This window comes from Hermetia illucens, chromosome 1, assembly GCF_905115235.1.
Source record: "Hermetia illucens chromosome 1, iHerIll2.2.curated.20191125, whole genome shotgun sequence".
In the NCBI taxonomy this organism is placed as follows: domain Eukaryota; kingdom Metazoa; phylum Arthropoda; class Insecta; order Diptera; family Stratiomyidae; genus Hermetia; species Hermetia illucens.
Window position 1 is genome coordinate 63,129,120 of NC_051849.1, and position 1,003,252 is coordinate 64,132,371.

Genomic DNA, 1,003,252 nt, shown 5'->3' on the forward strand with positions numbered 1-1,003,252 from the left:
CAAGAACTAAGAGATCTGATAGTGTATGCAGAATCAAGTGGCCTTGAACTCTTAATAGGTTGTGATGTGAATGTTCAGCATATTTGTTGGGGCAGCAGCAAATAAAATCCATGAACCTGTTTGATTTCATCACTTTAGCTGATCTGATGATCGCGAACGTAGGATGTTTCCCTACCTTCGTGGGGCCCAGAAGAAGTGAAGTAATTGACCTAACAATCTGCACTTCACTTAGGCGACTAAGGACTCCTTTGGCGATAGAATATCAATTGGAAACTCTTAATCACACACTTTTAGAGTGCTTTGAAGAGGCTTGTCCTTTTTCTCGAGGCCAACGAGGTAAAACGGTTCCATGGTGGAACCGAGGATTGCAAATCAACTAGACGACTTCTAAATCGTGCTTGCAAAATTAATAAGGATGAAGATGGTTAAAGTTCCGAAACTCACAGCGTGAATATAAGACGCTCGTAAATCATTCGAAACGAGACTCCTATCGAGCATACTGTGAGGAACTGCAAGGTAAAAGGTAGATTTTTAGGCTGTGGGGAGGGAGCCCTTATTAAATATGACTCGGCCAATTTAGACTCTCTTGGAAGTATTCCCTGAAATGTCTGGAGAAACTGGTTGAGCGTGACATTCGCAAAAAGGCGATAAGGCTGCACCCACCAAATGAAAACCAACATAGAAAATCCTGTTAGCCTACTCTTCACTCTTGGTTTCAAAGATAGAGGATACAACTCTGAAAGGCGAGTACGCAATGAGGGTGTTCGTAGACATTGAAAGGGCGCTTGACTGTGCGTCCTTCCAAAAGCTCCTTGATGCCCTCAGAGAGCATGGTGCTGATGAAACTTTAATTAAGTGTATCTATGCTATGTTAACACAGAGATTGCTAGGTAATGTACTACCGCGCTTCTTTGCAAAATCTGCCAATACACGCTTAAGCTTATGTGGATGACGTGGTTGTTTTTCGAGATCCCAGAACGATGTGTAGAAATACACAACACGCCGTTGATTTGATTGACAGTTGGTACCTCAAGCCTTCCAGAGATACGAGGTACAACCCGTCAACTCTCCGAAGAAATGAAATATCACGCAGTTATTCTAGACAAGAAGCTTCTTTGAAGCAAACATGTAGGGATAAAGGTGAAACGAGCTCTCACAGCTTATGTGCTATGTGGGCGGACCTTTGCCTCGACATGGGGGCTTACTCACAGAGCATTGGAACAGTTATGGGATAACTGAATCCCGTTTTCGCAATGTCCTCTGATTCTCCAATCTCCATATTCTGTTTAGTAGAAGATATGAGATTATCTTGAAACGAAGAGAAAACTGTGACGAACCAGAAGAATGCGTGTCAGGGTATATTGACGTCTTTTACACCGATGGCTCAAATAGAGAACAGGGTTCTGGAGTATGTGTCTACCTATCGAATAAAAACGAGAAGTGGGCATTTCTTTTGGAACAATTTACAACGGTCTTTCGGGCTAAAGTGTATGTAATCCTTAGGACGGCAACCTGAAGGATTGACGAGTGGTTGAAGGGCAAATACGTAGCTATGTGTAGTGATAGTCAAGCTGCATTGAAGGCCTTGAGCAGTCCTTTTATTACTTCAAAAACCGTTCAGAAATGTAGAAGTTGATTGAACTCTGTTTTTAGATTCAATACGATGGAACTACTTTGGGTAGCCGGTCGTTGTGGTGTAGAGGGAAATCTCGGATGCTTTAGCAAAAGAGAGTTCAATTTCTCCCATGCTCGGACCGGAACCAGCAATTGGAGTATGAGTAGCATTGGCTAATGCCGCTATTAAAAACTGAGAACAAGTTTCCCATATGACATGTGGCTGAGCCTTAATGCTGCTAAACACACCAAACTTTTGTTGACAGAACCAGGAAGACTTGTAGAATTATTGTAGGCATTCTGACTGGCCATAATTCACTCACTGGACATATGTTCAGAATAGGAATTTTCCGAGATAATATGTGTCCTTCTTGTAATGAGGAAGCGGAATCCACGGAACATTTTCTATGCGAGTGCCCCGCCTATGGAAGCATCAGACATCAACTTTTTGGTGCTGATGCGCTACAACTGCAGCGGGTAGCATCATATCCACTACCGGAAATCCTGGTATACATAAACGAATCCGAGATATTCCATTAGGCGGGGGAATCGAGCACAATGGACCACTCGAATCTGAGTGCTCACACACACACGTACACATATGTTATCTGGAGAGAACTCTCCTGTGGCTTCATAGAGCTGCTGACACCTTTAACAAGAGAAAAAAGTGTGTTTGGCGTCACCCACCACTCTATTACATAACACACAGCCAGGAGATCGCGCTTTCCCAATCTTGTGCAGGTAGGACTGAAATCTTCCATGCCCACTAAGAAGTTGATTAAAGAAGTAATCAGTCTCACCATGCGTTCGGTTTAGCCAGGGATCTTAATTGTCGATGAGCCGTGCAGTCCATCTGCTTCTTGAATCATTTTGCCAAGAGAGTTGTCACTCGGTAAGTGCGCGTTGACGTTCATCACAGCCACCCACCTATCTTAAATCTTCTCCCTTGCGGCTGTAGATAGCTTTACGTTCCTTAGCAAGGAGCGCCATGGGGATCATTCCTGCACTCTAGCATCTCATAGAGTAGGGGGCGGTCTTTCAGATAATCCCTCAATATCCGATAGCTTGGCACGTGGAATGAGTTTTCTAATGGGCCTGGCATATCTGTCCATCTTACGGAATTGAAAGCATCTCTGTCATCAAGCGCTATGAGGAGCATTTTCCGTCGAGATCGGTGGTTGTGTACTTCGGCTCCATGAACATACCGTGGATCTCCCTGCTCTGAATTCTAACTACCTTGGGAATATGTTATCCCCGGCAGTGTGGTTCGCTTCAGGGAGTCTACTCCTGATGAGCTTTTCGAGAACTTTCCCCACCGTGCCAAGCATACACAGCGGTCAGTATCCAGACGACGGTTCGGGGCCTCGTTTTATTTTGCTGATTAGCGTGAGTCTCGCCACATTCCAGCGACAAGAATACATGGCCTTCTTCAGGCAAGTGTTGAATGCCCCGAGCAGCAAGTCTGGCGTCTTCTTGTTTTTCATGATGAGAACTGTTTCTTCGAGCTCGTTTATTGTGAAAAGGGGGCAGTTCTAGACGCTTTCCGTGCTGCTGACATTAACCCTTACGGGATGTCTGGGGAATAAAGCCCGTACAATGAGATCTATCTAGTCGGTACTTAGTATGCAGAGTTTCCACGGAGTCCAGATTTTCTTGGTGACAAGTTTATAGCCAAGTCTCCACGGGATGAAGTTGGACGATCAGATGATAGTCATTTTCGAGGCTGATGTTACCAGCAGCTGTGTTACGCAGATTCTGAAAAATCTAGTGATGATTGCGACATCAGTCTGATGTCCGTTACCAGTCAGTAGAAACTCACCTGACTTTGTGGCAGGCCCTGTGCTCGAGAAGCCTGATTATAAGACAGTGAAATTTGAAGAACTTTACAAACCTTTCACTGCTATTGTTACGATCAACCTATTAAGTAATTCACATTTTTAATTTAACCAATTTGATTAAAATACTTTATTGGGATTATCATTTAATTGATTCATGACGACTAGGAAGACAAAGTATTGTTTTACATTGAAAATATGCGATCCTATTTATATTAACGTCTTATTTTACACTTAATGTTACAAAAGTGGAAAAGCATTGATTACTTTTTGGCCGGCTTCGTGGCCTTCATCCTGACTGGTAGTCGAGTTGGTCAGGCAGGTGTGTTCCGTGTTGCTCAGTCGTGCGAGGCTCGGGTCAATCTTCGCCAAGTTGCTCACACACTGCAGCGCCTCCACACTACCCCACCCCCGCTGAAACTGGGCTTCAGCGACAAAATCCGACTCTTGACCTGCCAGCTCTAGGATGCAGATCAAATCACCGCGGAAAATGGTTTTAGCCTGGATAGGCAGACGTTCTTGGGCTTATTGTCGACGTCAAGCCTAAAGAAGTGTTTTCCTCTGTTTGACACTTCAAATGGGCCCGCATATAGTGGCTGAAGGGGCTTCCGGGAAGCGTCCACGTGTAGGCAGGCGCCCAGGTCCTTCGGGGTGTTAGCCTTCATCGAAAAATGACGGGATGGTGAGGGTGATTTTAGCTTGGCCACGAAGCAAACGCAAATGCCCAGTGATGGAAAAAGCTGACTTGGCATCGAACACCGGATCGTTAGGAAGTCTCAAATTCTCCCCGTATACTAGTTTGGCGGAGCTGGAGGCAAACTCCTCACGACAGGCTGTACGTGGGCCAAGTAGAAGAAAAGGCAGGACTTGCGACCACGAATAGTCATCGTGTGCCATTATAGCGGACTTCAGTGTCCTATGCCAGCCCAGGAGTTTACATCCTTATTCATTGAGTGCCAGAAATATTTTCTAATGACAAGCCAATTAGTTGTCCGAGTGCTTATACTGCAAGGAATAATTCCTTGCGAAAAGTGACCGGAATATATCGCCTAGTTCCGTGGCAGGGACTTTGACTTGTGAAATGCGTGATGAAGCGTCTGCAACTCCATTCTCCTTGCCGGGCACGCGCTGGATGTCTGAAGTAAACTGGTGCCGAAGTTGACGAGGGAACACTTTGCCGGGCTACTGGTTAAAAGCGAAAATAAGAGGCTTGTGGCTCGTGAACACTGTGAACGGCTTGCCTTCTAGGGAATATTGAAAGTATTTAATTGCAATGTACGCGGCTATATAGGTCATGATCGTAGGTGCTGTAGTTCTGTTAAGCTGTATTCAATTTCTTGGAAAAGAAGCTCAACAGCGGCCAGATTTGAGATCTGCGCTCTCAGACAGATAATTCATTCGAACTTTTCCCGCCGCTTCTACGTTGCTTCCATTGAGTGCACATTTGAGTGCTACCATAGGCTTTTCTCAGTCTCATAATGTTATTTCGTCTAGATCCTTGCACTGTATTTAAATTTCATGTTCTATGACATTCTGACAAGTGAGTTCTTAACTTCATTACGAAAGCCGTCAGTTTTGTCTAAACTGAATTTTTTCAATTATAACCTGAAATCGCTTTTCAGGGTCCTTCAAATTTTACTGACATTCCCGCTTAGATCTTTCAGGTGCGGTCCACATCGGTCATTTTTAGTATCTGCACGTAGGACAGATTTGCCTCGCTGGGGAAATTGCATCTTCCATTTTTTCTTTGCTTTTTTGTGAATAACCTTGGTCTATCCACCATTTTGAGTTCCTTTAGGTTTCGCTTCGGTTGCCGGCGAACGCACTTGGGGCACAGGCTTCCTCCTTTCAGTTCTTTTAGATCTGTTCTTTGGAACTACTTCTCTCAGGCGCTTGCTGATTGCCGAGGGGTCTCCTTCTTTTTCCCCGCATTATTTGGCTCTTTCTTAATTAATTTGCTTAAACAATGCATTTAATAGTGTGCAATTGCCTTAATGTTCGCCGCAGATTGCACATTATTCAATGCATTCGAGCGAATTGATCTTGACAGGAGGCGAATGATTTGCCGCATCTGCAGGCGCATGCGCATGTTGCCGCAACATTGCCGAGTGAGAAAGGCTATGTAGCGGGAATAGAAGCGGTGCACGAACAAAGCACAGCGAGAAGGTTGCTGGGTGGAGAAGTGAAGAAAGAACGGTGGAAGAGTTTTGGTCTGGAGGAGAGTGGTTTTTTGGTGCTTGGTGGAAGACAAAGAAAGGAAGGAGAGTTTTTCTTGGGAATCGAGGAAGAAAGAACGGTGGAAGAGTTTTGGTCTGGAGGAGAGTGGTTTTTTTGGTGCTTGGTGGAAGACAAGTGATAAAGGCACAGTGATTTAGGGCAAAGAGGAGAAAAACAATTGAAAAGACAGATAGTTGAAGTGTCGGATAATGAAGTGAATATTTAGCTGCAGAAGTAACGTGTCGGAATTCCCGCTCTGTGTATAAACAAAACAAACTCATAAAACGTGAAGTACGAAATTATAGAGAGAAAGTGAATTAACTTTAGTTTTTTTCTAAGGACTATATATTTTGTAATTATTAATATTTTGAATTTTAAAAAAAAAAATAGGCACCAGAAGCATCAATCCGAGCTCGGAGTGACATCTGGGTAAGTGTTTTGTTTATTTTCTTTTCTTCTTCTTCTTTTTTTTATGATTTTTATTTTATTTTATTATTTTCTTGTGAATTTTACCTTTTAGTTATCTTTATTTTCATTTCTTTTTTTTGTAATAATTTTTGTTTTAACATGTATTGAATGCTTGAATAATGATGACTGAATAGTCTGAGCGTAGTTTGAGGACTTCCTCCCCTTCGTTCCTCCTTACTCCCGCAGAATTGCTATTAAAGGGACATCCTCTAAATGAATAACTGGCCGGAGGATGTCGAGGAAGGGTGGGAACCTCAGAGGCCGCGCCTCGTATAAGATCTGAGGCGGAAGAGCCAGCAATCGAGACGGTGATCCGTCGTGGATCTTCCCCTCCTTGATCGCGGCACTCGGGTCCGGAGACTTACGGCTCCACGCGCGCGGTCGAGCCGATTTTTTTTTTTATTTTTAGCTCGCGTTCTGTTTGTCTATCGATAGGCCGTCGCGAAATTCGTTGTCAACTGGAATTTAAAATCCGGTGCGGACCCACGCATCGGAGAAGACACGTTGGTTTTTAGTAATGAAACGTGAGGGATCAAAGCGCTCAAAGGACCCCCCCCCCCCCACATTCCCGAGCCTGGCTAGCACAGAGGCGTGCAAGAACGTGTCGACCGAGCACTTTGATGGAGCTTCAATCTTTGTGGGCGGACCTTCACGGTCAATTTAGCCAAATTGTTTAGATTTTTGGGATAGCTCTGCCCTCTAGGTCGTTATCGGCCACTAAGGATGATCGACCTGATCTCCTATCTCCACTCTTATCATTATTCATGCACATTGCACATTGTGATAATCAACATTTTTCATTATTTTCGCGTAGGTGTTACGTATGCAGAAAAATTTGAGGAGGAAAATAAAAAGTTCATAATAAGTTCCCGTTGGTGTTGCACCAAACGACACTTCCAGCAACTACATCGGTTGGTTGGTATTTCATCAAACAACATTTCGGAAGAAAATTCCGGCAAAAGAGTCGCAACAATGTTCTTTTTTTGGGGTATCTCCTGTGGTCGTTCGTCTTGGGCAAATGCGGTAGATGTCGAAACCGCCTACAAGGAATTGTAGCCCATCATTTTTGCCTTCGTTATTGGTCTTGTTGAAAAGGCCTTAGTTCATATGAACACCTCTTTTTCCAAATCTAAATCACTTGTAGCATCCACCATCGAGGAATTGGGGTCGGCGGATATCGAGGGCCGCGAGCCCGCTTGCTTACTCCCATTTTTTGTATGGGGTTAAGGGAGTTCCCATAAAAGCAAAGGGGTTGTAGAATTTTTTCCTTCAAATATTATCATAGTATATTCTAGAAGAAGCAAATTTTGGAGAAATTCTACTATTATTAACAAATTTATGGCAATCCAAGATATCATGGAACTTTTCTTGCCTAGCTTCCGGTCTCCAATTTGCTTATCTTTGGTATTACTTTTACCGACATTTGCAGGTATGAGATTTGATCAATCATTTTAGCATTGGCAATCTAATTCGCGTGTTGCCTTTAATTAATAATGATACCAATATTCACTGACTGTATTTTCAAATCAACTTGGAATAATGTCGTGAAGCCCATGGTCAGATCGAAATGATCCCAAATGTATTTATTTCATGTAACCATGCATATTAGTAAATATGAATTAAAACAAACATTGTATCTATACTTATATCTGTATCTACCGTAAATCGTCTCACATCTAGCATTGTATATAAGTGCAAACAGTTTTCCAATGCGAGAGTTAAAATTGAGGTAAGGCATTAACCTGAATAAGTAAGCGTTTCGATTATCTACCTTTTCAGTACTTGCATCAAACTTGCGTGTTAGCCGTTACTTATGTATTTGTTCTTTTTACGTTGGCATTTTTAAACACCTCCTTGCCGATAGCAGCTACCCCCAATCCTACTAATGCTCATATTAGCTGAGCACCCTGGTACGAGTGGAAACACTTCGCGGGCAGGTCACTTAAGTATCGAATGAGGTCATCAGCTCGAATGGCAGGATCTATACTTCAGCATTCAGCATTGCGTGAAAACGAATGGTTAACACAGCCATTTTGCATTCAAATAGTCCAACTAATTCTCAAATTAGCCGTGTGCCGCTTGATAAAGATTTGATTTCGAGGGTAGGATTCCGGTTGCGAGTCAAAAGAATGAAATGTAAGTGGGTTTCGAAGAAAACCAAGTTCGATTTGTTATGGTTAGAGAAGACGATGCCATTGAACGGATTGTACTTGCTCATTTTCCACATGAAAAATTTGAAACTTTTGGAAAAAAGCTTAAAAGGAAAACAATTGGAAACGACGTTGTTACTTCCATCTTCTCTTTTTAGACTGAGAGACCTACATATGTATGTATCGCTTCCTACAAACGAAAATATCTGGCCTGAATAAACCAATACCCCTTTCTTTAGTTTTCTCCAACATCCTCAAGTCGCTCAACTCTTTAAAACTGTTCAGTTTCGGAAAGTTTCTTTAAACCATTTTCCATTTACCAACAGTTACTAGAAATAATACCTTTAATTGCATCTTGCTTTGATTGGGGCTCGACTATTTGATTTTAATAATTCTTAGAAAGTTGCAATGACTATGAATGTTTGGCAAAGGGCAAAAATGACCATCCGTCTTTTCTCTTTCTAACAACGATAAATGTTGAGAAAAGAGCGAAAAGTTAAGCCGACGGAAGTTAACCCAAGCGACACAACTATCCCGAGATGGTCCGTCCGAAACTACTGAAGGGCCATTGAAGTGTTACACTGATAGGCGGTTGCAGGTCAGGCTGGGGAATGTGGAGGGGTCATTTCAGACAGTTCAGACCTTCATGTGCCATTTTACAATTATCTGCCTGTCTGTCACAAATGAAAGTTGCTTATTAGTACTTTACGAGTGAACCATCCAGAACCTACCCCCTGAAAAATTGGAATAAAATTATGGTGGTACATGCTCATAGCACCTAGGCCGTTACGATTTATTTTTATGTTTTGTAAATTTGCTGTAAACCCCCCTTGAGTTTATTTTAGATTCGTGCAGTAATATATGTAGGTTATATTATGGGGCACCATACTGAAATGTTTGACCGAAGTCCTCCCATTATTAATAAGGATATAATATGTCAAAGTTAGTCTTCCACGTCAAATTATTGCCCCCTAAAACATAAAAATGTCACATCCAGTGGAATATGGGGTATATTCAACACATATACAACATTCTTACATAAAAATCTAGAAACTTCCGGTTGTTGCCTGTCTGCCTCCTAATTTTTGAATTAGGAGGCGGTAGTTTTCAACATGTAATATACGGTTCGGTCATAGTCCCGAGCATGTAGTTTTAAGCCTTTATTTTCAACAACAATTGATTCACACTCTGCCTTCTTTCTTTGGGCGGTGGAACTCTTCAAAAAATACTGGCCTGGACACGTCAGTGGGTGGGATCTTTATCCATTGACAAATGGCAGGCATAAGCCTGTGTGTTCACCGGACTCTTCCGGAACGGTCCCAACGCTCTTGTCATCTACTTAAAGATCTCTCTGTTCCTCTAGTTCTTCGTCTTCGATAAAGGAGAGATGGATCTGGCCTTATATATGTTCGTCATCTCACCTACCAGAATATAAATCGGCATCATTTACGAGACGACGAACGCTCATCCGACCTAGTCCTAGAGGTTGCCCCTTAAGGCTGTTTTTCTGCCGAATGCAGTCGGTTTCTTAAGATTGAATGAAATCTACTGCAAACTTCTACTCATCTGTATAGAGCAAGATCAAGTTCACCATCTGATCTGTAAGTAACCTAAAAATATGCTGTGGCCCTCTCAGGTTCGGTAGTATCCTTTTCAGGACCACACTAGCAATGGATGCCACGTCAGAAGCATACTGCTCATATTGTTTAAAACTGAGCTTCATGTCTATCATCACTATATCATCATTATTTGTTGGCCGACCAGGAAATGATGATATGCTCCCCAATTTGAATACAGGAGTAATTTATCTTACGGCGCTTGGTGATAAGGACCGTTCCTTCGCAAGCGTCAGACCAGAACTCTCTAGCCAATCCTTAACAGCACTGACTGCTTCGCAAGAATATAACTCAGCATCTTGGAGATGCTTTGCGATTATAATTACGCTATTCGCCCGCGTAACCCACCACCGTGGCTTCGTCCGCGACCGGAGGATTGTGAACGTCATTGACGTTCCACAGCAGTAGACCTAGTACAGAGCCCTCTGGGACACTCCTGGAGCTATCCACAATGCAGCGAGATAAGTAGAAAGACTAATCATCGCTAGCAACTTCTATATACGGTATTATTATTATTCTGTTAAGGGAAAGTCGTACCGCGTCCTTGAAGAACTATTGTGCCCCTTTTACTGGTTATAGTGTACCTATTGATCATAATATCTCAAGCAGGCCTGTAACCGTTAGGAACTTTAGTATGTTCCCCATTTCCAGATGTTTCAGCTTTGCATCTGGTATTAAGTGTTCTCCCAGAAGCCTCGACCTACTTTGCACAAGTGCCGGACACTGTCCCAGGACGTGTATAGAGGTTTCGTCCTCCTCCTCACAAAACCTGCAGGCAGTGTCCGCAGATATCCCTAGGTGATAGTTCAGCCCGACAATGACCAGCGAGAATTCCCACTATGATTCGGAGGTTCTTTTTGGTGCGGTTTAAGCAATCCTTTTTGTGCATGGGTTCGTATCCCCCAATAAGCACTCTGGACTGCTCCATCCCTGGTAGGCCCGCCCAGTATAGTTCCCTCAACCGTTTCTCTTCATTTCTTAGATTCATAGCCATGAAACCGTTTCCGATTCCACAGAAGGGTTCTGGCCCGTGTAAAGGCACCCCTGCTCCCTTCTTAGCTAGTTCGTCCGCTGCATCGTTGCCTTCCAACCCAGCATGGCCTGGAACCCAAAGTATCCAGACCTTGTTGGACGAGTCGAATGTATTCAGTCTCTCAAGGCATTCTCATATCAGTTTAGAGTTCACCTGGTTGGACCTAAGTGCCTTGATCGCTGCTTGGCTATCAGTGAGAATAGCTATGTTCCATTGCAGATTAAAGGAGGCACATTTGTCTATGGCGTATATTTCCGCCTGGAAAATGCTAGTGTACCTGCCCATTGGGTCAAAGTACATTTTCCTTGGACCAATGACACCGGCACCTGCTCCCTCTGCTGTGAGGGATCCGTCAGTGTACCAAGTAATCAGTTGCTGGTTTAAGCCGTATGTCGCAGCCACGCTCTCCCAGTTTGCCTTGTTACTCCAACGTGTTTCAAACTTCTTATCGAAGTGAAACCTCGTTGTCGTGTTATCCCTTGGTATCAGTTATTCGGGATACCGCCTAGAAAGGATATCAATCTTCCTTCGATTTAGGCAGCTCCCCGCCTCACTCATACTACCGCCCATCCTGATTATTGATCTCCTTGCCTGCATCTGTATGTGCAGACGGAGAGGGGTTAATCCCAGAAGGACCTCCAGGGATGCCGTTGGGGATGTCCTCATTGCCCCACTGATACACACGCAAGCCAGCCTTTGAAGCTTATGTAATTCCCTGGCTTGTGTGCTGAGTTGGGATCTTTCTGCCCAGATTACCGCTCCATAGGTAATCATTGGCCTTACTATTTCAGTATATATCCAAAGAAGTATCTTCGGGCTGCAACCCCATTTTTTCCTGCTATGGATCTGCAAGTCATCAGAGCCCTCGTGGCTTTCCGACATGTGTCTTCCAGAGTAATTTTTGGTCTAGCGTAATTCTCAAATATTTGACCTCTGTTTCTCGTTTCACCTCCATATCATGTAATGTTATGGCTCTCAGGTGATCCAGCTTACGCCTCCTAGTGAATGGTACTATGGTGGTTTTGGTTGGGTTGATCCACAGTCCTGCCTTCCTGCAACAGGCACTAGTAACCCTTCATCCAGTTTGGATTCTATCACATAAGCTATCTTCATATTTGCCCCTACAGATTAAAACAATGTCGTCCGCGTAGCCCTGGACTTGTATTCCAGTATTTGTTAACACGTCCAGGAGTTCATCCACTACCATACTCCACATCAGCGGTGATAGTACTCCACCCTGTACCTCTATTGGTCTGCTTTCTAGCATTTTGCTCATGCAGAGTGGCAGGGTGTTTGCCACTCCTTTGCGGCTCAGGGCATCCTGCATCTCTGTGCGCGATGTGTTGTCGAATGCTCCTTCGATATCCAAAAACGCGCGCAGTGCAAGTTCGTTTGTTTCAATGGCGTCCCGTAGTACCTCTGTCAGCTGATACAGAGCAGTTTCAGCTGACCATCCTGCCCGGTAACAATTTCCCGACTTGAAGGCATTTATCACGTCCAGGGTCACCACCACGCAATATTAACTGGTTAGTTTGATCACATCAATGGTTGACCTGGCTTTACAGAACCTATACTATTGATATGAGAGAGCTCCTTCGTTTTCAACAAACGGGATTAATCGAATCTAGCTTACTCTAACATTTTCCCCACAGCGTCCAGAAGACATATAGGTCTGTAGGAGAATGGCTCAGCTGTATTGCCGCTTCCACGCCGAGGAAATAACATGTCCGGTCTGGATTTCACGGTAAGCTTATGGACCCTATTCGATATCCATCCAGACTACGGGCTTTGCTGTCTCCTATTATTTTTCAGATCTTCAGAGGTGGCTGGAAGTAGTTAATGCGTTGCTCTTGTTGAGGGAAGAAGCTCTAGATGATTTTTAATGGAGTTGGTTAAGACGCCAGACAACTTCTAAGGATATCGAATTGGCGGACCTCGGCGCAAAACTGGGATGTCTGGAGTTCCTTATTAAGGCAGGCCTAGACCGGATACCGGTTATTACGCCGTTGATGATGATGCTCATAGAACCTAGGCCCCATTACACGCTCCGTTACGATATATTTTTATATTTTGTAAATTTGCTATAAACCCCCCTTGAGTTTAATTTAGATTCGTGCAGTAATATATGTAGGTTATATTATGGAGCACCATACTGCAAGAGGAAAGTGCACGTGACCTGTTGAGATGAACGTTTCTCCAAGGGGTTACATCCGCTTTCAAGTAGAGCTCCTTAAAGCATTCCCTCTTGTTTCGTTGAATGGACAGTTTCAGGGTTTTGTGGGCTTTCTTATAGGTGCAGTCTTTTTGAAAAAGCAATTACTTTAAAAACTCGACTTGATGTTGTTGCTTGTCTGTTTTTTGGTACTGACGTTTAGACAATGTATTTCGTTTTGCTTTCTTTAATGTGCAGCCCAAGATCTTGCGCCGCCTGCTTGATCTCACTGAAGGTATGTTTTAGATCTCGGGGTGTTCTTCCTATAAGGTCAATATCGTCAGCATAGGCGAGCAGTTATTTGGACTTGAAGGGTATGGTGCCTCTAGCATTTACACTATTTTTCTAATTTTCCGTGAAAAGTAGCGCTTTCCACATTCAATGGCCGACAACAGGTTTAAACAGGTAAAAGAAAGTCTGGGGGGAGGGGGGAATATATTAATACTTTGACTAGATTTAACTCGTTTTTTTCTTTCAAATAATTTTCAACTGAGATACAGTGAACGTGGGAAATCTGTCATCAGCCTCTTTGTGAAAATGTTTGCTTTAAAATTACAATATTCTTAAAAGTGTACTTAATAATGTACAAGCGGTTTCAATTAATTTACTCAAACTATGTTCCTAAAGAATATTCTTAAAAAAATGCTTTTTTCACACCGTACCCCCCTTTAAGCAAGATAGATAGTCAACGAGACAATCAGACCCAGACAATATTGTTTTTTAAACAAGATTTATCAATACAGATATTACCAAAGAAAGATGCGTTTCTGATTGACGTTGTGGATTAAATGTCAGAACTTAGACCAGTTTTGAAAAGTAGTAATCGAAACCTTTCATTTACCCTACATGACTATATTTGGTGAAAAAAATTTAAACGCACCTTTTGCATGTATAGAAACTCCTCCCTTAACTTTAAAAACTGCAGGATAAAATGAACGTTTGAAAGGTAAAAGGGAACGAGGCGCTAGTGTACCGGATTTTAATTAGAAAAGAACATCAAATAATAAAGGTGCCCGTCGATGTAGAGAGAACTGACTTTTATATTTCCCTTCTAAGCAACAATTCATTTTTTTTTTTACCTTGATAACACACGTAGTGATCGCTGGGAGTTCTTTCTTAATGAAAAACTGTAGACGGAGAAGGATGAAGGCGTCTTCTGCGCCTGAAAACGGAACAAATTCTACCAACTGGTCCTCCAGGTTAGGAATTGGATAGGGCTGACAACTGTACACGGAAAACCCAAGTTACGAAGCCGCAGAAGGAGCCTCGGACAGGATGGAATTTAAAAATGACAACGGAATAACGATTTTCGCATTTTCTCATGGAACGTGCGCTCCCTGAATGCTGCTGAGCAGCTAGCCGATACTCTATTCCAATATAAGGCTGATGTGACAGCGTTGCAAGAGATGCGCTGGACACGAACCACTACACCATTTATTATAGTGACCATTCAGTAGGCCATGTGCTGGGAATAGGTTTCTTAGTCATCCAAAACATGAAACCTGCTGTCATCAGCTTTGAAAATATAAGCGAAAGGCTATGCACTCTGCGTTTGCGAGGCAAATTTAAAAACAAAAGCCTCGTAAACGTTCATGCCCCTACAGAGGAGACGCAGCGTCGGAGAAGAATACCTTCTACGAGGCAGTTAAGCGAACCCTCGAAGGCTGTCCCAAGTATGATATCAAAATCATACTTGGAGATTTCAACATCGGCTACCATAGCTTACATCAAATTAAAAATTATAGCGGACTGCGAATTATTCAATTAGCAGTACCGCACGAAATGGATATTGGAAGTACTTGGTTTGCACGAAAAGTGGTCCACAAACATACGTGAGCTACTCCAGACCGGACCACTTTCAAACAAATTGACCATGTGCTGATTGAGCGCCGCCACCTGTCAGCCTTGATGAATGAGGGGGCTTATATGGACCCGAATCACTATCTCGTTGGCATAGTGCTCCGGGCTCCAATTACAACACCACCTACAATCCCCTCTGAGAATCAGGTGAGAGTGAATACTTAAGCCATTCACAGCACAGCCCTCCGCAACACCTATAAGGGGGAAATGGATGCCGCAATCATCGCAGCTAACAGATGTCCTGCAAATGAAGCGTCAACAAATGATCTTCACAGCCACCTGAAGAATGTTATCATTGATACAGCCACAAACATATTTGGCCTCAACGGCAAAAGGAGTCGGAACGGCTGATTCGACGAAGAATGTAAGCTAGCACGAAACGGAAGAGTACTGCACACCGAGTAATGTTGCATTATCAAAGAACCTGGGCATGCGCAGAGACAACAACAGCAAGAACTCCGTTGAACGGGGAAGCGACTTCACATACGGAAAAAGGAAACCTGGGAGAGCCAATAGGTCTGTGAACTCGAGAAGTACAGGGACCAACCGCACCAGGCGCGCAAGTTTTACCAACAAGTCAGCAGCATAAAGCTTTATACACATCGATGCTCATCTGCCGAGACAAAGAGGAAAATCTGATTTCCGAAAGAATGGGCATATTGGAGCGATGGGTTGAGTACTTTGATGAGCTGCTGAACAACCAGAACATCGGCGAGTTGGAGGTCCCGCTAAATGAGACGACGGACAAACACTGCCACCACCAAGTATAGGAGAGACAGTTCGTGCAATTCATCGGCTCAAAAATTATAAGTCGCCAAGAGCCGATGGAATTACAGACGAATTGGTTTAATATGGAGGCGACCAATTCCACCAAGTGGTTCATCAACTGATGCTCAAGGCGTGGGGCAGGGAATCAATGCCTGACAACTGGCAACGAGACATTATCTGTACTATAAATAAAAAGAGATATGACGCAGTGCAGCAATTACAGGGGTATCACATTGCTGAGTACCGTCTATAAGATATTCTCCTCTATCTTGTTAGGTAGGATAGTCCTATATGCCCATAACATCATTGGACCATACCAAAGGGGCTTCACTCCAAGCAAATCAGCAACAGATCAGATTTTCTCTCCGCGGAAAATAATGGAAAAACTGTTGGAATATGGACAACAGTTGCACCATCTATTCATCGACTTTAAAGCCACCTATGATAGCATAGCCAGGGTAAAACTGTACACGGCCATGAGAAAATTCGGTATCCCGACGAAATTAATAAGACTGACTAGGCTGACCCTGACCAATATGCGAGGCCAGATAAAAGCAGCAGAATCACTCTCAAGACCATTCGACATCAACAACGGTCTACGACAAGGGGATGCCCTATCATGTATCCTCTTTAACCTGGCGCTGGAGAAAGTGATTCGCGATGCAGATGTCAATACGAAAGGCACCATCCTCTTCAAGTCCACCCAACTATTAGCCTACGCTGGTGATATTGAGATTATGGGAAGAATCACCCGAGATGTACAGTCTGCCTTCGTCCAGATCGATCAGGCGGCGATGGTGCGAGATCTTGGGCTTCACATTAATGAAAGCAAGACGAAGTATAATACATGGGGACAACGTCAGTGCCAAAAACAAACGAACGAACAACATCATATCGCACTGGTCAAACGAAAACAATGAATATAGGAGACTACAATTTTGAGACCGTTGGTAATTTCCCCTATCTAAGGTCGAAAATCACAACCGATAACAGCTATGACGATGAAATCCGCGCACGGTTGTTGGCAGCCAATAGAGCCTATTTCAGCTTACAAAGACTGTTTCGCTCCAAACGTCCCACCATAGGATCAAAACTCTTACTGTACAAGGCTATGCTCTTGCCAGTCTTCATGTATTCCTCGGAGACTTGGGTTCTCAGCGAAAAAATTACGAACTCTTGTCCGCGTTTGAGAAAGAATCTTTCGAAGAATTTTGGGCCCCTTGCGATGGACGAATCCTTGGCCTACATAACGGCGAAGTCTTAGAGCTATACCACGACCCTCGGGTTGTGGATGAAATTCGGCTCAACAGATTCTCTGTGGGTGGGTCACCTAATCCGTATGGATGAGGATGAGCCAGCCGGGAAAGTCTATAAGGACAATATATACGGTAGAAAAGAAAAGGCAGACCCTACCTGAGATGGAGCGATGGCGTAGGTCAGGACGCCAGACACTTTTTAAGGATATCGAGCCGAGGTCCACCACGGCTCAAAACCAGGGTGTCTGGAGTTCCTTATTAAGGCAGGCCTTGACCGGATATCGGTTGTTGCGGCGTTGATGATGATGATGATGATAAAACTAGGGTAAATTCTCCTGATCTAAGTAATCGGGGGGTCACCAGAACACCAGATAAAGTCTTAGCTGATGTTTCTTACGAAGTGCTTCCGACTGAATTTACACTAATAATAAAATAATCCGACCGTAGAGAAAGTTATTTTGAAAAGTTATACATATCCCTATTTTGAACAATTCATTGATGTGATTATAGGCCAAATCCCGAGGAAACAAATAATATATGACTGTTTAGAATCCATTATTGTTTTAGGTTCAACTTTGCCACCACCACCCGATGAATCTCTTAGCAAGATCACAACCACTGACAGTGGAATAGTATTAAGGAAGGTTAAAACAATGGAAAGGGGTATTCATCATTAACGATCCGTATCCAGTTGAAGAAACAGCATCATCTTACAGATTCATAAAAAATACAGTTTAAATAAATGAATTACCGAAGTTAGTGGAAAATTTGATAAGAAACCCTCTGATTCTGGTGGAGGCTTTAGCAAAGAACTTCAATAATACTAGATAAAATTCGACATTTGGAAAAAGAAGTTGCGTGTCTTATTTACTATTGGGTTTCACTAAACAGTTGTGTTCAGTCCCAGTGACGCCTTTGGAGGACCCTAACAACAGATAATGATGATGGATACCGAAAGTGAAATGGCAATGTATCATTAGAATCCGATCCGATTTTTCGAAACCACGGGGTAAACATATCTCTCTTCCACACCCTCTTTTCTGTTTTTGGTGTTGGAGTTAGACCCCTAGAGAAGATATCCACTAAAGTCCCTCCCTCCCTCCTGTTTCCGTCTCAGCACCTCAATTGCTGTGTCGAGAATTCTGAAAGAACCATATGTGGGTGGCAATATTGAGGACATGATTAATGCATATTAGTTGCACGCAAATTCAAAACTCCAAAGAGACCATTTCAAAAGGTATTTATGAAAATGAATCCAATCATTTCGGAAAAGGTCTTGAAATTAATCCAAATTATATTTGAGGAATTAAATGTAAAAACGATTGGAAATACGAAATGATTTTTCTTTCTGGTCTTCTGAATAAATTTTTGTCCGTTTCTTTGACTGTGACACTTTATTTATGTGTTTGATTCCACTATTCATGGTACATATTATATGTACATACATCCATTAGTTGATGTACCCATATGACCCTCATATAAAAAAGGACGAAGGACAAAGGAACAGCGCATTTAACTATATTCCATGGCGATGTAAATAGTGAAAAGCTGCTAGCGACAAAATTCAGGAGGCACGCGATGTCTCACACATTGGAAAATGTAGAGCATGCATGGATCTGAAATATTCATGGCGCTATTCAAATCATTGAAATATACTTTGTTACGAAACAAACGTTATTAAAATTGAATTTTCCCAAGAAATGAGCAAAATTAAAATTATAAGAGGCTTTGAAGTAAATCGACTGTAAAGTTTCTAATACAATTTATGCATATTTTACTTAAAACAATAAAACCATTAAGATTCCGGATATATTGCCATCAATGTATATATGTACGTATTCCTAAGAGGGTATCAATTTACAGTGGGTAGTGAATAGCAAATGTTTCCATATTTGTATGTATATTTGTTTAATGTTACAAATATAATAAATAAAATATAATTTAATTGCAATTTACAATGGGACAACATTGAGAGTTTGAAAAAATGATTTCGATAATCCAAATATTTTAGTGAATATCTAACAATGATAAAATAAATGTATCCACATCATTTTCAAAACTACTCGAACAAAACTGCTCTTTAGGAAGGACATTAATCCCCTCATTTTCAATTTGCAATCGTTAAATATTTCAAAAGCCTTAAAAGGAATGACGGAATCCATGTGATAAAATGCACCTACGTCAACTCGATATGAAACAGAGAAGTCAAGCATAAAATATTTATTAACCGTCAAAAGAGTTCTGTATGGTAATGAATTGGATGATTTAATGGAACAAAGGTACGTATATCTATTACTAAATCTGGTCTCGCACAAAAAAGGCAATCTGAGTTGTTCTGGCTTGTTTCCATCTTCCAGTTTTCCTTTATAGCAAATAATGGCCATCAGAGCAGCACATTTTTCATAAATAATAAAATGAAATGCTTCATTTCTAGCAGAGAATATTCTGTTGACGTACATAGTTAATTATATGGTAGCTAGTATACGCCTCATGAAGATTTTATAATGAATGGAAGTTCATTTATGTAAGGAGGAATGTGATAATTTCAAGCGTCAATCCTTTCAGGGAAAACTGCTTGATTGAATTTGACCTACTGCAAATGCATACATCCTTAACATTCGTAGGAGTGGGTATGAGGCATTTTTAACATTTCTACTTTCTCAGTTAAGCTATACACATTCGAAAACAAATACGATATATCGCACGAGATTTGCAAAAGCAGGTCAGCTTCAAACAATCGAGCTGGAAGACACTGTTACATAAAAATCCGAAATTTTATAAGATGAAGTTGTTACACCAATTTAGACACATACTGTTTTATTATTGCCCTTCAACTAGAATAAATGATCTGTGGATTCGCCATTCCAAAATATATTCGACAACTTGCAATCAAAATTTTTACTATCAACTTAATTATTGATTACAATTTACTATAGTAATATATTTCAACATATTCATTTTATTATTAATACACAGATACTCACAATGGAACGTAGGCGCGAGTTATTAAGGCAAGACGTTGTGATATTATTCAATGAAGATTCAGTCAATCCTTATCGACTTAGAGGGGAAAGCTAACCCAAAGACCACCATATTGACTGTGAAGATCATCTTCATTATCACCAACCGATATCCGGTCTAGGCCTGCCTTAATAGGGATCTCCAGACATGCCGGTTTCGCGCCGAGGTCCACCAATTCGATATCTCTAAAAGCTGTCTGGCGTTGTGGCCTATGCCATCGCTCCATCTTAGGCAGGGTCTGCCTCGTCTTCTTTTTCTATCATAGATATTGCCCTTATAGACTTTCCGGGTGGGATCATCCTTTTCCATACGGATTAAGTGACCCGCCCAACCTGACGGTTATGGTATCGTTCATAGATTTCGTCATTGTGTAGGCTACGGAATCGTCCATCTTCAAATAGGGGGCCAAAAATTCTTTGGAGGATTCTTCTCTTGAACACGGCCAAGAGTTCGTAATTTTTCTTGCTAAGAACCCAAGTCTCCGAAGAATACATGAGGATCAGAGGATCAGTGTCTTGTACAGTAAGAGCTTTGACCCAATGGTAAGACGTTTGAAACGAAACATTTGAAATAGGCTCTGTTGGCTGAGAACAATCGTGCGCGGATTTCATGATCGTAGCTGTTATCGGTTGTGATTTTCGACCCTAGATAGGAGAAATTGTCAACGGTCTCAAAGTTGTATTCTCCGATCCTTATTCTTCCTGTTTGACCAGTGCGGTTTGATGTTGTTGGTTGGTTTTCGGTGCCGACGTTGCCACCATATATTTTGTTTTGCCTTCATTGATGTTCAGTTGGCGGGACCTCCAACTCGCCGATGTTCTGGTTATTCAGTAGCTCATCAAAGTACTCAACCTATCGCTCCAATATGCCTCTTCTGTCGGAATGTGAAGATCCGCCTGCAAATATTGAAGCTATACTGAAGTATTCCGTCGACACACGCTTGCTCGCCTTTTTGTAAGCTAGGGCTTGACAATGTGGGGGGTGCTATGAACACTTCCGCCCCTCACGTGTCATTTTACCAAACTTCACGTGCCCTTAAAGCGATACGTGAATTTGCACCAGAACCAACAAAGCGCAACAAATGTGGAACATCGTGTGTACCAATCGAAAGTAAACCCGTGACCTACAACTGCTCGACGGCATGCATGAAGCCGTAAAACTCCGGACTCGAGTGCCGCGATCAAGAGGGAAGACTCATGATGGAGTTGCCACGTTGTGGTGGGATCCTCAGACTATAATATTGAAGGATACCCTTTATATTAGTGTGTGTTTCGCGTTTTAGAGAGGAGAGGAATAGCTAGCCTCAAATCAAATTCAACAATCTACCCAGAACCAAAGATAAAAGATAAACGTTAACGAAACGTAATATTATAGTAAATGGACCGACCAAATTTTGTTCGAAAATTTGGCACAACCAGACATAAATTCCATCTAATAGTGCCAAATCCAAATTTTGGCTAGTATAGCTATTTTCCCGAAACCCCAATGGACTGAACCCTAAATGAGTTGTTTTTAAGGTTTTGTGTGAAACAAAACCTTATTAGAATCGAGTCGATGTCTGCTTGTCTGTCTGTCTGCCACACCCGATTTATTCGGAAACGGTTAGACCGATTGTCACGAAACTTGGTGACAACGTGTGATCTATTGTTCCCTTTACACCATTCCCTTGACACCATTTTCTGTTAAGTTTAAGGGGGGACTCCCCATACAAGTGAATGAACGGTACAATTTTTTTTTTCACAAAATGTGGCCATGTGGGATATCAAATGAAAGGCATTGATTAGTAGTTTTCGAAACCACATTTGATGTCAGGTGAATCTTAGGGGAGTGACGACTCAAAATATGACCATCAAAAAGTGTAACAGGTCTCATTCTCAGAACCTATCTAACCGAAAAATCTGAAAAAAATCACAGTGGTGCATCTAAACGAAATCTAGGCCTCAAAAAGCGTCCCATTCCGATATCTACACAAATAAAGTTGATAATAGTATATTAGCATTTTTAAGAAATTTAGCCGTAAAACCCCCCTAACTTCATGCTAGAACTACACTTATACATGCATACGGGATAACATAAGGCATAACTTTGGGAAGTTTGAAGGAAATCCAACTATTATTAACAAAGCTTTGAAACTTTTGTAATTTGTTTGAATTTCGTGCATTATACAACGTGTATGATGTCATCATAACATATCAATTCATCAATACCACAACAAAATGAGCTCACGTAAATGGGAGGACGCAGGGAAATATTTTGGATTTATACCGCGATGAAGGCTTTTCTCCACCGCCTGATGTCTCCTTCCGAGATACACACTGTGAACTAGTTTACTACTAGGACACAAGTATCGTCGAAATGCCTTTTCCAAAGTATAACCCAGTTCAATACTAGGATATTAGTGTTGCTATATTGCTAGTACAGTACTAGAATATAGATTGTTGTCCTTAAAGTCCAGTGCCTCTGACAGCCTCACCAGAGGAATGAAAATAAAGGCTTGATCACTGGAAAAACAACTCATTTATTTTGCATTAAATTATTCTTTATATACAATTTTTTTAGCCTAGAATTGCTTCCTCTAACAAATATTCACACGCGCTGATTTAATTCTGCTGCGCTGTACTTAAATTTCAACAGGTGTACTATGTCAGAATTTACTCCATTTAGCAGAATTGTAACATAAGTATGACAAATTAAATAACGAAAGAAGCAATTTTACAGTTGCCAGAAAAACTTTGTTTGGTCTTCTTTTTTTTTGTCGTAAGCATAATTTTGTATGTGAACACATTTCATTTTAGTTTTTTAATCATTTATATATCAATATCAATTACTTCAGACAGCCATATGTACGTATTAGGGTGAGCATAATATCTACGTCTGATTGTATTGATTGTATAATAGTTTGAACAAAATATGAAGAAATATTTTGGGTTTTTACCCATATACGAAAGGAAAAATGTGCGTAGAAAGTGTCTCAAATAAGATTAATACAAAACCTTTATACCCGAAACGCCAGCTTCCGGTATTCCGACTTGTTTATTTTCGTTCGTGTATTCACTTGGTTCCCACGAGTATGATGGGGGTTAGGATATATGCCGTGTCATAGCCCCCCGTAGCTTGTAGATTAGCCAGGTGTGCGGGGCGTTTTCAAAAGCCCTGGGCGTAATCGAAATAGCAACCAAACATGTTTTCCTTTGGCCTCTAGTTGCTTGTCATATTACTGAGTCGATAATGAGTTGCTCTTTGCAACCCCTTGATCCGACGGGGCAGCGCTTCTGCTCCTCAGACAGAATGTTTTTGGTCTTGAGATGGGCATTAACCCTTCCACTAGTAATAGACGTTATGAATTTGTGGAAGATTGGTAAGCAAGTAATCGGTCTTGTATCTGCATGATCGTGCAGCGTATCTTTTTTAGTGACAAGATAAGTACCGAGGAAAGGTGAATGACATCCGGTAACCCTCTACACTTTGTTTTTAATCCGTTGTCCCTTTTTTTGGGAACGGTAAAAATTCCTCCAGCCGACTGATCTGATTTATGCTATGTGCCAACCTACCTTGTTCTAGAAATTTTTCACCCAATCACACTCCTCCAGTTCAGTTGTTTGTGGCTCGTTGAACCTCCTCGTCGGTAACAACCGTTAAATTTATGCCCGGCATTGTGCCTTCACCAGTAATCCAATAAGCATGCTCACCATGCTGGGCAGGTAACCCTTAAAGTCCATCTCACTATTCTTTTACTTCAGTCATCAAAAATTGTGGCAGACAGTCGCTCTGTTGAGAGTCGTTGAGAGATCTAAAAATATCTATAGGTTCCTCGTGGAATTTGCATTCGGAATGTCTGGAGTGACTTTCGCCTACTGTCACAACCGACTGCATACGACAGAAAGTTTTTGCCTTAGTGTGTCCACAATTTCAATGCACTTTATTCTTCACCTGTCTGCTGCATGGTCAGTGCTGATTTGAGTCAGTCTAATAATGTCCTGCCGTAATGAGTTGCGGCGAAGTTTTAGACACTTAAACCAATAATGCGAAAGCGAATCTTCTGAAAGTGCAATCTGACAGTCGTAACTACACCGCAATACACAAGTGATTGTGAGTGCAGCAGCGACATATCTGCACGCAGTCAAGATGTAATTTCATCATTGATTTGAGATAGAATTCTCGGAGTTGCTGGCGATGCATAGAGCCTGAGAATACCTGGTATATGCAAAGGATCCATTTTCGAGAATTCTATAGACAGCCTTTGGATTTTCTTCCCGGAGCTCAGCGGAGACTTCAGCTGGACGGTGGAGAACAGTACTTTGATAAATGCTGAAGCTGTTGCCCGCAATGTGGTGTAGTGTTGTTCATGCCGCTACATACACCCCCATCGACTCTTGGTCATCAGTTCCCGCGATGGCTTCAAGTCGAAAATGCTCCTTGGTGATGGCCGGGATTGTGCCACTGCGTGCAATAAAGCGGTACGGGTCTGCGTCCCGCTATACAATCACATGTGCGAATTGCGGGAACCGCTCGACGAATCTCTGGTGGAATAAGGGTCCGTAAGATGTTGAACCTGCTCCCGCCGTTATTTCGTAATAGGAGCGGATGATAAAGTGGTTCATTGCCTCAGTCCGCTGCCTACGCGAACCTGCTGAAGTGAACGCCCAAGATTGTGGTGAAACAGCTTCAGCAGGCGGAGTAATGCTCCTCGTAATCGAAGCGTCCAGACGTCGAACTGCCCCACGATTAACGGTTTCGACGCCGTGCTATCCCTCCTTTTGTGTAAAACAAAATTTTTTTATTTATCTGCCTGTCACACGGATTTTTTCTCGGAAACCATAATAGCGATTGATACTAAATTCAGTGGAAAGGTGGGAACTGTGAACTCTCACGCATACAGTGGGTTGTATGCAAAAAAGTTAGTGTAAATTTTTTTCTCTCCAAATATAGTCACGTGAGATTTTAAACGAAAGGTCTCAGTTAGTACTTGCCGAAGCCGGTCTTAGTTTTGACATTTATTGACAAGGTTGGTAGTGCGGGGGGTCGAAATTGAACATTTCCTTCACAAATCCATTCTCAGAAACTACCCAACCAAAAAATTTGAAAAAAAATCAACCAGCTGCCACTATATGATGCCTAGGCTTCGCAATACCCTTCATACCGATATCTGTTCAAATAAAGCTATTAATGGTATATTACTTCAATTTTTAGTAATTGACTGCGAAACCCCCTTAAGTTCATCATTCCTTGTGGAGGAGCCTAGGGCCACTAAAGCGGCATTTTTGTTGTCCCTTAAGAAGAGGGACATGAAAACCCTAGTAGGGCTTTTGACGGGACACTGCTCATTTAACTACCCTATGGAAAAGATTGGGGTAGTGGTTTCGGCTGTGTGCAGCCAATGTGAGGAGGAGGAGGAGACGGCCCTGCACTTTTTATGCAGCTGCCCGGCATCCTCAGGGGAAACCATTGAATAGGCAACTTATGAGGATAGTACAATGGGCCTAATAATGGCCTGAGTGCTCGGAGCTGCGGCTCCCCCCAGTTAGCTAAACTAAACTAAAAATTAACTAAGTTCATCCTAGAATCACGAAAATTTACAGCAATGTGGGCTATAATATAGAGCATAACCTCGCCGTTTCATTTGGTGGGAATCGCACTATTACTAATAAAGTTGTAATAGGTCAACGATGTCGCTTCTGAGAGAATTCAATATCACGGGAAAGTAGATATACTCACATAATATATACATTACGTGCTAGGTACTAATGGGACAAATGCTTTTAAAGAAAAAAAATACACAAAAAGGGGTGGCAATAGGGAACCCCCTATCGCCCTTTTTGAGGAGGGTGAAGGAGGCGCTGGAAGTTCTGAATAAGGTACATCGGAACATATGATTCACAATGGTGATAGAGGACAATGGAAAACCACCATTACTTGACTTAAGGCTCAAGAGAAAAAGGAGATATCTTCAGATATCTACAGAAAGCCTACACACACACAGCGAACGATACCGGAAAATTCGAATGGTTCCCATTTACATAAAAAGGCTCCTTTCCTTGCCATGATCTACCGATTGTTTACCGTGCCCCTCAATGCTTTAAGATTTAGAAAAGTGATATATAATCGACACAAGAGTGAAGAATGGCTTCCAACCGTCCATTATTGAAAGACTTATGTGGAAAAAGGCGAAATGGAAAGAAATAAGACATCCTGTTAATAACTTGGAAGCGAAAAGAAGAATGGGGGTCGCACATTCTGCTGCTTCGTCGAAAATTATTAAAACGATGAAAGTATTAAATATCAACATAGTACCATCGAGTAGGTCTCACCAGCTCAAAAGCAAGCTAGGATCCCCCAAGGACCGCAAATTAAAACATGGATCCAGCGGGATATTATCATTATCATTAGTACATTGCAAAATGCAAAATTTTGACCTTCTATAACTGTGTTAATAATAGTTGGATTTCAAATTCCCAAAATTATGCATTTCTAGGACAAGATTAAGGGGGTTTTCGTGTAAATCTCTAAAATGTAGTAATATACTATTATTAACTTTATTTGAACATATATCGGAATGGGATGTATTTTGAGGCCTAGATTTCGTATGTATGCTGGATAGGTTCTGAGAACGAGACATGTTTAACTTTTAGGGCACACATTTTGAGCCCTCACTTCTCTATGCTTCAACCAATATCAGAAATAGGTTCAGTTTCGGAAAGTACTAATTGAGCCCCACATGACCACATTTTGTTTAAAGATTTTACACCCCCCTTTCACATATATGGAGAGTTCCCCTTCAAACTCAACACAAAATGGCGCCTATATGTAAAGGGAATAATAGACCACACCTTCTCAACAAATTTGGTAACAGTTGGTTTGACCGTTTCCGAGTAATTCGGGTGTGACAGACAGACAGACATTGTATCGATTTTAATAAGGTTTTGTTTTACAGGGTGCAGAAAAAACAATTGCTGCGGCAATACCCTAAATAACTTCCAGCTTACTCATCCTATCTCCATTTTATGTTCTGTGAATTCGACATAGTTCCTTTCAATAAGAAAACGTCGCCAATCAAATTTAGATTTAGTTGTCCGTAAGATTCAAAATTGTTGTTCTGGCTTAGAAGTGGTTAATGAACTTAATTCGGATCACCTACCAGTAATGCTTAAAATCTTTACTTTAACTTCAAGAGGGCAAATTAGTCTAAGTATCAACATAGTTTAAACGTTGATATTGATCTCACCTGTATTTTGCAATTCAATATTGTCTCTACACATGTAATCGATCTCGGATTATCAACCTTTGAACATACCTTGAATCGCTTTTAATCGCAGTGTTCCGAAAATACAGTACAAAGAGCTAATATTCCCTTGGCAGAGATACAGAGATGCAAACTCAAAATTCAGGTGGGAGCAGCTCAATTTACTCATACAAGAGATGCTTTTTAGCCTCAGAAATAACAGGTGGAACAAACTGAAACAAGTCGGGAAACCGGAAGCTGGATGCTTCAGGTACGAAAGGTTTTGTGCATTTCTTAGTACGTAGCACGTAATATATGCATATACAATATTATGTGAGAATATCCACTTTCGGATGATATTGACATTTATAGCCCTGAATTTGCAAAGAAGCGACAACTTTGACGTTTTATAACTTTGTTAGCAATGGTGCGATTTCCACTAAACTTGGTAACATCATGCTCTATGTTACACCCTATATTGTTGCGAAATTTCGTGGTCCTAGCGTGAACTTAAGGGGGGTTTTGCAGCGAATTACTAAAAATTATAGTAATATACTATTATTAACTTTATTTGTGCAGATATCAGTGTGGAAGGTATTTCGGAGCCTAGGCACCATATAGTGGCAGCCCACTGATTTTTTTCAGATTTTTCGGTTGGGTAGTTTCTGAGAATGGCCCCCGTAAAGGAATGGTCACTTTCAACCCCCCGCACTCTCCACCTTTCCAACAAATGGCCAAACTAAGACCGTTTTCGAAAAGTACTAACTAAGACCTTTAATTTGATACCCCACACGACTATATTTGATGAAAAAAAAAATTACACCCCCCTTTTGCATGTATGGGGACCCCCCCTTAAATTCGACGTAAGAGGATGTAACTCACTGTATGCGTGAGCGTTCACAGTTCCCACCTTTTTACCAAATTTGGTGTCAATCGCTGTAACCGTTTCCGAGAAAAATGCGTGTGACGGACAGACAGACAGACAGACAGACAGACAGACAGACAGACAGACGGACAGACAGACAGACAGACAGACAGACAGACAGACGGTAAACCGATTTTAATAAGGTTTTGTGTTTGCACAAAACCTTAAAAAAACAGGAGGGAAACCATTCTGGAAAATTACAAACATTTTAAGAAACAGAAACACAACTATTCCTTTTTTGAAGGAGTTTTTCTGACTAAATTGGAAAAAACGAACCATCTCGCAACAATCTTTGCCAATAACTTTCGCATATATGACGACCTCCATGACGCTGCAGTAGAATATATGTTGAAAGTTTGCTTAGAGATTACGAAATTGGCACTAAGCCAGTAATCTCCCCAGTGGCTTTTATCAAACCCAACGATATAAGGGATATAATTAATTCAATTAAATCAAAATTGTTGTTTTTTGGACACTCTTAGCGTAGCGGTAAACTACCACAAGCTCCCCCACCACGACAAGGTTGTGCCCGAGAGGGACATGGGGGGATGTTGAGGGGAGCAAGAAACTGAAATATTTAGGTTTTCTTTTAAATCACTCCTTGACTTATAAGAGGCATAATATTCAAATTAGAAGTAAAATAAATTCATTAATTAAAGTGTTATCATCATCAACGGCGCAACAACCGGTATCCGGTCTATAATAATAATAATCGTTGGCGCAACAATCCATGTTGGATCAGGGCCTTGAAGTGTGTTAGAGCACTTCATTTAAGACCGTAACAGTACACTAGGAGACAATATGGCCAGCATTGCGCTCGCCCGAGATTATTACCCTGATTTGACTCAGGTACTCACAGCTGAGTCAACTGGTATCCGATGTCAAATAACGATACAAATTCCACTGCCACCAGTGAGATTTGAACCGCGACCTTCCGTACGACAGCCTTGTGCTCTAACCACTCAGCTATCCGGTCTAGGCCTGCCTTAATAAGGAACTCCAGACATCCCGGTTTCGCGCCGAGGTCCACCAATTCGATATCCCTAAAAGCTGTCTGGCGTCCTGACCTACGCCATCGCTCTATCTTAGGCAGGGTCTGCCTCGTCTTCTTTTTCTACCATAGATATTGCCCTTATAGACTTTCCGGGCTGGATCACTCTCATCTATACGCATTAAGTGACCCATCCATCATAACCAATTGAGTCAAATTTTATCCACAACCTGACGGTCATGTAGGGAGCCAGAAATTCTTCGGGGGATTCTTCTCTCGAACGCAGCTAAGAGTTCGCAAGTTTCTGACGAATACATGAGAACTGACAAGATCATTTTCTTGTACAGTAAGAGCTTCGACCCTATGGTGAGACGTTTCGAGGGAAACAGTTTTTGTAAGCTGAAATAGGTTCTGTTGGCGTGCGCGGATTCCATCGTCGATTGTGATCGATTCTGATTTTCGACCCTGGATAGGAGAAATTATCAAATTGAGACCGCTGTTGTACTCTCCTCTTTATTCCTCCCGTTTGACCAGTGCGGTTTGATGTTGTTGGTTGGTTGATTTTTTGGTGCTGACGTTGCTACCATATATTTTGTACTACCTTCATTGATGTGCAGGCTAGATCTCGTACCGCCTGCTCGGTCTGAAAGAAGATAGTTTGTACGTCTCGGGTCGTTCTTCCCATGATGTCGATATCGTCATCATAGGCCAGTAGTTGGATTGACTTAAAAGGATCGTACCCCTCGCATTTACCTCAGTATCACGGACCACTTTTTCCAAGACTAGGTTAAAGCGGACGCATGATAGGGTATCCCCTTGTCGTAGACCGCTGTTGATGTCGAATGGTCTCGAGAGTGATCCTGCTGCTTTTATCTGGTCTTGCACACTGGTCAGGGTCAGACTAGTCAGTCTTATCAATTTCGTCGCGATACCGAATTATCTCATGGCCGTGTACAGTTTTACCCTGGCTATGCTACCATAGGTGCCCTAAAAGTCGATGAAAAGATGGTGCATATCTGACTGATATCACTCTTTTTATGTATGGGTCAGATAATGCCTCTTTGCCAGTCGTCAGGCATTGATTCGCTATCCCACACGTTGAGTATGAGTTGATGAACCGCTTGGTGTAATTGGTCGTCTGCATATTTAACCAATTCGGCTGTATTTCCATTGGCTCCTGGCGACTTATGATTTTTATCCATCCATTTCCCCTTTGTAGGTGTTGCGGAGAGCTGTGTTCTGGATGGCTTCAGCGTTAACTCTCACCTGATTGTCAGAGGAGATTGTGGGTGGTGTTGTTATTAGAGATCGGAGCACCATGCCAACGAGATAGTGATCCAAGTCTATATTTGTCCCCTATATGTTCTGACATTCATCAAGGCTGAGAGGTGGTGGCGTTCGATCGAACGTGGTCGATTTGGTTGAAAGTGGTTCCATCTGTTTGTGGACCGCTTTCCACGCAAACCAGGTACTTCCAACAACCATTTCGTGTGACACTGCTAATTGAATAACCCGCAAGTCGTTATCATTTGTATTTTGATGTAAGCTATGGGAGCCAACGTATCCCCTGAATACGGGCTCCGTCCCTACTTGGCTGTTAAAATGATTTTTATATCATACTTAGGGCAGGCTTCGAGGGTTCGTTTAATTGCCTCGTAGAAGGTATCCTCCTCCGACCCTGTAGTCTCTTCTGTAGGGGCGGTAGGGGGTAAATTTGCCTTGCAAGGGCAGAGTGCATAGCCATTCGCTTATGTTTTCAAAGCCGATAATAGTAGGTTTCATTTTTTGGTTGACTAAGGAACCTACTCCGAGCACATAGTTTACTGGATGGCCACTATAATATATGGTGTAGATACTCTTCTCCAAGAAACCGGTCCCTGTCCAATGCATCTCCTCGAACGCTGTTACATCAAACCTATATTGGGACAGGGTATCGACTAGCTGCTTGGCGGCTCCATCCTCGTTAAGGGAGTGCACGTTCATGAGAAAATGCGCAAGTCATTATTCCGTTTTCGTTACCGGGTTCGTCGTTGTATAATCCGTCCAGTCCGAGGCTCCTGCTGTTGTTTTCCGTGTAGTGTTGTCAGTCCTACCCAACCCCCAACTTGGAGGACCAGTTGATATAATTTGTCGCGTTTTTAGGCGCGGGAGACTCGCCTTCATCCTTATAAAGTTTTATGCCCGTTGATAAACCGAAATTCTAAACTAAGTAAACAAAATAAAATATTAATTTTTGAATCCATTCTCCAGCCATTATTGACATACGGTGCGCCAATCTTTGTTACTTATGCTAAGTCGCATATTTTAAAACTGCATATCGCGCAAAATAAAGTCTTGAAAATAATGCTGAATCGGTCAAGGTTTTTCAGCACAAAGACACTGCACTCTTTAGCCAAGGTCGTCTTAGTTGATTTCAAATTATAAGAATCAAGTTAGAAATTCTATGAGCGGGTTCTACTCATTGAAATCCCGCTAATATCTTCCTTGAAGTAAGCTAGATTTTCATTACAATTAGTTATTCATTTTAAAGTAGGGCAAGCTAGGATTGGTCTAATTTTAAGCCGATTTTTAAGAGAGTTTTGTTTGCCTCTTTTTCTATATTGATGTACTCATGTATTGATATAAATTAAAACATAATAATCATGCGAGTATGCAAATCCTTAATCATAAGATGTATAGTTGACTAAACTTTTTTTTCATTGTTAAGAATAATCTACATAAAATCAATTTATTGGCAATAAATTTCACACTCATAATTGTTTGTTTCACACAAAACCTCAAAAATCATTATGCAAACACTAATGTTCCATTTCTTCTAGGGTGAGCAAATAAAATTTTAATTGCATTGTGTATCTTTAATTTGTTCGTAGACTGTGTCGAGGAACTTCGCTTGCAATGTCAGACCGGCAGCAGACGGTGATTCCTCACTTGAACTTGATTGAGTCACCGTCGACGGACGAAGCACAGGCAGCGGACACTGCGGCTCAGCACGCATGCCGCGTTCACATGCGACGCAATCCCATCCGACCGACGTCATCGCTGCGTTGCGATTCCCCGCGACGTTCTTTGTCCGCGGGAGCTTTGCTCTTGCACGCGACCAAATGCGGAGCCAACCGTCTGAAGACGTTGACGGCTCGCGTCGGCGATTCCACTGGACCCGGCACGCCGGCTGCTGGCAGCCGCCGAAGTTGCTTTAAAAAGCAAAAGGGTCGGCGGCGGATATGCTGGAATGCCGCGCTCAGCTGCTGCGTGGAATCACTTCTGCCTTTCCGACGGGCGCCGTGTGGGCCTGTTCCAGTGCGTGTCGGAGCCACGGCCGCGTATAAAAGCCGTGGTAAATTCTGGAAATCCTCCAGTCGAACTCCATATTTGTTGCATTGCGGACAAATTTGCGGATCAGTTCATTCTCACTCAAATCCAATCTCATTCATCCCAAGTGCGTTTCTAGTGTGCGCAGTGATTTCAAGTGTCTTCTCCATTTATCCTTAGAGGGAAATCCGAATTTTGTGCGTGCTCCCAGGCAAAATTTGAGATTCCTGCAGAACACTTGGTGCTACGAACCGACACCCCCAGCGGCTTGATCTGGTCTCAAGCGTTAACCGCCAGACGTGAATAAAACGCGACTCCAATCGCACGTGCTGTACCGGCGTTTTTTTCCCGTGAAAAGTTTGATTGAACTCTCGAAGCCAAAATGGTAAGTGCTAGACGTAAGAAGTGGGTCGAGCAACTCTCGAAGGGAGTGGGCCTTGGGGTCAATGGATAACTGACAATTGCGGCCAGGCCAAGGGTCGGTTATTGATATTTCGATGGACTGCGGTGGAGCTGTTACGAAATCACTCTCGCCGGAAGGTTTGGAAGCTATTCGGGCCGGAGTGGAAGTCTCGGGCCGATAGCTGCCCTCAGACCGTGGGGAATTCGAAATTGGGGAGCAGATGACGATTTGAAAAAAAGTCCGTTGACGGCCGCTTATCTACGTACGAGGCTGGGCTGATACCAGTCCAGCAGCTGATCCGCGCCCATGGACTGATTGTTCGCCGGGGAGGCAACGGCTGCGGAGATTTTCATGAACATATTAACACTCGGGCTGCCGTTTTCTTTCTTGCCTGAATTTGGTCTTGCTTTAAATTGAATGAAAAGAAGAAAATTTACGTAACTTTAATGAAGGAATCGTGTTTCTAATATATTAACTGAATTTTCTAATTCTCGTGGAAAATTGGCCTGAATTACGAGCTAAGTACTTTGTCTTGAGGGATTCGCTCGTAGTTGTACGTTGTCAAATGGTTTGAGATAGATCCCTTTCTATTTCGAGGTATAACATGAAACAGCAAGTGGGGTGGGACCAACTTTCAAGCACCCATTTTGCTCTAGACTTCCCCTGAAATTAAATTTTCAATATGCAAAATGCCATTTGCCATTTATTCAATCAAAACTCACTAATAAAGTCGCCTTGTAGGAAGGATATGTCTATAATTATAGTATTCTTCCTTCCATCACCATGAAATGCAATAGTATAGACCTAGGATGTCCTTAACAAAGTCATGCGTTAGCCCCATATAAATATTTGATGCAAATTTATACTTTGGAAAGTCAGGAAAGAGTTACGCCCACGCTTTTCTAATTGCGGGTTATTCGTTTTTTTTCCTTTTGATTTATTCTGCCCTCGTGTTTGGGATGAATTTGAACTTTGAAAGAAAAAGCGAGGTGATCACAAGGCACATAAAGCATTCCCATTAAATAATTTTCCAAAATCCTGGTTCCTTGAGTGTTTGAAGTTCTATGTCGTCAGTCGGAGCAAATGCATTATTAATGCACCAGATCCATACCACGAACGAAGGAATAGGAAAGTGGCGACTCATGCTAAATTGCAGATGTCCACACTACTTTCGAAATAATTATATAGTGAAAATAGTTCGCGTGACTTGGTAGTTCTCCCCCGCTGTTCCTGTGTGGCTATGAAATTCTGCTTCGACTGGTTATTGCTTGGATTTCCAGGTGAATCAGAATGGCTTGATTTTCCTTTCTAAATGTTCTAAAATTCCATCTATGATGCAGTGGCGTGCTATTTTCCATCTACTTCCCAGCCATCCATCTGCGTATTGTCGTGGTGATGAACAGCGCAGTTTTCCAACGATGCATTTCTCTCCTCATTGCAAAAAAAATCATAAGAGGAAGAGGACTCTCTGGGTTGTTGGCGTTATTAGGGGATGACTAGATTGTTAATGCCGTGTGCATATGGCCCATTATATAGCGAGTTTTTATCCCCAAATCTGTGTTGCTTGAAAAGAGGTAATGCAAGTTGATGTCATGAGTAATCTATAAAATCACCGGGTATTATAAAAACCAATTCATGAAGGAATGAATCTGAAAGCGGTTCATATTTGGAAAGATAAGCTATCGACCCTTCGTTTCTTCATTAGCACTGCTTTCCTCTTTGATTTGTTACAATCATGAATAATAATTCTCGTGAATACACCTTGCTGGAAATAGCTCTAATCTTTATGTTTCTCCCTTCTATTTATAAAGTTATTATCACACAAAAGATTTCCAAAGAGAATCATAGTTATTTCCCTTGAAATCGATTTAGGTTCCTCGCTTTTACGTAGCAGAATAATGACGACATCCATCTTGAACATGATATTATAATTGGTATATCTTCCATTGCGAGCAATGGGCAAATTTAAAAAAAAAATCCATATGATGGTTTTTTAAAGGTTTTGTGTAAAACAAATCCATTTTAAAATTTGTTCATTGTTGGTCCATCTGTCTGTTACATCCCTTTGTCTGAGAAACTAGCTCCTTTTGATATGGCATTTGGTGGCAAGGTTGGAACTGTGAACGTTCACACAAGCAATGCGTTTTGAGTTTACATACATGCATGAATGAAATGAAATGAAAAAAGAAGAAAAAATCGTGACTGACGGATTCGTCCAGGGCAGCGGTAACTCATCAGACGCTGCCTAACTTCTGCCCTGGTGAGGCAGCGCCTGATGAGTTGCCTATGACCTTTCGTCCAGGTCCAGGTCCGTCAGTCAAAAATTTTCCTTCTTCTTTTTGAACTTGGGTGTTTCACCCAAAAAGAGTAGTCCGTGGACCACAAGAGAGGAAGTAAGTTGCTTTCCTAGTGGCCCGGTCCGCCATCAAGTGGATGCGGACTCAGAATTCCTAACACCCTCAACAAAAAAATATCAAATGAAACATCTCGAACGGGAAAAAAGTGTGGGGGCTACAGAGTTGTCAATTATTTCACAAAGCCATTTTCAGGAACTACTCAATCGAAAAATTTGAAAAATCACGAAATTGCTCCATATCAATATCTGCTCATATAAAGTCAATAATACTATATAATATTTGGGAAATTGAGTGCAATTCCTCGTGACTTCATCCTATAATCATAAAAGTAAAATACTGTACGATATAAAGCGTAATATATTGGGTTGGGGAAAAAGAAATATCATATTTGTGATCGAAATTTGACGCTTTAACATAGTTAGAATTATCCGATTTAAGTCAAGTACGCGCCGTTGTGTTCGCAAACTTGTTGACATTTAGAAGGCAACTTCATTATCCCTCCCCCCCCCCTCTTATAAACCCCTTCCCTCCTCATTTGCAAAAACTCAGACAGCCTGTTTTTGCAACCCTCTTTTGAGGCAAACTTAGTAGGACCAAGAGCGTTTTGCATGGATCGGAAGAGATGGTAATCACTTGGTGTCAGGTCCGGACTACACAGTGGGTGCGATAGGACATCCCATCCGAGCTCCCGTAACTTCTGGGGGGTCATCAAAAATATGTGAGGCCGAGCGTTGTCCTGGTGGAACACAACACCATTGCTATTGACCAATTCTGGCCGCTTCTGGTCAATCGCCTGCTTCAAACGATCGAATTGCTCACAGTAGAGGACCGAATTGAGGGTCTGGCCATAGTTAAGCAGCCCACAGTGGATAATTCCCTTCCAATCCCACCAAAGACACAGCAAAACCTTCCTGGCCATCAATCCGGGCATGGCGATGGTTTGGGCCGGCTTGCTGCGGTTTGACCACGATCTTTTTCGCTTGAGGTTGTCCTACGGGATTCACTTTTCATCACCAGTTAGTATCCGCTTCAAAAATGGGTCGAATTCGTTCCCTTTCAGCAGTGCATCGCAGGCATTGATTCGGTCCAAGAGATTTTTTTGCGTCCACTCGTGTGACAAGCAAACATCCAGCTTTTTTGGAATCCAATCTTCTGTAAATGGTTCCAAACGATTTTATGGTCTATATCCAGTTTCTGGCTGATGGAGCGAATGCTCACATCCCGCTCTATTTGGATGATTTCTACGATTTTACCCGTTTCTACGACGATTGGCCTACCAGTACGGGGTGTATCTTCAACATCCACTACACCAGAACGAAATCGATCAAATCAACGCTGTCCTGTACGAATTGTTCCAGTATCGGGCCCATAAACTTCACACATTTTTTCGTCCATCTTCGTTGCATTTTTACCTCTCAGGTAGTAAAAATGTATTATAAAATATGACGAATTTCTTGCTTGGTAGACTCCATTTTTAACGCGCTATAACTTGAGACTGAAACATACGATCACAACACTGTCAAAGAGGCACTTGTAGCACAGATTGTCGTCTTCAAATCGCCGTATAGTATGACCCGATGCGATAAGTATAACACAATATATGTTTAGGTGTCGTCATCTATTGACAAAATACGACATTTCTTCTTCCCCAACCCAATATTTTATAGTTGTCTTTTTCTTCAGTTAATCTAAGACTGAGTGTATCGAAACCAAGCTTTACTGAAAGAGAGGACAGCTGGTTTTCGAAATATCAATGTTTGATGAGCACCGTCGGAGAAATTAGCCTGTTTTTCTCGACTACAACCAAGCCGGACAAAGTGGCATACACAACAATCGAACTCCGATGAAATCAATTATACCTCACTCTTTTCTTCGGCCTTTGTCCCGCTCAGAAACGGGGTCGGCTCGTCTTGATCGGTTGCGCCATTTTGTTCGGTCCAAAGTCTGATCTGGATGGAGTCGTGAGTCGTGTTTTCGAAAATCTTCATGGTATGGAACAGTAACCGGGTCGATCAATGGCTCGAATACTCTACTGGATCTTTTTTATATTGAAACGACCGTGCTTTTTGGCTGTCAGATTGTATTTTACCCTTCCCAATAACCCGATTGAAGAATTCGCTGAGCCACGGTGTTGGAGCCCAACTCTTCGCCTTCCAGAGCTCAGCTGCTCATTCGTTGGTTTGTTTCGTTGACTTCAGTGGCGCTGGCAGGTGGAATTACTCCAGATGGAGTGCTTTAGAGACGTTTCATCTCACGATTTCAAAGTCAAGCATCTCGGTAGATGAATCGCTTAGCAGGCTTGTTGACACCGAGGGTAGCATAAGCCGCTTTGTGGATCGTGTTTTTATCTCAATTCTACGATTTTTCGATATTCATAATTCGTGTTTTTCACGGAATCGCCCAGTGCGTTCCGCACGTTTTATTATTGCATTGATTCATGAGAAAGCAATCTACGGCCTATGTTGAGGGCCGGCTGTGCAACCAGTGGCAGTGAGGTCTTATGATATAGTCGATTTGCATTTTATTGTTCCCATTATAAAATGTAGGAAAATGAGATAATCGTTTGATAAACCAGGTATTGGCAAATACAAGGGCGTAAGTGTCTGTGAAATCGACTATTCGCTCGCTATCCTTATTGCGTATTCCAAACCCTTTTCCACGGGACCTGTTGCCGTCTGTCTTTTAACCCCATGTGGGTCATTATGATCGCCTGCAATGATAATATGGACACCGGCAGTCACGTTACAGGTCTTTGTATTAAGTAGTTGCCAGAAGGCATCTTTCTCCGAATCAGATCGATCTGTCTGTGTTGCGCATGTTGTAAAGAAGTGAATCGTACGATCAACTGGTATAATAGTGTGCTTCATCAGCTGATCAACAAATTGTTCGACTTCTTTAATGGCATCAGGAAAAACCAAAGAGATAGCAATGCCAACATCATATTGAGTACATGGGCTACCAAAATAGAGGAGCTTATATCTTCACCGTCGCACTATCGAGTTTCTAAGGCACTAATATCAATGCGCCTCTTCTGAAGGGCTCTTGTAAGTTCTTCTGTTTTTCCAGTGATTTTCCAGTCCAGTCATAGTGCCAATATTTAACGTGCAGACATGGTATATGTTTCTTTCGGATTAATCTTGACGTCGTTTATACGTCCCTTGCTGATTTCTCGATAGGACTGACGTTCACTTTGCCACGTCGACTAGGTGAATACCTTACCATTTTCCCGAAGCTTTATATTTAACACGATTATTCTTGTTTTTAACGACTTTGAATGCACTTTCTTGGTCAGCTTGAGACCAAGAGAGGTAGTATTTAGCATAGTAGAGTAACTCTAACTACATTTTATTCATCCATTTCGCTGATCTCAGCAGAGAATGGTACAAAGTATGTTGCCTCAAACCCTCCTTTATCTGGGCTTGGGGCTAACATACTATGTGAATAACATAGCAGAGTTAATTATACCTCCCTCCGATTGCAACTAATTCTACACTATCTCTTTCCTCATTTCTTGGCTAAGAGATAAGTCGCGAGTTTGTCTATTTTCATTTATTTACTGGATCGATATTACCCCTCATGCTATATACCTGTTTTCGCCTCACTATTCTACAATTCTTCCTTCTTTCTGATGTAATCGATTGCCCAAAAAACCTTTAGAAACGATCATCAATACCATTTTAAAGTTTTGTGTGAAGCAAAACCTGGGTTAAACGCAAGGGAGTGAGAAATCAAAATGTGTGTCCCAGAAAGTGAAACAGGTGTCGCTCTCAGAACCTACCTAACCGAGCAATCTCTCGCAACTTCTCGGTAACCTGCGAAATTCTTCATTCAGGGTAAACGATCTAGCGATAAGACTTATATTTACCAAGTTTGAATGAATTGCTAGAGGATTTTATTGTGAAAGGCTTTGGAAACATCATTTGAATGGCGCAGTTTGTGAGGCAGTGAATGTTAACCGTCCCATATGACAGCGTCCATTACTGGAACATATAGAATTGGTATGAACGGCTTTGACATCCTAATCATAATTCGAATTCTACTCTTTGGATCGTGGTACAACAGTATATTCCTAGCAGATGAGTTCCTCCGCTGCGGGGTCTTGCTATGCGTACCTATACAGTTGATATTGGTGCTGCCGATATCGAGCCCCGGCCACATCTTCCAAAACCTCTTCTCTTTAATACATATCTCTTTTGCTTTGGTTTAGCAACAACACCTACCATTCCAAAGGGCTTTTTCCAACTTTTTCCGCTGGTTCTCCTGTGGTTCGTTTTCTTGAGCTGGCTCTCTTTGTGGTTGTATCGAATCCTCCCCACCTGTCCTTCCTTGACTGCTCCACATGATGTTTGATATATTAAAAAAGGACGTATTGGAATCTGGTTGATATCCATTTTGTGTTTGTGGACCTTTCTTAGCTTTGTATTCGGGAGGACTACGTAAAAAGCAGCCATGATTCACTAAATTTCGTGGCGCTCATGTTTCTTAGTGAGCATCCGAATACTGTCGATTGTGTTGATAGATCTTGTGTCGAGGCTTGGTTGACGGTAAATTGAAGGATGTCGCAAGGGGTGACTTCCAAAATCGTCAATTGTAAAAAACGAATATCTCCTTTATTATGTGGAGAAGGTGTGATATACCATATTTCCAAGATTGTTATGTCAGTTATGTATCTGTTCCCCTACACTCTTCCTGTTGAGTAGGGCTTCAGTTGGTCTTTTATATAGGCCAAAGATTGGGTTGTTAATTTTGTAATTGTGCTTGGTATTAGAAGCAGGTATTTTCTATAATTCAGGAACCCGAGACAACCAGTTTCTTGCTAGGTCATGTCGTAAATTTCAACTTGGCGAATTTTACGTAGTGACCTGGGCCTGCACCCGATGAAGTTCCAATTGACTTAGCAGCTCAAAGTTAATGACCGATGTCAACCAACATCAGGTCCATTGGCTAGAAAAGTACAAAAAGTCTTTTGTCCATACTTTTTTTTTGAAAACAGCCTTTATGAAGCCATCACGTCAACGGCATGCACTATAGATCTATGATAACCAAGGGCTGTTGGTCTACATTGAACGATGGGGATGCAAATGATATGTGGTTTCAGCGTGACGGCCCTATGTGCTATATAGCGAACTCCCTGAAGGTTGCCAAGCCGTGGCAGACATTTTAATTATTTCATATTCCATTCATTATGGCGTACATCGTCCTTTCAAATAAAAAAGAAATTTGTTAACGCCTTAACATACATGCAACTTGTGATTTTTGTTCTCAGAACATTTACTTGTTTTGGGGGAGAGTATCGCGTTTTTATAGAGGTGTGGTTGGCGAAATTATTTATTAATTTCTTGTATTTTGTAAAATTTCTCTATATACAATATTCCTTTAGTTTCCAGTGTAATTATCGCTTGGGTGCATAATTAACCTAGAGTTTGGATTGGTCATCAAAAAGATGAATGTTCTAATTAAACTCGAACACTGATTTTGCGAAATGCAATACCATATTATGCCTATTCTGTTTTGAACTGCAACAATTTATGGTAAAATTTCATTAAAGTTAATAATACCTAGTTGCATCTATTAATTCAGGTTCAGTCGCCTATTCCTTCCTTCATCTAAATGCAGCAAGACAAGATATCTTCGCATGAATAATGATCTCTGATGAGATGGAAATTTCGCCTTCGCACAAATTGGCGAGCGCGTAATTTGCAGTGACAGAATTCGACGGTGCATTTCATTAAAGGATGGGTAAGCTAGTAGCACTTAGAAACTAGCGAGACGTTTGAAATTATATCACAAAACTGTCAAGCATCAAATTTATTTAGACAGATTTGGCGTTTCCGCATATCAATTAAAATCGTTTAGCTTCAGCTGAATCGCTTGTTTGTGAAACTATGTTTGACATATTTTGATGTGTGATAATAGCGGACTCTTATTCAGTTTTATATGTATGTAAGATGTATAGTGAATATCGTTTTTGAATTAAATAATCAACCTCTTAATGCTCGTCTGATCCAATCCACCCACGAGTACATACGTGCGGAGGTACCTGGTAACCTTTGTGTTAAACCCTAATAGATGCGAATGGCTTGATTATAATTCTCTAACGTTCCTCTAATTTTCATGTTTCTTCTTCCTTTAAATTAAAATTCAAGGTTTCGCCGGATGATGACTCAAACATGGTGTTGGTAGGTGAGCTGTGTTAGTAGAAAAAAATAATTTGTATTGGCGGGAGATTCGTCGGCGGGTTGGCATCTGAGATAGGCCCCTCAGCGAGTACAGCTCAGTACGCGAGAAAATCTAAATTTCTTACGAATATCGATTGAATTAATGTCGCTGTCGGTTGATTCGCCTCTTATTTGCCCACACAGCAGCACCAACAAAAGATACACTAACTGAAGTACAATAATATCTTAATGACGCCTATTGCGGGGAGAGGCTCAGGTTAAAAATGATCAGCCTCTGCGGACGAAGAAGAATTCTCGATTGTTCTGTGCAGCTGTGGAAAAGCCGATGTCGAGTTGCCAAGTGGTTTGTGTGGCTCAATCTGAAACGGAAATTTTCTTTTGATTTATTGATCTGAGATGGAGATAAAGCCTTTATTTGACGTCGTGTTTTACTTCATTTATGACTGATTTTTTTGTGCTGCATTACCATAAGTGTGGATGATATATTGTAAGATTGGTGTCTTTAGATGACAGAATCGGAATTCGAAATGAGGTCAAATTCCCCTAATTTAGGCGGTATAAATGTTCGGTTAAATTTATTCGCAAATGCTAGTAGTTGGATGGTTAGGAATTTCGAACGAGGCAGATTTATGTCTCCAAAAATTCTTTACGAGAATCTTTTTGTTAACATATTTTGCTAACATTTTGATGTCATGAAGCATCTTCCTTTTTGGAATATCCACAATAATTTAGGAGAAAATTCTGATTAATTCCTTGTTCAATCCGATTTTTTTGGGTAAAACCTGTTATCAATATAGCAAAATCTAAGACGTCCAGCATTAATGATTTCACTTAAGGTTACTGAGATCTGTCAATGGAAATGCATTTATATCAAATATACATTGATGTATTCCTGTGTGCATATTCTTCTTCAGGATTCGGAAATTATACCCGTTCAGAGTACACTTGAGAAAAACCGCAATATTCAGACTTGCACTCAGCAAAGGACGATGATGAATCCTTTCTACAAATCGATATAAAGCAAAACACTTTTTTATAGTACCACAAAAAAGTACCTGCAATTTTATCGCATCGTTATAGTGATTTTACGGACGTCGATATCATTTATAGATGGGAATCTAGGTCAGACCATTGGGCTCTGCAATATTTCGATTGCAAAGAGAATCATCGGATGCAATTTCAGAATCGTCCGTAGATTCTCAACAGAATGATTTTGATGATAGATTTTCAATATTGCAAAGTGGTGCATTATAACTGAATTGCAAAATATGTCGACAACCGTGAAGTAGAGAATTGAACCAGGAATAGTTGAAGTGATGAAATTGGAAAAATTGTGGACAAAAAAGAGCGAGGTAATGGTTACTTCGTTTATTATTATTTTAGTCTCTAATGAAATGGTACCTATTGTGCAATCCATATAAAGAACACAAGCTTAATAAATGTATTGACCATTTTGTTCGATGACCTTTCGCTATTTTCACTTTGCCAGGATCGAATGTTTTCCCATTCAAAGGGCTATACAAGTAGTAAAATAAATGCTAGCCTGGAGGCGGAATATCATGGGAGTGTGGTTAATGAGACAACACATTCCCACCGAGCTCCAAAAACTTTTGACGGATGACCAACACTAGATGGGGATGATCCCACCCGGAAAGTCTATAAAGGCAATATCTATGGTAGAAAAAGAAGACGAGGCAGACGCTGCCTAAGATGGAGCGATGGCGTAGGTCAGGACGCCAGACAGCTTTTAGGGATATCGAATTGGTGGACCTCGGCGCAAAACCAGGATTTCTGGAGTTTCTTATTAAGGCAGGCCTAGACCGGATACCGGTTGTTGCGCCGTTGATGATGATGATAACCAAAACTGTTGTGTGGTCTGATGTCGTGATGGAATATAACGCCTTTGCGATTGACGAGTTTTGGACGTTTTTTTTTGGTTGCATCATCCTATTCGTCCAACTTTTCTCTGTATAAATCGTTTGATTCCTTGGTAGAGAAGATTGAAATGCATGTCTTTCTTCTGATAAATGTTTGCTTTCGACCTTGATGAGGTGTGGTTCATCACTCTTGTTCTAATATCTTTTCAATTTCAATTTCTCATCGATAGTGCTAGTATTCTTCAAAAATGGGTCGTTTTCTTTACGTCTGAGGAGCGTATTGCAGATGGTAAGACGCTGCACCAAATGAGTTTTCTCCAGCTCACGGGAATGCAAACGTAAAGGTCCTTACGAATCAGAGGGTTTTCAAATGGTTATAAATGGTTGATTAACCAATGCTTAGTGGCTCTGCAATCATTTATTTCATCGTCAGCTTTTATTGGTCTTCCTGAGCGAAGAGGTTATCTACACAAAATCATTATAATCGATTATTTGTTTTTGGAATCCAGGATTTTTTTCAACAATCTACTACTACAAACTACGGTTTCGTGCAGGGCAGAGGGAACTCATCAGACGTTATCTCACCTCAACTTTGGAACTACCGTGACTGGAGCGGTTCAAGGGTATGGTTGCTCACTTATATTTCTTCGTAAACGTGCCCTGGTTGCGAATTATATTCAATTTCAAAACGGCATAGGAGTTCAGGCCTAAGTCGGACGAAGCTGAACTAGTTATTTGTTTTTGAAATTGAGGGGATCCTGAATCTGCCATCCACTTGACGACAGAGCGGACTAATTGCAGAGAAACTTCCGCCTGATAAGTTGTCTCTGCTCTGGACGAAACTACTGTCGTTTGTGATTGTCCAAAGAAAGACTTCAACGATTAAGGAACAGTCGTAATTTTCGGAAATTCAGAAATGCAAGCACCTTTGAATCAATATCCGTTTTGCGAAACGGTGCTGAGTCATATTAAAGTGTCTATGGTCGAAGTTTTTATGTACTCAGTATCGACAGCCATTTTATCCAACAATTTGGCGTGGATTTCAATCAGTTCTGGGTGTCCCTTTTCATTTTTGGCGTTGTTACTGTTATTTTCCGACCACTTGCTTTACGTTGGCAATGTTCTTCAGATCGCTGTAACGAGGAATAACGGGCGACACACAGATTTATTCACCCTGAGGTGTTGGAAGACTTCAGCGGGATCTGAGAGGTGATCATTTTTTTTACGGATCCATTCTCAGAAACTACCACTACTAGTACCCAAAAATCTATAAAAAAATATGAGGCTGCCACTAGACGGTGCCTAGGCCCTAAGGTACCTCCATACCGATACCAGGTCAAATGAAGTAAATAATAGTATATTATCGTATTTTAAAGAAATTGAATCCCCTCTGTTAAATACATCATAGAATCATGAAAATTTGCACTAATTAAGGCTATAATATAGAGCCTGCTACTGTCAAGTTTGGTGGAAGTCGCACTATTACTAGCAAAGTTGTAAAATAGGTCAAAGCTATCTCTTCTGTGCAAAGATACTGCAATCTTTATCTTTGAATACTAAATGGGAGAAATCTTACATAGATTTTGCTGCCCCAATTGCAGTAGTGATCTTGACTCCACTTTTGCCCCTGTTTTTGTAGGGCTATCGTGAATATTACTTCCCAGGAAATGCTAGTGCGGATCGTCTACTTCCATGATAGTTCTCTATTTTGCTTTCCGAAGCCAGTGAAGTTGTTTGGGGTTTTTATATTTTTACTTTTTTAGCATTTATGACTTTCCTTAATCTTCTCCATCCTTTTTGCGTACCCCGGGATGGCAATACTGCAGATAAGCAGGTGGAAAATCCTGGTATATCATCAATTCGGATTTAAGTAAGCGAAGGCCATGTGGGGATTTGTTAGCCAGAACTAAACCTAAACGGTTCCCTAAGCAGAATATGAAAATGCATAAAAGCACAAAACAAACAAGAACTTTAATCATTCTTTTAGCAGATTTTTACGGGCAATAATGCCTTAAATTTTATTTACGGCTTATCTAAGTAGCTGGTTTCTTTTATCATAATGGAGTTTGCATCTGTGTGCCTTCGTGGAAAAGTAAGCTTTTTCCTAAGTACTGGAAGCTATCAGAGCAACCAGATTGAACTTTTTTCATCTGGAATGATAATATTTTGTTTCTTATCAGGCCAAGACATGTGCATCCTAATAAATTTCAATGATACCCCAGTAACACTGTGTTTTAATATAGGTTGTTCTTTGCGGTTCTCCTGCCCTTTTTGAAGACCATTGAAGAAGCCTTCATCCCTATTGGTAAAAAACTATTTTGAGAAGTCTCTCTTAAAGCCAGTTTAGCTCAAAATGGTGTTAATCTATTGCTGCTAGGTTTGGACTGTGTCGCTGATGCAGTTTAACTTCCCATACAAGCTCTTAGAACTTCTGGCGCATCGTTAATAATTGGAGCGGCGTTGGCGTTGTCTTGATGCAATACGCCAGCATTCTTATTGGCCCAGTAAAGGTCAGAAGTGAGTGATGGGTGAATAAAAGGAGCTCGTAATGGACGGTTACCCTGCAATCGCACGGCCGGTAGTATCTTCCTGGTCGTTAGTCTGCTTTAAAAATGGATTGATTTCTTTACATTACGGCAAAGAATCGCAGGCGTTAATTCAGTCCAGAAAGTTCATTTTCCTGTGGTACCCATACATCGAGTTTCTTTTCAAAAATAGCCTTATGCAAACTGTTCCAAACTGGTTTCTGGATAATTTTCAATTCTTCGACCATGAAATAAGTGTTTATATCCGGTCTGATTGAATGATTTCCACGATTTTATTGACATTTGCCCCGGTTGGCTTATCAGAGCGTGCCTCATCTTTTGCATCTATATTACCACTTTGCTGCTTTGCTGTGAGATTGAATACTGTGTGGGGTTTATAAACTGCAAACAAAATTATTTGCTTACTCTTTCCTTGGTTGAAGCAATACTGCAGAATGTATCGAATTTTTTCTCTCAATCGTAGCAGAGCCATTCTGACCGACAGGCAAAAGTTAAGGTTCCCGGTCATAGGAACATAGACGGGAATGCACGAGTTGACGATCGCAAGACCAAATCGCAAGGGCTCTTGTGCTAGACGCGTGCAAATACATACAAGATTACGATGGTCTGCACAGGGCACTGGCCTCTAGGAGTCCCTACCGCCGGACTCGGCATACCCTACAATTCGCATTGCCGAAATTACAGAGAAGAGGTACAAATCATCATCATGCACTTTCTTTGCGATTTCTCAGCTCTAGCTTGAGCCAGGTTACGGACACATTCTTTGAAGGCCGCAAGGAGATCTCTAGTTGTAGGGGGAATGAAGATCTGAGCCGGTTGGACTCTGCAGCCATGCTCTTACTACAACAGTCACTATGATGATGATATGGCTCACTAAAGATATCTAGCCGCTAAAAACTTTTTACTTCACCAGATAATATTGCTAAGAATCTTGCTATATTTGCTTAAAAAGCTAATGGTGGCCAAATGATCTCGTCTTACCATAAATATACTGAATTTCATTCCTATATGAGTATTCAATTGAATGATAGTGATACATAAATTTAGTTTCATTTGTGTTAGTTTCATTGTTGTAAAGGACATAAATCGCTAGTTCAATTATTAGTAGTTCCTCTATCACGTGGAAATTAATAATTGCTTTGTTGCAATTTTCATTTATTGAAAAAACACACAATCATGGACAGACATATGAAAACTAGTTAATTGCTTCTCACAAAATGATTAGATGTCAAAGGCAGAAGTTGTAGGCTAGAAGCTTGAGTCATATTTTATGTAAATCAAACTCATTCTAGCTTTTCATGAAGGGTACAAACTTTGTGTTGTCTTTATGCTTCAATGTTTATCTTTTATTAATTCTGCCAATTCTATTCTTCCTTATTCACTGCTTTCAGGATTGTCTTGAATATTTATCCACTTGGCGTATGAACAGAGAAACGAGGCCCACATCAACCACAATTACGAATTTCTATGCCTATAAATGGCTTGTCTAGAACATACAAAAGGGAACAAACCAAGACGGAAAAAATCAATTGTCCAATGAAAACTCCTTTCTCAAAAAAAGTATTTCGTGACTCAAGTAGCCTGCAGGGAAGGCTCTCCAAACATTCCTCCTTTTATGAAAAACTACTAGTACGTACTGCAGTCCTGCAGGATGCTGGATGGTGGAACTGGAGAGAGAATTCTCTTTGGTGGAGTTTTCTCCAGGTACGTGAGATGTGCAGGTAGCAGCAGATAATGGATTTTTAGAAAATTGGAATTTTCGTTGGGAGTTTAAAGATTTATGTGGCCCATACCGACTGGGGTTTTTTTGCACAATGTCGTCTTTGATGTTTGTTAGTGCTGACGGGAAAGTTTCATTTGGGGTTTTCATGTTTGTGAGTAGTTGGAGAAGTTGGCAAGTCTCCTGATGAATGCATCAAATAAGTTTTAGATGACAAATTGGAATTAGGATCGTTGCAAAAATAATGTTTTTCGTTCATACTGCGGAGTAGAGTGGAATATTTTCGTTAGAATTTCATTAACTTAGAATTTCGGCAAATGTTGATGACTTTGTTGAAGTTTATCATATCTATACGAGAAGTGAATTGAATTCCTACCAGGATAGATGCTATTTCTCTCCTAAGTATCTATTCTAGACATCTTGGATAATCCGATAATTATTGGATAGGTAGCTTGTATTGGTATGGAAGGCAATGTTATGACTGTTATCTTTTTAAAGGAATCTTGGTTATTGCTTCGACGAATTTGTTATCTTTAATTATTCTAAGTTTTCAGGAAAATTCTAAGCAATTCATTGAATATGGAAGCAGTTTAAACCATTCCTTATTTTGTTAAATAAGATAGTTTCCATTGTTGCGTTATGACGCTAGCAATCTTATCGAGTACATATCCTGTTCAGTCCTAAGTGCAACTGTCCTATTACCATCTGATTTTCATTGGGACTGTTTTTCAGTATCATTATTATTACACTTAATGTTGGGCAAGTTATAAGTCTATAGCAACGGGAGAGGCGCAACCCAGAAATATCCACGACGAACGCGATTTCGAATCCAGGGCAACGGGATGGACGGATTTCAGAGAGATTTTAAGTGATTTTGTTATGCATTTTTATGATTTTTATATGTGCTCCAGAGTAGCAACGTTGATGACAAGAGCTTAGTATGTTAAGGATTAACGCGACAATTCCACTGCACTACCATTGACTGTTCAATGGTTCCATCGTTCCTACATCATCCTGAGATAATGCTTTCATCATAAAACCACCAGTCCATAATTTTCATGGAGCTTGGTACAATCGCTCACGCGACTCATATCCGGGCTCCTTTATTCAGTGTTATTCAAATAAAGTCAATTTTGATATTTATTTTCAAATGATACTATCATTAAATTTGCTGTGCCTCATACTGCTGCGGGTAATCAGTTTAAAGTGTGATATTGTCAATGGGCGCGTCTATTTTAATATTTTTCTGGTTTCGTTGTTACTTCTGCCCTGCGGAGCAGCAAGATAGGCAGCGGCTATTAATGTTGTTGACTCCAATTATATTGATTCGAAAACCCGAAATGGATATGAATCATGCCGAGCGAAATATCGTCGGTTTAGATAGAAACTGATAACAAAACCATCAACAATGCAAATAAAAAGTGGCTGGTGCACTAGCATACAGGAGTTAATTGACTTCCTCTGCGACCATTGAAAAAGTCAACTGATGACTATTGCTGTCAATTTCTTGATAAAATAAAAACTGTATATCGTAACAAAGATGGGGTTTGCTAATAAAAAGGGCCCCCACCCTCACAACAAATAATACCTTCACATGTCTTCAACTCAAGTTAAATTGAAAGGATTCACGGTACGTGAAGCTCACGAGATCAAAGGTTCAATAGCTTAAAGTGAATACAGTTTCCCGTTATAGGAGGTATCAAGTTATGCTGAAAAGAAGAGAAAACTGGGAAGTCCAAGTACAATGCGCGGCGGGATATACGGAAATCTTCCTCACCGATTGCTTAAAAATGGAACAGGGTTCTGGAGCAAGAGTTTATCTCTTGAGTGAAAACCAGAGGTGAGCTTTTCGTTTGGGATTATATGCAACAGTCTTGCAGGCTGAAGTGTATCCAATCTTACGGGCACCAATCTAGGTGATTGACGAGCAGCTGAAGGGCGTGCGCATCTGTAGTGATAATCAAGCTCTGTTGAGGGCGTCCAGCAGTACTTTGGTCACTTCGAAAATCGTTCAGAACTGTAGAAATTGATTGAACTCTATTTTTAGATTCAATACTCAACCCTGTTCATTGTAGTGTAGAAGCATTGGACCGGAACCAGCCATTGAAGTGATAGTAGCGTTGACTAATACTGCCACCAAAGCCTGGAAACAAGTTTCCCATAATGGCAGTAGGCACAGCGTCAATGCTGCTAGAGGCATCAAACTTTTCCTGTTAGAATCAAACAAACATACTGCTGCAAAGTTTGTCTTGTAGAAAAGCAGGAAGACTTGCATAATTCACTAGCTGGGCATATGTTCAGAATAGGCATTTTCCCAGATGATACATGCCCATCCTGTAATGCGGAAGCGGGATCAACGGAACATTTCTGTGTGACTGATCCGCCTATAGACGCATCAGACGTAACATTTTTAGTGCTGATGTGCCCTAGTTGCAGCGGATTAAATCACATCCACAAATGGAAATCCTGCGATATACATATATAAACGAACCGGTATATTCCATTACACGGAGGTATCGGGTACCATTCGATGCTAAAAACGCTTTCAATACCCTAAGATGATGACAGATAACCACACCGGATAATCATTTTCATGTTTCCGGTTATTTATCGCGGATATTGGGGGATTACGTGAGAGATCGCTCCCTGTTCTAAAAAGGACTAGATCAGATTTCAGATCACGTTGGTGGTGGCGAAGGTCTTCATCCTAAGGTCGGTGATGTTGCGGCACTTGTTTTTGGACGTATTGTGAAACAGGCGCATATCGATGTGGCTGGTAAGTGGATGGATGATAGCCCATGCTTTCAATCTTACGCTGGAAAAACCGAAGTGATCATCTTATTTAAAAACATAATTCCGTCCCTTCATCACGTGTTGGTGAGCGAAATGATTATAGCATAAAGCCAATGGTAAAGTGCCTTGAATTAACGAACGAGGCTGCAGCAGGAATTTCGACCTAGCTAGGTCAGCGTTGGGGCTCTCGCAGTTTGTTTTGCTCTATGTTGCGGAGGTATGAACGGATGCTTTTGACCAGTAGGGGTATCGTAAGCGCCTTGCACAAATATGGGAGCGTCACTATCTTTACTAAGGAATACAAACTAATCTGCAACCGTATGCGAGAGGCATGAAAGGAGTTAGTTGTAGATTAATTGCGGAGCTCATCGCGTACAAACATGGTGGTTGGCTGCTTTCTTTCACAGCTTCTAACCGGACATGGAACTATACAATATGACCTGCGCAAGACGGCACGTTCTTCAATAATGTGGTGGACGATGGCGATCGCACTTTTTTTTTCGCGGAAGGTGGGATATAGGATTCGTCAGCAGTTTTATTCAGATACACTGGGCTACCACATTGTCAGACAGATTCTAAGGAACGTTAGCAGAGTGAGCCTTCTTGCACATTACCTTCGTATCCATCTTCTGGTGCGGAAGGTAATGTGACAAATAGAGGGTTGTTTTAACTAAAAAGTTCCTTCTCCCTCTCTCCTCCCGTTGTTGAAAAGAATTCCCTGACTTTAAGGCTCCCGATGCACTAGCCCGAAGTAATGTGCCGAACGGTTCCCGGTTAGTTCTTTGATGGTGGAGAGGTTTTTAGTTGGTAATCCAGCGGTTTACCGTTGAGGGAGTCCAACACTGATGTGATAGTTTCATCAAGTTCTAGATATCTATCGATTTAATCGAGCACAAAAATGGTCATTACTTTCGTACATTTCTTGGTTCTTGGCTTTAATATTCACTAATTTCCTTGAGCCGTCAACAGACCAATAATATGCTTTTAAGTGAAGTTTTGTCTAATGGAAGTGAATGGTGATTATTAGACATTTGTTTTATGAATAATTAAGTTCTTCAAATGATAATGCTAGAATATCTTCTTCACCAAGAGTTTGGTTAATATATCTTTTCAACGAAACTTCAACGAAAACTGGGAACACTTTTTCTCCATCTGCAGGTCTGAATATCTCAACTGACCAAAAACATCTGGTGCAATGCAAGAAAGATGAAATTGTATCTGAAAAGTGACCAAAATAGCACACTTCCAGGAAATAGTTGCTGATAACTTTCTAACATTCCTTTCTGTTCCCCTTTCACACTCAATACTTTCAAGAATATCTTGAATCTTGTTGAACTGCACTTAACACCAGATAAAATCCAATTTAACAAACATAAGCTCATAAAAATTTCCATTGTATCGCAACTCTGAAAAAAATCAACGTTCTAGTCATCTAATGACTACATGGTATACATGTGTATGGATTCACGAGTAACAATCTTGACTTTGGCTAGTCATTTTGGTTTTCACCTCTCTCCTGTCACGTTCCTGTACCCAGCATGGCATCGTCGTCGTAATTATTAATTCAACCAGAGAAGGAGGCATATTTCCTTCAATCTTACCAACAGTCTCGCTGGTTCATGACGTGAAATGATTTAAGATATCTTTTCATCAAGATACAAAGAAGATTAACAAAAAGCAAGTATGCATCCAATCTAACAGTGCATGGAACTTACATATGTATGAAAAATAGCATTAACAAGCCCAACCATAACGCGATGCGTCCATTTGCCGTTGTATCGCTTCGAAAATAATTTCTAGCCAATCTTTTGAGAAAACATATTTCGGAGTCATTGAAGCGTTTTATTAGTACATGCCTGCCCAGATCCAATAAAAGAGCTGTTTTCTTGATGGCGAAGCAGCAGTAGCCACCGTGGCCTTACCTCTTTCCTTTCTCCAAGCTAAAACCTCAAAATGCTTTATGGACCGTGACGTTTCTTAGCGGTTTTCTAAGAATATATCTTGACTATTGCTGTAGAAAGAGCATCTACGAAAAAATGTTGGTATTGCTTTTTGATTTATTTGCTCGCCAAAGTATAAAGTACCGGACAAGCAAGTGGATTTTGTAGTCTTTGCCCTGGCTGGCAGCAGTACTAGACACTCTCGAAAGAAAGGCAATCAGAAACAGCTACAACGACATAAAAAATATAATTTTCTTGTTGTACATAGGAGTTGCAGCAATAGAGCAGCTGGAGTGGCTTTTATAATTGCCCAGTTCCCGATTTATTTCGTTGCGAGTTGCTGGAATAGGGCAACAACCCAAAGCAAGTTCTAGTTGTTTGCTGCTGCATACAAGAGTTGGGCAATAAGAAATAAAGAAAGCGGTAATTTCTCGTAATGATGGCAAGATCTTGTGGATGATCTGAGTATGCTTGCAATTTCTGCATATTATAAGCTGAATTCGCGTTTGCTGCTGAGGATAGGGTAGCCAATTGATGGGACAAAATTAGATGTAGCTCTACGCCAATTAGCTTATTGTCTGACACAAGCTGCTTCCAATACTTAAACCTTGAGATTGCTGACTTGAAGTTGTTTAAAGATACACACAAGTGGTAACACCAAGGCAGCGTTCCTGTTGTTGGTGTCAAAATTAACATTTCCACGACACTTTCACAAGCTGAGTTCTGCACCAGCCTGAAATAAATTTGCGAGTGCTTTGCAAACATCTTAAAGTAAATACAGATTAAAGATCACCATCTGTTTATACACTGTTACTAATGTGCATACGTATATATCTCGAATGCCACACTTGAGTGAGTTCCTTCAACCTACCCCCAGAGCTCAGTTCGCTTCGGAAATAGCTGAATTCCCAGCAAATTAGTCACTCTAGCACTTTTGCCAGTTTTTTTCATACATACGGTTGGCAAGTTTGAGAAAAAGTATCTGATATTATGCAGTCAAGTCTGGATTTCAGATGAAATCGATGATTGTAGCAAGAGAAATGCTTGTTAAGATGATTGCTGGCTTAAGCAAAATTGCTTCTTAAACAATGAGGAATCCTAGCATATGTTCGTGAGTATGCCCTCATTACCTGTGATTATATGGAACTACACTAAGATTGTATGATGATAGGGCTGAGCACTTGAAGGAAATGTGCATTATCATAGAATGATTGCGGCGATTTAGAGGGGAAATAGTAATTTTACTTTAATGAAAGTGAAAATTAGCAATTGTAATCGCTTGAAGTTTGCTTAGAAATTAGGGTAATTCGTTTGCAATCTAATTCAAGTCGTGATTAATTCAACATTGCATGTGATTGGTGTGTTAAGCAACATCATGTTTGTGTGTTCTCAGGGTTGATCGAACTCAACCAAGGGCAAGTTGTGTTTTTTAGTGTTGAAAAGTAGTTAATAAAAATCACATTTGACGACTGCTTGTAATGTAGCTCGTAAGTTGCAGTAAAATCACTATAAGTAGTTCAAATCACGCCATCGGCGACAATTTGACAGGCCAATCCCCCATGAAGTTATTATTTAGGGCTATTCATTGCATCTGTTTGGAGCTGGTATGTTCAGATACCTGCCAGAAATTGTGATGTTCGCCCCTTCATCTTCATAACAACTACATACGCAGGGGTTTAAGTTTGCCTCCGCACAGAGTTCTTTAAAGCATTCCCACTTGGTGGTGCATATAGTCTGCTGAAGGTTTGAGTATGCTTCCTGTTTCGCGCTGAATTCTGGTCTTCTGGCAGATTTCTCTCGCTCGAAAGTATGTAGTGCCGAACTCTGCGATTTCTTCGTTCCATCAATACGCACTGAACGCACTGAGTAGTAAGTCGGAATTATATTTGAATACAAGTTTCACAATTGACTGAGAATACCAACTAGTTTCCGTGCTTTTCTGCCCTTCATGGACAAAACTGCCTCTTCGAGTTTTTTACAGGTATTCCTCAATACTCCCACTCTCATCGGCAACGTCAGCTCGGATGGGGGTAAACCAAAATGTATATGTACGATTTCTTGTATATTGCACTGCTTCCTGGCACATTGTGTTCGTTGAGCTCCGAGGGACATTAACAGAGCCTTGGATGTCAGCTGGTTACCAAAAAAATCGGTTTACACCAGAGGTTTCTTTATTATCACTGTGGCATTAGAAGTCTCTTGTTTCGAATCTCATCCTCTAAGGCGCCGAGCTTATTCGAAAAAGCGAACATAGATTCGTTCATTGTAAGTTAGACACTGGAAAGTAACTTCCGCACAACAAATCTATACGAAGCCATCTCGACCATAGCTCCGTACTTGTAAGTTGGCTGTATCCTTCACCTAGATAGCAACAGTGCCAGTAATATCGGCACACAACGATGGTGAACTTCTATCTTGGTACTACTCGTTAAGGAGCAACAAGTCAGATCTTCTTTCTTGCATTATCTCTCCCATCAGATCGAGAGTACATCATTGTGTTTGAATTTTCTCTTTTTGTTACTTTTCTTTGAAGACCCAGCACCGTCGTGTTTTTTTTCAGACCTCGGAATCTTCGGAAAGAACAACATTTTTCCGACGCGCAAGTCTTGCCCAGGTTCACTATACCTGAAACACAAAGTGTTTCTGTCCTGCCTTTTGCAGCCTCCGGTTTTGTACCCCTAGGCCCAGTATTTAAAGTAGCGGGTCGGCACTGATATTACCGTCGTAGTTGACCTCCGCTTTGCTACAGGACTCACTGAAACAAATCAGCTCTCGATTTCTAACTTACGTTGTTGTCGCTGCATTTCGCCTTTTTTCGACGCGGCTTGGTCCGTTTGCTGATTGATGCAGAATAGTAAAGTGCCTGGCGTCTCAGAAAGTCCGGAGGGCGTTGAAGCACATTTCAGCAAACCTTGAATGATGGCATGTAGGTGTGATTGATCATTATGCTCCGCCAAGGGGTAAATAGCAGCGATATTGGTTCGTTTGGTTACTACCTCGTGAAATTTTTTCTTACTGCTTCTTTGCCGGCAGATCTACACGGTGTTCTCTCTTTAGCAGTTGTCTTTTCCGCTTCTAGCTGGCTGAAGACCCCGCATTTTGTTCAGCTGAAGATTCGCTCCAACTCCAATCCAGCGGTTTTCGAGGTGTGATAAGGTTCCTCCATCTCCATTATGCCGTTTTTGGTAGCCTTCATTTGTCGTAAGATCGTCTCGCATTTCTTAAGTAGCCTCTCATCTTATGCCCTTATCTTTCGAATGAGGCGTTCGTTTTTGCTTGGTTAGTGAATTTGTCTTTTCCCGGCAAGGGAATGTAGCCCTCTTTTCGACTTAGAGGTCGATGGTGTCTCTCCTTATTAATCGCCAAAACTATCTTCCACGGTGCTACTCTCTTTCTCTTATACTACTAGGTTCCTTCTCCTCTGCGACTTTCTTCCCTTTCAATAAGTGACCGTCGAAACTTTGCGCTTCTTGCAAAGGGGTGCTAGTAGACTCCTCCATGCAAATTTACAAAAACCGGCAAACGTGGTGTATTACTGATGCTTCTAAAAATTGTGGCTATTACCGAATGTGTCGGCATAATTTTGTTGCTAGTGTTGTTGCCATTGTATTATGGGCCCCAGCTGTAATCCGTTATTTCCGCTATAAAGAAGTGAACAGTAAAACTGTCAGTTCAAATCTATTACGTATGCTTTATCAAATCATAAGTCCGTGTCATGCCAGGTCGTTTTCGCTAATGTTAGTTAACATGGTGGTTATCCGGGATTGCCAACTGGGAGGTGTAAGAGGTGTGGAAAATAAATGAAAATCGTGGCCTCCCAGTATCTTTGTCCTGTACCATATGGTCGAGCCCGTTTGACCCTAGGTTAACAATTCAATTAAAAACAGAATCATAATTCGCTGTTGCAGTTTTTGACGTTTAATTCAGTTTATCGAAGGATATTTATTCGGTTTCATCACAATTTTGCTTTACTAATGATCCAATTTTAGTCCTTGTCCTCAAGAGCCTTCCCAATCCTATCAGACTAATTCTTAAGAGCGCTAGTCTGATGGGTTGCTGCTTTTCATGGCTGCATATATTGTCTACTCTATATATATCGCTGCAGGTGAAACTAATCAACTGAAAATCATGACCCCGCATCATCTGCCAGATAAGCCGTAGTTCAATGAAGCCAACAGAAAAAGGGATTGCCTGATTACATTCCTAAATCGCTAATTTTATCTCAACGTATTACTGCTTTCCGTCTTTATACGTCTAAACGGTACATATACACATTTCTATCATAGCCATGAAAGGTGTGTCAGCACACGCCTAAGCTTCCAGGGAAATGTGTCGAATGAAGTATATCTTATATGTATAATTCTTGCGGTGTCAACGAGTAATGCTAATAGTCATGGTTAATCAAGAATTATGCAAGAAAAGCGTCTGCAAAGCTGTACATACAATGTGTGGATATAATAGTTACTTTTACTATTGCGGTCTCGACACTTGAAGCAAGGAACTCATGTAAGAAATACTCGTGGGAACATTAGCAGATTAAAAACGGTATGTCACGTTTCATTACCGCAATGTTGAGATTCACTTCTGCTAATCTGGGGTTTTATTATAATATAATGTTGGTGAGAGGGAGGAAGGAAGCCATCCCTAGCACAGACGAATGGGGATCATGTCTAAGCCTTGCTCTCTGCTCAAAGTACGTGAATAACTTCATAGTATTCGCTCAGTTTCGTTTTCAGCGCTACTGCGAAGAATATTTTCCATGAAGACTTTCCTTGTCTTGAAATAACACTTCAATCCAGAATCATCAAAGGCTGAATTCAGTGTATAACTCTCTAAGGAGATAACTTAATTAAGTTCCAGTCTACTGGGCATTTTGTACGATTACATAATCATTAGAAACCTTGGTTGAGTTCTCATCTCATCCAAAGATTTGCTCACCCACAATCAACATTTCCTCCCATTATTTCCCTGTTTTCTAATTTTAGATAATTTCCTTCCAATTTCAATGCAATTACATTCCCAGCGACATTTTTCTCAAGATTTCAACAGATGGGCGCATTGTCTCCATTGATTGCCAAAAACGCACCCAAACCCACTCATTCATTCAATTCACCACTTTTGGAAGAATGTAATTTCATGTTTCCTGTTGATCTATCGTTGAACCAGAAACCATAAAAAGATACGTTCAACATCAATTTCATTGTTTTCCCATAATTTGCCAAGTCTTCCATAACGAATTCAATAATCTTTATTTGATGCGTTTTGAGGTCTGCTGGAAAGCGTCCTCCTCCCACTCCCAATCCGTTCTCCTACTAATTGGAACGGATATCCTCTAAAAAAAGTTGCCAAGCAATTAATAAGAATTTATACATTTACGGTGCCCATATTTGGTGAAAGATAATATCATGATATTGCTATCTTGTAACGCAACTAATCCAATCCATTATCCAGCCTACGTATCTGCTCCAGAGGTTGAGAACGACGGTGGCGAGCATGATTGCATGATCATAAGTTTTTCAATTTCAGAAATTTTCCAATGTAGGAAGGATGCTTTTATCTGGTGTGTCTGGTTTTCTGGATTGTCCGTAGGGTGACCTTAGTCGTCAACACCAAACGTGTTGATTCCTTCCTTGCAGAGTTGTGTCTTTGGTAATGATGTGGAGCTCGTAGGCACACAAGGTAGGTTCTCCGATAAACTTGCGTTAATTACACTTGGATTTGCGTATAATCGTCTCCCAAGAAATAGTCAACCTACAAGCTGCCGATTGTTGCCATAGGCATAGTATATTTCCAGTGACGCGCAACAAGCGGGACCGTGGTTGATATCTCAACAAAAGTTTGACCGTAGGCAGTATTGTGGATAGTGTGCAAAAAACGTTTTTCACTTACCTCCTTGCATATCTTTGTTGCTTATTGCTTCCAGACAGAGTCACGTGTGTCTACAACAATATCGTGTATGTTTGATTTTTCGGGGTAATCCAAACATGCAAGAAGTTGGCATGGAAGCATGTGGAATTAATAGATCCACGATTTTATTCACTGACTATGACTTTGACGTTGAAAATTTGAACGTGATGACGATATCTATATAATGAATGTTGAAGAAGGCATAGTTGGCATCATCGCGTGATTTACGAGTATGGAAGTTACTTTCGGTGATGATGATTGTAGATGGAGGATTGCATGTAAATATGCATGAAGATATGGACTCCAATTTTGGACAGCAAACACCTGAGGGCAAAGAACTTTTCATTTATTGAAATTAATGATGGTCTTGCATATGAAGTGGAAACGCAGTCATTGGGATGTATGAAATTTTGGTTTCCACTCAGAAATAATTAAATGGTTTGAGTTTTTGTGTCATGCATGCGAGTTTCAGCTATGAAATTACTCTGCACACAATGTATTGTGCATATTTTTGGTTTTAACCATTCTCTTTAGAATAAGTATAGGTTTCGGAATAATCGCCGTTTTGTGGGCTAATTTATACGTTCCGATTTTCATAGCAAGCCATTAGGACTATATTCGATTAGGTTAAAATTCTAAAAACCGTTAATTTGATTTTCGTCCACCTCCTGAATGTTATTCTCACATTTCATTTATTTTATTTTTTATATTCCCTTTTTTTGGAATAGCACCCTATGTATATACGAAATCCCTAAAGACATCAAATTAAATAAAACGCTGAATTCAACTTTTCAACCCTCCATGAAGAGCAGCCATCAGGATGCAACCGGAACGACCCCAACATGCCATTTCTGCCAATTGATTCTCTTTTCAATTTCTTCAGGCTTCGGTACAGTCTGCAGAATTGCATACGACTTCCTAATTGTTTTCGACTCATTAAGCTCCTGTTTCCCTGTCTTTTTTTGCTATCCATCCTCTTATCACATATGGCTTACAACCCTTTATCGTCGTCATGAGCGATTTTCGCCAAGCCAGGATTTCCTTCGTTTCTGTCGTTTTTTTTTCTGCTCATGAAAAAAGTTAATTGGATTAGTGATTCCTACAACAGCTCAACCACCAATATTGTAGTGAAAAATGTACGAAAGCGACGGATAAAGGTGTGGTATGGTAGCGGCACATTTCTAAGGGTTCGGCTGAAGTTTCGCTGCTGGCATATCTATTCATATCCTGAATTTGTGGCGTATGCTTTACGTTTTTGTTGCTTTGTGTAGCTGTAATTGTAGAGTCGATATTTGCAGTATTGCTGACTAACGGCATACTTCCAAACATGGGTATTATTTGTGTCTACATAGATGGCTATTACTGCGCCTGTAATTTAACCCCTGCTTTGATGAAGTACGTTACGTACATAATGAAAATGTTAGACTGAAGCAAGGGACGAACATCTGCACGTTCACGTCAGAGTAATATGAAACCCCTCGAGGGAAATCCTTCTGATTTTGGTGGTAAAATGCCATGATAATCTATAGTAATGTGATGTGATAGCGTCTATTAATATCGTTCCATTCGATTACGTCAAGTTGCCATGCAAACAGGCGCATGATTTTTAATGGTTTTGGTCGTTGAAAGAGTGAATTTGGTCTTGGGCAACGCAGTGGGCGACATGAGGATCTTGCATTTTTACGGAATATTGGGAAGGGTTTGTAGGGTAACCCTAATATCAAACATTCGATTGATGGGATTGTAAATAATGAAGTTCTTTATAATTTTGATTGCAAATTGAATATGTATGGTTATCATAAACTACTTTGCTCTTCGTCATCGCTAACAGTTCCTGACAACGTTCTTTAGTTTCAGGATTTTCCGAGAAACATGCACTTCTCCTGCATTGGTCTGCGCCATGTAGAACAACCCGCTCGTTATTCATCATGTGGGTTGCATTGCATAGCGTAAAATGTGATATAGTTGTCGTCCTTTTTCAATGTCTGACTGACTTCCACTTTCGCCTTCTAATCAACACGTCTCCAGGTAGTTAATTCATACCGCGGCGAAGCTCTTCATTTTTTCAGGCTAGAACGCCCCCACCATACTACATCTATTAGGCAGTACTCACACTAAATGATTCCGACTTGCGAAGCTCATCTGAACACATCATAAGCCCTCAATATCTAACAGTATAGACATGTGGTTTAGTGCCTATGACGGGTACGGATAAGCTTCTCCAATACGTTCGCAACTCTCTCTCTTCTTCTCCTCCTTTAAAGCCATTTGGCCAAGGCTCATGACTGGGTGGGAGAATTACATGATCTCTCCAAATCCTCCGGACAGAAAGTATGATGAGGCAGTGTCTGACGAGATCTATCTAAAATGGGGTAAAACTGACAGTCGTCCCTTGTTAAAGTATATCATTTTTCCATTTCCTTAATATCTTAGTGAAAATGTTCGCTTTGTTCTTTTTTTATTGCACCAAGATTTTCATCAAAAAAGTCGGAATACAGGAAGTTGGACGTTTCGGGCACAACGGTTTTGTGTTCTCTTGTCTTGAAAATTGGAAAATTATAGCTAAAAATTCAAAATATTCTTCGATATATCCACTTTATATGATAATGACGTCATACACATCATTTATTGGGATAAAATCAAGTGAAATACAAAATTTTGACGTTCTATAACTTTTTTAATAAGGGTTGGATTTCCTTCAAACCTTTCCAAACTTGAGAATTATACTAATGGTGCCATGTACTTCTAGGATTTTCGGGTAAATATGGTAATTATTAACTTTAGTTGAACAGATATCGGAACGGGATTTATTTTGAGGGCTAGATTTTGTATAGGTGCACTATTGTGATTTTTTTCTAGATTACGGTTGAATAGGTTCTGGCAGCGAGATCTGTTACACTTTTCGGGGCATACATGTTTCACCCAATATCAGAAATGAGTTTCGAAAACTAGAGTGAATCTAACCCTTTCATTTGATATCTCACATCACTATATTCTCTCCTTGAACTCGAGTAATTCACAGACCCCATATTCTCACCAAATTTCATGATAACCCCAGTCGTTTCCGAATAAATCGGGTGTGGCAGCCAGACGGCCAGACATTAAATTGATTGAATTGAAGACATTGAATCGATTTTAATGAAGCTTTGTTTCACTCAAAACCTTAAAAATATGGATGGGTGTGTATTTGAAGTATTCAACATATACTGAACTATATTCTCGTAATCAGAGTTTTGTTGAAAACAAAACCTTATTAAAATCAGTTCACTGTCTATCTATCTATCGGTCTGTCACACACACTTTTCTCAGAAACGGTTACACCTATCAACACGAAACTATGAACCCCTGCACATAGGATGAATTACATTGCTGTACGTTGAGAGGGGAAGGGGTACCCATTCACGTAAAAGGCGGATGCAAAATTTTCAAATTTCTCCGAATATGTCCGCGTGTGATATCAAATGAAAGGTTTAGATTAGTACTTTTCGAAGCAGGTATTAGTTTTGATATTGGTTGCAAAGGGGAGGAAACCAAGGGTCTGAAAGGGTCAATTGCTTCAAGGACCCATTCTCCTAAACTGATCCATGCACGTGGTATCTCGGCCTCAAAATATCCTTTGTTACGATATCTGGTCAAACAATGTTAATGATGATATATTTTGAAAAGTTACTGCAAACTCCCGAAAAAGGCACCAATGCAGGTTTCAACATCAACCACACCTACGCACATGCTGTAACCCACAAATGAAAAGTTTGGTAGAGATCCTAGTATTGTTAACAAAGTTATATGGTAGTTGTCAACGTTGCCTATTTCGCATCAAATTACTACTACCTAAGAGATTAAACCTCAGTATCACATCGAATTGAATATCGAAAACATTCAATACACTGCGAGCTATGTATATATGGAACCATCGTGTGCCCAAGTATTATTATATATTATTGTTACATGAAAAATCAACAGAACCTTTCATACCTACTTGTTTTTGAGCTTATTAATCTTCCAAAACGCTGATGTCCAGTCCCGCAGAGATACTCCCTTTGGTTCGGACTTTAGTGAAGTCCACACTTCCGATAAACAAATATTACTCAACAAGGTATGTAATTTTCGGATTCAGCTTATCGGAAAACACAGGGGAGAGCCAATACTATGAAAAGTTTTTGGTGGTTGGCCGGTATTATTTATTCTCCTTCATAGTGTCACAGACTAACAACACAATGATAACTGCCATAAAAATACCCTAGACGATCAGTTTGCCATGTTTGTCATTCTGACTGATGCCAGACTGATTGATTATTGATCATCTAAGGTCAGCGGTAGACATTGAATTTCCAGCGCGTCTCGAACACTAGTTTCACGGTAAAGAGAAGATTTGTTATTAAACGTCCATTTCTGAATCCGCTCTAGTACTTCCTGATGACTTTCTTAGGGGTCGGGCTTGTTTCCCAGAGTAATACTTTGTAGGTCGAACACAGCAGTAGTTTCAACAGACGATGCTTTCACACGATTCTGTTGGAATTTCTCGTCATTTTGATTGAATAGATATGCATTGGTTTGAGTAAAAAGTCGTTGCTTTTTTTGTATATTTTTCAAAGACATTTACTTCAATAAAGATGAAAGGTCAATGAATGATATATTTTTCGTTTTGACAAACGGTTATCAAGTTTGTCATTTTTTAGTGAACTGAAGAATGTGCTCATTTATCGGTTCATTTGAATTTAACGTTACTCTATTCAAGTCGTTTTAAAAATATTTAAACAAGTAGTAGTCTAACTGCGCTAGACTAGGCAGATATGCTGAGTGAGGCAGTACATCCGATCTAAACTTTAAAGGGGTCATCCCGTCTGTCGGAATCGAATTTTTTTTGTGGCATCAATTGTATCTAGATATAGTGTAGAATATATGGGCAAAGTGATTTTTGATATTCGGAGCCGTGCGGAAATTATCGTGTGCTAGATTTATGTCGATCGCCGTAAGAAAGCTCGTATTTATCCGTCCGAATGTCGTTCGAACGCTAAAAGGACAGGAATTGAAGCCACCGAAGGTTTATGGACTAAGTATAGCAGATTAATGGTCAGTTCAGGTTTTATGGCTAAAAATAACATTCTACTTTTTAAATGCATTTTTCTCGAAATCGCATGTCGAAAATCGGCTGCCACCATAGTCCAAAATCTATCCAACGAAATTCTTTGGAATTTTCACGACTTATTCAGAACATATTTCCACGGTCCGCAAGCCAGGATAATTGCGATTCATTCAGTAGCTTTTTTTTATTCATTGAAAAAGCCGTAAAAAACACCAAAATTAAAAAAAAAAGTTTAACACGGCACCAAAATTTTAGTTTTTAATATTTTCAATAATCCTAGTTTGCAGACTGTACGTTAAAATGCCGTTTACTTTTTCTCTAAAATGATCACAGCGCCCTCTAGCGTGGCAGCAGAAAACACCTTTTTTTGGAGATGGGTGTATAAATTCCTCTGTATTTCAATAACGAACTATGTGATCGGGCTGGAAAAATTACTATGCACGCTCAAGATATTAACAGATCTATGGTGAAAAATTCGTGTTTGTATCTTGATCCAGTTTTTCACAAAAAATTTCGAAAAAAAGCCAAAAAAAGGCCTTCACACGGGATGACCCCCTTAATAATTTTTGACGGGTTTCGAAAGATGTGTTTGGTTTCGTATTGTCACAACAACATAACTCCTTTGCAATTGACGAGGTTCGGGCGTTTTTGAATATGATATGCATTCAAACTATCTAATTGCCAATAATCCTCCTCCGAATTGATCTTTGGGTTGCTTGATGTGAACTCAAAAAACACCATACTCTTCTAATCGCACCAAATTGATAGCAAACCTTTGATGAAGTTCTGCTTTTGTAGTGGTTTGGGTCGGATACTCACATCAGGATCAAGTCCGTTGGCGTAACACGTTCTGATAAATGATCCACTTTTCATTAGCAATTATCAACCATTTTAAAAAAGGATCGATTTCTTGACATTTGAAATGAATCTATTTGACTTTGTAACCCAGAAATTGAGGTTGTTTAAGTATCCACGTTTTTTTTCGGTGCAAGTGGCTACTTTTTGGACTGACTTGTAATAATAATCATAATATCGCTGCCATGATTTTGTTGTCATCAATATCTTAAGTCTTAAACCAGTTTTAGTACTGACGTTTTCTCACGCAATTTTTTACGGATTTTATCGCTTTCTAGCCTTCACAGAAGTAAAAGAGTAAAGTATTACGAAAATCGCTTAATTTTGTCTTAAAAACGAAACTGAAGCCATTGCATGACAAACGTATATGAAAGATCCTAGTGGTGTCAAAATTGCACCAACATCATCTGTTGCAAAAAACGCAATCATGTTTTACTCAATCCAATTTCTTCTTCAGGCAGTTATTCTCTTTCAATATTCCCGCGGGTATATTATCGATTTTCGGTGCTTAGCCTTCTTTTAGGCGGGATGAATCCGGTGGGTCGACTCCAATGTCCACCTCATCTCAGAAGTTCGGTAGAGTAAGGCGCTCTTTTCTTTATCTTTTTTTTAGCGAGCGCTTTCTAAGCTTGTCTTATCATCATTTATTATGATAGTTATTCTGTATCCTCTCCTAATTCACTTTACTATCAAGTTACTTCTAACTTCACGTACATCAAATGTTGCATTTGCCCCTACATGTTTGGAGCCAACATGAAAGTATTGTGCTTGGGAAGGTTCATAGTCCTCTGAACATTCAGGTTTTAGGGAGCGAAAAGGCAGGGAAAATTCATTTCCAACAAATGTTCTGAAATTAAAAAACCGAGATTTTCGCATACAATCGGATCTCCTATATAACTACACATTGAGGACTTCAATTCCAGTAGATATAAAAATCTAGCTCTGGTATCAGGTTATAAGATTTCTTACGTAAAAGCTCCAGAAGGTATCAGATTCCTACCGAAATGAAAGTAGACAATTTCAAAAGAGTCCTTCAACAAATAAAAGTATCGTGCTTGAAAGGAGTATTTTCACTAATGGAACCTACAAACATGCCACATTTTATCCGAGTTAATAGAACGAATGTATTAGTCTCCAAGGCTCTTGTGTCATTCAACTTTCCCCTTTATTTACTTAGGAAAATCACACGCCATTGTATCTAGTTGCTAGCCCGGTTCGCAATGTAGACTGGGTGGCTCCTTAGAGTTAGTTTTAATGTTTTAAAATATCTTTTGTGTTGTTAATTTGTTCTGAATGTTTGAAGAGATAATTACTTTTCTCTTTTCCCAACTTCAGTTTTCAATTAGCTTTGATGGGGTGGGTGAAATTGCTTCCATGAACAATGCGTGAATGGCAAGGGATAATGAACATTTCGTCAAATGCCTCCAGTGCTCATAGTCAGGGGAATTTCCCTGAGTTCATTCGAAAATCTCAAAAACTATTTCGTGTTTAGTTCAATAAATCTGACTTCAATAAATTTCCAAAATTTCCTCCAAAATCCTCCTCCCTTCCCTGGTATTTTCCTATCAAATCGAGTCTTGCGGTTGGAATTACCCTAAGCACTCCTGCCAAAATCGTCTAGGGGTCGTGTTCAAATCATTATGTTGCGTTAATACAAAAAGTTCGTAGCGTGACAAGCGGGAATATCGTGCAATGAATTTTTTTCATTCGTTATTCTTTGAAATATGGTGTAATTATTTTTCAACCTTTCTATATAAAAATATGTAGAGATCTAAGATGGGGTGGATGTACATTCGGCTTGAGAAGGAGGAAACTAAATTATTCTTGTTATTATGGTTTTTGTACAACGTCCCCGTACCTGTAGGAATTTAATAGTTTAGTTGTGTGGGTAATTAGGTCGGGCCAGAGTTAATAGTGCTGTAACCGTGTCACACGGCGAGAATAACTCCGAAAACGTGCCCACCTGACTTTGAAAAGGTTGATATGGGTTCTGTGTAGTTATTTCCAGTTAATACTTCTAGGAATGATGGATGAGTTTCTTTTGAATTTCGTGCATGGCTGCGTGTAGTGAGAAGAAATGATGCACTTGAGATATTGCCGATGGCTTAGAAATTGATTCAACAAATCATGGTGCCAAGTAGGAGTAGATGTAAAGATTAATTCAATTGAAAATGTTTCAGTTTAGATACAAATTTTTAACAAATCAGATCAAAAGTGTAAGATGAATCATTAAAAAGTCTAGAAAGTCTTGGTTCCGAACGATTTTTCTTACATCGTGCTGAATCTGCGTTGTGGCATGCTCACTGAGTGATTTGCTGATTAATGAAAAAACAGAACTCATTAGGAGTATTTACGAGTTTTCTACGTTTCTTCTCAACTGCGTTGTGTTCTCACAATTGAAAGCCTATTAGTCATATTAAGTTTGCAATTCTTCACAAATGATGAATTAACCATTCATTATGATTAATGGTTGCAACTTCGTTACTTCTAAGGTGCTGTAAAGAGTTGCAATAAAACGCGATTAGCATTTTTGAGCTCATTACGGGATAGGATAAATGGAATCTTGCAGTTGAGAAATGAATTAATGGGATATTATTTCAACTACTACAGAATAAAGTGTTCATTCGCTCTGCCATGAACTAATGTGCAGAAAAACACCAATTAATGTTCTCTTGAGATAAATTCGCAATAAATTGTAATTTTAGATGAAGGGGAACTGCTTTCCGGAACAGATGGTAATTAACTTCTACGGTGGCTTAATTTTCTAAAGTTGCATCGAAACAAAGAAGCCACTTGCCTCTACAATAAACCCTTATATAGAGTCAGCGCATCTGATCGATATTCACTGCGGTGGGCAATTCGTTGCAAATCTGTCTCTGAATAAATAATACATTTCTTACCCCATCTTGATTGTGAATCACTTGCTCGGTCAACCTAACTCGCATATCCATTTATTAAATATTTAAAATGCATATGAAGAACATCGCCCCGATGAATTATTTATAAATGAAAAAGAAAGTAAAGCACTTTAAAGCATTGTGAATAATTGATACAGTGATTCGGCTGATTTATCCCTTGCAGCGAATAAAAGACAGTTGAATCCATATTGGAATATTCGAGCGGCGCATCTCCCAAGAAGGAGTCGTGTAATATGACCGATTTGCTTGATTAGTTGATTTTAAGTATGCAACTTCTCAGAATAATGAATTCAAGACTGGGTTGTATGTAGAAAGAAGGAATAATGGAATGTTGTGCATATGCATTAGTAGAATGTCAATAATAATCAATTGGCCAAAGACGTCTTATAGGAAGCGACCACCAGTCAAGCTTGGTAATTGCTTCAAGAGGTAGCATTGAGAAATTTTCCAAAGTAAGTACTATATGCTGGAAACATGCTTCTAGACTTGGGTTCAAGTGCAATTTTACTGCTGGAATGATTTAATGGTGGCTGCAAGGAAGCGTTCGTCTTCTAATGAGGACTGATTCTATGGATGAAATACAACATATCTAGTTCCTTGGTTGATTAGGTAAATAATTCCTAGTTTAGTAGTTAATGTATGATGAACTAAAGGCACTTCCAGCACGATGCTATTACGACTATAAAACGAAATGGGTTGCGTGAAGAATAGTTTATATGTAAAACTAGTAATTAGTTTGAGTTTTATGTTGGAAAATTGATTTTTTTTAGAATCCTTCTGCAACAAATCCAATGGGTACTTAAATGGTCTGGAATTAGTATGTATACTTGATACCCATATTTATCAATTCCATGAAAATTCTACAATACCATATTTTGTATACTCTACGTGTCCTTTAAAAAGACATTGCATCAAAGGTATTTCTAGTCTCTCTCAGAAAATATAACACTATCTCTTTCGTTTCGAAAAAAAAATAGAACTATCGGCTCATTGAATTACATTTCCTTTTCAAACTAAAAGATGCAAATATCTATTACTGAGGAGAACAGAATTGGTTTTTTGAAATTCTGTATTATACACGAAAATCCCATAAGAGCTTTTGCATGAAAAAAAAATCCTTCTCTTTTATTTACGCTTAAAAATGTGCTGAACACTCTCAGTTGAAGGTTATGAAATCTTGGTTATTGTTATTAGCTTTGAAGAAATATCGTGCGGTGTTTCTAAACTTTTCGTGAAAAACTACGAGACCACAATCCTTTCCAAAGTATGAAACTGTTAGCAACCAGTTTATGCAGCATTTTTTTTTAAAGCGGAGGGTGTTACGTTAATTGCAATCCAATTTCCCAACTTTAAAACTATTTTCTATTTTGAACATTCTGGTACTATCCCTTGAATGCTAACATTGAGATTGTTCAGAATTTTGTTTCCATTCTTCCGACGTTTTCCTCTGATATTCGTGCGGCATATGAAGTGTGCAGAAACTAAAGCATTTTTTTCTGCTGTAAAATTTTTCAAAAATGTTGGCAATATTGGCTAGTTAGCTCTGGTGTACTCTACACAGGAACAAGACAAACTACATGAGATTAGAAATGCCATGGTAACTAAGCGAATCTCCAGTGCTCAGCGGATTATCAGTAGCAGTATAAGTATTAGCGAGGAGGTTTCTTATCCCTTGAATGCTAGCGTTGAGATTGTCTAAAATGTTGTTTCCATTCTTCCGACGTTTTCCTCTGATATTCCTGCGGCAGCTTTCCTTTAAGCTATTATATTATGAGCCGATCGGATGAAATTTCCTTAGAGTTTATTGGTAAGCAGGACTACATGGCGAAATCAGTGAATATTAGTATTGAATTTCTGCGGACGAGACAAGCGAAAAAGGGGAATCCGATCAGCTTGAGCGCGGTGAGGGTGGTGGATTTGACCAACAGCGCATGACGTGACACTGTTTCCCGCGAACAGCTGCTTAGAAAATGCTACCATGAGCCGCTCAAGTGTTTTTGAGTTGTACAAGTTTATTCCAGGAGGGTAGCGAGCTCGTAGTGAACATCAAGAGTTTTCAAAATGTGACGGTAGTGAAATAATTGCTGAGCTCTCATTTTAGGTATCTGATTCGTCTGATTAGGAGAAGTTAATCTTTTTTTACGTCATCGTTCAAGACATCCCTTCAGAGAATTCATCCCAAAAATTCTAATACAAAACAAGTCTGAATACCGAAGCTGGTGCTTCGGGTATAATAGTTTTATGTTAATTTTTGTGGGAACTCTGCGCACATTCTCGTATTCGTAAGTGGGTAAAAATCCTTCATATTTTTTCAAACTACAAGCCATACGTGCATATTACAGACATAAATATTATGTTCACCCTAAAAAACATTCCCTATTACCGAATACTGTACTTATACATACACATATATAAATTGATCGTACACATATTTCTGATTTACTTCGTGCACAAAAGCATACATATGACCATATATATTACGTATATTGAATACCGCTGGTTTAGTCTACAAATATATCTATCTGAATTAGGCAGCAGCTCCATTAGCATCTATGTACATATAAACACTATCGTTATGATGTTGACGAATTGATGTTGTGTTGACGTCATACACGTTTTAGATTGCACGAAATTAAGATAAACTGTAAAAGTTTCACCTTCTGTAACTTTGTTAATAATAGTTGGATTTCCTTCAAACAAGAGTTACGTCCTATGTTATTCTTATATTACTGCTAAACTTGTGCTTCTAGCATGAACTTAAGGGGGATTTGCGGCTAAGTGTCTAAAATATGGTGATTATATATTATTTACTTTATTTCTGGAGATATCGGAACGGCATGTATTTTGAGGGCTAGATTTCGATTAATTATATTATTATTATGTTATTTTTTTTTAGATTTTTCGGTTGGATAGGTTCTGAGAACACGACTTGTTATACTTTTTGTTTAGTCATATTTTGAGCCCTCACTCCTCTACGTTTTACGCGATATCAAATATGGGGTCTAGCTATATTCCGTAAAAGAAATGTTGCAGCTCCTTTCGCATGTATAGGGAGCCCCCCTTAAGCTCAATATAAAATTGCGCCACATGTTACATGTAAAGGGATTCACAGACGACACGTTCTCACCAAATTTCGTGACAATTGGTTTAGCCTTTTCCGAATAAATCGATGTGTGACAGACAGACATCTACTCGATTCTAATAAGGTTTTGTTTCACACAAAACCTTAAAAAGTGAATCGGTTGCAATTTGCATTAGAGAAAATCCAATTTTTCTCGCTAACGTGATATTACCGTAGACGAAATCTATTATGACCTGAAATGAAATTTCGAAAATGGTATACAATTAATTCTGCCGGTGCAAGGAAAATAATGGTTTTTTATCTAGCCAGGACTGGAGCTGCTAGTTTACGTTGTCATGGGTTCTTCCATTCCAGGATGGTGCCTTGCTCGAATAATTTGCGAATGATATTTAGTAAGCATATGATTCTATGCGATGAAGGGTCCTTCATGGATTTATTTGACCTCGAGCCGAGAATCAGCTTCTGTAGCTTCTATACCGCGAAAAATCAGCTTCTATAGCTTCCATTGTACGGAAAATACTTCTTTCAGGTATCCCTTAAAAATTTGGACAGAGATATTTTGCGTTGCCTTGGCGCGTCTACCACCTTTAGAGTCTTATTCGGGACTTCATACAGTCCTGGAGTCTTATTTGCAGCTAGTCGCGTGCGATATTTAAAATTTTCTCATTTGCTACTACAGGGATTTAGTCTTTGCTTTCATTACTCAGCATACTCTTTTCAAACCGGTTGCTCTTTTTTGTTAGGTTTGGGAGACCGTCGTAACCGTGGGAGAGAAGAGAATCTAGGAGAGCGAACATAGACTGAGGAAAAGTAGCGGCAAAATAAATCAAAAGGTAGTTGGAGGAGTTAACAGAGGAGCCATAGTATTTAATGAACGGAGGAAATAGCTGGGCGAAACTGCGGGAGTTGCGAATGTGGAGTCAGAAAAGTTTAAGGTTTCCGCGCTCCAGCGATTCTTCATGACTGGCCACATATTTCTTTATGGACTTAGGTATTAAAGATTCGATCTAGGTACGCAAAGTTGTGAAAAAAACCAAGTCACCATAGGTTTCAGAAAACAAGAAGTTTTTGTGAGCTTCAGTGGTGAATTAGACATGGTTAAAACGCAGGAACTTAGGATAGGAGGGGACGTGATAGGGAAGGCAACTGTTAAAATTGTGTAGAAGGTGCCCAGTTGATTGTTGCTGAGGCTGAGTTTAGACCTTTGAAGTTTGCCTTATGAAAGTTAAACTTGGCTGGCTTGCGGGGGATAGGGGAGTCAAGTAGTAGAAAACCGCACACTTAAAGCATGGGTCTATTATCGGAGATTACCAACAGTTAAAAAGGATCCTTATGTTGCCCTTATTTGATGTCTTTGCATCAAAATATCCAAACTCTCCTGATATTTGCTCAAATAAAATTTAATGATAGCACACATTATACCACCTAAAATGGCATTAACTTCAGATAGTCATTTTGAAACGCATTGTACAATCGTGTTAAATTTTTAACAGTTGATACAAGCATTTATTTGAGGTATAACCGTTGTTTATTTTTAAAATCCACGGGCATATCGACCCATTATGGGTGATAGAACGGAACGTGTGGTTATGTTTTCGCAAAGTGGAAAAAGTCGATTCCAAATTTTAAGGTGTTTAAATTTTCTGGTTACAGTAGGGATTTCGTTTATCATGCCGTGACGTATTACGAGGCGATTGGTTCAGTCGAATGCAAAAGAAAAGTTAGATTCTTTGTGGGTTAGAGCACCTCAAAAGGACGAAATAAGCATTGCAGCGGAATCATCGACAAAGCGCCACTTAAATGGTAAAATCGATAAGAATTCCGCACCCAATTTAGCATATCTGAATGACCAAATGTGTCGGAAAAGAACATTTGTTGGCTGAGGGATACAAAGTAAACGCTGCCGTTTTTCGAATAGAGTCTTGAAGGCACTGTGGGGTATAGCTCACAACGCATAAGAGAATGTTCACTGACTTAATTTCACCAACAATTTGGCGTCTGTATTCTCCTGATCTTAATCTGATGGATTTTGCTTCATGGAGAATTTTGAAGGATAAAACAAAATCAAAAAATATGACACTATTTTACGAGACTGGTAACAAATTCCATTAAGTGTCATGTGTGCCGCGTGTGACTCATTTCACCATAGCTTGGAAAACGTAACTTTATGTGAGGACATATTGAAAACAGATGAGCTCTTGTAGAGAATTGAATTTATTGAATTCCCAATGGAGATGGTGTCTTCAATCTCTTTAAGTTCATCTTGGAAGTACAAAATGAAATAAGCTTCACGTTACAGAAAAGTTCACAATTGTGTGTTTCTTAACAAAATTAAAGTGTTAATTCTTTGTGTTCATCCCTCGTCATCCTTTAAATTTATCGTATGACTTGCACTCATATCGATATCTGCACAACAATGCCCTTGGCTATTAATCTGGAAGCGCAATTTTTCCTGTGTTAACTACCTTTGAGGAAACTCTTTGAGTGTTCACTAAGTGGTTGGTCTGCGCTGTTTTTTAATGATATGTCTTATGCTGTGGTTCAGGGTTAGGGCGTTATTTGTCAAGGTATAGATTTGCATGGAGATTGCCTCCCAGACATCGATGATTGCTTCCATGAGCTTCCTGCTTCATTGCGCATTGATGATTCTGTTTGAAATTTCATGTTTTCCTTTTGTCTTTTCTACCCTTTGATAAGCAGCCAGTCAGCTGAAAAAGATAAGATCCTGAAGGGCATTTTTTTCTCCATGGATCATCCAGACTGTAGGGGTTCGAAAGAGTATAATTCATATGACGTATTCTTTTAGACAAGGCTGCGTGTGTTTATGATTGTTGTTCATTCTGTTTTTGTAGAAGTTTCGTTTAGCCGGACTTTATTATTTTCTATTTGAATGCATTGCAATTTGGTAATGGACCTCAGTATATTATATTCCGCATCAACCATTCATTCGAATATCCATCAGCTCAATTTCCCCGATTTATATAGCAAAATCGTATGGAAGTCCATAAAATATTTAATATGCAATCTCTCCCATGCCAATGCATAATAATTATGCCCGGCATAAATAGATCGATACAATATCAGACAACTTTCATCTAAATAAACTTGGAAATGATGATTGCAGAAACAGCAAACACAGAAAGCACTTTATACAAATTGGTTATTTCCTCTCGATCACTTCATCTGCACGTCCCACTTCTAGGTATGGTGTTCACCTCTACTAATCGGCTTAACATATGTTTCACTTTAGTATCGCATTACATGTGCATAACGAGAAGCAATTCAATAGCATAATTTACCGAGAGTTTTTCCCCTTGTTGCAATCAGAAATGGATACTCAATTGATCTAATTTTAGCCTGATCTAAGTGTTATAGCAAACACGCAAGGTGGTTCAGAAGTTCAGTCATATCTAGAATCTTCCAGCCCTTTCTAAACAGTTGCCTGAATACAAAATTAACTTCTGAATTATTAAATTATTAAAATTATTAAACTTGAAGCTGGGGTAGATTAGAAGAACTAGTTGTAGTCCCTCAGGCAAAATGCTTCCTTCGAATACTCTATCCTGTTGAAAAAACTGGTCTCTCTGCTTCAAAGAACTGGAAATTTCAATCATCCTGTCGGTTTTTATCGATAACCTCAAGCTAGGAATCTGCAGTCTCGTTCAATCATACTTGCCAAGATTATCAAACAATTTAATCGCTTATATAGTCAACAATAAATTGCACAATTGAAACGAGATCGCCTGCGGCCATAAATGACTGTTCAATTTTCACTTAGACAAACTTCTTAGGAAATCCTCGCCATATGTAGACATGTCAATTATTGTTTTGAAGCGCGATTGCAATTTCAACCAGAACAAATGATACAACACACAATTCTGCACATGCATAGACATCTAGGGTGTAATGAAACTAGCAAAGAACATGCAATACCGCAATAAGTTTTAAATTGTTATGGTATATTATGCGTACTATCACGCAAAATAATGTAGCGAATTCTGAGAATAGATGGCCGTAATGCATTCTTGATATCAACAACTGTTTGTTTGGACGTATGCAAAAGGAATATAATGCAAACACCATGGGACATCATGCGATTCCATTGGAAAACTTGGTAAATACTTTAGTACCATCGAACAACACTTGGAACTCTAAATGGTTTTCGCAGGAACATATTGTGGTTTCCGTGGTGATGCAATAATTTCATGTATTGCTAATGTGCATTTAGGCGATGGTTCGTTGTGTTTTTTTGTTATAATTTAAAACAATTAAATAAGGGTTGTGGCTCGTAGAAGAATAGCATCGTTTTTAATGCCTTTCAGTAAACTGTAGAATTTTTCACTTTTTTCAACTTCCTTACGATTTTATGATCACTAGGATTTCGTTTTCTAAAAATAAAGTTTATGATCCGGTATGATATGTGGAATTTAGAATAATCTTCCTTGATGACTTTTCTGTGGTATCTACGTTTGAAGTCCGAATAAGCCAGGTGACTGCATCTAAAATGCAAGGCCGCTTAGTTCTTTTCTTCAAATGACTGTAGGTAACTGAGGCCAGTACTTCGATTTGCAGGGAACAATGACCTGTTAAAATCCGGCTACGTGAATCCTTGCAGAGTAAACTTAATAGTGAATGGATTATCGTCAAAAGTGGGCCCCACCAGTGTAGAGCGAGATCCAATGTGCCAACTTATTCATTACCATCAAAGTTCAAGTGATCTGGCACATACATCATGAACGTTTCACCTAGTCGACCGACTTCAAGCAACATTTGGTGGGAGATCCACGTCAAATGGCTTGATATGGTAATGTAATTTTCGTTATTTATTGCCGATAACATTAATCAACTGTCGAATGTATACTGCCAATAAAATAGGACATATTTCCGCCTGGAATATGACTAATTTTTCTGAAATGCCAGGATTTCACATTCGGAGTTTGCATCCTTCAGTCTGATCAATAACTGATCCGTTAATAAAGATTATTGTAAGGAAGGGTGGCCGTTTGATTGATGATCACTCTTCTTTTTCATTGATTATGCCATTCTCGAAGAAAGGTCTGGAAGCTATATGATATGCACGTATCAGAGCCACATGATGTTTGGCCAGGGGTTTTCAAACGGGAACTGCAGTTAGGATCATTCTACCGTTCTTTATCACTTCAATAATGCTTATGGAACAGAATTTTCGGATGTCTTAAAAGCTTGGCGTACATCCAAATGTGCTTTGTTAGGGATGATCAGCGAATCCTTATGTGATCAAAGCCCGCTATTCTAATTCTCCGGCGCTAAAGGAATCTGTAGTAATTGTGATATTGTTCTTCGATGTGATGTTACCACGTTAAAAATTCATCTATCGACGCATGTAGGGAGTTATGGACTCATCGAAAACTTGATCTAATTTTCATGATGACAGTAGGGACTAAATTGGATCATGTTTTTTAAATGCCAAGTTATCATCCGGAATTTGATGCAATCTAAGGTCAAAATTATGATCTCAGTTGTTTACAGGGATAGAAATTGTAATTTATTCGGTGGAAAATTTTCTCATTTTGGCTATTCACAGCCAATCGTAAAATATACTTATTTTTGGGAAAAATTATTAATATAATAATTTCAGCATCTAATTGTTTTGATTAGTATAGATAACAAGTCTGGCCATTATTCTTTTTTTCTGCTGCTTCATGAAGTTAGAAGTAGTTCGATTCTAGTTGAGATACTGCTTGTTCCTACGATACATTTTCCTGGAGAAATTTTGGTTCTGCGATTTTGAGATATCAGTCATCAATTGTACTTTCACACTTCGGATTTTTTGAGTTGTCGGATAGAACTGAATACCCTAAATTGATAACAGATTATTGCATTAGCATTCTGATGTTCCTTTTTGCTTAATGAGAATTCTCATTGCAACATTTATTCATCAGAAAGTACCTACACTCTTCACTATTCAGTTACCTTTTGCGACCATACATATACTTGAAGAAGCTTCCGTCGTAGCCTTTCTGATAGGAACCTCCGATATGTAAATGGCTGGAGGTAAGTTTCTTCTGATCCAAGGAATGTTAACAATGATAACAACTTTTTTAAATAAACTCTTTTTCGTACGAGCCCAGTAGCTTTTTGACCTTTCCACTCTGAGACGCTTCAATTGCAAAGTAAGGAGATACCCAATATATCCTTTGTAAGCTTTCAATCCCAGGTCTTCGGTTACGCGAGCACGTCATATTCATTTCACTCTATTGTGACGATTGTTGCTGTACGTGGCAAATGTTAGGAATTTGTTCGGGAAGCGGCATCACTGCTCTCAAGACTGTTACCGCTCTTCATCATTAGGCAACACTACTGCATAAGAAAGATTGCAGTTTTGAATCTGCAAGGAACTGACGCGTAGACCATTTGGTTTAGCCTTGAGTACTCTCTCGAATGAAGCAATATAAGAATTAATCAAGTTATTGTAGTGAGACCGGGAGAAATGTGGTCGTGTTGGTCCTGTCCAGCCATGACACCTTTCTGCTAACCATCCCGATTCTTTGTAATCACCCAGATTGTTCCTTGGTTCAGTCGGTTCGCACTGATCTTTGCTGGGTTGTCTTGAATTTCTAGTTTGAACACATTAGAAATTCGTTCTAAAACTTTGTACTGATCTTCGTATAGGTATTGTAATAGTTTCTTATCTAAATCGACACTAACGAATACATGGGAACACGTAGAAAGGGTCTTATACTTCTTCGTGCCATGACGAGTTGCCCGAACGCTCTTCCCAAAAGTTCTGAACAAATAATTTCGGAAAAAATATCACAGAATTTGACGTGACATTCCGTATATTAGTTCTTTAGTTGTTGCAGCAATATCTTCCTTCACGTTTGTGCGAGGTCAAGTAAAACCATCGGTAAGATGTTGGTTGACCCATTCTCGGCTTTTAGTGATCAATGTCATCGCTCGTCAATCCATTGTTCGGATCTTTCTACAACTCGAACTGAAATCTTTGGCCTGTTTTGGGTATCCAGAATTATGCAATCCAATTCATATGCGAAAATTGGCAATGTGAACGGCTGTTACCACTTCGATAGGAACCGCCTGAGGCCATCTCGGAAATCTATCAAACATCATTGAAACATATGAGAAATCCTTAGACTGTGTAAACGGTCCAAAAATATCAATATGAACGTGGCTGAATCTCTGTTTGGAAGGTCGATTTGTCAGTCTGGAGATCCAACCTAGCTCCGTTGGCACGAAAGACATGCTCGCACTCACTCAAGAATGTCTTTGAATATGCTAAGTGAGATATCAGCTTCTTTGTAACGCATCCACTGCGATGAAGGAGTCAGTGGTTGATTTTGCAAATTCTCTTGCTTCGTATTTTTGGGATTAAGGTCATATTCTCCGGAATATGTGTCAATACGTTACAGTACAATGTGGTGTCGGTAGCTCCAAACTTATTTAGGACCAGGGAGGTCTAGGGGTGAAGTAGTTATTAAAACAGGAGGTGGGAAAAAGGATAATCGTATGAGAGGCATCGGCTTTTATATTTCCGATTTTATTCGACTGTCAACAAGTCTTAAAACTACATTAACATAATTTATAAAGGTGAATGCATTCAAGCTTTATTGTGAGCCAAAAATGTCGAAGTTTGAAGCAAATATCCATCCGTGCTATACACATTGTGACTGGCGAGAAAAAGCAGATCTATTTCGTGAATTCCAAAAGTAAAAAATAATGAGTTAGTCCAGGGCGACAACTAGCATCGACCGCTCGGGCGAATCTCATTATAAAAAGTTTTTGAAATCTAGCAAAAATGTTACTACCAAACTTTATTAATAGCAAAGCTCAATGATAAAGAATTAATGATAAAAATGTGAAAAAATTGTCCAGTAAGTGATTTGTTCCCGTAGACAAATAATTCTGCTGGTGTGGGGTCTCTACATTACTAGAAGGCACGCCCAGAAAGTAAGTGTACGGGCGCTCATATCGCCGTAGGGAATGGTTTTTTGACATTTTTGCAATACAGCTATGTAGTCTGACTCCTCTACTTAGAAATGAGACCAATTCGAGGTTAGTTTATTGAAAACCATTAACTAAGAGAAGATCCTAAATCTTCTCTTGCGAAAAATGTCAATCAATTTACCATCAAGTGCGAAATCTGCGCCGCCATCCGCTATTTCGTTGTGAATGGAAAAACTCCAGTTGAGATCTTTAATGAGGTTAAAACTGTTTATAGCGTTTGCCCACTGCACGCCTGAAACCAAACCATTTCAATAGATGCGTCACATCTTTTCGTCATCTCAGGGGAGATCGTCGACACCAAAAAACTAAAACGAGGGATTGAAAACATGACCTTTTAAGGTCATGTTGACAAAGCGAGTTCATCTGCCAAACGACAATTCTTGAACTCGTTTGTGTGGAACGTTTTGAACACAATTCCCAATCTTGACCCTTCAGATCACCATCATTGGTACATGATTGGAAAAAGGTTTCCAGCGAACGAAGTAGTGCAGGAGGAGATTGAGATGAGGACGAAGGCATCAAAAATCGATCCGCCGCTTCATCACCTGCATTGAAATAGATGGGCGACTATGTTGAAAAGGAGAAATATTTTACCTAATTTAACTTTGTACTGTTTAAATCATAATCCCTGAAATCAACTTCCCAACATCGCATAGGTGTTTCGACTGTAAATGAGGCTTAAGATCAGGTTGACACTCTTTTATAATCCTTATAAGAAAGATTCAGATAGAAAAGAAAGCGCACTAAAAAATATCTTATTGACAAAGAAACACTTGAACTTACTTTTTTCAGATACGGTGTTAAACGCGATGAATGTCATCTGAGGGATTATGCGCTTTTTTATTCATAACTTAATGACAACTGAAAATTCAACATTCTACCAACCTACGCTGTAACTTTTACTTGTAGGACGGGCTGAATTTCCTACTCACACCCTTAGATGAGTCTATGAGAGTATCGCCCAAGTTTCAACTGGATAGATTCATAGTCTAACTAACCCTTCCTCTGTTTATCCGTGGCTACTGCCACGTTTATTAGTGGATATTATTCACATAGCTGTCCCTAGAAATTGGTTTTGCTTCAAATATTTGGTATTGAACTTTAAAAATGATGTGCCACCTTAAAAACATCTTTTCGAATGAAGATGAACGAGAAGGAATCTGCTGAGGTCACAGCTTATGTATGAGATGTCATCATCATCAGCGGCGCAACAACCGGTATCTGATCTAGGCCTGCTTTAATAAGGAGCTCCAGGCATCCCGATTTTTCGCCGAAGTCCAGCAATTCGATATCCCTAAAAGCTGGCTAACGTTCTAGCTTACGCTTCCGCTTCATCTCAGGCAGGGGCTGCCTGGTCTTCTTTTTCGACCATAGATATTGCTCTTGTAGCCTCTTCGGGCTGAATCAACTTCATCCATACGGATTGCTGCTCCTAGAGAGATCCCTTGCCACTTGATATAAAAGTTGATGAGCTCCAGTTTTATAAGTTTATTTGTTTTAATTCTTCTCCTAGCCCTGTGCAATTTCTCAATAAATAAACATAAACCAACTTCTACAATTGAATAGTCTCTATAAACATTGCTGATGCGATGTCTAACATCTGTGCAGATTAATTTAAAAATCGCTGTGTTTCCTGGAACAGAACGGAATCGCTATAAACTGAATAAAAGATTAAAAACACTTATAATAGCACCTTCTACTTAACACTGTGGAACATTTTTTCTGGTAGTCGCAATACCTTCTGGAAACGTGAATTCCATATTGGGAAAAAATATTGTTTTTAATACTAGACCTGAACTTAAGCACTCCACAAATTTTATTTTTAACTTAATTCCTCTATTCTTTAAGGTCAGTTGAGTATCATTTTGGCGTTTCCCTGAGAACTCTAAATAAGTTAAGGAGCAAGAAAAGGCAATGATGTTAAGGAGGGTATAAGTATTCCGATAAATCTATTGGGATTTATCTTCGGAGAACTCTTTTTTTATACGATAACTGAATTGTTTGCACAAATGTCCTTCTCCTATGAGTAACCAAAATCGGAGCCCCATCAATTTTGAATTTCCCTCATTTTTTTTACCCGTGAACAACCCGCTCATATTTTGCTTTCGAAAATTAGGTGCATTTATTAGGAGCACGCCAACTGAATTCAACGTGTCTGAATAGAAGACTATCTTCCACGCAACATATCCAACTTAAATTTTCAATTAACATGATTATATGGAGTCAAGATAAATATGCTTTCACACAATCTAGAAATCCATTTCAATCTTTGTTTAAAATGCAACACGAAACTAAAATCTTTTTTCTTTTATTTATAATTACAGAGGGAATGCATTTCAGTACACATTGGACAAGCTGGTGTTCAAATTGGTAACGCTTGCTGGGAACTTTATTGCCTTGAACATGGAATTCAACCCGATGGACAGGTATATAATTTTCTGAATTACCTTTTCAACTTTCCGTTATTTTTAGCACTCACTTTATTATTACGCTATTACCGCTAGTAGAGTAAAAGCTACAAATGCACATCCGAACATTTATGAGCTAATTGATTTAATTTTTCTTTTCACTCGCTTCACTCCCTTGTACAGATGCCATCAGACAAGACAATTGGAGGTGGAGATGATTCTTTCAATACATTCTTCAGCGAAACTGGTTCAGGAAAGCATGTTCCACGTGCAGTGTTCGTCGATTTGGAACCAACTGTAGTAGGTAAGTGGTCAGAAATTGACTTTAATCTAGTCTTAAGTAATCACCAAAAATATGCATATGAGTTTGTCTACTTCATACATCTTAATAATGTCTCCAACATCTCTACCTGGTCATGGCTATAAATTATTGAAAAAACTGATTTGGACTAACAAGAAATGATGGAAAATAATGGCAAGTTTCACGCGAAAAGCGACCACCACCTGGAACAAATTAATTCTTACATAATTTCTTACGTTTCTTGTTCGATTGATATCTTTGTATTTTTTTGTGTTTATTCTAGAAATTCGAGTTCGGACAATGTTCTCAGTTTTAATTAATAATTTGTTTAATGAGATTTTTTTCCAAATATATAATCTGTACACCTGAAATGAAGTGCTTTTGTCAAAGCGGAAATTATGAAAAAAGTATTACTGGTTCAAGCTGGAATCATCAGGAGGAATTAGAAGATTTACATAATTAATAAAAGCCATTTATCAGTTATTCTGCTGCCACTAGTTTTGCAAATATTTTTAGATACCCGGTTGCTTTGAGAGTTATGTCTTTTTCCTATACTGTTGTTTAATTTTGTGTGTTCTGCTCATACCTATGAGAAATCACAGAAATGAAACGGAGCACATTACCTCAGTAATTCTCCGATTATTGGAATGTGCTATTTTGTTTGGAAATCCAAACAAGTCGGGAAACCGGAAGCTGGACACTTGAGGTATGAAAGATTTTGTTTATTTCCGTGGAGTGTGAATTTGCCCCATTAGTATGTAACACGTAATATACGCATATATTATGTGAGAATATTCACTTTCGGGTGAATTTCCAAAGAGTGACAATTTTGACCTATTGTATCTTTGTTAGTGATATTTGGTAGGTTCAAGCTCTATATTATAGTCTACATTGCTGCAAAATTTCGTGGTACTGGGATGAACTTCAGGGGGGTTTTGCAGCCAATTACTGAAAATTATAGTAATATGCTATTATTAACTTTATTTGAGGAGATATCGGTATGAAAGGTATTTTGGAGCCTAGCCACCATATAGTGGCAGCCTCTTGATTTTTTCGGTTGGGCAGTTTCTGAGAATGGCTCCGGTCCTTTCCAACAAATGTCAAAACTAAGACCGGCTTTGGAAAGTACTAATCGAGACCTTTCATTTGATACCCCACGTGACAATATTTGGTAAAAAAAATGTACATCCCCCTTTTGCATTAATGGGGACCTCCCCTTAAATTCGACGTAAAAGGATGTAACTCACTGTATGCGAGAGCGTTCACAGTTTTCACCTTTCCACCAAATTTGGTGTCAATCGCTGTAACAGTCTCCGAGAAAAATGCGTATGACGGACAGACAGATAGACAGTAAACCGATTTTAATAAGGTTTTGTTTTACACAAAACCTTAAAAAGAACCTTGCATTCAAATAATAAAGAAAGCGGTCTAGAGTATGTTTGTTAGTCAATCTTTTAAGCGAAAAGAATTGCCTGATTTTGCCGTTTTAGACTAAAATTTTTAATTTGAATATGTATGCTGCTCTTTGGGAACTATTTAAGTCCTTCTTCATTGTGAGGTAATATATGACCTATCTCACTGCAAAGTTTTATACTTCTAGGACGAACTTAGTCCCCCGTGCACTTCCAAAATGGATTATTATTAACTTTGAGAAAATATTCGGAAGATGTCCTAGATGTCATATAAAAGCATCATGTTTCAGATTATCCGTTTGTTCGGTTTTCCTAAATGAATCCTGTCCCCTATTGAAAAAAAGTTATAGGTTGGCTTCTTGCCTCCAACCAATTCGACTTTACCAGCTTTGTCACCAAATGTCTTAATTCGCGGTACATGTCAATTATGCCGTCGATTTGTCTAAAACCTTTTTTTTTCCTGAACCAGAAAATACTCTGTTCAATTTTCCTCATATATTATTATATTCCTCGCCTCCTAGCTTCCGAATCGATCCATCGAATCATGTTCTAATGGTCGTTTATTCAGTTCGTTCTTTCTTTCCTCTGGGGTTGATTAAGACCCCTTTTCTCACCCCCATTACTTGGAATCCAATTTGTATACTTTGATATGTTAGTGCTCGGTGAATAAGCTGACATGAAACATCTGGAAATGCCACTTGATGCGTTATTAACTTAAATTACCTCGCCTTTCCCTACTTCTTTGATGGACACTCCGTAATATTTGAGCTCATTTTAAGATCTAGGTTAACATTCAACACAACGACAACTTAGTTAATTTGACTTTGTCTTTCTTCCTAGTTTGAAGCGAGAGTGATTTTCGTCCTTGTGAGGACAATACGTAATTATGTCTTTATATTATTACGTTGATCCCTGTCGGGATTTCAATCATTCTGTGTATTGTTCCTTCAATTAGAGAAAAAAATTCAATTGGATAATGGAAAGGAGTTAAACATCTGAATCGTCAATTTGAATCTAATTCTTTTTGTGCAAGTAGTGCATAAAGTTGGACAGAGGAGACCCTTTGTAACTGTATTTATACTTTCACAGTTTGATTCCCGGAGGCTTCCGAAGTGAGGGGTGTGGGAAGAAATGAATTTCCAGATGACAGTTAATGTATCGAGAGATCATTTGTGGAGATAAACTCTCGTAATTCTTTCAGTTCTGGAGCTGTGCCCGCGAAGTTTGTAACTTCGCGCTCCTGCCAACTACTGATATCCTACATAGCTGGCCAGGCAGCGTAGCTCGACAATTGTTTCATGTCGATCGCCTGTTTACTCATGCGGTCGGGAACACAAGGTCGTATCTTGCCCGTCTGCGTGTCACAGTGTACAAAAACCCCATCCTTCATCTGGAACTTGCGTAATGGCATCTACTTGGCTTGCAAACCTCCGGATCCTCGCGTTAGGCTGCCGACAACTTCACTAGCGGGTTTGACAGATGACGCCTGTATAATGGTCCAGAATCTCCTACTTTGGTCGATCAGCGTTGATTTTCTGAAGTTCTGTGTTGCTTTTGTTCTGGCGATCTCTGTGTTAGCTTGGTATTCCAAGAATGTGACAACTGCTGCCCCGAAGACGCATTTGCTCACAATTATCTGCAATCCAAAGTCTTTAAGGCTTTCGAACACCACGCACGTGCCTTTCATGTTCTTCCGGCGTGATGTACGTAAAACAGCGCTGTAGTCCTCTAAGGGAATTGTTGATATATCGCTGAAACATATAAGCTACATTCTCCAATCCGAAAATCATCATCTTAAACTCAAATAGGCCGATATTTGAATAGATTCGGGCTAAATCTAACGTCTACAGGGTGGTCGTGAAGTTCTGCAGATGCGCCGCTGGATATTTGTCCCGAGCAATCACTTCATTCAACCGGCGATAGTTGCCGCAATGACCCCAGGCTCCGTATTTTTTGGAAATGCAGTGGACTAGTCATTTGACTACTTGAAGGGTGACAAATACCTTACACTAATATACACTCAAATTCTGTTTTGTTTGCGTGAAGTTTTTCCGGATTAAGCCTACGTGCCCGTTGTGCCACTGGCGGTCCAATGGTGGTAATATAATGCCATATTCCATTTTCTACCTTGTGCTTGATGCTGTAAAAAAATCTGCTCCTAGAGTACGTTGTTCCACGACGGCGGTGATGAATGCCCAATAGACATTTCGCGTTATGTTGAGAATTAGGGGCCTACACCCACAATGTTCGCTGCGTAAAGTTTTACATACGATTGTGGCACTTTCGTCCTTACACGGGGGCGCGGAATAAGCAACACATCTACTCTCGTGTCTACTAAGAACTGTTACTTTGATTTGCTCCTTGGGTGACCTTCCTCGTTTCCCCGTTAGCGTCTATTTCTCCATTCGCAAGGCGCTTCACATTTCGATGGCTTGGTTCCCAATTTGCGAGATCACGATTCATATCCGCCTCTCGAAAAAGGCGATCGGGTAGTAGTCATCGGGATTCTCGGCAAGTATTGGGCATGCTGATACCATCATAAATTCACCGAAAATGTCTAAAATGTACCAGTCCCGTTTCGTACCGTTCCCGATAAAAAATTGGAGCTTACTTGAGCTCTGGCGATGGCTTCCCGAAATATAGCACCACGTCACCTGACCATTTACGACCCCTTGAGCCGGCGTCACTACTTTGTCGATACAGTCGCGAAATCATAATTTGGCACCGCGTTAAAACTCGTGGTAAATTCCTCGTCCATCCGCACGTATATGCCACTATAGATTGCTGGTGGATCTACGCAATATGTCCCTTGTTGACTCCACAATTTCCTTAAGTCATCAAAAAGAATTCCAACCTGCATGCCCAACACCCATTATACATGATATTCAGCATCACATTAACATTACTAGACTCCTATCCAATACCACTAAACAGCTCGCAGTTGCATAGACAGAGTTCGAAGAAGACGACAGCTGCTGGTCTTTGCTACTTTAACCAATGTCATTCAGATCACCTTAAGGAAGCATCTCCTCGGCAACATTCAATTGTTCCTTCTCTGTATCGCAAGTCTCCGTTGGCGCATAGCACTTTACTATTAAGATGCTCCTCATTCTGCCAAATCCGGCCCCAGATAATCAGAACCCGCTTTGTGATTGCCTTATGCATCAGTTCGACACCGGCTAAGAGAAAAAATTTTGAATTTCAAAATAGAATGACTTTGTCATTGCTCCAAAATATACTCTGCAAGCTTGTCCCATGAATATGCTTAAGATTCGCCACAAGAACGACTGCGTGGATTTCTACAAATTAATATATACACGCAGGCAGGGTATTATAATTATCTTTTGATTAAGAAATATGTTTCGAAGAGAAAAGAATGATGAAAGCAAGAAGTGGTAATGCAAAGCAATTTTGACATTTTCCGAACAAATTAATAACTTACTGATCGGTTTATTACCACCAAAAAAGGACACACCATATATTATAGTGGCCATCCAGTAAACCATGTGCTCGGAATAGGTTTCTTAGTCAGCCAAAAAATCAAACCTGCTGTTATCGGCTTTGAAAACATAAGCGAATGGCTATGCACTCTGCGCTTGCAAGGCAAGTTTAGAAATATAAGGCTGATTAACGTTCACGCCCCTACCGAGGAGACTGCAAAGTGGAAAAGGATACCTTCTACGAGGCAGTAGAACGAACCCTCGAAGCCTGTCCTAGCTATGATATCAAAAGCATACTTGGGGATTTTAACAGCCAAGTAGGGACGGAGCCCGTATTCAGGCGATACGCTGGCTTCCATAGCTTACACCAAAATACAAATGATAACGGACTACGGATTATTCATCTAGCAGTGTCATACGAAATGGTTGTTGGAAGTACCTGATTTGCGCGGAAAGCGGTCCACAAACATACATGGGCCTCTCCAGACGGGACCACTTTCAACCAAATTGACCACGTGTTGATCGAACGCCGCCACCTCTCAGCCTTGATGAATTTCAGAACATATAGGGGGGCCAATATAGACTCGGATCACTATCTCGTTTGCATGGTGCTCTGAGTTCGAATAACAACACCACCCAAAATCCCCTCTGACAATCAGGTGACAGTTAACACTGAAGCGATCCACAAAACAGCCCTTTGCGACACCTATAAAAGGGAAATGGATGCCGCAATAACCGCAGTCAACAGAGGACCTGGAGATGAAGCATCAACAAATGATCTTCAGAGCCACCTGAAGAACGTTATCATTGATAGGGCCACAAACATACTTGGCCCCAGCCGCGAAAGGAGTCGGAACGGCTGGTTTGACGATGAATGTAAGCTAGCAACGGAACGGAAGAATGCCGCATACCGAGTAATGTTGCATTCTCAAAGAACGCAGGCACGCGCACAGACTTATCACGAACTCTATCCAGCGGAAAAGCGACTTCACAGAAGGAAAAAAGAAGCCTGGGAGTACCAACAAGTCTGTGAACTAGAAAAGTACAGGGAGCAACCACACCAGGCGCGGAAGTTTTACCAACAAGTCAGCAGGATGAGGCCTTATACATCTCGATGTTCATCCTGCCGAAACAAAGACGGAAATCTGATTTCCGACAGAATGGGCATATTGGAACGATGGGTTGAGTACTTTGTTGAGCTACTGAACAACCAGAACATCGGCGAGTTGGAGGTCCGGCCAACTGAAGACGACGGACAAATACTGCCATCACCAAGTATAGGAGAAACAGTCCGTGCAATTCATCGGCTAAAAAATCATAAGTCGCAAGGAGCCGATGGAATTACAGCCGAATTGGTTAAATATGGAGGCGACCAGTTACACCAAGATATCACACAGTGCAGCAATTATAGGGGTATCACGTTGCTGAGTACCATCTATAAGATATTCTCTGCTATCTTGTTAGGCCGGATAGTCCCATACGCCCAAAACATCATTGGTCCATACCAAAGAGGCTCCACTCCAGGCAAATCAGCAACAGATCAGATTTTTTCTCTTCGGCAAGCGATGGAAAAACTGTTGGAATATGGATACCAGTTGCCCCATCTATTCATCGACTTTAAAGCCGCCGACGATAGCATAGCCAGGGTAAAACTGTCCACGGCCATGAGAGAATTCGGTATCCCGACGAAATTGATAAGATTGACTAGGGTGACCCTGACCAATGTGCGAGGCCAGATAAAAGCAGCAGGATCATTCTCAAGACCATTCGACATCAACAACGGTCTACGACAAGGGGATGCGCTATCATGCGTCCTCTTTAACCTGGCCCTCGAGAAAGTGATCCGTGATGCTGAGATAAATGCAAGAGGTACGATCCTCTTCAAGTCTACCCAACTACTGGCCTATGCTGACATCATGGGAAGAACCACCCGAGACGTACAAACTGTCTTCATCCAGATCGAGTAGGCGGCGTGAGATCTTGGGCTGCACATCAATGAAGGCAAAACAAAATATATGGTGGCAACGTCAGCACCAAGGACCAACCAACTAAGAACATCAAACCGCACTGGTCAAACGAGAAGAATGAAGATAGGAGACTATAACTTTGAGACCGTTGATAATTTCTCCTATCTAGGGTCGAAAATCACAACCGATTACAACTATGACGATGAAATCCACACAGTTGTTGGCAGCCAATAGAGCCTATTTCAGCTTACAAAACTGTTCTGCTCGAAACGTCTCGCCATAGGATGAAACCTCTTACTGTACAAAACAATGATCTTGAAAGTCCTCATGTATTCCTCGGAGACTTGGGTCTTTAGCAAGAAGCATTGCGAACTCTTTTCCATATTCGAGAGAAGAATCCTTCGAAGAGTTTTTGGCCCCCTACATGAGGATGGACGATTCCGTAGCCTACATAACGAAGAATTCTATGAGCGATACCGTGACCGTCAGGTTGTGGATAAAATCCGGCTCAATAGTTTACGGTGGACGGGTCACTGAATCTGTATGGATGATGATGATCCAGCCCGGAAAGTCTATAAGGGCAATATCTATGGTAGAAAAAGAAGATGAGACAGACCCTACCTGAGATGGAGGGACGGCGTAGGTCAGGACGCCAGACAGCTTTTAAGGATATCGAATTGGTGGACCTCGGCACAAAACCGGGATGTCTGGAGTTCCTTATTAATGCAGGCCTAGACCGGATACCGGTTGTTGGGCTGTTAATGATGATGATAAAAAAAGGACACAAGTCCAATGACGCCGAACGGGCCAACGGCATAAGTCACAAACCACTTTCAGCTTGAACTATTGTTTTAAGCTTTACTGATTTATAAAGAAAATATTATATTTATTTAAACTTATGGGAAATATCAAAAATATATTTCCTTCATCAAAACTTCTCATTTTTCTTAATTTTACGTTTTATTTTTTTAAATTTACAGTTTCATTCGTTATTATTTTTCTTGAAATCGGTCTGAGTGCATTTAATCCATTTTTCCAGTGGAACATGAATGAATAATTTCTACCTCAAGAGATTACAAATTATCTGAATCTAAATCCTCCGAATTATTTCTGACTAAATCTAATCTAAACTATTATAGATTCCATAAAGCCACTTAGCATGGTCATCAACCGGTTTAATTTACATCAGCATATGTGGAATAATATTCGCTATTCGAAAAATTTTCCTAAAATTTAAAGCCTATTTCTAAGAAGCTTAGGATTGGGAGCTAACGGGTGCATTTACGCCAATATTTCTTTGAGTTCTCATCGAAGACTTAAGTGTTTGCTGTTTTCTTTTGGTGCTTATCTGCCAATATTTTATTTTTGTATACTTTCCTGACTCATAATGTGCAATTAAAAGTCATAAACCTCAGTCAATTTACAAATTTGAAACACAAAACGTTTTATTGAGAAAATTGCTCAGAATTTATAGCTTAGATATCAAAGTCGATGAATAATAGGTTATCTTTGTAATATCTGCAAAAATTCTCCTATCTAGAAATTAAAAGCAAAATATTATTTAAGTGGAAAAAAATCAAAGAAATTTAATTCCATTGATACACCGTTACGGTTACTGAATTTCACGCTATTTCAAATTTGGACGCTGGGAGATAAACTATTCAATCTTCTACGAGGAAAGGTTCTGACGTATTTAGACTTTATTTCCCTACTTTCATGACGCTTTTAATTTTGCTTTCCCAAGTCTTTTTGCTCATCCTTGAAATGAAATTTTCATGCGAGTCATTCTTGCAGCACTAAATTACATTTGAGTAAATTATTTGAAAAGAGTGAGTCATCGCGATAAATTACTGTTCCACACGTTGTACGAAATGGTACTTTGATGGCTATTCGATTGTTGGCCTGAAGCCAATTTATAAAGTAGTTTGGAGGAAGACGACTGATATTATGAAGTCATTATCTATATACTACATATATGTCTATTTTCGCTTGTCTCTGATCAGAGAGAAGCACGGTGTCATAATTACTGGAAACATATGTATGAAGTCTGCTAACAGAATTACGGCTGTACAAGAATGAACGACAATCGGCATTTTCTCGAAAAGACAGACTAACAGCTGAACGTGTAATGTACTGGAGACGATGTTTTTAATGATATGTTTCCGGCCCAATCTCATAAACATCTCTACATTATTCTCTAATTCATATTAAAACATTTCTAATTACTTTTCCCTTCCTTTTTGCAGACGAAGTCCGAACTGGAACCTACCGTCAGCTTTTCCATCCAGAACAACTCATCACTGGAAAGGAGGATGCTGCCAACAATTATGCTCGTGGACATTACACCATTGGAAAGGAAATTGTTGATTTAGTGTTGGATCGTATCCGTAAATTGGCTGATCAATGTACCGGTCTCCAAGGCTTCTTGGTATTCCACTCATTCGGAGGAGGTACTGGCAGTGGTTTCACTTCTCTTTTGATGGAACGTCTTTCAGTCGATTATGGCAAGAAATCGAAATTGGAATTCTCCATCTATCCAGCTCCACAGGTAAGAACTGATTAGATTATTAATTGATTTTTGTTTTGATACGCAATGAGTTTCATGGATACGCACCCAATTTGGAATCAAATTAGGGAAACTAACGATTCAAGGAAATCAGGAATGAGAGAATATAGAAATGTCGGGAATTATAGAATTATAGATCCCAGCTCCGATTGAACTGAAATTGCTGTGAAAAGTGTACACTATACAGCAAATGTGTGTAACACTTCTATTTTTAATGTTTATGAATCGAAAAGGACACTTCTCTCATACACGCCTTGATTAAAATGAATTGGGAGAGAGGGTATCTGACAGAACTTTCCACACTCCTTGTTCAAATCAAAATGCATATGTATGTGCATAAATGAAACTTGCCATTCAAAAGACTAACTAGTCCCTGCAATGCAAGTAGGGCAGCTATTATATCCTTTTTTCGCTGAACACGCGATATATGCCCAGCGGGTTACTAGTGAGCTAACAATCAGCCCATAAAGTCAACATAAAATTAACGACTAGTGGGAGAAAAGCGAAACAGTCAAGAATAATTAACATTTCGCGTTTGAGATTCTGAACCTAAGATAATTAGGTCGGTGGCTAGTTTCGAAGTACGGTGGGTGTTTGCCGGTCGTTTGTTCGACACTCGTAAGTTCATTCACCACATAAAATTATCGATCGGGTATTATTTCATCGGCTAATTGTTATTTCTCTTGCTTGTGATACTTGGCTGTGCATGAAGCTATTGCGAGATTATCTTTGGTGTGTCTACATTGAGCAGACAATAGGGTGGGTTGATTATAGACAAAGAGCCCATTGTCCAGTAGGTACACTCATTATTTCTTAAGCAGATGGGGTAGGTTATACGAGTACTATGACGCTGTTTTTGCTATTTGACTATGATTATGGTATAGTGCGATATTGCAGTAAAAATGTCTACGGGCGGGTGCATGAAAGTTGATGTAATTGATATAGAAAACTAATTGTCTCATAATAACCCCGGTATATTTGGGTGGAGCAGGGTTTTCTGATGAAGTTTTAAGTGGTATATGATGAGAATTGCATGCCATGGTTGATTTTTATTCAGATTGTGTAAATGTATTATAGCAGTAAATAAAGAGCCACCACTTACTCTTATGGGCCATTGTGGCTTGTTCTTGGTTCACGTTTTCAAGCTTCCAATACCATCTACCGCTGGCAAGACCTATTGAGCAACTGTGTCGGTTAGGTGAGTTTCCGTGCATAGCTCCTTTTCTGTCTCATATATTTTGCAAATCCAAATTTGAAGAAGCAAGTCACGAGTTTCAATTCAAACATTCTCTCATCCTCTCAAATTTTGCCTCGACTGAGTACGTGACATCACGTAGCGTTATTTATTGTTTTGATATGAACTCCTGGTTATACCAGATACAATCGTAATGCTTCCAGGCGCCAAGCCATTCCTAATAAAAGAAATTCTAAAAAAAATTGTTTAATCGTTATGAATAGATGCAAACGAAGGGATAAAATACTATCTCCTCCTTCCGTGCCCCAATATGTCGACTGGTTCGACGGCTCACGGAACATATTCACACCATTTACTATTACTCCAAAAATAGCCTAGAAAATCCTTCCAACTATCTACGTCTTCAACTTCACGGGTGATTTCACGACAACGTAGGGCTCTAAAATCGTTAAGTTTCAAAATTGTTCCCGGGCTACTCTTCATGTACGTTTGAGTTCGTCCTTTAAGTTTTCTCTATGAAGCAAGTAGGGGTAGGATTTTCTTTTTTTCCTTTCTAGATTAACATAGAGGCTTGCAGTTTTATATTCGTCTTGGAACTCTGAGTCCCAGTCCCAGCTTCAAAATCATTATGACGTTATGATGCTTTACCGTCCCTGCCACTGCAGATTGTTCGAAGAAGACGGGCATTCTCATCGGATGCACTGCACACCGTCCTGAAAAGCAGAGTCTTGTAGTCGTTAGATCAAATAGTTCATACATGGTCTAATTTGAAAGTAGTGTGCATTCTTGCTAATTCATGTGGATGAAGCGTCTAATACCGCCTTTATGATGTCAGCGCGATCACTCCATCAGTTCGTGATCATGCTGTATTCGTTGTGTGATGCACTTATGAAGAAGGTTATCCCGGCGCACCTAGCAGCACCAACATTTATCTACCTTGATGGTTTGCTGATTATTTATTGCAAACTAGTAGTATGGGGTCGCCGACACCCAATTTTCGCACAGGAGACAACTTGTCTGAAAAATAAACTTGGAAACTTTGTATTCCGAAGGAGCTGACGGCTGAAGTGATAGCATGAACCCAAGTTCATCGGTTAAGCGTACGTATGATTGGTTGTGAAAACGGGTCTACGGGCCAATCTCATGTACACCGGTCGGTCGGTCGAGGGCTAGATATTTAATTGCGATCAATACAATACGCCAAAGTTTCTCAACCTGTTAACAAAGCTTCTAAGGAGGAGAGCTCTTATCGCCGATCGAATGCATATTGATCTAATCGATCCAGATCGTGCAGGATGAAATATTGGTATTGTAAAAGTTCTTGGCTCTTTATTAAAAACTGTTATTGTACGATTCGTAAGATCTTTTGGTCAAGTATGACATTGATCAGATTGGGACGCCTACATACTCTCAGCAGGCAAATATCTCGAGGAAAGTAAACTGTTCCCTGCTGGCCGCTATACGCAGTTATATCCTTTCTAATCACACACACAGGAACTTCGCCTTACTATGTTAAATTTGGGTAAAACGTAATGCCTCATATATCCTTTTACGACGGCGAAATATAATATCTTGCATGGTGCTAGCCTAAATGTGTGATATTAAAACTATTTTGATTTTCTCACAGAGGGGTGGTTCAATATGAATCGAAGGACATGCGTCGTCATTATCTAGGTACCAAGAGGTGGTCCTTATTCGACTATTGTCACAACATGGATAACATCAATGAATCTGCGAAACTCAGTAAGATTCCGTTCAAGCCCATGCTTTTTAAAAAAAGTCAGAAGGCTCCTCAGCAGGATCTACTGATGAAACTCTGGAGCTGCAGGTTCAGATGCACTTTCTCGTCAGTTAGGAGGACTGCGAGTCAGAGTCTTGCTTGGAAGGTATGCAGCCCCAATCATGCGAGACTACGTATCACATTCTTGGAGACGGGCACGCGTTAGTTTCATAGCGAAAGCGAGCAGGTGCCCTTTCACCTCTTTCGTGTTGAAGAACCTAGAACACGTCCTGGACATCCACCTAAGGATGATTATGGAGAGAACGCCGTCCTAGTATGCATACCTCAAAATTAAATCCACAGATACCTTCTCCATGAGATAATGGACATGGTTGCGTGGTCACAATAGCACAAGCATTATACTCTAGCCACCTTCCTGATTCTAGAGGGAGCATTCAACAACGTTAATGCCAACGTCATCAAGAAAGCCTTAAGCAGTATATGATTAGAGGGGTTTCTTACGTACTGGATAATATTCATGCTAACCACTAAGATAATCCAGTTTGATCTGGGAGTTAGCCACTTGACCAGAGTTGAAAGCAGATATACGCCTCAGGGTAGCGCGATTTCTCCGTTGCTCTGGTTAATAGTGTTGGACGAAATTATATGCATACTGGACAGGAGCGGGGTGAAAGTGGTGGCATATGCCGACGACTTGGTGGTTGGTGATATTGGTGTCAGGGATGACATCATAGAAGTAGCGTTGGGAAAGGTGTGCCTGTAGACCGCAAAATACGATACCCGATACGGTACCTGAATTCGACTTTCTGCAGCTAAATGAACAAATATTGGTTCTTCCCTGCAATGTAAAGTATTCGGGAAAAAAGGCCTGTATAGCCATCTATGCCTGCATGAGGATCTCAACAAAGAAATGGGGTCTCCGGCCGAGTGTGTCTTCTGAAATATACAGCCGCTTCTACTGTGTGGTGGCAGGCGCTGAGCCAAAAGTACAATAGAACGAAGCTTAGTATAATTCAAAGAACTGTGTGCGCAGCAGCTGCTGGAGCTCTGCAGGCAGCCCGGCAGATGCTCTCAATGTACACCTGGACCTCAACATTAAATTCGCTGTATCGTGCAGTACTGCCAGACTACTGCTAGTCCTTATGTTGGGCAGTGAAGCGTCGGCCATGCTATAGTGACATCCTAGATGAAGTACAATAGGAACTCTGGGCATTCCCCACGGATTATGCCACACGTAAGCCGAACTTAACGAGAAACTTTGCTATAGACTTTCGAACTAGGACAGAGTGGAAAACCTGTGTATTTGGAGCGGAAGTACTGGCGATACTAGAAACCGGTCGATGGCTTGCGCATGATCTGAGTCTCAAGCGTAGCATAGTACAGCAGCACAGCACCATAGCACTTAATTTCAACGATTCTCATACATACCTTAACTTCTGGTCTGTCGGTCCGGAACGGTGATTTATATGCACTATACGACAAATCTTATTTTCCTTTTTACTTCCTTATTATCATGACATTGCTGCTTGAAGATACAGTAAATTTCTTCCACAGCTGTGTTTTCTCATCATGTTGTGTAAAATTCAGCTGTCGCGTAGTGTCTATTGATCTCAAGCCGCTCACTTGGCTGGCTCCTAGGAACTTCATCTAATTGTTTGCATCTCCAACTTCATTGCTAGAATGATTAGAGTAGTAGATATAAAAATCACTTTTAACATTATGGGTGTTGACATTGTGTTTTAAAAACCCATGTTGGCCCATTACGCTCCCAATATATCATCTGGGGAGCATCGGTGGGACAATATTGCTGGCAGAAAACTAACATCCGCTTTGCAATTAAAATTTCTGTTATTTCACTGAACTGGTAAGGGACCGGTAGGGTATCGAATTTATGTTAGCTTTTTTTCAACCTCGCCCGAGTATAATAATATCGCACGAATGGGATATCTAATTGAGAGCTACTGTCTTACTTTTGCCCAACCTATGCTACTTTGTTTATTCTACTAAAATTAATTCTTCCTGCTTAAGCGCCATCCTTCCGATATCATTGTTGTGACCGTCTTTGCGCTTTGCTGGTGTTGAAAGCTTTTTATTTATCAATATCAAGTGTGATGCTAATGAAAGTGAAGTATCGTTTCTTTGAAAATCAAATAGGACGAAAAGATATATCCTATATTCCGCAAAAGGGAGCAGTCGACAAAATTCCCTTAACAATGAATGTTCGAAATTTACATTATTACAACAAACATGACATTTGCTGCCTGGATTCTAAAAAATCCCCAACTCACGTACGGACTAGTGGGCTTACTGTCTGTTACGGTTGAAGATTTATTTTTTGGGACCAATCACCTGCAGCTGCTTGCTGCGATATCTGCAGTTTTCTCGAATATCCAAACTGCAGATTTCTTTTGAAGCTGCAAAGCTAAATTACATCAACTTAATTTGAACAACTCTTGATCCAAGATTATAATTTTCCTAGTTATTTGTTTCCCAATATAAGCCTCTGTATTCTATGCTTTTGTCCTATATCTTATTAAATCGTGGGAGCCAATTATATTCCCTCAATTACTTAAACTGTTGCTCAGTCTACAAACAACTATGCGAATGAAATTATTAGTAAATTACTTTGTAATTGGTAACCAATTATCGCTAACTCGAAATCTACAATTAACTAGTTCTAATCATTCAACTTTATTTCTTCTAGGTATCAACAGCCGTAGTCGAACCATACAATTCCATCTTGACCACCCACACCACCCTCGAGCATTCCGACTGTGCTTTCATGGTCGATAACGAGGCTATCTACGATATTTGCCGCCGTAATTTGGATATTGAACGACCAACTTATACCAATTTAAATCGTCTGATTGGACAAATTGTCTCATCAATTACGGCTTCACTTCGCTTCGATGGTGCCTTGAATGTGGATTTGACTGAATTCCAAACGAACTTGGTCCCATATCCTCGTATTCATTTCCCATTGGCTACTTATGCTCCCGTTATCTCAGCTGAGAAGGCATATCATGAACAGTTGACCGTTGCCGAAATTACAAACGCCTGCTTCGAACCAGCCAACCAAATGGTGAAATGTGATCCACGTCACGGAAAATATATGGCTTGTTGTATGTTGTACCGAGGCGATGTAGTACCGAAGGACGTGAACGCAGCTATTGCTACGATCAAGACTAAACGTTCCATTCAATTCGTCGACTGGTGTCCAACTGGTTTCAAGGTTGGTATCAATTACCAGCCCCCAACCGTTGTTCCAGGCGGCGATTTGGCTAAGGTTCAACGTGCTGTTTGCATGTTGTCAAACACAACTGCTATTGCTGAAGCCTGGGCCCGTTTGGATCATAAGTTCGATTTGATGTACGCCAAGCGAGCCTTTGTTCATTGGTACGTCGGAGAAGGTATGGAAGAAGGTGAGTTCTCCGAAGCCCGTGAAGATTTGGCTGCTCTCGAGAAGGATTACGAGGAAGTTGGAGTCGACTCGACCGAGGAAGTTGGCGAGGGTGATGAATATTAAAACCAACGGCGGAATCATCCCTTCATTGAGAAGACCTTTTACAGCGTAACCCATAACTGTTATCATCTTTTTTACCTTTTAACTGACATCATTACATCATGTAGAGATGACGAATTTGACAGGTTGCGCTGTTAAATCTTTTTCTTTTACCACCTTTGCGAAGAAGATATGAAAAATTAGAAGTGAAATTCAAATTTACACACGAAATGTAATTAACATCTAGATAGACCCGCCCAAAAAATCGATTGTTTCAATCATTTTCTTTCATCCCATAGAATTATGTATTTGTATTAGGAAAAAGACGAATTTCTCATTACTAAGTTGCGCACTTTTAACTATAATTACGTATTCTGTCAGTGATCGATTTTTAAATGAATGCTTTTTATACCTATACCTACAGTTTATGTGTAACAACTCAAATGAAAAGAGGAAAGTTTTCATAGATATTAAAACGTGATAATTTAAATAAAAAATGCAGTCTTAACATATTAAATGCGTTTTTTTGTAGAAAAATGTCCTAAAATTAGTATATAGGATGTGAAATATCAAAAAATCGAAAATAATTTTAGAAATTCCACATATTTTCAGTGTCTCAAAGACTGTAGAGTTGCGAAAAGAGACGAATACGGTGAATGGTAATTACCGAAAGGAGATGAACTGCAACATATATCAGCTATGTAGATAGCTTTTTATGGGCCGTAACGGAATTTGTTGGTTACTCCTGTTGTGATTGGAGGGGTATTTGGGTGTTCCCTGTCATCCCAAAATTAATAGCTTAAACAGTCCTGGAATGGATCAAAGAACATCTCGAAAGCTTGATCAATAGAGAGCAGGTTGGTTTCCGATATGGATTCTCCTTCATTGACCACATCAATATCTTACGGATCATTTTGGAACAGTGTATGGAGTTTAAATCTTCACTTCACCTGCTCTTCATCGATTTCGAGAAAGCTTTCGATTATGTGGACTGGGAGTGTATATGGACTGCTCTACGCAGGAGGAGCATTCCCGAGAAACTAATGCCATTATCAGAGCGACATATGATGGTTGCCCCAAGACCACTTGGTACAGAACAGTAGAGAAAGAATACAGGCGTCTCAGGAAATCGTGGGAGCTGAAGCGTATTTCAAGTCACCGCGGACGGTTACGCGTAGGTTTGATTGAGAGGCCAAATGGCAACCGTATTATACACATTTAAGACAACATAATGGCTTAAAATGGGGTAGATTGGTGCTAAATAGGTTGATTTGCATCACGTTTTTGTCACCAAAATTAAAATTTTTGTTTGTTTGTCTATTGGCGGAAATGGTTGATTCTAGGTCTAATGGCTGTCGCAAATTGAAGTCAGCAATTATATGGAGGTTAAAGTCTGAACCCACTGACGCCACTCAGAGGCCGATGTAGCCAACATACGAGGGCCCCTATCAGGTCTTCGAGCGTGAGGACCACTCGTATAGACTGGACGCTGGGTCTCCTTAGGCAGGCTGGAGCCTTTTTTAAAGGAGTAGACGTCGCTGGGAGAAGAGTGAAGGCCGCGTTCGTTTTGACGTTCGTCAGTCAGCTTCTACGATCTAGGAACCACGCTACGAGATTACTTACCGAAACTCCATGGGAAAGAGCGCGAGCGGCTATGAAGTCGGGTCGAAAGCGGGGTTTCGTCCATTACGTAGGGAACCGCCGCCAATGGCTTCCCCATTTCAAGTCTCACTCGTTGATATCGCTGGCAATAATTTTAGGAGTGTCGTTTCTTGCGTTCAACACGAAACTTTCTAACATCTTCATATATTGCCATATTGCGCTATTGTTGCACTAGTAGCACGTCGACTTTTGTACTTACAAAACCAGCTCCCCCTTTCTTATATGGCTTGCTTTCCGAATGCCCGCATCGGCGCATTACCAAATGTATCGTTCACACATGTAGCACTATCATAATTTCGACAAGGTTCGTCGCTTACCGCCAAATTCACATTCGATTTCGAATTGTCCAAGCAAATCGTGAGCTGCGTCTCAATGTGGTTGCTTTATACTTGCCCCCACTTGCAACGTGCCGGTCATCCACTTGCTTTTGTCCTTTTACACCGTATGCATCGTGGATCTCCAGTACAGTCTTTGATAAGATGACCGTCTCCTCCACTCTTCCTGTATGTTTGATCTATCTTGTTGACTAGTGCATAATAATAATAATCGGTGGCGCAACAATCCATATTGGACCAGGGCCCTGAAGTGTGTTAGAGCACTTCATTCAAGACCGCAACGGTACACTACAGTGTGCTGTAGGAGGCAATGTGGTCAGCATTACTGGAGGTACTGATTCGCAGCTGAGTCCACTGGTATCCGATATCCACTCACGATAAGAAATCTCTCTGCCGCCAGTGAGATTTGTACCGCGACCTTCCGCTACGAGCCATCCGGAATAGTGCATGTTGCTGCAAAATGACCGAAATCGGGGTGTCTGAAGAATCTCTTGAGAGATATTTGCTAAGTTGACATAAGACCCAAATTATTTTTGCCTTGCCCGCTGTAATCATTTTAATCGCTGATTCCCCCAGCAAGCTAATAATTGCGGGCTATGTACAACCGTGGGCCTTTTTCATCTTCTTTATTGTATTCCAATCTATTCCGCTTCCATTCACTTAGTGCAATAAAAATATCTTCTCGTGATGTAATCGCAAGTCGATTATTATCTCCCGGTTTAGAGCTTTCACTTCCATTTGCTCACCTTTTCCATTTGGGCGCGAAAGCAACCCAGTGATTTCTCGTTGATTTAGCTCCAACATCGGATCTCCTTTTTGCTTCCGCCTGACCCCACTACCGTCCAAGTCTGCGAATTCTTGATTCACTTTCACTTCCCTTTGCTGGAAATCATGGTTATTTCCGCACGGATCTTCTATTTCTCTTTTTGCCGCTTTTGACTACCCACGTGAAGCACTGATGAAGGGAACATGTAGTTCCCGAAATATCGATATATGCGAATGAAATAAATAATACTAACGGATAAGCAAAAACCGTCCAATGATTTCACGTAATCTTATCTCTAGAAAAACCTCAAGAATACACTTACATGCCCACCTTTGACGATTGCTCGAGTTTATGAAATTCCATGCATACAAAATGCATCCTCCTGCGTACTTTGTTTTCATATAGCGGAAACCACCATCCCAAATTCTCCCACGTGGTGTTAAAGAAGCAGCGTCCCGTGAATTTTACCCTTCAGAGTAGACTTGACAACGGATGACCGGAGAGCAAATGCTGGCTCTGGCTCCACCATTGTGTTACCTGTGTTCCTCACGTTACTTGGGCCTTTTTCTCCTCTAACGCCCTTATATATAATAGAGCAACTTAACGCCCAGTATCAGAGCCCTAATATAATATTTTGGTGGGTATTCCACTTCTTCCAGTAAAAGAAACGTTGGTTCAAACGTTTTCTTCCTTCTCCTCTATTTTTGGTTTGATTCCTGGGCATCCTCCCCATTGCGAACTTTCATCCATGGGTCTGTCGATCAAATCTCACGTCGGATACAAGTCGACTCAGCTGTGAATGAGTACCTGGATCAAATCAGGGTAATAATCTAGGCGAGCGCAATGTTGACCACCCATTTTGGATTGTTGCGCCAACGATTATTATTATTATCAAAAGCAACTGCAAATGGTATGAAAGCTGCAAATGAAAAATAGCAGAAAATTGAAAAAATACAAATAGTACTATATTTTCTTATATTTATTTATTTATAGTATTTTCTCAAAAATGCTAATTGCTATTTAGAAAAAGCAGTCATTAGTTTAGATTAGAGGAAGAGTTGTAAATTGGCATCTGGGCTGAGGCATGAAAAATTCCCCCGAAAACATATAGAATGGAAATTTTTTTCGGAAAACTCGATACCCTCGAAATTTCCACGGTTTTATAGAGGGGAAAGCGCTGGAAATGGTACTTAGATAGATACACCATTGCATATTATTAGATATGAGGCGGAGGGAGTGATTTTCATGAACCCCGGTTTATAAATGAACTAGAGCCTATAATAGTATAAAGGCTGAGAAGTCGAAAAAGTTAGCAAACTGGTGGAGAATATAAAACGCACGTCATTATGCGGCATTGGAAAAAAAGATGGAAATTGTTGCGCAGCACTTAATGTTATTGTACAATTGGGGAAAAAAAAAATTTCCATAACCACTCTTTCACTAGTCTACTTAATGGCGATCTTCGGTATAGTGTAGGGACGACTCTTTCTTGGGCGAGTGTTGAATACTTCCAAAAACATCTTTTAGCTTATCGGTTTCAATAGTAGATCAGAAGCCAACTTATCAGACGATGGCTCACGCCTCTGCCTGACCCTGCCGTGTGACTGAAAGCGGCTACGAATCTTCTTTGCTATGTCTATTTTAAATTCAAAACCCCTCTAAGGTATGAATTATATTTATCGAAATTGCCAGGTTTTGAAAGTATTGGATACTCTTCCAAGAAAAAGAGTGGTCAATACGATACACTGAAGGAGTAAGTTGGTCCTCAAGTTAGTGTTGCCCGTCATTAAGTAGATGGCTAGTTCAGGGTTACTCTATCTCAAAACAATAACTGGTGTCTAGGTGTCTTAGCTGAAACCAGCCAAAGTTGCAAACTTTGCGGTTTCGATGAATATAAGGGTATGGCGGGTTTTGAATTTAAAATAAATATAGGAAACAAGATCAGTAGCAGCACAGGGCAACGATTGATGAGATCGTCTCCGCCCTGCGGTGGAAACCGACCAGCATAAAATCATTTTTGAAAGTTTAGATTGCAGAGCCAAAAAGGTCCGAAAATTAGTGCAGATTGGGGGAATGTTTTGGATGATATTAAACGGTTATAACTTCATTGTTAAACTGAATTGGCGGAAGAGGGAAACATTACTAATCACGTACGTTTAGAGGGAAAAGAGCAAGAAATTAAGAAGAAGAAGGTCAGAAAATTGATCTAAAATAATGATGTCAGCGTTATTTTCCGTAATTGGAGAGGCGAGATTTTTGACCATCCATTTAGGAGGAAAGGAAAGAGGAACAGAGAGGTTTGCGAAAAAATCAAGAATTGACGAGACGTCATCAATTTTAGGAAGAAAAATTGGTAAAGAGGATCTAGAATATAACGGAGGAAACGAAAAGTTATGACTAGATGATTTCACAAAGATGCCAAAATTGCCAGAAATCAAATCGAAATTTTTCAGTATCCATACATTCGTACATGACATGAAGCAACCGCATTAGGCGCGCAAATTTTACACCTTGTACACCTCGATACTTATTCTTTCGAGACATCGTTCGCGATTACTTGAAATGCTCTTCAACTCCGCCATGATTTTTTGAAACGCTCGCACTCCTCCTCTACTGTTTTGTGACATGTGCGTTTGAAGTGACCCACTCATCGACCATTTTGGAAGAATGGACTCCACTGTAGGCCTGTGAGCCGACCGGATTTTTCATTTGAGGTAGTGTCAGGGCAGCGTACACCGATTATACGACACAGACAGGTGTTGACGAAGGCTTGAAGCTTTTCAGTAACAGTGGGGTTACTTTCCATGTGTTACTCCCATATAGTTATACAGAAAGAACACTAATACAGGACAGTTTCAACTCGATCTTAGTGTTGAGATAACTGCGTTTCTAGACTTTATACAGGGCAGCGAAGGCGTTGTTTATCTACATTCCAATTTTACCTGCCGCTCTTACCAAATCCAGAGCAACTTGGCCAAGGTTCATAACCCGGCGAGAGAGCAAACAGATGTCGTCAGCGTAGTCGAGCTGTTTCAGGAAAGATGTCATAGTTCATTGAATTCCTCCACGTCTTCCGAAAAGGCGGCGTGAGAACGTCGCCGATAACAAGAACAATTTATATCGGTGACAGGATGCAACTCTAGCAAGCTCCTCCGCGATTTTACCTCGGTTCAACACGTGACATTTTGCGCCATCATATGTCACTCTGATAATGGCTATTAGCTTCTCCGGAAAGACTCTCCGATGGCAGGGAGTACGCAAATACCCCTTCAATTGTCACACTTAAAACGGGTCCCCTTCTTTGGAATCTTAACGCTCATCTCTTTCTTCTACTTTCTGGGACAAGTCTCGGTTGTTCATGATTTCCCTATGAGTGGAAGTAGCAGATCTGCAGTAATTGCATGTGCAGCGATAAATAACTCTGCGGGGGAATTGTCAAGCCCAGCGGCTTTACTCCGTTTGAGTGCTTTGATTGTCGAAATGATTTCTCTTATGCTTGAAGGAGCAGTTTATATCTGCATGCTAGGGTGATTAACCATTTCATCCACAAGAGGAGGGACCTCACCGGTTAAGAACAGTAGTGAAGTGTTCTTTCCACCTTTTCAATTTATCGTCGTCCTTGTTGAGAAGTCAACCGGTGACGTCCCTCACAGGACCATCGAAAGATTTGCGACCACACGCAAGCTTCATCACGAGGCAGTATACGGTTCTGAAATCATTATGCATCTTCCGTTTCCTTGATCAGCGCACTAGCAAATTCTCTCTTTCCACGACGCTAAATTTTTCGGGATTTCGTTCAGTATCAGAGTTCGTGCGCCTCACCCTCGGCAACGCTCCTAGCGATCTATGCAGCCGTCAACCTTTTCCGTTCATCGATCTGTCTGCATGGTTCCGCAGCTAGCCAGATCTTATGAAGCCCCTTCGGGAGGAGGCCAACAACCTGTGTAGCACCCGAGAAAAGGGTGTTTTTAATGGCGGCTCAAATGGCTTTGAGGCCCCTCTCTTGCAACGCATATTCAGAAAACAATTCCTAAGTCTATTGGTGATCGCATAATGTTCGATCTGATTGCTCGTACGGTGTCGGTCAGCTGAAAGATAATTAACCTTATGGTAGGTTCTGTGCTCAAACAATATCCCACCAATGAAGAGCCGATGCAAGCTGTAGAAATCCACAAACCTTCCACCATTATCGTTGCGGTTGCCAAGATGTGTTTCCACATCACACGGATAAAATCCAGCTGAATAAATTACGATGAGCGGGTTACTTAATACGAATGAATGAAGATGATCCAACTAAGTACTGCTGATATGACGAAAGGGAGTGAAATTCGTAGCCGACTCCGGAAAGCTTATATAAGAATTAGGGAGAGAACTTGGAAAAAGTCTAGAAAATCATCAAGGGATCACTTAAGATTGACAAAGAAAACTATTAGAGATGTTTTCTTTATTTGGTTCTACAGATTACATTAGGATTAAATAAGTAAAATATGAAGCAGTTGAGAAAATTATGTTAGTGTGTTATTTATCGTTTGTGCTATAAATAATTCGGAGGCATTTTGAAAACTTATTTAAGGAAGCAGACTTGAGGGAGTGGATTAATTTGATGTGTTAAAGCAAACTTATGTTTACTTTTATTCTTTCTACCTAAATATTATACATTATCATCTATTCACATATTTCCACTGTTCCTAGTTTCCTATCCCATAAATTTGTTGTCAGATGTGTTCACTCTTTGTAGGAAGTTGTCCAACCACTTTTCAATGACTGGCAAATTCTCATCACTCCATTTTGTTTCTTCTTTGATGTTTCGCAAGGATTTCTCAATGATGTGCTCAGCACTGCCGAATTCGCCTTGTCGTTGTACGTAAAGTTGAGATACCATATCGTAGCCCTCCTGTGTTGTAAAAACCCCAGTCGCGGAACTGATTAAGTTGTCCCAGAGGTTGGTTTTGTTTTCAAATCTATAAAGACAATCGAAGGTTTGTGTTGAATTTGTGTTATATAATAATTTATACCATATATAACGCATTTAGCGTCAAAATAGAAAGGAAAAGTTTGAGGGAGAAATAAATAAATTTTATTCTTTTCATCCATACGAGTATATCGTTGGTTGCCTCTAAAATGAGATCAAGCGAAAGAAATCAAATTTCATGGCAGAATATTTTTTTTTAATCTTGCCCAACCTTAGAACGGGGCTCAGGCTGTGAAAAATGATCAATGGTCAAGGGTCCTGGTAGAAATCTGTCCGAGCAGATAAAACCCCAAGAACGCCAAGAATCACATTATTACTTTTGAACAAAAAAAACAGAAAGACAATAAAATAGGAGAGAGCGCGCAAGATCAATTCAATACCCTCATGCTTCAACGAGGTAATCAACGTTTGTCGGATTCGACTAGTTCATTAACTCCTTTTGAGCTACTCTACGCGAAATCTATTTATCAAGACCATATAAAGATGAGCAAATACCATGCCTTTTACTACACATGTCAACAAGGCTTCTAATGTATATGGCGTGGATCAATTATTGGTACGATGAACGGTTTTCAGCCCTCTACTCTTTCTTTTAGATTGCATGTGAACCGCAAGTACAAGTATATGCATTTGAAAGGCATTCTATAGCCCTTTGAAACATATCAGTTGCAGTTGGTTACAGCGATTTCAGATTATGGTGTATGGTGAACCAGGTCCACGTGAAACTATGATGGACAGTTACAGCGTTCGACCGCAGAAGTGTAATGCGATTCACAACCACCGGAAACCCCTCACTCCAACTTTCTTTATGTTCCTATTCGCTCAAATTATAGTGATGTATGTATTACTTCTGGCTCTTTAAAATTAATCAGCAAAACTATCTGCCTCGCTTTAAGGAGCAGTCTATTTTTGAAGTTTTGTTGGCAACGTCATTATTGTAACCCAATTCCTGTCTTAATATTCATTACTATATATACAACGCGGCCCTCTCCGCTGGGATCGTCCTTCTTGCAATGGAGAAAGTGCTAAAAGGACCCCAAGCCAAGAGTGAAAGCATAAGCTGAGGGCTGCGTGGCCAAAGGGCGAGCTTGGGTCTTTAGTCTGCGAACTATATTGGGCACTATCAGTTTCAAAAAGACCCGTACCCTGGTGGTCGGGCTAGCCAGGGTGGACATTCTTCCCTGACTATCGTGGACCAAGATATGGACTCAAATAAAAAAGCAAAGAAATCAACGAAAAAGAAGAAGAGAGATGCAAGACGTGTCATCAGGTGTCGAGAACAGTACAGTCGGTGGCCAGTCGTAGCACTGCTGTGCTGAAACCAGCGAGGATCTCCCGAAGCGAGCGGCAGATAGACTAGTGGAGGTCCAATGCAGCCCTGCTCAAAAAGCCAGTACCAAAAGGTCATATATTCTGAGCAAGATTTCGAAGAATAAGGTATGTGGACGAACGGGATGAAAAGGACCTCATTAGATATCAGGTGATTAGTGAAGAACAGCCAGCCGACAAATGAACATTGCGGTCAGTCTACCTCTCAATTCCTACTTTTTCCACAAAATTAATATTCTCCACCAACCACTGAGGAAAATCAGAATCCTTTCCATCATATCACCATTAGAGCGGTTTTGTGAGATTTGGAATTTCCATCAAACACAACAAGTAAGTGGGTGACACTGACAATAAGTTTAATGGCTGAAGCTACTAATTGGCTGCAATACAAGTTCGCATCAATCAGTCGGGGCACTGGAAAAGGCATTCGAAATCGCATTTACCGTCTCGTGCCCCGCTCTATGCGCAAAAAAGACGTGGTGAATGAATGCCTGTCCAGTCATCCGCAAGCTGAACAGGAGATCTTCAAACATAGATATCTTCTCTGCATAGAAATCTCCGGTTATGGAAAGAACGCCTTTCTCTTAGACGACTTGCTGATATTGGTGTCAGGGATGTTTCTCTCTATCATGAGTGACATCATGGAAGTAGTGTTGGGAAAAGGTGTACCTGTAGGCCACGAAATGCTGATCCGGCACTAAATCCAACCAAAACGGAACTGACGCTGTTCACCACCAATGATAAGGGTATCCGAGTTTAACCTTCCGCAGCTGAATGACAAAGGTTGGTTCTTTCGTACAATCTAAAGTATCTGGATGGAATCCGAAGCTAAATTTGAGATTGAACGTAGAACTGCGGGTTTAGAAGGCCTCTACAGCCCTCTATTCCTGAAAGAAAACAAGCTGAACTTCACGAGAAACTTTGCTGTGGACTTTCCAACCGAGGCAGAGTGGAAAGCCGGCGATATGTTCTAAGCTATGACACAGTATTCTTCACCGACGGATGTGTGGAGTCGATGCGGGAGTTGTACTATTTACTGGAAGCCTGTCGATGGCTAGGGCATGATCCGGGCCGCAGCTATTAAGACGTTATACTCGCTGATAAGCAGTGCAGAAACCCGCTGAACAGTCTGGGTTGCACTCTCAAGTTCACTCTCCCCTGGGTTCCCGGTCCAAAGGAACATAAAGGAAAATGAACAGGCTGATGAACTGCCATGCTTTTCTCTTGGTAGTCCTTCGGCGGGTACAGTCTGTGCTCCACTGGTAACTGCGAAGGGCGGAATCTGCTAGCACTAGTTAGCGGGCGCGGACGCAAATGGCGAAGGCTCACCACTTATGCTAAATCAAAAAGAATTTGGCCCGCTTATAACGAAACCCGATCGCGGGAGCCCTTGTGTCAGACGTGTGCAAAATGCATATAAGATTTCGACTTTCTTTGGCGGCTAGCTCTGAAAATATGAGCACGCTAACAATAGCCATAATCTTAGGAGTTTGTGGCATCAAAATAGCGCACCACAATGCGTGCCGTTCCGAGCCGGCACTGATATCTATCTACTTACCCTTTGACTTGCATCTTAAAGTACTAATCCAGAACTCTCATTTGATACAACTAATAGACTATTAGATATTCGGCGAAACAAAGTACATCTCCTGCTTCATGTACGGCGAAGGCGCATTTGGAGGTATGTGCGCAGGGGCTGGTTTTATGCGCACATTAGGCAGTTCGGAGGAAAACGCTCATCCGTGGCCAAAAATGGAGACGAAATGATTAGAACACCCATGACTAGAAACAAAGAAGAAAGAACAACGGAATTCTCTGTTTAGGGGCGGGAAAACCCAGTGCTGCCGGTTTTCGTGAGTGATGAAGTAGGCTTTCGGTCATCAATACCCCTCGGCTGTAGTGCTTCTGTGGTGGATTACTGTTGCATCCAATGTGTAATCTGCATAATCTGAAGAAAGAGCTAGTTATTGCAAAAAAAGGTGGCTTGTGATTTCATCCAGGGCAAAGGCAGGTCATCAGATGCGGCTTCGTCTCTGCACTGAGAGCAGGCTGATTGAAGTGGTCCCCTAGAACAAAAAACCTGCTTCAGCCAAGTTTGGGCAGCAATAACGATGTTTTTGCGCTGGTTATAACTCGCACTGATGTTGCATTTGGGAATGTACACAGCGGACAGATGAATATTTGGAATTCACTTCGTTCACGCTGCTCTCAAGGGGAGAGATAAGGCTTCATTATCAGTTGACTCATCAGAGCCCTTAATCTTTGAATAACACCTTTGAATAACACTCAGCGTTTGAAAAAGGACCATGAACTGGGTAAAGTGTACCTGTAGGAGAGAGTACTTGGCCCTGTTGTAATAAACTTAACAATCAGGCAATCTTCTCCGATACCGAAGCCGATTACAGGTAGAGGTCACGTGAGATCTCGGAAGACAACTAAATATGGACACATACGAATAGAAAATCAAGCAGAGGGGCAGTGTCTCAGTAGGGTAGTATCTCTTTTGCTCTACTAGGAAAGTAATTGAGTTGTCCGAATACATAAGTACCAAGCTATTAAGAACATAGTCAGAGTTATTTCTGGGGTTCTATACCCCACGATTTCAGAACTTTATCCTAAATCAATGATAAGATTGAGTCTCGACTTTGTATATATGTTGCTACTACAACTGAAGTCAATTTTGTATTGTGGTGTGGTCGCGGCTGTCAGGTTGCATGATTGGAAAACTCCTTTTCGTGTTATTGGTTTGAATGACCAGCGAGATCAACCACCGAAAATGCGTTTGAAGCGTCGGCGCGACTCATTAAGGCAAGACTTTGCAAGGCTGACTAAAATCAGAATTGGCAATGCTTGTGTCTTGCAAGCCCAAGGCCGATTACTTGCTTAGACACCCTCTACAAATTCATAACGTCCATAATTAATGGAAGGGTAAATGTATATTTTGAGACCAACAGTATTCTGCCCGAGGAACAGAAGTGCTGCCATGTAGGACCAAAAGGTTGAGCTTCTCATTATCGATTCGATAGTTAAAGGAAAGGCAACTAGAAGTGAAAGAAATCTTTTTAATTACTAACATATATTGATTACTCCAAAGCTTTTGAAAATCCCGACCAAATGGCTAATCGATGTTCTACATGTGTACCGCATTGATCTCAATTTAATAAAGTTTTTGGCGACAGTCAGGAAATCACCATGTTAATGTCATATATCACCTAGCTAATGCAAAGGTACCAAAACTCCATGGCCCTACGATAAACGAAGAGGCATTTTCCAGGGGGATTTATTGAGCACCCTTTGGTTTGGTATGACACTGAACCCCTTTTCGTGACTATTGAGTGATGGTTTTGCAATGAAATATGGCCTCCATGCTAAGTGCGAGTATCAGCTTGATGTACTTAGATGATATCAAGTTTTATGCTGGTACGGACGACCATCTTAGAAATCTGTTGCAAATAGTATTTAACCATGAAATTTGGATAAAATTTGGATTAGACACGTGTCGAATAGAAGAATAAAATAAACGCATTGAAAGTGTTTACTATGGCTTTGGCGTATGCATTCGGTACATTGTCGTGGGACAAAACCTATCTGGAAAAAGTCCAACGATACGGATTACTCCATTGAAATTCCGGATGAATCATCCAAACTCTGCCATGGAATGGATGAACCTGCCTCGCCACGTCGGAGGCAGGGGTTTCGTTGCCGTTACGACATAGCATCACATAACATCGACTCGCTACGCAAGTTAGTCCCTTGTATACTATAGTTTGTAAGCTAGATCGTGAATTGACGCTATTTAACTTGGGGTGAAGTCAGACCAGTAGAGAATCGATGAATGGAATGGACCGGCATAAAGCTATATATAAAGTGATTCATCAAAACCTTGCATACGCGCATGGGCTGATCACGGAAACATATTCCGTTTGCCGATATGAACCGCAGGCATCACTTCATAGTTCTTCTTTTGACATGTATTGTAACCAGCAAGTTTGAACAAATCATCATACTCCAAACAATAAACTTGATCTACTGTTGGTGGACGAGACGGGTCGCTCTGCTTATATTGTTGATGTTGCTACCCCTGTATAGCAACATTGACCGGGAATACAAAACCGCAAGTCGTCTATATACTTTTGAATTTGGGCTTTAGCCCATAATAGAGAGGTCGGTGGACCAAAAGTCGAGAAAGCAAGTTTGTTACCACTTGATCCGGTCGGCCATCAAGTGGATGGAGTCAGGGCTCCCTCATATTCCTAAAAAAACTGTCTTGTATTGGTATTATACCTAAATCACTCACGGCTTCGGCGGTATCTTGAGACTCTGACATGATCTGGTTCAAACCAAGTAGAAGTATACCATTCTGAAAACGTGTTCGATGCTGCGGGGAAATTTTATACTAACCGTGTAAAATTCAATATGTATCGAGATTGTAGAAGCTTGGAAACAACAACAATCGTTAGTGAACCGATCCAAGTTTAAGTCTTCAAACCGCTAAAGTTCTTACCTTTCTCTTATCGCCTCCCAATTATGTGACAAGAAATTGAATAATGTAGTGTAGCCACTGGATCCACCAGTCAGCATACTGAAAATCAAGAATATGTCATTTTCCGTGAAATTTCCATTTCCTCCAGGATAGTAATGTTCAACAGCCTCTCGATCTTTTCTGGTTGCACGGGACACCCTGCCAGTGTCTTCAATAGATAAGTCCTTTCACTCTGCACTCGACTTGGAGGGAAGTTAATAATTCTATCCAATCCAAATTCCCATTCCTCTGTGGTTCCCCATTTGAAAACGGGACAAATATATTGATTTGGAACTCTGAAACGGTAGATGTTAGTGATTCGAGAATTTTTTATATTAAAAATTGACTTACGGGTTGCCTTCGTCTGGATTATCACTTTCCATCCATTTTTTGTATGCAGCTTGAGCTTCCTCTATGCAAGGCTTGTATCCAGCGCGACAAAGGAAAGTGCGGGCTAGTGTACGCAAGTCAACTTTCCAACTTTCTTCACCTTCAATTGGTTGACCTATTCTTCATAGAGTGGGGGTAAGAAGGACACGGACATATGTCTGTAAGGAATAATCATTTTAAAGTACTCATTTATCAAGAACATAGCTCTGTGTGTTTTCACTTACCTCGAATTTCTTGTGGATGATGACATGTCGATATGGCGTCCAATATGATCAATGAAAGTGAAAACTGGGTTCCAGGCGATGTGGTTGCGCTCGTATCTCATGAAAAGCGTCATGTTGAAGGCGGTTGCAAACTAAGATCTCCTGCATAAGCCAGATTCCAGGCATCATGTAATAGTTTAGCTCTAAATAAAATTACCATGTTACTGCAAATCTTGCCAAACAGCATTTAAGCCCCTTACCTTGTAAAGATCGGTATCTTTGTCCGCAAGTTTTTCTGTTTGCAAATAATCAGCCAACAGATTCCAGTTCTTCTCATCGTAGTTCACAGGGAACGGCCCAATTTCTTCCGGATTTATGATAATAAATTGATCTTGATCCGGCATACCTTGCAGTACCAGATCTTTTGTTTTCTTAACCCAGGCATACGGAGTGGGAATTTGCGAAGTTCAAATTGTTCTGGGCAATCATGGACAATAGGAATCCACCACAGCATTTTATCTTGTTCAGGAACATCATGCGGGCGCTCCCTCAAATATACTTTTTGTGAAATTTTCACGCTCTTCTCTTGGTAGTTTCGCCGCACACATATCACGGGCAGTCGGTCTTTTGTAATCCATGATCCAGCAATTTCGTTGATTGTGGTTTCCTGACACAATGTCTTATCTGCATGAGCTTGTTTAGTAAGCGCATCCCAAAGGTCATCTCCAAAGAATGTACTGAAATGTCGATCTGCGATAAATTTGCGAATTCCGTTTTTGAATGTATCCTTTCCAAGGGTGTAATTGAGCATCCGCATTACCAATTCTGTTTTGAACGAAGTGGTCTCTTGTTTCATTCCGGTTATTCGGGAGTGGGGATAACGTTTACTGAATTCATAGTAGAGGGAGTATAATACGGTCATGGGATATTTACCATTGAATTCAGTTCCTTGGTCGATCTGGGTAATGAAAGTGGCGTTAATGACGTAACATGTTTTATGAAGATAGAGTTAGTCCTACCATTTTCTGGCAGATTGGACAACATAATGAAATCGTTTCTACTCACATCTATTACAGCATTAGAGGCCAAAAAGCTTGCCAAAGCCTTATTCACATGTGCATCGCTCCACCAATAAGGTGTTACCCAAGAACCCAGCCATTGATAAATGAGTTCTTGAGTAAGCCCGAAGTAACCCTTCTTGAGAAACTCACTTTCCCTGAAAGAGACGAAGTGCTCCATAAATGTTATATGTTTACTAGAGAAATTATGTTAAATACTTGAAAACAATCAGGCCCCAATTATCCGCAGGCCGCATTGAAAGCAATCCAGGAACCGCTACAATATCTAGCTTGCACAATGGAATAGCTGTGTCGAAATATTCTTCCAGGTAATCATAAATTGTCAGGACCTTTTCGAAGATTTCCTAAAAAAATTAATTCAAATTTAACTTCGCAATCTTACTAGAAAATATTAATTAATATGCAATGGAATATGTCTATGAAAGCTTACCTGAAGGCCATCATGGATATCTGTTCTTGCCCAGATTTTGATTAAGGGCTTGGCTGTTTCATTAATTGTTCTATTTATTGGGATTTCTTGAAGTTGGGATATAATGAATCCAAATGTGAATGATGACATAGGTGGGGTAGTTTCAAAATGATCCACGACATAGTTAGATTCATCATTTCTACGGAAGATATTTTGATGAATAATTTAATTAAATACTGAAAAAGGATGAAAAATAGAAGATTATACTTACAACTCTTCAGTGTAGTTTAATGGAGTGTTGAAAAGTGTAGTATAGTTTCTAGGACGAGAAATACTCACAGTGTATGGTACCTGGTACATGTAGAAATCAAATAATTGTGAATATATGGAAAACATTGAGCATCTAATATTTTAACTGATTATCACATCATATACACCCATAAAGTTAATATGAAAGATCATTATAAAACTGAAAAAAATGCCTATCATCCTGTCGGTCGTGAGTATGGCAAACTTCTTAGAAGTTTCACTCCGATTCGAATAAAACAAAAGATTCAAGCGAGTAACCCCTGCTTATGCTTTACAGTGTTTGGTAGCAGAATTAAGATTTAAATTTCGGATTATAATAGAATCGTTTGAAGGAAGAGTGGAAAGGCAGCCTCTTTAGGTCCGCCGTTAATCGCTTAGTCACAGGGTCCCCGTGTGGGTCTGTCGCTCGTTACTCAGCTACAAGTAACTCTTGGGTCCATTCAAAATTTGAGATTAGAGGAAAACATTGAATTCGTCGCAAAAAGTTCCATAATAATGCGTGTGCATATGCATGTGGATATTCTATTGCATCTTAAGACGATTGTGCACGAATTGGGCAAACACTTAGGGGGTCATGAATGATTATAAATTACATAAAAGGTTTTGTTACAGCGATATCAAGCAGTAAATATAATAATTTGGAGTAGTGAAGCCAAACTTTATTTAAATGAATTTCTGAGCAAACGTAGATGGAGGAACATCGGGGGAATTGTCAGTCGACTCCTTGATTAGTCCCTTGCTGAAAATTCATGAAAACAGCCTATTACTATCCATGGTAACATTTAGCAATGTTTGATTAAACATTATGTTCTTCCTTCACTTCGTATATAAAGGCCCAAGAATATGAACAATGCCTCATACAACTAGAGAAACAATGAAACTTTTGCGTGAGTTTTTTCGTAACAAGCAGCAATCCGCAAAATCATGAGAGTATCTTATGGATAATATAAAATCCTGTTACAGTAAATTGACACGAAATATGCAATACCACAATTAAGACAAAACTTGGGGCTATGATGCTTCTATATAGTCTATATACTACATAACTCCGGGATGAACTTAAGGGGGGCTTCTAGACAATTTGCCGAAAACACAGTAATAGAGTATTGTTAACTTAATTTGAGTAGATTTCCGTATTTTCAGGATTTTTTTGGTTATATCCCCCGCACACCCCGTCTTGTAAATAAATGTCAAAACTAAGGCAGGTTTTAGAAAGTACTAATTGAGATCTTTGATCTTTGATACCCCACATGACTACATTTGGTGAAAAGAAATTTTACACCCACCTTTTGCACGTATGGGGACTCCCCTCAAACTCAACGTAGATGGATGTAACCCATCGCATATGTGGGCATTCACAATTTTCATCTTTCCACCAAATTTCATAACAATCGGTACAACCATTTCTGAAAAAAGTACGTTTGGCAAACAATAGACAGACATTGAACCGACTTTAATAAGGTTTTGTGTTACACAACATAAAAGGCAATTGTAATTGGAGTATTTCCCATAAAGGGCTTCCGAAAAAAGTCACAACAATTGGTTTGACGATGAATGTAAGCAAGCAACAGGTAATATAACAGTCTCAGACTCGAGCAGAGGTCTATCACGAACTTCGTCGACCGGAGAGGCAACTTCACAGACAGAAAAATGAAGCTTGCGAAAACTAACAAATCTGTAAAACTCGACAAATACAGGCAGCAACCACATCAAGCACAAGTTTTACCAACAAGTCATCAGGATTAAGCCATGTACTCCTCGATGCTCCTACCGAGACAAAGAGGAAGCGATATATATTTTGATGAAGGACGAGTTGGAGCTCTCTCCAACTGAAGACGACCGACAAATACTGTCACTGTCAATCATAGAGGAAACTGTTCGTGCAATTCCTCAACTTAAGAATCATAAGCCGTCAGAAGTTGATGAAATTACAGCCTAAGTGATATTCAACCACTTAGGCTGTAATTTCATCAACTTCAGGCGATCGAGTACACCAAGCGGTTCATTAACTTATGCTCAAGGTTTGGGGTAGCTAATCAATGCCTCATATCACGCAGTCCAGCAATCATAGAGGTATCATGTTGCGGGCTGCCATCTATAAGATATAGTCCGAGGCGCCCAGAACATCCTCAGCCTATACCAAATTAGATTTCCTCTGTGCAGCAATCTATAGAGAAACTGTTGGAATATGGTTATTAGTTACCCGCACCAATGTGCGAGGTCAAATGAAAGCAGCAGGGTCACTCTCGAAACCATTCACCATCAACATTTGCCTAAGACAAAAAGGATGCCCTATTATACATCCATTTTAACCTGGCCCGGATCCGCGATGTTGATGTAAATGCGAGGGACACCATCCTCTTTAAGTCTACCCCAAACGCCTATCCAAACGATATGGACATCAACCAGAGATGTACAAACTGTCTTCATCCAGATCGAGCAGGCGGTACCAGATCCTGGGCTGTACATCAATGTAGGCAATATTTAGTTGCAACGTCAATTCCAAAACACAAATAAGTCAGAATACCGAAAGCTCGGGGCTTCAGCAATTAAGCTTAGCAACTCTGTATGCATGTTTTCCCATTCGTACCTACAAATTAAAGACATAAATATTGTCCGGAAAATAGATCTATCGTATATTCACGCCTTTCCTCTTTATTCTCTGCACGAAAGCATACATACTTACACGTTCATCTTATTGAACACCACCTGCAAATTTTGTTAGTACATACATATACACATATATGCCTGTCTCCAGTAATAGATACTGATATTCAAATAACTAAAAAAAGCTAAAAAAGAAAAGCGAAAGTGTCTCCAAGGACCCGGCCGTTCACATAGTTAGTTAGTTAGTTTAGTTAAATGGGGGGAGCCGCAGCTCCGAGCACTCAGGCCATTATTAGGCCCATTGTACTATCCCCGTAAGTTGCCTATTCAATGGCTTCCCGCCTACGGTGTTCGCAGGCTTTAGCGAATCTGAGAACATTCTCAAGGGGCAAAGAGTGTGCAGATTCTTCATTGAAGAAAACCTTGCCAAGGTGTCTTCGTCTGAGATCTGAGGATGCCGGGCAGCTGCATAAAAAGTGCAGGGCAGTTTCCTCCTCCTCCTCACATTGGCTGCACACAGCCGAAACCACTACCCCAATCTTTTCCATGGCCGTTCACATAAGTTCACTTTATTCATAGAGAGAGTTATATCTTATATTATCGTCTACGTTGATACTAAATTTTGTATTCCGAGGACAAAATTAAGGGGGGTTTTCGGGTAAGTTTCCAAAATATAGTAATATAATGTTATTAGCTGTATTTGTAGAGGTATCGGAACGGGATGTATTTTGAGGCCTAGATTTTGTAGGGATGCATCGCTGTGATTTTTTTCTAGATTTTTCGGTTGGGTAAGTTCTTTTGAGAATGAGACGTGTTTCACTATGTTTCATCTATTGTCACAACCAAGACCAGTTTCGGAAAGTACTAATCGATCCCTTTCGTTTGATACCCCACGTGACCATATTCTGTGAGAAAAAAATTCCACCTCCTTTTTGGGGAGCCGTTTTAAAACTCAACACAAAATGGTGCTACTCGCTACATGTAAAGGGACACACAGAACACATGTTCTCACCACGTTTTGTAACAATCGGTTTAGCAGTTTCGGAGTAAATCAGGTGTGAGACAGACAGACAGACATTGAATCGATTTTAATAAGGTTTTGTTTCACACAAAACCTTAAAAAGCAACATCAAATGGTACTGGTAAAATAAGATCAATAAAGATAGGAGAATACAACTGTGAGACCGTTGATAATTTTGTCTATTTAGGGTCGAAAATCACAACTGATAACGACGATGAAATCTGCGCATGGTTGTTATCAGCCAACAGAGCCTATTTCAGCTTATTTCACTCGAAACGTCTCAACATAGGGTCAAAGCTCCAACTGTACAAGATAATGATCTTGTCAGTAAAGTGAAGCGATGGCGGCTTTACGGTTTCTTACCACGGCAGAGGGAAATCGTCAGACGCTGCCTCACCTCTGCCCTGGGAGCAGCGTGACCGTAGCGACTCGCAGATGTTAAGTGCTCCTTTATATAATTCGTAGAACACGACATGACTACGAATTATATTGAGCGCAAATCCGCCTTATTGACCAGAGCTTGGCCAGAGCTGAAATATTCGTTTTAGGAATGATGGGGTCCTAAGTCCGCATCAACTTAATGCAGGACGGTGAGGCAGCGTCTGACGATTTGCCTCTGCCCTGGTAAGAAACCGTAAAGCCGCCATCGCTTCACTTTTTTGAGAAGTTTGGGTGCAAGCCCTAAGCGAGAGGTCCGTGGACCAGGAAAGAGGGAGTAAGTTGCTTCCCATTTGGTCCGGTCCCGCATTAAGTTGATGCGAACTCTTGGACGCGTTCGCACTATCTATAGTAGAAAAATAGGAGGCATAGTCCATGACGCCAGACAACAGCAAAAGCGAGATGTTTGGAGTTCCTTACTAAGGCGGGCCTAGACCGGATACGAGTTGTTGGGCCATTGATGATTCTGATGCACAGAATAAAGCTTAGTGGGAGCAAATAGCGGAAAGGATCAGATTGACCAGCAAGGGTTGAGATTGCGAAAAATTACGTGCAGCCAGTTACCTGCATCACAGCAATCTACATCCGAGTCCGAGGCATCCAGATAAGCAGCTTCGACCGGTTAAGCATAATACTAACATTGTAAGTATCCCTCTAGAAAGCAAACCTGTCAACCTGTTCTAATTCTACCCACCCGTCAGCTAAAAAAATGGAATCCCGGTAACTGTTCCATACAAGCTAAATGTTCCTCTATTTCTAAAAACCCTTAAGAAGATATGCCTTAAAGTATCATTAAAGGATTTGTATCGTATGCAGATAGGACCCCTTCATTGAGGACTATGTCAAAATATCTTTGAGAAAAGATAAAAGACTAAACGCCTTCAAAAGCATTCCACCAACCCAGAGATATCAGAGGTAAACATCGAGAAGCGCATTTTAAGGATATCCTTTCAAATCTCACCATTCAGCGCCCTCGATGAAAATTGCATATGGTCGCTAACTTTGTGACAAAGTAGGACACGCTCTTCACAAAGTGAATCCGTTGCCACTTTCGAGCCTTCTCAGGAGCTCAGCCAGGTTTCCAGGGTGGAGTGTATCTTTCACCTGAAGATCAGTCTTCAACACAGTCAAGAGCAATATTGCTGAACAGTGCTTAAACTTCGGCTCCATTGCCCAGATATGTTCGATCATATGCGGATGCGTTAAATGTAAGAAAGCTATTCTCGTAGGGAATGTCCAAAAATTAAGATAGAAATACGCCGCTGTTGCAACTGCGACCCAACGGGTCACCTTGCGATTTATCGCGGGCGCCTGGCATACAAAGATATGGTTGACAGAAAGAAACTGACAAAATGATAAAGATAAAGGAAATGACACGAACCAAGCCAAGCTTTTCAATATCTGATTGAAGCTCTCGTTTGCCACTGCCTGAGTGTTGGTTGATTTCTTGCAAGCAGACTTCTATTGCATTCCAGAGACTCATTTAAAGAGAAGTCATAATATCAACTTCACTGGATATAACACTATCCGAAATGACTCAAACACCGGTGCTACCTTTTTAGTTAGGAAAAACTCTGATTTTGAAGTCATAATCGAAAACTTGTTGTTCCGCTGCGGAGGTAATAGTTGACGTCACAACGAATTTCGATAATTTCCGTCTATTTGGAATGTAGCTCCCTAATTGAGTAACTGCCCATGATTGGAAATCTGCATATCAAGTCAATATACGCCTTCTGGGACGATACGGAAGTTAATCAAAGTGTTTCACCTGGGACATAGCCAGCCTAATTGTTTTTAATAAAAAAAAAAACTAACACGAATCAGAAAATGTTAGACTCAATTGCATCAACCCCTCCCCCCCCCCCCTTCTGCTAAACTTGAGAGGAGAGTAGGGATGATTGGGTTGATCTAGCACTTCTTCTGCTTTAGTCTTTGCCCCGTTCAGAAGAAGGGCCGGCTCGTCTCGATCTATTGCGCCACTTTTCCCGGTCATATACCTGATGTGGATGCAGTCAAGATGCTACCAAATTACCATCTAACGTATCAGGCTATCGTTATTTCGGGCAGTCTTTTGGTCGTTTCCCATCGACTTCTATGCTCAGATTAATCTTAGGAAGTCAATTCCTGTCTATACCATCGTAGACGCCTCTCTCGCAATTTTTCCACGATCGGTGCAAACCGATATTGATGGCAGATGTCCACATTCCGGATATGATTATGGCGTGTTAGGACATTCGCTTTGTACTATGGTGCACTTTCATATTCAGATCCACCTAAACATGCCACGGTAAGGTGGGAGTCTCATGGACGCACCTCATGTCATCCTTATATTTAAGGATATGCATCGTCGCAATTTGCCCCTGTTGGGTGAAACTGCCATAGTATAACCATGGTTTGATTTGCTGTATATGCAGATAAAGTAAGCTATATTACGTGGAAAAAAATGGAGCTACATCTAGAAAAAAATTGAATTGAACAGTACAGTTTCGATCGATTGTCGTTAACATTATTCAACATCTAAACAAACAATTATTTGATTAAAACCTCCAACTACTAACCAGCCCTATCAGACATACTACCCAAGAGAAAGAAGCAACCCTTCGTGATGTAATCCGAATTTCCAGCGCAACCAAATGAGCTATTTATATCATTAGAAAAGCACTTTCGTACACTTCCTGGAAGTAGATACCTAGAATAGAACGTCGATAAAGAATTCTACTGTCAGAAAATTATTAAGAAGAATTGCACCCCCAAAGCATTACGCACGTGGGTCCGTTAAGTCGATACGACGATCTATGTATTCAGTATAGTGATATAATCCATTCGTATGTTAATACTTCAAATAGGCAGATGATAGTAATCTAGTTCTATAATTTCCTTTGTTCTTCACAGAAGTTGGACCTTTTTTATTTTGAAATTCTACAATTTATGTTGCTATAAAGTGCGATACACACATTTAGTTGAAAGTAAGGGATAGACACTGAACCAATGTTGCAAAATGGCCAAAATCAGTTCCTTCACCATTGCATCTTGGTTGGAATCATCATTCTAATGCTTAGGGTGTTGTCTCGTAGCATTTGGTTTCCACCAATAGGGCTTCTCCGAGACCCCTCCTTTCAATCATTAGAATGCAAATCGGTGTCGAATTTCCCGTTGTTCCATAAGCAAAGTCGATTATTTTTTTAAATATTTACAGTCCTAGGTTTCCGTAGTTTTGTGATAACAGACCCATCTCATCAGAGACGAGAGTTTGGTAGCCCTTTGGGCATTGATATGTGCCGTTTTCTTCTCCCCAGTCGTTGGCTGGTGCTGAAGCGAGGGATGACCAGCATGAGGGCAAAGCCCCAATAGCAGCAAAAGTAGGGAAAATTCGCTAGGTCTACAGTATCTAAGTGCAGCTTCACTGAAGTGTCCCATCGACAAGCACTTGCGGACCAGTGTGCTAGCCAGGCTCAGGAAAATGGGATATTCTTTTTGAAGACTTCAGTGCCTCTCTCGTATGTGCAAAATTTCACGTGCCTTATACATGTCATGATATGGTGGGATTGTGTCCAAATTTGAAACCTTACATAAGCTGGGAAAGTTAACAGATGTTACGGAAAGCGTTCACGACGCTAAAGGGTAAGGAAAAAATAACCGACTGAGCCCACGCATGGAGCTGGAGGACGTGCGAACCTTGTGCCGCAATCGAAGAGGAAACAATGAATAAGGTGCTCACCCGATACCGGCTATTTTAAAATCAAATGCCCGTCATAGTTGATCATAGTTAACTCAGATGGTCATTCTTGGTATCCCAAATCCAACGTTCATTACTATCCATAGATTCTTACCTTAAACCCAGGTTCATCAAAACATGGAAACAGTCTCCGTGCATTATGGGGTCTCATATATGTTGCCAGATAGTACTTCTTTTCGCCGCTGTTTTCAATGTAGTTCCCTTTGAATAATCCTTCAGTAGTTTCCCAAATCCGTCCTGTAAAAGACATCTCCAATTCGCATTGTGATCCTTGTTTCAATGCATCCTTCAAGTAAATTTCATAAACTGTTTTCTTTGGCACTCTATCTGTTCGCTGGATTGGTAAGTAATTTGGTGGACCACTATCTGCTTCTGACCTTTTTTAAGAGGAATAAATAATAAAATTAATAAGCGCATTTACAGATATTGCTAAAAAGTTACTAAACTTACTGTTTCTTTGTATCAATTTTGCGAATTTTAACATCTTCAATGTTAAGTTCAAAATGAGCATGAAGTGAAATTTTCCTTGTATCGTCATTCCAACTCAAATTCATTTTAATATTTCCCGTGAAAGACCCTTCCTCCATATTTGGTCTGATGTTAATGATATAATTTGTTGGGATAACATCTTTTGGTAGCCGTGCATCAGGAATGAGAGCATGTGAGGCCGACAAATCAATACTTCTTCTCTGACGCAGATCAATAGATGCTTGTGCAAATATTAGAGTCGTTCCCAAAATTAGGAACGACACTAATGACTTCATCTTGTCGTTGTTATGTCTGAAAATATAAAATGAATACTATGAGAATGAAAATGGAAGGAAATGATAGTTGCAAAACGTTTAGAAGAGACAAGCGACGATCATTGACTACATAGTTCCAGTGAAAGGCATCATCCTAACAGGGCTATTCAAAGTTAACCCGACGATGTTAGTTGCGATTTAATAATTCATTTACAAACTTCTTCTTTTTCTTCAGCCTTTGTCCCGTTCACAAGCGGGGTCGGCTCACACCATTGAAGACGCCTCTCTAGCAGTTTTTCCACGATCGGTGCAACCCCATATCGATCGCGGATATCCTCATTTTGGATATGATCGAAACGTGTTACGCCACTAATCCAACGCAACATCTTAGTCTCCATTACTGCAAGACACCGTTCATTGTCTTTTATAGTCAGTCGGCCAACACTCAGAACCGCAGAGAGCGACAGGACGGATGATCACAAGAACTCCAGTTGTAGACCGCCACTTCATCTAGGTTGCGTTAATGCGTGGAGCAATTTCATAACGCAGTTCACCATTGGCTGAGAAATTTAAATCGTTCAGTCCTAGCAGGTCACTGCGACTGACAGTGATTGTGACTGTTTCATGGCGATCGGTCGTCAAAAATTAAATTTTATTCAGATTCAATCTGAGACTGTGTTGTATGAGGCGATCATTCCATTTTTGGACAAGTTGCTCGAGATAATTTTTGCTATTACATGCTAGGAAAAAAAAAGCAGTGTATAGGGCGCTGGACGTTGGATGTCTCGAGTGACGGTGTCCATAACAAGAACAAAAAGGAATGGTGACAGGGGGTTTCCTTGATGAACACCAACAAAGACATGCAACGGTTTTGATATACCCGCCACACCTCGGATAGTGGTTGAGCAATTTAATTCAGTGCGCAAGTTTTTCTTGCGCTAGGTGTTGCCGCAAAGTATATTAGAGAAGTTCGTGTGACACACGCTTTCTCTAAATCCAGAAATGGGCGATGTTTCTCACGGTATTTTTTCAAGATTAACCGCGCAGCATGTATTGCGTCAGTAGTTCTGCCCTTCGTGATAAACCTGACTTGATTCATAGTTAGTTAGGCGAATACGGTTATCAAGAATGGATTCAAAAGTCTTCATGGTATGGGAAAGTATCCGGATCGGACGATAATTTGAACATTCTGCTGGATTACCTTTCTTTTTCCATATTGGAATTGTGATACTTTCTTGCCAGTCAGATGATATTCTTCCACCCTGAATAACCCGATTAAAGAATTTACTGAACCTCAGTATTGGGTCTCAGCTCATCGCTTTCCAGAACTCAGACGCGATGCCGTCAGGTCCTGTGGCTTTCCCCGATTTCTTTCGTCTTATTGCTTCCTCGATTTCAGTTGTGCTGAAAGGTGGAACTGCTCCAAATGTCGGCAATGATTCTGGAAGTGGAGGATGAATCAATTCTTCAGTTGAAATCAGCTTGTCATCTATTCCTCGCGGCTCGACGGTTGGTAAGCAAAGTTCTGTTCTTGTCAGTAACGCAATAGAAGTATTCGATATCCTGTGTGCGTTGGTGTCGAATTTTGGCAATTCAACAGTTTATCGTAAAGATTTTTGTAATGGGCCGCATTTTTATAAATTTGCCAATTGACGAGCATTTTATCTTGGGGAAACTTGCGGTAGAGGCGTTTCTTTTCACGGACCTTCATTTCAACATTGTTATTCCAAAGCCAAGTATCTCGGTTGATATACCGCTTGGTGACCCCCGGGGTTGCAGAGGCCGTATTGTGGATTGTATCTTTAATTTGGTTCCAGGATTCTTCCACATTCCGTATGGTTGGTAATCACATAAGTGAGACCATTTCTTGGGAAGGAAAAATAAGATATATTTCAACGAAATTGATCAGGAAAAGAAAGACAAAGTAAAAAAACGAAGCTCTGCCAAAACCAACTATGGATGTTGGATATTAATACCTGCTAACCATTTTTCAATTGAACCAGCGCAGCGACTTAAATTTTACAAACTAGAAACTCAACAGTAGTGTTCACGCAACCGTGGTTAAAATCCTCAACTTCGAGTGCCTACACGCCTAACAACAACAACAATTAAGTAAATAATATTTAGGATGTTTTTCGAGGCATGATTTGGCAGAAAACTCCAGATCTTAGCGAACTGTAGATGATTTGCAGGCCCAACTAGCTACCAATAGAATAAGTGTAGAATCATTCTCCGATCGTCACTTAAGGTGCTGCTTAACAGGATTCAAAGAAAAGTAGGTATAAGAACCCTTAATGTACTCTTGCACCTCGATCTCCATATCAAACGGACTGCATCACGGAAAGCTGGTAGGCTTCGTGAATACTGAATAGGATAATGGGTAGCGAGCTCCGGCGGCCACAAAAAAATCTTAGATTAAACACGAACTGGACTTTGGGCATCCACACACAGGCTAAAGTTTGGGAGAATCTTCGGAACGGGTTCTCTTTTAGCGTGGAGTGGAGACAATATGTTTCAAGGTTATGATACGATATTTTTAACCGATGGATCAAATATGGGCTGTGAAGTTGAGGCGGGAGTTTTCTCCAATACACAGTGCATATCTGAAAAGTATACTCTTTCGGGGGATGTTAACGTCTTAAGCCTGAAACGCAACAGCGGAATAACTCTGTGCGCACGAAGTGAGAGAGCTGTCAAATGAAGTCCATTCCACGGACTTGTATGAAGCAATATACAACAAGTCCGATGCGCAATGCGGCACATACAAAATTTCGGGAAATTAAACTTTTAAGATGCGTGACAGATAATAGTCCCGTCGCTTCCTTTCATAAAAAAGCCGGTGGTATGTGCACTGTTAGTGGCATAAGCTTGAAGATTATGTGCAATTTTTATGAATGGAAGCAACGAGACTCACTCACTTCATTCAGATTAATTACAGCCGGAAACGAAAAGCGCCGCCAAATTGCAAATGGCGTAATCTGTCATCAGAACGAACCTTGCCGACGTGGAGCGAACTTTGCTGATCTCAAATCTTTATTGTGCACTGAAACTACGTGCGGTCCACAGCTTCTCTCGTCCGCATTACGCTCGCATCGTAATTGTGTTTCCCACTTTATAGGCGGTGAAACTGGTGATACCTGAAGCATTTCAGCTTATGAACGATGATCTTAGATGAAGTATAGTATAGTTATTTTTATTTACAGTCAAGCCGTTACGAAAGCTTTAAAGTCTGCTTCGATCCCCTGAAAATTGCAGTGCAGGAATGTGTTGAATAGCGTGGGAGGTGGGCTCAACATCTCGCCCCTCCCCTCTGGATTCCGGGGCACCGAAACACATATGTATAAGGGAAAGAGGAGCACGGTCATCACCCGTGCTAAGTTGGGAAAAATTTGGCCCTGCAAGGTTTCTCGACACCAAATCAAACTTCCTTCTTTATTATTTTTTTTTATCTTGTTTCTTTATTCTGGGGCCAAGAAAGAGATTCACTTGATGGTATGCGGAATCCCCCTTTCTCTACTATAGAGCAACATTATCACGTTGATCACCATCTTCCATTTTTCAAGGTTTTGTGTAATATAAAACCTTATTAAAATCGGTTTACCGTCTGTCTGTCCGTCTATCTGTCTGTCTGTCCGTCACACGCATTTTTCTCGGAGACGGTTATAGCGATTGATACCAAATTTGGTAGAAAGGTGGGAACTGTGAACGCTCACGCATATAGTGAGTTACATCCTTTTACGACGAATCTAACGGGGGGTCCCCATACATGCAAAAGGGGAGTGCCAATTTTTTTTTCATAACATGTAGTCATGTTGTGTATCAAATTAAAGGTCTCGGTTAGTACTTTTCGAAGCCGGTCTTAGTTTTGACTTTTGTTGAAAAGGTGGGGAGTGCGGGGGCTTGAAAGTGGTCATTTCTTTAACGAACCCATTCTCAGAAACTACCAAACAGAAAAATCTGAAAAAAATTAGTGGGCTGCCACTACATGGTGCCTAGGCTCCGAAATACCCTCCATACCGATACCTATTCAAGTAAAGTTAATAACAGTACATTACTATAATTTTTAGTAATTGACATGAAAACCCCCCTTAAGTTCACCCTAGAATCACAAAATTGCAGCAATGTCGGCTACAGTACAGATCATGATCCTGCCAAATTTGGTGAAAATTGCACTATTACTAACAAAGTTATACTAGGTCAAAACTGTCGCTCCGGTTTACTGTCTGTCTGTCTGTCCGTCATACGCATTTTTCTCGGAGATGGTAACAGCAATTGACACCAAATTTGGTGAAAGGTGGGAAGTGTGAACGCTCCCGCATACAGTGAGTTACATCTTTTTACGTCGAATTTAAGGGGGTCTCCGTACATGCAAAAGCGGGCCGTACATTTCTTTTTCATCAAATATAGCCATGTGGGATATCAAATGAAAGGTCTCGATTAGTACGAAAACGGTATTAGTTTTGACATTTGTTAGCAAAGTGGGGAGTGCGGGGGGTCGAAAGTAATCATCTCTTTAACGAAAATACCCAGCCGAAAAATCTGGAACAAATCAGGAGTCTGCCAGTATATGGTACCTACGCTCCGAAATACCCTTCATACCGATATCTGTTCAAATAAAGTTAATAATAGTATATTGCTGTAATGGTATATTACTGTAATTTTTAGTAATAAGCTACACCCCTTTAATTTAGACCACGAAATTGCTTCTTTGCAATTCAAGACTTTGAATGCCAATAACACCCGAAAGTGGATACTCTCACATAATTTATGCATATATTACGTATTACGTACTAATGAGGCAAATACACATTCAAATGTCAATTTTCAAATTATCTAATTTAGTTTTAAAATTCAAAATTATAGAACAAAGCGTGTAATTTTTACTACAGAAAACCCCGTGTCTAAAAGTTAAACTAGTCTGTTAAAAAAATCACTAAAAAGTGCTTTTATTGCCGGTTCTAGATGTAGCATCTCCCTCACATCGGAGTCATGAGAGCCATGTTAATCTCAAGTTATTCACATTGCTCGGACCAATACAAAATATATGATCAGTCGCATTGTACGAAACGATCCCATTCATATCAGGATATTTATGTACGTCAGTCGGCCAACCATTTGTTGCAAATTGCGATTAGTTGCAAATTCAAGGTCGTCTGACACTTATCTGGAAAGTTGGTTCGTCTACTTTTCAGGATAGTGAAATAAGTGAATACGGGTAAGAAAAAAGAGTCGTTTTTAGTTTTTCCTTTTAAGTATTTATTTGATATTAAACAACTCTACCTATCTAACTTTTTATTTTAGGGTAGAGTGTGGATAGCACAGAATCGTATAAGTGTGTGCCGACAGGACACTTAGGTGGACCTGAGCGGTCAACTTTGGGGTAGCTTCACCCTCATAGTTGATCACTGTCAACGCCGCGGATGGTCATTTATTTATTTAATTAAAGCAATACACAAAAGGAGAATTCCTAGTTAAGTATTGTCCTTAGAGGGAGGAGCTCAGGGAAGAGTACTCCAAAAATATCCGCGCTACATGTACTTCGAGAGGCGATGCGGAAAATAATATCGGAGTTGGCAGAGTAGTCCATCAGACAATTACAGAGTTTGGAAAGGGTATACATATCAAAGACAATGGGGCATTGCTGCAGTGAAGAGAGTCTGATGGTGTGAAGTTGCGTGAGGAAGTTGTGACTCTTATGAACTTCCTTCACAATTGCCACGTTCTAGCCAGAGCCAGGACAACGGCAGGGTAGAAGTGTTGTTATCTTTCATGAACTCCTCAATAACGGTCATGGTATAGGGAGTTCTGGTATCAAAACGGCAAACCATCGCACTAATTGTCCCCGTGTCCATTTTCACTTACTTGCCAGTTATTAGCAGAAGTTCACAGAAAGAAAGAGAGAAGAGGATAGTAACTCTTTTCCATTATACCATTCTTCCCGATATTTTCAACACATCTAACTATCATCTAGAATATTAAACCCTCTACTGACTCCCCCACAACCCTCAATGTATAGCACCAAATATATATCATTTAAAGTCGACAATGTTGTCGCCAAAAATATATATGGTATGCGTGGTTTTAATTTTATCTGTCTAAAGTAAACAGGAATCCGTGATTCACTATTTTCGCCGAAAAATGTTAGTATCTGGGCTTTGTTTTTGTTCCGCTCTTGATTCTGCCACTTATCATTTTATGAAACGAGCCGTGAGTGCACAAGAGTGAGAAATGATAAACAATCTTCTTGTAGGTTCTTATCTAATCTTTCAGCTGAATCTGATTTTATCTGAAACCAAATGTTGTGAATTTTTGTACTAGCCGATTTCTGCATGTGACGTATGCTAGCTTCCGCTTTAAATGTGTATATTGGGTTCAGACGTATCATTAACGATGTTCTTGAATATGAATTAACTAGATATCTGACTTTATCGCATTTGCATCATTTCCCAATTCAAAATTTTCAGTTTCATATAAAACATTCCATAAGCAGTCTTCTCTGCATTTTAGGGAATCTAATACGGAAACTTGCCAGTTCCATATCTATGAAGCTTTCGAAATGTTCTTTCGTGCATATTTGACTATTGTTACAGTACACGAACGTAAAGCACACAAATATTCGGATGTACTTCTTGGGGATTTTATTATTTATCTCCTTTTTTCGTGAAAAAGGTATTACTCTCCAGACGCTATAAGAAGTGTACAGGTAGCAATCCTGGAGGAGGAGTCTTCCCCTTGAGTTTACTTCACTTGGACAGTTGGTGGTTGCAATGATTTCAATTTAGAGAGGCGGGTCGTAAATTAGCAGCAGTGGATATTATGATATGCTCCCACATCCTCCATACTGGACTGCGAGGCCCTACGGTCATTGCAACATCCTGGGTCTAATACCAACTTTGGTCAACAACACCTGCCTATATATGTAGGATGGACTATAGGCGAAACTTCGGGTCCGCATTCTCAACCAGGCGGAATACAAGAAGGAAAGTTAGGGTACCGCGCTTTTCACTGACGGGTCGGGCATGGGCTGTTGAGCTGAGGTAGGTGTTTTTGGGATACACACAACATATCTGAATCTCACAGTCTTCCGGGGTATGGTATGGTATGTCAACGTCTTATAGGCGATAATACTACCGTTGCGGAAGACTTTCCGGCGGATGAGGCCTGATTTGATTCTTAAAAGAAATATAGCTGATTAATCTAATATAGTAAGATTGTAATTGAGAAATTTGCGAATATTTGAAATTAGTAAACAAAAACTTCCGTTCAGATCGTTTGAGTAAAGTTGTTGATATAAAAGAAAATCCAAAAACTGTTTCCTTTTATTTTGCTAAAATTATTTATTAAAACGCATATATGCATATTTCGGCGACTACTTGTGTGGCTGTCAAAGGGTAGTATAGTTCTCAGGGCGAAACGTGGATTGGTACCCACGATGGAGCATAAAACCTGGGAATCGCCTGCTGAACCAACACCAACAGCTCTATTACCAAACCCTATCTCCACCTCCACGTGGTGATCGCTGGGCGTTCTTTCTTCATGAAAAACTGCAGGCGGAGAAGGATAGAGGCGAGTCTCCCGAGCCTAAAAACGGGAAAAAAGTACCAACTTGTCGTCCAGGTTGGGCGTTGGGTAGGGCTAACAACCTTACACGGAAAACCGATGTTACGAAGCCCCGAAAGGAGCCTCGGACAGGATGGATTTTAAAACGACGAATCCGACAACGATAACGAATTAAGGTTTTGCGCATTCTCCCATGGAACGTGCGCTCCCTATACAGACCGAATGCTGCTGAGCAGTGAGCCGATACCCTGTCTCAATTTAAGGTTGATGTTACAGTGTTGCAAGAAATGCGATGGATAGGGACCAGTTTCCTTGAAAAGAGCCGCTACACCATATTATAGCGGCCATTCAGTAAACCATGTGCTCGGAGTAGGTTTCTTAGTCAACCAAAAAATTAAATCTGCTGTTATCGGCTTTGAAAATATAAGCGAAAGACTATGCACTGTGCGTTTGCGAGGCAAGTTAAAAAATATAAGCCTCATAAAAGTTCACACCCCTACAGAGGAGACTGCAGAGTCGAAGAAAGATACCTTCTACGAGGCAGTTGAGTGGACCCCCGAAACCTGTTCAAGTATGATATCAAAATCATACTTGGGGATTTTAACAGGCAAGTAGGGACTATATGATAACGGACTGCGCATTATTCAGTTAGCAGTATCGCATGAAATGGTTGTTGGAAGTACCAGGGAGCAACCGTAGCAGGCGCGCAAGTTTTACCAACAAGTCAGCAGGATGAAGCTTTACACACCTCGATGTTCATGCTGCCGAGACAAAGAGGGAAATCTGATTTCCGACAGAATGGGCATATTAGAGCGATGGGTTGAGTATTTTGATGAACTTCTCAACAAACAAAATATCGACGAGTTGGAGGTCCCGCCAACTGAAGACGACGGACAAATACTGCCATTACCAAGTCTAGAAGAAAAAGTCTGTGCAATTCATCGGTTTAAAAACCATAAGTCGCTAGGAGCCGATGGAATTACAGCTGAGCTGGTTAAATATGGAGTCAACGAGCTGTCTGGTGTCCTGACCTACGCCATCGCTTCATCTTAGGCAAGGTCTACCTCGTCTTCTTTTTCTACCATAGATATTGCCTTTATAGACTTTCCGGGGTGGATCATCCTCATCCATACGGATTAAGTGACCCGCCCATCGTAACCTACTGAGCCGGATTTTATCCACAACCTGACGGTCATGTTATCGCTCATCGATTTCATCGTTATGTAGGCTACAGAAACGTCCATCCTCATGTAGGGGGCCAAACGTTTTTCAGAGGATTCATCTCTCGAACGCGGCCAAGAGTTCGCAAGTCTTCTTGCTAACAAGCCATGTCTGCGAGGAATACATGCAGGTTGGTAAGATCATTGTCTTGTGCAGTAAGAGCTTTGACCCTATGGTGAGACGTTTCTGATATCAATTTACCCAAAAACGTCTCCATGTAGGCGCACCTGGCCATTCCCGAAATAATGTACACCCAGCTGAACAAAATGGAAGTTCCCAGAAGTTTGCAATGACTTTGAGGGTGATAAAAAGATCTGCGCGTTGCGTTCGCGCGATTCGGGAACTTAAAGATACCGCGGTCTTATGGGGAAATCACTTTAGGAGGTTTACAGAATCGATTTTTTTATTACAAAGATCGTTAACTTAGCTATCCCAGATAATCAGCAAAAATTTCAAACCAAAATTCGTGTTTCCGAGCGCTTATCAGGTACAGGCTAAAGCTTGATCGCCCAGGATGTGGTCGGTTTATGTTCTTACGTAATCTCGTAGCGCAATGTAAATTGCGTATTTATAAATACTTGGCGGTAGTCTTTTCAAGGAGTGCATTTGAATTTATTGTAAATGTAATTCGTTAATAATTAAGAGCAAGAAATATCTTCATATCCCAAGGGCAGCTTTTCAAACTTTTCAAAATTATGTTTTTCACATTTACGGAAATTCTAGTTCAAAAAGTACCCGAACGAAGCTGAGATGACGCTAAAGATAAAAGAGGAAACTCCAGTCACCAGTCGGTCGAGGTATGTGGAAACAGCACTGAAAGATGTTGTCAACAGGCAAGTCGAAGGAAAAAATGAGTGCCTGAAAGGAGGAATACTCATATCCACGAACCATAGGTGAAGCAAACCCAGGGGTTGTTGCCCAAAAGACAATAGAGTTTGCATTAGTTGTCACCAAGGCAAAAATATGATTATTGGAGATTTTTTTTCTTGAGACCACTTTAAAAATTATTATCATAAAAATTCGTAAAGTTGCCGTACGATATTCACAAAACTAAAGATTGAAAAAAATTCTCTATTTGTATTTCAGATCAAGCATGTTTGTGGTACGCTGTGGACCATCGACTCGCGTTTTTTTGGTAGGTAGGCCCCGCTTCGAAACGGTGTAATGGCTAAACTTAGATTTTTTTTACGAAATATTATAATTTGTTATACTTAAAAAAAAAAACGCATTAAAAAATATCAAATATAATACTTTTCTTACAGTAAAATTCCAAAAAGGCCTCAAGAAAAGGTTGCTGCATGGAAACATCCCTTTAAAGATTCTTAGACCACTGGTCACTTCACCGATGATAATGGAAAGTTTAGGATATTTAGGATAACGAAAATTCTTCTTCTTCTTCATGGATATATAGAATCCTCAAGAAATTCAAAACCTTTTAATTTCATCCACTTATATACTATTGTACTATTTTTTCTTAAGATGTTCCTCTTTTTCAAAATGCTCCGACGTTTCAAAATAATGGGGTAAAAAGACAATTGTCGTGATTCACCAATCAGATAATTGGCGGCGATTGACGGGTAGCCACACTTAGCTGCTGGCTGAGCTAAAGGCTAGTTTTTACTACACTTTGATTTCAAATTGGTAGCTTTGTTAACAACAGCCTACAGGAAGGCTTTATTTGTTTATATTCTTGTTGCAGAAGATGAATACGAGTATGTGTCTTTATATTAGCATATACGATGGTCATGGCGTATGTCTATTCATGTGTCTTCAACCTTCATTATTTGGAAGTTTTATGTACAACCTGTAGTACATCAGAATAACAATCGAATATTGAGCTAAATAAATATTGACTACAACCCTCACTCATAAACTCATAAATCAAATGATTTGTTTCCAGTAATCCCTTTATATCATACATATCACTTATAGCCAAGTGGCGTGCGAAATCACGGTAATCGATAATCAATGTTGTTAAACTGGCGGTTAGATCTTTATCTAATCTGGATGGCGTTTGCTTATCTCCCAAGCCTCATTATCAAATTAGGTAACTTTTTATTAGAGTTGTTCTGTGTTGAAAATCCGAGATAGATATGGATAATCACTTGTTGAAACGTCAATAATGTTGAGCGTCTAATGTGAAGAGAGTTATCCACGGATATGAATGATATGTGGATATGAATGATACGAGTACATGTAAAACTTAGTCAGTAATTGAAGCCGATGAAAAAGAGTTAGATTTAAGTGGTTCATAGAACCATGAGTGCAGTATAACTAGACCTAGGCTTAATTCGTTTTCGAAATGAAGTTGTTCGGAGACAGCTGTAAAAGTTTTCAGTACGTACCTAGTGAATTTGTGAGTGATTTTTCTTTATAATTGAAATCAATTTTCGATTTGTTAGATTTGTATCCGATAATCAGCCCGGAAAACGTTTGCTCAAATTGGGAGATCTTGCTTTAGTTGGTTCGAAATAGACAAAAAACCGCAGGAAAGCACTAAAGATGAGCTGGTATGTATTCATTAGTTTGCAACTATTTTTTATTGTATTTTAAGAATCTTATCTACAACAAATCCTGCTGAGATTCCAGACCAACATTGTTCGTGAAATGTTCCGTGGCATTTTCAAAGCATGAAGTTCTGTTATTGCATTAATTAAGACGAATTACTTCAAAGCATAGAATAAAATGTCCATCATTGATCATAACTGATTGTTGTGTCTCAATTCTCTTCCCAACTAATTAAATTAAAGAAACAAAGATCCTTGCACGTTGTTAGATTATGATCTAGAGTCCATTAATCCCATTATTGATACTATTATCACCCCTGCTATCGTATAGCACAAAAATTTTATATTCGTATGCAATCAACTCTATCAAGTTTTGGGCCCCGGTGTAATCCGCAGAATTCTGACTATTGAAAATTTCAAAAGGATCTCTGATCTCTTAAAATCCTTGCCTTAAATATGTTTTTGTTCATAGTTCCATGTAACTAGCTTCCATGCAGCTAAAGATTACCATGGAAAAATCTAAGGATAACGGGTGGTCCAGTTCAATAGCTATGGCATGTCTCTAATCACCAGGTTTGAGAAGTATTTTCAGCAAGTTTTGAAACTAGCAGTAGAGACCAGACGTGACTTATTCGTAGTAACTTGAAGGCTTGTTAAAACAAGTCGGAATACAGGAAACTGGCGCTTCGGAGATAAAGGTTTTTCTTCATTTTATGTGAGAAACTTTCTACGCAGATTTTTCCATTCGCATATGACTAGAAACCCAAAATATTCCTTCATACTTTTTTTCAAGATACAAGACATGTATACAGATGTTATGCTCACCCTAAACGAGCAGACATTGCCAATTACCGAATACTATACTTATATGTGCATGAATATAAATTGATCGTACACATATTTCCTCATAAAAGTATACATATGTACATCTAAAGTACCTTTTGCTCACGTGAGCTCACTTTGTTGTGACAAATTGACGAATTCATATGGGATGGTGACGTCATACACGTTGTAGAATGCAGGAAATTCACAGCAAATGGCAAAGTTCCATCCTCTATAACTTTGTTAATAATGGATCGATTTCCTTCCTTCCTTTCCAAAGTTATGCCTAATGTTATCCCTTATGCGAGTGCCAAATTTTGTAGATCTAGCATGAACTTAAGGGGGGTTTTCAATTAAATTTATAAAATATGGCAATATACTATTATTAACTTAATTTGTATAGATATCGGAACGGGATGTATTTTAAGGCCTCGATTTCGTCTAGCTACAACACTCTGATTTTGTTCAGATTTTTCGGTTGGATAGGTTCTGAGAACGAGACTTGTTACATTTTTTGGGGGTCGAATGGCCACATTCTGTAAAAAATGTTGCACCCTCTATTCGCATGTATGAGGAGCCCCCTTAAACTTAACATAAAATGGCGCCACTTGATCTATGTAAAGGGAACAACAGACCACATGCTCCGACCAATTTCCGTGAGGCCCAGCCGTTTCCAAATAAATCGGGTGTAATCTAATAATAAAGTTTTATTTCACATAAAACCTTAAAAACGGAATATTCCTTCTCTGGTGGAAAAAGCAAAAGGTGGCAATGCTAACGAAATGAACATCGTAATTTAGCAAGAGTGTCGCTTGCTTTATGTTCGGTTCATCTGAGAGAAGAGAAATACACAGTCCTGGTTTGAGTTCAGGAGCGAGTGACGGTTTGATTCAGGGGTAGTCCACCGGGTAATTAGGGTACTATGCACCAATTTCCAAGAAGAACAGAAAACAAGTAGAAAAACGAAAATCTGGTGCTTGTATTTCTTATGTGATAATATATGAATGCAAACTGTTCCATTTGTATCTAGCTAGTAACTAGCTAGTAGATTATTCACTTCAGTGTAATATGGATATTCAATAGCCTAAGTTACAATAAATTTATACAAAAGTGACAATTGTGATTAATACTAGTAGGAATTCCACCGAATTTGTTAGTACATATAACCTAAATATGTTATAGTATTTTGAGATAAGTCAGACTGATACCAAAATTATACAAATTTCGTGTCATCGGCCGCTCTGAAAATGGCGGAGATTAAAATCTTTTAGATGAGGGTGCCAGAAAGCAATCCGTTTCCAGTCAAAGAGAAAGTGGTAGTTAATCTTTCGTCTAAAAAGGTGAGAAAAAGACTGTTATATGCGCATAGCACGTTCAGAGTGACCGAAAGTGAGTTAGGCCATTGGTACTTCTAATCTGATGTTTTTGACATTTTCACCATAATAGGCCTCCACATCTTGATAGCAAACGTAAAAAGAAAAAACAACTGAACGGGTTGACTATGCAGGCGGGGCTGAACAACTAACCCAGGTGTCGATATCAAGAGAGCAAGAATAGCTCTTTCTGTCTAAGATACCTAATCCTACCTTCGGCTCAACTCTGTTCCATGAAAAACCCGATCATGGATAGAATGGCATATATATAGGTCTTCTAAAACAAAAAACAGACGGCAGAACTCCTTAAATTGCGTTTATATAGGATGAGTTTAACATCCAACAATTTCTGGAGGGGCTTCTGAGACCAGTGACCATTCATTATGAAACACAGCTGAAAAGACCAATAAACTAATAATCAAAGAGTTCCCGAAGTATTGGGAACGAAACCCCCCTGAATGAAGTATGTAGAAAAATCAAACCCTAAAATCCGTTAAACTTCACAGTTGTTCAATCAGCTGAGTTACCTGCAAATATTCTGTAGTAGACGTGGCTTCGAAAGCTGTTAATTAACAAGTTCTGCAAACAATGCTGACTACATTGCCTCCTACAGTGTTCTGTAGTGTACCGTTACGGTCTTGAATGAAGTGCTCTAACACTCTTCAAGGCCCTGATCCAATATGAATTGTTGCGCCAACGATTATTATTATTATTATTAAACATTACATACATAAAGTTTACAAGATGTAGTGACACGACGCAAGAACCTCCAGAAACTGTGCTAAATATCAACATACAAAACATTCCAAAATGGAAAAAAATTGGTTGATCTAACACAACCTGACATAACAGTTACCAGACCACCTCTAAAAACACGACGTACTGAGGTGATAGAACGAATGATGATACGTTGATTGAGGGGAGCAAAAGTATACTGGCCCTTCCTATGTTCGGCACTATCATTGATAGAGTCGTTTTCGCCATGGATGCTTTGTCGCAAGTATACAAATATTAAATTAAGTTTTATAAGAGTACAAGAGCTCCAAAAATGGGGTCAAGGTTATATGCTCTACCGATAGTCACTTGACCCATTTGGCATCTTAGTGGAAGAAACCGGCATAACATTCCGTGGCTTGTTCTCCCTTCAATTGGCATCGACTCAAGCATTCAAACTAATTGACGAACCCGGCAAATCATGTCCTTCTAACTATTATAGAAAACCAATGTTGATGAACTAGCGTCGCCATATAGGTTTGAAGAGGCGATGACAAACCCAAAAATCGCACCTCCTAAAGATCTCAGTCTCCGCAAACAACTGAACTGAGTGCTTGTGACTTTGCTTCCTTCCGAATTAATTTAATTTTTTTCCGAATTATTTACTGATTGCATTTGGCATTATCATTAACATTTTTCCATATTCGTTACTTTCCTCGTGGTATTAACTACTTCGGGTCTGTAATTAACAAAGTGAAGGTGTTTTCTTTTGGTGAATTCAAGTGAAAATTACAGTCGGAATAGTGGCTTTAACGGTCTGTCTAACTACTGGCTTACTGTTTTGGTTTTTTTCATCTTGCGTGTTGACATTTTTTATAGTGCAGCAAACATTGCAAATTAACAATTTATATATAACTCAGTGCGAGAGCGTCTGCCTTTAAATCGCGGAGCCGTCGGTTCGAAGTTGTGGAAATCTGACCTGAACTTTTTTATTTCTATTTTTCAAACAATCTCGCAGTGTATAATCCTGTTATCCAAATTACTCTTTGGCAAATTACTCTTTCCTGCCCCCTTCGGCGTGCTATTCCGTTTACATTTTCTTTTTAATCGACGCAACTTTTTGTCTGTGCATAATAATTCACCTGCGATTTGCATATTTGTAGGCAATTATTTTATATTTTACTTTATTGAATAATGGCGTCACCTCCAATTTACGACATCCGATGCGCACAGTGTAACGAGCCTGAATCCGCGCGCTCTAAGTTCCTCGATTGCGACGGATACTGCGGGAAATCTTACCACCTCAAATGTCTAGGTATTCCCGCAGTATTCTTAGAGATTCGAGCAAAGTTCGCTAAAAACATATCTTATCGCTGCAACACTTGCCATGGCTCCACGCTGTCTGATGCAATACAGTTGCTCAATAAACAGTCCTCGACCTTGGCCGCCATTCAGCGTGCCGTTGAGACTTCCGCTTTGGTACCGAAGTCAAATGGATTCCCTCTACCGGCGGCTTCTTCTACTATACCTCCAGCTGTGTCTGCATCTCCTTCTGCCAAGGACGACCATACGAAGCCCCCCGATTCAGCCCAATCACTGAATTCCGCCGATTACGTGAACCGCAACACTGGTGCAGTGCCAAAAATGCAGCGATCGACGTCGTCATCTGCATGTTCCCGACGGCTCAGGAATCCGTTAGACGAGACTGTGGCTTCCGAAAAGGCGCTTTCTACTGTGCATAACAATGCGGCCTCAACATCGTCTCAGGAGTCTTTGCACCAGGCCTCTCATTCTGTATTGAATTCGCCTGCAATGCCCTCCTACATCAGGGTTGCTTCCACTGGGTCTACACCCCTAATCCAGCGGCCCCCATGCGACGAGTTACGGTCCACCGAGCCTCCGATCCTGTCTCACTCCATCGCGCCTACGAGGGGACAATATCCGCAGCCTCCTCAGCAAGTTTTGAATCGGAACACAGCCGCCCCACTCTCTGACATCGTTCCAGTCGCCAACGAAGCTCCGCTTCCCGCTGCCGCCATATATCCTGGCACTTCAACCAGCCATACCAGTGGGCCCAAGTTAAAGGTGGCGTCCCCACCTAAACAGCTCTTCATCTCGAGGCTAGCGTTCACAACGTCTACGGACGATGTTCTGGAGTATATAAGGAGCAAAGTTGGTTTACTTTCTCCTCTGTCCTGCATTAAACTCACAAAAGACGACAACACCGACCGGGTCATTGCATCGTTCAAGGTTACTTACCCACACGAAGTTGATGTCCTCGGCAACCCTTCTTTCTGGCCTGAAGGAGTATTCATAAAGCCGTATAAGCGCCCCAATTCGCGGGTAAATTTCAGGGCAACCCGCCTGCCTCGCCGAGCTATATAACTGGATCCATGTTCACTGTCCGTATGTTTTATCAGAACGTCAGGGGTTTAAGAACCAAGCTGGGGGCCTTCAATTCATCCGCGCTGGCTCAGCAACACCATGCCATCTGTATCACCGAAACCTGGCTAGACGATGCCATATTATACTCCGAGCTCCCAGAAGGGTACTCAACTTTCCGTTGTGACAGGGACCGGGATGCTTCTCGTAAGTCCACTGGCGGTGGAGTCCTAATTGCTATAAAAGATTCACTCCCCGCTGAACTCGTCTTCTCCTCCTCTGGCTTTCCTTTTGATTGTGTTGCTCTTCGTGTCTCCCCGCCCAACTTCCTCCCGTTCATTGTTTCTTGTGTTTATGTACCCTGTGCTAGCCCTTCTCACCTGTATGAAGAATTGTTTGACAGTTTGTCTGATCTCCTTACCGTCAGATTCCCTTCCCTCCCTTTCTTCCTTTGTGGAGATTTCAACCTCCCCATGCTCAACTGGCCTAATCATCCTAGTCTTCCAATTCCTTCCAACAACCTCTCCCATTCTTTCCTCCCACTTTCTTCCTTTATGTATACTTGCTCTGCCCTGAATTTCAACACCACCAAAAACTCCTTGGGCCGCACTCTCGATCTCTTCCTTTCCAACCTCCCCGAGCGCCACCTCTCTTTATTTCCTGGCACATCCCCGTATGTAAAAACCGACGCTCACCATCCCGCGGTTGAATTTGAAGCGGAGCTCCCTCGTTCAAAACCCAAAACCAAGCGTAAACCCACTAAGTTCAACTTCCGCAAAGCCAATTTTGACGGTCTGAACTCAGCTTTAGCGTCTTTCAACTGGGTTCATTTATTAAGTAATTCATCGTGTGATCAAGCTCTTAACACCTTCTACAATATCCTCTCTGATCTCCTCTCCTGTTATGTCCCTTCTTCCCCTCCCTGCCTACGTTCTTTCCCAACTTGGTTCACAACGGAACTTCATTTTAACATGCGCTTGAAACATACACTGAGGAAGAAGTTTCGGGCTTCTAAAAATGACGCCGACCTTGCTCAATTTAAAGCTATACGATCTACTGTGAAGTCAATGGTCAGAAAGGCGCGTAAAAGGTACCTATTGAGCGTCGAAGCCGCCCTTGCCCGCGGTAACTTAAAACTCTTTTGGTCTCACGCTCGCAACTCTCGTAACCCAACTCATTCTGTCCCTTCTTCTATCAGCTTCGCTGACTCCACTGCCAACTCCCCACAACAATCCTGCGACCTTCTCTGCACCTACTTCTCTTCAGTGTTTTCTCCCTCGAGCCCTTCACCCTCTACACCTTTCATAACCACAGACTCCTCCGAATCACTAGCCATTCCTCTCCTTACGCCTTCCTTGGTTGAGTTCCTCATTGGTAACCTTGACCCCAATGTTGGACCTGGCCCCGATGGGCTTCCTAATCTCTTCCTCCTTAACTGTAGAAAACACATTTCCCTCCCCCTGTGTATAATCTACAACAAAAGTCTAGACGAATGCTACTTTCCCCGTCTCTGGAAAGAGGCCCTCATCATTCCTATCCTCAAGAGCGGTGACCCTTCCCTTGCTGTGAACTACCGCCCCATTTCCCTTCTCTCCTCTTGCTCCAAAATCCTAGAAAGATACGTCAACGACTGGTTGACCGCGCACTTCGGTCACCTCATTGTCAAAGAGCAGCATGGTTTCGTGAAACATAGATCAACGGCTTCAAATCTTCTGGTCTTTACCAACTTTGTTGCTAAACGTTTGAATTCACGACAGGAGGTACATGCTGTTTATACTGATTTCTCCAAAGCCTTTGACACCGTTGACCATAACATTTCCTCTCTAAACTTTCTTCGCTAGAGTTCCCTCCCTCAGTCATCTCCTGGCTTTCCTCCTATCTCTCATACCGTTCATGCAAAGTTTCTTTTCATGGTCACTCATCTCGTTCCTTCTCTCCTTCCTCTGGTGTTCCCCAAGGCTCTATACTTGGCCCGCTACTCTTCCTGTTTTTTATCAATGACCTCGCCTCCATCCTCACCTGTCCGTATTTGCTCTACGCAGACGACCTTAAATTGTTTGCCTCTGTTTCCTCTCCATTGGACTGTGCTCTCTTACAATCCAACCTTGATAATTTAGCCCGTTGGTGTTCGTTCAACAAGCTAACACTGAATGTCAACAAATGCCACTGGATGCGCTATTCCCTGAAACCCTTCCCATCATCCTTTTCCTATTCTCTCAGTGGTCAACCCCTTTCACTACTGACCTCCTTCAAAGACCTGGGTGTAATATTCGACGATAAACTTCGTTTCAATTCCCACTTCGTTGACATCATCAATAGAGCTTCCAAAATGTCTGGTTTTATCCTACGTTCCTCGTCCGACTTTACCTCAATCCAGCCCTCCTTAACACTCTTCAATTCCCTTGTCAAAAACATCCTTGAATACTGCTCTGTAGTCTGGTCCCCCTACCGCATCCGTGACGGGCGCGCTCTTGAAGCTGTACAACGCAAATTCACCCGAACCCTCTTTTACAAAAAGAACCTTCCACGGGTTGATTATCCGTCACGACTCCGCACCCTCAATCTCCCCTCCCTACAGCAACGCCGTATTTTCCTTGATATGTGTACTCTTTTCAAACTCTGCAATGGTCTGATGGACTGCTCCGCCAACTCGGATATTACTCTCCGTATCGCCTCGTCTCATGACACACGTAATACGGACATTTTTGATGTGCCCTTCGCCGAGCTCGAGATTTACTTTCACTCTCCAATCCCGAGGTTTTGCCGGTCGTACAATGCCCTACAGCTTGGTTCATTTGACTCTATGTCCCTCTCTAGCTTTAAGCGCAAAATATGTCATTTACTTGCTCCTCCCTCTGAGGACAATATGTAATAAGAAATTTGCTTTCTGTGTATTGTCCTCATTAAATAAATAAATAAATAAATAAATAAATCTGAGGCAGGATAACCATCGATTCAGGATGTGGCAACTCGTGGATCTTCCCTCTTGATCGCCGCGCTTGGGTCCTGAATTTAATGGATCCACGCGTACGATCGAGCCGATACTTTTTAAGGTTTTTCATGAAGAAAAACCTTATTAGAATCGATTTAATGTGTGTCTGTCTGTCTGTCTGTCACCCGGTTTATTCGGAAATGCCTGGACTGATTGTCACGAAATTTGGTGATCATGTGTGGTCTGTGAATCCCTTTACATAAAGTAAGTGGTGCTAATTTGTGTTGAGCGCGAAGGGGGTGCAACAATTTTCTTCTGAAATCTGAAAAAAATCACAACCCATCTGAACGAAATCTCACAACACATCCAGTTCCGATATCGGCACAATTAAAATTAATAATAGTATATTACCATATTTTAGAAATGTACCCCGAACCCCGCTCTAAGTTCATGCTAGAAGTACAAAATGGCGTTGGTATAAGGGGTAACATAAGTCACAAATTTGTAAAGTTTGAAGGAAACCCAACTATACTATGCATTAAATCAACGATATTCAATATACGTACTGTATATGTACATATGTATGCTTTTGTGTGTGTACGAAGTGAATCGGAAATATGCGCACAATCAATTTTGCATAGATATGTGCAGTATTTAGGAATATTTGTTTGTTTAAGGTAAACATAATATCTATGTCTGGAATACATATCTATGTATGTATCTTGTAGTTGAAAAAAAATAGAAAGGAGGGTTTTTAGCTATATAGGATTGAAAAAATGTGCGTAGAAAGTAGACCTTCATACCCGAAGAATAATCTTCCGGTATTTCAACCTGTTTACATATAAATAGCGTATAGTTGGAGTTACCTCACTATGCTAAATCTTACCTGATCTCTCTTGGTGACAGGTCTTCCGACAGGCCAACCAAGAAAAGGTATTCAATGTCGTTAAAAGCAAAAAAAAAGCTCAGAAAAAATTTGAAGTCTCGGAGAAATGTTGGGGCATTTACCTCAGCCGACGCGCCAGGACGGGCCTCGGTCCTAATGGGCAAGGGTTTTTGACGCATGGACGCTTATGTTTTCAAAGCCGATAACAGCAGATTTCATTTTTTGGCTGACTAAGAAACCTACTCCGAGCACATGGTTTACTAGATGGCCGCTATAATATATGGCCTAGCGACTCTTCTCCAGGAAACCAGTCCCTGTCCATCACATCTCATGCAACGTTTTTACATCAGCCTTATATTGGGACAGGGTATCGGCTAGCGCACGTTCCATGAGAAAATGCGCAAATCGTTAATCCGTTGTCGTTGCCGGGTTCGTCGTTGTAAAATCCATTCTGTCCGAGGCCCCTTCCGTGGCTTCGTAACATCTGTTTTCCGTTTTGGGTTATCAGCACTACCCAGCCCCAACCTGGAGAACCAGTTGGTAGATTTTGTCCCGTTTTTAGGCGCGGGAGACTCGCCTTCATCCGCCTCCTTCTGCAGTTTTTCATGAAGAAAAAGTCCCTAGATGTGGCGCAAGGTTTGGTCATATTAATAAAATTAAACTCATCTGTGAATGTGTGCGTAAGTCAAATCAAGGTAATAATTACCCCACATTGCCTTCTACAAGCCACTGCAATCCTGTAGTTTACCTTTACGGTATCGAATGAATTGCTTTCACACAGTTCAAGGCCCACATCCAACTGGATTGCGGTGCCAACGATTATTATTAAAGCAATTATTAAACGCTTTCTCTTTTGTTGATGCCCCAGAAGAAATCCATATGAAATCATAACAAGTCGGAATACCGGAAGCTCGTGCTTCGGGTATAAAGGTTTTGTGTTCATCTTATCTAAGAAATTTCAACGCACATTTTTCTACCCGTATACAGCTACAAAACTACGAGACATACGTACATATTACAGCCGTAGATGTTACGCTCACCCTAACCAAACAAACTGCCTATTTTCGAATACTGTACACATATAGGCAAGTATATAAATTGATCGTACCCATATTTCCGATTTACTTCTTATATCTATCTGAATTAGGCACTACCCGCAAAGTTCATTAGCACGCATATACTATATACCTACATACACACATGTCTCGTTGGAATAATTGATATTCATATACAAATGATTAAAAAACTAAAACAAAATAATTCTTTCCCACCCAATTCATACGAACTTACTTCGTGTGGTATTGACGAATTGATATGTGATGATGACGTCATGCAGGTTGCAGAATGCACGAAATTCACAAAAAATTGTAAAGTTTTACCCTGTATAACTTTGTTAATAATAGTAGGATTTTCTTCAAACTTGACCAAATTCTGCACTATATTCTTCATTATATGCATGCCAAATTTTGTACTTCTGGGATGAACATAAGGGGGGTGCCGGGTAAATTTCTAAAACGTGGAAATATACTATTATTAAGTTTATTTATGCAGATATCGGAACCGGATATATTTTGAGGCCTAGATTTCGTAGAGATGCACTACTGAGACTTTTTTCAGATTTTTCGGTTGGATAGGTTCTGAGAACGAGACCTGTTACACTTTTTGGGGGTCATATTTTGAGCCCTCATTCCCCTATGTTTCACCCAATATCAAATATTGAACCAGTTTCGAAAAGTACTAATTGAGACCTTTCATTTGATACCCCACATGGCCACATTTTATGACAAAAAATTTTGCACCCTCCTTTCACATGTATGGGGACCACACAAAACCTTAAAAATCCGAGTTTCGACCGCTTTCAAATATTCATATAAATATGAAATTTTTGATTGTCATAATTTCCAAAATATGAAGTTCGAGCCCCATATGTATATAAATGATCAGAACATTGACATTGTTATGCAACATAATACGACATGGGAGAGTCATGACCTTGTCCTAAATGTTCTAAATAATTCTAATTTTTTAAAAAAAGATTTGGGTAATCAAATTGTTATACTTTTCTCCACTTTAAAATTATTTGAATCCCTTCAAATATTTGAATCCATTAAATTTCACTTAAGCCTTAAAAAGAAAAATTGCTTTTTTTTTGGTGTTGGTGGTGGTTATTGACATTTGTTTCATGTAAACCTCAAGTACGCATTTTAATCTAGTTCCTTAGAAAAAATGGAACATCTGTATTTACTTAGCTGTTACTCTTTACATTAAAAGCTTCTACGCAGACTTTAATTTTGGAGATTAATAATCAAAAATTGGAAAATCAAATGTTTGCATTATGTTTTAAGAACTTTTTCCTGATTCATAAATTTGTTTTTATCATGTACACAGCTACATGTATACAATGTATAACTCTTAAAGGGGCTTACACTCCCAACCAATAGAATGGGCCCACCCTTGATTTCTCTTTACTTTTGTGCGTTTTGATTTCAATTTTTGCTTTTCTAATTGTATGTGATATCAAAAGTGAAGTAATATCAAGGTTTTGCTGTATTTTTTTTTGAACGGTGTGAGAAAGTTATTTGATTGGATAGGTTCAGTGTGAAAAAAGTGGTCACAAGGGGAAGAGAAGTTGTATCGTAGCAAATACTTTATATAATAGACATAGCCCCCAGCTAAATTGACATCATGGTTAACCAGCTTCATGACCTACAAACTTCTGTAACCTTATTATAAACGGTTGCCTGAAAATATATCCGATATCAATATTTGCTTAGGGGTATTACTATTGTACATTTTAGAAATTTACTGGAAGCCCTACCGTCTTGAGTATACAATTTGCAGAAATGCATATCATAATATAGACCACGGTACCATTTGGCGGTCAAAGGGTAGTATAGGTCCTAGGACAAAAACGTGGATTAGTAGCCACGATGGAGTATAAAACCTGAGCAACGAGTGCTGAACCCATACTAATAGCTCCACTACCAAACCCTATCTGGTGATCATTGGAAGTATCTTTCTTAATGAAAAACTGCAGACTCAGAAGGATAAAGGCGAGTCTCATGCGCTAAAAACGAGGCAAATTGTACCGACTGGCCCTCCAGGTTGGAGGTTTGGTAAGACTGACAACCCTACATAGAAAGTAACTTGTTACGAAGCCACCAGAGAAGCCCCAGACTGGATGGATATAATAACGACGAACCCGGCAACGAAAACGGATTGACGATTAGCGCATTTTCTCATACCTGTTAAATGCCTACCGAACAAACGGTAATAGCTCTACTAATGAAACCGTATCTTCGCCTCTATGTGGTGATCGTTGGAAGCTAGCCGATGCCCTGTCCCAATATAAGGCTGAAACAGCGTTACAAGAGTTCCGCTAGACAGGTTTCCTGAAGAAGATTCGCTACACCATATACATCCAGTAAACCATGCGTTCGGGGTAGCTTTGTTAGTCAGTCGAAAAGTGAAACCCTGCCACAGGTAAGATATCAAAAACATACTTGGACGGAGCCCGTATTCAGGCTATACGTTGGTCTCTTTGGTTTACATAAAAATACCAATGATAACGTGGACTGACTGTAACTTTATTCAATTAGCAGTGTTGCAAGGAATGGTTGTTGGAAGTACCTGGTTTGTGCGGAAAGCGGCCCATATACAAAGCTAGACGTCTCCAAACATGACCCTTTTTAACCAAATTGATCTTGAACTAGCTAGCCGCTGATGAGCCTGCCACCGAGGACAATTAGATGTGAGCGAATACTGAAGCCACCCACAGCAAAACCCTCTGCAACACTTATGACGGGGAAATGGATGCCGCAATAATCGCAGTGAACAGAGATCCTGGAGATGAAGCATTGACAAGTGATCTTCACAACCACCCAAAGAACGTTATCATTGATACGGCCACCAACACATTTGGCCCCCGTCACAAAAAAATCGGAACGATTGGTTCGACTATGAATGTAAGCTCGCAAGGTAATGCAAGAATGCTGCATACCAGGCAATGCTATACTCTTAAGGAGCACGAACACTCGAAGAGGTATCACGAAATGTCAATGAAATTCGTTGAGCAGAGAGGTAGCTTTACAGATAGAAAAAGGAAGCCTGGAAGAACCAATAAGTCTGGGAACTCGAAAATTGCAGCCATTTTACCAGAAAGTCAGCAGGAGGAAGCCTTATACACCTCGATGTTCATCATACCGAGACAAAGAGGAAAATCCGATTTCCGATCGTATGGGCATGTTGTAACGATGGGTTGAGTATTTTGATGAACTACTCAACACCAAAATACCCATCATGGAAAAAACAGTTCGCAAAATCCATCGGCTTAAAAATCATAAGTCGCCAAGAGCTGATGGAATTACAGCCGAACTGATTATATATGGAGGCCACAATCAACTTATGTTCAAGGTGTGGAACAGCGAATCAGTGCTTGATGACTGGTAAAGAAACATTAACTGCTCGATTCATAATAAGAAGGATATCCCGCAGTACAGTAGAGGCGTCACGTTGCTGGGTACCATATATAAGATATTGTCCGCTATCTTGCTACGCGAGATAGCCCCATACGCCCAAAATATAATCGGCACATATCAAAGATGCCCCATGCGAATCAGCAACAGATCAGATTATCTCTGCACGACTTGAAGGGCGCCTATGATAGCATAGCCAGGGTAAAACTATACACGGCCATGAGAGAATTTGTTATCCCGACAAAATTGATAAGATTGACTAGGCTATGCAAGGCCAGATAAAAGTAGCAGGATCATTCTCGAAAAGATTCAACATCCACAACAGTCTAAGAAAAGAGGATGCCTATTATGCATCCCTTTTAACTTGGCCTTGGAAAAAGTGATCCGTGATGCTGATGTAAATGCGATAGGCACCATGCACTTTAAGTCCACCCAACTGCTGGAATATGATAACGATATTGACATTATGGGAAGAACGATCAGAGATGTAAAATCGGCCTTCATCCAGATCGAGCACGCAACGAGAGATCTGAGGATGTACATTAATAAAGGCAAGCCGAGGTACATGGTGGCAACGTTAGCACCAAAAAACAAAGAAGCAATAACATGAAGTGCCACTAGTTAAATGAGGACAATAAAGTTATTGGACTACAGCTTTGAAACCGTTGATAATTAGTCCTATCTAGGGTCCAGAAAAACCAACGACGATGAAATTCGCGCACGATTGTTGGCAACCAATAGGGCCTTCAGCTTACAAAAGCTGTTCCGCTTGAACCGTCTCACTATAGAGTCAAACCTCTTAATGTACAAAACAATGATCTTGCCAGTCCTTATGTATTTCTCCGAGACTTGCTTCTTAGCAAGAAAAGTTGAGAACACTTGACCACGTTCGAGAGAAGAAAGGAAAGGAGGATTGACAATTCCGTAGCCTATATAACGATGAAATCTATGAGCGATACCACGACCGTCAGGTTGTGGATAAAATCCGGCTCAATTGATTGCGGTGGACATTTTACTTAACTCATTCGGGTGAGGATAATGCCCGGAAAATCTATAAGGGCAACACCTATGGTAGAAAAAGGAGCGATGCCATAGGCCAGGACGCCAGACAGATTTTATGTATATCGAATTGGAGGACCTCGGCGGAAAATCGGGATGTCTGGGGTTCTTCATTAAGGCAAGGGAAGGGAAAAGCTCCTAGATGTGGTTAAAATAAGAATGAAACGCTAAGGTATAGGAAAACTCGACGCTTGACGTATAAAAGGTTCCTTGAATTTTCTATGATATATATGGCGGTGCACGTTGTATGACTATACACCACGTAATATTGATATATGGAATAAATATTTCGGATTATTCAATTTAATCTGATTTATTATTCATAATAATAAACCAATATGGATGAAGAAATACTGGGTAAAAAATTTTTGTAGGACGCGGTACCCAGCTTTAGTGATTTCGAAAGTTATCTAATGGTTAAAGGTTATCTAATGTTGCAAGTATAATAACTTAGGAAAATAGGTGCATAAACCTAATAAGCTGCTCTTTAGATCACCCATAACGAAAGCGCAGCAGACCTTGAGGAAAATGATGGTGGTAATTGCATGAGCCGCATGGGAGTGTAGTAGGCTCCTCAGAATTGAGCGTTGAAACCATTATAAGATGTCTTTCAATATTTATGGCGGAAGCGATGTAAGTCAAAGCAATTCTTTAACCATCCCGCACATTTTAGAAGCAGGAATAGAGGTCACTGTGGCACAAAGCAGAAGTCTGACGTAGAGGGGTCATTCTTGATTTTACCTGGAGTAAACATTGTTTTTGGGTGGTTTAGTGGTTACTACACTAAGGCTGCTGTAATGGAAGGTCGCGGTTCAAATCTGGTGGCAGAAGAATTTTACCGTGACTGGATGTCAGATAGTAATCGACTCAACGGTAAATGAGTAGCAAAGTCAAACCTGGTTAATAATCAGGGATGATGCAACGCTGACCACATTTACTCACGTTTGTTGTGCACTGTAGTCCAGCAGTGTACCGTTACACGGTGTTGAATAAAAAGTTCTAACATGCTTCAAAGCCCAGATTCCATTGGATTTTCACACCAATGATTATTATAATTAAAAATTGTGGACCTGTTCAAATTTATTAAAAACAAGCATAACGTACATTAAGTAATCAACAATATAATGAGAGCCAGGATGCTGTCCTAACCGCGGCATGAATAAGAAGAATCAGAAGAAAGCCCTAGAACTACGCTTTCGGCGGTAATGCAATCAACATAAATGGCAGCCGGTCCTTTATTCGCAGATTTGGTTAGGAACAGGAAGAGGAACACCTATGCAATCAACTCATAAGAAACAAAAAGGCGTGCATAGGTGGGCAATTAAATAATAGATAAAAGAAGAAGGAGGAAATGAGAATCCGCTTCGAGACGATTATCATTTTTAGTACTGGTAGTATATTCTACGCAGACATACTAAAAAGGTAAGAGCTAACCCCAATCCTAAAGACTTGATGGGGAAGGTGTCAGCAGGATCCTGAAGAACTAAAAAGAGGATCTCATAATAGTGGTGAGAGTAAAGCCAAAGACTTTCACAACTAGGCGAAGATTTAACTTAGCGAGAATGTTGCAAGGATCCAGGCGAGATCACTTTTAAGGCACAAATCTCCCACGCCTTAGAGAGTTGATCTGTTCGACGGAATACTTCAAGTGTCTCTCATGTAGACATCTGACGAAGGCATGTACAAGTGCTTTTGATTGATGTGATGCTGAGATGCCGGTGCCGGAGAATATAACTGGGACCTCATGTCTATGCTGGAGAATGGAGGAGGGTGCGGATAGCAGGGATACTGTCGGAAGCGGCAATTGTTCTGAGTTCAAAAAGCGTTAATTGCGATGGGAAAGTGATGATTCAAATCGACCTTTGTAAATGTAACGTCGTTTAAAACCTGCTGTAGGCTACCTGCAAATGAATGTATAATAAGCGAACCGGCAGGTGTGGCTTCGCATTTGAGAAAATAGATGGCAATAGCTGCTATGTTCCGCTGTGGTTGCTATACTTCTCCAGGCCTCAGATTGGCCGCCTTTTCGGACAGATTGGAGAGGCTGGTCTCGGAGAAAAAAAAAAGCTAAAACTAAAAGGCATTTCACTGACGAAAGAAACAGGGTAATGTCTAGTGGAGGACTTCGCGCAGTCAGACATCATATCGTCGATACCATCTTAAACTAACGAATGTGAAAAATGCCATTTTTCACATTGTTAACATTGTTACATTGTTAATAAATAATTAATAATTAAACAACACAGGACTAGAATGGAACCCCACATGGGGTATAATTAATTTTAAATTAGAAAAAATATCCTGCATTCTTATAAAAAATTGAAATTCATCCGTTTTTTTGCTCTTTGATGGTGTCGACGATATCGGTCCACGATAATCAGGTGGATATCCACTTCTGTTAGCCCTTCTCTCGTTCGCGACATAGGAATGACAGGGAATCGTCTTTTACCTGACAAGCCAAGGAATTGGGATCTGCGCGTCTAAGACAAAAGGGCACGTTAAGCTGGTGTGCGAAAATAATTAACGAGCAAAGGAGATGTGCTTAGATCAGGACATATTCCAGGGATACCCATATCATGCAGTACATCGCAGAATTTTACCTTGGATAGGTTCTGAAAATGAAACCCGTTTCTTTTTATAGGCCACAAATTGAGTTTTGATTTCCTTATTTTGCAAGTGATGTTCAAAAAATATTAATTGGTACCTTACATAAACATATTCTGCGGAAAGAAATCTTCAAAAGAAGAACGAAAAGTAAGCTATCAAAAGAAATATTTCTTCGAGGTGCTGGACTTACTAACCCCCTGAACGTTAGGGTAATATAAATTCCCTTAGAAAAACTAATCCACATCAAACAGGCACACCTTTATATATTCCAATATGTTCTATATTAAGTGTTAAGTCCATGCTATCTTATACCTTCCTTCCTTGAATTATGTTCATTTGAACCACTTAGGAAGTTAAGTATAACTTCCGGGGATTTCCAGACTAGAAATAGCAAACCTTTTCAACCATGTTTTAATCATGGCGATTTTGATACTAAATTTTTTCATGACTTTTTTACCTTTCACGGTATTGTCGCTGCGGTAAAAAATCTACACTATTCATGCATTGTTTTCCACTGCGACAATACCGTAAAATCAATTATTACTTGTAAGAATGTGTGATTTCATTGCAATCAACAATTGAACATAATCGCTGCTGTTATTAATCCTTTTAAGTCTATTTTTATGATGTTTGTAGACTAAGAGTGAACCTAACTTTGGGCATTATTATTGGTTTGAATTGCGGTAGGAATTTATATTCGAAAAATGTGAGTCTCCTATAAAAGGAAACAAGCCGACTTTTGAAAGAATTAATAACACTTTAATCGATTATTTGTCATTTTACAGTGCTTCGCAGACTCAAAATTTGTAATACTCAGAGTTACACAATTTAAACGCACACATTTGTCCTTACAAAATCAAAGATACGGAATCCAGGAATATAACACGTTAATTTATTATGGAACAAGTGTTTATTTGTACTCAGTAGAACATTTGTCATATATGGGCAGGCAAACAAATTTTAGATCAGGTATGTTACGTAGATACGATGGGCTCACGATTTGCACTCTGATAAGTTGTTCTAATATCATAGCTCCGAAGAGCACGGGCTTGTAAGTGGAAGGAGTAAATCTGGCGAGTTCTTAATTTTAGCTACAGATAGAAAGCTCTTAAATGCTCCAAAGAACGCTTTACCTAGTGTCCGCTGCCTGGATCAATCGCGAAGATGGTGCCGCAAATGCGGCAATGTACTATATTATAAGGTGTGCCAAGTTTGGCAAAATTGACTCTGTAATTCATAAGGTCCCATGTCCGAATTTCGTCGTAGCAGGACGAAATCTTCTTCGCTTTAGAGCACTTCATATTTATGTGTCAGGAACCCGGAGGAGAAAGACCTTAAGCCAACCGCCTAGACTATTCAATTTGTCCCTACAGTAACCCGTCAACTTGAAGAATGTTATCGCCTAAAGCTTGGCTGTCAGTCAACGTATCTATTATTCGCCCAAAACTAGAATCAGAACTAGAAATTTCAATTTGTTGGTGGATAGTTGGCTTAGACTGACTTCGCTGGAGTTCTCTAGGCACTGGAAAGAAAAAAATCAGATTTGGATGTTGATTGCGTAGAATATGTAAGAACTCAGAGCCAGCAAGACCTCCAACATTTTAGAAATTACAATGGCCAGTACTTCATAGTTGGTGAACTATTGAAAAATGGTCATGTTGATCTGCGAATACAAAGTGCAGCTCCGAAGAAATGATGGATGAAATGTATTTGAATATTCTTTAGGCAACTTTTAAGAGGCATTGATATAGTTCGCCTATATTCCAAGAATACCACTCAAGAAAAAATCCATATACACAAATGCTAAAACCGTAATCTATTACACCACGGTTAGAGCGATTATTGCAAGGAGTCAAAAGGTCGTTATGAATTTGATTATGAATCCGAAGACGGTCGGGGAAAAGCTGGCAAGTCAGGGACAAGCTGATACTAACACTATTTTCAAAATAATAGGGGGTTTGGATGTCACAGTACACTCATTGTCGAAGAAAAGCAATCCCTATAATCTTACGTGGTGATGTAGCAAAGACGTACAAGGACAAGTATCGTATTTAATGATTCATATAAACCCCTCTGTAAGGTGGGGTGCAACAACTATATCTCTGTTCCATCGTTGTCGGTTTCTGACAGTGAGCTCGATTTGCCGAGAAGTTTGTATTCTTTCTCCACCGTTTTATACCACGTAGTTCTAGGGTAACTCACTGGTCAGCCATCTTAAAATACGTTTTATCATCGAAATGTTCAAGGGAATCTGACAAGTTTTTGTTTAGTTATTGCCTGAGCCCATAATACCCCGATAATCCGACGCACTCATGAATTGATGAACTCTTGGAGCACAGAGAAAACATTGACCTGAAACAGCCCCAACTTGATGTTGGGTAGAGATAGTTACATTTCCAAATTTTGGACAAAGCAATGGAGGTGGATTTATCGTTACTATCGTTAGTGTTAATGCATCGAGTAACATCGAGTTCGGTGCCGCCGTTGGCACAAACCACACCTAGATGTACAACTTGATTAACACCCTCAATGTTCTGCCTAATTATGCAAATGGAAGAGTGTGATGACCAGTCACGCTCGGAACCTTGGCTTTGTTGGTGTTTCTCTTTAGACCAACTTTGCCATTTAGGCGAGGTTGGGTGCAACTTGGCAAGAGACTAAGCAGATGAACAAGCCGTAGTCGAAGTGTTTCAGGAAAAATGACAACTTCCATTCAACCAAAACAGCATGAAGGATGTTGCCAAAGAAGAGCATGAAGGGTGTCACAGGTAACAGTTGCTTACCATATCATCCCCATGGGGCGGAACTTCACCGGATATTATAAAAATCAAAATCATGGTGAAGTGTTCCTTCTATCTCCTCAGCTGCTCATGATTATGGTCCCTTTCGAGGCCGATGTCAACACCTTTTTTGCTGTGCATATTTAAAAGACGATTGATAAATCTACTGCTTGCGATATAGTCGATCTGGTTTCATCATCACTGCCCTCCATTCGAAACTTACTTGACCTAGCGGCAGGACCTGTGTGCGAACAGTGTACAGCTTATGAAATATTTTGCCATTTTTTTACGGTCAGCTACATGTAATTGCTCATAGAAAGCATCCTTCTTCTCTATATCGGAAACCTTCGTAACATTGAATAATGTGATGCTTTGGAACGAAAACTTGCATTCAATATACGGTCAATATACCAAGCCATAAAAGTACCCCTTGCGGTAGATTTACGTCTACTGCCAGCAAGCTGGTGTACAACAGCAATTGCTGCAAGAGGAAAGAAATATCCTCCAGAGTCCTACCATCTAACTTCGCTGAGACCCAACATGTTAGCGCCGGAATTCTCGTTCAAACAGGAGAAAGTGTGCATTCTAAGGACCCCTGGCACCGTTGGTGCACATTCCAGAAACTAACTCTAAACCGTTTTTCATAGCTAAGGGTCGTGGATGTGGGAAGCATTAACATTTCGGTAGAAAGAAAGATTCCAAATGTGCTGCTTGCTAACCGACAAATTTCAATCCTTGTTAGTTGTATTTTACAACAAGCAGGGTATTCCTGGAGTATATGCTTAAACCATACCCTAATGGGCTGATACATTTTGATACTTTCATATTTCTGGTTTCTGTCATACACTGTAGATGTCAGTAGAACGTATTTGCGTGTGCACTTTAAAAGGAAGGTACGACAGTGTAACGTCAGACGAATTACAAAATGAGTAATATTTCCTCATTTAAAATAAAAATAATGTGTGGACCAAATTTTTCAATGATTATTTGCAATCTTAGACTACTTCTTAGTTACAATAAGTACACAAAACAAGCAAAGTAAGAAAACATAATTTGTAACACGCAACGGAGCTATACGTTAGGGAGACGAGAATAGCTGATTTTGGCTTAGCGGCTTTACTAAGACATCGCAAGTTGATTGTCAAGGCTTCAGTAAAGGTTGAATTTTCAACTTCAGGGGATGAACAGTTTCTCGAAGCGGAAGGCAGAATTGCTCTCTCTTCAAACGCGGCGAAAACTCATGGCAAGTCATGGTCCTCAAAGTGGGTTTTTAATGTTTCGTGTGGAACCTATTGACACGGAAACGGCTGAACCTCTTATCACGAAATTTAGCGAGAACGGTTGGTCTGTGAGTCCCATTACATGCAGCGAGTGGCTTCATTTTGCATTGAGATTAAAGGCTGGCTCCCATTACATACCAAGGAGGGTGTAAAATTGTTTTTCGCAGAGTATATTCATGTGGGGTGCTTACTTCTGATATTAGATGAAACATAGAGGAGTGAAGACGAGATAAACATATGTATACGTTAATAAAATTGGCGAGTAGTGTCCAGTGGATATGCCTATATGTATGTTAGTACTATCGGTAACTAGCTTATTATGAAAGTTTGAATTAATATTGTCACATGCGACCCATATTTGTTGAGTAAAGACTCCAAATTAGCTGTAGTAGGATTTCATTGCTGCTCAAAGGAGTATAGCTTCTGAGATTATCCAGCAAAAGTAAGAAGGGCAGCAGCTAAACTTATCCAAACAAGACTGGTCAGGCCAGCACTATAGCATCTACGTTGCACAGAAAGCCTAGTTAAAACTATTTACCTATTCTCCCCTGATTCGGTCTTTACAACCGCAGCTGGCCAGAGCTGGAACTTTCCTCGCTACTCTAAACATTAAGTTGTGGTTATCCAGGCGCGACTTGAACCAATAAGTACATATATCTGGGAGTTTGAAAATATATGAAGGAATATTCTGAATTTTGAGCTATGTACGATCGCCACAGTTCTTCAAAGGCGTTGGAAAGAAGGGGCCTTCTTCCTTCCACATGGCCTCTGTATTCTTCCCCCCTCCGGGAAGGAGGCCGGTAAATCAAACTTTTTTTAGAAAAAAACCGAATTTGTAATCCTGAAACTTTGAAAGGGGGGGGGGAGGCAGTTGCCGCCGTTCTACAACAAGATTTCGAGAGAGATGATCACCTACTTCTCCCTTCACATTCTCCTTTTCGCCTGTAGGGAAATGTTTCAAAGTTAAACCCTACCATTATAACATGAAAGTAGCGCTATTTTGAGCACCATCTCTTTTTAAGGAGGAGTGGACGCTGTAATTTTCTAACAGGGTTAGGTAGGAGGACCTTTCCCTCTTCTTAAAGGGGTAAGTTTGAAAGATCAAACTTTGACATAATTTTAAACGCTACTTTGTGGGACGGTAAATTTTCAAAATGCGGGTGACCGTCGAGAATTTTCATCAGGGTTAAAAAGGGGGAATCTATCCCCTTCCCCTTAAAATGCTGCTTAAAAAAACGACAAAATATGCCAATTTGAAAATTCGACAGCTTATTTATCAAGACTTATAGTGAAGATTTTAATGGTCAAATATAATAAAAAAAAACGAATTGGTGGCCGCTGTCGTATGTCAGATTTATGTCGAACACCGTAATGAAGTGCGAATTTACCGGTCTGAACGACGTTCGAATGATTTCGATAAAAGAGTGAAAATTGACGCCAAGTCTTTAATGTATTTTTTTTTAGAAACCGAGGGTTTATTGACTAGGTATAGCAGATTAATGATCACTTAAGATTTTATGGTTAATGATCACATTCTAATTTTTATCGGCTGTCAGCCTATCCAACGAATTTTGTTTCGTTTTGAAATTTTCATAACTTGTTCAGAACATATTTCTACAGTTCGCAAACTAGGATAATTGTGGCCGTTTTTTATGCATTGAAGAAACCGTGAATAAACACCAAAATGTACAAAAAAAAATGTTAATAAGGCACCAAAAATTTATCATTTAATATTTTTTAATAATCCTAGTATGTGTACCGTGGTTAATTCCGCATGCTAAGATACCTTTCTTTTTTTCTCTAAGATGAGCATAGCGCCTTCTAGCGTGACAGCGGAAAACCCCATTTTTTTGGAGATGGGTACATATTTTGCTCTGTACTTCTGTAATGAACTATAATATCAGACTGGAAAAATTATTACGCATGCTCAAGATATTAATAAATATATGGTAGAAAATTCGTATTTGTATCTTAATCCGGTTCTTCACAAAAAATTTCCAAAGAGAAACGAAAAAACGGTCTTCACACGGAATGACCCCCTTAAGTAATACTTTATATTTTGCGTAACGTATGCGAAAGCCTTGAACATTTACATTGGTTTCTAATTTTCAAATTTTTCCTCCGCAACGGGCCCAGTCAAAAATCGAATAATTTTTTACATCTGCAGTAGTATTGCCTCTTAACTTTTCTTTCTTTAAATTTTACAGGTTGCCGTGCGGTAAACTTAAGACCTTAAAATTTCTAAAGCAGATTTCCCAAATACGCCAATTGAGGAACACCCGCTTCCGAGATTCCTTTACAAATATATTTTCACTAGCATTTATATATATAGTAGATGCATTTTTATCTAAATAGTATGCTAAGAAGAATTGCCGTATCAATTTATTTGGAATATCATATCAGCACTGCGGTTAAGGTCATTAACTGATTGAGATACTCATATTTTTATTTCCCCACTTGCCAGTTGTTGATTGAAGCTGTTCTAATTTCTAATAAGTAATAACATGTGTTTCCTAACATTGTTGAATGAATGAAAGTTGAAAACACTTTTAACCCCCATATATGAGAGAAGAAAACGGTTTATGAAGCTTAGCAGTGACTAGGTCAAAAAAGACCGCAATATCTTTTTTCCATTTGCCAACTTGCATATAAATAAAACTGTAATAACGAAAATCATGGTAATATAATTTTTAATCTTTTCATATTTGAGATTGAATAAGGGTTTATTTATCAAATAAAAAAAATTAAATACGTAATGATCAACAATCAACAAAACGAAATATAAAAATCGCTAAAAATGCTAGTCAGCGATTTTGTAGTAAGAACATACTTTGCATTGTGACTTGTGAACGAAATATATATCTATTCTATATTCACTTCAGATATTGGGATACTATCAAACGACTGACTGTTTTCTGTGACTCCAAGAATATGTGATCTGTACCGTGGGAATCTGACAAGAACTGACACCATGTGATCTACACGATCATTAATAATATGCATTTGATTCCAATTGCTTAAGTCATCAAGAGCAGTTGGATCAAAATTAAACTTCAGATCATGACCTCATTATAGGTAGAAATAACACATTTTACCATTTGAAGCCCAAATTCAAGATAAAGTACAAAAGCTTTCATCTCGTAACTGTAGCATTCAAATAAGAGTCATCAGTTTTCCGTCCTAGAACCGACACCTATCTTATCTATAGTTTAGATCTACAATTGATTGCAACTTTTGCAGATAACACGAAGATTCTCAGTATGAACCCAAATTCTCAGGTCGCGTCAAAACATGTGCAAATTTATTTTGCGAATTGGCTTTCAAAATCAATAATTACGTGAACGACCACTTTTTCTTTGAGGCAACCAAACTGCCCCAAAATAGGATTGAATCTAAGATCCAAAATGAGATACGATATCCCCTTATTCGTCAGGAGAGATAGCGAACATGGGCATGGGCAAGCATATCAAGGAGAAAGTGTAAAGATTGAGAAATAAGGATTAAGTTCAGGCTTGAAGCCTGAGTGGATGTATGCTTCTCTACAGATCTGTTGTAATTCCAGTTTGAACATATGAGATCTAATACATTATCAAGAAAGGGTTTGTAGAGGAGTTGATCCTTGCAACAGTTCGAATAGGAGTTGACAATAGCAATGTTCATCCACGGATTTTCGGTAGTGATGATAAAAGAGTAGTCTAACCTGATGGTAGAGTAGAAATAGCTGCATTTCCGAGTTCTGGACCTCATATGATAATTAAGGCCGACTTGGCGTGGTTAATCCGTAGTGTGATATCGAGTTCAATACCACTTTCAGCAGAAACAACAATAACCAGAACTACCTCGATGCTGTGTCAATTAAGTTAAATGCAAAAATTTGGATGGCCCGTCAGACTGAGAACATTTTTGTTGGTATTTATTTTTGCCTCCTCTACAATCATTAGGTCAAAGTCACTGACTCGGAGAGAGAGAGCTTCAAAGGGTACAACTTTTGCCTCCATTATGTAGATGATACCTGCTTGATTCAGCGATCATGGATTCAAGCCCGGGTCGACGAGAGAAAATCCGGTGCCAGGATGAAAATATGCGAATATTGTTGAAGTCTTTGAATGAAGTGCTCTAACACACTTCAAGGCCCTGATCCAATAGGGATTGATGCGCGAACGATTATTATTATTATCATACTTATCCTAACAAAAAATCTGATAGTTGTCGTTGTCGTACATATATCGTCCCAGAGAGTGAGATAAGATTGATCGAGGATATATGAAAACAGTCTTGAGAAGGGGTTGAAAACTGCTTCTGAACTTTCACTTTGGATCGGCTCTCAACTATATCCTATCTTGGGAGTCTGGCTGTTAATCCGGAGCAATTCTGAGTTTCCAGGATGAGCACAATAACAGTTTGGGATAATGTTATTATTCTTAAAGTGGTCTGATCTTCTACTTATTGATTTTGGCGAACGTTAAAAGGAAATGCCAATCAAGAAGGAGGAAATTTTTATTGTTTCGGGGAAAGGAATCGATCTAGGCACGTTTACAGTTCGTGGAGAAGCGGGTATTAAAAAACTATTATCGGTTAATTTGGATATGTTGGAATGGTGTTCTACGTTTTACTTGATTAGGTTTATGACCATTTTACGGTTGACAAATTTTAAGTAACGAATAGTGTTAGTGAGTCTGGTTGAGAGAAGAAGATGTTCACTTGAACTGACGGCTTGCATCTTAGATGTTGAAAATTTAAGGGGTTGGTCAACATTTGGAATGTGGGGTGATGACGTTTTAAGGATTGCTTAGCAATAATGTACATATGTTTTATGGTAGAGGTCATTGTGACTGTCTGCTTTGTTCCATTGTAAGAACATTTTTCTGAGTAAAAGATGTCACTAGAGATGAAGATAATACATCAGAAATTTAGATTAGAACCATCTCAGTCGAGATGGCCAAGCTGTCTGAAGAGACAACTTCAAAATCTCATACCAACTCCTCCTCAGGAAAATCTTGTAGATGTTGAAATAAGATGAGAGTTTTGCAGATGACCCAAAAAAAACATTCACATTGACGAGTTCAGAGTTATCCCAAAAACTGAAAAAGCGGTAGAAGGCGTTCCTACAGCTCTGCCAACATCTTAATTCAATTCCCTTGAAGTGTCTCGTCGACATACGGTAGCCATGCCCGCAAATGCAGGAAGAGAGGTCTCACTTCCGTCCCTCATACGTCATGTATTAAACGTCACTTATTTCAAACTTGGTATAGATGGATGAAAAACAGCCTCATCGGTTGGAAACAAGTTTTTGGATGTATTGGAACTACGAAATCCCACGCACACAGTAAGTGGCATGGACTTGAGTGCGTTTAAAGGGTCCCCCATATATGCAAAAGGGGGTGTAATTTTCTCTGTTAATATGTTTATGTAGGATATCATATGAAAGGCCTCGAACAGTACTTTCACAATAGATATTGGTTTTGGATCTGACGAGAGGGGTTGGAAAGGGGCTCCGGGCGTGGATTTTTCTTGCAGATTCGGAATGGAAATTTCAGTGGAAAAAAGATAATAGATCGGCTCGCACGGTTTTCGAACCAACCCCGGATTTACTCTCACCGTTCTCTCCGTTGCACAATAGTGAAAGGACTCAATTTCGCACTTAAATGGAACCTAAACCTGAAAATACATAATTTCGATATCTACTTTTAAATTCGCCCCCTTCAATTTATCGTAGGAGCACCGAATTGTGCAGTAGTATAAAGAAGAGCACAGCGCATAATGCTAGAAGATTTTAAGGGGGTCTTTCTATTATTAACATAGTTACAAAAGATCAACCGTTTCATTTTCGAATGAATTTACTACATTTTGGCCACCTGAGAAATAGTATAGATCATCTAGAGAAAGGCTGTGATATCAGGAATGACTTGAAACTGGAGATGTGTGAGAGTGAAAGACTACAACCGAGCCAGGATGAGAATAGAGGTCCGAAAACTTTTCAATTGGGTGAAACAAACCGGGGACTGACTGAAGTACATCAACCCACTAATGACGTACAGCAACGCGATCAGTGAAGTAAATAGTTTCAAAAAATTCTGCGGAGGGATTGTATAAACCGCAGATGTATCCAGGCTATTCAAGGTCATTCTCACTGCCTGTAAAATGAAGGCAGGATATTTACCGATAGCGAGGTGGACAGGCTATATCTGTTTCTCAAAACTCACTTCCCACCACGAAAGACAATAACATTCTGCTTGACACCCCAATAATAAACAGGGAGATGAAAAAGGGAAAGTAAGATGGGCAGTAAAATATTTAAATCACTGAAATTGCCCTGAGTGCATGGTATCTTCCCAGCGCTACTGCAAACGGGTATAGAAATCATTTTAGAATTTCTTTTAAGAGCGATAGGGAGTAACATAGCCTTGGGAAGAAGGCGGGCAAAGGGATTTCCATTCTGAAAATGGGTAAACAAAATCATTTTGAACCTAAATATTTTGGACCCAATTGACTGACATTATTTGTACTGGAAACGGTGGAGAAGGTCTTTGATCACATTAGAACGAACGTTTTAACACGTAATCCCTTATATCCACGTCAACAGGATTACCCGGCAGGACGATGAAACTGCCCTGTATTAGCTGAGGGATGTATTAAGCGATGCAATTGATACCAAGTAAATAGCTCTCTGTGTGTTTTTAAATATCGGAAGTATAATACTTTTGATAACATATGGCATGAAGAAATTGCGAATGCATCTTGGCCTTCTTTAAGGGTAAAACGTAAGAGAATTAGTCAACGGGTTCCATTGTAATGAACATAACCCAAGGCTATAGAGTGGGGCTCCGTTACGGTTAATGTGAAGTTTAGTAGTTGTCAAACTAGGAGAGCTTACAAATACTGGAATATAGGGTTACGCTGACGATAGTGTATTATGAGGACATCCTCTGTGGCAGAGTTCAATTGGGATTGATTATTAGTAGTATCTGATCCAGGATAAATACACACTTGGAAATTACACCTGACCAAAATTACTATGGGAAACACATCTGGGAAACATATGTAAAATTTTTGTGATTTGCAGAGCAGGGAAGAAATGGAGACAAACCTCAAAAATAAACGCTGGATATATTCTGTAATAGTAAGGCCAATGATTACCTAAAGGATGGTTGTCTGTCTGTTAGGACAGACAGACAAACTTCAATAACTGTCTTGTCTGTGTACCACTCTGGCAATGAAGAAGTATCCAAAGGCATCTCTGGCCGTCCTTCTAGGATTGACTCCTATTCGCCACCACATCCAGATGTAGCCAAGGACAGAGAGGAAGAATGTCCGAAGAAGATTGCAGATTTGTTTGAGAATTGTGGGGTCCTAAGTCCACATCATCTTAATGCCGGACCGGACTAAAAAACACGCAGAACACGACATGACTACGAATTATATTGAAATCCGCCTTATTGACCAGAGCAGGGCCAGAGCTGAAAATATTTTTTTCAGAATTGTGGGGTCCTAAGTCCGCATCAACTTAACGCCGGACCGGACCAAATGGAGAGCAACTTACTCCCTCTTTTTTTGGTCCACGGACCCCTCGTTTAGGACGTTTTGCCTCTGCCCTGATAAGAAACCGTAAAGCTGTCATCGTCTGACATTTTGTTAAAGTTTGGGTGCTAAGCCCTAAACGCCAAGCCAATATAATTCAGGGCGGAAGTATACGCCGCCGATAGGTGTGCTCACTTTAACCTCCAAAGGAACTATAGGAAACAAAATATTACAATTATAATATTTTAGTCAGCCGGGCGGCTTTCAAAGTAATTCTGGATATTGTGGGTTTCAGGCCATATTGGGTTGGAAAGCAATGAGGTCGCGAACTAGTAAGGGAGCAGAAACGCCGCTATACACACCAGAACTATTTTGTGGAATCGGAAAGGGGTTTATGGTCATGACACTAACCATTGAAGAAGAACGCTTGGGGAGCTATACTAGGTGAACTTACCAAGAATAGAGCAGTCTAAGGTGCTAAAGGAGGGAGGGGGATAGTTACTGGTCACAGCAGATTAAATTGCCACTTGTGGAAACCATGGATATTTGCGAATGTTATCTGCAGATTCTGCGAAGAGAGTAATGAAGATTCCGCACATATTCTAGGATAATCCTTGGCCCTTGTGTCAAATAGGATAATGCACTTGGGAGAATATTCAAAACAAAATGCTTGACTAAAGTACCTAGAAGTAGGAAATATGTATTTGCTAATATACAATATTTCTTATCCCATCCAATTTCCTAGTTCTCATCACGCCATTCACTCATATTAGCAGTGATCGTTCTAATTCTACTTTTTAAAATGTTGTTTGCAAAATCCTATCACCTCGTACCTCAAATACATTTCTATTTAAATATTTTACAAGTGTTAACATAACAATTTCGTAATATTGCGAAATGATCGCTCACATCTTGCTTTCATATAGGTTTGCACATAGTGCATATTGTTAAGTACATCTCCAACGTTTTTTTCTAGCCGGGGTGAATGAGAAAAATTCAAGGCAGTTTTAACTATTTTCAACGCTGACGTTGAATTTCAGCTCCAAGGGTGTGGACAACCAAAGCAACATTAGCGAAACCTTGAATGGTGGAAAACCAATTGATTGTGAGCAGAAAATTTAAAGAAGTGCTCCTCGTAGAATAAGAAAAATGATCGCGGGTAACATATGTGCAGACAGAAATTAATCGGTAAACTTATTCGGGAATGTGTGCTAAATGGTAGGGAAATATCATTATTATTAGTTATTCGTCACTCCGATTGAGGAAGCGAAGATTAAAAAGCTGTTCATTAAGAAGGGGTCGAATAGTAAATGCTTCTAAAAGTGCGGATTCTTTGCGAGAGTTCATAGTGGTTTTGGAGTCGAATCAAACTGATTTGTTTTTGCACGTTCTAGTGGTTGAAGAACGATAATCAAGTCGGGATACCGAAAGCTGTGGTAAAAGGTTTTGTGTTCATATTATGTGAAAAGTGTTGTGTTCATATTATGTGAGGAACTCCCTATGCATGGTTTTCTATTCCCACATAAAAAAAAATACAAAGTATTCCTTCATTAATTGCTAAACACCAGATATACATATATACATACATATCAAAGACATCAATATTGTGCTAATCCTAAAGAAACAAACCAGGTTTAGTTTCCGTGTTGATCATTCGTTACGTTCGCGTGATGTCCCATATTGGCTTTCCAGGTTCCGCTTTGAATCCGCGCATTGGTTAAGGGCCCACAAAGTCTCTTATAATGACACGAGAGGGACTGAAGTGTTCAAAAAATCCCCTCCCCCATTTCTCAAGCCTGGTTATGATAGAGACAAACATCGACGTGTCGACGAAACACCTCGGCGGCGCTTCAATCTTTACGTGCGAAACTTCATGTCAAACTCACGAACTTGTTTTAGGTTTTGGGATAGGTCTTCCCCATTGGTCGTCTCCGGCTACTCAGTATTGCCTTCGATCATCGACAAATCTCTTTATGTCATACATTGTGTTTCAGTTTCTTTTATTTTATACGGCCTATCAAGGAACATTTCGACCCCATGCATACAAGCAGGCTCCCAAATAGACGAATAGGATATGAAGTTTGAAGTGCGCCATTCGGTGAAGTATTTCAATTTGCTTGCTGGGAACGCAATTCCGACTTATGAAGAAGAGAAAATATTTCACTTGCACTTCCATTGATTCTATTCAGCAATATACCGCTGTATTACGTTGGCCCGGCATAAATTGGAATCATTAACTACACAAACATATTCCCCCCAGGGTAGAAATTGCGAGGGCCCCCTACTATCCCTTTCTATTAAAATCGATTCAATGTCTCCCTGACTGTCTATCTGTCTGTCACACGCACTTTTCTCCAAAACGGTTAAACCAATCCGAATGAAATTTGGTGAACAGATGGGAACCATGAAATCCTACGCATACAGTGGCATAAATTTAGGTGCAGTTTAAAGAGGGGCTCCCCATACATGAAAAGGGGAGATACAAAAATTCTTTTCACCCGATATAGTCGTATAGGATCTCGATTTGAGCTTTCCGAAACTGATATTAGTTTCGGCGTGAATTGCAAAGTGCATGAGTAAGAAGTCAAAATGTACGCACTGAAAGTGAGACAGGATTCATTTTCGGAAACAACCCAACCTAAAAATCCGAAAAAATCAGGGTGGTGCGCTTAGATGAAATCTAGGCTTCAAAATATGTCCCATTTCGATATCTGGTGAAACAAACTTACTAATAGTTTATTACTAACTTTTAGAAATTTACTGAAAAACCCCCCTTAAATTCATTCTAGGACTTCCGAATTTTGTACCAGCATAGACGACAATATTTCATATATACGTGCTAAATTTCTTGCAAATCTGGCTATTAACGCCAAAGTTATAGCAGTTCAAACTTAGCAATTTCGCGCGAATTCACTGCTTCCAAACATATGCAAATAAGATGCTGACGTCATAATTAACGGGAATAATTGACATTCGCGTGAAATATTAAAGTCGCATTTATGAAGAAGCTACTTATCTGCAGTCCTTTTTGAGGTTTTGTGTAAAACACTTATGTGGAATCTAATCTTCGAGAGATGTCCCATTCCGGTATCTGCTCAAATAAATTTATCAATAGTATATTATCAACTTTTAGAAATTGACTAAAACACTCCCCTTAAGTTCATCCTACGTGTACTAAATTTTGCACCGAAATAGAGGACAGCCTCATTGTTTCATGAAAATCCAACTATTAGTGTCAAAGTTATATAGTTCAAACTTATCAATTCCGCGCGAATTAACAGTATCCTAAGCCATACAAATAAGATGCTGACGTCATAATTAACGAGCATGATTGACATTGCATTCAAGAAGAATTTAATTCTCAACAGCCATTTTTTATATTTGACGTAGGTTACATTCTTGGCATTTGCTAATAATATTAAACTCAGAGTGTGAAGCGTATGAGGTTGACTATTATCAATACAGGGGTTTCCATCAAATGATTTATTTAAATCGCTTTCTAAAAAATAGAGTGCGATGGAATTTTAGCTATGCGACACGGAGCTGTCGTGCACTCGTCGCTCCGCATATCTTTTTCTTTTTCTTCAGCCTTTTTCCCGTTCAGAAGCGGGGTCGGCTCGTCGTGATCGCTTTCGTCATTTTATTTTATCAAATGCCTGATCAGGATGTAATCGCGAGGCCTTTAAGTTCCCATCCAGTGTATCGGCTGGCTTTTTGGTTGCTTACCATTGACTTCGATGTTCAGGCCAAGATTGGTAAGTGAGTTCTCGATATCGTGAATTACGTGACCACAACCATCGAAAACGCCTCTCTCGCAGTTTTTCCACGATCGGTGTAAACCCATATCGATTGCGGATGTTATCATTTCAGACGTGATCAAAACGTGTCACGCCACACAGTGCAATGCCACATCTTCGTCTCCATTACCGCAAGACGCCGTTCATTGTCTTTTATAGTCGGCCAACATTCAGAACTATAGAGAGCGGCAGACGAACAACAGTGCAGTAAATTTTAGATTTGGGACGTGCGCTGATACGTCTACCACGAAGAACACCAGTTTTGGAATGCCACTTCATCCATGTTGCGTAAATGCGTGAAGCAATTCCATTACGCAGTTCTCCATTGGCTGATAGCATTGACTCGAGATATTTGAATCGCTGAGTTTTGGCAATGGCAGTATATTTAAATCCCTCAGTTTTGGCAATGGCAATAACCTGCCCAGAACTGAGCGATTTAAATATCTCGGGTCAATGCTATCAGCCAATGGAGAACTGCGTAATGAAATTGCTTCACGCATTAACGCAACCTGGATGAAGTGGCATTCCACAACTGCTACGTTATGCTCCTCATATAGGGAAACACAAAACCTTTTATACCTGAAGCATCAAGCTTCCGGTTTCCTGACTTGTTTTTAATTGAAATTCCTATTCCAGGTCTCCAAGAAAACTTCCACCTCTTTCATCAGGCCTGGTTTCGAGCGACAAGTAAGGATTCAGTAAATGAAGGTAAAATTGGTAACGTAGAAGTCATATCCAAGTAGATCTCAGTCAAACAATGTCGCGTGTAAGAGTGGAAGAATGCAAGATTCTCAAAAAGCAGCGGAAAGATATAAAAGGGAAAGGAAAGGGACTGTAAAAATTCTTAGCGTCTATTTAGTAGTACCAAAATGTGCTTTTAGGAATCAAGTGGTTAAGAGGTTCATTATACATTCAAATGGCGCCATATGAATAAAATATATTGATGCGTTTTGAACTCAAATAAAAAGTTTCCGTGTTCTTACATTTGTACATATATATACTCTTATTTTGCATTTTGCGGCCGAGGTGTTGTAGGTATTTGAACAACTGTATCATGCTATCTTGCGCATTTTATCTCTAGTTTTAGTTGATATCTAAATTCAATACAGTTGCAATAAATACGTACGTTTGAACATACACATACAAAGTATTCAATTTGTATATGTGCGTAGATATTCAAAAGTAGTAAACCACCACGCAAAAGCTGCTGGAACTAAAAATGTTGCTTTGAATATAAAACTTCGTTTTATGAACTATTGCTATCGGATTTCAAATATCTCAGGAGGACGTATGAATTTGAAATTTGATTGACGCAATTGATGGGATAGCGGCAGTGCGTAGGTATATGCAAATTATCTGAGGGAAGCTCTTGAAGGAAAACCAAAATTTCTGGTCTTGGCTAAATTTTCAGTTTCAATAACGCAGATATCTCCACCTTTCTCCTCCCATCCTGTTCAGAGTCTTCTTAAAATATTTTTCGCACCTAACACTTAAGGGAGCAGAATATTCTCCCCCACACTATAATAAGCAGTTACAATATTCCGCACTTTTTCCGTATACCGACTTGTTATCGGCCACCGTAGCATCTTTCTGTTAAGCTGCTCAAAATCCACAGTATCTGATAACATTTCTCAAATATTATGTTTCTTCAAATAAAGATAAGTATTGCCGTCTAATTTAAAGCAAATAGAAAAAGCAGTACGGTATCGTTTGTTACCGTGTTGTATGGGAGCGAGCCCATAGGATACCGAATAAAGTGAGAGTCATTCTGGTGAGGAATCTTGCGGCAATAAGAAGTCAGCTAGCATCACAAGATGCGGCGGATGCCTACCTTGTTACAATCACCACTTCGGAGAGTGGTGGTTGCATTTTTAGTTGCATATCTAGCTGCACCTTCGTACACAGCAGAACTGGTAAGTGGCTTAAAAGTGGCTTAGGTTGCCATTTAGGTGTTTGTTATAAAAATGTTCACCATCTTTAATTATCTTTTTTTCCTTTGCAGTGGTGTGTCGAAAATGACTACAAAGTAAGGTCAGAGGAAATAATTAGCGATTTCATGTGCCGAACAGACACGAATGAAACGATTATCCAGCAGTGCAACAGATACAACCCACCTTTTTCAAATTGTAGTCATCAGTCTTTCAAACACTCACTGGAGCGAATCAAACAGTTTTTCAACGATGACGACTATTTCAACATAAAGGTTTCGGCACCTGGTCCATGGGATGAGAGATTTTGCTACGGATCTGACAGGATTTTTTTCAAATTGAACGAAAAGAAGCAGCGATTTATAATAAACTACATAATAGATAAGCACAACAGTACCGAGTTTTGGCTGCCGGCACGTTCGCAAAATTACAACCCAGCCCAATGGAGGATACCTGGTGAGCTATGGGGTGAGCCCGTTAAAGTGGATTATGAGGAATTGTCCCCTTACGACTGTGTCAGTGTGAATGTTACAATGGATTTAAATCCTATGGTCGTTATGCGAAATTGTAGTGATAACTTGCCAATGTTATGTGTTTCCCGTGAAAACCCTTTGATACAAGCTCCATGTGAAGTAGGCTCAGTTGCTTTAAGGATTGTACCGAATCAGTGCTACCGCATAGTGCGATATAGACCACATCATCTTGTGGAAAATCCAGACTTCTCTGAATTGTTGAAAAACCAAGCCGCACTATATTTAGCCTCGTATTCTGAAATGGAAAGCAACGAAATGTGTTTAGTTCATTTTAACAGTTCCTCGAATACCGCGATTACCCTCAATAACCAAGGCGGTCTCGGTACAGTAAATGGACTCCCACGAAATTTGACGTGCATGATAGAAATGTATAGCATTCCGAAATTGGAAGAGGTTGAGATGTATCTATCATTTGAACCTTCTGTAGAATCATTGATTCTAACCGTGTATAACCGTCGAGGTATTTGGTGTGATCAAAGCCAGCCTGATGATAAGCGAGACGATCGCGAAAACAGTGAGTGCGGGATTCGATGTTTTACCAATGCAGATTATGAACAGCTGCAGCCAGTGAAGATCAAACAGCTCGTGTGGGAAGACAGTAAAAAGTCAATTTATGAACTAAAGCTTTACGGGGATGGTCCAGGATATTATTGGTGTGAAGCGCACAGTATTTTCGATTTCGAATTGATATCATCTCCAAAAATTATCGCTGCGAAAAAGCAAAAGGGACATTATTTCGCCTTCTTTTTCAATCTTCCATGCAAATTCGTACGTTGTGATAGGATCAACGCGAACATGAAAACTTACGGGAAAACAATTCGCATGTTGCTTAATAACATAAGAAATACCCATGGAAATGTGGGAAATTTCAAGGACCTTGATATTCACAATGTGCGCGTCATGTCCATTGAATCTCTCGAACCAGGAGTTCACCTGACAGTATTATGCCACGCAGCCGTTTCCTTGAAAGGTTCATCCGTCGACAATAGCTCCGAGGAGGATGATTCAGAATATATTGAAGGAGTGAAAGACGACTTCGATCGAGATGTGCAAGTGCGTGCCCATATGAGACGTTTGTTGAGCAATATGCTTGCTATTTCCCCATACGGAGTAACCAATGTCGTGAATAGTACCAATTATTGCTTTTCCGAAACTTCAGCGTCGATTAATCGAACTTGGCAGCCTGCAGAAATAGGGTCCTCCACTACAACTTATAAGCTCTGTCTACTTCGCAACGGACTACCAGTATTTAGGAAATGTATCGGAGACTTCCTCTATGGAGCTACTTGGGAGCCACTTGATCCTCGCTTTAAATGTGCCACGCGAATTACTCAACAGATCATAACTAGAGATCTTTACGAAATCGACCGTAAAAAATTCGCTGAAAGTCAACCGACTGTAGCGCTAACGAGTGTTGAAACTCTGGTGAATACGACTCAGAAATTTATACCTGCTGATTTATTCTATCTCGGTAGAATCATGCAATCTGTAGCGAAAACTATTGAGAGTAGGGTGGAACGAGAAACAAGCAATAAGACCGAACCGACAACCCAACTGAACGCCGTCAATGACACTGAGAGTATAATACGAATATACAACAGCCTAATGGATGTCGATCGACGAGTTTTCAAACCGGCCATCAAACTAAACTCCACAAACATTCTCTTGGATGCCTTTGAAAAGATTTTCAATACCCTTTCCACAAGAAATGATACCATTTACTCTAACGACACGCATTCTTCAAACCACCCCGAAATGGGGGTGATAGTTTACAGATCTCCGAAACTCATTACATATATAATTGACCCAAGTGTGAGTAATTATTCGGGGGTAGCTCTATACACCAACGACAAAAGCCACGATTTTCGGGAGAGTAAAACACGCTTGCTTTTCGCCAATACATCGGAATACGACCTCCTAGATGAAGATGATTTAGAAATAGCCACATTTGTTCCGCAAAGCCTATTAAACAGACTAGACGAGATCCCTGCGAAAATCAACCAAACCCTTCTCTTGGATAGACCGCCGCTCAGAATTGTTTTGAAAATTTACTACAACGACAAACTATTTCAAGAAGATCGGGATATAGTCGACAACCTAGTGTTTAGTAAAATTATCAGTGTCTCTATTCCAGGATATAATCCGGCTTTACCTGAAATCCTTCCCCTTTTCTTGAAAATGTTCAAAACCAAAAGCAACGTATCCTCAGATAGTTGCCGATATTGGAACTACTCCACTTGGGCCGATGATGGGTTAGAATTTCTAGCCAAGTCTAGCACGGATAACGACGTTGTACTGTGCGGCTGTTCACACTTAACTCCCTTTGCCTATCTAGTCGGTGGTTCGTATAATCTCTCAGTTACAGCTGATCATGTAATAATTACAGAACTTCACAAAGAAGCTCTCGACATGATTACAATCCTAGGGTGCTCGCTGTCCCTTGTAGGCATCACTGGAATTGTTATAACCGCAATAATTTTCGACAAATGGCGTGAAAAGCCGACCTCAAAGGTGGTCTTGAATTTCTCGATAGCAATCGCATTCCAAATGATTCTTTTCTGTTTTGTGAACACCGAATTACTCACAGTGCATCTTTTAGAAAATCAAATATTCTCCAGCTGCATTATCTTGGGTGCATGCTTGCATTATTCAGTCCTAGTTCAGTTTTCATGGATGCTTATAATAGCGTATTTGCAATTCAAGAGGTATGTGCAAGTCTTGGGGAACACCCGCCCTCCTCGTTTCTTCATCAAAGCTTTTATTCTAGGTTGGTGCATACCAATCGTCCCTGTTGCAGCTGTACTCATCATCGATATGCACTCGTACATTCCCATCGACAATCGGGACGAATCTCAGATTTGCTATCCATCAGGGCAAGCTCTTTACTTCGGAGTCATCCTGCCAATAGCAGCTATTATAATCGCAAATTTAATTATATTTTTGCTGGTTCTCTACAACATTGTTCGTGGTCCCAAGGAGAAAATCCGCTCAGTCGATCGAAGTTCTGCCTTGTCACAGATCCGATTGTCAATTCTACTATTCTTCCTTCTCGGCTTCACTTGGATATTTGGGCTTTTAGCTGCGGCTAAGATAAGTTTGGTGTTCTCATATCTTTTCTGTTTGACTGCTACCCTGCAAGGATTTGTCATGTTCATATACTTTATCATATTAGATCCTGTTACGAGGAGTATGTGGTCGACTTTCATTAAAGGATTGTGTTGTGGTCAAAATAATAAATAAGACAGTTCGTCAAATGTTGTTCAGTAGGTGTTGCTTTACTTTTTAAGGCTGTAGATACTACTTACTTTACGCTATAGATAATTGCCGAATATTGTTACAGTAAGCTAGTGTTACGACCATTAAATATTTATTTTTGTAGTAGATTGTATTATCATCAAAATTGTTTATTTTCTATAATTAAGCCATTGTACGCTTATGAGTATTGCCCCAGGCAATCTTTATTTAAATATGCATATACAATAATATAATCTCAGAACCAAGAGAATAGTTTTAATTTTTTCGTTCTTAAAACTTAGTCACCCCAGGACATCACCTTCTAACTAGTTGCCGCTAATGAATGGGATTTTATTGTTCAAGCTGGATTAGTTGTTTGTAAATAAAAAAATAGCGGGTGCGGTAATTTCAAAGAACTATAGTTACTGCTCTTGTCAATAGAAGATAAGATTAAGATTCCGCACTGCTGAATAGCAGAGATTCCATATTCAATGTGATCCAACAAGAAATGTCAGTTTTAAGCAATTTTGATGCCACAAACTCCCACGGTTACATTCAAAGAGCCAGTTCTGGCTGCAGACGCCTTTTTCTTCATGAAGATTTTCTTGCAGGCGTAGAAGGCTATACGAACCATTATAACTCCTAACTCCATGTTTAATCTCCAATTAATCTGAAGATTGAGGATCACACCCAGTGATTTTACAGTCCTGTGCGGAGTTACCAAATCTCCCATCAGGCGTGTCCTTTTATGTGGAAAAGGGAACGCTCGGCAGATGAGTAATAGGCGTGCACATGCACACATCCGAAAATTGGCTATGGGGAAAAAACCCGGAAATAAAATCGAACATGTAGGCAGCACATCCCCAAAAGAAAACCAGTCGGGAAACCGAAAGCTGGACGTTTAAGGTATGAAAAGTTTTATGTATTTCTTTTATAAAAACATCCTAGAGTGCACTTGTCCCGTTAGTACGTAGCACATAATATATGCATATATTATGTGAAAGTCAGACACTTTCGAATGATATTGACATTGCAAAGAAGCGACAACTTTGACCAATTGTAAATTTGTTAAAAATAGTGCGGTAAAAGGATGTAACTCACTATATGCGACAGACAGACAGTAAACCGATTTTAAAAAGATTTTGTTTTCCACAAAACCTTAAAAAGGGATCAACTTCTGTCGGCAGCAAGGAGAGTACAAATAGGTTGGTTTATGTGTCTTAGGGAACAAGTGGCTTCGCCACATCGGGAAGGCATACACCAGCGAGTGCCATGAAGCTGACACAAATTGCACACTATGTAAAGAGTGCACGGAGTACACGAGAACTTTCAACGCAAATCGCAGAGTAAGCTAATAAAATTGAACGTCAACTGCTACGACTCGCGAAAGTTGGGACCTCATTCATTTTCATCTGATTTAATATACCACTTTAATTAAAAAGGCTGCTTGACAATGTAATGAGTAGCACAGTCTCAATGGCCACGAGGAAATCTACATGGAGATCAAGGGTGAATCAAACTCAAAAAAGGCCCCGCAGAGTGCGGTTTGGGTTGCCCGGGTGCGTGGTGAAAGTTTTCGAAAGGGACACATCCTCTAAGGCGTAAGATCCCTACATGGAGGCTGCTATACCCAGAACGACACTGCTCCCTACTTTGCAAACCCAGTTACTGATAGATCAACGAAATTACAAGTTTATGAACGGCGTGTTTCCTGTTTCCTGTCAAAGAAGTTTACCAGAGGCTAATGGGCAAAGCCCGGAGTTATGATCGACAGTTAAGTCCTGGTGGTTTAATGTAGGTACCCTCCGTGCCCGCCAAATCCCACCTTCTTAACACATGGGTAGACTTTGTGGACACATAGCCTCGCCGTAACAAGCCCAAGGGTACTAGTTTATACTGAGTGCAGGCTCAGCATTTATACTGGTGAATTCAATACCTAACAAAATCCTGTGCCGAACTAAAAAATATAACACCCGAGTGGTGTATCGTAGCTCCACGCTTGAAACTCAAAGGGCTTTGTTCGTAATTACAACTTCCATACAACTCCCACTAGGGGGCCAACCACAAATAACCGGATTAAGAAACAATACCCTAGAATTCCCCTGAGACATATGAACTCGGAAGCCTATCCAGGTTCTCATGGTACCAGACAAATTCTTCTCAGGCTTCGTGGCCGAAGTTCTGTGCACCCTCGGATCTGATCCACCAAAGCTTTGGAGTATTCTTCTACAACACCACGACCAACAAGTCAATATGAATACAGCGTTTCCCGGTGTTACCACGTGAAGTTTCTCCTTATCCGCTTGATGTTAACTCAGTCAACAGGGTTGCTCTCCCGTATTCCTCGCCACTTCAGAGCACCAACAATGGTCGACAGGGGGAACACAACTACAGAAACGTTTAAAACAATTATGCGAAGATGTTGATATAAACTCTTTGGAGTGGGGCTTACAGGTTAGTAATGAAAACACTGCAAAAATGATCTCAGTCGGCCTGTACACACCTTCTGAAAGAAATTGTTGCTACTCTCTTTCTTCAGCACAAAGGCAAACCGTGTGCCAGGTGAGCGGGTCCTGTTATCTCCAGTTACCGAACAATACGGCCCTAGGTTTGGTTGGCATCCCTAATAGAGCAATGAAGACTAAGTCTGACTTTTCGTTAAAACATAGATACAATAGGGACGATGGTGAGGCTTGCAAAAATGTTGACATTGGATATCAAAAACGCATTCAATTCCGCAAACTAGAGCCGAAATAAAGGCGCATTGGCTGACATAGGTGTTCCTGGATATTTGGCGAGTCTGTTTGGGAATTAGCTTTCCCAGAGAGCTGTATGGTACGGGGCGGTTGAGGAACCCAAAGAGTACCACAGGGCTCCATACTGATCCCTGCTGTGGAGTGTCATGTATAATGAAGTGATTTTGCATCCCTTTGAGAGGAGGCTACGATTGTCGGCTTTGCCTGTGACTTGTTGTAGTTGTTGCAGCAAAAGGCCCAGAACGCAGACAGTGAGAACGGTAAAGACCTAACTAGAAAAGGCAGCCTGACCCTGGAGAAGCGAAAATTGAACAGAAGCGGAAATTGAGCTTTAGCGAGTACCTAAAAGTTCGTATCAAAAGGCAGCTAATACCACTGCGGAACTTATAAAAATACTGCCAAATGTTGGGTGGGCCGAAAAACTGCAGAAAGTTGCTTTTTACAAGAGAAGAAGATTTGGATGACCCACCCTCAAATAGAACGATGATGTATATCACGACACCAGAGAGCTGCTCGTGAAATCGATGATGATAATAAATAATTTCATAATTAGAACAGTACATGCGAGATTATCAATACGCCTCGAATATGTTTATATGGTAAAAAATTATTTTTTTCCTGCTTTATTCGGCTTTATTCATGATCTTAACCTTCTCTACAATAGCAGAACTTATGGCTGTAGATACCAGACTCATCTTTACTCTACAAAATTAAAATTTGCATCGCAAGTAAATAAATTCGTTCTATGGTATGAATTACCCAAGGAAAAGTGCAAAAAACCTTGTTCAAAATTACTAGATCTATAATACTTAACCTACTTAACTTAACTTGAACTACCTTAACCTAGAATTTATGACGAGCATAGGATATTTATTAGAGGGTTGCCAACAGTTCTGCAGTTGTTCATAAATCTGACGGAGTTCGATAAGCATAAATCTTCAACATATTTGACTTTTGCCTCATTGTACAGTTTTTCAGTTGAAAAGTCAAACGATTTGTTTAAAATTACTTTGAGGATTTTATTTTGCGCACGCTGAACTTTAAGTTTATGTGTTCTTGCACATTGAGACCAAACCGGAGCACAGTATGAAATAATTGGTTGGATAACCATTCTAAACATAATCAATTTATTGTCTACCGATAGTTTAGAATTTCTGTGTAGCAGCGAGTAAAGCGAGCAAAATGATTTAGATATCTTCGAACAAATTGAATCAGTATGATCTTTAAATGTAAGTTTTTTATCCAAGACGACTCCTAAATATGTTAAGCTATTACACCACTTAATACTCTCCTCAAGAAAATTTATGTCTCTGCTTGGCAGCTTAGCTTTGCATCTCTTTTTCGTAAAGAACACAGCTTGTGTTTTAGAAGGGTTCACTTTAATCTTCCACCTAAAATAAAATTGATACATTTTTGTTGAAGGATCGTTAGAGGAAGAAATAATGCCAACATCATCGGCAAATGCAGCTAGTTTACACCCTGGGGCAGTTGGAATGTCCGAGGTGTAGATATTAAACAGTGTAGGGCTTAGTGGAGAACCTTGAGGAACCCCCGCTGGAATCGATCGATCTGAGGATTGTTTGCTACCTACTTTTACTGTAAACCTTCTTCCAGTTAAAAATGATAGTAAAAGCTTGACCAGATATATTGGAAACCTGAACAGTAATAGCTTGTATACCAACCCATAGTGCCAAACAGAGTCGAACGTTTTGTGAATATCTAAAGTAAGAAATCCTAAGGACTCTTTATCTTTGAAAATTTTTTGGATTTCGCTGGTCACCCGAAACACCTGATGTGAAGTTGAATGTTTAGGTCTGAAGCCAAACTGAAAATCAGGTAATAAATTCGTTTGATTTAGAATCTTATTAACACGAGCTAGAATAACTCTCTCAAAAATTTTGCTGAGACTAGAAATTAAACTAACAGGCCTGTTTTGGGTCTTTACCTGGTTTAACAATGGGTACTACCGTAGCCTCCTTCCAAACTTTTGGAAAATAAGAGAGCTTTAAGCAGCTGTTCACGATGAAATTATAGTATACAAGTTCTTAACCATTGAGTTCGTTACCCGATCTGGACCTGGAGCCTTTTTTAGCTTTAAGTGCTTTATGATTGCCTTGATTTCTCTAGGGGAACAAAGTTCACGAGCATCGAAATCACAGAGTGAAGTACGCAGTTTTTCCACCCTCTCCTGAACGGTTTTGTTGAGCAAAACCGATCCTAAGTGGTCTGACGCTAAATGGGCTTTTTGGAACTGATTTGCTAGAAGTTCCGCTTTAGACTCATCATCGTAAATAATATCACCGGCGTTCCGCATGGGCGGAATAATTTTATTCTTCTTTAATAATTTATTTAATTTCCATAATTTATCACCGTTTTTAGGAATTTCTTGAAGCATTCTACCCCATCGCTTGTTTTTAGCACCGAAGATTCGACTTTGAATGGCTTTAGTAAGCTTATTTACCACGGTTTTTGTGCTTCTGCTTCGAGTTTTCTGCCATTGACGCCGTAGGTAGTTTCTTGAAGAAATTAGGAATTTGGTTCCCTCATCAATGACTTGGTTTGGAAATAAATCGGCTTGCTCAGGATAGGATGCGAATTTTATGGCACTATTAATATGGCAATAAAAGGTACTAATTAGGGAGTCAATTTGGTCGGTAGAGCTGATCTTTGCTAAATTTAAATTTTTAAGCTGTATAATATCATTCAAGTATTTCTTAAATTTCAACCAGTTTATTCTAATTCTATCCACTGATTCGTCTGAATTTGATAGTGAAGTCTCAGAAATTAGTTGAAAGTCTACTGGTAAATGAGGCGAAGATAATTTGTCCCCTGTTACAGGTTGGTCGATTCGGCCGTTTGAAATTACAAGATCTAATGTAGAGTCGTATCCCCTAGGGTTCAAAAAGGTGGGTCTTGTGGGAGTGTGAATAAAAAGGTTTCTTTCACAAACAAGATCAAAAAGTATTTTGCCAGCCTTGTTCGCTTTTACACAGTTCCAATGACGGTGTCGTGCATTTAAATCACCACAAAGGAGTAATTTTTCATTTTTACTAATCAGTAATTTAAGGTCGTTTTCAAACGCTTTTAGTTTCTGCACATTAAGCTTCGTGCCTGGAAAGTAAGCAACGACAATATTCAAATCCAACTCCTCTAGTCTTAAAGCAATAGTCTCAAGAATTTCAGTTTTGAACGCGGGTAATATTTTATGCTTGATGTTATTTCTTAAACTTATGGCAACCCCCCCCGCCTACTACATCTTGCCTATCATTCCTATAAGTCTTAAAACTAGGATGAAAGAACTTATCTTTACTCTTAAGCCAAGTTTCTGTTAATAACAAAATATCAATATGATCACTTATTGCAAAGTCAAAAAGCTCATCGGACTTATTTTTAACGCTTTGTGCGTTCCATAGAACTACTTTAAGTTTATGGACGTAAAGGAACTTAGCAGCTAAGTTTACAATGACATTAAATTGGTCTGTTCTAGACTTGCAGTCTGAAAGATTTGTGATAAGCTCGGCTGACAGTTCTATCATTTGCTCTGGAGAAAACAGGTTACTCGCATTATTAATTGTATTTCTACTATTGGTCGTAGGCAGTCCGTTCCTGACTGCATGACTAAACGATGTTCGTGAGGGTTCAAAGTTCGACTTCGAAGCACTCTGCTGCAAATTCGAATTAACATGTAACTTTAAAGGAGGAAAGCTTTCATTGTTGAAATGATTGACGGCTGCGGTTTTGGTCGGCTGACGGTAACTTGAATGATTTCGTCTAGAGCGGCTCCCCTGACAGCATTTAAATACTCTTGACGCTTTGGGCAAGTAGGATCACTTGCTAAATGCTGAAGAATACAGTTAGCACACTTTAGAAATGATCTAATTAGATCAGCTTGGAGTTTTGCATACTGGCAATCAGTTGTTTTGTGCGAAATGCTGCAAATTTGGCATTTAGTAGGCAGATTACAGTTAGAGCTACCGTGGCCGTACAGCTGGCAGTTGTGACATTGAGTGGGGCCACTTCGTGCATTACTATAATAACTCCAAGTGATAATTGTACGCTGAATTGATTTTATTCGACGGAGATCCGCTAGCTTGATCGTACCTTTTTCAAAATATAAAATGTAAAACGTTTGCTCGGTGTAGCGGGATTTCGATGGTTCAAACTTTTTTACATCTAGACAGGTAATGCCATATTCGGTTTTAAGCAGCTCAGCCAGTTTGTTATTATCCATGCTGTGCAGGCCCGATAACAAAATTTTGATCGGCCTTTTGTCTGGTCGACAATAAGTAAAGAATTCAGTCTTATTTACTTTGAAGTGGTTAATAACTCGGTCAAAGTCTTCGATAGTGTCAGTGAAAAGTTTCCGTCCGATGCCTGAATACTTGACATAGTATACAGTAACATTGAGTTTATCCATCGCCTCGTCAATTTCAGCTTTCTGTAGTTTCGGAAAGACAATAGGTGGAATTTTTACTTTCTTTTGAGTGGCGGTGACCACATTAACTGTATCGCTATCCACTGCCATTTCATTTTCATCTACTTGTAAAATGCTAAACCGGTTGGATGCGCCCGCCATTTCAGATGGTAATGGTGGTGGTCTTCGCAGAACTCTCAGTTTGCTTCGAAGATTATCATCCGGGGATTCATTCCCCCTTGTTCGCTTTCTGCCACTTTCAGACAACTTTAATATTTGAGCACAAAACTAATTAGGTATATTAGCAAAACCAATACTAGTTATAAAATTTATAAAGTTAAAAAAAAGAAATTCGTCTAAAAACTTGAAAACTTTGAACACTTCAGAGTACGTCTGTACTGCTTGCACCCAAAGTAAAAACTCCAAAACAATAATAAAACTCATGGTAAAAAATTAATTTCTAAATAAAATGTTTGTATTACACGTTACGGAGTGGGTACCGTGCGGAACTCAGCGTTGCGGTACCGGAAATGGTCTGTGGGTAATTAAAATTACGGAAGTCTCGAGGTTTTATATAAAAGGGTCTTTGGAAGCCTCGAGTTTTTACAAAAGAACAACCAGTCCGAACATGGAAGTTTCGACTTCCACATCAACAATCAATGGCAGCGGTGGGATTATGTAAGCCAAATGGTAAAATTCAACAATCCAATTTAGAGACGTTGACGGCGGGGAAAAAACAAAACCATGGGAAGTCACGAAGTTTTAACGAAGAATATTTGGATAGAACATACATAGTTCCATTTATAATTCGCTCGCATTTATGTGCATTAAATATATGCAACTATTTACTTCGTACGTACATAATTTTACGAAAATCCGACTTATTATAACTATGATAGTGCGGTTTCCACCAAACTTTTCAATTTGGTGCTTCATGTCGTGGTCTACTTTATTTTCTGGTTTTAGAGCTTAAGTAAATTTTTAGTAAATCCACAATGTAGCAATATGCTTTTGACTTTATTTGAGTAGATATCGAGATAGAGAGCAGCAAAATAAAACTATTGAAAGCCATATTCTAAGCGATTGGTTTAAACCAATTTTTCGACGGAGAAGTTATACTTGGCCTTTATTGTTGACAGATCTTTCTAGAATAGTCTTTACTAATGGCATTCTAACCCTTGAAATCGTTGCAGAAGCCCTCTTTCTTTTACTAATACAATACAGATAATGGAACTACAAAGTTCAATATAAAAACTGCTACTTCGAAATACAAGAACAATACCATATTGCAACAAAGTGAATGGATATATTTTTAAATTTAGTTTGGCAAGCAGTACAGATTATTTCGTTACTTTCGTTGTGACTAAATCCACGTGATAATGACAACTACAAATTTCTTTCATATCTATATCAATTTATAATCAATATCTGCCTGGACTTTCACTAATAAATACGATATACTCTGACCACCAAACACATGCCTAGATAGCATATTCGCACATATGTTATGTGTATTTATTCATAGTAAATTTGATTTCCTGATTCCAGCGATAACGTAGGCACGAGCTACCAAGAATTAAATTCAAAGATAAATTCTGGAATAGAATTGTTATCGTCATTGTTATGTAGATAGTTGCGTAAATCAACTTGTTTATATCACTTGATAATCTCTAGATATCATACTTTTCGGTGCGGCCAGCGGCTACACTTTAAAAACTTAATGGAAAGTTTACCATTTCCCTGAATTCGCTACTATATTTATTTAATTGTAGATATTTTTGTTCGATTATCTAATATTAGTTTTCAGTTACTTTTAGCTTTTTCTTATAGATTCTGCAATATTTTCTTCTTTTCTATTCTATACTCCCAAGCGCGGTGTTTAAGCTTGGGGCAGGCAATCCGAGAGCTGGTAAACTTGGTTTAAATTCTTTCCAAGAGTGTCCTAAGACTGAAGAACCGAACGCATCCTTAGATGTGGATAGAGAAATCCTTTCGTTAATGAAGGTTTGCTGTAGACATATTGAGCAATATTTGTGGACCTAAAGTGGTAATGCATAGAAAGTTTCAGAGCGGAAAATGGACAACTTTTTTCACCTATAAAATTTTGAACTAGAAAGAAGTATACGGCGAACTCCAAAGTAGTATACGGAGAGCATGTTGCGTCGTCATTATAATCGCTCAGGCGATTCGAATTGAAAGGAAAACTTTGGACATGTCCTGGGTTTCCTGGAAGTATTCTGGGCATCGTTTTGATGGGGCTGGTGCCGTATATGTGATGCATGGCATAAAGAAACAAGCCAATGAAAGAGCCTGAAGTAAGGAAGGTGCAATCTGCGTAAACGTAGCCACTAGTTTGTGGTGAGTTTCTAGACCGCTGTAAAAGGGCCACTCGAAAGTGAATCATATGCACTAATTTCCTGCTGAAAATCAGAAGGAATTTTAACTAACATCAGCGATTCGAGAGATAATAGTGGTACCTTCAACAATTAGAGAAAAGCTACTGCAAATTTGTAGTGGGATATGGGAAAGCAAAGCTCCAGGCCCGAAAGGCATACCTTTGTAATAAGGCATCCAAACTTGCGGTAAAGATAAGGACAGTTGTACCAAGCATACATTGTAGGGAAGATCTTACTTGCATTATGAGAAAGGTTGAAGCTGGTGTTGGTGCCTTTTATTCGCTATAGAGGAAATTCTTAAGCTGGTAACGGCTGGTCTAGGATAACCTGGATGCTTTTCAGATTGGTTGTCTGGTTTCCGCAAACTGTTCACGCCATTGAAACCATAAAAATGGTTACTGGCTTGACCGGAAATATCTCTCAGTTTCCCCGTCCCACTTTGTCGATACCCAGCGGAGCAAAAGGAGACTCCAGTCAATGATGATGAACTTATAATCTACAAGACTTTGTGTAGTTACGTAATTGCCTTCAAGAAGCTACTCCATTGGACAATGCAAAGATACCATCGGCTGTGATTGATTACAAAACACTGAGGATGTTCATGAGTTATACTCATGTGAAAACTGAAGCTCTGTCTTTTCAATAGCATTATTTGGTAGCGGTAATAAGTGCAACGTTAAATTTTAAGCAGTCCCTGGAGTATAAAACTTTCAGTGATAATTTCGCCCAGGCGATGTCTCTTATGCTTGTACATCGTTCCGGCATGAAAGAAGGAAGGAGAAAGGTCTTGGAATAGAAATAAACAACGGAGTAGCTAAAGCGAAAAGCGCTCGCTTAATTTTGTCCTCAGCCCTGGAATTTTGAAAGGAGATATCTACTGCGTTTCGGAAACCCATCTTAAAAACAACAATGTTCAATTTACCGGACATAACATTTTCCGGAATGACAACAACACTGGCCCTGCCCTAGTCATTGAAAACCTGCCCGCCTTTCTCTCTGCGGCGGCAATAGTAATACCGGTAGATAACAGGCGGATTTCGGTGGTATCTGTCTATAGTAGATGCAGCTCCCACACTGAGCAGCTGGGCCAATACCTGAAAGTTTCGGTTAATCTCATGTTAAAGTCCAAATACCTTATTTTCCGTAGGAACTTCAACTCGAGGTACACCTTCTGGGGGATACGGCAGTCCACAGAAATGGGGAAAACCTACTAAAATCACCCTTTCACACCAACCGACTTTGAGATGTTGTTAAGACCATTCACTAATAAAACCTTCTAGTCACTTCTCTCTGGATTACTGCCTGATATCTGAGGAAACAACACAAATCTTTCAGGTGATCTCCTGTAAAATTCTGTCAGGGATGTCCAACCACTGTGCAGTGCAACTCCAACTGCCCTCGTTCTCTGCATCGCAAAAGCGAGTAATGATAACTGTCAGATCATTTATCCAGACGAACTAGGATAATATCAAGTCAGATTTGGCCCCAAGGCTGAAGTTGACGAAGCCAACCACCCGTAAATTGTCAGAAAAAGAAATCGACGTAGCAATAATTTTGGTGACAGACGCCATTAATACGGCTACACGCAGAAACAGAAAGCTTATTAAAGTCGATGAGTTCCAGTACAACTCACTTTCCCACGACATAATGCTTCACCAGAAGGTCAGACAGATTTGGCGTAGGAATCTTAGGCGTATGTTCCATAAGCACGGAAATAGAGTTAATGCTGAATATAATCCATTGCTCTCCCGGATCAACTGCCTCAGTACGGTAATCCGGAGTTGGTGGCGAATTTGCATAACAAAGAGCTTACTTGCAAATTAGCAGATATCAAGCCCGGGCCAAATATATTCCAAGACGTAAATAGACTAACAGAGAAACACAAATCCCGAAACTTCGTTCTGACTAAGAACAGGGAACCTAGCTGCAGATACGCTGGAAAAGCAACAATCCTTGCGGAATCTTTTGAGCGACAGCTCAATGTATCTCCTCCTTGCAAAGACCCAACCCGCACTGTGATTGTTCAATCAACAGTCAAAGAATTCATCTCAAAACATTGCTACAAGCTCACCGCTTTTTTCTCAACAAGTACCTGGGCTTCTGGCCTAGAAAATGCCTTTGATTCCATCAGGGTAAACGGACTTATTTATAAATTAAATTGCGTCGGCAACGAAATTTTCGATCTCTTTCCGGTAACATTTGGAGTGCCTTAAAGATCCGACCTATATAAGGTTTTCACGGCTGACGTTCCGTCCCCTGAAATCGGCACTAACCTGATTCAATTTGCCGATTAGTTTATTTTTCACACCTCCGGTCCAACAAGACAATTAAATCAATTTTAAAAAAACAAAAAACGACGATAGAAGAAGAGGGAGTGATGCCAGGCGCATCCAGCCTGGAACCCACTGCCGTCAAACTGGGTTTCACGTTATAGCTTGCGAGGACCAGTTCTCTAGGGACTTTCTCGGTTCGTATGTCGCTAAGATCAGCGACGCCTGGGAGGGCGTAAAGCTCAAGGTCATCCCTTACCGTTGCCGAAGATCCGCATGAATAAGGACAAGCTCGTCCAATTCCTGCGCCTTCAAAACCCCGGGATTCCCATGGACAACTGGGTTGTTATCAGGGAGGAGGAGCCTCAGACAAAAAGCCAAACTTTACTACTCCGTATAAACGAAGAGTGCCTGGAGGCACTGAAAAAGGCCGTCTATAAAGTGCGGTTCGGAGTCAGGAGTGCAAAGGTAAAAGTGTTCCGCTCTGCAAAACCAACCTTCTATTTCCCCTGCTCGGAGAATTGTGCCGGTTGGGAGGAGGTCCTTGATATAGGGCGATATAGGGGGACAATGGGATTCCTAAGGTGGAGGACTGGAGAGTGTCTGACCAGAAATCCTTCTCTGACCACAGTTTGATACTTTTCAGTTTAAATCTTGCTGCGGAGGTCTCCAAACCCTTCAGAGACCCCAGGAGGATTGATTGGAGAAAGTTTAGTCAATTAATTAAGAACAAACTCTCCGGTGCGCAAATTGTTACGATTGGCACGACAGACGAACTGGAGTCAAAGGTCGGGGCTCTGGAAAAGCCATTCGATACTGTCTTTAAAGTCTCGTTCCCTACTAAGTACAGCAAAAAAACACTGCCACTGTGGTGGAATGATGATCTCTCCAGCTTCAGGAAGCTGACCAGAGAAATCTTCAACATCCTACAGGCAAAAATATTGGCAGCCATACAAAGACTGCCTGAAGAAGTATAAGTCGGCCATGAGGACCGCCAAGTCTGGGTCGGACTATTGTCAGAACATCGAAAGCACCAGTCAATCCACGAGGCTCAGTAAGATTCTGTACAAGGAACATAAGAGCCCATCCTTTCTTAAAAAGTCGAAAGGCTCCTGGACGGAATCTTCTAGAGAAACCTTGGAGCTACTGATTTAAACGCACTTTCCGCCAGCGAAGAGGACTGTGAGTCAGAACCTTGCTTGGAGGGTTTGCGGCCACCCCAGCTATGCGAGACTATCAAATCGGTAATTACCGAGGATAAGATGGGCTTCTCCGCATATAAATCTCCAGGCCCAGATGGCATAATGCCAGTCATGCTACAGAAGCAGCAGGAAAGGGTTGTGCCGTGGCTTGTTGAGATTTACCGGAGCTGAATCTCTTTAGGATACGTACCACAGTCCTGAAGGCGCACACGAGTGTTTTTCATTCCGAAAGAGAGCAGGCGCGGTCATGAGTCCACGGAGGACTTTTGACAAATCACACCTAGATGTAATACTTAGATGTAAGTTACTATGAGAAAAAAAAACCTAAAACCTATCCTAACCACCAGTTCCTTCTGAAGATTTTATGTGAAACAAAACCTTATTAAGATCAATCCATCTATCACACACACTTCTCTCCAAAATGGCTACAATTTGATGGACATATGGGAATTATGAGACCCACGCATGCAACGAGTGATATAAATTTATGTGGAGTTCAAAGAATACATGCAAACGGGAGATATAAAATTCGTTAGATATCAAATGAAAGGTTTCGATTAGTACGATCACAAGCAGAGTTTACTTTAACCGTGAATTGCATAATGGGCGAGTTACGAGTCGGAATGTGCAAACTTAAAGTGAAATAGGACACATTTCCAGAAACTATCCATCCCAAAAATCTGAACAAAATTCATGGTGGTGCCCTAATGTGAAATCTAGGCCTCAAAATACATCCCATGGCGATACCTGCTCAAATAAACTTAATAATAGTATGTTAATAACTTTTAGAAATTGACCGAAAACCCCCTTAAGTTCATCCTCGGAGCACCGAATTTTGCGGTGCATAGCGGATAGCATCATGCATAATACTGGAAAGTTTAATGCAAAACCTGGCTATTAGTATCAAAGTTATAGCCGTTCAAATAATCAAGTATTTCAAGCAATGCCAATAAGATGCTGACATCGTAATTAACGAGAATAACTGATGTAACCCAAAAGTGAAATATAAAATCCCATATATGAAGAAGCTACTTCTCCCCAGTCCTTTTTAAGGTTTTGTCTGAAACAAAACCTTATTAAAATCAATTCAATGTCTTTCTGTCTGTCGCACCTGATTTACTCTGAAACTACTGAACTTATTGTCACGAAATTTGGTGTGAACATGCAGTAAATTTACATCTCATAATAATATCCGCTCTGAAGACGTTAATAATGGTATATTACTATATTTTAGAAATTTATCAAGAAAGCCTCTTAAAATTCATTTCGGAAGAATACGACAATAAAGTGAACGGTGATGTATATCTACATCAATGGCGCAATAACCGGTATCCGGTCTAGGCTCGCGTTAGCAAAGAACTCCAGACGTCCTGGTTTTGGGCTGAGGTCTATGAATTTCATAATCCTAAAAGCTATCTGGTGTCCTGACCTAGGCTATCGTTCATGGTCTGCCACCCTTTCTTTTTCTTTTTCTACCATAGACATGTCCCTTATAGATTTTTCGGGCTACGGAATCGTCCATTTTCATGTCAAATAATATGAATAATATGCTTCATATTATATTTTATACTACTACCAATTTTTATAACTCTGGGGTAAACTTAAGGGCGGTTTTACTCAATTTCCCCAAAAATATGGTAATATACTATTATTAACTTAATTTGAACAGAAATCGATATGAAGAGTACTTTGAGGCCTGGGAACCGGATAGAGGGAGCTTCATGAATTTTTTCAGATTTTTCGGTTGGGTAGTTTCTGAGAATGGGTCTGTTAAAGAAATCATCACTTTCCACCCCTCCCACTACCCGCCTTTTCAATAAATCTCGAAACTAAGACCGGCCTCGAAAAGTACTAATTGAGATCTTTCATTTGATACCCCACATGACTATATTTGGTGAAAAAAATTTGTACACCCCCCTTTTACATACAGCCTAAATATCAACATAGAAGGACATCACTCACTGCATGTCTGGGCGTCCACAGTTCCCACCTTCTCACCAAATTTTGTGTCAATCGGTATAGCCGTTTCTGAGAAAAGTGCGTGTGACGGACATGTTCGCTGAGTTGTTCGAAGCGTGCATGTCCGAGGGGATGTTTCCTGCATCATGGAAACGACAGAAGTTGGTGCTATTACCTAAAGCTGACAAACCTCCAAGTGAGTCTAGCTCCTACAGACCTATTTGTCTTTTGGACACTGTGGGCAAAATGCTAAAGTGAGTAATCTATAATAGATTACTCCCGGTTGTTGAGAGTTAGGAAGGTCTCTCAGATCGGTAGTATGGGTTCCGTAAAGACAGATCAACCATTGATGCCATCAAAATGGTTACTGGCTTAGCCGAAGATGCAATTCACGGAAAGTGCAGTATTAGCAAATATTGCATAGTAGTGACCCTGGACGTGAGAAATGCATTTGCAATTGGGCCAATTGGAACCTAATACGGGAATCTCTAGCGAAGATTGGTATTCCCGCTTATCTTGCAGCTATTGTCAACAGCTATTTACAAGAACGGAGGCTTTGGTATGACACCACGCCACGGTGGTGGGCTACGCCGATGATATAGCGCTAGTGATGGTCGCAAAGCATCTCGAAGATGTTGAGTTATACTCATGCGAAGCGATCAGTGCTGTTAAGGGTTGGCTAGAGAGTTCTGGTCTGACACTTGCAGAGGAAAAAACGGAAGCGGTCCCTATTATCAAGCGCCGTAAAAGAAATTTTGCCCGTATTCAAATTGGAAATTATATCATCACTTCTAAGCCTGCCAGCCTGGGAGTGATGATAGACGGGAAGTTTAGGAATAAGCCACACGTGCAGTATGTTTATGACAAAGCATCCACTGCGAGTGTGGCCCTGGCAAGGATGATGCCGAACGTGGGAGGGCCACGGCATGCTTCCAGGTTGCTTATAGCTAGGGTAGTGAGTTCGATCCTGCTCTATGCAGCTCCAGTTTGGGGAAAGGCATTGCAGGTTACATTTTACGCTAAAAAACTGATTTCAGTCTACAGAAGAACAGTCCTACGAGGCATTCAGGACTATCTCAGATGATGCAGCATTCATCATCTCTGGAATGATACCCATTGACATCTTGGCAGATGAGATGACGAATATATATAACGCAGACGAAGAACGCCGAAAGGGAGAGATCTCTAAATAGATGGCAAGAGCGTTGAAAACGCTCGGGAATGGGTCGGTGGACACACAGGTTCATCCCTGCCATCAAGGAGTGGTTGAAGAGACGGCACGGTGAGATTGATTAAAATCTTACTCAGTTTCTCACGGGGCATGGAGGATATCGGCAGTACCTGTTTAGGTTTAAACTAGATACTTCACCCAATTGTCCAAACTGCGATGGCGTCCCAGAGGACCCAGAGCATGTATTCTTCCACTGTTCAAGGTTTGTGGAGGAAAGGAAGAACCTAGAGGAGACTCTAGAAGAGGTACTCGTACCAGAGAATCTGGTGCGAAGAATGTTAGCATGACAGGAAGATTGGGATGCGATCAACTCCATAGTCGTATCTATCCAGAGCAAACTACGAAAGGCAGAGGAAACTAGAAAAGCGCGGTTATGTACACTGCGATGAAAGGGGACCAAGCTAAAATGAGCTGACTCCGCCCCGTGATGTAATACCGTACGGTGGTTCCACGGGGTTTGGGGGAAGCCGGGGGTGGTTTTAGTGGGTAAGAATCCCACACGCTGGCGTGTCCAGGCCAGTGTCTTTTGAAGATTTCTACCTCCTCATAAAAAAAGACAGACGGATAGACAGACGGACAGACAGACAGACAGTTTTGCAAACAAAACCTTAAAAAGGACTATGTGTATGGTCACTGGACTTTCCTAAATGTTCTCGACATTCGCGACATAGAACTTGTTTAAAAGGAAAATCCTAAAAGTGTTTAAATTTTTGGGACCATTGTTTGCTCATTTTAGTATGTAACTTATTTAATAAGGTTTTGCTTTAAGGAATAAATTTCTTCATTTTTCATCCTTTTGCTCATATTTTTCTTGCAATGTTCCTAACCAATGAGCTAGTTCCATATTGCGAACATGCCCTGTTTTATTTTGTCCGCTATTTCACACGCACAAGGTGCTTGGAAATTTCATTGACATAAAATAACTTTAAGGACTTATCTCTATGAGAAGATATGAATATAAAATCAAGAAAGATATCTCAGTAGCATTTGTGTTAGAAACATTTTTAGAAATGAGAAACCCTGGATTCGTTATAATCAGTTTCCACTAAAACCGTATGAAGACGAAATTTGGGTGATATTTTTTGCATACCTTTATGTCGCTAGTTCATGTTTATGTTCTAGGACCTTAGTTAATTTTCGTATCTTTTAGAATATTTTATAGTTTTAATTATCTACATTAAACTTAAGATTAAAGTTTCTATTTACCAAGTCCTTTTTGCGAAGAAATATATCCGTTTTGTGGTTATTCTCTGGAAGTATCAATCTCACTCTCAGCACATCAGACACTAGTTTTTTGAATTTAGTGGATCAGCAATGCACAAATCAATCTTATTTCTTGGATAGTATCCTTTTTCACTTGAATATTTTAGGTTTCACTATGGGAGCGGATATAGGACCGATATTGCACGACGCGTCTTTCTGAACCATTCGCTATCACCAGACTGAGACATTACTAAAATCAAATTCAGTGCTACAAGATTGAGTTAATCCGACGAATTGCTACTGAAATTATCCAATTAAATGTAAAGTGGATATGTTTATGTGTTGCTATTTACTACTTAGGTTCTGTAAGGATTGACGGCAAAAAATTTATCCAGAATCGCCCACCAAAGCTCGATCGTTGTATGATATTCACACTAAGAGTACAATGTCTACGGTGTTACCGAATGTTTGGGATTGTCATCGACTGGGGCTGCAGTGCTTTCCCTATAAAAGTTTAACTCCAGGTTTGAGAAACTCCAGCAACCGTGAAGAACTGAATTTAGGTCTAAGGTCTCTTAGTTTGTCCGTGCTCTAAAATATTCTCCATTTCTTAGAACGACTTTTCATTCAGGCCCATTCATTCTTAATCTGGCAATAGTGATTGTGGTCATGGTGCGAGCAAGCAATGCCATAGTATTCAATGAATGGTAATTGTGATTTCAATTTCAGCGCCTTTCCAAACACTCAAAATGCTGTCTCCATTCGTCGGGATCAGCGTCATCGCAAATATTATCAACGCTTCGCGAGAAGATGTCTTTTAAAGTATTTACTTCCTTTTTCGGCTCAAGAGGACTTTAAATCTTGGCCGTTGTAATGTTTATTGTGTTGAAATTGGTCTGTACCATGCGAGGAAATGACTCGGTACAAATAAAGAGACTTACGCACTTTCGAGAAATTGGCTTAATGGAAATTACTCCTCAAGTGATTTTCAGATAGTGCATGGCAAGAAACACGCACGATTTCGCCACTATTGCTTCCTGTTGTGGTGTATGCGTAGATAGTGAATTGCAATATTTAGCAATTATAAACTGGGTTTAATTAAAACTGTGTAAGTTACTGCAACAATCAGTTGACAAGTAATTGGAGCATGCACTGGAAACAAATTGGGATGGCGGTACTTTCACGAATTAGAGTGTCTCATTAAATCCCTTTAGACTAAGACACTGACATTTATTGAAACTAGCTTCTTGATCATCATCAACGACACAACAACCGGTATCCGGACTAGGCCCGCCTTAATAAAGAACTCCAGATATCCCGGTTTTGCGCCGAGGTCCACCCGAGGGCCATTCGATATTCCTAAAAGCTATCTGGTGTCCAGACCTACGCCCTCGTTCCATCTCAGGCAGGGTACTTGTAGACTTTCCGGGCTGGATCATCTTCATCCATACGGATTAAGTGACCCGCCCCCCGTAACAACCTATTGAACCGGATTTTATCCACAACTTGGCGATCATGGTATTGCTCATTGATTTCGTCGTCATGTACGCTATGGAATCGTCCATCCTCATGTAGGGGGGCAAAAATTCTTCGCAGGATTCTTCTTTCGAACGCGGCCAAGAATTCGCAATTTTCCTTGCTAAGAACCCAGGTCTCCGAGGAATACATGAGGACTGACAAGATCATGGTCGTGTACAGTAAGAGCTTTGACCCTATGGTGAGACGTTTCGAGCGGAAGAGTTTCTGGAAGCTGGAATAGGCTCTGTTGGTCAACAACCGTGCGCGGATTTCATCATCGTAGCTGTTATCGGTTGTGATTTTCGACCCTAGAAAGGAGAAATTATCAACAGTGTCAAAGTTGTATTCTCCTACCCTTATTCTTCTTCGTGTTTGACCAGTGCGGTTTGATGTTGTTGGTTGGTTGGTTTTTGGTGCTCACGTTGCCACCATATATTTTTATTACCTTCATTGATGTGTAGCCCAAGATATCGCGCCGCCTGCTGGATATGTATGAAGGCAGTTTGTACGTCTCGGGTGGTTCTTCCCATGATGTCGATATCGTCAGCATAGGCCAGAAGTTGGGTGGACTCAAAGAGGATCTTACCTCTTGCATTTACCTAAGCATCACGAATCACTTTCTCGATGGACAGGTTAAAGAGGCTACATGATAGGGCATCCCCTTGTCGTAGACCGTTGCTAATGTCGAATGGTGTTGAGAGTGATCCTGCTGCTTTTATCTGGGCTCGTACATTGGTCAGGGTCAGCCTAGTCAGTCTTATCAATTTCGTCGGGAAACCGAATTCCGGCAGGATGAGGAGGTCGCTTCATCCTGCTGACTTGTTGGTAAAACTTCCGCGTCTGGTGATTCTAGTTCACAGACTTGTTGGTTCTCCCAGGTTTTCTTTTTCCGTCTGTGAAGTCGCTTCTCCGCTCGATGGAGTTCGTGATACGTCTCTGCGGTCTGACTGTACGTTGGCCCCCCCACATGTTCATCAAGGCTGAGAGGTGGCGGCGTTCGATTAGCACGTGGTCAATTTGGTTGAAAGTGGTCTCGTCTGGAGAGGCTCACGTTTGTTCGTGGGCCGCTTTTCGCGCAAACCAGGTACTTCCAACAACCATTTCGTGTAACACTGCTAATTAAATAATACGCAGTCCGTTATCATTTGTATTTTGGTGTCAGCCAACGTATCGCCTGAACACGGGCTCTGTCCCTATGTGGATTTTAAAATGCCCAAATATGATTTTGATATTATATGTGGCACAGGCTTTGAGGGTTCATTCTACTGCCTCATAGAAGGTATCCTTCTCCGACTCTGCAGTCTCCTCTGTAGGGACGTGAACGTCAATGAGGCTTATATTTCTAAATTTGATTTTCAAGCGCAGAGTGCGTAGCCGTTCACTTATGTTTTCAAAGCCGATAACAGCAGGTTTCATTTTTTGGCTGACTAAGGAACCTACTCCTGCTGCTTGATAGTGAGTATAAATTATTCATTACTTCGGGATTATATGTACATGCGAACTAGGAGAGAAGAAAGAAACAAAGAAAGAAGGAAAATAATCGCTATTAACTATGGTTGTGGAGTCAAGTAGTAGACATGATAGACTGATGCAAAAAAAGCCTTCTGATAGCCACACTCAAGGTACGAGATAACCTTCCTATTAACAAAAAGCGATGGGTCTAGACCGAGGAATCGAAAACATATTATGCGAACCGTGCCCATTGAAAAGTTTGCAGTCGAGGATAACTGTATTCGAAAGGAGCCTCATTCATACTTTCATGAGTTATCCTGACTTTACCGCGCTAGGGGGAGGGGGATCTATGGCACGGCGGACCTCCTCACCCCCATATTCGTGGGACGATATGAGTACACAAATGACATAAAAAAAACTAAAAACAACCAAGCAGGATCCCGTGCCGCACACAAACTAGCCCATCAGACGGAGCCACATCGCCGTAACACTGAGAGCCAGATGACTACACCCAAGAAGGAAGTAATTATAAGGTAAAGTAGTGGTCCCCGCGCCAAAAGCAGAGACGAGCAAAGGTACGTCCGAGGTCACCATACCATATGTATGGAAGGAGACAGGTCTCAGATGCCAGATGGTACCTGAGCTAGCTGGAGACCTAAAATCAGAGGAGACTCTGAAAAAGGACAGACCTAAGCCTTCAGCATCAAAGCTAAGAAAGAGAGGAGCAGAGGAAATCCGACCGCAAAAGGTAAATGCTCCCAAAAGACCTAAACCCGAGACCCAGAGAGGGGAAATATCCAGGCGGTCATGGTTGAAACCAGGAGCCAGGAGACCCGCCGTTAGCTATACTAATGCAGAAAAGAGCATTCGACTGGCCATTGTAGCGAAATTATTTCCGATGCAAATATCACTGATGAGGAACAGGAAATGATTGAGGACCTTTTCGTCATGAAAATGTGTGAGGGACGGAATAAAGAGCTCTTGTTCATCGATATACGCTTCCGACTAAGTTTTATACTGGCGGACTGCGCAAAGTAGGACACGGCGAACTGGCGTAAGACTATAACCCCTAAACTGCCAGGATGGAAGCAATGGAACTACCGACATATGCTAAGGATTATATACCAGGGGCGCACATGGCGACGCCAGTCTTCTTTATCAAATCTGCAGCGTTTGAAACAGTGAAGCTTCTGCGCTTCTTCATCACTCAAAACATGGGAGGAATGATACTTCGGAAAACATATCGGGTGGTGAGCCTACCAAGGTTCCCGAAAAAATCGCGGAAGAGGTTGAAAGGGCAGGTCTGAGCTGGGAAATGGGCCTTCAATCTCGAAAGGAACTGTAGAGACAGGACATTGCTGTTCTAACTGATCCAAGCATCTATTAAGGCACTCAGATCCTACCAAGTAAACTTCAAACTGCCATGGGAATACCTTAACAAACTGAACACAGTCGGTTCGCTCAGTAAGGTCTGGATACTCTGGGTTCCAGGTCATTCCGGGTTAGAAGGCAATGGAGCAGCGGACGAGCTGGCCACGAGAGGAGCCGCTATACGCTCCAGTGCCATTCCATGGAGTCGGAAATGGGCTCATGGCTACTACATTGAAAAATGGAGAGGAACGGCTGAGGAAACTTTATTAGGCCATTATTAGGAGTGGGAGAGTTTAAGGTGCTCCTGGGGGGATACGAAGCGCCCGGAAGATTGTTTAAATCTCACCAAAAGGAGGTAAAGTCTTACCGAAACGAAAAATGTTGCATACCGGACAACGCTGTAACCTCAACGAGTCCATAAGCAAAGGCTTACCACGAATTCCGTGGAACAATGAAGCGTCACAAATAAAAACAAGTCGGGGAACCGCAAGCTGGACGCTTCAGGTATGAAAGGTTTGTGTATTTCCTATATTACACCATTTGGGTGTACGTTCGACCCAATAGTACCTAGCACTTAGAATATTGCCTATATTATGGCAGAATATTCATTTTCACGTTCTACTGACACTCAAAGTCTTTGAATTTGCACTGAAGCGATAATTTTGACCTATTATAACTTTGTTAATAATAGTGCGAATTCCACAAACCTTGGTAGGATCACATTTCATATTACGCCCTATGTTACTGAATCATATCATGAAATTTCGAGTGTACCTTAAAGGGGGTTTTGCAGTTAATTACAAAAAATTACACTATCATCAACTTTATTTAAAGAGTATGGTATGGAGGTATGGAAGGTATTTCAGAGGCTAGGCACGGTATAGTGGCAGATAATTGATTTTTTTCTGATTTTTCGAGACGTTTTATTTGGTAACCCACACGACTATATTTGGTGAAAAAAATTGTACACCCCCTTCTCTATATATGAAGACACACCCTTAAGTTAAAGATAAAACGATGTAACTTAGTCTATGTTTGAGTGAGACCCCATCTTCCCACAAAATTTGGGGTTAATCGGTATAACCGTTCCTGCACAGGTACAGTTTTACCGACAAGTCACCAGTATGAAACCATATACACTTCGATGCCCAGACAAAGAATAGAATTTTCACAGAAGAAACAGTCAGTGTAATACATCGGCTTAAATTCATGTCGCCTGGAGCCAATGGAATTACAGCCGAACTAATTAAATATGAAGGCGACCAGTTACACTAAGTTATATTTAAGGTATAGGATCGCGAATCAATGACTGATCATTGTCGGCATGCATTATCTTTCACATACATAAAAGAATCGAAAACCGAAAGCTCGACGCTTCAGGTGTGAAAGGTTTTGTTTTTATGTTGTTCATAAGTTGCCCAAGTGTCCCGACTGATCATCAACGTCAACTCAGGAGCAGCACGTGAAGTATGATAAATCTAGGACTTTGCGCTCAAAAACTGTCGTTTGACAATTAAAGAACTCGTCCATATAATTGGCGTTTCAACGAAGGATCATTCGGAACTCGGAAAAGTGGCATTTCCTTTGGAACCAAAAACACTCAATTTCTTGGAAAAAAAGCATTTCATATGGCATTGGTTCTTGATGAGTTTTCTGTCAAAAATCCCACTCACATCGGTCCGCAATAGCCTTATTTATCAGCTTTAATTCTGCGTGATTTCTGGGTGTTTCTTAAACTCAAAAGACCGCTCCGAAAATATCACTTCATTAAAAAAGTTCAACGTGGTATGCTTTAAGGAATTAGAAAAACGGATTAGTTTGAAGAGGATGAAATTGATTTAGACAAGACAGAAATAAGGATTTTTCATTTTATAAAACAAAGTTAACACTACGTTTTGAACACAGTAGTATATAATGTTGAGTTTCCATTCATTGAATGTCATTAACAAGTCATTCATTGCCGAACCTCTCCCTGAAGGCTTTGAATCTGAGTTCGGGTCTCGGTATAACTGTTTATGAGACTGATTTGGCAAGACTTAAAGACCAGCGTGCCCTTTGAGTAAACAGGAAACTTTCGTATAATCTGCTCCAGTAGCAGATTCAACAGTAGAGGTACGAGCTCATCTGTTCGTGATTTCAGATGGAGAGAACCAAATTATGGACAGCTTTCATGACCCATGGACCGTTTAATTTGATAAGTTCAGCGGGGATGTCATATATGTCAGGCGCTTTGTTCATTTGATGGCTTCTTTTATTTCTTCCAATGTTGGCGCTTTAGTATTCCCATTATACTCAACCATAATTTCTCTAATGCCTGGTGATCAGGTGTTCTTTGAATCGTGTTTCACTTTCGCCCCGGTTTTGGATTGATATTCGCGCCTCAGTGACTTGTAGCATGCAATGTTATCGTCAATTTTGTTTAATTCCCCTTCAAAATTTGTTCGTTTCTTTTGCTTTAATATTTTCTAAGTTGCGTCTTAAAGATTGTCGTAATTTTCTCAGACAACATATAGAGAGGAGCACGAGGACCAAGCACCTCTTTATATGTTGTCCGAATATCTTGTTTTTCTTATCAAGCGCTTGCTGGTATTCAACATCAAACCAATCATTTTTCCCGCTCTCGTTTTGATAGCGTTTGAATTCATACTGGGTGTCATCTATAGGTTTTCTCGTGAAATTGCAATGGACATTCTGTTAGAACCCTCTACATTTTATTCTTCACCCGCCACATGTTGATATTATCAGTGCTTATTTAAATCTATCTAACAATGTCCAGTTTTAATGAAACACGCCGACGTTCCAGACGAATTCTCCATGGTGGCTCTCTTCGGCCATTCAAATATATTTCACGAAAGCAAATTTTCTGACCGTGCAACTTGACGACCGCAACTGCATCACAATACACACGTTTTTAATTGATTGTAACCGCAGAAGCGGCATTTCAGGACACAGTCGAGACTCAATTTGATCATTAATTTGAGGTAGAATTTTTGGAGTTACTAAAGATGCATAGAGCCTTAGAACGCCTAGTCTATGGAAGCGATGCATTTCCGAAAATTCTATACACAATCTTTGGAATTTGTTCTGAAACTCAGCAGAGTCTTCAGCCTGACAGTGAAGTAAAATACTTGGATGAGTACTGAAACTGCAACAGTGCGGCATTATGTTGCTGACACCACTTCAGCAATACTGGTCTGCTACACGCTACCCAACCACGTGCAGGTGTTGCGGAAAATGCTTGACAAATCTTTCCTACAACAGATTGTAGCCAAACAGTTATAGCAAGCGTAGCCATACTCTTGGTCATCGGGGTGCACAGATATCAAACCAGCCCATGATTAACAGTTTCATCGCGGTGCTGCCCGTTACAGGAGTCCGACTCAGTTAGGAAGTCAGAGAGCTCCTGCTAATTACCCGTAACGGACCTCAAATTATTCCTTCTTTTCATTAGATGGGTGGACAACTACTAAGTATGGTGATAACTTCCTCAGTGAGCAATCTGCAAGACTGCAAAGTTTCTGCAGTTTTTCACAATTGGGCTTGGGGCTGGCTACAGCAAAGTTATTATCCGAGTTATCACAATCTCGGCATATTCCGGATTTTACTTAATACTAGCACTAACTGCCAACCATTTAGGTATTGACAATCCTACCTATATAAAAGAAAACGGGCTCTGATATTAATGGTCGGTGGTAGGTTAGTGGGAGAATCCGTCGAGAACTCCCCACAACATCACTACATATGCAGAACGGTGTACTTCAACATGGTTTGAATCAGATTATGTGAGAGTCCCAGGACATCTAGGGAAGCAGTGAGTAAGTTGGCTGACAATATTATGGCAACTACAACCACTTTCTCGAGACGCCAAATTTTTTTTGATTTCCCGAGTCACTGGTTTCTAGTTCACCTTCTTCTTCAGGTACTTCCGTTCAATGTCGCTATTATGGGGAATAGCAGCGCTATATGATGATCAGTTAGAGCTTGTCGGTCCCAATATATGCTTTATGCAGAACTACCGTACCGTACTGCCTGCGGTTCATTCCGGTAAACCGGACATGTTCCCGTGATCAACTATCTAGTCGACAAATGCAAATTGGCAAATGCCTGCCAAAAACAATTCGCGTGTTTGCCGTGTATCGCTTTCAACTTCCATTGACTTCACCCCATTCCCATTCCTCCAAGTTAGCCTACATGCGCCTTACAAACAGCCGTATGCAAGGGGCTCATCTGCTTTTGCTGTAAAAATAAGCGCGTAGCGAGTCGTGAGGTGTTGGTACCCTTAGATGAACGCAATAACAAGATCGTATGCCACTCTTCCATGACGGTTACCAAGCACTTTATTATCTTCCGATCAATGCGATACAGACATAGGATATCGATAAGCCAGGTATGCGGAATGATGTTAAAAGCCATGGCGTAACAGACAAATGTGTTTCTTTGGCCTCTAGTTGCTTGTTCCACAACTACCGATTCGATAATAAGCTGCTCTTTGCAATCCCCTGATCCAACTCGGCAGCCCTTCTGTTCCTCGGACAAAATTTTGTGGATCTCGAGGTGGGCATTGACCCTTCCATTAATAATCGACGTTATAAATTCGTAGAACTTTGGTAAAAAATTAATCGGTCTTTCGTCTGCGGAATCCTGCACCGTATTCTAATGAGCCATGAGCCAACCGACTGTGTATACTGGTAAACTTGATATCCCAATTCTGCACCCGATCTAGACAAAAACCTTCCTGTTCTTCAAGCTATTTATGACTCGTCAAATCTCCTCTTCAGTAACATCCGCAAAATCCATGTCCGGCTTAGTTGCATGACGGGTGTGTATGTGTGTGTGTGTTTGAGGTGGGGGGAGGCAAAGCCTCTGAGCACTCAGACTGCAGTGGTCCATTGAACTCGATTTCCCCGTCTAACGCATATTCTGTATTCGTTTATGTGTCGCTGGATTTCCGTTGGTGGATGTGATACTACCCGTTGCAGTTGTAGCACATCAACACCAATAATCGACTGTTTGATGCGGTCACAGGCGGGGTACTCACATAGAAAATGTTCCGTGGATTTCGCTTTCTCATTACAGGATATATTATCTTGGAGAATTCGTATTCTGAACATATGACCAATTAGCGAATTATGGCCAGTCAGAATGCCTACAGTCCTTCTAAGAGTCTTCCTGCTTTTCGACAGGAAAAACTTTGCCGTAGGTTTGTTTGGTTTTGACAGGAAAAGTTGGATGTGTTTAGCACAATTGAAGCTCAACCACCTGTCATTATCGGAAGCTTGTTCCCAATTTTTAAAAGCAGCATTAGCCAATGCTACTGACACCTCATTTGCTGATTCCGGTCCGGGCATGAAGGAATTGAGCCCTCTTTTCCTAAATCATCCAAGCATTGGATCTAGAAACAGTTCAATCGATTTCTACATTCCTGAACAATTTTTGAAGTAATCAAAGGGCTGCTCAACGCCGTTAATGCAGCTTGACTATCGCTACACTAGCCCACTTCTCGTTTTTATTCGAGAGGAAGACTCCGGCTCCAGAACCCTGTTCTCTTTTTGGACGATGGGTGGAGAAGACGTCAGTATATCCTGACACGCATTCTTCTGGTTCCCGCCAGTTTTATTTTCTTCTGAAGATAACATCATATCTTCAATCAAACAGATGTATGTGGATCCGAGAATCAGAAGGCATTGCGAAAACTGGATTCGGTTCTCTCAATGACTCTTTCAATGCTCTGTTCCTTGAACGTGTATTGGCACCGCATATTCCACAGAAGTGGCGGTAGTACCCCTCCTAGCGATCAAAACCCACTACAACATACAGCAATCTCTGCGTTAGCATGGCGTAGATCAACTTAATTATAATTTCATCAACACCATGCTCTCTGAAGGCATCATAGAGCTTTTGGAAGGGCGCACAGTCAAGCATCCCTTCAATGTCCACGAACACCCCCATCGCGTACTCGCCTTTCAGAGTTACGTTCTTTACCTTTGAAACCAAAGAGTGAAGATCAGGCTCACAGCACTTTTCACGTGTGCGCATGTTGATTTTAGTGCGTGCGACCTTAGCGTCTTCTCGCGAATACGACTTTCAATTAGTCTCTCCAGACATTTCAACGAAAATGATGTTAAGCTGATTTGTCTGAAGTTCTTTGGATTTGAATAGTCATCTTTTCCAAGCTTAGGTACGAAGACTACTTTCATCTTTTGCCAAGAGGACGACACGTAGCACAGAGCAAGAAATCCTCGAAAAATATTTCTTAGAAATTGCTCTAAGTGCTCTATACACTTCTTTGGCATCACTGGGTAGATACTATTCATGCCAGGTGCTTTGAAGTGTTCAAATGATAGTACAGTCACTCTCGCCTTTTTATTGATAACAACCGTTCTCGCAGTGTTCTAATTTCCCTTGCAACAGTTTCGCGTTGAATGGTTTGCAGAAATCACCAATTCTCTTCCTCCCACTTCCGAGACCTGTTCTCCCGGGTGATGTACTTCCAAGAGAGTCTGTATAGGCTCAACTGTGTAGTTCATGAAAGTATCATCCGGTTTTCTAAGACAGTCCAACTTGATTGACCTTATTGCTTTTGCAAGTTCGATTTAGAAGTCGTCTGGTTGATTTCTTGAATCTTTGCAGCTCCATGGTGGAACCGTTTTGCCGCTTTGGCCTAGGGAAATAGGACAAGCCTCTTCGAAACACTCTAAAAGTGTTCGATTCAGAATTTCCAAGTGATCTTCTATCGCCAAAGGAGTCCTATGGAGCTCCACTTTGTCGTCAAGAAGTTCATCGAACTTTGCCCAGTCCGTTTTCCTGGGTTTCCGTCTTTGTATTACAGAGTTTTCGCCTGAAATAGTCAGACTAAAGTATAGATTCAGAACATCAGTTTCCACGGTTACCTCAAGTCGAACACGTTCCGTGATGATGGGCGGGGTTGTATCGCTGCAAGCGGTACTGATCTGCGACTTGCTGCTCAGTCACATGCGCGTATTGTGGAAAACACTTGACGAATTTTTGGTGCAACAAAGGGACGGCAACATGTATATATCCCTGGCGCCATTTCGTAGTAGGAGCGGATGATAAAGAGGTTCATTTCTTCAGTCCACTTTCTCTGCTGCCTGCGCGAATCTGCCAGAATGGACGCCACGGACTGTGCCGAAACAGCTACAGCAGGTGCAGTTATGTTCCTGGTCGTTGTGACGCCTAGACGTCCCCACGATTAGCGGTTTCGACGCCGCCGTGCTGTTTATTACGGGAGCTCGACCCAGTCACCACGTCTTCGGACTTCCGCCTATTATTTGTACCTCAAATTTCTCCCTCTTCACATTTTTGGATTTGCATTTTATACCTAAATGTCAGTTGTGGTGGCAGCTTCCTCAGTGAGTAATCTACAAAGACTGCAAATTTCCTGCGCTTTCCTCATCTACCCCCTGAGAAGCTGCGGCGGCGTACAGCCATTCAAACTGAAGCTGTCCATCCTTCCTTTTTCATAACCGGTCTTGGGACTGGCAACGGCGGAGTTATTTATTATTTTATTATAAAAATTGACAAGAAGTAAAGAAAGCGATCGCTGGTAATCGTGCAGTTCACCACAAAGAGCTTTGATTTAAAAACTGAGCAGCAGCAATCATCCTGGCAGGGTCAGCTTCCAACATTGTTAGAGAACAACTAGAATAACTCAATTTTGCCATAACACTCAACACATTGTTCATGTACAGATACTTATTTCTATGAGTTCTATATGATAAGTTGTTTTTAACTTTGTTGCATGCAAATGAATAAATAAATGAACGCAATGTACAGGTACGACCGGGTACATAACAATTTCATCAACAGCGATTTGCATCAAAGATCACCCTCGCTAATGTGACCAATTTTCCAATTTAAGCCTGTCATAGAACAATTCTAGGCATGTTGATGGTCAGATCTGGTTATGGGTGCTTTAATGTGCGTCTCTTCATAGACGGCACCTATATCTGAACTATTCAAAACATGTAAATTTGCAAAGCATGGGGTAAAAATTCAGAGTAAAAGGAATAGGTATTATTAACGCACAGTCCCTTACTTATATTAGTGTATAATGACTTAATTCCAAGATAAAACTTAATCAAATTAATTCGTCCACTTACGAGTGCGGTAATGAAGAGTCACGTATGTATATTTGTCTTCATATGAATCACAACCGAGGTTGTCACAGGATGTTGGTAAATAGCGCTTGCTATGTTTTTAGATACACGTGTATCAGTGAAAACGAAAGCAGCGAGCACTGTCAACACAACAGACTCCCCTATCAGCGCTTATCCATCTAAATATTGTGGAATTTATCACACACTTCGTTAAACCACGAATTAGCGGTTGACATTGAAATAGATCTATTAGAAAGCAACATTTCAACTAGATGATATTCATTTCTGTTGCACGATTATATATGTATATTTTGTAAATTATGCGACCAAGTCTTCATTAAACCAACAATTTCTTGTTTTCTGTACTCTTTTGCAGAAAAAGCCTACAATTGAAGTAATAAAAACTTGTTTCTTTTTCGTTGGTGTGGGTATTTATTCTTGCAAATACCGATATTTCGGGAACCACTTGTTCCCTTCATCAGTGCTGACAGTTGTCAGAAGTTTTTATTACTTCAATTAATTAATCGTTGGAAACACCGCATAATTTCACTCTGAAAAGCCTACAGTTTAGACGCTATTAATGATTAAGGCATTTTTACAGTTTGTTGAAAACAGATTGTCTCTTTATTTGCTTATTCACTCAATTTATTCGGGAACACTCAATATCGGTTTAAGGAAATTTGTGGGAAGTATAGAAAGCATGAAATAGCAAGTTTAAAGTGAAAGGTAAGTAGTTTTCAGTGGCCCCAGGTTCCCAGTTAGCGCCTTGATGCACCGTTTTTATGCCATACACTCCTAATACTGTAACTGCTATGGGAAGGACAAGACTAGGAGAATTTAGCCAGCTTGGATCTTCAGAGCCAGCCTGTAGCGTTTATGAAGAAAAGCAGCTCTTCACCCTCTTTGAGGTGGCAGCATTGCCGCCATTGCCTGAAGGTGTCCCCCACCTTTCCGCACCAATGCGAATTTTAGGGCGCGTGGAGTCTGGCGACATGGTTCCCTATAATTCGGCGGTTCGTGCAAACCGTCGTAATCCGACACGCATTTGCTCGCATCTAAACCAAAAGCTTTTGCAACCGGGTCTTGTCATATGATGACATGAGAGTGATCTAATGGGAGTTAGAAACATAGTTCAGCTGAAATCGTTCCCTTTCCGAGGCCGATGTCAGCGTCTCTTTTGTTACGCACATCCAACCTAAATCTAATGTTGAACGCATCCTAAATCTAATGTTAATCACAAAGTGATCAATCTGATTGCTCGTACGATGTCAGTCAGTTGGAACCCAACTGACCGATAACTCCGACAAACTCTGTGCTCGAACAATGTGCCACCAGTTATGAGACGGTAGAAGCTGCAGAAAGCCACAAACCTCGCACCATTATCGTTTCGGTTGCCAAGACTGTGTTTCCTCATCACATATCCGAATGGGGTGTTGTCAAAGTCCACCTTGACATTCGTTTCACCAATCACGATTACAATGTCACCTTTAGGAAGCCTCCCCTCTACTATATCGGAAGCCTCTATTGGTGTATAGCGCTATACAATTGCAATGCTCCTTAACTTGCACCAGAATCTTGCAGTCAGAAGTCTGTTAGAAACTGGGTCCCAAGTCAAAAGAGCGCAGCGCGCCTTGTGGTAATTATTAGGAATAACCCGACACCGGTTCGTGTCTGCTATAACTTGGCTTTCCAGAGTACAAATACACAATGAAGCAAGACCGAGAGGAGTAATCTCTAAAGTGCCATCATCTTACTTCGCTTAGACTCAGAATGTCCAGCTTATACCGTTGGAATTTTCACTTGAGTTGGAGAAAGCGAGTATTTTAGTACCCTCGCTACCATTGGACCTTACGCATATTCCAGAAACCAATCATAGTCCGTTTTCGAAAGCCACTGAAGACCTTTAGCTTTCGACGCATTGTTGATGTTTCGGTAGCAGTAAAGTTTCGAAATTTGCAGGTCACGAGCCCACAAATTTCTATCTTTTCCTGTATTCCTAAGCCCCAACTCACAGAGCATCAGGCATCTGAACTTTCCGAAGCTCCTTATCATTTGGATTGACTAGTCGGAAATCCCAATGAGCGTATTTTGCGTTGTAATCTTCTGCAGCTATGGGCCTATTCCCCATGTCGAAAAAGTCTCGAAATTGTTTGGAGCAAATTTTGAATTTTGGGCTATCTTATATTGATCATTTATTATTTCTTGTTGTTATCGGAGACACTCTCCATGCTGCCTTGTCCGGGGACGTGGAGGAGTTCAATTCACAATGCTATCTCTCCTCAAACACCTCGACTACGCTGATGACATCTGGTTGCTCCCTCACCGATCTCATTGGGTCATGGGCCTTGTCTAAATGACCCTGGATTTGGAAAGAGAGGCAAGTAAAGTTGGACTGAAGGTAAACGTCAACAAAACCAAGGTTCTCAGTCTGACAGGTCACTGCACTCTCCCTATCTGCATTAACGGGCAGAGCACGGCTTCGATGCTCAATTGTATATCTAGGAATCGTGCTTTCTACGGACGGTGGCACCGAATTGAATGTCGTCCGATGCATTAACAGAACTAGATCTGCTTTCTCCGTCTCGTCTAAGATTTGGAAATGTAGTTATCTCAACGCAAGATCAAGTTGAGACTGTTCTGTGCTAGTGTTTTTTCTGTGGTGCTATATGGCAGTAGCAGTTGGAAAGTGACCCCACTGTCACTCAAAAGCTATAACCCTCCGTCAACACCTGTCTGCACCTGGTGCAAAACAGTAGAGGAGTAGTGCGAGCGTCTCGGGAAGTCGTGCGTGGAACTTAAGCGCATTTCGGGTAACCGCGAGCGATGGCGCTTAGGGGTGAATGGCAACCATATACTAGATTGATCATAAAGTTATTTCATCGGACAATTCTTACAATAATGCTGGTACCACCATGAGCTTATAAGAATTTAGCATATAATTTTATATGTATGTGAGTTTAATATGTTTGACTGTTCATGGTATAATACTGGCATCCTAAGTTGTCTTAGCGTTCAGTTAATTCACAGAAAATAGAAAATTTTGACCTAGTATAGCTTTGCCAATACTGGTAGAATTCCCTTCAAAATCCCAGTACTCTAGACTATATTGGTGCAATAGTTCTTTATTCGATGTAAAAGGATGTAATTCACTGTATGCGTGAGCGTTCACAGTTCCCACTTTTGCTACAAATTTGGTGTCAATTCCTATAACGGACAGATAGACAGACGGACAGTATACCGATTTTAATAATGTTTTGTTCTACACAAAACCTTAAAAAATGTTACTCTTCGATTGCATAGGTAGTCTCCTCCTTAAACTCCACACAAAATTATACCTTTCATTGTATGTGTAGGGCGTGACAGTTGACGAAATAGAGCCTAACCTCTCAATGTCATTTTCTTGGTTTTAATCACCGCCGTTGTGGATGCTTTGCTCGTTTCGATTTTACACAAAAAAGGTGCTTAAAAGATACTCGAGATAGGAGATTTCAAACCGATTTAGCGTCGCGCTCTCATTACTATATATGCTCATAATAATTGTGACTTACTTTGTCCTTACTTTTCTTTCTTGTTTAGCTTCCTTTTCTCAGCCTTATCTAGGTAGAGACTGTTTTGAATCCCTCGCTGTCTGTCACCTTAATCCTCCCCTACTTGAGTTACTCATTTGAAAACTTCACACAAATAGTGAACTATAGTGAAAAACTGCAAATATTATAATAATCCTTTCCTATCAGCAAAATTCTCTACAGAAGCCTCGAAGAGTACTACTATCTATAACATTTGAAAGATTTCACTTCTCGTTATTTGAATCATCGGTGTAGAAGACATCAGTATATTCTGGTACGCATTCTTCTGGTTTGTCAAATTTTTCTCTTTACCAAACATATGTACGAGGATCCAAGAATCAGAAGGCAGTAAGAGAACTGGATTCAGTTCTCAACAACTCCTCCAATGCTCTGTGTTCACTTTGTCAACCACAGAATTCTCCTTTCCAAACCCTCTTTACTCAACTTTTCCCCAATAATATTGACATAGCTCACTTCCTACCTTTCTAGCTTATCCTTAGAATTTCTTTTAATGGTTGTTTATTCTGTTCTTTCTATCCTTCCTCTGGAGTTAATTAATGATTTCACCTCGTCCCCACCTGGCCTTGCTTATTCTTTGCAAATGGCCTAAAACGGTTTTGCTTCCGTATGCTCTCTACTGGACTCTGCTTTCTTGCAATCCAAATTAAACAATGTAGTGCATTGGCGCTCGATGGCTATACCATCGAAGACGGCTATCGTGCAATTTTTTCATAACAGATGTAACCCCATATCGTGGGGGATATAGATGAGAAAACCGCCTTCGATAGCATGGTCATTTAATTCACGCTGACTCTCTAGCTAAAATTGGTCTGAGCATCAAAGTCGATGGGAAACGGTCAAAAGGCCGACCAAAGCAGAGAATGCACAAATTGTAAGTTGAAGAAAACCTTACTCAGGTATTTTGGTGTGAAATTTGAGGAGGTCGGGCAGGTGTATATGAAATGTATGTATGTATGTATGTCTCCTCTTCTTTACATTGGCTTCCTACAGCTATTAACACCACCCCAATTTTTTCCATGAGGTAGTTTAATAAACAGTGTCCCATTAAAAGCCCTAATAGGGTTATCATTTCGTACTTCTCAAGGAGCAACAAAAATGCCGACTCCGTGTATTTTGATAAACATTTTCATCTGCCAGCAGGAGTTCAAATTTCTCCATGCAGCCTGCCCTGGCATCGCCATCAGGAATGTTTCATTCAGTCGGCCAAGGTTCAGCGACTCCACATCAACTAGCTTGAAATGTTGGTAATGCTTCCGGACCGTCGGAACAGATTTGAATAACATTTGGATAGCAACCTTTGATTTTATCCACAACCAAACGGTCATGGTAATGCTCTTGTAAGCGAGCAAAAATTTTTCGAGGAATTCTTCTCTCGAACGCAGCCAAGAGTTCGCAATTTTTCTTCCTAAGAACCCAAGTCTTCGAGGAATACATGAGGGCTGGCGAGATCATTATTTTGTACAGTAAGAGCGTTGAACCTATAGTGCGACGTTTCGAGGGGAACAATTTTTGTCAGCCAAAATAGGCTCTATTGGCTACCAACAACCGTGCGCGGATTTCATCGTTGTAGCTGTTATCGGTTGTGATTTTCGCCCCTAGGTAGGGGAAATTATCAATGGTTTCAAAGTTGTAGTCTCCTATTTTTATTTGACCAGTGCGATTTGATGTTGTTGGCTTTTTGGTTTTTGGTGTTGACGTTGCCCCCATGTATTTCGTCTTGTCTTCACTGATGTACAGCCCGAGCAACGTAATACCTCCACAATTTCTGCACTGCATGATATCTCTCTTTTTGTGTATGGGACAGATAATGCCTTTTTGCCAGTCATCGATCATTGATTTACTGTTCCACACCTTCAGCATTAGTTGATGAACTGCTTTTTGTATTGGTCGCCCCCAAATATTTAACCAGTTTGGTTGAAATTCCATCGGTTCCTGGCGACATATGATTCATATGCCGATGGATTGCATCAACTGTTTCTTCCATGGTTGGTGGTGGCAGAATTTGTTCTTCGTCTTTAGTTGGCGTAACCTCCAATTAACCGATATTCTGGTAGTTGAACAGTTTATTAAAATGCTCATCGATCGCTCCAATGTGCCTAGATGGTCGGAAAAAAGACCTACTTTGCCTTGGCTGGATGAGCATCGAGGTGTATAAGGCCTCATCCTGCTGGCTTGTTGGTAAAACTTTCGCCGTACTGTTGTTACCTGAACTTTTGGAGTTCTTCGGCCTCTTGCTGCTCCCAGGCTTATTTTTACTTTCTGTAAGTTGCTTCTCCGCTCGATGAAGTTCGTGCAGGTGTCCGCGTTCGTTGCCCCCCTATCTACTCCAACATTCATCATTACGGCGTTCAATTAACACGTGGTCAATTTGGTTGAAAATGGTCTCGCCTGGATAGGCCCCGCCAGATACTTCCAAAAACCATTTCATGCGACACTGTTAATTGAATAATCCGCAGTCCGTTGTCATTGGTATATTCATGTAAGCTATGGAAAACAACTTATCGCCTGAATTCGGACTCCATCCCTACTTGGCTGTTAAAATCTCTAAGTATGATTTTGATCTCATACCTGAGACGGGCTTCGGAATATAAGCGTGTAGAAAATACGTGTGGTATATATTACGAATATGTAGACCACTGGCTATCAATTTCTTCTATTATTAGCGCAAAAGTAATGGCATCCATGCCCGTAGATTTTTATCTATGGAACAAGTTAAATGCCTACTTGACTCAATAGGTGACGCAATTTTGCATGCCAGAATGCAGTCCCTTGGTTGAGAGCTAGATGCACCTGTCAAGATTTTGGTTGCTCTCTGAGAAGTTCACTTCAAACGAATGGTTTGCCGATTCTTCACCACTTTCTGTTACCCAGTTACCAGTGACCCAGCTGTTGGCTCCATTTTTTACAAGAATTTCTCATGGTGATCGTTTAGCCGACCATATGCTCTTCTTCAGAGCTTTCTGAGCTGTCCGTGCCGATTCTAACGAACAGCTCAATCAGACTTCACACAACGGTGGAGAAGTACCCTTGTAGTTTTCTTCTGTTTTGCCAAATCCGAGTTCTACCATGTGTTTTACCCTTCTTTGGCGTATTGAGGGGATACTCTCTTCGGAAACTTCTCTCATACTAATTGTGATCATCTGGGGGGAATGTAACTCAGGTACTAATTCCAGAAATTTCCAAACTAACTTCAGACCTTCCAAGTCAATTTCAGAATTTTCTATTTCAAATTTAGCCTTTTACATTTAGGATTTCTCAAGATTTTATCATAAAGTTTAATATCAACTTCTTACCACTGAATAAGGATGAAGCTGGGGTTCTTTGAAAAACGTCTGCGCTGCCCATAAACTCTTTATCATTATTTGCTTTGGTATTTTTTGGAAATAAGCGCTTTTTGCAGCTTTTATCTTATCCACTTTTTCAAATATTAATTCTGTGGAAAACAGTGGAGTTATAAAACTTTCAAAAAAGTTCGTTCGAGCAACGACTTTTATAAGTGACATCTGCTGGCTCAATATTGCACCTGAGAAGATAGGCAACTGTCATTCGGACGTTGAGCTGTGCGAATTCGCACATTTGTCATCTTGACATGTCACTTGTTAGATGTCGTCGTCAGCTGTCATCTAGGTCGGGCGTATTTTTTCCGTGTTTTAAGCGCTCCAGCTTATCTGCAAGTTCTTAGTTTACTTAATTAGAGTCATCGGCATAATTTGCATTACACACAAATGCGCTCAGATAGAATCCCCCTCGGTTGTGACAATGATAACTAAATAGAGTGCGAGATACTTTCAGTGTTTATCGTTTGACGTTTTTCTTCCGTTCTGGCGTTTCGTGCGTGAGAAAAAAACGACAGCATCGAACAGAATCCACGTAACATGAAGTCTCCCATCGAATTTGAAGAGTGCCTGAAAGACTCCCCCAAGTTCAGGTAAGTCGCCCAGATACCGTTAGAAGACGGCCAGTGAGTCAGCAGTGAAAGAAACATTTTTTATTCATGTTCGCCCAGAAAATATCTGGAAAGGGAGGAGTCCGACATCGAACATTTGGAGCAACGGCTCGAGAAAATCGTCAAAATGTGTATTCTGGCCGTAGATTCGGGGAAGGAGTATGTGAAGAACCAAAGGTAAGAGGGCGCCGTCAGGTTTCGCGGGACCTTACTGATCTCTCTGATTTCTAACAGCGCATTTGCAACGTCGCTCTGGGACCTGCAGAAACACTTCGCCGAAGACAAGAACGCGCACAATGCACTCGGCAAAATAATTCATTGTTTCCAGGTGAGTACCTCTGTCGCTCATTATGCGGTGAATGTCTGGTTCAGAGCGCGGTTCAGTGATCAAAAGACATCGAGTCCGACTGCAATTGCTTCCAAGTCGCCGAATAAAAACGCGGAACTGTGTTCTGTCTTGTGCACCGATAGTGGTTACATCACTTCATTAGTGCGCTCAAAGCTATTTATAATGGCGTAATGCACAATCCTTCATGCGCAGTCACTATTGAATGCCGGGTCAATGTTTTGCTTCCCTCCAACGTTTTCAGCTAATTAACACACTTTCTGGCTTCTTTTCGATGCAGGAAATGAACAAGTTCCACACTATTCTCCTGGACCAGGCCAGCAGGACAGTCCTGAAGAACTTGACTTCGTTCATCAAGGATGACATTAACCAGGTGAAGGACTACAAGAGCCACTTCGCCAAGGTGTCAGAGAGCTTGGACAATGCCCTCGTGCGAAATGCTCAGGTAAGTGAGTTTATTTGCAAACAGACTAAAGTGCGCTGTGCTGAAAACAGCTGATTGTCTGATGGGTATTTAGTGCTTTTCTAGCGACTTATCATTCCCTAAATAGTAAATAATTCGAGTTGTCTCGAAGTTCTTTTATGGTTGTTCCAAATCTGGTGGTGCTTTTGAAATATTTGCGCGGTCAAACGTGGTTAGCATAACGGCCTTAACCAAACATTGCTGCTTTCGTTTGAGCAGAATTTATTCAGTTCCTCATTTTGGGGAATTAGAATACCGTAATCATGTGTCGTTGCTAATGCTGGTTGGGGTCACCTTTTATTTTTGAATATGTATACGTTCGTCATAGACTTCTATGGGGCGTAGCTGGTCAACTGTCCCATTTGTTGACGGTTGCCTGTGATGCATTTCATCTCTCGCCAATATTTTCCTATAAGGTGGCTTCTGTCTCCTCGTGTTCCTTCGCTATTTTTTGCCAAATACAGTCGAACCTCTCTAGGACGAACTTCCCCTGGTGAATTATTCTCTAACTCGAACTTTTTGGCCTTTCATTAGCACTCCCGTCAATTTCCCAAATAAACTTCAACCTTTAAGCCGAAATCCTCTCAGTCGAAAATGCCTTTTAGTTGGAGCAATATTTTAGAACTTTGGCGAAATATTTCAAACATTACAATTCCTCTAAGTCAAATCGAAGAGTCGATTCCACAGTGCACATCCCAAATCTTTCTATATATGACCGATTGAGGAAAGGTACGTTCATTATCTATCTATCATTAGCAGCAGATAAGGACAGAAAGTTTGGAATTGCCAGTTCTAGTAGAAGTGTTGAAAGGAACAAAGCATGCAAATACCAACCAGTTCATAAAGCTGTTTTTGAACCATCATCAATGGCGCAACAACCGGTATCTAGTCTAGGCCCGCCTTAGTAAGGAACTCTAGACATCCCGGTTTTGCGCCGAGGTCCACCAATTCGATATTCCTAAAAGCTGACTGGCGTCCTAGTCTACTCCATCGTTCCATCTCAGACAGGATCTGCTTCGTCTTCTTTTTCTACCATAGATATTGTCCTTATAGACTTTCTGGCCTGGATCATCCTCATCCTTGTACAGTAAGAGCCTTGACCCTATGGTGAGACGTTTCGAGCGGAACAGTTTTTGTAAGCTGAAATAGGCTCTGTTGGCTGACAACAACCATGCGCGGATTTCATGATCGTAGCTGTTATCTGTTGTGATTTTCGACCCTAGATAGGAGAAATTGTCAACGGTCTCAAAGTTGTACTCTCCTATCCTTATTCCTCTTCGTGTTTGACCAGTGCAGTTTGATGTTGTTGGTTGATTCGTCTTCGGTGCTGACGTTGCCACCATATATTTTGTCTTGCCTTCAATGATGTGCAGCCCAAGATCTCGCACCGGCTGCTCAATCTGGATGAAGGCAGTTTGTACGTCTCGGGTGGTTCTTCCCATGATGTCGATATCGTCAGCATAGGCCAGTAGTTGGGTGGACTTGAAGAGGATCGTACCTCTTGCATTTACTTCAGCATCACGGATCACTTTCTCGAGGGCCAGGTTAAAGAGGACGCATGATAGGGCATCCCCTTGTCGTAGACCGTTGTTGATGTCGAATGGTCTTGAGAGTGATCCTGGTACTTTTATCTGACCTCGCACATTGGCCAGGGTCAGCCTAGTCTCATGGCCGTGTACAGTTTTACCCTGGCTATGCTATCTTAGGCGGCTTTAAAGTCGATGAACAGATGGTGCAACTGTTGTCCATATTCCAATAGTTTTTCCATCGCTTGCTGCAGAGAGAAAATCTGATCTGTTGCTGATTTGCCTGGAGTGAAGCCTCTTTGGTATGGGCCAATGATGTTCTGGGCATATGGGGCTATCCGGCCTAGCAAGATAGTGGAGAATATCTTATAGATCGTACTTAGCAACGTGATACCTCTATAATTGCTGCACTGTGTGATATCTCCCTTTTTATGTATGAGACAGATAATACCTCTTTGCCAATCGTCAGGCATTGATTGATGTCCCGTACCTTGAGCACAAGTTGATGAACCACTCGGTGTAATTGGTCGCCTCAATATTTAACCAATTCGGCTGTAATTCCATCGGCTCCTGGCGACTTATGATTTTTTAGCCGATGAATTGCACGGATTGTTTCTCCTAAACTTGGTGGTGGCGGTATTTGTCCGTCGTCTTCAGTTGGCGGGACCTCCAACTCGCCGATGTTCTGGTTGTTCAGTAGCTCATCAAAGTACTCAACCCATCGCTCTAATATGCCCATTCTGCCGCAAATCAGATTTCCCTTTTTGTCTCGGCAGGATGAGCATCGAGGTGTATAAGGCTTCATCCTGCTGACTTGTTGGTAAAACTTGCGCGCCTGGTGCGGTTGCTCCCTGTACTTTTCTAGTTCACAGACTTTTTGGTTCCCCCTTCCTTTTCCGTCTGTGAAGTCGTTCTTTGAGAATACAACATTACTCGGTATGCGGCATTCTTCCGTATGTATGTTTGCGGCCGTATCCATGATAACGTTCTTCAGGTGACTGTGAAGATCATTTGTTGATGCTTCATCTCCAGGTCCTCTGTTGACTGCGGTTATTGCGGCATCCATTTCCCTCTTATAGGTGTCGCGGAGGGTTGTGTTGTGGATTGCTTCAGTCTTCACTCTCACCTGATTGTCAGAGGGGATTCTAGGTGGTATTGTTATTCGAGCTCGGAGCACCATGCCAACGAGATAGTGATCCGAGTCTATATTGGCCCCCCTATATGTTCTGACATTCACCAAGGCTGAGAGGTGGCGGCGTTCGATCAACACGTGGTCAATTTGGTTGAAAGTGGCCCCGTCTGGAGAGGCCCACGTATGTTTCTGGACCGCTTTCCGCGCAAACAAGGTACTTCCAACAACCATTTCGTGTGACCCTGCTAATTGAATCCGCAGTCCGTTATCATTTGTTTTTCCATGTAAGCTATGGGAGCCAACGTATCGCCTGAATACGGGCTCCTTCCCTACTTGGCTGTTAAAATCCCCAAGTATGGTTTTGATATCATATCTGGGACAGGCTTCGAGAGTTCGTTCTACTGCCTCGTAGAAGGCATCCTTCTCCGACTCTGCAGTCTCCTCTGTAGGGGCGTGAACGTTTATGAGGCTTATATTTCTAAACTTGCCTCGCAAGCGCAGAGTGCATAGCCGTTCGCTTATGTTTTCAAAGCCGATAACAGCAGGTTTCATTTTTTGGCTGACTAAGAAACCTACTCCGAGCACATGGTTTACTGGATGACCGCTATAATATATGGTGTAGTGGCTCTTCTCCAGGAAACCGGTCCCTGTCCATCGCATCTCTTGTAACGCTGTTATGTCAGCCCTATATTGGGACAGGGTATCGGCTAGCTGCTCATCAGCTTCATCTCTGTACAGGGAGCGCACGTTCCATGAGAAAATGCGCAAATCGTTGATCCGTTGTCGTTGCCGGGTCCGTCGTTTTAAAGTCCGTCCTGTCCGAGGCTCCTGTTGTGGCTTCGTAACAAGTTTTCTTGTAGGGTTGTCAGCCCTACCCAACCCCCAACCTGGAGGACCAGGTTGGTACAATTTGTCCCGTTTTTAGGCGGTGGGGACTCGCCTTCATCCTTCTCCGTCTGCAGCTTTTCGTTACGAAAGAGCTCCCAGCGGTCACCACATGGAGGAGATAGGGTTTGGTAGTAGAGCTGTTGGTGTTGTTTCAGCAAGCATTTCCCAGGTTTTATGCTCCATCGTGGGTACCAATCTACGTTTCGCTCTGGGACCTATACTACCCTTTGACCACCGCACTATTAGTAACAAAGTTATAATAGGTCAAAGTTGTCACTTCTTTGGAAACTCAAGATTTTGAATGTCAATATCACCCGGTGGATATTCTCACATGATATATGCGTATATTACGTGTTACGTACAAATGGGACAAATTCACACTCAAATGTCTTTATAAAGGAAATACACAAAACCTTTCATACCTGAAGCGTCCAGCATCCGGTTTCTCAATTTGTTTTTGCGGTCTGTGAATTTTTCAATTTCCCACTTTCGTGCTAAAAACTGATTAATTGAAAAGTAACAAGTAACAAACACTAAATCGGATGTTTTTACGATTCAAATTGCTTGCTTGCTTTTCTGCCTTGTGTGAGTTCAATTTTTAAAACATTATAATTAACAAATGAACGTTCCGAATCGTTTTTTTAAAGGATATGGTAATTGGGCAGGTCAAACTATTATTTCGGCGTAAAAAAACATATAGTGATTTTCTAATTCTATTGGCGGGGAAAACTCCCTTTGCAGCATGATTCTATCAAGTTTGATGGAAATCACACTGTTACTAACAAAGTTATAATAAGTCAAATTTGTCGCTTCAGTGCAAGTTCATTAATTTTTAAGCCATGCACACGTGGAACTGTCATGCACGCAAAGCTCCTCACAAGGAAACACAAAACCTTTAATATTGGAAGCGATCAGTTTCTGGTTTCCCGGAAAGAAATCCACTTTCCCAGGATGGTGTACGAATGAGCGTTTAGCGCAGAATACTAGACGAGTGCGGGCGTTTTGGAAAGTCCTGAGGGAAGCTTGAACGCATTTGAGATAATTGGGTGCGCTCACGCGTATGTATGGTTGACACGCCTATCCCATCAAGGGGTAAATGGCAACCATATATATATATGTAGTGTGAAGCATTCACCGCAATTTGCTTAATGAATCATTCACCCCGCGTATCGTTGGCCATGGCCTGGTTTATATAACTACCAAGACCGAGGAGCCAAAAAACCATTTGGTATTATCTCCTACTGATCCCTAAAGATGATAAGCGCATTATGTTAAAATTTCGACTAACATCACTAACCAATAAATGAGAAGAATAAATAAGCTCGCTGTCAAATTGCCCCAAAATATTTAACAAGACTGACTCGCTTTGAAATTTGCTATCATGTAATAAAAATAAAATGTAATATGTATTGTAGGGTAAGAGGTTTTCAAAATGGAGGATTGGTTCATGTCGAAAACGGCGGCGAAAATCTATTAAACAAAATAACATGGTACGTTTCTTATGCCCAACGTTATTCCTTCGTTGTGCAAGTTCGATCTTATGAAGTCTTCTGCTTTGCATTCTATGTGTAAATAAAAACTACGTGGTTACCCTGTATATGAATGTTATAGGAGTCACTCACTGCGAGCACATTTTCAAGTAGTCATATTGCCTTTCCTGCTGAAACGTTTTACAATCGCATCTTTTGAAGATTTTCTCGCAATTGACTAACAGACATGGTTGCGGTAGGAAGCAATTCCTTATTCCAAGTGGTCCGATGAAAAGGGAACATGTATGAACTGAAATAGAATCTAATTCCGTTTGAGATTTCTCTTCCAGTTTATTCTGTCTTAATTCCATGTAACTAACAACCATAAAACGAAAGTTCCGCTGTAGACGCCACGACTAATCTAGAATTCCTCCAATATTCCAATTGTAAATGTCTACAATTTATATTTATCTCAAGGATTTTGCTGGCTATTGCCATTATTTATAAGTCAAATTATAATTTCTTGCAGGCTAGCAAAAATCGCCCGCAGGAGGTAACAGAAGCAGTGAACATTTTGTCTGCGACAAAATCCTGTTTCCGTCATACAGCTCTTGACTATGTTAATTTCATCACAATGCTGCAGGCGAAGAAAGTGCCGTCAATACTGTCAACTGTAGGTTTATCGCGAATTGTGTATTTTTGAAAATATTTCATAATTTCACCACCTTCAGCTATTGGACTACTATCAAGCTTGCGGCACATACTACCATCAGGGTTCCGATCTATGCAACGATTTCGATGAATTCTTCAAAGGACTATCCGAAGAGATCAATGATATGCGTGGCGACTATTTGCAATTTGAAAAATCAATGCAAAATCGCCACATGAGCGTGAACAGTTTCATAGACAATAATTGTACAAAACCCTCGAATACAATCGAAGGTTATCTATTTAAGCGTAAATCTAAGGGTTTTAAAACATGGAGCCGACGCTGGTTCTATTTGTGCGATAATAAGCTACTCTACAGGTAATTATTGACGAATGTGTTTTGTGTCTTATTTGTGAATTTGTGTACATTGTCATTGAAGTGATCTTTCGAGTATTAGGAAGCGTGGTGACGATGAAACCAACGTCATGGAGGAAGATTTGAGAATATGCACCGTTCGGCCAGTTGATGATCTGGATCGAAGATTTTGTTTCGAAGTTATTTCGCCAACAAAGTAATTAGTTTTTGGAAGAAGAGTTTTCTGGAAAGTGGCTTAACTGTAGCATTTTTACAGGTCTCATATTTTACAAGCAGATTCTGCTGAAATGCGACAGGCATGGATTGCCGCATTGCAGAATGGAATTGGTGCTGCTATTCATAACAACGCTATTGCCAGACACATCAACTCACCCACTTCTACGGGACTGAGTAATAAAAGGAAAATGTAAGATCAAGGGTTGAATGCTCTAGTTAAACGCTAGATTAAAATATTTACTAAACAACATTAATTTTTTTCCTAATTTGACCATTTTTTTGATTGTTCGAATGCTTTTTTCGTAGTAATAATTATATTTAAAAGAAATATTGAAAAGATAAGCTTCTGAAATATTTTAACTCACATCAAAACTGGAACTGCAATGTACTTAACCCTTCCCTTTTCAGACACTGGGAACAATTTCTGAAAATTCCCGGCAACTCAAAGTGCTGTGACTGCAAAAGCTCAGAACCACGTTGGGCTTCAATCAACTTAGGGATAACACTGTGTATCGAATGTTCAGGAGTGCACCGAAGTTTAGGTGTCCACTACAGCAAGGTTCGTTCATTAACATTAGACGCGTGGGAGCCTGAAAATGTCAAAGTAATGATGGAATTGGGAAATGATACAATCAATCGAATTTACGAAGCGAGAAAATCAGAAAACTTGGATCTAGTAGAAGCTAACGAGAATTGTGATATTAGTGTTCGCGAGGCGTGGATTAAGGCTAAATATGTTGAAAAGAGATTTGTGCGTCGAATTCCTCAACCAACTGACGAGGATGAAAAGGACATTGATGAAGATGTCAGCAGCCGTAAGTGGACTGTAAAGAAATTTCGAAGACGAACTAGGCGCACGTCCAGCTCGAAGTCAGAAAATGAAGAATTGTCTTCATTAAATACAAACTCAATATCGTTGAATATATCGCGAGAGAATCTACTTATGGTTGGTGAGGATTTGACGAGCACATCGTATGAAAACGAATGTATTCTTGGATCAGATCAGGAATCAACAGAGGGAGAAGACAACTACTGTGAAGAGGAAGAAGACTTTAGTGAATTGAATCCGGATTTGTTATTGTATCGCGCTTCGGCTGGACATAATTTACCAGTTATGTGCATGGCTTTCGCTTTGGGCGCTAATAAGTTATGGCAAAATGAGAAAGATTTGAATCGAACGCCTTTGCATCAAGCTGTTTTGTCGGTAAGTTGAATTGACCATTTCCTCACTCGTTTTCAATAATGCTCACTAATGCTATAATATTCTCTCCTTCAAAAGGGTTCTGTTATGGCTTGTGAATATTTATTACTGAACGGTGTTCCTATTGACACCATAGATGACATAGGTTATACTGCATTACATTTAGCTACAGCTAAAGGTTGCATTGCACAATCCTATTTGCTGTTAAAACACAGGGCACGTCATGATATTGTTGCAAAAGATGGGAAGCAACCTTTGGACATTGCTGTCGATCAACGAAATGCTGACATAGTTACACTGTAAGTAATTTTTTTGTATAAAACTTTGCGTAAATTTTACATATTTGAAAGGGGATTTGAGAGGGTCCAGCAAAAAGTTACTTCGAAATTTTTTGACTATAATTTTTGAGGTAGATAATAAAAAAAATCTTTAGTATGCTGAAGAAAAATTACTCTATCTCCGTATTTCGAAAGAAAACCAATTGATTGGCCGCTTTCAGCGGTTATTGCGAACATTTTATTGAAATCTTTACTATCTTTCTTCTTACTTTCAACAGGATGAACATTTATGAAGTAACTTTCTAGTGCTTTCGAATATTATTCAGAGAAAACATCAATAAAACCTGAAAATAGGCTCAAAATTTATCAAATTTGAAAGTGACTTCAACTATTTGCATAAGCAATTGAAATATTATGAAACTAGTGAGGAAAGAAGGAAATACTGGAATCCACTGAATTCAAATTATTATGCATTATGTAATTTACGTGTTTACGGTGCATTGTCTTCGACTTCCATTCATCGATTCGCTCTTGGTCCGACTTCATTCCATTCAGAGGATTGAAGGGTCGATCCTTCAAGTTAAGTGGAGTCAGCCGACAGTCTACCTTACAGACAGCCGCATGCAAATAAGCGCGCAGCGAGTCGACTTAGCGATGATATTGTGCCGCCACGTCAACCACGCCCCCACCTCCGATGTCATGAGGCAGGTTCATCCGCTCCACGGCAGAGTTTGGATGATGCATTCGGAATTTGGACATAGTTGTCCGTATCCGCCGCTGGACGTTTTCCAGATCGGTCTTCGTCCACGGCAATATTCCGAATGCATAAGCCAGAGAAGGGATAGCAAATATATGAAACGCGCTTATTTTATCCTTCCCCGAGAGATGCGATTTCAGTACCAGCTTTACATGTCGCAGGAATTCGGACAACAGAGCATCCTTCAGATCATCAAATCGAGCATTGGTTTCTTGCAGAATTCCTAGGTACTTGTAGAAATCTGTCTTGGTCATAGCTTCGATGTGGAGGTCACAATGCTATGTCCGGCATGCGGGTCGTGATGTCCTTTGCGGATGGCTTCGATTCGACACTTGTCTAATTCAAACTCCAATCGAATACCACGGCTGAACATGTCTATTATTCGCAAAAGACTTCTAAGATGGTCGTCAGTACCAGCATACAACTTGATGTCATCTACATTCATCAAGTGTGTCAGTTCGCACTTAGCACGTAGGCCATACTTTATTGCAAAACTATGGCGTCTAGCGTCATTCAGTAACCATGAAAGGGTGTTCAGTACCATACAATCAATCAGATCAAAGGTCACTCAAAGAATCCCCCTGGAAGATGCCCCTCCGTATACGGATGGGCTCTGAGGTATGAGCACCCTGAGATGTACGCACTGATAAGGTGGTATGCCACCCTTCCATGACTGTCACCGAAAACTTTATTAGTTTCGGATCAATGCGATACAAATTTAGGACATTGATTAGCCAGGTATGCGGGACGCTATCAAAAGCCTTGGCATAATCGATATAGCACCTAAGGAGGCTTCTTTGGCTTCTGGTTGCTTGTCCTACAACTACTGAGTCGATAATGAGTTGCTCTTTGCAAACCCTTGACCCAACTCGGCAGCGCTTCTGCTCCTCGGTCTTGTGTCCGCGGGGTCCTGCACCATGTCCTTCTTAGGGATAAGGCAGGTAATTCCCGCAGTGAGGAAGGGTGGAAATTCCACCTCCAATCGACTGTGTACGCTGGTAAATTTTTCATACCAGAAATTTTGCACCCGATCCAAACCTGGGCTCCTCCAGTTTTTCGAGCTGTTTATGGGTCGCCGAACTTCCTCTTCGGTAATATCCGTAAAATTCATGCCAGGCGTAGTGGCATGGCAGGTACCTTTGGCGGTGATCCACTCAGGATGCTGGGTGGGTAACCCCCAAAGTCCACCTTGGGGTGTCTTTCGCTTCCGTCACCGAAAACTGTACTGTCTGGACGCTCTGTTGGGATTCCTTGAGAGCTCTGTTGGTTCCTCGCGTATGTTACATTCTGGACACGTCTGGAGTGACTTTCGCCATACCGTCGTAACCAACTGCATGTGACAGAAAATTTCTGCTTGAGTGTGTCCTGAATTTCAACTACGGGTGTCTCACTGGGGATGGTATAGTTTCTGTAAACCCTCTGCACTTTATTTCTCATCCGTCTGCTGGCATTGCCAGTGCTGATCTGAATCATTCTAGCAATGTCCTGCCTTAGTGAGTCCCGCCGACGTTCCAGACGAATTTTCCATGGTAGATCTCATTGGTCACTCAAACCAATAACATGAAAGCGAATCTTCTGACCGTGCAATCTGACAGCCATAGCTGCACCACAATACACAAGTGATTGTAGTTGAAGCAGCGGCATATCAGCACACAGTCGAGATGCAATCTCATCATTGATTTGAGATAGAATTCCTGGAGTTGTTGGAGATGCATAGAGCCTGGGAATATCTGGTCTATGCAAAGGATCCATATCCGAGAATATACACGCTCTTTGGAATTCGTCCCGAACCTCAGCGGAAACCTTAGTTGGACGGTGGAGAGGAGTGTTTCGGCGAGTACTGAAACTGTTGCCTGCAGTGCGGCGTGGTATTATTGATGCCGCCGCCTCTGCCCCCATCGTATCTCGGTCACCAGTTCCCACAATGACTTCAAGTCGAACACGCTCCCTGTTGATGGCCGGGATTGTGTCGCTGCGAGTTATAAAGTAGGTATTGGACTGGTCACGTACGCGAATTGCGGGAAACGCTCGACGAATCTCTGGTGCAAGAAGGGGCGGTAAGATGTTGTATCTGCTGTCTACGCGAACCTGCTGAAGTGGTCGCAACAGATTGTGGTGAAACGGCTGCAGCAGGTGGCGCCTAGACATCGAACTGCCCCATGACTACCCGTTTCGTGCCGTACTGTCTATTACGGGAGCCCGACCCAGTCACCAAGTGAGACGACTCCTGTCGATTATCCGTACCGGATCTTAAATTCCTTCTTTTTCTCATATGTGGATTTGCATTTTATACCTAACTGCCAGGTGTGGGGGTAGCTTCGTCAGTGAGTAATCTGCAAGACTGCAAAGTTCCTGCACTTTCCTCACCTACCCTCTGAGACGCTGCGGTGGCGTACAGCCATTCAGACTAAAGCTATCCATCCCTCCTCCTTTCACAACCGGGCTTGAGACCGGCTACGGCGAAGTTATAATTATTATTATTATTAGGATATGATCGCTTTCTATATTGTCACCATTGCCATTGAGGAGTATTCACTTTTCTTGTACTAAGGCTTTTTTAAGAGATGGATCCTTAAAATCTAGATCTTTATCCTAGTTTCTTCCCCTTCAATTATAATACCATATAACGCTTTCACGCTTCCGCATCTTGCTGCACCCAATGTTAACTTGAATTCGCCTACTTTATTTTAGACTTCGTCTCACTCGTCTGAACGAAGAGATCGGCATGAGCGAGGACGCGACAGGTGAGGATGAGACCTACAAGGATGTTATGAAGGATTTTTCGCATTTCGCATCAAGCCAACCGAGACTGCTTCGCAACAGGAACGAGAATAATAATGATTAGATAAAGAATCTTGTATCTAAATAATAAGAGTTTTATATGACATCAGTATATATACAAACCTATAATTCCATTTTTTACTACACATATGAATATTAAAACAGACAGAGAATACTTATTATAATCAATGTAATACCGTTAGGATTTTTCAACTATTTATTGACATAGTTATGATTCTTGGAATTTCCGTTCCACTTCTTCCAATGTTATTTTAGTTTTTAAGTTCAAAGTTCGTTTAATTTGCGTTTCCCCCTTCGTGAGTCGATCTAATCGTTCTATTAAACGGATAAGTAAATGTTATTGTTATAAAAGAAGATATTTAAGGAATATTGTTTTAAATGTGTATTTCATAGTTTTTCAGTCCTCCTAGCTCATAGAAGTGTGTCTATTTACGTTTAGGCATTCACGATCTTTTCTCGACTGTATCATGTAAATATGTCAGTGCCAAAATCAATGAGGAAGAAATGAGAAATGGTGCAAGTTCAAGATGAAGTGAAACAATTACAACGAAATGAAATATAGTCCCATTGTTATTGAATGTCCTGCTGAATGTAATTCAATCCGAAATTGGACGGCATTCTATTGTTTATAATTATCAGCGAAATTTATATGGAATTTGGGTGCTCTTGAGTTGCTAATGAATTGAATTCTGAGCGCGTTTATTGCTTTTGTTAAAATAGTATTGCATCAAACACGAATACTCGACTAAGTATCTTATTTTCCCGCAGTATTCTACACGAAAAACTTTCAATTTCCTACTTATAGATAAGATAATACCAACTGAATCCATAATTCATATTCCGTCGCATTCCTTTACCCCTTATGGTAGTTCAAAAACTTTTCAACAACTTCGCCGGATTAAACGACGTTCCCACTAGATAATACTTATAATATGAACTTAACTGAATATAGAGAACTAGGGAATTGATGTAAAGCAAACTAAGACTTTTTTCAATTTCCGCAGATTATCAAAAAAAAACTTGACAGTTGGGTGCTCGTAGAAGCATTTGCAGTCGCTTTATTTTAAAATTCAATGGTTGGTATTTAGTAGAAATCATAATATTATAATAGAGAATGAATTGATTTTCGCTTAATGAAGGCTGGTATCGGTTCTAGGTGGATACACTCAATATCATGATATACAATTGTCAATGAAACAGGAATTGTTTCCCATATCACATTGAAAGTGGAACTATGTACAATATATCACTGTCCTCGACCAACAAATGCAATTATTGATAATAGACCAGTAGATTGTTATAACCTCCTAAAAGATAGTGTAACCTCGGAGCTATACGTGCATTATGGTGTGAATTATTTGAACCTTTTTAGTATCAAGCAGAATTTCAACAATTGGAAATAATCGTATCTATTTGCGTTTATGCCAGCTGAATTAATTGATGATATTTACTGAATCTTCATTTGAAAAGACGCTTTGGGAATAGTTTTATCAATTCAAACGTTTTTGTGCTCATTTGCTGCAAGACAGAAACACCAATTTATGACAATGTTGTAGGTAGAGAAAAAAATTGGAATAGTTTGTAGTGGTCATGAAATTATGAAAAAATGTCCAGAATTTCTTTGTTTCATGTTTAGAATTCAAAAACTCTAATTTGGGGAATTTGAACTATTATCAAGAAAATAAAACGAACAATAGTGCAAACTTATTTGGATTACTTTATAGAAAACACTGTTGCATTTTTGTACGTATACTTATTCCCTCTTTTTTACTTAATTGTTATTTCTAAAAAACAAACACGATAATGTATGTGTACTCGAATAAAAATATAGTTACATTATTAAGCAAGAAATTTTGTAGTTTCTTATACACAATGAAAGTGCCGGTTTTCGTAGTTCTTCGTAACGATACAGTTTGTTTTCGATTGAATTGATCTGCTGGGTCTCATTCAAAACAATGCAAGTTGGGTTGAGCCGAGCTCGGTGTCACTTTTACTTTATGATCCCAAAATCGCCCAATGTTATTGATGATAATTTTGCTGAATTGCTTTTTTAATTTTGGTCCAGAATGTTTTATAGTTATCTGTTTGTATTGCAAATTCTAGCGAAACCAACGTGTCACAGACGCCGAGTTGCACAAGGCGCGAAAAAATTGCTGGCATAGTTCGAAAGTTTGGTTTCGAACCATCGAGCGTTTACAGAGTCGTGAAAAATTTCACAAAGACTAGAGAGATGGCGGAGCGTCCTTGGCGCCGTAGTCAAATCGCCTTTACTATTCGGGAAAAAAAACAGAAGATCTGTTATCGCAACATGGTAAAGTAAAGAGGCGCAGCTAAAAGATCGTCCATGTGCATATTCAGGACGAAACGATGAAAGTGAAACGGGTCGCATTCGGCGAAATCAACAATCGGTGTCTGCGAAGAGCAAGGGCATTGGGCCCCCGACCTGGCCGGTAGTGTGCATTGAATCGGTATTAGTAGACTCCCACAGTGATGCTGCACCTGTCACGCAGGCAACCCAGACAGTACCACGCAGTCGTGTAGTTGCAGAAAGAGGCACAGGGGAAGTTGCTGAAACTAACCAGATAAATCCGGATATAAGGTCAGTGAGAGTGCTTTCGATTACTCTGGCGAAAAATGAAGAGGAAAGGCTTAATAAATTCGCGGCAATTGTGAAGTGCATCCGATCTACGACGTTCCTCCAGAAAAACGTCTGCAAACGGGCTGGAGGAGCTCCTCGCCAGAATTTTGTACCACAGGCGGACATGGAGAGTAAGAGAAAATCGCCGGGAAGCAGAAACAACCGCGCCTTCCGATGAGAGCGCCGCGAGCGCTAAGCGGATCGCAGACAGCCCATTGTAGAGTGGACTGGGGAAAAAACGAAAGAAGGAAGGGACATCTGCAGGATACTTCACTCAGATACTTTCCAGGGCTCGAAAGAAGAAGGCGAAGAGGGACAAAAGACAACAACACACCGTGTCATCAGGAAAACTTCTGCTTTAAATTAACACGAAGGACAGAGCACCAAAACAAGGTAGGGAGACGAAGGAGGACTAAACCGCCAGCTCTGCTTATTAAGTCGACGGAAGGCAAGCCTTTTGCAGAAGTTCTCAGTGAAATCCGTTACAAAATCAAGCCCGAAGGTAGCGGAGCAGAAGTGTCTTCCATTCGAAAAACTAATGGTGATGGAGTCCTAGTCGAATTAGGCCCGAGGACAAAAAATAAATTTACGTGTGAAGCAGCCAAGGAGCTTCTGGGAGAGAAAGCTTTGTTTCCAGCCTGAAACCCACGTGCTTTCTGGAAATCCGAGACCTTGACTGCCTCACAGAAGAGAACGAGGTAGAAGAGGCCATTAAACGCGAATGTCGTTTGATGCACTGCGGGACTTTATCTTGGGCATAGAGGGGCGGATCCTGGTCGGGGATAACTTCAATGCCAGGTCACTTGAATGGGGTATGCCTCACCCAGACTCCAGAGGGAAACGAATTCTCGAAATGGAGGCGGGAACAAGACTGCTAATTTTAAACATCGCATCCACCCTAACGTTCCGGCGCCCAGGCTGCGAGGGAAGCATTCCAGATGTAACTTTCGCGTCGCAGTCACTGGTGTCGCTGGTGAACGGGTGGCGAATTGTCGACGAATTCTCGGCAAGCGACCATCAATACCTTGCCTTCAAAGCGGTTAACACAAAATCTTGGTGGCGCCACACCGGCGCTCCTTCTGTGCATGGAACGTCGCGAAGGTAAACACCGGGAGGTTTGTCGAAGCTATTGGAAGGCGTGGGGCCGCGCTGGAGGCTACTCCTGAGAGATCTGGTCGACGAGGTGAATGAGCACCAATGGGGACTCGGTAATAAACTGGTAATCCGAAAAATCACGGCTCTGCAAAAACCCTGTTCACTTAAGGCCGAGCAGATGGACTACATTGTACGGAACTTTTAGCCTTGATCTGATGCCGAATGAGACGATGCCAGACTTTCGGCGCCGGTTTGATGCTCTGGAGGACGCCGTTTCGAGCACGGAGGGGCGAATCTTGGAAGGCGATGCCTCAGCCAAACTCAACAGGGAAACGGATTCTCGAAATTGCGCGAGAACCGAGTTCGTAATTTTAAACAGCGGATCCACGCCAACGTTTCGGCGCCCTGGCTGTAAATCGGAATCTCTGGCACTATCGGTGGACGGGTGACGAATACTAAAAGACTTCTCAGCAAGTAATCACCAGTACATCGCGTTCGAAGTGGTTGACGCTACTTGCCGGCACCAAGACGTTCCCCCTGCGTATGGAATGTCGCGAGGGTAAACATCGGGAAATCCGGTGAAGCTCTTGGCAGGTGGTAGCGTCGCAGCTGACACCGCCGTAAATTCAGTGACGAACCTGATAACGACGGCGTGTGAGGCTTCCATGCCCAAGAGGAGCCCCAGCCGTGACAAATTTTTTATTTACTGGTGGACGGCAGAAATTGCCGACCTACGGAGGGAGCGTTGAAACAAGGTTTCCACGCCAACGAGGAGGCATAACGGCAAAGTATAGAGCAGCAAAAAAGAAACTCCGCAGCGCGATAAATAAAAGCAAAGCTCGCGGCTGACAGAACCGCCAACCTTGTCACCCGCTCTGCTGAAGCCCTGCATACTAAGTACCGACCTGATGGACCACATTGTGCGGGTATTATTCCCGAGACATCCTATACGGGTTGATGTCAATAGCGCGGAAAACGTCGAAGATTGCTCCCTTTTCACAATGAGAGAGCTCGAAGAAGCGGTTCTCACTATGAAAAACAAGAAGGCGCTAGGTCCTGATGACTTCCCGGCGGAAGTTTACAAACTGGTGTTCCGCCAACGGCCAGACTGCTACTTGGGGTGTGCAACGCTTGCTTGAAGAAGGGTATTTTTCCTTGTCGCTGGGAGGTAGCGAGACTCGCGCTGATCGGCAAGAGAAAAGGAGATCCGGAGCTCCCGTCTGTTTATCGACCGCTGTGTATGCTTGACACGGCCAGGAAAGTGCTGGAGAAGCTCATCAGAGGTGGACTCGCTGAAGCGATCCGCGCCGCCGGGGACTTATACTCAAGGCAGTTCGGGTTCAGAACAGGGAGATCCACAGTGGATGCTGTTATAGAGGTCATGGATGCGGTTCATCGAGCCTGGGCACACAGCCGCCAATCTCGACGAATAGTGCTCATCATAACGCTTAACGTCAGAAATTCCTTCAAATCCGTAAGATGAACAGATATGCTAGGCGCTTTAGAAAACTCATTCCACGTGCCAAGTTATCTCTTGCGAATATTGAGGGATTATCTGAAAGACCGCTCCCTGTTCTATGAGACGCTAGAAGGCCAGAGGAGGATATAAATCACGCCGGGAGTAACACAGGGATCCATTCTAAGGCCGGACTTCTGGAACGCTTGCTATGGTGGCCTGCTGAGACTCGATATGCCCGTAGAGTCACGCCTGGTCAGTCATGTAGACGACGTTGCGGCACTTGTTGCCGGACACACTGTTGAAGAAGCGCAAAGCAGACTTGACATATTGATGCGACGGGTAAACGGATGGATGACTGCTCATGGTTTCAACCTTGCATTGGAAAAAACCGAAGTAGTCATCCTGACTAAAAAGAGAATTCCGTCCCTGCATCCCATATCATTCGGCGAGTCGATGATCAAGTCAAAACCAAACCAAGGCTGTAGCTCGAATTTCGGCGTTAACTAGGCTAATGGCTAGCAGGTGACGTCTCTCCTGCTCTACGGTGCAGAGGTATGGGCTGACGCTCTTAGCAAGGAGATATATCATAAGCGTCTCGCGCAAGTACAGAGATGGGGAGCTTTGCGGGTGCCGTCTGCGTACCGCACTGTCTCTGAACCGGCCTTGATGGTGATCGTGGGAGTGATCCCCGTTGCCCTTCTTGCTAAGGAACGTAATGCCATATATACGCGCAAGGGAGGTGGCTGGTCGTGAAGAACGGCAACGGATCCTAGATGAGTGGCAACTCTCTTGGCAAAATTAAATTAGAGGCAGATCTCTCTCCAGGGGGGTATCTCTCCAGACAACATTGTTGAGGAGATGCTGAGGAGCTTTGACAGGTGGAGCGTGTTGCCCATTACGTTCTGGTCCAGTTGCAAAGAAGATAGAGGAGCCGGATGGCAGGGGGTTGCTTGAATCAACAGTTCCCTTTCTCTTCTCACCTCCCGTTAGTGAAAGGAATTCCCTGATTTGAAGGCTCCGCAAGGTGCGATAGTTCAGGGACTAGTGCGAAGTAATGTGACAGACGGTTCCAGGCTAGCTATCTGACGATGGGGTGGTGTTTAGTTGGTAGTCTGTATCGTTGCGGGAGTCCAATACTGTGTGTAAATGCATTCACCTATCCTCCCCCCCAAAAAAGCAACTTCGTGGATGTATTGAAGTTAAGTTAAGTTGAATGAATTTATGTATTTGTGCAGTAATTTTATTTTGATGAAATATCCACATGTTTGAAGAGCGAGCACATTTGCATTCTACGATGTGCGCTTTGTCCTTTGACAATTGATGAGACATTTTTTGATCTTTTGAACAATTTATATGCTAATATCGCTGTTTATAACGACACACAGTTCCGGATTCGGTCGCTGAAACCCCTCGGTTTCATCTGGGGGTGGAGTGATGTGGCGCGGCAGGATTCGCGGCATTCGAAATTTATTTCGAATGTTGCGAATGCGAGCGGACAGATGACGCCACCGGCGCTCTCCACTCAGTTTAGATCTCGCCACAGGAATGGAGAGCAGAGTGCCATGAGTGGACGGTAGAATGTGATATAAAAAAATAGTTGTTGAACTTCTACCTACTACTGATGAACTAGCCCAAAAAGCAATCCACATCCGCACTCCGCTTACTATTTAGATTTTAAAAAGTTTTTATGAAATGTATTGATTTATGAATAGAATTTTGTTTTTTAAAATAAAATTAAGTCTAAATAAAATATAATTTATTAAATACTAAAGATTCGAAAACAAGTGCAAACATCGTCTGGACTGTGTTCTCCGCTGTACTTTGGTAGGTTGAACTTCGTATTATTTACCTACCGGTGCGCTAGGGTCGGTTGGAATCTGGAGAATTCCTAGAGGAGAGAAGCTGTTGATTTTATCATTCCAGCTGGCCTGATGACCGCAAACACAGGGTGCGCCCCTACATTCGTGGGATCAAGAAGAAATGAAGTAGAATTTCATAATTGACCTAACAAATTGCACTTCAAAGTTGTTAGAGTCGATTAGAGACTGATGGCTGCCAAACGAAGTTTCACTGTCAGATCACCGTTACTTAGAATTTAGTCTGACTATTGTATTTGAAAGACGGATTGGAAGAAGTTCAAGGTACTTCTTGGTAACAAAGTGCAGCTCCATACGCAATTGACTTCTTTGGCGATAGAAAATCAATTGGAAGCTCTGAATCGTAGGATAACGTGGAGGAATCGAGGATAACGTGGTAAAATGGTTCCATGGTGGAATTGAGAACAGCAAAGACTCAACCAGACAACTTCTGAGACGTGCTGAAGATGGGTTAAACTTCTGGAACTCGCAGTGTAAATATAAGAGACAGGTCAAACGTTCGTAGTGAGACTCCTTTGTAGTATACTGTGAGAAACTGTGAGGTGAAAGAAAGATTTCAGTTCTGTACAGAATTCTAAAAAGTATGAGTCGGGCAAGTTGGACTATCTTAGAAAATGGGATGGAACTTTGGAAGTTCGCCATCCAGTAGAACAGGTGACAGAAGTAGGAGGGAGATAATTGGGGGCTTCTGTAAACTTTTCAACACGAAAGTGTGCAAGGGGAATTGGGACACTGCCAGAGCGCTGGTTACCAATGAAAACACGAGATCCACTAGACTCTCTTTTGAACACTTCAAAGCATCTGGCATAGATGGCATCTAGCCAGCGATGATAAAAGAAGGTATAGAGCACTTAAAGTAATTTCTAAGAAATATGTTTCGAGCATGTCTTGCTTCGTCCCTACTTCTTGGCTGAGGTAGTATTCATACCTAAGCCTGGGAAAAATGACTATTCAAATACAAAGAAGAACTTCAAGCAAAACAACTTAACATCATTTTCGCCGAAATATCTAGAGTGACTAGTTGAGCTTCACATTTGCGACAAGGAGCACCCAGCTTACCAGCCTGGAAAGTCCTGTGAGTCGGCTCTTCACTCTTTGATTTCAGCGATAGAGAACGTAACTCTGAAAGGTCTTTGTGAACATTGGAAGGGAGTTTGACTGCACGCCGTTCGAAAAACTTTGTGATGCCGCTAGAGAGCACGGCGTCGATGCAACTTTAAATAAGGGGATGTGTGCTGAAGTGGGTGTTGATCGCTACCTGGAGTATGTTGATTGACCCACTACTATGCGCATTGCTAAATCTGCCAATACCCGTCTAAGCTTATGCCGATGAAGTGGCTGTGTAAGTTGTTGGTTGGGTTCTTAAAACGGTTTGTAGAAATACACAACGTGCGGTTGATTTCATTGGCAGTTGGAGCCTTAGTAAATCCAATCCAAAACCACAATTGTGTTATTTACAAAAAGGAGAAAACTGTATCGTCTATTCCTTGCAGAGATAAGGGGTACAACCCTTCAACTCTGCAAGGAAATTAAATATCTGGGAGTTATTGTAGACAAGAAGCTTGTGGAGCAAGGAGGATGTGGAAGTAAAGATGAAACGAGGCCTCACAACCTATGGGATTAAGGTAAAACAAAATAGTTTTGACTGTAAACTAGCCACACTCTAAAGAACTGTCTGGGAATTACCGGTGCCATGAGTACGACATCCGGCTCGAAATGCATTATTCAAGTCCTTAGATATATACATATATTTAAAGCACTAAAATGAGAGCAAGACACTGGATAATTCACTTAAATTTATGGGGAAACAACGGAAGTGGAGTACAGAGCAATGGGAGAACTAAATCCAGTTATACCTTCTGATTCTCGGGTCTCCATACAACATCTGTTTAGTAGAAGAAATGAAGTTATCCTGGCATTTAGAGAAACTTGCGGCTTCCTAGAAGAATGCATGGAGCGTGGGGTATACGAAAGTCTTCTACACCGATGGCTCAAAACCAGAACAGAATTCGGGAGCAGGAGTCTCAAGTAAAAATGAAAAGTGATTTATTCTTTTGAAACAATATGCAACGGTCTTTCAGGCTGAAGGGTGCTAAGGGTTGTTTGGTTTACTTGGACTGACAAAGTTGATGGGAGGAACATCATCATGTCCATCGGAATGGATAAGAGGTTGGGAGAAAAGGTTTTGGTTAGGATTATAGCGGTAAAGAGTTGGTTTAGGGATTGACTTATCAAGGGAATGGATTTCGTCAAGGAGAGGAGAGGATTGCGGAGAGTATCAATTTCTAAATAGCCTCCGCCTTAGGGTACGTTTGTATTTGATATCCTATAGGATACCACTAGGGAGAGAAATTAGTTTGCGGTAGTTTAGGGAATGAGATGCTGTCAGTTCGTCACATACTTGCTGAATTACTTCAGTGTATTGACGAACTGTCCAATCTATGGTATCGTTGGAAGGGAGGAGGAGCAGTTCAACTTTGGATTGGGGGGTTTAGTTGATGAGTTTCCAGTTCGTCTTCTGGAAACCAGGGACTAAAGTTGAAGAAAACCGGATGGCTCTGTCATGGAGTGAGATATCTAAGACCACGGCATCGTGGTCGCTGGTATCAGGGACTGTTTCCAGGAAGGGATAAGTATTAGGGGATTGGTGGGAAGGGCAGGGCTGAAGAGGAATAGGTTGATATTAGGATGGGAGGTGGTTAGGAAATGGTGGAGAGTTTCCCCGTTCTTGTTCGACCTTATATCGAACCAGGAAGGGTGCCTGGCGTTGAAGTCTGCACCTATAATTACGAAGCAGGTTTTGACTGCTCTTGATTGTGCGGCGCAGTAGGATAGGATATGACGGATGTCATGGATATCAAAGGAGTGATCGAGACAGTAGACAGCAGTAACGAAGACCAAGGAAGATTGGGTTTGTAAGGAAATAAAGGTAACCTCAATAGATTTTAAGCTATTGGGTGGAGGGAACAATTTTTTAGAAAGGAATTTGTTAGAAATGAGAATGGCCGTTCCACCAGAGGTGTTTGAGTTGAAATAGGACGGAGGGTGGTGGTTGTTTCTGAGCATTCCTCCTCGTCACAACCCGTACAGTTACGGTAGTTTACGGGGTGATCGTTGGCCCCGCAAATCACGCACTTTGCAGCTTGCAGCGGTAAGAAAGGTGACAGTTCTTTGCTGCCTGACCCACTCGTTGGCAATTTTTACGCTGTAACACCTGTTTATTCCTAATTCTTTCCAATCGTACCAAGGTGTGCTGTATATCCTTGATGTCTGAAATATACTAATCAGAGAACGAGGAGTCAAAGATGACCAGCCTTAGATCTAGCTGGACATTCATGGTCTTCTCCCAAGTCGTGACAAAAGGCTTGGTGCTGATAGCTCCTTGTGGCTTCAGTCTTCTGTAACCTCAGCAGGTGCGAAGGAAGAGTCAAGAACAAGGACTCAGGGTCATCGAGTTGAAAAACAAATACATACAGAACCTAACCACGGAAAACTACTCTATGACTGCTAGTCATTAAACATGGCAATTTTACTCAGTTTCTTCTATTATGAAGTGGAGGAAGGTTCGCAGAAAAAAAGAAATTAAAATTAAATTAACGCAGCCCGATTATTGCAATGATAAAACCTTATTTTTATTCAATATTTGTTTACTTTTCTATTCCTTTATTCCATTAAATACAATTGATTAAAAAAACTGGCCTACATATGCACCGAGGATGTATGCCGCTTTACCGCACTTTTATCGCTGAATTTTTTATCGCATATTTTGCACGTATACGTTACACCGGAATGTGACAGGAGATGTCGACTGAGTCCAGATGCATGACAAAATGACTGTAAAATTACCCGAATATTATATATTTAACTAATGAAGGGAAACGATATTTTATGGTAACTTACCTTTGGACACAGACTGCATTCGTGCATTTGTACTACAGGGTTTTCGGTATGCTTCAAGTTTATGTGTTGAGTTAACATTAAACGTTGAACGAAGGACTTATCGCACTGTGGACATTGGAAAGGTTTCTCGCCCGTATGAATGGCCATATGCCTTTTGAGAATTTCTTTTTGTATGAACCTTCGGGAGCATTTATCACACTGAAATGGTTTCTCTCCTGGAATAGATGATAGAGGGAGAATTTTAGTAAAGTAGGTGGATATATAGGTAGGTAGGTATAGGTATTTATAGGCTGAAGTGTATCGCCACTTGCTTATTAGATAAATTATACGATAAATTTCTGACCTTCATGCACTGTATCCATTGCTCACCCCAGTCAAACTTGTACTGCTTTTAAGCAATATAATTAGTGCAGCTGTCTTCAATCAATTCCATTTTGTTTTTTATGACAGCATTATACTTCTTTTGAACATCCTAACATGACAATCTTTAGGGTAAAACTCTGGAAGAAGCTCGTTGAACCGTGACAGTGTGTTACGTTATTTCTTCTTTCATGAGCTGAGTAGTATCATTCAGTTTCGGAGCGTATTTTCAAATGCCCCTTCATCAATGTTGGCATAAACATTACAATTCGAGCTCTGGGCTTTTGAATACGATTTTTACAGGGAACTCAATCATATGTGTGGAACTGATCTCCAATTGCTATGGTCATAGCAGATGACAATGTTTTAACAATGAAAATAACCTTTAAAATTCCTTTTTGGCCTATGCTTGTTGCGGCGTTTTATCAACTTCAATGTAAGAAGACTACTACCCACCGGGGAGTCAATGCGGAAATCAAGGCGGTGAGAAAACATTTGACCGAATCGGGGGTAGGTGTGAGGTAGACATAGAACTGTGCAGTGCGTTATATATTATACATCCTTTACACGCATGCAAATTGCAGTCTTCTCGTGCATACGTGTCGATTAGATGTATAACGGGTCGTCAGAAAATGATGTTTAAACAAATGAATATCGCGCTGAGAACTCTCTGGCGTGCATTAGCAGATGATCTACATGTATGAACATATAAACAGCTTCTTACGCCGCGTGTAAAGGTTTTGAAAGTTAAACGTGCGAAAAAAACTTTTACGCTTGTACGGTAAGGGCGGTTACAAACAATTTTTTTACGATAGAACAAAAATTAAACTGCCAAAACGATAGAACGACCCGAGATGTAAAAACTGTTTTCATCCAGATTGAGCAAGCGGCGCGAGATCTTGGGCTGCACATCAATGAAGGCAACACACATATATGGTGGCAACGTCAGCACCGAAAACCAACCAACCAGCAACATCAAACCGCATTGGTCAAACGGAAAGAATAAGGATAGGAGACTACAACTTTGAGACCGTCGATAATTTCTCCTCTAGGGTCGAAAATCACAACCGATAACTGCTACCATGATGAAATCCGCGCACGGTTGTTATTAGCCAACAGAGCCTATTTCAGTTTACAAAAAATGTTCCGCTCAAAACGTCTCACCATAGGCTCAAAGCTCTTACTGTACAAGACTATGATCTTGCCAGTCCTCATGTATTTCTCGGAGATTTGGGTTCTTAGCAAGAAGAATTACGAACTCTGGACCGTGTTCGAGAGAAGAATCCTCCGAAGAATTTTTGGCCCTCTACATGCGAATGGGCGATTCGGTAGAAATCTATGAGCGATACCATGACCGTCAGGTTGTGGATAAAATCCGGCTCAATAGATTACGGTAGGCGGATCATTTAATCCGTATGGATGAGAATGATGCAGCCCGGATCTATATCTATGGTAGAAAAAGAAGACGAGGAAGACCCTGCCTAAGAAGGAAGCGATGGCGTAGGTCAGGACGCCAGACAGCTTTTGGAAATATCCAATTGGTGGACCTCGGCGCAAAACCGGGATGTCTGGAGCTCCTTATTAAGGCAGGCCTAGACCGGATACCGGTTGTTGCGCCGTTGATGATGATGATACAGGGCATAAGATAATAAAATGGAAAAACTACATTATTGGAGAAGAGATGTATGCAATTCAATGAATTTCTTCGGCGGCTAGAAAGAAGACAATAAAGAAACAGATGGCCAACACTACGTGGAGACGCGAATATTACAGAGAAATTAGCTTTCCGAGATCCGCTTGAGGAAAGACAAGTGAAGGACGAAAGAGACAAATATGTGCAACTCTGGTGACAACTCCGTTATGAGTCACACTAACAATGGAACCCACACATATTATAGCGAAGAGTGTATCACCCTATATTGCGCAGAACAGTGTAATGAAGCATAAGAGAAGTGCGATAGTTAAACAACCATCCTGAGCGGCCGAAGACGAACTAGAGAGAAGAGCTATCCCAAAACCGAAAAAAATGGATTACTTACTCGTCAACCTCCATAAAAACTCTTTGCTTGCTGTCACGGCTTTTATTGCCCTGTTATCCCAGGACCACAAACATAACACTTCATGGAACAACGGCACATCTTGGCCAATCCGCGAAAAGAAAAACACGTAAGCGGAAAATGAGAGAAAGGAGGCAGCAGGACTTTTGTTTGCGGACTTTCCGGGACACTCTTGCGATAAATCAACTAAATGATGTGCTGTTACGTAAACCTGACAAAAAAAGCATGAAAAAAATTTCACGGAAGATACACATAGAGATCCGATGACCATGGGATGGAATCCACTCCTGATTCTTTTGCTCTTACTTCTTCTCTCCTCCCCCCTGTCACAAGGCTCTGAAAAGGAACATCCTCCAAAATAATGGCCTGAGGATGTCAAGGTTGGGTGGGAACCTCAGAGGCTGCACTTTATTAAATACCTGAGGCAAGAGAAATAGTGATTGAGGATGTGAACGGTCATGGATCCTCCCCCTCGATTGCGGCACTCCTGGCCGGAGATTTATGGTTCCACACGCGCGGTCGAGTCGTCGTTTTTTTAAATATTTTCAGGTTTTAGCTCGCATATTGTTTCCTTCGTTGGGCCCGCGCGAAACCCCATGTCGGTGTATTTATTTTCAGAATCCGGTGCGGACTTACGCAGGCGAATTTTGTAGTAATGACACGTGAGGGATCGATGCCTTCAAAGAACCCACCCACATTCCCGAGCCTGGGTAGCACAGGGGCGTGCAAGCACGTGTCGACTGAGCGCTGGATGGAGCTTCAGTATTTGCGAGCGCCGGACCTTCACGATCAATTTAGCCAATTTTTTTAGTTTTGGGATAGGTGATCTCCGGCCACTCAGAATGGTCGTTTGACCATTCTGCTTCTCTTATGCTTCATTACACTGTTCTGCGTTATATAGCTCAGGACGATACACTCTTCGCTAAAATGTGTGCGGGTTCCATGTTTAGTGTAACTCACAACGGAGTTGTTAACAGAGTGGTGCATATTTTTTTTGTAAATACGAATTCCATCATATTCGTAAAATCATTTTTTTTAAATAGGAATATGAATATGTGAATATGAATTTTACTGTATCCGTACTTAAAAGTGTGAATATAAATGTATTTATATTTATGAGTTTGAATACAAATTTTGTTGTATTCATATCTGCTAGTGTGAATACGGAGATACTTGGATGCGTAAAAGTGAAATCAGGCGATCATCATATTCAATTCCGGATCATCGGGAGATTTAGAAGTTTTTTAAAATTATTACCCTAATCAAAGGAAAGCAAATTTCAATGATAACTTAACAATAAAGACGTGCTTCACTTACCTGTATGTATCCTGATATGCCGATCCATAGAACTTTTACATGCAAACCATTTTTTACAATGCTCACATTGGTAGCCCCGAACTTTGTCATGAACGCTGGCATGTCGCAAAAGTTGCGCTCGCCGTGTAAATGCTTGTGGACATTTGGGACATTTGAAGATTTTCAGCTGTTCAGCATTTGTTGGATTGCTCACTTCAATCAAATCCGAATAATCCGTTTGGTTTTGTTTGTGAGTCTCGCTATTTTCATCTAAGTATTCTTCAAGTTTCAAAACTTCATATTTATCTTCTAGGCCACCTTCGCCTTGCTCATCATTTTCATCAGTCTCAGTTGGAAGAAGTATATCGATTGCCAGTTCTTGATCTTGATCTTGATTTTGATCTTGTTCAGCATCAACTTCACCGGTTGCCTATCATTTAAAATGGAAATATAACAGCTTGATATGCTATAAATACGTGTATCGATAAGTTTTTTTGATCATCTATTTCTTAGTCCACGACTCTCATTTAAAAATAGGTACATTCTTGGAGGCACAACTTTAATCCACATAATTAAACTGAGTCAAATGAACTTTGGAATGAGTGCACTTACCACAGCATAAGTTTGAATATTAGATGCATTTGAGTTTTCATCGTGAATGGAAACTGGCTCCTCATTGTATTCGTCTGAATCTTGTTGCATTTGACTCTCGCTATTTTCAATTTCATCTGAAAAGTATATAAGAAAACAGTAACCCTTTGGAAGATTGTATATGCGACTTTCTAAGTAGCTTACGGTTAAATTCTAAAGTTTCATATTCCATGTTATCTTCAACTTTAACCACAGTGTAGGTACTCATGCAGTCTTCCTGATTGTCTAAACTCTTATCCTCTGTCATTTCAAAGTCGGCATCGTTGCTGCTATTCACCTTCATCATGTAGCAACTGGTTCCGTTTGCACCATCATCTTTTAGAGAAGCAATATAAACGGTTTCTGTTGAATCGACCAATTCTTCGAAAACAGGATTCGATTGCTCCTCTGTCTCCGCTCTTTTATCGTCACTCCAGGCAGATGTAGATGCTTCTGCTTTAGATGTCTCATTGTCATTTGCGGAACGTGCTTTTGATTTATTGGATATTTTATTATTAAAAAAAGTGATTGCTTCTTCAAAAATTTTATTAGTTTCCTCTTCACGTAATTTCTGTCTAATTTTCTCTTCCAGTTCGGCATCTCTTTGGCTTTGTTTTTCTTGCTCCTCTTTTTCGATCTCTTTAAGCAGATTGAGGGAATCTTTGAATTTTTCATCATCGTCGTCATCGTCTTCTTCATCTTTTGGTTTGAACACGTGACTTACTTTTCCCGCATTGGTAAGACGGATATGTTTTCGTAACTTTACGTCGGATATTTGACATCTTTTACGAAAACAGTAAAATCGAACCAGTTGAATGCGACACTGATTGCAAATTTGCTTTGGTAGAGCGTCTGTTAAATGGACCTTTAAAGAAAGTAGAAAATGATGCTCAGTAACAGTCAAGCAGTAAACAAGATGTTAATAACCGGGAGCCTTGGGTACAGACATACATTTGAAATACGCACATAACTTGCCAGGACTTTAGTGTAATGCGTTTTCATTCTATGTTAGTTCGACCTATTGTAACTTTGTTAACCACAGTAAAATAGTACTACGTTTTATGTAGGAATAAACAGAGTTCGTAAAATGGGCTATAGTCGGATTTTTTAAAACATGGGGTGGTTTGCGCTGTCTCTGCTTTACCATTTTATGTAACCAAATCCACATTTTTTTTAAGTTTTCGGCAGGATAGACAGGAGATATAAAATGGTATCTGTAACGGCTTAAGTTTGTAGTTTCTTTTTCACCAATATTAAAAATAGGATCCATTGCGAAAAGGTCTAAACCATAACATTTGTTTGACAATCCACATAACTACACCTGCAAAAAATCATCCTTTTACTTATTTATTTAATGAGAACAATACACAGAAGACAAAATTTCTTATTACATATTGTCCTCAGAGGGAGGAGCAAGTAAATGGCGTATTTTACGCTTAAAACTAGAGAAGGAAATAGAGTCAAAGGACCCAAACTGTAGGGTGTTGTAGGACCGACATAGCCTCGGAATCTTGAACTCCGCGAAGAGTACATAAAAAAAGTCCGCACTACGTGTGTTATGAGACGAGGCGACACGAAAAGTAATATCCGAGTTGGCGGGGCAGTCCATCAGACAATTGCAGAGTTTGAAAAGAGTACACATATCAAGGAAGATACGATGTTGCTGTAGGGAGGGGAGATGGAGGGTGCGGAGTAGTGACGGATAATCAACCCGTGGAAGGTTCTTTTTGTAAAAGAGGCTCCGGGTGAATTTACGTTGTATAACTTCAAACGCGCCACAGTCACGAATGCGGAAGGGGGATCAGACTACACAGCAATATTCAGGAATGTTTCTGACCAGCGAATTGAAGACTATTAAGGAGGGCTCTATTGAGGTAAAGTCGAAGGAGGAACATAGGATATAACCAGACATTTTGGAAGCTCTATTGATGATGTCAACGAAGTGGAAATTGAAATGACGTTTGTCGTCGAATATTACACCCAGGAGTTTGAAGGAGGTCAGTAATGAAAGGGGTTGCCCACTGAGAGAATAGGAAAAGGATGTTGGGGCAGGTTTAAGCGAATAACACATCCAGTGACATTTGTTGACATTCAGTGTTAACTTGTTGACGGAACACCAACGGACTAAATTATCAAGGTTGGACTGTAAGAGAGCACAGTCCAACCGAGACGAAACAGAGACAAATAATTTAAGATCGTCTACGTAAAGCAAATACGGGCAGGTGAGGATGGGGTTGAGGTCATTGATAAAGAACAGGAAGAGTATCGGGCCAAGTATAGAGCCTTGGGGAACACCAGAGGAAGGAGAGAAGGAACGAGAATAGTAACCATGAAAAGAAACTTTGCAGGAACGGTATGAAAGATAGGAGGAAAGCCAGGGGATGACTGAGGGAGGGAAGTCCAGTAATGAAAGTTTAGAGAGAAGAATGCTATGGTCAACGGTATCAAAGACTTTGGAGAAATGGGGATAAATAGCATGTACTCCGTGTCGTGAATTCAAGCATTTAGCAACAAAGTTGGTAAAGACCAGAAGGTTTGAAGCCGTAGATCTATGTTTCACGAAACCATGCTGCTCTTTGACAATGGCGCTTCAAATGCAGCCGCGGGGTGGTGAGTGTCAGTTTTGACATACGAGGATGTGCAAGGAAATAAAGTGGATGGCGCTCGAGGAGGTTGAAAAGGAAGAGAGCGAAAGTGCGGCTCAAGAATTTTTGATGGTATTGAAATTCAGGGCAGAGCACGTGTTCATAAAGGACGAAAGTGGAAGGGAAGAATGGGAGAGCTTGTTGGAAGGAATTGGAAGGCTAGGATGATTAGGCCAGTGGAGGATGGGGAGGTTAAAATCTCCGCAAAGAAAGAAAGGGAGGGATGGGAATCTGACAGTAAGGGGTTCAGGCAAACTGTCAAATAATTCTTCATATAGGTAAGAAGGGCAAGCATAGGGGACATATACACAAGATACAATGAACGGGAGGAAGTTGGGCGGGGAGACACAAAGAGCAACACAATCAGAAGGAAAGCCAGAGGAGAAGACGAGTTCGGCGGGGAGTGTATCTTTTATTGCAATTGGGACCCCACCGCCGGTGGAATTAGGAGATGCATCCCGGTCCCTGTCACAGCGGAAAGTGGAGTACCCTTCAGGGAGCTTGGAGTTTAATGTGGCATCGTCCAGCCAGGTTTCGGAGATACGGATGGCATGGTGTTGCTGAGCCAGCGCGGATAAATTGAAGTAAACATGGATCCAGTTATATAGCTCAGCGAGGCAGGCGGGTTGCCCTGAAGTTTACCCGCGAATTGGGGCGCTTGAATGGCTTGATGAATACACCTTCAGGCCAGGAGGGGGGGGGGGGTTGCCTAGGACGTCAACTTCGTGTGGATAAGCCACCTTGAAAGATGCAATCACCGGGTCGGTGTTGTTGTCTTTTGTCAGTTTAAAGCAGGACAGAGGCGAAAGTAAGCCAACTTTATATACTCCAGAACATCATCCGTAGAAATTATGAACGCTAGCCTGGAGATAAAGAACTGTTTAGGTGGGGACGCCACCTTTAGCTTGGGACCACTGGTATGGGTGGATGAAGTGCCAGGATATATGGCGGCGGCGGCGGGAAGTAGAGCTTCGTTGGCGACAGGAACGTTGTCAAAAAGTGGGACGACTGTGTTCCGATTCGTGACTTGCTGAGGAGACTGCGGATAGGATCCCGTTGTAGGCTCGATGGAGCGAGACAGGATCGAAGGCTCGGTGGATCGTAACTCGTCGCACTGCACCAGTGTTCCGCTTTACGTTTTCGGCGGAATTCAGTGATTGTGTTGAATCGGTGGGCTTGGTATGGTCATCCTTGGCAGAAGGAGATGTCTACTTCTCTGGCTGGCTGGCTGGGCTGTTTCTCTAAAAAATACTTCCTGTTCTGCTTGATTTACCATCGTCCATTCTCTCAGAGTACTTGCAGTTCGGAAGCATTGGTTGTCTGCTCTCCGCTCTAATTCATCACTTAGGTCTCGCTGTTGTAGTAACAGATGAACCGAATGAGTTTCTTATAGATGGTTACCTTTGTTCAATTATGTACGTTTTTAACATTGACATCACGAAGTATTACGTCTTGTTCCATTTCATTCTTGCAATTGTCGCACTTTAGTATATATAAAGTTATCTACTCGCTGCAAGCTGAAATTAATCAATATAACGTTTTATCCAATTGGATTCTGGCTTTTGGTTTTTCATTGTTTATTCTCAGTACGGATTTATCATTTTGCTGGGATATTTATGTCACCCGCATAAACCATTATCTGGGATTATTTGTACAGTAATACTCCATCTAAGTCTTCGGGCATCATTCAGATAATGCTCTACAGAGCGGTGTTTATAGCCTTGGACCAGTACGGAGCCTATTTCGAAACTCTTTATTAGCTGATTCTATAGTATTACTTGAGCACTTAATTGGCTCTGGCTACGGCTTAAAATTAAAACAAGTCCGGAAACTGGAAGCTAGGCGCTGAAAGTGTTTTGTTTGTTTCTTCTGTGAGTATGTTTGAGTGCAGAACTATCTCATTTGAGCGTAGCCTGCTATGTGTATGCATTTAGCATGTCACACTACTCACTTTAGTGTCATTTTGATATTTAGTACTTTGGGTTGCAGTAAATTTACACAGTAAAGACAACTTTGAGCTACTGTAACTGTAGTAATAGTACAAGAGTATTTTCAGCGCTGGACACCGTATAGAGGCAGCTTCATTTTTTTTTTTCAGATTTTTCGTTTGGGTAGTTTCTGAGAATGGGTCCGTTAAAGAAATTGTCACTTTCGGTCCCTCCCATTCCTCGCCTTTTAAACAAATGCCAAAAACAAGACCGGCGTCGAAAAGTACTAATCAATACCTTTTATTTGATATCCAACATGACTAAATCCGGAGAAAAAAAAATTTGACACCTCTCTGCTGCATGAGTGGGGATCCCCCTTTATCTGAACGTAGAAAGATGTCACTCACTACATGTCTGGGCGTTCACAGTTTCCACCTTCTCACTAAATTTCGTGTCAATCGGTATAGCCGTCTGATAAGAGTGCATGTGACAGACAGACAGATAGACATACAGACATTGTACTGATTTTAATCAGGTTTTGTTTGCAAAAAAAATACATTAACCAAACTTCCGTTTAGAGCGTATGAGTAAAGTTAAGTTGGTATAAATATAAAATCCAAAACATTCATGGCGAACCTGGAAGCAAAGTTAACTTCAGTAGATCGGATGCCAAGACTTTGAAGCAGGTTTGTGGACGATATCTGTGCTGTCATCAAGAAAAATGTTGTGGAAAAAAACGCTCGACTTCCTCAATAAACTGCACCCCAGTATCGAGTTCACCGTGGAGATGGAAAAGAAAGAACAATTACCTTTCTTGAACCTGCTGTTGAAGAGGAGGCAAAAGAGAGTAGATTAGGAAATCTACAAAAAACCGACAGACACCAAGCGAGTTATCCCCAAGAATTGAACCACGCTTATCAGCACAAAGTCGCCTCTTCCAATCAGATGATTCACCGGATGCTAACTCTTCCCATTTCCTCGGAGGGAGTGGTGAAAGAGCCGAAGCATATTTTTGATGTCGCCAGACTGAATGGTTATTCCGACCGTGCCATCAGCAGCTTGATTAGCAAACAGAAGAGGACGCTCTAACGGCAAATGTTCACTAAGATAACTCCGGATCAACAGCACAGACGGAGAATATCGTTGGATTTCAACGAAATTTCCCTTTCGTTGAAAAGAAAACTAGGAAGACGCGGTTTGGATGTCGTTTTCAGCAGCAGGAACAGCCAGCTCAAATTCCTTCTGGGGAAGAGATCCAATAGATCAAATGGGGGGTATACGAAATTTCCTGGACTGATTGCAGGAAAGTATACATCGGACAAACCAGAAGGAACTTGAAATACTTCTAGGAAACACTTAAAAAAAAGCAGAATTGGCGGAAAAAAGGACGCGACAGGTCCGGGGAGAAAGTTGGTGAACTACGTAAGCGATATGAGGAAATTAGAAGTGGCCGAAAGTATAAAACTTAATTAAACACCGAATGATGAACTTCTCAACGGGGATCAAGGCAATGGTTGCATTCCTGCTTCTTCAAATTCATCAAGAGGCTCACTCGTTGACAAACTTATAACATCCGTTCCATCGACAAGACTGATGACCAGGAGGGGACTATAAATGAGGTTTAAATTACTCCCGCGATACTAAGGAGATTAAGTATAAATAGAATGATTTTGACTTCCTTTCCTCATCCAAACCTAAGCACTGAGAAAGGCAATAAGTAACCGCCGAAATATGCATATTTGCGAATTAATAACAATTTTTTTAGTATTCTAAAAGGAAACTGTTTTGGATTTTCTATTTGTACTCAAAAATACAGTCATACGCTTGCTCAACCCATTTTTCCAGCGATCCGCAGGGTCTTGATACGGTCAATACATAAGGACCTAAAACTGAAACTAGTCTAGTTTTTGTTACTCCAACTCTTGAAACATCCATTCATACATTCTTCTAATGCTTTTTAATTTTCTTCATTTCCTCCAAATATATGTTTTTCACCATGATTGCGATTCCAATGTTATCATCTTCTCTCCCTCTCTGGATTCCTTGAATCGCAACTGTCTATGTTTTCTTTTGCTTCGCTTGTAGACCTTGTTGTGCAATTATAAACAACACAAACAAACAATTACACTCCATGCGTATTATGCCAGTTGGCTTCATAGTTTTTAGAATCATCATTCCTAATCCGTTTCGCGTGCTGCTTAGTATTTTTGAATTGTCTGCCCGCCTTACAGAGCCCCTAGCCCTGTGAGTTGAGGCTTAAGAGTACACTCAAAGTCTTCCGTGTGAGTTTTAAGAGGCGAGTAAAAGGGATAGAAATTTGTGGGCTAGCAGCTTGCAAATATTAAAACTTTATTACTACCGAAACGTAAACGTCAATAACGCTTCGGTTAAGGACTGATTTCACAGCTATGACCTTTGACTATCGAAAACGGACTGTGACTGGTTTCTGAATATGTGCACCCTCGTTGATAACAGTAGCGAGGGTCCTCAGAAGATTCGCTTTCTTCAACTCGAGCAGGAATTTCAAGATATAAGCTGGACATTCCAGACCTAAGCGAAGCAAGATGGTGGGACTCCGGCGAGTACTCCTCTTCCTCTTGCGGTAATGTGTTTTTGTACTTTGGAAAGCCAAGTAGAGCATCACAATTGTAGGCTGCTTTTTAGGAGCAATTATACGGAGTTCAGGAGAGGCTTCCTAAACGTGACATTGTGGTGCCAAGGTGGGTTTTGAAAACACCTTGTTCGGACATGGACGAAAGGGATCACCATTCGATTGTCTCTTACGTTCGCTAGTGTGTTGCGTCCGCCACTTCTAGCAAGAATGTAGTGTTACGACACACGCCACTCAACCCCCACCCTTCCCCTCCCAAGTTCAATATCGGCCGCTTGTATGTAGTTATCTTCCGGATCGGAGTTTCCAGAGAATCATTGGGCCGTCATCAAAAATGTTCTTTTCTCGGATGCTACACAAGCCGTTGATCACGTCTCGAAGAGACGTTGTTATAAAATCTGGAAGGGATTGACAGCTGCAAGTGATAACGCGCATAACGCGCTCGAACGCTGATACCGAGCGTAGTTGAACTGAAAATAAACATCAACGAAACTAATGTTCTCCGTCTAACGGGTCATCGCACTCTCCCTATCTGCGTTAATGGGCAGAGCATCGAAGACATCGATAATTTTTTTATATCTAGGAAGCGTGGTTTCTGCCGATGTTGGCACCGACCTGGATGTTGCCCGAAGTGTCTAAAATTTGGAAATGTAGTTATCTTAACACCAAAATCAAGTTGAAACTGGAGTACGCTGGCTTGATACTATTTCAAACGAAGGACTTGGTCGGCACACCGGCCTGGCACCTGTAGACGATGTGATCTGTCGGCGGAAGTGGCAGTGAATAAGTGACACATTAAGGAGGGGCGACAATTGCAATATTGGCTATGCCATGCAGTGGAATCCACTCTCCCAAGATGGCCGACGGTTGGGTGTTTCAAAGGGCGCTTTGCGAAGAACAGTAGAAAAGAAATGCAGACGTCTTGGGAAACTATGGGGGTAGCTGAAGTGCATTTGAGGTAACCGCAAACCATGGCACATGGGTGACGCGCTGTATCCCACCAAAGGGTAAATGGCACCTATATATATAGGGCGTTTCGTTTATGATGGTACAAACTTTAACGGTGGATAGTACCACTTGTTTAAGGAAAATTTGTCAATGGAATGAGTACACTACTCAGTACTTTTACCGTTAGAGTTATCGCTTTTTTCGTAAATAATGTCAAAAAGCTTGACCTTCCCAAAAAAATCACAATTTCCCACTCCCTCAGCTATTTAATCACATTTTCGGAAACTACAAAAAATTTCTTATAAATGGATATTTTTTCAATTGCAAAGGTCGTCATCACTTCGAGGATATAACTGTTTGGAGAAATTTCAAAATCGAGTTTTCATCTAAATTTCAATATGCAATACTTTAAACGATAAAAGTTGCCTCAATACGTTAGCTTGCAAATGACATGTGAAAATGATGGGATTAATTGTTGAAAATTTAGGAATATTACACATTAAATGGGAGAAAAGGCGGTCTTGATATGGAGCAAATTCACTTAAATATGGTAATTTTGTATACGAACAATGAAAAATCAATGCGCCAAAATACAAGAACTACCAAGATCCGCAAACTGTGAGGAAGAATCGGAGGAATCGTAGCAAAATAGGAGGAAAGTAGCAAATAATGACACGAGCTACAGTTCGTAACTGACTCTGCCTTGCGATGTAATACCGAAATGGCAGTTTTGCGGGGTAAGCGAAAGGGGTAGTTTTTGTGAATGAAAGTTGCACATAACCTTTTGGTAGTAGGTTTTGAATATTTCTCCCTTCCAACGCCAAAAAAGGCAGACAGACAGACAATAAACCGATTTTAATAAGGTTTTGTTTTACACTGAAAAGAAAAACAAATTTCATTTATATTTATGTCGAATAGTGAGTTTTTTATTCCTCATATACCGGTATTTCGTGGATCAGTTGTCCTCTTCCTCAGTGAGTTACGTTCTACACAAAACATTAAAAAACTAGATGCCATGAAAGTCCAGACAAAAAGTGAAAAGCTAGACTAAGTTGTGCGAAAAGACTGAAGTAAGTGAACATATTCCCCGAAAGGACAAAATGACAACCGATAACAGCTATGACAATGAAATCCGCGCACGGTTGTTGGCAGCCAACAGAGCCTATTCAGCTTACAAAAACTGTTCCGCTCGAAACGTCTCACCATAGTGTCAAAACTCTTACTGTACAAGACTATGATCTTGCCAGTCCTCATGTATTCCTCGGAGGCCTGGGTTTTTAGCAAAAAATGCGAACTCTTTGCCGCGTTCGAGAAAAGAATCCTCCGAAGAATGTTGGCCCCCTACGACGAAATCTATGAGCGATATTAAGACCGTCTGGTTGTGGATAAAGTCCGGCTCAACAAGATGCGATGGGCGGGTCACTTAAAATGTAGGGATGAGGATGATCCAGCCCGGAAAGTCTATAAGGGCAATATCTGCCTGAGATGGAGCGATGGCGTAGGTCAGGACGCCAGACAGCTTTTAGGGATATCGAATTGGACCTCGGCGCAATTCATGAGATGTAAAGGGAGCCGATGGCTAATAGGGGGTTAGTGTTGTTTTGCCGCGCTTCATACATCGCGCTTTCCTTAGCAATTATTCTGTTCAGAAGTTGTTTAGTTTACTTGCACCGCCGAGCTTATTGCCCACTCCGCGCTTTCACTCACCTCCAAAGCCGCACAAGCCATGATTTGTAGCGGAATATTTGTATTTTCATTCGCATTGAAGATGCGGACAGTGCCAAGTTCTTCAGCCAGGCAAAGTCGGCATATTTTCGCTAGGTCTGGTTGGCTCGGGTCCCTCTCCGTTGGAACTTCCGCTTCTGGATCCATTTCCGGAACAACTGATTTAACGAACCACCTGTAATATCACCAACCAACGGCAAAACGCGTACACTTCGCGATATTCTGCATTAACAATGCTTTGACAGGACACCAGGCAAATGGCGACGCTCTGCATTTACAGACAAAGCGTCAAAACAACGTTGACAGATCAGTTGTCATGTGCAGCTGCTGGTTGATTTCTCTGATGGTGAGTTTCTCAACTGTGGTGTGTGTCTCGAAGAGGAGTTTGAACTGAGTTAGTTCTCGCACTCTATTATCGACACGATGACGTAATCAAAAACTCGTTATTAAATCGACAGAGACAATACCCACGTAATTCGACTTTCCTTTATCTTAAATTACGCCAAAATACACCCTTTCTGCCACATCGTCCACGTATCAATTGTATAAGGTATTCTGGGGAAATTCTCATAGTACTTAGGGTTTTGTGTAAAATTTGTGGCGCCGCTAGCTCAGTTGGGCGCAAGCGAAAACTGGGCGAGATTTTCGCTTGTAAACGAATTCAATTGTAGCGCGCCCAAGAGTTAAGCGCGACTCTTTCGCTATACTTACAATGTACTTTTTATCGCCGACCTCTTTTTTTTGTGGAACTATTATTTTATGATGGAACAAAATTTAATGGTAGATAGTACCACTTATTCGAGGAAAACTGGTCAACGTACTCATTCCGTTAGAGTTATAGCTTTTCTCGTGAATAATGTCACAAAGTTTGACCTTCCCAAAAGCAGAGAAAGAAATACATGTGCGGCACACAAAAATAATAACTTAAAAGCTCAAGCATGACTAATTAAGGATGTAACGCTAACCTACGGAAATATCTGGCCTAGGCGGTTACATGGTATAACGTGAAAAGGTAGTGAATGTCAATGCTCATTTGACAGAGCATGTGTTTAAACCTAAGAATAATTTATAACTTACAACAACTAAACAAACATAACACACAACAGCACAAAATAGTACCCTGTATTGGAAAATGAGCAAATGCTAGTTTTTAGGCACTGGTGGACAGGATTGAGCGACAGATTTGGAGTAAAACGCAATCCTTTCTCGATGGTGATAGCAAACTGAGAAAGGGCTACCTTTAACTCGATATGGACCTGTGCAAGGATAGTCACCAAAGGCGGTAGGAATAACGAAGACTGTAGGATTACAGGGCATGTATTGTGAAGCCTAATTGGTAGAAGGAGGGACCTTAATTTAGGGGAGAAGTTAATGTTTACAGATATCACATATGGTACAGACTAATTAATGTTGACTGACTTAATCAATGGTGGCCAAAAAGGGTAGTATAGGTCCCAGGGCGAAACGTGGATTGGTACCCATGATGGAGCATGAAACCTGGGAAACGCCTGCTGAAAAAACAACCACAGCTCTACTACCAAACCCTATCTCCATCTTCACGTGGTGACTACTGGGAGCTCTTTTTTAACGAGAAGCTGCAGAGAGAGAAGGATGAAGGCGAGTCTCCCGCGGTTAAAAATGGGACAAATTGTACCAACTGGTCCTCCATGTTGGGGAGGACTGACAACCCTACAGGGAAAACAACTTGTTACGAAGCCACAACACGATTACACAACGACGAACCCGGCAATGGCAAAGGAATAACGATTTCCGCATTTTCTCATGGAACGTGCGCTCCTTGTACAGAGATGAACCTGCTGAGCAGCTAGCGGATACCCTGTCCCAATATAGGGCTGATGTAACAACGTTACAGGAGATGCTTTGGACGGGGACTAGTTTTCTGGAGAAGCAACGCTACACCATATATTATAGTGGCCATCCAGTAAAACCATGTGGTCGGAGGCTTGTCAGCCAAAAAATGAAACCTGCTATGCACTCGACGCTTGCGCGGCAAGTTTAGAAATATAAGCCTTATTAACGTTCACGCCCCTACAGAGGAGACTGCAGAGTCGGAGAAGGATACCTTCTACTAAGGCAGTAGAACGAACCCTCGAAGCCTGCCCCAATTATGATATCAAAATATCAGAGGGAAATGGATGCCACAATAACAGCAGTGAACAGAGGTCCTGTAGATGAAGGAAGCCTGGGGGAAAAAGGTACAATTCTCTTTAACTCCACCCAACTACTGGCCTATGCTGACGGTATCGACATCATGGGAAGAACGACCAGAGACGTACAAACTGCCTTCATCCAGATCGAACAGGCGGGAATCGGCGCGAGATCTTGGGCTGCACATCAATGAAGGCAAGACAAAGTATATGGCGGCAACGTCAGCACCGAAAACCAACCAATCAACAACATCAAACCGCATTTGTCAAACGGGAAGAATAAAGATAGGAGAATACAACTTTGAGACCGTTGATAATTTCTTCTATCTAGGGTCGAAAATCACAACCGATAACAGGTAGGACGATGAAATCCGCGCACGGTTGTCAGCCAATAGAGCCTATTTCATACAAAAAACTGTTCCCCTGGAAACGTCTCACTACAGGGTCAAAGCTCTTACTGTATAAAACAATGATTTTGCCATTCCTCATGTGTTCCTCGGAGACTCCGTAGCCTACATAACGACGAAATCTATGAGCGATACCATGACCGTCAAGTTGTGGATAAAATCCGGCTCAATAGGTTACGGTGGACCGGTCACTTAAAATGTATGGATGAGGATGATCCAGCAAAGAAAGTCTATAAGGGCAATATCTATTGTAGAAAAAGAAGACGATGAAGACCCTGCCTGAGATGGAGCAATGGCGGAGGTCAGGACGCCAGACAGCTTTTAGGGATATCGAATTGGTGGACCTCGGTGCGAAACCGGAAGGTCTGCAGTTTTTGTTAAGGCATGCCTAGACCGGATACCGGTTATTGCGCGGTTGATGATCTTAGTGTTGGTCATTGATTCCATTGGCGGCCAAAGGGCAGTATAGGTCCCAGGGCGAAACGTGGATTGGTATATAAAGCATAAAACCCGGGAAACGCCTGCTGAACCAACACCAATATCTCTACTAGCAAACCTGATCTCCACCTCCGCGTGGTGAATGCTTGAAAAACTGCAGACGAAAAAGGATGAAGGCGAGGCTCCTGCGTCCTCCAACTAGTCCTCCAGGTTGGAGGTCGAGTAGGGCTAACAACCCTACACGGAAAACTAAATTTACGGAGCGACGATAGGAGACATATCGACGAAAATGGACACACAATTTGCACATTTTCTAGTCAGTCAAAATGAAGCCTGCTATTATCGGGTTTAGAATGAAGCCTCGAAGCCAGCCCCGGTATGATATCAAAATCATACTTAGAGATTTTAACAGCCAAGTAGGGACGTAGCCAGTATATAGGCGACACGTTGGCTCCCATAGCTTACATTAAACTATTAATGATAACGGAATGCGGATTATTCAAATAGCAATATCGGACGAAAAACGGTGGGCCCACTTTCAACCAAATTGACCAGGTGTTGATTGAACCTCGCCGCCTCTCAACTTTTATGAATGTCAGACCATGTAGGCGGGCCAATATAGACTCGGACCACTATCAATAACAATACCACATCGAATCCCTTTTAACACAGACTCCTCTGTAACCCGCAACTAATAGAGGTCCTGAAGATCAAGCAACAACTAATGAAATTCACAACCACCTGAAGAACGTTTTCATTGGTACACCAACATACTTGACCCCAGCAGTAAAAAAAGTCGGAACGACTGGCGACGACGAATGCTAGTTACGGAATGGAAGAATGCTGTACACCGAGCAATACTACATTTTATGAAAGCAGGCAAGCGCAGGGACCTATCACGAACTTCGTCAGATGGAAAACAGACATACAAAGGAAGCCTGGGAGAACCACCAGAGTCTGTGAACTCGAAAAATATAAGGAGCAGAGAGGAAGTTGTAACAATTCAGCAAGATGAAGCCTTATACACCTCGATGCTCCATTCCGTCGAGACAAAGAGGGAAATCTGATTTTCGACCGTAGGGGCATATTGGAGCGATGTTAAACTGGTCACCAACCAAAATATCAGCGAGTTGGAAGTCCCGCCAACTGAAGGCGACTTACAATTGTTGTCATCACCAAGCGTGGACGCGATTCATCAATTGATACTCATGGTGTGGACAGCAAATCAATGCCGGTCGATTGGCAACGAGGCATTACCTGTCCCATACAAAAAAGGAGAGATATTATGTAGTGCAACAATTATAGAAGTATCACGTTGCTGGATACCATGCGCCAATAAAATATATATTGAATAAAACTGGATTAGGCTGACCCTGACCAATGTGCGATGCCAAATAAAAGCAGCAGGTTCACTCTCGAGACCAGTCAACATCAACAACAGTTTAAAACAAGGAGATGAATTATCATGCATCTTCTTCATGGTCCTGATCCACAACGCTGAAGAGGAAATTCACAAAAGGCTGCGAATAACAGAAGCAGGAAACTATTTGAGTATAAGAACCCTGGGCATGAGCCTATATAAAGCCTCGGGTCATTCTTTTACATGACCCAAGTGACCCTAGTAATTACTCTTTCCAAGATCAAGTTCTGTCTCTAGTCTCAAAATATTTAATAAATGTTTCAGAGGCAGCGTCTTGTACTTTTACAGTTCAGTTACCGTTTATGTTGGTATATTTACATATCTGTACCTAAAGCTGCAGATACATATCATAACTCAGATTTCACCGCTTCCAACCAACCATTTCGCAATATTTTACTAATTTTAGGGCAGCAAAAGGAAACTTGCCCGATATTTTACCATTTTTGGCAAAGTCTAAATGCATTTCCACTAATGCCACACATGGTCTAGCTCATAAAGTGTCTGCAGTCAAAAGCACGGTATGCACTTTACTGGTCTTTTTGATGCTTCCACGATATTGGCACTCTGCCACGCTGAAATCACCCATTTTTCATTCGTTCCACATTTGCGGGTACATTTGAAGGACTTGTGTTAAGAAATTCATAAAAAACTAATAAGGAATAGGAACCAAACTTGAAGGAGCAATAAAGGAGCTCTTAGAAGTGTGTGGAGCTTGGATTGCAATTTTCATCTTGAGAGAAAATTAATTTTGTCGTTTTCAGTTGAGGAAATTCCAATTTTCTTAATTTTAAGTGTCAGGAAACTTGCATACTTTGGATTCTTTGTTTACTCAGTGGCAACAAGGTTTGTTCACTTGATGAAGATGGAAAAGTTGCGATTATAGTTTGCACACAAACATGTGTGTATAGCGAGTGAAATTTAATCCGAATGTTATGTTAGCTGGGGGATGTACATGAGATTATAATTGGAATTTTAATGTATTCATTAGCAAAATTCTAACAAGATTGAAAAACTTATCTTATTTTTATGCTTTTTTGCGTTTGCGCCCCAAGATATAACTGGCTTATGTTATAGGTGGTGCAAAGCAAACCGCTTGCAGCAATATCCAGGGAATTTAATAGATTCCAAAATAGAGCATTCGTCTTGAGACCGACAATTAGAGGGATATTTGCGTGCTGTATGCCGTCGATAATAGCTCAAATTATCCTGGAAGGTATCAAAGAATAATTTTTTGATAGATAGCGGGCTGGTTTCCGCGTTGGATTCTTTTTCGCTGACTATATCAACACCTTGCGTATTGCAAAGCAGTCAGTTTATATCCCCCGCTACGGTAGGGCTGCATTATGTCGTCGACGCTATTCCTTCTCGTCATTAGCGAAGTTCTTCTTTCAGTCTAGTGCCTTGTTCGGGCGATGTGCAGCACTTCAATGGACCATGACATCGTTCTTTAAACATCTCGATTATGCTTGTAACTTCAGCTTGCTCTTCCACGAGCAATGGCCAAAGTCCATGACCTAATGGCTCGGATTTAGAGAAAGAGCAAGCAAAGTCGGACTGACAAAACTAAAATTCTCGCTTTGACGAATGAGATGCTTGTGCATTCATAGCGCTAAATCTGTCTGAAATCTGAAAAATACTGTCTGTCTGTCTGTCTGTTACACGCATTTATTTCGGAGACTGTAGCAGCGATTGACACCAAATTTGGTGGAAACGTGGGAACTGTGAACGCTCACGCATACAGTGAGTTACATTCTGTTACGTTGAATTTAAGGGGAGTCCTCATACATGCAAAAGGGGGGGGGGTGTAAATTTCTTTTTCACTAAATATAGTCAAATGGGGGCATTAAATGAAAGGTTTTGGTTAGTACTTTTCGAAGCCGATCTTAGTTTTGACATTTGGTGCAAAGGTGTGGACTGTGGGGGGGGGGGGGGGGTTGAAAGTGGTCAAATCAGGAGTCTGCCACTATATGGTGCCTAGGTTTCGAAATACTTTCTACGCCGGGCATATCCTATAATTTTCAATAATTGGCTGCTGAACCAAACCTGGTTCATGTCTCACTGCGGGCAGTGGGGTTTGTATCGTAGCTTAAACGCCCGATATCAGTTGACCTAGTTGTGAATGAGTTCCTGAGTCAAATGAGGGTAATAATTACAGGCGAGTGCAATACTGACCGGGTAGCCTTCTATAGGCTATTGTAATCCTGCAGTTGTACCCTTAGGCCCTCTGTATATGAGTCGAATGTTTAGCAGCTCGAATTGTAAAACCGTTGCAGGTTCGCTTTGTGGGTCGACTAAACAAAACTGATTCGTAATCAGTTTCCAACTAGCATTTAAACGCGCTTGCCAGCCGCAAAATGCGTGGTTGCAAAGTAACCGCGACGTTGTTCAGCGTATTTTTCCGAAATGAAACGAGCAAAATTCGAATATGAAAAAATCGTAGAGGAGGTGGAGAAACACGAAATTTTATACAATTATAATTAATTATTTCCACTAGTAGTAGCGGTAGTATGCCAAATAATTCCTCAGAGCAGCGGCTAAAGAACCCTTGTGTATTACAAGTTGTCTTGGCATGATTATGAGCATTTACGTCATCTCGCTAACCTCACCTGTGTCGGGGGCATTACCCTCGTCGGTGGCCCTCTCGTTTACGTACATATGTAGTTGTGAAGGATGCATGTCGCTTTTACAATGTCATTCATTGTTTCTGCATTTCTGCAACATATAGGCCCATTTAATACCGCGAACCTTTCTGCTTCCATTCCAAAAGTGCACTTGATATTTTTCCTTCCCCTGCTCAATCTGTAATTGAAAATCTTTTTCACATTGCCTAGGGTTCTGTTTGTTTCATCGTGTCTCAGTAAAGGAATGTCAAAACCTACATGGGTCATCAAAAATTTATAAATAGTCACCACTATTATTACTTTTCGTATCACAGACTTTTTATTGATTGCAGGGGCGGAAAGAGAAGTGGTGCAATCACCTTTACAAGTGGATCCGTGATAAAAAAAGGCATATTATTTGGCTGAAGCTATGCAGTTTCGCATGGCGTTCATAAAAGCTGTGGTCCCTCCCTCGTCTGGAGGTTTACCACAATCGCTTCAGTAAGAAATGACTGAACAAAGTTTAAATACTTCAGAAAGATGTGATGGTGGCAATGACAACACCGCCACCACTGCTATTCAAAGCACCCTATTTTCCAGCATCATCCGAGCACACACACTGTCTGAACAGATTGCTAATACTCCTGCACAATCTTCGTCCACTTGTGCTAATAGAAGCCTGATGCTCAGGAATAAATCGACAGCAGATACAGGTAAGCCTTTTGCTGAATATTTCAAAATGAAAAAAGCGAGGCTAGAAATATTTGTTACCTCTCACAACATTGGCAGACAAGAAGCTCTCAAAATGTTTTTACTGAGCCAATTATTTTAACTGGAACTATTTAATCATTCGCAAATCAAGGGTATTTAGGTAGGTAGGTATCAGTGGCCGCTCCGAGGAGCCCAATTAGCCCTGTTTTGGTGACACAAACTCCTAAGACGGTGACTGTTGTTATGGGAGCAGTGAGGCAGAGTCCAGCCGGCTTGGATATTCAGAGCCAGCTAGTAGCATTCACGAAAGAAAGCAGCTCTCCCACCTTGCAGCTAGAAATCTCTCTTAGGTCCCCAAAGAATGGTTTACCCAGTGTCCGCAGCCTGATTCTAGCCAGAGCTGGGCAATTGGGAGAACAGTTCCAACCAAATTGACAGCGTGCTAATCGAACGCCGCCGCCTCTCAACCTTAATGAATGCCAGAATATATGAGGTTGATATAGGCATAGATCGCTATCTTGTTGGTATTATATGCTTCGGACTCGAGTAGCGACATCATCGTGTATCTCCTTTTATAAACAGGTGAGAGTGAACATTGACGCCATCCACAGCGAAGCCCTGCGTAACCATGAAGGATAAATGGATGCCACAACAGCGGGAACTAGCACATATTCTAAAAAAATAAATGATCTGTATAACCACCAACCATTGGTACTGTTTTTGGTGCAGAAAATGAAAACGACTATTCTATGATGAACGAATGAACGAAGGCATGTTAATATAATTTAATTATATTAATTTTAATTTTAATTTTAATTTATTCAATTTGCAATTCAACAATCTCAAAAACGTGGACACGCAAACAGAATTCCGTCGAGTGGACAAGTGCCGTCTCAGACAAGAGACAAGGGAAGTTTCACCAATAAGTCGAGTTTGAGGTCCCGTCAACTAGCGCCATCAAACATGGAAACAAGTGTAAAACCGGGAGCATTTTTTAGGAGTAAGGAAGGTGAATGCGTTTACGGACAGAGTGTGGGAATCTTGCAACAGTACGCTGTCGGACTACCAACTAAACACCCCCCTGACATCAGAGAACTAGCCTGGAATCGTTTGACACATTACTTCGGGTAAGCCCTTCCGCTCTCCCGGCCTTGGGAGCCTTCAAGTCAGGGAATTCCTTTCACCAGCGAAAAGTTAGTTAGTTCAGGAAACGCTTTGCTATCCAGTCCCTCTGCGGGTCGAGTTCAATCTTCTTTGCATATAAGAAGAGCCCGAACATAATGCGTTCTTCAGCATCTCTCTGACAATGTTGTCCGGAGGGAGCTCCTCTGTGTCTGCATAAAGCTGCTGAAGAAAGCCGTCCCACCTTTCGTAAGATCGCGCCTTCCCAATCCTGTGAAGGTAACCGACTGCGTTGCTCCCATAAGGAGACGTCTCCTAGTAGATATAGGGCGCCCAACATTCGTCATTAACTGACCCAAGAACGAGACTCCAGCTGCGGCCTTGTCCGCTGTTGCTTTGATTTACTCGAAGAACCTCATCTTCGAATCGAGCATTAAATCAAGGTATTTAACCGCTGGTGTTCACTCTATAATCAACTCGCCGATCGATATGGGACCCAGGGTCGGGACTCTCTTTCTGGTCAAGATGATTACTTCGGTTTTTTCAGCGCAAGGCTGAAACCACGAGCAGCTTACCCGTCGCGTCAATATTCCAAGTCTGCTTTGCGCCTGTTCAACAGTGGGTCCGGCAACAAGTGCCGCAACATCACCTGCATAACCAACCATGTGCGACTCTTCGGGCATATCGAGCCTCACAGACTATCATAGGAAGCATTCAGAGGTCCGCCCTAGGAGGATCCCTGTGCTACCCCCAACGTGATTTCCATACTTCTCTGGCAATCTAGCGTCTCATACAACAGGGACCGGTTTTTCAGATAATCCCTCAATATCCGCAAGAGATAGCTTGGCACGTGGAATAAGTTTTCCAATGTGCCTAGCATATCTGTCCATCTTACTGAATTGAAGGCATTTCTGATATCAAGCGTTATGAGGAGCACTATCCGTCGAGATCGTCAGCTGTGTGCTTAGGCTCGATGAACCGCATCCACGACCTCCATCCATTGTGCAGCGCGAATCGCTTCAGCGAGGTCCACTCCCAAAAGGGCATATTTCAGCTTATATAAACTGCCCCTTTCGAAAAGTCTCATCTTAGGATCAAAGCTCTCACAGCAGCCTTGCCAGTCCTCATGTATTCCTTGGAGACTTGGGTTCTTAGCAAGAAAAATTGCGTTCGAGATCAGAATCCTCCGAAGAATTTTAGGCTCCTACAGGAAAGTGGATTATTCCGTCGCCAATATAACAATGTAACGATGAAATTTATGACGGATACCACGACCGTCTGCTTTTAAATCATCCTGCATATGAGATTTATAACCGAATATTGAGTGACGCCCAGGCGACCAGGTGATCATTTATTTCGTTCTTAAGATTGGGATGATGAAAGTAGTTATAAAAGGCTTTTCAATTCGTGAGGCGAAGGCAAAAAGCGTGTATATTTCTCGTTAAGGACAATTTATTTATTTAATATTTGTTTTATATTGGAGGAGGCCGAACTATTACTTATGAAATGTAAGGCAGCCTCGCTCCCCCTTACATTGGCAGCAAATAGCTAAATCCATCATGGGATAGTTTTAAAAGCCAAAAATGTGTATGCTTCCCCCTAACCAATGGTTGTTTGAGCACTCTGGAACCCACATCAGGAGAGTTTCGTTCAGTTTAATCGACCGAGTTTAAATTCTTTTTCAGCTTCAATTTATAGGAACCAGTGTTCCATTTAGTAAATTAAACTTTTGCGATCTGTATCCTTTTATATTTTCAAGTTCCCGAGCGAATTCTTTCATTAAGCACACACAAAAGTCAGAGGAATTAAAATCCTTGATAAATTTCCAGTGGTTGGAATTTAAATAAAGTCATTTTCTGTTGAACGTTATCGTTCGAATGTTCTGTAGGTGACAATGAGGGAATTGTCCTCGCTCCCAGTTTTTACGACCACGAAACGACTTTACTCATAAAACATAATTTGTAGGCTTAGGTACAATTCCCAGGTAACGGAAGCCTTAACCTTAAGCCATTTTGCTGGATGATAAATATATTATGAGGTAAGGTGAATTTGTGGGGAGTGTATTTTTAGGGTGAGTGTTCACTTATTTAACGTCTTTGGAGGTTTGTCTGAATTTTTGAAATTTCCATTGGAATTCCTGTGTGTGTCATGCTAAAAAGTGATGCTATTTTGACGAGTGTGTGGTCTTGACCCGTTTACTACTCAGAGTGGATGTATCAACTTATTCTAGGTTGCTATACTTGTCTACTAGATGATAAGAGTTGAGCACATCCTGTCATGTATAGTATGTTTCTTATGCTTTTATTCAGAAATCACGGGCCCCGTCCAGTCGACACGACAAGTGGAAAAATATAACTTACTATTTTCTGGAAGCCGAACTCTTTTGTAATTGAATTATAGCAAGTTTTAGAAAAAAAATTGATATATAATAAAAGCAAATTGAATGAAAACAAACGAAACCTTCAAATTCTATTTAGTATGATTGCACTTGATAAACACAAAACCTTATTAAAATCGATTCAATGTCCGTCTATCATCACACCCGATTTATTAGAAAACGGCTAAACCAGTTGTCAAGAAATTTGATAAGGAGGTGTGGTCTGTGAGTCCCTTTACATAAAGCCAGTGGCGCTATTTTGTGTTGAGTTTAAGGGGGTGCTCACAATACATGTGGGGGGTGTTAAATTCTAATTTTAGTACTTGTTTTTGATATTTGGTGAAACATTGAGGAGTCAAGGCTCAAAATGTGTGTAACAAAAAGTGAAGCAGGTCTCGTTCTCAGAACATATCAAATCAGAAAATCTGAAAAAATCACGATGATGTATCTCGGTAACCCCTTTTAGTTCATCCTGGAAGCACAGCATTGGCATTGGTATAAGGCATAACATAATGACCAATTTGGTCAAGTTGGAAGAAAATCCAACTATTATTAACAAACTTCGTGCATTCTACAACGTGTATGACGACATCATCACATATCGATTTGTCAATACCACAATAAAATGAGCTCATATGAATGGGGGGGGGGGGGGTGCAACTATTCCAGACAGACACATGCGTGTATGTAGGTATATATACGTGCTAATGAAGTTTGGCGGTAGTCTTTAATTCAGATAGATGTATTTGTACATTAAACTAGCGGTGTTCAAAATATGTTATATTTTTGCGCACGAAATGAATCGGAATCGGACTCGACAATTATAAAGTTGATGGACTAATACCCAAAATTCAAGCTAACTTCCAAAGGATACCCTGGTAAATGGACTTCTTATCATTGGAGACATCAATCCTAAATATTCGCATGGGACTGATTACCTTACCATTTTCTCCTTCAATACTGCTGACGCCTTTCTTGAACACCCTACCAATATTCCTTACGTCGTTAAAACCATTTAGTATGCTGATGTCTTGATCCTGTATACCGAATCCTGTAATATCCCAGCTACCCAAATCCGATTTAACTTCACTATTCAATTTCAATTTCAAACTCCTTCTAAACTCAAGCAAGATGATTGCGGCCAGAAGCAAGGAATGTCGGGCAGATACTATTTCCTCTATCCGTTCCGTTAAGGGGGTCTCATATAAATTCATCAACATCATTATCAACGGCGCAACAACCGGTATCCGGTCTAGCCCTGCCTTAATAAGGAACTCCAGACATCCCGGTTTTGCGTCGAGGTCCACCAATTCGATATCCCTAAAAGCTGTCTGGCGTCCTGGCCTACGCCATCGTTCCATCTTAGGCAGGGTTTGCCGTGACGGTTATGGTATCGTTCATAGATTTCGTCATTGTGTAGGCCACGGAATCGTCCATCCTCATGTAGGGGACAAAAATTCTTCGGATGATTCTTCTCTCGAACGCTGTCAAGAGTTTGCAATTTTTCTTGCTAAGAACCCAAGTTTCCGAGGAATACATGAGGACTGGTAAAATCATAGTCTTGTACAGTAAGAGCTTTGACCCTACGGTGAGACGTTTCGAGCGGAACAGTTTTTGTAAGCTGAAATAGGCTCTATTGACTGACAACAACCGTTCGCGGATGTTATTATCGTAGCTCGTTGTGATTTTCGACCCTAGATAGGAGAAATTGTCAACGGTCTTAAAGTTGTATTCTCTTATCTTTATTTTTCGTGTTTGACCAGTGCGGTTTGATGTTGTTGGTTGATTCGTATTCGGTGCTGACGTTGCCACCATATATTTTGTCTTGCTTTCATTGATGCGCTGCCCAAGATCTCACGCCGCCTGCTCCATCTGAATGAAGGCAGTTTGTACGTCTCGGGTGGCTCTTCCCATGATGTCGATATCGTCAGCATAGGCCAGTAGTTGGGGGGACTTAAAGAGGATCGCACCTCTTGCATTTACATCAGCATCACGGATCACTTTCTCGAGGGCCAGATTAAAGAGGGCGGATGATAGGGCATCCCGTTGTCGTAGACCGTTTTTGATGTCGAATGGTCTTGAGAGTTATCCTGCTGCTTTTATCTGGCCTCGTACATTGGTCAGGGTCAGCCTAGTCAGACTTATTAGTTTCGTCAGGATACCGAATTCTCTCATGGCAATGTACAGTTTTACCCTTGCTATGTTATCATAATAATAATAATAATAATCGTTGGCGCAACAATCCATGTTGGATCAGGGCCTTGAAGTGTGTTAGAGCACTTCATTCAAGACCGTAACGGTACACTAGGAGGCAATGTGGTCAGCATTGCGCTCGACCGAGATTATTACCCTGATTTGACTCAGGTACTCATTCACAGCTGAGTCGACTGGTGTCCGACGTCAAATCACGATAGGCAGCTTTAAAGTCGATGAATAGATGGTGCAACTGTTGTCCATATTCCAACAGTTTTTCCATCGCTTGCCGCAGAGAGAAAATCTGATCTGTTACTGATTTGCCTGGAGTGAAGCTGTTCTGGGCGTATGGGGTTATCCAGCTTAGCGAAATAGCGGAGAATATCTTATAGATGGTACTCAGCAACGTGGTACCTCTATAATTGCTGCACTATGTAATAACTCCCTTTTTATGTATGAGTCAGATAATGCCTCGTTGCCAATCGTCAGGCATTGATCTGTCCCAGCCCAGTCCCAGCCTGTCCCATACCTTGAGCACATGTTGATGAACCAGTTGGTGTAACTGGTCGCCTCCATATTTAACCAATTCGGCTGTAATTCCATAGGCTCCTGGCGACTTATGATTTTTTAGCCGATGAATTGCACGGACTGTTTCTCCTAAATTTGGTGGTGGCAGTATTTGTCCGTCGTCTTCAGTTGGCGGAACCTCCAACTCGCCGATCTTCTGGTTGTTCAGTAGCTCATCAAAGTACTCAACCCATCGCTCCAATATGCCCGTTCTCCTGGAAATCAGATTTCCCTTTTTATCTCGGCAGGATGAGCATCGAGGTGTATAAGGCTTCATCCTGCTGACTTGTTGGTAAAACTTGCGCGCATGGTGCGGTTGCTCCCTGTACTTTTCTAGTTCACAGACTTGTTGGTTCTCCCAGGCTTCCTTTTTCCATCTGTGAAGTCGCTTCTCCGCTCGACGGAGTTCGTGATAAGTCTCTGCGCGTGCCCGCTTTCTATGAGAATGCAACATTACTCGGTATGCGGCATTCTTCCATTCCATTGCTAGCTTACATTCATCGTCAAACCAGCCGTTCCGACCCTTTTGCGGCTAGGGCCAAGTATGTTTGTGGCCGTATCCATGATAACGTTCCTCAGGGGGTTGTGAAGATCATTTGTTGATGCTTCATCTCCAGGTCCTCTGTTGACTGCAGTTATTGCGGCATCCATTTCCCTCTTATAAGTGTCGCGGAGGGCTGTGTTGTGGATGGCTTCAGTGTTAACTCTCACCTGATTGTCAGAGGGGATTCTAGGTGGTATTGTTATTCGAGCTCGGAGCACCATGCCAACGAGATAGCGATCCGAGTCTATATTGGCCCCCCTATATGTTCTGACATTCATCAAGGCTGAGAGGTGGCGGCGTTCGATCAACACGTGGTCAATTTGGTTGAAAGTGGTCCCGTCTGGAGAGACCCACGTATGTTTGTGGACCCAACTCCATCCACTCCAACTGATTTCTTTTCAACTCCCTCCTTATATCCTTCCTTCCTTTCTAAATCCCAATCTCACGGTAACGACCTTATTCGTTCCTAAGCGACCTTACAACAGGGTTCCACGACCGACTCCTTCAGACACCATTCCATTTCAATAGACTTTCTCAATCTCCATTACCTGAATAGCATTTATCACGATACCGCACAATAGCCTTAAGTTCCCTTATAAGCATCCTAATTCCATCCACCCACTATTTTATCTTCACGACAGATATAATTTTAAAATTGGTAAAGATAAGTTATAGTGTTGAGTTTTAGTCATAAACTATTTGGACACTATTAACGAAAAATAAATTGAATGTGTTGGAGACAAGGTAGGGCAACGCTCAGTGTATTTTGCTACGTACTGCGTTTTGATCAGCCAGGCGATGACGATCTCCAAATTTAAGCTGAATCTTAGTGAGGAGCCTCCCGCCCGATAGAAAGTGAAGTTCAATCTGCTCCTAGTTCTTAATTTTGACGATAGTCTAAATGCCTGGCGATCAAGGTTCATCACTCTAGTCGATGACCAGGATGGCCCTCAGATGTAAAAACTTAGCAAACTGCCCTGGGGATTAAAACAGAAGGCACGCTTCTCATTTTACGGTGCTAAGTCGTTGCTTTAGGTTACATAACGTGTGTTCATTACTTTTTTTGAAGGATGTTGTGAGCGTAATGGTTCGAATTACACGCTGCGCTCAGTTGGTTATAAAAGCATTCTGCAAAGTTGAAACCTTGCATTGCTAGCGCATACTTAAACCCGAGGTGCTCCTACCCGCAGCGATTTGCCGTTATGTGAGTTCGCTATAGAATACTTATCGTTATCTCAATCGGGGCATGGTAGTTGGTTTTGGTTCTCAATATTGTATTTCTGTAGGACAAGGTACATGGTTTGCAGTCCTAGCCACCCTCTGACAACACCCCTTTGGCCACTTCGTGTTCGCTTTTCCTCCTCAATCTATATTTGCACGATCAAGGTTTGTCTCGCATGGGGAAGAGGGGGCGAGGCTACTTTAACATGCCGAGTTCTGGAATGACCACCGCTTTTTGGTTATCTTATGAATAGTCGGTGCTTGTTCACTAGACTCACTTTCCAATATGCTACGGCTTGTCAATGCGTGCACGTGTGTCCAGGTCAATTCGCTTTATAGATTTTGTTCACCCTATGCCTCAGCACGAAATACTATTGCATCATGTAGAGGGTTTATTTGATAATTTTCAGTGATGAACTCAGCTTTTTCTCGCTGCGTTTCTGCAGTTGGCTTACGTTCGCGGTTATCAGACCAGCTGAAGTGATAATCAAACAGCTTTTCTCGTGTAGGATTATATTTGCTACTGCCCTAACAAAAATGCTGAGCTTTCCCATCACAACACATTAAAAAGTTGATTTTGATTTGCACACACTATCAGATCTCTTAGTTCCTGCGTCGGCGGAGGACACAAAGAATCATAGTATAAGTAAGCAGAGGCAACTATGACGTTTCTTCTCTTCCCATTAGCCTCGTATTGTAAATTGACCGCAACTAGATCCTGGGAACAGAATTGTTTCAGCATGGTTCCCTCTAATAATTTTGACATCAGGACACGGGCTCTCGGTCTCGAGGTTCTCTCGTCGAAGAAGATGCTAGTCCCCTCTACTGAAACAATATCAAAGACTTTATTAAAACGAATTCATAGCCTTTGTATCAGAAATATATTAGGACATTCCTGCAACTTTGACATAAGTGTAGTCTAATGTGAATACCGCATCAACTGAACTGCTGTGTCCAGTTTGGATCTCACCGGGGTTGCCAGCTTGTCTTCGCTTTCCGCCGAAAGTCCCACTTTCATGCGTTGGTATCCGCTGGGAGCCGTCCCAGGTTCACGGTATGCGGGCTCCATGGAACTGTTTTCACATATAGGAATTAGACCATTCGCGTCTACTAGTTCCACTTTATTCCACTTGTCCTGGTAGAGGCGGAACAGAAAGCTCTGACAAGCAAGCCTAGTTCCTTCTCCTTTGCGGCTGAAGTTTCCTTCTATTGAGCCTTCCTCTTCCGTGTTCTGGAAGAATAGGCAAGTTTCCAATTCCTCTCATTAATGGAGTTACTGTACTTCCTTTCAGGCTGACCGCGCCTTAGACACTGGGTGCATGTTTTCCACTCCTTAAGCTTGTCTCCCACAGATTTCCCCGTGGGGGAACTTGAATACGGTGAGGCTTCTGAAATCTGTGCCTCAACCTTGACCTGATTTCTCGAGGTGGGGCTGGCTTCGAAGTCTGTGATTCCTTACCACTTGGAGAGTTAAAATCCATTGCTTCTAAATGCATGTGTTTTTGGCACCCTTAGTCAAGTAGTTAACCACTACAGGCTCTCCCCGTCTAAAAACCAGGTGGTGTTCGACGGGATGGAAGTACCTACCTGTAGGTAAAGTAGGGACCGCCACGTTGGCAGAGCATCAATTGATTCGTCTGGTTGGTAGAAATTTCCTTTCACTCAGGCAGCTTTTACATCAATCTGGACATCTGGTATTAAATTTGGGAATCAGTATGCACACTCAACATGGTCATCGTTGATAGTCGCAGATGCGCAACTATCTTTCTTTCTCACTCACTAACATATTGGTTGTTTACCCTAGTTTTACTACAGGAGTGAAGATTTCTGTTGTAGATGAAGAGTTCTTCAAGGCTGTGTTTTTTCTCTTGAAGTCTTATTTGGATGCGAAACTAGTGTTTCCAGTTTCAATATGATAACTTTCCCTGAACATGTGGATGATAACAGAATAAGTAGGCTTCTCAAATTGAAACCAGTTTTTGCGTTTTCACATTACGATCACGTTAGGGGATTTTTCATTCATTTTTTTGGCTTATATGGTTCCAAACGCCGAGTGTTTCTCCCGCTGGATCGCTCGAACAGACATGTGTATTCCAATATTTGCTGTTTTATCCTATCGCTTTTGTAGCTTTTTTTCAAAGCACATTTTTGCAAAATCTTTTGTTTATTTATCATCTATCGATGAGAGTACGATTAAGTGTCACTTGTATTATCTGCAGAGGCAGCAGGATTAATTCGCCCTTTGGGCTTGTCTACTGCGTTTAAAAATAATAATAATAATAATGAGCCTCCTTAAGCTCAGCATAAACTCATGCATACAAAGGGACTCAGAGATTACACTTTCTCACCAAATTTCCTGACAGTAGGTTTAGTCGTTTCAAAGTACATTGTGTTTGACAGACAGAGAGATAAGCAGGCTTACTGCGCACCGAACAAGATTGGAGGCTTTCATAGAGGGGCGTTTAAAACTCCAAAATATTGTGAACGGAGGCCTGGAACCGCTTAGGTAGAAAGAATTGCGAAGAAAGCATGAAAGGGAGAGAACCACACTGAATTACAGTTAAGGACTACTTTATAGCAGCCCCGTAGGGAGAGTGGAAGGAGATATTTGTCAAGATGTCCTGGATGATTCTTACTATGCTTTTAATGACTGAATTAATAGGCAGGAATGCAATTGCTCCTTTGTCCGAGTGAATTCTACAACATCAAGGCAGATAACCGTTTTAGGTCTGAACAACACAGATTAAGTTAATGATGATTTGATGGAAGTGGTCCCCCCCATAAAGTTTAATAACTTGATTATATGCTTATATATGGACAGAATACTGAAGAACAAAGGGACCTCAACCCCATTGTTGTTCCGCATAATCAAATGGACCTTTATCTTTATTCAGCTCCTGTTTCTGCTAACCAAGCCTAGTTGCGACCTTGAATCCACTCTTGCACAAATTAGTCATCTCCATGTCATAACATCCTGTCACCATTATACGCATACAACAGAATTCACTTTAGTACCACCTCAAAGGTGCCCTTCGTACGCACATAAAACTTGACATGAATCTCCTGAACATGGGTTAGGTGTAGTCTGCCTGCCGAGGAACGGAATTCATATTAGGCAAGCATACTACAGCTGTAGTTCCACCATGTCATTTATTCTTCCCGGACATTTTTCCGTGAATATTTCAAAAAATTATATCTCATTTTCGTTTTCATATTAAAATTGTCACAATTTCGCCCGGAGAGCTTACACTTGTACGTATCCTCGGGTGTAAATGCGCCGTTGAGCACTTTTCAAGCTTTAATAATTTTATGGCTTTATCAAGGATAATATGTGTTGGATGAGTTTGCTAAAGACAAAGGGTGAACTTTTGCTTTTAACACCAACGTTGCAAGTGACACATAAATTTACGAGCTAGACCACGACTACGGATTTTGTTTTGAAAATACAGGAAGGACGATACTGAGACGAGTTAGTCTATTGTGTGAAGATTTTAGTGCCCATTTCAATACAACGGTAGAGGGGATGAAACGATATGAGGGAGTCGACACTCATAACAAATTTATAACGTTCTGTGGGATCACGAAATATCATAATATAAGTAATGTGTGTTCCCGTATAAAACCTAAAACTGGGTGCATCGCGTTGCCTGACGGGAAGCCAGAGGTAAGGAAAGGATATAAACGATAAGGAGGGCAAATATTATATGGTGTGCTGGAGCCGGTGGTCTGTGTTTTTTGCTCATTTTTTCAGTCGTTTCAGATTGTCCCGGGAGAAAGTGGATCTTTTTATTTACAAGCCTTTGAGCTTTTTTGATTCATGTGTTATTATTTTTGCAGTAATATGATTTCAGGCTAGTGGTAAAATGCTTTTATAAATAATTGTTTTCATGCTGTAGAATTTTTTTCTCTTAAATTTGGAGCACAAAATATTTTGCTTTTGTATCTTGTGAGTATTTATATTTGTATAGAATGTTTCGTCCGACAAAAAGGATTTACGAATGTAAAAACATTCGGAAAATAGGATGTTGAAACTACATGAATAGAAAAGGGTTAACCACTGTCCGTGCTCGTCCAATTACTAAAAAGTGCATAAAACCATAATAAAAGGGATGCTGAAGGACTTTTGGGGATGTATTTTCTTTTCAGTACGTGGGTGGTGAGTAATTCAGGTGCAGTTAATAGAACCAGCTACTAACTTAAATGCCCCAATTCTCTCATTGAGGAAATGACTTCATAAAAAAAATGGGGATCAAGAAATTACTCAGAGTCTTCCCCGCTCATTATAAACCACAGTAAAAAAAGGTGAACGTTTATGAATTATAGTAGTAATTTGTAAGCTTCAACGTTTAATTCCAATTAAAAATGCATCCACTTCTCGGCTGAAAGAATGAATCTTTTATTTCATTACAGCCTGTGCTGCCGTGTAAGCGTCAACATTAATTTCGGAGTGTCCTCATTCGATGATTGGTATCGATAAATTCAAAGCTGATAATCCTTCGGCAGTTTGGTTTTCGAATTTAACCAAGAGAGTCTAAAGGTACTCAGGGATGATGATGTTCCACTTCTTCTTGGAAAGATTGAAATTCAACCATATCAGGAAACTATAGAGTGAAAAGCTACAATAGTATTTGATTTTAAAAAATTGGGGCGAATTCAGCAGTGTCTTTCTGCACAATGGATCTGCTCGCGGAGGATGGGGTATACGATGGCAGAAACCTGTACGGTAGCATCCATACGTGCGAATTCACTCTTCGTGAATGAGCAGTGTTGCTCCACCAAATGCCACAATTCTCAAAGATAGCGATCCTAAGGCGAGTGATTTTCTCGAGGTAGAATGTGAGAGAAACCCGGTGACATAAGTGGAATTCGAACTGACATTGGTTTATGCTTCAAATTGGTTTCCCTCATGTGTACTTATCTCTAAAAACATACAAAATTGGTCAAATTAACCTGCAGAATCCTAGGATCTTCCCAGAAGAAAGATCGATACAACTGGGAGCCTGTGTTTTGATGTCAACTTTGTTAGAAGCAGCCTGAAACAATTCTTTGCCCCGGACCTCATTGCGGCCAATAGTTGCCTCTGTATACACACCCTGCGATTCTCTGTATCCTATACCGACGAACCAAGAGATCCGGTAAAGTATACATAACAAGTGGGAATACCGCAAGGGGCTGTACGATAATGAAGGCAAAACGAAGTACATGGTGGAAACGTCAGCACCAAAAACCAAAGAACGAACAACATCAAATCGCACTGGTCTAACGAAAACAATAAAGAAATTCTCCTATGTAGGGTTGAAAATCACAACCAATAACAGCTACGACGATGAAATCTGCGCATGGTTGTTGACGGCCAACCGAGCCTTTTTCAGCTTACAAAAACTGTTTCGCTCGAAACGTCTCACCATAGGTTCAAAGCTCTTACTGTAAAAGACTATGTACTTCCCACACCTTATGTATTTCTCGGAAACCTGGGTTTTTATTAAAAAAAAATTGCGTACTCCGAAGAATTTTCGGTCCCCTACATGAGGATGGACGATTCCGTAACCTATATAACGACGAAATCTATGAGCGATACCGCGGTTGTTGCGCCGTTGATGATGAATACCGGAAGGCTGACACTTCATCTTGCGCGAGAAACTTCCTATGCACGTTTTAACACAGCTAAAAATTGAAAATATTTCTCTATATGTCTTCAAACTCCAACTCCGCCATTCATATTATTTCATTTTATATGATGATGACGTCATATACATCTTACAGTGCATTAAATTCACATGAGATATGGAACCTTGACCTTCTACAACTTTGCTAATAATAGTTGGGTTGCCGTCAAATTTTTCAGAATTATGTGTCATATAGCTTATATGATGTCAAATTTCGTACTTCTAGAAAGAACTAAAGGTGGTTTTCGGGTAAATTTATAAAATATAGTCATATGATATTATTAACTTTATTCGAGCAGATGTCGTAATAGCATGTATTTTCAGGCCTAAATTTTATATACATGCATCAGATTTTCCGGTAGGATAGGTTCTGAGAACAAGGTAGGTAGGTGGGTATCAGTTTCCGCTCCGAGGAGCCGAGCCAAATTAACGATCTGGTGCACTGCTTTGGTTCCAGGGCAATCGCAAAGGGTTTTCCCCTTTCCTTCGCCGCTTCGGCAATGCAAATTGTTGAGTATATCGAATTTGGCAGTATGGTCGCCTATGGGCATGTGCTCCGTGCAGACCTCCGAATTCCTGTATACATTTGCACGCGTCGGCGCAAGAGCTCTTGCGATCGTGTTTTGTTATAAGCATGCCGGACCCTCGTTGAATTAGCACATGTCGGGAATCTTTGCCATCTGAGGTCCGCGGCTTCTAAGTAGTGTGAGTAGATTCCACTATTGACAGTCGTTAGCGAGACACAGACCGCACCACAGACCGGAAGATTGTCAAGAGCAGAGTCCCCTGGCCAGTCCGTGAGCCCGCTCATTCCTTTCTATGTTCCTATGGCCGGGAATCCAAAAGGAGGGTGACCTTGAGCGTATAGCCCAGGCTGTTCAACGCGTTTTTGCACTACCTCACCAGCTTGGAGCATGTCGCCGTTGAATACAAAGCCTTAATGGCCACTTGGGTGTCGATCAGAACGTTGTTATGTTGTTACGCTTGGGGCTTGGATCATACCCCAGCTATCGACAGGCTTCCAGTATTGCCAGTACTACCGCTGGGAATACACTGTCGAAACCTGGGAGGCCGTGAGACTCGGATACGGATGTGTGCATTCGAGAAAATTCTTGCATCGACTCCAAAGACCATCTTTCATCCGTCGGTGGAGAATACTGTGTCATAGCCTTGCAACATACCATCGGTCTTCCGCTTCGTCCTAGTTGGAAAGCAAACAGCAAAGCCCCTCGTGAAGTTCAGTTTGCGTGTGATGTAGTCCAGATTTCCCGAGGTACTTCGTCTAGGATGTTACTATGGCGTAGGAGTTCGCTGTCCAGCATCTGGACTCACATAGTCTGACAGCACTGCACGCTACAACGTATTTAATGAGGAAGGTGCAGGTGTGTGTTGAGAGTATCTGCTGGGCAGGATTGCAGAGCCTCGATAGCACCTACACAGGCGGTTCTTTGAATACTACTAAACTTCGTTCTATTGTACTTTTTGCTCGAAACCTACACACCACAGTTGTGTTTATCCAGAAAACCATCCTTGGCCGGAGACCTCATTTCTTTGCAGAGGGTCTCTTTCAAGTGGAGAAGGCTATTCAGGCCTTCTTAACCCGCATTTCTATGTTGAATTTTCAATTTGGTTTCGGATCCAGAATTACGCCAGATACTTTACATTGGAATAAATAACCAATTATTGTTCATTCAGCAGCGGTAGGTGGAATTTGGGTATCTTTGTCTTGGTGGTAAGTCCGCATCTTTCGGCGACAGGCACACCTTTCCCAACGCTTCCATGATGTCATTCATAATGGAGGGAACCATTCCTAACCACCTTCACCGAACTCCTGTCCAATATTCATAAAATTTTGTCCATCACTGTTAACCAGAGCACTCGAGAAATGGCGCCACCTTGGGACGTATCTCTGTTCACAGCTCTGATCAAGCTATCTCCTAGATCCTGGTTCTTAGCATGGATATTATCTAACGTGTAAAATATCCCACCTATTCAGTATTGGTCAAGGCTTCCTTCATGGCGTTGCTACTAACGTTGTTGAATGCTCCCTCTATATATATCCTGGAAGGCTGCTGGAGTATACTGCGTGTATTGCAGTGACAGCTCAACCATACCAATTACCTCGTGAAGAATGGTTTCTATGGATTTACCTATAGTAGCGTATAGGGTTCTGGACTTTGGATGTCTCCCGTGACAATGTCCATAACAAGATCAAAGAAGAATGGTGAGAGGGTACTTCCTCTTTGAACACCAACAGATTTTAATTTTCGGATTATGGTAGAGCAATTTGACTCAGAGTATCAGTTCCTCTGGTGCTTAGTGTTTTAACGTTACCTGTCTCCCTTACTGTATGATCAAAGGAAGGAAGCAGGTAACCTTAAATTACGATGAAGGAAACTGGGCAACGACCTTGGTAAAAAAGGTATGCAGCAGGTAATAAAAAAATAGGGGAAAAATGGGAAGGATGGGAAAAATAAAAACAATTGCATAGAGTAGAGATAAAAGTTATGGTATAAATAGAGGTAGTTCAAGACAGATTAATTAGGTACTAGCACTGAGAAACGAGGCACGTGGTCTCCCAAACAATTGCATGCGGAAGGAAAATAAAAATATTTACAGTATAAGGAACAATACCTAGTTCTTTTCTTAATTTATCTAAATACTTTTATTTTGAATTTTAGAGCAATCCCCTTTGTCCGATGCTAACGTACCGGAAACTTCAGACGCGTTTTTCTCGAAACTACATTTTCCAAGTTGGCCGAACTCATAACTCTGACAAATCTTGTCGATTTTAAGGTTTTGTGTGAAACAAAAGCTGACTAAAATCGGTTCAATATCTGTCAGTTTGTCTGTCACACGAGATTAACTCCAAAACCGCTGGAGCTATCGCCAAGAAATTTGGTGAAAATATATGGTATATGAATGGGGGCTCTCCCATAAAAGGGGGAGCAATTTTTTTTAGAGAATTTGGTCATGAAAGGTATCAAACGAAAGACCCTAATTAGTACTTTTCGAAAATTTTCTCCTACTAACATTGAGTAAAACACAGGGCAGTGAGGACTCAAAATATGTGCTAGAAAAAGCGAAACAGATCCCGTTCTCAGAATCTATCCAACCGAAAAATCATCGTAATGCTTTTCTAATCTAAGCCTCAAAACACATCCCATTCTACTCAAATAAAGCCAATTGAAGCACGTTACTTTATTTTATAAATTTTCCCGAAAACCGTATTAAGTTTATGAGAAGCATAACTGATAATATAGACATAATTCTGGAAAGTTTGAAGGTAATCCAACTATTACTAACAAAGTTATAGAAGGTCAAAGTGTTCCACGTGAATTCATTGTAATCCAATGGTTCTGAACCCGCCATATATTAATGGCGGGCCGCATTATTTTGAGAAGTAACTCGCACCGCTTTGCTCTTTATTAAATGGCGGGTCCAGGACCACTCATCCCTAAATAAAAGTAGTTGCATTGGCTGAAGCCAGTCTAGGTGCAAACCTGGCGATATCGGACAATATAATTTATACCCTTTTCGGGTTTCGAATTAAACAAAAAATAAACAAAAGGTCATCTGAAGCCGCTTTCGATCATGTTGTTCCTCAGGCGCGAGGTAGCATTTGAAGAGATCGCCTCCACCGTGCGACCGAAACTGATCAGCCACAAAAATTTAGGTAAAGTAGTAATATTCAGATGCGTTCTACTAATTTAGATAGGTATGTGCGTATGTGTGGGGTACGATCCTGTACTGGTCTATGCTGATGATATCGACTTAATGGGAAGAACGACCCGAGACGTTCATCTAGATCGAGTAGGCGGCGGTCAGCGCGAGATATTGGGCTGCACATCAATGAAAACAAGACAAAATATGTAGCGGCAACATCAGCACCAAAAACCAACCAACAAACAACATCAAACCGCACTGGTCAAACGGGAAGAATAAAGATAGGAGACTACAACTTTGAGACCGTTGATAATTTCTCCTATCTAGGGTCGCAAATGACAACCGATACAGCAACGATGATGAAATCCGCGCACGGTTGCTGGCAGCCAACAGAGCCTATTTCAGTTTACAAAAAGCTCTTACTGTACAAGACAATGATCTTGCCAGTCCTCATGTATTCCTCGGAGACTTGAGTTCTCAGCAAAAAAAATTGCGAACTCTTGGCTGCGTTCGAGAGAAGAATCCTCCGAAGAATTTTTGGCCTCCTACATGAGAATCAACAACTCCGTAGCCTACATAACGACGAAATCTATGAGTGATACCACAACCATCTGGGTGCCGATCCAACTGAATAGGTTGTGGTGTGCGTGTCAGTTAATCCGTATGGGTGAAATGGAGCCATGGCGTGGACTTGAACTCCAGACAGCTTTTAAGGATATCGAATTGAAGCGAAACGAGCGTGTCTTCCTGTATGTATGTCGCACGATTTCGACGAACAATAAGTTGTTAGATGAGAGAGTAACATTTAAGTAGCAACTGGCTGCCAGAGGAAGTTTTATCATGAATTTTCTGCTAATGGAGACCCTAGTCAGGGTTGCGTTTTGTATGGGACAGATTCAGACAGTCCTCATACATTCCTCGGAAACTCGGGTTCTTAGCAAGGAAAATTGCGAACCCATGGCCGCGTTCGAGAGAAGAATCCTCCGAAGAATTTTTGGCCCCCTACATGGGGATGGACGGTTCCGTAGCCTACATAACGACGAAATCTATGAGCAATACCATGACCGTCCGGTTGTGGATAAAATCCGGCTCAATAGGTTACGCTGGGCGGGATACTTAATCCGTATGGATGAGATGATCCAGCCCAGAAAGTCTATAAGGGCAATATCTATAGTAGAAAAAGAAGACGAGGCAGACCCTGCCTAAGATGAAGCGATGGCGTTGGTCAGGATGCCAGATAGCTTTTAGGGATATCGAATTGGTGGACCTCGGAGCAAAACCGGGATGTCTGGAGTTCCTTATTAAGGTTGGCCTAGACCGGATACCGGTTGTTGTGCCGTTGATGGTGATGTGCGAATGTGTGTATGTACACACCATCAACGGCACAAAAACCGGTATCCGGTTTAGGCCTGTCTTAGTAAGGAACTCCAGCCATCCCCCCCTAAAAGCTGTCTGGCTACCTGGCCTCGTCTTCTTTTTCTACCATAGATAATTGCTCTTAAAGTCTTTCCGGGGGGACCATCCTCATCCATACGGATTAAACGATCCGTCCATCCCAACCTGTTGAGTCAGATTTTATCCACAACCGGGCGTGGTATTGCTTATATGTTACGGAATTGTCCATCCTCATGTAGGTGCTAAAAATTCTCTCGAGGATTCTTCTCTCGATTATTGTCATGTACAGTAAGAGCTTCGACCGTATGGTGAGACGTTTCGAGGGTTTGTAAGCTGAAATAGGCTCTGTTGGCTACCAGCAACCGTGCGCGGATTTCATCGTCGGTTGGGATTTTCGACCCTAGATAGGAGAAGTTATCAACGGTCCCAAAGTGGTAGTCTCCTATGTTTATTGTTGATGTTACATGTACATATTATATGTTTATTTAGGATGTGGATAATATTGATGCCTTCAATGTGTACTATAGGCCACGATAAAATTAGAATGACGTATGCGTGGATGACGCCTTTGAGAAGACCTCTAAACTGTGACTATCTGTTACATTTTCTATTTTTTCTGCTCTATAGTCTCCGTTTACATTCAATTTGCTGACATACAATTTACCGTCATTATTCAACCGGCAAGTTTTGCTTATCATTCTATTTAAAATCCCTTAGAATCCGTTGATCAGATTAATTGCATCACATTTAATCTGCGGTAATTTATTGCACTCGCTCAAGTATCGCATATTTTCAATGGAGACTTACGTTTAACTGCATTACGTACTTGCAGAAGTCCAACATTTATTGTATGTACATATTACGTCCTCCATGTATGGTATGTACATGTAAATGGAAATACCGTGGGTGTACTTACACGTTACAGTACATAATATGTCGAATTGTAATCGAATACCAATTTTCAATACATCATCAAAGTGAACTACCCCCCATCGCTTATATGCCTTTCATGCCTACACGTAGATCCATACACTGATTTTTTACCCTATTTCAAGGTAGTCTTTATGGCCAATAGTTCTCAAATTAAAGCTTTCTCCGAACATCGTGAAATTTTTAAATTTTCTTGCACCCATCGCGGGGGTTCCAAGGTTCCATTCAACTAATATCACCACGACTTGACCTCAGTCCTACTTGCACTCAGAGAAAGCAGAAATAATTTGCACCTTGAAATATTTAAATCCGAGCGGAAGTCCCCATGGATTTGCATTTTTAGGTGGTTGCTTTCAATATAAACGGTGCCTTGAGGAATGGACAAAGGGTGGCTAAGACCACAACAGTAAACAAACAAATGGAATTTATTGCCCTTTCACGAACATTTTTGCACTATTAGCAAAAAGTGAAAACAAGCGCATGCTTCCCATTGGAAAACCTATCAAGTGCAAAATGACATCAATTGTCCTTAGTTGGGTAGAGGAAAGTTGGGTATGAGGGTAAAATTTAATATTTAAGTTCATGTAATGAATGATGCTTCCGCAATGGTGTAATCGTACGTAGTCCTTATGAACTCCGCGAACTCCAAAACTCCACAAACGTTTGGCGGACCAAACATCGCCAACCGTACGTTTGAAAGTGCATTAATGTTCTCTGAGCAGGCAAGAAAATTTCCTTTGATCTGTCGCCGACACTCGTTGTTTGGCAACCATGTTGATGTCACATTAGAATTGAAAAACTCTGCCTACTTCTTCTATCGCTTTAAATGTTTTGAGATTGAAAATTTGTCTGCATCTGCTCTTGCACCTTTTTTTGGGGGCTACGGAGGTGAATGCATTTACCATACGCTCAAAGTGGCGGACTCCTTTCTCAGACAGAGTATCGGGTAAAACAAACCAGCCCTTGTGCGTCCAGGACTCTGACCCGGAAGCGTTTGTCACTTTACCTCAGATCAGGACTATTTACTATAGAAGCAAAACCCCATGGTTTCAGGGAGCCTCGTCTTAAGAATGCTTTGAGTACAATGTGTCACTCGGCTTCACATATCTTCGCTCTCCAGCATAGCCTCGATTATCGTGTCCATTGAAAGATGATGGTGATGGCGTTCCCACCTTCTGCAGAAGAAAAAGGTGTGAAAGGTATCATCCATCACGTCCTTACAATAAATATCGGGCGACCGTGATTTACCGATTGTGTGCAGGTAAGATTGAAAATACTCGCGTCTGCTGAGCAGCTGGGTTAGGTAATAGTCAATCTCACGCTGCTTTTGATTGAACCACGGCCGCACGACTTTTATGAGATGCGCGGTCATCTACCTTTCGATTCTCTTTACCAAGATTGTTGCCATATGCAACGAGTGCGGGTTCCTTCGACACAAGCGACAGCTTCCTTATTTCCCTCGCTTTTTCTGGGGTATATAAGCCTCCGTTCGGCAGCATGAAGAGCGATCGGAATAACTCCCGCTATCACCATCACAGCTGACTCCGAAACGGTACTTTAGGCGGACGAAACCCACAGGGCTCATCGTCTTTGTATTTGCGCTATGCACTTACGGTACACTTACTTATTGAGAGAGTCAGCCCATATTTCGGAACCGTAAAAGAACCATTCCCAGTGTGTGCTGAGCTTGCTCAGCCGTGCATGCGGTAACTAGTGCCGCAACTTCGTTCACGTATCCGACCAGATTGCGATTCATCAGGCATCTCGAGCAGTAGAAGGCTATAGCCCTCCATGGATAGATTTCCCTGATCTCTTCATTCTGCGCTGTCCTTCCGGGTCTCATAGAGTAGGGCACGGTCCTTTAAATTGTGTCTCAATAACCGCGATTGGTATCCTGGAGTATGAAAACGATTTTCCAGTGCATGTTGTATGACTTTACAGAATTAAAGGCGTTTTTTAAGTCGAAAGCCACAAAGGGCAATACTCGCCGACAGTGGCGACTGTATGCCTCAGCTAACTTTATCGCTTGGACCATTTTCTCAACGGCATCAATTGTGGATCGCCCCATTCTAAACCCATGTTGTGTTGCTGAGTAGTCTCCCGCAGCACATATTGCGTCTGTCAGTTGTGGCTTGATGAGTTTTTCCAACTGCTTCCTCGTTGCGTCCAACATACTGAGTGAACGATACGCAGATACCCTATCTGGATCGACTTTGCCCTTATCAGCACAAGTCCCACTACCTTCCAGGTCCCTTGGAGTCGACGAAAATGATTGCAATGCTCACAAAAATATTGGAATTTATTATTTATTTTTATTTTACAAGTTCTCCAAATATAAATTCACGTCTGTCCCACTATACTACTTAGCCCGCAAGACATTTTCGGGCCAGCACTTTAAAATAAAGCCCTGAACGGGTACCATCCCTGCCTATTTCGGGCAGCGGCGATACCATACGGGATTGGTAGCTCAGCTTCTCGATGAGAAATATCCGTACTGATGGTCGGCAGATGAAAATAGCTGAAACTAAGTAGACAGAGTCAACACACTGCCCACTATGAAAACACCAACTGTACATGACAATGAGCTATAATGGGGTCGCAATATGCAAACTTTACAACAAAGAAGACAAAGCAGTCTTCCAAATGGTGGACTTTTTGAAGAAGGGCTTCATCAGGTTCGCTTAGTAGATTATTTCCATATTTTGGCGGGACAAGACTTTTCATATAAAGAACTTTTCTAGGACATGTAATAAGCTAACAGGTTTCAGTATGAGCATCACAGAAACGCGGATGTTATATCTCCAAGTGGTATGAGAGTTCGAAACCAACTACCAATATGGGAAATCAAGTTGTGATCAAGACATGAACTTTTGAGATTCATATTTCCTCAGGAGAAAGTCAAAAGTAGTCAATGGAAAGTCTGCACTTATTGCCTACAGCACAGTCAGCCAATAAGAAGAGAAGAGAAATTGCATTTCGACTAGGGCCGGCCCATCTGGAGCAATATCACCTAAAAGAAAGCCTTTAAGAATGGGAGACTACAATATAAATCATGCCTGGCAGAAACTTTTCCTTTGTCTTTACCAGGTGCTCTGAGGTGGCAACCCTGTCGGCTGAACCAAAACCAAGTGGCCGAGGAGAACCTCCACGTGGTGGCACCGGAAAACGCTGTATCGCATTGGCTTGCCGGCCGTGATGCAGTAGGCGAATGCTCCAAGGCCTAGCAACGGCGATCAGACCCGAGTCTGCACGGGGACTCATCTGAAGTGGCTTCGGTCACGAAACCTTACCAGGGGTATACTGGTACCATGGGAACCGAGGTAACCCCTGGACTCTTATACTTCAGGAGAATTCCTGTCGTATCTGAGTACAGCTCGGTTGGTTGCGGTTGGCCCCCTTATGGGAGTTTCATGGGGGCTGTGGTTGTGCTCAAGCGAGAAGAGACCTTCGGACCTCGACGTGGTGCTGCGTATCAACACGGGTGCCTTACTCCATAGTTCGGTAGAGATTTAGGTAATTCTTGCATCCACCAGTATGAATGCTAAACCATGCACTTGGTATAGACTGGCACCGTTGCGCTTGTCTCAGCGGGGCTCTGATTGTGGTCACAAAATCAATCCGTGTCTTAAGAAGACCGTAGGATTAAGTCTCAAGACAGGTACCTACGTAAAACTTCGAGACAAAGTGAAGTCACTTTGTCTTTACCAGGAACGTGTAATACTGACATCTGCAAATGGATCCATCCGGACCGGATCCAGGGAACCTAGGAAGGTTCTCAGCCGTCGGCAGAGGAAGGCGTTGCGAAAAAAGGCGGAGTTTCTTGAGAATGAGGACATGGTTGATGCTGCTCCATCGGATCAATTTGATACTATGAAGTAGAAGTTTCGGCCGAAAAAGGTGATAAGCTGATAGGCCCACATTGAATGCTTGAGATTCTTCGGTTAAAGGCAATGCGTCTACCTTCAAGTTGGTTTCAACAATAAGTTCTTGGGGCAGGCCAAAGTTCACCATTGTGAATACCGAGCTGAGCTTGATAAAGCATATTTAGAATTACTAATACCTGCTGCAGTGGGCCGGCACTACGAAGCTTAAACTTGATCACTTGAGAGCCATTAGGCTATATGGAATGGAAGTTAAGCCCGGAACACAGATCAAATACTTGGAAATTATACCAGACCACAAAGTATTCCTCAAGCGTATGTTGGGAACATATGTTGGAAAACTACGAGGGTGTTGATGATCTGTAGGTCCCTAGAAATAAAAAATGGGAATAAATCCCTGAAATATTACGCTGGATATATATTGCAACAATAACGGCACTGGTGCGGTGAGTGCTCTTCCCTCCGCATAAAGGGGAACTCAAAAAAATGAACCTGCGTTGGATGTCTTCCCCATACCTGCGGTAACTGAGGAGGTTCTTGTGGAGATTTACCTTTTGTAACGGAGCCTTTACAATCACTGTTACGAGCAGACCTGACTAGTTTATCAACGTATCGTGGTGGAAGGAATTTCCTCGCTTGGTGGAAGGGATCATTGTTTTACAGACACGGTAGGAAAAATTCTACAAAGGGTTATCTACAAGAGACATCTCCTTATCATAGGCTAGGTTCCCTGTCTTTTCGTGCCAAAGGAGCTGACTATAATCGGTTTTGCAGATGATATAATGCCGGAGCTGGATCAGATTAATCTTGCGGAACAAAAGAGGTAAGTGATCTTGATTATAAACTGTAGAAAAAAATACGATTAGTATTCGTATCGATGGCCACATAATCACTTCAAAGTCGGTTATGAAATACCTGGGGTTGACGACTGATACGAAAATGGATTTCAAGGCATACCTACATACGAGAAGGCGGCAAATAACAGCATATCGTCAGAATGTATGATGTCTAACATTGAAGGCTCGAGATATGGCAAGTGGGACACGCTGTTTTTACGATAAAAGGGGAATGAATCTACTTAAATAAGGTACAGAATACCGCAGGTCGGCAGGTCGGGCGTCGCTGGAAAAGTGGCGGCTACATTGGGATGACTCGCAGAGGGATTGCTGGACCCGCAACTCTGATTCCCCGTATTGAGTAGTGGATTCAGTGAGGATACTGCGAAATTAACTATGACCTGAGCCAGCTCCATCAGAGCACGGTTACAAGAAGTATCTGCATCGATTCAGGTTGGATGATTCTCTCTTTTGTCCTGAATGTATTACACACCTAAGATCATGGACCATGTCAAATTCTACTCTGCTCTACTCAAAGAGGAGGAGCCTGAAAAACTGTTCGCAAATTGTAATAAGCCCTCAGATCATCTTTGCGGAAAAGTTGAAGTAGACGGTAAATTGGTGGGCTGTGAACTCTGTAATGGAAAGCATTCAAATAGAATTTGGAGTGTGCAAGGAAGGCGTCAGTCCTCCTCGTGAAGTGATCGTTTGTTTTGATTCTGCGAGGATGGAAGAAGGTGGAAGTGTGAGTCGTTTTAGTGGGCAAGAATTCCATACACTGCTGAAACCTAGCGCGGCAGTGTCTTTCTAATATTTCCATAGAACTTCAAAAACAATGTGTCGCTTAGTAACCTGTGAATTTCTAAAATTTTATAATTTTTTTCAAAGAGGCGTTAACTGGGTTTCCTGTAGAAGGACAAGCATTCATTTTTGGAATATATGCAATGTTGTACAATAAGTGTGACGCCGATCTTCAGAACGTTCCTTTTATCCAGTTTTACTGATTTGCGACTCAAAGAAAAAAAGGTGAAATTCCGGAAATCAGTTCTTACATTGAACAAGCTATCAGAGCTTATGAGAGATGATTGCCATTATAAACATTGTACATATAGAATTGAACCTGATGCGCTCATTGCATTATAGGGAAACTATTGCAATCAGGTAGGTAAAAACCACTTGACCGATAAAGAACATAAACTATATTTGGTGAAAGGGGCTCACCGTGAACGCAACGAAGATTGGACTAATCTTCTTCACATCATCATCATCAACGGCGCAACAACCGGTATCCGATCTAGCCCTGCCTTAATAAGGAGCTCCAGACATCCTTGTTTTGCGCCAAGATCCACCAATTCGATATCCCTGAAAGTTCTCTGGCGTCCTGACCTACGCCATCACTCCATCTCAGGCAGGGTCTGCCTCTTCTTCTTTTTCTATCATAGATACTGCCCTTATAGACTTTCCGGGCTGGCTCATCCTCACCTATACGGATTAAGTGACCCGCCCACCGTAACCTAATAACCCGGATTTTATCCACAACCAGACGAAATAGGCTCTGTTGGCTGCCAATAACCGTTCGCGGATTTCATCATCGTAGCTGTTATCGGTTGTGATTTTCGACCCTAGATAGGAGAAATTTTCAACAATCTTAAAGTTGTAGTCTCCTATCTTTATTCTTCCCGTTTGAGCAGTGCGGTTTGATGTTGTTGGTTGGTTGGTTTTTGGTGCTGACGTTGCCACCATATACTTTGTTTGGCCTTCATTGATGTGCAGCCCAAGATCTCGCGCCGCCTGCTCGATCTGGATGAAGGCAGTTTCTACGTCTCTGGTCGTTCTTCCCATGATGTCGATATCGTCAGCGTAGGCCAGTAATTGGGTGGACTCAAAGAGGATCGTACCCCTCGGATTTAACTCAGAATTACGGATGACTTTTTCGAGGGTCAGGTTAAAGAGGACGCATGATAGGGCATCCCTTGTCGTAGACCATTGTTGATGTCGAATGGTCTTGAGATTGATCCTGCTGCTTTAATCTGGCCTCGCACATTAGTCAGGGTCAGCCTAGTCAGTCTTATTAATTTCGTCGGGATACTGAATTCTCTCATCGCCGTGTACAGTTTTATCCTGCCTATGCTATCATAGGCGGCTTTAAAGTCGATGAAATGATGTTGCAACTGATGTCCATATTCCAACAGTTTTTCCATCGCGCAGAGAGAGCAGCGTAGAGAGAAAATCTGATCTGTTGCTGATTTGCCTGGAGTTAAGCCTCTTTGATATGGGCCAACGATGTTCTGGGCGTATGGAGCTATCCGGTCTAGCAAGATAGCGGAGAATATCTTATAGATAGTACTCAGCAACGTACTACTTGTATAATTGCTGGGCTGTATGATATCTCCCTTTTTATGTATGAGACAGATAATGCCTCTTTGCCAGTCGTCAAACATTGATTCGCTATTCCGCACCTTGAGCACAAGTTGATGAACCAATTCGGCTGTAATTCCATCGGCTCCTGGCGACTTATGATTTTTAAGCCGATGGATTGCACGGAGTGTTTCTTCTGTACTTGATGGTGGCAGTATTTGTCCGTCGTCTCCAGTTGTCGGGACCTCCAAATCGCCGGTGTTATGGTTGTTCAGTAGTTTATCAAAGTACTCAACCCATTGCTCCAATATGCCCATTCTGTCGGAAATCAGATTTCCCTCTTTGTCTCGGCAGGATGAACATCGAGGTGTGTAAGGCTTCATCCTGTTGGCTTGTTGGTAAAACTTGTGCGCCTGGTGCCGTTGCTTCCTGTACTTTTCGAGTTCACAGACCTGTTGGTTCTGCCTGGGTTCCTTTTTCCGTGTGTGAAGTCGCTTCTCCGCTCGACGGAGTTCATGATAAGTCTCCGCGCGTACCCGCGTTCGAAGACGCGGACTATTTGTATAATATTTTGTGGCGCGGACGCTGCCTTATATTTTATATAAGAGAGTTTCTTTTCTTGTGGGTAATCTACACGGTCTCTACCTCTGAGAGACATCCTTAGATTCGCAAAAGCCTGCGAACGACATAATCATATGATTGGACATCCCAATTAAGGCTATCTCTAACCTATCCACTTACAGAACAGAAGTGATTTATAAGTCGTGCATTGAAGTGGTAACTTTTTGTTATATTCGATTCTTACTTATTTATAAATATGCCCCATATCTTCCCTAGTCACCTATCTATCCGCCCTATACACGTTTCAAACGTGCGTACCTTATACCAGCGAAGCCTTTTAGAATTTGCATAATTAAATTATGAATAAAAGTCACGTACTTAGGGAATTGATGGACAATTGCAAGACGTAAAGTTTTCAGTTAGAAGAAAATCGCGAATAAAAATCTGTACTAAAACGAGTTAATTCGCTGCGATTCTAGAAAATTTCGTGTTACTCCCTAAATTCGCGGGAATTCCATGCTAAGGGATACGACAGAGGAATTAAGGATTTCGTAGAAAAATGGAGGAGAAAACGACAAAACTTAATATTTAATGAATTGTAAAGTGAATATGATTTCTTAAAAAGTGGGTTAAATTCTGTTTAATGTAAATATTATTTCTTTTTGGTTGTTAATTAGTGTTCATTATGGTTGCTCCTACTATTCCATACCACTTTCTTTGCTCGGGGATATCTTTAAGAAAAAGTCAAGGACTCCATCTCAAGCAACTTAACGAAAATGTCATCTCAATTCGCTTCGTAAAGTGATAAAAATGTTGTAACAAAACCAGAACCTCTGCATAAACAAAATCAATATAGTATATGGTTTGTAACTTCCATGACAGATCCTTTCTCCACTTATACAGAACTTTACGTTTCACCAGTAAATCGAAAAATAGATTAAGCTTTTATGCAAAACTCGCAGTTGTGTTAATAGACGTGAATCTGGGGAGGAACGGTCATTGAATGTAATTATGGTGCAGACGTCAAAAGTGGGAACCAAAAAATGTGAACAAACATATATATACCACGACTAGAGTGAATTGAAGTACTATTTTGGGGGATTTTGGACGGTTAAGAGTTCTCCAGTGGGTTTAGAAGTTTGTGGTGAAGAAATGAATTCGTCTGCAATTTTCGGAAGGATGAAGTCCATTCATTCATGTTTGAAAATGGAATTTTGAAGAAGACGTTGTTGTGTTGTAAAGCATTCCATGAATAGATTTGCGATAATCAAATTCTTCGCCGCATAAACTTCAATTCGTCTCGCCTTTAGAAAATTTCAAAAAATAGTTTTCTGGTTGTAGATAGATCCCCTTAGAAAGTTTGCTTTTGAAATATTTTCTTAGACAATCTGGTACCGAAGGAGGAGGTTATTTTGAAGTTGGTAATGTTAACGGCTATTGTACCAAGTCAATTGCGGAGATTTAATGCATTCAATGCACATTAGAATGTTCCTTAGAATCTCAGGCTTGATGTAAATAAAGTGAAAAGTATGTACATCAATCTTTAGATTAAGTTGAGACTACGAAGGGTAAACATAGACACTTTACAGTGAGCAAACTATGTAGGCTAAACATGTAGAATTCAGGATCATGGAAAAGAAGAATACTTAGCCGTCAGTGTCTTACTCCAATGAAATACATAGATTGAATTTGGTTTAAAAGTTTTTGAGTTTTTTTTTATGTAATACGAGAACTGTATCTGTTGAATGCAGTGTACAGAATGGACTATTTTGAAACAGCTATTAATAGATCGTGAGCAAAAATATCATCATCTAGGACCTCCTTCTCGGAGGTCGTCGCAAGGCAATATCATACAGGATGTCCTACGTATCGCGGGGCTGGATCAGTTCTTAACTGCGGGTCATTATTGTTCTCTCCATTTCTTGTTCCTTTCGCAATTCTCCTTCCCTAAGCTGTTGATGAATCGTTTTCAACTCTCTTACAACTTGATTTCAGCCTCCGTTGACTCTAAGATGAACTCCAGTATATTTTCCGGTGTCAAGCGCCTGTCTACGACCGCCTCCAGCCTAGTTCGGAGCGCGGTAAACATAGGATAATCAAATACAACATGCTCCCCATTCTCGGCCACGTTACCACATCTTGGGCAGCATGGTAACTTGTCCATATGTTGCTTCTCCTGATGTTGTTCGATAAGCATTGTATATCTGGAGTGCGCTTAGTTGATATGTTATTCCTAGTTTTCCGCAGTTTGATTTGTTTTCTAGAACAGTTGCCCAAACAGGGGATGTGTAAAGTAGCACAGAACTAACTACTCTTGAAATAAGACCACGTCGACTTTGTCTTGGTCCACCAATGTTCGGTAATATCCTCGAGATCGTTACAGCGATGGAAGATGCTTTAGTTGCAGAACGCTCTACATGTTGTTAAAATATCAGCGATGGTTGGGAGTAAATTGCCAACTTCAATTTTCACGGTTGTGTCCTTTCTTCTTTTGCTGATCAGCACTAGTTCCGTTTTATGTTCAGCAAGTGATAGGCCGAACTTTCCCAACCAAGAATTGATCTCCCATACCACTTCATTTGCGTAGATCTCGATCTCGTCTAAGCGTTTTGCAATTACTGTTACCCCGATATCGTCCGCAAAGCCAATGGTTGCCAGGCTATTAGGAAGGCGTGGCGTCAATACTCCATCGTATATAATTAACTACATTAAGGGACCTTAGACAGAACCCTGCGGTACTCCGCACGTCAGTGGGAATAATTTCAGTCCATCGTCCGAGTCCCAGCATAATCTTCTCCCAAGAAGAAATTCAACAACGATGCGTACAATGTACTTCGGACAATGTAGTTTGTATAGAGCTTCTACGATTTTCGTCCAGTTTGCAGTGTTGAATGCATTTTTTACATCGAATGTCACCACTGCGTTTGCCATTTCGTATTGCAGCCCGAGCTGGGCCAGTTGCCATGTTGATTACATCGATGGTTGATCTCCCTTTACGAAACCTGAATTACTTGTACAATAGGCCAACTTCCTTTTCCGCAATAGCGAGTAGTCTGTTGTATATTAGTCATTCAAATAGTTTGCTAATGGTATAGACCAAACATATCGGTCGATATGGGGAAGGGTTACCCAATGGCTTCACTGGCTTCGAAACAAGTATCAGCTTTTGTAGCTTCGATTACTCGGGGAATTCTCCTTCTCTAAGGCATTCTGTAAAAACTTGGGCAAGCATAACTGGTGCTGTCTTGGCTGTCATTTTCAGGGCGTTATTCGGGATTCCATCCGGCCCTGGGGTCTTATTTTCTGCAAATTTCCTTGCTGCATCTAGAATTTCCTCTTCTACCACTACAGGAATTTCTTCGGGGTTTATATGGGTTTCAGCCAGATTAGTGTAGTTTACATCCTCTGGGAAGAGAGTGTTCACTAAGTTTTGTAATAGGACAGGTAATCGGTCGGGAATGTTTGCCTTTTAGTGATGACATTACCGAGAGCCAGCTTCAGTACACATCCGCTTCAAATCTTCGGATTTGCTCTTTGTGATATCTACTTGAAATTTTTTGCTCGCGTTTTTGTATTGCATGTGTAGCTCCACGAATTTAGGTTGATTTCTTCTGCGCTGAGAGTATCTCCTAACTCTGAGGCAGTTTTTACGACACTCTTCAATTTTCGAATTCCACCAGAAATTGGGATTTCGCCTTCGGGAAGCGCTACGCCGAGGCAATGAGACATCGCATGTCCGTTGCGATTTTTTGACGACCTGTAAAACTTTTTTTTGTGTGCTTCTCGATAATAATGTGTCATCACGAAGTAGCTCCTTGAACATTTCTGCGTCAAATTTGTTAGTTACCCAGTTCAACGTTATTCAGTTTAAAGGCTTCATATAATTCCTATTCTAGGTTTGGGAGATGATAGCCTGATAATAACTGTGTACCCTTTGCTGACATGCCACTGCAGGTCTTTGATAAGGGTATCACCGACGAAAGTGAGGTCTACTACCGATCATAATTCTCCCCTCTGATATGTGCTAACTGTCCCAGAGTTCGCAAGTACGACATTTAGGCGAGAAAATGTCTTTAGCAATCTTTGTCCCCTTATACTTCTTTTTCTGCTTCCCCATTCTCCTGCCCATACGTTGAAATCGCCGGTTATTACTTTGGGATTGTTGCGTCTTGCATCGAAGGATAGTTTCTCCAGCATTGCAGTGAATTCTCCCAACGTGCTATAGTTCGACTTCCACAGCTCTATGTTGCTGCTTTGCTGTTCTTGTCTGCTACCCATACTCCACTTTGCAGTTTTTCATATTTTTGACGGATACAATTGTTGTATCGACATTGCTTTCGAACACGCTCATCTTATGCCGCACAACAGTGATTCAGATTTAGTTGCATAAACTTCATTTAAACTTATTTATGAACGCCTTTCTGAATACTGGGCATTTACTGTTTCTTGCAATATGGGCGCTGTCGCTCTTTTTCATTTCGATATAGAAGACGAATTTGGGCTTCCTGTCGCAATCCTTTGCAATATGGCCTTGTTCTCAGCACTTACGGCACAGACTGAATCTGTCTTGGAGAGCTGGTACAAGCTTTCGCAATGTGGCCGAACTGCCAGCACTTAAAACATATGACTTTATTCTCTTATCTGGCAAACCACCCATCCAATGCGTACGTTGCCTGCTGCTATCGCCTTTTTGCGGCTTCTTTAGGCAGCCTTATCAACGCTATCTGTGTATTTCCGTACGCCTTTCTAAGTCGTAGCACGTTAGCCTCGCTCCCTGATTGTAACCACTAATTGAAATTGCAAGGCTTCACAGATCTCGGACTTCGTGGCGACTGCATCTAGATCCATGTATTCTATCACCACCGACTTCCTGTTCATTTTGATGGCGGCGGCTTCTCCTAGTGACATTTCGATTTTTTTCGTGGATCTTCACCTACATCTTCATCCACTTTAAGCTCCAGCAACAGATCACCTTTCTGCGTACGTCTTATACGCGTGACATTACCGCTCAGTTCAATCAGGAGGATATCTGCTTTTATTTTACGCGAAATCTCCGCGTACGTCAGTTCGCTGGGTTTATGATCAGTGCGTCCAGCCTGGTTTTCCTTTGGAACCGTTTTTTACTCTCTATTTTGATTCAAGTGGAGTCGTCGGTGCGGTTAGTGGCCTTTTCCGAATGGGCCGATAAGCTTCCGTCTCTAGTTTTCCTAGATTGCACCGATATTGGTTTCCTCTTTTTTTGCATTTTGTTGTCCATTGGGTGACTGTACCTCTTCGTTGGGATCTCTTTGTCGATTATTGCGCATTAGTGAGATGTCCTTTTCATTTTGGATACCTTCTTTGCCACAGGACTTCTTATGAAGAGATTTTTCGAACATAGTTTGTGTCGCTACGGCAACCATCACTTTCCTTTGGCTGATCGACACTATTCCTACTTCGCTTGCTTTTGTATCCTTTTTAGCCTTAAAGTACGTTGCCCTAATAGAACGTACCTGGACTTTAATAGCGTGGTGAACATTATTTCGCTGACCAATGGACTCCATCAGATTTTGGATCATTGATTACAGCTGTGTAAACTCGTCAGTCTCATTTTCAGACCTAACTCAACCGCTGCTACTCCTTTGATCCGACAACCGTTTCTCATTCGAATTCGCTAGAGTCGATCCCACCAATTTAGCGCTCCGTCTTAAAGGATCGTTAAGGTTAAAAACCACCAATGGCGACTCCCCACTAGCCATTTTACTAGTGGGGAGCCCCCAGAAATTCTCAGCTTCCTCCACCCGTTTGCAGTGAGGTAATTTAAAAATAAATTTGTAGTTGTTTCTAATATGTTCTTGCTTTGGCTGGGGATCAAATTTAGGGCCTTCTCACCCGTCTATCTGTTAAACTCGAAACGAAGATCAATTGTCACGAAATCTGGTGATAACCTGTGGTCTGTGCATCCCTTTACATATAGCGTGTGGCGCTTTTTTGTATTGAGTTTAAGAGGGCTTTCCATACATGCCAAAGGGGGGCGCAATTTTTTCTTCACGGAATATGGCTATGTAGGTTATCAAATGAAATGATTCGATTAGCACTTTTCGAAACTGATCCCATATTTGATATCGGATGAAATGTAGGGGAGTGAGGGCTCAAAATATGACCCCCCAAAAGTCTGCAAAAAATCACATCTAAACGAAATCTAGGCCTGAAAATATACCCTGTTCCGATATCCGCATAATTAAAGCTAATAATAGTATATTAGAATATTTTAGAAACTTAGCCCGTAACTCTCCTTAAGGGATAACATAGGGCAAAACTGTGGGAAGTTTGAAGTACATCCAGCTATTATTGACAAAGTTATATAAGGAGAAACTTTTACATTTTATTTGAATTTCAAGCATTCTGAAACGTGTATAACGTCATAGCATATCAATTCGTCAATACCACAACAAAGTGAACTCGTATGAATGGGGGGTTGCTGGGAAACTTTTCGTTTTAATTTTTTTCATTATTTATATATCAATTTCAATTACTCGAGACAGACATGCATATGCTTTTAGTCTTTAAACGACTTTAGACTTTAAACGAATTTGATTAAATTTTGAAGCTTATTAAAATACAGTATTTCACAATTTTGTTATTGTTTAATTGTTGTGCTTTCACGCTATAAGATTGCACGTAGATCTCGAGGGCCCGTAAGGAGGTTACAAAGCACACTTTTGAGTTTAATTCTACAATTTAATTTATACCACAGCACTCAAGTCCAGAAAAATGAAAAACGTGTCCGGTAAACGGTTGTGGACCAAGAGAATTTTCACAGACAAGTTGCATCGAAAAACGGATTTTTCACCGTTGGCTCCTACCCCCCGACGTGCGAATTCGAACATGCCACGAAGAGCGCCGGTGGTGGCATCTGTCTATCACATTAACATCTGTCCGTCGCATTCGAAATAAATTTCGAAATTTTCTCCACGCTCGACGACTTCCGGACAGCATCCGTCCTGACCAGGACGTGCGTGCACGTGTCCAGTTTCCAGGATCGTCGCGAGACATAATGGTGGCTTCCAGCGTCCGGTGCCAACGCTCTAGCATCCCATTGGATTGCGGGTGGCATGACATAGTTCCCTGGCTTTTGAATCCCAGGAGTTTGCCTAACTCCGAGAAAAAGCTCGACCCAAATTGCATTCCCTGATCACTGCAGGGACAACAAAGCGAGGAATCCACTCTTGACCTTACACTTCTGGCATGCGATGCACTCTATGGCCCAGGAGTTGATGTCCTTATTCGTGGAGTGCCAGAAGTATTTTTCGGTGACTAGCCGACTTGTCGTCCTGATGTCTGGATGCGCTAAGCCGTGAACTGCGTGGAACACTTTCTTGTGAAAAGGTGGCCAGAATGTATGGCCGGGGTTCCGAGTATTCGCAGGAGAGAGAGCCCCCAAAGCGCTGGGCAGATTCTGTTGCCCAAGACAGTGCATCACTGTTCGGATTTCAAAATTGGAGGACGCGATCGGTAGACAGAAATAGTTGAAGGAAGGACATGCTAGAGGGAAGGCCCGAAATAGGTGGCAGGGCCTGGGCGACAGTGCGGAGCAGCATATGTAGCAACTGCAAATGTAAAGCAAGTTAGCTCTTCTCAACGAATTCAGTTGTCGTGAATAGTCGTGCGGGGATTTCTTGCATAGTATGCCCCTCTCCGAATATTGCAAATATTTCTGCTTGTACTCCTAAAGATGTCTCACCTTTGTTGAGTAAACTTTCTGCTATATTATCTGGAGACTTCATCATCATCGGCGGTCCAACAAGCATTTTCCGGTTCAGGGCTATCCTAATAAGAAACGTTCCAGTTTTGTATCTAGGTTCACCAATTCGATATTCCTAACAGCGAAATCTGAGCAATTTAAATATGGTATATATTTTTCTAAGAGAGCGGATATCATTAGCAAAGGAGATGTCATTAGAGAAGGTATCATTTAAAAGTAAAAAAAGTGAAGGTTGAAAAATAAATTTATCATCTCAAAGTCGTTCAAAAGCCGGGGTCTTCCTGACATTTCTCTTTGATTGTCGGAAGGAATTCCATTCATCCTAACAAAATACTACAACACTTGAGTGTTGTCAAATTTTAACGGGGTTCAATTCACTAAAGAGGTCATCAAGGATTCGGAAAAGTGTTCTTATAAATAGTTTGTATCGAATCCGAAGTAGTTTAAAGGGAACGCGTAAATTTAGAAAAGTAAATCAAGGATTTCATCTTGCTTTTGGGCACAGTAGCTTCTACGTCCTGTTGCATTATAATATTCATATAATCTGGCAAATAGAAAATCCGCTTTTGACTATTATTTGCTTTTTAATTTTCAGATATAAATCTACCACCCGTTAAAATGCCTAAAATAAAATCACGCAAGATTTTTTCCACTAAAACTTCTGCTCAACCAGAAGTAGTTGAACCACCTCCAGGTCCGAAACCGTACGTCATTGACCCATCACCAGTTCGAATTTCGACTATTTCGTCATTAGTCCACGATGCACCAGATCCTGACTACTCTGAAAGACCTCAATTCGGTCGCCTTACCTTGGCCCATTCAGCAGTCGACCTCACTGAACATGTAGCGACAAAATTTGATGAAAGCAAAGATGATGTAGCTGCAAAGAACCTTACGCTCTCCGAGAAATTAACAAAACAATACAAAGAATTTTCCGATTTCAAATTCAAACATATTTTAGGCAAAAAGACGGTTGTCCGAACCACAAGCATTGATATCAACAATTTTTCATTCCGCCCAGATGATAGTTCTCCGGAAAAGTCCGAATATGATTTTGAAATTCATTCCCTAAGGGCTCAGAAACTTGATTCAGGTGAACTAGATATGGAGGATGATGAGAGTATTCAATCTAGCGGCAATAGGAGACAGCACTGCCAAAGACAACAAAGTGCTGAAAGCCACAGAAGTTTTCAGAGTAATAAAAGCTCAGAAAAATCGGCTCCACTAGCAAGCGCAAATGAGGAGGGCCCGATTAATGTCCAACCTAACAAGAGTAGTCTTTTTAAACAAGTTAAAACAATGTCCATGAAGAAAATCGCCGACTTCTCTGAAAGACACGAAAGGTCAGAGAAACCAGAGAAAGTCGAGAAGCCCGAAAAAGCAGAGAAGTCCCATGAAGACAGCGCAGAACCTTCTAAAAGGCCGAGTTTATCTAAAATCCCATTTAATCGACAATCAATAGAAGATGCGTGTTATCGAGCTAAAAACACAGTCTCCAATAAGATACAAAAACTCAAATCTCTACAATCGCGAGGTAGGAATCCAGACGCATCTGTCCAAAAACAAGACACTTACACAAAAAAATCAGAACCTGATATTATTCTGCCAAACATTTCGTACGGTCCCAACGATGCTGGATATATAAGGAGCCTATCACCCCAAGGGGACTCATCCAGACCTTCATCCCGAAGTTGGAGGCACGAATCTGCTAAAAGATGTTCAGATTTATCTATTGGGCATTCACGCTTCCTTCAACATCAAGATTCAATTGAGAGCTTCGATGAGGAAGTACCTTCACCAAAACATGTACAAGTACTTAGACATAACATTGGTGGAAGAACCGGGGAAGGTGCAAGTATTTCCGATGAATTTTCCGAAGAGGAAGGCTATGGATATTTGAGAAAGGATACTCCCATTCAAAATGAACCTGTTCAAGCACCCGTTCGGCGGTTTTCGCAGAATTCCTGGGAATCTGTTAAAATGAAAAAATCAGTGAAATTGCGGAGCGACAATGCACAGCAAAATATAAAAATAGCCAGGCCTGCGCCCCCAGCGCCTGTACCTAAAACCACTGGACACATTAGTTTTCCACTCCAACAACCATCTAAAATGGAAATGATTCGTAAGAGATTCTCGCAGAAACAGGACGACCCAATTCCGACTAACAATAATTTCGATATGAATGTTTCGAATGATTCACTAGATTCAGATGCTTGGATTCCCGATGCATTCAAGGGTCCCACTTACAATCAAATCAGCTTCGGCGTGATCAAAGAGACAGAAGGCGCTTGGTCGACAGCTCCGAGGAAGAGGCCGATCCTGCAGAAATCCCGCAGCATTGACATATTCAATGCAAATGGTGAGGAAGCGTTCGATGATTTTGACGAGGCTCTGAAAGATGTACCGCCTGTAGTGATACCAAGTCGGGGCGGGCATAAGCATTCGCAAAGGGCCAAGCAACAACCCATTATCAAGCAAAATGCATTGTTGAAGGAGGAAGACAAAATCTTAACGGGAGGCACCGAGCGGAGGAGTCAAAATTTCAATAAATTACTTCAACAGTTTGGAGGCAACAATGAAAGTCGGGAAGATAATAACAACGAACCGGTGAGGGAGGAATTAGGGATTTATGGTCGTGTTCCATGCGTTGCTAGAAGCACGGGAGATGTTGTAAAGCCTATGAAATCGCTTGCGATTGTCTCTCATAAACCGATTGACATTCAAGATTCAGATATTGAGACAATTATGTCTAAAATAGAACCACCGCCGCCGCATATAACTATTGAGAAAGTGATAATTACGACGAGAACTTTGCCAAATGAAGTGACTACTGAAGAGGATGATGACGATGAAATTTTCCATTCGTTGGAGCGTGTTGACAACATAATATACGGTAAGTGAGTAGATTTATAGAACATCTAAAGTAGTCAGGGAAGGAAAATATTAAATTTCAATGTAAAACAAGTAACAAGTAAGTTAGGACCATCTTTGTTTGCAAGTTTGGTATTCTTTGGCCAATCATGTGCAATTACGGAAAATTTATTGTTTCGCTGATTACTTGCTGTCTGCGATAAGCCCATGTCTGTGCTTTTCATTGTCTGCCTGTAATAGGCTTTGTATTTTGTAATAAACCGCATAAGGTTCCTTATAACTCCGCCGACCCATTCCCTACTGTTAGAGATCAGTTAATACAGTAACCGCACCCCTTTGTTCTCCACTGGTTTCATCATGCCTGCTTTAACCCAGATATTTGATAGCCGTCCTTGAGATGAATGCCTATTGACTTCCACTTTGATACTGTTTTTTTCTGGCGGTTTGTGAGAATCATCGTTTCAATCTTCTCTTGTGTAGACCTACTCATTTTTTTAATGCTCTGTGTTTCCAACTACGGCCAGGTCATCTGCGAAGCCCACAATCTGGGCCTATTTTAGAACAGAATGTACAAGAACTGTATAACATATACACCACCATAGAGAACTTACTACCGAGTCTGATGATGTCAGCCTCTGGCGATGTACTCCCTGGGTCCATCGTTTGTCTCACACCAGCTATTTTTGCTCAAAGCGTAATTCTCTCTGAACACCTATTTCCAAGTAGCATTTGTCCTAGCTCGAATTGACTCTTGATATTGACGCTCAAACAGGTTTTTGCCGTTTTCAGCGACAGGGAGAATCCTGTTATAAACGACCCTTTACAACATTTTGCCAATTGTGTCTAGGAACCTGCCGATCAGGTGCTAACATCTTAACATGGTAAAGGAGTTAGGTAGGTTCTGTCTTCCCTGGTAAGAATGCTGAGCATGCATTTCGATGCATTGATATTTTCATCGTACGTGGGAGAGCGCTGATGCTTTTCTTATTTGTATTTTTTTTATGTATGCGGGTGTTAAGCCCTTTGGGGAGCGCAGTTGCAGTAATTCCGTTGAGCGGGATTCAACTGTTTTAAGATGAAACTCAACGGTTGCCATTAGTTGAAGAGCAGTGGTTATTGAGATTTGTGGAGCATCGGCAAACATGCCCAGGAGTGCATTTTGTTGCGAGAATGCCAAAAGTGTAGCATCGACCAGCTGTTGCTTGAGTGTTTCCAAAGCTTGAACTTCCGGAGACCAACCTTTCGCGATTCTATGGTTTTAGGACCAGACAGAAAGACGTTAAGTAAGGCCTGGTGATGAGCGACTTTGGACAGGAGACGACGGCAGAAGTTTACCATACGCAGAAACCTTCCAAAGTCCTTGACCGTCTTTGGCAGCAGAGAGCACGCGATTGGTTGCACCTTGTCTAGGTCGGGTTGTATGCCTTCAAAAGTGGTGGAATGGCTTAGAAATTTCAGCTGCCGCTGTGGAAATCTACACTTTTCAACGCTAAGAATTAGACCGTTGAAAAATTCATGTAAACAAAACAGAAGTTCAAGTTTCATAGTGCAGAGTGGATGAATTTCTGGAAGATTTGCACCGCATTGAACTCGAACGGGGAAGGGATTTGATAGTAAGCCTTGGCGAGATACAAGGTTGAAACGACACAACAATTTTCTAAGTAACGTCCTGGATTAGTCGAATGGGGTACCGGTTCGGAACCGTCTGAGCCAGCCAGGCGTCTCTGATCTCCACAAAGTCGCGATTCGACATTATGCTTGGACATCATACGGAGTAGAGATGACTTAGAGCTGTAGAAAAGTCTGCATATACCCTATTTAAGTAGTTGTTCAAACTCTTTCCGCGCAACATCGAGCTTAAGGGGTAATAAAGGCCGCACCTTCGAGAAGATTGGGGAGCCAGGAGTCTTGATATGGTGCTGAAAAGCCTGCTGAGCTGCTTAATATATTATATTCGGAAACAATGTTACGATATTTTTGTAGGGTTGCGCGAATGCGTGGGTCGGCAACGCCCTCAAAAATTATGGAATGTAGTTGCTGCGCTTCGGCTAGAAGTTACCTGGTCCCGCAGCAAACTTATTTTTTTTGGATTGGCGAGGAAAGTGCACAAGCTGGTACATTTCGTGGCCTGATTTGTAAACCTACGACGTATTAGCACGCGCCATAGTTCGATGCAGATCACGACGGCTATCCGGACGCCCATTTCTTGCGGCTTACGTCGAAATTCACGACCGCTCTCTCAAACGCAAGAGATTTATCGCCGCCTCAGTTTCGCCACAATGGTGGACTAGTGCGGGGCCTGCGTGCACCTTGTGAATTTTGTTCGCGAACTCGACCAACACCTCCAAAATATCGCTGTCCGCACACGATCGTATGGCCCACGTGCCCCACGTTTACCGGTTGCGTAGTGCTATCAGATAAATGAGAAACTTAGGACCAGATGCCCGTGGTGATGAGAAGGCAGAAGTGGCAGTAGGTGACACATTGAGAAAGGTGACAACTTTATTACGGGTTCAAGCATATTGCCAGGAATCGACAATCCAGATGCGTAGGGTCCTTTTAAACTATCACCTTGAATCAATTGTTTTGTTGGATTTGACTATTTGTAAGCAAGACGCATTTAAAAAGCAGTTTTCCATTATTCTCAAATTTGAAAAGAATGCATATTTGGTTAGTTAAGCTGGTGCGCATTTCACTGTCGTTGGCATCAGGAAAACATACCAGGGAATCAAATTATAGTGCGGAATTGGGAAACAAGTGTTTACTAGAGTCGCCAATTCTAGGACTGTGACTTTCCTTGTATTCCAGGATGCCATTATTGAAGGAGACATTCATGTTGTAAAGGACCAACCTAATTGAAATCGGCTTACTGTCTGTCTGTTACGGGTACTTTTCTCAGATGCAGTTACTCCTATTGACACTAAATTTAGTGGGAGCTGGCCTCAGCTTTGACATTTTATGCAAAAGGAGTGAATGCAAGAGCCGGAGTATAATCATTTCTTTCACGGACCTGTTCTCAGAAACTACTCAAAACAAAAATTTCAAAATCATGAAGCTGTCAATATAAGGTGTCTAAATCTCAGAACAACCTGCATACCGATATCTGTTCAAACAAAGTCAATAATAGTACATTACTGTACTTTTCAGAAAACGTAAACGTCGTAAGTTCTTTGAACAATCATGAAATTTTGCAATAATATAACCTATAACATAGACCATACCACACTGGTGGAAATCGCACTAATACTTGTAAAGTTATAATAGGTGCAGGTCAAAGTCGTCTCTTTTGTCCAAATTTATTGCAATCTAAGACCTTGACTGAAGTGAACAGTCTGACATACTAGATGCACAAACATTTTTGCTTGATAAGGGTCGATGGGTAGGGAAAATTGGATTCCCGCAGCGGTACACCGTCGGATTACCAACTAAACACCCCTCCATCATTAGAGAACTAACCCGGGAACGTTTGCCACATTACGTCGAGCTAGCTTCCTGCTCTCCCGCCTTGGGGAGTCTTCAAATCAGGGAGCTCTAACTGGACGGGAGAATTGGAAGGGAACTGTTAGTTAAACGAAACCTCTGACATCCGGTTCTTCCACCAATCAAACTCTATCGTCATTTCAACACGGAGAACCCGAACGTAATGCGCAACATGGTTCCCTTAGTCAGCGCTCCTCAGCATTTTTCCAATAATGTTGTCTGGAGGAGGCTCCCCTGTGCTTAAATAAAGTTTTTGATGAATACCTTTAAACTTCCACAAGAAAAAAAGATGTAATAGGCGCCGTCGCGTCGTAAGACGTTAGACTGAAATCCTCCATACTCCCTTACTAGTTTTGTAAGGAAATAATCTGTCTCATCGTCGTCGTCCATCGTTCCGATTCCAATGAGCAGGCAGTCCATCTGCCTCTTGTCTTGTTTTGCCAAGAGAGTTGCCTTTCATCTAGTGTACATTGCCGGTCTTCACCAGCAACCGCTTTCCTTGGGTCTTCTCCCTTGCTCTTGCTTGTGCATGGCTTTTCGTCCCTTAGCAAGGAAGATAACGAAAATTCTCCTGCGATCACTATCATAGCCGCTTCAGAGACAGTGACAGTGGCAGACGCCACCCAGAAAGCACCCTGTTTCCGTACCTGCAAATAATGTTGCACTCATTAAAAAACGTTGCCTGCTAGAGAGCAATCTTCTTGGCTCCTGTTTGGTTTCCTTGAGAAAGCTCATCTGTGAATCAAGCGTCAGTCCAAGGTACTTAACTATAGGTTTTGCCTCGATTATCGATTCGCCGATTGATATGTTACCCATGTTACGCAGGATGACTGCTTCAGTTTTTTCCTAGCGCAAGTCTGAAACCATGGGCAGTGATTCATCAGCTTACCCGTCAGATCGATATGGAAAATTTGCTTTGGGGTTGTTGAATAGTGATCCCGGCAACAAGTGGCGACGTGCCTCCGCGTGATGAACCACATCTACGATTTGCATGATAGCACGGGAATAAGACTCTGGCAATACGTATCGCTTTAGGGGGTCTGATTTTGATTAGCTCTTCGCACAAGCGTTACATAAGTGTGCCGAGCAGTAGGTGTGGTGGTGGAACACCATCGGATGTTGACACTTTTTGGGTTTTCAATAAGACGACTGCCTTTTCAAACTCTTTTATAGAGATAAATAAGCAAACCTCGGCGCCTTCCTCACTGCTGTTCCCAACCTGCATGAAATATGCAGGGAATAATGCCCTTAAATACAGTCCATCTGTTTGGCCTTCAGTAGTTTTCTGCAGGGCCTACATTTTTCGAGCTTCAGTGTAACCAAGTGATCACCGTTTTCCATTCATCTCATCGTCCAGCTCCTGCCAGCAATTTGTTTCTGTTTATTATTTACATGTCTTCTCTTGGTCGTTTAGGGCGTTGTGTCAAGCGTGGAGCTTGTGACACTCCTTCCCGGAGCTCGGCACTTTCAAACACCCACCAATAGATAGACGAAAAAAAATGCTAGAAAAGAAAAATTGCCCTCCTGGGCATCGAAGCTCCGTGCACTTTTGGTACATTACTTTTGGTAAATTACGACAAAGTCAGCTACAGTGTCACCATCCCCTGGATTGGCTACCTGCGCAGCTCCACCTACTTCAAGAGCTTCGGCAAAATCTTCCAATGTTCACGTTCGTGATTTCCACGTACAGAAGAGGGTCTGAGCGGGGCACACTGAGAGGTGCTACTTCGAACGTGATGCGTTGGTGGTTGCTTTTCGAAAAGTCTTCAACTCTTCATACCAGTGATTTCGACGCAATGGTTACGTCGGGAATGCTTCCTTCGTAGCCTGGTGCCAGAACGTTAATGTGGATTTAATGTTTAAACTACGATCTCTGTTCTTACTTTCTTTTTCGAGAATCCGTTTTCCCTTGGAGTTTAAGTGAGACATGCCCATTTGAGTGTCCTGGCAACGAAGTTACCCCCAGCCAGGAACACCTCTCGTAGACCAAGACAGCGTACGTCTAGGGCATCAAGGCTGCGTCGGAAACCCAACATCGTCTTAGTCGGAGTTAAATAGACGCTGAAAACTATTACCTCTAAAGACCGAATCTAGACAAAGCCATCCTTTTCGGCATTTACAGCAAATGCCGTTATGAACGAAGTGGCAGTGTTAGTTGACAAGTCGGAGTGCCATGAAGTTGGGGTCTTTTTTTCGGTATTCTTTACCTGGTGAACACAAGATCAGCTTTTCCTCAGTCCGCAGGGAACTGCGGCTGGCAACTTACGAACGGTTGCACTCCGGTGGATATTGTTTCTTTAGGATGCTGATCACGTTAACCTCGTGCTAGCTTCTTCCAGTTCTGCTCTGACGAGGGGACACCGCCTCGAGCCAGCAGTATCTCTCAGCTCTCATCTGACGCGTCACGATTCCTGGATTAGATGCAACTCTCCTTTTCGTTGCATATATTCACTTTATGACCTAGTTGACATATGACCGCGACAGGTTACACATGTTGTCCATAATCTAAACATCTGTACGACCCGAATTTGTATCCCATAGACTATCCAACAATTCTTATTTTCCCGGTTGTTGAGTTTCCTAGCGTATTGCTCGGTAACTTATACCACAGCGAATTTTCGGCTTCGAGGCAAATACATCAATATTAAGAGTTGAAGAAACACCCCTCAAATAATCTTACATAAGATATGCGCAAAACCTTTGATACCTGGTGCGACGAGTTTCTCATTTTCCACTTGCATTATATTCCAGAATGTAGTGCGGTCTACCGCATCGGTTACATGACACCCGAAACTCTAGATGTTGACCCGACGGGGACTAAGGGTCGACAACACGTTCCGGCGCCTTCATAGAACAAAGGCGTAGAAGCACGTATCAACGGCACATTTCACTGCAACTTTCAGTGTTTGCGACAGGACTTCACGTCAATTTCCCCATCTTTTTTTGCATTTTGGTGGACTTCAACCAACCAACACTCAGATGGTTACTCAGAATTCTATTCCTTGAGTGTACATAAAACAGATGTAGCTCCTCATTTTTATATGTTGGATGAATTTCACTGACTTATATCAGCTTTAATATTATCCTAGGGTGATAAAAATTATGATTCCGCTTGACTCTCTAAAAATTGTAAGAAATAATAGTTACGCAAATTTCCAAACTTGCCTTCATCTCAACAAACAATTTCCTGAGGCGGCTAGGCATTTTCCTGTGACACAAACGTTAGTCATTCGTCATCAATTTTTATCGAGGTTGGCAAGGTTTTTTATCCATGGTAAGATTCCTCTACAGGGCTCTTTCGATTCTGCTCGGAACAACTTACGGACGATTTACGCCTCCGGCCTTGAAAGCTCCCATTTTGTTCGCATGCAGGGTCTTTGGATATAGTATGAAAAGTATGAACAGAAAAGAGAGCGAGCGTCTTTGCAACTTGACCGTGATCTAAGTATGTATGAGAGATGTATCTGACTCCTGCCTGGGCCTACCTTTCGACCAGCTTTTGATAGTGTCCTTGCCTACAGTAGCCACTACAGCCATGACACTACAATATTCCAGGACGAAATACAGAAATTTTTGATTTTCTCTATCCTTCTTAGTTGAGTTTTCATTAACTTTACTTCATTTCATTAATTTATTTCTTTTCCTTTTTTCATAGATACCAAAGCCTGTTTGTCGTCGAACAAGCGTAAGACTTGTCTATACAGCCGAAGTATGAAACCTGACTGCAACAATCAAACAAATGAAAGTTCAGTGTGATTTAGAAACGGATCAGTATTTTCAATAAAATCTCTATTTAATAGAATTTAGATCCAAAAAAACAAAAAAGATATATTTACTGTCGAACAAATCTTAGTTTTATTCCCAATTTCCTCATTTTGTTTTGATTGTTAGTCATGCTTTGTGCCATTCAGTAGCTCATGCCATTCCATCCTTTACGCTGTCATAACATCGGACAAGTGCCTGCACATAAACAGATATTACTTTCCGTAAGCAAATGTTCGTTCATGCACATACCATTATCCTTTATCGAATCATTATCGAAAAATGCCATAAATTCCCGCTGTTAATTTTATAGTTGGCATTAAAATCGGTTATTGCTTTAGTTTCCTATTTTGTATCACCACTTTGCATGCCATGAGTTTTGCCGAGAGCCGTGGGGCTCGGCACGTTCACGCTCCTGTAGGAATGGGCTTTTGATACCTGATCCCGTTGGCTTCTATTCATGTCCGTTGCGATCTAGCCTTTGTTGCATTTAATAATTCCAACGTCCTGGAATTTAGTTGGCCTCTTGGAACAATTCAAGCCCGAATGTGTATGAATGGCAGATACTTCGTCCGTGCTATTCGGATGAACTGCTCTATTCATGGCTTGCCCTGCCTCTCGAGAAGTAGATTTTACGCTACCCCAATTTCATTCATATGTGTGGATTCCCATGTGCTGGGGTCAACGGTCGATGAAAGTTTCTATAGGTTCCGGAAATGTGCATAACACATATGGATGAGCGCACCATTTACATCCGCAGGATATAATAATTCCTCTGAACAAGGGCATTTTCTGCGCTCTAGGTGGAAAACAAGGTTCCCTTGGATATGCCTGCCAAAGGAGCAGGAGCGAGGAGGGAATCCGAAGGAATTAGGAGGCCCAATTTCAATAAATACATTAAATTCCCTTCTTACCTTTATGAAATCTTATGGGAAATTTTACTCTTACTCCAAATTGTTCACAACGTAGAGATCTTCCTGGTCCTTGCTGCCAGGGGAATTGATTTTTTTCGATACTTATACATTCAATGTTTTTGTACATTCTCTCCGATAGCTGGTTCTGTGACTCCATGTGTACTATCCATCCGGGTCAACGGTTCGTACGAGTGGTTGCACTTAAAGTAGATACTCCGTTTGATGTGCTTTCGAATTGCAGTATTCCAACGTCATATGAGTATTATCGGAAAAGAAGGAGTTTATCGTTGATTTATAGGTGAAATTCTCTTTTGGAAATTTTTAGTTGATAGCAACCAAGTGTGTGGAAATGAGTTTACTTTGTGAGCTTTATGCTTTCACTCAGCGTTTGCGGGAATCAACTTAAATTCAAAGACATACTTCCTCGCTGGTACACTTCATAGAAATGCTGCTGAAAGTTTGATAATCATATTATGTTTTATCCTGTGAGAATGAGTTCCAGGCCAAAGAAGTCAGATAAAAACTATTTTATTATTATTTTCCCCAAGATTTAGGCCATCGAATGGCAAAGTGTACATATAACCTAAAACGTAATTTTTTTATTATTTATTAAATGACCCAGAAAGGGTTTAAACTTTTTATGTTGCTTCTTCGATATGGTAAGGAAAAGTTTAGATTCTTCCAAGAGCAAACCCAATATCCCACACTGAAACAAAGTGTAATAGAGTCGCCGATTGATAATGAGAGCAATACTTAGTAGCTAAACAAAGTTATCATCAACGGCGTGGAAACCGCTCCACAAAACTCTACACTAGAGGTGCGCAAAACACCGTCTTAGTAGGTAATATCATGCCACTTTCTAAAAAAGGTAATATTACAAAGTAATCTCACAAACATCACCTTTAATTGCCTTAACCGCGCATCTGATGTTATTATCACCATTAAATATTAACGTTGTTCAGGCCATAGTACCAAAAATCACTTATTACTAGAATAATTTGGCATGCATTTATTACATCCAAAGCGTAAAGTATACGACAGCCCCAAATAAGTATCACTAAAGAAGGAATAAACCTTTCATGCAAGAGGAGAAAAAAACGAAAGATCCGAAAATGATATCTGATAATAGATATTAGAATATTTTCAAAAGCAAAAATCAGGGACTCGTGATTTTTGCGAACGAGCATTACTTTACTTAGATGTAACCTTGCCTATCACACACAAAATTGAAATCACCCTTTCACATCTAAGCTGGCCAATGGAACAGATTGGCAATTGATAGTCGATATCAGCACTCGATAGTCGCCTTGGCAGCTTGTACTAGAAAATATTACGGAGACCAACGCCATACAGCAGCCGACATTTATTCTAATCCATAACAACACAATCTGTAACTTAACGATAAGAATCTGCATCCCCATATGCATATGCACCCCCAGCCCAAAAGCAACCCAAAGCCAACCTAGACCAAAACCAAAGCTCGTCCGAACCGAAGCGAATCTAAAGCAAGCCCAAGCCAGTCCGAAACCAGAGAAAAAGTCAGCCCGATGCCAGCCCGGAGCCAACCTAATGCAATCCCAGAGCTAGCCCGATTTTCGGCGTCGGCATCGATAGCTGCGGCACTTGTACTACGAAAAGTGCTAATGTTAGGTGAAACTAGGTAATGGAATGATACTCGGTAATGAGATGATGCTAGGTAATGGGATGCTGCTAGGTAATGGGATGATGCTTAGTAATGCGATGATGCTAGGTAATGCGATGATGCTTGGTAATGCGATGATGCTTGGTAATGGGATGATATGATGAGGTAATATGATGATCTTTGGTAATGCGATAATGCTAGGTAATGTTAGGTATTGCAACTTTGATAGGTAATGCGATGATGCTAAGTAATGTGGCGATGCTTGGTAACGCGGCGATGCTTGGTAATGAACTAATGCTTCATAATGCTATATTTTTAGATGATTTTGTAATGTTTGGATCGTACTCGGCGACGGTATTGTAATATCATACTTTTGAAATATTACATTACATTACCTACTCATCTCTACTTTAGACATTTCGGTTTTCGTCGGTTTGGCGTCTTGATCTAGGCTATTGATCCATATCAGTCATGGTCTGCCACCTATTTTTTTCTACCATAATTATTGCCCTCCACACAGATTGAGTAACCCGCCAGCTGCCACTTATTAAATCGGATTTGATCCATAACGTTGGTCTATGTATAGGCAACGGAATCGTCCATTATTCTGTAGAGGATCAAAAATTCTTCGCAAAATTCTGCCGAACGCCACTAAGAGAGCACAATTCTTCGTGCTAACAACCCAAGTCTTCAAGTTAATATCATTGTCTTGAATACCTATGTAAGACGTTTCGAACGAAACAGTTGTAAACTGTAATAGGTTCAGTTTGCTGCCAATATCAATGTGTGGATTTGAGCGTTGATTTCACCTGGCCTCGGATATAGGTCGTAGTTAGGCTAATCAGTCTTATCAATTTAGTCGAGATATCATCTCTCATGGTCATGTACAATTTTACTCTCACTGTGACTGAGAATATAGTCGGCCTCCGCCCCCAGATGAAACCTAGGGACTTGCGACTGAACCCGGAGCTGCGTTTTCCATCATTCGGTGAAGCGAACGCGACGTTGATTTGAGGCGCAAACGGGCTTCAACCTGGATAAGGAAGAGGTAATGTTCTTTAGAGGTATTATCTCAGACCACCGCGTAAATCTGTCGATGATTGTGAGGCAATACCTGAAACTGTGCGAGTCTCGCAAAGGACCTACGATGTCGAGGTGTAAGGTGTGGAACCGTTTCGCAGTGCGGGGAAATGAGCCCACTTCTTTTCTTACATGCCTGGAGACTTTACACTTCTGCTATGCGATGCACTCTCTGGCCCAGGAGTTGATGTCCTTATTCATGGAGGGCCAGAAGTATTTCTCGGTTACTAACCGATTTGTCGTCCTGATGCTTGGATGCGCTACGTCGTGAAATGCGTGGAACACTTCCCTGGGAAAGGAGGCCGGAATATATAGCCGGGGTCCTTTTTCCGAGGCAACTCCCGAAATTTTTATTTGGGGTTAGGTTTGAGGCTCTGAAGTACTGCGTGATCCACAGTCGAATTAATGCTGTTGCTAACCCTCCTGCGCCACAATTTGCTTGGATATAGGCCGATAATGTTCTGGGTGTATGGCAGATGTTACTGAGCAACATGATGCCTCTATACTTACTGCATTGAATGATATTCACCGAGATAATGCCTCGTTACCAATCATCAGCCATTGATATCTGTCCCAAACCCTATGTGTAGCGATACTGCTCCAAACACTCAAGCCTTTTGTTAGACTTATTGTACTATTCCCGGAAGTCGCCTATTTATTGGCCTCTCGCCTGCGGCATTCGCAGGCTTTTGCGAATTTAAGAACATACTCCAAAGGCAAAAAGTGGGCAGATTCCTCGTTGCAGAAAAACCTTGCCGAGGTACCTTCGTTTCAGGTCTGAGGAGTCCATATAGTTGCATATAATGCGCAGGACCGCCTCCTCCCCCTCCTTACATTGGTTGTATATGGGTGAGACCACCACTCAAAAATTTTCAATCTGACTAGGTTTTCATGTCATGTTTGTGACTAGGGTTTTCATGTCCTATTTTTTAGGTGACAACCAAAAATGTCGCTCTGGGAATACCCGCCCCCAAGTTCCTTCGCCAAGATTTTTACATGTTGTTTCCTTCGGCTGCGTGAATCCCTGAAATTTCCCTTTCAAAGTAGACTTTCAGGATATCGAAAACTGGTTTCTGGCCGCGCCTTTGTAGATCCAGATCTTTGGCGGTTTCCTCATTAGTAGCAGAATGTTTTGTTCAATCAGCCAATAAAATGGCATAACGAGTGACTGGAATAACCGCCATTTTTCCCCCATTTTTCGCCCATTATCTCTTCTGGTGATTAAAACGTATTTCAAAGACAAATCTGAAAACTGGCCGCCCTGTGAACAGCCTGATTGATGAATGACGGGATAGTTGGCCACTTTTTCACGCTCGATATGTATCGAGCTTATATGTGTTGTTAGCCGCTCTCCGTTTTTACCGCCGTGGTAGATTTAGGATTACTTCGAGTGCTGCAGTCGGCGCAGTAGTCATTGTCTGATCTTCTGAATTTACGCAAGTAGCTTGTTGCTGTAAGCAAAGTGCAGCCTCGGCCACCAGACGATGGGAGCATACATCAAAATAAGGTTTATTATGGTCGTGTACATCCAATGAATATATAACGGTGAGAGTCCCGAGCGGAACAGTTTTTGTAAGCTGAAATAGGCTTTCCGCTCGAAACGTCTCACCATAGGGTCAAAGCTCTTAATGTACAAGACAATGATCTTGCCAGTTCTTATGTATTGCTCGGAGACTTGGGTTCTTAGTAAGAAAAATTGTGAACTCTTGGCCGCGTTCGAGAGAAGAATCCTCCGAAGAATTTTGGCCCCCTACGTGAGGATGGACGATTCCGGAGCCTACATAACGACGAAATCTATATCAATAGGTTACGGTGGGCGGGTCACTTAATTCGTATGGATGAGGATGATCTAGCCCGGAAAGTCTATGAGGGCAATATCTATGATAGTAGTCGTTTTAGGAATAGATGACATCAGTCTTGAAAGAAATCGTTATTTGATGGTCGCCTCCTTTTGCTTCTATATACGGCTCTAATTGCGGAAACTGTCGAAAGTAGGTGGTATATTCAAAGCCCGTTTTTATCGATGAGCATTTACTTCCATGGAGTCTCGGGAGGATCTGTTTGTTGTTATCTGGTTCTTGGTTTTGCTCGGAAAAGCAAAGTAACATTTTATTGTTTAGGATAAGTGAGGGATCCTAAGTCCTAGATCCTGGTCCGGTCCAACAACAGGTGGATGTGGACTTAGGATCCCTTACTTGTCCTAAACAATAATTTAGCTTTAACCCAGCTTGGGTTTAAACTATTGGCGGTTTCAGTGGATATAATTCGCGCCCTTGGGGTGTTTTTCCGAATATATAAAGGAGCGTTTTCCATCTGTTGCCACTCACGGTCACGCTGGACGAAACCGTTTGTCCCTATACTTTTTAAAGTAACATTTAGTGATTTAATTTGTCCAAATGATCTAAGCAACTCGGTTGACAAATATTGCTAGATTCGACGTTGCTCTGTTCAGTTTCAGGGAAAGCGCAATTATTTGCTCGACTATCAATGTAAGAATACCATAGATTCTGGTTCCTGTTCCTGTGTGAAGCAAATGCCTTGAATTTATTCAACTATTCACTAATGCGTATCTTTTTTTTTTCTCGAGTCTTTGTCCCGTTCACAAGCGGGGTCGGCTCGCCGTGATCGGTTTCGCCATTGGTTCAATCGAAAGCCTAATCAGGATGCAATCGCGAGGCTTTCAAAACCCCATTCAACGTATCAAACCACCGTCGTTTCGGTCGGCCTTTTGGTCGCTTCCATCGATGTTCACACTAATCTTGACAAGTGTGAAGTGAATTCTCGTTAGCGCCAATTACGTAACCATACCGTCGAAGACAGCTCTGTCGCAATATTTCCACGATCGTTGCAACCCCATATCGATCGCGGATATCCGCATTTCAGATGTGTTCAAAACATATCATCCCAATAGTCTAACGCAACATCTTCGTCTCCGTTACCACAGGACGCCGCTCATTGCCTTTTATAGTCGGCCAACACTCAGAACCATAGAGAGGGGAAAGACGGACGATATTGCGGTCAATTTTAGATTTGAGACATTCGATGATACATCGACCACACAGAATGCCACTCCATCCAGGTTACGCTAATGCGTTAAACAATTTCATAACACAGTTCCCCATTAGCGGATAGCATTGGCTCGAAATGTTTAAATCGCTCAGTTCTGGGCAGATCGCTGTCGCTGACAGTGATTGTGCCTGTTCCATGGGGATCGGCCGTCAAAAATTCAGTTTTATTCAGATTTAATCTGAGACTGTGTTGCATTAGGCGATTATTCCATTTTTGGACAAGTTGCTGTCCTTAACTAGAACAAAAAGAAGCGGTAAGGGGACGCTTTCTTGATGCAAAAACCGAGACAAGAAGCGGCTTTGATACACCCGCCACACTTCGAACTTTACTTTTCATATCGTGATAGAGCAATTGAACCCAGCGTACGAAATCTTCTGGTACTAAGTGTTGTCGTAGAGTATACCAGATGGACTCGTGTGGCACACGGTCAAACGCTTTCTCTAGATGCAGAAATGCAATGCAAAGAGGACGATGCTTTACACGGTGTTTCTTCATGTGTATCCGCGCATCGTGTATTCCGTTAATAGTTTCGTAGGTCTTGACAAATCCGGCTATTTCAACGATTTCACGAACACGATTGTCAAGAACGCGTTCACCGATCTTCATGGTATGGGAAAGTAACTGGATCAGACGATAATTTGAACACTCTGCTATATTACCTTTCTTTTTCTATATTGGAACTGTGGTACTTTCTTGCTAGTCAGAAGGTGCTTTACCTTCCTGAATAACCTGATTAAAGAATTCATTGAGCCACAGTGTAGGGTCCCAGTTCTTCGCTTTCCAGAGGTCAGATGTTATGTCGGCAGGTCTTGTTCCCCGATTTCATTGGTGTTTTTTTGCTTGCTCGACTTCAGCCGCGCTGACAGTTAAGTCCTTGAGGGTTTTACCTGAGCACCTGTCTGGAAGACTTAATCCCACGGTCTTCTTAGGACACGGATTGATTTTGTGACCACAATCAGAGCCCTGCTGTAACAAGCAACAACGGTACCAGCCTACACCAAGTGCATAACTTAGCATTCATACTGGTGGATGCAAGACCCACCTAAATCTCTACCGAACTAAGGATTATGGCACCCGTGTTGAAACGCAACACCACGCTGAGGCCCGAAGGTCTCTTCTCGCTTGAGCATAACCACAACACCCATGAAGCTCCCACTAAGGGGCCAACCGCAAATAACCGAGCTGTACTCATATACAACGGGAGTTCACCCGAAGTATGAGAGTCCAGGAGCTATCTCGGTTCCCAAGGTACCAGTATACCCCTGGTGAGGTTTCGTGACCAATTTGCCCGACGGTCGGTAAGCAAAGCATCGTTCTTGTGATTAACGCAACAGAAGTGTTCGAAATCCTGTGTGCGTTTGTGTCGGGTTTTGGCAAGTCGACGCAGATCTTTCTCGCCATCCCGAGTGTCCAGTTTATCGTGAAGATGTCTGTAATGGACGGCTCGGGCGACAGCGATCGCTTTCTTTGCTTCCCGGTTGGCATTCTTATGAATTTGCCAATTGGTGAGCGTTTTATCGTCGAGAAACTTTTGGTAGAGGTGATTCTTTTCACGGCCCTTCATTCAACATCGTCATTCCAAAGCCAAGTATCTCGGTTGATGTTGCGCTTACCTGGTTTGGTGGCTGTGAGGAATGCAGAGGCTACTTTGTGGACCATGTTCCACGATTCTTCCACATTCGTTATGGTTGGTAATCGCGAAAGTGAGATCATTTTTTCTTTCTTCTAATGAAATCGCCACCATTTAATGCGCTCCGGGACAGTGCGTTCCTCACGCTGTTTTGTCGGTGGCTTGATTCACAAACCGGCAATCAACGGCGATGTTAAGGTGCGATGCTCTGATAGGGAACAGATTTGCAATCAGTGACGGTGGTAAAATGTCGGCGTCTTATAGTCAATTTGCGTTTTTCTATTCCCACTATAAAATATTGGAAGGTGAGACAATCGTTAGATGCACCATGTATTCATTAAATACAAGGTCATGGGTGTCCGCAAAATTGATTGTACGCTCGCTACCCTCATTGCGCGCTCCAAACTCTCTCCTTATGACACTTCTTACAATCTGCTTTTTCACTACATGGGCATTAAGGTTGCCGAAAATAATAATATAGTCAGAATCGAGAAGTTGTCAGAAGGCACCTTTCTCGGTCGACCTATGGTGAGTATGCGGTAAAGAAGTGAATAGTGCGATCAGATGATATAATGATGAGCTTCGTCAGCCGGTCACCAAATTGTTCGGCTTTTTTAATGGTATCGCGGAAACCCTGTGAGATGGCAATGCCAACACCGTATTGAGTGTGTGGACTACCAAAATAGAGAAGTTCATAGCCATTTTTCTGCGTTCGCATTTTAAGTTGTAGCTTTTGGCACCAGACCATCGGGTTTCTTACAAAGCGCATATCAATGCGCCTTTTCCGAAGAGCTCTTGCGAGTTCCTCGGTCTTTCCAGTTAGGGTGCCAATATTTAGCGTGCAGATACGTATTTGTTTTGCTGGGACTAACTTACTTACGTCCTGACGCCGTTCATGCATCAAGAACCCTTGCCGATTTCTCGACAGGATCCTGTCCTCCTGTGACTTGTTACTCGATCTGATCATGTTGTTTCTAACGACATTGGATGCATCGCGAGACCTGTCACCAAGAGAGATCAGATAAGATTTAGCGTAGTTGAATAACTCCATCTATACTTTATTGATCTCTTTCCCTCTACTTTACTCCGCACTTTATTTTTGCTTTACAGAGGATAGTACAAAGTACGTTGCCTCAACCCCTTCTCCTTTACCTGGCCTTGGGACCAACATGCTATGTTAATAGCATGGCAGAATTTATTCAGTAGTGCGTGTGATTCAATATAATTTCCTAGCCTTCTGTCGTTCTTCCAATAATTCGTGTTCTTCCAGAAGGTCATGTTTGAATAGGGCTACTTATAGTGAACCGATGCCGGGCAGCCGGATTTTGATTATATGCTTGACGTTTCTTTCAAATATCCCCGGAACTTAACTGTTCTGCACTGTACGGATTTAGAGTGACCCTGTCGACCGCTTTGCTGGGAATATGAAATCCATAGCAAGGTCAGTAATAGGAACCGTCACTCTTTCTCAATGTACATGTGATAAGGGTTGATTTGAATTCGAGAAGCTGCTTCTGGAAGGAAAGTTGATTTCACTGTTGTCTTCAGCGCGTATCCTTCGTTATCCCTTATGCTCGTCAGAGATTTCGCCATACTCTCCCGATTATCCCAGAATATATTTGGCTGGGCAAGTAAACATATGCTTGGCACTTATGTTTCCACGATATCAAATAAATTGATATAAATTGGCACGTGACAGAATGACAACCGTCATATAATTTTTTCCCACCATTCCAGGAGCATTTATGAACATATTTTCTCATCATATACAATATATTTTCTGTGACACGCTGACACTATGGTTGTTCAACATATTCAGATAGAAGTCAGGGCGTGCACAGAGGTTACGACTTTTCGTCTGTTCTATATCTGAATTTACGCTTTTCCGCTCATATAAAAGCGAAAAAATCATGTATTGAAACGTGAGTGAAATGCCAAGGAAAGTGGAAAACTGGCCTTGCCACGATTTGATTTATTGAATTCACAATGTGCGACTATTTCAAATATTTTATCTTTCAGTCTGGACCGCTCCCCAGGGATATAGAGATAGCGGTAGAACGTGGACGGAAAGAATCTGCGTGGGGGCGAAGGAGAGGACACCCAGGAATTGGCTTATCATTTGATAATAAAAAATGTTCACAATTTAGATAGATCCCTTCGGGTCGGGGGAAAGAAAAATATGTGCGACACGGAGAAATGTTTGCAAGGGTTGTTTTTCGGTTATTGTAATAAAGTCATGTTCATTGGCATGCGAACTGGATATTAGGGGAGGAGAATTTTTTAGAATTTTATGGTAATTTAGAAAGCAGAATGAATTGATAAATAATGAAATTCAAGTAGAGTAGAGCGGGTCTGCGAGACTGAAGGGATTTCAGCTGGTCTAGCCAACCTTGCGAGGATATATTTAGGTACTCGTATTTTTAGGGGAATAACGAGGAAGGTTTGTTTATAGACGGAGGAGTGATAAGCAGACTAATTTAAATTTCGAATTTTGTGTCCTGTGGAAAATTTATTTGCAAATTTCAGGACTCCCGGAAATGTAGCAAGAATAAGAGATGCTTATGTTTACATAAATTTATGTAATTAATATTTGAAATAAGAGTTCTTTTACATACTTAGGGTGACTTTTGAAGTGGTTTCTGGGTCGAGAAAAAGATTTTATGGATGCCACTTATTTATGAGTCTATTGCACCTAATTTACTCAGTAATGGTTGAGTATTTTAGTCGCCCAATTTGGTGGGAGTATACGAGATCTTTCAAACTTACATTTGTATAAATTGAGTTTTAGGGGCTACGTGCGAAAAGTAGATATACATTTCTTGATTATAAGGGGCGTTGAATGTAAATCCTTGAAACTAGCTTGAATTTTGATAGTGGAGTCGCTTACGAGAGACGCTGGCGGATAATAATCCCGCTAGCGACAAACTGGCGCCTAAGTTTTAGACCAGTCATCAGGCCAGGTTATCAGAGATGGTCATCGAGCATCTAATGGAGGACAGGGGAACATGGTTGATGCCTCGCTTGCATTGATTTTTTAAAGGTGGTCCATGGGTTCCACGTAATAACAAGCGAGGACAGATTTACCAGGGATTTTCTCAGTTCTTATGTCGCTACGATTACGTGAAACCAAGCTGTTGGAGAAGATGTTGATCGACCAAACCGAGCTGATGGAGGAGATGAAGATCGACGGTCTGCGGGGATTGACAATCCGCCTACTCAGCAGATCATATTGAGGGAAGCGTAGATGAATCTGCAATCGGTGGAAGCCGTGCCATGAAAGGGTTTCAAAGTAAATTTTACAATTTATTCCGTAGGACAAGGGACACTTATAGGAACCGACAGCATGTATCCTCGCCAGAAAAAACATCCGAACCGACAGAGACAAAGTCTCGTGCCCTGAAAAATATAGCAAATGGTCATTGCCACGGGAGGTTACGTCTTGGTTTAACGTGAGTAACTGTCGAGCCAGCCCTCATGTATTCTTCGGAGAATCCGGCTCAATAGATGAGGATGATCCAGTCCGGAAAGTCTATAAGGGCAATATCTATGGTATAAAAAGAAAACGAGGCAGACCCTGTCTAAGATGGAGCGATGGCGTAGGTCAGGACGATAGACAGCTTTTAGGAATACCGAATTGGTGGACTTCGGCGCAAAACCGGGATGTCTGGAGTTCCTTATTATTGCAGGCATAGACCAGATAACGGTTGTTGCGCCGTTGATGATGATGATGCTGATGATGAACTGTCGAGTTGACTTAACCTCATGGTCTTCTTAAGACGTGGATTGATTTTGTGACTACATTCAGCGCTCCACTGAAACAAATACAACGGTACCAGTCTATACTTGACTTGCCTAAATGAAGTACGGCATCCGTTTTGAAATGCTGTTCGCTTGAACGTAACCACAATGATCTGCAAAATCCCACTAGGGAGCCAACCGCTATAACCGGGCTGAACGCACTTGAGTCAGAAATTTTCCTGAGACATGTAAATTCAGGAGCTGCGTCGCTTCGCATGGTATCAGTATACCCCTGATAAGGTTTCGTGACCTAATGCTACTTTAGATGAGTTTTCATGCTGACTCGGGTCTGATTGCCCTGATTAGGCTTTGAAGCATTTGCCTACTGCATCACGATCAGCAAATCATAGTGAGTACAGCATATCTCAGCGCCACCACGTAGTTTTGGTTTGGATGACAAGGATGCTGCTCCGTCTTCCTCATCGGCACCGGAGTGGTGTGCTCTCGCTGATAGTGATAGATGGAATTCTACGCATATTGTACACGAGTGAGATGAAGGTGGTGGCGCATGTCGATGACTTGGTGATATTGGTACCCGGGATATTTCCTTTGGTTATGAGCGGAATCATGGAGGGCGCCTTGGGAGATTGCCGACTAAGCCAGAGTTGATGCTGTCTATCACCAAGGTAAGGATACCCGAATTCCACCTCCCGCGATTAAGTGGACAAATATTGGCTCTTACAATGTAAAGTATCGGAGTGTGATCCTGGATCCCAAGTTGAATTGAAAGTTAACAAAGAACCGAGGTTTAAGAAGGCCTTTGTAGCCTTCTACGCCCATAGGAGAATCTTCGCACGGAACGTACAATATAATCTACAATAAAACCAAGTTTGATAGAATTTAAAGAATCAAGAGTTCACGTTCAGCTGGGGCTCTGCAGTCGTACTCGGCGGATGGCCCCAGTGTACTCCTGCATCTCTTCCTTCAGGTTTTCCATATTAACTGTCAGATTACGGCCATAGTGCCGTAAGTCTACGGGCATAGTACAATCCTATACGATGTATCTCGGAAACTTTACTGTGCCACCCCAACGGACCACGCAAGCCCAGATTTAAAAGAAATTTTGTTATCGGCTCTCCACCTTGAGCAGAGTGCAAGATGGACAACGTGTTGTAAGTTTATGATGCAATATTCTTCACCAACGGATCAAAGATAATCTATGGAGTCGGCGCGGGGGTTTTCTCGAATACACATATATAGTAAGTATCTCGGCAATCGACAGTGTTTTTCAGGCGGAGGTCTGTGAATAATAACAGCTTGTCGTGGCTGAGGAATGATCCGAGCGCCAAGCGACTATTAAACTATTGTGTTCAGTGACATGATCATCGCAAGGAGGGTGCCCGGTTGTAGGAATATAAGGGGAATAAGTGAGTTGACGGGTTGGCCAGACTGTTGGCAGTTTCTTGGTGCGCGTAGTTTCCGGCTGAATATTCTGGTACCCTCTAACGAATCTTCTGCTTGAAAACTTCAAATACTTGCAAATTTCCCTCGGAAAATTCCTACCTCAAAATTCACCGGCTGGTTTGTTTCCAATTTGAATGATGCGGCTCGTGATGACCTTTGTGGATGGCTTGAATTCGACCCTTGTCTAATCCAAAATCTATCCCAACATCACGGCTAAACTTGACTACTATTCGTAGCAGACTTCTAAGGTGATTGTCAGTATAAGCATGCAACCTGATGTCATCTAAGTACATCAAGTGTGTCATTTCGCACTTAGCACGTAAGCCACACTTTATTGCAAAACCATGCCCTCTAGCAACATTCAATAGCCATGAAAGGGGGTCCAGTGTCATGCAAGACCAAATGGGACTCATCGCGGTACAGACATAGGACATCGATTAGCCAGGTATGCGGGACGCTACCAAAAGCCTTGGCACAATCGATATAGCAACTAAATAGGTTTCTTTGGCCTCTAGTTCCTTGTCCTACAACTACCGAGTCGATAATGAGTTGCTCTTTACAACCCCTTGACCCAACTCGGCAGCCCTTCTGCTCCTCGGACAGAATGTTGTTGGTCTCGAGGTGCACATTGATCCTTCCACTAATAATGGACGTTATGAATTTGTATATTTTTATGCCAGAAATTCTGCACTCGATCTCCTCCCCTTCTGGTCTTCGAGCTGTTTATGGCTTGTTGAACCTCCTCTTCGGTAACATCCGCAACAGACATCCGAGATACGATCTCATCAGTGATTTGAGATAGAATTCTCAGAGTTTCTGAAGATGCATAGAACGAGGAGTACTTGGTCTATGCAACGGATCCATTTTCGAGAATTCTATACACGGTCTTTGGAATTTGTGTCGAACTTCAGCGGGGAAGCTTTACGGTCACGTGCATTATTTGCGGGAAATGCTCGAAGAATCTCTAGTGTGACAAGGGTTAGAGGTTGTACCGGCCCTCACCGTTATTTCGTAGTAGGAGCGGATGAGAAAGAGGTTCATTTCCTCAGTCCCCTTTATCCACTCGCGAAGCAGCTGCAGCAGGCGGAGCAATGCATCTGGTTATTGTGGCGCCTAGACGTCCATTAGTGGTTTCGACGCCGTGTTGTCCATTACGGGGGTCTCACCCAGTCAGCAAGTCAGACGATACCAGGCGTTTATCCGTATCGGGCCTTAAAATTCCCCTTCTCCTCATTTTTGGCAGTGCATTTTAAACCTAACTGCTAGGTGTGGTGGTAGCTTCCTCAGTGAGTAATCTGTACTGGAAAGTTCCGGCATTTCTCTTACCTACCCCCTTAGACGCTGCGGTGGTGTACCGTCATTCAAACTGAAGCTATCCATCCCGCCTCCTTTCACAACTGGGCTTGGGACCGGCTACGGCCGAGTTATTATCAAATTATTTAAAAATATTATTTTCCTTAATCTTAGTCGACAAACTCCACTGCCCGCTTCTCTACTTAATTTTCTAGTAAATTCAGATTGTACCGCTGTCGCTGTCAAAAATTGTTTTTCGATATCCGACCGCAAGTTGCCCGCTCCGCCACAAATGCATACAAGACCACGGTGGTCTGGTCTGGTCTGGGAGGAGGGAGGAGACCCTCCAGCATTTCCTTTGCGATTGCTCAGCTCAACCTGGAGCTAGCCTGCGGACACTAGGTGAATAATTCTTTGGGGACTTCAAAGGAATCTTTAATTTCAGGGTGGGGACTATGCTATCTTTCGCGAATGTTATGGGTTGCTTTGAAGATCAGAGGTTCCGATGATAGGCTTTTGAAGAAAATTGGCAAAGACTCGCCATTTTGAGCTAAAGTGGTGATCATAGCATCGTTTGTCGGTAGAGCTACATCGAGGCAAGTGTCATTCTAAACAGTGAAATTAATGTGAGTTTTGCATCCTTCAAATATGTTTACGACCAATGTTTGTCTCGCAGATTGCAGTGTTCCTTTTTAGCCACCGATATCCCCCTTCAACTAGTAACAGAACTTAGAAAATTACAAAAAGACGTTTGTTACCCTACATATCTATATTCCATGAAAAAAAATCATATATCTCATTTTTCCATGGCATGATGTCATTCATTGTGTAATGTCCCTCGCAAATTTCATGCCATAAGATTTAAACAAAATCTTAAAAATGTGGGAAAGGGTAGAGATTTCGTAAATTGTTAGAATAGCCTGTGTGGAGGGATTTAGAAATTGTTTGAGACGCACATCGGCGCTATACAACGTCTGTTTCTTATGCCACCCTCTACTCTCACCTTAAATTTCATGTCGGTCTTGACTGTAAGAAGTCGGAGGCTGAAATCTTCAATGACTGGACTATTAAGTTTTTTTTGGAAATTTGATTCTATCAACGATGATCGCTATAATAATTATTCGTACACTTTAAACCCAACATTTCAATTTCAAAAAATGTCCCGCTTTTTGAAGCGAACTGGTTAATATACTCAGTAAAGAGCCACAACGGCGCGGAGAGAACCCCTCCCTGTGGGCAGCACCTAAGACCTGCTTCAATAGACTTCTGGCCGACCGATATTTGGATTTTTCTCCACTCTAGCATGTGAAGGATCCAATTGATTAGCAGCGGTTCGATTCCATGCTGTCTTGCCGCATCACAAATTGCCAGGAATGAGGCATAATTGAAGGCACCTTCGATGTCCATGAGTGCGCCTAAAGCGTATTCTTTTTTGGATATCGCCTTTTCAATCTTTGCTGTAAGTTCATGGAGTGCTGTCTCCGTGGATTTGACTTTCTGGTAGGCGTGTTGCCTATGGTGAAGTGGCCACTTAGGAATCTGTGTATGTATGTATCGTATGTGTATCGCTTATGAACCGATCTACTAGTCTTTCTAGTCCTTTTAGCAGAAAGGACGTTACACTGATCAGTCGAGAGCTTTTTGCGTCTGTGTAGGTGGGTTTTCCTGGTTTGGGAATGAACAACACCTTCACATCCCGCCATTTAATTGGAATATAAGCGTGTGCTAGGCATGCAGGATATATATTCCGAATGTGTAGACCCAGGGCATCCATTCCTTCTATTACTAGCGCAGGGATGATGCCATCCGGACCTGCAGACTTGTATCTATGGAACGAGTTAAATGCTCATTTCACTCGCTCCAGTGATACTACTTTGCATGTCAGATTCCAGTCTCTCGATTGAGGGCTGTGTGCACCTGTTGGCCCCGAGATTAGATTCTGGATGTTGCTTGGGAAGTGTATTTCAAGCAAATGGTTTGTCGTTCCTTCATCGCTTTCTGTGTCCTCCCGTTCTGTAAACGTAAATAACCCAGTTTCTGGCTACGTTCTCTGACCAGAATCGGCTTCAGTTTTGAGGTTGCTTCAAGGGAGTTAGTTTCTTCGCAAAAGCGTTTCCATGATGATCGTTTAGCCAATCTTATGTCCTTCTTTAGAGCCTTCTGTGCCTCTTTATAGCGATTCCAGCTAGCGCCTGAATCACCCTTCAGAGCACGATTGAGGAGCATCCTTGTCGTTCTCCTCTGTTTTCCCAAATCCGAGTTCCACCATGGTGTTTTACTCTTCTTTGGCATCTTGAGCGGACAGCTTTCTTCGAAAGCTTCTCTCATGCTAGTTGTGATCATCTGGGTTGTCTTCTCAATTCCAGTAATGGATTTGATGCGCTTCCCAGGGATCGTGACTCGGACGCTCAAGTCTATTTGATACATCACCCAATCTGTCTTCCTCGGATTCTGAGGTCGAGTGGGTGGAGGTGGATCCATGCCCATAACGAAATCAATGTGTCTGTGATCCGAGAGTGTGATATCGTTTGATACTCTCTACTCTCCAATCAGAGACGCGATATCGGGGGGTGCCACCGTGATGTCGATGACCTCTCGCCTGACCACGTTGAGGAAAGTGGGTTGATTACCCCATTTAGGATCTGCAAATTGGTTCCTACTAGATACTCCAGTAGTCTCGATGTTCGAACTTCCCCAGCATATGTGGTGAGCGTTGACATCACATCCTGCTTTAATTAAAATAGTCCACTTCTTTGCAAACCACAATTTTTAGGTACACCGGAACATAGACTAGGTTTTTTACAATCAATACTCGATAGATGAAATAATTATAATTTATTTATTTTAATGAATCAGTAAGAGCAAACGACTATTTGCACGTTAGAGGCAGAAGAGAATCTTCTCGCTTCATGTGTTTCTTTCTGCCCCTAACTCATGGCACACTTTCCTCGCTAGTCTTCCACTCCCGTGGCGAGCTCTACAAAGTGGATAGTTCGGCGCCATCTATTTGTTCGCATTCGCAACATTCGAAATAAATTTCGAATGCTGCGAATCCTGCCGCGCCACACTGCTATTACCCCTATGCCTCTACTTTTGGTATATTGGATAGCTCTGATGAATGTTCCACTGGGAATGTCTTCTGCGTCGTAGGGAAAATATGCAGAGCACCATAGTATCTCTTCATCTCCCTGTTGACTTTTTATGGTTAGCTTAGCTGATGTGGTGTCGCCATCACATTGGTTGTTAACCAAATTAGCCTGGAAGTCTTTTGAGTCTACCATGGAGGATCGGGGTCAATTACTTTTATTGACATACAACAGGGCAGCATGTTAGAAGTTTAGGCAACTGACTACCCCACCAACAACCCACGGTTCTTGTATGAGGTATATAAATGTCTTGCAGCTGTTGATCAGACGACTGATAAGTGCAGTCGCCGCTTTGCAATGCTGCAAATTTATTTGGGAAATGTCGCACCACATCTACCTTTCAGATGAAGATGCCGAGGGCTGCATGACACTTGTAACGTGACGGTCTCTAGCCCATATTAGAGCCGGCAGCACGATTTTTTCGGAACCTTCTGAACACCGGGTTCGGGAACGCCGATAGTGGCGAAAGTTATCGGCTCTCTCCCCTGTTTTGCTGCCTAGCAGCAACCAGATGGAAGTGTTGAGGTTGTTCTGCACACCAAGTTGTTCCAGAACCCCAGCACCATTCCGCTCTTCTTCTGGAAGCCAGAGGAAGTACTTTTTAATCGATGGAAGCTCACAGACCCTTTTCAAGGTTAATCGCGCACCCTCCCACACATAGTTGAGGGAGGAGCAGTACTGCCTGAGCCACTCGTTCGTGTCTTCGTCGGCAAAGTTCAGCGGCAACATTTTACGGTATACACTTACCGACTCAAAGCAAAGCTTAATGCCTTGGGCGGATGCAGTCCTTACAGCTAGGAGGAGTTTCCTCCTAAGCTGTTCGCACTGCTCAGCTTTCAGAAAATGTTTCGCTAGAAACGTCTCATTACTAGTCGATGATCTTGCCACTCCTCATGTATTCCTCGGAGACTTGGGTTCTTAGCAAGAAAAATTTCGAACCCTTGGTCGCATTCGAGAGAAGAATCCTCCGAAGAATTTTTGGCCCCCTACATAAGGATAGACAATTCCGTAACCTACATAACGATGAAATCTATGAGCGATACCATGACCGTCCGGCTGTGGATAAAATCCGGTTCAATAGGTTCCGGTGGGCGGATCACTTAATCCGTATGGATGAGAATGATCAAGCCAGCAAAGTCTGTAAGGGATATATCTATGGTACAAAAAGAAGACGGGGCACACCCTGCCTGAAATGAAGCGGTGGCGTTGGTCAGATAGCTTTTAGGAATTGGTGGACCACGGCACAAAACTGGGATGTCTGGAGTTCCTTACTAAGGCAGGTCTTTATCGGATACGGTGATGATGATCAAACAAAGCTATTTTATTTATTTTCGGGAGTTTCCTTAGCAGTATAATCTCAATGTGTACTTGCTAATTCGATGAGAATATGAATGGATGTAGGAACATCATTCATAGGTGTGATTGGACGAGATGTAGTTAAATTCGCAAAACTTTCACTCTATGCTCTCAGCATCACACAATTTTATAAATATCAAAAAAATATTCTTCCTCCCCAAGAAGAATTTCTAAATCTAAATTTAATCAATGGAAATTGGGCTCCGTATCTAAATTCTGCCCCTCGATTCGCGCCTATACAACCGACTTGAGAAAATATCTCACCGAATAGATGGACCATTCATCTCAGAATAATTTGCTCACATGTCGAACAGCGGCCATGCATACACATATCGTTCTTTCAGATACATCCCGGCTCCTATCTCAATCGAAATTCTAGTGTAAATTGTGCCTCGCCATCCTTCGCGTCCGTACAAAAATAAGCATCGCCGTGGAAGCAGTTTGATCGAGAAAGCGCGATTTTTCCCGCGATCTCCGAAAACTAGGATCACCTGTAATTTGGATGTTGTGTAATTTCTAGTCGCGTACGCGTGGTACACATTTGTATCTGAAATTGCGAATCGAAACGAAAACGAAAAAAAAAATATCGAAGAGGTATCGAACGGGAAAAGCTGGATGAAAATTGCCTAAGCAGCGGAGAAAGTTGGCGAAATCGAGAAGTGAATTTCCGCGGCGATCGCGTGCTTTGGCGTTTTGTTTAAAAACAGTTGAAGGTGGGTAGATCGGATAGCGGTCGAAGACCCGATCTGAGTGCGTTGAGTTTGCGAGGATATCTTCGAGCCGTGGGTGCCAGTGGCTGATAGATAATATCTGACCCCGGACGTGAACCGCGAGTTTCCTCTATGAATTACCGGCAAATACGGTTTTCCTAAAAAGCGTCCTTGGTTGTGGTTCAGTGGAACTGTATGTGGCTTTCCCTAGTGTTCATGTTATAGATAAAAATAGCTGAGAAAAAATCCGCCGTGTATCAAAAAGATCGGAAAAATATTCAGAAGCTGGCGTGCCGAAATCCCTCTCATTAGTACCGAGATCTGTAGTGGTCCATTTGGCTATGTAATATCGACTTATGTATTTATAATGTGTGAAATTGTTGTCGATTATACACGCCCCCGAGCGGTATTCGCAGTATCTGTGTGCATGTGAACTGCGTGATTTATGGGATAAGGTTATGGCAACAAATATTTTGTATGGTTTCTATCCAAGGATTTTGGAGATTTCGTGAAAGCTATAAATAATATTTTGTTTTATCTTTTCACAATGGAAATGTCTTTCAGTTTGGAGAGCGCTCACCTGTCCGTCCGTTTTCTTGAACTATTTATTTTCTCAAATTGTTCTTGAATGGACTCAATGTTTAGGTTTCATGTTTTCTGTGTTTTGAACTGAGATTTTCCGTGAATATTTTTCTTCATCAGCACAAACAATATGTGCGCCAGATATTTTTCAAAATTTTGGCCAAAATATGTATATTTATTTGTCTTTTTGGGTCGATTACATAATTTGGAGATGTAGGCCGTTGCCCACAAATGTGCCGGGGGTATTAGAATTTGTTTTATTCGCGATGAAAATTTTGTTCATCAAATTTATTTTTTTGTGAAAATCGCATTCTAATAGAACCGAGTGAGGGATGGGGATTAAGTTAGCTGAGGTAAATTTTGCTATGAAAAAAGATATTATTTCATGACAAATTATTGCAATCATCTGCTTAATCTCGCTAGAGTAGTGAGAATTTACTAGCCATTCAGGTGCCTTAGTATATACACATATATACAGTAGGTTCCCACACACCATACACAACCTCAACCTTAAGTAAGATATGACGGTTTCGTCGAAATTTATAGCACAATGGGGTGGAGAGAAAATTCGCATTCTTTTTGCGACAATATATTCTTTTAAATAAGTCCCCACGCATTCTAGTTTCTGCTACAACCAATATTAATTGTATAAGAAGCGTGTATTGTTGGCATTTATATCATTTTGAAATCAAGCCAACATCTGCTCACCCTTGGCACATGTTGGAATTAATTTTGTAATTTCTATTCAGCACATTGTCAATGTAAAATTTGCACTTGTCATGAATTTAACGATAAATCAGACGTAAATTGTACGTATTTCCTGGATTTTAAATTTGAACGCAAGTCAGAAATGGCACTTTTGACATCTGACTTACGCCTCTTATTATCTGAGTTATCGGATGATCCTACCTACTTAAAAAGATATACAGGGGATCTGGTTGTGGTGCCCGGTGGCGGCTATTAGGGGAATTCACCGAGAACTCCTCGCCACAAGAACCACGTTTGCAGAATGGCATAGTTCCGCATGGTTTGAACCAGACTGTATGAGAGTCCCAGGACATCAAGGCAAGCCGTGAGGGATTTAGGTACAATACACGTGGATGGCAATATTATGGAAACTACGACCGCTTAGTCGAAACGAAAAAAATTCTTTGATTTCCCGAGCCAGTGTTTCATAGTTCGCCTTCTTCTCCACGTATTTCCGTTCAAATTTACTATTATAGAGGATAGCAACACCAAAAATATATACGCGGAGCGACCTGTTTTGCCAACTAACAGCACGTCAAGCCTGTTATATGGTATGTGGTGATTTGTTAGAACTTTCCCGTTACAATACATGCTGCCATCAGCACTATCAAGTACGGCTCATATCGGTAAACTGGACATGTTCACATGATCAGCCCATGCTTGTGTGCAGTTTTGGCGAATTATCTTACGTACCGCATTGTGCATGCCCGTGTATTGCAGCGGTACCATAAGAGTGCCAGAAATGAGATGGTCCAACGTCTCTAAAGCCGAATTACACATTCGACCCTGGTCGTTCTCCACCCGCTCTTTCATTATGACCTTTTTATAGGCTCGGGCGACCATGCCATCCTGAATGGCACACACACATCCCTTCGTCTTGACAAAAAGCTCCCTTGCACACAGCCATCTGTTCGACAAATGGCTGCCAAAGACAATTCACGTGTTTACCGTGCATTTTCTTCGACTTCCATTCATCGATCGGCTCCTGGTCTGACTTCACCTTACTGAGGGGATTGAAAGACTGACTTTTCAAGATAAGTGGACCGACAGTCTACCTTACAAATAGCCGCATACAAGAGGCCCAGATGCGGTTTGCTGTAAAAATAAACTCGTAGCGAGGCAGATTCATCTATTTCGCGGCAGAGTTTGGATGATGCATTCGGAATTTGGACATAGTAGTCCGCATCCGCCGCTGGACTTATCCAAATCGGCCTTCGTCCTGGACAATATTCTGAATGAATAAGCCAGTGATATGGAAGGTGTCGCTAATATGGTGGTCCAATTACGGTTCGCAATCAGTTGGGTTGTTCTTCGCGTCGAAAATTATTCCCGGGTGATTGTTGGGGGTGAAGCGTTGCAGGACTTATTGCGGACTAGTGAATGACTAACAAAAGTCAGAGCCATAACCAAGCCGGCACCACGTTTCTGGTATGTAGGCGTTTAGGCCTCCCAAAGGCGTGGGAACTGTAAATATCCCTTCCCTGATTCTCTTGTATTAAAGTCACCGGCAACAATGTTTCGTCGCATCTAAGACCAATGTACCCAATAACTCCTCGAACTCAGTAAACATCAGGGTTATAGGTATGTAGGAACTATAGACATAAAGGCCTTCCATTTTCGCTCATACGAGGGTACCTTCCTTCAGGTTCCTGGCTGCTATTCGTCTTTCCAAGACTTATAATAGTTGCTTTCTGATAACTGTCGAGCTGAAACTGCTCTGCTAAGGCATCACAGACGTCTGTCTTAGAAGAGATCTCGCCTAATTATTTGCACTCGTGCTTTAGCGAATGAAGCGCGCACTCGCACCAAGTAGGTTTTCCATTTGGTTATTTGGGTTATTTGGGTGCGGCAGCATAACTTCCTTTTTTAAAATGCGCGCCACTCAGTTAGTTGATGTCATAGCGGAGCGCTAGTGGTCTCGTTCAAGAAGGGATACTGTAAAGTTTTGTCCCGACACGGTTCAGTCGCCATCATGCGTTGGAATAGTGAGAACGTGCCTCTGCCGTTGAGGTTTACTTTTCAAGCGGATGTTCGGTTATTGCAATACAGCGTGCATTTCGGAATCCCTTTAATTTAGCCCCGTTGGCTCTCGTCCCAGACCGTAAATCAATTGTTACATGGGTCACTACATTCAGACAAACTGCAAGTGCAACAAAAGGAAGAACTGGAGTCCCTCGGCCCGTTAGATCACCTGAGAACATTGAAGCAGTGAGAGTGTCAATGTTGCGATCGCCACGGCATTCTGCGCGCAAACAGGCATCTGCCCTTGGACTATCCGATCGTTCTGTGAGAAGAATTCTTCGTGATGATCTTCATTTTCATCCCTATAAGATGGCGATAGTGCAGGAACTTTCAGAACGTGACTTCAATTCTCGGATGAACGCGTGTGAGCTTCTTCTTGATGTCGTTCCCGAAGGTGCTATTGTTTTTTTTAGTGATGAAGCCCATTTTTATTTGTGTGGGTTGGTTAACAAACAAAACATGCGCTACTGGGCTGACACCAACCCTCGAGCATTGCATCAAAAGCCTTTGCGTTCACCCAAAGTCACAGTGTGGTGTGCAATTTCCTCACCTGGATTATTGGTCCCCGGTTTTTTGAGGAAAATGAGGTTACAGTGACAGTGAATTCGGACCGGTATGTAAACATGCTACAGAATTTTTGTTTCCCACGGCTAGAAAATTTGGATTTGGGGGACACTTGGTTCCAACAAGACGGTGCAACAGCACACACTTCAAGAGCATCGATGGCTGTTTTGAGGGAACACTTTCCAGAGCGCCTTATCTCAATTAGAGGCGATTTGGAATGGCCGGCACGCTTTCCCGATCTGTCTCCTTGTGATTTTTTTCTATGGGGTTTTTTGAAATCCCGTGTTTATGTGAACCGTCCAAGAACCCTACAAGGTTTGAAAACCAACATCCAAGAAGAAATTGCCAACATAATACCTGCTATGCTAACAAGAGTCATGACAAATGCCAGAAATCGGTTTACGCAATGTATGGAGAATGGGGGACGTCACCTAACAGATTTGATCTTCAAAACAATGTAAATAAAAACTTTAGACATGTACCTACATTATAAAAAATAAATAAATATTTTCCGATGCATACAATAGCTTTTATTGAGTTTTGAAAAAAGGAAGTTATGCTGCCGCACCCTGTAGAAACTTTCAGCTTTGTTTTCGCCGGGCCATTTCATTCCAACACGAGAACTTGCTTTTGGTCACTCCGGATCATGCAGACACTTTCCATCCTTAAAGTCGGAAGATCGGGTTTCACCTTTCATTAATCGAAATGATGAAATGATAATCGCCTCGAGACGAATGCTTATTATTTTCTCTGCTTCTTTTAAGTCTCTTTTCATCATCATCAACGGCGCAACAACCGGTATCCGGTCTACGCCTGCCTTAACAACGAACTCCAGACATCCCGGTTTTGCACCGAGGTGCCCACAGTCGATGCCCCTGAAACTTGCCTGGCATTCTGGCCTACGCCATCATGCAATCTCAGGCTGGGTCTGTCTCGCCTTCTTTTTCAAACACAGATATTGCTCTTATATAGGCTTTTCGGGTGGGATCATCCTCATCTATACGGATTCAGTGACCCGCCCACCGCAATCTATTGAGCCAGATTTTATCAGATCTGATGGTCACGGTATCGTTCATAGATTTTGTCGTTATGTAAACTACGGAATCGTCCATCCTAATGTAGGAGGTCAAAAGTTCTCCGGGGGATTCTTCTCTCGAACGCGGCCAAGAGTTCGCAATTTTTCTTGCTAATACTTTCTCCGACGAATACATGATGAATGGCAAGATCATTGTCTTGTACAGTAAGAGTTTTGATCCTATGGTGCGTCGTTTCGAGCGGAACAGTTTTTGGTGAGCTGAAATAGGCTGTGTTGGCAGCCAACAACCGTGCGCGGAGTTCATCGTTATAGCTGTTATCGGTTGCGATTTTCGACCCTAGATAGGAGAAATTATCAACGGTCTCAAAGTTGTAGTCTCCTGTCTTTATTCTTCCCGTTTGACCAGTGCGGTTTGCTGTTGTTGTTTAAATGGTTTTTGGTGCTGACGTTGCCACCATATATTTTGTGTTGTCTTCATTGATGTGCAGTCCAAGATCTCGCATTAATCGCCGCCTGCTGGATCTGGACGAAGACAGTTTATACGTCTCGGGTGGTTCTTCCCATGAAGTCGATATCGTCAGCACAGGCCAGTAGTTGGGTAAACTTGAAGAGAATAATACCCCTCGCATTTGCCTCAGCATCACGGATCACTTTCTTCAGGGCCAGCTTAAAGAGGGCGCATGAGAGGGCATTCCCTTGTTGTAGACCGTTGTTGATGTCGAATGGTCTGGAGAGTGATCCTGCTACTTTTATCTGGCCTCGCACATTGGTCAGGGTCAGTCTAGTTAGTCTTATAAATTTCGTCGGAATACCGAATCTTCTCATGGCTGTGTACAATGTTACCTTGGCTATGCTATCATACGCGGCTTTAAAGTCGATGAAAAGATGGTGCAACTGATGTTCATATTCCAACAGATGTTCCATCGCTTGTAGCACACAGAAAATCTGATCTGTTGCTGATTTGCCTGGAGTGAATTCTCTTTGAAATGGGCCAATGATGTTCTGGGCGTATGGGGCTTTCCGAACTAGCAAGCTAGCGGAGAATATCATATGGGTGGTACTCAGCAACGTGATACCTCTATCATTTTTGCACTGCGTGATATCTCCCTTTTTATGTATGGGGTAGATAATGCCTCTTTGCCAGTAGTCAGGCATTGATTCTTTGTCTCACACCTTGAGTATACGTTGATCAACCACTAGGTGTAATTGATTGCCTCCATATTTAACCACCGGCTCTAATTCCATTGGCTTCTGGCAACTTAATGATGATGATTTTGAAGCCGCTGAATTGCACGGACTGTTTCTTCTATACTTGGTGGTGGCAGTATTTGTCCGTCGTCTTCAGTTGGCGGGACCTCCACCTCGCCTCCTCTGGCTAAACTTTAATCCAACCGTCATGTTCTTTTTGATTGGATTATCCACTTACCGAATTTTTAGTAGGCGACCTGTCTTTTTGCTTCTTGGCAACCTATTGGTGGTTTTCTCTTCATTTTCTCGAACTTTCTGTCTCTTTTCACATTTGTGAGTATGCGGTAGGATTCATTTCTTTCGCATCTTCCTGTGAACCCTGATTGTTTTCAACATATGCTTGATTATTTTGTTGTCTTTGACAGATTTCGACAGCTCAACAAATTTGGTTCTAAGCAATATAAACGTTAATTCTTGCAGGTCGGACTTTTATTCCTCAGCCTTTTTCTCCAGAGCGACCTTCTCGCATTTGGTATCCACCGTTCTCCTCTGAGTGTATCCTTTTGCATTTTTGTTATAGGTGTTGCAGGGAGCGATGTGCTCGTCTAAGATGCTTCTAGCATAGATGCCAAAGTCCCAAAGGTGTTGATCACCGAGATACTGCAGTCGATGGGGTATCCTTCTGGCAGTCTGCCTGTCTTTTTAACGCAGGTGGAAATTTTTAATCTTCACTGGCTTGGACTTCGTCCCTTGCATCGTGGAGAAGGTTGTCTGATATGTCTTCCAACTTAGACAATATGGCTGGGACCGGGCAGCTATACGCATATGCCGCCGTGACGTTTACCGAATGGTTCCCTTATGAGAGGAGATGTTTGCACTATAAATAGCTCTCATGTTTTTGGGCTCGTACTGCTAGATCCTCCCCAAGTAGTGGTTTTTAGGTTGGTTAAAAAACTCGTAAATTTTGCCCAAGCTGAATTTTGATTCGATTTGATTTGAAATAATAAAAACTTGCTTTTCCTATTCGGTAGTGTTATTTATTGGTCTTGCAAATACCGATATTTCGGAAGCCACTTGTTCCCTTCATCAGTGCTAACAAGGCTAGACTTGCAAGAAAGTTTTTATTATTTGAAATACGCGTGAAATTACAGACTGAATTTTTAGTTTAAAAACGAGATTGTCTTTCTGGGTTCTTTGGATGTTGCTGACTTTTTTACATCTTTTAGGTCGGGGTCAGCTTTGACCTTTATCAGTACCTTCCCCGTTATTCCTGGAAATAATAATTGCCTGAGGACGAATTCGCAAAATTGCTTTTTTGTTGAGAACCTTGGTCCATGCAACATTTTTTGCCATTAGGTTTCAGTTCGATTGTTGACGCTCCCACTTGTGGTCCATTATGTCTCTCTTGCGTCTTGTAGTTCCGGACTTCGAAGCTGCTAGTTGGCCGTTCTTTCTCTTAGGCGTCTGCCGATTACCTGAAGAACCCTAATATTTTCCCGCGCTTTTTCATTGGGGGGCAGGTCGAAAACGCTACGATTAGGTATCAGTTGCCACTTTGATCAAGCTATCCACCTCAGGAGCACTGCGGTCAAACCGTCGGTACTGAGGTCCTCAGTCTCTGAACTGTAATTTTCCTCCCTCTTCTTCTACTTTGGTTTTATGATTTTCGCATCCCTCTCATAGCCATTTTTGCCTGATCACTAGAAATGTGCAAACACGTGCCATGCACACTCTGAAAAGAAAGCACATGGTCACATATTTACGCACTTATGTTCGCTTCCGCCTAATGGATGATCTGGCAGCTCCCCACAGGCTCGTCTGTCACAAGAACTTTTTTAGAAACAACTTTACCTATTGTTACGAAATTTGGTGAAAAGTTGGAACTATACCCCATGCTGAATTTTTGTCTACCCGAGTATCTTACGTAGGAATTATACAAAACCTTTCATATTTGAAGCGTTTGTTCTAAATGTTGCACATAATAGGTCATTGCTTTCTTGTTGATTTGTATTATTAGAGTTGGTCCGCAGTAAACTATTGATTATTCGTTGGCATTCATTACCTTCCCGTCTGTCAGCGTATCTTACAACATTCTTCATCTAGTCAGTTAGCCTATCATTTGAAAGACGATTTTTTCTCACAGTTTTTTCCGAAAAAGAGGCAATTTCATTTTTTTTGTATATTTTCTACATTTTATGACTTTCCAGCCCTTTGGAGATTTGTCTCTAATCAATCAATCTCACCATCGCTATGAAAGCCTATAGCATTCTTCATCATGGTTTGAATTAGGAGGTGGTTTGTTAGAAGAAGTCTTAAAATGAAAGATTGCCTTGGAAGATATTTTTCCGTTTTATTGGCCAAAAGTATCTAATTTAAACAAATATGTATTTCGGGAAGATAAAACACTGAAGAAGGGGACAGTTGGTCCTCGAAATTCCAAGATAATCTTTCATTTTAATTCTTCATCAATCCAAGTAGATGGTATTCACCCCGTGGGAAATCTGGGTGATTTATAATAGGTCAACGTGCTGATCCCAATGATTTTCATTCATTTTGGTTTGAGTGCATGCCTGCCATGTGTCTTCAAAGATGATGTTTTTTATTGGGAAACCCTGTCTTTGGTTTTGATATTAAACTTTTTTTTCATTCAGCACTCGCCAATAATAATTTCAGTTCTATGTTCGGTAATCGTAGAGGGAGTCAGCTACCAAAACAAGATGGCAAGAGTTTTCCCTACCGACAATCGCATTGCGCCCTTTATTAGTGTGACTGATGTCTCAATTGCCACTTTTTGCCAACTGCTTTGATTTAGATGTACAGTGGTAAGTCCAAGTTTCAGCACTGGGCCTTTTCCTTAGTTAGTTTAGGGCGAAGAGGCTTTGACAAACCTACAATTGGATGTTTTTCTTATTATTTACCTGTGGTATTCATCGCATTCAATCTCCTCTATTGTAAGGGCATTTTCTTCTGCGGTGGAAGTTCGAGGCCATCCTAACCTCCAAGAAAAAGTGTGCCACTATAGTAATTAACAGGATTAAAGATTAAGTAATCTTAAAAAAAAATTATATACTTATGTTAAATAGTGGGAATATAGTCCCCTTTCATACATGATTTCTTTTTTAGATTACTTAAAGGATCAAACTTGTAAATTTGGTTTTATTTGGAAAATCATTAATTCGATTTGGAAAAAAGTTAATTTCATTTAGAAAAACATGAATTTGATTAGGAAAACCAGGAGTTGGGTGTGAAAAGTATTTGAGGGCAGCTAAAATAAATTTACATTTACTTGTTCTGTTCTGTTTATTGCTTGCTGCGTTGAGTGAATAAACTTCTGCCACTATTCCCTGTTTTTTATTATCCCATATCCAGCTGTTTACCCTCACAATATGTAATATAAAAGAATTTAAGTATATTTGAATGAATGATTGATTATTAAGTGAAATGTGTAAATGCTAGAGTGCTTGCTAGAAGTGGCCACTACAGTTCGCTCCTTATTCCTTGCAAGTGTAAATATGATTCATGCCTCCTGCTTCCATTCAAATTCCAGATTTTAAATGATCGCCCGATGAAAAGCAATTTTCGCGGAACGCGAGCTATCGCCAAGTGATTGCTAGATGAATTTCCCAATGTAAACAGATTGAATTGAAATAGCAACGCGACTCCCAACGTTCGCGAGTTCTTCATAGTTTCGGTTTCAGTTCATCGAATTGCTTGCGCGGTTTTCTGTTGATGGAATCGCTGTTGTTGACGGTCACCGCGTGGTAAACTCGAAATTCAATTTCAATTTTAATTTCGTAATTTTCGTATTTTCCCCCTCGGTGAGAAGCGCCAGTGTAGTGTTCTATTCGAAGGAAAATAACTTAAACGGAGAGAAACCGGTGGTAGTGCATATAGTATGGTGTTTCCGAATTTGTCGCCATGTTATTATTATGTTAAAATTTTTGCAGTGGTGGGAGGAGGCTTTTGCTTGTAGTATTTGTATTTCTACATCTTTACAATATTTACAAACATAAAATACCGGAAAGTCATAAATAAGCCACTTTGGATGTAGAATTAAAGCAATGAAAACTTGACTAAAATCCATTAAATAAAAAATAGAATTCCAGTTCGAGTTTAAATAGAGGAAGATATTTTTTGTTTCAGTTGAAAGTCTCTCCAATTCAAGGACCTATATTTCCACTTTGCAATGCCAAATGCTTCTCTTGTCCATTTTTTAAAAGATTTAGTCATAAAAATGGGAATAACTGATTACCAAAATACCTTATTTCTAACAATATATAAAAATGCTTTTTCAAATTCAAAATAATAACAAAATTTTGTGCATGCGTCAACTATGCGCTCTTGTTTTATCGTAATTTTAAAAATGAGACCCCTAAAGAGTCTTATCAAATATGCCCATGTTCAAATCCTCGCGGTTTTCACGAAACCTAGTTTCTTGAAACTTTGTTTTTGGCCCTTCCTCCAGACATTTTGAACCATTGACCGCATCCTCCAATTTCAAAATTCGAGCAGTGATGCGCTGTCTTCGTCAAGAGAATCTGCTCAGCGCTTCCAGGATTTTCCTACCGGAATTTGTCCTTCTGTTCTCCCTACGAATACTTTTTTGGATATCGAGTATCGTCCATATGTTGAAAGTGACCAGCCCATTGCCACTTCGAAAGTTTGATTAATTTGGAAACTTCAGGGTCGTGAAATATTTGGTACAACTCATGGTAATATTTGATTCGCCAGTGGTCGTCCGCTTGTGTAAAGAAAAAGAAGATTCTCCTAAGTACCCTTCTCTCAAAGGTATTGACCAGCTTCTCGAAAGTTTTTATTTGGGTCCATGTTTCACATCCATAGCATAGCGTAGCGGCAGGACCGAGTAGAATGCTTTGCTTCGAGTTGAATTTGGCATATATCAAATTGCCTAAATTTTCTAGGTTATACTCGTCAATCGTTATATTTCTATATTTATTGTCTTCGTTTCCCCCGCCAATGTAAAAGATGGTGCATATGCGACGGGGTTTATAGAGCAGAGTGCCTTTTGTGTTCATAGGCTACTTGCGTTAAACCTGCTCTGGTGCCAGGTGAAATAGTACAGTACAATGCCAGCCCATCTCCTTGCTTTATCCGACGTTTGTCACAAACGCTTCTGTATTGATTCTTCCTGCGCTGCTGTGTGCAACATTGTGATTATGGTGTGGCTTACCAGTTTTTTCTGGAATCCCCAAGTCGATCATTACTTTGTAGAGTACATTCCGGCCAATACTACATATCATCATCATCGACGGCGCAACAACCGGTATCCAGTCTAGGCTTGCCTTAATAAGGAACTCCAGACATCCCGGTTTTGCGCCGAGGTCCACCAATTCGATATCCCTAAAGGCTGTCTGGCGTCCTGACCTACGCCATCGCTCCATCTTAACCAGGGTCTTCCTCGTCTTCTTTTTCTACCATAGATATTGCCCTTATAGACTCCGGGTGGGATCATCCTCATGCATACGGATTAAGTGATCCACCCACCGCAACCTATTGAGCCGGATTTTATCCACAACCAGACGGTCGTGGTATCGCTCATAGGTTTCATCGTTATGTAGGCTACGGAATCGTCCATCCTCGTATAGGGGGACAAAAATTGATCTCTCAAACGTTGTCCGTGGTAAGAACGCAAGTCTCCGAGGAATACATGAGGACTGGCAAGATAATTGTCTTTTACAGTAAGAGCTTTGACCTTATGGTAGACGTTTCGAGCGGAACAATTTTTGTAAGCTGGAATAGGCTCTGTTGGCTGACAACAACCGTGCGCGGATTTCATCGTTGTAGCTGTTATCGGTTGTGATTTTCGACCCTAGATAGGAGAAATTATCAACGGTCTCTCCTATTCTTATTCTTCCTGTTTGACCAGCGCGGTGTGATGTTGTTGGTTGGTTGGTTTACGGTGCTGACGTTGCCACCATATACTTTGTCTTGCCTTCATTGATGTGCAGCCCACGATCTCGCGCCAATCACCGCCTGCTCGATCTGGATGAAGGCAGTTTGTACGTCTCGGGTGGTTCTTCCCATGATTTCGATATCGTCAGCTTAGACCAGTAGTTGGGTGGACTTAAAGAGGAGCGTACCTCAGCATCACGGATCACTTTCTCGAGGGCCAAGTTAAAGAGGACGAATGATAGGGCATCCCCTTGTCGTAGACCGCTGTTGACGTCGAATGGTCTTGAGAGTGATCCTGCTACTTTTATCTGGCCTCGCACATTGGTCAAAGTCAGCCTAGTCAGTCTTATCAATTTCGTCGGAACACCGAATTCTCTCATGGTTGTGTACAGTTTTACCCTGGCTATGCTATCATAGGCGGCTTTAAAGTGGATGAATAGATGGTGCAACTGATGTTCATATTCCAAGAGTTTTTCCATCGCTTGCCGCAGAGTGAAAATCTGGTCTGTTACTGATTTGCCTGGAGTGAAGCCTCTTTGGTATGGGCCAATGATGTTCTGGGCGTATGAGGCTATCCGGCTTAGTAAGATAGCGGAGAATATCTTATAGATGGTACTCAGCAACGTGATACCTCTATAATTGCTGCACTGTGTGATATCTCCCTTTTTATGTGTGAGACAGATAATACTTCGTTACCAATCGTCAGGCATTGATTCACTGTCCCATACCTTGAGCACAAGCTGATGAACCACTTGGTGTAACTGCTCGCCTCCATATTTAACCAATTCGGCTGTAATTCCATCGGTTCCTGGCGACGTGTGATTTTTAAGCCGATGAATTGCACGGACTGTTTCTTCTATACTTGCTGGTGGTAGTATTTGTCTGTCGTCTTTAGTTGGCGGGACCTCCAACTCGCCGATATTCTGGTTGTTCAGTAGCTCATCAAAAGACTCAACCCATCGCTCCAATATGCCCATTCTGTCGGTAAAACTTCCACGCTTGGTGCGGTTGCGCTCTGTACTTTTTTAGTCTTGTTGGTGCTCTCAGGCTTCCTTTTTCCGGCTTTGAAGTCGCTTCTCCGCTCGGCGGAGTTCGTGATAAGTCTCTGCGCGTGCCCGCGTTCTTTGGGAATGCAACATTACTCGGTATGCGGCATTCTTCCGTTCCGTTCCTAGTTTACATTCATCGTCAAACCAGCCGTTTCGACTTTTCTTGCGGCTGGGGCCAAGTATCTTTGTGGCCCTATCAATGATAACGTTTTTCAGGTGGTTGTGAAGATCATTTGTTGATGCTTCATTCCTAGGATCTCTGTTGACTGCGGTTATGGCGGTAGCCATTTCCCTCTTATAGGTGTCGCGGAGGGCTGTGTTGTGAATGGCTTCAGTATTCACTCTCACCTGATTGTCAGAGGGGATTGTAGGTGATGTCGTAATTCGCTTGCTTGAAGTCAATGAATATTTGATAGACGTCGATGATGAATTTCCAAGATTTTTTAAGCATCTATTTGAACATAAATAGCCGGTCAGTGAGCAGTGGGGTTTCCATTTATAAATTCTTCCTCTATCGTTGCTTCCGTAATTTTTGGATTCTTTTATTTAAGAAATGAATAATGTCAATTATCTTCTTCTGTAGATTTAGATTCTTAACTCATCTTGCCCTAGGGAGAGAAGCTACTTCTAAACATCCCTTGCTTCGAATTTTGGCCATTATTTACTGTTAATAATGCCAGTTTCATTCTACGTATTTCCTTCGAATTCGAGTCAATTAACCACTATCCTTTTCAACACTTCCGTTTGGTTGTTAAAATATTCAGTGACCTGGTCTGTAGTCCTTATAAAAATTCACTCCTAAAAATTCAATCCTTCTTAGTTCACCTGTTAATGCAGACGCCCTCATGACCTTAACTTTTCCCAATGTTTGCACAGATGTGTGGTTGCCAAGAATCTTTATGCGCGTTAACCACAGCTATCCGCCATCGCTGTTGGTTCTTCGTAATGTGCTTCAACTCATCTCACGATTTTCCAAGAAATTGGCACTCTTCCTCCGCTGTTCTACTCCCCTAGCTTTAGAATGACTCACTCGCCAACCGTCTTTTGATAGTAAATTATATTGTATGTAACAGTAATAGAGTTATAGCCCCCTATTAAAGTGTGACATATCCATTACCACTTGCAGAGTTTGATTAACTCGCTTACGGGTATGTGTCCAGCACGTCCATGTTGCCTCAACAAGAATACCCCAATCATATGGGTTTGATTGATTTAGCGTTGATAATACGTCGAAACGCCGTCACATAGTGTGGCGGCAAGAACAACATAACCTAGATATACAAGTTGTTCGACGCCTCGATATTTAGCCCATTAATTCCAATATGAGGAACGCGATGATCTGTCAGATAGAGCACTTCGGTTTTGTTTATATCTTCAGCTTGACTCTGCTCGTCTTCCTTCCAGATCTAGACCCGTTCGGTTAAGGTTCATGACTCGGTGAAAGAATAAGCAGATTTTCTCAGGGTAGTCGCGGTATTTGAAAAAAGATTTTTTTTGGCTTTTCTTACACGTCCACCGGCCAAGGAAGCATGAATGACGTCACCAATAATGAGAATGAGCAGTATCGGTAAGAAAATGCAAACTTAGCAAAATGCGCTTCGGACAGTGACGCGGTGACTCAAAGTAAATGCATTTTTGCGAGCATCTTTCCTATGATATTGACCATAAAATGTTTCCCCCGGACTCCATAATGCTGCTCTGATAAACCATTGATTTTTGAGATGAGCTGAAGAAGCCTACTTTAACTATAACATCTTGTCATGATGTCTAAAAGATAGATAGTGCATGAAGACGTTGTTCGGGTTGTTTTGCCTATGACCTTAACAGTCATTTTAGGAGCCCTGTTCGGAATTCTATCTAATTCCGCAGCTTTATTGACATCAATAAGCTGTGGTTTCTTATCGGTCACTGAAGGTATGAAAGTAAAAGGGGGTAAATGGCTTTTGCTTATTTTTACCCAGTTATTTTGTAGTCTCATGATTTCGCGTTCGCTAAAAGCATTATTTTTTGCAGCTCCTTAATTTAGTCGATACTTATTAAATGCCCTGGTATTTTTCCTTCAACGAGGCACGACGTCTTTAAGGTCTCAATAGTTTTTTCAATAGATAGACTGCGTGTTAAAAGGTGATACCCGCCTTGGCATGCTCTAACCTACTTTCTAACACCATGAGAAATGACTCTTCTTCAAAAGTTTAGGCGAACCGGCCAAGCATTCTGGTTTGCCCTTACGCACAAACCAATTTCACTCTTTGGCAGGGCGAATTTATCCTATCCTATTCTTCCAGTAGTTTAGTTTCCTGTTGGAGAGAAGGCATAAGCAAGGCAAGTCTTCCTACGGGAATACCTTCCATTGTCAACTCCTTCTTTCGTAGTCTCTTCCAATTCCCTCGTATTGCAATGTAGCTGCACAGTCACTGCAGAGGAGGATGTCGTTGATTTTTACCTTATAAAACTGGACTTTGAAAACGTAATAGTTTCTTTGAAAAGACTGTTTTCGACATGGACATATCGCGGCGCTATCCGATACATATTTCATCCAATTAATGCCACCATAACGCCGGTCCTGTTTGCAAATTTTTCTCTTTGTTCAATATTTCCTGTCCTCTTTTGACGCGTCTTGACTGGTGGTTTATGAGCTCGAAGCATTTAGGGCATCTACATATGTATTTAGCGATATTTGCTCCTGTACCATGCACCCGACGAAGCCTATTTTAGCATTTAAAGTCGGCTATTCAAACTGTCTTTTTTATCGCACAGCGTATATGTGGAGTCAACAAATATGACACTTGAAAAGTCACTTTAAAGCAATCTTTTCTTGCATCTAAGAGCTGGTAGCCTGCCTCTGCTGGTATTCGAATTGTTGTGTGTGTATCGATACGCTTTAAGGAGGGTGAAAATTGAAGCCTCTTGTAGGTCTAGCAATTTGAAATGTGCCACTAAGACCTCGCATGTGAAGCTGGTTTTCAGCAACTACTTTTCTCAAATGCTTGCAGAAGTTTCCAGGTTTGCTCACACCGAACCTTTTCGACTCCAACACGAGATGCCTTTATTGGTTTTGCTGGTGCTGACTTTCCGTATAGGTCTTTCAAATACCCATCAGCTTGCATGTTGTTAGTATACGTGCACAAGATATGCTGTCCATGCGTGAGGCAATAGTTACTGCCGGGCTCATCCTTATCCTTCCCTTTTTTTTGGCATTTCTGGTTGAACCTTAGTCTAACACAGCCACTGTTACTGCTTAGGCGTCTGCTGGTTGCTTAGAGATTCCCTCTTTTTGCTTATTGACACATCGGCGGGTAGAAAATTGAATGCCGCATGTCTTGACTGTGATATTCTCCTTCAACAGCTTTTGTCCCGTTCAGAAGCGGGATCAGCTCGTTTTAATCGGTTGTGTCATTTTGCTTTGTTAGAGGCCTGGCCTGGATGTATTTGCAAGGCTTTCAAATCATCGTCCAGAGCATTACGTCACCGTTATTTCCGCTGGCGTTTTAGTCGTTTCCCATCGACTTCGATGTTCAAACCAATTTTGGCGAGTGAATTCTCATTAGCGCAAATTACGTGACCTCACTTTCGAAGACGCCTCTCTCATAATTTTTCCACGATCGGTGCAACCCCATATCGATCGCGGATGTCTTCGTTTAGGATGTGATTAAGCGGTGTTACGCCACCGGTCCGTTGGCTGTTATAGGCGGTCAGCACTCAAAATCATACAGGCCGGACGACACTGCGGCAAATTTGGATTTAAGACGTTCGATGATGCGTCCATTCTAAAGAAACGTCAGCTATCTAAGCCATTTCATCCAGGTTGCGCTAATGCGTGAGGCAATTCGTTGTTACATGAGGCAATTGATCCATTTTCGAGCAAGTTGCCCGAGATAAGCTTTGCTATGAGACGCTAGGAAAACATCATCTGCAAAGAGTGTGTAGGGGTGTGTAGGGCGCTGGACATTAAATGTCCCGTGTGACAGTTTCCATAACAAAAGTAAAGAGGAGCGCTTCCTTGATGAACACCGATAGAGACATGAATCGGTTTCGATATATTCGCCACACTTCGAACTTCACTTTTCGATTCGTGGTAGAGCAATTTAACCCATCAAAAGAGTTCTTCTGGTACTAGGTGTTGCTGCAGAGCATACATTCTTCCATTCAAATTTGCTTGAAATATTCTCATCACCTATCGGTCGTGGCTTGTCGATTGGTAAGCAAAGTATCGTTCTTGTCAATAAGTCAAGAGAAGTGTCTGATATATGAGCACGTTGGTGTCGGCTTTTGGCAAGGCGATTCAAATCTTCCTTACCGTTCCGAGTGTCCACTTTATCGTAAAGATTTCTGTAATGGGCCGCTCGGGTAGGAGCGATTGCTTGTTTTGTTTCATTCCTATAGATTTGCCGATTGGCCGACGTTTCTAATCACAGGCTCTTATTTTGACATCGTCATTCCAAAACCTAATATTCCGGTTGATAAACCGCTCACCAGGCTTCGTGACCCCGAGGGTTACATAATGGTTGGCAATCGCATAAGTGTGATAATTTCTTCTTCTTTTCTCACGATATTGCCACCATTGAGATTCGCGGTTTCATAGGGAACTCACCACCCTTGTTGCGTGTGCCAAATCCTCTTCCCCACGTCGCATGTTGCCGTCTGCTTTTTCATCCACATGTCCATGAAGATCGTCCACAGTGATGACATAGTTATAAGTAGGCACGTTACGGGGCCTCCTATCGAGAAGTTGTCAGAAGGCAGCGTCTTCGACATTTTGTCCACTGGTCTGTGGTGCACATTCGGTGAAGAAGTAAATCGTTCGATCAATCGATATAATGTTGAGTTGCCAGCCTGTCATCGAAGAATCACTAAACCTCTTCAATAGAATCACGGCAACCCTCTGATGTGGGAATACCGACAACGTGTTGGGTGTGTGGGCTACTCAAATAGAAAAGTTTATAGCCATTTTTAACGCGTTCGCGTTGTGGAGTAGCTCCAGCTACACTTTATTCATCTCTTTGCCTGATCTCAGTACTTTCTTTTTGTTCTACTGAAGATAGTACAAAATACGTTGCCTAAAAGCCTCTTCCTTTATCTGGGTTTGGGAGAGCATGCGGAGGTCTGTCGTGACTGCGATATTTTCGGAAAAGATTAACTTCGGCTATTTACATTCCTCCCGCGCCTACTGTGTATGTAGACTAAGGCTTCCCTTTTTCGGTTTTTTCTTTTCCTTCTGCGGATTAATGTCTCTCACATCATCTTTATGTACTGGGTTTCCGCTGAGCTTGTCTTCTAGGTCAGAACTCTGTACTGGGTTAACTTTCTTCTCAGCTTCTTCACATCTCGAAGTGTTTAAATTTGTACCTAGATATGGATCAGCTCTCCCTGCTTAAGGACCTCTTGGTACCCTTGCATGGTTTTTGTGTCACCCAGTTCATGCCCCATATCGCTTCTTTCTGGGTGGTTTAATCAGCATTAAAGGCAGTGAGATGCTTCGTTGGAAACCTCATTTCACATTTTTTTGTAGCATTAAATGCCAAGATGGCTAAGCTATCCCTTGCGAATGAACTGCATTCGAAGAAGGATTTCAACGATCGGGTGGTTTGCTTGCCCATTTTCAAAAGTCTGTTCTCGGAGTATCGAGTCCCTATACTAATTTTTTGCTCTATGTTGGTTTTGAATGCTGGACGCCCTGTTAGTAATTTTGAATTATATAGAGATTCATTTTGAATTATATAGAGAGATGTGCAAACACGGATCCATGTACACTCTGAAATATTTACCTTTCAAAGGGTAAATTTTCCTATTTGTCACCTGGGGATGGATCTGATCGGAGGTTTGACCGCCTCTCTATCTGTTTCACACATATTCACTCTAAAAGGCTATTCCTACTAAAAATTGGTCGGGTATGTTACCTAATAAACTTTTTGAATGCTTCCCTTATGCTATGGGAAAGGAAGCGTGGGAATTCTTCTCGGAAGACTTAATCAGCACTTGTCTAAACTTCTTACAGAGTACGGTTACTGACTTGTTTAGATATCCTCTCGGTATATCAATACTTAAAATAGATGGAGTATCTCTATCTTAAGAAGGCATTCATTCGAGACCTGGGCCTTTTATTTTGATTGTCCTAGATAGGAAGATATTTAGGGTATAAAAACAGATGTACACGGATTTATTACTAACTATCGCCACAGTTATTTCACCGACACCTCAGCTTGAAGTATTATATTTCTCGCACTCAATCAGCTCTTATCCTTTCAAAGCTGGACCAGTTTCAGACTATAATGGATTGATAGGTTTATATTTTAATTAGACTGTGAAATTGTTCAAGCTCTGCAATATCCATTTAATCACCTCGTGGTTCCAATCTCCTTTTTAATGATTCTCTCGTCTTTTTTTTGAAAACTGCCAGCTCTTCCCAATGGCGAGAAATACTGCGTGATAATTGATTGAAATCTCCCCATTGAATTAATGAACTAGGCCAGTATTTTGATAGGGATCTTTCAACAGATTACGGATTCGGGGGAAGTTCCCGAAGTTTTGAACACAATATGCGCACGCATTCCCGCTTTCTCCCACCACTGTACACATGAAAGCATTCTATTTGAATTTGCGCCAAAACATGAATAGAAATATTTACTCAGACAGCGTAGCATTCGTCGCAATTGCTAATCTCCTAAATGAACATTAAACGTGACACATATTACGAACAGGCAAGAAACCGTGCAAAGATTCGAAACCAATTTGAGTGGTTATGACGAGATTTTTGGCAAACAGATTCATCAACCACAATTATTCCACAAAAATAAACACAGAGTGAAAATAAACCCGCAATTTCTAGTATCAAGGCCAGATAATGTCTACCCAGTTAATGGATCGTGGAAGCATCACGTCCTTGCGACCCAGAGGCAATAAAACCTACCCAAATAATCGCAACCAAAGTCAGGATAATGACACTAATGACACCATTAAGCTGCAACTGAAGAAGCCGAAAAAATGGAATTGGGAATTAAGCACTTCGAAGTCGTCCCCAAATATTGCCTTCCCGCGGATAATGCTTACAACGAAAAAGGGAAACTGCTGGCGGACGCTCATGAAAGCTGATTGTGTATTTCAGTGGAAATGCGACTGAATGCCGCCGAACTCAGTCGGCAAAGACAACGCGTGCAAGTACGAATTCATCCTTGAAACGGGAGAAAAGGGTAGTCGAAACACGGGAGCAATCCCTAAGCAGCATCCCTTCCTCCTCTCGGAGTAAAAAGCGACGCTCATCCACAACAAATTTACCTGAACTTAATGAGTGCCTTAACAATTTAGTGGGCCAGCTGGAAAGCAATGGTATCAATTACAAATTAAGGCATATAGCAGGGTCAGGAATTGAGCGAGGGGGTGGTAGCGGGCGCAAGTTGAAAAGGCAGATTAGTACTCCGTTTTATACAGTCCCTCGGAAGACGAAAATGAACACTTTTGGAAAAACGATAAAGTAAAAGGAAGTTGGAAGGAAGTTAATGATGTCCCCCACTGAACCAGGAGTCATTACAGTGGATAATGAATCCGCGAGACATGAGAGATCAGTTAACAATATTCTGAAATTCCTATTCTCGTCTACAGCGAGAAGGGCATGTTGCAGCGTGACCTAAATTCGAAGGAGTTCAATCACTTACGTAAAGGCTACACAAAGAGCAAAACGACAAATTTGGATAACATCCAAATCACAGAGGAAACACCCACCGTCGAGAAATATTCAGTCTAAAGGGGCGGGGAAAAGCTTATTAAAGTCGAATAAATCACTAACCCCCATCAAGGAAGTACGCTTTGATTTGCAGAAGAGTAAAAGTGCCGTAGATATTTGCGATGTGGGACGTGAAAAGAAGTTTTGTCGTAGAACGAATAGCTCTGGACCATCTAAATTTTCAGGGTCAATTTTAGAACGAATGAGTGCATTCAAGCGACGTTCGTCATCAACAGACAGCCAAGACATAGAAATATCAGTGGTAGAACATGGTCCACGATATTTCCTACGCACAAGTAACGCAGGGACTCTGGTCGTTTGCGAGGAAAGTTTCCGAAATCGAAAAGTTCGCAGAAGACCAAGATCTTGTCCTCGAGTTCCTGAGGTTGATGAAACTACCAGCCAAATGCAAAGCACGCCTCCTATTGGTCAGGAGCGGGTGCTTCAAAAGTTCACTTACCCGTCCACTACTCAAATTTATCAATCCAATGATAACTTAAATCGCTATGACGAAGCTATTGCGCGAATTGACAAACTTATCTCCAACGTTTCCCTAAAACGCGATCCTGCCTTCGGGGGTGACTATGATAAATCCGGACAAAAGGTAGGCAAATATCGTAGCGTGGGCGATGTTCGCATGAAAGATGAAACCATTTCGAGTGGTTCGCGCGTTGGTTCTGCACCTTCGGTGATTTGCGCGGTATGGGTGCCCGGTCGAGTTCAAACTTCCTTACAGTTGATGATCCTATCAACCGGGAAAAGGAAGTTGATAGTGAAGTTAAGGGAAGCGTCGAAGAAGGAAGCTTCGCCGATGTGTTAGTGCAAATACAGTGTTACAGGATTTATCGTCTGATGAGGAGGATATGCAGACGGATAGAAGGAAATTTAGGAGCAGATCCAAGTCGCGTACGAGGTCACGAGATGAGTTGCGAAGAAAGACAGGTAAGTCTTTTCTATGAGTGGCAGATTATTTCAGGAGTTTTCGCAAACTGGAGTAGGTATGGTAAAACCCAAGAAAGGACTTTTCAAATTCGACCCAACTAGCTGCTGGTCATCCAAAGTTGATGGACATATATTAGCCCAAAATCTACCGGTATAAATACCAAGCGTAGTGGACATGCTAAGCATTCTTCGCACAAGATTTTCTGGTACCAGCATCTTTCATAGAGTCTCCTTTAGGTTTCTCCTTTCTTTCACAAATCTTGGAGAGTTGAATACTACGTGCTCTGGGTTTTCTGGGATTCCATCCAATCGGGTGAGGTATCCAGTTTTAACCTGTATTGCCGATATCCTCCATTCCTGTGAAAAATTGAGTGATAATTAACCTCATCATGCGTCTTTCCAAGCAATCCTTGGTGACAGCGATGAACTTCTGCGTCCACCGACCCTTTATCCGAGCATTCGCTACGCTCTTCGCATCTATCTGCCGATCTCTCCCTTTCGGCGTTCTTCATCTGCGATAAAGGAGAGACGAATCTGATGCTGTGTATGTTCTTCACTTCATCTGTCTGGTTATCAATCGGCATCATTCCTGAGATGACGATCACGACATCTTCTGGGGCAGTCCTGAATGCACAGCAGAGCTGTTAGCATTACATGTGACCTGTAATGCCTTTCTCCAAACCAAAGCTGCTTAGAGCTAGATCGAGCTCACAACTCTATCTATAAGCAATCTGACGCATTCCGTGGGTCCTCCCACATTCGGCATAACTCTTGCCAGGACCCTCACTGCCACTAGATGCTTTTTCGCAAACATACTGCAGGCGTTGCTTGTAATTGAGCTTCGTCGGTCTATCATCGCTCCCAAATATTTGATGGCAGGCTTGGAAATGATGATATGATTCCTAATTTGAATGCGAGTATAGTTTCTTTTACGGCGCTTGGTAATGGGGAACCGCCTCGGTTTTCCTCCGCAAGCGTTAAACCAAAACTCTCTAGCCACCTCTTAACAGCGCTTTGCATGAGAATTGCCTCTTTGGCCAAGTCGGTAATGAATATGATGACATTAATGGTTCACCTGGCTTTACGGAACCCATACTGTTGTCTGTCTGAGAGGGCCTGCTACGCTCTCAACAAGCGGGATACACAATATTTAGATTGTGGATAGCTCACTCTAGCATTTTTCCTAGAATGTTTAAAAGATATATAGGTGTATAGGAGGTTGGCTTACCTGCAAGTTTACCAGCCTTAGGCAATAGTACTAACTTCTGCCGTTTACCTACCGTGTCGCTGTCTGCTTAGTTACGGCCTGATGATCTCGGTGGGTGTAGCCTCGTTAACCGGCCAGGACATGTAACGCCTCAGTGCATGGCTAACAAAGGTCAGGTCTAGGATTGAAGCAGACTCTCGTTCCTGAAAGGTACTTACATTAACTTCACCGGAATTATAACTAATAGAATTCAGCCCTTTGGCATTATTCTCTCTGCTTTCCCATTCCAGGTTCCACCCATTAAATCCACCTTCGAACTTCATCCCTTCCGTCACGGACAAGTTTTTCCAATATATCTTCAAACTGAGACAATGCGAGATTGGGGCATAGAACTAGGCGATCTGTGATTTATACGCTACCGTGAAGGTTCATGTATCGCTAACTTACGATGGCAACTTACAGCTCAGATTCCGTGGGTGCTCTACTCAAGTAAATCCTGAGCCACCGTAGAATATTATTTGAATAAACATTGCAACCAACGCCTTCCTAAATTCAGGGCAACTTATCGCGTCCTTCTTTTCTTACAATAGGAGGAGGGTGGAGGGTCTCTATTGCAATCCTTAGCAATATGGCTTTTCACCTTCTGCATTGATCGGACCGATTTAAAGTCGTTGATGCAATGCCTTCGCGTGTCCAAACATAAGGCAACTAAAGCAATTCTTTAATGAAGTTTGGCCATCTTAAACTGCAGACAAACCCATCCGATTCGAACTTTTTCTATCTCTAATAACGCCTGTGCTGCTTCACTGGTGGTCACATTGTGGCCACTGTAGATTCTTCACCCAAATCCTCCAATTGCTCTTTGAGCGCAGTATAAATTTGAATTTACTTCGTCGAGATTCTGGCACTGGCTTCCTCCCTTTAGTATAATACTTTTAGTTTCGTTTTTCGGAATTAACTAACTAGTATGGCCATTTTCTCCTTGGGCGCGTCTTCTCAGTAAGTGGTACTTTGCTTGAACACCTCCTTCTTCACATCTGAAACACTTGTAGCATTGAATGCCACGATGGCCAGGTTGATACTGCGGTTCTAAGCTCCTGCATCGTGAATTACCTTTTAGATACATTTTCTATAGTGGTTTTATGTTCTGGGTACCCTTGCCGAAGCCATTTGGTCCACGCACCTGAGATATGCAAACACTAGCTCATGAACAGCCAGAAAAGAGATAGTACATGAAGGCGTATTTTACATATATCCGTCACCTGTCGACTCCTCACGGGTCTGTCCGTCTGTCTGGCTGTCTGTCTGTCTGTTACTCGAAATTTTGTGGTAAAGTGGGAATTGTGAACGCACACACATGTAGTGAGTTACATAGTTCTTGATTAATTTCAAAGCGGAGTCCCCATACATACAATAGTATGAAAGCTCAAATTTGTCTCACCACCGATGTAAATTTAATCGCAAACCCAAAAAGTTCAAAACAAATATCACAGGAAAGTGAGTAGTCTGACTGGCTAAAATGCATATGTAGTACAAGCTACAGACAATTGGACAATTGGCTGTAGGAACAGTGATCGATAACTCTGCGAGGCACCTTGAAACCCAGCGGCTTTACCCCCTTTAAGTGCATTGATGGACGAGATGACTTTTTTTCTGAGTAGCACTCGAAAGCATATTTGATGACGCCAAATTTGATGGCGCCAGACCCAAGATGCAAGCCATGGTAAACAACCATTAAATGATGCTTCCTTTCGTGGCGGTCAGCTCCTCTCTCTCATCCAGAAAGCAAATATTAAATATGCCGCTGATCAATCTGATTAATCATACCATGTCGGTTAGTTGAAGTCCAACTAATGTTATGTGCTCTATGTACAAACAATGTGCCACAAATGTCCAGGCGGTGGAAGCTCTGAAATTCATACATCTCTCACCACCATTACTACGGTCACCAAAACTGTGTTTCCGCATCACATGTCCGAGTGTGGTTGTATCAGAACCCATCTTGTCATTCAGATCACCCATCACGATGGCAATGTCACCTTTAGGAAATCCCCCTTGAACTGCGTGTAGAAAGCATCGTTCTTCACTATATCGGAAATCTCCGTTGTTGCACAACACGGAATCTTGCAGTCAGAATCCTCTTAGAAACCGGCCTCCAGTTCAAGAAAGCAAGCCTTGCGATAGCCCTTGGGTCTTTCGATATCTTTATCGAGGAGCGTGCGCACATCTCATAAATCAATCGTAGTCCGTTTTTGATAGCTAAAGATCGTCAGCGCGAGTTCCTATCCGAGACGTTATTGACGTTTCGGTAGCAATAAAGTTTCGATATATGCAGATTGTTAGCCTCAACTCGCAGGGCGAATCCATTACTGAGGATAAATTCCAGAAGGTAGCCGCCACTTACCTGTAATAACTTCTATGGTCGATGGGAATTGGCACGGACTTGCTCTCGTAGGACGACTCATTCGGGTGGGATCCGGTTGTCGTCTCCGGGAAGCAGACCTCTGTGATGATTGGCTATCGGTGTCTCCCGCTGGTTTGGTATGAAACTTGGACAGTTGTGGAGTCTCCAATCAAAAACTCTGAAAGACATATACATATATTTTAAACTGGGTTTAAGAATGAGGGAAGCTCTCGGTTTTTACTATGAGGAAGTTGCTCTTGTAATTACTGCAGATGCAGATTTTGTAGGGTGGAGGTTTAGCTGGGGTATCTTAAAGCTGACTATTGGCTCAATTAATGTTCTCCGATGTCAGGCTAACGTCGTCCTCCTCCAATATGGCACTTCCTTCTAACTTGCTGTTCGTCTTATGTCCAAAGTGATTCAGGTCTAGGCCGCCAAGTTCTCCTCCTCAATGAGTAGCAGGTCCACTTTCCTGCTCGATTCTGTTTTTTCGGTCTATGTTTTCTTTTTTGGAGTAGGATAGATGAATGTGTTTACGCACAGAGTGTTGGACTCCCACAACAATAAGCTGTCGCACAATCAGGAGATTGTGCCTGCCAATCCTGTGCAGGTAAGACTGAAAACCTCCATGTCCGCTTAGAAGTTGGGTAAGAAAGTAATCAATCACCGCGCGTTCGGTTCAGCCATAGGTCTAAATTGTTGCCGCTCGGTAAGGGTGCGTTGACGTTCTTCACGGGCAATCATCTTTCTTCAGTTTTGGCCCTTACGGCGGCAGATAGCATTACGCTCCAGGGCAAGGAGGGAAACGGAGATTACTCCCGCGACCACCATCACACCATCTGCGCTATAGAGCAGAAGCGACTGTGTTGCTCCCATAAGGAGACGTCTCCTAGTAGATATTGTTCCCCAACATTCGCCATTAGCCGACTCAAGGCCGAGACTTCAGCTGCAGCCCTGGTCGTTGCTGCTTTGATTTGTTCGAAGAAGCTCATCTTCGAATCGAGCATTAAACCAAGGTATCTAACCACTGGTTTTGACTCTATAGTTAACTCGTCGATCGATATGGGACGCTGGGTTGGGATTCTCATTCTGGTCAAGATGACCACTTCGGTTTTTTTCCAGCGCAAGGTTGAAACCGTGAGCAGTCATCCATCTGCTTACCTGTCGCATCAATATGTCAAGTCAGCTTTGTGCCTGTTCAACAGTCTGTCCGGAAACGTCGTCTGCATAACCGTCCAGGCGCGACTCTTCGGGCATATCGAGTCTCAGCAGACTATCGTAGGAAGCGTTCCAAGGGTCCGGTCCTAGGATGGATCCCTGTGCTACTCCCGACGTGATTTCCATCCTCTTCTAGCCCTCGAAAGTCTCATAGAGCAAGGAGCGATCTTTCAGATAATCTTTCCAGTTTTCCAATGTGTCTAACATATCTGCCCATCTCGCGGCTGTGCGCCTCGGCTCGATGAACCGCATCCACCACCTCCATAATAGCATCCACTGTGGATCTCTCTGTGCTGAACCCGAACTGCCTTGCGAATAAGTCCTCGGCAGCGCGGATCGCTTCAGCGAGTCTATTCCTGATAAGCCTTTTCAGCAGTTTGCCGGCCGTGTCAAGCATACAAAGCAGGAGCTCGGGATCTCCTTTACCCTTGCTGATAAGCGCGAGTCTGGCCACTTTCCAGCGACGAGAAAAAATGGCCTCCTTCAAGCAAGCGTTGAACGCGTGCAGCAGCAATTTTGGCCGTTGGTGGAACACCAGTTTGTAAACTTCATCCATCAGGTCCTGGCGCCTTCTCGTTTTTCATAATGAGAACCGCTTCGAGCTCTCTCATTGTGAAAAGGAAGCAATCTTCGACGCTTTCCACACTATTGACATCGACATCATCACGGGTCGACAATTTCTGCCGTCCACCAATACATAGAAGGCTTGTCGTGGCTGGGGCCCCTCCGGGGCATGGAAGCCTCACACGCCGTCGTTATCAGGTTCAACACTAAATTTACGACGGTGTCAACTGCGTTGCTTCCACCCCCCGGAGGGCCCTCTAGCGCGACTCTGCCTGCTTCAAGAGCTTCGACGAACTTCTCGATGTTCACCCTCGCGACATACCAGAGGCAGGGTGAGCGTCGAGTTGGTGCTCGTCGGCATGTAGTGTCAACTACTTCGAACGCGATGTACTGGTGATCACTTGCTGAGAGTCTTACAGGATTTGCCACCCGTCCACCGATGATGCCAGAGATTCCGACGCAAAAGTGATGCCAGTAATGCTTCCTTCGCAGCCTGGGTGCGGAAACGTTGGCTTGGATCGGGCGTTTAAAACTACGAGCCCGGCTCTCGCGCCATTTCTAGAATCCGTTTTCCTCCGTGCTCGAAACGGCGTCCTCCAGAGCATCAAGCCGGCGCCGAAAGTCTGGTATCGTTTTGTTCGGTGTCAGGTAAACGTTAAAAAAACGTTATCCCTAAACATCGGATCCAGACAAACCTGTTCCCTCGAGCTTCGGCAAGAACACGAGTTCGAACGTCATCCCGAACCCAGATGGCAGCGGTGCCCGATAACTCGAGATGCCATGAGGACGGGTCCTTGTTTCGGTATTGCTCGCTAATTAGCACTAGATCAGCATTTACTTCCGCAGCGAACTGTGCTAGCAACTGGTGAGCGGTTGCACTGCGGTGCATGTTAACTTGTAAAATGCGGATCATGACATTCGCACCCTAGCCCTTTCCAATTCCGCCCTGAAGATTGGACACCGTCCTTAGGCCTCAGTGTGTGCGACGTTTTCACCAGACGCGCCACGATCCCTACAGAGAACGCAACTTTCGCTTTCATTGCAGGTCTTCGCATGATGACCCACATGGCCGCATATCCGGCATATTGTTCTCCTGTTCGGTCCTTTGCAAGCTGCTGACGTGTGTCCATAGTCCAGACGCCTGTAGCATACTACCCATCCATCTTGGATTCTCCCGCGGCTGAGGAGTTTCCTCGCATATTGCTCGGGGACTTTCACCACAGTGAGTTAATTGGCTTTGATCATTTACAGAGGCGATACCTATCTGGGCATTAGTTACCTCTGGACATTCACGCTTTATCGCTTCCTTCACTTCGACCTTCTCTGTGAGGCAGTCAAGATCCCGGATTTCTAGAGAGTACATGGGCTCTAGGCTGGAAACAATAGCCTTCTTCCCCAGTAACCCCTTGACTACTTCGCAGAACGTACTTTAGCTAGTCGTTTGGACAGCCGGATCTTTGGCGGCGTAGTCAGTTGTTTCCTTTCTCTTTTTTCGCCTTTTTTTTTGGGCGCTGGAAACTACTACGATAAAATCTCCTTCAGATACCTCGTACTCTTTCCCTTTTTCTCCAGTTCGCCTTGTAGTGGGCTATCTGCGGTCTGTTTGACGCAAGCAGCGTTCTCAGCGGGGAGTGTGGCTGTTTCTGTTCTCTAATCGTTTTCCGTTGCTCTCCACGTTTGCCTTTAGAAGAGGATGCGGTCCAATAGTTCCGCCAGTTCCATGAGCCCGTTTTTGACGCCCTTGTTGACGTTCTTCTGGAGAAAAGTTGCCGATCGCATTCGCTTTGCCGACGTTCCTCTGGAGGAAAGTTGCCGACCGCAAACGCTTCACCACTGCTGCGCATTTCCTGATGAGCCTTACCTATTCGGCTCTACCTAGGATCATCGACTGAACTTGCATTCGGCTTCTGTCCGAATCCATCTCCTGAGGACTAGCGATTCTGATTGGGTTTTTTTGGGAACAGGGGCACTACAAGGTATTGGAGTCACCATCTCTGCACGCTCAGTCGCGCCGCTTGATAAGGTTTCCTCTTTATTTGGGCGCCCCGGTGTCACATCGGGTATGTCAGCCCTCGCTGCCTCTTTCTTTGCATTTTTGTATTGCGCACAAACACACTCAATTCTTCCTCCTTCCCTGTTGTTTTGTCGATTTATTAATTTATGTGTATTCTCCATGGAACACTCACGTTTCGTCCTCTATGACCTTCGCAAAAGTGCACATGTACTGGCATGTTCCCATGCCGAATCTATAGTTGATGCGGCATTGACGACTTTTGATTTCTTCCAGGAATCTGTCTTGGGATTGCACCCTTCTGCTAATGATATGAAACGCCCTTCAAGATGTCACGTAGTTTCATACTAGCATTTCGTCCTCGCAATTAAGGGCCTTTTTACTTAGGATATCCGATCTTCCAAGAAATGAAAAAAAGGAAGGTTTGCTTCCAAAACATTATCATCCTGCACCACTTTGATCCAGAATATCGCCTTATATCCTTTTATTATTTTTGTTTGGTTAAAAAGCTCTCAATATTCAACTCAAAAATACAAACTTTCTTTGCGGGTGAACGGTGCAATGGAGTAAACTGGGTCGACTATCTATCTACGCTTTCACTCTTCCTAATCCCTGGGTTGACTAGATATTTTTCAGTTAGCCAAACTATCGTGCTGTTGACATCCTTTTTATTCAACCGTGCACTGGTAATGTCAACCATTCCAGCAACTTGTCCATATGTTTGGAAGATCGTGTTCAATTTTTATGGATAGTGTTGGCCACGGACTGCCTTCACAGGTATGTGCAGCACGTAGAAGTCAAAATATGACTGCAATACGTATGTGCCCTAGACTATAAAATATTTTTATATTTTTGGTCCTTTCGGGAGTGATAACTGGAATGCATTCATAACCCGTATTGGTAATATAATTTTTTTTTGGAAATCAGTGTTAATTAAGTAAACTTAACACATAACTTTACGCAAATTTCACTCTCTCTCCGGTGGAAATTTCAAATAAATCTAGCGGGTGTCAACCAGTCAGAATTGGTTACGAAAGCAAACAAAATAAATGGTTTATTGCCAGTCCATAGTGGCTCCATTTAAAAAACATATTCATTGCAGTGAATTTACATAGAAAAAATATTATAGTTCAGCATAAAATCCTTTTTTTTGTTGTTCAACTTTATCAAACAACAGCGAACCATGAAGTCAATCGAATTTTCCGGGCAGATCCTCCACCCCGTTCAGCCGTTTCAAATTTTTCAATCCCCATTTACGTGGGTTCATGCAAAAATGCACTTTATATGCAGAATGCAATAAAAATAGCAGCATCCCGTCCATCAGGAGTCTTTCGACGACGTCATCGCCATGAGCACAGTTCATGTTGGAAGAATATAATTTTCTCTGACATTGGAATATGAAGATGTTTCGCTTTTTGTTCATTTATTCATTCCGCGCTGCTGTTGCTACATGCACGGGGCTGACCAATGGGGGTGGTATGCAAGGCAGCATCTATTCTAATATTAAACCGAGTCAGGTGCTGACTGCTGAAAAAGTTATTATTAATGCCAGTGGAATCGAAGTATTATATGGATACTGCCAACGACTATGGGTGGATCTGAATTTTTTTGTTGTTTTAAAGATGTGCATGCACACATAAAAAATTCAAATACATTTTTCGGCCACTGAAGGTTGTTATCAAAGTTAAGGTGGCATTGATATATCTATTTTTGGAAGAGGGGACTTTAGCAAGACCGTTCTTGCTCGTTGGAGGGCTTGGATTATCAACAGCGAAAAAGCAAGGAAACAGATTTATGTATACGTTTGTTGTTAATGCGGAGCAAAGTGTTGATGTCAATCAAATACTAGGATTCCCAAAGGACGAGGAACATTCTTTTTGTAGTTCGTATATGGAATTGTAAGGAGTTTAGAAAACAGGTCGCCTTTTGGGTGGGTGAGGAAAAACCCTTGAGCACTCAGAACCACCGCACCGTAACCTACTGAGTCGGATTTTATCCACAACCGGACGGTCATGGTATCGGTCATAGATTTCGTCGTTATGGAGGCTACGGAATCGTGCAACCTCATGTAGGGGGCCAAAAGTTCGCAGGACTGGCAAGATCATTGTCTTGTACAGTAAGAACTTTGACACTATGGTGAGACGTTTCGAGCGGTGCAGTTTTTGTAAGCTGAAATAGGCTCTGTTGGTTCCCAACAACGTGCGTGGATTTCATCATCGTAACTGTTATCGGTTGTGATTTTCGACCCTAGATAGGAGAAATTGTCAACGGTCTCAAAGTTGTATTCTCCTATCCTTATTCTTCTTCCTGTTTGACCAGCGCGGTGTGATGTTGTTGGTTGGTTGGTTTTTGGTGCTGACGTTGCCATTATATACTTTGTCTTGCCTTCATTGATGTGCAGCCCAAGATCTCGCGCCAATCACCGCCTGCTCGATCTGGATGAAGGCAGTTTGTTCGTCTCGGGTCGTTCTTCCCATGATGTCGATATCGTCAGCATAGGCCAGTAGTTGGGTGGACTTAAAGAGGATCGTGCCCCTTGCATTTACCTCCGGATCACGGATGACTTTCTCGAGGGCCAGGTTAAATAGGGCGCATGATAGGGCATCCCCTTGTCGTAGACCGTTGTTGATATCGAATGGTCTTGAGAGTGATCCTGCTGCTTTTGTCTGGCGTCGCATATTAGTCAGGGTCAAAATCTGATCTGTTGCTGATTTGCCTGGAGTGAAGCTTCTTTGGTATGGGCCAATGGTGTGTTTAGCAGCATTAAAAACTCTTCCACGTGTCATTATGGAAATCTTGTTCCCAGTTTTGATAGCAGCATTAGCCAATACTACTGACACCCCAGTTGTTAGTTCCGGTCCAGGCAGGGGGAAAATCAAACACTTTTTCGACGAATCATCCGAGATTTCATTTCCCTCTACACCACAGTGACCAGGTATCCAGAGTAGTTCCACCGTATTAAATCGAGGAACAGAGTTTAATAGGCCTCTACATTACTGAATGGTAAGGGGACTGCTCAACATTCTCAATACAGCCTGACCATTGCTACAGATTGCGATGCAGCTGCTCTTCAACCACTTATCAATTACGCAGGCTGCCGCGCTTAGGATCACATACACTTCAGCTTGAAAACCGTTGCATACTATCCGAAGAAAAAACCTATTTCTCGTTTTTATTCGAGAGGTTGGCTCCTACTTCAGAATCCTGTTTTGTTTGTGAGCTACCAGTTTAAAAGACGTCAGTATATCCTGGCATGTATTATTTCGGTTTCTCCGAGCTCTCTTCATTTCAAGATAACTTCATCAAGCAGATGTATGAGTTAAAATTAAAAGAGGGACGAAGACGGCTACGGTTTCTAACCAGGGCAGAGGCAATTCTTTAGACGCTGCTCACCTCTACTCTGGGAGCAGCGTGACCGAAGCGGCTCGCAGATGTTATGCATTGCCTTTTATAATTCGCAAAGCACGACAAGGATGCGAATTATATTCTACGTAAATCCGCCTACAGTTCGGACCAAAAGCTTGGCCGGAGCTAAACAATTTCTTTTTTTAGGGATCGGTGGAGTCCTAAGTCCGCATCGATTTGATGTCGGGCCGGACCAAATGGAGAGCAACTTGCTCCCACTCTTGATGGTCCACAGACTCCTCTTTTTAGGTTTAACACCCAAGTTTCCAAATTTAAAAGAGGGACGAAGACGGCTACGGTTACGGAAGATGTATGAGGTTCCGGGAATCAAAAGATATTGAACTATATTCAGTTCTCCCAATCACTCTTTCAGTGCTCTGTGCCTCCCACATCATTGTTTCCCCATAGGTCTAATCGAATTAGTCTCTCATTGCTGTGCTCTGAATAAATATATTCAAGCACTGCAAATTGAGTAATGCATTTACAGCTGCGCATTGATAATATACAGTCACATAGTTTTTTGAAGTATGGCTAGCTTACAGAGAAAACTCTTTTGTTTCACCTTAACCCACCACACTAGGGATGCGAATAACAGCAACATATATTACATACATGCATTACTACCTGAGTCCTAAGTCCCCATGTCGAAGTAAAGCTGTGAGAGCTCGTTTCGTCCTTACCTCTAAATGTTTGTTCAAAAGACGCTTCTTATCTAAAATAACTCTCAGATATTTCACTTCTTTCGGGAGTTCATCTCTGGAAGGCAAAGACCATACTGTTTTCTCCTGTTTGTAAATAATTCCATTGTGGCTTTATTTGGTGGGCCATGTATTGGCAAATTTGCATAGTGGTGAGCCGATCAACATACTCCACAGAAGTGGCGATAGCACATCTCGTGGGTGCCTTAGCGCACAGTAATCTCCGAGTTACCATAGCATAGCACGTAATTAACGTTGCATCAACACCATGCTCTCTGGCGGCATCGCGGAGCTTTTGGAAGGGTACACAGCCAAATGCTTACGCACCGGACTTTCAACGCTAGTAAGCGTATTGGTTTTCATTCCCTGGGTGCGACCTTAGCGTCTTCTCATGGAAGTGATGCCCAACCAGTCTTCCTTCACATTCCAGTGAAAATGATGTTAAGCTGATTGTCTGAAGTTCTTTGGATTTGGTGGATGGCTAATTTTTCCCAGCCTTCGGTGTGAACACTAACTTGGCCTTCTGCTAAGAAGTAGGCATGTAGCCCAGAGCAAGACATGCTAGAAAAATATTTCTTAGAAGTTGCTCTGAGTGCTCTATACCCTCCTTTAGCATCGCTAAGTAGGCGCCATCCACGCGAGATGCTTTCAAGTGTTCAAAGGATAGTATGGCAGCTCTCGCTTTTTCATTCATTACAACCGCTTTCGCAGTGTTTCGATTCCGTTACAACACCCTTTGTATTGGAAGGTTCACAGAAACCACCAATTCTCTCTCTTCCACTTCTGACACTCATTCTTCCGGATGGCGTACTTTCTGCCAGCCTGGAGTTCGTGAAAGTTCCATTCGGTTCTCTAAGAGAGTCTAACTTTGCCGACTCATCCTTTTTAAGACTTTCCCCAGCCTGCAAATCTCACTTTCTTCTTTCAGTATACAGTATGCTCTGAAGGAGTCTCGTTTCGAATGTTTCATAAGCTTCTTCTATTCATGCTGTGAGTTCTCTCTGATTCTTCATTCTTATTGCTTATGCAAGTACGATTCAGAAGACGTCCGGTTGATTTCTGAAACTCTGCGATTCTAGTTTCTACCAGGACAAGCTCCTTCAAAGCACTCTAGAAGTGTGTTGTTTAGAGTTTCCAATTGATCTTCTATTGCCGAAGGAGTCCTTAGTCGCCTAGGGAGTTCCACTTTGCTGCCAATAACTTTATCGAACTTTTTTTATCCGTTTTCCTGGGATTCCTGCAATAGTCAGACTAAATTCTAAGTAACGGTGATTTGAGATTTAGATCTCATCTAACACTCGTTAGTGTCTAATCAACTCTAATAGCTTTGTATTGCCGATTGTTAGGTCAATTACTTTACCTCTTCTTGGATCCACTAACGTTAGGGCACACCCCACGTCGTTCTAGATATCGCCACACTTCGTAAAACAGCAACGCCCATGTGCTCATTCTCAAGAAACTTCAACTTCTTTTGCAGTGCCTTCTGTTGTGTTCGGTTGGGAGTTCTTCTAGTTTTACGGCTCCATGGATCTGTATCTACATATGAGAGTTAGACCGGTTGCGTTCACGCCACTTCACAGCTTTCTTCCGCTTTTGCTGGTAGAGATGGAAAAAAGGTTCTGACTGGCAACCTTGTAATCTCATCTCCTTTGTGGCTCAAAATTTTATTCTGATGATCCTTCCTCTCACGTTTTGTGCCAGAATTAAGCAACAGTGTCAACGACAGACCGGCCGTGGTCTGGTTTCCAGTTCTTCTCATTAAGGGAGTTAATGTACTATCCTTTCTGGCTGCTTCCATCTTCATGTGTTGGACATCCTTAGTGTAATAGTAAACTACTACGGTCTCCCCTACCACGACAAGGTGGTGTCTGAGAGGGAACCTGCAAATAAACTCAGTAATAGTATATTATCAACCTTTCAAAATTGACCGGTAAATCCCTCTCAACTTCATTTTAGGAGCACTAAATTTTACAACAGCATAGAAGATAGTATTGCACATAATACTTGAAATCCAGCTAAAATTACAGCAGTTCAAAGTTATTAATTTCGCACAAATTTAGTACATCTTAAGTCATATGAATAAGATGCTGGCCTCCCTGATTTGCAGCCGCAGTGCACCATTTGGATGAGGCGGGTTCGCTTTCAAGCACTCGTATTTCTAGTCTAGTTTTGCTCCTCCGTGCTTTATTCAGCAGCTAGTCCTGATCTGTGGAAATTGCGGAAGATACCATAAGTCATTTCCCTTTCGGCCCTAGCATCCACGCCACCTCCTTCCCAGCGCTTGGGCAGTAAAAATCATATGCTGTGGATTCTGTGGGTCGTCACTGTATCCAGAATAATTTAGCCAATCATCCAGCCAAAAGCAGTGCAGATACTTCCTGTAGCAACCACCGTGTCCCACGAGGGGCAGGGTAATGTGGTAGTTGGTTTCCTTGCATTTCCACTCAACCCATAAAATAGTGTTGGGAACGAACCTATGTGTCCACCGACGCTTCATATTCGCATTGCTAGATCATATGACCGTAACCTACGTCCTGCATGGCACAGCACTAACATTCCTTTTGCCAGAATGTCCACTGGGATCATGCTTTCTGTGAGTTTGAAAGCGCCTCAGCTCACAAGGTGGCTCGTATAGCAGAATAGGTCGCATCACTCAAGCTAAAAGCAATTTTCTCTAGTGGCTCGGCACGTCAACATCCTTTTTTGCAAATGGCGGTATATGAAAAAAGATTGGCTCTTTCCGCCAATTTTAAGTTAAATTGGAGGCTCAACACAGTACTGAGGACTAAAAAGTACTGTATAATCGACTACGTCTTCAAGAGGACCTTTGTAGGGAAACAGGGTCTTTGCTTGGGGATGGTCCTCTTTATGTACACGGCCGTGGTCTGTCTCATCCGAACGTACGGTTCTATTATGAGGCAGACACAGAGCGAAGAGTACAATAGAATCAAACTGAACACAATTCAAAGAGCCGCGTGTGCGTTGCAGCGTGCAGAGCCGTCAGATAACGTGAGACCCTACAGCTGTAGGAACCCCCCGAGGAAGTACCTCGGGAACTGTAGGCATTCCCAATGGAGTACGCTAGCCGCAAGCCGGGCATCACGAGGAACTTTGCTGTGGGATTTCCAATTTTCCAACTAGTAGTATATATTTGTATAATAGTGTGTTTCTATATTTGTTGGAAATTGACTGGAAAGCTCTCTTAAGTTCACCTTAGAATCATAGAATCAAGCAGTAACATAGACCATAACATGGAGGCGAGGCCTATTTAACACCTTTGCTGCAATTGAGGGGTATTGGGCCCGAGTTGTGCAGCGCAATTCCACGTTTGAGTCTACAATGAGCGTCGCCTACGATATGGGCGCATCCGCAGCTCCCATGAAACTCCCACAAGGGGCTAACCGCAAATAACTGGGTCGAGACCACATCCTCCAGGAATCCTCATGGGGTATATGTTCTCGGTGGTTAGAGCCATTTCAGATGAGTCCTTTGCCGAATCACGCCTTCTCGAGTATGTGGGCAATGGACTCCCCAACGGGTTGACTGGAATCGGTCCGATTCGAAGAATCGCAATATCTCTAGTCAACTACGCTAGCCGTACAACACACCACATAAGACATCACAAGATAACACTAATAGAAAACACATGAAACTGCCTACCATAGCCACTATGGGGCTCATCCCCGTATCGCCGGAAGGTAGACTGCGCGTATGCATTAGAAGCATATCACTATTAACAAGGCACTGGCTAAAATTGCAGAGGATATGAGACCAGTTCTCTGAATCTATCCCACACAAAACGCAACCCATCAGCAGAAAATTCACTATAGAACTTCCTCTGGCAGCCGCACAATTCACGGACTTTCCACTTTTGACCCATCTAAGTTGCCACTTAGATCTTAATCTAACAACCTATTGACCGCAAGTCAACTAAGTCATTTTGCTGCAAAGGTACGTCTTTGTGATACTGTAGGTCGTGTCACGTCAGACTACATTTAGATCGAAAGGAAGACAACCCAACAATATCTGCATAGCGTTCGTCGAAAGCGTGCGACATACAGGAAGACACGCTGACGGCGCTGGTTTAAGCGTAGAGCAGTTTACTCATCTCAGTGTACTCATCTTCATCAACGGCGTAACAACCTTAATAAGGAACTCCAGACATCCCGGTTTTGCGTAGAGGTCCACCAATTCGATATCCCTAAAAGCTGTCTGGCGTCCTGACCTACGCCATCGCTCCATCTTAGGCAGGGTCTGCCTCGTCTTCTTTTTCTACCATAGACCCTTATAGACTTTCCGGGTGGGATCATCTTCATCCATACGGATTAAGTGACCCGCCCACCGTAACCTATTGAGCCGGATTTTATCCACAACCGGACGGTCATGGTATCGCTCATAGATTTCGTCATTGTGTAGGCTACGGAATCGTCCATCCTCATGTAGGGGGCCAAAAATTCTTCGGAGCATTCTTCTCTCGAACGCGGCCAAGAGTTCGCAATTTTTCTTGCTAAGAACCGAAGTTTCCGAGGAATACATGAGGACTGGCAAGATCATAGTCTTGTACAGTAAGAGCTTTGACCCTATGGTGAGACGTTTCGCGCGAAACAGTCTTTGTAAGCTGAAATAGGCTCTGTTGGCTGACAACAACCGTGCGCGGATTGATGTGGGGCTATCCGGCCTAGCAAGATAGTGGAGAATATCTTATAGATGGTACTCAGCAACGTGATACCTCTATAATTGCTGCACTGTGTGATATCTCCCTTTTTATGTATGAGACAGATAATGCCTCGTTGCCAATCGTCAGGCATTGACTCGCTGTCCCATATCTTGAGCACAAGTTGATGAACCACTTGGTGTAACTGGTCGCCTCCATATTTAACCAATTCGGATGTAATTCCATCGGCTCCTGGCGACTTATGATTTTTTAGCCGATGAATTGCACGGACTGTTTCTCCTAAACTTGGTGGTGGCAGTATTTGTCCGTCGTCTTCAGTTGGCGGGACCTCCAACTCGCTCATCAAAGTACTCAACCCATCGCTCTAATATGCCCATTCTGTCGGAAATCAGATTTCCCTCTTTGTCTCGGTAGGATGAGCATCGAGGTGTATAAGGCTTCATCCTGCTGACTTGTTGGTAAAACTTCCGCGCCTGGTGTGGTTGCTCCCTGTACTTTTCTAGTTCACAGACTTGTTGATTCTCCCAGGCTTCCTTTTTCCGTCAGTGAAGTCGCTTGGCCGCTCGACGGAGTTCGTGATAAGTCTCTGCGCGTGCCCGCGTTCTTTGAGAATGCAACATTACTCGGTATGCGGCATTCTTCTGTTCCATTGCTAGCTTACATTCATCGTCAAACCAGCCGTTCGGACTCCTTTTGCGGCTGGGGCCAAGTATCTTTGTGGCCGTCTCCATGATAACGTTCTTCAGGTGATGGTGAATATCGTTTGTTGATGCTTCATCTTCAGGTCCTCTGTTGACTGCGGTTATTGCGGCATCCATTTTCCTCTTATAGGTTTCCTGTACTGTCATTGCAAAATCACTCACGAGAGGAGACCCTCACGTAAGGTCATTGCTATGCTCACTAAAGATACGCCTCCAGTCTTCTTCCTTCGACTGTGTCTTCGTCATGATCAACCGCGCAACCACCGGTATCCGTTCCAGGCTTACCTTACTAAGGAACTTCAGACAGCGTCCGGCACGTTCTGGCTATGGACTTTCCGGGTTGGACCAGCCATACGTATTAACTGACACGCACATCGCAACCTATTTAGTTGGATTTTACCCGCAGACGGTTGTGATATCACTCATAGATTTCGTCGTTAGTCGGAGTTGTTGATTCTCATGTAGGAGGCCAAAAATTCTTCGGAGGATTCTTCTCTCGAACGCGGTCAGGAGTTTGCAATTTTTTCTTGCTAAGAACTCAAATCTCCGAAATATACCTGAGGACTGGCGAGATCATTGCCTTGTATAGTAAGAGCTTTGGCCCTTTATCAAGATGTTTTCACCGAAACAGTTTTTGTAAGCTGAAATAGGCTCTGTTGGCTGTTAGCAAACGTGCGCGAATTTCATTGTCGTAGCTGTTTTCGGTGGTGATTTTCGACCCTAGATAGGAGAAATTGTCAACGGTCTCAAAGTTGTAGTCTCCTATCTCACTCTGTTCTCTGTTCTGTTCTCATTTGACCAGTGATGTTGCTCCTTCTTTGTTCTTTGGTAGTGACGTCGTCACTCTGTGCTTCCTTTTGCCTTTATTCTTTCTCCCATAATGTCGATATCGTGGGCATAGGCCAGAAGTGGGGGAGGACTTGAAGAGGACGATGCCCTCGTAATTACAGCAGCATTATGGATCACTTTTTTCAAGGCCAGGTCAAAGAGGATCCATGATAAGGAATCCCCTTGTCCTAGACCGTTGTTGATATTGAATGGTGATTCTGCTGTTTTTATGTGGGCTCGTAGATTGGTCAGGGTCATACCGATACCGGATTTTCTCATGGTGTACAGTTTTACCCTGCTATCATAGACGACTTTGAAGTCGGCGATGGTGTCACTGATAGTCATGTTGAACAGTTTTTTCATTGTTTGTTGCAGAGAGAAAACCTGATCTGTTGCTGATTTATTTGAAGGGACGCCTCTTTGGTATGGGCCGATAATTTTCTGAGTGTATGGGGCTATCTGACTTAACAAGATAGCGGAGAATATCTTCTAGATGACACTCAGGAACGAGTTATCTCTGTAAATGCTGCACTGCGTGATATCTTTCTCTTTATGTATGGAACAGATAATGCTTGGCTGCCAATCGTTGATTCGCATCAGTTGATGAACCGCTTGGTGTAGTTGGTCGCCTCCATATTTAATTAGTTCGGTTGTAATTCCGTCGGCTCCTGGCGGCTTATGATTTTTAAGCCGATGAATTGCACGGACTGCTACTTCGATGCTTGGTGGTGGCAGCATTCGTTTCTCATCTTTAGTAGGCGCGACTTGCAACTTGCCGATATTTTAGTTTTTGAGTAGTTCACCAAAGTACTCGCTCCATCGCTCCAATAAGCCTATTTCGTTGAAAATGAGATTTTCCTCTTTGTCTCGAAGTGTTTAAGCCTTCATCCTGTTGTATTTGTTGGCAAAACTTCTATTCTTGGTGCCGTTGCTCCCTGTAGTTTTCGAGTTCACAGATTGGTCCCTTTTTCTGTCTGTGATGTCGCTTCTTCGCTCTACAAAGTTCGTGGTAGATCTCTGCGCGTGCGCGCGTTCTTTGAGAGTTTATCATTACTCGGTATGCATCATTCTTCCATTCCGTTGCTAGCTTACATTCATAGTCGAACCAGCCGTTCAGTCTTTTCTCAGGATTGGAGCTAAGTATATTTGTGGCCGTATCAACGATAACGTTTTCCAGGTTTTCGTGTTGATAATTTGCTGATGCTTCATCGCCAGGACCTCAGTTCACTGCGGTTGCTGCGGAATTTATTTACCCGGTATAGGTGTTACGGAGAGCTGCGTTGCGGATGGCTTCAGTGTTCATTCTCACTTGATTTTCAGAGGGAATTTTAGGCAGTGTTTTTATTCGAGCACGCAGCACGATGCCAACGAGGTAGTTATTCGACTCTATATTGGCCTCCCTATATATTCTGACATTCATCAAGACACATGTCGTTAGTTTGGTTGAAAGAGGTCTCGTCTGGAGAGGATCACGTTTGTTTGTGGATCGCTTTCCACGCAGACCAGGTACTTCCAGCAACCACTTAGTGCGAAACTACTAACCGAATAATCCGTAGTTCGTGATCGTTGGTGTGTTTATGTAAACTATGGGAGCCGTCTGTAGGTTTTCATTAAGGCCAGCGATCACCACGTGGAACTGGATATATTGTTTGGTAGTAGAATTGTTATCGTTCGTGCAGCAGGTGATTCCCAGGTTTTATGCTCCATCGTGGGTACCAATTCACGCTTCGCCTTTGACCGTCTCCTTATAATACCTCGCCCGCAAGCGAGCCTAAGTTTGCCAACATTTACAAGAGGATTGCCTTAACATTGAGCACGTGCCGTTTGGAATCAATTCTTCAGGTGACGGACTTCCCTCTGCTTACTGCGAAGAACATTTGTTAACCACATGAGATCTTCGTAGCTTTCTCTTCCGGCTTCTTCAGCGTGACATCATTACAATCCCAGCAACATATTTCAGCCGGTGACAACCATATGTGTTCCAACGAAGCAGCGTAAGGGGGTACCGACACTTTCATTTAGATTCCTATTAATCAGCACGACCTCAATAGGCGTGTGCTTAGAAACATTACAACCATCTGACAATCTTCTTGACTGGACAAACGCCTTTGCTACACCATTCACATAATATAATTGACGCTCCTGGAGTTCTCAAACGTATAGACATTTGAGGGCAAATTTGTACAAACAAATCGTGCTTCAGTGCATTCCCAATGCGTGTAGAAGCGGTTCACGTCCATGCTCAGGATAAATGGTGTTCCGCGAAGACCACCTCATCCGGGAACACTGCAGTATTTGCGGTCAAGGTTTGTAGAATAGCTCATCTCTTTTGGTCGAACCCGGCCACCCAGGATGGTCTATAGATCATCGCCCACTCATATCTAGCCATCACGAAACATGACGGGCTGGCTCTGAGGATCTGAACCGGCTGATTCTGCTCCCCTTTTCAAAACAGTTACGGTCTTGCAAGTAGTAGTTTGCAGCACATTAGAATCCTCGGAGCTGCTACTGATACCTATCTATCAAGCCTGAGGGCGGGGTGCTTCACTACGTCTGAGATATCTTGTTTGTCTCTATATTGAAAATTAAAGCATTTAAATGAATTTCTGAGTGTTTTTGGGTTTTTGACATTAATTTTTTATTGGTGGATGTTGATTGATTCCTTTTAATCAGCGTCTACTATTCAGTGAAATGAAAGCATGGAAGTCCAATTCAAGTGGTGTCAGGTTGGTTAAAAGGAAATTTAATGTGCATACGTGTAGAACTCATTTGCTACGCACGAAAGTGAAAACCGTGTTAACCTAGATATTGTTCAACTTTTTCCGGTTGACATATCTACAAAGCTTGTTCAGATAGCGTCATCACGAACACTGATATCATATCTTTTTAAATAGTTGCAGACGGTTTTTGCTCCTCCATTCATCAATGACAAAACATTACTGTAAAAGCTACTCCATCAACAACTCACTATAAATTTGTCTCTTCATTTTCGAAAACGATTCTCCCCTGATTCCGTCGAGCAATGCTGCTTTCTTCCAGTTTGATGGATGGTGTACCTCCCCACATTCTACAGGTACCGATTTGTGAAACCAATCTCTGGAGCTATTCATAGTGCAAGTTTAATGTATCCCTCCACAGGTTGTTCAGTGTATTGTTTCGTTTCAGGCGATGTGAGGGGTTTGTTTCTGCACTTCTGCTTCCGCAAGTGCTCTCGGGACTCTGGGATCTCTATCAGCTTTCAATATTATTCTTGTCCTAGTTACCCAGTCGTGGGGTGAAAGAAATCCGATTATTTTATCTTTTCTCTGAAACATTGTGTTTTCATAGCAGCTGAAATTTAAATAAGACCCAAAAAAACTTGAACGAAAGGTCAACATTTTAATATCCGACTTTCCCATTTATGAAAATTCCAACAGTTACCAATATTCTGCCTGTGAATAGTTACAAATTCCACAGATCACTTCATTGTTCTGCGTTTGGACAAACGAATGAGTGCAACGTATGCAACGGACCAATTTAGATTTATTGCTGAAATAGCCTACGCGAGTGACAAATTCGCAGATATGCAACCTAGTCCTAAATAGTGGGAGCTTGATAGGTTATGCCGCCATCCAATATTCATCCACAATTCCTGGGAATGCACTGGTGCAATATTTTTCCATGAAAATTTGTTGTCTGTCATCTTCATTGCTATTCGCGCTTCGGTGGAATTGGAAATTTCTCTTTGAATATTGATGCCTGCATTTTATGTTGTTCTCCGGCTGGAAAAGCAAATGTTTTTGTTTGTGAAGTTCAGAATGTTTGCCCGCATATCTATCTCTATGAAAATGGAGCACTGAACTGAGGCTTTCAAATTTAGATAAATGTTTGTTTGGAAATGTGTGCATATGGATGAGATTGAAAGCACTTATATGGACAATTGCATGATATCTTTTACCTTTGCCAATTATTATATTTAAATTAGTTGTTTTTACTAAATTGAATATCAGTGCATGTGTTGAATGTGTTTTTGCCATGAAGAAGCAAAATAATACCTGCTAAGTAATAATATTCATCTATATACGAGTATACAGAAGTTATTCTTTGATCGTGCATCAGTTTTTCTAGTGGTTTCATACACGATGGTTTTATAACTGGTGTTCAAGTCTATTGTTTCATTGTTGTCTCCCTCATCGATGATTACCAGGCCCAAGGCTTAGCAAGCAAGAACTCTTGGGGAACTAGCGGGTAAACCCGAACCCTAGTGGTAGCCTAACCAAGGCAAGACTAACTGGTCCCAGGGGGAAGATCCAACCATGAATGATGATCGTCAATAAGGGACGAACGATTTGCTTGCCGGAGGAAAAATGAGGCTATGACAGCCACTTAATCTGAGAAATGAAATCTGAGTTTGGATTCAAAGCACCACATAATTTCTTAAGAACCAGGCCAATAGGAGCTCGATGCTTGCCATACTTATTAAAACAAGTTCCGTTCGACACCACGTTTCACAGTCAAGCTCCTACCCACAGATAAGCATATTTGGCCATAAAAACAGCCTCAAGACAAACTGCCTCTGCACAATCTACTTTCCAACCTTGTGCAAACCCACTTCGAGCAACACTTTTCCAGACAAACCAAAATCCTCTGATAGTGTTCATCCTATACATTTAATTTAATGGTTTCAAATTGTCTGTCCAAGTGGCAACAAAAAATACTCGGTTAACAACAGCTGACCCTTCATTTGCAGTTGAGGTAATGGTATTGCTAAGTTGATCGCAAGTAGGTCCTGGGAACAATATTCCCTCAGTAGGGTTGTCCTCTAACAATTTTGACATCAGAATGCAGACTCTCGGTTTCGGGAATCTCTCTTCGAACAAGATCCTAGCCCCATGACTCTTGTATCAGAAATATATAAGGGCAGTCCTGCGACATTACCAGCTGCTGCCAGTAGGTAGGGAGAGGCTTTAACATGCAGCAGGTTAGTTTGACAAAACTTTATGTTTGCAGACATAAGTATAGTCTAATGTGAAACCGGAGTTAATTGAAGAGTTTGCTGCGTCCAGTGTCGATCTTTCCCGAGTTACCTGCTTGTTCCCGCCTTTCGCAGAAAGTTCCGCTTTCTTGCATCAGACTTCCCTGGATATCGTCACATTTGGTTGCGTAGCAGCGCTCATGTCCTCATTTCCAAGAAGCTTCGCCTCCTTTCCTTATACATTTCGTAATCATCAGTTCTGAGTCTTCCCAGGTCCACAGCATCTGGCCGCATGGATCCGTTCTCACAGGCCGATATTAGATCAGCCGGGTTCACATCACCAGTTTCCCCTTCTTCCGCTTTTCCTGACAGAGCATGTTCTGACAGCCAAGATTTAACTTGGAGTCCTCTCTCCTTTGTGGCTGAAGTTTCCTTCTGCCGACTCCTCCTCCTGTTTTGTGGAAGAATTAGGTGTAGTGTGTTCACACAATATGTATAATATTTGATATGTAAATATTGTATTGTCAAATATATCCATCTTATGGTTGTAAATGTCAACAAAACATATCAGCAAATGTCCATCTTCTTCTTTTTCTTCAGCCTTTGTCTTGTTCACAAGCGAGGTCGGCTTCTCATGATCGGTTTCACCATTTGACTCTATCGAATTCCCACTCATCGTATCAAGCCACCGTTGTTTTCATGTCCATGAGGTGAACTAAATCATCTAAATAGAATCGTAAAAATGCACACATTACTTATCAAGTATCAATCCCATCGCCGCAGGTCCACATATCAATTGTTGTTGTCGCATATACATTTTCCTATGCACATGCTAGACTTGTGCACATGATCCTTTTGTCAGGTTCTATTGGAAATATCTTTATGGTTTGTATGTGCATTTTATCACCAAGGGCGCAACAACCTGTATACGGTCTAGGCTTGCCTTAGTAAAGAAATCCAGATACCCCGGTCTTGTGCAGAGGTTCGTCAATTCGATGTCCCTAAACGCTATCTGGCTAGGCCATCGCTCCATCTCAGGCAGTGCTTGCCTCGTCTTCTTTTTCTACCATAGATATTTTCCTTATAGAATTTCCGGTCTGGATCATCCTCATCCATACGGATTAGATGAGCGCTCGTAGCAACCTGTTGAGCCGGATTTTATCTACAATCAGACGATCGTGGTACGGAATCGTTCATCCTCATGTAGGGGGTCAATAATTCTTCAGAGGATTCTTCTCTCGAACGTGGCCAAGAATTCGCAGATTTTTTTGCTAAAAAACTTGATCTCCGAAGAATACATTGGGATAGTCAAGGTCATTGTCTTATATAGTAAGAGCGTTGACCCTATGGTGAGACGTTTCGAGCGAAACAGTTTTTGTAAGCTGAAATAGGCTCTGTTGGCAGCTAACAATCGTGCGCGGATTTCATCATCGTAGTTGTTATCGGTTGTGATTTTCGACCCTAGATAGGAGAAATTTTCAATGGTCTCGAAACTGTAATCTCCTACCTTTATTGTTTTCATTTCAACAGTTCGATTCGATGTTGTTCGTTCTTTGTTCTTGACGCTGAAGTTGCCACCATCTACTTCTTGTCTTCATTAAGATGTAGCTCGAGATCTCGCACCGCCTGCTCGATCTGGATGAAGACAGACTGTACATATCCGGTTGCTTTTCCCATAATGTCAATACCATCGGCGTAGGCCAGTAGTTGAGGCGACTTGAGGAGGACGATGCCTCTTGCATTCACATATGCATCGCGAATCACTTTCCCAGGGCCAGGTTAAAGAGGACGCATGATAGGGCATCCCTTCGTCTTAGATCGTTATTTATGTTGAATGGTCTCGAGAATAATCCTGCTGGTTTTATCTAGCCTAGCACGTTGGTTAGGGTCAGCCTGGTTAGTCTTATCAATTTTATCGGGATGCCGTATTCTCGCATGGCCGTATACAGTCCGTCCCTGGCTACGTTGTCATAGGTGACCTTGAACTCGATGAAAAGATGGTGTACCTGATGACAATATTCCAACAGTTTTTCTATCGCTTGCCGCACAGAGAAAATCTGATCTATTGCTGATTTGCCCGGAGTGAAGGCTCTTTGGTATGGGCTAATAATTTTCTGGGCGTATCTGGCTAGCAGACTAGGACAGCGGAGAATATCTTATAGATGGGACTCAACAACGTGATACCTCTATAATTGCTGCACTGCGTGATATGTCTTTTTAAGGTTTTGTGTAAAAAGATGGGAACTGTGAACGCTCATGCATATAGTGAGTTACATCCTTTTGCATCGAATTTAAGGGGGGGTCCTCATACATGCAAAAGGGGGGTGTAAATTTTTTTTTCATCAAATATAGTCATGTGGGGTATTAAATTAAAGGTATCGGCTAGTACTTTTCGAAGCCGGTCTTAGTTTTGACATTTGTTGGAAAGGTGGGAAGTACGGGGGGTTCAAAGTCATCATTTTTTTAACGAACCCATTCTCAGAAACTATCCAACCGAAAAATCTGAAAAAAATCAGGGGACTGCCACTATATGGTGCCTAGGCTCCGAAATACCTTCCATACCGATACCTTTTCAAATAAAGTTAATAATAGTACATTACTATAATTTTTAGTAATTGGCAGAAAAACCCCCCTTAAGTTCACCCTAGAATCACAAAATCACAATAATGTAGGCTACATCATAGAGCATGATCCTACTAAATTTTGTGAAAGTCGAACTATTACTAACAAAGTTATAATAGGTCAAAACTGTCGCCTCAGTGCAAATTCAAGACTTTAAATGTCAATATTACTTGAAAGTGGGTATATTCATATATTACGTGCTACTAATGGGCCAAATGCACACTCAGATCTCTATATAAAAGAAATACACAAAACCTTTCATACCTGAAGCGTCTAGCTTCCGGTTTCCCGACTTGTTTTATGTATGGGTCAGATTATCCCTCGTTGCCAGTGGTCAGGCATTGATTAGCATTACTCGGCATGCATCATTCTGCTATTCCATTGCTGACTTATATTCATCGTCGAACCAGCCGTTCCGTCTCCTTTCGCGGCTGGGTCCAAGTATGTTTTCGGCGTATTTCTACCTTATAGATGTTGCGTAGGGCTGTGTTGTAGATGGCTTCAGTATTCACCCTACCCTGATTGTCAGAGGAAATTCTGGGCGGTGTTTTTATTCGAGCGCGGAGCACCATGCCAACGAGATAATGACCCAACTCTATATTGGTCCCCTTATATGTTCTGACGTTCATCAAGGCTGAGAGGTGGCGGCGTCCAATGAGCACGTGGTCAATTTGGTTGAAAGTGGTCCCCCCACATGTGTGTGTTAACCGCTTTCCGCGCAAACCAGGCACTTCCAACAACCGCTTCATGTGACATTGCTAATTGAATAATCCGCAGTCCGTTATCATTTGTATCCTTATGTAAGCTATGGGAGCCAACGTATCGCCTGAATACGGGCTCCGTCTTTACTTTACTGTTGAAATCTCCAAGTATGATTTTGATATCATAGCTGGGACAGGCTTCGAGGGTGATAAAAGCTGGTACTGATGTGTTTAGCTTTTTTTTACGGCGTCTGAAAACACCGAAAATTCGCCCATCTTGACAAGAAGATCCCCTTAATGGCCGTTTGGTTGTCGGTCAAAATGGCTATGTTACGCTTGGTGGCAGGCTATGCCCCGTCATCGAAACTTTGCGACTCTTCGCCGATCCTCTACTCTGCCCCCGGGGGCAGCAAATTTAAGGTGGAGATCCAGTGGAAGGAAATGTAGGAGTACATTAAGCGTATTTGCACCTGCACACGCGGAAAGCTAGTAAGCTTACTTCTATTGTACTTCTTTCCACCACATAGTAGAACCGTACGTTAGGATAGGATGTACCATGGCTGTGTGCATCCGGTGAATTATCCTTGCCCGAAGACCCTATTTCTCTACAAAGTTTCTATTGCATGCATAGAAGGCTATACAGGCCGTCCTAAGCCTGTTATATTTTCAGTGTTCAATTTAACATAAACTCTACGATTACACCTAGATAACATTGGAGGAAAGAGTCAAAACCTTAAAACGGGCTCTCTTCTTATCATTATCGCTTCTTCCCGGGGAGTGCCTTCCCAATAAGTTTATTAATGATATGAAGATGTTGCTGTTTGGAGGATGCCACCGCCACGAATTTTCATCGAGGACGAAGAGACCGGATCGCCTGGTTCCCTTTTCATAGGTTAGTCTTCCCACTCCCCACTAACTGATAGAAATGTTCGAACACTTTTGCAGTACTGTTGCGCATCATGCTTCAACCTACAGGCTTAGTTCGTTATACTTTTGTTAGAACTGAGCTTTATGTGCATATTTAATAAATATTATATTTTTACGCAATTGGCTTATATTATTGGAAAATGATGGCAAATTTTTATGTGAATATGCATTAGTTCTTGTTTTCATCGAATGACAAGTAGAATTTATGAGTTGCTTTCAGACTAGAAAGCTTTCATCAAGCCATTTATTATGTCTTAAAAATAGTATTTCTACCACAAAAACAAAAAGTTTATCCCAAGATTTATCTTGAAAATATGTACCTTTAACGCAGAATCTCCACTTCAACCCAGATACCCATATCACAAACACTTGCCACGATACATCATAATAACTATGTCAACAGATTCCTAGCATAACAATAAATACTGGGAAATTCATGGAAACAAAAACTGTTTATTGTGACAAAAAGTTACCATAAATCATTTGATTTTTCCCCGGGTCGCCGAAAACATTCTCCGCATTTCCACCACAAGTGTTAATCAGTTAGCAGGATTCAGTAATATACCGGAATTGTGTCGACCCATATCATCCATCTCGACAATGGAACAAATATGATTCATTTGATATTCATAAGTGGATGAATTGGGAAAGTTTCATGGAAGGCAATGGGGATGGATTTCAAGAAAGGAATAATTTATTTATCGCTGTAAACAGGAATGTCATGTAGGACGAAGAAGGTTGGCTATGATGAGAATTCTGCCAGAGAATGCTCTTCAGAGTGCAAACTATCGAAAAGTTTCGGCAAAACTAACTCAAAAATGAAAAGTTAATTCAAGACTTGCTGAACATTTTTCTAAAAGAAAAAAAATCATGTTCACTGGAATAATACTGAAGCAGATGGAGTTTTGTTCCTTTTGCACTAAAATTATTTTAATTAAGTCGATAGAAGGAATACTTTTCAGCTATTAGTAAGGTTAGTTTAATAGGAGGTTTTTCGGTGTACATAGCCTTTCTTCAACAAATTTCTTTTGAGGGAGGCTTTAGGGTAGGCCCAAAGCTCATGAATAACTATTGATATGGAAGGTATTTCGGAGCCTGGGTGCAGCATATATAGTAGCAGCTTCTTGGTTTTTTTCAGACTTTTCGGTTGGGTAGTTTCTGAGAATGGGTCCGTGAAAGAAATGATTACTTTCGACCAAACTGCATTTCCCACCTTTCCAACAAATGTGAAAACTGAAATCGGCTTCGGAAAATACTAACCGAGACCTTTCATTTGATACCCACCATGACTATATTTGCTAAAAGAAATTTAGACTCCTCGCCCTTAAATTCGGCGTAGAATGATGTAACTCGCTGTATGCGTGAGCGTTTACAGTTTCCACTTTTCTCCCAGATTTGGTGTCAAACGCTATAACCGTTTCCGAGAAAAATGCGTGTGACAAACAGGGAGTGAATCGACTTCTTTTACACAAAACCTTAAAAATCAATCCTTTTTAAAGTTTTGTGTAAAACAAAACCTTTTTAGAATCGATTCGATGTCTGTCTGTCTTTTTTTTTTTTGAGGTGGTGGAAATCTTCAAAAGACACTGTTCTGGACCCACCAGTGTGTGGGATTTTGACCCACTAAAACCACCCCCGACGCCCTCACTGCCCCGCGGAACCACCCTAAGGTACTACATCACGGGGCGGAGTCAGCTCATTCTAGCCTAATCACCTTCCTTCTATACGCGGTGTACGGGACCGTGCTTTTCTCCTCTCCTCTGCCTTTCTCAGTTTATTTTAGATAAATGTGATGGTGCAGTTGACCGCATCCCAATTCTCTTGTTGTGTTATCATTTTCGTTCCCAGATTTTCTGGTACTAGCACCTTCTCTAGAGTCTCCTCTAGATTCCTCCTTTCTTCGACAAATCTCGGACAGTGGAAGGATACATACTCTGGGTCCTCTGGAACTCCATCGCAATTCGGACAATCGGGTGAGGTCTTTAATTTAAACCTGTGCACGTATTGGCGATATCCTCCGTGCCCCGTGAGAAACTGGTTGAGATTATAATTAAACTCACGGTGTCGTGTCTTCACCATGGCAGAAATGAGCCTGTGAGTCCACTGACCCCTTCCCGAGCGTTTTCTCCGCTCTTGCCATCTATTTATGGATCTCTCCCTCTCAACGTTTTTCGTCTGCGATAAGGGAGAGATTGGCGTCGCATTGTATATATTCGCCATTTCATCTGCCAAGATGTCAATCCGCATCATTCCAGAGATAACGAATGCTGCATCATCTGAGACACTCCCTGGCCGAGCATACCCTCAGAGCTGTCCTCCTGTAGACTGCACTCAGTTTGTTAGTGCTAAATGACATCCGCAACGCCTTCCTCCATACTTGGGTCGCATAGAGAATGATTGAGGTCACGAAAATTGTTGTTCTGTTTACATACAGTAAGTGGCGCCATTTTGTGTTACGTTTTAAGGGGGCTCCCCATACATGCAAAAGAAGGGTGCAAATTTTTTTTCACACATGTGCGATATGAAATGAAAGGGCTCAATTAGTACTTTTCGAAACTGGTCCCGCATTTGATATCGGTTGAAACATAGAGGAGGGTGGGCTCAAAATATGACCCCTAAAAAGTGTAACGGGTTTCGTTTTCAGAGTCTATCCAACCGGAAAATCTGAAAGAAATTACAGTACTGTATTTAACCGAAATCTAGACCTCAAAATATTTCCCGTTCTCATATCTGCACAAATAAAGTTAATAATAGTATATTTCCATATTTTGGAAATTTCGCCGGAAACCACTCTGAAGTTCATTTTGGGACTTGGCACTTACATAGGGGATAAAATAAGGCATAACTTTGTGAAGTTTGAAAAAAATCCAGCTATTATTAACAAAGTTATAGAAGATGAAACTTTTACATTTTGTGTGAATTTCGTGCATTCTAAAACGTGTATGACGTCATCATAACATATCCATTCGTCAAAGACGCAACAAAGTGAGCTCACGTAAAATTTGAAAAGCCCTTTCCTCGAAGATACATTTTTCAAGTTTTCCGAGTTCCTAATTAATCTTGACCGATTGTTTTGAAATGTTAACTATATATTTACATTTTGCATGGAAGAACATAGGATTTTTGCAATACTTTGTATAGTTTTTTTTACAAATACAGTAGCCGCTCGAAAATTATAAGTTCCTTTGGTTCTAATGGTTCTAATTTCCGAGCTAAGAATTTCATTTCCTATTTACAAGGTATTTTCTTATGGTTTATGTCCCCTTTTTCTTATATATCGTACTCAGTTTTGGACTCCTGCAACGGTAAGTCCTCGAACTAGCAATTAAACACTTCTCTGTCGTCAGAGAACTAGCATGGAATCATCTGACACCTTACTTAACGCTCCAATTCTCCCGCTTTAGGGAGCGTTCAAGTCAGGGAATTCCTTCCACCAATGCGAAGCGAGAGGAGGAAGACAAACGCTAGTTTGATGAATCCCCTACAGTCCGGTTGCTAAACCAGTTGAGCTCAATCTTCTTCTCGTACTCGGCACTTTTTAGTACCTCTTTGGTAATATTGTCCGAAGACACCACCTCTTTTGAATCTGTATAAAGTTTGACGAATTCTATGCCACCTCCACAGGAAAGGAAGATGTGGTTGGTGTCATCAGCCACCCTTCTGTAGAACAAACAGTGAGAAATTTGTGCCTTTTCAAACTTATGCAAGAAACACGGAAAGCCATGTCTGTTTACAAGCTGGATAAAATGATAATCAATCTCATCAAGCCTTCGAAACTGCTACGGACCGATGGACCATCAAAGTTTGCTGTGGACCTATACAAAAATGTTCAGCAAACAGTGGCCAAACGTCATTTGCTCAATTAGCCAGGCGCGTTTCAGATGCGCTTCAGAGGTCCAATCCTTGGATGGAACGTTTCTACTCCCGACGTGATCGGCATCCAGCTTTCGGCCCTCCAGCGTACTCATAGGGCACATGCAATTAGCTTTCGCGGCTGCCCAGCATATTCGCAATCTTATAAAAGTGAAGGTATTTCTGGCATCTAATTACAATACGAAGAACGCTACGCTTCGAGATCAACGATGGGTACCCCACCTCGAAGGGCAGTATACACAATCTCTATGACAGCAGCCCCTGCACATCTTACTTCTCTTAAACTGAACAGCCTTGCTACCTTTCGGTGACAAGGAAAACTGGCCCCTTACAGGTAAGCGTTGAATGCACCGAGCAATATGTATAGCCGGCATTTGGCAAAACACCTTTACATGCTTCTGCAGTCGGATGCTGGTGACTTATTACTTTTCATAGAAAGAACCGATCCTTCGAAATCTTCCAGTGGACAATTCTCGGTGCTTCCACGCTTGTTTCAACAACCCAAACAAGGTCCGTAGAGGCTTTGACATTAAGTGAAAAGGGTCTCCGTGACCAATTTATTACCGAGTCCTTACGGATTCCCATCCCCATACCTTGTTGACGAGCTCCTGCCTCTAGCGAGGTGCGATGTTTTCTTTTCGCTGATCTGTACCCTGCCGTTATGGTTCATGGCTCCATTCGGTCGTTTGCACGTTGTTTCAAATGACGCACTTTATGGGACTCCCACCGCAGGTCGGCAAATGATTCGTCTGAAGTGGCTTTTGCCATGAAGTTTCACTGGAAGTTATCTGGTACCATGGTACCAGTTATCTGTGATTGGTCCGCTTCTGAAAGGCGGCTGGGCGCATTTTGTCGGCAAAGCTTCTTGTGGGTTTGAGCGTGGAGTGTCCCTCAGATAAAGCAGTGGCGTTAGATAAGTCTCGCATCCACTGGTAAGAAATATGTGCCTACATCCAGTAGCATAGTACCGTTGTGTTAGTCGCGACGGGGTCCTGATTATGGTCCCCAAATCAATTCGTGTCCGTGGGATTATGCCTAGATGGTATATGGTTACATTAAACCCCCAGGATCTGGATGCTGTAGCACTTTCAATATAGGTGCGAAATCAACCCATTTTACAATATGAAAGCTGATTTATTGGGATCGATACTGAATCTTAATAGAGCCTGTCTTGGTGTCTCTCGTTCTTCAGAAATTGTAGTAGCTCTGAAAGTTGACGCTTTTAGTCGAAGTTTTGTAATTCGTACACTATGCATGTCATTGTGTTGGCTTGAGTTGATTTGTTTTGTTGTCATATCGTGCATCTTCCTTTTTTGATGTTTCTGCAGCTCTTAAAGTAAAAGCTTTGATCCGGTCATATTAACGCGTGGGTAGGTTTTGTGTAAAACAAACAACACTGTATGTGGTCAGCATTGTGCTCGCCCGAGATTATTACCCTGATTTGACTCATGTACTTATTCATAGCTGAGTCAACTGGTATCCGACATACAGCTCTGATAATAAATCTGCCTGCCACCAGTGAGATTTGAACCGCCGCCTTCTGCTACGACAGCCCAGCGCCATCCGGATATTTATTGGATGTATAACTTAATTCGTGCCTTTTTTTAAAATTTGAACGTTTATTTAAGAAAGACATTTACAATAGTATTATTCAAAGTATTGTCCATCTGAATCTATGAAATTTTCCCATCTTTCTGGAAATTTGTGGATTCCGTCCCAAAAGAACTGCGCCGGCTTGGCGGCCGAGAGTGAATCAAGCCAATGATATCCTGTTCTGATGTGTATTCCAGGGAGGGCTTTCTGCATCGATGAGAATAAATGGTGGTGGGACGGGGCAAGATCTGGGCTATAAGGCGTGTGAGTCAAAACTTCCCAGCCACTATTTTCCAAACAGTGTTTGACCAGTGTTGCTACATGAAGCCGAGCGCTGTCATGATGGACCATCATTTTCCATCATGAGAACGCTGCCGCTGCCGGAAGGTCACCAGAACAAGGAGAATTAGTCAAGGAGTTTCAAAAGAGGAGCTCAAGAGGGTTAAGATGGGTACGACAAAGTGAAAGTCAGAGCAGGTATGCAGTATGAAACTAGACATTCTGGAATTAAGTCTGCGAAGCGGAGTTACCATTTAAAGTTACACCGAGTTGTTGAAAGGATGCTGGCCAAGAGAGTAGAAATAATATTTTGAAAACAAGTCGAGAAACTGTAAAATAAGCGCTTCCGACATGGAAGGTTTTGTTTGTTTCCTAAGTGAGTATATTTGGGTGGATATTCCTCCGAATTGGTAGCATCATGCTCTCTACTATCGCCTTACTGATAAAGTTGGGTTTCTGAGAACGGGTTCGTGAAAGAAATTATCACTTTTCATTCCTCCATTTCCCTCTCTTTGGCATCAAATTACAAAACTAAGTTTTGGAAAGTACTAATCGAGACCTTTCATTTGATACCCAGACAGTCAATATTCGACCGAAAAAAAGGAATGTACTCCTTTTGCTGCTATGGGGAGTCAAACCCCCTAAAATTCAACTTAGAATGATGTTACACACTGCATGTACAGTGATTCACAGTTCCCACCTTTCCATCAAAGTTTGTATCAATAGGAGTAACTGTTTCTGGTAAAATGGTTGTGATAGACAGGCGGACGGACAGACAGACAGACCGTAAACCGATTTTAATAAGTTTTGGGTCACACAAAACCTTAAAGAGAGTTTTTCAGTGAGGAGGTATTTATAGAAAATTCGCATACTCCTATCAATTGGTTTTCCTAGTCTCAATTTCCAGTTATTTATATTTTTCTTTATTCTCTCTTTATCCTCCCTAATCTTGACTTCTCATGGTCCTTATGAACTTTCCGTGAAGTATCTGGAGCAAGTAAAATATTTTCCAAGTTTTATTTAAGACTTTTGTACTTCGCCTCAATCATAGCTATTCTTTGATTTGGTATTCCGCATCAACAGCCATGGCGCACGTTCGGCTCAGTAAAGTCGATTGGCTAACTAATGAACGCTGATATAAGGCTTTAAGTAATACATCACTTTGCATTTGGAGAACAATCCAAAAACTATTGAAACCTATCTGCAAAATTAATCTTCAATTTCATGTTATCACAATCAGGATTATATATAGTGTGCTTTCAGACTTCTCCATTCAATGACGAACAACTTTATCAGTATATCTCTGATTTCCGACCATATTATCTATCAGCCCAGCATATGGTGAATAAAACCATCATCTCCATCCAACATGGGCGGGAGCTTACCCAACATATCAGTCGGGAATATAAGTCATGAAAAAAACCTCCCTTTTTCATGATGCCAATTATCTGTCTATCAATGACATTCCAGGAGCTGTGATTTCGTCCTCTTTTGGGAATGGGTAATCAGGGATGAACGTTTATAAAATAGATGGGGAATCAAGGTAAAAATAACAAAAATGACCGCGAAGCATCCTCCATCAGAAAACAACTTCTTTTTTCTACTGCTGCCTCCATAAGAGGCAAGTTTTCCTAGTTTAATTGTCCCAATTAGGAAAAGAGGCATAAAAAAGTTTCAGTTCTGCCACTGATAATGAGTGACATTTATTATACAAAGTAGATCGCGTAGGCTGGCAGGTACATTCATTAAATATTAAATCTCAGTATAAGGATGATTGGCGCTAGTTAGTGTCGTTTTTCATTTTCGATTTTTCTTCCTTAGGACGGAGGGGGAAGGATTCTCATAATTGCGGGGGTTGTTGTCGTTTTTCAGCGAATATGGAAATATAGGATATTAAATTTAAGCTCCCGATCAATTCTTCCTGGATCCGGTCAGTTTTTCCATCTGTAAAAAAACTGGGGTCAGTTGTACAGTTATATCAAACGAAAAGTTTAATTAGAAAAGGACATGGAGCTCCTGTATAACCCCCGGACACCTAAATACCCCTAAATCACCATTTAGCGTTTCATGCTGTTACTCTATCGGTCGGTCGGTCCGAATTTTTCTACGATCGCGGATGTCCCTATTTTGAATGTAACCATGGCGAGTAATGTGACTGTCACTCTCCAGTGAAACATCTTTGTCATCATTACCGGGAGACGCAACTCATCGTTATTGACAGTCGGCCAACAGTCAAACCCACAAAGGATGACACGACGGATCATACTGTGGTAAAGTTTGGATTTGAAACGTTGGTTTATGCGCTAACTAAACGAACTAAACATTTCATCGGCAATTTGATTCGAGACACATAAATCGCTCAATTATGGGTAGTTCGCTGCCGCAGGCAGTGATTGTGCCTATTTTATTGGGTTCACTCGTGAAAAAATCTGTTTTATTCAGATTCAGATTTAGACTGCTCTGCATTACCCGATCATCCCGCTTTTGGACGAGATCAGACACTAGAAAAACATCATTTCCCTAGAGCAGTGTATACGGTACTGGACGTTGAAAGTGCTACGGCTAGTGTTTATGATAAGAATAACGACGAATGGTGGAAGGACGCCTCTTTGATGAACAGTGACAGACAGACGGGGCGATTTTCCATACCTGTTACACTGTGAACTTTACTCCTAGGGTGGCCAGTTAACAAAACGCGCCACTCTCTCCAGAGCGGACTGCTGCCGCAATGCATACTACATGAGTTTTGGTTGCACGCAGTAAACAATCTTTTCTTGATCCTCGAATGCAATGAAGAGCTTGCGACAGTATTATCCCTTGTTTAACCGTGTGGATTGCGTCAGTAGTTTCGCAGGCCTTGGCGAACCTGACTTGGTCTTGAAAGATGGCGACATGATTTGAGATAATAATCGAACCGGATAGTAATTTCCGCATTTCTTTCCGCATTTTAATCAGATTATATTCTACCTTTCTTAATGACGCGATTGAAGAATTCACTGGGTCAGAGTGTTCGATCTCAGATCTGCGCTTTTGATGCGTGAGCAGTGATGGTCAGATTGTGCGGCTTTGCCTGGTTTTAATTCTTCGATTACCTCTTGAGCCTTTGTAGCGTGGACAAGTGGAATTGCTCCCAATGTTACCTGTGCTTGCTTTAGTGGTGAATGAGTAGATTTTCGGCTGAAATTTGCTTAAAATGTTTACGACACCTGTTCGTCTTGGTTTCTCGATCGGTCAGTAAAATACTGTTGTTATCATTAAAGCAAGAGAAGTGTTCGACATCCTAAGTTCGCTGGTGTTGATTTTTATGAAGTCGGTGCAAATCCTTCTCGCCATCACTGAGTATCCAATTTAACGTGAACCTGTTTGTAGTGATTTCCTGTGGTAATAGCGAGCGTTTTTCTAATTGCACAGCGTGTTATCGATGAGGAACTCATAACTGAAGCGCATTTTTGCACTTTGAGCATCGTCATTCTAAAGCAAACTATGTTGAGGGTTGCATATATCACCTGGTGGAAGGTATTCTTGGTTTGGTTTTATGGTTTTTTGATGCTCAAAATAGTGAGCATCTTGTGAGAATATAGATGACTTTTGTCTCTTGCTGACCACATTGCCTCCTACAGTGTTACTGTAGTGTGCCATTACGGTCTTGAGTGAAGTACTCTAACTACTTCAAGGCCATATGGATTGTTGCGCTAACGATTGTTATTATTATTTCCGAGTTGTCACAATCTCGGCAGATCCTGAGCTCACCAGATATAATGTTTTAGAACCATTGCAGATACGTAAGAGTCGTCCTTAGTCTCCACCACTTTGATAGTTGAATTTCAGAGTCTCAAAAAAATCGGTTACGTGGGTAGCTTTGAAATTTAACTGGGAATTGCAGTGCGTTAAAGTATTGTAAAAGCATACAATAAAAATGTTTGCCAATTGCAGGCATTAATTCTATCGCAATGGGATTATTTTGAGATTCGTTTCCAGCCGATAACCTTGAATACCTCTGATCCCTGTTTTCTAGTCCTCTCTCTCTTATATACTACTATCAGGAGGTTGATTTTAAGTATTGATAAAACGAACTACTAATTTTGGCTTCGCGTTATTCTCTGTATTTTTAAGGTTTTGTGTAAAAAAACCTTATTAAAATCGATTCACTGTCTATCTGTCACACGCACTTTTCTCCAAAACGGCTTAACTGATTCGAATGAAATTTGGTGGTGGTGGTCTCAATTGGTTTCTTTCCGAATCCGACACTAGTTTTGACGTGAGTTGCAAAGTGCGCGAGTAAGGAGTCGAAATGTACACACTTAAAGTGAGACAGGACTCATTTTCGGGAACTACTTTACTCAAAAATCTGAAAAAAATCAGGAAGGTGAGCTTAGATGAAATCTAGGCCTCAGAATGTGTCCCTTTCTGATATCTGCTCAAAAAAACTTACTAATAGTATATTACCAACATTTAGAAATTGATTGGGAAACCTCCTTAAATTCATCCTAAGACTATCAAATTTCGCACCAGCATAGAGGTCAATATTTCGTATGTAATGCCCGTTAACGCCGAAGTTATAATAGTTCAAACTGAATGTGTGAATGCGTGAATTTACTGCTTCTAAAGCCATGAAAATAAGATGCTGACGATTATTAACCAGAATAGTTGACATTCGAGTGAAATATTAAAATTTCATTCATGAAGAATCTACTTCTTCCCAACCCTTTTTAAGGTTTTGTGTATTTGTATCTGTTGTAGGTTAAATCCTTTGTATTTGCTAATAATTTTAGACCCAGAGTGTGAAGCGTATGAGGTTGGCTATTATCAATACAGGGCTTTCCATCAAATGATTTATTTAAATCGCTTTCTAAAAAATAGAGGGCAGTGGAATTTTCAACTGTGTGCACACGGAACTGTTATGCACTCGTCGCTCTTCACATAGGGAAACACAAAACCTTTTATACCCGAAGAATCAAGCTTTCGATTTCCCCACTTGTTTTATCATATATTCACTCCATGCCTCTCTTCTTCAAATTTGAGTAATGCCTAATGGTGCAAGGTGAGATAGGGAACTTTATAATAATAATCATAATAATGCAAGCGAAGGCTCATGATCATTATCCTCATTTGACAAGTCGCGTTCTTATCAACATTGAAGTAGATTAAACATCCATATCCAACCCCTCGATATAAATCGCTCTGCCATTAGTGAGATTTGAATTGCAACGGAGCACTTCGATGGGGCTCCAATATTTGCGGATGGACCTTCACGGTCAATTTCGCCATCTTTTTACGTTTATTGGATAGCTCTCCCCTCTTGATCGTCTTCGGCCACAATCCCATTAAGTTATTACAAGATTTTAATATGTAGCAACATTCTGGAAAGTTTGGTGGAAAGACTACTATTACTAATAGTAAGTTAAATTTGCACCTTTCGCATCAAAGTATTACTTACTACTCATGATGATTATCCTCATTTGACAAAATTGCGTTCTTATGTTAAACTTTTTTTTGTGAATTTTTTAAGAGTTAAGCCGATTGAACGTCGACATTCAAGCCTTCGATATAAATCGCTCTGCCATTAGTGAGATTTGAACTACGACCTTCCGCAGCTTAGCACTCTTACCATTAAATCACTTGTTTTATCAAATGGAAAGTTGTGATATGCATACTTTCATTTTCCATTCCTTCCGCCCACAATCCTTTTAATTATTATAGGTTTCCAGTTGTTTGATTTTCCGAGTGTCAACACTGAAGGGAAGTGCAATTAACTGAATTCAATTTGAATGGAAGGGGTAAATGCGTCCAGGAAAAATAAATTGAATGAAAAATCGTAAATAAATTTCGAAAGAAAGGGAGAAATCACCCTGGAATGTAGAATAGTAAATATTTTGCAGAATAATTGCTCTGTGCGATGCAATTTCATACATCATCATCCATTTATCTGATGATACTCAATCGGAGAAGAGGCCCCATCATTTTAAGACTTTTAGCAATTTCATTCCCGATTGCAAAATGCATTCATGCTTCATACATTGAAAGTGTGCAATTTTCAGTGAATTTTTATATTTTCACAATAATAAATCAGGAACAGTTTAATGCAATATTTATTGAAAGCAAATGAAGCGAAATTGTGTATTTGGATGTACTTTTCTCACACACAATCTTTTCGTGGAGTTCAGCTCTTTCATTCGTTAAGTTGTCTGGGATACACGTCCTTCAAAAAGTGTAGAAAACACTCCGCATTGCTTACAAAATCTTAATTACCAATGAAACTTGCCACTATTTTTTTCATGTCTGGTATTTGATACCTGGAAAACAAGAAAATATTAAGAGCGGCCAGGTCATGTTGCAAAACCACATTTCAAACCCAACACCCATTCTCTTCTCTTTTCTCAGCTCTACCCAGAAAAACAAACGTATTATCTTCACAAGAGCGAATTGTGAAAGGCTTGACCAAGAAGAATAAACGGCAGTGAAGTATTAGGAACCGCCTCCTTATCAACAAGGAAGGAAGGAAACCACCTGGCAAAAGCGAGCCAAAGGGATTGTAATTTCCGCAGAAAAGCCAAGAAAGACACTTCCAAAAAGATAGCGTATAGCTCCAACGCCTGCAGCAGTATTTACAGATTCTTCTCAAATGTAATTACTTACGACTAGGCAAAGCAGAAAGGTCGATCTTTATATGGTATTATAATGCAGATGATTGGAAACTCTACTTTGCAGGGTATATTTCCTACGCGGTGGAGGAAAACTTGCTGGATAGTCAAACAAGTGAATGTAAAGGTGAAGTCAAAAACATTGACTGCCAACTTGCTCGCTGGTTGACATCAAGTTCCGCTGCAGGAAACGCCGCTCATTTTTGCCCGCACTATTCACTTCCAACGTAAAGAACTACCACATCTTCTTGGCCACTTGCTGATTAATAGAAATATCAACACGGATTCCCCTCTGACTACGTCTGGCAACTTCTCGAAATCACTGCTGTTATCAATGATTTTTATCGTTGATATCCGACTTCTTTATCGAGTCATGCGTACATCACTTTTAACAACACCTGATTTCGGATAACTAACTGCTTCCATTAAACAACCTCTTGGATTTAAACTATCCCAAAACCAATTTCGTCTAAACCAAACGGTTATCGAATATCGGCACGGCTCGTCGATCGGTGAATAAAGTACATTTCTTGTCATTAACGGCTTTCCTACTGTCCCAAGTATCCAATTTATCGTGAAGATCCTTGTAACGGACTGCTTGGGTAAAAGCGATCGCTTCCTCTGCTTCCAATTCTTCGCATTATTGTAAATTTGAAAATTGGCCAGTGTTTTATCATTGAGAAGCTTGTAGTAGTGACGTTTCTTTTTGCGGACTTTCATTTCGACATCGCCATTCCAAAGTATCTCAGTTGATGAATCGCTTACCAGACTTAGTGACCCGAAGGTTGCACAGACCTCTTTGTGATCGAGTCTTGAACTTGGCTTCAACTTGGTCCGGTCCGACATCAAGTGGATGCGGACTTAGGGCTTTTCAATTCCTAAACAAAAATTATCTAAATCCGGCCAAACTTTGGTCCGAACTGTGGGCGGATTTATGTTGAATATAATTCGCGCTCTTTTCGTGTTTTGCGAATTATCAAAAGGAAGCGTATATCTCCTGCTAGCCGCTTCGGTCACCCTGCTCCCAGGGTAGCGTCTAACGAGTTGGCTCTGTCCTAGTACGAAACCGTAGCCGTCTTTGTCCCTCTTTTGATTGGCTCCATGATTCTTCCACATTCGTGTGATTGCGTAAGTAAAATCATTTTTTCTTTTTTCCTCCCGAAATGACCACCAATTAATTAACGGCGGGTCAATGCGTTGCTTACATTGTTTTATCGGTGGTTGGATTTAAAAACAAACAATCAATGGTCGATGTTGAGATGCAATAGTCTCATAGGGAACGGCTTTGCAGTCAGTGACGGTAATAAAATGCCGTCGTCTTATGAGGATATAGTCAGTTTTCATTTTACTGTTCCCACTATAAAATCTACGTAGAAGACAATCGTTTGATGGACCATTCACAAGTACAAGGTAGTGAGTAGCAAATTACCTATACGTTTGCCACCTTCCAAAGCTTTAAACATTAAGGCCACCCGCAATGATGATCTGATATAACGGTGAGCTTTATTAGTCCCTCAAATCGCTCGACTTCTTTATGGCGTCACGGAAACCCTCTGAGATGGCAATGCCAATATATAGTGTGTTGTGGGTTATCAAAATAGAGTAGTTTATAGCCATTTTTACCCGCGTCTGCGTTCTAAGTCGTAGCTTTTGGCACCAGACCATCAGGTTTCTTGCAGAGCGTTAATTTTATTAATGTGCCTTTTCAAAGACTTTTTGCCAGTTCCATAGTGTGCCCAGTGAAGGGCGTGCAGACATGTATTTATTTTTCGCGGACTAATTTTCTTGTGTCTTGACATCATCCATGCTTCAAGAATCCTTGCCCATTTCTCAACAGGTCGGGGCCCGTCCTGCGGCGTGTACTAAGGTGAACGCCCTAACATTTCTGCACATATCTCGACACGGCCATTATTCATTTGTAAACAGACTGGATGCATTTTTTGGTCGATCTGCTGCGTGACCTGTCACCAGAAGAGATCAGGTAGGAATTTAGTACAGTGGACTAACTGCTACTATGCTACTATAGTTATATATCTTTTTCCTGATCTCTACAGTTTACTTTTGTTTTAGTCAAAATGGTACAAAGTACATTGCCTCAAAGTCTCCTTCTTAATTGGGCTTGGGACCCGCATGTTATGTAAATAATATGACTTTGCAAAGTGCCAGTGACAATGATATCCTGCCCCTATACATCCCTATTTCCTGTTAAAGCAAATGTCTTTGCGAACCACTTTTTCGAAACTGCCATCCTATATGCGTGGCTAAAGTTTTAGAGTCAAAACCAATACGTCAACCATCTCTGTCTGTTCCAGTACCAAGTTTTCCTAACCAGGGCCATTGCATTCATCTAACCAATGGAATTTATCAAATCCAAAACGGCTGCAAAGTACATCTCCAAAAAGAAGAAGTCAGCTGGGCTTTGAAAAAATCGCCATCTTTCTGCTCTGCAACCACTACCCTTTTCCTGGCTTCCTGTTGAACGCCCACTTCCTTGTGAATTGGAAGTGTGCTCAATTACCCCTATTCCTAAAAGAATGAAAATCCTCTCTTTTCTCATGGTTGCTACCCTGCTTCCAGCAATGCTACTCTAAATTTCAGCTTGCCACCCAAACAGATTATTCGATGAATATATAGTTGGTAGTCACCCTTTGGAGGACATAGTGCGTAAACACACCTATGCGGCATCTATCATGGTTCGCTGAATTGCGCTTTAACTCTTCGCAGGACTTTCCGCGACACCTGCACTGCTCCTCTTTGCTTTGTCCCAATTGTTCTTGGGCCGACCATCTTGGGAGAATGGGTTCCAGTGTAGCCAATAGAATTGTCGCCCCTCTATAATGTGTGACTTACCACTGCCACTTCCGCCTTTCGATTACATCGCGTACAGGTACCATGTAGCAGCACAGAAAGTACGCTTGCGCAGAATAGTTTCAACTCGATCTTGGTATGCAAATAACTGCTTTTCCAGATTTCAGACAAGGCAGCCAAAGCGGATTTACCACTGCTAATGGGTCCAGTGACATCCAGTTCGGTGTCATTGTCGGCAGAAATTAGACTAGTTACGTATACAAATTGATCGACGCCTTTGATGCTCTACCTATTAATACTGATATGGAGATTGCAATGATCCGTCAGACTGAGAACCTTTGTTTTGTTGGTGTTTACCTTCAGTCCGGTTCTATTTGCCTCTCTTTCTAAATCCAGAGCTATACGGCCAAGGTTCATAACCCAGTAAGATGTCATCATTCGAGGTGTTTCAGTAAAGATATCATCGTCCATTGGTAGACTTCGCTTTGGAATGCCCCTTTTGTGCTGAGCGCTACAAATGCATTCCCTGTTCGCACTTTGAAAAGTCTTCTCGAAATCGAAGAAGAGCAAGTGAAGCGGAGATTTGAACTCTGCACACTGCGCATGCATTCTTTGGAATCTTAGCGATCATCCCCATCTTCCATAACCTGGGAAAGTGTCTCGGATTCCAAAAATTTCTATACAACTGGAAGTGGCGAATCTGCAGAAATTGTAGGTGCAGCAATAAATAACTTTGTGGGGAGATCGTCAGGAATACCAGCCTTACTTTGCTTGAGTGCATTATGTCCGAAATGATTTCTCTCCTGCTTGGAGGAACAGTCCGTATCTGCACGTTTTGGTGGCAAGCCATTTCTTCCACGAGAGGTGTAATTTTTCCGGTGGTGATACGGTTGCGAATCGTAGTGAAATATTGTTTCCATATCCTCAGTTACTAGTCATCGCGGATAAGAAGTCGACCGTTAACGTCCTTTACAAGATCATCAAAAGATTTGCGAACAATGTGCCATCAATGACGAGGGCGGTGGAAACTGCAGAAATCAACAAAACTGTTTTCATTATGATCATAATATAACTTTAATAAGCCTCCCCCTGAACTGCGTATAATTGTTCGTAGAAATCATTCTTCTTCTCTATATCGAAAGTGTCCGTTGGTATAATTGTGCTGGTACTTTATCTTGACCGAAATCTTGTAGACAAAATGCTGTCCACCATATTACTTCACTTAGGCCCAGAATGTCCAGTTGATGTGGTTGGAGAAAGCGAGCATTTTGGGAAACCTTGATATCGCTATCGAGAAGGGTGCGTGCAATATTTACTTATTTAAAATTCGCTCGATGCGGATTAGAGTTTAGTTAATTGCTTCAATTGGGACGGGTTGTCCTATCTGAAATGTAACCAGTCACACGTTTGACGATTTTAGTCCTGGAGATGCCTTGGGCCAATTGGTTCTCAACAGTCTTTTGGGCTGATGAGTTATGGTTCCGAATGGAGAGTGTATTTTCGCCTTGTTCTCAACGAGAAGGATCTTCATCGCAACGTAGATTGCTCCATTTTTTAGGAGGAGTTGGTTTTTAATACGCCCTGATTTTTGAACCAGGAAGATTCTCCCTCTCCAGCCAAGCGGTAGCGGCCGCTCCTCCTTGAGAAGTCACGATGCCTGAAAAAAGTGACTTTCACGTTCCTTTTTGGTCTCTATAAGATTTTGACGTGGGGTATTTCAGCGCAAGCACTACTGTGATTCGTAACCTATCAGTGACCCCCACTTATGTTACAGTTGATCCTTGGTAATCAATCAATTTCGCTTTGCCGCTTTGTCTGCAGAAAGTGCCTAAAATCAAGAAAAGTACTCAGATTGGTAGTTTACTACGCCCCCATCCGCCATTTTGCCAACGCGCGCATCGATAATTTGGCGTTTTAAAATTTCATGGTAGAGTTGGGAATGTGAACTGCGCACATCTCCCACAGGTATTAAACGGCTAAAGACTCCCAATAGAACGTTTAGTGACCGGTTACCTCGAGCGCGATATTTCTGGAATTATTGACCTGCGCCGACGTTAATGACGGCAAATTTCACGATGAGGTTGGAACTTCTTGAATAGTAAAGGGTTTCGGGTAAGCGGTTTTGGGTTCTAATGGTGAGAAGTTGATGATAGATTTGGCGAATTAGATTGGAAAGCATGGGTTAGGTTGTCATGGGCATCTTATGTAGGGAATGCTTGGCGTACCACTCGGGAGCGTCCTAAAATGACGCCGTAATTTTATACCCTCCGGAGTGCTTCCTGCTATCGTAAGAGGCAATAACTAAAGTAATCTCTCCCTGATGGGAGCTGGTATTAGCTGTAGAACTCAAAACACTATTACCGTTGGGTTTAAAGTCACTAAGACTATGTTCTTCCATCAATGTCTGACCGAGATTTGTCCGATATTGGCGTTCATACTCGGGCGAATTTTGACTAAATTCACCAGAGTATTTCGATTTCATACTACTTTTAGAATCGTAGGTAGGTAGGTAGGTGTCAGTGGCCGCTTCGAGGAGTCCAATTAGCGCTTTGATGCGCCGTTTTGAAGCTACAAACTCCTAAGACCGTGACTGTTGTTATGGGAGCAGGGAGGCAGAGTCCAGCCGGCTCGAATCTTGAGAGCCAGCCCGTAGCATTCACGAAAGAAAGCAGCTCTCCCACCCTGCAGCTAGAAATCTCTCTAAGGTCCCCAAAGCGTGGTTTACCCAGTGTCCGCAGCCTGATTCTAGCCAGAGCTGGGCAATCGCAGGGAAGTGTATGAGGGTTTCCCTTCCCTCTCCGCAGCTTCGGCAATGCGAATTGTAGGGTATGCCGAGCCTAGCGACATAGTCCTCTATGGGTCAGTGCCCCGTGCAGACTGCCGTAATCTTGAATGCATTTGCACGCGTCTGGCACACGAGCTGTCGTGATGGGGCTATGTTATAAGCGGGTCAAATTCTCCTGGACTTGTAACAGCTCGTAAGCCTTCGCCATCTTAGGCCCGCGGCTGCTAGGTAGTGCGAGTAGACTCGGCCCCCGGCAGCCGCTAGCGGACCGCCGACTGTATTGGCCGAAGGACTGCCAAGAGCAGAGCATTGTCTGCCCAATCCGTCAGCCCGCTCATTTTCCTCTATGTTCCTATGCCCAGGAACTCAGAGGAGAGTGCCCTTGAGCGTGCCCAGACGGTTCAGCGCGTCTTTGCACTGCCCCACTAGTCTGGAAGATGTCGTCGCTGAGTACAGGCCTTCATGGTCGCTTGGCTGTCGGTCAGAATGGCTATGTTACGCTTGGGGCTCGAATCTCGCTCCAGCCATCGACAGACTTCCAATATCGCCAGTGCTTCCGCCTAGAATATACTGGCGAAACCTGGGAGACCATACGACTTGGATACACTGTGTGTATTCGAGAAAACCCCCGCGCCGACTCCACAGGCCATCTTGATCCGTCCGTAAAGAATACTATGTCAACACGCCGCCAGTCTTCCACTTTGGCCTGGTTGGAAAGTTCACAGAAAAGTTTTCTCGTGAAGTTCATCTTGCGTGTGGCATTGTTCGTGGGGGATGCCCACATTTCCAGAGGTATTTTATCTAGGCTGTGGCCGTAGGACTTCGTTGTCCAGCATCCGGACTCACGTACTCTGACGGCACTGCACGCTGCAACATATTTCATGTGGAGGTCTAGGGGGAGGAGATGCAGGAGTACATTGAGAGCATCTGCCTGGCAGGACTGCAGAGCCCCAGTGGCACCTGCACACGCGGTTCTTTGAATCCTATTAAGCTTCGTCCTATTGTATTTTTTCTTCAAAGCCTGCCACCATACAATAGAGCCGTACGTTAGGATCGGACGCACTACAGAGGTGTACCAGAAAACCATCCTCGGCCGGAGACTCCATTTCTTTGCAAAGGTTCTCTTGGAGACATAGAAGGCTATACATGCCTTCTTAGCCCTCAGTCCTATGTTCAATCTCCAATTTAGCTTAGGATCCAGAATAACACCCAGATACTTTACATTAGAGGAAAGAACCAATCTTTGTTCATCCAGCCGTGGTAGATGGAATTCAGGTATCCTTGACTTGGTGGTGAATAGCATCAGTTGCGTTGGGTTTATGCTGAGTCCGCATCCTCCGCTCCTTCCATGATGTCGCTCATAATGGACAGAAACATCCCTGATACTAATATCACCAAGTCGTCATCATACGCTACCACCTTTATCCCGTTGCTCTCCAATGTACGTAAAATTCTGTCCATTACTATTAACCAGAGCACCGGTGAGATGGCGCCACCCTGGGGCGTGCCTCTGTTCACAGTTCTGGTCAAGGGGTTGCTTCCCAGATCCGATTGGATTATCCTGGTACTTAACATGGATATAATCCAAGCCAATACCGGCCAAGGCTTCCTTGATGGCGTTGGTACTAACGTTGTTAAAAGCTCCTTCTATATCCAAGAAGACAGCTAGGGTATACTGCTTGTACTTCAGCGACCGCTCAACCGTGCTAATTACCTCGTGGAGGGCGGTTTCTGTGGATTTTCCTTTGAGGTAGGCATGCTGGGACTTAGAGAAAGGCGTTCTCTCCATAATCGTCCTTAAGTGAATAACCAGGACGCGTTCTAGGGTCTTCAGCACGAAAGAGGTCAGACTGATTGGTCGAAAGTCCTTCGCGGACTCATGTCCGCGCCTGCCCGCTTTCGGTATGAAAACCACTTGTGCACGCCTCCAGGACTGCGGTACGTGTCCTAACGAGATGCAGGTCCGGTAAATCTCAACAAGCCACGGCACAACCCTTTCCTGCTGCTTCTGTAGCATGACTGGCATTAAGCCATCTGGGCCTGGAGATTTGTATGCGGAGAAGCTGTTTATAGCCCAGCCGATTCTATCCTCGGTAATTACCGATTTGATAGTTTCGCATAGCTAGGGTTGCCGCAAACCCTCCAAGCAAAGTTCTGACTCAGGGTCCTCCTCGCTGGTGGCAAAGTGCGTTTGAACCAGCAACTCTAGGGTTTCGCTAGAAGATTCGTCCAGGAGCCTTCCGAGTTTTTAAGAAAGGATGGGCTCTTATGTTCCTTGGACAGAATCTTACTGAGCCTCGCGGATTCACTTGTGCTTTCGATGTTCTGACAATAGTCCAACCAAGACCGCCTCTTGGCGGTCCTGATAGCCGACTTGTACTTCTTCAGGCAGTCCTTGTATGCCAGTATATTTGCCTATAGCAGATGTTGATTTCTCTGGTCAGCTTCCTGAGGCTAGAGCGATCTTCATTCCACCACGGTGGCAGGGTGTTTTTGCTGTACTTAGTAGGGCACGAGACTTTAAAGGCGGTGTGGAAAGCCCTTTCCAGAGCCCCGACCTTTGACTCCAGTTCATCTGTCGTGCCAATCTTACCAATTTGCGCACCGGAGAGTTTGTTCTTAATTCCCTGACCAAACTTTCTCCTGGGGTCTCTAAAGGGCTTGGAGACCTCTGCGGCGAGATCAAGACTGAAACGTATCCACTGTGATCAGAGAAGGATCTCTGGTCAGACACTCTCCAGTCCTCCACCGTAAGAATCGCATTGTCGGTTATTAGGGTGATATCAAGGACCTCCTCCCAACCATTACAGTTCTCCGAACAGGGGAAATGGAACGTTGGTGTCCTGCTCTTGTTTGAAGTAATAATAAAATCAAAGAATGACTCACCTCTTTCGTTGATTTCGGAGCTGTCCCAAAGCGTATGCCTTGCATTAGCGTCGCAGCCTGTCAGCAGGTTGGCTTTCTTTGTTGTTATGGTGTTCGTCAAATGTTGTAGTTCTTCTGGCGGAGCTAATCGGTCGTGAGCTATGTAAGCCGAGGAAATATACACTCCAACTTGACCACGACTAGGTCGCTGGAACTCAAGTCCGGAGAAAGAAAAGCGTGCAGACTCTTCCTTCCGAGAATACATGCTCTAGGTCTATTCTGATCAGCGTCTCCCGGGCTGTGGAATAAATTAAAATATTTGCTTTGGAGCCATTTGATGGTTTGGTCGCCTCCGACCTAGGGCTTCTGTATTAATGCGATGTCGATGTCTTTCTCTAAGAGGAAGACTTTAAAATCGTAATCGCAACCAAAATCCTATACAACATAGGTTGTCAGCCTATAGTCCCATTCCCTTCATTAATATCTATCCTGCAAAAGACTCGAGTCTCTTCCCGGAAGGCATACTTAAGTAGACAATAATAGAGTGGAGTTCTCACTTACTCCACTCACTTAAGTTAAGCATAGAAGTCCAGTCAGTATCGCTGGAACTTTCGCTAAGTTGGAGAAATGTGCATCTGCTGGAGTACGCAGGCTTTAACCATTTGTTGCCTTTATACGATAAAGAGAAGGTTCTGCTTTAATTTTGTATACGTCTCATGAGGGAGTTATTATATTAGTGCGTCATCTAGTAAATATGAGTACATGATTTAGCAAAATTATTAAAATGGCAACCACGATATGTATGTAAACTCGTCTGGATAAATACTCTCATGAAGCAAAACTTAGTTAAATTTGCAATTGTTTCATCACAAACCACTTATACGCTCAGAAATGTCCTGTGAATACGAAAATATCTATCAAACCTGTCATGAAGTGGACTGCTTCAGGACATGTTTGCCCATACGTACACAAAAAAGCCGAAAAGCACTCAAACCTAACAAACTCAAATCTTTGAATCTGAACAAACGAAACTCTTTCCGAATGAAAAATTGTTGGTATCGACAGACTTGATTCATTCAGAAACCTTTTACGAATGTGCATCCTTTCCATTTATCTTTGGTTTGGCTAATAGAAAAAGTCAATTTTCTGTCCGCAAGATTTCTCGACAACAATGGTCGCTTTCATGCTGCCTTAAGTGAATAATTTTGTCCTTGCATGTAAACTGCCATCATCGCTACTTCCTTCTCCGTGAACTGACCTAACTGAGCCGAATTGTGTATGTGAAATTCACTACCGCTTTCTAGCAATAGAATGAAACGATGCAAACAGAAAGGCATTTCATGCGGTTTAATTGTAGATATAGATACATAGATGTAGATGGACAAGTGGAAATAAATTGACGACAGTGCTCTGAATATTGACTACCACGAAAACGCATTAGACCAGGAAAAGGTCGATTGTGTTTGGATAAGCGAGGTGCAATCTCAAAAGAACATTCTCCTGCAAAAAGTGAGAGCATTGGCATTGTCAAAACTTTCAAAATGTACAGGAAGTTTCTATTATGTGGCTTGGCTGCGAAACAATTCTCTCTTTCCACAACTTCAACACTACAACATGGCGCTTGACTGATCCTCCTTCGTACAAAATATCTTCCAACTGTCTAAAGCGTTTGATGGGCTCTCAAACCTGCCCTTCAATTTGTTCTCCTGGAGTCGATCACGATATTATGAACTTGCGAAGAGACTTTGGTCAGGCAGGACCTGTTAATACTAGTGAGTGTTGGTTCACGGAAATGCTGTAACCTCCTTTTTACTAGTATTCTTGCCATATTTGGTAAATTATTTCATAGAGATCCGGTTGTCGTGATAGTTCTTCAATGTCTACAAAATGTAACCTAGTAAGGAAGGTTTTGTGGAAAGGAAAATCTTATTAAAATCGATCCAGTCCGTCTGTTCTAATTTTTCCGGAGGTAGAATCTTCCATATGTTGCTTCAGCGAGTTGGATTTTGACCACTAAAACCCCACCCTAACTCCTGCTCTCTTCTCCACAGAACACCAGTAATGTATTACTTTGCAGGGTAGGCATAGTGCGATTTCTTTCGGATCAGTGTCTTTCTCGTCTCTTCTGCATCTTTAAACCCACATTGAATTTGCCTGCATTTCAGTTCTGCAGCATTTTCCCAATTAATGCTACTCTCTTTTCCAGTGTCTGCTCCAGACTCTTCCTTTCTCTGTGAATTTAGGGATCGGGTCCGCTGCAATATTTGCTATGCCCCGTGAGAAAATGCATGAGATTGTAATCTATCTCTTCGTGCCTTCATTGCATGTAGACCTTGATGTTGGTACTCAATCTGGAATCCATCGACTCTTTCTTGCTCGTTTCCGTCATTATTACTACCTCCCTGGTAAACAATTTTTTACGTGTCGATCAGAGGAAGGACCAATCATGGACCAATCATGGACGCGCATTGTTACACTGGTCAGAATGTCGATCGGCATAACTTAAGTCGCCTCGTCTAAGATGGCCTTAAGGTGGTCCTCCTGGAAATTTCTCTAATGTTTCGGCAAAAAGCTACGCAGATTTCTGCACTAAAAGTGATCTCGTCTCTGTCTCTGTCAAGTACCCCAGTACTCTTGTTCAGTTAATTTTCTACTTGATTAGGGGAGTCTTCGAATCTTCGACATATCCCCCTAAGCCTTTGAGATCGTTACCAGCTTTCACCTTTTTAAAATTGTCTATGCTGGACCATTTCTGCCCGAGTTAGAATCACCTCGGAGTAAATTTAATTATTTATTTATTGACAATACAGAGAAAGTACATTTCTAGTTAGATATTGTCCTCAGAGGGAAGAATAAGTAAGTGGCTTACTTACGTTTTAAACTAAGAAAGAAGACTGAACTAAAGGACCCAAGCTGTAGGGTTCTGTAGGACCGTCATAGTTTCGAGATTGGAGTATAAAGATAGATGTTGAGCTCCATGAAGAGATCTTCAAAACTGTCCACACAACGTATACTACGAGAGGCGGTGCGGAAAACAATATCAGAGTTGACTGAGCAGTCCATCAGCATAGACGGGGTCCATCAGAATTAAGGGTGCGGAACCGTGATGGATAGTCCGCACGGAGAAGGTTCTTTTTGAAAAAAAAAGGGTCCGGGTGAATTTACGTTGTACAGCTTCAAGAGGATATGGGGCCGGGGTTTAAGCGGCATTCAATACTGGTATTGAATGTTAGCTTGTTAAACGAGCGCTAACGGATTAAATTATCAAAGCTGAACTGCAGGAGAGCACAGTCAAACGGATATGAAACAGAGGCAAATGATTTAAGGGTGTCTGCGTAAAGCAAGCATTGGCAGGTGACGGGGGGGGGGGGGGGGAGGCTGCTCCTTGATAAAAAACAGCAATAGTAGGAACCAAGTAAAGAGCCTTGGGGAATATCTGAGGAAGGATAGCAGGAACGAAATGAGTAACTGTAAAAAGAAATTCCGAAGGAAAGTTTTGAGATGTAGAAGGGAAGCCAAGGGTTGATTGAGGGGAGGAAATCGAGTAGAGAAAGTTTGGAGAGAAGAATATTGTGGCCAACGGTATCAAAAGCTTAGAGAAACCGGTTCAAATACCGTGTATCACCTTTCGTGAAATAAGGCATTTAGCAACGAAGTTGATCAAGATCAGATGGTTTGAAGCAATTGATCGTTGTTTCACGAAACCATGCTATTCTTTCACAATGAAGTGTGTGGTCAGCTAGTCATTGACGTATCTGTCAAGAATTTTCGAGGAAGAGGAGAGAAGAGAGTTGAGCTTTGAAATGGGCAAGGTCGGCGTCATTGTAGAAGCCCAATAAATCTTCAGTTTCCCTTCTTGTTGTTTTTTGTTAGCCTTTTTCGTTTAAACTTTAGTCTAATCTCACGTTCCTTTGGATTGAATATCTGGCCAAAAATCGCGGTTAATGCCCTAGGGTCTTGCAGTTCTCGATTCCGGCCGACGGGTAGCTTCTTTAAAAGACTATGAAACTAGGCATCTAGCATTTATAGGGAGCATAGCTTACGTTATTACCAGGAGATTCATTAAATTTTATTCAATCCATTTCTACGTAACGGCAGTTTGACAGTAAAACGTGTAGTACTCAATAGTCTCTAATCGACTCTATCGTCTTTCAAGCGTAAATTGTTAGATCATTATTTTACTTGGTATGGCGATGGTAGGGGCATATTCCACGGTGGTTGCTTCTAAGAAAATTGGTCCTAGAATGTATGCTCTCAGTTTTATGCATGATTCATTTTAAGCATAACCCAGAAAGTCATGTAGTCATGTCCTGCTACTTTGCCAGAATGCCGCAGTCAGTATGGATTCTACTGTGGTCACCAGGTTTCCCTCCTATTTTGCTGCCAAAAGTTGTCCAACTTTACGTTCAATTTTGTATGTGGCATTTGATCGTGCTGCTGTGTGTATGCCCTCTTTGACAGGAGGTCGTGTCTTTTCACATAGCGCATCCTTCTGCTTTCGGTTAAGTGCCTACGCTGGCTTTTGGTGTTCGGTCACATTGAGCAGTTTCCTCAAACCAACGCCAAGCTAGTTCTGTATGAGTAGTAGTCTTTGCGCGTCGTTCCCCCATTGACAAATGAGATTTGTACCCTCTGGCAATATACCTGTTATCTAGTCCCTCCTTTCATTCGTGTGGTATGTGGTCGTTATTGCACTCCACCAAATGTAGCTTTATCCTCACAATGCTTCACCAATCGGATCTGTCAATGTCATTTTCATGTTTTCGTGAAGTGTCAGGATCCGAGGCATTTGATTCTTCTGGTGGGAGCCGGCCAATACCAATTCTCCTGGGGAGTGGACTTTACTTAGACTTCCTTCAGTCAATTGATCTTCAAGCAATGTAGATTTCCTTTTTTGCGGCTTTTTTGAAACACGCCTTCTTTTGTTTTTAGACATGCACTTCGGGATTCTTCTTAATCGAGCTTTTGACTTGGTTGGGAAAGCTAGCACGCTCAGCAGCTCAAATATAAGATGTCTCTTTTGAGTTTTCAAATTCTACTAACCTTCTAAGTTGGGGTTACCTTTAATTCTTTTTTAATATCTCTACGAATAGCTAGTCGCCCTCATTAAAGATTGTTACCATTCGATGCCACGATGACAGAGATTTTGGTGAAGTTCCAAAATCTCTGGTGTACTTACCTGCAAGATGTGGTATATCCATTAGTCGGTTTGGGTAAAAATAGTATACTTTGTACTGTATAAAGTACCCCTCGAACTTATCTTCCCTGAACTTAGATAATCCATGCTTGTATAGCCCGTCAAGCGATCCCATCCGGTTTTTATGTTCCTTTGCTTCCAGGATGTGCTTATATTCTCTTATATCCTCTAGGCGGATGTCATTGGTTCCTCCAGTTTCTGATTGTATTTAAATGTGGTACATCCTGATGTGTGTATCATACATTATTAATCCCTCCTGTGCCGACACCACGGCACGGGTTATCGATGAGAAGATATGAGTTGGTTCGATTTTGATGAGTCTCCTGATTGTCATGGGTATTCAACTCGATTGTATTTGGAATTTGTGAATTGGTTGTTTCATATTGACTGTTGGGAACAAATGTCCGAAAGGAAACCATCACGGTGAGAATGCATGGAATTTTTCTAAAAAATGTCTGAAAAGGGATAAAACTTTTGACAAAAAGGGCCATCTTGTGTTTCGGAGCATTCCACTGATGAAAACTTCAATACTCTACAGGTTCAATAGTCCTAACACTTTTCTTACTCCGAATGTATTTTCACGCGAGACTGATACATTCCCTACCACACAAAGGACTTTGTTTCGAAAGCGAACATTCCACTGCCAAAAAAAATCTTTTAGTTTTGCTCTATTTTGCCGGAAAGGCAGAAACAAACATGGAATGTGTGATGCAATTTGCAATATGTGTTAATGGTTTGCTAGAAGCAAATTTGTACCACATAGTATGGTTCCAGGGATAGTACGGAGGCTGGCACGTCCATGTGTGCTGGCGTGAATCAAGAAGATGTTAGAGGAAACTGCATGCGGTCCGTGTTATAAGGAATCACTCAGTATGCATTCTCCCGAAATAAAATTGCCGCCATCAGCTGTTCATGAAACCATTCATAGGAAAAATGGGTGCATGAGTTTGGGGTGCTGACATCAACTGGAAAATGGAGGAAGTGAAAAGTTTGATTAAGGAGTTGCTTTTGTAAATTGTCAAATTAAGTCTGGTGTTAGCAGGCTTTGTTCTACTCATTGTTCGTGAAGAGTGTTGAGGCTTTTGAAAACATAGAGGCGTAGGATAATAATGAAGTGGGATATCTTTCCTGAAGAGAGTTACATATTGCAAGCGAACTGCAACGGTTTGAATGATAATAGACCAGAGTATTCAAATTTGGAAGCTAATTGGGAACAAGTGCAATATAGTGTAATCTAGGGGTATTGTCTTACCACAGAAAAAGGAATTCAACTTCTATACTAAGAAATATTGGTTAAAGGAAGCAGAAAGCATTGCTTTTTTTTGCGAAAGTAGGTCTGGATACTGATTAGGAGACGGCTTAGGGAGTGAGTAGAATTGCTATGATTAGCACTACACGCATCCTCCAATGGTTGTGGAATATTAATAGTATACTTCTAATTTAGTGATTACTACGAAATCGACCTTTTATTCATAAATATATCTTCCGTTTGAAAATCACTGGTGAATTCTAGGCGACCCCACGACTTGGATACACTGTGTGTATCTGAGAAAATTTCCACATCGTGTCCATAGACTATCTTTGATTCGTTGGTAAAGAATACTGTGTCATGCCTTGCAACATACCACCGGTCTTCCATTCTGAAGAATGAGACTAGCCTACCTTTTGCCACTGAAACACAGGAAGGCTTCCTTCATTTACTCAACGCTTATTCTAGCATTTATCTCAATGGTTATGTTATTTCCAGGGAGTCGGGGAAACCGTAGTTGACTTTCTTTAATGACTGGCTCATCAAAGAATTGATGGTCCGCTGCAACTGGAGCACATAAACAACAAAAATCTGATAGTAGGAAACATTCAGTGGAATCCATTTCCTCATTACAGGACAGACAGGTATTATCTCCTTTGTGTAGATTTCCTATTCTCAACACGTGCATTACCGCTATGCGAGCAGTCACCTGGCTCTAGCGCGGGTCTCACCGGGGTTACTAGTTCGTCCCCGCCTTCTCCCGAAGATTCCATTTCCTTACGTCGGATTTTTCTGGACGTTGTCCCACTTTGTGGTGCAACCAAGTCTATGTCCACATTCGCAAGGAGCTTCGCCTTCTTCTGCAGTACTTTTCTTTCTTGTCTTCTGGGAGCCTTTACAGATTCACGTTGCCCGGTCAGCATAACTCCATTTCTTTGAAATGGCATTAGACCAGTTACGCCCACATCATCAGCTACCCTTTCTCTCCGGTAAGGGTTGACGAGAAATTCTTGCGGACGGGATTAAGCCTGTTGCCTTTCTTTCGTTACGCTTGAAGCTTTCTTCTGGCGACTCTTGCTCAGTTGTAGTATAGCCCAGAGCGATGCCTCGGCCGCGACTTTATTGTTCATAACCACGTTGGGATTCGAAGTCTATGACTTCTTATCATCTATAGATCTCATCTTCATGTTTGTATACTTTTAGCGTGCTTGGGAGCTATTACTGGTGTCCAACGGGAGAAGACAGAGTTCAGTTTCCTCGTCGTCTTTATAAACAGTATGGTATTCAGGACAAAAACCGCCAAGTAAATGTAGATCTAAACCGGCCAAAGGAGAGTCAAATTTTTGCTTAGAAATTGTAAACAGATAGAGCATAAACCGATACCGAGTTGAATATACTCTGTAAATATTGCAATTTAAGTAATTACTGCGATTTCAATTTACTTTGAAATATTAAGGTATCCAAATACAAATGTTTAATGCCCTTGAGATGTATACCTTGATTATGTAAGATGCGTGAATTGAGGAATAACAATTTTTATGAGTTTTGCCAAATATCGGAACATTGAATATGGTAGAACATTATGAAAATATAAGGAATATAAAGCGAGTGTCCTAACTATATGCATCGAAGGGGGTTTGATGGGCTGCTTTAGTGTGGTTCTAGGCATACTTGGCAAGTTCGCAGTATTCCATACAACAACCCTGACGTGCAGTAAGTTGACAAGACGGGTCGCTCCGCGTATATTATTGATGCTACTATCCCCAATGATAGTAACATTGAACGGAAATACGGGAGAAGAAGGTGAACTATGAGCCACTGGCTCGGGAAATCAAAGAAATTTGGCGTTTCGAGCGGGTGGTTGTAGTTCCCATAATATTATCAGCTACAGGTATAGTACCAAATCCCTCACGGCTTCCATGATGTTCTAGGACTCTCACACAGTCTGGTTCAAACCATGCAGAAATATACCATTCTGCATACGTGCTCAATGTTGTGGGGAGTTTTCGATGGATTCTCCCATTAACCTTTCACCGACCATCAGCACCAAAGCCCCTTTAGCTATTTCATCCACAAGCAATAGCAACTCCTTTTGTCATGGCGCACACTACTCTGAACTTCTTCGGGTTTCACTCAACATCGGAGTTCGAGCGTATTACGCCCACAATCACTCGCAATGGTCAACTCCTTCCATTCATTAAATCGCTTCCCTTCCATTCATTAAATCGCTTCCTTTCCATTCAGATTCAGATCTTATGATGCCGTTCGGGACGTAGCAGATGGCCTGTATAGCATCTGAGAAAATAGCATTTTTAACGGCGTCCGGGTGCTCATCGATATTCTTAGTGGGTTACTCAGTATATCTGCCGTTCGATCAGCAAGAGAAGTCTCTCAATGGCGGGCGGCAGTTCGATCATACAAGTAGTCTATGTTGAACTTGGGGGTTCGCAGCTCTCCACCCCGGTGAAAAGTGGTCAGATGGTGATCTCTTTCGGGGCCGATGTTAGTGCTTCTCCTGTTACGGACATCCAGGAGACAACTTCTAAATTTACTACTAATCGCAAAGCAGTTGACCTGATTGCTTGTGCGCTGTTGGTCAGTTAAAAATCCCCCTGACCTTATGACAGGCTCTGTGATCGAACAATGCGCCACGAATGACGAAGCGGTCAAAGTTGCAGAAATCTACAAACCTCCTACCATTATCGTTACGTTCGGCTACGATTGATAACGTCAATGAAGTGGAAATTGAACCGAAGTTATCATCGAAGATTACACCTGAAATGAGTCAATAGTAAAAGGCGTTGTTCGCCAAGAGAGTAGGTTTGGCGTTGGTTTAAGTGAATAGCAGGTGTTTTCGAGGATTTAAGTGAATAGCAGATTTAGTGGCATTTGCTGACATTCATTGTCAGTTTGTTAACCGAGCACCGACGGACCAAATTACCACGGTGGGACCGCAAGAGAGCACACTCCCGTTGAGCTGGAGTAGAGGTAAATAATTTAAGGGTGGTCAGCGTACTGCAAACATGGACAGGGGAGGGTGGAGGGAGGGTCACCGATAAAGAAAGGAATAATAGACAGTCATGTATAGAACTTTGATGAACACCAGAGAAAGGAGAGAAGGAAGGGGATGAGTATCCATGGAAGAAAACTCTCTAGGAACTATATGAGAAGTAAGAGGAAAGCTAAGAGGTGATTGAGGGGGAAGTTGAGTGTAGAGAGTTTGGAGAGGGGAATATTATTGTCAACGGTATAAAAGGCATTAGCAAAATCGGTATAAATAGCGTGTACCTCCTCTTGTGAATTAAGGCATTTAGCAACGAAAAGCTTTGAAGCAGTAGATTGATGTTTCACGAAACCATGCTGTTCTTTCAGAATGAGATGACCGAAGTGCCCAGTCAGCCAGTCGTAGACGTATCAGTCGAGGATCTTGGAGGAAGACGAGAGAAGAGGGATGACACGATAGTTCATAGTTTATGATGGATCTTCGCTTTTGAGGATGGACATGATAAGGGCTTCTTTCCAAAGACGAGGAAAGCAGCATTCTTCTAAACTTTTGTTAAAGATAATATACAGTGGGAGGGAAATGGGTTGTTTACAGTTGACGAGGATATGGTTAGGAAGCCCATACCAATGAGGAACTCTGCTAAGGAAGGTGTGAGGAGAGGAATGGGGAGAATCAGAGCAATCCGCATCTATAAGCATACAGGGCGCAGTGATTGAAGGAAAAAACATTGAAGAGAAATAAGAGCCGAGGAGGTCGGAAGATTGTTGTGGGAAGTTGGTAAGGGAGTCAGCAAAATTGTTGAAAGAAGGTAAAGATTGGGTAGGGTTACGAGGAGAGCGAGTGTGGATCGAAAACACGCGCAAGGCCAGCCTTCATGCTCAACATCAATTAGAAGGGCACAGCGGGACCCGTTGATCGGAAGACAGCTGATGGGGCCGGGGAGAACGTGAGTTTTTCGTAGTAAAGGACGGCTGAGGCAATGCCAATGGACTTGAGGAGGTTGGCTTGTCTGTATCATTAGCCGGTTGTATTTATTGTATTGAAAGTTTGAGCGACTCCGTGCCCACTGAATGACTGGTGAACCTTATCACTCGATCTGGTAATCGATTTGCCGCGAGTAGCATGAACCGTGCATGAACCGAATTTCCAGAAAATTAATGAATTTTCCTTTGACATTGTGACTGTAGTGTTCAGTGAATGTAAGTTCTCGTCGTACATCAGGACAGCCGTCGTGTTTCCTTGCAGTGTATGTGAGTTCCGTCGACTGCGAGGAAATTGGATTGTAGAAAAGCCCATTATGTTGAAAGCACAGTTATTTCAGTAAACGGAAAACTTAGCAACAAATTGCACAAAAAGTGCGCGCAACAAGTAAAACAGTCATCAAACCTCTTTCCCAAGGTAATGGCATCTAAGGATCCTCGAAGGGAGTGAAGTGAAATTCGTGCAATGCTAACAAGGGGGCAATACACGGTGAATTTTAATTGAGGGATAGCGAGGACTGGATTTTAAAGATTGAGTGTGGAGGCTGCCTTGAAAGAATCTCCAGTTGAAATCGTTTACGATCAGACGCAAAAATGTCAGTGAAGGATGTTTCGGAGTGTGAAAATTAAGATTGCCCGTTGAGCATGTTGAAGCAAGGACGGTAAAGCGGTAGATTCAGTTTTTGGATTTAGAATGTGTTTCGCTTGTTTTTGAAGGCAAATCCGTTTACTTAACTTGTCTCCGTCTATCCTGCCTCAGCCCCATTCGATTACTCCCAATAGAAACCGGAATTACTTGTCAGCTCTTTAGTTACGGAAGGATGACGCGATCCGTTCTTCGTACTTTTGGGGTTTTGCAAACTGTATAACAAGCAGGCAAGAGTTTCCTTCAAATTCTCAATTTCAATCAGAAGATCAAGTTTTTTCTTAAGAGAATTTGACAATAAGGAGTTCCGACAAGCTGTCAAAAAATTATTCGTATATGAACGGGAAAGAGTTAGGGCGGGAGACACGTAGGGCAACCCAACCATAAGGTGAGTCAGCGGAGGAAAAGCTGGGCTCATCGCAGGGTTGATTTTCTATTGTAATTAGGACTCCACCACAAGTGGACTTACATGCTTATTTGATGCAGCTGAAAATGGTGGTTTATCCAAACAAAATACATTAATAAATTAATTTTTTTCGACTTGGCTGCAAATGACAGCTTACCCGTCGCTTAGTGGACCTTCCTTGGTGCCAATTGGTTTGGCGTGTTGGGATCACCGGAAAACGTCCGTCTCCAGTTTACTCTACGTCCCAGCTGCTTTACATCCGTCCAGACATGGTACAACAATAATGATTCAAGGGTTATTCTTTGACTAACCGTTTGATTGTCAACACAGGAGCATTTTTTTTTAAATTTGTGTTTACGCCCACAAGTTGATCCTACCAGGGCCTGCTTTTATTGAAAGTGGGGACTCTTGGTAACCAGAATTCACTGCTCACGAGAACATCTTAATCCCAGTGACCATTCAGTCCTCGGTCTTTTCAGAAAACTGATTCGTACTGGAGGTAGAAGTTTTTTTTATTCATTGATATGTGAAAGAGTTATCAAGACTTCCCTCGTACTTGCAGAGATGCAGTTCTTCCATGGCTAAATAGCACCCGTATTAACAGGCGGTTTAGCGCTGAAGTTGGAGGGGGTGCTACAATTAGGCATCAGGTGGAGAAGATTCTGACTAGTTTCATTCAGACTGTGCACTCTTTGGTCTTAACTGAATATTCAACCGTGCTCATTAGATTTAGTAAATAAATCCTTAATTTGGTATAAGATCCATATATTTGAAGTAAATGTAAATTTTTCACGAAAAGTCATCAAATTATTTAAATTATTTTAATCGTTGGACACGCACTCAGTGGGATTTGAAGTGAGTTAGTTAATTGACGTAATAAGTCTATTCCCACCCTTCATTAAAATCAGACAAAATTGTAGCGTTTCCTATTTAAAGTTTGCTTAGTTTCCATTTTCTCCCCTAGCCACATGCAAGCATCTGTTAATGCACTTTTGTCGGTGCAATTATCACACAAGTCCACGTGGTGTTCATTGTTCACCGTTCACCGGCATAACAAACAAGGCGTAGCGAAACGGTTTGGATCCTGCGCATTCGTCCTTGGTTGTATCATATGTTCAGTATTCGAACCGTTCCGGACCGGTTCCCCTGATGGAGTTCAATTTAGCTGAAAAGTGTCCTTATCAGTTAGTCCAGTCGGGATTTCAATGAAATCAGGACGAAAACAGCGAATGCAGAGTCGGTATTAAGTCTCCGTTCATCGGAACGTTATCATGTGTCGCGACGAAGTTCATTGAGTTGTCAAGGAAACTAAATTGAAGGAGGAATTTAATGCAAGGACGAGAAATGTCCTGAAGGAATTCTTTTTCAAACGAGCCGGATTTGAGGTTTTTGCCGCTCGGAGCACTAGAGAAGATCCCATATCGGATTATCCTCCACATGTATTGAAGTGATTGAATTTTTAATTTCCGGTTGTGATTTTTGTCAAGTGTCCGGCCGGTCAGGTTTTAGGGTGGTTTTATCGTGATCTCTGCAAATATCCTCGAGTGATTAGTGCAAATGTTTTTAGTATTTCTTAATTCTGTAACTGATTGTTCAGTTCGGCGAATATTGTGCAAAAGGATGTTTAGTGTTAGCCCATAACTGGTCGCGACAGGGACGGCCTGGACCTCCTTTAGCAATATTCTCCCTGATAAATGTGTCGGAGTAATTAGATTTTACGGTTAGTGCACGCAAAGCTGCAGCCCCAACGAAACTGCTGTTGGCAGTCGCTAATGAGGACATCCTTTGTTTCACCGAATTAACAGTTGGTCACTACTTAGGGCAGTGTAGTCGCTGGAAAGGGAATACATTATAGCCGGAAGCCGATTTAAACAGGTAACATTAGTGAGGGACTATGCTTTTCGTCGGATTATGTAATGAGCGTAATTGAAGGGTTGCACCCACACAGTTTTTACTCTGATTTTTAGGGTGGCAACGGGGATGACATATGTTCCATTGTTAATTAGTGTCTGCACCCATTCGAAATTTGGGTTGTGTTCCGGATTGAAGCCGTGGAAACTCACGTGGTGTACATTTAAAGTGGGGTATGTATGTCCCGTGCTCATGTTTTGTTCGGGGATTAGATGGATGTTTTCTGTAGTCAAGAGAGTTCGATAAGACTTTATGATACTAGTATTGTAATAAGGACGATGTTTCGGAATAGTAACTGAATTATTCTGGAGTTAGTGACCTGGCGTTGAATTGACATTTAAATATTCTATTGATGTTGGAACTTACCATAATAGTGGAATAGTCGAGGATAAACTATTCAAAAATGAAAGAACCCGGCGATTTTCTCCAAGAGAAGATGCTTCTATTGGGATCTAGATGTTGCAAAGTACCTTCAGTAGGTCGGTATGCAATATCTTCGGAGTCCTTGTCATATATTTTAACCAAGTTTACTACTATAAAGCCGACTGATCTCCTCTAGCGACAATATTATTTCTAAGGTAGAGGCTTAGTATTTCAATGATTGGGAAGGTAATAATTTCGGTAAATAGCACATGATTGTACCGAACGTCAGCGGTATTGGAATGCTTTGAGAACTTCACTACTTTTGCCGAACTACCTTTAGTAGCCTTAGGTCTTTATGGGCCATTTACCGATATTGTTTCTATCAATCTGATGGATCTAGCTTGCATATGAACTTGGCAGTACTCCTGCAAGTGGAAATGCCCGATTCTAGACGGTACTAATATTTTCATATTGCCATAAGACACCCAAGGGAGGGGTGATTACCTTAAAAGCAATACATTTAAAGTTGTTTTTTGAGTCAAGCGAGTCTCGAAAAGATTTGAATACCTTTGTTATGCAAAGATTTACGATTCACTGGCTTTTTGGCAATGAATGACTCCTGTTCATTATTTTGTGAAGTGTAAGGCATTCACATTATTTCCGAGTTATCACAATCTCGGTAGTTACTAGCACTAAGTGCCAAGGATTTAGTCTTGGACGATCCTATCTACTTAAAAACTAAAGGGGCGCTATTGGCGGTGACCGGTGGTAGGTCAATGGGAGAATCGGTCGAGTACGCCCCGCAACATCGAGCACGTATGCAGAATGGTGTACTTCTGCATGGTTTGAGCCAGACTGTGCCAAAGTCGCAGGACATCAAGAGAAGCCGTGAGGGATTTAGGTACAATATTTGTAACTGACAGTCTTATGGGAACTACAACCACCTGCAAGAGACGCCAAATTTCTTTGATTTCCCGAGCTAATGGCTCATAGTTCACCTTCTCCTCCACATATTTCCCATCAATGTTGTTATTATGGGGGATTACAACATCAATAATATACGCGGAGCGACCCGTCTTGTCAGTACGTCAGGTTTGTTATGTGCAGTATGGCAATCTGTCAGAACTTGCCGGTCCGAATACATGCTGTAAGCAGAACTATCAAGTACTGCTTGCGGATAACCTTACATACAGCATTATGCTTGGTGATGTATTGCACCGGTGCTATAACAGTACGGCCAGAAATGAGATGGTCCAACGTCTCTAACGCCGAACCACACATTTTGCGTTGGTCGTTCTCCACCTGTTCTTTCATGATGGGCTGAACCCCTCTGCCTCAGCATAGAGCTACCCAGCACACAGCCATCTGTTCGACAAATCCAAATCGGCAAATGGCTGTCAAAGACAATTCAGGTGTTTACCGTGCATTGTCTTCGACTTCCATTCTTCGATCCGCTCTTGGTCCGACTTCACCCACTCAGAGGATTGAAAGATCGATTCTTCAAGTTCAGTGGAGTCAGCCCACAGTCCGCCTTACAGACAACCGCACGCAAGGGACTCGCCTGCTGTTTGCCGATTGTCGCAAGCACTTCAAGCAGTGACGCGGCAGTTCTAATTTACAGAGACAAATTGATCTTTATTATTATTATTATTCTGTTAAGGGAAAGTCGCACCGCGTCCTTGAAGAACTATTGTGCCCCTTTTACTGGTTATAGTGTACCTGTTGGTCATAGTATCTCAAGCAGGCCAGTAACCGTTAGGAACTTTAGTATGTTCCCCACTTCCAGAAGTTTCAGCTTTGCATCTGGTATTAAGTGTTCTCCCAGATGTATCGACCTACTTTGCACAAGTGCCGGACACTGTCCCAGGACGTGCATAGAGGTTTCGTCCTCCTCCTCACAGAACCTGCAGGCAGTGTCCGTAGATATCCCTAGCTTCCCTAGATGGTAGTTCAGCCGACAATGACCAGTGAGAATTCCCACTATGATTCGGAGGTTCTTTTTGGTGAGGTTTAAGCAATCCTTTGTGCGCATGGGTTCGTATCCCCCAATAAGCACCCTGGACTGCTCCATCCCTGGTAGGCCCGCCCAATATAGTTCCCTCAACTGTTTCTCTTCGTTTCTTAGATTCATAGCCATGAAACCGTTTCCGATTCCACAGAAGGGTTCTGGCCCGTGTAAAGGCATCCCTGCTCCCTTCTTGGCTAGTTCATCCGCTGCCTCATTGCCTTCCAGCCCAGCATGGCCTGGAACCCAAAGTATCCAGACCTTGTTGGACGAGCCGAGTGTATTCAGTCTCTCAAGGCATTCCCATACCAGTTTAGAGTTCACTTGTTGGACCTAAGTGCCTTGATCGCTGCTTGGCTATTGGTGAGAATAGCTATGTTCTGCCCCCTGTAGTTCCTTTGCAGATTAAAGGAGGCACATTTGTCTATGGCATAAATTTCCGCCTGGAATATGCTAGTGTACCTGCCCATTGGCTCAAAGTACATTTTCCTTGGACCAATGACACCGGCACCCGCTCCCTCTGCTGTGAGGGATCCGTCAGTGTACCAAGTAATCAGTTGCTGGTTTAAGCCGTATGTCGCAGCCACGCTCTCCCAGTTTGCCTTGTTACTCCAACGTGTTTCAAACTTCTTATCGAAGTGAAACCTCATTGTCATGTTGTCCCTCGGTATCAGTAATTCGGGATACCGCCTAGAAAGGATATCAATCTTCCTTCGATTTAGGCAGCTCCCCGCCTCACTCATGCTACCGGCCATCCTGAATATTGATCTCCTTGCCTGCATCTGTATGTGCAGATGGAGAGGGGTTAATCAAAGAAGGACCTCCAGGGATGTCGTTGGGCATGTCCTCATTGCCCCACTGATACACACGCAAGCCAGCCTTTGGAGCTTATGTAATTCCCTGGCTTGTGTGCTGAGTTGGGTTCTTTCTGCCCAGATTACCGCTCCATAGGTAATCATTGGTCTTACTATTGCAGTATATATCGATATCCAAAAACGCGCACAGTGCAATTTCTTTTGTTTCTATGGCGTCCCGTAGTACCTCTGTCAGCTGATACAGAGCAGTTTCAGTTGACCTTCCTGTCCGGTAAGCGTGTTGACAGTGATGTAAGGGATTACGCTTTAGAACGTTAGTTCTAATATAGTTGTCTATGACCTTCTCCACCGTTTTGAGTACGAACGATGTTAGGCAGATTGGTCTGAAAGATTTAGGGTGAAAAGGATCCTTTTTACCCGCCTTCGGGATAAAGACCACTTTTGCCCGTCTCCATGTCCTTGGTATGTAACCCAGTGCTATGCTCCCCCTTACCACCCTCAGAAGAGACTCTAAGATAATTCCTAGGCCTCTCTGGATAAGTGCTGGGAAAATGCCATCTGCTCCGGGAGATTTCATTGCTTGAAAGGTTCCCACTGCCCATCTTAGCCTAGCTTCTGAGCATACCTCTTTTGCTAGTTTCCAGCTCTCTTTCCTTCCCCTTTTATTCGTTGTTGGGGTGTCAGGCAGATTATTGTCGCCTGCCGCCGAGGGGTAGGACCCCGGGAAATGAGTTCTGAGAAGCAGGTGTACCCTGTCCTCCTCATTCTCGGTGAATGTCCCATCTTCCTTTTTCAAGCAGACAGAGAATATTCCCCCGTCTTTGGCTACAGCCTTGTACAGCCTGGTAGCTTCTGTGATCTGTTCAATCCCTTCACAGAATTCCCTAAAGCTGTTCCGTTTCGCTTCCCTGATGGCGTTGCTATACGCAGTCAGTGCATTTTTATACCTCCGCCAGTCCCCAGTTCGTTTTGCCCGGTTAAAGAGTTTTCGTACCTCCGTTCTCATTCTGGCTAAATTCCTGTTTCACCATGGTACATCCCTTGATGACTTGACTGTCTTGGCCGGACAGCTGGCCTCATATGCGTCAATGACGATTGTGTTGAGGTCTTCCACCACCGTTTCTAATTCTAATTCGCTCCTGATGTCACCGCTCCCTTGAAGGTGGGCAATGTTGTTGCTCAGATGCATTGTGTAGGATTCCCAATCCGTTCTCTTGGGATTCCTTATTATTCTTTTTATTTCGGAGTTACCCTCAATGTCGAATCTGATTATCCTGTGATCAGACATTGAGGGTTCATCCGACTCCCTCCAATTCCTGACCATCCCGTTCATTAGGGTATTTCCTACAGTTATATCTAGTACCTCTTGTCTGGTGCTGGTCACAAATGTTGGAGTGTTCCCTACGTTGTATATTTCTAACTTATTACTAAGAATAAATTCGAGAAGGTACTCACCTCTACGATTAGTGTCACTGCTTCCCCACACTTCGTGGTGGGGGTTGGCATCGCAGCCGAGAAGAAGTGGTAACGCCCTCTCCTCGCAATACTCCGTCAGCTTTGCGACTTGTGCCGGTGGAGCCCGGCTCTCGTCTCCTGGGAAGTATCCCGATGCTACAACTAACTCTCGAGTGCTCCTCCCGGCTTCCAATGAGACTTGGATAGCCACAAGGTCCCCGGTTAAGAACTCTGAAAGACATATGTATTTTAGATTACGTTTGAGAATTATGCAAGCTCTTGGTTTTTCACAAGAGGAGTCCCAAATTACCTGCATGTCTCCTCTTTGCAGACCGCGAATCTGCCCCCGGTACACCCAGGGCTCCTGAGCCAGCACTATTCCAATGTTCTCCTTGGAATTTGCCCTTGCAATCACTGCAGATGCAGCTCTCGCATGGTGGAGGTTTATCTGGGCTATCCTAGTGCTGGCCATTGGCTCCGTTATTGTTTGGAGCTCTTCTCCACTGTCGGAGTGTCACCCTCCTCCTCCGACATGGCGCTTTCCTGCGCGTCGCTGTCCACCCCGAGCCCTAGCAGTCCTAGGTCTAGGTCGTCCAGCTTCTGCTCTCACTGGGCAGCAGGTCTATTTCCCTGGTTCATCCCGTTCTTTCCGCCTCTATGGCTTCCGCGACTTCTTCAGGGACCTCGGTAAGTTTTCCACCCGATGCCTCCTCCGAGGTCTCTTTCCTTGGCTTTTCCTTGTGCACATGCACGGGTATGTTGCCAAATCGGTAGTTGATATGACAACTCCGACGTTTAATTGCCTCTAGGGATCGGTCATCTACCCCGATCGTGAGGAGTTTACCCTTTCCCTCCACCTTGCTTCTGAAGACTCTCCATAGTCGAGTATGGAGATCTTCGTTCTGAGCAATTAGGAGTCTCATAAGGTCTTCTGTTACTATTGCCGCGGCCTTTGGGAGAAAAACTGTCACCATGTGGGCTCCTGGTATATCATCTCCAGCACATGTTGACAGTTCCACCCCTTCCCAGCCTGGCAATCTAGGAATTATGGTTCTGACCCATTCTGCGGTACCTTCCGTCGCGCAGTCCACCAGTATAAGGCGTGGTCGAAAGCGTATCCCGGTGAATACCAGTTTCGACGTCCAACCCTTGATCATCTGCTTGACGACGAGTTCTTCAATGATTTCCTGTTCCTTCCGAGTGAGTATTTGCTCGGAAAACCTTTTTGGCAGTATGGCCAGTCGAATGCCCTTGACCGCACTAGCATAGCTAATGCCGGGCTTCCTGGGACCTGCCTTCACTCCTGACCTGCCCGGGTTTTCTCCTCCCGTGGGTTCAGGTCTGGGTTTTTTGGGAGCATTCTCTTCATGCGGGCTGATCTCTGCTGCTCCCCGCTTTCTCGGCTCCGGTAGAGATGGCTTAGGTCTGTCCTGAGCCTTCTTAAGGGCCTCTTCTGGTTTCAGGCCTTCCTTCAGATAGCGCAGGTACCATTTAACCCCGGCGCCACTGAGACCTGTCTCCTTCCTGACGTCTGTTATATTTATCTCAGACGTGCTTTTGCTGGTCCCTGCTCTTTGAGCAGTGGTGTTCGTTGGCTGTAGTCCACGCAGTATACCAATGCTCACCTTGGATCCACTGCTTGACGTCCCAACTTCTCCCTTCTTGGGTGTAGTCACCTGGCTTTCAGTAATTCGGAGACGTGCCTCCGCCTGATTAACCAGTTTTGGTGCGGTACGGGGCCCCGCTTTTTTGGTTTTTGTTTTTTTTTCCAGTTTTGTACTCATTTGATTCCCACGAGTATGGGGGTTAAGAGGTCCGCCGTGCCATAGCCCCCCGTAGCACGGTAAGATCTAACTTACTCACTGAGGCGACCAGGTATCAGTGAGGCTCCGTTCGAATACAGTCAGTTACCCCCGACTGCAAACTATCCAATGGGCACGGTTCGCATGACACCCTGGATTGGGGAAGGTGTTTTTCGACTCCCCAGTCTAGATCCGTAGCGTTTTGTTAATAGTAGGGTCACCTCGTACAGGGTGTGGCTATCACCACTCACTAACGGTCTTGGTAGACGAGAGGCTTGGCCCCTGAAAAGGCACACACCGTCCCAGAGGAGAGACAACTCATCCTTAGAGAAAGATAGGTTGGCCTCAGGGAGCTATGTTCCGCATCAGTCTATCCTGCAGTACACTGCTTGACCCCAAATTGATCTTAAAAGGAAGACAGTTCCAATCAAGATTGGAGCCCACTAGGGTAGACTTTTACCGAAGAAAACACTTTGGACTATAACACAGGCTGCAAGGATGACCGTTTTTGCATGTCGATGTATAGTTCAGCCGTAAGATCGAGCGTTTTCAGTGCTTTATCTAAATTTTGCGGGACTAATCTCGTCGCTGAAATTATGACTGCGACAACTTCGATGTTTTGTAGTCTGGTTCATATCGTCCACCAAGGAGCCATAGTTGCGGAGTTTTCCTTGTTGTCTTTACAAAAGTTTTCCAGTGCAATTGTACGGCAAGATCGATTAAGAAGCACCGGGTCTGTTGTGATTAGCACTGAGGTCGGTGGCAATAGTGTGATCTCACAGTATTTTGGCCTGATTGCTTTCCAAGATTCTCTTTCGGTATTGTTCAAATTCCCTCAGCAACTTAGATTTAAGTATTGCCATAGTAGATGTTGCTGCTTGCAATATGCCGACATATTTGTACACGTCGTCCGAATCCATACCCTCAATTTGGATGTTATTTTGACTGCATCCTTCGTTGTCGGTGTGTTTTCCCTAAACAATTATTTTCATGTGACATTTCTAGAAACCCAACTGCATACCGATATCTCTGCTGAACTGGATGAGGATGTCCAGCCAGGACCGAAGTTGATTCTGACCTTTGGCTTCCAATTTGATGACGTCAATATACATTAAACGACTTAATGTACATTTCGAAAATACGACATGTCCAAATGTTTGACTTGGAACCCGAATTTGTTTTCATGCAAAAGATGGGATTCAGAACCAAACAGAACAATAGCGGGTTTAGAGGCCTTGGAAGATTCCACACCTGAATGATATCTCTCCTGATGATTGCAAGGCTACCAATAGCTTCGTGCTCTAATTCTTCATCACTATTACCAGTAACCAGGAATGTGGAATGGAGACAAAGGCTAATTTAAAATCAATAGCGCCTGTCGAGATATTCCTTTTTTGGTGAACAGCCTGCTTTACAGCTACCGTATTGATAATTAGCTGTTCTTTACTGCCTCGGGAGTGTTTTATACGTCCCTTTGCTCCTCAGCTAACAATTTATGAACATCAAGATGTTTTGAGTTGTTCACGCAGAGAACTGAAGTGAAAACCTTCTAGATGGTAGGAAGACAAGTAATTGGTCGACATTTTGGAGGGTAAGAGGGCGCCTCTTCCTTGTTCCTTGGTGAAGAGATAAGTTTTCCCTTGGATGATGGATGATGGAACTACTTTCGGATCGGTAGCCATCCGATTTAAATAATTAGTTTAATAGTAATGGACGAAATTTTGCGAATATTGGACAGCAGCGGATGAAGGTCGTGGCGTATGGCGACGATTTGATGATATTAGTGTCATGGATGTTTCCCTTCATTGTGAGTGACATCGAGGAAGGAGAGTTGGGAAAGGTGTGTCTGTGGCACAAACCAAACCAAAACTGAAATAATCACATTAAATACATTGTAGCCTACGGCGCTGTCAGACTACGTGAGTCCGGATTGATAGCGAAGCCCTACGGCCATAGAAACATCCTAGACGAAGTACCTCGGGAAATCTGGGCATTCCCCACGGACTATGCCACACGTAAGCTGAAATTTAGGTGAAACATTGCTGTGGACTTTCCAACCGGGACAAAGACGGATCAAAGATTATTGTGAAGTCGGTGCGGGGATTTTCTTGAACACACACAGGTTATCCAAGTCGTGTGATCTCCCAGGTGTTGGCAGTGTATTCCAAGCAGAAGCGATACTGGCAGCCTGTCGATGGCTGGGCCGTAACACATCCATTCTGATCGGCAGCCAAGCGGCCATTAAGGCCTTGCATTCAACGGCGACGTCCTTCAGGCTGGTGAGGCTGTGCAGAAACGCACTTAGCAGTTCACAGTCCTTCGGCGGGTATAGCCTGAATCCTGCTAGCGGTATCGGAATCTACTCGCACTACTTCGCATCCGCGGATATCAAATGCCGAAGACTCACCACCTGCGCTCAGTCAAGGAGGATTTGGCACGCTTATAACAAAAGTCGATCATGAGGGCTCCTGTGCCAGATGCATACAAGATTACGCTGATCTGCACGGGGCCCATAGGGGATCCCGCGAGGCTCTGCATTCCTTACAATTCGCATTACTGAAGCACTCCTGTTTGCGTTTGCCCAGTTCTAGCTAGAGTCAGGCAAAGGATATTAGGTAAACCATTCTTTGAGGACCTCAGAGAGATTTCTAGCTGCAGCGTGGGAGAGCTGCTTTCCTTCGTGAATGCTACTGGCTGCTTCTGAAGGTCTGACCCGGCTGGACTCTGCCTCCTTGCTCCGAAAAGAGCAATCACCGTTTTAGGAGTTTCTGACATCAAAACCGCGCACCACAGCGTTAATTGGGCTCCTCAGAGCGGCTTCTGATGCCTAACTACCTACCCTCTCCCGTGAGGGCTCTGAAACAACTTTAGCTAGAAATTGTGAATCTTATCAACTCATGGCATCTTCTAATTACCTGCATTTTCAAGGGCTCCTTCAACGTCGACTTTAGTTATATCAGGCATGGTCATTTCGGGGGGGCTTCGCATGAACGCGTAAGATGTGGAAGCCACGCTGCTTCTAAATTGGAACGGCTGGGTTGACGACACACATTTCTCCAAAAGTCTTCTGACCGATCCACATCGAGGATACTTTCCCGACCTGATTTGCTGAGATTTTTATAAACTCCTGTTTGCTTTTGGAAGAACAAGGTGTTATTTGCCCTTCGGTGAAAGCTCTTTCCATTCCTTTGGATGCAATTGGAGCATACTATTTCTGCTTCAGCACCTCGAGGATTTCTTCGACTGGCATATCATTCGAGAGATGATAATTTTCAATGATGTTCGCAACGCATCTGTGTATTCTTGGCGATGGATTTCCAAGAAGTAATTGCATGATACGGCCAATCTCCTTTCTCAACTTTTCGCCTCTTTTGTTGAGTTGAAACATTCGTAACGGTAAAGTCCTCCTGCGATTACCTCTCTGATTCGCTCCAAGATGTTGATTGCAGAGACTAATAACTGTGGCAATCGCGTTTGTACGCCATCTGTGTTAAGATTGTCAATCGTTATTTCATTTATAGGAAGTTATGGGTTTTAAGGTTTCTATATTGCTCTATTTGCTTGAAACATAGACCATGGATGCTGATGCCAAATTCACTAAGGTTTCTTTATCTATTTCCAGTTCTTCTTCTTCCTTAGCCTTTGTTCCGGTCAGTAGAGCGACTTGTTTAGATCGTGTTTGCGATTCTTCTTAGTTAAATATTTGGTTCAGGTAAAATCATCGTAGTTTCGGCTGACCTTTGGATATTTTCCTCGCGTGTTAAATGTTCATTCCAATCTTAGCTATCAAGGTGCCATTATTAAGGATTACGTGACCACTTAGCGGTTAGAGCGTTAGGCTGTCGTAACAATAAATCAAGGTCTAAATCTTACTCACGACAGAGGGGTTCGTATCGTAACTGGATGTCTTCAGTCGACACAGCTGAGTTTTCTTCTTTTTCTTCAGCCTTTATCGCGTTCAAAAAACGGAGTCGGCCCGTCGTGATCGGTTGAGCGATTTTGCTCTATTAAAGGCCTGATTTGGATGCAGTCGCGGGGCTTTCAAATCTCTAACCAGCGTATCAAGCTTCTGGTGTTCCGGCCAGGTCTTTGGTCGTTTGAAGCGACCCCATATCGATCGCAGACATTCACATTTCGGAAGTGACCAAGGCGCGTTACGTCGAAAGCCCAACGCAATATTTTCGTCTCCATTACCACAAGACGCTTTTCACTGTCTTTTACAGTCGGCCAACAGTCAGAACTATAGAGGGCGACAGGGCGGACGACATTGCGGGGAATTTTAGATTTGAGACGTTCGTTGATACGTTACGTCGATCACAAAGAACACCTGTTGGAATGCCACTTCATCTAGGTTGCGCTAATGTGTGAAGCAACTTCACAACGCAGTTCTCCATTGGCTGATAGCATTACCCGAGATATTTAATTGGCTCTGCTCTGGCCACGTCACTGCCACTGACGGTCTATTTCATGAGAAAAGATCGCCAGAAATTCAATTTTTTCAGGTTTAATATGCGACCGTATTGCATGATACCATCATTCCATTTTTGGACAGGTTGCTCGGGATCATTTTTGGTAATAACATAGGCGCTAGGAAAGCATCATCTGCATAAAGCAGTGTATAGGGCGCTGGGCGTTGGATGTCCCGTGTACAATATCCATAAAGAGAACAAAGTTTTGATACACTCGCCACACTTTGAACTTTACTTTTTGGATCATGGTAGAGTAATGTAATCCAGAGGAAGAGTCCTTCTAGCACTAGGAGTTGTCGTTAAGCAAGAGATGAATTCGGGTAGCACACGGCCAAACACTTTCTTCAGATCCAGTAATATAATGTAAAGAGGGCAATGCCTCTGACTACATTTCCCCACGAGTAACCGCGCAGCGTGTATTGAGTCAGTAGTTAAGCAGTTCTTGACAAAACCGATTTGATTCACGGTTATTTGAATGATTTCGCGAATACAGAATGCCTTCAAAAGTCTTCATGGTGTTGGACAGCGAACGGATCGAAACGTAGCTTGAATATTTTGCTGGCCCATCGTTCTTTTTCCATATTGGACCTGCGCTTTCTACTTTCTTGCCAGTCAGCTGGGGTTTCACCTCCTTCGATAACCCGATTGAAGGATTCACTAAGCCACAGTGTTGGGTCCCAGCGCTTCGCTTTCCGGAGCTTAGATGCAATGTCTTCAGGTTCTACTGTATCCCCAATTTTTATTGCTGCCTCGATGTCAGTGACGTTAACAGGAGACTGATTCAAATGTCGGCAATAATTGGGGACGTGAAGGGTGAAAAATTCTTCAGTTGAAATCTGCTTGAAATATTCTCGCCACCTATCCGTCGCGGCTAGTCATTCGGTAAAGTATTCTTCTTGTCATTAACGCATCCGAAGTTGGACTTCGATTGCAATTCCAACATCGTATTGAGTGTGTGGGCTACCAAAATTGAGAAGTTTATAGCCGTTTTTACCGCGTTTGCGTTCTATGTTGCAGCTTTTGTCATCAGACCATTGGGTTTCTTGTAGAACGCAGATATGAATACGCGTTTTCTGAAGGGCTCTTACGAATTCCTCGGTTTTTCTAGTCAGGGCGCCAATATTTAACTGGCAGACACGTATTTTTCCCTCGGGCTAACTTGCTTACGTTCTGACGACATGCATTGGTTGTGAATCCTTGCCCATTTCTCGTCGACTGTGCCGAACGCCTTAGAATTTCTCTGAAGCGAGTTGAGTCCTAAAGACGATAATTTTGTTTTGAACGACATTGGGTGCATTTGCTTGATCGGCCTGTCGTGAGACCTGTCCCCAAGAGAGATCAGGTAGGATTCAGCTTGGTTGAATAACTGTAACAATACTTTTTTCATTTCTTTCCCAAGCTACTCTAGAAAATATTAGAAGAAGAAGAAATTCCTAACATTGTTAAACCCTATTTAGCCTCTTTTCCCAGAATGATCCGTGAATAATTGCCTCTAGAACAAAGCTATGCATTCATGGAATGCCAATAAGATGAACGAAACATAATGAGCGCTTCGATCTTGCTAACGTCACAGTCGTAAGTTGGTCCTAACTTTTCTGTCAATTGGTGAAACTGAGCAACGTGTGACTTGCGTTGTTCACTTAGTCGTTGTTTTATTTCGGCGGCAAGGTCTGCTTCCTCATATAATGAGTAAAATTTTCTGCCGTTCCCCTTTAGTTGCACTAAACAGCGCTAAATATAATTGTGTGTTTGCTCCAAGATACCTAAATATCATCCTACCTGAATTAAGAAATTGCTAATCAATATTCTACATCAGCCCCAACAAAATGAATTCATAAAATATTCTTGAAATGGGCTTAGTTCTGAGGTCTGACGATCTTTTCTTTCTCTTAAGCTCTATTTTTTACCCCCGAGAAAAAATTTCCATAAACGTGGTTCACAGACCTTCGTCATTTCTGACAAATTTCAAGGACAAATTCGAAAATTCTCCTACACAAATTAACCATTCAGAACCGCACCGTGTCCTTACAATTGAGTTTCTATTCTCATGCGGAAATTATGTATTTATAAATAGTATCCTTTCGCGAACATTCCTTAGCGATTGCCCCCATTCTACTGTGAAGGTACTTGGCGGGCACATGGTACTAGGTTAGTTGAACAATTTCATAAAACCCGGCATTTTGTTCTTGCATTAATTACATACATCCTTCAACCCGTAGCCTCGTGTCGGGGTAGGTGCAGGATCAAGTTTTGAATTGGTCTCGGAGCACCCTCCAGCCGGGTATGTTTCACAGTCTCGTAACTCAAATTGTGCTTGTCGCAATAAATTACGCAGCATACAATCAATAAACGTTGACAAGAAGCAGCCCTGAATGAAGGGTTAACAAGGCGGGTGGGTAATCAGTTTGGATTGTTGGCGTTTAACAGGGAGGAGGGTGGGTGATTGCTGTAACTTTTTGCTCCATGGTTACCGTTGTTAATCAGAAAACGCCAAACAATCGCACGGTATGGTGTTACCGTACAAGTTGCCTGGCAACATTTCACTCGCCGGCAGGTGGTCAGTGATTACAATTGGGGGATGAATCAATGGAAAACAGTTCCAATTATGTTTTTAATTAACAACCGAAAAAAGTTGGAACTTCGAATGATTGCAATATAAAAGTTTTTAAATTCGGGGAAAATTTGAATTTTTCATTTTGGGTTGAGGTACGTTTTCTAGGAAAAATTCGCTGCCAGATAGGTTTTATTGTCTGAGAGAGTTTTTACTAAATTATACTTTACCGTAAAAAATTGCATTATCGAAAATTGAGTATTCATGTATAACGACTTGATTGAATACTCAGAGCAGTCTCAGAAGCGGAATGTTTAAATAAATAAAGAACAATTAAAATTGTAAAGCAGCTTCTTGTTAAACAACTAATCATTCGTTTGCATTACATAATTAGTTAAGTAAATGCCAGAAGCATCGTGAAACCAGTCATATTCTTTGCTTTTTAACGTTTTGTAGAAAACGCAAATACTCTTCCTTTTGAAGCATTTAGTGAATGCAGTTTAAGAGGTTACTTACTGTATTCCATACCTCTTGGGATTCGAGCATTTGTAGGATGGTCTCTATTCGTAAGGGTCTCCTTAACTCACTAGTAAATTTCAGACACATGTTTGTTCCAGGAGTTCATATTCAGTTTAACCATCAGGACAAAATGAGGAATTGGCATGTCGAACACGAAATAACTACCTGCTGTATCCCTTATACCCGGTCAAAAACTGTCCACCTTGCCTTTTGAAGATCATCATTAACATTCCTGCCGCATCATGACTGCGGATTTTCTCCTTCCGTCTCCCTTATTGGGGAAAGCGAGTGGTCACAACTGTCCACAAAAAACTGGCAACTTGATTCTCTTATCTACAGGTTGTGGCGACTGCGCTTTGCTCTTGCGGTTCACCTCTCGCAACTTTCTCCCGCAGGGTCTCAGTAGTCTGTTTGCAGTATTCCATCACGTTGACATATGTACATAGATACATTATGTTGCCAGCTGCGAACACGTTGCGGACAACAAGCAAAGGTTTTCTTCCGCTCTACGTATCGGCGTGAAAATATATTCATACATTAAATATGTCCTGATCATTTTCACGTCAAACATCTTCAAAATCTACTAGTTCCCTGCAGTTTGAAACTTTCCTTCTCTTCCCGGCAGACAATGTTTTCAAAATAGTGGTTCGTGCGTCCGTGTCTAACACTAGATCATGTAATAGTTGCCCAAATTGCACGTTTGCTGCGCTTGCCTCCGTCACATCTTCTGCATCAATCAGTTCTATTGCGCTTGTCCAAGCAAGATCTGACTATACGGCCGTATTTCACTCATCTGCTACTACTACTCCTTCTCTTGGATCCTGTGAATAATCCGATCTTTACTTTGGCAGGTACAGCCGGCAAAAATTTATGACATTTAAAATTGCCGTATAAATCCCCTCTATATGTGCCTCATTATCATGACCTCCTTTGCTAAGAATCTATTTATCAGGTCCTAGCTCTTTTGATGCTTGTGACTTTGTCATCTAGGCCGTTTAACGTGGAATCTCCGTTGATTTTTCAAAGAATCCCATCATAAGAAAAGACGGCGGCCTTGGTACCAGTCTTTTCTTTTGATCTGCTTCTCTGGCTTCATAATTGTCCAAGCATTTACCCCACTTTCCCACTTTCTTCGATTTCTGACATTACTGCATTTGTACTTTCCTAGCTGCTACTTCTTTGTATCTTTTCCACTTGTTTTGTGTTGGAAATTTAGTTCTAGTGGTTTCCGTTACTTCAATGCTCCTCTCGTTGCCCACTACAGCCTTCCATTTTGGGCTTGTTTAAGTAGTTCAATCTGTAGTTTTGATAAGAATTGCCCCTAATGCGATGAGTTCACCTGAGGGGTGTGTTCGCGCTGCGCTTGCCCAACGTTAGGGCGTCGAAATCAATCCAATCATGGCTTTTTTGCAGGGGTCCTTGAAATTTCGGAACACTCCCTTAATGTAGCGATGGTTCCTAGAATCAATTCTCTTGCACATTTCTGCTAGAACTACACATCTTCTCTTCTCCCATTTCTGATATGCTTTTTCTCTGCGGTACCCAGCACCGCCGCTATCACCTGGTATCCTATTCTGTGTAACCTATGTACTACAAGAGTACCGATAATTCAAGTTAGATATTTTTGGAGAGAGTTTGGTAGCTTGTAAAGTTTTTGTAGTGTCTCCTTTAAAAGAACATGTCAAAGAAGCGATAAAAGACGAGGAGCCAACGTGGTCAAATCAGCAGTGGCCAGTAACAGCAGACAGTCTGGAACCCGTGCGACCTATAAATCCGGCTAATAAATTGGACGCATGGGAGTGTGTGGGAGAGAAGCTACAGCTTCTCAGCACTCAGACTGTATTGGCCCATTGTACTCGCTACCCCCATCTAACGGAGTATTTGGGATTCGTTAACGTATTGCAGGATTTCCATTAGTGGATGCGATGGTACCCGTCGCAACTGCAGAACATCGACACCGAAGATCTGATGTCTGATGCGCCCATAGGCATAGGAAACGCTCCGTGGATTCCGCTTTCTCATTACAGGAGGGACACGGATCATCTTGAATAGTTTTTATTCTGAACATAGTGAATTATGGCCTGTCAGAATGCCCACAATACTCCAGCAAGTCCTTCTGTTTTTCGATAGGATAAATTTTGCAGTACGCATGTTCGGTTCTGCCAGGAAAAGGTTGGTGTTTCGAGCAGCATTCAGGCTCTGCCACTTGTCATTGTGGGAAACCTGTTCCCAGTTTTTGAAGACAGCCTGAGCCAATGCTACTGATACTTTAATTGGTGGTTCCAGCCCCGGCATAGGGGAGATTGACCCCTCTTTCGCTAAAGCATCCGAGATTTCATTTCCCTCTATGCCACAGTGACCAGGTACCCAGAGTAGTTCCATCGTATTGAATCTAGAGATAGAGTTCAAGCGGTTTTTGCATGCCTGAACGATTTTGGAGGTGATCAAAGGACTACTCAATGCTTCCAATGCAGCTTGGCTATCATGCTGATTGCGATGCGACTGCCCTTCAACCGCTCGTCAATCACCCAGTTTGCTGCCTTTAGGATTGCATAAACTTCGGCTTAAAAAAATGTTGCATATTGTCCCAAGGGAAAAGCCCACTTCTTGTTTTTATTCGAGAGGTAGACCCCGGCTTCAAAATCATGTTCTGTTTTTGAGCCATCGGTGTACAAGACTCCCGTATATCCCGCCGTGCATTCCTCTTGGACTTCCCAGTTCTCTCTATGCTTTAGCGTGTCTTCATATCTTCTCCCAAACAGATGTACGGGGACACGAGTGTGGCGCGGCAGGATCTGCAGCATTCGAAATTTATTTCGAATGTTGCGGATGCGGACGGGTAGATGGCGCGGAACTCTCCACTCACTCATTTTCTGAACGCACCGGGGGAGTGGAGAATTAGCGGTGGAAAATTGCCGTTGTTTGGGACAGTAAGGACCGCATGGAAATAAGTCGGTCTCTTCTGTTCCAAACCGCGGCGGCATACACACGTAACCACCTAAAAGAAAAAGTGATTTTTGCGATTGTTCATAATACTTTGCCTACTTAGTGATAGATTTAATCAATCATTTTAGCTGATATAGTGTTACTATCAATTCAATTTTAACAATTAACTTTTGTGACATTTGAACTGCCCAGCAACATTTAAATTATTAAACGAACTTGCTCAATAAATTCAAACCTACCATTTATAGGAAATTTTACAAATATTATGAGAACATAGTTTAACTCCAATTACACTTTGAATTACTTGTGTGTTACCAATAACTACAGAACACGAGCATCAGAAGGCAATGTAAGAACTGGATTCAGTACTCCCAGTAAGCCTTCCAATGCCCTGTGCCCCTCACATTCGTTGTTTCCCCATAGATCTAATTGAATTAGCCTATGAGCTGCTCTCATTGCAGTGCTTTAAATAAATATATCCAGGGGCTGCAAATTGAGTAACGCGTTTAGAGCTGCGCCAAATGTCGTGCTCATGGCACCAGTGATACACAGTTATTTGCCGTACGGCTAGTTTACGGTGAAAACCTTTTTGTCTCAACTTAACCCACCACACTACGGATGCATAAGTGAGCATCGACCTAATGATTGTAACGTATATTACCACATGAAATCTGAGTCCTCATGTTTACCTCTACATGTTTGTTCCATCTTTACCTCTACATGTTTGTTCCAAAGAAGTTTTTTATCTAGAGTGATTCCTAGATATTTCACTTCTTCGGAGAGCTGAAGGGTAGTATCCCTCATCAGGGAGGCAAGGTCCATCCACTTTTCTCCTTTTTGTGAATAATACCATTGTAGTTTTATTTGGATTAACTGAAAGACAATGTCTGAGCTACCAACTGTCTATCAAATCAACGCCGTTCCAAGATCCCGATCAACAGCAAGCACAGCCACGTCATCAGCATAAGCTTGAGGGTGTATTGGCAAATTTTGCAGTTCGCATATTAGTGAGTCGATCAGCATACTTCACAGAAGTGGCGAAAGCACATCTGCTTGGGGGCAGCCTTTCGTTGCTTCTGCTGTTAGATAGCAAATCGACCTTAGCATAGCATGGATCCACTTAATTGAAGTATCATCAACACCATGCACTCTGGCGGCACCACAAAGTTTCTGAAAAGGGGCACAGCCAAACGCCCCTTCAATGTTCATGAAAACCCCCATGGCGTACTCACTATTCAAAGTTGCATCCTCTATCTTCGTAACCAAAGAATGAAGAGCAGACTCACAGGACTTTCCACGCTGGTAAGCATGTTGGTTTGCATTAAGTGAGTACGACCTAAGTGCGTTTCCACGAATGTGACGCTCAACCAGTCCGTCCAAACTTTTCAGGAAGAATGAAGTCAAGCTGATCTGTCTGAAGTTCTTCGGATTAGAAGACTACCTTAAGTTTTTGCCAAGAGGAAGTCAAGTAACCCAGAGTAAGACATCCTCGGAAAATATTTCTTGGAGGTTACTCTAAGTGCTCTATACCCTCCTTTAGCGTTACTGGATAGATGACATCCATGCCAGGTGCTTTGAAATGTTGAAAGGACAATATGGCACGTTTTCATGGGTAACAACCGCTTTCGCAGTGTTCCAGTCCCCCTTGCAGCACTTGCGTATTGAAGGGGTTTCAAGAACCGTCAACTCTTCCCTACCATTTCTCGCACTCGCTCTCCTGGGTGGTGTACTTCCAGGAAGGTCTGTACAGATTCCAGTTTGGAGTTCGTGGAAGTACCGTCGGGTTTCCTAAGAGAGTCTTGGCCGGCCCATCCCTTTTAGGGACTCTTACACAGCCTTGAAGTCTCTCTTTCTCCTTCCAGTTCCTCAGAGTACGCTTCAAAGGAGTCTCGTTTTGAACACCAAACCAGCCACTTATATTCACGCTGTGAATTCCTGAAATTAAACCAGTCCTCGTTCTTATTACTTTTGTAAAGACAGTTCAGAAGTCGCCTGGTTGATTTCCTGTGTTTTTGCAGTTCCTGGTTCTACCAAGGAGCGGTTTTGCCGCTTTAGCCACGGGAAATAGGACAAGCCTCTTTAAGGCACTCTAAAAGTGTGCGGTTCCGAGTTTTCAATTCATCTTCAAGAAATTCTTAGTCGCCTAGGGAACTGTACTTTATTGCCAAAAAGTTCATTGAACTTTATCCAATCCGTTTCCTAAGGTTTCTTCTTTGTACTGCAGACTATTCGCCCGCAATGGCCAGATTGATCGGCACGGTCCGAACTCCTGACGGCAGAATAAGTTGATCAAAAAGTCTGCAATTTGACTCGACGCGTTGTCGAAGAGCCAACTTTAACAAATCTTTCATAGTGATCCAAACTCACCTACACTCGACTAGAATGACGATGGAGCTCCAACCTACATTCCTCCACCATGGAGGATCGAATCAAGTACGCGGTGCTCGGCGGGCAGACCTTTCCGATAGGTTAGGGGGTAAATTTTGACGTCTGTTTAAAAATATTTTATATAAACTTTTTGTCTATTGCTACGCGCACTTGAAATGTTCTCTGTCAATGTTATGGGCGGAATGCTATGCGGACGTTTCAATCGGGGGTGGAATTGCCGGTATGATTGTGCAACATAGGGAAATTAAAGAAAAAGTAAATCCTTATATAAACCTGTAGGTTGCAAGTCCAAAATTAGAAACCCCGCAAAACATGCACTGCTTAAACAATGCTCGTAACCCGTTCCGCTTGCTCCCTTCTCGTGGTGAGTTCGAATATGCCGCGGGGAGCGCCGGCGGCGTCATCTGTCCGTCGCATTAACAACATTCGAAATAAATTTTGAATGTTGTTATTGAAATAAATTTCGAATGTTGTTATCCCTGCTGCGCCACAGCTTCATCTTCTCGCGTCTCTTCATCTTTTTCCCGGCCACCCGACACCTACAATTCCGATACTCACACGCAGATAATATTTTACACTTCACCATTCCTTCAACCACACAACTCCGATCGAAAGTAAACATGTGCCGTGCAACTCAAACGGGTTTCCAACTAAACACCCCATATGTATGTATGGACAATATTTTGCTTTAGCCAGAAACAAACGTAATAAATGCATTTCGTAACATGCAACACAATTTAAAACTATCTAGTAACATCATCAACGCTTTTGAAATGTTAGAATATATTTACATTGTCCTTGAAATATTTAAACGAAAGTTAGGGTTTTGTGGGAAGTTAATAGGGTTTTGTAGATAAAATTTAAAAAGTGGAAAATAATAGTGATCATTTTTCAATTAATATTTTAACTTATTTACACTTGAATGTAGTAATTTTGCCTTGAATTTAATGGGATCCCTAACCTAAGGGGGAGTATTATTTTAGATCTAGACCACAGAAAGCATTCCATCTTGATATCAATCCAAACAGTGCCAAATTTTGTAGCAATGCAAACCATTATATATAGAGAAAATTATGTTACTCACTTGGATTTGCTAAATATGATAGAATGCTGCTATCATATTAAAACATATAGTTTGACCTACGAAACTGCAATCTACTAGCAAAATACTTCATGATTTAGCTGAATTCAGTAAATAGAATAAAATGAATTTAAAAATGAAAACTGGCCTTTGTATTGAATATTGTGAAAGTTAGGAATTACATAATTAGAATCTCCACCTAACAAAAAATTGCTTTCGCCCAGTAACTGAAGTTAAGTGTCGTTGAAAATGATAAACAGTTGGATGGGGATCATTTAGGAAAATTTCATTTTCTTTCCGTCTTTCCATCTCTAATTAGTTGAATCTTCCTTAAAGAACGGTAAAGGCAGGAAATGAATGAATGGCATTTGCAGTTGGAGTAGATGATGGCCTTGTTTCTAGCTCGTTATAAACAAAATAGTCGGGCACCAAAATTTTCTTACATAAAAACAAAAAAATCGTTCATACCTGAAACCCCCAGTTTCCGACTTTCCACTTATTTTACGTAGAACTTCAATACAAGCTATCCAACTTTAAGTAAAAAACACCGCAAAACTTTTCATTCGAGTATGATATGTACCCTCCCGAAAACCTACTGCTTTTGATGCTGCCTTAATAAATTATCTAACTGAATGCAAACTTGTGGGGAGGACACCTTCAAAATAATATACAGCCCAGCAATATTTTCACCAACTATCCAGAATGTCCTTTAGAATAACATAATGTATGGACTATAATTTATATTCTCGCCTTCAGCCTTTTTTCCGGCCCCGCCATGCACATCCATAGAAAGGAAGGGTGAAAATATTCTTGATCTTTTTGGTGTTGCTTTAAAATGTAAATTCAAGATATTCTGCCATCGTCCTATTCTCTTCAGCGTAATCGTATCCCACATAAAGAAGATTACAAATATGGTTCAAAGCTTACAAAAGACACATGAGCCAAAAATGCCACCATTTCGTACATAAATATGTCTGAAAATACACACAATGTATATATGCTGTATCCTTTCGTTCCATTCAGCAAAAAAACTGCTTAAAAGAGTGACAGCACAGCTCACATAACACATAGATTTTAGAAGGATTGCGGTTGGAAGATTTTGTTAAAATCGTTTAATATGAGATTTTGTTCGTTTTCAAAGGAGTTATGGAGGTGCTAGCAGTTTACTTTTGCAGGGTAGACTCCATGCGACAATTCGAGCATAAGGTGAAAAGTTGGGAAAGTAATCTAATGTATGTATAGCGCGCATGTACAAACCTATGTGTATAGAGGGACTTATCGAATCCGTAAGGACACTTTTTATGGGGTTTGAGGTTCTTATCCATGATCATATTCCTATAAATAGTTTAATACTTTCGAAAGTAGTTGAGTTTATTTCCCCACTCCTTGGAAACAAGCGCACATCGTCCCCATCCGGAAAAAACAAGAACCCTCATCCAATCCCAATAGCTATCGCCCAATTTCCTTACTCAACTCCCTTTCCAAGATCTTTGAAGTCGCCATCCACGACCTTCTACTTTCCACATCTCCGACCACGATACCATCCCTAGCTTCCAATTTGCCAACAAGAAAGGCCATGGCACATCACCACGCTCTCCTCGTCCTCAAATCCGACCTCTACAAAAACTTAAACAATAACATCCCCACCACCGCCTGTCTCCTAGACATTCAGAAGGCCTTCGATTCCGTATGGCACGAAGGCCTTATTTTCAAACTGTCCCTTTATTTTAAATTTCATCCTCACCTTTGTCGACTTATCCTTAGCTTCCTTTCCAACCGCCATTCCCAAGTTAGAGTTCTTGACTCCTTATCCGATTCCTACATTCCCCCCGCAGGCATCCCACAAGGCTCGGTCCTCTCGGCAACCCTCTTCTCACTTTACACTGCTGATATCCCTCTTCACTATTCCACCACAACTCCCTACACAGTTAATGCTCTTCAATATGCCGATGACCTAATTCTCTATACCCCATCTAGAAATATCCGTGCCGCCCAATCCCGTATAAACCACTCCATCCAATCCCTCAACTCCTACCTGATCTCCTGGAAACTCCTACTCAACCCGTCCAAATGCCATGCCATCGTCTTCGAGGCAGGATAAAACTTACATTCAAAATGCGCTGCGATATCTCCGATCTCCTTATCAAAATTGGCCAAGATCCAATCCTCACCGTCACTTCCACAAAGTACCTCGGCATCCATCTAAACTCCCGTCTCTCTCCCATTCCTCACGTTAATTCGATCCTCTCCAACACTACAAGTGGTCTGAAATCCTTATGGCCCATCCTCAACTACAAGTCCTCTGTCCGTCCTGACGTTAAGCTCTACTGCTACAAGCTGCTAATACGTCCATTAATGACGTACGGCTTCGTAGCATGGTGCGATCTAACCTCACACCAAATGGAGCGCCTAAGAGCTAACGAAAGGAAGTTCCTCCGAATATCCCTAGGCCCTTCCCATCCCCGTTCCAACCAAGCCGTCTACAACCGGGTCAACTCGACCCGTTTAGACGTGTTCCTCATCAAATCCCTAATAAAGTTCCTTTACCAAGCCCTGAATCATGATAATAGCCTAGTCCGAGAGTCCATCTATTCACACATCAGTCCTACAGACCGCCCATTTAGAACCCATGTCCTCCCCTCCGACATGCTAAACCTTCACTCCTTAGGTCGCGTTTTTCGCAACGGTAAGCTAATGTATTACCATCGGCCCTACAATGAACATCGCTCTGACACTGTCTACTCCATCTCCCAATAGTTTTAACCCTCCCCTTACGCATCCTTCTCCCATCCCTTTACCGGTTCCGTTTTTTCTCATACATTCTCTATCTTATGGGGGGTTTTTCCTGACTTTCCCCCCACTAGCTTGTAAGCTTAGGTTAAGTTGTACTGTAAATTACCTTTATTATTAAGCTGTAGGTTAATTTCTAGATAAGACTAATGTCGTTAGAAATAAGTTCTAGTATTAAGTAATAGCCTTAAGCTGATCTTTGTAAATATGAAATGAATAAATTGAATGTGTTAAAAAAAAAAAAAAAAAAGTAGTTGAGTCAAGCAACTGACTGCCTCCCCGATAGTATCTTCATACACTAAAGTCGATGAGTGATTTTTTTCTGTTTTTATGTTGCGGAGTCGAATCGATGAACCGGGAAAATTGTTACTTCCTGGGAATTGAATAAAAGAAAAATTCTGCAAGTTTCTTGTAAACTTTCTTCTTCTTGTAAAATGATGTTTTATTTCAGTATTTTTGAGGAAGCTTTTGGTGCTCTGGAGTTTGTTACGGTTTATAAAAGAATACTTGCTTTAATAGAAGTCTTTCACATGTATGCCAGTTTTAAGACTAGAGAACAGCCTTTCATTGAGATGTGTAAAAGGACGTAATGTCTGCCAAATGTCAGGTTAGGCTTTTCCTACAAACGGTTATGTTTAGTGTCGAATTTTTCATCATGTTTTTGCATAAGCAGCGGTTTTGGGTTGATCTTTGTAAACAATGCGGGCAGAGCTATCCTAATGCACAAAAACTGGCAGCTTAGGTTCGTTTACATCTAAGTACATATCTATAGAAGTGCATTGATGTGCTAACCAGGCTTGGGAATATTGTTGAGTCTGCACCATAACCTGAAACACAAAACGGGGAATATGTGAGAATTTATCGGAAAACGCACGTAACGCTAAATAGAAATAACAAGAAAGCAAGGATCTGATCGCACATGTGGAGCCGGGAAAGCTTGTGACCCGAAATATAGCGATCGAGAAGGGAAATCTACCTCAGTTGTTAATGAGATGCAGAAAAAGATAAAATAATAAAAGGCACATTTCGAATACACGAAATGCTCCCAAATCGAATCACTTTACTTAAGTGGGATTCTCCTCAGATATTTTAAGGATTAACAGTATGGTTCTGTGATATTACCATGATATAGATAAATATATGTGCATCACTACCGACTACTCAAGTATGGAAAAATAGTCATTACCACTCAAAGATATTCATAATTTCTCGAAAAAAGTGAACTTATGGCGTGATTAACAAGTTAGTGAAAAATTTGCGGTATCTATGCACGGTATGCTGTTCCTTCTTCCCTGAAGGCATCAATCAGTCATGCGAAGCAAAGACTGTTGTGATTTTGATGGACAAAAATAGTAAGTATAGGTTGTGTTTACTCTCAGCACATAAATAAATTGCCGGTATCTAGTTGTCAACTAAAAATGCACCCGAATCTGAAGGTCCAAGTCAAGTAAAAATCTTTAACTTAACCTTGGCAGTTGTACCCTTCTTTGGTATGGCCACTCGTTTATCAGCCAAGAACATAAAAATCTCCCCCAGATTTTCTAAGAAGGCAGTCAAAGTTGTGGCTGATTATATGGTTGCAATTCACCCCTTGATGGGGTATAACGCGTCAACCACAACTACACGCCATTGTATCCGGTCGAATGAAATGCGCTTCAACTCCTTCCATGACTTTCCGGAATGCTCTACTGCTCTGTTTTAGCTGTTATTGCAAAAACCCACTCGTCGGTGATCTTGGGAGAATGGGCTCCACCGCAACGCGTAGCCAGAAATGAAATCGCCCCTCTTTTATGCCACTGCCACTTCCGCCTTCCGATCATATCGGGGGCCGTTGCTAGTCTTACGTGCCGACTAAGTTCTGCATTTGAGATAGTATCAAGCTAGCGTACTGCGATGATACGATGCAGACAGGTGTTGACCAAAGAATGGAGCTTTCAAGAGACAGTGTGTTACTCCCATATAGGAGCACATAAAGAACACTAAAATGAAACAGTTTTAACTTGATCTTCGTAGTGCGATAACTGCATTTCCCGATTTTAGACAAGCCTGCGTGTGTGTAGTGTTCTTAATGACCCCATTAATGCAGATAACGCGGATACAGATGCAGATAACAACTCACTAGGCTCTCTTTTCAAATCAAGAGGCATTTTGTCGAGGTACAAGTTATGTGAGACAGAAAACAGATGTAATCAGTGTAGTTGAATGTTTCAGGAAAGATGTCACGTCATGTCCCTTGAACTCCTCTATATTCTCCGGACAAGGCAGCGTCAAGGATGCCATCAAGATACGACTTTGGCGGACTCCGCTTTGGACCGGTGCAAACGTGTGATATTTTGCACTAATATGCAGCTCTGTTAGTTCCTCCGCAATGCCCCTGCGTAAAACATGTGAGATATACAATACTCCCTTTCGTTTGCGGATTTTGCACGGGGTCGGAGTTCAAGCGTGTCATGCTTGCTCAGGAGCTAAAAAGAGCCTGCAACTCCAGATCTTCTAATACCCCTTTGGACTGTGGCTGACAACTTATATAAAACCCGAGGGAAAGCATTTTTGATGGCAGCCTAATACTCATTAATATTCTCAAGCGTGACTCAGAGTATCTGCCGCCCAATCGACAAGAAAATCCTCCTAATGTCGAACCACAGCTGGAAACTGCAGAAAATCCATAGACTTCCCACACATCATTACGGTCGCCAGGTCTATGTTCTCCCATCACATGTCCGAGTAAGCCCATCTTGGCATTAAGATCACCCATCACGATCAAAGTATCACCTTTGGGAATCCCTTTCTGAACTGTGTCTTACATAGTACTATACAATTGCGATACTCCTTAATCTGAACTGGAATCCTAACCTCATAACATCCACAAAGATGCGAACAAGTAAGTTCTTATCGAAGCATTGCAAAAGAAAGAGCAGTCGTAGATGCTCGACGAGTAAAATCGGAATCCCACATCGATAAGTGGGTGGCGTTACTCACAGTTCGCGCCGGCTTAGCTGCCAATATAGCGGTAACAGTCACGGATTTTTCCGATGCAATAAAAGATTCTGTATCTGAACTCGATAGTAACCTCACTTTTGAGCCTTGATATGATTGCTACTCTTCTATACTCGCTAGCGAAGCGGGCGTTAAAATTTCGTGGAAGGACTAGCGGCTGGATGGAAATAGACTCGGAGGACTTGCAACTTTTGCGCGCGAGCAAATATGCTGAAAAGTTTGATATCAATAGCTGCACAGGTGTTGATTTCAAGATATAACCATCTCAGGAGACTCTGATCCTCGAGAAGCTACTAATGAAAGTAAATAACCAATACATGAGGCATCAGCCGCAGTGCAAGTCTCATCAATGGTTAAGCTTGAGTGGCTGAGTCTCACCCATGAAGCCGAGCGTGTTATCTGTCTCAAACAGGACAAGTGCCGTTTCGCTCAATATGGCGCGGAGAGGCTACCCTCAGGTACAACGTGAAGATCTAACTTCTCGATTTTTTCGTAAAAAAAATGGATAAATATGTTTACGACAGATGTTTGTAATGATATGAGTGGAGATAGGAGACCAGGCCGATCATCCTAAGTGGCCGATAACGACCTAGAGGGCAGAGCTATCCCAAAAAGCTAAACAAATTGGCAAAATTTGACCGTGAAGGTCCGCCCACAAGATTGAAGCTCTATCAAAGTGCTCGGTCGACACGTTCTTGCACGCCTCTGTGCTAGCCAGGCTCGGGAATGTGGGGGGGTCCTTTGAGCGCTTTGATCCCTCACGCTTCATTACTTAAAACAACGTGCCTTTTCCGATGCGTGGGTCCGCACCGGATTTTAAATTCGATTTTAAGTAGGATTTCGCGACGGCCTATCGAATGAAAACCAGAACGCGAGCTAAATTGGAAAATAAAAAAAAAAAAAACCGGCTCGACCGCGCGCGTGGAGCCGTAAGTCTCCGGACCCGAGTGCCGCGATCAAGGAGGGGAAGATCCACGACGGATCACCGTCTCGATTGCCGTCTCTTCCGCCTCAGATCTTGTACAAGGCGCGGCCTGTGATGTTCCCGCCCTTCCTCGACATCCTCCGGCCAGTTATTCGATTAGAGGATGTCCCTTACATAAGAATTCCGCGGGAGTAAGGAGGAACTAAGGGGAGGAAGTCCTCAAACTACTTCAAATTATTCAGTCATTAATTTACTTTTTCAAGCTTCAATACATAATACAAAAAAAAATTATTACAAACAAAAAGAAATTAAAATAAAGTTAGCTAAAATGTAAGTTTAAGAAAAAAAAAAAAAATGAAAATCAAATAAGAGAAAAAAAAATAAATAACCAAAATGTAAAATTTACAGACGAGAATGGAAATAAACTAAAAATCATAAAAAAGAAAAAAAAAAGAAAAGAAAATAAACAAACCACTTACCCAGATGTCACTCCGAGCTCGGACCGATCCTTCGGGTACCTATTTCTCTTTTTTCTTTCAATTCAATATATTAATAATAACAAAACTATTATATATAGTCCTTAGAGAAAAATTAACGTTAATTCACTTTCTATCTTATAATTCCGTACTTCACTTTCAGGTGTTTGCGATGGTTTATACACAGCGCGGGAATTCCGACACTTACTTATGCCGCTAAATATTAATTTCACTCATTTGGTATTTCGATTATCGGTCTTTTCCATTGTATTTCCACTTTCTTTTTGCTCTCAATCCCTGGGCATTTATCATTTATTAACGACTGAACGATTCGTCCACGATTTTAACTTATTCACGCGTTAGAGTTTAGCACGAACTGGTGTTAGATTTCTTAATTGAACTCTTTTTTTTCGCTCGCGAAAGTCTTCACCTTCTCGGATCAATGATCCTCTTCCTCTCCCCAAGATTTTCCAAATTCACTTTTAGTTCCTCTTTCTCTATTTTCACGCAAAAGCAACCCAAAAACCCATCTCCTCTTTCACATCGACTCCAGTTCCTCTTTTTCTTCTCGTCTCCTTTCCTTCTACGTCCTAGCGGCCCTTCCTTCTCCCCGTCAACCAGACCAACTTCTCCAAGACAAAGCCTCACTCCAGTTCCTCTTTTTCTTCTCGTCTCCTTTCCTTCTACGTCCTCGCGGCACCTTCCTTCTTCACGTCAATCAGACCAACTTCTCCCAGACAAAGCCTCACTCCCGTTCTTTCTACACTCACCCAGCAACATTCCCCCTGTGCTTTGTTCGTGCACCGCTTCTATTCCCGCTACATAGCCTTTCTCACTCGGCAATGTTGCGGCAACATGCGCATGCGCCTGCAGATGCGGCAAATCATTCGCCTCCTATCAAGATCAATTCGCTCGAATGCATTGAATAATGTGCAATCTGCGGCGAACATTAAGGCAATTGCACACTATTAAATGCATTGTTTAAGCAAATTAATTAAGAAAGAGCCGAATGAAATTTCGCTCCCGTCGCGCAGCCGCGGTCACTACATGTTTCGAACTACACTTGTTCGGCTAATCACAAACCGCTCCTAACAATCTTCAGATAAAAAAAGGGCGGCTTCGTCCACACAGCAAGCTGGTTACAACGACATGCTCCAATACCCCTCAACAACATCAGGATTCGCCACGTTAATATCAAAAGCTTCGAGTATATAGATTTCGCCTCTCGCTTCATTGCATCACATTCGAAGCCCAGAGAGGACACGATCATTGCTGTTATCCACTACAATGAATCCTCATCATGTTTTGCCAGCGACGCAGTAAAATTCACCAAACATTACACTTCAGCCTTGTACTTCATCAGGTTGAAATAGGGGTGAGGGGATCTTGTGGCCGAAAAATTTTACCTACTTTTGTAGGAATTTACATTTTTCAACGTCTAGCACGAGGCCGGCTTCAAGGAGACGTTGGAGAGTGCAATCGAGACGGCCACATTCGGATGAAGAGGTGACCAAAACATCATTCATCTAAACGAAACAGAAGTTTAAGTTGCATCTGGTTCCCCAAGCCAAATGTAATCCTGGTGAACTCGAGGAGTCCGAAAGGCGTGCAAATAGCAGGTTTTTGGTATGTCTTCGGGAGCTAAGGGATTTGATGATACACCTTGACCAGATCCAAGGTCGTGAAAATACGGCAGTTTGTTAATGAATACACGAAATCATGGATGAGTAATCTCCGTGAGGCCTGTAATCTCCGCATGGCCTCCATTCGCTGTTTGACTTAGGGGCCATATCGAGTGGAAATGGCCAACAGCTACTGGAAGGTCATCTCCATTCCATATGGTTCCTAAGCATGGTGCAGCGGATAGGATTCTGGTGGATGTTCTGCGTTCTCCCTCTCCGGTAGGGCAGTACTTCAACGGACACGATAAATATTTATCATAATGACGCATGGTGATCAAAGGGCAGTATAGGACCAAGGGCGAAACGTGGATTGGTACCTACGATGGAGCATAAAACCTGGGAAACGCCTGCTGAACCAATACCAACAGTTTTACTACCAAACCCTATTTCCACCTCCACGTGGTGATCGCTGTAAGCTCTTTCTTAACGAAAAGCTGCAGACGGAGAAGGATGAAGGCAAGTCTCCCGCGCTTAAAAACGGGACGAATTGTACCAGCTTGGGGGTTGGATAGAGCTGACAACCCCACACGGAAAAAACTTGTTACGAAGCCCCAACAGGAGCCTCGAACTGGATGGATTTTACAATGGATACCATGTTCCAATTTAGGGGTTGAGGCAGCATTGCGGGAAACGTGTTGGAAAGGGACCAGTTTCCTGGACAAGAGTCGCTACACCATATATTATAGCGGCCATTCAGTAAACCATGTGCTCGGAGTAGGTTCCTTAGGCACCCCAAATATTTAACATGCTGCTATCGGCTTTGAAAACATAAGCGACCGGCCATGCACTCTGCGCTTGCGAGGCAAATTTAGAAATATAAGCCTCATTAACGTTGACGCCCCTACGGAGGAAACTGCAGTCGGAGAAGGATACCTTCTACGAGGCAGTAGAACGAACCATTGAAGCCTGTCCCAGATATGATAACAAAATCATACTTAGGAATTTTAATAGCCAAGTATGGACAGAGTCCATATTCAGACGATAAGTTGTCTTCCATAGCTTAAATCAAAATACAAATGATGACGGACGGCGGATTATTCAATTAGCAGTATCACTCGAAATGGTTGTTGGAAGTACCTGGTTTGCGCGGAAAGCGGTCCAGAAACAAACGTTGGCCTGTCCAGGCAATCCCCTCTGACAATCAGGTGATAGTTAACACTGAAGCCATCCACAACACAGCCTCCGTAACAGTTATAAAAGGGAAATGGATCCCACAATAACCGCATGAACAAAGATCCTGGAGATGAAGCATCAACAAATGATCTTCACAATCACCTGAAGGACGTTATCATAAATACGGCCACAAACATACTTGGCCCGCGCCACAAAAAGACTCGCAACGGCTGTTTTGACGATGAAGGCAAGCTAGCAACGGAACGGAAGAACGCTGCGATTAATGTTGGACGCGGACACGCGCGGAGACGGACTTCACAGACGGAAAAAGGAAGCCTGGAGAACCAACATGTGTGTGAACTCGAAAAGTACAAGGAGCAACCGTACCAGGCGGGGAAGTTTACCAACAAGTCAGCAGGATGAAGCCTTACACATCTCAATGCTCATCCTGCCGAGACAAAGAGGGAAATCTGATTTCTGACAGAATGGGCATATCGGAGCGATGGGTTGAGTGCTTTGATGAATTACTGTACAGCCAGAACATCGGCGAGTTGGATGTCCCGCCAACAGAAGACGACAGACAAATACTGCCACCAACAGGTATAGAAGAACCAGTTCGTCGGCTTAAAAATCATAAGTCGCCAGGAACCGATGGAATTAAAGCCGAATTGGTTAAATATGGAGGAGATTACACCAAATGGTTCATCAACTTGTGCTCAAGGTGTGGGACAGCGAATTAATGCCTGACGACTGGGAACGAGGCATTATCTTTCCCACACATAAAAAGGAGATATCACACAGTGCAGCAATTATAGGGTTATCACGTTGCTGAGTACCATCTATAAGATATTCTCCACTATCTTGCTAGGCCGGATAGCCCCATACGCCCAGAACATCATTGGCCCATACCAAAGAGGCTTCACTCCAGGTAAATCACTAACAGATCAGATAAAAGCAGCAGGATCACTCTCAAGACCATTCGACATCAACAAAGGTCTACGACAAGGCGATATCCAATCATGCGTCCTCTTTAATCTAGCCCTGGAGAAAGTTATCCGTGATGCTGAGGTAAATGTAAGAGGTACGATCCTCTTCAAGTCCACCTAACTACTGGCCTATGCTAACGATATCGACATCATGAGAAGAACGACCCGGGATGTACAAACTGCCTTGATCCAAATTGAGGAGGCGGCGCGAGGTCTTGGATTGCACACCAATGAAGGCAAGACAAAACATATGGTGGCAATGTCAGCACCGTGTAGTTCACGAAAGTTACTTCAGGCACTTTATTATGATTTTGAATCGTATAATATCTCGTGAAGCTTTACCTCTTGCGCATGATATGGCAAGCCACCTTGACATGCTGGTACAGACTGCCCTTGCAAACGGAAGTGAAATTATCTTCGCCATCAACGCACCCAAATGGGGTGAAGGTTTGATGGTATCTAGCGAAACTTTTCCACGCAGCCTCTACAGTTTCTGCAGACTTGCTGTTTCATTGCTTCCTAAGTGCTGGCAATCTAAAATCTTTCAGAATCTCGAGAAAAGCGATGATTGTTAAGATTCCGGGAATATTTACGTGCTTTCTGGTACCAAACCAACCTGGAAAGTATCAAAGAACACCTGAAAAACTTGATCAATAGCGAAAAAACTGGTTTCTCTGCGGATTTCAATTATCTGAGCAACAGACATATGCACAAACTGCGCAAATTTCAGATACTGTGCCGAAGTAAAATTGAAGAAGGGAGTTGTGTGTGTGTTTGTGTATGGTGGGGGAGAAGCTACAGCTTCTGAGCACTCAGGCCGTGTTGGCCCATTGTACTCGCCTCCCCCGTCTAACGGAATATTCCGGATTCGTTAACGTATCGCAGGATTTCCCTTAGTGGATGTGATGCTATCCGTCGCAACTGGAGGACATCGGCACCAAAGATCTGATGCCTGATGCGTCTATAGGCGGGGCACTCACATAGGAAATGCTCCGTGGATTCCGCTTCCTCATTACAGGAGGGACACGTATTATCTTCAGTAATTCCTATTCTGAACATATACCCAGCTAGTGAATTATGGCTTGTCAGAATGCCCACAATACACCTGCAAGTCCTCCTGCTTTTCGACAGGATAAACTTTGCAGTACGTATGTTGGGTTCTGGCAGGAAAAGTTTGGTGTGTCGAGCAGCATTTAGGCTCTGCCACCTGTCATTATGGGAAACTTGTTCCCAGTTTTTGAAAACAGATTTAGCCAATGCTACTGATACCCCAATTGCTGGCTCCGGTCCCGGCATAGGGGAGATTGACCCCTCTTTCGCTAAAGCATCCGAAATTTCATTTCCCTCTATGCCACAGTGACCAGGTACCCAGAGCAGTTCCACCGTATTGAATCTAGAGATAGAGTTCAAACGGTTTCTGCATTCCTGAACGATTTTCGAGGTGATCAAAAGACTCCTCAATGCCCTCAGTGCAGCTTGACTGTCACTGCAGATTGCGATGCGCCTGCCCTTCAAACCGCCCGTCAATCACCCAGTTTGCCATCCTTAGGATCGCATAAACTTCGGCTTGAAAAACCGTTGCATATTGTCCCAAAGGAAAAGCCCACTTCTCGTTTTTATTCGATAGGTAGACTCCGGCTCCAGAACCCTCTTCTGTTTTTGAGCCATAGGTGTAGAAGATTTCCGTATATTCCGCCACGCATTCCTCTGGGTCTTCCCAGTCCTCTCTACGCTTCAGGGTAACTACATATCTTCTACCAAACAGATGTATGGGGTCACGAGAATCGGAAGGCAATGTAAGGAACTGGATTCAGTCCTGCCAGCAACTCTTCCAATGCTCTGTGCCCCCCACATCCGTTGTTTTCCCATAGATCTAATCGAATTAGGCTATGAGCTGCGCTCATTGCAGTGCTTTGAATAAATATATCCAGGGGCTGCAAATTGAGTAGTGCATTCAGAGCTGCGCCGGATGTCGTGCTCATGGCACCAGTGATACCCAGACAAACAGTTCTTTGCAGTGCGGCTAGTTTACGGTGAAAACCTTTTTGTCTCACCTTAACCCACCACACTACGGATACATATACGAACATCGGCCTAATGATGCCAACGTATATCCACATTACCACATGAGGTCTGAGTCCCCATGTCGAGGCAAAGGTCCGTCTGCACAGCCCATAAGCTGTGAGAGCTCGTTTCATCTTTACCTCTACATGATTGTTCCAAAGAAGTTTTTTATTTAGAGTAACCCCCAGATATTTCACTTCTTCGGAGAGTTGAAGGGTAGTACCCCTCATCTCAGGGAGACAAAGTCCATCCAGTTTTATCCTTTTTGTGAATAAAACCATTGTGGTTCTATTTGGATTAACTGACAAACCATGTCTAAGGCACCAGCTGTCTATCAAATCAACGGCACGCTGTATATTCCTACACACCGTTCCAAGATCCCGCTCAACAGCAAGTACAGCCACGTCATCAGCATAAGCTGGAGCGTGTATTGGCAAATTTTGCAGTTCGCATAGCAGTGAGTCGATCAGCATACTCCACAGAAGCGGCGAAAGCACACCTCCTTGGGGGCAGCCCTTCGTTGCTTCCGTAGTCAGGTAGCGATCGACCCCTACCTCAGCGCACAGCAATCTTTGCGTTAACATAGCATGGATCCACTTAATTAAAGCATCATCAACACCATGCGCTCTGGCGGCATCACAAAGTTTTTGAAAACGCGCACAGTCAAAAGCCCCTTCAATGTCCACGAACACTCCCATTGCGTACTCACCATTCAAAATTGCATCCTCTATCTTTGTGACCAAAGAATGAAGAGCAGACTCACATGACTTTCCACGTTGGTAAGCATGTTGGTTTTCACTACGTGGGTGTTACCTAAGTGCGTTTCCACGAATGTGACGCTCCACCAGTCTCTCCAAACCTTTCAGCAAGAATGAAGTGAAGCTGATCTGTCTGAAGTTCTTTGGATTAGAATAGTCATCTTTCCCAGGTTTCGGTATGAAAACTGCCTTAACCTGTTGCCAAGAAGAAGGCACGTTGCCCAGAGCAAGACATCCTCGAAAAATATTTCTTAGAGGTCGCTCTAAATGCTCCATACCCTCCTTTAGCATTGCCGGATAGATGCCATCCATGCTAGGTGCTTTGAAATGTTCAAAGGACAGTATGGCAGCTCTCACCTTTTCATGGGTGACAACCGCTTTCGCAGTGTTCCAGTTCCCCTTGCAACGCTTGCGTGTTGAAGGGGTTGCAAGAACCGTCAACTCCTCCCCTACCACTTCTCTCACCCGTTCTCCCGGGTGGTGTACTACCAGGAGGGTCTGTACTGAGTCCAGTCTGGAGCTCGTGAAAGTACCGTCGGGTTTTCTAAGAGAATCCATCTTGGCCTACTCATCCCTTTTGAGGACTCTGCGCAGCCTTGAAGTCTCCCTTTCACCTTCCAGTTCCTCACAGTATGCTGTAAAGGAGTCTCGTTTCGAGCACATCACGAGCCTCTTATATTCACGTTGTGAGTTCCTGAAATTTAACCAGTCTTCGTCCTTGTTACTTTTGCAAGCACGATTTAGAAGTCGCCTGTTGATTTCCTGAGTTTTTGCAGTTCTCGGTTCCAAGGAACCGTTTTACCGCTTTGGCCTCGGGAAATAGGACAAGCCTCTTCATAGCACTCTAAAAGTGTGCAATTCAGAGTTTTCAATTCATCTTCCAGCACCAAAGGAGTCCTTAGTCGCCTAGGGAACTGTACTTTATTGCCAAGAAGTTCATTGAACTTTGCCCAATCCGTTTTCCTAGGGTTCCGTCTTTGTACTGCAGACTGTTCGCCCGCAATAGTCAGATTGTATTCTAGATATCGGTGATCTGACAGTGAGACCTCGTCTAGCACTCGCCAGTGTGTAATCAACTCTAACAATTTTGGGGTACAAATTGTTAGGTCAATTACTTCGCTTTTTCTCGGTCCCACGAACGTAGGGGCGAACCTTACGTTTGCAGTCATAAGACCAGCTGAAGTGATGAAATCAAATAGCTTCTCCCCCCTTGGATTGCATTTGCTACTGCCCCAACATATATGTTGAGCATTCGGATCGCAACCTATTACGAGTTCGAGACCACTTGATTCTGCGTACGCCACCAGATCCCTAAGTTCCTGCGTCGGTGGAGGATACAAAGAATCATAGGGTAAATAAGCGGAGGCAACTATGATGTTTTTCCTCTCGCCATTTATCTGGTATTGTGTGATGACCATACCTAAGTCCTGGGAACAATATTGTCTCAGCATAGTTGCCTTTAACCGTCTTGACATCAGGACGCAAGCTCTCGGTCTTATGGATCTTTCGTCGTAGAAGATCCTAGCCCCCTTTACTGATCCAATGCCACAGATTCTGTTAAATCGAACCCACGGTTCTTGCACCAGAAAGATATAGGGGAAATACTGTAGCTTTGTCATTCTCGCTGCCAACAGGTAGGAGGGAGCTTTGGCATGCTGCAGGTTGATTTGACCAATCTTTATGTTTTTCGACATAAACTTAGTCTATTGTCTTATGGAAAACAGTTAGAAGCGTATGCGGCAGTCCGCGTATGGCGGGGTTTCCCCCACACCGTACCGCCAGAGACTCGATCCCCTCGTGATTGATTTCTCTGAGAAAAGTTGTACTTGGAAGTACCGCAATTCCCATGTTCTCATCCACGAAAGATCTCATCTCATCTCGCAGAGCATTCGTCTGTTTTTCACTTAGCACCTTAATTGGTTTGCGGTGTCCGGGTTGCATAGATTCGATCACTCGAACTGGCATCAAGTCAGTTCCGTTCACGTCTTTGGCTTCCCTTCCTTCCGCCTGTTCCTTGGAAGGTGTAGGAGAAGTTACTAGCAGGTAGGATTCATTCTGTAGTCCCTTCCCCAGTGCGAGCCCCCATACGGGGGGCACACCGGTCCTAATCCCCGCGAGACGCGTGGATATAAGCGATGGTGCGGAGCACAATAAAGCGTTGGCCACAGCAGATGTGTTGGTCTTACGCTTCTTGCGCGCATTACCGCTGACAGAAGAGTCTGGAGTGTCCAGTGTGGATCTTACCGGGGTTTCCAGTTTATCCCCACCTTCCGCCGGAAATTCCGCTTCCTTGCGTCCGATTTCTCTGGGCGTACCGCACCTAGTGGTACAGCCACGTCCATGTCCTCATTCCCAAGTTGCTTCATCTTCCTTCGCAGTGCGCTCTCCTGCCGTCGGCTTAGGGCCTTTCGAGGTTCACGGTGTCCGGACCGCTTGGATCCATTTCCACACACCGGCGTTAAACCATTATCGTCCACGTCGCCAGCTGCCCGTTCTTCCGCTCTTCCCGGTAAGGATGAAGGAGACAGGCAGGATTCATCCTGTAGTCCCCCCTCCTTAGTGGCCGAAGTTCCCTTCTGCCGGGCCCTCCTCTTCCGCTTGTAGGTAGATTTGGGCTGTAGTACCGCGGACGAGCCGGCTGTAGTCGGATTTCCAGTTTCTCCCAATTTGAGAGTTTCCGTACTTTCCTTTCTGGCTAACTTCGCCGTAGGCGCCAAGTGCAAACTTTCCACTGAGTCGGAAAGCATGCCTTCTGCAGATTGATCTGTAGGCGAATATGAATGTGGTGAGGCCTCCAAAATCCGTGCCTCGGCCACGACATGATTGCTCATGTTCGCGGGTGGATTCGAAGTCTGTGACTTCCTACCACTTGGAGGGTTTAAATCCATCGTTTCCATATTCATATTTTTGGATACCCTTAGTGTAGTAGTAAACTACTACAGGCTCCCCCACCGCGACAAGGTGGTGTCCGAGGGGGAGAAGAAGGGAGTTATATAGATGACATTCTTAATGTTACCTTTGTTGGAGGATCCAAAGGGCAATGTTTGCTATCTCATCGTGGATTTGAAAAACCAGGGAACCAGAATGCGATGGTTGAGGGAATGGAGCGATAGTCTCCCGATCTCGCTGCTCCGGGTTCGAATCCTAGTCGTCGTGGGTGTCTGTGTTCATCTTATATTTGTCTCGCTGCTTGTACAGCGCTAAGTGTGATGATAGTGAAACTGAAACACACTCTGACTGTGTTGATGCCCTATATTCCACCAAAGAGTGAACAGGAAACACTAGGAAAAGAGAGTGGGGCTTAACATAAAAACCACCAAAGCTAACCAAAAGTAAGGTTTTCAACCTATGTCACCATTGCGTGTTCCTACTTGTATTAATTGGTAGCGTGGTTCTTGCGGACGGTGGCACTGAACTTAATGTCGCTTGGCGCATCAACGTCCCTAGATTCTCCTTCGCTGTTTTGTCCGGGATTTGGAAATTCAATTATTTTTTGATACCGACATCAAGCTGAGGCAGTCCCACGCCCATGTTCCCTCTGTGTGACTATAGGGGGGGTACTACATGAAAGTAATTGCCATCACACAGCTTTTATCAATTCACGTCTGCAGCCCGTCATGGAGGATTTCTGACTGACATAATAAAAAATGCAGTACTTCGCCGGTGAACAGGTTGGCTGTCGGTGAACGATATATTCTGAAGGTGGAAGTGGCAGTGTATAGGTCACACACTGAGCAAGGGCGACACCCCTATTGCGGGTTACGCCATGCAACGGAATATATTATTGTATCCCAGGATCACCGAACTACATGGTATAGAATAGTGGAGGCGGAGTGTAAGCTTCTCTGATAGTTATAGAGTGAGTTGAAGCGCATTGGTGGGTAGGTGTGATTGATGCAATATATTCACTATGCACTACGTTGTTTCATGACAACCGCATTTCTATACAGGCTGAAGACAAAAATTTAAATGACTCTAAAAAATTCACGCTCCGTTGAACGAAATGCTGATTACTTTTTTAATTGGACCGATTATCAAAACCAGAAATTTTCTGAGCTACCCAAAAATTAGCCTAAACTTTCTTTCCCATAAAATCTCATCGCCAGAAGTGTTTCCCAGCAGCCATTAAATCTATGAAAAGTTTTTCAATAAACTTCTTTCAACAATAACCTGAATACATTTTGAAAATGTCTTCAACCTTCTAAGGAAAAGCCTCAGTTGCACCCTCCGTGACTGTGGAAATTCCATCTTGGAGCGATACCGTTTTATTGCTTGCAATGTTTGTACAATTAAAAGTTTAATATTTATTCCTATGAGTTTCCAATGTAGGAGTCGACAGAAAATTTCGAAATGATTTCAAGAAGAAAATTGCAATTTAACTTAAAATCCATAGAATTCACATTTCAAAAAGGATGTACTCCGTGAAATGTAGGACCAAAAGTCAAACAGAGTTCTCTGAGAACAGTAAAATAAGGAAGAATGATGGAGGTAGACAAATGAAAATTAATTTCATTGCACTTGCCGAGATTTTGACGATTCGTTGAGTGATTGCTTTCTTTGCTTTACTTCTCTCAGGGCTATTAATATAATTACGTATCTCACTGCACCATAACTCCGCACGAGGAGTCTAAACGGTGGCCAAAAACCGCCCAAATTTCCTTTGTTCAGTATCCATTTAAATGAAATTCCACAGACGATGGACGATTTTATTGTACAATAACATACGAATCCTTAAATTCGTGGCAAATTACAAGCAGACATGGAATTCCACTCGTTTGTGGGATTACTCAGCCATGACAACTAGAAAATCTCTCTTTTCCGTATTAATAGATTTACACTTGATACTTCGTCCTAACGATAATGACTGTGTCTTTTGTGTGTAACAGCTCAACCCTTCCTGTAAGGATTACATCGGAATGCTGCTCAGTATCTCTGTATTAAATTAATATCGGGATCATCTGGGAGGTATCGTTCTCGAACTGCTGTCTTAGGAGTCAGCTACATTGTTTCAAAAATCCCTTTCCATGTACGCATTCATGCTGGATCATTCTGGATCTAGGAATAGCAGTTATACGACACACATGCATATGTGAATGTGGATATTTGCTTCAGTATCTGGTGATATGATTTAGAAATGTGTTCTTTGGAAAGCTAAATAAAAACGACTTCTTGCTCGATTTGTAAGGAAGCTGGGAGAATGTTTTTGCTCAGATCGTCCGGGCGCTGCCAAAAGGATTAACAAATGTGTATTTAGTGGTGGTGCCTTACTCATATATGGGAACAATGAAAGCTTAGGAAGTGGTTTATTTTTGCCTTGAAACTAGGATTTCTATGTTCCTGGTTACATAATAAATTATGAAGAGCTGGTGATGAAACGCAATGAAGTTACCTAACTCAACCACTTGTCGGAGGTTTCACCGTTATTCCAAACAAAGTTTAGGCTGAAGCCACAAGTAAATCCCGACAATATGTTTATCAAAGGAGCATACTTTTCTCGGCACATGTCTTTCGCCAACCATGATCCCATCAGCAGACTGAAGTGCGGTCATTTGACCTCTACTTACATATATAAGTCCTTCCATGGGATCTGAACTATGTTGATGGGAAGTTAACCGTTTCGTCTTCAGGACACTTGCAGGCATGAAGCCGAGGTAATGAGAAGAGAGCAAGAACCATTTCAATATGTTACACCTCAATGCTTGGTCTTACCGAAAATTAATATGGGAAGACCTTCGTTTAAATGAAACCGTCCTTCAGGGCTTCGGGGTGTTAAACATATTAATTTATCCTTGGCAGAGGCTGAATGTCTACGTGTGTGCGAGGTTCTTGCTCTAAGGGTAATGAACCGGAAAGCGTTTTCCTTCGGTTAAGAAATCATTTCAGATTATTCTGATTTTCAATGTTATTGCAAAGCAGTAAATGGTCTCTGCTCCATGCAAGTAATTAAATCTAAGAGGGTTCTGATTTTGGACACGACTATTCCATTTCAATTTTGCTCCGAAAGGATTGTTCTGAAGGATGGCTGCGAGCGTTTTATTGTTTGATCAGATGGCATCCGGCAGACATGAAACTGCTTTGATAATTGTACGTTACCGCCAAACATCTAACATGTTTATGATTCAAAGGATGATGAGTTGCGGTTTCTACGGGGAAGCAAGAAATGATGCGGATTTAAGTTCTGAAATGTAGGCCTCTTCCTATCTTCGCACGTGTACATTAAATAATGATTAAATTTTCAGTAGTTATGAACCAGGGATACAAATGTAACTTCCTTGTTATTACTGTTCCTTGCCCTGAGGTCTTTCTAGTTGCGGAACTGTTTTAAATTGTACGCTGGAAGGCATGGTTCGCTTTTGTTGATAATAGAGACCAGATTAACGGATGGTGAGGTGAGGCTTTATGTGATCAATTTTGCCCTACGGTGACCTGCAGAATTGGCATTGTATGTCATAATGAAAGTCTGAGTAATGCAAAAACTGTCAGCAGGGACATCAAGGGCTATTCAGACGTATCTATAATTATGAGAAAATATGTACAATAAGAAGAGGAAAAGCCTGCATTCCTTCTCTACTGTTTCCAGGTGTCTAGGATCGTCCATTCATTAACATATTAAGATAGTCGATTCCAATGCATTGTCTAACTAGAAATAAAGCTGTCACCCTTTCCTAATGTGTGACCTATCTATTGCCAGTTTCAAATTCTGATCAACACTTTTACGGGTACCTGGTCTGTATGTTGACCCACTTTTTTCATTTTAGATTGTGTCTGGCTAGAGCATTTCAATAATAGCTCAAAAATAGGTGTTTTCGATAACGCCTCAACATAGAGAGAATATTGGCGCAGGACAACCTTAATTTAAAATTAAAATTTAAAAAAAAAATTGTTTTCTTCTTTCTCCACTAAACATTTATTTGTTTTACAAATATCAATATAACGGCGATTAATTGTGGCTTAACTCAGTGTTTGGATTCGAGTTAGGAAAGAACTCCAAGATGTATGTGTGCCTATGTTTTTGAGGTTGGGAAGAAGCAAAGCCTCTGAGCACTCAGAGCCTAGTGGTCCATTGTGCTGGATTCCCTTGTCTAACGGAATATTCCGGATTCGTTTATGTATCGCAGGATTTCCGTTAGTAGAGTGATGCTACCCGCTGCAGTTGTAGCACATCAGCGCCAAAAATCTGATGTCTGATGCGTTCATAGGCGGGGCATTCACATAGAAAATGTTCCATGGATTCCGCTTCCTCATTACAGGATGGACACGTGTCCTCTTGGAGGACTCGTATTCTGAACATATGTCCAGCTAGTGAATTATGGCTAGTTAGAACGCCCAGAAAACTTTTACAAGTCTAACTGCTTCTCGACAGGATTAACTTTGCCGAATGTTTGTTTGGTTCTGACACGAAAAGTTTGGTTTAGTTAGCAGCATTAAGGCTTAGTCACTTGTCATTGTTAAAAGCTTGTTCCCAGTTTTTGATAGCAGCATTAGCCTACCACTAAGCTACTGGTAACTTGATTTCTGGTTCCGGTTCGGGGGGCAACTGAATCCTCTGTTGCTAAAGCGTCCGAGATTTCATTTCCATCTACATCTCAATGATAGGAAGGATGTCAGTCAATGATCGGGTGCTCAGAGTAGTTTAACCGTATTGAATCTAGAAAGAGAGATTAATCGATTTCTATATTCCTCAACGATTTTTGAAGTGATCAATGCAGCTCGACTATGCCCTTCAACCAGTCGTCAATCATCCTAGTTGCCGCTCTTAGGATCGCATATACTTCAGCCTGAAAGATCGTTGTATATTGTCCCAAGGGAAATGCCCACTTTTCGTTTTTATTCGAGTCGGTGTAGAAAATGTCAGACACGCATTCTTCTGGTTAGTCCCAGTTTTCTCTTCAAAATTTTCAACAATGATAATAATTGTTGGCGGAACAATCCATATTGGATCAGCGTATTGAAGTTTGTTAGAGCACTTCATGCAAGCAGTACACTACAGTACACCGTGAGAGGCAATGTGGGCAGCATTGCGCTCGTCCGAGGTTATTACACTGATTTGACTCACATTTTCAAGATCAGATATATTTCGAAAATTGGATTCAGTTCCCCCCATAACTCTTTCAGTTCAGTTTACCAGTATCCCCCGGCCATTGTTTCCTCATAAATCTATTCGTCTATGAGCTGGTCTCATTGCAGCGCGCTGAATAAGCAAATTCAAGGGCTGCTAATTAAATTGCATTCAGAGCATTGGATGCCATGCTCATGGTACCGGTGATGTCCCGACACACAGTTCTTTACAGTGTGACAAGTTTACAGCGAAACCCCTTTTGTTTCACCATAACCCACCACACTAAGGATTCATAAGTGAATATCGGCTTAATGAAAGCAAAATATATCCATATTACTATTGGAGACCTAAGACCCATGTCGAGCCAAAGTTCCGCCTAAACAGCCCATGAGCTGTGAGAGCTCGTTTCTTTTTACTTCTAAATATATTTGCTCCAAAGAAGCTTCTTGTCTAGAATAGCTGCCAGATATTTCACTTCTTCTTTCAGAGTTGCATCCTCTATCTTTGAAACCAAAGATTGAAGAGCAGACTCACAGCACTTCCCACATTGGTAAGCATGTTGGTTTTCATTTAGTGGGTGTGACCTTAGCGCCTTCTCACGAATGTAACGCTCAACGCTCTCTCCAGACGTTTAAGCGAAAATGGTGTTAAGCTAACTTAACTGAAGTTCTTTCGATTTGAATAGTCATCTTCCGATGCTAAGGTATGAAGGCTACCTTAACCTTCTGCCAAGAGGAAGGCACATAGCCCAGAGAAAGACACCCTACGACTCATATTTTTTATAAGTTGCTTTAAGTGGTCTATAACCTTTTTTAGCATCCATCGCTGGATAGATGCCATCCATGTCAGGTGGTTTGAAGTGTCCAAAGGATAGTATAGCAGCTCTGGCCTTTTAATTTGTATCTACCCCTCTCTCAGTGTACCAAATTCCCTTGCAATACCTTCGTGCGAAAACCATCAATTCCTTTCTTCCCACTAATGGGGCCTGTTCTCCCGGGTGGTATACTTCCAAGAGAGTCTGTATAGACTCAACTCTGGAGTTCGTGAACGTACCATCCAGTTTTCTAAGAGAGTCTCGACTAGCCGACTCATTCTTACTAAGGACTCTGCACAGCATGGTAGTCTCCCTTTCACTTTCCAGTTCCTCGTAGTAGTTGTGTGAGTGAAGTGTAATCAATCTCCATTCTTAGTGCTTTTACAAGCCGGATTTTTAAGTCGTCTTGTTGATTTCTTGAGTCTTTGCAGCTCTCGGTCGGTTCCACCATGGAACTGTTTGTGTGAAGCTTCATCTAGCGCTCGCCTTTAATCAACTCTAACAATTTTTGCGTGCAGATTGTTAGGTCAATTCGTGGCCTCACGAACGTGGGGTCACACTCTACGTTCGCCATCATCAGACTAGCTGAAATGATCAAATCAAACAGCTTCTCGGCTCAAAGATTGCATTTGCTACTTCCCCAATAAATATGCTAAGTTCAAGACCAATTGATTCTGCTTACATTACCAGATTCCTTAGTTCTTGCGTCGGGGGAGCACACAAGAATCACAGTACCGAGAGGCAGCTATGACGTTTTTTCTGTTACTATTAACCTGGTATTCTATTATAAGTTGACCGCAACAAGGTCCTGAGAACAGAATTATTTCAACATAGTTGCCTCTAATAATTTTACATCAGAACGCAGACCCTCGGTCTCGAGGATATCTCTCGGAATAAGATCCTAGTCCTCATTTCTTAAAACGAATCCATGTCTCTTGAATCACAAATATATAAGGGCAGTTCTGCCACTTTGCCAGCCTTGCTGCCAGCAGATAGGAAGCAGCTTTTTGCATGCTGCCAGTTAATTTAACTAACTTTCATGTTTGTAGACGTAAGTATAGTCTAATATGAAAACCACGCAAAAGTGCTAATGACAGAATCGAACCTTGCTCGCTGCTGTGTCATCAATTGGTGTTGGTTGTCGAAATTTTCTAGTCAACATACGGAAGGTGTAAATTAGTCCTGTGTGAGTCTGAGCTTGCGCTCAAAATCAGCACCAATGTGTAAAATGTGGATAAAGATGAACGACATCAATTCCGTCCGAACACGAAACGTGATGTCACTCTGCCTACTGCCGAGTGGCTAGTCCCATCCGGCTGTAATGAGATTGATGCGTAATATCTCCTACTTTCCGAGCGAAATCTGACGCCAAAAACTTATGGTGGCACCGGTATCAATCAATCCTGGGGCACGATCACCCAAGACAATGACGTCTGCATACGAGCGAATATCATGGCTAGGCCGAGTTGTGGACCGGCAGAGTAGTAGAGACGACGGTTGCGCATTATTCGACATCAATAATAACGTAATCGAAACGTTAAGTGCTTTTGCTTTTTCGTCGGCCTCAGAACCGAAAGCATCGGTTTTCTAGAAACGATAAGTCATCATCATCCACGGTCCAATAACTGGTATCCGGTCTAGGCCTGCTTTTGTGAGGAACTCCAGACGTCCCGCTTTTGCGCCGAGACTCACCAATTCGATATTCCGAAAAGCTGCTTGGCACCCTGGCCTACGCCATCGTTCCATCTCAGGCAGGTCTGCCTCGTCTTCTTTTTCTACTATAGATATATTGCCCTTACAGTCCAAGTGATGGGGTTAAATCCGGATAAGTAATATCTAAATTGTTGCAACACTTCGACACGGTAACTTTCGGAGTTACTGTGGAAGACATTGTCGCAGTGCCTTCGCAGTCACATTCGTCAAATCTATGAATGGCCTGATGACTGGGGCTAGGCTCTGGAACTCAACATTTTGCACATACGAGCTTACGTGTTCTCGGGAGCCCGGAATTGTAACAGAAGATTTCCTGAGATGCACTTTATGGACATAAAGTTCCTCTCCAGATTCAGCAGAATGGCTATGCAATTAGGGCGAGAGCCGCTCCTCTAAGACTTCGCTCGGTTGTACTAACTTGCGCAGCTCGCGTATTAGTCGGAAAATAAAGAAGTTGTCGCTGGATGTCGGGTCTCAGCCCACGATGTAGCAAATCCACCAATTTGTCTTCCGGTAAGGAATTTTTTAACCTATTTGGTAACGAACACGGATCAGTTCCAGGATATTCTAGTTATCTAAGAATCCTTAAACTGCTGGCGAAAAGCCTCACGAAAACAGGTCCACTCGATTCGTCTGACAGACGGGCTCTGAAAAGTGTTTGTACATAAGCACGCAGCAGACCGAGATTCCCCTGTAGACTTGAGTGAGTCAAAGCTTCCACAGGGAAGAGAAACTGGTTCACGGGCAAAAATATTGGTGGGCCATTAAGAGCCCCCAGGATGCCATAATTGTGTAGGTATCATCAGCAGAAAATGAATTAAGTGGTCGTGCCTGGCATCCTTAAGGCGAGTCGTCGAGTGATAACCATCATACATGTAGGCAGGTACGAATCTGTTATTATGGCCGTAAAAGTTCTCGGACCCGGACCTTTCGTTAACTCCAATAAAATGCACAGCATTGCATTTGTACTCTGTCCATCGTCATATTTGTCGCATAAGTATGTCGCACGACTTGAGGCAGGCAGACGTTGAGGTGTCTGATGTACTAAGTGCGTGATCGGGTTCGAGACAGACAATCGCTCTCGAACCACTCCCCCTCACATCCTGTGTGGGAAGATCAACCCATCCCACAGGATCTCTCCTCGTGGCCTCATGTCACCGTCATTGGTTACGGGGCGTTGGCAGGTCAAGCTCAGTAGAGCTTCATTGACCTGCAGGGAACATTCCGGGAAGGAGACGCTAATTGCATGACGAATAGTCACGATGATGAGACATGTTTTCAATTACATAAAATCGGAAACGACCAAACGGAAGTCCCAGAAAATCATACAAAAATATAAAAATGCAAGATAATGCGCTAAAAGCAGAAAGAAGCGATAGATTCGGCCAAAATAGTAAAACGAAGCGAAGTTTCTAAAAAAAAGGATAGAAATAATCCAATCAAACGAAACAAATAAAGAAAAATAAACCAAGTAAAGAGAAGAACATGATGTAATGATGCAAAGCCGCGACCACTACAATGTGGAGATCGATTAAGGTGTGGAAAGTCGTGGAACTAGCAATCAAGAATATGCACGGAATACTAAGCCAGATGGAATTTAGAAGAAAGAAAGAGGAAGAGAGGATCACCATCACGAATAACAATTAAATACTGATCCAGCCCTACGACGTAATACCATATGGCAGTCTCGCGGCGAGAGTGGATGGAGAACGAGGTGGTTTTAGGGGGTAAAAAAACCTCGCCATATCCCGTCGAATTTGGTGACTATGTCCAATGCCGTCTTTTAATAATCAATAAGAAATATCAAGCAAAGTTCATTACTGCTGCGTGGAACAATTCCACACCACCATAATCCAATTGCACAAACTTCATTGCATACTCTTGACATTTTTGGCCGAAACACTATAATGATGCTGTGACAATAATGGCCCCATCCATTTGATCTTTTTCCTTTTCTAAAAATAACGGAGATAGCTACAAGCTGTCCCCAGAATTCCAAAATTATTTCAGGGATCGAAGAGGATATTTTGAAAGGGGATAACATAGCTACTGGCATATAAATAAAATCTTTCAAAAGAAAGCCCAGTTTTTTTTAATAAACCTCCTACATACATGGCGAACATGCCCCAAAACACATATATATGTATCCCAAAGAATTGCCTTTGCGATTATGATTTTTCTTATAATTTTCCGAAAATAATACCCAACACGTCAAAAGTCAAAGCGGACTCATGTGTCTACTTTCCTGGTCCCGAAGGTGAAAATTTTCTCATTTCCAGGACAACCAAATCATACTCAGAATGAAATTCTCTGTTGTTGTCATTCATCGTTATTTATAGATAAATTCCCTAAATAATTTGGAAAATCCATCTCCCCATAACCGGTCTCTGTCACGGTGGATACCCAGGAGAGTTACGCTACACGATATTTTTCGTGCAAATTTGTGGGTGTCAAAGGCAGACACTCCATCTCCGAAATGAGGCAGAACAAACGCCTTAGATACAAACACCAACTTTTCCTTTGTCCATCGGAATGTCCATTGTTCTGGACATCTTTGACTTTCTGAAACTTTCTAAATTTAAAGAAGTGACGCACGAGAAGTTTCATATCGTTACATTTGCGAAAGAGTTTCTTGTACTCCTGCTATGTGACTTTATGGCTGCTCATTCTTGCTGGGATGGGAGTGAAAAAAGTCCTCCAAATAAAATTCGTTGCTCGTTATAAATTTCATTCAGAATTTCATTGTGGAAGTTTCTCAAACTTTCACTGGAGAGGATAATGGCTGACATTTTTCACATTCGTGGAAATGGTTGTGCACGCGTTCTACAAAATGGTCTTGAAACCAATTTAACGCAGTTTCAGGCTTGGCTTATCAAGGGATAGCCAATTTTCCTGGAGGCGATACGATGCCTACATTACATTTACTTCCGTGAATCCGAGATGCGGGACTGGGTCTTCCGTTAATAGAAGTTTCAGATATCAACAAAGTGCCTTAATTGTGTTAGCAATTCCAGGAAGAGTGATGAGGAAACTTTATTATTTCAGCCTATATCGATTTTCAAAGATTTTCGTGAGGCTCAACCCTCCTGACAACTTCTGGGAGTTTGCCCCAACCGGGACATCAAAAACCAGGAAAAGTGATTGAAGACAGACGACCTGGTTGAATGTGGTATAAACGCGAAAGGTAATTCCATTTGCCCTATCAAAGGAAATGCTGACAATGAAAACTTAAGGAACCGAGAATTACGACCCTCATAAGTTGTAATGAAAAATTATGCCTTGCCACCCTACAAATGAGTCGGTGTGCACTCCCAGAACGGAACAGAATTTATTTGTGGCACAGAAATGGGGCACAACAATACAACACGCTTGAGCTGGTGCTGAATGGTTCGCAAAAGTGAGAGTTGGAAAGAAGAAAAACTTGGAATGTATGGGTATGAGCGAAATACCGCCATCAATCTGCTAAGCAGGCACATACAGCATCTTACCGGGCAGGACTGTAAGCCTTGTGTTATTTATTTTCGGCAGTTTTCATTATAATGAACAAAGACGTGCTGGAAAGCTGGAAGAGCTCCCAATGTGTCGCAGGCAAGTAGTTAATATGTGAGCATGTATGCACACTCTTACGACTTAAATTCTGGTTCAAAATACTTAAAGAGGTCTAAGCTTTCATTTTTTCCCTGTAGAACATTAATTTTGCCAGTACGGCCCAAAAATAGGATAGGCAGAAGGGAGCCAACACACGCAGGAAAATGGCCTTCCAAGAAAAGTTGATGGTCGAAATAGGTAATATGAACAGGCTATATTTAGAAAAGTCATTAAAACCAACGCTCAATAAAATTAATGTTATTTCGGGGCTGAGATAAAGGTAATGACAAAAAAATGAGGACTTATTGAGGGTCCTTAGGAGTTTGAATACTCAAAGAAGTTAGTGAAAATTTCTGTGAAGTACTCGGGTCTCCTGTCTACCATGAAGAACGTTGCGAATAGATAGGCATTCCACCAAGTCATTCTTAGCGATATCATAAGCATTCAGTAAGAATATACGGAGTGCCGAGGTAACGTTAAAATTTATTGACGTTTTCAGTAGGCGATGACAACATAAATTTCACACATTACCATGTAAATTTAATGAAAGTAAAGTTAGTTGGATGTGCAACATCTCAGCTACAGTTGCTTTTAAATTCTTGTTCTAAGAATGCAAATAGAGAAGAAGTGCCCTTTGGGTGATGAGATTTAATGATTCCCTATCACCATTAATCGACTTAGGAGTGTCTATCCCTCTCCAAAGCAACGATTACTTATCTTCTCCCTGAACGGGATACGGTACAGAACTCCATGGAAACATGATACCTTGCTTTCTAATCCTCTTCAGGAGATATATTTTCCAAGGGGATTCATGGCTAGTGAGGGATGCTACAGGGCATGACCTTGTAATTAAATATGACCTAAATGTTAAATGTGAACTGACGGGCTTGATTACTTAGAAAACATCAAGCTATATAGTGAGTTGATAATGACAACTATCTTAAAGGTTTAGGCAAATACCGCATAAAAATCGTCTGAAAATCAGGGCCACATGCTTCATGCCTTACATAGCAGTGAGCTTCCCATCCAAGCTGTGGCTTAGACAGATTTCTAATAAGTATCTAAGAATTCTACAAGCCCATGTTCGAGGTGATTATTTAAAGGATCTTCTGCTGACAGAATTTCTGTCACTGCTGAAACGAATAAATGCACTGGATGTGTTCGGCATGCATTTCCTGACATATGCGTTTAGAATACTTTCGGGTATGAAAACTGATCTGAACAGCAATTGTTATTATTATTTTGTTAAGGGAAGTTGCAATGCGTCCTAGAAGCACTATTTTGTCCGTTTTACTGGTTACAGCGTACCTATTAACTATAGTATGTCTGTCAAACCTATAACTGACAGGAATCTTAATATATTTCCTACCTCCAAGCATTTCAACTTGACATTTGCACAAGTTCTCTCCCAGAACATGTATGGAAGTTTCGTCACACTCCACACAGAACCTCCAGACAGTGTCTGTAGACTTCCCCGCCTTCCTCAGGTGATAGTTTTGTCGGCGGTGGCTAGTGAGTATTCTCATTGTAATCCGGAGGTTTTTCATGGTGAGGTTTAAACAGTCGTTTGAGCGCTTGGGTTTGTATCCTCGCATGAGCAACCCGGATGGCTCCATTCCTAGTAGGTTCGCCCAGTATTGTTCAGACATTCCTCTTCATTTTGATATGTCGTAGCCATTAATCCATTGATTCTTTTTCTTTTCTCGTTTTGGGTAGGTTCTTGTTCCACTATGGTACATCCTGCTGCACTGCCTTAGCGGGACAGCTGGCCTCATATGCGTCAATGACGGCTGTGTTGAGACTCCCCACCACTGCTTCTAGTTGCAGTTCGCTCCTGATTTCACCGCCCCTTGTAGGTGAGCCATATTGTTGCTCAAGTGCGTTGTATAAGAATCCCAATCCGTTCTCCTGGGATTCTTAATTATTTTTTTATTTCCGAGTTGCCCTCAATGTCGAATCTGATTATTCTGTGCTTAGACATAGATATCCGACACCCTCCAATTTCTGACCATCCCGGTAATTAGAGTATTTCCTAGAGTTATGTTTAGTACCTCTTGTCTAGTGGTGGTCGTAAATGTTGGAGTGTTTTCTATGTTATATTTCTAACTTACCGCTAAGAATAAATACAAGAAGGTACTCACTTCTTCGATTGGTGTCTCTGCTTCTCCAGAGTTTGTGATGGGCGTTGGCATCGCAGCGAGGAGAAGTGCTAACGCCCTGTTCTCACAGTACTGCATCAGTTTAGCGACTAGCTCCGGTGGAACCCAGATGTCGTCTCCTGGGAAGCTCCTCCCGGCTTCTAGTGAGGCTTGGATAGCCACAGGGTCCCCGGTCGGGAACTCTGAAAGACATATATATTTTAAATTATTTATTAATTGGTTCAAAGTACGTTTTCTTTAAACCATTGATCCCGGTGCCTGTCCCCGTCCCCCAAGGAGTCAATGTAACAAGTAATCAGTTGCTGGTTTCAGCCGAAGGTCAGTACCACGCTCTCCCAGTTTGCCATGGCAAGCAGGTGTTCTAACCTTGTACAAAAGATTCCAACCTTTTTCAAATTGCTTATCGAAATGAAACCTCGTTGTCATGTTCTCCTTAGTATCAGTAATTTTTGGTCCCGCCTAGAAAGGAGATCAATTTTCCTTCCAGTCAGTAGACTCCGCGCCTCACTGATACTCCCGGGCATTGGGAAGATCACCCTCGTTGCCTGCATCTGTATGTGATGTTGGGGAGAAGTTAATAGCAGACCTCCGTCATTGCCTTTGAGCATGTCCTCATGGCCCGACTGATCCTCATGCAAGCCAGTCTCTGGGGTTTGTGTAACTCCTTGGCTGTTGTTCTTTGTTTAGTTCTTTCTGCCCAGATTAGCCGCTCATAAGTAATCACTGGGCTTACTATTGCATTTTTAAGGTTTCATGTAAAACAAAACCTTAGTAAATATTTTTTTTCACCGAGCACAGTCGCGTGGAGTATCAAATGAAAGTTCTCGATTAGTACTTTCCGAAATCGATAATAGGTTTGTTACTGGCTGCAAAGGGGAGGAGTGCGGTGGTTCGAAATGGGTTAGTCATGTCACGAACTCGTTTTCAGAAACTACCAAACTCAAGTAGCTGAAAAACATATGGTGGTCCATGCACACGGTATCTGTCTATCTAATAATAGTATATTACTATATTCATTATAAGTATATTTTGTTCCTAGTAAAAGGTACTATGATGGCTTTGGCAGGATTGATGCCTTCAGATAGACAGAAGATATTGTCCCGTCTTAGTGCACCAGGTACTAGTAATTCTTAGTCCAGTTTGGTTTTTATCACATAGGCTATACTGATATTTGCCCTTATTATCTAAAACATTCCAGTATTTGCTAACTCTCCTAGTAGTTCATCCACTTCCACATTCTATATAAGTGGTGATAGTACCCCACTCTGTGGACAACCTTGAGTAGTGTTCATGACAATAAAATTTGTACCTTTCGCTGCTTCTATAATATTTGCCTACCTTCAGCATTCGCGATATTAGTAAATTGGTCTTAAAAATGTCGGGTAGAAAGGATCATTTCTACTTGCTTTCGGAATAAAGAACACTTTTGTCCGCCTCCCAGCCCTTGGTATGTTATATATCCAAAGGCAATGCTGTTCCCTAGCACTCCTAAAAGAGACCCTGAGATGATTTCTAAGCCTCTATGGAGGAGAAGGTCCTATCTACTACACGTGAATTAATGGTTTAGATGTTCCCATTGTCCGCCTTACTCTAGCTTCCGAGCATACCTCTTTTGATAGCCTCTAGTTCGTGTTCCTTATTGGGGTGTCAGACAGAATGTTGCCGCCTTTCACTGTGAGGTAGGATCCCGGCAAATGAGTTGTAAGGACCAGAAGTGTTCCGTCCTCCTTTTTTTCGGTAAATGTGCCATCTTCCTCCTTCAAATAGAAAGAAGATGTGCGTGTGAAGAGGTGCGCAAAACATTATCTTAGTAAGTAATGCAATATCATATCACTTTTTGAAAAGGTGGTATTACAAGTTTGCCTATCACAGACAAAATCAAAGTCACACTTTGACGTCAAAGCCAGCCAAGAGAACAGATTGGCAATCGATCTTCCTACTTATTTCTGTCAACAGTTCACCTCTTCAGACCACTATAAAAATGAGTAATTCACCAACTGATCTTCTATCACCAAAGAAGTCCTTAGCCACCTAGGGAGCTGCACTTTGTTACCAAGAAGTTCATTGAACTTTGTCCGATCCCTTTTTCAAGGATTCCGTCTTTGTGTTGCAGACTGTTCACTTGCAATAGTGAGACTAAATAACAATGATCTCACATCTAGCTCATGTTGAAGCGACTTCACACACGGAAGGAAGCTTGGGAGAACCAACAAGTCTGTGAACTAGAAAAGTATAAGTATATATCCGCACCAGGCGAAGTTTTACCAACAAGTCAGCGGGATGAAGCCTTATACACCTCGATGCTCATCCTGCCGAGACAAAGGCGGAAATCTGATTTCTGACAGAATCCGCATATTAGAGCGATAGGCTGAGTACTTTGATGAGCTACTGAACAACCAGAACATCGGCGTGTTTAACGTCCCGTCAACTGAAGACTACACAAATACTGCCACCACCAAGAATAGAAGAAGCAGTGCGTGCAATTCATCGGCTTAAAATTCATAAGTGGCCAGGAGCCGATGGAATTACAGCCGAATTAGTTACATATGGAGACGACCAGTTACACCACGTGGTTAACCAACCTGTGCTCAAGGTCTGGGACAGCGAATTAATACCTGACGACTGGCAACGAGGCATTATCTTTTTTTTTTTGTTTTTTTTTTTGCGTACACGGAGGTGGAAAATCTTAGAAAGACACGTCCGCCGCAGCTCCGCCGCCCAAACGGCGGAACAACAGCGGGCGCCTGTGGGATTCACACCCACTAAAAACCACCCCCGGTCTCTCCAGCCCCAGCCCCGCGGGACCACCATTGAGGTATTACTTCGCGGGGTAGGTTTGCTCTTAGGCATTCATCCTTCTCCTATTTGCAGCTTTCCTCCTTCTCTGTTCCTTCTGCATTTGGATGTGCAACTGCAAGCCACGTCTCCTCGGACTCCAGCATCTCAGTAACCAAGCTCTCCGGGGTCCCGCTCCTGCCCAGCACCTGGTTTAAGCTCCTTCTTTCCATCGCAAATCGTGTGCAGTGAAACATCACATGCTCTGGATCCTCCGGTATGCCATCGCATCTGGGACAGTTCGGAAAATCATCCAACCCAAAGCGGTGCAGATACTGCCTGTAGCAACCACCGTGTCCCGTGAGGAACTGGGTAATGTGGTAGTTGGTATCCCCATGTTTTCGCTCAAGCCACACCCTAATGTTGGGAATGAGCCTGTGCATCCACCGACCTTTCGCAGACTCGTCCCATCTGCATTGCCAGAGATCAAGCGACTCTGACCTTGCCGCATTTCTACGCTGTGCATGCCCCTCCATGTGTCTTGCATTGTACAGGACACTCATTTCTTTGGCCAGAATGTCAACCGGGATCATGGCTGCCACCACCAATACTGCCTCATCTGATGTGGTTCTAAAAGCACTGCAAGCCCTCAAAGCCATCCGCCGGTAAACCGAGTTCACCTGCTTCCGTCTCTGAGAGTTTGCAAGCGCCTCTGCCCACACAGGCGACGAGTAGAGTAGGATGGAGCGCACCACTCCGGCTAGCACCAACCTCCTGCAATGTTTCGGCCCACCAATATTTGGCAACATTTTTGCAAGTGCCGTGGTGGCACTGGCTGCCTTTTGGCATGCATACTCTAGGTGTTCCCTAAAACTCAATTTGGTGTCAGTTATTACCCCCAGGTATTTGATAGCCGGCTTTGATACGACCGTATGTCCACCGACCTCCACTTTTACAGTATTATTTTTCCTGCGTTTCGTTATTAAGACCGCTTCCGTTTTCGCGTCCGCGAAGGTCAGCCCGGCCTTTTCTGGCCAGGACTTTACCGCTCTCACTGTTTCTGTTGCGTAAACCTCCACATCTTCTGGGTGTTTTGCTGCAACAACCACAGCTAGGTCATCAGCAAAGCCGACAATCGTAGTCCCCTCTGGGACGGGAAGAGCAAGCACCCCATTATACATGATATTCCACAACAGGGGACCAAGTACCGATCCCTGTGGTACCCCGGCTGTGACAATTGTACTCTTTGGGGCCCTCATCCGTCCCGTACCAGAGAGTCCTCTCTGAGAGGTAGTTTTCCACCAAATTCGCTAAGTATCCGGAGACACCTATGTCAGCCAACGACCCTTTAATTCTATTCCAGTTGGCCGAGTTGAATGCGTTTTTGACATTCAACGCCACCACGGCACAGCAGCCGCCAGAAATCAGTGCACCTTTTGCCAGGTTTACCACCATGCCAATTGCGTCCACCGTAGAGTGGGCGCGTCGGAAACCAAACTGGCGTTCCGACAGACCATTGCTGGCTTCGACGATGGGCAGGAGTCGGTTGTAGATGACTCTCTCCATCATCTTCCCCATTGTATCCAACAGGCAGATAGGACGATACGACGCTGGGTTTCCAGGTTGCTTGCCAGGCTTCGGAAGCAACACCAACTTTTGCTTTTTCCACTGGGCAGGGAATATTCCTTCTTTTAGGCACGGCTCGAAGGTGTTGACGGAAAGGTCGGGCCTAGTCTTCACTGCCAGTTTCAAAGATCGGTTGGGGATGCCATCTAAACCTGGGGCCTTGTTGTCACCGAACCTACCACATATTTCCCGCAGCTCCTCCACAGTTACAGGCGGTATTATGCCGACATTTGGCTGGACAAAAATTTGCCTTCCCCTATTTTCGTGGTGAGGGAACAGAGTGGTAACAATCTGTTTCAGGAGGCGCGGACAGGTCACCTGGGGTGATTTCCGCTGCCTTTTCATCACCACTCTGTAAGCCTCGCCCCAAGGGTTTATGTTGGCATGGTCGCACAGCTGTTTGAAGCAGTTCTTTTTGCTCCTCCGAATGGCTTCTTTTAGGCGGCCACGCAATTGCTTGTGTGCCTCCTCTCGACCGTCGCCACCGGGTTTTCCGCTGAGCCTCTGGCAAAGCCTCCTTGCCCGAAAACATGCGGCTCGCAAACTTGCGATTTCGTTGTTCCACCAGTAGTTGGGTTGCCTACTGGGGAGCAATCACCTTCTGGGTATAGTAGCATCGCATGCTTCCGCCACCCATCGAGTGATCTGCGTGGCTTTCTCTCCAGCCGTACGATTCGGGGATATGTCGGATTTGAGCACCGCGAAAAACGTGTCCCCCTCGAAAGCTTTCACTGTCCAGCCAAGCATACCACCAGGCATTCTGCGAAAACTCTTTTTTGAGCTCGATCCGCCCTTGATCTCTATGCAGATTGCCTGGTGGTCGCTGTGAGTATAGTCCTCACTGACATGCCAAGCGATTCTACTGGCTAAAGTGGCACTCACGTATGTCAGGTCCACTATAGACCCCAGGCCCCTTCCCCGGAAAGTGTACGAAGACCCAACATTCGCCAGTACCACGTCCAGCTCCACGAATGCTTCGAGGAGAACACGTCCCCTGACATTAGTTATTCGGCTGCCCCATTCAAGAGCCCACGCATTGAAATCGCCTCCTATTATGATCGGCCAACGTCCTCTAGCATCCAAAACAAGAGCAGCAAGCATCCGCTCATACTGGACGAGTGTAGCGCTGAGTGGAGCATAGCAGCTGTAGATGTGGATGCCCTTCACCTTCGCTCTGATGAAGCCCTCCTCCGGGTGCTCCATTATTTCCTGGAAGGCTTGTTCTCCACAAGTCCACAGCACTGCTTGGCTCGTTTGGTCTTTGATCCAAACGCTACCACCGCAGCCTCGGTATGGTTCACTTAGTATGGCCACATCGATGTTTTTCTTGCGGATGGTTTGCGCGAGTAGATCCTGCGCCGCCTCGCAGTGGTTGAGGTTGATTTGTATCAACCTCATCTGCGATTTGTGCTAAGGGCTCTCCTGTATTCCGGGCACCTGCTGCTGCCTGCAATGTGCCGATGGTCCACACCCTCCTTTCCTTTGCACAGTAAACAATTTGGGTCAGCTCCGCAGTCCTTGCTGACGTGGCCTTCCACTCCGCATCTCCTGCATTGCTTTGACCTGTCATTTGGGTTAGTGCATGACTTCGCAATGTGACCAAAGCCAAGGCATCTAAAGCACCGTTTTAACGCCACCTGTTCCCTAAGGCGACACATAACCCAGCCTATTCTCACTCTCCCTGCTGCTAACAGTTTGAGTGCGTTCTCCACTGGTAGGCTGATGATGGCGGTTTGTGTTCCCCCATAGGCTTTCCTTAGCGTTTTCACCACTGACTCTTGTAGTCCGGCAAGATCAAACTGTTTCTCCAACGCTTCGCGAACCTCGTCCTTCGTCGTGATTTCATCTATATTTTTGCAGATTATAGTGATCTCCGGCCTGCTAGCTCTTATGTCGGCTTCCTGCCCCAAAGTCTTTCCGATTTGGCTTAAGAATTTGTCCGCGGTTACATCCTTGGATTTCTTAAGTTCCAACATAAGATCTCCCTTTTGCGACCGTCTAATGCGGCTGACGTTGTCTCCCAAATTGGTGAGTTCGGGGTCTGCCTTCACTTTCCTGAGAATGTCGGCGTATGACCCTTCGCCTCGTTTGGAAATGAAAATCACCTCCGGTCTAATCTTCCTCCGTTAATTTCTTTTCCGCGGTTCTACCTTCCTCCAAGCTTCCGCATCCGCCTTTGAAGGTTCGATTCCTTTTCTCGAGGTAGCCACTGCAGTATTTTCCCTGGTAGCTTCAGACTTACTTTTGATGAACTCCGCCTTTTTGGGAGTTGAGTCCTTTTCTTCCTTCTTTCTTTTTTTTTTTCGGGGTTTGCTGGACTGTTGAGTCCTTCAGCTTCTCGCGCAGCCTCTTCCCCGGTTTCTCCCCTTTTGTGTTTTGAATCGGCGTTACTTGAGTTGCCTGGTTCACTTTTCCAATCGGCGACTTCCCTACTCGTTCATCCTGGGCCTTGCCGTACATCAAACGGATGCCTCTTATCATGGCCCTTATATTTTGGTGAATGTTCCTGCGCTCCTTTATAAACTCACACAGCTCCATGATCTTTTTACCGAGGGCAGTAAAGGCAGCTCCAGACTGACCATTGCCCAAAACATCGCTCGGGTGAATCGGCGTCAGTGATTCTTCCTCATCGAAGACTTCCGCTATACGCTTCCCACTGGGGGTAGCGATCGTGGGGGCTTGTGCCCGTGTGGGAGGGGATCTGCGAAAAATCGAGCTCCTTCTGAACGGATCCATCACTGGAGCCAGTTCAAGTTCCTCCCGTACGCTTGTAACATTAGATGCCACAGTAGCCAAGGTTTCTCACTACTGAGGCACTGCGGTCGTTGGATATCGACGGCCGGGAGCCCGCTTGCTCACTCCCAAAAACCGCCGGCACTGGGTTTCCGAAGCCCTGCACCGTAACTTCATTCTTCTTCTGCTCCTCCATGTTTGGTTTTATTTCTGGGTATCCTTCCCATAGCCAATTTTTATCCACGGGTGGGCTTTTACTTCCCGCCTACCCGGCCTGCGCATAAACATGCCCATACACGCACATCTCCGGATGCGTTGATGTGCATGGCCAGACACATTCACCGAGCATTCCCTTATCCGCACGAAGGGACGCGCCTGATGGGAGATTTGGCAACTCCACACAGGAACGAGGCATTATCTGTCTCATACATAAAAGGGGAGATATCACACAGTGCAGCAAGTATAGAGGTATCACGTTGCTGAGTACCATCTATAATATATTCTCGGCTATCTTGCTAGACCGGATAGCAAAAGGATGCACTGCAGGCAAATTAGCAACAGATCAGATTTTCTCTGTGCGGCAAGTGATGGAAAAACTGTTGGAATATGGACATCAGTTGCACCATCTATTCATCGACTTTAAAACGCAATGATAGCATAGTCTGGGCAAACGACCATGAGAGAATTCAGTATCCCGATGAAATTGATAAGACTGACTAGGCTGACTCTTACCAATGTGCGAGGCCAGATAAAACCAGGAGGATCACTCTCAAGACCATTCGACATCAAGAACGGTCTAGGACAAGGGTGCCCTATCATGAGTCGTCTTTAACCTGGCCCTGGAGAACGTGATCCGTGATGCTGAGGTAAATGTAAGAGATACAATCCTCTTTAAGTCCACCCAACTACTGGCCTATGCTGACGATATCGACATCATGGGAAGAACCACCTAAGATGTACAAATTGCCTTCATCCAGATCGAGCAGGCAACCCGAGATCTTTTTTTTTGGGGTAGGGTAGGTGAATGCATTTACGCACACAGTGTTGGACTCCCGATTAAGGTACGTCGTCGGACTACCAACTAAACACCTCCCCATCGTCAGAAAGCTAGCCTGGAACCGTTTGTCACATTGCGGAGCCTTCAAATCAGGGAATTCCTTTCACCAACGGGAGGGGAGAGGAGGAAGGGAACTGTCAGTTCAAGGAACCCCCTGCCATCCGGCTCCTCCACCAGTCGAGTTCTATCTTCTTAGCAACGAGAAGGGCCCGAACGTAATGAGCAACACGGTTCCACCTATCAGCAGTCCTCAGCATCTCTTCGACAATGTTGTCTGGAAAGAGATCCCCTGTGTTTAAATAGAGCTGCTCGCGAACCCCATCCCACCTTCCACAAGAAAAAAGAGTGAAGTTTGTTTCATCAAAACCTTACTTTCCTGTTTTATGGAAGAATTGGGGAACAGGAACTAGGCAAGTGTCACTGACAGACCGGCCGTAGTCAGGTTTTCAGTTCCTCTCATTAAGGGAGTTATTGTACTATCCTTTCTGGCTGACTGCGCCGTAGACACTGTTTGCAGGCTTTCCACTGGACAGTATGCTTTCCGTAGATTTCTCCGTGGCCAAACGTGAATCTGGTGAGGCCTCCAAAATCTGCGCTCTATTAATAGGGCATGAATGAACTCATCTTTGACGAAGACCTGGCTTCAGTATTTTGACAAATACGAGATCTACTATATTTTTTTTACCCTTCTTTGACCCAGTGAGCCGACAACTCTCTTCGGTGGCTTTTCTCATAAACGTTGTGATCATCTGATGTCGATGACTTCTCGGCTGGCTGCATTAAAGAATCTTCTTCTTCTTTTTCTTCAGCCTTTGTCCCGTTCACAAGCGGGGTCGGCTCGTCGTGATCGGCTTCGCCATTTGGCTCTATCGAATGCCTGATCTGGGTGCAATCTCGAGGCTTTCAAATCCCCATCCAGCGTATCAAGCCACCGTTGCTTAGGTCTGCCTTTTGGTCGTTTACCATCGACTTCGATGTTCAGACCAATCTTTGCAAGTGAATTCTCGTTTGCACGAATTGCGTGACCATACCATCGAAGACGCCTCTCACGCAACTTTTCCACGATCGGTGCAACCCCATAACGATCGCGGATATCCTCATTTCGGATGTGATCTAAACGTGTGACGCCACTAGTCCAACGTAGCATCTTCGTCTCCATTACCGCGAGACGCCGTTCATTGTCTTTTATGGTCGGCCAACACTCAGAACCATAGAGAGCGACTGGACGGACAACATTGTGGTAAATTTTAGATTTGAGACGTTCGTTGATACGTCGATCACAAAGGATACTAGTTGTGGAACGCCACTTCATCCAGGTTGCGTTAATGCGTGAAGCAATTTCATAACGCAGCTCTCCATTGGCTGATAGCGTTGACCCGAGGTATTTAAATCGCTCAGATCTGGGCAGATCACTGCCGCTGACAGTGATTGTGCCTGTTTCATGGGGATCGGTCGTCAAAAATTCAGTTTTGTTTAAATTCAATCTGAGACCGTGTTGCATGAGGCGATCATTCCATTTTTGAACAAGTTGCTCGAGATCATTTTTGCTATCAGATGCTAGGAAAACATCATCTGCATAAAGCAGTGTGTAGGGCGCTGGACGTTGGATATCCCGTGTGACGGTGTCCATAACAAGGACAAAGAGGAGTGGTGAGAGGGCACTTCCTTGATGAACTCCAACAGAGACACGAAGCGGTTTTGATACACCCGCCATACTTCGAACTTTACTTTTCGGATCGTGGTAGAGCAATTGAACCCAGCGCACGAGTTCTTCTGGCACGAAGTGTTGTCGTAAAGCATACCAGATGAGTTCGTGTGGTACACGGTCAAACGCTTTCTCTAGATCCAGAAAGGCAATGTAAAGAGGGCGATGCTTCTCATGGTGTTTCTCCATGAGTAACCGCGCAGCGTGTATTGCGTCAGTAGTTCCGCAGTTCTTGACAAATCCGGCTTGATTCACGGTTATTTCAACGATTTCGCGAATGCATTAAAGAATGCAGGTCGAAAAACCAAGTTGAACATTTGCGTTCTCAAAACTTCTTAATATCCGTTTCAGGAATACCGATAGCAAGGAAAGTTCTCGGTTTATCAATTCCTTCTCCAGTACCCATCTAGACATTTAGTTGTTTCAGGGTCTCAGCATCATTATGATCTTCATCCGGAAACCATAAATTAGTTATTGAACGATGGCAGCTCAGGGTGAATTGCAATCGTCTCGGATATTGTTGAGTGAAGCGCAGTAATACCTGAGAAGTTTAATCTTAGGATTTAGCGATTTTCACCTATTAACTCAAAGCAAAGCGTAATGCCTTCCGGTGATACAGTCCTTTTTCCAGAGCTGTTCTCGCCGCTCACTGTCGCAACTTGATGGATTGGTGTCATCAGAAAAACCCATGCACCGGCTTTTAATAGTGTAGACTGTAAATGATGACTTATTCATTGCCCAGCCTTTTTTGCTGTCATTTGGGTTGATTAGTCGTTTAGGTTCGCCCTTAGCCAGAATGCGTGGAAGGATATATTCTGAACCTTTCAAATAAAAGCGAGAAATGGGCTTTTTCCATGGCACAATGCTACGGACTTTCAGAGCCTGTGCGATCCTAAGAGCATTAAAGCCGCGATTGACGAACAATTGAAGGATAGGCATATCGTAATCTGCGGCGGACTCAAGCTGCCCTGTCGAAAAGCTAATGTGTTCAGAATAAAAATTCTACAAAGTGATACGTGGTTATCCTGTAATGAGGGAGGGAAATCCAGGGAATACTTTCTTGGTGATTGCGTCACCTAGGGACTAATAAGACATCAGATATTTGGAGCTCGGGTGCTTCAGCTTCAACGGATAGCATCGCAATCCACTACTGGAAATCCTGCGATACATAAACGATTCTGAGATATTTTTTATTATGCCCCCTAAAATAGGTTCTCTGGGATCCTACTTCTTGGCAAATATGTTGAGAGTTCATATTACAACCTGATCGTCTATTACAATGAACCACTACGATCTGAGTTTCTTCTACCTCATACACACGCACACATACCCAGCCACAGCTGCCCCAGATAACTCCCTCCTTCGAACATTACACAAACCAGTGAGGGTTGTGGTTTCTTGGGAGGCTGTTGGTTCAAAAGCGGCTTGAGCAGAAACAGATACCTAAATGTGACTAAGGTTTTGATCTGGTGACAATTGGAGAGTAGGGTTAGGAGTGCTGACAGCAGTGGCCTACTTTGGCTCAGCAATTATGGACTGGGATTTAATTGGACTGTTTTCTAATTGAATAAGTGGAGAATTTGAGTCGGGGGTCAAGTACTCCATCGGTGATCTCAAGATTACTCGCTCATTCATGGTTAGATCGTTGCGCTCGAAGTTTAACTCTCGTTTTCATTTTAATTTTTCTCGTGTTTTTTTTTCATTTCGCTGAAGGTAGTTCGATCTTGGTAGAGCTTCTATTTGGCGGGGAAAGGTTGATTAAAACGTTTGAAGCCATATCTTAAATCCTGTGACACTTCAGTACTTGAGATTTACAATGATCAGACCTTGGCTTGAAGCTTGAATTTCGCTTAACATCAAATTCTTCCTCTAGTTTCTCGCAAGATCTTCCTTACTAGGTCCCTTCATTTCGGTAAGGTAGGTAATCGTCGGGAGAGGAAAGGCACACATACGTATATGACAAGAATATTCTTCTTGTCACACAAACACAACAATAACTGTAGAAATACACTTAACTCCAAAAATGAAATCGATTTTAGGGAACAAATCTTTGACATGACATGACAACATCACAAAACCTTTCGTACCTAAAATGACGAGTTTACAGTCTGTGACTTATTTAAATTTTGCGAATTATTTTATTATATTTGTTTATACAGATAAAATATTTTCTATTTAGGTTAACAGTTATCCGGACAGATAAAATTAAGATTTTTATTTTCCGTTTCAGGTAAGCCCAGCCCCAATAAAGGTTTCGTCTTGAGTGAGTAAAAGCTGATTTCAAAAATTTTCAAATCATTCATACTGTCTCAGTTAGAGTTTAGAATTTAAAAGTAAATTCAAAAAAAAAAAATGCAAATAAAGGACAAATACCTCGAAGGAAAGCAAACTCATTGATTTCATGTACATTCGAACTCGTTTCAAATCTTCTGTTCAATTAAAATCAAATAGTTTCAGAATTTAAATGGTGCGGACTATTGTAAGACAAACGTCGTGTATCCGCGAAATGCATCAATTAATTTCCTTAATAGCATCAAGGATTCAGCGGTTTCAAAGATATAAAACGTATTCACCATAAACGAGGAGTACGTGCCAATTTAACATATCCAGTGAAAATTTATTGAGGCTCCAAACGAGAACCGGTAATGTCTCACAAAAGACAAACCTTTCTTCATGGTATCTGAGCTGAAGTGCAAATGCAATATTAACGCTCTTTATGAGCCTTTCAGTACGTGGAATTAATTTTGACAGCGTCAAACTTTCATTTCCTCTGTTTCACACATTCAGTATCCAGCCCTGCGTGAATATTTCCACTGCAACATCTGGGGACATGTCGATCGTTAAACTTTCTCCAGACTTTGTTTGGAATATGTCGTTCTCAAATTTTTTATCCATATCCATTAATCAACCCATGGGAACGCGCACTGGACATTGCGTCATGAATAATTACGGAATATTTACAAAATATGAAATCAGCGCTCATTCATTTTTTCCCGTCGTCCTTTCGCCATCAGAGTTTTCGAAATCCTCTTCTGCAGTCCCAACTCCCTTTCCATTGTAGGCAAAGAATATTCCATATTCTATGCATATTCATTGCAGTTTGTGAACGGTCCACAATGTATTTCAAAAACGTCGTCCTGACATGCATTCACACTATTGGATGTATGCCAAATATATTTGTCATGGCTATCAGCTTCTATAATATCGGTAGACACCTTTGGTGTTTGGTATATGGTTCATAAATTGCAGCTTACTCCATGCTTTTTTGAACTAAGCCGAGCTTGAGGGTATGCTTGCCTGAATTTTGAGGAGTTTTTGCATATGATATTCCGGAAAACGCTTATTTTTCTTTCCCTTTTCAGAGTGCCTTGATTTCGTTCACAGAAAAACCTGAAAGACCTTTGAAATCTGGAAAAAATTGCAATATTCCCTATACTCATCAGTTCTGGCGCTGGGTGGCAACTTCATCCTCCTGCATTTCTCCCATTCCATGCAGATTGCTTGGATGTCGGAATATTTTCGCTTTGAAACGTATATCATATGCATGCAAGTCTGTAGATACCCGTGGCGTAAAATATTATATTTCAGTGATATTATATCCTGCGGGTACATGGCACCGAGATGAAAGCCAGAAATGTTACTAGGAACCCGTGCTAGGGAAATGGTTTTTCGTGAGCAAATTGCAGAAAGGACTTTCATCGCTTATGCTGAATATCCACGTAGTTTTTGGATGACTGTAGAAATTCAAAAGTTTAGAGTTTATGTTTGCAGAAAAACGGAATATACAAGACGTGCGTCCCAAAAGGGATGGCTCTACTACTTTTCTCCAACTAATGATGGAAAAAATAATCCAGATTTCATTTTCAAGGACGAGAGATATTTAAATTATTTTCACGTATCTTTAGTTTGGGTATTAAATTACAGCAGAAAGCACCGGTTTTTCCGACTCTGAACATTAGTAATGCGCCTACATATTCACTAGTTCCGTAAATATCATGCTTGTAATGGAAACATTCATTCATTGGACGTCCAGTATCATTCAAGCTATTTTAAACCTAATATTTTCAATGCTTGCATAAAATAAATAAAGATATCAGATTAAAAAAAAGGTACTGAAATTAGCAGTGTTTATAGTCTGTACGCAATTTGATAACTGCATGAACGTGATCCCCAACTGAATTTATTCAAGGATTTAGGTTAAATTTGAATGGAGAGCACCTCTACCTGTTTGTTGTATATTCATTTACATTATCAGCGATTTGATTTTTTCAGAACGTAGCTATCGACGTCCATTCCCCTTCATTAATTCTATGGCTGCGATTTGTAGTTTATAATTGATCCTCTCATCGTTGTCTAAGCTTGTCGATCGGCAAAGTCATTGTATTTGCAGAGATAGAGATAGTTCCCTAGAGATCCTCCATTTTCTTCCATTTTTTTCAGCCGCTAGAACTCCCAACCTATATACCATTTTAGTTTTTCCTCTAAACTAGCGGTCAGGAATATCGGTCCTTTTTAAGGTTTTGTGTAAGCCAGGACCTTATTAAAATCGGTTTACTGTCTGGCTAAGCTAGGCTACCACTATATGGTGTCTATGCTCCGAAATACCCTCTGTGCCAATATCTGTTCAAATAAAATCCAAATAGTTAATTGAATATTAATATAATTTTTAGTAATTGACTGCAAAATCCTCTTAAGCTCATTCCAGCACCATGAAACAACAATGTAGGGTATAACATGACCCTACTAAGTTTGGTGCAAATCGCACTATTACTAACAAAGTTATAATAAGTAAAAGTTGTCGCTTCTTTGCAAATTCAACACTTTGAATGTCAGTATCACCTGAATGTAGATATTTTTACACAATAAATGCATATATTACGTGCTAGGTTTTTTTTTTTGTTTTTGGGAGTAGGGTAGGTGAATGCGTTTACACACAGAGTGTTGGACTCCCGCAACAGCACGCTGGCGGACTACCAACTAAACACCTCCCTGTCATCAGAGAACTAGCCTGGAACCGTTTGACACATTACTTCGGGCTAGCCCTCCCGCTCTCCCGGAGCCCGCCCTCTCGCTCTGAGAGCCTTCAAGTCAGGGAATTCCTTTCACCAACAGGAGGGGAGGGGAGGAAAGGAGTTCTTAGTTCAGGGAACCCCTTACCGTCCGATCCCTCTGCCGGTCGAGTTCAATCTTCTTCGTAGTAAGAAGAGCCCGAACATAATGCGCAGTACGATTCCAGCTGCCAGCGCTCTTCAGCATCTCTCTGACAATGTTGTCTGGAGAGAGCTCCACTGTGTTTGCATAAAGCTGCTGGCGGAGGCCGTCGCACCTCTCGCAAGAGAAAAAGGTGTGTTCAGCGTCATCCGCCACTCTATTGCAGAACACACAATCAGGAGATCGCGCCTTCCCAACCCTGTGTAAGGTAAGACTGAAAACCTCCATGCCCACTTAGAAGTTGGGTAAGGAAGTAATCAATCGCACCGTGCTTTCTGTTCAACCATGGGTCTAATTTGTCGATGAGACGCGCAGTTCACTTGCCCCTTGGCTCATTTTGCCAAGAAAGTTGCCACTCGTCAAGGGTGCGTTGACGTTCTTCACGGGCAACCACTTCTCTTAAGTTTTCGCCCTTACGGCGATAGATAGCTTTGCGCTCCTTGGCAAGGAGGGCAACGGGGATCACTCCCGCAATCACCATCACAGCCGGTTCGGAGACGGTGCCATCAGCAGACGCCACTCGCAAAGCTCCCCGCCTCTGCACTTGAGCGGGGCGTTTACGATGCACCTCCTTGTCAAGGGCATCAGCCCATACCTCCGCACCATAGAGAAGGACGGACTGCGTTGCTCCCATGAGGAGACGTCTCCTAGTTGATATAGGGCCGCCGACATTCGCCATTAGCCGACTCAAGGCCGCGACTCCTGCTGCAGCCCTGTCCGCGGCTGCTTTGATTTGCTCGAAGAAACTCATCTTCGAGTCGAGCATTAAACCAAGATATTTAATCGCTGGTTTTGACTCTATAGTCAACTCGCCGATCGATATGGGACGCAAGGTCGAGATTCTCCTTCTGGTCAGGATGACTACTTCGGTTTTTCCAGCGCAAGGTTGAAACCGTGAGCAGTCATCCATCCGCTAACCCGTCGCATCAATATGCCAAGTCTGCTTTGCGCCTGTTCAACAGTGCGTCCGGCAACAAGTGCCGCAACGTCGTCTGCATAACCGACCAGGCGCGAATCTTCGGGCATATCGAGTCTCAGCAGAATCAGAATCCCGACGTGATTTCCATCCTCCTCTGGCCCTCTAGCGTCTCATAGAACAGGGAGCGGTCTTTCAGATAATCCTTCAATATCCGCAAGAGATAGCTTGGCACATGAAAGGAGTTCTCTAGTGTGCCTAGCATATCTGTCGATCTTACGGAATTGAAGGCATTTTTGACATCAAGCATTATGAGGAGCACTATCCGTTGAGATCGGCGGCTGTGGTGCCCCGGCTCGATTAAACGCATTTACGACCTCCATAACAGCATCCACTGTAGATTTCTCTGTTCTAAACCCGAACTGCCTTGCGGATAAGTCCCCGGCAGCACGGATCGCTTCAGCGAGTCTACCCCTGATGAGCTTCTCGAGCACTTTTCCGGCCGTGTCAAGCATACACAGCGGTCGGTATGCAGACGGGAGCTCCGGGTCTCCTTTACCCTTACTGATCAACGCGAGTCTGGTCACTTTTCAGCGACAAGGAAAAATGCCCTCCTTCAAGCACGCGCTGAACGCTTCGAGCAGCAATTCTGGCCGTTGGCGGAACACCAGTTTGTAAACTTCCGCCGGGATGCCATCAGGACCTGGCGCCTTCCTGTTTTTCATAGTGAGAACCGCTTCTTCGAGTTCTCCCATTGTGAAAAGGGGGCAATCCACGACGCTTTCCGCGCTATTTACATCAACCCGTACAGGGTGTCTGGGGAACAATGCCCGCACAATGCGGTCCATCTGGTCGGTGCTCAATATGCAGGGCTTCCGCAGAGCCCCGATTTTCCGAGTGACAAGCTTATAGCCAAGTCCCCACGGGTCATCATTCACCTCATTAACAAGATTTTGCCAGCCGCGAGCTTTGCTTTTATTTATAGCGCTGCGGAGTCTCCTTTTTGCTGATCTATATTGTGCCTTTATGGCACATGCTTCCTCGTTGGCGTACAAACGTTGTGCCAAACAGCGGAGCTTATGACACTCCTTCCGTAGGTCGGCAATTTCTGCCGTCCACCAGTACATAGAAGGCTTATCGCGCTTGGGGCCTCTCGGGGGCATGGAAGCCTCACACGCCGTCGTTATCAGATTCATCACTGAATTTACGACGGTGTCAGCTGCGACACCACCACCCCCCGGAGTGCCCCCCAGCGCGGCCCTACCTGCTCAAATTACGAACCCGGTTCTCGCCGCCATTTCCAGAATCCGTTTCCCTCTGGAGTCTGATTGAAGCATGCCCCATTCAAGAGCCCTGGCATTAAAATCACCGCCAACCAGGATTCGTCCCTCCGTGCTCGAAACTGCGTCCTCCAGAGCATCAAGCCGGCGCTAAAAGTCCGAAATCGACTCATTCGGCATCAGGTAAATGTTAAAAAACGTTATCCCTAAACACCGGATTCAGACAAATTCGTCCCGCCGGCCTTCGGCAAGAACACGAAGACGAACGTCGCCCCGAACCCAGATGGCCGCGGTGCCCGATAAGTCGAGATACCATGAGGACGGGTCCTTGTTTCGGTATTGCTCGCTAATCAGCACTAGATCAGCATTTACTTCCGCAGCGAATTGTGCTAGCAACCGGTGAGCGGTTGCACTTCGGTGCATGTTAATTTGCAAAATGCGGATCATGGCGCTCGCACCCTAGTCCTCTCCAATTCCGCCCTGAAAATCGGACACCGTCCCGAGCTCGCAGTGTGTGCGACGCTTTCGCCAGACGCGCCACGATCCGTGCAGACAACACAACTCTCGCTTTCCTTGCAAGTCTTCGCTTGATGGCCCGCTTGGCCGCATCTCCGGCATGCTGTCCTCCTGTCCGGACCCTTGCAAGCTGCTGACGTGTGTCCATAGTTCAGACACCTGTGGCACTTGGTAGGGGGAACTTCCACCACGGCGAGCTTTTGGCCTCGAGCATTTACAGAGGTAATAACTGCCCGGGCATTGGTCATCTCTCGACATTCACGCTTTAGCGCCTCCTCTATTTCGGCCTTTTCTGTGAGGCAGTCAAGATCCCGTATTTCTAGAGAGCATATGGGTTCTAGGCTGGAAACAAGAGCCTTATATTGCGTGCTAGGTACTAATGAGACAAACACACACTCAAATGTCTTTATAAACGAAATACGCAAAACCTTTCATACCTGAAGCGTCCAACTTCGAGTTTCCCGACTTGTTTCCACATGCTCAATATCAGCGGAGACATGGGCGTTTAACCGTTTTCGACAGCTGCCATTATCGCCAGTACTTCTGCTTGGAATATACTAGTAAACCTCGGAAGATCTTACGCCACGGCTTCGTCCCCGACAAAACTTCCGCACCGATTACGAAGACCATCTTTGGTCCGTTGAAGAAGAATACTGTACCCGTATCTTGCAAACCTCATCCAGTCCCCCATTGCCAGCAAACTTCCTTTGAGCGCTCGGCCTGCCTGTAGGGTAATCCGTTAGGAATGCTCAGAGCTCCTTAGATATTGTGTCTAAGATGTTACTATGACTGGAAGGTTTTGCTGCGTAATAGCGCAGAACTGCAGATCTCTAACAGAGCCTGCAGATGGGGTTCTTTGATTTGTTTCTATTGTATTTTCAGCACCTGCAACCAAACAATAGAAACGTATGCATTTATCGTGCTCCAATTTGCTCCCATGTCAGCCTCTCCTCCATTACATTATAGGGTCCGACGACTTCATACATTAGGGGCGTTGATTAACCTTCCCCTTCCGTCCGCGAATCTCGGACAATGGAATATAACATGCCTCGAGTCGTCGTGTGTAGGGGCGCATTCGGGACAATCGGGGATTCCACCAATCCGAAGCGATGCAAGTACTTCCTGCATCCACCGTTTTCCATAAATAAAATGATTCAATTCTCCGTGCTTTCATATTTGACCTTTCTTTCAATATCGTATGATTGTACAGGTCCAGTGGCATTTCCGGAATTGCTGCTGTTGCTGCCATATCAACAGCGCCTTCGCCGCGTTCGGAACTTCGCAGTTACATTGGCCAGATCCTCCCTCCTTCTATGGTAAAATCTCGTGCTGTTCAAGATCTAAAGGAATCATTCCCGCGATGTCTCATCCAGTACGTCCTAAATGCGCTGCACACCCTCAACGCGATAGGTCGATATGCTGAACTCACCCTTCTCCGGTTCATCGCGTTGTCCAGTGCTCCTGTCCCGCAAGGAGCCGCGTATAGTAAGATTGATCTCCCTACCCCTGCGGCAAGCACCTAAAGGCTATCCAATATTACGCATCATTCTTGCTAGGGATGAATTAGCATTTCTCGGTTTTCCCCGCGCAAAGTCCAGGTGTCCCTTGAAGCTCAAGATGGTCTCGGACATTACCCCCGGGTAACTTATGATAGATTTTGAAATGACTCGTGTTTACCAACCCGGTATTGTTTGCCCTGCGATTTGTAATAAGGACCGCTTCCATCTTTCCTCCGCCAGGTTCAGCTTAACCATTCACAACTACGATTTGATGAGATGAATGGATTCAAGTACTCCGCCATATATTATATTCCACAGCAGGGGGGGGGGGGCAATATGGAGCCATAGGGAACATATTCCGTCACAAAATATTCTTTCGGCACATCATTTGTCACGTATCAAAGAAGCTTCTCCGAGCGATAATTCTTAATTATCCGAGTTAAGTAACGACGAACAGTTGGCCAAATTGAGTGCATTTCTGACATCTAGCTTCACAACCGCGTAGCAATAATCAACGGTCGACTCCTTCGTGGAAATTTAACGATCATTGCAATTCCATCCACAATAGAACAGGCCCGCCGACACCCATACTGCTGCTATGATAAACCACGTGCCAGCTCCATGAACGGAAGCAGCCTGTTATATATCACCCTCTTCAACATCTTCCTCATAGTGTATAAAAATATAGATAGAACGGTACAAGAGGATGCGTCGGGTGTTTGCAGAACAAGCTTCTGCCTCCTCCACCGGACTTGAAACACTTCTTCGGTCATGCAAGATTCAAATGTGGTTATGAACCATGTGGTTCCGATTTTAGCAACCAACTTCAGTGCTTTTTCGGAATCCTGTCTAATCATGGAACCTTATAATCCCTAATTTGTCCACAGACCCCTTGTAGTTCCTCCTCGGTCACGCGGGCATCGAAAAGACGTCCAGTTGCATTTCCGCTTACTTTCCCGATCTGCCTCCTTAAGACTGCTTGGAAAATCGCGCTATTCTTTCTCCGTCCGCCAATATTCTGGCTTCCCTCTTGTCCTTTGGTAAAGTTTCCTCATTCGCAGATACAATGACGTCGACACCAAAGTTTCCTAGTTCTACGAGTGGTTTGGTTTCCTACTGTGGTGGAAACGCCGTCGCGCCATTATAGTGTCGTATGCCTCATTTACTGGCTGGCATAGCGGTTAATCTTTTCCAGCGCCGTTCTACTATCTCTTGCTTTCGCGCTTTCACTTCTGCTTGGCCACCTTCTACCTGCCTTTTTCGCTGGATCTGTTTAGCTACAACATCGGATCGACGTTCTGCGTTCACCTGATACTACTCACTCTATAACACAACTTTGTCAATTTCAGACCCGTTTTTACTTTCCGAAGGATATCGGCGTAAGGCATATGTATTTTCTTGGAAATAATGATTATTTCCGAATGGATCTTCTTTTTCTACTTTCGCCGTTTTTTGCTGCCCACTTTTGCCCATCGCTCGGGTTTACGAATACGGCGTAATCGAAGAACTAACAATTTTCTCCCTAATTTTCGCAGGCTCAGTTTTTTTTGGTGATTATGGTTTCTTCTTCTTGACCTCTTGCTGGGCCCCAAGGGTACACAATTTTCGCCTATACTGCGTTGATATAGGACAACTTAATGTCCCGTGAGAGAGTCCTGATATTCTGGTGTATATACCGTCTGTCCTTGATGAACTAATAGAGTTCATTTATGCGTTCTCTCAGTGCAATAGAAAAACCTTTTTCCAGTTTGCTGCCTTCTACATTCGTCCTTAAAAACACCAGCATTAATGTCGATCCCGGGGACTATCTACATTTCTTTCCGAGTAGCGTGATGAATTTCGACTGCCGTGCGGTAACGCTGCCCTCGATGGTGACCTTCCAAGTTGAGAGCTCCTACCGAAAGGATCTGCTGTGGACTTCATTTACACTCAATTATTATCCTTTGTAGGATTCGACGCAAAAGTACCCAAGATTTCCAACACTGAGGAACCACAGTCGCTGGATATCGACGACCGGGAGCCGGCTTGCCTACTTCCGAAATTCGCCGGTCTGAAAACCTGCATCATCCGTCTCCTTCTCTTTGGTTTTTTTTATATTCCTCCTATAACCAATTTTATCCACGTGCGGGTATTTGCTCTCACCTACTCGAGCGGCGCAAACGATTGGTTAAGGATCGCTGACGACTCGAGAGGATCTATTGTTATCAATAATAAGATTTGTACTAAACTTTCCAGCCTCATAGCTTCAATTATGACTTGTATTTTAGACTCTCAAAATGTGCTTAAGGAGGGTCCCTAGGAAACTCTGAGATAAGGTAATGTATTACTAATAACTTCTGTCGTTTTGATTTAGTTTTGGGAGGTATTTTGTGATCCACATTTTGTATACAGGCATACTCGCATCACTATCATCACAACATTTTTCGGTTGGACAATTTTTAGAAACAGTCGCAGGATTATCTTACTTTAAGTCCTTAGTTTTTAACTCCTGACACTCTCATTTGGCTTGATAAGAAACTTAGGAACTTAGAGTAGTTCCAGTAACTGATAATATAGTTTTCCTTCGCAGAATATGGTATGTGATATCTGCCAACAAATGGTAACCATAATGTATCTCTGGATTTTGACGTTTTTCTGGTAATTTCTTCCGCTTTACATAGACCATAGTAGGTATCAGAGCATAATAGTGGAAAGTTTCGAGAAAAACGCACTATTATTAAAGAAGTTATACTTGGCGAAAAATGGCTCTCTCGCGAAAATTTACGGCATTCATTGTGCACCAAAATATGCTTGAATAAGAGATAGCCAAAGCTCGAAAGCGCCGGTTTCGATTTCAACTTGTTTTATTATAAAATGTTCGAAAAAAGGAGAACATTAACAACAATTCAATTTACCTCAACTGAAGCAACAACACATTACTTATTTTAACTTCCACAAATATGCACACGTGAAATTCGTCTGTTAACGATAAGGACATTTCAGACAATTCGCATTACTCTGTGCTCATTTATTCCAACTGATTTATATCCATATATACGTAATGTCATCCGACAATCTTTCTCAGCAGTCCTGCCCACGCAATCGTATCCAGGCATCCATTTGTATGTACACAACCCCACAAAGTCAGCTTGGCAATATAAAATAAATTGAATAAATCTCTCCTTGATTAAAAGGAGCCAATTCCGAGTGCTTAACCATCATCTCGTCAACCACTGCCGACATCCAACTTAAGGACATTCATACATTTTATGCGGATACATGTCATGCAGACGAAAAGTTTTTTATTCCCTCTTTATGCTGAGTCCTCCTCGCCAGGAGAAACCTTGCATGCACAAGCTCAGGCAGAGGAACGAACTTTATGTCCGAGCCAGCGAAGTCTTAAGAAAAGAAGTTGTTAATGTCAAAAGTTTTCGGAAAAGAAAGAAAACTTATTTCATTGTTTTATTGACAGATATGCGGTTCGAAAGTTTCACTTTGAATTTATGAATATTTTTTCGGTGAACTGAACTGGCTGTGAATATTATTCGACTGGCGATTTTCATCTGTATTATTTGTTTAGGATAAAATGATAGCACGGGGACGTTCGTCTGCATAATTCGGTGGATATTTATTTGTTATGTAGTTCCAAAGATAGGAAGAGATACTGAATGTGTCAACGTTTTCGAATCAATAATATCTATCATAGTTATGTTTCGACTAGATATTCGACGTGTTGAAGGATAATGGAAAGAGAGTTCCACAGTGACTTTTTCAAACGGGCTGTACCTTATTACTGACAAAGGTCCTCAATCGTATAGACCAGTATAAAGTGATGGCATTATAGCTATTTCAACGGGTGGATAGAATATCGAAAACACTTTTGAAGGACTATCTAAAATCTATATTGTATTGTTCCCTTCCCTTCACTGGTAACCATGTGGGTCTGCCAAAAAACTTGAATCCCGAGAACCTAATAAGCATCTCCCTAAAATGAGGGCTGGGAAAGTCAAATCTGAGAGGTGAAGGACTCATAACCCATGCCTACTTTTCACATGGAATACTAGAACCATATGATAAGGGAGCGTTTCGTTGTGGGCTAGCAGTCATTTCGAAAGTTGTGCGCCAATGTGATAAAATCAATTTCTGATTTCAGAAAAGGCATTTGCCAATTTCGCATATTTAATATAGCCATAACTCAAGATCGAATCTTCAGCTCCTGAAAAAGCGATGAAGTCCCAGAACATTCTACCATTGTGCGTTTGATCCATGGCTATGGTAATTCCGCTCAACTTCCCTAGGATTATCTTTTGAGGTACTCCTCCCTAGTGTATGACTCTTCGTCCTCTTCTTCTCTTTTGCTCCCTCAGGGTGGAAATTGTTTCGTACTTTCCACCATTCCCCTCCTTACCCCTTCCGTAGATGAGTGCCTCATTGAAAATATTGTCTCGCTGTTCTTAATGCAAATCTCGAAGAGAAACCCTTATCCTTATTATCCCTTCGCAAACACGTCATTATTCCTTAACACGAAAAACGATACCATTATTGTTGATTTTGGTCTTATTCTGGTCTTCTCATCTTATTCACACTTATCTAGCGACAGGTTTACCTCACACTTTTACTAACTTATAGCTGAAGAAGAACAAGGTTTTGTAGAACTTCGATCCATTACTACCAACTTCTATTTTTCCGCTGGTATACCAGCGCTCCATTCTGGGAATTTTCCTTCTCTTCCAACCTGAGCATACAGCCAGCTGATGACTTTAAACGGTTTTTCACAGTCTCATCCATGCATGGTACCTCCAGGAAATCTGATCGAGATACTTCATTCTACGATGTTCTGTAGAAAATCATTAACATTAACCTGGATTGGTTGGATTCATTGCATGGCATAACCTGCGGTGGAGTTGTAATCCGTTCCGAAAGTCTCACGAATCCACTGCCACTTGCTCCTTAAACCAACATGACCAAGGGCATCTCGACCATAAACTGGCGTAATTCTTTATTTATAATTGTATCGGGTCAGAGTATCCCGATGACATGGCAGAGGCAGGTGTTTGCGAGGCTTGGAGCTTTCGATTAACAGTGGTGGTCACTTTCTATGTGCTGCTCCATATAGGAGAACAAAGAGAACGCTAGGACTTTGTTGCTAAGACTTCGACTTCCAGATTTTGGACAAAGCAGGCAGATCTACCGCTGTTAATGCATTGAGTAGCATGGTGTTCGGCATCACAATCTAGACTAAACTACTGAAGTATACAAATAATTTAACGCTTTCAACGTTCTCCCATTAATGTAAATATGAAGAGTGCGAAGACCCATCAGACTGAGAACTTTGTTTTTGTTGGTATTCATATTCAGTCCACTCCAGTGCCATTTAGTCAAAGTCTATAACCTAATGTGAGAGCAAGTCGATTTTATAAGCGCGGTCGAAGTGCTTAAGAAAAGATGAAACTTTACCTTCATTTCCTCGAAATGCCCCTCCCACATTACTTGACGTTGTTGAAAGTCTTCATCTGAAGGGTATTTATGTTGTCAGTGTAGAGCAGAGATTGGCTTGTTTTCTGCCGACCAGGCTTTTGAGGTGCCCACTCACCGCGTCCCATTATAGCTTTATCTATTAAAGAAAGCTGACAAGTACCCTTTCAATCGTAACACTCAAGACGGGTGCCGTTTCTCCTAACGATTCACTTTTAGAAAAAAATCAATGGTTACCAGAATTTACGGAAAAACAAGCCTGCGGAAACTATATGGGTCCCAAATAACGGCTCCGCGTCAAACTCAACGGCGCTCGTGGAGTACATTGACAGCAGACATGATTTAATTTATGTCTGAAAAAGCAGTTCGCATCCGCATGTTATGGTGACTAGCCACTCCGTCCAGAAGAGGTGGTACTTTACCGGATCTAATTTGGTGGCGCATCATGGTGAAGTGCTCCGTTCGTTGACATCATTAACCGGATCACCGAAAAATTAGCGATCACCTGAAAACTACTTTGTGATGCGATATACGATGCTGTAATCGTTAATATTCGGCGTTTTAGTATTTTAACGCGGTCAAACGATGGCATAGGTGTCAGGGCGAAACGTAGATTGGCGCGATGAAACATAAAACCTGGGAAACACCTGCTGAACCAACACTAACTGCTTTATTGCTAAGCCCTATCTTCACCACCACGTGGTGATCGCTGGAAATTCTTTCTTAATGAAAAACTACAGACGAAGAAAGATGAACGCGGGTCTCCCGCACCTAAAAACGGGATAAGTTGTAGCAACTGATCTTCCAGGTTGGGTAGGACTGGCAACCCTACACGGAAATCCAAAGTTACGAAGCCATAAAAAGAGGCTTGGACTGGATTGACAACGACAACGGAATAGAACAGAACCAGCAGCATCAAATCAAATAATAAAAATAGGGGACTAAAATATTGAGACCATTGATAATTTCTCCTATCTAGGTGCGAAAATTACAATCGGTTGTGGGTAAAATCTGGGTCAGTAGAAAAAAGTAGGAAAAAGAAGACGAGGCAGACTCTGCTTGAGATGGAGCCGGGGGTTAGGCCAAGACGCCAGACAGCTTTAAGAATATCGAATTGGTGTAACTCAATGCAAAGCCGGGGTATCTGGAATTTCTTATTAGGTAGGCCTCGACCGGATACCGGTTGTTGCGCCGTTGATGATGATGACACTAAATTTCACTTGTCGTACCGAAGTCCAAACATTTAATGTTCGCCCCCATTCTCAGTCGGATTAGAAGCCTTTAGCTCGCTAAGCTCGTCAATTAACTTCCATGTTTCCGTAGCCAGATTAACGTGACCTGATGTTCATCAATATTTTTCGTCGAGTTGTGAGTTTCCCTCCAGAAATACGGTTCTTCCATTGATGAATAACAACGGAATTATGAAAGCGGACAGTTTAGATTTTAGGGAAGCCGAGGTTCTCCGTACCTTCGTGTAGATGGTGACGTAACACGCAGGTGAAAGCAAGCAACCAAGAAATGATAATCTTGCTCGCCCTAGTAGTACCTACACATACTGTTCTTTGAGCTCTATTAAGCTTGCTTTTATCGTATTTCTTGCTCAGTTCCTGCCACCAAACACACATGTAGGTTGCGATGGGACGAACCACGACTCCTGGGAACCATTCTCAGTCGATGGCTCTATTTCCTTACAAGGTCGTCTTTCAGGCTTGCAACCCAATACAGGCCTTCTTAACCCAAACTGCTCAGAGTACAATTTGGTGTCCAGCTTATTCACGCACTTCTTCAAAGATACTGCAGCATCACTTCCGAGCGTAGTGTCACTGACCCAGTTAAGCATGTTATTGAGCGGCAAATCAGCACTACGGGCTTGCTGTCTTTTCTAGGGTCCATCCATTACCATAGTAGAAGCTCGCAGTTGCATCGAAAGATTTCGTATACAGACGGGCGGCGTCATGTTTGAGGGGGCATAGCGTTAGCCTCACGCTGCTCAGGGTTTGAATCCCTGTCGTCATGGGTGTCTGTGTTCGTTTTGTGTTTTCTCGCTGCTTTGAACTTATAACTTGCACAGCGTTAAGTGTGATGATGGGAAAACTGTAGCGCAATCTAACTGTGTTGATGCTCTATACTCCACCAAAAAGTGAATAGGAAACACTATATGCAAATATGAATGGAGACCTTGTGGCGATTATTATTATTTCAAATGCGTAGACAATTCCAGAACGCCATTCGACTCACCCACGACTTTGCGCCTTCTATCACACCTTGGACTTTGTCAAGGCTTATCACCAGATGTAGCTCCCAAAGACATTCCGAAAACTGAAATATGCAGACCTTTTGGACTTTTTGAATTCACTAGGATGTACAGTCTAACACTCTGTGTTACGAAACCTTCGCTTTTGTTCAGTTTATTTGGATGAGGCTCTGATCGAGTCTTCCTCTTAGTCTGAATGTTTAGAATACCTCGAGTGCATTTTTCAACGTCTGCTTTAGGCCGGCCTTGTAATTAACGTTGAAAAAGGCAAATTTTAACAATCTGCCACCTAATAACCCCTGAGGGCACCCATCCAGTCGAAGCAATTTCGAATTTCACCGTTTCGAAAACAGTTAAGGATCTGACAAGAGACCACTTCCTCTGTTTCTTGTCCAAGCCCGCCCTCCATCAATTGATCCTTAATGTTGACGGACCATAAGGTGGTCATAAGCTGCACTTTATTAGACAGTACATTTCCGACATTCAACACGTGTCTGCAAAGAATAACGTAGCGTTAAGGTCTCTACCATCGTCGATATTCCGACGCAGTTCTCCAGAGTCTGAGTACCAAATCCAAATACACATTTAGAGAGGCTCCTATCTTCGGCTGCTCGGTATGGACGTATTTCACGCCGTTCACTATCTAGCGCACCTACAAATCAGAATAACGAATTGATTAGTCACTGCAATGTATTTTTGGGCGTCCACGAACAAGGACATTAATTTTTGGGTGTGCGTCGCATGATAAAAATGTTTCCTCGGTCCACTAAGCGTTTTTACACAATCCGTCTAGAGCTAATCGGTCTTCTGTGAGACTCGCACGGTTTGAAGAGTTGCATCACAGTCATCGGTGGATACCTTTGAAAAATATTTCTGCACAATCTTCCGCCGAAATTCTCTGTCGCGAATGGATTCCGCGCTTCGGAGTGCCTGCAATTAGGATTACTATTTTTTCTTTTTCTCGGAGTAAGGTAAACTCCTTGGCTTCGCCATCGGATGATTATCCGTACCAGCCGCAGTTCAATGGCACAAGTTCTGCCATTCGTCTTATTTGGCCTGCGGACAGCCAGTGGCGAGGAATTTGGTGCAAGCCGCGCGGAGTTGGTGTATGGAGAGAACGCGATACTCGCCGGCGACCCTGTTCTCGACGTTAGTTCGAACCTTAAAACCACCGGGTTGTTCCATCTGCTCCATGAAGCAGTGCGGAGCGCAGCTGCCACCACCCGCTAGCCAGATGAAAAATATCGGGGTCTCGACTCCTGAATCATCGGGGTCTCGACTCCTGAACGCACGCCATAATTAGGGCGGTGGCCTTCCGGAGGGTGCTGTAGCTACCTTACGCAGACTCTTTCTAAATTCTTGAGCGAGGCGGAGGTCGCGTAAGAGAGTCTTCCTGATCTGGCTAAAGCCTTTCATCTCTGAAAAGTCGCAGACAGGAAGAGGGGCAGCTTTGATTTGCAGCAGCTGAGCTGAGGGAGCCGCGGGTGGAGTGCTGTAGTGGAGCGAGCAATTTACAAAACGATCGCACTCGATTGTGAACGCACGGGAAAGAACGACTCCGCACAATTCTGAAAAATCTTCAAAGAAAGAGTGGTTCCATTTAGGAGCAAATGAAGTCGAAAATGAAAAGGGGTCAGATAAGCTGTTTATAGCAAAAAAATGACTTTCTGGGGCGTTAAAACGTTGTACCTGATGATAGGGCAAAGGGATCTGAAGGCACCGGTTGAATTGAAGTTAATACCGTTCTCCAGTAATGATTTCATTCAGTTTCAACAGCTCATAATAAATAACACCGACCTTGTTCCACAGCGTAATCTTCTCAGCGTGTATTTTCGGCGAGGCGGCGACACAGAACCATGACCTATGATTTTCTTTCTTTTGGGTAGCTGTAATAAATCTATTTTTCATCACCTGATACGATGTGTTGAAGAAGATCCTTCCCTTTTTGCCGCTGAAGCAGTTGTTCACAGACAAAAAAAAAACGACGCTCAGTGTCCCTTGGCTTCAAATCGAAAGGGTCCCAAGTTCCTTACTTTTGAATCATTCCAAAACTAGCAGTCGGAAATGGTTTGGTGATTAACTCCTTCGGAGCAAGCTCTTCCTGCGTTTGACGCGGATCCTCATCGAGCATTTCCTCCAATTCCGCGTCTTCAAAGGTTTTTGCCCTTCCGATACGTGGAAAGTCACAAACATCGAAATCATTGTCTTTAAAGTGATCGAAGCAATCCCGGCACGTTGTTTCACTTGGAGCAGCATTTGTCTGAACTTTCCTTAACTCTGGTTGTGTTTCAGCCGCCGTTTTCTTCGAAGGAAATAAGAAAAGTAAAAATTCCCGCAAATGACGATTATTTGGCACAAAATCAGACATTTTCACGCCGCTAAAATTATATGAAGCCATAATAAAACCTCTAACGTGTCAAAGCGGTTCGTTCCATACCATAAGTCTCAGTTTGGATTCTGACGTTTTTGTTATGTCAAATTTGACCAGAACTTACCTCTAGAGCCATCTATTGACAATCAGCGAGAACTTATTTGCTCGCCTAATATTTTTTTGATGCGGCTATCGAGGCTGCTACGGCGTTCGGACTGACAAAGTGGGATGTCAGAGAGTGGGGTTAGAGAATCATTGGGTGAAGAAGCCCGTGCTGGATTGTCTCTCCCTTCTCGTGGTTTGACTTGTCTAGGGATCGGATTTTATCTAGGAGGTGTGAGGATTGTGGAGTTTGTAAATAGTCTCCGCCAAAGGATCTTCTTATATTTTATACGCTCTAGGGTATCAATGGGAAAGGAGATCAGATTGCGATAATTTAGAGAACAGGTCGGGATCAGTTTGTCGCATACTTGTTGAGTTGCTTCAGTGTATATATGGTCTGTCAGGTCAATTATGTTTTTAGAAACTTGGTTGCCAGAGCGGAGTAAGAGAGGTTGAAAGTGAATTTGAAGGTTGCATTTATGGATTTCCGGGCGTTTTTCTGAAAGTTAAGAACTGATGGCGGGCTGGCGCGTCCGGCTTTGTCGGGGAGTTGAATGTAGAGAATTATGACGTTTTGGTCCCTGATGCCAGGGATGAATGGTTTTAAGGCAAGGAAAAATGTTGGGATTTGCGATGATAGTAGAGATACTGATGAGGGAACGGTCGAAGTAGGAGTGGGCAAACCCTTCCTTAAAGATGAGGAGGGCTGTAGGGGAACATGTTTATGTTGGAATTTGAATTGGTGAAAAATTGGTTGAGGTGCCCCTTTTCTGGCGCGCTCGTACATCGAACCAGGGCGCCGTCAATTTTGAGAGCCCAGTGTTTGCCGAGTATACGGGGTTGCGACACGCAGAAGAAATGTATTTTTGTGTGTCAAGCGACTGATCCAGGTAGTATATCGATACCACGAAGACCGAGGAAGACGGAGTTTGGAAGGAAATGAAGGCGATTTCAATAAAATTAGAAGGTTTGGGAATTTTTCGGAAACCAGAATGGCTGTGCCACCGCAAGTGTTCCTGGAATATCCTTGCAAATTCGAGGAAGTGGGAATTGAAGATGGTGGTAGAGGTCGCGGGTAGGCGCGAGGTATGGGCACGGAGCTGCTTCGTATGGCATCTGCGTCTGTCACAGATGTGTAAATGCGTCGCGTGAGCGCCGTGTCTGTTGTCGGGTCCCCAGTGCAAAATGGCGTTTGAACCCTTTCAAAGCCGCTCCGGGCTTTCTTATACATATAGTGCAAAACTGGGCAGCACCTACACTAATACTATACAGCAGTAGCAGTGAAGTGGAAATCAATTGTTTCGCAGTTTCAATGTGAATTCCCTAAAGTTATTCTTTTATTACAAAAACTTTAAGAAACTACATTGCATACTTATACTTAATAATTGTAAAGTTGATTTTCAATTTAAATTTAAAATACGAAGAAGTCATAACCAACAGCACTTCACCAATTTCTTTCGTAAATACAAGGGTTGCGGGATGAATTAGTAGTTTGAAATTAACTTGCAATTTGCATGTTCCCCCACTTTGCCTCTTGCCGCGAAAACCAACTAAAAGTAAACAGTTCTTCCCAAGGAGATGCTCCTTTTGCCCTATTCATTCTGACTGCATTTTGTAAGAAAAAAACATTCGAAAGCATCGAAATACCCTTTGTGAGCGAATTGAATTTTGTGCTTCCCTCCCAGCGTTCGTGCTTCACAGCGAGAAGCAATTTATCAGCGGAATTTCTTCATTAGCTCAGTTCCGCCAGCTCATGCAATTCCAGGCGCATCGTGCAATTTTTCTCGAATAACCTGGAAATTATCAGGAAAATGGAAAATTCACAAGATAAGTGCGAAACTGAAAACCGTGCCCGATAAAAAACAGCTTTAATAAAACACCTTTAAAACGTTAATCTTATATATCCCAAAGTTAATGAAGAGGAAAACGAAGAACATCCTTACGACAATCAACTCCCCGAGAAAATAACTTTTCTTTCTCAACTTTAATTTGCGTTACACCTAACTTTATCCCTGCCGGGAAGAAAGGACCATTTGTACCACGCAACCAGCACAATTTGAAGGTGTTATATTTCACCTGTTGGAGAAGAAATTGTGAAAATTTGCAAAAGTTAGGTGAAGTGCAGACACCGGTTAAAGCTCCCCCGGTGTCTTAAGCGATAAAACACAAGAACACATGGACGAGGCAAGACGATGTCGGGGAAACAGCAGGGGTTCACATAAGAAAATTATTGAGTTTCAGCAATTTATCATGGTTTGCGAAAAGTGGAAAAGTCCATTTGTTGGTTAGATGTCAGTCTGGTGAGAAATTTTCCACATTTGGCATAGTCTGGTAACAGGTAAAGAAGTTGGGTTAGTGATGTTGCACAGCAAATTAGTAACAGAATCCAGTCAGTAAACAAAAAGCACTTATTTCTTACCGTGAGTATTATTCTCAGAAAATTCTGGCTGAAACAGCGTTTTAGAAGGAACTCACTGGAAATGGCATTTAAGAAGGGAAATGAAAAAGAAAAGGAAGTTCACTGGAAATGATTCAAGCACGTTTGCTTCAATTGTGAGAAATGATAAAGTGTCATTTGCCATTCGATCATTTTCTTGTTGGCCCTGATATAGAGCATATCGAAACCCCTCTTTCTCATGCGCCGTTTGTGCGATCAGCATGACTCTAAATTTGCAATTATTACTTATTAAAAGGACGAAAATGACTTGACCAAATATTGTAAGTGTTTTGAAGTTGTTCTTGCTTATCCATACTCCCATACCCTCTTATTTTGTCAAACCATGCATTTTAGTTTCATACTGACATTCGAAGGCTTGGAATGCAAGAAATTTGCACAGAAGTGACAACTTTGACCCAACGTAACTCTGTTAGGAATAGTGTGATTTTCATCAAGCTTGACAGAATTATGCAGCATAGCACAGCCTATATTACTGTGAAAGTTAATGATTCTAGAATAAAGATAAGGGGGGTTTCCAGTTAATTTCTAGAAAATATACTTATAATAAATATGGTAATCTTTTTCTTCAACCTTTGTCCCGTCCACAAGCAGACTCGGCTCGTCGTGATCGGTTTTGCCATTTTATTTTATCAAATGTCTGATCTGGATGCAATTTCGAGGCTTTTAAATCCCCATCCAGCGTATCAAGCCATCGTTGTTTTGGTCGTTTACCATCGACTTCGTTGATATATCGATCAAAAAGAACACCAGTTATGGAACGCCACTTCATTCAGGTTCAGCTAATGCGTGAAAAAATTTCATAACGCAGTTTTCCATTGGTTGATAGTATTGACCCGAGATATTTAAATCGTTCACTTCTTGGCAGGTCATAGCTGCTGACAATGTTTGTGCCCGTTTCATGTGAATCGGTCGTCAAAAACTCAGTTTTATTCAGATTCAATCTGAGGCCGTGTTGCGTGAGGCGATCTTTCCATTTTTGGACAAGTCGCTCGAAGTCATTTTTACTGTTAGACGCTAGGAAAACATCTGCATAAAGTAGTGTGGACGCTGGACGTTGGATGTCCAGTGTGATGGTGTCCATAACAAAAACAAAGAGGAGTGGTGAGAGGGCGCTTCCTTGATGAACACCAACAGACAAAACGAAACTTGGTAGAGCAAATTGAACCTAACGCAGATGAGTTCGTGTGACACACGGTCAAATGCTTTATCTAGATCCGGAAATGCAATGTAAAGATGCTATGTTTCTCCCGGTGTTTCTCAACGAGTAATCGCGCAGCGAGTACAACGTCAGTAGTTCCCCAGTTCTTGACAAATCCGGCTTGATTCACGGTTATTTGAACGATTTCGCGAATACGATTGTGAAGAATGCGTTCAAAAACCTTCATGGTATAGGAAAATAACTGGATCGGACGGTAATTTGAACATTTGTTAGACTACCTCTCTTTTTCCATATTGGAACTGTGGTACTCTTCTGCTAGTGAGATAGTGTTCTACGTTCCTGAATAACCCGATTAAAGAATTTACTGAGCCATAGTGTTGGGTCCCAGCTCTTAGCTTTCCAGAGTTCAGATGTTATGTTTGTCAGTTCTGTTGCTTTCCCCGATTTCATTCATTTTATTGCCTCCTCGACTTCAGTTGCACTGACAGTTACGTCACAGGGTTTTACGTGAGTACTTGTCTCGTGGACTTAATCCCACGGTCCTCTTCAAACACGGATTGATTTTGTGACCACAATTAGAGCCCGCAAGCTACGACGTTACCAGTTTGTACCGAGTGCATGGCTCAGCATTCATGCTGGTGGATGCAAGACCTAAATCTCTACCGAACTAAGGAGTACGGCACCCGTGTCGAAACGCAACACCACGCTGAGACCCGAAAGACTCTGTTCGCTTGAACGCAACCACAACCCCCATGAAGGTCCCACTAAGGGGCCAACCGCAAACAACCGAATTGAATGCACATATAACAGGAGTTCAACTGAAGTGTGTGAATTCAGGGGCTATCCCGGTTCCCAGGGTACCAATGTACCCCTGGTAAGGTTTCGTGGCTACCAATATATATATATATATATATACCAATATATATATATGATACAACGTCTCCCGGTGCTACCAATATGGAGGTTCTCCTCGGCCACTTGGTTTTGGTTCGACAGACTGCCCCGTCTTCCTCACCGCCATCTCTGAGTACCAGTTGCGCTGACAGTTAACTCCTTGAGTGTTTTAAGTAGGTACCTGTCGTGGAGACTTAATCCTACGGTCTTCTTGAGACACGGATTGATTTTGTGACCACAATCAGAGCCCCGCTATGACAAGCAACAACGGTACCAGTCTATACCAAGTGCATGGCTTAGCATTCATACTGATGGATGCAAGGCATACCTAAATCTCTACCGACCTAAGGAGTACGGCACCCGTGTTGAAACGCAACACCACGCCTAGGCCCGAAGGTCTCTTCTCACTTGAGTATAACCACAACCCCCATGAAACTCCCACTAGGGGGCCTACCGCAAATAATCGAGCTGTACTCACATACAACGGGAGTTCACCCGAAGTATGAGAGTCCAGGATCTATTCCGGTGATCATCGTTACTCTTTATGGATGTTGGTTATTGTATATGAAAGTATTCTGGTCCTCGTTATTATGTATTTCATTGCTGAAAATTATCAAATGCAGAGTAAAATTTACAAACAAGCAGGGCGTGCCAAAACGCAGCTAAAAATATAAAGTATTCCGTCATATTTCGTCAAACTTCAAGATACACATATGTACATACATATCAACGATATGAAGACTGTGTTCATCCTAAATAAAGAAACATTATCTGAAAGTAGGGACTAACGGTTTCGTCCAGGACAGAGGCAGCTCATCAGACGCTGTCTCACCTCTGCCCTGGGAGCATCGTGACCGTAAGCAGCAACAGATGGAAAACGCTCCTTTATATATTCGCAAAATCAGGCAAAGGGTGCCAATTATATCCAAGTGAAACCGGCAATAGGTTGAGCTTAAGCTAGGCTAAAGCTATCCTAAGCAATAAACATTATCTATTACCGCATTGATAAATTGATCTAACGTATCTTCACTTATTTCCACTTTACTTCATGCACAACACCACGAACGTTAATTAAAAACCGCTGGTAAACAGGTACCCATATATCTATTGTGTATATTGGTTGATAAGGTTTATTAAACATACGTATATATACACGTCGTCCAACTGGAGTAACTGATACTGATATACAAATAACTAAAAATAACCAAAAAGGAAAACTTAAGCCTTCCTATGAACCCCGTTGTTCATATAAGTTCACTTTATATGATGATGACGTCATACGCATCTTAGGGTGCAATAAATTTACCTGAGATGCAGAATTGGAGTTTCTATAATTTTCTTAATAATGATTGGATTGCCTTCAGACTTTTCCGAATTATGTCCTATATTATCGCCTACGCTTATGCCAAATTTTGTATTACTGGGTTGAATTTTCTGGTAAATTTCTAAAACATGGTAATGTGTTATTATTATCTTATTTGTGTAGATATCGTAATGGGATGTATTTTGAAACCTAGATTTCATATAGATGCATCACTGTGTTTTCACGTTTTTCGGTTCGATAGGTTCTGAGAACGAGATCTGTTTTACTTTTTGGAGTACGCATTTCGAGCCTTCATTCCCCTATGTTTCACCCAATATAGAAATAAGATCAGTTTCGAAAATTGCTAATCGAAACCTTTCATTTGATACCCCACATGACCATACTTTGTGAAAAAAATATTTATACCCCCCTGTATGGGGAGCTTCCTATCAAACTCAACACAAAATAGCGCCACTCGCTGCATGTAGAGACTACATGTTCTCGCCAAATTCCCTGATAATCAGTTCAGCTGTTTCCGAGTAGATAGTGTGACAGACGGACTGACAGACAGACAGAAGCACAGGCATAAAACCTGAAAAAAGGGCTGGATATATTTTGAGGTTTATATTTCATGTAAGCATTTTACACGACACGTTAAAAAGGGCTGGAGAGAAGATTCTTCATAAATGGGATTTTAATATTTCATGCGAAAGTCTATTATTTTCGTTAATTATGACGTCAGCATCTTGTTTGCATTATTTTTTAAGACGCAGTCAATTCCCGCGAAATTGATAAGTTTGAATTGCCATAACTTTTATAGTAACAGCCGGATTTCCATGAAACCATTATGCGCGATACTGTCCTCTATGTTGGTACTCCAGGATGAACTTAAGGGGGTTACCTAGGCAGCTTCAGAAAGTTGGTAATATACTATTAGTAACTTTAGTTGAGCAATATACTATTATTATCATATTTATATCGGAATGCAGCAAATTTTGAGGCCTTTTGTATAAGCGCATCAGTCTGGATTTTTTGGTTGGGTAGTTTCCGAAAATGAGTCCTGTCTCGCTTGAATTGCGCATATTTTGGTTCCTTACTCGTACATTTGGCAATGTATGTCAAAACTAATATTCGTTCCGGAAAGTAGTAATAAGGCCTCATAGTTACCATTTGTCTACCGAATTTCATTCTGATCGGTTTAGCGGTTTTGGAGGAAAATGCATATAACAGACAGACAGACAGGTAAAAAGGTTTTGTTTTACACGAAATCAATGCAAAATGTTTGCTGCAAATGAAAGAACGAGAGACTCTTCCATTTGAGAATTCTGTTGCGAGGCAATTTTCAGACTTTTCTACTTGCTTTATCGAGTTATTCATGGAGTCTGAGCTACACACCTCATTGAAGTGATTTCCAAATCGAACAGCTTCTCCTAAATATATTCTGCCGTCTTATGTTAGTTTGCATTCTACTTTACAGGTCCAGTACGTAAAATAATTGTGATACTTCGCCACTGTCTCTTCCCTGGGGATCATGGGGCACCTACATAGTCTCTTCTTCAGTTTTGTTATCGTACAATCAAAGTTGGGCAAATGATAAGCCTACATCAGATAAACAGGCATATAGACGAATTACTCAAATATTCATGACAACATGATCGAGAAGATGACGTTCAACCAACTCGGCAATCACAACATTAGCATTTCCAAAATTGTCAGTGACTTTCACATTACCATTGAGACGTTGTGGTATAAAGAATGCTACTAAATTCATAAGGGACTACAAAATCTGATCCAAAATGCTCACAAGAATACTAAGTAGTCCCTGGAACAGTAATTCTAGTAGCTTCTTGATTTTTTCGGTCTTTCGGGTGACATTGCTACAAACTTGGAAATAGGTAGACAAAGCCCCTACAACGATAGGTACGTGGGTGTCGAATATTCTTGGTGTCTTTGCCTTCTACGGTCTTGAGACAGACTTCAAGGTCTCTGGTATCATATTTTCTTCAGCTATCTAGAGAGGAGTCTTGGAGACCAACTGCAGCTTACATTCTAGTTCTTTTTTTAAAGCCTAAGAAGGGCAGTTCGAAGTGCGATTTTTGGTTCAATCTGAGAGTCAGACCCTACCCTTGGAGCGAGCCTGTCAGCCTGTTAATAAAGCCGATAATACATTAGTGTCTGAACAAGGAAAGTATATGCTTGTGACGCTAGTGTTTGAACAAGGAAAACATATAAATTTCTTCTGGAGGGATTTGTTCACTGATCAGGAGTTTCTTTAGACTGATTGGGACCAAAGTAGCGCTGTTGAAACGAATCTTGTGTAGCCGTATGTTGAATTTAAATATATTTCTTGGTTTCTCGTCCTAAAGTTGGGGAGCAGAAACTTTTCACTTTTCAAAAAAATTTGCGTTAATTATGGAGCTGCCTGTTTGTCATAACGTTGTTCTTGTCTACAATGTTTTGGATTTTTGGTTGTAAACTGACCTATAAGTTTGAGGTGTCATAGCTGGGGAAGTGATTTCTGCTGATGCAAGTACGTTATTAGCTGGTTGTCTGTTTGTCACTTACCCCGTACTCTCAACAAAACCTTCAGAATTAATACTGTTATAAGCGGTCGAAGTTACTGGGTTTGTTGAGAGTAAGTCTAGTAATTTTGAAGTGTCAGCTTTGCTTGTTCTATGCGGTTGGACCTTTATCCTCCTTCTTGACTCCTGCCAAATATTTGGTGTACCGAAGGGTTACTAATGGTCGCTCCGGCAACGGTATTAAACTGTGTTCATCGATTTGGTGGCTATGCATTTGACAACTTTGAAGCCAAAATCGAATTCGCTTCTCTCGAAGACCTAGATTTTGTAGGTATATTTTCAGTGACTCTTGCAGTGTATAGTTTATGTGTACCATCTCAGTCTGGATTCCTCGAAGAGTGCCTCAATTTATCATTAAAAGGTTGCACTACTTTGGATAAACGCAAGGTCCTAACTTGGAACTTGAAGCGGTCGAAGTAGTGACGGCCGTCATAGGGATTTTCAGTGACGTAACTGTAATCTGCTCCCGGGCTTCAATGAGATCTGAAGGCTTTTGAGTTCATATGTAACTTTGTAATTTTTGAGCGAAATCATGAAATCCTGTTGCAATGGTGTTAAAGTGTGAAGGGGGGTGCAGTTTGTCCATATTGGAATCTTTATTCAAACCCTCACCCTGAGAGTGCACCATGAGCGTTTTCAGTTTGGGAATTACCAGATATGAGGTTGATGGTTGTAATAAGAATTCAATAAGAGGCTTGTGTATGAAATAAACGGGTTTATTTGAATGTATTTCGAATTTCGGACCTGCTTCTCATTGTGTGGCTGCTCTGCTTAACCCTCTAGCAATTAGATACCTTGTATGAAGTAAACCGCTTCTATAGAAAAAAAGCAGCCACATCAGAATGGTTGGTGCCACCCTGAAGCCGGCAGGCTTTATTTCCCAATTTATTTGCATTACAAAAACTAGCTCAATTAAGCTCATTTTACTTTGTTGAAGATCGTAACGGCACGTTTTTTAAGGTTTTGTTGAAAACAGAAACGGTTACACATATTGACATGAAATTTGGGTGAAATGTTATAACTGTGAACCCGCTTTACATACGTTGAATTACATTGCCGGATCTTGAAGATATGAGGGGGTCCCAATTTTTTCAACAAATATAGGGGTTGGTACTTTTCGCAGCAGGTACATATTTGTTTTGGCATTGGTTGCGAAGGGGGGGAGTGCAAAGGTCAATTACGTCAAGGACCCGTTCTCAGAATTTACCCAACAGAAAAATCTGAAAAGAACTATGATGATATCTAAACCTCAAGGTACCCTTCGTTACGATATTGGCTCAAATATTGTTAATAATAGAATATATTTTGAAAATTTACTGCGAACCCTCCTTAACACAAGTTCTAATATGTGTCATCATACTGGAAAGTTTGGTGAAAATCCTATTATTATTAACAAAATTATAGTAAGACAAAGTTGCCTGTTTCGTAATTGCCACTACGTAAGAGTATCAGATCGAGTGGAATATCTGCCATATTCTATGTATATGCACTAGGAGCTATTTGTATATGGAACCATCGTGTACTCGAATATTGTTAGATAAAAAATCAACAAAATCTTCCATACATGAAGCGCTGAGCTTTCGGTTTCCGACTTGTTGACTACCTGAAAGAGGTTTGCCTCTAGCGGACGTTTGACGAAAGAATAACCAGTGGGAAAAATGCAGAGTCAGCGTAACGAGTTTGTAATCAAGTTTCGTTTGATCTTCGGTAATGTCATCAATTCTTTACGGAAGGTCGGAATCCGCAGGAATACCTCGGCAAGTGCATGATCGTCGAGAATGTGGCCTTGAGCTTTCGATGATGAAGTACTTTCGGTGTTCTTGGCTTTGGTCAATTATTGTAAAGGACGTGATCGTGTTACTTCATTTCGCAAAAAATCTTCAACGTCTCGGAAGCGATAGCTGAGTTACTATTCAGGGCAGTCGGAATCAGACTACATACTACGTTCTTAAATCGGCTGTGAATATTTCCACGAATTATGTGTGCGTGGATCTTTGCAGGCCTAAAAACTAACTTCATTCGCTTTTGTCTTTAACCTTAACTCTCGGATTTCGACAGTAGTTTGTGGTAAAGATTTGGAAGTAAACCTGAGAAAAATTCCGCACACATGAGGAAATTTTAGTTAATAATAATGGTAATAGTATGAGGAGAAGTTGCACCGCGCCCTGAAGAACTATTGTACCACTTTGATAGTACGGTGTATAATGATATCGATCAGTCCTGTAACCGGCAGAAATTTGGCGATGTTTTCTATTTCTTCGCAACCTGCTACACTGACCACAACAACACCCTACGGATTATTTGGAGGATGTACACTAACAAAATCAAAGTCCTCAGTCTACCGATCATTGCAATCTTCTTATCTGCATGAATGGACAGAGCATCGGAGACATTAATCAATTTATATATCTAAGTAGCGTCGTTTTTGCCGGTAGTGTCCAGTAAAATGGGGGCCGCTCCACATATTAGCAGTCCTATTGCCGCCTTCGCTCGCTTTTCTAAACTTTGGAAATGGAGTTGGCTTAACACCAAGATCAAGTTGAGGCTGTTCTCTGTTAATGTTCTTTTGCGTTGCTATATGTGAAAGTTAACCCCACTGTTATTCAAAAACTCCAATCCTTCGTTAACACTTGTCTTTGACGTACCATCGTAGTACGGAGGATATGGTACTATCTTGAACAAACACTATGTTCTACCAAGGAACATGTGGCAACCATATATGATATAAGGAGATACCATCACAGCCGGTCATTTCAGAGGTTTAAAAGTTTCCAATGCCCACCTAACTTTACTTCAGGATTAATTCTTTCACTGCCCGTTACTTTCGTTGTCTCCTTGTGTTTTGTCAGACAGAGTGTTATTGTCTTTCATCGTGGGGCTTAGTGGGGGAAACGAGTTTTGAGACGAATGTGCACCTTCTCCTCATCGTTCTCGGTTACCAGCCCGTATACTTAGATGTTATATTATCTTGTGCTTGGCTAGTGCCTATATAAGTATTGCGTAAATGCCTCTGTTGATTGTTCAGTTCCTCCAATGTCCTACTCTTCAAGAGTAGCCTGAAAGTTTTAACTCACAGCATTATGAGCAACGGGCAATGCGATTTCAGTAACTTAAGCCTTAAGTCTTTCGATTTCAAGTATGAATCAATATACACCAAAATTATTGATGTTTATCTGAAGAAGTTTAATTGCTTAGGTACATATAATTCAGGAACTGACTCTCCGTTTTTTTTCGACAGATCGTTTTGTCATTTAAATTACCCTTTCCAATATTCCTTTTTCTTTTCACAGCTAATTATGGTATCCTACCCTCAATTAGTACTTTTACGACGTTATTGTTGGCTACATTCGTGGTACATAACTGCACTCGGGTCTCAGTCCCTAAGAAGCTTATGTTTGAGAGGATGGTGGCGTTATATTTCTACCAGCCTTTTCAAAATGGCATTTTAGTATTATGTGGTAATAAGTAGTGAAACTTTAAAAGCCTTAAAGAGGCTACATTGTTGCATGCTTCTAAGGGTACTCAAAGTCCCAGGGTGCAGGCAGGTATTTACGCCTCGTGAAGTGAAATAAATGATTAGATGCTCACTCGTGAGCATCAAATTGTAGCGAGTTCCAGGAAACGCAGTCGTCGCTTTTGCCGTCATTCCTTTAATCCTGTTCATTTTGCTCTCGTCAAAAACTGTGCTAATGCATAGCATTATGACTGAAACTAGACAAAGGAGACGCTGTACACTCCAGCGTCCTCAAAACAGATGATGAAAATCTATTCCATTCTTGAAATCGCTCCTCGTCTTCAGATAAATCATCCATTTCATTCAGGCTGAATTTCTCTTACAAATGACCTCATTATTCTCACAACCGGTTCGTCCGGTGAAAAACCTGCAGTAAATTGAATAAAATCCATTCAAAATTCATATAAATTATTTCAGATCCTCTATTTGTTGATTTTTATGTGTATAAGGCAAAAAGCGCTTTCCATTCACGAAAAACGTGGACTGCTTCCCTCCTTACATGCAGCTCTCTCTATTGTTTCGTGCCTGAGCCTCCCTGTACGTCCCGTAACCATCCTGGTGGGCAAAAACAATGTCGTTTTCCTTTCCATATAGTTTTATATTCTGTGCTGCTCGTGAAGGAAGAATAGTAATAAGCTAGCTGCAGGCTTTCGCCAGCTCAGAGAGACTTACTTGTAGGTTAGAGTCTGATGAGGTGCTTGAATGGAACCCAGGAAGACTCGAAAGGATTTCCTTGGCAAAAGTTGTTGAACTAAGCGGAATGTAATTGTCTGGGAAGAGTGGGTTAGATTCGGATTAAAGTGTGGAATATTGAATAAGTTTGCGTGATATCTCATTCCAGTTGACGGTCGGCCACAATTCGAGACAATCATGAAGTGCTCGAAACCAATGGAGATGTTGTGGAGAGATAGTGCTCAAGGGTAGGTTTATGCTTATTTGGCAGATATTTGTGCTGAATTTATTGGAAGGATGATTTTTGTTCAGAGATCTGAGCTATTCTTCTCAGCACAAAAATATTTGGTTGCCGTAGTGACGCATGGATTCCTGAATTCGAACTGAAACTGGCATAAATAGAATAGGAGCTATCCCTACCCTCATTATCTGCTTGGAAAACCTCATGTCAGCCAAACTGCAAACAAAGTTAGACATTCGAGAAGGAAAGTATAGTGGCAGAGATAACTAAGTCTCTTACCAGTGGAATATGTTTCAGGATCAAGGTTGTATTTCCATATTCAAATACCACTCTAACTGAACAGAGTGGATCATGATTGAAATCCTTAGCCAGGTGGTTAACGTACGTTCGGCAAACGAACAGAATCATGTGATTTCAGGAAATCAGGAGTAACTACTGCAGATGGAAGTACAGGAAACCGACCGTTCTCAAATAGTTTCTTCTGCTCTTGTTTTACGAATGTCATTCTCGGGTAATGGAGGACACGATTTCGTGCTGTTGTAAATTATTTTGCATAATGGTGAGCGGAAAGCGATATATTTGCTTTTAGTTGATACCACTTAAGTGAAGAGCTTGATGCGAGGACGATTATCTGACACGTTTCGTAACGAGGAGGTTGCTGATGTAGTTATTTATTTTTGAGTGATACTTGGAGTGATTAAAAGATTATGGGGTTAATTGGACTCATAGTTTGGAGTTTAGAATTTCCCTGGCTACTCAGGAAAAGCTGTTGTTTTAAAGGTTACCTATGAAAGTTTTTCTTTATGCTCGTTTTTATGCGAGCTAGTTCAGAGAGCCTGGACAGAGGCAATTCGCTTGGAAAGCTAATTTTTCGGGGTGGGTAATCAAGTTTACTGCAGGAGCCTAGGAGTTGCCACATGCCGTGCTCCGAATTCACTTCATGTATCCTAACCCTGGTATCATTTCTATCTTAAATCCCTCTATGAACTACAACATGTGGTTCCTTAGTTGGCTATCACTCAAAAAGTTCTGCTCTCCCGTAACTCTTGAATTCACGTAAAATCGCTACTCACTTCTGGGATTGGGTTTACGATTACTTCGGCGATTTTTCGGCGCCGATAAACCTCATCCGCTCAAAGATCGTTCAGTTGAAGACTGTGTGCTACAAACTTTATCTTTCTCGTTTCATTGAGGTCCAGAAGTGACGATTGTAGCAGCGCTTCCATTCCAAGGGTGAGAGCGAGGAGGATAAATTGGTAACAGTTTGCCTCTGCTTAACTTTTTTTCGCTTTTTTTTGTTTTCACAGAACTAGCCTGGGTTCGTGTTATACCGTACTTGTCTTCCGCCTTAGGGAATACCTTTCACCAAGAGGAGGGCGTAGGAGGAAGAGAGGTAGTTCGTTTAAAGAATCGCCTGTCATCCGGTCCTCCGCCGGTCGAGCACAATCGTTTTCACAAGAGGAAGAACCCAGGTGTAATATGCAACGGAGAGAGCGTCTCTGTGTCTGCAACAATTGCTGACCAATCCCATCCCGAAGATTTGATCAACGTTGTCCATGGTCTTTTTGTAGAGCATTCCTGGCCGCTTAAAAGTCAGGTTAGGAAAAAGTTGAATTTCCATTAGCCATATTTTTAGGCTAAAGTTTTTGATGACCCGCACAGTCACATTTGCTTCTAGGTTTCTTGCCAAGGGGAGTTACCACTCATTTAGTATTTGTGTTTATGAGCAATCGAGTGTTTGCTAGGATCGTGAGCCCACTTTCCCGCCATAACTACATCGCGCCCCTTTCAGAGGTAGAGCCCTCAGCATTTCTTATCATCCAACTGTAGGCTCAAATTCATTCTGCAATTGTTATCCGCAGCTGTTTTTATTTGCTCGGAAAAGCGTCAATCCTAGATACCGTTCGCTTCAACTATGTAATCATCTTGCGTATCACCACGGCACGCAGGATCAGGATTCTCCTTTTAATCAAGATGCGTGGTTTTTCCTCGTGCGAGGTTAACTAACCAGCGCTACCCTTACCAGCTTCTAGTGAAGGATCCACCTGTTCCGCGTTGGATGATTAAGGTTTCCGTAAACATCACCATTTTTCAGGAGGACATTTTATAGTCAAGTTCTCATGGATCCTCATCTACTTTGGGTATTAGTTTCAGAGAGTACCGAGTTTTAATTTTATCAACCGCGCTGCGGATTCTCTTTTCAGCTCATCTGTATACATTACGACACTCCTTCGGCAGCTCGGGAATTTTCCCCGTTTATCAATCCCGTACGTTGTCGATTTGAGGTTCATAATTAAATTCACGACATTGTCAGTTGCGGCCCTTTCACCTTCCCAAGTATCCTCCAATCCAGCTCTGCCTGTCCGAAGGACTTTAATGAATACCCCAATATTCACTTTTGTATCGTTTCACGTGCAGTAAGGACATCAAATCAGTGTACTTGAGAAGCGGTATCTGCTAATTCTGGCGTACACGATGGTCACTCCATGAATTCTTCCAGAATTTCGGTTAGAAGGTTGCCTTACGATTGTTAGTATGGCCGTCAGAAAGTTGTCGTAGATCTAATATTTAAAATCACAAATTTCATTCTCGCCGCATTTTCATTCTCTTATGGAGCCTCCACGAGGCATGCCCCATTCAAGTTCTTGTATTTAAGTCTCTACCAACGAAGGTGCTTGCTCTATGCCTAAGGTGATGTCCTTCAGCGCATCTATTCTGTATCGAAAATTTAGCATCAGAAATATTATTTATAAATACTGAACCAATAGAGAAAACCCCTTATCCTTCAGCCACATGAAGTTGGGTCCTAGTTTTGATACTCCTTGGTCAGCTTTTATCCCCGCAGCGACCTCCGCTAATAAATCGTGAGCGGTTAAATTCCGGTGGATATTGATTTGCAAGGTGCGGATCTTGTTAGCCATTTCGTAGACCTTTCTGTCCTGAGAATGCAACTCCACTTTCCACCTCCATCTATGGCATCCAGTTCTCCTGTCATATCCCAGGCAAGTTGTAGATGTTTACCCATACTCCAAAAATTCGTAACACTTTGTGGGACTGCCTTTACTTTTACCCTAAATATTACCCAACCAATTCTCACTGTTAAAAAGCTTTCTTGTGTACTGTTCGGTAAATTCTACTACAGTCAGTTTTTGGTTGTTCTACATTGGTCTTCTCTGTAAGGCAGTCAAGATCTTGGATTTCCTAAGCCCACATAGACTTTAGGCGAGATACTGAAACCCCCTCTCCCAGCAGCACCTTGATCACCCTTCTGAATGAATTTTTGTCGGTCATCAATGGAGCTATTTCGACGAAGATTGTGCCTGCGTTCGGTTTTCGAATGAAAGGCACTTCTACTCCACTGTGCCTCTGTTTTTCGTCTATTTAATGAGCAGAGCTTGCAGTCTCATACTCCTTCGTTTCTTTGCCTTTTCTTTGGTTCTGCCGTCAACGGATTATGTGTATTCTATTTGACGCTAATAGTGCTTTTAGCGGCGACTTAATATGCTTCAGCTTTTTGCGCATCTTCTGAGGTTGCCTATGTTCCAGTTCTAAGTCCAGCATTATGTTTTTATGCTTTTGCTGGAGGAAGGTGTAGGCTGTATACGCTTCACAATTGCCGCGCAATTCCCATTAAGCCTTTACTTTTCAGCTCTCTCAAAGGCAGGCGATCTGATTCTAAAGTAGTCCGCCTAATTTCGGCGATCTAATCTGGGTTCCCTTCCGGAATAGGGGCACTGCAGAGAACTGAAGGTGCCGTTTTCGCATCTGCGGATGTGACCTCATTTTTATTTGGCCGTGTGTAAAATACAGTTTTGGATATTTTAGCTATTAATACCTCTTACTTAGCGCTATGATGGGCGATGCATTTTCGGTCGTGGCAGTCACGGATGGATCAGTGTTACCTCGGGACTAAGAAGTCTGCTTATATCGCCTTAATGTACGATACCCGGCCATGGTTCATAAGGGGCTCGCTCCTGATATAAGTCACAATCTCCATTTTATCAAAGTTAGTCTTGCAATACCTAATCGATGGCCCCAGAGAATCTGGCGGCTCTGGGCTGTCTCGGGCTTTCTTGGCTTTCTTTTCTCGGAACTTTAACTCAGGTGCGATTAGGAGCACTGCCATGTTTTTAATGACGTCAACACAGCAGTTCTGAATTTTTTCTCCAGCTTTCACCACCTCGTTCTAATCTAAAGACATTTGGAAACGAACTTTTTTCTAAACGTTTTATCTGGGGTCAAAAATATATTGATGTAATACAAAAAATGTGTAAAGAATTGGCGCCGAAACGCATGCTCAACTCTCTCTCCCAAGATTTCTTGTATGAGAAAACAATAGGGTGGAGACTATTTACAAATAGATACTCTCTGTAATATTCCTTATGAGATCTAGATCCGCTAAAGGAACTATAGGAAGCTCAGATAAATATCCCCGTGTGCTGGCAAAATTGCGAACCGAAACGATGACCTTCCATAAAACATATCCTCTTCTGAAAAAGGAGATGTCCTTACCAACTACTTCATGAAAGCCCACCACGCGACTTTACACTCGCTTGACCAAACCTTTGAAACTGGAGTCAATGCATTGATTAGCACCCTTCGATGTTCACTATCCCATACCCAAGTAATCAGCTAGACTGGACTGTTCCACCATTCCCTTCTTCCGATTAGGCCCATTGGTTCGATTTCATGCAAATTAACTTCGTCAAGCTCAAAGAGCAGCAGCAAAAGGTAGTCCAGCCATGGGAAAATCCTATTCTTAGTTGTTAAACAATGCTCTGTGTCAATCTTCCCTTTCCTCTCCACATCAATCAGCCATTATTCCTTGCTAGTTGGAAGTTGTTTAGATCCTAGCGACTCCCAGAAAGAATGAAGATTTTCTCCTTTCGGGCAGCTAGAGGCCTATCTCCATCCTTTAAACTTCTGCCAACATTTTTAGTGGATCGGCAAATCGACGGTAGATGAGTACTTTACTAGCAACAACACCATCCCAAGCATCCAGTTTGCTAATCGAGTAGGTCAATTGATTGAGTATGCCTTTTTGTCCTGACAATTGACGTCTTGCTTTGATTTAATTTACTTTTTACTACACCCTCCCAAACCCAAACCAATCAACACATGTATATTGTTTCCTGGAAGAGGCATAGCGCATCAATTACGTCTACCATCCTTCGTTCACGGTTTAGTGAGAAGTGTTTCAATTGCTTTCAGGACTTTCCGAGAAGCTTGCACTCCCCCCATCTCGTGAATCTGGCTTCTAGTGGATAGCGTCGTCGGCAAGGCAGTTGTCCTCCTTCCTCAATCTGGGATGTTCTGCTCATTAATTCAGATAGGAAGAGGCAATGGCCCGATGGACCGAAAACCTTGGTTTTGGTGGTATTTATCTTCAGCCTGACTCTGCACTTTCACCCTCTGCAAATGGAAAATATGTTCAGTATTACCCACCACATCCTTGCAATAAAATCAGTTGGGCGACCGTTATTTCCCAATTGTTTGTAGATAAGACTGAAACGACCTATGTCCGCTGAGCAGCTAAATTGGACAATAGTCGACCTGACGGCGCGTTTAATTGAACTACGGTCGCAAATCTTTGATGAAATTTGCGGTCCATTTATTCTCTGGTTCTCTTTCTGTGACTGATGCAATATGCTGATAGTGCGGGCTCTCTCGCAGTATAGGCGGTGCCAGCCTATACTTCGAAACTGTAAAGAAGGACAGACTGAACTCCACTCATTAGCAAACTATGCCTACTGGGTAAGTGATCTCCGACATTGACCATCGGTCGGCAAATCGCAAAGATTCTAGCTGCAGCCTTGTCTATGGTGTTCCGAATTTGCTTGACGAAGCTGATCTTCGTGTGTATGATGATACTGTGGTACTTTGCCCCAATTTCAACAAGACCATGATTTCACCAACTTGATTAGGATGAACTGGCGACACCTTCTTTCTAGTCAAGATGACCACTTCGGTTTTCTCGAGAGCTAGGGAGAATGCATTCTCAGTCATCCATCTGCTGACACATCATCATTCGCAAATCTAACCAGATGCAATTCATCGGCTATCTCGAAGTGTTCCGGATTCGATGTGAACCACATTCTACGTTGCCCTTCTCATAGAGCAAGGCGCTGTTCTTTAAATAAATCCAACGTTTTGAGTATGTAACACCACCTCGCAAAATTGAAGGTGCTTCTTACACCTTGCATCACAAGGAGCACCGCTCGTCGATAGTGGCAACTGTGTGCCTCAGGTAGTCTCATCGCTTGGCTACTTTCTCAATCGCATTTATTTAATTTTATTGTGTCAGTCGATCTTAGCTGGATGAGTTTCTCAAGCAGTTTTCTCGATGCGTCCAATATACCGCGGGGTCAATACCCTGACGCTTCCTTTATAGTGAAGAGTGGGCATTCCTGCTTCTCCCCCTCTCATCGAGAATTTCATCTCGGATGGAGTGGACAAGGTTTCTGGCATCTTCATTGCTTCCATGAAACAGGTTGATAATCTATGGTCATCGAGTTTTCTGGTAACCAACTAATACCCGAGGATTTATGGGTTCCTATTAATGTCGCTGGCTTTCTTCTGCCGACAGGATTTTGTTCAGGAGTTTTTTTTCCTCTATTGTGTGTGTCCAGATATCTGAGCGGTTAGAGCACAAGGCTGTTGTACGGAAGGTCGCGGTTCAAATCTCACTGGCGGCAGTGCTCAACACACTTCAAGGCCCTGATCCAATATGGATCGTTGCGCCAACGATTATTATTATTGTATTCTGCGGCTCTAGGTTTGCCTCATCTTGAGCTCTTGAACGCTGTGTAATCTGTCGAAGTCTGAGGTAGATTCGCAATTTTAGTCATCCACCAGTACGCGGGTGACTTCCCGTGAATAGAGCTTCCTTTTGGGCATCGATGCATTGGAAACTGGGATGGCAAGGGTCATTGTTGAGTTCGTTAGCGATTCAGTTGCAGTTCTTTAGTACGAGATTTGGCTTTGTGACTCTCTTAGAATTTTGGGCAGAGCCGTTTGTCACTTAGCAGGAAATATACTGTTGGCTGGCCTTGAAATCTTCCATTACCCTCCATTGTCCCACCGCGGATACTAAGGACTCCGTAGCAAAGATGACATTAGGGGTAGTGCCTTCGAAACCAGGGCCTTTGGTTGTCCGAGTGTTACCGATATTTAGGACAATAAGTCGTGTCCTTGTGGCGCCAAAATTGCTTCTCCAGAGAATCTAGCTGAGCCATACTTCACTCGAGGGACTTGGCACTCTTCTCCAGCTAGAAATTCCAGTAACGTGTTTCGAATCTCTTCTATAAGGCGCTTGTTGAGCCTATTTTATTATTTTCAACATAGGCCAGAATAAGTGGGAGTGAGAATTCAAAGACAGTTTATTAAATAAATGTCCTTAGAGACAATTAACAATCTTCGAATTCGAAATCTTCACCTGCTCCTTAACTAAGCATCAAAGATATTTAATTGCTGGAATTCGTTAGGTCCACTTCGTCCTCAATTCCTCCCATTAATTACGTGGAACAACAAGTACTAGCGTCTATTCAATTCTCGGATTACTTCTTAGAACTTCAAATCGTATTCAATCAAACCCTTTTGAATTTCAGTTTGGAAGTAACACTTTCCACCACGTCTTTGTTCATATCCCAGCAGATATCTGACCTTAACGCAGTAGCACAGCCAAGCTCTGAATAGGATTGGATATCTCTCGCAACAGGTGGCATTCGGGGTTTACCGTTCTTCAAACTTTCCTCGAAGGAATAAAAGGAGCCATGTTTCATTACATCAACTATTTATCTTCACTTTGTCAAATGATACGAGCTATCATCGTATTGAGGATGAATTGACTTTGCGTCCTTCAAGTATTTTCGGGGTCCAGTGGAAGCCATTCAATTTCGATTTTGCTTTTATTGCCTCAATTTCGTATTTAGTAGGACACGCGCAAAATTTAATCAATCCTGAGGATTTGAAAGAAAATCGGTCTCAAGTTGATGGGCTTATTGTAGGAATCCGATTTATTTTCATTTCAAGGCGGAAGACAGTAACGAATTATACATTGATTGTGTAATTGAGATATGTACGTTCCAAGCCCATTCGGGATCAATTCACTGGCTCCGGGCGAACTTATCTCAAGATTCGACTTAGAATCCTTCGCTTCATAGCCCACCAAATTGAACCGTTTATAATTGAAGGACTTATGTATTTTAAAATATTTCCTTTATTCGTTTCAAATGAACATTGTTTAAATATAATTTCTTTTCTCAAGCCCTTCAGGAGCTTAATGGAATTCAGCCTTTCTGGCAAGATATGTATACGAACATTTCTCACACTTGAATTTGCATTTGCAAACGTATTCGATTTTTGTAAAGGACATCTGTTACCAATTTTCAACAAAGATATTTTTCAATTTACATAAAAGATTCTGTGCAGAATGGAAGACAGAAACAAGGACATAGCATTGAATTGACTCACATTATGAAGATGAAGATTCTGTGGGGATGTAGTCCGTATTTGAAAAACGGATTGAACGTACGTCTGCACATACGCTCCTGTGCATATTTCTGGCTCTTTTATTTGAATACATAACAACCTTTTTCCCGTTTGTAGGCGCTCTTTTATACTGCCCATGTGAATATTTCACGAAAAGGATTACTAGTACGCTTTCTTCTTTATGAAGATTGTTGTATACCATTACGGTCATGATATAAGAGTATCCCCATCAGATTTGAATGAAAATAACGATTCGGCAGTTAAGTTCCGAAAAAAACCTACAAAGCTTCGAATGCAACTCTCAAGATCAGATAGAATGAAAAGCATTGCCCAAAAGTAATTTCTATGGTCTAGCAGACCGTTTAAAGTCCTCCTGACTCCTGAAGCTCGTGGGTTAAAAACCACAAAAGGCGATGCTAGATCTTTGAGTTTAAGTAGGGAAATCAAGCATGCATTTCGCATAATTTGATATTTTTACCATAATCAAGAAGGATACTAATATATGACTTTGGTTAAGGTCATCGTCTTAGGCTCATGGGAAAAAAAATATTGTTATGTTAAGTGAAGTTGCATAGCGTCCTAAAAGAACTGGTTGGTGATTTTTAACTACACTTCCAACTTAACCTCTCCTTCCCCCGGGAAGGAAAAGCAAGGGGCAAGCTGCAAGTTGGTAGTTTAAAGGACCCCTTGTCTTCAGGTCCCTCTGCCAGGTGAACTAAATTTTCTTTGCAACAAGAGGAAACTGAACAAGGCACCGTTTGCCAGTGCCGGTCAGCATCTTTCTTAGAATCCTATACCTTAGAAGCTTTCCCAGTGTCTATAGAAAAATGCTGCAGAAACTTATCCCACCTTTGGCAAGAAAATTAATTGTTGTTCTCTCCTACCATGCGTAGGTAAGACTGAAAACTTCAATGTTGGTCTATTATCAGGAAAGGTGGGGGAGGTGATGAGAATCTCTTTTGTGCAGCGAGCTCTCAAACAGTAGGCTAGATAGACGCTATCTACATAAGTCGGAATCTCTACACTTGCGTTCGGGTCCTTTTGTCTCGATCAGTTGTACAATTTTCCTCTGTAAAAGGTTTGATCTGGATGTAGTCGCGAGGCTTTCAAATCACCAGGCAATGCATCAAACCACCGTTGCTTCGATCCACCTTTTGGTCGTTTTCCGTGATCGTACCGTCGAAGATGCTCCATGCTCGGTGCAACTCTACATCGCTCGCAAACATCCTCATTCCAGACGGGATCATATCGTGTTGCTTCATTGGCCCAACGTAACATCTTCGTCTTCACTACCGCAAGACGCCAGTAGACGCCTGAGTATATTTGCCAAAACTGTGCATTTTTTCCGTGCACTGGGATAACTAAAGAAATAATATGATACGCTTATCCTTGCACTTCGTCTGCACGTACTAGAGAAGAGGGATTAGACCCGAGTCAACAGTGGGACTCATCTGAAGTGGCTCTTTCTACGAAGCTAACCGCAGTCAATCTGGTACCATCGTAACCGGGATGACCGTCTGAAGTATATGCACCAGAAGAATTCTTGTGGATGTGTTTCCGATCCTATTATTTGTCGTTGGCCTCCTTGTGGAAGTTTTAAGGTGGTTGGGCCCATATCACAGGTAGAGCTATGGTATGGAGTTGCGCTGTACAACCCACGCATCGTACTCCTTAGTTGCGGCACACGTATTGGATGATGCACACGGTATAAACCAGTACTGCTGTGCCAATCTCTGCGATGGCGGTATGCAAATCAATTCGTGTCTGAAGAGGACAGTGGGATTATGTCTACACGATAGGCATTTATGTTAAACCCCCTGAACCTTCATGTCCTTGCAAAATGAATGTAAATAAGTGCGAAATCGGTGAGTTGCAATATTCAGCACTCCAAACAATGTCATTTGAAAGCATGCCTTCTATTTCCGAATATGCTGTACATAGCTTTTGGATTCCTGAGCAGCTCCAGAAATTTGAAATAGAAGTTGTAATGAACCTACGGAAAATAGATGAGGAAACGAATGAGTGGCCGAAGCAGACCTAGAGGGAAGTGCTATCCCAAAAACCTAGAAAAGTTGGCGGAATTGAGTGTGAAGGTCCGCCGGCAAATATTGAAGCTCCATCAGTGCTTTTTTGATATGCTTTGACACGCCTCTGTGCTAGCCAGGCTCGGGAATGTTTGGGGGAGCGGGGCCTTTGAGCGCTTTGATGGAGCTTCGTATTTGCGGGTGGACCTTCATGATCAATTTCGCCAACTTTTTTACGTCTTCTCCGGCCACTTAGGATGGTCGTTTTATCATCCAATTTTCCCTAGGTTTATTGCAAATAGCGCCCAACGTGGGGCCCAACATTTCCTGAATTCAAGCCTAATATTTCTTATTTACAGGTTTTCTGAATCAGTGGAAGATAGGCTATTTCGGCTCACAACTTGGTTTGGTGGTGTCGGATAGATAATCAATAGATTCTCAACGTTGTTCCCGGCTAAGCTCCACGTACACTCGCCTTCACATTTCCAGTTTTAGGTTTCACGTCTTTTCTCTTCGGAAGTAAATGATCCTAAACATCAATTTCTTGTCCTACCTTGCAAAGTAGAGTTTCCTGCCCTATCCTTGGTAGAATACCACAGGAGCTAGTCGTTTTTTGTGTTTGTCTTTGAGACTTATCGTGTCATAGGTGGTTCCAGAAGTCTTTGGATCTACGGGCCTTTGCGACTATATGCTGAAAGGTATTGCTGTCCGATCTTCTAAGGAGTGTCCCTCTCTACGTTTATGTGAAACGTCTATCTCCTCGTTCCAGAATTTTAAAAATTTTGCATCCTTTCTTCCTCCTAGGCATAAAGTGACGGAGGAGATGAATCCTTCATGGAATACGAAAGTAGTCGGCTATATGCTGTGCCGTTCCTTCTTCAATGATTCTCTGACTTCAGGCGAGGAAGAGTGAATTGTTGTGATCCCTTTTGCTTGTTTTTTTATTTAATACTCTGCGACGGGGAACTACTCGATTCTTGTTTCTTCGTTAACAAGCACCGTGAGGGGAAGTTTTCCTGCATACATGTAAAACAGCGGCATTTTAAAATTTCGTCGTTTTAACTAGAAACGTTTATTGTGGAATTCGTCCAATCGCTTACACTTAAAGTAGATTCTCTGTCTCCCGAATTTCCGATTCGTGTATTTATTTGTTACTAGGTGGATCCCAGTGGGTTCGTAGGGTTTCTGAGAGGAAGATTTAGATGGAGTCGTCAAGTGATGAAAGTTTTTTTGAGATGATCCGCGGTTCCCCTTCGAGGATAAAGATGAATCCTTCCCGGCTAAAAGCCGCAAAATAATAGGAGTGGAAAGGAAGTTGGCAAGCGAGGAGATGGATCACGTTAAGGCGTAGTCGGAAAGTCGGGGAATTTGTTTTATGAGCTAGCGGTGGATAGTTTTCGATGTTGAGGGGACGGTTTTGGGCATGAGGCGGCAGAATAAAATGCGAAAGAAAATATAGTTTGCCAAGAGGATGTGATTAATGAACGGCAACGTGAATTTCCTCAGATTCTCGCTCGAAAAATCTTGTAGTGATTTGTGGTGAAGTTTTAGTTTCGTGGAGCTGCGGGATACCATTCCCATTGAGTGTGCGGTAAACAGACTATATCGCATTTGTAGGTTCCGAGAATTTCTGCTCTGAGTGTGTACCATACATTTTCCCGATCGCGTATTTTATGTTACCTTACCTACGAGGAACCATCTTGCTGGTTTTATTTGGAAAAAGGGGATTACTCCTGTTTCCCCCGGGGAGGAGGGTGGGGGTAGACCTTCACGGTCACTTAGCCACTGTCGTTTAAATCTTGGGATAGCTCTTGCATCTAGGTCATCTTCGGCCACTCAGGATGCTCGTATGATCATCATATTTTCTCTAGGTTCATTACAAAGTAGATCTAGCGGGTCAGTCAGTGGTGGCAAATTGACCTTGTCAGTGGAACAATACAATTCAGGCATTTCTTACCTAAACTTCAAAGTGGGATGATGTAAGTATAATACATTAGATCAAAGAGGGCATTTCGATGCAGTTTGCACTCGTAGTCGTCATTGTAATTGAATAAAGCTTTATCTGGATCGATTTTGAATCTTGTTCGAGCTTCACGTTGTATGTTTTGCTTTGGAAAATTGCAGAGGCAAGCGGACGCTTTTGCTTGAAAATTTGTAATTCGTACAGCGGGGTTTAAAGTGGAAGTTCAAACTCGAATGTTACCAAATCATGCATCTCACTTTTCTAATGTTTGCTCCTGGAGTAGAAACTCTTATTCGGTCATATTTTTGGCGCGGGTCTTTTTCTTCTCATGTTTGAGTAGGATTCGTTCTATCTATCTCAGGTTCGATCTTTAGATATTTTAGCAACTCTACTGGCTGTTGCCCATGCATGCCTGGGCTTTGAATATCCGATTTGATGTGTGGAATTTTCAATATTTTTCAGAATTTGGTATCTCACTAATCAAGAATCATTATTTGTCATGATGACTGGTTAAAAGTTGTATAAGTTGATCTATTGTAGCGCCAGATAGGGGCAATTTACAAAAACGTGGACAGTATAATAATATTTTTCATTGAAAACTACGTAAATATATTCTGATTTTCATTATGATCGTGTGAAAGCTGAAGAAGTTGAGCTGTCGTAGCGCCTTCTAATAGCTAACTGCAGCAACGAGGTGTAATGAAATTATTTGGGTAAGATGATCAGAGCGATCATCCTAAGTGGCCGACAACGACCTAGAGGGCAGAGCTATCCCAGAAACCTAAAAAAAAAATGGCGAAGTTGACTGTGAAGGTCCGCCCGCAAAGATTGAAGCTCCATCAAAGTGCTCGGTCGACACGTTCTTGCACGCCTCTGTGCCAGCCAGGCTCGGGAATGTGGGGGGGGGGGGTCCTTTGAGCACTTTGATCCCCCACGCTTCATTACTACAACATTAACGTGTCTACTCCGTTGCGTGGGCCCGCACCGGATTCCAAAATAGACAATACAAGGGAATTGGCCACGGCCTAACGAATAACGACCAGAACGCGAGCTAAAATTGAAAAATAAAAATAAACGGCTCGACCATGCGCGTGGAGCCGTAAGTCTCCGGACCCGAGTGCCGCGATCAAGGAGGGGAAGATCTACGACGGATCATAGTTCCGATTATTGGCTCTTCCGCCTCAGATCTTGAATGAGGCGCGGTCCTTGAGGTTCCCCCCTGAGGAAGTCCTCAAATCACTCAAGACTTAGTCAGAATTCATAATGTAATTATTCAAAAAATTCAAATATAAAAAAAAATAATCAAAAAAAAAAATAAAACAAAATTAAATTAAATTAAAAAGCAACAAAAAAAAACAAATTTGAAAAAAACTTTACACTTACATTTGCTATTAAACACTCCGAGCTCGGCGTGATGAACAATTCTGTGGTGGGAAGAAAATTAAGAACATTAGGAATTGCTCAACAAAATTTACAATTGTTTATATTTTTCTTTTTTTATATGATAATAAAAAAGAATACCTCTTTGGGTTCGGTGTTCTTCAAATGCTGTGCACGAGGATTTTCCCGATCGGGCTGATGAATGGTTTGTCGGGGACAAGCCTCCCCGAAAATTTTACATCAATTGCAGCCGCCTCTTCGCCTTTCTTCCGCTGTTTTCTGTTGTAACAATTTATTTCCACAATTTCCTACCGTCAATATTAATCTTAACCACAACACGGCTAGTTTTCGAGGTAGTCCCGCAGGTTTGTTTTGTCTGGAACGGATACGACAAAGGGTTCGCGCTGTTCACGTCCTTTCACAATCTCCTTTAATTTTTCCACTCAATTACTTCCTCGTCACGAATTCGAGTTTTTAAAATAATTCTTTTATTGAAATATAATCTATTTTGGGGAAAAGTAAATAACTACCAATTCGTTCAATTCACTGTTATCACTCTTCAGGCCTTCGACCTCTCCTCAACCCAGCACCGCTTCGCCTCCCCTACATTACCTTGAACTCTGTCAAGATTAATTCGCCGGAATGCATTAAATAATGTGCAATCTGCGGCGAACATTAGGGTAATTGCACATTATGAAATGCATTATTTAAGCAAATTAATTAAGAAAGAACCGAATAAGATTCCGCTCCCGTCGCGAAGCCACGGTCACTACAGAGGATGGGACCAAAATAGTTTTCCATGCAAAAATATATATAAACACCAATTTTCATGGCGATCGGTTGAGCGGTTTCGCAGTCTATTCATCACAAATGGATAAATATGCTAACCACTTCCATTTTTAAGGTTTTGAATGAAATAATACCTTATCAGAATCGATTCGATGTCTGTCTGCCTGTCGGTCTGTTGGTCTGTCACACCCGATTTATTCGGAAACGGCTTAAACAATTGCCACGAAATTTGGTAAGAACATGTGGTCTGTGAATTCCTTTACATGCAACGGCTGGCATCATTTTGCACTGCGCTGAAGGGCCTCCCCAAACATCTGAAAGGGGGGTGTACTTTTTTTTACAGAATATAGTCATGTGGGGTATCAAATGAAAGGGTTCAATTAGAACTGATAGATAGAAACTGATCATATTTGTGATACCGGACAAAACATAGGGGAGTGAGTGCTCGAAATATGCGCCCCAAAAAGTGTAATAGATCACACAAGATGAACATCAAACCTTTATACCCGAAGCGTCTAGCTTCCGGCATTCAGGCTTGTTTTATAATACATAGATAATAAAATATCGCATGTAGTGTAAATGTTTTAAAGTGATATATGAAAGGGCAGAATATCGCGCAATGCTCCGAAGGAAGTTCTCATTCACTCTCTGAATATAAAAGCACTTTATATAAAAAGACGTAAATAACACTGTACGAACTCAGGTGAAATGATGGCCCCCCTTCAACCCTCTCAATAGTCAAAAAGTTAATTTTTAGGGCTAATAATCATAACTATCCCTATGGAGTTATATTATGCGTAGTATCCTGCAATTGATGTTATTGCCTGTAGCTTTCTCCAAACCAGCCAACCTCGTTCAAGAGTAAACATTTTTTGCGAGCATGGAAGGGTGATGAAGCTGCATTATAATCCCTCCTAATGAAGCTGAACCAGCTTAGCTATAGTGCAGTTTGTTAATCATTGTTTTTATTCCATCTATCATGCATGGTCTGTTGATTACACATAAATGGAAATTATTTGGATTTCCAGTGCCTACTTTTGAAAAAAAAATTTGGGTATTTTCATCACTAGGAATGCTATTTTATCTCAACCAACCCAACATATTCCCTATAGATCTTCCAAACTCAATACCCTTATGTTTCGATGCATCATTATAACTAATTGATACACTGCCACATAACAGCGGTTATTGTGGCGTTCCCTTTATTGTTCCTCAGTAATTTATCCACTCTTTATTCTGACCATACGCAGGATCTTATTACTGGTTATTCGGGCGTGAATTGATGATCCAAGCCAATAATTTCTCCGATCTAATGGCGGCGGTAAATATATTATGGTTATGGGAATTGTATTGATTACATAGTAGTTGCCTGCGATAAAAGCCCATATACATATGTTTCTTCGAACAAGCAAACAAATTCAATTAAATGTTATTATGTGGGAGCGTAATAATTAATTTATGCACCAGTTGATAGTAGGATAAAGGGAAACATTAATGCGAGTAAAGGTCAGATTTCCCGACTAATGAGAAATAGATGAAATACTTTCTCCTGCACAGTCTTTCCCTCCCCATAGATCATACCTTTTAATGTTTCCGCTTGCTAGGGGAAGCGTCCTAATTCGACATCTATTCCTCGTATTTATAGCCGGCTTTAATGAGTCTCCGTGGTCTTTTTATCTGCCGCATGTGAGGAACTCTCGTTCCAGTCAAGAGTTAGAATGCCACTTCAGATGGATGTTTATGACCTGGCACGTAAGAGTACGTAGTTATTTTACACACAGCAGGGGGTGTATGGATTAATGTTTGCAATTTTCAAAGAGCGATGTAAGTAGTTCCACTTTATGCTGTTGTCGCGTGGAATTCCACCGAAAGTGCTTCCAAGCGTAGGAGATATGCCAAGATATGGTAAGGACATTTAAATTCTAAGTAATATCAATAAATAAAGGCGAAGCAGAGAAAGTGCACGTGGTAGGTAAAAATTTATCGAAATTGTACATGTAGTTGAGTTCAAGTTCAAAAACGTTCTTGCTTGCGGCTCTTGTGGAAGACATATGTGAATATCTTCATAAATATCGTCCTCACATAGTACAGTATCATTTAGGCGGTTTGTGTGTGGGAATTTTAAGGAAACATTGACATTCTTACCACAAAGTTGTTTGCGTTACTTCACCCGAAGGAATTGAATTGAAAACCGAGACTCAATCAGTAGATGAGAAATCACACGTATTGAAAATAGATACTCTGGGAAATGGTTTCTATTATTCATTGGAGTTTGTATGAAATCCAAAATGTCCTTGAATTCGAAGCATGTGCCTCGCACCACTTTTGTATTTAGGTAGGTTTATGTGTTTTTATGCATAGCAACCATTTTCAATCTTTTATCTACCGATTTATGGCTGAAAGCTTTAACGCTTTATGCTTCGTAATGAGATACGAGTATCTGGTATTCATTTCAACTGACTTTTCGAGTTATTCTCTCGTCTTCGTCAAGAACTCAAGCGGCAACAAAACAGAACAGAGGTGTCGCATGCTTTGGTATAGTCAGTTTTTCGTAAATTATCCTGCACTGTATTATGTACAGTTATATGTAACAGACCATCTGTTATCTCCACAAAACATGTTAACGTCCTCGTTAGTGTTCGCTAGTTCCACAACATAGCGGCATAGTATCCGCTGGTTCCACAACTTACTAAGAATTTACCATTGGGATTGCTTCTGAACTTCTGAACACAGAATGGATGGAGGGATCTGCTTTGTGTAAGATTGGCCTGTACTACCCCAGACTGTACTACAGCCTGTTGGCTTATTAGGTGCCTTACCATTTGTGTGAAAAGGCTGGTCCTAGTTGCGAGGTAAGGAAACGAAATAATTCACTAGCTACACCTGATGGAGCCCTTCAGGTTTCGCTATTTCCCGGGCGTTATAATCCAATATGATGTGGGGCCTGTTTTTATTGTAAAGTCTGTACATTAAGTCCTCATTATAGATAAAAGAAAGAGACGGGTTATTATATTTACCACAGCTGCAGCTTTGATGATTCAATCTGCTTTGACATATTGTGTGTGTAGCCATTTTAAAATTACCTCGTTTTTGGCAGCCAAGGTTTTCAAGCTCTGCTGGCATTCCACTTCGAGGATATGGGTCGCTCAATGGCACACACTGTGTCCCTTCTGCCTTTAAAAATTTTTTGAGTGCAATGGATACTATGGGGGGGAGTTATTCCATATTAAAAGTCTAAGCAGCAGGAAGTGCTTTCCTTGACATTCGGCTCAAGTTTTTGCCAAATTAAATCTCTGATGCTACTACTGCTACATGAGGTGACAGTGTTTCTTCAGTTACTGAGGTGCCTGTCATCTACAACCCGAGTAGAAGTTTTGGTCAATGCTGGGGCTATTCTCAAGGCTTTCCCATAACCACCAACCTCTACCCCCCACCGCGAAGTAGAAACATCCTAATCGCTGCAAAATCTCGTTTCCTCTTGCCAAGCCTTTCACTTCTTATCTTTTCTTCGTACTCTTCTTCTTGCGACTATATTGCCCTGCGCATTTTGGCACCAAGCCCAAGCCCAGTTATCATTTCCTGCGCATACATCTTGTTGAAAACAAAACTTTCTTAAAATTGGGTTACGAGCTGTACGTCCGTCTGCCTTTTTGTCACATCCATTTCCTCAGAGCGACTACACCGATTGATACGAAATTTGTATCAAATAAAGGGTCTCTAGTACTAGTTTTGATATGGTTGGTTGGTTGGGGAAGAGGGCAAGAGGTTCGAAAGGGTCAATTATTTCAAGGATCCGTTCTCAGAAATTGCCTTAGTTGACATTTGGCAAAAATCATGGTAATCTGGACACATGGCAGGCCTCAAAATACCCCTCATTACGATATCTGCTCAAATAAAGTTAATATTAAAGTTTACAATTATATTTTGAAAATTTACTGCGAACACCTTCACCCTACATCTGTAAAATTTGGCAGTAAGATAGACTCTAATAGGAAGCATCACACTGGAAATTATTGGAAATCTCACTATTATTAACAAGGTTATAGTAGGTCAAAGTTGCCCCATTCGCGTCAAGTCACTACTTATCCCGAGATATTTTATCTCAATACCATGTCCTATTGGATAACTTGTATATTCAACGTAGCCAAGTACCAAGAGCTTTATAAAGTGGAACCATTGTTACATAAAAAATCAACATAACCTTTTATTCCTGAAGCGCCAAGCATCCGGTTTTCGACTAGTTTCTCTTGTGAACCTTTATGAATACCTGTGCTTCTCTTCAGTTCGACCTCACCAAAAATCAGTGAAATCGCATCTTAGATTTTTTCCTTTTCAAGTACTCTGTCCGTAGCTTTTCCCAATTTTCAGACACTGTTGCTTACGTTGCTCGTGTTGTCCATCATCCTGCTCTTGAATTTGATGCGCAAGTTGCTCGTCTTGATTCCGATGTTGAATTGCCTGGTAAGTTCGACTTTTAAAAACCCATCTCCGAGAGTTTGAATTCAGCTTGGCCGGCATTAACTGAGATCTCTCCCTTACTTACGAAGTTTCCGATTCCATATACATATACCTTTCTCACTAATCTGTTTCGTTGTTACGTCTCATCCTTTCTCAGGTCCCTGTACTCTCACCCCACCACAAAAACACAAGATTTCTGAAAGCCATACTCATTTCAGCCACCTTAAAGCGTTGCTAGCTTCAGTAAAGTAGGTGATTGGCCGCATCGGCTTGTCGAAACTTTAAGCCATTTTGGCAGCACATGTGCAATAGGTGCAGTTGCAGCCAGCCTTTTTCCACTTTCATCAAGTTTTGCGGGCTCCTCTGCTGATCTTCCGCAATTATCTGACTTATTTTGTAATTACTTCTCCTCAGTGTATTACTTCCTTTCTTCCTTCTTTCTTTCTCAGGGCGCAAGGCTGTCGTACGCAAGCTCGCGGTTCAAATCTCCCTGGTGGCAGTGGGACTTGCATCATAATTTGAAGTCGGATACCAGTCAACTCAGCTGTGAATGAGTACCTGAGTCAAATCTACAGGGTACTGTAACTTTATAGTGTACCCTTGCGGTCTTGAATGAAGTGCTCTAATACACTTCAAGACCCTGATCCAATTAGATTGTTGTGCCTCTAATTATTATTATTTAGTGTATCTAGCCCGTATCTTCTGCAATACTTTCCCTTACTCCTTTCCAAGTCGAATACCCCGTTGATAACTTTGACCAAAAAAAACCAAACAATTCACTCCCCTTCCTCTCTATATAATTTTTAACAAGGGCTTTGAGGGTTGCCGTGACCTAACCTGTGGAAGACGCTCTCATTATTCCTATGCACAAAAGCAGTGATCATGCATTTACCGAGAATTACCGCCTTATTTTACTCTTCTCTTTCTGTTCTAAAATCCCTCAAATCCCCGTCAACGGGTGGTTAGCTCCGCACTTTGGTCACCCTATAGCATTAGAGCAACACGGCTTTGTGAAAAGTCAGCCCATCGCTACTAACCCACCTACTTCAGTAGTAAGTACACGTCATCTATAATACAAGCATTTTTCTTAGGTCTTTCTTTGGTCAAACTCGACTCTAACCTCACTATATGATGGTCGAGTTACTTCTTCCAATTCTCTACTGTATCACCAAATTCCATTTGGGTTCACTACAATTTCATTTTCCGTCAACGACCTCTTTTCTCACGGTCCCTCGCTTTTGTTGTTGTCACTTCTCCTTTAGACTGCGTGTCCTTAGGCACCCTGGTTTTCTTGTGTTCTGGTGTTCTACAAATAAGTTAGTATTAAACGTCACGCTCTCCTACTCTGTTTTCCTACTCTCTTGGCGGCCACCCTTTATAATATCGAAACATTATCCTAGTCCTCGGTCCTTTTCCGCCGTAAAAATCCCACTCAGTTTTCCTTGTGTGGGTTATCTTACCTGACTGCTATCTTTTAAACCCCCCCCTACCTAAAACTTCGCCGAACCCTCCTCGATATATAATATGTTCCTTCCTTTTCCCTGGTCTCATGAACTGCTCGGCCTTTATTTACATCATATACTGTATGGTAAGCACGTGCAACGTCGAAACTTTCGAAGTACCCCTCGCGAAGTTCAACCTTTATTTCCACTGCCCGATTCTTAGGCAATGTCAGCTAGTGGCATTCTTAGGCAATGTGAACTTGGATGCAGCGGCTTATAGGCTCTTAACAAGTTCGAACCAAGAATCTTGTAATGACTTTATGGGATCTGCGATGGCCTCACGCGATGGGTTGTTCACAAACACTGAAGGTGCCTTCGACTGGGTACTTTTTGATATTATAGTTTATTAAAGCAGATTTATGCTATGCAAACGCAGAGATGTATGTTGAACTATGTGTCGGTCGATGGCTGTCCCCAAGGAGGAGTGCCATTGCTACGTCTATGCCTTGGAAAATGAGCCAGCTTATGCGGATGACGTGGCTTTTGATCGAGACCTAGAATGATGTTTAGAAATATACAACTCGTCATTGATTTGATTGATAGTTGATGCCCCAGATACAGGCTTTGAGTTAATCAAAATAAAGTCAGGAGGATAATAAATGGTCTTTGACTTCTGGGGATAAAGGAAATGTCTGGGGATTATTCTAACATAGATAAGAACGAGCAAACATGAAAGGGCAAAGATAAAACATGTGCACTTAGGCCGTATTTAGTAATGCAGATATATTTTGCTATAATCAGACTGATATTCGCCTATGCATCCGCAGCGTGGTGAGTTAAGGTGAATTAAAAGGGTTTTCGCTGAAAGGTGAGGTTATCTTATTGCAAGGAATCGTATATCTAGGCATTACCGGTGCAATGAGCACGATGTTTAAAGCAATTCTAAGTTCATTACTCAATTCTCAGACCTTAGATATTTTCTCGAGTTTAATGCATGGACTCTTGAACCAGACAACGAATGTGAAATAGGCGGCCCAACTACTGATGGAAGAACGGAATAGCAAGTTTGCGAGCCTCATGTTTCTGGGCATGAAGGCTTTACCAGAAGCTTAGGGGAAAACCCAGTAGCAACGCATAAATAACTACGATTCGTAAATGTAAAGAACTGCTACCCGTGGGGTGGGGTTTTCAAAGTTGAAATGAAAAGACTGTGAAGATCACCTCGGGTAATCTGTTCGTGCCTCGTGCAAGAAATTGTTGCCACTCTGTTCCTTCACCACCAAAACAACGGACTAAACGGCGGCGCAGATCAACGAATGCGTGATATCTCCAGTTATCAAAGAGGAGCTGTGGCGTGTATATGTTAGGATGGGTGACAGTAAGGCCTCAGGTATGGGTGGCATCCCTAACAGAGCTTTGAAGCTTTTGCCAATACCTTCGGGGCGTGCCTAAAAGAAGAAATATTCCCTGGCCATTGGCCCAACATAAATAGGTGTTGTTTCCCAAACCCAATAGCTAATTCGAGATCCAACATCATCGTCCAATCTTCCTGCTGTATACAATGTGAAAGATGGCGCAGACAGTCATCTATAACAGACTGTTACCCATCGTCTAAAGCTGCAATGGTCTGCCACAACGTCAGGACGGGTTTTGACGCGCCCATTTGATGGTGGGTGCAATAAGCACGGTAGTGAAGGACGCACTGAATTCTGGAGGTTGCTGTGCCGTGTTGGTACTGGATGTTAAAAATGCATTAAATTCCGCCAACTGGAGCAAATTAAATGGCAATTGACTGACGTAGGTGTTCCTAGATATCCGGCGAGTTTGACGGAGGATTATCTCTCAGGTACGGGACGGATGAGGGTCCCCAAAGTACTTGGCCGCTTGCTGTGCAATATCATATATGATGGAGTGGAGGGTTTTCCAATGACCTAGCTGTAATTGTTGCGGCCAAGCACCCAGAGGAAGTAGAGGCTTACGCCACGGAGATAGTGAGAGCGGTGAAAACCTGGCTGGAAAAGGCCAAGTTGATCCTGGCGAATGAGAAAACGGAAGCGGTCTTAATAACAAACCATAGAAAGAAAAATACTGAAACACTATAGAAGATTGCTTTTAGTCAGAATGGTGTGAGCACTCTGCTTTACACGTCGCCTGTGTGCGCCGAGGCGTTTGTGAACTTTCAAAGATGGAAGCATGTGAATACAGCTTTGAAGGTTTGCAGTTGTTTTGGAAGCACAGTGCATGAAGTACTGCTAGTGGTGATGGATGGGGAAAATAAAATAAGTGTGCTGTACCATGCAAGAAGTATGGAGAGGCACACTGGTCATAGGAATGCGGAAAGGTCGAAGTCGCATAATCTCTGGCAATGCAGATGGGACGAGTATTCGTAGGTTCATGGAAGCGCAGGATCATTCCTAACATTAGGGAATGACTTGAGCGGAAACTTCCTCATGAGATACGCTGGTTACAACAGGCAGTATCTGTACCGCTTTGGCCTAAATTATTCATCGAATTGGCAATGAATGCAGTGCAGTGTTTCACTGTCCAAAGTTCGTGATGTAGAGAAGGAATCTGGATCAAGCAGAGATACTGAGGTGGAAGAAGAGCTAGTTTACGGTTCCCTCTCCAATTAGAAAAATTCAGAACGATCTGGTGCAGAAAGTAAAGATGAGGAAATCTGAAAGGATAAGAATCAGGACTGCTTAAAGGCAAACCCACCACGCGAGTTGGTAGCCCCATGGGGCTGAGGCTAGAGAGACCGGCGGTTATTTTTAGTGGGCTCGAATCCCTCACACGCCCGCTCTAGCTTTTTTGTTCGTGCAGCGGAGCCGGAGTGAATGCATCTTTATAAGATTTTCTACCCTGGTATACGACAAAAAAAAAGACCTCATAGAGGTCTATGGGAACACAATGGAAGAGAGTACACTACTGCAGCATATACTGACCTCTTCTGCACTGATGGCTTAAAAGCCTAACGCCTGCAACCTGAGGTATTTTACGTGTACCTCTTTCCATGTGGTTGTGTTTTGTTGTTGTTTTGTTTGTCCCCAGGGACCTGGGAGGCCTACAGTCCAAGCACCTGAAGACAGCACCTGATACTACCCTCGAAGTACACCAATAGAACTGATTATTGGCATGTATTTTGCCCACTAAGAAGTGCGATCGCAAAGTTTGTTTGAGTAAGTTTGGAGAGAGTCTGTAATGATGCCAACCTTCTCCTCACCCAACCTGAAAGTCACCTTGATGAATTGAAGGACAGCAATTTCAGTCGCCAAAACCGAACTAGCATTCGAGGAAAGCCGTGCACCAAATTCTAGGTTCAATGTGGACTAGTGGAAAATGAAACCTCCGTTGTCATTGCTGGGCCCGGAACCAACAATCGGAGTATCAGTAGCATGAGATACTATAAACAACTATAAACAAGTCGGAATACCGGAAGCGGTGCTTCGAGAATAAAGGTTTTGTGTTCATTTTATGTAAGAAACCTTCTAAGCATATTTTTCCATTCTTATATGGCTAAATACCTAAAATATTGATTCATACTTTTTTCAAACTGCAAGAAATGCGTACATAAATATTACAGACGTAGATATTATGCTCTCCCTAAATAAACAAACATTGCCTATTGGCCGACAAAAAGCGGTACAAGGAGGAAAAGAAGAATCGTCCGGAAGTAACCATTATTTCCAATAAAGGAGATATGTCCTACGCCGACATTCTTCAGAAAGTCAAAGCCGATCCGGAACTGACAGAACTGGTGGTGAGCAAGCAGTCGTGAAAGCTCAGAAGCAACAAATAGGGATCGAGTCCAAAGACCTAGACGAGGTCACATCACAAGAGGATATATTTTGCTGCGCTAAGGGAGCAATTCAACCTTAGCGACCTAGAAGACAATGCCGTCAGAAGGATGAAGAAGGCATATGGAGGTACACAGACCGCTATTATTAGCTTGGAAGGTGGAATCAGGGATTAAACTGACTACTGCGGGCAAGGTAAGAATAGGTTGGGTCTTGTATTGATTTAGGGTGTGAGTATATCTGAAGAGATGCTTCAGATGCCTCGATTTCGGTCACTTTGCAGCAGCATGTACTACCGTACCGAAATTACGATAGTGCTACGTGGGTGAAAGAGTCATCGGGAAACGCGGCGATATGGGCATGTGGACGAAAAGCCATTAAAGGAACAATGGCATTCCCGGGAGCCGGCCTTGTACGGGCCAAAGTCAACGACGTCCATATCTACAGCTACTATGCTCCCCCTGGAGCAACATTGGCACAATATAAGAAGATGCTAGGCGGCTCGGTGTTATACCCTTGAGGCCACAGCCCCGATTTCAACGGCGATTTCAACGCGTAGGCTTTAGACTGGAGAAGTCGAGTGACGAACACCAGGGGGCCAAACTTTGATTGAAAATTTTGCGAAACTGGACATCGTTCTCGCTAACGTTGGATACGTGGCCACGTTCCGAGGCAGAGAATCGTTAATGTAACTCACCTCCGTACCTCGTTGGTGAGAGGGATGGTCTGGAGGGTCAGTGAGCACTATGCCCACAGTGATTATCAGGCCATCTTCTTCGACATTAGGAACGCGGGAGGGGATGGTCGAGTGAGCGTCAAAAGCGGAAAAACCAGAATAACTGGGTGGTCCACTGGAGCTTTCGAGGAAGATACATTCCTGGTAGCCTTAGAAGGAGGCTAAGACCCGAAGGCAATGGCGCTGGAAAAAGTGAGCCAGTTATGTCAACAGATAACTGAGGCCTGCGACTCTACAATGCGGCCACGCAAGTTACATTACAGTAGGAAACCAAACTACTGGTGGAACCAAGAAATCGCGAAGCGAAGAGGTTTCGCCAAAGGACCAGAAGGGAGTTAGAACATCAGCAGCAGCGTCTTTTTAAGATTTTCACCTCCACCCATAAAAAAAGTAGGTACATTGAATATCATTGAAGCTTCAATGTACAAAAATATCTATCTGAATTAGCCACTACCCCAAACCTTCATTTACATATCCATATAAATACATACCTATGTCTGTCTGGAGTAATTGATATATGATTAAAATACTAAAACGAAATTTTTCCCTATGATCCCCCTTTCACATGGCCTCACTTTGTTGTGGTATTGACGAATTCATGTGTTATGATGACGTCATACAAGTCTTAGAATGCACAAAATTCACACAAAATGTGAAAGTTTCACCTTCTATAACTTTGGTAATAATAGTTGGATTTCCTTCAGACATCCCAAAGTGATGCCTCATGTTACCTCTTATGCAAGTGCGGTTTTGTTCCCTATGCTTCACCCGATATCAAATATGGGGTCAAATTCGTACTAAATATTAATTGAGGCCTTTCATTTGATACCCCACATTCTGTGACATAACATTTTGCTCCCTCCATTCACATGTATGGGGAGCCCCCTTAACTTAACACGAAATGGTGCAACTTACCGTGTGTAAAGACAAAAGACGACAAGCTTTCACCCATTTTCACGACAACCGATCCAGCCGTTTCCGTAACAAATCGGGTGTGACAGTTTCACACAAAACCTTAAAAATAACGACCTGCGTCCGCTTATTAACGAACTCTGATCTTGCATGCAACTTTTCAGAACACAAGATCGGCTACCTAATGTTTCCACCGTCCAGTCAGTTGCCCGTAAAGAAAGTAATAGCACAATACAATTAGAGTGTATTTACCCGCGAACTTCAATACGACCCAACCTATTGTACCTTGCTTGTTATAATCAAGTTAACCTCTCCAATATAGTATCTAATGAACCACTTAGTACAAATAAATCAATCCGCCTTCTCACATCCACTTATAGTATCTAAAGAATGTTGAAGCGGCATCCTTTTCAACTAAATCTCAACGGAATAAACATTATCCACAATTTCCTAGTTCTTCCTTAACACAATTCCCAGATAACCCATTTCTTCTTCTTCGATATGGAAATAGAGATAATCCTTGAACTCGGAACTCATTAAAACTTATTGCAATAAATTACTACCGGGTCTGGATACGATCAAATTATGACTCTCTACGGGCCGAATCAAATACACATTTCTTTCACATACGAACCTCGTTATTCGCTTGGCAGATTTCCTCGATTACGAATGCATATATTCATACTTCCAGTATGAGATGCGAATTTAATTTCAATTTTACACTTAATTAATATCGAATGAGATGAGCGCACGTGAGCATTTTTACTGAGGCTGGATAGTGCGGAAATGGGAAGAGCCCGATCAGAAGGAAGCGATTAAGTCGATTGTTATTGTTATGAGTTTCGTATCTGAACGCACTTGTATCCATTACAAGATATGATGCAAATGGGAGAGATATTAAGCCCATGTGGTATACAGTCAACACTTTCCTTCAAGTGATAGATTAGCTAAATACCTGAAATATCTAATCTTTTGTCATCCATAAGCTTCTCAGATTGACACTCTCCTCTTTCCTTCTCTCATCCGCAAGAGGCCCACACGAATTTTATCTGCTTCCATTGCAAATTTTACTTTTTATAGAATTACCACGAAAGTTTCTGTTGAAAAATTAATATTAATAGGAATGTTACAAAATTTCTCTCATTGTTTTACTTTCATTTGAATAATTATCCCTTAAATGCCCCATTTGCACACTTTCCGTTAGGAAGCGGCAAACCTTCGCTGCTGAAAGGAGCGAGTCATAAATAATTCATCACAGATGAATAAGTTATAAAACACACAGTTTTTCTGAATGGCACTGGTAGCTACACTTTTCAGCAAGTCCTTTAATAATTGCGTGGCCATAATTATTAGGATTTTATATCCCGGATTCGGATTTCCATGCAATTAGATTGCGTTGTTTTACGACATGGGCCCAAGCTTAAAGGGAATGTATAGAGTTCTGCCAGGCTGGAGAAAATCAATAGTTAAGGGTGGGTTCTCAGTCCGGTGGGATTAAATTTGAAGGAAGGATTCTATCAATTCTTGCACGATGAGTATTTAGTGCAAACTATAATTCCTTTGGGAGTAGTAGAGCTGACGCTACGAATACACTTGGGAAGAACTATGGAGGCTTCAGGCGCTTTTAATAAATCCAAACAAACTCCTCAGTAATTTCATTTCCATTCGTTGTGAATGTCCCTAATATAAAGGTACATCTACTCCCAATGTTCCAGGGTTTGCATTCTCCATTAACTTCCCAGGCTCATTTTTCGAATTAATTCTTCTGGGACATTTATTGCTTGATAGGTATTAATTCCTAATCCGCTAGGAACCCAGCATTACAGAGAATGAATCAAATTAAAAATGCTCGACAGACAAATCTAGTTAGCAACTAAATTGAGTTGTCTATTGTCGAACAGGATCCTGGCATGCGGAAATGCAGGAACATCCCTTAATAAAAATCCCCATAAATTTCAACCACTCATTCGTTACTAGACTCTTAGGCTTTTTTCCCTTCTGTTTGGATCGTTGGTATTCTCGCTGATGTCCTTCTGTTCGTCGTTTTGGTAGCCCCATGGGTCGTACTTTATCCTTGGCAACACTTGACAAATTTGTTTATGAGAAAATAAATTGCTTGAGGGTTCTTGCGGTCACCGTATTATTTTCTTAGTTACGTTAATTCTCTTTAATTGCCTGTTAATATATTTTCGGGTTGGAAGAGACATAGAGATGTTTACGGATTGCTTGGAACTCAAGTCTACATGATTCCATGCGTCTAGCTTGGTCGTACTATAGACACGCCTTGAATTTGATAATATCAACAGACGATATTGGTTTCCTGCTGTGAAAATTTCGAGAGTAATTATCGGAAAGTAGCAGCCGGAAATTCAAGCCTGGAAGGGGTTTTATAGGCTTTACGATTTTCCAAATTGGTGATAATTGCAGGATATAAAAATCTGTTTGAAATGGAGAAAATAATTAGAATTAATGGTCTAATGATAATTTTAGAAACACGTTGCAAGAGCAGAAATTATCTTTAATGTTTAGTGAGTTTAGAACCGAATTGACAAGAAGAGAAGGAGAGAAAGGGTCTGCCAGGATTTTTCTACGGAATAATGTAAGCAAAATATAGGACAGTATAGCGAATATGTGAAAACACTATTAACATATGTATGTCCTTCAATGCAGCGAAATACTACTATATCAACCACTTTGACAACGTGTCACAGAGCCCCAAATGGAGTCATAGCGTAGGTGAGGACGCCAGACAACTTTTAAGGATTTATGTATTTATTCGACTCAAGGATTGAATCAAAGGAATCAAAGGATTGAAGCTGTAGTGATTTGAAGGACCGGTATAATCTTAGGGTCCGTGACTGAAAGTAGCTGCCAGGCTCCGCGAGGAGATTTTAAAAACGGTCGTACTACGTGTGCTAAAAGAGGTTTTGCGGAATATGATATCCAAGGAAGCAATGATGCAATTGCATAGTTTGACCATGGTTTGCTACACACATTGGAGAAGATTCGGCCTTGTTGCAGAGGGGGAATTTGAGAGAGCGAAACCGCAAAAGGTAGCCACACGTGGAAAATTCTTTTTAAAAAAAAACAGACAAAAGCGTGGCAGTTGTGGAGGGGTGACAAAATTACAAAGTAATACTGAAAGATGTTTCTAACAAAGCAGTTTAAAAAGGTTAACGAGGGCTGGATTGAAGTAAAATCGGAGGAGGAACGTAAGATAAAACCAGTCGTTATTGAAGCGTGATTGATGACGCCAATGAATTAAAAATTTTAACGAAGAAGACATTCAGGTCTTGAAACAAGCTTAGTAGTGATAGGGGTTGTGAACCAAGAGAGTAAGAAGTGGCAGCTAGGAAGGCTTTAATTGAATTTCACATCCAATGGTACTCGTTGACATTTGATACTAGCTTGTTTACCGAGCACCAACGCACCGCAATAATTACAAAGGAGCACAGCTAGCAAGTCTTGTTAGCATTGATGAAGGGAACAAGTGGTTCCCAAAATATTGGTATTTGCAAGCTTAATAAATGTTAATAAGGAAGAGAAAAAGCAAGTCTTAGTTATAACACTTGCGGTTTCGTCCAGGACAGAGGCAGCTCAACAGACGTTGCCCTGCCCTCCCCTGGGAGCACCGTGACCAAAGTGGTTACAAGATGGCATTTGCTTCCTTATATTAATTTAAAAACATGACATGTGTAAGTTGAAACCGCAATTCTCATAATTCTACTCAATCTCTCCCTTCTTATATCAGTTTTGCTGACTCCACTGCCATTTTTCCACAACAATCCTGAGACCTTCTTTGGACCTACTTCTCTTTCGTGTTCCCTCGACCACTCCACTCTCTACGTCACTTCTAACTGCAAACTGCTCTGAATTTCTGGCCATTCCCCTCCTTACGCCTTCCTTGTTTAAGTTCCTCATTGGTAATCTGGCCCCGATGGGCTTCCTATCCTCTAGCTTCTTAACTGTAGAAAACACATTTCCCTTCTCCTGTGTATAATCGATAACAAAAGCCGAGAAGAGGGCTACTTTCCCCACCTCAGGAAAGAGGCCCTTATCATCCCTGTCCTCAAAAGCGAAGACCGTTTTCTTGCTGTGAACTGCAGGTTCATCTCGCTTCTCTCCTCTTGCTCAAAAATCCTAGAAAGATACGTCAACAAATGGTTGACCGCGCACTTCGGTCACAACATTGTCAAAGAGCAGCATGGTTTCGTGAAACATAAACCTACTCCTTCAAACCTTCTGGTCTTTACCAACTTCGTTGCTAAATACCTTAATTCACGACAGCAGATATGTACATGCTATTTATGTTGATTTCTTCAAAGCTTTTGATACCATTGACCATAATATTCTCCTCTCTAAACTCTCACTACTCAGCTTCCCTCCCTCAATCATCTCCTGATTTTTCCCCTACCTCTCATACCGTTTCTGTAGTTTCTTTTCATGGTTACTCATCTCGATCCTTCTCTCTTTCCTCTGGTTCTCCAGGGCTCTATACTTGGGCCCCTACTCTTGCTGTTTTTTATCAATGACCTCGCCTCCACTCTCACCTGCGCGTGTTTGCTTTACGCAGACGAGCTTGAATTATTTGCCTCTCCTTCGTCTCCGCTGGACTGTGTTCTCTTGCAGTCTAACCTTGATAATTTGGTCCATTGGTGTTCGTCCAACAAGCTGAATGTCAGCAAACGCCACTGGATGTGCTATTCGCTTAAACCCTTCCCAACATCCTTTTCCTATTTTCTTAGTGGACAACCCCTTTCACCACCTGCTTCCAAGACTTGAGTGTCATTGACATCATCAATAGAACTTCCAAAATGTCTGGTTTTATCCTACGTTCCTCCTCCCACTTTACCTCAATTCAGCCCTCCTTAACACGCTTCAACTTCTTTGTCAGAAACATCCTTGAATGTTGCTGTGTAGTCTGGTTCCCCTTCCGTATCCGTGACTGTCGCGCCCTTGAAGTTGTATAACGCAAATTCACCCGGACCCTCTTTTACAAAAAGAACTTTCCACGGGTTGACTATTCGTCGCGACTCCGCATCCTCAACCTCCCCTCTCTGCAGCAAGGCTGTATCTTCCTTGATATGTGAACTCTTTAAAACTCTGCAATTGCCTGATGGACTGCTCTGTCGACTCGGAAATTACTTTCCGCACCGCCTTTCATAAATATAGTGTGGACTCGAAATTTATTTTCACTCTCCGATCCCGAGGCGGGGCAAGTCCTACAACGCCCTACAGCTGAGTACTTTGAGTCTACCTCCTTTTTTAGTTTTAAGCATAAGGAAAGCCATTTACTTGGTCCTCTCTCTCTGAGGGCAATATGTAATAAGGAATTTGTTTTCTGCATATTGTCTTCATTAAATAAATAAATAAATAAATAATTATAACGAGGACAAAAATCGCCTTCTAAAATTCAGGCCTAAGCCGACCGAGGCTAGACTAGATATTTGTTTGAGAAACGAGGAACTCCTAGACCCGCCATTCACTTGATGGCGGACCGGACTAATAAAAAAGCAACATACTTCCACGGTTGTGGCCCACGGAACCCTTACTTTTGGGCAATCACCCAAGTTGCAAAAAGTGTATGACTTGCGGTTTCGTCCAGGGCTGTACCTAGAAGTATGTTACTTTCCAACTAGTCCGCTCTGCCGTTGGCGGAATTAGGAATTCCTCGATTTTTAAACCAAAGTCAAGTCGTAATTATTTCAAAATAGTCCGAACTGGATTTTGATGTTGAGATAGGTGCATTTGCAGATTTTAGGTAGGGCACCGAAGACCATACAATGCTGTTATGCTGCTGGGTGACATATAGTTCGATGCTACGGCCGGCAGAAACCAGACTTCCTAGATACGCAAATTGATCGATGCCTTCGATATTCTGTCCAATCATGCAGGTGGGGAGAGTGATAAGACCCATCGGGCTAAAAACCTTGGTTTTGTCGGTTTTCTTCCTCAGCCCAGCTATACTTGCTTCTCTTTCTAAATCCAAAGTTCTAGTGGAAGGAGGAGCTCCTGTCATCGAGATTTCACCTTCATGTAGCAGGTGATATTTTTATGCCATTATATAACGCTCTGATAGTAGCTATTAGTTTCTCCGAATGCCCCTCCTGCGTAAAGCCCTACAGATAGACTCCTTGTTCACGCTATCGAAAGCTTTGTCAAAATCGACGAAGAGCAGGTCCAGCGATGATCTCCGCGCATTGTTCCAAAATTATCCTCAGAGTGTTGATGTCGCCAATTCAGAAGGATGCGGAGCGGAAACCAGATATACTTTGCTGCGTTCCAGTTATTTTTAGTGACGAAATGGAGCACGATGCCCTCTAACTATCACACTCACCACGGCTTCCATTCTTTGGGATCTTGATGATAATCCCCTTCTTCCCCTCTCTGGGAATGGTTTTGAATTCCCAAAATTTCCGTATGAGTGGAAGCAGCATATTTGTAGTAACGGCAGGTGCACCGATAAATAACTCTCCGGAAGACTCTCAGTCTCATCGGTTTTCCCCGTGAGTGCATCGATGGCCAAAATGATTTCTCTTCGCCTTGCAGGGCAGCCCGTACCCATATGTTACGGTGACTAGCCATTTCATCCACAAGACGAGGAACTTCATTGGATGTGATACGGTTTAGAACCGTGGTGAAGCGTTCTTTCCACCTCTTCAATTGTTCATCATCACTGTGGATGACAAGTCGACCGTTAACGTCTTTCGCAGGACCATGAAAGATTTGCGACCACATACAAGTTCTTTCGGGATGCGGTATACATTCCTCAAATCTTTACAATTTGCGGCATCTTCCGCTTCCTTGACCAGCCCAATAGCCAAATCCACTTGTCATGGTGTAGATTACACTGAACCTCTTGAGATTTCGCTCCGTATTGAAGTTCGAGCACGTCAGACCCGTCATCAGTCGCAGTGGTCAGTAGATCCTTCAACTCGGGATAGGGCCAAGGTTCTGTGTAGCACTCGAAAAGAAAGCATTTTTGATGGCAGCGCAATGCTTATCTATATTCTCATGCGGGCTACTCTGTATATCTGCTGTCCAATCAGCAAGATTGCTTTCCCACTGTCGAGGGACATCTGAGTCATACAAGCGGTCGATGTTAAACTTAGACCCCTGCGACAAGTGGCGGGCGCAACGCTCAACCAAACGTAAGCGACCATCGGATGGTGATCTCTTTCGCGGCCAATGTCAGTTCCTTTCTTGTTATGCACATCCAGAAGACAGCGACTAAATCTACGTAGGTCGATTGGAACCCAATTTACTTTCTGGCTGGCTCTGTGCTCGGAGAATGTGCAGAGATCCTCAAAACTTCCATCATTAACGTTGCGGTCGACAATACATTACATGTCCAAGTAAGGTGTTATCAGATCCCACTTTCGCATTCAGATCACCCATGACGATTACAATGTCACCTTTAGGAAGCCTCCCCTGAAATTAATTTAATTAATTTAATTTAATTTAATTTAATTAATTAATTAATTAATTAATTTAATAGCTCGCTGGAAGCATCATTCTGCAATATATCGGAAGTCGCCTTTGGTGCGTAGGATTGTGCAATGACGACGCTCCTTAACCTGGACCGAAATATTGCAGTTAAAGGTTTGTCAGAAACCGGCTTCCAGCTGAAGAGGCCGCGCATTGAGATAGCCATTAGAAGCAACCTAATCTTCAAATGCAACCTATCTACCATCTGGATTTCCAGAGTACAAAAGCACATTGCCGCAAAACGGAGAGGTGTACTCTCCAGAGTCCCACCATCTTGTCTCGCTTAGACTCAGAATATCTCGCTTATGCCATTGGAATTCATGCTCAAGGAGCATTCGGACGACCCTCGCTACCTTTTAGTTGCCTCTTACGACAAGCATGGAAGACTTGGAGTCTATTCTTCAACTCCGACTCAGCGCTAAAACCATCATTAATTTGATGATTCACTCACATACAAGGTTCATTTGATCTATTCCTATTCCTTTGACGCAGTTTTTCTTTTTTGTTATCTTTTGGTGGTATCACCTGCTTTTTCACTTGGCGGTTGGATGCTCCATCCCATCCTCCTTCTTGTGGATGCATTAGTGCCGACCCACGGAAATTTTAGGTTCCTTTATAAATTTTACGTTGATCTTTAGCAGACAATTGACGTTTGACACATTACCACAGGCCAGGCGAGCTGGATAGCCAACTTGAGATTTTGATGGGGTTCCATGTAGGCATGCTCTTTTTGTACCTAATCGGTCCTACTTACCGCCATTCATCTAACCCGGTTTGATCGAAGACTGGTCGGTGCTCCATTCTATCAATAGTTGGATTTTCCACTGCGGAATGGTTAGCCGTGGACGCGTAACATGCCTTGGCGATGCATTGTGCCATAGGGGGGGTTTCTTTCGTTTCTTAGTGGGTTGGTCTAGCCATACCTCTATGAAGGTTTGTTCGTCCAAAATTGTACAACCAACCTGATACTCTTTCAGGTTTTGGATATGCACAGACTTTAGGTTAGGATTGAGGCATACTTATCTTTTTGAATGATACTTCGCTGACTAAAACTATGTTCAACTGCGCAAGAGCTTCTGATAGATTTCAGCCTCCTGGGCTTGTCTCTTCCCTTTCCCACTCGTTGCCGCCTTAGAATCACCGTAAATCATCCACTCTCACGAACCTGTCCTCTTCGAACATTCCAGAATGCCAACAAAGGACAAACTTACACTTTGCCCATTTGAGTACGTCCATAGGCTTTTTTTCAAAATTCACTTTGGATTCTTCTCCAAGTTCCTTGAACTTAAACTGATCTTTCAAGAGAGTGCAAATTTCTCCAGTAGTGTATATAGATCTCATGTTTTTGGTACATACTGTAGCTTTCTCCCCAAGCGAGCTTTCAATTTCTTCAGTTTTGCGATGAGGTCGCTTTTCAGGGTCCTTCAAATCTTACTGATGTGTTAACCTAGATCTGTTAGGTAGGGGTCAGCTTCGACCTCCGCATATAGCACAGGGTCGTTGGTTCAGAAAAAATCGCTTCTGGGGACTCGCATCTTTACTTTCTTCTTAGCTTGTTTGGCTAAAACTTTAGCCAGCTACAATTTTCATTCTCCTTGGATTTCGCTTCAATTGCCGGCGTCGAAGTTGCTAGTATATCTTTTTTCCTCTTAAGTGTCTGATGATTTTCTAATGGACTCCCTTCTTTTTCGTGCATGCTTTTAGTTTGCCGCAAATTAGCAACAATTCGTTTAGATGTTGTGTATTGGGCAGCACAAGCGCTTTTGCTTCAAGCTTCAGGAAAGGCGGCTGCCGCGAATTATACCTTCGATCCTTCACTCTTCGTGTTTATTGAGCTTCCCAGAGTTGTATCCTTTGCCATTATTTAAAAATTAACAGGCATAGCCTGGTTCGGTATATTTTCTGGCTCTGGAATACCTCCTAAACGAGATGCGGCGTGAGCAAAACTTGCTTTCACCGGGCAGATATCTTCTTCACCTTCCACAATGTTGGGGTTGTACTCTCTTGCTCTTCAACGAAATCTGAGGTATTCCGGTTGAGAGACATCGACGGCCAGAGCTCACTTGTCCACTACCAAAAAATGCCCTTACTAGGGTTTCCAACCTCTATGCCGTGATTTCTCTGCTATTTCTTTATATTTCAGTTTTATCTTGTTGATATCTTCCCATAGCCACTTTCCTGCATGCTTCAGAGATAATCAAACGCATACCAATGCACGGTCTGAAAGATCACCGCCCGGGGTGACACCCGGTGGGAGATCTGGTAACTCCTTACAGGATCTGCTTGTCTGTCAGACGCGCTTTCTTAAAAACCATATTTGTGGATATGAAATTTAATGGAAAGATTGGAACTGTGACCTCGCCTCCATACGGTAAATGAATTCAGTGAAAAGTGGCTGTACATTTTTTTCTAGTGTGAATATAGTCATGTGCAGTACCAAATAGAAGGTTTTGATCAGCACTTTGCGAAGCAATTTGTTTGAATATTTTTGGCAAAAAAGGGAGTATAGCTGTTAGAAATTGGTCCCGCCCAAAAACAACAAAAAAACAATTCTGAAAAAAATCTCGATGCTCCTATATGACATCTAGGCCTCAAAATACTGTTCATCCCGATTTGGTGGAAATCCTATTGTCGTTAACAAGATCAATGTCGCCTCCTTTGTATAAAATTACTGGCCCCTAGGACTAAAATATCACAATAATATAATCGGACGTACTCAATGAATACACTCAAAGAACTACGCAGAATTGGAACGATTGTGCACCCAAATATTCCTACATTAGAGATTCATAAAGCCTTTTATATTTGAGGTGCGCAGCTTCTCGTTTCTCATTTGCTTTTGAATTTCGTAGTAAATGCGTTTTCTTGGTCGACCTGTTGTGGGATCTGTGAGTGGAAAAGATCAGGCAGGATTCAGTTCATTTTTTTCTGTAATGTATCAAAAAGGCTCGTAATCGTACTTCGCTTTCATTCAAAATGAGTGGAAGTGTGCTCGCTTTGATGCACACAAATGTTGGAACTATGGAAAACAACCCAAAATATTTTTCCATATACCCAAAGAAAGAAAGTTGAAAAAGAATTCTTAATAGGTGGTATCCTTTCCAAGCCCCTTTCTTTCGCCACAGAACCTCAGGTCAAATGGTGATTATACAATGCTTGTATCCACACCTTCGTTGTTCAGTTGAAGCTGCTTCCGCTTGTGAAAACCTATCCAAGATGTTTCACTTTTCATAGAACGTTACAAAGTCTCTAGACCGTGCTTAATACTTCCTCCGAAGGTCAGCCTTGGCAGTATTACTTAAGAAACCACAAATTAGCAAATACCCTCCCAAGTTTTCTTCATGGAAAGGCAGCAATGCCTACTGAACATTTCCAGAACTCGTCGCAGACTGATTTCATTTCTTTGCATCCCAAAAAATTCGTCCTTAAATTTTCCACATTTGTTGATTGAAGGTAGTTAGTTACCCATGCATATTAAAAGGAGACGTGCTAGTCTCACTTCGTTTTCATCAGAAACATCCTTTGGACCGTTCTGTACCAACCACATTGAACATTGTATGCGAAAGAAGCAGATTTTGTGGAGCTGATTCGGGATAATGTGATTGGAAATTGTGGTCAGAATCTTTTCACCTATTTTCCCAATGAACCTTTTTACACTTATTTTTCATGGGAAGTACGAATTTAAAGGAGGAAGGGAGATTAGATTATCTGTACCTATATGTTGAATTAGATCCGTCGTGGCATGCATGTATCCTTTCAAGAAAGTAAATCAAATTAAAGGTGATAGGTAACTCGGCGAGAGGATATGTGCACTGAATGTCGGAATCTATTTTTCCTGATAAATTTTGAATGAACCTGAAATATGTATAAGCAAAATGGATATTGAAAATAAATACATTTAAGGATTGAGGTTGACTTATGCTGAAGAAGTTTTGGGATAAAAGTTTATTTTCTCGGAAATCCGAGCGTTTATTGAATCCTTATCCGGGAGTTCCGGTATGCTAAAAACCCGGATATCTATTGAACTCGGGGCACGTGCAAGGGTTCGATAGTGTGGCAACTACTGGGGTTCAGACTAAGAGCATTAGATTTTGTTAACAGCCGTAATATACAAGGTTTGCCTATACGTGGATTTTAGCAAAACACCAATAGCTGTTAACACTGTGGAGACCAATTTTAAGTTGCTTTATACATGCATCTAACTAGTCCGCCTTTCCTCCAGCCATATAAGTGAGGTTACCCATTTGGCCAGCTAACAAGAAGAGAGGTTTCTTGTGGCGCAAACGGTTCTCAGCCAATCACTTGAAAGCAAGCAAGTCTTTCGGTGCAGCCTTCTGAAACTGCCTAATGTGTCTCCTCTAGAGATGGCTGCCGGGCACTTTTATGAAGATGATACAGGCTATGGCTGGAGTCTTTCACTTTAGCGAATTCAGTTGAACCTTTTGCAGTCGCGAAGGGTGTTATTGTGAATTGCTTAAAAAACTATGGCATCGTGGTGGTAGTTGCCGGGTAGCTATTTGGGTATGGTGTTACAGTATCTTAATACTACTACTCCCGTTTAATTGTGCATCGAACCAACATCGGTGAATGGCATCGAGGTCTCCACATGTTTACATGGTTGTGTGACCTCTGAGTACTCAGACCGTACTGTTCCATTGTACTCGACGCCCGCCCAACGGAATATGCTGGATTCATTTACGTATTTCAAGACTTCCTGTTGCAGCTGGAGTATATAAAAATTTGATGTCTGATTCCATGTCCATACGCGGGGCACTCACATCATCGGGTATTTTGAACATATGTATATTCCAAGCCTTCCTACTTGTTAATAGGGCGAACTATCCAGTATGTGTATTTGGTCTCAGACACTTGCCTTTGTAGGAAGCTTGTTGCCGAATTCTGATATCAGCATCTGCCAATGCTATTCCAAAAGCGAGTTCCTGTGTTATCCTTGTTAAGACATCAGATTTTTCATTTTTTCTATCCCTCAGTGACTAAGGGTCTAGAGTATCGCACTGAAACTAAAATTAGAATTAAAAATTTCCACATTTCTGAGCTTAATTTTTGAGGTTATCAGGCGGAAGGTCTTTCTATATTAGCCCAAGGAAATCCCATCCTCCCGGTTTTATCCCAAAGGTAGACTGCTACTCAGATCCCTATATTGTTATATCCCGCCACGCATTCATTAGGTTCATGTCAGTTTTCTCTGCGTTTGAGTATAACTTTATATCTTCTGCAAACCATTCAATTCACCCAATTGATGCCTTCCATACCAGGTGCTCAAGGGATTTTATACCAGCTTCTGGTAACAACCGTTCTGACAGTGTTCCAATTTGTTTTGTAACCCTTTCGTGTTAGAAAATGCAGAAACCACCACTTTTGTCCCTCCTACGTATTTCACCTATTTCTGAATGGTGTACTTCGTGTCTGTATGGACTCAACCCTCGAGTACGTGAAAGTTTATACGGTCTTCTAAAAGAGTGCATTTTGGCCGACTTGTTCCTTTTAAGAAACCTGCAGTTTAACCTGTCTTTATTCTTACTGTTTTAGCAAGCGCAATCCAGAGGCCATCTGCTACATTTCCTGAGTTTTTCCAGTTCTCTGTTTCAGTGACGAAACGTTTTACTGCACTTGTCAAGGGTAATACCACAAACCTCTTCAAAGCACTCCACAAGGGTGCGCTTTACAGTTTCTAATTCGGTTTCTATTGCCAAAGGAGTCTTTAGTCGCCTAGGGATCTGCATTTTATTACCAAGAAACTCATTGCATTTTCGTAGATCTGTTAGCCCGCAATGGTTATACAATACTGTCGTATAGCGCTCCTTTGATGGTTACACTGTCCTTATTAACTATAGTATGTAGATCTCGCCTATAACCGACAGAGATTTTGATGTGTTCCTTTTTTCAAGTATTTCAACCTGGCTTCGTATAGCAGCATGCTTGTCACTTTCCTGATCAGCTCATTCGATGCCCCATTGGCTTTAAACCCAAAATAATCTGGACCCCAGAGAGTCACGCGAGCATATTCACTCTATTAAGGTATTTCCAAATCTGTTTATAGTTCACCTGGTTGGACCTAAGTGCCAACGCTTGGTTGTTGGTTGGAACAGCAATGTTCTTCCCCTACAGCTAGTTTCGTGGTATACTTCCTTTCGGCGTTTATTTACGCCTGGAATATACCAGTGAGCTTACCTATTGGTTTAAATTACTTTTTCCTTGCACGAATGATTACGGCGCCCGGCCCGGGCATTGGCTACTGCTAGATTCTCCGAATTTACCCTATTACTCCAACGTGTTAAATTTCTTATCGAAATGAAATCTCATTACCATGCTATCGCTAATATCAGTCGTTCAGTATATTCTCTAGAAAGAATGTCAATCTTCCTTCCATTTAGGCAGGAAGATCGCCCTCTTTCTCCAAGCTCTTCTATCTCCCATATTACGGTTAAAGATTTCCACTATCCAGTTTATTTTAGCTTCCGAGCATACCTCCTCTACTAGCTTCAAATTTTTTCCCCATCTTGTGACTGTCTTAGCCAGACGGTTGGCCTCATAAGCGGTAATGACGCCTTCGTCCACCATTGCTTTCAGCCCCAATTCTTGACCAACACCATCATCAGTGTATTCCCTAGAATTATGTCTGGTTGTCTGGTGCTGATTACGAATGTTGGCGAGTTCCGTACATTGTTGTTGGACATTGTTTCTAACTTATTGTTAAGGATAATTTCAAGAAGATATTTACCTCTTGTATTGGTGTCGCTGCTTCGCCAGATCTCATTATGGGCGTTGACTACGAAGCGCAATAAAAGTGGCGGCTCTTTGATCTGGCAAAACTTCAACAGTTTAACGACTAATTCCGGCGGCATCCGTATATCGTCCCTTGGGAAGCAGCCCGCCCGATACCATGATTACCTCCTCGCTTTCACATTGAAAGTCATGAGGTCTCCAGTCGGGAACTCTGAAAGAATTATGTAATTCAAATTGCCTTTAAGAATTATGAAAGTTTCTCGTTTTTTGCAAGAGAAATCCTAGATTATCTGCATGCTTTCTCTTTGCAGATCATGAATTTGCCCACAGTATATACAGCGTTGTTGATTCAGCGCTATTCCAATGTAGTCCTTGAAAATTGTCTCTGAAATTATTGGAGATGAGGTTTTTGGATGTTTAGTGTTTACCTTTGCTACCTTCATTAAAGCTTGGAGCTCTCTCCAATGATGAATGATCATCCTCCTTCGACATGGCATTTCTCCGTGTATCGCTGAGCCCCAGAAGTTTTAGGTCTAGGTTGCTCAGTTGGTCTTTAGAGTGCAAGCAATCCTTTCCCTTAGGGAATCTCGGTAGGCTTCCCACCGGATGGGTCCTCTGATCTATCATTCCTCGGCTTCTTCCTGTTCACATGCACAAATATGTTGCCGAATCTGTAGTTGGGTTGTAAGTGGTTGGAGCTGGGAATACATGCAGTGCAGTTGTATGTTGAATTGAAGGGTGGGGGGTCCATGCATACAAACGGGGTCGTAAACTTTTTTCTCATTTAATATAGGCCTCAATTAGCACAGAATTTAGTTTTTACATTGGTCGCAAAGGTGCGAGGGAAGTGGGGCCATTAGAATGGGGTTAACGATTTCAAGGACCCATTTTCAGAAACTACCCAACAGAAAAACTGAAAGAAATCATTCTGGTTCTTGTACATGGTACTGAAGCATTAAGATACTGTCCAAAACAGTATATTACTCTCGTTTTAGGATGATGTAGCCAGCAAGGCTAAGTTTTTTGTAACGAATTGTTGTCTTTGATGTTGTTGATGATGTTTTCATTCCAAGGCCTGATCTGGGTGCAGTCGCGTATCAGCGTATCAAGTCATCGACTCGATGTTCAGACCAATCTTGGCAAGTGAATTCTCGTTGCCGCGAATTACGTGAAGAAATCATCGAAGACGCCTCTCTGGCAAGGCGTGCACTGGAACATCCTTGTTTTCATTGCCACCCGACGTCGTTCATTGTTTTTTATAGGAATTAAAACTCAACACCGTCTCTTTTATTCGGATATCGATACTGCCGGAACAACTTGTTTCCTTCTTCAGTGCCGGGTGTATACATTGGGGTGGTACACGTTGTTCCCTTCTTAAATGTATACACTCCAGTGCAAATGTTCCCGAGATATCGATATAGGTATGTCGAATAAAAAAAATACTACTAACGGCGGAGACGGTGGTGAGTTTTAATTCCAGAAAACTGTATTTCATGAGGATCGGTCGTAAAGTCAAGTCTCATAAGGTAATCATTTCATTCTTGCGCATTCTACTCGACATCAGCTTTGTTATAAGACGCTAGGCAAATATGATCTGCATAGAGCAGTGTGTAAGGCGCTGGACGTTGCCTTGGATGTCCCGTTCCGTACATTAGTGTCGATGACAAGAACAAAAAGAGCGATGAGAGGGCTCTTTCTTAATGAACACCGACAGAGACACGGAGCAGTTTTCATATACTTGTCACACTTCCAGCTTTAATCCACTGCCCAATTCTTCTGGCACTAGATGTTCTCGTAGAGCATACCTGATGCGTTCGTGTGAACCGGGGTCAGACGCTTACTACAGATCCAGAAATGCAGTGTGAAGGGGGCTATACTTCTCACGGTGTTTCGCCATGAGTAGCCGCGCAACGTGTATTGCGTCAGTAATTCCGTAGATTTGACAAACCCGGCGTCAGTTACGGTTACGTTCAAAAACGTTCATGGTGTGAATAAGCAACCGAATCGGATGGTAATTTAAACATTCAGCACGACTGCCTTTCGTTTTCCATATTGGAACTGCGGTGCTTCCTTGCCTGACAGATGGTGTTGTGCCCGATACTGAGCCATAGTGTTGGTGCTCAGATGCATATCGTCAGGTCTTATTGCTTTCTCAAATTTATAATAATTCGTTCTATTGTTTCCTCGACATCAGTTGCGTGTTTTTGTTGTTTGGTTTTGTTTGTCCCTTGGGACCCTGCTGGCTAACAGTTCAAAAAAGACCTGATACTACTCACGAAGTACACCAACAGGATTGATGTTGGGCACTTAGCCCATGTTACCAGAAACACACTATCGTTTATGGCCAAAAAAAGGCCAAGCACAAATTTATTAAATTAGATTCTTTTGTGATTAGCCTGAATGTCAGGCCCTGCCCGACAGACTGAACATTCATGTGTTGCATGTTTGTCAACATTAGTCAATATTAGACCTTGTCTAAGAAGGTAATGGACTTCACATGAACAAGGGTGTGATTACTAACTTTAATGAGCGGGGGTGCATCCCTGCTTCTCTTAAAGGATATAAATTGGGATTTGGTTGTCTTGATTGGTAAGCTCAATCTAGGGGATTTATCAACAAAGAAATTAACTTGTCTTTGCAGACATTTCTAGGTCGAACTCCAATTGTCTCCCGTTACCACAATAAGGAAATTGTCCGCATATTGCAAGATTTCAATACTGTCAGAACATTTATTGTGCAGGGATATTGTATAAAGGTTGAAGCATATTGAACTTAAAACGCATCCATCCCTCCATTGTCAACTAGAAACGTGACATTATGTTACACAGAATCTCAGCATCCACCTTCTCGTAGGCATTCTTTACATCCAGCACCTAATCTACTAACCCCTCTCTTTCAGTACAACAAAACATCATTAATGGAAGCAGACGTACATTTGTCTGTACAATAGGCGTACCTGTTGACAGGCAGGGCTTTGTATTCGTCAATGAAATTATTGATACGAACCTTGATCATCGAATTTAATAGTTCGGTAAACACATTAATGAGGGCGATAAGACGGTAACTCGTCAAAAGTTCAGAGTCCTTAAGAACTTTGGGGATGGGTACCACCCGAATAATGGACCAAATATCTGGCCAGCTAGATAATCAAGATATTCCAAATTCATCCTAGGGTCCCAAGTTGGGATTTGTTTCCTTTTAAAGTAGAGCTTAAGCTCTGAGGCCCAGTACGTGCTGGCCAGTGTGGTTAGTGTAAAGTCTAGTTGCATCAGCAATTTCCGTTTTCAAAAGGTTCGTTTGAGTAGGAATGTCCTCTTGTGGCTTTTGGCTCTTCCTGACCCGCGTCTTTAACCTACTCGAATCAATTTTGAATTTAGGAGAGACATTAAGCAGATATTTTGTCCATAATCGGATTCCACTGCCTACACTGACTCGCAGAATTAGCAAGATCATTATCCAGAACTGAGCCCAATTGATTTGACATTGACAGTGGGTTGTAAAAAGTGGGCATACACTTATTAAGGAAGATTAATGAGGGATTGAGGACCGCAGCCTCTAGACATCTGCCTTTGCCATTGCTAAGGTAGATTGATGGATCTGGCCTTCAGATCCCCCGTGATATTATACTTTTCACAAAAACGATATCATAGTCTGAAACATAGTTGACTTGGGCGAAGCGAATGGATTTACGGAAAGCTAAAATGACAGAGATGAATTAAGAGAGAGGAGAACGGTTTAAAGGGTAGGTTTCTGCAACGCCAGAATATCGAAGCTGCTGCTATTAGCATAATATTCTATGTTTGATTTATTTGCTTGCCCTAAGGCTTTGAACGTTATACTGCAGTATTTTGTTTGTTTTTGTCATTGTCATTAACGCAACAGAAGGGTTTGATATCTTGTGTGCGTTGATGCCGGCTTTTGACAAGTCGATACAGTTCTCTCTTGCCACCCCCCCCCCCCCCTTGCCATCATGTCTAGTTTATCGTAAAAATCTTTGTGGTGTTAATAGTATATTACCATATTTAACATAAATATATTCTTTTTTGGAAATTACCTTAAATTAAATTGCCTTAAATTTATCCTCGAATCACCAAATTTGCAGTAGTGTAGAATATTCTGTAGGGCATGATACCACTAGGTTTGGACGAAATTGCACTGTTACTTCTTCGTCTTTTTCTTCAGCCTTTCTCTCCTTCACAAACGGGGTCGGCTCGTCGTGATCGGTTTCGCCATTTGATTCTATCGAATGTCTGATCTAGGGCAAGCCAAGTACCTCGGTTGATGTACCGCTTACCCGGCTTGGTGACTCCGAGGGTTGCAGAGCCCGCGTTATGGAACGTATCTTTCATTTGGTTCCACGATTCCTCCACATTCATAATGGTCGGTAATGGTGTGATTGTGATCGGTTCTTCTTTCTTCTCACCAAATCGCCCCCATTTAATGCGCAGCCGGCCAGTGCGTTCCTCACGCTGTTTAATCGGTGGCTTAATTCGCAGGGCGGCAATCAACGGCGGTTGGAATATCAGTATCATATTTATTTATTTATTTTTTTATTTAATGAGGACAATACACAGAAAGCAAATTTCTTATTACATATTGTCCTCAGAGGGAGGAGCAAGTAAATGGCATATTTTGCGCTTAAAGCTAGAGAGGGACATAGAGTCAAATGAACCAAGCTGTAGGGCATTGTAGGACCGGCAAAACCTCGGGATCGGAGAGTGAAAGTAAATCTCGAGCTCGGCGAAGGGCACATCAAAAATGTCCGCATTACGTGTGTCATGAGACGAGGCGATACGGAGAGTAATATCCGAGTTGGCGGAGCAGTCCATCAGACCATTGCAGAGTTTGAAAAGAGTACACATATCAAGGAAAATACGGCGTTGCTGTAGGGAGGGGAGATTGAGGGTGCGGAGTCGTGACGGATAATCAACCCGTGGAAGGTTCTTTTTGTAAAAGAGGGTCCGGGTGAATTTGCGTTGTACAGCTTCAAGAGCGCGGCCGTCACGGATGCTGTAGGGGGACCAGACTACACAGCAGTATTCAAGGATGTTTTTGACAAGGGAATTGAAGAGTGTTAAGGAAGGCTGGATTGAGGTAAAGTCGGACGAGGAACGTAGGATATAACCAGACATTTTGGAAGCTCTATTGAAGATGTCAACGAAGTGGGAATTGAAACGAAGTTTATCGTCGAATATTACACCCAGGTCTTTGAAGGAGGTCAGTAGTGAAAGGGGTTGACCACTGAGAGAATAGGAAAAGGATGATCGGGAGGGTTTCAGGGAATAGCGCATCCAGTGGCATTTGTTGACATTCAGTGTTAGCTTGTTGACCGAACACCAACGGGCTAAATTATCAAGGTTGGATTGTAAGAGAGCACAGTCCAATGGAGAGGAAACAGAGGCAAACAATTTAAGGTCGCCTGCGTAAAGCAAATACGGACAGGTGAGAATGGAGGCGAGGTCATTGATAAAAAACAGGAAGAGTAGCGGGCCAAGTATAGAGCCTTGGGGAACACCAGAGGAAGGAGAGAAGGAACGAGATGAGAACCATGAAAAGAAACTTTGCAGGAACGGTATGAGAGATAGGAGGAAAGCCAGGAGATGACTGAGGGAGGGAACTCTAGCGAAGAAAGTTTGGAGAGGAGAATGTTATGGTCAACGGTGTCAAAGGCTTTGGAGAAATCAGTATAAACAGCATGTACCTCCTGTCGCGAATTCAAGCGTTTAGCAACAAAGTTGGTAAAGACCAGAATTAGGAAGCCCATCGGGGCCAGGTCCGACATTGGGGTCAAGGTTACCAATGAGGAACTCAATCAAGGAAGGCGTAAGGAGAGGAATGGCTAGTGATTCGGAGGAGTCTGTGGTTATGAAAGGTGTAGAGGGTGAAGGGCTCGGGGGAGAAAACACTGAAGAGAAGTAGGTGCAGAGAAGGTCGCAGGATTGTTGTGGGGAGTTGGCAGTGGAGTCAGCGAAGCTGATAGAAGAAGGGACAGAATGAGTTGGATTACGAGAGTTCGAGGCTTCGACGCTCAATAGGTACCTTTTACGCGCCTTTCTGACCATTGACTTCACAGTAGATCGTATAGCTTTAAAGTGAGCAAGGTCGGCGTCATTTTTAGAAGCCCGAAACTTCTTCCTCAGTGTATGTTTCAAGCGAATGTTAATATAAAGTTCCGTTGTGAACCAAGTTGGGAAAGAACGTAGGCAGGGAGGGGAAGAAGGGACATAACAGGAGAGGAGATCAGAGAGGATATTGTAGAAGGTGTTAAGAGTTAAGTATTACTTTTTAGTGAAATTATCCTCGAAATTGGAAAGTTCTTCACGTTATGCGTGTTTCAAGCAAATGACTCACAAACTCTCGTCAACTTTAAATGAGATGGAATTTACTAGCGCGAAATCTGCCGAGTTGTAATTGATTACAATATTTTGAATTTAAGTCACGAGCGAGCCGAAGTGTTCAGAGCCGCGGTTGGATACAGAAGAGACCGACTTATTTCCATGCGGTCCTTACTGTCCCAACCAACGGCATTTTTTTACCGCTGGTTCTCCACTCCCCTGGTGCGTTCTGAAAACGAGTGAGTGGAGAGTTTCTGAGTTCAGCGCCATCTACCCGTCCGCATCCGCAACATCCGAAATAAATTTCGAATGCTGCAGATCCTGCCGCGCCACATCACTCCGCCCCCAGACGACACCTAGGGGGTTTCGGCGACGGATCCCCGAACTTCGTTCGCCGTTAATCCACAAAGCGGACACGACGTTGCTTCGGGGCGCACACGGGTTTCAGCCTGGACAAAGAGACCGCCTTTTTGTGACCACCGATCTCGAGCTGGAAGAAATGTTCTCCCCTCTCGAGAACGCGGTACGGGCCCTCATATGGAGGCTGCAGCGGCTTCCGGACGGCATCCGTCCTGATCAGCATGTGCGTGCACGTGTCCAGCTCCTTGGGCGAACAAGCAGGTATGGACGAGTGTCGAGTGGGTGGTGGCGCTTTGATGCGTCGGAGATTGTCCCTCAGCAGACGCACCAACCCCGACTCCGTGAGACCCGATCTCTTGTCGAAGACCGGATCGCTTGGGAGTCTTGGGTTCTCCCCGTAAACCAGCTCCGCGGGGCTGGCAGCAAATTCCTCTCGGCGGGTTGTACGAAGGCCGAGTAGGACGAGAGGCAAGACTTGCGTCCAGGACGGGTCGTCGCGTGCCATAATGGCGGCTTTCAGCGTCCGGTGCCAACGTTCTAGCATCCCATTGGACTGCGGGTGGTATGCAGTAGTCCGCTGGCGTTTAAAACCCAGGAGTTTGCCTAACTCGGAGAAAAGGGTGGACTCAAATTGCATTCCCTGGTCAGTGATGATCACTGCAGGGACGCCAAAGCGAGGTATCCACTCTCGGCAGAGGGCTTCGGCACAAGATTGCGCCGTAATGTCCTTCAGAGGTATTGCCTCAGGCCACCGCGTGAACCTGTCGATAATTGTGAGGCAATACTTGTAACCGTGCGAGTCTCGCAAAGGCCCTATTATGTCGAGGTGTATGGTGTGGAAACGCTTGGTAGTGCGGGGGAATGAGTGTAGCGTCAGCCAGTTGCTGTCTGGATTTATTGAACGCGCAGACAGCCTCTTCAGACCACACAATCTCTCGTGTGTCTTTTGTTTTGGGGCCAGACAAGTACGCGTTCAAAATGGACTGGTGATGGGCGGCCTTGGGCAGGAAACGACGACTCGAAGAGTCCAAAGGGTGTGCATATTGCCGTCTTTGGAATGTCTTCAGGAGCTACTGGGATTTGGTGGTATGCCTTGGCTAAGTCCAAGGTCGAAAAGATGCGGCAATTCGCGAGGTGATGCGCAAAGTCGTGGATGAGTGGAATCGGATATCGGTCAGGAACAGTCTGTGCGTTTAGCCTTCTGTAATCCCCACAGGGACGCCATTCGCCATTTGGCTTAGGGACCATATGTAAAGGGGAAGACCAACAGCTGTTTGAGGGCCTGCAGATACCCTGTTGAACAAGTTGTTCAAATTCTTTCCGCGCGATAGCCAGTTTCTGGGGTGGCAGAGGACGCACCTTTGAGAAAATCGGGGAACCAGTAGTATTTATGTGGTGCTGCACATTGTGCTTTACTGGTTTCGAGAGACTACACTTGGTAGTTATCTGGCTGAACTTTTGGAGGAGTGTCCGAACACGAGAGTCGGAGATGTCTTCCAAAAGAACGGAAAGGTTATTGTCAGCGTGAGATACCATTTGGCCCGACGAATTTAGTTTGGTTGTGGGGTCTATAAGGGACTTATTTTGCAAGTCCACCAGCAACCCATAGTGACACAAGAAGTCTGCGCCTAATATGGGGAAGCTGACATCCGCCAGGATGAAACGCCACGGAAACGTCCTACGCAAGCCAAGACTCACGTCCACTTGCCTGTACCCGTATGTATTGATGCGGGAGGAATTTGCTGCCGCCAGTTTGAGGGGTTGTGGAAATAGTCGATGATGCTGGGGTACGGGAAGAACCGAAACCTCCGCACCCGTGTCGACGAGGTAGTTGCGCCTGCTGAGGGGGTCGAAAATAGTTAGGCGACGTGGCGCTGCGCTCTGGGTGGCCGTCGCCAAGACCCCCCGCGGACCTAGTTTTTTGCGGTAGGCGCGAATTTGCAAGGTAGCGTACATCTTGTCGCTTTATCTCCGAACTTACGATGATACCAGCAAATACCCTGGTCCGCAGGCTGTCTTGACGACCTGCTACCCGAACGCCCTTTTCGTGTGGCAGACCGTGAGCGAGCTCGCGACCTGGCACTCGAACGCTGAGCGTCCAACGTCGCCCGCATCTCGGCCACGCTGGCAGTTAAGGCCGCGATCTCGCGCCGTAAGTCGCTGACCTCATCCGACGGTGGTTGAACGGCCGCTATGGTTGGGCGAACACACACCTCCTGTACCTGATCGGCCGTTGCTGCTAGTTCCTCCAAGGAACCGGAGACGCAGGCTAGGATCGCCTGGGTGCCCTCCGGGAGCCGACGCAGCCAGAGCGACTTGATCAGGTCGTCGCCGATCTTGCTCCCACCCAATTGCCTCATTTCACGAAGCAATTGGCTGGGAGTTCGATCACCCAACGTTAAACCCGCCAGCAAGTGGTCTAATTTTGCCGACTCGCTTGCCGACAGGCGCCTGATCAACTCGCTCTTGAGCTGAGAGTACGATGCCGACTTCACTACGTCGGACACCAGAAGTATGGACTCTTCGTCCAGGCCGACCACCGCGTAGTTGAAACGGGTCGCGTCCGATGTGATGCCGGACATTTGGAACTGCGCTTCCAAATGCACGAACCACAGCTCGGGGTTCCGCCGCCAAAACGGAGGAACGCGTACGGCGAGGGCGGTCACTTGTGGGTCCGATGGGCCTGCCGCGTCTTTATTGTCAAACGACATTTTTCTTACCGAAAAGTACGAGTTTGTGATGCAGACGCGGTGAGTTTATACTGAAACGCGGTGAAATTTACACCGACACGGCAGGCCGTACCCACAAATGCACGCACGAACCGAGAAAAACGACGACCGAAGCGGACGCTCTCCAGCGCAGACCAAAAACACCAAAGAAAACGGAGAACTCGCGATGCTAAACACCTCAACGCCGTCTCTTGCAGCGGCTTTAATTTTATTATCACTTTTTAACTTTTAATATAATGAACAATTAGTGCGAATAGTGCACAACTAATTCTAACAATTGAATTTGATTCGGATATAAAATGATTACAGAGATGAGATAATAATAATTTCACTTTTTAGGATAAAGTACAATAGTAACGACGTCGCAATAAATATAAACTAGTTCCTTCCGTGGATAAAATATGAAGCCTGAGATTTTCGCTACTTTCACTTAAGTATAACTTTCAAGCCGAGCTGGGGTCCTCCTCGACGGCGGCGCTGGTTCGAATTCGTCGGGCTGTAGCTGCGGCGTTGGCGGTGCTGGGGACGTCCGTTTGCTGCTGTTGTTGATCGTTGTCGCGACTACTCCTAAATTCTCAAGGAAAATGTGCAGCAGAAACGCTCACCAAAATGACGACGGCAATGACGCGGCCACTGACTGCGAGGAGACCGGGCGGTTGTTCAACTTATCCTTTCCGAACGCTGCAGCGCCAAATTGCTCTGAACCTGCTCGCGGGCTGGACTCTGCACAATTCTGATTTTCCGGATTTATTATTTTTACGTCATTAATCCGCCCACACACATTGGGAACACTTTTGAAGCGCGGATAGTATTTCCTGCAAAGATTGTCGGAAGGTCGTGGCAATGATGACTGGTCCGGTGCGTGAAAGGTGTTGTGCAGGAGGGCGCGCGTACGGGAAGTCGCGTGAAAATCTACTTCTGGTGAGGGTCCGTCGTGGGTCGCGCAGTACACTGTGTAGAGAAAGTTTTCTCGCGTTTTTTTCTTGCCTCTGCTCCGACTCGGGATGTGGAGATGCGACACGTTTTCGCGATGTTTACAACGGCACTCGACACTCAACTGTAGATGCGAACGCGTGAAAATCGCTTGCCGTACGGTCTACTGATATTTTTGATGGATTTCTCAGTGTTTGGAAGTTCTATTTCTGCCGTGTTGCTCGGACGAATTTTGTCGTTAATAGAACTTCACCAATGGCGGCGATGGCGGACAATTTGTCACTTTTTTTTTTTTATCGGGGTCACCAATTAAGTATTACTTTTTAGTGAAATTATCCTCGAAATTGGAAAGTTCTTCACGTTATGCGTGTTTCAAGCAAATGACTCACAAACTCTCGTCAACTTTAAATGAGATGGAATTTACTAGCGCGAAATCTGCCGTGTTGTAATTGATTACAATATTTTGAATTTAAGTCACGAGCGAGCCGAAGTGTTCAGAGCCGCGGTTGGATACAGAAGAGACCGACTTATTTCCATGCGGTCCTTACTGTCCCAACCAACGGCATTTTTTTACCGCTGGTTCTCCACTCCCCTGGTGCGTTCTGAAAACGAGTGAGTGGAGAGTTTCTGAGTTCAGCGCCATCTACCCGTCCGCATCCGCAACATCCGAAATAAATTTCGAATGCTGCAGATCCTGCCGCGCCACAAGAGCTTGATCACACGATGAATTACTTAATATATGAACCCAGTTGAAAGACGCTAAAGCTGAGTTCAGACCGTCAAAATTGGCTTTGCGGAAGTTGAACTTAGTGGGTTTACGCTTGGTTTTGGGTTTTGAACGAGGGAGCTCCGCTTCAAATTCAACCGCGGGATGGTGAGCGTCGGTTTTTACATACGGGGATGTGCCAGGAAATAAAAAGAGGTGGCGCTCGGGGAGGTAGGAAAGGAAGAGATCGAGAGTGCGGCCCAAGGGGTTTTGGTGGTGTTGAAATTCAGGGCAGAGCAAGTATACATAAAGGAAGAAAGTGGGAGGGATGAATGGGAGAGGTTGTTGGAAGGAATTGGAAGACTAGGATGATTAGGCCAGTTGAGCATGGGGAGGTTGAAATCTCCACAAAGGAAGAAAGGGAGGGAAGGGAATCTGACGGTAAGGAGTTCAGACAAACTGTCAAACAATTCTTCATACAGGTGAGAAGGGCTAGCACAGGGGACATAAACACAAGAAACAATGAACGGGAGGAAGTTGGGCGGGGAGACACGAAGAGCAACACAATCAAAAGGAAAGCCAGAGGAGGAGAAGACGAGTTCAGCGGGGAGTGAATCTTTTATAGCAATTAGGACTCCACCGCCAGTGGACTTACGAGAAGCATCCCGGTCCCTGTCACAACGGAAAGTGGAGTACCCTTCGGGGAGCTCGGAGTATAATATGGCATCGTCTAGCCAGGTTTCGGAGATACAGATGGCATGGTGTTGCTGAGCCAGCGCGGATAAATTGAAGGCCTCCAGCTTGGTTCTTAAACCCCTGACGTTCTGATAAAACATACGGACAGTGAACATGGATCCAGTTATATAGCTCGGCGGGGCAGGCGGGTTGCCCTGAAATTTACCCGCGAATTGGGGCGCTTATACGGCTTTATGAATACACCTTCAGGCCAGAAAGAAGGGTTGCCGAGGACATCAACTTCGTGTGGGTAAGTAACCTTGAAAGATGCAATGACCCGGTCGGTGTTGTCGTCTTTTGTGAGTTTAATGCAGGACAGAGGAGAAAGTATCATACTGAAGATTATGGTCTGACAAAAGAAGCGCATAAAGATTTCGAACCAAAAGGGGAGAAACGCTAACTCAAATATTCTTATATAAGCAATACTCAAAACCTTTCATACCTAGAGCGTTTAGATTCCAGTTTCTCGACTTGTTTCCAGCTCGCGTGTTTTCTTCGGATTGGCTCGTACGATTTCCAATATTTGCTATGGTTTCTTAGATTTCGCTCCTGAACGATACACAAGTTTAAGTACACGTAAATTTTTGTAGAATGACACATTGGATTGGTATGTGCGAAAGGACCCTACTCCCCACCCCGCGCCTAGCTAGGAAACACCGGTGCAAAGGCATGTCGACAGAACACGTCAGTAGAGCTTCAGTATTTGCGGGCGGATCTTCATGGTCAATTTCGCAAAAGTTTTAGCTTTTTGGGGTGGCTTCCCGATGTAGGTCGATTCCGGCCAAACAAGATGGTCTTTTGACCGGCGCTAATCTCATTTAGTCATTACAATGACTATCTATCTATTTGGAGAAAAAAACAAAAATGTAATCAAGGATAACGGCGAAAGTCGCAGTATCCGTTATATGTTTCAAAGACAGTATAGATCAAGTTAAATCTTTATGTTTTTATGTGGAATTTCTTTTGTAGAAATCAATTATCGGGGCCGATTTTCTGTTGTTTATGGCGATCACTCTAAATTTGAGACAAACATTTTTATTATATTCCTGTTTTTCTTCAATTTTTGGAATGACTCGTACTCCTACTACTACTACTCCCCAGAATGCTCGCTTACGTCAACTTGAGCGAGACTTCGAACGTTATAAACTGGACATTTTGGGGTTGAGTGAGGTTAGATGGTGATGCTTCTGGAAGTACTCCTCTTGCCCTTGCAGCACTAAGCTATTGTACTCCGGAAAACCTAACGGAAATAAGCGTGGATCTGGCACCTTCGAACAGAATACTGGCAGTGAGTTTCTAGTCCAGAATGAGGAACAATTTACTATTATAGTGTTCGCTACCGACGATGACTTTATATACCGACGTGCTACAGGCTTCCTCAATAGACTACATCCCAATATCGAGTTTACCCTAGAGGTGGACAACGAATGTAATATCAATTACCTTTCCTGGACTTGTTGTTAAAGAGAAAACATATGGAAATTAGACGTGGAGATCTACAGGAAACCGACAGACTCTATACGAGCTATCCCCACATTTCGAACAACGCTCATTAGCACAAAGTCGCCTCTTTCGACCAGGTGATCCACAGGATGCGAACACTTTCCATTTCCTTGAAAAGTAGCCACACTAAATTGATACACTGACCTGACCATCAGCTTGATCATCTAATGAAAGGGGATGCTTCAACGACAAGCGCTCATCAAGCTGACTCCGGATCACCAGCCCAAACCGGGAATAGCTTTGCAATTTAACGAAATCTCCTTTTTATTGAAAAAAGAACTGGGGAAATATGATTTGGACGTCGTTGTTAGCGGCGGGAATAGCTAACTCAAACCCTTCTAGGATCGACCAAGGACCCAGGCGTGAAATTTCCCGCGCAGGTCGTAGAAAAGTAACATCGGACATACAAAGAAACATGAAACATGTTTTGGAGAACACCTGAAGGAAGCGGAAAAAGGAGTCGACAGTCTTCAGATCGAAGGTAGCGGAACATGTCGTTTTAAATAACCACATCGTTTCCAAGGAGGACGTAAGATTGATGAAGCACGTGGCCAATAGTCTGGAACTTTATTGAACCAGTAGTTTTGTTACGGAGATGCAAGTCCTCAGTATATATGCTACTAACTCTACAGATTTTCTTCGAGATCTTATATATGGCTAAATTAATTAAATGGTCCTTAGTGCGCACAGGAAATCAAAGTTCATTATATGTAAAACTTTAATTCAGGAGAATCTTAAGCCCAGTGCGGGTGGACGGGTAATAGTGCAAGTTACACGCTGCTTGCTTTCGAAAATTGGAGGGTGCGGTCACTCTACCGATAAAGTGAAAACAATGATTTCGGGAGGCAATAAAGGAACAAGAAGAAGAAGAAGTAATTTTATCACCTCATTTTAGATACTCATCTTAAACTATGACATTAAAATCTTCTGTAGAACTTTAAATTAAAAATATAGCCAAATGCTTATCATTCTGTTTCAGCTTAATTTGTGTTAGTATGCATTTTCTAGTTTTTTTTCACAGATTTTTCCACTTTCTATTTGTGAAACATAATAATCAATAAATTGTCGAATATGGCTGGAGATAGTCTTCACCATAAATATGGAAAAATGGAGGTACTAAAGCCAACCTTTTTCAGTATATCAGTCCTGTTCCGTAAATGTACATTACATGGAAGAAAAGGGCGTGCATAAATCTAGAAAACAATCTGAGCTACTACCGGTGGAAATATTTTTAAACCTGAGGACTATCCCATTTCTAGGAAACTTTTGGCGTGCTCCTTAGGAAATAAATCGACAACCTGGAAAGGAAAATCTTAAAAAAACAGGAAGCATATCTCCACGTGAGAGAATATAAAGCTGAACATTTTGGCCCGGTAGAAGTCAGGGGACAATATAAACTCCTATTTCCTTTTACTTTTTTATTTCCTGGCGGAAATCTGAACAATGACATAAAACAAAATACATCATGTCCCTCGAATTCCATTAAGCAGAGTTTACATACGCAATTTGTTCAAATAAGGGTTGCAAACATCTTCTATCATTTTAGGGAGTCTATTTCCCTCGACTACGTACACATACAGACGTTTACGTATGAGCTGATTACTGATAAAATTGTTTACCAAGTACGCACGAGTTCCCCTGAGGATTATATAATGCGAATGGACTTTTTGTTTATTGTGTTATTCCCTATTTATCATGGGCAGAGGCTGCCAGTGCTTCGAAAATAAGTTTCATGCTGTATTTGCGGAGCTTTATGGCAGCAATAGAGGTTGCTGCGAGTATCGATTAAAATGGTCAGCTCCTTCGACTTTTAGGGAGTTTGGAGTACAGAAAACCGATTGCGTGTATACACAATATACGGATGTATATATTAGTGTTGTACTTACACAGGCTAAATAAGCAATTTTGTTTATAAAAACATATTTTTTTAGTTACGCAATTCATTAGTTGTGCTTTATAGTATGGTAAAATTATACTGAATGATACGGGGCAAACATTATGTGCCCTTGCAGGTGATTTCATCGTGTGCGCGTGTACGTACAAATTCATATCGTGGGTTAAGTCCTGACAGACAGGGCGGAGACCAAGTCATCAAAACCTGTTTTTTGTGGTCGGTTTACTGTCTGTTCGTCCATAAATTTTTCTTCATCGAATATAGTCATGCGAGATATCAAATGAAAGGTCACCATTAGTAGTTCAGAACCCGTTCTCACAAACTACCCAATCTAAACATCCGAAAAAATCATTGGGGTCTGCGCATTTGGTATCTATCCTCCTTACACTATCTGCTCAAATAAAGTTAACAATAGTATATTAGCTCTTATATCTTGAAAATTTATTCCGAACCTCTCTTAAGTTCATCCTGGATTTCAGTAAGATAGACTTTAATGGGAAGCATTATATTGGAAAGTTTGACGCAAATCCTACTGTTGTTAACAAAGCAATAGTAGGTCAAAACTACCCCTTTTGTGTCAAATTGCTACTCCTCACGAAAGAAAATCTCAGTACCACATCAAATTGAATATCGTGTATGTTTAAATTCTTCTTCTTATTCAGCCTTTGTCCCGTTCACAAGCGGGGTCGATTCGTCGTGATCGGTTTCGCCATTTGGTTCTATCAAATGCCTGATCTGGATGCCATCGCGAGGTTTTTAAATCCCCACCCACCGTCGCTTACCATTGACTTCGATGTACAGAAGAAACTGGGCAAGTGAATTGTCAAAACCGCGAATTACGTGACCAGACCATCAAAGACGCGTCTCTCGCAGTTTTTCCACGATCGGTGCAACCTCATAACGATCGCAGATACCCTCATTTCGGATTTGATCAAAACGTGTCACGCCACTAGTCTAACACAACATCTTCACCTCGATTACCGCAAGACGCCGTTCACTGTTATTTATATTCGGCGGCCACACTTTGAACTTTACTTTTCGGATCGTGATAGAGCCATTGAACCCAGTGCACGAGTTCTTCTGGTACGAAGTGTTGTCGTAAAGCATACCAGATGAGTTCGTGTGGCACACGGTCAAACGCTTTCTCTCCAGATCCAGAAATACAATGTAGGGAGGGATATGCTTCTCACGGTATTTCTTCATGAGTAATCGCGCAGCGTATATTGCTTCAGTAGTTCCGATTCACGGTTATTTCAACGATTTCGCGAATATAGTTGTCAAGAATACATTCAAAAATCTTCATGGTATGGGAAAGTAACCGGATCGGACGGTAATTTGAAAATTTTACTGGACTGCCTTTCCTTTTCCATATTGGAACTGTGGTACTTTCTTGCCAGTCAGGTGGTGTTCTACTTTCCCCATTAACCCGATTGTGGAATTCAATGGGCCAAGGTGGTAGATCCTCGCGGCTCGACTGTCGAAGTGTTCGTTATCCTGCGTGCGTTCGTGTCGGCTTTTGGCAAGTCGATACAGATCTCTCTTGCCATCTCGAATGTCCAGTTTATCGTAAAGATTTTCATAATTAACCGCTCGGGTGGCAGCGATCGCTTTCTTTGCTTCCCGGTGGTCATTCTTATAAATTTGCCAATTGGCGACCGTTTTACCGTCGAGAAACTTGTGGTAGAGAAGTTTTTTTTTCACGGACCTTCATCTCAACATCGTCATTCGAAAGCCAAGTATCTCGGTTGATGTACCGCTTACCTGGCTTGGTGACCCTGAAGGTTGCAGATGCCTTTTGTGAATCGTGTCTTTCATTTGGGTTCACGATTCTTCCAAATTCGTAATGTTTGGCAATCGCGTAAGTGAGATCATTTCTTCTTTCTTCTCACGAAATCACTACCATTTAATGCGCGGCGGGCCATTGCATTCTGCAGGCTGTTTTATTACTGGCTTCATTCGCAGGACGGCAATCAACGGCCGATGTTGAGGTGCGATGCTCTCTTATGCAACGGCTTTGCAGTCAGCGACGGTGGTAAAATGTCGGCGCCTTATGAGAATATAGTCGATTTGCGTTTTACTATTCCCACTATAAAACGTAGGAAGATGAGACATGTATTGAAATGTATGAAAGATGTATTCATAAGTACAAGGTCGTGGGTCTCCGCAAAATCGATTTTACGCTCACCACGCTTATTGCACACTCCAAACACCTTTCCCGCATTGCACCAGTTACCGTCTGCCTTTTCATCCACATTACCATTAACGTTGCCGGCAATGATGATACAGTCATCAGCAAGCGGCATGTTACAAGTTTTTTCATCGCGAAGTTGGAGAGAAAGAAGCTTTCTCGGCATCAGGTCTACCTTTTTGTGGTGCGTACGCGGTGAAGAAGTGAATAGTGCGATCAGCTGATGTAATGGTGAGCTTCACTAGCCGATTATCAAATTGTTCGACTTCTTTAATGGCGTGACGGAAACCCTCTGAGCTGGCAATGCCAAACCCTTATTGCGTATGTGGGCTACCAAAATGGAGAAGTTTATAGCCACTTTTACCGCGTTTGCTTTCTATGTGATAGCTTTTGGCACCAGACCAACGGGTTTCTTAGCAGAGCGCAGATATCATGCTCAAGGTGTGAGATAGCGAATCAATACCTGAAGACTGGAATAGAGGTATTATCTGTCACATACATAAAATGAGAGATATCACGCAGTGCAGCAATTATAGAGGTATCACGTTGCTGAATACTATTTATAAGATATTCTCCGCGATCTTGCTAGGCCGGATAGGCCTACTCCCAGAGCATCATTGGTCCATACCAAAAGGGCTTCACTCCAGGCAAATCAGCAACAGATCAGATTTTCTCTTTGCAGCAAGCGATGGAAAAACCGTTGGAATATGGGCACCAGTTGGACCATCCTTTCGTTGACTTCAAGGCCGCCTATGATAGCATAGCTAGGGTAAAACTGTACACGATTATGAGAGAATTCGGTATCCCGACGAAATTGATAAGATTGACTAGGCTGACCTTGACCAATGTGCAAGGCCAAAAAAAGCAGTATTACTCTTGAGACTATTCAACATCAACAACGATCTAAGACATCATGCGTTCTCTTTAACTTGGCAATGGGAAAAGTGATCCGTGATGCTGACGTAAATGCGAGGCGTACGATTCTCTTTAAGTCCACCGAAGTACTGGCCTATGCCCATGATATCGACATCATGGGAAGAATGACCCGAGACGTATAAACTGGTTCCATCCAGATTGAGCAGGCGGCGCAAGATCAATAAAGGCAAGACAAAATATATGGTGGCAACGTCAGCACCAAAAACCAACCAACCAAGAACGTCAAACCGCACTGGTCAAACGAAGAATAAAGATAGAACTTTGAGGCGATTGATAATTTCTCCTAACTAATGTCGAAAATCACAACCGATAACAGCTGCGACGACGAGAGCCGCGCACGGTTGTTGGCACCTAACCGAGGCTGTTTTAGTTTACAAAAATTGTTCCGCTCGAAACGTCTCACCATAAGGTCAAAGCTCTTACTGTGCAAGTCAACGATCTTGCCAGTCGTTATGTATTCCTCGGAGACCTGGGTTCTTAGCGAGAAAAAGTGCGGAACTTTGGCATGATAATAGATGATTCCGTAGCCTACATAACGTCGAAACCTATGAGCTATAAGACGATCTTCGGATGAAATCCGGCTCAACAGTACGGAAAGTCTACAAGGACAATATCTATGGTAGGAAAAGAAGACGAGGACCCTGCCTGAGGTGGAACGATGGCGTAGGTTAGGACGCCAGACAGCTTTTAGGGATATTGAATTGGTGGACCTCAGCGCAAAATCGGGATGTCTGGAGTTCGTTTTTAAGACAGGCCTAGCCTGGATACTGGTTGTTGTACCATTGATAATGGTGATACTACTGTAATAAAAAAATAGTTAGGCTTTTCAAATAAGACAGAAACGGTTCATTTATTCTTTGAATTTATTTCGTCGCCTTCTCAGTAATCCCTTCCGGATGCAATGCACTTATGACAACGTTTTCTCCAGTCCTCGAAACAATTGCTAAAAACGATTTCCTGAATTGCCTAAGGCCTTCTTCGGTGCAGTTTGAATTTCTCCATTCGAGTCAATCTCATGTCCATGAAGTGGAAATTTCAGTTCGGGGAACACTCAGTATTCAGGCGGAGCTAAATCAGACTATTGATAGCAGTCGGATTGTCAGAAGGCATGGTTTTACACTAACACTAATACGACGATTTTTTTCGAAGAAATTTAGTTTTTTCGATATCAAGCGATATGAGACGCATCTTAGGCCTAACTAGTCCTTCAAAATCGATGGAAATGAGCCAAATGTTAAAAAAACGGTTTCGTCCAGGGCAGAGGCAATTGACTATCCTAAACAATAATTTAGCTTTAACCTAGCCTAGGTTCAAACTATTGGCGGTTTCACTTGTGTATAATTCGTGTGGATTTAGGATCCCTTACTATCCTAAACAATGAGCCATATATTGTCAACATTGTTTCTAAGTGACGATTTTTAGCACTAATTCCTTTATCTGGATGACGTCGTTCTCATCGGTAGACGTGGAAGGCCAACCAAGATGCTCATCGTGCTCAACGCGTTCTCTGCTTTTTCAACCCCTGACGCTACGGTCTCGAAACTTGACGTAGGGGTTAATGAAAGGTCTTACCAACTTAAGGAAAAAAATATCCCTATCCCTAATGCCTGGTACATTTCAATTCAATTGTCTTATTACTTCTTGATCTTAGTAGTATTTGTAAATTTTCCAATTTCTGGATTGTTACTGTAATATGTAGTGTAGTGGGTCTGCTTCAGTAAACCGATCCCTGTCGAGCGCGTCTCTTGTAGCGCTGTTCAATCAGCCTTATATTGGGACAGGGTACCAACTAGCTGCGCTCCTTTAGTAAATGCGCGAAATGTTAGTCCGTTTTCGTTGCTGGATTCGTCTTTGTAATATTCATCTAGGGCAAGGCTCCTTTCGTGGCTTTGTAACAAGTTGTGTCCTTCTCTGTCTGCAACTTTTCGTTTAGAAGTAATTCCCAGCGATAACAACTTGTTGGTGGAGATAGGGTTTGGTAGCTTACTACCTGTAGCTGTTGCTGCAGAAGGCGCTTGGTAGGTTTTTTCTTTCATCGTGGGTACAAATCCACATTTTCGCTCTGAGATCTGTACTACCGCCTGTGGCCGCCTATGCCCCTTATAAATGATGAGGACATTGGCATATGGAAAGATTTTGATTGGGTCGGGTGTAAAAAAAGGGTCCCAGAGAGGATAGAGCCATATGGGATTCCAGCCGGCTTGATGTAAGGAGAGGACAGTGTTTCCAGAACTTTTACTTCGGATTGCCGATTGCTGTTCTATGATGGAAATAAAGAATGCTGCTTAGCTTATAAATGGGTCCGTATTGTCATACGAAGTCAAAAGCTCTTACTAAATGCCAAGCTACTATTATGGAGGTTTTATAACTCATTCCAGGTAGGACGTCGGTTTTCAGGCCTTGGAGGGCATGTTCATGGCTCTAATGCTGGGGTCTCCTCCAATTAGGACTCTCCCTTTCGTATTTCAGATCGCATTGTTCAAGGTACGAAGATTTTCTCCAAAAAACATGTATAGACTTTTTCAGTGCAAAGGAAACTCTGATGAAGGTTATTTGCATACAACACACCCAGACAAACCCCACTTGTGTGGGATATAATGTCTCCCCGACCATGACCCTGTATTCGTAATTTTTAAGTATCCTGAAAGCAGATGGCAATATTGTAAAATGCATCGGAATATCACAATAGTGGGCACGTATCCCAATTCTGCGTCATTTTTCAGCAGCTTTTTTCTGGCATCACCCCGGACAGGGAAGGGGAGCTATACTTTCTTTACTCATAGACACTTTTTCGCACTCAGTGTAGTGGTTTTGCAACCCGGAATTATTGCCTTTATATTCAGGTTTGCTACCCTTGGATGAAAAAGTACTCCTTGAAATATGAGCTCAAAACTACACTGCACGGTATCCTCAAACTCAACGTAGAAGGAAGTCATTCATTGTAAGCATTCTAGCAAATTTCATCGCAGTATGTACCACCGTTTCTGAGAAAAGTGCGTGCGACAGGCAGGAAATGAACCGATTTTAATATTTGCCCAAAAACTGCTTTACACCACCAGCGCACTGAATGTGTTCAACCATGATAACCATTATTTGGTCGTACCACATTTTGTTATTCAAAGCAGCAGATATTGTATCAGGAAAACGAACTACGTGATGCCAGTTTATTTCAAATTTTAACATTAAAATCAGCGCAGGATTCTTTATTGCAGAAGTGATAAAGCCAAAATGATGTGGAGACATCCCCATTACCCTCTCATCAGCTAAAATAAATTTATCAGGCCACAGGATAGCCATTTCGTTTATCACCGGGTCTAAATGTGCACTTAAAATACGTTTTCAAATGCGTAGATTTCAGATTTTCGCCCCAATATAAATCCAATCCAATCAGAAAGCTGAGACACTGAAAATAATAAATGTCGGCAATCCTAAAAGTGACAATTTATGCGAAGAACGTTTTTCAAAATAAATGGCCTCTGATTGTTAAGGAATTGGCAGTTGACGTCTAGAGCGGGGCGTCTAAGGAGCGCTATAACAGCCTCCCTCATTGGCTTTTCGGGGCTGCTCAGATTTGTCCGGATTCGGCTACACAATAAATTACAATATGATTTTTCGTTTTATTGCCTCCGGAGGAGACTGTGTGCAGGCGTAAAGCTGGAGATGATGATTTGATTGATGAAGTTCAACAATCCTCTTGACCTTAAATCGGGTAGAAATATGGTTTCAGATTAAGAAGATAAATGAATATTATTGGGAAGCGATGGTAATTTGGCGGTTTTGAGGAAATGGGACGATAATAGGATTAGCAATCTCTGCTGAGGATACTCTCAACTATTCAAATTGATATTCATAAGGATGTGTTTTATTGTTCGCAAGTGAGGTTTGTTGTCAAAGGAGTTAATCCTAGTCGTGGGAGTAGCTTCAATGTATATAATAAGGGAAGGAACTTTAGATTGCATGAGAAACTTCTTATGTAAAAATCCTCTCCGGAAGCAATCAATTTCTTCTTCTTTTCTTTATTTTGTAAAAGTTTAACAACTTGGCTTTTGTAGGATACAGAAAGACCGGAAGACGCTAACCATTTCCCTGTCAAACTTGGCCGACATGTTTCTGGAAGTTGTACTACATACATTTGGTTTTATGAATGGATATTCCCCATTTTCATTGTATACAGTGCAAATCTGTTTCGAAAATGCTACTTCCATTTCAGAGGTAGATTTAATTTTATCATGCGTTGGTATCAATCCTGCTCCACTAACTCGAAAATGAATAGTACAATTTACGTGGGCCAGCCTAATACCGTAAACCTGGGAGACATTATTTGCAAAATATTGATCAAATCAACGCTTAGAGTGTTATCACATTATATTCGTTTTTGTTTAGGACACATTGGTGCTATCTAGAGTAACGCCCAGGTAACTACGTAAACGGTAATCTTGTGGGTGTTACTTTTTCACTTTGATAATAGCTTTTCTTGTGTGGGTCATAATGCCAATATTCTTTAAAACTTTTCCTCGCCTTGTAAAAAGCGTTCAATTTGACTTGGAAAGCCAAAAATAGCATTTGAAATGCGTGAATCATACTTACATTGAGCTCAATCGCATTAGTACAAAGTCAAAAGGTTTTAGAAGGACCAGAGAAATTTTTCAACCGAAATATTATATATGATTGCTAATCGCCCCTGAATCGGGTATAGCACGCTAAACAAGCGTATTCGCTATTGTTGATGGTTTGCTGAAAAATATCCAGCATTTCCCCGGGAAAGGAAGGAAGGAGATAGTCCCTTAGTAGTACATTTTATTTTTCCACTTGTATTTACAATTCCTTTAATTGACACATTTTATTTTATAATTTGTGTTTACAATTGGTGGTTCGCAACTTCCTATCTTCAATTATTTCTTTTTCATATTCAATTATTTTATTCTAAATTCAAAATTAGCAACGCCTACTACGCCAGGACACCGGTGGTGGCATCAATAACATTCAAAATAAATTTCGAATGTGGGTAATCCCGCAGCGCCACTTCACTCCGCCCCCAGATGAAACCTAGAGGTTTCATCGACTGAACTCGGAACTGCGGTTCCATTATTCGGCGAAGCGAACACGACGTTGATTTGGGGCGCTTCAGCCTGGATAAAGGGACAGCCTCTTTATGTCCCCCGATCACGAGCTGGAAGAAATGTTCTCCCCGCTCAAGAACGCAGTACGGGGCTTCGTATAGAGGCTGCAGGGGCTTCCAGACAGCATCCGTCCTGACCAGGACGTGCATGCACGTGTACAGCTCCCTGGGCGCGCAGGCACGTGCGAACGATTTTCGGGTGAGAGGTGTGGCTTTAATGCGGCGGAGATGGTCCTTCAGCAGGCGCAGCAATCCCCATTGGATTGCGGGTGGTGTGCCGTAGTTCGCTGGCGTTTGAATCCCAGGAGTTTACCTAAATCTGAGAAAAGGGTAGACTCAACTTGCATTCCCTGGACAGTGATGATCACTGCAGGGACGCCAAAACGGATCCACTCTCGTCAGAGAGCTTCGGCATAAGATTGCGCCGTAATGTCCTTCAGAGGTATTGCCTCAGGCCACCACGTAAACCTGTAGATTATTGTAAGGCAATACTTAAAACCTACGATGTCGAGGTGTATGGTGTGGAACCGCTTGGCAGTGCGGGGAAATGAGCTCACTTCTTTTCTTACATGCCTGGTGACCTTACACTGCCATGCGATGCACTCCCTGGCCCAGGAATTGATGTCCTTGTTCATGGAAGGCCAGAAGTATTTCCCTTCTCCGAGTATTCGCAGCAGAGAGAGAGGTTCGAGCTGAAGATGGGGAACCCTCGAAATTTATATTTGGGGTTGGATTTGAGGCTCTTAAGCATTGCATCATCCTCCTGCGCCTTGGCGTTAGCCGAGAAGTTGAGTGAGGCGGGGATGTTAACCTCGGAAACACGTGACAAAGCGTCAGCAACTATGTTGTCCTTCCCGGACATGTGCAGTATGTCGGACGTGAACTGGCTTATAAAGCTCAGGTGTCGAAGCTGACGAGGGGACTCTTTGTCGGGCTTTTGTTTCAAAGCATATGTGAGAGGCTTATGTTCCGTGAACACTGTGAACGGCCTGCCTTCTAGGGAGAAGCGGAAATACTTAATGCTCAAGTACGCGGCGAGCAGTTCCCAATCGTAAGTGCTGTAGTTCCGTTGAGCCAGACTTGATTCACCTTTTGGTGAAGGGCAGCACGTACTGCGATGTTAGAGGGATAGAAAAAAACGGCTAGGGGTGCATCTTGTTGAGGAAATGCCAATAGTGTAGCATCAGCCAGTTGTTGTCGGGATATATCAAACGCGCGGACAGCCTCTTCAGACCACACAATCTCTCGTGTGTCCTTTGTTTCAAGGCCAGGCAAGTACGCGTTCGAAACGGACTGGTGTTGGGTGGCCTTGGGCAGGAAACGACGATTGACGTTTAGTATGCTCAAGAACCTTCGCAAACCCTTCACGGTTTTCAGACGGAGAAAGCTTGTAATTGCTTGCACCTTGTCTGGGTCGGGCTGTACCCCGTCAGGGGAAATGAACTTGCATTTATCAACGTTCTGGACTAAACCGGTCTCAAGGAGACGTTGAAAAATGCACTGGAGATGGGGCAAGTGCTCAGACTCTGAGAAGAAGTGACCAAAATATCATCCAAATACACGAAACAAAAGTCGAGGTTTCGCAGAACCGAGTAAATGAACCTTTGAAAGGTTTGCGCCGCATTGCACAACCCGAAAACCATCCGCGTGAACTCGAAGAGTCCAAAGGGTGTGCGTATTGTTGTCTTTTGAATGTCTTCAGGAGCTACAGGGATGCGCCTTGGTTAAACCCAAGGTCGAAAAGATGCGGCAGTTTGCGAGATGATGCGCAAAGTCGTGGATGAGTGAAATAGGATATTGGTCTGGAACAGTCTGTGCGTTTAACCTTCTGTAATCCCTACAGAGGTGCCATTCGCGATATGACCATATGGAGTGGGGAAGACCAACAGCTGTCCGAAGGTCGGCATAAGTCTGGCTGAATTTTTGGAGGAGTGCCCGAACACGAGAGTGGGTAATGTCCTCCAAAAGTGCGGAAAGATTGTTGTTCGGAAGAGATGAGATTTGGCCTGACGAATTAAGGTTGGTTGTGGAGTCTATAAGGGACCTGTTCTGCAAGTCCACCAGCAACCCATTGTGACACAAGAAGTCTGCGCCTAAAATTGGGAAGCTGACACCCGCTGCACCAGAGTCCCGTGGATAAAAGGACCTCGTTCGAGGCTAAGCGGGTTCAGAAGAAACCACGAGGTAGATGTGGATTGTCGAGTGAGAGCAAGATCGAGGCCTTCGATGATGCTGGCCAAAACTGATATGAAGAAGGCGGAAGAGTTCTAGAGCTGCGGAACGCAACCCTGACTGTGCATCGTCTTCGGGTAAGGAAGAAACTCGTTCAGAAGTTCATGAAAGACGTTTCTCCAAAGCGAAGGGTAGTGAGGTTGTTTATCTCCCAGCTGCAAAGAAGATATTGAAAAAGGCTGAAAGATAGGCGTGGAGCTTATTAGCTTCCTATTCAAAAGTAGAAGTCATCCGAGACGATTGTAGAGGTGTATAGGGTGGTATTGTTGTCCAACTATCTGCTCTCCGAGATGTCCAGGAAGGTTGCTCTTTATAAGGACGAAGTGTGGGGGGGGGGCTTATGGCTGGCAAGTGTGCCACCTGTGGCTAGTGGGCGACAGGTTGTTCTTATTGCCAGCGGGTTATCAAAGCTGGACGAGGCATGGTCGGTTGCTTAAAACGCCGCAAGGATAACGTGTCGGTGGTAATGCAGAGGATGGCTCCTGTATTGGATGTCAGGATTCACCCTGCTAACTTGCTGAAATCCCTGGGGGGAGGGGGAGAGGTCATATTACGAATGTCCACTGTAAAGGAAGGAGTGGAGAAGCCGAAATTCTTCGAGCACGGGCTAAAGGTGACAGGTGTGTGACTAGGGTTAATGCCTGCACCAAGTGCCATGTCTCTCGGACTGCGTCAACGGCTTGCCTTAAGAAATACCGACGCCTTCGCCTGTGTCTCAATCACCTGAATCAGGTGATTTCGCGCTTTCACTTCATATCCCTCATTCTCCACATAGATGTGAATGTCGCCTCCTCGATATGACACAGAAAGATTGCCCAACGCACATTTTGCCATCGTGCTATACATAGGAGAAAACTATTCTCTAAACTGATGTTTTGTTTTGTTTGAATTTCTCGCTAAATGTCTATACGATTGAGAGCTCTAGGGACGTCAGTGATTTTGACGTTACATGCGTAAATTTCGCAGCAAACGCATTTGTCCACTCCTGAAGATTATTGGATGCAATGTTAGTGGCACACTCCTATTGAGGTTGTCCTAGTCAATAGGAATGTGAATGTTGATCACCCACTTAAGTTGATTCGTTGAAATATACGCGCGTGCAGTTTGGTTGGAATATGTTGCTCGGTTGGAAGAGTTAACCGACTGCTCTCCGCTATACTTTTGTCTGTGGATGAAAAAATGGAATTCTCGAATAAAGGGATATGTATTGTCAACGATATCCTTCGGATGGGATGACTAGAGAGATGTGAAAGCCATCTGGCGGGCTATCCCATCTCATGTTCAGTGTTTGCATGATTGTTGTTTATGGAAGTCCTATTACTCTGAAAGACTGTCACTTTTGTGGTGTTCCTGAAGTTCCTAGAGACTAGCCTTTGGTCCTGGAGAGGATTATGGTCCAGCACCTGAGGATGACAACTTTCCATCTTGTGTTGGACAGGCAATACGGATTCCGAATTAGCAGGTCCACCGACAAAAAATACGCCTTGGTAATGTTTATAGATTGGAAAAATGCATTTGACTACCTAAGTTGGTTTTCTATTTTGTTGGAATATCGTGGATGTTGCTGTCAGGAATGAGCTACTTCCATAATAGGAGTGCATCCGTCCAGGGAGTCAATAGCGTAGAGGGATTAATATTGAGCGCGATTGCCCACAAAGATCTATCGGAGGTTCATTTACATATATTGAACCTGACGATAGATGAACCCTTGCTAGAGCTTAACTCCTCTTCATTCTTGTCGAGCGGAACATCGCACTTTATCTTGAGAAGGGGGATGCTGAGTACACGCCCTTCATTAACGTGTGTTCTCATGAAATTGGCGTCGGAGCATTAACGGAGAAAACCGTCGCATGACATACTTGGGAGTCACAATCGCGGAGCGCATTTGCATGTGCCCGCATCTGATCGAACTCATGACGAGTTTACTTAAATTGGTGTGGATATTGAGGGTGTGATGCATTGTGATTGGGGTCTAAGCAGGAGAGCTGCTAGATCCATATATGTAGGACTCTTACTTGCATGTTCTACGTATGGGTCGGCTGTGTTGTTTGATTTTGCGATGATAGTGTAGAGCAGGAAACTGCTGCACTGCATCGAGTGGCGTTGTCAGCGTGTCTTCATGCATGTCGCACGGTTTCGAGCGACATCATGGAAGTATTGTTCGGTGTTCCTCCTCTCGATTTAAAAGAAGTCCGTTTTACCACTGCCTGCAGAGTCAGAACCTTTGCTGCAAACCGAGTTAGTGATAGGAGATCGTGTGGAGGGATGAGGCCCGCTTGCGCTTAAGAGATTGTTCGATGAGAGTTTTAATGTGAGTGACAGATTAGATGGAGCGAATGTGGGGAAGTCGTGCTACATATGAATATGTAAAATATGTATTTGTCAGAGGAAGTTCTATAGTGAACTTCGGGCTACGGGCTGGAAGCCTAAATGAATTTCTTTTCTTGCGAAATTTTCCCTTTATTCAGGATTATGTTCTGTGTGGGGCTGACTCAGAAAACTGGTTTCATGTCGCCTGCGTCTGTCAAACGTAATGTGACATCTGCAATCCAGACGGCATGTTCGTTTATGTAGTGAACGGTATATTTGGTGTTATCCTGTATTTCGTTAGCAACGATACGTATCGATGCGCTAATGCGACCTTCCGGCGAAATAAGTTCCTCCTCCCTTATCTGCAGTGTGATCGGCGAATGGACATAAACACCGTGATGGACAGCCGCCAGTTCCTTCTTTTGTGTTAGTGTCCTTGTGAGGTACATAGAGCGGTAGTGGACCGGTTGAATGATTTCGCTGCAGTTCTACGAAACAGGCTGATTACAGTCGAGCCGTTTCGGAGTGCCGTCCCCGCAAATTCGAGGAGGGTTATAAAAACTGAGTCTGCCAGGACTTCATTTGAAGTGGTTCTCGCCGCGAAGCGAACCGGAGGTTATCTTGTACCATGGGAACTGGGATAACTCTTTCAGAGCATGCGTTCACGGAGAATTACTGGAGGATGTGTTCTCGGTCCGCTTATTTGTGTTTGGCCTCTTTGCTGTTCATGGCGGTTGTCATTATGCCCATATCGCTGCTTGTGGGCTCAAGGGTGGAATTGTGCTGTTCAACTTGGGCGCCGTACCTATTATTTGGACTTGCATCGATTGGTATACATGCTGCGTTTGCGTTGAGTATAAACCAGCACGACTGTGTCAATCATGGCCGGGCTATGGTTGTGATCACATCACTAAACGTCACCCTCACCACAGCACCACAGTGGTGATAATATTACTCTTGTGATGATGTTTTGTCATGCACGTGCCGATGTGTATTACATTACGAAACATTAACAAATCTCACTAATCTTCCTAGTGCACTGACGGTAACGGTTGTCGAGTGCCAATGCCGATTACCACTTGCGAATCTACTATTGTTATGTTTACTCGTTCAGGTATGGGTTCATGTGATAATTAAGCAATAGAAAATGAACACACGTCTAAATGGGATATAATGATATATAGTATATGAGATTTTTTACCTTAGTTTTTCCCTTGCATGAAAGTTCATTCCTCTTTTATACCTTACTTGGCACTGCCATACATTTTATGGTCTGAGTATGATATTGGAAAGGCGAATATCACTCTAGTGATAAGTAATATTTTAGAATATCGGATGGCGAGTGCAATATGTGATGTTGGTGATATAACAACACTTGTATAGTTAGAGTAATGAAAAGTGATGATGGGGTGGTATTACTTAGCAATAGCATTGTAACACTCCCTGTTAATGTGATGTTTCGCTCATCTCTACAGCAAAGAATTGATGCCCTTTCTTAATGTGTGACCGGAAGCTCGGAGTTTCAGGTATGAATGACGGTACGGATTTTGTATGTAACAATATTATGGAGAACGCCCTTTAGCTTTGTACTGGAAAACACTTTTTTGGAGAGCTGCTGCGTACTTCAATAACGAGCGAAGATGTTGGTTTGAAAAAAATTTTTACATATGCTCAAGATGTTAATAAATATATGGTGAAAAATTCGCATTTATATCTTCATTTATTTCCTCAAAAGAAAAGTTCCCAAAAGAGCGAAAAACCAGCCTTCCCCCGGAATGACCCCCTTCAAGGTGGTTTGCTGTAAATTTACAAAATGTATTAATGCAATATTATTAACTTTACTTGAGCTCATGCTAGGATGGAAAGTAGTTGGTGGCCTGGATGTCATATACAAACCTCACCGTGATTTTTTGGCTGAGTAGTTTCAAATAACTCCATTCCCGACTGATTTTCTGTTGCTGTTTGGGAAAGTACAAATCGGCGCCTTTTATTTGATAACCCACGTGGCTACATTCGGCATAAAAAGGGTACACTATTCTTTTGCATGCATGGGGATCGCCCTTTACATCCGATGTGTGATGCCTTTCACGATGTTCGTTTGGTCTGCCACCGTTTCTGCGTAAATTGCATGTGACAGATCTGTGGAAGGCATGCTCTCCACTTTGGTGGAAAGCGCGCTTACGACGAAAACAGAAGGAAAGAAGAATACAAAAATACGCGACATTATTGCTTAAATTTTCTAGAAAACGGAAGGGGAAACCATGGTTGACAAAAAGTACAGCAAACATGGAGGAGAAATTAAAAAGTAAATCCCACCTGCCGGTGGGGTCTCTCAAAAAAATTTTATGACGCTTCTGGAGAGCATTATTATCAATAATTTAATTAAGGCGATTAGCGTTGTGCCAATGCAGAAATTGCTATGTGCTGAAGTAGGTTTTCATCGTTACCTGACGACAGAAACAATTTTGTTTCTTCTGCCATTGTTCGTTGCTATGTGAACTGGATTAACCGCCAATACACGCTTAAGCATATACGGATGATGTAGTTACGGTGTCCACCGCAGTCACAGAACGCAATGTCGAAATTTACAATGCGCCCATGATTTAAATGACAGCAGGTGCCTCAGGAAAATTCAAATAAAACCACGATGGTACCGTTTATAAAAGGAAGAAACTGAACCGTCTTTCCCTCTTTTTGAAGAATTATTGAAAATAAAAAGCTTCTTACCATCAACCACGTAGAGGTAAAGATGAGACGAAGTTTCACAGCTTATGGACTATGTAAAAGGAGCTCTGCCTTAAGTCAGGCCTCATGGGTTTCTAAAAATAGGTCAATCTTCGACTATTCATCCGTAGTGTGGCGAAGCTTATTGAAGAAAATAGTGTGGAGGGATACGCATGATATTCGGCATAGTTCTTTAAGCAATATTAAATTTCTAATCCTTGAGGAAACAATCGACGTAGGGAGTCCAGATCACTAGAAGAGATATTGGGCAAACTCAATGCTTTGTGAGAGGTATACTAGCGGTATACAAGCGTAAAGAAAACTAGGACAGATTAGAAAAAAGATGGCAGGGATCTGCGATACGATTAAAATAAGGGGTAGGTTTTCCCCTTTGGGGTAATCTACAACAGTCTTGTGATGGACGTTACTGGTAGCCAAGAAGATCGGCTTAACCAGGATTGACGATAAGGACCGAGCTATTCCAAAACCTGGGAAATTGACCGTGCAGTCCCGACAGCATTTAAATACATCTTTACTGAAGTGTTGGCAAACACCACCACCAATTCTGCCGGGGAGATCAATAATCGCAATATTGTCGGGAGACACACACCAAAGGAACCAAAGGCCGCTAGTCTTCCACGATGAAAATGATACCTTTATTTCACACACATCCGAAAATGCTAAGATAGGGGGGAGACCTTATAAGACCCGCCTCATTAAAATCTGAGGCAGGAGAGGCATCCGTTCAGGATGCGATCCACTGTGGATCTTCCTTGTCGATCGGGGCATTCGGATCAAGAATTTTTTGATTCCAAGCACTGGTTTGACCCGATTTTTCTGTTTATCCCATTTACTATTACCCTTGTTTTTTGAACTTCTGGCGGTATTCCCCGTTTGGTATTTCAATTCTGAATATGACAGGCGACCTGATATATAACAGGAAATTTTTTTAGAAGGATGTGAAAGGGGCTTAAATATCCAAAAGGATCCTGCACATTCCCAAGCTTATCTAGCAAATAGGCGTGCAAGCAAGTGCCAAAGAAGAGTAGTAGAGTACTAGAGTGGTTGTAAACCTGCACCTGTGCAACAGCCTGAGGCGACGTGTAATCATTTTCGTATAAGAAAATCGCTTGAACTTTCTTGCCAGCATCAATGCAGAGGAAGTATTCTGTTTGCCATTTCACTGTGTAGAGGGACATAAAATCTAGAATGCTTTGGCAAAAATGAGTTGATTTCTGTCATACCCGGACCGAATTAAAAAAAAAAAACTGGGAACAACAACAGGCCATAATTCACTGAGGCATCCCATGCGTTTACGCATAAGAATGATATCCCCGTTTAAGAATTTGACCCCCTCCTCACCAAACACAATGATGTTTCCGTTATTTCTGATGATGGCGGATTTTAGAGTACGATCTGGAGACAAAAAGGCAGTATTTAGAATTTCAGCTCTGAGGACTTCTTACTACACAATTGAAAACATGTGGACTCGTGTTACATTAGCTCTAGAGAACTTTTTGGGCAAATGTATTGAACCAGAGTGGGTGCACGAATTAATTGTACGAATATAATCAATAAATTGTTGTGTATACAATTTTATTGAATGCACAGTATGCGGCATTTAAATTTTTTTCAGGAATTTTTTGAGGTTAATAGTACAATCCCAATGGCTTTAATCCGTTTGAGTACACTAATGGCTGAAATTATTTCTCTTCCGCATAGAAGGATAGTCCCTATCCGCGTGTTGCGGCGACTAGCTATTTCATCCACAAAAGGACGAACCCACTGGATGTAATACGGTTAAGGACCATGGTAAAGTGTTTTTCAACCTCTTCAGCTGTTCATCCCCAACTCCGCTTGAAATGGCTGACCTAACATGCAAGTGGACATAAGTGACCATCAGATGGTTATCACTTTGGAGACCGATGACAGCTTCTCTTGTTCTCTTGTTATGCACATCCAGGAGGCCACTCCTAAATCTACTGCTAATCGCAAAATGGTCGATTTGATTGCTCGTACGACGTCGGTCAATTGAAACCGAACTGACTTTCTGGCAGGCTCTGTACTCGAACAATGTGCCACCAATGGCGTGACAATGTTTCCCCATGACATGTCCGAGCAAGGTGTTGTCACAGCTTACTTTCGCATTCAGATCATTTATCACGATTACAATGTCACCATCAGGGAGCCCTGAGCTGCGTTTAATTGCTCGTAGAAAGCATCCTTCTCCAATACATCGGTATTTGCATGATTGTGATGTTCTTGCATAAATCAACGTGTCAGAAACCGGCGCCCAGGTGTTGAGAGCGTGCTTTGCGGCAATCGTAAGAAGCAACCCGAAGGCTGACTAGCGTCTGCTAACACTTGCCTTGCCAAAGTACAAAAGCACATTGCCGCGAGAGGGAGAGGTGTACTCTCCAGAATGGCCAGCTTATATCTTTGCAATTTCCACCCGAGTTGGAGGAAGCGAGGATTCTAGGGACGTTTCAGTACCAATAGCCAAAGGTCGTAGCTATGATTTCAGTCTCTTTCCGAGACATTATTGACGTTTCGCTAGCAATAAAGTTTCAGAATTTGCAGGTTGCTAGCCCAAAAATTTCTACCTCTCTTAGTCGCCTCTTACGTTGTTGTAGGTTTGGTTTCTTTGTCAAGCTCTATTTTGTGATTCTTTTTTGGGGTGTGGCCGTCTGAAAGGTAAAGTCCTGATTACTCTCTGTTTCTCCGTCTTTTATCGCAACATTTTTCTGATTTAATTGCTCGACATTAGCCAATATTTAAAGGTCTTGTAAGGAATGAACAAAGTAAATTTTATCCGAAAAATCAATGTGTTCCCACTTTCACTTAATTTTTTGGAACCGCACCAATACCATTCTCCTTTTCGTTTCAAGATATCCCTAAGTTGAGTGCACAATGTTGGGGTCCTCATTGCCGAATAAATAGTCGATTGAAACTACCCATCCATCCATACCCACTCAATATCGCTAATATGAAACATTCAGGTTCCTTTCCGGATCCCCAAGGCGGTACTTCTTATTCCCATACTTGAACTTGCTGGTTTTCCAGTATTGAACCATTTCAAAATGTTAGCAAATATTTTTGTCTGCCTTCTCAGCATCTTTGCCTTGGTTGTCTTGCTCTGTATAAACAGAATTTCATTAAGGACCTAAATATAATTTTCAAACCCAACCTCAGCTTTGGTAAGACTACATTCAACAACTTACTTTGAACTTGCATAAAACCATGCGAATTTCCGTAATTTTTCCAACTTACATTTTAACGCAGCCAACCTAATTCACTCATACTCGGGAATCCTCTCAAAATATTTACGTAAGCAATTTTCCGACAATATTTAATTTATCGTTTATGAATTGACTCATTTGGTTTGCAGCTTCATTCGAGGAACATTTTAATTGCGTTTGATTTTCAATTTTGAACCTCCCTCACTGTGTGCTTGTATATTTATCGAAACCATGAGCCAGGCAACCTCATTGGCAGCGCAGGAGTGGAAGGAAGTCGTCTCTGCTCTGAAGTCTGGGCGCTAGGTATGCCTTTCCGTTTATCTTTCCAAAATTGAATTTTCTAGCAGGATGGGGACTTTGTGTTTTCCCAAACATCTTTTTGAATGAAAATATTGATAGCATCTTAACACCAGAATATATTGAATATGTTGGAAGTAAGTAAATACATATGTATATATTCAAGTATAACTGGAGAGTAGAAGCTGTGGGTATGCTCTCCAGAAACAAGAGAATTTGTTCAGTTCTGTACACTTCAACTCTCGAAGGAAATTACATTTGGCCCTCCTGAAAGATGAAGATGGTCTACAAGAGGAACGTTCTTATTTATTCTGAATTTGGACTTGCCATTTAGAGAAGGATTAAGGTCGGAGATTTCCCCAGTTATTCAATCTATATGAGTGAATATAAATTGAACGCTAACAGAATAATTTTGCATAAAGTCGTCCATCTTGCACACGACTTCGACAGGTGCCCACAGTTTGAGGAATAGCGTCCCAAATTGTTTTTCCGAAAATAAGAAAAGTAATGAATACAATTCACATCAGAATTTCTGCAAATGTTGCAGGCCGTAGGGGCCTTGATATAGTGTGACATTCAGGTACTCAACTCATGTTGCGCAGGTCATCCTGAGTGGCCGATAACGACCTAGAGGGCAGAGCTATCCCAAAAAGCTAAACAAATTGGCAAAATTTGACCGTGAAGGTCCGCCCACAAAGATTGAAGCTCTATCAAAGTGCTCGGTCGACACGTTCTTGCACGCCTCTGTGCTAGCCAGGCTCGGGAATGTGGGGGGGTCCTTTGAGCGCTTTGATCCCTCACGCTTCATTACTTAAAACAACGTGCCTTTTCCGATGCGTGGGTCCGCACCGGATTTTAAATTCGATTTAAGTAGGATTTCGCGACGGCCTATCGAATGAAAACCAGAACGCGAGCTAAATTGGAAAATAAAAAAAAAAACCGGCTCGACCGCGCGCGTGGAGCCGTATGTCTCCGGACCCGAGTGCCGCGATCAAGGAGGGGAAGATCCACGACGGATCACCGTCTCGATTGCCGTCTCTTCCGCCTCAGATCTTGTACGAGGCGCGGCCTGTGAGGTTCCCGCCCTTCCTCGACATCCTCCGGCCAGTTATTCGATTAGAGGATGTCCCTTTTTTTTAGGAATTCTGCGGGAGTAAGGAGGAACTAAGGGGAGGAAGTCCTCTAACTACTTCAAATTATTCCATCGTTAGTTACTTGTTCAGCTTCAATACATAGTAAGACAAAAATTAAAATAAAAATAACTAAAATGTAACACTTAAAAGAAAAGAATCCAATAAAATAAAAATCATAAAATAAAAATTATAAAAAGAAATAGAAGAAGAAAAGAAAATAAACGAATAACTTACTCTGATGTCACTCCGAGCTCGGATTGATGCTTCTATAATAGTATCTATATTTTTTTATAAAATTCAAAATATTAATGATAACACAATATATAGTCCTTAGAAAAAAACTAGCGTTAATTCACTTTTTATGTGTTTTTCTTTCTTTTTTTTTTTTTTGTTTATACACAGCGCGGGAATTCCGATACTTTACTTCGGCAGCTAAATATTAACTTAATCATCCGACACTTCAATGATCTGTCTTTTTAATTGTTTTTCTCCTCTTTGCCCTAATTCACTATGCATTTAACACTTGCCAACGATTGAACAATTTTTAACGATTTGAACTTATCCACGGAATCTTTGTTTACAATGCCCTTGCGTTAGGGCTTAGCACGATATGGTTTTCGTTTTCTTCGGATTCAATTCTTTTCCTTTGCTCGCGAAAAATCTTCACACCTCCGGATCTTCTTCTCTTCTCCCAGACCTTCTCTCCTCTTTCTTTAAATCTCCCTTTATCAAAATTGAATTACGTTTCTCTTCCTCGATTCTCTAGCCAAAACCCGCTGCTTCTTTTTCCTCTGTCTTCCACTCAACCTCCAAAACCAATCTCCACTTTTATCACAATTCAATTCCGTTCCTCCTCCTAGATTCTCTAGCCCAAAAAAACTGTTCCACCCAGCAACATTCTCGCTGTGCTTTGTTCGTGCACCGCTTCTATTCCCGCTACATAGCCTTTCTCACTCGGCAATGTTGCGGCAACATGCGCATGCGCCTGCAGATCCGGCAAATCATTCGCCTCCTGTCCAGATCAATTCGCTCGAATGCATTGAATAATGTGTAATCTGCGGCGAACATTAAGGCAATTGCACACTATTAAATGCATTGTTTAAGCAAATTCATTAAGAAAGAGCCGAATGAAATTCCGCTCCCGCCGCGCAGCCGCGGTCACTACTATTGCTAACTACCAAAGTGAAGTTAGCAAAATTTCAGAAAATTTGAGTATTTTTAGCGATATCAAATGCAGATCCACCGAAACACCTGTCGAAACGCTCTTGCTTACGGTTTTGTTAGTCCTTTCAGTAAGATGTGTTAGATCCATGGCGGGGGTGGCAGCAAATTCCTCTTGGCGGGATGTTCGGAGGCCAAGTAGGACAAGAGGCAAGACTTGAGTCCAGGACGGATCGTCCCGAGCCATAATGGCGGCTTTCAGCGTCCGGTGCCAACGTTCCAGCATCCCATTGGATTGCGGGTGGTATGCTCTAGTCCGCTGGCGTTTGAATCCTAGGAGTTTGCCTAGCTCCGAGCAAAGCGTGGACTCAAATTGCATTCTCTGGTCAGTGATAATCACACCAGGGACACCAAACCCACTTCTTTCGTTACATGCCTAGTGACCTTATACTTCTTGTATGCGATGCATTCTCTGGGTGAGGTATTTATGTCCTTTTTCATGGAGGGCCAGAAGTATTTCTCGGTGACTAACCGATTTGTTGTCCTGATAAACCGCGTGGAACACTTCGAGAGGTGCCCGGAATGTATGGCCGGGGTCCCGTTTCCAAGAATTCGCAGCAGAGAGAGAGGTTCGAGCTGAAGATGGACAACTCCCGCAATTTGTATTTGGGGTTGGACTTGAGGCTCTGAAGTATTGCGTCATCCTCCTGTGCCTTGGGGAAAGCCGAGAAGTCGAGTGAGGTGGGGATGTTAACCTCGGAGACACGTGTCTTTGCCGGACACGTGCTGTATGTCGGACGTGAACTGGCTATAGAGCCAGCTTCTGTTTTAAAGCATATGTGAGAGGCTTATGGTCTGTGAACACGGTGAACGGCCTGTCTTCTAGGGAGAAACGAAAATACTTAATGCTAAAGTACGCGGCGAGCAGTTCTCAATCGTAGGTGCTGTAGTTCCGTTGAGCGGGGTTTAACTGTCTGGAGAAGAAACTTAACGGTCAAAAACCAGATTTTCCAGATTTTTTTGAGTTCACAGACCTATTGGTTCTCCCAGGAAGCGTGTGTAAAACAAAACCTTATTAAAATCAGTTTACTGCCTCTCTGTTTGTCCGTCATACACATTTTTCTGTTGACTGACACCAAATTTGGTAGAAAGGTGGGGAGTGTAAGGGGTTGAAAGTGATCATTTCTTTACCGTGATGTAGGCTATAATGTGATGTAGACTATATTATAGAGATTCTATCAAGTTTGGTGTAAATCGCACCATTACTACCAAAATTATAATAAGGCAACGATGCCGCTTCTTGGCAAATTCTGGACTTTGAATGTCAATATCACCCGAAAATGAATTTTCTCACATAATATATGCATATATTACGTGCTACGTACTAATGGGACAAATGCACACTTCAATGTCTTTATATAAAAACTACACAAAATCTTTCGTACTTGAAGCGCCCAGCTTCCGGTTTCCTGACTTGTTTGTCTATGAAGTCGCCTCTCCGTTCGACGACGGTCGTGATAGGTCTCTCCGCGTGCTGGCGTCAGTTGAGAGTGGAGTATTGCCTGGTATGCAGCATTCATCCTTTCCATTGCTAGTTTACATTCATCGTCGAACCAGTCCATCTGACTTTTTTTGCGACTGGGACCAAATATGTTTATGGCTGTATCTATGATAACATTTTTCAAGTCATTATGAAGATCATTTCATCTCGAGGTGCTCCATTGCCTGTAATTATTACGGCATCCATTATGTCCTGATAGGTCCGTAACTCTCTCTCAGTTGGCTTCGTTGTCGATAATTTTTGTGTTCGCTCTCACGTGACTGTCAGAGGTGTTTCTAGGTGGCTTTGTTATTTGAGCTAGGAGAGCCGTCCCACCGAAATAGTCATCCGAGTCTATATTGGCCCCCCATATATTCTGACATTCAAGTTGAGAGGTGACGGCGTTCAATTAACATGTGGTCAATTTGATTGAAAGTGGTATCGTCTGGAGAGCCTAACGCTTGTTTGTGTACTTCTTTCTGCGCAAATCAAATATTTCCAGCACAATTTCATGGGGTATTACTAATTGAATAATCCGCAGTCCATTATCATTGGAGCTAACGTATCGGCTAAATACGGTTTCCATCCCTACTTGGCTGCTAAGATCTCCAAGTGCGATTTTGATATCATACTTAGCAAAAGGCTTCTAAGGTTCATTTTACTACCTCGTAGTAGGTGTTCTTCACCGGCTCTGCATTCTCCTCTGTAGTCATATTTGGAAGTTTGTCTCGAAAGGAGGGAGTATTTGGCCTTTCACTTATATTTTCAAAAACGATAACAAAAAGTTTTTTTTGGCTGAATTAGAAACTTACTCCGAACACATGGGTTACTGGATGGCCGCGGTAATATATGGTGAAGTAACTCTTTTCCATGATACCGGTCTCTGTGCAGCGTTACCCTTGTAACACTGTTAGGTCAACTTTATTCCATATTGGGACAGGGTATCGGGCAGCAGTTTGGCAGCTTTTTTTCTGTAAGTTCCAATAGAGAGTGCGTAAATGGATAGTTCGTTTTCGTTGCCAGGTTGTAATATCCACCCAGGACGACAAGTTGGTACAACTTTTGAGGTGCGATCACCACGCGGAGATGGGAACAGAGTTTGGTAGTAGAGTTGTTGGTGTTATTTCATCTGGGTTTTATGCTCCATTGTGTGTACCGATCCACATTCCCTCCCTGGGATCTGTACTACTCTTTGACCGCCATATTATTTGATATCCGAATTAAATCATTTAAACAAACCACACTGAGGTGAATACAACCCTTCAAACCCTGGAATTGCACTACCTTCATTCCAACTTAAAAAAATCAATATTCGTTGGTAGCGTTATCACTTTGTAAAATGAAAGTACCCACGTCCTGATGAACCAGAGCTAAATTTTAGTTTAATAGAGAAATTTCCCAACTGGAAGGATATCCGCGTATCTGGAGCGTGGCCTAGTTTTCCACAACATAATTCATTCGATATATGGATTTTACCGGGGTGCAAATGTGTATCTTTACGTTGTCTTTTGTAACAGACGAAGGATAATGAATGACATGTTTGACTTACTGCTCAAGGAGAAGTGTTTACTATCTTAGTGAGGTGATTAATTTGATTAATGCTTCGAAATTAATAATTCCACTCCTTAAGCTCCTACCTTGCCTGATCCTTCAGCTACCCAGATATGTCCCGAGAGGGTATGATGCCGCCTGCTTTATTGGAGTGCAAATTGCCTCATGCAATAGCTATCATATTTCAATTAGGCAAATAGCATATATCTGATGATGTTAGTAACACTTGTAGTGGACTATTCTGGTGAACCTACTGGAAATTGCATGCAAATATAAATATCGTTTCCAGAATTACTGTCCGAACTTCAATAAAATTTATTTTTACAATAAATTCTGTGGGTGCTCATCTATTTTCTCCTGCTAGTATTGGAATTTCGTGCGGTGCCACGAAGTCCGCAAAAAACCGTACTCAACAACCAAGTGTATTCTCATCGATATTTAATTATGCATGCTATCAATTACGAAGCTTCTGCTGGGGTGCTCAAATTAATTTGTTATATGTGAACTCAAGCGGTTAGTGGCCAATTACTGTGCCCACTGCACTGACCATAATCTGTAATTTGTTTGTTGCCTATTTAATGGCGGAAAACCTAAATCACAGAAACCGAAACCTGGAATGGTGTTGGATTCCGGGTTTGTGGAAGGTGGACCAATTGGGGAATTCCTTCTCAGGAACATGCATATTTGTACTTTCTGGTGTTGTAAGGAATTCCAGAATTTCTGAGAATGTAATTATGTAGCAATGGATTCCGATGAAACACTATAGATGTGTTCAATCGACCACATATCTTCCTCCTAGAAACTGGCACTAAGTGCTATGGAATCCCCTCTCCCCGCTCTTAGTTAAGGTAGCGTTGTTGAACCAACGATAAATTTTTATCTTAGCAGTAGAAACGCCAATCGCATCATGTCAGAGATAGTATCTGACTGTTGCTTCTTGAGGGGAAATTCGCCATATCGTATGGATCGTTCTATTCTTTCATAGCGCATAGCGCGCTTCCGTATTCACACTCCAGATAAACTCGTCCTGTAATATCGCAGTTTCATAGAACTTTACGCGAACGAAGCTTGTTTAGCGTTGTTTATCGTCCATATTCCGACCACATTGCGATTGCATTACATTTCCGTCCGGTATTTGCTTTTATTTTGAATTACTCTATTTATGACCGGCTCGCTGGCAATCAGGGTCGACCCTGTTAATCTGAATATTAAGCGAATCGTACCAATTGGGATTTTCAATGCAGCCATTATTCATTCAGGCTGACTGCAATCTGTAATGCTTTGGAAGCAATCTGAGCAACCGTTTGGGGTCAAAGAGAATTAATTAGTCGCGTCCTGCATGGTCATAATTGTGTTCGTGGTAAGGATGACACGAAACGCCTCTATCCAAGCGTTGATTACTTTCCGGCCGCCCACCATCCTGTTCTCCCCTAGAAGACTTGCTTCAACAGGGAGACCAGACACCAATGGCTGCGTCAGTGTTCCTGAGATAAAGGACTACATCGGAGGGTGGTAGAATGTTTCTACATGACTGAAGTCAGTTTATTTGTATATCGGACTCTAATGCTTGAATGCCGCTTACTGTTCTGTTATTCTAACTCAGATTGTGTCTTCCGTTGCGGAGTGTTGCTCTTCCTCGTCCTGTTTATCAGAAACTTGCCGGTCGAGCCTAGTGAATTTACATACATGAAGCTGAAACTGACTGGAATGACTGCTGAGTAGGAGCCGCACCATATCTGCTGTACGTTGCCGAGATTCTTGAATAGTCTGTTGTAGACATGTGATTTAGGGACGTACTATGTAAGTAAAAGCTTTCACCGGAAATGCGAGAAGATACATTTGGCTAATGAAGCACTTTCGGTTATTAAAGAGGCGTTGTTGTTGACTTGTATGTGATTTAAATGTAATCTGCATTGCTGACAAGCCGGAAATGTTGGATTAAGACTTAATGTCTCCGGAGTGAACTGTACGTTTTCCCTGGGAGTCTTACTTCCCAAATGCATATGATGCTGTTGTCTATTGGGGCTTACAGGAAGCTATTTATTTAAGGAAATCTCCTATATTTAATTTCACATTAATTCTTAGCATATATAACTGTTAAATTTAAGTGACTATCTTAGCTTCTGAACCTTATCTCTTTTGAAAAATGAAGGACAAGCTTTCTATTGTTATGTTATTTCATATTATTGTCGAACTGTCACAATCTCGGTGATGTCAGATTTAGCAGAGCAGTAATTAGTTAGTTTAATTTAATGGGGGGCGCAGTTCCTTTGTGAGGACCATTGAACTATCCCCGTAAATTGCCAATTCAGTGGCTTTGCGCCTGCGGCCTTCGCAAGCTTCTGCGGGTCTGAGAAAATTCTCCAAAGGCAGAGAGTGTGCAGATTCTTTATTAAAGAAAACCATACCGAGGTGTCTTCGTCTGAGATCTGAGGAGGCCGCTGCATATGAAGTCTAGGACCGCTTCTTCCTCCTCTTCACTTTGGCTGCATATAGTCGAAACCACCACCCTAATCTGTAATCAAATACTAAGCACATGGTAGTCTGAGGAGCTATTTTTTTTTTTTTTTTTTTTGTGCGTACACGGAGGTGGAAAATCTTAGAAAGACACGTCCGCCGCCCGAACGGCGGAACAACAGCAGGCACGTGTGGGATTCACACCCACTAAAAACCACCCCCGGTCTCTCCAGCCCCAGCCCCGCGGGACCACCATTGAGGTATTACTTCGCGGGGTAGGTTTGCTCTTACGCACTCATCCTTCTCCTATTTGCAGCTTTCCTCCTTCTTTGTTCTTTCAGCAACTCCTCCTGCATTTGGATGATTGCGGAGCTAACCGCAAGCCACTTCTCCTCGGACTCCAGCATCTCAGTAACCAAGCTCTCCGGGGTCCCGCTCCTGCCCAGCACCTGGTTTAAGCTCCTTCTTTCCATCGCAAATCGTGGGCAGTGAAACATCACATGCTCTGGATCCTCCGGTATGCCATCGCATCTGGGACAGTTCGGAGAATCATCCAACCCAAAGCGGTGCAGATACTGCCTGTAGCAACCACCGTGTCCCGTGAAGAACTGGGTAATGTGGTAGTTGGTATCCCCATGTTTTCGCTCAAGCCACACCCTAATGTTGGGAATGAGCCTGTGCGTCCACCGACCTTTCGCAGACTCGTCCCATCTGCGTTGCCAGAGATCAAGCGACTCTGACCTTGCCGCATTTCTACGCTGTGCATGCCCCTCCATATGTCTTGCATTGTACAGGACACTCATTTCTTTGGCCAGAATGTCAACCGGGATCATGCCTGCCACCACCAATACTGCCTCATCTGATGTGGTTCTAAAAGCACTGCAAACCCTCAAAGCCATCCGCCGGTAAACCGAGTTCACCTGCTTCCGTCTCTGAGAGTTTGCAAGCGCCTCCGCCCACACAGGCGATGAGTAGAGCAGGATGGAGCGCACCACTCCGGCTAGCACCAACCTCCGGCAATGTTTCGGCCCACCAATATTTGGCAACATTTTTGCAAGTGCCGTGGTGGCACTGGCTGCCTTTTGGCATGCATACTCTAGGTGCTCCCTAAAACTCAATTTGGTGTCAATTATTACCCCCAGGTATTTGATAGCCGGCTTCGATACGACCGTATGTCCACCGACCTCCACTTTTACAGTATTATTTTTCCTGCGTTTCGTTATCAAGACCGCTTCCGTTTTCGCGCCCGCCAAGGTCAGCCCGGCCTTTTCTAGCCAGGACTTTACCGCTCTCACTGTTTCCGTTGCGTAAACCTCCACATCTTCTGGGTGTTTTACTGCAACAACCACAGCTAGGTCATCAGCAAAGCCGACAATCGTAGTCCCCTCTGGGACGGGAAGAGCAAGCACCCCATTATACATGATATTCCACAACAGGGGACCAAGTACCGATCCCTGTGGTACCCCGGCTGAGTCAATGTACTCTTTGGGGCCCTCATCCGTCCCGTACCAGAGAGTCCTCTCTGAGAGGTAGTTTTCCACCAAATTCGCTAAGTATCCGGGGACACCTATGTCAGCCAACGCCCCTTTAATTCTATTCCAGTTGGCCGGGTTGAATGCGTTTTTGACATCCAACGCCACCACGGCACAGCAGCCGCCAGAAATCAGTGCACCTTTTGCCAGGTTTACCACCATGCCAATTGCGTCCATCGTAGAGTGGGCGCGTCGGAAACCAAACTGGCGTTCCGACAAACCATTGTTGGCTTCGACGATGGGCAGGAGTCTGTTGTAGATGACCCTCTCCATCATCTTCCCCATTGTATCCAACAGGCAGATAGGACGATACGACGCTGGGTTTCCAGGTTGCTTGCCAGGCTTCGGAAGCAACACCAACTTTTGCTTTTTCCACTGGGCAGGGAATATTCCTTCTTTTAGGCACGCCTCGAAGGTGTTGGCGAAAAGGTCGGGCCTAGTCTTCACTGCCAGTTTCAAAGCTCGGTTGGGGATGCCATCCAAACCTGGGGCCTTGTTGTCACCGAACCTACCACATATTTCCCGCAGCTCCTCCACAGTTACAGGCGGTATTATGCCGTCATTTGGCTGGACAAAAACTTGCCTTCCCCTATTTTCGTGTTGAGGGAACAGAGTGGTAACAATCTGTTTCAGGAGGCGCGGACAGGTCACCTGGGGTGATTTCCGCAGCCTTTTCATCACCACTCTGTAAGCCTCGCCCCAAGGGTTTATGTCGGCATGGTCGCACAGCTGTTTGAAGCAGTTCTTTTTGCTCCTCCGAATGGCTTCCTTTAGGCGGCCACGCAATTGCTTGTGTGCCTCCTCTCGACCGTCGCCACCGGGTTTCCCCCTGAGCCTCTGGCAAAGCCTCCTTGCCCGAAAACATGCGGCTCGCAAACTTGCGATTTCATTGTTCCACCAGTAGTTGGGTTGCCTACTGGGGAGCAATCGCCTTCTGGGTATAGTAGCATCGCATGCTTCCGCCACCCATCGAGTGATCTGCGTGGCTTTCTCTCCAGCCGTACGATTCGGGGATATGTCGGATTTGAGCACCGCGGAAAACGTGTCCCCCTCGAAAGCTTTCACTGTCCAGCCAAGCATACCACCAGGCATTCTGCGAAAACTCTTTTTCGAGCTTGATCCGCCCTTGATCTCTATGCAGATTGCCTGGTGGTCGCTGTGAGTATAGTCCTCACTGACATGCCAAGCGATTCTACTGGCTAAAGTGGCACTCACGTATGGCCCTCCTCCGGGTGCTCCATTATTTCCTGGAAGGCTTGTTCTCCACAAGTCCACAGCGCTGCTTGGCCCGTTTGGTCTTTGACCCAAACGCTACCACCGCGGTTTCGGTATGGTTCACTTAGTATGGCCACATCGATGTTTTTCTCGCGGATGGTTTGCGCGAGTAGATCCTGCGCCGCCTCGCAGTGGTTGAGGTTGATTTGTATCAACCTCATCTGCGATTTGTGCTAAGGGCTCTCCTGTATTCCGGGCACCTGCTGCTGCCTGCAATGTGCCGATGGTCCACACCCTCCTTTCCTTTGCACAGTAGACAATTTGGGTCAGCTCCGCAGTCCTTGCTGATGTGGCCCTCCACTCCGCATCTCCTGCATTGCTTTGACCTGTCATTTGGGTTAGTGCATGACTTCGCAATTTGACCAAAGCCAAGGCATCTAAAGCACCGTTTTAACGCCACCTGTTCCCTAAGGCGACACATAACCCAGCCTATTCTCACTCTCCCTGCTGCTAACAGTTTGAGTGCGTTCTCCACTGGTAGGCTGATGATGGCGGTTTGTGTTCCCCCAGTGTTCCTTAGAGTTTTTACCGCTGACTCTTGTAGTCCGGCAAGATCGAACTGTTTCTCCAACGCTTCGCGAACCTCCTCCTTCGTCGTGATTTCATCTATATCTTTGCAGATTATAGTGATCTCCGGCCTGCTAGCTCTTATGTCGGCTTCCTGCCCTAAAGTCTTCCCGATTTGGCTTAAGAATTTGTCCGCGGTTACATCCTTGGATTTCTTAAGTTACAACATAAGATCTCCCTTCTGCGACCGTCTAATACGGCTGACGTTGTCTCCCAAATTGGTGAGTTCGGGGTCTGCCTTCACTTTCCTGAGTATGTCGGCGTATGACGCTTCGCCTCGTTTGGAAATGAAAATCACCTCCGGTCTAATCTTCCTCCGATAGTTTCTTTTCCGCGGTTCTATCTTCCTCCAAGCTTCCGCATCCGCCTTTGAAGGTTCGATCCCTTTTCTCGAGGTAGCCACTGCAGTATTTTCCCTGGTAGCTTCAGACATAATTTTCGTGAACTCCGCCTTTTTGGGAGTTGAGTCCTTTCTTCTTTTCGGGGTTTGCTGGCCTGTTGAGTCATTCAGCTTCTCGCGCAGCCTCTTCCCCGGTTTCTCCTCTTTTGTGTTTTGAACCGGCGTTACTTGAGTTGCCTGGTTCACTTTTCCAATCGGCGACTTCCCTACTCGTTCATCCTGGGCCTTGCCGTACGTCAAACGGATGCCTCTTATCATGGCCCTTATATTTTGGTGAATGTTCCTGCGCTCCTTTATGAACTCACACAGCTCCATGATCTTTTTACCGAGGGCAGTAAAGGCAGCTCCAGACTGATCATTGCCCAAAACATCGCTCGGGTGAATCGGCGTCAGCGATTCTTCCTCATCGAAGACTCCCGCTATGCGCTTCCCACTGGGGGTAGCGATCGTGGGGGCTTGTGCCCGTGTGGGAGGGGATCTGCGAAAAATCGAGCTCCTTCTGAACGGATCCATCACTGGAGCCAGTTCAAGTTCCTCCCGTACGCTTGTAACATTAGATGCCACAGTAGCCAAGGTTCCCACTACTGAGGCACTGCGGTCGTTGGATATCGACGGCCGGGAGCCCGCTTGCTCACTCCCAAAAACCGCCGGCACTGGGTTTCCGAAGCCCTGTACCGTAACTTCATTCTTCTTCTGCTCCTCCATGTTTGGTTTTATTTCTGGGTATCCTTCCCATAGCCAATTTTTATCCACGGGTGGGCGTTTACTTCCCACCTACCCGGCCTGCGCATAAACATGCCCATACACGCACATCTCCGGATGCGTGCATGTGCATGGCCATGACACATTCGCCGAGCATTCCCTTATCCGCACGAAGGGACGCGCCTGATTGGAGATTTGGCAACTCCACACAGGCGTGTGTGGAGTCTAAGGAGCTATGTCTCAGTTCTTAAGGGACAATATGCTCCAGTTTTTGAGGAACAACGAAAATGCCCAGGTTCTTTGATAAGGATTTTCGTCTGCCGGCAGTTTCTCCACTCGCCTGCGTGAATCCTTGCAATTTTACCTTCAGAGTAGACTTGACAGTGGATGACCGGATGCTAAAAGTTATCTTATCGTTACATTCCAGACCCTTGGCGGGCAAGTCTGTAAGTCTCCTCTCCTCAATGATAAAGGGGCGCTAAGGGCCGGTGGTAGGTTAGTGAGAGAATCCGTCTAGAACTCCCCGCAATATCGAACACGTATGCAGAATGGTGTAACTCTGCATGCTTTGAACTTGATTATGTGAGAGTACTAGGACATTAAGGGAAGCCATAAAGGAAGGTACAATACTTGTAGCTGATAATATTGTGGGAATTACAACCACTTATTCGAGCCGCCAAATTAATTTCCCTAGTCAGTGGCTCATAGTTCCAACGCCTTTAACGGTGAACCACACATTTTGCACTGATCGTTTTCGATCCACTCTTTCATTCAGGTGGCGACCACGCCATGGCACACATGAATCCCTTCGTCTCAGCAAAGAGCTCCCCAGTACACATCCATCTACTTAATAAATGTAAATCGTCAAATGGCTGCCAAAGGCAATTCAGGCAAGTTTAGGTGCATTGTCTTCGAATTCCATTCATCAATCGGGTCCTGGTCTAAACTCATGCCACTCAGAAGATTGAAAGATCGATCCTTAAAATGAAGTGGGATTCAAACGGACCCTTATAAACAGCCGCTCTTTGTTGTAAAAATAAGCGTGACAACATCACAAATACATCAAAAACGAAGGTTGGCATATTTCAAGGTCTCGATAGAAATCTTATTTGTAGCAAATACCTGATACCAGTCGACTTAGCTATAAATGAGCACCTGAGTAAAATCACGGCAATAATGACGGGCGAGCGTAACGACGTGTCACCTTTGGGACCATCACCCTACCTTGGCATTTTCGGGACATAAAAATTGAGGATTTCCCCTCAAATCTAATGTGATTTTCATGAGGAATTAGGATGGGATCCTCAAATTAAGAGAACTTAATTAACCGGATCTATAATTCTGACTACTGATGGACCCGCGGACAGTGAACGGTACTACGTGGATCAATGGTGTAACACTCCATGTTAATATATGAAATGAGGACATATGCGATCAATAAGAGGTTGCATCCGTCGTGAAACAGGTCGGAATTAGGCGTCTTCAAACTCATTAGCGAAGACTTGTCTGGCAACGAAGTCAATGGGAAACGACCAAAAGTCGGTGCGAAACAATGATGGCCTAATACGCTAGACGGTGATTTTAAAGCCCCTTCACTGCATCTGGGCTAAACCCGTAAACAAGATAAGTGATGATCGAGCTAGTTGCATTAACCCATTGCCGATCGGGACAAAAGCTAAAGAAGAAGAAAATTAAAAAATAAAAAGAAAATGCGGAGCTACTCCTTCAGCCTTTGTTCCGTTCAGAATCGGAGTCACCTCGTCTCGTTCAGTATTCCCATTTTGCTCAGTCGAAGGCCTGATTTGGATGGAGTGGCGAAGTTTTAAGATCACCATCCAGAGTATCAAGTCTTTATTGTTTCAGGCAGCTTTTGTGGTCGATTACCAGCGACTTCGGTGTTCAAACCAATCTTGGCAAGTGCAGAAAACGGTGAAAAGACCACATGGAAGGTGCCCGTGGTGGACTTTATAGTGGTTTCAAAAAACGCCCATTTGGCAAATAGAGAGCATTGAACTTCAAAATGTTAAAAGAACCAAAGTATGAGGCTTTACATATTCAAGCCAACCATAAATATCAAGGAGACGAGCGTCCAGGTAAACTTATCTGAAGTAAGGCGAAGTAAGCACAAATATACATGGTTTTTGGTGGCGTATAGCGCGGCAACCACACCTACGCGCCATTGCTCATTTTTCGCTGAAATACCCTTCAGCTCCCTTCGAGGGTTTCTCGAGTTGCCCGCACTCTTCCTCTACTATTCTGTGCCCAGTCTTTTGAGGCGCCTCCCACTCGTAGGCTATCTTGGAAGTGTGAATTCCACTGCATGGCGTGGCTCGCAATGCAATTCCCGCCCCTCCTCAATAAGTGCCATATCCGTTACCACTTCTGCTTTCCGATCGCGTTTGGGTGACCTTTGCGCCAACCAACTTCTTCGTTTAAAATAGCATCAGCCCAGGGTACTCCGATAATACGACGCAAACAATTGTTGACGAAGGTTGGGAGCCTTTGACAGACAGTGAGACCCACTTTCTATGTGCTATTATCTTTGCAACGGCAGCGAGCACGCAGACCCCTCCAATCATCACATTCAAATCGAGATCGCTGCTCTGGAATCTCAAAAATCACCTCTTCTTCCATTCTCTGGAAAAGATTTTGAATTTCTAAGATTTCCGTACGAGTGAAAGTTGCATATGTGCAGCAACTGCAGTTGCAGCGATAGATTATTCGGCGGGAAAACGGTCAAGCGACTTTACTCTGTTTAAGTGAATTTGATGGTCGAAATGATTTCTTCTTTGCTTGGAGGAATAATTCCCATCTTACGGTGGTTAGCCATTTCATCCGCAAGAGGGACAACCTCGCAGATGTGATGCAATTTAGAACCATGATGAAGTGTTAATGTCAGCTCTTCAGTCGCTCGTCATCGGGGATAGGAAATCAACCGTTAACTTACTTCACAGGACCGCCGAAAGATTTGCGATCACATGCAAACCCTTTCTTGGTGCGGTATACACTTCTGAAATCATTGCATTCTGCGGCGTCTTTTGCTTGCCTGACCAGCGCAATAGCAAATTCCCTTTTGTCACGGCGCCCGCTACGTTGAACTTATTGGGATTTCGCTCGTTATCAGAATTCGAGCACGTCACTCCCCCCATCACTCGCAGCGGTCAAAAGAGTTTCCAACTCCCTCCGTTCATCGATTTGCTTCCACAATTCTGCAGTCAGCTGCATCTTATGACGCCGCCTCGGCAATGTTATCGGTTATGATTTTCGACCCTAGGTAAGAGAAATTATCAACGGTCTCAAAGTTGTAGCCTCCTAGCTCTATTCTTCCCGTTTGACCAGTGTGGTTTAATGTTGTTGGTTCGCTGGTTTTTGGTGCTGATGTTGCCACCATATACTTTGTCTTGCCTTCATTGATGTGCAGCCCAAGATTTCGCGCCTCCTGCTCTACCTGGATGAAGGCAGTTTGTATGTCTCGGGTCGTTCTTTCAATGATGTCGATATGGTCAGCATAGGCCAGTAGCTGGGTGGACTTAAAGAGAATCGTACCCCCCCGCATTTACCTCAACATCACGGGTCACTTTTTCTCGAGGGCCAGGTTAAAGAGGATGCATGTTAGGGCATCCCCTTGTCATCAACCGTTGTTGATCTTGAATGGTCTCGAGAGTGATCCTGCTGCTTTTATCCGGCCTTGCACATTGGTCAGGGTATGCCTAGTCAGTCTTATTAATTTCGCCGGGATACCAAATTCTCTCATGGCTGTGTACAGTTTTACCCTGGCTATACTATCATAGGCGGCCTTAAAGTCTATGAAAAGATGGTGCAATTGATGTCCATATTCTAACAGTTTTCCCATTGCTTGTCGTAGAGATGATCTGTTACTGATTTGCCTATAGTGAAACCTCTTTGGTATGGGCCAATGATGTTCTGGGCGTATGGGGCTATCTGGCCTAGCAATATAGCAGAGAATATCTTACAGATGTTACTCAGCAACGTGATACCATAGTACTGCACTATGTGATATCTCCCTTTTTATGTATTGGACAGATAATGCCTCATTGCCAATCGTCAGGCATTGATTGACTATCTCGCACCTTGAGTTGTACACTTGGTGTAATTGGACGCCTCCATATTTAACTAATCCGGCTGTAATTCCATCGGCTTCTGGCGACTTATGATTTTTAAGCCGATGAATTGCAGTGACTGTTTCTTCTATGCTTGGCAGCACCAACCGCCATTAGGTTTGGGGACCATGTAAAGTGCCGGAATCTATTATAATAACTGTCTTAACACTTTTTCTGTGCAACTGCGAGCTTCCACGTTGGTAAAGGAATCCCCTTAGAAAGCACAGGGGAGCCAGTAGTTTTGATGTGATGTTGAACATCACGCATGAAATAATGAATCGATTTGGCGATGACTTCACAGCAATTTTTGACGGCGAAATTTTTTTGCATTCAAGAAAGTCAGAAAGGGTCGGTGGAAAAAGTTGATGAAATCCAGTTTTACGTACTTCTTGAGTTATAAATACGTAGAAGTCAGCCTTCTGGTTTTAATAAATTATAAGGCAATTGCTTTTATATTTGAGAACTTGATAAAAAGGTTATTAACATATAATCCCCATCTTTTTGAGAAAACATTCTTTTGCATATAAGTTTGTGTGTTAAGAAACGTAACAGTATCTCTGTTTAGACATTTTCTAGTTCTCCACCCTGAAAATCATATTGCCTGCTAGTAGGGTGATATGAAGAACTTCCTTCCAACCATCATAGTGTTCCGAATTGGTGCTGTGGAATAAAGTGTAATGTCTACTTTAGAGCCCTTTGATGGATCGGTCTCCTACGAGCGAGGTCCCCAGTATTGATACGACGCCAGTATCTTTCTCTAAGGGGAATGGCAGCTGATTGAGATTGTGCTATAGATTTATCTGCTTGCATAAAGGTATCTTCAATCCCCGTCCGATCGTTGATCTTCTTCTCTTCCAACTACCTCCTTGGTGCTGTCGGTTGGGTCCTGGTCGTCATTCGGTTTTGCACTTTGAACATCATTTTGTTGCCTGCACTTTCCAGTACTTCTCGTATTCTCCATTTTTGCGAAGTAGAAGAACTGTTTACATGAATTTCCTTTTTTTTGGCCGTTGCTACTACACTGGTTGCAGAGATTGTTTAGCATTGTTTATTGATTGTTTAGTCTTTGCACATTCTGCTCCCTTGTTTGGTTGAATTCATCCTGTAGTCTATTGTACCTAAATGTGGCAGGGTTCGACTTCTGATGGTTTTCCAGGTGTCTGTTATTGCATTCCTTGACAATCGCCTGATATTGGGCGAAGTCCTTTCCATCCCGCTCAACGCCATTGCCCGACTCCTTATTCTTTGTAATCTTGAGTAAAATATGGAAGGCTTTATAGTACTGGGTCTCGAGCAGGACTCAAGTGGACCTCCGTTTCTTCACTGGTTTCCAGTAGCGGATGGCTAGTTCTGTCACTAGGGTAAAGGTCTTAATCAAAGTGCTTAAGGTAATCAAAGTCCGCATACAAGCACTCGCCACGCAGTTCTTAGTGTATGCCGTCCCACCTTGGCTTGGGGCCCCAATTGCACCTTTTCTAGTGCTGGAAGGACGGTCTGTACTGTTGCGTTGGCTCATCCCCAGCAGTTCAGCTTGCTCCCAAATCATAATCAGCAGGTAAACAGATTCTCATCAGATGGATGAATCTATTCCAATTCCGACCTTACACACTTTTGGCCTGGCCGAAGTTTCAAGCGGGTACCGAGGGGAGATCGTGTGACGATTTGCCATAACTAGGCCTTTGGAAGAGAATTGTTAAGCATGGTTTCCTCTAACAATTTTGAAATCAGGACACGGGCTGTCAGTCTTGTAGATTTTTCACAGTGTGGGATCCTCTTTTTCTTAACTGAGCCAATGCCACAAATTTTGTTAAATTGAACCTATGCTTGGAAGAGGTTTTGGCATGATGCCTATTGATTTGAGCAGCCGCTATATGTGTTGATATAAGCGTAATTTTTAATATTATTACAATAAAAGCATATGTCATGGTCGGTGTATCACCATCAAAGACTTGGCCGCCTGAGGATCGATTTCGCGAAAAATTGTAACGTTTGGTGGTGCAGTAGTCCTCAACTTCTTATCTATACTTCCTTAATTACTTAATTCTTCACACATATTTTGAATTCAGCGCCTTTTTTGTTCCGCAGTGTCCGATCAGTACAGATTTGGTTCCACAAACTGGTATCGGTTCCACTTCCGTATCGTGTCTAGCTTCACTTTCGTCCACTTGTTCTTCGTGAAAGATATTCGAGTCCTCATACGGAGATTCTGCCACTGTATGGACCATTCTCACTCCGCAGATCCATTATCGAGAAGCGCACTGAATTTACTCTGGTTTGCATGAGTAAAAGGTCATCATTGTTCTTCCTTCTCCAAAAAATTGGGTTCAAGAGTTTTCTCATATGGCCAAATTTAAATTTGAGAGAAAGTCCTTCACCATTGAGAGAAAGTCCCTGGCCATTCTTAGACTCTTTTGGTCCAGTTCGAGCATGAAACTGGAACCCTGTACATTTGTGAATTTATCGCTGTTGATATGCATGAACTTTGCTCTGTAGTGTCCGAGATCAGTGCCCGGGTTCTGTTCACCAAACTTGCGGATGATGTCCCCTGCCTTCCTTCGAGGGCTGGGTATCCAACATCGAACATGCCCTCTCCTGCTGATTTTTTTCGCTTCATCATCAATATTCTTCATAGCTGACTACCGAAGGGGGAGATTTTATTAAGTGGTAAGACTAATTAACTCCTCTTGGTCGCATCCTGCAAAGAGTTGCCCCACTGTGACCTTAACGTAGTTCATACGTATACGCTTCCCCCGGATTAAAAAAATTAGAATAACTATTTAGCATGAAAGTCAAGCAATATTTATCTTACATAAAGCTTGTAATTGCTGCAGGGAATGCTGTCCCACAAAGCTCTCAACCAACTGCCCGGAAAAAGGATATCAATGTTAGAAAATTTAGCATCAAATTTATGTTAAGAATTGACCATCAAATTTACATTTTTTCCACAATTCAGGAATGCTGTGTATTCTTACCTTTTCCAAGCCGGACTCCCTCGTTGCCAGGCCATAACTTCACTGGTAACTTTTCCAACATTCTTATCTCTCCCTTGAGTAAAATGAACGTCTTTTCAAATTTAATAAACTCGCCAAAGGACGGGCAGGACCACGAAGAAGCCATGGGACGAGTATGCCGAAATGGAGAAATTCCTTTCGAAAAGGAAGTAGCATATTAAGTCGGTAATTTGATTAATAATCTCCATGGTCGGTTCCTATCTTCTGAAACAAAGAATGAGAAAAGATCTGAGGATATTGCAAATTATAGCGAGGAATGACGGTGCATTGCGGAAAAAATAACTAACTGTTGTGGTATCTGGGGGACCTTTCCGCAGCAATTCGTTTCAAACGGAGCCGAAAAATTGTGGCAGTCGCAATTGGCATGAATAAATTTTGCATATTTGAGGGAATTTTAATGGGACGAGAACATTTTAGGGTTCAATTAGAAGGAACCTTTCGTGTGGTCACCAAGTCAAAATTAATCAGTCAATTAATTTGAGAGGGCTATTTATTTTCCACCACCCGTCGACCCCTAATCCGACTATATTAACTTTGGGTTGAAACCTAACCCCAATATTTTCCATAAAATGGGAAGAAAAAAACCTTTTCTATCCTAAATCAATATCTAGGCCCTTCTCAAAATCGAGAAACTTCCTCATTTAAATAAGGACCCTCCCTTAAAAGGAACGCAGCAGTTTTTTTAGTTCTGTCGTGTACACTTTGAAATAAGCTGGTCTAGTCTTTCCTTAGAAATTCTTTTGATTCTGAAGCATGCAGAAGCTCAGTTCGTGAAAAAGTTTATCATTCCTTCAAATCTCCTCTCCCTATTTTACTGTGACGAAAAAGAGGGCGAAACAGCTTGCGCACAGTTGTCGCAACCAAGGAACATTCGCCACTTATTGCTGCCTAGGGAATATTATATATTGCTCAAGAAGACAGGTAGGAGTCTTTCTTAATTTTGAGTTTTGCGAGCAAGTTAATTGAAGATAAGACCGTTCGTTTGCAGACCGGTAATTACTTTATTCCTCATTTTGTTGTGTGTTGGACATATTTTCTTCGCTTTTTATGTCACCTACCGTGCCTACTGCGAATGGTCGTGGAGTCTTGGGAGAAGGGAATCATTCTGCAAATACAGAAAAAGATCTACAGGAATAGCAGCGTCTAGAGACTTTGCCACGAGGTAGTCATTTCAACGGCTGATGGAAATAAATGTGGAACTCGGAGGGTCGTTTTAATAGGACCATCCACGCTGTGTGAATGTTTGATAAGAAGAACTGATTCGAACAGTATCTTTGCAACACAGTCAGTTGTTGCAGTGACACTTTTGAACAGCCATCCGGAGAATTCTTTAGCCGCACACTACCCCGTTTCCACCAGCTTGGCCTAGTCCTGCTCGGAGACGAACGCTTAACCTACCGCAGCACAAATTGTGTTCCTCAGGCAGACACGAGTGTAGTTGCTGGAACAAAAAAAGGCATCTTTTATATTACTCAAATATTTTTATTAGGGTCAGCTCTTTTTAATAAAACGTCTCTTTTCGGACTCAGCCGTGTTGTTTCAGGCTTTCTGCCATTGTTTCAATGTTGACGAAAAATTTAATTTTGGGGCTTCCGACAAATCTTCGCTTTCGAGCATACTCACGTAGAATGACGATGCCAATAATTATGAAGACTCCTAGAACCTGGACTCGCAGTGTCAGGACAGATGTTTGCTTTTGAATTGTTATTGAAAAAGTTTTTTCTGTTTACTGTGACTTTAATTAAAGGATACGAGAGTAGAAGAAAAGAGCACTTTGTGGATTTGAGGAAAGTTCTGGAAATTCAGAACCATTTATAGAAATTTAATTTCAATTAATTTTCCCACTTCATATTTTTTTTACAGTTTGCTGTAAAAATGTAGGATGAACAGATGAAAAGTTTTAGGAATTCCTGCTTCTTACTTCTTTTTCCTAGTTAAAGTGGACTATTAATCATTAAGGGAAAGAGAGGAATTTCTCATTGAGCGAATAATGTAGTAATTGAAAGGTTTATAGTGAATGATTTTAGAAGTTAAAGAATTCACAAAGTAAACTAGAACTCTCCAAAGCGGAATGAATAGATCAGCGTTTACTTAACATTTCAGAAAGCAGAATATATTATCCTCGAAAAATTGCACAAACAATTACGGATTGCAATTGCGTCCGGTGCAATGGGCATTTTTTCTGGCACTGTCTTCTTGTTTTACTCAAACTAACGAAATGGAAGCCAATAGGTAGGTAGGTATCAGTGGCCGCTCCGAGGTGCCCAATTGGCGCTCTGGTGCGCCATTTTGATGATACAAGCTCCTAAGACTTACTGTTACAAAAGCAAAGAGGCAAAGTCCAGCCGGCTCAAATTTTAAGACCCAGCCCGTAGCATTCACGAAGGAAACAGCTCTCCCACCCTGCAACTAAACATCTCTCTACAGTTCCCAAAGAATGGTTTGCCCAGTGTCCGGGTCCTGACTCTAGCTAGAGCTGGGCAATCACAGAGGAAATGTCTGAAGGTTTCCCCCTTTTCTCCGAGTCTGACAACATGGCCTTCTATGTTCCTATGTCCGGGAATCCAAAGGTGGCTGACCTGGCCTGGAAAATGTCATCGCTGAGTACAAAGCTTTAATGGCCACTTGGCTGTCGGTCAGAATAGCTATGTTACGCTTGGGGTAGTTTCATGCTCCAATCATCAACAGACTGCCGTGAACATCCAGAGAATCATCCTCGGCCGGAAACCTCAGATTTTCTTGCAGGCATAGAAGACTATACAGGCCTTCTTTACCCTCAGTTCCATGTTCAATCTCCAATTGAGTTTTGGATCCAGGATTACATCCAGATACTTTATATTGGAGGAAAGAACGATTCTTTGTTCATTCAGCCGTGGTATGTGGAATTCAGGTACCGTGGGCCTGGCGTTGAATAGCATCAGTTCCGTTTTGGTTGGGTTTATGCCAAGTCCGCATCTTTCGGCCCACAGACACACCTTTCGTAACGCTCCTTCCATGATGTCGCTCATAATGGACAGAAGCATCCCTGATACTAGTGTCACCAATTTGCTGGCTTACGTCACTACTTTCACACCACTGCTGTCCACTATTCGTAAAATTTCGTCAATCGATATTAACACCAGAGAGATGGCGCCACCCCGGGGCGTGCCTCTGTTCTGTTCTGTCATGCCAATCTTACCAATTTGTGCACCGGAGAGTTTGTTCTTAATTACTTGACCAAACTTTCTCCAGTCGATCCTCTCTGAAGGGTTTGGAGACTTGTGTGGCGAGATCTGATCTGGAAAGAATCCAACTGTGATCTGAGAAGAATCTCTGGTGAGACATTCTCCAGCTCTCCACCCTAACAATCCAATTGTCAGTTAATAGAATGATTTCTGATATGAAATCGATTGCGTTTGAGGGCGGTGGGCTTCGCCTTTTGTTCCTCTGCCAGGCGTTTGCTGTTATATTCCTCAATAATCGTCTGGAATTTAGCGAGGTCTTTTTCATCACGCTCGTCGACAGTACCGGCCTCCTTATTCTTAGCAGTCTTGCTGAGAATATGCATGGTTTTCTGGTACTGGCTCTTGAGCTAGACACTAGCGGGCCTTCGCTTCTTAGCCGGTTTCCGATGACCCCCGACGTGGAGGGTTTCGGGTTAGGAGTACTATTATCCTGCCATGCTAGCCGATTATCCGTTGATAACGTTTGCCAAATGTACTCTGTGGGTGTCTTCTCTTGTGTGCAGACAGTGGAAAAATGCACGCTTTGCATCTTTTGGCACTTCAACGCAGTGTAGAAGATCAGGTGTTCGATTTGAACTTGTAGTGGTATTGGTTGTATCTGCATACACCGTAAGTAAAAAAGCACAGAGAAGGTTCTTCTTTTTCTTCACCCTCCATTCAGAGGAATATGTATTGTGTTTTATTGAAAGCTCTCCCACAAGGAGATATTTGGAATGCTTAGTTTCGTGGGAGAACCCACAGCTTCAAGTACTTACGCTTATCAGGCCCATTGTATTATCCCTGGGGATCGTATATTGAATGGCCTCCCGCCTATGACGTTGCCAGAGTTTCGCGAATGCGAATCTGAGAACATTCTTCAGAAACAGAGAATGCACCGACTCTTCGTTGAAGAAAAGCTTACCAAATTGTCTTCGTCTGCGTTCTGTGGGCAGCATATGAACGTCAGGGCCGAAGACACGGCCCTGACCTCACATTAGCTAGATATAGGCGACTTGCCTTTTCTATTCGCTAGTAATATTTATTAAACTTGCAAATTCAATGAATGACAGCGAATTTCCGGAGGAATTTCGAGAAATAATTGTTTTGCGATGTACACAATATCCGCAATGGAATCATCTGAAACCCAAAAATCAAAATACATTTGATAAAGGAGATGTTTTTTGGCGATTTTTATTCGTAGAGCTTGGAAGCCAAAAACCCAATTTTTGTTTAAAAAAAGAATAATTTAAACAAATTTAAAATTAGTAAATATTAAAAAAAAACAAAAAAAAAGCCTCCATGGATACTTGGAAAATTAGTACTGTTCAAAATTTCAAAACGATTGGTACAGTAGATTTTGAGTTATGGCTTACACGGACTTCAAAAATAGCAAGTTTCAAGCGATTTAAAGTTTTGCATATTAAAAAACCTGGTCTGGAGCAACTGACGTTCAAGTATTTACAACTTCGTCAGCGTTACTCCAATTAACTTGAAGTTTTGATACCATATCCTTGAGATGTTATGCATAAATAATTTAAATAATAAACAGAAAATGCAAAGAAACAACTCTAAAGGCTCCGCCTTAAATATCAGTGTCCCGCTCCTATTACGTTTCTTAAGGGACAAAAATATACCATTCTAGCGGTCTCCAATTCTTTCACAAAGATTTTCGCGTGAATTCTTGCAATTTCACGCTTTAGGGTCAAGTTTACTCTGGCCTTTGTGAACCCAAAACCTTGCCGAAAAAGTCTGTCAGCTTTCTCATTCCAAACGATGTTTGGGCACCCTGGTTCAGTCGGACAAGATTCAGTAGCACCGGGTAACAATTCCACATGTTGTTGCTGTTTGATGCTGATAACACTGCCGACTGTTGGCACAGGTTCGAATGGTTCAACTTCGCCATTTTTGTGGGAAAGCCTCGCGCTCATGATTTACATGCAAAGTCATTGTGGCTAGATTATTTGCAAATGCTTGTGCGAAGACCTTTGTGTCTTCTGGAAGTCATAGCAAGATGACCATTACCAGGAGCCATTACAGAGGTGAGGGACCATCTTCCTGTAGGTAACGTCTAAGATATTCTCAATATAGACTTCTGCCCGACCACTATGTGGGTCTTTCTCTTCTCTGTGCATTTGGCACCGGAGGGTGTCCCTCATGTGATCTACTAGTCTTTTCAGTCATTTTAGCAAAAAGGAAGATATACTGGTCGGTGGGAATCTTTTGGTGTCCGTGTAGATGGGTTTCCCTGCTTTGGGAATAAATATTGCCTTCACATCACGCCAGATGGTTGGTCGTGCCTTGCCGTGCCGCCCTTGGATGATAGTACAGCCAACAATCCGTTTGTTCTCGAACATTCATAATATCCGTTTCAGGAACGCCAATACTATGGAAAATTTCCGGCCAATCTGTTTTTTGCAGCCTAGCAGGGTCGAAGTGGAGGTGGTGAGATTATTCTGGACTCTAAGTTATTCCAAGACCTCAGCATCATTACACTCCTCTTTTGGAAGCTAGAGAAATCAGTTTATAAACGATGGCAGATCGAAAACCCTCTTCGAGGTCAATTGTACGACCTCGCACACATTGTTGAAGAGGGGCAGTAATGCCTGTGCCACACTTCCGTGCTTTCGTTGGGCAAAGTTTAACAGTAAAATTCTACGGTATACACCTATCGATTCAAAGCGAAGCTTGGTGCCTTACGATGTATTCCTTACAACTGCTCGATATCGTAACCGGATAGATTGATGTTGAAATACAAAACTCATCCATCGGTTTTGATAGCCTTGGTTGCAAACGAAGACTTGGTCGTTGCTGGATATTTGGACTAAAGAATTGGAATTTCCTTTAGCCGCAGATGCCCCGAAAGATGCTTTTTTCGTCAACATCAGCACAACCCAGGGGTGAACTTCGCCCGTAGCCAGCTTCCCAGGCGGTTTTCTCGAAGGCAACAGGCGGTTTGCCCAACGACGGTTTCCTTGGAAGCGACTTGGAGGAGGCTGTTTGCTACCCAAAGTCAGGGGTGGGCAAGGCTTTAGCCTTAGCAGATGGTACCGAATGCGGCCCGGGGTAAGGGGTGCTGACAGATAGGGGCTGCTTCGACTGGTCCAATAAGGACTGGGTTCTAATTGAGATCGTCGAGGGAGCGCTTAAGTTGTAATGGCCCTGAGTGGAGAAGTAATGTAAAATCAAATGTTTCTGCATTTTTTGAAAGTTCGTTTGAAATTATGATTGCAGTTAAAATCACTTCTCGAGGAACTGGAACTAATAAAAAGTGCAATCCAGTCTTCTGGCAACGCGATACTTTCCCTTTTCCATTCCTCCGAATTTCGATCGAAAACCTCAAAATACTCAAAATACTATCTCTGTCGAGATATGAACAATGGCTGTTGACGTATAAAGTCTATGTAAGCATATGATGCTTAAAACAATCCGTCCAAAAATGTTAATGCTCATAAATTGCTCGCCGTCAAAAATGTTTTTGTCTCCAGTGCGGCTGCCGGTCACGTCCTAAGCGAACGTGGCAAGAGCTGGCTAACTGTGAAAACGTAGAGGCGAATCGATACACGTAAGGAATTGAAAGGTCTGTTGATACGAGCGTGGTTGAGCCCGACGCACTGGAGCTCCAGTATCGAGAAAAGTACGTGAATTGCGACATAGTGTGTACTGCGACAGACGAAATCCCACTATTGCCCTAATGAGGCAAGCAGAAATTGCCGCAAATAACGATTTCGCTACCACATACCACGTATCTCATCCACGATGACAAAAAACTGAAGAGGTGGGACAGGCACTTTACCACGATTTTGAATTGTATGCTTATTTTAGCTTAAATCATCCTGAAAAGCATCAAAAACACTTAAAAAACTTAGTCTTCACAGAGCAGGCTGGGTTTCGCTCAGGAGTCTTGGGTCCATTGTCTTTGTTGTAATAGAGCCTATTTGTTAGATAGCTGTCGACAGGCACAGTTAAGTAACTGGGTGCATCAATCGTCGCAAGGATCTTCTTATAAAGTTCCAATTGGCCGAGTTAAATGCATTTTTCACGTCAAGAGTAATCACTGCGCAATACTTGCTTGCACTACCCTTCCCGAGTATTGCATTTTATGCAAAGTCAGTAACAAATTTAAGAGCGTTGATGGTTGATCTGGCCGCACGGAGCCGAATTGTGAGACTAATAAGCCTCCCAGACTCTCTATAGCTCTGTTATACATTATTTACTCCAGCATTTTCCCCATAGTGTCTAATGGACATATAGATCTTTTGGAATATGATTTACCAGGAGGTTTACCAGCTTTAGGCAACAATACTAGATTTTGGCGTTTCCATCTCTTAGGAACCAAACATGCGTCGAACAACTCCAGATATACGTGCGGCCTCGATTTGATAGCCAGCTTGAGGGCTTTGTTTGGTATACTGTCATGGCCCGGTGCTTTACTGGCTCCATGGCTACTGCAAATCTCTTCAGCATTTCTTCTCCCTTTGCTGAGAAGAAATGCAGCTGAATAATTTTTAATAGAAGATCAGGGCATGGAATTTGTGGAGTTACCTGACCTTTGAATCTTCCCATTACAACCTTGTAGATGATTCTCCATGTGTTTATACCTGCCTCTGCGCTGAGTTGTTTGAAGCAGTCAATCATGCGGTTTGAGGTTTCTTCGAGCTTGCTTGTAGATACGCTGCTTTACTTTTTGGTTAATATTACCCACAGTTTTATGGGGCACCTGACGAGTCTAATGACGCAACGACCGACGATGGACGGTTCATTGTTCCAGCAAGAGTTAGGCCTTCTACTAGGGAAATTATAACGTCTCGGTGTCGATGCGGTTCGTTAAGTAGGAGGCTCTCTGATGGGGTATCTGGCGAACTCAAGACACTTGCCGTTACCAGCAATATGTCCGCTATTCAGGCTTTCCTTTTCACCACACAACATGCGTTTGGGATCCTTGCTACATATCCGACCAATATGACCCGTTTCCCACAACGTCTGCGTCGGTTAGACTAATCAACTGTATTATGCATGTATTCGTCAGATGTCCGTACAAGTGACACTTGGAGGATCTCTTCAGAGAGATTTCTTCTCCAAGACGATAATATGGATCTTCCCGATATTCGACCTCTGCTGGTAACCAGATGGTCATCGTCCTTGTACCTCCTGCCTGAGCCTTACAATGGATGCAGCTCTAACTGTTCTGGTGAGAAAGTGCAGATATCTGCCTTAGAAGTGAATTCTCTTAGATCTTTGCACTCTATAGCGATCCCATTCATGCTTTTTAAGCATTCACGGCAACGGATGAGAGTCCGCTTTCAGCCTTTCTAGTATATGTGCATTGGACATACTACTCATCTCTGAAATTCTTCTCCTCTTCTTTTCAGCTTTTTTGGAACAACCTTAGCCCAACCGTCGCGTACCTTATGATCGAACAGCGCTAATGTCTTCGGCATCATTTTCCTACGCACCGGGATCTTTGGCTCTTCTTCTAAGCGGGCGATACGTCTTTTTGTTTTTTAGGAACCTGCCAGTTTCCTGAATGTTCGTCTTCCTTTTCCCGAATGCTATTGTTTCTTTGCACATCCACTAGTATATGGTTGAGTGTCACCTGCGTTATTGTCGAAGGAGTAGTTTTTCGACTCTCCTTCGATTATTTCTCATCTTCCCGGGATTTGTCGTATAGAACCCTGATGGCTCTCACCATATGCTTGATTGCTTGGTGCACGTTGTTCTTTGATAAATTCCGGCAACGCAACAACTCTTCTAGGTCGGACTTTTGTTCCACTGTATTTTTCTTCAGAGTAACTTCTATTCTTCTTTCCACATATTTTAGGACGCGGATGTGGATGGGGTTCCTTTGCCCCTTCTCTTTTCCATCTTGGATTTTGGAGGGGACTTCATAATTGTTGAATTTCTCTTAAAACGACGCGGCTCGCGGTCCGGGGGAGTCTCTCCTATTCCCCTATGCTTGGATGCGGTTGGTGTCACTACGGCTTCTGACACCCATTGTTCTCGACTGGGCGCATCCTTCTCCCCTTTTGTTATGAGAGTTCTATCGTGCGACGTGCTCGATTCAAACATTTTTTTGTCTAGACTCCTTGTGGCATTATATCCCACGGGGGCCAGGCTGTCCACCATCGAGGCACTGCCGTCGCGGGATATCGACGACCTAGCGGTACTGGGGTTCCGAACCAATGCACTATTAGATTACACCTTTCTTCTTTATCCAGATTGGTTTATTATTCTAAGCGACCTTCCTTCAGTCATTTTTGTCTACGAATAGACGTTATTCTACCACCTATTCGATCTGCACATACGCATCTCCTTGCACGCATAACCCCGAATGAATAGACCGTTATACACACGCATTCGCTGAGCAGGGACGCCCCTGATGGAAGATCTAGCACCTTCGCGTAAGCCTCTACCTACTACTTAGGAATGCCTCTAATCAGAAGTCTGGCCATTTCCACCAAGATTCACTAGAAATATTTAGAATTTAATGATCTATGAGGCTGGATGTATTTGCTTTGCTGGTGTCGATTCTCAATCCCAGTCTTCCTATTTTCGAATTCAGATCTTGGCGCCTAGGCTCAATAATTTGTAAATGGGTAGAGGGGTAAGAAATATGGCATTAATATCAGCCATGTCAGATGGCTTCTAACATCATAATCTCTTAAACGCTTCATCCACTTCGCCTACGAAGCAGATGCTTAACATTCATTGAAGTAACGTATTGGGGTGAAAATACCTTTCAACTTTGTCTAAGAATTTCAAGAAATTAAGTTTACTTTCATTTGGGTCTGCATCTTATCCAGCTCAGCATGCTACCTTTTCTCCCATTATGCGACCCTCACCCACCCACTTTTTTCAACTATCTCATTTTTCATTTGGATGTTAATTGAAAGTCATCCACTAGACACTTTCCCCATTCTAATGGCTTATTTGGAAATTTTCAGTTTTTGTCTTCAAGCTGTTGGCCTGTACCCGGCCATTTGTTAAGGTAACTACACAGTAGGGCAGGGGTAGGTTGGTATGCCGTGTTTTCGTTGCGGTAAATGCGCCAAAGTAGCAAAGGTATTTTTCGCACGTTACCAAGAAAATACAAAATAAGGAAAGGAAAAAGTTTTTAATGTAGATAAAAGGCTAAGGGAAAGAGCACACCTGCGGTCCTCGTAGTGTTTGCAGGTTGGCCTGAATACCCGATGTATGTCTTCTCTACTTACCGCTTTTCTGCCTGTCACTTGCTTGTAATTTAGAGTAAATGCGAGACAAGAAGGTACATAAATTCCTTGCAAGGCTTACATATCGCCGTGCCTTACGCGAAACTTGTATCAAGGGATACTGTCTTTGCTTGCCGGATACCTGGTGTGGGTAGTTGAAGAGTTGTTAACTTCATGGAATATGCAGAGCAAGGACGAAGGGGAAATTTTAATTATCCAGCAAGAATCAAACAATTCTTCAAAAATGATGAAAGCTCTTTTCCGACAGAATAGCCCGCTGCGCTTCCTTTTATTCGATGCGGGGTTATTCACTTCTGCTAGCAGGAGCAGACCTAAGCATAAAAAGCACCGAAAAGTCTTCCTGACTAAGCAACACTATGTCACATGTATAGTGAAATATTCAAATCCTGTCGGTGCTCTGCCATCATTTACACCTGCTTTCGGGGAGTCTAAAGCCAAGTGTTTACAAACCGCTGATTCGCCATGAGCGTAAAGTTAATTTGAAAGTCTTGTACAAGAGGCCACTTGGAGGTGTCTGCTATATTACGGCAGTAAAAGTTTACAAGCTGGAAGGAGGGCAGGCTCTAGGCAAATATTCTAGTGCTTCCTGCACAAACACCATCAGCGGTGGAAACTTTCGAATCCCTAGGGCAGTTAATGGTGTGCGACAGTGTGCCTGTCGATGGAACAATTTCGGACATTAATGGCACCTGTAATAGGTAAAGCATGACAGACACTTTTGGAAGTAGCGAGGAGCGGATTTTTGAGCAGAGTTGGAAGTATACCGGGAGTTCCGGGAGAATTTGCTATGGCAGATGTTTGGCTGTGTGCTTACTTTTCCCATGAGAGTCATATGTGGTTATAATAATCGAATTTGGCAGAGAGAGTGTACTGAAAAATTCCACCGAATGTACTATGGAACTTGACTAAGGTGGATTGAAGAGTATTATGCCCCTTCAGTTGACTTGTACTGACTGATAGTCTCCGTGGAATATTTGGAATGTTGTGCATTTAGAGTTGACAATTATTGTTACCTCTAAAATGACACATTGCCCCCAAAAAACATCTTCGGAAGTATACTATTGCCGTAGAGATAAGGAATTGATTTGAAGAAAGTTACAGGCATTACTTCCTGGCTGAATGACGAACGCAAGGGGCAAGTCGTACGTAGGGCGTTTGCCGATCTGGACATTGTATTCGCTTACGTAGGCTGTGTGCCCCTTTCCGAGGGAAAAGGTTAGGCTTAAATGTGTACCTGATGTACCTGCGTACTCTGTTAGTTAAAGGGACGGTCTGGAATAAAATCTTAAAAATTCAACAACTGTTTCAGGTAAGCTTCAACATTTCGATATGTCACTACTGGTAGGTAATTACTTAGGTTATTATTAAGCGCTTAAAAGATTTCACTCAATCCTCTTACACTGATAAATTTATTCGAAATTACCATGGTATTAACGATAGATGCTTGTGTTCATCTTTCTGCTGTGCGCCTCCTGTAGACTTAACAGCTGCGCAGCTTTCTTTTGGGTGGGGGGGGGGGTCTCTGGACTAGCCTCTGAACTCTCCCGCCTTACGGAGCCTTCAAATCAGGGAATTCCTTTCACCAACGGGAGAGGAGAGGAGAAAGAGAACTGTCAGCTCAAGGAACCCCCTGCCATTCGGCACCTCCACCGGTCGAGCTCTATCTTCTTAGCAACGAAAAGGTCCCGAACGTAATGAGCAACACGGCTCCACCTGTCAGAACTCCTCAGCATCTCCTCCACAGTGTTGTCCGGAAAGAGATCCCCTGTGTTTAAATAGAAGTGCTGACGAATCCCATCCCAACTTCCAGGAGAAAAAAAGGTGTGCTGGGCATCATCCACAGCTCTACTGCAAAACACACAATCCGGAGATCAATCCTGTGCAGAAAAGACTGAAAGCCTCAATGCCTATTTAAGAACTGGGTAAGGAGATAATCAGCCTCCCCATGCTTCCGATTCAGCCACGCACCTAAGTTGCCAATGAGCCGCGCAGTCTATCTGCCTCTAGTTTCATTTTGTCAAGAGAGTTACCACTTGTCTAGGATGCGTTGCCGTTCTTCATGAGCAACCACCTCCCTTGGTTCTTCTCTCCCTCCCCCCTCCCAACGGGCATCAATACCGCGACCACCATCACGGGCGATTCAGAGACAGTGCGATACGGAGACACCAGTAAGGTTCCCGTCTCTGTATTTGTGCGGACGCTTACGATATAGCTCATTACCAAGGGCGTCAGTCCATACCTCTGCATCGTAGAGACTGCGTTGAACTCATCAGGATACGTCGCCTGCTAGACATAGGACCCCCGATATTTGCTATTAGCTTACTCAAGGGCGAAACTCTAGCTACAGCCTTGTTCGCAGCTGCTTTGATTTGCTCAAAAAACCTCATCTTTGAGTCAAAAGTCAAACCAAGGTTTTGACTCGATTATCGACTCGCTGAAAGATATGGGACGCAAAGTCGCAATTCTTGTTTTAGTTAGTATGACTACTTCGGTTTTTTTGCCGGTGTAAGGTTGAAACCATGAGCAGTCATCCATCTGCTTACCCGTCGCATCAATATGCCAAGTCTGCTTTGCGCTTATTCGACAGTTGGTCCAGCAATAAGTGCCGTGACATCATCTGCATAAACGACCAGGCGCGACTCTTCTGGAATGTTGAGTTTAACCAGACTATCATAGGAAGTGTGCCAAAGGTCCAATCCTAGGATGTATCCCTGCGGTACTCCCGACGTGAACTTCATCCTCCTCTGACCCAGCAGGGCTTCACAAAGTAGGGAACGGTTCTTCAGACAGTCCCTCAATATCCGTAAGATATAGTTCGGCACGTGAAAAATATTATCTAGTGTGCCCCGAATGTCTTTCCATCTTACGGAATTAAAGGCTTTCCTGACGTCAAGCGTTACGGAGAGCACCATCCATCGAGCTACTACTACGATTGCTAGGTGCATCCGCTTGACGAACGGCATCCACGACTTGCATGACAGTATCAACTGTGTATTTCCCTGCTCTAAAATCGAACTGCCGTGGGGATACGTCTCCGGCAGCATGTATCGCTTCCGCGTGTCTACTTCTGATGAGTTTTTCGAGCACTTTCCCAACAATATCAAGCATACAAAGTGGCGGTATGGAGACGGAAACTCGGGGTCGCCATCCCCTTTGATGATTAGCGGAAGCCTTGTCACCTTCCAACGAGAAGGGAAAATTCTCTCTTGTAGGCAAACGTTGAATGTGCCGAGCAGTTGATCTGACCGATGTTGGAACAACAGTTTCTGTACCTCTGCTGGGATATCATCGGGTCGTGGTGCCTTTTCGTTTTTCATGGACTGTTTCGTATAACTGCTTTATAGAGGGAAGTGAGCAGTCCTCTGCGCTCTCCGTGCCGACGTCATCATCTCGTACGGGGGGCGCAGGGAATAGTGCCCGTACAATGCGGTTCATCTGTCCGACTTTAATTGAACAGGGTTTCCGCAGAGCACCCATTTTTCGGGTTACCAGTTTATAATCGAGTCGCCATGGGTCCTCATTCAACTCATCGACCAGATCCTGGCAGCAGCAAGCTTTGCTCCTGTTTATTGCGCTACAGAGTTTTCTTTTTGTTGATCTGTACCTGGTCATTATGGTGCACACCTCCTCTCAGTCGTTAGGCGTTGTGCTAAGCGGCGGAGTCCCCTTTTGACTGATCTGTACTCCGTCATTATGGTGCATACCTTCTTCGCGTTATTTAGACGTTGTGTTATGCAACGGAGCCTGTGACACTGTGACAGTGTCAGTTGCAGCGCCGCCACCCTCAACCTATTCCAAGAATTTCGACAAACCTGCCGGTGTTCACCTTCGCAACGTTGCTTTCACTGAAAAAGCGCCGGGGAGGCGCACACCGAGAGTTTGTGTCAACCACTTCAAAGACAATGTATTGATGGTGCCGAGAAGTCTTTCATGATTCACCACCCGTCCACCCATGACTCCGACGCAAAGGTTATATCTGGAATGCTTCAATCGCAGCCTGGGCGCCGGAACGTTGGGATGGATCCGATATTTAGAACTATCAGTCCACCATTTCGAGAATTGGTTCCGCTCTGGAGTTTGGGTGAGGCAAGCCCCACTCAAGTGCCCTGGCATTGAAGTTACCCCCAACCAGTATCTGCCCTTTTGTGACCAACATACCGTCCACCAGAGCATCAAGCCTCCGTTGAAAGTCCGGCATCGTCGCATTCAGCGTAAGATAGACACTGAAATACGTTATCCCTAAACACCTAATCCAGACAAAGTCGTCCCCTCGGCCTTGAGTAAGAACCCTAAAGAGAGTGCAGTCCCGAACCCATATGGCAGCGGTACCTGGGTCTTTGTTTCGGTACTGCTCACTGATGTGTACTAAATTAGCTTTGGTCTCCGCAGCGAACTGCGCTAGTAACTTGTGAGCGGTTGCACAACGGGGCATATTGATTTGTATGATGCGAATCATGTTGGCCGCGGCCTAGCTATTTTCAGTTCTGCTCTCAAGATTAGACACCGCCCGAGCCCGCAGTGTTCGCATTGTTCTCATGAGACCCACCACAGTTCCTGCGTAAGATGCAACTCTCCTTTTCGTTGCAGGTGTTCGCTTTATAGCCTGCCTGACCGCGTTTGTGGAGACGCATGCCCATAATCCAACAGCTGTAACATTTGGCTGGGTCGGCCTAGTTTTTTATCCTACACACTACCCACCCAATCCTAATTTTGCCGCTGTTTAGAAGCTTCCTCACCTATTGATTAGCAACTTCCACTCAGAAGCCAAAGCTTTCTTTCCCAGAAGCTTCTTGACTGCTTCACAGAACGTACCTTTATTTGTTGTCCTCGGGTCTAGTTCGATTAGAGCTCCACCATCCTTGGTTTTGCGAATGGAAGCCACTTCTGCTTTGCTATCATACGGGTTGATCTTGTAATAGATTTGACTGAGGACTTCCGCAAAGGTCTTTTCCGTTGGCTTAATAAGCAGAGCGGTCTGATCCTCCTTCGTCTCCATACCTTTTCCTATGGTGATCAATTCTTTATGTCCACATTAATTTTAAGCAGATATTTTTCTGATGACAGTGCGTGTTGTTGTCTCTTGCCCCTCTCCGCCTTCTTGTTTTGAGCCCTGGAGAGTACGCGAGTGAAGTCTTCTTCAGATGCCCCTTTCTTCTTTCGTTTTTTCTCCAGTTCGCTGTGCACCGGGTTATTTCCGATCGGTTTACCGCTCGTGGTGTCCTCATCGAATGGCGCGGTTGTGGCTACTTTCCGTCTGTAGTAAGAAATTCTGTCCAGGAACTCCTCCAGCTCCATCAACCCGTTTTTCACCCCTTTGCTGACGGAGGAACGAAGAACGTCTCAGATCGCATGGGTTTCATAACTGCCACGTGTTTGTTAATAAGCCTTTCCTCTTCAGCTTTCGCCAGAGTATTCGAACGGGTATACTCTCGGGGACAAAGCCCCTACCCCAGGGTTCACCTATGATTAGCTGATCGCTCGGGTCAACGCGGTCTACTAATACCGGTTCAATACAGATTACCATACCAGCGTCCTGAAAGGGCTGGCTCCTGATACACGCCACAACTACCACCTTAGCGGAGCTATGCTCACATCGCCTCATCGACGGCTCCGGGACTCCCAGTGTGTCCCGCGTGTATCGGTCATTAGCTGTCTTCACCGAAAAACTTTCTCGAGGCTACTACCTAGGACGCAGGCATTATGCCAGCTAGGGGGCCACTCCCCGTATCGTAAGCGACTCGTTAAGGATCTTTGACGAGCCTTGAGGGTACTGTGTTTGGAATAGATAGAATCCTCACCGTATACCTCCACCAAGAAACGGTGACTTCCAGAAGCACTTTTCTTCAAATGAAAGTTGATTTTTAAACATCCCCGCCGGTGGATGCGACATTTTCAAAGCGATGGAAGACTATGCTGTCGTATAAGAAGCAACTAACAGACCATCTATGTCGATCTAGGCCCGTGTTTCCCTCAAATTTGGGTCAATGACTTAGAAGCTGATATAAATATTACTTCACATGAAATTTCCCATTTCAGCCCTGCAGATCTTGAAATTAATAGAAACTGACATCCAATTGCAATTCCCTTCGGTGCTCAATATTTCCAATCAATAAAAAAGTTTTCATTAAACTTTTCCCACTGAAAATTTTACATATACCCCCGACAACTTTCCAAACTTACGCGCTTTTCCCTTGGTTAGAGGGTTCGCAAATATTTTATGACTTTTCTAATATACAAAAGTTGAAGCACAATTTATTTGTAGTGGAGTAGATTAGAGAGGTTCGAAACCAAAGGAAAGAACACTAACTCGGCACTGAGAGCCGGAATGCATGGAGTCAGATTTTGGAAGTCCTCGACTGAGCAATGTTTCAAGCACTTGTACACATTTGAGGCTGCCGACCTGAACCAATTTTGATATTTTCATGGAATCGACTTCAGGACAGTGCGTGAATTATAAAAGCTAGAGTTCTTTTCAAGTTTTAAAAGATGTCATTTCTTTTTTAGGTTTGCATCAAGATCCGTAATATCTTAAAAAGAACTTAGTCTAGTATAAGTTCTCTCTTGTTAATTTCCGTTGATATTCCGGAAAACGATCTGCTAGCACTGGCTACCAAACATTCGGCTTCAGGCGCGGTTCTGTTGCCAAGCGAACCTCACGGATACTATCCCTTTTCCTGTAGCCATTCCTAACCCGGCGGAATTTTAATTAAGAGCTGATAACAACACGCTTCCAAGTCTCGGAATAGCTACGCGGCAACATGAACTTAAATTTTGAAATTTTCCTGCTTAAGCCAGTTTTTCGCCGAAAATGAAAACACAGCCATTGTTCCGAGGCTTGGAATTGAAAAGTGAGAAATGAGACCGACGGCAAATTAATTATTTCTCGTTTGATGGTTTCGTGATTGATGTTTTTGTAAATTTTCCGCATTGATAATTTGCCTGTTTTCCTTTCCATTTTCACTTCAACGTTCACTAGGCTTTGATTTCGTCCGTTACTTAGCATAATGAGAAAATTGTGCGATGGTTACTTTGAAGGAGCAAGGATGATGAAGTGGGAAGTGAAAATTGCCTGTTTTGTATTTAATTTCAAGCAACTATTGTTGCGGTGGAGTGAAACTAATTGTGAATAAATTTATTTAAGCTTTTATCTGATTTAATTAAGTGGGAAAGTTTTGGAAAGGGAGCTACCAGGAAAATTGGATTGCATTGGATTTGAGGCGATGTTATGGAATAATTCACTCAGAGAGAACTTGAGAGTTTATTATGGCTAAAAATCTTTTGAATTATGGGGGTATATTAAACGAAGCGTTCAGAATTTTGGTTAGCGGATACGGATAGATTTAAAGTGATTCGTTACGCCATTTAGTGGTGCCTTCAACCGAATGAGGTCCCCCGTCTAATAATGCCAGTGATTAATCTCACGCTATCTCTTGAAACCATTGTTCTCATTCTTAATGCGATCTAATCTAATTGAACCAACGCAAGAAATTTCATTCTTCAAAAGCTTATGTCGATACAAATCTCTCAAAAATCAGCACTTTGGGTACTTTCTAGTTCATTCCGTGAGAATACACCTTTTAACGATCTGCTGCTCGACGAAATCCTTAAGATGTTGCTGGGGGACTAGCTTAATAAATTTATTTTATTTGAGTGTTTTTGTTATTCATTGACTTTGACTGTTTCCAAGCATTTATCCTCTTTAATTTTGAAATATAAACGTCAATAAACATTTTTTTTTCAAAATTTACACAATTTTCCAATTGTCCCGTACGAATATAAGGGAGTCCTAAGTTCACCATCCACTTAATTGCGGACTAGGTCAATTGGACGGAAATTTTCTCTCTCGGTTTCTGGCGCCCAGGCTCCTCATTCTAGGCTGGACAAAAAGTTTTTACAAAAATCGACTATGAAATGAAAGATTGCCTTGGAAAATATTTTTCCTTTTTATTGGCTCTGGCTAAAAGTATATAATCTATACAAATACGTATTTCGGGGACCAACTGTCCCCTTCTTCAGTGTTTCATCTTCTGGCCAATAAAAAGGAAAAATATCTTCCAAGACAATCTTTCATTTGAAGACTTCGGCTAAAAAACTACCTCCTAATTTAAACCAATCGACTATGGTTTCATCCAGGGCAGAGGGAACTCATCGGACGCTTCCTCATCTCAGTCCTGGGAGCAGCGTGATCGAAGTAGTTACAATTTTCTAACACATTCAATTTATTTAACTTTATATGGTGTACAAATAGCTTAAGACCAAAGCTTAACACAAAACCTCAAAATTACACCTGAAGCGTAATCTATTGCTCAATTCTATGCTTAATTTAATGTAAAATTAGCTTAACTAAGATTTATGACTCTAAAGGGAAATGTCAGGAAAAAACGCCTTTTAAAGAAAGAATGTTTGTAGGACAACTTGAGGCTGTGATGTGGTGGAGTATACAAGGCCGGGGCGATGGGTGATAGTATAGAATTACCCTATCATCGTGATAAATGCTGTCTAGGTGGTGGAGATTGAGGAGGTCCCTGGAAGTGGAATGGTGCCTCAAGGAGTGGGATCTTTGTGTATGACCGCGTAGAAACAATTTAGTGTTCGTTATCGTGGGGTTGGGATTTGGTGATAATGAGGGAGTTGACAAAAAATCTGTCGATATGGATGAAGTTGACATTTGTAGGACAACTTGAGGCTGTGATGTGGTGGAGTATACAAGGCCGGGGCGATGGGTGATAGTATAGAATTACCCTATCATCGTGATAAATGCTGTCTAGGTGGTGGAGATTGAGGAGGTCCCTGGAAGTGGAATGGTGCCTCAAGGAGTGGGATCTTTGTGTATGACCGCGTAGAAACAATTTAGTGTTCGTTATCGTGGGGTTGGGATTTGGTGATAATGAGGGAGTTGACAAAAAATCTGTCGATATGGATGAAGTTGACATTGTCATAGAGGAACTAATTAGAACAGAGATAGGAATGGAACGTGGCTTGATGAAAGAACCTCCTCTCGATGACTTGATACTTACTTGGATTAGCAACGAGTTTCCAGGAATCATCATCAACGACGCAACAACCGGTATCTGGTCTAGGGCTGCCTTAATAAGGAACTCCAGACATCCCAGTTTTGCGCCGAGGTCCACCAATTCGATATCTTCAAATGCTGCCTGGCGTCCCGACCTACGCCATCGCTCCATCTCAGGCAGGGTCTGCTTCGTCTTCTTTTTCTGCCATAGATATTGCCCTTATAGACTTTCCAGGCCGCATTATAACCATCCATACGGATTAGGTGAGCCGCCCAGCGCAACCTGTTGAGCCAGATTTTATCCACAGCCAGACGGTCGTGGTATCACTCATAGATTTCGTTGTTATGTAGGCTCCGAAATCGTGCATCCTTACGTAGCGGTCCAAAAATTCTTCGGAGGATTTCTTGAACGCGGCCAAGAGTTCACAATTTTTTTGGCAAGAGCATAGGTTTCCGAGGAATAAATCAGGACTGGCAAGATCATTGTCTTGTACACTAAGAGCGCTTTAACCCTATGGTGAGATGTTTCATGCGAAACAGTTTTTGTAAGCTGAAATAGGATTTGTGTGATTTTCGACCCTAGATAGGAGAAATTTTCGACGGTCTCAGAGTTGTAGTCTTTATTGTTTCATTTGATCAGTGCGATTCGACGTTGTTCGCTTTTTGGTTTTTGGTGCTGACGTTGCCACCATGTACTTCGTCTTGCCTTCATTAATGTGCAGTTCGAGATCTCGCGCCGCCTGCCCGATCTGGATGAAGATAAACTGTACTTCTCGGGTTGTTCTTCTAATAATGTCAATATAGTCAGAGTAGGCCAGTAGTGGGTGGACTTGAAGAGGATGGTGCCTTTCGCATTTAGTTTGTTAGTTTAGGTTGAAAAGTACGCAAGATTGGGCATCCCTTGTCTTAAACCGTTTCTGATGTCGAATGGTCTTCAAAGTGATGCTGCTACTTTTATCTGGCCTCGCACATTGGTCAAGGTTAATCTAGTCAGTGTTACTAATTTCGTCGGGATACCGAATTCTCTCATGACCGTGTACAGTTTTGCCCTGGCTATCCTGTCATAGGCGGCTTTAAAGTCGATGAAAAGATGGTGCAACGGATGTACATATTCCAACAGTTTTTCCATTGATTGCCGCAGAGAGAAAATTTGATCTGTTGCTGAAGCCGCTTTGGAATGGACCAATGATATTCTGAGCATATGGGGCCATCCAGCCTAGCAAGATAGCGGAGAATATCTTGTAGCACCTCTATAATAGCTGCACTGCGTGATTTCCCCCTTTTTCTGTATGGGACACATAATGCCTCGTTGCCAGTCATCAGGCATTGATATGCTGTCCCATTCCTTGAGTATCAGTTTATGAAACACTTGGTGCAGTTGGCCGCCTCCTTATTTAACCAATTCGGCTGTAATTCCATCGGCTCCTGGCGACTTATGATTTTTATGCTGATGAATTGGACGTATTGTTTCTTCTATACTTGATGGTGCCAGCATTTGTCCGTCGCCTTCAGTTGGCGGGACCTCGAACTCGCCGATATTTTGGTTGTTGAGCAGTTCATCAAAATATTCAAACCAAAATTAGTGATGGTCCTGTCAATTCGAGATAATCACACTCGCCACTTACTTGCAAATTTGAATTGGACGAACAGCGTGAGTGAGTGGGCAGCTCAGCGCTAAACAGACCTTGTCATTTTAGCATCAAATTTTACAAATGATTTAGGCAAGAATATGGCAAAGCACCGATAGTAAAAGGTGGCGAAGAGATCAGCGATGTACAAAACTTGCTATGGTACTCACCGTATTTATGTACGAGTGAAAACTGCAAAAGAAAATTCATAACCTGGTGACTGAGTTCGTCAAAAAATAGACAAAAGGCAAAAATTGAATATTCAATATCACGCCCCGTGGGGGAGGGCGCGTGGATATGGATGAGAAGGGAAGAGCACATGGCTATCACCCCGCAATCATCATCGCAAAGTTTGAATCTTCAACCGTACACCTGGAGAGCGAGAGTATAGGGATTGTATACTAAAGGAGTAGAGAGATCACCCTTTATAAAAGAAGCATAGCGGCGGTCACTCCCTCTCATAACATAAGGGTTTGAATTTCAAATTTACCCCAGAAAAGGATGTGAACGATTTGAAAGAAAAACCAAGAAGCAGTCATCCTTCAGAAAACATAGCACCTTAAAGAGAAAGATTTTGTTCTTGATGTTGAAATTCTAATTTTCAACCTCAGCCATCGAATTGGTGGGGTGGACGGTATGTGGAAAAAAAGAAGCCACCTCTCTAATTCTCGCCAAACTTCATCAGACGCTGCCTCACCTCTGCGCTGGGAGCAGCATGACCGACAGTGGCGACAGGTGGTATTCGCTTCATTTATATGTAATTGCAAACACAACATGAGTGCGAATTATATTCAAGTGAATGCCATCGTATGTTCTGACCTAAATTAGGCCGAAGTGAATTTTTTGTTGAGGATGCAGGGAGTCCTGAGTCTGCATCCAACTGATGACGGACCGGACCACTTGGGAAGCGACTTACTTCTTCTCTTGTAGTCTACGGACCCCTCTTTCTTGGGCTAAACACCCAAGTTGTTAAGTGGAGAGGGGCTAACAGAATAGACTGGTAGAGCAGCATTATGGGCCTTGAAACTGCACAAAATTGCAAAAATCAATTGGTCTTATTTTCAGTAGATAAAGTGAAGAGGCATATACTTGCAACGCTCTACCAAGTATTATTTCATCAGAATTTGAAGATATCCTCGATAACCGTGTTTTCCACTCAAGAAAATGGAAACTAAGGTGGCAAATAGTATTAATGCGTGGGTCCTCGAGTGGAAAAATAGTGAAATTAATTCAATGAAGAGCAAATTTCGTTGGATATATTACAGATCAAGTCAGATGGTCGTGATGCAGGTCAGTGGAAGTAATTTAGTGTAACTTATCAGAATAGCGGTCTGCCTTAATTGTGGATCTAACATTTATAAGTGCTTCACTATCGAGCGATTTGCCTTGGAACGTCTGTGAGCAAGTTGCAAAGCTGAGAGCTAATGTAGGTGGGTCTACGAAACTAATAGATATTTACACAACACCGTGGAAAGGTTTACTTACCACTACGTAACACAATTCTGTTATAAAGCCTATAACCCGTCAATGACCAGGAGATATACATTCCCCAGCAATAAATGAAAATTTCAAAATCACTACGTCGCGTCGTTGCAGTGAACTGCCTAACCTTGGCTCGGCGTTCACCAAACAAGGCGTGTGCAAAGAGCGGTAGATAATACTGAACAGGACAGGGAAGAGCAGGCCTCTAAAGTGGTCCACCGAGACTTCAAACTAGCTATTCAACAAAGGAATGGTTTTAACAACTCTGCTAAGAGAGGGAAGTACCTATAGAGTTGTGATGGGTCGGCTGAGAAGTCCTCCGTCTCTGCAGCTCATCATCATCATCATCATCAAATTTTTATCTGGAAATTATCCCGATATTACTTCGTCAGCGGCTTGAGTTCGGAGCTGAATCTATAGTGGACGTTTTCGTTGAGTTCTGTCAGATAAATATTTTTTGCATCGTAGAACGGTAGGAGCTGCTGCTAGTACCTTACGAACTTTACGATATTTTGCTTCACTGTTTAATACAATTCCTAATTCCCAAGATGCAAACGTTTCCAGTAGTCTAGGATCTCAGAACATACATGAGGCTATTTTATCGCAGTTCTTCGCTATATGGCCTCCACCTCAACCAATTGTTTTCTTCCGTGACTAAGTCTACTTCTCTCTGCGAGTACAATGGGCCAACACGGCCTGAGTGCTCAGAAGCTGTAGCTTCTCCCCCACCAAACACACAAGTCTACTTCTACATCTACGTTGAGTGGATCTGACGCTCCGTTGTGAGCTTGCGCGTGATGATCTTCGAATTTTAAAACTCCTTTCGAAGAGATTTTTCTCGTTTACCAATTTCTTCCGGTATTATTTGTATTATTCGTATCCATGTTAATTGGGTCTCAAAGCCGTGATCAATGTTGGGGGGTGTAGTCACTAAGTGATCCCATGATTAACTATGCAAGCAGTGTGGCCAGGCAAGGGTTGGTGCAGACCTTTATGGGGTCTTGCGATCAGATGCGGATCAGTGCAAATCAGGTATGGTATATCTGAACCTACACAACCGGCCTAATGATGATGAAACATTGAGCGTTCTCTGAAGCCTGCCTGGGTTTTAACAGGTCCGAGGCGTTCACAACAACAACAAGTAACAGAATGCTGCAAACGTCAGATCAAATTTTTATACCTACAGCCAGGTATGGCATAAGACCTTGTTTTCCGGCGCAAGGAACTCGCGAGAACCTTCTCTCATTAGTTGCAGATGCCCGACGGTTAGCACGTGGAGGTGAAAATAGGATTTAGTAGCAGACCTGTAGCTGGTAAATCAAAGTGCATTGCCCAGTTTTTGATCGTAGTATAGCGTGCCATGTGGGTTGCCACGCTGGGACACATACTACCCCTGATCCGTCAAAAATCAAAGAATGTATGCGAAATAAAGGACAGTGTGAATTGTAATTTGTGAACGGACCTTGCTGGCTTGGATCGAACTTCGGCGACGTATAAGGCTCATTGTACATTGCAGTTTCAAACGAGCCGCAGCTCATTTCGCACGTTAGTGGCAGTTTGGAGCTTCCCAGTAGGAGACAAGTAGGCATCAAAAATATGTTTGCTGCGCGAGATTAAAAAACAATACTTTGCTTACTGGCTTTAAGAATGAAACTTATGTTTTTTCTATAATATACTTGTAAAAAGTTGTAAAATATAATATTTACCTTAAGTCAATGAAAAATTTTCCATTAATCCTATATGAATCTTTATGGAAGCTCTGCCTTTGGTCCCACTGGGTTGCGGCAAGCGGCAAACATGTTGAGCCGGTTTAATAGTGGCCACATACGTGCAATGAAGTAGTTGTTACTTGCAGGAAGATTGCACGTCTTGGGGCAAGTTGCGGTTACAGCGAGATGTTGTGGTTGGTCGATCAGGTTTCGGCAACTTGCCCACATATGTGCAATCTCGGGCCAACCAACAACTTGCTTGAAGAGTTTTTGGAGGTTTGGAGTTTCCGGCAAGTGACAAGCATGTGGACCCAGACATGGTCAGAGGAAATTCGATACATTTACTCAAGGATGCGTTTATAGAAGGGGATTCGAGTTTTCTTTCGAAAAATTTGTTGAGCCTTTGTCTTAAATCATTTGTTAACTGTAGGCGTGCAATCTTGTAAACCATGAGCTAGCAAAAACAATACGAAACTAAATAACTCAGTTTGTCAGATATTGAGTTCAGTTGGGCCCACATTTTGCGGTGAACATTCGCTAGGAATATCCCCGCTTATATCGGCGCTCTTTTCAGTTATTATATGAAACAATAATCCAAAAGGAAAAGTGATTTATCTGCCGCTTTAGATACTATTTCTACAAATTAAGTATAATAAGTCGATCTTGAAAAGCATATAAATTATCGCTAGTGGAAAAAGTTGACTTGCAAACGTTTGCTAAGAAAGTTGTGTGAATAGAATTCAACGAAATAATCAAATCAATCAATTAACCTGCGTTTTTATACCTAGCCCGACCTACCCATCTCCAAATTCATTAGTCAAGAATAAAAAAAGGTTTTTCTCAATTTGAAGTTTTTCCGTTAAATATTTCTTCAAAAGAAAACAATTAAAAACCTTTCCCCTCTAGGAAAAAATTTTTGTTTTGAAAACATACACCATATTTCGAGTACCATTTGATCCCTTCATTATAAAATCTGCTTCCATGGTTCTCAAAATACTGTCTGTGGGGAAAAACTCGGCGGGGGTTAAACATTTTCCGAGCCCTTCTTCTTTTTAATTGTTATTTTTAATCCAGGCTACTCAGAAAACTTTTTTTTTCTTTTTATCTGCGCTAAATAGAAAAGGTCAGGGCAGGGCGTGGGAAGATTCTGTGGATTCTAGTTCGATTCAAGTTATTTCATTCATTTTTTTCTTTTAAGGGTTTGTAAGCAATCACCCAAGCTAATATTGTTGGCCACATTTTGAAAACACTTTAAACAAGTCGGGACACCGGAAGCTTGACGCTTCAGGTATAAAAGTTTTTGTTTTTCCCGATGTGAGGAGCATAACGCAGTTCTCCATTGGCTGATAGCATTAACTCGAGATATTCAAATCGCTCAGTTCTGTCCGGGTTCAATTACCCGCCCAGAACTGAGCCATTTAAATATCTCCGGTCAATGCTATCATCCAATAGAGAACTGCCGAATGAAATTGTTTCACGCATTAACTCAACCTGGATGTTCTTTGTCATCGGCGTGTCAGCGAACGTCTCAAATCTAAAATTTGCCGCAATGTCGTCCGTCCTGTCGCTCTCTATGGTTCTGAGTGTTAGCCCATTATAAAAGACGATGAACGGCGTCTTGCAACAATGGAGACAAAAATGTTGCTTTGGATTAGTGGCGTGATACGTTTTGATCATATCCAAAATGAAGATATCTGCGATCGTTATGGGATTGAACTGATTGTGGAAAAACTGCGAGAAAGGCGTCTTCGATGGTATGATCACGTAATTCGCGCGAGCATCGAAGTTGATGCTGAGCGACCAAAAAGTCGGCCGAAACAACGCTGGCTTGATACTCTAGATGGGGATTGAAAAGTCTTGTGATTACAACCAGATCAGGCAGTTGAGAAAATAAAATGGCGAAACTGATCACCGCGAGCCGACCCCGCTTGTGAATTGGACAAAGGCTGAAGAAAAGTGGAAGATAGGAGGAACGGTGATCGCAGGACAGTTCTGTGTCACATAGTTAAAAATTCTATTGGCCTCTATTTTTTAGAAAACGATTTAAATAATGGATGGAAAGCACTGTATTCATAATAGTCAATCTCATACGCTTCACACTTAAATTCAAAATGTTAAGAGTAAATGTAAAGAGCTTACCCTACAACAGAGACAACATGTCGGGAAACCGGAAGCTAGACGTTTCAGGTATGAAAGGTTTTGTGTATTTCTTTTATAAAGAGATTTGAGTGTGCATTTGCCCAATTAGCATGTAGCACGTAAAATGTGCATATATTATGTGAAAATTTCTACTTTATAGTCTTGAATTTGCAGAGAAGCGACAGTTTTGACCTAGTATAACTTTGTTAGCAACAGTGTGATTTTCACCAAATTTGGCAGGATCATGCTCTATCCTGTAGCCTACATTGTTGCAGAATTTTGTGATTCTAGGGTGAACTTAAGGGGGGTTTTCCTGTTAATTACTAAAAATTATAGTTATGTACTATTATTAACTTTATTTGAACAGGTATCGGTATGGAGGGTCTTTCGGAGCCTAGGCACCATATATTGGCAGCTCCCTGGTTCCTCTTAAGATTTTCCGATTAGTAGTTTCTGAGAATGGGTTCGTTAAAAAAATGATCACTTTCAACCCCCGCACTCCCCACCTTTACAACAAATGTCAAAACCAAGACTAGCTTCGAAAAGTACTAACCGAGACCTTTAATTTGATTCCCCACGTGACTATATTTGATGAAAAAAAAATGTACATCTCCTTTTTGCATGTATGGGGACCCCCCTTAAATTCGACGTAAAAGGATGTAACTCACTATATGCGTGAGCGTTCACAGTTCCCACCTTTCCACCAAATTTGGTGCCTATCGCTGCAACCGTCTCCGAGAAAAATGCGTGTGACGGACAGACAGACAGACAGACGGACAGACAGATAGACAGTAAACCGAAATAGCCAGATTTCCATGCAATTTGGCACGCGTATACGAAATATTGCTAGGATGAACTTAATGGGGATTTCCAGTCAGTTTCTAAAAGTTGGTAATATACTATTAGTAAGTTTATTTGAGCAGATGTCGGGATGGGACATATTTTGAGGCCTAGATTTCATCTAGGCACACCCTTTGTGATTTTTTTCGGATTTTTGGGTCATGCAGTTTCCGAAAATGAGTCCTGTCTCACTTGAAGTACGTACATTTTGACTCCTTTATTCGCGCACTTTACAATTCACATCAAAACTGAAAAAAAGTACTAATCGAGGTCTTTCTGATCGCTGATCTATCTGATGAAAAAAAGTGTACATTCTCCCTTTGCATTTATGGGGTGCTCTCTTTTAGACTGCACGCACTCACTCACTGTGTGTGTAGGATTTCATAGTTCCCATAGCAGATATTTAACATAATAATCAACCCACTGGCATCCATTCAGAGATGATCATCCATTCGAAGATGGTATCGGGTCAATGCTATCAGCCAATGGTGGACTACGTTATGAAGTCGCTTCATGCATCAGCATACCTTACTTGGGGGGGGGGGGGGGCTACCACAACTGACGCTGTTTATGATCGACACATTAACGAACATCTCAAATCCAAAATCCGCCCTGCCATCGTTTATGGTGTGTCGGCTAACCATCAAAGACGATGAGCGACGCCTCGTGGTATTGGAGACAAAAATGTTGCGTTACGCCGTTACATGTAATTTGTGCCGACGAGATTGGTTCAAAAATGTCAGTCGATGGAAAAGACCTTCATTCAGATCAGGCTTCTGACTAAGCAAAATCGTGCAATCCATCAAAACGACACGACGCCACTTCTGAATGGGACAAACGCTAAAGAAGGAAAAGTTGGTTGAGCCCAGAGACGTGAGTAGAAACTATTTCTTCCCAAATACGATCAATCCAATGTGAAACAAGATTGCATTACAGACAGATAGTCCTGCATATGAACTTTCTCCGCACAGCCTGACACCATTTTCAAAATTCTCTAAATGCTGAGGCAGGAGGCGTCCAAATGCTGGTCTTCAGACATCTTCTTCTTCCCATAATAATATCAAATCCCTAGAGCTTACCATCGGCTCAATCGAACCCATTTCTTATAGATATGTCGTTTTTAATAATATAATAATTTTTTAATAATCCGAATGAAGCTTTCATAACCCTACTGTGAAGACTAACTCTGTGCAGTCGGAAAATCGTGGTCGTTAATAGGGATGACCGCCTTCTGACAGACAATAGAAATATACACTCTCTGCAGTACACCTTCTTAAAGGGAGAGATCGATAATAGTATCACCTCAGTCTGTGAGAAGATTCCCCACACAACTCTTTAGTACCAAGTTAAATCCAAATATGTGGTGGGAGCTCAGGAAAAGAACAAATAACGCGAGTAGACAAAGCTTGCATGATAAGGCAGACATCTTAGTAAGCTAATCCTTAATAATTTAGGAGGGCGACAATCCCAGGGAAAACACCAGCGGCAGTGGTCCTCTCGATGCGTCAACTGCAATGATGCGAAGTACATATCGAACCAGATATTTAGCAGCCGCCAATCGATTCTGACAAAAGGATGAAACTCTTAAGTTGATCAGAGACATAACTTAGGCACCCAGCTTCTGCACACTGAAATATGTACTAAAGAGGGAGGACATCATGTGCATCTTGTACAACACATGCATTTACGCTTGCTTTCTTCCTTGCAAGGTCGTATCACAACAAACTAAAGCAAAATAACTTTTTTGTCAACCTATCAGCAGTTAGCTCATTCAATCGTTCAAAAACTTTTTTCGGATAGAAATTGGATCAATTGTGCCAAGTGGGGATTCGTACCATTAACGAAGTAAAACTGAAATCGCTATACTCCAATTTTCGTCCCTAAAAGAAAACAAAATCTGTTAGTGAAATTTTGAAACAAAATTCTATTTGAAAGAGATACACATCGCTCCAGGTCCATGGTTAACGCATTACGCGTACTCGAACGCGACTGTAAATTGATGTTCCTCAATGTTATGGTCCTTTAGAACTTAGGGTATTTTCCCAGTACAAAGTGGAAAACTTCCAAAAACTTCATTCAATATGATAGCTTTCAGTGGGAAAAATAACCTTTGATATATTTTCGCTGCTGAAATGCGTTGGTCAAATTGAAATTGCATATCAAAGGCGCAAAGTCAAAGGAGCCGTATGTTAACGTGAATAGTGTAAAGCGTATTCTGATTAAAAGTACAAAAAAGTCCTGGCTGAAAGGGCTTTCCAAATGTTATGAACGAGGAAAAAATTAAATAAAGCATTCAGCGCCCATGGGAGTAAAATCGTTTGCTTTGAATTTTTATTCAATTGTTAAGGGAGAGCAAAAACGTCCAAGTCAACTTAGCAGAGGGCAAAGGACCGCCAATGTTCTGTGGAAAATTCTCGGAAGCTGGCATTGTCCTCTCCTTCAATGGAATTGACGCTTTCTTTGAACCGCAAAAATGTACTCAATGCCGAGTAAAGCATAAATCCGCTTTGTAAACCATCAAGCGTCTTCACAAATTCTACATTTCCAAAACCGCTCTCAGGACACTTCAGGATTATTGATTTTACAATATCCCTTGGCAACCTTGGCATCGGTGGGCATACAAGTGCGGAATAATCTCCGATTAAAACTCCTCGTCAATTCAATTATGCCCACTCGAGTTTTGTTGTTTTCATATGGCATACTTTCCCATCACATGGAAAAACAAAAAGGCAACTCTCCTGAATTTCATTATCCTTTTTTCCTCTTGCTTTGCTGTAACGAGTCTGCTCTGAAAATAATTCTATTTCCAAACAGCTTAAAACAGTCTAAATTAATTACTTGAGTTCATAATTAGGCTCGAAGATTTTTGTCAAATTGAAAACTTCAGAGCCAGACAGAAGGTACATTTACAGGAAAGGTTGATATCATGGAAAATGTGGAGGGGCGGGTAGCAGAACATTGGCAACCAAGCAACTGTGAATTGCCGACCTCTTACTTCTGATATTCCCATCCCCGTGCTTGGGCTTCACCTGCTGTTCCCAAACGAGTAAATATAGGCTCTTTCCTATCCAGGATTTCTCCAGAGTAGAGCCACAACTTGGAGCTAGCCACCCTCCTTTATGAGCACGCCCAATTTATCTGAATTTCTGGTAAATTCTCAGTTTGTCTGGCGAACGAAATCAGATTAAAAATCAATTTCGGAATCGGTAACTTAATTTATTAATTTCATGGTACTGACGTTTTAAGGATGATGTGAACATAAGGACGTAGTAGGTGGCAATGAGTGACTAAGTTGCGAGAAGGTTATTGGAAGTAATTTGTGGTTGAGCGGTTTTCGGTGACTCTTTACCAGCTGCTGATTCCGACTTTGTGCTTGTCAGTCTGGTGAAAGGTTCTTGAAAGAGTAGACAAGTTGGATATTTCGAGTTCCATTAGGAAAGTTGCAAGTTCAATTATGATGATGATAACCTATAACAAGAAACGTTACTGTCAGACTTAAATTTAAATCTGACAAACTCATTCCAATTTATTTACTCCTTCATTCATATTCTTAGTATTAATTTGTGTGATATATGAACCTTGGTCTTCTTGAAATATTCTATATAACTCCTTTTTATAGACCTTAGAATTAATTCAATTTTCGGTATCTTTGACGAGAAAAAACAGGAAGATGGGTTTATGCACAGATTCCAATTTTTCTATATAGTCGAAAGAAACGTAGAGTTGCCATATCTCCCATCCGCATCCCTTCGTGCGGGCACGGGAACGCTCGGCGGATATATCATGGGCATCCGGATAAGTGCGTGTGTAGGCATGCTTATGCGCAGGCCAGCTAGGTGGGAACAAAAAGCTTGGCCTGGAATAAAAATTGGCTATGGGAAGGATACCCAGAAATAAAACCAAACATAGAGGAACAGAAAGGGGAACAGAGTAACGGTGCAGGGCTTCGGAAACCCAATACCGACGTTTTTTGAGAGTGGGCAAACAGGCTCCCGGCCGACGGTAGCCAACGTTCGCAGTGCCTCGGTAATGGCAACCTTTGCAACTGTGGCATCTAATGTTACAAGCGCACAAGAGGGGCTGGAATTGCCTCCATCGACGGTCCGGTTCAAAAGAAGCTCAATATATCGCAGATCCACGCTCACACGGGCTACTCTCAGTGAGAACTGTGTAGGGGGAGTATCCCATGAGAAAGAACCCTTAGCGCCGAAACAATCGAATATCATCATCATCATCAACGGCGCAACAACCCGTATCTGGTCTAAGCCTACCTTAAAAAGGAACTCCAGACACCCCGGTTTTGCGCCGAGGTCCACCAGTTCAATATCCCTAAAAACTGTCTGGCGTCCTGACCTACGCCATTGCTCCATCTCAGGCAGGGTCTGGCTCGTCTTCTTTTTCTACCATAGATATCACCCCTTTAGACTTTCCAAGCTGAATCAACCGCATCCATACGGATTAAGTGATGCGCTCACCACAACCTATTGAGCTGGATTTCACCCACAACCAGACCTCATGTAGGGAGCGGAGGATTCTTCTCTCCAACGCGGCTAAGAGTTACATTTTTTTTTTGCTAAGAACCCAATTATCCGAGGTATGCATAAGTACTGGCAAGATCTTAGTCTTGTGCTGTGATCCTATGGTGAGACGTTTCGAGCAGAACAGTTTTTGTAAGCTGAAATAGACTCGCGGATTTCATTTTCATAGCTGTTATGGGTAGCGATTTTCGACCCTAGATAGGAGAAATTTTCAACGGTCTCAAAGTTGTAGTGCCCTATATTTATGGTTTTCGCTTGACCATTTGATGTTGTTCGTTCTTTGATTTTTGGCGCTGACGTTGCCACCATGTACTTCGTCCTGCCTTCATTAATGTGCAGTCCAGGCGAAACTGCTGTAGCTGCGACTTAGGGAAAAGGGAGCGGATTTCATAAGTTGTATGCGGAAGCTTGGAGAAAAGTGACATTCCGAACAAGAAACGATTGGATGAAGATAAGACCGGAAGAGATTCCAAACGATGTGAAGGGTCATATGCTGATATTCTCATGACCGTGATGGCAGACCCTACACTCGCCAATTGGCGAGATCATATTGGTGGCATCACACGGTGCCGGAAAGGAGATCTTATGTCAGAGCTCAAGAAATCCATCTCTACCAGTAGAGGCGGTACTCAAACTGTTAGCAGCAAAGGAAGAAGGAATAGACTGGGTTATGTGTCGGCTTAGGGAGCACTGGCACTGAAGCAATACTTTAGATACCTTGGCTTTGGTCACATTGTGGAAGCATGCACCAGTCCAAAGCAATGTAGGCGATGTGGAATGGAAAGTAATTTCTGCAACTACTGCGAGGCGGCACCAGGCTTACTCTCGTAAACCATCCGCGAGAAAAACGTTGATGTGGCTGTAATTGGTGATCCATTTTGAAACAACGGTGGTAGCATTTGGCTCAAAGAGCAAACGGGCCAAGCAGCGCTATGGGCTTGTGGTGAACAAGCCTTCGAGGAAAGAATGGAGCACCCGGAGGAAGGCTGCTATAGATGCTATACTCCACCCAGCGATACACTTTTATAGGAAGAGGCGAATACTTTTTCGAATACTTTTATAGGAAGAGGCCTAGCGCCTATAGTGAACCTGACAATGTCGCTTTAGCAAAAGCGTTGCCTGGCATGTCAGTGAGGACTATACTCATAGCGAAAACCAGGTAACCACGACTAGGCAAACCTGAAATCAAGGGCAAATCGAGCTCGAAAACTATAACGCCAAGCCCACCCCCTGGGTAGTTCCACTGGAGATCAAGAATAATTTGCTGGAAAGGCAGACAATTTTCCGACACCATAAGCAAAGCATCAAAGGGCTTGATCTTACTTCTTTAGGACAGCGTACGAAATGGCGCACTGACTTGTGCAAAATTCCTTATCTTATCGATTTTGGGGTTATAAAAACATCTGTCGGCAAACTGGTTGAAGTACAAGAAATACATCAGCGCTCATATCCACGTCAGAATTCCACCGAAAACTTGCCATAACATTGATGACGTTGTAGAGCAATTCACTCAATGCATCGTCGCAGCAGCTCGACACTCTTCTCCACCGCCGAACAGTAGTGGTTGGTTCAGTAAAATATCATCGACAGGAATCCAACAGTTGGTAAGGAGTAAACGAAATTTGAAGTGGAGATGACAGGAACATCGATCCCCGAGATTGAAGCAGGAGCTCGCAAAAGTCACCAAGAAGCTAAGAAATTCTCTAAAAGCAGAAATAACAGGTAGCTTCTAGCATTTCATGAGCAGTCTCAGTCCCTTTCACAGCAACGACTACTTTCTATGGAGGGCAACCAAAGCGAACCGGTACAGACTGAGCCACCATTAAGGATTGCTAATGGAAACTGGGTGATGAGCGATGTCGGCAGAAGAGCAGTGTTTGCGACTCATCTATAGGGTGTTTTTCAACCGAATTCCTCTGACAGTGATCCACTTTTACCCAGATTACCCCCTGCTTGGCCAGTAAGTGGGTTTTGCATATCGTTATCTAATATCTCACCTAATTATTCAGTACTATTATTCAGCCCGGTTACTTCCCACGGAGCTGAAAAATATCGCTGGTTACAATGATCCTCAAGGCTGGGAAGGATTCCACGCTAGCAAGCTCATATCGGTTTCCTCCTCATTGTGTCAAAGTTTTTCGAGAGCCTAATGTAATTATGAGCGTTTCAATGTAAGTTTTCTCCGAACCAAAACAAATTGATTTTCCAAGAACTGCTTTTGATATACTCGTAAATCTTTAATTCAACGGGACCCATAATTTCAAGGAACTTTGATGTGGAACAGTTTGCTTTACTAAGCGAACAAAAACATTTCCCCGACAGTAAAGAAAATGGTAGAATAACAATTATCTCCCAAGTACTCATATGATATCCTGAAAAAAGCGGAAGCTGAGAGCAAAATTCGAAGAAAACTTACTGAGGAAATTGCAACTTAAACAGAAACTTTCGGAGTATCTGAGCCAAAGAATGGAAAGAAAGTCTCAATTTACTACATAATACTCCGGATACACTAACTCTGATTGTATGCATTGTGCGACTGAACTAAGTAACTTCCGTGCAGGGCTCGTTAGGAATTTGGAACTTTGTCTTTCCTTGAACAGTTCGAAGAAGAGATGGAGGAGCAGCACCAGAGATACCTTCTTTCAGCTCACAATGTCGTTCGTTTCCTGTCTCCTGATTACTTATTCTTTTCGGGTTGAACTTTGTATTTTTATGAAGTGAAATGTTTTCAAGGAACTCGAGACAAACAGGTGGAAAACTATTTGTTTTTTACAGGTCAGCGGAAAAGAAGCTGCCCCGTTTCAGAGATATGTGAACTTGGCAAAGGTCCCCCTAAGAAAGTGCTTTCGTCCTTTCGCTAAAAAGAAGAAACTTATGTGAAGAAAAATCCCTGACATACATGTGTAACCTCGAAATCCATTTAGTTGTAATGCATACATGGCGCAAATGTTTGCTTTAACTTGGAGAAAAAGGAATCACACCAAACAAGGGTAAGAATTAAAAAAATATTGTTGTATCTGAGAACGGAAGTTGCTCTCCGTCACTTGGCGCGGATGCACCCTTAACAATATTAAAGCACATGACTTTCATAAGAGCGACATTGTTATACTTAATGTACGGAGCCTAGAATGAGTAACAAACGAGTTGGTCTTGATTTGGAGTTCAGTTGGAGTTTTGCACAGCTCCGTGATTTTTGCCGTTAGAGAAAACATTTCTTCTTTTCTTCTACCGTGATTCCGCATGATTCTGTGATTTACAATGTTGGAATTTTCCCAGAACATGAACGTGGCACATGTGTACCCTGGAATAACATACAACAAAGTATTTTTGCTGAGTGAAGCAAAAATCAGGAGGAACTTGATATGAAATATGTCGTTTAGGGATATTACGTCGAGTGAAAAGTTTTAAATGCGAAAAATAAATGTCTCAGAGATTGAAGTTTTAAGAATATCCTTCAAGTTCGTCTTGTAAAGGATGAGTAATTCGCAGAAAGAGAAATTGAGTTTAAAAAGAAATTGAAATGTTTTTATTGTCTCTGGCTGGAGGGGTGGTAAACTGATACTTTTCCAGAACGTGTGTGTTTGTTTGTATGTAACATTAATCATATGGAAATCTTTAACATTGTTGGAGTGATTTTTAAACATGCCGAAGCTGTTCATCGAAAACAAGCCAGAAGCCATCCCTTGTTGGATATAGTGTAAATTAAAACCTTATTAAAATCTGTTTGTCTGTCACACTCATGTTTTTCTAAAACGGTTGCATCTATTTACACCCAATTAGGTGGGAGGGCACGAAATGTGAACAATTATGCATACAGTGAGTTACATCATTCTGCGTGGAATTTAATGCCATATATGCAAATGGTGTGCAAATTTTTTTAATCAAGTATAGTCATGGTATGATACTATGAATCTACCCAACCACAGAATCTGAAAATAATCAGGAAGCTCTCACTTTATCGTGTCTAGGCTTCGAAATACTCTTCATATTGGCATCTGTTCAAATAAAGTTCATAGTGGTATATTACTATAATTTTTAGTAATTGACTGAAGAGCCCCCCTTAAGTTCAACCCAAAACCAAGAAAAACAGACATGCATATGAATTATAATGAAGACAAAACCGCCTTGTAAAACTCAGGCTGAAGCCGGCCGAGGCAAAACTAAAATTTTGTTTGCGAATCGAGGGATTCCTAAGTTCGCCACTCACTTAATGGCCGACCGGACCAGTTGGAAAGCAACAACAATATAGTTCATACACATGTCGTGCTTTTGAATTAATATAAAGACCAACTTGTAACTACTTCGGTCACGTTGCTTATCAGACGCTGCCTCAATTCTGCCCAGGACGAAACCGCAAGTCATATATTTCGTAGTTTCGGTAGTTGTTCAAGTATGAGGGTTCTCTAGACTACAACTGAGAAAGAATGTTGCTTTCCAACTGGTGTGGTCCGCCATTAAGTGAATGGCGGACTTAGGAATCCTTCGATTTTCAAACAAAATTTTATCAGGTATTATTTGTGGCTCACAACGGTAAACTGGACATGTTCCCGAGATCAACCCATGCTTGTATGCAAGACTTTGGGGAATCATCTTACATACATTACATTATGCCTGTTTGTGTATTGCACCGGTGCCATTGTAGTGTAGCCAGAAATGAGATGGTCCAACGTCTCTATACATATATTCAATGCAGTTATCTTATACTTCACTGGGAGATGCGATTTCAGTACCAGCTTTACATGTCGCAGAAGTTCGGACAGCAGAAGGTCCTTCAGATCACCACCTCGAGCATCGACTAATAGCAGAATTGATAGGTATTTGTAGAAGTCTGTCTCGGTCGTAGCTTCGATGTGGAAGTCAGCAATGCTACGACTGGCATACGGCTCGTGATGATCTTTACGGATGGCTTGGATGCTACACTTGTCTAATCCAAATTCTATCCTAATATCACGGCTGAACATGTCTACTATTCGCAATAAATTTCTATGATCGCCGTCAGTACCAGCATTCAGCTTGATGTCATCTAAGCACATCCGAAATCCTATTTCACTTCTCTTAGTGGAAAACCCCTTTTACTTCTGATCTCCTTCCAAGACCCGGTGTAATATTCGATGACGTTGCTCCTCCGACTTTACCTCAATTCAACCGTCCTTAACACTCTTCAACTCTCTTATCAGAAACGTCCTTGAATATTGCTGTGTAGTCCGGTTTCCTTTCCGCATCCGTGACTGTCGCGCTCTTGAAGTGGTGCAACACAAATTCACCTGGACTCTATTTCACAAAAAGAACATTCCACAGGTCGACAATCCATCACGACTCCACACCATCAATCTGCCTTCCTTGCAGTAACGCTGCTACTTCCTTGATATGTGTGCCCTTTTCAAACTCTATAATTGCCTTATGGACTGCTCTGTCGAATCTGATATTATTTTTCGCATCATCTGTCATAATACACGTAGCGCGGACATTTTTAAATTACCCTTCGCGGAGCTCGACATTTACTTTCACTCCCGATCCCGAGGCTTTGCCGGTCCTACAACGCCCTACAGCTTGGGTCCTTTGATTCTGTTTCCTTATTTAGCTTTCAACGTAAAGTAAGCCGTTTGCTTGCACCTCCCTTTGAAGACAATATGTAACAAGGAATTTGCTTTCTTTATGCTGTCTTATAATAATTAAATAAATAAATAAACCAGGAGGATGTGATCCGTCGTGGATCTTTCCTCTCGATCGGAGCACGGCTCCATGCGCGCGGTCGAGTCGTCGTTTTTAACGATTTGTGTAAAACAAAACCTTATTAAAATCGATTTACTGGCTATATGTCTGTCTGTCCGTCACACACAATTTTCGCGGAGACTGTAGCAGGGATTGATACAAAATTTGATGGAAGTGTGGAAACTGTGAACGCTCACGCATGCAGTAGGTTACATCATGTTACGTCAAATTTAAGGGGAGGTATACACGAAAAATCTGCAATGTCTCTGGATAGCTGAGTGGTTAGAGCACAAGGCTGTCGTAGGGAAGGTTACGGTTCACATCTCACTGGGGGCATTGGGATTTGTAATGTGATTTGACGTCGGATACCATTCGGTTCAGCTATTTATGAGTACCTGTGTTGAATCAGGGTAATAATCTCGGGCGAGCGCAATGCTGACCACATTGCTTCCTATAGGATACTATAACCCTATAGTGTACCGTTACGGTCTTGAATGAAGTGCTCTAACACACTTCAAGGCCCTGATCCAATATGGATTGTTGCGCCAACGATTATTATTATTATAGTCATGGGGAGTATCAAATGAAAGGTTTCGGTTAGTACTTTTCGAAGCTGGTTTTAGTTTTGACATTTGCTGGAAAGGCGGGGAGTTCGAAAGTGATCATTTATTTAACGGGGCCATTCTCAGAAACTACCCAATCGAAAAATCTGAAAAAAACTCAAGAGGCTGCCATCATATGGTGGCTAGGCTCCGAAATATCTTCCATATCGATATCCCTTCAAATAAAGTTAATAATAGTATATTACTACAATTTTCAGTAATTGGCTGCAGAACCCTCCTTAAGTTCATCCTAGCACCACGTAGGCTAAAATGTAGAGCCTGATCCACCAAGTTTGGTGGAAATCGCACTTCTTCCACCACCACTTCTTCGGAAATTCAAGATTTTGAATGTCAATATCACCTGAAAATCGATATTCTCGCATAATATATGCGTATATTACGTGTTACGTACTAATGGGACAAATTCACAGTCAAATGTCTTTATAAAAGAAATACCTAAAGCGTCTAGCTTCCGGTTTCCTGACTTGTTTTATTTTATTCGTGTTATTTATTTCGTTAGGCTCGCGCGAATACCCATGTTTGTGTGGTTATTTTCGGAATCCGGTGCGGACGGAACGGTGTATATTATAAAATGACACGTGAGAAATAGAAGGGCCTTCCATATGCCCGAGCCTGGCTAACACAGAGGTGTTCAAGCACGTGTCGACAGAGTGCTTGGATTGATATTCAGTATTTGTGGGCGGACCTTCACGGTCAAGTTAGCTATCTTTTTAGGTTTTGGGATAGCTCTTCCCTCTCGGTCATGTCCGGCCATTCAGGATGGTCTTCTGACCATCGTTTTCCTCTTTAGTTTATTACAAAATACACAAAACCTTTCATACCTGAAGAGTCCATCTTGAGGTATGTATTTTGATGTGTGTATGTGTGTATTTTGATCCCGACTTGTTTATAGAGATGGAAGCATAGAAGGCCACAGTATGGAACTGAAACCCACTACAATCACAATTATTGCTCCTTGTCATAAGGGTCTCATCATATTCACTTAGATATCCAGGATCAAATGGAAAATTGCTATATTCAAAGCGATAGGAGTACCAGCGTGGATACCGCCATGATCAAGTGATAATGGACGTCTCCGTGGTTCTGTGCAATCCGTTTAGAGTGCAAAACGGAGAGCCTCCGGACGGTAATATTGTCCTTCGTTATCCTTTCAAGTGTCAGATAAACTTATGGGAGTGCCACTTTAATTGCGGTTAGGCAGCATATTTTGTTATTTATAATTATTTGCTAAGTGCTTGTCCCTTTGAGTCTGTCCTATTCTCAATTCTCCATTGAAATACGCTCCGTTCATAATATCATGTATCTATAAAACTTTCCTCATCATCCAGCGTCCTCCCTGCACTGAAAAATGTGCTAATAGGACTACAAGAAAACGTGGAATAGCATAAGCGAAGGACTTTTTGGGCAAGGACGAGCTTCGTTTCTAGTATACGGTCTCTGAAGTAAGACTCTTACTCTACCTTACCCCTGGCATCCAACCGGTAGACAACAGCTGTCGAGGGCAGTGCCGCCGTGGCCAGCCGTAGCACTTCTGTACTGAAACGAATAAGAGAGACCTCCGTAAGATGGCTGACGCACTAGCGGTTATCAGCTTGGAAACCACACACTTCGCGCCAACTACGATACATTTACGCCGATATCGTCGACGTCGCGAGTAGTCCAAGGAACAAGGGTCGATAAGACTGTTGAATACCGGAAGTCAACGAAGAAGCGCAAGTCTACTGGCGTCCTGCATGAAAGCCAATACCGGGAAGTCATACATATTTTGAAAAAAAAAAATGGGAGGCCGGTACTATTGACGAACGGAATGAAAAATGGCGTCGCTAAACACTGAGTGATTTTAAACGAATACAGTAACAAATGTCTGGGAAACTACTAGAACCGACACCTATCGCCTTCAAACACAATCGATGTTCCTAGGCCAGCTGGGTGGTGATGAAGGAGGTGGAACCACAGGTGAATCGCCAATTTCTTCTATTTTAAGTGCGGTTCGAAACCAAGAACGCAAAGGTGAAAGTGTTCCGCTCCGTGCATCGGACACGCAACGAAATAGAGCTAGAGAATGTTTTCTTTGTAGAAAGAGCTTGCATGCCTCTCTGTGCCCAGACCTGAGTTCCGGCGACTTAACCGTAGTAAACTGGAGCAGACGGAAGCACTACAATATACTACAATATATATAAACATATAAAGTTTACTATTGGGCAAGTAAGGCATGCAAAGCTAGGCACATGCTTTGGGTCAGCTCGGAAATCAACGAAAAAGATGAGTTTCTCTTTGACTTTACAAACCTAGTACCAGGGACAGTACGCGAACATCCCATTTCTCGTATTATTGTGTGGTGGCAGGCGTTGCGCAAGTAGTGCAGTATAAGAATGCCGGGCTCTGCAGTTCTCCCCGACAGATGGTACCTTCCCAGCGGATTACAGTACACGGAAGCTGAGCTTCGCGAAGCATTTGGAAGATTGTCTGTGGAGTGATCCGGGGGTTTTCTCGGATAGGCACAATGTAGCCGAGCTGTGCCGCATCCCAGGATTCCCCAATGGATTTCAGGCAGAAATACTGATGATACGGGAGCTTGCCGATGGCGGGGGCTTTATCCGAGCCAGAAGCTTATAGGGGTCATCGTGTAAGAAGCGTTTTTTTCGCTTTTTTGGGTAATTTTTTTTTTTGTGAAGAACTGAATAAAGATACAAATGCGAATTTTTCATCATATATTTATTAATATCTTGAGCATATGTAACCATTTTTTCAGACCGATTTCATCACTCACTTTCGAAGTACAGGGCAACATATACACCCATTTCCAAAAAATGTGTTTTTCGGGTGCCATGCTGTTTATCTTAGAGGAAAAAAATAAACGGCATTTTAACGTGTGGACTGCACCACGTTTCGCAAACTAGGTCTTGGCTTCGATTCATGTTCTTTTAGCGAATTCATTCGAACGTCATTCAGACCAGTAAATTCGCGTTTCATTGCGGCGATCGACATAAACCTGACAAACGACACTTTACCTGTTTAATACTGTAATTTCAGAACTGCTCGGAATATCGAAAAATCATCATGATTATCAACGGCGCAACAACCGGTATCCAGTCTAGGTCTGCCTTAATAAGGAACTCCACACATCCCGATTTTGCGCCGAGGTCCACCAATTCGATATCTCTAAAAGCTGTCTGGTGTCCTAACATACACCATCGCTCCATCTTAGGCAGGCTCTGCTTCGTCTTCTTTTTCTATTATTGATATTGCCCTTACAGACTTTCCGTGCTAGATCATCATCATCCATACGGATTAAGTGACCCGTGCTGAGAACACAAGTCTCCGAGGAATACATGAGGACTGGCAAGATCATAGTCTTGTACAGTAAGAGCTTTGACCCTATGGTGAGACGTTTCGAGCGGAACAGTTTTTGTAAGCTGAAATAGGCTCTGTTGGCTGACAACAACCGTGCGCGGATTTCATCATCGTAGCTGTTATCGGTTGTGATTTTCGACCCTAGATAGGTACAAATAGTTTGCCAGCATTATTTAGAAGGCATATCGGCCTGTAGGACGAAACTTCCCCGAAAGGTTTGTTTGGCTTGGGGACTAGTATTAATTTCTGCTTTTTCCATTGTGTAGGAAATGCTCCTTCATTAAGGAATATGGTGACCGCCTCGGTAAAAATGTTTGGAGCAATTTTGACTACTGCCTTGAGAGGTTTGTTGGGGACGCTACCCAAGGCAGGTGCTTTATTTCAAACAATTTTATTCGCAGCTTCGAGGACCTCCGTTTCACTTGCGACGGGAACTTCGGCGGTGTCTATGTCGACAGTGGGAAGGTTAGCGGTACTCACGTTCTGTGGGAAAAGATCCGTTACTATTTCATTAAGCAGAGCAGGGCAAGAAATCGGTGGAGAGCGTTTGCCTTTGACTTTTGATATTACTGTTTTATAGGCGCCAGCCCAGGGGTTCGCTTTAACTTTTTATTATGGCCACATGTAATTTCTTCCGAGCGTTTTTGTATTCTTCATGTAACTGCTCCTATCCAGATCGGTTTCTATTTCGTTGACTGCGCCTTCTGGCCTTGGGGTAGGCCTTGCGGCAATCTCGGATTTCAGAGTTCCACCAAAAGTTCGGAACTCGCTTCTGAGATACAACATACCTTGGTATGGAGGCGTCACATGCTCGCCGCAACTTTTCGCCGATCTGTAAAGCTTCATATTTTCTGCGCTTCCTTCAAGCGCTGTATTTTGCTGCAGATTATCTTCGAAAATCTCCTCGTCAAGCTTATTAGCTGCCCACTTTTCAGCTCTCGTGCGGGACCACTTCATTCGTGTACCATGCATGATTTCAAAAATGGTAGCCTTGTGGTCGCTATGCGCATATTTTTCCCTGACATATCACTGAAAATCTTTTACTAAAACATCACTAACAAAAGTGACATCTATCTCTCTTTCAGAAAGTGTTCACGCATCCAGTGTTAGCAACTACAAGATTCAGACGAGAAAGAGCTTCGAGTAATATACGTCCTCTTTCGTTCGTTTCACGGCTGCCTCATTCCTCAGCCCATGCGTTAAAATCGCCAGCTACTATCTTAGGGCTATGGTTGTTTGCATCCACTACTAGCCTCTCCACCAAAGAATGGAACTCCTCTCTTGTAAGGTTTGGAGCCGCGTAACAGCTGTAAATATATATTCCGCCTATTTTTCCTCTAGTGAAGCAACTTTCGAGAATCTTCGTGGTTCCTTCTATGGCCCGATTTCCGCATGTCCATATCGCCACTATTCCGCTTTTATTCGCAACCCAAGCTCCACCGTCTAGATACTACTCGCAGATAATAGCAACGTCAATTTTGTTTTTCCATATCGTCTGGGAGAGCACGTCCTGAGCCGCTTGGCAATGATTCAAGTTTAGCTGTAGGAACCTCATTTGCGCATAGTTTCGATCGCCTTGCTATACACCGGACATGTGCTGCTGCCTATGATATGGCGCGCTGTTAATGTCGTTTATTTGCTTGCAAAGCAGACAATTGGGATTTTCTTCGCAGACTTTTGCAATGTGGCCTTTTTTTCCACATTTGTGACAAACGTCGGACCTATCGTGAACGCAAGTACATTTTTTCACTACGTGACCAAATTACAAACAGCTGAAGCATCTTTTCACAGTCATCTGTTCTCGTAGTCGGCAGACGACTCAGCCAATCCGAACTTTACTGGCAGTGATAGTCCTTTTGGCCGCTGCAAGTGTTAGACTTATGGACGCAGTTTATGTACCGCCATATTCCTTCCTTAGCCGTAGAACATCTCGCTTCTGGTCCGACGGTATTCCCAGCTGTCTATCTGTCTGTCTGTCATACGCACTTTTCTCAGAAATGGCTATACCGATTGTGAACGCTCAGACATGCAGCGGCATCCCTCTACGTTGAGATTTGGGGGGAGGGGTCCCCATACATGCAAAAGGGGGGTCTATTTTTTTTTCACCGAATATAGTCATATTGGGTATCATTAGTACTTTTCGACGCCGGTCCTAGTTTCGAGATTTGTTGGAAAGCCGGGGAGTGGGAGGGGTGGAAAGTGATGATTTCTTTAACGAACCCATTCTCAATCGAAAAATCTGACAAAAATCGTGAAGCTGCCTCCTCAAAATACTCCCCATATCGATGTCTGCTCAAATTAAGTTGATAATAGTATATTACCACATTTTTGGGGAATTCGAGTAAAAACCCCCTTAAGTTTATCCTAGAGTTATAAAAGTTCTCAGTATTATAGTTGTATATAATATGTAGCATATTATCTCCAAGTTTGATCAAAATCATACTATTACTAACAAAGTTACAGTAGCTCAAAATTGATTTTACCGTGTGAATTTACTGCATCTAAATATCATACCAAAGTGAGTCATCTGACATGCTAAATGCATATACATAACGGGCTACGTACAATTGGCATAGTTCTGCACTCAAATATACTCACAGAAGAAGCAAACAAAACCTTTCATACCTGAAGCGAGCTTCCAGTTTTCCGACTTGTTATAATTGTAGTCATTCGAGGCTCAAAAGAAACCTTTCCCAGCTCCCAAAACGTGCTAATATATCTACATCCGGCTTCAAATCTATTATGAATATTGTTGGTTAGAAATAGGAACCTTCTTAGGCAAGAAAAAGCTAATTCTACCATCAAACCTAGCACTTAATGGGCTTAAATTGTCAGTAATGGACTCCAAAGTATTCAGATAGGAAAATTATTTGAAATCAATCATTTTTTTGCCACGATCAAGCGATTTCGAATCCTCATCTCCGCATGCAAGTTTTCCTTTTCTATGCAAATTTTCACACTCACTTCTCAGAAACCTCCTTTCCTTTTCCAGATATTCAATTTTGCAACAATCTGTTTTCTGTCCAGATCCTTTTACTCACTTCATAGTGAACTTAAAACAGCGAATTTGCTACAGCTTCTTTTTTCTCCCGATCTTCGCACTCACTTCCCAGTGAACTTGCAACAACTCCTCTTCTTTTCCTGATATTCGCATTCAATTCCATCCAAACTTACAACCACCTTTTGTGTGTGTTAAAAAAAAAAATCTTCGCATCGATCCTCACAGTGACCTCAAATCAACCTTTCTTTGTCAAAGACTAGAACGAACTCACGTATTGTGTCCCGGTGATCAGCTGCCAACTCAATCAGCCGGTCTCGGTCCCGCTAGTTCTTGCTCTTGCCGACCCTGGCCTTGAACTTCAAAATTGAAAGCCGACCCATCAAAAGCAAATGCAACAACAAATTATATTACAAGGGGCATGCAATTTCCTTCCAGCAAGATTAATCGCCTGCTTGCATACAATAATATGCAATATAGACAAATTTATGAGGGTCAACGAACGTTTTGCCCGGTCAATTTTCGCCTGCACTATTCGAAGCTTATTAATTAATGAAATTTGGAATTGTTCAAATGAAATTGGTTTCCTGAGTTTAGGGGAAAGCGACCAATTGTTGGTATTTATTGTTAAATATTGAATATAATTAAGCGTCAGGATGGGAATCATGAAACTGAGAGAGTTAATTGGGAAAGCTAAGTAGTGTTAAAATGGGAGAATGGGAATATTCGAAACTATTGAATGGATTCTCTTGCCAACTTGCCCATGGAAAAGGAAAATGAAATACTGCCCATGCCGCAAAGTCGCGGACGCTGCAAATTGTGTGCTATTTTCAGAATTGATTGTAAACATTTTATAACGCAAAAATTGCATGGCTTGTGCTTCAATTGGGTCGCGTGTTAATAAACCGCTTATTCATAATTTTTGTCTTTTTCATTAATTCGCCAGCGGACACTCATGAAAATTTACGTGTCATCTCGAATTTCCATTGACTTCATTCATAATTTTCAAAGTAATTTTCACCACAATATTAACCTGTATTAAATAGACAAAACGAAATGCGATTAACTTTATCAAATAATCCTCAAATATGACCATATCAATCAAGCAGCAATGAATAATAGTGGAATCAGTTGTCCAGCATTATTCCCACCTCTACAAATAAAACCACAAATATAAATTGGCTATTTCGACCGAAATGTCCTCAGAATTGGTTTAAATGTAAATAAAATGAATGCCATCACTGAGCCTCCGGTATAAAACCTGTAAAATGCTCTGAATTATTAATTAGTCCTAATTGGGTATTTCGGTATCCATTGTTGGATGAGGCTTCGTTCAATAAATAATTTGTATGCGTAATGATGTTACCGGCATTATTTATACACATTCTGTGGTCACATCTCTTATTGCAAACATTTCCATTCATATATAATTTAATTAACGTGATTCCAACCTAATCGCGACGAGTTAATTGAGCCAAATTAGTTTGCAGCCACATAATCGACTGAAATCAAAACAGTTCGAATTAATCGAGGCGTGAAGCTATTTGGATGTGTTTATAACAACCAAATAATTGGTTATAAAAGGGTTAGAGAAGGCTTTCAGGGTTAGGAGAGTGTCATGTTGCGTGAGAAATAGGCGGGAGAAGGAGGAGGGAGATCTCCCTGGATCATGTGTTATAGATACAGATGCTGAAATTTCATGGTGAAGGACTTTCAGCTTCAGATGAAATACTGAACTCGAACTTTCTTAAAGCAATTCTGGTCATCCTCTATTATTAGCTTAGAATTCAAAATTACATCTAAATTATTAAATGTCGAACTTTTCATCTCTTTACAGTGCAACTAGGAGGGCTGAGTGAAACCGTGGACAATGGTAAGTCCTCTCTTTTATGATCATTACGTCCTTCATCGCTAGAAATCGAAGGACATATAATCACAAATAAGCTCTCTTGAATATTTCATTTCCAGTGGCACTAGAACGTCTTCCGCATCCTATCTTTATTTATAGGATAATCTCAAAGTATCTCAGTTCTTTAACTGAAAATAAATCTAAGGCCCGATGAATATATAAATTTTAAACAAGGTCACGTATCCGTCCCCCTTCTAGTTACATTAATTTGGCCTAAAAATAAAGCTATATATATTCCTCTGTGCAAGCAGAATTCATCAGTGGAAATAGACGATAGACCACCGGAGGAAGTTCACTGATGTTCGGGAAATTTTATGATCCCGAGTGAATTATTAATGATGAGAAGCAAGAAGGGTCGATAGCGGCAGACAATTGTGCCTTGGAAGCGCTTCAGATTCTATGCAGTTGTAGAGCTTATGAAGTTGGGGCGGGTTGAGTGTTCTTGTTCTTAGTATTGAAAATGATTATTTGAAATTGATACCCATCATGCTGGTATGGCTGATGTTAGCCATAATATTTTTCAAGGAACGTCCACGTGTAGCCTCAATCAATTTTTGGTAAAAATGAAGTATGGTCCTTGAAGTAGGTGGGCTAATTTGATTAAAATTTTGGCTGATGAATAATTCTTGGAAGGACGTGGATTCTTCTTTTGATGGCTCATTAGCTGGATCATAGATACCTGAATCTTATCTGCCAAAAAATGTGTATCCTCTAAGCAATAGGACCAACAGGAAAAATATTGTACATGGTATTGGTATCTTCTTCGTTAATAATTTAGAATTTCATTGTAGGCAAGCAAACTCCAGTTTATAAATGCAAGATAAACAAGTGGAAAAGCGGAAGCTCCGTGCTTCAGGTATGAAAAGCTTCGTGGATTTTAAATGTCAAGATATATCTGGCACGAGTTTGTATGTAGCTAGTAGATCATGATGTATAAGAATTTAATGAGTAAGTGAATTCATTCAATTTGCCCTACTATAACTTTATTAATAATATTAAGCTTTTCACTAAACTTTCTAATCTACTTTTGGGATATTTTTATCTTATTTCGACTTTATTATATATAATAGTAAGTATTAGACATTACCCTTAGAACTCCAGCTTACGACATTTGACCTGTTACATAGAATTAAGCTGTTGTGCCTTGGCCCTTTATGACACTAAAGATTTTAATCCTTGTATATCTGATAAATAAACGAAGCTACCACTAGTGATGTTTGGATAATTAACGTCATTGTCATAAGTTCTAATACCACATTCGCCGGCTTGACTGCAATGGAGATTATTATTTACTTCGTGTTGTCCACTTTTGAATTTTGTTGTTCTTCCCAAAATGTCAATATCGTCAGCATCGGCCATTAGTTGGGTAGACTTAAAGAAGATGGCGCCTCTTGCATTGACGTCTGCATGGCGAATCACTTCCTCCAGAGCCAGGTTAAAAAGAACTCTTGTATTGGATCGTTGTTGATGTTGAATGGGCTAGAGAGTGATCCTGTTGTTTTTATCTGTCCTCGCACATTCGGCAGGGTCAACTTTGTCAGTCTTATCAATTTCGTCAGAATACCGAATTCTCTTATAGCCGTGTACAGTTGGCTATGCTGTCATAATGGGCCTTGAAGTCACCATTATCCGCTCACGGAGACAGTACTCCTTGGGTCCACCAGAGCGTCCGCTCTTGCAATTAGCTATCGACAATAGCAGCGAGATAGGTGGGAACATCAATCATTGCTAGAGACTTTCGTATAGGGTTGCAATTAGTCCAGTTGAAAGCATTTCTCACGTCGGGGGGTGGTCGACGAAATACTTGCTGATACAACCCTTTCCGTGAATTGCATTTTCGACCATCGAGTAATCATTTTGATGGCATTAATGGTTGGTCTGGCTTTCCGGAACCCATACTGTCGGTCCGTGAGGACTCCTTGGTTCTAAACAACTGGGAGTAATCCATTATAAATCATCCGCTGTAACATTTTCCCCATAGTGTCTAGAAGGTATATGGGTCTTTAGGAGGATGGTTGACCTGGAGTTTGCGCAGCTGTAGGTAGCAGTAAAAATTTCTCCTGTTCCCATGATATGGGAAAGATCCCGTCGGACATGCAAGCTTGGAACCACTTCGCAAATGTGTTCGGTCTACATTTCTCGACAAGTTTTAGGGCCTTATTCGGTATGCTGTCCAAACCTGGGGTTTTACTGGGGCCGTCGTGCGGAATCGGTGTCACATTCAGGGGTCGCTGGAAAGTGTCAACACCCTGTTCTCACTGGAGAAATAATCTCTGGATGATTTTTAAAAGGAGAGTAGCGCACGTGATTTGCGGAGATGAACGATTTGTAAATCGTCCCGTTACAATTTTATAGGCGTATAGTAATTGGGTTTTCTAATTTGGACTGAGCGTTTCCTAGAGATCGATGCGTCACATGCTTTAATGATGCACTTTGTGGTATGGAGAGCTTCATCCGTGGATGTGCTTGTCTTGCTAGGCTGGTCTAGCCACACGTCCATGAATGTTTAGTCATCCATTCCTTTTGCTGATCATCCTGGCGTTTCTTTTCGATTTCGGCTTCTGTTGTGCACGCCTCCTGCCCTTTGGCTTCGATCTTAGTTTAAAGGTCGCTTAACGTGAAGTCCTCACTAACTTACCAACGCATATTATGTACCAGTGCAGGGCTAACAGAAGTCAGATCTACAATTGGACCAGATCCTCTTTTCCGATAGCTGTTTATATCACCTCCCTTGGCCAGAACTATATCCAACTGAGTGAATGCTAGTCTCCTTGTTGACTCATTCGATGCCCCACACATTAAATTGATCGGCTATCACAGTTGGATTTGGTCTTCTTGCGTCAAGAAAAAGATCATCTAACGGGTCTACAAATTCTGAAAATGTGAGGCTCGTTGGGGCTTAGCAGCTGTTTAAAAATATATCACTTAATTTTGCCCACACATAGCCACTAGCCATCATACCTATGGTATATTGTATTGCCTGATGACCGCGCGACCATATCGACCCATGCGCCACCGTCAAAGTTTTTATATGGTTCACTTATGACGGCATCACGGATTCGTAAGATTTCCACGCAAGTAAATCCTGTGCGACCCTGGAATGATTGAGATTTATTTATATTAACCTTGCTTTTTATTGCAGTTAACGCTTTCCTAAATTCCAGGCATTTACCGCTTCCGGCATATTGCCGGTTATCCCTTCTCCCCTCTCCGTCGCAAAAACGCATTTTGGGGCTTCAATTGCACTGCACTGCCTTTCTCTCCGCACCATCGACATGGGCATTCGCGAAGTGTCCACATGTTCGAAGCACCTCCTTAGAGAGCTCTGATCCCCTAGACGGGAAATAACCCATCCAATTCCAACCTTCCCCCATGGCTCACTGACAGTCCCATTGTGGCCGATTGAATGACGCCGTTAGTTTTTCTTAGACTCACGATGGACTTTTTTCCCAATTCCTTCAACATGAATTGTTGCTTCAAAGCAATGCAGATCTCTTCCCTGGAGGTTACCTTCTCGAGCTCGTTGCATTGCATATAAGTAGATTTTATGTATTTGGGAACGCTTTGGGAACGTACCCCATGCGAGTTTACAACTTGGATTCGAAAGCCGTCAGCTTTTCCCAGGCTGAACTTTTCAGTTCACACCTTGGGTCGCGTTTTTGGGTGCTTTGAATTTTTGCGACGTTTCCACCTAGGTTTGTTAGGTCGAGGTCAGGTTTCAGCTTTTTTAGTATCTCCACATGCGATAGATTTCCTTTGCTGAAGATTATAATTGCCTCTGGGCGAATTCGCACCTTTGGTTTCCTGTTCTTCTTTTAATTTACAACATTAATCCATGGACCGTTTCTATTTTCCTTGGGTTTCCCTTGGTTTGCCTCGTTCCCGCTTTGTTTCCGCCATGTTTTCCTCCTGAATTTTTAGTTTAGTTCGTTGCACTGATCAGAACGCCTTTCTAAATTGGATTTACTGTCTGTTTGTCCGTCTGTCTGTCTGCCTCTCTGCCACAGCTTACATTTTAGAAATGGTTACCCCCATTGATACGAAATTTGGTAGAAAGGTGGCACTTTTAAATCCTCTTGGATGCAGTGAGTAACATAGTTCTACGTTGTGTTTACGGGGAGTTCCCATACATGCAAAAGAGGGGTGTAATATTTTTTTTACTTACTAGAATCGTCATTAAAAATAACAGAAGGGAAGTGAAAAGTCTTGATTAGTACTTTCCGAAGCTGCTATTAATTTTGACATTGGTTGCAAAAGGGAGCATTGCGGGGTCCGAAAAAGGACTGTTACTTCAATGACCCGTTCTCTGAAAAGAAATATGGTGGTCTATTCCCATGCGGCAGCAAAATGCTATTCGTACCAACACCTGCTTACAATCAATACACAAAACCTTTCATATTTGAAGCGTTCAGCTTCCGGTTTTCTGATTTGTTTCCTTTTTGGCTCCTGCTGATTCCCTAAACCTTCCCCCTCTTTAACTTGCACCCTTCTACTTGACTGGAAGTCGATAAACTTGCGCTTTGGTGTCACTTGAGTCGCCTGTGACACCGTTGGGACAGCGGTTTTCGGCTTTTCCTTAGGTCTTCTATCTTCTCTCTGCGACCTATTATAAAGCACCTTGATGGCTATCATCGTCTTTTTAATGGCTTGGTGCACGTTGTGCTTGTCCTTGATTAACACGAACAGCACGAAACTATTTTAGTTTCGAGCTGCATGAAAGGTAGTTCTTCCGGGTCAGGACTCAGTTCTCGGTGAGTCTGTCCCGGATTACTCCTTTTGCAGACTTCTTCATCTTTATAATTAGCTGGCCGCCTCTCTTGCCGTCTTAGGTAATGAAGAAGATCGTCAAATTGGTGAGTTTTTTTTTAAATGGATCTATTTCCTGGACTTGGTATACCTCTTGAACAGATGCGTTTGGCTTCGAAATTGCGTTTCCGTCCAGCTATCTTCTTCGGCCCATCATTTTTTGCCTTTGTAGTCGGTGTTCTTGGCAGATTTGTGTTTCGTTTAAACAACTTCTTCTTCAAATCTAAAACACTTATAGCATTAGTTGCCACAGTGGCCAAATTGTCCACCACCAAGGCATTACGGTCGAGGCATATCGGCGGTTGGTAGCCCGTTTGCGTACTCCAAAAAGTTGCCAATATTGAGGTTCGGAGCCCAGGCGCCATAAGTTTTCTCCTTCTTATATTTTTTTAATTTCTGGGTATGCTTCACATAGCCATTTCGGTCCACGCACCCGAGATGAACAAACACATGTCCAAGCACACTCAGAAAAGAAATGTAAATGAACACATATTTACACATCAATAGGTCTGCCCCTATCCGCCACTGGGTTTACGGCTAAAGGGAGATCTGGTAACTACACGCAGGTCTGTCTGTCTGTCGGTCATAAGCATTTTTCACAGGAACGAATATCCCGATTGACTCGAAATTTGGTGAGAAGGTGACAACTGTGAACCTCCACACATCTGATGAATTAGATAACTGCGTGTTAAACTTAAAAGGTGAAGAGGGGGTCGCCATATATCTAAAATATAGGTGCACAATTTTCTACACTGAATATGGCCGCGGGAAATATGAAATGACAAATCCAGATTATTACTTTTTAAAGCAAATATTTGTTTTGATTTTGGTTACAAAGGCGAGGAGTTCGGATCCACTAAAGGGAGTTCATCGCGTTGAGGCGCACAGCCGCCGATCTTGGCGATTAGTGGTCCTCATAATGTCTTATGTCGGAAATGCTTTTATTTTCGTAAGATTGGCAGACATACTAGACACACTAGTTATTCTATTAATTTCATGTACCGCATTATCCCTTGCAGATATTTGGGGATTGCTGGCCCGAAGTAATATGACAAACGGTTCCAGGTTAGCTCTCTGACGATGGGGAGGTGTTTAGTTGGTAGTCCAACGACGTACCGGATCGGGAGTCCAACACTATGTGCGTAAATGCATTCACCTATCCTACCCCCAAGAACGCTTCCTACTATAAGTTGCTTGGACTCGACTTGGCCGGTCATACAGATGATGTGCAGCACTTGCTGTTGGGCGCACTGCTGAACATCGGAGAAATGATTATAGAGTTTAAACCAACAGTTAAGTACCTGGGAATGACGCTCGAATCGAATAGGAGCTTTTTAGAGTAAATAAAAGGAACAGCGGACAAAGCTGAGTTTTGACCCTAAGCCGGTTGGTGCAGACGTTAATGGTCCTACCTCTATTAGGAGACATCTTCTCATGAGTGCTGCACAGATCATTCTGCTCTACGGGTATGGGTTGATGCTCTTGGCAAAGGGGTGCATTGTAAGCGCCTTGCGCTACCGAACTTTGTGGGTGGCGCTAGCTTAACGCTCCTTACTAGGAAAGCAAAACCATGTCTTTTAAATTAATGAAAACGAAGGATTGACTTTGCGTCTCACCGGCGACTGAAGTTCTTGGTTGTACTGAAAGCATGGTAATATAATGTAATTAATAAATTATAATTTATATATATTTGATAATTCGTCGATAAATTTCATAAATTATAATTACAAATTAATTATTTTTATTGTGATGAGCGTAAGGTGTAATGAGTTGTGCTGCACGGCTTTGGTGGGGAGCACGGGTGAATTGCCGCTAAGCGGCTCCACACTGTAGCGTCTCTACCCTATCCCACCCGTTCCGTTCCGTACACCTTTCTTCTCCGAGACCTGAGAGCCGGGGACAAAAAGCTTTAGTTTTGGACACGGAGATGTTCTTTTGGGGCTGCCGTCGACGTAAAACCTAAAGAAGTGTTCCCCTCTGTTTAATACTTCCTATGGGCTTTCATATGGTGGTTGTAGGGACTTTCGGGATGCATCCACGCGAACCAATATGTTTGTGCAAACGTCCAGGTTCTTGGAGGCGTTAGCCTTCGTCGGAAAATGACGGCATCGCAGAGGTAATTTTAGTTTGGCCACATCGTTTCGGAGCAAAAGCCCAGTGGTAGAAAGGACTGACCTGATATCGAATACAGAATCGCCAGGGAGTCTCGAATTCTCCCCTTATACCAGCTCGAGGGAACTGCCGGCAAATTCTTCACGATGAGCTTTACCTAGACCAAATATAACGAAAGGCAGGACGAGAGGGCAACCGCTAAGAGGCCTTCAGTGTCCTATGCCAGCGTTCCAGCGTCCCATTGGATTGTGGGTGGTACGCAGTCGTCCAATGATGTTTGAAGCCTAGGAATTTCCTAAGTCTAAGTTATACTCGAACTGCGTTCCCTGGTCAGAAATAAATTCGGCGGAACTCCAAATTTTACTATTCATTCCCGACAAAGGGCCTCGGTGCATGATTCTGCGGAAATGTCAAACAGAGGTATTGCCTCAGCCCACCGCGTAAACCTGTCGATGATGGTGAGGTAATACCTGAAGCCATACAAAGCTGGCAAGGGGCCAATTATGTCGATGTATTTCGTGTGAAAACGCTTGGTAGACCGAGAAAATGAGCCTCCTTCTTTTGGTACGTGCTTGGTGACTTTACACTTCTGGCACGCGATGCACTATTCGGCTCAGGAGTTAACATCCTTATTCATTGAGAGCCAGAAAAGTTTGTTTGTGGCCAGCCGATTCGTTGTCCAAATGCCTGGGTGTGCATGATCCTGCACTGCATAGAATACTTTCTTGTGGAAAGTGCGCTTCCTTTTCAGAGGTCTCGCAGAATATTTCGGAAATTGAGCCGAAAAGGGAAAACTCCTAGAATTTGTATTTGAGGTTGACCGTGGCATAGATTCTGACCTCTGAAATGCGTGACAAAGCGTCTGCAACTATAATACATTGTCGGATGTGTGCTGGATGTGCGAAGTAAACTGGTTTATGAAGTTGAGGTACCGATTACTTGATCGCTCATTTCGGTTTGCTGACCGCGAACGCGTTTGGGACCTACCTCCCGGACCAAAGCTCCCACTGTTGCAGCTAGCTTAGAAACGGTAGCCGCGAGTGTGGCCACCGTCTGCTGAAGCTCGGTAATTTGGTCCGTGGCCTTCTACGACACTTCACTGACCACAGGGTATGCGTGCACCTTGTCGATCTTGTCAGCGATGTTTGCTAACACTTCCAAAGATCCGAACTCTGGACAGGCCAAGATGGCCTAGGTGTTCTCCAGGAGATGCAACAACCACAGCGATTAAAGCAGCTCAACGCCGACCTTTTCCTCGCCCAAATTCTTCATCTCACGCAGCAGTTGGCTCGGAGAGCGGTCACCTAAGGCGAGCCCCGTCAGCAAGTGATTCAGCTTTGCTGACTCGCTTACTGGCAGTCTTTTGATGAGGGTGCCCTACAAATTTGAGTATGAGCATTTTTCAAGCACGTCGACAACGAGCCCAATCGACCCCTCGCCCAGGCCGACGATCGCATGGCATCAGTGTTGATGCCTGTGAGCACGGAATGCGCGTCCAATTGGTGGAACCAGGCCTCCGGGTTACGTCTCTAAAACGACCATGGGGGTTGTTGTCTTATGACATTGCAAATTTAAGCTGAATTCACGAGGACAAAGCGAAGAATCCTCCGAGTCCCACATCGAGCGGAAAATGTGACCAGAGCGGAAAAGTTAACAGGAGGAGCCAGCAGCAGAGCGCACAGGCCACACCCTGCCCAATTTGATGCCGGCTCCTGAGGCCTAACGTATTTTACTTTTACCAATACTATTATATTAATATTTACATTTCAAAAATGTAGACTGTTGCTGGAGTTAGGGAAACTTCTTAGAAGTGTACCTGTTTTTCTTCTTTCGATGGCTCAGTTTTTCAGGTGACTTATTCTGCTGTTCGGATGTGAGGTACGGGCAAACTACTGTGCTCTCTGGGGTAGTACCGAACCTTTGGTTAGAATCTATTTTTGTTCGTAGGGTGGTGAGTAGGAGTATTTGGATGGTTCTGCAGTGCAGTTTGTTGCTATCCCTTGAGGTTATGAGTTGGAGTTACTGGTTTTTCTTCAACAGTCTCTCCTTTTAATATCACTGGTTTTGCAAGTTTCGATGATTGTACTGGGGCAGTTGCTTATCCTTTAGTGTTATTTTCCACTGGTACTTCACTATACAATTTTTTAAATCGCTTTTCCATTTCGGGGCCCTAAATTTATAATGTAGATAAATTTGATAAATTATAATTCCAATTCAATTATTCCTATAAGTAATTTTTTGTTAAATTACAGTTATATTCCCTAATAATAAATTTGATTATTTTAATTTTTTTCGACGGCTGAATGGAGACTGACCAGCTCGGTTCATACGTGGGCCCCTTGCGGCGCCTCACAGTGAGATTGATTATTTCCGTTTGAGTTGGCGCTTTAAGTCGCATCTGCACGAAATTGGGACGATTCTACTTTTTGCGAAAAAATGGAGCCCAACCGGTAGAGAGACCGGATGGCAGGCGGTTCTTTCAATTTACAAATTCTCCTTTTTCTGCTCCCCCCATTTTTTTAAGGAATTCCTTGACTTGAAGGAACCTTAAGGCAGAAGTCTGAGTGGAACAGCCAGCAAAGGGTGGAATGTAAAATAAGGGCTGCTTGATTCTGGTTGAAAGCCCGACAATGCGCGGTCCAATATATCATTGCTTCTCTGCTTCCAACGCTTTGTTTACCACTGTCATCATCGCTTTGTTCACCCTTCCACTATACCTTTGGCTTTGGGCGGGAAAACGGAAGGACTAGCTAAAAGTAATGTGCCAAATGGTTTCAGAATAGCATTCTGATAATGGAGTGGCGTTTAGTTGGTAATTCGATAGCTTACCTTGCGGGCGTGCAACACTTACTATTTAAACACGTTCATCCCTTAGCCCAAAAAAGGACTTTTCCCTAATTTGAGCCTATTTGTATTTGAAGTTACCAGCACCAAGTTGTCTGCAAATAATGTATCGCTTTCAGGACATGTTAACAATTTGAATCTTATTTCCCTACCTTATGTATATCTCAAGTTTTACTCATTATCTGGTTTCTACATTTGTGCTGTTTTCTTGCTTTTGCTGCTTTGGTTATTATTCTTGCTATTGCTCACGGCATGAATATCGATGGCTATGTATATATATCCATGACCAAGTGACCTACCCACGATCCTTGCATCCCTTGTCATAAGCTCAGGTGTCTGCTCCACATGATTTGCTCGCAAAACCTTTAGGTGGGGTTAAGGATGTGAAACGCTGCGTGTACAATACGTTTGCAAAATTATGCTGCCTTAAGATATAGAGCAAGAAGGTGAAAGGATATGACATTACACGATGAATAACAGAATGGGAAATTAAAGTGTAGAAATGATTGGCAGGGTTTAACTTGTTTAATCTTAAAAGTTGATGAACTTTATATCCTTTTCATCTTCATATCGAACATCAGATCATTTTCCAATTTCTTCCAGCTTTTCCTTTACGTAAATAAAAGTGTGAATTATAAAGTTGAAAGCTAGTCAGATTCTGGTCTACGACTGATTCTAAATCCTTAAATGCAAATTGACAGGAAACGAATTCATACCATTCAACCGCCAAGTTTCAAATGAAAAACCAGTCGACCAAAAGTCCTTCAACCGCATTTCGCCTGCTCGTATGTACTCGTCTCCGCACCCTTCGCAGTGCAATTTTCACATCGGCTTTACATTCATTCGTAATTTCCCATTGATTCCGACTTTATTTATAGCAAATCGACCCGAAACCGTTAAACCTTTCTCAGGTTTATTGAGTTTGTGAGTTGTTTTTAAATTTGCAATGGCTAAATTGTCTTCCGCTCCTCAGTTGTTTTTCCGCGTAATCCTTAGGAATTGACTTTCACCATTGGCAGAAGGAGCTTTTCAGCATTTTACGTGCATACTCCATATACCTTTTATGACTTCTCCAAAGTTTTATGACCCTCTCACAGTACACTCTTAAAAAAAGTCAAGTAACTTCAATAAATTTTATTGCGAACGGTTCGAGCTCCCCATCTTGAGAATTTCCCGGTGTATCTGACCTCATTCTGCTCCGGGAGGCTCCTTTTTCCCACTTTGTGAAACAATTGTACATCCAGGCGAGTAATGAAGCGGTAATATCGTAAATGTCGAAAAACAATTTTACAGTCTTAGCATGGTTCAGGGAGGCACAATCAGTGCTCACTGGGACTGCTCAAAGTTTTTCATTGCAGGATAAGATAAGAATAATATAATTTTTACGATGTGTTAGGCTTTGGCATGACTTTATGAGGTGGGCAACAAGGTATCAAGCCGTACATCCAGTGTTCAATGGTTCATTTCCCAAAGCGAATAAGTGCCGCCCAAGAAAATTATGCACCCTTTCAGCCCCTCAATTCGCATCGAAATAGACGCTGGGATTTAAGAAGTTATAGCTGCCTTCCCAAGGGCTATGAATGAGCTTCCATTATTCATCATCGGCGCTTCCACCTACATTTAAGACGATCTATTCTTTGCACTACAAGCTGTGCCATCAACATTATTGTTTATTTCCAATGAAAGCCATTCGATATAAAGTGTGGTAATATTAAAAATTTATTGCGAAATTTACGAGGTCAGGATGAATGGGATGACTCCTGGAAGGCGTAATCTATTAAATTTAGTGTGAAGACGACCGCCGTAATGCATATAAAGTGCTACCGCAGGATTTTGCTGCAATGCTGATATGAAAATGAAATAATAAACTATAAGAGAAGCGTATCTTATCGGACCCCCTTTTGCACGGCCTTTGCAATGGACAAATAAAAGTCCCCTTTCCAGTTTTATCTTCCCTGGAAGGTATACGCAGAGAAAAAATTAATTAATATGAGTGGAATGATGCTATTTTTGAATATCCTGTTTTGAACTTTTCATTTCCGCTGCTCGGAACAGGAAATTTGAACGTGTGCTTTCCGAAATTATTTATTTTAAGAGCTGTCTGAGTTAGATACAATTTCATGTGTTTATTAATACATTTTCAATAAAACTATGCTCACTCTCCATGGAAGCTAACCATAGAACCATATCATAGTAAGCAATAGATTAAGTTATATTTCCAACTTGTTGTAGCCGGGTCGGTCTTCGACTGCCTTTCCTTGAGCAGGTCACGGAAACCTGGCTGTCCTGTAGGACCTGTAGGGCTTTTTGCAAGCATTCAGCATTTTTGTTTTCTCTCCCATTTAGTATCCTTTATCATTCTGTATCTCTTTTTAAATTCTGTTGAAATTTCTGGAAACCCAAAAAGCCATTTTAGCAGTGTCTATTTGTGATATATAAATTTTCAAACACAAACAGGTCGGGAAACCGGAAGCTTGACTCTTCAGGTATAAAAGGTTTTGTGTTTCCCTATGTGAGGAGCATAACGTAGTTTTCCATTGGCTGATATCATTGATCCGAGATATTTAATCCCTCAGTTCTGGGCAGGTTATTGCCATTGCCAGAAATGAGTGATTTAAATATCTCGAGGGCAGGTTACTGTCATTGCCAGACCTCAGCGAATAAATATCTCGAGTCAATGCTATCAGCCAATAGAGAACTGCTTCACGTATTAACGCGATGTGGATGAAGTGGCATTCCACAACTGGCGTTCTTTGTGATCGACGTATCAGCGCACGTCCCAAATCTAAAATTTACTGCAATGTCGTCCGTCTGCCGCTCTATATAATTCTGAGTGTTGGCCGACTATAAAAGACAATGGACGGCGTCTTGCGATAATGGGAACAAAGGTGTTGCATTTCACTGTTGGCGTGACACGTTTGGATTACGTTTGAAATGAGAATATCCGCGATCGATATGGGTTTGCATCGATCGTGGAAAAACTGCGAGAGAGGCGTTTTCGATGGTGTGGTCAAGTAATTCACGCTAACGAGAATTCACTTACCAATATTGTTCTGAACAGCGAAGTCAGTGGTAAGCAACCACAAAGCCGGCCGAAACAACAGTGCCTTGATACGCTGGATGGGAATTTAAAAGCCTTGCGATTGCATCCTGATCAGGCATTCGATAGAGCCAAATGGCGAAGCCAATCATGACGAGCCGACCTCGCTTGTGAACGGGACAAAGGCCGAAGGAAAAGGAAAAGATGTGAGGAGCGACGAGTGCACGAGTGCAAGGACATCTTTCGAAGATTACACATAAGCGTTTTACACATAAGTGTTTTATACATAAGTGTTTTACACAAAACCTTAATAAGGGTTGCATTCATCATAAATGCGACTTTAATATTTCACGCGAACGTCAATTATTCCGATTAACTATGACGTCAGCATCTTATTTGCATGGCATTGGAAGCAGCGAAATAGCTAAGTTTGAACGGCTATAACTTTGGCCTTAATGGCCAGATTTCCATGAAATTTAGCACGTATATATGCAATAATTATGCTGGTACAAAATCTGGAAGTCCTAGGATGAATTTAAGGGGGATTTCCTACCGTTACCTTTCATTTAATAGCCTACACGACTATATCCCCCTTTGCATGTATGGATAACTATCATTTAAACTCTAAAACTAAATCTCTCTAAACTAAATTTATGCCACTCTCTCTATGCGTGGTATTTCGGTTTAGCCCTTCTGGACTAAAGTGCATGTGACAGACAGACTGAGACACATTGAAGCGTCAGAGTGAAATTATGCGGTGTTTCCAACGATTAATTAATTGAAGTAATAAAAACTTGTTGTTGAAAACTTGTTTGCACTGATGAAGGGAACAAGTGGTTCCCGAAATATCGGTATTTGCAAGAATAAATACCCACACCAACGAAAAAGAAACAACAAGTTTTTATTATTTCAATTACATTGAAGCGATTTTAATAAGGTTTCGTTTTACACAAAACCTTAAAAATGATCAATAACCTTCCCTTTTGTCGTTTTCTCCTCAAATTGCATAAGCCAACCATGGCTCATGCACATACAAATGCATTTTGTCTAGCGGATCGTGCCAGGAAATATGAGATAGTTGTGCTGTTGTAACTGGGTATGGATAGTTAGAAAGGAAGCGCGTAATTATTAATTTTATTGAAACATTGCAAGGTTTCTCAGCATAATAAGATGATTCCTGCGATGTTTAAGGCCGATCTGTAACTGACTTTCACAAATATCAATTTTCAAGAGGAACTACATGTCAGTGTATCAGCGGCAGGTGCTCGTTGGGATTTTAATAATTTAGGATTCGAACCGAATTTGCATCCCAAAAATATCAAAGGTTTAAATCCATTCTTATTCATTGAACTGTAAGGTAATGTATCCATAGGACATATTAGTGATTAGGTTTTTTTGTGTTCTTCTTTATAATTATTTAGAAAGTGACTTAACCTCTGAGAAAAGGGGCGTCCTCTAATTTTCGTGGCCTGAAGATGCCAAGGAAGAGTAGGAAACCCAAAGGCAGCGTATTCTGAAAGTCTAAGATAGAAGAGATATTGACCTAGGATGTCACCTATTGTGCATCTTCTTTTTCCAATGCGGTACTCAGGGCTCGAACTTGCTGCGTTTTCATCGAAGGCCGATATTTTCTTTCGACTCAATTTTGCGCAATATCCTTTTTTGTATTTCAGGTTCCAATGTGGTCTCAAGCATTGGACTGAAGGATATGCAAAATCTTTGATAATGAAGTGACTGAAGTTTGATCTTTTTGCTCGTTTCGGTTTTGTTTCATGAGAATTCAGGTTACAGGAAAGAGGCATCAAAGAAAATAAAAATATAAAATAAAACTGGTTCGACGATTTTCCTCATTTTACTTTAAGACTGTGGCTACAGGCCTCAAGTATACCATTAATAATAATCGTTGGTGCAACAGTCCATATTGGATCAGGGCCATAAAATGTGTTAGAGCACTTCACAGTACCTTACACTGCAGGAGGCAATGTGGTCAGATTATTACCCTGATTTGGCTCAGGTACCCATTCACAGCTGAGTCGACTGGTATTCGACATCCAGTCACGATAACAAATCCCTCTGCCACCAGTGAGATTAGAACCGCGATCTTCTGCTAGGACAGCCAAGCACTCTAAACACTTGAGCCACCCGAAAAGCCAAGTAAACTGTTGATTAAGCTTAAAAATAATAATGACAGGTCGTGGGGAGGTTTGTTTTTTGTTATTCTCGATAATTGGGTAAACTGACAGCCAAATAATTTAATGACTATGATCAATGTCACTTCTATGAGGTTTCGCTTCCTTGCACCCAAGCACTTGATGCAGAACAGTAGAAGAGGAGTACACCAATCTCGGGAAGATTAGCTTTTCCTCTCTGCTCTCCTTTTCGACTTCCTTGCCATTTTTACTTTAAAGATACGTTATTTGCGGCGCGGTTTAATTGAGTATATTGAGCCCTAATGACTCTAAAGATGTTTTTAATGACCTTGTGCACATTGTGCTTGTCGTTTATGGGTTCAGCCAGTTCCATTAGCTTTCCTCCCAGTAGAGCGAAAGATGATTTGACAATATTTGAACTCTGCTTCTTTGCCTCATTTTCTATTGGACCATTCTTTGGATTCTTTCATGGAATTTAGTCAGGTGATAACTCACCTCCTCATGTCGTTTTCAATCGTCTCCTTGATACAGGGACTTAGTTTGTGCATCAACTGAAACTTTTGCGTCTTCTCCTACCGTAATGGCCATCTCTCTTAGACCTGCTCCGTTACTGCCCTTCTGTGTTACCAATTGTGTTCCTTGACTGTAGCTTCGTATTGAGCAAAACATTGAAATAATTGAAAAATTAACCCAGGTGATTGTATAGTTGCCAATTCGAACATTGCTTTTGTTGTTTTTCTCGCTCAGTGATTTCTCCCACTTCCTCAAGCCTAGCTTTTTCTGCACTAGCGATTTCATTCAGGTGTACTTTAAACCCCTGACGTCTTTGATAACTACCGCAAGATTAAGTAATCGGTGAAGGCCGCTATGCTGATATTCCTTTGTACAAGCATGGCAAATATGCCCTTGTATATTACATTCCACAAGAAAGGCCCCAGAGTACTTACTAGCTTAATTAAGCGTCCTATAAGTCCGTCATCTGTACCATTACACAATGTCTAAGCTACTTTTCTCAATACGAAGAATAAAAATTCTAACTGAGGGAAATATTGCGAACGGACTTATTAGACCAGTGATTGTTATAAAGAATCAAAGAGGTCCAGAGTCCAATGTTTAGAGGAAGTATTTTCGCGGACTTCCATATTTCCATATTTGCTGGAATTTGAGTGTATCTATGTTTCTCAGTATGATCAGTATTTCAAACACAAAGAGCATATCAGGAATGTGGATATGAGAGAAACTTGCGAGAAAGTACGATAGAGAGCTGAAATGTTGTACAAGCATAGTGTCAGTTATTCCATTCTCACGTTATATACCAAATTTTACGTGCCTTACATATATTGGGTGGGGAGAGGAGAATCAAACAATCCAAAAGGACCGTCCTACATTCGCCAGATTGATCAGCACACAGACATGGAATAGCATATCGATTCGACACTTGCATTTTCGGTTTTTGGGATGTGATTGGTTAGAGTTAATCGAAATAATCATTCCACCCATCGCCAGTATCGACTTTCATTACAATATTTACAGTTGCTAGCAAATAGGCCAAGCGCCGCCAGTAGTCATCGTCGGTGGGGAATATGCCTTCCAGTAATTTTGTTGTCATTTGGCTGAAACCCCATTTTTCTGTACGGTGCGAGAATCTTCCCTAACTCCCTCAATCTCTCTGGTTGGACTCGCGAGAAGTATAATAATTTTCCGTAAGATGAAGTTATTCAATCGAAATTCCTCGGAGAACTTTTATTTAAAGATAGCTGACAATATCAATTCAAAACCTGAATGTGTGGTGAACATCCCATCATTATCGATTACATTACATTATATTATACTAAGGTATCAATTTTACCGACAAATTAAATTGAAGTAATCAACACCAAACCTCCAAATTTAATAACATTGAGGTTGGTCCTATGAATGCTGCTTCAATTTTTTGTTAAACGTCATGTTCATGGTCTTTTATTAGATACTGTTTGCGAGCGCCTGAAACTTTTCTCTTCTCTAAGGTGCCTATCTTTCCATATTTGGCATATTCTGGAAACATAAACATATTTTGACTAAGTCAAATATCTGCTACAAATCCGCACTTTTAGAAAATTGGTCATTGTTCAATACCTCTTGCCCATATGACTAGAACTAAAGCCAGAAAATGGGTGGCAAAAACTCTGCAACAAAGTATCCCCTTATTCAAACGCCACATAGTTCTTTATTCACAAAATAAACCAACTTCCAATGAATAAGTTTAATTAAGGAGCAATCGACTTCCACCCGAATTTCATACAATTCAAATTTAATTAACCCCTAGTCCGCAACGATGAAAGGAGCACTCCAGTAAAGGCGAACTTTGTCATTTGCTCGAATGCCGCTCCCGCCATCATTGTTCATACTGTCTAATTCAATCCCTTTCTGTGCATCCTGTCCTGAATGAACTACGTAATAATTTGCCAAAGGACTCTTGACAATTTTTTACTCTTCTCAATTATGTTTCCGCAAAGTGAGAAGAAAGTGGACAAGGAACCGAAACACTTTGCAGAAAGTCCTTATCGACGAGGAGATGAAATTTTCGCAAGTGGGATAATTGAATTATTCAGAATGCTCGTGTCCTTCTTGGGGGACGTTGAATGTAGAGAGTTCATCTCGTCGTAATGGTTGAGTGATTTGAGGGCGATTCATTGGCAATCCTTTTCGCTTGAAGTCTGTCTATACGCAAGACAAAAGGCAGACGTCTTTTATTTTTGATAATTAGACAAAAAATATTGGAAAGATCGAGTAGAGTTCGTTCTATGTTTTACTGGTCTGGTGATGAGCTTTTTTGGGATAAAGGAGGATGAAATTGTCCTTGATGTCTGAGTCTCACACTAATCGAATATTGATCGTTTTCTGAGGACATTCTCGAGTAAAATTGAAATGAAAATTAATTTTGCAAACATATTTAGTTATCCTGCCTGTGATGGTCTCCAGCTTTTGATGCTACCAGATCCCATGATATTTTCTTCTTATTTCTTGCTATTGTTTTTTATTTAATATAATATTTCGTGCGATTTTCAAGTACTGTTCTTTCATTCGTCTTTGGTTAGAATTGAAATAAGAATAGAAATAAAAATGTTTCATATACTCCTTCTAATCCTTCCTTGCAGTTTTCCTTTAAAATACTGCCGCATACAAGTAATAGAAGTAATTGCTCCACAATAATATTAGTATGTTGTCTTATGCTAAAATATGTCACCATAAAGCTCCATGGTCTCATCTACAACTGCTTGTATCATGTCCTTACGGTAATGAATCTTAACACAGTCTCGAAGGAACACTTTTGTTGGTAGAAGGATTTGACGCCCCTTGAAGAATTGATTAAAATTGGAAATGGTTATGAAAAGGTGGCTTAATAAAAAAGAGTAGTCATTCTGTTTTTCCGTTATGCTTCATAGTGCACCATCTCCAGTTGTGCGAATACTTCATGAAGGATATGTCCGCTGATATTCGTCGTTCCGCTGCATTGTTCAAAAACTATGCAATAGAATCGCTCGGTATGATTTTTAGGCTATATATTATCGCATTCATCACTAGAAGGTTAAGCATCTCTTCACATTCAGCATGAGCTGTATATAAGCGAGCCGGCTTCGTTCGATGACTCCCTTGTTTTCTTACGCTGATAACGCTGCATAATCTCTTATATATTTATCGCCTCCAACATTGGGATACCGACGGATAGTAATGGCCAAATTAATGGTTTTTCCCCGAAAAGACTACAAGATCAAGTGCTGTCTCGCCTCACAGCAACTGACATTGACACTGCATCAACCTCATTTCCGGTTTGCTTTGAGGGTCCTTCTATACTCAGGTATCTCAGCTAGCTCCTACAGCATTTCGTTGATCAACGAGTCTACTGTGCAATACTGACGCTGATATGACCCTCAGCGCAGCATTGTTTGCATACTTTGAACATGTCATTTGAATTTCTGTGTTATGTTATGTGTATGAAAGCCAAGACACCTGTTACATTACTTCAATGTTGCTGCTTGGAGGTATATATCTCGACCGATTTTGACTCCCCTGCTGTCGCCCTCATTTCAAAATATTTATGGTCCTGCTCACTTCTAAGTGTTCTCCTTAAGAGCTGGCTTCTCCAAATTCACATGCCCCTTTGAGATCCATCTCCCTGAGCTTTCTCATACGCCTTCCTAATATTAACTGCCCTAGCCAGTATTATCTAGGGAATGTTTTTCCTCTCCTTGATGAATTCACCAAGTACCTTTTTTTATCACAAAGTGAAATAAATGGTGCAATCCATTGGTCACTTCATTCTACATCGCCAGAAAAAATAGGCGTCAGAATGATGTTCGTCCATGTTTCTTAATCTAGATGCTGCCCACTGGAATTGTGAGGGATGCTCTTCATAAATGTGGGGACCAATGGAGAATCTTGCTCTTCTAAATGATCGTTTGTTATACTGATCATCACAGTAGTTACAGTAGCTAGATCTCCCACCACCGAAGCATAAGCGTCTCTAATTATCCCACGTTAGGAATCTGCGTCGCTATTCCTTACATTCGCTGGCACTGACTTGTCAATATCTCGCGTACTCCAAGATTGGTTTATTTTCTTGGTATCCTTTGTAAAGTCATTTGCGCACTTTGTTGCTGCCTTTTTGGGCTTGCTCATAAGTATACTCATGCGTGCACCACTATAGGTAGGTACATGCTCATTCTATTGGGCATCTTCCAAGCACCCTAATTCACATCCTTATTGCAGGTGCATTTCCACCAATAATGGGGGTTATTACTTTCGTAGGAATTTCTTGTCGAATTTCGGTCTTTTGTCGGTATATCCCTTTTCGGGAGAAGGTATCTGTTTTCTGTCAGAAGGAAGAAAGGGAAATTTCTCGGCCCACTCACGAGCTGATTTGTACTATGAGCCGACTGATTTGCCTAATACACGCTAGCTAGAGCCATATAATTTTTCGAAATATTTATGAGAATTCGACGTTACTTTTCAGAAACATTCACAGTTGACTCAGAATGTTGGGTGGATCATTCCCCAGCTCCAACCATTATTGTTTGGCTTCCTTTAAATTTGCTAGTTCCTCATGGTCCTCACCTACTGAACATACCTCGAGTTACATTATTCGAGGCGAGGAATTTTCAGAATTCCAATATACATTGGGGTAGCATAGTTCATTTAAACAGCTTGTATTTGATTTCCATAATTGATGGTATTTTGAGTTTACCGAGACTCTGGTAGAACAACGTGTAGTAAGATGTTCTCAATACCATTTCGTTGTGATTTCGTAAAAGAAGCATCATTTCATTTCCTCAGTCCACTTCATCTATTATCTAGGTGGACCTGATGAAGTAATCGCCATAGATTGCAGTGAAGTAGTTACAGCAGGCGGACTCATGTTACCGTCTTACGATTGACAGTGTCTCGCAGTGCTCCACTCATAATGTGATTCCCGTCAATTACCCGTACCGGGCCCTAAATTTCTGCTTCTGTTCAGCCAATATATCGTTGTTATAAAACCCTATATGGGACATACCGGGTCAACCAAACTTACGCACCACCGCTGTTGATTCTCAACAACAGCTTCAGGAACATCCCCCCCTCTCCATGGCATTACGACACTTTTCCTCCACCCTTTTGAGCCATACAGCTTTAGGACAACCTTCTTATCAGGTATACTGATATACTGGGTTCAATTGCATGGTGCAACTCACGAAGAAGTTCCGCCGTTTGTCATTCTGTGATTTATTGCACTGATGTGCCAAGTGGCGCTACCCGGGCTTCTCAAGGCCACGAATTCCCACACTTTTCTCTCCTCCATCCTGGCGAATATCAATTCTCCTTTAACAACGGGGCTTTGAAACGGTTGAAGTGGAGTTATTTTTCTTTACTCATTTCTATTATTATTTCATCCCTTTGAATTTCTTACGGAACTACTGCATGCCTTGTTTTGTTTTGGCTTGTATTTGACTTAAATATGACATTAAAATTAAATTGCCAATGGAGGCGTTCCATTTAAAAGTCCTTTCTTTTTCCATATTATAACTATAGGTGAGACTTCGTAAATGGGTATATCAAGTTGATATGCTGATATCATTTTGCCCCAGTCATGTCAAACTTTATTGTGGTATCGGTAAATGCGTGGATTTCGAAATTCATCCTGGATCAAGTCTCAAATGGGCCATACTCAAGGAACATGTAGATAGGTAGGTAGACATCAGTGACAGCTCAGAAGGGCCCGGCTCTAATTGGAACCAAGCAATCACAAACAAAGTGTCTGGGGATTTTTCTTCCTCTTCGCAACTCCTACAATGTGAAGTGCAGAGTGCGTCAAGCCTAGCGTTATAGTAGCCTATTTACTAGAATGACTATATTACGCTTAGAGTTCGTGTCATACGAGTACCTCGCCATCGACAGGGTTCCAGAATTGACAGAGGTAATGTTACTTGCAATATAATGGCGGTATGACTCGGCTGCACTGTATGCATCTGATAATAGTCCTGCACTGACTACACGAGCCATCTTTGATCCATCGGTAAAGAACAGCGAAATTCCTCTTGAATTTTTGCTTGAGTGTGGCGTAGTTCATTGAGAATGTCCAAAATTCTCAGTACAGCTTATCTATCTATCTGACAGCACTGCAAGACGCGGGAATTTTCGACAGAACGGGAATGGGAACATGGTGCTAACACCTGACTAAAGGCAAAGAGGCAATCAAGTCGCTGCCGATGGGTGCTTGCTGCAATTGCATTTACGTTGCTGATCTGAACTAAATTGCTAAATGATTTTGTCCTTGTTATTGACAAAGGCAACATGGATGTACAATGTAAGTATTCCTAACCTTCCTAGAAGCTACGATTGGACAAGCTAATTGGAAAATGAGACTGAATAGGTGAAGATCGATTGTATTCTTACTGATACATACAAATAATGGAAAGCGAAGCAGGTCGCCCGATCTTCTAGGCTATCAGAATGCATAATTGGCGGAGGGAGCAAACCCTTAGATGAAATTGAAGCGCATTGCCAAAAAGCTTTGAGAGTCATGAACTACTTGCAAGTTTACAGTATCCATTTATAAGTATAATTTTTTATCAGAGCTCTGAATACAGAATTTACTAAAGGAAATAAAATAGGGTTTGCATGTTGCACTTTTTAAGGGACAAGAAAAATGCCGCTCTAGCGGTCCCTTGCTTCTTTCACGAAGGCAAATTCCCCCATCTGACTGCGGGTATTTTTGCAATTTCACCCTTCAGTGTAGATTTGACAGTCGACAGAGTAGATAGCCGAATGCCAAATATTAACTTCCTCATTACCCCTGTCCTGGAGCCTACGTCAGGAATGTTTCGTTCAGTCTACTAACTTTCAACGGCAACTAGTAGGAACGCCAACTGAGTTGATATGCTGTTTCTACTTAGCGCTAATAACCCTGACCTATAGTCGGTACAAATTCTGATGGTGCAACCCCGCGATTTTTGACGTAAAAAGTCTTCTGTCGTACATAAAATGGCACATATATCCGCCTGGCATATGGTCCAATTTTTTTTCCAGAATTCAAACCAGTTCCCCAAGCCATTAGGTCCATAATCCCAAAAAACCCGTGGCCATTTATCGACCATTCTTCTCTCTTGGTAGTTACGACGGATTATCTCTTTTGGAAGACGAATTTAGCAACAATATGATCGGAAGTCATCAAAGCCACCAGATGCTTGCCAAGGAACGCATAACCGTATGATTGGCCGGCTTTGTATGTCTCAATGGCATGTTTCACATTCAAATGAATGGGGAGCAGATTTAGGATAGCTTCAAGTGCCGCAGTCGGTGAATTACTCCTGTTCCAGTGACGCTTAAACAACTGAGTCTTTGATTCTGCACCAGTAGCTTCCTACTGTTAGCTGTTAGTTCTGTCTCGGCCACTAGGAGATGTATTATTGCATTTTGGTTTTATAATATTATGGATATAAGCATCCAATGAATCCATTGCGGTAAAAGTCCCCATATGTTGCCTATCGCAGTCCAACAGTACTAGAGCAATCTCCGGGATGTTCTTCCAAGTATATAACTGTTTTTATCAGCTGGATTTCCGCATCTGATAATGTGGGTTGTGTGGAGCTGCTCCATCTGACATTACTAGTGAACTTAACTGGTCCAGTCTTCCTAGCGTTAACCGTGAGCCCATTACCGAGGCCCCAACTGTTGATTACCAGTAGAGTTTCAAGAGGCCAAATAGTGTGTCCGTAAACGTGCTGGTAATTATTATGGTTAGATTGTCTGCAACAGCTTGGGCGAAGACCTCCGTGTCTTCCAGAAACCGTAGCAAGGAGAATCCTGTGGGCAGCCTGTCTCAATAGACCGTCTGACCATTATGTCTCTAACGTGCGAAGGATCCCATTGGTCCATTCCGATTCCACACTGTCTCACCGTGTCAAATTGTAGCGAATGAAGCATTGTTGAAGGTACCATTAATGTCCATTAGTGTGCCTAAAGGCCGTCATCCACGTTCAATTCGGCCTATTAGTTACTCCGGAACGATGTGACTGGCCTGTTAACGGTAAATATGTTGAAACAGTTGCAACTCAGGTCTAAGAAGACCCCAAGTGAGACCGTTATTGAACGGTATTTAAGGCCAGAGGTCATTATTTTTATAAAGTTTTAGGTTAGGTTGTGAATTTAAAACACGTGAATGAAAAGGGCACTTTTTATCAAGATAAATGTTTAAATATTTGTTACATTTGAATTAACACAGAAAAAACTGAGTGCTACTAGCTTCAATGTGCAATATTTTCAGACATAATGCTCTAAGAACAGAGTTGGTAGCATGTGCACTGATGTCCCACTATTGGCTTGTCCGAAGGGCATACAAAACAACGAATCGGTCCAACCTCAGTGAGGATTTGCTTCGCAGCTCACGATTGAGAGTGAGTTACATCATTCCATTCCATATATTCAAAAGGGGGGTGTTTTTAACCAAATATAGTCATGTGGAGCATCAACTGAAAGGTCTCGGCTACTACTTTCCGAAGCCGGTCTTAGTTTTGACACTTGTAATGGTAAGAGTGGAGTAGGAGATCAGGTCGATCATCCTTAGTGGCCGATAACGACCTAGAGGGCAGAGCTATCCCAAAAATCTAAACAATTTGGCTAAATTGACCGTGAAGGTCCGCCCACAAAGATTGAAGCTCCATCAAAGTGTTCGGTCGACACGTTCTTGCACGCCTCTGTGCTAGCCAGGCTCGGGAATGTGGGGGGGGCCCTTTGAGCGCTTTGATCCCTCACGCTTCATTACTTAAAACAACGTGCTTTTTCCGATGCGTGGGTCCGCACCGGATTTTAAATTCGATTTTACAAGGAATTTCGCGACGGCCTATCGATGGACAAACAGAACGCGAGCTAAATTGGAAAATAAAAAAAAAAAACCGGCTCGACCGCGCGCGTGGAGCCGTAAGTCTCCGGACCCGAGTGCCGCGATCAAGGAGGGGAGGATCCACGACGGATCACCGTCTCGAGTGCTGTCTCTTCCGCCTCAGATCTTGTACGAGGCGCGGCCTCTGAGGTTCCCACCCTTCCTCGACATCCTGCGGCCAGTTATTCGATTAGAGGATGTCCCTACAATAGGAATTCTGCGGGAGTAAGGAGGAACTAAGGGGAGGAAGTCCTCAAACTACTTCAGATTATTCAATCATTATTATTCAAGCATTCAACACATGTTAAAACAAAAATTATTACAAAAAAAAAAGAAAGGAGAATGAAGATAAGTAAAAGGTAAAACTTATAAGAAAAGAATAAAATAAAATAAAAATCATAAAAAAAAAGAAGAAGAAGAAAAGAAAATAAACAAAACACTTACCCAGATGTCACTCCGAGCTCGGATTGATGCTTCTGGTGCCTATTTTTTTTTTAAATTCAAAATATTAATAATTACAAAATATATAGTCCTTAGAAAAAAACTAACGTTAATTCACTTCCTCTCTATAATTTCGTACTTCATGTTTTATGAGTTTGTTTTGTTTATACACAGCGCGAGGATTTCGGACACTTTACTTCTGCCGCCAAATATTAACTTCATTCATTTGATATTTCGATTATCTGTCTTTTCAATTGTTTTTCTACTTTTTGCCTTAAATCACTGTGCATTTATCATTTGTTAACGATTGAACGATTTGTCAACGATTTGAACTTATTCACGGAATCTTCGTTTAAAAATTACTTGCGTTAGGATTTAGCACGAAATGGTGTTAGCTTTCTTGATTGAATTCCTTTCTTTCGCTCGCGAAAACCTTCACATCTTCGGATTAATGATCCTCTTCTCTTCTCCAAGACTTTAAAAATTCACTTTTGTTCCTCTTCCTCCTCTCTAAGACTTTCCAAATTCAATTTTTCCTCTTCCTCCTCTCCAAGACTTTCCAAATTCAATTTTTCCTCTTCCTCCTCTCAAGCCAAAAAAAACCGCTCCTTTTTTTTTCCTCCGTCCTCACTCAGCACCAAAAACCAAAATCCCCTGCCGCCAAAACTCTTCTCCCCAGCAACATCCTCGCTGTCTTTGTTCGTGCACCGCTTCTATTCCCGCTACATAGCCTTTCTCACTCGGCAATGTTGCGGCAACATGCGCATGCGCCTGCAGATGCGGCAAATCATTCGCCTCCTGTCAGGATCAATTCGCTCGTATGCATTGAATAATGTGCAATCTGCGGCGAGCATTAAGGCAATTGCACACTATTAAATGCATTGTTTAAGCAAATTAATTAAGAAAGAGCCGAATGAAATTCCGCTCCCGTCGCGCAGCCGCGATCACTACACACTTGTTCGAAAGGTGGGAGTGTGAGGGGTCGGAAGTTGTCATTTCTTTCACGGACCCATTCTCAGAAACTACCCAACCAAAAAATCTGAAGGAAATGAAGAAGCGGCCACTACAGGTTGCCTAGGCTTCGAAATACCTTCCACACTGATGTCTATTCAAATAAAGTTAATAATAGTATATTACTATCATTTTTAGTAATTGAAGGCAAAACCCCCTTAAGTTCATCCATGAAATGAAATCATGAAATTTTGAAGCAGTATTGTCAAAAACATTGGCCAAGTTTGATGAAAATCGCACTATTACTAACAAACTTATAATAGGCCCAAGCTGTCGCTTCTGCGTAAATTCAAGACTTTGAATATCAGTGTCACGCGAAAGTGGATATTCTCACATAATATATGCATATATTACGTGCTAGGTACTAGTAGGGCAAATGTCCACTCAAATGCGAGCTCTACCGGCGTAACTGATACACTGAACTGAACGTGGCTTTATAGAATATTCCTTTTTGGACATCGCCTTTTCAATTTTTGCCCAGCGGACATGGAGAAAAGAAGACGAGACAGAACCTGCCTAAGATGGAGCGATGGCGTAGGTCAGGACGCCAGACAGCTTTTAGGGATATCGAATTGTTGGACCTCGGCGCAAAACCAGGATGTCCGGAGTTCCTTATTGAGGCAGGCCTAGACCGGATACCGGTTGTTGCGCCATTGATGATGATGATGACAAGGAGTACTACCTCTGTGGATTTGCTTTATGGTAGGCATGTTTTCCCTTATAAAGCAATCCACGAGTCTTTTAGGTGGTTTTGGTAAAAAAAAGTCAGTTGCTTTCGTATCAGGTTTCCTTAGCTTGGCATCCATTCCCTCTATTACGGGAGCAGGAATTATGCCATCCGGGCCCACAAACTTGTATCTGTAGAATGAGTTGAATGCTCATTTTACTCACTTCAGTAATAGTAATTTTTATGCTAAAGTCCGGTCTCGCGGTTGAGAGTCATATGCGCCTGTGAGCAGAAGTTTTCTATGTTGCCTGCTTTCTTTGTGTCTCTCGCTTCTACTTCGAGCGTGCCGAAAGAAAGTTAGTATCTACACAAAAGCGTCTCTATGATGGTCATTTAGCCGAACCTATGCTCTTCTTCAAAGTTTTCTCAAACTCTTTGTACTGATTTCAGCCAGCGGCAGACATTAGAGTTCGGTAAAGGAGTATTTTTGTCGTTCTCCTCTGCCTTACCAAATCCGAGCTCCACCACGGCGTTTTACCCTTCTTTAGTGTATTGATTAGACACCTGTCTCCGAAGGCTTCTCTCATCTGATTACGATCATCTAAGTTGTTTTTACAATTCAAACAATGGATTTGATGAGCCTTCCAAGGGTCGTAACTCGGGTGCTCAATTTTATTTTATTCGTCGTTCAATCTGTCTTCCGTGGATTCTGAAAAGGAGTGAATGGGTGTTCATGGGCCTTACGAAATTAATGCGCCTGTGATTTGAAAACGTGATATCGTTTGATACTCTCCACTCTCACGCAAGGCCGCAATGTCCGTGCGTTCGTGATGTTGTTGACATATCATCTGACCACATTCATTACCCAAGTTGAGGATCTGCACTTTAGTTTCTCCCAGATACTTTAATGATCGTGATTTGGTCGTGTTGATTTTGGAACTTCCCCAGCGTTTATAGTAGGTGTTAACATCACATCCCGCTATCACTCCCATGCCCTTACTTTTGGTATATTGGTTAGCTCCGATGTATATTCCACTGGGAACTTCATCTACGTCATAGGAAAAATAAGCAGAGCACGAAACAGTCTTCTTACCTCCCAGTTGACGCTCCATGGTTAATTTGGCCGTTTGAAACTGATAGTAAAATTGATCCTTATGGGTACTGAGAAGTTTGAATCATGTAGCCAGCAAGGAACACAATTATTAGGCTATTGCTATTTTTATGACATGAACTTTTTCATTTATGACATGAACATACTCTATATATTGTAGAATATTCGATTCGATTTACTTCTTAGTATTCATTGCATTTATGCTCTATTGTGCTGTAAATAGGGATTGTAGTAGAGATTCACAAGAATACGAGATATTACTCGTAATTTTGTAGCTCTGTGTTCAATTTGTTTCATGCTCGCTCTCTATTGTATTGACAGTGCATCGTCATGTCCAGAAGGATACATTATTTCAGGTCAAACATTTATTCTGTTTAGTTAAATTGACATCCATTTCCATTAATTGAAAGCTTGTTCCATTGCTGCAGTTGCATTACCTCAGCTAATTATTCGGTGCCACAATGGCTTTCTTTGCCAGCATTTCAATTTCGACATTTACCAAATTTCTCCGAGCGAAACCAAATTAATTCGGTTACAATATTCAGGCCGAACATGCTTCAGCATATTACAATTCCAAACAACATTGCAACAATGCAATTGAACCATCGTCCTAAAAAGAGTGAGCCTAGAAAGGAGTCTCGAATAAGACTCCATTATGGCGAGGCTGAACTTCGCCGGGAGCTATTTGAAATTTCATTTCAGCAGATTCCCATGAATACGAAAGCTGCACCATAAATGCTAAGGCGAACAAGTCGTCAATTCCCTGTGTTATGTATGAATACGTTCGCTCGAAAACAGTACACACATCCTGTGGCAAGGCTAAATCCCAGGGTTCAGCATTCTATCTGTTCATCGGCTCCGCTTGCAAGGGTTCACTTCGCTGTGTGTAATGCAGGATCTATAGGGGAACAGCCATGGCTTAGAGCTTTTTTCATTACAGTGTTATTGAAGGATATTTTAGCTGATTGAAATTATCCTGAGACTTGCATTGTGTGGTATTAACTGGCCGATTTGGAAGCGATTACTGAGCGTTTGGCTTGAGCTATTGCAGGATAAACTGGGCTGTCAATTGACTGACCATTATTGGCGTAACAGGCCCTTCAGGAGTGATTATTTATTGCAGGCCATTCATGGCTTATGCAGTCAGAACTAATAATGGATTTGAATTCCTGAAATTTATTAACCGAAAGTGACGAAATTGAAAATTGAGGGAGGTTTCTTCATGTAAGTGCTTACACAAATTAAATAGCAACGAAGGATACTTTGCTAGTCTTGTATTTACTTTCCTAGTCTGATGGTTATTGAAGCAGATTTCGAATAACTTTTCAATTAGTTTCGAGAGCAGACCTTGCATAAATAAACGATCGTGATGGGGTGCATATCGAAAACCTGAGGGACCAAAAGATAAAGGGGTGGGATTCCATTTTAGAATGCCTGAAAATTTGCCTAACATGTCAACTTAAAGTATTATATTATGAAGTGGGGTTAGCTCACTATAGCCTTCCTTTCATTCATTCATTGGTTTTCTCCATTTCTCTTAGCTTACATTGGAGGAATCCGATTATGAATCTGATCGCATCCTAATCGTTCTAGTAGGGGGCTCAGTCACAGCTTAGGCAACTGGATGAAGTATCCCGTTTAAACCAGAGTATACCATTTCCTATAAGAAACTGCATAGGTTTATTATTGGACACTATATTTTGAGGAAATCCGCGCACGGTTGTTGTCAGCCAACACAGCCTATTTCGCTCGAAACGTCTCACCATAGGGTCAAAGCTCTTACTGTACAAGACAATGATCTTGCCAGTCCTCATGTATTCCTCGGAGAATTGGGTTCTTAGCAAGAATAATTGCGAACACTTGGCCGTGTTCGAGAGAAGAATTTTTGGCCTCTACATGAGAATGGATGATTCCGTAGCCTACATAACGACGAAATCTATGAGCGATACCATGACCGTCCGGTTGTGGATAAAATCTAGCTCAGTAGATTACGGTGGGCGGGACACTTCATCCGTATGGATGAGGATGATCCAGTCCGGAAAGTCTATAAGGGCAATATCTATGGTAGAAAAAGAAGACGAGGCAGACCCTGCCTCAGATCGAGCGATGGCGTAGGTCAGGGCGCCAGACAGCTTTTAGGGATATCGAATTGGTGGACTCCGGCGAAAAACCGGGATGTCTGGAGTTCCTTATTAAGGCAGGCTTAGACCGGAAACCGGTTGTTGCGCCGTTGATGATAATGATATGTATTTTCTATAATCACCCTTGTTAGCAAGGTTTGAAGGTCCACCTACTGTTTTCGAGTGTTTAAATCGCTCTTGTTATGGGCGACCGTGATGAATTATATTTGCCGTCATATATGCCCCTTTTTCATCTGGCAGAGCAGGGTGCAGTTTTCCATTCTAGCCATAATTTGGCATTATCCATGATAGAGTCATACTAGTGCTGAGTAAAATGTAATCTCACATCTGCTATCGCTTTACACACATGATGGGTTTGAAGCTGATAATTTCCACATCACCTTATCTTAGATGATGAAAGGTCCCTAAAGAATTTCAGCTGGTGAACATTGTTTCACAGCTCTACTGAATCGTCTCACCGATACGCTTACGTGCGACTGTTGGACATGTCAGCCCATCTTCCGCGACTACAAAAAAACTTATGTCTTGCCCATGGATAAGTCACACAACGAGTCACCACATATTCGCGTGGATTTAAAACTTGGATACTAACAAATAAAAGTGACGACCCGACCAGGCACAGAGCAGGAAGACTCGCACCCGCGGCAAATTTGGGATGAAAACTCTACGACGGATCACATCCTCATGGGAAACATCAACCTAGTCTCTCGTGGCATTGAGGTAGGGCCTTTTTGACCCCCCCTCCTTCTAACTTAGTCCCTCTTTGGCTCCACTTTTTAATCAACAGGGATACGACTGTAGATTGTATTGAAATTTGAAGTCGTGAATCATGGGTTTATAAAAACAAAACCTTCAAATAAATACAATTTGTTCAGCCACTTTTTCCGCTTGCAACCGTTTGGCCCAAGCCATGGATCATTGCAATACTTGTCCATCGACTACCGCAGAGAGGAAACTTCGACAAATATTGGGTTCAGTCTCAACCCATCATTCTAATATGCCCACGCAGTGAGATTTCTCTCTTTGTCTCGGCAGGACCTGCATAAGGCTTCATCCTGCTGACTTGCTGGTAATACTTCTGCACCTGGTGGGGTTTCCCTGTATTTGTCAGTATACCAGATGGGTTTACCCATGTATGGTATATGCCAAATTCCCGAACTTGTTGGCTTTACGAGGCTTCTTTTTATGAAGTAATTCACCTGCGTTCTTTGAGATTGTTGCATTGCCCGGCACACAGCATTCTACCAGTTCTACCAGTTGAGAAACTTGTTGTAGATAGTAACTAGTGATGTATCACGATCAACAAATCGTTTACCAGTCTTGGTGACTTTTAGAATTAGGTAGGTCGCCTGAATCGTGATCCTAATTTCATTCTATTGTAATGATCGGCAGTTATGCAAGAAAGATCAGTTCTTCCCTCTTCTCGCAAAATTGTCAGCATTTGATCTGCAGGAGACCAGTGCGATCGTCGCATTGTTTTGGCATTTAGGATAGCAATTAATAGCCAACGTTAAGGGGCAATGATCTTGGCTTTCAGTGGTGGGGATATCGTCTTTCTGAGTTTTACCGTCATCTTTGAAAAATTTTGGGCAAGCTTAATGTCCGTGATTATTATCTTGATTTGACTCACAGCTTAGTGGACTGGTAACTGATATTCAGTCACGATACAAATCCCTTTGTCGCCAGATTTGATCCGCGACCTCCGCTTCAACAGCGCCGCGCTCTAACCTGTTAGCTATCGGGACACCTGTATTATTATCCTGTTCTCACTGATTACGAATCAGGCGTAAATTGAGCATGTTAATAACGTCGACGCCGTGTAAGGAGACTTCAAATCGTGCTCCTTCAGCTCCTTCTATATATCGCTCTGCTGCTTGCGAATCGGTACGAGTGATAGGATCCTTGGGTCAAGCGAAAATATACTTCGTCCGTAAGGGGACTATTAACAATATCAATATTTTTAGTCAACTTTGCATTCAGTTTGGCATCATCTAGATCATAGCAGCTGCCCTGATAAAGTTTGCAGCCATTTTCGATGGTCCAGCCTATATAATCCGAAGTGGACCTACCAATAAAGGACATTCATAACGACGAAAGGCATGTGCAACGTAACCAATGATACGCTTCAGAAAACTTATTGCAGTACCCTTGCACGACGAACGCAGGCTGCATAAGATATAATAAGATTATGGGAAAGGTGTGCACCCACCTATTAAAAGAAAAAGGATGCTGCTAGGTAAAGTTCTTACCGTTGTTTTTGAAGTCAACAATAGGGTATAGAGTAAGGTTCACACTGTTAGACAACAAACTTTGCCTTCTATTTCAGATTTGTTTTCCTTTTTCCGTACTAAACTCATTGGGAATTCAGCGTTCCCAGGAGTTCTACTTCTGCTGCAACCGTCGATCAAGAGTTCTTACACCTTGTTTTTGGTAGGTAACACGCGAGTTCAAGGGATAGAAATTTGTAACCTAGCAACCAATTTTGCGACCAAAAAGTCAGCAACGCCCATGAATGGGCTGACTTCATGGCTATGACCTTTGGTTAGCGAAGACGATGCATGGTTAGTTTCTGAAGAAGGAGCACGTAACAACTAATGCGACGGTATCGGGGTCTCCAAATACTCGTATCCAGCTTTAGCGTGAATTTCGGAGACGTAAGCAGGACAAAAGAATTGAGATCCTGGGAGTCTGGAGAGAATTCCTGTTTCCCTTGCGGCAGTGCACTCTTCTATAATGGAAAGCCAAGTGGTACCAAATCCAACTCCGCTGTCGAATCGTCAGTGACAACTAGCACGAGGTGCGCTCTTTTGATGTTTCTGACGTGAACTTCCAGATTCCAATCCAGGTTAAGGAGCATCAGAATCATACAGCGCTCCGCGCCAATGAAGATGTTCGCTATAGAAGAAGAGGATGTTTTCTATAAGCAATTGCAAGTAGCTGGGGAGAGGTTTCCTTGACGTGAAATTATGATAGTGGTAGGGTGTCTGAATATCAAGGTTAACTCTGACAACATCTTGCTCTTTGAGAAAAGGCATGTGATAAGGGTTTATAGACTGTTCGGTTGCAAAGCCTGCCCAAAGTCAGTTGGGTTTCAATTGGCGAGCGAGAAGCATCTAATCAGATCCACCATGTCATAGTAAGCAGCAGATTTAGGAATTCTCTTCTAAATACAACAGGGGTAACATGAGTGATGCTGACATCTTCCTCGACAGAAACCATTATCGTATAGTCCTTTACATTCACTTCCGTGTTGCTACTGCAGCGTCTGCTCCCAAGTTCAGTATGGACAGGCTCCAGGATCCGTTTGTCGTCTGGCAGTGCCAAAATAACAACAAAAGATTGTTGAAGATCTGACTAACTGGGGGAACGTGGAAACGGATCGATGAACGTAAGGAATTGAAAGCTGTTTTGATGATTGCGAGTGGGGGTGAACGCAACGCGCTAGAGCTCCCGCAGTGTACGGGAAGGGCAGTGTAGTGTGCACTGTTGGAAAATGAATACTGAGTTACTAAGTTACCGTAGCATACGGATAGGGGTTGTTCCTCAGAATAGAAGGGGAATTTTCTTTGCCATCAATCCGCTTGAGCCAGCCTTAGCGGTCTCCCGCGGAATTGTTCCTGAGAGTCAACGCAAGTCTGCTGAGTTGTTATTTCCACTCCTTTGTAAATGCTTGAAGTTTTTGTCATTGAGTGGAAGTAACAAATAATTGTCAACGTTTCGAACAGGGGTACTCATCCTGAGCATGGTGATTGGAGGAGTATCTGCGTACTTTTGGCCGTCGCAAAAATGATAATTAAAATAATCCCATAACGCATCGAAGATCTGACTAATTACCATTCCTGATTTTCTTGTTAACACCATTCACGCTTTTTGGCGATTTTGAGAAATCTTGAGCAAGAACAGCGGGTACATAATGGTTATTATTGGAGAGACATACGATGGTGCAAAACGCCACGTACTCCATTGAGGTAAAATCTGAGTGAAATTTGATAACGGAAGGGTACTCCGTCAGTGTTACATCTGTCACCGATACTTTTCTCCCCAGCTCGTTATCGATGGTATCCTTCTTACTGCCTCGGTTAGAAATATGAAGGGATCCAATGGACAATGTCATTTTTCCGGCTCTGAATCTGGAGGAGGCAAACAGTGCTGAAATGTAGATAAACACCAACAAAGCCAACGCCCACAGACTGAATGGTCATCTCGTTTTTCCTATTTGTATTAAGGGACAAAAAGTCGAGGCGTCGAACAGTTAGTATGTCTAAGGAGCATTGTTTCGATTGAACTCGCTCGATGTATTAACAGATTTAAATCGTCTTGGATCGTTTATTAGAAATCTGCTACTATATGAGAGCACCGTATGAAAAGTGACCACCACCGTTACCCGAAGGTTCCCAGCTTCCATCAGTTTATATCTGTCTCGAATCGTCAGAGTGTCCTCGCCTGAGACAACAATAAATTTAGAATATACTCTATGGTAGGACATTGGAAAATTGAAGTCGTACATCACAAGTATGAAAACACGGGGACTCTATTGGGGTTTACGCCATGCGTGTGTCTTGCGGGTGGGGGGAGGTGTAGCTTCTCAGTACTCAGAACATACCGGTTTCATGAAATCGGCAACCCAGTCTAGTTAATTATACCCAACTCGTTTATGCGCATAAAATTTTCGCTGAATGTAAAGTACATGAACTCCAAAATCTGATGCTTGTTGCGTCCTTCACAGGCATTTACATGGCAAGTGTTTTGTGAATTCCATTTGTCCTTTACAAAGTGGATTCGTACAATCTTTTAACATCCGCTATTCTGAACATTTGGCCAGTTAGTGAACTGCGACCAATCAGAATCTTTCCGCTTTTTGACAGGATTAACTTCGAAATATGTCTGTTTGGTTCAAAAAAACCATATTTGCGTTTAAAATCTATTACTTATCCTTGATGGGAACAACAAGATAAGAGACTGCAGCTTGGATACCGGTGGTAAATTCTCCTACCTAGGGTCGATAATCAAAACCGATAATAGGTACGATGATAAAACCGGTTGTTGGCACCCAAATACTTAAGCTTATAAAAACTCTTGTGCTCGAAACCCCTCACCATAGGGTCAAAGCTTTTGCCGTATAAGAAAATCCTACCAGTTCTCACATATGCCTTGGAGAATTAGATTGTTAACGAGAAAAATTGAGAAGTCTTGGCGGCGCTGGAGAGAACATGAGGGTAGAAGATCCCGAAGCCTAAAAAAGGAGGAAATATACTAGCGACACCACGACCATCTGGTTGTGGATAAAGTCCGGCTGAATAAGTTGGCGGGTCACCTAATCCGTATGGATAAGGATGATTCAGCTTGGAAAGTCTAAAAGGGCAATGTCTATGGTAGAAAAGAAGACATAGCAGACCGACTTTAGACGAAGCGATGACGTAGGCTAGAATGGCAGACAGCATTTAGTGATACCGAATTGGTGGACCCGGGGCAAAATCGAGATGTCTGCAGTTCCTTTCTAAGGCAGGGCTAGGTCGGATGTTGGTTGTTACCCGGTTGATGACTATAACTTATTCTTGTGGTTAGCGTATTCCTAGGTTATATTAGCAGAATTAACCAATACTGCTGACTCTCCGATGCTAAGGCATCGAAATTCCATTTCCCTCCGTAGTGATCAGAATTTACATAGATATAGAGTTGAAATGAGCTCTATATTTCTAAACGATTTTTGGAGTAAACAACTTATTACCCTCAAGGCTGCTTAGCTATCGCTGAAGACTGCGATGTGGCTGTCCTTCAAATGCTCGTTAAATATTTAAATTGTTGCTTTTAGAATTGCATGCACTTCAGCCTGAAAGACCATTGTACATTGTCCTGAAGAAAAAGCCTGCTTCACGCTTTCCTCTGACCGTAGTATACCTCACCACACATTGCCTTGTTCGTCATATTTTTCCCTTTTCCTGGGGCTAATTTTATTTTTTCTATCAAGCAAATGTTTTGGGGGTCAGAGAGCCAGAAAGAATCAAGGAACAGGATTCAGTTTTCAGAATATCTCTTTCAGTATTCTGCATATGTCTTTCACATTGGTTGTTCTGGGCTCCAAATTGAGTAGTGCGTATCAGATGTCCTTCCTTCGGCACCAATAATGTAGTGAGGCCAACTTACGGCTTTTATAATAATAATAATCGTTGGTGGGAACACCCAGTTGAATCATGGCTTTAAGGGGGTAATCCCGTGTGTCGGATCCGAAGAATCGAATTTTTTTTTGTATCTAGATATAGAGTAGAATATATATGGGCAAAGTGATTTTTTGATGTTCTGAGTCGTTCGGAAATTATAGTGTTAAACACGTAATAAGACACATGCCAGATTTATGTCGATCGTCGTAATAAAGCTCGTATTTATCGGTGCGAATAACGTTCGAATCACTTTCCTGAAAGGACAAGAATTGAAGCCAAGGTTGTCCATGAGTTTCTTCAATAAACCTAAGGTTTATGGATTAGGTATAGCAGAGAAAAAGTTTAACAAAGCAACAAAAATTTAACTTTTAATATTTTTTAATAATCCTAGTTTGCGGAATGTAGTTAAGTCTGTACGTTAAAATGACGTTTACTTTTTTCTTTAGGATGATCACAGCGCCCTCTAGCGTGGCAGCAGAAAAACACCTTTTTTTGGAGATGGGTATATAAATTTCCCTGTGTTTCAATAACCAACTATGCGATCAGGGTGAAAAAATTATTATGCATACTCAAGATATCAATAAATCTATTGTGAAAAATCCATATTTGTATCTTTATCCAGTTCTTCACAACAAATTTCTAAAAAAAACCGAAAAAAATGGCCCTCACACGGAATGACCCCCTTAAAGCAGAGCTGAGCAGAGAACACTTCCTTTAAGACCTCAATGGTATACTTAAGGAAGCAACGTGGTCTGCATTGTCCTCGCCGATGATTATTATCCTGATTTGACTCACCCATTCACACCTGGGTCGGTATCCGACATTCAGTCACGAAACAAATCTTTCTGCCACCAGCGAGTTTTAAAACGCGGCCTTCCGCTGCGACAGCTTAGGGCTGTAACCATTGAACGATGTGGACATGTGACTCTTGTGTCAATTTAACATAACATACCACATGCTTGTTCCAAAGGGGCACCTTCGAAAAATTGAAGGCGTATTCCCTCTATTTTTGACAGACAAAAATCATTCATTTTCCTCACCTTTCTAAATAATACCATTGTCATTTTATTTGGACTTAGTGAAAGCCAGTACCTAAGGTACCAACTGTCTACCAAATCAACAACCTGTTGAATATTTCTATACATCGCTCCGGGGTACCGACCAATGACTACCGCAGAACGCCATCCATATCAATTGCTTTGAAATGTTCAAAGGAGTGTACAGCAGCTCTTGCTTTTTCAATGCTATCCACCGTTCTCGCAGTTTTCCAGTTTCTTTTGCAACACTTTTAAAAAGCAGAAGGCAATGATTCTCTCCCTCCTACATCTGTCATTTGTTCCCCTTGCTAGAGTATTTCTAAGAGAGTTTGAACTGTTTCAACTTTGAACATTGCCAAAGCTTCATCGGGTTTTTGTAAGAGAGTCCAACTTGGCTAACTTATCCCTTTTAACTGACTCCGCTCACTCCTAAAGTTCCTCTTTCGCTTTTCAATTTCCAATAGTATGTTCTAAAGGAGCCTCATTTTGAACTTCTTGCGAGCCTCCTGTATACATGCTGTGAGTTCTTGAGATTTGGTCATTGTTCATTCTTACTTCTTTGACAAGCAGATTTTAAAATTCGCCTCGTTAGCTTCCTGAGTCTTTGCAATTATCGTTCCACCAAGCAACCATTTTATCCAGTTTACCTCGCGTAATAGAACAGGCCCTTTTAAAGCACCCTAAAGTGTATAGTTCAGAATTTCTAAATGTGGAGCTGTATTATATATCCAAGGAATTCATAGAATTTTATCTAATTCGTTACTAGAACGCCATCCATCCGTACAACTGTCTGTTCGGCTACAGTGGACTAAATTTCTAGTAACGATGGCCTGACAATGAAACTTGGCCAAGCATCCACCATTCTGTAATCAACTCTAACATTTTTTAAATAAAAATTGTTTGGTAAATTACTTTTCGTCACCTCCTCCCGACGAACGTTGGGACACACCTCAGTTTCGTAGTCATTAGGTCAGTTAAAGTGATGAAACCAAATCTCTGTCTTCTCTTGCACCGGTGAATGACACAAGGAATCATAGGGTCCAATTAGGTTCTGTGGACGGAATTTTCGCAGTATGGTTGGTTCCAACAAATTTGATATCAGAACACAGGATCTCGGTCTTATGGGTCTGCCAGCGTAAAAGGCCCCTGGCCCTCTTTACTGATCCAGTAACACAAATTTTGTCTAACCGAAACCTTGGTTCCTGTACCAGATATAAGGTAGTCTTGCAATTTTGCCAGCCTTACCGCTAGTAAAAAGCAAGAGGCTTTGGTGTGCTCCAGGCTATTCACTAACCTTTATGTTTTTAGCCATAAGTGTAAATACTGGAAACCACTAGGGGGTGTAAGAGTTCAAAGTCAGGGTGGATTCGAGGTCTGCGATTTTTTACCACTTGGAAGGTCAAAATCCGTAGCTTCCATTTTCATGTTTCGGACGCTTAGTATAGTTGGTATGCAGGGGAGTCAAAAACGACTAGATAAACTATTAAAATTTTTATAAGGTATGCACCATATAAGTCCGCATCCGAAAATTTGCTTGTTACAATAAATCCTGACATGCACGACATGCTCCAAAATACTACGAACTCCTCTATATGAGAAACTCTCATTATATAAAAGCAATTGTATCCTATATTCGTATTTTGAGTACATACGAGCATAAGCACCTTCCGAAATGCTGTTCAATGTCTATACGATTTTTTCAAACCATGAAATGGAAGGATAACACCGAACAGGGGCACTCTCAACATGAAATGAAGTATAATGTTTAGTTTGGCGCGATGCCAAAGGGAATGTCTGGAACAGGATAGAGCAGGACGCTGAGTAAGAACTCGGTGAGCCTAAAACATCAACAAATTACGGAATATAAATGTTGTATATCGCATTAGAAACTTCACGTATTGTGGTTCCCGCCCCGAACCTGCAAAAACTTTATGTATCTGACACGGTGTAGCGCACAGTCGGAGAAGTAATTTATTACGTTACAGGAATATCTAGTGGAAAATGTACTCAGAAAGGTAGTGGCTCAGTACCAGGAAGCGATCAAAACACAGACGATATACTTCTGCAATTAAATCCTCCCGCTATGTCCCGTGCCCGGTACGAGGCTGGCCAGGATTATCGAAAGTTACAAGCCACCTTATTAGGAAAGGTGCGGTTCACCTCCGAGTATTCCACGTCTGCCATCCACTAACTTAAGGAAGCGTCTTCCACGGTGAGTGGCAAAATTGAAGGTTCACTTTTTCTGGGATTTCGGAGGCTTTAGGGGTTTATACCCGTCTAGCAAGGGTCGTTTGTTTAATGAAACCATATATTTTGTCAGAGGAAGTTTCTTGTTGCCACTGAATGGTGAGACAACCACGACAGCTTTCCAGACTGGAGGTTTCAGTTGGATTTGAGAGTAGGCCGTCTTGGATCACTTCATATTTTTGATTCTGCTGAAATTGTAAAGCCAGTCAAGCAAACTTTTCCGATACACCCACTGAAAAATGATTCAGCGGAAGCCTGGCCTTACATCTTTGACATATTTCAAATGCATACGTATCTAGCCCCCACATCACTTGTTTTTTACGATATGACCTAGTCGTAATGGTTGCAGATTAATTTCTGGATGAAACCTAACCGTATCTGTACGCTCCGTGGTCCGGAACCTTTTTGCCTTTTCCACCTGAATTATTACAGACGTAATAAAATGAAGCGGTGGTAAAACCTACGTGCCAGGAATTGGTGGACGGTGAACTATGAAAGGAAGGGATGTTACGACGGTCGCTACGACCTGGATAAATGTTGAATTTCGGTGAATGGTTTAAGAAAATGAAAATTTTATGTACATTGAAAAGTTTTACATTTTTCAGGAGAATAGTTTCTGTTTGGCTAGTGTCCGTAAAATTCAGAGATACAATTTAGTAGATAAAATGTTGAATATGGAAAGGTCGGGCTGATAGATTCTCGGGTTATCCTCTGCGAATATCAGGATTTTTTTCTACGGTTACAAGGGAGCCGAAATATGTAGCTTTCGTTCTGAGGAATATCGATTTGGAGTAAAAAGCAACTGTTGTCAGTCTTGATATCATTAAAAAGACGAAGGTTTTTTCAGGAGTGGGGGTTTACTCGTAACTTTGGTTGGGCGCCATAATTCTTCTGTTCTTTTAGACAGATTTATGACCGGAATATTATCGCATTATAGTTTTTATCAAATCAAAACACTACAACATGAATCCGGGATTTTTAAATAAGATAACATTTTTATTTACAATATCATAATAATTAGATTATAATTCACAGCAAAATTGGTGGGGAACTGGGTGAAAACAGCAGCAGATGCACTTTTTTTCAAAACTTTCTTATATAGTTATTGTGAAAGAATGTCCGAAGAATAGGAATCAACCTGTATATATACCCTGATTTGCGAAGATGGCTATCTTAATTAGATGAAGAAATTGATTTAGAAGAAGGGTGAAGGGTAAATTCAAAATTAGTCAGTTTAGTTTAGTGGAAGAATCCGGAACTCCATACATTTAATTCTTTTACTAGGCCCATTGCACTATCCCCGAAAATTGGCTATTCAATGGCTTTCCGGCTGCAGGCTTTTGGGAATATGAGAACGTTTTCCAGACAAAGGCTGCGCAGATTCTCCGGTGAAGATAATCGGTATCTTCTTTTAAGATCAGGGGGTGGAGGGAGGTAGCGGCATATGAAGTGCAGAGCACGGCTAATATCCGACATCCAATCATGATATAAATTAAGTCATATCAAGGGACATGGCTCTTGCGCGAGTGCTTCCATAACGATTTCCGCCTGTTAGCGGTCGTTTAGATTTCCACATTCGGCAGCATGGGAATTATATTTGGCAGTGGATTTCCGGATGCTAAAAACTGCCTCCGGCCTTACCATTGTGAACTCCTTTGGCAAGTCATTCTGTCAGTTTCCTTATTACCAAAGATGTTCAATGTCCCTGATGCTCACATCAGGAGTGTTTCGTCCAATCGGCCAAGTTTCAGCAGCAACTGGCGCCAACTCCACACCAACTGGCTAGTTGCTTTTTAGTGCTGATAATACTGCCCGACTATCTAAACAGATTCGAATTGAGAGACCCAGTCATTTTGGTGGCAAACATTCCTCTGCTGCCTAGAAAATGGCATAAATCACCGCCTCGAATATAATAATAATAATAATCGTTGGTATAACAATCCAATTGGATCAGGGCCTTGAAGTGTTTTAGAGCACTTCATTCAACTTGAACGGTACACTACAGGATTATAGTATCCTATAGGAGGCAATGTGGTCAGCATTGCACCCGCTGAAGATTGTTACCCTGATTTGACTTAGGTACTCATTCACAGGTGCATTGAGTGGCATCCGGCGAAAAAATCACTATGCAAATCCCACTGCCACCGTATTTGAACCGTAAGCTTCCGTATGACAGCCATATGCTCTAATCACTCAGCTGTTCGGACACGCCTCGAATATGGTCGTCATTTTTCTGAGAGGTCGGGCCAGTTCCGTAATCAGGTTTTCTGAGAACATTTCTATACCCGATTTGTATTCTACGACTGTCATGTCGATGAAGATTATTACGTCTATAATCCTAAGAGACACAAGAGTGTTCATTTACTAACCAGTCTTCTTTTGGTCATTACGATGCAGTATGCTTTTCCAAAAGTAAATCCGGAAATCATATGATCGGCCGGCATAATTTGATGTTTGCCAACGAATTTCCAGATGTTTGCATAACTGTATGATTGGCCAGCTTTTGACCCGCAAATGGTATTAAGTCTATATGCTTTGGTGGATAGATTTAGGATAGCTTTTAATGCCACAGGTAGTATCCATTGCTCTAGTAATGTTTAAACAACCGAGTCTTTGAATCTGCGCCAGTAGCTTCTTGTTATTAGTAAAGCTCAGCCTTGACTACCAGACAATGCATGCATACATCAGAATGGTATTTATTATGGATCTGGTACTTCCACATCAGCTTGGAGTCCAACACTTGACAGTTTGTATCAGCTCGTCTTCTGCCCCTGTTAATTTGAGTAGTGTGTAGTTGCTACACCTAACGGTCCTAGTGAATATAACCAGTCCAGCCTTCCCAACGTTCACTGTGTGTTCGTTACGGAGGTGCCAACTGTTGACTGCATGCGGAGTTGCATTTAAGCGGTCATACACTGTGTCTGTAAACTTGCCAGTAATTATTACGGCTAAATGCTGGTGGGAAGACCTTTGTGTCCTCCAGAAACCACGGCAAGGTGTCCATTACCAGCAGTTATCACCGAAGAGAGAGTGCTGCTTCATGTGGACAGTCCCTAAAACATTTTGCCTCAATCGACTTTTGTCAGACTTATATGTTTTTTCACTCCAGCATGTGAAGGCTCGAACTGATTAACAGCGGATCGATTCCATGCTATCTCGCTGTGTCTTAAATCGACGTCCAAGTATCCACGTAAGTTATATTCTTTTTCAGACATCGCTTCTTAATTTCTGCCTTGAACTAATGGAGTGGTATGAATTTGACTTTGTGGTAGGCATGTTACCTACAGTGAAGTATTGGCAGTCCGGTTACCAATAGAAAGAAAGTTAGACTGATCGACGGGAAGCTTTTTGCGTCCGTGCAGGTGGGATTGCCTGGTTTGGGAATAAAAATCGCCCTTGCATCACGCCAATTAATTGGAAGGAATATAACTGTGTGCTAAGCATATAGCAATATGTAGACCAAGGGCATCCATTCCCTATATTACTCAAGCAGGAATAATTCCTTTTAGGCTCGACTTGTATCGAGGTCAATTCCCATCATACTCCCTCCAATGATACTACTTTGCATGCTAGAATCCAATCCCTCGGTTGAGTTCTGTGTGTGCTGTAGCCAACGATTGAATTAGACTTTAGAGTCCGGAGGAACATCATTTTCGTTCTGCTCTGTTTTGCAAATCCTATCTCATCTCAGCGTGGTGCTTTACCCTTTTTTGGCGTATTCAGTGGATACCGCTCTTTTCTCATGCTAGTTGTAATAATCTGGATTACTTTCTCAACTCCAACAATCGATTTTATACGCTTTCAAAGGATTGTAACTCGCGCGATCAGTCTTATTTTGTCCATCGCCAATTCGTACTCCGTAGGTTCCGAAATGGAGGGGCTGGATGTGAATCCATATCGATTTCGAAATCAACGTAATCGAGAGCGTGTCATCGTGCGATACTCTTCAGTGTGCGTCATAAGCCACAATGTCAGGAGATGCCACGATGATGTCAATGCGTATGCCTGACCTCGCCGAAGAAGGTTCTGCAGTTCGGTTTCTACCAGATATTTCAATAATTTCAACCATCTTGCGTTGATGTTGTAAATTCGCCACTATATTCTGTGGGCGCTAACGTCACATTCTGCTATTATCCCATGCCTTTACTCCTCTGATGTTGGCTAGCTCTGATCATAGGGAAAATAGGCAGAGTACCGAATAACCTCCTGTGTCGACATCACACAGGTAGTTAATCAAGACATATTGAATGTTTTTTGAAACCACCATACAGGAATGGGATCTCGTATTTACACTGGCATACAACATTCAAGCCCTTGTTTTCTCACCAACAACCGCAGACTTGTGTGAGGTATATAAATGTCTTGCAGTTATTGATTTGCACCCCATAGTAAAACCGGCACATCCTTTGTTCCCGAACTTTCTTAATATCCCTTTCAGGCACGCCGATAGCAAGGAGAGTTCTTCGCACGTTCGCTGTATTTCTCGTTTTGCTGCCTAGCTGCATCCAGGTGAATGTTTTGTGAGGATGTTACGAAATTGATCCAGAATCTCTCTACTATTATGCTCCTCTTCTGAAAGCTAGAGAAAGCACTTTTGGAGCAATGGCAGTTCTGAGACTCCTTCCAGGAATAGTCGGGTACTTTCCCATACATCGTTCAGGGAAGAACAGTATTGCCTGAGCCACTCGTTTTTACTTTTATCGGCAAAATTGCGTCGTAATATTTTACGGTATGCACCTATCGATCTAAAGCAAAGCTTAATGCTTTGCAAGAGTGGGGTCCTTATAGTTAGGATGAGTTTCCTCTTAAGCTGTTCGCACTGTTCAATATTGAACCCGGATGGATTAATGCCGTAATACAAGACCTATCCGTCAGCCCGATAGCCTTCGCTGCTAATATAGACTTAGCCATTGCTGGGAAAGGTCTCTTTGCTGTCCTTTGGGCTGATGAGGTGGGGTGATTAGATGACAGCTGCCGCTCGGTTTGCTCTTAGCCGTAGGTGCACTGGACAATCCTTTCCCCTCAACCTTGACAGAGCTCGAGAATTGTAGTTTGCCCGGAGGCGACTCGTTCGAATGTGATTTGGCCGAAGGCAGTTGTTTACTTGTTTACTTAGTGGGGGAACCGACTAGAGCCAGGGTAAAAACTGCTGAAAGAAGGGGCTTACTTTCGCTCGTCTATTAAGGACTAGGTCCCAATTGGATTGGTCCTGAATTGAATGAGTGGAGAATCTGATTCCAGACTTAGGTCTTCCTTCGATGAGCTCAGGGCTGCCCATTCACTAAGAATTTAGTTTAATTTTAGTTTTTGCTTTCTGCCTTTAGGTTTTGCATAGTTGGCTTTGTTCTACCAGGGAAAGTACGTCGATTTGGGAAGAGACTATAATTTTCAAGATAAAACTAAAACTAAACTTAAGTATGGACCGTTTAGTCCACGATACGGTTTTGATCGTTGCTTAGCTTCAGATGTCATCTCTGGTTCTCTGAAGAATCTTCCTTACTGAGCACGACAATATAGGTAATCGTCGATTGAGTAAATGCAGACTTAGTGAATGCATTACCAATGAAGTCAATCTAATATTGATATCTGTCGTCAACATTGAGATACAATTCTGGAAAAATTCAAAATAAATGGAGTGCACATATATTGAATTGATTAGGAAACATTTGATGTATCTCATCAAATGACATTTATTGAGGTTCAAGACTTCAATACATCAAAATTTCGAAGTGAGATTAAAGCTATTCATTTTCTACGACAATCGGAATTGACGTACTTGGCGCAATATAGTTTTACTTTTGAGACTGGCGATAAACACAATGGCAGTGGTGTATTTCTGTTAAGAAAATGAGACGTGACATTAGAAAAAGTAGTATAAATTTGAATGAGTCAGGAAACCGAGCCTCCTAGCCCCTAATAACTGGTAGCAATTGAAACAGTCTTTTGTAAATCGCCAAACATTTTCAAGATAGTATAAAAAGCACATGTAGGTCTCAGGGAGAGTAACGCACGTGACCGCTTCCTGTCTTTAGACATCAATAACGATTTCTGCTATTTCTATAACACACCAACTATTCGTTTGGTATGCATGTTTCGATTATGAACATCTCTAAAGTAGGCTACACTGTCAATTTAAAGGCCTTATGCGGTATGTCGTTCAAGCGAAAACTATCATCGCATCTAAAAATCTCTAAAAACAATCAGCATACCTCTCCTATTAGGAGAATAATTGATATCACTTTCAATAAAGTTTGACTACCTCTGAATCTCCCTATTAAACTTCCGTTGGTCCAGCTCTACGAGTTTACGTCCGCTTTGGGCAAAGATCCTTAAAACGATGGGTAGCCTGTTTGAGGTTCTTCGGTCTTCGTTATAAGGTTACTTATCTGACATTGTAGAGTTCACTATTCCTTTAGTAGTTGACTCTTCTACTAGTGATGGGTTTATTTCCATTTCTCTGGTATTAGAAAGATGCATTGTGTTACGCAGGGAGCTTTCTCCGTGACCAAGTTTAGTATTCTAAGTTAATCTAGCCACCTGTCTATAATGATTTACTCATCCATTCCTTTTACAGGCAAGGCTGATGTCATTTTCAGTTTCATTTTGATTCCAATTTTAACGTCGTGATGGTTGGCGGAGTAGAGCCTCTTAATCCCGCGCTGCTATGAGCTTATCACTTACTTCAATTTCAATTAGCCTCGTCTCGGCAAAAAGTGACTCTGCCAAGGCCGACTTATTTTCCCTGGTAAAACGAAGGTCATGGCAGCAACCTATGAAAGAACTGAAAACCTAAAAAGTTAAACAAATCAACAGCACTCTCAATGAGCAGTAAACTGCCTCGGGCAAGACAATTCCTCCGGGCATATCGCCTTTGGACAAATCGCCTCGGGGCAAACCGCGGGAAAAACACAACCGCTGAGTTGTGGCAATGTTGAAAGGAAAAAATCGTCCGGGGCATTTACGGCTAAGGGCAAACCAAAGCGGCAGCGATCTTCTGCCTATCCCCCCTTTTCGGTTCAAATCGTTGCAAAGAAGGCTCGGACAGCAACGACTAAGTCTTTATTTGGAGCCAAGGCTATCGAAGCCAATGGATGGGTCTTGTATGACGACGCCAATCCTTCCGGTTACGATGAAGAGCAATGTGAGCAGCTTTAAAGACTGCATCCATGCAAGGGAATACACTACGCTTTGAGTCGGTAGATGTATACCGTAAAATGTTACGGATAAACTTTGTTGATGAGAGCACGAACGAGTAGCTCAGACAGTAATTCGCGTCCTTCAACGATTTGTGGGAAAGTGCGCGACTAACCCTGAAGATGGTTTGCGAGCAACTATTGTTTAAAAAGTGCTTCCTCTAGCTTCCAGAAGAGGAGTGTAATGGCGTTGAGGTCCTGAAACAACTCAGAGTCCAGAATAACCTCAACACCTTCACCTGGATGCTATTAGGTAGCAAAACAGGAGGAAGAGCCCATAGGCCGGAAACTTTCCTCCTTATCGGCGTTCCTGAACCGGATATTAAAAAGGTTCGGGAACAAACGGGCTAGCGGCTCTACTACGGGCTTGGGACGGTCACATTACAATTGTCAGCTCCAAAAACCATCGAAGGGGACGTGCAGCCCACGGCATCCTCATCTGTACAGTAGATGAGGTGCCATATCTCTCAGATAAATTTGGTTCAATAGCTACATGACATATATATACCTCATTCAAGAACCATGGGTTGTTGGTGGGGAAATTAGGGCTTTAAACCTCCGATATGCTGACTTGTTGCATTCCAACGAAAGTTATAGACCCCGCTCCTGCATGATGGTCTCAAAAGACCTCCAAGCTATCTTAGTTAACCACTAATGTGATGGTGAGCATAATGATCAAATTGAGCATAAAAAGCAAGCAGGGAGATGCCTATTTCGAACTCCCCAGTGGAGCATTCATCAGAGTTAACCAATTTACCGAAAGTAAAGGTATGGGAATAATAGTAGGATGTGATGTTAATGCCCAACATGTATGCTGGGGACGTTCTAACATCAACACGAGGATCTAGTGGGCTGGAGAATCTGGTAGGAACTGAATTGTAGATCCTTAATTTGGGTAATGAACCCACTTTCTTCAACGTGGGTCATCACGGTGGTATCCCTTGACATTGCGGTTCTTGACGGAGAGTAGAGAGTATTAAATGATATCATGCTCTCGGATGACAAGCGTATTGATTTCGTAATTCACGTACGACAGATTGGGAGACCTACAAAACAGAACTGAGTGCCCGAGTTATGATCCCTGGGAGGTGCATCAAATCCTTTGCTGAAATTGAGAAAATAACCCAGATGATTACAACCAGCATGAGTGAAGCTTTCGAAAAAAGCTGTCCACTCATGATGACAAAGAAGAGTAAAACACCATGGTGGACCTATAATTAGGCGAAACACAGGTGAACGACAAATGTGTTCCTCAATCGAACTCTTAAGTCTGATTCAGCCGCTTGCTGCTTTTGTTTGGGAGAAGATATTACCTGCAGCATAGAAGCGGCGGAATTTGGTACTGCTGCTAAGGCTGGTTAGCCTTAAAATAAGCCATCCTCCTATAGACGTATATGTGTTCTAGACACTATGGGGGAAATGTTAGAGCAAGTAATTTACTATGGATTACTCTCGGATGTTAAGAGTCGAGGAGGCCTCTGAGATTGGCAGTATGGGTTCTGTTCTATCATCATCATTAACGGCGCAATAAACGGTATCCGGTCGAGGACTGCCCAAATAAAAAATTCCAGACATCCCGGTTTTGTGCCGAGCTCCACCAATTCGAGATCCCTAGAAGCTGTCTGACGTCCTGACCTAGGCAGGGGCCGCCTCATCTTCTTTTTCTACCATAGATATTGCTCTTATAGACTTTTTGGGCTGGATCATCCTCATCCATGGGGATTAAGTGATCCCCCCCACCGCAACTTATTCAGCCGAATTTTATCCACAACCTGACAGTCATGGTATCGCTCATGAATTTCCTCATTATGTAGGCTACGGTTACTAACTTGACCTAAAATGCAATTTACGGAAATGAAGCTTAGTCTTACTGAAAAATAAAAGAAAAACCCTAGAAAAACAAATAGACTGTGTACTATACTCCACTAATGGATGAACTACTCCGTATTCATTCGATGACGGACTCGACCGATTGCGGAGAAACTATTTTCGATGTACCTCCTATTTTTATCCAAAAATTAACCAATAGCCGAGAGGCTTAGGTAGTCTTTTACGGCTTTGGTATCCAAAACTTGTCGCGTTGTCTACTTGATAGCCAGTGGTCCATGTATATGTATACATAGACGTTTTTCAGAACCTGATGCGATACGAACTCGCATCAGGTTATATCTGACAGTCTATATAATTTGTAAAACTTAGGAAATGGTAACTTATTGTACTCAGAACTTCACCTATTTGAAATTATCGTCCGGTATTCCTAGTTGATAATCTATGGAGATGCCTTTATTCCTTATGATTGTTTATGTAATCACAGACTTTATTGAATGGGTTTAGCGAAGCTAATAACCAAGTCACGTGACACGCGAAAACCTAAACACTTTTCAGCTGTTCCTAACCAAACTCTTCAGTTCAAAGCTGCCTGCTTTTCATTCCGCCCTATCCATATTGGCTCCGGTTATATTCCCTGGAAAAATAAGTCCTCCACCGCACCTTCTGCATCTGCCAGATACTCAGCAGTACATGTACATGTCCTTATAAGATATCCTTGCAAAAAAATATACATGTTTTGTGAGTATGTAAAACGGAGGCGAGTAAATCTGTTCGGCTGTCAGTACCATCCCGTCTGAGCAAGAGGTACCAGTCCATAGGTCTGTTCAGCAACAGATGTGTAAAGGGCGTGAAACCTGCTGATATTTTGCGTCCATCGATAGCTCGTTGATTTTCTCCATGAATGGCGTATAGTTAATGCTATGGATTGCTGCCAACCACTTGATGAAGTGGAACTGTTCTATCAACGAAAAAGACGGGACATGGTTATTCAAAGTATGATTCCGATCTATGCTGACGCTTGGTCACACGCAGCTCCATTAACGCAAGAAAAATTGGACAAGATTTATGGAAAAATACGACATCATCTGCCGTATAGAATTTCTCGGCTAAATAGGTTCGTTTCAATTTAAATAAATCAGTTTTGCTTATCTTCATTTAGGTATACAGTAAACAGCCACCCGAAGCGCTTTTCCTGGAGTCAGTTGCTACGATTTGAATGCAAAACGAGTCATTTATTGCATTTCTATAAAATACTAAGGGCAATCAATAACAACTTCCAGTAAGGGTTGAAGCTGAATGCAATAGCAACTCCGTCTTATGTAATAAAACTGCATCGAGAATTTTTTATGACTATCCTACAGAATAGAGGAGGGCAGCCAATATATTTCAACAATATCGGATTGAAATCCGAACGCGTTTCAATGCACCGACTCTCATCTCAAGACGACTGCATCGACTACATATCTCGAGAAATAAAGTGAACTTTGTTAGGGATCCTTATTTTATTATCGAATTTATTTCCCCTTTAAACGAGATTTGTTTTATGTTAATAATATTAAATTTTGCGAGTTGTCTTTAAGATAATATTTAATTTTCGAATTGTGGGGGGACAAATTCCAATACCAAGCATAGAAGAAACAGTCCACGCAATCCACAGGCTTAAAACCATAAGTCGCCAAGAGCCGATGGAATTACAGCCGAATTGGTTAACTATGGAGTCGACCGCTTGTTGCACGGTTCATCAAGAGATGCCCAAGGTGTGGGAGGCAAATCAATGCCTGACGACTAGCAATGAGGCATTATCTGTCCCACACCATTTATAAGATATTCACCGCAATCTTGTTAGGCCGAATAGTCCCATATGCCCAGAATATCATCGGACGATACCAAAGGGGCTTCCTTCCAGGCAAATCAGTTACAGATCAGATTTTCTCTGCGCGGCAAGCGATGGAAAAACTGTTTAATATGGTCATCAGTTGCACCGTCTTTTCATCGAGTTTAAGTCCCCTATGATAATATGGCTTGGGTAAGACTGTGTACAGCAATGAGAGAATTCGACTTCCCAACTAAATTGATAAGACAGACTAGGCTGACCCTGATCATTATGTGAGGCCAGATGAAAGCAGCAGGATCACTTTCGAGACTATTCAACAACAATAACGATCTAATACAAGAAGATGCTTTATTATCCGTCCTCTTTAATTTTGCCCTGCAAAATAGAACCGCGATGCAAATATTAATGCAAGAGGCACCATCCTATTGAAGTCCACCCAACTACTGGTCTACGCTGACGATATTGACAACCTGGGAAGAATAACTCGAGGTGTACAGTCTACCTTCATTCTGATCGAGCAGGCGGCGCGAGATCTTGGGCTGCAAATGAATGAAGGCAAAACGAAGTACATACATATACGGGGGCAACGTCAGCACCAAAAACCAAAGAACCAACATCATCGAATCGCACTGTTCAAACGGGAAGAGTAAAGAAATAAGAGGCTACAACTTTGAAACCGTTGGAAATTTTTCCTTTCTATGGCTGTCAACAGTGCATAATGCCTTACCATAGGGTCAAAGCTCTTTCTGTACAAGAAAATGATCTTATCTTACCTCGGAGACTTGGTTTCTTAGCTAGAAAAGTTGCGAACCCTTGGCCGCATTCAAGTGAAAAATGGTCACAAGGATTTTTAGCTCCCTACATGAAGATGGACGATTCCGCAGCCGCTATAACGAAGTCTATGAGCGATAGCGCGAGCGTCTGATTGTGTATAAAATCCGACTTAACAGGTTGTGGTGGGTGGGTTTGGTGGAGTTCGGATAAATTTCCAAAATATAGTTATATGTGATTATTAACCCTATTTGAGCAGATATCGGAATCGGATGTGTTTGGAGCCTAGATTCCTCGGTTGGATAGGTTCTGAGAACACGAAACCTATTTCAGTTTTTGGGGCACACGTTTTGAGTCGTCACATCTCTGTATTCCACTCAGTATAAGAAAGAGAATCATTTTTGAAAAGTACTAACTAACTTTTGTGAGAAAAGTTTTTGCTCATCCCTTTCGAATATATTGGACACCCTTAAACCACAACCCAAAATTATGCCACTCCTTGCACGTGTAGCGGTTCACAGACCACATAACCCCACCAAATTTCATGATGGTTGCTCCATACATGTCAGAGTAATCTCGCTGACAGACGGACAAGCCGACAGGCCGACAGACAGACATTGTATCGGTTTTAGTAGGGTTTTGCTTCACATAAAACCGCAAAAGAAAGAAAATCTTTAAAAAGACGAAACTAATGTCTTCTTCTCTTCTGGGTCACTATACTCGAAATTTACCCTCAACATGCAGACGATGGTTCTTACGACAATTACTCCGGTTGGATTAGTCGTATTGGCTTCATCTTCAAGGATTTCAGTTGGCGGATCCAATATTTGGAGCATCGGCAGAAATTGACGTCCCTGTCGGAGCAGATGTGTAAGCTGGCATCAGGGGGAGCTTCTGAATGTTGGCTATCAAGAGAAAAAATATCACTACGGCGCTACATATTTATAAACACCCATTTCCACCCCAAAGATGGTGGCTACGTTGTGCAGATCCCAGTCCTGCGGTAGTTCCCAATTTGTACGACTCCTGGCAGGCAGCTTTGAGGCAATTTCACAGCCTGAAAGGCGTTTGGCTTCTAACCTCGAGCTTTAAGAATAATATGTAGGCCTCCTGAGGGTACATATGCTGCGTGTCGAAGAAGCAGAAGATTTTTTTTTAAATTCCGGCGACAATGGCAATTCATTGAACGACGTGCACTATTCCACTTTCTCTGTTTCATTTCATCCTCAAATCTAGGCAATTTCCAAGGGCGCTAGCCGCAGGTATCGAGAAGTTTTGTGTGGCCTCTGAACATCACGACAATCCGCGAACCGTTTAGAGAGAACACCCCCCAGGATATACAGGCGCTATTCATTCGTCGTTCTACGCCGACGATCTCTTGTTGTGCCTGAATGTAGACAAGCTGGCGACGATATAGCATATGACATCGACCACACCCTCACAACAATTCATTTGGGACTGCAAAAGTGGAAATCGAACGAGCTCGCCGTAATAGAAGCAATTACGGTGCCCACCTTGATTGACCGGTCCTTGATCGATGCTTGGCCTACAATGGGATCCAGTTTTCGAGTGATTTGTTGATTCTGTTGGCCCCATAATCGCGCCGGGAAAGACTATCATATAATCCATTTTGGCGCCTGGTTTGGATTGGGATACGCCTCTCTCAGATACTACGGGCAGACTTGGCTAACCTTCCGCAATGGTTTGGATAACCTCATCCGATTGCGTTTTACACGATAGTCAGGCATGGTTTCTACACACGCATTGACATTTCACGGTTTTTCAGATTCCAGCACCCAGGTCTGCCTGGCTGTCGCCTACGTGTATATCCAGCAGCAGATTAGTCGACTTCATTGCGGTGCGCACGAAGCTAGCACTTTTTAAGGTGGCGCGGTGAATCATTTCACCACAAGACGTGTGGCTCACCTGGAGGAACAGTCTGTAGTCATCGTGACATAGCAGCTACCATTCGTGTTCTGTCCATCTCTACTCATTGCGTTTTCGATAAAGGTCAAATCGCTCCTGTAGCGATTCAGGCAGGTTCGGCGCTTACTGGACACGGTGGTTTTGAACTCATTCACAGCGACATTTTCTTGGAACCTACATGGTTAGCGGCCAGGAATTGGACGATGCAGTTAATCTTGTGTGACACATCGAGCAAGGCATGGCCTTGACGATGAAGTTGCCGGAGGTCCGTGATTACAAGACAGTAATGAGTTCGAGTCCTCTCTTCCCCTCTCAATTCCGATTTGGTCAATCAACGATTACTACGCCTGGGAGGACCACTTGAACATTCTGAGCTCCTACACGATCATGGCTTCGCCATCATTTACCCAGGCATGGCGCAATGGCTAGACTTGTACATCAGGCATACATAGCTACTTGTCGTGGTGGGATGCAAATCATATTGAGAGAGCTATACTCGCGATATTGGAATCTTCATGCCTCACAAGTAGCGCGGACCTTCATCCATTGCTGTGCTGTATGCCGACGACATCGAATAAAGCTCATCGAACAGCAAATGGTATCGCTTCCTGAAGCGCGCATTGCTGGCTACTTTCCCTTCTGCGCAATCGAGGTCGACTACTGTGAGTGAGCACCGCGGTCTAGCACGACACTTAATTAATACTTGGCGATTTTTAAAGCTTTGTGTGAACAGAGCCTTGTTAAAATCGCTTTACTGTCTGTCTGTCCGGCCGTCTTATATTTCAGAAACCGTTACTTCTATTAATACGACATTTGGTAGAAAGGTGGGACCTATGAATTCCATTGCATGCAGGGAGTAACATAGTTCCATTTTGAATTTAAGGGGGAGGGGTTCCCTAAAATGCAATTCGAATATAGTCGTGTGGGGCATCAAATAACATTAGTTGCAAAGGACAGAAGTGCGAGGGTCCGAAAAGGGTCAGTTACCTATTCTATAGACCATGATACTACCAAGTTTGGTGGATCGCACTATTGCTAACAGAGTTTTAATAGGTCAAAGTTGTCACTTTGTGCAAATTCCTTGCCAACATGCGCCGGTGCGAATAGACTCCTCCAGCAGAATTTGGTTATCTTTGCATCGGAATAGAACCACCAGGCTTTAATGGATCTCAGCGTGACCTTGAATTTTATATCTTCGCGCTCTCCTCACCAGAAAGGGTTATGAGAGGCACCGGCCAAGTCAGGCAAGCATCACTTGACCCGTTTGGTTAGTGGCCAGTCCCTCTAGCTAGGAAAGCTTTGCATACTGACTGTGCGCATCGAGGCTTGTTTCAACTCCAAGCCTATCACACCTTTACAATGCGACCTAGATGACAAGTTTACACTATCTTCGGACAAAAACTACCATGCCCGGTCTTCTAGCTAATCGACTCAGACACTAGTAGCCGACGAGTATTTGGCGACACTACAGCTATGCAGCAAATTACGACGCCGATTCCCAGACCTGCAGATGGGAGACGTCCTTTTAATCAAGGACCACAATTTACAGAACATTGTCCTTCTGGAGTCCTGAGACGGAAAGGAACCCAACCGGACTCTTTTTCTATTGTTGGCATTCGTAACTAGAACTGGTTGTGATTTGAACATGTAACGTCTCCCATGCAACAAATTGATTGTTTTTGGTAAATTGTTAGCCTTGCGTACTCGAACGCCCCATATGGCAAATATCAGGTTATAGAAATTAGATCTCAAAATGTGATACTCTTACAGAATATTCTCGATATTTTTCTATTATTTGTCTTCCAATGGGCTTTGAAATTACAAATCCATTCAACATCTAAAACTGGTACCACCACAGCCTATGCCCTACGTGGGTCAAGGGGCGCAAGTGCATCAATTCTATACTCGCAAATATGTAATCCGTTTGGTTTTCATCCTTACAATGAAAAGCTAAATCCGCTCAACCGTTACATAAATAATACTCTTTGTATGGATTTTATTGTTTTCTTCTATTCTACCATATTCTAAGCTATACGTTAGCTGATACTGAAAATCGAAAACAATAAAAGCAGAAAAATGATTGCCTGGTTTGCCACAGATAATAGACGTTCAAAGAGGGAGCTTGCCGTCGGCTCTCTACCGAAAAAACTATGCCAAGTTTACTATTTGAACAGTTCAACTCGAATTGGAGCAAGTGCGAATATAAGGCAGATTTGAAGAGCGGAAAGTGGAAGAATGAATGGAAGAAAGTTTACCACAAGATTTAGTTCGGAAAGGATTGCTAGCGTATCGACCAGCTACTATCCATTGTTCCCTGCACTACGGAGAAACACAAATTTAGTGTTGTTCCCGCAGTTGGTTGCGGAACGTCAAGTGCTTCCTGACCAACAACTTGGTATTTGACTTCATTCAAGATTTATCCATTGCGGACGAATATCGAGGGAAATGTTTATGGGAACAAACAATAGTTTGGCTTACAGAGGGAGTAGGAAGAATTTGAGTTTCCTGCAGCACGGGCTCTATTCGCTCCTGATCCAGTGGTAAGCGCATTGAGCTTCTCTAGATTAAACTGAACAGCACATTCCTGTCGTATCAGATCCGGTAACGTACTTGACATGAATGGACTCGGTAGGATGCTCGAAATAAGTACTCTAAGCCTTGAAAGGAGCTTATCGTTTCAAATGCACTTTCAACTTTGCTTTTCCGTTCCTCGCTGAAGAACTTCAACAGCGCAAATCTACATTATTGGGTTTTGAGAGTCGTAGATCAAAAAGTTTGAAAGACTTAGCGAATCAACTTTTGAATTCACTCAATTTCAGCAGCAGATTTAAATGCAGAAGAACAGCTATTTGCGGTATGACTACAACATCAATTAGGTCTTATGTTAATTTCTACGTCTTGACTAACATGAATATCTTTCTCAAGTATCTTGCATTTCGATATCATAACGCATATGATCAAATGGAGAAAGGACCCTTTAACAACAACAAAGTAATGCCACTTCCTCATCACCTTTGACAGGAAAGCGGGATCCACTTTATATGACAGCCAACGTTGCTTTTATATGGCTTGACTACTTCTGCTTTTGCTTTGTAAATCCCAATTTATCTAATGATGGGACTCCGAGTGTAGTAACAGGTTTCTATATAATAGGGAAAACAAATTTCGTAAATGATCCATAGCATGAGCGATATACTTGCGACGTCGCAGGAGGATTGGCGTGATCGGCTTTCTTCATTTGAAAGCGTTTAATATATTCATTTCATCCTGTAATTTTTTTTTTTTCAAAACCTGCATTTTTTTCATTTATTCCCCTATTTTGCAAAATTTACCGACGACATAAAGTTTTTAAAAGATGCCTACATTCTTTCGGGGCAAAAAACCGTTGCGAAAAGGTATTTTCTTGGGTTTTTCTTTGAAGCCAGGTGCTCGGTCGATGGAGAGTGTTGTGGTTAAACGATCGCTCCAGTGGCGGTGTCTTCTTGCTAGTGAAATGAACAAGTCTCGCCATCGGCAGGGTCGACTTGCCCAAAACTGCTTGTAAAACTTACTCGAAGTTATCTTTAATCTTTACTCAAATGAATAGTTTAAACAACTCAAAGATTGTACACCCGGCCCTTAGCTATAATATTATAATAATCGTTGGCGCAACAATCCAATCGGATCAGGACTTTTAAGTGGGTTACAGCACTACATTCCAGAACGCAGCGCAGGAGACAATGTGGGCAGCATTGCGCTCGCCCGAGATTATTCTTGATTTGACTTAGGTATTCATTTACGGCTGAGTCCGAGTGTATCCGACATCAAGTCACGATACAAATTCCACTGCCGTCAGTGAGATTTGAACCGCGACCTTCCGTACGACAGCCTTGTTGAGTTATCCGAAAACTAGCCTTAGTTAGATGTAGATAATGTCGATTGTCACCTGTGTTGCTCTTCCTCGCTTTGGCTTCCGTGCATTTCTTCTTTTTTTCAATTAGAAATTAGGAGACCATTTAAGATCGTGAAAAGTAAAGGCCATACTCCCATAATAAGAGTATGGTTAATCTTTTGGTGAAAACAGAATTATTAAAAACGTAAACGGAACCATTTCATTTATATTAGAGGTATATGAGACATCACCTTAATAATAATAATACTGCCAAGAGTCGCCCTAGACCCCTTCACTAGTTATAGTGTACTTATTAGCCAATTTATGTCGTTGAAGTCTTAAACCGACAGGAACTTTCATATCCCTTCCTACAAGTGTTTCAACTTATCATCTACAATTAAATATTCTCTGAAGTGCCTCAATCTACTCTCCACAAGTGCTGGTCACTGTTCCAAAACATGTGTGGAGGTTTTGTTACCCTACTCACGAAATATGCAGACATTGTCCGTGGATATCCCTGACTTCTCCAGGTGATAATGCCTACTATGAATCGTATCCCTCCCTCAACAACCTGGACTATTTCATGCCTCATGGATTAGCCAACAATTTCCCCGGTCGTTCCTTTTCGTTTTCCAGTGCCTGGTCCATAAACCCATTTCCGATACCACAAAAGGGTACTGCTCCATATGGCGGCGTCCCTGCCACTTTGTTGGTGAACGCTTTCACTGTCTCGTGGAACCCAGACCATCCACACCATATTGAGCGAGCCGACCATATTCAGTCTATGTAGATATTTCCATACCAGTTTGGAATTCACTTGGTTGGACCTAAGTATCTTAACAGTCGGTTACTGTCGGTTAAAATAGCAATATTCTGCTCTATATAGTTACCTTCGAAGTTGGAATAGGCACATCTATCTATAGCATATATTTGCGCCTGGTATATAGCAGTGCGCTTTCCCATTGGTTTAAAATAGTCTTTCCTTGGGTGTCTGAATTGCTCAGTGGTTAAAACACTAGGCTGTTGTACGGAAGGCCGTGATTGAAATCTCCCTGGTGGCACTGGGATTTGTATCGTGACTTGACGTCGGATATCAGTTGGCGTAGCTATGAATACCTGACCACGTAAACCACATCGTGTTTCAAACCTCTCTTTGTATCAGTATCTTTCTTTGATTTATGCGGCCACCCACCTTACTGAAGGTTGCCCACTTTACCTGCATCTGTATGTGCATATAGAGAGGAGCCAATCCCAGAAGGGCCTCTAGGGATGTCATTGGACATGTCCTCATCACGCCACTGGTACACACACACATAAGCCAGAATTCGAAATTTATGTACCTCCCTGTCTGTTGCATTGGATTCAGTTCTATCTGCCCAGATTACCGCCCGACATTGGCCTTAATATTGCAGTGCATTGCCAGTGCAGCATTTTCGAAGTTCATCCTCACTTTTTCCCTGCTATGGACCTGCAGCCACTCAAAACTCTTGTGACTGCCCGACGTATGTGTTCAACATGTGACTTCCAGAGTAGTTTTTGGTTTTATATGATTCTTCACTCCCTCTCTCTCTCCTCTGGCCTCTGTTATTCGTTTCAATTTTACGCTTCCTAATGACTGGTGCTCTTGGGTGCCTACACCAAGTGTTAATGATTCTAAGCCTACCTTAGATTCTATCACGTAGGATATCCTCATATCTGCCTCAGCAAACTAAAGCAATGTCATTCGTGTAATTCTGGGTATGTATTTCAGTATCTGTTAACTCTACTAGCAGCTGATCTACTTTCACACTCTACATTAGCAGGAACAGTAGCCTGCCCTGTGGATAAGTTGGAGTAGAGTTGAAATGGAGTTTGTACTTTCGGCAGTTCTTGTCGTCGAGAGCTTCTTCGATGTCCGAAAACGTAGACGGTACAGTACATCTGGGCGCTAAAATAAACACATTAGAGTGTTAGTTATAATATAGTTGAGAGATTTGGATTGTAAAAAGGATCCTTTTTACCCGCGTTCGAAATAAAGACTATTTTTGGCCATTTGGCCGGTTGAAGAGTTTTCGAAGCTCTGCTCTTGTTCCGGGTAGGTTACTGTTTCACCAGCATACAACCTCTGACACGGTGACTGCCTTAGCCGAAAAAGTGGCTTCATTTGCGGCAATGAAGATTACATTAAGGTCTTCCACCATTGTCTCCAGTTCAGGTTAGATCTTGATATAACGACCCACATCCAAGTGAGCCACGTTATAGCTCAAGTGCCTCATACAGGAATGCCATTCTGCTCTCCGTGGATTCCGTACTATTGTTTCTACTCCAGATTTGCCCTCAATATCCAGTCTGATTATTTAGTGATCTGACACTGGGGACACCCTTCAATTCCGGACCATTCCTAAGAGCATTCTCAGTGGTTATGTCTTCCACATGTTGTCTTGTGGTGGCCATGAAGGTTGACATATTCTCTGCATTCCTCCTCGAAGATGGTTTTTTTTTTGCATTTTCGATGCACTCTGAGGAATTAACTTTGAAATGGATGGCCGATTTTGATCTGTGGATACTGATCTAAAGTGGGATTCAACAAAACTGAGATTATCTATCGACTATCGGGATATCCAGGGGATGGTATATAGGTTTCTGCATAATTCACTGCAAATATCAAGAGAAAAGGTAAGTCTGATACCCCTTGCATCTTGGTTAACATTGATCAACCCTTTGCCGTGTCGAAAATTATTCCTTAATATCTAAGCATGTAACCTGAAAAATTGAGGTGCTAACTCCCTACTTGCATAGCTGCTGCATCAGTGTCTGTATGCACAGTTTGAGGCGGGGGAGAGGCAAAGCCTATGAACACTCAGACGTTAGTAATGCATTGTACTAGATTCCCCCATGTAAAGCCCATGCGGGCTAGACACGTATCATGTTGGAGAATTTCTATTCTGAACATATGCCCAGCTAGCGAATTATGGCCAGTCATTGCGAAAACAGGATTCAGTTCCTCCGATGCTCTGTGCCCCCCACGTCTATAGTTTCCCCATAGATCTAATCGAATAAGTCTATGAGCTGATCCCATTGCAGCAATCTGAATACACAAGCGCAAGGGTTGCAAATTGGGTAATGCATTTAGAGCTACGCCGAATGTCGTGTTCATGGCTCCGGTAATACTCAGATATACAGTTCTTTGCAGTACCGCTAGTTTACAGCCAGCTCAACCCACCACGTCACAGAAGCTTTAGCCTAATAGTAACAATATTAGTACCTGAGGCCTGGGTTCCCATGTCAAGGTGTGTCACTTGTACCTCTAGATGTTTGTTACAAAGGAGGTTCTTGTCTAGAATAACTCCCAGATATTTCACTTCTTTGCAAATTTGAAGGGCTGTACCCGCCGTCTCTGAAAGGCGCTCAGGTTCCTCCCTTTTATAAATAATAAATATCATTGTGGTTTTATTTGGATTTACTGAAAGTCCATGCCTGAGGCACCACCTGTCAATTAAGTCAACGGCGTGTTGGATATTTCTGCACAACGCTCCGAGATCTCGACCAACCCCGTCATCAGCATAAACTTGAGCGTGTATTAGCAAATTTTGTACTTTACATAGTAGTGAGTCGATCAGCATACTCGACAAAAGTAACGATAGAACACTTCCTTGAGAGCAATCTTTCGTCGCTTCTATTGTTCTATTGTTCTATTGTTCTATTGTTCTATTGTTCTTTACCATAACATATATCCACTTAATTAAAAAAAACACCTCTCGTTCTCTAGTCCTTCGTCGTCCTAGCATCCTGTGTGGAAGGATCAATCCAACCCACAGGATCTCTCCTCGTAGAATCATGCCACCGTCAATCATTGCGGTGCGCTGTCAGGTCAAGCTCAGCAGAGCTTCATTAAGCTAGAGCTGACATCAAGGGAATTCAGTAAAGGTCGTGATCTCGTCGATGAGATATAATGGACCAATTCTCCACTCGAGAAAAACCAGACACAATTTTCAAGGCAAAAAGAAAATGAAATGAAAATCAAAGCAAACAGAACTAATAAAATCATAAAAAGTAATGAAAATCCAAAAGAAAAAACCAAATTTATATAACCAGAAAAATAAAGCGAAAATAATGTAAATGGTATAAAAAGAAATAAAAATAAATCAAGAATAAAAGAATGAAATAGGGTGAATTCTCACTAACCAAAATAAACAGAAAAATCACAAAATAATATGAACTCTGAGGACTCCTTCTTCTCTAATGTTGTTTGACCACCCTAATCCACGAGAGTTTATTACAGTTTTCATTTAATCGGTTAGCGCCTTCCCGCGGATGTGACGCTCAACCAATCTCTCCTGACATTTTAGCGAAAATGATGTCAAGCTAAGGTTTGAAGACCACCTTAACCTTCTGCTGAGTAGCAGTTACGCAACCCAGAATAAGACATACTCGAAACATATTTTTTACAAATTGATCTCATTGGTCTATACCCTCCTTTAGCATTACTATGAAGTATTCAAAGGTTATGTTGGCAGCTCCCGCCTTTTCATGGGTAACAACCACTGTCGCACTGCCCCAGTTCCCCTTGTAACACCTTGGTGTTGAAACGTTTTTTGAAATCGCCTATTCTCCCCTTTCCACTTCCTACACCTCTTCTCCCAGGTGGTGTACTTCCAGAAGAGTCTGCATAGACTCAAGTCTGGAGTCCATGAAAGTTCCATCCGGTTTTTCAAGAGAATCCAACTTGGCCGGCTCATCCTATTAAGGACTCTGCACAGCGTGGAAGTCTCCCTTTCACCTTCCAGATCCTCACATTATGACCTAAAAGTGTTTCCTTTTGAAATTTTTACGAGACTTTTATATTTATATTGTGATTTCCGGAAGTTGAACCAATGTTCATTCCTCTCGCTTTTGCAAGCACGATTTAGCAGCCGTGAGGTTGATTTGCTGATCCGTTGTAGTTCTCGGTTCCACCATGAAACCGTTTTACCGCTTTTGTTTCGGGAAATGGTACAAACCTCTCCAAAGCACTTTAAAAGTGTGCGATTCAGAGTTTTCAATTGTTATTCTATCGGTAAAGGGGTCCTTGGTCGCCTAGGTAGCTAAGAAGTTCATTGAACTTTGTCCAATTCGTTTTCTCAGGATTTCAGACTGTTCGACTGCAATAGTTAGACTAAATTTAGAGTAACGTTGATCTGAGTGTGAAACATCATCTAGCACCCCCAGTCTCTAATAAACTCTGACAACTTTGTAATGTAGATTGTTGGGTCCATTAACGTCGGGGTGCACTCTACGTTCGCGGTCATCAGATCAGCTGTAATCATAAAATCAAACAGCTTCTCTTCTCTGGGATTGTATTTGCTACTTCTCCAGTAAATATGCCGAGCGTTCGCATTGCAATCTATTAAGAGATAGTTAGGAAGAGGCTTTTTTCATGCTGCAGGTAATTTGACTAACCCTTATGTTTTCAGATATAAGTGCAGTCTAACATGAAAACCTCCATTCACTAAAATGCTTGCTTCGTCTAGTGGTTGCGTTTGATTTCTGTGGATATCGCCACACTTGGTAGTGTAGCAACACCCACCTAGTCTTTCTCAGGAAACTTCGCCTTCTTCGGCAGTGCATTCCGATGTCGTCGGTCGGGACTCCTCCCACGTTCACTGAGTCCGGACTGCATGAATCTGTTCCGACACACCGGAATTAAACCAATTGCGAACGCATTTTCGGCTTCAATTTCTTCCGCTTTTCCTAATAGAGGCTGGAGAAACGGTTCTGACAGGTAAGCATGTAGTCCCTTCTCTGCTTGCTGTACTATATTTTCTGGCTGACCGTGCCGTAGATACCGGGTGCAGGTTTACGACTGAAGTGGAGAATTTGTCTTCTACAGAAATGGAGAGCCTGTCTGCTACACATTTCTCTATGGGGAAACATTAATCTGGTAAGGCCTCCAAAATTCGTGCCTCGACCACGACCTGATTTCTTAAAGTCGCTAGTGGATTCAAAGCCTGTGACTTCTTACTACTTGGGAAGTGACAATCCATTGCTTCCACCTTCATGGGGTTTTGGACACCCTCACCACAGGCCCCCCACCATGCCAATACGGTGTCCGAGGTGGGCAATGTAACAGTGTAAAAGTTGTTATAGCAGAAGGTCCTAGAGACAGGATTCAAATTTTGAAGGACAAAATGGTTGTACCTATTGTGAAGATTATTATATTATTATAGGTTGTTGGGTGTTAACCATCGAATACCTCATCCAGTCCGATAGATAATACATAGAAGACAGGGTTTCTGTTAGTACTTCAATATCTTATGCATTGTCTTACGATCTATTGTAAAAGTGCGCGTAGCACACCTGAGAATATCATCAAGTTTCTCCTCATTTATTCATATTATAGACGGATGGCAGTTTACTAGTTCACTACGATGAATGCATGTGCATCTTTTCACACATAATTGTCCTGGTATTTTATTTCAGTGACCTTGATGTTACACTCTACCGAGTTCCAGTAGTAAATACTGTTTTGAACATCCACCACCAAATGGAGGTATTCATTTCATTGTTCATAAAATTCAAGAAATGCAATCTGGAAAATGCTGCAAACGTACTGCAGACTCTTGAATTTCATACAATAATTACAATCCCATTAAACACAAGGTAAGGCAATACGGCTTCTTTCATTCAGCTCTTTTATCCGCTGCACACCCCAGTGGTTCTGAATGAGCCCCAGTGGCTGTACATTCATGAGTGAAAATGCTTTTAATTGTTACATTCTGGGGGTTACAAAATATTATTGTGCTCAAGTGCATATGCATTTCGGTAACAATCGGAATGCTGTCCACGGACCGTGCATTTGGAGAGCTTTGTTTTTCTGTAGAATTAGTATCACGTATTCACCTGGGCGAATATGATACGTGGGGTACGTGTAGCGTGAGTAGATTTCAGAGAAAGGCGCCTGCAAGTCGATAATGATGATCATACCTGGGAAATCGACATAATTCGCAGAAATGACTACAGACTGGGCTGCCTTAAATGGAGTTGCCACCTAAAGTATAGGACAATGAGTCACTTTGTCCCAAGTAGTGACCAATATTCCGACCGACCCAAGTTATTCCAAGGTTTGAATAAACTATTCCAAGATTCACTAATTAGATAGATTCCTACCAAAATAAGGTTATCTCATTACAAAAATTACCACATACGATTCCTTAGGGAATTCCTTCCAGTATACACTTTCGTCTCGGAGTCCCTACGATCTGGAAATAACAACAGAAAGAATGTACAGAAAATAAGGGAAGGTCTAGCGTATTTTCGCATATACAATTTAAAATAGTTGGAGGAAATTCTTAAACAACTACCAGTTCCGAAAAATTCCTTTTAAAATGCACCTTTTGGGTATACTGCGTCCCTAAAGAGACGCAGGAAGGCTTTCTGCATCCATTTGCCTCATGTTTGAATCAGGACCTAGAAATTGTTTGCATAACAGCATCTGGCTCTCCTTTTCAGAGCTCTGAACTTGTCTGGTATTCGTAGTTTTTTGCTTGGTTGCCTGTAATTTTATTAATTTTGCAACATCATTTTACATAATGGATAAAAATTGCGCTTATCATAGTTCAGGCTGTTGCTGCAGGCGATTTCGGGATTAACGGGAAAGGAGAGACATAGTGTAGGGAAGGAATACGGAATGGACGAGGCAAATTGAATTTTAAATATGTGTCTGCGTATGGGAAGTATGGGAAGTGCTCGTATCATACACAGAAACCATTGATTGCCATCCACATACATAATTCAGGTTCAGCGCGCTGTTTCCTGCGGTAGTGCTATGAGGGTCGTAAATGTACGAGTTTCGGGCAGAGCCTAGTGCTCTAGCTCCGGCATGCAGTACACGGAATTGCGGAGGACCTAAATGGACTGTGGATTTATATTTCAGTTTTATTTTTAGATGAGGGATTTTCTTTGAAGTCAGTTAGTTAGGACTGAAATTAGAATTTATCAACTACTTCGTTGAAGAACTTTCTGAAAAATACTTTAAGCACTGAAAAGATTGATAAATTCCTTGGAATGAGTTTTCTTCAAGACCGTTGAAATTATTGTAGTTGAGTAGATATTTTAGGGAAACATACATGCAGTAAGGAACGACAAATTGGATGCCGACTATAAAAAGATGCACCTAAGTGTCTTCCACTCTTCGTCTTCCAAAGGTGTGTAGCCTTTCTCTTCCTCATCAAGGCAGTCACCGGATGAAATGTTGCCTGCCATTCGCTCTACTCAGGAAGGGAGAATCGAAGATCCGATCCAAACTTTCAAGCGATTCCTTCTGCCCTCCTTCATTGGTTTTTCACCAATTCTATATGAGCTACGAGTTGTACTTTCCGTCGTTCCTGGGAATGATCAATTGTCCGCCGTCATTACACGTTGTATACAGTTCCATACTCGGTTGTTCATGACCATCGAAGCAAAAGGAAATTTCCACAAAAACAAAACGTTACATGACCAATTTCGAACGATAATTCTACTGATCATCAGTAACTGATATCTGGGATGGTACGTATTATAGGTAGGTATCAGTGTCTGCTCTGATTGTGGTGTATCAGTAGTAAGTGGTCCACCCTCTCAGAAGACTCTGTGTACTAAAGCGAGGTAGTATGAGCACTTAAAGCTCTACATTCCGTCTCGCATACTTTCTCTTACTTCATCATCATCATCAACGGCGCAACAACCGGTATCCGGTCTAAGCCTGCCTTAATAAGGAACTCCAGACATCCCGGTTTTGCACCGATGTCCACAAATTTAATATCCCTAAAAGTTGTCTGGCATCCTGACCTACGTCATCGCTCCATCTTAGGCAAGGTCTTCCTTGTCTTCTTTTTCTACCATAGATATTGTCCTTATAGATTTTCCGGCCTGGATCATACTCATCCATACGGATTAAGTGACCCGCCTACCGTAACCTATTGAGCCGGTATCACTCATAGATTTCGTCGTTATGTAGGCTACGGAATCGTCTATCCACATGTAGGGGCCAACAATTCTTCGGAAGATTCTTCTCTTGAACGCGGCCAATTCTTCTTACTAAGAACCCATGTCTCCGAGGAATACATGAGGACTGGCAAGATCATAGCATTGTACAGTAAGAGCTTTGACCCTATGGTGAGCCATTTCGAGCGGAACAGTTTTTGTAAGCTGAAATAGGCTCTGTTGGCTGACAACAACCGTGCGTGGATTTTATCGTCATAGCCGTTATCGGTTGTAATTTTCAACCCTAGATAGAAGAAATTATCAACGGTATCAAAATTGTATTCTCCTATCTTTATTCCTCCTGTTTGACCAGTGCGGTTTGATGTTGTTGGTTGGTTGGTTTTTGGTGCTGACGTTGCCACCATATATTTTGTCTTGCCTTCATTGATGTGCAGCCCAAGATCTCGCGCCGATTACCGCCTGCTCGATCTGGATGAAGGCAGTTTGTACGTCTCGGGTGGTTCTTCCCATGATGTCGATTTCGTCAGCATAGGCCGGTAGTTGGATGGAGTTAAAGAGGATCGTACCTCTTGCATTTACCTCAGCATCACGGATCACTCTCCCGAGGGCCAGGTTAAAGAGGACACATGATAGCGCATCCCCTTGTAGATCGTTGTTGATGTCGAATGGTCTTGAGAGTGATCCTGTTGCTTTTATCTGGTCTCGCACATTGGTCAGGGTCAGCCTAGTCAGTCTTATTATTTTCGTCGGGATACCGAATTCTCTCATGCCGTGTACAGTTTTACCCTGTCTATGCTATCATAGGCGACTTTAAAGTCGATGAAAAGATGGTGCAACTGATGTCCATATTCCAATAGTTTTTCCATCGTTTGCCGCAGAGAGAAAATCTGATCTGTTGTTGATTTGCCTGGAGTGAAGCCTCTTCGGTATGGGACAATGATATTCTGGGCGTCTGGAGCTATCCGGCCTAGCAAGATAGAGGAGAATATCTTATAGATAGTACTCAGCAACGTGATACCTCTATAATTGCCGCACTGTGTAATATCTCCCTTTTTATGTAAAAGACAGATAATGCCTCTTTTCCAGTCGTCAGGCATTGATTCGCTGTCCCATATCTTGAGCACAAGTTGATGAACCACTTGGTGTAACTGCTCGCCTCCATATTTAACCAATTCGGCTGTAATTTCATCGGCTCCTGGCGACTTATGATTTTTAAGCCGATGAATCGCACAGACTGCTTCTTCTATACTTGGTGGTGGCATTATTTGTCCGTCGTCTCAGTTGGCGAGATCTCCAACTCTCCGATGTTCTGGTTATTCAGTAGTTCATCAAAGTATTCAACCCGTCGCTCCAATATGCCCATTCTGTTGAAAATCAGATTTCCCTCTTTGTCTCGGCAGGATGAGCATGGTGATGTGTAGCGCTTCATCCTGCTGACCTATTGGTAAAACTTACGCGCCTGGTTCGGCTGCTCCCTGTACTTTTCGAGTTCACAGATCTGTTGGTTCTCCCAGGCTTCCTTTTTCCGTCTGTGAAGTTGCTTCTCCGCTTGCCGGAGTTCGTGATCAGTCTCCACGCGTGCCCGCGTTCTTTGAGAATGCAACATTACTCGATATGCAACATTCTTCTGTTCCGTTGCTAGCTTACATTTATCGTCATACCATCCGTTCCGACTCGTTTTGCGGCTGGGGCCAAGTATGTTTGTGACCGTATTTATGATAACGTTCTTCAGGTGACTGTGAAGATCATTTGTTCATGCTTCACCTACAGGATCTCTGTTGACTGCGGTTATTGCGGCATCCATTTCCCTCTGATAGGTGTCTCGGAGGAGTGTGTCGTGTATGGCTTCAGTGTTAGCTCTCACCTGATTGTCAGAGGGGATTCTGGGTGGTGTTGTTATTCGAGGTAGGAGCACCATGCCAACGGGATATGTTCTTACATTCATCAAGGCTGAGAGGTTGCGGCGTTCGATCAACATGTGGTCAATTTGGTTGAAAGTGGTCCTGTATGGAGAGGCCCACGTATGTTTGTGGACCGCTTTCCGCCCAAACCAGGTACTTCCATCAACCATTTCGTATGACACTGCTAATTGAATGATCCGTAGCCCGTTATTATCTGTATTTTGGTGTAAGCTATGGGAGCCAACGTATCGCCTGAATACGGCCTCCTTCCCTACTTGGCTGTTTAAATCCCCGTTAAAAAAGAGCTCCCAGCAATCACCACGTGGAGGTGGAGATAGGGTTTGGTAGTAAAGTTGTTGGTGTTGGTTCAGCAGGCGTTTCCCAGGTTTTATGATCCATCGTGCGTACCAATCCACGTTTTGCCCTGGGACCTATACTACCCTTTGACCACCAACTCTCTCTTCAAATTGCTCTTTTCTTGATTGGTCCAAAATTCAACCTTGGCTCAAATTGCTTCGGCTGTTTTACCCCAATACTCGCTAATGGATGCTTCCTTTTTTCTATACAAAAGATTATTAAAATCGGTTCAATGTCTCTTTGTCAAAAAAAAAATTTTTCTTAGAAATGGTTTTACCAATTAACACGAAAGTCGGTGGGACGCTGAAAACTATGCACGCGGTGGGTAACATCGTGCTATGTCGAGTTCATATGCAAAGGAATGGTGTACAATTTTTTTGCCGAATATAGTGAAGTGGGGTTTCAAGTAAAAAATCTCAATTAGTACTTTCCTAAGCCGGTATTGGTTTTAGCATTAGTTGTGAAGAGGAGGGAGTGCAGTGGGTTGAAAACGATCTTTTCTTACACGGACCTTCAGAAACTACCCAATCGAAAGATCTGAAAAAAATCTGTATATTCTATCTAGGCGTTAAATGGAGAGTACTCCATCTTGATATTTGTCCAAATAAATTTAATAATGGTATGCTATATATTTTAGAAATTTACTGTAAACTGCCCTCAAGTTCACAACTATAAACTGTGTTCGGATAAATTAGTGGTTACAAATCTCACTGGTGCCGGTAAGATCGATAGATCATTATTAACAAAGATATAATAGGTTAAAGTTGCTTCTTTCAAGTAAAATTACTAACCAAAGATTGATGGACGTATTGAATACATATACGCTGGAAGCTGGGCAAAAATGGAAATATCATGTGTCCAAGGGTTATTAGAAACCCAACAAAACCTTTCATATCTGAAACGCCAAGCTCCCGGTATTCGACTTGCTAATGCAGCCTTACGATCCTCGTTGAACCTCAGGAATAGTTAAGGCTTCAAAGAAAAATCAAATGAGCATGTACTGCTTCGTTCGATCATACTAAGTGGATAGCGGTGGACACCGCAAGATATATGTTTATTTTCAAATCCAAACGACTCTAAGCTTAAGGTTCGAATGCTTTAGTGATTAGAGAGTAATTCATCGCAACGGTTGAGGTCATCAACTGCATACTATATAGTGATATCTAATGCCTACTAATATGTAAGCACGCATCAGTAGATTTATGATTCTCCTGTGTTATCTAATGAAGACGCAACATTTTTGCACTAAAGCTATAGATAAGGAGGAATATTTTCCTCGTGAAGAGCTTCCCTTTTATTATCAAATAATAGCGAAGTGAGATGCTTGAGTGTACTTAAGAATTTGAAGTCATAAGGTTACTTTTCCCATCTAGTGATTAGATTAAATTTTCCTTTGAAGCGATACCCAGTATCCTATCAAAATCTCTGAGAGTTTTATCTTCCCCCGGGAAAAATATTAAAGCCCCGTCACAAGCTTCATTATATCGCTAAAATCTCGAATTTCTCTTTCCTCAAACTCAGTCTCCCGAGCCCACTCAAAACAATCATGATACATTCCTTCATCAAAAATCATTCTAATGGTTAATGGGGCTTGAAGGGTTTCATTTTCCCAAAACGAGGAAAAAAACTGAAAATACCTCAAAAATCATTCACCCTGAAATTTTGAAGGAGAGACAGACGAGTTAGTTAAGATAATATCCGACAAATTATTTCCCGATACCACACCGACAGCCTTTGTCTAAACCCCCTCCAGCCGTGAACGATAATGAGAAATTTTTCAAAGGACCGAAGGATACTTGGGAGTACTCTTTTTCAGAAAAAAAATCCTTTTTAATCTTAAGCAACGACATTAGGGAATCGAGAACAACGAAGTGCTGTTTATTTCATCATCCTTTAAGATCTATAGCAAATTTGCCGAACCCACCCGACGCAATGCCTGAGCCGTTGAAGACTATTAGAACGTCCCGAGGCGGAAGCATCGAAACTTGAAGGTATCCTTTGGATATTTACAGTTTCTTTTGTCATGATTACAGTATAACTTGATGGCGTACAATTAATCATTCGAGAGGGTAGTCTATCCACAGTTTGCGTAGCCATTATTCTAGGCTATTCTAAACACCAGCCAAGATAAGGATATTCAGTGAGCTCAGAATTTCCATCGTTTTGCAGGTTTGTGTAAGAAAGATTAATCTTCGTCACGAAATATTCCTCCTTTATGATGTTTGACGTCTTGTTAACTGGATAACGGATATATTCCTCCTTTCAAGTGTAGTTCGAGTGGTGATAGGGACTTTATTGGGCCACTGGAGTAGGTTGTACCGAGGTAAGCTGTTGTTGGGCATACTTAATGTGTGTGCATCATCTCACTTGATGTGTATAAGTTGGGACTGAGGATTCGGTTTACAAGGACGATGATATGACTTTGCATCCTGTTGATAAACCAAATGGAAGTAATTCGGTTGTCATTTGCTGGCAAGTGTGTCTTAGGATAAACAATCTGAAGCATTGTTTCTAGGGCAAGATTCGAGATTGTAGCAGCTTCGTTGGAGAAGGTTGCCTCCAGTTAACCTAAAAAGGATATTAGTTTGTTGATGACGTATTTGGGTTGTCTGGATCTCCGGCGTGCGTTAGTGAAATATCATATTCTGTAGAATGTATTGTATATAAATATTGATGATCTTTCTGTATTCGCTTTCTCCAGAGAAACAGCAAAATGAAGTAGCTGACAATGGATACCAAATAAGATAAAATTAAATCATCTAGCGCAGCCGGAAATGAAATATCCTCCTGTGTACTTTTACATTGGAAACATTTCCTATTTATGTGTCTTCAATTATTATAATAAAGTGAGCAAACCTCTCTCCACGTATCTGCCAGGGCGATATCTCATTTAATTTAATTACCTCGACAGAAGCGAAGGCAGTGATGGCTTTGCAAGTTTTCAAATGACTTTGTCATAATTTTGAAGATAAAATCACTTCGTGTTGAACATCGAACTGCTGAGGCGACAGGTAGATGCAGTTTGATAGTTAATTTTTTTAGAGCACTCCCGTCATTATTAATAATTTTATATCCTTGTCTACAATAACCGTTATTCAAATTGGTAATAGTACTTATTTGCTTGTTTCTCTGTCTGCCACATGAACAAATGTTGGAAGTCTTAACCCGCCATACAATTCAACAATATCATTTTACGTTGCGTTTAAGGGGAAAGAGGAGCTTGAGTGTCCTGAGGGTTTAAGGTGAATACTTATCCCATAGGCAAAATCCCATCGTCCTCTTCGAACACACGAGTAGCACAGCGGCACTACTTTATAATAAATTCAGGCTCAGCATCCATACCAGCAGATGTGAAACCGATCCAACACTTCCGTCGTAATTAAGGTTCCAAGTTACAAAGCAAAATTAAACGCATTATGTTCACCAGAAGGGCTGCAAAAAGGAAAAGAAAAATGTTTGTTCCAATAATAGCGGCCTGGAGTGTCGAAGGTTATGTAGAATAGGTAGGTATCAGTGGTCACTTGTAAGGAGTCCAATTAGCGCTGTTTTGGGCCATTTTGATACCACAAGCTTTTAAAGTCATGATTGTTTTGGTAAGAGCAAGGGGGGGGGGGGGGGGGCGAGGTCATACGGTCTTGAAGGATAGCAGCTCTCGCACCCTGCTACTAAAGATCTTCTTGAGGACCCCAAAGAATGATTTAACTATTGCTCATAGCCTCACTCTAGGTACAGCTAGGTAATCGCAAAAGGTTTCTCCTTCCTATGCAAATTATAAGGTATGCCGAGTCTGGTGGGCTAGTCCCTATAAGCTAGTCTCCTTGCACACTACCTTCATTTTGTATACATTTGCACGCACTTGGCACAAAAGCTTGTGCAGTCGGGGCTTGTTATAGGCGGCACGAAACGGATCATGCCCCAGCAAACAACAGGCTTCCAGTATCATCAGTACTTATGCTTGGAATACAATTGCGAATCTTGGGAGACGTATTACTCGCCTACGCTGTGTGTATCAGAGAAATCTCCTACGCTGACTCCACAGACCATCTTTGATCCGTCGATGAAGAATACTGTGTCGTGGGAAGTCCACAGCGAAGTTCCTCGTGAAGTTCTGATTGTCTGTGGCGTAATCCGCTGAGAGCGCGCGGGGTTCACAAAGTACTTCATAGATGATGTTACGATGGCCAAAATCCCAACTAACATAGTCTGACAGCACTACACGCAACTATGAAAGTGGAGGTCTAGGGAGAGGAAGTGTAGGGGAGAGAAGATCTCCCGGGCACTATTGCAGCTTTGTTCATTGTACTTTTTGTCCGCCGACCGCCACCACTCATGCGTTAGGATGGGACAAACTACGACTGTGTTCACCCACAGAACCATCCTCGCTCGGAGATCCCCTTCCTTACAATCGTCGCCTTACTGGCGTCGAAAACTCTATGTTTAGTATCCAATTTTACCTAGGATCCAGGATCGCATCCAGATATTTTCCATTAATTCCACTAGAGGACCGGGAGAGATGATACCACCCTGGATCGTACCTCTGCCTACAGGTCTGGTCAAGCGGCTACCTCCCAGATCAGACTGCATTATCCTAGTTCTAGTATTAACTTATGTCCAAAAGCGGCTAGAGTATATTGTTTGTATTGTAGCGACCGCTCAACCGTGCTATTTACCTCGTGAAACGCAGTTTTTATGGCTTTGCCTTTCAGGTAGGCGCGCTGAGACCTGAAGACAGCCTTTCTCTCCATAATCGTCCTCGAGTGGGTGTTCAGGAGAGGCTTCATAGACTTCAATCCGAAGGAGGTGCGGCTGATTAGTCAAAAGTCCTTCCTGGACTAACGGTAGCACTTGCACTTGCAACCACGCATGCACATCTCCAATAGTGTGGTACGATAAATCTCGACAGATCACAACTCTTTCTTACTGTCATTATGCGTCTGGGCCCGAAGACTAAAAGTGGGAGAAAATAACTCTAGTCTAGTCGATATTCTCACACGACTTAAGCTGCATACTCTCCACCGTTGCAGGGAGGGGAATGCGCGTGAATCAGCACCTCCAAGGCCTTATCAAGAAATTCCTTCCAGGAGACTTCCGACTTTTCAAGAAAGGATTGACTCCTATGTTCCTTTAACCAAATCCTACTGAGCCTCGCAGATTCGCTGGCCCTTTCAGTGTTCTGACAATAGTGTCCAACCTGAACTGCTTCTTGGCAACGTTGATGGCCGACTTATACCCCTCCAGGCAGTCTGTGTATGTCAATATGTGTGCCTTTTACAAATGTTGAAGACATGTTTGATCAGTTTTCTAAGGCTGGACAGGTCTTCATTCCATCACGGTTCTAATGTCTTCTTGCTATATTTAGCAGGGTACGAAACTTTGATGGCGGCTTAGAATACATTCTTCAGACCTCCTATATTTGAGTCTAATTCATCATTCGTACCCATGTCAACAATTTGCAAACACAAGAGTTTATTGTTGATATTTTCACCAGACTTGCTCGAGTCGATCCTCCAGAGGCCTTTGAAAAGTATCTAACTATGATCTGAGAAGGATCTCTGGTCAGATACTCTCCAGTTCTCTACCATAAAAGTCCCATAGCCCGTTAGAAGGGGATATCAAAGACCTCCCTGCAACCATCATAGTTTCCCGGGCTGAGGAGATTGAAGGCTTATATATTTATATACACACCAATAAGCTTGTGTGAATGATTGCTGCAATGCTGGACATCAAATGTTGTAGTCCTTCTAGCGGAGCTGAGCTTTCGTGAGCGACATAAGCCGAGGAGACATACATGTTTTCCGCTCTCGCCTACTTCAGTTGAACTCCGGCTAAGTCGCTAAAACCCAAGTCCGGATACAAAAAAGTTCTGTCCTTATCAGTGACCCTTGTGCTGTGGAATAAATTGTAATACTTACTTTGGAGCACTTCAATAGTGCGGCTTCCTCCAATCCGGGGCTCCTCCAGTAGTGCGCCCAGCCAATTAGCTGAGATGTGCTTCAAGCGCTGCAGGGTTTTCTGCGCTATAGTCAGCATGATCCACTTCCGTCAGGGGTTCATCAGTCCTCGTCGGATTGTCGATATTCACCTCCTCAAACAGTTCGTCGACGGCGTCAACTGAATCCTCCCGTTAGCGGAACTACCACCCGCCACATGTAAGTGATTGTCGCTGAAGGTTTTCGCAGTTCGTGCCTCCTGCCTGTTTCGTTGTGTATAGAGGCTAGGAGATCGATTGAACTTTATGGCGGTGGCATCGCCTTCTGCAGCCAGGCATTTGTTATTATATCCTTCGACAGTTGCCTGGTATTTAGCGAGGTCCTTTTCATACCGCTCGTCGTCAGTATTATGCTGCGGCTAGTACTCGCTGCACCCATTTCGACGACAATGAAAAGGTCAAAACCGCTCGTCTGCCTGCCGCCTCGTTACCGGAGCTTCCCATTGTTGGTGGAGAACTGTACTGCTCTCCGCACCTACTGTCCTTTGGATGGATGCCGGCAAATCTTCCTCCGTTGATGCGCCTGGCATCACCACCTCTCCTTCATCTATCGCCCGTTTTTTAAGGACTTGTGTAAAATAAAGCCTTATTAAAGTCACTTTACTGCCTGTTTGATCGCTCTTCTGTCTAACATATTTTTCACACGAATTTTTCTGAAACGATTACACCCATTGACACCAATTTTAGTGGAAAAACGGAAACTGTGAATGTCCACGTATATAACGAGTTACATCGTTGTACGCGCAACTTAAGCGGGAGTTTCCACACATGCAAAAGGGGGTGTACATTTTTTCTCACCGAAGATAGTCTACTTGTTGAATCCATCTTTTGGTCCCACGAGTTACCACCCTGGCGATTAAGGTTAGAGTGCTACTTGAAAAGAAGCTGCCTAAAGTATTCGGAGTCCGCGTACTTTATACTAAGCTCCTCATTGTCCACGCAACCCTCGCTTTATGCTGATACACGTCGACTTGGGGCTCTATTAACAACACCTTTTACTGAGAGAACGACTCCGGGCTCATGCTTCGGTTTAAGCCTCATCAGATCCGCTTGCCCCTAACACGTGTCCAGCAGGCATTCTTGTCCTTTGGATGACCGTACTCCTAACCCTGTCCTACACACTCTTGGCCCGTCCGAATTATGCAAACCTAACCTGAAGCATAATCAGAGCAGGCCATCGGACATCATCTAGTGTTCGTTGTTTCGTGAAATGCAAATCATTTCATTGCTCCTGAGCTGACGAATAGATCACAAAAAGACGTGAACATTTTTTAAACACTCATTTATAAGTAGTAATTATATTACCTTTTCGAAGTTTCCACCACAAAACTCTCTGACCTTTGCATTTCCCGAAACCCTAAAGCTTATTTGGCTATGTTTCAATTCAAAAATGATCATTGCATTCTTTCTTTGTTTTCTTCAGCTATATACGTGCCCATGATGAGTGTTAGAAAGCGCGATTTTACCTAGCAGATCGGTTCAGGCAACTGCGAAGTGTTTACTGATTTATGTATTGCTCCTAAACAACTAAGCGCATACAGCATGGAATTGATGTTTGAGTGTGAGCGATTACTTATTCGAGGAGAGTACGCTGTTGCTTTTATTTTGTCCTTGTCGTGCGATGGGCCGGTATATAGGGATAACGAGTTCTTCTGTTTGAAGTTTGTCATTAAACTACATTAACTAATGAGGGCAGTAAATTTCTCCAAATGGTTGCTTGCATTTCGAGACCGAATCTGAACAAATCAATTAAACGCTCCAAAAAGTAGGATCGGAAAACGTTGCAACGCACAGTTCATTATTGCTGGCAAAGCCTTGCTCAAGGTCCTGCCATTTTTCTTTACCTCTAAATCCGCCTTCATTTTCGTGTCCCGTCACTATAATCGCTTTAAGCTTAATGTGCCCTAAGCCTCCATTAACACACGCCAGCGACATGTTATTGCAGTAATCACGCTACCTAGAATGAATAACTTATGGAAGGCGGCACTTTGAGAAAGGCGACAATCTATTTCTTGGGAGGGGAAATTGGAAACAGTAAGACCCTAGAAAGTAGGGTAGGAGAAAAGGAGACGCAAATTGGCATGATTGCGACGCTAGCCCCATTTAGGGGTTGATAGCTTGTGAGCAATTGTTCATTTACGCTTTAATCTTAAAATATGGTCACAGTGGCTAGTTATTTGCTTATTGGTAACTTTATGCGAAATGTGTACCGACCTGAAAAAATGCTTAAAAAACAATAAAGTTTTTAAGTTCCAACCTGCATAAAACAAACCAACCGAAAAACAGTTTCCATTTGCTAAGCCAACATAAATTCCCCCAAACACCAAACAATTTTATGGAAAAGTTTTATGAACATCATCTTTTGGGACATGTTGACTTTTCATAATTTCCATTTTGGTTAAAAACTGCCGAAAGCAATTAAGTGTCACTAACTCATTCCGTTTTAGGGACAATGGCGCGAATCATGAAAAACAATTTCCAGTTTAATTACAATTTAGAATTTCGAATGCCTGCAAGCATGGCGGGCAATTCCGCTTGAGATTTACGAGTTGACTACTGCCAAAATTTCGTTCAGGTCAAATAATAAAATCCAACCATTAGGCCGTTGTCATTAATTTATGATTATTATGTCAGTTTGGGATGTGCTTCCATTAAAAATTTCCAGGGCATGTTATGATCATGATAGAGTGCGACGATGACGAGCATGAGGTAATTTGCTGGAATAAAAGCGTCGTTAAAACACTACTTCAAAGGGGAGAGTGAAATGAGGAAATTATATTAAATTCAAACGATTTTCATGGTGAATGCTTGGATGGAATTTTCATATGACTCCCCGTGTGTGATGCGTGCTTGAGTTACTTGAGGATGTGTAAGGTGGTAAGGAGCAGGTGATTTTTTAATATCACGTTTAATGGCTGAGTTAATTTAAAGTGTTATGTACTCAACAAAAAGTTTCAATTCCCCAAAGGCGTCAAATGGCTTCCTGACAAATTAGTACGCTGATTAAATTAATGTCTAAAATTTGCTCGAAATAACAATCGTCGACATTCCTGCGCCTTCATATCTCGATACATTTTATCGCACCTAAGTAGCAGGAGTAAGCCATTTGAAAGTATCTGTCAGACAAAAAAGAGATCAGATCACGAAGGCAAGAAAGAACACAGTAAACGCCTTTTTTGGCGCAGGTGCCAACAGGCAACGTCGATGCTTAGGTGAAAAACGTGAGACCATCCAAATTGACGAGGGAAGACCTGTGCCAAAAACAGAAGTCCGCTAGAACCTAGGTTCACCACCTACTGAAGTATCCGGTCGATACGTATTTCCACATCTTTGCGCGAATGTGAAGCTCAAAAAAAGGTTCGACCGCAAGCGTGAAACTACAAAACTCCAGGTGCATATGCTGGAAACGAAAAGAAAAAATGGAATCCTATGTTCCTTTTGCTGTAGGTAACGATGAAGAGTAGCCTATGTGGTTCTGTCTTGGCATCTCTCAACCACAAAAACTACATGGAACTAAAATGACTATAAATGCAAGGAGTCCTCTAATGCATCATCTACGCCCATTGCAAACGACACACAATGTGGGGTCAACATTCGTTAGTCCGTTTGAGCTCCAAACTTTATTTTTGGTTTGCTGGATAGAGATGACATCAGTTTCTTTGTTCCCGGTTAGACTCCCGGCGCACTTGACTTCATCTTCCAAATTTCGGGACACATGAAGCAAGTCTTCTTATACTTCATTCACATCACAGCTTATGAAGAAAAGTTTTCTTTTCTTTTCCTTCGTTAGAATACTTGTCACATTTAAAGGTTTTTTTGCAAAACAAAACCTTATTAGAATTAATTCTATATCTGTCAGTCCGTCTGGTTGTCTCCTACTCGATTTACTCGGAAACGTATAAACAAATTGTAACGAAATTTGCCGAAAACGTATGGTCTGTGCATCCCTTTGCATTCGAGAGTGGCATAGCTTTTCACTCTTAAGGGGGCTCCCCAATCACGTGAAAGGGGGTGGGGCGTAATTTTTTTTAGAGAATATGGTCATGTGGGATATTAAAAGAAAGGGCTCAACTTGGTAATACGAAATTGATCTGATTTCAGATATTGGGTGAAACACAGGAGAGTAAGGGCTGTTTTGGGTGTTTTGAATTAGAGGTATACGCGAATAGGAAATTTCTCGCGCAAGACGAACAGAAAACCCTTATACCCGAATCGTTTCTGGTATTCCTGCATGTTGTGTTCATATTGGGACGGGGTAATTATAGCTACTTGTCGAAAGCTATTCTGATTCTACCTTCTAAACCATGTCCTTTTCTGCCTTTATATGAAATAACTTTCTTCTATTTCACAATCTTTGAAATTTCTTGTTCCACCTCTGGGAAACGAAAAGTTTGAGTTATTAAGGGAAACAATGAGGTAGTTAACCTACATTGTACCTATTTTGTTCTCAATGGCTCGTTATCATTCTGCTCTCTAATTACTAAATAGGAAGATTTGATTTTCACGACTTCTTTTCTGATGGATTTTTTATTCATCATCATCAACGGCGCAACAACTGGTATCCGGTCTAGGCCTGCCTGAATAAGGAACTCCAGACATCCCGGTTTTGCGCCGAGATCCACCAATTCGATATCCATAAAAGCTGTCTGGCCCTGACCTACGCCATCGCTCCATTTTAGGCAGGGTCTGCCTCGTCTTCTTTTTCTACCATAGATATTACCCTTATAGACTTTCCGGGTGGAATCATCCTCATCCATACGGATTAAGTGACCCGCCCACCGTAACCTATTGAGCCGGATTTTATCCACAACCGGACAGTCATGGTATCGCTCATAGATTTCGTCATTGTGTAAGCTACGGAATCGGCCATCCTCATGTAGGGGGCCAAAAATTCTTCGGAGGATTCTTCTCTCGAACGTGGCCAAGTGTTCGCAATTTTTCTTGCTAAGAACCCAAGTCTCCGAGGAATACATGAGGACTGACAAGATCATAGTTTTGTACAGTAAGAGCTTTGAATCTATGGTGAGACGTTTCGAGCGGAATAGTCTTTGTAAGCTGAAATAGGCTGTGTTAGCGGACAACAACCGTGCGCGGATTTCATCATCGTAGCTGCTATCGGTTGTGATTTTCGACCCTAGATAGGAGAAATTGTCAACGTTGTATTCTCCTATCCTTATTCTTCCTGTTTGACCATTGCGGTTTGATGTTGTTGGTTGATCCATCTTCGGTGCTGATGTTGCCACCATATATTTTGTCTTGCCTTCATTGATGTGCAGCCCAAGATCTCGCGCCGATTACCGCCTGCTCGATCTGGATGAAGGCAGTTTGTTCGTCTTGGGTGGTTCTTCCCATGATGTCGATTTCGTCAGCATAGGCCGGTAGTTGGATGGAATTAAAGAGGATCGTACCTCTTGCATTTACCTCAGCATCACGGATCACTTTCCCGATGGCCAGGTTAAAGAGGACGCATGATAGAGCATCCCCTTGTCGTAGACCGTTGTTGATGTCGAATGGTCTTGAGAGTGATCCTGCTGCTTTTATCTGGCCTCGCACATTGGTCAGGGTCAGCCTAGTCAGTCTTATTATTTTCGTCGGGATACCGAATTTTCTCATGCCGTGTACAGTTTTACCCTGTCTATGCTGTCATAGGCGACTTTAAAGTCGATGAAAAGATGGTGCAACTGATGTCCATATTCCAATAGTTTTTCCATCGTTTGCCGCAGAAAGAAAGTCTGATCTGTTGTTGATTTGCCTGGAGTGAAGCCTCTTTGGTATGAGACAATGATATTCTGGGCGTCTGGGGCTATCCGGCCTAGCAAGATAGCGGAGAATATCTTATAGATGGTACTCAGCAACGTGATACCTCTATAATTGCTGCACTGTGTGATATCTCCCTTTTTATGTATGAGGCAGATAATGCCTCGTTGCCAATCGTCAGGCATTGATTCGCTGTCCCATACCTTGAGCACAAGTTGATGAACCACTTGGTGTACCCGGTCGCCTCCATATTTAACCAATTCGACTGTAATTCCATCGGCTCCTGGCGACTTATGATTTTTTAGCCGATGAATTGCACCGACTGTCTCTCGTAAACTTGGTGGTGGCAGTATTTGTCCGTCGTCTTCAGTTGGCGGGACCTCCAACTCGCCGATGTTCTGGTTGTTCAGTAGCTCATCAAAGTACTCAAGCCATCGCTCCAATATGCCTATTCTGTCGGAAATCAGATTTCCCTCTTTGTCTCGTTAGGTTGAGCATCGAGGTGTATAAGGCTTCATCCTGCTGACTTATTGGTAAAACTTGCGTGCCTGGTGCGGTTGCTCCCTGTACTTTTCTAGGTCACAGACTTGTTGGTTCTCCAGGCTTCCTTTTTCCGTCTGTGAAGTCGCTTTTCTGCTCACCGGAGTTCGTGATAAGTCTTTGCGCGTGTTTGCGTTCTCTGAGAATGCAACATTACTCGGTATGCAGCATTCTTCCGTTCCATTGCTAGCTTACATTCATCGTCAAACCAGCCGTGCCGACTCCTTTTGTGGCTGGGGCCAAGTGTGTTTGTGGCCGTATCCATGATAACGTTCTTCACGTGATTGTGAAGATCATTTGTTGATACTTCATCTCCAGGTCCTCTTTTGATTGCGGTTATTGCGGCATCCATTTCCCTCTTATAGGTGTCGCGGAGGACTGTGTTGTGGATGGCCTCAATGTTCACTCTCACCTGATTGTCGGAGGGGATTCTAGGTGGAATGTTATTCGAGCTCGGAGCACCATGTCAACGATGATGAGAGAAGTGATCCGAGCCCAATATAGCCCCTATATATTCTGACATTCATCGAGGCTGAGAGGTGGCGACGTTCGATCAACACGTGGTCAGTTTGGTTAAAAGTGGTCCTGTCTGGAGAGGCCCACGTGTGTTTGTGGACCGCTTTCCGCGCAAAACAGGTACTTCCAACAACCATTTCGTGTGACCCTGCTAATTGAATAACCCGCAGTCCGTTATCGTTTGTTTTTTCGTGTAAGCTATGAGAGCCAACGTATCGCCTGAATACGGACTCCTTCCCTACTTGGCTGTTAAAATCCCCAAGTATGATTTTAATATCATATCTGGGATAGGCTTCGAGGGTTCGTTCTACTGCCTCGTAGAAGGTATCCATCTCCGAATCTGCAGTCTTCTCTGCAGGGGCGTGAACGTTAATGAGGCTTATATTTCTAAACTTGCCTCGCAAGCGCAGAGTGCATAGCCGTTCGCTTATGTCTGACTAAGAAACCTACTACGAGCACATGGTTTACTGGATGGTATGGTGTAGCGACTCTTCTCCAGGAAACCGGTCCCCGTCCATCGCATCCCTGGTAACGCTGTTATATCAGCCCTATATTCGGACAGTGTATCGGCTAGCTGCACATCAGCTTTATCTCTGTGCACGGAGCGCACGTTCCATGAGAAAATGCATTGGATTTTTTATTGCATAAATATATTCAATGACGAGAAGCAACACGTCTGGCGTCCCGTTCTTTGTGAAAACTCCTTGGTTCAAATTCTGCTTTGTACTGGCTGTGCAGTGGCATTGGTTTTTTGTCAACCTTGAATTTTTAAGGAATGCTTTCAGGATATTTTGGAGGGAGGGGAGAACTTCTCACTCTAATAGATGATTGCTGGCAGAAAATATGTAAGGGCATTATCTATGATAGAAAAAGAAAACCTGGTAGACTTTGCCTCAGATGGTGCGATAATGTAGGCCAGGGCACCAGACAGTTTTGAGAGATATCAAATTGATGAACCTTCGCGCAAGACTGGTATTTTTCGAGGCACACCTAGAACGGATACCAGTTGTTGCCCCGTTGATAATGAATTCATATATGCTTGTTACATTTTCTCCTTAATCAAGGCCCCAAGTAGATCCTGACTCCAAAGATTATCCGCCGTAATATAAATAAAATAAAACAAGTCGGAAACTGGAGCTTCGTTGCTTCAGTGTATATGAATTGAATAGGTTCGGCACACCAGTGATATTGACATTTTATAAACATATGATGAGGTGCATTTCCCAATACGTTTGCTAAAGATAATAATATACTTCGTATTATTAACTTTATTCGAACAGCAGTCTGTGTGGAAGAATTTTCAAGCCTAGATGTCGCGCCTTAAATGCAACGTAAAATCATTCACTGCATGTGCATGAATTCACAACTTTAATTATTCCACCAAATTTCGTTTATTATCGTTTCTGAGGAAATTTCGTGTGACAGACAGATGGACGTCTAGGTAAACATCGAATTTTAATCAGGTTATGTTTTCCGCAAAATTTTAAAAAATCCAGCATCACCGCGTATGCAATGACGATGTGCCAATGTCATGTGCAATGTCCAATAGCGAACAATCGAAAATGGCAGAATAATAATCTTCCAAAGAAGGGATTGCAAAGAAGAAGCTCTCTCATGAAGTTTGCCTCTGTTTTTAGGAACGGAATATCTGTACCATTCATCTGATGAAGATTTTCAGACGACAGCGAAGCCAATAAAAACCGGTGGTCAAGCCTGTAGCGAAATCAGCGTTCAGCAAAAAGTCACTATCGCAGTGATAATGCACCACTGAAACGGCTGCAACTGCCGGAACCACGCCCAGTGTGAGAAAAGACAGTTACTCAGAAGACACCAGCAATGCGAACGATGAATTTTTAGTACTTGTTTTACCAATTGCAGGGATGATTTGTTAAGAGGATAAACTATCAAAGCCTCCAAAATCTGGAAAAATATGTATGAAAAAAAGGCATCGTGCAAGAAACCTGCAGCTTTTGAATTGCTGGCTCCAGTCCCGGCATTGGCGGAGATTTCATTTCCCTCTACGCCAGAGTAACCAGATACCCTGGGTACTTCCATGATATTGAATCTAGAGATAGAGTTCAGACGGTTTCTGCATTCCTGCTGATCAAAGGACTACTCAACGCCCTCAAGGCAGCCTGGCTATCACTGCAGATTGCGATGCGCCTACCCTTCAACCTCTCGTCAATTACCCAGTTTGCTCCCTTAGGATCGCATATGCTTCGGCTTCAAAACCCATTGCATATCATCCCAAAAGAAAAGCCCACTTCTTATATTCGAGAGGTAGACCGCGGCTCCTGAACCCTGTTCTGTTTTTGAGTCATCGGTGTAGAAGACTTATCTCCCCATGCATTCCTCTGGGACTAGACGAAGATAATTGCGTATGAAAAACAAAAGCAGCAACTGTTAAGAAATTTACTCCAGAGAAGCAAGAATAATCTTGCTACGAGAATGAATCGGTCGCTGTCGTCCTTATTATGAAGAAAAAATTTTGCTCCTACAAAAAAAGGGAAAGAAATTAAATTCGGACTCTTCCTGTGATAGTTATAATGAACCTCAAGTTGCAAGCAAAGTTGCAGGAAGTGTGGTTGCGAAACTAGCCAAAAAGGCAAAATATTCAATTTATGACATTTCAGAGGTTGATGAAAATGAAGCACCAAAGTTTGCTCAATCAAGAAACAAGTCGGAATACCGGAAGCTCGTGCTTCGGGTATAAAGGTTTTGTGTTCATCTTATCTAAGAAATTTCAACGCACATTTTTCTACCCCTATACAGCTACAAAACTACGAGACATACGTACATATTACAGCCGTAGATGTTACGCTCACCCTAAACAAACAAACTGCCTATTTTCGAATACTGTACACATATAGGCACGTATATAATTTGATCGCACCCATATTTCCGATTTACTTCTTATATCTATCTAAATTAGGCACTACCCGCAAAGTTCATTAGCACACATATACTATATACCTACATACACACATGTCTCGTTGGAATAATTGATATTTATATACAAATGATTAAAGAACTAAAACAAAATAATTCTTTTCCACCCAATTTATACGAACTTACTTCGTTGTGGTATTGACAAATTGATATGTGATGATGACGTCATGCAGGTTGTAGAGTGCACGAAATTCACAAAAAATTGTAAAGTTTTACCCTCTATAACTTTATTAATAATAGTAGGATTTTCTTCAAACTTGACCAAATTGTGCATTATGTTCTTCATTATATGCATGCCAAATTTTGTACTCCTGGGATGAACATAAGGGGGGTGCCGGGTAAATTTCTAAAATGTGGAAATATACTATTATTAACTTTATTTGTGCAGATATCGGAACCGGATATATTTTGAGGCCTAGATTTCGTAGAGATGCACTACTGAGATTTTTTTCAGATTTTTCGGTTGGATAGGTTCTGAGAACGAGACCTGTTACACTTTTTGGGGGTCATATTTTGAGCCCTCACTCCCCTATGTTTCACCCGATATCAAATATTGAACCAGTTTCGAAAAGTACTAATTGAGACCTTTCATTTGATACCCCACATGGCCACATTTTATGAAAAAAAATTTTGCACCGTCCTTTTCCATGTATGGGGAGCCCCCCTTAAACTTAACGCAAAATGGCGTCAGTTACTGCATGTAAAGGGAACGGCAGATCACATACTCTTACTAATTTTCGTGACAATCGGTTCAGCCGTTTCCGAATAAATCGGCTGTGACAGACAGACAGACAGACAGACAGACAGACAGACGGACAGACAGACAGACAGACAGACAGACAGACAGACAGACAGACAGACGGACAGACAGACATCGAATCGATTCTAATAAGGTTTTGTTTCACACAAAACCTTAAAAACAGAAAAAGAAAACAGCAGCGACGACGATGATGATGATGAAACTAGAAGCGTCTACGGAAGCTACCCCTCCAATAAAAGGAAACTATAAAAACTTTGTGAAAGCAGAAAAGCGCGGAGAGGAAGAGAGGGGACGTAAATCGAAAATGAAAAGACATCAAGGAAGTAATGGCGGATTCAATTGCTACTGCGCAGATGAGTTTTAAGCGACGGAGGAAGGGACTGTGGTTGATAGATTTTTGAAATACGGCGAGGAAGATCATAATAGTGACAGTGAAACGTTTTGAGAAAGACCAACAGGGGGGAAGTGGATGTTCTTTTTAAAGGTGGATGCTTAGCTCAAAAAAGAGCGGCTCTTGTTCAGGGAAAATTAGGAGAAATCGTTCGAATTGATCCGGTTCGACGTCGGGTGGAAGCGCACTCAAGATCCCTCAGTTGTAAAAAAAAAATTATAGTCAGTCAAAATTTCTTCTTTCAGGTAAATTTTCTACATCCTAAGAGAACCCTTGCAATGTCAATATTACATTAAAGTGAAGTGAGGGATGTTTTAGTACCATTGTAGGTTCGCGGAGCAGGCTACTAAATGTATTAGCCCATGCAATTTTCTCAGCCGGCAAGAATGTCCCCACATTAGTTGCCGACTTCCTGTGTTGCTATGAACTGTTGGTGGATATGCAGCGTAAATCCCTGATCGGCCCCACAACCTCTCTTAGGAAAATTTTAACCTGCTCACCCAGCAATCTTTCTTTCACTTTTAAAGATGCTGACGACCCACTTATTCAAAAAGATCGCAACATCACCTCCGAGCGTAGTCTCTCTAAACCAGTTAAGCGTGATGTTCAGCAGCACAGCAACACTTCTGGCCCATCCAATTTTCTGGAAGGTGTGCTGCTGCGCAGAAAAAGTTGGTACAGCTATTTAGGCACGGTATGTGCAAACTTTGCAACAGCAGTTAGTCATCTCCAGTCATAGACGCCTGATTGGTGAACTAATTCCGGACGCGTACCCCATTCCACTCATCCAAGACTTTGCGCATTATTTGGCAAACTGTTGTGTTTTCCTGACATTAGAGCTCACCAAGACCATCAAGTTCCTTTAGATATTCCAAAGACAGCAATTTCCTCACCTTTCGGACTCATCGAGTTCACACGAATCACTTTTGGCCTGTGGGGTGCGGCACAAAAATTCCAGAGAAACATCCACTACATACTACGAAATTGGACTTCGGTTTTGTCTACTTGGATGACATTCTGGTCGCAACTTCCACCTCGATGCATTTGGCACATCCCGAGTGCATTTTTCAACGTCAACAATGGTCCAATTCTTAACGTTAAAAAGTGCAGTTCCGTGTAGCATTAGATAGAAATTCTAGCCCGTTTACCACCAGGCCTTACTTAAGCCCTTCTGTCTGGTCCACCGGGGGAGTTTGTATGGTCTTCAGGAGCTATCCAAGCGTTTGAAAGCGCCAGCAGCAGTTGGTAGATGTTACACTTTTGGCATTTAATCAACAAGTTATACCCCTAGCCGTATTTGTCGATACCTCAGACATTACAACAAAAGCTGCTTTTTACCGGATGGTGACAACCGCCGGGTTTTTCCTGAAAACAGTTGAATCCCACTCAACGAAATTACAGCGCCTATGATCGTGAATTCTTAGCCACGTATCAAAGCATTAGGTACTTCCGTTTTTTCTTGAAGGCAGCCCGTTCACCATGTTCACGGAACGGCGGTCCCCTCGCCAATTTCGACACTTAGCCTACATCAGCCAGGTTACATCGGACATTCAGCAAGTGTCCTGTAAGGATAACCTAATCGCTCGGATTTCCGAAATCAACATACCTGCCGCAGTCGATTTTTCGGCAACCGTTATGTGCCAGCAGGATGACACAGTTCCTCAGAGCCTGTAGTCGGACCCCAAATAAAAGTTAAATGAGTCAAAAGTCATGTAAAGAATGAATTAGGTGTATTCCAGCAAATCAATAAAGCGCTTTCACTTCATACATCGAGACATAGTATGCCCTTTGCGAGATTTGCGGGCGGAAGGTTACAATTCCTCTGAAGGATATTACAGCATGGTCATGCGGGAAGGCCTTCTATGAAAAGTGGATTTCGCGCTTTGGTGCTCCCACCCTAATTATCACAGACCAAGGAATACAATTGGAATCCACTCTTTTCTCAGAGCTCGAAAAGCTTCTTGGATTCAAACACTAGCGGGCAACTGCATACCATCCGTAGTTCAATGTGATGCTAGAATGTTGGTATCCGGGACTGGAGGCAGCCATTATGGCGCGCGATAATCCGTCCTGCTGGCAGGTCTTGCCTTGCGTTCTTCTTGGTCCCCGTACAGACGACCGCAAAAAACTAGCTGCTATCCCCGCTAATTTGATCTACATGGAGAATCTACGATTACCCGGCATCATCGTCCTTGACAAGGGAGAAGAGCATAGGGAGAGTGAATTGTTGCACCTCCTACGAGACGCCATTCCCAGATTGAAGCCGCCTCCGCCATCTCCTTATGCGTGGCCAGCGGTGCACACCCCTGAAAAACTTGAAGTTTGCTCCCATGTCCTGGCAAGGATTGATACCATTCGGCGGTGCTGCAGCATCATAAGAAGTTTCCTATAAGATCCTCGAGCGTAGAAGGCACGTATTCAGTTTGAACATCGGTGCCAAGCCCAAGACGGTCTCCTTAGACAGGCTTTCTTTCAGAGCGTAGACGGCACTGAAAGGAACCGTTAACGCTGCTTACGTTCCGAAGTCCGCTAGTTGACCACGGCCGAATAGTCCACTGCGAGTTCTCTAGCCGAAACCCCTCGGTTTTAGCCACGGCGGGGTACTCTGGCAGAGCGAACGTACGAAATATAACTGAGAAGACGGAGGATATAAAAATGAAAGGTTGCAATTAGTACTTTTCGAAGCATGTTCGGTTCTTACATTACTTATAAAGCCGTTCAAAATATCGTCAGAAGAAAGCTAGAAATCCCGCGTACATTTCCATTTCCCTGCGATACGACTAATCACCGCCAGCTACTAGCGCTGTGCTTTAGTGGGCTTATCGAGTCGCTGAACTAGTGTTGCTATGGTCAGGATGATTTTATTCTCAAACAGGGTTGCATGCTAGCACATTCCCCCGAAACAATGTTCGTTATCCACAAATATGTATATGGTTTTCGGTTTTTGAAAAAGAAGTGTTCGGTTCTTAAGCTACCTTTCTTCAGCTGTTACATAGCATACGAATGTAGACATACCCAATGGTTATTGAGGTGAATCTCCTAACGTTAAGTTTTTTCAACATATCCTACATACTAAATGGGTTGATAACTGGATTAGAATTGCATGAATTTCATAAGATAAAGATTTATTTCCAATCATAAAAAAATTACCTGAATCATTACCCAAAATTTTGTTATTTCTTTTCCAGGTTCGTATTTTTGGCGACATTTTCATATCTCGATGGAACTTGTTTTCAGAGTCGGTAATATCCTTTCAATTAATTTCAAATGGCTTCATCAAATGGTTACTTATACAAAAATCACTTGTTATGCTTGAAGAATATTTAATAGCAATAATAATTAAGGAAGATAGGATGAAGGCGGGTCTCCCACCCCTAAAACCGGGACAAATTGTAGCAACTGGTCCTCCAGGTTGGGGTTGGGTAAGGCTGACAACCGTACATGGAAAACAACTAGTAGGAGTAGGTTTCTTAGTCAGCCAAAAAATAAAACCTGCTGTTATCGGCTCGGAAAACATAAGCGAACGGCTATGCACTCCGCGCTTGCGGGGCAAATTTAAAAATATAAGACTCATTAACGTCCAGGAGACTCTCTCTCGTTGGCATAGCTCGAATAACAATACCACTCAGAATCCCCTCTGACAATCAGGTGAGAGTACATACTAAAGCCGTTCACAACACAGACCTCCGCAACGCGTTTAAGAGGGAAGAGGATTCCGCAATAACAGCAGTCAACAGAAATCCTGGTGATGAAACGTCAACAAATGATCTTCTCAATCACCTGAAGAACGTTGTCATAAATACGGCCACAAATATACTTGGCCCCAGCCGCAAAAAAAGTCGGAACGGCTGGTTTGATGGCGAAAGTAAGCTAGCAACGGAGCAGAAGAATGCCGCGTACCGAGTAATATTGCATTCTCAAAGAACGCAGGCACGCGCGCAGACTTATCACGAACTCCGTCGAGCGGAGAACCGACTTCACAGAGGGAAAAAGAAAGCCTTGGTGAACCACACGCAGGCAGGGAAATTTTAAAAACAAGTCAGCAGGATAAAGCCTTACACATTTCGATGCTTCTTTTCGGGACAAAGAGGGAAATCTGATTTCCGACAGAATTGGCATATTATTGCCATGGGTTGAGTTCTTTGATGAACTATTGAACAACCAGAACATCGGCGAGTTGGAGGTCCCGCCAACTGAAGACGACGGACAAATACTGCCACCACCATAGAAGAAACAGTCCGTGCATTCATCGGCTTAAAAATCATAAGTCGCCAGGAGCCGATGGAATTACAGCCGAATTGGTTAAATATGGAGGCAACCAATTACACCAAGTGTTTCATCAACTTGTGCTCAAGGTGTGGGACAGCGAATCAATGCCTGACGACTGGCAAAGAGGCACTTTTTGTCCCACACATAAATAGGGAGATATCACACAATGTAGCAATCATAGAATTATCATGTTGCTGAGTACCATTTATAAGATATTCTCCGCTATCGTACTAGGCCGGATAGCCCCATACGCCCAGGACATCATTGGCCCATACCAAAGAGGCTTCACTCCAGGCAAATCAGCAACAGATCAGATTTTCTGTATGCGGCAATCGATGGAAAAACTGTTGGAATATGGACGTCAATTGCACCATGTCTTCATCGACTTTGAAGCCGTCTATGATAGCATAGCCACGGTAAAACTGTACACGTTCATAAGAGAATTCGGTATACCGACGAAATTAATAAGACTGACTAGGCTGACCCTGACCAATGTGCGAGGGCAGATAAAAGCAGTAGGATCACTCTCGACACCATTCGCCATCAACGGCGGTCTACGACAAAGGAATGCCCTATCATGTGTCCTCTTTAACCTGGCCCTCGAGAAAGTGATCCGTGATGCTGAGGTACAAGAGGTACGATCCTCTTTAAGTCCACCCTACTACTGGCATATGCTGACGATATCGACATCATGAGAAGAGGTACGATCCTCTTTAAGTCCACCCTACTACTGGCATATGCTGACGATATGGACATCATGAGAAGAACCACCCGAGACGTACAAGCTGCCTTCATGCAGATCGAGCAGGTGGCATGAGATCTTGGGCTTCACATCAATGAAGGCAACGTCAGCACCAAAAACCAACCAACCAACAACATCAAACGGCTCTGGTCAAACGGGAAGAATAAGGATAGCAGACTTCAACTTTGAGACCGTCGATAATTTCTCCTATCTAAGGTCGAAAATCACAACGGACAATAACTACGACGATCAAATCCACGCACGGTTGTTGTCAGCCAACAGAGCCTATTTAAGCTTACAAAAACTGTTTCGCTCGAAACGTTACCATAGGGTCAAAGCTTTTACTGTACAAGACTATGATCTTGCCAGTCCTCATGTATTCCTCGGAGACTTGGGTTCTTAGCAAGGAAAATTGCGAACTCTTGGCCGCGTTGGAGAGAAGAATCCTCCGAAGAATTTTTGTCCCCCTACACGATAATGGACGATAGCCTGCATAACGACGAAATCTATGAGTGATACCATGATCGTCAGGTTATGGATAAAATCCGGCTCAATAGGTTACGGTGGGCGGGTCACTTAATCCGTATGGATGAGGATGATCCCACCCGAAAAGTGTATAAGGGCAATATCTATGGTGGAAGAAGAAGACGAGGCAGACGTACAGACTACCTGAGATGGAACGATGGCGTGGGCCAAGACGCCAGGCAGCTTTTAGGGATATCGCACGAAACCGGGATGTCTGGAATTCCTTATTAAGACAGGCCTAGACCAGATACCGGTTGTTGCATCGTTGATGATAATGGTTTTATAAATCGGTTGGTTTGTCTGTCTTTCCTTGTACTTGCTAACCTTAATCGGCCAAAAACTGGTGGAAACCATTAGTCGTGCAGAAATGTCAATACGAGTAGGTAACATCATTTGTAACTTTTTATTAAGTCCTTAATTTGAAGCAAGGATAACCTAAGTGTGGAAACGGATTGTACGGTGTTCTGCTTGTTTATGAGTAGCTATTTAATTTGTGCACCTACCTATTCTATGACTGCTAAATCTATTTTACATTTATCCTAAAAATAAAAAAAACAATGGAAGCAAACATTGCTTAGTGGTTCCCCATCTAGATACTAGCCACATACTGCAACTCTCAACTTCGATGGTAGGATGTGTCAAGGTGTTTTCAATAAGGTTAACGGATAAGTTGGTAAAGCTTTCTGCAACTGGTGCCACTAATATATATATAATATTTTTTGCGTTGTTAACTTTGATGTTGTTGATAGTGATCAGACGAAACTCTACTTTATCTTAAATTCATTATATTTATTGAGTTGATCAAAGCCATTAAAAAGTTTTCAGAATTTTGCTGTAGTGTACATACCGTAGTGTACAACATATGTCAAACTATCTATTTTATTGCTATAATGATATTTCTGGATGTCTATGCAGTATCATATGAAGTTCGCAATTACTGCCTTTTGAATGCTAACTATCAAACCCAAAAATTTAAATAATTAATGTTGCTTTCTAGAATATTTAACACCCAAAATACCAGTGACTCGGTATTTTGTGAACAATTCATCCCGTTCTGGATTGAATACAGAATAAAATCAGTCCCGGATCTTATTGAGATATGAAGGTCTCAATGAACTCTTTCTCTTCCCTGGAAGATAAGTCTGAATACAGAACGCTAAGCCCATAATAGTAGATATATTTCTAGATACGGATAAATATGTATTTCAGAACCTTTTTGCAGTTTCGTATTCAAATCATGTCATATAACATTTCAAAAAGTGACCATCATTACTCTTTACGGTTCTTGATTATTGTGTATGGAAGCATTCTGCTCCCCGGCATTCTGTATTTTATTGCCGAAAATTATAAGATGCCGAGCACAATTTACAGAAAAACAGCAATAATAACCTTTTCTCACCTCTCCAATTTGAAAATTCAACCATGCACATGATAAATGAGGACACGAAAGATATAATACGATACGGTTTGATGGACTCGGCGATTACATAAGCGTCATTATCATTTTTCGGTGTGTTGATATTCAACTATTTGGTACCCAAAGTGAACCCATAATTCTTTTCTGAGGGGAAAGTTTTGTTTTTATGTTTTTATGTGAGGTCATTCGAACTTCCTGACAGCGAGTTATGCGCCAGGTAATTGATTGGGTTGCGCTGTGGATGGAGTTTGGGGTTGAGCAAGTAATAATCAGTGCCGTAATATTTACATACTCAATAAGCTTCACATGCATATTTCAATTTGGGAACCCAAATATGGTACCATCCTCGCTTGCTTGCATAATCCTATGTTGCACTCCAATTTTCCGCTAAAATAATTTACATATGTAGATACAGGTGTGTGTTACGTCGCAGGAAATTTCAATTTAAATTTGCAATTCTGCTGGAAAGAATTTAGTTATTTATGACACATTTGTTGGAAATTAAAAATTTATGGCCAAGCACTGTCCACCACTCATCAGCTTTGATTGAATCGTGAAAGTGAAAAACTATCTTTTCAATTGCAGCCTACATTACTTAGCCCGAAAACTATTCCAAATACTTGCAACGAACTTTTTCACTATTCCAACGGGGGGACTTTTCCCCCGGGTCCACCGAATTCCATTTAGGTTGTAGTGATGTCATTTCACTGCACAAAACTACTAATTCATAGTCACTCCCATAAATATTATAAATCCCCGATTTAAATATTTAATGGCATACAATCGGGAACATATGTTCGAGCAATAAATTTCTTTCGCCGAAATTTATTCCCATAAACGCTAAAAGCTTTTTGGCAGAATCCTAATGTCCGTGATCTCATCGCCACTCGAAATATTGGGAGTTGATCCCCGAAAATAGTTACTCAGCCATAACAATTTCGGAATCGATGTACGTTTATATATTTTCGCGTGGAATGCGGAAAATTTGGCACCAGTGCCGTCTCTCTTGGACATTCTAAACAAAGCAAAATAATAATAATTACTGAGAATGATAAGTTATTTTTATTGTAGATTCGCTTTGAAGTGACATTGCAAGCATGGCTGGTGACTGTAAACAAAGTGGATCAATGGCAAACGTTCGCCTCGTTGCGCTCTAAATTTGTATCTGACATCTAGTCATCCGGCCTGTCCCCATCTCGTGGACCCGTCGCATAAACTATTAAACTCTGTTTGATAGGGAACAGGTTTCCAAATGCCTGAAGTTGAACAACAAATCGCCGCGTTCACGGTGAGTGCACCACACAGCTTGGCGTAAGTGAACGATCAGTCCGGCTTGAAGAAAGTACCCCTCTGAAAGGGGGGCCGACTAAGGTATGCAGCCGATAAGTTACTTAGGCGGTGTATACATGTTAGCCATGCTTGGAATGTTCTAATTCAAGTAAATATGAAAACTGAATGTTTTTCGAACAAGTTGTGGGGAGGAACATTCATTTTATCTATTACGTCTGCTATTTTTCCCGAAGAATTAACACCTAATTAATTTGAAAGCTTCCAACCTCCAATTCGCCAACCTTTGCAATTGGTCTAGTTCGCCAACAAGTAGACGGCGGAATCAAAACTCAATCAATCGTGAAACTAAAAATTTGACCTTTGCCTATTCATTGTCGCCGGGGAATACGCTGAAAGCAACAACTAAGACGACTATTGTCCTTTTTGTAAACAGGCAAGAAGCGAAACGCCTAAGTTCGATTGAAAGAAAAGAAACGAAAACTATCACAGAGCGTACAATCTGAATACATTTAGATATCTCAGAGAATACGTGGGCAGATCAATTTAGTGTCATTTAGACTTCATATTCTGTTCTAGCTCCATCAGTAACTATTATACTAGTAGCACCCCTCCCTACTCTAACATCGCTGGTAATGAGGAGGCTGACAGACTGGCTCGCCGAGGGTCTGGATCCACAATGGTGGAACCAGCTATTGGAATCCGACCATCTACTGTCAAATCTACTCTGAAGGGTAGCATGGATTCACGCAGCCGATTGGAGTAATTGGAAAATCCTTGTGAAAGAGCCTCGGGTCACTAGAGCGCCATTTTTGTTGTCTTTTTAAGAAGTGGGACATGAAAACTCTAGAAGGGCTTTTAAAAGACACTGTTCCTTAAACTACCACATGGAAAAGATTGGGGTAGTGGTTTCGGCTATGTGCAGCCAATGTGAGGAGGACGAACAGACAGCCCTGCACTTTTTATGCAGCTGCCCGGCCTCCTCAGATCTCAGACGAAGACACCTTGGTGAGGTTTTCTTCATTGAAGAATCTGCACACTCTCTGCCTCTGGAGATTGTTCTCAGATTCGTTAAAGCTTGCGAACGCTGTAGGCGCGAAGCCATTGAATAGGAAATTTACGGGGATAGTACAATGGGCCTAACAATGGCCTGAATGCTCGGAGCTGCGGCTACTCCCAGTAAACTAAACTAACTCCCTGGTGAGTAGAGAATTACAGATTTTAAAAAAATATTCCCTGATCTTCGTAAGAATAGAATACTTACCCTTATTAGGGTCCTAATTTGCCAGATTATTGCACACAACACTTACCTTTATTATTCAGCTTCTCTTTAGTCTTCCTCGTGGTGTTGTTTGAACAGAGCTTTACGACGAAGGAATAAAAAAATACCTCTTTAGTATCTTCCTTTAATTAGGCCTTTAATCAATTTTCTGGTATTTCTTAACTTATTTTTCCTTGAATATAAAAATCATAGTCTCACTATATAGTCCACCATTCTGTTAAATATTGAGAAAGCAGAGTAATGTTGAAGAAAATAGCGTAGATATCTAGATGGAGCCTTGACGAACTTCCAAGGTTTTACCCTTCATATTTGCGCTTTCACGTTATTTCTTTTTTTCCAATAGAGTTGCTTTGATTCGAATTATATTTTGTTTCTCGACCGTAAGATTGATCCAGGTGAAGTCGAGAGGTTTTTAAATTACATTTACCGTATCTTGATTTGCTTTGCTTTGATTCGAATTATATTTTGTTTCTCGACCGTAAGATTGATCCAGGTGAAGTCGAGAGGTTTTTAAATTACATTTACCGTATCTTCTCACACCCGTTTCCGATGGGCTTTAAGTTGTGTTCCACGATTATCCAATTAAAGTCATTTGTTGTAACTTCATATTAATTAGGAATGTTCTCACTTCAGTCTTATCGCAGGCACTAATTCAGCCCAATATCCTCTTCATAACCCGTAGATAGTGATCGTTATTTTTGGTAGCTTGACACTCTGAATTATCGACTACTCTGGAACAAACGACATGCGATATATTTTGGATTTAAAACTGAATTCAAGCTTGCAAGAAGTCACATTATATGCTGCTTTGGTAATGGCTATTAGTTTTCCTGAAATGCATTCCAGCACGCACAAAACGAAAACATTACAAGGTGCAATAATAAGTGGTTTGCCCAATGTTATTTCAAAGTGCATGGTCAATGCCGCTAGTAACGTGGGGAGGATGTATGATGACCTATGGATGAAATCCAGAGCCAAGGTCATAAATCGGCGACTAAGAAGCAGACGTCATCAACAGGATAGTAGCCCAATGAAGTCCTCCTCCTCCTTCGGACAAGGCACCATGAAGAATGCCGTCCATAACGAAAAAGAAAGTATCAGTAACAAACTGCACCCTTTTTGCGCTTCGAAATCTTTAAAGAGGTTATATCAATGCAACACATGACATTTTGTTCCACTAAATCCGGCTCGGAATGCCGTTCCTGCGTAGAGCAGATACACTCCTTATTCAAACTCTTGAAAGCTTCCTTAACATCGTTGAGCAAAGAGTGAAGCAGTGATCTATACTCCATACACACCTTCACGAAAATGTGGAGGGTTTGATTTGATCTATGCAGGAGAACCATGAACTGAAACCATCCTGCTTCCTGTCGCTCAAGCCTCTGTTTCAGGACTATTTAAGCTATTACCTATGAAACGACAGGAAGCACACAAATATCCCTCCTATTGATGTCCTCAAGATCGGTGCCCTTTTTCGGAATCTTAACGATTATCCTCTTTTGCTATCCTCTGCGAAATATCTCGTGTCCCAAGGCTTCGTTGAAAATGCAGGAGCGGTAGCCGTGCGAGGAGATAGTTAAGCCCGCCGATTTTGCTCCGTTTGAATACATTGGTGGCCGGGATGATTTCCCTTCAGTTTGGAGGTTCAGTACATAACCCTGTGTGCCGATGATTTCGTCCACGAAAGGCGGAACTTCACCGGATACCCTACGGTTGAGAACCCTGGTGGAAAGTTGCTTAAACCTCTTCAGCAACTCATCATCGTGAATAATGAGTCGATCGTTAACGTCGCTGACACGACCATTGAAATCTGAAATCATTGTTATTTGCGGCAGTTTCTGCTTCCTTAATTACAACAATAACAAATTTCCTTTCCATGGAACACACTACGTTGAACTTCCTTGGACTTTACAAAGCATCGCAGCTGGACCGCGTCATGCTCGTCACCATTCGGAGCCATCAATATAGTTTTCAATCCCTTACTTCTACTTTCCCCTCAGCCAAATATATTTTTCAAAGTGTCTGTAGTTCGTTCTATAAGATAGCTTTCCCACTATCAAAGGACAGGTGGATATGATGAACGATTGGATTTGAGCTTGGCGGGTCACAAATCTTTAACCCTGTAAGAAGCAGTGGACACAACACGCAAGCGATTGTCAGCGACCATTAAAGAACAGTCCCCAATTCCTGGTCTTCGGTCGAGCCCGATATCAACATCTCTCTTGTTACCTACATTCAGAGGCAACTCTTAAATATATTGCTGATTGTAATGCGGCCAATTCTTTCGCGCGTATGTCCATCTCCCTTCCCGTTGATACCTAATTGACCTATGGCCTGTGTTGTGATAAAACAATGTTGACCCGCTGAAGAGACGGAGCAAGCTGCAGAAATTCACACACTTCCCACCATTACCGCTATGGTTGCCGAGGTCGTGTTTCCCCAACACATGTCCGAGGAAGGTGTTCTCAGAGCCCACTTTGGGATTCAAACTATCCATCACCATCACAATGTCACCTTTAGGGGGCCTCTTCTGGAATACGTTCATTGCTCATTGAAAGCCTTTTTCGGTCGGTCCGTAATGCTGTATTATTGAAATGTTCCTCATTTAGGATCGCAATCTCTCCGTGAGTTTCTTTCCTAAACTCTTAAGTACCGAAAGCAAACCGCGGCTAATTACCAAATTTACACTTACTTTCATCATTCTTCCCAGAGTACAATATATTGAACTGTCGCTCTGGCAAATTCTCCTTTGTTTCAGGCACAGATTTCTCTTTTTTTAACGGCAGTACAAGTCGTATCTTACTGATACCGTAAATGATAATATCTGCGACTGTGACACTGTAAGAGATAGTATCGTAGCCCTGCTGGATTCCGCTTTACTTGCGGATGCTGACAACGAACTTAGTGCCGCTCCACGCGTTAACTGTACGTTGCCTAAATATAGAAATGTGGAAGCGGCGCTCATAAGGACATCAATAGTACTCTATGCAATATCTTTTTTCGAAATCGTCGATCATTATCTTATTCAATCCTCGGAAAAGCGCCTCAGATTTTCGAGATTAATTCAAAATAGTAGCCATGAAGAAACTTCAGAAGTTACACAATTTGGAAGCACAACAACTTTACCCCACCCTATCACATCGATATTCGTGAAATGTTATTCCACATTTTTGCGAATCAGTTATTCCATATTTTTACGAAGCAGCAATTTGTATTCGTGATTACCCATTTTATTATAATAGATAGCGTTTTGGAGTCCTTCGTAGCCCCTTCCGTTTTCAACTTAATACGGTATTGGTTAACAATGGTAAGGGATCTACCGTTAAAAAAAACGTATTTTCCCCCACCCACCGTCGATGGAAACAGTAGTTCCAAAACGTGGCCAAACAGGAGCTTTCCACTCTAAACGAAAAAATTGTTCGATTTATCAAAATACCGGTGAATCCGAAAAAAAATCCAGGGCATAACCTCGTCACGGGAAAATATTGAAACAACTTCTGGAGATCGCAATCATTCCCAATTGACCCATATAATTAAAACAGTTCTACTTCTTGGCTATTACGAGAAGAAATGAGATTTTAGAAATTAGAATGATTTGTCAATACGGGAAAGATCAGTTCCAGTAACATGCTGTTTTCTCGAAAGCCTACAAAAAATTGCTGATTTCGAAAATCGCACTGGAAACCAAAGTAATTCCTCTGCAGCTGTTTGAGTTTTGAGAGAAATACGATGCAACCAAGCAAATCCATAAAATTGCCCGAAAGTGCAGTTTAAAGAGACTTCAACACTGGGAGGAGTCCAGATTGCAAAGTCTAAAGGAAAACTAGCTTACTATCCTAACCCCGTAACCAGGATAGTGCTTTCACAACTTAGACTCATATATATATATATGGTTGCCATTCACCTATTAGTGGGGTATGGCACGTGAACCACACCTATGCGTGACCGCTCGCGGGTACCTGAAATGCGATTCAGCTCCCCTTCCAGAGACACGTACTTCTCCTCTACTGTTCTGCGTCAAGTGCCCTTGGGGCGATCAACTCGTCGGGCATCTTGGGAGAGTGGGTTCCACTGCATGGCGTAGCAGAAGAAGGATCATGAACGGAAACCAGCATATTCTCTGTTAATCAAACTTTCGAGATGTTCTTTGACGCGAATTTCCAAAATTTCTGTATGCTTAGAAGGAGTAGATTTGCAGTAACTGTAGGTGCACCGATAAATAACTCTGCGGGGAGACTGTCATCCATGGCTGAAATGATTACTCTTCTGCTTGGAGGAACATTCCATATCCGCATGTTACGGTGACTAGCCATTTAATCCACAAGAGGAAAAACATCATCGGATGTGATACGGTTAAGACTCATGGTGAAGTGTTCTTTCCACCTCTTCAGTTGTTCATCATCACGCATGAGAAATCGACCGTTGACGTCCTTTACAGGACCATCAAAAGATTTGCCACATGCAAGCCCTTTCGTGATATGGTGTACATTCCTAAAATCATTGCGATCTGCACCCCTTCGGGACGTGGCCGACAACACAAAAGAGCACTTTCGATGGAGGCCCAATGTTCATCGGTATTCTCACTGATATTTTCAGGCAGGTTATTCAGAATATCTGCCGTTCAATCAGCACTATAGCCCCCTCGTTGCCGAACGGTAGTTGGCCCAAAAAGCAATGAATTTATAACTCAGGGAGTCGAAACTCCCTAACCCTGCGAGAAGTGGCGGGCGCAATCCGTAAACGACCATTAGATGGTAATCCCTTTCGAGGCCGATGTCAGCGCCTCTCTTGTTACGCACATCCAATAGGGAACTCCCAAATCTCCTACTATAGCTCAAGCTGCAGAAAGCTGGTATGCTGGATGCACCGAAGAACGTATGCACATTCCAAAAATCAACCAACCAAAATTCGTATGTGTCCAGATAGCTGAGTGGTTAGAGCACGAGGCTGTCGAACGGGAGGTCGCAATTGAAATCTCACTAGTGGTACTAGTTTAGCAGACCATCCTGATGTTTTTTTTTAGATTTTGTTTTTCAGCTCCCACCATAGTTCAAAGGTGATCTCTGAACGTGCGCTCCTCACTAACTTGCCAGAACATTTTAGGCATAAGCACAGGGTCGAGAAAAGCCAAATGTACAGCTGAACCAGACCCCCTTTCTGATAGGTGTTCACTTCATCTTCCTTAGCCAGAACTATATCTAACTGGGTAAATGTGTCTAATATATTGTGTGCTCCCTCATTTCCTTCCTATAAAATAAATTCCCTATTGCACTTCTTGGCAATATGTCCTTTCCCCACGTACCTTCAGCATCAATAGAACCGATCGATGCCTTATTATAATCGTTGGTGCAACAATCCATGTTGGATCAGGGCTTTGAAGTGTGTTAGAGCACTTCATTCAAGACCGTAACGGTACACTACAGTACATTGCAGGAGGCAATGTGGTCAGCATTGCGCTCGCCCGAGATTATCCTGATTTGACTCAGGTACTCATTCACAGCTGAGTCGACTGGTGCCCGACATACAATCACGATAACAAATCCTTCTGCCAGCAATGGGATTTGAACTGCGACTTTCCGCTACGAAAGCCCAGCGCTCTAACCACTTGAGCCATCCGAACACATCAATGCCTTGGTTGATAAATTAAGATAGCTCAATTATTTTAGTTTCAAGCTGCTTGAAAGGCAGTTGTTCCGGATCAGGGCCCTGTTCTCGGAGAAAGCAGCACTGCACACTGCACACTCCTTCACCTTTATCATTTACCTTAAAGAGATCCTAAAATTGATGAGCCGCTCCTGAATGCAACCATTTCTTGGTCCTGGATTACTGCCGTGGGTGCCGAAATGGCCTTCTTCGGTTAGTTTCCTTTCAACCCATCATTCGTCGGGTCTGTTATTGGTGTTCTTGAGAGAGCTGTGCTTTGTTTGGACACCTCCTTCTATAAATCTACAACAGTTGAAGCATCAAATGCCACGGCGGCTAGATTGTGTACCACCGAGGTAGTATGGCTGAGAGATAACGGCAGCCAAGAGCTCACAAACCGACGGTATTGGGGTTCCGAACCGCTGCATCGTAAGTTTCCTCTCATCTTCTATGGCGGTTTAATGTCCTGGGTATCTGTCGTATGGCAATTTTGGCCCATGGACAACAGATGAGCAAACACATGTCCAGGCACAGCCTGAAAAGAAAGCACTTACACCCATATTTACACATCAATAGGTATGCCGTTTCCACCATCTGAGGGAGTGCCTGATGGAAGATCTAGGAACTCCTCCCAGGGAAACCGTTGTACCTATTGTCCTGTAATTTGGTGGGCAGGTGGGAATAGCGTGCGCCCACGCATGTATTGAGTAAGATCATTCTAGATTGAGTTTAAGAGAGGGAGGGGGGATGGGTCAACATATAAGCGAAAAGTCTTGACAAGTTCTCCCTGAATCCAATATTAGTTTTAACATTAGCTCTGAAGGGGGAAGCGTGGAGCTGGAAAGTGGTCAGTTATTTTACGGAACTATTCTCAGAAACTACTCAACCTGAAAAATTATAAAAAAATCGGAAGGGTGCTCTCATGCGGTATCTAGGCCTAAAATTACCCTGCATAGCGATGTCTGCGCAAATAACATTAATGATAGTGTAATATTTTACTTCATTTCTGGTAGACAAACTTGAAACCCCCCTCCTAAATCCGTAAAATATTGGCGTCCTGTAGGCTATGGTAATCATGATGCTACCAAGTTTGGTGAAAATCATTTTTGTGTAAATTTACCGTAACCCAAAACACTGCACGTCATATCATACTAAAGTCAGTAGTCTGCCATGTATGTATGTACATTACGAGTTATGTACGTGCAAATGAAACAGTTTTGCCCTGAACTATTCTTGTAGCGTCAAATCCTTTTATACTTGAAGCATCAATTTTCCACTTGTTTCAATTTTTGTGGAATCCTTCAAGGCAAAGGCAAATCTTAATTTTATATCTGTATAAGATTTTCCGGTCTTTGGCTAAATCTTTTTTATTAAATTACGAGATTTCGCACTATAGGAACAAATAGTTATAGTTATACTGGTTATAACTGACTGAATCAAAAAATTGTCTAAAACGGATGAATCACTGTGATTGTCCTGAATTTTAAGGTTTACATAGAAGAAACCGATAATTCATTAAATTATTACCACCAAAGTATCTAGATATAATCTTTTACCCATGTATGCCCTGCATAACACTTTTCCGAAGAAAAATATAAGCTTTCAGGCCCATTGAAAAGAAAGAAAATATCAAGAAAATTCCGAGCGTGCCTAAGCGGCTCAAGCCAAGAGGTAGCGGATGCAAAGCGCTGGCCAAACGGCCAGTCGTAGATGCGTTGGAGCACCGAAGACGAGTCGGGCGGGGGCGTATGAAGCCCACTTCTAGCAACAAAAACAGCAACAACAACGTAAATAAAATATTGTTGCTGTTGATATGTCTGCCCGAACTTGCTCACCGGTGCGACGCCGGAGCTGTGCTCCGCTTGCTCACGCTAATGGGACGCTCGCGCCCGCACTTAATTCAGTTGACTTCTTGGCGTTGGAACGCTTGCGAGCCACGACCACGGCGTTTTTCTTCACAGTACCTTACCTACCTGGTGAATGCACGCAGGTGACCCCGCGATCCACACGTTCAGTTCTTGTTATCGACCACGGCACCATCGTGAACCATATCAGCTGCGAAAAAAAAATCTGATAAGAAGTTGATGGATCGAGTGTGAATCATTCCCTAGTGAAGTGCGAATTGAATCAAAAGAGTGAATTAAAGTGCTCCTGATAGTGTCCAGTTGGAGTGCATTGTGGCCAAGGAACGAGAGCAAGTAGGGCTAAGCCATACCCTCGAATTCCAGACCGGATTTAATTGGATTAGATCGATTCCATTCAACCAGCTAAGATACATTCAACTGCAGCAATCATGGGTAATTCAATATTCGCTCTTTGTTGCAACATTCGTATTTGTGCTTCGATGACTATTGATTTCGCAAGAACTGTTGAATTCAGCGGTCACCTACTTTTCACCGGTTTCGCAACCTGGGCGCCAGTTCTGCAGTCAACGCTAGATGCATTCTTTGATTAGAATTTTATATAATAATGCAATAGGCAAATCCATAAATGTGCACCGTTCATGTGTGGAAACACGGGATAAGTGTACATGGGTCAATATATGTATGTCAGTACACGAATATCTCATATCTTGTTTGAAATGTTCGATAAAATTTCTTAGATAAAAAGTTGGGAGAGATCCCACTAGCTGTAGATACAAACTAGTTTTAAAAATTTCAATTGCGTCGGATAAAATTCCATTAAAAACGCGATACAATTACCTAGGAGCATCCAGAATCGGCCACTGTTCTCCATTTACATCGTTTTATTTATGGGCATCTATTTTTAAATGAAAGATCCATCGATTTTTAATTACGATGTGGTAGCTGTGTGGGTAGATCTATGAGAATAACTAGAATTTTAGTATAAATTGTAGATATTTTCCCTGATATAGCGGCTTGTCAGCTGGAAAGCAGTTATTATAGAGGCAATGCAGAAATGCAGTCTTATCAACAATTATAAAATATCGTTTTAGCGTAGTCAGACGATCACGAGCCCAACTGTGAAAGGATGAACTAGGGATATCGCCAATTTGAATAACTGAAAACCACGGCCAATGCTAATAAAGAACCCTTAACACGAAAAGAAACCATTATGACTCCTAGATGTCGGTGTTAAGACTTGTGATCCATAAGGTTAATTTCGTTAACTGCTTTGACCACCAATTCACGAAATTATTTGCAAATGTGCACAGCTTGCTCCTGATTCTAAATTATCATCTAAATGAATGACAGAGTACGAAGCCTAATTTTGTTGTTACTCCAAGGACACAATTTCCACCTTCTTTACAGAAATGATGAAAATATCTCGCCATGCAACCGAGGGAGGCAATTTCTCAAGCAGCACTTCCTTGCAGTATCGGATGCCCATTAAGACCTCTTCAAGGCTGCTGATAGGCGTTTCTCATAATGATCCTCTGACCCTATTAAACAGGAAGAATAGCAGAAAGCCAAACCAGGTGAATTCAGTGCCTGTTGTATTCGCGGATAATGATGGGATTATACTATAGTGCGTTACCGTGGTGTAAAATCCACCAGTTGTTTGCTCACATATCCTTTTGTTTTTGACGAATCATTTTTCGCAATCATTTCATACTGCCCTGAATATATGTCTTGTTCATTGTTTGAGATCCTGGCGAAAATGAACAACACTATTGCGATCGAAAAAGCCCTGTTGGACTAAAAACCCCGACATTTTTTCGATATCAGCTCAATTGTTGCAAATTCAATTCCATTCTTAAAAACGTAAAAAGCTAAAAGACGTACAGCAATGAGTACATTTGTTATACTTGTTTTAGTTTAGATAGATTCAGTAATCTAACGAAAAAGGCAGAATTTAAATTGGGTCAGTTGAATCAACACGGGGTAGTTTCGGGATGAGGTGATAGTTAGAAGATAATTATTGCTCTTCGTAATGCGGGACAAATCGACTGCCAATCTTGCCTACTAGTCAACACGTTCAAGGACATGTTGGCCTCTGACTCTTACACTATGATAGTTTGTTGTTGAAAACAAAACTTTATTAAAGTCGATTTACTGTCTGTCTGCTTGCCTGCCTATTCTTTTCATTGTTGGACGGTGGAAAGCTTCAAAAACCTACCTCTGGTTCATGCCATCCAGTTATGTGGGGCTCTTATGTACACTCCCTTCCCTTTCTACACCCCCACGCTATAAACCATTGCATCACGGGGCTGAATCTATTCTTAATGGTAGCTAAGCTGGTTCTCTCACACTCGGTTTTCTTGATGTTAAGCGCTTGTTTGCAACCGCGTCCAATTTAGTTCGATGCGCGGTAAACCAGGGGTAATCAAGTACAACATGCACCGCAATCCTGGACACGTTACCAAATCGTGGGCAACATGGTGCCTCCTCGTAACCAAATCGATGTAGATAGGCACTATAACCTCCATGCCCACTTAGGAATTGCGTTAGCTCGTAGTTTAATTTTCCATGGCCTCTCATTCCTTCTTTGAATGTCCTGAATGATGTCCAACGACCAGTTTGTGCCTTGTCCCACCTCTTTTGCTCGGCCAGTGAACATGTCGATGGCATCGCCGATTGATCTCCCCTTAAAAAACTTGAATTTTTAGAAAGGCCTCCTTCCTTTTTCTCAAAAGCGAGCAGTTTGGTGTACACATATGCACATATTATGATATTGACCAACGGTTTACCCGGTTTCGGAATGAGCATCAGCTTTTGTAGCTTCTATTGCTCGGGGAACTCGCCTTGTCTAAGGTATGCCATAAAAAAGAAGCATACAAAATGCTATCCTGGCTGTCACTTTCTGGGCGATATTTTGAATTCCGTCCGGGCGTGGGGTCTTATTTTCCATGAATTTTGCCGAGGTTTACATGCACTGTAAGAACACTTGTGCAGCTTCGGCTATCACTTTGAGGTTGTAGCGGCAATGAAGTGAGGCTCTGTGCTCCGGAGCGTCTCTTGATACATTAAGCCTATAGATTCTGTCTTCTGGATGTTTTCGCATCTTCTATAGGTTTACTCCACCAGCTCCATGTCTCTCCTTTGTTGTTTTTGTCTGCTATCCATGCTCCGCTATGCAGATTTTTGTACTGCTCGGACACGATATCTGTATCGACATTTCTTTCAAAGACGCTCTGGGAAAGTACATGCCGTTGGGCTCCCCATTGCAGTCCTTTTCAAAATGGCCTTGTTCTCCTCATTTGCGGCACGGACTGGATCTATCTTGCTAGCTAGTGTAGGCTTTCGCGCTGTCGCCGAACTGCCAACACTTAAAGCATTTATGCACTGGACTTTGTTCTCGTGTCCGCCACACCATCCAACCACCGTTCCTTCTTCACGTTCTTTCCCATCCTCTTTAGCTTTCTAGTAGGTTACTCTAATAGAACGCACCTGTTTTTTGAAAGCATCGAGCGTGTTATTTTGTGGATTAACGTACTCCATTAGATTCTATATCATTGATCCTACCGCTACTACTCCTTTGATCGAATGTCCGTTTTTCACTCGGATTCGCTCCATCTGAAAGGATCACTTAAGTTAAAATGCACCAAAGGCGACTCCCCACTAGGCATTTTGTTAATGGGAAGTACCCCAAAATTCTAGGCTTCTATTATGGTTCTGGCTGGGATCTATCTCGGAGCTTTCTTACCAACAATTGAGTCTGGACTAGAATTTATTTATTACTACTCACGGCATGAGAGACGCCTCCGTTTTCACTTCACCTACAAACAACATCCTTCCCGCAATTTCCACGATACTAAAAGAATCTTTGTTTTCGCTGGTTTATTTGGGCAGTGCTTACAATTTACGATCCCCATTATTAATGTTCGCTCTCTGTCCGTCTATCCGGATGTTCGCCTGCCCGTCTGTCCTTCTGCCCGTCTGTCCATCTATCTGTCACACGCACTTTTCTCAAAAACTGTTAAGAAATTTGATTGAAAAGCTGGAACCGTGAACCCCCACGCAAGCGGTGAATTACTTTGCAGAACGTTGAATTTAAGGGGGTCCTCATACACCTAAAAAAGGGGTGCACTTTTTCATTATCGAATGTAGAAAAATGCTCTCCGGAGTAGTCGCAGAGGGAAGAGGTAAGTGGATCCGTCCGTAAGTGGGTCAATTACTTTAAAAAAAAAATGTTGCTTTCATAAATACAATACATAATGCATACATAAATAAAAATAAAACTGAATTGATTTTATGCAAACCCTTGTGTTCCAACAATATCAGCAAAAAAGTAGCGCAAATCTAAAACCATGAAAACAAAATCCATGCTCCATCAGCGAATGCTTGGACAGAGATTGTCAAGGGTCACGGTTACTGTATCATTTTCCCTGGACGTTGTGCGGTTGCTTATAGAAACCTTTTATCTCCTCTGTATTTGAGAAATACATGAATGTGATCCTCTCTGACTTGAAATGGAAGCTCGCATTCCAAATTCTGTCAGAAACCGTTTCCTTGGTCCTTGCGGAAGATGTCAGATGATATTGCACGTCGGAATCACATCTACTACCGCTAAACTTGCCTAAAAAAGCATAATTCGGCAATATGTGGACAGGTCCTCTCTAGAGTCCTACTAGTTTATTTAGCTCAATTCCAGAATGTTCAGTCCATATCGTCGAAATTCGCGGCCAAACTGGAAAAAGGTGAAATCTTGGGCTCCAAGATACTTTTACCGAGGAACGTGCGATATTAATAATGTTTTATTAGCATAACAGATTCAAAATTTGCTAAACTGCAAATTTATATTCCATTTGTTCGATTTTTACGACAAGTCTTGGGTGAATTCGGCCCAACTCAAAGTGGATACTGGACATCTCAATAGCGACGAATATTAGCTCAGGTGAAATTTGCCACACTTCTACGAGAGATTAGTCTGCTACTTGTAGTCCAGCCTAAAATAGACAAGAGGCAGCTTTCTCCAAACTACAAGTAGGATGGTCGGACTCTGGAGAATACTCTTCTTCCTCTTACGGCAATATGCTTTCATACTCTGGAAAGCCAAGCGGTATCAGAGGCAAATTTGGTGGCAGGCTGCTTCTGACGATTTTTGACAGATTGCTAATGGCGAGATTTCGGTCCGGGTTAAGGACAATCATAATTGTACAATGCTACGCACCAACGGAGACTTCTAATACAGTGGAGTAGGATGCTTTCTACGACCGATTAGATGCAGTTCAGGGGAGGCTTCCTAAACGTGATTGGTGGCACATTGTTCCAGCACTGAGCACGCCAAAGTCAGTTGGGTTTCAACTGACTGACACCGTACGACCAATCAGATCGATCACTTCGCGATCATCAGTAGATTTAGGAGTTGTTTTTTGGTTATGCGTAATAAGAGAGGCGCTGACATCGGCTTCCAAAGGGAACACCATTTGATGGTCGTTTATGTTTGCTTGCGTGTTGTGTATGCTACTTCTCGTAGGGTCGGAGAGCTACGATTCCCTAAGTTCAACATCGACCGCCTATACGACCCAACCGTCGAAAGTGGAGAGTTATCTTGCCGATCGGACGGCAGATATATTGAGTAACTCGTTTGAGAATATCGATGAGCATGTGGCCGCCATCAAAAATGCTTCTCGGGTGCTACATGGGTTGTTGGCCACATCCCGAAAGGACGTCATAAGATCTGGGTGGCTGCAGAATCGTGGAATAACTGAAGAGGTGGAAAGAACACTTCACCAATATTCTTAACCGTAGCTAGTCACCGTATCTTGCGGATACGGACTGTCCCTCCAAGCAAAAGAGAAACCATTTCGGCCATCAGTGCGGTCAAACAGAGTAAAGCTCCCCGCAGAGTTATTTATCCCTGACTTGCAGTTGTTGCAGATTTGCTGCTTCTCCTCGTACGCAAATCTTGGAAATCCGAGCCCATTCTGAACTAGTGGAAGAAGGGGTTGATCGGCAAGAGTGTGATAATTGTAGGGGTATCTGCGTATTGAAATGCATCAAAGAAGATCCCGAAAGCTTGATCGACAGAGGGAAGGCTCGTTTCCGCTCCGGATCCTTCTGCATTGACCACATCAACACCCTATAGATCACTTGGGAACACTGCGAAGAATTTAGATCTTAGCTTCATCTGCTTTTCATTGATTTGGAGAAAGTTTTGAACAGTGTGGACAGACTCCCTGTTGCGTTGTATGCATTTCGGAGCATTTCGGAGAAACTAATAGCTATTATAAGAGCGGCATATAGTGGCGCAAAATATCACATGCTGTAACGAAGTAAAATTTCGGATAATTTTCAAGTTACAGTTACAGTTATCTCAACACCAGGATCAAGTTGAGACTGTTCTGTGCTTATGTTCTTTCGGTGTTGCTGCTATATGGGGATAGCACATAAAAAGAGAATTCCACTGTTACCCCAAAATCTCCAAGCGTTCGGCAATACCTGTCTGCGTCGTATCATCGGAGTACGCTGGCTTGACACTATCTCGAAGAACTCGTGCACACTGCGATTGGAAGATGGATTTGACAGGGTATAGGTCACACATTAAAGAGAGGCGACAATTGCTGGCTACGCCATGCTGTGGAATCCACTTTCTCAACATGAATGGGTCGTCCAAAGGCACTTGGCGCAGAACAGGTGAGGTGAAATGCGAGCGCCTTGGGAAGTCGGTCAGAAATCAGATTTCCCTTTTTGTCTCGACAGGATAAGCGCTAAGTTGTATATGGCTTTATCCTTCTGATTTGTTGGTAAAATTTTCGTCTTGCTCCCTGTACTTATCAAGTTCACGACTTGTTGTCGCTTCTCCGCTCGACGAAAAGTTCGTAACAGATTTTTCCGCGCCCCCACTTTCATTGAGATTGTTGAATTGCCGCGTATGCAGCATTCTTCCCCTCCGTTACTAGTTTACGTTCATCGTCGAACAAGTTGTTTCGACTTTTTTTGCTATTGAGGTCATTTTTTTTTGTGGCCGCACAAATAATAACGTTTTTAGGCAGGTGTGAAGGTCACGTTGCCGATGCTTCATCTATAGAACCTCTGTCAGCAGCGGTTATTGCGGCATTCATTTCTTCCTGCCTTCAGTTTTCACTCTTACCTGACTGTCTGAGTGGATTCGAGAAGGTGATATTATTGGAGCTCGGTGTACCATGCCAATGAAATAGTAACCTGAGTCTATATTGCTTATTCATCAAGGCTGAAAGCTGTCAGCGTTAAATTGGCTGAAAGTGGTCCAGTATGGTGAGGCCTACATTTGTTTCTGGACTTTCTTTCAGCAAACCGGATATTTCCAACAGCTATTTTGTGTGACGCTGCCAGTTGAATAATCCGTAGTTGCTTGCCATTGATAATTTTACTAAAGCAATGAGAGAAAAATCGCAAGACTGCCGGCTCCCTCCCTCTTTGGCAGTTAAAATTTGTAAGTATGATTTCGATATGACGATATGAGGGCAGGCTTCCAGGGATCATTCCGCTGCCTAATATGAAATATCCTTTTCTGACTCAACAATCTTTTCTGTAAGGGTGTCATAGTTAATGAGGCATATATTTCGAAATGCGCCTCGCAAGGGCAGAGTACAGAGCTGTTCGCTTATGATTTAAAACCCAATAACAGCGGGTATCATTTTTGGTTGACTAGGAAACCTCTTGGGAGCACACAGTTTACTGGAAGTCCACTATAATATATTGTGCAGTGGCTCTTCTTCAGGAAACACCGATACCGACGAGTCTTATATTGAGGCAGGAATTCAGCAATTCCCTGTTCTGTGCGGGGAGCGCACGTTTCGTTAGAAAATGCACAAACCGTTCGTCTGTTTGCCGAGTTAGTCGTTGTCTACTAAGGGTTTTTAGCATTACCCAATCCCCAACCTGGAAAACATCTATCCTAATCCTTTTTTCATACTATAATTTAAGGTGCCATGCCTTGAAAATACCCCATTAAGGTATAATTACACATTAATTATTCTTTCTAGCTTCTCACTTGTCTATAAACTGGCGATCCCTTTGGAAAACAAAACCCCAGCATGAGCTTCGGAGCTAATTACCTAAGCAGTCGTCTTTAAATTGTTAGCTTTAAAGAGAATTACAGTTCATTCTGTCATGGCCTCTGAGGTATCACGTTCGCCCAAATTCAATTAAGTTATGTCCAAAAGCGAGAACTGCAATTCACATCATAACCAAGTGGTGCAGATGAGAAGCTTGATTCCAACATGTGGTTTTCAGGGACAATTTCACTGTTTCATCGTGGCCTCATAAGTTGCTCTGTCGACGGTTGCGTGCACCACCTAGACGTGGGTAATTGGAAAAGTCATTGTCCAATGCACCCGTTGCTCTGCTGCTAGCCATGAGATACACTTTCCAGCTGCCACCCACATAGCCCACAATGAACACACCATGGATGCAGTTCTCATGGACCGTGGCCCGTTGTGCCACTGCATCTCTGGGTGTTATCTCTGGAGACCATACCATTCACGTGGGCACTCTCATCTTCTTCAGGTTACTTTCGTTTGCTTTGCCATTACTTTCATTTACGGAATGATAGTTTTGTGTACATTTTCTATGAGCTGAAATTGAAGCCCTGATGAGAAGTAATCTTGGAAATGGACCTTACCACTGTGATGGAATTGATGGCTATAGTGACGTTTCGATGGTTTCTTCGTGAACATTGTACAGTGAATTTGTAATTTAAATTGGATTTTCTCTCATTACCGCAGTGTCTTCGGTGATTAGAAAAGTTGCAAATGAAGAAATGTTGCAGAAATCTTTCTTTTTTGGCCTTGTTTGGAAAGAAGCTGGCGGTTAAGAGTTGATTTATGCTTCTGAGACATGGACACAAACGCTTTATTTTGAAGAAAGTGCATAGCGAAGCATGGCCACTATTACTTTCGTCTACTTTGCTCCTTTTATACTGTAATATAATTAATGATGTATTTAAAATCAACTTGCAAATCAGTTTAGACACATAACCGGCCTAAAGTGTACTTTCATTGTTTTCTGTTTAACTATTTCAAAAGTGCTTTCCAAGTGGTATGACTAGAAATTCATCCCTTGTTTTCGAAATTGCTCTATCTAACAAACGTAATTTATAGCTTGTTACATGAAATTAAATATCTTGAAAGCAGGAATTTCATACTTTCCGACATTCTGTTTAACTAACCACAAGATGAGCAAGGAATTTACAATTAAGGGAAATGAATCCTCTTGGATATTTCCCAGGAAACTGAAATTGTAGCTTGGAAATATTTTGAGGGTAATGAAACCCACAATCCTATTTTTGCTGGAATTATTGTGAATCCTGATGCTAACTGGATAAAGTAGTCTCAATCGAGTACAGGCTATCTATTCCGCATAGAAATTGGGTTATATATGAGAAAGAGCCTAAGCTGGAACTACATAATTGTGTCTCCAGGTTATTACCATAGAAGATTTTTAAGGTAGAAAGCAATTGTAAAGCGTCCCTACCTACACACCTACTCGGCCGCAAAGCATATCTGCTTCAAAGAGGGCCCCTGTACGCACTAGTCCAGAACTGTTGCAGTAAAAGGTTGCACCAAGCGTAAAATAAAAGAGGCAGTTAGTAAAGGGGAGTGGTGAACGACAGGCAGCTCCTGAGAGCCAAATAATGATTTATTCGTGTGCTGTCATCTGATCGCCACAGTTCCGGGCGTCTCCTCCGCACATCCTCTCAAAGATACCTTAAAATTTCCAATGAATTCGCCATGCAGAAAAATAATAATGGAAGCTGGGTGTTATAAAGGTTTCGTGTTCATCTTATGTGAGGAACTTTCTATGCTGTTTTTTCTTTGCGAAGACAGTCACAAATTGAAAATATTCCTTGATATATAATATTTCCAAAGTTGCAGATTTGTGAATATAAATATTGAAAACATAAATATTATACTCATTCTAAGCAAACATTGTCTATTACCACACACTGATGTGTAAACATAAATATGATACGTACATACCTATCTAAATCGATCTAATCGATCTATCGATCCTGCTTCTCATTCTGGTGTTCACGAAGTGAAAGCTGCGAGTAAACTGTCTCTTCTACCGAGTGACTGCTCTACTTAACCCCCTAGCAATTAATTATCACGAACTCCGTCTAGCGAAGAAGCGACTTCACAAGCGGAAAAAGGAAGCCTGGGAGAACCAACAGGTCTGTGAACTAGAAAAGTACAGGGAGCAACCGCACCAGGCGCGCAAGTTTTACCAACAAGCCAGCAGGATGAAGCCTTATTCACCTCGATGCTCATCCTGCCGAGACAAAGAGGGAAATCTGATTTCCGACAGAATGGGCATATTAGAGCGATGGGTTGAGTACTTTGATGAGCTACTGAACAACCAGAACATTGGCGAGTTGGAGGTCCCGCCAACTGAAGACGACGGACAAATACTGCCACCACCAAGTTTAGGAGAAACAGTCCATGCAATTCATCGGCAAAAAAATCATAAGTCGTCAGGAGCCGACGGAATTACAGCCGAATTGGTTAAATATGGAGGCGACCAGTTACACCAAGTGGTTCATCAACTTGTGCTCAAGGTATGGGACAGCGAATCAATGCCAGACGATTGGCAACGAGGCATAATCTGTCTCATACATAAAAAGGGAGATATCACACAGTGCAGCAATTATAGAGGTATCACGTTGCTGAGTACCATCTATAAGATATTCTCCACTATCTTGCTAGGCCGGATAGCCCCATACGCCCAGAACATCATTGCCCCATACCAAAGAGGCTTCACTACAGGCAAATCAGCAACAGATCAGATTTTCTCTCTGCGGCAAGCGATGGAAAAACTGTTGGAATATGGACAACAGTTGCACCATCTGCTCATCGACTTTAAAGCTGCCTATGATAGCATAGCCACGGTAAAACTGTACAAGGCCATGAGAGAATTCGGTATCCCGACGAAATTGACAAGATTGGCTAGGCTGACCCTGACCAATCTGCGCGGCTAGATAAAAGCAGCAGGATCACTCTCAAGACCATTCGACATCAACAACGGTCTATGACAAGGGGATGCCCTATCATGTGTCCTCTTTAACGTGGTCCTCGAGAAAGTGATCCGTGATGCTGAGGTAAATGCAAGAGGTACGATCCTCTTCAAGTCCACCCAACTACTGGCCTATGCTGACGATATCGACATCATGGGAAAAACCACCCGAGACGTACAAACTGCCTTCATCCAGATCGAGCAGGCGGCGCAAGATCTTGGGCTTCACATCAATGAAGGCAAGACAAAATATATGGTGGCAATGTCAACACCGAAGACGAATCACCCAACAACATCAAAACGAACTGGTCAAACAGGAATAATAATAAGGATAGGAGAATACAACTTTGAGATCGTTGATAATTTCTCCTATCTAGGGTTGAAAATCGTCGGGATACCGAATTCTCTCATGGCCGTGTACAGTTTTACCATGGCTATGCTATCATAGGCAGCTTTAAAGTCGATGAACAGATGGTGCAACTGTTGTCCATATTCCAACAGTTTTTCCATTGATTGCCGTAGAGAGAAAATCTGATCTGTTGCTGATTTGCCTGTAGTGAAGTCTCTTTGGTATGGACCAATGATGTTCTGGGCGTATGGGACTATCCGGCCTAGCAAGATGGTGGAGAATATCTTATAGATAAACGTAAGATCAGTTTCGAAGTATTATTGGAGCCCTTTCATTTGATACCCCACTAGACTATATTTGGTGTGGCTACTCCCTGGATATAAATATGTTCAGTCGTTTTCGAGAAAATGGGGTGTGACGGATAGACCGACAGACTGATATTGAATCGATTTTAATAAGGCTTTGTTTCACACATAACCTTAAAAAAACAATTCATCATTTTCGAATTTGGCCGCAATTGTCCTGCCTTTTCTAGTTTGGCGGTTGGGAGCATCTATGTTGCTTGGCTCCTGGGGCGTACACGTGACACCAACACTCATCACCTCTCCTGACAACTCTTTAGAGTTTGAATTACATTGAATTACCGAATACTTTTGTCCAATCGTAGCTCAAAGTTAATCGATTGATTTTTTGGTCCTAATTTTTAATTTTGTTGATCGTGTTACAACTGTCGTTCATACAATTTTTTGTCGGATTTTTTCTATCTTCGTTTTGAGATGGTGAGAGTCATCCAGAACGAACATGGTTTTCAACACTCATCTCAACACTTTTGAAGCGCCTAAACCATTCGAAAATTTATTTCCAGCTCATAGCATCCTTCAGGAAGCCATGTCTAAGTATCTGGCAAGCTTTCGTTGTCAGTTTTGTAAGCAGGAAACAAAATGTCAAACAGGCTCCTATAATTTTCTTCAATAACGGCTTTGCAAGCGGAATACGGTAACATTAAGAGAAACACAAAACTGCTCTCCAGCGATAACCTACAAACTGAGCAGGTGTGGCCAATTATTACTTGAAGGTCTCTGTTAACACCAGCTAGTGGCAGAACTCTGTATTATATCTACGAATGGCAGCGCGTTCTCAGTCCGGTCACTTTTGGATCCCCCTTGTACTTTCATTAATTTTATTGGTGCAGACTTTTCGGTTGAGTGTCTCCATAGGCCTGGGAAATTAGCGGGCCCTTCTCCATGTATTCGCACGTATCTGGCCTATAAATCCCCGAGTTCAAGTAGCGTTGTAGGAAACCCAAATATTCGCCGATTTGGCCTGGGTAATGAGCTTGTGCCATCGGTAGTGAACAATTGGCAAGTTGAATGTTCCGCGCCGCATCATAATCCAACGCATGTTGTGCCAAAAGCGGCACCTTATCTGATTAGTTTATTGGTAGCTCATTTCCTACTACAGTCCTACGAAAGCGTGGCTCCATCGAAAGAAGCGATCAGTTTTTATGTCATGTTCCCATATAGTGGTAAAGAATACACATAAGCGCGGAACGGACGTAGCTTGATGTTAATAATAAAATAGCTGCATTTCCGCAACGCAGGCTGCTCCACCTTTTAATTATCACTTTACACAGAAGAAGTTATACCTTTGAGATTCGGCCAGGCCAAGGTACTCCGGCGACAGGGTGAAGACAGGTGGTATCAAAGGCTTGGGCCTTTGAGTACTAGTGGCGATCAATATCCACGTGCTACTCCCATATAAGAGCACATTGGTGTGGGACAACCTGAGCTTGGTGTGAAGGCATCTGTATTTCCAGATTTTAGGCAAACCAACGAAGGGGGATTTGTCGTAGTTGATGCGTCGTGTAACATTAAGTTCGGAGCCACCGTCCGCACAATCGATGCTACCAAGATGGACAAATTGGCCGACCACTTCGATGTTTTGCCCGTTAATTCAGATAGGAAGAGTGCAATGACCTAACTGTTTGAGCATTTTAGTTTTGAAAGTATTTATCTTCAGTCCGACTATGCTCATCAAATTAAAAGCCATTTGGCCAGGGTCTATGACTCGATGAGAAAGCAAATAGATGTTGTGAGGATAGTCGCAGTGTTTGGGGAAAGATGTCATGGTACATAGAAACCCACATCTTCTAAAAAATACGCTTGAGCTGCAAATTTTCTTTTAGATTTTACAGCACGCAAATACTTTTCCAATTATTATACCCAAGATGGGTGCGTTTCTTCCGCATCATAAGATTCCAAAGATCTACGGGTGTCTGAAATGAGCAACATTTCACAGATAACAGCAGTTGCGATGAATAGCTCCGCACGAAAACTGTCATGCCCAGCGGCTTACCACACTTAAAGGCATCGACGGGCCAGACAATTTCACTTTTGTTTGGATTATTTCATCTACGAAAGGTGGAACTTCATCAGATGTTATGCGGTTGAAAACCGTGGTCAAATGTTTCTTCCACCTCTTCAGCTGCTCATCATCGCGGATCGGAGGTCCACCGTTACCGTCCTTGACACGACCTTCATTATGCGGCAGGCACTATCGAAAGTAGCCGCAATAGCCTCTGCCCACTGCACTACGCTTCTTGAGATTAGTAGGGGTGCCGCAGCTCAAGTGCACCACGTTCAGCCTAGCCAGCAGCGGCAATAAGAGTCTTCCATTTCTTAGGCTCCTCATCCGGTCAGTAATGTATTCCTCCGACTGTCAACCAACAGCCAGGTCCCGAAACTGAACCGGAAATCGAAGCTTCACAACCTTATGAGAAGGTGTAGACGTAGTATGGAAGCATGCGACCATCTAGCGATTAGCTCGGTTGAGGCTGATGTCAGCGCTTCTCTTGTTTCGCTTATTTAGAAGATAACCTCTAACTCTACTGTTGGTCAATCTGATTACTTACTCAGACTTGCCTGAATACAACAGCACAGTGCCGCGGGAGCAAGAGGAGTATTTCTTAGGGTCGCACCATCTTAAATCAACTAACCTAAACATGCCAAGCCTGTATCAATGAAGTTAGAGCAAGCGAATATTCTGCAGCGCCTCAATACCGTCGTCAAGAAACGTTTCTGCACTTACTATGCACATACTTAATTTCGAGAAATGCAGGCTGGTAGTCCAACAATCGTTGTCCATTTTAGCTGCCTTTTGTGACAAGCAAGGAACGCTTCAAGTGAATTCTATCCCCCCTAACTCACAGGGGAGTCATTACCTCAGCCGGATACCGAGTTCCCAGTTCAATGGAGTGTGCCATAAGTCCGGGTTTGATTGGCCCACACCTATTTCGTGGGACGCCAATGCCTTTGAAATTCGGACTAATGTCGCAAACAGGTTGGGATCGTCTATTGGGGAGTTAACAACCAAGTTGAAAGCCTTTAATTTATTTGCGTTTTCTGAAAAGCATCTATCATCTGAAATATTGTATTAAGCAGCGAAAGGTATAACATTTTACGCTGCAACAGAGAAGTTTCTGTATCATGTAAATTCATCGCTGGTCAGTTCCCATTCGAGGCATGATTGACGTTTCGGTAGCAGTAATTTGCAGATTTCTATCCTATAATTTTCTACCCTTTTTAGTCATCTTTTACGATAAGCAGAGAAGGCTTTGAGTGTATATTGAAGCAGCCGGAAAAATCGAAAAGGGCCAAGCAAAGAAGAAAGACCACTTCTTTGCAATCGACGCAGTATGGTAGGGTTACATCTCGTCGCCAAGATTTTTGCTATTTATTATGAGTGAATCTCGATTATATTATCTACATTTGCTTGCTTTCTAACCGATTCTTTGACACTGGCCAAATGGATCCAAATACAGAGAAAGATGCATGCAGAGTTTAACTGAAGATAATCACTAACAGTTGACAGAGCATTGAAGTGGTCGAAGAATTTCCATGTGTATGTAAATGACCATGTCCCTGCCTACGACGGCGTCGGGCTTGATGTCACTCGCTGTATTAGGAGTGCTAAGTCCACCTTTGCTGTTATATCCAAAAGCTGCTGCTGTCTTAACATCAATATCAAGTTGATTTTTCTCGTTTCAATATTCTCTTTGTATAAGGGCAGTACACGGAACTTGACCGCCACTGCTACTGGGAAGCTCCAAGTTCTCCTCAACTCATGTCCTTGACGTTTCATCGGTGTACTCTGGCCTGAGTCGATAAATAATCAATAACATTGTATAATAGTTTCGTGTTGTGTCATACAGTGGAACCCATTATCCCAGGATTGCCGGCGAAATGGTTCTCCTAGGAGCATGTGACACAGTACAGTGGAGGACGACTACAAACTTCTCGAAAAATCGCGGAGAGGGAGTCGAACCAAATCTCTAGGATCCGATAGTGATATCGCTTAGGTGTATATGGCGCAATACGCCCCACGTATGGGATTATTGCAATCAAATCAGTACTTCTATGTGTATAATAACAAAGGGCAAAACCCTTGTTAACAAAAGATATTGTTGGTTCCCTCCATTAAAGGTCAAGGGCAAATCGATGTTCTCAGCCTGTGAGCTTAAAATTGATCGGTCGATATTCAATAGTCTTCATTATTCCACGTTTCCTTTCAACTTTCTCTCAATCATTTCTCCAAATATTGTTTTGTGCTAAATATATAGCACTATGAGCTATTAAAGAAGGGGAATGTCGCTATAAATTGGCAAACCTAATTGGGAAAAACATTTTGAGCCGCTTATCCTTGTCACAAAATGAGGAGAATAAAACGCTTTCAAAAGATACTAAATAACAGATACAATTCCAATCATTTGCACGACGTATTCTGACGCACTCAAAACAGTTTCACAAAACTTTATGCCTACCCCTCCCCAAACGAAAAACTAATTATATTCCATCCAGCAGACAGCATTGCCTCCTGCTTCCGACAGCATTGGGAAGACATCTAAATCTCTGCACCATCCGCCTATACTCAGTACTCAAATGAACGCAATTTCAGTCGAATTAAACTCGTACGGAAAGCGTTGAGTTGCGACAATATTAGTTAAAGAGAGTTTTCATGTTCTCATATTTGCTTAGAGGGTGGTTGATACAATTTCACAATATTGTTGTTGTAAATTAACCCTTTCGGGGTAAATGTAGCTAACAGGCATGCGACGATTCTGGGGGATGATTGTTGCAGCGTACAATGTTAGCGTGATTATTACCTCGCATTAAATATATGTGAACGAGCACTCAGGGATTCAGTGCCATTGTTTTGGCGAAACTCGTCCTGAACTTCGTCGAGTTTGGTTACTTAAACAAAAGTAAGTGTAATGTAATTTCCAGGTAGAGAGAAAAACAATGTGGCTTGCTACTCTGGTTGATGCCAATGGAAGTTTCCTGTATTTACTCAGCAAGCAACATATTGAGACTACCGGGAGAGCGTCGATAAATTTGTTGGAACAAAGTGGTTGAAATTTTCGGTTTATGTATTTGTTTAGCATGAAATTCGTTGTAATTGACTTGTCATATTCCAAAACAATTAAATTTGGTTTTAAGAGTAGTGAAGCTTCGTTATCTTTGTTGACTTCCACCAAGTAAGTAAAAATATTAATTGAAATATTCTTTATAAAATGGTGTCCTTGTAAAATCAATCAAACATGACGCAAAATACAAGATACCGCAAGTCAAAGTCCCGAATTAACTCACAAAGTCAAGGTTCAAGTAAGCCGATGCTCTAGCTCCTATGCTACTCATCTTAGGTTAGGTTAGGAGGGAGCCGCAGCTCTAAGTAACTCGGTCTTTTATTAAGCTTATCGTATGGGGAAAGAAAAATAGCCTAGTCAAGGCTCTTCCGCCTGCGTCGTTCCTATGTAGGTTTTCGCCAATCCGAGCACGTCTTCTAAAGCCAGAGACATTTCCAAGGTATCTACGCCAGTTGCAAACAAATGCCAATAGCCGAAACCACTATCACAAGTTTTTTCGTGTGTTTAATGGGGTGTGTAGTGAAGTTCTATCAGACTTTCAATGTCCTACTTCTGCTCTGAAACAGTAAAAATTCCATTCTAGAGGGTTCGAGGGCTATTTTACAAAGATTTTCGCCAGCAGCCAGGAATTCAAATTTCTTGATGCGGGCGCACTACTCCCTGCAACTTCTCCCTTCAGAGTAGAGTTAATAGTGAATGGCCTAATTACAAATGCTTGCTTCTGTCTCCATAATGGCTGCAAAACAAACCCTTTACAAGCCAGTCTGCCAGCTCCGCAATGCCACCGATATTGCAACGCGTTTATACCCATATCAGGATTTTGCCGAAAAATTGTGTCTTTCAGGGAGCATACCGACATGTTCATTATTAAAAGCCTGAGTAAGAGATAAACCTCCTAATAGGCAGCCCTTAAGACCCAATATTTTATTAGACTCATCCAACAATTCACGGATCTTGATTCACTCCAGCATGTCGAAAATAAAATCGATAAACAGGGGTTCGATGTTATCCTGTCTTACTCCATACTAGACACTAGACCATACTGAAGGCACCATTGAAGTTCATGAAAGCACCGAATTTTTTCGCAAAGCTAGTGGAATAATATCTCCGTAGATTTACCTTTCTGGTAGGCATACTCCCTGCAATGAAACGACCAGCTTTGAATAAATCGATCTACTACTCCTGTCATTTATTTTAGTGAAAGGAAGTTTTTGGATCTATGTAGGAGGGTTTCCTTGATTTGGAAATGAATATCGTCTTCATATCGCATCAGATTATTGCAATATGCCTAAGTGCGTAGCAAGCATGCGGGGTATATTATCTCTCTTTTAATAAAGAATGATGCCATCTGGACCTGCTTATTAATATATATTGATCGAGTGAAATGTCCATTTTATTCGCTCAAGTAACAATACTTTACATGCCAACGTCCAGTTTCTTAAGTTGAAAGCTAGATACTATGCAGCTAGCGACTCTCAGCGATGGTTGTGGGTGCTGCCTGGGATGTGCACTTGAAGCAGATGGTTCACATATTTCTCATCTGCATACTTCTTAAATATAAATTGCCCAGCTATTGATTACGTTCTGTGAAAAGGATCCGGTCCACCTTCGAAGTCGCCAGGAGCGAGTTAGTCTCTTCAAAAATGTGTCTCCATTATGATCGTCTAGCTCACCTTTGGTTCTTTTTCAGGGCTTTCTGAGCTTGTTTGTATAGATTTCAGCCACTAACTGAATCAAACTTCAGAGCTAGATTGTGGAATATTCTTGTAATCCTTTGTTTTCCGAGTTTCACCATGGTGTTTTACTCTTGTTTGCCGAACTCGCTCTACACAAAAGCTTCTCTCATACTAGCTACGATCAAGGGGGTGTTTTCTCAGCTCCGACAATCTGTCTTCGGCGAGTTCCGAAATGAAACGGTCAGAGGTGGCTGTATTTCCATTACGAAATCAATCACTTTTTATATAAGGTCCTTTATGTCCGGGGATAGTACCGTGATATCCATGGCCTCTCGCCTAACTGACATTGAAGAATAGTTCATTGTCCAACTTGAGAATCTACATTTCGTTCCATGTTAGATATTGTAACAGCATGGATCCCCTCATGTTGTTGTCAGAACTTCTACGAGAATAGGCAGTAAGCCGTTTGCAAGGTGTGAAAGCATTTGATCCTGCAATAATAGATATTCAATGCAATAAGAAGCTTTGCTTGGGATGCGTCTTGCTGATAGCATAGCTATTTGCCGGGTTTTTTAAGTAGCGAAAACAGACTACACAGTAGTGGATACATACAGGTTGAGGGTCCCGGTTCTTGGCGGAAGATCGGGGAACACTGTTCGACAAAGAGTTTGGCATGCCAAGGTCGCCTTTTAATGAGAATTGGGTTTTGGTTGACCAGGTCTAGGTTAAGAGGGAAAAGTGAGCCAGATTTGCAAAAACAGTGCTTCATATAGAGTACAAGATCGGAAGCCTGGCTGGCCAAGTTGATAATGATAGGATGGTAACAATATGACCTGAAGCTGTTCACTGCCAAGAAAAAGCCACAGTTTTTTTTTTTTTTTTTTTTTGTGCGTACACGGAGGTGGAAAATCTTAGAAAGACACGTCCGCCGCAGCTCCGCCGCCCGAACGGCGGAACAACAGCGGGCGCCTGTTGGATTCACACCCACTAAAAACCACCCCCGGTCTCTCCAGCCCCAGCCCCGCGGGACCACCATTGAGGTATTACTTCGCGGGGTAGGTTTGCCCTTAGGCACTCATCCTTCTCCTATTTGCAGCTTTCCTCCTTCTTTGTTCTTTCAGCAACTCCTCCTGCATTTGGATGATTGCCGAGCCAACCGCAAGCCACTTCTCCTCGGACTCCAGCATCTCAGTAACCAAGCTCTCCGGGGTCACACTCCTGCCCAGCACCTGGTTTAAGCTCCTTCTCTCCATCGCAAATCGTGGGCAGTGAAACATCACATGCTCTGGATCCTCCGGTATGCCATCGCATCTGGGACAGTTCGGAAAGTCATCCAACCCAAAGCGGTGTAGATACTGCCTGTAGCAACCACCGTGTCCCGTGAGGAACTGGGTAATGTGGTAGTTGGTATCCCCATGTTTTCGCTCAAGCCACACCCTAATGTTGGGAATGAGCCTGTGCGTCCACCGACCTTTCGCAGACTCGTCCCATCTGCGTTGCCAGAGATCAAGCGACTCTGACCTTGCCGCATTTCTACGCTGTGCATGCCCCTCCATATGTCTTGCATTGTACAGGACACTCATTTCTTTGGCCAGAATGTCAACCGGGATCATGCCTGCCACCACCAATACTGCCTCATCTGATGTGGTTCTAAAAGCACTGCAAACCCTCAAAGCCATCCGCCGGTAAACCGAGTCCACCTGCTTCCGTCTCTGAGAGTTTGCAAGCGCCTCTGCCCACACAGGCGACGAGTAGAGCAGGATGGAGCGCACCACTCCAGCTAGCACCAACCTCCGGCAATGTCTCGGCCCACCAATATTTGGCAACATTTTTGCAAGTGCCGTGGTGGCACTGGCTGCCTTTTGGCATGCATACTCTAAGTGCTCCCTAAAACTCAATTTGGTGTCAATTATTACCCCCAGGTATTTGATAGCCGGCTTTGATACGACCGTATGTCCACCGACCTCCACTTTTACAGTATTATTTTTCCTGCGTTTCGTTATCAAGACCGCTTCCGTTTTCGCGTCCGCCAAGGTCAGCCCGGCCTTTTCTAGCCAGGACTTTACCGCTCTCACTGTTTCCGTTGCGTAAACCTCCACATCTTCTGGGTGTTTTGCTGCAACAACCACAGCTAGGTCATCAGCAAAGCCGACAATCGTAGTCCCCTCTGGGACGGGAAGAGCAAGCACCCCATTATACATGATATTCCACAACAGGGGACCAAGTACCGATCCCTGTGGTACCCCGGCTGTGACAATGTACTCTTTGGGGCCCTCATCCGTCCCGTACCAGAGAGTCCTCTCTGAGAGGTAGTTTTCCACCAAATTCGCTAAGTATCCGGGGACACCTATGTCAGCCAACGCCCGTTTAATTCTATTCCAGTTGGCCGAGTTGAATGCGTTTTTGACATCCAACGCCACCACGGCACAGCAGCCGCCAGAAATCAGTGCACCTTTTGCTAGGTTTACCACCATGCCAATTGCGTCCACCGTAGAGTGGGCTCGTCGGAAACCAAACTGGCGTTCCGACAAACCATTGCTGGCTTCGACGATGGGCAGAAGTCTGTTGTAGATGACTCTCTCCATCATCTTCCCCATTGTATCCAACAGGCAGATAGGACGATACGACGCTGGGTTTCCAGGTTGCTTGCCAGGCTTCGGAAGCAACACCAACTTTTGCTTTTTCCACTGGGCAGGGAATATTCCTTCTTTTAGGCACGCCTCGAAGGTGTTGGCGAAAAGGTCGGGCCTAGTCTTCACTGCCAGTTTCAAAGCTCGGTTGGGGATGCCATCCAAACCTGGGGCCTTGTTGTCACCGACCCTACCACATATTTCCCGCAGCTCCTCCACAGTTACAGGCGGTATTATGCCGTCATTTGGCTGGACACAAACTTGCCTTCCCCTATTTTCGTGGTGAGGGAACAGAGTGGTAACAATCTGTTTCAGGAGGCGCGGACAGGTCACCTGGGGTGATTTCCGCAGCCTTTTCATCACCACTCTGTAAGCCTCGCCCCAAGGGTTTATGTCGGCATGGTCGCACAGCTGTTTGAAGCAGTTCTTTTTGCTCCTCCGAATGGCTTCCTTTAGGCGGCCACGCAATTGCTTGTGTGCCTCCTCTCGACCGTCGCCACCGGGTTTTCCCCTGAGTCTCTGGCAAAGCCTCCTTGCCCGAAAACATGCGGCTCGCAAACTTGCGATTTCATTGTTCCACCAGTAGTTGGGTTGCCTACTGGGGAGCAATCGCCTTGTGGGCATAGTAGCATCGCATGCTTCCGTCACCCATCGAGTGATCTGGATGGCTTTCTCTCCAGCCGTACCATTCAGGGATATGTCGGATTTGAGCACCGCGGAAAACGTGTCCCCCTCGAAAGCTTTCACTGTCCAGCCAAGCATACCACCCGGCATTTTGCGAAAACTCTTTTTCGAGCTCGATCCGCCCTTGATCTCTATGCAGATTGCCTGGTGGTCGCTGTGAGTATAGTCCTCACTGACATGCCAAGCGATTCTACTGGCTAAAGTGGCACTCACGTATGTCAGGTCCACTATAGACCCCAGGCCCCTTCCCCGGAAAGTGTACGAAGACCCAACATTCGCCAGTACCACGTCCAGCTCCGCGAATGCTTCGAGGAGAACACGTCCCCTGACATTAGTTATCCGGCTGCCCCATTCAAGAGCCCACGCATTGAAATCGCCTCCTATTATGATCGGCCAACGTCCTCTAGCATCCAAAACAAGAGCAGCAAGCATCCGCTCATACTGGACGAGTGTAGCGCTGAGTGGAGCATAGCAGCTGTAGATGTGGATGCCCTTCACCTTCGCTCTGATGAAGCCCTCCTCCGGGTGCTCCATTATTTCCTGGAAAGCTTGTTCTCCACAAGTCCACAGCGCTGCTTGGCCCGTTTGGTCTTTGACCCAAACGCTACCACCGCGGTTTCGGTATGGTTCACTTAGTATGGCCACATCGATGTTTTTCTCGCGGATGGTTTGCGCGAGTAGAGCCTGCGCCGCCTCGCAGTGGTTGAGGTTGATTTGTATCAACCTCATCTGCGATTTGTGCTAAGGGCTCTCCTGTATTCCGGGCACCTGCTGGTGCCTGCAATGTGCCGATGGTCCACACCCTCCTTTCCACAGTTTGTAATAAGCGTAAGGTAAAGTGCTTGGTCCTCTCTCTGAGGACAAAATGTAACAAGGGATTTGTTTTCTGCACATTGTCTTAATTAAATAAATAAATTAATACCAAATGTGGCTGAAGTGATCACTGTCGGTTTGTTGGCCTCAACCTGATTCAGTGAAGTTCGTTTTAGGAAAACAAAGGCCTGATAGCTGAGTGGTCAGAGCACAAGGCTATCGTAGGGAAGGTTGCGGTTCAAATCTTACTGGTGGCAGTGGGGTTTGTATCATGATTTGGCGTCCGATGCCAATCGACTCAGCTGTGAATGAGTACCTGAGTCAAATCAGGGTAATAATCTCGGGCGAGCGCAATGCTGACTACATTGCCTCCTATAGGATACTATAATCCTATAGTGTACCGTTATGTTCTTGAATGAAGTGCTCTAACATACTTCAAGGCCATGATCCATTTGCGCCAACGATTATTATTATTATTATCGAAAATTATTCCAGGATTTCAAATTGTCGCGAAGTCATCACAGGTCGGTCCGGAATTGAACTTCGAGGCGCTTTTCTTATAGTCAGAACTTGCTAAAATGACCAACAACTGACTGCATGGGGGTTTCATAAATTGACGTCAAAAACGTCTGGCCAATGACTAACTGGTTTGCCTGCCGAGAAATCTGGGTTCCGCAATGTTTAACCTAACAACCACTCGGTGGTGCGATGCAATGTCGATAACTGAAAATCCTTGGAAGGTTGGATCTCGCAATTAAGGAGCTGGTAGGACGCCGACTTTAACTCGGAACTCAAATTCCCATCTGTCATTATACGATTGCCGAAGTTCCTAACCGAAGGGTCTGCCTTTACACGATTCGCAGTCAGGATTTCGGTAAAGTATGAATTTTCTAACCCAAAGTTATGGAGCCGTAAATAGAAGGCATGTTAATGTCGTCGTGGTAAGTAGGTGGAAGAGTAAGGTCAGTGTTCGCTAACTTCGCTGAAAACTTCCCCATCCATCTCCTTCCACATCCTGAAGTAAAGCTCTTCTCTAAGCTGCCTTAACAACGAGGGGTGACGGCCATAATTTTTGACGGATTTGGAAACAGGGTCAAGACATGTCTTTGCGGACCAGTGACAAGAAAGGGAAATAAGCCCTACCGTTTTCACATCCAAATACTCACACTTGAAGCTTGACAATTTTTTAAGGGGAAGTGACCGCCGCAATCTTCTAGCACGATACGAGAAGGGGCCCTCGTCTTTTTTCTGTAAACCCTTCCCCCTCGGGGACAGGATTGGAAATTCAAACTTTACCATGAAAAACCACAAAATAGGAACCTCATGGCGCTGTAACTTTTAAGGTGGTGGTAGTCAGGAGTTTTCAACAGGTTTAAAGAAGAAGTCGTCCCCTTCCCATTCATATATTTCCACCCTTAATTTAATCTTTCATAAGGTTGAATTATGAATTTTTTTGAAATTTTAAGCCTGACAGAGAGAAAGGGCGTCAAAAGGGGGAGGATTTCCATCAAGCCCGGAGTTTCCTCGAGGAGCCGCAGTACAAATTTCTATAAAAAAGAAGAAATAATAGAGAGACCTGCATCATTTTCAACCCAGACCCGTATAACCCTAGGCCCCTTTTCCCTGCATAACTTTCATCCCGGGCTCGAATTTCCTCTCCAAGGCCCTGCTTGATAACCAAAAAATGTTTCCGGGTGTCTAGCGAATTTCAATTCAAAGTATTGCAGAATAGCTCACAAGGCTGCATCTGCCCCCGCCCCCTCCTCTTCTAACAGCGTTGACGATGCAATCGGAGTCGCAACGACATTTGAATGAGGTGCAACGCTGTTCCTTACAAACAGCGCTTTAAATGTGGAGTACTTTCTAGATGCATTCAGTAAAACTCTATGCGATTGTGAGAATATTGGCACATTCCATCAAAGATTCTTCCTGCGGTAAATGAAATGAAAAATTTGTTGAAATCAAACGAATTCCATTACCTTCAGATTCGATTAAATCACATTAACTTCAACAGGGAAATGGTACAAAACTAGCAGCTGGAAATTTCTAATGAAGAGAACTGGTTACAAATTCCGTCCATTTTATCATTCCTGCTCCCCGTCCTCCCTTTCTCCTACTTCAGTTTCTTTGGTGGATGGATGGAAGATGGAGCTTAGCTATTTTGTTTGAAAAATGAATTCTATGCTGTCCAATTTGCTGGTTGTTTTCACTGTGATTTCTCCAAAAAAGATTTCGAATTAATGAGAACTGGCCCAGGCAGACGCACAGAGTATCATACTACACCATTGGTACCTAACAGATTGAACAATGCTCATTTAATTAGATTTGCTTTATCAAATTTAGTCAGTGCATACATATAGTATATTTGGTTTTTCAACTTTTCGGGACAAAGGTTACATTTTCAATCCCGTCCCCGGAAGCGATGAAGAATTTATAGCGAGGATAAGGGAAGTGGCTCATCTTCAAACCCTGATGAACATTCGTGATGGTCACCCCACCTTAAAAAGTTTTGGCCCTTCAAGGTGGTTTTTTTTTATATCATCACGGTAAACTTTAAAGCATCTTCCTACTTTAACCCCGTTCCCTGAAAAGTTATGACGCTCCAAAATGCGGCTACTTTCGTGTCAAAATGGTAGAAAGTAACTTTTAACCCTATTCTTGCAGGCAAAATGCATGGTATGAAAGCAGAGGCGGGGAGTCTTCTCTATTAAACCCCGTTGAGAATTCGCCTCCGTCATTGTACCTAAAAAAGTTATGGCGTTTCAAATAGGGAATATTTTGGCATCATCATGGCACCACCTTCAGAGAGAGGGGGTAAAGTAAGCATGTATGAGGAAGAAGAATTTCTAATACCGTTGAAGAAGAAGAAGGGTGTTGAAATTGATTGTAAAGATCCCCCTGCAAGCCTTGAAGCTCCATTGACATGTGCTTGCACGCGTGTGGACTAGCCAGGCTCGAGAATGGGGGGGGGGGGGGGGGGAGGGAAGGCAGTCCTTTGAGCGCATCGATCCCGCACGTGCCATTTCACAAAATTTCACGTATCACGGTGCGTGGGTCTATACCGCATCCTGAAAAATACCCTCTTCTCGAAAAGAACAACACGCGTGCCAAACCTGGTCTTGGAAAACGGAAGCCGGACGCTTCAAGTATGAACGGTTTTGTGTATTTCTTTTATAAAATATTGGAGTGGTCATTTGTCCCATGAGTACTAAGCATGTAATATATGCATTATGTAAGAGTATCCAGTTTGGCGTGATACTGGCATTCAAAGTTTTGAATCGACAACTTAGACCTATTATAACTTTGCTAATAATAGTACGATTTCCACCAAGCTTTTGTGGTTCGTAGGACCCCATCATTCTCAAAAAAATATTTTCAGCTCTGGCCAAGCTTTGGTCAATAAGGCGGACTTGCGCTCAATATAATTCGTAGTTATGTCGTGTTCTACGAATTATATAAAGGAGCACTCAAAATCTGCGAGCCGCTACGGTCACGCTGCTCCCAGGCCAGAGGTGAGGCAGCGTCTGACAATTTGCCTCTGCCCTGGTAAGAAAGCCGTCATCGCTTGACATTTTTGTAAATGGTCGTGCAATTTCAATCTCGAATAAAATAAAATAAAAAAACCAAAAATAAAATATGGGTAAGTTGAAAAATATATGTATATATAAATGGAAAAATAAAACAAGACCCGGGGTCTTGGCGCATGCGGAGCAATCTAGCTAGAAACACAGTTGCACGGGGTTAGCCGGAATAAACTTTCCGTTACTGTGATTTCTTCAGCGATCAATGTGCAAATATCTAGTTGGCACTATTTGGAGCTGTGCTGATCCTGAATGAAGCAGAGGGCGGATTGTCCTAGGCATGCAGTGCAGCAAAGATAATTCAGCTATAAGCAAGCACCTTCAATGGGCCGCCCTTTGGTCACATCTGATGTTCACTAATCACCGGCAATAATAATGAAAACGAATTGCAACCCAGCCAACTAAAAATTATTTTTCATTTTTCCAATACTGAATCAACTAATTCAGCCCTTCTGTACAGTGTGCCTTGACCCAGTTATTACCGCCCACAGCACTGGATTACCCGAATATGAAATTATCTAATCAGAAAATTCGATCAAACTGTCGCACTGAGTCCATGCTACCGGGTTCTAAATACTTCATTATAGCAGACATTGATGCGTTCCATCTGTAAGTCATTATCGTCATGATTGACACTAGTTGCATCAATACCATGTTCACTGGAAATGATTATCCAGGCTCCAATCTGGTTTCCGCTTGACCGTTTGAATATGAACGACTCACAAATTTATTTTCCCAAAATTATAAATTTTCTAGCAATGCATACAATTTCTCTGATCCACTTCACTGTCCAAGACTCGCTTACCAGTTGACGACCGCCAGTCCAGCTTATCAGCTGTTCCTCGGTCAGCCGGTCCTCGGTTCGCCTAACCTTGCTCCCGGTCCATGGCCTTGAACTTAGAAGTTCACGCAGGCTCTGCGCCAACAGCAACATATACTGTTGCTGAAGTGTGTGGCAGGTCGTCCCCCTCGGCCAGGAACAATCGCCGGTCAGCACCCAAAAATGTGCAATATGAGCAAGTTTGTGAAAAAATGAATTAAAATGGTTTAATTGAAATTGGACTATGAAATTTAAATGAAAGGGACTAGTTGTTGGTTTGCTTAAAAAGTAAGAAAATTTAATTGGTTGATGCATTAGGTATTGAATTTAAATGAAGAACGGGATGGGAATAGTGAAATAAAGGGGGATAGTTGAGAAAGCTAAGGTTGTAGAAAAACTGTCAGTATAAAGGGACTATTATACATTATAGAATATTTGGTCAAATTGATCCCGGAAAAGGCGAAGTAAATACCGCTCTTGTTGCTAAGCCACGGGTACTACAAGTTTACAGGGTTTTAGTGAGGGTAGAAAAGTGGGACCTCTCTTCCTCTTACATGCCCTTTTGAACATTCAAACTTTACCATGATGATGCATGATGATATCACATAAAAGGTGGGAGCTTTCTTTTTTATACATGTACCTCTAATCCCCTCCCTTTCACCTGGTAGGGCTAAACTTTCAGACTTTACCGTGAAGATAAAAAAAAACCCTATTTTTTAGGGGAAAGGGTGAACCCCACGAGTTATCATCAGTTTAGGAGAGAAGAGACTTCCCCTCCCTTTTCGTAAACTTTATGCATTTTTCGGGGGTGGGGTTAAACATTCAACCTTTCCCTTGAGATATATTCCAGACGGTATCAAAAAAATTCACTATCAAAAAGGAAAAAATCTGAGTCAAGGTCAGTCGGAGGGAATTTTTTCAACGAAATAGCCAATTAACTTATTACGTAGTGTATCACTAGGAATATTTGAGAAGTTACAAATACCCAGTTTCTTTACATTCCCCTCAGAGCTCCAATTTGAACTTCTCAATTCATTAAAAAGACTGACAAGGGGACGATAATGCCCAACTAATGAACTCAATACATCAAAACTAATTAAAGCCAACTGAAGGCCGTCATATAATTAATTTTCAATTTAGCATCAAATCATTCATCACGTGCAATCTAATTAGACAACATATGCCTCAATTAATCACTGCTTTGCAAGATGGCCCAGGAGGGGCGGCTGGAGGCATTTGCTCGATCTTGGAGACGTATTCCCGGAAAGGCCTCTCCTCTGCGCTTCGGGGATAGTTGGCTGCAATTCAAACATGTTTATTACTGGGCTACCGTTTGATGTCCAAATACTTTGGGTGACCTAAATTCTATTCTTGGTTTTGATCGTCGAGCCGGATTCGGCGCAATGAGCTGCAAGTTGGACGCCTAACGCAATAAGTTCGGTTGGGTTGTGAATTTCCCTCAAATTTTCTTCTCACGAAATATCAAAATTGTTCATAATGCTGCAACGTATGGAGAAATGGGGAATCAAAATAGTTGAATTCAAATTGTAATCTACGTGTTTTGCTAAACAGAAGTTTGCTTCCATCTCATGTTATGAGCTCGGTACTGGTTGGAGACGGTAAATGGCGATGAAACACAATCTATTTTATATTCCCAAATATTTCCGGTTTCACACATCCCACATTTGACTGGCTACAAAGTATATTTTAAGAGTTAAATAAAAAGATGGCACTCCTATTACAACATCTCTCAATCCACAGCCGGAAGCCTTAAGGGTTAATTATGAATGGAATGCTGATAATCCATCGCTAATAATTTATATCTGCGAACTGATGCTGAACCGGTTTCCATCTAATTGGACTACCGATTCGGCTTGAACACTGATTTACCTGGCGCTGCAACTGCTAGTTACCCAAACATAATTTTGGACCTTGTTCGCACAACGGATTGGTCGGCGGAAAAGATTGGGATGATCTTTACAGTTCAGTAATACTTTCGGACGAAAGATATGTGTCAGCATCAATTGGTCCAGTAGATTGTGGTAAGACCATTGCATCGGAATGCGGCAAAATGCCAAACCACTTTCGATTTATTGGTGTAACATATGTCAGTGAAGTAAGCAGTTTCATAAATTTAGATTTTGCTCTTTCCGACTTTATTAGATGAGGTCTAGAAAGTAAATTTGGAGGTAAAAGCACAAATAAAGTTCAATCAAATTAGAGAGGAAAACGATATTGTTTAACATTTATTTATTTATCTTCCGTTTATTAAGTGGTAATAAAACATCTATTTTTACCACTGTAACTGGTGGATTAATTTCAGTTGTAGTAAGAGTTAGAGTCACAATCACTAGGGACAAAGGCAAAGGTTCATTTTACTCGACGCCTCCGTCTCAGGGAATATCTCAGATTCATTTACATAGGCAGGACTTCTGTTAATTTATGTGGTGCTACTTATCGCAACTGGAGTGCATCAGAATCAACAATTTACGGGGCGGAGTGTTCATATAGGAACTCTACCAAGGATTCCGCCTCCTCGTTACAGGATGGATACGTATCATCTTGTAGAATTTCTATTTACGGTTCTGCCGATTAAAGTTTCCGGCAGCATGTAGGCTCTAACACCTATCTTTGTAAAAGGCCTGTTCAGAGTTTTTGATAGTAGCTTCTGCCACTGACATTGCTACTCAAATTGTTAATTCAGACCCCGCTATGGAAGAAATTGAAAGCTCCTTTGTTAACGCATTCGAAATTCCACTTCCTTCTACGCCAAGTGATCAGTATCCAATTCAACCGTATCAGACTGTGGTAAAGTAATAAAAAACTTGTTTTTTCTTATTCGCTAGTGTTGATATTTTTATTTTTGCAAATACCGATATTTCGGGAACCACTGATCCACTGGATTGTTGCCCCAACGATTATTATTACTATTATTCCACGATATGTTTTGCCACCATAGACTTTGTGTGACTGGGAGTACTTGACAGCCAACTCTGCCTCTTCATATGCTCCCTAAATCTAGTAGTTACCAGCCTTTTCGTTTGTCCAATATACACCTTTTGACAATCTAAGCGAGCGATTTTATATATACTGCTCGTAGCGTTTTTGGTCCTTTTTCGTAGCCAGGTGGGATTTTAGCTGGTAGATACGAGGTGATCCTACCATTTCTGTATATCGAACCTTTTAAATGTCCATTTTATAAGGCTTGGACAGATTTGAGGTGACATTTGATCTTTTTGGTGTGGTTGAGGTCAATTGTTGGGTGTACAGTGTAGTGAGACTATTATGTTCTAACCTTGGTGGCCGTCTCCTGATCATCGTGTCTATGGTGGTGCTGGTGTACCTGTTCTTCCTTACAGTGTCCATAATGTAGAGTTTTTCGCTCTGGTAGTCTTCTTCTGTGGGTGGGATTGTTAGAAGGCGGTGGATCATCGTGCCGTAAGCTGCGATTTTATGCTGGTAACTATGGAACGAAGTTACCGGGATTGTACGATGGGTGCTGGTCGGTTCCTTGAAAATAGAAAAAGAAGATTTTCCGTTTTGATGTTTTATTTGTATATCTAAGAAAGACAATTGGTTGTTAACTTGAATCTCATGAGTGAAGGTTATTTTAGGGTGTAGCGTGTTGATATTAGCCAGCATATTATGGATACTTGCGTCCAGGATCATTGCCAAAATGTAATCCATATAATTGGCAATAATCCATCCTGCTCCATTTTCTCCTCCAGTGATGCCATACAGATTTCACTTAAGAGTTGCGAAAGAGAATTACCTATCGTTACACCCGAGGTTGTCTTGAAGTATTTTCCCCTGAATGCGAAATACTTTTCATTCATGCAGAGGGAAGCCAACCTCGCGTATTGTTTTGCTTTTCTCCTCCATTGTGGTGTCGAACCAAATCGTAGCAGCCATTCTTCAAATTTTGTCATTGCCTCTTTTACAGGCGTACTGGGAAATAAAGGCTTGACATCAAATGACACTAGGCGTTCATTATCCGCCAAAGCCCCCACTAACCCACTCAATCAATCCTTTTGAATTTTTGGCAGATTGTTTCCCGTTGATAAACCCCAACTTTTGGCATTCCTCAACCAACCATTTTGGAATGTTGTAAATAGGGGAGTTAGAATCTGCAATAATCTCCCTTATCTCATTGCCTGATTTATGTATTTTTGGTTGGCATCTGATTCTGGGTAAAGAGGGATTGGGCATCCGGAGCCGGACTGGGTTAGCCACCACTAGAGAGCATTCTTTTAGGGCCTCGTCTACTCTTTTTATGGATCCTGGTAGCGGGTCTCAATTCAAAGTAGTTTTCTCCAGTCAACTTTTCCATTACTAGGTTGTCGTAATGTTGCTTATCCATAATTACAATCGCATTACCTTTGTCCGCTTTTAGGTAGTATAACGGTTTCTAATATGTTATCCAATGCCTCTTACGTCCGTAGTTAATAAGCTGCTCTTATTGCAATGTTTTGAATATATGTGCATATATCCAAGGGTTGTAGACTGAGTAGTGCATCTGAAGCTGCGCTGTATGTCATGCTCACGACGCGCTAGCTTACAGTGCAAAATGTTTTGTCTCATTTCACCCAACTACACTACAGTTGCATTGGCGAAAATCCGCCTAATATTAGCAACCTAATGACTATAAGCACTTATCTCGAGGTAAAGGTCCTATTTCTGAGTCCATAAGCTGCGAGAGCTCGTTTCATCTTTGCCCTTATATGTTTATTACAAAGAAGCTTGTTATGTAAAGTTACTCCCGGGTATTTCATTTCTTCGTAAAGTTAGAGGGTTTTCCTCTCAGAAAGTATTCAGTTCCCTGCTTTCTATTTTCTACACACCGTTCCGAAGTCTCAATCAACAGCTCGCATACAAACATCATCCGCATAAGCTTGGGTGTGTTTTAGCAAATTTTGCAGTTCACATTGTAGTGCGTTGAGAAACATACTCCAGAGAAGTGAGGATAAGTCACCTCCTTCGGAGTAACCTTCCATTGCTTGAGTTGTTACTTGTAAAAGCCACTTAATTAACGCATCATCGATACTGTGCTCTCTATTGGCATCATTAAATTAGAATTAGAACGGCGTGCAGTCAAGTCAAGCAATGAAGAGAGGACTCAAGGGACTTTTGAGGTTGATTTTGATTTAGTGGATGCGACGCCTTCTTATAAATATCACCCTTAACCAATCTACCCAGACATTTCAACGAGAAAGATGATGATAAAAGGCTGGGCCATCTGAAGTCTTTGGATTTGAATAGTAATATTTTTTTTCTTTGAGTAAAAAACCGTAAAGCTGTCATCGCCTGACATTTATGAATAGTAATCTTTCTCAGGCTTCGGTATAAACACTCTCTTAACTTTCGACGAAGAGACGATCATGTAGCCCAGAGCATGCCATGCTAGAAAAATATTTCCTAGAAGTCACTTTAGGTACTTTCTATGTACCTCACTTAAGCATACCATAGTTGAGTATACGCCATCCATGTCAAGTGCTTGGCTTGGCCCAAAAGAGTTTGGCAGTGTTCCAATTCATCTTTCACCAGTTTTGTGTGCATTTGCTACTACCATAATACCTGAGCGTGCGCATCACAATCTATTTTCAATGTAACTTGATTTTTCATACACTACCTGATCGCTCAGTTCTTTTGCCGGCCAAGCCATAAAGAGAGTAAACACATCCAACTATGACGCTTTTCCTTTTACCATTAACATGGTACTGTAGGATGTTCGCAACTAGGTCCTAGAAACGGAATTGCCGCAGCATTGTTGCCTCTAACAATTTTAACATCAGAATGCAGTCTGCTGCGTATAGAATGGGTCTCACTGGGATTGCCAGCTCGTCCCCACTGCATTTTCATCCAGGGTAGACACAGCTCATCAGTCTGCTTTCTTGCGTTCGATTTCTCTATATATTGCCCCACTTGGTCTTTAATTCCAAAAAGCTTCGCCTTTTTTGCTGTTGTGGGCTGGGCCTTCACAGGTTCATGGTTTCCGGGCTGCATGGGTCCGTTTCCCTATACCGGTATTAGATCAGTTGCGTTCACATGATCAGCTTCCTTTTCTTGCTCTTTCCCTGGCAGAGGCGGAAGACAAGGTTCTGCTAAGCAACATTTAGTCTGACTATTCTCTTTTGCAGCTGAAATTTCCTTTTCACCCATTTTCTGATAGAATAAGACAACAGTACCAGCGATAGGCCGCCCGTAGCCAGGTTCCTAGCTACTCGCATTATGGGACTTGCTATACTCTTTTTTTCTATCTGACCGCTCCTTAGACACTAATTGCAAGGTTTCTACTGAAGTAGAGAGCACGTTTTCCACAGATTTCTCCATGGCGGAACATTAATCTGGTGTGACATGCGAAATCCATGCCTCGTTCGCGACTTGATTGCCCAAAGTTGTGGATGGATTCGAATCTGTGACTCTACTTGGAGATGTGGAGATGTGTTTTGGATACCCTAGTGTAGTGAACTATTGCAAGCTGCTCCGCAACGACGAGGCGGTGTCCGAGGGGAGGCGTACCGGGTGAGTAATTGAACTCGTTAACCCCTTCCTCTCTCCTTGATAGAACGGATGTTTCTCTCGAGTAAGTCTCTTGATCAATTTAAATAATCATAAATACCCGTTGCCTTGTTCCTTGTTGAGAAGTTTGTCTTTCTGGATTCTGTAAATTTCCATACTTAAGACCGCGTAAAATTTTCGTTTATCCCGTATATGTTTGAACAAACTTACGTCCTCCATGGAAATGACGTGCTTCTTCAAGACGATATTCCTACTTTACATGTTATCTTAGATCTAAAGTCTGTCATATCCTTTTTTCTGGCCAACTGTACCTCCTGAAGGTGCTTTCCCAGATATTCCTTCTTGTCCGTCCAATGTATACTCTGTTACAATGGGTTCAGGAGATTTGATTAGGTCATTTCGTCGATTGGGGTTTTTGTTGATTTCAGAAGAATTTGAGCTGTCAGTTCTTGCTGCTGAAAACGACATCCAAACTATGTTTCCCTAGGTTTAACTTGAACGAAACGGGACATATGGTTGGAAATAAACTTGATGAGCACTTACCGCTAGAGAGTGATCTTTCGTTTTTTGATCAAACCGTCGTCTTTTTTACCGTGCCTTCCGAGGATATAGAAAGGGCTATCATTCGATGAATGATGCGGTTGAACGAGGCAAGTTTATGCTGATGAGCGAGATCCAAAGTGCTGGGGATTTTTGCTATCTGTCGGCTTCCCCTAGATCTCCTGATCTTATGTCCGCTGTTTATGCTTCTGAACTGAAACGAGAACCAGCCTTGGAATTCACATCATCCATCACGATCACAATGTTTCTCCTAGGAAGCCTTTCTCGGACTGTTTCCAGTTTCTCATGGAGATCTCAGTGTTAGTAATTCAATTGCTCTAATTTACTGTCCATATATTAGATGGTTTTGGGGTTTCAACTTCTGACATCCGAAATTTACTTTTGATGAAGTATGGCAACTGTATATGCAAATGGAAGCTATTTTCATCCTGATGATTCAAACTTCCAGAAACATCCTAATTTTTTCACTCCATCCAAGTTTCTCCCAAATACTGGGCTGTTCCTCTTTCTCTTCCCGATGGTACTTTATGCCCTGGAAGGTGTGATCTCCCTATTGTGAGCTGATGAATTTTAAGCCTGTGAAGCATCCTTACATGCTCTTGTAAATGGCGCCTTCGGGAGCGATGTTCTCCTTTGAGACATCTCACTTTCCAGAATACTTGTAGCATTCGATGGAACATAGGCAACTGTATTCCAGGCACTGTATTCGATTCGGACGATATCGACAACGGGATGTCTGTCTGTCTATTCGTCGGACGCACTTTCATCGGAAACTGCCGTACATGTAGAGAAGAATTTTGATAGGCATACGCAGACAATTTAATCCCGCGAATATAGTGAAAGGCCAGGGAAGAAAGGATAAAACTTTGTTATCAAATAGTGACCGACCGAATAGGGCCGCAAAAACTGGTATCTGGTCTAGGCTTGCCTTAATAAAGGGCTCTAGACATCCCGGTTTTGGGCCGAGGTCCACCAATTCGATATTTCTAAAAGCTGCCTGGCGTCCTGACCTACGCCATCGCTCCATCTCAGGCAGGGTCTGCCTCGTCTTCCTTTTCTACCATAGATATTGCCCTTATAAAACTTTCCGGGCTGGATCATCCTCATCCATACGAATTAAGTGACCCGCCCACCGTAACCTGTTGAGCCGGATTTTAGCCTCAACTAGACGGTCATGGTGTCGCTCATAGATTTTGTCGTTATGTAAGCTACGGAATCGTCCATCCTCATGCAGGGGCCAAAAATTCTTCAGAGGATTCTCCCGTCGAATGCAGAGTTCGCAATTTTTCTTGCTAAGAACCCTGTGTTGGCTGCCAACAACCGTGCGCGGATGTCATCGTCATAGCTGTTATCGGTTGTGATTTTCGCCCCTAGATAGGACAAGTTATTAACGGTCTGAAAGTTGTAGTCTCCTATCTTTATTCTACCTGTTTGACAAGTGCGATTTGATGTCGTTGGTTGGTTGGTTTTCGGTGCTGACGTTGCCACCATATACTTCGTCTCGCTTTCATTGATGTGCAGTCCAAGATCTTGCGTCGCCTGTTCGATCTGGATGAAGGCAGTTTGTACGTCGCGGGTGGTTCTTCCCATGATGTCGATATCGTCAGCACTGACCAGTAGTTGGGTGGACCTAAAAAGGATCGTACCACTTGCATTTACCTCAACATCACGGATCACTTTCTCGAGGGCCAGGTTAAAGAGGACGCATGATAGCGCATCCCCCTGTCATAGACCGTTGTTGATGTCGAATGGTCTTGAGAGTCATCTTGCTGCTTTTATTTGGTCTCGCACATTGGTCAGGGTCAGCCTAGTCAGCCTTATCAATTTCGTCGGGATACCAAATTCTCTCATGGCCGTGTACAGTTTTACCCTGGCTATGCTGTCATAGGCGACTTTAAGGTCAATAAAAAGATGATATGATGTGGAATAGGCGTCGAAGGTTCGTTCTACTGCTTGGTAGAATGTATCCTTCTCCAACTGCAGTCTCCTCTGTAGGGACGTGAACGTTAATGAGGCTTATATTTCTAAACTTGCCTCGGAAGCGCAGAGTGCATAGCCGTTCGTTTATGTTTTCCAAGCCGATAACAACAGGTTTCATTTTTTGGCTGACTAAGAAACCTACTCCGAGCACATGGTTTACTGGATGGCCACTATAATATATGGTGTAGCGAATCTTCTCCGGGAAACCAATCCCTGTCCAACGCATCTTCTGTACGGGGTTAGATCAACACGATATTGGGACTGGGTAGTTTTTAGGCGCGGAGACTCGCCTTCATCCTTCTTCGTCTGCAGCTTTTCTTTAAGAAAGAGCTCCCAGCGGTCACCACAATGAGATGGAGATGGGGTTTGGTAGTAGAGCTGTTGGTATTGGTTCAGGAGGCGTTTCCCGGGTGTTATGCTCTATCGCGGGTACCAATCCACGTTTCGCCCTGGGACCTATACTACCCTTTGACCACTCTATTAACCGGTTTAAATTCGAAGTATTCTGTGAACAACCTTTGTTCAAAAGCGAAGAAGATAGATATATTGGTCGTTCCAGCAAAATTTGAAGGTGTTTTAAACTTAATTGTGAAATTAAAGAATCCTGTCTTTTTGCTATGATCACTTGTTTGAGATTGCTTGATAAACGGAGATAACGTATGTAATACCCTGTATAGTGTACTATTGTGAAAATCAACCGAGTAATAATAAATCTCAATGGAATTTCGTAACTCTTGAACTTTTTGTTAATAATTGTTTTTGAAAGTGCTCCAATAAAAATGTTGTTACCTGGTCACTGCTATTCTGTCGATTATTTTTGTGTAAGAATGTTATCAAGACTTTTAAAGCGTCTACTTTCAGTCTGTAAAATTTAAGGTGGTCTTATAGGTTCGAAGCGTAATCAACTTCTAAAGTTTTCGCTTATGTAACTAAATTACTGGAAACCCTATAGGAAATTATCTTTCTCAGTAGGAAGACTTCCATAGATCCGCAAGAACAAATAGGTGGGCCTAGGCTTATGAATAATTTATTGTGAGAATTTAATATTCTCTCCACGTAAAGCGTTCCAGCCTCACATTGGAAACTGAACCAGCTTCAATGCAATCTACAACGATTTCGTTATCTAATTAACATGCCATTCAACGGGATTTATCCTGAAAATTGCCAATTTATGTATCATTAATATTTCCTATCAAACTAACACAAACGCCACTTGTGTGCTATCCCATCCCGACCCTCTTCCATAATAAAATTCCCCATAAATAACTGACTACTCTCGTCTAGCAACTAATCGGTGCTCGTGCAGCTAATTAACGTGTTAAACTGCGGATTTGGGATTTTAGGGCGTTTAGCATGGTATTAGTGTTAGTCCCGGTATTAATCGATGCTCCGCCGCTGTTGGTGCAAAATTCGTCAACGCTAAACAGGAACAGAGAGCGATCCTGCAGCACGTTCTGAATACAGCCCTTGTAATGTTACAAATTGTATGCACATTATCCTTGCTGCTATCCATATCGTACCGGCTTTGAGTTTTTCCGGCTCCATGCAGATTGTATACCCCAACGAATTCTATTTGCATAAATACAAATTCTGACACCGAAATATGCTATCGAAAAGGGCTTAAAAGTATCAGATGTTGGCCGTATCGAAGTCAGCAATTTGAAACCCATTTTCCGTCCCGGATTGGGGTGGTATTGAACAGACGCCCAACCATACTTACGCTTACATTTGTATTTCCCGACTGCATGCTGGTGGGTGCGAAGGATAACTGACTAACTCCTGAAAATGTGGGTGTTTGGTGAAAGGATTGAGATATTCAACATAGCCTTACAGTATGTAACGAATTTCGATGTTTGAGTTGTGCTGCTACCCGATATTTGGCTAGATCTAAGATACTAGGTATTTATTAAGCAAATACGTGTTGAGGTTTTTCACTTGAGATTACTGTAAAAACTATGAGAACGACTTCTCCTTCTTAAACATCGTGAATTTTACACGCTCCTCAAGTAACAATTTGATACTTAGGTTAAAGTCTTCTGACTCCTTAATACCTGCTTGTCTTCCATGAATACCATTTGCGGTGGTTGCTTCGATAAGATCTCGTCTCCGTACCTTTATCTATTCTGAAAATCCCAAAACGCCAGTTATCTTTTCCTATAATCTTCAGCCAATTTAAGTAATACGTTTCGTCCGTTTGCTTCCTCTGATTGGAAAGTTGAGTCCCAGGGTAACGTTCAGTTTTCAATGAACTGTTTGGTGTCTCTGTTTCATGGGGTCGACTAGCTTTCAATGAATTCAAGATTCCTTTTTCAGGAAAATCAAATGATGAAAAAATAATACCTTGTGAATTGGTCGAAGTGGAAATGTTAAACCATTGAAGAACTGATTTTGAAAAGTAAAGCTGGGAAATTCTGATATGAAAGATTTTATGGTATTCTTAAGTGAGAAATTTTGGTGAACAGTTGATTAAATATATTTCAACACCCTTTTGCGTGACGAGTTTGTTTTAGATAATAATGTTCCAAGAATGACCCACGTCTGTTCAAATGTGGCCTTTCGGAGAATGTGTGAAGTTCCTTAATAGGCTTATAGAAGACCACAATTAAAATAGGTACCGAGAATAATAGGGAAGGTAATTGCTTTATTTAATATTTTCATTTTCAACCTTTAATTTTATTTACCCTTGAAAAATAGAATCTATTTTCGAACTAGTCGCCAATCGTCCCCGGCTAGGTACTGGCAGCTTTCAGCAACGCTTAACCTCGGAAAAGGGCTTAAAAGAATGAATAAACAGGAATTCCCCATGAGATAATTATCATCATAATCAAGCATCGTTAGTATGGGTTGTACGGATACAGTAAAGGCAGTGGAAACTCGGATCATTCAGCTTAAGGTTTCCGCAGGCAATTAAAATATCTACTTGAGGAAAGGCTCACCTAGAAGAGGTTATATCTGAAACGGAAATTGGCATTGCCAGAGTTTAGTAGTTTACACTGTAGTGCTCACAGGTGGTGTTTATTGTGTACTTTAGAAAAACTTATCTGGGTACATAGACGACTATCAGCAGAGGAAAATTACAAGGTCCAGAACGCTAAAAAGTATGCATTGGATAGGCTGAATGTTGTCTTAAAGGGCAATGCAGAAGGTGCGGGGAAAAGCATGGCATTACGACGTTTTGTTTTAGACAGTGCTAACTGCAGTGAGCAAAGAGTGTTGATTCGAAGCGCCCCCAGTCACTGTAGTGTAGCTCAGGCCATCTTCAATTTGTAGGCGTAAATTGTTACAATAATATAGAGTTCACTTATTATCTTTAATTTGGGCTGGTAGTGGCTTTTATATATAATGACTATATGGCAGCCATCATAGTGGGATATAGTGGGTCAACCAATTCACGGTTCGTTAGGCTTGAGATTTTGAGCGATAGTGGTGTTACTTTCTATGTGCTACTCCCATATAACAACACAGAAAAAAATAGAACTGCACCGTCTCAAATTGAGCTTGGTGTTGAGATAACTGTATTTCCTGATTTTGGACAAGGCAGCGAAAGCGGATCTAGCGCTATTAATGCATCGAGGGATATCTAGTTCGATGACTAGATATGCAAATTGATCAACGCCTTTAATGCTCTGTCCATTAACGCAGATATGGAGAGTGGGATCACCCGTCAGACTGAGAATCTTGGTTTTGTTGGTGTTTATCTTCCATTCGTTTCTACTTGCCTTTCTCTCGAAATCCAAAGCCTTTTGGCCGAGGTCCTAGCCTGGTTAGGAGCCACAAATGTTATCATCGTAGTCGATGTTTTTGAGCAAAGATGCCATAGTTCATTGAACTCCTTCACGTTCTCCGAACAAGGCAGCATGAAGAACGTTACCGATGACACGAAGAAGTAATATTGGTGAGAAAATGCTACCCTGCTGGACTCCCCTTAGCTTTTGTCTCGGTGATATTGTTTTATTGGATTTATCCTGAAAATAAATCGTATTTCAAGAGATTTATAAACATAGGCATTTGAGCGTCAGAAATCCGTACAATAACATCAAACGAAGACCACGCCCCTTAATCACTCAATTCATGTATCAGGCGTTTTGGGTCTCACTTGAGTATCATTTTTCTTTAGCCTTTGCCCCGTTCACAAGCGGCGTCGGCTCGTTCTCATCGGTTGCGCCAGTTAATTCTATCGAAAGCCTTATCTGATACAATCACGAGACTTTCAAATGCCCGTCCATCACATCAAGCCACCGTTGTTTCGGATTGGGTCTTATTTAGGTATAAAAGGGTATTTTTTATTTGCATATTAGCACTTAGTAATGACGGCGTGATGGTTGAGGGGGTAGAGCATCAGCCTCCTAATCTCCCTGCTCTGGGTTCGAATCCCGGTCGCCATGGGTGTCTGTCCTCGTCTTGTGTTTATCTCGCTGCTGTGAGCGTATCACTTGCACAACGTTAAGTGTGATAGTGAAAATGAAGCCCAATCTCACTGTGTGGATGCCCTATATTCCAGCAATTATCATATGTATATTACTGTATCGATTCCATCGGTTGTAGAAACCGGAAAATGAATACAACACGCTGTCAAGCTGCTCAAACTGTTGCACTACTGAATCTGGCGACAATCAAAGTGAAGTTGCTTGATCAGTTGAATCGTAAGAAGACGTCTAAAGGGGGCTTGACAATCCACAGGTCTGCAAATGGCCCACTGCCGAGTTCCTCTCACAGTTCGCTTGAGAACTGCGAGTTGGAAAATGGAACAATGGCTTGCAGTCTTATTTTCACACTCATGCAGGATGTAACCACAAGGGATTGATCGCAAGTTTACCGAAGATTTTCTGCATCTCAGTGCAGATATTTTGGGTCGGTAGATCCTATATCTTCTGGGGATGCATAACATTAGAAGCAAAAACTGGCCAGATGGACTTACTAGGCAACACTATCTCGAAGTGGTTTTGCAGGCACACATCAGGCCTTTTCCGGGATTCATTGGTAAACATTTTGTTCTCATGATGATAACGCAAGCAGCACACCGCAATTAATGTATTCCAGTCTTTGAAGGAGGTCAATGTATGGTCTGGTGAATCATCGCTCTATGATTTTCAGACACTTTAGGGAAAATATTAAACAGAGTAATTTATAACAATCTAAAGCGTCGATAGTTTGGCACCCAGTCAAAAATCTTTGTTGACTTGCCGAAAATTTAATTCATGTTGAGTTAGGGCCAGGAAGAATAAATATAGGAGAATACAACTTTGAGACCGTTGATAATTTCTCCTATTTAGGGCCGAAAATTACAACCGATAACAGCTACGATGATGAAATCGGCGCACGGTTGTTGTCAGCCAACAGAGTCTATTTCAGCTTACAAAAACTGTTCCGCTCGAAACATCTCACCATAGGGTCAAAGCTCTTACTGTACAAGCCAATGATCTTGCCAGTCCTCATGTATTCCTCGGAAACTTGGATTCTTAGCAAGAAAAATTGTGAACTCTTGGCCACGTTTGGGAGAAGAATCCTCCGAAGAATTTTTGGCCCCTTACATGTGGATGAACGATTCCGTAGCCTACACAATGACGAAATCTGTGAGCGATACCATGATCGTCCGGTTGTGGATAAAATCCGGCTCAATAGGTTACGGTGGGCGGGTCACTTAATCCGTATGGATGAGAATGATTCCACCCGGAAAGTCTATAAGGGTAATATCTATGGTAGAAAATGAAGACGAGGCAGACCCTGCCTAAAATGGAGCGATGGCGTAGGTCAGGGCCAGACAGCTTTTAGGGATATCGAATTGGTGGACCTCGGCGCAAAACCGGGATGTCTGGAGTTCCTTATTCAGGCAGGCCTAGACCGGATACCGGTTGTTGCGCCGTTTATGATGGTAATGAGTTAGGGCCAACAAGTATAAGACACTAATAACCCTTGATGTTCGAAATATTAAATTCATCCAGGTCACATGCGTACAGATCAAGTGATAGACATTAGGAAGGCGCTGTGTGGAGAGTGAGAGATGAGTCCGTTAAAAGATAAGATTCTATTTCAATGGAGAATCCCACATGCCGGTGACATTTTTGCGTACACTTTCAGAAAAAGTAAATGAAGATAGACAGGGGCCCGACTTTAATAAGATTATATTTTTCAGCCTTCAACAAATAGTTGAAACGGTAATTAACAAAAGTGACCGTTAATTAGAGATCCCTTTTTTCTTTATCCTGGAGTCGAGGAACATCGATCATAAATGTCTCCACTTCGGTCGCCATGGAGGGTGACAGGGTGTTAGGTATTATATTTGAAAGGATTGTTAAAGGGTCGATCATAAAGATGCCAGTTCTAAATCATCCAGGATGCGCTAAAGCAATTTCATGACGCAATTCACTATTAACTGAGAACAGTTATTCGAGATATCAAAATCGCTCGGATGAGTTTGTGTCACGAGCAACCCCGAAGCGTTTATTGGATTACTTACTCGAAAACTTTCTTGCTATGTGAGAAGAATCAAATCAGTCCATAAATTTAATATCCCCATTGTGTCTTTATACTGGAACGCTTATGCTGTCTTGCTAGGTGGTGTTCACTCCTCCTCAATAACGTTTTGTTATTTACTGACCCAGAGTTTTCGGTCTCAACCAATCACTTTCCAGAGCTCAACTACAATGTTCCAGGTTCTGCTGCTTTATCGAGTTTCATTTGTTTGGTTTACCGGTGTACCTTGCCTAGCTGGTGAGGCAGCAAATTCTCCCGTCGCTTGAAGCTTTCTGTCATCTGTCCGTCGTAGTGTTCCAGTCGGTAAATACCATTAAAAGATGTATTTGAATCGTGAGTGCGGTAGTATCAGTTTTTGACAATGGTATTCGTGGTGTTCTGTTCGGATAACATTGTTCGCTTTATTTACCGACACAGTTGACAATACGCTCTCCGCCCTCATTGCGTGCACCAGAGCCATTATCTTCATGGCATGAGATGCTAGTTTTCGCCGATATGACCATTGAGATTGCCCGTAACGACGATATCGTTGTTCGCAGGTACGTTACACGCCTTCGTGTCGAGCAGTTGCTAGAAGTCATCATCAAATCGCTCGGCTCCTTTAATGGCAATATGAAAACTCTTTCAGGTGATAATTCCCCAAAACATATTGAGCGGATTAGCTACTAAAGTAAAGGATTTTGTAGCCATTTTTACCGTGGTCACGTTCTTATTTTAGTGTATGGTTTTCTATACTTCTACTGGAGCGGCCTTCCACACTGATGATCTTGATATGGAGAGAACATGGTGCTCTTATATAATATCATTGATTGAATAGTGACGGAGGAGTTTTTAACCTTTTTATTGGGAACTGAGGCATGCTTTTCTAGATTTCAAGCGCTCTACCCACTAGTCCAAACAGGGGGGGAATGATTCCTCGGAAATCTGCGGAAGTATTTATTTTTTATCCGATTCTGCCTCCTTCTATAACTGCATCATCTGCCTAAGGCAGGATACAAAATTACAAGGGAAAATATTGCTAGTGACAAGATTGCGTAGTAGCAGCTTCAACGAATGTGTTAAATCCAAAAGTTACCGTATCGTTGCTCATTCGGAACCGAGTGCTGAGCAACTTCTAAAGGTAACAAACGTCTTTTATGGGAACGAAGACATTAGTGGTTTACAGCTTATGTGCTATAGCACTCACCACCAAGAAACACATCAGTCCACGGACAATGGCCTAAAAGTCACCCGAAACAGGGATGGCTGATCCTAGACAATGATTGAAAAACTTGACTCCACCCGGAACAAGTTTATAACGGAGACAATTGATGAACCTGATCAAGATGAGCCGACCTTGCTACTAAGACGGGAAAAGAATGAAGGAGAAGAAAAATCCTTTCGATTTCACTTACTATTCTTAAATGTTTAAAAATAGACACACTTCTCTGGGCTTATATAAGCTAGTCTTCTATAGATATTGCATCTAATTAGATATCTGACATTGATGACAAATCTAATCTTTTAACTTTCTCTCTTTTACAGGTGAGTTTAGAAGTTCCCATCGTGTGTAACTTCACGAGTAATTATGAGCCGATCTGGGCAAGTGAAACGTTACAGGTATGGCATGCATAAACTTTTACCATTTTGCAATTTTAGGATGGTTATAATGGGTTAACCCGAGATGAATTTTATTTACACGAAGTACAGATATGGTGATATGATGGATCTTTTGCCTCGGGTTCGGCTTCCCATGGGTGGATCTATTTATCTTTGTGTTTGTTCGCTGCTGTGGGCTCGCTTGCACAGCACTATTTATAGTGATAATGAAACCGGAAGAGAGTTTCGCTGAAATTGAATACGAAAAAGTAAAGCAGAAAGCACAGACTATGTGCGTAACAATAAATTTAATGCTAACCTGTTCAGCAGAATCTTGTCATACAGTCTTGTATTTCGCCCTCCGTCTGACATATACCACATAATGAAAATCTCCTTCGAAAGTAATCACCTACCAACAAAAGTAGAAAAATAGTCTGGTAGTCTGTAGCACCGTCATGGTCACTTAACATAAACCAAATGGTATATTATAGCGGACTCCATCTTAACATACATATATTTCTTTCTTAGTCCATTGTTATCCCAGACCAACCTAGCATGACCTAATTTTTGCACTTGCAAGACGATTGCCTAGTGATGGCTATGGGTGTAATGTTAACTGTTGTTCTCCGACATGTCGCGAGCGAGCGACTGATTAACAAAAGTTGGGTCTATAATGGAATTGAACCTTGCCTTCAGGAAGATTTCCCAATCTGTCTTTAGACGTTGCCAGAATGAAGCTTGAAGAAGTGTCGCAACTATAGTCGTGTATGTTGCAAGAATACCCATTGAAAGCCAGTTTCCTTTTTTTCGTATATATTTCTGTATGACTTAGTTGCCGCTCGTCAACGCCAGTTGCCCTACAATGGTTAAGAGTAAAGTAACTTCATTTTCTCACTATACTAACGCCTTTTTAAGTTAAGATCCTCAATTCCGATAAGATGTCTACGATCTAGGTTCTGATTTCCATTCCTTTCTGCGTGAATGTTTAGTAACATTTCTACGTGTTATCGCGAGGTATCCTTACATTAGACCCTTTAAACATTGATCTATCCGATATGGACTTTTTCCTACAACCAGGAATATTTAAGTTACATCTGCCACCATATACGGTTTTGGGGCTCACAAAAGATGACGGTCGGTATTTTCATTCACATTACTGAACTGTTGCTGCTGCTAGCGCAGTACAAATTTTTGTCTTAAACGTGACCTTTTTTAAGGTTTTGTGTAAACACAAAACCTTATTAAAATCGGTTCACTGTCTGTCTGTCTGTCTGTCCGTCTGTCTGTCTGTCCGTCACACGCATTTTTCTCGGAGACGGTTATAGCGATTGACACCAAATTTGGTAGAAAGGTGGGAGCTGTGAACGCTCGCGCATACAGTGAATTACATCCTTTTACGTAGTAAATTCGACGGGGGGGGGGGGGGGGGGGGGGTGGATGTGTAAAATTTTTTTTCATCAAATATAGTCATGTGGGTTATCAAATTAAAGGTCTCGATTAGTACTTTGATCTTAGTTTTGACATTCTTTGGAAGGGTGGGGAGCGCGGGGGGTTGAAAGTGATCACTTCTTTAAGGAGGCCATTCTCAGAAACTACCAAACCGAGAATCTGAAAAAAATCAGGAGGCTGCCACTATATGATGCCTGGGCTCCGAAATACCTTCCATGCCGATATCTACTTAAATAAAGTTAATAATAGTATATTACTAAAATTTTTTGTAATTGGTTAGAAACCGCCCTTAAGTTCATCCTAGTACCATGCAATTTTGCAGTGATATAGGTTATAATATAGAGCATGATCTTACCAAGTTTAGTGAAAATTGGACTATTACTAACAAAGTTATAATACCTCAAATTTGTTGCTTCTTTGAAAATTGAAGACTACGAATGTCGATATCACCCGAAAGTGGATACTCTCACATAATATATGGATATATTATGTGTTACGTACTAAGAAATACACAAAACCTTTCGTACCTGAAGCGTCCAGCTTCCGGTTTCCCGACTTGTTGAGATCTTAACTGGATGGGGGCTTGGAGTCTTTGAGCAGGCACCTTCAGATTTGCTCTAACCATGTTATGTTCATAGTTAGATCCTTTATTTAATTATCCGAACCCTGCTGATATTCCAACCATCTAAAGCGGGGGAACGTTAGATATGCTGCCTGTGTTACAGATGGTAATTGCTTCAGGAGAAATTTTCAGCTTTTGGTTTTTTTTTCAGCTTATTCTTTCAACTTTTCGTTTAGACTTGCTCGACTTGCTTTCTGGTATTTCCATTTGTGATTTCATTTTTAAGGTTTTGTTTGTAAAACAAAACCTTATTAAAATCGGTTTACTGTCTCTCTGTCTGTCCGTCTGTCTGTCTGTCTGTCTGTCCATCACTCGCATTTTTCTCGGAGACGGTTGTAGCGATTGGCTCCAAATTTGGTAGAGAGGTGGGAACTGTGAACGCTCACGCATATAGTTACATCCTTTTACGACGAATTTAAGGGGGTGGTCTCCATACATGCAAAGGGAGGGTGTACATTTTTTTTTCATCAAATATAGTCATGTGGGGTATCAAATTAAAGGTCTCGATTAGTACTTTTCGAAGCCAGTCTTAGTTTTGACATTTGTTGAAAAGGTGGGGGGTGCGGGGGGTTGAATGTGGTCATTTTTTTAACGAACCCATTCTCAGAAACTACCCAACCGAAAAATCTGAAAAAAATCAGGGGGCTGTCACTATATGGTGCCTAGGCTCCGAAATACCCTCCATACCGATACCTGTTCAAATAAAGTTAATAATAGTACATTACTATAATTTTTAGTAATTGACAGGCAAACCCCACTTAAGTTCACCCTAGAACCACAAAATTTTGCAACAATATAAGCTACAGCATAGGGCATGATCCTGCCAAATTTGGTGAAAATCGCAATATTACTAACAAAGTGATACTAGGTCAAAGCGGTCGGTTCTCTGCAAATTCGAGACTATGAATGTCTATATCACTTGAAAGTGGCTATTTTCACATAATATATGCATATTTTACGTGCTACATGCTAATGGGACAAATGCACACCCAAATCTCTTTATAAAAGAAATACACAAAACCTTTCATACCTGAAGCGTCTAGCTTCCGGTTTCCCGACTTGTTCAAACTAATGAAGCTCTTAAGTGTTAGGCGCCTGTCGTTCGCCTGAAATTCCTTCCTTTCAGAAAGGAAACCTACGGATATCTTTGTACTCGCAGCCCTTCAACCATAGCCTTAGGGATTTATGCTTCACAGAAATTTTACCATTCCTCCCGCCTCTTCGGATAGCTTCTCTCAGGTTGCTCCGCGGGTGTCTACATATACGCATCTTCCCTATCGAAACTATCGGGTCTTCCTCTAAGTCATTAGGAGAGTTGCCTTGTACGATCTGTCTCCTGACATCCGTCGTTTGGCTGTTCCATTCAAAAGCCTACGAATCAAATCGCCGTATTTGTCCTAGTATTCAAGAGGCATCGCGCTACTTCCAAGTTAAGCCAACACATAACCTATCCTAGCGCACTGTTACTGTTCCCATCGGCTAGAATATCATTTCCACGAACAAGCTGCTGGTTACAGTTTGCATTCTTCCATAAACTTTACATAGGCAATTAATGTAAATTTACCCCATCGGCTTCGCATATTTCTCCTTCATGGTGATCCCATCGATGTAATCGCGTTCATTGATGATCTATCGCCTTCGAGCCCGTATGTCCGGATTCTTACTCAATGTTCTTCCCTTTTTAATCTAAGGATTTGTCCCTGATTGCATTCTTTGATTTATTAGGTTCTAGCATGACATCTTTCTACACTCTCGTATATGCCTGATAGTTTTTCCCGGGTAACGAGCTCCGAGGCTGCATAATTTTTCAGGGAATATCAGTAAAGATTTCCCTCAAAGGTTATGCAGAAGCAACGATCACGTAAGGAGATGTCCGTCTTTTGCTTGTGAGTTATCTTTCTTCAACCCCTTATATTTTCGTTATCGGGTGCATCTCCTTCACAGGTGTTGAACCTATTTACTCTTCGCGAATAACTTCAGCTCTTCTTTTCGCTGATATGTTTCTTTGAGAAAGGAAGCCTTCTGCCTTTTGGAAATTAAGAAATTTCCAAAAGGCGATTGATTTCTGCAACTCGATTCCATATTTCTTGTGTTCCGATTTCATGTTTCAGCGGACCGTTACCTCATCATTTCAGCCGCCCGACATACTTTCACACTTTTTTCACCGTCGGATTCTATGGTCGGTTGATATTTCTTATTTTGGGCTGCATATTATAGTGGAGATTTTCTACCCTCCCACCTTAGTAGAATGCGTGATCCTTAAAATGATGTCCTTCCGACATCTCGCCCTCTGTGGTTCTGAGTGTTGGCCGACTATAAAAGACAATGAATGGCATCTTGCGGTAATGGAGACGAAGATGTTGTGGCGTGACACGTGACAAGATTGGTCTGAACATTGAAGTCGATAGTAAACGACCAAAAAGCAGGTCGAAGATGGCTTGATACTTGATACGCTAGATGGGGATGTAAAAGCCTCGAGATTGCATTCAGATCGGGCATTTGATAGGGCCAAATGGCGAAACCGCTCACGACGGGCCGACCCCATTTATGAACGGGGCAAGGGCTGAAGAAAAAGAAGAATATGCCCTTTCGACTTCTTCTGGGAACACTTCCACCGCGTTGAGGGGTTTCTCCAAATGCATTGATCATTTATTCTACTCTGATTCTTTCTTGCTCATTTTTAAGGTTTTGTTTGCAAGACAAAACCTTATTAAAATCGGTTCAATGTCTGTCTGTCACAAGCACTTTTCTCAGAAGCAGCTATACCGAGTGACACGAAATTTGGTGAGATGGGAACTGTGGACCCCCAGACATGCACTGAGTGATATCCTTCTAGGTTGAATTTAAAGGGGGCTCCCCATATATGTAAAAGGGGGGTGCAAAAATTCAAATGTATCAAATGAAAGGTCTCGATTAGTACTTTTCGAAGCCGGTCTTAGCTTTGAGATTTGTTAGAAAAGAGTGGAGTGGGAGGGAAACTACTAAACCGAAAAATCTGAAAAAAATCATGAAGCTGCCTCTATATGGTGCGCAGGCCTCAAAATACTCTCTATCTATATCCGTTCAAATTAAGTTAATAATAGTATATTATAATATATATATATATAATATTTTTGTGTCCGGATAGCTGAGTGGTTAGAGCGCAAGGCTGTCGTACGGAAGGTCGCGGTTCAAATCTCACTGGTGGCAGTGGGATTTGTATTGTGATTAGACGTCGGATACCAGTCGACTCAGCTGTGAATGAGTACCTGAGTCAAATCCGGGTAATAATCTCAGGCGAGCGCAATGCTGACCACATTGCCTCCTAGTGTCCCGTTACGGTCTTGAATGAAGTGCTCTAACACACTTCAAGGCCCTGATCCAACATGGATTGTTGTGCCGACGATTATTATTATTATAATACTTTTGGGAAAATTGAGTTTAAGTTTATCCCAGAGTTATAGAACTTGGTAGTAGTATAAAATGTAATATGAGGCATATTATCCCTAAGTTTGATCAAAATCAGACTATTATTAAATCCGAAATTGCTCTATTTATAATTCCTTTCCATTGAAAATCCAGGAATATCCGTTGCATTTGACCCCTGTCGAGGACTACGGCTTTCGGGGTTCCATAAATTTCTAGATTTTCGGTCAGGTCTAACTTCTATGCATCTCTTAGGTGCTTCACCATCTCACGTTCTTCTTGCAAATGATATGGTAATTTAAAACTCTTTCGCCACCTTCTATTAAAAAACTGTCGTACCCTTCTTCTCCGCCAACTTTGCTTTCTTCAGGTGGTCTCCAAAACGTGCTTTCACATTTTTTTTAATTTGTCCGATATATACGTTCCTGCGATCTGCACAGCACATTTCCTATATCCTGACTTGGTCGTTTGATCGATTGGGTCCTTGGTCGATACCAGAAGGGTTTTCAGCTGGCTGTTCCTGTTGCTGGAAATGACGTGCAAATCATGTTTCAGGTAGGTTTATCTATTCGGTTTGGCGACCTTAAACATGTACTTTGTTTCTGCCATCACGGCTTCCGAGGAAGTGCGAAGGACTAGCATCCGGTGGATCATGTTGTTGAAAGAGGTGACTTTGTGCTGATTAGCGTGGTTGGAGATACTGGTGGATACTGCGGATCAACTGCGCAAAAGGAAAATAACTTTGGAATTTAACGAAATCCCCTTTCGATGAAACGAAAATTGGGGAAGCACGGTGTGTTCCTATGATTAGCAGCGAAGAAGTGTCTGACTTTGAGTTTGTTGCCCAAATAAGTCAATGCTCCTCTGCACCATTCTGCTAGCTTAGAAAAATTGGCCGCAGAGGAAGACGCTTTAAACTTGCGACGTTTATAAAGGATAGCAACTCTCCCACTTTTCAACCTTTCTCTGAAGTCGCCAACGAAGTGTGTATGCCTAGGTTCCCCATTTTGGCGCTAGCCGGGGTCAGGCCAATGGATAAGAAGTACCCGACGTTCCCTGCCTCCTATCTGCGAGTTCTACAATGGGATCCGATGATACTCTATAGCTCAGCCCCGTGAAAACCTCCCAAATCCTATACGGGTTTATTTCCGTCAGGCGTAAAAGTTCTCATGATCGATTTTTATTGTAGGAGCCTCAGATTTTAGTTGATTTAGGGCAAGTGATGAGCCTTTGCCATATGAAGTTAGTGACTGTTAAGTAGTGTAAGTGCATTTCACCCTTTACAGTTGTCAGCCGGAAAATTATATGTATCGAAGTTCTGGATGCCAATTTGTTGACCCGCTCATTTCCTTCTAGTTCCTATGATTAGCAGCCAAGAAGTGGGTGACTCTGGGTTAGTTGTCCAGATTGTTTCCACTGAGTGCGACGCTTCGGGCTCGGCACATGCCGCAGCCACCGGGTGGTAATCAATTTCGCCAGAGTCTGCACTTGGAATACACTGGAGTATGCTGGAAGATCTTAGGACTTGGATATTTTACCCTTATCCGAGAATTCTCCGTTCCGACTTCGCCGACCCTCTTTGATCAGTCGATGAAGAATACCGTTTTATAATCCTCTAACACATAGCGGGTTTTCCACTCTCATATATAAGTCATATAAAGTTGTGAGAAATTGCTAAATATTTGCCAGAAGGTGGCCCGCAAAGGAATAAGCGGAACGAAACAGGATGGAAGCGAGTGGCTAGGATTTATATGAAATCTCGTCAGGCGTTGATGAGCTGCCAATATGCTACCTATAGAAAATACTCAGATAATCAATATTGGCAGTAGGAAAAACGTGAAAGCGCTGGGGAGATTCAGCGGACGAAGTCTTCACGGCTTCACCGTTCGAGAGTGTTGGCTGGACTTTGCCGATGAATAGCATCACAAGTAATCCTACAACAATTGCGGGGTGTCAGTAAGAAAGATACCAAAGACGAGAAGGCGAAAGTTGAAGAAGTCGATAAACCTTTAGGAAGCTTCCTAGTTATGTATAGTGGACGTCTTGCTTGGTGAACGGTGGTGGTATTACAGTGTACCTCAATGTGGATCAGAATATCGTGGTGGGAATTGTTTCTGAATTCTCTTGGCCATACGAGCGTACCTTCCGCACGTTGGGCTAAGAATTCATACAGCATTTCATGAGAGGTAATAGTCTCAGAAATCCCAGCGAGTACGGTGGAAATTTCAGAATAGAAACTTTGCTAAAAGCTAGCTAAAAGAAGCGGCCATTTTATTCATTTTTGGTGGAGGTTCCATCTATTGTCATTCTATTCTTCCGAAACGGATCTGCAGGTTTCGCATTCTGCTTTTGTAAATAATCTTTTTGAAAAATCCTCTTTTTAAAACAATTAATGATTAAAGAAAAACTCATACATATGTATGATAGTACAAATACACTTTATCCCTAGAGAAGACACAATTTCCAATTACGAACGTTCTAAAGGCGACTTACCACTCGGATCTGTGGTATCAGGACGCAACATATTCGAGGAGCAAGCCAGAGTAGATAATAAACTGGCATCTACAATGTAAAGCTCACATGCTCTCCTAAAGTCCGACCAGAATCATTAAGTCGTAAAGTGTCTGAAATCCACCACGGAATGAATTATTTATCGCTGTAACGTCTTGCGTGTTTCTAAATTAAACTTTTCGAATTCCTTTGTACTCGATCTGAATATGAATGTCTGGGAGCTACGAGGGAACCCTTGAAAATCGTAAAACTTCCATTAATATTAATCTGACTATTTTCTTTTTCAACTTCTCTGTTAAATTTCGTTGCCGCAAATGAAGATGAGAGAGATAAATACCAAACGACACAGCAGAGACAAAACGTGGTCTGTCACGCCACAAAAGCCCAAGACGAGGAATGGAAGCTGCCAGGAGGTAGTCATGAAGCCGAGACTTGTAAACAAGTTTGTGGCTCTTTAAATCTTTGCTCATAGAAGTTTGCACAGCGCTATTCAAACATTGACTCGGGTTAATTAATTTTTCTATATGTAGAATGTTGGAGGATGTTGACTTTCGGTAAGAATCCGCTAGTCTCCACTACTTTGAGTGTTTGTCACATGCCACCATCAAAAGTCCTTGAGGACCCATCAACAGTCATCTCGGAAGTCGAGGAGCCACTATGCATGCATGCGTTTAGGGACGGAAAAACAATGTTGTTGTGATGGAAGTCGCTCCATGAAACGTAAACGAGTTGCTTACTGTAGCAGCCACAAAAAGGACGAAGGAAGTGATTGCACTGCTAAGGGTTTCCTAAGTTAATGCCCTGCGGTGTAGCGCTAAAAGAAGACATCGAGTGTAGGATGCCGGAGCGTCTTCAACAGACGCCTTCGTCTTGTTTTGCTGGAATTCTGAGTCTTACCTGAAAACAAGTTCAGCTTCCCGTTACGACCCGCGTCCCCTGCAGCGCATTCTCACGCTAAGCTGTATCATCCTCGGAGACAAGAAAATCATTCTAGCATGTCACATTTGAGTTATCCGGGAGGCAGACAGATTTTCATGTAATTTTAACGTCGACCGTGATATAGTCAGGGACGTGCCAGTCAACTCGGAACGGAGCAACGTAGCGTAGCGAAAGAACAAGGTGGTAAGGCAGGGGGAAATGACGACGTCTCACCTCCTTGACCATTCCCCCGAAAGAAATTCTCTTGACATTGTTGGAATGCGGCCAAATTGAGTTCGAGGAAGAAAAACACTTTCAGAGATTATCCAACTATGAAAACATTGACGTGGTTGTTTGAGGACTGGATGGTATTGGGGTATTCACTGCGAGCCTCTCCTAAGTCCTGAGTATGTGGACTGGGAGGAATGAAATGCGGCGGAATTCTCGTTCCCTCGTAGTGAATAAATCGAAACTGGTCAACCATATCCAGTACGCTCTACCCCCATTAACATTTCTTCCTATTTTCCTTTTTATTGATTTCCTCGGTAGAAATTCAGTCTGACATATTCGCCGAGATTGCAGAAGACGTGGATGGAAACGCCTACGGATTTACGGCGAGGATTATTTTTAAAGGGGAACATCGCAATGTTACGGCGCAAAATACCATTGGAATTGTCGTTTTTTGCGTTATTTAATGAGCAATTCGGGTGACATTCTGGCTTAATTTAAATTGTATAAACAGATCATAATGCTCTTGGGGATAAAGGAACCTAAAAATAAACCCAATTTGTTTGGCAGCCAGATCATTTTCTGGATTGTAAACAGCTTGTGGAAGTGTGCCAAATTCTACCGGTGACACTGTTGAATAATTAAATAAGTCACCAATTTATTACGTTCTAGAAAATAGAGGAGACTTTTTCCGGGAAGTGATTTTCTTGCATAGTTTAGGAGACCCTAGTTCACATTTGCGGAAATGAGTGGAGGTAACAGCCAAATTTTGGCTGAACTATGGTCCCATGTGAACTTAAGTAGGAACAAACAAGTGGTTGGTGCGCTCCCTATAATTCACGTGATTGACTTTTTTCTCAAGAGGAACATAAGCCATTCCATACAAAATATAGAAATGTGGATATGTGGAGCAGATTATTCTGAAATAGAAAACCGAAAGCAAGGAGGCAAATACACTTTCAAAATCAATTTCCTTGTGTTCCGCTTGATGTAGAAATCTCTAATAGGCGCTGATGTATTTGTTACATCAGGGGATTTTCGGAAATTAAAACCGCTCCCCAAACTTTCGTACTCTTCTCCGTGGAATTACCCCAAAGTATTACTTCGCGGGCGAACTTTGATCTAACTACGTCTCTTCAAGTCATCGACTGCACTCCCAACAGCACCTTCCTTACCACTTCAGCGTTGCATTGCAGTTTTCCTGGTAACCAAGTATTTTCCTGTGCTTGTTGTTTTCGTTTTATCTTCGGTAAGTGCCATTCCAGCATTCTCCAACCTCTCCTTCATAGTAGTGATTGTTTTGAAATAGTACAACTAAACAACTGGTGGGATATTTTGCAACCGCAATCAATCAGTGTAACTTATTTTCTTGCCCTAATCAGGAATTGGAAGGTTAAGGACATCATTATACATGATATGTTACAGGGGTGCATTCAACACAGTATTCTATGGGACATCTACCAAAACAAGGGTCTTCTTATGTGTATTGCCCGTGTGGTACCAGCGCTTTACTTCTCTGAAATAGATCTTGACGATTGCATTGAGGTATCTAAGTGCAACGATCATCACCAAAAATACGCTCATCGGGCTCTGATTTTTTTATGATTTTCATTTATCCCTACGCGCCACCATCATACACAATCCATTAAATTACAATCCAGCTCCTTGCAGGACTCCCGAGACACCCGCAATACGTCTGTACTGTTCTGTGCCAAGTGCTCGCTACCCTGGGCCATCTTGGGAGAGTTGGTTCCACTGTATGGTGTAGCCAGTAATGGAATTGGCCCTCCCTTATGTGTGACCTATTCATTGCCAATTCCGCCTTCTGTTTACATGGTTACTGGATAACTGAGTAATAGTGGTGATTACTTTCCATTTGCTATTGCTACTCCTATATAGCAAAATGAAAAGAACTTTTGCGCAGAACAGTCTCAAATTGATTTTTTTGCGTCAACTTGGAATTCAATCTTCTGCAAATGGTTCCAAACGGTTTTATGGTCTATATCCAGTTCCTGGCCAATCGAGCGAGGGCTCACATGCCGGTCTACTTGGATAATTTCGACGATTTTATCGGTTTCTACGACGATTGGCCTACCAGTACGGGGTGTATCTTCGACAGAACGAAATCGATCAAACCATCGCTGTGCAGTGCGAATCGGTAGTATTGGGCCCATAAACTTCAAAAATTTGTTCGGCGAATTTCTTGCTTGATGGACTCCATCTTTGACGCGCTATAACTTGAGACTGAAACGTACGGTCACAACACTGTCAAAGAGACACTTGTAACGCAGATTGTCGTCTTCAAATCGCCGTATAGTATGACCCGATGCGATGAGTACAACACAAGATATGTTTAAGTGTCACCATCTATTGACAAAATACGACATTTCTTTTTCCGCAACCCAATATTATTTATTTTGATCCAGTGATCCGCGCTTTGGTAAAAGTCTACTGTTTCGAAACATCGAAGTTCTACAGCATCAAAGCTATTTGCTGGACTTCTGATATGGCTTCTGAAAGTGACAATTCTACCTTAACTCAGAGTCGAAATGAAGTCTTTGGTAATCGTCTGTTTACGCTAGCTTAGCCTTTAAAATGAACGAGAGCAGCAGATGAATTTCATGCGCTACAAACCACGCTGAATGCCATTCGGTATCCATTATCGTGCCCAAAGTGTATTTTTGATCGGATATCGTTTTCTTGATTATCGCTATAAGCTCCAGGAGTCTCTATAATGAATGTCGCGTTAGTCAAAACGACCATCTGACTGATTATGATCAATCACGGGGCATTTTGATCGCCCCCATATATATAGTCATTACAAGTGGCGTCCCAAGTGAGATTCTTCATTCTTGGGTGGTTGTGTGGAAATGATGGCTGTGTCTCAGATTTGTAACGTTTAGACTTTACAAGTACTTGACTTCCAAGTTTTGGATTGGACACTTTTTCCGAAGTACGTAGGTGTTTATTGGCTTCATTCTTCTTCTTCTTCATCTTCAGCGTTTGTCCCGTTCAGCAACGGGGTCGGCTCGTTTTGATCGGTTGCGCCACTTTGCTCGGTCCAAGGCCTGATCTAGTCGCAAGTCTTTGAAATCATCATCCAACGTATCAATCCATCGCTTCATTCTTATCCCAAATTGCGGAGTTTTCCATCCTCTTCAGCGTGGCAAACCATAAAAATCTAACCATTCTTGTCACTATGTTTAGTGCTCCTTAATTTTCTTTGAAAATGCGTTTATGTGCTGTGAACTATCCAGTCCTTACCTTCACTAGTGCTGTACTTAAGGCTTTACGTCTGTCTAAATCATAAGCCTCCGAAATACAAGCTTTATCGGTTGCATGCTTCAATTTATAAGGCTATGCATTCTGAATGATGATTCAGAGTGTACCACTATAAGACCACCGTGACTTATCGTTTGATCATTCCTTCTTTTTGGGAAAGAAAGAGACCAAGAGATAATCTGTGAGTATGAGGTGTTATGCCTGACCATCTCAAATACCTGAATTTAGGCAAGGAGGAATTGTTAAAAGTAAAGGATTTCTTGCTCTATGTCGGGTTTAAGAAATAAAAAGAGCGAGCATTAGGTCGGAAATTGTGTCCTCAACATTTCGTCCCCTAAACAATTTGTAATTCCAAACAGGGAAGATCAGATTGACACTGATTTGCACTGACTGAGGCCATACCCTAAAAAAAACATACTCAATAGTCAATAAATATTTATTTATAAGCGTAAATATACTTTGGTAGCCATTTACTGTCTTCTTTCGCTGAAGAGCAATCATTGACTATTAGGAATTTGACATTGTTTCCTTATAGGGTATGCCCTTTAAATATTCCAAATTTGGGGACCCAAAACATCCATTCAGTCTACGAGGAAGGAATGAATAATATCGTCTTTGCCTGGAGATTTGTGTTTATGGAATGAGTCAAGCGCCTGTATATTTCGTTAAAATGGCTGGGACTGCCTGTCCGGAATTTCTACTTTGCTTGCTTTCTGGGAAGGGCACTGCAATAAAATAATTTGTCGTTTTCTCATCACTCTCATTGTATTTTCCTCTCTGCACACGCAGATTCCCAACTACTGGCTGTTCTCTTTAACTAGGATCGCATGACTTAGTTCCGGGTTACAACCGTCTTCATGACGAGCCAATCTTATGCACTTCTTCAGATCTTTTTGAGCTTTTCTGCTTGGACTCCAGTAGTTTGATGGCTCGGTTGGGTTGAATTGCGGCTGTCGTTCTCTGTTCTTCTAAGTTTGGGTTCCACCGTAATGTCCTTCATTCCTTTAGCGTACTGAGAGGGAAATTTTATTCAAAAGCATCTCTAATAGTTGTTTTCTTAAACTAGGCAATTAATGGGCGTCGAAGGAATCGTGACTTGGGCACTTAGGACTAGTTTGTGCATCGCACTATCGATCTTCCGTGAATTTGGAATAGGGTGGCTCAAGATGACTTCATATCCATTACGGAATCGATTCGCCCGTGGAATGAAAGTGTGAAGTATCATCGCGATAATCGATAACTTTCAAATTGGCCACAGTGACGAAAATGGATTCATTGCCTAAATGGATTATCTACAATTATGTTTCTATTGGATATTTAAGTGCCTTCCTCCGTCTCAGTGTTAGTATTTTTTTAATAAATAAAAGGATTAGGAGACGATCGACATACCAACGAACATGGAAACTTTATCGCAGTTTCTTCTGTCATGTTGTCCTCTATGGTCCTGAGTATTGACCCACTATAAAAGGCAATGAATGGCGTCTCGCGCTAATGGACGCAAAGATGAGATGACCAGTAGCGTAACATGGCTTGATCACATCCGAAATGAAGATATTCGTGATCGATATGGGATTACATCGATCGTGGAATAATTGCGAGAGTGGCGTTTTCGATATTATGGTCACATAATTCGCGCTAGCGACCTTAGTTTGAACCACAAAGTCGATGGGATACGACCAAAAGGCAGGCGAAAGCAAAAGTGACTCGATACGCTGGATGGAGATCTTAAAGCCTCGCTATTACATCCCACCCTTGAAATGGCACAACCCGTGAAGACGAGCCGACCCCACTTCTTATCGAGACAAAGGCGAAAGGAAAAGAAGAAAAGCTTGGTGGTATTTTTTCTCAGTAAGTTCAGCATCAACTTTAACCTTTTGAATGTGTGTTTGGTTGCTTGGATGTGGTTATGGCTAAGACCCCTTTATTTCATCTTGACATCGCTGGAACTGCGATTGAGTGTCGCCTACCTTGACTGCGCTATCGTCGATGAAGTTCATTCCGTTCATTATACAATTTTCATGGAGTGTAGCATAGCATTTTGATGCCTTAAATGATTATTAAACCATGTATTTGGCTTTAATGAATTCCTTAAACTCAAAAATTTTAGTTCTAAGCAGAGGGACAGGTGATGTTTCCTGGCCAGAATTTGTCCTTTGCCAATTTTTTGCACCGAAGCGATCTACTTTCGAGTATTTAAGGAGCTGCTTTAACCTACACCTGACATTGAAGGTGATTTCAAAAGTGATGAGTTTCTCTCAAATGGATGCAGCTCTCATCTGTTGCGATCTTTCCATTCGGGTGAAAGGATGGAAAGGCCAAAATGACCATCCGGGTTGGCTATGATTATTTTGACTTTCTGTTGTATTTTAGGTTATGGTAAATGGCGCTCAATGCGGGACCTCACATTTTTCAAGGTTCAAAATAGTGAATTCGTGGAAGTTAGTCAATTCCGGCTGCAAATTTCGGTTTTTATTTGTTGGAAGGAAATGCCATCAATCTCCCAACTACGTCCCCAACTAGGCTGCATATGTATTTGATGATTGATATTTTGACTACACCCCTTGTTCCTAAAAAAGCAAGTGCTTCTTTGTCTTATTCGTATTGTACCATGTAGAGCAGAGTCTCTTTTCCATGCTTTTTATTATTCCACCAATATTTGGCATTCTTGTACTTGATTTAGAACTGCGGTTCTGCAAGTGATTACTATATAGAATTCTCTGAAAGTGCACACCTTAACGGCTAAACGATACAAAGTTTATCCCATCTGAACTTCTTTGAAGTTTCCTCCGTTGCTCTTTTGTGTAAGCTAATTTTTAAGGTTTTGTGTGAAACAAAACCTTATTAGAATCGATTCGATGTCTGTCTGTCCGTCTGTCTGTCTGTCTGTCTGTCTGTCTGTCTGTCTGTCTGTCACACCCGATTTATTCGGAAACGGCTGAACCGATTGTCACGAAAATTGGTAGCAGTATGTAATCTGCCGTTCCCTTTACATGCAGCAACTGACGCCATTTTCTGTTAAGTTTAAGGAGGGGCTCCCCATACATGTGAAAGGAGGGTGCAAAATTTTTTTTTCATAAAATGTGGCCATGCGGGGTATCAGATGAAAGGTTTCAATTAGTACTTTTCGAAACTGGTTCAATATTTGATATTGGGTGAAACATAGGGGAGTGAGGGCTCAAAATATGACCCCCAAAAAGTGTAACAGGTCTCGTTCTCAGAACCTATCCAACCGAAAAATCTGAAAAAAATCTCAATAGTGCATCTCTACGAAATCTAGGCCCCAAAATATATCCGGTTTCGATATCTGCACAAATAAAGTTAATAATAGTATATTTCCACATTTCAGAAATTTACCCGGCAACCCCCCTTATATTCATCCCAGAAGTACAAAATTTGGCATGCGTATAATAAAGAACATAATGCACAAGCTAGTCAAGTTTGAAGAAAATCCAACTATTATTGACAAAGTTATAGGGGGTAAAACTTTACCATTTTTTGTGAATTTCGGGCACTCTTCATGCATGACTGCATGACGTCATCATCACATATCAATTCGTCAATACCACAACGAAATGAGTTCTTATGAATTGGGTCCCAAAGAATTATTTTGTTTTAGTTTTTTAGTCATTTGTATATGAATATCAATTGTGTATGTAGGTATATAGTATATGCGTGCTAATGAACTTTGTGGGTAGTGCCTATTCAGATAGATATAAGAAGTACATCGGAAATATGGGTACGATCAATTTATATACGTGCATATATGTGTACGGTATTCGGAAATAGGCAGTTTGTTTGTTTAGGGTGAGCGTAATATCTATGGCTGTAATATGTACGTATGTCTCGTGGTTTGGAAAAATATGAAGCAATATGTTGGGTTTGTAGCTATATACGGATAGAAAAATGTGCGTTGAAATTTCTTACATAAGATGAACACAAAACCTTTATACCCGAAGCGCGAGCTTCCGGTATTCCGACTTGTTTTATTTTCAGAGCATGAAGTTTATATCGTTTTCTCCCTTTTGTCGGCATTGCGAAGCGCTTAGGTTTGAGCTATTACAGAAATGGTGGGCAGATACTGCACTTTTTATATCTTCATGGGTCAGTACCTCAGTACCCTTTCTGATTTGAAATAAGGGCGACTAAAAAAATGACAGTTCGCTTTTTGGTTGTTGATCGTTTTATCGTACATTCTGTAACGGGTTCTTAAATTTCAATGTGCGCTGAGGAGTTCTCACAGGTTGTTGTTGGATTTGAAAATTATGGAGAAGTGATCATCATTATTTGGCCTTAATGGATTAGAATGCGTGATAGTAATGTAATAAGAAGTTTCCCGCATCAGTGCCGTCACTTCTCTTTTTATAATCCCCGGCGGATTGCTTTAATTTGTATGGTGGAACAAAAGCATTGTACTTGTTCGGCGTTCTTCGATATTTGTGCATGAACAATTTCACGTATTTACTCGTTAGTGCCATGTATGTGATACGGTGCATTGGTGTTCGACCGCGTCGTTGCTAGACCAACTGCTTATGGCTTGCAACATGGAATGGAGAATCACACATAAGATAATCATTTAGGCGCTGACACACTAATATATCAACCGCAAAGTAGTCTTCTTTGTTGGTATGTGCTACGCTGATTATTTTTCCGTTATGGGAGGTTTTTCCCAATGCAGCCCTCTTTATAGCATTCTAGATAGTCGTTTCCACAATTGGTTCATTGTGCTTTTTGATATTTAGCCGAAGTACAGCTCTTCGTGGAGTGCACCTGGTCGCATTCAGCTCTGCGTTTCCAGCTCCGTTGGGGATTAACCTCAATCAAATTTTTTTTTCCGAAGTCGGCACTGAAAACGTTAGTTGTGCGGTCAAGTCGTTTCTCATTTTCGTTTCACGTTTTCCTTCCCGCAGTGGATATTTTAACCCCAAAACAGTTAATATTTGGGTTGCGAAATGATTTCTGTTAGTGACATGAGATGAAACGAAGAGTCACAAATACGGCGCGCCATTCCCTACTATTTAGCAAAGCGACGAACAAGCGCGCGGCCGGACCTAAACGATCAAATTCCTTCAAACTTTCAGATTGTTTGGCAGTTCTGTCCTCATGATTCACAACCCGGATAATCATTCCTCAACTTCTGGATCAGATTCAAGAACATATCACGAATTTCATCGTTTCTCTTCAATCTCATTATTTCAAAGGGGCAAGAGGACAAGGGCTAGACCCATTTGGAGATGAGCAAAACCAAAAATAAGCATCCGAACAGCGACCGAATGCTTATTTAAGAAAATTGGCATTTTTATTTTTTTTTTAAATATTTTATTTGACATCATAATAAAATACCTACAATAAAGTTACATCTGATGAAAAATAATGATGATTAGTTGGTTATTTATCATCACCAATGGCGCAATAACCGGTATTCAGTCCAGGTCTGCCTGAGTAAGGGTCCACTGATTCGATATCCACAAAAACTATTTGGCATTCTACCATACGCTATCGATCCTTCTCAGCCTGTGGCAGCCACATATTCCTTTTCTACTATAGATGTTGCCCTCGTAGATTTTCCGGGTTGGATTAAATGACTCGCCCATCGTAACGTGTTAATTTTTTATTGCTAAGAACCCTACGAGGAATACATGGGGACTGGCAAGATCATTGCCTTGTACAGTAAAAGTTTTGACCCTATGGTGACATATTTCGAGCGGAACAGCTTCTGCAAGCTGAAATAGGCTTTGTTGGCTGCCAACAACCGTGCACCAATTTCACCGTCGTAGCTGTTGCCGGTTATGATTTTCGACCCTAGTTAGGAGAAATTATGAACGGTCTTAAAGTCGTCCTATCTTCATTAATATGCAGCCCAAGATCTCGCCTCAATCGTCACCTTCTCGATCTGGGTGAAGATAGATTGTACATCTCGGGTTGGTCTTCCCATAATGTCAACATCGGGCCTCTCGTATTAAAATCAGCATTGTGGATCAATTTTTCCAAGGCCAGGTTAACGAGGATGCATGATAAGGCATCCCCTTGTTTTGGACTGTTGTTCATGCTGAATGATCTCCTGAGTGATCTTGTTGCTTTTATCTGGACTCGCACATTGGCCAGGGTCAGCCTACATAGTCATGCTCAATTTTACCCTGGTTATGCTATTATAGGTAGCTTTGATGGGCATATTCCAAAATTTTTGCCATCATTTGCTGCACAGAAAAAATATGATATGTTGCTGATTTGCCTGGTGTAAAGCCATTTGAGTATGGGCCAATCATGTTCTGGGCATATCGGGCTATTCGGCCTCAGCAACTTGATATGTATGGGGCAGATAATGCCTCATTGCTTGTCGTCAGGCATTGATTCGCTGTCCCACACCTTCGGCGTAAATTGATGAACTGCCTAGGGTAATTGATTGCCTCCATATTTAATCAATTAGGCTGTAATTTCATTGGTTCTTGGCAATTTATGCTTTTGAAGCAGATGAATTGAACGAACTCGTGGTAGCATTTTTCCTTCGTTTTCAGTAGCCTGGACCTTGAACTCGCCGATATTTTGTCTATTGAGCAGTTCCTCGAAGTATTGAATCCGTTACGTTTTTTAGTTTCGGCAGGATGAGCATCGAGGTGTATAAGGCTTCACTCTGCTGGTTTATTGGTAAAACTTCTGCACCTGGTGCAGTTGCTCTCCCAGGCTTTCTTTTTCTTTCTAGGAAATAGTTTCTTCATTCGGCGGAGTTTGTGACAGGCCTCTGCAAGTGTCCGCCTTCTTTGAGGGTGCAGCATTGCCCGGTATGCAGCATTCTCCCGTTCCGTTGCTAGATTACATTCATTGTCGAATTACCCGTTCCGCCTTTTTAAGGTTTTGTGTGAAACAAAACCTTATTAGAATGGTGACGGTGTCTGTCTGTCCGTCTGTCCGTCTGTCTGTCTGTCTGTCTGTCTGTCTGTCTGTCTGTCACACCCGATTTATTCGGAAACGGCTGGACCGATTGTCACGAAAATTGGTGAGAGTATGTAATCTGGTGATCCCTTTACATGCAGTAAGTGGCGCCATCTTGTGTTAAGCTTAAGAGGGGGCTCCCCATACATGTGAATGGAGGGTGCAAATTTTTTTTTCACAGAATGTAGCCATGTGGGGTATCAAATGAAAGGTCTCAATTAGTACTTTTTGAAACTGATGCAATATTTGATATTGGGTGAAACATGGAGGAGTGAGCGCTCAAAATATGACCCCCAAAAAGTGTAACAGGTCTCGTTCTCAGAACCTATCCAACCGAAAAATCTGGAAAAAATCACAGTGGTGCATCTCTACGAAATCTAGGCCTCAAAATATATCCGGTTCCGATATCTGCACAAATAAAGTTAATAATAGTATATTTCCACATTTTAGAAATTTACCCGGCACCCCCCCTTATGTTCATCCCAGAAATACAAAATTTGGCATGAGTGTAATGAAGAATATAATGCACAGTTTGGTCAAGTTTGAAGAAAATCCAACTATTATTAACAAAGTTATTGGGGGTGAAACTTTACAATTTTTTGTGAATTTCGTGCACTCTACAACCCGCATGACGTCATCATCACATATCAATTCGTCAATACCACAACGAAATGAATTCTTATGAATTGGGTCGCAGACAATTATTTTGTTTTAGTTTTTTAGTTATTTGTCAACCAGACATGTGTGTATGTAGGTATATATGATAATATATGCGTGCTAATGAACTTTGTGGGTAGTGCCTAATTCAGATAGATATAAGACGTAAATCGGAATTATGGGTACGATAAATTTAGATACGTGCATATATGTGTACAGCAGGTAATAGGCAGTTTGTTTGTTTAGGGTGAGCGTGATATCTATGGCTCTAATATGTACGTATGTCTCGTAGTTTGGAAAAATATGAAGGATTATGTTGGATTTGTAGCTATATACGGACAGAGAAATGTGCGTCTCTTACATAAGATGAACACAAAACCTTTATACCCGAAGCGCGAGCTTCCGGTATTCCGACTTGTTTTCAATTGGGGCCAAATATGTTTCTGGTTGTATGAATCATAACGTTCTTCAGGTGGTTGTAAAGATCATTTGTTGATGTTTCGTCTCCAGGACGTTGCTAACTGCAGGTTGTTCGGCAGCCATTTCCCTGCCTTCAAAATTTAATAAACTTTCATCATTGGTGTTTTTATGTAAGCTAAAGGACGTCGTCGCATCGCCGGAATATGGGCTCCGTCCCTATTTGGCTGTTAAAATCTTCAAGTATGATTTTGGTATGACATGTTTGGAGGGTCTGTTCTGCCTCGTAGAAGGTTTCCTTCTCCGACTCTGCAGCCCACTCAGTAAAGGCATGAACGTAATAAGGCGTATATTTTGAAATTTGCTTCGTAGAGTTCTCATGTTTTAAAAGCCGATAACAGCAGGTTTCATTTTGTGGCTGACTAGAAAACCTACCCGGGGAACATGCTCACTGGGTACCTGCTATGATATGTACATGGTCATTCCTGTCTACCGCATCTCCTGCAACGGCGTTATATCAAGCTTATGTTGGGACAGGGTACCCGCTTGCTGCTTAGCACCATTTGGTCTGTATAGGAAGTGCACGTTTCATGAGAAAATATGCAAATGGTTAATATCCACCCAGTCCGAGGCTCCTTTCGTGCCTTCGTAACCAGGACCAGGACAAGGACAAGAAGGATCAGTAGGTACCGTTTGTCCCGTTTTTAGTTATGGGAGACTTGAGTTCATCCTTTTTCGTCGACTGCTTTTCATTGAAAAAAAAAACACTAGCGATCACCACATGGAAGTGGAAACAGTGTTTGGTAATGGAGCTGTTGGTGTTGTTTCAGCAGGCATTTCTGACGTTCTAAGCTGCATTGCGTATATGAATTTACGTTTCGTCCTGAGATCTATACTATTTCTTGACTGCCTAGTTGATTATTGGTATGTATAGGGGGGAGAGATGGGCTTAAACCTACCTGGACCTACCAAATAAAATACAATAGAATGTTAACGCTGTGACTGCTATAAACAATGTCCAAAACATTGACAGCTTACTCCTGCTAACAATTATGAGGATTAGATATTGTCTTCTATTTGTAGTTAAGTCTAAAATTGATAGATCAGTAGCTTACTCCAAACTACCATTTTATTTTATTGTGTATATATATAAATTGCGGGGGCAATTTACTCCCTTTATCAGTACAAAGCTACCTTAAGCTTATATATATACACAATACAATAAAATTGTAGTTTGGAGTAAGCTACTGGTTTATCAATTATGAGGAAATTTCTTTAAAACTAATAAGCATTAAAATCGATATTGTGACTTTTGAGGAATGCGTCAATTTGGCCTTCTACTCAGAATAATATGTAGTAGAAACCTTGAAGCGTTTCTGCAACAGCAGGTCGAAGCATGTTTCCTCTGTAAAGGCCCTCGTCCAGTTCACAATGAGCGGCTAAGAAGCGTATTACCAACAATTCGCCGTGTTATTCTCTAGCGGCGACTGTAAACGTGTAACGTTAGGAAACTCTGGAAGGTTGGGTGTTTGTCATCTCCGTGGCCTGTTATGAAACTCTTCAACGTTATCTGGTGGAGATAGATTCGTAATCCGAGCGAGAGAGTTGACCACATAAGTTGGTGGAACTGCGGACATCGGCGGCAGGACTATTTTGGAAGAGCCTGATCGGTTCTCTTATAGGTTTGGTGCACCTAACGACCTTAATCTCTAATGATTGCGCTATGCGTTAAGAAGGCTGTCGATCAAAATCGGCAAAGAAGCCAGGAGGTGGTACCCCAAGATTGTATTATACCCTCAACATAATGCTATGCCATCGTGTCTTACTGCACCTTTGCTACCGGTTTTGTTGGTATCCACAGCTGAATGCTGCTAACGCACTCTCAAAACACGCCTCCCCAGAGATTCTTTCTCTTCTACGCTGGTTTTGAATTCTGGCTGCTCTTCTCGGGCGTAGTGTGGAATAATGTCTATGAAAAAATGTTTACATTCATGAGGTTAGAGGAGTATTCAAGATGCGGAATATTCAAACTCCCAAGCAAAATTTGTTAACTGACACTAGCAAGCTTTAAGAATCTCCAAAGATTAAAGTAATTCACAAGAAACTGTTATTATGGTCAACTCATCGAATTGCTTGCAACGTAATTGAGTATTCCTTTTAGCTGCCAAATAAAGGTACTGCTATTGCTTACATTATTCATGAGTTTCCTAATGTTCTTTTCCAATTAGGGACCTAATGCCTTGTTTCTATATGCAATGAAACAAACCAATAAAAAGGTTAACATCGTGTCCTTATACGTAGGAGCATTTCGATAGAATTTCGTTCAATCTGGTCCGGTAAATTCCTACATATCCACTCCATTGTAATATGAAGCAAACTGCCAATTTGTATGCCAAATTATGACAAGAATTTCCGAGAATGGAAATTGCCAGGCGGAGAGCTAAATACCATAATCCCGTTTCGATTGGACCATGGGAATTCTGCCAAAGGTAGGGAACTTAAGCGTAAATTGCTTTAGTCTGCTGTCAATATAAGGGTGATCATTCGTTGCTGCCTATGAGGTTGTCGGAGGAAGGCTGGATTCTGAGAGTTTTGTTCTTTGACACCTAATTGAAAGCAGTGCTATTGGAAAAGGAACTGCCAGCGCATGGGCCAATCTAATAAAGACAACCATTCTTACTGCTCTTATTATGCTTGCGCCGTCAATATTTGAGTCCCCTGCCAAGAATACCCGGTGTAATTGCACTCAGCGATAATGAAGGACCATATGTTGTACGTGATTCCACCACTACCTCTGTTCATTAGCAAACTTAAGGACCTAAAGCCTATTGTAAAGCTCCAACTTTCCCTATTGTCGCATTACAGGCAAACTTTTATGAATCTAAGTCAAAGAGCTCCATCCTGAAATGCCTTGATAATAGCATTTAATTACTTTCAGAATAAAGCAACTTTTAATTTACTCAACAACGTCGTCATAAGGGTCATGAACTTATCTCTTAGCTTGTGCAGCTTTGCCAACCCGCATAAATTTAAGTTAAGCATTCATCCCGTCTTAACACGAGGTGAACTTTTTTAAGTAGATTAAAGAAAGTATGATATCCGTGTAGAGCGCATTAATTCAAGCTGCAGGGAATCTTCCACGTCGTGCACCACCGCAAGGACATTAATGCGCATTATATGTTACTATTATGGGTGTTGTGTGATGTTGCTCGTTCCCAGTTTAATTTTCAGTCTCAGATGCATGTTTTTCAGCAATTCTGTGTGCTTTGAAATTTCCTTTTATTGTGATGAAAATTTTCCTTTTTGTCCTAAGAAGAAGTTTCAAGTGAATTAAATGGTGATGGATTTTGTGATGCACCGAATGGAAAGGGGAAATTCACTTGTGTGATTCCTTTGACTCAAAGGAGCTTCTTTTAGTTGTTTGTAATGAAAATAGTGATAAGTGCAATATTTTTAGACATTTCAGTGGTTGTGAAAGGTGATACATTCTTTCGCCTTTGCTAATCATTGAATTTACGCTTGATCGAAACGGTATGAATTGGCGTGTCGGTGGTAGACACATCCAATATGCTTTGACAAATTCGACCCTAATAGACCTCATAAAGCTCGGTTACTACCTAGAAACTTCACAGTATTTTAATGTTTTAATTCGAAATGTTTATGTTTCCTATCTTATGTTTATTTGGAAGGTGCCAACTGCGCACGATGACACTGCGTTAACAGTTGGCCATTAGAATATTACCTTCAGTCTATAATTAGGTTTGATCGATTTTATAAGGATACGTAAGTCACAGATAATAGATGCAAAGCGTCTTTGGTAGACTACTATTTGGTTGCTCTTGGGTTGGCTCATAGGTGTCGAATTTGAAACGTGGTGAAACCAAGGCATTAATAATAATAATAATCGTTGGCGCAACAATCCATATTGGATCAGGACTTTGAAGTGTGTTAGAGCACTTCATTCAAGACCGTAACGGTACACTATAGAGTACTGTAGGAGGCAATGTGGTCAGCATTGCGCCCTGATTTGACTCAGGTACTCATTGGCGACTGGTATCCGACGTCAAATCGCGATACAAATCCCACTGCCACCAGTAAGATTTGAACCGCGACCTTCCGTACGATAGCTTTGTGCTCTAACCACTCAGCTATCCAGCACCAAGGCATTGATTTGCATATGTTGTTCTTTCCATCGAATGACATTTTTGAGCAGGTCCTAGTAGCTGCTCGTAGAAAAAAACTAATCGCGCAATAGTTTACATGATTTGATTTGGCAACTTCTTGATGAGTTTGTTGCCAACAATGCACAAACCTTTGGTGAAATAATGATTGGTTCAAAGCTTCGCTGTTATACTGGCGATATCCTCTATGACTCGTTGGAAACTGGGTAAGATTTTAATTAATCTTACCATGTCGTATGGGACAGCGAATCAATGCCTGACGATTGGTAACGAGGCATAATCTGTCTCATACATAAAAAGGGAGATATCACACAGTGCAGCAATTATAGAGGTATCACGTTGCTGAGTACCATCTATAAGATATTCTCCACTATCTTGCTAGGCCGGATAGCCCCATACGCCCAGAACATCATTGGCCCATACCAAAGAGGCTTCACTCCAGGCAAATCAGCAACAGATCAGATTTTCTCTCTGCGGCAGGCGATGGAAAAACTGTTGGAATATGGACAACAGTTGCACCATCTGTTCATCGACTTTAAAGCCGCCTATGATAGCATAGCCAGGGTAAAACTGTACACGGCCATGAGAGAATTCGGTATCCCGACGAAATTAATAAGACTGATTAGGCTGACCCTGACCAATGTGCGAGGCCAGATAAAAGCAGCAGGATCACTCTCAAGACCATTCGACATCAACAACGGTCTACGACAAGGGGATGGCCTATCATGCGTCCTCTTTAACCTGGCCCTCGAGAAAGTGATCCGTGATGCTGAGGTAAATGTAAGAGGTACAATCCTCTTCAAGTCCACCCAACTACTGGCCTATGCTGACGATATCGACATCATGGGAAGAACCACCCGAGACGTACAAACTGCCTTCATCCAGATCGAGCAGGCGGTAATCGGCGCGAAATCTTGGGCTGCACATCAATGAAGGCAAGACAAAATATATGGTGGCAACGTCAGCACCGAAGACGAATCAACCAACAACATCAAACCGCACTGGTCAAACACAAACACGAAGAAGAATAAGGATAGGAGAATACAACTTTGAGACCGTTGACAATTTCTCCTATCTAGGGTCGAAAATCACAACCGATAACAATTACGATGATGAAATCCGCGCACGGTTGTTGTCAGCCAACAGAGCCTATTTCAGCTTACAAAGACTGTTCCGCTCGAAACGTCTCACCATAGGGTCAAAGCTCTTACTGTACAAGACTATGATCTTGCCAGTCCTCATGTATTCCTCGGAAACTTGGGTTCTTAGCAAGAAGAATTGCGAACTCTTGGCCGCGTTCGAGAGAAGAATCCTCCGAAGAATTTTTGGCCCCCTACATGAGGATGGACGATTCCGTAGCCTACACAATGACGAAATCTATGAGCGATACCATGACCGTCCGGTTGTGGATCAAATCCGACTCAATAGGTTACGGTGGGCGGGTCACTTAATCCGTATGGATGAAGATGATCCCACCCGGAAAGTCTATAAGGGCAATATCTATGGTAGAAAAAGAAGACGAGGCAGACCCTGGCTAAGATGGAGCGATGGCGTGGGCCAGGACGCCAGACAGCTATTAGGGATATCGAATTGGTGGACCTCGGCGCAAAACCGGGATGTCTGGAGTTCCTTATTAAGGCAGCCCTAGACCGGATACCGGTTGTTGCGCCGTTGATGATGATGATGATGATGATGTCGTATCTCCAACCATTCCATGATGATATGGATGAACCAATTCTTGTCTCTATTCCCGAATCTGTCCCTCTCAGCGTTCTTCGTGTGCGATAAGAGAAAGATTAGTTTCGTATTGCGTACGTTTGATATCTTATCTGTCAAGATGTTAATCGGCATTATTCCTGAGACGGCGAACGCTTCATCATCTGAGACAATCATAAAGACAGAACACACCCTCAAGAGTGCATTTGCACTGAGTTTATGAGCGTTAGCTGAGATCTACAATGCCTTTCTCCAAACTGGGACTTCATAGAGCAAGATCGAGCTCATTACCCTGGCTATAAGCAACCTAGAAGTTTGCCTTGGCCTTCCACGTACGGCGACATCCTTGCTAAGGCCATAGTTGTAGTGGATGCTTTATTGCACACATACTGCATGTGTTGCTTATAACTGATCTTCCCGTCTATCACCACTTCCAACTATTTGATGGTCGGCTTGGAAGTTTGGTGCAATACAGATCACTGCGGGGCACCCGAAGAAACAACGTACTCCTTACGTCCGTCATCGGTGTCATACTAGAGCCTCCTTTCAACTAAATAACTTTCGTCTTAGATTCCAATTGGCTACATTGAATGTATTTTTCACATTCAGGGTTACTACGATGCAATATTTGGCACTACTCTTTCGTAAATTGCATCTTTGGCCAAGCTAGTAAACAATTTGATGGCATCAATTGTTAATCTGGCTTTATGGAACCCATACTTTCGATCTGAAAGGCCTCCTTAGCTCGCAACAACTGGTAGTAATCTATTATAAATTACTCGCTCTAATATTTTCCCCACTGTGTCCGGAAGACATATGAGTCTGGATGAGGATGCTTCACCTGGAGGTTTACCAGACTTTGGCAGCAGTACCAACTTCTGGCAATTTCATGTTGCTGGAAATATCTCGTCGGACATGCACGCTTCGAACAATTCAGCGCACATGTCCGGTCTGGATCTCACGGTAAGCTTAAGGGCCCTATTCGGAATTTCGTCCATCCCCGGGGCATCACTGTCGCCTATTCTTCCGCAGGTCTTCTGCAGCTCGTCTCTGGTGATTGATGGAGTTGCCATGTTCTATCCATGTTCTTTTGTTGCTGGGAGAATAATCTCTTGATTTTGAGTTTAAAGTTGGGGCACGTGATCTGTGGAGATGAACGGCCCTTAAATGGTCATATCACTATTTTATAGCCACTCCCCCATGGGTTTACATCCGCTTCTGAACAGAGCTACTTGAAACATTTCCTCTTGTTTCACTGGATTTCGCGCTTGAGGGTTTTCTAGGGTTCCTTATAGACGCACTCTTTCTGTCTTTGATATATTCTACCTGCCGCCCTCTAAGTCGCTCTTTTAGCTCGGTGGCAGGCTGATCCTAGGCCTTCTACCGGGAATGTAAATCTCCTTGTCATGCACGCGTTACATGGTTTCGTGGTGTATATTACAAATGGAGGGCTCTTCGTCTAGAGGCGCCTGCTTTATATTAGGTTGGTCTAACCACGCCTGCTCATCTAAAGCGTTAGAAGACCAGCCTGAATTTTTCTCGGTTTCCGACATCATGGTTTTCTGCCCTGTTTTTCCTCCCTACTACAAAGAGGAATGCCTGGTGATCGCTGTGAGTGTAGTCCCCTCTGACGCACCAGGACATACTACAGGGCTGATAAAGGTCTGGTCTATGCCTCCGAAAGGTGCTTACATCACCCTCGTTGGCCAGGGCTACATCCAACTGCGCAAAAGCCTCTAATTTACTGCGCCACCTTGATTGATTTGATTTTTTGCTACCTCACTCAAATTTGCAAGAATTGACTTCTGGGACAATCAACTTTCGGCTTTGCCCTCTTGCGTCGAGAAGGAGATTCTCAAGCATTTTATTTTTTTCGAATTCAGATGGTGTTAGGCTTGATGGGGCGTGGCAGCTGTAAATATGTATACCACCTATTTTCGCCCACACAAAGCAACTGGTTGTCTGACTTGCATTACTTTGCATGGCTTGCCGACCGCACGCTCATATCGCCGCTCCACTAGTCAAATCTGTAACCCAAAAGCCACAATGACGATTTCTGAGGTTCATTTATAATGGCGATTTCTATCTCCGATTTGTAGGTGGTCGGCTTAAATAAATCCTGAGTGGCCCATCAATGATTGAGATGTATTTGAATAAACCTAATTTTCTCATTACTGCTTGCGCCTTCGGAAATACTGGGCATTTACCACTTCGGGCAGTATTCCAGTTATCCCGTTCCTCCTTTACTTCCCCCTATTGCACTCCTTAGCAATATGGTTTTTCTCCCCACACCTTTTACATCGATGGGATCAATCAATTCCGCTGGTGCATGCATAAGAGCACTTCTTTAGTGAGAATTGTTTGCTTAAACGGTAGACTATTCATCCAACCCGAACTTTCCAGCCACCAACAACTTCTGCGCTCGTACTGAACTGTCATAGGCTTTTCGTAAACTGATAATGGGCTCCTCCGCAAGTTCTTCCAACTTATATAAATTGTTCCGTCAAGGCAGTGGAAATTTCTCCTTCCGATGCCACTTCATCAAAATCATTACATCATATGTATTATAGATCTCATGTTTTTAGGCATGCACTACGGCATTCTCTTCAAGTGAGTTTTTGACTTGAGTGTGAAAGCCATCAGTCTTACCCACGCTGGATCTTTTCAGCTCAAATATGAAATCGTCTTTCTAGGTTCTTCGGATTCTCTTCACATTTCAGATCTTTAATGCGGGGATCAGCTTTCATCTTTTTGAAAATCTGCGCGTATGACAGATTGCCCTTCTTGGAGATAACAATCGCCTATGAATATATTCGTAGTTTTGATTTTCTTTTCGCTTTTTTGTTGGTAACTCCTCACAGGTATGTCTGTCTGTTTATTTGTCTATCTATCTGTCACACGCAGTTTTTTCAGAAATGGTTGTTTAGATTGACACCAATTTTGATGGGCAGGTGGGCCCTGTGAATGCCGACGCGGAATGAGTTACAACGTTCTTTGTGGAGCTTAAGGGGGAGTCCCCATATATGCAAAGAATATAGTCATGTTGACTATCAAATGAAAGGTCGCCGTACTTTCAAAGTCAGGTCTTAGTTTGAAGTCGATTGCGAAATTGGGGAGTGAGGGGGTTACAAATTATCCTTCGACTTGCATTAATATGGAGTTTAACATGAAGTAACCTACTGAAAAGTTTGGTGGAAATCCTATTACTGTTAACAAAGTTACAGTTGGTCAAATTTGCCTCTTTTGCGTTAAATTGTTACAACCTCAGAGATTAAATGTCAATACTACGGGTCGGGTACGTTCCACCTGTATACACTACGGGCTACATATAAATGAAACCATCGTCTACCCGAACATTTTTACATGAAACCTCAACAAAACCGTTCAAACCTGAATCGTCGAGCTTCCGGTTTCCCGACTCCTTTTTAAGGTTTTGTGTAAAAGAAAACCTTATTAAAATCAGTTCACTGTCTGTCTGTCACGCGCATTTTTCTCGGAAACGATTATAGCAACTGACACCAAATTTGGTGGAGAGGTGGGAACTGTGAACGCTCACGCATGCAGCGAATTACATCATTCTACGTCGAAATTGAGAGGGGTCCCCATACATGCAAAAGGGGGGTACGGGGGTCGAAGGTGATCATGTTTTTCACGGACCCATTCTTAGAAATTACCCAACCGAAAAATGTTAAGAAAATGAGGAGGCTGCCACTATATCGTGCCTAGGCTCCAAAATAACTTCCATACCGATATCTGTTCAAATAAAATCAATAATAGTATATTACTATACGTTTTAGTAATTTACTGCATTCTCACATAATGAAGACATGTATTACGTGCTAGGTACTAATGGCACAAATGCACACCCAAATGACTTCGTAAAAGAAATACAGAAAACCTTTCATACCTGAAGCGTCCAGCTTCCGGTTTCCCGGCTTGTTCCTTCTTTCTTCTGTCGTTTAGAAGCAGGTTCGTTTTGGTCGGTGGTGCCATTTTGCTTGTCCATGTGCCTGATCTGGATGGAGTCGAAATCCTCTGAAATCACCATCTAACATATCAAGCCGACTTTGTTGCGGCCGATCTTTTGGTCGTTTCCCCTTGATATTCAGATTAATTTTGGCAAATGAGTTTTTGTCAGCAGAATTGCGTGACCATAGCATCGAAGACGCCTCCCTCGCAATTCTTCTACAATTGGTGTAACCCCATATCGATTGCAGATGTTCTCATTTTTAACAACGCCAGTTGTGGAGCTCCACTGCATCCAAGCTGCGCTGATGCGTAAAGCAATTTTATAAATCATTTCATCATTGGTTGATAACAGTGATACGAGATATTTAAGTCGCTCCATTCTGGGCAGGTCACTGTCTCTGACAGTGCCTGTTTCATTAGGATCGGTCGTCAAAAACTTTATTTTATTTATATTCAGTCTGAGGTGGTCATTCCCTTTTTGAACAAGTTGCTCCAGATCGGCTTTGATTTGATAGCAACCGAGTCCCCTTTTTGTAAAATTTTGTAAGATTCAGATTTTAAGAAATCCGTAAGTTCAGCTTGTACACCGCTTTCGTTAAAAATTATCCTTTCAAATGAGTGCCCAGAGATCGAGACAGATAAAAATTTGATGAGGCAAGGTCAGACTCGTACAGACGTCGAACCAGTGGCTGCTAAACCGACTCCCCAATTTTTCTCGAAGTTACTGCACCACTGTAAGGCCTAGCATTGGTTTGGTGAAATGTGACATTACCACTATTCACCAACGAGGGACGCTTTTCCTTCAATCCAGTCTCGAGAGGCTTTAGCTGATCCCACTATACTTCCACTGTTCGAGCGTGATTGCATGGTAACAGCTCTCAGTGAATAATCTTAAGAATATCCAATAGAAAGACCCTTTGAGCGTGTTGTGAAATTGCATTTCATTCAAAGCGGCTTCCATTACTTACGGGTAGTGGAGCTGTTAGATGGGTTTCGGATCCAATGGTTTGACTATCAAGCATGCACTAGCTATAAATTAGTGCTTCTAGCTCAAGTGGTAGGGCATTGATGGACGTTTTCCTTTCCTGCACCAAAATCATATTGTTACCTTTAAAGCAACTCAAACCAGTGAATGTGCAACTGAATGATGTTCCCATTAATGTAGGCACGAGGAGATCGGTGACCCGTCAGCAACGAACATTGATTTTGTTGGTGTTTATATTCAGTTTGACCATGTTTGTTTCCCTCTCTGAATTCAGAGTCATTTGGGCCAGGTTCCTGGCTCGGGGAGAGGTCGAGCACAGTAGAAATGTTCGGAAGCCCTCCACGTCCTCCGTATACGGCAGCATGAAGATCATCACCGATAACATGAGGAAATGATACCAGCGGCATGATACAAACATGGCGGACTTCGAATGCAGCACGGGACATTCTAAACCGTTATACATCGCTCTAGAAGTAGTTATTAGCTTCTCTGTAATGTCTCTCGGGTGTAGAGCATTCTAGATACACTTCCTGTTTAGTCTGTGGAAAGCCTTTTTGAAAATTAATGAAGAGCAGGCAAATTGGAGAAACTTCGCCCACAATTCCATAATGATTACAAAGGTACAGATGCGGTTAGTTTAGGAAGATTCATACTGAAAATCAGCCTGTTGTCTGTCAATCAATCAAACTTTCGAGATGTTGCTTGATGCGTTGCAGGATGATTTTAGGTAGGATCTCTGCAACAGCAGAAGCGTATTACTGGCCGAGATTATTTGAATTTTGTCTCAGGGAGTAGCTCGCATACGCATGTTGCGATGGTCAGAACCATGGTGAGGTGCTCTATCCACCATTTCTCAAGCTTCTCACCATCGTGATTGATAAACTGACCGTTGATGTCCCTGATCGAACTATTGTAACATTTGTGAAAATCTGCAAGCTATCTCGTAATGTGAAATATGATTCTGGAATAGTTGCTGTTTATGGCAGCTGCTGCTTCCCTGAAAGACGCAGTAATAAATTTCCTCTCATCATGGTGCATATTATGCTTCACTTCTCAAGATTTCTCATTCATCGATCTACTTCTACGATTTCGCAGTGATACAAATTTTGTTTCGTCCTTAATTTCGAGAACGAGCTGATTGTCGCTTGGGGAAAGAACATTTTTGGTGGCTGTCCAATTCTTATCAATATTTCCAAGTGGACTATCCGAGGTACTTGCCTACTGGTCAGCAATATAGTTTTCCAAGGGTCGAACGATAATTGAATCATATACGCGGTGGGTGTTGAACTTGGGAGGTCGAAGCTTTCCTGCCCTGCGGTAGACGAAACAAGTAAGTGGGGGCAAGTGGCCATTAGACGATCACCTCTTTCTAGGCCAGAAGCTTATAGAAACGACTGCACTTAACACTGTACCACCAATCATGAAGCGGTGGTAGTTATTGTTGCTAATGCCGTACGTTCTCACCACATATGCAAGCAAGGTGTTGTCAGATCCTGCCATGACATTCAGATCACTCATCACGATCACCATGTCAACTTTATAAGATCTCTCCTGGACTGCATTCCACTAAGCATGGAAATTACCCTTCTCTGAATGCATACCACGATACTATTGAGATGTTTCTCATTCTAGACCAAAATTTCACAGTCAGTATCCTTGTTGAAGTTGATTTCAAGTAATGAAGGCGCGTCTTCCAGTAGACATTAATTCAACACAGGACTCACGCTTACTTCCGCCGGCCTTTCCGGATTATGGTAACACAGTGCAGCAAGAGGGAGAGAAGTGCTGACCATCTAACATCACTTCACCACTTAATGTTCCGCGTTTTCTCATTAAAGTTGGAGAAAGGGATTCTGGTTGATCTTGACGCCGTTGTCGAGGAGGGGATAATTGTTAGCCCACAAATATCTCTCCTTTAGTTCCCTTTTACAACAACCACGAAATACTTTAAATGAGTTTTTAATCCTTGGTGGGTTCAAAATGCAAAAGATTAATAGCGAATACTATTAGGTAACACCCAGTACATGACCCTTCAGACTATAAGGTCTCGTCCTTTCCTTACTCTCAAACGGGCCTAAGGCCGCCCTTAGAGTGGTTTATATTTCTTACCTAGAGAGAAAAGCCTTTGGTCACCTGCAATCAAAATTTAACTTATAGAGAATTGAATAGAAAATTTAGCACCACAAATGCTAGAAGGATATGCGTAGTAGGTGTTGATACCTGAGGGGTTTCATAAGATGTCAATTCTTAATAAGAGCAACTTGTTGATAGACTGAAACAACAGTTCCACAGGATACAACAAACAGATGAAATACTATGCATTTCTCATGATTCCAACCAGGATGTCAACAAAGTACGTTATATTATTAGTCCTGCTCAGAGGAATAATTAAAGCACTAAGAAAGGTTAAACGCCCCATTCCCGTATTTGCAATACTATTCCGGCCAATAAATTTCCTTGCAGTAATTCCTGTTGTTCCACTTCGAAAACTTTCCGCTGTACTTCCTCGAATAATTACAAAAGACACTGGCCGGGAACAAATGGGTCCCATATGAAACTGTCCAGATCCTCCGTCTGTGCTATTATCTGTTGGCTGCCGTATCCTTCAACGGGTATGTGTTTATCTTTTGAAGCAATTTCGAGATCAGGGAAATTGCAAATAATACGAGAAAAAAATGTCGGGGACGTTTGCCCGGAGTCCTTCGTAGTGTTCTACATGTACGGCATGTTCTTGACTGAATTATTTCATGGCATGCCGCTGCAGGCTGGCATATCGCAGCGTAATGAAGCAGTCTGCAAGTGTGCATGGGAATGCGACTATGCCTGCGGCGATCTATTCATATGACTACTCACTCATTGCACATATTTGGAATCAATTACAGCAAACACTTTGTGTGAAATGCTTGCACTGTCTTGGGTAAGTGCTGAACTGGGTGCGGGGAAAGTTTTACCAGAAACCGCTTATGTACTATCCTAACTTAATGTTGCATCACAAGAGATTTCAGATTTAGTCCATCGCATTTCTGAGATTGGAGGGGTTTGATTTGAAAGGAAAGATGATGGATACCATCAATTTTTACCCTAAAGTCCTTTCCTCTACATTTATTCCGCATCCATCAACATATCCTCAACTCCCGTATCAATAAGTAATGATGTTATCCAGTCGTTCCCCCCTTGCTGCAACATGTAATTTATCTTTCTTTTCAAAGTACTCTGTACTTTTTTTGAGCTTGAAACGACGACGTACGCTTTCATTTAATGCTGCGACCATGTCCTTGTCAGGCTTAAAATCAGTGCTCGTAGTCCTTGAGACAGAGCGAAGCCTGCAGTGTGATACCGCGTTGTCTGGCTCCAGTGCTACGCGCTATAAGTTCATTTCCGCGGTTACGTAATGCACGTCGGGTGGCTGGCTGCAACTGCATATGCAACTCCGATAGAATACGTAATGTTGCTGACGATGGCGGCGAACATCGGCACGGATTGTTTTAAATACTTTATTTGACCAAGTTTATGATGCAATGGTAAACACGAGTTTCGGGTACGTGGTGGCTGCACATGTGTGGGAATTGGGATTTTCGGATATTCGTGATTCTGTTTTGCTCGTTAGCTTGAATGGACACGAATTCCTAGGGAAGCTACATCAGTTTGCGTGTTTAGGGTAATCCTTAAATTACATTTTGCAAGAAGTTTAAGTTTGCAAGTTGTAGTTGTCGCTTGCTATCTTGTGTAAAGTTGGGATGTTAAACTGAAAGAACGATGAAATTAAATTATATTCGTGGAGCATAAAAATGTTGAGGACTTTTCGAGAAGGATGAAATGCGCATTTTGCCTTTTGTAATTTATTCAGGTTATAAGAAATTTATGAGGACTTCAAAATAAGTTGGTATAGAAAATTTATAAAAACAATACGATTAGCTAACTTCAAAGCAGGATCAAGTTTTCCAACCTTATCCTGCTGAAGCATCTTGATGACCGAGGAAAACTAATTTCTCTTTACACAAATGATAATATATTGGCATATTTCAAAAAGTAGCAAGAAGAATTGCGAACTCTTGGCCGCATTCGAGAGAAGAATCCTCTGAAGAATTGTTGGCCCCCTACATGAGGATGGACGATTCCGTAACCTACATAATGACGAAATCTATGAGCGATACTATGACCGTCCGGTTGTGGATAAAATCCGGCTCAATAGGTTACGGTGGGGGGGGGGGGGTTACTTAATCCGTATGGATGAGGATGATCCATCCCGGAAAGTCTATAAGGGCAATATCTATGTTAGAAAAAGAAGACGAGGTAGACCCTGCCTAAGATGGAGCGATGGCGTAGGTCAGGACGCCAGACAACTTTTAGGGATATCGAATTGGTGGACCTCGGCGCAAACCCGGGATACCGGATACCGGTTGTTGCGCCATTGATGATGATGATGTAGTGGTCATAGTGAAGTTTACTCATTCCAAATTCTAACTACACATCATCATAACAGAATAGTCTATTGTTAAAATCCTTAACCGGATTACCGAAATAATTACGATCGCCGGACGAAGCAAATGTTTGCAACTATTTCACCTCCCTTCATCATCATCATCATCATCATCAGGTCTTAATTCGTTGTTGATATCGAATGGTTTTGAGAGTGATCCTGTTGATTTTATCTGACCTCGCACATTGGTCAGTTTTAACCTGGCTATGCTGTCGTAGGCGGCCTTAAAGTCGATAGAAAGATGGTGCAACTGGTGTCCATATTCCAAGAGTAGTAGTAGTAGTAGTAGCAAGATAGCAGAGAATATCTTATAGATGGTACTCAGTAACGTGATACCTCTATAATTGCTGCACTGTGTGATATTCCCCTTTTTATGTATGGGACAGATAATGCCTCTTTGCCAGTCCGGAATTTAACCAATTCGGCTGTAATGCCATCGGCTCCTGGCGACTTATGATTTTGAAGCCAATGAATTCCACGGACTGTCTCTTCTATACTTGGTGGTGGCAGTATTTGCCCGTCGTCTTCAATTGGCAGGACCTCCAACTCGCCGATGTTCTGGCCGTTCATTAATTCATCAAAGTTCTCAACCCGTCCCTCTAATATGCCCATTCTGTCGGAAATCAGATTTCTCTCTTTGTTTCGGCAGGAGGAGCATCGAGGTGTATAAGGCTTCATCCTGCTGACTTGTTGGTAAAACTTCCGCGCATGATGCGGTTGCTCCCTGTACTTTTCTAGTTCACAGACTTGTTGGTTCTCGCATGCTTCCTTTTTCCATTCGACGGAGTTCGTGATAAGTCTCTGCGCCTGCCCGCGTTCTTTGAGAACGCAACATTACTCCGTATGCAGCATTCTTCCCTTCCGTTGCTAGTTTACATTCATCGTCAAACCAGCCGTTCCGACTCCTTTTGCGCCTGGGGCCAAGTATTTTTGTGGCCGTATTTATGATAACGTTCTTCAGGTTATTGTGAAGATCATTTGTTGATGCTTCATCCCCAGGATCTCTGTTGACTGCGGTTATTGCGCATCCACTTCGCTCTTATATGTGTTGCGGAGGGCTGTGTTGTGGACGGCTTCAGTGTTAACTCTCGCCTGATTGTCAGAGGGGATTCTGGGTGGTGTTATTATTCGAGCGCAGAGCACCATTCCAACGAGACAGTCATCCGAGTCTATATTAGTCCCCCTATATGTACTGACATTCATCCAGGCTGAGAGGTGGTGGCGTTCGATCAGCACGTGGTCAATTTGGTTGAAAGTGGTCCCCTCTGGAGAGGCTCACATATGTTTGTGGACCGCTTTCCGCGAAAGCAAGGTACTTCCAACAACCATTTCGTGTGAACATGCTAATTGAATGATCCGTAGTCCGTTATCATTTGTATTTTGGTGTAAGCTATGGGAGCCGACGTATCACCTGAATACGGGCTCCTTCCCTACTTGACTGTTACAATTTTTTAAAGTTTTCCAAGCCGATAACAGCAAGTTTCATTTTTTGGCTGACTAAGAAACCCACTCCGAGCACATGGTTTGCTGGATGGCCACTATAATATATGGTGTAGCGACTCTTCTCCAGGAAACCGATCCATGTCTCCCTGTCCAACGCATCTCTTGTAACGCTGTTGCATCAGCCATAAAGCTGATCCCCCAATATAAATTGGGATGGGGTATCGGCTAGCTGCTCAGCAGCTTCATCTCTGTACATAGAGCGCACGTTCCATGAGAAAATTCGCAAATGGTTATTCCGTTGTCGTTGCGGAGTTCGTCTTTGTGTTGTTCGTCCAGTCCGACGCTTCTGTTGTGGCTTCGTAACAAGTTATTTTCCGTGTAGGGTTGTCAGCCCTACCCATGGCCCAACCTGGAAGGCCACTTGATTCAATTTCGCCTCCCTTAAGGATGCTAAATTGCTTTTTATTAAGATATTTGTTTTCGTACACGCTGCACAAACGTCAGATGTGGAGCGAGGGCGTATGGATTCCACTATTTAGGTATTACCTCACGGATTGGATTCGTCTTTAGACACTCGTTCTCCAGCTCCTTTGTTGTATTTTTGCCGTAAGCCAATTCTCCTTCGACCTCAGCATACCCGCAACTATATTCATCAGGTTCACGCGCATTCACAACGTGTGGTTCAGATCCAGTTTTCGTCGGATACACCTCCACATACTATGGGTGCTTTTCTGTAAAATTCAAAGCTAAATCATCCTCAAAGTCGACAATCGTAGTCTCTTCTGGGATGGGAAGGGCAAGCGACCCATTATACATGACGCTCCACAGCAGCTGATCCAATACCGAACCCTGCGGTACCCGCACCGTGAAAGTGGGCCCGTGCCAGAGAGTCCTCTCTGATAGGTAATTTTCGATCAGACTCGCTAAATACCTCGGAACACCTATGTCAGCCAAGGCCGCTTTAATTTGGTTTCAGTTGGCGAAGTTGAATCCGTTTTTGACTTCCAATCCTAACACGGCTCAGCAGTTTCAGAGACCACGACGCCTTTTCCCAGATTCACGACTATGCTTATTGTATCCGCCGTAGAGTGGGTACGCCGGAAATCATCACATAGGAGCAGTATATTGCAGATGATCCTCTCTCTCGTCTTGCATCAGGGGCAAATCAGGTGATATAATGCTGGGTCTGGCTTGTTGGATATAGGAACCAACATTTGTTTTTTCGACTGGGAAGAGAATATACTTTCTTTTAGGTGTACTTCGAAGGTGTGGATAAAAAAGTCAGACCTTTACTGCTCTGAGAGGGATGCCCTCTAAATCTGGGGCCTTGTTATCGCCGACCCTGCCACATATTTCCGCAGTTACTGGAGGTATTATGCCCTGATTGAGCTGGAGAGCCGTTTGCTTTCTGCTATTCTCGTGGTGATGAAGCAGAGTGGTAACTATCTCTTCCAGGAGACGCGAAAAGGTCACCTGAGGCTATTTTCTCAACCTTTTCATTACCACTGACCATTTATATTGGGTTGGTCGTACAACTGTTTGAAGCAGTTTTTTTGCTTATCCGTACACGTAGTTGCCTGTGTGTCTCCTGTCGACCGTCGTTATAGGGCTTTCCTTCGATCCTCTGGTAAAGCCTGCTTGCCTGGAAACATATGGCTTGCAAACTGGCGATTTCGTTGCTCCACCAATAGGTCTTCTGAGGCCTTCTGGACAGTAGTCGCCTTCTGAGGATTGTGAATTGCAAACTTCCGTCACCCATTGGGTGATTTAGGTGACTTTTTCTCTATCCAAGAATTTGTCAGGCTTGAACATACATACATGCACTTCAGAAAATTTATCCTGGTGTCGAGATTTAGAAGGAATATCTCTTGCAACTTCCTAACTAAAGTTGATACTGCCGCTTCCGTGGAGTTTGCACATTCGGCACCACAATCCTTAACAAATACTTGGGGTAATGCACGTTCATTTAAAACCCCTAACGTTAGTACCAAATCCTCGTCGTCGTTATTAGGCAGTGAGTTATTTGTCCTTCGTGCGAACACTATTTTCAAAAGCGGGAAAAAACCTGGAACCTAGTAACACTGCTTCAATTTCGTCGCCCACAAGAATTTTACCCGCGGTATCACAGACTTTACCACAATGAATGAAAGAATTGGTGTGCTTCGAATGAACTTTAAATTTTTCGACATTTGGGTAATCATCGTATATGCTCCAACTTAAGACAAGGAGGAGTCACTAAATAACGAATTCCATAGTCGCCATGAGTCCCTATTTAATTCAAAGTCTCTGTACTCCCGCGCGACTTTCCAACATTTCGTCATTGAACCCTACGAGTTGTTGTCTTAAAAATACCCTCAAAATTTTCCGTGTTTGTCGTAAGAGACGACTAAAAGGGATACAAATTTGTCGGTTACTAGCCTGCAAATTTCGAAACTGTACTGCCACTGGACTGGACTAACTTCACGCTGAAGACCTTTGGCTATCGAAAACAGAATATCAGGTGCTTCTGGAAGGCGTGAACGCTCCTCGATAACTTTATCGAGGATCCTCCGATGCTCGCCCTTTGCAACTCGACCGAGAATCCCAACGATATAAACTGGACATTGTGGACCTAAGCGAAGTAAGATGATGGCACTCTGGAGAATAGCGCTCTCCCTCCTGCTGCACTCATGATAACGTGTTGTAAGTGGTAGCAGACGCGAATCCGGTGTTAGGTTGTTTCTTACGGCTACCACAAGAGGAACCGCTTTCTGACAGGTTTCTAGTCCAGGTTAAGGACAATCAACTTTACATTCTTATGCACCAACGGAGATTTCCGATATAATGGAGGAGGATGCTCTCTACGAGCAATTACACGTAGTTCAGGAAAAGCTTCCTAAAGGTGACATTGTAAGCGCAACAGATGATCTGAATGTCAAGGCGGGTACTGATAACATCTTCATCGGACATGTGATATGGAAACATAATTTTGGCGAGCATAACGACAACGGTAAGAGGTTTGTGCACTTTTGCAACTTCCATCGTCTCATCATTGGTGACACATTGTTTGAGTTTGCTTTAAGGTCGGGTTTCAACTTACTGACATCCTGCGTGTAGTCAGACTGACCACTTTGCGATCAGCAGTACATTTAAGAGTTGTTTTCTGGATATACGAGTACGTAAGAAGCGAAGCATTGATATTGGCCTCGAAGGGAATCAAATATAATGGTCGCTTGCCTTGTTTGTGTATTACGTATGCTACTTCTTGCAACGTTGGAAAACTACTGTTCCCCAAGATCGAGATCGACCGCTTATAAAAACCAGTTGCCGCTCGACAGAAAGAGAGCCGTCTTTCTCGGGCGGCGCATAATGCGAATCTAAACGAAAAACTTGTAAGGGCATAGTTCTGATACTCGTGACCTAGTTGATTAAAAGATGGTAGCTTTATTTCTGGTTACTACATGCAATGGAATTGTGAGGGCGATATCTGAAAAAGAAGAATTCCCCGCTAGAACGACATTTTTTTTTGCCTGTCGGGAAGCACGATTAGATTTATTAAAATTCTTAATAGAGCACAGCTTCCTAAATTATCACCTGGTCACTTAGACCTCAGACGAAGAAACCTCGGAAAGGTCTTCTTTAGGACGCATTTTCTGCTGCGAATTTATTTTCCCGAAGTTTGTACTCTCTTGAAGTGTCGCTATATTAGTTTGGTTGTAGGTTCAGTTCGGATTAATTTCGCATGCCATTTACTTTTTGACGGTACGGTTGAACGGCATCGTTCTGTGTCGAATTCAAATCTTGGTTTCATTCGTGGTGTTCATGCTTGACTTGTGCTTGTTCGACTATTGATTGACTTTTCTTTCCTCTTCTTTTAGGTTTTGGTTTTGGAAGCCTCAAGTTGGGAGGTCAAAAATGGTGGGCTATTCTACAAGGAGAGCAACGTTAAGGTGTTGGAGACAAGCAGGTCTTCTTAAGTTTCTAAAACCTACTCTCCTTACACTTTGAAATCAGCTGTCAATGTAGAAAAGTGATCTGTTTCTTCCTTACTGTCCTCGTTAGTGGATATCATTGTTGATCAAAAATTTAGATAACAAAAAAAAATTGCATGCTTCAAAGGGAAGGGGCTCAAATCGGCTACGACAATAAGGCAGGTTGTAAAAGCTCAATAAGTGAGTACTGCATGGAAAATTAGACAGAAACTTGTGTTTAGTCATCGTCTTTGCGTATTTTGTGTATCATGAACGGTCCGTTTCTTCATTTCACTGTAGTAATAGTTCAGAGGCTCTTCAAAACTATCCAAAATAGAATTCTCTTTAAAGGAAAGCGATGGTGGGGGTATTTTGACATGCAGATAGTTTGTTCCAGGTCACACCCACCATCAACTTTCTCTTGTTCAAGCTTATGGCATCTGAGTGTATTGCGTATTTGGGGTGAAGGAGGAGCATAGTATGCAGACTCAGACCGTAGCGGCCTAATGTACACCAGTTACCCAGCGTTGAATCTAGAATCTACGAATAGAGTTCAATCGGTTTCAACATTCTTGAACGATTTTTGCGACGATCAAAGGGTTACCCAACGCCAACAGTCCAGCCTTTTTAGTCCATTCCTCGTTTTTACTCGAGAGGTAGACTCTGGCTGCTTCCTATCTTTGAACTATCGGCATAGAACACCTCCGTATATCCCATCACGTATTCCCCTGCGACTTTGCAGTTTTCTCAACGTTTCAAGGTAACTTTATATCTTCTGCCAAACAGATAGATTTACTTGAACACGAAAATCAGAAGGCAAGGTAAGAACTGGTTTCAGCTCCCCCTCATAAGTTGTCCAGGGTTGTGTCCTCCCCACTTTCGTTATTTCCTCATAGATCTAAGCGAATTAGTCTATGAGCTACTCTCATTGCAGTGCTTTGAATAAATATATCCACGGGCTGCAGGAGCAATGCATCTAGATCTGCGCAGGATGCTGTTCCATTTCAAGCAGGGTCTGCCTCGTCTCCTTTTTCTACTATACATATTGCCCTTATAGACTTTTCGGGCCGGATCATCCTCATCCATACGAATAAAGTGACCCGTCCACCCGTCCTATTGAGCCAGATTTTATCCACAACCTGACGATCATGGTACTGCTCATAGCTTTCGTCGTTATGTAAACTACGGAATCATTCGTCCTTATGTCGAGCGCCATAAATTCTTCGGAGCATTTTTCTCTCGAACGCAGCCAGGAGTTCACAATTTTTCTTGCTAAGAAGCCACGTCTCCGAAGAATACATGAGGACTGGCAAGATCATTGTCTTGCACAGTAAGAACTTTGACCCTATGGTAAGACGTTTCGAGCGAAACAGTTTTTGTAAGCTGAAATATGCTCTTATCAAATCGTGTAAAGTTTTACCCTGGCTATGCTATCATAGGCGGCCTTAAAGTCGATGAAAAGATGGTTCAACTGATGTGCATATTCTAACAGTTTTCCCATCGTTTGCCGCACAGAGAAATTCTGATATGTTGCTGATGTGCCTGGAATGAAGCCACTTTGGTATGGGCTAATAATGGTAGTTGAGAATATCTGATAGATAGTACTCAACAATGTGATACCTCTATAATTGCTGCGTTGCTAGTCGTCAGGCAATGATTCGCTGTCCGACACCTTGAGCATAAGTTGATGAACCGCTTAGTGTAATTGGCCGCTTCCATATTTAACCAATTTGGTTGGAATACCAATGACTCCTGACGACTTATGATTTTTAAGCCGATGAATTGCGTGGACTGTTTCTTCCATACTTGGTGGTGGCAATATTTGTCCGTCGTCTTCAGTTGGCGGAATTTCCCTCTTTGTCTTGGCAGGATGAACATCGAGGTGTGTAAGGCTTCATCCTGCTGACTTGTTGGAAAACTTGCGTGCCTAGTGCGGTTGCTCCTTGTACTTTTCGAGTTCATAGACCTGTTGGTTCTTTCAGGCTTCCTTTTTTCGTTGGTGAAGTCGCTTCTCCGCTCGCCGGAGTTTGTGATAAGTCTTCGCGCGTGCCCGCGTACTTTGAGAATCCAGCATTACTCGGTATTCCGTTCCGTTGCTAGCTTGCATTCATCGTCAAACCAGCCGTTCCGACTCTTTTTCCGGCTGGGGCGTTCTTCAGATGATTGTATAGATAATTTCATATTCAGAATCTCTGTTGAGTGCGGTTATTGCGGGATCAATTTCCCTCTTATAGGTGTTGCGGAGGGCTGCGTTGCGAATGGCTTAAGTGTTGACTCTCACCTGATTGTCAGAGGGGATTCTGGGTGGCGTTATTCGAGCTCGGAACACCATCCCAACGAGACAGTGGTCCGAGTCTATATTGACCTCCCTATATGTTCTGACATTCAGGCTGAGAGGTTGCGGCGTTCGATCAACACGTGATCAATTTGGTTGTAAATGGTGCCATCTTGTGAGGCCCACGTTTGTTTGTGGACCAATTTCCGCGCAAACCACGTAATTTGAACAACCATTTCGTGTGACACTGCTAAATGAATAACCCGCAGTCCGTTACCATTTGCATTTTCAGGTAAGCTATGGGAGCCGAAGTATTGCCTAAATACGGGTTCCGTCTCTACTTGGCTGTTAGAATTTCCAAGTATGATTTTGATATCATACCTAGGACAGGCTTCGAGGGTTCATTCTACTGCCTCGTAGAAGATATCTTTCTCCGACTCTGCAGTCATTTCTGTAGAAACGTGAACGTTAATGAGGCTTATATTTCTAAATTTGCCTCACAAGCGCAGAGTGCATAGCCGTTTGCTTATGTTTTCAAAGCCGATAACGGCCGGTCCCATTTTTTAGATGGCTAAGAAACCTACTATCTACAATAACTCGCAGATATTTCGCCCCTTCGGAGAGCTGAAGGGTTGCATCGCTTATTTCTGGGAGGCAAAGTTCATTCAGTTTTCCCGATTTTGTGAATAATACCAGTGTGGTTTCAGTTTACAGAAAGTGTCTGAGGCACCAACTGTCAATCGGCATCCTGTACAGTTCTACATACTGCACAGTCACATCATCGGTATAACCTTGAGTGGGTATTAGCACCTTGTTTAGTTCACGTAATCATAGTAGTAGCCATGGGGCAACCTTCCGCTTTTTCTTTTGTTACGGTATCATAAAGTTTTTGGAGAGTCCAATGTCCTTTCGATATTCACAAACACGCCATCATGTTCTCACCTTTCAAAGTTGCGTCGTCTATCTTAGAAGACAATGAGTGAAATGCATACTCACAGGACTTTCAACGCTGGTAAGCGTTTTGGCTTTCATTTAATGGGTGCGAGCTTAGCGCCTTCTTCCCAATCTATTGCTCAATCAATCTCTTCAAACATTTCAGCGAAAATGATGTTAAGCTGATGTACCTGTAGTTTTTGATTTTGAATAGTCACCCTTCCCAGGCTTAGTTGGGAATACTACTTTAACTTTCTGCCAGAAGATAACCATGTAGCCGAGAACAAGACATCCTCAAAAAATATATCTTTATAGTTGCTGCTTTATACCCTCATTTAGTAATGCTGGATATATATACTGGGTGCTTTGAAGTGTTCACAAGACAGAATTACAGCTCTCACTTTTTCATTGGTAACGATGGCTCCCGCAATATCCGCAATTTCCCTTGCAACACCTTCGCGTTGAAAGGTTTGCAGAAACCGTCAATTCTTTTCGTCCCACTTCTGTAACCTGTTCTCCCGCACCCCGAAGAAAGTTTTCGCAGACTCAAATCTGAAGTTCGTGAAAGTTTCGTCTGGATTTCCTAAGCACACGTAGCTTTCAGGATAGGAATCAAAACCCCTCTCCAACTTGCCCGACTCATCCCTTTTCCGGACTGTGTACAGTCTAGAAGTCTCTCTTTCTCCTTCTACTTTCTCATAGTATGTTCTAAACAAGTCTCGCTTTGACCATTTTGCGAACCTTTTATAAAATATTCACGCTGAAGTTTAACCAGTTTTGATTCCGATTGTTTCTACAAGCACGATTCGGAAGTCGTCTGATTGTTTTCCTGAGTTTTTGCAGTTCTTGGTTCCAACAGAGAACCTTTTGACCGCTTTGTTCTCAGGTGATAGGAAAGGACAAGTATTCTGAAAGCGTACAATTCCAAGTTTCTAATCGATCCTTTATCGCCATAGGAGTCTTTAGTTGCCTAGTGAGCTGCACTTTGTTGCCAATCAGTTAATTGAACTTTGTCTATTCCCTTTATCTGGGATTCCGTCTGTGTATTAAAGTTGTTCGCTTGCAATAGTCAAACTAAATTCTAAGTAATGATGATATGACAGTGGGACTTGGTCTAGCACCCGCCAACTTTGAAGTGCAGATTGTTAAGTCAATTAATTCACTTTTTCTTGGACCGACGACCATCGGGGCGCACATCTCCGCTGGGATAGAATTTGCTACTGCCACGGCAAATATACCGAAAATTTGCATCAGAACCTGCTAAAAGTCCAAGGCCACTTGGATCTATATACGCTACCAAAACAAGGTAGTGTAAGTAAGTGCTGTAGATTAATTTGACCAACCTTTATGTTTGTATACGTAGGTGTAGTTTAATGTGGAAACCGATTCTAACTGAAGAGTCTGCTTAGTCCAGTGTGGATCTCACTAGGGTTACCAGCTTATGCTCACCTTTTGTCGGAAGTTCCGCTTTCTTGCGTCAGGTTTCCCTGGAGATTGGAAGAATTAGGCGACAGTGTCACCTAAAGAGCGTCAGATTTCCAATTCCTCTCATCAAGAGAGTGGTTGTACTCTCTTTTGTGACCAAAAGCACCGTCAACACCGAGTGTGGGTCTTTACCAAAGTGGATGCCAAGTCTCCACCGTGGAGAAACTGGTGAAGCCTCCAAAATCCGGCCGCGAGCTGATTGCTGATCGTGAGTCTGTTATTCCTTATCACTATTTTCATTTGTTGTGGATACCTTCAGTGTCGTATTAAACTACAACAGGCTCCCTCACTATGACAAGCCAGCTCTTGGTTCAGAAAATTGGATTAGGATGGCAGTTTTAAAGTCGTACTGATCAATGATCGTATTTATGATGGCCTCAGCAGAGATGGTGGATTAACTCCATCTCAAAACGTTGAAGCCCTGCGTATCTAAAAAGTGGAGTTTGAAAATCGATCAAGGTGTGAAGCCAGAAATATAAACTTTTAAGCTACAAAATAGTCTGAATGAAATTTTTGGAATTTTCTAGCTTTCAAATTTCTATCAATTTCAGTCGCCTTTCCAAACCTTGTGAATCACTGTCTGTGGGTTCTGGTTTCCAATACTTTCGAAATGTACCATACTTTACACTCCGCATATTTGATATGGCAGATAGCATGCAACCCGTAAGCGTTTCGTTTTCAAGTAAACTGCCCTTAAATTGACGCGAACACGATGCAATAAAAAAACCCAGAATCTACCAAGTGCCTCTATGGACTCCGCATGAATACTTGAAAGCGCTGTGCAGGCATTTCCAGATATAGTCCATTCACCACTCTGCAGTCAACATGGCACATTGAAAAATAATACTTCTTTAAAATAAAAGAAGAGAACATAGAAAGGGGTCACGATTTTGCCATAATGCAGTCATTCGGATCTCTTACAATTTCACAACTTGGTTACATGATCCGTTGCGGAAACTAAAGGATTACGTACAATAGCCAACCACCCATCTGTAATTAAGCCGGGTTTGCACGTTGATTGGCGAATTAGATGCACGAATGGGAATGGGATAGCGTAACGTTTCTGCTAACGTAGTAAATTGTAAGTCGTAAGCAATAATGGCAGAGGAACAAAAGCAACCAAGCCACAAACATCAATTTGCTTGTTAGAGCCACGCGAAGTTGTGTTCAGATGTATGTGTATCTGCACTAACTTTTGTTGCCAAGTTATTGGAGTGAGTACAAAAGGTATCTACAGATTTGCATGTTTTGTTGTAATTAGAATAAGTCTCGTGAAACTGTAGGAATAATAGCTTAAAGCGTACATACCTATTTGGGCAACCTTGCGTGCAGTTCTAAAACAAATTGTAAATTCCAGAGAGAGCCCATCGGAAATATATTCAATTGAATTTGATAAAATGGTAGCTACAATTTTATGAGGACTACACTCATCCTTTTACCACCTTATGTTAGATACTTGGCCCACTACGGGTAATCTCGAAGCCGGAATGGATTACGGAACCCCCGGTCGAACATGCAAACGTAATTTGGGATTCAGTCTATGTACAACTTTCAGAATGCGTTCAGTTTTCTCCTTTTATGCCATGATTTCATGAAACTTCAACCTCACATTGAATCTAAGTGGAAAACTCCAAAAATTTTGGGGAATGTTTGGAATAGAAAAACAGGCAATCGGATTTTAGTACAGTGCAATCCTTTGTCTAGCTTCGAGGATCCTCAAGCCTTCTCCACATGTATTACGCTTTTTATTTTTCCATAAATACCGAAATTGAGATTACTATTAACAATCTAGTAGTTGTTAAAGTGGAGCCATGAAAGGATATGTACATGACCTTCTCTCGTGGATGGAAAGATAAACAGAAATAGACAAACTGCGTGCTACCAGACTTTTCAAAGAAATAATGGAGTTACTAGCTTGTATTAGCTTAAAGGTGCTCCAGACCAATGGACAGGAAAAGAGAAGGAGTTAGAAAATATACAACCTAACATCGTCCGTAGTAGATGGAGACACAAGCTGGGACCGTGCAGTATGTTAGATGAAATATAAACTCCTTTGTTTTGTTCATACACGGAGGTGGCAAAGCCTAGAAAGGCATGCCCATTCCGTCGTCACCCCAGGTCTCTCCAGCCCTATCTACACCGGACCACCTTTCAGGTATTATTTCGCGGAGTGGGTTTCTCTTTATGCTCCTTTCTGCTTTCCTTCTTCCTTTTTTCTGCAGCAGCTTCTTCTGTATTTGACGATTACGGGGAAAAACGTAAGCCAGTTCTCCTTTTATCTTAGCATCTCGGCGACAATAATCTCAGGGCTCACGCTGCTGTTCTGCACTTGGTTCAGATTTCTCTTCTCTATAGCGAACCTTGGTTAAATATCCCATGTATTCATACCACACCGCATCCAGGACAATTCGGCGAGCCACCCAACCCAAAGGATGCCGCAATCATCTTTTTCCATGTTTTGACTCAAGCTATACCCTAACGCTTTGCGTCCGTCGTCCGTCGACTTGTCCGATCTGCGTTGTATGTCCCTCCATACGCCTTTCATAGTACAGCATACATTTCCTACGTAATAATGCTTTGTGGGATCATGCTAACCTACACCAATACTGGCTCATCTGATATTATTCTAAAAGCGCTGCAAACTTTCAAACCGAATTTATTTGCTATTTTCTTTGATAGCTTGCCGGCACCTCTCTTCACACAAGTGACCTGTAAAACAGAATGGATCGCACCACTCCAGCTAAAAGTAATCTCTGACAATGTTTCGCCCAGCTGACATCTGGCATAATTTTTGTAATGCAGGCCTAACGGTTGATCTGATTGAGGCGAGCGAAAATTCATGTTTCTTGAAAATTAGTGGGACTGGGACCGGCTCATCGATTGACAGTGGAGCAACTGAACCGGGGATTTGAGGTTGTGTAGTGGAGGAAGACTGGAAGTATACTTAACGGGGCCATTCCGTGTGTCGAATCCGCGGAATCGATTTTTTTGCCATCAATTCTATCTAGATATAGTGTAGAATATATGGGCAATGTGATTTTTCGATATTTGGAGTCGTTCGGAAATTATAGTGTTAAACACGTGATAAGTCGCATGCCAGATTTATGTCTATCGCCGTAATATTACTCGTGTTTATTGCTCCGAATGACGTTCGAATGATTACGCTAAAAGGACAAAAATTGAAGCCAAGGCTATATATGTGTTTCTTGAAGAAACATAAGGTTTATGAACTAGGTGTAGCAGATTAATGGTCAGTTAAGGTGTTACGGCTAAAAATCGCATTCTACTTTTCAAATGCGTTTTTCTCGAAACTGCATATTGAAAATCGGTTGCCACCATATCCCAAACTCTATTCAACGAAATTCTCTGAAATTTTCACGACTTATTCAGAACATATTTCTACGGTCCGCAAACTAGGCTAATTGCGATTCATTCAGTAGTTTGTTTTTATTCATTGAAGAAGCCGTAAGAAAACACGAAAATTCACAAAAAAAGTTTAACGAAGCACCAAAAATTTAGCTTTCAATATTTGTTAATAATCCTAGCTTGCGAACTGAAGTGAAGTCTGTACGTGAAAATGGCGGTTACTTTTTTTTTTAAGATGATTGCAGCGCCCTCTAGCATGGCAGCAGAAAAACACTTTTTTTGGAGGTGGGTGTATTTATTGCTTTGTATTTCAATAAAGAACTAGGCGATACGGCTGAAAAAATTATTACGAACGCTCAAGAACGCCTTCCCACGGGATGATCCCCTTAAAGTGAACTGGTCAAGTAGTTTTGATTTTCCTTTCGTAAAATAAAGAAGTCGGGAAACCAGGGAAGGTATGACAGATTTTGTATATCTCTTTTATAAAAAAATTTGGGTGGACATCCTGGTCTGTTGGTGCCTAGCAATCAATATACGAGTATTATGTGATGCTGACATTCAGTCTTGAATTTGCACAGAAGCGGCAACTTATAACTTTGTTAGTAATTGCGCGATTTCCTCCAAACTTGGAAGGATCGTACTCCATCTTATAGCCTACATAGCTTGCGATTCTAGGATGACCTTATATATTATTATTAACTTTATTTGAACAGATATCGATATGGAGAGTATTTCGGAGTCAAATCACCAAATAGGGCCAGCATCTTGATTTTTTCAGATTTTCTAAGAATGAATCTGTGAAAGAAATGATCACTTTCGACCTCCCGCACTTCACACCTCGATGTCTTTGCCAAAATTGAGACCAGCTTCGTAAAATACTAACCAAGACCACTCATTTGATACACCACATGACTATGTTTTATGAAAAAAAATGTAGACCCCCCCTTTTGCATGTATGACTCGGTTCTAAGGAGGTAGAATGATGTCACTCACTGCATGCGTAAACGTTCACAGTTCCCACATTTCCACCAAATTTGGTGTCAATCGCTAAAACTGTTTTCTTGAAAAATGTTTGTGACAGACAGACAGACAGACCGACAGGTCGGCAGACAGTGAATTGATTTTAATAAGGTTTTATTTTTCACAAAACTTTAAAAAGACGATAATTGGCCCATCATAGCCAGATTTTAGTAGTGATGAAAATAAGCTTCAAGAAATGAATAATCTCTTAAGAGATGGAGCTAATTATGCCTCGCTTTTAAGACTAATGTTCTGAAAATTATCTGCTCCAATATTTTTGCTATAATGTCTAAAAGTATATCTTTTGACTTATTTACCTAGAGATTTACGACCTTTAGGCACCAGTAACAGCTTCTGTTGTTCCTTAAATCCTTATAGGCGGACAGTCTGCTACTAAGGGAAAAACTTCTGACTAATTTTTAGTAGGAGGTTAGGGCACGTGTTAATGTCCATAAGAACTTACGGGCCACCTTTCGAACAGAATTCCTTCCATAGCCTCTATAACGATGAAACTAACTAGTGATACCACGACCACTTTGTTATGGATATAATCCGGCTCAACAGGTTGCAGTGGGCAAGTCACCTAGTCAGTATGAATGAAGATGATCCAGCCCGCAAAGTCTATAAGGGTAATATCTACGGGGATGCCAGACAGCTTTTAGAAATTCGAATTAGTGGACCTCGGCGCGAAACAGGGATGTCTAGAGTTCTTTACCAAGGTAGGTCTAAACCGGCTACCGGTTGTTGCGCCGTTGATGATGATTCCTGTTTGCTTTGCTGGAAACCCAGCTTGAGGTTTCTGTGGCCTTCCTTGAAATTAGTTTTAGAATCAGTTCCCTTTTTCATAAACTGATAAAACATTAAAATGGTTCTTTCTCAATGGATATGGAGTTGAAAAGTTACATAAGATATTGGCATAAGTAGAAAATACAGTCATTATACCACGTGATGTGTTTGATCTCCTGCCACAAAAGAATATAATGTTGAGTCAAAAATCTGATGTGCCCTTAAATCAATACCAAAAGCAAATCCTCTGATAGTTTCGCTTCACAAAACTTCACATGAATAGTTGACAGCATTTCTGCTGGTGATGGCTGAAGAGTCCTTGAATGGTGTTTGCTGATATACGCTGAAAACATTTCTATGGACTTAATTCAACCTCCGAAATAATTATGAGTTCTGCAAAAGATTTATCACGTTCACTTGACAAGGTGTCACAAAGTAGAATGTGTAGATAGCATGAACGCTGATATAGTCCTATATGTATGCCTCTGAACAGTTGAATGACGTTTAAATATTGCATTGGCGGCTGAAGCTAACAAAGTCGGCTCCAGAATATGCTGCGGAGAAACAACTTACAAACTTTTAAATTTTAAATAATCGCTAGCACTGCCGGGTGGATTCACGAGCAAACTTCAACTTGTTCTACGTCAACAGAAACACCTTGCTGGAGCCTTTCACGTTCGTGGCAATGTACCCTAATTCCTTCACTCATGCTCACCTCCGCAGATTCGTGTGAGTAGCTTGGAAAATTGCAAGGCACAAACAGATTAAGTGCATAAGCAAATGTAATCAACTTTAATGACTTAAGATAGCTAACGAGCTACAAAGAAGTTGCGTTGCTTGCTTCACATCTGGCCGTAAATTCACCTGCCTATGTTTGCTGGAGTGTATCTATCTTATCATCAGGAGTCACGTTTTTGTATCGTTTGCTCATTTTCGTCGAGCAACAACGCAATTCGCAGAGCAAATAGGAAGCAGATACGGTTAGACTGGGATTTGTTGAAATCCACACGCAAATGAGAAAAACCCCAAAGTATCTTCTGGTGGATATACTCAATGTTCCTTTGCATTGCTCGAATTGCCTAGGGCATTTGTATTCACAATGGAATGTGGCGAAATTTAAAACTTGGTTTCGCTTCTTAATTACGTGGGTTTGTCTTTTGAGAGACATTTTGTAGATATTACCAAACTGAAGCGATTTTAATGGAGGCGTTTATCTTTTAATTTTGTTCATGAAAGTGCACAAGACCTTGTCGATTTGCTCCCATTTATAAAAATATAGAATTATTTCTGATCTATTTGCTTAAATAAGTAAGTCCTACACGGAAGACCTCGCTTTCTACCCCCAAATTATACTGGAATGATTTAGATGAAGAGCATAGGCAGAATGGACACTTTGGCCCCTCCCTTGGATTTTCCAACTGTCCTTAATATGGTGCACAGAGAGCGCACAAGAAACGGAAATATTAAACGAGGAATATCGGGAAAACGAACGTAAAGCTGAAATGGCAATCGAGAAAAATATCGACTTCATTGTACGTCTACAGATGAAGTGCTCATCATTTCTATGCTGCCATCGAAAAGGAAAGATCCACCTGGCTTTCCTGTTGACGAAGTGCGACTTTTGTGATCTCTTTCCAAATTCGGCAGCTTCCGGTCAAAGGTATTGAAGATGCTTTTACGTTGTTGACGACTCCCCCGGAATACAGCATGAAGCATGATCAGTCCGTTTCCATACTAATCCCTACGCATACCTGAAGTTCAGGGAATTTAGTGAGATTCTTCCTAATACGCTCGATCAATTACAAATAGTCGGCAGCGAGCCTTTCCTAAGTGTAATGGTCAACGAGAATCCTTGAAGCCGCAATCCTCATTTGGCCAGTTCACTTTGAATAGCTGACTGGTTTGTCAATTATTTGAATGAATCGTTATCAGCTACTATTTCGAATATTCTGCTTCCTATGTATCGTCAACATTTTTACCTGTGTCCACCGCTTCGAAACACGCCTACCCAGTAACAGTGTAGCTTCGTTAAGTCTGAGTAAGTTTCTTTGGTAAATATGTTATAAGGACTTCGTCTGTCTTCTTTATTCTTTGTTTAGAAAGGTCCGGATTGTGTAAGACGAGAGCCTAACAGAGACTCGTTTTTAGAGCATCGAAATTCAGAACAGCCTCATCAGTTAAGCAGAATTTAGTCTTTTATAGTCGGCCAACACTTAGAACCATAGAGAGCGACAGGACGGACGACATTGCGTCACATTTTAGATTTGAGACGTTCGTTGATACGTCGATGACAAAGAAAACCAGTTGTGAATCGCTACTTCATCCAGTTTGCGTTAATGCGTGAAGCAATTTCATAATGCAGTTCTCCATTGGCAGATAGCATTGACCTGAGATATTTAAATCGCTCAGTTCTGGGTATGTTACTGCCGTTCACAGTGATTGTGCCTGAGCCATGGGGATCGATCGTCAAAAACTCAGTTCTATTCAGATTTAGAGACCGTATTGCACGAGGGGATCATTTCATTTTGGAACTAGTTGCTCGAACATCATCATCTCATCTGCATAAAGCAGTGTATAGGGCGCTGGACGTTGGATGTCCTGTGTGACAGCGTCCATAACAAGAACAAAGTGGAGTGGTGAGACGGCGCTTCCTTGATTAACACCAACGAAGACACGGTGTTTCTCCATTAGTAACCGCGTAGCATCTGTTGAGTCAGGATGTCCACAGTTCTTGATAAATCACGGTTACTTCAACGAATACGGTTATCAAGAATGCTTTAAAAAATGGTATGGGATAGTAACCACATCGGACGGTAATTTGAACATTCGGCTGGACCACCTTTCTTTTTCTTGCCAGTGAAATGGTGTTTTACCTTCCAGAATAACCCGATTAAAGAATTTACTGAGCCACAGTGTTGGGTCCCAGCTCTTCGCTTTCCAGAGCTCAGAAGCGATGTCGTCAGGTCCTGTCGCTTTCTCTGACTTCATTGGTTTTATTGCCTCCTCGAATTCAATTGCGCTGACAGTGAGTCCTTGAGTGTTTTATGTAGGTACCTGTCAAGGAGACTTAATCCTACTGTCTTCTTAAGACACGGATTGATTTTGAGACCACAATCAGAGCCCCGCTGTGACAAGCAACAACGGTACCAGTCTATACCAAGTGCATAGCTTAGCATTCATACTGGTGAATGCAAGACCTGCCTAAATCTCTACCGAACCAAAGAGTACGGCACCCGTGCTGAAACGCAACACCACGCCGAGGCCCGAAGGTCTCTTCTCGCTTGAGCATAATCACAACCCCCATGAAACTCCCACTGGGGGCCTACCGCAAATAACCGAGCTGTACTCATATACAACGGGAGTTCACTCGAAGTATAAGAGTCCAGGAGCTATCCCGGTTCCCATGGTGCCAGTATACCCCTGGTAAGGTTTCGCGGTCAATTCCCACTTCAGATGAGTCCCCGTGCAGACTCGGGTCTGATCGCCCTAATTAGGCCTTTGGAGCATTCGCCTACTGCATCACGGCTGACAAACCAAAGTGAGCACAGCGTCTCCCGGTTCCACCACTATGGAGGTGCTCCTCGGCGACTTGGTTTTGGTTTGACCGACAGGGTTGCCGCCCCGTCTTCATCACGCCATCTCTGAGCACCAATTGTGCTGACAGGTGGAATTGCTCCAAATGTCGGCAATGAATGTGGAAGTGGAGGATGAGCAAATTCTTCACTTGAAATCTGCTCAAAGTATTCTCGCTATCTATCCGTTGCGGCTCGATGATTGGTAAGCAAAATACCGTTCTTGTCATTAACGCAACATAAGTGTTCGATATCATGTGTCCGTTCGTTTCGGCTTTTCGCAAGTTGATACAAATCTCTCTCGCCACCCCGAGTGTCTAGTTTATTGTAAAGATTTTTGGAATGGTCCGCTCGGGTGATAGTGACCACTTCCTTTGCTTCCCGGTTTGTATTCTTATACATTTTCGAATTGGCGAGTGTTTTGTCGTCGAGAAATTTGTGGTGGAGGCATTTTTTTCACGGACCTTCATTTCAACATCGTCATTCCAAAGCCAAGTATCTCGGTTGATGTACCGCTTACCTGGTTCGTAACCCCGGGGGTAGCAGAGGCCGCTTTGTGGATCGTGTCATTCATTTGGTCGCACGATTTTTCCACATTCGTAATGATTGGTAATCGCGTAAGTGAGATGATTTCTTCTCACGAAATCGCCACCATTTAATGCGCAGCGGGCCAGTGGCTTCCTCACGCTGTTTTATCGGTGGCTTAATTCGCAAGACGGCAATCAACGGCCGATGTTGAGATGTGATGGTCTCATAGGGAACGGCTTTGCAATCAGTGACAATGGTAAAATTTTGGCGTCTTATGAGAATATAGTCGATTTGCGTCTTAATGTCATCAGTATAATATGTTGGAAGATGAGACAATCGTCCTTCTAGGACAATCATAATAGTAAAATGTTTGCAGATTTGGTGAACAAGTAACGAAAGGACACCTGGGATTTGACTTATTATTGTAACACACCTGACAAGCTGAAGGCTCAAGAAACTGCTGGCAACAGTGAACAGCAGTTTGCGCCAACGAAGCAGAACTTGTCACAAGTAAGAATGTAAGTGGTTGTAAGTCTTTTCGGGAGGGAAATATGATGACTCACAAGTCAGACATCTACTGGTTCAGGCACTGGCCTAAACACTTGCGGTTACGCAACGTTTTGATTACAAGTTGAAAATGGAAGATTATATGTAAGTAGGGCTGTACAATAGATCGTCAGTATCGATCTGTGCCTCGTCCAACAGCTAGATAGTACAGGACGGTTGGCGGAGATGTAAAGTGTGAAGGAACTTCGATATATGGTAGCAATAAACCACTATGTGGGTTATATCACCCTGCTTGAGCGCATTGATAACAAAAGTAATTTCAGCTCTTATTTCTTTTTAGGGATTGAGAAATCCTAAGTCCGCATCCATTTAATTTCGGATCGGATCAAATGGAGAGCAACTTGCTCCTACTCTTTATGGTCCACGAACTCCTCTTTTTGGGTTAACGTCCAAAGTTCAAAAATGAAAAGAGGGACGAAGACGGCTACGGTTTCTCCGACCATAGTTCGACATTAAATGGATGCGGACTTAGGACTGCTCAATCCCTAGAAAGAAATTGTCTAGCTAAGTTCTGGTCCGAACTATGGGCGGATTTAGTGCTGAATATAATTCGTACCCTTGTTGTGCTTTACGAATTATGAAAGGAAGCGTACAGCACCTGCGAGTCGCTTCGATCACATTGCTACCAGCGCAGAGGTGAGGCAGCGTCTGAAGATTTACCTCTGCCCTGGTAAGAAACCGTAGCCGTTTTCGTCCCTCTTTTCAATTTCAATTCTGTTTCGAGGATCAATCCATATCCTAATGTTATGGTGGTTTATCATATCATTCACAAAAGATGAAACTTCATCGGTTAGTGTACCCGCAATTGAGAATCGTGGTGAAATTGTACTGCTCATTATAGTGTGTGTTCCTCACAGGACCATCCAAACACTTTCGATCACCTGCAAGTTTTTTTGTGATGCGTACACAGAGAGGTAAAGACACGTCCGATGGCGCTCCAATTCTCATCAATACTCTTTGGCAGGTTGTTCAGAGTTTGTCTCGTTTGCACAGTACTCCTGGATGATAACCAGATATCAAAGCGATAATTTGGGGGCCGACGCTTTGTTCTGCGAACATACGCGATATCATCACGCAGGTAGAGGTACTATCAGATTACGGTCCTTTTCCAACCCGTTGTCAGCAAAACTTTTGTTACCCCCATCCAGAAAGCAGCTTTTAAATCTAATGTACATTGCGATATGGTCGATCTTATCAGATGCTCTTTGCCAGTCAGTCGCAATTTAACTGACCTTGTGGCAGACGCTATGCTCAAAAAATGCGCCGCCGCTGAAAAGATGGTGAAAGTTTCCGAAATCTACAAACCTTCAAATGTTGTTGTTACGAGTACTGAGATCAGGCCTTGCCATTACCTGTCCGAGCAGAAGCTAACCTTGCCATCTAGATCACCCTCTTTTGTGTAATTGCTCAGAGAAAGCATCCTTTTCCTCTTGATCGCAGATCGTCGTTCGTGCGTACAATACATTATGCAATTGTAAGGTTGCTTAGTCAGGACCGGAACCTCGAATTTCTATCAAAGATCGACCTTCAGGTCCGGAGGGCGGATATTAGTCCGGTCAAGTCCAGAAAGTCTAGCTTATATTACCAGAGTTCTCGTTGAATTTGTAGAAAGCGAACGTTCTGAAGGGCCTCGATGTCATTGTCGGGAACTTTGGTCAACCAGCTATAAACCATTTTCAATAGCCTAGCCATTTACAGCCGTGAGATCAGCCCCTATTCGAAGAGCTAGTTTATGGCTTGGTAACAAATTTCTATTCACTTTAGTCGCCTTTAAGAACAAGCAGGTAATGCTTTAAGTGTATTCTTACACCACAGTTGAATGGACCCAATCTGAATGCAGGGATACAATCCGTCACCGAAGACACATGGGGATGGCTGATATTTTACTTTCTAACGAGGGAATGACACTCACCATCTATCTACTGGCTACCTTTTTCCCTGCGTTTTTATATCAACTATTGGCTACCTTTTTCCAAACGTTTTTATATCTAGTGATAAAGGATCACTTGCTGTTATATCACATAACTCATTGTGAATGCAGCTTTTAAGCGGCGATAAGTGTGCTTGGTCGATACCTTTCAACTTTCCGGCTCCTGAACCGCAATTGCCCCAACAACCCCTTCCTTGATACACATATGCAGAGTATAGGAAATAAGTCGTCAAAACAATACATGCCCAATACCAATGAACATGGAGCAGAAACATGCTCTACAAATATTTCACAACCGAATTCGTACTCTAATTTCGCTGACGTTACATCTAGATTGCCATGGAAAACATTCATTTCACATGGCGAATACAGGATCGACAATTGAGCTGGGTGAGAACTGTGTCAATTGTTGGGTTATGTGTCTGTTTATTTTTGAATTCACTCATATCAAAATCAAATTTATTTGCACAGCAAACATCATCATCAGAACACATGTGTTTGCTTTCGGATAATAACAAGGCGCACCTGTATTTCATGATTCCATCGTACAACAACCCCCATCACCACCTTTACAACGTTCGTTCTGCTCTAATTCCCACTACCTCGTCTACTGTTTGACCACGTACCCAACCGCTATTTACAGTCAAAACGAAATCCAGTTTTAATTACCATTTCATTACAACATAATGAATCCATGCATTAATTTATTACTTGCGATCCGCGACCGCTATTTCGATCATAACTTTACATTATCGCTACGTGGCACCCTCACCCGTATTTGCAATGCACTTTGTGGTTGTATGCAAATGCCAAATTTATGCATGCATCCATACCTTGGTTTCCTACAATCCTCACATACTCAACTAGCAAACTCGTCAGCATGACAGGATACAACAATAAAGGATTCGTGCAGATGCTAATACTCGTACAAATGAGCGAATCACTGGATAAATGAATGAATGGAAGCTTTCCCGCATTCCATTTTCAAGATTCATTAAAATTTACAAGAACATCGGCTGAGACTCGACGTACTAATGATTCACTTATAGATGCAACGGCACTAATTTTATGCACTCCTTGATGAAACGATGCACCACCTTGGGATTCGCTCACGTGAATATATTTCGGTGCAGGAGCACATCCTCAGGCACGGGAGGCTCCTTTTAATGTATTTAGGTGCAATAAATCCAGTTAGTGTGACAACCACCAGCGTCTGTGTTCCTTTTTGGGTTCCTAGTCGTTACTCCTTTCCGTAATTATGAGATAAATATGCAAATGTCAAACGGAGCTGCGAATGTACTCCTCCAATTAAGCTTTGAAAGGACCCTGCAAATGAGAGAACAAATTGATATTTAGAGCTCTCGTTCCTTTTGTAGTTATTGAGTTGGCGGCGTGCACTTGATATTAATGGGAAAGTGTAACAAACATTTCCCTTGCTAAATGAGTATCATAAAGAGATAAAAGATGTAACATGACATTCACGAAGAATGAACATACTTTCACATGTAGGAAACATATCCTGTGCTTCGCTGAAGACTATTTAAACCCCAGTTGCACGGATAAGGCAGGAATAATTTGTCTAAAAACTTGGAGAACCTCAACACGGGCAATCTAAATATCATAAGATCAATCAACAGTTGATTGAGCCAAGATTGCGGCTAGATAAATATCGGAATATGATAGCTATAGAAGGAAAAAAGCGCATATGAAAACCAAAACGGCAAAGAAGTCCCTGTAATTGAAAATGAAAATGAGACTGAACTGACTAAGAAATCACTTGACAGCTGGCAAAAATTGATATTGTGTACAATCCGCTAAAAAGACGACCGGCTAACATGTAAAGACTATTATGCGATATCTTTGTTCTGCACATGCTATAAAGTACTCACTCAAGATATACGCACAAGTCACAGGTGAGTAGCATCAGAGACCATCTTCTATGGATGAAACATTTGGATCAAGTAAATAATAGAGAAAAACTAGAAATCATTATCCCATATGCTACCTGCTGCAGCGAGCGTACGTTACTTCGAAAAATCTGATGTCTGAAGCGACCACAGACGGAAAACTCGCATAGGAACCTTGTGAAATTTCTATTCTGAAGATATATGTATGTACGTCCAGAAAGTGAATGCAAGTGTTCTTGCTTTTGGACATGTTAAACTTTGCACCATGTGTCTAACAGTATCAAGGCTATGCCACCTGTCATAATGAGAAGCTTGCTCCCAAGTTGTGAAAGCAACATTGGCCAATACTGCTAAAACTTCAATTGCTGTTACGGTTCGTATAATAATAAATGAACCCTCCTTTGCTAAAGCATCCGTGGTTTCATTTTCTTCTACATCACAAAGACCATTTTTTTTTCTTCGTACACCGAGGTCTACAAACTTAGAAAAACATGTCCGCCCCAGATCGCCGCACAAACGCCGCAGCCACAGCGGTCGCGTATCTGATATTCACCAACTAAAAACCACCCGCGGTCTCCCCAGCCCAGCCCCGCGGGACTACCATTTAGGTATTACTTTGTGTGGTAGGTTTGCCCTTAGGCACTCGTCCTGGTCCTCCTTTCGACTTTCCTCCTTCAGCAACTCCTCCTGTATTTGCACGATTGCGGAACACACCGTAACCCAGTCCTCCTCGGAACTCAGCATTTCCGCAGCTTAGTTCTCCTGGCTCACACTTCTGCCCAAGACTTGGTTTAGGCTCCTCTCCATTGCAAATCTTGACCAGTGAAACATCACATGCTTTCACAAAGCGGTGCAGATACTGCCTGTAGCAACCACCGTGTCCAGTGAGAAACTGGGTAATGTGATAGTTGGTCTCCTCATGTTTCCGCTCAAGCCACATCCTAATGTTGCGAATGAGGCTGTGCGTCCCCAACTCTTCGTCCCATCTGCGTTGCCAGAGATCATGCGACTATGGCGCGTAGGGGTCCAAATCTGTGACCGATGCAATGGCATCGACCGTGGACCACGCTCTCCGAAACACATACTGCCGCTCCGATAGAATCACCCGCTAGTTCGACAAAAGAAAGCAGCCTGTTGTATATCACCCTCTCCAGCATCTTCCTCATAGTCGCTAACAGATAGATAGGACGATATGAAGTGGGTGCGCCAGGCGGTTTTTGGAGCTTCGGTAGCAGAACCAGCCTCTGCCTTTTCCACTGGGCGCAAAATACTCCTTCGGCCATGCAGAATTCAAATGTACTTATGGACCATGCTGGGCAGGGCTTTGTTCGGAATCCCATCCTACCTCGGAGCCTTTTATCTCCAATTCGTCGACAGATCTCCTGTAGCTCCCCCTCGGTACTCCGGGGATTGTGAAGACGTCCTGTGGCACTGCTGGGTAAAATCCACTTTCTTCCTGTTCTGGGAAAAGAATGGCGATTATTTTGAGAAAGAGTACGAGAGTACGTCACTTGGGGTGATTTTTGTCAACGAATCTTGTTCATTATAACCTTGTAAGCAGCGACCCACGGGTTTGTTATTTGCCTCAAGGCACAACTCCTTGTGGCAATTCCGCGTAGTATTATAGGCTATAATATAAAGCATGATCCTACCGAGTAGTAGATCAAAATTGTTCAGTGCACTGAGACTAAGACTTTGAATATCCGTATCACGCTAATGTGAATAATATGTACATATACATCACGTGCTAGGTACAAATGGAAATATCCGCTTAAATATTTTTATATACAAAATACATAAAACCTTTCATATCTGAAGTGTCCAGCTTCCGGATTCCCGGCTTGATATAAATGATAAGCCTGTGCCCTGAGGCACAAAATGTAAATTAAATCAATGCGCGTCGAATATTTCTAAACACCGTTCCGAAGTCTCCATCAGTAAACCATATCATCAGCATAAGGACAGATATTGACAGATTTGGCAGTTCACGTATTAGTGAGCCAAATAACATACTCCACAAAAGTGGCGACAATACCTCCCTTAGGGCGTTTTTGATTTTTGTTTTATTGAGGTTTGAGATAAGAGTAAACATCTACTTCAGCACACATCGCTCCCTTTATTAAGGTAGCATCCATAGCATCCACTTTACTAAAGAATCGTCGACACCATGCTCGCTGAGGGCATTAAAAAGTTTTTGGAAAAGCATAGTCAAAATCCGCTAACAACCCCATTATGCAAAGCAAGCAAGTTGCGTTCTCTATATTTGAACCAAGGGATGAAGACATACATGCAGATTCACAGGATTTTTCATGTTAATAAGCATGTTCGTTTCCATTTAGCGGGTATGACTTTTCAGCGGCAGTTATGTCGATTTGTCTGCGGTTCTTTTGGTTAGAATAATCTTCTTCAGCCTAAAACCTACCTGAACGTTCTGCCAAAAGGTAGCAAGTTACACTAGAAAAATATTTTCCGGAGCCCCCGGTCGTGGATAGATCCTATCCATTCCTGGTCTTTTAAAATGCTCAAAGGATGGTACAAAAGCTCTCACTTTTTCACTGGTAATGTTATGCTTCGACACTTCGGTGTTGAAAACTTTGGAAAAGCCGCTGATTTCCTCTCTCACAGAAAGTGACTGTCACTTGTTCCCCTCCCTCCGGATGACGCAGAGTCTCTATTGAATCTACTCTGGAGTTCGTGAAACTTCCATCCGGTTTTCAAACAATCTCTAGCTTAGTCAACTCATCACGTTTATGGCCTCACCGCAGGCTTAAAGTCTCTTTTTGCCTCCCAATTTCTCACAGTATGTTCTATAAGAGTATTGTTTCCAACTTTTTACGAGCCTCCTCAAGTTTAACCAGCCTTAATTATTATTGCTTTCAGACGCTTCAATCACTGAATGTGTCCTTGTCGCCTAGCGAGCTGGACTCTATTCCAAAAATTTCACTGAACATTGCCTAATCCACTATTTTAGTATTCCGCCTTTGTATTTCAATCTGTTCGTCTGGAATAGTTAAATTAAATTCTATGTAAAAGTGATCTGACAGTGAGACTTCGTCTAGCAACCCTAGTCTCGATTCAAAACTATCCCATTTGAAGTGCAGATTCTTAGATCAGTTACTTCACTTCTTGTGCGTCCGTTGGGCAAACCCTTCCTTCGAGACCAGCTGAATGGATAAAACAAAAAACTTCTTTCTTCCAGAATTGCATTTGCTATTTCCCAATATCCATGCTGAGTGCTCGAATCACATCCTATTAAAAATTCAATACGACTTAACTTGGCTTACGCTACCAAATCCCTTAGTTTTAACATCGGCGAAGAACAAACAGAATCATAGAGTATGGACACAGAGGCAACTATGATGTTTCTCTCCTTGTCATCAACCTGTAAATAAAAAAATCCCTAGCTCTTGTACTAGAAAAGGCAGTCCTGAAACTTTGGTAGAAAGGAAAAGGGCCTAGCATGCTCCAAGTTAATTTGAGCCACCTTTATGTTTTGAGATGCCGCTAACAGTAATGTCTACTGGGGGTGTGGTTGTAGTTACCAGCTTGTTACTACATTTCGATTACGATTTCTCTGGAATTTGTCAAACCTGAAACAGCAGTAAACTTTTCACCGCCGTTGTTACGACCACCAGGCCTATTTTTCCTCTCATGCTGAGTGAGGCATTGTCGAAGCCTAAATTAGTATTTCAATCCTAATTACGAATGCAATGCCTCAACCTTACCACTTTTCTTATGGCCATTATGGTGTTCCTCAATGAAAACCTACTTCTCCTACTTGTCCGTTACTATGAAGCACTGCGCTGTTATTACCCTTCTGCGAATGAAGATTATGTTGTGAATTTTGCTAACATCATTCAGTTTAGCATGGTCAACCAAATTGCAAAAGCAAAGCGTTATATGATTCATAACCACGAACACCAAATATCTACCTTGGCTACCGTGTTTGGAAGAAACCGGAAACATTTGTCCTTTACTGAGAAGCAGGAAACACTTTGAGCTAATTTTTAACCACTTCACAGAGCCTGAGCCACCTGAGTATTACTAACCATTGCTAAGAAAGTCTGGGTTTTGTTGATGAGCACCAAGTTTTGGGGGTGCTAAAAATGACAGCCTATTTCGTTGATTCAAAAGACTAATTTGGTCCACCTTCGGGGAACCCAAAGCCCATCCATCCCGTAAAAATCGATTCAGTTCATCCCTTTTAAGGTTACATCATCGGCTAGAGGTCAAGCAAGGGGCATACAAACTGGACCACAGGGGTATTGCTACTTGTCGCTAATGGATAATCGGTGTACTTCCTTGTCGGCGTAGGCCAGAATTGCACTCCTCGACTCTTTTGCAGAGTTTATCCCAGAACTGAACGTCTCGAAAGAGTTGTTGGCATTTGCCGGTAAAATTGTTCCTTTGCTACCTAATGCTAGCATCAAGACAAGAACGTTGGCTGTTTCGAACGCAGAGATGGCCTCTTTCAAGCTAGAGCTAGTGGAAGAGCTACAGGTAGTATAGAAAATAGAACTCCGGCTTTTCAGTCCCATAAATCGTCTCCTTTTAATCAATACGAAGTTAATGAATCGGGAAGATTCATTTATTTATTTATTTAATTTAAACTGTACAATAAACTGATAAAAAATGAATGAAGATATTGTGCCCGCGTATATATATACTGAGAAAAAAAAAGTAGAAGAGAAAAGGATAGGACCAAGCTGGAAGCGGTTGTATTCAGGAAGCATTCTTGGCACAGGGGAGTAATAGTAGCATAAGAGCTCGGCGAAAGGTATTTCGAAAACATTAGCATCACGAATGCTATGTGAAGAGTCTAAAACAGCTGTCAATTTGACCATGGCATAATTTATAGAGGGTACATGCATCCGTCAGAGATCTGCGCTGTTGAAGAGACAAATGCAAGACAATCAAGGTAACATGAAAAGGGAGGTTTATTTTTAAAGGCAAAGAGCAAGTAAATTTCCTTTGAACTGACTCTATAGCGTAACTGTCACAATAATGGTAAGGGAACCATACTACCGAAACATATTCTAAAATATTGCGTACAAAGGAGTTATACAGAATGATTAAAGAATGAACATCCTTAAACTGATAAGAGGAGCGAAGAGCGAAACCAGATATTCTGTAAGCTCGGCTGAGAATGTCAATATAATGATCCGGCAAGATCCTTATAAGAGAAAATAACTGAAAGTGGTTGGCCATAGTAAACAGGTGTAGACACCGGAAATTTCAAGGAACAACTAACGTGAAACATTTGCTAGCATTAAATGACAGCCCATTTTGCATACACCAACGGGACAGAGTGTCGAAATTTTATTACAGGTGATTGAGTTCTGCAGGCGTCAACAACTAAAACTGCATACGAAAGACAAGGAGGAGTATATAAGGAAGGAAGAACATTAATAAACAAGGAGAAAAGAAATTGCCCAAGACTCTCCGGGACTCCAGATGTGGGAAAAAAAGGAATTGGGGCGCAACTTTTGAAGGATACCGTGCTCTATCTACCACATAAGTAGGACCTTAACCAGTGGAGTACAGATTGCGCGAAACTATACGAACCAAGCTTCTTGAGAAGTAAGATATAATCAAAGGAGTCGAATGCCTTGGAGAAATCAGTATAAATTGTATGCACGGCTTTCCTTTCAGGGATCAGCAGCAAAGTAAACTCTACTAAATTAGTTAGGGTCGAACGCTCGCATTGGAACCCATGCTGCTCCTTCGCAGTAAGATGTCCAAAGCAGGACGAAAGGCAGTTTTTGACATATTTTTCTAGAAGTTTAGACACAGAGCAAAGAACTGATTCGGGCCGGTAATTTTCAGCTTAAAAAAGGTGATGTCACTTTTTTTGTGTAGGGGATGATACGTGCCTCCTTCCAACTGTGTGGAAAGACATCTTCAGATGAACTTTTGTTAGAAATTAACAAAGGGGAAAGCGAGATATTTCGTTCAGGTTTATTCAAAAAAGACCGTCAGGACCACAGGCCCTATTAATATCTAAATTGTCGATAAGAAATTCGACAATGGCAAGAGATAAAAGCGGAATTATCGGAAGAAGGATGGGAAAGCGGGGGGGATTTAAAAATTGAAGAGAAGCAGTTTGGAAGAAGCTCACATGCAGAATTGGGGGAGACAGAAACACAATCATCGAATTTTATGTTGCCCGTCGTCGGAGCAATCGAAGAGTCTACCGATCTGACATGAAACCAAAAAGGCTTAAATTCATATCATTCGAGGGAGCCTTCATAACATAACATTCTCCTCTCTAAACTTTCCTCGCTAGACTTCCCTCCCTCAGTCATCTTCTGGCTTTCCTCCTATCTCTCATACCGTTCCTGTAAAGTTTCTTTTCATGGTCACTTATATGGTTCCTTCTCTCCTTCCTCTGGTGTTCCCCAAGGCTCTACACTTGGCCCCTACTCTTCCTGTTTTTTATCAATGACCTCGCCTCCATCCTCACCTGTCCGTATTTGCTTTACGCAGACGACATTAAATTGTTTGCCTCTGTTTCGTCTCCATTGGACTGTGCTCTCTTACAATCCTTACAACCTTGATAATTTAGCCCGTTTGTGTTCGGTCAACAAGCTAACACTGAATTTCAACAAATGCCACTGGATGCGCTATTCCCTTAAACCCTCCCCATCATCCTTTTCCTATTCTCTCAGTGGTCAACCCCTTTTACTACTGACCTCCTTCAAAGACCTGGGTGTAAAATTCGACGATAAACTTCGTTTCAATTCCCACTTCTTTGACATCATCAATAGAGCTTCCATAATATCTGGTTTTATCCTACGTTTCTCGTCCGACTTTACCTCAATCCAGCCCTCCTTAACACTCTTCAATTCCTTGGATGCTGTGTAGTCTGGTCCCCCTACCGCATCCGTGACGGCCGCGCTCTTGAAGCTGTACAACGCAAATTCACCCGGACCCTCTATTATAAAAAGAACCTTCCACGGGTTGATTATCCGTCACGACTCCGCACCCTCAATCTCCCCTCCCTACAGCCACGCCGTATCTTCCTTGATATGTGTACTCTTTTCAAACTCTGCAATGGTCTGATGGACTGCTCCGCCAACTCGGATATTACTTTCCGTATCGCCTCGGCTCATAACACACGTAATGCGGACATTTTTTATGTACCCTTCGCCGAGCTCGAGATTTACTTTCACTATCCGTCCCGAGGTTTTGCCGGTCCTACAATGCCCTACAGCTTGGTTCCTTTGACTCTATGTCCCTCTCTAGCTTTAAGCGCAAAATAATACTTGCTCCTCCCACTGAGGACAATATGTAATAAGAAATTTGCTTTCTGTGTATTGCCCTCATTAAATAAAAAAATAAATAAATAAATATTTAATAGGTGTGTTGAGTAAGCGTTCCTAATTAACGTTTTTGTGGACGAACGTGGAACTTTAAATTTGGCAAGATCAACTGCTCTGCCTGTGCGACGACATTTTAGATATTTTATTTTAGATATGTGTTTCATCTCCTCATGTCAACTTTTGATGGTTCTAAGTAGTAAGAACTAGATGCATCCTTACTTTGGCAACGTGTTGCCACCAGTAACGAGACGTGAAGCCTCTACTGTCATAAGCAGAGACTAGAGGTACATAAGGCTTCCTGGAGGTTATATATGCAGTTCCCCGGGGAAGTTTCCAACTACAGTGCAATAGTGACTGAGTTATACAGGATTTCTATCTACCCTATATACGAAAAACGGATCCTCAGAATCATATAGTAAAGAGTTATATTTCTATTGTAATAGAATTATGTAAGGTCAAATGCATTACCCCAGCCATATACAGTTAGGATATGAAGTTTGGTCCATCAGACATCACTAAATGAATCCTATGCTTATATGCAATTGTAAAGGCTTTAAGGATGAGAGTGATTTTAAAAGCGTATCTGAAAGCATCATTAAGAAAGGACGATTAACACCGAATATTGAATGACATTTGCTACACATGGAAATCTTGAACTTCATATTTGAAGCAGACGCACTTATCCAAAATTCTTAATGTTCTTAATGCAACCGACATCTTCGTTTTTCCTTATCTTTTACGCTCATCCCCAACGGGGAAATGAGGGCACTTGAAGCACAGGTTGATTAAGTAGAAACTCCAGACTTTCCGAGGCCAGCTAACATACATAACTACACAAATTATGGAAGAAACCATTATATCAAATCGACTACATTTTAATTTCCGGTTACTTCCATGTGATTTACTTGATAGTGTCTCCGGATACAATAGAAAATCTTTTTGCTTTCAGCCCGTGTTTGTGTGCTGCATATCTGACTCGAATAGTTTTATTGAGGATATGAACCAAATTAATTTAGAAGAGTGCTGAACGCTTGCAGAATGCTCCTACACAAATGCAGATTGGAATTTTTAGTCTCGATACTACCAAGGTGTAGAGTAAAATGTCTAATGATTTGTCACCGTTCGTTGAAATACGCGTATCTCAAGGTCAATGAAATTAACACACAATTTCCGATTTAGTTGTGGGTATTGCGTTTCTGCTAAAAAAAACACGAATTCCCGGCCCCACAATATTTACTCATCTGATTCACACAAGATCGTGCTTTTTGTGGTGTATCTAAATCTACTTAGCGGTGTCATTCGAGCAGATCTAATTTCTGTAGTTATTATAGCACAGGGTGTGCACTAAAGTGAAAAAGCAAGTGCTGATATGTTAAACTTGAGGTGATAGTAAAATTTTGCTCGAGATAAAGTTAAAAATTAGCTGACGATCAACATTCTTTATGTATTATGGACTTTAATTGGGAAATATGTAGGTCGCGGACAATTGCAGGTTAATCTAATCACCAGGCAAAGTTCGAATGAAATCAGTAATTAAGTTCTATCTATTTTTATGGAAAATATAATTTAGATTAAGTGCTCGGACTATTGCTTCTTGCACAAAGTTTCATTGATCAGTTGTTGATCAGATCTTTGAAGAGTATATTTATACGCTACAGTCTGAAGTCCTACCTGTTATAAAAGAAGTGAAACACTATCTTTGCGAAGTGAATCATTATTCTTTGCACATCTCAGGAAGCTGTCAAGGATTACCACGAGCCCCTCTTTATCATATGTTACATCAGTTATGTGCTAATGTGAGCAGATGATTTTGGAGAAATCTTCTAAGGGTCGTATCGTTTTGGCGATGGGGCGTGGGTGTGGTTGACGCGTAAGGTCCCACATAAGGGTTTATGGCCATCCGTAAATACATTATGCCAATCAAATTGTGGCGAAAGAGCTACCTCTTTTTTCTAGAACTTTCCACTATTATACAAAATGGCCGCCTGTAGATGTGGACACATTTTTTTCCCCTGCATATTCCACTTCATCCTATTTTCATTTCTTTCCATTAGCTTCCATCTGTTTATCTGTGCGGGGATATTGTACCCTAGTATCCCGGGTCTGATGCTAACAACCTGAGAAAGAAGCGCACCTATATGGTAGCAACCAGTTCGGTGGGAAACTGAAACAGAGACTTGCTTGCTTGAATTTGTTTGCTGCAAATGAGGCATTGTACATGTTCGACGTTCTTTACTCCCTTGCGCGTAAAAAATTTCCCGCATTTACCTTGGTGTTAGTGTCAAAACCCAGCAAATACCTTTTAGAAAGACAGTCAGCTATCATTCTACATGAACGCTTTCAAAAAAGGTAACCTCCTATGAGTGTCCGGTTAGCGGTTCCAGCGCTAAGCATGACTCGAAGAACCATTGGTCCGTTGTGCGGGCTGATGATGAACTCGGGAAGAACTGATCCCGGTCTGGTTCTTTATCGCACTTTTAAATTCTTCCCTCTAATACCTAGCCCTTTGATGGTGGTAATGTTGTTTGGAATATTTGTCGGGAGTGCGGGGTCTGGAATACGGGGGGACTTGTAACGGCTAAATGTTGAAGTGTGGTTTGTATATTTGCTGAATAACCATTCTAACTTCGATAAGCAATAGATATCGTACGTTGGAATATTTGTAAGAATTAGTTTTTCTTAGATATGACAACAACGGTACTTTGCTTACCAGCCGTCGAGCCGCGATGGATAAATGGCGAGAATACTTCGTGCAGATTTCAATTGAAGAATTTGCTCATCCTCCACCTCCTGTCAACGCAACTGGTGCTCAGAGGTGGCGGCGAGGTAGACGGGGCGGCAACCCTGTCGGCCAAACCAAAAACCACTTTGGCTTGCCGGCCGTGATGCAGTAGGCTAATGCTCCAAAGATCCGAGTCTGCACGGGTACTCATTTGTAGTAGCAAATTGGTCAAGAAACCTTACTAGAGGTATACTGGTACCATAGGAACCGGGATAGCTCCTGCACTCTCATACTTCAGGTGAGCTCCCGTTGTATATGAGTATAGCTCGGTTATTTTGCGGTAGGTGCCCTAGCGGAAGTTTCATGGAGGTTGTGGTTATGCTCAAGCGAGAAGAGACCTTCGGGCCTCGGCGTGGTGTTGCGTTTCAAAACGTTCCTTCGTTCGGTAGAGATTTAGGTAGGGCTTGCATCCACCAGCATGAATGCTAAGCCATGCACTTGGTATAGACTGGTGCCGTTGTTGCTTGTCTCAGCGGGGCTTTGATTGCGGTCACAAAATCAATTCGTGTCCTAAGAAGACCGTGGGATTAAGTCTTCCAGACAGGTGTTCACGTAAGACCCTCAAGGACTTAACTGTTAGCGCAACTGAAGTCGAGGAGGCAATAAAACGAATGAAATCGGGGAAGGCCACAGGAGCTGACGACCTAACATCTGAGTTCTGGAAAGCGAAGAGCTGGGACCCAACACTGTGGCTCAGTTACTTCTTCAATCGGATTATTCAGGAAGGTGGAACACCATCTGACTGGCAAGAAAATACCACAGTTCCAATATGGAAAAAGAAAGGTAGTCCAGAAGCATGTTGGAATTGCCGTCCAATTTGGTTACTTTCCAATACCGTAGAGCACTCCAGATATAGTATACTCTCCGCTCATGCTATCGAAAGCTTCTTCGAAATCGATAAAGAGCAGCTAAAGTGCAGATCTAAACTTCGCATACTGTTCCAAAATGATCCGTAGGGTGTTGATGTGGTGAATGAAGAGTGAAACCAGCCAGCTTTCTGTTGATCAAGCCTTCGAGGTGCATGCCAAGATTGTGTTAGTTATTATCTTTGCAACAACTGGGAACATACCCCTACAATTGTTATACTCGATCATCCGCTTCTTCGAACTCTGGGAAAGGTCTCGAATTAACCAGATGTACGAGTGGAAGCAGCAGATCTGGAGCAACTGCAAGGGCAGTGATAAGTAACTGTGCGAGGAGACTGTGGAGTCCAGCGACTTTACTCTGTTTAGGTGCATTGATGGTCGAAATGATTTCTCTTCTGTTTGGAAGAACAGTCCATATTCGGAGCACGAAGCATTGTACATCTGTTAATCTTTGCAACAAGCTTCAAGTGGTTCTTTCACTCTGTTGTCAAATGGGGACCTCTACCACAAAAGCTAGGACAGTCTTTAACGCCGATGCGCTAATGACAACCGGGAATAATTTGACTAATAAGTTCTTTACTGTACCTAAAGGGCAAGACTTGGCGTGAATCTTACTTCCATGTAGAAAGCATGAATTCCTAATCTCGATAGATATCGAAAAAATATTCCTGATGATCACAATGTAACCCTACCACCAAGATTATTCTCGCGTGCTATTCAGGTAATCAAGAGATATACCAATCGAGGAGTACGTGGTCACGACTGTTTCAGTTGGGGAAGCGTGTGCATCATTCTTCTGGGTCAGAACATTGCTACAGGTTGCTGAAGATGAAAAAGGAAGTTCCACATTTACGGCGAGGAGGCTGAGGACAGATTTTTATGTCGACCATTTCTTAAGTGACGTAGGCACTAGGTAACAAGGATCATCGCCTATATGTCGTACATGTTAAGTTCTGGAGGATTCAACTTATGCAAGTGGGCAATAAACGATTCCAGCCTTTCTTTTAAAAATGATGCAATATGATCCGTCAAGACAGGTGACAAAGAGATGCCTTCTATCAAATGTTGCTGGGATTTTCGATCCCTTTCAATGGCTGACGTCAATTCCGATTGCGGCCAAAATTCTAATTACTGTGCGGCTGAAATTTATCTGGTGTTTACTGTGGGTATCAGGACAGCGATTTCACATTAGATCGATGAGATTCTTTCGCGTCTTCTTGATGAGCTCCTGCTGACATTGCAGTTTTTGAGATTCCATTTGAAAGATTCGAATAATCCCACCCGCCTCTCTTTTCTAACGACTGTCTCCAATTCTCATGAATAATATTTCTGTGCATCTAATGATGGGCTAAACCAGTTGACGAAGGAGTAAACAAGTTAATTTTATGTCTCCTCTTTACTCCCTTCTGGAAAAAAGACCATCCTCACAGTTTCTTTTTTCCTATTGTTATTTCATTTCTATAAGACTGTGCTTCAGTGGCATCATTATAACACGTAATGCAGTGCAAGTGATAATGAAGCCAATACAAAAATCAATGATCAAACGGGATTCGAGCTACTATAGCTTTGTTAGTAATAGCATGATTTTGATCAAATTTGAGGATAACATGCTTCATACCATTATCTATATTACTGCACTAGATATACGTATTACTTTTTGTAACTGTAGGATAAACTTTACGGGGCATTCGACTTTCGCTAAATATAGTAATATACTATTATTAACTTAATTTGAGCACATATAGATATTTTCTTCATTTTTTGGAGATTTTTCGATTGTGCAGTTTCTGAGAATCATCATCATCATCAACGGCGCAACAACCGATATCCGGTCTAGGCCTGCCTTATTAAGGAATTCCAGACACGCCAGTTTTGCGCCGAGATCCACCAATTCGATATCCCTAAAAGCTGTCTCGCGTCCTGACCTACGTCATTACTCCATCTCAGGCAGGGTCTTCCTCGTCTTCTTTCCGGGCTGGATCATCCTCATCCATACGGATTAAGTGACCCGGCCACCGCAACCTGTTGGGCCGGATTTAATCCACAACCAGACGGTCGTGGTATCGCTAATAGACTTCGTCGTTAGGCTGTGGTAGGCTGCGGAATCGTTCATCCTCATGTAGGGGGCCAAAAATCTTTGGGAGGATTCTGCTTTCGAACGCCGCCAAGAGTTCGCAGCTTTCTCGCTTAAGAACCCAAGTCTCCGAGGAATACATGAGGACTGTCAAGATAATAGTCTTATACAGTCAGATCTTCGACCCTATGGTGAGACGTTTCAAGCGAAATAGATGAGGCCAAAAATTCTTCGGAGGATTCTTCTCTCGAACACGGCCAAGTGTTCGCAATTTTTCTTGCTAAGAACCCAAGTTTCCGAGGAATACATGCCGACTGGCAAGATCATAGTCTTGTACACTAAGAGCTTTGACCCTATGGTGAGACGTTTCGAGCGGAACAGTCTTTGTAAGCTGAAATAGGCTCTGTTGGCTGCCAACAACCGTGCGAGGATTTCGTCACAGCTGTTATTGGTTATGACTTTCGACCCTAGATAAGAAAAATTTTCAACGGTCTCAAAATTGTAGTTTTCGTTTGACCAGTGCAATTCGATGTTGTTCGTTCTTTTGGTTTTGACGCTGACGTTGCCACCATGCACTTCGTCTCGCCTTCATTAATGTGCAGCCCAAGATCTCGCGGCGCCTGCTCGATCTTGATGAAGGTAGACTGTAAATCTCGGGTTGTTGATGTCGATATCGTCAGCGTAAGTCAATAGTTAAGTGGACTTGAAGAGGATGGTGCCTCTCGCATTTACATCGGCATCGCGGATCACTTTCTCCAGGGCCAGGTTGAAGAGGACGCATGATAGAGCATCCCCTTATCGTAGACCGTAGTTGATGTCGAATGGTCTCGAGAGTGATCCTGCTGCTTTTATCTGACCTCGCACAGTGGTCAGGGTCAGCACAGTCAATCAATTTCGTCGGGAAACCGAATTCTCTCATGGTCGTGTATAGTTTTACCCTGGCTATGCATTCATAGGCGGCTTTGAAGTCGATGAAAATATGGTGCAATTGATATCCATATTCCAACAGTCCATCGCTTGCCGCAGAGGGAAAATCTGGTCTACTGCTGATTTGTCTGGAGTGAAGCCCCTTTGGTATGGACCATACCTTATAGATGGTACACAGAAACGTGATACCTCTATAATTGCTGCACTGTGTGATATTTTATGTATGACATAGATAATGCGTCGTTGCCAGTTGTCTAGAATTGATTCGCTGTACTTTGAGCATTAGTTGATGAACCACTTGGGGTAATTGGTCGCCTCCATATTTAACTAATTCGGCTGTAATTCCATTGGTTCTTGGCGACTTATGATTTTTAAACCGATGAATTGCACATACTGAGTTTGAGTTTCTGAGAATGAGTCCGTTAAAGGAATCATCAATTTCAACCCCTTGCACTACTCGTCTTTCCAATAAACGGCAAAGCTGAGGCTGGCATCCAAAAGTGGTAATCAATACCTTCCATTTGATACCCTATATGACTATATTCAGTGGAAAAATTACACTCCCCGTTTGCATGTATGAGACCCCCTCCCCGATTTCAGCGTAGAAAGATGTAGCTCACTGCATGTCTGGGCATTCACAGCTCCCACATTCTCACCAAATTTCATGTCAATTAATATAGCCGTTTATGAAAAAAGTACGTGTGACAAACAAAACTTTAAAAACAGGACACACAAATCTTTGCGGATATCCTTTTTCTAGGAAAAAGGAAAGATATCATATTCAGGAGAAGCTAATTCGTATTTAAGGCTTATCAGATCAGTAAAACTGATAATAAGATAATTTACGTCATTATCCCAGTCATAATTTGGAGAGAGCATCTCAACAGTGCTTTTTCTCAGTTAGTATTCCAGAAAAGTATGGTATAAAGGCGGAAAATCTATTATTATTAATTCTTCGATGAGTGAAATTAAAGGTGAGAATCGCGACAATTAAATAGATAACAGTTTTCAGGTGTTCTGTTCCCACTCACTACCCTGTTACAGTTTACGCTTCACTTCCACCAAAAGTATCAATCGTGGCTATCAATTCGCTACAGCCATTTAGGCGGCGGCACCCAACTACTTTGGCCTGGCTTCATGGGTCGGTGGGTGTTAATCGTGTAGAAGATCAAGAAGTTATTCGAGCAGATCTTATAGTGCGAAATCTCCCCGCAGATAATAGGCATTACCTGGATCGCTATTGTTTGCTGGAGTAGTGACGCCGCCAAAGAACCTTGGCTGCCGCACAACCCAGTCGCAGCGGTAATCCGAATCCGCTAATGGTTGTCTATTTTTAGTGTGCATAATTGTCGTCGCTATCTATTATCGCATCTGTGCAAGCTCCGTAAACTGATCGTCCGGTAATTTCGTTTCGTTTCAGGTGATCAGATTTTAACGCTCAACAACAACAATTTGTCGACGGTGCAGTCAATTGGATCGTCTGCCGATATCATTGACGAACCTTCAGATGAGGTAATTTATTTATTTCGCTTCCATTTGTTGTCATTTTCTGGCTTTTGTATTGTTGCTTTGTAGCTTTTGTTTGTTTTCTAGTCGCCTTGCTGCGATCGTACAGCGAATGTTACCCGCTTGGCTACTGGTTACCTGGTCTACGCAAAATTAGTTACTTTTTAGACGTGCGTTTTGGCGCTATACGTTTTCGACGCCGTCCAATCCACGCGTGACGTCCGTTTAATTCGTTGCATCTTAAGTGAGTGAGTGAATATCTGCACAGTTGGTAAATTGTTGCAGTTTTTGGTGATTCGTTGTGTGAAAAGCGATTCGTCCGAGCTTTGGAATTCGTTCAGTGAAAATTACCATTTCTTTTATAATTTGTTTTCATTTGCGATGTGATTTGTGCGCTGGAATGCCAATGAAAATCACCGAACGTGACTCAGCCAACTCCGAGCTCCAAGTGCAACATTACATACATTGAAATTGGTTTAAGGAGAACGGCATATGGGGCTAACAGTGAAAAATTCTATTCATGCTGCAGTTTGCGTTTTTCCACGGCATTATTGTGTGATAAGCAAAAAGCTAAATGTTTCGGATTGCATAGTCTGCTGACCACGGCAGCGTGATTCCAGTTTCATTGCTATTTCTTCGTGCTCTTTACGTAATTCACTTTAATTTGTATGATAAGAAGTCTAGCCATGCGGGCCAAGTGCGCTGTACTCAGAGTAGTGCACATGATATTGTATGTATGTCATGATGGTTATTCGCCCCTTGATAAGCATGAATATTTAGCGGCGCTATCCACATGAAACTATAAGACCGATGTGAGCATATTATTTTATCATAGGTCAGTTGCGATATAATCAATAAGCGAAATCATAGTTAGCATCAAAATGGCATCTTTTGGAAGGTTATAGTTCCGAAGCAACCGAGTTTAATATTGAACTGGAATTGTGATCTTCTGGAGATGAATGTTGTAATAGTGAGAACGTAAGTCCACTTTGTGGTCAGTGGTGACGAATTTCGGCCATGAGTATTCTATAGCGTCCAGAGTCCAGTTCGGTAGAATTAAAACGCATTTCTCCAGGGTGATTTTAAAAAGAGTTTACACATAGTACCTATACCGGTTCAGTATTGTTAGTTCATTTGAAATGTGGTGAAGCTTGCATTATTTATTTTCGATACGTTCAGAATTGTGAAGTTTAAATTTGTACCCTTGATCGACGAAATATAACTTCAAGGAATTTTTTCGAAGCTGATCGAGGACAGTAAAAATAGTCTTCTCTACCATCTATTTGTTTCAACCAGTGATACGTGAGCCTGCATCCATGTAGTATCTATCATTTACGGAGCGTGAATCTGTGAAAAGGAAACACCATTTATTTGGTTTTCCTTCCAGAGCAACTGCATGCTAAAGTGTTTGTAGCTCATGTTCAATTGTTGTCTGTAAGATAAAGGACTTGTGGAAATTACCAGGTGCACCGGATGAGATGTCAGACATTTAACGCACTGTCTCATTTATAATTGCTGCATCCCACGCGCGTTTGTACTCATTCATTGTTTTCCTACTTGAAGTTATGAAACCTGATTTGGTATTTCACGGCTAACGAGGTGATGATCAGCGTAGATATTTGCCCCTTTATGTTCATACCTTCATTGGGTTCGCAGGTGGCATTCCTTTCATAAATCGTCATTTTCATTGGATGTAATACCGTCTGGGGATATCAAGGTGACCTCCATTGATGTGGTTACATCGCTTCCCTTTCATCGATCACGTACACTCTAAAATTAAATCGCCTGCAATTTAGCAGGGGGTGGTGGGGAAAGCAATAAAAAGTAGGAAACATTCCGTTGAATGTAGCAAACACTGTCTAATAATAATAGCTACTACAATGTTTGACATAAAATTAGCCACCACGAAATAAGAAACAGAATTCCAAGTCAGGTTCCCGTAATGGACCCTACCGCATTGAAATCAGTAATCCTGGGACGGTTGGACATTTAGACGCCGCGATGACCAGGGGCTTGGCTTCATATGCTAGAAATGCTTTGCTGCAATCTTTGGCGGTCGGTTCTGGCCATTCCTCATGGACTACTCCACACGCAAGCTGAGCTTCACGAGAAACTTTGCTGTGAACTTTCCAACCAAGGCAGAGTGGAAGACTGGCGTCGTGTTTCAAGGCTATGACGCATTACTTTTCACGGGCGAATCAAAGATGGTCTATGAAGTCGGTACGGGACTTTTCTGGAATACAGATAGTGTGTCCGGGTCCTACGATCTCCCAGGTTTCTCCAGTGTATTCCAAGCGGAGGTACTGGCGATACTAGAAGCCTGTCGATACCCGAGCCCCAAGCATAACATAAACATTCTGATCCACAGTTTTAGTTTAACTAGGTTTATTTTAATAACAAATCATTACTTACATTATCCCTTTTATATTTGACAACAATCATTAAAATTGAAAACAAATCTTCTTTTTTTTTAAATTCAAAATCATAAAATTCGTCATTCCCTTTTCCCCTGTCACCGCAGACTAACTCTCCTAGGTTGCTTAGTCGGCCCTATGGCTGTCATTCCGTCGAGCCACTCAGGTGGGTGAGTTTCACTTCGTGTTGAATTAAGCCGCTCTGGTGTGGAGCTCAGATGAATCTTCGCTGACCTACTCTACACAGTCAAGCGGGCGTTAAGGCCTTGTGACGGCATCCTCCGGGCTGGTGGGACAGTGCAAAAACGCGCTGAGTAGTCTGAGGGGCACGCCCAAAGTAATTTTCCTGTAGGTTCCCGGTCATTGGAACATAGACGGAAATGAGCGGGCTGACAGACTGGCCAGGAGGGGCTCTTGGCAGTTCTTCGACGGATACAGTCTGGGTCCCGCTGGCGACTGTCAAGGGTGGAATCTACACGCACTATTTAGCAGCCGCGGACTTCACCTGCTGCAAGTTAAGGAAGATTTGTCCCGCTTATGACAAAACCTGATCGCGAGAGCTCTTGTGCAGATGGGAGCAAATGCATACTGGCTCACAGGGGACCATGCCGCCAGGCTCCGCATTCCTTACAAATCACATTGCCGAAACTGCGGAAGAGAGGGGGAAACCTTCAGGTACTTCCTTTGGGATTGCTCAGCTCTAGCCAGGTTCAAGCCACAGAGACTAGGTAAACCATTCTTGAGGACTTCAGAGAGATATATAGCTGCAGGGTTGGAGAACCACTTTCATTCGTGAATGCTACTGAACTGAGCCGGCTAGCTCTGCCTCCTTATTCTATTAACAGTAGCCATTTTCTTAGGAGTTTGTGACATCAAAACTCCTCCTCAGAGCGACCACTGATACCTATCTACCCTACCTTGGCGGTCGGTAGGTTCACGGAGGCAAGGGATGAAATGAACTGAGACAATGAACCTATTTTTCATCAGCTGCTACTAGGTTGTGACAATGACGAAGGGGCGTCCTTTGCTGCACCACAATTCGCGGTTTCCAATAATTCCCTCACGTGACTATGAATCGCGTTCGCAGATCGGTACTGATTTATCGCTCGTCGTGATACAAGTTCGATCATAATCGGGATTGTATACGTTTTGAGAGCAAACCGCAAGCTGAATGCGTAGAGTGGTGATGATAGAAGTGATGGTATCAAAAGTACTGCGGGCAAACACAGTGTTGATTGAAGCTTCATCATTAGGATAAAGTTCTCATTGCGGTTCAAGACTAATTCCAAAGAGTGTGTATAGAAATTTTCTGAATGCAAAGGTGGACCCTGACAACACTCTGCTCGAACATGGAATGAAAAAGCACGGTCTTGCCGACCGTAATAATAATGCTGAGAGGTTTGTGGAATTCTTCACCTGTCACTGATTCGTCATTGGTGGCACATTCTTCGAGTACAGAACCTGCCATAATTTCAAATATGTTTCAACTAACTGACGCCGTACGAAAAATCACATTGATCATTTAGTCATCAGCAGTGCATTTAGGAGTTATGTTCTGGATGTGTGTAACAATGGAGGTGTTGACATCGGTTTCGAAATGGATGTTTGCGTGATACGAACGTCACTTCTCGCAGGGTTAGACAGTTGCGGCTTCCCAAGTTCAACATCGACCGCTTGTATAATCCAGTTGACAGCTGGTCAGTGGGATAGCTATCTTGCTGATCGGACAGTGGACATAGTGAAGATCCACCCGAGAGATCGATGAGTATTGGACTGCCATCAAAAATGTGCTTTTCTTGGGTGCTACGCCGGTCATCGGCTACTCTCCGAATGGGCATTATATGATCTGACTAACGCGCTCAAACTTCAATACCGGGATTTCGCCCTGTTGAGCCTAGTGTGGGCGGTGACTAAAGAGAATTTGCTATTGCGCTGGTCCGGGCGATTGATCGGTTTTGTGTTGTCGCAGAACGCAATGATTTCAGAAGTGTATATAGCATTACGAGAGAATTTACATTTGACGGCACATCTTTCGATAGTCCTGTGAAAGATGTTAACGGTCGACTCCTCATCCACGACGACGAACATCTGAAGATGAAAAGAAGGCTTCACCACGGTTCTTAACCGTATCACATCTGGTGAAGTTCTTCTTCTTCTAGATAAAATGACTAGTCACCATAACATACGGATATGCACTGTTCCTCGAACCAGAAGAGAAATCATTTTGACCATCAGTGCACTCAAACGGAGTAAAACCGCTGGGCTTGACGGTCTTCTCGCAGAATCATTTATCGTTGCACCTGCAGTTTACAAATTTTATCCATTGGTAAGCTTACCAATATTCGCTATGCAAAGCAAAAGTAGGTTTGCGGAGAAAACTGAGCCTTATGGAATTCTAGCCGGGCTATCATATGGAGACGACAGGTTTTTCTGAAATTTTACTTGAGATTGCCACCCATCTAGAAAACTAATGATAAGCTTACATAAGTACGGGTGTTTAGCAAGCAATCGTTTTTAAGAGAGGACAGACTAATGGTTGCCGAACATTTTTAAAGACAATCACTGGGATTTTGTCAAGTCCAATCGACCCCTATTTGGCCCACTTTGGGCTTCACAAAGTGAATTTGTGGCATAAAACCAATGAGTTTGGTTGATGGGAGGGGGTGCTGAAAATTTTTATTTCGACTGGTGCTTTCCATATTGGACGATGTGGATGTGAGGAAAGTTATGAAAGTATTGACTTCGGTTCAAAGTTCGGATCTAGCAAGGGTGTGGTTTATTTTCAGAAAGTGGTTACTGAGGACATTTGGTTCTCCAAGAGAAGAAATATCTTTATGACCAGAAGCTTTGCCAAGTCGCGGAGAAAACTTCGAAACTTACGAATCGAGGTATCAAGATCACAAATTTCGAGGTGTATGCAGATGTATGTTTTTAAATAGGCTCGGAAAGATCTTCTTGGGCTTGCCGCCAACGTCCAGACTGAACGAGGGCTCCCGACGCTCGAGAACCTTATAGGGGCCTTCGCATTGTGGCTACAGCGGCGCAGGGCATCAGTCTTCATCAGAACGTGGATACAAACTTGAAGTTCCCCAGGCGTGTGAACCGCCTGCATGTGACGGTATGGGAACGGCCTCTCGTAATAGACGCAAGAATCCCGTCTCTCCAAGGCCGTCTCTCCTATTGAGGACCAGGTCGCTAGGGAGTCGAACGTTCTCCCCGTATATCAGCTCAGCAGGGCTGACAGCAAACATTTCCCGTATGGCTGTACGGAAGCCAAGCAGAACGAAAGACAAGACCCGCGACTAGCACGGCTTGTCGCGTGCCATAATGGCTGCCTTCACCATCCAATGCCTACGTTCTAGAATCCCATTGGGTGTGGGTGGTATGCGGCTGCCCGCTGATATTTTCTCAGCTCAGAGAAGAGAGTAGATTCAAACTGAATTATCTGGTCTGCGATGATTACGGCGGGAACACCAAAGAGGGCCTCAGAACACAGTGCTGTTATGTCCTTTAGAAGTATATCCTCAGGCCACCGCATAAACCAATCAATGATCGTGAGCTTGCAGGCCTGAGAACCTTGCAAAGGGGCTTTAATGTCGTGATGAATAGTGTGGAAATGCCGCATGGTGAATGGTCTGCCTTGAAGGCTAGTAATTCACTATCATAGGCGCTGTAATTCTGTTGAGCGGGATTCAACGGTTTTGAGAAGAACCCCAACGATTGCCAGCTTTGATTCACTCTTTGGTGAAAAGCAATGCCTACTGCGGTGTCGGAAGCATCGGCGAACACGACAACGAGTGCAATGTTGAGGGAGTCCCAAAAGGGTAGCGTCTACCAGATGCTGCTTGATTGTTTCAGACGCTTAAATGGTTTCTGGAGACCACACAACCTGCCGCGAATCTTTGGTCTTAGGACCAGGAAGGCGTTAAGTAATGCTTGGTGGTGAGCGGCTTTGACCAGGATCATGCTCAAGCTCGCAATCGCTCGGGCTCCGTGGAAGATGCGACCAGAACGTCATCCAAGGGGACGAATCAGAAATTCAAGCTTCGTAGTACAGAATGGATGAATTTCTGGAAGGTTTGTGCCGCATTGCACAAGCCAAAGATTATTCGTGTGAACTCGAAGAGTCCAAAAGTTGTGCAAATTTCTGTCTTCGGAATACATTTGGTGGAATGAATGATAGAAACAGTGGTGTTGTTAGAGAAGGTTGAAATTTTCCCGAACGACCGAAGGGAGGTTGTGTCTATCAGGGACCTATGTTGCATATCTACCAGCCCATAGGGACACAGAAAATGTGCGCCTCATATGGGGACACTGATGTCAGCCAAAATGAAGCGCCATGAAAAGGTCCTACGCAAGCCAAGACTCACGTCTACTCGCCTGTAGCCGAAAGTTACGTTGGGCGAGGAGTCTGCTGCCGCTAATTTCAGGAGGAAATAGTTTCTTGGGTCTTGAAACGCGTAAGACCGAGACTTTCGCACAAGATAATTGCACCTACTAAGGGGGTCAAATACTGTAAGGCGACGTATTGCTGCACTTCGGGTGGACGTCACCATGCCTGGCAGCGAACTCAGCTTCATTCACCACCACCGTCAGTATGGCCACATTAGTAGTAATCGCGTCCACAGTCACTTCACGTCGGCAGCCTTGCAAGACACCTCCGCCACCACGAGGCGCGAGTGGAGCTCGTGTAGGACGCTAGGATGACCTGCATGCTCCCCAACAGTCGCTAAAACCGCGAGGACTTTAGGAGCTCCGGGCCAACCTTACCTCCAGCCAGCTGCTTCATTTCCCGAAGGCTGACTCGGTGTACGGTCGCCAAGCGTTACATCTATCAGTATGTGATTCAACTTGGCTGTTTCACTTACAGAGAGGCGTCTGATGAGCTGGTCCTTGAACCGGGCATAGGAGCGCTCGGTTAACACGTCGGATTCCTCGTTGAATCTAGTGGCATCCTTCGTGACGCCTGCTGATGCGAATTGCGCCTCCAACTGAGGGAATCACGCCTCCGAGTTCCATTGCCAAAACGGTGGGGCCCTAACCGAAACTAGCAGTCACTTTTATTTATTCTCGAGCGGGGCGAATTCTTCGGAGTCACTACTTGTTGGTTTGGTTATTTTTTACTACACTCATTTTAGAAGGTTTTCAAGCTTGTTTCTCGCTTCAAATAAATAATTGTTCTTCTGTCTTAAGTCTCCTAATACATGAATGCTAATCAAAACGATAAATGATGCAGAGAAGAGAATAAGAACAATAAATTGAACCGACAGACTTACGTTACATTTGGATAAGTGTTTTTCATTTTCAAATTAAGAAACCTTTTAAAACTTTTATTGTTGAAGTGTCAAAATGAGCAGGCATGGCCTACTTCACAAGATTACTTTGTGTGAAGTGGTCCCGCCCGGTCGCTTCCCAAACAGTTGGGGTACTTCCGATTTTCGTACTACAATTTGGAACAGTCATTTAGTCTGTATATTCTGGCACATTTAACGCAGCATTATTAGAGGTGATTGTTGTCATGTGTTTGTCCTGCAAGTAGTTTTTCGGCGTTTTCAGATTTTTTTCGCTAAGATTTCATTGGTTACAGATCTAGCGATGGTATTTTGGGCGGAAATAAAATTCACCACATTGCTGAATTCTCTTTCGCAGGCTGCGACAGCGATGTTATTACCGCGGTGATGGGCCAACAAGTATATTTTTGATAGTAACCTTCAATGAAGCAATCATTTTCAGTACGGAGATCATAGGAATGATTCCTTTTCTTCCTTCTCAGATTTGTTCTTGTTAAGAGCCTTTTCCAATTTTTGAGACTTGCTTTTCATTTCTTTGAAGACAATCTCCTAGCTCTTCTCGTTCATGCAGGGTCGTTTGGTGATAGTCGTAGCCTATGCAGGCTATTAGCTATTAGCATATTGTTAAGAGTCCTCCATTTGGCCCGAAATCACAGCTTTCCATGCCTTTTTATTAGCAGTTGATTCCGTATTTAAGTGAACTACCCGGTCAATACCGTGCAATCCGTTGTTTTATTTACTTTGATCGTGGTTTGAACATCGTTTAATGTTCGATTCTTTGAGTAGCAGCAATAATAAAAAACTATTTTGCTTCATTCTTTTTACCAGGTTTTACTTCGGCTAGTCCAACGTTTAACGTCTATCAAACAATCTCAAAAAGACATCTCCAGCAATCCCTCCGACGCTCTCGCGCCAGTAGAGGATATCTCAACTGCTTCAGTCAAAGAGGACGAAAACCAAAACTACAAAACTGAATGCATTAACATCGCAGACTGCGAAGATTATCACAGCAACAACAATCACCCTCTACAAAGGCAGACTACACTTTTATCACATGAACTCCTGTTGGAGGATAAATCACGTGACGCGGAAGAAGATAATTCCGAGGATGAGTTCAGCGATGCCAGCAACGAGTTTATATCATACACTATTGAGCCTCTCAATGAACTGAATGGATATGAAAGTTTATCGTCGAAGGAGCCCTCTCCTTGCAGTGTAGTCACAAACAACTTTAAAGAAAGTAAGAGTTTTCCAATAAGCGACGAGGATAGTTTTGCAGCTACAAATGAGCAACAAGAAACAATCGAAGAACAATTGTTAGCTGAAAGTAATATGGGATCAAATGTTTCCCGAAATTCCGGAAAAGGACTAACTGGGCGACGCTCACAGTCATCTGGTAAGTAGAAATTATTATTGTTTCGATTGAGCTTATCAAGGAAGAATTCGTCAATTGTTTTTTCGGACGTCTTGATTTCGCAAAATTGATTGTCAAAAGACTTCATCATTGCATGTTAGAACGAAGTTCGCAGAGAAGTCGATTTCAATTAAATGACCGAAACTTTTTTGATGCTTTCACTTATGTAGTCCATAAAAATGCTGACATGACCTGATTTTCTCCAGGCAACCTTTATTCGGACAAACGTGAACATCAACAGAATGGCACGAACTCGAACGGCATCTTACCAAATAAAGCCAGCACCTTACTTCCAGGACAAGGTGCCAATTACAACGTATCTCATGCCAACAACATAACGAATAGCCAGAACGTGTCGGAAACATGTCCTGGAACATTAATAATGTCACCATTATGTGCGGTATCGAAGAAGGATCGAAATAAGTTCTGTGGAAGTCTACCAAATCATCTGGATACCGACGATATCGAGAAGGACTCTTCTATTTCCGATAATTGTACGTGTATGGTTTTAAATCAACTTCCTTCCATTCGCAACGCCTTGAGCTTTTTTATATACGTTTTATAGGAAGCATTGTGTTCTTTTCTCAACGTTACTTTCCTCGTATCCTTGCAGACAATGTAGTTGAGAATTCAACCCCGGCGACGGAAAGAATTGAATACGTGACTGTGGCGCCACGTAGAAAGCAACAACAACAGCAGTTTCTCTGTAGCCAGCAGCCACAGCATCAGTACCAGCAGCAACAACAACAGCAACAGTCCCCCTACAACAATAGCTTAAGTGAAAAGGAAACCGCCTCGACTAGTTCTGGTAGCAGTACTTTTAAAATCAATCAAGGTACTAACAGAAAATCGCAGCCACTATAGCACAATTCCCTAGTAATCCCGGGAGCACATGGAGGGTCAACAATATGGTATCTGTGTTCCTCCAGATCCCTTTCCTGCCCTAATCGCACCGACTTAGACGCGCTGCACACTTTATTCGAATCAAATTGACAAATAGATCGATTGCTTTCGATTTTTTCACTTCCTTGCTCGGAATTGATATCAGGTAATCTGCGGTACTGGCTGCAGGATTATAGGCTGGGTTCAATGGAAAACATATGGAACGTATGGTCAGTGCAATCGTGCTTATACTTTGATTGGTAAATATTTCAAGATGACATTGATATTCAAGGAGCACGATTCAAGTAGAATTCATGCGGTTTGATGCGCATTTTCGATCCATAGCTCAGTGAGCCGAATAGATACTGCTCCGAATAATGTTAGATTTTCTAGTACGTGTCCTACACTTCCCACAAACACCAAACCTCTCCTTTTTGTTAAAATTCTAGTTTTCAAATTATATTTGGTTCTATCCCGACGAGGTATTTTGAGGTGTTTTAGTTCTTCAAACGTCCACATCTCCTGCCAATATAGTGACTAACATTGCCGCCCTGTCCACTTGCAGACCGTCCTGATATCCAGTTGAAGCTACCTTTGACTCGATCAAATTTTGATCCAAGTTGCGATCAAGGATATGGGTCAGAACGCTCGCCAGAGGATGAGTTCCCGCCACCAATGCCGCACATGACTAACTTGAAATATCCTTGCGCCAATCCTTTGGACCTGGACTGCAGTACGTGCAATAACGCGTATGCCTATGACTTCATTACGAAAGGTTAGTTTGCACAAATTAATTCTTTTAGTCACAATTTTTGTTATGGAAATATTTGATTTGTCTCATTAGCACTGTCAGAAGGGAGATAAGAAGGTGGTGGAGATTTTAATTTTATTTGTATCTGCATCTTTCTTTCCTAATATGTTACAAGATTTGTCCCGAATCCGTTTAAGAAACCCATTTCCTTTAGTTTCTATATACAAAAAGGACTAACTGATGAGGTCGACATTGCCAAGCTGACTAGATGACCGCCTAAATTAATTTAAGTGAACTTTTGCTCGTCATTCGAAACGCGTCTTACTAATCAAAAATTTCGAAAACGCATATGAAATCTAGGCAAGACATTCCATTGCTCTTTACAGTTTCGGAATCGAATTTCAAACCTCTTCAGAATATTTAGTACGAAAAATGTTATGATAAAATGCACTTGGCAATAGAGCCAATCTCAATCAGTAGCTGAATGTTGTTGCTGCAGGTGCTGTTGGTGTGGTATATCAGGCAGTAAAAGGGGTTACAAATCCCCGCTTAGTTATAGGCTACTTTAACATACTTTCTAGGTAAAAGGTTAAGTTAATAGTTGGGTTAATGAAATGGTACAGCCGTAGCTTGACGTACTTAAGCCAGAATAACTCGTTTGGGCTGTCTCTAGTACTCTACTCACACCTTTATCTGCTTACACTGCTGTTAAGGTCTCTCTGCGAACATATTCCTCACATTGTCTACAGATACCTAAACCTACCGTTCCTGTTACAATTAAAGTGGCGGTATCCTTCCTGAAATCCTACTAAGGTGTTTTAGGTCCTTAAAGGTCAAAAAGAACCTTATTTCAGTTGCTTCACGAAAGTTGGTCTATTGACGGGAGTTTTAATGATAGATGATTTTATGCCAACGAGAAGCGCTATATTTACTGTAATTACAGGCCCACGTCAAATGTCGAGGTTAGGAAAAGCGACGTATACCTTGGCCTAGAAGAAGGCCAATATTTTTACCCTAGCCGCAATACTACTCTACTCCAGCTGCCGAAAGTAGAAATGGACGCGTCTGTTACCTCTCTTCTTGGCTGCGCTTTCTTCTGGGAAAGAAGACTTTGGCTAGGCTAGGGTGACCGGTGGCGTTTGAAGCCGAAGAGTTTATCTAGCTCCCAGAAAAGGGAGACTCCATTCCATGGTCGGTGATGATTGTAACTTTCGGCAAACCGAAGGGTGGAATGCACTCTCGACAGGGGGCCCATGAACGAGATTTTGCAGAAATATTTTTCAGAGGTATCACCTCAGGGCACCCTTATCGAACTTATCGATGATTCTGAGACAATACCGGAAACCGTGATAGTCTTGCAAATAGAAGTTTGTGTTGAGATGGATTATATGGAAGCGATTGGTGAACCGAGGGAACTGCACTTGCATTCCTGACATGTGATGCATTGTCCGGCTCAAAAATTAATGTCCTGCTTCATGGACGGCCTAGATCGTAAATGGCGTGATATACTTCTTTACGTCTTGCCTCGTTTGAAGTTGCGCAGTATATAGCGGACCTTGAGCTCACAAATTCTCCTGGCTCCTTCAGTGGCTATTTGAAGTTGGTCTTCAAGTTCTGACGAACTGAGTCGTCCTTCTGTGCCGCCGTGATTGCCGCAGAATCGACGATGAGGGGAATCTTTATTTCTGCAACAACTGACAAAGACCAACAACTACGTTATCTTTTTCAGACACGCGTTGAATGTCGGAGGTGAAGTGGTTGGTAAAGCTCAGGTTGGCGAGGGCTTCTGTTTCAAAGCAAAGGTGCATCTTGCTGGCGTAGTGTCAGAAGTGTAGCTTCCGGTAACTGTTGCTTGGCGTTATCAATTTACTGCCGAAATAAGTAGACGTTAAGGCTTGAATTAAGGTGGATGGTCTTGGTGAAAAAAATGGCGGTAGAAATTTAATAAGGCCAAGAACCTTCTCAGATCGTTTTCGGAAGCAGAAAACTCAAAATGGCTTGCATCTTGGTTGGGTCTAATTGGACGCCATCGGGAATAATCAGCGGCCTGAAGAATTTCACTTGCAATTTTAAAACTTTGCATTTCTCAACATCGAGTATCAGACTGGTCTCACGGAAACGTTGAAAAATGACGAATAAAACATCATCAAAATGAATCTCTGAAAGGTTTGCGTCGCACTGCAGTGTCCAATAGTCATCCTAGTGAACTCGAAGATTCCGAAAGGTATGCATGTCGTATTTGTGAAGAAGTGTGCGAAAATACGTGGGTTGCAAAGCTTTCGAAAATGATGTAAAGAGTGTTGGACGTGCGGGATGAGATTCTTGCGGATTATCTAGGGACGGTTGTGACTTCAATGAGGGATCTGTTGTGCATATCAACTAGCAATCCATAGTGGCGCAAGAAGTCTACAACTAAGATGGGAGTGCTGATATCCACTGTAAAGAAATGCTAAGAAGACGCTCGCCAAAGTCTTAGATCATAGACCCATGTCTATCTGCGTATAGCCACATGCGCTGATCCACAAAGATTTGCTGCCGGAAGTTTTAATAATTTATGATTCCAGAATACGGGATGAACCGACCTGCGCCTGTACTTATTACATGGCGGCGCCGATTTAAGGGGCGATACATTCTCAGGGAATGTGGTGTGGCATTTCAGTTGGCCGTCGCCAGAGCTCCTTGCAAGTCTAGCTTTTCGAAAAAGTGCAGGGGATAGTATATTTTGTGACCTCCAGTGGCACCAGCATGCTGCAGTATTTTCCGAAGGTCCCACCTCGGGTACCGGGTCTAGACCATGATCTACTCCTACTTTCCGAACGCAAAGCACCGATTGTCTCTGCCAGTTTAGAAACGGTGACTGTTAGTGCTGCCACCGTACGTTATTGCTGAGTCATTTGGTTTGTCATGCCACGCCTACAACAGGCCGCGCGTGGACCTTACGGATCGCCGTTAGTGATAGTCAACATGTACAGAGACCCCGATGTCAGGATGGCCTGTATGATCTCGGGAAGTCATTGGAACCACAGATTCTGTATCAGTTTAGATCCGAGCCAAAACTTTCAAATAGCAAGACGAGGCCGACAGTTTTCATGGTGAAATATTATGGACTCGTGTTTGGCAGCATATTCGGAGGTTTTTCGGTGATAGGTTTCTTTAAGCAGATCAATTGTTGCCTATAAAAGTCTCCCGTGGTGGTATGACGATCCCTTAAAAGTTTATAGTAGATTATATCTGTTTCATTCCACCCAATACAGAGTTGTACTTTGACACCATTGATATTCGGGTTTGGTGTAGATGGTCCTATTTGGCCGGCCTTTATAGCCTCGTATTGTACTGAATCCGTTTTCCGTCTCCGACTATAATTGCACTTCCCTCTTTGGTGGGGTATACTTGTCTACTTAGCTGGTCGTGCGGCCGTTTACTCGCCTCGCAACTGCGAATTCGATTCCGATTGTTGACGACGATATTTTTTTCTTGATTCACGGGTGACTGCAATGAGAGACGGAGACCTTTATTGGTTCCGTAGGTTGCGATTGCGGTACTCAATTCTAGGTGTTCCGCGCGGAACCTTTGTTTGATATAGATATAGAGATATAGAGAAAGTGAAGGCTTTCTATGAGCAACTACAAGCTGTTCAGAAGGGGCTTCCTACGACGATCGAGATCAGTGATCTAAAAAACAAGGCGGGCGCTCACAAAATCTTGCTCGAGCATATGGGAGGGGCATGATTTTGATCACTGTGACAACCACCTCGAAAAAAATTTTACACGCCGGCAACTTGTTCAAACACAGAGCCTACCACAAGATGAACTGGGTACACATATATTGGTCAATTACATGGCGATTAGCAGTAAATTTACGAGTTCATTTTTGAATGAGACGCTTTCGAAGGATTCCATCATCTAATGGCCGTTTACCTTCACTCGAAATTCGTACGTGCGTCTGTTCATAGAGAAGCAAAGCATAAAATTTAATACGAACCGTCTGCGGCATCCGGCTGTCGTCCAACAGCGGGAGGTAAATCTGCCTTCGCAGACAACACACACGTTTCACAACCCACCTGAAAGTATTGATGAACTCTGCGCTGAATCCCAAAACGATGACAGAAGTCTTGACTGACTACGTGGAGGCGAATCAATGGACGTAAGAAGTTGGAAGCTCCGAATGGGATCGGAGATAACAGGTTGGAACACATGCGGGAGTAGATAGATTAATTAACTCTACCATTCGGCCTAGTAATGCGTCCTAGTGAGAAAAATCACGGGCTACAGTTTCAGCAGAATCGTTATCTTCTCTTACATATATCGGTGCCCGCCCCGAGGAGCCTAGTTAGAGCTGTTTTAATGCCACATACTCCTAACACCGTGTCTACTGTGGGAAAGGCAGATGGAGCGGAATCTAGTCGGTTCAAATCTTCAGAATTAGACCGTGCCGTTTCCACTGCCAAAGATCCCAAAGAATTGGTAACCTATTGTCCGTATGTTGCCTCTAGCTAGCAAACGGCCGAAATTTTGGGGCACGTCTGGCTAAAAAGCTCTTATGATCCTCCCTAACTCCTTGACGCAGGTGGTGAAATTTCGAAATCTGAGAGGTCTGCCAAATAACGCGGGTAGATTCTACTCCTCACAGTTCTTAGTAGTAAGCAGACTTCGTCCGCCGAGGGTCTGTTAAGAATGCGATAATCGTTAAGATCCCGGTAAAGGATACTTGCCTTAGGCGCGCCGGTTGGAACGATATTCACGTACCTCTGCTCTCGCAAAGATAATAGTTAAAATATTCCTGGATCGCATCAAATTATGCCTCCAAAGCTTGACCGATTGATAGGAAGTTGGTTTCGACTCTGGAACCTCCTGCATTGGCCGCATTAGCTTTCTTCATTGTGGAATAATCTGCAAAATTTAAAATCGCTTCATCTTGTTTTCGGAGGTGTAGCCACAGTGTTCTAACCAAAAAGGGAATTTTTAAGAAATTAATGGTTGTTGGTAAAGCGACATATGGCAGCAGGAAATGTCAGCATTATCTCTGAATGGTAGCAGCTATAGCTTTACAGTCCTACGAATTTATTTAACTGACCATGGGTGCTGATGCTTTTAACGCGAGGATCTCAAACCCCACAATGTGTGTAGCTGCGCTTCACAACTATACCGTCGTAACCCTTAACTCCGGGCTGCAGTTGTTTGTTCCTAAAGTGACCAGTTTTCGCTACACACTATATTGCTAGAGTCTGCTAAAGTATATATTGCTAGTAATCCTGCCACCCTGGGGCCTACCTATGGCCGCTTTCGGAATCAATACGACGGCAAAGATGTCAGCTTCGGTACTTCGTGACTGAATCGTGAGGGGTATGTACAGTACAATGTCTCCGGAGAGTTGAAGTGGTTAGAGCACTGGGGTGTCGTAGCGGAAGGTCGCGGTTCAAATCTCACTGGTGGCAGAGGGATTTGTTATCGTGACTGGATGTCGGATACCAGTCGACTCAGCTGTAAATGAGTCCCTGAGTCAAATCAGGGTAATAATCTCGGGCGAGTGCAACGCTGACCACATTCGTCCAACAGTGTACTGTACAGTCTTGAATGAAGTGCTTTACCACACTTCAAGGCCCTGGTCCAATATGGATTGTCGCGCCAATGATTATTATTACTATTATAGTACAATCGATCTACTAAAGGCCTGCATGCTGGGAACTACGATTCTGTTTTTAAAAAAGGTAGTATTCAAGAAAAAGTCATTACAAGAATTTCTGAATATAAATGGACCACGAAAAAAATATGGTAAAATATTCATGAGAAAATATTTCTAGGTAACTTGTCTCAATCGCACATAAGAAAGTCACTTTGAAATGTTCCCACTTCTTCCAAATCCTTAATTCCATGCAACATTCATTACTCGAGACAAAAGAGCTACTCAATGGCATGGGAATCCCTTTCTTTACTCAGTACGACAGGTGACCTGTTCAGAAGAAACCTCAGTAATCCTAAGATGTCAGATAGCTCGTTCCTTGTTATACAAGGAAAAACATTTTACTTCAGATGGAAGCAAAACAAGTTGCTGTCTTGGCACATTTTGTCAAAGAAGGATACTTTCATGCACGCTGTTTGTAACTAAATTTCTAAGTAAAATGATTCTCCTATGTTTGAAGTTTTCAGATACATTCTGAAAGGTCCTTAAATGTGCTCCTTTCTATATATATTTATACTGAGCAAAGAAGTGCCGCAATTTTGCTGAAGGATATTTGAATGAAACAAGGATTCAAATTATCATGCGGACTTCATAGTTCATTTCTGATCTGTGGGTGCAGCTTGAAAGTTTGCTTTTGAATGGTTGATTGAAAAGAGTAAAATGTGATATGATGATGATATCTCGCAGTTGAATTCTCTCAAGTTGAGGGTTGTACGAAATTGCTTATGGCATCTCGCTTATACTTTCAATGCTGAGTTGGGGTATGGGATCTCTGTTAAATTTTGCAAAATATCACAGTCTACGGTAGCATGAAAGTGTTTCTAGGGTTCTCATGTTTTTGAGACAGATATTCATTCAACTATGATGAAAATGTTTTTCTTCTTCTTTCAACCTTTAACTGCAGTTTATCTATGGTGCGAATTCTACGAACAGCAGTTCGGGGAGTTTAGTTCTAATAATCCGACAAAGCTTCTTCTTCATAGGGTCTAATAATTATTGGTAAGACCTCTACCAAAGTAAAGAATTTACAACTACGAGGCAGGGATTCTCTCCTCTGATATTAGGATATCAGGAACCTTCAATCCTGGTCCTCACAATTCTTGGAATTAGGGAAGGAGAAGGTTGGTGGACTGTCCCTGTACCATATCGATTAGTTGTTGCTAATAATCAAATAAAATAAGTAGGGAAACTGGAAGGTGAACGCTTCAGGTATGAAAGGTTGTGTGTACATTTTTCCCATTAGTACGTAGCACGTAATATATGAATATATTTTGTGAGAATATCCACATTCAGTACCGAATTGGCAAAGAAGCGACAATTTGATCTATTACAACTTTGTTAGTAATAATGCGATTTCCACCACGCTCTATGTTATACTCTACATCGCTGCTCGTGGTGCTTGAATGAGCTTGCAGCCAATTACTATTTTCCAGTTGGGTATTTTCCGAGAATGTGTCCGTTAACGAAATTATCACTTTGGACCTCCGGGACTCCCCACCTTTAAAAGTCAAAAATAGTACCGGCTTCGGAAAGCACTAATCAAGACCTTTCATTTGATACCCCACATGACTATATTTGGTGAAAAAAAAATTTACACCCACTTTTGCATGTACGGGGGTCCCCCACAAATTCGGTGTAGATTGATGTAACTCAGTTATGTGAGCGTTCGCAGTTCTCATCTTTCCACCGAATTTGGTATCAATTGCTATAACCTTCTAGGAGAAAAATGCGTGTGGCAGACAGACAGACATAAGGTTTTGTTTTGCACAAGACTCACCGCGTCCGTTGCTTTTAGAGCTGCGCTACAATGTGTGTCTGGCGATAGCAATACAATCTATCAACTGGTTCCCTTTCCTAATTGTGATAAAAGAGTCTAAGTGATGTAGCCGTCGATCAGTCGTAAGCTATGAGAGCCGAGGAATCATCAAGTTTTTTACCTCAGTCAAATAGCTTATTGTAGCTTAATGAGATAGATTTAGCATGTTGCACTGTTCGTCTTTGAGTCGTTCTATTATCTTGAGTTGAAGCGGCGTCCATTTTACTTTCCTTAGAAAAAATAGCAGAGTAGTTGATGTTCACTTTGGGTGCTGCAGATTGATAAGTACTACCATCACAATTGTTGCCTCACATAGCAGCGATCATCGTCATCTGAATCCAGGTGCTACTATGGTTCCAAGGATCGGGACACTCTAGAGTAGCATTCCTTGTCCCAAGCCGTAGTTTGCGCTTCGCTTTTTCAGTACTTTGATCATTCGTCTTTCTCTGTTTCCCTTTTAACACCACCAAATCGTTTACAGGCACCACATGGTTGTCAAAGTGCAGACATTGAGTGAGCTTATTTTTTTTTGTACGTTTGATAACGAGATCTGCTAGGAATGACGTGATACGTGATCAGCGTGAGCTTTTCGCTCTTGCAGGCGTCGTTGGTTTTCATGTAGCATAAGTTGAGAAACTCACAAGAGAACTGGTCCCCGCATACTACCAAATGATATCCTCGGGTTAACTTTGAAGGGTTAAAACAATAAATAGGTCTATCCTGGTCTCATGCACCCCATCTTAGACAGCTTAGTCTCCATATATTATAAAACAACTCAGGCGACAGTTTGTCACTTCCTGCCTGTGGGTGACGACTGGCCACCTCGCCAAAGGGCTTCGATGTGTCTGCTATGTTAAGCAAGCGCTCTTACTACCGTAAAAGTGAAGCTGCTTGGTTTACCCGACCTTGCAGTTGCTTGGTTTCCCTGACCTTGCAAGCCTTATTCCTTTACTATCGTGATCGATTTTCTTTTAAGATCAGGTAACTGACAATCTTCTCCAGTATATGGACGGCTTTCTGGTACGGTCTCTTAAGAAGAATCCCAGAGTTTCCGATGTTAAGATGCTCTAAACTGGAGTACATCCAATTCAGAGTAGGAGAAATTGAATCCTCTTTTGCTAAGGCATCTGATCTAATATCGCTCTATGCGAGATTGGCTGGGTACTAAAGTAGCTGGACTATTTTGAATATACAAATGGAGTGCAGTCAAATTGCAATTTTTGAGGTGGCTAAAGAGCTGCTCAACGCTCCCGGTACAACTTGAATATCTTTGTGTTCTTTACGTCGGCTGTTTCTCCAAATATCTAAACGAATTTGAGCTGGGCTTATTGCAGTGCTTTCATGCGCCGGATACCGTCCCATGGCGCCGGTAATACCAACCAAGACACATAGTTCTTTGCAGTGCGGCTACTTTAAAGTGAAAATTTTTCGTCATTTCATAGACCATGACTATTCAAGGCCTGAGACGCCATTTGGAGGCAAATATCCGTTTACACAGCGCATAAGCTGTGAGAGCTCGTTTCATCTTTATGTCCACATGTTTGTTCCAAAGAAGCTTCTTGTTTAGAATAACTTCCAGATATCCTACTTCCTCGAGGATTTGAGGGTTGCCCAACCCATCGGTTTAATTTACGGACCTCGTTTTTGTAAATAATACCATTGTGGTTTTGTTTGCATTTGCTGAAAGTCGATACCTGCAACACAAACTGTCAATTAACGGTGCGTTGTATATTTCTAGCCACCGGGGCACATTTTGAAGTTCGCATAGCAGTGAGAGATAAGATAACTTCTTGGGAAGGGCATTTCGTAACTTCTGTTGTTAGGTAGCGGTCATCACCCACTTCGCCACACGGCACTCTCTGCATGAGCATAGCATAGTTCCACTTGATTAACGTTTCATCAACACCTTGCTCTTTGGCGGCGTCACAAAATTTTAGGAACGGCGCATAGTCAAAAGCTCCTTAAATGTCCATGAATAAACCCATCGCGTACTTGACTTTCAGAATTGGGTCCTCTATCTTCAAAATAAAAAAATTAAGAGCCGACTCAAGAACATTCCACGTTGGTAAGCATAGTGGAGAGGACTTTCAGGACTCCAAACATTTTAGGAAGATGTTAAGCTGATCCGTTCAAAGTTCTTTGGATTTTAATTGTCATCTTTCTCGGGCTTCGTATGAAGGGTACCTCAACTTTCTGCCTAGAGAAAGGTACATACATTGCCCAAGGCAGGACCTACCTTTTCTAAAGCTTCTTCTCCTATAGCCTTTGCCCAGTTCAAAAGCAGGGTCAGCTGATCTTGGTCGGTTGCGCCATTTTCTCGGCCGACTCGGCTGTGTGTGAGTACCTCAATCAAATCAAAGTACTAATCTCGGGCGGGCACAATGCTGACCACATTGCCTCCTACAGTGTACTGTAGTGTACCGTTACGGTCTTGAACGAAGTGCTCTAACACACTTCAGGGCCCTGATCCAATATGGATTGTTGCGCCAACGATTATTATTATTATTATAGTTGCTTCTAACAGTGTTGACATCAGGGCATAGGTTCTCAATCTTATGGATTTTTCACCGTAAAATATTCTAGTCTCCTTAACTGATCCAATTCCAACTTTATTAAATCGAACCTACCAGACCAATAAAAAAAGTTTCGTCAGTCTTACTACCAGTAGATAGGAGGAGGCTTTGGAATGCTGCAAACTAACTTGACCAGTTTTTATGTTTTAGTTATTAGCTTTGTCTATGTGTATGTAATAAAAAATTGTTTGGAGCCCATGTCGTGGTTAGTATGCAATCAGATTTCCCTCACACCGTACTGTCAAAGACTGGTGATCGATTTCACTGTGGATTACCGCATTTGGAGGCGTAGCAATGCCCATGCTCTTATCCTCAAGGGATCTCAATTCATCTCGCAGAATTAATCGCTTTCATCGGTTCTTAGCGTCCGGTCAGAAGAGATTGATTCCATAAACCGGCGACATGCTAGTTCTCTTCACCTCTCTAGTTTCCATTTTTTTGGCTGGATCCTATAAAGATGGGATTTACTCCGTCGTCCCTTTGCAGTGCAAGGACAAATGCTTTATGCTCCACGCGCAGCTCCTTTGTGGAGGACGACACCAAGAATGCTGCAATTTGATCTATTTTGTATGTATGATGAAGCCCTGATATGAAGGAATTTGAATCTTTCCAGGGATGGATTGAGCCTGTGCGTTCTCTTTTGGCCCAGCTCGAACACGAAGCTGAAACCCTGCATGTTTGGGGATTTGTTCTTCCTGGTATTCATGAACTTTACCTTCCGGTCTTCCTACAAGGTCCAGGTATCCATCGACCTGGGCCGACCGCCAGAACTTAAATCTGGGATGAGCTGCTGGAGCCACTTTAAGGCAGCCTCACCAAGGCACTCCAAACGGGGGAGCCCATTGCGAAAACCTTGATTGTTAAATCTTGGTTTCATTCCCGGCTCCAACTTTTTGGCATCGTTGGAAGAAAGTCCCACGGTAGCAGTAAGCAACGAGGGTGTAACTTGCGCGTCCTTTTCTTTGCTGCCTTCGTGTAAGTATTTCTCGAGTAGTTTCAGTTCCATTCAAGAGGAAGAGGAGAGATGTATTTGGTGAGACCTTAAAAACCTGCACTGGTTCTTAATTGCTAATTATCTCGGGTGGATTCATAGTCTACGACTACTTACCACTTCAAAATTCCATATTCCTGCTACATGCACTTTTACTTCTTTTTACATTTAAACTATTCCATTATCTGCACAAAACGAACTTAGGTTATGCGGGGAAAATGAATATTTTTCAGTTGTTAACGCTTACCATGGAAAGAAAATATCTGATGACGTTGCTCCTATCGCTGCATAGAAGACGAAGTGACCGAAATATCGCTTCACTTTCTGGACTCCCTCCTTTCAAAACGCTAATTATTGTCCTTTTGCCTTTATCCACATCACTAATTACAGCTCTTGAAATATTCGCGGAGCTGATTAAATCCAGGCATTTACTATTTAAATTTAAATATTTTCATTTTAATTTGAAATAAGAGAAGTTTCCCAAACATCACCAATAATTTCCCTCTTTTCACATGGAAAATTTAATTTCCGCCGAAAAGCAATTTACATAGACGTATTTCCTTGCTTTGATCATTTTTTCATGCGTTTTGCAATGTTTCCAGGCTTTTGGGAATCCCTATCGATTTGTGCCTGATATGACACATCAACTTTCATGTAGGCTCGTGTAATCCCTTTCAGTTTCGTGTGTTTCTGTTTTTTTTGGGAAAAGTCCTCATTTTCTCTTTTCACGTTTTTTAGGGATTATATGGGGAAGTTGATTGGCGAAAATTCGGGTGGGAGACATACGAGTAGGTTAAAAATGGGTTGATGTGATAAATCATTTCGAAAACACGCAAAAGCATCCAGGCATGTGGGATAAAAACAATAAAGCGAAATTCAAGCCAAATTAAAACACGAAAACCCTCTTAACAAAATTTTACGACTTTCATAATTTTTTAGGCTGGACTGAGGCTGTTATGTGAGGACATGTTTTGCCTTTTAAGTTGATTATGAGTATCCATATACCTAATTTAGCACAAAGGTATTTTTTGCAATTGTGGAGTATGGAGAGATTTTAAATATAATTGGCCGGGATTTTGTTTCCTTCAAAGAGGGAGAATGAAGAATGAGAATGCCATTTGAACCCTTTGTCTTGCACTTCCAATATGGAATATTTTGTTTGTGAACATCATCACTAGGATATAATAATAATGGACATTGAAAGTGGGCGTACGGCTTTAGGCATAGGCCAAGTGAAATGCCCGAACCTATGAAGAAAGGTTTACACTTAAATGCGCGGTAAGTCGTGAAGTATATATGGCCTGCAGCTTTCTTCCAGGCAAACATCAGGAAAGGCATGGAAAACTGAATTACATTTTCCCCTGCAGACAAATATGGATACAGCAACAGAAAATGGTCGAACAGCCGGAGTAATTGTAGTTTTCACTGAGGACATCGTAAGCACCAAAAGGGCCGCAGATAGTCTATTGCAGGGAATTGGTGAAAAAGCCATAATGGTAGGATGCATCTGAAGGAGCTTTTATTTAGTTAGTCTTTAGGACACAAAAGGAGAAGGCGAAAAAGGACATAGAGGAAACAATTCACACCATCGGTAAAAAATCGTCCGCCTAGAGTCAAGGCGAATATAACTATGGGAGAAACTAAGAAAAGGGGGGAGGAGCGAAGGTGACAATGAAATTGACGGTTTTCAGGGTCTTTCCGGAAGTCCTCACGGTTTCAGTTTTGTGCTGGAAGAAAAAACCGATGAGGTTATGTTGACCAAAAGGAGAGTCCCATACTTGTGTCCCATAGCGACCAATGAGACGATTATAAGATCATAAACAACGGTTAAGTATCTTGGATTGATGCTCGACTTTTTCGAACTATTCGGTTTTTATCATGGAACTTTTTCGTTGTCCTTAGCGTTTCAGCCTAATATTTAGTTCCCGAAATACCGATATCTGCAAATAATTACAATAGGGTTCTCGCTAATCAAAAAAAGATCTTTTCGCTTCATTTTGGAACAAATCAATGACGCAGGAGATAAAGTACAGCTGGCGTTTTGGGCTTCAGTCGGCCTTAATGACAAACTTCGGGGTCCTACATCTAGTAGGAGATGCCTTCTCATGAATGTGATGCGATCAGTTCTACTCTACGGTGCTAAAGTATGAGAAGTACATAGACGGGAAGTTTTGTCTTGCCTCAAAGTCAACTGTGAAAATAGTTGCAAGAGTGGTCTCCGTTGCCTTCCTTTTAGCGACCACAAAACCATCTACAAGCGTAAAGTAGAAGAGAGGGGAGGTGGATACCCGTTAAGAATGGCAAGATGCTCTGAATGATTGGTAACTTTGTTGGGAAAACGATGAATAGACAGATGGACTGTTTGGGTAATGGGCAATTTAGGTCCCTGTTTGAATCGAAAATGTGGTGAGATTGATTATTTCTTTACCCACTTTCTCAAGAGGGCCGAAGACTGGGTGGCCCCAGGGTACTTGGCGTAGAAAAGTAGAGGAGGTGTGGTTGACGATATCCACCAAGGGGTGAATGGCAACCATGTACGGTTCAAAAGCGTGCATGAAGATTTTTTATCTTACCTTTACAAGATTGGAAAGGCAATCTGACTGGATTAACAGGCAGTTTTTTCTTAGCATCGGAGGCCTTTGATGTGATAATTTTCGCCACTACCACTTATTTATTGGGAATTATAAGAATGCACTACCCTTTGAATTTTATAGGTAAAAAGTACGGCATTATCTCTCACCGTATCCAATAATAGTAAAATGCCAGAAACATTGATTTTAGGAATATTTTAAACTGACGGAATATTGTGCGTGAATACAATGTAGCGAGCATTGTCACAATCAAAAGCTAGATAAGCTCCACTTCAAGCAAGGACTCTTAAAAAGTTTTTCCTCACACTACAGGCAACATTTAATCGAATGACCCAACCCCACCAGCTGGATGTGATTCTCGTTTACAAAACGCGCAACTTTTAAAATGTTGTCTAAATAAACTTGTAAATTACGTATCCGATTTTACATCCGCTATCAATTGGACCCTTGTGCAGATAGGACTATCTACTCTGGGACGCTTCACAGCCACGACATTATATCGTTAAAACTTTGCATTTCCTCTTTATCTCGTACAATTCGCATAAATTTCAGTTACTTTTAAACCAATTGCCTGAATACGTTTCGTATGCAATTTGATCAATTGCTTTAACGTGTTAGACATGGAAGGACGAAAAACTTTGGCGAATTCTCCGGAATGACATGCCTGGCAAACTGAAGGATCTACAATAAAGTTACATTTACGAGAAGTTGGACCGGCGTGTAATTTTGTTTTGGATCGGAGGTAGCGGGGCGGGGTTGAACGGAAAGTTCACAAGACAATGTTTGCAGGAATTAAGGTTTAGCTTTGTGATGCGCAGGAAGGAATGTTAATGGATCCTAATAAAATAGAATTCCTAATCCAATTTCATGGGTGGTGATATCGTTTCAATTTTTTATGTAAATTGAACCGCAAGGTAAAGCAGAGTACGTCGTTGGAGTAATTGGTCAACGTTTAAAGGTTTTCGTTTTAAATTCTGTTTAGTGCAGAGAGGATAATGAGGATAGTATTACAGCAGATCTCTAGGGATATCATTCCGGGAAATTATTATGTTACATAACTTTGACGCAAAATATAATAGAGCAATTTCCAGTGGCACAGAGATAATGCCATCATAAAGATAATATCTCTTATGCTCTTTGTTACACGTCAATCGATAATCATGAGAATTCACCACAGCGTTGTTAACGTTAATTGCACAAGAGGCGATTCCTTCAAGAGCACTTCACTACTCCCTCCATATATCGATGGATGCACTTAATGCAAATGCATTGAGTTTAGAAGGGCTTTAGCGTGTCAATCGTATCGCATTTAATGGGGGCAGTTTCAATCTGTCTGTCGGACCTGGCAGCTCTTCATCACTCGAAAATGGGACGTTCAATAAGTGAATGAGATTATGGACCACAATGGATAGTTCTCAACTATGCTTCACTTGCCAATGCTACCGAACGCATAGCATTAAGGGATCGATTAGGCGTGAAACGATTCGAGTTTGCATCTAATCAAATAGGAAAGCGTAGCACCAATTAACGTCTATAGTGCAACAATTGGCAATGGACGCAATTTCCCCTGATATGGGCCGCCATAGGATAAATCTTAATTTATCACATATTTGAGTGAACTTTATAATTCAACTAAATTGCCGAATGATGTTCCAGTGGATAATGTAATGGAAATTATCGCATGATTATTTAACGCATCGGAATTCTGTATTCAGTGTAAAGAATTATTAAACCAAAGAGATATACACTGGGGAGTACGACATAAATCCTTCCCGGGAAGCATCAAGGTTCTGAGAAAATTCAACATCGTTTTGTTTATATATTTACTGTAAAGTTTCGCATGAAAAACATTACGTCAACCGCCAATCACGCTTGCTTATGTTACTTGGCCTTTCAGACCACTCACCATTGGTCTCTGCATACAGCACTATTGTCATAGATCCAGTATAGTCGATTCTACAATATAGCCCATTCAACAAAGACTAGACGCTGTTAAGCTGACAAAAGATGGCTCTTCCGACCTAAACTCGGTCGGAAGAGTCTCCTTCAAAGTGATATATTTCTCCGACTTCGATCCCGCGTCTAATTTTCCCTTCAGCGGGAAGCGATCTTCATTAAGCCTTATCAAAAGACTAAGCTGGAAGAAAATTTCCATTTTTATCAACTATGCCCTTCTTTTCTCTCCATTCACGTGCGACCAAGCACTAACCGCCTTCTATTATAATCTATCAGATCTCCTTTCTTATTTCGTTCCCTCCTTCCTTAAATCCTTGCGCTCTTACCCAGCTTGAACAAAAACTTATCGCTAGGAGAAAGTTCCTGTCACCTGGAAACACTGATGGCTTCGTTTTCTTAAACTCTGCGTTCCTCGATCAAACCTATAAAATTTAAAGTAAAAAACGAAGACGGTTTTACGGTTTCGTACCACGGCAGAGGTAATTCGTTAGACGCTGCCTTATTTCTGCCCTGGGAACAGCGTGACCGAAGCGGTTCACAGATGTTAAACGGCCCAGTATATCATATAATTCGCAAAATATAATGTGGCTGCGAATTATATTGAGCGTACACCCCTCAATATTTGGCCAAAGATTGGTCAGGGTTAAAATATCTTTGTTAAGAACTGATGGATTCTAAATTCGCATCCACAGCAAAACAAGTCTGGAAACCGGAAGCTGGACGCTTCAGGTATGAAAGGTTTTGTATATTTCTTTTATAAATAGATTGTGCGCAGTTGTCCTATTTGTACGTAGCACGCTGTATATGCATATAATATGTGAAAATATCCACTTTCATATTATATTGACATTTAAAGTCTTAAATTTGCAAAGAAGCGGCAACTTTGACCTATTATAACTTTGCTAGTAATAGTCCGATTTCTACCAAAGCAATCATGCTCTATACTATACCCTACATTATTACAAAATTTCGTGGTGCTAGGATGAACTTAAGGGGGGTTTTGCAGTCAATTACTAAAAATTATAATAATATTAACTAATATTACTGACTTTATTTTAAAGGATATCGGTATGGGGGGTATTTCGGAGCCTAGATGATCATTTTGGACGCCCCATACTCCCCACCTTTCAAACAAACGTCAAAACTAAGACCGGCGTCGGAAAGTACTAACCAAGACCTTTCATTCGATACCCCACATGGATTTGCAACTCCCTTTCAAACGTTTTTTGGTTAAAACTGGTCAGTTCACTTCCTTCCTCTCTCCATAATTCTCAACAAGAGCCTCGAAAAGAAACATTCTCTTAGTCTGTGGACTAGTTTCCCTATTGACAAAAATGGCGATCGTACTCCTGTTGTGAATGATCGCCCTATTTCGCTTCTCTCCCCGTGTTATTCGCCAAATTTGCCGCCTTGTAGTCCACTGCTTTAAAACTTGCTCAACTTTACCAACTTTGGGGCCGAAAATATAAATTCTCCGCAGAAAATGATTACTGTATATATACATCAGATAATGCCTTTGTCTAAACCCACCTCTCTCAGCTTTCCCATACCGCTTGTAACATGTCCTGCCTTATCTTCTCAACCAATCCTCCGTCTGTGTTGATGGCTGCACATCCCATTTCTTTTGGCCCTCCTCTGCCATCTCACGAGGTTCTATTCTGGCCCTCCTATTATTTTCATACTTTAGCAACGACCTTTCACCTCCTTACCTGTCCCTGCTGTCACTACGCCGACGACTTTAACCTGTTTTCTTTTATATTGTCGCCTGCAGACTGTATCTCCCTATAATCAAATCTTGATACTCTGGTTCGCTGGTGCATTGCTAATGGATTGCGCTGAATGTCAGCGACTGTCGTACTACTCGCTTAAACCCTCTCCACCTCCTCTTCCTACTCACTTCATATCATACCGGAACTCCACTCAAGACCTCGGAGTCACTTTCGATAATAAGCTCGGCTTTGGCACCCGCTGCCTCAAAGTCACTAATCAGACTGCCAAATTGTCGGGTTTTATATTGTACTATGCTCCGCTTCTGATTGACCCCTCGCCGCCTTCTTTAACTGTTTTCAACCTTCCTCGTTTAAAGTACCTTCGTGTACTGCTCCTTGATCTGGTCACCCTCCCGTAACAGTGTGTCTTACCCTAGCAAAAAAGCCACGTAAATTCACTCGTTCCTTCTTCTTTAGAAAAACTCTTCCTCGTGAGGACTACCTCTTCCACCTTCGCGCTCTTAAGGGGGGAAAAACACTTTCGGAGACCTTGTTTCAAACGCTCTTTTAAGATATTCTTTTAGCAAAAACTATTCGGAAATCAATCAAATTGGGACATTATGTTATTCATATTCCAACTTTTGAGAATTTCTTTGAAAAGTTTAAGCCAAAAATAAAAGAGTTACTCGACAATATTCCGCTGAAGATCGTAACTGGAGCTCTCCAACTGTAAAACTCGTAGCGATTTCAATTTTTATCTGAAATCAAAAAACTTTTTACTTTGCATGACAAACTTATTTTCTAAGAATGTATGACCCTGAATGCAGTTGAAAATAATCCAAATCGATCAATAACTTTGCAGGTGTTAAAAAATATTTCGATATTCACCATTTTTTCCACTAATTACGCAAAAAGGCACCCTTAGAAATATCATTTTATCTCAAATGTTGGTTCATATTCCTAGGAATTTTGTAGAGAATCATTCCTCTCCAAATTTCCTAACGATCGATTCGCCCCTTTGTGGACTAGAATTCCTGCAAATGTGAAAAACGTTGTTTTGAGTAAATGCATTCGTACCAGGGACTGACGCTAGGTATATATAAATACACTATTTACATAATGTCACCAGATTTCCTAAGAACACGGTTTCCATAATGACTCGCTTCTAACCCTATAAAATCTACTGAACCACGAATTTCAGTTTGAAATTTTTGCAGTGTATTCGGCGATAAGTAGACTAACGTTCTAGGCAATAAAAAGTGCTGAAAACTTCCTAATGCGGTTCCCCCTTTTAACTGGCCTTCTTCTTTGTATCTTTTTCTTAAAATTTCTACGGTGCTGAAATATTTCCTCCCTTCTAACGATATCACTCGTTGAAAAAGCAGTTAAATGTGAGCAGGGTAGTCAAGGTCCTTGAGGGAAGATGACATTGACAGAATGACGGGATAGAAAGAGAGAATGCAACCTTAGCGACCGCCGCTGAGTCTTCTTCAACATGCGTCATACATGGCTCTCCTGCGTAGAACATTTCCGATGTACTCCCCGTTCACGCTGTCGAAAGCCTTCTGGAAATCGGTGAAGGTCAGGTGCAGCGGAAACTCAAACTCCGCATACTACTCCAAAATAATCTGAAGGTTATTAAGGTGGTCGATACCAGAGGATTTAGAGCAAAATTCAACTTAATCTCTATCTACCAAACTTTTGAGGTGACCTTTGATGATTTTAGCTACGATTTTTGCGAAAGCAGGAAGTACGTGTCCCTGCAATTATTAGGTAGGTGCTGTTCTTCGTGATCTTAACCACCATGCTTTTCTTCCAGTTATCAGGAACCATCTTGGATCCCTAAAATTTACAAAAGAAAGGAAGGGGGAACTCTGCACATACTGCATGGTCGCAAGAGAATGAGACAGTCAAGGCCGATGGCTGCATTGATGGCGAAGATAGTTTAACTCTGTTTGGAAGAGGAATTCGTATCCATATGCTGTGGTAACTTGCCATATGATTCCCAAGAGGTAGAACTTCATAGCATGTTGAATGATTAAGAATTGTAGTGAAATGCTCCTTCCGCTTTTTTAGCTTCTCATCAACGGGGATGAGAAGTCTACCGTTAATGACACTACCCGGACCATCGAAGGGCTAACGACCACCTAGAAGCGTCCCCGAAATGCAGTACTTGGTAGTAAAATCGGTGCTATTTACAATAGCTTTCTTGTCTAAATCACTGCTGGAATTATCTTTGTGACGGCCAACTATGAGAGGCAATTAACGACCCCTCACAGTAATGAAGCCAAATGAAAATTCTCTTGCCAAGGCCAAGACCAAAACGCCGACTGAAACAACGATGGTTTCATATGCTGGATTGTATCCAGATCAGATAGAGTAAAATGGCGAAACCGATCAAGACAGCCCGTTTCCGCTTCTAATCTGGACAAGGTTCAAGAAGAAGCAGATGTAAGGCTACACTATTCCTGATTTTTTACGGTTGCGTAGCTCCAGCATATCGCGCTCATGCGATGTCGCTTCTTAAATTCACCAATTCACAATATTTCTTTCAAACGCAAAATACACAATGAAGTTGCCAGAAGAGTAAGGATTACTACCCCATTTCATCAAGGATCATACGTGTGTAACATTCTCCATCAACACCTTGCATTGAATTATGACTTGGTGGGAAATTACCTATTGTAAGTGTGCTCCGCAGAGGATCTTCTAGAATGATCAAGTCAAACTATCGTTAGATCGCACCTTTACCTTTGACTACAGAGTTGATCACAATAGGCCCGAATTAGTTCTGCTTCACAAGACAGAACGAAGGCGCTTCATAATCAATGTACGCGCTCCATTATAACAGAACACTAGTAGAAAACCTAGTGATGTGTTCTGCTTCAAATACCCAATAAAACCGCGAAATTCAAAGGATGACTCAACTCAATGAGTGCATGGTATCCTCAGTTAGCGAGGAGAAAATGTGGGAAATGTGTGGTGGAATCGGCGATAATAAGTGTCCCAACAAAGCTTTCATGCTGGAAAGACTAGGGCGCCCAATTGGGCAGACCTTCGCGGCGTGCTTAAATAAAGGCATATTCCCTGCTGGGTGGGCGAAGCAAAAGTTGGAAAAGGTTACTACGTTCAATTCTTCCTCTGGCTCACATGAAATTGCACGCACCATCGCTCGAAAAAAGCAGCCGCTACTTCTTGTAAAGCATTGTCAGTCATTGACCAATAATTAAATATTTCAGCTCGTGCGGAGCACATTAGGCAGTTTCACAATAGAACGTAAATGTATGTTTTTCTATTGCCTGTATGGACCCGTTAAGCAAAAATGTGTTTGATTGCTCATTAGCATGCAAAGGTACATACATACGTAGCATTGCAGTTCTAATTACATGAAGTCAATGATCAGTTGAGTGTTAGGTTAATTTATTTTGAGTAATAATTATGGTATGAAGTTAACATGGTTATTGACAAATCGATATTTGAAGGACGTTAAATTTTAATATTGAAGAGTCAGGATGGGATGCAAGAAATTTCATTCTGATGCCCCAAAGGTAGGATAGAATTTATGTGCAACCGATATAGATTGTATGATTTTGATCAAACTTGGGGATACTATGGCCCATATTATATTGTATACTACTGTACAGTTTTATAACTCTAGGACGAACTTAAGGGGAGTTTCTACTCAATTTCCCCAAAAATATGGTAATGTACTATTATTAACTTAATTTGAGCAGATATCGACATGAAGAGTATTTTGAGGCCTGGACGTCATACAGTGACAGCTTCATGATATTTTTTTTCAGATTTTTCAGTCGGATAGTTTCTGAGAATGGGTCCACTTAAGAAATCATCTCTTTTCACTCCTCCCACTCTCTCTTTCTAACAAATGTCAAAACTAAGACCGGCATCAAAAAGTACTAATCGAGACCTTTTTGATACTCAACATGACTATATTCGGTGAACAAAAATTGCACACCCCCCTTTAGCATGTATGGGGGACACCCCCTAAATCTCAACGTAGAAGGATATTACCCACTGCATATCTTACAGTTTCCACCTTCTCACCAAATTTCGTGTCAATGGGTATAGCCGTTTCTGAGAAAAGTGGGTTGTGACAGACAGGGAGACAGACGGACAGATAGACAGACACTGAACCGATTTTAGTAAGGTTTCGTTTTGCAAACAAAATCTTAAAATACCATCGTATTATTTGGATCCGTGGTTAATACTACTGCAGAGCTTCTTTCTTTTTCTTTAATCTTATTTGAAAAATACGGTATTGGGACAATATCTAATTTAATTCTCTGTTTTTTTGTTCTAAATAAATTTTTCTCGCTGAAACTTGTAGCATCCCTCTATTCGAAGAACTTTCCATTAAACCTCTACCCAGCTTCCTATTCAAAAGTAAGCAACATCCTTGATACAATATCATCGATGTTCACATGCATGAAATCTTTCTTGAAAAACGACTTTCCGTAAAGTCCACAGCCAATCGAACTGAAGATAATGCAAACTTATATTTATTTGAAGCGAATTGACATCCCTCCTGTGCTCCTCCAGACATCACCTCAAAGTATTTCATGAGATGTTCCTTGTAAAACGCATTGGGAATCAATTCATGACCAGCATTATATGTACATTGATATACGGTGCTATACTAGGTGTATTGTGCCATGTTTTCATTTCTGTAGGTTGGTTTCCTTCTGAAGTATTTTACGTCCTGCTGGTGCTCCATATTTCTTGAGAATGCTAGCGTTCGAATAGATTGAAGTTGAATTCTAATAAAAAGAACATCTCGAAATACTTCATGTCCTTTATGTGAGGATGCGGTCCGGACACGTATACAAAGGACTTGAGTGAATGTTTATTTATTGCTTGATGTATTTGGTAAGGAGCTTATATATAACGGGGACCATGAAAGTTTAGTTCTATTATAGGTTACCAGGTTCCAATCAAAATGTAAATCTATCGCTTTTCAAGAGTACTTTTCTGTGGTGCTGGCATAGCCAATCCCTTTCCAATAACCATAACTTGATGCCAAGGGACTTGCAGTTTTGGGGGTTGTCTTCATCCGACTAGATAACCTGTTGACCAAACCTAACAGCTGCGTGCAGGAGCTGCTCCTAATCAAACTTAAAAGTTCTATGATTTAAAACAGATCTACAGGATCGGTAATTATGAAGTCCTCAGTAGCTTCATTCATTGACATGATGAACGCTGATGAAAACCACAAAATTGTATATAATGATTTCCGTGCATGAGAACATTCTCCTACCGCAGCAGAAATTTGCTGTAGTAGGAGCGGAAAATGCTGGCAGCCTTACCAAGGCTACCTGAAGACGTATAAGTCGGCCAAGGTGAATTGTGGCCGATAGACCTAGGAGCCCATCTCCTCTTAAAAGGCCGGAAGGCTCCTGGACGGAATCTTTTCATGAGACCCTGGAGCTGCGAGTTCAAACACACTTTCTCGCCAGTGAAGATTGTGAGTCAGAAGCCCGCTTGAAAGCTATACAGTCTCAGTCGCGTGAGATTATTGCACCACCAACCATTGAGGATAAAGTCAGCTGGGCTATAGAAAGCTTCTCCGCATATTAATCTCCAGTCTCAGGTGGCATAGTGCCAGTCAGTAAACAGTGAAACAAGCTGGAAATCGGAAGCCCGGTGCACCAGATGTTGCGGGAGCGTTCAACAACGTTAGTACAAAAGCCATCAAGGAGACTCTAACCACAGTACGATTGGACTGGCGCCTTACCCGTTGTATAGTACTCATGCTAAGAATCAGGATAATCCAGTCTCATTTGGGAGGTAGCCACTTGACAAAGCTGCGAGCAGAGGAACGGTGCTCTGATCGATTCTGGTGGATGAAACTCTATGGATGTTGGAGAAGACCCACGTGAAAGTGGTGGCGTATGTTGATGACTAGATTATTTTGCTGCTGGGAATGGCAAGGTTGGAAAGAAGTGCTTGTGGGCTGCAAGATGCGAACTCGGTATAAATCCAATTAAAATAGAGCTGACGCACAAATGGCCAAGTTTAGTACTTTCTTCCAATATCAAGTCTGAACTGACGGTTAACAGCTTTGCTCACGTATTTTTGGGGAAATGTATTTTGGTAGTAGATCAGTGACTCAAGAACTCTAAGGTCTTTCAAGTTCACCATTGGCTGCAGTTTACTTGAACACAGATTTGTACAAAACTTGAACTAACTGACAGAATTTTAGGAAGAACTTGACTTTCGTATATGCGTTACTTGATAGTTGCATTATCGGCGGGTAAGTACCTTATTCTATCGGGGGATAACATCTTTCCTCAAATACCTGGTGATTTTTACTTGCTTCCTCATCCACGGACCTTGACCCAAAAATTGTGAAATAAACATGAAATTTTGGTATGATCAAGGGATCGTGTTAGTTTGCTCTTGTCTGCCACGACCGGAGAAGTAGTTTGGTTAGAATTTTGACCGCTCAGTTCCGCTAACAGCTAAATGCAGTTTCAATTAAACATCCCTCTGCATATGCTCGATCACTTCTTTGTTGGCCAGTTTGGGAAGGCGGATCAGGTATTTCATCCGTTCCGTGCCATCACACCACATTCACGAAAATCGCATATGTAAACCATGTGACAACAAAATAGGCGCTAGAACCCAGAATCCCAGTTTCAACTGACCTTTACTCTAAAATTTGATACAACTGGCAATTAGCGTATATTCTTGAGCGATCATGCCAACGGAGCCATATTAGTTTGAACACAGTCACCAATGGAAAAAGAAACGGCGACGAATTACATCCTCGCCTGATACTATCTATTAGCCTCTGATATAATTGAGCTTCGTTTTATTGGGTTCCTGCATTCCTCGTTACTTATTTAAACTCAAGTTGCGAATTAAACTATTGAAGCTTTCACTAGAATTTTCAATGAAATATGCGACCTAAAAGAGACGAAATTGTTCACAGATGATTAAATGCGTCTGCGTCCCCCAATTTGATTTCAACTTTATCATCACCTCGGTGAGATTTTGGTGTTCGTTACCTTCGTTGACTTGGTTGGGGGTGTTACCCAACCTACTTCGTCCATTCTTGAACCTCGGAGAATTGGTCATAATATGCTCCAGGTCCTCGGGTACAACAGCAGTTGCTAGAAGACCCGTCGAATGTGAAGTGATAGGAATGCTCCCCTATATCCATCGTGTTGTGTAAAGAACTGCGTTAGGTGGTAGTACTGGTAGTTAACTCTGAATTTCTTACTACACGGGATCAATGTATGATGGCAAACTGGATATATGTTTTTTGCACTCATTTTGGACTTTTTCGCCCTCCTTTCTTGGTAAAGACAGGGTGCCTTATTCGCTAAGAGATCCCTGCGGATCATTCCCAGGATGACACCGCTGCCTCAACTGATCCTCCCTGCACGTCGGTTCATAGTATTATCCAATGGTCAAGGCCAAACAGGAGGCGTATATTGTATGGTTGCCATAAATTCTTATGTGGGATATAGCGATTTAATTACACACTACGTGCCGTCGATGTCGGTTGTACTCTTCCTCGCCTGTTCTGAATCACGTGGATCTAGGGTGACCCATTCCATCACTATCCTGGAACAATCTGTTCTATTGTATTCCTCTCCCGGCTCGAGGACACGGTACGGGCCTTCGTATGGAGGCTGCTGAACGGCCACTATAGTTGGACGCGTGTGCACTTCATGCACCTTATCGGTTGCAGAGCGACTTCAACAGATCGTCCTCGATCTTGCTCCGACCAATTGCCTCATTTCGCGAAGCAATTGGCTGAGAGTTCGATCGCCCAACGTCAAACCTGCCAACAATTGGTCCAGCTTAGCTGACTCAATTACCGACAAGCTAAGTTTACGACGCGAGTTTTGTCGAAGACCAAATTCTAAAAGGCCCAATCTGACTACGGAGAACACCGGTGGATGCAACTGTCAATCGAATTAACCACACTCGAAATTTATTTCTGCGCCACAGCGCCACATAATCAGCAATGGCATTGTCACATTAACACTGTTCTTCATTAGTTACTGTCTTAGGTCGATAACATGGAACAGAGACGGGTTGATGAAAGCTTACAGTTTCCAAAAGATAGTGGTTTCCATGTATTGCTTCCATATAGCAACATGAGAGGAAAAGTTCCGGTCAGAGATTTTCACATACCAAGGTTTTAGTCCGCTTCTGCGCGTTCATGGCAAAGTTGACTTCACTTCTGTTTGTGGGAGCAATCATATCAGCATGTTACGAGGGCTTACCTAATTTTAGATGATAGAAGAAGTGTAACTTTAACGGATGTTATGCGTTTGGAAATCGTGGTGAGGTGCCCTCTCCACCGTGGCGTCCCTCATAAGTTCACTAAAGGTCTTACGGCCGCTTCCAAGACTTTTCGCGTACGGTGGGGAAATCGTTAGTATTTGCAGCAGCTTGTGCTTCCCTTACCACCGCAATGGCGAAATTCTTTCATAGTTCTCTACGTAATGGACGTCTAACGTGCCTATCTCGCTCGCCGAGACTAACAGCATTCTTATCTCTATACGTTCAATAATCCGTCTGTGAGTTTACGTAATTAGGTTTTGTGACAACTTTTCGGAATAGGGCAATTTGATGGCTAAAATACTTCTCTTCCTATAATTTGCCATAGTTGGAGTGCTTCGCAAGTACATCCACCGCCAGGTCGTTTGCGCAGCCTGTTAACCTCGCCTCATCGAGTGGGGCATTTCATCATATATGATATTCTACAGTAGTGGCCCCAATAGGGCACCTTGCGCCTCACTAATAAACAGCAGGTATATTCTCTCTACTACTTCTTTCTTCAATGCCTAACTACGAAATTATTCTGAACGGAACCATGAGCTTATGTAGCCTTATCTCCTCCCAGTACTTACTGGCTCATTAATCTGTACGACTCCATCTTGTTTGCATCTTTCCTTGGTTTTGGGATCATGGTATTGTTGGCCTTTTCCATCTTTTGGAAGAGTCTCCGTTACAAAGGCTGAGTACATAAAGAATTACCATTTTTAAGTTTTTATAAAAAACAAAATCTTTTTAAAATCGGTTTACTGTCTATCAGTCCGTCGGTCCCCCCGTATGTCTGTCTGTCACGTCTATTATCTTAGAAATGATTGCTCCCCCTGGGACGGAATTTAGTAGAAAGATCTATGAAGCCTCTTGAGTGTGAGTAACATAACACCACGTTGAGTTTAAAGGAACTCCTAAAACATGCAATGTGTGGGTCGCTAAGGTAAACAAATTCTTCATCGAATATAGTTAAGTGGGGTATCAAATTAAAGGTCTCTCTACTTTCCGAAACCGATATCAATTTTGACATTGGTTGCAAAGGGAAGGCGTCCGGGGATACGAAAAGGGTCAGTTACTTCAGGATCCGTTCTCAGAAACTACTGTGGAATATCTTTTAGAATTATCTATCTCATGTTAAAGGTAACTTGGGGGAATGGTAGGACGTATGGTTTCTAGTGGTCACAATTTCTGTTGCTCTAAGGTTTTTCCCTTCATAACTGCGAAATTGATCAAATCAAGAGTTTTTGGGGGCCGCTTGGTCATTATACTGGGTCACATCCAGATGGGCAGTTTAGGACGTTGTTAAAATTCACTGCTAGAGGCTGCTTGCCTTTTTTAACACAGGAAAGCCCTTGGTGTTTGTCGTATGATCAACCCTGCAGTTCCTACACTTCTTCAACTAGAAATGCCTTGAATGTCATTTCCCTGGAAAATAAAATCCTTTGTGCTCGAAAGTATTCACATGTTATTTACATCAGTTGTCCTGGCAATGTTATTCGGCATTCTATCAAGATAACTATATTATTCTGTCTCCATTTCAATCAAACATTGAATTGCAGAGGAATTTGCTTACAACATTCGGAATATTCCATACGCCTTTCTGCGCGAAAGCTTAAATGAAAATATGCGGCCATGGATTGTATAGTGCAATGCTCTGTGGACAGTAAAAGGACCAGAATGTTTTGCCAATAATGAATGTTGTTGGGGAAGTGGGCGATTTTCAGTCAATTGCTTTTGTTGTTAGATTCAAACATGTCATTGAAGCAAAATAGAAACAAAAATTTAAGTTTAAAACTCAATTTTCGAGGGAGGGAGTGATGGGTGCGCCTCCAGTTGATAAGGGACTGCATCAATTGAGAGAAAATTTTTCCGGTTTTTGTGGTCCACAGTTCCCTCTTTTCGAGCTGAGCACCAGCAACGAAAGTGGCTACAGGTAATCGCTTTCTCATATATAGTCGCAAATACGATGAACGAAACTGTCAGTTTTCCTTCTGTTTAGTTCTGTTGGACTCGATGTATTTATGCCCCTTTCGAAAAGCTTACAAAATTTCGCATATAAAATAAGTATTATTAAAGTAAGTATATATATATATAAGTATTATTAAACTGTCCGGATAGCTGAGTGGTTAGAGCGCAAGGCTGTCGTACGGAAGGTCGCGGTTCAAATCTCGCTGGTGGCAGTGGAATTTGTATCGTGATTTGACGTCGGACACCAGTCGACTCAGCTGTGAATGAGTACCTGAGTCAAATCAGGGTAATAATCTCGGGCGAGCGCAATGCTGACCACATTGCCTCCTAGTGTACCGTTACGGTCTTGAATGAAGTGCTCTAACACACTTCAAGGCCCTGATCCAACATGGATTGTTGCGCCAACGATTATTATTATTATTATTAAAGGGGATCTTAGAAAGGTAGAGTCCGTTTTACTTTGCAGGGGCGCTGGGATCAAATTAAACCATGAATTCTTTAGTCTCAATTAACACACCCTTTGGTTTTTCTTAAAATTTGCTAAAGTGTATCGGGCAATTGCCAGTTCTTCGTATGCCATCTAAAGTAGTGTCTATACATGGGAATGCCTACATTCAAATACAATTGACAAGACTGAAATGTCCTAATGAATGCGGGATCGATAAAAGACCACCCGAGCTGCCGAAATCAACTAAGGAGACAAAGCTATTCTGAAAAGAAATTGGTAAAATTGAGCTTGAAGGTCGGTGCGAGTATCCAATGATCGATATTGAAACGACCTCGTGATTACCAACACGGATAGGGCCCGCTTCCATGTCGTTGGACCTTTGGAAGGTCCAGTCTAACCATTCGCAATCATGATTTGGTGGCATTAACGTTTCCAGGTTCTTGGTGAACCTCAAACAATAATGACCGTCAGCTCGTCCGCAAAATAAATTAACGTTACCTGCTCGCGAAGACCAAGCGCTCCTTTGCATAACAACAGGGGCGACAGTGCTGAACCTTGCCTTCTTTGAGAATATCATCCGCTTTGCACCAGGGAATCCTCTCCAAGGGGTAACTCTCAATCAATCGTGCTAAGTAACCAGGGGCACCTAGTTTCGCCAAGATCCCTTTAAACTAAGCCCAGTTAGCCGACTTAAAGATATTCCTCAAATTTATCATCACCATCCCGGATCACTTACCAATGGTCGACGCATCCCGTGCCAAATCCCAGGATGTCATAATACCGCTGCGATAAACCACCCATTAGCGTGACGAACGGAATTAGTATATTATATATTACCCTCTCCAACATCTTCCGCATAGTGTTTAAAAACAGATAGGATGACATGAAAAGGATACTCCAGGTGGTTTTTGAGGCTCCGCTAGCAGAGCTAACCTCTGTTTCTACCACTGAGTAGGAAGCACTCCTTCCACCATACAGCATTCAGTGTGCGCCAGGGGTTTGCTTGGAATCCCGTCAAATTCCAGAGCCTTATTATCTTCAATTCACAGATCTGGCTAAATTCCTCCTCGATAACCCCGTGGGCCAAGAACACGTCCTGCTGAATCGTTGGTCAAGGTACACTTTCTTTGTGTTGCGGAAAGAATTATAATTATTTTGACCAAGAGACGCGGGCACGTCACTTGGGATGATTTTCATCCACAAATCCTGTTCATTACAACCTTGCTGCCTGTATGTAGCAATTCTTTTAACATTTCTATTTGGCCTTTTTAAGGCTACTAGCAAGATCGCGGTATTCTTTCTCAGCTCCCGATAATCTGGTCTCCCTCTAGCACTTTGGCAAGGTCCCTTCGCTTGCACGGATGGAATTACCTGGTTCCACCAGTAGTTTGGTTTTTTACTGTGATGGAAACGCCGTCGCAGCATTCTAGTGTGGCATGCCTAAGTTACACGCTGACATAATTGACGTGACTGGTTTGGTGTTCATTACTCGGGTGTCCCTTTTCAAGGACCATGCGTCGAAATCGCCGGCAATTATTATGGGGCTGTGATTTCTAGCGTCCAACACCAATGTGTCTATCTCCTCGTATTTTAATACGACTGCACTTAGAAGAGCGCAGCAACTGTAGATATGCATGTCGTTAATTTTTGCTCTGACAACGCCAGCTCTCGGAATGCCATCATTTCTTGCTTAGCTTGCCTTCCACATGCCCATATTGCGACGTCTCCAGACGTATCATTCATCTCACGCCCAGATTTGACCTTTCAATGGTTGGTGAGAGCAGGCATTGAGCTGCCTCCTGATAATTGTATCAACTTCATTTAGTACCCACCTATATGCCGGATACTCGCTCCCCTTTGTAACGTACCGCTAATCCATGAATCGCGAGTGTTCTGTACAATCTTTGATCAGAAAGTTTTTTTTTCCACACTTCCTGCAGCTTTTCGATTTATCGGGTTGGCTAGTGCATCTTCCTACATTATGACTGAAATCGGGGCATGATACTTGCTCCTTGCGTTGGCTCACGATCAACTTATTCTTAGCTTGCTCGTGATCAGTAATCAGTTTAACCATCTGTTCCACCGAGAAGCTAATAATTATGGTCTGTGTATCTCCATCCGCCTCCTTCATCCTCATGATTGTGCACCGTTCTATTGTGGGATTCTCACCAAGTCAGTTTTCGGTGAAGAGACTTTTTCTTATTGGCTGGTTCCTTGGATGGAAAGGGCTCATCAATATTATTCCCGCTTTCCGCGGGCGTAACTTTGCCACTTTACTCTTCTTTCTCTAGTGCCTTAGTGTAGGACAACTCCGTGTCCCTTATCATCATTTATGTGTTCTCCTAGTTGAAGAAACCCTGTTTGGCCACCTTGAACATTCATCTTTTGCACCAGCAGCGTTGGTGGTAATCCAGGAAACATCCGTATTCTTTTCCGTGCTCTGTGTCATCGATGCTAATCTCTCAAGCTTCGAGTTCATATGGAAAGACCCAGGGTGTATCCCATTTCCAGTTCATTATAATCTTTCGTGGCATTGAATGCCATAGTAGCTTGTTTATTTGCCACTGAGGCACTGGGATCGCTGCATATCGGTGGCCCAGAGTTCGGTCGTTTGCTCTCAAAAATTGCCAGTTTGGGGTTTCCGCATCCCTGCACCGTAAAAAAAACTACCTTTCTCCTCCACCATTTTTCGTTTATTTTCCGCATATCGTTTTCAATTTTTACGGGTAGATGTTTCCTCCCACCTATCCGGCCTGTGCATGCCGACAATGCATCCGACGGGCATTTTCTATACAAAGGGATGCGCCTAATGGAAGATTCAGTAACACCACTTAAATGATATGAAAACAAAATATTTCGGCGATGCTTTCTGAGATGACCCCACCATGGTAACTTATGGTAGCCTGGTATGTTGATTATCTCTCAAAATTAATTCACGTCGCCTTGACAATTGTAAAATCGAACTTCTCAGTGGTCAATATATTCTGAGGGTGCCGGAGTAGAATACCAACAAATCAACATAAATAGAACCCAGAATTTATGACTACTCTGTTTTCCGGGAAGCTGCAATTAGTTCTGCACATGTTGATTCCACAACGAAAGATGTACGGTGCTAAGATCACTTTGTTCATTCGTGGCTGCAGCTTATTTCTCGCGACTGATTCTGAAGCTAAAGTCTAGGGGGCGTTGCACTTCACAAGGTTTCTTAGATAGTTGAGCTATCTCTCCACTTTTTCAATAGTTCCCAAAGTCGGAAAGAAACACATCCCAGTATCTTTGTCAATTTCCGTGCTCCCTCATTCCTTACGAAAATTCAAGTTCGCTCTGTATCGTTCAATTGATAACGGAAAAGTCTGAAGGAAATTATTGCTCATAGGGGAAATCCGCTATGCAATCTCTAGTAAATTAAACAATTTTAACAATAAGGAGATGAATATCCTGGACTGAACAAAAATCCGCCAAGACCGCTACAAACAACATGCCAATCCCTAATTTCGCCAAACGCCAATAACGTCCTCCTGGTCGTCCGGCGGAGACCAAAAGATGCATGGACAGTTCTTTTTCAGAGGAATATTGTCGTAATTGCCTGAGCCGATTCGCTAGGCGAAACTGCATTAGCTTGTATTCAGCATGGGCATCTACATGGCCGGGCAATGCAATTTATGGGGACAACAAAGAAAGTGTCAATTTTATTTTGATTCTGATTTTTGAAAATTTACCTAATTGAGCAATAGTTAAATAGATTTTAGTGTTTCTGGAAATTCCGGAGAGAGAGTTCGTTAATCAGTCACTTATAAGTGAGTATTTAAAATGCGTTATTATTTTAGTGAAATGTGAATTCCGAGTGGGATTTCAGAATAGAAAATATGAAAATAGGAACAAAATAGTAACTAAGATAAGAATTAAATTAATTAGAGTCAAAAAATTCACGCCCTCATTTTTACTATCAAAGACACATATATGTTATTAAAGCAAGGCTATCAAAACCAAAAGTTTTCCCAGCTCTTTTATCCAAAAAATTGCCATTTTCAACTCATCTACGATATATGAAATACCTATAGAACCTCATAGAGAACGTCTTCATTACGGGGAGGATAAAGGCAAATATTTGTTTTAATGAATCCTGCAACTACCCACAAATCATATGTTATTCTGAAATAATTAAACTTCATCTTGTATCTACCGAGAAAAAGTGGCAAACGTAAGTCCTATTTCGAGTATCATTATAATTTTTTAAGATCTCATGTTTCAAACTTTTAATTAGAGGAAAGTTGGTTTGAGTGTCTTTTCCGGGGATGAAATGTTTCGGCAAGTTAAAGTTGTAAAGTGTAATTTTACCTACCTTGCAAACGTGTAAATATTTGAATAAGTATAGTACAGTTGAGCTGTTCTCATCCCCATGACTGTTAAACTTTACTGGGAAATAAATATCCACGTATCACATATTTTCTCAGCGGAAATTTGATAAAAATACGTGGAAAAATTTCAGTGAAACTGTTGATATTTTTTGGAAGCGAATCATTGTAGTTTCTAAACTTCAATATTAGAATAAGTCCCAACCTGTGGAGCATCGTTGGGATGATATCGGATATTAGATTTACGTCAAATATTTATTTTTATGTTTCTGATGGTATTTTTCCTTTCTGTGTTCCTTTCTTTGCTTCTGGGACATACAGCATGCTCCATTCTGGATATACATTTAGTTTTCATTGATGTTCAAATTCTTATGTTTCAAATTTAATTTTTCGTTGTAAATATTGAAAAATATAATGCATCCTTTTAAAGTGTTTTTGATGCGAACTATTTTATACACATCGCCAGTCTATCTGACAGGGAAAGGTGGTGTCTTCAACTTAGCACGAAGATATTAAGAATCCTTTTGTAAGCAAGCAAGCGAGCTTTTAAATTCTATTGTATTGTCAGCATATTACCCCTTTTCATTGAACCACATCTCGCTTAAGGGATCATTTTTATGACTTTCCTGTCCGTCTGTACGAAGCACTTTTCTCGGAAATGGCAGCATTTATTGGGATGCAGTTTGGTGAACGTATGTTGTATCTGGTAGTTGCCGATGACCTGGAACTTGCTTACCCTAACGCTAATGCACTACGCTACTAGCCAATTGTAAAAGCACCGAGAAGCGCTAACGGAGATGACACCCCTTTCAAAAGTTCACAGAATAGATCACTAATTAACAAACAGATTAAGAGAGCTCAAAACGGTCATTCCAGTTAATAATTGCCAACCAGGAGGGCAGGGTTATATAAAACTCGAAAAATTGACTGAGTTTCACGAAGTCCATGCAGCCGAACTTCCGGCCATTGTAACCACAAGAGGGTGCTAACGTTGAGAATCACGAAACCCAGAACAAAAAGCGCATTATTACTCTGTATATGGTAGTTTTCGTGACGATGTCCTCGATTGATACATTTTCGGAAATCTTAATCAGTAGCCGGCTCCAAAAGCCTATCTTTTGAAGATACTCAGAATCACTCCCGAATAAGTTCTTGAATTTGCCCACTAGTTTTGACCGTGCAGGTGACAGCGTTTAATTGCAGTTCCAACTATGTCTGACGAAAGACGCGCAAATGGGATTACTCTCCCCTGGGCCCGGACTATTCGGCGGTCTAAAACAGAGATTTTAATGAAATAAAGTGATTAGTGAAGGGCTGACATATCTTTCATCGTAGGTTCAGCTTTCTCTTATAATTTTCACTAGGGACAAACGTTTTCTCTTTCCTTCGTTCCGACGAAGGTTCCACCCACATGTGCTTGCTTTGTGACTTGGCTCTTGCCTACCATATTTGAAAAAGAACGGCAATAAAAAAATAAATAAAATATGATGAGTATTACTATAATTATTAGAAAAATAGGAGGTCCTCACTACCAGAAAGAAAATGTATACCCCTCAAACCTCCTGCACCAAGTAGATCCTGAGCGACCCTTCTGTCGAGAATCCTGGGGCATATAATACATATAATAAGCAATGAAGCATTTTTATTGTCTCAGTCGGGAGTACCTCTGTAAGGCTTGGAGCAGCAGAGAGGGAACATTAGCGCAGAACAACTTCTATTTAATCTCGGTGATATGTACGTCGGTAAAAATAAGGCTTGTCTCTTTCTGCAAATTCAAAACCATTTGGCCTAGGTCAATGACTTGGTGAGAGAGTAAGTAGATGTCATCAGCGTAGCTAAAGTGTTTGAAGGTATTAAATGAAGGGCATTTTTTTGACAATAATAAGCAAAAGTATTGAAGAGAGGAAGTAGCCCTCGCGGAATCCGTTTTCCGAGATTTTACATCATATGTCATCCTGATATTAGTTTTTGGTTTGTCCTGAATACCTTTCTTGCATAGTGCATTCCAGATACATTTCCCTTGACGTCATCAAAAGCTATCTCTGACCCGATGAAGATGAGGTTGAGAAGCCAACTAAACTCTTCGCACTGTCCCTGAACAATCCCTGGCGCTAATTTGTTTTGTACAGGGGCATCCAGGATAGAAATCGACCTGCTCTCCGTCGGCCAATTTTTCGACGCGTTCCTTGTTGCGCCACTGGATGATTTAAACAGTTATTGTAAAAGAAGGAAGCACACAAAAATCCCTCCTCTTGTCATTTTTAACCGGTGCTCAGAGGTGGCGGCGAGGAAGATGGGGCGGCAACCCTATCGACCAAACCAAAACCAATTGGCCGAGGAGGACCTCCGTAGTGGTGGCACCGGGAGACGCTGTAATCACTTTGGTTTGCAGGCCGTGATTCAGTAGGCGAATGCTCCAAAGGCCTAATTAGGGCGATCAGACCCGAGTCTGCACGGGGACTCATCTGAAGTGGTAATTGACCGCGAAACCTTACCAGGGGTATACTGCTACTACTACTACTACTTTTTTTTTTTTTTTGAGGAGGAGGTGGAAATCTTCAAAAGACACTGGCCTGGACACGCCAGCGTGTGGGATTCTTACCCACTAAAACCACCCCCGACTCCCTCCAAGCCCCGTGGAACCACCGTACGGTATTACATCACAGGGCGGAGTCAGCTTATTTTAGCTTCGTCCCCTTTCGTCTCTACGTGGCGTACGTAACCGCGCTTTTCTGATCTCCTCTGCCTTTCGCAGTTTGCTCTGGATTGATACGACCATGGAGTTGATCGCATTCCAGTCTTCCTGACATGTTAGCATTCTTCGCACCACATTCTCTGGCACAAGCACCTCTCTAGAGTCTCCTCTAGGCTCTTCCTTTCCTCCACAAACCTTGGACAGTGGAAGAATACATGCTCTGGGTCCTCTGGAACTCCATCGCAGTTTGGACAATGGGGTGAGGTATCCAGTTTAAACCTAAACAGGTACTGGCGATATCCTCCATGCCCCGTGAGAAACTGAGTAAGATTATAATTAATCTCACCGTGCTGTCTCTCCAACCACTCCTTGATGGCAGGGATGAGCCTGTGTGTCCACCGGTCCTTTCCCGAGCGTTCCCAACGCTCTTGCCATCTATTTAACGATCTCTCCCTTTCGGCGTTCTTCGTCTGCGATAAAGGAGAGATAGACTTCGCATTATATATATTCGTCATCTCGTCTGCCAAGATGTCAATGGGCATCATTCCAGAAATGACGAATGCTACATCATCTGAGACAGTCCTGAATGCCGAGCACACTCTTAGGGCTGTTCTTCTGTAGACTGAACTCAGTTTGTTACCGTTAAATGTAACCTGCAATGCCTTTTCCCAAACTGGAGCTGCATAGAGCAGGATCGAACTCACTACCCTCGCTATAAGCAACCTGGAAGCATGCCGTGGCCCTCCCACGTTCGGCATCATTCTTGCCAGGGCCACACTCGCAGTGGATGCTTTGTCATAGACATACTGCACATGTGCTTTATAGCTAAGCTTCCCATCTATCATCACTCCCAAGTATTTGATCGCAGGCTTAGAAGTGATGATATGATTCCCAATTTGAATACGGGCAAAATTTCTTTTTCGGCGCTTGGTGATAAGGACCGCTTCCGTTTTTTCTTCCGCAAGTGTCAGACCAGAACTCTCAAGCCAACCCTTAACAGCACTGATCGCTTCGCATGAGTATAACTCAGCATCTTCGAGATGCTTTGCGACAACAACCAGCGCTATATCATCGGCGTAGCCCACCACCGTGGCTTCCTCCGGAAGAGGAAGATTAAGAACATCGTTGTACATGATGTTCCACAGCAGTGGGCCCAGTACGGAGCCCTGTGGGACACCCGCGGAGACAACGTACTCTTGGGGTCCGTCATCGGTGTCATACCAAAGCCTCCGTTCTTGTAAATAGCTGTTGATAATAGCTGCAAGATAAGCGGGAACACCAATCTTCGCCAGAGATTCCCGTATTAGGTTCCAATTGGCCGAATTGAATGCATTTCTCACATCCAGGGTCACCACTATGCAGTATTTGCTAGTACTGCCCCTTCCGTGGATTGCATCTTCGGCCAAGCCAGTAACCATTTTGATGGCATCAATGGTTGATCTGGCTTTACGGAACCCATACTGCCGATCTGAGAGACCTCCCTGGCTCTCAACAACCGGGAGTAATCTATTATAGATTACTCGCTCTAGCATTTTGCCCACAGTGTCCAAAAGACAAATAGGTCTGTAAGAGGTTGGCTCACCTGGTGGTTTGCCAGCCTTAGGCAGTAGCACCAACTTCTGTCGTTTCCATGATGTAGGAAATATCCCCTCGGACATGCACGCTTCGAACAACTCAGCGAACATGTCCGGTCTGGATTTCACGGCAAGCTTAAGGGCCTTATTCGGCACGCCATCCAGACCCGGAGCTTTATTATCTCCTATTCTAGTGCAGATCTCCAGCAGCTCGTCACTGGTGACTGGCGGTATTGCCGTGTCATTCAGAGGTCGCTGGAAGCTGTCTACGCCCTCCTCTTGCTGAGGGAATAACCCCTGGATGATTTCTAACAAGAGTGTAGGACACGTGATCTGCGGAGATGATCGGCCTCTGAATCGCCCCATCACGATTCTATAGGCGCTCCCCCACGGGTTTACGTCTGCTTCTAAACAGAGCTCTTTAAAGCATTCTCTCTTGCTCCTTTGGATGGCGAGCTTGAAGGTTTTGCGGGCTTCCTTATAGGCGCGCTCTTTTTGCCCTTGGTCAATTCTGCCTACCGCTCTTTGAGCCGTTCTTCTGGCTCGGTGACAGGCTGATCGAAGGCTGGCCAGTTCAGCATTCCACCAGTAGTTTGGTCTTCTACTGGGGAATGAGCACCTCCTCGGCATGGACGCGTCACACGCTTTGGCGATGCATTCGGCCACATGGACAGCTCGTTCCGTAGAGGCGCCTGCTTTATTAGGTTGGTCTAACCACACCTCCGTGAAGGTCTGCTCATCCAGAGCTTTAGCGGACCAGCCTGACATCTTTCTCGGTTTCGGGCATGATGATCTTATGCCCGGTGACTCCACCCATAGCCCAAAGAAGATTGCCTGGTGATCGCTGTGGGTGTAGTGGTTGCTGACACACCAAGACATACCACGTGCCAGTGCAGGGCTGACAAAAGTTAGGTCTACGATTGAGGTAGACCCCCCTTTCTGAAAGGTGTTTACACATCCTTCGTTGGCCAGAACGACATCCAACTGTGCGAAAGTGTCTAATAGACTACGGCCCCTTGCATTTGTTTCTCTGCTACCCCACTCACGGGCCCAAGCATTAAAGTCACCAGCTATCACCCTTGGACTACGACCCCTTGCGTCGAGAACAAGGCTGTCAAGCATTTCCTCGAATTCGGGCAGTGTGAGGCTTGGTGGGGCGTAACAGCTGTACACATATACCCCGTTTATTTTCGCCCACACAAAGCCGCTGTATGTCTGATTCCCAGTACATTGGATGGCTTGTCGACCGCATGCCCATATCGCCGCTCCACCAGACGAATCCGTAACCCACACGCCACCGTGACGGTTTTTATAGGGTTCGCTAATGATGGCAATTTCCACCTTGGATTCGTAGATGGTCTGCTCGAGTAAATCTTGAGCGACCCTACAATGATTGAGGTTTATTTGAATAAACCTCATTTTTTCATTGAAGTCAGCGCCTTCCTAAATTCCGGGCATTTAGCACTTCCGGCAATATGCCGGTAATCCCGTCCCTCACTTCCTTCGCATAATAAGCATTTGGGGTCCCTATTGCACGCTTTGGCAATATGGCCTTTTTCCCCACACCTTCTGCATCGATCGGACCGATCAATGCCGCTGGTGCATGCCTTCGCAAAATGACCAAACGCGAGGCACTTGAAGCACCTCTTTAGAGAAATCTGCTCTCTCAGACGGCAAACAACCCATCCGATTCGTACCTTCCCGGTCGCCAATAACTTCTGCGCGGCGTCCACTGGCAATCGCAATGTGGCCGTCTGAGTATTGCCATAGGCTTTCCGCAAACTCACAATGGACTCTTCGGCAAGTTCCTCCAACTTGAATTGTTCCATCAAGGCAGTGCAAATTTCTCCTTTGGATGTCACTTCATCGAGATCCTTGCACTGTATATAGACCTCATGTTTTTGGGTCCGTACTGTGACATTCTCCCCAAGTGAGCTCTTAACCTGGGCTCGGAAGCCATTAGTTTTCCCCAAGCTGGTTTTTTTCAGTTCAAACATGAGGTCACCCTTTTGGGTCCTTCGAATCTTGCTGACATTTCCGCCTAGATCTTTTAGGTCGGGGTCAGCTTTGACCCTTTTCAGTATCTCCGCGTAAGACAAACTTCCATTGCTAGAGATTACAATCGCTTCTGGGCGAATCCGCACTTTTGCCTTTTTCTTCGCCTTTTTCCTAACTACTTTGGTCCAACCACCTTTTTCATTCCCCTTGGATTTCGTCGAGTCGATTGCCGGAGTTCGCACTTGGGGGACCTGCTTTCTCTCTTCGGTGCCTTTAGTTCCGTTTTTCGGAACTGTTTGTATGGCTTTTTTCCTCTTAGGCGCCTGTTGACTTCCCAGAGGATCCACATCTCCTTCCCGCACTCTCTTGTTTGGTGGCAGGCCGATTGCAACACGATTAGGTGTCACTTGGGTCGCTTGTGACACTGTTGGGGCAACAGATTTCGATTTGCCCTTGGAATTTTGTTCCTCCTGCTGCGATTTGTTGTAGAGCACTCTAATTGCTCTCACCATATTTTTTATGGCTTGGTGGACGTTGTGCTTGTCCTTGATGAACTCAGACAGCTCCACTATTTTTGCACCAAGCTGTGTGAAGGGTAATTCCTCTGCTTCAGGGCTCTGCTCTCCATGATGATTCCTAACCAGATTACTACATTTAAATACTCCTTCACATTTGGCATTCATTGACCTTCCCTCCGTTTTATCTTTTTTGATGTTTGGCATTGGCGGAGATCTCAAAGTTGACGAACTTCTTCTGAATGGGTCCTTTTCCTGGTCCTGGAGTACCTCCTGTTGCTGCTCCTTTTGAATATGTGCGGCCGATGTTGTTGCTGTTTTTGTTGTCCAACGATCTGCTTTCAATTCACCTTTCTTCGGTTTTGTTACTGGTGTCCTTGGTAGAGTGGTACTTCGCTTGAACACATCCTTTTCCAAATCTGAAACACTTGTAGCATTAGATGCCACGGTGGCCAAGTTGTCCACCATCGAGGCACTGCGGTCGAGGGATATCGACGGCCGGGAGCCCGCTTGCTCACTCCCAAAAGCCGCCGGTACTGGGGTTCCGAGCCCCTGCACCGTAAGTTTACTCCTTCTCTCGTCTTCCATGGTGGTTTTATGTTCTGGGTATCCTTCCCATAGCCATTTTGGTCCACGCACCAGAGATGAGCAAACACTAGCCCATACACAGTCAGAAAAGAAAAGTGCATGAACACATATTTACACATCAATAGGTATGCCCCTATCCGCCACCTGGGGTCGCGCCTGATGGGAGATCTGGCAACTCCTCACACACAACTCCTCCTCACTTATACTTCGAGTGAACTCCCGTTGTATATGAGTACAGCTCGGTTATTTGCGGTAGGCCCCCAGTGGGAGTTTCATGGGGGTTGTGATTATGCTCAAGCGAGAAGAGACCTTCGGGCTTCGGCGTGGTGTTGCGTTTCAGCACGGGTGCCGTACTCCATAGTTCGGTAGAGATTTAGGTAATTCTTGTATCCACCAGTATGAATGCTAAGCCATGCACTTGGTGTAGACTGGTACCGTTGTTGCTTGTCTCAGTGGGGTTCTGATTGTGGTCACAAAATCATGTCTTAAGAGGACCGTAGGATTAAGTCTCACGACAGGTGCCTACGTAAAACACCATGGGCTTCACTGTCACTTTTAACCTTGGTACATTGTATAAAATCGAAACCGTCGCATTTTGGTCAATGTGATTAAATATTCGTTGTCGATCAATCAAAATGTAACTGACCTTACGGCAAGCACTGTCCTCGAACATTCTGGCGTCTATGTGTTTAAAGTTGCGGAAATCCACAAACCTTTCTCTGCTGCTGTTACGGTCATCGTAACCACGCCTCTCCATCACGAACCTGAGTGAAGTGTTGCCAGAGCTCATTCTGACATTCAGATCAACTATTGTGATTACAAAGTGACCTTAAGGAAACCTTTCTTCAGCTGCGTGTATTTGCCCTTATGTGGAAAGCATCCATTTCTTCAATACTGGAAATCCAATTGGTATTAAGCACAACTGTGTTGCTCGTCAAACTGGACTGGAATCACGCAGAAAACTAACAACCAGGCACCGAGTTCGAGTCGGCTATCACTAGGCTTTTCAGAGCATGAACGCACATGGTTGTAATGGGGGAGGAGATTTCTCCAGAGCCCCACCATAATACCTCGTTCAATATATTTAGTCAGAATCACTATGCGCTCTGTTTCAGTAGCAATAAAGTTTAAAAATGTTCAGGTTGCTAGCTAACTACCTTTTATTCATTTTAAACGTCTTCTAGTAAGGAATTCCGCAATTGCGCTGGCCAGCAAATCAGAAGGTCAAGCAAATAGTAACACTTTTTTTCCATGTCCTTTTCTCGAAAGAGCTTACAAAACATCTCCGTGGTCCAATGGAAGATACCAACGTCTTTTCATCCACGACAGAATGCAATTCTGATTTATATAGTATCCGGTGAAGTACTATTTCGCGTGAATAATAGGGCAAGTCACTTTAACATGCGAACACGGACTGTTTCAGACAGTAGCTCTAAATACATGGAGTAGTACATGGAAAGTAAATACCACCGTTACTCAAAAGGTTCGTCTTGTCATCGGAATACTCTGGCCTGAGGCAATAACAAAACGAAGAACTTCATCGCCGAACTAGCCAGCTGCCTGTGGACATGTTAATAAGAAGGCGTAAATAGCAGTGAATAGGTCACACATTGTTGACTATGCCATGTAAGGGAACCCACTATCCCTGGATGACTTCGGGTCGGCCGCCCTAAAGTTACGTGACAGAGAGCAGTGGAGGAAGAAAAGAGCTTCTCCAAATGTTCTTGGAGGGCTGAAACATAGTACCCTGAATCGATAGATATGGCGCATATGTATAGTTGACTCACTATGAACCAGACAGGGGTTTACCGTGCCCATATAATTGAAATTACATTTAAATGTCAAGCAAGTCTATAACCGTTAGGAATTTTAGCCTATTCTCTTCTTCCAAATATTTCAACTTTGCATCTGGTATTAAGTATTCCCCCAGGTGCTTCCACTTACTTTGCACCAGTGCAGGGCATGTCCTAGAAGATGTGTGGAGGTTTTGACACACCCTGCAGAGAACCTGCAGGCAGTGCTAGTAGATCTCCCTAGCTTCCCAAGGTGATAGTTTTATCGGCAGTCGCCAGTGAGTATTCCCACTATAATTCGCATGATCTTCTTGGTGAGGTTTAAACACTCCTTTGGGCGCTTTGAGCTCGTATTCCCCAATAAGCACACGATTTCACAGAAGGGTCTTGGCCTGTGTAGAGGCGCCCCTGTTCCCTTCTTCGCCAGTTCTTCCGCTGCCTCATTGCCTTGAACTCAACATAGCCTGGAATTCGGAGTATTCAGATCTTATTGTTCGAGCCACGCGTGTTGAGTCTTTCAAGGCACCCCCATACCAGTTTAGAATTGGACCTAGGTGTCTTGATCGCCGTTTGGCTGTCGGTCGGAATTGCAATGTTCTTCCCCTGTAGTTCCTTGGGCGATTAAAGAGGCACATCTGTCTATTGCGTATATTTCCGCCTGGAACATGGTAGTATGCTTACGCGTTGGCTCTGAGTGCATTTTCTTTGGACCCATGACGCCGACACCCGCTCCTCCTACTGTGAAGGATCCGTCAGTGTACTAAGTCATCAGTTGCTGGTTTAAGCCCTATACGATAGCCACGTCCTCCCAGTTGGCCTTGTTACTTCAACGTGTTTCAAACTTCTTATCGAAGTCGAACGTCGTCACCATGGATACTGTCGGGCATGTCCTCATTGCTTCACTGATACCCACCCAGGTCAGTTTTTGAACTCCATGGCTTGTGGGCTGAATTCAGTTCTCTTTGCCCAGATTACCGCTCCATAGGTATATTCAGTGTATATCCAACGTAGTATCTTCGGGGCACAACTCCATATTTTTCCTGTTATGGACGTGCAAGTCATCAGAATCGCCGTAGCTTAACGACAAGTATTTATTTAATTTTATCTCTATTTTTCGTTTCACGTGCATGCTAGTTAAATTTATTGCTCGCAAGTCACCAAGCTTCCGTTTCCTAGTGAATGGTAGTACGGAGGTTTTGGCTGGGTTGATACACAGCCCCGCCTTCCTGCATCAGTCACTAGTAACCCTTAATCCAGTTTGGGTTCTATCACATATTCCCTGTATTCCCTGTGGAGCAGTATTCATGACAATAGAATTTGCACCTGCCGGTATTTCTATTAGCCTTCTGTCTAACATTCTGCCCGTCCAGAAAGTCAGGGTGTTTCTAGCCAACTCAGTTATTGTTGCATTCTTAATTTTGGAAAACGGCAACTGGTTCCAATATCCAAATTTCTTCGCTAGCGCGATTTTCCTTCAAATTGCTATATCACGAGAAAATTGTCGTAGAAACTCTTTATTCAATCAAAGGCCAGTGGACTCGAATTCCAAGTCTCCAAGGAAGCATCAACAAGTAATTTTCATTTAATATTTTTTTTTAATAAAATTAATTTTCATTTTTTCTCTTGGGATTTCCAGTAGCGTCACTATGTAGGATTTCAATATGTAATTTTCCATAATTTTTCATTCCCTGTTGGCAAGATAAATGGAAAGAAATTCTCCGAAAAAATATCCCGCAGAGAGAAGTAAAGAAGACTTTTTTATTTTCATCCGATTTCTATTAAATAAATTACGGAGTGCTCTCTTGAAGGCAATCTCAATTTATATTATGACTTGCTATTTGATATTACACTGCATTAGGAAGACCTGCTGAGGGAAATTAAGAGGACGTGCTTTATTCCCTCAATAATTTTTGGTATGTTCATACCGAATCTGCTGTGATCATATTCTCAGAATAATATTCTTCTATTGAAAAGTGCTGTTCATTATGAAGGTAAATTTCGCATTCACCTGTTCAGGGCACATTCACAGGATCAGCATCAAGAGGTATTTTGAGACAGTTTTTTCGTGAGTTGAGAAATGCTTCTCATAAGATTGATTGTGTGTTTCGTCGTGGATTGTAGGCGGATAACGTTTGCTTGTCATGAAACTATGACCTATTTATAAAATATTGATTGATTGATCCCTCACACAATTTCACAAAGAATAAGAGAATCAATGACTTGAAAAGCTCAACCAAATGCTCATTACTAAGAACCAAGAAGTTTTTCAATTTGTAGTCATTACTTTTTGACCGGTTTTACCTAAACACTTGTTAGTTAATCCAATAATTTGCAATTATGGACGTGAAATATTTACTATGCATCCTCCCAAATAGACCAAAACTACCGTTCGTTGGAATTTTGTCCCAGAACTCTTGTTTCTTTCTTTTTGTTCCCTCGATTCATTCAAATAATCAATGAATTCACCCACGAGGAACCAGTTTCTATTTTCATTATGTAAAATCGTCTTGCTTCAGTTTCACTATTATTACACCTAACGCTGTGCAAGTGATAAGCTCACAGCAGCAAGACAAGCACGAGACGAACATTACCATACCATACCGCGCCCTTATCCCCCAGCCATCGGCCCGTCCTGCAATAGCAACTTAGAATAATATAACTCCCCGCATGTATGCAGCTTCACAGTTCTGGAGGATCCAAACTGCATCCCCTGGTCGGTGATTATAATTACTGGCGCACCAAAGCGTGGAATCTATCCCCGATAGAGGGCCGCAGCACAAGATTGTGCTGTGAAGTTTCACAGTATATACTGAATGTTGAGCCGAAGATAGGAAACTCTCTAAATGTGTATTTGGAGTTGGTCCTCAAGCTCTAAAGAACTGCGTCGTCCTTCTGCGCCTCGGCGATTGCCCGAAAATCGACGGTGGCGGGGATCTTGACCTCTGCAACACGTGACAGCACTCATATTACCTTTTCCAGACACGTGTTGAATGTCGGAAGTGGAAGTAGAACTGGCTGATATCGCCGAAGTTGGCGAGGGGACGCTTGTCGGGTTTTGTTTCAAAGCGAAAGTGAGTGGCTCATAGTCCGTGAACAATGTGAACGGCTTGCTTTCAAGGGAACATCGGAAGTATTTAATTGTGAGGTACGTGGCTAATGACTCACGATCGTAGGTGCTGTAGTTCCGTTGAGCGGGATTGAGCTGTTTGGAGGAGAGGTTGAACGGAGATTTGATTTACTTTTTGGTGAAGAGCAGCACCTACAGCAATGTCTGAGGGAGAAGTATAGCATCCACCACCTATTGCTTGGTGGTCTCAAATGCCTGGACAGCCTCTGAGAACCACACACTCAGACGGAAGTCTTAGAGTTGCGTATCGAACATACGCAAGTGTGAAGCTTTGACATCGAAGAACAATTTTCGCTGTCAGCAATTTTTTTTTCGACGTCATGGCCACCAAGGTTCACACTTGTGTGCGATATGCAAGTTGCAGCATTTTCTCAATTAAACTATGGAAATATTTGAAGAGAAGAGAAATCAAAATGCGAGATTTGTGATCAAAAGGAATCGCGAAGCTACTATTATGTATAGAAGGAAATGATGGATTTGTCATGCTATTTTTGAACATATCAGTGTCAAAGCGAAGAACCTACGGGAGCCATCTGACCAACATAAAATCTAAAGCATAAACCGTATCGTGAGCGAGCCACTAAACATCGTTGACGACCTCTAAGGGTATTGGCGGCCATTATTAAGTACGTGTGATAATAATTTTTTAAAAGCATCACTGAAAGCAACCGAAGATTTCTAACAAGTGGCAACCTTAAATCGTAAATATTTTATGGTTGCCATTCACCCATTGGTGGGGTATAGTGCGTCAACTACACTACATCGTTAATGTTCCGCTGAAAGGCGTTTCAGCTTTTTTCTTGACATTCACACGCGTCCTCTACTCTTCTGCACGATGCTGAGATGACCCATCATACTAGAAAATTTGTTCATTTGCAAAGCAACTCTACTAGCCCCATTTTTGATAGCAATTAGTCAAGGTCGATGACCCGATGAGAGAGCATACAGATATCATCAGCGTAGTTGATATATTTGAGGGAAGATGTCATAGTCAAATGAACTGTTCCACGTCCTCCGACCGGGCAACATGAAGAACGTCACCGATAACAAAAGGAAATAATGTCGGTGACAAGACGCAATCGCGGTGGACTCCGCATTGGATTTCAAATCCCCCTGAAATTTCATCTGAATACAGCATGTGGCATTTTGTAATGAACTAAAGGGGTTGAAATTGTCAAACGATCATCTTGAGCGGCCGAGCTCGACCTAGAGGGAGGAGTTATCCCAAAAACCTATAAAGTTGGCGAAATGGACCGTGAAGCTCCATCTGATCGGTCCATTGATATGTGCTTGCACGCCTCTGTGCTAGCCAGACTCGAGAATTGAAGGTTGGGGGTTCTTTGAGCGCTTCGATCCCTCGCGTGTCATTCTTGCGGCACTAGCTTCTATAGGTTCAAAATCGTATCAGAGTAAAAATCGAGAATCTTACCCTCGTCTTCTTCATTAATAAATGTTCTAAACGATTGACTAGGCGAAATTCAGCTGCATAGTAGCTGTTAAAATCTTTCGCTTAGCCTTATCTATAGATCTAAGCTCAAGGATCTTCTGGTTATCTAATGGTTCCCAAATTTGATGAGGAAAAGTTTCACAGAAAGATCTACATTCGATCATTCGATTTATCCGACCAAACGTTGTTACGTTTGCTACCAATTTGCTGTCCTGTGCCAGAAAGAGGTGTATGCATGAGAACATAGCAGTTCAGAGTACTAATTCAGGGTTGAGTTTGTCAACTGGTTGATTGCCAGTGATGCATACTGGAAATTCTAATTCAACGAGGACCGCCTCGTTAAAAACATACCCACCATAAATATTTATCGTCCCCCCGTTCTGAGATTGATCAAACATGAAAACTTGTAAGTCATGGTAAATCACGGCCCCAAATATACAACAAGGAAATATTGACCCTCAACAAAATGCAGTACAAAATTTCTTTTACACGTTGTCCCTCTTCATTACAACCATCTTACGCTACCCAAAGACCTAGTTGTACATACAGTTTATAATAATGCCAGCAATACCATATCAACATAAACGGAAGAATTGAAATGAAGCAGATTTTTCCCATGTTTAGCAAATTTAGTTTTTAAAATGAACGTGGACTAAGGAAGTGAGGTAAAGTTTTCTTTATATATAATTGGAAAAAACGGTGTACAGAAAACCAAGAAATGCAATTCTACTCTTCTGCGATTGCATGGACTACAAAACAGGTTGTTCGGATGGTGAAGATTTTCGGTGAATACTGGTTTTCTTTCGATGATTCTTTCATTCAGTTGGATTTAGGATCGTACATGGTATCCCGCTGAAATAGTGAGCGAAACGAATACTATATTAGAATATGAACGGCTGTTTTCCTTCTCCTTCTATGTTCCGATCTCGATTCTTGGCCTCCCGAAATCATTATTTTTTTTATCAAGCAACCGTGCACTTTCGAATTTCGGAAACTGTTGTCCACTGTGTCCTCCCATATTTGGTTGTTTCTCTTCCACCTTGTCTTCGAGATTTTGTTAGCGGGACGTCTGGTGCATATTGGGACCCTTCGTTGAACCATTCATTCTTTTCGTGCTGACGTTCGTGTCCGGTAGTTTTCTCTGAGGACGTCTTGTTTGCGTTTTTTAGCTAATCCGACTTTACATCACTAGTTTTAGTTCAGCGTCTGCTGAATTTGTTCTTCTAACGCCGCGATAAAATCAAAGCGTCCTATAGCTTCTCAATATTAAACCTGATAACTGGTGTAAGTTTGCTACTTCCATTATCTGGAATTGAGTCAGACTTTCAAGAGATAGTGGTGACTGTCGCAGTTTGCTCTGCAGTATGAGTGCACACCAATAAGGGCATTATAAATTTGGTCTGGCCAGGTCTATGTTCTTTTGTGGATACGGCCGTGAAGGAAGCTAGAGAATGAACTCAGGGCGACTATAGAATTTGTTTATTACCAAGTCGTCCTTATCTTTCATTATAGCATATATGAACATTGATTAGCCAAACATTGCAACTTTATTTTTCACTTGAAAGGCATCAATTCTTTCGTCGATTTGTTCGAAATTTGTGAGATTGCGGGTGAATTTCATGTGAACTATAAAAGCTGCACCGCATTCTTGCATTCCGGGCTTTTCCGCCTTCTGAAAATAGTTTATTTTCCAACTCCTCACTGCCTGATAATTTCGTTTTCTAGACCGTTAAGTCATAGGTTTTCTACACCTTTCGACCTGCTCAATGGGTGCTCTAAGTTCTGACCATGGAACGCACATTCTAGGCTCGAAATTCGTAATGCTTTTTTCATTGACAAAATCGTCATTGTATTTCCTGACCGATTCGAGGCTGAAAATGGAGACCAGTCGGCTCATCTTTCTTTTACGGCGTGGAAAATTCGTTGTTTATCCTTCCTTGTCTACCGTCTTTCAATGTCAAAAGGTTTGTAACGTGGAGGAGAGATTAGGATGTGGTAGTACAGCTCTTAATGTAAATCGGCGTGAATTGTCTAGATATTTGTTAAGGATTGCAGTGCTGAATCTCCAAATCCCCAGAAGCACATACCAGCATTCGCAAAAATGTTGAAAATATTTCGAAACATAGCAATTACTTTTGTTGTGCTCAGAAATTCTCCTGAATAATTCAACCGCTGTTCAAAGGAATTTTTTCGTAGATAGGATTTCTGTGACTTGCTAGTATCGTGAACCCAAATTGCATTAATTATTCTAAATCCTCCTGCCCACTTTATCGTTCTTAGCTTTAACACTTCGCCTAATGCGGGGCAAGCCACGTATACACATCGCGTATTCTTTCATTGGTCGATAAATTAACACCGAGGTTTCTGCCTGACCAACATTCCAATCCTGGAATGTGGGCACTAATTGAATAATTAAAGTTTCAAAGTACAACGTGTTCTGACTAAAGCTGTGAAGCAATTATAGCCAAACAGACAATTACCCCCAGATGCCTCCTCAAGGCGAGTATCTAGCGCTGTAACCATTCCGTCCCTAATGAATAATCAATTGATTCCCTCGAAACATATGAAGAGCATTAATTCACACAGATAAATTCACAAAACTCAATCAATCTTGTCTTATCTGCTTTAGATAAACGCCAACACATTCGCTCTTATGGTGTTTTTTCCTAATTCGCCTCTGTGGCTTGCTAGCGCATTTCCTCTTCAATTAATTGCAAAGGACATGCCAAGGCAGCTGAATGTCTGGTTATTTCGTTTTTATTTCCTTGCGTTAAGAGACCACAAAACATAATCCCATTTAGCAATAATTAATTTTCCGGTTTCTCTTTTGCAGACTGTACATTTCCTGTTCAAATCACAAAAGGACCTCGCGGTCTAGGACTTTCAATATCAGGCGGAATCGATTCGAACGGACCATTCCCAGGCCTAATTCGAATTAAACGTTTATTCCCCCACCAGGCGGCCTGGTCCACTGGACAATTGCAACCCGGCGATATAATACTTGAAGTGAATGGGATCAGCCTCACAGGACTTACGAATTATGTGAGTTTGTTTATATTTTGGAAAAGGGATTTAGTAGAGAATGTGTTGCTCCCAAGCGGATAAATATAAAACATGGAAAATTTCATTCATTTCTGCCTCCTATTCAACATTTCCAAATAGTTTGATTTTTACAATGGGGAATAAATTCGTTAGCGCCTTCTTAAGGGACTTTTCCACGATGAAATAGATTTCAAAATTTTATAGCTTCAACATCGACTAAATTTACCAGTAAACATCTTGTAATGGCTGTTCCAGGACATAGTGAATGATGTTTTTATTGCGAACATATTGATTGGCCGTACACATCCACTTTCAATTTATTACTTTATATTATTGCCCACTTTAGGAAGCATTGGAAGTACTAAGGACTATGCCTAATGATGTTGTCCTCTTAATATGCCGACCAAACGATGAACAGTATCAGAAGCTATCACCGCCAACAGAACCACCGAAGCCCCCGCAGCGTACACAGCAACAAGGAACCCAAACGACGTTAGACGATGAAATATATCCTTTGCAACCCTTGACACCACTTCAAACCAATTTCACTGGGGTGAGTTTTGGATATGTCGTACATACTTGACCCGAGAGCACTTGAATCGCATTTAATATCTCAATGATGTACTTACTTTGTTTCTGGTCCACTTCAGGAATTCGAAATCATCATGGTGAAACAACAAGGGTCTCTTGGCTTCACACTGAGGAAGGAGGACGAGTCGGTGCTGGGACATTATGTTCGAGCGTTGGTTCGGGAGCCGGCGACGACGGATGGTCGTATCAAGCCGGGCGACAAAATAGTTGCTGTGAACGATGTACCTTTGTCAGCAATGACCCATGAACAAGCTGTGATATTTCTACGACAAGCTGCCGATACGGTTAAGCTTCGTTTGTATCGGGACGAGGCACAGACTCCGGTAGCAGCCATGTCACCCACCAATTCCGAGAATAAGACTATTTGCGGGACCATGAAGAAGACTTTCCTGAGGTATGCAAATCATAATAACCATTCATATATACTCCCGTGAGCGAAGCTATCGTTTCTTTGTGTATAAAAATAAATGAGGAAAATGTGAATGCCTGTTTATATTTGATTCCTTTCGATGTAGGCCCGAAGCTATCAACCTACTAAGCGACTTAGCCTACAAGAAGCAGACGCCATCGGCCAATTCTGCAGAGTCTTCAATAAAATCAACGAACTCTTCACCGCGACGCCTAAAACGAGGAAATAAGACAAACAACACAGAAATAAATTCACAGAGTGAGCAGGACACCACTGATTCCAAAAGTAAGATCTCATAGCAAGGCTCGAAACTGGCTTTTATTCATCCAAACCCCTCCCCCAGGTTCCAGCAATCCGCAGTACATTGTATCTAGTCAGACAACGTCAGTGTGTTCGGATTCGGAGCAGTCTGTTGCAAGTCAGTGTTCGTTTATCGTTCAACCGGCGGAGAATGCCGACAACGAACATTTCAAAATGCTCGGCGAGGAGGACAGACCGGATCGGCCTAGTTTTCTGGACCTGACTGGACAGAGTGGCAGCACACCCATGGTACCACGGAAACCGCGATTCCAATTCTCCGGTAAGTTCCCTTCCTTGCAATCTACCAGAATACTCCGCATCACGTTTTATCAATGGGAATTAAGGTGTTTATTATATGTTTTCCGTTCTTCCTTCTAGCACTGCAGTAGTTTTCCTTTTCCAAAACGTGTCGGCATATTACGATTATCTATTTTTGTTGAAATTCATGTTTAGTTTTTCCGTTGATTTGTACTATCCAATCGATTGTTATGTCAAGTTTTATGTAACTAATATCATTTCTTATGGAATTGGAATAAAGTTTACCGTGTAACTAGGCCTAAATAATGTTTAAATGATTTTAACATTTTGTCTCTAAAAAATGCCAACCCTATTAACATTTTCCCGTTGTTCGTACTCCTATTCCTTCCTGCAAGTTGTGTATATAAATTATGGCACTTTTAGCGCATTATGAAGTCACCATAGTGCCACGATGTTCACTTAATTATGCATCCATATATCATTTAATATGATACACCTACGTGTCCTTTATCCTCCCATGAAATGCATGCTTTTATACACGAAGGGGGAAATAGAAAATATCACGTTCCATGAAGCGCATATCAGAAAAGGGTAACGAACATTCTTGACACCGTTTTAAATATATTACAAATAATAGTAATCGTCGGTGTAACCACATCTGAGAAGGGAGAGTGTTAAATGGCAAAGTTGTTTGAAGGTTTTGTTTGTAAGATTGTCTTTTTGTTTTTTTTTTGCTTTAAGAGGACGATTTTCTTAGAAGATGCTGGCCTGGAAACGCCAGCGTGGGGATTTTTACCTACTAAAACAACCCCCGGCTCTCTATGCCGCGTGGAACTACCATAAGGTATCACCTACCGTCACGGGACGGAGTCAGTTCACAGTAGCTTAGTCACTTTTTGTCTCCACGCGGCGTACGTTGCTGCGCTTTTCTCATCTCCTATGCCTTTCGTAGTTTGCTGTGGATAGATGTGACCATGGAGTTGATCGCATCTCAGTTCTCCCAACATGCTACCGTTGGTCGGACTAGATTTTTTGGTATCAACACCTCTCTTACAGTCTCCTCTAGATTGTTCACTTCTTTCACAAATCTTTGACAATCGAAGAATATAGTTCTTTAGGTCTTCTGGGACTCGATTGCTGTTTGGACAATGGGGTGAGGTATGCAGTTTAAACCTGTACAGGTAATGCCGGTATTCTCCATGCCCTGTAAGAAACTGAGTAAGTTATAGTTAATCACACAGTTGTGTTTTTGCAACCACTCCTTGATGGCAGGGATGAAAGGGAGACAGACTTCGATAAAGGGGAGGTAGACTTCACACTGTACCTATATGTTGGTCATCTCATCTGCTAAGATGTAAATCGGCATCAATTTCGGGATGAAACATGCTGCACCATCTAAGACAGTCCTCGGAACGCACCCTCAGAGCTGTTTTTTTGTAGACCTTTCCCCAAACTGGAGCTGCAAAGAACAGAGTGGAACTCACTACCCGAGCTATAAACAACTTAGAAGCATACCGTGGCTCTTCCATGTTCGGCATCATACTTGTCAGAGCCACACTTACGGTGGATGGTTTGTTACAAGCATACTGGACATGTTGCCTACAATTGAGTTCGCGTCTGTAATCTCTCCCAAGTATTTGATGGGTGGCTTAGAAGTGATGAGATGATTCCCAATTTGAATACGCTTCCTTTTTTTATTGCGCAAGCGTCAAAACAGAACACTCTAGCCAACCCTTAACAGCACTGATCGCTTCGCATGAGTAAAGCTCAGCATCTTCGAAATGTTTGGCGACTACAACCAGCGCTACATCGTCGACGTAACCCAGCATCGTGTTTCCTCCGAAACTGAAAGATTTAGAACATCGTTGTTCGTGATGTTTCAGAGCAGTGGACCTAGTACAGATCCCTGTGGAACACCCGCGGAGACGAAGTACTCCTTCGGTCCGTCATTGGTGTCATACCAGAGCCGTTCTTGTAAGTAACCTTTAGCAATAACTGCGGGGGGAATATCAATCTTCGCCTGGAATTCCAGTATTAGGTTCCAATTGGCCGAATCGAATGCATTTCTCACGCCTAGGGTCACTACCACGCAATATTTCCTAGTACCACCTTTTCCGTGAATTGCCTCTTTGGCCAAGCCCAGACCCAATTTAATGACATCACTGGTTGATCTGGCTTTATGGAACTCATACTAGCCGTTTAAGAGGCCGCCACCTTGGTTCTCAAGCATTTTCCCCACAATGTCCAAAAGTTATAGAGGTCTGTAGGAGGTTGCCTCACTTGGATGTTTACCAACTCTAGGCAGTAGTACTAGCTTTCACCGCTTTCAAGCTGCAGGGAATATCCCCTCGGATAAGTACGCTTCGAACAACTGAGGGAATATATCCGCCTTGCATTCATGATAAGCTTAAGGGCCCAAATCGGTACACCATCCAGACCCAGGGCTTTATTATCTTCTATTCAACTGTAGATTCCCTGCAACTCTCTTCCCCCTTGGTTACGTCTGCTTCCGAAAAGAGCCAATAGTTTGGTCTTCTACTAGAGAATGAGCGCCTGCTAGGCATAGGGACATGTCCTTGCTACCCCGCAGGACATACCACGCGTCAGTGCAGGGCTGACAAAAGTTAGGTTTATGACTGAAGCATACCCTCCTTTCTGAAAGGTGTTTACGTAGCCTTCATCGGCCATAATTATATCTAACTGCGTAAAAGTGTCTAATATACTGTGCCTCCTAGTATTTGTTTTTCTGCTACCTCACTCAGGAGTTCAACCATTGAAAGCACTGTCATTCACTACGACCACGATCCCTTGCGTCAAGAACCCCATTTCCAAGCAATTCTTCGAAATTAGGCAGTGTCAAACTTAGTGGGGCATAACAGCTGTACACCAATACCACGTTTATTTTCACCCAAACATATGGCTTATCCATCTCGCCGCTTCACGAATCTGTAACCCATACGCCACCGTGACAGTTTCTATAGGGTTCGTTATTGGTGGCAATTTCAACCTTGGATGCGTACGTGGCCTCTTCAAATAAATCCTGAGCGACCCTGCAACGATTGAGGTTTATTTGAATAAACCTCATTTTCTCATTGAAGTTAGCATCTTCCTAAATTACCAGTATTTCGCACTTCCGGCAATATGCCGATTATCCTGTCCATACTTTCCTTCCTACAATAGGCATTTGGGGTCCCTATTGCCCTCTTTGGTAATATGGCCTTTCTCCCCAGAAGATCGCATCCATCGGACCGATCAATGCAAATTCAAATTGGCTCTCAGACACAGACAACCCATCCGATTCGAACTTACCTGGTCGGCAATAGCTTTTGCGCTGCGTCTACTGGCAATCGCAATGTGACCGTTTGGGTATTGCCATATGCTTTCCGCAAACTCCCCGGCGAGCTCCTCCGACTGGAACTGTTTCTTCGTGGCAGTGCATATTCTTCAATTCTCTTCATAGAGATTCATGCACTGTATATGGACTTAATATTTTTGGGTCCGAACTGTGACATTCTTCCCAAGTGAGTTCTTAACTTGGATTGGAAAGCCATCACTTTTTGCAAAGCTAGATTTTTCCAGCTCAAAGATGAGGTCACCCTTCCGGATCTTTCTCCGAAGGCGAATTGGCACTTTCGTTTTTTTCTTTGCCTTTTTATTGATAACCTTGGACCATCCACCGTTTTACTTCCCCTTGGATTTTGCTGATTCGATTGCCGAAGCTCGTACTTGGGGGACCTGCTTTCTCTTTTTTACTTCCGTTTTTCGGAACTAAGTACGCCGTCTTTTCTCTTAGGCGCCTGCTGGTTTCCCAGAGGATCCACATATTTTTCCGCACGCCCTTGTTTGGTAAAGGTAAGGTGTCCCTTGAGTCGCCTGTGACACCGTTGGGGCAGCAGGTTTCAACTTGCTCCAGGAATATCGATTTCTTTTAAAGCACTGCAATAGCTCTTACCATAATTTTTAAGGATTAATGCCCATTGTGCTTCCCTTGATGAACTCGGACAGCTCAACTACTTTTGCAAAAAGCTTCCTAAAGGGTAATTCCTCCGGATCAGGGCTCTGTTTTCCATGAGTCTGAACTGGATTACTGTTTTTGAATAGTGCTTCGCTTTTGGCACCGATTGACATTCCCTTCGCTTCATCTTGTATGATGCTTGGCATTGGCGGAGATTTCAGTGTTGATGGCTTCTCTTGAATGGGTCCTTTTCTTGGTCTTCGAGTATCGCCTGTGGCCGCTCTTTGTGAACACATGCGGTGGGTGTTGTTATCACTTTTTGAAGTACAGCGATCTACTATCAACTCATCCTTCTTTGATTTTGTTATTGGTGCTCTCGGTAGAGTAATACTGTGCCTGTGATCACCTTCTCCTCCAAATCTAAAATATTTGTAGCTTTAGATACCACGGCGGCCAGGTTTTCCACTTTTCTAGGGACTGTGGTCGAGGGATATCCAGGAGCTAACGTCCTTACTCCGAGAAGTCGCCATGCTCGGATTCCGAGTTAATTGTTGGGAAAGCGAGGAGTGCGGGGGATCGAAAATGAAGATGTCATCAACGGGATCTTCTTATACCCAAAAAAATACCCAATCGAAAAATCTGTAAAAAATCATGAATTTGCCCCTATACCATACCCAGGCCTCAAAATACTGTTTTTGGGAAATTGGCTAGAAACTGCCTCCCCTTAAATTTATCCTAGAGTCATAGAAATTTGCATTTATATAGACTACAGTATGAAGCATGATATTCCCAAGTTTGATCAAATGGTGCCATTACTCATAAAGTTACAGCAGCTCAAGACTGTCTTTTCGGTAAAGCAAAATATTAAATATCAATATCACACTAAAGTAAGTGGTTTGACGTGGGCTGCGTACAAATGGGATAGTTCTGCACTTAAATATGCTTACCTAAGAGACAAACAGAACCTTAGATGTCTAACCTGCAGCGCCGAGCGGTTCCTTTCACAACGATTTTCGTCTGTCGACAGGCGCTAACATATCACCCTTCAGTTGTATCAACCGTTGCAACTTTACTCTTAATAATTGACTTGAAAGTGAGTGTCCTGACGCCAAATGATGGCTCTTGTCCCATCATTATGGAGCCAGACCCTTGTCTAGTCAGTCGATCACCATCTTCATTGACAATGATATTCGACTATCCTAACATCCACATGAGAAGTGTCCTGTTCAGTAATTGACTTGTCGGTGAAAATTATGAGTCTGTAATCACAAAAGGGTCGCCGCTTTGGTGATTATTGCAGAGTATGTCTTCTCGAAGACGAACTTGCAAACCATGTTGAAGATATCAGAACTACATGATATTTGTCCAGGGATTTCAGATAAACGCATCGCCTTATGGGTAGTTGAAAAGAAATGGCACCGCATTTGTTCAAGATGAACACTGGAGGTACTCCCAGACAAAACTGAAGGCCAACCAAGTTAAGAACTCACTTGGTGAGAAAGTCACAGAATGGGACTAAAAGCATTAAATGAGAAGAAACCAGTAGTGCCCAGAAAGAATAATTATAATAGAACTGGAGGAACTAAGGAAGCATTGATTTGATCTGTCCTATCGATGCAGTACCTAGTGGATAAAAATAAGCGGCCCGTACGTGAACATCTATTACACCCCACCCAGTCTCACATTGTCTAAGTTTGAAGACATATTAGTTGTTTGCGACGAAAGGGAATGAAGCTCAACAGTGATTGCCGGTGATTTTAATGCATGGACTGAGGTCTATTATAGGCGCTTCCCCAGCTATATATGGCTCGGACCAAAGAAGGTAACATAAAAACTTTTTAGAAAGGGGTGTCTGCTTCAAACGTAGACCTGACTTTTGTGAGCCGTATCCTGGTACGTGGGATGCCCTGACACGTTAACGAAGACCCACAGCGATCACCAGGCATCAAAACATGGAGGGAACCACATCGCAGAGAAGCAGCGCATCCAAAACCAAGAAGAATACCGGGCTGGTTTACAAAATGCTGGTGCAAAGTTAACCTTGAAATCTAAACCGGACATGTTCGTTGAGTTGTTCGAAGCGTGCTTGTCTGAGGGGATATTTCCAGCATCATGGGCGCCGCAAAAGCTGGTATTGCTACCTATGACTGGCGAGCCATTCTCCTATAGACCCGTATGTTTTCTAGACACTATGGGGAGAATCCTGGAGTGGGTAATCTATAACAGATTGCTCCCGGTTGTTGAGAGCAGAGGAGGCCTTTCAGATTGGCAAAGTAGATTCCGTAAGGCTTGATCAACCATTGATGCCACTGTCTTGGTTGAGAATGCGACTCACGGGAAGGGTGGCACTAGCAAATACTGCCTGGTAGTGACCTTAGACGTGAAGATTGCATTCAATTCGGCCATGATCTCTATGAAATTTTTGGGTGAGGAAGGTAAATGCATTTGCACATTGGCCCCGCAATTCAAATGTCAAAAAATAGTCACTGATCTCCATAGAAATAACCTGGGGTTCCTTCCTCTGTGTCCATATTGAGTTGTAGAGGAATCCCATCCCACCTTTCGCAAGAGGAAGAAACCTGATTGACATTGTTCACTATTCTGTTGTTCGTTGAGCATCTGTTCAACAGTGCATCCGGCAGTAAGTGCTGCAACATCATCTGTATAACGAACTAGCCGTGGCTTTTCTGGCATGCCGATCCTTAGAAGACTACGGTTTCCACAGAGCCGATCTTATGGTGGATTCTTTTGATACTTCCTACGTGATCTGTATCCTCTTTTATCCCTCCCGGGTCCTCTAGAGCAGGAAATCGCCAAGCGGTAGTCAGTCACACAGAATTAAGCATTTCTATCATCAAGCGTTACGATAAGTACTACCTGAAGATGCCGGCTCATCGCGTAGCCTCGATTTTCTGCGATTGGTTTTTAGCCAAGCTCCCGCAGATTCCAATACACCTCGTCGACTCGCTCCTTTCGGCTTCAGCATTAAGTTATCTTGGTGCATACCTTCTTCCGGCCATTTGAACGTTGTGCCTACCATCAGTTCGTATTTCGGACATTTATTCGATTTCCAGTCGATAGGAGGGTTTGAACTCCATTGCGTTTGTGTCATTCACACCCCAAATGATCTACCAGCGTGGCTCTACTTGCCATGACAGCGCGATAGTCACGAGGTTTCTTGCACAGAAGATTACGGGTCCGGTATACGCCAAGAGATAGCATTGATCACTTCGAACACGATAAATTGATGATTGTCTTGTGTCTCGCCACCTCTCTACCGGCGCTAGTAGCGATTTCGACTAAAAGATTAGGTCCGGAATGGTCCCTTGGCGACGTTGGCTTTGGATAGATTTGATGTTCAAAACTACAAACCATGTGCGCTTCTTTCCAACGCCTGGAGAGTGTTGTATCTGTGTTCTGGTTTTAAGGCCTGGCCCAAAAAGGAAGACGGTGTGCTCCAAAGAGTAAAGTCTACAATGAAACATGGTCATCGTCTCATTCGATGTCAGATAATCACTGAAAGACGTGATCCCTAAACACCGACTTCAGGCAAAGGCATCCGTCGTCCTAATGAGTCCAGTTCTTTTTCGAGTAGTGTTCACTAATTAGCACTTAACTTTTATTTCCGAGGTGGACTGCACTGAGACCTCGTGAGTGGTCGCACTCCACTTTTCCTAACCCTCTTCAGTTTTGTTTCAAAAACTGGGCACTGCTTGAACCTGCAGTGTACAACGTTCTAACCAAACGTTCCACGATTCCCGTGGAAAAAGCAACTTCCTCTTCTTACTATCTCGCTTTATGATCGATCTACCTGCATCTGTCATATGTTCTTTTAACGGCATGGGGTTCTGTTTATTCTTGCCCTTCTCCGCATTCTTTTTATGTGCCCTGAATCATAATGGATGAGGCTTCCACCAAGGGCATTTTCCTCCTTTCACTTTTTCTCCAGTTCGATTTGCAGCAGATTATCTGTAGTTCGTTTGGAACTTACGATGTTTTCAGATGAGAATATGACTACTTCTGCTTTTTCGTACGTTTTCTGCTACCGGAAATATGCACCTATAGAAGGAAATACGGTGCAGTAGCACCATCGATAAGCTTGTTTTCCTCACCGACGTTTTTTTAGGAGGGAGTTTGTAGACTATATGCCTTCACAACTGCCGCACGTTTGCGAATCTGCTAGTCTACTTATGGATAGATCAGCTCTCGCTTGGGCTGAAACGATCTACGAATACTGATTCTATGCGCACTACTCATATGGTGTCCGGGAATGCTCCCGATAGTTGCAACAAATACCGCCTTGGCAGACCTAGACCCCTGGAGTACTGGGTAGCAACGTGTGGAGGTTGAAGAAATACCCCCTTTTTTTGGGGAGTAGGGAAGGTGGGCGGGTTTACATACAAAGTGTTGAACTCCCGCAACAGTGCGCCGTCAGACTACCAACTAAACACCACCCTGTTATCAGAGAACTACATTGAAACCGTTTGAGATATTATTTCTGGCTAACTGCACGCTCTCCCGGCTTTGGGAGCCTTCAAGTCAGGGAATTCCCTTCACCAACTGGAGGGGGGGAGTTGTTAGTTCAGGGAAACGCTTGCCGTCCGGTCCCTCCGCCTATCAAACTCAATCTTTTTTGCAACAAAAAGAGCCCAAATATAATGGGCATGTCCAGCCTTAGCAGACTATCGTAAGAAGCGTACTAGGAGTCCGGCGCTAGCATGAATCCCTATGCTACTCCCCACGTGATCTCCATTTTTCTCTGGCTTCCTAGCGTCTCATAGAGCAAAGACGGCTCTTTCAAATAGTCACTCGATATCCACAAAGGATAGCTGGTGCCTACCATATCTGTCCATCTCAAGGAATTGAAGGCGTTTCTCACATCAACCGTTATGAGGAGCGCTATCCGCCGAGATCGGTGGCTGTGTTGGTGGAACACCGGTTTGTAAACTTTCGTCGGGATACCATCAGGCCCCTTCGCCTTTTTGTTTTTCATAGTGAGAACCGATTCTTCAAGCTCTCTTATTATGCAATGGGGGTAATCCTCGACGCTTTCCGCACTATTAGCAGCAACCCGTACGGGATGTCTGGGGAATAATGCCTGTACAATGCGGTCCATCTAGTATGGGGGGTGGCAAATTTATAGACAAGTCTCCACGGATCCTCAATCTTCTCGTTGACCAGGTTTTACCAGCCATGAGCTTTGTTTTTATTTATTACCCTGCGGAGTCTGCTTTTCGTTGATCTATACTCTTCCTTTATGACGCATGCCTCATCGCTGTCGAGTAAACTTTGCGCAAAACGGCGGAGCTTATGACACTCCTTCCGTAGGCCGACAGTTTCTGCCGTCTACCAGTACATAGAAAGCTGTCACGGTTGGGGCCCTTCCGGAGCATGGAATCCTCACACACTATCAGGTTCATCACTGAGCTTACGAGAGTGTGAGATGCAACGCTACCACCCCGCGAGACGCTCCCCAGCGCGATTCAGCCTATTCCAAAAGCTTCGACGAACTAATAAATGTCCACCCTTGCGACATACCACACATAAAGGGAGCACTGGTTTGGTGCGCGGCGACAAGCAGCTCCAACCTCTTCGAGCGAGATGTACTGGTCATCATTTGCCGAGAAGTTCTAGAACTCGCAATTCGCCAACCGACCGTGCCAAAGATTCCGACACAAAAGTAATGTCAGTAATGGTTCCTCAGTAGCCCGGGCACCGAAAAGTTGGCGTAGATCTGGTGTTGAAGAATTAGGAGCCCAGTTCTCACCGCCATTTCCAGGATCCGCTTCACTGTGGAATCTGGCTGGGGCATGCCCCATTCAAGGCTCCTAGAGTTAAAATCACCGTCTACCAGGATTCGTCTTCCCATGCCCCAAGCGGCATCTTCCAGAGCACTCTTGACATTGAACATTTTTTTTCTTGGTTTCTATTATGATGGATAATACTTCCGCCTGGTGATACTGAGGAGCTCGTAAAGCCTGGGAAGCATGGTGGCATGCATGCAAGAAATTATGTCTTACAACGTTAGTTGTAATGTAGTTACTCAAGTCTTCTCCTAAATGGTTTAGGGCGAAAAGTATCATTTTTACCCGCTTTCGGAGTAAAACCCTGCTTTGCCTGCCCCCATGCAGGTAGTGTATATTCGACGGCTATGTTGCCTCTTACCACCCTTAGAGAGATCCTGAAATGACACCTAGGCCCTTCTGAAGTTATGCTGGGAAGATACCCTACGCCGGCTTATTTTAGTGGGTTTAATGTTGTTATTGTCATCCCATCCCATCCCATCCCATGTCCCATCAAACTGAATGTTCCGGATTTGTTTATGTATCGCAGGGTTTCCGTTGGTGGATGTGATACTACCCGCTGCAATTGGAGCACATCAGTACCAAAAATTTGATGTTCGATATGTCTAGTCCAGTTTTTGAAAGCAGCGTTAACCAATGCTGAGTGTCCAGATAGCTAAGTAGTTAGAGCGCAAGGCTGATTTGACGTCGGATACCAGTCGACTCAGCTGTCAATGAGTACTTGAGTCTAATCAGGGTAATAATCTCAGGCGAGCACAATGCCGACCACATTGCCTCCTACAGGGTTCTGTAATCCTGTAGTGTACCGTTGCGGCCTTGAATGAAGTGCTCTAACAGACTTCAATGTCCTGATCCAATATGGATTGTTGCGCCAACGATTATTATTAACCAATGCTACTGACACCTGAATTGCTGGTTCGGAGGAAACTGAACCCTCTTTTCCTAAAGCATTCAAGATTCCATTCCCCTCTACACTACAGTGACCGAGTACCCAGACGTCCCCTGTAGTGAATTTAGAAACAGAATTCAAACGATTTCTATATCCCGGAAGTGATCAAAGGACTTCTAGGCGCACTCAATGCAGCTTGAATATTCTTGTAGATCGTAACGCGCATTTTCTTCAACCGCTCATCAATCACCCAGATTACCGACCTTAGGATCGCATACACTTCAGCCTGAAAGACTGTTGCATACTGTCCCAAGGGAAAATGTCACTTCTCGTTTTTATTCGAGAGTTCTCCCAATAATTGTACCAGTGCTTGCTGCCTCCCACGGCCATTGTTTCCCCATAGATTTAATCGAATTAGTGTATGAACTGCTCTTATTGCAGCGATCTGAATAAACAAATCCAAGGGCTAAAAATTAGATAATCTAAATGCATGCATTCTGCGCCGGATGTCGTGCTCATCGCACCGGTAATACTCAGAGACATAGATCATGGCAGTGTGGTGAGTTTACAGCGAAAACTCTTTTGTTTCACCTTAATCCACCACACTGCGGATGCATAGGCGAATATCGGGTTAATGGTAACAACATATATCCACATTACTACCCATGTTGAGGTAAATATTCGCCTATACAGCCCATAGGCTCTTACAGCTTCATCTTTACCTCTTCATGTTTTTCCAACGAAGTTTCTTGTCTAGAATAAATAACCGATATTTTACTGTCATCTGTGGAAGGCAAAGACTATTAACTTTCCTCCTTTTTGTAAATAGTAAGTACCATTGTGGTTTTATTTGGATTTACTGAGAGTTCATGCCTGAGATACCAACTGTCAATCGAATTAACTGCACGTTGTGTATTTCTACGCACTGCTCCGAGATCTTGACCAGCTAAGACAGTCAGGTGTATTAGCAGATTTTGCGGTTTGCATACTAATGAGTCGATTAACATATTCCGCAGAAATGGCGATAGCACACCTCCTTGAGGGCAGCCTTTCGTCGCTTCCGTTGTTAGTTAGCGGTCAACACGTACTTGTACACTCAACAATCTCTGCGTTAGCTTAGAATAGATCCACTTAATTAAAATTACATCAACGCCAGGCTTTCTCGCGGCATCACAGTCCCTTCAATGTTTGCGAACACGCCATCGCGTACTCGTCTTTTAGAGTTGCGTCCTCTATCTTTGAAACCATAAGTGAAGGACGGACTGCTGCTAAGCATGGAAAGTCTTCATTAAGTAGGTGCGCCTGCGAATGTGATTTTGAACCAGTTTCTCCAGACAGATCAGCGAACATGATGTTAAGCTGATTTGTCTGAAGTTCTTTGGATTTGAAGATGAAGATTATCTTACCCTTCTGCCAAGAGGAAAGCGCTTAATCTCGACACGTAGGAAAATTATTTTTTGGAAGTTGCTGTCCTTAAGCATCAATGGATATATGTCGTCTCTGTATATACTGCTAACCTATTTCTAAGGATGAATGAAAGAAAGTACTCACCTGATCCAGCTTGTTCTCCTCAATAGACAACCGACCCTTCCTTTTCGCCTTCCATGATCTCACCAATATCTTTTCCGGAGATAGCATGGCGAGCCTGGTCCCCTTCACTGACCTACCCGATGTTTCTTCTTTCTTGATCTTGGATTTGGATTTCTTGTTAGTATTCCTCTTTTGTAGACAGATTTCCGCTTTCTTCCGATTTCAGGTCTTCCTTTAGATAGCTCGGATATCATCTAGCGCCTGCATTGCTGAGGCCTCTTTCCTTCCTAGCGTCTGATATACTAAACTCAGTTGTACTTCTACTGGTCCATGCCTTCTGTTCAAGTGCTTTAGTGACTGTGGTCATCCTAACAAGCTCATTTTAAGCTTGGCTTCCAACCCTACTCTTATTGGCTGTTGTCATCTGGTTCTCAATTTTGCGAAGATGAGCTTCCGCCTGATGGACCAGTTTGTGTGTTTGTCGTTGTAGTTTTTTTTTAATTTTTACTTTGTTCACACATTGATTCGCTGAGTATGGGGGTTAGAAAGTCCAGTGTGCCATAGCGCAGGTAGCATGGTACAGTCAAGTTTAATCATTGAGGTGATCCGGGATCAGCGAGACTCTGTTCGTATAAAGTTAGTTGCCGGCCGTTCAGGGAATGCTTTTACGCACAGAGTGTTGGACTCCCGCAACAGCACGCTGGCGGACTACCAACTAAACACCTCCCTGTCATCAGAGAACTAGCCTGGAACCGTTTGACACATTACTTCGGGCTAGCCCTCCCGCTCTCCCGGAGCCCGCCCTCCCGCTCTGAGAGCCTTCAAGTCAGGGAATTCCTTTCACCAACGGGAGGGGAGGGGAGGAAGGGAGTTGTTAGTTCAGGGAACCCCTTACCGTACGATCCCTCTGCCGGTCGAGTTCAATCTTCTTCGTAGTAAGAAGAGCCCGAACATAATGCGCAGTACGATTCCAGCTGCCAGCGCTCTTCAGCATCTCTCTGACGATGTTGTCTGGAGAGAGCTCCCCTGAGTCTGCTGCTGGCGAAGGCCGTCCCACCTCTCGCAAGAGAAAAAGGTGTATTCAGCGTCGTCTGCCACTCCATTGCAGGACACATAATCAGGAGATCGCACCTTCACAATCCTGTGCAGGTAAGACTGAAAACCTCCATGATCACTTAGAAGTTGGGTAAGGAAGTAACGAATTTTACCGTGCGTTCTGTTCAATCATGGGTCGATGTTGTGGATGAGCCGCGCAGTCCACAGTTACCACTCGCTAAGAGTGCGTTGACGTTCTTCAGGGGCAACCACTTCTCTTAAGTTTTCGCCCTCACGGCGATAGATAACTTTGTGCTCCTTGGCAAGGAGGGCAACGGGGATCACTCCGGCAATCACCATAACAGCCGGTTCGGAGACCGTGCGATAAGCAGACGCCACTCGCAAAGCTCCCCGTCTCTGCACTTGAGCGAGGCGTTTACGATGCACCTCCTTGTCAAGGTCATCAGCCCATACCTCCGCTCCGTAGAGAAGAACGGACTGCGTTGCTCCCATGAGGAGACGTCTCCTAGTTGATATAGGGCCTCCGACATTCGCCATTAGCCAACTCAAGGCCGCGACTCCAGCTGCAGCCCTGTCCGCTGCTACCTTGATTTGCTCAAAGAAGCTCATCTTCGAGTCGAGCATTAAACCAAGGTATTTAATCGCTGGTTTTGACTCTATAGTCAACTCGCCGATCGATATGGGACGCAGGGTCGGGATTCTCTTTCTGGTCAGGATGACTAATTCGGTTTTCTTTCAGCGCAAGGTTGAAACCGTGAGCAGTCATCCATCCGCTTACCCGTCGCATCAATATACCAAGTCTGCTTTGCGCCTGTTCAACAGTGCGTCCGGCAACAAGTGCTGCAACGTCGCCTGCATAACCGACCAGGCGCGACTCTTCGGGCATATCGAGTCTCAGCAGACTATCGTAGGAAGCGTTCCAGAGGTCCGGTCCCTAGGATGGATCCCTGTACTATTCCCGACGTAATTCCCACCCTCCTCTGGCCCTCTTGCGTCTCATAGAGCACGGAGCGGTCATTCAGATAATCCCTCAATATCCGCAAGAGACAGCTTGGCATGTGAAAGGTGTTCTCTAGTGTGCCTAGCATATCTGTCCATTTTATGGAATTGAAGGCATTTCTGACATCAAGCGTTAGGAGGAAGAGGAGCACTATCCGCCGAGATCTGCGGCTGTGCGCCCTGGCTCGATTGGACGCATGTACGATCTTCATAACAGCATCCACTGTTGATTTCCCTGTTCTAAACCCGAACTGTCTTGTGGATAATTTCCCGGCAGCACGGATCGCTTCAGGGATTCTACCCCTGATGAGCTTCTCGAGCACTTTTCAGCACTTCAAGCAGCAATTCTGGCCGTTAGCGGAACACCAGTTTGTAAACTTCCGCCGGGATGCTATCAGGATCTGGCGCCTTCCTCTTTTTCATAGTGAGAACCGCTTCTTCGAGCTCTCTCATTGTGACAAGGGGGCAATCCACGACGCTTTCCGCGCTATTTACATCAACCCTACAGGGTGTCTGGGGAACAATGCCCGCACACTGCGGTCCATCTGGTCGGTGCTCAGTATGCAGGGTTTCCGCAGAGCCCCGATTTTCCGGGTGACAAGCTTATAGCCAAGTCCCCACGAGCCCTCATTCACCTCATGAACAAGATTCTGCCAGTCTTGCTTTTATTTATAGCGCTGCGGAGTCTCCTTTTTGCTGATCTATATTGTGCCTTTATGGCACATGCCTCCTCGTTGGCCGTTGCAAACTATCTAATAGGCTTGCTCCGAAAAACACCTGTATTGAGGAAGGTGTTTTTATTATTACAACTTAATAGTGCGCTTACTCCCTTAGCAAATCATGGGCTTGGCTCTCCCGCACATGATAGGTTGACTGCCAGAGGGTTGCATTCTGTACCAGCCAATCCTGGTGTCCACTGCTCTTCCGAGTTGATAAATAGATGGATCATAAATTTCTATTGACTTTAATCGAATTTCGAGGTCCACTGAAAGTACTTTGACAGCATTCTTAGTACAGCAGCACAACACCAATCACGCCTTAGCGGTTTGGTTTATTTACACATCGGAATTAAGATTCTTTTTCCATAATTTCAAATAGTATCTACATCCCCCTTTCCCCACTCCACCTTCTCTCCTGTTGAAGGTATTCTAATTTCTCATTTGTTTCGCTAAAAGTTTCAAATTTTTTCGGCTAAAGAAGATGCAAAATTCCAATAAAACTTCAAAAGATAGAGAGAGTGAAATCTTTCCTAAACACTCTGGTCTCCCTTTTATTCTCTTTATATATAATAGAAATAAGATATTAATTCTACATTAAATAAAGACTTCTATCGAATGTCTTGATCAATTACGAAGAAGCCAAAGTAAGGAAAAGAGGACGGTGAACTTCCCACGCTCACGATGAAAAATCAATAGCCGTGGATGTTTCCATTTCTTCGTCGCTTCCCTTGATTCTGGCAACGAGCGAATGAGATGAATGAGGCTTTTTAAATTTTATCCTAGCTCAATATATTAGAGATTGCTTACACTCTGTTAAACAGGTGGATTTGCCAAATATTCAGAATTAGTGCCTGGCAGGGTATATTTTAAGCACGTTATTTACTAGTGCCCAACTCAGTTCTCCTCATCAATCCCTCTTACCTTGTACTTTTGTCAATTACAGAATATCGTTAAATTATCTGCTACCCAACCAACATCATAGAACATTTACAATCCACTCTAATCCTCGACATAAATATTGTTTGTATTTCAGTTGCAGCCAACGCCTACGAGCTCAACAACTTGGATAATGACGCTCTGGACGCACCCATATATGCTGGCAACACAACCACCCTGGATGTTACTGCAGGATCATCATCAACTGATAACCAACTGCCGGGTCAACATGAGTTTACAAGTTTGCCGTGCGAAACGTTCCTAATTGCCTGCAAGACTGAAAGTGACCTTAAAAACGAGGCGAACTTTAGCCATAAGAATCCCCTTCACCAGTCCTTCCACGTTCAACAAAATGACGACCTCGAACAGACGGCGACGAAAAAAGATGGTTAGTATCTATTACAACGGGATGTGTTCGCAGCTAAGTCCCTTTTTATGTCCGCACGTGAGTGTGGGAATGGTTGCGAATGGCTCCAGGCAGAGGTTGCGAATCGTTAAGAGGACTTCCTTCGACAGGTAGACTGGCATTTGTAAGTGAGCAGGCACTTCCCTAGACTTAGCACTTTGGAGGTTATGAGTACATTTTTGATGTTCTCTTTTCCATCCATTTTGTGTGCCTTTTTCATCATAGAAGCAACTGTCAAAATACGAGATCTCCTTACACATAAGGATTTCCCAAACTTACCGAAGACAATCATTTTGAAATGAATATTATAGTAGATACCATAATCTTCGGTGCCAATTCCCATTCTAATCAAACGATTCCAATAGAGTTCTCTCGACCAGGTTCGCTGACCTCAGTTTGACTACCCTTTGCTTACAAAGGACTTCAAATAGCTTATGACTTTCTTCCTGGCTCATGATACGTATGATACGTAAGAACCTGCCAATACGCCAGTAAAATCTTTTGTTGCCTCGAAATCTGTCATTACAACAATCCCGTTCCGGCTCTAACTCTATCATCAATGCCTCCTTTTCCGAACGAATATGAGGAACAATATTCTGATAGAAATTTTATGTGCCATCATTTACAGGAAATAAGAGTCTTCTCAAGTGGAAGGGTGTCGTGTTTTCGCCCGAAGAAGAAGCGGAGCTGGAGAGAGTGGAGAAAGCGACGCCTGAAGCCGGCACAAGCTGTGCTACAACAGCTGGAACAAATCCGGCACCGACAGCTGAAAAAAACAAGGATTTAAAGGACTTTCCATCTAACGCCAATGGGCATAAGGTAAATTTCGTTTTCTTTGCCATCAACATTTTTTCTCATGTTTTCGCTTTTCGTCCTTCCCATTGTTTCGATATGTTTACTATTTTCCATTATGTCGGCCGTCATTCCGCCGATGATGTTCGTATTCTCTGTATCCTTTTTGGGTATCGACATTCGGTAATGTGGGAGAGAGTCTATTGACGTTTTTACCATCTTGAAAAAAAATCTTTCGTCGTCTTCAGAGGAGAAGATACAGAGGCTGCACCAATGACAAAATCAATTGGTGTGAAATCGATTTGGGAATTACCAATTGCAGATTATCTTATCCTTCTATTTACGGAATAGCTGAAGTGATTTAATGCTGAGATTGTTAGAATTGCGACAAAATGAGTTTATTGCAAAGAGTTGTGAAAATCAGGAGAAATTTCTGGAAATCTAAATTTACTTTCGTCCTCGGGAGACTTTAATAAATGAGCTTGTAAACGGTAAATATAATTTGATTTGGTGATTTCGCAGCAAATTTATCGGTATGGAATTATCCTTTTGCGGGAAGCCTTTCGGGCAAATTTTCCTTTATTTCGCAAAATTTATTCTCCATGGCATTGGCTTATGCATTAATGTGACTTCAATTATTCAATTATGCATTAATTGAAGTCACGCTCATCGATATTTCCGTGCTTGTTACTATTTTGTGGGAAACAAAATTTTTTATTGAAATGAACTCATTGCCTGGAGATAGAAAATGCATAAGAGACTACTGCGCCAGGGTTGAGCGGTGTGTGGGACTCTCAATTCCGCAAACCACTACCACTTTCTCCTTCTTCCGACGACTAATCCTTCCCCCCTTTGCATCCTTTTTGCGCGCTTGACTTATCAAATCCCGCCTGAAACGTCCTTTTTATGGAGTTTATTGCGTATCAGTTCTCTTACGTCTTCAGTACTTCTCCGACAATGCGACCTTGGGTTGACTTTCAGGTAGTTCTTCTCCTCTCTGAGTAAAAAAAGAATTTCGTTAGGTGGTAACTAATCTTGCACTTGTCTTACCCTTAGCATGAACGTTGACAACGTTTCCTGTTCGGGAAATATCCCCTCCATCTTCGGAAATTGTTGCTCCAAAGTGGGCTCCCCAAAATTTTGGAGGCGAGGCTCCTACTAATAAAGCGGAAGTCTCCCTCTTGTATGATTTCGTAACCTAGAGCAAAGTTATACGTCCTTAATAGAAAGAATTAAGATTGCAGAAAAGACTCGCTTAGCTTAAACTCATTGCATTTACATCATGAAATAAAACTGCTTAATATTCAATACGTGGTCCATTCTATAGAGGCCAGTGAGAGGACTGTGGAAGTCCTCTTCGAGGATTCTGTTAGTGCTAATAGGCTGGTCCGGGATGATCGTTTGACTTCCCTGGGCTTCAGAGCCTTTATATCGTTCAGATGAGCTTACAGATATGAGGTGATAAGAAACATCCCCCTTGACATACAGACTATTGTAAATGTGAAATATTAAGTAAAAATTGTTAAAGCTGTGAGGGTAGCTTGTAGAAGTCGTGAGCCAGGAAGTGATAGATTTCCTTCTACCACTGTGAGGGCAACCTTCCTGGGGAACGATTTACTTAATCACATCTTTTTCGCCTAAACGAAAGTCGAGGTTTTTCTATTTCAAACTAAGGGCGCCGCAATGTTTTAAGTGTGGAAGATAGACGCTCTAAATGGGTAGAGTATATCAAAAATGTAGAAATTGCCTCAATTAGGAACATAACTTGTTAGCACTGATGAAGGGAACAAGTGGCTCCCGAAATATCGGTGTTTGGAAAATAAAAAGTCAACACTAGGGAATAGGAAAAACAAGTTTTTTGTTACTTCAAATAATTGATCGCCATAAATACCGCGTTTTACACTCAGATAACTGTTACAGAAGTTGCTCGGAAGTCAAACAATTATTATAGTCCACTGCAAGGTTCGGATAGCTATGATAGGTAAAGGGAGCTTCAATACCAAAAGCACCACTTTGGACTCTAATAGGGGCTGAGCCAAGTTTAATAATGTTGTAAAGAAGAGTCCGGAGTCCGTAGAAGTCCGGGCTTGACCCAGCAGAACGCCCCAGCAACAACACTTCCCAATATTTTCAAACCAACGCCCCCTGTCTATGAAAATCCTTTGTACGTTGTAGTAACGAAGTACCAAAGAGAAATTAGCAAAATATTACTAATCAGCCTATTATATGATCAGATGATCATGAAGTTAAGAGTAAGTAACCGGCTTGGAATGTGATCACCTAATTTCCCTATACTACTCAAAGTCTAAGGGCAAATAATTCAAACATAGAATATTATGTTAATAGCAACAACTTGGATATTCTTGCCCTGCAAGAAATTTATACTATTAACCATTCTCCCCTCTCAAAGTTTATTTCGCGTTTTAATCGATTAGCAAAGTTTAGGGAAGACAGCTATAGTGGCGTCCTTTTGACATTCCGCAAATCAATAGTTTCCACCAAGTCATATTTCATGATCGTGTCAGTCTATCTTCCTCCCAGTATCTTTAACAAGGAGTTCAAAACGGCCTTTGGTATATTTTATGAAAAATATAACAATGTACTCATCACTGGAGGTCTTAACGCTAGATCCAAAAATTTCGGTGACTAACCCAATAATGAGAAAGAGCTGAGATTGATGGCTGCTATCTTCAACCCCCCATTTAATATTTTTGATAATGGGATGTCCATTTTTTTCAACCCACCATCTATGCCTAATCAATCGGGGTTGGTTCTAGACATAGCTCTTGCTAATTCTGCTAGTTAATGTTGGTCAAATCCGATTATGGATAAAATATCTAACAGTCACCACACTCCCATTTGCATCTCTATGGAGGTGTTAAATGTTTCTCATAAATTTAAGATTGATTCAAATAGGTAAAACGCACAGATCAGCAACTTTGCGCCTCTAACAGATATTTCCACCCTTACTAACACTTTCAAAAGGGAAATCGATGAGGCAACTTGGTCATGAGTCAGCCGAAAGCGCGATGGGCCCCGGAGCATAAATTGTACTTCATTCTACTGATTCAGGGCTATATCCAGCACTGCCAATTTTCTCTTATTTGAGGAGGCCAAAGGTCTGTAATAGATGGTTGTTGCTGACGCGAAGCGGAAGTGTTGGCGTGAAATTTGGTCTGACTTATCTGTGAAGAAAGAAGTTAAGTCCTTCTGATAATTCTTGAACAGTTTTCGTGGTTACCTCACCGACAAGTCCCCATGTTGGAATTCTAAAAAAAACCTTGAATATCTTGATTTCCGGCTGGGCAGTACAGCCCCTCTTCTCCCTCTCTTCCGGATATCATTAGATATTCCACTGTTTCTCGGCCCTTCTTTCAAGAAGAGCTGATGGCTACATTGCTAAGGCACGGGCGTGCCTCCGTCCCTAGTACAGATAATACCACTTATCAACATGTACGCTGGTTAGCGTCGGAAACATTCTCTGCACTGTTACAGGGCTTAACCTCATTTCGTGCAGGTTGAGCCCTCCTGAGGACTGATCTATTATTCTGGTGATACCCATCCAAAAACACTTAAGGACTCAGAACTTTTGACCAGTTACCGCCATATTGCTTTCATTAATGTATTTGCCAAACTGTTTAACTCTATGATCAAGTTTCGTATCAATAATTTCATTGATGAATACAAAGTCCTGGCTACTAACTGCAATGCTTATTCGGCAGGCAAATTTACCCCTGCTTGTATCAATGATATTCTTTCACACATCCCGATAGCAAAAGGTATGGATGTGAAGAACGCATATAAGAAGGTTGATTTGGCTACCGTTAGTGACATAATGTTCCTGCTGAGATTGATGCTGATGATGATTGTGGGTGATATGGCAAATCGGCGCCTTATAACTAGGGCTGAAAACGTTCAAGTTGGAAATGGTGTTCCACAAGGGTGCGTTTTAAGTCCAACGTTGTTTAATATCTCTACAATATCCCTGGATAATAAATGCTCTGATAGCATTGAAATCTTCCGATATGCGGCCGATTTCCTTATTGTGGCCACTGGAGACGATTGATTGTCGACTTTCTAAAGTCTGCAAAGGCAGTTAATGCCTGCCTGGGTCTACCAATCAGCATGACCAAATCCCAATCTATATCATTCAAGAGAAGCAGAGTATCACCCTGCTCATTAAAACTGATAATCTTACCCTCGCCTTTTTAGGTGGGGAGATAACGAGGACAAGTTCGGTCAGAGACCACTTGAACCCCATTAGTCCTAAAACCAGGCTGGTTCATTTTTCAACTGATTTTTCTTGGGGTCTCACACCCCGTAAACCTATCAAACTCTATCGATCTGTGGTGAGGCCCATTATAGAGTATGCCTCTCCGTTTCAAAAGGCCCCTGTTGACATCCAAAGAATTTCTTAAATTAAAGGAAAGAAATCCCAAAACCCGAATGCTGCTCTCTTCGATCTGTAAGCCGTTCTGCAGCTTGTTTGACACTGGAATTCCAAATGTTATTCCCACAACCTCTAATAAAATGTAGGTTATCCTTTCGTGTGATTTGGGAGCCACCTGTGGCAGAGCCCAGGTGACGGCTGCGTATGGCAAGTGGTGGAGGGCTTCAAATCAAAGGGTTTTCTGGTCCACGCATGGTGGGTCAGCCTGTGCGATGGTTGCTCTGGATCTCACGTTTTTCTTTGGAAGACGGAATTTGTGAGGCATCTTTCCTTGCCTTTGCTGCAAGTGTTTTCCCCGGACTACTCGTAGTATTGTAACGGTGGCCAAGTAAACCACCATCGACGTATTGCAGTCGCAGGATACCGACTATGAACCACATCTTGCCCACTCAGAAAAGCCATCGGAACTGGGGTCCTGAGCTTTTTAACCGTGCGTTTTTGTTGGTGTCTACAAAACCACCACCACCGTTCCGCCTTCATATTTCCCTGGTCGGACCATCGTGAAGTATTATTTCATGAAGAGGGCTCTGTTCTATACTAGCACGTTGAAATTGTGTGTCTGACGCGCCTTATACTCTATTCTCTTGGAATTTACTCTATTCTTCTTGGAGTTTCTTTCAAATCTTCGCTATTACGGTTCTGACGTCGACATCTCCTCTGTAAGGTTGTGGGATCCGACGTTTGCGTTAGGAGTGTAGTTCCGCCATCTCTTCTCCATGAGTCGCGGACAATGGAACATAATGCATGTGAAGTATTCAGGCGTGAAGGAGTATTCGGAACAGCCAGGAGACTCATTCCATGTCTCATAAGGAACTTTCTCAAATGGTTTAATTTTCTGTGCTCAACTTATTTCTAAATACACCGGAATCGCATATAGGTCCAGCGACCCGTCTCGGAATCATCCCATTCTTGCTGCCATTTTCTACGCAATTTCTTTCCAGTGGCTCTTCAGAAGTCCGTAGTCACCTGAGATGGATTGGTCTTCCTTCTCTGGTAGAGAGACTGAGCCTCCTTCACTAGAAAATCCAAAGGAGTCATTCCCGCGGTGACATACATACACTGCATCCCTTCATGCCGTCCTATATGGACTTCACCTCCTCAGTGGAATTGGCCAGTATGTCAAACTCACGATCCTCCGGATCAGACCATTGTTCATTGTTTCTGCCCAGAAGGGAGCTGCCTAGAGTAGAATGAATTTCGTCACTTCTGCAATAAGAAGCCGGTGACTATATGGCTTTCTGAAGTTAGGCACCAGCCTTGCAAAAGTCAATGTTGTCGTCTATAGCATATGAAAGCTAAGCACTCCATCGCACATGCCGCGCCAAATTAGGGGCACCGACACGCGACCTTGGGGAGCACTGACTATCATAATATGTATATTCTTTCGGCTCTTGATTCGTCTCGTACCATCGTATCCGGGAGTTAATTCTTAATTGACGCAGCTAAGCAGCTAGGGACACAGTTTAGTTCAGCTAATAGAACCGCAGTTGGCCGAATTAAAACCATCTCTGACATCTAGCAATGTCCTGGCTTCCCTTTTACTCAATGGCATAGTCTCCTTGTTCGGTGACGCAGTGATCTCAGCATCGAGATTTCATGGTTCCACCAGTAATTTGGTTTTATATTTCGATACAAAAGCCGTCGAGGCGTTGCGGCGTGACACGCCTCTGATACTCGCTGGCATAGTTGACCCACCATTTCCATCGCTGTTCCCCTCGGGTCATGACCGCCTTCTAAGACTACGTGGCCTAGTGGTCGTTGTGGGTGTAGTGTTCACTCATCTATTTCACTAACGAGGTACCGAGTTATTTGAAATCGACAATCGAACCTAACCCTCTACCTCAGAAAGCAAGGAACGTATTTTGAACGTATTTTTTTTTGTATCACAGATATTATCCCTACAAGGTCTCCGGATTGGATCATCCTTACAAATACAGATTAGTTCACTTGTCCACTGCAGCCTATTAAACCTATTTTATCCACCACTAAACGTTATATAGGCTACGGAATCGTCTAATTTTCTGCCGGGGGTCCAAAATTCTTCGAAGGATTCTCGTTTCGAGTTTTCCTTGCTCAAAAACCAAAAAAAAAAAGACTGAAGAATACGTGAAAACAGGGAAGATTATTATCTAGTACAGTAGGAGCTATGTTGTAACCTAAAATAGACTCTGTTGGTGGCCAAAAGTCATGCGCGCATTTCGTCACCATAGGTTCTACCAGTTGTGATTTTCGACTTTAGATCACCTAGAGACCTTGAAGTCAATGAGAAATAGTGCAAGTGACGGTCGTATTCTGAAAGTTTTCTATTGATTGCCGCAGAAATAAGATCTGGCATTGATTCGGTACCCCGTCTTTATATGTAACCGGTTTAGATATGATTCCATCTCGTCCTGGTGACAGTAGTTGCCCGTCAACTTCAGATGCATATGGCTTCATCCTGCTGTCTTGTTAGTAAAACTTGCGCGCATGGTGTAGTTGCTCACTGCAGAGTTTACCAGTTTACAGGATTGTTGGTTCGCCCAAGCTTCCTCTTTCCGTCAGTGAAGTCACTTCTCCGCTCATCGAATTTCGTACTGATGTGCTTGTTGGTGTGTTCTTCGAGATTGACTTTTCTTGGTATCAGGGCCGAATATATTTGTGGCCAGAGCAATAACAACCTTCTTCGGGTAGGTCTGTATATTGGTTCATTGTCCTTTCCAAAATACTTGGGGATACATAACGTATATATGTACATGTATGCCCCTTGTTGACTCCTTTGTGTAGTAAAGGGCGTCAATCTTATTTCATTTCCGTATTTCATTTTCAATGAGACTTTTTTCTGATACTTTTTATTCAGTAACTCAACGAATTCCAAAAGTTCTAAATGTTGGAAATTCTTGACACAGGCAAGACAGAACGTTGATATCTCAATTTCATTCACTACAGCCAAATCCTTTGGCCATTTAATGTCCTGCATTTTTCATTTGTAATTAAACTGAAACAAGACGCACATCAACACTGCCAGATACCAGTAGCAGCGTCTGATTACTCATATTTGCAAGAGTCCTTTCAGGAGACAATGTTAATAAATGAAGTAAAAGATACGCAAAAAAGCCTTGGAGCTGGTCAACAACATTTGCTTAATGGCAGTTCCAATTTAATTAAAAGGACAAAAATATATTTTATTCATGGCTCCGCATATTTCTCGGGTTTCATCTCGTGCCACGCAAATGTACATCTCTGGGTTGTTATGACTAAACAATGTACGACTCCCATCGCATATATCCTGGGAAAAGCAAATAATTATGTATCCATCTGCCATGCAGTCATCTCTGCTAATGATATTTGTCCCTGTCGATTGAGAAGTTCTGTCACGTATTCAAATAAGGCGTACCAGTCTTAATTGGGTAAGTTAATAAGTTGGTTCTTGATGTAATTTGTATCTTTCGAGGTTTTTTGTCCGACACCCGATGCATTCGGTATTGTCTTTTTAGAAGTGTTTCAAAGCGATTTGACTTTTAGAAATTTGTAAATTATGTTGTTGTCAGCATCCTAAAGAAAGAAAGCATCTAAAGTCGCTAAAGTATTTGGGATACCAATGGCTCTGTAATGTCAATTCAGTAGAGGATAAACACAAGAAAAGTCAAATTTAAAAAATAATAAGCAAAGACATCTTTATGGACTCGTGAAATTTAAGGCTGCAATGGAGAGAAGATACAAATCAAGAGTGGAACCTACCAAGGTGGCCCACTAAGCCCTCTCTGGTTAAACTTTATTCAAAATTATAGTTTCTATGATTATTTATTACTGCTTGTCAGTATCACGATAATTTGTATATCCCATCTATAAAAACCGTCTTACCTCAGGAATCGAAAAATTGGATCAATGGTTTTCTGGCATCCTCTTTTTGATTTTTTGTTCTGTAAAAATCTCGAATTGGTGGACCTCGGCGCAAAACCGGGATGTCTGGAGTTCCTTATTAAGGCAGGCCTAGACCGGATACCGGTTGTTGCGCCGTTGATGATGATGATGATGATAAAAAAAATTTGTAAGCGCAGGAAAAGTGGTAGTTGGAGGGTGCTTCGTCTGGAGAGTAAGGTGGATGCGGCCAAATTTCCAAGCCTGTCTCTACTAGTTTCCGACGAGTATCGTAGCATATGGCCTGGCATTATCATGCAGCAATATAATGTTCTTCCTATTGAGCATGGTCGGTCCCTTTTCATGGAGTGTTGTATTTAAATTAGCCAACTGCTGCCAATACCACCCAAATTTAGGTTCGCCTAGCTTCAGTAGCTCGTAACTTAGATCGCACTCTTGATCTTGTCGTCTCTAACCTTCCTGTTCGTTGCCTTTCCCAGTCTGCTTCCTCTTACGTTGCCCCTGACGACCATCATTCCGCTCTCGAGTTCGATGCTCAGTTATCCCGACTCTACTCTCCTGTCGTGCGAGTTAACTATTCTATTCTCTGGGATACTAAAAAAAGAGAAAGAAATGTTTCGAATCCGAACGAGTTTATTAATTGGCTGAAAGTTGAAATTGCAATGAGCACATGCCTAACCATAAGAATTAAATTTATAATTTTGCTATTGCGGATGCAGCGTTACAATTTTTACAAAGCTGCATTGTACTTTATTCGGCATGTGTAGGAAATGGGAATTAAATTATGTTGAATGTGTGGCCGGTGTAGTACTTCGATTCTTAATTATTTTGGGGCTCGCAACTCCCGCAAGCCTACCGAGTTTCACTTCCGTGAGATGAACTTCGAGGGTCTGAACTCAGCCCTGGCGGCAATCAACTGGGCTTCCTTCCTCTCTCCATTAACGTGTGACCAAGCATTCAACACCATCTATACGATTTTATCTGATCTTCTTCATTGTTATGTCTCCTGCCCTCCTAAGTGCTTATGCTTTTACCCTGTCTGGTTCACCACTGAAGTCCATAAGAAACTTTGCCAGAAACACTCTGCAAGGAAGAAGTTTCTGTGTTCTAGAACCTCTGTTGACTTAGTTTTTTTTTCAAAGCTCTGCGTTCCTCGGTAAAATTCTGAAAATGTACGTCCAAAAACGAATATTCCATCAGTGTTGAAGAGTCACTAAAGCGCGGAAAGCTTAAACCTTTCTAGTCCCACTTCCACCACTCGCGCTGTCCTGCCCAGCTGTGCTCTCAGTCCATTAAATTCTCTGCCTATTCAGCTAACTCCCCCAAACTATCTTGTGATTTACCCTGCCGCTACTTTTCCCTGTCCTTCTTCTTCTTTCTTCTCGCTAGTGGATGTAGCCTACTCCGCATCCTCTACCATTTCCCTTCTTACCCCTCTCCTTGTCGAGTACTTCATTGACAAATTTGATGGCAATGTCGGACCTGGCAACGATGATCTTCCAAATCTCTTCTTAATTAAAACTGGTCAATCCATCTCCCTTCCCTTATCCCTTATTTTCAACACATGCCTCGAAGAGAATAATTTTCAATAGAAGCCTCAAAGAGAATAATTTCCTCATACACAAAAGTAGCGATCGTACGTGTGCCGAGAATTACCGTCCAATTTCCCACCTCTCCTCCTGTTCCAAAATCTTGGAAAGATATGTCAGCGACATCTGGCTGCCCGCCCACTTTGGCCATCACATAGTGAAAAAGCAAAACGGCTTTGTTAAGTGAAGGTCCACTGCCTCCAACTTGCTCGACTTTGTCGCCAAATGTCTAAATCCTGGGCAGGAAGTGCATACCATTTACACTGACTTTGGTGAACCCCTCGACACTGTAGATCACAAGTTACTTCTATCCAAACTATCGCCTCTAAACGTTCCCATACCACTTATTTTATAGCTTGCCTCTTACCTTTCCAACCGATCCTGCCGCATCTCTTTTAACAGCGGCACATCCCGTACTTTCTGCTCCCCCTCTGCCGTTCCGTCGTGATCAATTCTGGGTCCTTCGTTATTTTTATTTTTTATCAACGAGTTTCCCTTCCTCCTTACTTGTCCCTGTTTGCTGTATGTGACGACCTTAAACTGTTTTTCGCTATTTCGTCGCCTGTGGACTGTGTTTCCCTTCAATCTAACCTAGACACTCTGGTTCGTCGGTGCTCTGCTAACGGTTTAGCGCTAAACGTCAGAAAGTGTTATTCTATGCACTATTCGCTTAAATCCTCCTTGGAGTTTACTCTGTTTATTGTCCCTTAAATAAATAAATAAATACATAATAAATTGTCCCCTTTAAACTTGAAAAACACAAAATAGGATCCTACGCCTTCCATTTCAGTTCAATAGAAGAACGGCGTGTGGCAAAAATGACCCATTCGCGGAGGTCGTATAAAAAAATTTGTTGTTGTCAGGCAATGACATCGAAGTCTCCAACAAATGGCTGACTAGCAGGATGCTATTTTTCAAGACAGGAGCATTTCTTAGTTTAATTTAGGATGCTTTACTCGCCAAAAAGCTCTGCAAACGGTACATTGTTTATGACTTCCCAATTACTAACTTCACTTTGAGACTATGTAATTGTTAAGAAGAGATCATCTAGGACATTTGCCTGCAAGATGTGGAGTAACTTCGTGTACATCAGCCGCGATAAGTCAGTCTGCAAGTATACTCCGCAAATAATCTTGGAGAGTTATCGGGTCAAACTACTGCGGGACCACATACTTGTTACAGACAGCACCATTAATCATAATGGACTCGTTTCAGTTCTGCTTCTCAAGGACGAACGAGCGTGCTGCATAATCGATGTAGTCATGCCGTTAAACTGGAATTCTTTTAAAAAATATCAAATAAAAGGCAGTGAAGACCATCGATGTTATGTTATTTTCACATTATCGTCCATACTTCGCGTTAAAACGCATCGTCGCTGTGGTGGTTGGTTATCCTCTTTCCGGGGGGTTCCAGTTCAAAAAAAAGATCGGTAGAGACTAGGTTCCACTTGAAAAAGTCGGTTTTGTTATCTCTAATATTCTGTCTTCCTCCTTTGTTTACTTCATTGTTATCAATATGCCTATGAAAAGATGATTATCAATTTCCGGTTGGTGTTTGTCAAATATACATATGCAGTAACCGATGACAGATATGGACACCATCACAGGAGGAACCTGATAACCTTAAATCTTAACTGTGGATTTCAAATTAACTGTGGACAGAGAGCAAGCTGGTTTTTGCTCCGGATCCTCCCGCACAGACCACATCAACACCCTACCGAATATTTTGGAACATTGCGCGGAGTTTAGATCTTCACTTCAGCTGCCCTGTGAATGGTGAGTGTATCTGGTATGCTCTACCCAGGAGGAACATTCCGGGGAAGCTAATAACTATTATCAGAGCGACATATGATGTTGCGAGGATGGTGCGTGCTGAATTTAAGGTCCACAGCGGAGATTTGAATCTTGTTACCGATATTAGTTCTTCTTCTTATCAGTGAAATTCTCCATGTCCGGGGAACGTGGAGGAGTTCAATGGACTATGGCATACATCCTCAAATACCTCGGCTACGCTGATAACATCTGTTTGCTCTCTCAACGGGTCATGGATTTTGGCCAGATGGGTGAGGATTCGGAAACAAAGGCAAGTAGAGTCGGACTGAAGATAAACACCAATGAAACCAAAGTTGACAGGGCACTGCACTCTCCCTATCTGCATTAATGGGCAGAGCAAGGAAAGTGTTGATCAATTTTTATATCTAGGAGGCATAGTTTCTGCCAACGGTGGCATCGAGCTGGATGTTTCTTGATCGATTAACAGGGCTTGATCTGTTTTCGCTACTTTGTGTGAAATCTGGCAATGTGATTATCTCACCACCAAATGGGGCGTAACTTACTCTGTCTTTTTTGCGCCTAGGATTTAGGACCCCGCAATCCTTAAAAAATATGTTTAGCTCTGACCAAGCTCTTGTCCAATGTATGGGCGGTTTTGCGCTCAATATAATTTGTAGTTATCTTGTATTCTCTGAATTATATAAAGCAACACTTAACATCTGCGAACCGCTTCGGTCACGCTCTTGATCGGCTCCTGATAGTAGTGTAAGAGCCAATCTGCCAAAGATTAGGGTACCCAGATTCGAGGACAACTACCTTCAATGGAAGCGATTCTTTGACCTGTTTATCCAGACGGTAGACAGTCACCAAATAGTCGCATGTGAAAAGAAATGGTATTTGAAAACGAATCTAAGAGGTGAGCGGAGCGTTCGGGTTCGAATTATACAGCTTTTTAAAAGTTGTTGCAAGATGTTGCAGCTCAAGACCATTAGTATGAGCTTTCCTTAGTGAAATGCTTTCGCAATCATCGCAGTTAATTGACGGAGTGCCGGTGGCAGCTCCTTTGTCCATATTCATATGAAAAAATCGGTCAAGACCACCTTCACACTATACGAGCAATCGTTAAGAAACCTGAAGCGACTACAATTGTTAGCATAATTTCTCCAGTTCTTAGAAACCCGATTTCAGTCAGTCTGAACAGTTGAAATACCAAATCACATGACAGTAGTGGAAAACTAGTAAGGCAACGGTGACAGTCCCCACCACGAGCTGCATAATGTGCAAAGAGGCACATCCACTCTTTACATGCAATAACTTTCTTCGTTTAGCACCCACGGATCGTTTTAATGATCTTCGGAAACACAAGCTCTGCATCAATTGCCCGAAAGCTGGTCATTTTGCTTTTTCATGAATGAATCATCGAGAGGATGCACGAAGTGTGCAGGTTAGCACAGCCTTTTAGTTAATTTCACTCCTCCAGAAGAAGCATCACCAACTGACACAATCCAGACTCTTTGAAAGAGTAGCTGCACTAATAGGCGGCCTGCCTTCAAAAACGAGAACGCTACTCTGGCAACTCTTAGCAATGATGCCAGCAAACAGGACAGCTACGGGTTCCTCACTACGGTATTGGTTAACTTGAAAGGGCTGGGAGGAAACACAGTCAACTGCGGTGCGATGCCGTGAAGTGAAAGAGATAGCAATCTGACGATAATTTGAATATTTTGCTGCACTACCTTTCTTTTTCAATATTGGAATTGTGGAGCTTTCTTTTCAGTTAAATGGTGTTCTACCTTTCTTACCCGATTGAAGCATTCACTGAGCTAAATTGTTGGGTCGAAACCCTTCTTTCTCATATCTCCATTCCGCCATTCCAAGTGCCCAATTTATATGTAACGGACCAATCGGATGACAGCGATCGCTTTATTTACTACCTCTTGGAAATTTGTTAATTGGCGATTGTTTTATCGTCGAGAAACTTGTGGTAGAGGTGCTTCTTTTTATGGATCATCATTTGAACATCGTCATTCTAAAGCCAAGTGTCTTGTTTGATGAATTCTCACGCTTGGTGACCCCGAAGGTTGCATGTGCCACGTTTTTGACTTTTATCCACAATTCGTCGCCGTACATAAAAGCAGCCTATCGCGTGCAGTGATCTCATTGATCACTGCCTCTTTCCTCGTGAAATCACCACCATTTCATTCGTGGCGGATTAGTACGCTGCTCACGTTGGTTTACCAGTGGCTTGATGGCAAGTCAGTAATCGATGGCCGGTATTGATGTCCAATGATCTCATAGGGAATGGCTTTGTAGTCAGTGACGGTGACAAAATGCCGGTACTTTGTGAGGTATAGTCGTTTTGCGTTTTATTGCACCCACTATCTGACATGGCAGTTGCTGCCGCCTGTCTTTTCACCCACATGACTATTTAGGTTGCCAGCACTGATAATATAGTCAGCAGGCACGTCACAGGTGTTTACATCCAGAAGTGGCCACAAGGTATCCTTCTCGAAGAGGTGAATTTTGTGATCAGCGAACTGATATAATGGTAAGCTTCATCAGCTGGTCATCAAATCGTTCGATTTCTGCAATGACATCACGGAAACCCTCTGCGATGGTAATGCCAATATCATATTGAGTCTTTGGGCTACCAAAATAGAGAAGTTTATAGCCATTTTTACAGCATTTGCGCCTATGTCGCAGCTTTTGTCACCAAACCGTCGGGTTTCTTGTAGAAAGCAGAAATCTATGCGCCTTTTCTGAAGGACTCTTCCGAGTTCCTTGGTCTTTCCAGTGACGATGCCAATATTTAGCGCACAGACACGTAATTATTTTGCAGCGGCTAGCTTACTTACGTCCTTGCCCATTTTTTAATAACACTGAGACCCGCTCAACCACGTCCACTGAGGTGGACGCCGTAGCGTTTCTCCTTTGTTTTTAACGACATCAGATGCATTTTCTTGGTCGGCCTGTCGCTGGGCCTGCCAAAAAGAGAGATAAGGAAAGATTAAGCATAGTGGAATATCTCCACCTACACTTTCTTTATCTCTTTCCCTGATCTCATGATTTTATTTATGTTTTACTGAGGATAGTACAAAGTACGTTGCCTCAAACCCTCCTGCTTTATCTGACTTTGGGACTGGCACTCTATGTTAATAATATGGCGGAGTTCAAACTCGTTGTATTGATGTATGACGTGAATAACGGAACAGTTTTGGAAACGAAGAAGAGCGCAAATTCCGCGTAATCGCGTATTGCCTTCTTTTCATAAATCTTTCAAAACGCAAGGATCATATAATATTGCAATTTCCGAGAATCGCGAAAGGACTACCAAAGAAGACTGAGAACACTAAACGATTAACTCCCGGAGAATTGGACGCAGCTTTATGGGGAGTTATGTCGCTCATTTAAAGCAACCTCAAGAAGTCGACAGGAAGACTGCTCTCTAGATTTACAATATTCGTAGAAGAGCGGAAGGAAAATTAGAGACATCCACTGTTTCGTTCGAAGTCAAGTACCCCGGGCCCCTAAATTACATCTATATATTCGTGAGTTTGCTATTGATCGATTTACATGTAAAGAATATGTAAAAGCTTCACCGAAATACGAGTTTTCATTGTTGCTGTGAGCATCAATTCAATGACTCTCTGAAACTTTTAAAGCCTTTACCTTACTGTAATATCATCATCAATTTATTCACAAGGATCTCTTCAATCTAACTTATTTAGCCCGAGGTTCTGGACTCAGGGAAGTTAAGGATTCTGAAAAATAAAACAACAACAGAACAGAATCACGTTCCACATCAATAACGCTTTACTTTTGCATAAGTGAATTTAGAAATTTTTCAGTCTATTGACTCTCAAATTTTCATCCCTTCCATTTGACTTTGTTTCCACAACAACCGGGAGCCCTGTTGTTAGATGATTATCCATTTCGACACGAAGCAAAAAATTTGAATTGCCAGAAATAGGAGGAGAATAACTTAACTAGTTGAGTTTTCTTTAATGATGTTCGCGTGGTTAAAAGAAAAACAGAAAACAGAATTTACAAATGTCGTTAAGCTCTCTTCAACGATTTTTCAAGGAAAAGAATTAAAAAGTATAATTCATTTTCCCAGAGCCACCCTCGAGCAGTCTCCACCGCTCGCACAATGCATAACAACCACCTCCATCTCTCTGTCCCCATAAAAGACGTCCGACTTTAATGCAAATCTCGCCATTATTGTTTATCATAAAACCAATAAAAAAGTTTTGATCTTGAAAATAGTTTTGTCATATAACGATTTGGACCGGCATCCTCATCTTTGCTGATTGTGTGAAATACCCACACAACCCAGACAACCCAGACAACCCATGTACGAACATTTAAGAAAAAATTCACGAAAAGAAAATCAGAACGTCTTCGCACAGCAGCAACATTTTTGCTATCAGGAAATGCTAATGAAATCGTCCTTTGCGAAAAAAACAAGAAGCTTCCCTGTGACACTTGGTATATCTGAAGGAAATCAGGGAGAAACTTAGGGTTGAATAAAAAATGTTCGATTGGCAAATTCGGTTAGAGTTTGTTCCGGTTTTTGCGGATTTGCATTTAATGTAATTGCTTCCAGGACGAAGGGGTGCAAGACGTTATCGCTATGTCCTTTCTGGAGAGTGTATTGCAGTTTAAAGCTGTTCGACCTTGGATGCTTAACATATTGAAACCGAAGAGAAGGTTTCATTTCACATAGCATTTTGTCTGTAAATGTCCCTCGAACAAAAACCAGATTAATTAATCTTTTTCCAGGACAACTAACTACTGAAATGCAGAAGTCATTTCTCGTGGAACTAACGAGAACCAGCGATTAACAGTTAAATCTTTTGATGTAAGAAACCCATTCGACTTTATCCACTGAATAGAAATGTTGACCTAAGTTCTAACCGAAATATATCTGAATTTTTAAAAATTTATTGATACATATTTCTAAAGCATCCCTGCTTCGTTTACCGCCCTGAAGGAAAGCCCCGGCATATCCTTTCCGATACTTTTCTCCGAACCCAGGGAAGCTATCAGAAAACTTCCTGAACTTTGCACCCTCTTTAGGAACGCACGATAGATACGAGTCGGACAAAAGTGAAAGCGAAACCGAAACGCATAATTCCCCAATCATGAAGGACATTCAATATTCGCCTACCCCATTCAAACGCCCATTACCATAGAGATAGTCGATAATAACGGGACTTGTTCCATTTTAACTTACAGGTCATCACCGTCGAGCTGAACAGGGGCTGGAATAGTCGTTTGGGATTCAGCTTGCAACCTCACCCTCAGACGCAGAAGACGATCATCAGCGCCATCTATAATGATAGTGTTGCCGCCCGGGATGGTCGTTTAAAAGTTGGCGACCAATTATTAACGGTAAGTGTTATGTTTATGGCTGTTGTGTTGTGTGTTACTATTAAGGCACTTTTTGCTGGCACCAGACGTGATGGTGGAAGAGTCCTGAGACCAGAGGAAACGAGAAACAAATTGTGTGTACGCTTGTTAGTGGGGACGCGTTAATGGAGTTTACGAGAGATGTAATTTGCCAGAACATTTTGTACTACACGCTGTGAGCGGACTGGCAATTATCTGTAGATTGGATCATGTGTTACTGTACAGTTGCAATTGTAGGAAGTCGTAAATTGTCAAGTTAAAAATTAAGTGGAATTGTTACTTTTAATTGGGGTTAATTTCCTATGATAACTGCTCGAATCGCATTACATCCCGGAGAATGATAGTTCTGCTTGGGGGTGTAATACACAATAGAGATGGAAGATAAATTCATCCAGTTTCCTGATTTCCTTCTTTGTTGTATTATAGAAAAATGAATTCAGTTGTATTCAAAAGTTAAGTATACAACTATATTGCAGGGGATGTACCCTGAATGGAACCCCCAATCGTCCTGTTTCTTTTTAAATAAAGTTGGGTGCTGAGTTAAAAATAAAAGGTCCGTGGACCAAAAAAATTCCAGAAAATTTCTCTCGCCCGATGCGTTATCAAGGGGTGGGTACTAAAGACCCTGTTAGTCCATGATGGAAAGTAAAGGCGAATGAAATGGCGAAGCAATAAGAAAGGGAGACGTTCTTCGTTTGAATAAGAGCAAGATAAATTAGCAAACCATAATGCGGACGCGAGGTTATTGTTCCAATTATAAAAGAGACCAACTTTTGGTCTCGAGCGAACGGAAAAACCTCTGCCAAACGAAGTTTTTTGTTCCTAAGGCACAAGAAGATTCGAGCCTTGGTGAATGAATTGTTATGCAGTTTTAACAACAGAATTTAGTTGCTATTGATAGAGTGTATGATATTATAAATTCTGGCTAATCAGTTTTTTTTTCAGTTCGAACTGCCTAAATTAGTAGTAGTATTATAGTAATAGTAGCATCTTCCAGTTCCATTTTAGCTAAATATCCCAATTGTTGCAGGAGAGATTCTCAAAGGCGATCCCCTGATCCTGATAAGTAATCTCCTCGCAAACGTGAGCTCTGATACACTTTACTTGGCCACGTACTTCGGAAACACGGTTTTGAGGAGCATAATGTAATGGGGATTGGACACAAAACCTACCAGCTGCATTTTTATCGGCCACACTGTGACCAGCTGTTGATTGATGTCTATCTTCTGAATTTCCGTAACAGAAGCGGTTCTGATATCGGCGTGGAAAGAGATCGTTATTCTATGCTCGCTTGTTTTCACCTGCTTTTTACATTTACGACTGGTTACCCATAAAGTTTGACATCTTTGACTCCCTAAGACTAATATTGACCGGCCAAATTATCATTCGATACATTAGCTTTAAATCCGCTTTCATTGCTTTCTCGAAAATCTGAAAATGCAATTATCTCTATACCAACATCACCTTGAGATTCATCATCATCGTCAACGGCGCAACAACCGGTATCCGGTCTAGGCCTGCCTTAATAAGGAACTCCAGACCCCCCGGTTTTGCGCCAAAGTCCACCAATTCGATATTCTTAAAAGCTGTCTGGCGTCTTGACTTACGCCATCGCTCCATCTCAGGCAGGGTCAGTCTTCTTTTTCTACCATAAATATCGCCCTTATAAACTTTCCGGACTAATTATCCTCATCCATCTGGATTAAGTGACCCGCCCGCCGCAACCTGTTAAGCCGGATTTTGTCGATAACCTGATGGTCGTGGTATCGCTCATAGATTTCGTCGTTATGTAGGCTACGGAATCGTCTACCCTCATGTAGGGGGCCAAAAATTCTTCGGAGGATTCTTCTCTCGAACGCGGCCAAGAGTTTTGCTAAGAACCCAGGTCTCTGAGGAATACACGAAGACTGGCAAGATCATTGTCTTGTACAGTAAGAGGATTGACCCTATGATGAGACGTTTCGAGCGGAACAGTTTTTGTAAGCTGAAATAGGTTCTGTTGGCTGACAACAACCGTCCGACTTCAACATCTCTTCCACCAGGTTGGAGGGCTCAATGTCCGCCCCTAAGATGCTGTTCAACCTCCTTTTCTGCTGCAGAAATCTGGGACAATGGAACATAACGTGCTCCGGGTCCTCGAGTGTAGCACCGCATTCAGGACAGTTGGGAGACTCGTCCAACTCGAAGCGATGCAAGTACTTCCTATAGCCACCGTGTCCCGTAAGGACCTGTGTCAGGTGGTAATTCAATTCTCTGTGCTTTCGGTTGAACCATTTCTCGATACACGGGATCAATGTATGGGTCCACCTGCCCTTGTCGGAGTTATCCCACCGTTGTTGCCACTTGCCACACAACTCTCTCCTGGTGGCTTTTCGGAAACCCGCATTCACCTCGGCTGGATTTGGCTTCCGTGTTTCGTAGAGCCAGTGTGCCTGGCTCGCTAGAAGATCTATCGGAATCATTCCTGCGATAACACACACTGCCTCCGTCGACGCCGTCCTAAATGCGCTACACACCCTTAGCGCAATTGGCCGGTATGCCGAACATATCTTCCTCCGGTTGACAGCGTGGTTCAACGCTCCCGCCCAGACAGGGGCCGCGTATAGCAGGATCGACCTCACCACTCCCGCGATGAGTAGCCTGCGACTATATTTCGGCCCTCCCACGTTAGGCATCATCCTTGCAAGGGATGAGCTGGCATTTGCTGCCTTCCCTCGCGCATAATCCAAGTGTCCCTTGAAACTCAGCTTGGCATCGATCATCACCCCCAGGTATTTGACAACCGATTTTGGGACGACCTCACGATTACCAACCAGGATGGTAACCGTTTTGTTCTTCCTACGGTTGGTAATGAGGACCGCCTCCGTCTTTGCGTCCGCCAGGTCCAGCTTGACCATTCGTAACCATGACTTGATGGTATGAATGCCTTCATTTGCATAAAGCTCCACGTCCTCGGGATGCTTTGCAATTGCAACTACCGCCAAGTCGTCCGCAAAACCAATCAGCGTTGTCTCCTCCGGCACACGAAGGCCAAGCACTCCGTCGTACATTATGTTCCACAGCAGCGGTCCCAATACAGAACCTTTCATCGGATCCTGGCGACTTATGATTTTTAAGCCGATCAATTGCACGGACTGTTCCTTCTATACTTGGTGGTGCCAGTATTTGTCCGTCGTTTTCAGTTGGCGGGACCTCCCACTCGCCGATGTTCTGGTTGTTAAGTAATTCATCAAAGTACTCAACCCATCGCTCTAATATGCCCATTCTGCCGGAAATCATATTTCCCTCTTTGTCTCGGCAGGATGAGCATCGAGGTGTATAAGGCTTCATCCTGCTGACTTGTTGGTAAAACTTGCGCGCCTGGTGCGGTTGGTCCCTGCACTTTTCTAGTCCACAGACCTCTTGGTTTCCGCAGGCTTCCTTTTTCCGTCTGTGAAGTCGTTTCTCCGCTCGCCGGAGTTCGTGATAAGTCTCCGCGCATGCCCGCGTTCTTGGAGAATGCAACGTAACTCGGCATGCCGCATTCTTCCGTTCCGTTGCTAGCTTACATTCATCGTCAAACTAGCCGTTCCGACTTTTCTTACGGCTGGGGCCGACTATGTTTTTAGTCGTATCAACGATAATATTCTTCAGGTCGTCGTCACTCTTTTTCCGGCTGGGGCCAACTATGTTTGTCGTCGTATTTATGATAACGTTCTTCAGGTGATTGTGAAGATCATTTGTTGATGCTTCATCTCCAGGATCTCTGTTGACTGCGGTCATTGCGGCATCCATTTCTTTCTTATTGGTGTTGCGGAGGGCCTTGAAATTGCTCCACGGCAATGCTCTTCCTGTCTGTAGGACTTTTTGGCAGCTGCATATAGAAAGTAACCGTAACTAGTTAAGGTTTGTTGGGCAAACATTAAACCGAATAAGCAAGTTAAGTTCAGTTTTTTCCTTTTCGGGTTAAAATTGTTTAGTTCAGTCAGTGTCCCCTACAGCAGTACAGTGTAGATAGGAGAGCACACAGCTGGAAAGAATCGTAGCAATTACTTGAAAAGCTCCAAGCCATTGTCGGGTTTTGGCTGGGCCGACTCAGCACGAACTAAAACGAGGAACTATGCTAACGTACTGGCCAGATACGCCAACGAGTGTTGATCAAAAAGCGAAATTGGCAGTTAGCAGGTCACACATTATGAAATTCTATTCTATTTTATCCTCTTTTTGTGGTTACGGCTCGTACTAAAGATGATAGCATTAACGTGCAAAACGTAGGGGACCGTGAATATCAGAAAGGAGGCGTCTTCAATCTGGACATCAATAGTTTGAAACTATGCTGCATTAGGGCATCTTTAAGCACGGATCGGTTATTAATGCGACGGATGACTTAGTGAGGAAAAAAATATTTGGGAAGCCTGAGAGTTGTGCCGTAGAGCGTTTCCGCAGCAGTCTTTGGAATTTGCCATGGTAGTGTTTTTCAGTCCCGAAGAAGCGTACCTCATTCTCGGCATAGATTCGAAGTGCTACGGAAGGCCTCAAAGAGCTAGCGAAGGTGACACTCGTGGTTCTCTGAGAAGGTGACGGTCGAGGTCGGCTCTGATACTATGGAGATTTCAAAGAAGGTGACAAATAGGTCATTAGAAATTGTGCCGTCTTGCTTTGCCCCAGTGGAGATAGCGGCCAATGTCCTCTCCTAGGAGAGGGAAATGATAGAACGCCTTTTTCATATCTATGACAGATCCTTGATGATGAGAAGAGGTCATGTTGTGCAGTAATTTTGCCGTCGTAGTCACCAGGCAGCCAGGAACTGTTTGACGTCGGAACATAGTGCAATTGCTCGCCGTTGGCCCAACAATACTTGCAATCGCGTTCTTTGGTTACTGCGAGATGAAGGCCAGTGAGTGTCTGAGGGCGAGGGAAGACTAGAAAGATATCTAACTGTAATCTTCCGGTGTTCTAACGATCAGATTATTTCAAATACTATAAAGATAGATATGTGGGGCTAATGATGGACTGGGAGGTCAGACAGTGCAGTTACTGGGTTGTTTTGACAGTGAGGACTCTGAAGACGAGATAGTCAGCCTAAAATTGACGCGTAGATTTCGCCATCGAGGAAAGTCTAATTGAAGAATTGAACTATATATGGCTTGATTTGTACGGAGTCGCTTTTTGTCTTAAACTGAAGCTTGACGTTTCAGTTCATATCGATTATATGGGGCAGTCTTATAGTGAATGTAGCGACGATGGTACCAGAAAAACTTGTCACCACATACACTAGTAGATACCTATCTCGTGTGGTTGACTTTGTGACTTTGACTTGGAGCATCCTCTACGCTAATTTCTCGTATTTTTCCAATTAAGGGCTGTGTGAGCCAGAGCGGCCTTTATTCGACAGGGTATACCTCTTTATGGGCTAAACATTTCCTAGCAAACCATTTTGGTCGAAAAATTAACATAATTTTTCTTTATTAAAGTTCGTTATTAACTTTTTTTAACCCTAGTCCCCTTCTGCTGCTCTTTGAGAAAATATTTATTCGCCTTCTTCTTGGCATCTGCGCGTGATTAGAGTCGAATTTGTATGTGCAGTTATTTCCCTTAATTGTCAATAGCGATCATCAATTTATTTGGTATCGCTCCGTCCTTTGCATGGAAACACTATAATCATGGGTGCCCTTGGTGCTTTCTTCCGAGTCTAGCCTTCTCAAAACGGTTTTGACAGTTTGAGTATTTTTTGTTGAGGTACAGTAAGTGAATGAGTTTACGAACAAAGAGTTGGACTCCCGCAACGATGTGCCGTCGGACTTTCAACTAAATAGCTCCCCATCGTCAGAGAGCTGGCCTGGAATACGTTACTTTGGGCTAATATACGTGCTCTCCCGGCTTGGCGGACAATAAAATGAAGGAATTCAATGCACGAACTTTAGGGAAGAGGAGGTTGGAAACTATTTGTTCAAGTAAACTCTTGTCACCTGGCTTCTTCATCGGTCGATCTCTGTCCTCTTCGTAACGGGGAGAACCCGAACGTAATACGCAACACAGCTTTATATGCCCGCGCTCTTCAGTATCTCCCCGACAATGCTGTCTCGAGAGAGCTCCCCATCCCCACTTGGGAGCTGGGTAAGGAAATAGTCAGTCTCATCATGCTTCCGAGTCAGCCACGCACCTGAGTTGCCAATGAACCGGGCAGTCCATCTGCCTCTTGTTCCGTTTTGTCAAGAGAGTTGTCACTCATTTCTTCACAAGCCATCACATCTCTAGCCTCTCCGCCTTTGCACTTGTGTATGAATTAGGTTCCTTAACAAGAAGGACAACGGGAATTAATTCCGTAGTCACCATCAAGACCGGTTCAAAGACAGTGCTGCTCACAGAAGCCACTTGCGAAGATCCTCGCTTGTGTATTTGCGGTATCTCTGCGCCGTAGAGCGGAATAGACTGCTCATAAGAAAACGGCATCTGCTAGACGTAGGGCGTGCAGTGTTTTCTACTTAACTTCTTAACTTAAGACTGAAACCACAGCTGCACCCTTGTCCACTGCTGGTTTGATTTGCTCGAACGTCAACCCGACGATTATCGACTCGCCGATTAATATAGGACGTATGATCGGGATTCTTTTTTCAATCAGGATGACTAGTTCGGTTCGGTCGCATCAATATTCCAAGTCTACTTTGCGCCAGTTCAATAGGGTGACTGGCAAGCGCTACAACGTCTACATAACCGACCATCGTCTCGTGTAGAATGTCTTTATATCTTACGGAATCAGGCGGTACGAGCTGCACCACCCGTCGAGTTCAGCGGCTGTGTGCCTTCGCTCAATGAAAAGCATCTGCGATTTGCATGACAGCATCCATGATGGATCTCCCCGCTTGAAATTTAAACTGCTCTGAAGATAAGTTAGCAGCACGTATCGCCTTAACGAGTATAGTTCTGATAAATTTTTCGAGCACTTTCCCCGCCGCGTCAAGCGCACAAAGGTAGCCTTTTCCTTTGCTAATCAACGCAGGCCTCACTACTTTCCATCGGGAATGCAGAATGCCCTCTTTGAGGCAAGCGTTTAACGTATTCCTCTGCTACCATTAGGATGATATTCGCTTATGCTTCCGTAGTGTGGTGGGTTGGAAGACAAACAAGGTTCCCCTGTGAACTAGCCGCACTACAAAGACATGTGTGTCGGGGCTATGTGTGCTATGAACACAACATGCGGCGCAGCACTAAACGAATTACTAAATTTGCATTGAAATTAGAGTAACTCAAAAAATAATTCGTTTGGATCTATGGCAAAGAACGGATGTCGGGGCGCAGAGCATTGGAAGAGTCATTGGAAGAACTGAATCTTAATATGCGTTTTGATTCTTGGGTTACTATGCGCGGGATATACTGAGGTCTTCTACACTGATGGTTCATATACAGAACAGGGTTCTGGACCCAGAGTCTAACTTTGGAATAAAAAATAGCTTTTCCTTTGAGACAATATGCAACACTTTTTTAAGCTAAAGAATATGCGATTCTAACGGCGGGAATCTAGGCGTATCAGTAGTATTGGCTAAGGGAATTCTGAGCAAGCTTCCCATAACGATGGTTAAGCCTAAATGCTACTGAACACAGCAAACTTTTCCTGTGATAACCTAACATGCCTATCGTAAAGTTTATGCTGTCGAAAAGCTGTCAAAAAGACTTGGGGAGGTATTATGGTTATTTTAACAGGCTATAATTCTTCCTGTAATGAGGAACGGGAATCCACGGAGCATTTTGTATTTGAATGCTCTCCCTATGGACGCATCGTAAATGAGATCTTTCGTGATGATGTGCTCCAGATGCAACGGGAGCACCACATTCACCACCGGAAATCCTGCGATACATAAACCGTGATATGCCGTTAGGTTGGGAGTCAAGTACAGTGGGCCATCACGGTCTGAGTGCCCAGAAGCTATGCGTCTCCCCCATCATAAGCACACATATCTCTTCCGGGATATTATCGGGTCCCGGTACTTTCTTGTTTTTCATAGAGAAGACTGCCATCAACCATACAGGGTTTCCACGAAGCATCGATCTTTCGGGTTACCAATTTATTACTGGGACCCCACGGGACCTTGTTCAATTCGTCGACTAGGACCTGCCAACAGCGAGCTTTGCTTCTGCTTATTGGGCTGCAGAGTTTCCTTTTGGCTGATCTGTATTTTGCTGTTGTAGTGCACGTCTTCTCCAGGCTGCTTGAACATTGTGTCAAGCGACGGAGTTTATGGCACTCTTTGCAGAATTCGGCAATTTCCGCCGTCCTCCAATGCTTAGAAATTTTGCCACATGTCTCGATGCTTTATTGGGCAGGGAAGCTCTGCGAGCTGCCGTTATCAAGTTCATAACTGGATATACCCCAGTCTGAGCTCCAGTTCCACCACCTCGAGGGCCCTCCAGCGTGGCCCCACCTAGTCTAAGAACTTCGGAAAATCTCCAGGTGTTCACCTTTGTGACATTCTGCGCGCAGAAAGAGCACCGTGGTGGCGTACAACGAGAAGTTGTGTCAACCGCTTGAAACCCGATGTATTGATGGTGGCCTGCCAAGAAATCTTTCAGAAACGCAACGTAGCAAATTGTTTTTTCATCCCTACTATCTCCTCAGTTCTATAATTTTTGTTCTCCAGTTTTTGAGAAGGAGAAATGATAGTTGAATATTATTAACTGCAGAGGATAGCAAACACTATCAGTTTCGCTCCAAAACTATCTTGGACTTTATCCCTTTTGAGTTTGAACTGATTTTTGTTAAGCACATTCCTCTCTTGCGGTTGATCTTTATTACTCTTCGTTTAAGTCGTTCCTCTTCTTAGAAGCATTTTCTAGTAGCAGGCTGCCATCAAGATAGCGGAGCTCATATATTTTAATTTATGTACCCATTTTCATTCACCTCATCAAGTGCGGTGTACCATGAAAGGCCAAACTTATACACTGAGGTGGCGAGGTATCAGTGATGCACCGTTGAAATGCCGGCAATTACCTCGATTACATACGAACCAATTTTGAGCGCAGTTCCCATATAATGACTCCTCATTCTAGATCCGTAGCGTTCTCAATAGTACATTTCGTACAAGATGTAATTCGTCACCATCCATTGCCAATCCTGGTTAGCGAGATGCAAACGCTTAGAGAAAGCTTTATTCACTTCAATAAAATTAATTGCGAATAATACAAATTATTAAACCTTTTATTATACATTTCCAAGAGTAAAGTTTTACTGGTTTCTATTACAGGTTAACGACGAACCTATTGATGGGATGTCTACGTCAGAAGTCATCGATTTAATGCGAATTATCCGTGGGTCAATTGTCATAACAGTACTTAGAAAAGATGATCCGCACTAGCACTAAACTAGAAAGATATCATAAGTTTAAAAAGACACATTTAATTGTTTCCTACGGAAATATGTTCAATTATTTATTATGTCCCGCAAAGAGTTAGGAAAGTAACATTCATGCCTTAATACACGTTGAATGCCTATTTACGTTCTCCCAATTCACCCAATCTAATGGAATTATGTTCTGACGAAAGCTTGTTCAGTTTAACAATGGAATATTTTGATAATTAAATTTTCCTTGAAAAGCCAGCCCCCATTTTCCCAGTTTCCAGTTTGCACCCAGCACAGGGTATAATCGGCCAAGTCATTTACCTTCACTAACAATTTTGATTGCAGGAGGAGAAAGTATCTTCAAATCCGCTTATTTCTGAAATGAATCTAAGTTTCCTTTCCCAAGCATCCTGTCACATTCGTCCATTTGAATTGCTGTGTGAGTTTGTACAGTAAGTGACCATTATTGCCGACCAATTAGTCACTTGTATTGAATCATTTCAGTCCTTTGGCTGCCCTTTGACCTCCCCCTCCCCAACCGAAACGTAAATAACCCTGTCGAGCTATGTATCCATAAATTGTGATAGATGTAGGGCTTTGTGAGTAATGTTCAACTAAATTGTTTATCAATGGAGAGAAAGTTCAGCATGGAGCGTTCCAGGACGAGAGAAGTTAGTTTCGATGGTTTTAGGAACTCATGGCGACTTTGCATAGAGCGTTATTAAAATTCAAAGTAAACAGAGAAAAGTCATTATTTAAATCCGAGATATTTACACAGAGTCACTTGTATAATTTTATTGACAGGAATAGATTGCGATTGGAGATGTTTTCCAATCGATAGAGAATCAGAGATTTAGCATTTGTTATGTAACTACTGAGCGAATATAATAATAGATCATTTGTACTGTAAAATATCCTTAGGAGAATTAAAGCGTCATCAATTATTATATCGATACGAATGTTAGTTGATTATTTATTAGAGCAGAGTCTATACGGATATTAACCCTTGATCGGAGATACATTATTTATTAGAGAAATTAACTTCTTTTTAGGTGTAAATAATGAAATATCATAACTGAGTGTGGAATATTATTAATAAGGCACACTACATATTTGCAATCAGTTTACAAATTATTTACTAAATAAATGATGTTTTTACAAATCTAAATATCTTTTAATGCATTTTTGCAAAAGTATATGTACATTAAAATAGGGACGAAGACGGCTAGGGTTTCGTACCAGGGGAAAGTCAACTTATCAGAAGCTGCCTCCCCTCTGCCCAATTGCAATTTGAGTGCAGGTATCAGAATTTTAGTGGGTTGTAGACGAAGATAGTCTGACTACCCTCGCACTATATATTGCGAGAAAAAAGTTATCAAATTGCAAAAATATCATGTCTAAATGCGGCCTCCCAGCAAGGGCAACCCAGCACTTGAAAATCAAGTGCATAACATGAAGTGAAACTTTTCAAGGTCAGTTTTATGTTCGCTGAGTTTCAAAATAGATTAATGACATTTTCAGTGAAGCTTGGTTTTGTAAGTAACAAGCAAGGAAGAATTTGATTTCATTTTTTTTAATAGTGGCTCGCATGTAAGCGATAAGACTCTAATACTAACTTATACTTGCTGCTGGGATCGTGTTAAACTTAGTGCGCAAAAAGGTAAGAAAAGTTTTCAAGATTTTATGTACAACAAAATCTGAAAGTGAAAGTGTGTAGGGCCAGGCTAGGAGTAGGCTTATCCAACTGCCGTAAATCTGTTTGCCTGCTGGCCATGTGTTAGGGGTAAGTAGATCTGGCGGGGGATGAGTCGAAGCAACACCCCGGAGATCGTAGATTCTGCACTAGAGGAGATGTTAACAGGACTCCAAGCGAAAGGGAAACAGCATACGCCCGGGGGCTGTGTGGCCAAAGGGGTTGGTGTTTAGTATTCGAATTTTAAATACCTTGGGCACCTTCAGTTTTAAATAAGACCTTTACTCTGGTGATCAGGCTAGCTAGGGTGGACATTCTTCCCGAAATACTCGTGGGACCAAGATATGGATTCAAATAAAAAACAAAAAGACAGACGATAGAAGAAAAGGTGGTGATGTCAGGCCCATCACTGGAGAACGAGCTGCTGGTCAAGCCAGGAGACAATAAGCGTCGAGGGCAGTACAGTTGGTGCCAGCCGTAGCACCGCTATGCTGAAGCCAACCGCAGTGACTTCCCAGATGGGCTAGTGGGTTCCATCTTGGAATCCACTGACTCGAAGCAAGGGCTGAATGTCGGTCACTGAAAACCGTCTAAGAAGCGAAGGTCCACTGGAGTGCTAATCAAGAGTTAGTATTAGAAGGTCATATACATTCTGAGTAAGATGGCGAAGAATAAGAAGGTCGGTGCTGTTGACAAGCGAGGTGAAAAAAATCTCGTTAAATACGAGGCGATTTTGGAAGAATATAACAGCAAACACCTGGCAAACGAGCAGAAGGCGAAACCCACCGCTCTCATATGCAATCGATCTCAAGACAAGGTCGAACAAAAACACAAACGAAGCTTGGAAGCTAAGCAACTTCTGCAAACAGGTAATCAGCAATAGCCGGTCTGCGAGCCACGAAATGCGAAACACTTTAGCGACTTGATCAGGGCTCACTTATGTGTCTCGCTGGCGGATGGCAATTCCGTTAACGGCAAACTAGCGCCAGAGGTGTGGATCAGTTGCGAAGTCTGGCTTTCGCAGATGGTCGCGGAGCATCTCCTGGACGGCAAACCCGAACACACGGGATCCATTCCATTGGCTTCGATTTCTCTCAATTGGTATGTGAGCCCCACGTTATGGCGTGTAAGGACCAATTCCTCAGGGAGTTTCTCGATTCGTAAAGCTGAAAGTCATCCCCTACGCCGGGATCCCTAGGAGATCGGTCACTCACATCTGGTTTGCCAAAGATTCGCATAGATAAGGAACAGCTCGTCCAATTCCTGCGCCTTCAAAGTTTAAGGATTCCTATGGACGAGTGGGCAGTTTTGAAGAGGGAGGGACCCCAGCCGAACAGTCAACCTTTCCTGCTCCGTAAAAACGGGGAGCGTCTGGAGCTGCTGGATAAGGCAGACTACAAAGTACGGTTCGGAGTCAGGAATGGTGTCGCCAACGAGCAATTGAAGGGAACGCAGATCGACGGTCCGATGGGGACTGATGAACCCCCTAGGTAAAGAGATCATACTGAAGGTAGCGCAAATAAATTCGCAGCACTCGAAGGTCGCCTTGGCTAGTTTGCTTGTCTTCTTCCTAGAGGAAAATGTCGACATCGGGCTAGTACAGGAACAGGAAAGAGCTCCAAAGCAAATATTATAATTTATTCCACAGCATAAGATTGGAACAGACCTGTAGCATGTATCCTTGCGAGGAAAAATTTGCACGCCTTCTGTGTCCTAAATTTAGGCGACCTAGTCGTGATCAATTTGGAGCAGACGGTGCTGGAAACGTGTATATTTCCTCGGCTTAGATGGTTCAGGACCGACCACCCCCAACAAAAGAACTGCAACGTTCGGCGTAGCAGCGAAGAAGGCCAACCTGTTGATATGCTGTGACGCCAATGAAAGGCATACGCTTTGGGGCTGCTCGGAAATCAACGAAAAAGGTGAGTCATACTTTATGATTAATACAAATCTAGCGGAGTGTAACAGGGGCAGTACACCAAACTTCACAGCTCGAGGAGCTGTAACGGTTTCGTGGGAAGTCCTTGATATTACCCTACTAACCGACAACGGGATTCTCAGAACTGATGAGTGTCTGACCAGAGATCCTACTTAGATCACAGTTAGATATTTTTCAGTCTAAACCGCGCTGCAGAGGTCTCCAAACCTTTTAGAGACCCCAGGAGGATCGTCTAGAGGAAGCTTGATTAAGTTATCAAGAACAAACTCTCCGTCACGACAGACGAAATGAACGTCAGGTCTCAGGAAGAGGCTGTCCTAGTAGGACTGTCAGAACATTGAAAGTACCACCGAATCCACGAGACTCATAAGATTTTGGCAAACGAAGATAGGAGTCCATCCTTTCTTAAAAAGTCGTAAATCTCCTGGACGAAATCTTCTGGTGAAACCATGGAATTACTAGTTCAGATGAACTCCCCGCCAGCGAAGAGGACTGTTAGCCAGAGTCTTGCTTAGTGAACATGTGAGACTATAAAATTGGTAATTACTAGGAATAAAATAGGCCAAAAGAGATTCTGCATCATACTACGGAAATAGCAAGAAAGCGTGTAACAAGCGATGAAGGAAGCCATGCTGAGAACCAACATCTGAGAAGTAGTCACTTCATCAGTGCCGTGGCACCATCTCTTCATGTTCTGGTTGATAGTGATGGACGAAATTCTGCGATTGTTCGACAGGAGCGGCGTGAAAGGTGACGTATGTGGACGACTTGGTGATATTGGTGTCAAGGATGTTTCCCTGAATTATGAGTGACATTAAAGAAGGAGCGCTGGGAAATATATGCCTGTGAGCCGCAAGATACGGACTCGACATAAATCCAACAAAAAGGAACTGATACTATTTACCGCCACATCAAGGGTACCTGAATCCCACAAACACTGGTTTTTTCTCTAAAGTAAAGTATTCGAAGGATTCGAAGCTAAATTGGAGATTGAAAATTGCACTGAAGACTTTTGCATTGAAATGGGGTCTCCGACTGGGAACGGTTTTCTGCATGTACATAACGCACGACTTTATTTTATCATGACATGCCTTGAGTGGGAAGTACAATAGAATGCACCTTAACAGGATTCAAAGAATCACGTGTGCAGGTGCTATCGGAGCTCCGCAGCCCTGTCCGGTAGATGTTCTCATTGTACTCTTGCTTCTCCTCCTTCTAGACCTCCATATTAAATACGTTGTAGCATGTAGTACCGTTAGACAACGAGAGTCCGGTTGCTGGACAGCGAAGCCCTACGGCCACAATAACATCCTAAACGAAGTAATTCGGGAAATCCACCGACTGTGCCACATGCAAGCTGAACTTCGCGAGAAGCTTTGCTGTGGACTTTCCAACCAGGGCAGAGTGGAAGACCGGCAGTGTGTGGCAAGGCTATGATACAGTATTCTTTACCCATGGAATCTGTGGTGTCGTTGCGAGATTTTTCTCGAATGTACACAATGTATCCGAGTCGTATGATCTGCCAGGTTTCACTAGTGAATTTCAGGTCGAAATACTGATAATACTGGAAGCCTGTCGATGGCTGGGGCATGATGCGAGTCCTAAGCTTAACATAGCCATTCTGACCGATAGCCAAGCGGTCATTAAGACCGTGTATTCAGCGACGACATCCTCCAGGCTGACAGGCAGTGCAAAATGCGCTGACCAGTTTGGGCGGCACAATAAGGGCATCCTTCTCTGGGTTCATAGGAACATAGAGGGCAATGAGCGGGCTGACGAATTGGCCAGGGGAGGGGGGGGGGGGCTCTGCTCTTAGTAACCCTTCTGCGGATTCAGTCGGTGTCCTGTTGGCGACTGACAAGGGCGGAATCTACTCGTGCCCCGTCAAGGGAGATTTTGCCCGCTTATAACAAAACTCGATGGCAGCGGTTTGCACGGGTACTAGCCGATAAGGGACTATGCCGCTAGACTCGACATACCGTAAAATTCGCTTTACCAAAGATGCAGAGAAGAGGGAAACTCTCCTCGGCGATTGCAGAGCTCTAGCGAGAGCCAATCTACAGAGTCTAGGGAAACCACTTTTAAGGACCTCGGAAAGCTCTTTAACTGGAGAAGAGGAGAGCTACTTTCCTTTATGAATACTATACGCTAAAAATATATTTTTTTTTTGAGAATGATGGAGTCCGCATCAACTTAATGCTGGACCGGACCAAATGGGGATCAACTTACTCCCTCTTTTTTTGGTCCACGGACCCCTCGTTTAGGGCTTAGCACCCAAACTTTCAAAAAATGTCAGACGATGACGGCTTTACGGTTTCTTACCAGGGCAGAGGCAAATCGTCAGACGCTGCCTCACCTCTGCCCCGGGAACAGCGTGACCGAAGTGGCTCGCAGATGTTGAATGCTCCTTTATATAATTCGCAGAACACGACATGACTACGACGGCAGAGGTGAGGCAGCGCGTGACAATTTGCCTCTGGCATGGTAAGAAACCATGAAGCCGTTAGTGCCTAACTACACGCTAAGCTGGCTGGACTTTGCCTCCTTGCTGTTATAACAACAGGTCTTAGGAGTTTGTGATATCAAACCGGCGCACCATAGCGCTAATTGGGCTTCCCGGAGCGACAATTGTTACCTACCTACCTACGGTAATGAAATTTGTTTTTTCCTAATGCCTTCACATTTAGAAGGTGGGACTAATTTCTGTTAACTTCAGGTGGAAAGGCTCCCCATACATGCGAAAGAGGAGTTCCAAATATTTTGTTTTGCTGAGTATGGTCATCAAATGAAAGGATTCGATGAGATCATTCGACATTGATTTTAGTTTTAATATTAGGTATAAAATAGGGGAGCGTTGGCTTAAAATGTGTGCCTTCAAAAAATAAAACAGGTTCCTTTTCAGAACCAAAAAGTTTGAAAAAATGTACAATGCTGCATTAATATAAAGTCTATGCTTTAAAATACATCGGATTCAGATATTTGTTCAAATGAAGTTAATAATGCTAATAAGCCAGGGTAAAACTGTACACGGCCATGAGAGAATTAGGTAGGATGCCCGATCATGCGTCCTCTTTAACCTGGCCCTCGAGAAAGTGATCCGTGATGCTGAGGTGAATGCAAGAGGTACGATCCTCTTCAAGTCCACCCAACTACTGGCCTATGCTGACGATATCGGCATCATGGGAAGAACCACCCGAGACGTACAAACTGCCTTCATCCAGATCGAGCAAGCGGCGATTGGCGCGAGATCTTGGGCTGCACATGAATGAAGCCAAGACAAGGTATATGATGGCAACGCCAGCACGAAAGACGAATCAACCAACAACATCAAACCGCACTAGTCAAACAGGAAGAATAAGGATAAGAGAATACAACTTGCAGACCGTTGACAATTCGTCCTATCTAGGATTGAAAATCACAACCGATAACAGCTACGATGATCAAATCCGCGCACGGTTGTTGTCAGCCAACAGAGCCTATTTTAGTTTACAAAAACTGTTCCGCTCGAAACGTCTCACCATAGGGTCAAAACTCTTACTGCACAAGACAATGATCTTGCCAGTCCTCATGTATTCCTCGGAGACCTGGGTTCTTAGCGAGAAGAATTGCGAACTCTTCACCGCGTTCGAGAGAAGAATCCTCCGAAGAATTTTTGGCCCCCTACTTGAGGATGGATGATTCCGTAGCCTACACAATGACGAAATCTATGAGCGATACCATGACCGTCCGGTTGTGGATAAAATCCGGCTCAATAGGTTACGGTGGGCGGGTCTTTAATCCGTATGAATGAGGATGATCCCACCCGGAAAGTCTTTAAGGGCAATATCTATGGTATAAAAAGAAGACTAAAACTAAGATGGAGCGATGGCGTAGGCTAGGACGCCAGACAGCTTTTAGGAATATCGAATTTGTGGACCCCGACGCAAAACCGGGATTTCTGGATTTCCTTATTAAGGCAGGCCTACACCGGATACCGGTTGTTGCTTTATTGTTATATTTTAGGAATTTGTCGCTCTCTCCAAACTCTCTATAAATTCATCCTAGAGGTACAAAATTTGGTACGAATATGAACAACGTTATGTTGTATAATACTGGATCTGATGGAAATCTTATAATTACTAACAAAGTTACAGTAGACTAAAATTTCCTTTTTTTAAGGTTGTGTGTAAAACAAAGCCGTTTTAGAAACGGTTTACTGTCTGTGATCCATAATTATTTTAGCTCATCTTTGCCATAACACGGAGCACCCAGATACCCCTCCAATTGTCAGACTTAGAACGTCCTTCTTTTGAATCTTAACGATCATCTCCTTGTTCCACTCGCTGCGTACATATTTCTGAAATTATTGCTTTCTGCGGAATCTTCCGTTTCCCTGACGAGCGCAATAGCTAATAATTTGTCCCGGCGCGCTACGTTGAACTTCCCGGGATTTCGCTAGGTAGTAGAGTTCGAACGCGTGACGTCCGTCGTCACTCATAGCGGTCAATAAAGCTTTGAGTTCCGTTTCCGCAATACGACTTTCAGCCAAAGCGCATAGGAGCATTTTTGATGCTGACCTAAAACTCAAAGATATTCTCAAGCGGGTTAGTCAGTGTATCTGCCATTCAGTCAGCCAGATAGCCATGCCATTGTCACTGGATGATACAAGCGGTCGATTTTGAATTTGGCGGTGTGGCAGACGCAACCCGCAAGCGAATATAAGCGGTCATCAGATGGTGATTCCTTTCGGGGCAGATGTTAGCACCTTTCTTCAATATCCAAGAGATAACTATTAAATATATTTTTGAATGCTCAGTTGAAACCCAACTAACCTTATAGCTGGCTCTGTACTCGAACAATATGCTACTAATGTCGAGGCGGTAGAAGTTGTAGGAAGCCCTAAACTTCCCACCATTATCGTTACGGCTGGCAAGACCGTACTCCTTCATCATATATGCGAGCAAGATGATGTCACAGTCCACCTTGGCATACAGATTTCTCATCACGATCTCAATGTCACCTTCAGGAAGCCTCCCCTGAAGTGCGTGTAATTGCTAGAAAAAAATCCTTCGCTACTACATCAGAAGTCTCCGTTGGTGCATAGCACGTGGACCGGAACCTTGCAGCTTGAAGTCTGTCAGAAATATGCTCCCAGGTGAAGAGAATGCGCCTTGTGGTAGCTGCCAGAAACATCCTGACACCAGATTTGTGTCTGTTACCGTTCTGATTTCCAGAGTGCAAAGGCAAGAGGAAGAGGAGCATTCTCCAGAGTGACGCCGAAGAGTGGTCTTACTTCCATCGACCCAGAATTTCTGTGTGGCTTATATCGTAGGAATTTTCGTTCGTGCTAGAAAGAGCGAGCATTCTAGAGACTGTCGATACCCTAGTCGAGGAGCTTCTTCACATTCCAAAAAACAATCACAGTCCATTTCCGATAGCGAAAGGTCCTCGACTTAAGATGAGCCCTTATTCGAGGTATTGTCGACATTTCGGTTTCAAAATTTGCAAGTTGCTAGCCCACGAATTTTTATTCCTTTTAGTCACCTTTTCTTGACAAGCACGCAAAATATTTCTTGTGTTGAATTCAACAGTATATTATCTTTCGATTGTACATTGGAATACACCCATCTTAATTCTAAAATATCTTTATGTTTATGTGCAGTCAGATGGCAGTTTACTCCTCCATTTTTAAATAGGGTTCAAACGTAATTGAATCCAACAATGACTGTAGACTTCCCTTCATTATCATTATTCTGTAGTAAACAGTTATTTTCGAGTACGCTTGAAAATTTGCACATAAATCGCATTGATTGTAAGAGATACTTCCAGAGCTGATATCATTATCCAATTATTGTGTTAAATACACATTTAACAATGAAACGTTGTCTCTCATTAAAGCGATTTCGATATTTATGTGGTAATTAACGAAGCAACAGACGAGACATTAACGAACAATAATCAAAAATAATAACAGGGAGATGAGGACGATGGTCCTATTTGATAAAAAAAAATATCGATTTCAATAGAAGCGAATTAAATTTCAGGAGGGGAGTAATAGGCTTATTGAATTTAAGTATCTGAAATTTAAATACTTGGAGTGGGATTATTTTGAACAACGAAGTAATTCCAGGAAAATTGAAATGCTTTATATATTATATTGTTACGGATGTGTTTGATCGTATTTACTTGGATGTGAGAACCTATTACTGTAGACTCACTTAAAGATACTTATCTGAAGTGTTTTTATGCTGATAAAAGCCATTTAACTTTACCAAATCATTGCGTTTTGCAAAGATAAGGATATCTTCCATATTTTGTAAAATTTAATTCAAAATTATTTGAAGAATTCGGGAAACCGGAAGTTGGGCGTTTCAGGTATGAAAGGTTTTGTTTGCTTCTTCTGTGAGTATATTTGAGTGCAGAACTATCCGATTTGTACGTAGCCCGTTATGTATATGCATTTAGCGTGTCAGACTACTCACTTTAGTGTGATATTGATATTTAGTTGCAGTCAATTTACACGGAAAAGTCAATTTCGAGCTATTGTAACTTTGTTAGCAATAGTATGATTTTGATCAAACTTGCGGATAATATGCTTACTACAAACTTTTATAAATCTAGGACAAACTTAAGGGGGGTTTCTACTCAATTTCCCCAAATCTCTCTAACAAATCTCAAAACTAAGACCGGCTTCGAAAAGTACTCATCGGGACCTTGCATTTGATACCCAATATGACTATATTTGGTGTAAAAAAAATGTACACCCTCCATCCTTGCATGTATGCCTAAATCTCAACGTAGAAAGATATCACTCACTGCATGTCTGCGCATTCACAGTTCCCACCTTTTTTACCAAATTTCGCGTCAACCGGAATAGCCGTTTCTGAGAAAAATGCGACAGACAGATAGATGGACAGACGGACATTGAAACGATCTTAATAAGGTTTTATTTTGCAAGCAAAACCTTACAAATGAAGCCATTCCTAAACAATTATTTCTCCATTAGCTGCTTGCATATGGTCTTGTGCCAGCCCAGTAAAAAAATCTGCCACCTATGATTACATAGGCATTTAATTTCTATGTAAGTTCATGGTTGGTAATGACCAAACAAAAAGGTTTTACTCCAGGTAGATCAGCAGCAGGTCAGATTTTCTTTCTGCAGCAACGGAATAACTGCTGGAATATTGCGATCAGTAGCACTAACTATCTTTCCGTCGAATTCAATACTGCCTATAATAGTATAAGTCGGGTAAAATGAGAAAACTGACTAAGTTGACCCTGACCAATGTGCGAGCACAGATAAAAGCATCAGAATACCTTCGAGACCATTCAACATCAGCAACGGTCTAGGAAAGAGAAGGCCTTATAGCGTATCCTTTCTAATCTGGCCGTAGAAAGGGTGGTTCGTGATGCTGAGGTAAATGCAAGAGGTACCATCCTCTTAAAGTTTATATAACTACCGGCCTATGTCGACGATATCGACATTATTGGAAGAATAGCCCGGAATATAGAATGTACTTTCACCCAGATCTGCCAGGCAAGGCGAGATTTTGGGTAATGAAGGCAAGACGAAGTACATGGTGGCAACGTCATCACCGAAAACCAAAAGTGCAAAAGCATCAAGTGGCATTGGTCAAACGAGAACAATAAGGATAAGAGACTACAACTTTAAGACCGTTGATCATTTCTTTTATCAGCTACGAGGACGAAATCCCCGCATGGTTGGTAGCTAAAAGAGTCTATTCCAGCTTACAGAGACTGTTTCCATCGAAACGCTGACCATAGGGTCAAAGGTTTCACTGTAAAAGACAATGATCTCGCCAATCTTCATGCATTCCTCCAAGACTCGTGTGATATCCCGAGAAGTTAAGCGTAGTATGCGTCGCAACAAAAAGAGATTCGTTAATATGCTGTGCAAGGAAGCGGAAGATGCGGCCGATAGTAAAGATTTCAAAAGTGCATGCTGTATCATGAAAAAACCTTTATGTGGTCACAAATCTTTGAATGGACCTGTAAATGACATTCACGTTCGATTCCTTATCTACCATGACTGAAAGTTGCAAGGAACACTTTACCACGAATCCTGAAAAATTCCAAACCAACATGGGACTTCACCTAGCACTTAGCGAAAGTTAAAAATCGATGCTCCTCTTGCCTCAGATGTGGAATAAAACGCGACCTTACCCCCTCAGCCTGGTATCGTCAGGCTATCATGTTAGAGGATGGTCATTCATTTATTGTGAGACTTAGGGGTTAAAGAGAAGAATTGAAAGAGCACGCCCACAAATCAACGCTTTAATTTCTTTTCATTCCATTGAAGAAAAAATATAATTTCTAAAAGTATTATGCAAGCATAAACTAAAAATAAAAGAAAACTATTAAAAGGAAAGGTTTCCGATTAAACTATAGAATTTTATTTATGTTGAGGTAACAAACACGTATTTCGGATACAACATGTGTCCTTCTTCAGTGGTTATTTCGTAAAACAAAAGAAATATAAACTACGCCGTAGGCGTTCCCTATCCCAGTTGGGAAAGGAGGAGGGATATATAGCTTCAGTTTGAATGGCTGCACGCCACCGCAGCGTCTCGGCGGCAGGTGAGGAGAGTACACGAACTTTGCAGTTTTGCAGATTACTCACTGAGGAAGCTATCACCAGACCTGGCAGTTAGGGATAAAATGCAAATTTATTATACGAGGAGAAAAACAAATCTAAGGTCCGATACAAATAGCTGACGGGAGATATCTGACTCGGTGACTAGGTTGGGCTCCCGTAATGGACAGCACAGCGTCGAAACCGCTAATCGGGGGGTGGTTCACCGTATAGGCGGCACGATGACCAGAAGTATTGCTCGGCCTGCAGCGGCTGTTTCACCACAATCTGCGGCGACCACTTCAGCAGATTCTTGTAGACAGCGGCCGAAGTAGACTGAGGAAATGAATCTCTTTATCATCCGCTCCTACTACGAAATAACGCCGGGGGGAGGAACAACATCTTACCACCCCTTGTTGCGCCAGATATTATTGGAGCGTTTCCCGCAATTCGAGCATATGACTATGCAGCGAGCCGCATACCGGTACAGCTTTACTACTCACAGCGACACTATCCCGACCAGCATCAGGGAGTGTATTCGACTTTGAGTTCATCAAGGAAACTGACGACCAGATATTCTCAGGCATTGTTGGCAACAGTCATGGTAGGGTGGCGTACCACCTTATCAGTGCATTCATCTAAGGGTGCCAATACCTCAGATCCTATCCATATACGGAGAGGGATCTTCCAGGCGGTTTTGTTGAGTCCCTCTTGGGGCTTGCATGACAATGAACCCCCTTTAATGGCTAATGAATGACGCTAGAGGGCATGGTTTCGTAATTAAATATGACCTAACTGTTAAATGCGAGCTGAAACACTTGATGTACTTAGATAACATAAGGTTGTCTACTGGTTCTGACGACCACAACAGAAGTGTGTTGCGAATAGTGGATATGTTTAGTCGTAATATTCGGATGGAATTTGGATGAGGCACTTGTCTCTTGTGAATCCAAGCCATCCGCAAAGGTCATAACAAGCCGCATACCGGACATAACATTGGTGACTTCCACATTCAATCTATGACCGAGATAAACTTCTATAAATACCTCGGACTTCTGCAGGGAATCCATGTTTGAGTTGAAATGCTCTGCTGCCCGAATTTCTGCGAAGTGTAAAACTGGTATTGAAACCGCATCTCTCGGAGAAGAATAAATTGACGTTTTGAATGTATTCCCTATTCCTTCACTGGCTTATGTATTCGGTATATTCCCGTGGACGAAAACCAATCTGGAAAACGTAAACTCTGACGTGGAGCGGATGAACCCGCCTCGTGAGATTGGAGGCAGGGGTGAGGCTGACGTGGCACCACAAAATCAACGCCAAGTCGTCTCGCTGCACCCTTATTTTTATAGCAAGTGCAGGCGATCTGTTTGTAAGACAAACTGTAGGCTGACTCCACTTAACTTGAAGGATCGATCTTTCAATTCTTTGAGTGGGATGAAGTCAGACCAAGAGCCGATCGATGAATGGAAGTCGCAGGCAATACATAGTATACACGTGAGTTGTATTTAACACCATTTGTCGGGGGGATGGGCTGGGCTGAGGCGGAGGGATTCATGTGTGCCATTCAGAACGGCGTGATCGCCATTCGAGCTTATAAAACGTTCATAATGGCAGAGAGAGGACGACCAGTGCAGTACGTGTGGTTCGACGTTAGAGACGTTGGAGCATCTAATTTTTGGCTGCACTGTAACGGCACCGGTGCAATACATGAACAGGCAGAATGCTGTATGTAAGGTGATTCATCAAAAACTTTCATTTGATCGTTCTGCTTATAGCCTGTATTGGGACCGGCAAATTCTAACTGATTGCCATGTGTAATAAGTCTGACATGGTGTCTGTTGAGAAGACTGGTCACTCCGTGTATATTATTAGTTTTGCTATCGCCCGTAATAGCAACATTGAACATAAATACGTGGAGAAGAAGTTGAACTGTGAGCCACTGGCTCAGGAAATCAAAGAAATTTGGCGTCTCGAGAAATTTGTTGTAGTTGCTATAATATTGTCAGCTATGGGTATTGCACCTAAATGCCTCAGGGATTCCCTTAATGTCCAGGGACTCTCACAGTCCGGTTCAAACCATGCAGGAGTACGCCACATTACTACATGGAAGCCAGGTTGTACTCCTATCTCTGGCCACTCAGTTTTCTCCTTTTTGTAATTATTTACCGTTGTGATTTTATTTGGATTTACTGAGCTGAGGACCCAACTGAGAATCGAATCAACGGCATAGATCCACTTAATTAAAGTGTTCTCAGGCGGCATGACAAAGTTTGTAAAGGCGCACACCCAAAAGCCCCTTCAATGAACACTCCTGTTGTGTACTCATCGCTCAGAGTTTTCCCGTCTTCTATCTTTGAAACTTCAGAATAAAGAATAGACTCATTGGATTTTCCTATGCTGGTAAGCATGTCGGTTTTCATTTTGTGGGTGGGAACTTAGCGCTTTTTCGTGAATAGATCTTCAGACATTTTCGCGAAAATGATGTTGAACTTATAAATTTGAAGTTCTTTGGATTTGAATAATTATCTTTCATGGGCTTAGCTGTGAAGACTATCTTAACCTTCCTCCATGAGGCAGGCACGCCCAGTGCAAGACATCCTCGAAAAATATTTTTTAGAAGTCGCTTTAGGTGTTCGATTCCCTCCGTTAGCATCGCTGGATGAATGTCATCCATGCCAGGTGCTTTAAAGTGTTCAAAGAACAGTATAGTAGCTTTCGCTCTTTCACCACAGCTCTCGCAGTGTTCAACTTCCCCTTTCAACACGAAAGCGTTGATAGGTTTTCAGAAACCAACAACTCTTTTACTTCCACTTTAGCCACCTGCTCTCCCGAATGGTCAATTTCCAAAAGACTGTACACACTGAACTCTAGAGTTCGTGCAAAATTTCATTTGGTTTTCTAAGAGAGTCAAACTTGGCCAACCAGTTCGGCCAGGCTTCATTCTTATTGTTCCTATAAGCACGATTCAGAAATCGCCTGGTTGGTTTCCTGAGTTTCCGAGGTTCTCGTTCCCCGTAAAGAACCATTTTACCACATGAAGTGATAAAATCGAATATTTTCTCTCCTCGATGATACCATAACATGTGTTACTCCTCAGCAAATAATGCATCAGGAGTTCAAGGCCATTCATCATTCACAACCTTAGTTCTTGCGACGGCGGAGGACATCATCATCATGACGTTTTAGTCTTGGGGTCTCTCATTGAAGGAGATACTAGCCACCGGTCCAATGTCACTGATTTATTTAAAGCGAACCCATCGCTCTTGTACCATAAATATATAAGGGCAGTCTCGATACTTTGCCCACTTCTTCTCACCTTCCGCCGGAAGTCTCACTTCCAGGGTAATGTACATTCTCAAGAAGTTTAGCCTTCTTTCGCAGTAAACTTGGTTGCTGACCGCTGGGAGCGTTCCTTGTTTGACGGTGTCCGGGCTACGCGGGTTCGTTTCCACATACTGGTATTAGGCCAGTTGCATTTACGTCACAGGGAAGGTAGCAAACGTCCGAGGAAACCAACTGAGGTGCAGGACCGCCTATGAGTCCGTATTGTGTAAAAGATCCGTTAAAAAAAGAATCGTTGTCGTCGATTGCGCCGACAATCGTGGAAGTTGTAAGTCAGTCAGGTACGGCTACAAAATTTTATGGTGTAGTATGAAATTTGCTTTTTAAGATCCGTCTGTCTGTTCGTCTATCAGGCGACATTAATTCCAAAACACCAGAAGCTATGGTCACGAAATTTGCTGGTCTATGAACACATATGCAATGAGTTGCATCATTTTGTCTTGGTTTTAAGGGGGCGGGGGGGCTCCCCATATATGCGAAAGGAAGGAGCAACATTGTTTTCGTAGAATTTCCTTATGGGGGATATCAAACGAAATTGCTCAATTAGTAGATTTTATTTCTGATAGCGGACGAAAGGCTGGCGAGTGAGAACTCAGAACGTGCGCCCGAAAAAGTGATCAGATCTCGTTTTCAGAACCTATCCAAAGAAACAATCTGACAAAAATCACGGTGATGCATTTATACAAAGTACAGGCCTCAAAATGCGATATTTGCTCAACTAAACTTAATATAAGTATATTATTATATTTTAGAAATTTTTTTAGGTAAGTTTATTCTAGAAATGATACTTTTTCTTTTTCGTCAGCCTTTGTTCCGTTCACAAGCGGGGTTGGAGTGTCGTGGCCGATTGCGCCACTTTGCTCTATCAAAAGCCTGCTCTTAATGCAATCGGGAAGTTTTCAATTCCCTATCCCACGTGTCAGGCCATCCTTGTATCGGCCGGCCTTTTGGTCGCTTACCATCGACTTCAATGTTCAGACCAATCTTTACAAGTGAATTCTCGCCTTTCTCGCGGTTTTGTGATCGTGCATATCCTCATTTTGGATGTGATCAAAGCGCGTCACGCCACTAGTCCAACGCAACATCTTTGCCTCCATTACCGCAGAACGCCATTCATCGCCTTTCAAAGTCAGCCAACACTCAGAACCATAGAGGGCGACTGGGCAGATCACAGTACGGCGAATTTTAGATTTGAAACGTTCTTTGATACGTCGATCACAAAGAACATCTGTTGGGGACCGCCACTTCATCCAGGTTGCGCTAATGCGTGAAGTAATTTCACAAAGCAATCCTCCATTGGGGATGGCATTGACTCGAGATATTTACATTGCGCAGTTCTGGTCAGATCACTACCTCTGACAGTGATTTTGTCTGTTTCATGTGGATCGGTCGTCAAAATTTCAGTTTTATCCAGATTCAATCTGAGACCGTGTTGCATTCCAATGGTTCTGAGCCCGTTACCTGCTAATGGCTGAGCGCACTAATTTAAGAAGCAACTTGCTATATTTCGTAAAAATAGATGACGCATCGATTGTATTAGCAATTGACGTGGTTAATCTGAAAATAGTGATAAACTTGCATCTTTTAATATTCCTCACATTCCAAAGGCATTGAACCGTGGGACCAGTGTCTTCAAATTTAATATTATCCAGGATATTGGAAGCGCAAAAATAGAAGTGAGCTCCTGGGGCACGTTAAAAATTACTTCGGATTTCACTCTTCGATAATGTCATAAATTACCAGGAATAATATATGTACATTAGTGAGGATAGCAGATGAACGAAAATTTTCGGGGCTGCTTGAAATAATTTCTCTTGCAGCCTGTCAGGCCTGTTGAAAGCATTAACGGGCGATATAATTGCATTTTTGGTAAAGATTCAAATCCCTTATATTTCCTTAAAGTCATTAAGATGTTGTGTTATGTTGATCCAGATTCATCCCATTCTAAATTCTTTTTGCCTCCTTATTGGCAAACTATTTTCCGACTGAGTATAAGTTACACTATATTTTACGCTTCCGTGTCAGAATCAATACATATCACCCGCCGCTCGCCCCATTTTCAGGAATGATGTAACTCCCTGTTCCTGTCGAAAATTCACGGAACTTGCATTTTAGAACAATTTGATGGCCTTCTTTAGTTGCAACAAAACATTTTTAAGTATGGTGCAGGAGTGTATTCTTTCAGGTTTAGGCTCTTCTCGGCAGGTTCGCTATCCACTAGAAATACTCTCATTCCTAAAAATTAAATAAAACTTAAATGCCAATTCTTCACACAGGTTCAGGAGTGATTTATTTCAGACTTCAAAATTGTTGCACACACATTAGTCAGTGTACCCCATTCAAGCTGACATTTGCGATAGCTCCTTCGTTTGCTCGCTACCAACCAATCCTTGATTTGATTAGTGTCGCCACTCCATTAAGACACTTAACAAAAATTAAAATTAGCAAAAGCTATTTGAAATTTATTCTCCATAAAGTTGTATTCAATTCCCTGGAAATACCTCCAAGGGCACTACGTCAGTACCAGCGTTTCAGTGCTATAATTTCATAATCCTCGATTTTCCTAACAAAGGTTTAATCATGATTACACTTTCGCGAATAAACACAAAGATTGGGACGACCTAAGGAGGGGATGAAGTAAACACCATAAGTCTCTGTTAAAGAGTTTCATAAAAACGCTGTAATTTCTGATGCGCTGAAGCATCCCTCGTTGTAGAGGAAATTACCAATAATTCATTGCTTTTACCGGAATATCTTCTTAGCATAATTTGTTTACTGCCAAAGAGATTTTAATTAAAGAAATCTCCATTAATTTTATGGCGTTCACGATGGCGATAATGTTCCCTTCGGGCATGGACTAACATGGAAGGAGCTTGTTGGAACTTCTTCGTCAATAGTAAATAAGCAAGTCGTTAAGCATTCTGTTTACTGAAACTTTTCCAATATATACTTTGGAATTGAAGTCGCGCCGGATAATGACTTCATTCCAGTGTCGATAATATGACGAGCTTTCGAGAAGTTGGGTAAACTAGCGTCTTTGCGTACTCTTTAAGTGCCATGAATTTTGCATCCGCTCGCTCGATGAATGAAAGATTTCCTCGTGCACGTCCTTAAATTGGAAGGACCCAACCACTCGAGGGATATGAAGTAGTCTCTGTGATTGCAGTTCATATCCCTTGTGTTAAAGTTTATCGAATCTGGCGTTCTTCCAGTTATCCTTTCAACTTCTCCAAATCAGTAGGAGTTTATCATGACTGAAAAGGGACTTAAAGTTCAACGCCAAGACCTGGAAGAAGAGACACATGAAATGCTTGAATTATTAATACGCCTATTGGCATGGAGCCGAAAAACTCATGGAAATAGAACCATGGAAAGTATAGTCAAAAAATCGGAAAAAGTCCTGAAAAATATTAAAGTCGATTGAAAACATTGAACAGTAAAACTTCCGCTTAAGGACGGAACTATTGATTTTACTCGAGAAAGAAAATTTAGTCGAAAAATTTGTGAAAATTTAATGAAAGACTAAAATTCCAGGCTATACACCTTTCATTAGCTCGAAATTCTCTGGTACATGGAGAATCATATTGTGTGAGGAATGCTGGAAGAAAGATTCCGATGATGTACAGCCTCAATAATAACCACGACAACATGAAATGCACTATCAAATAATGACGAGAGGGAAGATTAAGGTTGGCTACGGATAACCACCGTGTCCGGATAGCTGAGTGGTTAGAGCACAAGGCTGTCGTACGGAAGGTCGCGGTTCAAATCTCGCTGGTGGCAGAGGGATTTGTATCGTGATTTGACGTCGGATACCAGTCGACTCAGCTGTGAATGAGTACCTGAGTCAAATCAGGGTAATAATCTCGGGCGAGCGCAATGCTGACCACATTGCCTCCTAGTGTACCGTTACGGTCTTGAATGAAGTGCTCTAACACACTTCAAGGCCCTGATCCAGTATGGATTGTTGTGCCAACGATTATTATTATTATTATTACGGATAACCACCAGGAGCTACTTAACTTGATGGACGAATCAGGCTCCCGCGATGGACAGCATGGCGTTCAAACCGCTAATTATGAGGAAGATTCTCTTGATGTAGCCGTTACGCGGCCGATGAAACGGACTGGGCAAATTAACCATTTTATAATCGGTTTCTAATATCAAATCACTGCAACGACGGCAAGCACAAGATCGCGCCGTTCTTTATTGCACCAAAGGTACGTCGAGCGTTTAACGCGATATCAGTACGTGATTGTGTAGCGGGTTTCACACCAGTCATGCTTTCTTACTCTCACCAACACAATCCAATTTTGGACTTGAGGTAACTGCAGAAGATAGGATTACTTGCAAGCTTGGGAATTTTAACAGCCAAGTAGAGATGGAGCCCGTATCCAGGCGATACTTTGGCTCCCATAGCTTATACCAAAATACAAATGATAACGCACTGCGGATTATCCAATTAGCAGTGTCACACGAAGTGGTTGTTGGGAGTACCTGGTTTGTGCGGAAAGTGGTCCACAAACATACGTGGGCCTCTCCAGATGGGACCACTTTCAACCAAATTGACCACGTGTTGATAGAACGCCGCCATCTCTCAGCCTTGATGAATGTCATACATAATATATACTCGGATCACTATGTTGTTACCATTGTGCTCCGAGCCCGAATAAAAACACCACCCAGAATCCCCTCTGACAATCAGGTGAGAGTTAACACTGCAGTCATCCACAACACAGCCCTCCGCAACACCTATAAGAGGGAAATGGATGCTGCAATAGCCGCAGTCAACAGAGATCCTGGAGATGAAGCTTCAGCAAATGATCCTCACAACCACCAACCAATATGGCCACAAACCTGGCCTGACGCAAACAGAGTCAGAACAGTCCGCGTTCGAGAGAAGAATTCTCCGAAGAATTTTTGGCCCCTTACATGAGGATGGCCGTTATGGTAGACTACATAACGACGAAATCTATGAACGATACGATGAACGGAAGAATGCTGTACACCCAGTAATATTGCATTCTCTCGACGCGGGCACGAGCAGAGACTTACCACGCACTCCGCCAAGAGCAGAAGGGACTTCACAGACGGAAAAGGAAGCTTGCGAAAACCAACAAGTCTGGGAACTCGAAAAGTACAGGGAGCAGCCGCACCAGGCGCGGAAGTTTTACCATTAGGTCAGCAGAATGAATCCTTACACACCTTAATGCGTGCGGCAAGCGATGGAAAAACTGTTGGAATATGGACATCGGTTGCACCATCTTTTCATCGACTTTAAAGCCGCCTATGATAGCATAGCCAGGGTAGCGGGAATTCGGTACCCCGAAGAAATTGATAAGACTGACTAGACTGATCCTGACCAATGTGCGAGGCCAGATAAAACCAGCAAGATCACTCTTGAGACCATTCGACATCAACAACGGTCTATCATGCGCCCTCGAGAAAGTGATCTGTGATGCTGAGCTAAATGCGAGGGATACGATCCTCTTTAAGTCCACCCAACTACTGGCTTATGCTGACGATATCGACATCATGGAAAGAACCACACGAGACGTACAAACTGCCTTCATCCAGATCGAGCAGGCGGCGATTGGCGCGAGAAGAACTTTCCCCTACATGAGGATGGACGATTCCGTAACCTACAGAACGACGAAATCTATGAGCGATACCATGACCGTCAGGTTGTGGATAAAATCCGGCTCAACAGGTTACGGTGAGCGGGTCACTTAATCCGTATGGATGAGGATGATCCAGCCCGAAAAGTCTATAAGGGAGCAATGGCATAGCTTAGGCGGCCAGACAGCTTTTAGAGATATCGAGTTGGTGGACCTCGGCGCAAAGCCTGGATGCCTGGATTTCCTTATTAAGGTAAGCCTAGACCGGATACCGGTTGTTGCGCCGTTGATGATGATGATGCGGAAGATGAGTACAAAAGCAAGAGCACTGCCCTGTGCTACAGCCAACAGTTTTCAGTTCACGCCGAAGTCTCCACTTTCAGACTAAAGATTGAATCCCGAAGAGTCTTTTTAAAATTTTCGAAAAGTGGCTCTATTAAATAGAACACGTATACCTAGACACTATCCATTTCCAGTACCTTGGAGAATTGCATCTCAAATCCATAATGAGATTGATTCTTCGATTAACGCGTTTGTAGTGTCCGAGGGAATGGAATTGCAGAGACTTTGACTTGCATCGAACTCGGCGATTAACGGTCTTCTCAACTTTGTTGCTCATTGTAGATGAAGAGCGCTTCAAGGACATCCGAGCTGTTCCTGAAATCGCTTTGACTACGATGTCTACTCAAAAATATTCGCAAGGTATTAAGCGTGAGATTATAGATCTCTCACCGTTAGCCGAGGCGGCGGACAAAATATAGGTAGCGCGAACTTTACGATGCGCGGTTCTCAACACTTGACTATAAGGGGAGATCACCATGCTGGTGGGCTGCGTAAAGTCAAAGGAATCCAGGAACTAATGCCAGTCGGCACCATCCAGCAGCCAAATCACTTGCATATTTTAGATACATCTACGAGACATCTCTTCCTAGTCGACACCGGCGCTGATGTGTTAGTGATTCTCAAGACATAACGTCAGGTAAGCTAAACTATTTTTGTATGAACTTTACCCAGCGAATGGTTCAAAATTTGAGACGTTTACCCAACAGTTATATCTATTAGTGATTTCCTGAGACGCCTGCACTCCTTCTCTACTGTACTGCGCCAATTTCCCTTGCGACGCCTCGCCCACAGGCCATCTTGGGCGAGTGGTCTAACCTGCAATGCACTTGCCGCTCCTCCTTAATATCTGATGTATTCGCCACCACTTCGGCCCATAAGCCGACTAAGTTCTTCGTTTGAGACTGCGTCAGGCCAGTGTACTCCGTTGATACGACACAGATAGGTAGGTTTGGAGTTTTTGAGTAACAGTGGAGTTCGCTTTCCATATAGCAACACAGAAAAAAAAGCTAGCACAGAAGAGTCTTAATTTCATCTTCGAGTTGAGATAATTGCATGTCCAGATTTTAAATAAGGCAGCGAAAATGGATCTATTAATGTGTCGTCTGTTAATGTGTCGGGCAATATCCAGTTCGGTACCGCCGTCGTGAATTGAAGGCCAAAATGATTTCCTTTGGGTTTGGATGAACAGTCTGTATCCAAATTTTAAGGTAACTGGCCACTTCACACAGAAGAGGAAGAATTTCGTGGGATGTTACGCGGTTAAGAACTATGGTGAAGTATTTTTTCCACCTCTTCAGTTGCTTGTTATCGCTGGTGGGAAGTCGACAGTTTATGTGTTTCAGTGGACCATCGAAAGATTAGCGATGACATGGAAGATCTTTCGTGATGCGCTGTATACTTCCGAATTCATTGTGTTCAGCGGCATATTTCGCTTGTCTGATCAATACCATAACAATTTCTTTCTTACCACCACGCATATTACGCAGAACTTTTCGAGATTTCGTTCGTGATCGGAGTTCAAGTGCGTCACGCCCGCCATCACTTGCTGCATTCAATAGAGCCTTTCACCCCTTCCGTTCATTAATCCGCTTCCACGATTCCACAGTCAGATAGATGTTAATGACGCCCCGTCGGAACATGGCAAACGCACTGTGATGATTTGTCAGGTAGGATACTGAGTATGTTTGCTGTCCGACCAGAAGGGCAGCTCTCTCCGCGACAACTGGGAGAAGTGATCAATTTTGAACTTAGGGGATCATAACTCCTTAATTCTGGGAGAATTGGCGGACGAAACACTACTGTTGGTCGCGAATAGGCCGATTTGATTATTCTTACGGTGTCGATTAGTTCAAACCCAACTGACCTTATGAGAAAGTTACAGAAATCCACGAATCTCACACAATTATCGTAATGATCCCCTTGGGGATCAAGGCAGGAATTCCCGCTCAAGTTGGGGAAGTATAGCATTCTGAGTATCTGCACTACCGTCGTCGAGGAGCGTGAGCACATTCGGTGCGATTTAATCTGTCATTTACTATGGGCACTCATAATCAGCACGTCATCAATCCGGTGACTAGTGACTCATCCAAAGGATTACGGGTTGCTTGTTGAATACCAACAGCTGCCACGGTCTTTGGATAAAAGCGCAACTGGCTTACCATTGGCCGGAAGAACTCGTCGGTTTGCCTCCGAGAAATTAGCTACGGCCAAGTTTGAGTTCGAACGCCTTCTTGAAATGGACCGTTGCACTCCATCAAAGAGTCCTTGGTCGAGCTTGAAGCTCTGTGTCGATTATCGTCATTTAATTACTCAGACCAGTCGGCACTGAATGATGCACATTGAAGATGTTCCCACAGGGCTAGACGGTAAACATATCGTTAGAAAACTAGGTCCATTGAGGGCTTTCCACCAAATGCTAATTGTCGAGAGTAACATCCTCAAAACAGCTGCCATCACCAGCTGGTTTGTTCGAGTTTTTAATGATGAGATTCGGACTAGAAATGCCACCTAGTCCTTCCAGCGATTTATGGACGAGACATTAAAAGGACTCGACTTTTGCGTTTCCTATGTCGATCAAATTTTGGTGTCATCGCAAAGTTCGGAGCAACACTAGCAGCACTTACGTACGATGTCTAAAGGACTCAACACTCGTGGTCTCGTAATTAATGTCACTACATGCAAGTGGAGCTGTACCAGCAGTGTGGCGTGTAGAAGGCTACGCGGCCAATTACTTTCAAGGATCTCCGCGCTACGAACATTGGACTGACTACACATTCGAACATACGAAGAGTGTAGCTAAAATATGGTACTAATGTGCTCAACTTTCCAAGGAACTTGGTTTTTCTAAAAACGGATCACAAACTGCTAGTTTTAGCGTTCTCTCAAAATATGAACAATCGCCATTCGCATTCTGGAGCTCGCTCTTTGAGCAATTTTGAGGTAATTTGTATGGCCTAGGATGGCACAGATTTGGCTTAGCTATTAAAGAATCATTCGGCGGAATCTGTGGCCGAAGCGTTCTACTCAACTTGGATTCCCCGCTAAGGTGCACCGAGCACTGTGACCACCGATCAGGTCGCACAATTTGAGTCTGTCTTGTCCCGACAGTCATGGAAGAGTGATATGCTACTTTGTCAGTCCACTCATCTGATCGTACCACGTAATAAAATACAGCATAAATGCTGAGTGCCAAATGACACACTCGATATACTCAGATAACTTCTATGCAGGTACTGACGAACATTTTACAGGCCTGTTGTGTATAACTGACTTGTTCAGCTGTGATAGTCGGATTGAACTTGTCTAAAATAAGTGTCGAATCTAAGCCGTTTTTTGCTTTGAACAAATGCCAGGTATCCTCCTAGAATATGTATGGAGATTTTATTGTTCTCCTTACAGAATTTGCAGACAATGTCCCTAGATAACCCGAGTTTCTCCAGAGAACCAGTTAGCCTCCAGTGATTTACGAGTGTTGTCACTATAATTGTAGGGTCCTTCTTAGTGATGCTTAATTAATCATCAGAGCGCTTTCCTTTATATGTTTCCATAAGCATCTTGAGTTCTCCATTCTTGGTAATGCAGCCACAAAGTTTAATAAAACCACCAAAAATGCCGCGGCAATTTCTAATCGAAATAGGTTTACAGTCTGTACAAAAAGCTATCAAAGCTATCACCATAGGGAACAAGCTGTCGACGACTAATCAGACTGTTGGTGAATTAGATATACTCCCGGCAAGGATTTCTACCAACAGAATCGATAATTTACTGGGGACTACTAATAATCTTTGTTAGAGGAGTGATTCTATGAACCTTTCGCAGAGCGTGATAATATAACCTACTTTGACGTAGAGGTGCCTCTATGCTTGTAATAGTGGTGTTTAAAATTAAATTTGTGAAGGCTACGGTTAACTTCTAGTGGCTGTACCTGTTTTGTTAATAATTCTAAATTCTCAGCGGAAAATGCGCTTTATCTACAGGGTCTTCTGTAAGGCCTTTCACTCGTTATATGGCTCACCTTCTACTTTTTAGACCCATCCTAAGACGTGCGCCACAAAGATCCTTTCTGGATGCTACTACTACTATTTTTGTCCTCCGCCAACGGCCGCCCCTCTCTTCTTTCTTATCCTGTTCGCTTTGCGCCGATGATTTTAAGCTCTTTTCTTAGGTAGTTTCTTCAATAAATTGTGTGCCTCTACAACTTATGGAGCCTAGTTACTATATAAATGAGTTAGCATACTATATCTTCCTCCTATTTTGGCACACAGCTTTTGTCATATCTGACCCCAGTGTAATTTTCTATGGTAAACTTGGGTTTGGCCAGACAAGTTTTGCAATACGATCCTCAAATTAACTACCAAAATTCCGAATAGAAGCAACCGAATAGCTAATCCGAAAAATTTAACATTTGTGGCTAGAATAACGTGAAAGTGGAATTTGGCGTCTGTTTTAGGATAACAGAGTCGAACCGTTTTTTCAAATACTACTACCAACCAGTATATAAATATAATACTTTAATTCCGCTTGGAATGCCGAAACTGTACACACAGCTGTTTCACATGGAAACAATGGCAGGGCAACAATGCATCTACCATTATTAAATTTACCGATGAGTTCATTTTCGTAATTTTATGTCCCATGGAGTCCGAAATGAATAGGCGTTAAAAACACGTGGGCTGAACAAAATGATACGCCTTTTATGAGCCTATGATATGATTTTTGCAAGGAAGTACAGTCGAGTTGCTTTTTATTTGGCAATTACTTTATTCCAAATAATTTATGTATTTTTGTTAGGAAACAACTCCTTCTTTGATCAATGCAAGCAAGAGGAGCCTGTCGCTTATTCGTTAAATTCCATGTGCTTATCCATACATACATACTACTCAGCAATAAAACTGCTTCTTTAATAGTCAACTAGAGTCAAAGTTAGTAAATCAACTATGAAACTAAAGTTAGACCTTGCATGGCCGAAATACAAAAACAATGAGGCATGACTAAATGATTTTTTCTTGTTAAGCTTCCAATTTACGTAGTGTGAATGTCACGAATTCTTCATCCCGGGAGAATCATAAGAATTTCAAGCCAACCAAATCTTCACTTTAAAGCATTCGCTATATCACCGAGTATCTGAGGTCAGTTTCCACTTGTTCTTCTTAATACCGAATAAACCTGAAATTTCCCGACAGCTGGGGAAAGTTTTGCAAGGAGTAAGTTATGAATTTCTTTGGTGCAATGCGGTGGCTCTGTGGCCTAGCACCAGACAACAGGCAGTTATTTGAAGTGCACTCGAGCAAGATGTGAATGGGCAAATTTACGAAGCAAGTAACTTACTTCTATCTCAAGTTTCCAAACTGGAGGAGAACATTATCAAATTATCATGTCGTTCCACAGAATTGCAGATTGTCTTACCTCTGCCGATGAAGAGTAGATAGGAAGTTTGCCTCCTTGGTCTGGTGTCAACTTACTAATTAAAGGATGTAAATGTCCCCCTTAATGCTGTACTTTACCAAGGACCAACAAGTAAGCAGGGACGAGTTAGCGAGTCGGAAACCAAAATGGGTCAACCTTTGCGTCGATGTTTGCAAATCCAATGAAGCCAAGATTCATTTTCGACTGCCAGTTCTGCAAATGAATATGTACATATTACTCCGAGAAAGTGAATGGGAAAATGAAATTACGGACCTCATGAATATTCAGCGTTCATCGACTGTTTCATGGTTGTAATTAGAGAAAACGGGATATGCTAATTTTTCTACGTTGGGCGGCATTCACGTTTATCTGAATACTTTACTTCTGACTTAAGGAAACAGAAAAATAAATTACAAATTATCCTGATGTTCTCTTTCGCCATCTGTAGCTGTAATTAAAGGTATGTAGATGTCTGTTAAAAGGAAGGAAAAATTAAAGAGTTCTTTGGAATCACTCAAAGCTTCTTAGAGTCCTATAAGGGCAAACGTTTTCTGACGTTAAACTGTTCTTTATTTTCCTGAAAAGTCTTTTTTCAAGCCCGGGAGTATTCTGTTTGAAGCGAATGTAAATGAAGATTTAAACATGATAAATATCAAGTAGTTCCCCGGAAGTGGAAAAAGCTAAATATTGCCTCGATTTAGCCTTTCACTTAATTATCTTATGCAAAGAAGGAGTTCGTGCTGATGAAAATGTAAAGAAACGACCCTGAATAGGCTAGAACAATAAAATGCATGGAACGTGTCTATACGAGTATATGCCTCACGATTAATTCAGTTCTAGCCTGGCGGAAATGGGGCTTCGGCCTCGTTTTGATACATCAGTTCATATAGCTTCAAAAGGATAATAACAACATGAATTGCATAAGTTTTGTGCGATTTTAAATGAAATTCAAACTTGTCTCTTTCGAAATGCCATCGTATCTATCTCATAGGTACCAATTTACGACGACAACTTCTGGGAAATATATCCAACATCAAACATGAGAACGCCATTGAAAGGCAATTTTCATTCGATTCAGAGAGAAAGGCTGTGTTCAGCAACGGAAGAGTGACTTATTGCCTATCAGTATCTACTATGCAATGAAATGAATGAGGATGGTTTATAAATCAATCAAGATTACATAGGTCCTTTCGAAAGCAGAACTACTGAATAAACTGAAGACTTTTCAACCCAATGCAGTCTTCAATTCAATTCCTCTCAGAGAATTTCAGTTCCTTCAATTAAGTAATTGCCACAGAAAGTAAAAAACTTTTCTTTGGAAATGAGTCTTGAACTTCACATTCGACTGAAATGGTTTCGATTCGAAATAGTGACTTTCTCTTTCCTCAAATATGCATAGCCGAAAACAAGTCGCAAACCGGAAACTTAGCGCTTCAGGTATGCAAGGTTTTGTTGATTTTTAAGGTTCTGTTTGCAAAACAAAACCTTATTAAAATCGGTTCAATGTCTGTCTGTCTGGTTGTCTGTCTGTCTGTCACACGCACTTTTCTCAGAAACGGTGACGTTCATCCAAGAATTGAAGTCACGTTCTGAAAGTTCCTGCACTATCGCCATCTTATAGGGATGAAAATGAAGATCATCACGAAGAATTCTTCTCACAGAACGATCGGATAGTCCAAGGGCAGATGCATGTTTGCGCGCAGAACGCCGTGGCGATCGCAACATTCACGCTCTCACTGCTTCAATGTTCTCAGGTGATCTAACGGGCCGAGGGACTCCAGTTCTTCCTTTTGTCGCACTTGCAGTTTGTCTGAATGTAGTGATCCATATAACAATTGATTTGCGGTCTGGGACGGGAGCCAACGGGGCTAAATTAAAGCGATTCCGAAATGCACGCTGTGTTGCAATAACCGAACATCCGCTTGAAAAGTAAACCTCAACGGCAAAGGCACGCTCCTCACTATTCCAACGCATGATGGCGACTGAACCGTATCGGGACAAAACTTTACAGTATCCCCTCTTGAACGAGACCACTAGCGCTCCGCTATGACATCAACTAACTGAGTGGCGCGCATTTTAAAAACGGAAGTTATGCTGCCGCACCCTGTACATAACTGGCTACGTACAAATTTGATAGTTCTTCACTTAAATATACTCACAGAAGAAGCAAACAAAACCTTTCATACCTGAAGCGACCAGCTTCCGGTTTCCCGACTTGTTTATTTAGAAATTTTTGGATACACCATAGTTTGGTAAATTTTCCAAGAAAACTAATTTACTATTATTAACTTTATTTGAACAGATATCGTAACAGAGAGTATTTCGGAGCTAAGATACCTTGTCTACGGATCACCATAATTTCTTTTCAGATTTTTCGGTAGGGTAGTTTCTGAGAACGGCCCTTAAAGTAATTAATCCCTTTCGGAACTCCGCACCTATCCCCCACCAAAACAAATATCTGTTTCAGAATGTACTAATCGAGCCCTTTCATTTGGTACCCCAAGTTACTATATTTGGTGAAAAAAAATTGCACATCACTTTTAGGTGTGTGGGGAACCCTCTTAGGTTTAACATGCAACTATATGATTCACTGCATGTGCTTCAAATCAATAGGTGTAACCTTCTCTGTGAAAAGTGCGTGTGACAGCCAGAGAAACAGAGAGACGATGTGGAGTTGCCAGATCTCCGATTAAGTGCGGCGCCAAGTGGCAGATAAGAGCATACCTATTGACGTATAAAATATATGTCCATGGACTTCCTTCTTAAGGTTTTGTGGAAAACCTTACTAAAATCGGTGTCTGCCTGTCCTTCTTAAGGTTTTGTGGAAAACCTTACTAAAATCGGTGTCTGCCTGTCTGACACACTCATTTCTCTTGGAAACGATTATAGCGATTGACATTTGATGGAAATGTAGGAACTGTGAATTCTCACGCATACAGAGAGAATATGCATTTTTTTTTAAAATATAATCATGCCGGATATCAAATGAAAGTCTCGGCTACTACTTTCCGAAGCCGGCTTTAGTTTCAACATTTGTTGGAAAGGTGGTGAGTGCGGGGAGTCGAAAGTGATTATTTCTTGCATGGACCCATTCTCAGAAAATATTCAACCAACAAAATACAAAGCTGCCACTATATCGTGCCTAGGCTAAGAAATACCCTCCATACCGATATCTGTTCAACTAAAGTCACTAATAGTATATTACTATAATTATTAGTAATTGACAGCACGCCCCCCCCCTCCCCTTAAGTTCATCTTATAATCATGTAGGCTATAATGTAGAGCATGATTCTTCCAATTTTAGTGGAAATCCCACTATTATCAACAAAGCAAATTCAAAACTTTGAATGTCAGCATCATGCGAAAGTGGATATTCTTTTATAATATACGCATATATCACATGGTAAGCACTAATGGGACAAATTTCCACCCAAATGTTTTTATAAAAGAAATACACAAAACCATTCATACCTAAGCCATCCAGTTTTCAGTTTCTTGTATTATTTTGACTGTGCATGGGCACGTGTTTGATCATTTTCGAAATGAAAAGGATACCCAAGAAATAAAAGCAATGTGAGATGACAGATGTAGAAAGGTTACGATGCACGTACCGGCGGCTTTTAGGAGTGAGCAAGCGGGCTCTCGTGATTGGTATTCCTCGACCACATCGCCTTGATGACGGATAAGTTCATCACCGTGGCACCTAATGCTATAAGTGACTTAGATTTGGGAAAACTATATTCAATCGACACAAGACTTTTCCAACGAAGGCGAAGAATTATTAGGGGCTGAAAGAAATTCCTGCTAAACGACGAGGGTTTCGACATCCACCGCATCTGTTCAAGAGGGACGATCGCAGGAGATACTCCAAGATCAAGATATTGACCCATTCAAGAGAAGCTCCTGAATTTTCAGGTTTCTACCAACGCGACAGACAGCGAAAAGTCTGCAAAGCACATTGGATAGAAAGCACATTAGATGTGTGTTTAAAAAGGGCGATCCGCCCAGGGTTTACAGTCAACAGAGCAAAGCCAAAGAGGAATTAATCTTCGTGCAGCTTGGAGTCAAACAGTTGAGCTGTCAGAGTTTATCAAGGTCAAGCATAAGATGCACCAAAGGTATCAAAAACATGATTAGAGTCCTCTATAATAGGTCGAAGGAGGAAGAAAGAGCATATATGCAATGTGAAGGATTATTGCATCATCATCATCAACGGTGCAACAACCGGTATCCGGTCTAGGCCTGCTTTAATAAGGAACTCAAGACATCCCGGTTTTGCGCCGAGGTCCACCAATTCGATATCCCTAAAAGCTGTCTGGCGTCCTGACCTACGCCATCGCTCCATCTCAGGAAGGGTCTGCCTCGTCTTCTTTTTCTACCATGGATTCATCCATACGGATTAAGTGACCTGCCCACCGTAACCTATTGAGACAGATCTTATCCACAAGCTGGCGGTTATAGTATCGCTCATAGACTTCGTTGTTATATAGGCTTAAATCTTGAGAGTGATCCTGCTGCTTTTATCTGGCCTCGCACATTGGTAAGGGTCAGTCTAGTAAGTTTTATCAATTTCATCGGGATACCAAATTCTCTCACGGCCGTGTACAGTTCTACTCTGGCTATGCTATCATAGGGGGCCTTAAAGTCGATGAAGAGATGGTGCAACTGATGTCCATATTCCAACAGTTTCTGATCTCTTGCTGATTTGCCTGGAGTGAAGCCTCTTTGGTATGGGCCAATGATATTCTGTTATGGGGCTATCCAGTCTAGCAAGATAGCGAAGAACATCTTATAGATGATGCCCTTTATGTATGAGACAGATAATGCATCCTTGCCAGTCATCAGACATTGATTCGCTGTCCCACACCTTGAGCACAAGTTGATGAACCACTTGGTGTAATTGGTCGCTTCCACATTTAACCAAGTCGATGAATTGCACGGACTGTTTCCTCTATACTTGGGGGTGACAGTATTTGTCCATCGTCTTCAGTTCGCAGGACCTCCATCTCGCCGCTGTTCTCGTTGCTGAGTAGTTCATCAAAGTACTCAACCCATCGCTCCAATATGCCCATTCTGTCGGAAATCAGATTTCCCTCTGCTGACTTGTTGGTAAAACTTCCGCGCCTGGTGCGGTTGCTTCCTATACTTTTCGAGTTCACAAACCTGTTGGTTCTCCCAGTCTTCCTTTATCCGTCTGTGAAATCGCTTCTCTGCTTAACGGAGTTCGTGATAAGTGTCCGCGCGTAGCCGCATCCTTTGAGAATGCAGCATTACTCCGTATGCAGCATTCTTCCGTTCCTTTGCTAGCTTACATTCATCGTCAAACCAGTCGTTCCGACTCTTTTTGCTGGGGCCAAGTATGTTTGTGGCCGTCTTTATAATAACATTCTTCAGGTGATTGTGAAAACCATTTGTTGATGCTTCATCTCCAGGATTTCTGTTGACTGCGGTTATTGCGGCATCTATTTCCCTCTTATAGGTGTGGTGGAGGACTGTGTTGTGGATGGCTTCAGTGTTAACTCTCACCTAATTGTCAGGGGGGATTCTGGGTGGTGTTGTTATTCGAGCTCGGAGCACCATGCCAACGAGATAGTGATTCGAGTCTATATTGGCCCCCGAATATGTTCTAACATTCATCAAGGTTGAGAGGTGGTGGCGTTCGATCAACACGTGGTCAAGTTGGTTGAAACTTGCCCCATCTGGAGAGACCCACGTATGTTTGTGGACCGCTTTCCGCGCAAACCAGGTACTTCCAACTACCATTTTGTGTGACCCTGCTAATTGAATAATCCCCATCAATCCGTTATTATTTGTATGTTGTTGTAAGTTATGGAAGCCAGCGTATCGCCTGAATACGGGCGCCTTCCCTACTTGGCTGTTAAAATTCCCAAGTATGATTTTGATATATCTGGAACAGGCTTCGAGGGTTCATTCTACAGCCTCGTAGAAGGTATCCTTCTCCGGCTCTGCAGTCTCCTCTGTAGGGGCGTGAACGATAATGAGGTTTATATTTCTAAATTTGCCTCTCAAGCGCAGAGTTCATAGCCGATCTCTTATGTTTTCAGGAAGAAAGAGCATCTATGCTAAAACCAAAGATCTTAGACGATTAAGGGAAGGGAATGTGAAAAGCGAAGGACTATTTAAAAAAAGTATTGCGGCTCGGACTCATGAAGAGCAGAGCCTTGATCCGGAGGAATTACGCTTGATACAGGTTGGTACGAAAATAATTTAGCTATCAGATATTATCAAGGACAAGCATAACGTGCACTAAAGCAAATCATGGTAAGAGTTATAGGAATACTCGAGAACAAATGGCAACAAGAAGAACTAAATTCCAAAGACAAATCGAAACCTGCTGCCCCAACGTTGTCACAGGCGAACCAAGTGACAATTAATCGTATTAGAATCAACCACCGACCAAGAGAGTGCTGGAAAAGATGTGGATCCTCTTGGAAATCAACAAGCGCCAAATAGTTCCGAGAAACGTAACTAAAAGAACCGAAGAGAGAAAGCAGGTCCCCGAAGTACGAACTACGGCAATCGAATCGGCAAAATCCAAGGGGAGCGAAAACGGTGTAGTTAATAAAAAGTAGTTGATAAAAACACGAAGAAGAAAGCAAGTGTGCGGAAATATTGAAAAAGCTCAAAGGTGACCCTGACCAAGAAGATCTAGGCGGAAATGTCAGTAATATTCGAAGGACCCAGAAGGGTGACCTCATGTTTAAGCTTAAAAAATCCAGCTTGAGAAAACTAATGGCTTCCGAACTGAAGTTAAGAACTCACTTTCGGAAAATGTCACATTACGAACCCAAAAACATGAAGTCTACATACAGTGCAAGGCTCTGCCTTGAAGGAACAGTTCAAATTGGAGCAACTTGCTGAGGAGTCCATTGTAAGTTTGCAAAAAGCCTGTGGTAATACTCAAATACCCGCATTGCGGTTACCAGTGGACGCAGCGCAATAGTTATTGGTGGCCGGAAAAGTGCGAATCGGATGGGTTGTCTGCCGTCTGAGAGAGAAGATTTCTGAAATTAGGTGCTTAAAGTGCCTCGCTTTTGGTCATGTCGCGAAGGCATGCGCAGCAGCATTGATCGGCGTGATCATTGTAGAAGGTGTGGGGAGAAAGATCATATTACCAAAGAGTGCAATAGGCATCTCAAACGCCTATTGTGCGTCAGCGAGGACCACACCCACAACGATCACCAGGCAATCTCCTTTTAGCTATGAGTGGAACCATAGGGCAGAGGGCCATCATGCCCGAAACCGATAAAAATGGTTTGGAAAAGCTTTGGATGAGCAGACCTTCATATAGGTGTGGCTAGATCAACCTAATAAAGCAGGCGCCTCTACGGAAAGAGCTAACCATGTGCACCAATGCATGCCAAAGCATGTGACGCGTCCATATTTAGGAGGTGATTCTCTACTAATAGACCAAACTGCTGGTGGATACTAAACTAACCGGCTTTCGATCAGCCTGCAACTGAGCCAAAAGAGTGGCGCAGATGGCGGTAGGGAGTATTAACCAAGGGCAAAAAAGCGCACCAATATGAAAACCCGCAAAATCCTTAAGTTCGCAATCAAACGGAACAACAGGGCATGTTTTAAGGACCTCTGTTCGGAAGCGAACATAAACCCGCTGGGGAGCGCCTATAGAATCGTGGTGGGGAGATTTAGAGGCGGTTCATCACCACATATAACGTGTCCCATCCTCTAGTTAAAAATCATCTAGGGCTTTTTCTCCCAGCAAGAGGAGAGCACTGTCAGCTTCCAGCGATCTATGAATGTGACACCAATACCGGCAGTGACCAGTGATGAGCTGCTAGAGATCAGCGGTAGAATAAGAGTTAACAAAGCTCTGGGTCTGGATGGCGAGCAGTGAAATCCAGACCGGACATTTTCGCTGAGATGTGCGAAGCGTGCGTATCCGATCATGGAAGTGGTAAAAGTTAGTACTACTGCCTAAGGCAGGTAAATCTCCCGGCAAGTCAACGTTGTTTTTTGGACGTTGTGGGGAAAATGCTAGAGCGAGTAATCTACAATAAACTACTCCCGGTTGTTGAGACCCAAGGAGGCCTCTCAGATCGGCAATATGGGTTCCGTAAAGTCAGATCAACTATTGATGCCTTCAAAATGGTTACTGGCATGACCGAAGATGCAATTCACGAAAAGGACAGTACCAGCAAAAGTTGCCTGTGATGACCCTGGAAGGACCCTGCATTCCATTCGGCCAATTGGAACTTAATACGGGAATCTCTGGCGAACATTGGTATTCCCGCCTAACTTACAGCTATTGTCAACAACTATTTACAAGGACGGAGGCTCTGGTATGACACCGATGAGAGACGGAAAGAGTACGTTGTCTCCACGGATGTCCGTCAGGGCTTCGTACTGGGCCCACTACTGTGGAATGTCATGTACAACAATGCTCTTAATGTTCAGGTTTCAGAGGAAGCCACTGTGGTTGCTTATGCCGACGACGTAGCGTTGGCTGTAGTTGAAAAGTAACTTGAAGATGCTGAATTATACTCATGTTAAGCGATCAATCCTATTAAGGATTGGCTGGTGAGTTCTGGTCTGCGGAGGAAAAGAGAAAGCGGTCCTCGCCAACAAGCGTCGTAAAAGTAATTATGTTCGTATTCATTGGGAATCATATCATCACTTTCTAGCATTTGACATTTTGGCAGATGAGATGACCAACATAAACAATACGAAGTCTATCTCTCCTTTATCGCAGACGATGAACGCCAAAAGGAAGAGATCTGTATCTGATCATTAGGAATGCTCAGGAAAGGGTCGATGGGCACACAGGCTCAACGCTGCCATCAGGGAGTGGTTGGAGGGACAGCAGGGTGAGATTAATTTTAATCTTACCTAGTTTCTCACGGACATATCGCCAGTACCTTTACAGGTTGAAACTCGATACCTCACCCGATTGTCCCAACTGCAGTGGAATCCCAGAGAACCCAGAGTACGAATGGAAGAAAGGACGAACCTAGAGGTGACTCTAGGAGAGGTGCTTGTACCAGAAAACCTGATGCGTTCACGTAAATTCACTTTATATGATGATGACGTCATATACGTCTTAGAGTGCAATAAATTAACGTGAAATGCAAAGCTTTCACCTTCTATAACTTTGCTAATAGTAGTAGGATTTCATTCAGACTTTCCAACGTTATGCGCTATATTATCCCTTATAACAATGCCGGATCTTATACTTCGACAGCTAAAATGATAAAATCAAACAATCCTCTAAGGTTGCATTTACTTTTGTCCAACAAACATGCTGTGCGTTCCCATCATAACTTATTAAAAGTTCAAGGCCACTTTATTCTGCATACAGTACCAGATCCCTTAGTTCTTGCGTTGGCGGAGGACACAAAGAATCATTGGGTAAGTTAGCAGAGGCAACTATGACGTTTCCCCTCTTACCATTAACCTGATATAGTAAGTTAACCGCAACAATGTCCTGGGATCAGATTTGTCTCAACATGATGTCTTCTAATAAATTTTGACATCAGAATGCAGGACCTCGGTCTCGAGGATCTTTCATTGAAGAAGAACTTAGTCCCCTTGACTAATCCAATACCGCAGATTATGTTAAAACGAACCCATGGCTCTTGAACCAGAAATATATAAATATATAATGACAGTCCTACAATTTTGCCAGCTTTATTACCAGTAGATAGGAACAAGCTTTGGCATGCTGCAGGTTAATTTGACTAACTATTATGTTTGTAGCCATAAGTGCAGTCTATATGAAAACCGCCGCTAACTAAAAAGTCTGCTGCATTCAGTGTGGATCTCACTGAGGTTACCAGCTTGTCCTCACCTTCTGCCAAAAGTTCCGCCTCCTTGCGTACGATTTCTCTGGATATCGCCACACTTGGTGGTGTAGCAACGTCCATGTCATCATTCCCAAGAAACTTTGACTTCTTTCGTGATGCCTTCCGTTGTCATTTGCTAAAAAGTCCTCCCACCTTCATGATGTCTGGGCTGCATGGATCTCTTTCCACATATCGGCGTTAGACCGTCCACATTACCAGCTTCCTTTTCTTCCATTTTTCCGGGTACAGGCGAAGGAGAAGGTTCTGACAGGTATGCCTGTAGTCCTTTCTTCTTTGCCGCTAAAGTTTCCTTCGGCCAAGCTGTCCTCTCCCGCATTTTAAAATAGTTAGGAAACAGTTTCAGTGACAGGCCGACCTTAGTCAAGTTTCCATTTCTGCTCGTTGAGGAAATTGCTGTACTCTCTTTTCTGGCTGACCGGGTGCAGGTTTTCCACTTCAGTAGAACAACTTTTTTTTTCATATCAGTGGAAAACCTGGCTTCCACAGATTTTTCCGTGGGGAACATGAATTGGGTAAGGCCTCCAAAATCCGTGCTTCGGCCACGACCTGATTTCTCAAAGTCGGGGGTGGATTCAAAGATCGTACTTAGGAACAGGGCATTTTGCGACTCCTCAGTCTAGATCTTTAGCTTCCTGTTAATAATAGGATCACCTGGTAGAGGGTGTACCGAGAGATTTGGCTTCCAGAAAGCCCGTCGCAGAGAGCAACAGGTTCGCTGGCATACAGATATATTCGGCATCAGCCCATCCTGCAGTCCACTGTTTTACTCCATTTGATGAGCATGTGTATGCATATCGTTGTTAACTTATCGACCCTTGTCACGTTCCCGTGTGCACTTAATGTGCCGACAATCGACGAACGTGAGTCTGAATGCCACATGTGCTGGGAAACAGTTTCTGGTTCACTCCTCCTTTTCCCACGGCGATTCACTATATAGAACCCTAATGACTGCAATCATGGGCTTCAATCCTTGATATGTTCAGCCAGTTCAATACCATTGGCTCCAAACAAGGCTAGGGGTGACTCTTCCAGATTATTCCAGATTTCTTAGCTACTTATTAACCGAGATAATCCTTTTCTCCGCTAGCTTACATTTCAGGGTGTTTCTCACATCTTCCTGAGGTCTATATTTTGTATTTTTTTCTGTAAGTAAACTTTTAGACCGGATCTGATTCCAACTTGAAGGTTTATGCTGCGGTTTTTTTTTCATTTCCTATTTGACAAGAATTTAAGTCAATGCACAGACGTGAAACCAGTAGCGATTCTCCTGAAGATGATCCTTCTCTAAACTATTCGCTATAAATTCAGTTCATCATTTATGTGACAAAAATGAGAATGTGAACAGTTAACTGCACGAAATCCAGGATTTAAGGATCCATTGTGGTTACAACTTTAAGTATGTTGTCATGACTCCCACCCTATTCTGCACTTGTCTATGCGGTTTGGAATATGAAGAGACTTTGCTCGAGTGAACCAAAGTTGAAACGATTCCCATTTGTAGTTGTCTAGTGAGCTCGGGTGGATGTCCTTCAGATATTATGTTGCTACAACGGTTTAGATATGTAATGAGATTAAGAGATAAGTGCAAAGTTGACAGCCTTTTCTCCAAACTGGGTCATTACATGGCCATACACAATTATAACTGTGTTGATCAAATGAGCGCCCAGATGAGAAAGTTTTAATTAGGAAGTAGTAAGGACGATTCATGACAGGTTTATTGAAAATGCTCCAGTGTGCATGCCTTCTGTAGTTAAACACTGAAATTACATCAGCGAAGTGCTACTTTTTGATGGATGGAAATTGAAATAAACGAAATGTTTTGGAATTTAAAATAAGCATTATGCGCTTACACGATTCTGTTAGTTGGAGCAAGTTAGAAAATCAACTGAGTTTAATTAGAAAAGTTATCTGAATCTGCATCTGCATACTTTTCTGGCAATTTACCCAGATAGAAACCATATATTTAATTTATAATTATGCGTAGGCAGTGTTAAGTTATATTTAAATCAATTTTGGGTGACAAACCGTACTCCTTACTCTTCATTATTTTGTCACGGTGGAGGCAGGGAAGGCGAGTTTTCCAATCTCAGCTTCAAAGCAATCATTGATTAACAAATTTAGGGCAAATGGGCAGCCTTGTCCATTACACTATTAGCAGGTATCAGGCGCTTTTGTATAATATTAAGTAGCAAATGAGCCGGGTGGTGGAAAAAGGTTTGACGAAGCATTGCATTGAAGTCTTGCGAAAAGCTCAAGATTTCCTCGAGCGAGTCGGATTGAAATCGTGTAGAAAGCTCAAGATTCCTTCGAGTGAGTTGCATTGAAGACCTACGGAAAGCTCAAGATACTCTCGAGGGAAATTTTGCATGTGAGACATGTTGCATCCTGGCTCGTCCCAAAAGATCTGAATTTCGTGCAAAAACAACTGCGATTGCTGAGGACATGACAGCGAATAATAATGACTTCATGAAATACATAATTACTGATGATGAGAGGTGTGTCTGTAAGGTAGACATGTAGACAAATCATCAATCGTCCGAGTGGCACTTCGAAGCCGAAAATCAGAATGCAACGAGAGACCTAAAAACCTACCAGCAGTGAATGGATGAGTCCGTGAAACGCTGGCACAAGTATATTACTCCAGGTGGATATCTCCCACCTCCTTGTGAGTTGAGGGTTAATAAATCACTCAAAGCTTTCCCGGCATGTTGTAAGAGGCGGTTAAAAAGGATAGAAATTTTTGGAGTAACAACCGACAAATTTTGCAATTTTATTGCTACCGAAATGTCAACAACGCGTGGTTGATGTCACGGCAACGGCTGTTGCCTATCAAAAACGGACTATGATTGCTTTCTGGAATGTCGTATGATCCTCGACAACAATAACAGTGGTCTACAGAATGCTCGCGGTCCCCAACTTCAGCGGGAATTCCAGCAATATAGACTGGAAATTCTGGGCTTAAGCGATGTAAGATGGGACTCTGGAGGGTTCTCTTCTCCCTCTTGCCGCAATGTGCATTTGTACTCTGGAACGCCAAGTGGTAGCAGATGTGAATCCGCTGCCGGGTTGCTTCTGACGACTACCAAAACTGCAAGATTTCATTCATTCATTCATCCTAAACAACAACCTAAGATTTCATTGCAATTGTACAAGGCTACGCACTAACGGAGACTTCCGATGTAGTGCAGAAAAAATGCTTTCTACGAGCATCTAAACCCAGTTTAGGGGAGTTTTCTAAAGGTGACATTGTGATTGTGATAGGTGATCTGAAACACGGCCTTGGCGATCGTTACGGTGATAGTGGGAGGTTCCTGGATTTCTTCAACTTCCACTGCCTCGTCATTGGTGGCACATTATTCAAGCACATCATCATCAACGGCGCAACAACTTGTATCCGGTCTAGGCCTGCCTTAATAAGGAACTCCAGACATCCCGGTTTTGCGCCGAGGTCCACCAATTCGATATCCCTAAAAGCTGTCTGGCGTCCTGACCTATGCCATCGCTCCATCTTAGGCAGGGTCTGCCTCGTCTTCTTTTTCTACCATAGATATTGCCCTTATAGACTTCCCGGGTGGGATCATCCTCATCCATACGGATTAAGTGACCCGCCCACCGTAACCTTGTGGTGCGGCAGGATTCGCAGCATTTGGAATTTATTTCGAATGTTGCGAATGCGGACAAATAGATGGCGTGGAACTCTCCTCGTGTTTTAGAACTCGCCACGGGAGTGGAGGATTAGCGGTGAGAAAGTGCCGAGTCTCTCGGTTCTCAAAGTAATGAAAGTCTGCAATGAAAAGTTTCTCCACTTTGGTCTACCGAAGCTGGAACCTTCACGGGTAAATCCTCCACCTTAAAATAAACTCATTCAAATTTTGCATATAACACGTATTTACATAACTTGTTTCCTCTCAAACATTTTCACTTCACAAAAGTACAGTCTAGTGCAGAAATCTATAAAGTTAGTTAATCACAATGTTGGTCATTACGTACATGCACTCGCTTTTAAAAGAAACTTTTCATTGCAGACTTTCATTACTTTGAGAACCGAGAGACTCGTGTATTCGCACCGGCGGTTGGAGCAGAAGAGACCGGCTTATCTCCATGCGGTCTTTTCCTGTCCCAACCAACGGCACTTTCTCACCGCTAATCCTCCACTCCCGTGGCGAGTTCTAAAACACGGGGAGAGTTCCGCGCCATCTATTTGTCCGCATTCGCAACATTCGAAATAAATCCCAAATGCAGCGAATCCTGCCCCGCCACAACCTATTGAGCCGGATTTGATCCACAACCGGACGGTCATGGTATCGCTCATAGATTTCGTCATTGTGTTGGCTACGGAAAGCACATAGCACATAGCAGCCATAAGGTCATTTGGTTTTTAACTGACTGACACCGTTCGAGAATTCCGATCGACCACTTCGCGATCAGCGGTAGATATAGGAGTTGTCTTCTGGATGCGCATAACAGTAGAAGCGCTGACATGGGCTTCGAAAGAGATCACCATTTGAAGGTTGCTTATGTAACGCGCCTGAGAATATTGATGAGCATTGGGCTGCCATCAAAAGTGCCACGTCCCGAAGGGGCGTCAAAAGATCTGGCTGACCGTAGAGTCGTTGAAGCGGAATGATGAACGGAAGTGGTTGAAAGCTCTACTGACCGCTATGGGTGATGGCGCATTCAAACTCCGATACCAAAAATTGCAGCATGGAGTATGCCGTAGCAAGAGAGAATATGCTGTTGCACTGGTCAGGGAAGCGGAAGATGCGCAGATCGGAATGATTTCGTAAATCTGTGAAGGACATCAACGGTCAACTTCTCATCCACGATGATGAACAGCTGAAGAGATGGAAAGAACACTTCACCATGGTTCTTAACCGTATTATATCTGGTGAGGCTGCTTCTCTTCCAGATAAAATGGCTAGTCACCGTAACATGCGGTTACGGACTGTTCCTCCAAGCAGAAGAGAAATCATCTCGGTCATCAATGCACTGAAAAGGAATAAGGCCGCTGGGCTGGACAGTCTCTCTGCAGAGTTATTTATCGCTGCACCTGCAGTTACCGACAATTTTTCCAGAGAGTAGAAGAAGGGGATGGTCGTTAAGACTCCGTATTGGGTGCGACATTTAGGGGGGTCTTTGGGTGCTCCTTACCGTTATAAAGATAGTGGTTAAAATGATGCTGCAATGCATCGATATCGAGAGGGCGTTCGATAGTGCGAGCAGGGAATGTATATGGAAGAGTTAATAGCTATTATCAAGGCGACATGACGCAAAATATCACGTGCTGAATGAAGGTAAAATCTCAATCTAGGTTGCTTTTGCTAACGATGTTATTTCTTCATGTTATCGGTGACGTTCTTCATGCTGCCTTGTCTGGAGGTAGTGGAGGAGTTTAATATGCGATGACATTTTTCCTCAAACATCGTGAATAAGCTGATGACATCTGTTTGCTCTCTCAGCAGGTGATGGACCTTAGCTAATGATTTGGAAAGATATCTAAGTAGAGTTGACTTGAAGATAAGCACCAACACCAAAAGGTCATCGCGCCCTGCTTATTCGCATATACGGGCAGAGCATCGAAGGCGTTGATTAATTTATATATCTTGGAACCATGGTTCCTGATGACAGTGACAACGAACTGGGAGTGTCTCCACGCATCAGCGGCGCTAGATCCACCTTCAATGCTTTGTTTGGAAGCTGTAAATGCCGCTATCTTATTATTATTATTCTATTAAAGGAAAGTCGCACCGCGTCCTTAAAGAACTATTGTGCCCCTTTTACTGGTTATAGTGCACCTATTGATCATAGCATCTCAAGCAGCCCTATAACCATCAGGAACTTTAGTTTGTTCCCTACTTCCAGATCTTTCAGCTTTGCATCTGGTATTAAGTGTTCTCCCGGATGCCTCGACCTACTTTGCACAAGCGCCGGACACTGTCCCAGGACGTGTGTAGAGGTTTCGTTATACTCCTCACAAAACCTGCAGGCAGTGTCCGTAGATATCCCTAGCTTCCCTAGGTGATAGTTCAGCCGACAATGACCAGTGAGAATTCCCACTATGATTCGGAGGATCTTTTTGGTGAGGTTTAAGCAATCCTTTGTGCACATGGGTTCGTATCCCCCAATAAGCACTCTGGACTGCCCCATCCCTGGTAGGCCCGCCCAGTATAGTTCCCTTAACCGTTCCTCTTCATTTCT

General features: G+C 42.3%; 6 protein-coding genes and 2 long non-coding RNA genes across 18 annotated transcripts; 6 read left to right on the forward strand and 2 right to left on the reverse strand.

The window, feature by feature from the left end:
- Positions 1-32,529: 32,529 nt before the first annotated feature.
- Positions 32,530-97,202, forward strand: LOC119651268 (tubulin alpha-1A chain). Its single transcript, XM_038054772.1, has 5 exons — positions 32,530-32,879; positions 80,483-80,584; positions 80,750-80,870; positions 89,933-90,234; positions 95,893-97,202. Exons 1-5 carry the CDS (start codon positions 32,877-32,879, stop codon positions 96,712-96,714), a joined length of 1,350 nt encoding a protein of 449 aa, XP_037910700.1. The 5' UTR covers positions 32,530-32,876; the 3' UTR covers positions 96,715-97,202.
- A 6,678-nt stretch (positions 97,203-103,880) lies between these two features.
- On the reverse strand, positions 103,881-188,607 carry LOC119650675 (aminopeptidase N). The gene is given in 18 exon segments (XM_038053630.1): positions 103,881-104,414; positions 110,259-110,379; positions 110,382-110,572; positions 110,628-110,824; positions 110,891-110,910; positions 110,913-111,023; positions 111,026-111,072; positions 111,130-111,161; positions 111,163-111,312; positions 111,314-111,358; positions 111,360-111,827; positions 111,935-112,085; positions 112,147-112,292; positions 112,379-112,556; positions 112,629-112,708; positions 120,563-120,845; positions 120,919-121,248; positions 188,254-188,607. Coding segments are annotated over 17 exon segments (2,799 nt in total). The 5' UTR covers positions 121,233-121,248; positions 188,254-188,607; the 3' UTR covers positions 103,881-104,149.
- On the forward strand, positions 132,189-171,052 carry LOC119650667. The gene is made up of 5 exons (XM_038053619.1): positions 132,189-132,329; positions 132,395-132,502; positions 165,761-165,832; positions 166,808-167,037; positions 167,127-171,052. Exons 4-5 carry the CDS (start codon positions 166,939-166,941, stop codon positions 170,823-170,825), a joined length of 3,798 nt encoding a protein of 1,265 aa, XP_037909547.1. The 5' UTR covers positions 132,189-132,329; positions 132,395-132,502; positions 165,761-165,832; positions 166,808-166,938; the 3' UTR covers positions 170,826-171,052.
- Positions 188,608-207,885: 19,278 nt separating the features above from the next.
- LOC119658817 (arf-GAP with coiled-coil, ANK repeat and PH domain-containing protein 2) lies at positions 207,886-221,041 on the forward strand. Of its 4 annotated transcripts, none has more exons than XM_038066545.1 (12): positions 207,886-208,223; positions 208,302-208,418; positions 208,476-208,569; positions 208,868-209,032; positions 214,012-214,086; positions 214,595-214,738; positions 214,797-215,092; positions 215,154-215,285; positions 215,346-215,495; positions 215,714-216,509; positions 216,585-216,805; positions 220,233-221,041. In XM_038066545.1, the coding sequence occupies exons 1-12, from the start codon at positions 208,171-208,173 to the stop codon at positions 220,384-220,386; spliced, it is 2,397 nt and encodes a 798-aa protein (XP_037922473.1). In that variant the 5' UTR covers positions 207,886-208,170; the 3' UTR covers positions 220,387-221,041. The 4 variants fall into 4 exon arrangements, with proteins under 4 accessions (XP_037922473.1, XP_037922482.1, XP_037922487.1 ...); XM_038066554.1 differs by having other exon boundaries at positions 215,172-215,285; XM_038066559.1 differs by lacking the exon at positions 214,012-214,086.
- Positions 221,042-231,035: 9,994 nt separating this feature from the next.
- LOC119647201 (zinc finger and SCAN domain-containing protein 12) lies at positions 231,036-245,777 on the reverse strand. The gene is made up of 6 exons (XM_038048017.1): positions 245,495-245,777; positions 235,821-236,520; positions 235,638-235,753; positions 235,047-235,455; positions 231,313-231,527; positions 231,036-231,246 (listed from the first exon to the last, which is right to left on the reverse strand). The coding sequence occupies exons 1-6, from the start codon at positions 245,657-245,659 to the stop codon at positions 231,112-231,114; spliced, it is 1,740 nt and encodes a 579-aa protein (XP_037903945.1). The 5' UTR covers positions 245,660-245,777; the 3' UTR covers positions 231,036-231,111.
- A 35,210-nt stretch (positions 245,778-280,987) lies between these two features.
- LOC119648308 lies at positions 280,988-961,241 on the forward strand. Of its 7 annotated transcripts, none has more exons than XM_038049989.1 (17): positions 280,989-281,218; positions 288,913-291,210; positions 634,443-634,478; positions 855,253-855,344; positions 863,872-864,439; positions 864,664-864,951; positions 865,071-865,292; positions 865,905-866,114; positions 915,048-915,256; positions 915,603-915,809; positions 915,907-916,241; positions 916,363-916,541; positions 916,600-916,836; positions 932,800-933,090; positions 933,737-933,927; positions 950,808-950,963; positions 960,200-961,241. In XM_038049989.1, the coding sequence occupies exons 2-17, from the start codon at positions 288,936-288,938 to the stop codon at positions 960,308-960,310; spliced, it is 5,607 nt and encodes a 1,868-aa protein (XP_037905917.1). In that variant the 5' UTR covers positions 280,989-281,218; positions 288,913-288,935; the 3' UTR covers positions 960,311-961,241. The 7 variants fall into 7 exon arrangements, with proteins under 7 accessions (XP_037905925.1, XP_037905933.1, XP_037905943.1 ...); XM_038049979.1 differs by having other exon boundaries at positions 280,989-281,197; XM_038049997.1 differs by lacking the exon at positions 865,905-866,114 and having other exon boundaries at positions 280,988-281,197.
- On the forward strand, positions 318,085-338,408 carry LOC119648351. The gene is made up of 3 exons (XR_005249043.1): positions 318,085-318,475; positions 328,159-328,504; positions 338,203-338,408. It is a non-coding gene; the product is annotated as an uncharacterized LOC119648351 (long non-coding RNA).
- On the forward strand, positions 463,895-465,825 carry LOC119648343. 2 transcript variants are annotated; one of them, XR_005249042.1, is made up of 4 exons: positions 463,895-464,028; positions 465,161-465,329; positions 465,387-465,517; positions 465,570-465,825. It is a non-coding gene; the product is annotated as an uncharacterized LOC119648343 (long non-coding RNA). The 2 variants fall into 2 exon arrangements; XR_005249041.1 differs by having other exon boundaries at positions 465,387-465,825.
- Positions 961,242-1,003,252: the final 42,011 nt, after the last annotated feature.

What these genes read in the sequence shown, in the direction of transcription:
- LOC119651268 (XM_038054772.1), top strand. An exon ending in TTTGGAACCAACTGTAGTAG is followed by an intron (nt 80,871 to 89,932) that starts GTAAGTGGTCAG and finishes TCCTTTTTGCAG; the next exon opens with ACGAAGTCCGAACTGGAACC. An exon ending in CCATCTATCCAGCTCCACAG is followed by an intron (nt 90,235 to 95,892) that starts GTAAGAACTGAT and finishes TATTTCTTCTAG; the next exon opens with GTATCAACAGCCGTAGTCGA.
- LOC119648308 (XM_038049989.1), top strand. Translation starts at nt 288,936, where the DNA reads ATGCCTAAAATAAAATCACGCAAGATTTTTTCCACTAAAACTTCTGCT. An exon ending in GAGTGAAACCGTGGACAATG is followed by an intron (nt 634,479 to 855,252) that starts GTAAGTCCTCTC and finishes GTTTCGTTTCAG; the next exon opens with GTGATCAGATTTTAACGCTC. An exon ending in CTAACGCCAATGGGCATAAG is followed by an intron (nt 933,928 to 950,807) that starts GTAAATTTCGTT and finishes TTTAACTTACAG; the next exon opens with GTCATCACCGTCGAGCTGAA.
- LOC119658817 (XM_038066545.1), top strand. Translation starts at nt 208,171, where the DNA reads ATGAAGTCTCCCATCGAATTTGAAGAGTGCCTGAAAGACTCCCCCAAG. An exon ending in GAGTATGTGAAGAACCAAAG is followed by an intron (nt 208,419 to 208,475) that starts GTAAGAGGGCGC and finishes GATTTCTAACAG; the next exon opens with CGCATTTGCAACGTCGCTCT. An exon ending in CCCTCGTGCGAAATGCTCAG is followed by an intron (nt 209,033 to 214,011) that starts GTAAGTGAGTTT and finishes TATGTATTGTAG; the next exon opens with GGTAAGAGGTTTTCAAAATG.
- LOC119650667 (XM_038053619.1), top strand. Translation starts at nt 166,939, where the DNA reads ATGCGGCGGATGCCTACCTTGTTACAATCACCACTTCGGAGAGTGGTG. An exon ending in CTTCGTACACAGCAGAACTG is followed by an intron (nt 167,038 to 167,126) that starts GTAAGTGGCTTA and finishes TTTCCTTTGCAG; the next exon opens with TGGTGTGTCGAAAATGACTA.
- LOC119647201 (XM_038048017.1), bottom strand. Translation starts at nt 245,659, where the DNA reads ATGGATCCAGAAGCGGAAGTTCCAACGGAGAGGGACCCGAGCCAACCA. An exon ending in TGGCTTGTGCGGCTTTGGAG is followed by an intron (nt 236,521 to 245,494) that starts GTGAGTGAAAGC and finishes CTTTCTTTAAAG; the next exon opens with GTCCATTTAACAGACGCTCT. An exon ending in AATGCAGTCTGTGTCCAAAG is followed by an intron (nt 231,247 to 231,312) that starts GTAAGTTACCAT and finishes GTAATTTTACAG; the next exon opens with TCATTTTGTCATGCATCTGG.